We start from the raw sequence: 1,153,433 nt of genomic DNA, 5'->3' as shown, positions 1-1,153,433 counted from the left end.
AGACAACACCAAAAAGCTTATACGGTTAAAAATAGTTGTCCTGTGCCATACGCTTAAACGGGGCAGCAGCGACGGCTGAAATGAACCTAGATAACAGTATCGTGTCAGAGAGATCGAGCTGTATCTGGTTCAAGGGCTGCACCGACACTTTTAAGAAATTCTTCGACCTCGCAGGACGAGTGATTGTACAGCGGAGCGCCTAGAGGATTAATCAGAAATGAGCGCGAACTGGATTTCAATATTGATGAGATATACTGTGAATCAAAGTGGTTCGAGTTGAATAGAGGACATTTTATTCGATCATCGACAGTAGCACGCGATGACTTACTATCTGATCTGGGTAAAAATATCTGAATAAAATATTGTAAATAGTTAATGAAATACTCTTTTTTGTATGATATAATATTTCCAGATTAATTTGACGTGTGAAAATAGTTATTTGTGTTGGGGTAAAGAAAATTATTAATTGAAATCGTATTTTCTTAAGATGTACTGGAAATAACTATTTAAATAAAATAGTATTCCATGTGTCTAAATTTCTATTAACTATTTGAAATTCTGTTTCTTACGATTAATATTTATGATTCCTTTTTTTTACTGTTTATCTTATAAAGAAAATATTTACTTCAATTAAGTATTTCAGGTTCACATTGTAACATATATATTTTTAATACTTATTATATATTTGTAAAATTAATTAGTATTTCATTTAGTGCAGAAATAAATTACTATTTCGTAGTTGAAATATTTTTACCCAGGTCTGCTTACTTATTGTAGAAACGTTTATAATACCTGAATAATTTAATAGTCTATCAAATATTCTCTTGCTTCATCATTATTTCCACTATCTTACATAATTACTTGTGTTGTGTACATTTTTTTCGTTTACCGATTTGTTATTCTTATTGTCACTATAAATTATTTTCCGAGAGATGAGATCTGACAGGTACGATGGGTTATAAAATAGCCGTTCACCCTACCGCAAACTGTCTACATTAATCCCTATACCGTTTATCTTTATGTAAATACCAGTTCTTGATGATTATTTCATGTAGCGAATAATAGATTGGAAACGGATAGTGCGACGAATATTGCCAACAACAGAAAAGAAATATTAAATTTACTATATTTGAATGAGTACTGAAAATCTTAGTTGTTATCTTTAACAAATTAACGCAAATGCTGTTGTATTATTTTCAGCCTATTAAACCTATTAAGAAAGGAAATAACTTTGTACTTCGCTCCAGTATGTTGCAATTCAGGTAAAAAATTTCTATTTTGCATAAAGATCCGCAGTCTACTTATGACTCATACACAGATTGCCCAATTTCAATGAAATTTTCAGTATGTGCATACCGTATACGAGAATCTCCGACACACATTTGTTAATTTTCCTTACAGGCTCAAATAAAAAGCTTGTAAAAAGCAACTTCGACTATTATATTCTTAATTTTGATTTAACACAATGTTTTTTTAATGTCATTAAATATTATCCAGAATACTAATCCATCTAGCTTAGCAGAAGCACAACTGAAGTTGTTTGGTCTATTTATAAACAAGATATGCCATCAATAGACAGCGGATCTTTATGCAAAATAAAAAGTTTCTACCTAATTTGCAACAAACTTGAGTGAAATAGAAATTTGTTTTCTTTCTTAATATGTTTAATAGGTTGAAAATAATGTGACCGTGTTATTAAATTCTTCCAACGTTTTTACAGATTTTTCTGATAAACGCATAAAATCCGCTGCCGACAATTATGCGATTGAGTGCATGCGGAGATCGATCGAATAGTGATTCCATGTCTGCAACTTTTCTCTGAAATTCTGGAATAAATAAGATGGCGGAGAGAAGCGTCTTACGGGCAGTAGAACAGCTCGAGCAAAACCAAAGGCGCATAACCTCGCGACACGGGCACCTCGATGGCACGAGTCCACCGATCTCGAAGTAGGAAAGGGTGGGAGGACATTGGAGAGGGCACACACGACGTGCAAGCAACAAGCAAGAGGTAGGAGGGACGCTTCAACCATACGTTTGAGTTGGTTGACCCGGAGCAGGCACGTTCCTACCTTCACCTCAACTTCGTCCTAAGGAATTGCCTTCACGCTTGCGATTTCATTCCACGCAGCCGCGATACGACCGCTGCGTTTATGCCTGAATTGACCCTTTCGCGCTGAACTTGCCCCGTAATTGATGGGTCCACGAGGCAACGCGCAACGAGAAGAGGGGACGGAAACGACGACGTCGCGCGTCGTTGCAGCGATAATTGATCTTCCGTGCGGTACTGTAATTTCGGGACTTGCGAGGAAACGGCTCTTCGCTTCCTAATACTTGTTTTCTGCATAAATTACTGCTAAAAATGATCACACCATTTTTATCTAGACATATTTAACCCGGATGAATGATGCTTACTCGTCTCGTTGATAAGAAATTGAAAAGCGTATATTTTAAGTATTTCAGATTTCCTAATCAAAAGTTATTAGAGAAGGACTTGCGCTGAGCGCAGCATGTATTGTTGATTACAATTTTTTTATCTCTTTTACCGTACTATATGTAGGTATACACCGTATTTTTGTGAAGGCCGGGATAGTCCTGAGCCCCGCAATCTCTAGGAGAGGCTGTGGTGGACATGTTATTAATTTAATTTTATCTCGAAATCAATAAGTAAATTCTCGGAACAAGTGTCCGTGTAGAAGGTACAGTTTGAAAAAATAGGTAGCTTATCGCTTGAGCAACTTTTGAAAGCAATCCCGTATTTCATCGACGAATTTCAGCATTCGCAAAATTCGTTCGGAACTGTTTCCATCACGAGGAACTCGCTATCAGAAGGAAGGAAAATCGAAGAGCGTCGGGCAACGTGACCGAGACAAACTTTGGCGCGAGGATTCGAAAGTTCACCGCTCGGCGGAGGGTGGCTATCTTTCCTGAATACCCCACCGTCGACATAATTCACAGGAACGGGACATTTTCCGGTTTCGAAGATCCCGTAGGAAGCGTGTCTCCGCTTGGTGGAGAGGTAGAAACGAAACGAAGATCCGAGTAAAGCTGGTATTACGAGAGGTAGCGGATCGAAATACTGCGGAAAGAGGAAGAGCGCAGCGCGAGAAGGGACGAAGATGGAGGGAGAGATTAACGGAGGGCTGGAAAGAGGAAGGTCGAGGGGAACAGAAGAAAGTAAAGGGCAAGAGGGAAGAAAGGAGACGGAAAGAGGGAACTTGGAGGATTGTATGCCTCCGGCGCGATGTTCAGCTCGTGGAGGATTACTACCTCTCGAAGAGACAGAGAGGGAAAAAGAAGTGGCGCGAGCGGGAGGACGAGAAAGAGAGGGAGAGAACGACGAAGAGGGAGAGAGCGAGAGCGATAGAAAAAGGAGAAAGAGCAGCGAGGGCGAGGAGGGGCAGACATCACGTCGTCAATCATGGTCCAGTTGCTCCTATGTACTACATACTCTCGCTGAGCACGAAGAGCGGACCTGTACATGCTACTGCATTGTAGCGCACAATGTTCAATCATCTCTGCGTCGATTCCTTCGCTTTAATTGAAGAAAGGGTCCCCTCGGATCGGCGCGGCGGCGGCGGCGGGGGAGTACATAAGATAAAGGGAGAGAGACACCGGAGAAGAAGCAGGAGTGACGCGCGGACAGACAAAGAGGGAAACGGAACGAACGACAAAAAAAAAAGGACGAAAAAGGAAAAGAAAGCGCCGCGGGGGTGTCGTTGACCCCACGACGACGATATTGTGTACCACTTCAGTCTTTAAGTCGAGGCCTCGAAGGACCCGGCAAGGAACAAGGACCTTCTCAGCCACACTCAGCCGAGTCCTCGGAGCCATGGATCATTAACTGGGGCGAACCGCGAAATACGAAATCGCGCCGAAAATCACGGACCTTTTGAACCGCGCGACCCAATCCACGATCAGTAACCGCCCCCGCCTCTCTTCTTCGGCAGCCCCCACTCTCCGAGCGATTTCTTTTCTTGCCAGAAAGGTTCGAGTGGCGGTGGTCGTCGAGTGGTGAACGAAGGGATAAAGGAAGGAACCGGGAAACGCGAAACTCACCAATTTGTTGCGGGACACACTATCGATTCCCTCGGCTGGCTGTTCGGCTCCATCGACGGCGAGGGTGGAGCAGCCGTCGAGTGTTCTCTCGTGTACGACAATGAAACTCTCTCGTCGTTCTGGAGCCTCAATTATGATTCCGCAATAAGGAGAAAAAAATATCACCTAACGACCGCGAGATTACTCGTAACAATTAACCCTCCAGAAGCAGCGACCTCACGGACCACCGCTGGGGACATTCTTCTTTTACGCCGTACCATTCCTCCCTTTCCCCGAGCCACCCCTTCCTTCGGACCCAGATATTTGCTCTTTCGTAATGAACCAAGTGAAATTGATCCCGAGGCGCTTGTTACGCCCACCGTATTATCGGCTCGCGAACCTGAGTCCAATTACACCTGCAAGATCCCTTGTTCCGCGATATTTATTAAATTTGTTCAACTTACGCGCGCGCGCGGAGCCAAGTATCTTCTAACGATCCTTCGAGTGTCCCCTAATCGGACATAATTATATGAACTTTTCCACTGTGCCGAATACTAGGCTCGCTTCAATATTTCTCACATACGAGACACCTTGTGTATTAATCCTAGAAAGATCATTTTTCGTTATTTTGTATGCTAGGTTCATCACTTAACCCAGACCATGTTACTATCTAAAGAATTAAAGGTTAAACAATGGGTGACTTCGCGGTTAAGCACCAGGAAATAAGGACCTTGAGTGAAAAACGCGAAGAAACCTGTCACCATCGTTGAAGGATTAAAAATACCTAGGAATCAGTTCTACTATACTAATTGTAAGAAGTCTGAAATCAGTTTCTCACGAAACCAAATTTTTAAACCTACGTATGAGAGACCAACCATTTTTCCTGCGAAAAGACGAATTCTCCAGAGACCGTGTCTTCAAAAATACAATGTTCAACCTTGAAACGTTCCTTTTTCGTTGTTGAGTCGTGAATCTGTCTCTTTCGAGCAAAGTATCCCAGGAACCATCAGAATTATAGTAAATAAGCTTTCGCCTTGTAGCCATCACCGACGCCTTGGTTGGATGACTAGGGTATACTCGGTCCGTAGCACCTTTAGACACAACTTCCTTGGACGACAGGATCTGCGAAATGGGATCCATTTCGCGATTTCCTGCGAACACGATCCAGGGAGGAGAGGAGGGTGTCGAAGAGGAACAACAGAGAGGAAAGAGGCCAGAGGATGGAGTCTGCGGAGCACAATGCCGCGGATCGTTGCTGGAGCAGCACGCCGCAACCGTCTTGTATACCCTTCGATTATGGTAAGCGTACCGTAAGTTGAGATATAGCGTACAGGTATACGTCCTGAGCCGGTTAGGTTACAAAACAGAGGCGGTAATTAGCTCGGTGGCGCCGACTCATCCTACCACGCCTTGTTTCTCTTTCTCCGTTTCTTGGCTGTTTATGTGTTCCCGGCTAAACACGAGCTATACGTCTCTGCGTTTTCTTTTCACGAACGGTGCGGCGCGGCGCGGCAACGCACGCGAATGCCGCGTTTGCTCCGTTTCCCTTTTTCCCTTCCGTTGTACTGCTCTCCGTTTGTTTACTCTAAAAATAATGTGCATCTCGGTTTTCCATATCCATCGTCCCCTAGAGAGGTCTCTCATTCTATATCGTTCGAGCGCTTTTTAACTCTCGCGAGTGACCATAATGGCGGGCACCACTCCGCGAGCGTCGCTGGGGACCGGGGGGCCATCGCGGTGCTCCTAGCTCTGAAACGTTCCCTGTTTTACTTCCTCTTCAATGGCTCCACTTCAATCCGCCGCGCCGACAGAGGGTAGTATCCATTTCTTCCCGCCACCAGCAGCTGTACCCAAGCTCTCCTCCGTCGCTGTTTACGTTCCTTTCTACCCGGGAAATTCGGCGACTCCTTGTCCCCCACCGACCGCCAGGTTCGCTTTAGCCTGAAGACGACCGAGCTTTATATCCTTTGGCAGCGAAGAGCGATGGCGAACAAACGCAACGTTCCCGGCATCGGGGATGCCCGAGGGGAATAGTCGACGCACCAGAGCCCGGACACTCTCGAAGAGCAGCTCTCTAGCTCCGGTAATGCACGCCGCTCGGCCCAGAGGATCACGAAGTCACCTTGAACCCCATCGAGCCCGCCATCCATGGCCCCCATCCTGAAGACTGCGTGCACAGTCCTCGGCTGAATGTCTCGTGAACCACTCAACAGACCTAACTGCTCCGATGGAACTTTATCCGTCTCTCTTTTCTCTCTCGCTGCCCTGCCCCCTCCCCCTCTCTCCTCCTCTGACCCGAGATTCTCTGTTTTTCTCTCTTTCTTCGACGTAGGCACTTTATTTCCACGCTCGTTCCACCGAACTCTGTTCGTTGCACCGTGTAGCACCTCCTGCATCGCTCCGCACGGCCGTCTCACTTGTCCGCCGCGCCGCCGCGCCGTGCCGGGCAAAGTGGATTGCACCGAGGATTATCCTCAGTGCACGTTGACCCTGAGTTTACCGGTATATTGTGAAATCCTGTTTCACCGGGCGTTGCATTAGGATAATGAACCCCGTAAATGCGATCGACAGCCGAATCGTGCATGAGAGCCCCGATTTGATGATATTAACGCCCTGGCCCTGAGAAGGACGCCTTTTGGCTAGCCCGAGTGGATCACCTTGCGCCATTAGGACGTCTGCCCGATTGCCAGCAGATTAAATGGATTGTTGATACAGGTCAGATCTGCGAGAAATGATATCTGCTGAGATGAGGCCCGGATGTAATAAACTCTACAGAGGGGATCAATTTCGGAATAGGTTCTTTAAAAAGCAATCCAGAAAGTGACCATCTTGCTAGATTTTAGTCAGGAGGAAGATTAAACAATATTATTAGGAACTTTGAATAGATGTGACTTTCTACATTGTAAATGTAACACGTGTCAGTACATGGTAGTCCTTGCTCTGCAGAACGCACTCAATCTGAGGGTTTAGGTTGTGCTACCACGTGTTACGGTATCGTTCCCAAGCAACAGCTTGCCCTCAAGCCGTAGTCGAAGAGCGTATCAATTACAAAAAACCATCACGTCATATCCTATGTCACGTAATTGTCTGCTTCCTCGGTGTGCATTGTAACTCCACTCTTGCTCCGAATACTAAGGGGACTATCTGCATATATGGTCGAACACGAACACAATTATGAATGTCTAATGAAACTAATTAAGGGGAGAATAATATTTTATTCAGTGATAGAAAGTTTCCGGTATATTTACATTCTATATAATTATTATGTACGCATTGGGGAATACAAATAATTGTTGCAATATCCACTAAATGTGTAAGTACATGTGTAAGCAAAACCTTTTAACAACAAAGATTTATACAACGTATATCATTTCAATATATCTGATAACTTGTTAATCGTGATTCGAAGATCCATGAATTTTTCACTTTGCACATAGTAGAACCTCGCTTGCTAACCAACCACGCGATCTGTTATGTCACTTTCCCTAACCATAAGTTGCCACCATAATCCCCACCACGAGTTGTGGGAAGCTCTAACAACTAGTGAGAATCGCTCGTAAGCAACGAACGAGGATTCGGTGCAATAAACGAGGTTTCACTGCACTTCTCATATACATTGCAAAGAAAGAAGCTGCAAATTGGAGAATTAAAATGGAACACATTACCGTCCGCTTTCACATGGAATTTAAAGCTGTTGCAAATCGTTGCAGCATTGCAGTGCTGCACTTCACTATTTTTAAGAGTGATACACGCAAGGTTCTTGAGCATTGAGCGGACAAAAAAATGTTTTCAAGCGTAACCGATCCCACTAGTCGCCCTTCTATTCAGCAACGCAATCGTTCGGCGAAGGATCACGAGGAAGTATCAAGGATATAGACAGTGCTTCCTTGAAAGGAGCATCGTGGAAAGACAATCGGGGAGCGTGTACGCGGGTACGCGGGTACGTGACACGCGGTTCACGGTTGTCGCAATCATATGTGCAAGCCGGTGTACCGTTAGCCGCACCGTCACGCGCGAGCCAATACGTCACGCCGCGACGAAACCTGTCCGTCCTAACGTAACGATCTCGTTGAAAAACAAGGAAAACTAATCGACCTCTTGATCGATAAACGTACGTCACGGTAGTCGAGCAAAAAGCGAGTTAATGTATTTTGCGTGGAACAGGAGGCGGGACAAGAAGAAAGCCATGGGGGCGCGCAAGAAGAGCCCGGACGGATTCTAATGAAGCGAAAGAGGTGAAACACCAGTCGTCCGTTGAAATGTCATCGTTGATGGGTCCCCGTCGGTGATTGATATTCCCCACGTTTCACGTGGAACCAGAAAAAAAATCTCCTCGAGGGGAAGAAACATTGTTTCGGAACCCGGCCGACAAAAAGTTCACGTTGCAAATTGACGAACGGAAGTGCGCGACAGCGGGGACTGCTTTGTTTTTATCCCGCGTTTTACGCGATGGTTGTCCACCGATTCAATTAGTTCGCGTGACAACTCAATGTTGCGTGCAATCGGAGAGCAGTAATCGTGTGGTGCAGCCCCGAAATGACAGAGGTGGGCTCTTGGTTTCCGCTAAACAGCGAAGTTCAGCTGTACCCAGCAAACTAGATCTCTAAAACACAGATCTGAATACCATTGTTATTACAACAATACATTAATTGCTCGAAATCGTATGTAAATTACAATAATATTTCGTCTTTATATCACACACTTCTTATTACAGAACATTTCATGTTGGTATATTATCCTGGTAAAGTGCAGTGCAAATGGACTAGTAATTCTATCGTTATACGAACCAAGCGACGAACGAAATAAATTGTCAGATATGACGAATTTTGGTTTTTCACAAAATCTGTGCAATATTCCGCTATTGGGGCAACTCTGTCCGTGTTTAAGGCGCCATTTATCTTTTCAATTACAAACAATCAGATTAGCGGCACGTCTGGCAAGATCAATCTCGATCGGAACGACGGAAGAAAAAGAATCGCAAGAAGAAGCATACTGGAGGGGAACTCTCGGCAGGCGAGTCAGTCGATGATTAATCATGGTCTGTTCTCCTTAACGGAGCACCCCTGAAAATTAAGAAACAAACGAGCATCCCCCTGGCCACCTCCTAACCAGTCGGATCCCATGGCTCGATGCTCTGCGCGGTGCTGGGGATCGGGTCCTGGCAGCGATTCTCTGGATGATCGAACATTCTCGATCGACAGACCTCGCTACCGGTGGTACCAGCGTCACGTCCCGAGATAAAGGCGCGCAGATCGAGCAGTGATAGCGGCGAACACAAGCTCGCAGCGGAAGATCCCGTGTGCAGGAAAGGTCTCGCGCGAGCAGCGCAGCACTGGGAAGCCGAACTGCGAAGCGAGAGGAAGGGAGAGGCAAGAAAAAGGAGAAAGAGCCACTACGGTCGGCGTCACGCTGTCGGGTACACCGGTTTCGCTCTCCTCCTTCCTCCCGGCGCGCGGCGCGGCGTTCACCAGGAATACACCGATGCACACGTACGCGTGCAAACCACTGCAAACACAAAAGCATCGGTGTGTACAGACAAGCGGTCGCGCTCGGGCGATATCGCGAAACCCAGTACCAGGGACTTGCTGATGTGCCTGCGTGTCAGATAATTGTATGTAATTGCCGGGTTGGATAATTAGCGATCAACAATAAACCTTTACCTCGCCCTCGAGCCTCCCCTCCTACCTCCATGTGCGCTGCCCTTCCCGCGGAGCGTCCATCGGGTTGCGGTTGCAGTTGCACGTGTGCATAGAGCAGACACATGAGGGAACAGAGAGAGCGTTGCCAGAGGAGAGTGCGTGCACCAACACACACCGGCAACGGTTCTCTCCCTTTAGCCTCTTCGCTTCTTTTCTCGATTCTCTCCGCCTATTTATCTATTTCTTTTTCTTCGTACCCCTCGGGAGAAAGGAGGTGGACAGGATACGCAGCGTCGTACGGGAGCCTACAGGGTCGATCGACTGGCCGAACGACCGAACGAACGGCAACCAAACAGGCTAGCGAACCGGGGATGCTGCTAATAATATGCTGCGCGAGTAGACGCGTTACTCGCGCTACCAGCCGCTCTGCGCTGATCAGAACGCTCGAGGGAGCGAGCGCATCGGAACGGGAGCTAGCTCCGCCGGAGATCGACGAAGATCACGAGAACCAGAATCCCTCTGGCATCCTGGTCGATCTATCGACTGACTGATCCCCGCTACGACTTCCAGCTTTGACCGAGAACACCGTGACGCACATCTCCGCCTCTGACGTACACATAATAGGGTTTCGCCTGTCGTGAAATTGGAATCTGGCGAATGCTTCTGCACTCGACTACCTCCGCGCACACGTGCTCGATTATTGCGTATGGTCGCACCGTGCTCCGCTCTGACCTGACCTCTAGTTAATCCTGTTGGCTGTCGTGACACGTCCTGCCTGGGTGCTAAAGGCCGACCGCCTGTCTAATGAATCTTTTCCTGCTACCGGCCAGTTGTCCCCGTGATTTTTGCTGGACGCGAGAGGCCAAGGGGAAATTAAATCCCAGAAAGTGGACGATTCTGACAACAATTTGCGATATATAGAGGTCTAATTAAGCGTTTCATAATTCAGCCATTAAGATTTCTATTGGAGTTTAGTTAGACTTTTCGGTGTAAAGTCGAAACGAATTTTATCGATTTCATTATTTTAATTTTGTCTTACTAGCTTAAGAAGTTTACAGGTACAAGTATAATAGTTTCAGAAATCCAGGTGCTTGAGCATGCCACTGGAACAAACTTAGTTGACATGCTACCAAAAGGTTGATACCGTATTTGTGAATCTGCTCGAGTATATCTTCTAATGCATTTCTTTCTAAAGAAATCCCTGGAACCGGTAGGTTTGGTGTTAACTAGCATTGCCTATGAGCTTCGTTATGAAGAGCTCGGAAAATTACAGATACAAAAATAAGAACAAATAGCAACCAGATACAGAGCATAATGGCTTCATGCGCGACGGTGGGAACTGTCCCATCCTCCCGCGATCATCGACGGCTATCGTTAGTCTCCAAAGATAAAGGTAATGGGTGCATCGCGACTAATCGGTCAAGTCTGGCACGAGTGGCCTCGAGAGTGCAGGTTTGAAGTGCATGTATTCGTGGGAACACAGGACAGTTAATCGTCGGTACACGTTGCGCACAAGTAGCTACAAGTACAGCAGGAACGTAGGAGATACAATAAAGTGTCCTACTTCAGCGTTCTCGAAACATTGCAACTGCAAATTATAACAAATCGAGGAGAAAGAAAACCTCCATCGAATTGATTCTCGTGATTTCAACTACTATCATCTGGAAGGTAGCTGCTCGGCCTATTGCTCTCTATCGTTTAATCATAGGACGCAGGCAGCTAACCGCGAGATTGCTCGGCGATCTGGTGAATTCGATTTCCGGCGATTATCACGTACACAGAAGGGTGTAGCTAGCTCGGACGGCGACTCTTGGCCACGCGTTGCCCGGATTCGGTCGGGCACGACTCGTCGCCGTGTCGGACGGGAACGTCTTAAATGGCGACGTGCCATAACGCCTGTCCGCGTAATTAGACGATCGAGCCGCGCACCTGTGCACTCCCATGACGTGTCTCCCCATGCGTACGCGGAACAATTGGTCCGGACGGTGGCGGACAAAAAAATCTTCGTCTCGATTTGTCAATACAGGATCTGGCCGGAGATTAGTCACGCGCGGCCGTAATACCTTGCGAACACGGACCCCGGCTTCGCTGATATCCGTCAAGCTCGATCTATGGCCGACATGATTACTCGATCGAAAATCCCCGCGTCTTCGAGCCTGTCCTCGGGGATCTCTACCTAGCAATGGATTGTCCCAGACGGACGGTCGACCATACAAAGATGATTCAACTGCGATGTTCCATTTTAACCCTTATGTCAATAGACAATATTCTCTAGGATATTCAGTGATGTTACACTTTATATATACAAACTTTTATACTTCAAATGTAAATTATTCTGTGATCATTGGACAGCGGATCTTTATGCAAAATAGAAATGTTCTATCCGAATAGCAACAAGCTGGAATGAAATAGAAATGTATTTTCTATCTTAATATATTTAATATGTTGAAAATGATATAACAATATTCTTAAATTCTTCTAATATTTGTACTGTTTTAAATTGCATCTACTCATTTTTGTCATACATGCGTCAAATCCGCGGTCATCCAAGAACGTAGAAGTCTACAATAATTTTGCTATTTGTGAACAGAAATATTAAAAGAAATTTCAAAAGGAATTAAAAGTGGGTAACGAATGAAAACATTCGTATACCATTCACGAAGTTGAAGATGCTATTTAGCAATTATTCGTTAATACACCTTTTCTCCTATTGTTTATATTACTTGATAAACATTTAGATCCGATGGCATTGAATCATTGTAAGCGTTTTTGAGAAGCACGTTCCTTAACAATAAAAACAAAACATGCAATTGTTATAATATGTGAAAAATGAAGTTGTGATTGTGTCAAAAGAGACCTTGCCAGCTGTCAGTCAACATGATAACAACCTCGAAAATAAGTTATTATAGTTATACGTTACTTTATACGTAGTTGAATAGGACAGGAGATGAGTAAAATGAAAATAGATTAAAATAAATCTAAACGTATTAAGAAACATGGTGTCTTTATGTGCGATTCTTGAGCTTCTTATGAGTTTTTGAAAGTGGTATAAGTGCATTTATTTATTAATTTTTTTGTTTTCTTATGTCTATATCTGACTGAAACTACCATTAACTCACATTTTCCAAAACATTCATTATATCTGTTAATATCCTTACAAACATTGAATTGGTGGGGTGTGCTGGTATAAAACTCCGTGACAAGTCACATGTATTTGTTTACAATTATGTATCAGTCAGACTCGTGATGAACATTTCAAGTAACTGTCTTTCAGAAGGAAATAAACCAATATTTAAGCATTAAAGGATATGTATATAGGCATACAATAAATACGATCTTTCTTTTCTCTATTGTTAGTTGTTCTAACCGTAAAGGAACTATATTCACGTTCAATTTTATCTATTTCAAAAGAAAAGCTTTATTGATTTCGTTTCGTGCTACTATTACGTTATGTAAGTCAATGTAATAATTTAATTGACAAGTATTGCATGCGAGTTAGAAGTCTTCAAATATTGGACAATAATCATACTTATTAGTAATTTAAAACAGTAAAAACATTTTTAAAGTACTGTTATATTATTCTCAACCTATTAAACAAGAAAGAAAATACATAAATTTCTAGTTCACTCTAGTTCGTTGCAAATCCGGTACAAAATTCTTATTTTGCATAAGGTCCTCTGTCTATTAATCCCATTTTCATATAGTTTTATTTTTGCTATCTGCGTCCACTTATACCCGCAAGATATCACGTTTGAAAAGTTAACTCTGGCATGTTACGTCGAGTCACTCACAGTTAAGTCCGTGCAAAATCTCAACAAGTACCGCTGCATAATTTTGCCAAAATGAAGATTGTAGCAGTGTTGGGAAATTCGGGTGTTCGATATTTTCATCTCTGAAGAAACGCGTGGTGACAATAATGTGAACCGTCGAAGAAGGGTTTCCAAAACGGCGAGGCGCTGATCCCCTTAGAAACGGAAGAGGCATCGCGTGTAGCTTGGCGCGGAGCCGCGATGGTCGATCGTGGACGACAAAAGGGGGCGGTCCGCGATCGGATCACGACCTACGGGGCTTTCGCGGGTCGCGCCAAAGTGGCGTGGGTCGCCAGAAATAGAAGAAGACGCTTGAATTCGTAACTGGCTTGTTCTTAGCCCGCGTGGAGGGAAAAGGAGGACGCGGCGAGTCGGGCCCGCGGTTTATCAACCTTATCTTCCTCCTTCTCTGCCCTCCTACTTCCTCGTTCGCGTCCCGGAGGCGAAAAACAAAGTCAGTAAAGTTACGGCGAAACGCAAGCAACACGAAACGAGGGTCAAAATCCTTGCGCTTCGAAGGATGCTGGTGCTGGTGCCGGTGCTGGTCCGGTGCTGCCGGTGCTGCCATAGCTGTGGCTGCCGCTCGGGGGCCACGGGGAGGAACGGAGACCGGCAGAATCACGGCGGAGGGAAGAGGAAGACGAGACGCGAACGTGGAAAGGAGGAACAAAGCGAGGGCGAGGAAAAGAGACGGTCGTAGAGGATGAGACGGAAGCTGGAGCGAGACGAAGTCAGCGCGCAAGAGAGGTAGGGGAATGGAGAGAAAGCCAGAGAAAGAGAGAAGGATACCGCGGGGTGGAGTGGAGGGAAATTGTCGGGAAGGGGGAGGGCGAGGAGGAGGAGGGCAAAGCTACTGCGCGTTAGCTGTGCCTGTAGTACTCTACCTTCACGGCCTCTGCCACCTCCACCTCAGCCGGCTCACCTGAAGACAAGTTACCCCGCAATAAAAACACCGAGAAAATTATATGCCTCCCGGCCGCGCGCGCCAGCGTCGAGCAAAAGGACCACTTGGCTTTCCTACTAACGCGGGGAAAAGGAGAGCAGAGGATAGCGGACAGAGGAGGACACTGAGACGGTAGCGAGAAAGAGAAAAGAGAAGAGAAGCTACCGGAGAGAAAGAGGGACAGTTTAGCAGGAGAAAAAACCGCGAGCAGGACGAGGAGATGGTAGAACGGAGTAAGAGGAAGCAAGAACGGTTGAGAAGAAGATGGTGATAGAGGAAGGATGACCGAGAAGAGAGAAAGAGAGAGAGAGAGAGAGAGAGAGAGGGCGTCTCCAGGCCCTAAGGCTGCCGAGGAGCCGTTGAAGGAAAGGACTGTATAAAGTATAAAGGAAGAAGCCGTGCATCGCCACGGAAGCCTCGATCAAGCCACTAAGGCGGCCGTCTCTAATACAGGGTGTTCTACTCCGGTTGCAGCGTAAGGCATCGCTCGGAATCAGTCCATTGTACTGAAAATGCTTCTTTTTCTGCGCTCGACGTCCTGGAAGGATCGGTGATCCTCTTCTGCGGTGGCGACGCGCGCGCCAATGGTTTCAGCCCTTTTCTTTGAGGGACGTTCTGCTAATGGGTAACTCGAGAACAGTGTATGTCTCCTCTCTTAGAATAGTACTGGTCCTCATGAATTATTATTCCGATCGAAGGACATACATTATATTGGGACCGACAGATGAAAGATGGCCGGCCTGGAGGAAATCGTTTTTATTGTGAGTGACGCACCGAGTGTAGAATCGATACACGGCCTGAGGATCCACGGAGCTGGTCGGTCGTATTCCGAATAAAATTCAGGCCAGTAACAATCTCCCGATGACGGACGAAGAACGGACGACCGGTTTCGCCGCGGTGGAAGCGGGACGGCAACACAACAGACCAGTCCGGCCAGCTGATGAGCCGGTTCTCCGATATACTTTTGTTTCCTCTTATTTTCTTGCCCCGTGCCTCCTCCTCCCGCTCTCCGTCCTTTTTTCCTTACTGCTAGGGTTCTGGTTCGAGAAGGGACCCGTTCGCGGTGTATTTATACCCAACTCTCACTGGTTCCTCTTCCGTTCCCCCGTTTATACGTAGACGTGACTCCGAATTTAAGGGTCCCGGGCCCGAACCCGAACCCGCGGGAGGCGTCGCGTACACGCCTCGCGACTTAACGAGCTTTTTCTCGAGATTTTCGAGCGGACTTGAACGATACACGACCCGCTGCGACGCACGGTCGTGACACGCGATCGAATAGACCGTTCTGTACCTTCTTTTTGCTTGATGCGAAAACTTGTTCACCTCGTGGACCACGCGCTGAGGTAACGCGGCCGCTGCTCAGTTCTTTCAACGAAGCGTGTTTGGAAAAAGATCACCGACGAGCTGCGCGGCCGGCACAGTCAAACCCCGGTCTCATATTTATATCAATTTTCCCTTCGATTCAATGCGCTCCTTTTATCCCTATGCCGGCGGCATAGACGTTCGTTGTGGCACAATTTTTTTACGTATACAATTAATTACGTCCTCTCCTTTGCCTGTAATGTTTCATTATGAAAGGGAATTCCAGGTAACTACTTTACGAGGAGATAATTCCCACCGATCTCTATACCTGCCACCGACGCTCAGCCTTAGTCTTTGAAAAATTCATAAATGTATACTTGATGTTACACATGATATTTACAATATTTTGTATACGTTTATGTTGGTTGGATTAAGTTTTCAAGACAGTAATCAGAAAAAAAGACGTCCTTCATTTTGTTTTCAATTTTTTATTCGACGTAAAGCTATTGTATTTACAGAAATTCTTTGCAATTACCATCATTGAAATTTCTTTGTCCGTTTATTTATAATTTCCCAGAAGATAAAAGAATGTACATATACTGTTTGTATTCCTATGTTTTCGCTAATGGTTAAATATCGATAATGGAGGAATACAATTTTATTTCAACCTGACAGAAATACATTTGTTTAAAATCTTTATCGTGAGATTGATCCAATGTCATAGAGGAAGTGGTTAAAACCATGAAATAAAATCATTTGCAGAATATACTATTTTTTATGAAACCACAAAAATGTTCGCAATTGACGCATGTCAACGAGATTTGATATTAAATATAAATAGATTAAGTATGCCTAACGCGAGAAAATCGTTCATGCTTTGTCAATTTAGGATTAAATGATATTCGTATTTATATATTCTCTTTCACACGTTCGCGAGGTAAACATGACATTTAAGGGGCTCAAACAAACCTCTGTGAAAGTATGACATTCAGTGCACCTGTGTACACAGCAAATACAGTGCTTTTATTTTTCATTTATGAATAGTTGAATGAAATAATTAAATCTGCTATGTTCACAGAAAGTATAATATATTTTTATATTTCGGTATTATCATGAATTAATCAAACACTACGAACAGTTACTTTATATGCGTGTAATCATATACATAATAGACTTTCCTAGAATATTTTCAAGTGTTTCCAGGAATTTATATGCTCTTGTGTCGATACTTTAACATAACTGGTATGGTAAAATTCAAACGACCCCATTAGAAAACTGGTTTAACAAACAGAAAACTCCTAACATTTCATCGAGCCGTAGGTTACTCTGAATAATTCACAGCGGAAAACCATTATTACACATTAAAAGAATATCACAACAAATAGGAAATTATAAATATATATATACATTATATATTACATAATATATAAATACATAAATATATAGAATGATAAATATACATGTAGATATAATTTACTAGTATTGTATAGTACAGTATATTTATAGTATATTATCGTGTGGATAATTTTAAATATTTTCTGGCGATATCGCGACCTGCTGGACCATCCACTTTGCATTTGAAATGATGGAATACCGAATTGAAAAGAGTGGTGAGATCGGTAGACAATTGTACACCCTGCGACACGGAAACGGTTTCCAGCATCGGTATTGGTGTACTGTATACGTTTTCTCCGACGCGTTGTTTACGCCCGGTGTAAGTGGGACAAGCAGCTAGGCGGGCCTGGCCGAGACCGCGGACCGAAGAAATTACAGGTTTATCGGGGCAAAATGATCTCCTGTGCGAGAGCGAGGGAGCCGGAGAAGAAGGAGGACTGATCGCGATACGTAAATCCGGGGAAGCCGTTCGAACGGGCCGCGATAATTTCCCTTAAAAACGCCGTGAATTCCGCGACCGGCATCGGCGATCGACGTCCTGATATCAGCTAAGCCGGCAATGAGATCATTGCCTGGAATAAACGAGGCAATAATTTTATGCCACCGCGCTCCGTGCGAGTAGCACCCTCGCACTCTATCGCCTCGGCCGGCGCGGTTGCGCAACGATTTATTTTCCGTTGCAATATATGCGGTATATAGCCGAGGACTGTAGTACAACTGGCCTTGGATGAGATAGGCATTACACGATGGCATAATGCACGAGACACGACGAGCCAGCTGCGTGCTCGAGGGCCCTGCATCATCATCGTCATCGGCGTCGTTGTCGTCTTCTTCTTCTTCTCCTTCTTCTTCTGCTCCTTCTTCTTCTTCTTCTTCTTCTTCTGCTCCTGCTCTTCCATTTTCTCCTCCCCCTCACCCTCCTCCTACCTCTTCCCCACTCCCGCTCTGCTGGTTTCGCCTGTCCTCCTTCTTCTTCCTTCTCTTTGGCTTCACTCGACCCCGTTCATCTCCAGAACGCTACCGTTACATCGCGTAACGCAGATTGAACCACCTCGAAGGAACTAAACGGGGCTCTTCGCGTCGACAGTGGCCAATTAAATCGTGAACCCGATGACGCTACTGTTCATTGTTCTATTCGCGATGCGAGACAGCCGATTTTTGTGTCGGTAGCTGACAGTGAATTTAAACTGCTCCATCCCCTAACGAGAAATGCATTAGCTTCTTAAATCAGAAAAGAATCTCAACGTCATAACCGTTTTAAAGAAATTAACCCTTTCTCAGCGGTGTCTATCAATTTTCACCCAGGTCATCGGCCCTAACCTAAGATGATGATGGCGTATGTTAGATCTGAAAGAAGAGCTTTTCTATTTAAATAAGTCCATGATCACCTGGGAAGTCTTGATAATATACTTTTATTCTAATAGAAAAGTTTCAAATTGAAGTGATTCAATCATTAATCCAGTAATTTCACTTTCAAAACAAATCGGGTACCATTGATAAATTTTTTAATTTACGACTATTGAGATTGCAAGGATGCATTTGCGTAGAATTATTCAAAAATTTCTTTCTTTGAAATAAGAACTGTTGCAGTCTGACAAAAGTAGCAACTATTACTAATGACTAGACTGCAGATCTTCATGCGAATTAAAAACTTCCCAAGTTAATTATAGGGAACAGGAGTTAAATAAAAATATATTTCTGTTATTGCTAATTTTAATAAGTCGAAAATAATGTAAGAACATGTTCATGTTCATGATTTTCGTCGTATTTTGGATGAGGGTACCTACGCGTCACCTAGGAGTCACGAATGTCTCCGGCATAGTTAAATTCGTAATGTCTTTATAATATTGTATATCTCCTATCAGTATTTAATTGATGCATAAAATCTGTAATCTGTTAATGACTTTCATTCATGAAAGCTTAATCGAATACTCGAGTTAATAATAGTAGCCGGATCATGAGCAACAATGTAATGCTAGGTAGATACACGTAACTTGCTGCACAACACTGCGGACAGCTGCCTGTCTTTCGCTTGCGGGAATCCCGCGAACGGGAATTAATATCCTAGAGCGGTAAGACGGAGATAGTTCTCAGCTTTATGCACTTGTTATCCACGCGGTGTTTTGCTTCGTTTCGGAATCGCTGCCACGGTAATGGGCCGTCTCGCGGATCCTTGCGAAATCTCTTCGGAAAACCAAGGCGTAGAATCGTCTAACTGTGCCTCGATTTTTGACCATGTGTTGCTGGTTAAAGGCGCTGCGCTGCACGAAGCCAGCTTATGCAACAACTTGAATGTGCAAGAAAGTAGTTACAAGGCGTGTTCTAGGTATCAACACATTTTTGTTGAAAAAATACAACGTTGGTTCTTTTGTGCTGTGTTCGTACTTATTTGCCACGGGTATATAACTATTTGTGGAAGATTAACGTCTACGCCAAACTATAAAGTACCGCAATAGTAGATTTAGCACTAGGTTTGCGGAGGTCTAGAAATAACTACTTCACGATATTTTTTATAAACATAACAAGAATGTGTCTATCCAAATTAATGGTAATTTTTGCAAGATCTTGTGAAAGATGTTTGCATGTAACGAAACAAGGATGAAAGGCCAAAATGACTACTCTCTCCATCGAGATACAGGGTTAAAATTTTACACAATATGTTTTTCATGATGCCCCATGGACTGGCCCATTCATCATTTAATCCAACTGCATTTCTAACCATTGTTATAATGAAAAATTAGAATTATCTTTTCTTTTCCAAAAAGTAATCAATCCAAAAAGTCATTTGATAATAAATGCCGCAAACAACGAATTCGCCAAAATTGTGTTAACTCTAAATAAACTCTAGGAAGCCAGCTACTTGTAATCCTCCCTTCTGACATCCATTCAGATCCTTAACGAGTATCAAACATTTGACGTGTGACCGGTTGGATTTACCTTGATCCAATTAACAGCGATTAAGAAATTATTATCGATCCGATCAGTAAATACTCGAGCAATGATCGAGACCTGATCCCAGTGGTGGGGGGTTTCGGGACGACTTTCGAAGCCCAGGATGACAGGTCTGTCGATCGACATGACGATGCGATTCGACCTGCAACTCCATCTTGTGTGCCAACCGATTCGTCTGTGTATCTACCATTTGCTACCTAGAAACTACACTGTTTGCTTCGCTAATTAGACACGTAGTACGTACGCATTCTCCGTGCTCAAAGACAGACGGAGATGGATGGCAATGGCCCGTGGAGAGAAAGAGAAGCAGGGAGAGAGAGAGAGAGAAAGAGGGAGGGAGGGAGAGGAGAACGGTAGCTAAGAGGGAACACGAGAAAGACGCGTATCTAACACGGACTACTAGTATTTGCACGCATTCGAACACGTACACGGAATATTGATCCGGCTACGTGATTCCATAGATCAAGTCAAACATCGCAGATAACCGGCGGGACGTTTCAAGATTACCTTGGACCATTGCCTTACTGCTCCTAGACTAGTGAACGCACCCGCACATACGCCACACTCGATCGAGACCTGTTATCAAAACTGGTACTGCACACCGGTGGCTACGCACAGCTCTAACGATCCACGTTTCTTGCTTCTCGGAGGAGACGTGCCGCTGGTCTTGCGTGTTTAGTCCCCGCCGATACGAGCCAACATGTGCTCCATTAAAGTTCAGGGAAACGCGCTTCGGATCGACGATGTCACGATCGAGAGTGTAAGTCGTCGAGCGGCCGTTTTTATTGGTGACATTTCACGTTGATGACGCGAGACGTTTTCCTCCAGGCGTTCGACGATTCCAACTTCGACCCCGTTCCGCAATCAATTAGATTAGGTTGTTAGACCTACTATAAGATCAAACGAGAATCCTGATGTACGATTACTATGACAGCTTGTTGTTTTATTAATTGGTGGTGCTTGGAATTCAATGATGTCGCATAGGATTTTACAGAAACCTTTGTTTCTTTGTGTCCTGTCCGCCTTCTTAACGTAGCGTCGTCATCCGCATCATTTAGTTCAGAGACCCTCCCCCTTCCTCGAGGACGAATTCGGTTATTGGGAAAAGGCAGAGTTTTTGCTTTAGTCATTTTTTGCGAATATTCAAACTAATGATTTCTCAAAAAGGATATGAAATGACCGATTTCAGAATGCAAGTGTTATGAATGAAGTGTTTTAATCAAGAAACACTATTATAATCCAGAGGTTTATTATATGTATATCATTTGAAGGTTTAAGGCTATCTTCAAGTGCTATCTTCAGTTTCTATGTAAATGGGATGGTAATTGGATATGTGAATATCCAACTTTGCTTTTAAATAAAGTTTATGTTAATATCAGTCGACGTGATCTCTGTGCATTCTTTTTACACGAGTGAGAAAATAAACAAACAAAGAAGATGAATGACCAAAGAATGTTTACCATAGTATAATAAAATAAACTCGTCATTTTTGACAGAATATGACAATTATAATCATGCTTGCCTTAATCAATAAGTTCTATTTAGAGAAAATTATGTGTGATTACAGTTACTGTTATGAATCGGACATATTTTTTCCATATGCAACGACCTAATAGCTAGAGGGATGAAGATTCACAATGGATGTCAGTTTTACAATGAAAATTTTGTAGAATTTTGAGAAACGTTTTTTTACATTAGGTTTATCATTTGTGTATGAATCACGTATTTAATGTAGCAATAATCATCTAGAGATGTGTATAATATATGTATAAACGAATTAGGGATACATAAATGAATAGAACATTTAACGTCTGCAACAGTGACGACTCACATCTCTTCAGAAGAACATGAGTAGCCTAAGAATCACTGTTTGCACAGACCACAGAAAAATACAAAGCTATAATTAAAAGTAGCTACTTTTATACCCCTATAAGGTTACTAAAGTTATCTCAAAGAGTAATCATATTTACCTCGGATTGAATTGCAGTCCTATATTAATTGAAAATGCGGAAGAGAAGATCTGCGGGAACATTCTCGAGAGAAACAGACGATTGCATCACTTCTTTAAGTAAAATTCTATCTGTTCCACTGTTTCATCCGACAGATCCTCGACTGTCACGACGTCAGCAATTACGGTTTTGGTGAATACGACTGCCGTGATGCACCGTGGCGCACCTGCGCTCCACAGATAATCGTAGCTTGACTTTTCTCTTCCGTGAGAATAAAAGACACTCATCGGCCAGGCATCGTCACCTTCTATCTACCTGGGAAGACTCTGCGCCTCCTTCGGTTTCGCAATCCTGTACCTTCAAAAGGAAGCGTGCTTCCATGGATCTTCCGCGGTTTTCCACTGACATACGCGCTTTCCTCGACATGCCTCGGCACTTAATTTACGGACTGTCCAGAAGAAAACTCTAAAGTGCGTTATTGTTTTTTCTTTGTGGTGCAACATGCAACCCAGCCAGCGCTAATATATTTTTCATTTTTACCATCCCGTTCATAATGTGTTTTATAAACCTGATGCTATTCTTGGACGATTGAATTTATAATTTATATACTATTGTATACTGTCTACTCATAACGTCCATGTAAATATTTCGATGTATTATAATATTATAGTGATGTCTTTTGTGCAAGCTCGTCCCACAATTAATATTACCACGTTTTTTAGTTCGCTTTCTTGTCTGTCTGTTTGTTTGTTCGGTACTTTTACCATTGATTTTAAACAAGCTTCCCGATGAGCTAGAAACTTGAAATTTTAAACATAGCTCAGAACTAGATGACAATACAATATTTTTAAAAAAATTTTTTAAAAATGAAACATCTTAAAATCAATACAAATCAGATTATGTTAAATCAGAGTACTGGACTAAATAAATTAAACGTTAATTGTATGAAATATTTGATATAATGTTGTGATAAATTCACTACGAAGTGAATGATCGTCAACAGACCGCAAAGAACTGCTAGGGCATATTCATCAAAGATCACCGAAATATCCTTGAAGGATTTGCGGAGACTGTTACTTCTTCCGGTAGCTTCCTCGGAGTGACACTATTTAGAACGATTTCAAGCACGGTCTGCTACGAACGACCCTTAGTTATGCGCTTAAAAAGCTGATCATCTTTTATTGGTTTCTTTGAGTCATCTTCTGTTTTGCAACAATCTACCCTGTCGTCACGGTCGATTGTAAGATCTTTAAAAAAGGAGTCGCGATGACCGGACACCGGACAATTCGTTCCTTACGCGGCGCCCGTTACTCATTCGTGAATCATTACGCGAGACAACAAAATTTTTTATTTACCCCCAGTCCATTTTATCCCGCGTCGTAACGGGCGGCCACCGCCGTGGGCTGCGTTGCCCGGTGCAACCAATTTTCTGCGGCTCGAGACGTAAACGTGAAGGACCACTGCGCCGACCGTTACGAATATAAAAACCGTGTCAACAGGCTCGTAGAGATTTACAACTATATTCTTGGTACGCAGCGTTGTCCCAAACGCGTTTACTTAGTATCACGCTATTAACACCTTCGCGGGCTCAACGTGAGTTCAATATTTGATTTCATTGAAACGATTAAATCCTTTAGACCTTCTGCGCATTTTATGAATCTATTATTTCACATTAGACACATCTTCGAGAAATGACAAGTTTTTGGATTTGTCGCTCTAAAACGTGAATAGATTGTCGTTATAGTTATTGTCCAGACTACAGGGGGGGGGGGGTTGTCCCAAAAATGTTGTACTTCCTCGAAAGCTTACTTCAAATAATCTCGGAACAATTCAATAATCTTTTCAAGGAAGAATAACATTTTTGTTTTTTTCATAGAAAGGTATTAATGACAGAGGTTTTAGTCAAGGTAGCCGTGAAGAAAATCGTAGTTTAAGAAATACCTACATAAATCGGAATTAGTTTCAATATACGAATGCAAAAATATTTGTATCGACATAAGAAATATTTAATGGCGACGAGAAGTTCGCATTGGGCACACGTGTATTTTCTTTATTGATGTTTTATTGTACATTACAGTAGCCAATGTTATTGGACGAGTATCGAGCATAAAGAAACAAAGAAATTATTTTACTCGAAAAGTATAGATTAATTTATCGTCGATTCTCGTCGGTTTTGTTGCACCAATAAAGCCAACACAACTCGCTGACGCAAATCGGTCGTGCCCGTCGCGTCGCGTCGGAACGAAAGGGACCAGCCGGCCTGCCGGACATAAACCGAACGACCGTCCGCGTGGGTTTAAAAAGCACATTAACGTGGTCATAGAAGTTTACAAGTATATTCCTTTGTATGGTATGTATTCCGAGTAGCGTCAGTTGGTCTGGCAGGCATCGATTTAAAGGTAGCGAAGGGATCGGCCGTAGCAGGGCGTTAAAAGGCCGTTACGTTGGGTCGGACAGTCAATTTTTTAATGCATCTTACAAAGTTCACCGTAAAACGTACCGCTCTGTTACACGTTAATGGTGTCTCAACGGGGCGTTTAAAGCCTCTCATGAATTTCCACGGAAGTCCGCGTTAAAAATTCGCACCTTTGCTTTACGTTCCGTGGAATTTTAATGCTTCCCGATTTAATGTCTTTCAATTGCGGCGAGCTGGTTCCCCGAAGAAATTACACGGCGATTACGCGGTGGTCCTCCTCATCATACTTCGAAACCGTCGCGTCTCGGCTGAGTGTCGATTCCCTGTAGAACTCGTCGAAATACATTTTGTCACGTTCCAGGACGGGCTGACAAATTTCAACGCGGCGCGGCGCGGCGTGGAATTTCCGACCGTGCCGAGAAAGGGACGTCAACCTTTTCTCTCGTATCTCTTCCCTCTTTTGATCGTGGAACGCCTCCGCGAACAGCACGGAACAGTCACTGAAACCGGCGAAACCGACAAGGGTCCCCGAAACCTTTTTCTCGAATTTCTTCGTTCAGACTTTTTCAAAGCTCCTTCTCCGTCCCCGTGGCGCACGATTTATTTTCACTGGTAACCACGCGACACGTGTTGCCTTGTAACACGTGGCCGTGCTTACATTTCGACGCTGCCGCATGCGCGTGTGCGCGCGCGCGCGCCCCCGCTTGTTATCTTGCTGTATAGTCTATTATTTTAAGGTCACCACGGACGGCCCGTGTTAAGTGTCGTCCCGTGTATTGTCTAGTAACGACGTGAGACAGGTCAGCCATCACTTCGACATTCCCTTTGACGTCTATCAGCAGACATAGTTCAGTGATTTATGCTTTGAAAGGTTCGTCAGGCCTCGTGTTTCAGAAGCTCTTGTTGGCCCTAGTCTCGAGTTTCAAAAGAAAAATTTGGAGCGTCTTCAATTAAGTCGAAATTTAATTGTCAGTTATTAACCCCTCTCACTGTGTATGATTTATTTTATTATAATTTCTTAGGAGAAAAAGAAATTTACATTTGTTGCATGTGCACCCTGTAAAAGGTCCACCCTCTATAGTATATAATTTTTCACTGCATTATTATATAATCATTAGTAATAATTTATTACATAATAAGCAATGAGATCAATTTATTTGTGATTTACACCACTTTAATAATTATCGGCACATATAAGTACAGAGATATTATGAATGAAATGAAACAAATGTCTTTAGTTCATTGTAGCTCTTCAGTGAAGGCAATAGTTATCCTCAAGTTTTCCAAAATTTTTTACGAAAACAGTTTACAAAATTCGATATTCTATAAAATTCTACATAAATTACAAATGTCTTGAGATACGATGAATCTGATAACTGATCTTAAATTCTTTCTGATTGATGTCGGAAGATTGTTGAAACAGTCCAAACAAACGCACAAATAAAGACAACATTCCGAGGTTCGTAAAACGTCGAGGTTCGTAAAGATAAAATTCTCATTCATTTTCAATTTTCTCTCGGCGAAATGTTAAAGATCCGTGTCTATTTCGTGGCAGATATAATCTCTGGCCAGCAAACAAGTCTCCGAACGGGCACGTTTGAGCCATGACCGTCCACGGTCCTTCGACCAGGGGTCATAAAGCGAACTCGCTTGGCTCCGAATGCGTCCCCGCGGAAATTTCGTTGGTGGATTCCGCGAACTCCGCGGCTAAATGAAATTCTTCCAGGAATGCAACTCGAAGTGAAGCATTATTTCCAGCAGGAGACGTTATCTCTTCGGTTGGACGTCGATCGTTCGCGAGATCGGATCGCAAGACGTATTGTTTCCTCCGGCAAGCGTAATCATCGCGTTAATTGCGCATCTCTTAAAATATTATCTCATTCGCGGTCGCAGAACATCTGGCGGTATCGTGTTCACTCGCGGCGAGGCGGCGAGTAAGTATTTCTCCGTTTCCCATCGGAGAGTTCACGTCCATCAAAACTTAATTATCGATCCCGGATTGTTCACGAGCAGATATCGCGGCGAGCAGCCTTGTCCTTACACAATCTCCGCGTGGACAAGCAGCCGAGAGTGGACGAGGCAGCGAGCGGAGAGGAAAAAAATGCTAATGCACCGTAATCACCGTAATTTCAGAAACAAATCAGAAATAGGAAAACGCCTGGCGGGATCCGCGGCTAGATAGAAAGATCTTAATTAAAAAATTACACATCCTCCGACGCTAATCGGTACAATTTTCCCCGACAGGGGCATGCATAATACGTCCCATTATGGCCGCTTCGATCGGCCGTGGATCGCGGTGACGAGTAGGGATGGGATCAAGTTCAATATGTACTCACTCGTAACTTTCTAAACTCTAAACAAACAAGTTGGGTCCTACCCAACTTGAGCATTCTAAATGTCGTTTATTTTCTATTGTACGAAAAATGTTAATTGGTGAAAATAATTGATTCATGAGAGCACACCTAACGATAGGGCAAACGTGATTCTACTTATCGCGATATGGTAGATAAGGTTAAAGCCAATCGACTGACCTTGAGTAAAAACATTTACTATACTCGAGAAATGGATGAAAATAGTAAGATAGTAACTGTGATTGGAAGATTAATGAAGGAAAAATGATTTCATTGCAACAAATGCTCGAAGTGATGTGTATTGGGTGTAACAATTTTGACGGATGCTTAGACAGACGATCATCAATAATTTGATAGAGGAAATAGGTAATTTTTCTACATTGATTATTCGTAATTAATTATTTGTTATTCGAAACATTAATTGGCTAAATCGAGTGTACCTTTTTACAAAAGAAAATGAAAGAGAAAAACATACAAGTTTCACAGAGAAAGAAAATTGAAGATGACTTTTAAGAAATTATTTAAAGAACAAAGTGTCCCGATTTTTAAAAATAAAAGTTAGACACATTTTATGACAAAAGCGTCAAGTACCAGAACAGCCTACTTGCGAAGCACTTGAGCCCATCTCTAGTAACAAGCTATCAGCCTCAAGATCGATCAGCGACTTTCCAATCGGATCGCGAGACGCATTGTCTCCGCAAGAGAGCGAGCCAGCGTTCGCGCGCGCTGCCATTAGCGTCGTTAATCATAGGCCCTGGAGGCGGCCGATACACCGCCGAGATCCAGATACGTGGCTGAGCGAATCCTTGAGCGAGAAGGCACCTTAACGACCGATCGAAAAGGCCGTTACGCGCAATGCAATTAGACGCGAGATATTACGAAAGGAATGCCTGTCATTCGTTCGATTAGTCGCGAGCTGCCGCGTCAAGTCTTCGCACACCGTTGTCCTGGATCTGGTGTTAACGACGAGTTAACATTCGCCTGAAACACCGAGATGCGAGAGACATGCAGTCATCTCATACGGAAGATGTTGGGTGGGGTCAGTGTTTGAGAAACATGCAGTCACGCGCAATTGAAAACAAACACTGGAAGCAAAAGAAATCTGTAAGCCTTTTCGAAACTAGTAGAGTAACACAGTCCGGATCATTCAAAAGAAGATTGGTTGTAAATATGTTTCTTCTATCGATCGTATTTGGCGAAAGCATTTAAAAATTTATTAAGATTGGTTGTTATTGTTTTGAAAGAAAGCTGCTGCGTTCCCCTATACAGTAAAGTCACGATCTAATTGTAAGCCGCACGGAGCTGTACGATCTTAGTTCGCCTATCCCCTCCACTGGGGGCATACCTCTCGAGGGGCTAGGAAGCTCGAACTGCCTCGGTTGTCGAACGGTGTAAAATGTAAACATACGGGGTCGGGAATCCAATTACAAAACTTGTTTACCTTTCATTATTTTGTTATGGGACTTTCACTAACTTATTTGTGGCATTTTTCTTATTAAAATGACACTAAACATGATATAATTTAAACGGGGTCGACAAGGTCTCAAAAAGATAGTAGCCCTACACGATCTATGTCGGAGCATACCCGAGGAGATTCGGCTTATTTATTATATTCCATTTTAAGAACCGTCTTGGGTTCTTTGGGCAAACGATTTCTCCTTCTATTCAAAAGATTCTTGTAATCACCATGGACGAGTGTAATTGTAAGAGATAACAACCTTGATATTTCGGAGATTTCCTTTGGAAAGAACCGAACGTCGCGAGTCTCGTTACGATGTACCTACGAAAAGGAAACAGCGCAAGTTAACGGCAGAAGTAAGAACTGTAACGAGGTTATTCGGATAAACCAAATAAAATTTTTAAATGATTCAGCTGAAGTGGCCTTAAGTGGCCAATTTAGTTTGAATCAACCGTATTGGAGAACTTGCACGCTGTTCGTAAATTGGTAATTCACAGCCTCCAAGCGGCACCTAAAATAGTTGATCCCTTGGCTTGTCGATTGACATTTCAAGAAGCTGGGTATAGATAAAGTCTCTGAAACTGAATTAACAGTTCAACCAATGTATTGTCATTTGTCAGTCGTGATAATTTCTTGTTTTTTTTTGCTGTTCCATAGAAGAAATTTCCAATCTTCCATCGATTCTTTGAAATAGTTAATGAAAGGAATCGTGCTTCTCCTGAAGGCGATCACGAGAATAACAACTGGATCGGTAGGAAAGATTGGATCGATCGCTCACCTAGGAACTTGTCGAACGGTATTCCGTGACAACTGAACACAGAAACAACCTGACAACTCCGGCATATCGTCTTTCCTACAAAGAAATCACTTAAACGCTGAAGAACAGGAGGGTCTCCGGGCAACAAATCCTCATAATGCCTGATCGCGCGGAATGACTCCACTAACTTACGCATGATTTATGTTTTAATCACAGTTTACAACGACGCGTTCGCCCACATGCATGCGTCGCACGCAGCTTTGACTTTGCATAATGGTTTTGCAGCTGAATGCAATATGCAAAAGCATCGTTCCGGCTGGGTCCGGCGTGGCGCTTCCTCCTCGTTATTGGCGCAGCTACGAGTTTTCTTGTTTCGCTGGCCTTCGAGCCGTTTCTCCTCGTTTTCTTCGTCCCCGTTTCTTCACCGGTTTCTTCTTTTTCTTCCGGTCAGTCGCCGGTTACCTAGCCTTCAAATTGCACGTGTTACGTGCCCGATGCTACGTTGTTGTTCCATTAGTCTCGCCAAAGGAGTACCGTGCCGCGAACAATCCGTTTCTTCTCGGAAACACGCCCGGTTCCACGGCCAGGACACCGATCCTCGCGTAATGTAGGCCAACCACGTTTACCATCGGACGCGTTCGAGTGTTCGCGCCGCGATGTTTTGCTAAATTATCTAACTGCGCGGCGCCAATGCCACGAAATCATCATCGCCGCGAATGCTCGTATTACCCGGCAGCAACCGTACTAACCGGCGGCGCGGCGCGGCGGAGAACGGGACCTACAAAAAGGTAACGATCAGTCACGCTAAAAAATGGTAGTTTCAGCTCTCTTGAACTTGTGCAGCATGCAGATTGTTTACAAAAGAAAAAATCGATAATTCCGTACGGATTTCTTACGACTGCCCAGAGAAGGATGATAACTTTTGAGCCCCTTTCTTAGAAGATATTCATTTATTAATTCTTCAAGTACACGTCAAATACTGGGCACTTTCTTATCCTATCGGCCGGAGCTGATTTTTTTTGGCCAATTATTATTCAACGTTGGGCCTACAATTATTTTAGTTGGTCAATTAACAAGAAATTTAACCAATGATTACCAACATTTACATATCGAACGTCTTACAGATGTTGGAAACTTTGCTACAAGTAAAAACTTGTTGATTAGTACATTCCGAATTGATTTTGTTCTTTTATTTATGGATATACAGGTTCCTACTCTTCCGGCAAGATTGTAGAGCAGTTCTTTAGCAAATTGAAAATGATTACTTTAAATATTTAAATAGCTGACTCTAACAATGATTGATCCGGAAGTGCAACCACTTTGCAACCGATTTTTCTATGGAATTATCGTTCGGGATGCGACATCGCATCTTTGCACTGTACGCGCGCGCGCGTTGCTTGCATACTCCAGATAAATAATTACGTGTCATTATGCAAACGACGACTTGCAAGAGCGAAGGCTTCACCGACGCGAGCACAATAAAGCTAATGACACGAGATGGCTAATGATCCTAACGATCGGCACGGATAATCAACCGTTGGGTAAGGTTACGGTGTCATGGCCAGCGGTGTTTGTACTCCCAGACGAAGATCTTCTCGCAGCGCCTCCTAGAAAAAGGATACCGGCTGCTGCTCCTGCTCGACACTCGGACAACCTGTAATCTTAGAGTTCTCTCTTTCTCTCTCCCCGTCTCTCTTTCCATCTCTCTATCTCGTTCTAGAGGGGGAGGGAGATTGCAAGGCCAAGTTTAGATCATCGACGACCGGCGAACATCTCTCCAGCGTCTAACTTTGCCGGTTAAAGGCTTCTCCACAGTGGAATCCCTCGTCGAACAATGCAACAACGTGAATTTCATTGGCTGGTGAAGGACATCGAACGACAACTCTCATTATATTTTATAAGCCATTCAGTGAATTTCATTATCTGACGAAGGTTATCAAATGATGCTGCCGTTATGAGCCAGTTATTATATACATACAATCTCGCGACAATTAAATTACTGCAAATAGATGCTTAATCAATTCTTCGATAAAATAATAATTTTACAATGAGCGATGTCACTATACCTAATACTTTGTAAATCTACTTTCATATGTCATCATTACTGACGATAATGACTGATAGGGATACCTAGGTATAGGGAGGTCGATGAGGATAGACCCTACTACCACAATGCGATACCTTAATTAAATAATATATAAATAATTAAATCGATAAAAATAATTAAGTTCAGTTTACGATACTTTGAAGCCTGTGGTTTTTTGGCATGATATTAAATATTTGTTGATCAATCTAAATGTATGTTTCTCAATTCGAACTAGACAAACACGTGCTAAAACAAATGAGCTAACCAGTTTGTTCTAGTATACGCAACTGTATAAGGTAACAGGTGACAGATAAAGTGAATTATTATAGTCGCAAATGAACCATGAATTATTGCAGCTGTAAATGTATTGTGGAGGTACTATACGCCATGAGGTAGTCTGAGAGCTATGCAATAATGTATATATGTTTTGTTGCATACGTGATACAGAATCCGCCCACATCCGAAAAATTACTGCATACCATCAATTATATCACTAAATACAGTTCAAATTACATCGTGTTTAGTGTCATTTTAATCATAAAAAATGCTACAAATAAGTTAGTGAAAGTCCCATAAAAAATAATGAAAAATAAAGAAGTTTTGTAATTGGATTAGCAGTGGTTCACACCCGACCCCGTATCGGATGACACGAGAGGCAACTTGAGATTTTTACATTTTTAACCCCTCTCGGGGTATGCTCCACAGTGAAGGGGATATTCATTTTTCGTAGATCCTATCTCCTTTTTCTTAGATCAAGGCTTCACGATTTTCCCGAATTCTAAGTCTCGTATGAACAAATTTTATTCAACTTTTTCGACTTATTTTTCAATGTGATATGTATCGCGTTCTTTTCGGTTACACCACCAGTTTCCGCTAACCCTGTATAAATCGAGGCAATCGTGACATAGTACAATGATTATTGAGTCTCCTCGCAAAGATTATCGATAAGATGCAACCGGCGAGCGATATCTTGGGCATACTATCTTATCGTTCGAACGAAACTTGTCACGAGCAGTCTCGTGATTTTCGTTTGGGTTCATTAAACTCGACCCTGGAACGGTAAATTAAATGCTAATTGCTTCGAATTAAAGTCTGCACGGTCTACATGCTTAAAAATATCGAGTTGTGGGAAAGTTTAAAACAATTCCAAGTTTGTTAACTGGACGTCGCAATAATGCTGTACCGGGAATGATAGAGCTGTATTAAAAATTAAAGAAGTTTATTCAAAGTTCATTAATGCACAACATATTTTTAATAAAACGAATTATTTTTATGAACATATTCAATGGTTAAATTCGTCAATTCCATTACTTTTCAGACACTGTGTGCTTGCACTCATAATTTAACAAAACAATATGCCGTAACACTATCCAATTTCTTCATTTTTTTTAATAGTCATTACGAGACTACAGATTTCATGCATTTAAATGTCCAAAACGTTCAAAATTAAAATAATGTAAATATTCCAACAACCTAACTGTTTCATTATTTTGGACTTAATAATAATGTAGCTCTTGTATCTTGTAACGAATGAAGAGAATTTTTATTTTGCATATAAATCCGCAGTCTCGTCATTATAGTAATTAATCAAACATTCTTGAGTCATAGTGTATTTCGAAACACGTGTACAAAAGTTATACTAACTCAGAATGATTTTGCAAGTGAATTATTTTCTAACAAAATAATTTAATTATTACATTATAATCATTTCCTCCTTTTTTGTATCTTTCTTAAAACATCAAGTCTTGGGTTCGTAATTCACGTCTCTATTTGCCCGTAAAAAGAAGTATCATCGAAGTTACGGTAATTATGTAATGAGAAACAATTAGCGAGTAGCTCGGATCGCTCATTGAAACTCCATTGAATCGCTGTGTCTACACGAGCGTTATCGCATCGATGATAACTTTCAGCTCGAACACCGTCCAGCTGTCAACGCTATTAATCACCGCTTCAGACAACGAAACAGTAAACGTTTCATAATTTAGACATAACAGACTTACGCTCGCGCGTCCAATAAACTCAACGCTGCGAGCCTCGGAGCTCCATGAACAGTCATCTCAACAGCGTAATCTTGCAACGGGATTACAAGATACCTAAGATAAGAGCTACGGTCGCGGAGCTAAATCTCGATCGACGAGTTTCTTTGTCTGTCGCAACATCACAATACCGTGTGGCAATGCAGCTCGCAATTTCGCGCGCGACGATATCCCCGGAGCGTTACCCGTTCTGCGAGCAAAAACTTTTATCTGCCAGGTGTCTCTGTCAAAATCGAGGCACATAGTGCTGTTTCAAAACCGGATCGCGGCTCGGCTTGACCGGTCGACAATGAAAGGTTACGATATCGGAGGCTACTGCAACAAGATGGAAATTGCTGCTGAACCGCAGCGGACAATGAGCAATATTTACCAGCAACAAAAAAGGAGGAGGCGGTAGGGGGGGATGTAATTATCCACGGTATCATGCAAGAATATTGTCGGCGAGAGTAGGTCTGCTAGATCGGCTCGATTTTTCCTAAAACAATGACTCAACGATAATTGTCGCGAATTAACAGACCGCGACACATCGTCACCGATCGGTTTCTATCCTGACAACTCGTTGCCTGCCACCAGCCTACCATGAATCCTCCGTCCTGACCCAGTCGGACGTGATCGCCTGTCCCACGATTGCAGGACTGCGATCTGTCGCGTTCCTGACTCGTTGATAATAGTGTTATGGCCAAGATTAACCCTTTCAGCGAGCCTGTGCACACGCCTCCGGAGAAATTGACGGACGCGCACCTACATGCCACGGTTCCTGCGGCGTCCATCAAACGTCACCCGTGTGACCTATGGACTCGCCTCGTGTCCGAGGATTCGCCCGGATTAGGATTATTAATCGCGGTCAAAGTGAATATGTAGGATTACAGTAATTACACTGTTTTGGAATTAATTTTCCTTTGAAGTGCAACGTGGTAATACCGTGTTAGGTATTTATCTCTTATACTACCCCTAGCAAATATTATTCGATCAAACGAATCAAGTGTCTCCCATAGTAAATTATTCGTACATATTTCGAACGTGGAAAATATTTCCGATAACGAAGAAGAGGTACATAAAAAATATTAACCTAAAATGAATATTTTTATTTTCATTATTATGAACACACACGTTATTATGAATATGTTTATTTTCATTATTATAAACACATACATTATTATGAATATGTTTATTTTTATTATTATCAACGCACACATTATTATGAATATGTTTATCAATTCCGAACATTTTTTTTGGCAATGTCTATCATCATCTTCATCGTTGAAAATATTAAAAAGTGTTCGACTGTTTTGTTACACTTTCTTTATAATTTTCACACATGGGTAGACAATTTATTATTTTGAAAACTTCGTTAAAACTTTTATATTTAATTAATACTGTGTATATTTAATATATACACAGTATTATTATTCATATTTAATATACGCCCGCATAATTCGTTCAACACAATCAGATTCACGATTTTGATTAAATACTTTGATTAAATCAGCCGTATCATATTAATTCTTTATTCAATAATACTTAATTATTTTCCAGTTTTCTATGAAATTAAATATTATCGTGTAGCACCTCGTTGAATTCGTAACGAATTGTGCTACACTCCCTACTATGAATACAAAGTAAACTGTTCCAGGTAAAGGAACTAATTTGATTTTGAAACCTGCCAGACTATATTATCAATGAAAAAGCTATTTATACCACATAACTTTTGTGTAAGCATTTTTTGATTATTTTCAGCCTCTTCTAAGACCTTCCAGTGAGTCGAATTCAGTATAAAAAGTGCAAAAAGTTAAATCTGTTCACAAAACATGTGACCTGTATTTAGTTTGCAATTTCAGAATAATATTCAAACCGATATGAATATTGAATAAATTGAAAATAAGAGAATAATTTTACAATAAGAATGAGGTCTGATTATTTTCCGTAATTATTTCGAAAAACCTTAAGGCAATTCGAGCGCCGTGAAAAATGAGAGCATATCAATTCAGAGAATGTAACGGTAGCGACGCACGGTGATGGTCACTTTCTCTGTAACAGGTGTAAAAACACGAGTAATTTACAGGATTCGATATTGAGCTTAATCCTCTTTGGAGCTTCCGAATTTGATACAGTCCATCGAACCCGATCCCCTTTGATACCCTCTATCCAGCATTTTTCGGAGCGCAATCCTCGGGAAACGGCTTCGTTACGCACGCGTAGCGTAGGAGCGAAAAGTCAAAGGAACGATATAATCCACAGGCAACCGATTACGCGGCTCGATACAATCGACCGGAGCCGAGAGCCGAGCGAGGGTGAAGGCGCGGGGAGACACGGTGAATAATGCAATTAGCGGCCGCGAAATACATTAATGCTCGGTGACAACGTTCCCCGTGGCTTTTACTTCCGACACGTTCGGCTCGTTGGCCAGGTATTAAGCGGCGATATTAAGCCGCAATTATCGACAGAGGTAATCGACGCCGCGGCGATCCAAGCCGACTTAATTATTGCCGTGGTCCGGAGCGATCGCTCGAAGTAGATCGACCCCGCTAATTAGCCATAAAGCAGGCAACTGATACAGACGAGATACACACCGGCCTATGAATAACGAAAAGGAAATTAGGCGAGCGTGGAACAGTGAGTGTGACACGGCCCAATGACCGTGCTCGAGCGCGTTTACCGTTTCCTCGATCGAAAGTTGCCCTCCCCGTCCCCGTCCTCGCCGCAGTCCGCCTCGATTAAACCTATTTCCCTAGATAGTCTAGGGTAATTTATCGAACCTTCAAATCGCAACTCCATATTTCATGTCGTCGTTTTATGGCGAATTAAGGGGTTCAGACAGATTGATCGTGTCTGGAGCGATCTTTTATGGTGTCCTTAACCTGTTGTTTTATTGCAGAAAGGAATAGAAGTAACTGGAAAAAAATAATCGTGACAAGTTCAACATAATAACGCTATTTTAATAATAATGCACTTCTTTACACTCTATCCACCGGAAGTCTACTAATTCGATTTTTCATAATTGTGTCGCGCCAAAAGGAAGCTTAAAAATATCCTTTCCATTTCAAATGATGAAATTAGTAGATGACGTTATCAAGGTTGAATTGTTGATTTATAATTAAAAAGTCTTTGGTCGTGGACCATAGACTTTTAAAAATTATTAAATGATCGTCGGTAGGTAATGTGTTAAACACATGAAGTTTGATTAAAATTTCTAAGAGATTGAATAATGGTTGAATGGCATTGTTTATGCTTTTTCTATTGATATATCAGTTTCAGTTTATTTACAAATAATTTTGATAAATATTGTATTTTTCACGTCTCTTGATAGTGTCGGTCCAGTAGAGACAATATGACAATAATAAAAAATTTTTAATTTTTGTATCGTCACGTTCTAGTATTTTCCTCGGTCAATGAGATGAGCCTGCCGTAAACGTAACGCTGATTTCCAATTTCTCCGATTGCACCTAGCACCCTCGGGCTGAAATATTATCTCGGGTCCGTATCTATTCCGTTCCACAACAGGCGTTAATTATTCATTTCCTAGAACGGCCCTCCGCTCATAACCTCGTAAGGTCTCCGTTTCTCTCTCTCTCTACCTCCTCCTCCTCCTCTCCCTCACTCTCATCCACCCCATCCTCGATCTCCCTCCTCCGTTCATCGATCGCAGCGTCGAATCCTCGACTTAATGCGAAACAGTGACAACGAGGTCTATTGTAGTCCGGCACGCGAGGAACTATTATAGTACGGTGACAGTATCCGCGTATATATCGGGGAATAGCTTTGAATACGTTTGAATCGATTTGCAGGATTGTTAGAAGCGTGGTGGTCGTGCAAGCCGGTTCGCCGAAGGTTCAGCTGGAACCGGGCCAGCGGCAATACCGGATGGAAATCTCATTCCGACGTGAATATCTTCGTTGCCGAGATTGTATCGAGAGGTAGACGCGGACTAAGGTCGTATCGAAGAAGCCCGGTCCCCTTATATACGCTGCAATCAGTCGCCACTCCTTTCCTCTCCGTTCGATTCCTCCTTCGACCCTGGTCAACATCTATTTGCATTTACCTATAGATTCCTTTAAACAACACATGTTACTCCCGAACGTGGCACATCTTTTACCGAGCGAAAGATGTTCCAGTTGAAATTTCGTATGTATGCATAGCCGAGGTGTTCGAATACAGAGTGTCCCATTTTAAATTCCCAGGTAAGGTCGCAATCTATAAAATCGCGAACTCAGGCGGAACGGCATAAAAACCACGGACTTTTCCGTCTGAAACCCGAACACTTTTACCTACGTTTTAAGTTAAATATGATATCATAAAGAAAAGTTTCGTTCGGGCAAAAAATATATATTTATTACGATAATTATCAATAGATAGGAATCATTTTTTTCATCCCGATATTTAACAGTATAAGCGATAGTTCATGCTTTGCAGTCGGAGCTAGTTTTACTAAAAAATTAAAACATTTCTTCCGACTTAGAATAATTTTATTCTGTATGATCTTTTTAATTTTATGGATATGAAATTAATATAATACCTCATACAATACTGACATGTTTAGTAATTTAGTCGATACCAACATATATTTAATAATGCAAAACTATATTTTGAATAATGGTACAGCAATTTTTAGTGGTGCCTCCGAATCACCACTCGAGTGCTAAGAGAGAGTTAAACTTCCGTTACATAATATTATAATAAACGTAAGAGAAGCAATGCTCGTGATTAGTAAAGTAGAGATTGATTAGCTTATCGATCGAGGGAGTTACGTTCAAAATATCAATCTTCAACGCGTGTCGAAGTACTGTGATGCAAGAAGAACTTGTGTTACTTATTAACTTCCGATTCCCGATCATATTCGTGAGGATTTCCAAGCTCCCAACAGCAATGATAGTTGGTACGTACGGTAGAATCGGTGAACGATAACGGACAATATAGCCCGAGGAGGAAAGCTGGAAGTAGCGGGTAACGTTGATCAGCGAGATTTATAGGAAAGTCACTGGTTACCGGTGACACCTTCGCATATAAATCTTAATCGCTCGATGTTGCGTGCGATAATCTTACGTTAGGATCATATCCGTCCACTATCGGGTTGGAATCGGATAATATTGTGCGATCCTTTTCATTTCGCCGCGGCTGATTCTCCGGTTGATTTGTATTCTCTATTTCCTGATACTGTTTATCCGTGGATCGAGTCCTTTATAGTAATAGAATCACGAAAACTCGCGACGGATCACCAGCGCGGGCAGCGGCCAATGGAAAATGTTACACGTCGCGCTCTTTCCAATGTATTCAACGACCTCGAAATCATCGCTAATCTTCCGCGTTGCGATGGAAAGCCTACTGATAGCAGAGATGCATCGTTGAGTCTGGCGAATGACGAGACGATTCCTCGATCGGCCTTACTCTCTGCTGACGTTTCTGTGGAAAAGTGTCAGCCGTATAGGATCGTAGATAGATAGCTGCTATTCATTCTTAGGACAAGTTTGATTCCAATCACGTAAATACAATATTGAGAAAAGTGTGTGCTTTGAAATCCAGCTGAAAATAGTAATCCTTAGTAGTCGAGTGGTGACTCAGAGTCGCCACTAAAAATTGCTTTACCATTATTCAAAATATTGTTTACATTATTAAATGTGTTGGTGTCTAATCACTACTAAACATTTAGGTATTGTATGAGGTATTATATCAATTTCATATCCATAAAATGAAAACAAAATCATATAGAATGGAATTATTCTAGATCGGAAGATGTGTTTCATTTTGCGAATTAAAATAGCTCCGAGTGCAAAGAGGATTAATATTTTTCTTATGAGCTACTATTTTAAGGGTGTAAAGATGGGTGAGTGAGTAAAGTTCTGAAGGTCGCACGAGTAAATATGTAACTTGAGTTATACTACTATAATGTCAGCGTTTGAACAAATGTCCCAAGTCGAAGTGACGATAATTTGAAGTCTTGCATTAGTGAGGTGTTTCAGCTGAGAAGAGAGAGCTCGACAGAACGGTTTCCAGAAGTTACGAGGGTCAGATGTTCTGTTCCATTTCGGATCTGCTCCTTTCGGTTTTTGATGAAGGAAGGAATCGAGAGCCCGGCGGGGCATCGATTTCAAATGCGGGAAGGTCCCCTGGTTGCTCGGGGACTAGAGGTCTCTAACCCCTGAGGGCAAAATAAAGATTAAGAGCTGGTCAGGAGGGGGTAGTTTAAAAACACATCGTCGTCGTCGCCGTCGTCGGGATTTGTGTGGGCAGAAACCTAAGGTTCAGGTTAGTCAACAGGTGGCTAACCTGCCAGGGGAGGCAACCTACACAAACAATACGTCGAATGCACAAATACAAATCTCCCCTTTCGAATATAACTTAGGGCACCGGGGGTGAGGGAGGTGGGAGGAAGAAGGAAGGAGGAAGGCCCGGCACCGGGTGAGGGAGAGGAGCCTCCTATATCTCAACTCACACAACCGAACGGTACCATCTGAACACGAACACGTTTACGGGGGGACCTGGACCGTTCGAGACTGCACGTGTTCCTAACGTACCCAAACCCCTGGCTATAGCTGGTTGGTTCTCAACTGTGTCTTTTCAGCAAATTCTTCTTCGCCCGCAGAACTAGTGCTGCAGCACAGACAGGGCTCAATGTATGTACTAAAAAACTATTTCAAGACAATCTTTGAGTTTTTTTCATCTCAAATATTGCATACGGAATTGTGGAAGAATTCTGAGCTAAAAATATACATACTATGTATACCAATCTTCATGTAACCTAAGTGGCTACTTTTATTTTCGAACCTGCAATAGTTCTTAATCAAAATGCAATAAGTCCGAACCGTTCGATAAATATTATAAATAAATCTTCTAGGATCAGAATATGATTTTTCACCGTTCAATAGGATGGCCTATGTGATTTGTCAATGTGAAAAGAGATAATGGTAAGAAAGGTGAAAAATTTGCACGGTAAAAGAAGAGGGGCGTTGAGAGTCACTGAGGTTCTCGCCGCGGGGCACCGTCCGTGACTCATCAGGCCCCTCGATTCCCTCTTGTACAGGAGCAGGGCCCGAAAACGAACAAAACCTCATCCACAGCGAGCCAAAGGCAGTGTCTGATCGATTTACGTCCTACTCGCGCTTTGGGGAAATTTACAACGGAAAACGTGGCTATCGAGCTTCGCAGGGACTGGGTCCGGGTATCGTTTGACCCACAGAAATCACTCTTGCGCCCCCCGCTCCCCTTCTAGCCATCCTCCTTCTCGCCCGCCTTCTTTTCTCCCTTTTTTTTTTTTAATTCGATCCGGCCCAGTGGAAGCCCTGAAAAGAGGCGTGCAAACTCAATCGGGACTCGAAGAGACTGCCAGGACACTTCAAGGTTAAACCCCGTTTCGCTCTTTTACGAGCGACGCCCCGTATATACACGTAGGAGAGATTCGCTACCAGAACTAAGTGGTCAAGGTCAGAGGACCCTGAGATCGCTGTCCGATCGGGATCATATCTTGGAAGATATACGGGGATCGATTGGGGATACACCGACGGTGTATACCTGAGCAGTTTAAGGGGAAAAGGTTCAACGGCCTCCATGACGATTCCCCTTTATCGTCTTCTCGGATCTGTGCATTTGGCGAGCACCGAGCTACCTCAAGATCACACTGACACTCGTCTGTCAACAATAGTATTTCAATTTGTACCGCGTTCAACTTGATTTAACTCTTTCACCCTGCAATCTTTTGATGATCATCGACATAAGATGGTGCAATGCTCTTTGTACTGCCAATGTCTGCTTTTCGAAAGAGGATACTCGAAGTGTCAGTAGTTGTCCACTTCTATATTGCAAGTTTCAAGAAATAATAGCGAGACAGACAGCTATCATCTTCTTTCAAAATACTAGAGCACAGTTCCATCGGTAACGAAAATGGTCTTATCAAGTTCTGGGCTCATCGTTCTGAACAATTTGTCTCTACATGTGTTACTGCTGCACGGTCCTAGTTTCCGTGGATTAACAGGAACATATGATTAGTAGTATACGCATTCATTACTATGCAAATTAGTATGTGTATGAGACATCTACTGTATAAGATATATGATTATCATAGTCCACCTATCAATAATCGTAAGTTAGAGACAGTAATTCACGTTAACATTGATGGCCTAGGTCTCTAGGTTAGGTCTCGATTAGATTGAGGTCTGGATCAAATTTTGCCGTCTCTCCCTATTCTGCATAATTACCAAAAGTTGCTTTTCTATACTTACCTGTGGACATTATGCAATACACACATACATACATAATATATTTTTGTTTATTTTTATTTTCCGTTTATGTTGGGCCGTATACAGGAATAAAGATTTGCAGTGGAAATTTAACAAAAGTTCTACGTTAATTTTTCGAGACATATATCGCAAAAAGTTGTTCAGAATGATAACTTTTATAACGTAAGTCAAGGTAATCACGATTGATTACCAATTGATTGCCAATGATTCTGAATATGTACCATAAAAGGGATACCATTTAAAAATCTCGTAAATCTCAATATTTTTAAGGACTTTTCTGTGCGGTCAGAAATGAAATTTTCGACAGAAAATGTTCAAAATATTGATTTTATTGAGGCTTGTCTTAGACAGACTTTATCATCGCAGATACAGAAAATACGTATTTTTCAATAAACTGCACCTTAAATTTTCGTTAAAACTGGCGTGTTATACTTAAGTGATATCCCTTGTTAGAGTCCCCGTTCCCGAACGGATGATCGAGGTTCCCGACCTGGTTGACCCACAGGTACAGAAATATCTTTGCTGATAACGAATCCCAGAACCAAGGAACGTTCCACGAACACGAATTTTATGGCGACACTTTTGACCCAAAGTGCCCCAGTCTACCTTCCGTTGAGAGGGTTCAACGTCCTCCGTGGCACAACGTTCCTCGAGAGCTATCTATCGTTTATTTACCAATCGTTAATAAATACAGCCTGCGGCCAAACAGGCTTATCATTAATTTCCTTCTTGCTTGTTCCAAGTTTATTTACAATTCATTTCCCAGTTTGGAACTCTCCGCAACGACGCCTAACCTTCGCTGGCGCAGAAGCCTTCCGAAACGAGAAAAGATGAGGTTATCTCGATATCGACAAACGATCGGCCTTTTACGGCCAAGCCATAATGGTCTCGTCCCCTTCCACGCAAGGACAACGGTGTAGGTAGCCTCTCGACACGCAGACGTATCGATGGATGACGCTAAGGGATTACCGGGACCGATTGAATTTTCGGGATGTGCCCCTTACGAGGCTTCGATCCTTAACCCGTGGGACTTTAGTGTGGTACTCTTGACCCGGCTGTCGTCCCGTCTCTCTTTAAGCGTGTTCCGTGCGTGCGTCTCTAGATATCGGATTCCCATGCACGTGCATTCGAGCAGTGTCATCACCTTCGAGCACGGAGCTACTACTACCACCCCTAACCGGCTCCCAACTTTTTTCCCTGGTCCCACAGGATATTGTGTTTTAATATCACTATTACGGCCAAGGGGGGGGAGGATTCCTCCGCCCTCCAGAATCACCCCTGCACGTACACCGGCACCGAGCAACAAACGGTCGGGAGGAACATAGCGTAGAACGAATAGGAACGAACGTTGCCCGGGGCGAAGTCCTCTTCTCTCTTAGAAAACCATGCACCTGTGAGATTCCCATACAGTCTGCACACAGTTCCCCTCGATCGCTGTCCCCTCGATAATGCAAAGGCTTTTGCTGCTCTCCGTCTTCGTTCCTCCGCACGTAACTAAAAAAAGGGGGAAGAGTGGCGGAACGAGACGGGACGGGGTTGGCACGACGGGACCGGAGGAGAACAAAATCATGGTGTAACCGTTTCTACGGGGCGGCCACCGTAACACACTTGTCCTAAAGGTTTGTTCTTTTGTAGTGAATGGGGTGGTACACCTGCGAGCCTAGTAGGGGAGCCATTCATATGGAGATGTCGGTGTTACGCTACACCATTGCCGTTCTATGAAAATAAGAAGCATTCGCGGGGACGAGCTCGCTAGAAAAAAATCCGCCTTTGTCACGGGTTTTGGCGCAACCACCTCTCTTTCTCTCTCTCTCTTTTCTCCTCTCCTTCTCGGGTTCATCTACTCTCTTGCGATCACGGAGATCATTATGCCGTGACGATCGAAACTTGACCAAGGGCGGGGACAGCGACACGACCCAATAGATGCTCAAAGCTACCGTGTGGGATTTCAGTTTTTTTTGACTGCGTGGATAGGAGGGGACCGTGTCTAGAGAATTTGTATTAGGGTACTCGTCGTGATCAATTACTTAAAATTCCTTGTTATAGTCTCCCATACCGGAGTTGGTATCTCTTTTGTAAAGACTTTGTCTGATTAAGATCGAATGACGTCAAGCTAATTAATTTTTGTTTTGAGTGGCTTCGATATGCTACAAATTCGATTGCCTGAATATCATTAAATCTGGCGTTTCATTAATTTTCACGCATCGGTTAAGTACACGAGTTAAGTACTATGGTCTATGTGTTACTTGTCCACAATTAATTTTTACGAGATGTTAAGAATACAGAATTGATTGCCTCACTAAACTCTTTGTCCAGAGGAATACTCGCGCAAAATCGTACCATTATTGGGATATAGAAATTGTATGCAATCTTCAATCATAATCAGGGTTATGCTTACAGACAAATTCGATTGAAATCGAGGGTACCAGATCCACAGGTTCGTTGCCTTGTAGGCTTTCATTGGAGACACAGTGCCTGCGAATGTACGTATCAGTAATGTGCAAAAAGCCGAAAGATGAAATTACACAAGAGCTATCGATCCAATTTACTGTGATCATCTCCGAGACGGATTAACCGGCCTCAGGACTGAGTTTTACGTTACGTAACACGCGTCATCTAAGACGCGGCAGAAGGTAGGAACCGCGATACCGATGATATTTAAAACCGTCGCAATCGTTGTGCTGGCCAGCTCGTTGAGTACCATCGGTGCACGCCAACGAGAACAAAAGAAAGTGAAGACGAGTGACTCAGGTGGAATAGCCTCCGGGCGGTGCGTAATTATGTCACCAGTCCCCGCAGGAGCGACGAAGAGAAGCCGATCGCGTAACAAGGGAACAGGAAAGGAAATGATGGTGGCTAGGGGATGGAAGAGGAGAGAGGAGAGACTCGGTGTGCCCTCTGCAAATAACGTGAATCACACCAGAACGCTGACCCTCCCTCTCTCCTCTTCCGTTTCTCTTACTCACTTTCTCCGCGATAACTCTACAATGTCTACCAGGAGGATCAGAGAGCTGAAAGAGGATAGAAGACGCAAGCGACGAGAGGAATTAAAAGGGAAAAAGGGACGGTCTGTTTGCAAGCGCGAGATTTCCTCGAGATCCGGAATCCCCCAGCTCTGAAAGAGGAAATATTTATTAATTATATCACTAATTGGAAGGTGGGCCGGAGCGCAGCAAAGGACGCAGGACCGGAGGAGTGCTTTGTGAATGGTTCTCGCACTCACGGAGCTACGCAAGGAAAGAGAAAGAATGGAAAAAAGAAGAAACAGCCAACTGGGGTGCTTTACCGATGGCGGCGGTGACGCGTGACTGCAAAGGACCGGAGCTAGGGAAAAGCTGTTAAAGCTAACCAGCCTGACAACGTCAAACGCGATCCAATCACACAAAGCTTTCCTCCGGTCGCCTAGCAAAGTGGCGGGTTGGTCCTTGTGTCGTTTCCGCCTCGCGTCGGCACATTCACGCCGTCGCGTCGGAGACGCTGAAATTTAAAATGGGAATTAACACCGAGCACGTTTCGATTCTTCTTCCGCCGATCCGCTGTGTTTTAAAGCAATGCTGTCCAAAATCTCGGGAGATAAACGCCGTGTTCACCATTGGTCACGGACACCATAGCACAGGGACACGACCGTGACGGTAACCAATATGATTGCTAACCTGGCAAGAAAGGAAGGTTGGGAGGGGAAGCAAGCGCGCGAGGCGCCCGCACGCTGGACATCACTGTTTTGAGACACGGCGCCGCGCCACGCCGTTTTGTTCGCCTCGAAAAGCCCGGCCCGAGTGCTTGCTTAGGGCGACCTGGCTAATCCTATACGCTGATGCATGGACACACTGGATGACGCCCGCGTTCCCGTTTCTAGAACGTATTTCACTGAATGTATTCCTGCCCCCCCCCCCCCCCCCGCCCTCTCCGCACCGCCGCCGAAACCAACATCCGTACAGTCACTCGACCGAGGGATGCCTATAGCGCTTAGATTTGCTTCGGCTACACGCTGACAACTCGTCGTAATTATCAGCCACTTGAGATCTGGGTCACCGTTAACCGTAGCTCGGCCGGCCAGCCGACGAGAAATGGCCAACGATTTCGTTTTCTATGCCGGCTGGAAAGCCGTACAGCAGAGACTCGGAACACCTAGGAAGGCCCTCCTCGGAATGAAGGATCGCTTCCTGTGATTCGATAGAGCGACCGCTCGGAACTCGTTGAACAGTGAAGTCATCGACTGCCGCCACCGCTAGTAAATTACAAGGGAGCTTGCGGCGAATCGAGGGGACAATTTTCAAGGATTTTTAATGTGAAATTAAACTAGGATTTTATAGGGCGTTGACAAATTTTACGCTTGTTTGCTGATGCTTCAAGAATGAACATGTTACCATAGCTCAGCTTTTTACTCCACTATACGAACGATATATCTGGATTGAAAAATAAATGAACAGAATGCGCTAGCAAAATTTATGTACTTTTATATGCAATATCTGAAGAACTGGTCAACTTATCGTTGGGAATTACAGCTAATTTAAAAAATGCAAGTCTGGGCACACAATTGTTAACGATTCTCTCTCTCTCCTCTATAAAATATAAAATTGTAAAACCTTGTAAAGAACTAGGTGCTCTTCCTCACTATTTCGCACTATAGGAGAAACTGTAAAATATTTAACTAGCTGGAAAAGGAAATGAATTGTTTGTTAGCACGACATAGACAAAACACGTCACGTGATCAGGCCGCGGCGGAAGGGGAGTAGCGTCGTGGAAGGTGAGGGAAGAGTGGGGACACAAGTCTTTATCTGGCTACACTGCCCCGGGGGACCTTCTTGTCATCTCACCAAAGCACCTGGTTTCAATCACCCGAAATCAACGATTAATATAAATGAAAAATATCGAATTGCACTACTTTCAGGAAGCTAGTTAGAAAAATGGTCATTCGCGTGTTTGTTAATGTTTGGAGATAATTAATTAAAGGACTACTTTTTGCAAAAGTAGGAAACGTCATGAACTTTCTAGGTAGATGTCTACGTGAATGTGTAATATCTGAAGGCTAGTTCCACCAGTAGAAAATAACGAACACAAGCAACAAAGTACACATTTCCTATATACTTACCGATTAAGTTCACATTCCGATAAGTACCGAGGTAATTGTCCAAACTAGTTTTTTAAGTCTACACTTCTCATTTCACGTGGCACAAGCAGCGTGTAATTATTATAAACGAAATTATTGCAGAAATCAAATGTATCGAGCAGTGTGGTCGTAGAATACAACGTGGGTCAGAGGTTTCATTGGATTATAAGCTAATTGGTTTCCAACAACCGAGAGTGAAATCGAGCTCGCGAAAGCAGTTTCTGTAGTTGAGTAGAACGATTAGTTCCTCGATTTAATTGCGCGTCTTTCGCGGCACGCCCAGAAATAGTATCCGGGCAACGTGTCAACAGATCATTACGGATAGGGAAATCTGATTGTCGATTAACAATTGACAGGTGGGGCATGTTCACCGAAGTCTGAAATGGGGGAGACCGGGGTTGGAGATAATATTGCAAGTAATTCAAAATTGATTGCAGTAAATTTTGGATATATTTATTATACATATAGTTGGGCATGTTTGCCGGAGGCAGAAGTGAAAGAAAATGGGGTGGAAGTAATATTGTGAATAATTCAAAATCTATTACTATTGTTGGATATGTTCTCCAAAATTAGTGTGCCCCAACATATTGTTATTTATATAACGATATAAATATACAATTAACTTATATACTGACCAATATTTGCGTTAATAATTCGGACGTTAGTTGTTGCAAATTGAAGATAATGTGAGATAACTACGTAACATTTTAATTGTAAATACTACAAATTTTGCGTAATCGTACTTGAAAGCAGAGTGGCCAGATTAAGATTTATGTCCCCACTCTACCTTCCCCTTCTACGACGCTATTCCTCACGCATCCGCCTGGTCACGTGACACGTTTCGTCTCTGTCGTGCATGTGTCCGGTATTGGCAGAGACAGGGTAACTTTTTTCCCTTGAAATCGTGCTCCCTCCCCTCATCTGGCGGCTTTGGTACAAATTGTTACTTTCGACTTCGGTCTGTGCAATATGCAAAACGAGGAAAAAATTTGGACAGTATCCGCGGTGTGTCGCCGGGTTTTCGAAACTGCCGGACAACATAAATCTGCTCGATCGGTTCATCCGGATCGGATCGTTAGCTGGTTTCCTACGCGTTACTCCCGATTAACCATTCGCCTCCAGTTATTTCTGCTTCGCTTTCAATCTTGGTCGACGCAACCACCGACAATACTGACTGACGTCCGACTCCACACGGTAGCTGGTAAGTACTCTATCTCAGCCCTGTTGATCAGTATCAGCAGTGGCTTGGTGCTCTATCGTGGATCGTTATCTATCAGGCAGCGTACAGACGGATAGAACAACGGCGATTGAAGGTATCGCGGCAATAGAACCGTGGCGAGCTATTAGCGTTTGCCGCGGGATCGTAAAATCCAATTCTGTGTATAATATTAGATTGCTGGGAAATAGACCGCCGATTTAATGATGGCAACCTTCATCATATCGCTATGGTAGCATAGTCTTCTTTCAATTACGTTTACGTGACCGTAGTGTGTTTCGGTGCCTCAGTATAATCTGAAGTACGCAACTTTCCGATAAAATATTTATTAATCCTCTCCATGGTTATATCCATTTTTTGAAGGCCAATAGTTTCGAAAATTTGAATTTTGTTTATGATTCCCACTTTTATTGTTCAGAATGAGACCTCTGCACTTCTAATTGTTTCAGTCAACTATTTACGAATTGAAGTGAAGTGGTCGTCAAGTTTCTAAAAATATCAAATTCTAGAACGAAAAATAAAATACATTCAGTGATTAAATTGTTTAAAAATATTGTGAGTATGGATACAAATCTAAATAAATGTTTTTTGAACATTTTTGTACAAAACTGTTTTAAATGTGGTGACTTGTTTATGGGTGTCGAATATTTCAGATGAAAAATATTATTTTTTCTGGCTTAAACACTATCACATTTATCAAGCTAAAATATTTTTGATCTGGATAGGGTTAAGTATCCTCCCGATCTATCTACAACAGACCTTTCTTTTCTTTGCTTTTCCACCTAGCAAAACCATTTCGGTAAAAAGCATAAAATGGAAATCATAAATCATCTCATAACGCGATGAGGAAATGTATAAATTGCAGTAGATATTATTTGAACAGGAATCATATGTGAATATGCAAATTCGATCTAAATTATAACGTGTCAAGAACCGTGATCATTCATTCGTTTCACCTAGAAATAATGATTACAGGCTTAGACTATGAAACTGTACTTATGATGTCAATTTTTACTATTAGAAAATACAAAGTAACGAGCAGATTAACAATAATTCATCGTATTCTTATCGTAATAACATTACTGTTTTTGCGTTAATCGCGAAGAACTAATTGCAAAAATAGTAAAGTTTCTCAATTTTTCGTTGCAAAAATTTAATTATCCGGTAATTTCAGTTACGAAGATGCTGTCACCTACAGTATTACTTTTTAAAGATGGAACCATACGACTCTCCCCAGGATTTTTTTGAGAAGTTAGCAGAATTAGTATTAATATATGACGTGAAAGAGATATTTTGAAAAAATTTCAATTGATCTATATGTATATGAATATGTATAATTGACGCGGATCTACAAAATGTATTTTTTAAATTCTCAATATAGGTCCACATAAAAAAGTTGTAAACAACATCTATATAGTACTTGCTCTATAATTCCGACAAATTGCAATTTTTTCAAAAATTTATTCTTCACTTCTTGCAGTGAACCAATTACTCTAACATCTCAGAAAAACCCAAGTCGTGTTGTCCAATGTTAAAAAGTTATCGTCCTTTCGAAAGTGTCCGAATATTATTGTGATTCACTGTATATCATAATTAGAACAGAATTGTTGTTTACGAAAAACCTTTGATAGCTATGCGTTCACGAAACAGCCTTAGAAAAACGGTGAACAATGTCGAGAACATGACCAGGAACCGGTGAACCGCGAAAGCCTGCGTCTACCGACTATCCCGACAATGAATGCTAACGAAACGAACAATGATCGGGTGATCGATCAATCAACATTATATAGTATCTCGGCAAATATCGAAACAAGTAACACACGGCGACCGACCGAGAAAAAAAAATCCGGCTTTGGAACGGTGAGGCGGCTAGTCGTGAACCTGAGGTCCGGCACTCGTGACTAATGGACTCTCCACTTTTCAAACTGTCGCTGCACCCCTACCTAGGTACGGTTTGATTCGCGATTTTCATTCGCGATTCAACTCTTCCGATACTATCGACGTAAACTAGTAGATACATTTATACGAGAATCAAGTGTTTCAAACGATTACTTGGCTTTCGTCATCACGAGGCTCGGAAAGGGAAAGCAACGCTTCAGGATGTCATAAATTAGGCTCCTATCAATTCTCGGAAGCGTTCATTCTTTGTAGAATCACGGACAGACACGAACTTTAAGAAGCGTACTGTCCGTCCAACGAGAGTTGGCACAGATTTTGTTAGCGGGGTGCAGGGGGATTTGCGAGACCCCACTCCTGACGGCGGGAACGGTCGTGATAGGAGCTCGGCGTCACCACATCGCACTATTGCAGTCGCACTCAAGACGCACGTTTGCTGTCTTCGTCAAGCGATTCGGCCAATCGCGGAGGACGTGTAGCGCGGAGCAGGGATACCACGTGGTACCTACGAGTTTCTCTGTGCCAACTCTCGTTGGACGGACAGTACATACGTTCGATCAGTCTGCGCAACTCATTTGAAGTTGAGCCTGGTTGTTAAATTTTTTGAAACATTTGGAGACAGTAGGCTTTTGGTTGCAGAGTATGACATTTTAACTCTTATGTCGACAAGAAGATCCGAGTTGAGGGGAAAAGTTACCCTCTCTCTGCCAGCACCGTACGTATGCACGACAGAGACGAATAGCGTCGTAGAAGGGGAAGGTAGAGTAGGGACAGAAATCTTGCCCCAAGGGCCTTCGTGTTATCTCACCACAGTACCTGGTTACCCCACTTCCAATTTCTTTTTAAAACTACTTTAACATTTTTGTTGATAAACAATTATTGTAAATTTTTATGTTGTTCGAGATGATCAGAGAATTAATTTACATTTGCGGCATAAAAAGACTATGCATTGAAACTATAAATTGCAACGTCATTGAATATTGCAGAAAATTTTGATAATTGAAAAGTTATAGTTGAAAATCGATTGATCCGATCGACACACGAAACCGTGAATCCGGTATTCGCGGATCGGGAGTGTATCGTTCGATAGCAGGGTCCCCTTGTAACTCACTTCTATGACTATTTTATGGTTCGGCCAGTGACTCATACAGACAGGGAGACAATGGTGGAAGCCCTTCATCATGCACGGAGCCGCCGGTACGTGTGTATCTCGCGTTTCCGTGTAGAAAGCACCGTGCGTCGGCCCTCGTACCTGTTGAACATCCACACACGAGTTGCTTGCGCACGTATCTCACGCACACCGATCAGCATCGGGACGCTCGCGTCGCACAGAAGGTGATTCACGTCAAACAAAAGGCTAAACATTGTGTGACTGCGAGCAGAACACGTGTAGAGGAATTTCAGATACGGAGGATGCATGTGTACGGGCACAGGCGGATCGTAGACCCGGGACGGGGGCCTGGGCACGCCGCGCTGGCCGATTCTAATGAGGAGAAACCTTTTCCCTCGAAAATGTCACGCGCGTTTTTACCGAATGGCGTCCCTGAAGACGGCTTGAAGGGAACGTCTGCTGGTTCGTGAAAATCGCGCAGCACCATCAAAGAAAGACGCTATCAAGATCAAGATCAGGTCTGATCATCTAATCTGGAGCACTGATATTATGGGCGTCTTGCGGATTATAGTTCTCGCAAGCGAATCGTCTCGCGCAGGTATCCAAGACAATGCGAAATCGCGTTATCTAACATCTTCCTGGCCAGAAGAACCAGGTTGGCTTCTCGTGGCTTACCTCGTCCGAACCTCTTCAATTTAATCCTTGTCTTAGTGTCATATGGACACTTATTGCAATGAAAAGTTAAGTAGTCGTGCGCAAATCAATTCGAATACAATATTATATTATAAAATAATATAGTGATGGGTAGGTCATACTGTTTCTTAACTTTGGATGCAGCTTACGTGTGCTGTGTGCTGTATGGGGGACAAGACTTCAAGGTTAATAGGAAATTATTCATGGAATATGGATATAATTCCACAGGGACACACGTAACTATGTTTTAAAGTTTAAAGCGTCAATGATCACAAAGCTAGACCTGAAACTTTGAATTTCATTAAGGGGAGACATGAAAGCGAAGAATGGAAAGAGGGATAAACACCCAGCCAAATCCACATTTTCTGGGTGTCATTTTCGCGAAGCAGGGCGTGTACACATTGAATATCGGGACTTGTCCGTGCAAAACAGCCCGCGGCCACGGCCACGTGATTGCATACAATTCCCCGCGCTATCCGGCACGATCTCGGCCGGTGGAAAGGTGGCGTACAGATTCGTACTGCCTGCTTACACGCGATACGGTGTGCCTCCGTGTTCCAGAACTCGGCTACGTAGACGTAAACGTCGTCAATTGCTCTTCGTCGTAGTCGTCGTTGTCGTCGGTCGTCGTAGTCGTCGCTCGCCATGGTGGACCCGGGCGTTTCATTACGCGTAATTGCTATGGTCTGCGGTTTGTCCCCTTGGCTACAGGTACAGTATCATTTTCATAATGACGCCAACCATCCCTCGCTCTCCCGCCGTCATCTTCGCCGACCCCTCCGCCCCTTGTTTCCCCGGTTCCTCGCTTTAGGACGAGAAGATTAACCGAAGGAAGGGAAAAGAATTCGTTCTCGCCACGCGGTGAAAGAAAGGTCGCGATCGACAGAAACGATGGACCCCGAAACAATGAAAGATGAGATCTCCGGCCGAAGAGAAACACCACGATGACCAGGTGGGTCGCAGAGGGAGAAAGGGAGTGGACAAAAATTACGATCATGCACTTCGACGTGACCCAGTTCAACGGACACACAGACCGTTGGGACCTACATACATGCGTCCCTGAGTCGTGTGTCAGGCTAGGAGCCCAGCTATTGAGAGACTGACTTGCAGGCGGCACACAATAGGCCTGGCTCGCATTATTCAGCCAGGAAAAAGCAGCGTGCCTCCCTTGGTTCACGCGTACCAGCCTAGGGTCACTACACAGAGATGCACGTGCATTTTTTCGCGCCCTTTCATCGGGAAATTGCGCGCTACTTTTCGCAACAATGGATAACCGGCCATTCGTTAGCGCGCGGCTCTTTATGCAGAAGCTTCTTGCAACTGCCAATTCTGCCGATCCTAGTGGTCGTGTGCTGCATTGGAAAGTTAAACATTAAATTGTTAGTGTTGCTAAAAAAAATTCCAGACTCTAGTAGAGTACTGATAAATGTGAAAGAAATTGCAGATTTGTTGCGAAAAGTAGAAACGTTTCAACGTGTTTGATCGCGCCGAACGGCTTCACCGACCGAAGTTGCGAGTGGCTACGCCACTGGGGCTCAGCTGCACTTTGCCTCCCTCGTGTTTCACTTTTTTCTCCCTTTGCTCGTTTCGTTTGTATCTCGGCTCGGCCTGGTTCGCCTCGGCTCGGTGTTGCTCGGACCCCGAACGGAGTCTGTCTCCCTCTGTGTTTCTCTCTCTCTCTCTCTTTCTCCGGCCTCTACTGGCCTGTTCGCTCGCGTCGTCCCTCCGGCTGTCCCTCTTCCAGGGGCCCTCCCCCCTGATCCCCTGGATCCCCTCGCAGGGCCCCGCGGCTATCAGCCACTCGTGTTTACATCGGGCCAGCTTGGTGGGGGTTTCGACAAAACGACGAGCAAGTTAAAGCACCCGCCCGCTACCCCGCTGCGCTCACTGCGTCTTGCTCGCGCTAGCAGAGATCGTGGCAGCTCGGCGCGGCCGCAGCCGAGGGAGGAGAACGGAGGGCCGCGGAATAGAGCGCGAGGGCGATCAACACGATTTCGCGCACACACACACATACAGGCAGAGAGAGGGCAGGAGGTAGAGAGACAGAGAGAGAGAGAGAGAGCTTGTGGAGACCAGAAAAAAGGGTCCATCGACGAGTCGACGCACACGTATAGAAGGATTTGTCAAAACAAAAGCCCGGTCTTTCGTCGAGTCACGTTCTAAGGGCAAAGAGAAAGAGCGAGAAGAGGTGAAAGAGGAAGGAACAACAAGAAGGCCAGGGACTTCCTAGTAATAAACCCGAAAAAAGTGACCTCCTCCGGGCCCGTCCTCCCACACTTCTGCCCGCGTACGTCTTCCGTCTCCTCGGATCAAAATCCAAGTAATTACGGTGCGCCTGGAAAGGGTTCTAGCTAGGTCCGAGCCGGGACAATCGACCGGAGCCAGCGACGAGAGAAAATAACCACGGCACGAAAGAGAAAGAGAGTCTCCCTCGGATCAGCGGATCCACTATCCAGGATTACTCGTTATCCTTGAGAGGAGGCTGCGCGCGACGGCTCTCGATGCGCTCGAGGAATATAAGACCAGGGGGAGTTGGGTGCCAGGGACTACTCCCTCCTCCCACTTCCACCTTTTCCTACCATTTGCTCCGTTCCCCCCTTGCTCTCTTCCCCCGTTCTCTCCCCCTCCTCACCATCTCCTCCTCCCCCTATCCGGTGTCTCGCTCGATCTATATCTTTCTCTCCGTTTTCCTCTTCTTCTTCCTTCCTCGCTGCCTCTTGACACCTGTTCCTCACGATGGATCCGAATCCTTTTGGGGATTCAGGTATATACCTACGCAGGTAAGAGTATAAAGGAGGGTTCGATGTACTCGAAACGATCGGCGCGCACCTCGAGCGCCGCGACGAGCCGAACCGGACCGCGTCGATGCCGTTCCACGCTACGCGCGGCCAGATACGTACCTTGGATAAAATAAGTACTTGCACTTCGGCCGCTTAGTTACGCTCTTAGAAATTGGTATTACCTTCTCCGGTTTTACATGCACCAAGGCCCACGCTATTAGGTTGGATGCGTATGGGAGCCTCCTCTTCTGGCCGAACAGCCGAAGAGCCGAAGAAGATCCCATGCACCACCCCTTTCATCTTAGGCGCACACATCCTGGCCGCAATTACCCTTTACCACGCCGCTTTTCAAATTTCCTGTTCTTACGATTCGCGCGTCGATCGTGAATCCCGGACGAAACTTCGAATGACCTGCTTGCTTTTCACCCGATACTTCACTCTCGGCAAATCCGTGGCATGATGGATTGATTAATCCGTGATGCTGCTCAACCGTCATCTGCGCAATGGATTTCCGATGTAAAACAGTGTGTGTTAATCTGGTATCTAATCCGATTGGTATCAAAGCGCATAAACACTGTGTACTTTATATCGAGGGTCTCTTCCGGATTCAATCGAAAAAATATATACGAAAAGGGAAATATGAAATTTTATCGAAATATTTTCGAAATAAGAGATTCATTTTAATTTAGATCCTACACAAGAAGCAGGTCGCTTGACAGAGTAATCGTTTGACAGAACTGAATTTTTCAGTTTATACTAAATAGATTATTGCTTTTTGTGGAATGTGTAGATTGACAGCCAACGTTATTATGACAAGCTAGAAATTATAGAGGAGTGTTCCACACACGACACCTTGGTTCTGAGAATGCATAGGACGCGAGAGGGTCGTGGATGCAAATTATAGGGTGCAGAGGTGCTAGAAAACGCTTCGCATGAATTTTTCACCGTTTAACGATTTAACAGGTAGGAGAGCAGGCTCTCCTGTCCCGATACTAATCCCCCGATAATTAGCTCGATCAGGAAAAAAGGCTGGAACATCTGTCGAGTCCGCGAGGGATCGTGCGAAAAAAGTGGACGAGCAATACGGACGCACTCGCGTGCACGCGTACGTTGGCGCCGAGACGCGGTGTCTAGCCGTTACCGACAACTCATTCTTCGATTCGAGGAAGCGCACGGCCGCAGATTGGACGCGGATTAAACTGGTCCCGAGGTTCACGGAACCGAATTGCGCGAGCGGGCAACACCACCTCGGCAATAGCCACCTATAGCGCACGTCCACGGTTCAAGGAACCCGATCAGACCGCGCTGATTTCTGCGTCGTTTCTTTCGCGATGCAGAAGCCAGTGCCGATGGAACAGGTCCGCCCCGATACACTGCATTTGTTCCGTTAAATCAACACGTCTCCGTTCGTCCCTGTCCACGGCTGGCCCCGCCGCCTCCATGGAAACAGGATTTTCTGGATACGTATTTTTCGAATGCTTTCTTATCTAGGTCCTCCTCCTGCTCTGTTCCTCCTGCGACAACGACTATTGTTTCCGTTCCTCTTGTTCTTCGACAACCGGAAAATATGGATAAGATTGACGGTAGAAAATCTTAATTCGGTGCTTTTTTTTCTTTTGTAATGACTAGACTACGAATGTTTATGCAAAATAAAAGATGTTTTCTCTCGCGTCTTTTAATTATCTTATTAAGTTAATACTAACACACTGATGTCCTTCAATCTGTTTAATATAGTATGTTCACTGTTTTGAATTGTACGTACCCATTTTTGCGATAAATACACAAGATCAGCAGTCTTGTAACAACTTATTAATATTTCCTACAAAGATTTCAATAATTTATTACCGTAAACAGCATTCTCGTTAGCTGCAAAGTTTTATCCTAGTTACGCCATTCGATTTTTATGAAACTTATAACTGACTGTGCAGCAGTTAAATAAAAATTCACTTCATCGATATTCATAACAATATTCTTAGATTTTTCTCAACTTTTATTGTTTTTTATATTTCACCCAATTTCTTCATGAATGCGTAAATATTGTAACATAAAACTCGAACAAATATTTGTGACGTATTATATCCTCTTGAGCAGCCGTTTTTTATTTATTTTCTGAAAGTGAAAATATATTTCAATATTAAGACCAAATATATTTTCTAAATGTAGCGACACCTCCCTTGCTCATTATACAATGACACATACATACATATGTAATATCCTCAACCGCTTCTCCGATGCCGGCGTCTAAGGCAAGTTTTGTCAGATAACCTTCCTGACCATGATCCGTCAATCTAAACAAACAAAACTTTTTTTTTAATTTGATTATATGTTCAGATTTAGAAATTAACACTAAACCTACCGAGCCTTAAAAGTGACTGGTATTTGCATGTTCCCTTATAAAAATGACAAGGTTGATTTTATTTAGACTTTGTGCGGCTCCTACTGTAATACATGCTCTACTAAACATATCTATACAATCATTACTTATGAAATCACTTTATTTATTTCAATAATTGTAAAATATAAAATCCTGAACCGGTCATTTTGATCGGTGGTGGTAGGTTTAGTGTTAAAAAGTCATAAGTGATTCTCTAGAATGAAGTTTTTAGGATAAATAATCATTGGTTCGTAATTACAGGTTTTTAACTTTATATTTGAGGTAATTTTCACCCCCTGAACACAAATGATGACCACTAGAAAAAATGTCGAATATTTGCTCAAGCTTTATATTATTACTGACTATTATTACTGTGACGATTTTGTCTTGAATCAAATTTTAATCATGTTGTGGAAGAGATTAATAATATTATTATTTCTACTACTGTAAACCTGGTACTTATTTTACAAAATATCAACAATTCAATAATTAAATTGTTGGCTGTGGAACTACGTTGGATGATACAAAACTAAAATTTTACAGGAGAGCAGGATTTGATGGGAGATCTAAGGAAATCTCACATCCAACGTTCCTCCAGCTACCAATTTAATTGATCCAACGAAGAATGAGAATTCTGGATTACAATAGTAGTCCGGAACTATCGAAATTTCCGAACTGCGTCATGGGTAACGCTTTGCGGACGGATTCTGGGCAACGAACGATTTACCGTAGGCCGGCTTCCAGTCTCCTTTTTCTTGACTGTTCTTGTTGACTGTCGTTCCTCGTTTGCTACTGTTCATCCATAACCACCAGTGGCATCGGCCTGCCGCTATTGTACGGCTCGCGGAAACACGAACGAGAGAAGAGGGAAGAGGCGCAGAGCAGAGAGAAGCCGAAGCGAATTCGTAGCGCGGTGGTGCCACCTTGAACGCCCGGTGAACGAGTTCAAGTTCAGGGAAGCACGGGCTGGGTCGTGCACGACACGCGATCTCGCTGCCGCGACTCGGCTCGGCTCGGCTCCGCCTGATAGAGACGACCGTAGTCTCGTGCTGCCGTTGGCTCCGGACAAGAAACAAGTGGAATTGAACTTGCCAGCGTCGTAAATAAGCCGGTGAACAGCCGCAAATAAATTTCGCCTAAGATACCGATCGATAAGGGCCCGATAATAAATGTGTGGCTACACCGATTCTGAGACGAACGGCCTGATATAATTCACCTAACGATCTTGGAAAAACCAGTTGATTTACGGCCACTAGGCTCTATCGATCGCCCTTCTGGGTGAAGCCTCGCGAAATTGAACACTTCGATACCCGATACTCATACGATTTTAATTCAAGGCCTGTATGCATGGGCTTTGTACGGCCCAGTGTCAGAGAATAATTGACGCAGAACGACCATGTGAACTCGTAGGGCCTCGATACTAGATGATCCTGCTTCGCCCTTATCTTTGGCCTTGGGTCAGCATACAATTCTAGGTTTCTAAATGTGCCAGTATTTAGCTAGACTAAACTGGATTGTTGAATGTGACTGACGAAGTTAATTTCATTTTGTTTAAGTCTACTTCATCCGAACTACATAATGTGTCTGATGTTGTTCATACTTTCTCAATATGTTGACTGACGATGTATATATACCAGGTGAGTCACATAATGTTCGTACCGCAAATATCTTTGTTGTTTTCAAAGATACATTAAACATCTTGAGGACAAATAATGGTAAAATAGGGCTCACACGATATCAAAAAATTTTTATTTTTATGTCGTTCTCTTTAGAGATGTCAAGGTCACTTTCAATTTTTTTAATCGATCACCCTTCTTTAAATACCTATAATGATAGTCCCACCATTATGAATTCAGCTGTATGTGTTCTATACAATTTTAGAAATTAGCCATTTTAAGCACAAAGCAATGATAGATATATTGCTCGATTTTTTCATAATCTATCCTAAGGTTCTCTTTAATCGAGAATTATAATAAATTCTTGTTTTATCGCTAGGAGCATGAAGAATACATATTTTGTAAGGAATCAATTTTTTGTAGAGTTCTGAAGATGATAATGTTTTTAGCAAGACCTTAAAAACGGATGACTATAAATGACTGAGATAGTACCCAAAACGTGCCACTGTAGCTAGAGTCTTTCCAGTATTTCAATACGATATGAAAGCTTTATATTCTAACAAATTCAGCCTAGATACGATACTTAAAACTAGGAAAAACACTTTTAAAACTTCTGGATAACTTTGTCTTTCATAAAAAACGAATGATTTCTTAACCATTTGGTCGCGAAATTTGATTGCTCCTTTTCGATGAGCATATATTTCATAAATTTTCTTAATCGCTGTAAGCAATCAAAATTAATTAAGAAAAGAATACCCGGTGTGAAAATAGTCAACCCGTTTCCTCTATTTTAGTTGTATACAATACCGTTGCGATTTCTCAATAACAAATGGCCAGTCGCAGTATAAAATACAGCAGAGTCATGCTTTCGTAACCGCTTAATGACCCGCGAAGAAAAATAAACAGAACGACACGAAATTCAAGCCTAGAATACATAGGATATTATAATAAATCTCGGTTTACACAAAGTTTTACGAGTGTTTACACGACAGTCAGCGTGTTAGACAGCGTGTTAGTTAATGCTACAAATCGACCGGTACACGCTCCGACGATGATCCGGCTGACAAAAGCCTAGCGCTATCAAACGCGCATCAGCGTGGCCTCGGCTCATGCGCGTCTCGCTAACGGCTGTTAACATTATCCGCGGGGAACACACGGGGCTACGCGCGTTGCTGTTATCCGCTCGCTGGCGATCGGTCGCGCGCTCGCGCTCGCGCAGGCGCCTTCGGGCCGGTTGTCGCGCTTCGCCCTCACTTAACGTAGTACGACGCTCGCTCGACACACCCGACACCCGGTAAACCAAAACAAACCAGTGAGCGAGCCAGCGAGCAGGAAGGATGGGAGAGGACGAGGTGGAGAACGCATCGAACCGAGTGCAACAGAGAACGAGAGACCAACAACAGAAAGAGAAAAGTCTAACGGCAGAGAAGAGGGAGAGAAAGAGAAAACATCATGAAACCCGCCTCCATACGCATTAACACCCTCGATAGGTGCTACGACGCATCGGCCTTTACGCTTGCCCTCGCTTCTTCCTACGGTCGAGGCTTTGACTCGTGTCGAATCGTGGAAAGCAATAACGTAAACGGAAAGAATCGATAGCGCGGAATAACGTAATTTTGTTTGGCGAATTTTCGAAGCGTAGGCTGCTGGATGTCTAGATCGGTCTGAAACACGCCGGCGATTGATTTCGAAATAATACGCCGATACCCGTTATGATAGCCCAGTTGCATAACTATAATTCATTCGCCTGAAAGACCGCTGGGTTTCCTTCTCCCCCACTCCGAGCACTAACAGTATCCGCGGGTTTTATATTTCAATTTTACTGAAGCTCGTGTGCACGTAGTCCCTAGCCGAGCGTACACCTGTGCTTTCCCTCTCCCACCGGTACGTGCAGCGCGGCGCGGCGGCGGCGGCGGGGGGGTTAACTGAAACGCGCGTACAGTAGAAGAAATCGACGCTCGATTTTCCGAAAGACTTTCACCCTTTTCCTGCCCCTACCCCGTCCTGGCTCTGTTTATCACTGGTCCCCGCTCCCCTCCTCTCCCTCACGCTCTCCGGTTGTCCTGATGCGTTGCGCTGCGGTATTACGCGCGCAACAGAGCCAGGAGAGCAGGGAACGGCCAAGAACAAGTTCACGCGGGCAACAGGCGGCGGCGGGAAAGAGACGGGACCTGTCGGAGGGACAGAGAGGGAACGGTAACCGACGATGGTTGGACGGAGAAAATAGGCGAAGGTGGAGCGACGAGGACGGAAGAACGCGCGAGGGACAGAGTAGGCGGGAGGAAGAAAGGGTTAACGAGGGAAAGAGAGACCGTTGTAGAGTGACGGAGGGACCAAGAAGAGGGAAAGAGAGATCCCTCTCCCCCTCGGCCGCGTCGGAGAGTGCATGCAGTTTAAGACGCACACCGGGGACCGTGTTTCCAACACGCACACACGTGCGTGAACCAGTCTAACCACCTCATCACGAACAATCTCCTCGTGTTACTCTTTTCCTCTCGTTTTAGCGGCGTCCTCGTCCAGCGGACAGCGCGAGGTAGGACCCTCTTTGTTCAAAGGCAATCAGCAGGCCCCGATAACGGGCCTACTCTGTCGTAACCCAAGACACGAATACGAATGCATCGACGGAGAAGCACACCAGATACGTGGAAGATATACGGTAGAGAGGGAAAGAAAGAGCAACGGATAGAGACGGCAGCGCGTGTGTTGCACCGTGCACGCAGCGCACCGCGGAACGGAATCCTCGCCAATGTGTAAAAGACACTACGTAATAGAAAAACTAATCTGCGAGCCAATTCGATCGTTTCGCGAGTGCCAACCATTTTGTTTTCCTCGCGTGTCTCGGATGTCCAACCACTATGTGTTCTTCATATTTATGTCAATATCCAGATCGATAAGTTTGGAAACACTTTGTTTGTAGAAATATCATCTTCGTGACGAAAGTCGGCGAATAAATCCATACATTTGGATTAACCCTCGGACAGGGGACTTAAGACGGGCCAAAGGTCTAACTAATAATTTTTAAAAATTGACATTCGATGATATCTCGTGTAGACACATTAGTCTTTCCGATATCCACAATGAAACAGCTATTCAGTTGGTTCAATTGCCACAAATTGAGTACTTCGTGAATCGTGATCTTCGTTAAATTCGATAGGATATTATACAAATTCTTCGAATATTCATTTACAATAAGTTCGATGTTAATTCATGAGAATTTATGAACCCCTCAGATTCGGCATTATAATTATACATATGTATAATATGCTACGACGAACGTTTAAGGAAACGATGACTTCTCTCCTTCAACGTCTGAGCGATTTGTTATAACTTTCATTAAAGAAACATATATTTATGTTTCCCAAATGTATACATAGGGTAAGGTTGCTCCAGTCGTACCAGTGCTTAAGTCGTACCATTTGGATTTTGAACGAACTACGGCGACAAAATTAGAATTTACATAATCGTTTGGTCGAAACGAAATCATATTAATTTTATTCAGTTAGGTTATGTTGACTTTTTAAATTTAACTTGTGCCGTGTCTTAAGTCGTACCCATATGAGATTTCAAAGTCGTACTACCTCGTCAGTCGAAATAACGTCAACGCAGAATAAAGAAAAGATAAAAAATGCGACAAATAAAAGAAACGCAGTAATTAATAAAAAGGAATTGGCATTAAAAATTAAAAAGAAGAAAAGCGATCGGTTTTGTTTTATTTGTGGAGTAGATCGGGAGGAAAACGTTCAATGCTTGAAATGCAAATAATGGGTGCACGATATATGCGCAGGAGTTGACAAAAGAACAAAAAAAGTATGTGATGTTTGTACTAACTGAATACCTGAGTGTCATGTAAACAGATTAATGAAAAATACGTTTTACTTATTATTGTTGCTTAATTGAATTCTTAGGTGACTTAGGCTATAGATGGTGCGACTTAGGAAACCGGTTTCTTTAGTCGTACGTAAGTTTTTAAAGATTTAGTTTATTTTACGTGAAAGCATATAGATTTTCTAATTTCGTTACAATAAATAACACAAATATTAACACAAATTTTGAATAACACATTTAATTCCTATTTATTTGATAAATACTAAGTTTTATACGGTTTTTTTCGTAAGGGAAAAATTTTTTTCTCCCTACATATTAACATTGTCCTGTTCAAATATCCACATTTGGAACTAACTTCGCCATAGAATATCAGTATGCATGCTAGAACAACCGATCACGTCTATTTAATTTATTATCAAAGCTACGTACAAAAGTATACTTTCAATCAACCAGTGTTCGCTTAAGATTAGAAAGGAGGAAAACTTTAAAATGGACTAGAGTTGAAAATACATGGTCTGAGGACTACATTAATCACTTTTGGTAGCAGTCTGCATTCTTAAGACAAAACGGAGAACTCCGGTGCTACAATGGAGCGTAACTATAAAATGCTTCTCCGATCTGTCGTCGATTGTCGCACTGATTTCTGTAACAGTGCCACCGGAGGATAATGGTCGTTGATAACGATATAATTAAACGAGGAGATCGAAGCGTAAAATTGCTAGATATATCTGGCGTATAACCGGAGTTCTATGCGCAAGACGCAACTGGTTCACCGAGGAGACCTACGAGCCAAGATCGAATTAGTCGGATCGATAGCTGATAATCCAATTAACGCTACATACGCGTCCAGATCATAGGATTAACCATATCGTGTGAAGTGTCCCGTTATAATTGCCAAGAACGTGGTTTCTACCGGTGCTAACAACATTGCAAATTAGTAATATGTACATGGTTCGGTTTCTGACCGATGACGTCGACGTCGTGACAATTTACCGTTTATTGGATTACGATAGACTTCTTTTACTTCCATGGGTATCCAAGTTGCAGTTTGCCTCTATTTTAACGAGAATAGAAAACACCGCGATGGACGCGTGTCCCGCGATAGTTCGAAAGTAATGAATTGTTGGAGTCGACATTGTTCGCTGCTAATGAAGATCGCATGGTAGGAGCGTATAACTGAATCCCGAGTAACTTTTCTATAAGGACTCTTCAATTTCTTAATATGTTCAGGATGATGGATTGTCTTCATCAATCGGAACGGACATGGATCGTCCAGGACAACGTTAAAAGAAAGAGAAAGTGGTACTCGGAGTAACGAGGCACTATCTGTTTTCATTACGACTATCATAGACAACGCGTTGCTCTGATCAACGAATCGATCACCGAAGATTGACAGAACACGGAATACATCAACTACTGTTCGATATTCTTTTCAAACATCAAATTTCACAATATTGTGCTTCTGGTCGAGCGCGGTTGGAAAACTTGCCGGAGAAAGTTTAGTAATGTTTCTGTTAAAAGAGAACACAGAGACACAACGGTGCTATCATAAAGACGGGGAACAGGAGAGGAACGAGTATATTCCATATCGGTAACCGTCAATAATTCCATAGCATTAGCCCGCTAGAAATTGTTTCTTTCATGGAATCTTGTTACGTAACCGGGAGTGTAAACTACGTAGAAACGAAACGGCGAAAAATCGAGCGGGTTTATCGTTCGCGGTGGAACGGCCGAAGAGGTTAACGCTCGTAGATCGCGGCATTATCCGCGATCTAATCGTCGCGAGGCACGCGATTCGATCGGACGAAAATTCTTGGGGGTCCACGGCAGAGAATCGGTAAAGAATTGGTAAACGGATTCGCGAAGGTTCCGCACGCGTTGAAAGAGAGAAAAGATCCAGGTCGTCTCACGCATGAACGCGCACACAGCTCGGAATCGTTACGAAATCCGCCGGGCCTTGTCTGAGCGTGTAGGACTCGCGCCGCGCCGGGCCCGGGACTGGCCGGGACCGGTTGCGATCCGGATAGATCCTCGTAATGGCCCTCGTCGACGCCCGATGCGATCGACAGTAGGCAAATTATTAATGGGAAAACTACACGGAATATTGTCGCCGCCCACGGCACCGCGCGTGAACGCTAAGGCTGACAGCGTCGAATGCTTGGACACACGACCGAACGGAGAAAGGCTGCCGGTTGTTTTCATTCGGTCGGCCTTGGCGATGTCGCGCCTTCCTTATCATGCTGCTCGTCCGTTCGTCCACCTTCGGACGTCTCCTTTCGCGATCGATTCCACGCTGTTTACAAGCATCTTCGACGCGCTCGTCCGTTTACTGTCACCTGGTCTCCTACGGAGACACGTTTAACAAAGGCGGAGGCGCGAAAGGTTCCGCGACCACTGCAGGAAATTGGTGTGCCTATACTGTCGGAGTAATGCATTCCCTATCACATTGTAATTACTCTGTCCATTTCTACAGATACTAAAAAGGCTCTTCCATTAAGAAATGTCATTTTTAATTTCGCGCTATTTTTTATTGCTGAAGATTACAGTTGTCACTCTTCGACACGTCGCATTGTTTATAATCTGAAATAACACTTCTTAATGGAAGACACTTTATTTCACTTTTTTTGTTATATTCCCATGAACTTTCCTAAATACTTTCGTGTACGTTTTAAGAAAATGCATTCGACCAAAGACAAAATAAAAATTGAATTTTCAAGAGTAAATATCAATGCTCTACCATTTTGAGAATACAAAAATGCTATTTTGGAAGACTTAGCTTGTACAAAATCGCCAGAGGAAACGCTTCAATTTTAATTTCAAAATTTAATAAGCGATACAATGTTTACGTGACCTGTAACCAGAGCAGCGTAGGACTCAGTCTGTCAACCCCTTTGTAAACTATGACGACACAACACGGATTCAAGATTAAATTTTGGCTTCATTCGAAGATATTGAACGGAACCCAGCGAATTCATTATTCGAAAAAGAAAATAACAAATTGAATCGCCTATTGTACGGTAGACATTTTTGAAAATTTCAACCGGACACTAAAATAAAATGACAAGAACTGCAACCGATTGTTCAGTTACATTATAAGATATTTGTCTTCACATCAGTTCTATTCATCGAATTAATATTTTACACAAAAGGGAGCCCAACCTCTACGTAGAAAATATGCTTGGATGGAGCCGCGTCCATTTTTTACCATTATTCAGCGTGTTGTTTCTTTAGAGAATGAGAAGTGTGGTGTTTTATTAATGCACATTATAAAGGAAGGATACCATAATGCGTCTTTCCGAAGGACCTAGACCCGACGCTATCCTCTCGGAAGACTCGCTAATGCATACGCAAACGCCTCGATCCAGCTCTGTTCTGCTCGCTTGCGTGTGAGTGGCGTTACTCGCGCGTACGAGTCCCCCGCACACATCCGCACGTTGGAGTCAGTCACTCATTTTCATCGGTGCTCCATCGCTGGGTTAAACAGCCGAAGAGCAACACACTCGTCTCGCCGTGTGTGCGTTTGCACGTAGCACAAAGTAATACGGCTGTTCGCGCGCGGCTACACGCGTTGTTTGGAGTAAGAAATTGTGTACGCGGGACTAGTACACACGGGGCGCGGAGAAAATCCCGGACGCCGTGCCGCGCCGATTCGACGGCCGATTCTTCCTGGATAGCATGGCGAAATCGGCGGGTTGATTTACGAGCTAAAATCGTGGGAGCGTCGTGTCGAGGTGGAGTAGCGTTGCAAAATTTGGAAGAGTTCTTCGCGTTGCGTGTCGTAGTTTATTAGATTTATTCGATACTACTGGTATGATATTCAAATATACACGGCAATTGCTTCCAAAGGTTGTACTGGAATTGCTGCAGTTTCAAATATGTAAGGAAATTTTATGCTACTTAAATAATTAATGTTTCATACTCTCAATAATGAGCGAACACTCGCTACTGTGTCGACACTATATCACAGTGGTTATTTGAGATTGTAAATTTTTGATAACTTATTGGAAATTATTACCAAACTGAATCTAACAGGACGACTCCTAACTCTTTGCAGTGGTATTCAAAAAGTAAAATACAACTAAGATCGTCTTTGGAGATTTCATCTAATTTTTAGTGGTGCACCAGATATTTTGTATTACACATCATTTTTACCACAATACACGATCGATTAATCCCACATAGCTCCCAATTACCAATACCGAATATAAATAAATTATTGTTTCAGTTTCACGAGTAGCGTTCTATAAGAAGCTACAACATTAGTTGTTTGTGACGAATAGGAGCTGCGCAAATTACAATTTAGACATAGTATTCGGCAAGTAAACCATAAGCGGGTTCGAGGGGCACCTTGCGAAGCTTTCGCTATCGGATCGGCTCGGAAATCTCATTATCGGAGCTCCTTTTATCGTGGCTCGAGACGGAATTATAACTCCGATGTTTTGCTGATATTTAATATGACGGTAATCGTATTTCAAGCGTAAATTGAGTGGCGTTCGAGTCGGTGGACGAAGTTGGAAATGGTTTCGCTGAACGTCGAATGAGGGACAGTTAGGGGATGAAAGGGAGGGCGGGATAGAGCAAAGCGGGGAGACCCCCATTGAAATTAATTAATTCTCCGATGCAGACAGAGGTCTCGTCGCGTTGGAAAACCGACTGTCCTTGCCCCCCCTGTTCTAATCGCATCGGAATCCTTGATCGCGTAGGCGTGGGGAGGATACCCTTTTGCAACATCTCGTCGAATTAAATCATATTCCAATAAACGCATGACGAAAGACGCGCTTTACACTGCGTCCCGTTTTTTTTCATCTCCCCTTTCTTTGGTCTCGGAAGATTTTTTCCAGCGAACCGGGACAGCCAATCGTGCGCCGTTGACACACGGAGCCACTGCTAAACAAAGACTCGGATTGGCGTATTGCGTTATGGGTTTAAAATCGCCACGAAGGTGGTGAGGTGCGCGGAGAACCGGCGAGGAAACATATATAGGCGAGCCTTAGAGATTGTAGGCTTGGCGTTAGGGAGCCCAAGGCCAACACCTGCATCAGACCCCACCACCGCCACCGCCACCGCCACCGTCACCACCACCATCAACTCACACCGACTTCGTCACCAACACCAGTCGCCGGTTACTCCGGACAGAACTGTACCAATACCAGCATGCTCTTAACTACCATTAAATATGAGCCATTCTACGTTCAATCGCACAGACTTTGCCACGTAGTCACCGATCTTTTTCCAAATCTGTAGGGTTTATTGTGTCTCTGAAGTCTGCACTATATTGACTGTGCGAGATTTGAAAATTTCGATTGAAATGAACTGACACACCACCGTCTTCATCCTTCATACTTCTGTCGAAGCTTGATCAAATTATTTTTGCTTAAAAAGAAGAACACTTTTATATACAGGGTCATCCGTTTTTAAACGGCCAAACGTTGACCAGCTGTAGAGGACCCCAAATGGAACAACTTTTACCGCTATCACTTTTTTTGTTCCGGCCTTGATTTCCAGATAATTGCAAAAAACCATAATTTTTTGAGTTTACATAAAATTAAATATCTCAGGATTCCAATGATGAATCTTGATGGTTTTTCCTTTGTTTAGTTTAAAATAAGTAGGGGCATCTTTTTTATTTAATAAACTTTTTTGTATAACCTTCGGATCATGGTTTTTTTTGGCGTGGGGCACACCGTGGAGCCTGAAAGAAATAAGTTGGAAAGTGGCGGTGTGCCCCACGCCAAAAAAACCATGATCCGAAGGTCATACAAAAAAGTTTATTAAATAAAAAGATGCCCCTACTTATTTTAAACTAAACAAAGGAAAAACCATCAATATTCATCATTGGAGTACAGAGATATTCAATTTTATGTAAACTCAAAAAATGATGGTTTTTTGCAATTATCTGGAAATCAAGGCCGAAACAAAAAAAGTGATACTGGTAAAAGTTGTTCCATTTGGGGTCCTCTACAGCTGGTTAACGTTTGGCCGTTTAAAAACGGATGACCCTGTATTATAAATATACTATATAATATATGAAGTTCCTGCACCCTGATCCGATTGAAACGAATATGATTCGATTACTTGATTCTTCCCTTACCAGAAGAGCTTTTTATATACATTATATAATAGGAAGCTATTGAGCTATTCAAATATAGTTCTTACTATTATTCCCTGAACATGGAAATATCTCCATATACCCTAAAAATGACGTCTTAATATACAGCGTGAACATTTTAATTTCCGTCGAATTTTTGAAATTTTGCAATCACTATGTTGCTACCCATTCAAGCTAACGTCTAAAGGTTGACAAAAAAAGCTTAATTTCTCGGGACACTTAAAAAATCGAAAGTTTGAAAAAATTGGGAGTCTCTGCTCCGAGAGTGACGCTGTTATATCGACGACGATGATCGATTCCGCGGCCGTCTTAACGTTTGACTCGGATGCGTCGAAAGCTGCCGGGAATCGATAACGCGTAACCAGGAAGTCGACTAGTAAATTGGTCGCTCAGCATTCTTTCGGACTATGACGCTAAAGTGGAACGGGAAGAGGAACGAGGAATACTCGTGGCGAGATGGATATACCGGCGGAAAGGAGCTATCTCGTGGACCGGTCGAGATCCTTAAAGAGAGCAATCTATCAAGATCTCCGTAGGAGGAATCTATCCTCGAAGAGATCGTTCGCGATGGTATCAGCGCCCGCCGTCGAGGACCGTTTCCAGCGCGTGCCGATGCGAGCCGACATGCGACAGTGACTGGTCTATATAGACCGGATCCGAGGGATCGTCTTCGGTCTTCCTCTTCCCCTGAACCTTTTTCGCTGTTAGAACCGTGTCGATAGTATAGGGGTTCGCGAACATATTAAGGCTTGGTTTCCATCGGAGTGGCTTCCTACGCGTTTCGAAAGCGACTAAGAGAAGCTTGCTTGGAAAGAAAAACAGAAAGAACGGTCGCGGGGTGGCGTGTGGAGGGTGGGGATGGGCAAGGGGGTGAGGGTTGGGAGAGAGGATTCGAGGCAAGAAAGGAGTAAAGAAAAACGGAGAGAAGGATGGTTGGCAGACGGCGGGAGGGAGACGGAAGGCAGAGAAAGGGAAAAAGAAGGATAAGAAGGGATCGACTGACTGCGGCGTGTCCTGCACTTTATAGTGCAATACTTTACGAGCAGCGTGCAGCGTGGGTCGGCATATCTCCCCAACTGTCCAGGTGAACCCACGTCGTCCGCGGCCGATCCAACTCCGCGGTAGCACAACTCCGGTTCCAGTTGACCAGTTTCTCTCCGGGCAGTCCCTCGGTTCGTTCGTTCGTTCGGCTTTGCAGCGTAGCCGGTTTCAGCCAGTCAGCCAGCCAACCAACTAACCAGCTAGCCAGGCAGCTAGCCAGCCGTGCTGGCTAATGGCATTGACGCGTTGCACCGAACGGCGAAAGTAATTCACTCTGTATACACAGAGACAGAGCTCGACGTCGCCATCGCCATCGTCGTCCTCGTCGTCTTCGTCGTGGTCGTGGCCGTCGTCCACGGTGCACACCGCTAATCTGTTCCACGTATTCGCCATGTGCCACCGGCCCCGTTTCTAGGTTACTACGAATGCGTAAAGTCGTCGCAACGCGTCGCACCTTTCGCCGCGCGTATCGCCTCTGCCTCCTTCTCTACCACCACCAACCACCTCTTGGCCTTTCCTCTCGGCCCCAGGGGCTATTTATCGAGGTCGTAGGGACATCGAGGCCCGAACCAGTGAGAGACTATCGAAACAGACCCTGACACGTCACCGGAACTCGAGATCGGAACCGTTCCGATCCTGTCCGATCGTTACTCGTTCCGAGTCTCGTACTTTTTAATTACATTCATGTTTTACTGTCGCCAGGTTTACGGTCGAGAGACGCGTCTGACGAAACACGTGTCTCCGGCAACGCCGTTGCGTGGCCACGATGTCACAACTGTCTCTCCGCAGCAAGTCGGCGCGATTAGAGTGCCGTTGAAATCACGTTGACTTACGTGGGAGTAGAGATGAATTGTACACCGGCCGGGTGTATTGAATCGGACCGAGGCAAGGTGCCCGTCGCGCGAGCTCGAATCGTTTCAATGAAATGAGACTAACGAGGTTCGCGGTATCGGAAATCCAATCCTCTCGGGATTTTCACCTTCGAATGTCGATCGTAGGCGAGTTCGAGCTATGTCGGTCAATGTGTCGCATGGATTCAAGCGAATTTGTTGCTGGATCAAGGAGTCTTTAATTCGAGTCACGATGTGTCATATATTTGACGCTTTTTCGTTGCAAATGTGTTCGTTATGACAAAGTAAGAAAAAGAGGAGTCCGCGCGAGATATATATATATATATATATGTATATATATATATATATATATATATAGTTATTCGATTTATTATTCTCATAATAAATTAATCCAAGCCAGAGTGGATTAACCCTTAGCACTCGAGTAGTGTGCACTATTAAAAATTGCTATACTATTATTCAAAATATAGTTTACATTATTAAATGTGTTGGTATCTAATTAATTACTAAACATTTAAGTATTGTATGTGGTATCATATCAATTTCATATTCATAAGAAGAACATGGTGATATATTTAGAATGGAATTATTTTTCGCAATTTTCCAGTTAAAATAGCTCCTAGTGCAAAGGGTTGAACTGAACTAGATTGCAGTAGATTATTATCCAAAAGACTTGGTAGCGTAACGTAAGAAATGTTCAGGTATGTGTGGAGGTAGAAAGTATCGATAGATCTAATAGATATATGTAGTAGATATTAATGACATTATACAGATCTTGTTGATCCTGCAAATAATATAATGAATAATGGAAGAACAGATACAAAGTACAACGATCTACAATTTTGAATTTGTTTACTAACAGAAAGTTAGTCGCATTTGAAGGTTTAGCGCAACGAATAGTACGCAACCAAGAAATTTAACTTGCAAACGATTTTTTCGTTATTAATGCTTTCAGAAAATAGCAAATGAGATGAAATTGTGTTTAGTAGTTTTTGTACGCGTTAGGTTCATAGAGTTCCGCAATCTATTTATTATGAATAGAGACGTGGCGCAGCATCGTTAGCTGGTGCTCGTCGGACCGAGCTTGGAACGTAACAAGAGAATATTGTCTTGCATATCGTTATTATTCCGGGAGTCGCTGTTTTATGCAAAACAGGTAGAGGACGCGCCTGCGGTGTGTAAGAACGACCGATCGAACCAAGGCCTTGGAGAAAGTGGAGACACGCGGATCGCCGGTCGCTGCGGAGCCAGCTCGCGCCTTACCACCGCACCGTCCACCGAGAATAAATTACTCCGGTACCGTTATTGTCTCACCCGAGCCACGCACTCGGACCATCTTTATTTCTGAAAAGTGTTCACTGTCCACGGCACCCGTTTTCGGATCCCTCCTGCGACAGTCGGGGAACACGACATTAACTGCGGCTGATCGAGCGAACGGCGACAAATGGAAATTTATCGGTCGTTTCGAGATTACGTGGCTACCGGCTATCGGTATCCCCCTCAAAAATTGGTCATTTCCAAATCCCGTTCCTTTTGTAACGCCACGATCGTACTTGTACCCCCTTATCTGTAAAATTATGGAACGAGCACGGATATGTAGATAACCATGTAAACAGAGTTTCGATGAAATCGGATATTATACACACTTTTGTCAATGCACGGACGAAACATGTACCAGAGCGATAAACGGAAAGAGCATAATCATTTCCATTCGAAATTAATGGATGCTCGAATACAATTCCTACAAAATTTATTCTCAGACAAACGATATGACAATCATTTACCATCAATTCAGCACGTCTTATGCATCGGTTTCAATTCACGCGTAGTAGACTTGCCTCCTACTCTACCCTTCCCCTTCTACGACGCTATTCCCCCACGCTTCCGCCACGGTCCGGTCACGTGATGCGTTTCGTTTCTGTCGTGCGTGTGTCACAATGTCACGTGACTAATCCAGCACTGGCAGAGAGAGGGTAACTTTTTCGCCTCTATTGGAGTCAATTCCCCTGATCTGACAACACTGGAAGTATAATGTAGTATCCCAAAAACAGCCTTTATAATCCTTCTTAAATAATCTGAAACGTTGTTGCACTCTTCATTCACAGTCGAAAACATTACGTGGTTTATACCCATAAGGTGTAAAGACTGAAATTTTTGCCTCATTTACATAATAAAAAAAATAAATTAAACAATACCGTGCGCATAAGACCGCACGACCGAATTACACACCTGTCTGTTTCTCGCTCGCCCGCCTAAAGAAGTTTCCACTTGAAAAACATTGAGTCACTTTATTAATTGTAGTAATATTCTTACAAAACTTGACCAAATCCTGAAATATAATTTATGACAGATTAATCTACGCGAACATTGTATAAGTGCCAAATGTTATGCTACTTTTAGAATGATCGTGCAAGAGAATAATATAAAAAAGAAAGCCGATGCCCTCAATCGATCTCTTCGGTTTCGACGTCCCGCGATTATCGGTAATCGAATACCTATTGTTCTGGGTAGCTGCGCATCTAACGTAATTGACGAGTTCGGTAACGAATTCCGGGTATTTCCTGATGTAATAAATCGCAGACGCGAGTACGCGTAACGCGGAAAATTGTTGGTTTCTCATAAACGAAACACGACACCGTCGATAAAAAGACAACAGGTATCTATTACCGCGTTAATAGACACAAGCTGCTATTTGCGTCTCCTACGCGAGGGAACACCTGGAACGATTCTGCGCGAGACCGAAGGGTGTATTGCGTCAATGATCGTTTCATCACTCAGAAAACAGCCTCATGAGTTTTCTTCATTACGCCGGGACGCGACGTTTGCAACAAAGAACCGATTCCAGGGATGCATAGCGCCGTGAGCCGCGAGCCTCGAGCCTCGAGCTCGGAATCTTAAGCGACGTTTTTTCTCTCTACTGTTTCCGTCAGGCTGCTTTCGTTGCAAATGTATTTCGTGCCACAATTGCGCGACCGACAGATCGCGAAGGTCGCCGTCTCTAAATGTAGCTCTCGCGCCGACTTGATATTACGCGTGCGATCGCTTTCGGATCCTCCGTAGTTTCTTCACGTTTTCATCGTATAACAGGAAGAGACGCAGGGAACGCGTTCGCGGGCCAGTCATCCTCATCGCTGCGTCGTTGGTGATCCGATCTGGCGAAGCTTCTTTTATACAGGCTGTTCATCCTAACGGTCGCACCGATATTTTTGAGGCATTTAGGCCCCCCAATCTGACAAAAAAAAGTTATTCAGTAGGAGAGACCGGGGCTAAAAGTTCCGATTTTGAAGAAATCTTTAACGGGTAATTTGCTCTTGAATTTATTATATATTTTCAAATTCTATTAAATGAAATTAAAATATTGCAAGAGATTGTTTTACATTTTTTCATTCATTTTTCGTTGTGCGAAGCGGGACTTCATGGTCCGTTGTGGGGCAAGTTGTTCTTACATTGGAACAAGTTGTTACTAAGGGACGAAATGCTAATAATTCAAACTTTAATTGTTAATGCAATTGAAGATTATTTTGTAAATAATATTGATTTATTCAGGTTTAGGTTACCGAAAATATGCTACGTTTGACAGAATATCAAAACAATATAATAACTCGAACATTATCTTTATTTTTCATTAACTTTATGTCAAAGTCGATTTTCTCGAAAACAGTATCTCGTACGAAAAAATTTTATTCTGGTCTCTCGACTCATTTTTTATGTAGTATCACTGACCCTTGGTGTGTACCACCTGTGATCACCCGGTATTTCTAGTTTGAACCTTATGTTATCTGTTTAATAATAATAAAAATAATGGTACAAAGGAAGGATGTTCGTATTAGCGATCACCGATTTGCTGACGTGAACGTAACTTAACGAATACCAGCGTACCGAGGCGGGAGGATCGTGCGATTCGTGACGTCAGCTCCAGCCACGTGTCGAAGAGGAAAGAAGAGGTCGAGGAGGTCCCGCATGACCGGTGGTTCTGCGAACAGATAATTTCAGGATACGAACAAAGAGATATTCGCGAGATCGTCGCGTATATCCTACGGCTCGATACGATCGGCAATGCTCCCGGGGGCTGTCCGTTTAAAATTAATCTCGCATGAAGAGCGAACCAGTAGTTTAACTGTCGTTAAACGAACGACTTCCTCGATCGAGCTAGGATCTAGCGGAGCGAATTGACGATAAAAGATGAGCACCTCTGTGGAACGGTCGGTTCCCGATTGAATACAAACTAACCATAGGAAAAAAAAGGAAAGAAAAAAGAATAGCCGGAGATGGAAAAGAGCCTACGCCTAAACAAGCAGGCGTTATCGTAGCTGAGAACGCGCGCGTCAGACCTAAATCCCCTGAAGGAAAGCGTCCCGATAACATTGCCTGCAACTCGCAGGCAAGAGTTGCTGTCGAAACGATCATGCTCGCGTCCCACACCTAATCATTGGTTATCGCGCTAACGACAGACCAGAAATGCGTAATGATACGGATCGCGCGACAAAGCTTGCACGTGCATGTTAACGGTAGCTGCTTTGTCGAGTCGTAGGAGGGGCGATATCGATGAAGCAGTCAAATTAAATTTCTGATGAAACCTGATTCAACGCTTAGAACATCGTGCACAACCTATGACATTTTCACGTCAGAGTTTCTACAATATGAATTTATAATCACGTCCCACTTATTGTTTATTTTGCCTTCGTTGTCGTCAAAGGTCAAATAAGTAGATAGCGTATTGCCTACAATCTTATTATAAGTATTATTGGTATGCAGATGCAATTTGAACCGGTAAAAGGTTTAAATCAATATAAGAATGTTTATGTATTATTTTTATCTTGTTGAAATTATGAAAGGAAGAATAACCATTTTATTTGACTTGTATTTCATACAATCGATACGAACAATTTTGATTTTGTACAAAGATTCGCAGTTTAGTCATAAGTAATAATGTCCGAGACATTTTTGTAATACGAAAATATAGTTACCCATATTTTCGGGGCTATTTTATATTAACAATATTACACATAGAGTTACTTGAATTGTAGAAAAAATACTAAAACTTGCATTTTAAAACTTTTTTACGTGGGCCTATATTGAAAATTTAAAAAGTACGTTTTGTAGGTCTGTGTCAATTATATGCACTGTGAAAGTTTCATCAAAATCGATTGATGCGGGAAAAAACGACAAGCATAATAAGATGTAAGATTCTTAGATATGTGCAATTTTTACCATCTTTGAACTGTGTAGGTAATAATATAATAATAGCTAATAATATTGTAGCTAATAAATGAATATGTTTAATTGACACAGATCTACAAAACGTATTTTTTAAATTTTCTATATAAATAAATAAATGCAATTTTTGAAAAAATTTCTTTTCACATCCTATAGTAAACTAATTGCTCTAGCTTCCCAAAAAAGTTCAAACCGTATAGTACCGGTAGTATAGTATAGTAAATTGCCGTACCATTATTCAAAATATTGTTTACATTATTAAATATGTTGGTATCTTACCAATTGTTAAACATTTAGGTATTATATGAGTTATTACATCAATTTAATATCCATAAAATGAAAGACAGTCATATAGAATGGAATCATTCTAGGTCGGAAGAAATGTTTAATTTTCGAATTAAAATAGCTCCAATTGTAAAGGGCTAATAGAGCTTTCACTAAAATTGAGCGAGATCAAATCTACTGAAAAACGATAGGTTACTATCAAAATTGAAACGGGGTTGAATGGACATTGTGATTGGTCCCACAGGCGATCTACAGTAGGGGACAATAACGTTTTAAGATTCGTAGAAGTTACAACTTTGACATTTTGATAACAGCTTACCAAAAGGGCAGCTGTTCTTTTCTCGAAAAAAGCTCAGTTTCCTGGGGAACTATGGGTTAAAAAGAGCCGCGTACTCGCGAGACACAGTAAGTAGTATGCACGGGCCCTAAGGTTCTCGTGACGACGCGGACGCCGGACGGCTGGGTCTCGGAGCGCGCCTCGTGACGTCAGTGGTGACCACGTGCTGAACAAGAGGGAGAGTCGGCCAAAGAGAAGCCACTCCGTGCCTCTTTCGTATCGTATGGAGCGTGGCCCGGGGATCAAGGACGGTTTTACTCGCGAGAAGCGGGGCCGCGTGTCCCTGTATCTCTCATCGTGCTGCAGCTGAGAGTGTACCGGCGGGTGGGGGGCGCAGGGAAGCGGTTCGGGGACCACGGTGATGAGGCCCGGGGAGGCTAGCGGGAGTCGAGAGAAGAAGAGGAGACGAAGAGGAGGGAAAGAAAGGTTGCAACGAGAACGAGGGGGAAGCCGAGTTATAATGCTCCGCGCGTCCACTGTCCCTAGCAAGAGGGACGGAGAGGCTGGAAAGAAAGGGAAAGGTAGAGTACCTCGTTCCCTCTCCCTCCCTCTTCAACCTCCTTCTCGAACAACGTGTCTCGTACCTCTTCTATCTCTCTTTCTTTTTTTCCCCCTCCCGCTTTAACTCCCCGTTGTCCGATTTCCACCTTCTCGTCCCTCTTTCTGCGGAGATAAAGAGAGGAACGAAGAAAAAGTGCCGGTGGGGCAGGAGGAGGTAGCGGGAGAAGAGGGGGAGGTTAGGAAAACGTGTCCCAGCCTGCACGACCCGGTACACTCACCTCCAACAGTTCTGACCATAACATTAGAGCAGCGAGCCGGAATCGCGAAACGTCGCACTGAAACACCTGGTTCTGCGCGCTCGTTAGGGGGGCTGGGGCCGTGATAAAACGTTACCTGTTGCTGGCGACGCGTTTAGAAAATATTTCAACGAATTTTTCCTTTTCGTTCTACTCGAGCGGACGACGAAACGAGTTGAGAAGCGGCTCCGACTTCGGAACATAGCCTCTTTTTAACAACTCGAGTTTCATCGCGAGGCCGAGGGAGCTCTCTCGCGCGATCCAAAAATAGGAAACTATTGGGAAATACGTTTCTAACAGTCTCTAGCCGATCCTCCGGTCGTTCGAGTATTTTATACGAGCGAGAGATAACGTCGCGACGTACGCGGCGACCGAGGAAAAAAGAAATTAACGCGAGCCATCAAATATTATGTCTCGACCGTCTGGCCGCTAAGTGGCAACTGCTCGCCGCAACATCTGGATACGATCGTGGGTTATGCAAAGATTTCCGAGAGGGATTATGCAAAAAGTCCGAGCCCGCTGCAAGCGGTGCGCAACCCCGACGAACAATTCGGCTCGAAACCGCGAGGCGCCGAGTCCAGGAACGTGCGGGAGAGGATTTTTTTTGCTGGGAACGACCCGAGGGGCGGAGGACGCTGGGAAAATGTGTCCGAGCTTGTACGGCTACGTACAGTCTCCGCAACGAGTTTCAGAAATAATAGTCGAGTCTCTACATATAACGCGAGGGCTCTAGAACTCGCTTGATCCTCATATAGTCGTGCATTTTCATTTCGTAATGAAGGATAAAAGAGATGAATCACTACACACAAGGATAAAGAGGTCACTGGGTAGGTGGATCTATTCCTTTCACGATGTGTCTGTACATGATCGAGCAGCAGAGTATACAATGTAATTTACATTGCTTGTTATGGTAATTTTATTCTTACAGATATATGCATACGCACAATTTTTTTACGATGAGAAAATATCTCTGCATGCTTGATTGGACTGTGTCTATCTTCATTGTTTTATAATAGTTGATTCATTTACTTAAGCAATACATAGGGTGGCTTTACAGTTTGTAGTGAACCAATTCAAATTGTCTTTTCTACGATTGTTCAAATGATAATTGGGAAACAACTTTAATGTTTATGAGAAATTAAGAATGAGTTACTCTGCTGTGTATCTTTACAGACAAGAAAAGGCAAGTTTCTGGAAAAGAGCCAAGGATGCTATTCTGAACAACTTTTTCCCGCTCCTCAGGAACTAAAACCTATGATTAACCTTCATACTAAGTATAGGGGTAACCACACCCCCCAGACTAAATAATAAGAAGTCACCGAATGGAAAATTTAAAATAGAAAAATGATTATAATTGAAGTTATTATTCTTATTTATAGAGAATTTTTATATATCAAGTTCAAAATTTTTGAATCTTTCCATGCTTACTGTCATAAAAGTCAACAAAATATCATAACTACGTACACAGTCAATGTTTCTTCTTCTTTTTAGAACATGTATGGAGTGTGATTTCACCCCAGTACAGGGTTAACATTAGAATATATGTTCGCAAAGTGAAGGTTACTAATATATAACTTTAGGATTATGCATCGAAAAGGGATTATTTCACGATCAACAAATAAAACTAACATTAATAATAAACGTTACAGGTCGCAAGGGTTTGCCGAAATATTTCGAGCGTCTCGATACTGTCGATTTCACGCTCGCGAAGCCCATGACGCCTAAAATGACGGGAAGGGGAGAGCGGGGAGGGGAGGTGTGAAGTTTTCCCAGAACCTCCCACCAGAAGCTCGCGAAGGGCTTAAATTTAGTTGATAGCCTGAAATCGCGTGGAGGATCAGCTGGAAATAGTGGCTCGTGGCTCGTTCGTTCCCCGCTAAGCGAGAGAAAAATGGAAGAAGGCGATATAATTTCCGATCGAGGGGGTGCGCGAGGAAGAGGCGAAGAGGGTCGCGGCCACGTTGCACCGTGTAAGGAAATAATCCGTTAGTTTATTACGAGGCAAAGGAACGAAGAGATCGGAGACGCGATGTTGCTCTTGTTTTTGTCTCGCGTTTGCTCGCTTACTCGCTTAAGTAAAACCCGCAACGCAATCCCTGGCAAAATGAATGATAAGTTATATTCCGCGTACTTCGTATTACACGACGGCGTAGAAAAATTCGGTCTTGCTCGAGCGGACGAAGGAGATGATTGCGCTGACCTTGGGCGCTTCGCGCCACTGCGCAGCCATAACTGAATCGCGTTGCCGCGATACTTTCGTAACACAGCGCACGACTCGATAATTAACTAACCGCTGGGGATGATGCCACGCTGCCGTTCCGGTCACTTTGTTCTCTTTTTTTTTTTAATTTTTGCTCCTTTCCCTTTATTATTCACTAGCGTTTTCCACTGTTTCCCGATGCAGCCGCGTTCGCCGTCGCTTCCGGGAATTTACGCATACGATTTCGTATCGAGCGCGGCTCGTGATGGGCGATTAGAAAAATTTACGATTAACCTCAGCCGTAAATTCACGTCGTTTTATACTTTCGCATTCCAACCCTATCGATTGCAAAACATTGATTACCGTGCCAGGCTTTAATGGCCGTTTCATGGGAACCAGGGGAGATGCAGCCTTTCGGTTTTTCGTGGTTCCGACCGGAAAATTGGTTCATGGGAAGCTCGTAGCACCGGTCGGCGATATTACGATGGTCTCTCATGGGCAGATGATAAAATCTCGCCGAGGGAGCCAATGAAACGCATCATCGACCGAAGTGACGTTTACTTACGCGTCATACTGACAAGGCCAGTAAAAGTAACAGGAGCTCGTCGCCGATCTTGAAATGCAGCGACGAACACAACGGGAAAACTTTGCGGATAATAGGACCCCTGCAGTAATATATATTGTTCTCAGAACGAGTGGGCTCTATCTCACTTCCGCCTTTTGTTAAAAGATCAGCCGATTTGGCGCTCGGAAGATGCTCACCAGTGCTGATAATTACACGGAATCTGATACTTCCAACGTGTGCCACAGAAAGGCTGCAAAAGTTCTTACATCACACAAGTTACATATTTCATGATACGAGTCATTGACTGACAGAGGAAAAATCAGGATAGTAATTCTTCAAGCAAATCCAGAAAAAGTTTAAAAAAATGTTGAACGAAATTTTTATTCAATTTTTATACATTTACAGATACTCTCTGGAAACACATTTCTATATCAACCCTATACTACACAGTTCCCATATAGTACAACTCATATAGACTTGGATAACTGTTTTCAGATTAATTTTAAGTTTGGCTGAACACGAAACGAATTAACCGTGTTACAGGAAGATTAAATGTATTAAAACCTCATCAATGTTATATAGTATTATAATAAATATTACATAGGTAACAGAATATTGTCCTACAAAAGGTTGCTTGCAACCCCTAAAGAAAATTAATTTTTTTCTACCCTGAATAATTGCTCACAATTCTGAAAAATATATATGAAATGCAGGAGGTAAGGTCGAGTATTTTCATTTCTTTCCATCTTAATTAACAATCGAGAAAAAATGATACATTCAAGGGTGTTTGGGGAAATTTTAGGGGATTATCTTTCAAAAGCTTATCCTGCTAGATCCGTTTAGAAAGCTTTCTTGATTTCCAAATTAAGACGACTTTTCACGCTCATTGTTTAGACTTCAGGTTTTATATAGCTGTATTAAATTCCGTCTATAAAATACGCAAACGGTAAAAATTTTAAAACGCAATAGTTGGTTGGTATACTGCAATGATATATTGTACAGTTTTGTATCAAAAAGTTCACAAGAATCAATTACATCTGAAACATTTTGCCGACAATTCTCTTAGTGTGAAAGCTGGAATGCTCTCAATGTCTTTTGGAACTTATCGGCTCCTCCGTCTGCAGTAACTTTTCCGATCCACTTCGTGATCTCGCTGCCAAGAAAATTAATCAGGATTCCATACAAGACGCGTCGAAGCTCCCCATGCTTTATCCGAATGACCGAAGTGCTCGAGTAACGATGAGAAGTTGAGGTTTATTCGGCGAGGTCGCAGGACACGGTGTCCCGTTCGCAACGGCAGCACTTCATCGCGTCAGATAAGACCTTGTCCGAGGTCAGCGTGCACGGTAACGAGGTAGACGGCCGGAAACAAAACGCCGGATGGAACGACGGTCGACGAGTCGGCGTAGAACGGGGACGCGAAGAAGCGGGGACGATCAAGCGGATTGTTGAACGAGACGAGAAAATCGAGCTGAACGGGGAGGGGCAGAAGAGTTCGATGTAATTTCGCGAAATGCCGAGAGCGTCGTATCGTTCCGAATCGACGAGCTGCTGTTTCCGGAACGCGCAAAACAACCGGGAGTTGGCGGAGTACGCGCGACGCGACGCGTTGTCCTAGGATCAGACGGCGCGGAGCGCCAGGACCTACCACCACACCGAAGCCGTTGTGTCAACGACAGAAAGGTGTGGGAGAAAGAGGAGCCCGGAGAGTATACAAGACCTTTGGCATTACCAAGTCAAATACAGCGAACATTGCCTGTCGCCGGAAAAATGGCGACGACGGAGTCAAGGAACCTGAGACGACTCTCCTCGGTCCTCCCACCGCTAACCCCCTTCCAGCTCACTGTTTTTCTTCCGGCAGTTTCGCGCCGAGCGTACTTCAATTTCGAGAAACGACGTCGCGACTATTTTTCGCGCCTCCAGCGAGCGCCCGCCATCGTGCATCCACCCTCCAATCAAAATCTCAACCCTTAGACTCGCTGGAGCCCCTAACTGTTACCCGCGTATTTCGATATTCGCCAACTTTTTTAGCAGAATCATAGCAACTACGCGATGCACATATTATCAGATCTGTTAGATACTTTGACTTTTGACTCTTCGGGAAATGTGTGCAAGAACAAAGAGACTATTGAAAATCGAAGTGGGCCAGGATCATGCTTTTCAAAGAATAATAACATGTTTGGGACACCCTGTATGACCACCGAGCGGGTCATGAATTTGTTCGGACGGTATCAGCAGGAATGAAAAGTAGGTCAGCCCGAGGGAGAGAGAAAGATAGAAACTAGAATACAGAATGCTTCCAACAATTATTGGAGTTAACTCGTTGCCATATATCCGGACATCACTTTAACTGATTAGCAAATCTGATATTTTAAAATGTAACCGCTTGTGTTTTATATTCAAATAGGGCACGTCCCTTTGCAATCATTTAATACAAATATTGTGATAGCACCCTTAATGAGATCTTGTATGGAACTATAAACACTTGGTGGTCAACTTCCCCTGAAAGTAGATAAACCGTTTTTACAAGAATTAAAAACCACCAGTAATTTCTTGCTAGCTCATAACATCTGTTTCTAATTGACGCACCTGGCTTCCACAATGTTACATACCTCATTGTTTGAATGTGTTTCTTGATCATCTTCTTGTTTGTATATTTAGTACCCACTTTAGTGTCTAAATTGTGCAGTTCACGAGTAACTAGCAACTTTGTTCCCATCATTTTGTATTGACCTTTCATCGCAAGGATTCATTGAAAGAATTTTTTTATTCTTTCGTTCTCATTCACTTTGTAGAAAGTGAATAAAATTACTATGCTTACATTTTTTCATTACAGATTATGACTATGATACAATAACTCTCTACTGAATTACATAATATTTGATAGGTTATGTCGTACAAGGAAAGTCAAATAGAGATTCATATGGATCCAAATTTAGTATGAGGGCAGAAAATTCTCATAACTAGACTGCAGTTTTTATGCATTTATGTCAAAAATGGGTAGTTCCAGCTTAAAACAGTGGACACAGTTAAAAAATTTAAGGACATCAATGTATTAGTTGCAGCTTATATGTAAATATTATTAACGAATGAAGGAAATTATATTACTTGGCCCTTGTTCGTTGCGGTTGATGCAAAAAATTTTTATTTTGCATACAGTTCCGCAGTCTAGTCATGATTAGTGAAATGTAGTGAAGGTAACTTCATAAGATTTATAAAATATAATTTAATCTGTATTTGAAGATAGATTCTCGATCCCCGATTTTGCAAACCGAAGGGTCAGTAAAAATGTTGGACCTTACTGGACAACGTTAAGAGTAATTCAATGAAACGACAGTTCTAATTAACACATAATTCCATAAAATAAGAACGAAACTCTGACTTGGTTGCAACCCCCATGTGACCTAGGGTAACGTCGAAGGAGCGTTGAACCGCAAACTAACCGAACAAAGCGACGACAGTCCGCGGGATACTTATTCAGTCGGAATCGGTCTCAGTAATACCGGTAATTCTTTAGGCAGGACGGTTCCTCACAGGAGAGGGCAGGCATCGTCGATGGTATCGCTCCCTCCGCGCGCACCTGGCAAAACGACGTCGTTTCAGGGTTAAGCAAGCATCGGTCAGCTCTGTTTTCAACCTCGTATCCACAGCTGGAGGAGCAATTAAACGGCATTAAGAGGCAAGGTAGGGAAAAAAGCGTTGAAGGTCCTAGCGGCGGGGGATCGGCCGGGGTGGTGGTACACTGGACTCGTGTCAGATGTTAATTAAGGCCAAGGAGCGGAAAACGCGCTTGGTCTCCGTGGCGGAGGGTGTCGCAAGCCAAGAAATGGCCGGCTGGTCGGTCTGTCCCTCGGCCCCCCACCGGCGTGCAACGTGTCCACCTCCATTGGCGTCGATGCAAAGCCGATACATGGTCGCGCGTGTGCCAGGATTTTTATCCTGCGGGAGTTAACGCCGTCCGCGGCCCCGCAACTTCACCGGTTGTCCGTCGTTATGAGACTTATGCTTGGATCGCGATTGCTACTTGGCTGTCTGCCACGGTAGCTGCCACGCTACCAGCTACCACGTCGCGCCATGCCGCGCCACGGTGGGGGGATAAAAAATGAAGGCAGGTCAGGAACACCGGCACGGCGCACGATTGCCACACGGAAGCCGGCCTGCTTTGGCGTGCTTTCGATTTCGAGTTCGTTCGAGAATCTGGACCGCGTAATTCCGGTAGGTAGTAGGCAGCGTTCGTCCTCCAACGAAAGTTCCCTCCGGGTGCCACGTGGTCCGGCTCTTGCGTCCGCCACCCTATGGGCTCCGTCGATGCCAGAGTTTAGAGGCAAAAACTGGTTAATCCGGTATCCAAGAGAGAGGGCAACGGGTGGAATCGTTCCATGAATTTTCACTTATCGGTTTTCTCGTTCACGCTATTATTCGTCCTGCTGATTCATCCACCGCGCCGCCGTGCCGCTTGCAAAACAATCCGCGAACAATCAAACCATAGCAGCGGTTGCACTTCAGAGGACTATCGACCGGAGAAAACGTAAGATGGTTTCTCGTGGACCGCCTGGATAGCGAACACGGTAAACTTTCGAGGAACGCCAAGCAAAATGTCAACAGCTCTCGACACCGTTCTATGACGCAAGACTCTCCTCCCATCGATCCTCTTCTGGGCCCCTCTTTCACCATGTCTCTTCTCCTACGTCTTCGAAACAAAGATTCTCTTCCTTAAAGAAAGTTTCCAACTCGCATACAAGCTTACAAGCCTAGTAACAACCTTTCTCAAAATATATTGCTTAATGATTCAATTACATTCAATTGCATTTGTATGATCGCAATGGTCAGCCTATTTCTCATCAGAACAATGATTTCATACATGTAAGATTTGTAAGATTAAAGTCATTAGTTAAACAATGATCTCCAAAGTATCTTTATGTATTTAAGAGAACTAGAAATTATCAGCTACCCGCAGATTACTAATATTTTCATTGCAACCAATGAAAATAATTTCCCTCGTGCAATCGAGTCCGTCGAATGCTTACATTATACTATTTAACCCTTTTGGGGCGAATGAAAATCCCACTCAACATCATTACACAAAAAGTGTATTTAATACGTTGAAAACTGCCAACAGGATTAAACAAAATCAAAAAATAACAATATCGACATGGGTTTCATAAATTCGAACCATAGAGGGTTGAACTTTCAAAAATCATGGTAGAAACGAGGCTGTATACATGAAAATAAGGTTACAACGAGGGCATTAAAAAATGTATCGCTGTGATACACGATAATAAACGGTGCAAAGTGCTTTCAGCGCACGAGTAATGGACAAAATGGTTTTACAATGTGAGTGGAGAAAAATCTCGGACCAGAGGCCTGATAACGTAATAATGCCTCCATCACCGGTGAAATTTCGCGGCAGCGTCACCGCGAATGTGAAATTTGCATGTAAAACCATTGGCGGATGGTTAATTACGCGATGCCGGCAGTTCGTGATTTACGCGAGCTAATTACTGATAACGCGTCGAGCGACGACGGAATCGACTTACGGCGAGCCGAATAACCATAGCACGCGATAAACGCGCATAAATGCATAACGAGTGCTTAACGTTTGCATCCGGTGACGAGCCCGCGCGATACCGATCTCGCCGTGAGAAGCGGAAAACGTTTGAAGATGCGTCCGTGAGCGAATCAGTGGAAGCGAAGGAGAATTCGCGCGCGCGCGCACATATCGACAGAACAATGGCCTCGCGAGCAAGCGAGCATTTTTACGTGCAGAAACGACTGGTCGATTACTCGCCGCGATGTGTTCGGCTTGCGTGAAATTTCATTGTTCCGTGGACGCAACGGTGCAACACCCGTAGTAACCTTGGCCCCGATATTATTTGCTAATCTCGAAGTTACGCGATCCGCGCGGCGCGGCCGCCACGCGAGAGGAGGGAACGAGCGATTGCGCGGCCGATAGCTTTGTTCGTCGAATAACTTCATCGCCGTCGGAACCAGGAAAGAGGGAAGAGCGGATTCTACAACTGGAACGGAGCTTCTGTGTCAGGGAACCGGCACGCGAGTCAATAAACACCCGCGCCGCGCCACGCGGGGACAAAAACGCGAGAAAACGAAGCTGCTTTCTCGTGTCCATCTTGCGGTTCCAGTTCAATTTGCGTTTTCGCTCGCACGGTCCATCGTGTTCTTTTTTTTTATTTATTATAGAAAATGTCACATGCGAGATTCATTTCAACAATATACAGAGTTCAATGTATGAATAGCAAACGAGGGAAAATTTCACAGAACAAGAATATACATATACATATATGAGCGTTAATATATAATATACATATACACATGTATGGGCATTGAATTCGACTTGCCTAAATTTCAAAAATGTGTTATTCTTTTAGTTACAGTTAGAGATTCGTTCAACCTGAGGTTTGCTTCTTCAATACTTCATCTTTTCCAATGTCCTCAAATGCTATGAAAATTATAACATTGTCCCTATATTTTTTCATTTACTGAACTAACAATAAGCACAATGGCGTACTGTGGATGGAATTAATTTTATTTATCAGGAATTACCTAATCCAAAAATCAATAGAATAATTTAAAAATAATACAGGCGTCAAATTAGATATTAAACTAAACATGTTTATGTTAAGGATGTTCTGGAGGTATATAAAAACGTAACAAAATTTTTGAAAATTTGCAAGATATAATTCTTACTAAATTAATGCAATTACCAAAGTTTGGGTTCGATTCACTGCATCGTTTAAAAATGATAGCAACTTAAAGTTTGCACATTTTAACACGTCTTCTTATGGAGAATTCATAAAATTCCACTTCAAACCCTATTTAAACCTTGAAAAAACGCAACTAGAAACTCCAGTTTTTTTTATATATAGTAAAAATTATGTAATTAATTATGTTCAAAATTTATTAGGATTCACTAAACAGTTGCAGAGCAAAAAATTATAAACTGTTACAAAACGTCAAATTTATCGTGTTGTCATCTCACTAGCATGGAAACGCGACAACAGTGTAAAAGAAAGTATACAAAAGTATGCAAAATATACTCATGAATGGCTTTCATTGCCAATATATTGATGGATTTCGAATTTCTTGTACTTTTGTCTCCCATTGTATGGGAGATTTGACTTTAATGTGATATGTCAGTGTTATCATCTATAACGAAATCAAACTAGATCAAATGTTATAGTAGAATATTCAAAAGAAATGTAAGCATTTCAATTTTGATATTATGCGACAAAACGTTGCAAAAACTTCATTAGAAAAGCAAGAGTACCCCTACGAATGTCGTTATCACATAAATAATGAATAATGATTCAGTAGGAATAGATCTTTTGAAAACGCTTCGAAGGTCATCGTATTTGACGCGTGTCTGCATTTTTTATTTATCAAGAGTAATGTGATAGTCGAGGATAAACATCATTCTCTCTAGAAAAATGCTGATGTCCTTGAATCCGAAAGAATGTAACCCTGAGAAAACTTCATTCGCCGGACAATTTCTCGAATCTACGTTTCAATTACAGTAGAGCCTCCCATATCCGAACCACCATTAACCGAAAGTTCTGTTATCCGAACAGTGTTCTGTAGCGATGTTTGTATTGAGTTGGCAAATAAGTTCGTTCGGTTTTTTACATTCGAATAAATCACAAAAACCGAACGAACTTATTTGCCAACTCAATATAAAATGAATGTATAGTTACCACTATTTGTTTGAACAAATCTTAATCATAACTGAGTATAAATTAATCATAATTTAGTACGAAGCTAGAGTTACCTATCCCATGAATGAACATAATTGGTATTTCAATAGTTTCGATAACAGAAAGAGAAAGGCATACCAATTTCGATGATAACTACTGGGTATATTTCACGTAACTTGATTTTCTCGTTGAAGGTCACGTGAAGGTCAACACATCGCACATTGTTGAATTCGTTTTTTTATTAGCTATGCGAAATTAGGTGAAATACCGCGTGTATATATATGTATATGCGTTAAAGGCATATGTGATTTAGCAGACTTAAATACTATACGAATTATAGAATCTCTTGATTTTTATTAAACTAAATAAAATTTAATATATCAGAAAAGTGATTGTTCTGTTATCCGAACACATTTGTCTCCGTATTAGTTGGGATACGGCGGGCTCTGCTGTATTTGAACGTCGATTTTGCTGATACATAAATAGATGAGTAGAATACATAGATACAAATGGATCTCGCGTTGAACCAAGAGTGACGACCGCAGGATTCCCCCGAAACGTGTCCACTGACCGCGCGACCAAACGTAACACAGTTTCCTTGCACGCAGTCAAACAATGCGTATCTCGGTGATTGACCCCGTGCGGTTGGACCGCAATTATTCACATTTCCCGGCGGCACGGTTGAACTTTCAGCTTGGTCGAATTATTATGAGCATAGCGACGCTTAGCTTCAATTCGCGCATCGCATCGCGAGGTTAACAATAACATGACACGCGCGTACGTCGAATCCTTTGACTCGAAAATTTCAGACGGAAAGCGGATAATCTTGATGCTACTGGAAACATACCAACCTGGGCCTATGCAGCACGTGGTTACACCGGTTTCATGTCTTGCCGACCAATTGCATTCGCGCTGGCCATACACGTTGCAACGGTACATACACGGAACAGCAATAAGCTGAAGGATCACGATGAGAGGGGGAGGATGAGAAGCAAAACGAGACGTTGAAGGCAGAAGTGGCACCTACGCTCTTCCGAACGATTTTCTACCTTTGCTAAGCGGGCTACGACAAAAAGAGAACCCTGAAGAGGCGATATAAACGAGGTCTGATGCAATTGCTTTTACGAGAGACAGGGTCTATAGGTATATAGGTGGCTACCGTGGCATTAAAGCACTACTAAGGCAGACACGATCGCGCTTTAGTGCTTCTCTGCGTATGTAGTCAGTCAGCGACGGAGTCGTAATCGGTCGGTCACGGGGAGATTTAGTTCAGGGCTAGGCGAAAGTATCGTACGGTCGCGCGGATCGCGTAGTATCTCTTTTAATACCGCTCGAAGGGCTGATGTCTACGCAGTAACGATTATCGTCGTGATCGCGGTCTTACACTCTCCTCGCTGTAATCAACGAAAGACAGCACTCACGGCTGTGAAGAGCTCGAACAAAATTTTCGCATTCTCTTCCACCGATAAATGTTATCGTCAACGATAAAACATGCTGGCTGCCACATTATGTGCTTACACGAATTTGGAGGATCTGTGTTGTTTGACTGCGGCTCTTTACAGAGAATAAAAATGTTGCCAAGTCAAATGTTCTTTTAATCGTTTTAGTAAATCAATAATAATTTTGTGTCTCATTTATTCAATTTTTGTCTCAAATGCACGAAGTCCTCAGTCTATTTATTGTGTAACTTTGCAGTATTGCTTAGCGGACCAACATAAGAGTATTTTAATCCTGCTGTTCTCGTCGAATCATGCAACTTGAAATAGAATTTCAGTGATCAATGTTCTAAACAATTAATAAATGCCACAGTTCTAAGATACTTTTTACGTGTCGAAATTGTTTGTCGCTATAAGAAATACAAAAGTAGTATGCAAAATATCAGAGAGGTACGTTGTGGTACTTTTTTAAAAACTTGAATCAAAGTTTAACATGAAAAATTGGAATAAATTGTCAATATTATAAAAATCAATACATTCAGGATATACCACGTGTTTGGGAAGATATGTCGAGTTTTATATTCGTTTTTACGCCCCAGCTTTAACAATATTTGGTAAAAATTGTGCATCGTATGGCAAACCACATTATATTACTAATGTTTTACAACAATTTCGCTACATACCATACTTCGAAAATCGGACGTTTCGGCATTGTCCCGAGCACCGTGTGACGGCTACATGCATGCATGCGTCGCGCTGTACCCTCGACTGGCATCACAGACAACGGATGAACTCGGCATTACGGGCGCCAGGGTTAAAGACAAGCTTCGCGTTGCTTCTCTTACTCATACGGTTCGGGATAACACAACTATGCCCGAAGCGAGCATGCCATTGATTTCGCGAGTGTACACGTAAGCGACGAATGAGACGTCACGTCGAGTGGCTCGAAAAGGATGTCGCATGCAAAGCAAATCTTCCTTCCGATTCGACAATGGTCGCCGGGGGCCGGTACGCCGGCTGCACTCGAGATATGCTCGCCCCGTCGCATTGTCTACCTGCGGTTTACAATAATGACGACGCGGCATACAGAGAGCTTCATTTCGCGATGCCTTTGACCGACCACCGACTGCGACGAGTTCGCTTCAAGCTCTCGTTCCTGCGCAATAAACAACATTTTCCATATTACCAGGATCCCGCCTCGACGCTTTGAGCAGCTTTTAACCCCATTGTCCCATCGGTATCGATCAGCAAACAATGACTGACACACTTTGATGATACTGCGCAGGATCTCCTAGGCCTAATTGACTATAACGTCGGTGCTACTGTCCGTCGAGTACGACTATATCAATTGTCGCGTGCTTCGGGCCTAAGTAATATCTACGATCGACTAACCGTTGATACAGTACCTATACACTTTTTCTTCTTTCAACCGCGCGATAAACTATTATTTACAAACGAAGAGTGGCAGAACTGCGCCAGCAAACCACATATATCAGCAACCTTATAACAGTAATATACGCGGAACTTTGTCGAAGTAGCAGTTAAAGCGAAGTTACGGTGACGTAACGAGCCACAATGCATAGCCGAGCTGCGTTTCACGCGGCGAAGAAAATCTTCAGGTGGGGACAGAAGACAAAGGCGAGAGACAGAGGGGATCGGGAGGGTAGACCGCGTGTTCAAGTAATTGACGACCTGGCGAGTAACGATGCGTGAGAGATTTTTTTTTGTCAAGGTAATGAAACACTTTCACCAGACAGTTCGACGGATTTCACTGCGATAAAAAAGACACTTACGCGGTGTTGACTGCTCTGCAGAAGCTGCCCTCGATACGTCAGAACCTCATCGCATCGTAACATTCTATCGTCGATTTGTTTACACTCGTGAAGATGATTTTTATCATCCCGTGAAGCACATCCGATGTTTCCAGATCTACCGATAAAGTACGAGCTAATGCGTTTACGGGAATGCCGGACACATTAACGAGTTTGAACAAGCTTATCAGTTCTTCGAATCTCGAGACGCGTGGATCTGACATTTTTCAACGTGGTGGTCCGTTATGTGCGGTGCGAAGAGGTTTTATCTCATTTACACAGCTGTCGTAGCCGACTCCGTCATTCTTAATTATTTTCTTACTTGTGCAAAGAAACGTGGAAATACTTCGAGAGGAGTTCCCTCTTCAATCCGCATAACATAGGACAAACTTGTTACAGGAGCATTAACTTGTAATTTAGGTTGGATGTCATGTATAGACTGTGAAAAATATGAAAAATCGAAAAATATTGTCATTTTGTTATCAATGTAAGAAGACCATTAAGGGGTGAAACGAATTTTTATTTATACTAATGTATAAAACTACAATCGATGCAGAACATTTTTATTTTGCATACAGCTTCACAGTCTTGTCATGTATAACAATGAAGCAATACTCTTTGCAGAAAAATTGAATACGTAAATTTCGAATACCTAACACGTACATTGTTTTCAACCTTATATCGTCTTCTTAAACGATATTTGTAATCTGTATGTACTAAAATGATCTACAGGGACTGTATACTAATATTGTACCAAACTGAGCTTTATATCCTTATTCCCGGTTCGTATTCAATTGTCTTCGGATCGAAACGAAATCCGATTTATTTTAACTACTTATTCTTAGATCCCATAGGTCCAACCCACTGGTCAGCCGTTTCGGCAATATTTTATATTTTTTCGAGGTCATTGAGATTCGACCGACAGTTTTTTATCTTTCCTGTTACTTGTTGGTTTAAACGAAGCGATTAAGAAAAATTACATGAAAATATGAGAGGAGGACAGGGGGACTTTGACATTGTAAATTTTTACGAAAGAAATTGAGTAGTTTTAGAAAAGTACCTTTGCAGCATCGAAAACGACGATATTCAAATCATTTATCGTGAATTATGCGTTTCTCGCTTCGCGAACGAAACCGGCGATGCACCGCGCAACCAAGCCGATGTTTTGTGTTTTCCTCATTCGAGCAGCGACGATATTTAATATCAGCCGGTCGATCGAAAGTCGAGACTTTCTCACGGGACAGAAGACACGAGGTCCGAGGAACGGCCCGTTATCAGACGGTGATAACGAAACCGCTGGCTTGGCCGCGCCGCAGAGCGCCGTGTTATCCAGTGTCGTAGATGCGAGAGGGAAAAGGGAGAGGGAGGGAGCGGGTGCACTCACGTGGCAGCATCGATAAGTACAAAGCAGCGTGTACTGATTTATAGTCGCTCGAACTTCGCTAAGTAGGTCGTCGTCTACGTTAATGCACTCGGCTCCGGCGCATCGCGCTGCGTCGCGCCCGCAGGAATGTCTGCGCGCTTCCGCGGAACTTGCCGAGATGGTTTGGGGGTTTAAATCGCTCGAGCCCACGAGCCCCCATACCCCCGGAACCACCGAGCCCTTCCAGCCCCCGAGCGAAGCACCGTGAGCCCGAAATACGAGGTTGTTGGCCGCTGTTAACAATGATATCTCGAGATCCGGGCAAACACCATTATTTCAAGCTGTATCTCCGCCGAGATAGAGAACGCCGCGCGCTCGCGCAACTCCGGTAACTCGCCTTTAACGAATTTTTGCTGGAATTCGTTCCGCGGCCCTGGCTATCGGACTATTTACTGCATCGTAGATTCCCAGACGAACAGGCCGAACCATTTTTCCCGGAACGTATCCGCCACGACGAAAATATGAAACTGCAGTTTGATCGTTGTCTCTGAAGGAATCCTTCAACTTTAGATTTTAAGGTGTCTCATAACTCTGGCGATATTCGGGAACTTTTGAAAATGAAGCTAATAGACGCGCCAATTTCAAGTTTTCTGAGTATGCTCATCTTCAGAGTATGTCGAATATATTTTCATATACAGAGTATTTTACCTAACTGGGTCATCATAAGTATTTTGCTTATTTTTTATGATAGGAAAACATATCAGAGGGAAGGAGTCAAGGTCACCAATGTTATTTTAAATGGAACTACATATTTTCATTAGAACAACCTTATGGCTCATGAAAGAACAAATTCGTCGATGTGCGATAAGTTGACCGTCACGTGTCCGTCAATCAAAAAATTTAAGTCTGCAAAAGTAATGATTTTGTGCAAGGTTGTAATTGTGCAGCCACAGAATTTTATAGAAAAATATGCCGATATATGCTTTGTACTTATATGAAATATGCTTTGTACTTATTGCAGTTATTTGGAATTAAGAAGAAAACCGAAGATTTTCTGGCTGTAAACCTTAAAGAATTAAATTTTCAATTCCGTGCGCAATCATAAAGTTTTGTATTTTCACCATGTGGACATTTTTATAATATTGAATCGATATGATGCAGGCAATTAATTAAACCTGGTGCTAATAAACCTGGTAATTGGTGGCAAGTTGGAAACATTTTCTGATTGACTGAGCGCGCAGTTTGTAGACCGTTTCCGGCGTCACGGGTTGGATAATAAATTTGCGGCTGCTTTGTCCCGCGACCAAGGGTCTGGCATCAGCTGTTCGACGTTAAGACGTAACCCTTTCAACCCTTGCGTAACGAACCGACGGGATGGCCCTTAATTAATTAAGTCCTCCTCAAAGACTCAGGTGTGCGACGAAATCTGGCGGTTTCCCGAGGGCCCAACGAAAGGTACGATAATGGCGACATTATCATACACACGACCTATTTAGGCCCCTGGCCACCGTAACGGGATTCCTAAATTCGGACCTACAATAGTCTCAGGTGTTCATAGCTACTGATGAGGTCGACCCAAGGAACTATAGCGTCGGATATAATAACTTTCCCCAAGGAAAAATTCGAGCAAAGGTAGAAGATTCGTTCTTTCAGGAATCATAATTAGTAGACTGCGGAACTTATGTAAAATAAAAATTTTCTGCATCAATTTTAAAAAACACAGGCCAAGGAAAAAGTTCTTTCCTTCTTTAATCATTTCAGTGGGTTGAAAATAATACATTGGTGTTTCTAAATTCTCTTCAACGCTAAACATTTTTGTTATAAATGCATAAAATCCGCAGTCTAATAATTATTCTCAAAATTAGTTTATTATTACTGTACATATACAGGGTGGGGCACCAAGTGACAAGGATTCATGATTGTCAACTTTGGTTTTTTAATGGATTCATATGTATATTTCATTCTGCACCATGTTTTTTATTCTCTATAAAAGGGTATTATGTTATTTTAATTGAAATACTACAAAGAAAACCTCGGATAAAGAATAAAGTTTATCCAGAAGCTTTGACTACATTGTTCGATAGGAAGGAATGTATCATAATTGAAATTGAAATAACTTCTGAACTAATAATGTTTCGAAATTCGAAGTCGTAAACATATCGTTTTGTCAAGCTAGACCATTTGTTACGGAACACAGTAAATTGATGGCAACATGCTGAGTCAGGACTTGAGCGGTTAAGTAAATTACCCTGCTGCTCTTGTACTTCCCTCCTTCGTGAAGTATATCCTTTCACTTTATATAAATAAACATGGTTCTATGCTTCTCAGCCTAACAATTACACCCTGCAATTGATACCTACATACATATGTATATTACAATACTTACTTCAGGGTATTGTACTTATAATATTAGAGTGCGGATCTTCGTGCATTTATGGCTTATGAAAATTTTTTTAAAATGCTGGGGTATCAATTTCGCCAGAGTTTGGTACAAGTTTTATTTATTTTGCTATTACCAATGAGAGAAAATAACATTTTATCTGGTACCACTTTCTGAAAAGTCGTCTACAAAAATTGAAAATTGCATAAACATTCGCAGTATAATAATAATAATAATATATTCAGCATTATAATAGCTACACCGTAGATTGTTATTTTTTCTAACAACATTTCCAAAAATATTTTATCCTTTTCGGAATCTTTGAAAGCTACAAATGAATTTCCATTTCGAACAAATAAATTCCTATCCTTAGATAAATATATGTATATTTTCGCAACGAGGTATCAGACCCGCTGAACTTGTGACAACGAGACCAAGCAACGGAGCGTTATATCGTCATGTAGGCGGATGAAGGGTGATTATGTACAACTTAATTAATGCACGTTCTGTCATTCCGCTATGGGAACGCGGGATGCATTAATCAGAACACGCGATACACTGATTTACGGTCTTATAAAAGTAACTAGAAAAGCTACGATATTAAATTAGTCACTGTTATCTGGCTCGCGCGTACGCTCACGGCTACTATAATTTATGTAATTATCACTGAGGAAAATTAGCGTGCTCACTTAAAGCTGCTCGCGTCGAAGCCTCTTCGTAATCACGTTTAATACATCTGCTTCCACGCGACAGGATTACACGTAATTAAGGTACGGAAGAGACACCTTGCAACACGTTTGCTTTCTGGACTCAAAGTAATTAACCAATATTCATGATGATTAGTTATTGCCACCTGATCATTCGAGTTTGACCGTTTTAGAAGTTACAACGTTGAATTAACCCTTTGAACTTGGAGTGATTTTATCTCGGGAATTAAACTTTTGTGCTCCGACCTAGAATAATTTCATTCTATATGATAGTTTTTATTTTATGGATATAATGTGAGTCACCAGATAAAGAAGTAGTGGGATGGGATCAAGTTCAATATGTACTCACGAATCCGAGTCAATTTCAATAACCAAGTTTCATTTCATGGGTTTCGATTACTGCTTAAAAGCAATAATGTTTCAATGATTACATTTGATAAGTATTCATTTTATACAAACTGATATCGAACCTCGGAATGAGTACTTCCAAGTTTCGGAAAGATACTTATGAGTACTTCGATGTTGAAAGAAATCGAATCTTTCAGAAGTAGTACTCGAATCTTGGAAATCAGAACTGCATAGTAGGTTTTAAGCATTTTCTTTATTAAATTCGTAACTATTTAAGAATAATATTTCCGATAGATTATGAAATTACAGTTATGCATGTTGAATTAAATTATGCATTAGAGGACAACATAAGTGATTTTAAAGGTAAAAAAATAATGATTAGAGAAATCAGAGAATTTCCGGTACGATATTCACAAAAGTTTCGAATCTGTTCGACCAAGATTCGAATATACTTGCAAGTATTATTTCCGTTTACCAAAGTACTTGTAAAAGGTTCGAAACTGTCCGGCATAGGTTCGAGTATACTTAGGAGTACTATTTCTGTTTTTCGAAGTACTTATAGAGAGTTCGAATTCAATCAATCAAAGTTCAAACCTATTTGCGAGGTACTTGATCCGATCCTTAGTACTTACCCTCTTTTTGTCGGTACCGGACGCGTCATAGTCGTAGAAGTGGAAGGTAGAGTGAGGACACAAGTCCGACTCTGGATATAATACCTCATACGCGGTTATTGATTAGATACTTACATATTTTTAATAATGTAACAATATTTTGAATAATATAAAGCAATTTTTAATGGTGCCTCATTGTCACCACTCGAGTACTAAGAGTCAATACTTTGAGACTACAACAAGCTGTAGCAGAAAGCAATGGAAGTCCTACAAAGTAATAAAACTAACAAAATATTTGAATATCAATATTGTGATAACGAGAGGGAGAAAATGAAGAATGGAACTTATCAATTTTCTATCCGTAGTTTTCTCGCGTCCATTGTTTTATAAGATGCAGATATTTATAAGAAATTCAGGTTGTAAAACTTGTGTCAAACATTTAAGCTTTCTTTTGTCCGCCTCCGTATAGAGTATCTTAATTAGAAGAAATGAACTGTGTCGCGTTAAGCAGTGAATGGACAAGTTGGCTACGAAGAATGCAATTCCTCGAGTCGAAACCGAGCGCAATAACACCACCATGAATCAAATATTGGTACACGTGGGCCATTTGAAATGTTACGCAAGCATAGCCACCGTACCGCGAACCTTATGGACGCAGTGGCGACATGGCCAAGCGGTGCATGCATGACTCCACATCTTTTATTGGCGTTGGCGACACGCGAGGAACACGTACACAGGGTAAGATACACGGAAGTCGCCATCGGACGGTTAACGTGCCTCTAAAAACCACGGGCAACGGTTCCCCTCCCCCGTTGTTTGTCTCACGAACGATACCGAGAACTCATAACTATATCCTGGAGCCTCGAGAATTTCGTTCACGATGCCCGGCAACTGGGTCAAGCACCGAACAACTATTAGTGTCTCTGAAGGAATATTTCCATGTTTCATTCTATCCTGAAGATACGATTTTTAACATTTCTTAAACGAAATGAAGCATATGCAGGATGTCCCAATAAAATGTGCAGGCACTTTAAAAGTACATATTGACATGAAAACTTCTTTATGCGCACCGCGTACACAATTGCTGGGCAGTGAATGAGTCTGATCCGTCACGCTCCGAGGTGAAACGCTATTTGGGTAAACTCGGGGGAGTCGAGTTTAACCAAGCGAGCGAGAAACAGACAGATGTGAAATTGTCATAGAAGTTTTCACTTTGGTTGTGCGGTCTTAAGCGGCCCCTAGATTATCAATATTATCGTCAATATATGGCATAATATATTGTACAATAATTAATTTTAATTAGTGCACGACTGATGACACTGCAGTTAACATGTGGAATTAGTTAAATTTTTTAACTAACTGCGACTTATCAGCATCTGGATACCTTTCTTTATATTTCCGAAGCAGATGTTCGTATTGTTCATTTTTTTTCATTCTGTTGCTTATCCTCTTTAATCTTGATATTCCATGAAGCAGGTAAATGCTGATACATCTCGATACTTTCTAAAATTAATTTTCTTTCTTCCTCCTTTTCCTTCGTGGCCATACTTGAAAATTCAATGTTCACTTTGCAACTGTGAAGATAGAATTGAGCCAATATTGCGCAATATTGTACAATAAAAAATCAAACTCTTTTTGATTGACTCAATATATTGCGCAATCTTTCAATTTGATTTACAGATGATCAATATTATTGTACAATATCAACTATTGTGCAATATACTGACGATAATATTGACCGTCTAGGGACTGCTTTATACATACAACGTGGGTTGTTTTTTTCGTTGAGATCTCTTCTGGAAACTATTATGAGATTATCGTAAACTGTTATTGTTATACTGCAGAAAACTGCTATCAGTTAAACAAAAATTTATTGGAGAATTTCAAAATAATTTAAAGAAAATTGGAATTTGGATTTCCCAGACCCAATCAGTATAACAAAGGGTTATCAGCTCACGACTTTCTTAATTTTCACCAGTTTCAGGATTAACCGGTTTGAAATAATATCGCAAATAACATCATATGTATGATTCAATTATATTACCATATGTAACTCTACTAATCTGCTTAGAACAACTGAGGAATGCTGCAACTGTTGTTAATTAACAAGTATATGTATAATTGTGGCATTACTGATGAATACAATACAAACCAGTAAAATATATAATTAGTAGTGAAAAAGTTAATGTCGAGTCTGACTCAACGTGAACCGGAAAGGGTTAAAGCCGCATAGGTTTGATAATTTATCTGATTTCGTAAAATCGTTTGACAAATATATCTGTGCTTGTCAGGGAGAACGCCGCATGTCACATAACTTCACTTTCGAGATATTGCCGTTTAAAGTTTTGGTCACTAATGCTTTGCCATAGGATATCGGTTCAACTGCATTATGTTTTTAAGCCTTCCGAATTTATTTTCATGATTTTTTTTTCATAAAGACGTAAATTCTATACTATAAATCTCAATTAATGCATAAACTGACATTTTTTGAAAATGTAACATGCGGCGTTTTTCATGGCGACTACAGATATTACAGTCTCCTTGTCGCGATAAGGGGATTCACTGCAAGTCACCGCTAAAAATCAGGAATCGATCTTCCCGCGAAGCGATCGTAATCTCGCGTCGAACCGCGAGTAACAGGCTCACGGATCGCGGTGACCCGCGCATCATGCGCCTGACCTCGATATTTACAACGTTGGATGACGTGTGCCAGCAGAGTTTGCATTGTCGTCTCTTGTGAGTTTTCCCACAGGTGAGGGAGACTCGGGGAGGTACAGGAGGGTGCGCGACGTGACTGAAAGTATCGACGGCCTCCGGACGTCGCATCGTCGCGTCGCGTCGTGGTCGTCGATGATACAGAGCCGCTTGCTTGTACAGCAACGCTGTCCACGACGGCTTATCACGTTGTAAGACACGTAACACGACAACAGAGATAATGCGTCGATCGGTGCTCTCCTCCTGGCCACCTCGCTGCCCAGTGTTGCGGAGGATCGTGTACCGAATTACGTGGCTCGGCCACGTGAATAGAATTGTACCGTTACTAGCGTTTCAGTCAGCCATGGCCAAGGACACGGCCGAACTTTCGAATTCCGTGCGCGATCCTTGCAGCGGAGGGACACTGGGACCGCTTAATAATCAGCGAATCGGGGAAACCGTGTGACTCGGAGTTTCTTCGGGCAAACTTATTTTTTATTGCGTGGAACTACGTGACATTGAATTCCGAGTAAAACCTCCTTCAGTGAGGAAAGAATTTTTGCAAGCCATTCGCTCGGTGCGAGCAGTATGATTTTAGAATTTTGAGGTACAGTGTAAAAAGTATTCGTACACCCTTCGAAATGAATAATCTTTTTAAAATTGAACCAAATGGCTTGACTTCTTTTTTTAGATGTTTGTAATAGAAAACAGCAAGGAACAGTAATGATTTTTAGCTTTTTTACCTCTGTGCTTATTATGTCTGACCGCCTTTTAGAAAGCTTCTTAAGGAGGGTATAGGACTATAAAGACTCGTAAACGCCACGCGTACCTGACATTTCTACCCCTTGCTGGGCAAAAGGATAGACGTCAAAAAAAAAAAGATAAAGATGTCAAAGCATGATTTCTCCTCTATTAAAATCATTGAGGGAAGAAATAACATTCAATTTACATTCTATTTCTTACAATCGATGCAGTCAATTTTTATTTTGCATAAAGGTCCGCAGTCTACTCATTAGCAAAGCCGATGCGGACATTTTTGCAAATGGAAATGTCGCTTCGAATAACCTTGGGAATTTTTTTTTCAAGGAACTTTAGATTATTAATTTAAAATTTTTCAAAAAACTGAATGTTTGGTTGTGAATACCAATTATAAGCGATCATAGACTTTTGTTGCCGATAATCATTATTGATGAAGGGAATTCTATTTCGGTCCTTCAAAATAGGTTTTTTAAAAATTATTTATCTAATGTTGCTTCAACATCAAACAGCAACAATCAATCATAATAGTTATCGGTTAAGAAAATTGTGTTTCAATCGAATAATAATAAAATGTGAAAGTATTTAAAACTGAAGTGACAAATCAACATAAATAGTTTATGCCAGCGATTTAACAAAAAAAAAAAGGATTATTGAAATGAATGTCAATCAGTCTTCAAAGTTTTCTATAAATTGCAACATATAACATTTCGAAACAGTTTTTCGTTAAAACGTCAAGATCGCTCCGACACCGATTTTCCAATGAAACGCGCATTTTTTATTTCAAAGTACATACCGCGGCTGACGTCAAGATGAATTCAATGACCTACCGCGTGGTGACCCTGAACCTTGAAATAACATTGAAATAGTTTTGGCTAGCATTCCTGACGAAATACCGTGGTGTGGACCGCTTCAACAATCGGTTAATCTCGGGACCATTTTGTCGGTGGGAGTTCTGGCAGTTGACTCGATTTTACGAGCGATTTATCTCGCTGACGATGGACTTCTGTTCGTCACGAATCCAGCGTATTTGCGTAGTATCTTTCGAACGTGAATAGATTTATCGAGGAAACGAGTCTGTGCACAGTGCAGCGCTCGGTCGATCCTCAGTTTTGATTCGAGGTCAGAGACTTCATTTCCGGGATTGACAGCAATTTCCCAAATGGTAGTTTGAAAATCAACCGTGCAGCACAAAGGGATTTATCGGAGCGGGCCGACGCGGAGCGGTGGATCGCTCCCATCGCCCTGGGCGTTAACATCGCGTATCTCTGACGCGTATAACATAATAACTGTGTCATCCTTCTTGCTCTCTCTCTTTCTCCTCCTCTATCTCCCTGTTTCGGTCTCCATCGGCCGTTTTCGTCTCTCCTTTCCCGACGAACGCGGTCGGTTCTCGTCTACTGCAGTTCTCCGCACGATTCTCATTCTCTTCGCCTATCCCTCTCTGTGTCTGTCTGTTACATTGCCACCGAGTTGATTGGATCCACTTAACGGGGTATACGGCATGCGACATTACTGCTCTATGGTGTATGGCGAAGCGTGTTGTTGCGTTGCGCCACCATAACCTGACGTTAGCGACGGGGCGAAACGGCTCTCGAGGCCGCCATTGTTTGCATCTTGTTACCGGTATATTGGCTATTAGGACTGGTGCCACGGTAATTTTCCGTAACGTCTTCGCCGCCGCGCTGATATAGGGATCAACGCTTCGAATTTTGAAGGAGACACTCGGGTCGCGAGTTTATTGCCTGTGTATAGACGGGATGCTTCGCAATGATTCCTATTGTTATGGCTGAGAATAGGTATCGCTTAGTTGGCTCTAATAACCACACGCATCATCGAGAGACGTCGCGTTTCGAGATCATCTTTTAATTGTAAAGTGTTCTTCAGGTCTCTTCTATTTGAATGTAAAGTCTTCAGCTGTGGTATTTCAAGTTTATAAATTTCATGAAAAATTGAAATACAGAAAGAAAGATAAAATGGATAGATGCGAAGGCTGTCAGAGTCATTTTCAGTGGTGTCCATTCGAATGGGAAACATGAATGGTGTTGTTCTTTCGTGTATCGGTCGTAGACATCGCTCGAATCGTCAACCAGGAGATACACGGTGCTTCGTCGGGGCTAAGTGGACTTCGCTAAGTAACAAGGACCGGCCTAATGACTCGAAAGGCCCAGATTATTTTATTATCACATCGCCAGTGATTTCGGCGACGGCATCGTAAAACGCCCCTCCCCTCTCTATCGGCAGCAGTTGCTCGAGTATGAGACGATAGATAAAGGCGCCTATAAAACCGATCCACGGGTAATTGAACGGACAAGATAAACAAGATTTGCTTAAAATAGGACCCCCTGCGAATTTAATTAAAACCTGCAGCTCTTTCTATGGATCGACGCGCGACAGCTTCTCCGTTATCCATTCGCCTTTAAAGTGTCAGTTATTCGGCTATTAAATATTTATTGTACCTTTATTTTTCAGACCTACAGTTTATATCTTGTACACTGACATTATTTCCTTAGCACGTGCTACGTCAGTCTTTGGGGACCGACAATTTCGGATTTACAAAATTCATTCTATATAATTCATACATTGGTCAAAAATATCTTCACTGTCTTAATAGATTTGATTGGAACAGATTAAACAGAAACGAGGTAGGCAAACCTTTTTTGTTTATTGACACACCTTTTGTGTCAATGAACCTAATGTCCGGCAAGAATATTTTTTTCCGAAAGTCATTTTTTTCGAAGTTATCAAGGTCATCGATGTTTCTTGATACATAACTACACTTTTTCTAATTGCATCGTGTATCTGATTGAAAAATACATTCAGATATGTATAATAACATGACATTGACCTTGATCTGAAGGTAAAACTTCAATTTCCGAAGATCAAAGTCATTTCAAGGTCATTCTCTGTTTTGGATTGGTTTGAAGGTCACTTGAAAATAGTGCCAAAATCTTAATGAACTGTTAGATCGGCTGCCCGCCCGCCCGAAATACTCTCTTCCTCTGATTTTTTCCTATCATCAAAAATAAGCGAGATATTGAATATGGTCAAGTTAGGTAAAATATCCTGCACAATAACCTGACGAATTGCATATTTGATAAACTGTCGAGAAACGGCGGCTTCGAATGGGAAAAGCCCGTTAATTCGTCGAAATCGGGTCTCCGGGAGCTATTTAAAGAGACGACCGGGAAGAAGAGTTTCCTGGTCAAAGAGTCTTCAGTTTCGGAAGTTTCTCGCGGCTCTCGAGCGAACCCTGAACTCGGCCGCGAAACAGCCACGAGCAAACTAATAGCTTTTAAGGACTCGGAATTATCTTAAGCGCACTTAACCCATTTCCAAATGGACTTTCGTCCACGAGTGCGTTGCCACCGAGCACGAACGCACACGGGCTACCATTGTTTCTGCTACTCGACCGGTGAACGAACTGCAACCCACTAATCCTAATGGCAGCCGCGTTTTCTCTTCAAAAGATAAAAATAGGAGTCCCCGTCACGGGATGTCATTCAACCCCACGATCTGAACGTTATGATTTGTGTTTCAAGAATTCCAGAATAACACTGCTGCTCGGCTTGCGCGCACGCCAGACACTCTTTCCCCCTCTGCCGCGCCGTTAAATGTAACGTTTGTATTAGCTCCTCTGAACTGCTGCGTGTCAAACACACTGTTCTATGAAATACACATTACCGCTCAAAAATATTATCTATTTACGAACACGTGTTCTCTTTCTTAAGAAGTCGAGAGACCTGTTCAGTGAATGCACATAATTCGTATTTATCGTTAATTAGTGGGTTGAAGTTAGAGAGGAACAGCCACGTGTTTGTCTTTGTATTTAGTGTTCTGGAATGTAAGAACTTGGCAATAACAGTTGTAACAACTTATTGTTAAAAGAAAACCAGCTTAAGTGTTCTTTCATTGGATAGGTCACCTTATTTTGTGCATTGACTATTCAAACAACATTTATAACAATACTAATACTTTTTTGATAGGCCCAAAGTATCGAATTTTCCTTGTGAAACGGAGTTGTGTATTGAAAAGCTAATTGGAAGTACAGTAGAACCTCGTTCGTTGCATCAAACGTAACCAAAACTGCGTGCAATCATAGTGTTTTATAGTGTCGATCTTCTTTTTCTGAGAGATCACTGCAGTCCCTACCACGAGTTCCAGAACCTTGAACACCTCGTGGTGGGAGTGATTAAAAGTATCTGGTAAATATTGCCTTATAAAAATGGCAACACCAAATTTATTGAGAGTGTCTATAATTTTCAATGTAATAGATGCTTGGACAAAGAAATTTATAATTTATGTTTATAGTTAAACTACGAATCTTTATGCATAAAAGTCATATGAAAATTAAAAAGAAATGCTAGAATATAAAAGTCGACAGAATTTAGTACAATTTTTATTTATTCTGGATCTACAAAGGCTGTTCCCACCAAAGCATGGTGAAATGCATAATGTAACGCAATAATTTTTACAGAAATATCTGGTCTCCGTCGTCTATTTCTTTTTTGCAAAGTACACATGCTATTGTTGGATGAGATTTTTCTCTGTGGGTTGTATTTCTGTATATTAGATCTTCTACATCTATTATAATTATCCCTCTACATTCCATACAAAATAAACAATAAAAACTTTAATTGTGTAAAACGTGGAGTATATTTATCATCTTTAAGCACCTTCCACCAACGATAACATGTCTTAAAAATCGATTACTCGTGTCACATTTTCAAATAAAACACGAGATATTTCGTCCATAGCATCGTTTCTTCCGACATCGTGGAAACGAGATGTCTCGTCCATTGTAGTGAAAGGGTGAAATAAAATCGAATTGAACGATTGTATTTTCAGCAGGTTTTCAACTCGTAACTCTGCCACGCTCAAACTAGTCAGAACTCGTTTATCTGCTTCGTAGTTCATAAAGAACAATTGCGCCAGATGTGGAATAAATCACGAGCTGCTTGTAACCTTGTTCGGCATCGAAACTCCCGTGCATTATCGGCGGCGCGTTTAAAGTTTTAAAGAAATTTGTGAAATTCTTAGCGAGTTGGAAACTTTGTTAAATTGCCATTTTGCCAAAACGGATCAACCGGGCACGACGATTGCCGGTTAGGAAAGAAAACGTCGAAGGGGCTTTTAATCAGGATTGAATCGGCTTGATCTGCCGGCTGCTTTCTCGAGGGGTAATCAGGGTTAGAGTCGGGATTATAGGCTGATTGAATTAACCCCGTGTTGGCTGCCCTCGTAAACTCTTACTAAAGTCAAGCCCCGACTCCTCCCGTCTCGTGTATTCGCATTACGACCGAAAGTCTGTGCCCAAGTAACGGCTCGTTACGGTCCTTTCGGAAGTACACTATCGAATTTCCGGTTTCTTCCATTATTCCGTACGGTTTATGTAACGTCTCGGACGATGACTATATCGTGCCCGCCGCGCAATTCCCTTGCTTTTACCGGAAAGTGCTACGTTCTACGCGGATTGCAAGATGTATATGGTCGTTCACCGAGCATACATTATGGTTACATTACCAATCAAATATACCGCTGCAAAAGTAGATCGTTTACTTCATCGATTTATTTTTGTACCTACAGTAGAGCATCTATTATCCGAACCAGTGAATGAGGGATCTCGAAAAGACAGTCTTCAGTGGTTCGGAAAAAAATTAAAGATTACCTTAACAAATACGTTTTGTTAACACAAACTGTATTTTTATAATTACTATGTAGTGTATACGAACATATATTTTCAGTAATATATTATATATCACATTCATAATTACTCTTGTAATTTTTAAACTGTGCGATTTATTCGAAAATTAGTGTTTCAAAACATTGTAATGGTTCTTATATACATATATACTTACTGAATATTATTCTCTGTATTAATATTATGTTACAAACAATTTTCGGGTCGGGAATTTAAAATAATGATGATAACAGTCATTATTACAGCGTAGGTAAATTAGTCAAACAAAAAACACCACAGTACGTTTTATGATTGTTGTTGTTTTACTCTCATTCTATTTCATGTGTTAATTTTAAATAGCAAATTATTTAAAATATTTTATTTATTTCTTGTCTCAAAGACTAATATGGATAAGTTGTTTAGCAATTATTAAAAATTATATATAGAATTTAGATTAACTATATAAAATTTTAAACTTGTACATATATTAAATTTTATGTAGAAAGGAAAATACAGGTTTGGATGATTATTTATCAAAAATAAATGTTATAAATATTGTTTAGCAATAATGTACGTTATACATATACAGGGTCGTCCACCTAAATGTAATTCTAGTTCTAGAAGTCAAAGAAAATATGCATCTTCAGTCAATGAATAAATGATTAGCGCCACTGTACGAAGAACATATTTATTATTTATGTGACGTAGCCTACAATACTGCTAAACATATATTTGCAATTTGCAGATATAAATACTTGCTAAAGATAATAACAATTCAGTGTAGTTAGTTATATTTTCATTTAAAAATTGATTGTTTCAATGTAAATTTGTCAATTTATACAGATGTCTTTAACAGTTTGTTCGTTTAGTATATATTGAAAAAGATATCCGTGAGTAAAAAATGTCGAAAAATGATCTGGGCATAAAAAAATTCTCTGCAGCGTATTGATCCATCGATATCAGTCAAACTGCATTAAGGTGGACCACCTTTAAGTGGACCATCCTGTATAAAAGAATGTTTTACTCTAAAAGTTCTATAAAAAATGGATTGATTTCGTTTTTTAAAAATGATTGTTATTTGGATAAAAAATTTTAAAAGTAATATTTGATTTTGATTGGTGGTCACGCGTGTATAATATTGATTATTCATTCAATCTGCTCGTAAGTTGCTACTTGAATGAAATGAACAAGTTGTTCACAAGATTACGATTTCAATATGCGAACTGTGACACAGTAATAATTCTCAAGAAATGGTGTAATCGTCAGTTAACAATATCGCTCGCAGCAGTATGAAGTATTTGAATGTTAAAGTTGAACGCGGACAATGCCAACGTGATGAAACGAGTGTAGAAGAGTTGAGCGATGGTTATCCATGGCTCTTTGATCTTCACACCTACTGCTCATTGTTTCATTTTCCTCTTAAAGTGTATTACTGCTGAACAATATGAATAATACTTCTCTTATCTCTGATTAATGACCAGGAAATAATTCTTGTAATTTACGAGCACTTCTACGTAATAACAAAGTGGTACTGTACATCTTGAAAACTCGTCTATAAAGTTTTATGACATTCAACCAAATTCATTTGCACATTAGGAATTCCCCTTTTCCATTAGCAACATCATAATATTTTTTGGAAACAGAACACAGCTTGAAATGTTCACTAGGTCAAGAAGCTCTACTGAAGTCTCATTCTATAAACTCTATTATCGTTAAAGTTCCTTTTCTCAGTAATTCCACTAATTGTAAGTTAATAATAATGCAGTATTTATAAATTCTTTAAATAATTTTACTGTTTTGCATCTTCGTCTTAAATGCATAAACTCCGCAATAATCGTGTTACTCAGTTGGTTGAAGAGAATCATGAATAATCCAATTCGTTTAATCCTCCGATACACCCGGGTACCATGCGATTAACACGAGCACCAGCGAGAGTCAATCAACTAGCTTAACATGACGAAGAAAAAAAGATCGGCAGTCTTGAAACGGCATGGCAGACTGCAGAAAACGAGTTAAGACGTCTTCCTCGATTAGCGGATAAACTCCTTACTAGAAAGACCAGTTTCCCAACTACGCCAATGTGTTACGACCGCTTTTCACAAGTCTATGCCTTAAGTAGACCCTCGTCGAGTTACCGAACGAAAGATTTCGACTCGCCGTAGTTTCCTTGAGTGTATCTGGCTGGAGGCAGAAGACCGCGAATCGCGATCGAATTTGCATGAATTAATGCAGACTCAGCGAGCCGTGTAATCGCGATTTTTCCCCCATGGATCCAGCATCGTATAAGCTGCTGGCGATTCGCGTATAAATGCAAGATAACAAAGTGCAATCTAATCCCAGGGGATAATTGCGCCGGTGGATAATGGTATGCGCGCGTGTCCGGCGCATTAATTGCGGCCCCCGTGAACCACGTGAGGAGCCGAGCGCAGCCGAGCGGGTTCGAGGAGGGCCGAGCAGAGTCGAACGGAGCCGATGATTTTATATTATCGGAACACCGCGTATGCCGACGTTCGGTGTTAAGATACGTTTCTTACGAGGCTGTCCGAGCCAGTGTATACATATGTAAGACTTATGCGTAGGTCAGTGCGGGCCGCATAACGCAACGAATGCGGAGTGCAGGTATGACGAGATCGTCGGGTATGGAAAAACAGCTTTCTCTCTCGACAGGTTCAGCCGGCGCACGTAGGAATTAAGTAGATAAACATACGTGGAGTAATACGCGCGCGTAATGCTGCGACTGTAATATACCTAGTCGTGTCGGAGTAACGCGAGATATTCGTTATGCGAAATAAAACACGGCGAATGTGCTACATTCATGATAGCAACCGGCGTAATAGATCTGATTCGGCTCGTTGCACGTTAATTCACACTTTCGTTGCCCAATTTCACAGACCAACAGATATACATAGATGGTTTCTTGATGAGCTGTTTAATGGAACGTGTTTTTTTCCTTTCGTTTGAATCCAGACGATTTGGTAAGTGTAAATGATGTATTCAATTAAATAGTATATTTGAATACATTATCTTCTTTTCCATGAAGGTCCTAAATCTCCTTTTAATTAAATTGCATATGCTTAGACCAGGCATGTCAAACTCTTTTACCACCAAGGGCCTCATTAAGTATTATAAATTAATTCGAGGGCCGCAATAGAAAAAAGCAGCCTCGAAATAAAAAGGATTTCGATTAATTCTAGTTGTACAGGTATGCACTCCAAATTCGCCCTTCTGCAAGTCAATTTCACCCTTCTGCAAATCAAATTCAACCTTGTACAAATAAAATATTTTTAAGTAAGTTTTTGTAAGAAAAATATCAGATCAAATGTAAATTAAATGTTAAGAAATTCAAAATTTTATTTACTGCAAATATGTACATCAAATATTTATTTGAAAGTAATTACCAATTCATTAACTTTGTAATGTGCGAAAACTGTGTGTAAGATATGTATATTCATTGCAGCCATTTTCTGATTAATAAATGTTAGAAATGAAAGTACATATTTATTGATGCACATTGAGTATTGAGAGTCTTCCCTCGCAGTAATGACACCGAAATAAATAAATAATTACTTTTAAATATTCTTGATGGGTGAAATTGATTTGCAAAAGATTGAATACGATTTTCAAAAGGGTGAAATTGATTTACAGAAAGGTGAATTGACTTGAAAACGGGTGAATTTTTGGAGCGTAAAACGTATAAATTGTCATCAACAGATTCAATGCTTTTGGTCGGGCCGCAGACTATTTGTCGGCGGGCCGCGTGTTTGACATGCCTGGCTTAGACTATTATTTATATATACGGATTTAAATAAATTTTGACTCTCTAGACGAAAATTGTTGTTTATTTAACTTCTTGAAATTACTAAATAACTGAAAACTTCGTTTGTAGTTGCATTTTGCGATGAAGCGACGACCTCGTACAGCCAAAAAGTACAATATTAATGAAAATGCATTAGAGGGCTAATTTACTAAGCCTATTAGTGTAAACAAGTGAAATAAGTGAAAATGTAAAATAGAGAGAAACGTGTTCTAATAAGCGGAGTTTACTAGTGACTGTAATTATGTTTTCTCGACTCCACCTACGATGTTCCTAACGGCTGCGCGTTATTGTCGCGTGATGGCCTCTTCACAAATAACAGGCACGCGTTTCACCGAGCACACGGATATTAATAAACGGGATTCATTTTCTGCGGTGTTCGTATTCGCGTATCTAATTACACACTTATCGTAACGACGCGTTATTCACGTCGATAATACGCCAGTGGTCGTTACACGCACGCATCGTCGTTTCATACTTCGCTATACGTTTCCGACGTTTTGCTTTGACTGCAGTGTGATAAACGAAAGAATGTCGTTTAAACCCGTACCAACGAATCGACGGTCTAATTAACCTTTCGCGCCCTCGTCCCGCCGACGACATTTCCCCCTGGAAACATCACGCGCTGTCGCCGTCGTCGTCGTCGTCACTTAGAATTAAAATGTAAGGAAAAGCCGTAAGGAAAAAGGGTTTACTAACTCGAATTACCACTCGAGTGCAAAGGGTTTTAATATAACACAATACACATACACCATCCGTACTTAAACTCTACATATAAAAAGTTTAAATTTCGACTGTGAATCGAGGCAAGTTCATTCGATGCACCGGGTGTCGCGTAAAGAAATCGCATCGTAGGATACATATTATATCGTCATAGGCATAAATAATGGAGTGGCGCGAAAGGTTAATGAGAGTCGATTTTTAATGATCGCGCGGTCAAGATGTAGCGGTGATATACGGTGAATAAATAGAAACATTTGTTGCCGATGTCGACAATGACTGCCGGCCCACGAGTCGTTACGCGCGTCCGTATTTATACGTACACGTATAAGTCCAAGGTAATCGCGTATGTCACAATGGCGGCGGTGCACGTGTGCGTTGCGGGCGAACCGGTCCGTGTGTATTTACAGTGTACACGCGGCCGATTACTCGCGGCACGCACACGCGCGGTCCGGCCGAGCGAGAGGCTGTGCAACCTCGAGTCATTGATCAACGTAGAAAACGCGGGAAACCTCGGCCAGCTAGTTTTGAAGTAGGAGAAACCGTTGCGGCGATTGCGGCGAGGGGGCGGACACGACAGGAGAACCAGATGCACACACCTAGAGAGTTGCGGCTGTCAACGAAGAATACCGGCGCGGCGGCGGCGGCGGCGACGCTTATAAGGTGAAACCGTGTTTTTGCTCGTCACCGGAATCGATGAATGGCGAGCCGGGCCCGACCAGGCCCGATCAGGCCAGAGATGAAACTAGTCGCGATCCGTGGGATGTCGTCCCACTGAGACACATCGTTTCGTTTCCTTCAGACCGGCCACGCGTTTCCTCGTGCCTTTCGCGATCCTCGCGGAAATTCCGCCAGACGGTTCCCACGACGTTTGCCTTTTTCGATGACACTAACCGTGGATAGTCGTAGAGAATCGTAGGTGATCTCGAACGCGACGGATGCAGACGACCCGCAATGCGTGGGCTACTCCGTTGACCGCTCGAACGTTCACACCTGGTCGTGACTCGCAAGAGAACGTCAACGTCGTGTCGTTGGCGTCGTCGTCGTCGCTCTGACCTTGGTCGATCTTCCGCGTGAACGTAACTCTGCATTCGAAGCGACGCGACGCATTCGTATACTGCTGTTTGTCACTTTCGATTCACTTGTCTTTGATTCAATCGGAAGATAACTATTGTTTATTTCTCCACTGTTTTCTGTTCAGGCCTAACAGGTTTCTCAACGCGTCGCGTCGCGTCGCACTGTGTGATATCCTGCCGGTCTAGGTGGAAGAAATTATTTTAGTTTGAAAATATAGCCTTGTCTTTCAGAGGTAATCATTGCTAATGAAATACATACGTAAAAGTATTCATTGCGTAATTATTATATTATAAAACGATGAATGATATGCATATAACATTATTGGTAGGTTCTTAATAGTTGTCGTATCTTTTCGGGTTTGCGTTACTTACTCTGTAAAATAAATGAGAAATATCATATCTATAATTCCGTTTAGAATTGTAAAAACAACCCTAGTTTCATATGAATTTTCATATGAATTGTCGATCGTAGATCCACATAATAAGTTACATTATTTGTTTTTCACCCATGAATTAAACACCTAGTGTGCTCACATACGAGAGCAATTGTATGTAATTTTTGGTTCAAATATTCTGAATGTCAATTATTAATTTACCATAATATCTGTATGGTATATAAGCACATGTGAAGTGGCTTTGGTGGACCGGCATGATTCATAATTGCCGCCAAATATTGATTTGAGAACTCATCGATCTCTGTGTTCTGATTGGCTATCGTTCGATATGCGTCGTTCCTTTGTTCTGACGTTTGGTTCTTCCTTATAGTCCAGTCTCTTGAAAATGGTCCACATTTGGATCGAAACGTCGAGAACAATTTAAATTGCAAAATTGCTTAGTGAATAACATTTGATCGAACCTGTGACGCCGAAATCATTAAATTGTTTATTTTTACTAGTTTCATATGGTTGGTTCTGTTTAAACGTTAATGTAAGTAATACTGTACATACATAACACTGTCTCACAGTATTACGAATCCAATGACTCACTACACTATGCAAGTCTTAAAATAATGCTAAAATAGTTTTGGTCAACTTTTCGGGGCAAATACTTCCCTGTGCGACGAAAAGTCTGTTTGCTTTCTATGAGCACAAAGGCGTTTCACTCCTGCCACTATCCATCGAATCTCCGAGTTTTCCCTCGACAATAAGACGTGCCGAATCGGCCTATCTGAAAACAAGTCGTCACGCAACGCGGTTGTCGTCGCGTCGGTGCCCTTTCCAAATTTTCACCGGTTAAAACCGGTCAATTAGCTACGACCCATTTCGGGCAGAATGAATCGCAGTGATCTACAATCAATCGTGGGTGGTCCAAAGATGTGTAAACTGTGCCCGCGGGTTTCGCCACGGGGTTCTTGTTGGCCGTACGGTGCCCATCAAGGCGGATAATCCACGCCAAGCCTCCATAGAATCTTTCCGGAACACTTTTCGCTGTGCCGCGCGGTGAAGAGAACTTTGGACAACTTTGTGCAACTTGGCGGCTTAAGGCGCGGTCAAGGGGCCATTATGGAAGCGCTAAGGCGGCCATAAAAATCTTAGCGGCCGTGACGGACCTTTGTAGCCAAAATACTGTTTCTCGGCTGTCGCCATACTCCGGGAGATGTGAGATCTTTCTCGAGGTAATAATAACAACCGAAGGGATACCGGACGTCACGGTTCTAAAAGTCGAAACGTCCAGGCGGACATTGTGCAAGTTTACACTAGCTACAAAGTAAGAAAAAGAAACAGTTTCGGGGGACCGCGACGAATATCTTTTGCATGTTCCACGAATTATCGATAGACCTCGGACGTAAAAAATGCCTCGGTGATTTCCAGCTGTGCTCGTCGCGTCTTTATTTCCCGACCCGGGGCGTTGTTATCGTCGATAAACGTCAATCACAGCCCGGGAACACTGATGGAAAACCGGAATAATGGGAATAGAGGCAATTGCGTTAAAAGCGTCGGATTGATGAGATTTTGAACTCTCTGTGGACAAAACATGTCGAAAAAGTCATCGTGGACGGTAAGCATATTTCATGTTCACAATTTTATGTGTAACACCATTTCAAAATGTTATTTTGCTCTCTGTGTCAAATTAGTACAGTAGAACCTCGTTAGTTGCACGAAATCCGCTTCCTGCAACTATCGAGGTAACGGTCGAGTCCTCGCTTCTCTTATTGTGTATCGCGTGCCACGTGTTTTTTGTAACTGTCGCCAGTGCGTATTGACGAAATGCAAGTATCGAGAGTGCAACTACTGAGGTTTTACTGTACAATGATAAAGAGGTGCAATACAGTGAAGAGAAAATGGTTAAACCTATGAGTTCATCTTAAAATAAAAAACAAAATTCCTGTGCATTCAGATATTAAATTACTCGCATGATTTACAAGTAATAAAGCTATTATGTTCTCAAATAAGGCCATTATTCGTAAAATTTTCAGAGTATATATAATTGACAAAGATCTAAGTATTTTCCAAATTGTGTTGTAAACCACAACTTTTAGTTTTATCTCTGGAAATCCGACCAATTGTAATTTTTCATTACATTCTTTGCACGTTATGTACTGAACTAATTGTTCCAATTTCTAAGAAAAAATCTAAGTCGTATAGTTCAATATTAAAACGTTCTTTAAAAAGTGTGCCAGTGATTCACTGTAGTCATGGGGAAAATTTTCTATTGACGTAGATTGACGTATAAGTTTTTTTAAGATTATAAAATTTCATGGACAATTTTGTTATACTATTGAGTAATATCCGATGCTCTTTCTGATATCATTACATTTGATAAATGTTTGTGATCATAGTGCAAAAAAATTAGTTCCAGATTTGCATAGATAGAAATGAGCATCAACGGTCGCAGTGTGTGTTTCCTGATGAAAATTGATATTACTAATTTTAAAATTTCCAAAAATATTTAATTTCAACATGATTTACATGGAAAAATAATTTTTTGCCAGTTTTTCGGTGGAAGCACTCCATTATGACGATTTTTCAAGGATTTCCGATAATTTGAGGAAAAAATGTTTCAAACAAAAGTTGAACAGTATTTGAACATCTGCAAACTTCTATACACATATAACATTTCGAAAAAAAGAATTTTTCGTAAAAAAAATAAAAATTATTTTGATTTTTTGCATTTTTGATTTCATAATATCATAGCTGACGTTAAGACCACTTCAACAAACGACTGCATATTATGACCTTGCGCTCATAAATAACGCTAAAACAGTTTTTTCCGACTTTTCGGAGCAAATACCCCATTGTGCGCCGATGCGTCACCCTGATCCTAATATCCAGCGGTGTGCCACTAATTTCTGACGTCGCCGATATGACGGATGTGCCTTGACTAAAGATCGGATTCTCGGTCTCGATCTGACGGCCGTTTAAAAGAATTACATCGCGTTAACGGCGTGGCGGAATGCAGCGTAAAAAGCGTCACTAAAAAGCATGCCAGCGCCCCGAGACGGGCATTGTCATGCATATGAGAGCGTTCGGTACACGAGTTACCGATACAATGAACCCTAACTAGCTATTATGCCCCGCACGCCGGTTGCAGGAATTTTCTTCCTCGTAGAAGAGATTTTTTCTCGTGCTGGCTCTCGCTCGTACACGTCGATCGCACGCGAGTTCTTCGAATCACCGGGAATTCCGTGGGGCTCGGCTCGGCGAACAGCTACTCGACCGTAGAAAATGAAACAGTTTTTACGATCAACATATTTATTTGTTCTCGTCCCGGGCAACTTTAAAAATATTTATTGCCAATAAAAGGCGGGACGAAGAAGGGTTTCCTCGGTTTTATGGACCCGCGTGTACCACCCCTTTCGAGTCGGTTTTATTCGTACAAGTTAGAGACTTCGCCCGAGTTCACTATAACGAGTATCATCGGCATCGAGAGACAATTGAGACGGTGCGCGCACGGTGTCTCGAAATGTTTCAAACTATTCAGACGAGTTATCCACCGTGAAGCCGCTTCCAGTAGCAGAACAGGTGTAAATTTATTCATTTTCTCGCGTTTTACACGGTAGAGGTGGCACCAAAGGATTCCACCGGGATGGGGAGGGAAAACAAGCGAGCGTACACGCGATCGTACGCGTCGTCTTCAGGGTGGTTTCTAACCTTGCGAAATATTGCATTTTCTCACGGTTCTAGTGGCCAGTGTCTTCCAGTCTGTGGCGGAAATCAAGAGCCCATTAAGGGAAGTGGCTTAATGACAGGTTAGGAATCTAAACTGCGATTTACCCTGTTCTCCTATCCCCCTTTCGTTTCCCGATAGTGCCGGAAAACAATGGCGAAACGGGGGCCCTCCGTAGAACGCACAAACGCTTCTCTTACAATTGCTTTCCCACCGGCGCGGCGCGGCGCGGCGGCAACGCGATGCGACACATGGCGTCTTCTTTCATCCGGGTAGCCGATGAAAGAAGGTCGCTGGAAGGCGGCGTAGGATGAAGAAGCGACACGCGGTTCGCGTAGCCTACAATTATTACAATTACTGGTAACTACCTGCCATTTGTTCGTTAATCGTTACGTGACGCACGGATGGCCAGGCCGCGTACGCAACCCTTTGACGGCTTCGCTATTCTACCAACGAGTCGAATATTTTGCGGTTTACCAGGTAAGACTCGACGTAAGAACGTTCGTGATTGCGATGAATCGAACGGACCCGGCGACAGATGTTTTTCTTTTTCTTTTTTGCTTGTCGATCCGATGAAAAAAGGTCGGACCAATGATGCAGGCGAAACGTAGGGAGGTAACCGCTGTGAAATTACTGTATTTCGAGCAGGTGCGTGATGTTGGCTTATTAAATTCCTAAGCTACGTATATGCACAGACATTTCCGAGGCTGCGAATATTGCCTCGCGATGTCTGCTTCGTGCTTCGCGGTAGAACTGCCGCCGCGGGGCGAGGCGAGTCGAGGGTTGCCGATTTCTTGACGACATCAAAGCTGCCTTGCAGTCTATTGTTCGCTACATTTGGACGGCTATCGTGTACATGACAGCCTAGGTAATAGATCTAATGCCGTGCTTGCCTCGCAATAACTGATGGCTCATTCTGTCTCGCGCAAAGTAAGAAAATACTTGAAGCAGCTGTCAATTGAAGCAGTTTTGCGAGTATGCCTCACAGTATTTCGCCAGAGATCTATACCCGATTGAATGGGTGTCTGGAAGAAGGGCCTATGTCAGGCTTTTTAAACTTTAGAGGAGCGTAATTATGAGAACATATTTTTTGCTTTTAACATTTAAGTCCTTGCCATATTTTAACGAGTCAGAATCGTTATGAAGATTTGAACAAAGTCTAACAAATATGAATGTTATGTGTTTCTTTTTAAGCATTAAAATATGATAAATGTAGCCATACAAAAAAGACGACCACATTTTTGTGGATAAAGTCGTTTTAATCACTGTAACAGTAAAGAAAATAGTACGGCAAGGGGTTAATAAAACAAACCGTTGGAAAAGTCTTTCAGTTATCAGTCTTCTTTCAATGGAAGAAGGGTGTACGTCATTTCTAGCTGGTTTTTATTATTGCAATTCACGTTTGAGTTCAAAATTGCGCTCCTATAAAATTTTTAAAATCTGGCATAGGCCCTTCTTCCAGACACCCATTCAATTGTCAGCTCAAATACCTGCGTTATTTTTCATGACACGACAAAACATACGAAGGAAAGAACGTTTTCATGAATAAGGCAATTGTTGTGATAAAGATGTTTTCTTAAATTCAAATTTTCCTGAAGGTCGATGTTTTTTCAAATGGGAAGACGTATTTTAATTAGTGCAACGTTATTGTTAATGAAATGAAATGAAATTCACAAGCGTGTATAATATGTTGACCTTCAAATGACCTTTCAAGGAGTTATTTTCTGAACAGCATAGCTTAACGTACGAAGGTGATACTCCGTGCTTGAAAAATGTTGAATGTGTTCAAATCAAAAGTGTATGTGTGGAAGAATAATACCGGGTGGACCATTGCAATTATTTTCATTATTATAGTGGAACGATAAAAATTTTTTCGTCGCAGATGATACGGTTTCGAAAGTTCTTCAAGGTGATTACCTTCAACTTTTTCTCTTCTTTCACTCAACATTATAGCGATATCGATGTCACGCAACATTATAGCGATATCGCATGTTAACCAGTTTGTTCAAGGTTATATATTCTGCCTGAAATTTTTCAATAAAAAAATGCTTGTTGAGCTCGTTTAATTCATCTCGATGTCTACTAACTGATGTGTAACAAGATTATAGGGTTCTATATGAGAAAAATTGGTGTCCCTGAAAGCCTTCTTGAAAAGGAGACGGAAAAGTCAAATTTTATCACCTTGAAGATCCTTCGAAATCGTATCATCTATGACAAACATAATTTTTATTGATTCTCTAGTAACGAAAATAATTGATATGTTCACCTTAAAACTACACCTACCACTGCCGCGCGGTCAAATGACCGGTTTTATATTTTTCATCTTACAATTATTGAAATGATGAAGTTACTTGCATGGAAAATGATTCGATAAATTTCTTTATTCAAGCATATATGTATTGTAATAAAAATTGCGCGAAATCTAAATAAATAGAGCCTCGTCATTTTTGGAAGCTGAAACACACATTTGCGTCGCTTTTAGTGCTCGGTAGGTTTACTGTTAAATGTTCTAACCTATTTTTTTTTAATATACGGCATACTTAAAAAAAACGGTTCTTGTATTAAAAAGAAAGAAGATCAATTTGACATCCAAGTAGAAGAATTTTGCGGAGCATGCTATTAATATGTCATTATAGATTATATTTTGTAATAATTTTTATATTTCCTGGCTAAATGTGTGGACATTCTACTGTCGAATTCTAATGTGATTTCATACATCGGTTCATTATCAAAATTAATTTTGCCCAGCTTGAGCTACATCGTGGAAAAAATAGCCCACTGTGCGTCGCAAAGCAGTTACAGAAAGCGGAAGAACGCGTGACAAAACGTCGATTCCCACCGGCGAGTTTGATCCCAGTTGTGAAGGTAACAATTAAGCATGCTTTTTTTTTAAGAACGCTCGTGGGGTTGGCGTGTTTCGCGATTGTGGACAATAGAGACGCCACCGCCGCCGCACCGCGCCGCGGAGGCAGACGGCAGGGCTGAAGAAGCACCTGAAAGTAGGCCAAACCGTTCCGGTGTCGGTTCGCCGTAACAAAGGGCGACACTATACGTCTTGCTTAGACTGTGAAAAGCGTTCGTCTCGGTAGAAAATATTGAGACACGCGCCCTGACTTTTGGTCCCGGGTCTGGAATGTTTCCAAAACTTGGGCCGATTCCGTGACGAATCCACCGGTGGATCCTTCGTTGAATTGTCCGACGAATCGGTCCCGGGACCATCCCAGTTTCTTTGTCAGCCGTGAGACAAAGTTTCCGCTCGTCTTTCGGCGGACTGACTTATGTCGTTCATACGTCAGGGCCCATTGTGATAGTCGCCTCGAGCCTTCTTGTGCGCTTCCCTGATCGCTTAACTGTGAAGTCGGGAGGACGACCCTTTGAAAACGAGCGCGCGAATGACGAAAGCCCTCTGGCATCGTCGACGAGAACGAAGAGACCAAAAGAAATAAAGAAAGAGAATAAGGAGTGTCGCTTTGTCATAAGCAAAGCGTTCTCCAGCCGTTCATAAGACGTCGTCCGAATTAGTGAGCAAATGGATAGCTTCAATAAATAGTGGAGACAATCGCCGGTGACGGATCCCGTTCGAAATCATAATAAAGTCAACCTCGGTGCTTACACCGATGCAGGAAAAACCGATGGGGATGAAATATCTTTGTTGACCTCAGGGGCGGGACTTATTTATTTAGGACAATCACGGGAACATCGTGGCAGAGTACCGAATGGTTTTCGTGCCCGAAAATACAGCGACGTCGGAGAAATAAATTGGTGTAGACATCAGTCACTAGCGGAGCAGCGAGCTGGACGCGGACTCGACTCCTATTGTGCGTTGATAAAAATGCCTTGGGTCCTATTATTCAATCCCATTGCATACGAAACGATATCGGGCCGACATGACGGTATCTCTCGGAAAAGGGTCATCGGTCTTCGGTTGCGTATCGCGTCACAGAACGAGAGCCAGAGGTCTAGACATAGGGACTCCCACCTTTATTGTTACAAATGATACGGCAGTCGATTCGCCTTTGACCCCGACGCGGGTGGGATCGAGCAAACAAGAAACGACTTGTCCCTTCTCTGCTCCTCCTTTTCCTCTTTTTCGCCTGGCCCCCTCTCCCCGCAGGATTCTCCCCGTTGGCCTGTCGCATCGGTTCGAGAAACGACAAATAGTTCGACGGTGAGCTATCGCTGGTGAAATTCGTCGGTGTCTCTAGTTAGGAGCCGCATCAGCGAGATTCCGCTGGATTAACCGGCTCCGTTCGTTGCGCGCTCCTGAAAAATTGGATGAGACTCGGTCGTTGACAACGTCGTACGACCCGGCGAACGAAGACGAATTTTCCGTTTAAGGTGGTGGGGAACTGTTCAGTTTCGCCGGGAAGAAAAACACTGGAAACGAGAGGAAGACGAAAGACGAAACAGCTTCGACCCCCTACGACCGCCACACGAGTCGCTCCTCTTTATCTGCATCTGCCATGGTGGCGGCGAGACGCCGCGCCGCGCGTATCGAGACGCGTTCCATTCGATTTTCTGCTTGAAGACTTGCAGACAGGTCCCTATTGATCCCGGATCGATGCATCGTCTTTCCCGGAGTCCGCATGAATTAGCACTTGGAACACGGTTGGCGACGGATCGCGTTACCCGTGGCACAACCGTGAATTGCATCTGTTGTCTTCGGGTGTTCTGGGCGTTGCGCCGGATGGGCCGATGGGGATCCGGGCCCGCGGGAGAAAGCGATACTGCTGATCGGCACTTCGAACTACAAGCATGTTTTCAATCATCTATACGGCGAACTTCTCCGGCGAATTAATTCAATTGGAATTTTTCTTATCGTGCTTCAGTTCAACAACTCGGACTGCAATCGATCGAAGAAAAAGAGAGACACAGTATGTACCGCGAACTCTGTCCACGTTCTTCGTTATTTTAAACTATAAGCGAAATTGTTTCGAATCAAGTTTATAGGATTTGTAGCAATTAACCCTTCGCACTCGGAGGGATTTTAACTCGAAATTTATACATTTCTTCCGACCTAGAATAATTCCATTCTATACATATATGACGTTTATTCATTTTATAAATATGGAATTTCATATGATATTTCATACAAAATATTTAACTGTTTAGTAATTCGTTAGATCTCAACATATTTAATAATGTAAACAATATTTTGGATTAAAGGGTTGACACACTTTTTTGTAGCTATTAGGGGTAGCTAGAATTGATGGGAGAAAGTCATGTGACTGGTCATAGACAGGGAATGTAGAGTGGGGACACAATTTTTAACCCTTAGCACTCGAATGGTGACTCTAAGAGAAGCGCCACTAAAAATTGCTGTACCATTATTCAAAATATTGTTTACATTAAATATATCGGTATCTAATCAATTACTAAACATTTAGGTATTGTATAAGGTATTATATCAATTTCATATCCATAAAATATCAAAAATCATAGGGAATAGAAATATTCTAGATCGGAATAAATGTTTAATTTTCGAGTTAAAATAGCTCCGAGTGCAAAGGGTTAAACTGGCGACTCTACTAAGACGTCGTTTCTCGATGTCATACTCAATTATACCAGGAAAAGGTTTATGTACAACACGATCAAAAAATCGGTTTAGAAGCAGGGTCTGAAGCGATTTTACTGTATCATCGTTGTTTCGTGAAATAAAGAAGAAGACGAAAATTATTGTTATATTTCAAAGTTCAACTAATAAACTTACAATAAATAGTTTGTAACTTAGGAGCTCTGTGAGATCGTTGAGACGATCTAACTAACCTTTCGACTACGACACACATACACAGATATCGGTAACGGATCGAGTGCTGGGACAGGTGCTGTGCAGAGATGCATCAGGTGTTGAGTGTAAATGTTGCGTACAAACATCGGTGAACCTTTCCAAGTTTAGAACACCTTACGTTGCCTATCATAAGATAGTTCCCTGGAGGTGTAAAGTTCAGGCGAAATAATAAAAGGCGGCTTGTTATCCGGAAAAGAATCTAGCCGATAGGTTCTCCAGCTCGGTTCGATAACAATTTTACACCTTCAATCTCGCGAAGGATCTCTCTCGGATCGGTGACTCACGATCCGAAGGGGGGAGGGGCGGAAGATAAACGCGTCTCCGTGGGGGCGGAGCCGGAGACGCAGCTTTTTCAAGCGGCTTCGGCTGATCTAAACGACGAGGTTTACGCGGCGGGCGCGAGATCGAAGCTTCGAATCGTCGCGTCGGCAGTAGAGAATCGAAGCGACGCCGAGCAACCAGGAAGAGGTGGCGGGGGGGAGCGGAGGTGTATCGGGAGTAAAAGTCGAATCGGTTCGCCGCTTCCGCTCACCCTCCGCCGTATTCATTTTTATTAACCGACATTTCTCCCGTAATAAAATCCCGGGCAATCTTCATAGAATCTTTGTGAAACACGCGGTATCCAGTATCGTTTGACCGTCCCCTGGCCTCGCCGCCTCGACGAGGCCCACCCTCGAAACCCCACCCTCCGTTTGCGTGGATATAAAACCTGATGGCCGATAACAACCACTAGCGCCCCCTACCCCCTGTCCTCTCCCGAAACCCTGCGCCTCCCACCCTTCGCTAACGCCGCCACTGTATCCGACACAAAAGCTGTGAGTGGTTCCCGTTTTATTGGAACCATACACGGATACAGATAGGGGCGATATACCCACCCTCTCCACCCCGACCCGGCAATGTTTCGAGCCGAAGAGGCTGCTGGTCATAGGGAGGTGGTGCGGAAGGGAGACAGGCCAAGACGAGGGGCGCTGATGGTCTGACAATATGCGATCTCCCTCTCGACTCAGTGAATTTCTTATACTCGATATACGCGCACGATGGGAATGGTTAAAGGGCGGCCCCTCTCCTCACCTCTCCACCCTCTTTATTCGAAGGAATCGGTCTCGTCAGAATCGCAACGCGTTAAGGGTTGTCGATGGGTTAAGCAACGATTCCGAGGCTCTGTCAGAATTTCGAGGCAAGGGTCCTTCAATCGTCGATTAGGGTGATCAAAGTTTGGAAGCTCTGCGGTGCACAGTAGGGTATTTCGCCCGAAAAGTCGGGAAAAAGTCGGTTTCACAATCTTGCGTAAGTCGTAAAATTTTTGGTGTCCGACGTAGTTAAAGGTGTAAGTCTAAAGAATAAGACTTTAGTATCGTTTTTTTTATATTTTTACACCCGTGACGTACGAAAGTCAAGAGATTTTATGGCACGCTTTGCGTTCTTGAACACTCACTGAAACAACGTTCATTCATTAACGATTTTCAAGTGTTGTAAGGAAATTTTTGCATACATTGCAGAAGTTTTTCAAGTAGGTATACAGAGCACTTTCACACAGATTTTATTTCATTATCATCTAAATTAGTATAGTTATTAGTATTTGGACACAATAAATCATTCTGTATAAGTTTTATTAATACTGTAAAACTTCATTGACGATTTTGTTATACTATTGAGTAATATCCGGTGCTCTTTCTGGTGCCATTACATTCGATAAACTCGATTTGTGATCATAGGGTAAACGAAATTATTAAAAATGCTATAAATGCATAGAAATCCACCGGTTAGTATCTACTTGATCAGAGTCGAGCATTTGCAAGGAACCATTCAATGTTGTTAATACTTTCATGGTCATAAGATTTACCGTACAAGTTTGGAGACAATCAGGATGTCCTATCGCGAGCAATTTAACCCGAAGGAATTACAATTTTTCGGTATGCTAGACAGAAAGCAGTCGTTTTGGTCGGCTCGGGTTGCTCGTTTCGCCTTGGCAGATTGAATTTGGGCGCGAGCACAGTCGCGATTCGTCGCGCAGCCCTGGAGAATTGGCGGGTCTCCAATGCAGCTCGGCTTGTGTTTCGAATCGCCGACATTCGAGCGATAGGTGTGCGCCGGGCGATATAGAATTGCTCGGAATAACAGTTCCGACGTTCTCCCCGCCGCGGCTGGGCAGTAAGCATCTCTGATAATACAGTAGGGATATCATGGAGAGCTCTTGATATTTATGCGCCATAAAAGTCCTGTACACGGGGAGGGCAACGTTCGAATCAAGGGTGCTGACCGGACATCGGTTTCGGGGAAGGCCAAAACGGTTGGTTCTTCGTGGTCGTACCGTTCCAGGGTTCTGTTGTCCTTGTCGCACTGCGCCGGTGTCCCTGTCACCGCTGCACGCGCCCTACCTCGTCTCTTCCTTTCATTTATGAGCGGCGAAGTGACCGATTTACTTACAATGGCTGTTGACAAGGAGCCGACGGGGTAGCTCGATTCCACGGGGATGACGGCGCACCGTGTAGGGAGATCAAACGAGAGATCTCGAATCGCCACTCGATCCTTTATACGCCATTACGCGAGCCCCGTAGCCTTCCTGATTTAAAGTAAATATCACGGTATCGAGTGTCCCGATTTACGAGGCTCCCTCTATTCATATCGGACGCTGTTCGACACTTTGTATGGGCTGTGCCAGTTATTCAACAGGAATAACGATAGAATACCGCGGAACGTGAGAAACGAGACCGGGCCGCGCGCGCTACCTGTGTTTTATATCGATAAATGCTGAACAGAATGGAACGTGAAAGAAAACATCGGGGAATGCCGTAGCCGGTTTCGTCAGAAACGTCGTCGCATAAAATGCCGACGGTATTAAGGCCGACGTGCACAATTGTGTCGCAACGGTCTTCGCGAAGCGATCGTACCACTTTTTTTTTTCATTAATCCGACGACAACGAATTCGCGTACAGTGGCGCTTAGCCTCCTTTCTGCAACGGAGCAACGAGTCTTCCATACCGTCCTCATGAATTCTGTTTTCATTTACCTCGCCGACGACATTGCAAGCTCTCTTCGCGTCGTCTCACTGTGGCCTGCGTATACTCCCTTATTAGGACACCTGTTGTGTCCAGAGAAAATATAACGTTTCACGAGAATCGCATGCTTGCCACCATTTTTCTTAACGTATGCTCGAGTAAACGTGGTCTATTGACTGATTTCAGGGCTTCACGGCTCGGCGACTCACGGCAGTGTACAGTTCTCAGTCCTGGGAATGTTTGGGGTAGGTTATATCCTTCTAGAAAACTGCTAGTATCAGTGTGTTCGCCAATCTTGTGTAAGAAGAATCACCGTAATGCTAGCGAAATTTAAAAGACTTAAAAAAGAAGACTTAAAAATTGAAGTCTATTTAATTAGTCTATTAAGTAAGTCGATTTGCATTATTTTTACTATTCTTTTACATAATCATGTCATAGGAGGGTTGGCTGTATATTAAAAATAATTGTACTTTTGCTCAATTTTTTATATCTACAACCTATCCTTTAATCAGTGAAAATACTTTTCCCTCATTTTTTCTTCATTTCCCTCATTTGAAATTATGAAATTTATGATTATGAAATCACCTCTGAAATGAGTTTTGCATATACGTAATCTTTTGATCAAAATTAGAATGTTTGTACACTTTGTAGAACTTTAGAAGCAGTATAATCCTTTTTCAGAGGATTTTAATATTTTGGATGATTTTATTGGCTTTAACTATTCACCATAACTGTTATAAGACAAATTTTAAAACTCATTGTATATGTAATAATTTTATTTAAAATATTTTCGTTACGAATAACTATTATCGATGACCACAATTTTATTAGACCGTTGTTAATTGTATTAACATTACTGATGAGTAGTAAGCATTGATAACATGAAAAAACATATAGATTATAGATTTTATGTTATTATTGCAATTAGTACATTTTTAATTATAGTAACCAAAAAATTTTACATTGGTCACTGGTAATCAAATAACTACCAAAATTCGGTAACTAAAAAAATTTTAATTATTCATAATTAGACTGTGGATTGTATGCATTTATGGCAATAATAGGTGACTGTATATTTGATTTGTATGATTTAAGAGTGTCGATACGTTTCTTACAACTTGACGAAGCCATTGAAGAGAGGAATAAATTCCTGTTTGGTTCCTAAATCTCGACGTTAATGCATACGATTTTTATTTTGCATAAAGATCTGCTATTCATAATCGTTATCCGTAATCAGAAGAAACAAGAATTTTGTAATCACTTCATTTTTCAAGAAAGTTTCATATTTAATTATTATTTATGGAAATTTTATATAGAATTTAGTATCGTGTTTTAAAATATCATTAAATTAATATGAAAATTTATGGCTTCCATTTGAATAGAAATTAATTTTTACTCGACTTTTTCCAGAGAAATCTTGAACTCACTGTTATTTTGAACCTGTGATTTTTAACAGTTTGAAAAATTTCAGGACGATTGAATTGACGGAGATGATGTCGTCTCTCCGAGTGCTAAATGCTGCAGCGCCGTATAACCGACAACAATAAAGCGTCCCATCGAAAAACTTTAAGCACACAATGCGCGAAACGTCAGGTTTGAAAGGAACGAAGTGAATGTGCCTTGTACCCATGAATTCACTCTCTTGGAGGAGCGGTTGGATCGCGCTTAGGCGATTAATAACTGAAACCGAGCGAAACTTCGCTCTCTCGCGTTTCCCGCTAAAATACCTAGGCTATATTCTCTCCGCAGCTCCCCTGGGCACTGACGTTTACAATTTGCGGGAAACAGCAGGCAGTGTTATTTTTCCGCATGCAGAAGTCGCGATGACGTTCCTTGTACGCGCGAGAAGGAGACGAGTTCCCTGACGATAGGCAGACAAGGACGAGTCGATAGGAGAAAGAACGGAGGATCGGCCGAACGGTTGTGTACACGAGCCGTGTACCTCAGCCTCGCGAATTTTTCCGGTGGATCCGTTATACGGTTGCATTCGAATCCCCATTTCCTGAGGGACTTCAGAAACGGCAGACGGGCGGTCGCGGCCAATCTCGATAAAACGCGCGAGCAAGAAAAAGAGATGGATAGAGAGAGAGAGAGAGAGAGAGAGAGAGAGAGAGAGAGAAAGGGAAAAAGAAAAAACGGAAAAAGGATCCGACGCGACGCGCGGAAGTCGGGATACAGTAGGCGAAGAAGGAAACGTCTCCTCCTGGTGGCGTTTTAAGCCACGTTTGCTTCCACTCCGTGCGATGCGAGAATGTTTGCAGATACTTCAAAGATATCGTCGACGCACAGCGCAGCCTGAAAGTTCTTCCAGGCTAGATTGAATAAGCAGAATTGATGATAAACATGAATCTACCTTGTTCCGTCTCTCCAATTAGGAGAGACCGGGACAATAAGCTCCGATTTTGAAAAAAACATATAAAATGACGTAGAAATAGTATAGATATTCTCATCTTTAACAAAATAATTTATTGTTATGATATTTTAAAAATTCAAATCTTAAAATTAAAATATTGTAATAGGTTTTTTTGTAATTTTTCATTTATTTGTCGTTAGGCGAAGCGGAACTTTTTGTCCCGTTCTGGGTTGTGTAAATAATATTGATTTATTTAGGTTTAACTCAAACATTTCTTATCTTCGTCTCATGAAAGACGAATCTCTTTCTTTCTGTAGCCTATTGTAACCTCTTCTCCATGTTTTAGTTTTTTAATAAATCTCGACAAAGTCATGTGACAGATATTGAAGTTTCTCGCGGTTCTTTTGAAAGTAGAACACGCAACAAGAATTATACAATACATATATAAATGCATAGAATTGCGACGGGGCAAGTTTTTACAGAACAATGTGCCCCAAGTCGCAGTAACCACTTGCCGCAATACATTTTTCCTCTGACCTTTTTCCTATCATTTAAAATAAGCGAGATATTTCAGATGATCAAGTTAGACGAAATACCCTGTAGGCAGGTCAATAATGAACGTCTTCAGGCTGCGTTTATAGATGCGAGTACATAATTTTGCTCTTACGGAATTGAACGGGTAGAGTGTGATAAACAAGAAACTCGTTGCAACTTGAAGACAAGGTTAGATAGCTCCTATATTTATATGAATTTTCCAAATTAGAATTCACCACCGACGCGACGTGACGTATCTTCGAGAAGTAACGAGACCGCACCTGTATAAAAAGCGAAGACCGTAACGAGTTCAGGTAAACACACGAGACTTGACGATGATCCTTTCGAGAGACTGGCCGTAGAATCGAAGCAGCCCTAGTAGCAATTATTGTTGGCATTTTGATGAGCCTTTGTTGCAGTATTGGTTGGCCAACAATTAGAATTGTCACCCTTCTTTACAACTGGGTCAACGTAGGTCATACCCAACGTAGGACCTACGCAACTATTACATATCATATTATTCGGATCGAGCAGTTCAATCTCATGCCTGGAATGCAGTGTTGCCAGTACAAGACTTGTCTCCCACTCTATTTTATCCCTTCTACAACGACATTGTTCTTCCATTCCCTCATTTTACCATCCCCCTACTCCTCGACGTTGAGTAACCCCACGGTTCCGCCACAGCCCAGTCACGTGACCTGGTTCGTCCCTGTCATGAATGTGTCACAATGTCACGTGACCTATTCGGTAATGACAAAAAGAGGATAACTGTATTCCCCTCAATTTGCCGATCTGGCTGCAGCGATGATACAGATAATGTTTCTAGGAGCATTACAATCTAGTTATACATACTTAGAATACGAGTTTATGTATACAATACGTGTGAAATACAAACACATTATATGTATGAATCTACAATGAATAAATAAAAATGTAATAAATAGATATCTGCGTATATGTATATTCATTTAACCACCAATTTTTCCCGAACTTCCAACTTGTCCTTGTACTGTACTACTGAATTTTCGAAAAATTGTCGGCTCTCCGGCTTGCTGTTGAGATGTACTACTGAATTTCGTGCCATTTCCTTCGACATCATGTTCTCCTAGTACAAAACTCAATTTTTGGGGTTTTAGAAAAATTGTCGACGGTCTGACTTGTCATCGAGTTGCACTACTCGAAAATTTTCGGCCGTCTGGCTTGTCGTTGAGTTATACAACTGAATTTCGTGCCACCTCCTTCGACATCATGTTCTCATAATACAAAACTCAATTTTCGGGGTTTTCGAAAAATTTTCGACCGTCTGACTTGTCATTGAGTTGCACCACTGAATTTTCGGAAATTTTCGACCGTCTGGCTTGTCGTTGAGTTGTACTACTGAATTTGGTGCCACCTCCTTCGATATCATGTTCTCCTAGTAAAAATCCGAAAATTGTGGAAATTTTTCGAAAACCCCGAAAATTGAGTTTTGTATTAGGAGTCGGACGGTCGAAAATCTCGAAAAAATTGAGTAAGTATTAGGAGAACATGATATCGAAGGAGGTGGCACGAAATTCAGTAGTACAACTCAACGACAAGCCAGACGGTCGAAAATTTTCGAAAATTGAGTAGTACAACTCAACGACAAGTCAGACGGTCGAAAAATGATTGGAAGTTTTCTGTTAGGAGAATATGATATCGAAGGAAGTGGCTCGAAATCTTTCTGGCACCACTTTTACTATGATATTCTCCTAATACAAATCTTAATTTTTGTCTAATTTCAAATATGTTTCTTTATCCAAAATTGTTGAAGATGTAAATGTAATGCTATTGTCGAATATTCATGTACAAGGCTAGGGAAAGAAGAACACATTAACTGTTGTAAGCAATACTCTTTATTTTTCACCAAAAACATTACAATATTCAACGTGTATCGTAGTGAGATAAAAAGATGGCCTCTGGCAGGAATGCGCTGATGTAGATAGGTACGAATGCGCGGCCGATTGAATAAGAGCAGCATCTTCTTGCCAAAATCTACAGAATTACATAAAAAAGTATTAGAAATTTTTGGTTTCCGGGGGTACAGTTTCGTGAGCTAACTATTGTGCAACAGTAACAAATTACGTCTATATATTCATAAATAAGAAAACCAAAAAGTCAGGTGGGATAACTTACAAGTTCTTCGTTGTAGCAACGTGTCTAACGTCTGTAAGACGATATTTCAATGTTGGAAAACTTTGGTTGGGCCGATGTAGTGTTTTCGTACGTAACATTGGATATTCGTTGGCAATTGTCATAAACTTTGGCGGTCGTATGCCCTATGCTCGGAATCTGTAAGCAAAAACAGTAACTATATCCCAAGTAATTCCCAACTGTTGTAGCTACCGTTGGCCAACCATAAATGCTACTAAGGAATAAAGTCGGGGGAAAATCGGAGAAAAGAGGAAAAGACAAATGGACGGACGGAGGGAGAAGGATATACAGGACGAAAGGTAAAGATTTAAATGGCTTCTCGCAAAAAGCATTTAGCTATTCCCCGTGGCAAACGACCATGGCGAAATGGCGAGAGAGAGAACATATTTTAAACAGATTTCCCTCTTCCGTGCACGATATATTTATGTGCCGTGGAACCGGCAACCAGGAACCAGTGTATACTAACCCAGGGGTGTGTTGCCGCCACTGTTCAATGCTCTTCGAGGACTCGCCTCTTTTTCGGGGGTTTCGAATTTAAAAGGTTTAAAGCGATTTCCCAGGGGTTGGTGCGATGGATTCCCGGTACTCGAATGTTGATCGACTGCCGGCGATTTCCTCTTTCCTTTCGCCGAGGAACTCTCTTCCGTTTGCTTCTGTCTCTTTGAAGTCTAGATCCACGATCATTCCTTTAATTTAATATACTACAGGGTGGGGCAATAACTCTGCCCATCTTAAATATCTCCGTTACTTGTAATAATATGAAAAAATGATATATACGAAAGTTGTGTGCTATAGAGGGGGAAATATTGTGATGTAAACCCTTTTTGTGCGCGCGAAGACGTTTTGAAGATTTCAAGATCTTTAAAGATCTTTTTAAGATTTCTTTAAATGGAATGACCTACTTTTTGTGACCTTCATATGTCTTAGATCTAATAGTTAACGAGATTATTCGATTATATTTATATTCCCTTGCCTGAAAATGATGTCCCAGAGACGTCATGGGTTTAGTATGCCAAACTTGATTATCTCTCACGTCCCCTCATAAATTAACGTATGAAATAACGACCTAAACATTGTATGAATGAACGTACATTGATCTTGAATCAATGCAAATTGTTTTATATTCCATCTGTGCTCATAGCGTCAAACGAAATAATATAGTATGTTTTAATCTAAAGCCTTGAAATTAAATTGTAAGGCAAAGGGCTAAGCTAATGCAAATAAGAAATGACACGAAAATAATTTATTTGGATTTAAAATAAAAATGGCGAAGTATTTTAAATAATTAATTCTTTCAAATGTTGATTTACCTATTTCTGAAATGTTGATTTATTACCTTTTTCAAATGGAATGTGCACCACCCTGATATAACCTATGGACCCTTCTTAAAAGACGGAAAAAACTATTTTGGCATTATTTATGGATTGGGGGTCATAATATAATAAGTCGTTGAATTCGTCTTGACGTCAGCTATAACATTATGAAACCAAAAATGCATTTTAATATTTAAGAAATCAAAATGATTCTTATTTTTTGTCGAAAAATGATGTAATTTATTATTTTAATACTGAATATATAGATCGCGAAACTTTTTAATAAGTAAATATATATATATTGATGCTCATTTCTATTTGACAATTCTATTCTATTTCTAGTGTAACAAGATCGTCAATAGAGTGTCATAAGATTAATAAAACTTACAGAATGATTGATTGTGTCCAAATACTAATAACTATACTACTTTAGATGATAACGAAATGAAATCAGCGTGAAAGTGCTCTGTATACCTACTTGAAAAGCTTCTGCAATTTATGAATTTACACAATTACCTTAAAACACTTGAAAATCGCTAATGAATAAACATTGTGTCAGAGACTGTTTATGAACGCAAAGCGTGCTGTAAAATTTCTTGACTTTTGACGAAGTAGAGTACATAGAAGAATGAGTGCTACTCCTACCTTTAATTACGGCGGACAGTAAAAATTATACGACTTACGCAAAATTTTGAAATCGATTTTTTTTCGACTTTTCGTGCCAACACTATGCACTGTGCTGAAAAATGACAAGGCCGAGATTAGTGTAACGTGCGAGGATCCGCGCAGCTTGAATCCTGTTGTTCCGCCGGGCGCGATAGTAACTTTTACGAAGCCTGATATCGGGTAGCGTGGTTATAGCGAGCTGTTGCTGAATATTCCATCATGGGATTAGGAGTGTCCCGTCGTAAAACGGCGCGCGTGATCCTCTTCGTTCGAGGAGAAAACGCGGCCGAGCGTTCTCGTCCGTTCGCGGTTCGCGCGATCGTTCGCGAAATCAAAGCCGGCCGCGGACAATGGATCTCTTTGAATCCAGCGGGAGGGTCGTAAAGCACGGGTGCGAGCGTCGATTTAAGGACGCGCCCTGCGATTGTGCTAACGAATGCGAGGTCGTAAACGGATTCCATGCCTCGAGAAAGAAACATGGGAACGGGGTCGGTAGACCGTCGAGGGGGCGGGGGACTCGACGAGCGAACTTGTCCTTCAAAAACGCGGCAGAGAGGAGTAGGTGGAGGAGGAGGATGAAGGCTACACGAACGCCTTTTCTAATGGAATTAATGTGCTCCTTATAACCCGCCCGGAGCGCAAGATTTACCTTTCATCCCGGGGAATATGTGATCAGGGTATTAGTGCCTCTGTATTATTAAGAGATGAAAACTGAAAGTAAGAGGACGGAACGACAGGAGAAGGAGAGGGTGGAGGGTAGGTCGTACGTAGGCCGGAGTAGTTGGAGGGGGAGTTTGAAAGTCCTCTGGCAATGGAGACGTTTTCCTGATTTCAATGCGTAGGCTGATTTAAAATTCATCAGCCTCTTTAAGGGCTTATTTTTCTGCTCGCGCTCCAGGGTATTTATTTTTTTCTTGTCAGGACGAAGACGAGGAGGAAGACGGTAATCCTGTATTCCCGGTGCCGACCGAGTGGAGCATCTTCTTTTGTCGAGCGGCCCGAGAGGGTAGGATTTTTAATTTCACGTGGCCGTGCGTCTCTCGTGCTCCACTTCGTGCACTGGCAAGGGCAGCGGTTCGCGAACCACGCCGTTGTTGCTCTCCGTGCCGCGGCGCGTCGTCTGCGTCTACGCTCCGTCGTAAAATAAATTGAAATTTCGAGTACTCGTTCCCTGAGAATCTTCCTGAATTACTTCTTATCGCGACGGCGTCTCGCGTGCTTCGTGGGTTATAGATTTTTAACGTGAATCCGGCCCGCGATCTTATCGCCGCCGTTTATCTCAATTCAGGCAGAAACAATTCCCGCAGAGCGGATACGATGGTGGTGTTGGGAGGTGGGGGCCAGAGCAAACTCCGAACTCACTCCGGAAAAATCTCTGGCAATTTTTCCAGCAGCAAATTGTATAGATTGCATTAAGTGATATCTCGGCGAAATTACAATACGCTACATTTGACTCGGAATTTATAATATCTTCGCCGGCACCGTAGCCAACCAACCACCCAGGGACCTATATGTATCGCGCGAGACCTCGCGCTAATGCGCCTCCGTACCCCAGTTTCAGGCTCAACCAATAACACGCCGGCAGATTAGGGAGCAAGCTTTTAAAAATACTCGAATTGGCAGCCACCCTTGTTTCGCTTCTCCGCTTCGCTCGTGTGCCAGTCAATTGCGGATATTACGATTACAGTCCCCGGCGATCGACTTACCTCGCATAACATCAGGAGAACATGGTTGCCTCAAGCTACATTTGCATTTAATCATCGATTGCAGAATTTCAGAATTTATTAAGCCAATGATTCTTTGTTTAGATTAATTTTTGCGTGGACCACCAACAGCTGAATTATACATTTGACGTAATATATTTTATAGCAGTTTTCCAAGGATAGACATTCAGTTTCACGGTATTCTGAGAACATGGGAAGTTGTTAATCTGCGTCCGCCTTCTGTTTCAGTTTATAACATTTCGTTCCAGTGAATGTAAAAAAAGCTATTTTATGTTGAAATACGTCGCAGTTTTATCTTTTTATATCAGTAAAATACTTTAATATTTGGCTATCAATTTGACCATACTATTAATAAAGTATTTATTATTGTCAACTTGTCACCAGGGAGCAAAGTATGTTATAAAAATAATAGATAGGTGATCAGCAGTAAGCTGTTATTTAATCGACCTTGCAACGACCTTGAAGAGGTCAACTTTAAATTTCTAAGTTATTAATGCCTAGCATCGAGACATTCTCGAAGCATTGAACGAAGCACCTGAACGTGATTGTAGCATAAGCCATTCCCGTGATATAAACTCTGAACGTTGTTGGGTCACAGCTGGTTTTTCAGTTTATTCGAAGGCGAATGAACTTACACAACGAAGTACATGAATGATCGAGAATTCGGACATTCAGTAGCTTCAGGTACTTTTACAATTGAAAAATTTAAAGTTGATCTTTATAGGCCTTTTCAATACTGTCGTAAACTACTGAAACATTTTTTCCCTGGGAATGGGACACCCTGTATATTCAACCTATGTATACCGCAGTTATTTCTATTCTGCTTCTGCTGAAAATTTGAATCTCCATAATTTTAAGCCGGTAGTTGGTTTGCTTGAACAACGGAGAAAGGGAGGGTATTTTAAGTACATTCTTTAATTGCCAGATCTTACTCGGCGAAGTAGCAGGCCGGCTCGTCGTTTCCCTCGTTGGTCCGCTTAATCCAAGATCAACAACGACGCGACGAAATTACAGTGAATCAGGGAAGGGGGTCCCAATTGCAGGGGTTCCGCAGGTATTCCCCTCCAGGCGCGTTCACTTTCTAATAGCCGGTAGCCGACAGGGTCGACATACATACATAGTTCTACACGTTTTCTCATTGTTACCGGCGGAACGGCGAGCATAATTGTGACAGCGCGTAATGGACAATGCCGAAATCCCTGCGTCCCCTTAGTCAGCAAAGCACCGCCATGCCGCGCCGCACTGGAGAGATGTTCGAGCGTCGCCAGCCGCGATTAGCCACGGGCGCGGCCGAATCAATGTTATTTCGAAATATTAGCAGAGACTCGGCGAGGCACTGGGTACAACGTACGCCCTATTACCGCGATTAGCATACGCTGACAGCCGGCCACGCCGCCTCTAAACAAGGGGGCAGGGGGGCAACGACGTAACCCATCCCGTCGTATCGGGTGTGCAGTTCGGTGGAGACACGGGCCGCGGAGATACCGCTGCTAACCCGATTCGATACTGGCACAGGGTGAGGTGGCTGACTGCTCGATGCCGTGTAACATATTGCGACAAGCTATGCAGAACATTAGGCCAGTGACGCCGACTGATGCTGTTCGGCCACTCCGCGCTAATGTATTCACGCATATTTGTATCCTGACCGGGGTTCGACACCACTCCGTTGTTCCGCGGAACATTGTGCGACGACGAAACGAATTCTGTGTACGCCCGCGTGAATAACGAATCATCAACGCCCATTTCTAACCTGCGGTTATCGTGACTAGACTTGCCAAACAATTTTATTGAAAGGGTTCCGTCCCTACTATAATGTTCGTCTAATTGTTACATCTCTATCACTTTCGTACGATTGTGATCAATGGAAAACTTAGTGATCTGTAATTGCAAGCTAATGTGGATTGTTTTATTTATGATCAATTTAACAAAAAACATTCGACAGTTTTATTACCTGGAATTAATTTTTAAATCTTTCTCGTGCAAAAATGAAACTTTAAGTATTCTTCGTAAAGTCGTTGGTGTAAATATAATGAGAGAAATAAACGAAAGAAGCCATTAAAGCCATTAAATGATACACAGTGACTATATTCATTGTTTCTATCTTATGCTGCAGCAACAGCGGCAGACCGTTAATTTTAGGGCTCTGGGTCGACACTATTTGGGGGCCTGCTTGATTCACCCAAATTAACTCGAGAGTACTAACAATTTTTGTACGATTTATTTTTTCTTCAGTTGTTAATTTAAATTGTTCTTATTTTTTCGACCGCGATGGGGTCCCTGGGCTGCACAGTAACCACCCTGTTCACTATTTAAACCAGTAAGTTAACAACGGCAAAATGTTCCATGGCAATGGTATCTACAATCGCTGAGAATGCGCAAGTACACATATTCAAATTGAACCAAAATAATTTCTGCACAACTTAACGGGAGGTGCTCGACTCTTCGTTCGTAGAGGAACCAATTTTTCTGAACGAGGCCCGGGAATGCGAGAGCCATGATTAGAGGGGGCACAATGCGAGCACATTTCCCTCATCTATACAAATAGTATATTTATTCCCACGCAGCGTGTATCTTCATCCTCGACAAACACGGGCATGCCTTGAAAAGTAACGGGCGCCTGCGTCTCACCCTCCGCACGGGCCCGGTTTGTTTATTCCATGAAAAAAAGATTCCCCCGGCTGACAGGAAGGAACATTTCCGCGAAGAATCTGAAGCGATGCCGGTCGCGCTTGTTCCTCCCCCAGAGCTCGTTGCCCGGTTGCTCTCCCGTCAGGTTCTCGGTTCTCCTGAATTATTTCGCGCTTTGTAATTACGCGGGATCCAGCCGGACGCCGAGGAACGGGGACGTCGTTGGTCACAGTGATTGCGTGCAGTAGCCTGGGCCGGGTCGGGCCGGGGAGAAGATACTTGCAGTAACCCGATTCGATGGTGAACGGGGGTGGGACGCTCGTCGGATGGTGTGTAACATATTGCGACAAGCTATGCCAAACATTACGCCGGCGACGTCGACTGATGCCGGCTAACCAGCTCGCAGCAGTAATACAGACCCGTCGGTGTGCCATGCCGATGAGCGTGGGTGAAACTGTCGCGGGTTTGTACGAATGCACGCGAACAATCCCCCCGGCTCTGATAGGAGCGCGCACGGCCGCGGGAATAATTATCACACGCGCCCGGTCGTGTCATCTCGTTTCGCACGTTGACGAGGCATTGTTGAAGCGGACCGCGACGCGCGATCCTTACGACGACTGGATGACAGCTCGCTAATAACCGGCATTAATCGAGATCCCACCCGACCAACCGAGCAAGACGCAGAACCGAGCGAGCCCCGTTGCCGTGGACACCGACGCCGACGTCGCTTTCACCGAATTCTCTTGAATAATGACTGCATCGGTTGTGTCACGCTTAATGGAAATGTTTTCTCTCGACGCGAAGGCGGAAACTGCAAGTGGAAAACGATCTTTTCACTGCGTGTGCTGGCACACTTTGCGCAACCCGCTTAATCGACTGTGATTTGCTCAAAGTTGTGTTATACGACACTTTGAGTTCGTAGGAATGTGATTGTACTGAATTACAGTCACTAGCGTCATCAGATTTCGGCACTTTCAAGATGATAACTTTTTTAATATTGGACCATACGATTTGGATCTGTTTGATAAGTTAGAACAGTTAGTTTACTACAGGATGTGAAAACAAAAGTTCTGAAACAATTGCGATTGGTTGGGATTGCAGAGAATTATTTTATATCCCATTTAAAATTGTAGGAAATATCTTGGAAAAATGTGAACGATGTGACCGAATATTTTAGATACAAGTTGTATGGCTTCGCGGTCAGTAGGAAACTGTTATTTATTCTACCTTGCAATGACCTTGAACAGGTCGATAAAGGTCAACCTTAAATTTTTAAGTTTAGACCCATATTTTTGATTAATTATTATAACTAGCATCGAGACGTTACATGGATCCTGTGTAAATCATGTTAAAATTTTGTCGTAAACTTGATTAAACATCTTTTTAACCATTCATAAGAAATGGTTCAAACGTGACCATGCGTCTATACCACATATATAGGCAATTCATTTGACTGTCAAGCTCGACGTATAAACGGTCTACTGATACTTACACATTGCAGAACGAACGTTTCTATTACGGTGTGAATGCAAACGTCAGTATCGATTACTATTGATCAACAAGCGTGCAAATACAGTAATATGATACAGTGGCTCTCTAGTTTCCAAATGTGGGACAATATTGGGCAACTATGATGTTACATGCTCGAAAAATTTCTTTCAGTGAGGGACTGTCGTAAAGGTTGGGACAGTGCTTTTTTCCACATTAATACACTGGAAAAACCCCAATGCCATGACTGTCAACTTTATTTCTGCTTATAAAAAGACCGAGCAAAGGCTAAAAATATGTCCTAAAAAGTTTTATTGTGTTTCTTATTGATTTTTCAACTAAAACTGTTTCAACCCTGATCGCTTAAACATATTTAATTTGTTGGAATTTTAAATGTCTAAAAAGAATTGTGCACTTACTGCGATGTGAATTTGTTTTTTTTTGTGTTTCGAAATGGCGTTTTTTGTAAAGGTTGGGACACAAACTTTTTGGAAATTGGCTATAACTTTTTATCCGTTAACGCAATCATTATACTTTTTCAAACAAAAATGGCAAGTATACCATTCGGCAACGGTATAAATTTTTTTGCGTAATTCTCATCCTATTAAATTTTTATAGCTAACAAACAAAACGTGTCCCAACCTTTACGACAGTCTCTTATCATAAACAAAACAGAAATAATTTTGTCGTAGCGTTAACGACGATTGGCATGAGTCTAGTTCGATTCTTCGGTTCCCAAATGATCCGTACGAAGAAGGGAAGCCGGAGAATACCTGAAGAGCCGAGATAGACTAGGTCGTTCGAGTCGGAAGCCGAACAGAGTCGCGATAATCGCAGCCGCGAGCGAATTTACATTGGCACGATCGGTTTGCAGGAGAACGGATTTGCATTCGAGACGGAGCTAGCCCGGTGGATTCGGTGGAAAATGGCTGGAGCGCCGCCGCCTAAGTGCAAGGATAGCGGCAAACGACGTTACGGGGTTGACGGACTCATTACGCGGCGGTTTGCATATAGAGCACACCGACAACCGGGGCGGATCTCTATACACAACTCGAACACGTAGTTCCAAACGAACGGATGTGCAGAGAGCCACGGACACTGACTGACTACTACACGAGTAATATGGATTTGAGGGGAGGCTGGCACAATAGTGCCACTAATGCACAATCACCCCCGCGTCGCCTCCACGTATTCCCAACCACCGACCCCCTCCGGCAAACTACCTATACAGACCATTCAATATTGGCCAGAGCTCTAGCTGCTGGGTTATCCACGGTTAATGGCGCGATATTGGCCTACCCTGAAGAACTTTGTTAAATCATGTTCTCGTCGCAACTTTGAGACCGCGACGCGGCGTTCCTCATTGTTCCGACACAGCCCTCGATCGCTGTGTCAACGATCTTGTTTCTACTCGTCCTTCGAAATCTGCTGTTATATTGTTCACATGTTTTATCAGCTACCCTAGGTCTTTAATTGTCTGATGCACCTACAAATAATTCTGGAACATCTTGGTACAGCTTGTCAAATCTAGCTGTGCGGCTGAATGTCCCCGGCAAGGGGAAATATTTGTATTTGTTTGCCCATTCCTATGTTTTGGTCAGCCGCACAGCTAGATTTGACAAGCTGTACACTGTGTTAGCACAACACATATTAGGTCGTAATACAAATACGTTCGGTATCTTTTTATTTGTTAATAAAGTACTGAATTATATATTGTACAATTCTTGACTGCAAGTCGCTCCTATTTAATCATTTACGTACAATTACAATGAATCCTAACCAAAAGTGCCTAAAGTAAGTCGCAGTAACCTGAAGTGCCCAGAACGATAATAATAATCTGATGAATGTATTTTTATTTTTGCGTAGGTACCTTACATTTTCGACTAGACATCGCATAATTGTTCTGATGTAGCACTACATCCGTTGAAAAGACAAATCCAACGATACAAAAAATATCTTTCTCTTCATTCTAAAAACAATTTCTCTACAAACACGGTTTGTAGTACCGCGCAGATTCGATCTCAAATGCTGCAAACGTAATTGATGATTCCATAGCTAAATTTTGCACACGTGCAAGCCATATATGTAATATTTACTTCTTTAAGCGAAAAGGAGACAGCGATTACCTGTCCTCAAACTCCTAAAAAGCCGATATCTTCTCAACCGACTAAAGAAAGGAAAAACAAGTTTACATATCCGGAACCCATTTTCCTTCCTCTATCCAGGAAAATCCCCATGATGAGACTTCTATCGATTCGGGAGCACAGTCGGGATCCTATGCGGTCAAATAAACTGAAATCAAGCTAAATCTCGCGTCGTGTCGGTCCGCGCGGGGGCGTATCGATGTCTGGTATCCACGAGGATCAAAGGACCGAGCCGCGTTCACGAGACAGCCGGCGATTCTCCGTAAACAGAACGTCGAAATGCGGTCGGCCATTTCGACGCGGCGCGCGGCGGGATCACGAATAACATGGTGGGTCTCGCGCCGGGAATACAGGGGAGCGTCCGTGAAACGGTCATATTGTGCAGCAACACTTCGGCCCGATATCCGCGGCGGACACCGTACAGCCCTGGACCGGTATCAGCACGGCCCATTGCTCGCGAATCCGACCAATTTCCTGCATCCGGATCTGATCGTCACTTTACGACGCGTGTACCGGGAGTGACCATCCGACCGGCATTCTAACCGATGCGATGCGATGCGTCCATCCACCGAGAGTCCCTGGCCCGCTTGTACTAAACCGCGTATACATGTACATGACCGGCTCATACCCATCGACCATGCCCTATGTACCCGCTGATAACGTACGTACCGTGCTCCCCGGTTTCAGCATAATCTGACTGATTGGCGGCGGACAACCCTACGCGATGGGATCCCGTTACCAGACTGACTCGTTGCGGCTACTACTCGGTGCACGGTTCTCCCTAGTCGCAAATCTTCTTTGGAACTGACCATTCTACAGTTTTTCGAGCGCCTCACTGTGGGGTCGCGGCCCCGAAAACCTGGCGGAAACTCGAAATATGGAAATTCAAGAATTCATGATTATCCGTCGGTAAATTATAGTTGAGAATATGCTCTTGTAGAATCAGTAAAAGATAACGATGTTGAATGGCCAAGTTTCAAATTAAGATTCAAATTAATACATATGTATGTATATATAGTATTGAAATAATAAATTACATCAGTTCAACATTTACATGCAAGAATACTTTTTCCAGCCGTTCGGTGGAAGCACTTCATTATCACGCTTTCAAAAATAAAAATCATTTTGATGTTAAAATGCATTTTCGATTACCTAATGTTATAGCTGACGCCATGACGAATTCAACGACCTACTACATTATGACCTTGAGGCCATAAACAACGCTAAAATAGTTTTTTCGACTTTTCGGGCCAAATACCCTACTGTACGCCATGTTTAAGGGCCGCTTCTAGTGTAACGACAGTGAAATCATGTGATTTTTAAGAATTCTTTTAGAACGGCTACTGTGGATATATGGAACTAGGCCTTCTTGGAATGTGAACTTGATGAGTCTCGAAGTATAGATGTCTTATTTTTTAAATTAAAGACTTCGTATTATGAATTATCGAGGCTTCTTGATAGCTTCGGCAGTGCAAGCATTGCTGGCGTGCAATGTAGCATCTGCCACAGTCAGAAATTCTCTTAAAATTTTCCGCGTAAATAAAAATTTTTTGAAAGAGGAAATGGCCATGTGAGAAGTCCTTATGCTGAAAACAGCATTGGTCTCAAACTCTGCTCTTAATTTTATATCGCAAAGTTCAAACACGATTGACCACTGTGTATCCCTGTTGGAGGGTAGTCTATCGGATTAGCCTGTTCATTACATGAAAGAGTGTCTCTTCCGGTTAATAAAAAGCGTACACCGAGCGAGGCCCGTAAAATGGCCGGATCGCATATCGGGGCTGAAATCACGGTGGTCGATGAAGGGGGAAGGTTCACTGTAAATTACATAAACCGAAGAATATTGTCTTACGGATGAAATTCATTTATGACATACTCACGAGCATAATCGAGTTTGTCTGGGGTAGAGGAGACAGGTCACCGTCGACAAAGTGGCTTCTCCCGGCTGATGTAGGAAGCGACGAAAGCCGGAAATACCTACGTAGGTAAGGCGGAACTTCAAAGAGGGTGAGGGCTCGAGGTGGTGAAGGGGTGCCAAGAACATCTCAACGAAATTCTGCCGCCCCCTCCGGCAGAGTCGTGTTTTATCGCATTATTTATTGCTGCGAACTGCGGGCTTTTCCTGTGGCACCCATCACCAACCACCTCACTGCCGTCTTTCCATTGGTGTGGATCACACACACGCACTCAGCCACCGAGCCAGCGTTATTGATGGATTCCTCCCTTATGAAATATCTCGGAGCTCCGTACGAATTTATTGCGAGCAGTTCGACGTGCTTTATATCGTATTGTTCATGATAAACCCGCACTGATATCCCTGGGATGCTCCACGATCTCCTAAAAAGCCCCCGATGAGCCGTTATGCGATTCTTTTTCCCGTCTCCCCGTCTTCCCGTCGTCGTCCGCGAACGAACGAGTCCCTGTGCGGACACTACCAACCCTGAGTACTCGCATTAGCGGGGAAGAAAATGTCTCCATGGTTGTTTCCGCGATCGGAAGATAAAAACGACAATCTTCCCCGACTAACGGTATCGTTTCGCGCAATATCGTCCACGTTTCTAACGACCCAGCGCGAAATAAAACTGCGCAATCAGCGAAACTGTTTGCTGATCAATATTTAGCATAGCGGTAGCATTAAGGCAAACTTCGTAATTGAATTTCATTAGACTATGATATTGTCTTAGGCACAGGGTCGCTTAGATTTGAGAACAAAAGAATACACCACAAATACGGGAGCCGCATCAAGTTCATGAGACAATTTTCACGACTGTATTCCCAGGCGTCGCGCTGATGTGGGATCTATGCAGAGTCCACCTTTGTCGACTTTTCGTGTGTCCCACCGACACATCGCTAGGCCAAGGAAGGGTTCATGGTGCGTATTGCGAGTATGCTTTAAGATTTTGCTGAATGTTATACATCCCTGGTCATGGTTATCGACAATGGTATAACTATTATGGTAAATTCGGAAGCGGTTCATGCCCAGGAGCCCAGCCATAGATACTTACGTACCCATACAGCGATTCTAGTGCATTCATAATCAGAGTCGACAGATGGGGGGGGGGGAAGCTACCCTCTCTCTGCCAATACCGGATCAGTCACGTGACATTGCGACACATACACGTCAGAGACGGAACGCGTCACGTGACCGGGCCGGCTTGGCGGGAACGTGGGAATGGCGTTGTAGAAGTACAGTGTTCCCGCGATTGATGTCACTTTCGGGTATGCGGATGATGTGACTTTTTCATCCCCACTAGTAGGGGGTTCCCCTTGGGCGGTTGATCGCGCCATAAAGAAATTAAGGTATTAGGGTGTTTAAATTGGTGTTTTATGATACTTGATGTATCATTCTCAGGTATGGAATCGCATTAGTACAATACAACAATTTCCCGCTTAGCACCGTTGTCTACCCAGGATCGTCCTTTACACTTGGAAAAGTTATCCAAGAAATCTATGTTCGGCACACGTAAAAGAACATAGTACCATTTCGTTTCCTGAGACTCGATAATCCCCGAGGTTTTCACAACAATCGCGGGGACGCTGTATTATAAATCTAAAGTAGTTGAAGTGGGGCGGACAGCTATTTACTTCAGATATCTTGCTTCGAACAATAGACCATAATTATGATAAGTAGGGGAGATGCACAATTTCGAAAATTTCTCGGAGAGGTTACCGAAACCCTTAGCGTTCAGCTTGCGTGGGTCCTTTGTGACCAGTGTTGGGCAAATTTTATTTTAAATAATAAATAAACGTGTGATTTTAATTGCAAATAATAACTAAACTTTTTATTTAAATAAAAGTAATTTAAATAATTCCAAAAGTGATCTGTGTGTATTTATTATTTCTTATTTGCAAATAAAAGATTATTTATTATTTGGATTGGATCTCTTATTTCTTGTTTTTTGTATATACAATGAACACGTGCGCGTTTTTGTTTGCGATAGCAATCTTTTCAGGTATACCGCCAGTGGTCGGGCCAATACAAATAATAATTGAAATTGTATTTGTAAATAACAATTAACTTTATTGTTTTAAATAATTCATTTAGACTTGCTCAAATAATAAATACTTATTTTTGCTTTTTATTTGAATATCCAAATAACAAATAACTTGTTATTTAAATAATTATTTGTTTAAATAAATTTATTTATTGCCCAACACTGTTTGTGGGAAGAAGAGTGCGCCCCTTTGCACTGTCAATGACTTGAAAATTTGCCTCGAGGGAGAGCAATGTGGAACTATCGTGTCGAATACAGATGCAAAAATAATTTTTTCCGAACATTGATTATAGTTGGGGGTACAGGTCATCGCGTGGATGTCGACTATATTCGGCGGTACGGGTCATCGCGTGGATACCGACTATAGTCGACGCTCGGAGCGAAAAGGTTAAAATCGTACGTCCTAATCCATATTGGCCGTTACCACGCCAGTCAACGGAAAAATCTAACGCGCCTTCCACCTAATCTTCACGTTTTGCACAAACGAACACGTTTCCGCCGTTCACGTTTCACCGTGGAGCTCACGCGATCTCAGTTAAAGAAATTGTAGCACTAATCTCGTCAGCAATCCTTTCGTATCTCACTTTGACTGAAGTTGTTTGCGGTAGCTCCAATTTTACTTCATTAATTAAACACCTTAAGGGCAACCGAATTCTTTAATTCGGCCTGTAAACCTTTCCTGTCGCAGGGGAATGTTTTCTGTTCTTCTACCTACGACTTCTAGAGTGGTTGTATTATTCTAATATCTCAGCCTTCCCGAGGATCTAGTTATTATTAGACTGCGGATTTTATGCATTTATGACAAAAATGGGTAGGTGCAACTTGACACAGTTGACAAATTAAAAGAATTTGAGAACATTAATTTAATATGCTCAGCTTATTCAAATTATAGAAAAATGAATATCGCTTCTATTTGGCTCCTGTTCTTTGTAATTGATGTAAACAATTTTTATCTTGCATAAAGATCCGCAGTCGAGTTATAATTAGTAGCGGGTAAACTTGACGATGTTCCACCTCCTCTCCGATTTCAAAGAGTTTTAGATATCTTGTTAAGGTCGCCATTCTGAGCAAAATTACCCTTTAAAGTTTTTGGCGATCGGCTTCAATTTACGAGATTTGTTCATTTTGACAACCTTGGATTTCTAAGACGTGTGCTGAACTTGTTTTTTTCTGTACTTTCACAGTATCAACACAAAAATATGGCATTCTATTAAAAAAAACACGATGTGACTTGAAATAACATTGAAAAAGTAAAGATAAAATTTGTTGTCAAAGCCGCAGAGAACATTTTCGCGAAGGAAAAAGTTACTTGAAATAACCATACGATTCGCCTCTTTCCAGGAGGTACAACATTTTTGTGTAAAGATAAAATTGCATATAACTGAACGTCAAGTTACCATTACTCAGATAAAAGTGCCTAATCAAGTTTCTCGTTCATTGAACAAGAGATTAAACATTTTTCAACGGTGATAAATCACCGATTACTCTTGCAGAAAGTGTCGCATCTATTGAAAGCCGAAGTTTCCCAACATCTCGCGCGTGAATTCGCTGGTCGTCAAGGAGATCCCGCCATCGGTTTTTCACTCGAACGAGGAAATTCCGTTTGATCTCGGCGGAGCCGCGTCGAGTTTTCCGCTCGGATACGACATAATTATACCCGCCACGGTTAAAAATGCACGACGAGCGAGCGGATAAGGGTGAGAGGCAAGACAGTATTTGTCAAAGAAAATTTTCATAATCGCGTCGGTTACTCGGTTTTCCGAGGCTTTAGGCGTCGTTAAAAAAATTTCCACGGTCTCTCGTCAACCGCCCGTCCGTCCGTAAAGACCACTCCAAAGGATCCCTCATTGCCGTCGCTTCTTTTCCTCCCGTCCCCGTTTTATCTCTTATTCCTGAGGAACTTGTCTCGCTTGACTGTGATGCGCGGACGTGTTATGGAAAATTCTGCCGCGTCCACAGATCCTCCGGCGCGTCACTGTTGTCCGTTCACGGTTGTTTCTCCGCGAAACCTCGGAATTTAGGGCAGGTTGCGGTCCGTGGATGCACGCGAGCCAAGAAAATTAAGGGACGCCGCACGATTCCTCTCCTCGTCGAACGACGACCCGGCCGATCACGATATCCCGATCACCGAGAAACTCCTGGCTCGACTTCTCAGCACGCAAGAAACCCTAGTCATTACGCGGACGCGGCCTATTCGTGCGATCGACGTCGAATCAATTACTTTAATCTCGCCGCAATTACCCTCGCACGAAGGTCAGTTACAAGAAACGACGAAGCTTCGTGGAGATGTGTCGCGTTTGTTAGCACTTTAGCACACGCATAATTCTCGCCGGTGTCCTAACTTTATGTTCGAGATAGTCGTACTTGATACAGTGTCGTACGAAATAATGAAATAAATTTTCTTATATTTAAATGCAGAAAATAATGCACTTCGTGTACTGCGGTACACAGGATGTACAAAAATTATAGATCGCGACTAGGGTTGCCATGTATAAAATCGCGAACCCAGAACGAACGGCATAAAAACCCCGGGATTATCGTCTGAAACTCGAGCACTTTTAACTACTCTTTCAGTTAGATATGACACCGTAACGAAAAGTTTTGGAGGGGAAATTCGGGCAAAAAAATACATATTTATTACGATAATTATCAGTAGATACGAATCATTTTTTAAGGAGTTAAAGTTATCCCGATATCTCTTATGGTTCAGCTATAGTAAAAAATGTCACCAAATTCAATCCACTGTGTGCAGCCGTTCGAAGCTGTGTTCACCTCAAATATGTACTTTTAATTTCGTCAATTTTAAAAAGTCCGCTTTTTCAAAAACAGGTCAGCAAACGGGCCACTTGGGGCTATATCCTCGTTTTTTCAAATTTTTAAAAAGTTCTCTGCTATGAAAGCATTGAATTTGTTTAAAGTAATTGCAAAATAAATGGTGAAAGAAACATTTTTTCAAATGACAACATTTTTAGTAGATTATTTTATGTTTTCACTATAAACTGCTGAAAACTCATTCTTATCGGTTTGTTAGTCCTAGTCTTATAATTTAATGAATAATGGGTGACACTTTTTTTACACGTCTGTAAAATCAACAATTTCGTAAGATATCGAAAAATCCTTTGAGATTCGTTCATGGGTCACTAAAGACTACAACATATTCAAATTTGAACCAAAACAGGAACCTAACTCCAAAAAGTGTCCGATTTCGCGTGGAATGGCCCTAGTGATACTGGAACAAGTGTGAGCAAGTAACATCGAAAAACCCGGACCCTCAAAAAAATCCCCTGGACGTCCCTGAACACACTGAAAAGTAGGACAAATCCGGGGGAAACCGGACAGATGGCTGCCCTACTCGCGACTATTATAGCGAGGTTCTACACCCTCGGTTTGCTGGAAATTGATGTGAGAAAGGTGCCGCAAAATTAACTTTGACCTGAACATTGAACATAGATGTGTAAATCTAGAACTCTTTTATACGAAGTGTATAGCGAACACCAAGGCACATTTGGAAAGTATCGTAACAATTACTTTTTCCATCTGAACCGAACAAACATTAACATTGTATCCCTTTACAATAATTAAAACGACGTTCAAGATGATATTCATCATCTGCACTATGATAAAACGATTGCTTAGCTCTTTCTACGATATCTGCGCCGATAGCTAAGCATGCATCATCAATTCTATGTACGTTCAGACTTTTACACTCAATGATTTGCAAATTCTCCGATGTTCAATACCACCAACTCTATATGAGAAAACTTACAGAGGACAAAAGTCCATAAGCCCCGTCTTCATTTAAAGGTACACATCATTTTTCTACAATTTCAATCGATATAAAAGATCCAGAGCTGCAGGTCACTTATACATAGATACATCGAAAGACGCTTACCATCGATGGCCTCTCGAACTCCAATGACTCGTGAAATATTGCTTTCCGTAACGCGGTTAAATTGGTCAGGTACGTGCTCCGGTACGGCTTTAAGCTACTTTAAGCACCGTTCATAGAGAAAGCGGAGCGCACCGATAGTACTTCAGAAATGATACATGTATCGGAACTCATTGAATCACGGTTGCTGAAGAATCCCTTCGAACAGAAACATCTTCTAAAGGGAATCGACGAGTATATTGAAGTCTATGTAACGGGGGAATACCGCACCGTGCTCCGTTGAATTATAAGAAAATTGACCGTAATCAAATTCCGTCTCGGTACGACATCTGCCCCATGGAATTTAATATAAAACCTACAGCCGCACATTCTGACATTCGTTTTGCGTCAGTTCATTTTCCAGCGGTCGAGAATTTCTGGGAAATTCGTTTGCGTCTGATATTTCAGTGAATGGAGTTCGGAAAAATATGGGTGGTCGAGTAAAGGGCAAATTAAAAGTAGTAACTGCGGAAAATTCCGTTATTCCAGAGGCAAAATAAAGCTCGCGTTCGCTTCCTACAGAAAATATCGTGTTGAATGGGCATTCTAAACTAATAAGGAGAAGTCACAGTGGTGTGGTCGTCGATTTTAATTAAATTTTGTTCTAGTGAATCTACAGCAAAAATAAACTGATCCATGTCCGAGAGTTTTTGATGATACTCATTATTTATCAAGATAATTAAGATTTAATTTTATATTATCTAGGAAATTCATTGATATACTTCACTTCATAATCATATCTTAATTGTCAAAAACGCTCGGACATGGGTCTGCTTATTTTTTGCTCTAGATTCACCAGAAAAAGTTTAATTAAAATCGACGACCCCACCACTGCGACTTCTCCTTGTAAAAGCTTGAACAAAATTTATGACCCATACAACACTATGAGCTGAGATTTTAAGGATTGAGAAGGAGGGAGGAGATAATGTTGAATATAAAATTGCAATGGCAGGTAAAAAATCAACGTAATCTATATATTATATATAACATAATCCGAGATGTTTAATGTTTAATTGTCAAATGTGAGAATGGCCATAGTTGCTCGCTCGCACCGCTCCAATCGTACTACATTGCAAATTGGTGGATTGGTCTGATTAGTTTTCTGAAGTCAACAATTATTTACATATTGATTCTTCGTATACGTAAAGAAAAATTATATGTAACGGGTGAGCTCGAAAACATCTTTTTTGCAGTTTTTTCATTAATACCTCAAAAACTAATGAAGACCCGCGATTCAAATTTTATATTCAGTGTTCTCTCCCCTCTCCTCGCCCTTCCACAAAATGTCAACTCATTGTGTGGGTCATACCGCACTACAGCCTTCGTTTCCCTTCTAGAAGATTAATAATGTAATGAAAGAAGCTAATTTGAGCTGTTTTTAGCATAGATTCGAAGCAAGCATGAGAATGCAAAAATAAAAATTTCAAAGCAATATATTTGCGTTGGGTTTGATTCAAGGGAAACAGAAGCACGAGGTAATCCGTCTCCGGCGCGGCGAGACTTCTGTCTTCTCCCAAGATCAATCTCCTTCGGGTTCTCCAGACGCTTCCCAACCATCGACTGCCGTTCAATTACGTAGTCATTAACTCGCGATTGTCTCTTTCGACGTAACCTCGTTACACCGACTTGAATCCCGGGTGCGGCAATATTCCGCACGCAGATCTCAACACAGATAGGCTTTTAGCGTATTAGCAGGCACAATGTGACAATGGAACATAGCCCGTGCGTTACGAGAATAGCAAATGCTGGCACTCTATCCGTTTCCCATACAATACCCGGCCCGTCCTGCCTGCGCCCGCCGCGATCTGCAAATAGCCAGGCGAAACACGTATTTCATAAACGCTCGCGACGTCGTCGTCGTCGTCGTCGTCGTCACGACGAGCCAGGGTTCCTTCGAGTCCTGCTGGGTTTCGTGGGAAAGTTAGTGCCTGTGACGCCGAACATTTACAATTCTGGTCCGTGTCAATCCATCGCCAGAAATACTTCCCTCTATCTTTATAGCCGAAGACAGTATTGCCGCTCCACAGTGGAGTATTTGGCCCGAAAAGTCGGAAAAAAGTCAATTTCAAAATTTTGCGCAGGTTGTACAATTTTTGCTGTTCGACGTAGTTGAAGGTTTGAAGAATATGGCTTCAGTAATGTTTTTTTATGAGTACACCCGTGAAGTACTGTACTTCTTCAAATGTAAAGAGATTTTATAGCACGCTTTGCGTTCTTAAAGCGGAGTTGACATTTTTCTAATATTAATAATTTGAAGGAAGTTACAGGCAAATTTTGTTTCAGCGTATGTTAAAAGAACTTTTATCTAAAATAATTGTGATGTCGGAGAAATGTGATCGGAGTGCTTGTCAACATACCAAAGCGATATTGAACTTCCTGTGTTGTATATAACCGATAAATACACGAGTTCTGCGGTCTGTAATGCTTTGACCATGACACGATCCTGAATTTAATAATTAAACAAAGATGAATTCAACATATAACTCTATTAAATAATCGCTATTTAAGTATTTTACTCAAATATTACGTACAAAGTATATAGAAATTATATGTCGTGACTATCGTAGTGAAATTCTACACCCTCGGTTCGGTGGAAATTGATAATTAAAGTTTTACCAACACAAAGCCCAGACGTACATAAATCCCATCGAATAACTTTAAGTTTCAATAAACGTATAAATAATAATTAGACTCCGGATTCTTATGGAAAATGAAAAGTTTGTGAATCAATGGGAAGATACACAAGCTAAATATAAATCTATGTTTTTCACTAATAATTTGAACGCAGTGGAAAATATGAATACTTTTAAAATTTTAATCTATTCACTGTTTTAAATTGTGCCTACTCATTTTTGTCATAAATACATAAAACCCGGAGTCTAGTAACGATGTTCTCACAGTAACCCATCATTATAAGTTATTCGCAACGCCACAGCTTCATAAAATATGTACAAGTATTCTTCAGACCGCTTATTCCCGAAAATACGACAACAGTCAGAAGGACCTCAACCCCCGGCCGGTTAAAGTTCACGGTATCGGGTGACCTTCTTCGTCCGATGGGAGTGCGATTGCGGAGGCCCTGTTAAAGTGGCTGGGAGCGTGTTCCACGGAACTTTTCGAACGTAGCGGAGAGGTTTCCCTTGTTTCTCCGGGAAAGTCGATAAATTATCGTCCACCTATAATGTTCGCTTGGCTTTCAACCTCGGTTTCCGGCGTGCAGCTCCTCTCGCGTTCCGGCGCGAAGGGGTGGTCGCGGTCGGAGCGTTTCTGGCGGCGCAGTTTGCCCCGAGAAAGCATATTCATAAAACCGCCGAAGCAAAACCGCTTTATATCTCGAGGTAGCCCTGGTTTAACCCCCTCGGTGCCCCGCAATAGGGGCGGAGGGGTTGGACGATTCGAGTGGCGGGCGGTCGGTGGCTCGAATTTATTAGCACTAAGCCGCGAGAAACGGCCGGTGCCAATCACGAATTACGTCCAATAACCGGAATTGTAACCGTCCGGCTAGCTAACCAGCAATCCTGACGGCGCGATCGTTACTCCGCTCCGACCAGCGCAGCAGGCCGGCATGCCAACCGAACGTTATCTTACTCAGTATAAACGTTAATAACGGCGCGTGGCCGCACCGAGCGGCGCGTGTATTCCGCCCCGACAATACCGAGAATTATTATGCGTCCGGGGACGGTTTACTTGGATATGCAATGCCATTTGCTCGTGACACGCGTTACGACTCGCTGTTACGTTTATGCCCGGACATAAAAATGCCTGGCCGAACGATGCCGGATCGCCGGACGTATGTTCCGACGATCGAATCGCGGCTTCCTCGAATTCTCCGCCGCTGACGTTTCTACCCGCGAAATTCCCCCTGGGACCAATCCCTCGAGGAAAAATCGCGTACGAATTATCCGCAAACAAATCGAACCTGTGGATACGACGTTTTGATCGTCGTGGATCGTGGGAACAGTTGTTACTATTAGACTGCGGATCTTTATGCATTTATAGCAAACTTGAGAGAATGAAATTCAAAATTGTTGAAAAATTTTTTAAATTGAAGATATCAATTGTATACGATTTCTCCTCTATTAAAATCATTAAGGGAAGAAATGACATTCAATTGAATTTCTATCTCTTGCAATCGATGCAAAAAATTTTTATTTTGCATAAAGATCCGCAGTCTAGGTACTATCGAGCAACCGAGGAAGTTCGTATAGCTTCTACGTTTTGTAAATATTAATACATTAAACCAGCCAAACATTTATCAATTTATTGAATTCAAGCACTCTTTTTATACCAGAAACAAGAACTTGAACACGTAAAAAATTGAAAGTCACCTTCAGTTCTTAAAAAAACATTGTGAATAATACAACTTTTTCCTGTTCGATTTTTTCCTAGCATTTATCGTTTACGAGAAACACGCTGGATAGGTAATCCGCGAACACCCTGTATAAGACAATATCAAAACGTATATCTATCTTTCTAATAAACACAATAAAAAAAGTAAAATTTATATTTGTTCAGTAGGTCATCTAAAATAAAATTAAAAGTTTGCAAATTCAACATTTCTTGAATGGGAGGAAAAACATTTATAAAGGCAAGTATAGAACCGATAGCATGACAGAAAAACAATTATATTGGACACTGAATGGAGTATCAAATTTTGCCAATACCAATACTCATAGCTACGTCCAATGAAATCAGTGTTGTGGAAGCAATCATTGAACGACGCGGTCGTCGATCCGTTTTATAAACACCTACGATTGCGAGCGAGACCGAGTCGCGTTTAGAAGTCGACTGTGAGCTCTGGGAACGAATTATTGCTGTTGATGGTAGTAATAACCCGCAACCCGTAAACAAGCCGGTCAAAGTAAACATGATTAATTAAACCGCGATGGGGACGCATTCTCCGATTCCCCGCGAGATCTCGGAGCTCGGCCTGATCGGCCCGACACGACGAGGCGCCGCACACAAGGACCAAACTTTTACGATTTTTAGCTTCCGTCGATTTAACGGCACCTTTAACGACCCATCGCTCTCGCAGACATAGTAGACGTCGCGTCGAGAACGGGACCTACTGTATTATCGAGTTACATCTAATCATCATAACCTCTTGTCCAACCAGACAGCTGGGACTGTAAAAGTTTAATATCCACCGGTTTACGATTCCACGATACGCACACGCTCGCGACTCGCACGCCCCAGACCGCGAGATCTCGATCTCAACTCGTCTGCTCGCTCGAACATAGGTGGATGTGTACTCACCTTCATTAGTTCATCTTTCGACATTAGACCGAATCGAAAAAACATTTCGGAATCGAAAACGCTCCACACGAGAAACGTTGTGGCTCGACGACCTAATGACAGGATCAAAATTCGAAAGCTGTACGAAGATGCCTTCAGGTTGCACGTTGAACCCAAAGTTTGAAAATTTAGGGAAAATATCGACATTTTTAAGAGTATCAAAATCGAAGTATAATCTGCTATAAACGGCGTAAAAGCAACCAAAAAGTATAATTTTACACGATCAAACACGTATGTATTTTATTCGTATGGCCAGATTACGTACCTCAAAGACAATAATTTCACAGATGAATAGGGAGGTCTGTATAATGAAGCTATAAATAAAAAGTGAATTAAAATATCAAAATATGAATAATATTTTTCGAAATTTGCCTCGAACTCTTTAATATTCCCGTAAAAGATGTATTATGATTACAATGCATTACATCGTGTACAATCCTAGACAGATCGATGAGTTTCCCCAAGATTGCCGAGAGCTAGAACGAAAATTCCTTCTGCTAGACCGAAATTCGAGCACGGTACACAGCTGTACTCCTCGCACAGTTGATAAATTCGAGGCAGCGCAAACGGCCGCGAAGCGCACGTGAGTGAAACACGAAACATCGCGAAATCGTGAGACATGGAAATTAATCCGTCGAAGGATAGTGGCTCGGAAGAGAACGTGCGAAACAGAGAGAATAAACGAAAGAGGGTGGGAATCGGAAAAGTGAAAGAGCGAAAGCGAGAAAGAGAAGCGTTGAACGGGGCTGCTGATAGAGAGGGGAGAAAGAACAAGAGATAGCGAGGCGGTTGGGGTGAACACAGGAGAAGGCGGAGGCGAAAGGAGATAAACATAGACAGTTCAGTTAGTTTGGATTTAGTTTCGAGTTTACGTTCCGCGGGCTTCCCGAGTTAACCGAGCACGTAAACGCAACCGTTCCGGCTACCGGCTGGTTATATTCTATTACGCGATAAATATTGTAGCGGGATATGTATACGTTCGTATGCGAGGCCGGTATACCGTATCCCCCTGTTTCTGGTTCGCTCGTTAATATGGATAGGACGAATTTAATTACGAATACGCGACAGTGGCGGCGGCGGCCCAAAAGCGATGCATTTTCTGTTCCTCTTCACCGTGCGCCTTTCAAAATTGAAACGTTTCACGACGTCAGGATTAATTTAACTCTTCATTATAACCTTTCAATCGCGCTCGAATGGACACAAACACGGTATCGAATAATATTCGAGGCATTAATGAAAGAGCTAGCAGCACATGGCGTGCAGATGAAATTACCGGTCCGCAGGAAAAACGCGCAAACATTTTGCCGACGTTTCTCTGGTAAACGTTCGAGAGGCGACGCATAATTGCAGCTTTGTCGCGGCGGCGACCGTTTTTTGCCGATACGACGTTATTCGAAAGGTCCTTCAGCCCCCGAGACCACTTGCCCCCCCTGGCACCCCCACGGCGACTTGCACGAGGAAGACGCAAGGACTCCGGCTCCTCTTCTATCTGCTTTCATCGAACCGGGATCCGTTTCTCTCTTCTCCTCTCCCAGCGCGCCGCACTGGCAGCTTTTCTTCTGCTCTCGTCGAGGTTGTCTCGCCGCTTGTATCGGATGTGTCGGGTTTCCAGGCAACTGCTCGCCTCTTCCCTCCCAACGTAATAAAGAGGATAAACAGAAAGAGACGTGACCCCGTGAAGGCAGCTCGGAAAGAAAAGGTGTAAGATTACGCCCTTATCGGTGCTGGTAGGTCTCCGTTGCGACCCCACGGCTGGCCTCTCCGTTATATTTGTCCCCCGCGTCCTGCCTTTGATCCACCCCCGCGCGCGCCACCCCTTTTGACCCAATTTCCCCTCAATTTGCCCGTAAATAAATGAGCAGGCAAACATTAAATGAATCAAGACATTTATTTGGTCACGAGAAAGAATTCGATGTCATTAGATGGGGGTGGGCCGACTGAAGGGACTCCCCCATTCGTTCGGCCCTCCGCCAGTCTACCTTTTTTTTTTTATTTCGTCACGATATACGACCGTTTCCGCGTACGAAAATCGGGCTTCCTGATACATTCTATCTAAATTGTCCTAATCCACCAGGCGATCACGTGACTGCGAATGGGGCAGTCCTCGACTTCTTTTCTGCGAATTGCCATTTGTTAGGAGAGAGTCATTTCCGTGTTGATAAAAACAAGCCGTAGACGATACACACATAAGTGTTACTGTAATGTAGAAAAGTAAGTGGTTTTCTATCTATGTATATCTAAAATTCATAAAAATTGAAACTTAATTGAAATGAAACTTACAATGTAAAACAAAAATGGATGGAATATAATCTGAGGCTCTTTTTTATACAACTATTTCTGAGGGCTGACAAGTTTAATTTTGGGTATTCATGTTTAAAAAATTGTAGACTTTATGCAAAAATAAACGAAAGTGTTTTCAGAAGATCGGTAATTAAAAGTTGTGCAGTTTTGTGTAACAATAATGTTAAAAAATAATTATTCCTTCCAGGACTAAAACCTTCAAAATATTCAATCAAGTTTCGAGAAACATAACTGAAAAATGTAGGGGAGATCGTGTATCAATTTGAAATGTATACATCTAACGGAGGATTACTTGAAACAAACATTCCATCGAAAAGTCGCGAGGGAGAGATGATTTGGCTTGCTGTCCGATGATCCGCGGAGAAACCAATAAATCAAATTACAGATTACGATTCGAAGAAATTATTTAGTGTGTCGGAGCGCAATGAAGTTCGCGGGCATGTTCAGCCGAGAAATCACGGCTCCCAGGCACTTTCGCCGCTCCCCTTGCTCGCTCAAAGGCACCAGAAAGAATTATGTTCCGCTCGCCGTCGCTGTTACGTCGAATATTCCTACGGCAAAGTGATACGAGCCGCTTTGCATTCGAATGCTTGCACCGGTACGTGCCATTACGGGGCAAAAGAAGAACAGGACAGAGCTCAGCTCGCGCTAGTTGCGCTCTCGCGCGAGCACGAGCGCACGGCCGCGCTCCAAGAGGGCGGAGTGGGTCGAGAGAAAAATCGGAGCCGACGATTTGCGCCCACGGGCGCGGGATCGTCATTAGATCCGGTCCGCATTTGCATCAGGAGGAAACGACGCCCGGCGTTTCCGTAGACGTTGGTTTAACATATTCCGCGCGTAGAAGTCGCTCGTAAAACGGCAACCGAGCGCCGATACCGGAAAATCATTGATTACAGATGGAGAAACTCTGGAGCGGCGCGGAGTTATCGTTTCCAAGCGCAAATACGTTTTGCTCCACGATCTCGGAGTTATTGTTGGAAATAGTTCGAGATAGTTTACCATCCCTGTATCTCGGCAGACAGCTCTCGATTGAACGACCGTCGCTTTGATCTTCCTCGTTTCCATCGTTCCCCAATCTCCTTTCTCCCCGTTAGGGATCGCCTTCTTCAGACTGTTTGCTAAACAAAATACATTGGATGCTCGGCAAATATCGCGTTACCAATTTCCAGACTCCTTTTTGTACGTCTACCGCAACAACTTGCCGATGTCGGATTCGCATCGGGCCTCGTCTGCCTGTGAACCATCTTATCGAATACACAGCTTGGGAGTAAATAATGTAATAGTTTAAGGCGAAGTAGTATATATAAGAAGTATAAGATCCGAGGAGAATAGATATGCACACGCTTTTAAACTATATTTGTGGCAAGTGGAATTATCGGGTTATAGTCAGACAGCTTAATCAAGTCGACAACGCGTATGCTGACTCGTTCTTAATCGGCATTCTACGCTAATAGATTTTTGTAAAATCTATGTGTTTAATACAGATATTTCACTTGCAAACGCTTCATTAAAAAATACATATTTTTCTTCAAGCATTCGACTCGTTGGTAATGATCTTTTCAATTTGTACGAATTACAAGATCTAACTTTGGGCAGTGTTTCGGAGTATTTATTATTTACTTTATTATTACACTGCGGATATTTATACGAAATAAAAAATTTCTGTATCCATTAGAAGAAACAAGGGCTAATTTGGAATTTCAATCTTCCTTCAATAATTTTAGTGGGTCGGTGATAATACATCAAAAAATATTAAATTGTAGCTGTCCATTTTTATCAGAAATGCATAAAAAAAATCCGCAGAGCCTATTTATTATATATTACCATTTTTATAGGCACTGATAATGCAACGATTTTATTCTTGGTGATCATACGTGTCAAAATATGTTGAATCTGAATTTGCAACGAAGTCCATTGTATAATAAGAAGTTTCAGGCAACGTGAAAAGAATAGAATTTTTTGTGGATACCAACAAATGCACTACGATTCTGTTTATTGAAGAAAGTGGAGGGTTTCGTCGAAATTCACGTGGCTCTCGACGGATATTCCTCGTTAGGAACGCAACCGCGGAAGGAACTCGAGTTCCAGGTCGCGAGGTATTGACCTACTGAGGCGACCCCTTCGCGGCAACTCGCTGCGTATCATCCCTTCGTTCATTATTTACACCCTCGGAGCGGGGCGAGGTTCGTATGTGAAGCAGGGACCCTCGGCGAAGGAACCGAGAACCGGGGGTGTGCCGCACTTAATTCTTCTTGTCTTTTCAACCCCGTTCCCGCGGCAAGTGGGCCACTGGGCTGCTGAAGGCACTCGAGTGCAAGGCCTGCCCCGCGGAATAACGGGTCTCCGCGATCCCGATGAATAATAAAAGGTAGCTGCGAGTCGGTGGATCGGTGAATACGCGCAAAAGGAAACACTAATGAGAGCCTATCCTCGGTATCGATCCTCCTCTCCTACACGATTGCTTCAGAACCATCTTCTGGTATCGTCATCTAGCCAGCTAAACATTTGGAAGTATTCAGTCATTTCTGTCTAATAGCTTGTCATGCCTTACAGAAATGAAATTTCCCAGTCAATATTTCAGTGCATACCGGGGGTCCCAAAACTATTGTGCTTCCTTGAAAGCGGTGATTCCTGAAGTCATCCGAAGTAACTTTTTCCCTTACGAAAATGTTCCCCGTGGCTTTGTTCGGGAGTTATTCGCGAAAAACACAAACCAATCAGAGCGCAGATATAGTGGACGATATCCGGTTCGGCGAATTAATCCACTGTAGCAGTCCGCTGATTAGTCTGTGATTGTCCTTAAGGGGCTAGTCTACCCTCGATTTGGAACTAGAAAATTACTAGAATCTTACTAGATTTTGGGTCCGAAACATGGGTCTGCGCGGATCGGTTGTTTGTCCTTATTTGAGCTAATTGTGGGCTGGGTGAGGGCTCATTCGAAAGAGGAAGGTTCATCACACACGGGTCTGGTCATGATTTTAACGAGATTATGTTTATATCTAATAATATGAGTGTCCAAAGTAGAGTAAAAATCTAGGAAAAAAACCAGCAGATTTCAATGCATTTTTCTGTCTCCAAAAGACTTTTTGACTTATATTATGACCAGACCCGTGTGTGATGAACCATCCTCTCTAGAATGAGCCCTCAGCCAGCCCAAAATCTGCTCAAATAAGGACAAACAACCGATTCGCGCAGACCCACTTTTTCGATCGAAAATCTAGTAAGATTCTAGTAAATAGCAAATATCTAGCAAATAACTAGAATCTTACTAGATTTTCGATCGAAAAAGTGGGTCTGCGCGAATCGGTTGTTTGTCCTTATTTGAGCAGATTTTGGGCTGGGTGAGGGCTCATTCTAAAGAGGATGGTTCATCACACACGGGTCTGGTCATAATATAAGTCAAAAAGTCTTTTGGGGACAGAAAAATGCATTGAAATCTGCTGGTTTTTTCCCTAGATTTTTACTCTACTTTGGACACTCATATTATTAGATATAAACATAATCTCGTTAAAATCATGACCAGACCCGTGTGTGATGAACCTTCCTCTTTCGAATGAGCCCTCACCCAGCCCACAATTAGCTCAAATAAGGACAAACAACCGATTCGCGCAAACCCACGTTTCGAGCCATTTTTCTAGTAAGATTCTAGTAATTTTCTAGTTACAAATCGAGGGTAGACTACCCCCTTAACACTAAATCTACCACGGTCAAATGACCGGTTTTATGTTTTCCAACTATCGAAATTATAAAAATCCATTTATGGAAAATAATGGAATAAATTTCCTTGTCCAAGCATCTATTATCGCAAAATTACAGACGATCTTAATAAATTTAGCGTTGCCATTTTTATAAGGCAATATTTACCAGATACTTTTAATGCTTGGTTGGTTTATAAAGTTACTTCAAATCACTTCAGGAATCATCAAGGAAGTGCAACAATGTATTGCAAAATTTTAAAATGAAATTTTCAGCATGTGTATACGTAGCTCTAACACATATCTACAACACGCAAACATTAAAAATTTCACTACCGACTCAAATAAAAATGTTTTGAAAGCTGCTTCTTTCTTTTTATGCAGTTCCTACCACCAACGTGATGTTCTCGAAATCTTTTTGCACTAAAAAAGTCAGGTCGTTGGTCCAATTTTAAGAAGTTATTCTTTTTTAAAGGGCGTTCGAATATTTTCATGAGCGCCTGTATCCAGTCTCTCGTATCCGAACTTAAGAACATAGCGAGGTGGGTATAGTCTCAATTATCCAAACTGCCTTGTCCCCGCGGGTCTTTTTGAATTAGAAAATCAGATTAGAAAACCTGATTTTATAAGATTCAATCCCAGCAAGCTCTAATTGACTACCTGTGGATGATACGTACGGCGAGTAGGTGGATTCTCCGTGGAGCGGGACGAGCAGCGTGGAACGCGTGCGAAACATATATTTCCCAACCCCGAAAGCGGGTGCTCGCGAAGAAGAGGAAGATGTAGGGAAAGGGCGGCGCGGTGGGGGTGAAGGTAAGCCACCCGCGGCGAAGCAACTTCGTGTGCCCCTTAGTTGGACTAATTTAAATATCAGTTCGGCAAGGGCGGCTTGTAAATCTATCAGCCGTACAAAAATTTATGGGTGAGACGCGTATGGATGTTTTATTTAGTAGCTTTGGCATCGCACTCGGTTTCGGTTAGGCACCGTGTATATAAGGTGGCTCATGAATAAAATATCACTGCTAATGCCCGGAGGCCGGGCGACGCGTTTTTCTCCCCGAAAGACGCGCCCGGTGAGCACGGCCAAATACGAACCCGAGGAGTGGCGAGGCAAAAAGAAACGAACGATCGCGCGACACGTCGTTGCGCTCCGGGAAAATGATCGTAAATAACCCGCACGAGAAAATGTGTTCGCGGGATCTCCATTCACCCTTTCCGTCCCGGGAGTGGTCATCGCGTCCGGCCAGTCTGAATCCCGAATATGACTGGACTTACTGCAGGGGCTCAAGCCGAACATTGGTTACGTTTCAATCGAATTACTTCGTGCTTAGCGGGTGGAGGCCCGGGCTAATCTCCTTAGCGAAGGATCAAATAAGCGGGCAGAATTTATTCCTCTTAATCTCTCCCGTTAATCTCGATTAGCCCGTCCACCTTTAAGCAGGCTGCGCTAATATCTACGATTTTATTAATTCGCACCTGCCCTGCAAAATATTTATAAAACATGTTGTATTTTTTTCGTGCATACCCTATCTCGAAGAGGTGTTTTGCAACCCTCCTGGAAAGGGTAATATCTTATATTCCAGAGGTGTCAATCATTCTGTCTTCAAATTAATTTTTGCCCTACAGTCGTTTATTATTATATGTATAATATATAAGTCGCTCATGATTTTGTTGTATTTTCTCCGAGCAGACCCTCTATCGAAGAGGTGTTTTGCGACCCTTCATCTAGGAACGGGTATCATCTTATATCCCGAGGGTGTCAATCATTCTGTCCTCGAATTAATTTTGTTGTATTAATTTTTGTTGTATTTATTTGATCCTTTGTTTTATTGTTGTTATGCGTCCTACAGAAAAACTAAATGGTAACCCACGTTGAAAGCAGAGTTTCACGGGACCGTCATCGCGGAAGGATCGCAGCCTTGTCCCACGGATAGCAACGAACGATTATTCTCTCCCCGACTCGCCTGCAGGAAAAGCAAAAACGTTCGGGAATTCATTCCCGGTAAGTTGACTGGAGGCAGCGAAAGAGAGATAGAGAGAGAGAGAGAGCTGAGCCTCTATTGGCCGACAACGCTGGCTTCCGAATACGGAACAAATCTGCATTTTATTATTTCTGCCGTGGCGGTTAAGTGCCTCCGCGGCTCCCCCCGACCCCTGAGAGAGCATTTTTCGACGGCAGGAAGTCGAGCGAGCGGCGAGCGGATACGGACGCCATTTGCATCCGCGGTTGTAAAGAAGGCGAAAAGCGATCGGTTCTCTCTCGTCTCGGGTTTCGATAATAAAGACAGCCCGAAGGATAAAGCGACCCTTTTCTACGGCGCAAACTTCTCCTCGAAGGGTCCGCGAGCTTATGTTCCAAATAAACCTTGGAGGGAAGGTGCCCACGGCACGGCGAAACTTTTATTTTCGATGGAATTTTTTGTCGCACTTGTGCCCCGTTTATCTTTACAGTCGGCCGTTCACTAGACCGCCTTTAAGGCACACTAATTTCCTGCGTGCGCGTTCGATTTTCATGGCTGGCCCCTTAACTCACCGCGATCCAATGACGTACCAATCAGCGAGTGACGCGGTTTTACTACCACCCGGCTCGTGGAACTTTATTTCGCTGCGTACATATAATATTTATCTCGCGTTATCACTTACGAGGCAGTTACGCCACCGGTGGCACCGCACCGTTCGCAGCTGAGTTTCCGTTCGCCTCTCTTTACGACCACCTTCCCTGAACTACCCCCCGCGAAGCTCAGAGTTCAGTCTGCTATGTCGTTAACTAGCTGTGCTCTTAGATTCCGATTGTTACAGATACCGTTAATTGCATGATTTATAGCTGCCTCGCTAAGCCACGCACACGCTCATTAAAGGTTTAACTAAGCATGCGACGGCCGCAAGCGTACGACTTACGTAACAGCTAACTGTGATATGTGTTAACCGACCTATTGACACGACACACAGGGAACCCAGACTCTCGGAAGAGAGATGCTTAATGAATATTGTCGTGAGCAACGAAGACAGCCGCGATCACAGCTGGAATCGATCGATTCCTAATATGGCGAGCGCGTAATTCTACGAGTATGTGTACGTACATATTCTGGCACGGGTTGCGAGACGTCTCCGCGGTAACAAACTGGCATCGCTATTGTACTTTCTTGAATAGTTATAGCTGACACTTGGGAAACGCTCCACCACGTTTACCACGCGATCATTTAATGTTTACAACAAGTACATGTAGTACACCACGGATTAATTTGCATCAAACTCAAGAACAATAGCATTGTTTCTGACGTCCTTTGTCCTACGCAAACAAAAAACATGATATTTACAAATGAATGGGAAAAAAATGAATGAATTTTGTCTATTACATATTTTACGAATTAACTGATCGGCGAAAACAAATAATTGGATGATTTAGTATTTTATAGCGTAATCCTTTTACTTCTGTTAACGCTTTGTAATTTGTTTAACATTGATTCTATCAACTTTTCATGTGTCTCTGGAAGTATTATTTAAAAATCTTCTTTATTATAAGTTTGACGTTAATCCAAAATATTTATTTCAGAAGGTGTTGAAAATGTGCAAGGGGAATACAAAAGTCTGTTCACAAGCATGAAATTTAGCATTAAACTTTAGCATTAAAATTAATGCTAAACATTTTATGATTTTCTCGTGAAAGGTCACATGAAGGTCAACATATCGCACATCCTTGAATTTGTTTCTTATTAATTACAAGACTGTTGTAATGAACATATGTAGTCCCATATAAAATACTTCGATGACCTTGAAATCTCGAAAGAACTGATCTTGAGAGAATTTTTTTTACCTATTGTAAGCCTTTTTCGTATCATAAACAATAAGCGAGATGTTTAAGATCCTCAAGTTAGGTGAAATATCTGTATATGAATAAAGTCTTAATCCCATATACAGTGGGTAACGAAAGTGTTCGGATGCCCTTTAAAACAGAATAACTTTTTTATAATTGTACCAAACGACCTGACTTTTTATAATCAATTAGAAGTATTGGTTTATGAAATAATATGTATAAAAGATTTTCCAAAAAGTTATAATTTACAAGGTTACATGCAAAAATATAAAAGACATTTTTTAAAACTTTTTTATTAGGGCCCTCAAAGAAAATTTTAAATATAGGTTTTGTAGATCTATGTTACTTATACATATGCTGAAAATTTCATCAAAATCGATTAACATAAACACGAGCTACAAGCGATTAAAAATGTTGAAAATCGTATAGTAGTTTTACACGACTTTTGATCAGTTTCTGCTTAAAATCCACAAAATCGTACATCTTTGGATGCGTGTCGTTTTTTCCAGCGTCAACCGATTTCGACGAAATTTTCGGCATGTGTATAACTAACGTAGATCTACAAAACATATATTGTAAATTTTCACATCAAGGGCTCAAATAAAAAAGTTTTAAAAAATGCCTCTTTTTATTTTTGCATGTAACCTTATAAAATATAATTTTTGGAAAATCTTTTTCTCATTGATTATAAAAAATCGTATTTGGTACAATTATAAAAAAGTTATTTTGTTTTAAAGGGCGTTTGAATACTTTCTTTACCCACTGTATGTGTTTTTAAATAGTATGTCTGATTGATGTTGGTTTTCGGCGTTGTGTTAAGTGTATAGAACACTTCTTTGTATTACGTAAAACGAGTCAAGTAATGTGGTTTTGTTCCTACTCATGTCATCCGAGTCAAACCAGGAGACAAAAATAATTTGAACCAATTAAATCTTGTTTGATCCCCATAGTAGGAGTTCACCTTTACATTTACACGCAAGATTTACCTTTCCTTGGCAATGTCTGGCATAGTCATTCGATTTCCACATCGAAATTTTCACTCGATCGCGTATCTGCATTTTATACCGTTCACTCGGAGTTCATCCATCGTTTCGTGCCCCCTTTTACGATCCCCGGTTGTCGTAACGAACACGGATTCGAGCAGCTGTCTGTGACTGACAGGCGGCCGAGCCGCAAGATATAAATATGGCGAAAATATGCCGAAGAAATGCAAACAATTCGAAGCGGCGCGGCGGCGACTTACTGCCGGGTGGGAAGTCGGAGGCGTTTCTTCCTGGGGGCCGCAAGAACCACCAAAGTGCCGTCTAAACCCCACGGTTATTATTTTCTGTTTTATTGGCACCCGCCGTCCGTATAAATATAAGCGTGCGTGCGTGCGCACACACGCGACCGTGCGCGTAACGTCGCCATAAAAACCGGTGAACGTTTTATGCGACCGACCGGAGCGAACGAAAAACAAATTGCTCGTAATTTGCGAATTCGAGAGAAAAACAATGCCCGTCGAAAAAAGACTGTTCCCGCGAATACAGCTTTTCCATGGCGAGGTTATGCGCGTAATTAGGTCAGATGGCTCGTTAACGGATCCCCGTATTAACGCCGGCCGTAAATTCATCGCAATAGCGTGTCCCGGCGATCGTTCTAATTACTCGTTTCCGGGGCCGACGGGCGCGTCGTACGGCGGACCATCAACACCTTCGTTTACCATTCCATCGTTGAAATCTGCATGTAAATTGATTCACGGTAAACATCTGGGAGGAAGCCGGCGATGAAGGCGAGCCAGCTTTTCTAACCGCGCGTCCCGAGTAAACGACACGAACAAAAACTGTCTCCGGTGCGCTGGGAGCAACATCAATTTTATGGAACCGTAACTTAATAAGATATTAGTTCTCCGTTCCAGCTTTATAGCGCACTTTTATTATTCTTTGATGCTCGCGTTTTTTTTTACTCTGCAAAGGTCGTATCGTTTATACTTTTTTCTTCTTCTCCGAAAAGGCGACACTGCAAATAGGCTATCGAAGTAGGATTACTAAATCTTGATTGAAATTGATCGACTTTCTTGTCTCCTGTATCTTTGGTGAATTACTTTCTGGACTTTGCAGTAACCCTCGGTTGTCACACTGGGTCACTGTTGTCAGACACCGTTCAATTTTCAAGCAGCTGCTGCTCAAGAATGGGCAGTACTATTGATCCGGCAGAAATTCGGAATCTAGTTTGAACATCATAGAATATGTTTCGTTAAAAATGTTAACAAACGAGAGGTGGCATTACTTTAAGAAAAGTTGGTAAACATGTCGACGTGCTACCTCATCTCCGATTTCAATTACCTTGAAATATGTTGTCAAGGTCGGCTTTGGTTAGCGAGATAATTGCAAAATACTTTATTTGCAAATGCATGGATTAGGTCAGGATTAGGTTTGGACCAGATGTAAATATGGAACCAATATGAACAATATACATATGTAGAAGAACCCCAGCGCGGTAAAACAAATAAAAACAATTTAAATTAAAAAATAATAGATTATATAAAAATTGTTGGTACTTGAGTTGATTTTGGTTAATTGTGTAAGCCTCCAGACAGTGTTAGCCAGTGTAATAAAAAGAGGTTCTATTATATAGATACTTCTTTATCTGAGAGTGACTGATATTTTATTTTGACGAGGATTGGAAAACTATGAAATCATTACTAACTTGTTTCAGCTTGCGATTGACCCATGTTTGGATTGAGCAATTCGAAAGGCAGAAAAAAGCACCCTTCTTACGGACCCCAGTTCAGAGAAAGAGCGTCACCCACGTCGAGGAGCCGCCGTCGAATGAGAATGACGTGTAGCGGAGCGGAATCGTCACGAAGAATGGACGTTTAACAGCCAAGGGACCATATAAGAAAGTCCGCGCACACCTTCGCCGGGCTGAGTCAGCGTAAGAATAAAACGGATTTACCATCGAGTCGTTACCAGCGGCGCATTAAATAAAGAAATATAGCCCCGCGCTTTCGTCCACCGTGGCACCATCTCGGTCTAAGCATTCGCGCGTTAGCACTAAACCATATTACAACCGCAAGAGCGGCGTGTCGGTCCGCAGCGACGCCGACACGAGCGCGCGCCGTGCCGTTTCGTACACACCGCCAGCATGACGGATGCCTTTACGAGGCCGTGATTTATTTTATTATTGGCGGTCGAGGGCGTTATAATCCTCGACTGGGAAATGAAGCGATTTACGAAGAGTGCGCAAGTCGGCCCCCTCTCCCTTTCTCTTTCTTTCTCTCTGTTCCAGGTTCCAATGCTCGTCCGATTCGGGTCGAGCGAGCTAAAATTCGATCGAGCTGCCACCGCCTTCGACTTTATAGATGGCGCCATCCTCTCGCCGTTCTTTATCGTCGCGAATCGAAATTACTGCTATCGTAAAACCGACGTATATACGCGCGGCTCCCAGCAGAACATTCTTTCGGGGAGGAGAAAGTAGAAGCGCACCGCCTCTCGTAACTGACAGCTTTTTCCATCGGTCCTCTAAATCGAAATAACCATCGTAGTCCGGCCATTCACGAGCTCGCCGTATACACTTCTTCGATTCTTCTCGCACCTGGTCGCGCGATTCGATTCTGGTCGATCATTCGGTGTCCCTTTACGGTACAATCTGCCATTCAACGGCACACCAGGACGGTGGAGAGAGCATGTGTTTTATTCAGAAGGCGAATCGCGTCGCGCCCGCGGCTCGAGTTTACTCGTTACCGGTACTTCGCGGGTGAAACATTAACGCAGCGTTGCTCGCGCGTTAATTTTACCCGGTGAATCGTAATGAGTCTCCCCAAGTCCCTGGGTCTCGGCCGCAACAAGTTTTCGCGATAATCGATGCGGCAGTTGAACAGACGCGGAAAGTTCGGGGCGGATTCTCGTTATGGAAATTGGAGGCGGTCGGGTGAGGAGTATCAGCCGAGTGTAACGGAGAGAAAATCGTGGCTTCGAGGAGGTGGGAAAGGAGCGCGGAGGAGGAGCGGAATGAGAGAGCAATCACGTTTCTGGAGCCACGAGGTTCGAAATCGAGAACGAAAGAAAGAGAGAGGGGGCAAGAGAGGAAAGGAAGAGAAAACGCGGCCCGTGTGCACGGGGTTGCGTCTTGTAACGTCGAGATTGGGTGGAAGCGTCGGGGTGGTGTAAGTGTGTGAGCATCCTGGCCGCGAGATCCTTTCGAGATCCTTCGGTTCCTCGTTTTAATTTTCTTCGCGGCTTGATTTCACCCTAGCCGCCCCCTCGCCCCATCGCCGTCCCACCGAACCCCAGTCTAACCAAAGTACGAACCCCCGAGAGCCCAGCGCGATAGCTCCTCACTGTGTTACCATCACCCCACTGTCGTCGTCATCGCCGTAGTCGTCGTCGTCGTCGTCGTCGTCGTCTCTCAAGTAGTGTAAAGTCTCGGCACCCTCGGCTTAAAAAATTGATCCGATATCTCGCCGTGTTGGCCCCGCAATCCCGTAGGGACTAAAAGGGACAATGCCGTGAGACGAAATACGAGGAGGGAGGAGGGGCCCGACTGTGTTCGAAGAGAAAACCAGGGACGAGGAGGGAAGGGCCGGTAAGACGACAAGCAGGGATGGTCCTACAGTGATTATATCCGACAACCACCCCGAAAAACTTTGGGACACCTCGTCTTTTCCCTTTCACCTCTTTTTCTCGCTCCAACGTTCACCGTGTCGACGTCTTCCACGTCGTCGTCCTTCCATCAAGATCCGAATAAAAATGTTTTAGACCCGTCCCTCTTCCTCGACCATAGCACTTATATTTAGCAACTGGGAGACGATGTCCTTTATGGCACCTCTCACCCGACACCCGTAGGATTCGCGGTACTACCGGGATATTGAAACGAAAACGTCTGAAGAGTGTCCTCCGTGTTCACAAAGCCGACTGGTTTTCCCGAAATTATCTTCGCCGTCCCCTGGACTCGGCTCCGTGATTCATTCAAATCGCCGTTGCAGGAAAACCGGCAGTACAATATGTTGTCATAGCAATTTTTACTACACCGCAGGATGGGCTATTTCCACGATCTAGCTGGACAAAATTCACTTTTGATAATGATCCAGATGTATAAAATGATGAATACAAAACAATGTCCATTAAGCCAGGAAATATAAGGATCATTGCAAAATATAATCTGTGATGATATATTAATAGTATCTAAAGATGTGTAGTTCACTTCGTTTACTCTTGTGGTCCTGTATGATGGCTTTCTAATTCTCTTTAATTGCGTTGTTACCGTATCTAGCAATGCTATTTAAAAAATATGTATTGTTATCTTCCACTATCGAAGATACGTTTGCAAATTTCTTTTGTCCACATTATGTATCATTAACCTTGTATCCTCCATAATAGTTAACATGTACTTTTATCTATTTCGCACGTCAATTAGACTTTTAACAAAATTATACAAGTTTATATAAGCTGTACGAAACGCTAAAGAGCATTTTACATATTATGAGATCCATTGTTTTGCCCCTGTATTGTAACGGTTGTCGCGGGCGGCTGCTGCACAGCGTTTTAATAAAAAATTATTGTCACCTAAATTGTTTCAATGTTACTATATGTATTTTTTATTACGTAATATTATAGCTAACGTCAAGCAAATCGAATGACCTATTTTACTATGCCTTTCGTTTCCTCTGTGACCTCGAATGATCTTGAGTAATTATAGTCATTGAATTCCTAATGAAAGGGGCTATCATGGTAGGTGTTTGATAGGGGTTGGTTCCGTTTAAAAAAATGGAGGTGTCCTTGGGATGTCCAAAAAAAAATAACATAAGAACAAATATTTCTTGTATCTCGCGTTTACTGTTCAACAGCCTGTGTTCTGCACGGACAGTGATCGCATACCGACATTATCTTTTTATGACTGCGTCTATCGCGCCGACCGCGCCGAAAGTTCAAAAGAAAGCCAAACGTAGAGAAGGACAGCATGACAGTGGAGTGGGTAGGCATTGGACAGTGATTGTGTACCCGATCGCGGACAGTAAACGCGACTTTATTGTATTGTTGTATCCGGGCCCATTTTAAAGCTGATCTTTATTTTTATTTTTATCGTAGATTCGATTACATTCTAAATTTGTATTGTAATAAAATATGTCTCATTGAGCCCCATTCAGGCTGACAGACAATTATCCACGGATTGTCCCCTGACACTGTCCGAGGACAGTTTATGATAAATAATAAAAATTATCTGTTGAACGATTTGATCAAGGCCTAACGAGATTCATCAACAGACGTAGCAACGTAGCAACATCAGAATGTGTGTCTCACGCGTGTACCATTATCCGCGAGTCATCAAATTGTTGTCCAGTCCCCAGTATCGGTTTTTCGCGTACGGTGTTTTTATGCAAAAAGAAACTCGTGGTTGGGTGAATCGACCATAGAAACTAATATAACTTTATCGGTGGAGGAACCTAAATACCGACCACGGTTCGGTCGTGTTATGAATACAAACATTACATCCGCAATATTCACGGAAGTTAGGATCGAACTACTTCAAGTCTCGCGGCTGTTCCAGGAACTTAGCCCCCGGACATTATGCAATATCCTTCGTACTCCAAAGTCTTCGACTATCGACAACATCCACCGGTGCGCCGACATCGTCATCGTCCCGGCTAGATCCAGCTTAAGTGCTCTCGAAGCAAGGTTGGAACGCAGTCGTCGAGCTGCCGGTCGGTACACCAGTCGAGGAGGGCTCGATATCGCCCGAATTTCCGTTCGACGAGGACACCCCGGACAACGAGCTTCCCAAGATACTCTCATCGCTTGAAAACGGGTGCAACATTGTTCAGGAACGACGCCGCGCCGCCTTCTCCACGCGCTTACACTTTAATACCGGCTAGAAGCGAGGAACCGCACAGCTAGACCGACGAAGAGAAAGAGTGCGAGGCGGGGGCGGTAGCGAAAGAGAAACAGACAGCTCGCATTAAATGAACTCGACACGGTGTGTGTCGTGCACGGGGTCTTGGGTCGGTAACCCTGGTTTCCATCGGCTGATCCTAACCTAACCCAACGAAGTAATATCACCGTCCTCTTGCCAGTCGTCTAGATTGCCCGACTCGTAAGTTACGTCGCGTAAAACTGCTTGTAAAGGCAGGACTTCGCTGAAAACAAAACTTCGTATTCCACGGGCGGAGTTGGTCGCGTGTGTACGCCCGCCACGATGTTCTTACACACGTATGTACTATGTACACCCCCCGCCGCACAATGGATTCGAGAAATTTGATGACATTTCACTGTAACTCTTGAACCATCAGACATATCCGGATTAAATTTCCACTTAAATTCATTAGGAAATTATTCTCATATGTGTATACTGATAATTATCATAATAAATATATATATTTTGTGATTATTTCTTAATTCATTGTTCAAATTTTATTGTCTTACAATTATATATAAAAATGTTATTTCGTACTTTTCCCGATGATTTACATGAAGTATCGGAAACGATGGCCCACGCGACGATTATAACGCGTCTTGTAGCCGTGTGCGAGTACCCGTAATTTACGAGCTGAGCTAAACTCGATTCGATTGCTTGAGCTGAGTCGAGCGTTTGATTTTTCCGAGCTACTTGAAATCCACGAACTGTTTGAAAAAAATGCGAGCTACTTTGAAAAATCAAACGGCTCGAATATTCGAGCTCTCGTAAAACTTCAAACGTTTCAAACATTTAAAATACTGTACCAATATCCCAAATAAAGCTAGTAGCTTCATTTCCGCTTATGTACATATTGTTATCCAAGTATCTGAAGTAATAACTGAGAGACTAAGAGGTAAAGTTTAGGCTATTCACCCTCATGTTACCCTTAAATGAGGGGGTAGAGATCTCTTTATGCAAACAAATAAAATCGGACATTTCATATGCAACAACAAAAAAATGTTTCAACAATGTTCTTTTTCGCCAATGCGGCCGGCAAAGTGGGTCTTTCATTCTTAGGCTTAATTTGTTATCATTATAATATATTTTAGAAAATTCGAAAAAATCTGAAGTACCTATTATAGTCTCCAATTAACATGGAATTGTTACTTTAGCTAGATATTTAAACCTGTTAGCGATATAGATAAAAAGTCGAATAAAAGTTACGAAGGTTCAACAGATAATAAATCAATTAAGTGTGATAAATTAAGAGGCAACTGTCTGAATACTTCAGAACGCAGGTGTGTATGTGTTAGACAAGCACGATTGTGTGTCAGTGCGAACGGGTTCCGAACTTGGAGGCAAACACAGACGTAAAGACTCGTAGCCAAGCGCTATCTCTCGTACGCATGACGATCCGAAGAGACGAGCGAGAGAGCCGAGCTCCGCGTACGCAAATAAACCGGGGAAAGAGGATTCGCATGTGAGTTGGTTAAATATATGAACGGTCATTCGCACGAAAAACCAGCGTTTGTTGCGTGCGAGAGCTCGCGGGGTTTGTGTGTTGGCGCGCGATCGAATAAATATACGGATAGAGATCTAAGTTTATGCAAGCGCGAGGAACACGACGAGTCGCGACCGACCGGATCGACCTGAGAACGGCGAGCGCGAGGAAATGCGCGAGCAAACGAAACCTACGAAACTCGTACATAGCTGTAGCTTTTCGCCGGGTGGTCGTTCCCCGGACGGTTCACGATATATCCGGGGGACTGGGAAATTAAAATAGAGCGAGCGGAAAGAAAGTTGCGAAACGGCGCGCTCTCGTTTTGTGTATTTCGAATTTTATTGCGTCGCTCGCGGAGAATGAAAGAGAGGAGGACGGGACCACGACGCGCCACAATGCCGTTGCACGCATCAACGATGTGGGAGAGATTTTTGACCTAAATCTCGACGAGTTGACCACCACTATTTAGTGGCGCACAAGCCGCATGATGTCCGGATACTAAAAATATTGGCCACTCGCGTGGAGTTTTCGTTCCTTTACTTTTAATTCGTTCCTATTTTTTTTTTACCACGGCGCACCCTATAAAAAAAATCGGAAAAATTATAAATTTGTATGTGTCCCGATATTTTGACGTTTTAGATATTTTACAATCAGGGTTCTCAACTTAAAAATCTGAATTAATTGCAATAACGGGCTAAAAACTAATTTCTTTTCCATTTTACCCCATAACTACCTTCTCGGTCGAGGCATAGGGTTCAACATTTAAATATGGTTTAAATTTGGTTCGTATTTTGAATAGAAACTAGTTGTCGTGTCTTTTTCCCCTTTCTTGTAGGTACTTGCTATGACCAAAACTTACACGCAAAAATTACCCAGGAACCTCCTGTACAGCGTAAACCAGTAAAATACAAATTAATCAGGATAACAAGGACGTCAAGTCTGTTTTGACGTAAACAATCGGTAGGTTGCGTGTTGTATGCACTGATGGTGAAAATGAGTAGACAAAATACAAAACCCGAGTCGCAAGACTTATGTATGTCCCAGTCTGCCTTCTCCTTGTACGACGCTATTCCCCCACGCTTCCTGTTACAAAACATCAGTAGAACAATTGACTTAAAAAATGGCTAATTTCCATAAAGATCGACGGTAAACCATCAGAGATCCTATGAATTATATAGTGATTCCACGGGGCACGAAAGTCGCCTCTATTAACATTCACGACGCAAAAAGCTCCGCTGAGCAACACCGGACACACGTCTGGCAATTAACTCATCGGCGAAGCATTGGCCGAACGACGGGAAATCAGAAAGACGATAGTCAGCCGACGACGCCACTTGAGCAAACACAGAGTCGCTTGAACTCTTACTTAGCACCTTATTTCCATGCGATTGCAAAACCCGACGGCCGTTTGTCGTCGATCCCTCTGGTGGGCGTTTACAAGCCGAGGATCCGTTGAATCTTTTCTGTCGACGCCGACTTTTCTCCTCGTACACCACCTTTCGTCACAATGGATTCTAATAGGTCGCGGCGACATTAAAAGCCGCGCGCGCGTACAATTTTTCCCGCGAACAATGAGACAATAAGTTAACCCGGTAGGAGAACGTACATATGCTCGTATCGGTGGAATCGTTTCCGTGGGGACCGGTCCCGGCGCACTTGCAGGGGGAACACGATTACCCGGCTCGATTCCTGGCAGACTTAATTCTATAACAGGTTAAGCTCTTTTTGGAAAACGCGATCGGACTCGTGCACCGGGTAGATCTAATTAAGCGAGTATCCTAAAAACGGTGCGCCCTCCTGGCCATCGTTGTTGCGATCCTGGCAACAATACCTTATTATATCAGTCCAATGAAATGGCGCGGACATAAAAAGAAAAGCATAATTACTGTATAGGGGTTGCTATGGTACGACCCCTGCGTTACAGTACACCAGAAGTGTCCCACGGGAGGCTAACATAGGGGACGGGAGAGACCGGAAGATACGGAGGCTAGAGTTGATACAGACCGTTCCCAATCAAAAAAATCGTTTAATTTAATAACCCATCAAAAATATTTTCATCGTGTCGGGGAAATATTGGAATACTGTTTCGTGCTTCGAGAAAGGGGGGCGACAGGAGGGAAAAACCATCAGGAAATGCAAGGGCGGAAAAGAGAGCTCAGGGTTTTAACGACGGCCAATTATAGCCGATAAGTCGACTGCTCGAAGAGAAGCTGCTAACGAGACGCAGCGTCGTGCAAACGTTGCCACTTTGTTGGGGATTTCATGAGACTAGGAAGTAGCGTCGTGCGATTCCTTTGCATCTAACGACGTCTTGTTCAATCCGCTAACAGGCTGCATCGGCAACTGGATCGGAAACGACCCGCTTGCGACTGAATCTAACTAGAAATCACTTTTCAAATCGCACCAAGTGCAAGCTGAAGAATATACCAAGTTTTTTTACGAACCGTCAAAGCATTCTTCAGGAAAACTTGAGTTCAATGGTTTTGTACGTTACTAGTTACTCGGTCGTAAAACGAACCACTCGAAAAAGTAATTGTAATACGCATTGCATTTAAAGATATACATTCTGTCCTACAAAGTAGAAAACTTGTCAATGTGCTACCTCCTCTCCGATTTCAATGAGCTTTAGATATGTTGTCAAGGTTATCATTCTGACCAACATTTCCCTTTGAAGTTTTCGGCGGTTGATTTTAGTTTGTGAGATATTGGGAAAAATTTTACTTGTAATTCCGCAGGGTCGATGTGCTACTTTCTTTCCGATTTCAATTGCCTGGAAATATGTTGTCGATCTAACCCAAACCTAATACACACCTAATTCATGCATTTATGAGTAAAGTTTATAATTTATTTATTAATTGTGATAAATAAAATACAAAAGAATAATTGAATCGCTATTTACGAAAGAATTTAAATACTTATGAAACTTTCAATCCTGTTTCTCAATCAAGATCAGCGTGTGTACGCGATTGGATCGCGGGATCGGTGGAGTTCTCTTTAGCCGAGAGATTAAATAGCGTCTCAAAGCGGCTTTCAACCGTGGCCGCAGTCTTAATTAAGGTACACGCCTACCAATTAACTTAAAAATTAATTACCATCCCGGCGAGTGTCCCAATTAAAGCGGGACAATGAGACGAACGAACAGCGGCGCGTAAATCGATGACGTGGATGCACAGTGGCAGGTGAGACCCGAGGAACCAAAGGAATGGTCGCGCATGCGAGAACCTGCCACGGTTAATGAGCAGATTTAGAATTTTCTCGCGGTCTGGCGATAAGAGGCAGCTCGCCGCTTTTTAGATTCAAAATAATCCTTGTAATTATCAAATCCCAGTGCGGCGCTCTATAGAGCATCCTTGAAAGGATCCTGACTCCTCATTACTGGCTGTGCGGCCCATCAAAAGGACCTCTTTCATGCTTTCCCGCCCGTTCGCTCCACTCCTTCTCCCTTCCTTCTTTTTTTACTGTTTATTCTGCGATGGAAAAGAAGCTCGTAAAAGGATCGGGACGCAGATAAACGGGAACGACAAATTGTAACAAGTTTGCGAAATGGTCTCCGGCCACAACAGAAACTGTTAGCATGCGTAACAACCGCTGGCGAAAAACGCGGGAAAAAGGACAAGGTAGAAGTCGGTAGTGACAGGAATCGCAAACTGTCATCTTGAAGTTGCCTCTTTAACGAGGAGAGGAGACACGCAAACTTTCGATGCGGACTGCCAGTAGAATAGAGCAGTCCGGGAGCCTTAATTACCGAAGTTTACGAGCAGCCGCGGCGGCAGGCGAATTACCATGCTAATTTTTCTCGACCGCCTTCTCGATCTCAGTCAGTCTTTACGGTTCCCGACGACTTTATAGCGCAACCCTCCAAACTTTTCTTCTCATATTTCGCCGGCCTAACGAGATCCAAATCTTCGGGAATATTCAACGCGATGCACAGTGCACGAAAATGCCAATCTAGCGGGTCAAAACATTATAAGACAATAAAATTTGAACAATGAATTCGCGTGGGCCATCGTTTCCAATACTGCATGTAAATCATCTGGAAAAGTACGAAATAGGTAACACAAGTAAACATTTTTAAATATTATTTTAAGACAATAAAATTTTAACAATTAATTAAGAAATTATCACAAAATAGATATATTTATTACGATAATTATCAGTAGATATATAGGAGTAATTTTTTAATGAATTTTAGTTTTAATTACATCCCGATATCTCTTACGGTTCAAGAGTTATAGTAAAATGTCGCCAAATTTCTCGATCCAGCTCACTGTGGTGCCAGATTGAGACTTGTCTCGCACCTTCCCCTTCCACGACGCTGCACAGTGCTCCGAGAACGTGATTTTACCGGCCAAAAGTTAAAAGGTCATTGACACTCTCTAAAAGTTGGTAATCGGATGTTTTTGAGGTCACTGCTAAGCAATCTGACATAAAAAGTGAAAAATTTAAAATCTGGAAACTTTTTCGCGGTCAAAATTAAAGAGAATAAAGCATCTAATTATATGTATTTTCGATGTTAATTCTAAATTTCCAAATACTCAACATCGAAAGATCACCTTGACTGTTTTTAAATGGCAGCATATGTTCTGGACATCATAGGATTGTTGCTGACGTCGAGACTACTTGAAAATTATTTCTTACAAAATAAATCAGGTTACATCAGACGTTCAAACTGTGATCCATCTTAAATTCTATTATGATTCAGAGCTTCGCTCTTTGTATTGGTATTTTCGTTGCCGCTATAATTAGGGCGTCTAGGTTTACTAAGAAAGGTGTGCTTGTGTGCACTAAAAATGATATCAAACTATGTAATTCCAAAATGTTATCTCAACAATAACTAGCAGTTGATTTTCGCCTGAATGCCACCCTTTAAGGTCAACGATCGAGTTGCCGATAGCAGGTACCTATGTCGATTAAATATTGGCGAGGTCGGCCGTATTACTGTTCGGCATAATAGCGTGCTATGCAAATAACAGAGAGTCGGTGAAAACACGGAGACGAGCGGCGACGAGCGACGACGCGTCGCGGCGGCTTCATCCGCCTCGCTTTTCAGTGGCCACCCCCCGTCGACCCGGCCGCCGTCATCTATTGTTTCTGCCGTACACCCGCATATCCAGCGCGATATATCTTTTCGACCCCTTATTGCTGGGGGTAGTTTGTCATGTTAATTTCGCGAAACTCGCGAGGGTGGCCAGAGCCGGGCTTTTAACGCACTGCCACCGTCCCGCTCGTCGTTGTCTCCCGACGCAACGATTCCGCGCGTCTCTCACGCAGCAAAAGAAGAGAGAGAGAGAGAGAGAGAAAAAGATGCAAATCCAGCAGACGCCGATGAAAGGGTTAACTGAACTGCCGGCCATTAATATGCTAATAGTTTTCGAGTCTCGCGATTCCGGCTTATGAGAGTGATTATCGCCGCGTAATGACCCAGAAACGCTTTTTCCGGAAGGGTGCTTGTCTCGCTCGGCGCTCGCGAACCCGTTCTGCGGTTTTTCAATGTGACGGTTTACGAGCCTCCGAACCTGTCCCATCACGTGGAAAATCCGCGGCGTGAAACGCGCGTCTCACGCTGGCTCGCTTCAATTCCTCGGCCGAGATCCCTCGACAAAGAAGGCGTTTAGTGTAAGTGTTTCTCATCCGGCAATCCACGGCGACTTATACGCAAACTTTGATTTACGATTCGCGATCCTACTGGTGTTTTTCCGACCAACTTTTTCAGTTTCTACGAAATATTTATACAGTAATTTATTCTTAGATCGCGGATCTTTATGCAAAATAAAACTTTTCTACGTTTCCTTTGCCTGTGACCATGCATTTTGAATAATCTTGAGTAGTTATAGTCACTGAACTGCTAATGAAAGGGACTATCATTGTAGGTCTTTATTTCATGGGAATTTGCTTAAAGATCCGCAGTCATTTGATTAAAACTATTAAACGATTTTTAAACTTCGTAAACTTGAAATTAATTCCAAAATAAGAAATTATTTTTAACAATAAGTTATGACCTGTATTGGCACACATTTTGTTATTATCAACTACATTTCGAACACGTAATATGCCATCAAGATATCAAACAATTTTTTCCCGAATAAAATAGTGTATCGTCGACAGCAACGGCGACATAGAATTTAATGAATGTCCCCTCGATGTACAGGATGCGGACAATTACCGATTTCGCTGGGAAGCGCATGTTCGCACGTTTTCGGTTGTCCGAGCGAAATGAATAACTCGTTAAATAAGTAACCAAGATAACGTCGATACTTGCGATAATGTGTAGCGATAGTAGGTGTCTGGAGCGTGCGCGACCCGAGTCTCCGTCCCGCATTTATCGGGTGAGCGTACACACCAGTAATTCCGTACACGTCGATGCTTTTGATCGATGACAAGGCGGCGCACGAGGTAGATTATCTAAATTTCTGTTTCAACCTTACCGGGTTCGACACTGTTCGATCGTTAACGACGAGCAAACGAGCTTCCGTCATGCTTGGTTAGAAAATGAAATATGCCTGTGTCCTTCGCCTACGCTCGCGCGCGCCTACAATGTGTACGATGTAGCCGTGTGATAGACCGATGCGGGTAGTGATAAAAATCCATTCGGCCAGGAGTATGCGATTATAGGGCGACACGTGCGCGATGCAGTGGCTCGCCGATACATCCGAAAGTCGGCGGCGGCCGTTGAACATCCACCCGTTTTAATTGTCTACTTCACACGCGATAGTTTGTTACCGCCTGTTAAATTTCTCGTTAGCCGGCCGATCGGGGTGAAAAGTATTAATCTCGCGGCTTTACGTCCGACGCCGACGGGGTGCGTTTTAATTCTTTTCCGCAGGGGTTTACGAAAACGGTTTACACTCAATCGTAAAAGGACAGCTACTGCGTTCGACGGTTCTCGAACGGGTACTAACTGCTTCATACGTCCCGCATCCCCTGAAAAAATTCCCCCTCTCCGGAAAGCTCGTAATCGATACAGAAAATCTCGTTAAAGCGGACCATAAAATTCATCGCCGAATGAACCGTCAATCTCGCGGCCCTGGAAATTGCATTTGACCGATATCCCAGCGAAAAAAGGTCGTTTACCCGTTCTTGACGATACATCGAAGCCCCGTCATTCAATTCCAGTCGCAACAAAGATTTTAATCGACGCGTGATCTCGTTAGAGCACAGAGAGAGAGAGAGAGAGGGAGAGAGAAAGACCAGAGCCGAGCCGCGTCGCGTCGGACGCAACGATTCAACGGGGTAGAGAGTGCAATTTTCCGTTGCGCAGTCCCGACGTTTGATCGATCACGTATAAAAGAGTCTCTTGGCCGGCGTCACAGCCCCGCCTCGCCCACTAAGGAATGCATTTCACGCTGCAATCCTGCGCCCAGGCCCTTCGGCCAAGTGGCAATCTTGAAAACTCGTAAAACCGAATCAAATTCTCACTGCAATCCGTCAGATGATTAAACCTACGCTTTACAGCCTCGGCAAAGATGTCACGATGCTTCGTTAACGTTACATCTTCTTACAATTGCATCGCGCGGTTTACTCTTTCCCACATACCGCATTCTTGCGACAGAAGTGACACAAGTCAAAAAACCTGACTTTTGGCTTCTTACCAGTAATGAATTCTGTAAATATTATTTCATTCCATTTAAGAAAACTCCGATCACCTTGAAATCTCTAAAAATATGACCTTGAGAAATATTTTTATTCCATCACAGTATTTTCCCCCTTCGAACCAAACAATGTTTTGCACATTTTTCCTTATCGTAAAAATAAGCTAGATATTCAAGATGCTCAAGTATTGTTCCTACATTTGTACCACAAGCGATGTTTCAATTACTGAAAAAATTGTTTTTCTTATTATCCTTTTTATAAAGGAATCGTCGAAAATGGGAATATACAATTCTCATGCATCATCAAATGCTGCTCTTTCAGATCCAGTGAAGTGTTTTTGTGACAAGGGAGCAAACACGATCCATAAAATACGTGTATTTCCCGATGAGTACACAAGTTACCATCGTATTCAAAGCATTCTGTACTTAGCAAAGGCGTTACAGTTACAACAAACGATCAGCTCGAGTGGCACGGAGTCGTCGAAGCGATATTGCGTAGGCATGAATTCCGAAATAGATTCTGTAAATGCCGGAACCGACAACCAGGCGAAGCACCGCGCGATTCGCATAAGTTGGCTATCTTCTCGCGACACCCGGTGCGCCAGTTTTACGCGCTGGCCGTAAACACGAATTAATTTCAATCGTTCTATGCGAGGACCTACGCGCGGTTACGTGTGTAATTCGACAACCCCGGCTGTAGTGGAGCGTACGTGAACTCGAGCCGAGGGGAGGCCAAACATAAAACAATAATGGCGAAACATAAACGACAGAGCACTTAACACTTGGCACTTAAACAACTGGCAAATTGCTCCCTTGTCAGTCTGGCCTTAACCGAGAATTTAGGTGGCGGAACTTGACGAACGACCCCGCCCGAAATCGAAATCGTTGTCGAAGGAGACCTCGTCAACGAGCTACCATATCCAATAGACGCCGTTACGATATGCAAAGTCGAACTGCAGCATTAAATTTAAGTGACAGGAGTATTGACATCAATGATATGAATTAGTGATTGATTAAACTTCTGTGTTTTTATCACGTCCTAAAAGCTGAAGGTGATTTCCGAGAGTTTACACTTTTCATCGATATCCAGTCTGCAGACTTTTTATCCAACTACATAAAAAGTATTATAAGTAGGTGTCATTCTTATGTAGCAATACATATAATCGGTAAACAACAGGCTACAACAATGCATAAGAGCTGCAGGTGGACATTTTGAACTTGAAATGTGGAACACACTCGTAAGATATTGATCAATGCATAAGAACTGCAGGTGGACATTTTGAACTTGAAATGTGAAACACAGTCGTAAGATATTGATTGTTGTCTGTTTCAAATGTTGTTCATTTTTGCGACCTCGGACTCCCTCAAGATCATTTCTAAGACGTACAGTTACTCGAATTAATATTCGGACGCTCTAAAAAAGCCGATAACTTTTTCAATATTGTACTATACGATTCGAACTTTTTTGGGAAGCTAGAGCAATTAGTTTATTACGGAATGTGAAAATTTTTTCCAAAAATAGCAATTGAACGGAATTGTAGAACAAATACTAAAAGTAGCATTTCACAACTTTTTTATGTGGGCCAATTTTGAAAATTTTAAAAATACGTTTTGTGAAAGTTTCCTCGAAATCGGCTGATGTGGGAAAAACGACAGGCATTGAAAGATGGAAGAATTCTTAGATATAGGTCGAAAATCGTGAAAATCTGCAATTTTTACCATCTTTGAACGTTTGTAGCTCATTGCAACGTCGACCGATTGTGACGAAATTTTCAGAATATGTTTAATTCACACAGATCTACAAAACGTATTTTTTAAATTTTCAATATAGGCCCACATAAAATGTTGTAAAATGCTAAAACTCTTTTTCTACAATTGCGATCAATTTTCACATCCTGTAGTAAACTAATTGCTCTAGCTTCCCAAACAAGTAAAAACCGTATACTACAATATTAAAAAAGTTGTCTCTTTTAGAGCGTCCGAATATTAATTCGAGTAACTGTATGCTGAACTTGTTTTTTTCTGTACTTTCATAATATCAATATAAAAATATGGCGCTCCATTTAAAAAATAAAATTTGTTGTCAGAGCCACGGAGAACATTTTCGTAAAGGAAAGTTACATCAAATGATTTGATGAGTCGCCCCATTTACCGAGGTACAACACTCCAGTAGCTAGTATTCTACAACAATACACTTTTGCCCCTCGAAGTGTATCGAATTACTTTGATAAGTTACGAGGCTGACAAACATCGCGGTTCACGATTTTCTTTCCAGTGTCACCTGGTGATGAAACAATCATGGGCTAGTTCCCGACCAACAAAATCCCGTAAAACACAAACAACCCTCGGTCACGCATAACCTGTCTAACCCCCGGCTCGTAACTAATGTAACAGTGTTTGAGGAGCACTGAGAGGTTTAATAAATAAGGGAAATCTGTTCGGTAATCAAAAGAGTAACGCGTATATTGAAAACGATCTATCTAAGCGTGTTTAAATTCACGAGAACCCGCTCGCGCCGGAGCTTACACGAGATTGGGCAGTACACGACGTTACCCCGGAGCAAGGGTAGTTGCGAAAAGCGTGGAGCCCCCAATATCCGTGTCGTGAAAACACTTGCGACCCGCTCCATTTAGGAAATGAAAGGGACCAAAAGTGGAGGTGATTGTAAATTCACGTATGCACCGTAGCCAGCGAATAGGAAAATTCGTAGAATCCGGAGAGATCAGGGGTCTTGCGTCACCGGAGTAGCTATCGGATAAAATCTGCCCGATAAATTTCTCCTTTCATAAGAAGTAATGAAAGTCAAATAGTGGTTCGGCACCCCGGGTGGTTTAGAGCGTTTTCGGGGACGTCGAAGGGTAACCGAGGGATGACGACGAGGTCGGTGGCTAACGGGATAGAGGAGGGGAGCATATGGTGTCCTCGGTGTTAAACGCGGTATCGTGCGCGATGGCCTCGCGTAACCACCCTTATTATCGCGTAGACAACCCGAATCGAGGTTAGGGTGGCTAGCCGCTTTTTAATTTTACAGTATCCCCATAAAATATTCGCCCATAACAATAAAAGTAGAGCTAAGCCGTGATTTGCGAGCGCACGATATTGCCGTGTCCCCGAAATCTTATTCCCTCGGCAGGGATGCTCTGTCATTCACAAGCGGCTCGTCTCTCTTTCTAGGTTCACGGTAGATCGACGACAAAGATCTCGCAAGACTGGTAACGAGCACGTGGAAGGGGACATCGATTGGTCATTTGGAATTTTTAGGGTGCGGGATTCCAAGCCACGTAAAAGCTTCTGTTACAGTGCAAACATGCTTTCGTTATAAAATTATGGCACGGGCGACTAGAATGCAATACATTTGAAACGAATCGGACAAGTAGCAATTCCGGTTATTGTTAAATGAACACCTTGAGTCGAAAGATACTAAATCTAATTCTCTTTATAACAGTAAATCTATCAGCTCGGGGTCCAAGACGTTAATAGTTGGAGTCTGCACCCGAATACTTAGTTTACGACTTCGTATTGTTAGTAAACACGTTTAGTGCCCTGGCTACAAGTTCAATATATCGCGACTGATGTGTCATAAACCTTTAAATGCGGCACAACGGATCTACACAACGGGTCTGTTATATAAGCGTCCTTCTTAGGCCCGTCGCATCTTACAATAGGTGATCATTTTGAGTTTTGTAAGAAGCTGCTTACGACTGCGACAGCGAAAGTCGTTACCGCTTTTGCCATCAACGGTATTTTTAATATTTGCCCTAACGCATCAACCGATAATTCACAGCTAAAGTTTCATTTGGTAAATACATTTTTCACTAGCAACGAAAATTTCAATCGTAAACCAATAAATCATTTCAAATAATACATATAATCTATGAGGCCAACATTGGTCAACACTGTTCGGGGCCTACCGAATTAACCCAAATTAACTCAAGCACCAAACATTTTTGTATGATAGATTTGTGTCATTAAAATTCTTTTTGTATTCTCTTTTGCGTGATTTCTGTTACGTTTTCGTATGTGTTCATAACTGTAAAATCACTATGTTAAAACACAGATATTACCATATTTATCGCAAGTAAAATGAGTGTAATTTATTTATCATAACTAGACTGCAGGTCTTCATGCAAAATAAAAATCGTTTGCATTAGTTGCAAGAACTAGGAACCAAATACGAATTTGTTTATCTCTTCAGTGGTGTTATTAAACTGCAAGAAAATCGATGCTCGTAAATTCTTGTAACGTCGTTATTATTTGACATTACACCCGCCTCTCTATTTTTTATACATATAAATGCATGAAATCCGCAGTCTAATTACAACTCGCTAAATATTGCTGAGTACCGATCAATAGCGTTGCATCAATCTAGCAAAACAAACTGGAGAGCCTGCCGATTAGATTGCTTCGACGATCCCTTTTCTGCTGATTTTTCCGGTATCGCAGAGCGCATGGAAATCCCCGATTTCGTGGAGCGCGAAACCCATCCGATCGAATCGTATTTCCAGCTACGCGTTTCGAGCCGCAGACCCGTTACGGGGAATAATCATGGAAATAGAGAGCGATTCGTTATTATTAGATTATTCCTTTTGAAGCGTGGCCCGTGGCAAGCGAAACAACACAGGTTTTTTCCGTCCGTAAACAGCGATCGTCGATTCGATCCGTTACGGGGCACAAAGGTCGTCGATAGCACGGTGCGCGGATTCGACGCGTTGTTTCCATCCACGTAGTCCGCGTCCTTCGTTTTCCATCTACGTTCGCGGCTCACCGATTATACATCGGTTTTACAATCCGAAATAATAGTCGTATACATTTAATTTCTGGCCAGTATCGCCAGATTAAGATTTGTCTTCCACTCTACCCTTCCCCCTCTACAACGTTATTCCCCATTTTTCCAACGGCGAGCATCCCTTCGCTTCCATTATGGACCGGTCACGTGACGCGATGCGCGCACCCAATTGGCGTTGTATCTGCGTCTGTGTCGCAACCTTAGACCATATACATATACCTATAGACCCGGCGCAGATAATCTTGCCCTCGGAAAAGATGAAGACAGTGTGACGTCACGTTCTCGAAAGATGTATAAGCTATGCTCATCGACAGTGCCTACGCTTGGCTTATATGGGGGGGTGAGGGGGATCAGCGGGTGCGCCATGTAGATGTACCCAGAGTACGCGGGAAGAATGGACAGGATAATTTCAAAGAATTTGGCATTGTATCATGAAATTATCTATTATAAACTGTATTTGAGATACAGACGTTTATTCTGTATGTTTTATTAAGATATTTTATTAAGGTATAAAGTAATAATAGTATTATATATTAACTATTTTAGGAATCTCGCGCGATATTTGATTCTGAAGATTAACAACTTTCGCATATATATTATGCAGGTTACAAAATTCCTCGTTTACATTTACCTCGCTTGTGATTAGTTATTGCTAGACTGCGGATCTTTATGCATTTACAAAAAAATTGAGTAGATGAAATTCAAAATCGTTGAAAAATTTTAAAAATTGAAAATGTCAATACATGATTTCTACTCTATTACAATCATTCAGCGAAGAAATAACATTCAATTTAATTTCTATTTCTTGCCATCGATATACAATTACTACACAAAATTTACGCGGAGCAAGTGTATAATGGCGTAGTGTCGGCGTCGGTCTGCCGTTTCAGCCATTTTGAAATTATCTTAAGACTGCATCTTGTGACGTCACACTGTCCTTTATCTTTTCCGAGCTGTACTCTCGGTTTACTATACCTTTGCCGGGTCTATAGGTATACAGGTCTAAGGTCGCAACTAACCCGGTGTTCGCAGAGAAGGGGGTAACTGTATCCCCCTCGATCCGAGTCAATTCCTCTAATCTGGCTCCGTTTGTGGCCCGAGAAAAAAAGAATGGCTGAATAACGCATTAACCCAAAGATGCTCGGCGAAAAAACGGCTGCAAAGAGTAGTAACGGGAAGATCGTAAAATCTGCGGGTGCGTGAGGAAAGGAATAGAAGCTGGGAGATAGAAAGAATCGAATACGCCAGCATTATAGACAATGGACTGGCGTAGGAACACCGTTGGTAAGAGGCAGGACGAATCCACAGAACGTATAACGTAACCGGTGATTATGCGATGGACGCAGAACGAACGGCAAAACCGTTCAACGAGCATGCGAGGAAGTAAGCAAGCGAACGGGCTGGTCGAAGGAACGAGCGACGGATAAACCGTTTTCCAGACGCGCATTGCGCGAAGCCTCCGCGCACCAACCTCGAACGAGGAAATAAAACAAGCCATGCTTGCCGCGCGCGATAGTACTACGCTACTACAGGTAGATGTATATGCTTGCTTATATACCGCCCCGATAAATGTACAAGATAACGGTACGCGGGTATATCATTATCTCGTACGCCGCCCGGTAAAACCTTCTACCTCGGGTCTGCCTGCCATCGAATGGCACATTCGTACGTAACCCCCGAGGACACGGTCAGAACCGCGGCCCGTGAATTTTTAATTTTTATTGTCCCGGAACGAGCAACCGGCAAATCCGTCCGGCCTCCAAGATCCGAAGGAACGATAAAAGTTAATCCTCGAGGCTTGTGACCGCAACACTCCGGGGACATGCAATTTCCTCTGGCGCGGCTTTTTAATGCTCGCTCGTCTCGTCTCGTCCGGGCGAATCCGGCGTAGTTGACCCTTGTCCATCATTCCGGACAATTTTACCTGAAACAAACGTTCAAATTATTTTTCAATCAATCCTATTCACATTGTTGGATTCCGGGATGAATTAATGGAACACAAGTTGAGTTTGATTGTTCCATCGCGGGTGATCTCCAACGACCTTGAATGACCTTGAGTCGAAGATCACGGTGCGCGTCTTAAAACGTACTATTAGATGGTACGTAGAAAAGTATATCAATCTAATTTGAAAAACGGAGTTGACGTTTTCATATTGTCCTCTACGCGTTAACATGGAATTATGCCACCCTCGAAACCACGCAAGTAGTCGATTGCGACAGAAGGTAATGAGTAGACTGTCGATCTTTATGCATTTATAGCAAAATTGAGTAGATGAAATTCAAAATTGTTGGAAAATTTTAAAAATTGAAAATGTCAATATATGATTTCTATCTCTATTGCCTCTATTAAAATCATTAAGGGGAGAAATAGCGTTCAATTTAGTTTCTATTTCTTGCAATCGATACAGACAATTTTTATTTTGCGTAAAGATCCGCAGTCTAGTAATGAGGCACATTAAATACTATACAAATTGTGAAATCTCTTCATTTTCATTTGAATAGATGAAGTTTAATATCAGAAAACAGATTCGTCTTCCATTTAGTTCAGATATGGGAGGCTTTAGTGTGTCACAATTTGTCATAATGTCTATGAAGTGTCCAGGATCATATCCTTGGAGAAATGGCTGAAACACTTTTCTAACAATTGTACGTAGCGACACCGTAAATCTATGGATTTTAAATAATGTTAATTTTAGGAAACAGTCTCTTGATTTAGATTTAAACAAATGTAATTTAATATCAGAGACCAGTTTTGTCTCCATGTTAGTTCAGATATTCGAGGCTTTACTGTGTAACAATTCGTCAATTTTGTCGATAAAGTGTCCAATATAATACATAAGAAACACTTTTCTAAAAATTGAACGTAGCCACGCCATAAATCTAGGGACTTAAAATAATATTTTTAGGAAACCGTTTGAAAAGTCCCTCAACTCACAAAATAAACTAAGATTGGAAGTACAATAATAAATTTCAAATGAAAATTTCCACATATAAAATTATTTTGTGTAGCAAAGAATCCATTCAAAATTGTAGACAGACGAGAGAACAAATAGAGCGACCACATCAAGCTTTTGCGGTTTGCATAAACAAGCCAGAGAGGCAATACGGTACGGATCAATTGTGAAGCGAAGAGCACGACTAGCATAAGGAATCCATTGCTCTGCAGCAAGCGCAAGGTGTCCTCGATGAACAGCACTATTTTCGGATCGGTAGTCGGTGGCCTGCTGGAAAGTATTTTCGAGAGGTCCCGCGCGGCAACTCCCAGCCGATCGAGAGACGATTGATGATCCCGGATGAGTGACGAGAGATGGATCGCCTTGCCGAGACACCACGAGGGAGGCTTAAACGAGTATTTATGTGCGTAAACGAAAGGAAGAGTTAGCGGGCTCACTAGAAAATAAATAACGGCCAGGGAAATGGAAATCCTATGCGGCGGCTGTTTCGATGCTGCGAACCGCGTAAAATCTTTCTCTGTCGAGTCAGAGATTAAAAGGGCAGGGACGTTAGAAGACTGAAAGGACAGACGATAAGGCGCCGTTTCCCGGGCACGCGCTAAAAATAGTGAACGAGGATAAGTAAACACATTCGATATGTCTGTCACCTGGCATCGTTTCACGAGGCAGTCCTATTATAGTCTACTTTTCGATACAACATATTTATGATGTACCGATAGTCATAACAGCTCACTTTACGTGACTTAGACGTAGACATTTATCATACAGGTTATCCTAAAAATGAAAGTCCTTAAAAGGGCTGATTAGTAAGTTGACTGTCATTATAAGATGATGTCATTTCAAGGTCATTTCGAGGTCACTTCAAGATAAGATGTTATGTTATCATGTAACATGATATCAAGTAACTTTTTCCTTAACGGAAATGTTCCCTGTGGTTTTGTTAATGAGATATCAACAGAAACTACTGTCCAATCAGAACGCTAAAAGTTTTGCAGAAGCACAATTAACAAATGTGACGTCTATATCTCTCTAACCCTAGATGACTTGCAACAGGCAAAATCTTCCCCTTTTTTAAGAAAGGTGCCGGAAAATTAACCTTGACCTTGTATTTCAAAGTAAAAAGGTTAACAATCTGTTTGATTGATGCAGTACTCGTGGCAGGAGTAGAAAGTGCGAAGAAGTGAAATGTTGTTCAGAATGGTGACCTTGAAAACATATTTCAAAGGTCATTGAAACCGGAGTGAATCTAGAACCGATAGTACATCGACAAAAGTTTACCCAATTTATACAGCACTGTAACTAACAAACTTTTATTATTCAAACACTGCTGTTCTCCTGATTCGTTCGGATAATCGAAGTTTTACCGTGAAGTTTATCAATGTGCATTAGAATAACCTTTCCGCGCAGGCTGTACCGATGATTTACGGTACCAAATGGGAAATAATTGTCAAACGGGAAGCGAGCGTTTGCGTTATCGCGAGCAGAGAATTCGCGATTAAACGCGCATATCGATTAGTTTTCCATTAATAATCTGGAACTGTGTTAATTAACGGTCGTTGCCGGTGGAGGCGATTGCGCGTAAGATCGCGAAATAATCGAAACGAAACGAAAGGCATACCATTAGCAAAAGTATCTCAGCACTTAGCACGAGACCGACGCGGCGGTCGTTGGTATTTTTCGACACGATCGCCGACACGCATTAGCCTCCCAATAATCAGGGAGGACTTTCGTTTCCACGTGAGCGTTATGCACGTGGACGTCATTAACAGTCAGGCTTTAAAGCAGCCTTTTACGCTTTACGACCCTCTGCCGGGCGAGCGCGCGCGCGCGCGTGCGAGGGTATGGCTCTTCTCGCGTAATGGTTCCTCGTGAAAGTGCATGTCGAAAGTCAGACAAAAATCGGAACGGTCGTTGCGAGTCGAACAAGATCCCTTTCCCCACCTGAGGGAGGTGAAGGGTTGCCAAGGCGTCGATACCAGTCCTCACAATCAAGAGATAATTCGTTTAACCGCGAGATTAGCCATTTCGGGATCGAGCGCCGCGTAACTCGTTTAACGTCGCATTAAATCATTAACTTGTCAGCGAAAAATTCTCTGCCGCGCCGGAGGGTGGAGAAGATTGGCGGCAGCGGCGGCGGCGGCGGAGTCTCGTTGTAACGAGAGGGTGATCTCGCCCCCCGAATCAACAAGAGAAAGACAATATTAATTACGCCCTTTCCTCCGCGTCACCGATAAATAACTAGATACAGAGTTTATCCGTCCGTCTGCCTGCCTGTCTGCATTACTAATATAAATAGTACTCATCAGAAGAACCAACTATAAACCGTCCAAGTTTCCATCAGCATATATCTCCCGGTAATCCTTGCGGGAGGTATTCCCTAGATTAAAAGGGGAGGAATTAGGGTGGACCTATTAACGAGCGCATTAAAACGTATGAACCAGCGACGTTCCCCGAAACAAGTGTGTTGCCACGGCGCATTATCCGTTCGGTAATTCACGAACCACGGAATCTAGCCCCACCCTCCTCTCGTCTTCCTTCCGCTACGATTTTCCTCCAGCAACCCCCATCCCTCTTTCTCGTTCTCTCGCCGCCCTCTGTCCACTTCTTCTTCTTTTCTTTTTTCTTCTGTTTTATTGTTCTCCCGGTTGCCCTCGAGTTCCGACTTTTGGCGCTCGTCGGACGCCTCCACCCGCTCTGAGGATCTCTTTAGTAAGATGGTCGCTCGCTCTTTATTCTCCCGCTTATTCGACTTTCTCGGCGTTCGGAGAAAGAATTCAGGGGCTTTAACGATTCTCGACCCCCGACCCACGGAACGACGAGGTGCTTGGCCCGGGACTTAAAGGATGAGGCGTGATTCGCAGAACCGGAAAGTATCTGCCTTCTATTCGCGTCGAGTCGCAATCCTTGAAATCTCCGGGAACATTCAGCTTCCGCGTTTTTCATTGCTGAACGAACAATTCAGTCTCGCTGCGATTTTTCAAAATGAATTTGAAATTTAGGTGGGGGAGACCGAGGCTAAAAGATCCCGGACGAAGTTGTTCCGACCATTATTTATAAAAAAGGAAAAAAACACGCGATTTGTTTTCAGTTGTTTTTGTTATGAAAGTGGGTAAAGACACTTTGTCGTCCATTTTTGTGGCGTCCGTGGTAGTGTAGCGTGTGTTTTTAACGAAGGCATAGTTACGTACCAGATAAGTAAATATTATTCGATCTTTACATTTGGTCTATTTCGATTATTTAATATCGATGTAGTCGTTGAACTCGTCTTGACATAATCAATAAAAAGTCTCGAAATCGAAAATAAGTCTCGATTTTCACCGCTGTAGGATCGTTGTACTTTCCTAGGAAAGTCGATCAAACAAATTATTTTCGCTCGAGTATTTATATTCCTCGTTGCAACTCCATCATGTTTAAGTCATCGCCGTCGTATCAGCACCGTAAACGAAGGACACTGCGTTCTGGCGGTGTCATGGTTTCCCGTAGCTCGACCACCTTCGCTTCAGATGGTCCTTGAGATGTTCGTGATGCGAAAGAAAATCGCGCCTTTTATCTGGTATCGTGTATTATTATAAAGCTTCGACGGTTGACGTGTGTCAGAAAAAAAAATAAATATTTCTTTGTAAGAGTAATTCGAAAATATAATGTCTTGCAATCATAATTGCAATTAGCAATGTCTTCGTCAGACTTCAGTTCTCGTCTCGTGCGACATCAGACTTCAGTTCTCGTCGCATGACGAAACCATTTATTACTTGCCCTCAGTATCCGAAGACTGCGTCGTGGAGTGAGATGAGAGTTATTGGTCAGTTGTAGAATTTTAACGAAACAATTTTAATAGTAACTGTAAAACAGGATCTCTATAAACCATTGTATAGTTTTAATAAACTTTTAGCCCCGGCCTTCTCTACATAGCATACTACGCTGTTCGAAAAATTCCAGGACAATCTCGTTTACAAGAAACAGTTGAATGCTACGTCACTTGTTTAATAATATTCATACTATGACTAATAATTAATAATGGAAAAAATTTTTATACATATACCCGAGCATACCATACTAAAGAATATTAGTACGTGTTGTATTGTAGTAGTGAATTACGATTTTAGTAGAATATAATAACGCCTGTAGTATAAAAAGCCATACTTAATTAACAAGAAAACAGAACGTTGCACTAACACCCGAAACGCAAAGAAAACTGACTGATACATTGTTCCAAGAGACTTGAACTTAACTATTATTTATTTAACAAATGAGATCAGACATAAGTCTGTGACCTTCTCAGTCTACCTTAATGCATTATTATTGGCTTACGAAAAGATCTAGCCCATGAAATGAAAATAAAATAAAATAGGGGATACATTAAAGTAAATCGCGTCGCAAACAGTCTTTCATTGATTTTGGTAACTGGTGAAATAAATATATTGACAGCAGAGTGAGAACTCTACGTGATATTTACGGAAATATTCAGAAAAATTGTCATTAGCATCTAACGGAACTGAATAAAGCCAAGAACGCCGTGGCTCGTACGGGACAAGTTAATTACTCGATCCCAGGCTGCCTCTTCATGGTGCGGAGGAGGGATATTCGTGGCGGTGGACGCGGTGGTGGAGCGCTGGCAAAAGGCACCGCGACAAATCGTCGATCAGATAGAGAGGCGGCCGGAGTTCTGCAGCAACACACCGCGACAGCAATGGCGTAACTACAACGAAACGTGACACCTGTGCAGGTCCCACACCGATGTGGATCTACAGTAGGCGCAACCGGTCGTAATGCTGATTTAATTTCAGCCGCGAGAGATCAAAATCGTAGATGTCGTGCTTTTTCTGTGGCACTTAATGGCCACTTGACATACACTCTCGTCGTACACGCGCATGGTCCGAAGCGCCGGGGCCGCAGGTGTGCTCGCGCGAGCGTCAAACGTTCGCTCGTTTCGTCAAATAAAATTAGTCTCGCGGTGACTCCGTCGGGCCCACGTGTGCGATGGTTATCTCGACGTAGAGAATAAATTTGACCGAATTCGGCCGCGTCGAGGGCGTAACGGACCGTATGTTGAACAATATCTATCAGCCAGCGATCTTCGCGGTCGTGTTCCTCGCCCTGAACGCAGGATCGCGTGTTTTGTTTGTCGCTGGGGATCGTTCGATGTTCTCCACGTGCGTTCGGAAATATTTCACGCGAAAGAATGCCGTGTTCGTTAACGAGGAGATGCGAACGAGATATTGGGACAAGAAGGGGTCCAGACCGGAAAAAATGAGAGACGCCGGCGCGACGTTTTCCCGTAGAAACATGATCATGAGTGATAAGCGACAATATCCACCCCAGGCCATCGGGCAGAAATTCACTTGCCGGGGAAATTAAAAACAGTCATCCGGAGCCGGGCCCGCTAATGGCGGACATCGTTCATGTCAATATGGACCATTGCCCGTATTACCATATTACGTTTAGGAGAGCCCCCACGACCCTATACTCGGCGGGTATTGCTTATAAATACCAGCAATTACAAAACGGGGGGTAGTCCGCTAGTCTTCGTCCTCGTCTGCCTCTCGGCTGCTAGATGGAAACTCGATTATATATGGTAGGCAGTCGAGCTTACCCTCCCTCGCAATCGCATTAACGCTCAGGGTTTATCTCGCTATTTTTTTATATTTTATCCGTAGCACGTCCGACGAGGATTGCACGGTTGCGTCGTCGTCGCCGTTGTCGTTGTGGCTCGGTCCTCCGCACCCCGGGATTTATAAAATTAAATTCAAGCCGAACCCGTGCCTCGCTTCGCCGCGCCGCTAGGTCCAATTTTAAACAACCATCCCATGGAATTGCCGGCTAACTAATACCCGCGGGCGGAAATTGAGAAAATTGCTGGGAGAACGTGATCGAGTGGTAATCGGGCCGATTTTTTTACGCGACGATGAGACGCGGACGCGTCTGTGGCTCTCCCCTTTCTCTCTTTCGCTCACGTCCACTCTCGTACTGGCTGGCACGGCGCGCGGCCGGCAAACTCGAAACGATTAGTGTATATTCGGGGGGGCGGAAAAAGGGGTTGATCGCTCGGCGGTGATCAGTCAGACAAGAAAAATATCGCTCTCTATACGTGACTATTTATTCTCGAGTAACATCGAGTCGATTTCGGTACGGCTCGGTGGAACGAGCGAGCGCAAATGTAAGAACGGCACGTGCGGCCTCAAGACTTCCGATCAATTAACTCCGCTTTGAATTCGCGGCGAGCGGGGCCAGTTTTCCTGCCCGCTTACTTGTTAGCCGACGAGCGACCGCCCTCTCTCTCTCTCTCTCCCTTCTTTGCCGCCCCCTCGACGCACCCTTGGCCGGTTCTTTCTCTTTCTCTACGGTTCTCTACGGGTTCTCCACGGTTCTATCCGCGCGCAGCGAGATGCTACCCTCTTGGCACCCTTCGGGAAGAGGATCGAAGCATATTGACGGGTCGACGGCGTTCGACCGTGGTACGATACACGAGCTCGAGGGTGCTCGAGGGATGCAATAGTAAATATTAAAGCACGCCGCGGAGTCATTGGGGCGGTAATGGGTGTCGCGCAGCTACCATATAAGGTTTAGAGCCATACCTGATGATTGCGGGTAGATGGAACGAGACGGCGATTTGACAGGCATGGGAAACACTCGAAAATTTCGTGTGGCAAGACCCTACTCGTGCGACGTTCTCTCGAGTACGCTCATGGGAGAAAAAAAATATTTTCTGCCACGAACAAAGCTCGACGAGAGTCGCGTGTATATACTCTGTTCCGCTCTCTTACCCGCAATTGTGTTTCGTTGAAAATGTCATCGAGCCTAGAGTATTCTCGTCACGAGAATAAATATCGTATTGCAGAATATAACATTATACCTACCGACGCGACGTGACGCGACGCGACGCGCGACGTTCGGTTTCGTGCCGCGACCGATTACTATGGAATAGTATCGAGCCCGACCCGTTGCATTATGATTCGAAGCTCTGTGAAAGCCTAATAGCTTTTTAGATGGTGTACGCCAGGCACTCGAGGAAGGGAAAAAGAAGGAGAGGCAGCATGATCGGGCATCGAAACCATCACCAATCGTCGACTGTGTACCGAGCGTGGACCAATTATAACTGGTTTCGTAATTTTTGTTATAGCCTGCGCGCCGGTCCCGCCGATCCCGTCGATGTAACTCGATATTATTATTATGATCGACAGTGACTAAGTGTCGGGGCATAATGCAATCGTGTGGCACGCGTGTGCACGCCGCGCGCGAACGGACACACAGGTAGGTAGACACGCGTGCGCGGCATTGCGTAAAAAGGCCTTAATAACAGCGTGCGTTTCACAGCGCGAGGTCCGAGTAAACTTTACAAAATATCTCACCAAGGGGCCTGGCCACTCGCCATTCTCTCCTCGAAACGCAGTCGATAAATGAATCAGAAAATAACGGCTGGAGCTTCCCACACGTGGCGAGACACGTGCTCGATAATTAGATATTCTTTAGGCTGTGCATTAGTTCGCACTCGGTATTCCATTAAGCATCGGGAAACATGCAGCACGCGGTCGATCTCCCACCCCCGCGGGCTTTCGCGCCGAACGGACGCCAGCCAGCTTGGCTTCGTTTCCCTCAGATTTCCTTTATATTAATCGTCGACGAATTTAACGGCCGTATAGCGTGTTCCATGGCCACGAGTATCGTTTCTGTTGGCCCGAACTCCTCTCCGTCTCATCTCCGATCGGAAGTCACCGACACGCCCTCTGAGACGTTCCTCTTGGCCAAGGAAACCAGCGGAAATTAATTATTGCCAGGGGAACCATCGCGTCGTCCATAGGACTACACGAGAAGTTAAACGACCGAGCAATATTACAGCGCGAGTTGAATCGATGCGTTTAACCTTCATTCTGCGCACGAGGTGCAAATGCACCCCAGGCTGATTGAAATAGAAATAAAAAGTTGACGAATGTGGACAATTTCCAAAGATTTTCTTGGAATGTTATCTGTGATATGTTTCACGTAACATTCGAACAAATTTGCATTCACACATGCACACCGATATTCCTCATACAAAAAACATTTTTAGAAACATATACGGTAGTACTTTTTTATCGTGAAAAACATGCTCTTGTAGGGTTCTGGCATTTAGCGGAGAACAGTATAATTTGCTGTGTCTACTTGATTTACATGTAGAGAAACTAATTTACTTTAGGTAATATACACAATTACAGAACTCGGAGAACAAAAAAAATTATTTCTTGCGAATTAAATGAGTCAAACTGTTGCGTGCTGGAACATACTCGTTAAAGGGTACGTAAGATCGTTTTTTATAAGTGAAATTTCTTAATCATTGATATTCTCAAAGATAATGATAAAGTTTTTGAACTATTTTGAATTATTTTTCAACTTATTTCTACTGCCAAATGCAATAATGCGAACCACACGATACGAAACATCTTAACACAAAACAATTCCAGGTTGTACATAATTAGTAATACTATTTAATTTATGTATACTGCAATTGAAATTGTGACTTCAGGAGAACCTACGATTTTCTATTCACGTCTATGATGAGACTTTGATTTATCGTTGGATACATAATACGATTTTACAACTGGATGTTTGGGTTGTCTACACGCAACCTGAAAAGATTGTTTGACTGACAGAATCTCCATTCGCGTACCCTTGCTTTCATGTCATAGAACCGGACCATTTTTAAACCGTATTGTGATCGGTGACAAGAAATGAACGCCATGAATCGATACAAAGAGGAAAAAGGTATTGGTGCTTGGAAACGTAAGACCCGGATAACAATAGCACCGTCTGAGCCGCGCTAAGAGAAGATTAAGTTGTATCGGTGCCAGGGCATTAAGCGTATAGTGTATTACAAACTTTTAAAACCCGGGGAAACCATTAATTTTGACGATAGTCGTTGTATCAATGAATATCCCACGTGACAATGAACGCACAAGGAAAAATCATAAAAAGAACTTCTACCATTGTCCTTTATCTAGCAACAACGGTAACGAATTAGACTCGAAGGTTTCCTGCAAGCATCACAAAATGTAAGAGCAGGTAATTAAATTTCAATGACGAGGCAAGCACACGAAATCGAGAAAATACCCTGTTCTAGTTCAATTTATCAGGCAAATTACCAAAATTTTTCGTTGCACAGATCGATTTTTCTCTTCATTTTACGTAAAAAGCTATCAGGCTACCATGGCAAAAAACTTATTAGTTCTCGAGATATTTTCAAATGTCTTTTTTTGTGTGTGATTCGTATCTAATGAAAACAGTTGTATCTTAGCAGTAGTATTCAAATTAAAAAGGCTTTGAAAAATCAGATGTTCATCCAGCCAGATCAGCTGGCAACGAATGTGTTAAGAACCAAAACCGATTTGATAACAGTCATCAAGCATGAATATTGCGTTTTATTCTTGCTATCAGCGTGTGCAAACTGAAAACGAATAATCACAATTAAGAGCATCACTTTGTTATCGATGGACGACCAAAGTATCTAGAAACGTGACGATCGTTCAACAGGAAGGGGATAGAGAGGTTGAAGCGATGGCGATTCTGCTCGGCGCGGCCGTAGTTAAACGGTGTAATGCAGATTAAACAGCCGGTGGATCGAGTAAATTTCACCGGGTCGGTGTAAAACGGTATTTTGTAATGTGTATCGTGGTGTGGCGCGCTCTGACTCCGAGATTAATGCCATCCCGGGCTTTACATTTCATTGGCTCGCGCGGGTCGACTACCGTTCGCGTTTATACGCGCATAAATGGAGGCGTTAAACCGACTGGCTGACAACTCCGATAATTGCCTCGGGCGTAAAACCCGTTATGACGCTTGTTTGTTAGTTTCGCGAGCGCGCACTGCCAGTCCCCGATACACTTTCCGTCCGTTCTTCTTTTTCTCGCGCATCCCCCCAGCATCGGTGACTTACAACTTTGTCGAACAACCAGAGGAAACTTCCACCGTTTACAGGAACTTCCGGCCGTATTCCATCCGACGGGACGCACTCATAAAAAAAGGTGAAAAAGAAAAACTTTACAGAAGTCTACCGTTCGACGCGTATGCCTAAACTTCTCGGGAATTGCAGACGAACGCACTCGAGCGTTGCGATAGAGTTTTATTAATTGGCGATCTCGGAAACTCGTTCGTTTCTACCGCTTGCGAATTGAACCCGAGGTAATCAATTTTTTATGTTATTTATTTATAGTTTAATGTGAACGTGATATCGCATTAACTACGAAGTCATTAGCGACCACGTGGACTTACAAATAACTATAACATAATTAATATGGAATCTGTATAATAGAATATTAATTAATATTCACATTGGCGTGAATAACTATAACGAGTCATATGATTCAATGGGTTTCAAGAAAAGGAGAACGTTCCTGATGTTTAGCTTCTACCTGAATTGCAACAAACTGAAGTGAAATAGAAGTTTTTACTGTTTTAAATTACGCCCACTCATTTTTGTTATAAATGCATAAAAAAAGATTCTTTTATCATTTTATTTTTATCATTTTATCACACCTTGAAACATTTTTCCATACATAAAATAATGAAGAGATTTTCATTTCCTGTCTTAGGTAACACACGCTGTATAACTTTGGATGAAAATAGCAAAGCAATGAAAAATTTTCCTCTAGACAAAATACACAAGTTAGCGTTAATGTTTTACTATTAATCTGTTATAGAACAAATTGTTATTGAAATATGGTTGTGTAATAGAAATATGATTTTGAAACGTCCGATCGATTTACACAGATGTTTGTTTCATCTTCGCCGTGTAATTTAGCTGGATGAATGAATTTAATTTCGCCGATGAAATCGATACCGTGAAATTGTTTTCTAACTAAGACTGGAGCAGCGAACATCTTTATTAAACTTTGACCGACAAATTTGACGTATGACTGCTGTTATGTCATGCGACATCACGAAGATGAATGTTTATGCGTAGGACACACGATAGTCGAGACACGACGCACACGAGTTTTCGTTTCCTAAACGTGTTATTTTCAACCGATGAGGATAGCACACGTCAATTTGGCCCCGCGACATTTACAGTTCGATTATCCTGTCTGTCATAATGACCAATTACATACTACTGTTTCTCCGATCTATCTCCAGCCCGGCGTGTATGATGAACACATGATCGACGGCAAATTACATGCACATACACAGCCACGTAATACTGGGACAAGTAATTACCGACAGATTACCGTTCGTGATGCAATGGAGATCGTGCCTTTTCTCGTTTCAGTAGACGTCATATTCCGCGTTACGGTCGCGAGAAATTCATATAAACAATCAGTGAACGTATTCTTCTCGTTTGGCCTCTGCTGCAAAATAACACGCTTCATGGAAATAAATTATCATAACGTGTCGAAACAACACCTTTAACAGTGTATTCCCAATATTATTTCAAGAAGTAGACCTATTATTACAGTCGCGCTTCTAAAATGGCGTTCAGTACAAGACAGAACAATTTCTCATGAAAACTTATGAGTAGCAAAAGTTCAATTCCAGGAAACAGAAGATTCATTAGAACATATACGAGTACGCAGCGGAGGTTTCTCGCTAATCGTTTCTCGTAAATTTCCTAAAGGGGATAAAAATATTAGCGCAGCATATTTTCTAAAATACAACGACGTTAAAAGTACTGGGAAGGGGTGAGCCACGAAGATACGAATCTGAATCCACCCCTTCTCTCTTGGTGCTTCTCGCAAGGGTTAAAGAAGTGTCAGGACATTAAGCGAAAGCGAGCGAGAAGGGTTAGTTCCCGGTTAACCGCATCGGTCCCCGCTCCTTTCGTCGGAATAGCGCGAACCATGCCAGCTCCCATCCCCCAAGTGATTAAAAACAATTACCGTTTCGTCGGAGTCCCTTCCTCTTTCCTCTCCCCGTAACGAGCATCCTCTTTCCGGGGGAAAGGAAGATGAAAAAAAAAGCGAACGGCCGAGCATCTGAGTCCCCGCAGGTTATACTTGGTCGAATATCCTCGACTCACCCCCTCGCTGTCATTTCCGCGGGTACATTTCTATGAAAATATTTCGCCGTAGGTAGGGTTGTCCATAGGTAGGGTTAGAAATCCAGCGCAGATCCTACTGTATATCCCGGGAGCATGGTTTCTCAGGGGTGGCAAGCCATGTACAACAAGGGGTGAAGCCCCGACAACTTGCTAGACCAAGAGGGGTGGTTTTCGCGCTAAATCACGGAATAACTTGGCCGCAGATCCAGCCTGTACATCGTCGGATCGGTGAACGGTCTCGGCTTTCAGCCGCACAGAAATGCTGCACGGATTCCTCGAGGCTCTCGAAAGCATCTGGACGGAGCTAATTAGCGATCAACACCCACAGGAGGAGGTTGCGCCCTCAAGGTTCGCCCGTAGCACGTACAACTGTGATCGTCCACGGAGCTCGACCGTAACCTATTGTTGGCCGTTCCTGGGGTGACCTTTCGAGGGAACTCATCGTGTTCATAGTAACTCGCAGGAGGTGTGTTAACGCAAAGGGTAAACTAGATTCATGATACGTTACATTCCACTATTTTTCTTGGCTGCCATAGACGTTCATCTTAGGATCGATGAAGTTCTTGTAAAAAACAGTTGCCGCAAAATTGTCCTTGACCTTGAATTTCGAGGTCAACGTTATTTTATTATGTCTCAATTAGTTTTGATCTTAATAGATTTTGACCGATGGTTCCTTCCACACTTTTTATCCCCATGATACGTAGAATACAATGCCTGAAAAATTTGACCCTCAATTAATTATTTCTTATGCCAGCCAAAAATATTTATATACAACCTGTATAGTAGAACCTCGTTCGTCCGAAACTCATTTATACGAACTCTTAACCGAGCCTTTACCATACAAACTAGCATACCAATACTATCTAGTTATATGAACGCGTATTCTCAAGTGCATAGAACATGTCATGCACCGATTCCAACAAAGGCGAAAACGCGGACTGTTGTGGACAGTTGCGCGACCTTTATTCACGAAAACAACAAACTTCTATTATCCTAACGTCGACCTCTGTTACCGCAACAAATAATAGCCGCAAGGGGGAGTAGTTAGTCAACCTCTATTATTCGAAGTCGTCGGTTACTCGAACAGCCTTGCACCCGGACGTGTTCGGAAACACGAGGTTCTACTGTATTATTCGATCATCCGTTTGGTTAATCAAAGACTGTTAATAAATTTTGTAGAGTCACTGTATTTTACGTTTTAATTTCTTTTGCAACTATTTCATCATCCTATGCAATACGCGTTTAATTAATAGAAAATTTCTTGCGAGCCTCTCGCACATTATTAACAAAGTCAAGCCACATCGGAGTGAACAAGTCTTATATCGGAATGAAACTGTATTACAGAAATATTGGTGTGGGTCAGAAATGATTCCGGCATAGGCCTAGAACTCGCAGGAGTCTGAGGCCTGAGGGTTAAAATTGTACTGTGCTAGTCAAGCATTCAAAGTTGATATATTTTTATAGCTATCAATCAACTGTTTGAAAAGTGTCTCAATGTTTATATTGAGTCGCCCTTGGTGCACAGTTCTGTAATACAATGTATAACACCAACTAACACATTTTGAATGTAACCACCCCTAAACGATTTTGACAAAACAGCGCAGCTGCTTTCGGGCCCCATGAACCCTGGGCCTGGTCATAAGTTTGGAGCACGTCAACAGAGTTGTTGATAGAAATGGCACGTTCTATCGACGCTACATCTTCCGGCCGAACGTTATTTTAATTTATATACAGCGATTTTTATTACGGTACTTCCAGCGAAGCGTAACCGGGCCGGTTCGACATTCGAACGTAGCGAAGCAATTTTTACGAGCAGCGTAACTCCTCTAACGGCACGAAATATTTCTCCGTGCGTTATTTTGACGAGTTTTATTCAATTTTGCTAGTGAACGAACCGCTGCGGGAAAACGACCGCGGCGGAGAGGGACAGAGAGAGAGAGAGAGAGAGAGAGAAAGCGCGCGAGAGGCAAGCTCCATTTCCCGGAGTATTGTCGGGGAACGACACGCGTATGGATCCAAGCGGCAATCACTCTGCTGTATTAAAGTCCCTCATGGATGCATGGAATTTTGCCACGGGTTACTCGCTGTTTACACGGGATCGGGTTCGATACTTTTCCATTAGAGAGCAATTGCGAGGGAAAATGCGGTTGTATTCGTTACACGCTTACATCGGACCGCGCCGCGCTGGGGCTGAACGCGTTAATTCGTCTTTTTCTGCGTAAAGTAGAAACGCGTTTCGCCCCGGAGAAAATTGCGATAATGTTTAAGCTGTTATGCGTCAGCCGCCACTTCAATTTTTCCAACCCCCTTCGCGGTCGGCTTTCGAACACACAGGGAATGAAGTAGAAAATGAAGCCTCGCAAACTGCTCGCGTTAAACTGTGCAAAAACTATACCGCAGTCGCTGCTTTGTTACGCCATCACCGTGGAATGTAATTCGATCCTCCGACGTATTCCATTTCGCTACGCTCTTGTTTAACGAGAAACGTTGCAATCTTCGCGACCAGACGAGCAAAGAACGGGGCGAGACTCGGCGGCGAGGGTGGTCTTCTTTTCAATTCTCACCGAACCGTCTACAGCGGTTCAATCAATCGCACTTGGCACAATTAAATTACTTTAACGAGACCGTCGGTCCACGAAATTAACGAATTCAAGCGGTCTGGCCACATAGATTAAAATCGGTTCAACTCAACGTCCCGGGCACACCCCTTGCCCCCTTTCGTCCTCGGTCCCATCCCTTCGCTGTGTTTCGTCCTCTTTTTCGCGGGGTTTCCGCGCCGTTTCGAATTTCCGGGCGTCGGCACCCCCCGCAATATCGTAAGTAATTAAACAATTTGCCTACAGATGGAGTTTTTAGCCGAAGCATTTCGCGCTTACTGCCACTCGGCTTGACGACGCTTCGTTCGCTCCTCTCTCATCACTATGCATAACCACATTGCTCCTATATTAAAGCCGCCGACAGAAAACGAGAGAGGGACGCAGGATCGGGACGGCAAGGGGGAGAGAGAGGGCAGCGCGTCACTAAAATGCTCGCGTGATTAAAAATGCTGTTGCGGAAATTCCAACATTCGCAGAATGTCAGGCACAACTGCCTGCGGGGGTGGTACCGGTCCTCCGCAACGTTCTCGCACGTCGACAACCTGTCGGGCTCTTACACGAGCTCAACAGTCTCTCTACACTCGAGTAATTAATCGTGAAAAGCCACACGCGTGCCTCACGGGACTGCCATTCTATTCTGAATTGCCTTTTTGCCTGTGGCCACCTCCATCTTCTAGAACCTCGCGAATATTTGTATCAGCTAACCCCCTAGTATTTTGCGAGGTTTAAACTGTTAGCACGGGGCTGGACGAAATAATGAACACACCTCGCATACTGTACAAATTCTTCGTTGGTGTACATACAACACCTTTGTTATGTTTATAGAATCATTCTAAACAGTGTTTAACACTAGACCTACCATGGTCAAATGACCGGTTTCTTATTTTATAATTATTGATATTATAGAGATGCCATCTCTAAGAATATCTTCTCTAATTCTGACAAAGGAACAAATTTTTTATGTGTAATTTGAATGGTATCAAGGTATCATGTTTTATTTTTTAAAGAACTACATATATATATCTTCATATTGCAATCGCGTAGCTCATAAAAAAGTACATTCAAATATATGTGTACTGTGACTTTCAAATTTCCTTGAACTCCGAAGATGAAGGTAAAACTTAAATTTCTTTTGTGGCACAAAGAATATCGAAATTTTCAGAATAAATTCCATCTTGTCGTTTCTAGAAAGCAATATGCACCATTCACTTTTAATACTTGGTAGGTTTAGTGTCAATGAAAGGTCATCAACATATTCAATGTCTGACTACTTGAACTGAAAGAATAATATCTTTTTCAAGTACATTTATGTTTTCTTAAATAAGTTAAGTTTTTTGCAATTATCTCGTAAACTAAAGCCGATCGCCGAAAACTTTACAGGAAAATGTTTTTTCAGATTCGTTATCTTAACAACATATCTCAAGATTACTGAAATCGGAGAGGACGTAGCACATCGAGAAGTTTACCAGACAGATTTTAACTTCGGTGGAAAAACATCAGGTGCAAAGGCAGTTACTAGGTTTTCCACAGGTAATAGTCGTAAGATAAGCATCGATTTGCGGAAAGAACCCGTACGAGAATTACCACTAACATAAGTTTAAATAGCGCGAGGGTGGCGAGTTTACCGTCCTTTCGACGTTCAGTTACAACTAATATATGTGTACAGCGCCGTCGATGGTATTAATTTTTTACTGGACGAGACACTAGGCGTCGATACGATCGCAATTTACTTTACGACAGATCGAATGACGCAGATTAACGGGAAAGAGTGAAGCGTTAGCCTGCGGAGGATAATGTAATTTTCTCTCTCTCTCTCTCTCTCTCTCTCTCACTTCCACCCTCTTTTCCCTCCCTCTCTTTGGTTTCCCTCGTCAGAATCTTTGTGCATTTATAGCTTCTAAAAGTCTTTTAAAAATAGTACAAACACAACCTTTAGTAAAGCTCAATATAGATAATAGAAAACAAAGTTCTTTAACTTACACACAACATTCCACCTTTAGTATATGCCAATGTAATTTCATAATAATGAATTTCAAAGATAATGTTTCAGTTATCATATTGTTTTGATGTTTTGTTAAGCATAGCATATTTTTGTTATGTTAAACTTATATAAATCAATATTACTTACATAACAGTGTTGTATTTCATTAACAAATAAAATATTCCATTAAAGTTTTAATTATTAGCAACAGGGTAAGAAGTTCCGCTTCGTCCAACGACAAATGAATCAGAAATTTTTAAATCCCTATCACAATATTTTAATTTTAAAGTTAGAATTTTAAAATATAATGAATTTAACCAAAAATATTCGTTAAAGATGAGAATATCTATACTATTTCTACGTCATTTTATATGTTTCTTTAAAATCGGAATTTTTATATATATATTGACTGAACTAACTTATTAACTAAACTATTGCCCTTCAAAAAATGCATTCACAAGACACGAAGATGGTTCAAACCATTTCGTTGTCGGAACTGTCCTACCCCCGGCATATTGAAACAAATCGAGTTGCATTGCACTTTATAAAGTTCAGTGGAAAAAGGTGTGCGTAATCTTTCAATGATCTTGCGCCGGTTTAGCGAATAATACCGTTCCCTCCGCAAGAATCATTACCATCGTTCCGACAAACGTTAGAACACGGAGTAAACGAGCAGGGTTTTTTCCCCTGTCATCTAACCTGTCGCGGCGCAGTTAACGCTCAACCACTGTTACCAAGCCTCGCTTACAAAACGTATCGTCCATAGAGGGTACGCCTTTTCCTGCGCTATCTGAATCTTTATGGGGCAGGTTTAACTATGGGGGTAAATAGTGAGCGGGCCACGACTAGTCGTAATGACGATGCCCGTGACACTTACCGCCCCTATTACCGCGTCCGGCCATGCCCCAAAGGGGTGAAATAATTCGCATGTGAATCGCGAACGCATTCCTCGCGCACAACACTCACGGAAAAGGTAGAGGGTAACGAACGAGTACGCGACCAGAGATATTTTTAATGCGATTCGACCGCGCTTCCGTTACTCAACTGTGTTCCGAGAACTTTATGCACCCGTCTGATGTCACGAATCGCGAAACACGTACCCGTGCCTCATCTTTACGGCTGCAATCTCGTCGCGTCGCGTCGAGAAATAGTTTGAGCAAGATAGGGTGTTGCAACCGGCGCCTCATTAATGAAGTCTCAATTTTACATTTTATCCTCATCAGAATTTTGATTACGTTTCAATATTACCACACCACCCGTATTTTAATGGTCTCCCTACTTGGACGGTTGAAGAAATCGATTTTCTAATAAGTTATTGTTCAACGAGTTGAGAGAAGAGGGTGTGATACAACTAATAATAATTTCATAACAATTTCAACGGTAAGTTTTGTTCAAATTACGGTTCTTGTGATTTTAAATCTCTATTTATTTCAAATTTTTGTAGGCGTGTCAGACTCGCAATCATTCAAAATCGTAACTTTATCTCTATCTACATTAATTGCTTATAATCGCATTCGAATTCAACTAGCAAAGTTTCAATTTCGTAAATTGAAACACTTCCTATAAGGGTAGTTACTCATTCCAGCGAATAAATGATACCTAGACTGCGGATGTTTATATTTTCAATATTTATAGGTAGATTTTAAGAAAGTGGAATCATGTAACATCTTATTTTTAGTGGTAGTTGGCTTTGTAGTTCTGAAATAAATTGAAATCGTACTAAATTCTGTGAAATTTTATATTCTAGCATTTTTTGAAAACTTTCTAAGTTATAAATGCATAAATATCCGCAATCTAGTAATACCAGAATTAGGTTCTACCCCCCCCCCCCCCAAGACCCCTCAAGCTGTTCTGTTCTGTTTAACGCACGACGAAAACGATAGAAACGATCAAACCAAAGAACCTCCAACCCCTTGACACGAAAGTACCGTCTTTAGGCTTCCATGCTGTCCATAAATGTCGTTCGCCCACCCTCGGAAGTAATATTCTTACGTCAAAGGAATCGTCAATTTTGCTCCCGAGTAAAAGATTGAAACGCCAGGTAGAATTGTGTGCGTGTGCTCGCGTCACCGGAGACGAAAGACAAAATTACGATTCTGTTGAAAATTCGAGATTGAATATTCGCGAGTGAATCGGTGACTACGTTATCCGTATAATTGCGAATTTCCCTTAATCTCGGGAAAGCACGATATGATTGGGATTCACCAATCGCATCCCGCCATTCGATAAAGCCCGAGAGGAGATCAAAGGCACGATCCTCAATGGATTTGCTTCTCAAAGAACCAGCTGGACCGCCTTAGAAATATTACGCAGTGTGTACCATTTTAACTCGTCTCGCATCTCAGAGGGGACCGAAAATATAAAAATATTTTTGCATTCATAAGTAATAAGAATAAGTGAATACGTAGCGCGTTTTGATACGTATTCGACGAGGTGCTACAAGAGGAGAAGAGCGGATTTATCATGACTGTTCTCAATAGCCGACAATATGTTTCTAGTTAAAAATTAATCACACTTAAACTCGTGTTAGAATAAGTTAACCCTAGATGATTTAACAAGGGAACATACCGAACTTGGACACAACGATTTCTATCATGTAAAAGATAATTGACACGTATTTCCTATTATCGACAACCATCTATGTATAGGGGTAAAAACAGCTCCCATAGTTGGGGGTCGAAGGAACATTTTCTTAAAAATCTAAAAACAGTTTTTGCAAAATCATATATCTAAAAAATATATTGAAAAAGAATATTCTTTTGCAGTTTCTGCGATGATGTATTAATCTATTTTCATGAAAATTTGTAGGTGTATTTTATGAATCAAGATAACGGATACGCGTTTTTCGAATCTTTTGTTCTTTGCTGACCATTTGACAATGGATCAGATTTAAAATTCTACACAACTGGCCAATAACTTCATGACGCAAACGCTGCTTCTTCAGATACGGGGGACAAGTAATAAATGGCTGCGTCATAAGAGCTGAAGTCTGACGAAGATGTTGCTAATTGCAATAATGAGACATTATATTTGCGAATTACTCTTGCAAAAGAATATTTTATTTTTTCTGACACACGTCAACCGTCAAAGCTTTGTTTGACGACACGAGATAAAAGGCGCGATTTTCTTTCGCATCACGAACATCTCAAGGACCATCTGAAGCGAAGATGGTCGAGCTACGGGAAACCATGACACTGCCAAAACGCAGTGTCCTTAGTTTACGGTGCTGATACAACTGCGATGACTTGAACATGTTGGAGTTGCAACGAGGGATATAAATACTTGAGGCGAGAATAATTTTGTTGATTGACTTTCCTAGGGAAGTACAACGATCCTGCAGGGGTGAAGATCGAGACTATCCAAAATAGAAACCGGATGACATTCGAGTCTGAGCAATTGGATAAGACAGTGTCTGATACGAGTACTTTAGCGACTAATATACAGGTCTCTATTATTCGAACTAATTGGAGCCGAATGGAGGCCGAAGGTCACCTTCATCTTTTAAATGGTACTTCATACTTTTTAGTATACATAATATTAATGATTATGTCAAGACGAGTTCAACGGCCTAGGTAAGGTCTTAACAGTAAGGCTGGCTTTGAGTTATTGATATTACTTTCGAGAGATCAATATCTTCTCCAATATTAACAACTCAAACCTGCGTTACTGTTAAGGTTATGTCAAGGTCGTAGTATACTAGGCCGTTTTAGAAACATTTATACGCCGTGAAAACTTCAAATATTTCTCGTTTTATAAGGGATGCTCGATTGATGCTCAAGTGATGCTTGGAAAATTGTTTATTGAGAGATTACGATGTACCCTATCCTTTGCACAGTTCCATATTATGCATCTGCGTTTCTTCTGTAGCTTGATCAGATTTTTAATAAAATCAATTGCAAAATTTGTACCGAACAGACAGACAAACAGACAGACAAGAAAGCGAGCTCATAAAAACGTGGTAAAAAATCGTAATGGTTACAGATAATTGCTCGTCTTTTAAAGCACAGTTATATCGATGGTTGTATGTATTCATATGTGAAGAAATTAATTGCTGGTGGTAGGGTTGCCAACTTTTTCCGAGACACATTGTCCAAGACTGAAATATATACACTTCCGGCCAAAAGTTTGGAATCACTTGCTGATCTTTGTAAAAATCGAATGTATCGATAAATTTTGAAATGATCCATCGTTCTAATATCAAATATTAAATAGTTGAATAACATTTCTTAACAGATTTTAGCATTTTCTTATGTTCATAATGCTCTTGTATACCATAGTTTATAAACTCAGTGTAAGACAATGTTCGGAATGCACTTTTCTAAAGGGACATCTTCGGCAACTTCTACAAGAAGCATGGAAAAATATCAAATTAGAAACATTCGAAAAACTAATTATCAGGATGCCCTGACATGTCACACTGTTATTAAAAATACTGGCGATTTTTTAATTAAAAAGCAATTTGAAGAAAAATACGCATTCCTGGATAAAAAAATAATACAAAATGTAAAACATACTGCTCGTAAGTTTTTTGACAAGTTAATCTTCCTTGGTTGTTCTAAAGGCATCCAGTTCTTCTTATAAACCTTTGTTTCTCTGAATTTATGCCGTGATTCCAAACTTTTGACCGCTAGTGTACATGTAATTTCACAATATTCTCCACTGAGAAACCACTTAACATAATATACCTGGTTTTTCAAGGAAATTTCTTTATTTGTTAAAAAATATGTGAAAAAATAATACAGTTTCAATTCCGGGACGGTTGGCAAACCTAGCTGATGGATATGAAACAAAAGTAGAAGAACTAGTAGATTATTGATCGCTTTGGACAATGTTTTTAGAAAATATCGAACAGCTAAATACAATTGAATACTAGTACTGGTATCGGGTAACAGGAACAAGTTTGAAACAAGTTTGCAACAAAAGTCTTTCTAACGAATCTTTCTATGTTTCTACTTGATGGGAAAACATAGGGGGTTCCGGCTACTCGATCGTCGGAGCTACGGATCGTTTCTGTTTCCTCTTTCCCTCCCGTCAACAGCCATTCAATCTCGAGCGCAAAGCAGACCATACAGTATTAACAAAGAAACGGAATATTAATGCGTCCGCCGCTGGACAGAGTCGCGGAAAACGTAGCGAAGCGACGACAGACGCACCGTATACATAATATTTGCATGGGAAATTAAACGACTGTTTGCGAACGAGAAATGTCCTTCGGTGAAAAGATCGAATGGCAGCCGTTGCCGTAGGCACGGCCACGTCGAGTCGCGTCGCGTCGCGTATGTCGCCGCGCCGCGATATTCAGAGAGAATATCGTACGTGGATTCGTATCGCCGCGCTGGCAAACGACGCCCTTATAAAGTATTCCCTCTGATCCGTTCGACGTCGAAGCATTCCCCGGGTCGTCTGTGTTCGATCGCATGCCAAAATTTCGCTTGCCTAATTCGCGTGGTCCCGTGAAACGCGGCTGCCATTTCATTTCAGACGTTCCGGCTCGATCGAAACAGAAGGATCGAGGAGATAGTGCACGCTCTATCTTTCAAGTAAAAATATTTTTGGGAATTTTAAGCTTATTCGATCGAAATAATTTAATGCAATTTTTAATAGCTAATAAATTCATTTTTTATGCATCATATCAGATGTCTCTACAATTATACACTAGTTTCTTCATCCACCACCACCAATACCAATATAAGCTCCAGTAAAAGAAATCGATCACCTTTACTGTTGGCAAGACTTCGAATACATTGAAAATGCATAATAGACTGCGGATTTTTATGTAAAATAAAAAGTTTCTGCATCGATTTCAAGACACGGAAGTTCAATAAAAATTTCTTTCTTCTTTTAATGATTTTATGAAGCTGAAACTAATATGTTTTCATGTTCTTAAATTTGTTAAATATGTCCACTGCTTTAAATCGTTCGTTTTTTTTTTGTTATAAATGCGTAAAATCTAATAATATGATTTACATTTGATAGGAACTGCTAATTATGATAAAGAAACTCGACATACTTAAGTAATTTTGACACCATAGTTACATGACGTTACAGAAAGTTAGTTTATCTCCAATCCACAAATATTTTAAAAGAAATTAGAACTATGGAATAATTCCTCGACGTAATGCTATCTATTTCAAATGTTACATGTAGCTTACATGTATTATCTATAGGTGTCACGTTGTTTCTAAATTCTTACGGAACACATTCTTTAATAAAATGACAAATTATTTTCAGGCTTCGATTTAAAGCAATAATAAATAAATATTTCAAATGTTTCATAGTCGCGCAATTTCTCCTATTCTGATTGGCTACCGAGCGGCAGTTAGTCCCGTTACAAATTGGCGGAGAATCATCAAGGCAAACACGTCCCAAGAATTAATTAGAGTCGGAGAACAACTCCGATAGCGTTAGCAATAAAAGAATGGAAAGTATTCGGATTAATAGGGACACGAGGTGTATCGAGTGCGACTCGACTCTCGATTAATGGACGAACAGGATGAAGTCACGCGTCTTCTTTTTTCACGCGCGTATCTATTACGAATACGTTGCACGATCTAACGCTCGAACGATCGAGGCGAGAGACGATTTATCACGACACTATGCACACGATATCGCGCATCTGACTTGCAAAACCGTCGTTACTGATGTCGTACATTTTTTCCGAAAATGCAAATCATTCGGCAGAGCGGAGCGGCGCGGCGCGATGCGGAATAAATTGAAAAGGATGAATGGGGTGGCGAAGATGACATTCAAATTCGGCCGCGGAGAAAATGACGGAAATATACATATGTCGCGTACCCTTCACGTGTCGCGCGTAATTGGCTGGTATTCAGATATCAAGAAATTGAGTTTCGCCTTCATCCCGGCCTGAACCCGGGGACATTTATTCTGAATCAACAGTCCCCCTTCGCTTCTACGGAAACACTCGCCGTTACCGTTACCATGATACTCGTCTCTCATTGCCGAACAGTGGGCTGCATTTAGATATTTGGTGACAATTTACTATAACTCTTGAACCATAAGAGATGTCAGGATGAAATTTCCACTAAAATTCACTAAAAAATTGTTTACTCGTTACTTACTTAATACTTTTCCAGATAATTGAAATCAAAGATGAGTTTGTTAGAAATTTCTTCGTATTTCTTGACATCGGTCTTCATATTATGAATATTTCAAGACATGCAAAAAGATTGACAACCGAACATGTCGGTTCTTATGGTTCTTACGCCTCTTATAGTTCACGAGTAATAGTAAAATGTCACCAAATTTCTCCATCCAGTCCACTGTGCGGAGTGGCGATGGATAACGCCTTGACACTAAACCTGCCACTGCCGGTCAGATGACCGGTTTTATATTTTTCGTCTTACAATTACTGAAATTACGAAGTTGCTTACATGGAAATTGATTCGATAAACTTCTTTATCCAAGCATATATTGTAATTAAAGCTGCACAAAATCTAAATAAATAGAACCTCGTCATTTTTGTAAGCTGAAACATTGTAATCGCTTTTAGTACTCGTTAGGTTTAGTGTTGAACACTAATAACTTGAGTGGGGGAACGATGTGAGAAGTAAATTATGGATAACTATATAGGGAAAAGGCGACTGAAAATAGTACAATTTGTAATAATGCAAAGATATTCCTCATCAAAGATGAGAATTTTCACAATCCGTGCCCTTGCTGAACAGTACTTTTTTAATATATTATTTACGTTGATTTTTCATTGACAGTGTAAATTTTTATCGTAAAGGAACACTCTTCACTTTAAAACAAGAGCAGAGAAAAAATATAAAACAGGTTAGCCAGGGCATCCAGATGAAGATAAGCATCTTTCTTCTGCGAAACATTCAGTCCAAATTTATGATCTGAATGGGCAGGGAGAGAGACAATGATGACTTGGTACGGGTCTAGCGACGAGACACACACACACGATTATGTTTTATCTCATCGACACGGTCAGGTGTAGTAGTAGGCTTTTGTCTATACGTATAACTCCACATAATCAAATTTTGCAAAAATTTTAACAGCTTATATCTCAATAACCCCATTTGTTTTTGTATATCACTAAACGTAATATTTACCAAGAACGTAACGGAGAATTAGGTGATAAAGGAGTGCGAAACTAAAGAAACAGGAGTAGCCACCAAAGCACAAAATTGAACGAATTACATCTGTTTACTATACACCAAGAGACTCGAATCAAATCAAATGGAATCGAGTGCCAGCTGCTTTGCTCGCCAGCGTAAATAATCAAGAGGAGTGTATAGTTTGTAAACGCGTCAATATTCTTCCACATTTATTTCTGGCTGACTTCCTGTGAATATTCGCCGGCCGGCCTCGTTAACACACAATCCGGCGTTTGACAAGCAGAAAATCCGATGGTTCACAATGAAACCACCCTTTCCACGTGTCTTATCACCGCCGAAGAGCAAAAGACCCGAAACGAGCCGAGCACCGTTGACAGTGTGAATGGAGAGCGGCGAAAGTGACGAGGGATACTCGTGTTTAACACGCTGCGTCGGTGGATCAAGGTCAGGACTGACCACTGGTCAGTTCCCATAGATCGGCAAGACTTTGAATGGCGGACGAACAATGCTATACAGATGACCGGTGTTTGCCAATCATAAGCTAGACAAGGGCAATCGGCTACGATAAGCCACTCCGGGGAACAATCCTAAGTACCGTGAGACGAGTCCTGTCGTCGTGTCTTAGAGCAAACCACCAACTGACCACTGACGGTTAATTGATGCTCGTCAATTTACGGAGAGCCGTCATCAAAAGGGTTCCATTTGGCCGAGGCGGCACGCATATAGGGGCGAGTGGAAACGAGTGCGAAATAGAAGAATCAAGACTGACCGGCAGCCGGCCGACACGTGGACCCTGTCAATCTTTATTTTCTCGAAATAGAAAACGCCGCTGCCGAGAAAAATGGGAGACCGAAGTGTCCGGTTCCGAGGTGAGCTCTCAAACACAACCGATGATATTTCGTGGAACGCTGTCACAGTGGTTCAAATTTAGCTGGCCAAAAGTCAATTAGAAGAATATTGCAAAAATTGTTTGTTAAATCGAGGTAGCTAAATCTGTGAAAAAACAATACCCCCATATATTTTTTAATCATTCATGTGCGGGAGTGTCGTAAAGGTTGGGGCACGTTTCGTTTTCCAGCTATAAAATTTCATAGGATAAGACTTCCGCAATCAACTATACACCGTTGGAAAGATATTAGAAGAATTTAAAAATACTATATTACATTATTTTGAATGTATTGAACATATCGAGAAAGAATTTTCTATTTTACTCCAGTTTTATTTTGCATAAAGATTCGCTGTCTAGTGATGAATATCGACTGTCAACTACTTAACACTAAACCTACCGAGCCTTAAAAGTTCCTGGTACATGTTCCCTTATAAAAATGACAAGATTGATTTTATTTAGACTTTGTGAGGCTCCTATTGTAATACGTGCACTACTAAAGATATCTCTACAATCGTTTCTCATGAAATCAGTTTTATTATTTTTCCAATTGTAAAATGAAAAACGTGGAACCGATCATTTTGACCGATGTTGGTAGGTTTAGTGTTAAAGACGATGTCCAAAAATCTAGATAATGAATTCGAATAAAAGCTATAGGCCCGATGGTATCAAAAATTCCAGAACGTGGTCTCATTTTGATGGAAATCCGAGATGAAACGTCAGCCCGAAGAGACATCCCATGGTCATTATAAGAAAGGAAGTCTGAGAAGTTTTCAGAATCTTTTCTCCGGTGAGTGACAGACGGGCACTAAATTGACCGGTGTGTACGTATATACCGACCTTGAGGAAATCACATCGAGGGTAGTCAGACGGTATCGGCTTACCCCAATTTTACCCCAATCATTTTGAAACTCAAAACCCCGTCGCGCGGCCGTCCCTTCCCCTCTTCGTTGGAGGAATCGGACGTGCACGATGATAGAGAAGATATGGAAGAAAAAGTGGGAACGGTATTCGAAGCTGCAACCGTTTGTCCACCGACGAGCGCGACTGCTCCTACTCGCCGACGAACGAAGGGAGTTTGACAAATCAGGACCCGTCAGAATTCTTGTGCGTCAATTTTTCACGAGGACGACGCAGCCAAGAACAAGAGGGACGCGTCCCGAACATTTTTCAACCAGTCGAACGGAACGAGAACGAATCCGCGAGAAAAACGGTCGCACGTGCCTCACTCTCTTCCACCAGCTGGGAAACCGAAGAAGGAATCGTCGACGATTTCCTTAAACCGGCATCTCGGGCTGATAATGCGATTGGTTGGTCGCACCCTAACGCGTGAGACTCGAAAGAATCGTTCCGCGTGAATCACTCACTCGAAAACCTCGTAACCTCTGGTCCGTGATGAATCAGAAAATAGAGAAAGAGTGGACCCAGTGAAGTCGTTCGCGTCCTTCGAATACCATGCCCAACATTGGTTATAGCTATAGGTAAGGAGACCTTTAACTCTTTTGTATATCTATGTGCAGGGTGTATAAAAAGTAATGGTCATCGGTCACATTTGTAAAGGAAACTTGCCGCAAAATTGTTTATGACAAAGAAAATTGTTGTTGAAGTTTGTTTTTGAAAGGAGCCACATGTCGCAAACAAATAGTTATTGAGATATAAGCTGTTCGAGTTGTTGCAAAATTTGATGATGTAGAATTATACGTATAGACAACAGCATACTACCACAGTCCACACGACCATGTCGATGAGACAGAACATGATCGTGTGCATTCCTTAAGCCAAATGAAGTTTAAAGGGACATTGCTCGCTAGTATCAAGCTCGTACCAAGTGATCGTCTGCCTGTCAGTTGAGATCATAAAGAAGTAGCAAAATATGTTAAGAATACCTTATATACATTTTTATACATAAGAATATTAATCCTGGGTTATAAAATACTAATGTCAAGTGTAGGTACTTACAAATTTTTCACAATCCTCCGTCGGATCAACAGGACACTGCTATTTGCGCGACTACGTCTTAATAAGTGTGAAGCACAAAACAACACATTTTCGAAAACCGTGACAGCGAACGGGAAGAAGTTACTCCGACCAGTTTTGTTCCGGTCAAAATAGTGCTGCGGTTGTCACCTCGGTTTTTCGTGAATGGTTGAGGGCGGATTTAGGTGGAGAAATGTTGCGTTTGTTAATTGGGTGGGGGTGTGTCGAAAGGACACAGAAATCCCTTTTGATATTGTCTTCGGTCGTCAATAACGAGATTTACAAGGGTAGTCCGCTCGTTGCTTCGATGGGTCCGTCGCACGTGTTGTCCATTTGTTGAGGTTGAAGATTCGCATGCGTTTTTTGCTTGCTATAACATCCTTTACAGGTATATCGCCTCATCCGCTGGAGGAACGGTGAGGTACGGTAACATTTTATAATACAGGATTAATATTCTTATAACAATGGATATAAGCTATTCTTTCATATTTTGCAACTCCAAATTTATTATCCGAATGGGCAGGGAGACGATGACGTCGTACGTGCCTAGCGACGAATGTCTCTTTGGATTTCGTTTGCTCGAGGCACGCACACGATTATGTTTTGTCTCATCGACACGGTCGGGTGGACTGTACGTACAACTCCACACAATCAAATTTTGCAAAAACTTTAACAGCGTATATCTCAATAATAACTATTTGTTTGCGACATGTGGCTTCTTCCAAACTTGTTCTTTTTTGGATGAGTGGAAGGTGTTGATATAAAAGAACAAAACTTTACCAAACAATTTTCTTTGCCACAAACAATTTCGCGGCAAGTTTCTCTTACAAATGTCCACTGATCCAGAGGTGTAGATTCACCCCTAGAACGGATGACCATTACTTTTTATACACCTTGTACTTACAGTGAGTCATCGAAGTATTCGAACGCCATAAAATGAGAAGTTTGAGACTTAAAAATGTGAGTCGTATTACAAACTACGAAATACTCTTTCATTCCTATAATAATATTGTATATACGCATCTTGATTATACATACATGTTAAATTTAAAGTGTATATATCTGATAACGCAAACAATACTGACAAAACATTTCTTAGTAACAACTTAATAGTACATATTTTACACAAATGAAATATTTTAAATCATTTGTCTAAAGAAACAAATTTTTTAAATAATTTTCCGAAAAATTTTTCGCACACAATTACGAGCACATACACACACGACAGAATGTAGACCTTGTAAATAGCGAACGTGTTAATTTATTACACAACTGCAATCTGTTCGATCCTGACAATATCTCGTAAATTACAATCGTGTTTAAGTAAATTATGCGCATCGTTGAGATGGGTAATTGCAAGGCGCGAACACAATGCCAAACTCTCACATAAAATGTTGTAGTCTCCAGTCATTAACAGAAGCTGGCGTAGCGTTGCAGAGCCCGAAGAATCATTACCCGCTTAAAAATTTTAATTACCCGTAGCACGTCGAGATGCTCAAAATCTGTCTGGTCACGATAAAAGTAGTAAAATCAACCGGGTATGTAATCTGCAACTGTCTTCGTTTCTCTGTCAGACACCCTTCAGTGGATAAATCGTAAAACAGAGAGCATTCACGGGGGTAGGGTGGGGGCGGTCGGTCCCCTTCGATTCCATTTATTGCGGCGGGCTTCTGTCAGCTCCTTGGGCTAATCGCGACTCTGGAGGATGCAAGAGCGGCGTACGAGGCCAGGAAATGTAAATTAACGTCGAGTGCGGCCAGGTAATCACGGCCGACGATAAAAAGGTGATAAACGAGCGAAACGCAGCCGGGAGCTGCGATGCTTATCGGGTATAACTCCCTTTTTCGAGCCACCGAACGCCATAGAAAAATCCTGGCCCGCGTTTATGTCACTGCTTCACCCTCCCAACGTTTACACGAACACGCGGGTCACTCGCACGAACGGGCCGTGTTTTCCGCGTGTGCGTAAACATGTGTGCGTGTGAAGCGCAACCAAGTGCATCCCGTGGAGTGCGTTAAAGGGACGTCGTTTTCGGCTTACTACGGCGGAAGGGTTTTCTGCTCCCTCGTCGCCGATGCTATCTACCGCGAGAAACGAAACAAGCCGGGTCGGGCCTCCTGCGTTAGCTACCTGGCGCATTACGCCACCCCAAAACCCAAATAGCCTCCGCTTGTTCTCCTCTCATTAACGCCACGATGAATCCATTCATCGACACCGTTCACGGCGATACTCTCGCACCGGTGCGGCTCGAACCCGCACGAAAATGAAAAATGAACTGAGATTAACGCGTGGTTGCCTACCGGTTGCCGACGCGCCTGGCCCCGACTGCGTCCTACGGGCTTTCTGAGGTACAGGGCGCAAGGAAATTATACGTCTCGACTACCATAACGTAATTTCACATCTCGAGACCGATGGGGATCTGCTCAAAAGTTATCGCAAAATTTTATTTTCTTTCGCCGTAAAATCTGAGTTAACACCGAAACTACCGAGCACTGAGAGCGATTGAAATGTTTTAGCTGATAAAAATGACGAGGCTTTATATATTTAGATTCCTTGCAATTTTTATTGGAGTATGTGCTTGGATACAGAAATTTATCGAATCATTTTTCATGTAAGCAACGCCGTAATTTCAATAATTATAAAATTAAAAATAGGCAATGATAGGTTTAGTGTTAAAAATCCGATATTTTACTTGTGTCGTGTTCTATACTCATTGTACTCTCCCTTTTCTAAATGTCTGTAAACTGGAAGTGGGCAATAGGATGACAATTGTCTATGACCTATTTTCAAGACGGCTGACAACTGTATAGGAGCCGAAATAAGGCATATTTACTCTTTAACTATACTAACACTAAACCTACTACGATTAGTCAAACGACCGGTTCTAGATCTTTGATTTTACGATTATTGAAATTATAAAGATGGCTAAGGAATGATTTAACAAAACAATATCTTTATTAGAACATATATTACACTACGAAGTCTACATAAATTACATATTGTTATTTTTATAAGGCAACATGTGCTTGCTACTTTTGTAGCTCGACGCGTTTAGTGTTAAATCCAGACTGAAATACTGAAATCACCGTAGACTACATACACAGAGGTCGTGTGGGCCGGCAGAAACGGAACAACAAAAATGCTTTTGACCATAAAGGGTTAACGAACGAACAGGACGAACCGGTGGGGAGGTAGGAGATGGATCAGGAACTAATATATCCTCCCCTGATTCTAATAAAGCCGGGAGGCCGTGACGCAGCCCAGGTAGAACAAGATACGGAATCGACATTAGTCGTTAATGGGGGAACGCTGGTTACCGGTCACACCATCGTGTCACGCCATCGGGGCAGTCGGCAGGACCCCATCGTGAGAGCATCTCTGTTCCGAAACACCATAGAGACTATTCACGAGCGGGGTGAAGGTGGCAGGGAGCGAGGAGGGGACCCCCATATAGGTGGGGGGGAGGAGACACGCGACTGCTTTATAGCGAAGCGACGAGGGGGCGCCGAACAGGGAGGGACGCTCATCTTTTGACCACGTCGACGTCCCTCGGACCTCGTGCTTTTCTCTAGAAACCAACGGACCAAAGTTACTCCGGGCCCTACCAAGGAACGAACCGGACTAATGGTTATTGTGATGCGCGGGAATATATAATATTTATATCGAAAACACGTAGTATTTTTACCGAGTTGCTACGGTATCTACAAAGATACAGCGTCTTTTTTATACTTATCATGCTACCGGACCGACCCGACCGAACTGGACCGGACCGTTTATGTACGCGCGGACAGGGAGGGCCGACGAGGACCCAGAAGCATTACAAAACGCAATTTCCGGGCGCGGCACTGCGACGATTTCTCGTGGCGAGCACGAATCCGAGGGTGAACGGAGGAACGCGGGACGGTGGATTGTGGACTGTGGATGGCCAATGCGCGTTTTCGGGCTTGACATCAATCGAGCGCGAACGGGGGAGAGCCTTTGGTGTCGCCCGGACGGAAGCCTGTACAATTAATATTCGCCGATCCTGCAGGCCGCCTTTCACAGCGAAATCGATACGCGAAAGGGTGAAAGGTCTTCCGAATATATTATTTCTCCCCTTCTGCAGAACGAGTCGCGAGTCAACTTTTATTAACCCGTGTCAATTAACACTGTGCATTCTTATCACCCTCCCACTGAAACATAGAATCAAATTTCGATAAACAATGAAACCTTTTATCTTGAATGAGAGTAATATTTTATTCGTCGATATTAGTATTTATACACATATGTATGTTAAATTTTATATGAAAATCGCTTGTAGATGAATTCCAACAAATATTTGCATGTATGCAACATATTATATTTGACTAACTATGATTTTTACACCACAGTTTGAGGGCTGTTTTCACCCCTTGATTGTTATGAACGATGGTCGCATTAAGACGCCACTTCGGGGGATCATCCTTTATTAGTATAATACTATCAAATGATGATTTTATCTTTGCAGTGACAAAGAGAATCTATCTTGCAGTAGTTAAATTGTCTGTCTCACAATTGCATGGACCTTTACTTTTTAAAAGAAAAAGAGAATCGATGATATTGATGCTTAATCTCGATCATTTTACAAATTGTTTAAGTGCTTGCAGAATTATAAAAATACATACCACTTTATCCGACAACTAATAACTCGCCAATGGTTGTTTATGAGAATCTCCACTGATTGAGGGCAAAGTAACTTATATTTTATTTACAATTTTATTAATAAATACAGATTCTTTTTTATGGTTAAATCGTTACTCCATGGCATAAAACATCTGTGAATAAGAAAATGTGCTCATGTGAATCATTAACCCTCTCCGGATCAAAATATGAAAATTTGTATGTAGTCTAATATGATGGTGCTTAAGCCAGGAAAAATAATATTTTTCATCTGCGATGCCCCACCTGACTTATAGGTCAATGTCAAATATTTTCGATAACCGTAAACAAGTCTCCGTATTTAACCGCACGATAGTTTCGTAAAAACATTTTTGTAAAACATTTATTTAGATTTGTATCAATACTCACTTTTTTTAAACAATCCGATTACTGTATATATTTTATTTTGATGACAATTATGGAGTGCAGAGGTTTCCTTCTGAACAACGAAAGTGGGAGTCATAAACAAATATTGAACTAAACACGCATTTAAAATAATGCATTCATGTAATGTCGGATACATTTGATAAACATACCAAGAGGATTAAATAATTAGAGAAATTTAAATAAACATGCATCAAAGAATTACATGGACCTAACCGAAATGGTGAATTAAAATTGAAAATATTATTCTATCCCCGTGAATGAAAGTTGAAGAACTGACAGTGAGGGAGAAAGTCTATAAACCTGTTGAAAGCTGGAACACGAGAAGGATAGTTATCAGACGATATGATTCGCAGCTCGAGTAAAACATAGTTCGGGAATTACCCTTAATCGGTGGTTACAATTTCATCGTCGCGTTTTTCGCGACAGCGGTTAGCTAGGTTAAATTAAGGATTGCGTGGCTCGCGACGAATCACATACGCGGTCACATAAAGGCAAATCGAGGCCTAAGAATTTCAGCGGGGCACGTATTGCAAAGGCCACGAAGAAACAATAAGTTGCACGTGTCCGAGGCGTTTAACTCGCCAGGCACCGTGACTTCCCGCAGAAAAGGTAACCGATGAAAAACGTGACGGTGTGTTTGAGCATAGGGGCTCCGCGCCAGCGCGAGATCTCTGGTAGAATCGCGTTGCCGGTAGAATTATATCGTGTATAGCGGCCGGCGGCAACGCGATAAGTATACGGTAGTGACAGACGACGAACAATGTTCGGTGCGTTGCAAAACTGTTACCCCAATGCCGAGGAAACGAGTTGGTCCCGACGAGTGAGCGAGCGAGCGAGCGAACGAACGAACGGGTTGCATGGGTTTTCGCAGTGAATTATGGGCGTCGTGGGTGTGCCCTACCGCGATACGTCAGGACAACGGGACAAGAATAATAAAGTAAAACGGGGAAGCAGATAGAGAAGGTCGTCGTTTATACCTAGACACGATATAATGACTCCGTTCCGCGATTGCATCGATCTCCTAGCGGCTCGTCGTGCGTTCTAATGGAACGATTGCACCCGCAATTCGCCGATTGGTCGTAAATTCAGGGCTCGGTGTCATTAGGCGCGCCATTAAAATTACTATTCTTTTGCACGAGCCTCGAACCCGACCGGCACCCGCGCTGGCCTTCCAATGCCAAATCTCGCCGTAAAGATTACCCCAGGATTAAATTGGATTTTTATCTGTCTCCTATCCAACCTACTCGACCGAGTCGGTAGCCGGTGCTACATTTACGTGTCGGTGAACGACTCTTAACCGGGTCGACCGTCCAAAAACGATTCCCGGGCTCTGTTTTGCTCTGGCGTCTTTAGGAGACAAGGGGCGCAATAAAATTGGCCGTGAAGCGAATCGATTACAATGCAGCTTTGGTTAATAGAATCCTGTCCCGTGATGAGCACAGGTGACGGGAACCGTAGGAAAAAGAGCGTTCTCACGCCGGAAACTTTAACTCATTGAGCTTTCACTCCCCCCTTGTCCCACAACCCCCCGAGAACGACCGACTAGGAAGTATTTATTAGATTGGAATCTAAACGCCCCCAAAGAGACCTAAAAGCGTATTTCCTTCGCCGTAGGTGGTTTCATAGACCGAGCGACCCCTTCAATTGAACGACCTATAGAGACCGGTTGTTCCTCCTCGAGGGTCCTAGGAATTAGCGGGTGCGACTTTATTAGCTTGTATCACGGAACCGGTGAGCCGGATCGTTGTCTGTTCTTTCATATTTTTTCCCGCGGATTCGTGGCCGTTGGAACTAACCTCTATGTCTTCCTCTACCAACGTAATAAAATAATAATTGCCCTTAATCGCGACGGTGGGATCATATTTATCATATTGCCCCTCCCAATACCGAACCGTTCTTTCGACAGCAACGATTCCAGGTAACGCCCCCGCCGGACATAAACACACATATATTTCACCGCGAAATCGCTCGCAGATGTTGTCCGGATATTTGAACTGGCCAGACGACTATTTAATTCGATACGAGCTCTCGTCGAGTGGCTCGCGAACTCGCGTTTGATAATAAATGAATTTATCGATCACTGCGATGCGATGATGCGTGCGGCCGAGCCCGGACGCCGAACTTGCCGCCATTTATTTACCAAAAAGCTGCGGCAGGACCGGGCACACGCTCCCGTCCCGAGAAAAACAATCGGGATCAACTGCGGCCGAATCATCGACTTTTGATGATGTCGTGCTACACGCAGTGGTTCATTTTGCTTGCACCGTAGAACCTAGACTATCCTAACGAGTGAATGAGAGATCTCGAAAAGACAGTCTTTGATTGTTCGACAAGAATTAAAGATTAGTCTAACAAATCGGATTTGATCACAGATCCAACCCGTGCACCAAAGGGTTAAATTTAATTACACAAATGTAGGTAAATAAAATGTCATAGCCTAGGTACAACTGCGCGGATAAGTTGAACAATAAGTTAGAACAACACCTTCAGCGAGAAAAGAAACGCATCTTTCCAAAACTGAAGTAGAATAGGTTAAGAGGATTGTTGGTAAGGGAAGGATCGTGCGGCATACACGAAATAAATCAAACTGATCGTCGACGGCTGATGAACCGTCATTTCCCATCATTAAAGTCGAGAGACCATGGCCAGCGGAGCGGAAACAGCCGATTCAAAGGGCCACGGGCGAAACGCATCCGTTCTGCTCAATTTCACCGATTTTCTGTCGCCTTTGTATCGGTTTATCTATTATCGAGGCAGTAGTGGCGATCATTAGTATTAGTGTCAAACAGCGGGGCATTGTCGAGCGTATTTATGACTAGTTTACCTGGGGCTTGATCGATCTTTGCTCGGTAGGCTGTGCGCCTCGCCTCGCCTCGCCTCGCCTCGTCCTACCGACGCGACGATAGTTTAAGCGTTAACCAATGACCGTCCTGAACCCATGAACCAGAATACGTGCTTACAGTTATTATTTATCGTACGGTGTGCTCTACGCGGAAATAAGAGAGTGCTAACGGTATCCCCCGAGTTTACGATCTTTCGGGTACGTACGGCTACGGAATCTATCGGCTGCCGAGCTTCTTGACAAATGACCCGTAGCGCTGTCTACCGTGGCGAACCCGCTCCGTAAACGGGTGGCGTGTACGTGTGCCTGTGCATTCGCGGCGCATATTCCTCGCGAACAAATTTATTTCGGATGATTTAAGATTCGCTGGATATCTGCCATTTCCGTTTCACGTCGTACCGATTACCATAACGAAACGAGTCCGACGAACAACGCGGGCCTCGGCCAGCATCAATCATCCGACTCCGATTCCGAATAGTCTACAACGACGGAGGATGATTAATTCCTCGCCGACGATCGTCCACTTTACATAGTCTCGCGGGAGCTTGTATCGCGGTGCACACAATCCCGGTGACATAATACGCGCCGTTTCTGGAAGTATACTCGGTGTTCTCTTTTCAATAATCCAGAGGGAGGAGGCGAAGAGGGAGAGAGTGAGCGAGAGAAAAAAAAGAAAGCGTCTCTCCTGTCTTTCAGGTGAAGCCACCTGGTTGGTCGAGTGCCGTGTGAACCTGTCCAAGATAGAGCGCCGCTCGAAACGACACCCGAAGGGTAACTGTTTGTACAAGCACCCCGGTATTTTTATCCGAATGACGGTGACTCATAAAGATCAGAGCTCTCGCATGTCCCCTCGCTATTCCCTCCTCTCACACGTACTCGCTTTACCACGCGCACACACCCTCGTAAACTCTCCCTCCCTCTCACGATTCCTCTTTCTCTTCTCTTCTCGCCGAGAGCATACTCTGTCTTCCTCTGTTTCTCTGGAGCACCCGCACCACTGCATACACATATGCAGGCACGCACACGAGAGAACACACACACGACGGACACGAACGACGAACACGAACGATAGACGGTGAAACGCGCGAGGTTGGAAGCATCCTTGAATGTGTACTTAGCGGCAAAGAACACACTCGCCTCGCATGTTAGGATAGAGATTATGTCGTCCAAGGAGTCTATAGTTAGTTAAGGCTACTATTATTCGGCTGGGTGGGCCTTTCAGCCGCCGAAAACGCTGTTCAAAAAGCGCTGCGCAGTGCTGCGAGTCGCGCGTACCCGGCTAACAATTAGATATTAATTCTATTCAGTCCTCTCTCGCCCAGAACGCGCCGCGCTGCTTCTTCTTCACCGGTGAAAAGGAGACCACCGGATTAACCTCGTCCCGCTTTTCTATCTTTGGAATCGGATTCCGTCGCGCGGCGTTCTGTATGCAAGACGAATTTGTCGGTTTCGATGAAGCGCTCGCTCGCGGTAGACGTCGAGGAGCATCGTGAATGCCGCCCAAGGGACATGTCCTATGATCGTCATCCTCGCGATCGTAAGTAGGTGGATACAGGTTCGAATTCCACAGTTAGCTGGACAAAATTAATTTTCAAAGGAAAATTAATTCTGTCAATGTGATCTACAATATCAAGACTTTTACTCTAAAAAATCTTAACTGTCGATGTTTAGATTAAGCAAACTTCGGTTTAACTGCACTTATTCGATCACATCGTCCCAATCGATAAAATACCTTAGGGTGGATTTATAATGGATTTATAATTATATATTCGGTGAAAAAAAAGGAAAACAAAGAAAATACATATGTACTTTTTCATTAGTATGTGTCGAAATGTTGTCACGAATGTTGGTTTCTTTTCACCGCGCCGCTATCATTGATGCTCGCAGCTCCACTATAAATCCACCCTTAGAGATTTATTCAAATGCACTTAAATCTTAAATGCACGATACCGTTTGGGTTACACTTCACTCTGTTAAAGCTCTTGATGTTTAAGAAAATGTGTCATCAGCGAATATTATATATACGCTGACCTAGCGGTGTGTGAGTGTGCCACCGCACTCTCTCACTGGAGCCAGCACCCTTAACGATCATAAAATTTGGCAAAATCTACTGTTCCATAAGGATATAGCGTTTTCACCCGTTCCAGCAATATTTTATATTTTTTCAAGGTTATCGAGGTCCAACCGACTGTTTTTTTTATTTTTCCTGTTACTTGTGTGTGTCCGACCTAGAATAATTCCGTTGTATATGATCTTTTTCCTTTTGCGGGCGTGAAATTGATATACCTCACACAATACTTAAATGTTTAGTAATTGATTAGATACGAACATATTTAATAATGTAAACAATATTTTGAATAATGGTTCAGCAATTTTTAGTGGTCCCTCAGAACCATCACTCGAGTGCTAAGGATTAAAACAAAGTGATTAAAAAAGTCCGGTTAAAATCTAAGGGGAAGACCCTAATCGACAAGTTCATCGTTTCGTCTTTTCTTCCAATTGTGTGGTAAATAATATCTCAAGCTATGCCTAAAAGGTGTTCGCAACTGGGTGATTCGGGAAAATAATCGTGTAGACACGAGGCACGCGTTCTTGCCTACACGATTGTCCACTTGTAAAGAAGTAAATAGAAATATTTGGTCCGAGAGAGAAGAGGTGGAGGCTCGAGTGGTGTTCACGCGTCGACGGCCGATGCTTACAAAAATATATCGTTGTCCATTGAGACGACGCCACTTAACGCCGGAAAATAAACACGCTTCTCACAAAATTTTCCGACAGCCTTAACGACATCGATTTTCGTCGGTGGCGCTTCTTCGAAATGGGAAGCGTCTAGACATAACGCACCACTGCGAGAATGCAATTATACAATAATTTATATAAAATCCAACCGACAATAATTCATACCAAAACATCAGAAAGTCAAACATGACTCGTTGGTGTATTCAAATTTTAAATTGATCGAGCTAATACGCTCGAGTCCTGCTTGCAGTCCTGGGCGTCTGGTTTACGTCAGCATAACTAGAAAAAACTGGTGGATCCTCGATCCTCTTATTTCCAGTGTGTAATACAGGTGGGGGTGAGTCACTGTCCCCGAACACAGTGCACTATCTCGAGACCGCGGTAATTGACCGAGCCCGGGGGAAGGAACTGGTGAAAAACAATTTTTTATTCTATTCCCCCTTATGAAGATGAACGAGGATCGAATGGCGGCGCAATGGGAAAGGGGTCGCCGCGTTTTCATGGCAGCAATTTTTCGGAAAAAAGTGTCGGACACATGGCCAGACCGAGCGAAAGGGCGAATCGTGGCCACGAAAATGGCACGTTTTATGGTTTTATAATGCGAATGGTTGACCAGGGGACACGTGGGATGAGACGTAACACATGGCTGCTCTCCTGTCTGCTTTTCGCTTTCCAGGTCGCAGGCGCTCATGTATATGTATAGATATTCCCGTGTAGGAGCACGCGAGCAATGGGGTGACCAGTGTTCGACTGTCCACTACGAGAGAGACCGGGTAATGAGCCGTCACGTAGCCCGGTGCCGTTCCCCCAATAAAATCTATATCAGAATCCAGAGTGGGGCTGTTCCGTTTTTTTTTTTTTTGCTCGCGGACCGAAGCAATACATCATTTCTCTGCCGTCGTCGCCGTAGAGTACCACTAAGCTCGCTTATTCCTTCCAGTCACGGCCCCGCGGCCGTTTCGCCGTCCGGGATTTGATTTATACGCTGTCCTCTGTATCCCTGGTTGTCACTCCGGACTCGAACACGATTCCCGATATCGGAGGAGCTTTAAAACGTTTACCAATCATCGACCCATTCGATGGGGTCAACCCATTCTCTTCCGCCTGTTGCCCTTTTACTTTTCCCTCAGCTCGGTCGTAAATGGGTTCTCGTGTTTCACGTATAGACGCGAGTAATGCCAAACAAACGGAGAAAATATCCACCTAGCGGGGCAACGTCGTGGGAGAGGGTCTATATTTACGCGGCAGTGGTTTCGACTTTTTTACTAGCACCGTGCCTGCGGTTGTATCACTGTTATATTTAGGGAGCGGGGCCACGAGCACCACCACCATCACCACCTTGTGACGTGTCAGATGCAACGACTCGTGCTTGCCTTTTTATCGAAGGGGGTCGAGACCCTTCGTAAACCGAACTATTTCAGGTCGCATGGGAACCTCGTTTAGCAGGTGCCTCCGGCTGATTATAAATAATCAACGTTTCGCCTCTTGCCATGGAGCTCTCTCTCTCTCTGCCTCTTGGCTGCGTGATATACGGTACACTTGTAATTATTCAAACTTGAAATTGTCCGGAAAATACTGGGCCGAGATAAATCTGGAATTTTTTCGGGTAGTTGGACACATAGGATTCACAGACAAATGTAGACAATGCAGTTGCTGATAAGGTAACTCACCAATCAGTGAACAAGTGGGAAAATATCAGTCATGAACGGAGAATACGATAGAAGAGTGACAATACCCACTGCCCTCCCTGTAGAATATTACATGTGCGGAGTAGTCAAGGCAAAGATAAATACAAAGCATCGCAACACCAAATATTCCCCAAAGCCCACCATCTGATGTGATCACGAAAATGAACGAAATATTATCGAAATAATTTTCCATATGTACCCACCATATTCTAATTGAGGACCATGAGTTCGAGCACCTACTAGCTTCCAGGTACACGTAAAGTTGTAATCATTGTACAGTAATAATGTAGCAATTTCCACTAAAAAGCTAAAAATGTCTGTCTCCAGCGTATAGCTGGAGCACTCAGTTCTGAAAAATGGGACAAAATAAAAAATTTGTCGTTGAAATAATTATGAACGTCACTAACTACTGTCGATGAGCTGAGTGAGTGAGTGCTCCCTGCTGCGAGACCGTGTAGCCACGAGATATTTGTTCATTTTGCTAAGGTATGTATATCTGCCTCCGAGACACGAGCAGCCGACATTCGTTGGAATAATAAAGAGACAGAGACGACGAGACGAACGAGGAATGGTTAAAGGTTGGGGGCAGAGGTCGAAAGAAAAATATTTCAGTTCCAGTATCGGTGTTCCATTAGCGATCAGTGATTCGATGTTCGAGTAAAAACGGGGTGCAACGTCTGTGAAGAGGCGGCGGATGATCGAGATGTCGAGCTAACGATCCGGAGCAACCGGTGAATCGGCTTCCAAGTGAGCGAATGGACTCTGAAAGCCCACGGGTTTCAACAGGTGCTTTCGCGGACCTGAAGTATGCAGGTATGCAGAAGTAAGCACTCGTCTCTTAAAAACCTCTTATACGTGCACACTCCACTTGTACACAAAGCGGGCCCGTATATTTCTCCTTTCCGCCTCGAGGGCTCGCAGAGACTCTCTCGAAAAGTGTGCGACGCGGTACCCCTCCCCCTCCCGCTCCTTCTCTCTCTCTCTCGCGCGCTTTCTTTCTCTCCCATTTTTTGCTCTCCTCTCTCGTTCTCGCCGGTGCATGTGCAACCACCGAGTATTGTCATATTCCCCGGGCCGTAAGGGAATTTGAAAAGGACCATCGTGAGGAGAAACGTTTTGCGGTTAATAAGCTGTTGGTAAAACATGGTGGCCATTAAACGCGAGTTTTTATTACATAATGGAACTCGAAGCTCCTTTCGGGGGTCGTGCGTGCTTTAAGTGTTAAGTTTGCGGTTATAATAGATCTCGGCCGCCTTCCTCCCCCCTTGCCGCCCCTCGCCACCCCCCTCGGGGGCACGTTAAGTGCTGCGACAAGCATTCAGCGCGAACGATTCGGATTCCGCGTCGCCGCTCGAGACACGACGAACGTTGTTGGGCCTTTGTGCCACCACGGTGCCCTCGACGCTCGTAACATGCGTACTCGTTCGTGGGACGGGTGTCCACGGTTCTCGAGGCGGGTTACCTTTTGGTTTTCTGGCTTCGGAAGAGTGCTAGAGAACACGGAGGGCGGTTCAAACACACTTTCAATCCTGAGAATACACTCTTTAAACGAAACGCGAGTGTATTAAATATATGGGATCAAAGGACACCGATACCGGCGCGGTGGGTCGGTTATGTCAACGCTGACGGAAGTTCAAAGAGGAAAAATTGACGGACAGGTCCGCCCGAAGAAACGCGAAATATGGATTTCCGGTCGGAACGTCTGGTCCGGGTCAATTCCCTTCGAGATCACTCCAGAATCAGGTTCTATTCTCCGGAATACTCGAGAAGATTAGACTGTCACAAGCTTTTCCACGTTTCCAGATTCCACAATAAGCCGCTGCCGCCGCCGCCGCCGCGCAGCCCCGTGGAGGGCAGTCGCCCCCGAGGGTAGATGCATCGAGTGACCGTATCCACTCGAAACAAAAATAATTCTGGCTTGGGGAAAAAGAAGAGAGAGAAGGAGAGAGAGAGAGATCGAGTGAGAAACGGTGCAAAGAGAAAGAAAAGAACATAGGGTGGAAGAGAAAGAGAGAAAGGCGAAAAAAGGTATAGAAAGCAGGCGGCGGGCGAGAAAGGAGAGAGCGAGAGAGAGAGAGAGAAAGATACGTAAGCCCCTCGACAATGGGGAAGATATTTTCTCTAATGAACCAAGACGAGTGCACTCCAGTGCCAATTACACTTCAACCGCGTTCTCCGTATTTCGCTCTACTTGACTTCTGTCATTTCAAAGCCAACGAAATGTTGGAGAGACAAGGGCGGTGGGAAGACCCGGGGGTGGGAGAGGATCCGCTTGCGATCGATGCTAAGCCTCGTGGCTTTCTCGTCTCGTTCTGAGCAATAAACCGTGAGACGAGGAACCGAGGCGGAGAGATAAGCCAGACAATTAATTCTAAGACGAATCCAAAGACGAAGAAACTTCGGCGATCCGCTTCTGGCAGGAGGTATCGCCTTTTTAGCCGACGCGATGAATGCCCGCCTCACTAGGCTCGCTAGACTGAACAGTTAAACGACCTTCTCAAGAAGGAAATTGCACCAGTCAAAGAGGAGATTAATGGATTCTTTTATTATTCATTAATCCACCATTTACGCGGGAGACACGGAATAATAGCTTTCTGAAAGTTGGTTTTATTTCTAACGAACCGATATACCGTGTGTCGAGAGAAAGTCCGAGGACCAAATTTCAAGTTTTTAGGACTCGTACGCCATTTAAGAAGTTAAACCATTTGTCGCATAAGGATATTTAACTGTTACTCTTTTATACCGTAAAAATTAAGTTTTATTTTTCTTCCTGTTCTGAATCTCTATCAACTCTGAAACGCAATTACAGCTTTGCTAAATTACCTTTGTCGAGAAATTTTATTCCGTATTGTCGACTTACTTTCTCATGGAGAATCAACCCTCCACCGAGGGTCCGAGAGATATGGAATAAAATAGTTTACGAAACTTCAAAGTCGTTTTTCAAGAAAACGGTTGATTTGCTGTGGTTTCTTAGACACTTTTGTTCCTCGTGGAGAGTACTAGACGATGCGATAAAAAAATTTGACCTTCAAAATTATACACAAGGGCAATTTTGCATCCAATGTGTTTTTAACACATCTCCACCAATCCAAAGGTGTAGAACCACTTGAAGAAGCCATGAATATACATTTTGTTACAACCTGTATGTACATCTACAGAAATTTTCTTAATTAAACCGTTTGTTATAATTTCTTTATTCGCGATATTAGATTTCCATTCGATTGACTTCGAAACAACATTTTGAGGCTCGCTTATTCGCCTTTTGATATTTGTTTCAATTACACAGACTGTCTCTAAACACGCTGGCAAGGCTCAATCATGCGAACAAGAAAATTGTCTATTTCATTTTTGTTATACGAGCAACGCATTGAGCGATAATTACACCTGAAGCGAGGAAGGTAATTGTCGGTGAACAAGTGAGTTTGAATCCAACGTTATCAGCGAAGCAATCGTAATCAAAACTAAGCGCGCCTCTAATTAATGCGGAGTATAGTTCCGGTTACCGAAACTAGACGGGCCGATCTCGCGACGACGACTACGACGACGACGACGACAACGACGACGGCGGCGGTCCGTCTTAATTTAGCATAGATTACGTAGATCACAATAAACCAAGTTGATAGGGTCAGTCCGAGCAGTAAGCCTTGATTAACGGATTTAATTATGGGATTGTGTGTGAGGGCAGGATTGCAGCGGTCATTATATGTAGAGGTCTTAGTAACTCGGTATGCTGTACAGCCTGCATCCACCCATGGTACACCATGGCTTCGCCACGGTGTGTTCATACTCGGCCTCCGTCCCCATGATCAACGATAGTAGGTACCATGATATCCATTTCACCGGCATGATTTCCACCAAGCGAAAGAAAAGAGAAAAAAAGACACACGAAGAGAGATAGAGAGAGAGACCTCTAATCGTCGTAAACGTATTACACGCTTGGTTCGAACGGTTTCATAATGGAGCCGTTAGCCGCGGTATCAATTTTCCTCTCGGCCCGATCGCTTTTACCGGTTCGCACCTTCAGCGAACCGTGAAAGGAACAAAAAGATCGTTACAAAATCAGAGGTGTGTCGCAGTACTGGCAACTGACAATCGCGGTCATTTTATCCACCCTATACATACAGGGTGAAAGAATAATGCCAAATCGGACAACATTTTTTCATCGAGATATCCAGAAATTTATGTTTCGATATTCATTTCTTTATTTATACATTCATTATTCATATTTTGTGTATGTATACTGTATATTTTATTGACTAGCATGGGAAGAACTTGTCTTTATAAAGAGTTGTAGAAAATTTCGGACAAAACTGCAATCAATTATTATACGACACAGATGTACGATATAGAACATTTAGCAGCGTTCTGGTACATTAACAAATCGCGGAAAGTAAACAAGAGAACCAAGGCTTGAGGCTTATTCAAGTAAAGAAACAGCATTGTAAATTCGATTGTAACCTGATTGTAGCACAATTTTCGCTGCACCCTATATACAGCGAAGTTCATCGAGGCATATTACGTGACACGATACCGTAGACTCCCGTGGTCCACGGGGAATAAGGTTTTAGAGTTGAGCCCTCTACCCCCATCCCCACCACAATTCTGTCCTCCTTACTCAACCCTCTCGCAGTACCCAGGACGGCGGCTATAGGAAAACGGGCGAGCGCGAGAGATAATTAAGTCCGTAATTAAAAGACGGAATCGTGGCAAAGCCTTTCACGGTAGCTAAGTGACAAAAGCAATCGATCAAAGGGACAACCATGGAGTCGATTCACGTCGAGACGTTCGATGTGTACACGGGACGGCATGTACGTGTTCGGACCATTAAGGCCTCCTATCATTTGTTACCATCAGGGATCAGTGTATCCCTTAATACCATGTTTCACGGGTCCGCGACTTCGCTAGCAGAATATAAGCGTATTAACCAAAGTATTCAGCGTGCGCGCGCGCGCGCTCGCTTGCTCGCTCGCGTATTGATTCCCTTCGCCCGAAAACGGACACCCTCCGAAAATCGTCGTTGGGACCCGGCATTGAAATCAATTACGCGTTGGTACGGCTACAGTTGAAAGCGTGCCGAAAGCTCGAGAGACACACCGGAACGGAAATATTCCTCCAAGATCTCGATTGCAAAGCTCTTCCTCAAGACGTTCGCTTTCCATGAATCCGCGTAGACGCTCTTAGCAGTCTGTGTGCGCGAGGGGTTCTTTGGTTAAATGAAATCACGGTCAATCTGACATTATGTAAATCGGCGGTCACTATCTGGTCAGTTTTGCATATGAATACCAAAGGGACAGAATACTTACGAGGACGTGTACGACCTTAAGATGATGCTAATCAGTGCTCCTCCGAGGACGCTGGGCGAGGACTCCGTCCACGGTTCGTTTGGTTTAGTGGTTTCGAGGGTCAGACTCTAGTCAACGATACCGGAGAGACTGTCTCGGTACGAGTGAATGGCAGTGAATGGCGTCGGACGGTAAACGGGACAAAAGGATGAAATTACTTTACGAGCTCGTGGTGCGCTTGATAATTTTCTAATAAGGATTCGGATTGTCTCGGCTAGAGATTGAATCTCCTCCGATATGTCCTCGTGGGTAGAGTGAACGGAAACTGTTGAAATGAAACAGTCCATCTGGAAATAAACCTCAAATCCAAAAATGTCAGTAGAACGATTTCGAAAAAACTAGGAAATTCCCAGTAGGAACTACGGAATCGTAGCTTCTTAAGACTAAATCTACCGAGCTCTAAAAATGGCTGACATGTGCTGCCTTGTAAAAATGACGTCGTAGAATTTATATAGATTTTCTGTGATTTTTATTATAATATGTGCTTGGATATAAAAATGTGTATAATTATTTCCAGTGAAAGCATCATTGTAATTTCAATAATTGTGAAATAAAAAACCGGAAACCATTAATTATTGAAATTGTAAAATTAATGTACACACATGACATTCTCCATTAAAACAAATTGTAAGTATTAGATATTGACACGAAATGAGAATATTAAATTCAGTTGATTTATATTTTCCGCGTATCCCTACTCTTTGATATAAGTAAGGGCTGCTGGTTTTCCGCGGTGTACTCAGTTTTATCTGACATTTTCTATTTTAGTATTACAACTCCTTTTTTCTAATTCTCAGCAGAAACGAGGAGAATTGCACCGAGAGAATATCGCATAACAATAAACTGGAAAGCGCCGCTATACGAGCAACGGTGCTCCCCGAGTATTTTTATCGGTGCATTTGCGTTGGCATGGAATCTAATACAAGGTGGTAACTCGTGTACCGAGCGCCTTCTAATGTCACCGCATGGTTTCGATGACTAGTCTGAACCGAGTAATCCTACGGGGTAGCACCTACTCGAAAACCGTTGACCGGGTATGTATTGTCCGACGGTGGATCGCCGCGATTTCCTAAATTAAATACGGCCGGGCGACAATTATTGTCCGTTTATCGGCAGCAACGGTATTACCCCAAGGGGTGCGCACCCTCTGATTAAAAATTCTCGCGTGGTTAAGCCTCTGATAATGATCTTCCCTAACCCCTTTCTGCCCGTGGGGTTTATACAGTATGGTCTAAAAACGATTGTACTTACTCAGTCAGCGTGCACGGCGACGGGTAAAGCGCAAATGGCTCGAGGTCATCGCGAACAAGAGTTAACGATCGTTTTCAAGGGCGTTCCACTCTTTTTTCTTTTTTCCTTAGACTTTTTTCTCCTTTTTCCCGGCGAACGTTATCGTCTCTCGGAGATTCTTTTATCGAGGTCTTGTGATGTTGCGTGTACCACTTTCTGAGAATTAGAACGTGCAGTGTTATGCACTATATCTCATGATCAGACGGCGGATCTTTATGCAAATCGAAAATTTTCTGCCTGAATTGCAATAAACTGGAACGTGAAATAGAAAAATTTGTTTTGAGATATGTTAAAAATAATATATAACAGTATTTTAAATATCTTCTAATGTTTCCGCTGTTTTAAATTACTCATCTTTGTTATAAATGCATAAAATCCATTACGTAGAAGCGAACTATATTTTGCAGAAGCTTTCTTAACAAGCCAATTGTTTGTATGTCATCCATATTCAAATTTGCATATTCATCACATGCGAGAAAGTCAGACAGTGCGTAATAGCCGAAAAGGGTATCGGGCCAATTAAATTTTGCAGAAGATTATGTAGGACAAATATGATCAAAATTTTGTGAAATATAGTTCATCAGCGAAGGCCCATCATTTACTAGTACGTAGAAAACGATCAATTTATTTGACGGAGAATTTATTTAAACAAGAAGCCTTGGTAATTGGAACCAATTGAATACGAGATAACTCACAACGGTACGTGCAGAGTTCTAACGTGTTGCGCATTTCCCGTTCCGACGCCGAAGGAAAATAAACGAAATAGTAACTGGAAGGCTGGATCGATTACAAAGTTCATTTTTTAACGGGCCGGAGGAATTAAAGTGCACCATAATCATTCACGGCACGTTGCCTAGACTCAAAGCGCGATTAATCGATACGTCAGAAACACCAACCCTCTAAACGTGCTATGGCCGCGGAAGATATCATCTTCGGCCGGGAGGTCGTTATTAATTAATACCGTGGCGAAGATTAAATGAATTCCTATTGAAGATGGTCGTCGGACGGCAGGCCAAGCGTGAAGTAGGCGGATGCCGCGAAATTTGTCAGGAGGCTAACGACCCTCGTTATTAAAAGCAACGTTCCAGTGACCTCGCGCGGTGATCCATTCGTTTGACAAATCGAGATAATTGCTGGCGACGCTCTTGATCATGGCCGCCGAAAGGGGCGGTGGGAAAGAGAGCCACGACATATTTCACGAGCGATTTGCTTTTGTGAAATTCCATTAAATCCGTGCGATCCGAATAATTGAAACATGGGTAAGGACGCAGCTGCCGAATTCTCTGATAAGCGTTCTGCTAGGTCGGGTCGCGCTGTGCGTGCGTAAAAAAAAATGCTGGACACGAGGTGGAAAAACGAGGGAAAAAACACGTAAACGCGAGGGGGAAAACGACACATCGAAAGCAGGCTTTGCCGGCGAACTTTCATTAATTAAATATTCAAAATCGCCATTAATCCCGGCGGCACCCTCTCCCCCCCCCCCACCCATCTTCCACTTCCTCATCCCGGTCGGGCCGCGGTGGTTGAAATCGGCCTCAACGAATCCGACCGTTCCGGATCTCTGTGGCTTAGGCAAATGAAAGCTGCGGCGCTCGCATGCAAATACACACTTTTATGCGTGGAACCGGGGCTCGCCGGTGCTAATAAATTTTTCCACGGGCACGCCAGCACCACGCTCGACGTGTAACTAATGACGAAGAATTAACCTGAGAGCGTCACCGATATTCCGGCGCGGCGCGCATCTGGGAACGTTCAGGTGTTGCGGCGAATGAGAGAAAAAAACGGATTTACCTGTGACCAAAAAAAGGATTTAAAAAATTATGGAAAAAATGCTGGCAGTCGCTGCAGACGCGCACGAAGTAGGTATGACAAATTCCGGAAAGTCGATTAACGGCACCGCGCCTTGTACCTGTACTCCAGCCCGTCATCCCCTGCCGGTTTTTTCCTCTCCTCGCCCATTCAGATTCAGATACGAAGTTAACGAACAAGGTGATTTTGTAATAAATGACACGGGCAAAAAGTCGTGCGCGCATTCTCCTCCACCCCGGGTTAATTATTCAGACTAAGGGGGTTGTAAGCAGATTGGTCTCACCCCTAAGCCCCTATCTCGGTACAACGAGGGTGACGCGACCGGAGAGACAGAGAGATTGCCGGAGACTTTAAACCGCCCTTACTTACTGACTGGTGTCTGTGATTAGAACCAGAAATATGCTAAGCGGGCTTCCAATTATCGAAGATTTCGGCCCGCGGATTTATGGCCTCCGCTGATCGAGGGGAACTCGTACGCTCGAATTACTGTCTCGTGGCCGCGGGATCACACAGGTAGTCGTGAATTGCAATCAGCGGCACTTCGAGTCGTTTAAACGTTGCCACTCAGCCACAAACTGTGATTGTTTGTTAACTTATTACTATCATCATTCCCAAGAGAGAGCATTCAAAAAGAACATACACGGTCGAACAGTCAGAAGTTTGGGCTTTTCGACATCTGCGTATCATACGCAAACGTATTTACAGTTATTATTATACTAGACAGCGGATTTAAAAATATGTATAACCTTGACAACATATTTCGAGGTCACCAAAATGGAGGAGAACCCTTTCCTGAATAATTACCAAAGTTATTATTTTGCATAAAGATCTACAGTCCAGTTGTTACTAAACGATGTTCGGGAATGCTAGGAAGATACACAATCTAGAAAAATAAACCTTTTATGAATAAAGCAAATATATTATCAAATACGTGTGGACGATTACTCGCGTCAAAGTCACTGTATTTAAAGTTACAAAGTCAATATTTGATCATATTGTGGAGCACAAAATGCTTCCCTCAAGAACAGTTAAACTGTTACTTTTAAGGTTATGTGCGTCATAATAAAGAAGAAGCGAGCAAAAAATAATAGAAATAAGTGTTTCCTTCCTTTCCGGTTATTAATATTTTCGGCTATTAATAACTGTTTCGTCATCGAGTGAATAATGAGTTTGCTAGTAAAACAGAAAGCCATCGATAAAGGGAGGCTCCGCGCCGTCGACGTGCCGCAGACACGAAGAAATTAAGTGTCGAAGTCGTTCCGAGGCTCGGATATTCGATTAAAAGTTGCTAGCCATAGAAGGTTGTCGTAAAATCAGAACCAAGGAGAACTTTGGAATTCTAGCGAATGAGTTCTCCTAATCCCGACGTAGGATAACCGGGGGTTCGGTACAAACGACACGCGGGGATTCAATCCGCTGCAACCGGGGGCGGAAATTAATTCCGCGTCCACGACAATAATTTCAGACACGACTCTTTCGGAACGGACTGACCGGGGGTGGGGGAGGAAGGTCCGAGGGCAAGAAAGGATAGCGGAAAATCGTACGAGAACATTGTCGTTAACTTTTACGAGGCCATTAACGTGCCCGTCTTCCGCCATTCCGAACGTGGACTGGACACTATGACGTCATCGCACGAATGAAAACCAAAGAAGGAAAAAGAAGCATGAAAGAAGAATTAGTGGCGATCGCGAGGAAGCTTGCGAGTCTTTGACCCCTTTCGCTCCCGTTCCTCTCTTCTGTAGAGTCTACGGATAGAGCCAGAGCAAGAAACCGCACAAAAGGCTAGATTTCCATGAAAAAAGGAATCGACCGATCGTGTGCAGACAGCCTCCGCAGCGTATTTCAAATTATTCCACGGGACTTAATTAAATATTCGATTAAATGCGTCCGTTTTAAAAAGCCGCGTGGAAGGGAGCCTGTCAAACTGTACACGTTGAAATAGATTTTCACCTGCGTGCGGCAGCTGGATTGTGGTTACTGGGAAAATATTGAAAAAAAAAGGGAGTAGAGGTAACAAGTTGGGGGAAACGGGTGGCAAGAAGAGGAAGGAAAAACGATAGAGCGAGAGAGAGAACGATCTCGCTTCGGGATTTGACACGCGTATATAAAACACAGACCGAGCCGGGTCACGTGTCGACCCTGTCGCCCTTCCTGTCGGGTCACGTGACCGTACGTGAAAGGGTTGAGATTTTCCAGTCCGGATTTTTCGTGGACCGACTTGACAGATCGCCGCGCTAAGTCTGACTGATACTCGTCCGCCACGGGCTTCGCTTTAATTATGAGATATTATTCGAAGATCGCGCCCCTTCTCGCGATTGGGTTTAATGCCTTTTTAAAAGGAGATCAGCCCGGAGGGAGAGTCACACGAGCGGGGATGTCTCGAGGATCGTTCGACGAGGGGATAATGCTGTCGCGGGTTCAGAACGAAACAATTAGCTGACTGTAGTCACATTCTGCCAAACAGCCAAGTTCATGGTGACATCTCGGTGCATTACGACGTTTTATAATCTTTTAAATAATATTTGGACGTATTACGAACACCGTACAACAATTTTTTAATTTTTTCCATGTAAAATGGACATTTATCCAATCCACTGTGCGTCATGCGGAAATTGGTCTTTTCAAAGTGTGCAAGTTTAATTTTCTGAAATTGTACCGCGCGTTTCTTTTATCATTGCCCATTAATTTCCAAGTATCTCGCAGTTCATTACGCGATTCCGTTTCACAGGCGAAGAAAAATCGAGACGGCACGGAGACACGATGTCGGGATCGAGCACGACAATACTATTCCGGCCTGCCAGGAATGCCAGAACAGAAAAGAAGCGGGTGATGGATGCGCCCTATAATCCATGCTAACTTCCTGCGGGATTTCCCGGTGGATGCCTTTGGGCGACTCTACAAGGAAACCGCCCCTAATTCAAATTTGGCCTAAAACCTCGAAATCAAGTCAAGTCACTAAGTCTCTCTCTCAGGGGCTGTGGCTCGGTACTCCCAGACGCTGTACTAATTAACATCGTGTCGCTCTCGCGGCTTAAGTTGTACCGTTCAACCCAGCGCGTCTTCGGAAAATCGTTAGAAGGGCGAGACGTTCGAAAAGCGGGGTAGTCGAAAACGAAATGGAACGGCTACCGCTCACTTGTCACGGCAAAACGGATAGGGTGAAGAGACGAGAAGAAACAGGGGTGCGCTCGAATGGATAATATCCAGGTTACGAGGATCGGCGAGAAAGAGAAAGAAGGGAGCAGGGATGGGAAAGCGGGATTCAAATTTTCGCAAATCACTCCGCGAGGGCTGAGTAACCCCTTCCCGGATTATCGGGACCCATGTGGCCTCGGCTCGCTGATGGCTCGTTACCGAACCGAGCTTCTCTTCGATAACCGACAGATATTGCTATTTATGAACGGTGCCGGGTCCTCGTCACGAGTACGCCGACGCCTCTTTGTCTTTTCTCCGTGCGTCGTGTCGTCTCCACGCCAATCGTTCGTTCCAGTCACGTCTGCGACACGCGTCGAGATTTATCTAGCTACAAGATCAGAGTATCTTGCACGCTGCATCTTTGATATCCAACTGATTCCGGAAACTCATTTTCGTGACTAAGGTAAATGATACAATTATGGATGACGTCCCTATTATGGAGGAGTAATCGTATTTTTATGAATTAAAAACGCTGTACCTATATTAGGTTGTTGCATATGAATTGTTCGATTTTACAATATTATAGAGCGTTTTGATAAAAAAACACTGTTACAGTCTACAGGATTATTGTATATCATTTTCAGAGACGACGCTGATCCTTACAGCCCTATATCTTCATATAATTTTACTTTTACATATTATTTAATATTCATTTAAAATGTCTCTTGGTACCTTATAAAATCCTAGGGAGTTTCATAAAATATCAAATGTAGACAAATAGAGAATCAAAAATGTTTATGAACCGAGTTAAACTGCTAATAGGCCACTCGAAAGTTTACCGCAGAAACAGATCCACTAAACGACCCTGTACCTATCTAATGTCATGCAAAATTTTTAAGAAATTTGACAAATTGCAAATTGCAACTGCTAAAACACGTTTTAGTAAATGCGTAGGTACAAGTCTCTCAACAAATGGCAGCGTTCTCTGAAGTTACAACCCCTGATCTCTCAAGCAGATTCCGACTGGCGACCCTCTTAATGTTCCTAATGCCCGGCCATACTTATGTCCGGCTTAAGTCGATGAAATAGACGCCCGCGGGGGATCGTCGACGCCATCGAAGACATTCGTCACCTCATTGTTCGCTGTGCAACTATGCGTGTATAGATTGAAGCAATTAGGCTCAGAAATATACGAAACTGGTATCACAAGCGGTATTCGAGTTACGTGAATCTTCGTTATTGAATGGCGTAGGGCTACCATCATAATTGGAAATATTACTTTAAGCGGATTATCAACGTTGGACACGTGACGATCATTCGGAGCAGTTTCGGAACTGGTCCCTCGGTGAATACTACCGACGGTTCTTCAGTGGATTGAAGCAATTAGGTTCAACAATATGGAGAAAGCAACAGAGTATTGAAATTACCACAACATCAAGGTTTGTACGACTGATGAAATACCCAATTAGATGGATAAGACTTTCCAATTCTTGCGACGGTTCTCATGAAAACCTTTTTGCATAAATTTTATTATTAACATGTTCATTCATTGGCACTGATAGTCCATGTTATTCTATTGATTTTGTATACAGGACATATCTGTATAATATACATATACGACGTACAGTCAGCCACGAAAGTATTTGAACGCACTTTATAACAGTATAACTTTTTTATAGTTGTACCAAACGACCTGATGTTTTGTACGCAAATTAGAAGCATTGTTTTACTACATGATCTGCAGAAAAGATTTTCCAAAAATTACAATTTACAAGGTTGCATGCAAAAATAAAAAAAGGATTTTTTAGAACTTTTTTAGTTGGACCCTCAATGAAAATTTAAAAAATACGTTTTGTAGATCTATGTTAGTTATACAAATGCTGAAAATTTTATCCAAATCGATTAACACACCCAAGAGCTACAAGTGGTTAAATATGGTGAAAATCATAGTTTTTCGCGACTTTTGGTCAGTTTCTGCTTAAAATCCACAGAATCGTACATCTTTCGGTGCGCGTCGTTTCTTTCAGAAAATTTTCAGCATGCCTAGAACTAACATACATCTACAAAATGCATATTTTAAATTTTCATTACGGTCTCTAATAAAAAAGTTATAAACGGTGCCTCTTTTACTTTCTCATGTAATTCTTAGCAATTGCAATTTTTTCAAAATGTTTTTTGCATGTCATTGGGTAAATCAATTCTTCTAATTGCTCAAAAAAAGTCAGGTCGATTGGTCATAAAGAAGTTATACTGTTTTAAAGTGCGTTCAAAGACTTTCGTGATTCACTGTATGTATGGTCTAAGAACATCTAAGCAATAATAGCTAGGGCATGAACTCAGAAGTGGCTACAGTGGCTAGATACCCTCCGGACGGTACCGTTAACAAAGAATAAGAGCACGAGTAAGTACACTGTTCCCGGTTACACAATTCGATCTGGTAATTTCCAAGGGATCGCGTTTCACGTGATCCGGTTCGTTTCTGTTGACAAACACACGCCGTTTTCGATAGTTAATATTCTGCAATACGGTAGTGGTGTAACGAGGCCAGTGCATATTTCAGATAAGTGTGCTCGATCATCAGTCACGAAAGCGGCGCGCTGCTCCAGACGCTTGCTTTAACGTTACGGTAACGTGTCATTATATCGCATGATTATTACGGGTCCGTGGAATTGCGGTAGGAGCAACGTCGCGTCACCCGGCTCGCACAGCCCCGTGTGCGTAACCGACTTGTGGCGCAGTTAATTTTATGGAAAACGTAAGGTCGCGTAATTATATCAACAAAGCTTGACCCCTTTGCGCGGTCGTTGCGAATTATTTACCGGTATCTGCGTCGTGTAATTTTACATTCCCGCGGCACTGCCTCCGCTACTTTATTACTCTCTGTGTTGCACCTCTGGCGAGTCGAAGGATCAATTAATCAGATCGTGCTTGGAAAACTCCTTTCCAACGATAATCTTTCTGTTCACTCTGCATACTATTATTATATTGTATTCGTCATTTAAAATGTTACGTCGCTCCGAACTCAGCCTTTCGTTTCGATTGTTTTTCTTTTTTATAAGAAGTACACTGACCACGTTACATTTAGCCTCACTTTTCTCCTTAACTTCTTCAGGAACACTAACACACATGTGTACAGTGTGTCCCCAACATATTGTATTTCTTTCAAGTGGGTAATTTATAAATTTTTCCTTTGCGCGGCTTCGTTAAGGAGTTATTAACGAAGAAACCACGGTCCAATCAGAGATGCTCAATCAGAGTGCGGCATTTTTCCTTAATAACTTCGTAACAATGCTGCAGAGAACATTTTCACAAAGGAAAAAGTTATTTCCAGTGACTTTAGGAATCACCCAATTCAAGGTAATACAACATTTTTGGAACACTCCGTATATTTAATCTTGCATTCGATTAAAATTATTCTGTATAGAAATAAAGTAAAATCTGTTCGATTCCTGTGGGAATTATCAGTGATTCGAAATGCGGATGCGGGTATGACAACCAGGATATACATAGGAAAAATTAAGCTTTAATTACTGTTAAGTGTACAAATATTACTTGCCCAATCCAATATTAATGCTTGATTTTAAACTACAAATTTAATTTAATTTAATTTAATTCAAGTCAAGCTAGTGTGTGTATGTAATGTATTGTATTGTACTTCATCTTAGTTAGTGCGGCAGAAATGAGTCCCATTTGACATAGAAAATGCTTCATAAAAAAAAATTGTTCGAAAACTATTCACTCCAGAATTTTTAAACAGCAAAAACAACAAACCCATGGTATAAAAGTATCGATAATATCCTAATCAAGCAGAGAATTTGTGGCCCGCATGGTATGTCCGCACGATGCGGGAATCGATTATCGATCGATGTGATCGGGCGCAGTCTACAGTCCCAGACAAAAAGATAGCACCTACATAGAAGCTCTCGTGCATGGAAGGATGCGGCCGGTCACAGTACGCATTATATATTATTATATTGTTGTTATAGTGTTAATAGTGTTAGCTCATGAACGGTGCTTATTATCTTTTACGGACCCACAGAATTAAATAATTCTTCTAGCACTTTAAAAAATTCGTTCTGGAAGAAGTTAAATCTACACGATCTGAAACGAAATTTTATTTGCTGCAGTTGATGTTTTATTCAACAAACAAATGCCACTTTTTAAAAGTATAATAAACGATAATAGTGATATTAACAATATAAATTCTACTAAATTCTCAAAATTTTATATTATTAGGTTTCATTGCTGTAACTTTATAAAATCATTTAAACCAATTACTGTTCAACTATACCTATATACGAGCCTAAATGATATTTTGAAAGAGAATTTGTTCGAATTCGTTGTTCTGCAGAGAATGTAAAAATATTACCGTTTGATGAAGAAAGAATAAGATGAATTAGAATCCATCTCAGCAATTAGGGTCTGCACCAACTAAACATTGGAAGTTATGGTAGCACGGGCTTCAACGAAACCCCGTTATAACCATTTGCGATTTAGCTTCTTGGTTGGCATTGTTTCAAATGTTTATTATTGTGCCGTAACAACGCGGTAATAACAAAGAGGCATCATCTCAGCGGCGAAACAACCCATTAGACGTTCGCGGTGATAAAACCGGGTCAAATAATATTATTTCCGCGAATGATACCGGGAGCACCGTAACCGCTAATGTCTGATCCGAGTATTATCCATCCGCGGGGATTAATTAACGACATTATACTCGACCGAAGCCAGTTCTCGTCCTCGCCGTCATGGACGTTCGCCGTTCTCTCGCGGTCATCTCGTTCGGAAGTTGTACTAATTGAGACTTACGTCGTTTGTGTTGTAGCGTAGTAAATAGATATCTCCCTATCTTTCGCGTCGCCTCGGTTTAAGCTTGAGTGAACCAAGAAACGGTAACGCGACGAGCAGGAGCCGAGAAACGGTCGTCGGCTGTGTTTAGAATGGGCTCGTTTCGTCGGCGAACTGCGCAAGATATATCGTAGGACATCCTGCCCGCAGGAATGATCCTTGCGGCGCTCCCAGCCCGCAGGAATTGCGTGACATTAAACTCCGTCCGCGAACTTAGACCGGGTTGCACCGACAAACAATGAGGTGACAAATATCTTAGTTCATCGCCGAGCTCCCCCGGGGCGAGAGCTTTGCAAACCTAAGCCGGACATCGGTAGCGCTCGCTGAGAAATGAGTTTTGAAACTGCTCAACGATCGTCGCCGGTTCAAATTAATATAATCCGTTAAATAATATTGTCCTTCATGATTTCCAACTTCGGGAATGAAACATAAAGTTGCTTAATGTGCCGATACCTATTTCCCATCTGTGCTCAAATCTTAACTGTCGATGGGACGAAAACCAAGAATCTCGGCTAGTCTACCTTGCACACTGAGAAAAAAATCCTGTCGAAACAAAAAAAATATATGTTGATTCAATAAGATGTACTATTGAATAGTGCCAATATCATATGAACTTATATTAATATTTAATACTATTGAATTTTAATAGCAAAACACATTTCCGCCAATCATATAAGCGAATAGCTTGACATCAATGTTTTCAAAAGAATAAGATATGGCCTCAAACCAATTCCAGTATAAATCAATACATTTCTCAAATTTTTTTAACAACATATCTGATTGAAGGAAAAAGAGAAATATTACGAATAATAATGTACGGTATTGAATCGAATAATATTTTCAATCATTTCATGATAGACAATTCAAATACATCACGATTTGCTTCTAAATTTCATACTATTGAAAAGAATACATTGATATTAATCGAAGTAAAGAAATTACAATAACACGTGTGTTATTGACGTAACTACTTTTTTTTCTCAGTGCACAATAAAATAAGTAACGTTTATAACCTTGTCACATATTTATAAGCAAATTGCCATCGATCTAAAAAATTCCATGAAGTTTTTAAAATTATTTTGACAGAGAGTTGCGAGTTAAGATTTATTTTGTAATCCCGCCGAAAAGTCGCAGAGTTGCTTTGACTTTTCATTTTTCAGCCGACTATTAACATTTGCGGCGTAAAAATATACAGTGTGTCCCACTTAGATTAGTATTTCCGAAGAATACTAAATCGAACGCTATCGTAGCGTGTTCGTTATCGATCAGTGCTGCGGCCCTACCTTCGACCAAGATTCTGTAACATTGACGAATGTAAGGTCGTGCGGCGGAGGGACTGTTAATTTTCTAGATTCGCAGATAGCAAAGGAAGTCTGATTCACGTCGGCCACGGAAACGAATTATCTCTTGCCCTATTTGTTTGCAGTCGGCGACAACGGAGGGACCGAGGACAGTGCAGGATACGCGAAACCGTCGAAAACAGAGGGAAAGTGGGGTGGCCAGGCGGGTCCCGAGGGGCCATCATCAGGGAAATTGGATTCGGCATTTTTCAAATCCCGTCCCCGAAAAACATCGCTACGGACGTGTTCGGGTTGTCTCGTCGGGAACGTATTTTTATCCGTAAAAGGTTAGTGCTCCCCAATCAAATTAGACCGTTTTTGCGCCGGTCGCTCGTAGCGGAGGAATCGAGGGCGGCCGACACCTGCTAAATCTCCGGCGATACATTCTCGAAGAACACTTCTACGGAAATGAACGATGAATTAATGGAGCAGCAAGTCACAAATTTTAGAAGAAGAACTATGGTATCCGTTGGATACACGAAGACAAGATATGAAACGATGATCTTCCTCTGAACGGAGCCTCGTCACCTCGAGATAATTCCTCATTTCGCGGTTCCGCCTCGAGATTAAGATCTACCCCTTAAAGTTACATCTCGCAGCCAGCTCGCGGCCAGGCGCCGCCGCTCGGCTCTAACTCATCGCTGCCAGATAATGTCAGTGGATGTATTATTTATCTCCGCTGTCGTCGCAATTATTCACGCCGCTATCATGCGCCGCACCGTTTCCGCTGGGAATCGAAACGAATTCGTACTTATTATCACAGTCAAAGGCGGAGACCGCATTGACATCTACCATTTTTCTCGAGGCCGCTCCCTTTAACGATGTATACACGATTTCGGTGGGCATGTATTGGGCATGTGTCGGAGTGGGCGTGGCTGATGCATCTATTCAAGAAGAAACCATAAGAAAACAAACCGAAAGAAATGAAAGAGAAAAATACTGTGGTGACCTCAACGAAAAGGACAAATAAAACCAAATGAGTAAAAGTTTCTCCAAAGTGCTTGTGATTTGCCAATGATTAAATTACAGGTAGTCTCATTGGAAATTCCCAGGGGAAATATCGAAAAGTCTGAATAATTTGAATATTTTGGATAGAGAGAAGATGTATGGTTTCACGGGGGACACATCATGCTGTTATTTAAGGGCACATAAAAAGCAATTTTGAGTTTTTAAAGCAATTTTAAAACATTTTTTCATACCATTCGTATTTTTCGAAATATTTGCCCTGGGAATTTCAGATAGGACACTACGTTTACAGTCGCCTACAAAAGAATTATATTGACAGAGAACTATATTCTTTACCGATAGAATAAAAAAAAGTTATATAAATAACGTTACTCATGAGCAAAATAGCAGAGTAGGAACAAAGCGCTTCCCTTTCTTCCAGTGTTTTAATTTGAAATACGAGGAGATTGAAGAATTCGATAAAGCGCGAGGATAAAATTTTTCAGCGACCAGTATTGCACGCGAATCTTCGAGCGTGGCAGTGTTCTAACGAATGGAAATGTAATTGCTGGCGGAGATTAGCATGAACCGAGAGCCACTTCGAAAGGCAGAGTTCCATGAAACGAGAGCGCATCTAGTTAGTTCGTTTACGACAGTTCGCGGAGTGACGGGGAGAGGGAGAGAGGCCACCGGTGGGAGGCAGAGGGCGAGCATTGTCATAAAACGTAAGCAGAGAAGATATTTCCAAGTGTGAAATATTTCAGTCTAATCCAGCAATATCATAAAGAACGCCGGCGAGGCGGCCGCGCGACGAGCCAACCAAGTCGTAACCAGGCATTAGGGCTGTTTACAAAGGGCACTTCGATACCGCGTCGCGTACCAAATCGTCGCTCGAGACCCCGTACTACGGGTTCGTCTGCGAAACCCACCACCTGGGTCCTCCCCGCCCTTATTATCAACAATCGTAAAATGCTAAATTGAAAGTCCTCGAAGAACGAGCGGGGCTTGAGCCCTGGCAAATTGCAACAGTGAAAACGAAATTTGTGGCCGAGGCTTTTCCACTGGATGCCCAACCTGATACGTTTTAAACGGATGTGCTTCAGTTTCGGCCGTTGTAACATTCTCTGATAGAAGCGTTAATCATTTCGCGATATCGTTGAAATTTTCGTATGAAAATAAAATTATTTTGTCACGAACTCTTCTCTGTAAAAATCACGGTACCTTTTTACATACCTGCCATTTTGTGAAACTAGACAGCCTGTTTTGAGTTACTAAGATCTATCGCCAAATTTGTGAACCAATTAAATAACATAAATCGTTAACTTGACATTTAATCACAAATAGAATTATTACTGTACGTTTCTGAGACATCGACAAACGTAGAAAAACAGTTTGAAGTTCTTAGGTCCATTAGTCCCCAACCGTGACCTTAATCTAAAAACTGTCGAAGAATGGCGACTTGAAATGGGAATATCTCTTGAGGGTGAGTTCTCCGAATTCAATCTGTCCAAAGTGACAAGACAAATGTCTTGCTGTGTGCAGTTCTTCGTCGAGCCCGACTCGATCGAGTCGTGACGGGCCACGGGTCAATTAGCCAAAAAATTGGGACGGCGGACAAGCGAATGCCGAAAAAAAGTAATTCGATTGAAAGGGAGCAAGCTATAGAGATAAGTGAGAGAAGATGCCAGTCATCCCCTGGTAATTAGTCGAGGGTAGCTTGAGTGCTGGTCGGAATTCCGAATCTAGTATCATCCCCGCAGAGCCAAGTTGGGGTTGTTTCTTCGACCGGAGGATAAGCTGGGATCGGCCGCGCTGATATCGTGGAAAAGTTTCGCGTCTAGGTCGGATTTGATTGATTAGTCGGTCGCGGAATGGAGTGTCGCGATTGTTAGCGATATAAGCGGGGGATCCTCGTTCTCTCCGGTGATAGCTTGGAAGATTGATGAAAATCGTCGATATAAAAATTGCGATTCCTCCTTGGAAGCCGCGCGTAGCGTGGATCTGCAATAGACACAGGATTTTAGCAATTCGACATCGCGAGAGGCAAAAATTCATCACACGGCTGAACTCGATTCGTTTAGCCGGTCGTACCGCATAATCCCCCGGAAATCCGTGTTTTTTTCCCCGAAATTTCTGTTAAGCTGGCTTTGCGTCGCGTCAAAGCGGACAATCCAACTGGACAGCAGCGGATACCGTGATCGTATCGACGCGAAACGTGACTCGGGATCGTTTGATCATTGTTATTTTCCTGTCGATGGGCGCGGGCTTCTTGCAAAGAAACCTAACATTTCGACCCTTCGCCCCCGGAAGAAGAGGAAGAGGGCCGCCGCCGTGCCGGTCGAAATGTCAGCCGCGATGAACGGTGCGGCAACCTCTCCTACGTCAATGGAAGATAGCTACGTGACATTTCGCGGCGTATCCATGACCGGTGGAACCTCGAATTACTATCATGCAGCACGCGCGTACGAGCACGCGGCGTGTACCGGGGGGAATGTTACGTAGGTGCTTCCAGGACACTATGGACTGTCCGCCAGTCCAGTGGGTATACGTATTGGACTCTGGACAGCGGTCATCTGTCACTGTCAACCATCCCTTCCCGCCTCCTGTTCCTCCCACGCCTCCTCCTCTTCTGTACAGCCGGGTGGCGTCACCCAGGAGGAGGACGATGAAGGGAGGACCGAAACTGAACCCCCTGTACCCTGGCAGCACGTGCCGATGCCTATGTCCTTATATGCACATTGTATACGTGTCAGTCTACATATGTATCTTGTACGCATGACCGTAAACGTATCGCGAGCTACATAATATATAGGGAGTATAAATAAAGCGCCATACTGCGTTAATTACAATCGACTGTCACGTTCGACGTGACATGGTCTCGAAATAATTGGAGGGAGTGGTAGGACCGCAGCGGTATAGCATGGTGCCAAAACGTAAGTAATCGGTGAAAGTGGTACGATAAGTGTGTTACGGCGCCCAGATGTGGGACCCCGTGGTTCAAAACCCTTGAATGTGCCGTTTCCTGAAACTTGCCGTGTCTTTTTAACTTTGCATCTGTCACGCAAGCAAATATAACACCCGTCAAGCACTACCGATCAGTCCTCAGCCATCAGGTCGTTGGCAACCACCACTAGATTCGAGGAATCCAATATACTGCAGATTTTATGCTTTCGTGACAAAAATGAGTAGCTGTTATTTGAAACAGCTAGAAGATTGAAGGAATTGAATAGTATCAATACATCATTCCATAGAATTCATTCCATAGAATTTTCAAATATATAAATAAGCTCATTTTGCATGTAAATCATGAAATAATATAATAATGAAGACAATGATGTAAAACAGTAAACGAATGAAACGATAACGAATAGGCAATAAAAGTCAGTGTTCTACCCACAAGGGAAGGACACCAAGTGTTCGACTTCGATTTTGATAATCTTTTGTGAGATGATGGTACATATATGGATCCTAATGATGTCTGCAGAATATTAGGTGTAGCTAGTCAACAGTTTCAAAGATATAAACAATTGAACTTTCACGCAACCTGCTTACACGGCTAATGGAACTTCGAAAACTTGAAAGTTTAATTGTTAATATCTTTAAAAGTATTGAGCAACTAATATTTTGCAGACATCATTAGGGATCCATATACCATATCGTCTCACAAAAAATGATCAAAATCGAAGTCGGACACTTGGGGTCCTTCCCTTGTCAGAGGCTAAAGAGCACTCAACTTTGAACCAGTGTGCCGGGCGGGGAATTAGACGGGGCGTGTATTATTAACATTATTGTGCGACTAATGTCCAATAATCTGTTACACGGTTAATGAATTGACGTTTCGCCACGGTCCGTTTACGTGCGGCAATACAACCGACTGATATACACCCGTAAACATTGACGCGGTGTATTGTGGTACAACTCCGCACGTATACATATGTCCGTGTTTCCAGCTTCGTGATTATAATACGGAACAGACACATATCCGGCGAGCGCTCGTGCGCGCGCGCGCGTCTCTAACATTAGGAAATACGACTTAATTGAACCGACGCGACGCGATGTTTGAGGATATTCCCGTAGCACTTGGCATAATATTTGCGCGCGTTAACGCTCCGCTAACCGATCCTTAATTCAAAATCAACAGCTAAGAGCGACAAGACAGGAAACGCTTATCCCGTTGCTTGAACGAATCACTTGATTGTTTTTATCATTGGACAACTTTCTACCGCGCTACTGTGCCACGCGTGCTTGTGCAACCGGCATACATTACACGCCGGTTCGGTGCATTAGATAATGGATCACAGCTACCGATATGCCCAACTTAAAGCCAAGACGCGGTGTCTACAAATCATCAATCGATATTCCGGCAACAACTTCTCTCTCTCTCTCTCTCTTTCTCTTGTCTTCTCCTGTAGACATATCCGTTAGGTTCTCCCGCAGCTACTCCGACACGACTCGGTACAGTGATTAATAACTGACCGTTCACGTCGCATTACTCATCAATTTTGCACGTAGACTTCCGCCAGACGTTACTTACGAGTCTGCGGTTTCGGAACCGACGACCAGCGACACTGTCAACGGGCACGAATATTACCTTGCCGTAGCTTCACTGGAGAAAGACCACCGTCGATATTTTTTTGGCCTGCGATTGACTTGGTGGATCGGCAAGTCGAGTATTCTCGTCGGCAGAGAACAGATAAATATTAACCATCGCAATATGCTGATGGGCCGCAGCCCACAGCGCTTAGCGAGGTATTTGATGCGTGAAATACTGCGAGCTATAAAATATGAGTTCTGTGCGCAAATAGCCATTTCAGATAATTGTTGGTACTTTATGATGTGCGAGTTACAATTTGTCTATTAGGGACGTGTAGATCGTAGAAATGCTGTTCAGAATGGTAGCCTCTCTCTCTTGAAAACATATTTCAAGGTCATTGAAATCGAATACCCCCAAAATTTTTACTTATACAACCCTCATTCTTGAATTGTTCACTGATACAGTTTTTCTTCTCTCATAAATTCATCGAACTATACTGTGATCCAAGGAACACATGCTCATGTGTCTCGTTTGCAAGAGGCTACATCTTGTATCTGTTGCAGAAGGTTTGAGCTTTTCTGTAACATTCGAATTCTAGTCTTTCTAGCACATTTGGAACCTTGCGAACATTGCAGCGGTTTTGGATCTTGAAATTTGATCGTGTTTTTATCTAGAGATAGTTCTTTATGTAATGTGGTCAGAGTGCTCAAAATAGTAAAATGTCGTGGCTCCATTGTCTTTAGCGGCATAGTATTACAATATTATAATGTCAATATTGAATTCACTAAAGTGAGCATCCACTGACATGTTAATAATATGCGAAGAAATTGATCTAAGCAAACGAAGACGTATATCTGACATCCAGTCTCCATCCGTTGCGATTCTTTGACGTGTATAACCGATTCTCGAGTAACCTCTTACATGTGACGGGAGATGGTCGGCGTTTGGGATCGTCGCAACAATATTTTACAATCTAACGGATTTTACGAGCAATTCCCAGCGGGCCCGCAGCTCTTCAATCTTCCTCAACGCGCCTATGAATATAAATACGAAGGCGGCAGTGATTTATGCTTGCCAAGAGAATGAGCAAAAGGAGAAAAAAGGCCGTAAGGACGATTCAATACTTCGAGTCTCATTTTATGTCGCGGTCAGTGTTTATGCCCCAGATTTTAGCACCTCCCCGAGGGCGTACGAGGTTCCTCCCTGTTGAGAGCTCACCAATTTTTACGACTTTGCTCCTTCTTTCTTGTTCTTAACTCCGTTCACCTCTCCGCCTTTCGACTTGCTCGTAAACAAAGCCTTCAGCTTAGTGGCTGGACGACGCGAATTGAACGCGCGACCACGCAACTAGTCCACGGGAAAGCTCGATTTCTCCGTCCACAAAAAAAACCGCGAAAAAATGAATTCAGAAACTATTGTTGGATTACAACTTTTTTTTGAGTGATCGTCCGAAAAATAAAAAACGAAAAAAAAAAGGAGAGAAAGGAAGGAAAATATACGCGAAACAATCGAAGTGTAACAAAAGCGGCGCTTCGAAGCTTTCATGGCAGGCGCTCATTGTGCGTGTAGCGCGGCGAAAAATTGAGCGGCACGGATCACAAAAACGCGGGCTATTGTTTTCCGTGTACAAAGGCACCGGTGATGGTATTCCTAAATTTCGTTGTAGAGCCGAAATCCGGCGTCGAGTCGTTATTAAGTCTTGATCCGGCGTCTGTATGCGCGATCCCCCATTGTTCCAGACAAATCTGACGTTACGAGTGCGATCATCGATCGGATCCCTTTCTTTGATCGACAGGTAATGACAGTTTAAATCGTTTCATCGGTGACCGCACAGCCGATGTCGCGGCTCGTTTAGATTTTCCGTGTGCAACCGCGTCAATAATTTCCCAACCGGTGCGTAATCCTTTCCGCATGCAGCATGTAAGCTCCGTGTATGTATGCCCTGCGGTCTCTCCGTCCGCAATACGCGTAATGCATTTGATCCGCGCTAAAACGCATTTGGATGCATCGCTCCGACATTTCATGCGCTTACGGAACTCACTGCCTCGAAAAGTCCGCCCGCGCCACGTCCTGGGGGAAGATCCTTGTCGAAGAATGCTTGATCAAGTGGTAAGCGCGCACTGCTACATCCCTCAATCGCCCACGACTCTCCGCTCCACACTTGTATCGCAAATGTTGCTCTTATGCCACTGCGCCACGATATCCTCGAGCATTATTCCATCCAACGCGACGCGTCGTCGCGACGCTGCACCATTGCTATTCCCTTGAAATACGACGTCCGGCCAAGTTTACGAACTCGTCGCGGTTCAATTGCCACCTACCTCATTGCTATCATGTCGGCTACCCTTCGGGCAGTACCCTACTGCCGCCGCACAGTGGGCGAAAATGCCAATATGGCGGGTCAAAAATATTTCAGCATTATTTTAAGATTTAAAGCCATAGTAAAGTAGGTCATTGGATTCGTCTTGACGTTAGTTACAATAATATGTAATAAAAAGTACATAGTGACACATAAAAAATTAAGATGTTTTAGATGATTAATGTTTTATTGAAACAAAAATGTTTTGTAGTTTTTTTCTATTGGGGTTTATGGACGACTGAATATCGATTAACTTTTGTTGGAAATACTTTTTTGTCAGATTATCGGAAATGTACGATTAAAGATAATCACGTCAGAGCGAAATTGCCTGACAAGCACAGTGTGCGATTCTCGCGATCTAGCGGAACAAAAGTATTTTAGTATTATTTTAAGACTGAAAGCCATAGTAAAGTAGGTCATTGGATTCGTCTTGACGTTAGTTACAATAATATGTAATAAAAAGTACATAGTGACACATAAAAAATTAAGATGTTTTAGATGATTAATGTTTTATTGAAACAAAAATGTTTTGTAGTTTTTTTCTATTGGGGTTTATGGACGACTGAATATCGATTAACTTTTGTTGGAAATACTTTTTTGTCAGATTATCGGAAATGTACGATTAAAGATAATCACGTCAGAACGAAATTGCCTGAGAAGCACAGTGCGATCTAGCGCAATAAAAGTATTTTAGTATTATTTTCAGACTTAAAGCCATAGCAAAGTAGGCAATTGGATTCGTTTTGACGTTAGCCACAGCAATATGTAATAAAAAAAAAGGAAGTGGCATTAAAAAAAGTTTGGTGATCAACATTTTTTATTAAACCGCTGTGCGGCAGCCGCGACAAAACCAGGAAAAAGCAATGAATCTTATAATTTGTCAAAAATGCTCTTTAATGTTTCGTGTAGCTTATGATTCCAGCTTTCAATTGAGATAAAAATTAACAGCTGAGGAGAGTACCTTGGAAATAACCTAAGTGATATTCAGCAATAGGATGGATAGCTCCACTGTGTGGTCTGGCTCTACTACTCTCTTTGACCTAGATAGAAAATGTACATTCGGAACCTTTGAAAGGATGAAGTTCCAAGAGCTGTCGTCGTTATTTCCTGCAGTTTCACACACCTAAATGTCTACTTCTTGACATGGGATCAAAATTGTTACTTTTGAATCTAGGCTGAGTATGTGACCCAGGGTCGTTAAATATGAAGTTTATGGGCCATTTTTCATGGGAGGCACATTATGAGGACAGAAATATGCGGGTTCTTTTAGAAAGAAATTATGATGTGAATGTAGGTAATGTGAAATGGCACGTGATATCGAACATCGTTAAATCGTTTTTGTGAAAAGTTCTTTTAGTTGGTGTTTTTCAACGATGTACATTCATTCAACGATGTGCGATATGTTGGTTATCTTCACGTAACCATCAACGAGAAAATCATGTTTGTATGGAGAGAAGGTATAGGGAGATTTGTATGTTTGATGTAACACGAAGAATGCGGTGTTTCACACATAATATGTATTTGCACAATACAATAAATTTCAAAAATTGCGACACAATTATTTGTTCGTATCATCTAGATAAGAATTTATCTTTGCTGGCAACAGTAAAGTTTTCTTAACCTTCCGTACTGATTTTTTAGTTGTTCCATACGAGATACTACATTTTCACTTCGGCTTTTTATTATTTTTTACTTCGTGTCCTCGTCTAGATTCCATAAAGAAACACGAATTGCTCCACCGTTGGAAAATTTTTGAAATCAGGTGTTCCCAATTATACATATACTACATTCACCCTTACTATTTGATATGATAATATACAATACCGTTAACAATTTCTAACTACTCAGGGAATCAATGATAACAGAGGTGTACTTCTTAGGTTGACTAATTAAAAGCAATTTTACCGAAACTCAATAAATTTTTCGTATACAGGGTAAGGCTCTCGGAACCCTAGTAGGAACTCTAGTAGTTTTGAAGAATAACTCTTTCGAAGGTCATTTGAAGGTCAACATATTATACATGGTTCAATTTATTTTTTCATTAGCTATTGGGTATGGGAATAAGTCTCCGCCCTTTTTTGTTGAAAAGAAGCTCTTTATTCAGAAATTCAAATGGAAAGTAAATTCATTCAAAGTATGCTCTATCGGCATCTACAACCTTCTTCCACCGTTCAGGTAATAAACGCCACTAACTGCGTTTTGAAGCTTAGACATAGACCTTTCAAAAACATGTACTACGTTCCATCAAATACACGATCGGTACTTAAGTACAACGACATCTCCAAAAGGGCGGAAACTTATTCCTATATAATGTTACACTAATCAAAATACGTCGTTCAATTTAAGCAAAAAAAAAAACGACGAAGACCTTAAAATATCGAAAAATATGATCTGGAGAAATAAAACTTCTCCGTCATAATAATTGCCCTACTGAACCAAAACATCTGCTTCCAGAAACATTTTTTCGTATTACTAAAAACAACGGAGATATTTTCGGTGGGAGTCTTTGGTGCCTCACCCTGTATGTACAATAATTTCTTACGCTTCTATGCATCACAATGTCACGAATACAATTCTACCTGTTGATAAATATTTCATCAGTCCAGCACTATCGACTACCAGCTCATGGGTGAAAGAATTGTTCATCAAATGCAATGGGTCTATTTCGGTCAATGAAGCTTGGCGAAGGAGGTTACGCGTCATGGGGATTGCACGAGTTATGCGTCATCGTTGACCGATCGTTAGAAAGGCGAACATAAAAATGTGGTCCGTGAACGATCGGAGGAGTTCGTCATAAATGAGAGAGTGGGAGGAACGAAATGTGACGTTCGTAATTTCCATTTCCTTCCCGTATCGCACGGAAGATCGATTGCTGCGGCACCGCGACTGAAATTCCGAGCACGACAGATAGACGAGCTGCACGGAAATGGAATGATGATGTCTCACGGAAGATCGGTGCCGGCTGATTCCCTGATGTCACCGTTCGCGTATATCGATACGCCGGATCAATCCTACAGAAGAACAGAGTGAGAGTGGCGCGTAATACAAATTGGAACGTGAAAACGGCGCTCACGTCGTGTCGGGTGAGTGAAAGGAGAGAAGAAACGGGTGGCATCGAGCTTGATAAATGACGCGGGCTCGATTTCTGCCAAGTGAGGGCGCGAGTACGCCTGATGTAATCAACCGTTCTATTATATAACAGAATGACTTCCCAGTTTAGAAGGGTCAGCCGCCTTCCCGTTTTGTAATACTCGAAATGCAAATTTCGTGTGTAATACAATTCAACCAGGACACCCAAGGATATTCGGACGCAAATGATTCGCTGCGACAACAATAATTTCGTAGTTGAACTGTACTTTAATTGACGCTATACAATATAAATACTATACAGGTAAATAGAAAGCACAATGTCTAGGTAGAACAATTTTCACGTGCATTTTGTTCTTTCTCGTTGCAAGCAGGTCGTCGTTTCATCGCAGAACACTACTGCAAATAAAGGAAACGAATACAGGGGGTTCCAAAAATATTGTACTTCCTTGAAAGGGCTGCTTCCCGAGTGTTTAATTCTTCTAAAAACTACCACGGAAAGATAAATTTTGGGTGTGTGTAGATATATCCAATTTTCCAGATCGATTCCAGGTACTGAAAATTGTAGTCGGGACGGATCGCTTGCAATGCTCAAGGAAAAGCATCATAATAAAATGTGATATAATATCGCGTTAATGATCCTGTTGTCATTCAGTTCTTTGATACTCTCGGCTTTCCTTTTTGTCATTTTTCCCTTAATTACTATTACTTAAACCTCACTCTAATGACGTGTTGCTCCTAGCGAACAGCGAAAAAGAATGAGAAACGGCGCACAGTGGGACCTTTCGTCCAAATCGGAGACAAAATCAAAGAACTTTCGATAGAAATGAGGTAGAGCGATGGAATTTTTTTTAAATTAAAGCTGAAACTTTGCAGAATATGGGGAAAATAAGAAGATTATGGTACGAACGTTTTTTAACGTTGAGAAAATTCGTTAAACTTGCACAATTTCAAGAAAATTGGGTTTTTCCAATACCACGCGCGGAAAAAATTTTTTTTGAACATGCTGTACTGTATTTCCCGTAGATTTTTTCACGCTGATTTTATATCTGGTCTCAAAATTTGTCTACGACCTCAGGATATTGCAAAATCGATTTCTTGAAATTGTACATGTTTAACAAATTTTCTCAAGGTTAAAAAACGTTCGTACCATAATCTCCTTATTTTTCTCATATTCTGCAAAGTTTCAGCTTTAATTTAAAAAAAAATTTCATCGCTCTACCTCATTTCTGTCGAAAGTTCTTTGATTTTGTCTCCGATTTGGACGAAAGGTCCCACTGTGCGGCGGCCATATGCAACGAAAATACAGCAAACGGCCGCCGGCCGGGGTTTTCTGTTCTCACTCTGAAAGCGCTGTTAATCCTGGTGGCGAAAGAGGACTACATCCATAATCTCTTCGAAAAAGGCTATTCATATTATTACGATCGAACTTCACGTACAGGCAAGTTCGTTTGATCATTTAATTTTGCCATTAAAAATGAACGAAATCAAGGAGTCAAACCATTGACGTTTTTGAGTGTTCACAATGCAAAAAAATTTTTTTCAGTAATTAATGAGACAGTGTAACATGGTAAGGAAAATTTGGATATTGCGATTACTGTGATTCCCGAACTAACATCTACGAAGCCAAGATACAGAACGACGCATATGTTTCGAAATATAGAGGAGAAAGCAACCGCAAAGCCGAATGCGCACTTTCGATTCTATATCGCTGCGAAGAAAGGCAATAACGTGGCTCGGCACGCGTACGTGTACCACTTATGTATCCGCGCAAATTTCCATACTTCTAGGAAACGACGCACATCTACACGGCGCGACGACCAGCGCGGCGGCGTGGACTTGTACACTGCGGGAGCGTATGCAAGCTAGTCTCGTACACTTATTGAAAAGACGACTAATAATGTCGAGACTTAATTGTTACGTTGAGCTGGTGGTCCCGGTGTACGGTTATCCGCGCACAGTTTTCTTACTGCCCCGTTGATGATGCAAGAAAGCATAAACCTAGCTATTACAACACTTAATGTTAGTTGTACACCGCACAGTGATCGGAGAACCCGCTTTTTGTGACCGAAACTATTGTAGCGTTATTTCAAGGTTTAATGTTATATTATTATAGGTCGTTGAATTCATCTCGGTATACCAGTTAGAATATTACGAAGTAAAAAATATATATTAACTTTTAAAAATCGAAGTAACGCTTCATTTTTTTATAGAAAAATTTGGTTTTCAATTTTTCACATTGAAACCTGTAGAAAAGTGAATACAGATCAACTTGTGTTGGAAACATTTCTGTGTCCGATCTTTAGAAATATTTGAAAAATCGTGTTAACAAAGCTCACAGTGCGTACTATCGTTCAGACCGAAAGATCTAATACAAGCATTTTGAATTTCGATGTTTTAAAAGGTCCTGAAATATGAAAGTCTGAAAATTGAATTTTGACCACAAAAAGCGGGTTCCTATACTACTATGCACCGGGTCGGGCCCGCCAGGCCGGGCACGAAGCGCACCCGTATCACTTTTTGCGCTACTTCCGCGTCGTATTTTATACGGTCGTACTCCACGATAATTGCTCCGAAGCCGACCAATAAGACGTTCCACGTCACGGAATAATTATTCTCGATTAATAAAAGCGAACGCGTCCCAATCGATCGTATATCGGGATAAGGTGTGTCCCGAGGGCCGGTAAATCGCGTCGATTCCCGCGTAATCGGAATCTCCGGGAAACAATGGCGGTCGCCGGCATTAAGGGACCGCTCGGTGTCCGAGATTACAACGGAGAAAAGTTAATCTTAATAAACGAGGGCAATCAGGAGGACCTCGGCGGAGGTAGTTGTTGCCACAAATGCCCGGCCCATGCAAATGCGCCCTAAAGCCAACTCTCTGTCTGGCGGAGGCTAACCCTAAGAATTTACATACTACCGGTGGCCTCTCTCGTTTCTGCCCGCCCTCCCACGCCCATCCTCTTGCTCAATCCGGAGCCTTTTGTCCGGCGCGGAATGTCCATCAACTTTTTGTCCGTCGGGCACGAGTAAATAGAAGAGTCAAATGACCAGGCGAGGGCTTTAAGGGCGGCGAAATGGGGCTACAGGCCCTTTTATTTGCTGATTCCGTGCGGATTGTTTCGTGATTTAGCATAAATGTTTGATTAGATTCTCGAGCGGATAGAGGCTACCGGCCGGTGCTGCGCGGCCGAGGGATAAGCTGTTTGCACGAAGAATCCTCAATGACCGGCTCCAATCGAGTGTACGTAATTATTTAACCGGCCTACGCTTCTGTCATTTCAACCGGCGAATCGGCGTGTCAGAGACGCTGTTATTTACTCTGCACCGATAATGTCCCGAAGATATGGATAAACTGAATTAATCGTTAGGCATGTTTCAAGTTCAACGAGTCTTATGTGTACACCAACTGTTAGATAACTGCGGTTCATAGATCTCTTACCTGCAATTAACGAGACTCGGCGGACGGACGATGTCGCACGAGAACATTGACTCGACGTTACCACTGTCATGAGAAACTTATCGTCTACGCACAATTCCATAGTTTAAATTTAAATAACAGAGCAACCACAACGAGACAATTTCATGCGATAAATTAATTTTGTTTTTATCATAAATTTCATTTATGTTGGAGAGTGGTGGAAGAGTGGTTATCCAGAATATCCATATTAAGTATAGAATAAGCCTCCAATTGATATGTACTTATTACATTAACTACATATTAGCATAAGGTTATTATTGTAATATTATGTATGTAATACAGACTGCAGAATAACCTCTTACTGGAGGTTACAACTGTATAATAAAAAAAAAGTATAGAATAACAAGAGAGAGACGTGATTCATATTTCAACAATTTATATAGAACGTTTACAAATATTATATATAGTTACGAAAACTGGAACAACCGATGCCGCGAGCTTATAATGAAACTTCCGCTTTCTACACGTGGTGTCTCTGAATCGTAGCATCATCTCATAGCATCCTGAAAGAGTTCAATGGCAAATTCAAGCCAGGCTGTTCAAGTGAGCAGTAGTACGTCAGGTCTTAAAGTGTCATCAGTTTAAACTACTAATTATACACAATACTATGTTTTTACTGTTGCAAAGCACAATAATCAAGTGTTACACTTCAAAAGTCCACTTGAGGACTAACACACACGCACACACTTGATCTAGTGCAGATACTAGAATCATTTGAACAACGAAACGCGACGATACTACCGAAAGAAGAAGTAAAACGCGACTGACACACCCGATACACAAATCCTCGTGTCTCGTGTCACGCGCCATGGGTTGGGTCAACGTATGGCAAAAAGCTTTTTCCTCGATGTTTTCATGCTAGCTGCGTAAACAATCTAGCGGTCACGCGGCCTCCATACTATTTTAAGACTCTCGCGGCCTTGAATCATCGGCACGCAATGAATTAAATTGCTAATTTATATCATCATTAGCCACACATACTATCGGTAGGGGCGATGAATTTATTGCCAGCCGGTGTCTCCGCATTAAACATATTACCTCACCGCTACTGCGCGGGAACGACGTAGACGCGAGACTCTTTGAACGAAGACATCCTTGTATCGTCTCCGCTTTATGCCCGTCGTTAACGAGGACGACAGAGCAATTATGACGCGCGATAAAATTCCAGGTGAGCCTGAATCAATTTACGCGTCGCTAACAAAGTAGATAGGGCGTTCGCACGTCGGATTGCGACGATTCCAGACCGGCATCTACCGCAATGAATACCTCGATGTCTCAAGGAAGGATGGTATGCTAGCGAAACAGAGATCCGGTGTATCCAATCGGTCAAGATGGCTCTTCGTGTCGACGCCTCCGGCGAATTCAGTTAGTACCCTGCGCCAGTTGGATTGGACCATCAGTTTAGACAATGGGACCTGCTCGTGCGTTTAAGGTAATCCCTCGTGAATGGTGTCCCTTTGGTACTTAATACATTGTCCGCCCTGATGCCCGTCCTTTACAATCTCGTCGCAGGGTGTGGCGCGGCTCGTCGAAAACCTCGCCCCTGCCGAAGATGGCACGCATTAACATCTATTTACCAAAACGTTGCCAAACAACCCTCACTCGTTCGACATTGTTCGCTTAAGTGGACAGAAAAATTCAGTGGTTAGCTTGTTGCTCTCCGCACATACACAATTCATCAATACCCCATCGTACAGTAGAACCTCGATTAACCGAACTAATTGGCACCGAGGCGGTTCGAATAATCGAACAATTTTAAAACGATTTACCAAATACAAAAGATATGTACATATGTATATGTATGCAATTTCAATGAAACATCGTACATGTACACAACATATTTAGATTTACAAAAAGCATGTTTGGAAATTTTCGAACTGGAAATTAACCGAACTAATTGGCACCGAAGCGGTTCGAATAATCGAACAATTTTAAAACGATTTACCAAATACAAAAGATATGTACATATGTATATGTATGCAATTTCAATGAAACATCGTACATGTACACAACATATTTAGATTTACAAAAAGCATGTTAGGAAATTTTCGTTCTGTGGGCACAGCTACAAAAGTTAGAAATCGTGGCGTTTACTTTTTCCTTCGCAATTTCGTTCAATAGTGATTTCTAAATAGTTATTTTTACACATTACCTAGTAAACTAATCGTTCTAACATGTCAACAAAGTTCAAGCCGTTTCGCCCAATTTGAAAAAAATTATTCGTTTGTGCAGGGTGTCCGAATATTGTTGTGCTCCACTGTACATTGAAAAACACTTTCGTGAAAGAAAATTGATGAAATTATTCGAAATCGCGGGAACAAGAGTCGGTAACAATTTAGCGTGTAAACGGTGTCAAGTGAAGTCAATGTCAATAGCAGGAAACAATATTACTTACGCCGCGATCGTAACGCCGAGCGTGATGCGAACGTGTGCAGCGAGCTGGGCAGAGCATAAATTTCGCACGAACGACGAAGTATCATCATAGCATACGGGCGTCTGAATAGCGGGAGAACGTCGAAGTGTCGACGCGACGAGATGATGCGACTGAAATTCCCTTTCTCATTTGTGTACATTAATAGGCCGTAAAGACGGCGTTGTATATTCTTAAGAAGTTTATGGTACGTTAAACGCGGTAGATTTAAAGTCATAAACGCGGCGAGGTCGTTCGTTCTCTACGTTCGGTTTTATTCTCCCTGAAGCGACGTACGGTGCACGTACGGGACAGCCACTTGGAAATGCATCTAACATCCAGTACAAGGCAGCCTCGGGTCAGGATATCCTTCGGTCAGTCCCTCGGGTGCGATAAGGTCCGGACAAATGACCGGTCACAGTCAGGACAGAAAACTACTGGCGGGAAAATCAGCCCTCTAAGTAAATTCGTATCAACCCCCGGAGACGGACGAGAAAAGACGGAGGAGGGTGGCGATCCGTCATACGAGATTACCGAAGTAAATAACAGGATCTCCGGAGGCGGAAGAAAGGAGACGGAACGAGAGCAAATCGTATCGCGTGTAACCAAATTTCGAAATAATCGTGAACGCCGTCGATAGATCGGTCCTCGATCATTCACGGTCCCTTGCGCTTTCGTTCATCGTTCGCAGACGACCATCGGCCATCCCGAGGATTGCTTAATGCCCATTGCATTTTTTACGCGATCGTAGAAAAAGAGAGGAAGCCGGACAGGAGATACATAGAACAGGATACTCTCCCCTCCGATCATGGTCGTACACGGCCGACCCAATTTCACGGGAAAACTTCACGCCGTTTACGAGACGACCGGAACACGGCCGAAAAAAACTTTTTTCTGCCCCGTGAGCCGGCGGCGGCTGAAGGATTAGATAGATTATCGGTTGTATCGCTGTAGGGTCAGGAAGTCGATAAGGTGAGTCCGTGGGAGAGTTTCTTTTTTGTCGGGGGATGAACGCGGACAATAGACTTATTGGATGACTGAATTTAATCAACGGAGATTCTTTTGCAAAAACCAGACGATTAGTTTGTTGCATAAAAAGTTACGGTATTTTAGTTTTATGGAAGGCAGAATTATACTGTTTAAACCGGTGTCCTTTGTCATCGCGGCTGGGCGTAACCGATGCTTTTTTCATCAATGTGGAAGAATAATCGGAAGCCAGATAAACTACCACGGTGGACACGTTAAACGCCCGGTCGCAAAATGGGGTGCGCGTACGCGTGAATCAGAACGAGACGTTTCCATTTGTCGGTGATGGTTAAACCCGTTCGCCGGCCAGGTAATAAGCACTAATATCAAAAAATATTTCATGTCAATCCGTGGACACGGAATATTGATTCCCCTCCATGAAAGCCAAACGCCCCTCCCCCCCACCCCCCTCCCACTATTTGCAGCTCCCAATATGCATTCAAACTGAAATTCCATGCACACCGCTCGTTTCGACACCGTGAGATGGATTAATTAATCAAAACCCCCCGTGGATTCGGAAAACTATCCGGGATCGGTCGACCAGCGTCAATAAGCAATCGCGAATACACGGAAAATGACCAGCCTGCATTTTTAAATGACATTATCCTGCTGTGATTCGATACATTAATAAAGGACAATGCTCGCGGTGGAGGTATAATCAATTCGACGAATATTTTACAGCACATTCGCATTCGCAACTACAAGACCGTATTGTGAATGGTAAATTGTTCACGATGACCCAATTTATTATTAAATATATGAATACACAGCCTGATTTACGTAGTCAATAATTTTTTACTGTGAAATATAATGTCTTATTATCCGTATCACTCCGGATTTTATGCATTTATGACAAAAATGAGTGGGTGCAATTTCAAACAGTGAAGAGATTATTATTTTCGCTACATTTTAAAATTATTAGTGAAGAAGGTAAATTTATATTATAGCTCCTGTTGTCTTGCAATTGGCGCACAAATTTTTAATAGTTTATACAGGGTAGATCACCAGATATATTACCATTATAGAAAATAATATTACAATATACTTTTAAATCCCCTTCTGATGTATTTACTGTTTTACTTACACCTACGACATAGAATCCGGTGTCTAGTTATCACCATTTGAAAGTCCATCCAGTGTTAAAGTTATTAACATCCATATACAGAAATTCCAATTTTAAACATTCTTTTGTCCACCGCTGTACGTTACACGATCCGTAAATCTTTTCGGCGACTTAAACGTTTCCATTGTATGGTACAAAATGACGTATGTCGTCTTCTAACCAGGTTCCATTAGGATCGACATCTTCGGACAATAATTTATTTATCTCGGCGTATGACAATCGAAAGACTGATCGAGGAGCGATCCTCTCTCGGCGTAGGTCGTCAGGCCAATCAGCTACCAACGAACTTCTGACTCTCTTACGACGGGCGTTCATAAGCATTTGAATGGGCCAATCAATCACGCGGGTCCTCTCTTTCTCACCCTCGCGGTTCCTCGCTCTATTCCACCCGGTGACGTCACGCTACAGTCATCCCCTATTAGTGGGGTGTTGTACCAACCAGCCCGAGCTGCGGGTCGCGGCGAAAGAACGAGGAAAGCGGAGGCTGACGGTTCCAGCCGAGGGGGTTGGTAATTATATATTCTAAGGGTGTCTCGCCGATCAGTCAATGTTTCCGCTGCAGCTTTCCGACAATGGAGCAAAGATAGAAAAAGCTTATCTGTCATTGCGCGAGATACTTCCTTAGGGGAGTGAAGCCCAAGACTTTTAATTCGCGCTGCGATTACCGGTTCTGCCAATGAAAAAGTAAAGGAATCGATCGCTCAACCAGAGGGGATGAATTTGTTAGCGCCTCGCAGCTAACCAGAAACATTATACGCGTCTACAGACTCTAACGAAATTACGTCGCTTTTACGAGTGCACGCTACTCCCGGAATGGTTCTTGAAACATCGAACAAGTAACTTTATATTTTCATCTACTTCGTAACTTCGACATCTTCTGTACAAAGTAGCAGAACGTCAATGAACACGTTAGCTGTGGTCATTGCATAATATCTAGAAAAATTCATATTTAACTCGAAAATTAAACATTTCTTCCGACCGAGAATAATTCCATTTTGTATCATTTTTTGGATATTAAATTGATATAATACCTCAAACAATACTTAAATGCGTAGTAATTGTTAGATACCGAAATATTTAATAATAACAACGATATTGTAAGTATAATGGTACAGCAATTTTTAGTGACGCCTATCAGAGTCACCACTCGAGTGCTAAGGGTTAATTTAATTAAAATGTTGCAAACAAAATATCTCGAATCAATGTTAATTTAACTAAAATATTACAAATGAAATTTTAGATGAGTAAAATTTAGAAGGGGATACAAGGACAGGGAAACAATGAAGCTGCCCTAAACGAAATTAGCTGGTAATTAGAAACGACGAAATGTTTTGAGATAATTTCTGATAAAAGTGTCGCGTCAGAGTCCATACTGTATGACTTTGCGCCGCCGTTGTGGCGTAACAGCTTCAGCAGTGATCTGTGACGAGTAGCATCATAATGGTATTTGATGTTAATCGGGCTTTGAGTGCGAGTTAGTGCGACGAATGCATCTCGATCGCATGAGCGGGTTGATTAAATTCAAACACCTTGTAGGCAGAATGCCAGAGCTCGTCGCGTCGTCGTTCGACCAGGAGACCGTGTGCGTGAGTTCAAATATGCTCATATCGGGCTGGCTCAAAGGACCGAGGTAACTCTCTGTCCAACAATAGTCACGCATGATAATAGCATGCCATCCGGACCCCTCGGTCAGTCTCGAAACGGCCGGGTCGGTCGTCTGGAAGGAGTAAATACCGAATGGTTGAATTGATTCGGCCATCGGGAGTTAACGGCGATTGAGTTCTCATATTTGGTCGGAGCTTGCGGAATACTAGCGTTTCTCGTTATCGTTAAGACACAATGAGCCAGGAAAATCTGAGTTTCCAACACTCATGATAAAAAGTGTCTCTCAGAATACCAAGACGTTCGTATAGGTACGCGTAATTCCGGATATTCGGACTTCAATAAGCATCAATTACCTTTTATATAGATTTTATATTGTACAGGGTGATTCTGGGAACTGGGACAAGCTACTGCTCTTTTTTAAATAAAAATAGAAAAACATGATGGAGAACAAAATCATATGTCATAATACATCCTAACTTCCTATGACCTTATTTTTTATATGAATCCACCGATGCATTCGCCAGGTGCAACTGGACTTTATTCTTTAAAGCTGCCCAATTTTTTTCTTAAACCAATCGATCCCTTCTGTTATCCTACATATAAAAGTACTAATCCAAGATCATCGAAATGTCAATACTTCGCGAGCTATTTGTGTGTCAGAAACGTACTTTTACTACAAGAAGTATCCAAACTCTCCACATGAATTGTAGGAAGTAATGCCGTGTTTTCTCTGACACAAATTGTCAAATATCTCGTGAAGTATTTATTTTGGCCACTGTTGACTGATTCCTTGCAGGCTTGCTGAGATCGTTAGATCGCGACGCAATAGAAGAAAAATTATACGAGTCCAGAATACAGCGCGTTCGTATTCGGTGCTTTTACTGAATCGCGCGTAACGTATCCTGACAGTTTCATCTACTAGCTCGATATCGTGCCTGGCCTGGCGCGGCGGTAGCGATCATTCCGTTCTCTCGAATTTAAATAGTCGACCGTCGATCCGTCATACGAATATCTCTCGCGATGGATATGGCGTAGAGAATTTCTCCGTGCAATGAAATCTCATAACGCGTCCCCCTTTCGCATCGTGACGGTTCGGTTCGCGACGCGCCGCGCTGGCCCGACTCGGTTTGGAACCACGAAAACGTCGAAACGACGCGCAACGCGGGCACCGCGTGCGAGAGAGCAATCTAAAATCTGTCAGGCCTTTGATCGATGCGCCGTTCGCCATTTTAATGCCTATCACCCGACAACAAGCCTCACGTGAAATACGAGTTAACCCCCGGGGCGTTCTCACCCTCATCAAAGCGCGATCATCCCTCGAGGAATTCAAAACGCCACCGCTAACATCGGCCTCGACGACATAGGAGCCGGTAGAGGCGACAGTGTCGTCGTGTGAAAACGCTTTAAACAACATCGGACGTCAGCCCGCAGCTAGATCATTATCGGAAATCATTATCGCGTCGCTCGTACGCTAGCTTGTTCGCTCGCTCGCGTGTCCGCTTCCTGTATGGCGTACAGTGTGTACGCGCTGCAGTCGTCTGTCGATAAGGATAAGCAATTTCCTTGTCGAGCAATTTCCTTAGGACGGGATGTCCTCCGATAAATTTCCACGCGATGTCTTAATTACACATACAGAGACAACGTACCTACTCGCCAATTATCCGAGTTTTAACACCAGATCTAGCGGGCCCGAAACGAGACTGATGTACAGGGTGTCCCACGCAACTGGAACAGTATCCTCTATGCGGTTGCAAATAAAAGGAACTGTTATACACATTAACAATCAATTTTAATAGCAGTAATTGTATAGTTCAATTTTATTTAATTTTTCTATAGTAGATCAAAGTTACATGGTGCCGGGCTGAGCATAATATGCAAATATTTTAATGCACTTTTGGGCATCGGTGCATCAGGAAAATGCAACAGCCCTTTTTTTCATGGAAACCTATATTTTTTACTGCATCGGCCGATGCGGTTTTTTTTGTGCTCTACATAATAGTATTACCATACTTATTTCTCGAAAATTTTAATTTTCCATAGTGCAGTTTGATTCGTTTGTGTTACCACATATGTAGTAGAATTTTCGGCGAGTAATGCAATTTTCTCGATTCTGTTTCACTTGTAATTTAATCCGAAAATAATTGGCAGCCGGTCAGCGACCGAGGAAAATCCTTGAATCTTCCCCGGATAATCGGAAAAATATTATGATAACGCGATTGCCGGGCCGACCCAATGGACGGATACGCTGTCGGATCGAAGCGTGGTGTATCGAATCATCGTTAGCCGGAGATAGAGGATTTGCCGGACTGTCGGAAAAACTCGGTAAATCCAATGGACGCGGCCTAATCCTAAATGAACGAGGAGAGACTCGCCGGGCCGAGAGTGCGTTGGAAGTAAAACCTGTTCGCTGTCCGTAAATCTAATGACGAATTTATTCGTCCTGTGCCGCGTATACGTATACATACAGCTGAGACAGGATTTTTGCGGAAGTTCAAATGGACACGGCCAGCGGCTGCGCGCGACAAACTAAATACCTATTAAAATATCATAGCGACATACACATCGAGAGCATGGCATCAGTCGGCGGATGAAAATTTTATCGGCGTTACTTGGCGAATTTCCCTCTAATTGGATTACCTTCGATGTGCTGAATTCTCTCTTGCTCTCTATCTCTCTCTATCTATCCGAATGTGCAGCGACGCTATACAATTCGGCCACGTGTCGATTACATTCGACAGCGGTGATGCACGCGAATTACACGGCCGTTCCGCGTGTATCAATTTAATAATTCGTGCGTGGGGGACAGGTGTAAAAGCCAATATTCGACCGGGTAACACGCTCCATTCCTCTGTAACATCGTTATCGGGTTATCGCGACGCGTTAATGTAACGGATACAACTTTCCCCGTGATATTTGAGCCGAATTACATATAAATCGGATTAACGCGCGCCCATTGGCTTTTACGATTGAAAACGGAGCACCGATTTAGCACACGAAGGATAAATTCTTTAATAGACCTTCCGTTTTTGTTTACAATATGTTATTGAATATTCCGAAAATTCGGATGTACATTCTCTTTCATTTTAAATGGCTTTTCCGGGCTGCGATTATTGTTATGAAAATTTAAATTTCATGGCCAAATATCGATGTTGTATCTCGTCATGAATAAAATAAGCAACTACATACAGGGTGTCTCAGCTGAAGGAGGCCACCTAAATATCTCCTTTATTTTTAATGACACAAAAAGTATTTATGGCATAATTTAAATGGTGTCGAAGGAGGAATATCATAGAAGAATAATTCTTTTCTTGTCCGGTTATTTTTTCAGTTTTTTCAAGGAAATCGTTATTTTTTATCGGGGAAACTTTTTTTATATTCCATCTTATAGCGGCTGAAAAAGATACATTGGAATATGCTTCGTCATTAACAAGATGGAATAAAAAAAGACAAGTTTTCCCGATAAAAAATAACGATGACGTTGAAAAAACTGAAAAAATAACCGGATAAAAAATCGTTCTTCTATGATAATCCTCCTTCGATACCATTTTAATTATGCAAAAAATATTTTTCTTGTGCCATTAAAAATAAAGGAGATACTTAGGTGACCTCCTTCAGCTGAGACACCCTGTAGAATGGAAAACGAGTTTTATTATCAATATTAGAATGATTCATATTTTCTTATTTATACAATACATACGTAGATACATACGTATACAAAATATATTATTACTTCGATAAATGGAATTGACTTGGACTTGAATTTCAAGGTCGAAAGGTCACCTACTTTTTTTTATTGCATCGTATTCTAGTCATCACAAGGATACAAAGTGTAAAACCATTGGTCAAAACTTAATCGCTCTCTTACAAGATTATGGTAAAATATTTTAGTTCCTTAGTCAGTTGCAGTCTGTAAGTATAGCGTGCATGTAAACTCTAAACCGCAGAAACTTTGAAAGAAAATGTTGTTCGGAATGGTGAGACCTTGACAACATATTTGAAGGTCATCGAAATCGGAGAGGAGGTAGCACATCGACAGGTTTACCGATAAGATATTTATTTGATCCGAACTTCTGTAGATCGATTTCACGAGGCTGACCATTTTATAATATCGCAACCAATGATGAAGAGTGGAGGAATATATTCGTAACTTTAGTCGCGATGCACAGGTCAGCGAAGCGAATCATTTTTGAACGAGGCACGTGACACTTTTCGGTGTTATTCACGTATAAGAGAAATAAATCCGCAGGGCGGTGAAAAAGATGTGTTCGTAGATCTGATGGGGCGAATGCTACGGAGACACTCGTAAAGGACGCATCAGTGTTAGCGAGCATAAAATTAGAAGAATGGACTTAAAAGGATTTGAGAGGATTGCTGTGGCTCCGGTCGCATCCGCCGGAACTTCACCCCCCCCTCTCTCTCTCTCTTCGAGTCTCCACTTCTCTCTCAAGTTCCACCTACGATATTCGTGCTTCCGCGGAACATAGACGAAGTCCAAGTTTCGAGAGTGGATTGAGAGTACGCGGACTTTTTTTCGAGAGAGCGGTGGCAACGGTAGAGGGGAGACTCTAAGAGACGGAATGCATTTCGGCGCTTCCAGGAGGAACGTACTGTCGAGATGCGCGAGTAAACAGGCGAACGGTGTCCCGCGAAATAAAGCTTGAACGAAAAACCGAGTGAGAACAGGGGTGAAAAGAGGGAAGATACATTCCGCCGCTTTAAGAGCCAGCTCATCCGTGAACAAACGGTTCGCGGGATAGATACGGGGACGAAATTTAAGCGGCAAATGAAACGGATCTCGGGGAGAAGCGAGTCGCTTTGTTTCTAACCTCTCGTCATCACTGGCGGATAGTAAGAATTGCGTAAAAATAGATTTCCGAGACAAAAAGACGCGGAGTGGGCCAGAACGTGATTCCAGCTGATAAAAAATCCTACACAACAGACGCGACTACTGATGTCAACTTATGTGGTGTCGTTGTAAAGAGGAACTCTCAATCTTTAAGTTTATGGTATTTTTAATTGTAAAGAAAATTTCTGAAAAAATTTTTCAGAAAAATATTTCAATTACATGTCATTTTTAATATAAAGGAATTTTTAAGAAAATTAAACTTCCCCGGGTGGCCCGAACAGCGCGCAGAGGGCCAAATGTCTTAGACCTTAGTATAAAGTATAAATACGTATAGGGATCTAGGAATATACGCCAACTGTAAATTGAGTCATGAAAAATGATCGAAAATGGATTTTTATTAGCTATTACCGCGTTCTGGCTCACGGTGGTGGGGAAAGAGAGAGAAGAAGTTAAGCAGAGGTTCCCTGTCTTTCGAGAATGGAACTTTTCCGGGTTTTCGGACGATTTGAGGGGAAGTGCAGTAATGCAGGAACAAAAAGAGAAGCCTTGATAAAGCCGGGCGTCGGAACTAATGCCGGTGCTTAAGAAAAAGCTTAATGGATCGTCCTCGAGGCGCAACGAAGTGTCATTTGTAACCTTACGCAGCTCGCACGCACGGCTCTCCTTCTTTTGGATTAATTGCTGTCCAATTAATGTCCCGACGTCGCCGGAAGGGCCACGCCAAGTACTGCCGTCTACGCGATCGACTCCGCCATATTTCTGCCGTCGTGAAACGCCCAGAACGACCAAATCATTCCTCATCGTACTCGTCGTTATTCAATCCGAGCGTACTCTAGTCTAAGCTTTGCAATATTATCCTCGTAATCTATCTATGAAAAATGACCCCCGTACAAGAATTGTCTTCTAATAAACATTGTTTAGAGAAAGATATTATATATAAAAATACATATAAATAAATAGAAATACATATAAAAATACAGATTGCAAACTTATAGTATATTTTTCTACGAATTTATAACAACAAATGATAATGTCTTTAAATTCACCTGATTCGACTACCTCATTTCAGACTTGCATTAAAAGTTATCACTGTCTATACAGGATGTCCCATAAATGTTGTATTTCCTTAAAAGGGATGGTTCCTGAAGTCATTTGGAGTACTACTACTTTTTTAGTAGGTCAAATGACCTAAAGAACATCCCCATTCAAAGAAATACATGTTTGGGACTGCCCGTATAATCAATGAATTTCTGTTACAATTAAATAACTTCAAAAATATCCATTTTCCATCTTAGCAAACGATGCAACTTCGTACATTTTTAGTGCATAAACATATTTCAAAATGTAGGATTAAACACACTCTACATGATTTTCATACAATTTTCCATTTCCTGAAAGCTGCATATAACGAGAAAGATGTTTTCAAAATTCTAAATTTGCTTGAATCTTCGGTGCCTTATTAATGTCAATTATGGTGTTTACTAACGAAAAAGAACGTGTTCGTGAACACGAACGCTTCGCACGATAAGGCGATCAATGCTGTCAATATCGTGCTCGTCGCGTTGGTAATGACCACGTGACCGTAAACACAGTAGATGGTAACACATACATAGAGAGAGAAAGAGAAAGAGAGAGAGAGGAGAGGGAAGGAGAGAAAATAATTGTTTGTTTTTTTCCTGAAATCGCGCTCGAATAACTCCGTGTGTTCGACGAACGTGTCGTCGACAGCCCACAACTCTGGAGTTTATTAATTTATTCGAGCATGCAAATGGTAATTAGCCTGGACACCGATGACAGAAACAGGCACGCCCTTCGGGCAGACGTGTGTCGATTTCCGCGCACGCGATCCGCCCAGGATACCTGAGGCCCTCGGGGCGATTAGGGCCCTGTTTGATGATCGACAATCAAGCGATCTAATTCCCCGTGATGAATTGAAAAAAGTCAACGAGACGCGTGTGTGTGTGTGTGTGTGCGCGCATGCGCGCGCGCGTATCTAATACCGCAGCCCAAGGGTTTACACAACCAACACAATTTCCAGGGTCGCGTTGCCCCGATTTATAACCGCCGATCTCTATCGACGAATTTCGCTCTCGACCCCCCGGCCCGCTTCTCTCCACTTTCAGTGGCGCGTAGTAGTTGGAATTGGCAATTTTAATCAAGTTGCGAGAGACTCCTAATCAGAACCGGGCGTTAAAGTGGCGGCCACGGACTGAAATTAACAATGTTGTTAACAAGCGCGTCGACGTGGCGCACAGCGACAATTCCGGTGCGAATATATTCGAGGCTAAAAGCACCCCGAGCCGTCGCACTCTGTGGGAGATAAGTGTGACGACCTGTCCAACGACACTGGGGGGAAGGGTTGACGCAATCAACGTAAAACGTAACGCCGACGGTAACAGGGATTAGTTATCTTCAGCACCCTCGTAGCTACCGCGGGAGGTGCGGGCCTCCTATTTAGGGGACGCGAGGGCGTAGGAGGGGGGGCACCATTCAGAAATCACCGACGATCTCCTAGTAATTGCGCGAAGAAAATTGCGCGAACAGCCTACGCTGCTGGATCGAATGGCTGCTGACGGAAATCGGTGACCAACAATGGCTCAAGATGGTTATTGCCCCGATCTGACGCGATAATGCCGATATCCGTTTCCAGAACGATGCCATCCGCACGGAGAATCGGCGCAGGATCGTCGAGGAACCGCGCTATAAAACCGTTTAGGAGAATGTATGGACAATGGAAATGGTTATGCTTATTAAAATATCGACCGTCTCTCGCATTCTGATATCGAAAAACCATTACTGGTCCTTACGTTGTAGATTTATTTTGCGGAATGTTGTTCGAACAGAGAATTTACGTTGAACTGTTAGCTTCCATTGAACTATAATGATAACGAGTCATATGTACAGGGCGTAAAGAAATTATGTCGCGGCTATCATAGCGGAGATTGGTGTAAGAAAGCTACCGCATAATTACTGTCAAGGTCGAAAGATCAACAATTGTTCTATCGCGTCTTATCGTACTCATCGCAAGGATAAAAGATGCAAAAGAAATCATGAGTCAAAGAGAGATCAACCGTTCTATTAAAAAATTATGGCGAAGTTTTTTCTTTATATGAAAATTTTATATAAAAATTTCTATACCTATACATATAAAAGTGATTCTGTCTCAGTATACCTTAAATATTTTAGGTTTACCTATCAAAAACTGAAGGTGACCTCGATAACTCTAACAAAAGGGGTGACAAACAATTAGGCACAATCATTTTGAAGCTCTCCTTAAACCATGTTATTTTAGCTACAAACACTTCCGATCTAGCGACTAACGACAGAATAATCTAAAATCTAAGCTGATCACAATTCGTGGTTCACCCTGTATAATAACTAATAATATTAAGAAGGAACGGTTAATTGTAATTTTACGGTCTTTCGTAATAATTTAAATTTTTATCAGAGGAATCTCAAAAATATTAATGTGCAAGATTTTCACTTTAGCCCCGTTTCGACTAACGCAATTCTACATTTAATATTTTATCACAATTCGAAAATGAACGTTCAATAGGAATCAGCTTATCAGAATGATGGACAGCACCAAATCTCTTTCAATTCCCTTGTTACTTTGATGTAATGAATGGGGTGGCAAAGCACGAACAAATTTATCAAAAGAATACGTAAACAACGTATCACAATTGAACGATTCGTGGGCAATATCCGGCGTGTTTGTTTTGAATCGGCGGGGCACGACTGTGTATTACGCTGTACGATAAAACGGGAAATGAAGGGCTGATCGACAATTACGTGAACAAGGTGTTAATCCCTTTTACTGTCCGCGACAGCGTCACCGACAGAGTGTCGAGCAAAACGGCCCTTTGACGCATACGAAACGCACCGTTGCAACGCGTTGGCGAGCAATGGCGAGCATGGGCGACCGAGCGAGTGAGCGAATGTGCGAGTAAACATGCGCACACGAGCGCCAACGTGCATCACCAAGGAAACAAAACCGACTGGCGTCTCGGTTGAGATGCTTTTGCGCCCGCAAACGACACGACGATAAATAATAGACACGGAATTATATTGCTTTTGTATTCATATTAAGGTCCGCGGCGCGGTCGTTCTGCGCCGAGCTGAATATTTTCCTTCTATTCGGGATTAATGGCTCGGACGTATTTTATAGGGAGCCCCTCTGTCCGTACGATATCCATGCAGAAACTGACCGCTGCCCGCTTCGGCCGTGATATATCGTCGGAAGTTTAAAAGTAATACGGGGAACAGGAGAGTCCGACCAGAATATTCGTACCGGGGCTGCTCCTTCTCCAGAGACATTTAAATTTCGAAATTTGACGTTCCGCGTACGTGCTGCGCCAATACCGTCGGGACTGGTCAACCAGACTCCTCTCTGTTTCTTCGCGTTCTTCGGAGACGGTCAACGGATCGCATGGACTGTCTCCCTGTTATCGGGAACGCGATAAGACTTCCACTCCGCCATGGAATATGGTAAAACGTCCGGAAGAAGAACGACCGCGAGTGGATCTCTGAACCACTCGCTAAATGGAGAATGAACTTGCCAGTGGTTGTACAGGGTGTCCCAAAAATATGACACTTTCTTGAAAAGTTATCCTAAAGTCATTGTTTTCTCTCTCTTTGCGAAATTGTTCTCAGCGGCTTTGTTAAGGATTGGTCCATGCTTTTCTTTGATAACTCTTCAACAAAGCCGCGGATAACATTGTCGTAAAGGAAGAAGTTACTTAAAATAACCTCCGGAATCACCCCATTCAAGGCAGTACAACATTTTTGGGACATCCTGTAGATATCTCGAAATACGTCGAGTATAAAATTGTATAAGAACAATCGGGATTGACGGATATCCCGTTCATCATCCGTTGGGAAACAATATTTGTTCGGTGTCGGGAGCACCGCGTCTTTCTACGTCGTGGTGCAGTGTCTTCATATTAAGGACCCATTATAGGGCTGAATGCGATTCGAGCGATATTTATCCTGGTTCGGTTAGGTACAAGCATCACGCATTACGCGTGACACTGCTGTTAATCGAAATTTACTTTCACACCCTCCGCGCGACACGTGCTGAGAACACGTGCTGTAGTCAGGGCGTTGGCTATCTTCCATCTGTCAAAAATCGACAGCCCGCGTGCGGGTCATGCATACGCAACGAAACGAAACATTTCTCGCAATGGCACGCAACACGAATTGCTCCGTTACTCGTCGAGCTGTGAAGACAAAGTTTGAGTTCACGATGCGAACGTTTTACTACTTTTCATCTTGAGTTTCAACCCCTTGCACTACGACTTGTTTTACGATTTAAGTGACTAGGACCATTTGTAGTTTGTAGTTTCTAAATTTGAGTATGCATTTCTAAGGTAAGAAAATTCTCTTCATTTTAGAACAAAAATTTTTTATAAATATTGAATAGGTTTGGCAGGGTTTACGAAAGAAAATAAGTAATTTTGTAATGATCACAAAATGTTCATTTTCATATGCTTGTTACGATTATAATTTTTATTAAATTTCGTTAATATCGACATTTTCGGCATTACTAATCATTTATAAAGTAACGTGGATGTATTAGATACCGATATGTGACAAGAGTCATTTTTTTGCCAAATGAACTGCTAGATCTGCCGCACAGTGGGACCTTTCGTCCAAATCGAAGACAAAATCACAGAACTTTCGGTAGAAATAAGGTAGAGCGATGAAATTTTTTTTAAATAAAAGCTGAAACTTTGCAGGATATGGGAAAAATGAGGATATTATGGTACGAACGTTTTTTAACCTTGAGAAAATTTGTTAAACATGTAAAATTTCAAGAAATCGATTTTGCAATATCCTGAGGTCGTAGACAAATTTTGAGACCAGATTTGAAATCAGCGTGAAAAAATCTACGGGAAATGAAGTACAGCATGTTCAAAAAAAAAATGTTTCCGCGCGTGGTATTGGAAAAACCACAATTTTCTTAAAATTGTGCATGTTTAACGAATTTCCTCAACGTTAAAAAACGTTCTTACCATAATCTCCCTATTTTTCCCATATTCTGCAAAGATTCAGCTTTAATTAAAAAAAATTTCATCGCTCTACCTCATTTCTATCGAAAGTTCTTTGATTTTGTCTCCGATTTGGACGAAAGGTCCCACTGTGTGCCGCCCGGACTACTGTGCGCTGGTCCAAATACGGCTACTCTTCCCTATGTCGTGCAATGTGCTGTGTCCGACAAAAATTGTCATCTTTCATCGTGTTCGAAGGAACGCAGCATTCGTGAGCGCGTGAAATACGGGATGGGTGGAACCATCCTCGAGCAACAACTCTAAACACTTTTAAACACTGTCTCAGCGATGAAAAAGGCGTACCACCGAGTCAGCGGCGCGCGTTTGTCGCAAAGAAGCTTGCTTTTGGTGAGGCGGTGGTCCCCGGTGAAAGGGGGTGAAATAAAAGAGAGCCAGGGAAACGCGAAATCTCACCTTAAACCACGAAGATTCCGATCCCTTTGAAGATTCGGTGAAAGTTAAATTCTGTTCGTAGACGCGTATTATACACTTCGAATCGGTACAATGTATACCGGCGGAGATTCAAGGGCGGTTTCTTTTCAGCCCTTGCGCCACGACCATTATAGCGTAGCCGTAGGGTGTCTATAGGGTTGTTCACGGCCGAGAATCGAGCAGACGTGGCGAGCGGTTGCTACCGACCTTCCGGAAGGGTCGATTGTTGACCGAAAAAGTCGCCAATTTAAAAGGACCCCCGGCGTTTCTTTCGCAGCGGCGCGTAAAGAAGAAGCGAGACGGAGGATAGGAACGCGCACGCCTGATTCCGAACAAGCAATTATGTTGTTACGAAATGTTTACAACGAGATTATTGTCAGCGGCATCTTGCGCCCCGGGTGGTGGCCCGGCCGACCAGATCTTTCTCGTATTATCAATTTTATTTGACGAAGGGACCTCGAATACGCCCAGGGCGTGCCTTTTGTGGCCGAATACGCTACTAGAACTGCGCTCGAGCACGTATCACTTACGTTGCCTCTGCAGGGATTATCGTGTCTTCTTGAGCAAACTTCTCGATCCCATTTGTCGTGAATAGCAGACAACCGGAGGAAGACTTTATCGACAAGTATCAGTTTCTATTACCGCGACAACCAAACTAGTTTTAGCACATTAGTTATAGTTATTTAGCACATTCGTATCGTATTGTATTAACAACCGAATCTTCAACTTAAATCGTCCTTTTCTTTTTCCGTTGCAAAAATCCGAAGCTCAAGGTGGCAGATATACAATAAAAACCTGGATTCGTAAAATATTAGTAGCGATATATTGTATAATATTAGATAATGTTTAACCCTTCAACCCTTTGCACTCGGAGCTAGTTCAACTCGAAAATTAACCATTCCTTCCGACCTAGAATAATTCCATTCTATATGATGTTTTCCATTTTATGGATATGAAATTGATATAATACCTCGTATAATACTTAAATGTTTAGTAATTGATTAGATACCAACTTATTTAACAATGCATACAATATTTAGAATAATGGTATAGCAATTTTCAGTGGTGCCTCAGAATCACCACTCAAGTGTTAACGGTTAATATAATATGAATAGATTAGTTAGTTTGTCGCCACTTAGATTTGATAATCTAGAGCAAATTAAGTTAACCCTCCAGTGTGCACGGGTGACTAGAACTCCTCACAATGTCTGCATAAAATATCTTCTATCTGCATTTGCATTAATAAATGTTGTTCTTTTTGGTTTTAAATAGGTCGTCGCAGGACACTGCTACAAACAAAGTAAGCGAATCTATTGAAGCTATTGATTAATTTCAAGAAGTTAAATAAACAACGATTTCCGTCACGGGGGTCGTACAGACCCAATCCGTGCGCCAGAGGGTTAAGAGCCAAAGTCATAACAGAGCGAAGACGCATGTATATTGCATTTATTTACAGCCCTCGTAAGAGTTGAGTGATGTACACTCGGAACAACAAAAGCTAGCGTTTACACACTAGATATCAATCGTATCTACGAGATTCGTTTGCTGGGAAGGCAAACACGGAAGTGCCACGGGATAAAACGTAAGCACCTGGATCTATCATATTTCACGAATAGAATGATTTCAGAGTCGAAAGTAACAAACAATCGTGATCGCACATCCTGTCGGGTACGGAGTTACAGCGCGCAGTAAAGAGTTAAGAGTTAATAATTCAAAAAGACGCGATTACGAGAGGTAGGGAGCAAAGGTAGGTGACGAGAAACGGAGGTCGAAGGTGAGAAAAGGCGACGTCGGGTATTCGCGGCCGAGCCCCGGTCTCGAGATGTGACTCGCCCTTGCCCTCCCCTTCGCCCGCGTATACGGCCTCCGATTCGTCTCGGTTCGGATTCTTCCGCGTGCGGAATCGCATCTCGAAAGAATTTGCATGCAAATAGCGTCGCGGAGCCCGTCCGCGTTCTGCCCGCGCCACCGCGCGGCCCGACGCGCAATCAGTTCTGCGGTCTCGCGCTCATAATTGAATGTGGCGTAAATAAATAAATGTCGCAGCGGGCACGGGACAACGTTCGCCACCCTTTAAAGGTCGAGACTTCGATTAAGCTTCGCGCCTCGGTGTCGGCGTCCCTCTGAAAGCCACTCCTCCTCGCACCGTCCGTCCGTCCGTGTCCGCGCGTCCGCTTCCGTCCGTCGTTCCACGCTCCTCGCTTTCGCCGCGCGACCACTGCCGAAAGGGAATATTACAGCAACTGGAATTTTTCTCGAGGATTAATTTGCGGTTAGTCGGCCCTCATCCTGTCAGGACTACCGGCATTACTGGCTACCGTGTGCAGTATGCACTCACTGTCGGCCACGCCGCGCCACTACCAACCGTACGACGATTAATTATTCGACAAAGTCTTTTCTTTTGCCCGCCGCAAGACCAACACGAGCAACAAGAACCTCCCTGCCAACACGCACAGGCAACCACGAAACGAAGATGCATACATCGACAAGGCTAGATTTAAAAGCAGCGCTGCTCGAACCCGTTGAATCGTACCGTCATTATCATGAAAGATACTTTATAAACATATGGTCAACTTCGTTTTTTTTTTTTTAATGGAATGATGTGTTTTTTTAATACGGCAATGGATGCAGCTACACATTAGTTATAAAAAGGTATTAAATAAATAATAGTTTAGGAAATATTTAAATTTAAATAATTGTGTGGGACACCATTACCGTCATACTAAGACGTTTGCTTTTATTTATTGCAGAAAATTATATTTACATCACGGCACTTTTGAAATCAATAGAGTAATTATTGTTTAATACAATGTCACAAATTTAATTACGTGTAAATGTGTCTCACACCTGTATATTGTGTGCGGTTATTAATAAATGTAGTATCTGTATTTTCCATAAATGAGCTGGCATTGTCCTCGGTGTGGCCGCATCGATCAGGCACACAGTATTATGGTCATTATAATGATTATCGTCGATCGTATGTAGCGGGATTTGATACAATTTCCAGATGGAGATGAATATTTCAACAGAGTTGCGTGCGGGCGCAGCGGGCATTGGTCTGCGAAGAATTATGGGTTATTATTCGCGTGTCGCCGATAAAATATCCCCGTCCATAGAATTAATTAGGAAGATTTTAATATACGGTTGGGCAATAAAGCCCGGAAACCGCAATTTCGGCGGTTTTACGAGATCCGAGGCCACGCAAGGTCCTGGCAGGAAGGACTCGAGATAAATCCTCTGTCAAGATGAAATGCGTACGAGTTCCTTAGCCCCAAGTGCAACGTACAGACCGGAACCGTTGGCTACATTCCGCGATATTGCTCCCCTTTCCACCGAGTTCGCGTCGTCGGTGGCTCGTGAAAGTGACGCGACCGTCGGTAGTAAAGCGAGAAAAATATTTGCTTTGTGGAACCGCCAGACTCGCCCACCCGTCTTCCCGTCGCGGTTCACCTAAACGAATGCGCGCCGCGCTTATACGACTCATACTTAATTCTTCTCGGCGAAGCGTCCCCCCGGCTCGCACTCCTCCCGTCCCTCGCACGAATGTTTCATTCTTTGCGTTAACTCTCGCATCGTTCGAGATTTATCGTGTACCTTGGACAGTCTATTCGCGCGGTGTCTCAACCGGCGCAAATATTTGTCCCCTCATTTTAATCTCGACCGCGTGCTGCTGCGCCCCCGGCAACACCCATGCGCAGGATTCGCCGACCATGCGACGGGCCAAAGAGAGCAATTTTCAATTTACAACCGTTACTTCGGTGCTCGCGAACCCCGGACACGTAGAAGACCTCGAAAGTAGGACCATAAAAACGTCAGGGAATACACCGAAGTAGTACGATTTGCGGCGCGAGCGTATCCAAAGGCAGCGACCGATGCCGCGCCGACTACGACGACGAGCAGCATAGTCTTTTTGCTTGTCCGGCCGCTACGGACTTTGACAAACATTCGTCGACCCTCCCGGTGCAAATAGTGCGTAACGCACGGTGATATAGCGGGACGGGGCACCTCTCGCAGCTATCCCGAACCTGAACGCGACGTGGTCGACCTGAACTCGCGGTCACACCGCAACGTTCTCGACGTCGCGGCCAGGAAACCGTTTTTTCCAGGGAACCGTCAACGATAAACCAACGGAACTTATTGCCTCGGTTCGCGGTTGGTGGCGCGATTCTTTACGCCGGCGAGCACGGTTACACCTCCCCTTATTGACACTTGCCGACCTTAGCGGGGCGACGCGAGACGGTGTCGATGAATGTCGCATTTTGTTCCTCTCGCGCGCCTGCGCATGCGAACGGTGGAATATATTCCTCGGTACCCAGAGTGAGAGCAACGATATTCCAGAGGAATTCGAAGATCGCCCTGCCTCGCGATTACTGGCGTCGCCCTTTCGGAGGCTATTGCCCGGAAGACCCGCGTATTTCACTCGATCTTATTAGTTTTTGGCCCGGGCGAGTTCGGGAAGGAGCAGTTGCGCCAAGGGTGAAACGAGGAATCTGGCCCCGAAACCCTCCGTATATTCTGCATAATACTTATTTTATGCGTGACACTGCGCGAGAAAGCTCGGAATAAGAAGCTTCGGGCGTCGCGTCGCGGCGCAACCGTTCCCGAAAATGGAGTGCGTCGTCGCGGTTTCGTCCTATGGAAATCCGTACCTTGGAAACCAATCTGCCTGGAAACGCCGCGGAATTTTATCGCAGAACTTCATCGGCGGTTGCGAGGACAAGTGTGATTGCGATAAATCAAATTAACTGTCGGTTAAAATAAATAATTATATGCTCCACAAGTAACAGTATTTTGGTTTGAACTGGTCTTCAACTCTGTTGTACTAGGCGATAACATGAAAACATGATATATGCAAAAGTTGCATGGATGGAGACGTTCATTTTTTTAATATTATTACAAGTAACGGAAATATTCAAGGGGACAAAGTTATTGCCCCACCCTATATATGTATGATAAACGAGGTTCTGCTGTATCATGTGTACATCATTTCCATCACGAAAAATCTAAGAATTTAGCAAAACAACTTTTGTGCAGTAAAAACTGCAGAAAAATCAGTGTCTCCGTAAGAAACAAGTACGTCACAAAACCATTGAGCGTTCTAAACAGCGAGCAACGACATTATTTGCGGGAAGCGACGCGGGGTACATACGAGACAGTCTCGTTTCTGATTCGTCATGCTCGAAAGAGCAAACTCGAAGGGCGGGAAGGGATGATTTTTCAACGTCTCGAAACCGGAAGCGCCTCGAGGATGCTTGAAACCACGGAACGACGGGTTCTCAGCGTGAGTAGCTACTCTCATTTTTTTCTCCTGCGAACACCTTTCTCTCTCGTTCTCACACACGCTCCCTCTGTTTCTAGCGGGACCGTGGGTGTTTTTGGTACGGACGGCAGCCAGAGAACCAAAAGACGGAAGACTTATCCCTGGCTGGCTTTTGACAAAAAGTGAGAAAGCGTGAAGATTGATGCCTCGGTCATCTTAGCACTTTGCCGAGTCACCGGACATTAGAGGGTCGGGCTGGTACCCTCTCTTCGTCGCGAAGAAACAGAGTGTAAAATGCATTTAATTCACGTGTCGTTGGAACGAGGGTGGCGCGCGGCCCCCAACAACATCGCCGAGAATCTTCCCTCCGTCTGCGGCTCCGGCTAGCAATGATTTCACACTCATAAATCTGAGTGTCAGGTTCACCGTTGCTATCTAAAATACAATTTCCGCGTTATTCTATTACCCGGTTCATTGTGCCTATTATAGTCAGTTGCGTATTAGTCCTGGGAACTCGTCAGGAGAACTATATTCGGTGAATCGACGATCATTAGTGGAGTTAACATACGTAAATCCATTGTTCCTGTAGGGTGGAATTCGTTCATCTTGAATATTTTCGTTACATGTCTGATACGGACATTGTCTTGTTTCTTAAAATATAAACATAAGAACATTATGTTCATTCGGGTATTTTTTGTCGTGAAAAGTGCAAGGAAAAACGTGGACCAGTGTTACTGATTGGACAACTGACGGACGTGAGCGCAAATTAATTCTTAATCTTTCGCTCTACGCAAGACGCACCGTAAGATCTCCTGCATAGTTGAACGGGACGAAAGCTAATTCGTGTCAGCGATAATGAGAGCTTTCACGATAATGGGAAGGTTAACGTTCCGGAATAAGGAAACTTGCTCGCAAAGTCGGGCCAACGTCTCCGATGAGCCACTAATTCAATAGAACAGCAAGCGTGAACTGCTTCCATATTTCCGAGAAAGAGGCGACCGTGATAAATCGGATCGTGAAGAGATTCGCGGTGGCTCAACAAAATAAAAACATAATATTCCTGTCATTAGGAGGCAATTCGCGAACGTATGCCGCCGGGAGCAATCAACGAAGAACACTCCTGAGGTACCGATCTATACAGTGTGTCCAAAAAATGTTGCACTTCCTTAAAAGGCTTCCTTGGATTTTTTTGAAGTAACTTTTTCTCCGTGGCTTTGTTACAGAACTCTTCACGAAAAACACGGACCAATCAGAGCGCGGCTACAGCGGGCGGATTCCGGCTCGGCGACAAGTTCCATCGAGCGAGGCGTTGACATTGACTGATTGTGAGCCGGAATTCGGCCGGTATAGTCGCATTCTGATTGGTCCGGGTTTGTCAAAGCCACGAAGAACGTTTTCGCAAAGGAAAAGGTTACTTCAAATAACCTCCGGAATCACCCCTTTCAATCATCCTGTATGGAAGCAAAAAAAATAACAGTTATTAGTAGACTGCGGATTTTATGCATTTATGGATAAACTGAGTAGTTGAAATATAAAACGGAGAAATTATGAAAATTTAAGGCTGTCAGTCTACTATTTTCATCTCTACAAATCATTAAAAAGGCTGAAGATATTTGTATTTGGCTCCTGCTTCTTATAATCAATCAAGATAAATTTTATTTTGCATGAAGATCCGCAGTCTAGTTATTAGACATAAAGTGTATTTTTTATTTTACAATTACTCCACGAAAAAACTATTAAATAAATTCTTCGTTGAAGCACGTATTGTTATCAAGATTGCAGTAGATTTAAAGAAATTCAATCTTCTCATTTCTATAAAAAAGTGTATACCAGTCGCATTTTGTGCTCGGTACGGTATTAAAGAAGTTCATATCCGAACCGGTAGCATAGCACGATAGAATAAAAGCAGCCGAACGACAAAATGAAAAAGCAGAAAGAGGCGAGTCATGCTGTCCGGGTGAAACCTTTCGCGGCGGTTAGTCACTGTCTACGGGAAACAGAGGAAAAAGAAATGTGCATGCACGCGAACATCTGCCGATTCGAGATTGCGCGATCGAGGAGAAATAAAATTAAAACGCATGATCTTTAGAGGCTCGTCGAGGCCGAGTGTTTCCGTTATTTCAGTGCCGCGCCGGCGGCTGATATGAATAATAAAATTGGCACTGTTCTGAATCAACGTGAACAAAAAAAAAAAAGAATGAGTACGATAGTGTACGGGGGCGAAATTTTTCAGCTAAACGAGAGGACGGTCTCTGTCGATTTTCTCCCTGTGTTGAGTATCTACGAGGGGTGCCTAGGACACGGACATGGAAGCGGGCGCTTTCCGCGCGTCTAGACGCGCGCTCACGATGCACAGTGTTAATAAACGGCATCTGTCACCGGGCATTGCGTTGCATTTTGTGTTTTATGCTTTACGCTCCGCCCGGTTTATGCTCCGGTTTATGCTTCACACCGAGCGCGCACCGCGGCCCCGTGTGTGCGCATAATGTCGTACTATTGCATTTTTCTCCCCCGCTAATCACGTCGCCTTGCCGTGCCGGACACTTTGTCTCCGATTTTTATCCCCCCGTGCATTGGCTGAAAAGAGATTTTATACTGCGCGAAAAATTGGTCGACACGCCGTCGCCGCGTCCCCGTGTCCAGCTCACCGGCCGCGCTGCCCTCGCCGCGGTGCCGTTATGCAAGAATACTTTCCCGTATTTATTCCCAAAATTATTCCGCTCCCAACCCACCCGCGCACTCGTTTCCCTTTAACGACATTCCTCACCCTCTCGGCTGGATGGCATAATGGCTCATGTTCGCTTCCTCCGCACTAATGCGTGGATATATATTTCGCTGTTACGTCCAGGTTGCGCGGAAAAAGAACAACGTCCCCGTTCATATAACAACGAACCCTTGTTTTCAACAGATCGGCTGAGTGCGCCGATGAACCACTCATTTTTCAATATCTCATTCTAGGACACCCGCATCATCCCTCATCGGGAATAACGCTAACGTAAAAACACTCGACTGTTGTCGCCTGTTGATGTACGAACGTGCAGGAGCATCATCTCACAGTCGGTACGAATCTGTTCAGAGAGAGAGAGAGAAAGAGAGAGAGAGAGAGAACAAATATATAAGGTTAGTATTAGATAATACTAAATAAATAATAGAGTCAGCGCTGAATATTTGTCCAGTTCATTTCATTTCAGCGTATTTATTTTCTCTTCTGACAGCAGTCATTTTCAAAATGAGTCAGTTAGTTCTCGCATTTCTTAAAACGTAATTAGATTTGAAGACATTGCAATAACTCTCCGACGGATGTACTTGTGTCTATTTTGACCCGGAACATCAAAATTGGCACTTACCATTTAATTTGTCAATGTGTCTACACGAATTATTGATTAGAGCTGTGAACGGTCCTAAGCATCGTCAATTATACAGCTACAAAAAAAAACAAAGTAGGGTAGTAGTCTCCCAAAATTGTTGCGACTGGGAGCGGCCGAGCTGGACGATGGATTGTAAAATCTATTCTATTTCTAATTCTAACTTTCTCCTGTACGACGTTTTTTTCCCGAGTACGTTCAGTATAAATGTGAGAAAGAAAGAGACATTTTCAAAATTCGGTGGTTACATATACCATTAAATGGGAATCGGCTGACACGTCTGATCATGACCAACCAATTCTACTTCTTGCGATTGCTAGAACTAGAACACGCGAATTCGTCGAACTTTCGAACTCAATTGTCTCGAAAATGAATCGTCAACCGAAAAAATATTATTCGCTTCTTCTACTCATTTTTGCACATAAAATCACCTCATGTTCGCCTGCACCATCCGGCTTAAAACACCCTGTGTATCGCAAAACGTAACGCTAATGGGAAACGTGCATGAATTCGTCTAGGACCTATCAAAAAGCTGCTTAAATAAGGAACTTAAGAATTAACCTTTTCACTCCGAACGCCAACTATCAAATCGAATATGAATAGCGTGTGAAATTACAATGTTCCTGGAGCTTTTTGATTAAAACTCGAATATGTGACATCAAAGAATTTTTTAGCTCGCTGCATTAAATTTTCAGGAACCTGCACGAACGGCTAAGTTTCACGAGGTAGAGTCAGAAGGTAAAATACTCGAAGAAATTCGACTCCAAGAGACGGACTCTTTCAGTGTTCGACCAGAACCATGAAGAGGCACGAAGTGCTTCGTTAAAAGTCAAGGGCACTTCGTAACGTGAATTTTAATCGCGGCCGTGTCCCGAAATAAAGCCGAGGCGAAAAATATCATCGACCTCGATCCAGAGGAGGGGTCCTGCTTAGAATCGAAACACGGATTAACTCCCGAACAACCTGCCTGCCCTCCCTCCGCGACAAAGTGCACAGACTTTTCGCCAGCTGTCAGCTAGAGCCCGCGGTGCGCTCATTCGTGAAATCTGATCGTAAGTTGCACCACTTCACCGGCCCCTTAATCCGCCTGAACCGCCCTTAGACTCCTGCTTGCTTAAACGAACGCGCGCGGTGCGCTGGAGCGTCGTGGGTGACTTGGAAATCGGGGGCCGCAGAATCGCATCGTTTGAAACATCCATTCAACGCGAATTATAAATCTTTGCGTAACAGTTAATAACAGCCCTGTCCAAGGGGTTCAACCGAAATCGACCATTTTCTTCGACGAAATAAAAATTTATTCTTAACGAACCACCAAATTCCATGGCATTCCGAAAGAGGACCGAACGAGTACATGTTTCCACGCTTTCGATTCGCTCGGGCGCGCCTAATTTCATCCCCGGAATGGACTCGATCTAATTCCCAGGGAAACATTGACTTTAGACACAATCCCGACGGAAGTAATTGCGTCCCGTTGCATAGGCGTGTGTCCCGATGCACGCGCTATCGTCGATGTAACAATGCGACCCCGACGAACGTTGCTCGCGGAATGTCACCGTGCAAATGGCCGAGTTTCATTCGAGCCGGGTCTATCGAGTGCGCGGAATGTGACGGTTGCACGCCCGTTCGCCGAAAATTCGACGCTGAAATGCAACGGGAAAAAAAACAAAAAAAAAATACAGCGACACGTAGCACAACGAAACGGCGATTAATAATTCTGCAACGCGACGTTGACGAGAAATTACGAGTGTCACTTCGGTGCGAGCGGGATGAAAAAGCAGACAAAGGTGTGGCAAAACGAAAACTTCGGCGGAAACGATCGTTGAACAACCGTGAATTTGAGCGTTTGTAAAAAAAAAAGCGTTCCATCCGTTCCATGGCCCCTGGCCATTGAATTAAGACCACTCTACATACTCAACATTTTTTATATCTCAGTGAAATTGAAATAACAGTAATTCATCTTTCTCTCCTATTTCCCCGAATATGCTCCGTACACATTGTTTCGTCGTGCCGATTTGCCCGTCGTTATTTAATCAAATGTCTGAAATTTTCTGAAACAAAAATAGTGAAACAAACAAATGGCTCATTTCTGTGGCAAATTGTACCAGAAAAAGGGCTTTCAAAAACCTTTCGGGACATCTAAAGCCGCCATTGTTTTCGTTTTACAGCGGAACCTTGATCTAAGAAAACGGAAACCGTAGGATCTACGAAAAACGAATTATCCCCTTCACAGCGGGGCACACGCCGCGAGGGGCCAAGTCTTGATCTGGCGACACTGTCCACACAACAACGTCCACTCCTATATGATGTTATTTTTTTAATTCAAAGGATACGGAGAACATGCAGTTGTTCCAGATTGAAACACAACATTGAAATCGAGTAAAAAATTGTCGATAAATTGTGGATAAGTACTCGGTTGTCCCAGTCATGAAACAGTGAATTTTTCGGTTATGAAGAAGAGAGTTAATCATGCGTTTAAGTGTCGAGTACAGTTTGCCATTTACGACACAGTGTTGTGTCCGGAAAGTGAATCACAAACGATGTTCGAAAATCGCGTGGAGATTGACGTAACCAGGCGACTGATAGCGAATCTAACGACTGCTGAAAGCGGCTTACGGATCAAGTAGCTTCCGAAATCGTCTGTCTTCGCAACCCTAATCGATTCCTCTCCGTTCAGCCGCGGACGGTAGGTACGGGCGCGTTTCAAATCCGAAAGCGGTGCGGATTTGCAGGTGGAGTCATACAAGAGGCGCGTCATAAACGCACGTGCGTGACCACGCATCCGATAAGATGATAATCCCCGAAGCTCCTGAGCTCAGAAAGAGAACGTAGGTGGAAGGCACAGGCACGTCGCCTCGGCCGACGGCGTCGTTTGCCAGCGCGCGCGCGCACACACACACACTCACGTATGATAGAGAGGATGGAACGAACAAAGAGCGTTTAGTACACGTGCTCTGGTAAACGCACTTACGCACATTCGTGTGACGAGTATGTGCTAACGCATATAATATACAGGGTGTCTCAAAATTAGGTCCGGAGCCGAAAATGGGAGGTTCCTGAGATCATTTCAAGCGACATTTTCCTTTGAAAAAATGTCGGCCGCGGCTTCGTTAACGAGTTATTAACGAAAAACACGGACCAATCAGAGCGCGAGCTAGACGCGTGCAGCCCGGCGCGCCGGCAGCCGAGTGTCGGTGGCACGCCGCGATGTCGTAACGAACAAAAGTTTCTCGATGATGTGATTCCTCGCCAATTTCGATAAGCTTTGGATATGTTGTCAATACCATGATTCTGAACAACATTTCCCTTTACAGTTTCTGTCGATCGGCTTTAGTTTACGACATTATTGTAAAAATTTGTAATTGTAAATCGATCGATGTACTATTTCCTATCCGATTTCGATAATCTTTGGATATGTTGTCAATACCATAATTCTGAACAACATTTCCCTTTACAGTTTCTGTCGATCGGCTTTAGTTTACGATATTATTGTAAAAATTTGTAATTGTAAATCAATCGATGTACTATTTCCTGTCCGATTTCGATAAGCTTTGGATATGTTGTCAATACCATGATTCTGAACAACATTTCCCTTTACAGTTTCTGCCGATCGGCTTTAGTTTACGATATTATTGTAAAAATTTGTAATTGTAAATCAATCGATGTATTATTTCCTGTCCGATTTCGATAAGCTTTGGATATGTTGTCAAGACCATGATTCTGAACAACATTTCCCTTGACGGTTTTTGTCGATCGGCTTTAGTTTACGATATTATTGTAAAAATTTGTAATTGTAAATCGATCGATGTACATACTATCTCCTCGCCGATGTCGATGAGCTTCATTTCAAAGGAAAAAGATATTTAAAACATCGAATTTATAACATATTTCAAAGTCATCGAAATCGGTGAGGACCCACATCATCGGCAACTTTACCCGAACGATAGAAGAAGCACAAACTTATTGAATTAAAAACTCACTTATTCAGCCGTAAATCCATTTGACTACCACATACAACCACCACACTTTTACATAATCTTCGAATCGGTGTTTTCGAGAATCATATGATTCTCGAAAAATCAATATCTCCTTGGGAACGATTTCATTTGTTTTAAACGACGCCTTCATCGAATACATTGTACGCTGGGAGAGCACAGTTTCGCGCGGCATCGCAAAGAGCATCGAACTCTTTCCGCGTCGGAGTAAGTAATTTCGTTCGATATCGATACGAGTTATAAAAGTGTGCTACGAGTTCAACAATTATGTAAAAGTGTGGTGGTTGTATGTGGTAGTCAAATGGATTTACGGCTGAATAAGTGAGTTTTTGATTCAATAAGTTTGTGCTTCTTCTATCGTTCGGGTAAAGTTGTCGATGATGTGGGTTCTCACCGATTTCGATGACTTTGAAATATGTTATAAATTCGATGTTTTAAATATCTTTTTCCTTTGAAATGAAGCTCATCGACATCGGCGAGGAGATAGTATGTACATCGATCGATTTACAATTACAAATTTTTACAATAATATCGTAAACTAAAGCCGATCGACAAAAACCGTCAAGGGAAATGTTGTTCAGAATCATGGTCTTGACAACATACCCAAAGCTTATCGAAATCGGACAGGAAATAGTACATCAATTGATTTACAATTACAAATTTTTATAATAATATCGTAAACTAAAGCCGATCGGCAGAAACTGTAAAGGGAAATGTTGTTCAGAATCATGGTATTGACAACATATCCAAAAATTATCGAAATCGGATAGGAAATAATACATCGATCGATTTACAATTACAAATTTTTTACAATAATATCGTAAACTAAAGCTGATCGACAGAAACTGTAAAGGGAAATGTTGTTCAGAATTATGGTATTGACAACATATCCAAAGATTATCGAAATCGGATAGGAAATAGTACATCGATCGATTTACAATTACAAATTTTTACAATAATGTCGTAAACTAAAGCCGATCGACAGAAACTGTAAAAGGAAATGTTGTTCAGAATCATGGTATTGACAACATATCCAAAGCTTATCGAAATTGGCGAGGATTCACATCATCGAGAAACTTTTGTTCGTTACGACATCGCGGCGTGCCACCGACACTCGGCTGCCGGCGCGCCGGGCTGCACGCGTCTAGCTCGCGCTCTGATTGGTCCGTGTTTTTCGTTAATAACTCGTTAACGAAGCCGCGGACGACATTTTTTCAAAGGAAAATGTCGCTTGAAATGATCTCAGGAACCTCCCATTTTCGGCTCCGGACCTAATTTTGAGACACCCTGTAGAGGCCACCTCTATGTGCCGATATATGTATACATACATATGTACATGCCAAGGGGAACGCGTATCGCTGAAGGGCTGGCTAAGATCTGTCTAAGGCATTCCTAGGCCGCCTCAAACACAAGTGCACTAAATCAATCTATTGTCAGGGACGACCCGATTCCCCGCACAGGTTGACTCACCTTCGCCACAAAGAGCCCGCGTACACCCCTGGCCAGAAGTATTAGGACACCTATCGGTTTTACAAAAAAGGATGTTTTTCAATAGATAGTTGAACAACATGTGCTGACATTTTAGTATTATGTTAGCGAAAGTTGGCACAAACGGTGTTATGCACAATGGTCATTGTAACTTATAATTCTTGGTTTACTGTACAGGGTGTAAAGTAATTATAAACGCGACTATCATAGCGTGATTCTACACCCTCGCGGGAACAATTTTGTCGAGTTGTTCGTCATTTTCTATTACCTAGGTGGATGGTAGTGCACCAGCCAAGTTCTTGCACTACCTCCTTTTACACGAAACAATTTAGCCGTTTCTTAGAGGCTTATAACTCGGCACTGGAGGCAGATGGAGAGATGTAATTTCGTACAGTTGTTAAATGCTATCATGTCTCAACATTGACAAAACATTAATCTTCCAACATTAGTAGGTTCCGAGATATAGGACCTCAAAAATCGCTAAATTTATCACTGACTGACTGACTGACTGACAGATCATTAAAACCTTTTGGGTACTTCCCATTGACCTACAAGCTTGAAATTTGGCACACAGGTCTACCATAACAAACCTTCAAAGGAATAATTGTCAAAGTTTGAAATTTTACACCTTAAAGGGGTGGTATTGAAAAAAAACATTACGAAATAAGTACGTAGGATAGAACATATAGAAAATGGCTGTATCTCGGGAACGGTGCGTCCTACCGCAAAAATAACGAAATTTTCAAAAGGCTTAACCTAAAGCATATAGGGTATGCCCAACCACATGACGTATGTAGCCTTTTGTTTTAAAAAAAAAAAATTAAAAAATGTCCTATCGCAAAAATAACGAAATTTTCGAAAGACCTTACGCGGGGCATATCGGGTATGCCCAACCACATGACGTATGTGATAAGTAACGGCCAAGTTTGAATAATTTCGCCCTCCATGTGACTCTTTAAAAATTATATAGCGTTCTTTTTAACTAATTTTTCAAACGCTTTTTTCAGTATTGTAAGAGGTATTTCTAAGCTAACGAACTTGGCCGTTATTTTTTAAACCAATGACCATAAACGGTGTTAGGTAGCGGCCAAGTTTGAATAATTTAGCCCTCCATGTAATCCATTAAAAATTAAATAGCGTTCTTTTAATGTAATTTTTACAAACGCTTTTTTCAGTATTGCAAGAGGTATTTCTAAGCTAACGAACTTGGCCGTATTTTGGTTGATCTCACAACTTTTTACGGTCATAAGAATTTGGCTCCTGTTTACAGAATGTTTTTGTTGGGATTATCTTTCACTTCGTCTCATTCTTTCACCTTTACTGGAAAGTTCACTTTATCTTTCCATTAAATTGCTAGTTTTTTTTCTAGTAACGTGTCAACTTGGCGATAAGGAAGAAATTCTATCGAAGAATGAGGGTTCAACAAATACTTTCTGTATATGAATTCGTCCTTCGTGAATATTGTAATACTTACGGACGAGGGCGAACATTGTACTACGTGCACCCGTAACAAGCCGCGCAGTCCCACCGTCGATAACAATCAGTGTACAAGTATCGAGGGGTTTCGTGGAAGAAGACGCATTCATGTGCACGCGGCTGACGAATCATCGGCGATCAGTCAGCCACAACCCTGATTTCAGCCCAAACACCTTCAATCTCCTCGTGCACGACACACCTCCGCCATCCGAGGTCTTTACACCTGGCTAGGAGGATTCCACGACGAAATAACAGCGCGCATCGCGCGGACTCCTCTTAATGGATTCAGAAGTGGCCACGATTTCTATGAGCTGTAATAACGTTACGCTGATTTATCTCTGCTTTAACCTGCGGGCTCGCGTTCCCCGCGGTGGAAACGTGTATGTAATATCGTTTAACCCGGGCATTGTCGGGTTCAAACGTATGTAAAGTCGCCGTGATGTCGTTGACGAGGCGCGCGGCGCGTCGTGTGCCTTCGGATCGGCGTGGGTCACGGGTATGCAGCTCGAGGTCGCTTCCTTATTATACATTGAATGACCTCGGACGTCGTGAAGGTACGCAAACGTCCACGCCGCAGAGTTTCCTCGCCTGAAATCGTCACTTTCGGATATTGTCATTTCGTTGTACCAACGAGAACCATTACCGAGCAGATAATAACCGGCCTCCTATAGAAATGAAAGGATTTTGCGAGCTAAAGTGCTTTCATGGCAATTTCTACACGCCATTCTTTACCCTGGAACTGCTAAGGGAGGGGGAAGGATAATCTTGAAACTTTCAACTTACACAACTACGAGCCAAAAATGTTTGCCGAACGATTTCCTTTGTGTAAAATCGATAAACCATCCTAACCCTATCTGCTACACGGATCGGTCCGTGAAATACAGAAAGAAATCTGATGTTCTTGCGGATCCGCTTATTTTTCTTAAAACTATTATACAATAGATTTACATATAGTGTTTTCTTAACTGCAGTACGAAGACCATATTTTTGGGGACAACACAAAAGTAGGTATTAATGCAACACACATGCAGCAAAAAATAACAAAACTTTTATATTAGAGTTTAGAGGATTTGATGCAATATTTATTGTAAGGAATGAAAAAAACATTTTACAAAACTATTGTAGATCTTAAAACAAAAATTTCTTAAGAAACAAGAATCAAAAATATAGACTTCGTGTGACGTAACAAACCACCGAAACTAAAGAAACTTGAAACTTATATTTTTTAACACATTACACGGTGTCCTACTGTAATATTCAACCTTGGAATTCCTTCGTATACAGAAACATATAAAATATCTCGAACGACTGTTCAGACGAAATATTTTAACCGTGAGTGATGAATAAAATTATGAAATTCTTCGCAGAGGGATATCGGGGATCAACTAGAATAACAGACTAGAGAATCCGGGTCTCCGAATGAAGGGAAGATAATGATTATAAAAATCTTCTATGCCAGCGGGCGGGACGTAATAAAGCAGAGTTTTTAAATAGCCACTAAAGCACGAACAGCCTCAATCATAAACGGACGTCCCTTAAGTAAGAGCAGCCCTCCTTTTATCTCTCGCTATTATTTCGACCCTCGTATCCTCCTTTTTTTTCTGTCGGCAGGAGTTCCTCGTCGTTTTAACGATAACAATTAAAAAGGCCACCGAGCTCCGGCAGGAAAAATTGTCACGGAGACAGTCTCATTGGCTTCCGAGTTTCAAAAGACCTCCTTAACATCTCACGATCGTGGCACAGATTTCTAGATAATTCAACAATAATTCAACATTACGAGATCACGAAAATTGCTACACATTCCTGAAGAATTTTATAGACAGACATTTTATAGATAAAGATCTTCTAAAGGGTCTTCAATTAAGAGGTGTCATACCAGCCGACTCTAAACATATGTAAGAGAACAGACCGTAGAGAACGGCGCGGCGTTCGACGGATTACGTAGCGGCCGGTAAATTCCACAGTTGGAATCCCGAACAGTGTTGATGCTTGTTTTCATTAACCTAAAAGATATTTTAGGTTGAACTAGAAATCTAAAAAGTTGTATGTACGCTAATATGATAGTTCTTAAGCCAGGAAAAATAATATTTTTCATCCGAGACGCCTACCACGCTTGTGAGACAATGTTAAATATATTCGACCCTCGCAAACAAATCTCCACATTTAACCACACAACAATTTTATAAAAAATGTCCATAGGACATTCATTTAGACTTGTATCAATACTTACCATTTGTTTTCAAGCAATCTTATCACTATTTTATTTTTCGTTTCCAAATTTGGTATTTTCACAAACTTGGTGGTCGCGTCACTTTAACTCGTAAACAACTGACTAAAACAGTCAACCGAATACTGCGATAACAATTATGAGGTCTCCTTCTGAACAATAAAAGTGAGGGTCATAAACAAAATTCAAATTCACCGTAAGCTATTGGCCTTCAAAAAATGCATTCATGTGATATCGAATATATTTGACGAAAACACGGAGAGGGTTAATTACAATTAGTATTGTTTTCACGCTCTTGGAACGATAACGATTACGGGCGAATCTTCAACGCGCGATCGGTTTCAGGGCACCAGTTTCAGTTTCAGTTCGACCTGAATAATCGCGCGTCGGTAAACTACGTTTCTATTAGTCACACGCTACGAGAACTCGTTTGCAGAAGGATTCACACACATATCATTAAACGCGTTTGCCTCGTTAGCATATTATCTCTCTCGATGGTGTAATTACGTGTGGCACACGACTCCATCCGATAAGGACGAGGAGCAGCGTTTCTCGATGCTCGAAACGCTACGCTCGTGCTGCGGTGGGAAACTCCGCGACAACTGCGAATGCTAATCCAATTAGCTCATTAAGTAATTACACCACGCAGACAGTTCTTGTCTTCCGCGGGATTTCGAAATACAGTTGCTATCTTGCCGGTGTCGCTAATTATGAGATTCTGTACTCATCGAGCGCACACGCGAAACGGAAGAACAAATTTAACTGCTTAGGAGTAATTACCGTTAATGGCGCGACCGTAACGCCTTTCAGCAATAACCACGCATCGCAATCATAATAGGGAAACAATGCCGATCGAATCATACACTCTCGGACAAAAAGCAGCACACGATTCTACTTCCCTGTTTTCGTCGATGTGCTCATAGTTTCGAAAAAATATAGCGGTTACTACGTCTTGAAAGTATACACTGTCAAGTGCTCGCTCGAATTGTTTATATTTTTGTTTCTTGAAGTATGTTGCGAAACAGGTAGTACGGGAAAGCAACCCAAACTAGTAATTTGCTACCTCCTCTTCGATTGCAATGACCTTGAAGTATGATGTCAAGGCCACCATTCTGAACAACATTTCCCTGCAAATTTTTTGACGTTAGGCTTACGGGATAATTGCACAAAACTTAACTTGTAAATGCATTGATTAGGAACCTCATTATAACCTAACTGTTTTTATTTACCCAGTGTGTATTCTACGTAAATGAAGAAAGTCTAAAGCATTATTAAATGTACATATAAACAATATGACTTTATCTGTTATTTGCTTCATTATACTTATTATAGTTAATTAGAGTGTGCGATGTTCTTGCCGGTCTTAAATGTGACAATTACGTACAAATTCTGAAAACGAGCACAGGGTAACTTTTTCCCCTCCATACGAATCAATTCCCCTGATCTGGCGACTCTGGGCGTGACCACATCATTTCAAACTAGTATTTACTAAATTTATTATTCGCAAGCGTACCATTAAACATTGATAAAAAAAACTGCGAGCGCGCAAATTCTTAAATGTTACTGTTGTATTACTTTTCCACTAAATCGTAGAAGGTCCGGGTTTGATCACGCTCTCCGGCATCCTCTATCGTTGAATCGGCGAAAAAGCAAACTGCTTTCCACGAGCGCGCAGTCCGAGGAATAGTGCAATAGCAACGAATATCCGGAGAAGATTAAATTCTACCTAATAACAGTGTTTCGTTCTAGACTTCCACGGTATCGATATCAGGCCAGCCGTTCCGTTAGAGTCGAAATGAAAGGACAGGAATGCGGCAACGAGCGCATCAAAACGTTATCGCGGAATGAGTATCGTTGAAGAACAAATTCCACGCTTTTTCTTCCCGGTGTACTCGCACGCGCACACGTGTGTTTACGTGTACGTGTGCGTGGAGCGTGGAAGAGGGTAGGGTGCTTCGGAACACCCTAATATCCCTCGACGCGTAACGGTTTCATTTCTCCCACCTCTATCCTCCTCTTCGCGTTTTTCTCTCGCACGTACGCATTGCCTAACCTAACCTTCTATCCCTGTCGCAAGATAAACGATCAGTCACACCCTGCGACTTTTATTCCTTGCAATCATCCTCCGCCTCTCAGGCCTACTTGCCGCCGTTTTCCGTTCGCTATCCGCCACCTTGTAACCTTCCTCCTTTCTTCCCTCGGCCGATACAGGACTTCCGAGACGTACCTTCCCCAGAGCAAGGGATAGGAACGCAGGACTTTATTGCCCCGCGTAAACTTTGGCTCGTAAGGATTCGACTGCTGATTGAAAGGAAATCGTATCTCCGCTGGGTCTAGGCACCGGTAATCGACGAGTCAAATTTAAACGGCACCCAATCCCGTCACTAGACTGCTGATCTTCATGCAAAATAGAAATTGTCTGCGTCAATTTCAAGACACAAGTCCTTTAGTCTTCTTAATCTTTCAACTGTTTTAAATTTCCTCCCCTCATTTCTCTCATAAATGGATGAAGTCCGCAGTCTAGCCATCACCAACGAATCGTGACACTGCTGCAGCAAGACACCATCTAATTTGGTATCATATACAGGTATTTTTCAAAACTTCTTTCATAATAAATCATGGTTAATTTCGCTTGGAAGACCAGACCTTGGTGTCTCATTGAAGAAAAGGGGCTAGCTGTTAATGGAACATTACAGTAGCAACAAACATGCAATTGTTAACGATTTAAAATGGAATATGACGTGAACGGGAATTGAGAAAAAGAGGATCAATTAGAATAAACTGAAGACTGAATACGGTCCATCGTTGAAACGATGAAAGATATTCATAGAAAAGTTGATAAAGGACTGCTAAAAAGCAATGTATTATACACAATGTGTATTACGTAATGACCATATATAATAATCAAAAACAGATCGATCATTTATGTTCGTTGAAATGCGTATCTATTCCTTCCTGTGGTTCGATCAATGAAGCGGTCACAGTCAGCCGATCATCAAAGGCGCATTCTTATGTCATTGACAACATTCGATTACTCGTTGGTTTGCGAGGGCCGGAAACGAGGGAAAAACATGAATAAACGGCGTGCGGACCTTTCCGGGCGGCATCGGACGCGAGACGAGAGTAAAAAATTGAGCGATATCCTGACGGAGCGCGTGGGGGCAACCTTCGAAATGGCCGGACGGGATCTATTTTTTAGGACTTTGTGTGTCTCCATCGACGTAGGAAAATGAAACCGGTAATGCGACGGCATTGATAGATTCGCCACCATTTGGAGAATGGTCGGATTATGCGCGGCATAAATACGCAATTTCACCCCGAATGCCAGCGCGGCGTTCCCCTTTGGGAATAGCCGATGCTTATCCGCTTCAAATTAACAAATTGCTCCGAGCAAATACGCTGACAGTGAACCATGGCGTCGCGCAACGCCGCTTAATCTAAAAGGAACTATTTCTGCTAACGAGCCTTCTCCGATTTCCGTCAGGGGATCAGCAAAAAATCACCATAGAACACGCAGTAGAATAAGCTTGACGAACCCCGCTTAGCGCTTTTTCGAAACTTTTATACATTCACCGATGTAAAGAAGAAAAAATAGGCAAAACAGATATCAAACAGTACAAATGGTTTCCCCTCGTTCAACCTTCGCGTTGTCTAATTATCCAACGAATGTTTGCTCGAGAGCCACCCTGCTGATTTCGAACCCCAAGAAACTGTGACGCGGAACCTGACGGCCATTGTGTCGCGTTATGTTGTTAGCGTTTTTTTTTTTCATCCTTCCGTGGCCCTTGCCGCATTGAACGCGGCGGTCGCACCCTCTGTGCACACTTAAAACGGTACTATGTTGCCGGCATCGTACCAACGATTGCACCGCGTCCATGGTGATTCCCTATTATGCGGATCACGGTGCTTGTTTCTCCAAGCGCACCTTGTTCCTCTCTGTTTTGCGCACGGTCGCATGAAACGCGTACCTAGCCTCCCTCGATCCTTCATCTAGCCCCACGCGACCGCACTCGGTGGTTTGACCTTATTTCCATAACATTTACGGCAAGGGAGCATCCTCGAGGTATCAGAATCCCACTTCCGGCGAAGAGACCACCTGGCCACCCGATGACCATCGTACCATGCTATTACACCGGGTAACATGCTTCTATCCCGTACACAAAATCGGACGGCGGCATTTTTTTACACCACTGAACACGTGCTGCGACCATTAGCTGTCGCCGCGTCGCTGTGTTTAATTATTCACGAACTACGGGCTGCGCCACCCGTCGCGCCGCACAGTGGTCTGAGAGCGGCAAAAAAAAACCCCCATATTTTCAAGTTTCTTAAAAACACCAAATTTTTTATATTTTTGACTAGTAGGAGAGTAAATTCAAACATTTCTAGAATGAATCAGTTCAAAATCCAAATTCACTTTGTTGTAGAACCTCATAAAGTTGGCCATGCTAAGTATACCTAGTTTTCAGCATAAATTCAAGCGCATGTTTGAAGAAACCGTATGTGCCTATAAAAATAGTAATGTAAATAATGTTTTCTTTACTGGCTTCCTTCAAGGACGAAGACCCGGAGTAAATCGCGAAAAATGTTTATTTTTAATTTTTTCGAGTAGAGTTTTGCAGATAATGCTATTAAACGGGGAAAAGAGCAACGTTAATGAAGTTTAAAAGACGATATCTCTCTTCCGTCAAACTCCGCCAACGTGCCAATGGAAAAATAACGTTTGTAGGTATCTAAGTAAACAATAAATGCAAGATTCAACTGTGGTAATCTGCGGCTTTGGGTTTTATCTCATGAAATGTCGGCGAGAACGCGTCAAAGAATGCCCCGCTTTCTGCAACACTTGACGTTCCGAACGTTGACAAAACTATTGTAGAGTTATGTATGTTAATGTTAATCGATTTTGACGAAATTTTCAGCATGTGTATAACTAACATAGATCTATAAAACATATATTTTAAATTTTCTTTAAGGGCCCTAATATAAGGGTTTAAAAGACGCCTTTTTTATTTTTGCATGTAACCTTGTAAATTATAATTTTTTGGAAAATCTTTTTTGCGTATCATTTGATAAACCAATGCTTCTAATTGATTATAAAAAATCAGGTCGTTTGGTACAATTATAAAAAAGTTCTTCTGTTTTAAAGGGCGTTCGAATACTTTCGTTACCCACTGTATGTAAAATTTATTATTTATTATTAATTTATTACTTATTTTTTAATGTATTATTTATTATTTTTCGTGATCAAGAACGGTTACAAACATTTTTTGTCGAGATTTTCCCCGAAATAAAGCTTTCCTAGGGTTTTTGCCGTTTCCTGCCGCTCTCAGGCCACTGTGCGCCGCGGCTTAACCATGATGATGATCATGACGGTATAGTATGCGACCCAATCTTCTCAATTCGGTATATTCGTAAGTTGGCGACTCAAGCATCTAATGAATTGACTGTCAAATACAAAACAGGAAAGTACATTTTCTCATAAACTAAATACAATGCGACGTTGATTTTTAACGTAGCTTACGTTAAAGCTAACTACTAACGTAGTTTTAGTCAGATGTAGATATAAAAATATATTTTTTAATTAATGAATATAAATGAACTTACAGCACTTTCAAAAACAAAGGCTCATAGGTAAGTGCACATTTTCATCCCTTTAGTTCATGAAGATAATTTTGGATATCATAATACATAATTTTTGCAATAGTGATATCAATAAATGTGATAATTAATTAACGCACTATTCGTTGATGGTAAACAAACCTACAAAATGGAAATGAGAAACTTGTATATGACCAAAAAATTCAACTTCTACTGTAATACACCAAGGAACTTGTAATTCATTGGTAGTACACGTTGATTACAAGGGTGCTTTCTTTGAGCAATAAGTTAAATTAATGTTACTGTGTCAAATTCATAAAATGATGAAAATTTTGTAAGGAACTTTACACTACAATGTAGACATAGAAAGTTGTAATAAACATCTTCTGGTGCTTTCTCCGGGATTCAAACCAATTGCAATGTTCTCAAAATTTCTTTTTCACGGCGCGTGGTAAACTAATTGTTCTCTACCTTCTGAAAAAGTCCAGATGGTATGGTCCAACATTATCGTGCTTTCTAAGAGTGTCCGAATATCATTGCGAATGACTGTATCTCCGAGGGAAACCCGATTATCCGAATATTGACCTAACTGAATTTCGAAAATCGATGCGGACGGAATTGGTAGCGAGCTGTGTACCTTTTCCAGTCGGGGCGCACAGTGTAACTTTGTAATTGAATATTGAAAGCGGTGGCTTTGGCCGTGCCAGACGGCATTCGATAAATTGGAGCAGTTCCGGACGAAGGTTAGGAAACTATCACACGCCATTCTCGAGCGGAATACGCGTTTATGGGAAGTGCTGCTGAGAAAAGTCGAGAGCGAGGAGGCGACCGCGGTATCTCGCGCCTGAATTTATGCGAGGCGTTATAGCCGACGGATCTAACCCACTAGAGCTAGTCCCTGGCCATAAAGCCGACATAATTAAATTATGGGAATAAAAAGTGGAAGTCGGAGCACGTCGCGTTGCCACCAGGACAGTTCTCGTTTTTCCGTCGCGAAGAAAAATCGTAAAACCAGCCCGACCGACAAATCTGTATAATGTTTCGCGATTTTTATCGCTCTCCACCCTCTGTCACCCCCATGACGGCACTAAAAACTTGCCGCGCAGCACACCGAGCCGTGCGTCCACGTACACACAGCCGCTTACGCACGTCGAATTTCGAAATGGAAATGAAAGATTTTATGTTGTCGTCAAAAATCGACACCGGAATGTCTGGAATGGTCGTCGCGACAGTAACGTTCGCACTTCGTTGCGGCTCATTTCTTCGACAGCTGCGTATCAACGGATTAACAAGTCATGACTCGAAATGCCTGACGCGCTTTCTGCTCCGAAAAACGAAGAATTAAAGAGAAAGGAAGAGAAGACTACTGTTCGCGCACCATGGAAAATACAGTTCGATAGTTTAGATGAACGGGAGAGAGTTTACGCGCACCAAAGAATGGTAAGAGACATGGAACGAGACAAAGAGAACTGTTGCCGTCGAGCACTCGGTAGAAAATCCTTCTCATGCTTGCCGGTACAGTTATAGGAATGCATACAAGAAGTCTTTTTAAATGCGACTACATATTTTCATTATAACAGTCTTATATAGCTCATAAAAAAATTAATTCAACGATGTGCGACATGGTGACCACCACTCGATCTGGAACGAGAAAATAAGTTTTTACTGTAAAAGAAATTTTTATTCTGCCTAATGAGCCCCAATAAAACGCTCCTAAAGTTTCGAAAGTGAATATAAATAATCTTCTTATAAAAAAATTCGCATTCATTTTGGTAGTTTACAGCAGGATCCCCCCTTAAAACAACTCCCACAATAGCTCGTGATTACGAAAGAAGTACACTACCGCTCATACGTGTTTAGGCACTCCTCTTTCATGATAACATTTTTAATGTTGGACCATGCGATTTGAATTTTTTTGGGAAGCTAGAACAATTAGTTTACTACAGAATGTGAAAAGACATTTTTTCAAAAATTGCAATAGATCGAAATTGTAAAAAAAAATACTAAAAGTTGCATTTTCAACTTTTTTATGTGGGCCTATATTGAAAATTTAAAAAGTAATATCTGTTATCAAACGTTTAAAGATAGTAAAAAAATTGGCGATTTTCTAACTGCAATAAATCTAAGGATTCTTGGATCTTTCAATGCCTGTTGTTTTTTCCCATATCAACCGATTTCGATGAAACTTTCACAGAGCACATATAATTGACACAGATCTACGAAATTTTCTTTTTAAATTTTCAATACAGGCCCACATGAAAAAGTTGTAAAATGCAACTTTTAGTATTTTTTCTACAATTCCGAGCAATTGCAATTTTTGGCAAAATTTCTTTCCACATTCTGTATTAAACTAATTGCTCTAGCTTCCCAAAAATGTTCAAATCGTATAGTACAATATTAAAAAAGTTATCATGAAAGAGGAGTGCCTAAACACGTATGAGCGGTGGTGTATCTGTACAGGTAGTTCTAAAGGTCGTTGAAGTGGATAAGCCATCGACATAAAGTTGAGCCACTGTAATGGTTGATTATAAAAGGTGAAAAAAGCTAAGCTCAGAATTAGCCAAAGCGTAATCAAGGAAGAAGGAAACTTCGAGACGGTCCTAACTAATCCCGTCACGTAGTGCCATAATCGTCTCGGACGGCGGCGTTAATCAAGTTCCGAAAATACAGGAATGGCCGGAGGTGTAATTTCACCCTTATATACGGGTGTTAAAGCGCGCCGGAATGGCACCCCATGCATAACGCTTGCCGCTTGTACGTATATATGTATCTACAACCAGTATACACCAGCTTCCTCCCACTCGTAACCGTTCCAGGTACCATTGTATATGTATATATCTATTGTATATAGTAGTAAAGATATATCTATATACATATATATGTCGTAAACTACGTAGTAGAAGTGTTAAATCTTCCGCGTTAAATGGGAGAGGACAAACTTACACGGAAACTTGGGAAATCCCGGCGCTTCTGAACCATTCATGGTTACCTTGTGCTCGCTTTTATGTACAAGCTTGCGAAAAGCACCGAAGACGTCTATGCACCGACCGTAACTCCTAACGCCCATCCTTACGCAAAAACATTGCTATATATTTGCCAGCGAGACTGAACTTCGACCTTTAAAAGCAGCTGAGAAATGACATAGACATTATACTGTACTATAACAATTCGAACTTCGCATTACTGATCGTTCATTTTGGTTCAATTAACCCTAATTAACTCGAGTACCAACAATTTTTGTATAATTTATTTTTTCTTAAGTTTTTAATTGAACCCTTATGTAACCAACCAAAATGTATACATTATTTAAACCCTTTTGTATTTAACATATTTGCACAAATTCTCATTTTAAGACCAATAAATAGATATATTAGTGAGCAAAGAATGGACATTCAGAGAAAATTTTAAATATTATTAGAGGAACATTAACAAGTTGTTGAAAAACCCGGGTACCGGTTGGCTACACAAGGGTTAAATTGTTTTTATTTTTATTTTTATTACGAAAGGTTACCTTTGACTGAACAGAACCCTGGGGGTATTCTTATTTTTCCCGTCCATATTTTTCGTTAGTAACTCCTTAACAAACCCGCGGAGAACATTTTCGCAAAGGAGAAAGTTACTTCAAATGATCTCAGGAATCTCCGTTTTCAAGGAAGTACAACATTTTTGGGACACCCTGCATTTTAGTCTACAGGTTGCAAGATTCGTAGACCATAAAATCATATCGTGATTATATCTACGGAAAGCTTGTAGCCAGTCACCATTAACACTTTCCTTCCCCAAGCAAGAGAGCCCCTTTCCTCGCCGAAGACTAACAATATCTCTTACGGATGATCGGCTTGTAATAATTGCGACTGCACGGCAGCACGCTAAACGGCGGAAAGGGGAAAAAGGGAGACGAGGAATGTTTTGTGTTTCCGAAGGCTTTAAATCCCGACTCTAAATTCATTTCGTACCGACGATCGACTCACCATTGTCCCTGCATCTGTTCCTCGGTCGGTCCGCGGGGTTTAGCTTAGGAATTAGGGGTCGAGACTGGATTTCATTATCGGTATAATTTTAAAGTGGCTGTCAAGGGGTGATCGCAGCTTTTGACGCTTCCTTGACTGACGGGGGGGAGGGGTGTCTCTTTCTACAGGAGTCCTCGAGCTGAATCATCGTTTAAAACATTTCGTTTCGGCCGGCTAGACACGGAGACGGGATAGATGCTGTTGCGTAAAACACACCGAGAACGAATCACCAGGGTTCATGCTTTTAGACGATTAATGGATGTCGCGTTAGCTTAACGTAAACAGAACGAGAGGTACAGCCTGGAACACCGCACACTTTCCGTCGAATCTTGACGTGCCATTTATCGGCTATTTGAGGGGAGGTTCCACAGTCTAGATCTTTAAAAAAACTAATTTTTTACATCTAAAGAAAAACCCAAAAGGAAGTTTCGAGATTTTAATGATTACCAAAGTTATAGACCTATAAGTGTCGGCTGTTCTGTTGACTATCAATAACAAATATCTCAAAAACTAATTAATCAATTTGAACGATTGTTTTTTTAAATTAAAGGATATAATTTTTCGAAGGGAAACGAACCTCCATTATGTGGAGTTTGTTCAAATTTACTAATTTCTGAGGAATGTAGAATTGTAAAAGACATGAGATGAAAATTATATCCATATTTGAAGTATCACAAAAATTTATAGAAATTTGATACAAATTATTTGTATTTTTTGTAGGTTCATTTCCTTGGAAACGGCGACACTAAAAATAACAAATAAAATAGTAAAATCTCTACACTCGCATACTTTAAGATAAGAAAAAAACTTTCAAATTGTGGTTTCCGAAGACTATCGGGTGGTTAAAAACTCTTATCTAACTCTAACCGCATCACGACTGGTTAAATAACCAATTTCACATTTTTTAATTAATAAGAAAATTATCAAAATTACAAAAATGTGCTTTCATTAGAAATTATTAAGTAAATTTCTTTATTCAGGTAAGTACATATTGTTATAAAAATTGCAAAAGATCTAAATAAATTCAAAAAAAAGGTATACACATTTTGTGCTCGCTATGCTTAGCGTTAATGGTCCCGATTTTGTGGGTATTCGCTGGAAGTGTCGTTTTACGAACACATTGGAATCCATGCAGGCGTCCAAGTCCTCTTATGTTATGAATACGTTCGTCGTGCAATAATACATACACACACCGACGCACCTCGTTCGAGATCGTCTTAGATACACAATAAGCGCATGGTCCCCGCTCTGGCCCGTCGCCGTCGGTCGATAAATTTACCAAAGATATTCTCGGCTGCCGGGGGCTTGTTATTTCCACGTGGAGGATCTGCGCGGCGCCGCAGAGATCAGAGAAAAATCCATTGAGAGGAAACAGGGGGAGGACGCCCCCGCCCCGGGCAGTCCTGACATAACATCTCTTCCTTTCGAGGCTTAGAGAACGGGATCAGAGATTCCCAGCAAGCGCGACATGTGAAATCGACACAAAAGTGACCATCGTCTGGTAAACGATAGCAGCACGAAATTGCCCTGCCCTTGAGATTCGGCTTAACCCACCCTCTCGAGGCCACCTCCCGCGCGTATCTCTGCGCGTACCGGATACAGAAGAGTATTTCGCTTGAAATAACACGGAGGATGATGTTCCGCACTAACCGGGGGCACTAATGTCTAGACAATATTTGTCTTGACCCGGACAAGAAAATAATAAGCGATGAGAGAAAAGATACGCGGAATGATCGTGTGCCCGCGCTCGCTCGCTTCTGCGTCTGGCTACATGATGGGAACGGAGATCATAACGGGGTTATGAGCTGTGAGGTAGTTAAAGTTTTCAACTGCCACGGTATATTCATATACATATACGCTCACACCACCTTCTCGCCGTCGCCAGCCAGTAGCACTCCGAAGCTCGTTCGTTACGTGTTTCGCGCTAAATTTGTTCGATATCTTCGCAGAGTACCGTAAATCCGGATATACCCGAGGAAATTGCTCTTCCCTGTCGTCTCTTGGCTCCAAACTCTCACGGAAAAATAAGCCGAACAACCGTGCACCATAGAGAAAACACTCGGTATAGTTTTTAAACGAGTCCGAAGGTAATTGTTCGGGCGAAACGATCAAAAAGGTGATTCTCAATAGGTTCGAACGTGTCTCGAATTGATTGTTTCGAAACGAAACCAGCCACTGTAGTCGTTTCCACATTTGAATACAAAATGAAAGCATTATACAGGGTGTCCCAAAAAATTTTGTCAACCTCGCTAATCATCCCGGGTTACACTTCTCTTGCATAACTTAAACAATATTAATGGCGAAGAACCTAGTGTCTCGGATTTCTGTCGTTTTGTATGTCGGGCTCGTGGAACTCAAAATAAAAATGTCCGAGCTAATTGAGAAAAACTGCAAGCTTCAGCAATAGTGGTACAAATACTTGCAAGTCGGACTATACGTGAAAATAAATCCTAGTTGATCCACGAGAAAGGAAGGAAGTAATTTGATGAGAATTTTAATTGACAAATACCAACTCCAAGATGCGAATAATGCAATATACCAATTAAAATTGACCATCTTATCCTGCACATTAAATCCTCTCATGAAGACATAAAAGAAGACCAAACTATCCAGCAGAATACTATACATTAATCTACAGAAAATCCTTAAGGCGTCGCTGATAACCCCGTAATTGATGCGACATTAGCCCTTCCCCTGTTTTTGTCAAACATATTCGACATTACATGAATGCATTTTTTAAAGGCCTCTGGTTTGCGGTAAATTTGAATTTTGTTTATGACTCTCACTTTTATTGATCAAAAGCAGACCTCTGCTGCATTTCATAATTGTTATCGCAGTAGTCGGTTGACTGTTTTAATCAGTTATTCACAAGTTGAAGTGAAGTGACCGTCAAGTTTCTGCATGCAACGAAGAATAAAATAAAAACAAATAGTGAGTATAAATATAAATTTAAATAAAGGCTTTACAAAAATCTTTTTTTAAAGTGTAGTTAAATGTGGAGACTCTTCTTTATGGATGTCGAATATTCGACATTCTCCACAAGCCTGTTGGACCATCTCAGATGAAAGAAAATATCTTTCCTGGCTTAAGCACTATCATATGAGCCTACATATAAATTTTCAGATTTTTAGCTCAACCTAAAATATTTTTGATCCGCAGGGGATTAAACTCTGAATTAAAAAAAAAAAGAGGAGACATCTACCAATGTGGAAAGAAAACTTTGTAATGACAGGTTACAATTGACCGCATTGCGGCGAGCGAGAGTTTGAAAACGTGCTCGATGAGATTCGTTATGACGCTCCCCTCCCTGCGCCCTTCGCCCACCACTAATGACAACACCAGGGTGCTTCAGCCCCTATCATAATTCGCAGCTTCTGGTTTTCTGTCGAGGGTTGTTGACACAATGCGGGCGCCTTACCGCAGCCCTATTCGTGCCTAAGACCGTCGAATATCAATAAAGATAGAAAAGAGGAGCGTAACAGCTTGGTGGGCGAGGAAGAGGAAGAGGAAGTAGACGAGAAAAGAAGAAGAGTCAAACGGGACAGGACCGCAGGCCTCGGACATCGTTTGGGAAAGGTTGCTGCGGGACACGGCGATCGTGACGAGATCAAAGGGAACGTTTTGTCCTAATGACCGTGTTGCACACTCGCGCGTCGACAAAAAGCCACGGGGTTCGTTCGCATCCCCCTTCGGGCGCCGGACAAAATGAAATCGAGCATCTTCAGAGCGTGGCTTTCGTGACCGAAAAACGGCGAGATCGTGATTCCCGGCTGACGATACCACCCACCGCGTTACATTGTTCCGTGGCGACTCAAAAATCTCTATTTCTCTCGGTCCCGGTTGAATTATGGAACGTAGATGCCCTACACGGGAACACGAGAAACGTGCTTCCGAACGGTCGACTAATTTCTCGTCTGTAATTTATTCGAGGAGAACGGGCACGAACTTTCGTGGACGATTCTGCGTTCAATATTAATAGCTGAACAGAAAGCAGCTGCGATAATTATTGCGATTGCTCACCCTAAAAAAAACCGTCGGCCCCTGGGCGCAACGCGAACTCGAACAATTAATCTAAATGTCACCAGGAGTTAATTTATACCAGCGTAGAATCGTATATCAAACGCTATCTTCTTCGGATATTCTCCGGGGTATAGGAGCGTATAAAGCGTTTCCCGTTAACCAGCGACGCGGGTCTTTATCAACCCTTCAACAGACGTTTCATATCGTCCACGCTGCGAAGCTGTTTCACGCTTTAATTACTTTCCGAACGAAAGATGATCGTTAATGGAGTACGCGTATGTGTAGGAAGTATTCGCAAGTCAGTCAACGTAATTACAGACACGCCCAAGGTGGATCCGTAAAATCTGCATTCGAACGAACCGCATTCCACTATCCCAATTATCACCCTAATTTCTTTAACCCGCGGTTACGCGCCCAATTTTTTACAACGTCAGCACTCCTGACCGAATTTATGGTTGGCCATGTAATCATAAAAGCAAATAGGAATTTAAATCGCATTAATTATATCACCGATATGTAGGTGATTATTCGGAGCTTTCTCTAAGAAGCAATGCAATCAATGTTTCTGAATGTTTATATGAGTATTTTGTTGTGCTATTGAAGTACTACGACACGTTGTGATTGATAGGAAAAAATATTTACTGTAGGAATTATAATAAATTATATTTTCTTTCTTTTTAATGATTTATTTAAACATATATCGTCTATTTTCTGGCGCGTTACAATTATTTGAGTGATAGTATCGCTTTGCGGGGGGGGGGGGAATGTTCCCAGCCGGACGTCGATCCCTGCCCGTTTCCATATTAATTGATTCCCCCAGCATGTACTGACGACAAGCAATAAAACCAGATTCCATCGTCTGTCGGATCGAGACAGTTTCCACCATTAATCGGATTTAATGAAACAACGTATCGGCAATTCCCTCGCGACGCGACGGCCGACGGTACACGACGACACTGTGCGTCTTATCTCGCACTTGGACTGCGAACATCGATGCACCAGGGCGACATTAATATTTACCAGAAAGTAACGTTTCATGCGACCAAGATATTTTATTGACCATATCGCTGGCATCGTAGTGGTGGGTAGTTGCGTTATTATTACACGCAAATAATCAAGATGAATTTAGACTGTTCATTTTGGATGTTCATCCCGGATGATTCATCTACGGTGGGTAAACTTGTCGATGTGCTACCATCTTAGATATCAATGACCTTGAAATATGTTGTGAATTCCACCATTCTGAACAACATTCCCCTAATTGTTCTTCGCGACGAGTACTATAGGATTCAATAAAAAGATGTTTAACCTTGAAAGAAGAAGGGTCGAGGTCAATTTTACGGTCCATTTTTCAACAGATCTCCACCTATCCAGAGGTGGAGAATCACCCTATTTTAGTGGCGACATGTAACACCCTCTACATCGGAATTGAAACAGTCTAAATTCGTCTTAAGGATGTTCTGGAGGTATATAAAAACGCAACAAAAGTTTTGAAAATTTCACAAGGTATAATTCTTACTAAATTAATGCAATTACGGAAGTTTCGGTTCGATTCACTGCACCGTTTAAGTATTATAGCAACTTAAAGTTTGCACATTTTAACACGTCTTCTTATGGAGAATTCATAAAATTCCACTTCAAACCCTATTTAAACCTTGAAGAAACGCAACTAGAAACTCCAGTTTTTTTGTATATGTAGTAAAAAATAAGGAATTAAGTATGTTCAAAATTTATTAGGATTCACTAAACAGTTACAGAGTAAAAAAGTTATAAACTGCTACAAAACGTCAAATTTATCGTGTCGTCTCTCACTAGCATGGAAACAGCATGGAATATAGCTACAGAGGGTACAGTATTCGCAAAAGTTTAATGCAAAATATACTCATGAATGGGGCTTTCATTGCCATGTACTGATGGATTTCGAATTTCTTGTACTTTTGTCTCCCATTGTACCTCCAGAACATCCTTAAGATGACGGCGAGCACCAACGAAACACGGAGGAACGCAAGAGAGCAGGTCGTGAGATATCGACCGTTTCCGTACTCGGGCAACCGAGTAAAAACGTCTAAAGTCTTCGCGAGCTGGTGAACGGCAACGAATGAACAACGGGCGAGGTGAGCTAGCAGGTTTAGCGTAACGCCGACCGATCGCAATTTCACACGGGCATCAGCAATAAAGCTCCGCGCTGCCGTAATTATAAACAGAAGGCACTTTGCGCGACGATAAATCCCATTCGCAACTCGGCTATGTGAGTCATTCTCGTTTACTTTATTCCGTTTGATTAATTCCGGGCCGTAAAAGCACCGTAAAAGCGCGACGACTCGGTGGAACTGGAATCGCGGGGGCATCAGACTGCATTTCGTGGCGGCAGTTCCACGGTGATCCCAGGGGCTCGTAGACGAGCGAGATTCGACCGTTTTCCGGTGCTGGTGCTCGTCGTTTCGACGTACATTGTACCGTAGAACAGGATCCCAACGATTCCGAACTTCCTTTTTTGGGAGGAGAGACCAGCAGCAAGGATAAGGTCGTAATTTTAACGGGTCCGCGCGGCTAGCATTTCGATGCCGGCTTAGGTCTCGGATTATCTTCCTGTCTCGCTCTTTTTCACGATCCTCTCAATCGGTTCTCCTTCTCCAGCCCTCCCGCAATGATCCCGTTCTTTTTTTACGACGATAAAATTTTTTCGTACCGGCGCAGCGGCGACGGGACACGCCGCCCGACTAAAATGAAGATATTAACTGTCTCGGAGCAAATATGTCTAATTGCTAGCTCTCTTGCCTCTTGCCTCCTGCCGGGGTAGCCGGTCGCTTTCATAAAATCTTTATTGTCCTGATATTTAGAGTTCGACTGCCAATGGCGAATCGTAGAAACGATCGTAATACGGGTTTCGGGCCGCCATGCGAGAAGAATACACACGCGCGCGGGGGACGCGCGATCATTTCGTGTCTTCCTTTTTCTTTTACGTATATGTCCGGGCGTTATTAATTGCGCGGGGACACCCGTCGCGTTCGGTTTTATCGCGGCATAAAATCTGTACCGCTGTAGAAAATGTCCACCCATCGCGCCGCGATCCGTCATCCAAAGCTTTCCCATTCAGGGGTCGAAGCTCCGAGAAACTTATCGTTAGTGTGCGACTCGTGCGACGCGCGAGCTTTCAACGTGTGGGGCTTAATTCAATTAAGACTGCGACGCTCTGGAGGCGGCAGGTAACGCGAGCCACGGTTGCCACTGCGATCGAAAGCAACGAGTACAATGCCACGATTGTCTTCACCGACTTCGTTACCATGTCTCTCGATGCCCATACATCGCGCGTCCCGCTCCTTTGACCCGTTCGCGCATACGGAAAGGGAGCGTATCTGTATCCGTGCATTCGACTGCGTAACGCGATATCGCTACACAGCGAGAAGTGTCAGCTGTAACTTTTATTGGTTATAAAAGTTCGCGATATTATGCTGAGCCAGAGTAAATACGTTTATACTCCTCGCATCTCTTTCTCTCTTTTTTACCGTCTCCATCTATCTGTCTTCCTCCTGTGCTCACTTACTTCGACAACAGTGCGTTCCGACGGAATTCGACGAGTCTTATCAATCTAATACATTTCATATTTTATGATTTCTTCTTGGGAGCGAGCCGGTCTTTATTTATATCCGACTGCACCTTGCGTCTTACGTCGGTTCTATGAATGCAGCTATGAATTACAGGCTGTCCCATGTAACACGAGTCACTATTTTTTCGGCCATTTATGGCCATGTAGAAAATAGAAAATGTTTTAAACAGCATTCTAATAGGGTTTAGAAAGTTCCGAAAACACTTACATGTTTCTACAGAGTGTCTCACCCAATTTTGACATCTTGATTTTGATGTTTCACAGGAGGTTTGACTGGTATCGAGTGGGCCATATTTCGATGTTATTAGTTTCTTCCTGAGTGGACGCATAAAGGTCAACTTCTTTTTTTTAAATTGGATAATGTATTTCTGAATATTTACATCAATGTATGCAGCTCGGCATTAGTTGTCAAACGCGCATTCACCGACTTATGTAGAAAAATTTAGGAGATATATTAATTTAAATAATTGCACGACACCATTCCTGTCTGCTGTTTGTAGAAATGGTACAAAACAGGAGCAAAATAGAAATTTAATTGTCTCTGTAATGATTTGAATCGGTTCGAACGAGCACATTGACATTTTTAAATTCTTTTAATCCGTCCACTGAATTAACTTGCACTTACTCGTTTTCGTTATAAATTCATAAAACCCACAGTCTAGTCAACAGTCTACTCTTATCTAGCTTGGCAAAATTCCTTCAAATATTAATTACAATATGCGACGTGGAAGAAAATCCCGTCAAGTACATTGTAACGCATAGACTTGTACGGCTTTGTGCAGATACGATGTATGTAGTGTTGTATAGCATTGTCACAGCAGAATCCGAATGACGCATAAATAACGGGAATAACGGCGCGCACATTAAACGGGCAATACCTACTGTACGCGGAGCCTCCACTTCGATCCACGCGAATGAATCACTCGGGGTTGAAATCGAAGGGAAAAGAGATTGGTGCGGGTCGATGCACCTCTGTATGCACAAGTCCAGTTAACTACTTCCTCGCCAAGCGTTGCGCAAGTTTCGCTGATAGGCCAAGCAAATAAACTGTCGGGGTCCGAATAACTTCGTAGACGGCGATTACTATCTCGAACAAATGTCACGGTCTCGCGAGTGTAGCGATTATATCCTAATAATAGGGAAATTTAGAAAAAGCGTGTAGAACGGTCATTAAGAAGATTGCTGACGAAAGAAAGTCACCGAAGAGTGATACGCTTCGCCGATGCACACGCGAAATACTTGAACAAAAGGATGAAAGAAACATGGACGAGATAGAATCGGTGGTTACTGAAGGATCGAAGCTAGCAATAGGCACGCAATCATGTTTGAGACGCGAGAGCTAGCAGACGGCCAATAAATAGGACGATAGGTTTCGTCGCATCAGCAACACGGGCAATTGCATCCAGGTGGTCGTACTGTTATGACGTAATAATCCAAAGCAAGCTACCCCTAATTCACAGGCAAACCCGTGGCGCAGCTCACGGGAACGTAGTGCCTCATGAGTGGCCGTAGTACGTCCTACTAGTCCGGCAGCTTCATGCGTGCGAATGTGTGCACGCACTGCACGTGTATCCTACGGAGCACGGGCACGCAGCTCGGTGAGGTTGGGTTGAACGGGTTGATGATGCGTCTCGACACACCTGACGCCCGTTAACGTCCACTAGACGCGTCTAGATATCCGATTCTACCTGAACCCGACTACTGATTCGTATTTAAGCATATGTGGCAGCGACTTAATTACACGTGATCAGATAGCAATAATTATTACGTTTCGATCGAGAACTAAAAATTACGTTGGCTCAAGTCGGAACATGTGGGAAGCACAGCGGGGACCACTTCGGGACACTAAACTCAGAAGAATAACCGTACGTACACATACAGTAAGGAGCAAAATTGTAAAAATTGAAACATTTTTGCAAATAATCATTGCTTATTTGTTTATTGTAACAGGACCACGAAAAAGGGTACACGATTTATTAATGTGAACTTAAGGGACGATTAATATTTTAATTCTCTTACATTCAATTTACTAGTTACAGTGTTTTATTCCTAAAAGATAAAAGCAGACAGAAGTTCATGGGTTAACGCTATAGTATGTATTTCGTCGACGTTCGGAGCACTAATTGATCAGAGGTCTGACCTAAACCTATTTTAGTTTTTAGAGTTTTCATCCTTGTGTACTATTTTGGCTACTTGTTCTTGTTTCTCAATTCTAAATCATCGGGATAGTTCTCACTGACTAGAATGGTCCGTCTTTTTAAGGAATGCTGTGAAATTTTTGTGATTGTTAAAATTTATTAAATAAAGAGGATGTCGCGTCGATCTGAAATTTTTGCTGGACGTAGAAGCCTTCCACTAATTCGCACAATATTTCTATATGTATACCTCCTGAGCTAACGCGTAATTCCCCGTTGCCTCGTCAATAGGACGTAAGAAATATTAGCTGCGATAATGAACCGCATGAAAAACTATTACGTATATGGTCGTGTACGTTTGAATCAAAACATTTCGCAAGACAACATTTGGCGGACATCGGCAATAAGCTGGCTCGTTGGTTAGGAAATTATTGAAAGCATGATCTGCCATTTCCCTAACTATGAAATGAAAGAATATTATGAACAAAGAGGTTGCAAAAATGATAAGAAATGCAACATTATTTTTTAAGAGAACGATTGAGTTGCAACCCATGGTCCTATTCCCAAAATTGGTCCTCATGGCCTGTAAACACGATTGAATAGAAAAAATATTTGGTCTTTTTGACCTTGTTTTTCTAGGTAGGTCAATTTTGCGGGGAGTTTTTTCGTAGGTGTAGAATCGTAGCGTGGTGGCCGCGACATATAATTTCTTGACACCCTGCACTAATATCGCTCAAACAAAATATTGCCACGAAGCTAAACGTCATAGTGGAAGGATTGATCGGACTGTGCCCGTAAATGAGAAAAGATAAAGTCAATGTAAAACTCTCTCAGCTCGAGCAGAAGTATGTCAGTACAACGTAATTGTCTTGGAAGTCTATTAACGAAACTACGCAGATCGCTAAAGTGTGACCAGCGAAACGAATTCGAATATTGTGAGTAATAAATCATCGTGCGACCTATAACCCCCGGGTACGTTCTTTGTTACAAGAGACGGTGATCATTGTATCTTTTTTCTCGCGCCAGATACGCGTTTTAGAACGCAGTCAGCGCGGCGCTCGTGCGGGACCATGATCTCGCACAATCGTGATCGAATCAATCGATCGGATTGCATCGACGGTAGCCTGGAAAAACTGTTGGTTGTGGGCAATCAATACTATCGCTTAGCAGTCCACAGCAAGGTATACCTACTTTCTATTTCCCTAACGAGTGGATACGCACACCTGTACGCGGCTATCAACTATCAACCACCTTCCGGGCACGCGTACAATGCATCGCGTCGCGTCGTGTCGCGCGTCGTTACTTAACACGTCAGGGCCGTATCGATATCTGCAACTGTAAGTGTAGAGAAACAAACACACAGAGGAAGCATTATGAGAACAAACAGTCATTAAGTTGCAGTACAAACGAAACTTAATCTAGATCAACGCATGCTTTTTTCTTGATTACCTTCCGAGTCCGTTGAGAAAAATGAAAGAGAAACATCTGTATATTATAAACTATTATTTATAGCAAAATCAAGGGAGTGTAATTTCAAGCAGTGGAAGGATTAAAAGTATTTAAGAATATCAACACATTTGTTATGGCTTTATGAACCGCCTAAAAAGCGAAATAAATATAATACTTATTTGGTTCTTACTACAAACAATTTTTGTTTTGCATAAAGATCCACTAATACCATTATACACCGGTATCACACAATATGAGAAACCATAGAAATCAGTAAATATTCATACTGTGTATAAACATTTTGTTAGCATTCTAATCAAAGTACATATCTCGGAAAATAATAATCTTTTGACATTAAATAACTGAATACTTTTTTGTAGATCATATCGAGAAGCATTGAAGAATATTCAATTCTCTTAAAAAACACACACATATCACCTTCATGTGACCTCTGCGCGTCTGTTTATACAGAAATTATTTACATCAGATTATGGCTCCCTCAGAACCATTCATATATTATCCAGACTGTTTTATTATACGACATATATTGTAATTGTAGTATTCAAGTAATTGTTAGACAGCGGATCTTTCTACAAAACAAAATTTGTTTACCTCAATTGCAACTAATTGGAGTAAAACAGGAATATATTTGGAAATCCATTTACTTTTTGAAAATAACATAATAGTATTTCAAAAAATTCTTGTAATGTTTTTACTATTTGATATTACACTTACTCGTTTTTCTTGTCATAAATGCATAAAATCCGCTGTCTATAATTGTCATATAAAGATTAAAAGCGGTCACCCTGTATTATAGTAGTAATGTCGTGGAGTGAGCAGCTATTATGACTTCAGGTATCTGCTTTCGAAAAACAGGCATTACGTCAGCAATACGGAAATGGTGGATGCACCTGCAGCTCGTGTCGTATTCGGAGGTATAGGGATCAAATAGTGCAACGTGTATCAAGGCCAGTGAACTTGCCACTTGAACCTAGAACGGCGTGGCGATGGCTGTGCGGTTTTTGTGGTTGCTCGGATTTTATAACATTTCTCTGGCGTATTCCGTCTTCCCTCCCGTTACCCCCGGCCATTTATGTTGCTCTTATTAACAGTGGGGTAGCGCGCGTACTGGTCTACGGTAATCTTTAGACGGTAATGATAACTCGTCTTGATTTCCTGGTGCGGTCAGCGCGGCACGAGCCTTCGCGAGTCGTTCGCGGTTAATGGACGAGACGCGAAACAAAGAAACATGGAACGAAGAGGACGACACGCCTTGGCCACCGGGCGAAATCTTCCGAGAACCGATTACGATTAACGCGGTCGCGCGAAACTCGGAAGCTCGGAGCGTGAGGATCGAGCACCGATTACGCGATACCAACTCCCGAGCCTACCCATAATAATTATAATCGACGGTAAGTAATAACTGGTGGCGAAGTCAAACAAGAAAACATCTGGGTTGGTGCGCATCGAATACCTGGAACCGGACATCGATTTTCTGCGTCGAAACGCGGCAGCCTCGGTTCGATACTTCTTTTTTACCGAACGTCGTCCGTTCGAAATACACGATAATTCGCAGTTCGTAAACGTGATGCGCCTAATAAGTGTTAACGGGGTCATTTAATTCGATCAATTAAACGATCGGCCAGGATGCGAATAGGATGTGTACGCTGCTTTTAATGGTGCTTTAACGCGAGAGCAGTGCACGATATGCAGCGTGGGTATGCACGCCTGAAAGATAGCTTGTAATGTACACGCGATAAAGGATAATGCATTCGCATAAACCTTGGAAATATAGAGAGAAATGATACGCGCGCAACGAGTCTGAGCACCACTTCGAATGCACTCGAGCATTCGAATATTTAGCAGAGGATTTCTCTCCTACGGCGATTCCTTCTCCAGTGCGCTTCATTTACCACGGGCGGAACGCCCCTTCCGAACGAAGAAAGAAAAAGAGAAGTTTTCATGGCTGGGGGCCCGGAGAAAATTTTCACGGAATCGTCAGACGCCTCATTTGATTCTGGCTCACGGTTTGACGCACCGTGCAATGCTGCGATCCGACAGCTCACGCGATTTAAACACCCACGATAAATTCGGATCTCTCTTGTCTACGGATCCACCAACAGTCTTTTCTTTTTGCGAATACAGCTCATCGCACTGAATTTGTCATGTTATTTATTTACACAGGGTGGACGACGAAGCGCGATCGATTTGGATTATTCTGGACGGTTCGATCGGAAATTCTTTTAGCTGAAATAGCATGGTTCAAGGACAGCATTAACTTGATTATACCGTATTTTCTGTCAACCCTTCTTTTATCAGAGTTGTCGAAGTCACCTTTCTGTAGGTTAACCTACAATTTTTTTTACACCCACCTTTTAAGAGATACTATACTATAAAAAGAGTATTTATTCTCAAAATATGGCGTCCACAAGCAGCAATACACTAATATAATAATAAAAATATTTGTGTTATGATGCTTACCGAATTCGTCTCACTATCCCCTAAAACTAAAGGTGACCTTGATAAATTTGGAAAAAAAGGGTTGACGACAACTTTGATAGGGTAAAGTGCCCAAATATGAACCACTTTTTGTTGATGTCATTTTTTGATTATTTTAGAATGCTCTTTATAGTCCAAAAAATTACCAGTTGTAGATGCATTTCCTCCCTATAAGATTGTGGGGTCAAGTTTATTTAAAAATTAATGCAGCTTGGGAGAAATATTTTTTTTCTGGTGTGTCATTTGCAGGTTCCAGCAGAAGGGGTTTTTAATATGGTACACCAAGAATGTCAATATATAATATATAGCTATACCCATATTAGGGAACCCTTGGTAGTGCCATATTGGGAAGTCCACGTGAACTAATAATACTAGCTGCTGACAAAGAGAAAATGAATTTCAGCACAAACCAACAGTTGGCAAACATTAATATAAATAAACTAAAACTACAGATAGGTTCAAACATTTCAAAATCACTTACCTTCCTCGAAAAAGATACAATCGAAAATCTAACCACACAGAAATATTCAACACGTGGAGACACAACTGGCGGAGGATCGATACTAAAATCTATATGTAGAATGGTGCAATTGCACTGCACACTGTTGAGTAAACATGGTAAACTATTGTTTGAGGATTTTCTCACTAAAGTGCGACTTCTCCTTTACAAGATATAAAGTAGTGCCATAATAGAGCGACTATACCATATTTGGGCACTTTACCCTACTTGTACCAAACAAGTGTACCAATGGTTGTAACCATTTTTTAAAGCTCTTCTTGAATCATGTCAGCTAAAAAAGAACAGATCAATATAAGCTGATCACACTTCGTGATCCACCCTATATGTATAGAATAGACAGATGAAATAGCTTATTTGAATCTTATAACCAAGAAACCTGAACTTGAACTTGGTCTGGACCTGGTCTGCAGGCTATAGCATTATTTCTTGATCAAAAGTCGAAACGCTTCGTAAAATTTTCACTCTGAAATCGGATATTTCGAATGCAACGTTTGCATAGCATTATAAATTCAAACTGCCTAGGTACTCGGAAATGAAATGCGTCCGCGGAACGCGTATTTCACGACAAAAGAATGTCTATCAAGGAGAGCTTGATGTACGAGTGGCTCGCTCGCGGGAAGCAGAACATATTTGACTCTCTCGTCCCAGAAAATCGTTCTTCCCGTCGACGAGCCAACAAAGCGCACCTTATTACGATCGCGGAATGGAAACGCGTATTCAGAGGAAAAATAGACTCACGAGAGAAATAATCGGTAATACCCGTCGGTTAAGAAGTCCGTAGTGCTGAATAAGGGGTTGCTCCGGCTCAAAAGGATCGGAACCCGAATCCTACAGAGGAACGAAATATACATATATACATATCAGCGGCGTTCTTTTTTCGCGATATAAAAGACTGTAAAACCCTTCTTTCGGCGTATTCTCCCTACTCTACATTGGCCACCCCTACGGTGGCTGACTGATCTTTTGCCCAAAGCGTCGTCGATGCTATGGCGTAATTAACGATTACGAAGTATTTCGTAGAGATGATTATCAGTCTGTGCCGGATCCAGCAGCGTTCTCACTCCATAACATCCGGCACTTTGATGTCCCGACCGTCTCTTGTTTTCTGCTCCATTGTACCGACTCTTACAACCACCAGCATCACGGGGCGGGTGCCTTCGCCGTGTTTTCCATATCTGTGTGCACACACCGATCCACCCACACAGGCCAGAAATCGTAGCCACGAAACGGCGCAGCTCCGCATCAAAAACCCACGTCGATGAAGCGCGGAATTGCGGGCTCCATTCTACCGGCATTGTCGAGAGCACGACGTTTTAATTGGCGATCCCCGATGAAGCACACTCCTCCACGTCGAAAATGAACCATCACCGTGATACGTACGTTTTCACCGACGATAAAGATATATTCCACGTAGTTAACCCTCCGGTGCCCGTTTACGGTTGACGATGCACTCGAGGGTTATCCAATATCTTCCGTGGAATTACGTGCACTCTCCGGCATTTAGCAAGACAAGATTGCGAGGAGTGCCAGTGGTACTAGGTATCGCAGCGCTTAATACCCCTTCGGCTAGTGCTTTTAAGCGACACGATAAGTTTTCCGTCGTGTCGCTAATACAACGTGCCCTCGCGCGTCTATGACAGACTGCAAATAACGTGTACCGAGTTCTTTTCGCCAGCGAACCCGCCGCCGTACCGCGCGTCGTCTGCCCATTTCCGTTTACCCGCGGACAACCGCTACACACTGTGGCAATACCTCAACTGTCTTCTACCTTGAAATAGCGTACCGAGGGAGTTACACGCAATTTCAATCACATTTTTACTGGAAAATCGCAGGACGTCGATTAATCGGAGCTCGCTTCCCGCGACAACCATCACACCCTGCGAGATGATCGTGTACTCCAAGACAGATGATCGGCGTTATAGGGAATATACATACTTGAGTTATGTCGCCTCTTGGCGCTGTCTAATGGAATACTGGAGTACAAATTTAGATAGAGGATCAAAGTGTTTTGAAAAAGATAGACGCATGTCACCACATAGACGAATAGCCGTGGACGAATCAATAGCTTCCTTGATGCACACTCTCGAGGACTGCAGATTCTCATCTAGAGTGCTGTGCCAAAGGTTTAAGGCATTAAGCATTAGGCTCACATTGCCACACCAAACATTTATATCTTTGTTTGGTAAAGAACGCACACACACTTGTACCGAGCATATAGAGTGTCCCAAAAATGTTGTAGGGGAGACTGGGGCTTTAAGTTCCGATTTTGAAGAAACATATAGAATGACGTTGAAATAGTGAGGTATTTCTCATATCTCTAACGGGTATTTTATTGTTCAATTTATTATATTTTGGAATCCTACCTTAAAATTAAAATATTAAAGCAAGTTTTTTATATTTTTTCATTTATTTGCCGTTGAGCGAAGCGGAACTTCTTGCCCCGTTGTGAGGCAAGTTGTTTTTACATTGGAGCAAGTAGTTACTAAAGCATAAAATTTGCTAATAATTAAAATTTTAATGAAGTTTACTTACACTCAGTAAAATAAGTAAACAGAATAACTTTTTTATAATTGTACCAAATGACCTGATGTTTTGTAATCAATTAGATGCATTAGATGCAAAATATTTTCTGAAAATTACAATTTACAAGGTTGCATGCAAAAATAAAAAAGGCACTTTTTAAAGCTTTTTTATTTGGACCCTTAACAAAAATTTAAAATATATGTTTTGTAGATCTGTAGTAGTTACACACCTGCTGAAAATTTCATCGAAATCGATTGACATACGAGCTACAAGCTTTTGATCAGTTTCTGCTTAAAATCCACAGAATCGTACATCTTTCGATGCGTGTCGTTTTTTCCTGCGTCGACCGATTTGGATGAAATTTTCAGCATGTGTATAAGTAACATAGATCTACAAAACATATATTTTAAATTTCCATTAGGGACCCAAATAAAAAAGTTCTAAAAAATGCTTTTTTTATTTTTGCATATAACCTGATCAATTGTAATTTTTGGAAAATCTTTTTTGCACATCATTTAGTAAACCAATGTTTCTAATTGCTTACAAATAATCAGATCGTCTGGTACAATTATAAAAAAGTTATTCTGTTTTAAAGGGTGTACGGAGACTTATTTTACTGACAATGAGTGTATCTGATACTTTACTGAGCTTTCGTTAAAAACACATGCTACAATACCGCAGATGTCACAAAAATGGACGACAAGGTGTCTTTGCCACATCTATGTATAACAAAAACAACTGAAAACGAATAGCGCATTCTTCTCCTATTTTATAAATAAAGATCGGAACAACTTACCTCGCGAACTTTTAGCCCCGTCTCCCCTACTTCCTTTTTTAAAAAATTATTTACACATTACCTGCTAAAGAAATGTTTCTCACGTCTCCAAAAAAATCAAGTCGTTAGTCCCACTTTTAAAGAAGTTTTTCGTTTTATAAGGGTGTACGAATAATTTGTACACCCGCCGTATAAGAAATATGTATAGAGAGGAACATTAATTACCAATTTAATATGAAAATTTTGTTGAATTTGTTTTAGGTCGCAAGAGATGAAGCACCATATGGTGATTGGTTCATTATTACCGTGCGTGATGTAACTCCGTTTTTACAGATTAATGAATGATTTTATTATGGGGAAGAGAACTGGAAGCCAGCCGTTCGCGATGCAGGAAATTCAAAGCAAACCGGAACAGGATAGGCCGTCCGAGAGTACTAACGAAGTTAATGACGTGTCAGAATCATAATGGCGTATCATCGTGTGAAGACAAGGTACATAAAGCATATGTTTTAAAGCTCCGCGTAATCGACCATCAAAGTAGACGCTCGGCCGCGGCCGTCGGGATACAATGGCGGGAGCGAGGAGCCATTAAAGAGGCGCGATTAAATTTAATTATCAAATTTTACGATTATTTGGGGCGCGACCGAACCGAATGCGCCAGCTTCCGTGGGACCGCCCGAAACGCTGCAAAAAACACCGAGAGGGTTCCGCTGCGCAAAAAGCGAATTAGAATTTTCGTCGGCAGCAGTAAAACCGCTAATAAAACTATAAAAACCTGTCGGATGGTACCGGTCACATTGTCCGTCGTTAACAATACGTAACAACACTATAAATCTACCGATCTTACCGTTTCCCATAAATGGTATTAATACGTCTATTCATCCGGGAGCACGATTGTCGTTTCGAACAACTCGAATTCGCGGGCCAAAAAAATATTATATAGAGTCGGGGAATCGTAAAAGCGAACACCTTGAACAATGAATTAACTGAGGAAACGTTAGACTTTTCACGGTGCATTTAATCTGAGCACAGATAAATTGTAAGCTGCGTTAGCTAAAGCGCAACGATTAAACGGGAGTAGTGGCGGTCGACCGGCGAGGCGGAAGGGGCGATGGAAAGGGGGTGGAGAGGGGAGGCTTTAGACCGTTTTCCACGAGCGTAATCGTTTTTATCATCGGGCCTCGACCGCCTTCGCTTTTATGCTGCTCATCAAAAGGCGTGCCAGTCGAACCTCATCGCTTCGCTCTCTCGCGTGGCCTTTGTTTCCAATCCTGCACGTGGGTCAACGTTCAAAATGTCCCGCATAAACCGAAGGCTTAATAAAGCCTGGAATCCGGACTATTCCGTTCGCAGTCGACATTCCGTATTGGATGAGCGACCGTTTACAACCTTTCGACGGTCCTACCAGTCTCATTTCACCAGCGAACCGAAAAGGTCGTGGCAGCGAGCGAGATAACCAGGGAAAAAAGCGTACGAGATACGCGCTTCGATGAAATGTAAAAGAAAGAAGAAGAAACAAGCTTAACGTACGCTTTAATGATAGGCTAGCAAGAACCGAGAGCCCTGTTTGCTGCGCTAACTCTCTTTTGGCAATAAAGCCCCGGCTGGCTTTATTGACCGGAAGACTAGGCTGCCGAACGATTTGGACAGTCGGACATTCGACCGACGAATTTCCGGTTTATAAGCGAGCCCGGAGAGTCGTAACGCCACGCCGTTAACGATTAACGATTCATTTAGGAACGTTTAGTACGACGAACGAGGGTTCGGAACGTTTCGCCGCGTCGTCGGCCGGTCTCGCTTGCTCGCTACGATAAGAGACGTTTCTTCGTAATGGCGAGTTTGAATATGCTTACAGGCCTGTGCAAATTGCGGAACGTGGCCGGGCAAAATGCGCTGGCTACACGTAAAACCGTGCACGAGGACCTTACGTTCTCATCGACGTATTAACACGTATGCTCCCCAACCATATATGCTAGGAACGCTGCAGACTTTATGCATTTATTACAAAAAAGGAAACATACAAGTTAAAACAGTCGACATAAAAACGATTTAAGAACATCACTGCATTAGTCTCAGCTTAATAAAGTCATTAAAAGAAGAAAGCAATTTCTCTATTTAGCTCTTGTGTCTTGCAATCAATGCAAAACTTTTTAATCTGCATAAATAAGTACACATTTAAGTACATGAAAATTTATTTTGTTGCAACGGGTTTTTATATGTATTTGGTTCTTTCTTTATTTATTTAATTTCTTATGTTTTAGTTAAAAGCAAATATATGTTCCACGAATATAAATTACAGCAAAGTTTGAGAACTATATTTAATATAATTAGTAAAGAAAATTGTTTAAAATAAGTAGCAGTCAAGGAACTCTCCTTTGAAGTAAATTTCAAATAAAACGCTTGAAATAGTAGGGAGTTGTTGGCAACGAAATTGAAAAATCATTCAGAGTGCAAAGGGTTAATGTACAGCCATTGGAGAACATATAGGCATACAATAAACATATATTTTTTCTTCTAGGAAATTATGAAATTAGTAAAATAAATCGCAATGCAAGGGTTTAAGATGTAATTGAATAGCTGAAACGTATTCCCCTTGTGTTCTATCCTACAGATTTGGCGAACAATCACTTGCTTTGCTTTTTTATTCTGAGAGAGAACCGTCAGGAAATTAGGTTCCATTATGAACGAACCTATAGGGGAGCACACCACTGACGTAATTCACGTCATTCCGAAGTTAGTGCCGCGTTAAAGTTACTGAAACGCGTCTACAGAACAGAAGACAATTCTGTCGTCTCGTTAACGTCATCGCTTCGGGTCGTATAACTTGCTCTACTACGAAATTAAAGCACGAATCGATTAACCGAGGGGACCCTGAAATTATTACATTAAAGCGGCTATACCAAGCAAACGAAATAGAACCAATAAACCATACCGATGTGTTCAATTCCGCGCTGGAATAATCAGGACATCGATTAGGGATCAGCAATTGGATAATTTCACTCGTTCTCAATATACATAGTAACTCACGAAAGTGTGCGAACGCCCTTTCAAATCTGTATAACTTTTTCAAAATCGGACCAAACGAACCGACATTCTTTTAGCAATTAGAAGCATTGGTTTACTACAATAAATGACGTGCAAAAGATTTTGAAAAATTTGCAATTAGTAGGTTAGATGAAAAAATAAAAGAGGCACTTTTTCTTATTAATTAATTTATATATTAATGAATAATTTAGTAAGAATTTTCCACCCAAAGAAGATAGTCCTAATCCAAATTTTTTCAACCTGTGAGCTCGAGAAGCTCCTGCTCTTTGGGAATGCGATGCGGGTACAGGAATAATAAGTGTTATGGACTATGGACCACATTAAAAAGAAGCCTTCGTTCAACATTGGAGTAGCTTAATAAAAACGCACAGTTCGTTAACGAGGAAAACGTAATTGTAACGAAGCGGGCGCACTGCAGCGACGATTTTCGCCATACATAAATACCGAAGCCGATTAGCAGCATTCGCGAACATTTTCGCGGGCATCGTGCTGCGAGCGACTGTTAATATCGACTAAAAGCAGACGCGTCACTTCAGTCCATTTCCGAGACGCGATACGAACCTGTCACGGCATTCCAAGAACGATACGACATCCTTGCCCGAGGAACTAAAACGGTTCGCTGGTAGCTGAAATTGCGTGCATTTAGTATCCGTTATTTTTTCGGTATCACGCATTCGCATACCGTGAACGTATGAATACTTAATGCAACCGGGGCTAAAGGAAAGACCACGGTGAGCTACTGATCATATCACCGGTCGCGTAACAGCCATGGCAGGCGGTCTTTTAAACTGCAACGCGATGGCGGCCATCAGCGGGACCGAACCTTTTTCTCTCGCCGTTAATCCAGAGCTGCGTACTGACGTTTATACGAGCGCATTATCGCGGCTAGGCCGCTCACGGTTCCTCTTAACACCTTTCATAGTTGGCATGCTGCTGCTCTTAAAGCGATTTCGAGTAAGTACTTTGTGTAACTGCACTCGCAACAGGATATAAACGGGCAGCAGATATCAACCCGTTGCAACCTTGCTGGAGCGTCGTGTCGCGTCGTCGCTTCCTCGCTAGTTGCGCGCCTTTTTCCACCACGGACCATTTACCGGTTTCGTCGGCCGCAGAACAGACCAGTAATCCTCTTATTCCCTTCGAACCGCGAAATATTTATACAATATGTTACACGGTAACGCGTCGGCACGTCAACACATGGACGTGATCCTTGTAAACTATGGTTGCTTTTTCGCCTCGCGAAGAATTTATACTCCACCGTGACGGAGTGAACCAGGATTGAAGCCACGGACGGCTTTACGAAGTGTACATTAAACTGGTAAACGCGATTGAAAGCTCGTTCTTGAATTATCGCTGAAAATTGCCATGCGCTAACTTGTTGCGAAGATGTAGCTCCTTCACGAGTAAATGTCTACAAATTCCTTCACTATCGGTGTGATTGGCTGGTCTAAGATTCATGAATATTATTTTTTGCATCATTCCTGGTCATTTTCTGAAATTACTAAATTCCTCTTTCCATATCCAATGGATACGGGGTCGGCCGGCTTCTCAATGTCGATTGAGATGCAGCAGTATGAATTCTTGATCGCTAAACTGTTCGTCTAGTCTTTGAAAGTCACGTTGATCTGGAATCTCTGCTGGTCTTACAATTAGTCGTCTTCCGTTATTAAAATTCCGGTAAAATATAAAACAGTGAAAAATGTAAAAAGTCGAAGAATATTGTTATGTTATTTTGAACGTAAGAAGACTATTAAGGGATGAGATTAATTTTTATTTAACTTCAGCTTCCCACAATCGGTGCAGAATATTGTTATTTTGCGTAAAGATCCGAAGTTTAATTAATTATCACTAGACTGCGGATCTTTATGCATTTCCAGCAAAATTGAGTAGGTATAATTCAAAATTGTTGGAAAATTTAAAAAATTGAAGATGTCAATATATAATTTCTCCTCTATTAAAATCATTAAGGGACGAAATAACATTCAATTTGGTTTCTATTTTTTGCAATCGATACAGACAATTTTTATTTTGCATAAAGATCCGCAGCCTAATTATCACCTATGCTAATGAATAATTTCCTAGTGCTTCAAATTCTCGATTTTTAACCTTGAATTTTCAACATCAAGATCAAACCGAGGGTGAATAATCACGTTATGATGATCACGACATACTATTTTGTGACATCTTTTACATAATACCAGTAATCGCTAAAATTAATCATTACTTTAAGGTGGTGTAATACGGTGTTCGACGGGTTAACGGATTCTGCGACGAAACGGTTGACATGTCCACAGGTTGGAGGGTTTAATAATTCTTCGCATTCGTATCTGTAGCTTTGGAATGATGAATTAGTATTGTTTTGCGTGCTTCTCTCTCTGTTCGGAGTCTGGCAAAGAGCGCACGGCTAAAAGTACGACGAGACTTCCGCTTTCTAGAAAACGGAGACGCTATAATGATGTGTAGCCCTCTGGCTTTGTGCACGATCACAGAGAAAAAATTAGCTTTTTGAAATAATCCACGTGTGTTATTGGCTAAAAAGGGTCGTTTCATGTATACCGGCGCATTGTTTTCGTCGTACCACGCAGCATTGCTTTCATGCCGATACTTCAAAGTGGCATGCAACCGACGCGACGCTCAGGGAGGACTGTACGTTGCAAAAGTTACACAAACCGGAATCGGATCGTCGTCATCTTCGAAATTTTCTGTTGCAGTTCACCAATCACAACGTTCGACGAGTCTTAATATATTTTTATGTGGCCAATTTACGGAGATTTTACGATTGGTTAATTTGTAAGGTGCAGAGACTATGTATTACTTTAGAATTAAAAATGAATTGTACGATTAACGCATTTTGTTAATATTATTCTTTTTCGCATATCGTTAGATAGTAATAAAGCCACATTATTACCGATATGTTGTTGGGACTCCGTTATACATCACTTTTGTTCGAAAATGAAAGTCGACAAGAAACTTTGCTTCGTCATACCGACTAATGATCACAAATTAAATTATACCCTAGAATTACGACAATTTGAAATGTTTGGGACTCTGGCAGAATGTTGGACTATATATTTTTAGTGGGATAAAAAATACAATCTAATGGAATATATTTATTACTACAATAAAATAATTGTATTGTAGGAATACCTACTATACCACATATTTTAAAATTGCATTTGTTGGGCGTATAACTATGACGCATATAGAATTACAGCAGTTTTATTATATTTTAATTTTTCAATGTAATAAAGTTACGCGCGAGCTGTACGAAGGGACGAAACCCTTGCAAAGAAATGGCGTTTACTCGGTTCTTTCGTTTTAATTCCCGTTCGGTCTGTATACCCATTTTTTTCTACAAGTACAACGACGGAACGCGGAACTCTGTGATGTACACGTACTTGCCGAGGCAGTCTGAGCACCCAGGACGAAAAATGCGCAAGATAGAGTGTACTGCCGATTGCATCCGCCACGCCGCACCGACAGGAACACTAATCACGGGGCCCGGTGTCTTTTAAGATTATTAAAATCGTCAGAGCTTCAAAGTCCTCAAAGGGTTAATTACCCTACGGGATATTTATGGCTGGGTTACTCTCTTCTCCCGCTCGCCAGGGAGCAGAGGCAAATAAAGGAGCACGCGGACAGAGAAGAGGTACGCGCGCGGCGAACTGCCGCGGAAAGAGCCTTTCTCTTCGTGTGTCATTGTCAGGGCTTGTGGATAGATTGCTCAAACAGTAATTGATTTCCTGCGTCGCGTTGAATAATTATTCGTTCGATATTAAACATTTCTCAAATTCTCAAATAATAAAAGGACTCTTTCATCGAAGTTACTCGAGTGTTTGCAAATACACTATCGTGCACGACATCATTTATTTCCAAAAGTTTTGAACCTGTATAATGACTCCTAAATAACGTGAAAAGGGTTAAAAAGGAATGACATATAATGAAATAAAATCAAATTTTAAATTAATAAAATATAAAAGTAATAGCAATCTTAATATTGCTTCTACACCTAGTTTTCTCAATATTTCTTCATTTCACGATTCAACAACAGCTTCTTTGAGCTATGATACGTTTGCGAACCAGCGGTTATTTGCAAAATTACACCGTACCATAATACCCCCAAATTTTTCAAAGAATTTCGATACGAGAAACATGCTAGCCATTTCAATAAATTGATATTAAAAATCATTTTGCCATTTGCATTTTAAAAATCATTGATATTCAAACCACGCTACGTTTGCAAGCAAGAAAGTATGTTTACACTTAAAATCTATTGGCTGTGTAGGAAAATACTGCATACATACATATATGTATGTGTACATATGGGAAAAGGATGACTGGTGTAGGCGTTCAATGAAACAACTATTGACGGTTAAGCCGTCTGCCAAAGAGTATTAAAAACTCAAAGATCTTGACATTGTGAGCGTCGCTGGAAGAGTGATCGCACAAGTAAACTACTCTAGTCCTAAGGACGGCTTGTTGCCAGCATGTTCGCTACCTGCATCCTTAGGTACTCTGGGTTTTCCTCTGGAAGGATACGCGTCGCGCTGTCGAGTCGTACGCTGTCCATCTCGACGTTCCCTTATTCGATATTTCTTACAGTTAATTATAAAACCCGTGTGACGATGTGTAAACGAGAAATATTGCGTTTCTAAGCGTATAATGTGAAAATTTACACCTGTGCTATCTTTTTGTGCGGTAATGTAGGTGTATTAGTAGAACTGTTCTAGTACACACCGCGTTCACATGTCAAGCGGTGCTACAAAGTTGAATCGTGTGTCAATTTTCGATAACTGGTATCGTCGTGCATCTTTGTGAATAGCCCCAAATAAAACGATATTTACAAAGGGTGATAGTGTAAAAAAAATGTGTAGGATAAAAGTCACAAAGAGACGTTGTTCGTTTGACACGATAACTCAGTGGGTCGAAGACGATTACGAGACGTTGACGCTCGTAGCTATCAGTGTTTACAAACAAATTGAACGACCGACTTTCGATTATAAAGCCCTTCGTTCATTCTCCTGGGATTGTGGCAGTTTTTTGTACCGGTCCGATTGACTCGCGATGACCCAACAACCAACATGTGAATTTCAGACTCTTTCTCAAGAGAACTACCTCATGCTGTTGACCGCGAGATGAATGCCTACAGAAAAGTAGAACGAAGAAAAAGAAACGCGATAGACTTCGTTAAAAAAAAAAATTAAAGATCACTTTAAAAAATAAACTTTGTTAACATGAACTGCGCATAATACTATGTATTGTACATACATATAGATACAATGTATTTTGCATAGTACTCGTATATCTAATGAGTAATTTTAGGTTTTTAATTTGCTACAGTTACGGTATACACATACACGTTTCATTTTTCGAGCCACCTCGGCCGTATATTGGTTCAAATACTTGACAGTACTAGAGAGTATACCTATACCTATCATAACTTTAAATTCTCAGGCCTTCGAAATTTGTAATATTTGCCCATTTTAGCGAAAAGGGGCCTCACTTACGAATTTTTATCTCGGGAGCTGTTTGTCTGATTGAGCTACATTTGTTTTGTTTTATTCGGAAAGGATTGGGCCATTTTAAAGTAATTTTTTCAACCTTGATAATTAACTTTATAATGTCGAAAAATGTAAACAATTGCTTTTTTACGTATTTTTCGATGAGAGGCCAGCGTGATTTAAGTTTATATTTTTATTACATTATATTACATTCCCTTAAGCTTCCCCTTCAAAATGAGCCCTTGAAAATAATACTAGTAACCACTCTTGACAAACGACACCTTTTTAATCATAACTTCATTTATAAATGTTAGTTTCTATACGAATTGTATGTATATGTTCTACAAAAAAGGTGTCGTTGCTAGATGGAGACCGCGAGAAGATGGTGGTTTTCTTCCATCGGGAAGGGCTAAGGATGGGTTATGGATAGGATCATTGTGTGGAGTGAACTTAAGGATTATGGAAAATATATACAAAATTGGCGAACCGAACTCAAGCAGCTGAGCTCGTCAGATACGTACGAAATCTCAGTAACTTCTTCTTAAGTATCTCCCAGTAACTTCTAAAACTTGTGAGAAGCGTAAATCTGCTACTTGTGCTATCATTTTGTCCCGCTTGTGGACCACAATATTTTGTACGTTTTCAATCCTAGAATTCTGTTGAAGTAAATATTGTGTTTAGTACATTATACATACAGGCTTCAGAAAATGTTGACATATTAAAATACCAATTTTCTTCAGTTTATTGTACTAAATGAGAAAAAATAGAAGATGTGAGAGAAAAAATAGAGAGAGAGAAAAAATAGAAGAAGCGTAAGCAATTGTGGAATAAATGGCTGCCATCTAAGCAGCTGTGCGGTTTCAGATCTTTCGAAGAAAAGACAAGTTTGACATATGTTAACCTAAATTAGAGGATAACGGACGTCCTCAGCATGTGTTTAGAGAGAGTGACGAGTTTACGCTCCAAAACACATGTGTTTAGCAAGGAATGCGTGTCTCAACTAATCACTTCCCTGTTTCATTATTGCTCAGGCATTTAACAACTTGATAAACGAGCATTATCAGGTCTCCAGAGCTCCGTCTATAGGAGAATCTATGAGACTGTCTATTTTTATATTTCGTCTATGCTACCGTATTCCCTCTTCATAATCGCATTGCCACCATCTAGATTATAGTAACCTTACAGTTTTGCTTAAGACGAATTGCATTCGTCAAGAAACACGAACACAAGTGGAAATTCGCGAGCAGCCGTCGCCCGGCTCGGTCGTGACGCCAAAAGTTTTCACTACTTAAAGTATCGAGTGCTCTCTGAAGTTCTCCAACAGTAAGTGACGGAGAGTGATTACGTTAATGACATGAGCGAGTACGGCTGAACAGCTGGATAGGTGCAGACTGGTACGACATCGATGTCACGCGATCTCAACATCAACAACGACAGTGACTCGACTGATACGACTACTCTTTCGTACTTTTCGTCAAAGATTTCCTATTCCACGACCCCTTTCGTTTTTATGAGGCGAAGTTAGTCGAATCGAGCGATTCGATTTTATTACGGTACCGTCAACCTGTAACGTGACCGCCGCGCCCTGCCACGCCACGCTGACTTATCCACGTCCACGGTGCAGCACGCCACCACATTGTGTGCACAATTCACGTTCCTTACATCGATGAAGTACCGTGGATAATGCGTGTATAAATCTGCAGGATGCAGTGTTAAGTGTTAAAGCGACTAATGGAATTGGGTCGTTGGACTTTGTCGCGCGAGGACCGAAACAATTTTTCGATCATTCATGAAACCTACGTCCTGCTGTGTTTCGGTTAGTATACACATTTTAAATTCAAGGCGAGTCCGAGAATCGTGCTGCTTGTTATCAGTATGACTAATAACATCACCATCGTCATCCTCTCGATGGCACAACTAATTCAAGTGGTTTTGCTAGAGTATCTATTCTTATCTAGCTTTGTAATTCTTGGAAATATTAACTACAATATGGTTTTGTAATGAACTATGAACCTCTACGAATTCTTTTCCTACCATAGAGATTTGTACGGCTTTACAGTGTCTTCACTTAATTTTGATTACAACAATTGTGGTCCCTATAGCTTAAAATTATTATTTAACTTGAAACCTTATGCAATTCTTAGTAGAACAAACTAATTTTTAATTATTTCTGCAATGCCATGCATTTGATCTACAAAACATGTATTTTAAATTTTCATTATAGGCCCACATAAAAAAATTGTGAAATGCAACTTTATTATTTTTTTTACAATTCCGATCAATTGCAATGTTTGAAAGAATTTCTTTTCACATTCTGTAGTAAACTCTATTGCTCTAGCTTCCTTTTTTAGTCTTTCTTAGAGTCTTTTTTAGAGCGTCCGAATATTAATTAGGGTCACTGTAGATAGTATGCTATAAACATTACGTAATTTATTCTATTTTTGTTTAGACAGACATTAGCCAAAGATTCGTGTAGAATTTACTTTGTGGACGCAAATAGACGAGATTGAATTTATTTTAAACAAATACATTTCTTTTAAAATACATTGTTAATAATGGATGGGGTATCGTTATTTGCTACGGTCGTCAAATGAGCACTGATAGAAGTCAAACTATGTAAATCGTTTCACTTACCATCATGAAAGGAATTAAGTGCATAAAAATCAAACACGCGATACGACTGCGCGACAGAGACCATTTGATTTACCTGCGCGCAATCAAGTTTCGAGTTGATCATTAGTCAACGCTAAGAACAAGGGAGGGGGTGAATAATCACAGTATTATTCAAATCGACTTTCGCCTTTTACAACTTCTGTAATTTTTCTTCCATTGCGTACGGTGGAAAAGTTCATTAGCACTTTATGGTGAATTAGGTTGGTATTGTGTAATTCGATACGCTTGCGCCTTAATAACACGTAGACAAATTGAAGTCGGCTAGATAGCAGCCTCTGATTACGTTTAAAAAATATGTGCGTCAGCAAGGTTATCTGCTGACATGTTTTTTCCATAGTATAGTTTCTCAGGATTTATTAATAGCAAGTATACGTTACCACGTGCTTCGTAACATTTTTCCATTTTCCGATATTCGAACTCTAAAAGTTATTATTGCATAATATTTTAAAGTAATATTAATATGTTTATTGAAATAGAGAATTTTGTTTATACATCTTGCCCTACATGGAAGATTCTGAACAGAGTCTAATAAATATATAAATTCTAATTTGTTGTATTCGATATATAGCATTTGGGGAGAACATAGGCATACATAACATACATATAGGCACATATATAAACTTTCTTTTTTCTAGGAAATTCTGATGTATTTCGATGCAGAATTTCTAATCACCATAACCACTAAATAAATAGTAATGCAAGAATTAACGCCTTATAAAAATATTTTTTACTCAGTTTTTAATTTCTTTCATAATATGCATAGAAGAATTAAGAATGTAGTGTTATATCGATGTATTAATGTATTTATGTTTAAAAAATGCCAGCCTTTCCCGAGAAAACATAGAAATCTGAATTTCTTAATGATAGTTACAATATTAAAGGGTGCCCAAACTCGAGCTAGGTTGGCCGAGCGGTCTAAGGCGCCAGATTTAAGCTCTGGTTCCCGTCTGGGAGCGTGGGTTCGAACCCCACACTTAGCAAAATCTTTTTACATTTTTTATTTTATTTGATTCATGTTTGTCTAGATCAGTGTTGTCTAACAAACCTTGTTGTGCATTTTGGCCAAAAAATCCATAAAACCGTAACCATCCAACAAGCTTGTATGAAAATTAGTGGAAAGTAATATGTCCCAGGTAGAACGCTTATGTGGGAAAGTAAATGATCAAAAAAGTTGTTAAATATTAAGGACTGCGGGCTAATCAAAAACCGGTGCGTTCTGCGCATTTTTTATTTATGGGAGCATACACCAAATGCTTTAAAATAGATTTTAGCACTGATCGTCTTGGCAAGGTGGAATGTTAAACTCTGTTTAAAAAATTTTGGCCACTTCCGACAACTTTTGGTGGCAATTTATGTTCAAATATCAACTTTCAAAATTTCTCATTATAATCTGCTGTCTAATTGTCTGCAGCTAATAATAATGCGTGTGGTGAATGAACGTTGCACGAAAATGCGTGCTTTGTTACCCGCCGGTTTCTTTATATTTGAAGAAGTAAAATGCGCTGCCCGTACGGGCAACAGCTGAACAATTTGTTTCTATTAAAAATATCGACTGTAGACCATCCATGGTCATATACATATATTATATTAACTTTAACCCGTTTAACATCATTAATTGCATAAATATGATATATCTAATATAATTATATAATATAATATAAATATATAATATAATATATAATATAAATATATAATATAATATACAATATATATATATATACAATATTATATAATATAATATATATACAAATATATCCCCCAACCTTTTAAATTATCTTATCTAACCTTATCTTATAACTGAACAACAGTGGTCTAGAATAGTAGTACCATTTGTGTATGCGTATTTACTTACGAGAAAGTATATAGCACAGCATATATACTAAAATTAAACAGTTGCGTTCACCAAAGCTAGGTTGGCCGAGCGGTCTAAGGCGCCAGATTTAAGCTCTGGTTCCCGTCTGGGAGCGTGGGTTCGAACCCCACACTTAGCAAAGTCTTTGTTTTTCTTTTTTTTTCTTATATATTTTGTTCCAAGCGTTGGTGACATCTATCTATATCTATTTGCAATAAAATACACATTACACCATATATTCTGAATTTATACGACCCCATACAAGCAAGCTAGGTTGGCCGAGCGGTCTAAGGCGCCAGATTTAAGTTCTGGTTCCCGTCTGGGAGCGTGGGTTCGAACCCCACACTTAGCAAAATCTTTTTACTTTTAAAATAATTTTATTGATGAATTTACACGTAACCAAATTAATTAATAATGTATGAATATGCATATATCGACGCACAAGAGCAATGTGAAAAGTTGGAAAAGATACAACTACAAGTTCAAAAATATTCGTAGTTTTAATAGGATCTCTTTGAGCTTCAATTAATTTCATTAACCTCTTTAACGTATATATATATATATGTATAGGTGACTTTTAAATTAAAATTATTTCAATTGAAAGAAAAATTAATATCTGTTGGCAGACTGTTCACTACAGAATCTCTTATTAATAAATAAAATCATAAAACTTGTCGTATGGCAGCACTGATAATATTTTATTCTATTAACTTGACAATCACGGCTTTGAAAATTTGCATAGTTTCCTTTGATGTTTCAAAGTGTTTCTGATTACGCTGTCCAACAGCCAAAAAACGTTTCGATTCTGACTATGCTATTCTTATAGAGTTTTTCGCGCTGATTCTGAATCTGTCCTTAATTTTTCTCGTGGACGCACAGTTTTTGAGAAATTGGAGTTTGAAAAAAAGGCATATTTTTCAACTTTAAACAAATATTGTGATGTTATGATAAAAGATATTGAATTGTTCTTTACAGCATAAGATTCTGAAGACTTTCCCAAATACAGTGATATCCAATATTAATACATTATGATTGTTTAAATATGTTTAAACAATCATTTTATTAATTAAATATTGAAATAATAATTAAAGAGGGAGAGACACCACTTTTACACCAATTTTTGAGGATATTTTTGAATTTATCTCAAAAAATAAGGGTCCAGCGGAAAATCGAACTATACCATGCAATAGAGCAGACTTTTATCTTGAGAAACGAACCTTTCAAGTTTGCAACGTCGACGTTTTTTTCGAACCACAAAGAAAAATATCTTCGCCCGACATGAGTTGCCGCCAATGGCACTTCACCACTAGGACGGTCGTTCGACGGGATACGATGCGGCCACTTGTGTATGAAGTATGTAATTTGGGCGTAAGGGTACGCGTACAGTGGATTTGACCGTTGCGTTGGCCATCGTTGGATTTATTGAACTTGATGTACTTGAACTTTGGGCACTATTGATACAAGTGCCTTCAGACGGCAGAGACAGAAGTACAAGCACAGTGAGAAGAAACACTTACAATAGATGATAAAGATTCCGATAGTGCACTTGGCTACCCAAAACAGTTGCAAGTGCCAAGAACACCGCGCGCACAAGCCGCTTGCCGTCGCCATACACGCGAGCACGAAATTGTGAATACGTCCGACCAGGGTGATGGCTCAAGCCTAACTCAATCTGCACAGGTTAATGGAATTGTTTTTCCACTCCGAACTGTTTTTCGTCGCACTAACTCTATTAAGTCAAAACTCTATCAAACGACGACTTGATGAAATTTCGAAGCGTTTGAGGGCAGAAGTTTTAGGCCCGTCATTTTAGCGGAAGTTTCGACGCTAAACTTCGTTTACGTTGTTATTCTTGCATAGATACGAAAAGGTTCCATTGAACTGAACGAGGAACAAAAAGAAATGTATGTGTATAGGTAAATTTCACTGTTCAACAATGAATTTTACCGTCAATTTTTCCCGACCTCCGCACCGAGCACGCCCAATTTTTGACAACGAAATTACCGTAGCGATCCCGGTTGCCAAGGAATTGTTATGTTGTCAGAGACCAGCCATTAGGCTTTTTTTACTCATGGTACGTAGCGACGTTCGACGGGATACGACCGTTCTAGTGATGAGCGTCACTGCACTGACGGCAACTCGTGTCGGGCGAAGATATTTTGCTTTTTGGTTCGAAAAAAAACGTCGACGTTGCAAACTTCAAAGGGTGGTTTCTCAAGATAAAAGTGTGCTCTATTGCGCGGTATATTTCGATTTTCCGCTGGACTCTTATTTTTTTAGATAAATTCAAATATATCCTCAAAAATTGGTGTAAAAGTGGTGTGTGTCTCTGCGCCTTTAATGTATTAATATTGGATATCACTATATTCGGGAAAATCTACAGAATCTTATGCTATATAGAACAATTCAATATCTCTTATCATAACATCACAATATATGTATAAAGTTAAAAAATATGTCTTTTTTCTATTATATCTTATATTATACTTTCTATTATATCTTATTGTTAGTTGTCGAGTTATGGAGTTCTTAAAATTTTTTTCTATATTTATTAATATTCCAAATTTGTCTTACGTATCGAATTGCTGTCGACATAAGATTATTAAAAAATAATCAAATAAAAAATTAAATAATCCTTTCCTCACTTTAAAAAATTCGTCCCAGATGAGGTTACTGACCCAAGGCCTTTACATCATTAAGAAAATGACGTGTTAATGAAACTGTCCCAATTTATAGCACAATCTCGAATTTTTCGAACTTTCTCTCTGTACATCAAAAATAATACAATTATCCACTGATATTCTGGGATCTTCAAATGTCCCTGGACGGGAACAGTGAGTCCCGTGTAATTACATGAAAAATGTTTTTGTTAACAAGTCATTAATTAAAAGAGTGAAGGCTGAATTCGCAATTACGGAGCATCTCAACGAGGAGATAAATGGTTCTGGCTTTCGTCGTAGCTGGATTCGAAGTGACTTGGGGCCTGGTAACTGATGGCAGCGATAATAGAGCCGAGTATAAATGACTTGATGAATAGTCATAGACAATTAGGGAGGCCGAGATAAGCCAGCAAACTATGCGCCAGCAATTTTAGCCCGTTGATCCCGTTAGTGAGTAGCGAGAGCGCGTTCGCCTCGGCGTATTTACATAACCTCGTGCGATCGAGTCATCGCAAACATCGTAATTACTAATACTTCCGTGGTTATACGAGTACCATGCGCGTTCTCTACAGCAAACGCGGCGGAGACCTTACGATCGTGCCGAATCCCCTACGGGTATAAAAGCCTGGCAACTCGTTTATCGACATTTCCGAGTTTGACCAACAGTTTCGTTCGAATTGTCGTACCGGGAAGGAAAAGGAGCCGATTAAATCGGATTACCGACCCGGCAGAGGCGAAAGGACGAGGCCACCAGCAGCCCTTTTCCCAGAAGACCAGGACTTGACACCGTAAACGTGTCACGGGGGCCTCCTTCCCTATTTAGGAGAGCCGCCCGTTGAAATGCTTGTCACAACAATTTCGCTAAAAAAGCGCAACTCCTGCGGCACAATAACCCGGGACACTTGTAATTTCATTCCGTCGCATCTGTTGTCATTCTCACGTTACCGCCACCAATATTTCGGCTTTCCTCGTTACGTGCATAGATGCACGGAGTAGAGACAGAGAGGGACATACACACGACCGAGAGGTAGTCACGTTGAAAAAAATATCAGACGCGCGTATTTCAAGCAACCCTTGCGCGCGAACGTTGTACAATAGAGCAGGGCAGGTCCCCCTGCAGCTGAGGGGTGCCATTCGTGTCGATACTGTGGTCGACGTATAAAAGGTCCGCTATGAAAGAAGAAGAGGGAGAAAGGAGAAGAATGGGGGGCAGCAGGGTAGGTGTCCGAGAGTCGTCCAAGTACCTAGTAGCATCATCTTTCTTGCACTTCTGACTTGTTCAAGTCTTTGTTTCCAATGTTCTGATAAATGTGCTTAACCGTCGTCGTGTACTTGAAAACGCATCTCAACAAAGGTACCAGGCAGAACGTCACAAATTCACACGAGTTGTTTTCTATTTTTTCCTCGACCGCCTCCGTATCCGTGTCAAGGTAATTCAACTAGAACCACCGAGGCGTAAAAGTAAGAAAGAAATTGAAAAACAAGTCTGGTGAAACTTCCCCGCAACGCAATCCGTCGCCCTTACCGAAGGTTCCACCGATTCCGAAAGGGAAATCGTATTTATAATACTTACGCATTTCAAGCCTGACGTCCCGTGAAATCGCGTTACCGGGATTCGGAATATTAAATTCATCTCTGTCTTCCCAGGCTATCGCCTCGCGTTATCGTCACTACACAATCGAACCCTAAAATACGATCTCAACTGCCGCCCTGCGGAACAACACTGTCCGAATACGATTACCTATTTCTGTTCTCTGAAATGAAATTGGAGTCCACTGTATTTTAAAAGAGAAAAATTATATTGCAAATTTCTTTCGCTCGCGAACCACAATGGTAAGCTTGTAAATAGCAAATCGAGTGTCAGTTACAAAGACTGCGGTTGACGCCGACAATTCCGAAATACAACGAAGCTGAGGCAAAAATTAATCAACCGAAAACCATAAATAACGATTCGCGGCGGCTCTGGCCTGCGCGCGGTCAGACAATGGATGACAAATTGCGCGAAAGCAAAACAAACTGAGGACTAGATTGAGCCTGGCCAGTCGATTCGGTGGCTTTGCCGTTGTCATCAATATAGCTAGGGACATAATCTCTCTCTGGCGCGCGCGTCCAAGAAAAATGGACCTTTTCGCCGGTGTCCAGAATTCCTTTGAGCGGAATTCGTCCCGCGACTACCCCTGCGAGATAAAACGTCGACCGTTGCTGCTGGTCCTCCAGCAATAACCTCGCGAAGGTGCGGTCGCATCGTTCACCGAGTGTTTTCCTTGGAAGGAAGCTGCCGTGAACGAACTTGATCTCTGCGCTAGGTTATCAGAAGGTACATAAACATCAACAAGAGGTGGCACGCGGGTGTGCGGGGCAGTGCGCGGGGGTGGATGTTCCAAGGGGAGAGTCGCTTTGTGTAGAAGGGAAGATCGGATCGGGGCCGTGTTAAAAAAGAAGAAAGAATAGTCTTAAAAAGAGGACGGCATGGCAATCGTAAATGTTTAATATCGTGATTAAAGGCGCTGGCGCCTCTCATTATTATTTCAGTCTGGAGGACATTTCACCCAGTCTTCTACTCCCTCCTCCGCGTCACCGCGTTTCTTTTCAATTCTCACTTTCCTTCGTCGGCTTAAAAATCCACCGTGAAAATTAGCCGCCTAAATATTTAAAGCTCCCCTTCCGCCTCCTCCTCCTCCTCCCCCTCCCCCTCCCCCCGTTCCTCTCGACAACAGTGCTCGCAGAATCGAGGAAAAGAGGAAGAGAAGAGAAGAGAGAGAGAGAGAGAGAGAGAGAGAGAGAGAGAGAGAGAGAGCGATAGGAAAAATAGAAAAGAGAAAACAGAGAAAAACAAGAAAAAGAGGCGCGAGTACAAAAACCGTCTGCGGGCCGCGTTATTGTCCCGGGCATGGAGACAGGCGTGATCTCTTCCATCTGATGGATTTCTGCTGCAGTCACCTCTAACCACCTTGCTCGTCACTTCCCGTTGCGCTTCGTGCCATTGGACACCAGACTGACTTTTTGTTTTAAATCCTTTTCCTCTCTCGTCCTCGGCATTCAGCTCGTTCCTGGTTGTTCCCTGGTACCCTCCGCCTCAACGAACAGTGCTGTGCGCGTTCCCGGGGCGGGTGCGAGCATCGAATTAACGCGTAATTTCTTCGAGAAGACTTATCACGCGAAGTGAAGCCTGACGTGACGGGAATACCTCCCAGCCCCGGAGAAACGAATTTATGGAACGACGACGAGGCATTTCTCTATTGTCTACTCCCCCGTGGCAGACACCTCCGCGCATCGAGTAGCTTGTCCGCTGTCGAGGGAGAACGGAACCGACCGGGTTCAATTGGACATTTAAATTCAGCCGGAAGTGTCGATGTTCCAACGCGAAAAGAAATCCAGCCAGCGTCACCCCGACACGACGCAAGGCGACGCGACGCTTGGACACTCTGCGCCCGCCAAAGGATATTCGTAAATAAAATTTTCGCGAGGGTGACAAAATGGTCATACGCTCCACTGCTGACCCTATCCGGGTCAAAACTCGATATCTATGCGACGAGATTCTTTTTTTATGTTGTTTTCACGTAGTTACGCTGCTTTCGGGGACAGAATAACATAGATATGGGATTGCCGGACAGAATATTATAACGGTTCACTGACAGGGGATCCGAGACGTCTATGGTGTTTTTCCTTTGGAGTGAGAGCAACCCAACTGCTTTAGCCGGCTCTATTAGATTTCAAAGTGTATCCCCAATTCGCAAACCGAACTCAATGCCTTTGACCTCTAATTTTCTCGAAATTCCTCTTCAAAGCTGAACATTCCGCTAAAATATCGCTAGAAATGGGATTAAATTCAATATCTACTCTCGAATCCGAATTAATTTCACGGGTTTCGAGTACTACCCGGATGCAGTAATGTTCTATAGCAAATATATTTAACTGAAATGTATGCATTGCGTGCAAGCCGGTTTCGAAAATGTATAAGCAAACCCTTTACGAATGGGAGTCACTAAAATTTCGAAATCGGTGTATTCTACAGATTTCACGATATACACTCTATTGTTAATGCACCCTATTGTTAATTGTCGGATTATTAGCATTAATAATGTAACTGCCAAAAGAGCAAAAATGAATTTCGTTGTCCATGAGAAACACTGCAGTTTCTCTATCCTTAGAATAACAGACCAGATGTCATCGGACCCATAGGCCTGGCATTTGTCGTACCCGAGGGCCAGGGCAATAACCGATGCAGCCTTGGATTTTTCTTTATTTCAAGTGGGCGAAAGATTTTCTCTTTCGCCCCTGCTACATTCTTTTCCTCACTTCGAGTCCGCAAGTCGAACTGTTAAGATCGTCCTTACGCGCTGTTTAATAAAACAGTTTTTAAAAGAATTCTCTAGCATTTCTTTTTCTTTAATCATTGAGCTATCAATTCTCAATATTAATGCACTCTTCTTTTCCATTCTGGTCATGAAGATTCTATGATACAGAATTAGCACGAGTGACACGCAGTGGTTAATGTGTAATTTGAAACTGTGTGAATAGTGGTTAAAAGTTTTAACTTAAAACTATAGTCAGGTTGGTCTTGGGCTCGTGAACCGCTATAGGGCAGTTACGTCAGTTTTCTTTTTGAGCTGGTTCATATTTGTAGTGGCAAGAACAGTGTCGCTTTAGAGTTGACGGAGGCATCCATAATATCATTTTATAGAGCCTAATCGTATTGATATGTCACTATTCTTGTCGGGGTGCGATTGTATGTATGTAGTAGTCCGAGCATACGTTATTGTATTGTACGAACGATGAAGATCGCCGCATTTTTTCGTTTTCCAAGATTCATCGTGTGCGAATGCCAAACAGCGTTTACGTAACGCGATCGGGCGCGATGGCTGACTTTGCATAGGAAATAATAAGAGTTTTCTTATCGCGGGAACAATGGTAAAGAACGCGCGACGGTGAACCGTATCTTTTTTCACGATCGACTGTCTTTCCCTCGTTCCGTGGCGACTGCAACATTAAACGGTCACGTTTACCTCCGATCAATCAAGGTCTTTATCCACAACGGCGCGTTTTTTTTTGCAGCGCAGCAGCGTACAACTCATCGGCGTTCTATTACGTTAGGCCTGAGCTATGCCCCGGCCTACTGCGTCGTTTCCATCGTCGATGATTAATTCTCTCTCTCTTCGACCGCGACGGAGCGCGCATACCCTGCAGGGAGAAAGAACGAGCGCTGGGAGAGAGAAAAAAAAAGGAGCCTGTCACAGGATATTTCGCGCGATTATTCTCTCCGCGTTTTCGTTGCGAATAGAAACCGAGGTGTGTGTCTTTCTGGCCGCGCGATGAGCACGGCAATTCAAATGATACCATCTTTCTCCCAGCCGACGACGACAACCTCGGGGCCGCTTTTCACTCCGATATACGGAACTTTTGCATATGACGAATCGGGGACTATTACCATTCAATCTCTCTGCTTGGCTTCGTTTGCATCCTATCATCTCCGCTATGTGTTTCGTTTTCCATATACGGTCATGGCTATCGTTCAAAAAAGTTGTGCATCATCGACTTTTATCGTAGTCCTCCCTTCTTTTCTCCTCCTTAAGTATTTTATAAACCGCTGTTTCGGGATACGGCGATGTGTCGATATTGCGGTCATCGATCACAATGCACAGTATGTACTCGCGCTTTTACATAGAAAACATAGCTCCGCATATCACCTGAATTGCGTATAATGGTACCCCTATGCAGGATAATTAAATTATTATTTGAAATAGGATAAATAATCGTTTGAAATTATGAGTTAGTTAATTGAAGCAGTAATAAGAATGGTAAGATTAATATCATCGAATCAAGCGATTGTAAACAATATATTCTTTCGAAGGACAGACCGATGTGCTGTTCATTTACGGAGAATGCCAGCAACCCTTTGCGTTGAATGAGAACGATATTACAGTAACATGGAAAACAAAAAGAAAATAAAAAAAATTTGGAGATGCCGGGGATCGAACCCGGGGCCTTTCACATGCAAAGCGAACGCTCTACCACTGAGCTACATCCCCGTTTTTTGATGGACGATTATAGATTGACATCGCTCCTCGTCCCATAGTTATCGATTTTTTTAACATTTCTTGTTTATATTGATCAAAATGAGAAACATTTAACTTAACATAGTTGAGATTCAGTATGGAAGTAATTTAAAATCCTATTTAGAAAAATGTATGCGTGCCTGTGTAGACTCTACATCAAGGCACTAAATCTCGATCGATTACAATCCTTATTTGGTTAATTAAACATATATTATAATGAATATCATTTTATTTGATCGATGTCGAGGTACTCTGACCAATTATATGCATACTGTTTGCCTAATATTCTTTCGTATGTTTGGCTTTGATCTAATTTGCTACGGCAACTTCTTATTTCTTGGTTTCTGTTGGGACATAATTTATTTATGACGACACTAGTTTACAATTATTTTTATCAAATATCCTTGTAGGTCCTATGGTGTAATGGTTAGCACTCTGGACTCTGAATCCAGCGATCCGAGTTCAAATCTCGGTGGGACCTGTATTTTTGAACTTTGTTAAACAACATTTTAGTCGGACCTTCGAATGCAAACCGCCACTTCGCTATTTTTGTACATCCACTTCATTAAACAGATAGTACATAATGTCGAATACTTTTGCAGAAACAGTAAAATAAATGGCACAAGATACATTTTATATTTAATACAATGCTATACCCCTTAAATGTTAGTGACACTTATGCACTTTTGATTCTACACATATATTGCAAACATTGAATATTCTGCTTATATTAAATTGCATTACAAGCATTGCAGTCATTTAACACGTCTTTATTCGACTTTACAAAAGTTAAACAACATTATTAAATGATTATCATTTCTTTCTATATGTATAATGGGCATCATCTTGTGGAGAATATCGATGTTTACTCGTAAACAAAAAAGTATCAGAATATCGATATTTCAAAGGTGTGAACCATTTTTTAATTGACAATACTTATGTTTTAACTGTTAAAAGCATTGTAGAAAACAAATTGCCAAAGAAAAATAGAAAAAAAAAATTTGACAGCGGTGGGATTCGAACCCACGCCCTTACGGACTGGTGCCTAAAACCAGCGCCTTAGACCGCTCGGCCACGCTGCCTTCGGCTATCTGTTTCTCTAATACAGTATATAACTGTGCTGTTACCACACATATCGTGGATCGTTATTTCATTCATTGATCATGCGTATATCTCGCACGGTATTTTATTCGAATCGTCCATATTACTACACGAATTTTTTGCCATTTTTCTTACTTTTCACTGACTTCTATAACAAATACTCATATGAATTTATCAATTTCGGAGCTTGTCGTTAACTTATTTATTAAACATCAATTTATATAATAACAAACATCAATTATTGAATTTGATGTATTATTCTTTCATCCTTAAATACAAAAAATAAGTATTTTACGCATCTACTCGCGCACGAGTTACACAACGAACGAAGAATCGCTTTTCATTGAACACGACAGAATGATTGTTGCCATTAAATGCGCAGAAATTTGACTCGGGAGGACAGAAAAATGTTTACGATCGAGTTTGTTGCTCGTTCTACTGCGTTTCAGATGCACTTTTCATATAATACCTATTATAGATTTGAATTATAGAGGTTGGGGAGGGGGGATTTACCAGCGACTACGGTACACGCAGCGACAATGCGTACATTATTATGATCTTGGATCTCTTCCCTTCTTTACTTTCCCCTGCCGCGCCGCGCCGGTAGTGACGTGTCGCGCGATAGCATCTCAATATAAAAATTCATGCTCATAACTCGACTCTCCGGCAGTGTCTTCTTGTTTCCAGTCTTCTTTTCTTCTTCCCTTATCACGTCACCCAAGGGACAAGCGTAAAACTGACGTTCCAAAAGAGGGAAAGAGAGGAGAGACGGACAGCCGACCGCGCCGAAGTAGCTGCAGACAGATCGATAAATTCGCGTGAATATTCGCGTAGCTGATAAGCCAGCGAGATAAGCCGAAATCGGTCTTGCGAGTGAAGATCCCCTCGTTACGGGCCGGAGCGATACGGTGCGGCTCGGCGACGCGACGGTAGAAAATAGATGATAAATCTGACTGTTTCGTATTCCTTGCGCCTGTGTTTTATAACCTCGTCTCTGCTTGCATTCAATATTTCCCGCTGTTACTTCCTTCTTTCCCTCATGTTCCTCGATTTTTGTTATCGCGTTCATCGACCAGTCTGATTGCGCCGTGTTTTATCGCCATCGTCCATCACATTTCGTGGCTTCGAGTAGCGCGTCGCGTCGACATTCGTGCGATCGCCTGGGCCACGTCGCGTCGTCGTCGTCGTCGTCATCATCCCCCGAACGATATCGCTTTTACTTGGCGAACCATCAGAACTCGAGTATGCTACCTGTTTAGCATTGCGTTTAGCAGAATCACGCCGCCACTTTAGCCTAATACTCGTGGCTGTCGCCCGTAAATGATGGATCGTTAGCGACGGCCATGGCTCTGCGTATAGATGATCTCGATGACTTGCACCGACTGAATTACGTCCCGCATGTCGCATATTACAGAGAAAATCCTCGCGTGTATATCAGCCCACAGCGTACACGTATGCATGTGTGTGCGCGGAGGGAGGCGTGCGCCCATGGATTCCCATGAAATAAACTGCTGGAAGCCAATTGAGGATGATAAATCTATTATTTTCAGCGAATCATCCGCCTGCTGGCGAAGGGAAGCACAGGATGATACGCCACCGCGAGCCCAGCCCGACTTGTGGTCAGGTGTTCGTTTTGTGACTTCCAGTTCGTGTGCCAGGGCAACGCGGAGTCATCTAGAATACGCAATTAACCGGATGATACGATTGCTTCACGGTCACGCGTTAAACGATCGCGTACCCGCCCCAATTCGAACGGCTTAATAGCTCTTGGAAGCAGCAGAAAAATTGAAATGATCGCCGAGCGACCCAACGTTTTCACTGTAACTTGGCGGATTAATGACAAAAGGTTGATTGGCGCTGACGGTTCGATCCGGAGCTAATCAGAGAGGACTCGACCGTATAAAACGCGTTTCTCGGAGTGTTTGATTGTCGAAATGCCCGCAGGGGTATTCAGTGTTTTCAGGACACCGTGCGTAGCAAACCGACACAATGTGCCCGCCATTAACGAAACGCACGATGAGTCCTATCGAACATCGATCATTATGAGGCCACAGGCTTCGCCGGGTATTCCGGTAACGGTCTATCGCCGCAATAATCGTCAGCATGCGCAATAATCATGTCGTTTAATGACAATTGATGAGGACCTGGGAAATGCGACGCGCTTTAACATTGGTACGGGCGTGTCTACGCTTAGCGGGCGGCTATATCCGCGACTTGTGGGCAACAACGTAACCAACTTGGATGACGACCGTGGGTTTGGGTTATCTGTGTGGTCGCGCGTGCCTCGCATAGCGATAGGCGGAAACGGTACGCCGCGCCGGTAGGCCCAACGATTTTATTGTCGACGCTCGGATGTGCCATTACGCGCGATCAGTCAATATTTTCTCGCAAATGACCTCCGTTCCGATGCCGATTTGCGCCGCCGGTAAACTCGGAACAGCGAGTTTGGACAGGTGAAACAAGCAGGCCGTGGCGGCACACCACGCCGCCGCTTCCGAATCCAGGTAACGGACCGCGTTTCCCGAAACGCGATGTTACAACGGCAATATTTTCACGTAACTGACCTCGGGCGATCCCGGATGTGCGTTGATGAAGTGTCTATATGCACTTCGTTGCATCGGTTCCGGTGCGGCCCATGCCGCACTCCGCTCCGCCTCGGGTAACCTGTAGAAACACAACGTTACACACGCTCAAATATTTGCGCCTTCCGAATCGAATTACACAGTTTCTGTTTATCTCTCTGGCGAGAATAGCCCGTTCTTTCCCCGGGCATACTAATTAAAACGTGCATATCGAAATGAGGACGAAGTTCGATCTACTCTCGCGGTGTCCTGTATAATTAACTGAAAAGATAGGTTCCACAGAGGAATTTTGAACGACGCGTTTCCCGAACGAATTATCCCGGGACGCGATGCGACCGACGCGAATTTTATATCGATAACTGCTGATGATATTTTATTAACGCTGTGGAACTGCCGGCCATTGAAAGTAACAAGTTTGTATTCTCTCATGGAAATAACAAGGCTAAATTTGTTTAGATTTTGTGTAATTTTTCTTACAATATGTATTATATAATTGCGCTCGCAAGGATTTTGATATTTAAATAATTGAAAGGGTAGCAAGTATCGGTATTCTGTATCTCTTAAACAGGTGAATTCCCGAGAAGTGACAATTTTATATTTAGGGTTCTCCCACAATTGTAATAAAAACATTCCCGTACAGCTAATAGTGCAAAATTATGAAAAGTTAGATTTTAAAAGTTAGAATTGCGTTGTGAACATGAAAGAAATTGTTTATTTATTCAAAGTTATATAAAACCATGTACGGAGATGGGGTGTTATATATAAAAGTCCGCAATATCTAGTTATAAGTAGTAGTAAACTAGCGTTCATGTGTAGCATTGATATTTTGTGAGCGATCCGGTCGCTAAAATTTTCGGGGTGTATGCAGCCCGAACGACGAATCACGAGTCTGAAAAAGTTCTCGATTACCGGTGGGATTATCGATCGATTTGTGTCGAGCAATTTGTACTCTCCGCATACGCCGAAATCCCGCGCGCCCACTATAGATAGGATATTTTGCAGTCGAGTTGCTGGCTGCTCGAGACCAGACATCGAAAGCAGCGTATAGTACCGAGGCAGAGCTAGGGAGAGTACGATGCGGTAATTGAGAGTAATTTAGCCAGGCCAATTTGTACGGAAATTTCAAACCAAAAAATTTTGTCCCGCAAACCCTCTCGACCAAGCTCGCGCATCCACCATGAATCCGTCCCCTCTCCGCTTCGCTCTTATCTCTTGCCAATCCCTCGCGAAACTCGCACTCACCTGCATCATCGGGCAAACCTCGTTTCCCGGTGTAATTCTATTTTCACGCAGCCCCGACGATCGTATGACTCGATTTTTCCACAATTTCAAGGGCATAGGAGGGAGCGGGGAATTTCAATTAAATTACTCGGCCTGTCTGTATTTCTCCTTCGTACGTATCCATGGGTGGTGGGAAAAAATAACACGCGCCCGATTACGCCACATCCATCGGACGCGAGCACTGACAAAGTTTTCGTCGTTTGCTTTTAATGGCCACGTTCTTTCGGCTCTGGCGCTCTCGCGAGATTGCCGATGATTAATCAGCCCCGGCAGCCCCATTTTTAGGCGTGGAGCACGCGACGACGATTACCCCTAAGCGAGACACCGCTTCCATTTACCTCTTTCTGCTCTGTTTTTAATCCGCACGACCAAACGCTCGAAACACACCGCGTCGATTGCCGGTCGATGACTTCCGCCAAACGAATTCCTACGGTCGGGCGAGCGAAATTAATTTAAACGAATGCTATTAGTTTCTTCCACGCTTTTACACGTGTAACGAGCCCGATGACAGTGATAAAGTCGATCATATAACTCAACAGGAACAAAGAGATTAAACGCTATGATATGAGATTGATATAAGTCAAGCTCTAGAGCTCGATTTATTAAGCAGTGTGGTAAACTTGTCGATGTGCCACCTCCTCTCCGATTTCAATGACCATGACATGTGCTGTCAACCGAACCTACAGGTTATGTTACGTATGATACACGAAAATGCGTCTGGTTACAGTATTATTATCATATCTTTATATTGTTGTATTGTTTAACCAAAATATATGTTAACCATTCAACATTCGCAGTGGAACTCTTGAAAACGAAAAATTTGATTCAGAGAAAGAAAATTGAGTCTTTAGGAACTCAAAATTCCAAACAATTTGATCTTCTTGCTTATCATGTGTCACATTAATTGCTTATACAATAATTGTACGTATAGTTAAATGAAGAGAATTATATTATAATGGTCAAATATCTTTTTATCAAATCAGGAAAACAGGACTTATCTCCCTTTCATAATTCCCAGCACATTTATTTACTTTTATTTCTTGTTTGCTTTGATCTAATATAAATGATACATACATTATATGTATGTACAAGTTTGTCAAATCTAGCTGTGTGGCTGAATGTCCCCCGCAAGGGGAAATGACCCCGCTGCGCATTGGTAAATAGGCGGAACTTCACAACGATAGAGAACTGATCGTCACCTGTCAAACGATGCACGTGGCGACAGCTCAAACGTTAAACAGTTAAAAAGTAAAGTGACACAAGTGTATTCACATAAACATATAAACAGTTGTTTTGTATGTTTACTGCTGTAAGAAATAATGGACAGTACGCACTTTTGACGAGGTGTGTATCTTACCGTTCAAATGTTGCATCCTTCTCTCGTCGAGTGCGGCTTTGTATTTTTCTGCGCATTCCTAAGTTTTGTAAATGTACACGTATGTAAATGTTTTCATTGCAGCGCTAACGAAGTGTAGAGGGATGTAGATGTTAGTCAGCAATAGTTGATCGAAGAGCAATAAATAATATAATAATACTGGAGAAGTTCTGGAATTGTGGAGATTCGACCGAACGTAAGTTTCCCCTGCGAGATGGCAGTGGTGAGGTCGCGACGGTGAAGATGACCGCATGCAAACAAAATGGCGAGGTTTTACCTGGTGCAAGGGAGCGCAAGGGTGGTGTAGAGTACGTCGAAGGTTCTCGGCGCGGGTTGACGCCGTGGGAATCCCCGGAGAATTGACGCATGACGTAATGCCGAAGGAACGGCGGGCAACCCCCTCCTCTCTCTCTCTCTCTCTCTCCTTCTCTCCCTGTCCTTCCACTCGGAACCCTCCGACGCAACCCCTTGCTCGCCACCTCCACAGCGTCCTCTAACACAACGCCGATGTACGACCGAGGACAATGGTGCTCGCCGGTAGCAACCGGAGGGCTCTGATTTTCTCCCTCGGTGCATCAGCGATAAATGCATTTAGCTTGAGTACTGCATAGCTTGCGTCCAGAGAGATCTTTCAGCCTCGCCACGCGGTTTTTTTAACCAGCAGAGAGAGCGCCGCGCCGCGCGCGGTCCTGGGTTCCTGCGCGTCCCGTGCACTCGGATGCAGTTTCAGCGCTAAGTGAATTATAAACGTGAACGCGGCACGGGAACTGTGTTATTCCGCTGCAGTTAACACGATTTTGCAGTTATGTGCAATTTTTTTTGTTTTCGATCCATCCGTCCGTCTCTGAGACGGGTGAACAGGAGGAGAAGCGGACAGGCATGCGAGCAAACCAGCAAGCAACCAGCAAACCAGCAACCCCTTCGAGGCGTGTTACGCACGCTCGATCGGCGTTCATTCTCTCTGTTCCTCTTCTCCCTCCTTTCCCGGCTTCACCCCCTCCCCATCTCTCTGTCTCTCCACGCTTTCCAATGCCGTTGCCGCGCGAGTTCCTGGCACTTCGTCGTCGTTTTGTACGCTGAAATAAAAGGAGGCCGGGCGTCCTGGAGGAATTGTTCCCGTTATTTAATTTTTTCGACCTGCTTTTCGAATTGCTCGACCATGTTGGTTCCTCTCTATATTTGTTAACAGTAGACTAAGATTAACCTACAGTAGAACCTCCTGTGGTCCGTCTTTTAGTCTACAACCTTCAGATATTCACCTTAACGGTCGGTGAAATTTGATATTTCTAGAAAACGCGTAGAAATAGATTGAAGTAACAGGAAGCTGCGGGACATACACATACATACATACATACATATGATCATCGAATCCCCTCGAGCGTATGCGTCCGTTTGGTTGCAGCAATCAGAACCTTTTTCCCTTTTTTTAGAAACCCTGCAAGTGTCGTCCGTCGGCCGAACGGATGTTTTACGTTTCGCGAAGCCAGAAAATCGCTTGGAATTCGCAAAGATTTTATTAAGGTTTCCGTAGTTAATTTTCCAACAATGTATGCCGATTCTATTCGCGTCGAAGGTTCTTACTGCACTGGACCATGCCGTATACCGGGAGAACCTGACGCGTTGACAGAGGCATTCTTAGGATTTCGGGAAACTACCGAAGTCCGACAGGAAAATTCGCGAGATTCGCTGGCAAGTCGCTTCGCCAAAGCCAAATTTTAATTACACGCTCGCTAGGGTTCCTCTCTGTAATGAAAACGTCGAGCACAAAGGGACCAGGGAATTCCTGTGAAAGCTGAGGGTATTTTTGAAGTGGATAAATAATTGGCGGTTTCAGGATCATAGTGGTTTAAATCACACACATGGTATTTCGAGTAAAATAATGTTTTGCGTTTTTTGTTATATATAAACTCCATATACGCATTGCTATAAAAACACATCTGTGGATTCAGAAAACTATAAAAAATGTCTGTATGTGAAAATTAAAGCACGAAACAGAATTTTATACAAAATTTTACACACTTGGGCAATTGTGGTGCTCGAGAGTCGATGACGTAGAATCGGCTACCCCCATCCGACCGTGAGAGGGGAATACAAGCTCGCCTTACTTGCCAATCTATTTCTAACCAAGAGAAATCTGGGCCAGCAATTATTACCATCATCTTTTTTCCAATGTATTATTTTTATTATTTAGTTAGTAATAGTTTATAAGATTATATTTAATTAAATTGTACAACTTTTAAAAACGAATAACTTTTCTTAAAATTGGAACAAACGACTTGAATTTTTTGAGATGTTAGAAGGATTAGTTTACTAAGTAATGTTCTAAATAATTTTATTTTTAAATTGCTATTCATCGGAATTACAATTTAAAAGGTGCCTTTTGTAGATCTAATTGTAAGTACATCATCGATTAAAAGGGAAATTTTGAGGGGATTACATTCAAAAAGATTTTTGCAATGTAAATATCTACAGCTTCTCTATGCGTCAACCGATGTTGCTAAAACATTGTAGATGTCCATATAACATACTAATTGTAAGATATACAAAAGGAATCTCTAAATTTTCATTACGGGCACAGATAACAATGTCAACAATTGTAAGGTTCACTATTTTCCTCGCGATTCCGACCAACAGCACCTTTAGAAATAAATTCTGTACACCTAGTAAACTAATTCTTCTAACATCTAAAAAAAACTCAAGTCGTTTGGTCCAATTTTTAAAAAATTATATATATACATAGATGTGTTTAGTGACATAATAACGATATTACAATGACATGGACAACAAAATAAATCAAAAAAAGGTTTGGAGATGCCGGGGATCGAACCCGGGGCCTTTCACATGCAAAGCGAACGCTCTACCACTGAGCTACATCCCCACGACGAGTTCTCTCTGATTTTATAGCGTACTATACTGACTGACACCATGAAAGAACACAAACAATATCATGAACATTTACTTATTTATACATTTGTTAAATTCATTAGAATTGTACCAACGATATTTTCAATACATATCTGTGTTTAAATTACGCACGTTAAACGAAGCTAAAGAAAATAGCTTGTCAGTTTTCAGAAAAATGATCTGCTAATATTTGGATTCGCGTATCGTTACACAATCGCATATCACAACCTGTTACACGAAGTATGAAAGGGTAGAAGGAAAATCGATAATCATTTATCACAGTTGCAAAGCATTATTGCTATGCATTCGTGTGGGATTGAGTTCGTGCTGAAGTATTACGAGGGTGGCTAAAACTGGCCCCCCGTTGCGTGACTTATGCAGCGCATACTTCTAATGAAGATCTATCATCCTGTGTATCGCCACCTTTATTTGTTACATACATCGGCGCGGCGGCGGAGTGCTGTTTTCGCGTCGCGATGTATGTACATAGAAAAGTGTCTGACCGACAAATCATAATTGAATCATTTTTACTCGAGTAACTTCTACTTCTTTTAATAATAAGACGACGCCGTTTATTTCAACATAAGGAAATCGCTATCCCTTTTTTTCTCTTTTTTGAAGTTATTATTAATTCTTCTTTTTTCTTTTCTTTTCTATTTCATTTATTACAAATAAATATTACAGAACTGCTTCGAAAGATGGCAAAAAATTGTTGAGCAATACAAGCAATGCACAATTTCATAAAGTTTTCTTCCAACGTTTGTAAATATGCGCAAGACATTTTTTAGCCAACTCAATAATTTATTTATTATATCTAGTAATGTTTACATCGTGCAAGCACGAAGTTTTGAAATGAATTTGAAACATCTACGACATTTTTCTATGTATATCTCTTTACCATGTCTTAAACAAGTGTTGCGAGAGCATGTAGAACAGATACGAGTGAAAGTAGCCATTCTCTCTGCTTTCTATGAATCGAGATGTGTATGCGTACGATACTGAATACTGTATTATATTAAATGACGGTAATTTCACGCAGGAAATAGTAGAAGGAGGAAGTCTTATGCAGGGTCCACTCTGGGTAGAACTGTTCACGAGCTGTTCGATATTCGCTGTTCGCTAAGCTAAAGTATCCACAATCGGCGAACAGCAGTGTGGACCTAGCATTACGATTGCTTGAGACCTAAACGTTTTATCGGTGGAAGTAACTGGGTGCCTGCGACAATTCATTCCGTATCGATACATCCTTAATGGCGTCTGTAACAGTGTTGCTAAACCAGTCTGCAACCGGGAATTGCCTTAAACGATTGTTGGACGCCATAATGTGATCGTATTATACAATTTTTTTAAACTGAAAGTCGTATGCATCAGAAGTAACTGCAATCGTTATGTCTCTAGAGATTGATATCTTAACTCTGTTTGCGAAACTCGAATTTGTTTAGACAGCGAGTCTATAAAATAATGGAATTGATCGATCGTCGATGTCTGGTCAACAATATTCTCCCCGTTAGGGTCAATATTTATTGATAAGAGCAGCGTGCAATTCGATATGCCTCTTTTAAATTTTCTGTGCGCCTAAAAACTTGATAAATCGTAACCCGATACGCGGTAATGCGATATTTTAGAGGCAGAGAACTAAGAGAACGGGCATTCTTATCATCCAAATCCGAGAATCTCCCTCCTTGGAAGTTCAAAGGCAAACAGTAACGTGAGAATGATAGGGCAGTGTTTTAAAACAATCTGCTCGGGCCCATCCTTAACCTGCTTTATTTTAAGAACGTGCACATCGGTACGTTTAATTATGTTTAAGCTAGCATTATCTTTGTGCTTCTGTTGTTATTACCGATCGCTTTCTTAAATTTTATTTAATGACAAATACTATTTTTTTCCTGCATGACATTGACATTAGACAAGAAAATGCCATTTGCTACATATCGCCCGAAACTGAAATATATACATATATAATAATATACATATACATATAATAATTATTATATATAATAAATAAAATAATAAAAAGATATATATAATTTCACAATATTACCCACTGAGAAACAACTTAACACAACATACTTCGTTTTCCAAGGAAATTTTTTTTTATGTACAAAAAAATTCGTAAAAAATAATGGTATCGTGGAAGCCGTGTGCTCCGATGTATCTATTACAAAAAAAAGGTAAACACGCCTGCCACCGTTGTTTATACACGAAAGACTCGAGGAAGACTGATTATTTTAAAGCATCCAGCTCGAAAGTTAATCCTTCGGCCGTGCGAACCCTTTCACCCCACAAAAACCCCTTTGTTCGTAGAATTACCGGCAAAGAGCCTTCACCAGTCTCCTTCCCCGCATTCATCGTCTTCCGTGTAACGCGAAGCAATATTAGCCTCGAAGTCTTAATCCTCACTTTTCCAAGTCATTGCCTGCCGCCCCCAACAGACTTTCTCGACATAGTTCGCATCCTTTGAGACTACAATTAGCGATATTAATCCCCGAAGCCTGAAGAGCGCCTCGAAAAGGCACACGTCCTATTATATTTTAACACCCAACGGCGAACCTGCCGTAAACATTCTTTTAATGCCACCGCTCGGCGGGATGGAGATATACGAGGCTGGGGGCCGGAAGAAAGGAGGAGACGACCGTTTCCAATTAACAGACCTAATTACCAGAAAACGGCCGACCCCGAGGAATCACAGTAACCCACCCCCGCCAAGAACAGCCGGTCCGTGCATATTTTATTCTTAGTATCCTTAAAGCGGCGGACGAACGAAAGAAATAATCCTGAGATAACCAGCGCCTGTTTACACGAGAGTAACCTGCAGTAGCGGCGTAGCGACGGGCAAAGAGGCTCTTTGTGCGTACTGGTTCGAGAAAAGTTCTCTGTAAATACAGTCTGTCTTCGAGTTTCCATCCGGTATCAGCGCGGCCCGCTCGTCTCTTTGCACACGGAAGATAAAGGCCAGGGAAACCGGGAAGATAAGGCCGCGCGTATCTGCCGCGAGCATCGGCACTGACTCACGCGTCGCCCGCGTGTCTATTCAACGTGACGAGATTTACTTAATCCTCTGCCGATAGAAACGGGACGTATTCCGCCAGTGCCTAGTGCCGGTAAAAATAAACACATGCGAATATGTAATCGCGCGAACTCGGTAACAAGCGAAACAGCTCTCGTGAACAGAATCGCGATCGTATAGCGTCGTAGAAGGGGAAGGTAGAGCGGGGACGCAAGTCTTAATCTGGCGACTCTGCTCGTGAAAAGCGATAAGGAATATTCCGGCCGTATAGAGACGTGACATCCGATTTCGCGATTGGACGTGCCGTATGCAAAGCAGAAGTCCTGCAACACTTCCTCTTTTTTACGATTCGTCGCCGTAGCGATATAAACGCAAGCGAACGACGCGACGCGACGCGTCACATAAAGACCACCCGCCGAGGCGAGCGTCGGCAGCCGTTTCGCCGCAATTACGTAGCCCTTATCGACTCCTTATCGGCGGCGTTAAGTCAACCCGACGTTAATCCATTCGTCAATACGTCGTGCTGGTAATCTGCCGATAACAAATGGCCGCGCCATGAATAATCGGTGATCCGCTAAAATTCTCGAACCGTTCTGCGTTTGGTTTTATCGTTGCGGATCCCAGCTGCGTTGATTGCGTAAACGTCATTGATTATGTCGCGCGTGGACTGATGACTGCTCCGATTGGCCTACTTGCTACATCTTCCAAATTCAAAAGAGATTTTATTCGGGGACTTCAATATTCTTAACCCTTAACTGATACAGGATGAGACCGGGGCTAAAAGTATCGATTTTGAAGAAACATAAAATGACGTAGAAATAGTATAGATATTCTCATCTTTAACGAGTAATTTATTGTCAAATTTGTTATGTTTTAAAATTCTAACCTTAAAATGAAAATATGGTAATAGGTTTTTTATATTTTGTCATTTATATTTGTCGTTGGGCGAACCGAAACTTTTTGCCCCGTTGTGGGACGAGTTGTTCTTACATTGGAGAAAGTTACTGTTACTAACGAATAAAATTTGCTAATAATTAAAACTTTAATGAAATACAACAATATTCTGTAAGTAATATTCATGTAGTTAGGTTTAGGTTAATAAAAATATGCTATGTTTAACAGAACATCAAAACAATATAATAACTCAAATAAAATATTATGTGTCTTTACCTACTTTTATAACAAAAACAACTGAAAACGAATCGCGCATTCTTCTCCTTTTAACGCCGGTCCTCCTCTCTATTGGGAGTCTCACATGACTCCAACAAAATTTCTGTACAGTCACCTTCGCTACTGTATTCTACGGTATTTGTAAATATCAAATTCCTTTAACTTCTTCAGAACATTTAGATTATTTAGTATTAAATTATATATTTAAGTCCTAGTAGTCGCGCAATCTGAGTAAACACCGTACCTCTTAAAGTTTAAAGGTTAAAACAGGACAAAATGAATGTGTGTGTGGAATTCTAATTTTCCAAGTGAGAAATAAACTATTTATAAGTAAGTAAACTCATTTACGTAAACACTCTGTCGTATACTTCAGCTACAACTTGTTGGAGACTTTCGCGACTGTGCGAGGATTCGCACGCACAGTGCTGACGGAACAAGGTCATGGGTGAATGTTGTGAAGTATCCTGCTTAAACGACTGATTTCAAAGGCCACGAAGAGTTAGGAGTTCTTACTGTAGGAAATAAATGACCAATCGACAGTTAATCAACTAACAATGTTGTCAGATTGATTTAGCGTTCTACAGTTCGGTTCCCAGGATTGCGGTATGGTGTCGGCTTCGTGCTTCAACGTAATTCTCGCGGAAGAGCTTCGTATAGCAATACGTATCAGTATTACCCTTCTATACTAGACTTTCCTGTTTCCCGAAAATGTTTTCGGTTCACCGAAATCACTGAACGTCAAGGAATGCGACTGCCAACGAGGAATTCTATCGCAGCTGTACCTGGAAACCTAGTTCTAGTTCTCTGACGGAAGTCCCTGCGTAACCCCTTCGGAGCTTGAGTTTCCTTCTAAGTACTGAACTCCGAAACCGGATCGTTAGCAACAGTTCATTGGTAGATAGGTTGGTGTAATTCCATCGTTAACAGAATTACGAATGCGTGTGGATACTAAATGGAGCCGTAGCGGAAACTCGTTCAAACCTTGAAATTTAAGTATATCTGGGTTGAGTACCGTTTTTGAGAAAGAGAGAGAAATACGTTATGTACTTAAACTGATAGTTTCAAATACCATTCAGGCTGAATATTAATGTTACGGAAGCTAGAGGTAGTGTTAAGGATGCCATCTGATTTTACTCATCGATCAAGTTCATATCCGAACCAACAAAACTCGTAGTTTCTTATATTTTCATTTATTTTTTCAGAAATGTAAATCAACATGTAAATTTTTATTTGGAGTTCTTTCACATGAGGATACTCATCTGCAATACACGTGCATTTTTAATCAAAATGACTTGTTTATAAATAAATGGATGAAACGACGTCAGTGTTTCCGCCAAGCTAGATGGATTAGTTTACTAGACGATATGTAATGCAAATTTTGGAAAAAATATAGTAGAAGTTGCTTTTACAACTTTTTTATTTGGGTCTGTAACGAAAATTTTAAAAATGTGGGTTGTAGATTCACATAAGTTATGTATACATACACCAGTAGAAATGGTGAAAATTACAGTTTCTCACGATTTTCAGCCTATTCTATTCTATTATTCGACAATTTTCACATATTTTACTATGTTTATTGTAATTCTAAGTAAACGCATTTTTTTCCAAAATTTTCATTACATGTCATGTATTAGGTGTAAAGGAATGTTCTGTCGTTTTTTGTCATGTCAACTTTCAAAGCTTATAGATGGCGACACGTATTGGAACCGAACTTGCGCTAGTTTTGAGGCTACGTATCTTATTGTAAGAGAATCAACTAGGAAATAACAGTATGCAAGCAGCAAAAAAAACTCTTCGTACGATATATTTCAGATAATCTATGTTTGTTTGAATTAATAGAACAATTTTTTATTTTTTATATTACATTCTCACTTTCACCGCTGGATGCAAGCTACCAAGGTTTTGCTGGACATGGAGTTAGATAATGTTATACAACTCCACCATTTTGTAATTTTATGTAAAAACAAAAATATGAAAACAAAGCTAAAATGTTGCTTAATGTTCCTTAAAAAAATCTTCTTTGCAGTATCTTATATACTGCGTATGTATTATAATTAGACTGCAGATTTTATGCATTTATGATAAAAATGGGTTGGCTCAATATAAAGCGGTAGAGAGATTTTAAAAAATTGAAGCATATGGACATTATTAAATGATAAAAGGATTTTATTTGACTCTTGCTTGTCGCAGCTGACGCAAACAATTTTTATTTTGCACGAAGATCCACGGTCTAATTATAATACACTGTTACCTTAACTGGTATATGCAAAACGCGTGTGAGATAGCGTATCTAATTTGTTTATACATATACTATATACACTTATACGTGTATCATGATTTATTGTAAAAATATATGTGTGGAAGGGCTCTTTCTCTCTCTCTCTCTCTCTTAGAGAAAAAATTCCTTGGATATTCAGCGATTTAAGTCCTTCTATATCTCATTAACTCTGTCATTCTCATTGGTAATTACTTCATATTATCTCCAAAATTTGAGACACGTAATATCCAATTCATTCGCGTTACCAGCACACAAAGAGTGCAATAAAAAATTCGGTGCTTGAGGTTCTACAACTAATTTCGACACGACTAATTAAACTAACGCGGCGCAACGAGAAGTAAATGGCAAGAAATTCGGCATGCTCATCATCGGTGACATTACACGCGAACAGATAAATACGGCCCCTAGAGTTTCCACCCTTCGGTCGAAACTCTTTCACTGACTCTTTCTCTGCGTCCTCGCCTCAACCCTAAATTTCATTGGCAGAATCCGTTTCCGCCGCGTGGCTGCTTGTAAAATCAGCACATCCGGGTGTCAAAGCGATGTCACCCGAACGGGTGGTAGCTGGGTACGCATCAGTTTTAAATTCGATCAATGGGTGATACCAAGCGTGAAACACTTTTAGGGTTGAAACTTTAAAGGCCAGCTCGCGAAAGAGCGAATCGCAGTTACAACCGTGAAACTGGGGAAAAGGGGTGGGAGTGGGGGGTGGTGGCGGCGTGGCCCCGTTGTGGGAACTTGACGTCGAGTGCAGCCGGAACCGAAAGGATATTCATTTCGAACCCCTCGCACGTTCCAATATCCTTCTTTCTACTGTACCGCCGCGCTGCTCGGTTAACGGAGAACCTTCGGGATCAATGACGACAAAAAAAATTTGTTAAACATACCTGCCGTGACGAGAACGATCCACAGTGTGCAAAAATGCCCAAAAGCTGGCCAAAGTACAATTCTGTGGTTGTCAGGGAGAACTCCGCATGTCACACACATTCACTTTCGAGATAATAGCCGTTTAAAGTTTTGATCACTAATGTGCTTCGACATAGGACATCGGTTAAATTGTATTAGTTTTTCGAGCCTTCCGAATTTGTTTCCATGACTTTTTTTCTGGTAAATGCGTCAATCCTATACTACGGAGGTCAATGAATGCACAAACTCAAATTTGTTGAAATTGTGACATGCAGCGTTTTTCCTTGCAACCACATATACTTCATTTCTTAAATAAATTTCTGCTTCTTCTCTTGTTTACTGCTCCACCGCGGCGCGACACCATCGCTTCGCTCAACGCCGAGCTTGACAATCATGTGTTAACATGAGTATTTGCCATACTTTTTAGGAAATTGAGTCGAGTGAAACCCATTGTCGTTCTTTAATTTCGCATATTACATATTCGCAATGGAAAAATTATGAAACCAGCCGTACGGTGATAAGGGATTATAATTGCACGCGTCAACGAGGTTGATACGCGAACACCGAGTGACAAACGATGCGATTCGGCGTGAAACGCAGCGTTATAAAAACATTACGCGCGCTGTGACATTTTTCACGCGTCCATTACCGTAGTGCGGGTACTGCTGGTCAATCGTGCGGCCTCGCGCGACCCAAAATTTGCCAAATTCCCGCGGTGGCACGCGGGGTTGACAGGGTGATTTTGTAATGCAAACAAAAATGACGGCGGGCGGTGCCAGTGCATTACGGTTACAAGAGACTGTCTCCTGGCAACGGCTCCGCGTCGGTGTAATTCATTTTGGGGAACGCGTATGCAACCCTCTATTGCAGTCACCCCCGCGCGCAATGCACTCCTGCCACTGTTCGCTTCTCGCCGATGCACACAAACGATAGATGCACCCAGCTGACCGACGCGATGGACGGACGGAATCGCAGTGATCTGATTTTAAACCAATCAACGGCGGTTTCGCGCTCAATTTACAATCAGACCCGATTCGACTCATTTGTTATATACGACGTCCAACTGCAAGCGCCCCTAATGAAAATATTTTAATCGATTGCCGTACAATTGCCAAGTTCATTCCTCCCATCGGAAATTCGACCAAGGAGGGCTGGATAGATTTATAAGCGGACAAAGGGCCACGCGATATTCGATTAAAGTCCACAAAGACAACAAAGTGCATTTCAATTTAAATGGTAAACGATGGAACGTAATTATACCGTATCTCCGTTCACCTGTGCCGTTGCTATTTGCCCGTCGCAGCGTTAACGAAAAAAAAGAAAAAATATTCAATTTATATGGCGCTGTCATATTTTCGTGACGACCGGAAAACTCGATGGGTACTTAACAGTGAAAATATGATAATTGATCGAACGACGCATCCGGAAGGAAGATCACTATTTATTTTCATGAATCCGTCGCGGCGTATAATGGCATTAATACAGAGGATAATTTACGAGCGACGACACCTGCGCGCAATAAAGTAAATCTAGCTTTTCATTTCATTGTTCCGCGCGGTCTCCCCTCGTGCTCACCGCTTCGAACACACACACCACATTAGCCGACAATAAAAGCACGATCGACGATACACCGGCGAACGATCGCATACATGAATTTTTAATAAATCCTCCGGGGCTCTATTAGAGACAAATTGTGCCGAAACCTTTCGCCGCCGCAACAGCGTATAAATTAACCGTAATCTCGTTCGGTCGCAACAAATCATACAATCCATTGCTCCGCGAACCAGCAAGACGAAACGGCAAGTCAAACATAGGCAAAAGTTGAAACGTCATCGATTCAAATTACAAATTCTCTTCTCTGAATCTAAATATAAATGTGACCGGTTTTAATCTTTAAATGACTTGATTACTATATGTATGTTATATAAAGAAAAAAATAGTTTAGATAAGAAATTAATGGTTTTGAGGGTTTCATAATTTGATGTAAATAAATTCTTTTGGATATGCGTTTTTCTTAAATGGAATCGTATATTTTTCAATGCTCTAATCGACGCGGTTCTACATTCTTCACAAAAAGGTATTAAACTATTTATGTCAAAAAATTATTGTTTTGGCAGATATTTAGATCGTACATGAAGTATTTCATATTTTTCATCTTTAAGTACCTTCCATCAACGATGACATGTCTTAAAAATCAATCACACATGTGCAACTTACAGTGAGAAAATACTTCATATCAGTAATAAAGATATAGAAGATACCTTATCCATACATAGCATTGTACGGCGAAATCATGATGACGAGATATCTTGTCCATAGCATCGTACGTACATCATGGTGACGAGATATGTATCTGGTCCGGGTTACCATGGGTTCGTCGACAACTCATTTGACCGACAAGAAGTTTCGTCGACACTATGTTTTCCTCGACATTGTGAAATCGTCGACAAATGATTTGACCGACACTATGTTTTCATAGACACGGTCAAATTGTCGACGTTTGCTGCTTTCATCGACAGTCCGTGTTTAGCGACAGGTTTGATTCGTATTTGCTAATGTTGACTAATCGTTATTATCACTGTTATGTTCTAGACGGATTTAGTTGCTCGTATAGTATAAAAAATAAAGAGAAGTACAAAGCATTTCTTCAAATAAACAAACTTTATTAATAGGTACACACAAATGAACAATTTGACAAATACAATTTGACCGTGTCTATGAAAACATAGTGTCGGTCAAATCATTTGTCGTCGATTTCACAATGTCGACGAAAACGTAGTGTCGACGAAAGTTATTGTCGGTCAAATTGTGTCGATCAAAACAGTGTCGGTCAAATGAGCTGTCGACGAACCCATGGTAACCCATCTGGTCCATAGCATCGCTTCTGCGACATCGTGGAAACAAGATATCTCGTCCATTGTAGAGAAAGGGTTAAGAATTATCTGGCGTTACTACCTAACCTCCAGGTATGAAGTATGAAGTGGCCCTTGCTGCTCTTTCTTTACCGAATAATTATATGAAAAAATATTCTCTTTGAATAATTCCTAGAGGAAACTCCTGAAACAGTGAGCACGCAACGGAACAGTGCGCTGCTTGCCAACTAATGATTTCATTTAACCTATCAACCTCTGACAAACATCTGCCCTCACCCTAGCAAAGTAGTCGCGCTATCTGATGATCGCGCAACCGTGTGCCCGCGCGCGAGCACCGATTAGAAGGTGAAGAATGCGCAGTGTAATACGCCGAGATGCGCTCGAACCGCGAAATTTCTCTTGCTTGTCCTGCATTTATGCATGCACGCACGCCGACAAACACGAGCGTGTGTCTGGCGCGTGCGTGCGTGCATAGGCGCGAGCAGTCTGAGTTGCGTGAGGTTCGCGCTTTAATTTAGCAAAGTACCTTGTCCGTTCCGCTCGGTGAAAAGTGCAGGAGGGTGCACCCTGCATGGATGCGATCCTTCACGCACCCGTTGCATAATACCCGCACGATACACCCAGGTGAGAAGCCTGCGAGGATCGGCACGTGGACAACAGCAAGTCTAATAACTTTGCAACGCAGTCTCGATCGGACCGAGCCGGAAACCATCGCACCGGTGATCACCCGGCAATGGCCACAACATTCCGAGGAACGTTCGTCACCTTCTGTCACGGACGACCTTACAAGGTACTGCGCCCTCCTTATGCCTGGTACAAACCGTTTTCTTTCGTTTTATCATCAGAAATGTTTTCAATACAGTACAAGGATAAGAGTGAACAAATTTTTCTTAAATCATCCCCTTTCTTCACAACACGAAGGAAACCACTTGCGTGGCTTCGAGAGTGGCATAATTCCATATTATTAGATTTCTTGTAGGTGGACGCGTAGAGGACATATGAAGGTCAATTTCGTTTTTTAAATTAGAATGATATCCTTCCCTATGTACTATTTGTAAGGCGATTTAAGACGCGTACAGTGAGCTACAACTCAAGGCCATTAAAGGTGATGGTCAGCTCCATTTCTTTAAATTAGAATGATATACTTTTCTATGTACTGTCAGATACTGCATGCTTTTACTACCTTATACCTGCTCTTGCCTGTACCTTCTTAACAATAAGGGCCTGAGCACCACATGTATAGCACATTACAGCGAGTCCCATCGTCGACCGATTCGTACTGGCATGGCACGGCGATGGTCATTTACAAACGCAGGGTTCTCCCCGCTCATAAATCTCAACTTCAGTCTCTTCTCTCTCTCTTTCTGTTCTCCTATTACAACCATATTCCTACAACACTTTGACCCATTCTTGATATAGACGAAAACCAGACATCCTCGCCAGTGACCATCCCTTGTTTCACTACCAACTTTCACTTTTCCTCCCCTACAATTCCCCTACGTTTGTGAAGGTACACTACTTCGGATAAATACTCTTCTTCTTATTTTAGTTATATCATCGTGAAATATTAACATTCCCAACTTGGAAAAGGTATTCCCATAAAAAGAAAGAATTTGAGGAGCAATATAAATTTTGGACGGATGAAATTTCGCTTAACGGCACAGTAATAGGTTTCCCGACATTTTTTCGCACATCCGTATATTTAGCCTCGGAAAGATAATGCCGGTTTCTAAAAGAAAAAGGAAGAAGATTCGAATAGGAAAATTACGATAAAAAGTGTTATAACACCGTGTATGCTCAAAAGAAAATCGATCATCCATGTTATCAGCCTTGCCGGTATCATTTATCTATGTCGATTGAAACACCTTTATCGATTGACCAGGTCTAATCCTCTGGAGCAGCTCTGCAAAGTCGGTGTAAATTCAAATACAGATCTCGTGGTATACATATTCTCTTCGAGTGGTGTGGTTCCGGTCTGGCAAGGAGTTGATCGTGAAACAAAGGTTCATTGGTGCACCGCACGGTAATATTCGCATCCAATTTTCCGAGCGATCTCTGCTGCAAAGGCTGCAATATATACCAAGCAATAGGAAACGCAATGTTTTGTGTACACGCCACTTGGAAACGTCCTTTGAAACCTGGACTCATCTCCTGTTCGACGCGATTACTTCCTGTATCGGTATTATTAACGCGGCACAGACGATCAATAGCTTCAAAGTAACACGCGACGGTACAGTCACAAAAGCCGTCTTAGATTGATCGACATCTCATTAAGTACGAATCCAGCTCGATCAACGGATACATCTTGGTTTTAACAGTTAGCGGTGTCAGATTTTCGGCGGCCCACTAACGGAATACACCACCATGGACCGTTATCGACCGAAGATTAGCATCTGGCCGTCCGCAAAGGGAGATTAGCTAGATCGATCACACGCTGAACCAATTCCTCTGGTCAGCTGCTCATCAATACCACTAATGGTGCCATCCTTCCCCCTCCTCTCCACATAAACGCCCACCCCTTCCTACCTGTATCTATATTGTATGTACGTATACATCCCTGTATTCCTCTAATAGGCATATAATCGTTATGCATATACAGGACACGCACACGCCGGCGTGCACGCGTGTGTCGCGTCCGGTTTCATATTTACACACATGTACATACGTATCTACATTAGACGTGTGACAAACATCGACAAATGATCCATGTGGTACATATATTGGATATAATTATGTATCTGCCAGCTCGTATTTCTGTGCAATGCGCCAGTGCATTGAAACAATTGAAACTATTTATATTCATGTATATAAATGTATGTATACAGGGTGGCTCAGCTAATTCAACCATCTCGAATGATGACTTACCGGTAAACTTTATGAAAATTTTGGGACATGAAATTTAAATGGCATCGAGGGACACGTCTACAAGGCACTTGCTTTTTTCGTAGGTGGACGCGTTTCAGACATTTCATGGTCACCTCTCAATCAACTAATATTTCATTGGATTATATGTATATGAGTGGTACAATGCATAATGTATATACATACAATACATACACACACATATGTATACACCCACCTTCGCATTATCCGTCGCGACATACGGTACTATTGCATATGCAAACCTATTTGCACCAGCCGATACGCGATGTCACGCGAGCCAAATGCAAATTTTCAGGAATCTCGATTCGTGCTTTTGACCAGTCGTGTCCACCTCTTCGCCATTTTTAAGGGTACTTGGGAAATTCTTCTGCTGATGTCCAGAAAGTTGCGAAGATCTAGGTTGAAATAGTTCGTGCAATTCTCATAGCTTTATTCAAAACTGACGAACTATATTGCGAATCACTAAAATTCTGATTATAACCTTGGAAGTATAACATGAACTTCGGTAGCATAAGGATGCCCCGTGTATACACGTATATTTACGTCTTAGTGAAAATGTAAGTTGCGGGCGCAACGAGTGCAACAGACTGTTACATCTGTCGCTCGCATAATGCGCGATATCGTGCGTACATCACTCGTTGCATAATGCATGGAACGCGCGTGTGTGCCGGGGATATTGCGGCGGAAATAGTGTCGCGGAAAATGGAAAAGCCGCAGCGGCTGCTGCACAACATCGGTACCTCGTTCCTCCGTTTACTCGCCGTCGCTGTCCACATCGGCAGCAGCCTTTGTCGTGGGGGCAATGCAACTGTTGCACTCGGTTCTCCGCTATCTCGCGCCTGTCTGTCTACCGGCGCGGCGATAGTTCATTATTGCGGGAACGACCAGTCCCGCCGTTTCCTTGAATCGGTAGTACGCGGCCGGTATTACGCAATCGACTGTAATTTACCTGAAATTATGTGTCCGATAAGATATGAGAGCTGGAGAAACGAAGGTTAACAACGTTTCTTCATTCCCCGATTTGACAGTGATTCGACAGAAAAATTCAATCGAAAAATATGCAAAAAAATACTTTATAACTTATACATAAGTATATAACTAACTTCATGGCCTGTTTCCGAAAAGAATGATCGAAATGCACGTCTGCATTACAGACTATTTCTCCCTACAGTGAACCACAGTAATATTCCGACACGTTTAAAAGGCCGGTAACTTTTTTAATATCAGATCATACGACTTGGTTTTTTTTTAGAAGTTTGAATAATTAATTTACTACGTGACGTGAAAAAGAAATTTTGAAAAAATTGCAATTGGTCGGAATTACAAAGACAATAGTAAAAGTTGTTGTTTATAACTTTTTTAGGTGGGCCTATATTGAAAATTTATTGTATTTAAATGCACGCGTAACCGTGTACTTAAAATGACACGCATTAAAGTGCGTGTATGTAAATACACGTGTGTTATTAATATACATTTAAAAAACTACAATCTCTAATATTATATGTACCCTCAAAACTGACACGAGTTTTGTTCCAACATGTGTCGCCATCGATCAGCTACAAGCTTTAAAAGTTCTGTGGTTGTCAGGAAAAACGTCGCATGTCACAATCTCAAAAATGTTTAGTTTATGCATTAATTGAGATTCATAGTATAGGATTTACGTACTTACCAGAAAAATAGTCACGAAAATAAATTCGGAAGGCGCATAAAAATAATGTAATTTAATCGCTGTCCTATGTCAAAGCATTAGTGATCAAAACTTTAAACGGCAATATCCCAAAAGTGAAATTATGTGACTAAGAAAAGATCGTATACTCTGAAACTTATTGAAGCGAGACTTGTAGAAGCTCCAGGTATTAGCTTATTGTATGTATCTATCAATGTACGAACACCTTGTATGCGCAAACATTTTAAACGAAATTTCACAATGTCGTAAATGAAAAAACCTGCAATATTTGTCTCGGCAAAATGGCTGACACATATTTCGAAATGAATTCATACTCAATAGCGTACTCGATAGTGGACATATATGTAGGACAGGAAGATATCCCTCCACGTTGGATACTGCTAGTTTGCATCCAAGAGTAAGGAAGGACCGTCGAGAAATTCGACCTGCCATGCAAATCATTCCCGAAGAGCGTCGCATATAAATATTCGACAATTTGCATTTTCCTCCGGCGGCAACCGTACCGCGCCGCGCCGTCCGGGCCATTTCCAAGATGGATGCCGCCACTTTGCGAGATATACGCCGAAAGTTTTACTGCCCACTAAATTTCAACTAGCTCCTCTAGGTAGGTACATATATATTCTTATATTCGCGACGCAAAAATAAGAGGAATACGACACTTGTTGCTCCCGTTAGAAAAAGCTTTCACTTTGGCAACGGCTCAAGACGTATAGAGATCTCGCGCGATCGCAGCTAATCCCTAAATCTTGTCGAGCTATTTCAATATTTCCCAAGCGAACCACGGCTGCTCTTCAGGACCGCGTGATCGATTTTCAATACGGATGGCGCTCGTCCAGACAGACAGTTGCGTTTTAATTCGCTTTACGCAGTCGTAAAGAGCTGCAATTAAATATATTTTTATATCTTTCGCGTGCCTGCCGGACATTCGATTGCAGGTGCCTTTTTTTCCGTTCTCAGCTCTCTGTTCGGCCGATATATATCCCCGAAACGAATGGCCACGATTTTATTGGCTTTCAGCGTTATATAGGAAGCCATAACGACTCGATTAAGCGGGACAGTCAGTGATTGCCAGTATAATTTGCCGAACAAATCGCGTCGGCGTAATCCTACCCTCGTCCGATCGCCTGTATCGATCACTTTGATTTAGCGATCGGCCGGCATCACGTATCCGCCGATGCGCGTTGCATTATCGTGGCAGGCATCGCGCCGGTAAACACCTGCCCGAGCGAGCGCGCGCACGAGAGCTCGGCACTGTGCTCTCTCGTCTCTCTGTATGGGAAATCAAATTAATGGGTATCGGGCGCAGCGACAAGTGGATGAAATTATAGTTATATTCGGAAAACTTCGTTAAAATAGAGCCCGACCGCGGTGCATGGTAAAACGCGCAAACTCTGTTTTTCCGTTCATTAGGAATTCGATACAATTATGAAGCCACGATAGCCGGCTAACAAGCGATATATCGTTTATTTCCGTTCGTCCGGAATAGACCGACATTCATATTAATTCTCTCTTTAATTAAATGAATTCGGCTCGGGGCAGAGGCGCGCGCATACACTCACCACCGCCACGCCGCGCCGCGCCTCGAACGAAATAATAGAGGGCGGCATATTGTCCGAGCCTATGGATCCGCGTTTTGGTTTGCACTGACCCCCGCGTACGTATGCCCGGGCGCATTTTAATTACGTCCCTAAATTATTCTAATTACCAGGGATTCCAGGGCAAATGTGCCTCAAAATTGATTTTCGAATTCGACAGCCGGAACCTATTCATTATTTTCCATCGATGGCCCCCCAAGGCCAATATTCTCTTTCGCGTAAAGGCTCGTCGCTTGATGATGCGAGTTTTGTAGCTTGCCGTTGTTAATCGACGCTCCGGCCGTCTCTACGCCTACGTCCTTCACCCACCGCGTCGAGGGAAAAAAACAAAGTGAATGGAAAACTAAAAACAAACGGAGAGAAACAAAAAAAAAGAGCGCCCAGAGCCGCGCGCGTATGTGTCGAACGGGAGACACAGGGTGGTAGCGAAGGGTGGTGGGGTATCCATCGCCAGCCGGTGCCTCGATTACTTCGCAATGGCGCAATCAACGCCGAGTGATCTTTATTTTCAACGGTCGACCCACCCCGATACCGTTCGAACGGCCAGGTACTACAATTTCGCGCAAACGAGACAATACCGCCGCGGAGCTTCGTTACAACAGGGTGTGATTGTCGTCCCATCAAAGTGGACAGTTTACAGATGGATTGGAAGGCCGCTGGAAGCCCCACTCGCCTGTGGATGGCACTTCTGCATATACGGGGGTGCAACTTCCCTCGATTGTTTCACTGAATTTTAGACGGTATTCAACGGAACGTGAATGGCCCCGGCTCGCTGTGATTAATTACCATTGCTCCGCTCCGTTCTCGCGGCAAGATAGGCGGACCGTAATTACTTGAAATATCGACATGCAATCTTTTGATTAACTCTCCGATTCACCCGAGCTACTAACTCGTCTAATCTTCCCCGCGGTCGTTGCGCGAGGCTCGTCCTATCCAATCATTTTTCTCGAAACGATTTTCCAATATTCTAATGGCTCTCAAAGGTGGACTGACACGTGTGATCATTCGTCACGTGGCACACTGATGTACGATTATCTGAAATTCAATATGGTACAGACTTTATGATAAGCATTTTCAATATAATTTTAGGTCGTAGATTTGACACACGAATTTATGAGCTGAGATTTTGAGGAAAACCAAGGAGAGGGAAGAGAACACCGAATATGAAATTTCAATGGCGGGTCTTCATTAGTTTTTCAGATATTAATGAAAAACTGTGAAAAAAGTGCCTCCGAGCTCAATCTCGTTACATTTAATTTTCGTTACGTACCATATAACAATTTGCTCGCTTCAGAAAAACTAATTTGCTATGTACGTAGTAAGGTTGGTATCACTTTCGACAATTTAACATTAAACATCTCGGATTATGTTATACAATATAATACATAGATTATGTTAATTATGTTATCTATACGCCTGTATAGACGGAATCGAATGTACAGATAGTTTTTCAGTAATACCTCAAGAAAAAATAAACACCCGCCATTGAAATTTTATATTCAGGATTATCTCCCCTCTTCTTCCTGCTCCTTAAAGTCTCAGTTCATAATTTTTTGTGGATCATGCCGCACTAAGTGTATCCCAATTTTACAATATCTTGTCTCTCCGGAAAAATATTTTATTTTTCGCTTTTGCACCTAATGGTAGCTTCGGTGCGGTAAGTCCGCATCGATTGCCAAACAACCATGATTGCTACGTAGTTGCTGGAAGGACACACGTAATACAAAAAACTACAAATTACTCATACCTGTCGGAAACTGGTTCGTTTTATATGTCGATCAACTCGTACAACAGCTATCCCTCTCCATAGTGTCTTGTTTATGTTATCAAACACATGCTCAAGCCGTGCACGTGTTCGCGGCTCACCGGTTTCTGTTTGTTTCCGATAAGTGTCCGACGAGGGTTCTAAGAACTTTGATACGTAATCCCTGGCCGATGGACGCTGTGATCGAACGGCTCTTCCGTGAGCTAACAATACATTTATGCTCGAGTGATACTACCAAATTATCCTCTACCAGTTATCGATTAATTTCCAACTCGTCGATTGGTTACTGATCTCACCGAGAAGCATCCTCACTCACCCAACCTGATATCTTAAATTTAATTTTCATTAGTTGTACATTCATATCGTGCTCGAGATAAGCTTGCAACACGTTCATACTTCTATTGTACACGCCACAATACAATATATTCAGGTGCTGACGCATCATAAACTTTTTATTTTCGTTGATAAATGCAATCAGCGTTGTACTTCTGTCAGACGACGACATTTAGCCTCTTGCAATACAACATCGAGTCAGATTCGTGATGAGGATTTCAAACAGAATCTACTAGATATATGTATATTATTAATTTCCTTTAAACAAAATATAAAATTCTATTTAGCCCACAGAGTGGGTCACTACATATTACCACTTCTATTTATATGACTACTATTATTTTACATGACTGTTATTATTATACCGAATTATTATTTATTTATATACCTAGTCTCTTTGTAGGTGGACGTGTAGAGGACATATGAAGGTCATTTACCTTTTTTTAAATAGAAACATATATTTTTGGTTGCACCACTTAATGCATCTTGATATTCTTTACAAGAAAGTGTTAACCTACTCATGTGAGAAAATCTCAAAATGTGCCCCACTTGATACCACTTGACACGTTCTGTGCCGCCAGTGATACACGCGGATTGAATGGATATAACATACGTACCATCGGTGGCACGGAACGTGTCAACCCTACGTGAACCATATGCGATATAGCCATTGAAGAATACACGCACGCATATGACAAATGTAAACTTTCAGTTTCTTCAAGGAAATAATGAACGATAAAGGAGGTCCAATCACTGCAACCGTAAAGTAAATAGTAAAGACACAGAGGGAAGATGGTACAAAGGAGAATATACGTGCTCCGTCGTGTACGTATACACTGTAAGTGTACACTCCGTTGGGCACCGCTTCTAATACGAAAATTCTTGTTGAAATGCGTGAGCGTGCCCCTAATGTAGATCAACCTCAACGCGTGAATTCAGAGAATGAAAGCGTCTGTTGTAACACATTGAATCAACTCTCTCTCTCCCTCCTCTGGCCAGTGCCAGTTTTTCTCTTTCGCTTCCGCAATTACTCAGGTGTAATTGCGTTCGGACCCTCACACGCGTGAAAAAAAACGCGTGCGGTACGCGTGTCACGTACACACACGCATACGCATGCACATGTGGGAATACATCGGCATCGAGACGCCGGGTTTCGATGGTAGAGAGCGGGCCGATGCAATGCTGCAACGGGCAGGCATTTGCCAGTTTCCCTTCCTACGCCCACCCTCGATTCAATTCAATGCCACTCAATCAGTCAATGTAACGCGCATGCAGCCGCATACCGGTGTACCGCGTTTCGCAATGAAACGGCCGCTGTTTCGACCGGTACTTCGCTGTTAAGTGTCCCCCTTGTTGTAACCGGACCGGCCGCGATCGCTCTTTCGCCATCGTCCATCAAGATATCACACGAATATGGCACGCGCGCTCCGCGCACACCCGCTTTTACACAGATTTTATTTTTCAGTTACAGTTCGTTGTTTATTTACGGTCGGCCCCGGTGTCGCCGGCCATTTCCCCCCAATTTGTCCAAGCGTTACCAACGGACTCTCGCGCATCCTGAAACGCATTACCGTGCCCCCTACCCCTGGAAATTATGACCGTACAGGATCGGCTGTTTTTTTTCTGTCTCTCGTTCCTTTTTGAAACGAGAACACGAAATACGCGTGCGAAATACTATGCCACTGTGAATGCGTTGTTTGCGGATGCAGAGAAATTCGCCTGTAATCCGCCCGCGCTGATGCTATTATTAGGGTACCGATTGGTTTGAACAGCTTTGAAATACTGCTCAAACATATCAAAACATTGGATCGATTCACCGTGTAATGTGCTTCTATGCAACTCGCTCGTCGCGAGCAGTATAAAGGCCGCCATTGATTTAATGTGGAACAACTTTACAACACTATTCGCGATGAGAATTCAAGATAAACGTAACAAAAGCTGTATTATCGTAATTGTACAGTCATGTGTCAATATACTTTCAATTCTCAAGGTTTTCAAGATTACACTTTAGATTGCGGAAATTGTTCTCTGTTTCCATAAGGCATCATATTGCCCAAAGCTTCTCCCAAAACACTGCCGGTAGCCAGATAAGAAAATGTTTGGAACACAATTAATTAGTTTTTAATCGGCTACAATTGAAAAATATTAAAAAATGAACTTTGTTCATGAAAAATGAAGGTCGCCTTCAACGGCCTAGTATACTATGACCTCGACATGATATTGAACTCAAAAAATCTAAAGTTATTAGTTATTTTATTAGTTATTAGTTATTATAATATTGTTATTAGTTTTGCAATAGTATAGGTTTCTCTGCAATTTCGGAACAGATTGACATTCAATTAGGATTCTGGACAGCAACTTCAATTCCGGGAGAATCCCGGCCAATCTGGGACGGTTGCCAATCCTAATTAGACATGAAGAAGCTCATGCTAAAGTTACAAAATCTGGCGGTGAAGGAAGAGTAGTACTCGGAGACCTTAACATTTGCAATGAAACCGATATAAACTTAACCAAGATCGTTTGTGATGAGCAATCGCATGAGGTGCTCTATTTACGGGAACAGCGTGTACATTTTGCGCCGTTGTAAACAGTGAAATTTTAATTTCTAATTTCGCGGACCGGCGTCGACGGGGAGGAATAATTAACCCAGCGTATTGTGGAATCCAGGAAAAATGCGGGCGTAATATCAGCGGCGGGAAGTTTACTGCGAGTGGTGTGTAAAATTTAAAAGCACTTCCCTTTTAACTGAAGTCAAGTTTAATTTCCGTGCTTACTCCTTTTCCTTTACGCTCGTGTTCTTTGATATTTTCGCGGAAGTTTCGGGTCTGAAACTCGGTTGTAATATACTGTTAAATAGAATAATTCTTAAATATCTGCAATAAAAAAATCTTTCTTTAAGTATATTCTTAATAACATTAACTCAGAAAGCGTATTACCTAAGTAAATCTCTGGGAAAGTCACTCTCTACACGTGTTTTGTAAAGTGAACAAAATTTATTTAAACTCCTGGAAATAATTTAAACAATTCTGTAAGAACGTGTACATAGATATGCTATACAGGGTGAGTCTTGTAACATGACGATCTCAAATAACTTGTAAGTTATTTGTTGTACAAAAAAAATGTTCAAACAAATGTTGCATGGTTCCTAGGGGGACATACAGTGCTGCAATCAGATTTTTGTTACTTCAGTTTATTAAATAGAATGCCTAATATTTTTGATTGAACTCGGATGAAGCACAAAATTCTGCGTAAAAAACTATTGACCTTTATATATCATCAATCTAATAGTTAACGAGATATGAACGATATAATTTCCCATATGTACTTATTCAAATTGAGGGTATCAGCTCCAGCACCTACTAGCTTCCAGGTAATAGCTATTATACATATTATACCTTTGCAGTAAATTAAAATAACACCTGAACTAATCATTTTTCGACATACGAAGCTGCATCGATTGGTGCATAAGAAAACATACGGATCCATTTAAAAAACCTTAGTTGACCTTCACAAGCCCTTGGCACACGTTTCCCACGTTGAAATCGACATAATGCGCGCAACTTGATCAAGGCTTGCACTGGTCTATTAATTGAAATTTGCTGAATCCGTCGCGTGTCCATCATTCAGTGGAGTGCTCTCTATTTTCCGACGGCAAGAACCGAGGCGGCCGCCGAGATCACAACCCGTGGCGGATACGTAATCCCCGCGAATGACTTAACTAAACGCGCCCGCAGACCGAGAACGGTCCGTATCGAATCGCGAACCCCTATACGAGTGCGCGTCACCTCACCTCTCTCTACGGTCGAGAAGTTATTCTCCCATCTATATTCCATGATGCAATCTATGTTGGTCTGGTCCTGCGGTTCGAGCAGAGCCATATACCTCGTAAACCACTCGGAGTGTCCCTCGGCGGCCACCGTTTCTCAGTCATCGAGAGTACGCATCGCCGGGCCTCGATTCTCGCCGGACCATCGACGAAATCGAGAGAAAGCGAGGGGTTTGGCAGGAGAAAGAGAGGGTGGGATGCGGGAAGATCGCCAGAAGTTTACATACGAATGTCTGATTTCTGTGTAACGCTCCCATCGGGGAAACTGCGAGGGACGCCGAGTACGCGACCGACTGGAAGTGACGAGCTATCGTGCCGGTTGCCCTGCTAATTATCCCTGCCAATTAGGTAAATCAGGGGCGGTCTTGCTCGCCTAATACACGGGGAACCCCAAAATCCTGATGAGAGTCGACGGTGTTCTTGAGTGGCGGCGAACAAAGCCTGAAGAGCTCTACCAGAAGCGGGGTGTCTCGCTTATCACCGAGTTACAAGAGCCGGAATTACAATGGCGGAACGTGCGCGTCGTTCGCCAGATGCCAGTTCAACCTTCTTTTTTTTTTTCGTACTCCCTCTTTCTCTTCTTTTTCTCTGCGAGATATACTGTTACGATCATCTCGTGTAACGTTTAAGAAATAATGCGACGAGCACAGTTTCTTTCCTTTCTTTTCACAAAGGAATGTATTACATTGTGCACGGTGTCGTTAATCAGAGGAGGACAATGCTGGGGAAAAAAGAACGCTTCTTTTTGTTGGTTGTAGAGGGCTTAATTGCGGTCTGTGTCGCGACAAATATCGTACCTCTACCCTCCGCCAATACCGCACGTCACCGGGGTGTCGCGGCAGCTCGTATTCGTTTGCCGATACTTCCTATGCTAATTACACCAATTAGCATAGCGGCAAGAGAGGATCGTGAGTTCCAGAGAACGTCCGTTTCCTCGTAAATTCGTCGATAGCTCATCCCCCGGTCCCCACGGTGCGCAGAGAAGTTCGCACACGAATTTACATGATCTGGCTCTGTAGGAACTCTTGTATAGAAACTATGTGTGTACCTACATACACGGCACATAAATAGAGAAGTGTAGACTGGCGCATGTGTCCGTACCAATGGTGTTGCAACGAGCTCGTCGCGTACGCATTGCGTCAAGCGGAACTCTCTCTGTGCGGACACGGGATTAACATAAAAGGAAGAGTCAATATCATAAACAATCTTCGTTACAATGGACCGAGCGGTGCCGACGATAAATTCGTCGATATGAGATGGGGAAAGGTGGAGAGCGGAACAGACCAGGGGACAGGAACTGCATCGAGGGCGCTGATTGGCCGTTCAGGGAACAGAGAAGGAAGCAACGGCGGACAGAGACGACTTTTCGTCGATATCATAAACCACTATTCGGGGGTTGAAACTTCCCTTGCAGTACGGGCAGAGATGGAAAAGTTGAGAGAGCAAGAGAGAGTGAGCGAGAGAACGAGAGAGAAAGGGATTGAGTGACAGGACGGGTTCAACCGGGTCGTAAATTCGTCGATATGCAAAGCAGATTCTCTTCGACCGTTTCCTCTACACCTCCTCCTCATCGTTGAGACTCGCTCTTGCTTCTTTCTCTTCTCCCGTCATGTTCCCTATACATATGTACTTCGTCTTATTCTGCTTCTCCCTTGCGCCTCTTTGCAAGATAATAAATTCGTAGGATAGGAAGACAATACACCACCAGCGAGATACCACGTAGGCAACGAGCGACTTCTTTGACGGTGGTGACTCGTAGACGAGATAACTCTTTCCTCGGTTAAAGGTTACGCAATTGCGGTCGTGATTCCTCGACCTCGCAACGACCGTTTTCGCAGACCTCGCAGGTAGGAACACCATTCGGTATCACATCGCCTGGCGATCTCGTTCATTTGCATGGGAATGGTGAGAATGTTACACAAAGGTGGATCTGCTGGGGGAAAAACGATCCCGAGATTCTGGACAGGCGTTTGTATAATATTGAAACAGTCCAACTGTGCAGGAAAACTGTTGAAGAATATCGCACGTGATAATTGTATCGGAATATTAACATTTTAACGCTCGCCGTATTTTTGTCAAATACATTTCGACATTGCATGAATGCATTCTATCAAGGCCAATATAGTTTACTCATTTTCATTGTTCAGAAGGAGACACTTCATCATTGCTGACGCAGTAGTCGGCTGACTGTTTCAGTCAGTTATTTACGAGTTGATGTGACCATCAAGTTCGTGAAAATACCAAATGGAACGAAAAATAAAATATATACAGTGATCGGATTGTTTCGGAAAAAAATGTGAGTTCAGAATTGTTCCGAATTTTTTTATAAACTTATGTTTAAATGACAATATCAGTGACTATTGCACATCACATATAGCAATGGAACGTCACAGTGGACTCTGCAGGAAGTGAAATGGAAACGCGAAAAGCGATCGGTAGAAATCGATCAGTTTTTCGTGCGCCCCCGTGGATAACAGCTCTCTGGGGCGCATTTATATTTCAGTTTTATGCCTTGATTATGGTTAACTTAAAGTTTAAACTGGCGTATCATTCAGGATAATGCGGGATAAAATCGTGTCGGACGATCAGCCGGTAATTCCGCGAACGCTTCCAAACGAGGTAGTTTGGGACGTGGGGAGGGGAGGGGATTGCAAAGTCTCGGTGATATTACGCGAATTTTACGATCCGGGACTTAGTTTGCATATCAATGGGTTATATATTCGGCTTCGAGTCTCGGGCCGGCGAACGGTTTTCGAAAAAGGAGCGCGACGCTGCTGCCGCCGTCGTCGTCGTCGTCGTTGTCGTCGCCGTCGCCGCCGACGGGAAATTGGGACGTACCGCCATCGTCGCACCAAGTTTTCATATACCTACACGCGCGCGTACTTTATTGATTACGCTTATCGTGTCCTCCCTCTTCCGCGAATCTCGCCGTTCCGCGACTGCGTAAACTTTTCCGGGGGAATGCTCGAAAACGCCCGGACTTTATTTCCCTCCGTTCGACAAGACTCCGTGTATTCTACTTCGCGAGGATACCATCGAATATGCTTTAAAATTACACAGCGGACAGATCGCTCCCGGCAGATAAAAGTGACATACTACGAGAACTGCAGATATAAAATTGTCAACAAAGAAGCGACAGTGGGGAAACTTCGATAATCGTCAGACGAACTCGATAAACCGGACCCGTGAAAAAGTTCGCCGGTGACGGTAATGAAAAGTTTCACCCCCTTCCGTGCTATTCAACCCTTAGGTTACTGACCACTATTCACCAAAGCGGTTTTCGTAGCGTTTGCAAAAGTTTTATTTTAAAAAGTATTACGTCGTGCACTTGCGCAACGCTGAGCATAATAAAGCTAAGCAAAATTAGAAAGAAATTCATACAACTATTCATTATTTAAATAATCTTCACACTGTATAGCCGCTTTTTGCAGCTGCTCACCACTTAACCCTTAGCGGTCGAGGGGTGACTTAGAGACTCACCACTAAAAATTGCTGGACCATTATTCATAGTATTGTTTACATTTTTAAATACGTTGGTATCTAATCAATTACTAAACATTTGACATAAAAAAAACATCCGTAGACCATATTCAGCACAAAAATTGTAAACACATTGTTAAATGAAACCAAACACCGACAAGACTAACAACGCAGTAAAGACGAAATATAGACTGGTGAAAACAGTCCGGATGAACGCACGAAGCAGAGGATCCAGCTAGGAGAGAGAAGGATGCAAGATTTAACCATCCGACTAAAAATGCAGACGACAAATAGAAAACAAAAAAAGATCTGGCTTAGAACAAAGGATAGACAAAACTATGAAAGGGACGACCACTCATCAGAAGTAGTTCAGTTTTACATGAGAAAGCAGTCGGAAGTCAGTCAGTTAGTTCAGTTTTACATGAGAAAGCTGTCGAAAGTCAGTCAGTTAGTTCAGTTTTACATGAGAAAGCTGTCGGAAGTAGATCAGCCAATAAAGTACCAATATTCGAGTTAAAATCAGTCTACATCAAAAATCTTAAAGACACGTCCAGTCATTAAAGCCAGTTTGTTCGGTGAAGTTCAAGTTAGAAGGCGTGTACACTATACACCAGATCCATACGGATTATTTACCACCAACATCATCAACTCCATCGATCGCCGACATCATCGACAACCACCGAAGCGTTTTGTCCATTCGTTCCCTTCCTCGATCGAAGTCTACGTTACGGTAAATACTAACAACTTATACTAATGATATTCCCAATAACTCTATGTAAACGGAATTTGTTGCTTAAAATATAATCTTGTTAATTTGTTATCGAATTAACTCTCGAATCATTTATAAACACCTAACTTTGATCTCTGCGATACTAACAATCCACCACCAAAAGCCAATTAAACCTCGAATAATCCTCAATCACCCGAACCGAAGCTGGTGAATGCAGGTAAGTTCAAAACTGCGTTTTATCCCAAAAATAAATATTCATAATTAATTCAAAATCTCTTAAAAACGTCCATCTCAGGACGTAACAATACCATTTATGTTTATTCGAAGGTTTAATGACACTTATAAGCCGATCTACCATGAAACTAGACCTTTCAGGACGCGGCAATGATCTTTCCTCTCCGTCAGATTTGCGGCGCGGCGGGTAGTGTAATCGTAGACGAAAGTACAATATATAACAATTCCGGAGGCATAACCGTAGGAAAAATACGAAGGTATAAACGCAGCGAGCTTCGGTCCGGAAATGGAGAGAGTAAAGTGGAGACGATATCGAGGAAACTAGGAAGAAGCGCGATCGCCGTCGTAAGTGCCGTTCGGCGAACGCCCAAGACCATATGGTATTGTTTATGAACCATGCAACTTTATTTTCTTCCTTCCTGCCTCCCTATTCGTTCCTTTCCATATTTCTTCTTTGTCATTCCCTTCCCGGCAGCGTTATTGGCGCGTGACGGGTGGATCGCGCATTAACCCTGTATCGCGCGCTCGCATCTACCGTATTCTGTTCGTCCGTGAAACGACCCCAAGCAAGGATAGAGTTCTGCGAGCATCGTGGAAAGTGGCGCAGAAAGAGAACGAACTCGGCCAAGAACGAAGACGAATTAGGAAAGACTGGAGTTGTGTTCGTTCGGTAGCTATATGTATGTATTACCGTCGCGTCGCGTCGTAAAGAGAGATTGTAATTTGTACGGTCTTACGCATTCAGCTCGCGGTGTACGTAGCTACGCAATTTGAAATATGGGATGGAGAAAGGCGGTTGAAAGGAGGAAATTAATTTAAGAATAATAATGAGGTTTAGAGGGAGAAAGATATATAGCGGGAAATATTGGTTATCGATTTCCAGCCGATTGAAATCGGTACCGATCCCCAAGAATGAATGATAGCAGGTTAATGAGCCCAAGCTCGACGTAATCGTATTTCGAATAAATTTCCATTCGGAGACGATGAAGGGACGCCGAGAAACGAGGAAAGTAGATAACTTACTTTTCTCGTCAAATTCATTCTTGTCAGGGCAAAGTGAGTTCGACTTGTGAGACAGCGAGGGGGGAGTATGCACATAATATTGATGGACAGTGACTCGGCTGTTATCGGGCTGAGAGTAGTTTATCATCCGGGAACGAGCGCATTATGACTCGATTAATCTTCGATATTTATATTAGAGTTTCATTAAATATAAAATACGCGGGCGAGAGCACGCAAACTCGTCTCGTAGGGAGCACTTTCGTGAAAAGTTTGCTCTTAACCCTTGGTTTGATAGGCGGAGAGAAGCTTTAGAAACTCCATTGCAAGCTTTTCAATTGACATTGTTGTACAATATCGTTTCCCTGGTTGTTATAATTTTATTTTACAAAATATATGTCTTTATTGATATTCTTATACTATATTGCTATATGTACTTGTATAAGGTCAGTGTCCTAGTCAACGACATTCGGTATTTAAGAACTTTTGAGATGGTACAGATAGGATTAGGATAGATTTTCAATAATTGTGCTGTACCAAACGAAGCTTAAAAATCTTCTACATAATAATCCCCAACGAAGCAACGATTACGTTATTGAGGGTAATTTGTTGGTTCGTTGAAGTTTCTGTTGCTGTTGAAGGATCTACTAAAACATCCTCGCCATGGACTTCTAAAATTTATGGAATACTCTACGATAGATAATATGTTAAGTTCTGAAGGTTACTATAAAAAACATAACATCTCAACGGCGTTTAAAGGCCACAGCGAATGTAGGTAGTAAGTAGACGGTAAAATAACATGAACTTTTTATCGTTTCATCGCCTTACGATTAAATCTATCGACTACATATGCCCCACGAAATTTTCAGCATGGTCGAATGACCAAACGAAGGCGATTTCACAGATCAGTGTTTTCCCTCCCGGCAGATTGACCATTTGACCATTAATTCCAATCACACAGCCCGGTGACTTTTAATTATCAATAAAATTCCCGAACGATGCCTGATGAGGGAAAAATTACCAGAGCACGTTGGTCGTTCACCCTCCGGTTAGATTGATTCCTCCTACCTTTCTTTTTTGTTTCTTCTCTTCCCATACTTCCCGAGTGTTTTCACCCCCCGTGGCATGGTCAGAGACTAAACGTCCCCGTCGACAAGACACACGATGCACGATGCTCGCCCGGAACCGCGGAGGACGCGCCGCGTTCCGCCCGGAAATGAGCAAAGCGAAAAAACATGTTTGAACCCCGAGCCAAAGTGTCGGGGGTCTTGTGTTAGATGAGCAATTGAATAAAGTGGAGGCGTCAATATGTGACGGCAGTAGGATACAGCTCAGTCGTCGGGAAACCCTCGAGATACTATCGATTCAACACTCTGACAAAGTTTTTCTCGTTGGCTTATTGTTAGATGTCGGCGATTACTCGTAGAATAGGAGACACCGAACGCGTTGGAATATCGTGACACTCGTAGCAAAGTATTAGGTTCGAATTATATATTTAACACTAGAACTACCGAGCACTAAACGCAATTAGCATATATATTACCTTATAATTAATATTTCTAAAAGAAATTAATATTTCTAAAATAACAAACCAGAAGCAAGTCATCCGGTAATTTTAGTGTTAACTTACTAAATTTTTATTCCAGATGAAAACTATTCAAGCGACAGGTATTTGAAAGTAGAGATATTTTTTTAAATCATCGAGTCGTACGTATCCGCAAGTAATAACGCTTGCAGAGAACAACAACTTGTTCCTAACACTTATTTTACCCATACAGAGCATTTGTAGAATATTTGTTTGTCAATTCTTATACGAGTCTCTCATTTTAAATCACTAGAGCAAATATTTCGAAATATATGAATGATATGAAAAAACGTTTTTATTTATTCGACTTTCAGATAACCTTCAAAGACTACAAAGGTCAGCTTTGAATTTGTCAATTGGGACCCATGTTTTTTATTGTACATTATTACTGCTGGCATCGAGGCGTTTTCAAAACCTGAACGAAATTTTAGCATAATCCGTAACCCGAGATATAAACTTTCAAAGTTGAAAGCTGAAATGTTTGCCCCAAGAGAATTAAAAATGCAACACCGTGCATAGTAATAGTTTTAGACGTTCTTCAGATTGAAACATACAACTAAAATGTTCCAAATATAACGAAACAATTAACGCTGATAATATTTTGTTTATCATAAGCATAGATAAAGAAAGTACATGGACGGCACATAAAAGATGGTAATATAAGGAAATTAAAGAAACTACAGATAATTTGGATAGACAAATTGCAAACGTTCAATTGCAAGTCACGTTTGTATATCGAGTAATCTCGCTGCAACGCGCGTTATTTTCGTCCTACGACGCGGCGGCGAGCATTGCGTCGACAATGAGTCGCTCAAACAACATTGCCGCGAGGTTACGTTCACGCCACAAGTTATACAGTTTGTTTGCACGAAGTCAGTTCTTCTCGCAACAGTGACGATTCTCGGGCTGACACGCGTTCCAACATTTCCGGTTTTGCGGTTGCTACTGCTGGATATTAACGACTGCTGGATATGTACGCGCAAGGAAACAACAGCTGTACTTCCTAGACCGCGGAAGCTCGCCGATAGTCGAGCCACGCGTTCAAGGTCCATTATAATTGCGTCCAAGTTAATCGTAATGCGGCGAAACCCGTTTCCATCGTCAGCCCGTAAATAGCTCGACAAGCGACGGAACGGGTGCACGAATGGCACGAAGGGTAATCGTCGTTTACCTTCGTTGCTAGTCCCCCACGTGTCACCTGGTTTTCTATAGAAAAACCAACAGACACGTCCATCGATTCCTCCCGTTCCCGATAGAGCCATCAACTTGCCTTAGAACACTTCTTTAGGGTTTCTCCACCTACAGAATAGCAGATCGGGTATCTTCTAACTTTGTGCTGTTTGTGCTTTTTTGCGTGCGACATGTTTCACGCAATTAAAATGGTGAATAATTTTTATATCAAGTATATGCATCTCGAAAATTTTATCAAAAGAGCATCTTTTCAATCGATAAAGTCAATTGAACACAAGATGAACGTTTTGTATAGGCCTGTTTTTAACCGACTTCGAAAAAGGAGGAGGTTACTCAATTCGATCTGTATGTGCCTTTTTTTCGTTTTTTTTTCTATGTGTGTTCACCGATTACGCCGAGATAGATGGATGAAACCTTTTGCATCTTGTAGAGTATGTCCCCGGGGTGGTCCCGGGAAAAAATTTTGCATTTTTTATTTCTTACGATTTTATTTGAGAAAAATGAATTATTTCACGTATGTTCAATGTTCACCGATTAATCCGAGATGGATGGGCCAATCAGGACGAAACCTTCTGCAGTTTGTAGGGTATGTCTCCCGATTGGTCACTTGAAAACAAATTTTTCATTTTTTCATTCTTTGCGGTTTTTATTGCGAATAACCAATAAGACCGAAAACCATCCTACGGTGTTCTACAAATTCTGCTCGTTCCACTAAAAAGTGTGAAATAAAAAAATTTTATAAAAAAAAATTAAACCGACTTCGAAAAAACGCACTAAAAAGTATGAAATAATTTCCATTTAATTTATGTGAGTACACACGAACTTAAATACAATACAATCTTTTCGGAGGCGGCGCGAAAATGAAAATTTTCCAAATGACAGATGTGGCTGATTATGATTTTATTGGAATATGATGGACTTGGAAATCAGTAGGTGGGAAGAGAAGATACATTAATATGTGAGAGCATGTAGAAGAATTTAAGGATTTTCGTAATTTCCAGTGTCAAAAATTTTCAATTTTGCCCCGCCTACGAAAAGATTGTATTGTATTTAAGTTCGTGTGTATTCACATCAATTCAATGGAAATTATTTCATACTTTTTAGTGCATTCTTTTAGTGCGTTTTGTTTTCGAAGTGGGTCTAATTTTTTCTATGTGACTTTATGACAAAGAATAGTACATCAAATAGTAAAAACATTTATAGAATTTAAAAATACATACTGTCATACTACCTCCAACTCATTAAAATTATTAAGTGGAGTAATAAATATCCATGTAGTTGCTGTACTTTATAACAAATGCAAACAATTTTTATGTTGCATAAAATATACCGGATCGAGTGATTTCTAGGTGAGAATTCTCGGATATTGTTTTCCAATTTGATGATAGGCACTGAATCTCAAACAAAACTTATTAATATCTCATTCTAGAGTAGTACACCCCCTCAACGAGATTATTCACGTGTCATCGATCGGCACGCGCTTCTCGCTTCGGACAAATATTCCTATTTCGTTTTTGTTCTCGGTTACGAGGGACCACCCCCAAGAGTAAATCGTTGAAAATCGTTTCGGTAGGATCGGCCACCCTCGTATGCGCGAACGTGTCGACGCTCGGCGTCCTCCGAGTTATTTCAATAAAGCAAATGGAATAGGCTTCGCGGAGGTGGTATATCTTCCCATAGAATGGCAAAGTGCACGCCGATCGCCGATGGGGTGGAGAGAACACCGAGGCTATGATGGAGCCGTCAGTACATCGTGATCCACGCATCATCAACATTGACGACCTCCGTCCGCTTTTTGGCCTCGGCTAGCTACCCTTCCCCGCCGCCGAGGCCCGAGGCCCGAGGCCATTGCGCCAGTTTACGAGCCTGCGGGGATCCCTATCCCTCTTTTCCGCCCTTCTCGCTGCCTGTCGGCGCGGCGGAACTACTCTTCGCGTGTCTTCGTTCCCGACCTCCTCGAGAACGTCAAACATTTTCGGTAGAACCGTGACGTCACCGGTTAAATCACCCTTCACGCCTTGTTAGCCTCTGCCAACGGACCGTTTTACGGTCTCGCCAGGGAACGGCATCGCCTGCGAATTGCCAATTGTTAATTAGCATTCTCGCGGAAAAAGACCACCGGTAGGGCGTCCGGACAAGAATATTCGTTGGAAGATTGACAAGGTGAAATAGGCAACCGTGCAACTGTACTTCCTCCGTTCGACGCAGTTATTGCCAATGCGTAAAACACGTATGTACATCGGACATGTGGTCTGCTAGTGCTGCCCGTAATTGTACTAATTATGTACGTGCAATTTGACGATAATATTCATGTGGATGTACAAGCGGCGACAGAAAGTTAAACGCGAGGGCATTTTGAATCATTATAATTACATCCACACATCCAAGTGAATGAATGGTTCTTAATCTGGATTGCTGGCATTTTTAACCACCTTTCATTCACTTGGATGTGTACTTATAATTAATCTCGGAACGCCCACACGCACATAAATCAATATTGATTACGAGTATGTATTTTGAATTTCCGACACGAAACTGTGGCACACAAACAGTGTCACTTTCTAATCGAATTTACTTCCGAAAATATTTTTCTGAAATATTAATGATGTCTGTGCTATTTCGATGGAAATTTTGTAATTTTCTTAAAATCGTTATTGTGAGAACACTGCATTTTTTTTAGTCACGTCACTATTCTTGCCATGGTGTGTGTTTTCATTTTTCATTGAATGTGTTTATTCATTTATTCATTTGAAGTATTTCATTACAATGTCAAGTATATTTAGTGGAGAACGCGTTCGAACATGCAAAATGAAAACTGCACTTTTCTAGGAAAAGTACCTTACTGGTAAGCTAGAACGCAATTTTTCATTCAACAAAAATCGCCCGATTAAATAATACATGATACAATCCATTGGACGAATAAACAACTTTCTCACAATCGATACAAAGCAGAAGGAAAATTACTATTGTCATCATACTCGCAACACAATCAGTAAAATTTAATTTTTCGTTTCTCGTGTGTCGTCAAACGGACGTCTAATAACGTTTAAAAAGTGAAAGCTCGGAGGTACGGGCAAGGAGAGTCATTCCTCGGTGAATTAATAATTCATGGACAATTAGAGCGCCGCAGGTGGTCGGTATAAAATGCAAGGCGGCATATGTTTGCCCTGGTGAATCATAGTGGAATTAGCATAATTAACGCGCCACGGGATCATTAGCATATTCGTGTCGATAGGCATATAGGGATCTCGCATGTCAGCCGCTCGTCCCGCACTCCTGCCGACGACGCGGCGCGGTGCGGTGCAACGCGGCGCGGCGCCCCGAAATAATCATGCCCAGGAAACATCCTTTTTCCTGCATTTAGCTCGGTCGCTTTGCATATAATTTCCCGAGCCGTCGCATCGTGTCGCATGCACGTGCCCGTCAACTTCGACACCGTTTTCGTCGCTACTCTTTGATTGTTCACGCGTCGAGATTATACAAACTCGGGGCAATTCGATATGTCGCAAACGGGAGTCGTTCGAATCGATGCTGCTGGCACAAAAACAAACGAATTGGAAGGGTAGCGAGGCGAATTCGATGACAAAGTGATGCGACACTGCGTAACGAACTGCTCGTTTTTTCTTTCTGTCACTCAGTTTACCGGTGTTGTAACCCGTTACACATCCCAAAACAAACGATAAAGGTTGATTCACATTAGAAAGCGCTCAAAGTTTCTAAATCTTTTGTATGCTTTTTCTCTAAGCGGGGCGGTATAAGTTCTTTCATTTCTCACATCTTTCAAATTACCGGTAATCTTAAAAAAACAACATTTGAAATCTTCGGGCAGATGTCCGGAAATACTAATAAAGTTTTGCTTTAAAGTCGTTACTCTTAGGAGGCTCCTGTTCATCCACGCAAAACACACTTCACTTGCTTTGGACTTCTTAATAGCTAAAATAATGTTATATTTTAGAAATATAATATATATTCAAAATTATTAAGAGGAACTACATCCATTCAGATTTCTCGTAGTCTACCTTTTTTCGCGAAGGTTAAAAACGAAAGAATCCATTGTGAAGCAAGCTTAACGCGTTACAGCAAATCCGCCTATGCCGTTTGGACGGGTCAACCAGTTTACAATGCCGCGCGGATGTTTCAGCAAAGTAGTAAATCGACAGAGCCGTTGGATCGAGCCGTCCGAGATTTAATTACCAAATTCTGAATATCGGCACGTCGGCCGATACGGCGCGTTGGTCCCGCGGGGCATAGTCCCTCGAACAACCGAACCGTCGCGTCGGCCTTTAATCGTTCTCTCGCCTCTCGCCTCTCGCCGCTCTCGATTTCGCGAAATGTGAAACGCGCGCGAGCGACGAACGAGAGGCGCGATCGCAGCCCCGCGAAACCTGGACCGGTCGAACGTGCGTGCATTTTGGAGGAGCCCGCTCCACGGGACAACACGCTGCATGCGTAATTAATGAAACCAATAAAGCCGTTCGTACCGGTGGAAATTCGTTAAATTTAATTGGACGCAAGTAATCACGCGACCCCACGATCGCCAGAGGAACGTGCATCCGTACTCGGGGGAGAAGCGTGCGATAGTTGAAGGATCGACAGATTTTTCATTAAGATCGTAAAGAATGCGACAGAAAAAAATGTTGTTGATTCAGCTTTAACCAAGATTACAACGTTATTAGTACAATTATAATAAAGCAAGGGGCAACATCCACTCGAGTAAATTTAAAATTTAAATACAATACAAACCATATAAAATATAATACAGCAATTCATATATTTAAAGCGTTAACAGTCAAATATGCTTAAGAATGCTTTTCCAAATAGCATTGATAAAATGTTCTATAAGTCAATAGGCATATCTAGATATGGATTTATGTTTAATTTTCTAGTATAATATCTGATCAGAGTCGCCAGATGAGGGGAGGGAGCACGATTTAAGGGGAAAAAGTTACACTCTCTCTGCCAGTATTGGATTAAACACGTGATATTCTGACACATGCACAACAGAGACGAAACGGGTCACGTGATCGGGCCGCGGCGGAAGCGTGGGGGAATAGCATCGTAGAAGGGGAAGGTAGAGTGGGGAGACAAATCTTAATTTGGTGACTCTGGTATTGCCCTCTGTATTGGCAGTCTTACAGGGGTTAAACGTAATTCCTACATTTTGTGAAACACATAATCCCACGCGATAACACTTGAACCGCATCATACATATACCGGCGAAAGTTATTAATTGATCGTCGATTTATAAGTGTGTACGTTAATTCGATTCAAATTGAACTGGTATCACGACAAGGCTACTAATTCAAGCGCGGAATATCCGCGCGTTAGGACGATAACGATAGTTCGTATGAATGCGAGAGTCCGCGATGGCCACGCACGTATCGGTGATCGTAAATTTTTGAATTAATGCCGCATTAAGGACGTGCGGGTTCTATCGATCGAGGATGCAGCGGAGCGTGCATGTCGGCATTAATCTGGTTCATGAGTAACAACGTTTTACGCCGGCCGAACCTCGCAGGAACGAGATATCCTCTCGTTGACGCAGAGCGCGAATGAGAGTGAGAGCGAGAGCGAGAGAGAGAGAGAGAGAGTCGTTCGGAATTCACTCGACACTGAAATATCGCATTTCCAACTAAATCTGGCCGAATCTAATTTTACGGGACCCATGTGCATTAGCGGATTAATGCACTCTATTCCTGGTGGACCAAGTGATGAGATGTATTTGCATGGCATTATACTTGCGCCTTGCCCCCCACCTGTCCCCGCCCCTTATCCGGCTCTTCAATCCCATCTCTAATTATACGTGTAGCACCACTATGTGTCCTCTTGCGCAGGTGATAATCATATTACTATCCTATCAACGTTATTGCCATTCCTGCTCGCATACCACGATCACACTATTTGAAGTGCTTAGACTAGTGCCGATCGATCAGCCCCTAAGAGGTTCGAATTTACCCTCCGGCAATCGCCCTCGGCTTTGAAGAGGAGAAACAGGGACTGGCACGATGTAGGGGCGGGGGAGTAAATCAGACAATGGGCAAGCACCTCTCGACACCGAAATATCCTATTAAACCGAAATGATATTTATTCGGTCCTGATCTCCCAGGCCCCCGATCTTCCTTTTTCTTCGAACGATTCGCGTACACCTATCGAACAGTCGCGGGTTCTTAGCCTGTCCGGCACGCGACGCGTGCGACCAATGAAATATAAATAAACAACGACATTGGTGAAGTAACGAACCCGCATTCGCCAAGTTTTCCGCGGATCTTCCGCGAAACTGATGCGCATAGCTGTCGCGACCAAAAAGGAACGAGCCCCGAACGCTGCTCGTGTTGCACATCTTCCGAGTAATTTCACGTTGTCGGCCGAGATATAAATCCACGATGGAAAAAGGAAGAACGGGCAGTAGTTGAACATCAGCTCGCACGGAAACGGTGCCGTTTGATCGTCAGCAGTTAGCAGCCGTAGTCGGAAGAAAGAAAATAATTGACGGGGCCGTCGCATAATTCTTGGTTGGACAATATGAGTCGTGTTTGCGCCTGCACTTTAGGCAACCGGCGCGTCTATCGTGTATACAGGGCCTCCAGCACACGCGATATGCAAATCCTCGATGTGAAATGCAACGCTCGCCAACCAACTAACCACCCCCTGTGTCCCCGTAAATCACGCGACGCTGCTTTTTTTCTAATGAGATTCTTTTAATTAAAGGATACACCGGTATCTTAATGCCGTCATAACTTCATCGTCACGATCCAGCGAAATGATAATGATTGGCCATCGGTGCCTTCATGCGGCGGATCCGCCTCACTCATTAACCAAAGATGAAGGTGATGAGAAATACTTTCGTGACACCCGTCCGCCGTCAACCATCAATTCAGGTTGTTATTGTAATTGTTCTCGGTACATTGTTCCATGCTGGTGTTCCTCCATTTAATTAGGAACGTGCCACCTTTACGGCCGACACGCTCTATCGATCTCGCCGCGGTTACTACTCGTGATTCGGACACAGAGAAAATGACACAGTTGCTCGCAACAGTGAATTCCCGACAAATTAGTCGGGCAAGTAACCAATGCACGGCTAATGTAGGCTGAGCGCCAAATGCTGTTTCTAACGTAATCGAATTTGCAGTTTGTCTCCCGCGCACTGGCTACAACCGGCTTCACCTATACGCATCACCATCAAATGGCTGGCTGACTATACTAATCAAATAATTCATTTCCGCAATCTCGTGTCACGTACAATAACGACTTCGGTTACCCAGTCGGCTTGGGATTATTCAAGAATAATTTAATCTCTCAGCGGACAGGTGTCGATTGAATAGAATACCGATCCTCCGATAGTTATGACCGATCGAGGGCGTTATTGTAGCTTTTACGGTATAATGAAATCCCGGGTAATTGAAATGTCTAATGGAGAGAAGGCTTGAAATGTCGATGCTCATTTATCAGATTAATTGTTGACGCGGCGTATTCTTTCAGCGTGGGAAAGATGTCGTTCCTTAGGATACTTATCCTTTTTGAAGCGCACACCATGTACAGCCGAACTCGAGTGCGGCCAATAAAATTTACGATTTCCAGACCCACGGTCGCGCCAAGGAAAGCCTTCTTCCAGCCAATGCGTTTCTTGGAAAGGTATCCCTCCTCTCCTCCATGTCCTTGAAACGCATAGAGTTTTCCTGGCCCCCTTGTTTTTCGGACAACTTCAGCGCGTCTAGAGTGTCTAGAGTCCTCCGAGAGTCGAGACGTTCGCGTCGACGGAATTTATTCGAGTGTCGTGACCGGGATACATTTATCATTTTACATTAATTCTAACGCACGTCACGGATTTTGATTCGTTGCTTTTCATCGTTATTATTGTAATCGTTCTTAGTAAAGTGTAATATATGTTAAAAAAACGTACGGTGCATTTTCTTCGAAACAATTGAAACAGGTATACGCGTCGACAAATTGTTTATTTTTAAAAAAGCCGGACAAGGATTTAAACTTTAGAAATGAAACGTTTAATGAAACACCCGTGTAACTAAAGGGAATTTGCCCACCAGATAATAGCAAGTTTTAAACTTTTTTAATTTGTAGGGATGAAGCATAGTTTGCTCCGAGGTTTAAGAAGAAAACGCATCGTTTCGTAAGGATAATGCCGCTTAATTGGCAAACAGGTTAACAATACCTAGTACATCAAATTATAGCATTTAGTAAATTTTAAATTGCATCTTCCATTAAGAATTGATGTTAATTAACTTCCAACTTAACTTTTAATTAATTATCTCGTGTGTAATTTCGCGAGCCACGTGTAAATAGCTATACATAGTTACAATAGGACACTTCCTGATAGCGTTTCAGCCTCACTACTCGTTAAGGAGATACAAATCTCAACTGCGATGGTGGTGTAATGGTCAGCATAGTTGCCTTCCAAGCAGTTGATCCGGGTTCGATTCCCGGCCATCGCAGTGGATTTATTTTTCCATATGCGATTGCATGCTTTTACTTCAGAAATAATTTATACAATAGTTCTTGTAGTACCTATTTAAAACCAACGTAATCGAACTGCGATGGTGGTGTAATGGTCAGCATAGTTGCCTTCCAAGCAGTTGATCCGGGTTCGATTCCCGGCCATCGCAGTGACTTTATTTTAGTCATAATTAAATCCATACTGTTACTTCAGGATGAATTAACCCTCCGAAGACCTTGCCAGAGTCATTTTTGACCCATCGCAGCGCGCTCCTCGAGAGCGATGCCGCACACATTGACGAAATGTGGCGTAACCGCTGATGGTAGGTTACCTGAGGTTACCCGGTTACCCACCTAGATCTGCGGGACGGCACAGAGGCAAGAGGAGTCTTTTCTCTGTGTGCGTTGCGTGAATTATGGTGGGGAGCTCGAGCGATAGTAAATGTATTTGTGAATATACTTGTAGGGTCAGAATTGACCCCGGTACGGCCCGCTGTGCCTCAGAGTTATATGTAAGTAAATACCTCTACCGTGTTTCTTTACCTAACACTGCAATAATGATGTGTTGTAGCAAAATGCAGAACAAAAGTGTCGTCACGTGGTACAGCCCAATACAATTTAAACAGAATATTCAATTTTCGGCTATCATCGCAATTAACAACTTTTTGTCTCTGTTACAGCGTGTGTACAAGTTATCCTGGCTTGATTCCGGTAAACTGCAATGGAGACATAAGGGTATCAAGGTACCCTAGAGGAGAAAGGAGGAGGAGACAGTTAGAGACTAGGCTGAAGCAAATTGAAAGGAGAGGTAATATTAGATGTAAGACATTAGGATAGATCAACATCGATTACATGTAGACAATAAGGCATAGGGTATGGCATGGGATATGGATTGATGGTTGGGGGGATGGGTGACAGAAAGAAAAAAAAACTGTAAACCAGGTCCAATTTCTTCTACTACTACTAAATAATTACACATTATATTGACTAAATAAACAAAAATCAAAAGAAAATTTTCCGGTACCGGGAATCGAACCCGAGCCTCCTGGGTGAGAGCCAGGTATCCTAGCCACTAGACCATACCGGACCTGAAACAATATTTAAAATATTCTTTACAAATTGTTAATATATTTGGTTTTATTGAAAATAACAAAGATTTTCACTTCTGGCAATAAAACCTGAGCTTCTTAGATGAAAGCCAGGTACCTATGACATTTTTTAAAAACATATTTATTGATATGATCAACAATATTACATAAAGTATAGTTATTGCATATATTGTTGAAGATACAAAATCTGATATTCTAATCATTTAGATTCATGGATATAGGAATATATGGATGGAGGATGTCGTTGCGGGGTGGAAGTCTTTTTCAGGAGGGGACGAGGTACATAGCAGGTAGAAGAAGTTGCATTTTTTTCATTGGCTGTGTCCGATGCAAGCTCAGTACCACTCAGTACGTCATTATGCATGCGTTACATACAGTTACATAACCTTTTAGTATGTTCTTTAATTCGTGTTGCACGTTTTAATTTCCTTTCTATATTCTCTAATTTTAGTTTTCTTTAATCCCTCGTTCTATTTGCCCTTATCGAAAATTTATACAACTTTTCATTTTCTTCACTTTTAATTATTTAACAACGTTCATTATAATATTTGGAACATAATTCATATCACGAGTGTCATACGTTATTATAGGACAAAGGGTTAACTATCACTTTTCTAGTTTCAACTTCTCAGATATATGTAAGCAATCTGTAAAACTGTAAACATTTTTCATACTTGGCGGTAGAGAGTATGCGCAGAAAAACCACCAATCAAATGGATGCAACGTCTACCCTGCCTCCTCCGGAAAAGAAAAAACCCCCCTTGCCCATAATGCTAGCTCACGCTCCATCCCTATACTTATCCATGTTTAGATCATATCGAACTTGATGCTTCAATTGTCTAACAAACGCAATGGGTGAGATCGATGATCCGCCAACATTTCTCATTTCTTTTTTACAGAAATGTTTGTTTCCTGTATTAAAAATGTTTGAACTTCTTTCCGATGACGCGACGTGATTGCTTAATTAAATGAAATAATAGTTGGATAATCCTTCGTTTAACTATACAGAACCTTATTTTTAATTGACATAATATATGTATGTTGTACAATTAGATAATGATGAAACCTACAAATGGCGCGAACTTTCTTGGTTAACTCATGAAACAATAGTTATTCCTAAAAATAAAGAAATAGCGGGAAAGTTTCATCGTATGATACTCTGAAGTCCAATCACATTCAAATCTGGTTGGTTGATTCGGCAACAGTGGCAACAGCAGGCAACAGTGCGTTCTGACTCATACACGACACAAGTAAGTGAAGTAAGCACAATCAGTTGCTTTCCTAATGGCGAACGATGAACGTGTGTGAAATTTGTATACTGGGACAATTATAGAGGTTTGTAAACAAAGGCCTCGCAGAAAGCAGAAGTTCTGCGTAATTTGAGTGAGTAACATCAATAAGGTAAGGTTCAATCTGGCCACTTTACCATTTATCCAATGACTACGGAATTGTTTGTGAACCTTGTTTTAGAGTCATTGACCGCAGTGCATCTATATTTTTTGAAATTGATCGTCTATTTACGTGCAATTAACTTCTATTCTGTATGGTACATAAATGACACCTTGTTATTGTCATTCAAGAAAAACCTGTTGCACCAATAAATGTATATGAATTCAAGCAACAATGAACGTTCTCTCTTCTATCGTTTTACGTTAATAACTCTTTGTTTAAAATTGTCTATCCATTAAAAGTTGACTAAACAAATTTATTAGTGCATTGTCCGATTGTTCAGTTATACAGTTTTCCATGATTTTTATTTACCATTTGAATTTTGAGCTGGATACTTGACTATAAATTGTTTATTTTTGTCAAGGTTGTCTCGACAGTAAAATCTTTAAATCAGACGATAAACAATGTTAACTCTTGCAAGGTAAGGTGGTAAGGTCTAATAACACATAAATAGTAAGGTGGGGTCTCTTAGATCCCGACAAATGAATTTCATAAATAGCCTTGTTTTTAATAAATTTGGGATAAAGAATAACAGGATAATAAGTAAACAAACAGATTTAATTTTAGTCATACAAAAACTCTTTCCAAAAATCTGAAGCTGGGGTCTCTGAGACCCCACATTACCTTGCAAAGGTTAAGTAGTATATTCATAGGATTCTTAGAATTCCTGAAATTACCTGAACAGGATTGAAAAAAGTGTTAAATTTTTTATTAAGTGATTATACGATTAGAAAGTAGTTAAAAAAGTTTCTGATTTTTCAAAATGAGAAAGAAATACATGCAGAGTTTCTTAACGTAGTAATTTCTTTTCGTAAAGTGACAGATTCTTTTTAAAAATATGGTAACCGCATCTATGCTATGAACTATTTTGCTACAGTAGTTGCTTCTTTTTTTATAGACTGTACAGCATGTGGAAATCATAAAAATGGATAGTTTGCATAAAAACATCCTTAAAGATCTACGTTCAAGTATAGTAATTGATGTGGATGTATTTAATGGTATAATACAACCATTACAATCAGAATACATATTGTCCAAAGAAGATGTGGCAAAGATCGAAGCTGGCAATTCTAAACAAGAACAAGCTGAAATCTTATTGGATATACTTCCAAGGTATGATTGGAATCCATAATTGTATGATGAAACTAACTGACAAAGATGTAGATATTAAATAACTATCATGTTGTATTTTATAGTCGAGGAGCCGATGCCTTTGATAAGTTTCGTCAATCCTTACGACACCATTATGAATGGTTAAGCTTAAACATGGACCATCAAGAGGAAAATGGAAAAACTGTGACCGATATAAAGTATGTCTACACACCAAATCTTCCACCACTTTCACCTTTAACTGTAAGCAGAGAACAAAAGGTATACGCACAAATAAATCAAATATTGTAGATGTAATTAGTACAGATAACAAAATAGATGATGTGTTGCTTAAAATTTTGTATGTATATGTATTGAAGTATAGATCAAGAAATGCATCAACAATTAAGTTTTTTACTATTTTATGTGCATGCTTATGGATATGAATCATGTAAGTTAAAAAAAAGGTTGTTAAATATTTTACACTATTAATGCTGTACATATGAGATGTACTTATAATTATTATACATATATAAAGTTAAACTAATACCCTTTATTTATAGATTGGACAGTTGAAATGTTATCTGGAAAAATTGCAACCGAATGAATATGTTGTACTTCATGGAATAAAAGGATTTGGTAAATCATGTTTAACAGCTAGTACTTTAAAGGATACAAAATTCGTAAGAAATACATTTAATGTAGGTTCGTTTTACAAAAGGTTTCAAACAAAAAATTAGATTACCATATGAACTAATTGGTAATTCCTTTTAGAATGAAATTTACTGGCTCAAATTTGCATACACGTGTTCGGTAGATGAAGAAATATTGATTCAATTAAATAAATTGTATCATCAAGTTAAAAACATGGAAATGTTACCTGAGACATTAAAACCTGAATCTCTAAAAGATTCATTGATTCATTTTTTGAAACATCACTTTGCTAAAGAAAGAAACTCTCGTGCATTATTAATTTTGGACGATGTTTGCTATACTAAAATAATTGAAACATTTGATTTTGAATGCAAAACGTTAGTAACAACTGCTGATCTAGATATTCTGTGGAATAAAAAGCGTTTCGTAATTCAGGTAAATTACAATCGCAGACATTTTTACTTTCATACTACGAATAAGAAAAATAATCAATGTACTTATAATGAAGTATGTTTTTGTAGATGAGTGATGGCTTCACAGAAGCAGAAACTTTAGGTCTTTTTGCAAAGGTATTAGGTACAGAAGTGAATGAACTTCCTTCAGAAGCAAAACGAATTCATTCTGAATGCAAAGGAATGCCTTTATTAATAGCTATGTTTTCTGCTCAATTTGAAGAATTCAAACATGACATGAAATTACGACCAGATAGATGGAGATATTACTTAAATTCCTTGAAAAATAAAGATGAAAAAAATCGGTACGTTTTAAAGATGTAAGAACTTATTACGTGTATTTGAGTAAAATTATAATTCGTTCAGTTTTCACATTATTTTCAGCGTTATTAAAAAATTTCTAGAAAAACAAGAAGCAATCTTTAATATGTGCATAGAACAATTACCTGATGAAATGAGGAAACATTATCAAGACTTAGTCATTTTTAGAGAAGATATCAATATAACACCTCAGGTAAAATGTTTGATTTTTTGTATACTATATATTTAGTAAAAATTAATCCAAATTATGTATTACAATTTATGTATTGTACTCTTATGTTTTATTTACCTTATAGACATTAGAAATTCTTTGGGATGAGAATGTCCATCGAGTTGAAGAAATGATGCTCGATCTATGTCATAAATCATTAGCTGCTAAACAATGGAATAATGAACTACGTAGTTACATATATGGTGTGCACGAATTATTACTTTGCCATTTGCGAAAAAAGATTTCTGACGATGAATTAACGCAAATGCACAAATCATTAATTGAAAAATATCGCAAAAAATGTAATGGTGATTTTTCAAAACTGCCAGCAGATAATTATAGTTACTCATATATTGGATATCACTTGAAAGAAGCAAAACTATATGACGAATTTCCTAAAATATATTTGGATTTTGATTTTATTGAGGCAACAATAATTCATAGTGGTTTAACTAACTTATTAATTGATTTGGACAACTATAGAGAGTACGTTACTAGAAATTTTGATCCTTTGTTGGACATGCAACTTACTGACCTTGAAAGGTTCTTGAAAGAACAAGCAGGTGTCATAGCAAAATATAGATACAAAAAATGTCTGGATATAGTACAACTAGCTATGAATCATCCGTATGAAGGATTTGTTAAAGATACTGCCATTAAGCTTGCGAAAGAGAGGTCTAAAAATTTATACATTCTTCACAATAGAATGGGACAAATGTATATACCATGCAGCGAAGAGATGTTGACAGAAATTTGTACAACTTGTTTTGCACATGATCCAGATCTAATTTTGGTTGGAAACGGAACTGGAGAGATATTTCTGTGGGACAGTTTTTACAAAACACGAAAGACTTTCGGTGGACACAACAAAAGCCATAGAATAAACAAAATTGTTGTATCTACTGAACGTGACTGCTTTCTATCATTAGATGATCATGGGATAGTTAAACTTTTTAGACTTGATGATGATGAAGATCATAATGAAAACAATCCTGTTCTATTAAGTCCAAAACAAAAACAATCTTTTTGGAGTGAAATGTTTACTAGCGAGGTTCCTCACGACGATAGTTCAAAAGTATTCTTTATTGATGGTGAAATAATATTGGATATGACATTTGCGCAGGATAATAATTATATTGCAGTTTGTACAAACAGGGGAACTATAAGGGTATGAACGATTATTCAAATAAGAACTATATTTTAATTTACGTAAGCAGGATAAAATATTATTCTTATTGTAGGTTTGGGATTGTGATGGGAGTATACTGTCAACTCACAGTCATAATTCTCATAGGTTAGTTATTTGTTACTTATATGTATATTGCATGACCTATTTCGTGTTAACATTTTTCACAATAATATTATTAACATTGTTACAGTGAGCTAAAAAGCATAGTATTTTCGGAAGGAAGTAACTTGCTACATATAATGGATGAAACAAATGGAGTGTTAATATCATATCGTAGATATGGTTCGGAATATGTATATTTATCACAGTACAATCCAAGTTTGCAAAACAAGAAGATCGTATTCTTCTGTAACGTGCCAGAACAAAATAATTCATTATTCATTGTTACCGAAGACAAAGCTGTGTACGTAAAATGGTTTCAATTAAGCAACGATCATAGCTGCAATCAAATGCATAGCTACAGTAAACAAATCAGAGCAAGCGTTGACAACAAAAACACAGTTTTCGTTTGCGGTGCTTTAACATGTGATGGTCAGTACCTGATTTTGGCGGATTCTAGTGGTTTTATAAACATATGGAAAGCAGATGTTGGACAGCTGGTTGGACAGAGGTTGGACAGATGTATAGCCACGTATAAAAGTCGTGTGTCGTCTTTGGACACTTACTGGTTAAAGGAAGAAGGATATCATATTATCTGTGGTAGTGAAAACCAATTACTTCACAAGTGGAAACTTCCAGTAGAAGGAATTAGCAAATCAATGAAAAAACCTTTATTCGATGCAGCAGCGCAACCACTATATGAATCAGATACTATTGTCACAGAAACATTCTCGAATACTGTTGTTACATTAGTTGGTGATAAGATAATAGCAGAATCTGAACCAGTTAATGGAACAATAAATAACTTAATCCTTTCAGCTGATAGATCCAAAATAGTGTATGTCACAGATGAAGGCATTGTCACCTTATTTGATATTCATCAAAAGAAAACCATAAATATCTTGAAAAATACAGAATTAATAAAAATGATTAATATACAAAACAGTAATGTAATAATCTGTAGAGAAAATGATGATCATTTGCGAGTGAGAAATTTTTTATACAAATAACCATAATTAACATACTATCTTAACATACTTTATTGAATTTATATTTAATCATTTACAGATATGGCAAAACAAAGATGTAACATATTTAGTTGAAAATACAGGATTCGTTATTTCAATTCATGAAATAAATGAAAAATGTATTCTAACAGTAACAAGAAGTGGGGTAATCATACTGTGGAATGTCAATGGTATAAACTGGTCACGAAGAGACAGAGTAAGCATTGGAGGCTCAGACACAATCACTACTTTCAGTTGTTTAAGTCATGGAAAAGTTATTTTGGCTGTGTTGACTGAAAATGGGGATGTAGTTTTATATAAACTACAGGAAGATATAATAACGCTACCAGTGTGTATAAAATTAACTAATTACTTTAGAAGAAAGTATATGCAGAAGTTAACATGTTGTGAAATTTCACAAAAGGAACAGTATTTGGCTATTGGTTGTGAAAACGGAGATATTTTTGTAAGCTACTATTAAACATTTTTCTTTTACAAGAAGTATATGTGACAGATTCCATATTATAAGATTTATTATTGATTTTCAGGTTATTAATATACCTTTAAAAGTGGAAGTACGTAAACTATGTTTTCATACAACTCCTATTACTCAATTGTATTGGGCACCTCCTGCAGTTGATCTCCCTGTTTTGCTCTCTGTAAATTCTGATGAACTGGTATGGTGGAACATTACCTTGGACACGCATGGGAATAAGCAAAAAAAAAGAAGAAAACAAAATATACGTCGTAGTACTAGTTTTACATTAGACAACAAAAGTTCAGCTAATTTGTATATGTCTTCTAGTCAAAGTGCAGACTCGGATGTCTACAGTGCACAACGACAATTAGAAGATAATAAGACCACGAATGGAGTATCTAATGTAAGCAAGTACTGGAAACTTAAAGAAGGTAAAGATACAAAGCAACCGGCCCTATTAGCCACAGTAGAATTAGCATCGAATTTTCTTGCGAAAGTGTCTGTATCTCCAGATTTCACAAAGATCGTAACAGTTGACATGTATGGATCAATTAGTACCTTTTCAATATACGGATACACTTAATAATAGATCTTTTAAATAATAATTCTCTTATAACTGAATCTTAAATCTCGATAATGTGTTAAGCTACAATAAGCTGAAGACATTATCTAGATCTAGAGTCTAGAGTAAACGTATATATTATTACGTAACGTTTATTTATAATTAACCAGAGATGTCAATTTGAAGTTTGCGAATCGTGGATACAGCTACAGTCAGTGTAAACGGTATTTGTTCAGCCTTTAAAGGATGTACGAATACTTTTTACATTGACTAATAGTTAAGTCAAGACGAAACAAGTTTAAGTTGCAGGATAAGTATATTATTATACAACTATTACCGACTGAAGCTCAAGACTACATATGAGAAATACGTACATTTCATAACAGTACTACTGTCTCCACTGCCACTTGCATTTACCAGTAAATGAAAGGATCTCGTATTTTCACATATTTTTATAACTATACAAAACTATCATAGCTCCATTCACAACTGCTCTTTTTATACAGTCCTCTTTAAAACAAATTTTTGTCAACGTATTTTAATCTATTCATCTTTTCAAACATTTTATCCGATTTCACTTTTATACAAATATTTTTTTTATTTACATTATATTACATTAGTATTATGATATGTATGTTTCATAAGTCTTACTGCAATATGCATTATATTTTAAATATTACATTAGATAAAAAAATGCATCTTGGAAAATAAAACACAAAAAATTGTATTATGTACAGGATTAATAGCTAAGATATTTAAATTGCATTAAAGTGCATTAAACAAACAAATTATTTAATTAATAAATTGTACTGATATGGAAGACATATTTTCTTTTTAAGTTGACTAATATGACATTATAAATGAAAAGACAAAAAATAATTTAACCAGGCATAGATTAGGTACTTATAAGTTTAAAGATCATTTGATTTAATATAATAAATTTGTATCTCGTTAAGTATATCCAAAATTTACAATGAATGTTAAAACTTTTGTCAATTGTTGATATTTTACTAATTATCAAAAACTTCCATATCTTTAAATTTTATTCGTTCGTAAGCTAGTAAATTAATGATATTTTTATCATTATTTTGATCTATGTGCCTTAAGTATATTACACATATATTTAAAAGAAAGTGAAAATTTGTTCATAAGCTGTGTTAAACTTTTAGTATGTGTATATACTAATTCTACCTTTAACACCTAAGGTACTATCACCGTATAATATGGCGTTCCTTAGGTAATATTTACCTTACTCATTTAGTTCATATAAAAAGTGTGAAACTAAAGCAATTTTAAACATTTTTGTAACTGTATTTTACGATATCAGAATGAGCACCTTAAATCAACTATTATACCTTCTACATTTTGAAAATTTCTGTATGTAGAACATACTTTTTGTATGCATTGATATTTTCGACTTTATTCAATTTATTCGATCTCGTATTACTTTATCTATTCGGAACGTTCTAGTGCAACAAATGCATCAAAAAATAAAAAAAACGTTATGATAAAATAGAAATAATACACACATGCTAGTGTTTTATAAAAAGCATATAAAATATTGCGGATTTGTTATAAACACATATTAATGTAATCATGTGTGGTTATAACTATGTCCAAGCATTTATAAATATTGTGATATGTGGAATACGTATATGATCAATATGTATTCGTTAACTGCGGTGCAATCTATGAGAGATGTAAACAATACCAATATGCTCGATTGCTCTAGCCAAACCTATCTGTGAATAACAAATACGATATGTTTGCAATCTCTCGTCGAGCTCAATTTTTAATAGCATTTATTGTATTTTTTTCAATTTATCTATTTTACTCAATGTTATAAAAGGAGAATGTACACATTTTAATTGTAATAAAACCATGTACATAAGTACACCTTCCATGCTTCATTCCTACGAGATCAACGGACGGAAGCCGGAATTGCGTTTGCAAGAGCACGCTTCCGTTAACAATTACATGTAGTTAATACATTGATTGAAACGTCTGATCTTGTGATGTACAATTTGGCACAGTACTATATGTCCAAATTTATCCTCTAGGTCAATGGCGATTATCGCGTAACAGCATGTGTATTGATAGTATCGACACCAGTAAATTTGTAACCGCACTTTCCTTAATATATATAGTTACCAAAGGATTTTGTACAGGGGATATGCGGATGTAGCGAAAATAGATTCGTAAATAGAAGCCTAGGCATTGAAAAATATTAGCTACTAAAATTCGTTTTATTATGCCATATGCGTATCATAAAATCAAATATACAAAAAACATGTTTTGAATACATCGGAGACATCTCACTTGAAAGTGTAGTGCCAAAAATAAAATTCACACTTTAACTTCATTCAAAAAGACTGGCTGTTTAATAGATAAACGTAAAAGATAAGCTTTAATAGAAATAATCTTTAATATATCAATTTTGATAATCTAACTTACATAAAGAGATACGTTTCTGTATCGTAAATCTGAGCAAGGTACTTATGCGTTGTAAAATTGATCGCTGAAGATGATAAGATCACGAGATTTCAAACTTTCCAAACTATCCGCAGACATTCAATTGTTATTTGATAAATGCAAATTGCAAACAGTAATAGTTGAAGACAATTTTCAACCGTGAATATTCTCGCACTAATTATTGTATCGTTGTATAGTTTAAAAAATCAATCAATACACGAGCATATTATGTGCGATTGTGTGAGGGCGCGCGCGCGCAGAGCAAATATGGCACACATATATTGCGAGCACCTTAGGTCCAGGAAATCGAAGCGGGGAAGGGAAGAGAAGGAACTGTATCTGTCTATGTCCGTAGTAGATGCGACAGGCGACACGGGCCACGGGCACGGTTACCAATCGTTGCACTTCACGATATTCAGTCTCAGTCTGCGGATCGTCGTACCGCTTGTCATTTCCACGTTTACTCAGTCATCGTGTAGATATTTTAGAATTCGGTTCTAATATACGTTCGTTTGGTTGAACGTTCTCGACTCGTGAACACGTAACGAAGAAATGTCTGCAATCTACAAAAAGTCGATGCTAACGATTGGCAAGTGCGTGCCCCAGAAGTTCCAGCCATTGTGGAATCACCCAGCTGGTTAGTAAGTTGTCTAGGATTTTCGAACTTTTTAAATTTCTGTACACGTGCCAACACATCATGTACTTTGTATGTGCCACTCTGAAATGTGCGCTTCCACAAATGAATTAATAAAAGAGACAATCGTCTTAGGGAGCACAGCACCGCGCTTTTTCTCTTATCTCTCTTCACGTAACATGTGCTATATTATCTTGGTGGACTTGACCGTTGCATTGCTCACGTAAATTAATCTTATCCCTCGACACACTGCTCTACATTTTAGCGTTTAGTTTTCCTGTATCTGTAAGTTCTCTTTGTATATCTTTTGAGTATCAGCATTCAAGGACTCGTGAAAAGTGTATCAACATGCCAATGAAGATATAATACAAAGTTTTGTCGCTCATCCAATATTAATAATTTTAGAAACTCTAGTAACTCCAATACTACAATAATAACTGTTACTGTGTAATTGACTGCGTACTAAAATAAATTTAAATAAAAAGGAAACTTAACGTGACTATGGTCGCTGGGACATGAATAGCATTTTTATTTCTGTTCATTATTCTGTACCCCGTTTAATATAAAAAAAATACAAGGAAAGAGAAACGTAAAAGCAGTATCGACCTATTTTCCCCTTTCAGGTCCGCAGACTATATTCTTCTGGGCACCAGCTTTTAAATGGGTCAGTAATAATATTGAACTTCTAACATTTTTCTGAATGTTTCCTAAATACTTCATTTATAATCCCATATATAACTGTGACAGTACTTGGACTAATTATGACGGAAGAAGCGAATCAATGGATGTATAATAAGATTTTCCAACCCTATACGTGTGTGTACAATATTTTCTGGTTGATATAAACGAATTAATTTGGCTTCAAGGCGGATAACGTGCGGACTTTACGTCGCTCGCCAATAAATACGTTGCAAAAATATTCCTCATGTCATGAGGTAGTTGTATCACGTACGTTGGACTTGATCCAAGTGCGACGATGACACGTGAGGTCGTAGATCTTGAAACGACCGTCGTCGCTCGTGCGACCTTCACCGATTCCGTAACAGTTTATTCTCTTCCGTAACAGTGTATAAAGTTGATTCTGTAACGTAATCTACTATCAAAAATGGGCAAGAGTTTCATTATAGGCATAGACAAAAAAAAACTTAAAAATCGTGATCTTTTTTCTTCGCAGTTGTTTAAAAAAGTTATTTGCACATTACTTAAATAACTACCTAAATTAATCCTTCTAACATCTGAAAAAAAATTCAATACGTTTGGTCCAATTTTTAAAAAGTTATTACTTTTTTAACGGTGTACGAATACTTTTTACAGTCACTGTATATATAAATTATAGATACGAAGTTGACCATATTTGACTGGTACTATAGGAGTCTGGAAAATCTTAGAACTGAATATTCTTAAAATTATTATTGTGCGCATGTCTTTACCAAATTGCGGTCGATCTAGCTGGAAATAGGTTAACCTTGATGTAAATAATCTCAATGCAAAACTAACTATTACTTTTCTGTTCTTTTGTTTCTTATGCAAGAGATTTATTCCTTCATTGATGATTGTCATCTTTAGTTTGTGGTATTCCATCAGAAATAATCATATTATTAAACGAAATTCAAACATTTAAGGGACTTGTAATAGCTGGCCTCGGTGATTTACAAAGGCCAGCGAACCAGCTCTCTGTTGGCCAATCATCTGCCTTGGCCATGACTGGAGTGATCTGGACCAGGTATTCCCTAGCAATCACCCCGAAAAATTGGAGTCTTTTTAGCGTAAATCTCTTCGTTGCGATAACGTCTCTCTATCAAATTGCTAGAGCGATAAAGTAAGTATCGTTCTTTCGGAACAAATATTTTCTGTTGTAAACGAATCGTGGATTTGATGCATGTATGATACTATTAAATATGCTCTAAATAGATACAACCCCTTTTCTCTCTGATACAACAAAGCAGCAATTTTATTGAAATGTAATGAAACATTTTTTATTCATTCATAGTAATTCCATAAAATTATTTTTGAATTACATATTTGCATTGGAACATTCGAATGAATTGTTACAGCTCTATGAAATCACTAAAGCAAAAAATCGTTTGTTGTTCTAATTTTAATTTTATACGTTAAGTTCGTATAAGTTAGAATGTGCATAACAACCGTAACTTAATTATAAATGAGAAATTATGTAAACGCGTGCAAATGGAATTATAAAAGAGTGTTGTATAAAACGTTCTTTCCATTTCAATGACAGTATTAGTTTTTTCTTAATATTCTCTGCTTAAATAGAGTCATAAATTAGTAACCAATAGAAAAACATTGATTGAGCGAATGCGGTAAATCGGAATGAATTATTTGTAGAACAAAGAAACTCAGGGTCTTGCTCTATTTTCCATTCGCTCGTGCGTGTTTGATTTGATGTACCATTTATAACAAGTGCGCTTGCGCTTTTCGTAAATGCATTTCGATAAAAGTTCTTTCAAATATTACTTTAGATGTATGAAGTGAAACACTTGAAATCATTATCGGCTCCTTTTTTATTAATATTTTGAAAAATAAATTTTAAATAACTTTGTTAGGTTTTAAATTTTAGTGCACATAGTGTTGTACGTAATTATTTAAATTAGATGATTTTTTAAATCGGCGATTATTCATGGTTATCCTTTGCACACACACACACACACACAATAGAATTTTTAATATACATGATGCGGCACTATAAACAGGTCACCTGAATAACTCAGCTGTTATTGGTGTTAGGAAAAAATGCATCAGATGGAAATTGCTTGGTTTCGAGGGGGCATTAATCTGATGTTAGTAGCTTTTTTTGTAGGTGGACGCGTAAAGGACATATGAAGGTCAACTTCGTTTTTTTAATGGAATGAGGTATTTTTTAATACATCAATCGATGCAGCTGGACATTCGTTATAAAAAAGTAATAACCTACGTATGTCGAAAAATTAGTAGTTCAGGAGATATTTCAATTTATAAATAACTCTAAAACACCATTACTGTCGTACTAATTGTAAAACGTTAGCGTTTACTTACTTGTGTAACGTCTTAGTACACACACGATAGTAATGGTATTTTAGAGTTATTTAAATTGCAATATCTCCTGAAGTACTAACTTTTCGACATACGTAGGTTAGTACTTTTTAATAACGAATGTCCAGCTGCATCGATTGATGTATTAAAAAATACCGCATTCCATTAAAAAAACGAAGTTGACCTTCATATGTCCTTTACGCGTCCACCTACAAAAAAGCTACTAACATCAGATTAATGCCCCCTCGCAACCAAGCAATTTCCATCTGATGCATTTTTTCCTAACACCAACAGCAGCCGCGTTATTCAGGTGAACTGTTTATAGTGCCCCACCCTGTATATGTGCCTGCATACATTTGGAGTCAAATATAAATTGTACACATTTTTTTATTCATTGATCATTACATACGTACGTAATCAATCTTACCCGAGATTATTTTGATGAACACATAAGCTGAGTTTCATAATATTTGTGGCTATTATTGAAAATTGTAAATTTTGACTATTTGAACCTACATACATAGGTGATCTTCAATGCTACGTTCAATACTTATGAATACTAAATCTACTAATGTTTAAGTACTTTGCCTTATTATATTCAAATCATTAGAAAATACGGGTATTATTTACTAATTAGACCAAATTTTTTTTTAGCTATCAACGGGAACAGAATGCTTTAGCACAAGCAGCAACAACGACAGAGAGAAAATAGTGACTATATTTAAATGATATACATTCCTAGCGATAAAAAAATACTTAATGTAGATAATTATCATATTAAGAATATTGACTTGTGGAATATATCCAACTGTTACGGAATATGAAACGTAAGAGAATTCATGCTTCATGAAAAACCGCAAGTACGAAATAATTATTCAATAGGAACTTTAAATAATTTTGAAAGTTCCACATAGTAAAGTTGTAAATATTTAAATTCATTTACATACAATGCATGATTGTACATTGAGCACGGCAAGTAAGCAATCATAGAAATATTAAAAGCAAGTAATAATTGAAATATCAGAAATAAGCAATCATACACGAAAAATAAGCAATTGTATATCAGGAACACAAGCTATGAAGATCAAATATTGAAGAAAATTTGGAGACCAATGTTAAGGAAACTAAAACAACAAAAATAAATACCAGGATTCAGAATACAGCATGAACAGGTCATTCACACTCAGGATATTCAAATACCAATAATGAAATACCTCTGTTATGTAGAAAGCTTTAAAACACCGAAAATCAAAGTGTCGGGCACATTAGATCAAATGTTATCACCAGGATCATTTGGTCATCAAAACAACAAATATATAAATATTTCGAAATCAGAATTTTTAAAAATCATAAAATGTTCATACCGAACTGTGATATTGAACCTAAGGTGCTGCTCATATCTTTATTCCACTAACAATGCATAAATTCTAAATCGTAGAATAAGTACAGGAACCAATTGAAATGTATTACACGATTTCAAAATTCATTAGACAGCTACTGACATATTGTAAACTGAAACACCAATGATAGTACACCAGTTTGTAAGATTAATATGTGCTAGACCTACTAGGTATGTTTGTTCATGTACAAATCTACCTCTGAATAATAATATAGAATATCTATTATGTATAACGATTCGCAACACTGATGCTGAATAATACGAAGAAGTAGGAAATGTACAAATTGTATACTGAGTTCAATAATGTTATAACTGCCTTGTATAAATTTAATAAAATAATATATTTTTCTATAAAGTGGTTATTTCTTCATGATTATGGATTTATGTCCAAGATTATATATGGATTTGCTTAGAAAATATCGGACAAGAACCCAAAACTATACTCGAACATAGTCTGTCACAGTAATTTTGGGATACTATTGTAAGGACAATAACATTTCTAATATTGGACTTTTTAGTAGATATGTATGTATACCAGGCATGCACAGCTCTTTGCTCTCAGAGCAGCTCCCAAGTTGCTCCCGTGTGCTCTCAGAGCAGTGACCTAGCTCGGACGTATGGAAGGGGAACCCACTAAGCGTGACTTGTAAACAGAGCACGAGAGAAGACGAGTGGGAGGGGCGTCGCTCTCAAAATAGTGAAATAGCGCTTTGGGCCCATGAAAGCGTGTGAGAGTGGGGGCGGCGTCTACGTTATTGTAGTCTGATCACTCCGGCGCGCTCTCCACTTCCCCACGCCCCTCCCACTCGTCTTCTCTCATACTCCGTTTACAAGTCACGCTTACAATTGGTGGGTTCCCCTTCCATACGTCCGAGCAAGGTCACTGCTCCGACCCTGCTCATGAGCAGGGTCGAGTGCTCTTGCTCCCAAATCGTCCACCTGTGCATGCCTGATGTATACAATAAAATTTTGTAGATCTGTATGAATTATATACATATACATATTTTGAAAATTTTAACAATTTATCTTTTTATCATAAATCTATGGATATTTATAGAAATTGATTATATTTTCGAATGGAAAGATTTATGGTCATGTTTGTGTATACACACTATTTATTCACTCGTGCATTTACGTGGATCATCAATCTGATGAACGATTGAAAGATAATCAATTCATCCAAGTTAAATACTTGGAAATTGGGTAATAAGAATAAGTGATATGACGATGGCCTTGTTATGTAATTTTGGTTCGTTATAATAAGCGTTGTTCTGTTTGTTGTCGTGGGAGTTTTTCATATGAGAGCGTATGAAGAGTTATTTTGTTCCATTAAAATTTCCTTTTTACGAAGGTTTCAAAGAGAAATCTTTCTTTCTATTATATAAAATAGTTTTGTGGTTTCTGAGGCCCTAAAACGCCGAGCGGGTTGCCTTCTGCAGGGGAACCGAAAATTGAGAAGCGGGTTGCCGTCCAATAGACAGTTGGCGCGCCGGGCCGACTGTGGCAACTCGCGTCTAGGTCGCGCTCTGATTGGTCCGTGTTTTTCGTTAATAACTCCTAAACAAAGCCGCGGATAACATTTTTGCAAAGGAAAATATCTCTTGAAATGGTTTCAGGAACCACCCCCTCTCGGGATTTTCACGAATTTTGGGACACCCTGTAGAGATATAAGCGTGGCCTGTACGAAGCGTTGAAGCCTGCCATGGCGGCTGGTCGTATATCTATCTCACTCGCACACCGATAGTTGGTGGGGGCGCAGCGAGCCAGTCAACTCTCACTTCCTACACACTCCCCACTTTCATTGGGCAAATCTCTCCCCACCAACTCGTCAATTAGAAAGAGAGCGCCTTACGACCACAACAGGCTCTCAATGGCAGGCTTCAACTGGCTTCAAACGCTTCGTACAGGCCGTGCAGTCTATTTCTATAAGTCTATGATTTGGACCCAAGTATATTTGGGCCCAAGTATAGTGGGAACGTGGGAACATAAAGCAAAATATTCAGAAAATGTGCCTAATCAGTGCCTAATGTTGTATGAAACTGATTCTTTCATTCTTGATGTTTCGATGTTTGACGATGTTTGTTTTTATATTTTTCATGGAATTTTATTTTCGGTACCGATTTTTCGTATATATAGATATACAATAAGAATGAATAAGAATATAACGAGATAAGCATCCTATCCACATTGATCCACATATATAATCCACAATCCTGACCAATCCTGACTCCTGACAGTCCAGTCAATGTATATCGTCCCTATTTCCCTATTACATATTTCTGTCATGAAAATTCGTCTTAATATTAAATACGCGTATAAACAGTGTATAACGTGCGTTATTACAACGTAGTGAATAAAAATCGTAAGAAATGTCAAGAAGCCACTGTCATGTATTTTCGACTTTATGCCATTCAAATTAAACTAAATATTCTATTTCAATAATAAAAAAAGTATGGAACTTGCGCGAAATTTGATTGCCTGTAAATTGAAACGTTACCTTCTTAAATTACCGAAAAAGTCTTGTTTTTATCACGTAAGACATATCAGGTGACGTAAATTTCTTTTAAATTAAATATTATTAATATAACTGTTGCAAAAAGATGATTAAATATGTTGTATCGTTACTTTATATCAAGAACTCGTATAAATACATTAATTTTTAGCATTGTCAAATGCGTTATCTGTAGTTTTAGGTATGATCGACCACTTTTATTAAAGATTTTCTACTTATTTTTTAGTTCATGTTGTGTATGTATACATTATTGGGATTTACGTAAAATAATTTTTGTTTGTTATTCTTAAAATGTTATATATTCTATTAAAGGTGGAATTATAATTTCATGGAAAATATTTATAATATAGATTGGCTGAAGTAGGAAAGTTGGAAACACCAAAATTACAAGGAAAATATGACACTGGCCAACTAATATTACATAGAGTGTTTGGTTATCGTGGTGTTATATTATTTCCATGGGTAGCAAGAGTTTACGACAGAGATATTCCGAATAAAAGAGACGAGTAATTATAACATATTAATTTATATTAAGACAATGTTAATTTATTATTGTAAGACGCACAATATAATGCTAATTAAAACGATATACGATTCTAGAAGCACGGGTGAAAATTTTAACAGCGTAGAGAAAGAAGTGAAAGGTAGAACTCATACATTTTACCAGGTATTGATCGATCAGAGAGATTGTCCTTACATCGTAAGTACAATACGTTTATGCGTATTTACATAACATACTAATATTAACATAAGTTTCATTTATACGTATATAGCGTGCTCAAACGGAAGCGGTAACGTTTTTGGGAAACCAAGAAAGTAGTCGTAGTTTGTACGCGATACCAGGGTTGGACTATGTTGCTCACGAAGATGTTTTACCTTATACGACGAATGAAAAGACAGCGCTGCAACATGAACTTTTCGATAAATTTCTAATGCATAAGCCGGATCAAGATCCGTGTTTCATTGCGCAAGAAACTCTTAAGGCGTGGCAGAAAAAGAATCATCCGTGGCTGGAATTATCAGATGTACATAAAGAGACAACCGAGAACATTCGTGTTACCGTCATACCATTTTATATGGGCTGTAGGGGAAGTCAAACCACGGCTGTACATTGGGTATGTATTACGGTCGACCGTATATTAGATATAAATAGACTTGTAGTTAATATAAAGCTCATACGCCGATAACGTAATATATATATTATGTAGTGGCGATACTGTATCCGTCTGGAAAATTTGGGTGACCTGAGCGTGCAGTTACGTGAAAGGCATTGGAGAATATTTAGTCTTTCTGGAACATTAGAAACTGTTAGAGGAAGGGGCGTAGTCGGCCAAGAACCTGTTTTATCGAAACTTTTACCCGCCTTTCAATACAGTAGTCATGTGAGTTTACAAGCTGCTAGCGGACATATGTGGTACGTAGTTTCCTATTAAATAATATATTCGCTAGAGGTGTGCGAGAACCCGAAAATGTCGAGAAGTTCTCGGACACATCTAACATCCACACTTTATTAAAAGATATTAGATTTAGTGTGATACTTTTTTTAGGGGTACATTCAGAATGGAAAGAGAAGACGGGTATGCTTTCGATTGTAGAATTCCACCTTTCTCTTTGGAATCGAAAGCGGAAGAATCACCTTCGCCAAATATAAGTTCATAATAAAATTTGCCAGCTTCGAGCAAAAAATAATTACAGTTAAATTCTTTCGATTCATTGAAAATTCAACATCGATCAAAACTAAATTAACTTACGTAGTAATATTTATGATACTGACGGCAATATCAAATTAAAAATATTACAAGTAGGAATTAAGTTGTGTAGGTCTCATGTAATACTTTGATAAACGTGAAAGGTCGATTATTATAAGTGCTCAAATAAAATATAATATACATATAGTTGTTTTTTGTAATTAGAATCATAGTATTGACAAAATAAATGTTGTAAATAATTTTTGAATAATGAAATATTTGATTTATAATATGTGTTGCAACGTAAAATGTTCATTGCTTGAGTTCGAAGAAGTTCGTATTTTATAGTACCGCGTTTCCTCCATAATATGTATCACATTTTTCTCCTCACGTTTCCTTGCGCATTCAGCGGTTCAGCCGTTCAGCGGTGCGCAGGCTTTCAGGAAAAGAAAAAATAACAAACGAAGAAGACAAAGTCGAAGCAAACAGCCCTCGGAAAAACTCTGTATGTATGTAATACATATGATTTTGTAAAAATTTAGATGTGATACTATTAAAATGTTATTAATACTAAATTGAAATGTATTAAAAGAACAATAGATTCTATTAAGTAAACGTGCTACACACGAAGATAAAGACCTAAAAAGTTAATAAATAATACTTATCTTCATTATTGCATTTTTTTCTTTTCGAAAATTAGCTATACTATTTACATAAAAATAAGTGCACAATGTGTAGCAAAATGTGTAGTACACATTGATGAGAACATTTGAAAACTAATACGCGGGAAACTGAGAAGCCGGTAGGGGAGACAGTGTTGGGATATTGCCTATGTCCATGGGCCGTACTCACTGATATATATATATATATAGCAGTGTCGCCAGGTCGCCAGCAATCGAGGGGAATCAAGTACCCCCTCTCTGATGATCAGTCCAGTCTACGGTACGAGCACAGTGGTCTACGGTCTTAGTGGGGGACGTTGGAGTGTGCGCGTGGTGCTGGAATGGGATAGTGGAAGGGGAAAAAGAGGAGAGTAATTGAGGCCAAATTCGGCCTCAACTGGCAACACTGCTCCGTAGGGAAGGAAGCCCCATTCATTTGCTCGATTGCCCACAGATGTTATTGCTCTTTGGTTGATTTGCAAAATAATAAATTCGATTATAATCTGGTAACGAGATTTCTGAATTCTCATTCCTATCCACTCTATCGGCCGAATCATAGTAAAAGTTTCACAATTTCTACTTCCGCGTGATAGTTGGTATATATTTAGAAACCTTCATCGAACCCATTACTGTTGAAGCGAGAAGAATTTGTTCAACGCGATGTGTGAGTTACGCTTTTACTTGCGTTTATATTTTTAGTTTTCGTCACTTTATTTTACATATTATTATGTGTATATAGGACATATTATGTATATACCGTATACACATGGAAATTTAAGTTCATGACATTACAATAAAAATGGAATATTGATAAGCCATTTTGTTTAGCCACTCCCCGACTTCGTCAACCATTTTGACGTATTTAAATATTTAGATAATTTATATTTCTATTAGAAAATCATTGTTGTGAACAAGCGCGACATTGATCACATACCATGAACATTCTTTTGGTAAAATGATGACTTTTTCATAATAATATAATAGTATTGAATAATTCGTATCTGTATTATTATTTATTTTGAATATTTCTATTTATGTGTCTGTATTTATGAATTATATATTTCCTTCTTTGAGATATTTAGAATTTTAGATATACAATCAAATTTTGTTTAACCAAGTAACTATCAACTCGATCGAATAGTATTTCATAATTATTGAAAATATGTTCTGTATTACAATAATGTAACGCATTATTAATGTGTCATTACATTTCTCTTTTATGTAGTAGCGGAACTGACGGATGAACTATTAGCTCAATTGCGTGAAAAGTTTTATGAAGATAGACGTAATGTATTAGCACAAAATGTATGTACTAGAACGCATCCCCTAGAGGCTTGTATTTCACGTAAGGTTTTGGAGAACTCGCAACATGTCTTTACCCATAAGATTGAAACAGAAGGAAAACCTATTACAAACCAAAAACGTTCAGGAAGATGCTGGTTATTTTCAATTTTAAATGTTATAAGATCTACATTTATGAAGCAATACAATTTGGAAGAGTTTGAATTCAGTCAGGCATATTTATTTTTCTGGGATAAGGTTGATATCATAAATAATTAACGTTTCACTGTATTAATTATTATTTATGTTAAACTGTATTATTTATGGATATATCCTTTATTTTATAGATCGAGCGTTGCAATTATTTTCTACACAACGTTGTAAAAAGTGCTATGCGCAACGAACCGGTAGATGGTCGCTTAGTATCATTCTTATTATCTGATCCTATATACGACGGAGGACAATGGGAAATGATTGTTAATGTTATAAACCGTTATGGTCTTGTTCCTAAATGTTGCTTTCCCGAATCGTATAGTTGCGAATCTACTTCTCACATGAATGGCATTTTAAAAAGTAAATTGAGAGAATACTGTAAAGCTCTAAGAGATATGGTGTCCAATGGAGCATCGGATGCAGAACTAGAAAACAAGATTCAAGAACAAATGGTTGTAATTTATCGAATAATTGGTATCTGTTTGGGCATTCCTTCGGAAACAATCACTTGGGAATATTACGATAAATCAAAGAATTACAATTGTATTGGACCAGTTACGCCATTGCAGTTCTATGAGCAATACGTGAAACCGCATTATAACGTCGACGATAAAGTATGTTTAGTAACGGATCCGAGGCCATCTAATCCGTATGGAAAGCTTTATACGATAGATTATTTGGGAAATATAGTAGGTGGAAAAGCAACGTTATACAATAATCAGCCATCTGAATTATTAATGAAATTAGCTGCGGAAAGTATAAAACAAAATGAACCTGTTTGGTTTGGATGCGATATAAACAAACAATCGATAGGCAACCAGGGTATTGACGATATGAAAGCGTACGACTTTGAATCAATGTTTGGAACAAATGTAGTCAATATTACGAAAGCGGATAGATTGATTTATGGAGATTCTATGATGGTTCATGCAATGGTACTTACTGCAGTTTCGATCGACGTAAGTTAATAAAGAACTTTCTTTGGAAGATTGCGAGAGCTTTAATACATACAATGATCTTTTATAAAATTAGTAGCAAATATAAAAAAGATACTAATGTAAAGTATAACATTTTTTCTTTTTCAGGACAAAGGCAAAATTAGAAAGTTTCGAGTAGAAAATTCTTGGGGAGACGATCACGGTCAAAAAGGATATCAATTATTAACGGCAGAATGGTTTTCTGAATTTGTTTTTGAAATAGTCGTTGATAAAAAGATAGTACCTGCAGACGTTTTGGCTGTATTTAAACAGGAACCCATTATTTTACCTGCATGGGACCCTATGGGTACTCTTGCCCACTGATAAATCGTGCCTCGAGCATGCCTACCGATGAATCTTTTTAGTCGACGAAAAAAAGATTGTATTAAGCATTTAAGTTCGAACATAAAATAAACTTTTAAGCACATTCATATAAGAAAGTACAACAAGCTTTTAGTTTGAAATTTTCTGAATTATTTAATAACAATCAAGTTACAACTCTAGAAAATCGGGTGTCCGTGTAGGTGTAATTAATGTAATCCGAGAGAAAAACTAGCCGTGTATATTTCAAACGGTTCCTAAAATTTAGGCTTCCATATATATCTATAATTTAATGCCTAATTTATTATTTAATGGTAATTCTGACTATTAATATTACTGGTGTTGCCTTATGTTTGTTTTTCATTAAAAAATTTCATTTATATTTAAGTTATCTTTAATTTTTCACAAATACATTATTTTTTTATTATTATGTTAAATATAATGATAAACCAAAAAGTATAACGTTAAAGTATTATATTAGACATTCTCTAAATATATACAAATAATAATGTTCTATACATTATATAGAAATAATCATCTAAATTTATGCGTGTGCTTGAAATTTGCATAGTTACAAATTCGAAGAACATAACATTGTATCGAAATCAATAAAAATAATAAGAAAATAAAGACATTTGATTTTTAGTTTTTGTATAATATTTACTAGTTCCTTCTTTGTCGCATCCTCTTTTTAACATCTTTGAGAAAGCTATCTTTAAAAACAAATATTTTGAACATTTTATTTATTTTTCAACATAAATATAAACTTTCATGGGCTTAACTTTAAATATTATGTGTGATGGTGTATCGATCTAATACTAAAATAGTCTATACGATTAATTTTCATTTTATAACAATATTTCAGTTTAGCCCATATACCGAGACACATATTTTGCAAACGAACATCATTTTGACCAATTGCAAATTTATAAATATTTCTTATGATTGTTTTTGGTATTTTTATATGACCTTGTTGAATTAAACTTAAAACAGCGTACAACTTACAACGAGCAACCAAACATGGATCTCCGAGGCGCATTGCTAATTGTAATTGCTTTACAGAAATTTTTCCTGCCATTTCAGCCTGTAGAAAAAGATGTTACTTTCAGTTTTATCTTCTCGTATAGGGGAAGAGATAAAATAATTCAATTATTCGATTTAAGGATTATTTCAATATCTGTCGTACCTTGTATTACGTCTATCTTTTATATTTAATTGAATATATCGTTCAACTTACACAGTGCTGATATTCATCTCCTAACGCAGAAAATGCTCCACCTAAAGTGGACAACCAAGACATAGCATGATCAACTTCTCTCCTCTCCAATATCATCTGCGTTATGCTATTATTCCTAAAATAAAAGCATAAAATACCATTAGATATTATTTTTCAGCCTAGTAGTATTCAGCCTAGATCTAGATTAAAACGTTTGTCTTACCATTTATAATCTAAAAACTGTTTCTTCGGTGTACGTATTTTCATGAAAATTATTATCAAATTTGTCTCATCCGAGACTCTGCGTTCTGACCATTTTAACAATTTTTTATATGCAGCTGTATGATACGTTTGCGAATTTATTAATGTTGCAACGTAAGCCGATACAAGATGAGCGCTATATCCTTTTTTATTTAAGCAAACTGTATTTACTTTAACTATTTTGTGTCTATTATATTTGTTGTTTATATTGGTATATATATGATCCGTGTCTCTATTTTCTTTCACTTTTGGTTCGTACTTAATTACCGCATAAGATGTAACAATGACACTGTCAAAAATTCTCCTTCCTTTATGTATAATTAATTTTATCGGATTATCCATTTTCTTTAATTTGACGAAATGATTGCCCTTTTAGTTGCATAACAATATTGTTTTATTAAATCATAACAATATAAGTAATACATATTAGAATTGTTTATCACAAATATACTGTTACGAGCAGCACGGTAACTCTTTCCATTAATTAAATTAGAATTTTAATGTCAGTACGAAGAGAAACCGTATAAAACTTTGTAAAAAGTATTACTAAGCCAGCATATACTTTCGACTTTGAACATTTTTAACACATCGGTAAATATCTTGCTATGTATATATTTACAGGCAAGTAACTGCTCGTTAGATGATTTGAGGTTAAGAAATCAATTGTACAATATTTTAGTACATATGCAATTGAATGACAGAACGATAGAAGAGCGAAGAATGGTAAGGATTACAACAATACGAATAACTGAAACGAAAATTTTATGTATTACGATTATAAAAACCGTGCTCGCAGCTATTGCTTATACAAAAACAAATATATTTATAAATATATATACATATTGCAATGAAAAAGAAATTGCTGTAAATATTATTTGATCCGAAAAGATGATTTAGTTGTTTTGAATTGGCTCCTGTGATTGGTTACCGTAGAAAAGATATAATGGCCGTTTAAAAACAAGGAATCGATAAATAAAATATATAATAACAAACATTATATCATTAGTCTGAACAAATAATTCAATTCATCGTACATAAATTAATCGTAAATAAATAGTGAAATAGGTGCAAGTAAAAACTTGATTAAAACACCATAACACAATATTTTTGAGATATTCTTCTTTCAGATATATTATATTAACATGTATATAATTTGAATAAATAACCACTATTTTTGTAAAATGTTCTTCAAAATGTTTTCCGAATGAAATGATTACGTTGTAAAAGAAAAGATTGATCAAGATGATCACAGCAGATATTACAGTAAACTAGTTGAAATTAGGCGATCTGGTTCGGGGAATGTAGAACGTGTTTTGCGCCACTGTGCGCGGTATACAACGGCGCAGTTATTGGCATTTCCCAAAATTCAACTGACCAATGACAGTCGACGATCTGAACACACCTCTGCGACGGGCCAATAGGAGCCCCGGTATCTATTGTTGCGGTATAGTAATTGGGGCAACGTGTGACAATTGAAATTCTGTTTGCCGCGTAATATTTATAACAAAATGAAAAAGGGATCATCTGTAAAAATTGGCAGAGTTTTTAAAGATGTAATTGAACCGGTCTCTCGAATAGATTTGACGTTCCAAAGGGTATTATCGCTTTGGCAAGCGGTTGACTCGTACGTCGCTGGATGTCTACGAGTACCCCACCTTGCGATTCGGCCTAAGCTTTGACGAGAGATACCTCTATTGGTATTGGGGTCCCCGACTCGATCGTCGCAGGTTGGACTTACCCCGTTTGTCACTGAGAATTCAGAAATCGCGTTCTACGATTCTACGTTACCGCAGTGTAATATACTACCGAAAGGGTCCGCCCGTTTCTCAGTGATATATCCGCGAGGGACTCTTAAAACGTTTGAACGGATTCTTGTAGATTTTTCTAAATAAAGCGTCTCTCGTTGCTGACATTTCCTACATTAAACACGCGACGGCAAGGTATGGCGTTTTTGAGAACGGTGCCGCGTTGCAGTGCCGGTAAAAAGTTGAGGAAGTGTGTGCCACTTCCTGTCGGGTTTCTCGAGAACGTAACGAAACCATCGGTGCAGTTGGTGCAGGTGCACGAACGTGAATACACCGGCGCTGCTGCTGACGTGAAGCCGGCTCCACGACAGATCGACCCTTTGGATTTGAAGTTTAACGATCCGATTGCGGCTTTTAAAAGCAAAACCACCTTAGAGCTTCTACGTGCTTACGTCGTCTATCAACTATGTTCCGTCGAGTTAATCGCCGAAAACAATATGAAGGTAAGCGTTCCGAGACATGATCTGTCTCATTCGAAGCGAACACTATACATATATTTCTCAGAACTCGTACAGCGTGTGTGCCGGTACACCAACGTACCTAAATATGTACATTTATTCTTCTCGTATTTCTCGTAACGTATTTCACAGATATTCAATGTTAGGCTTCTCTATATACGCTACTTACAACCGAACCGTCGCAATCGGCATCGTTGCGGTTCCGGTTACGATGACATCAGAAGGTTATTCTTGAGATTTTATATCCAAAAGTTGTAGCGAAGCGATCGTACAAATCAGACGATGAACAAACTCCATAAATCGAGTGTTATCCTCCTAACCTTTGTACAATTTGTATATGTAGTTTCTTCTTTAGTCGCATCTTATTCCTATTTAATTCATTACATTGACAATTAAAAATTGACAGAAAATGTATATCGATTCTGTATTATTAATGGTCCTCTCGAAACGATTGGAAAATCGTCAGCCTAACCACAGGTCGAGCAAACTGTACGATACTGTAGCACGGTGATAAACCGTCTAGTCTAGCGGAAACCTAGATATGTATGTACGTTGAAAGTAACGAACCTGTCGTTACAATTACTGTGATGAGATTTTTCATACGTCTCGTGGTTGTGTTCTACTAGATATGTATGTAAGTAGAATTATACGCCGCGCGTATACATGCGTACGTATGACATACATATATTATATATACATACGAGTACATATATTTATAGCGTATGCGTATGTATATAAAAAATGTGCCTCGAATGTGATATCGATAATAATTAACATGGCGGGGACGTTTCGTTCGAAAATCCTGGGAGACGAACGAATCGATTCGATCGGTCGATCCCTCCAGACCAGATGTGACTTTTCCTTCTTTTAATTTTAGAATAGCAGGCCGGACAATGACGTTTTTATTGAAAGCATCAGAGATTTGTACGCGGTTTATGGCACGCCGCGACGACGTGGCATGCAGCGTTATTGATTTTAGTAATACTTAATACATACTACATACATACATCGAATCGACCTGGCAATATTGTGGCAAACTTGTACCAGCTACCAATTACGTAACACCCGAGGAATGACTGGAAGAACATCAAAATTCATGTTTCGATAGCAGCGAAATTAATGTCCTCGGATTACACAGGACTCACGTAATTCAGATTTACTTGAATTGCAACAAACTGGAGCGAAGTAGAAATTTCTTTTTTTCCTTGATACGTTTAATGGGTTGAAAATAATATAACAGTATATATATACTATATTCTTAACTTGTTCTCAGAGACAACGAGTTCTTCTTTGCTAAAAATTCGAATAAAATCAACTTTGTTCGAATACACGCCTACCATGAAAATTGATTTCTACACGCGGTGAAAGGATAATGCTACTAGCACGTGACCAGCGTGGGTTCACGAAAGAGTAATTCTTTCAACAATAATATGTGCGGTTTGTATCGAATCATTTCTGCCAGGGGTCGTACAATGCAGTCGCCTAACTGGTGTCGCGTCAGGCTCGGATCGGACCGATCTCGATCGTTTTGACCGAATCCGGACTCCGGACCGATCTCGAGAATCCAGAGGACCGAGTCTTGTACTTGTTGGTTCGGCTCGATTGGAATCGAATCGTGCCGAAAATGCTCGAAGATCCATCGTTGGAACTGTTCGTACTTTCGTACTAGTTTTTGTTGTACACGTGGGTTTCGAGTTTCGAGTCTAGTGCATAACGCTGTATGTAAATAGTCAGAGTTGGGCATTAATCGATTAAAATTTTAATCATGATTGATTGATGTGTACAATTAAAAAAAGAAATCATCGAAAAATCGACGATTGGATCAATCTATTGATGAAGTTAATCGTCAATCGTTGATTAAAAAAAGAAATCATCGAAAAAAACATAAAAGCACGTAAACAGAATTTATCTTATAGACTATAGACCAAATGACAATACACCTAAAATCAGTTTACATTTTTGTCAGTATTCATATACAGTTTGGTTCCGTATTTCATTTCGAAATTTCAGCAGTTAATCATTAATCAATTATCCGATTGACGATTACAATTGATAGGAATGTAATCGTTAATCGCAATTAACGACTAAAGTAGAAATTTAATCGTTAACCGCAATTAACGACTAAACTAATTGTTAATTGAAATAATTGTTAATTGCGATTCGTCAATCGTTGATTACATTTTTGCCCAACTCTGGCTGTAGTTTAGCAGAGCTCGTGGCAGGTTTGGACACAGTTTGCGGCAGTGTGGCCTTACTTGCTAATACAATAGCGAAGGCGTTTTGTCAACATCCATGCATTTTACTCTAACAGAAGAATTCTTTGCGCAACTGCGAAAGCTCATCAATTTCAACAAACCGGGATATACTCTGCTTGTTGTATTCTAAATATTCTAATACGTGACCCATTCAAACGCGTATTTAGACTTCGAAGAATTTTATTGTGATCTGCCCATTGAATAGTCGTCCGAATGCGTCCGCGACACGGTAATCCATTCTTTCCAGAGTATTATATCGATTTTAATTTATGTAGGCTTTTGTTCTTGTTCGAGGACAGGATTAAGCTGGGGTTCTATTCTAAATGTCGTTACCAGCAAACTGCTACGATAAATAAAAACATGACGCGATCGCATAGACTTTTTCCTTTCACACCAGGCATTTCTAACCAATTTCTACAATAGCGCAAACATTTTTTGTTGTTGCTTGTTTCGTAATAATTTCTGTGCCATTTTATTCTCGACAGTTTTTATGCTCGTTTCCTTCGTTTGTTCGCCACATTTTTAAATGCGAGCGACGCGAAGCGCGGCTAAAGGACTTTTCATTTATAAACGATGCACTACATTGCAAAAAACAATACTGTCATACATAAGTATGAGTGACACGTATACCAATTATCTACCGCCTCTTCGTATCTTATAAATAGTGCAAATATCCACGCGGTGGTAAATCCTATTATGTATCTCCTAAATATCATATAATTACGAAAAACAAACTCCTGCCACACGATGAACGTCTATTAACGTCGGAACGGATAAAACAATTTAAATTCAACAAACATCCCACCTGAAATCTTCTAATTTAATTAATTTTATATTTAATCTAACGAAATGGAAGTTGAAAATTAATTCGGTATAAAATAAATTGAAATTTTTACCTCGATATAAAATCTAGTTAGATTAAATTCGATCCAAAACAAATTTCAATGCAATTAATTTATATTTTGAATTTATGAGATATCCAGCTTGGAAATTCTCATTAACGCTTTCAGTCACATCACAGCTTCATTGGAAAAATGTGTCGCGAAGCGTCCCAATAGTTGAATTAGTTTAGATTGTTGATTTTACGATTGCTACGTAATTAGAGAATTTGCTGTACTTTTTTCGAATAAAATGTAGTTTTATGTTGTACATTTAAATACCGAGCATCAATTAAATTGCTATTGCGTTTGGATTATATTTGTTAACATCGTACCAACTGAGGGTTAAATAGTTTTCCACGGTGGGAGAAGAGACTTTTTCTAAAACGAACCTTGCGAACTGGAGAAAAAGCAAATTGCAATCAAAGTCTGCAGCTTCTTTTATCGCGGTGCGGTGCGGCGACCCCTCTGCTCTGCTTCGGAGCATATTCGCTCCATCGTCGCGGTCATTATACATCGTTTGGTATGTAACGAAAATTCTCTTCTTCCTCACTAATTATAGCCCGGTTTTTGCCGGGTACGTAAATAGAGGGACGGCGTTCTCGGTGATTCGCTTCCTGCCTCGAATGTGAGAGCCCGCAGCCGCCGATATCGATTATTATCGATTTTTCAAGTGCGACACGATTCCCGACGTGTCGCCAACAACCATCTCGCAACAGTCGCAACTGGAATGCTACTTTTTCTTCGAGGACTGAACGTTTTTCCAGATCGAACGTATTCGTCGTTTTCTCGCTTTCCAATCTTCCTCTTCCGAGTTTGCTTTTATTTCATTACGCGAGCATTGTGTCGTTTATTATACGCCAGCGCGTCAATTATCCGTCTTTCGACGCCGTTCCTGTGTAAAATAATTATAATCGACGCTTTTAATCATCGAGTCCTATTCACCGAGATCTTCGCCTTCGATTCGAAACGTGAAAACTTAGGTCCTGCAGAATGATTGATTTTTTAATTAAAAAGCGTCACAAAATAAAAATCTAGCACTGACAGGCGTACGCTCGAAAAGAAAAGAATTAATCCATTTAATAGTTTTATCCGTTACTCGGTCGTTGCGTCACGCTCGAGGAAGTTCCACTGCTAATCTCGATGATTCACTCGTCATTATGCCGACGAATTATATTGCGTCAGACGAGCAAACTTTTTGCCATGTCCAATTAAATAGTATCAGGCGATTTCGCGTTTGTACGCTACTTCGGTATTTCCAGGATTAAACGAGCAATCGAATTCGACGGCCGATTATAATCGACCTATCCCATTTTTATCGAATCGATAATATGCAGTCTATCAACGATTTTCAAGTGTCCCGATAATTAGCCGGACAGTAGCGATAACGCGCCACTAGTCTGCAGATAGTGTCGCGTTTGAACACCATTTCAAACAGACCAGAAGATCTGTTTGTTTAGTACTTGAAATCGAATTGATCGAGTCAAATCGAGGACCTATAGTTCCTATAAAATTGCTGGAATTCATTAAAATATGTATGTTCGTGTTATGAAATAGGTTCAAACTAAATACTTGATTGAAATAGACCGAAAAGACCACAAATTTAAATAATTAATAATTAATACATAGTCGAGTTCAAGTCTTTCGAAGCAACGTGCATCGGTCAGTTTTCTTCGCTTCTCGAGCGCTAACGCCACGTTCTGTTTCTAAGCGAATATTATTTTCTTGACAATTAAGAATGGATTTTTATACTACAGGCATTTATCTCTGTTTCTACTAAAAAAATAACTAGGATGGGAATGTTGTAACTTTTTTTGGTACGGTTAGGTATAATCAACATTTCTCCATTGATGCAAATCTTTAAGACATGTTACCGCGAGAGGTTCAAAATAAACACTGTTCTTTTTATTTTATATTAACAGATAAGAAGCCCTCACACGCGTCGAACAACGGAATGTAATTATACACAAAAGCAGACTTTATCAGTCAATTTTCATACAATCGCACGCAATATTTAAAGAACGGTTTCGTTAGAATCGTGTGTTCGGTATCCGGGGAATTACTGTGCTCGATACAGATGAGCGATAAACCACATCAATATACATTCGATGTATCGCGGATAACATCGAATAATCCTATAAATAGAATTCGCAATATGTACCGCAGATTCTTACGTGAACACTTTTTTCGGGTTTTCCCTTACGTTTTCTGCTTTTCCGGCTTCGGTGCTTAATCTTGTAATCTGATAAGCATTTTATTTCTATCTTGCCCCTCGATTTTCCGTAAGGTCCTTAAGCGTTCAATTCGTTAACTATTGCTCCTTCGTCCTCTTTCTGCATACATACATGCACAGTGGGCCATTATGGCCCAGGTATATCCGTGTGAACTGTGAACCACTACCGATCCAGTTACAAAACTTCTTTATTTTGTTATGGGACTTTGACCAACTGGTTTTTGGCATTTTTCTTATTAAAATATTTCAACTTTATTTAGTGCTCCGAAAGTCGATGACCAGCGCGAGTCGGTCTCTCCGGATCTGGTGGCGGCTACGGCCGACCGGAGCAATAATGTTTTAGCATACGAATTTTCATCTTGTAGCATTTGTTTGCCAAGATGGAGCGGTATTTTCTGATTCAGAAGAAAAGAATTAACATACGTGTTTGTTGAACTCGGACTGGAATCTTCGTCACGTGTTACGTTGTTATGAGGCAACGGGGTTAACTAACTTCTACGATAGTGAAGATAATAATGGCGCGACGGACTAGACGCAGCACGTTTCAACGGCGTTATCAAATTTAGCCCTGATGCGTAACCTTGAGGACATGTGTTGCCACAATGTTATCGCTCCCGAAGAGTATCGAACAAGTTCATGATCTCAGGCGAGATGTCGGCAACGAACATAATCTGGCGGCCAGCATTTTCGGCAGATGTTACGTCGGAATGTATGGAAAACTTCGAACCGGAAGCTTTATTGAATGTGAGCCCTGGTCGTCGAATATCTTACAAAGATGAACGACGACGTCCTTCAAGAACTGGATGAGGAACCAGTTCCCCGACGTCGGAAATAATAGGACCGTAGCCAGATGTATCGGGTTGTCCAGAAATCTTGTAACGATCTTCATGTAAACGACGCGACGACGCCCTGTGCCTTTGGTCGCGTTCGTGTTCTTCGTTCAGAATAGCGTGCACATTTCGACCAAACATTGCACAATGCTCTATCGCAAGTTTATGTTTACTTTTCCATTCGTATAAAAAGAACACACGTTGTCGGTTTTCTATCACAATTTCATCATATTAATCTTACAAAATTGAATCTAACGAAAAACAGGTTTTTATATGTCAAGAGGTTAAAATAGATAAAGTTAAAAAGACTGTTTTGTTAAGAAATACTGTATCGTTTTTTAACCGGTAGTTGCACAAAAAAGTTTCAGTAACAAGATTGTATATCTGGACCCCATTGACCAAAGTATTTATAGTACCTTCGTACAATGTAAACATTCTAAAATGAAAAAGGAACAATTTTTAAGGAAGGGGGACATTAAAGAACAAACGATCGCGGTTTTTGTATCAATATGCTCGTGTTAATTTAACAATAGTAAACGTGCATATTGCGAACGAAAATTTTAGGACAACTTAATGTTTGAAATTATGATAGAAATGCTAAAAATGATATTCTGTTTTAAAAACGTTTAACGATCCCGAATTTTTGCCGGTGACCTACACATCGACGCGACGTCGCACCTATCGATCGATATCGATGCGATTAGACACGATCCCGAAGCTATCTATGACAAATCGCCCTGGAATTTCTGTACAAGTCATTGCTACCGACACCGATTACCGGGCATTAACAAATCTATAACCATGCTTGCTAACTGGAATTACTGGAATACACACGACGTTCTTATCGCGGTGTAGTTAACGATTTAAGCTTCAGATAACACCTTGCTTATCTTTTATTGACCGTCGATGTGTGGTAAGCATCTCTTAACCCTCGCTCCCTGGCTAATCGTTTTCAGAAACAGGTACATATGTATTATGCGCGATACTTGACTTCTGGAGTTCCACAAAAAAAAGGAGATTTGGTTTTTCCACGATCGATGCTCGAAAGTACTTCTGGAAATATTTGTTTTAACGCTAACCGTACCGCGATCGGTTCTACGTTTTTTATTCCGTAATCATTGAAATTATAAATGAAATTTTTACATGGAAAAATATATTTTTATTCTGCCAACATGAAACGAGTTGTCACAGGTCTCTGTTTCTTCGCATCTATCGAAACCTGTGCAATTTGTCATTGAAATGGCGCGTAACGTCACGAATGTTACCAGCAATAAATTGAATCGATGTGGATACAATGTTTGCCAGTTACGTAAGATCAAGGACGAAATAATATTTCTCTTGATGCAGGAAACAGTCAAACTATTATCCATATCGTATATGAAATAGAAAAGTATGTGTGTATGTATGTATGATCCCATCGATCTGATTCGGTGGGTCTGTCGCACGGGTCTTCCGCATGGGTGTTGTCTATCTGTCGGGATTGAAATCGTCGGAGCGCGGTGGTTGTAAATAATCGGTCGGTTCGGAGCCGATTCGTGCGCGTTTTTTGTCTGCCATAACAATCTTTTTCAGGTATACCGCCAGTGAGCACGCCGCGAGTAGCTAAAGTATTTACTATATGTATTATACTATTTAAACGAAGCAGGAATATAAGAAACTTTTCCTTTTTTAATCGCTTCTCGATTCAATGACGAGAATCGCCGTCGGAAGTTTTCAAGCTGTATGTTATCTTGTTTCAAAGTAGCTTTTCGAGAGAGTTGGCATAAGCTAACGGAAATGAAAGAATATAAATATCTACAGATTACAGCTAAATCTAAGCTAAATCTGCCCAGACAGTTACCTTAATTTTCCACGTGTTATCAAAGGCACGCGTGATTTGTCGCTTTCAAGTTATAAATCGGACTACATACATACTTTACTATTGCCAGGCTTCGAATCGATAGCCAAATTGGTAGTTTTCCACCGCACCGGGGCGGGGGTTGTCATTCGCAAATATCACTAGCCCTTTCATCGAACACCTAACATTCTGTACGGTCGTACCATTGCTCTTTTTTACGTAGCTATTAAATGTAATAGCTGTGGTCTGCCTTCGATTATTATACTCTGTCCATATTTGTTGAATAATTCAGATTTATGCTGGCATTCGGACGTGCGCGTTATTTATATCGGGCGTTATATGTACATATAAAATTTATACGGTACCTCACGGAATTGGGTTGAGCTAAAATTTCGCTACACACCGGCGAAATTGAATGAATACGGTCACTGCATCGCGGGAGAACTTATCGATCGTGAAAACTGTTACCGCGATCTCGAAGCACGATCCAAAAAATTTATTCTCAATCTTGAAGCATATATCTTTCGAAAATACGAAGCATTTGTACGTGCGAAAATACTACTATTATAATAACTTGCAGTCTACATATATGAAAAATTCCATCCAAACGAATTTTTTTACTGCAAAGGATTAACAATAATATATTAAATAATCATATTTGTCCAAATAGAAAAATCGAGAGGATCGAAGAAGCAGTCGTTACAGCATATCTCAACTTTCCAGTTGTTCAGTCGGTAAATTACTTCCACGATGTGGAATTTTTATAGTTGCTCGTTAGACAGTCCACATGATAAGGACCACGGGCAAATCAGTGTTACCGATAATAACTTTTCCTGCCCTTCCCGTTGCGTTTCAATAACAAACCCGGAGAGCATGCTCGTGCAAGAAGCAATCATCACGTGCCAGCCAGACAGACAGACCGACCAACACCATCTATCTGAAACGTATTCATCACGTGCTAGACTGATTGATTAAGAAATAAATGTCTCTCTAATTAGTCCGGTCACTCATTAACCAGGAAGTGATAAGTGTAATCGTGAATGGGTTAATCGTTGACCCCGATTAATCATCGTCGGCGAAATACATCCGCGATTTATAACGGTAATTGACGAAAAGGAAATTGAATGATTTAATCAGCTTGGCTTATCTTTATCTCCTTATGACCTGTACGCAGCCGTACAATCATCTTCGTAAGAAAATACATTTTCATTGAACATGTTGAACGCCATGGTGGTAATCAATAATCATGGTCGACACTCGTTCTCAAAGAAACCAGTTTTGGTTGTGTAGTGGTTTTCTTTTCGCGAGGCGTGCGATTCAGATTCCAATGAATGCCGCCGACAATTGAAAGAACGTTTCAGCGATTTCGTTGAACTTTGGCTTGGTCGCACGCGTGAACCGACCTTAACACATCGTCGATCGCGTATGTCGAACGTGTGACAGTCGCGTGGATGTTTATGGAAAGATTTCGAAATGGTGGCGTATCGTCTAGCAACCGTCTGACCGAAGTCTGACAGCTCCGACGCCGCGCCACGCCGCGCCGCGACGGTACCGCCATGAGGCAACAGTCTGTAGTTCACTTTGAGTCAGCATTTCAGGGTTACGGTGTCTGCGATCGGCCAAGTGAATGCGCACCGATGCACCGGCACGGCGACAGCACGGTGCATCGTTGCATCCGTCTCTCGCCAATCGACCATCTCGCTTGTCTCTCGCTTACGCGCGTTTTTCTTGGCGCCTGGCGCCGCGCTATATTCGCCTCCAACGAAAAATGCTAACACTTTGAGGACGAATGCCGACAGGTAGTATTCTCTCCGTAACTGTCGCATCTTCGTCTATGCCGAGCTACACTTCTAGAAGAGATACTACATTCAAGCAAGTTACTTTTGTTTGCCGGGTCGAAACGACACCAGACACAATATCGGCACGATCGAATTATTTGTGTAACTAGCGATTAAAGTTACGGACTTGACATTTATGGTAGAGGTACACGAATTCTTAGCTTCGCTTATTACATAATTATGTGTAATTATGACCGTAACAGGAGGAATACGATGATAACTTACAACCACAATTACGACTGCAAAGGCACGCTACAAAGAATGTAGTTGAACTAAAAAGGAACCTTATTCGTAGAAAAAACAGCACCGACAAGTTCTGCTAATGCGCAGAACAGACACGAAGTCTCAAGAGTTCATTAACCCCGAATACTTACATATGTATGTAGTCGCATACGCGTTGAAGCCTATGGATAACTGAACTGTAATGTAAAATACTCTAGTCCCTTTGCGATCGAAACGAAAGCTTTTCACCGGTGCTCGGCGAGTCATCGGAGCGGCGAACATTCGAGTGCGAATGAATGAAAGAATGATGGAAGGAGAGAGAAAGGGTTCTCATTGGATTCAACCGAAACGACACGTGAGAAGTAGTCTCAAGGTCAACTAGTTAGCTCGAGGCTGCCACATTCTGGCAGCGTCAACGTTGAACGAACCGAACCCGCGAAGAACCATAATCTTTCGAGCGAGTGCGTCATCGCGATCAGGTGAATCGTTCGGTGCTGAACGATTGTCGTACGCGTTTCTTTTCTTCTTCTTTTTTGTTTTCCCGTTTACAAACGAAATATTTTTTCATCGCTCAGCCCAACGTGTGCAGCGCGTCTCTTCGAACGTCGAACGCTATGTCGGAAAGGGATTTGTACGTTTGTTCAGTGTATTAGCATTCATCTAACGATAAGTGGCTATGATTTACGCTGGTTGTACGCTTGGTAATTGTTTCGTCTTTTGTTTGATTGCAGCAAACTCGTTATCTAGACGGGCCGTGCCGTCTTTGCTACGTGTGCCAAGACTTACTACATATGTATATCGGTCCTGTTGTTAGAATCAACTATGTAGTTACAAGTGTATGAATTGTTACACAATCGTAGGAAATGTTTCTCGGTTTCGCTAGCGCGGAAAACCCGCGGCTGTCGTTCAGAGCTTCTTTGCTGGGAAAATCATTATTTTCGCGAAATCAATTTTTCACCTGCTGCAGAGGAAACCGTCGCTGGACTGCCAATTTTTTTGCTAGTCTATACTTCTGTTATAGCAGAGTGTTTATTTTCTTTTTTAATTTTCTCATTGAACAAAATTGTTAAAGACGAATACCGATCTTGAAGATCAAAGCGATCGTTCGGTTTCGTACAATTCATAGACTAGGGAAGTAGTTCTCACCTTAGCATTTTTATCATTAACAATGTACACAGATAAGGAAACGATAAAGTACAATGAAATTCTATTTAAGTTTCACTTTTTACGAGAACATGGAATATAAAATTTGCCTGGTATAATCTGTGTTTACGATGTATCTTTTCAAGCAGGATAACCTCGGTTCCGGTTATATCATCAGTTACAGGACACCCTGTATGCGCGCGTGTGCGTGCATCTACGTATTCGGAATGGAATTTCGGTATCCCAAAAATTCCGATCCACTTCAAACTGGTTTCTATAAGATTGGGCAATTTTTCTTCTACTTCTTTCTTCGGTCTTAAGTGGGGTAAGCTGCGTGTAACGCGTATATTAATTAGGTGATCCGAATTGTCTTTTTGGTAAACTGTACATTGTACATCCTTAAAATTTTCAAACTACATACTTCAACGTACTATTGAACAAGACACATTTTTACAAGAACGTATCATATTGTTAGATGCACGAATAAATTCGTAATTATCTTATTTTTAGACTAAGTACATGTTCTCAGGTTAAATCGATGTTTAGGCAGAATTCGCTACTTCGCGTATAATCTTGTAGAAATATGCGATAATAAGGAAGCCGGGGCGTTTAACATTAATTACTTGACTTTATCGCCCGCTGCGAATTCCAAGGCGACATTTACGTGCGGTACGAGCTCGTCTACAATGTCGCGTCATGATTACGATACAGTAATCGCGGTTACGTAACCGTTACATTCATCAGATCGATTCGCGAACAATTTGTATTGCGATCTGCACGGGATGAGTCGACTGACGTTGTGATCCAAAATGACTGGCTTAAAAACTGCAATAATAAACGTCTCGAGGTGTTCACACGGCGGAGAATAGAAGTCCCAACGTCCCAACACTAGAACGTACACTGCCGTCCAAAAGTTTCGCAACGATCGAACGATACCACAAAATACCAACTAATAGATATTTTTTTCATTAGAATTATTACAATTACACCCTTATTTTTATGCTATAAAAAGAATTTTCTGCGTAAATGAGAGAAATAGCAGAATACATATACATATAAGGAAATGCTGCTAAAGTAGACAATTCCTTCGAAAATGTTTTGTTTGATTAATAAAAAGATTTGTTCGTTCGACGAACGAAAGAGTGTATCAAAGCTGCTCGCACATTCCGCACACGAATAAAGCGTTGCTTAATTAAGAAGGTATGTACATGTGTTCGTATCCAAACTTTTGCACCACAGTGTACCTACCTTTGCCTCTAACTGTATGCATATTCTATTATCGTAATTAACCTACGAGTAACAACAGACGAGACATTTGCTATTCTTGCCGCTGTGAAACTTATAATAATAATACCCAATCGCAAGCAACACACAGAAAGTGAATGGAAGACAACTGGTTTCTCGTTCTAGCAAGTGCGTTAACAAATAAGTTTAAATCGAGCATAACTGATTTTTTATTGTGACAGGTGTCACTAACCAATCAATTTGCTAAAAATGTAACGAGGTTTTTCGTTATGGCGTGGCTCTTCTAAATGATCTGGTTTCGTTAACGTTACGCTAAAAAATGGGCTCAATAAGATTAACGTCTAGCCACAGAACCGGTCGAAGATCGGCCGAAGATCGGTCGAGTCAGCATATTATGACGTCGAGCTACTCGTGATTGAACAATGTGCTAAACGGTCTTCGGGTTTTAAGCACAACAGACGTGTTCGCGCGCGCGTTCAACTTCGCATACTACTGCGAATCAATCCTAAATTGTTCCTGACCGTATTGAAATTCCGTAAAACTCGATTAGTCAAACGTTCAGCTGCACGGAAGCATGTATACATATACTTACCTAGTGGACCTACATGGCATCTCACATCTCACTTCAACCTCTCCACCGAGATATCTCGACAAAACATAAAAAAGTTCCGGCCTTGTAATTATTTTAAACTCACATTTCTAGTTTCTATTACGCATTCTTATAGATATGTATTTAACATGAAAACGTTCTCCGTATTTTTCTATATTTATTATTTATTCACAGCTCGACTGTACGTCTTTAGGTATATTCTCATTTTTATTAATTATTTTTGTAAAGTTTCAAAGAGGAAAAATCTCTTGCATCGAATAGGAATAGAAGAGTCTTGATGGTAAACGTGGAATAATGACATAATTAACGTGCACATTTTGTTGCGTTTTAAATATTCTGCTATACATACAATGTGCAAAAGTCTTTGAAAAACTGCACAATACAAGGTTAAACACTATTTGTCAGTCCGTCGAAGATATTAGCGAAGTAAAAATACCTCGAATTATCGAAACTATCTGCAACAATATAAATATGCATATAAGAATGCAAATTTTCACTTTTTCTGAGCATGGTTGCGCTACGGAGAGCAATAAACAACCTGCTGAATATGTATATGTGGAAGCGCTGAATCATCTGAATGGAATCAAAGTCATTCACAAGCCCTGGTCGGAAATATTAATCGGTGAAACGGACACGTGCGACTTTAATTGCTACATATCGCCCAGAGAGTCTGTAATCTAAACGTGGGATTCGCAGAACGGGTTTGAATTACCATAAATTGCTGATGACGTTCCGAGAATGTGGGCCGCGCAACTCGACGCAGTCCATTCGTACAGGGCGCTTTCTTTATTGTCAAGCCTCCCCCACGTTGTAAACAATAAACTGGACGAACAAGATGTCAAAGCACAATCTTTGCTCGAGAACGAGCACAACAGAACTATTCCGGTAGAACAGAATTCCCTTGCGATTCGATAATGATGATCGTTTCTCCACTTATATCGCGTACACCACAATCCCTCGACCTTGCGCCAATCAATTACTACGCATGTCGATCGTTTAAACATGAATAGGTAAAAAAGTTTCACGAAGAAGAATGGTGTAAAAACATAAGTTTAAGTTAACAAATTTGTATTTAACCGAGAGATACGCGAATTTTGGCAAAGCTTTTTCGAGAAGACGCTTGGCATTTTTTTCTGGCGAAAGGATAGAGGATAATAGGACGAATCTAATGGCGCCGTTTCCTGCTTGACTTTATCGATGACTTGGTAAAATAGGTCAACGAAGGCAAAGAATTTGACCACGCACACCCAACTCTGCGCATCCCCAACCATGCGCACTCGGAATCCACTACTGAATGAAATTTATGTATTTCAGGAACCCGGTATTTTTTCTCTTTTCGCGCGATAACGCCGAGCACCCTGGAAAACATGTCAGCATTCGCTGTTTGTTCGACTACTTGGAACAATATTTGGGGCGACCGTCACGCGTCGGCGTCGGCGTCGCGTCGATCATATACATAAGTAGTGACAACCGACGGTGATCGAATCATCAAATTACATAAAAAATACCATCAGCCTAATAGAATCGTACATAGAACTGCGATTTCCGGATTGCATTTCAAATGAAAAAATTCTAGCGAAATCACTCTGCCAAACTTCTACATACATACTATGAATGTTAAGGCGGCACAATAAACTCGTGGAACTGCAATTTGTACTTTAGGTAGGTACTTTCTTCAATTGACGTTATTAAAATGAATGTAGCGCAATCAAATTGTAGAATTGCAAATGTTCTACCGAATTTCAACTTAAGAAATCGCAATGAAGTTTCCCTCCTCGTATTATGCCTAATTATTAAAAATAATGGTGTAATAAAATCGTAGAACTGCAGATCCAATTTCAAATTAAAAAGTTGTAACGAGGTTCCCCATCGCACCATAATTATTCAAATGAACGCAGTATAATTAAATTGTAGTACTGTGATGCTGGTATCAAATACCAAATTGAACGATTCAATTGAAATGCATGCAATAATAATTTTTACCAATTACCAATCTTGACTGGTGGATATGCAAATCCACGCTATTCGATGGAAGAGTCCAGGGACTACCGAGAAACACGAGAAGCATTCCTCTCGATAAACAACTCCTACGTTTTTATCAATGTATTTTTGTAAAATTGCTTTTAGAATGTCGGGCTTGAGTAATCGTCGTGCAAGCTCCATTGCTGTAAGTTCACTGCTATGTACGGTGATGCATCGATCGCTATCGACAGCCTGTCCGAGTACTCGGAAAAAGCAAATCTCAGCTGAATATTCGCGCTGAGCGGAGCACTCGACTATTTCTAGATTGTCGAAAAAAGTGGACGAGTAACTTAAAAAATGTGACTAAGCCTCCCGGAGCAAGAGCACGCTACTTTGGCTGCTCTATTATTTTGAAGACAGTCGCGAAAAACAGCCTCTTCTACGTACAGATATATGTATGTAGATAGAGGTAACTTCCTTTGAAATTCATTCGAATTCTCTTACTGCGTTTAATTCGTGTCGCTTCCGCGAAGCTAGATGTAACAAATAATTGGATAGTTTATCAACGTGTAATCGCAGTCGATATGTCTCTGAAAGTTTATATGTATTTCATCGCACTGCAATTTTCAGCGTTACTAAGGATAATTGTTATTTGTCGAATAATTTTAGTTACCGAATTGACGTCAATATGTACTGCCGATTTCATGACAATTATTTTTAAGCAATACAATAGTTGTTAGTTACTGAAAAGAACACTGCTTATATCTGTTGGCACTGCCACAGTGTTGATTTCATTTTCGATCTCTGTGCAAAATTGCAAAAAAATGGTCGAAACAAGGAAAATTATTTTGTCGAGTCACATTCCATTACGAACTATCGGTGCTTGTCAGGAATGGTTTCCAGCTAATTTTATTATCTTGTAAAGGATGAGACTCGTCGACAATGGAGACGCGTATTTTAACTTGAACAGGCGAATGGGCGGCGTTTTCGACGATTCTCATTCACAAAAGGTACACACTCGAGTAACACTAATCGGCGAACACCACAGAATTCAGATATTCCCACCGGTAAAAATGATTTCGCATCATTCGTACATCGAACGAATATGCAACGTGTGTACATACATACATACATACATAGTTTGCAGTTATGTACATATGTACATACATATAGCAGCGCTGCACGTGGTACTTCTACTATTGCTTACCCATTAGGAAGTTATCGGTAAGTATATGTAACGTTGGCAAACTCTAATAATCTTCAGGAAACTTTCTTATCACGGCTACATAAACAAAATAGTAGCCAGCAACGGTTCGCGATCGTAAATATTGTTAGTCATCGCGATTAGGCTTGTTTCGCTCGCGTATCTTTCTGCCGTACTACACGCGCTTCAAGGGATTCTCCACCTGTCTGTCAAGGAACAGTAGTCCCTAAACCTAAACGATAACAGAAATCAAGTTCATTCTTCCGATCAATCTGCATAAAGTATAGAGTCTAAAATTAGGAGGTGAAAACGTTGAAGCCAAACATAGGGAAAGATTGGATGTAAATAGGATGGTTTTATATCGAGTTGGAAAATTCCCTTTCGACACCCGATCCCTGCGATTTCGACGATAAATTGTCTGGTGAAACCTACCGCGATCGGATCGGTGAGGAAACGTCCTCGCAATTACATTCAACCCTTTCGCGCTTGCATCATAACGATCGGTTGTGTTCTATTTCGGGGCCACCACTAATTACGCGTCTGGTCGTATGGTTAACTTGTACCGATTTTATAGCGATATGCGTCAATTGTGATTTCTTACTTGTTACTTAATGGATACATTTTAATCATGATTGATTGATTAATGTGTACGATTAAGAAAAGAAATCATCGACAAATCGACGATTGGATAGATGAAGTTAATGGTCAATCGTTGATTAAAAGAAGAAATCATCGGAAAATCGACGATTGGATCAATCGATTGATGAAGTTAATGGTCAATCGTTGATTAAAAAAGGAAATCATTGAAAAGAAAACATAAAAGCACGTAAACAGAGTTTGTATTATATATAGACCAAATGACAATACACCTAAAATCAGTTTACATTTTTGTCAGTATTCATATACAGTTTTGATTCCGTATTTCATGTCGAAATTTCAGCAGTTAATCATTAATCAATTATCCGATTGACGATTAATAATCGTTAATTGCAATTAACGACTAAACTAGGAGATTAATTGTTAATTGCGATTAACGATTGAAGTAGAAATTTAGTCTCCAATCGTTAATTAAATTTTTGCCCAACTCTGATACATATTATATATTTTAACATTTGGTCCACGAATAGGAATTCTAAAACATGGAAATGCATGAAAACAACGATAAACAGAGGAACGAACCAACCATGGCGTTTAGTATAACACCCACGAATAAGCGGTGCTGTACTTATTTCGGTTATGCAACAGGGGTTGCAGTTATCGATCAGCTACCGTCTAAGAACTTTTTGCCAAGACCGTATTGATCCTGGCAGAGTTCGTAGACGCATTTCACACGACCTATATGGTTCTAATCAATGCTCGTTACGTGCACACTAACCCTGCATGCGAGATGAGTTCCCCGAAAAGAAGATACATATAACATAATACGTACATACCATATGTATCTCGATTATCACAGAGCAAATGGACGCAAAATCACAATTTAAAAAAACTGCAAAATAGAATCTTGAGAAAAGAAAAAGTAAAAATATCATTTTTCCTCTCCAGTATAAATGAACAAATCATGTTTCATTTAAAAGCGTCACTCCTCTAGCGTTAAATATTGTTACATTATTTTCAACCTACTAAACATATGTATCGAGGAAAAAAATAAATTCCTATTTCACTCGAGTTTGTTGTAATCGAGGTAGGAATCCGCTGTCTAATATTATTAGCAACGTCGATTCACAGTGGTATTCTTGTATTATAGTATTTCAGTGTTACCGACATACCACGTCCATCATCGAACTGTAAAGGATTGAGTTAGAGATATTCTTGAAATAGAATTCGCGCTTAAAACTTGGATCGTATAGCTTAGACTGGTACTCTCACAGCACACCGCAGCTAGGTAAGGCATAATTACCTAGTCTTGGTCTTGAAATACATTGTTAGTCATAATAGCTATCCAGCTGTCTCCGATCGCTCCAAGCTCAAAATACATATCAGTTTAGGTAGCGGTGTGGACATCTATCGAGACCGTTACTCTACCTCAGGTGTCGTCTCACGAAAATTGTGCTTTACAAAATACGTTCGCTTCAAACGATACGATTTTAGCCGAATAACGCGCGTATCTTTTGCGAAAACGGTCCCACACAAATAAACCGTAAACCTTATCTGTCTCGATAATCTGTTTTTCCATTACAAGACACCGTATTTTACGCAATTTATGGGAAAAACGAGTACACGTAATACAAAATAGCGAAAATGTTTTGATCCTCGGATAGCGGTGGCTGGTTCTATTTTTATCCAGAGTATCGAAATAGTCAAACACGCATTCAGTTTTTGGCAATTAAACTAAATGAGTAAGTAGCTGCCGCATTGGAAATAACAAGGAGACTAGTGTGTCTACACTCTGCACGAAGCACCATTAAAAATACATTTAAAGAATGACTAATGAAAGCTGTAGATGGCCCAAATCGTGAATTATCCTAAAGAAATAGGTTGTTTTCGACCCGATAAAATTATTAAGGTAAGAAGCAAGTGTCCACGTGCAGCTCCTGTATCTTGCAATTGCGATTTTGAATTTGCAGAAACCTCTAGCCGAATGCTAAACTTATCCGCTCGATATAGTCTCAGCAAATGCACGGACAGCGAGATTTTACAATTAGGACAGTTCGAGACGCGTACCGCTTTCTCGAGCTGCTGAATTCTCTAGTTCGGTCATAGATTAAATGCTTCTCCTCTATCTCGGAAGCACGATGTTAACATCCACGCGACATCGCAGCAAAATGGATGTGGATCGCGCGAAATGTCGTAGGGTATTTTTCGCATAACTGGCGATAGCTGGATCGCATGCAAGGATGCAATAGCGTCGGCCAATGTATATTTACCGATCACTCTTTCTGGAGCATTCATTTCCCTTATACATACATATCTTTCTTATCAGCGTCGTCTATCGATCAATACGGATGCACGTGCACGCGTTTTGAAGGTGTTAGGGCAATAGGGTGTGAGACTTTATGGGTTTCCAATCCGCGATGAGTGCGGTAAAGAATGTTCTCTTTTCGAATTTCTTCCGATAAAGAAACAGGAGCCAGAAATTCTTTCTGTCTTTAATATAATTGCACTACGTTCAAAATCAAATATCGATGTTGTAAAATACTTCGAATTTTTCCACTGTTTGTCATCTCACCTGCACGTGTTTGCCACAAATGTATAGAATCTAGTAGTCTAGCGATTACAGGTCTCTTGAAATGCCTAATGCGCAAACGATCGTTCGCTATGACAGTTGGTTCGCGAGCAGTTTGTCGACAGAGCTTGTAACATAATCGATCCTGCTAAGTTATCGTTAGCATTTATCGCGATGAGTTATTGTTCCTGGGAACAGTCACTTGTGTTTCTCTCGCAGAAAATGTCACATGTGAATGACAATATCGATCGTAGGATGTAATATAGTCTCTAAGGTTTTTAGCGTAATGCGACGCTTTAAACTACTTAATGTATTTAGTTATTTGCTAAGAAGCCGATTCTACGCTGTCGACTTTCGGAGCACTGGTTGCCCAGGCTCGGTTTAATCGCACGAGGATCCGCAGTTTAATTATTATCCTCGCTATCTATCGAGAACATAAGCTAGGACAGAGGAAACCCGGAAAACTATGAAACAAAATTGCTTGTAACACGAATCACAATTTACGGTCTATAAAACGGAATATTTCCATGACAGATATATCGTACACGTCGTTTTTCATTCGAGTGAATGGTTATAGTAATTTGCGCGCGGGATACCACACACCGCACCGGTATACAGGTCGTAATTCATATCTGTGACTCATGGTGTTCACAGATCGCTCTCATCAGAAGCAAACACAACTCATTCACTGCAATTCAAGCACTTCAATTTAATTTCTTCGCCGTGCATTCTTTATATCTTTTTATACAAGCTTATTAGTGCTAGGGAATTTTTTTCGGAATCGAGTCTTATAGGGAAAATTAATTTTTACGATGATTTTCTTTCAAGAAGAGATATGTTTGACTTAAAAAGAAATTCTGTTCCGTGTTCTGTTGCAGCTAATGAAAATCACGAAGAGCGTGCTTGGCGAGAAACTTTTCACGATGCTCATGAAGTCCACATTTTACGGTCACTTTGTCGCCGGAGAAGACGAGGCGCAGATCACTCCTGTCCTGGATAGGCTAAGGCAGTTTGGCGTGAAGCCGATCCTCGATTACTCTGTCGAAGAGGACATCTCTCAAGAGGAAGCGGAACGACGCGAGATACAGTATGTATCCGGGATTTGAATCTTCTACAGCCTGGCATCATACAATTCTTACTGTTGACTGTTGAGGCTTTCCCAACGTTGAGGTTTCCCCTTTTCGAATAATTCCCAACGTTGCAGACGAAATCAATTGAACCCTCCCGAAAGCCTCAACAACAAGAACAGTATGTATCGATCATTGTTGCATCTGTTGCACTGGTTTCCCATACGTTAGCTACCGTTGTTGCATGCGCACACGTGATTCACTTGATTCGCGTTTCCATTTCCAGTTCCAGTCGATTGAAAAAGTATCGCTGTAACCCCATCGTTTGTGAACACACTTCTACGACGTTACCCTACTAACGTTAACGCTTTGTCTACCGGTCATTTTCTAATACATACAGTAGCAACCTCAATTATCCGAACTAACAGTGAAACATACATAAAAACTATACTGTGTATTATACATATGTATAATGTTCGATCTCGATTCGTTTGTACAATAAACAGTGTTGCTTGTGGATTGCCTTAGATTGAGCTATTTAAATTTGAAGCATGTTGGGATACTAGTGACTTCGTGCATCAACTGTTCGGATAATCGAGTTGGTACTGTAATCCGTTTAAAAGAGGACATCTCTCAAGAAGAAGCGGGCCAACGAGAGATACAGTATGTATCAATTTTCCCTGTTGAGGCTTTCCAATCGAAGCCCCGTCCTTTTCGAATGGTTTCCCAACGTTTCACAAGAATCAAACGAACCCCCAATAGCCTCAACAAACAAAAACAGTATGTATCTATGTATATCGTTGTTGCATCCGTTGCACTCGTTCCCAACGTTAGACATTGTTGTTCGATGTTGACGAACCGCGTGCACAGGTGATTTACTTGATTCATGTTTGCAGTGGATCGAAAAAGTATCGAATCGCAATGAAAACTATCGGGTTGTAACGAAAGTTGGTAGTAGCGTTTTCAAATTGAAGGTCAAACACAAAATTAAGATGCTCATTCGATAACACGATAAGTTACCTGAAAAAAAGAGAAAAGGAATGACAAAAACCAATAGAATATAATCGAAAATATGTTATTGGATAAATCGATGAACGAGTATCTCAATTTTATGTTTGAACGTTAATTTAAACATGCTACGGAGTTTCGTTCCGATTCAATATCGGTGTCGAGTCACATTCGGGAGTGCAGACGGTTAACAAATCAAGATCATACATACTAATATGCTGCTTGTTCGACACACATCAGAAAAGTAGCGTGCCTTTACTTTTTTTTATCCACTGTACTTCGATCGAGCAGCACCACTTTCACGGTTTCTCATTGGTAGAATACGACGACACATTAGCAACTCGCAAGGACTTGGCTAGGACCTCATCATCATGAGCGCACAAGACAAACGCGAAATCGAGTGAGTAGCGTGCACAATCGAACGGGTTAGCCCTTTGACGTATGAATTCAATGAAATTCGATGCGACTGAAAATACTATTTATCACTCGAGTACGTTTATTTCAAGTTTTTCTTTCCTTTTTATCAAGCATGTCCCATTGCGGACAAGGATTGTTTAAAATACTAAGATGTTCTTCGGAAAACCAGTATCAAACTCTTCAACGATGGGAAAAAGTGAGCTTGTACCGATTCTTTCCCATGCACACGATTAAATTATACATATATTTGTAGCATCAATGATTAAACGTACAATCCTGATATCGTCAATATACCATATGTATCGACATTCATCCTCAAAGGGTTAACTTATCATTTGTGTAAGCTTAACAATGAATTTTCGTATAAATTCAAGACGGGTATGTTCTTGGGATGATAATAATGTTGCTGGTAATATTTGCTATTAATATCATTAACACTTTGACTGTCAAACAAACAACCTCGAAAGTTCCGTGAAAACGATTTAGTTCATTTAAGTCAGGTTGCAACCAAATCTATTCATACGAATATATTAGCGTAAAAATGAATCTTTAAATCTAGTCAAATACAATTCCGTCACCTATGTATAGCTGGCATGGCAGTCAACGCGTTAAACAATATTTTATTTCAATGTGTACAATGGCATAAGAAATACATGATGCGTCTTTTTGTACATCGCGGGGTTAAAGCTTTGTCGTTTGAGAATTTCGAATCTATCGTCACACACACGCAAATGGTCATTGGCTGAACAGAAATGTTTTATTTTTCGCCTATCGAGACGATTCATGCGCCTTCCATTTTGGCCGTTGCGTTGGTTTGTAGGCTTAGCCTAGCGTTTCTCGAAAAGGCAACAGGTAGAAAGCTGAATAAGAGTAGAAGAAATCTGCGAGACCATCGCCGAGCGTCCTACAAGCACAGATCCGCTTTCCCGTCGCGAAGAACGTTATTTTTCATGGAAAAGCGACTGTTGGGTCGGATTTAGGGTGACCGTTCTTACCTGAAAATTACCTGAAGAAGGTGTCGTTCGTAGAGCCCCTCGAGAGGATACCGAACGAGCTAGCTTCCCAGCAGTGCCATAAAGGGAGATTTCAGTTTTACGGTAAATAAAGAGCACCGTGGTATGTACAAGGTGATATTATAGCGGAGCAAAATGAGCCACCTGCTGGATTAACATTCGTTTGATCGTCGGATTACCAATTCATTCTTTTCGTTTATTATCCTAGTTAGTCGTTACCTCTACGTCTTTACGTGCTTGGATAATAGAGTTATCGTTAGTAGACCTTTCAAGTAATCGGAGAAGAAGAAGTATTAAATATTCAAAGCTTTATAAATATCCGCAAAAATTTGCAAAGATACTTTTGGTTATGTAATTTATAGACTGCAGATTTCATGCGTTCGTAGTAGCAGAAATTACTGTACAGAAATTTGATTGGTATCACGAGAGACCCAAGAATTCTAACTTGCCAAAACTCGTGGTCTCCGCTTATGGTTCCGCTGGGAATATTATATGTATATTAAAATAGGGACTCCGATACGTGTTCCAGAATTTTGTTCGATTGTTTGAGAGCCTAGAACAGCAAAAGAATTAGTCGCGAACATAGTCGACCTAGTATGTTGGCGCAACGCGGCGCACAGTGGTGCCAAATGGCCAAAAAGCGGAAAAAAATCTATAAAAACCAAACTATCCAATAAATTTGCTTGAAAATTCCTGGAAAGCATGCCACAGGTACAACGGTTATGTGGCAAGAAAATAAATATTTATTTATTTTTTCATTAAAATTTTTTTTTACTTGCTTTACTGTTCTCCGATTTTGATGAAATTTAAATATGTTATAGATTTCAACATTTTGAACAACTTTTTCCTTTTCCAGTATAGGGGGGTCGCTTTTAGTTTTCCAGATATTCGCATTTTCGTATGCAAGAACTGACCAGGAGCCGTAAGAGCTGTGTATACATATGGACATACCAAGATTTTCACCACTTTTAACCACTTATACCTCGTATGGTGTATGTTAATCGATTTCGATGAAATTTTCAGTATATATTTAACTAACATAGATCTACTAAACGTATATTTTAAATTTTCTTTGCGGGGACAAATAAAAAAAATGTTTAAACCTCCTTTTTTTACGTAATTGCTATTCTTTCAAAAATTTTTTTGCACGTTATTTAGTAAACAACTGCATCTAATTGATCACAAAAAATCAGATCGTTTGGTAAAAGTTTAGAAAAGAATTCCGTTTTAAAAGGCGTACACCGATACATGCGACTGACTATGGTTAGAAAAAATTGGTCGCAGAGCCAGGTTCGCAGGAGTTCGCAGCCCAAAACCTGGTTGGATATGTACTTTAAAGTGTGTTGCATGATTTGCAACAAGTTTTATCTTGGCGCCTTTTGGCGCAAACAAGTTATGTCAAATTAAACTTTAATTCTACTATTCAAAATACCTCTTTTTCAATTTGTGTGTTAGATAAATAAATGACACTTACATTAATTAAAGCTACGTTAAATAAATCATCTATTATAAACATAATCGAATTATAATATTGTTCAAGTGTTTTAATGTTTTAGATTCTTGTGGCTACGTTTATACGTAGACGCATTTATAAGCCAAAATCGCAGGTTTCGTTTCTCCAAACTTTCATGTCATATTATTCCTAGAAATAAGTGATACTTACAAAAGATTTTTATTGGTTTAAATACTCCAACTATATATAGTAAACGAAATTGCAATGAAAAATCTATGTACCTAACATTCGAAAAATTGATTTTTTCCCTTGTTCGCACCACTGTGCGGCGCGGCGTCGATAAAAATAAGGTTGCAGGCGGAGGGTTGAATTTCGGTTTGTAGCATAAAAAAATATGCGCGAAAACTGTGAAGTCCAACGAGTACAATGTAGTTGAATGTCGTAGAATATTTTGGGTATCGACGTAAGGGTTAAACGACTCGGTGTTTGTCTTTGGGAGACGCGTCGCCCGAAGCGTTAAAAGGGAAAGCTCAAAGCAATGACGTGTATATAATGATCGATTACAGAGCTTCCGTGTCCGAAGCCGGGGATGAGAAAAGGGAAGGACCCCTGAAGAAGTACCATGTGGCGAAAACATTCGCGGATCGACGGTACAAAGTGTCCTCGGCGAGAACGTACTTCTACCTGAACGAAGCTTCCTGCGAAAGGAACATGGATATATTTATTAAATGCCTCGAATCTGTCGCAGGTGAGTTATTCTCTCGATATCGGGAAGCTAAAGAACACATTCCTGTGCTCCACCACCACCGACATCCTTGTCCTATCGTTGCTGCAAACAGCACATAGAAACCGCCCCTTAAGATCAACTGAAAATTAGATATATCAAAGAGGTATATTTCATTTTGTAATTTTCACGAGGCAATATGTACTAGTCACTTTTAGTGTTATAACGTTGAAATGCTGCATATTATAAATATGTACATACATACATACATTAGTTGCTCGGACTATCTTATCATACGTAGCGTGTTCTCGTAATTCATTCAAGCGTCCAGAATTTTGAACGGTTTAGCAAACAAGCAGTAAAACATCCCATCGTAGTAATAACTCGAATAATAAATATGACAAAAGATTATATTTAAAAAACTGAAATTTCTGGTTCTAATTTAATAGTCAGAGGTTGCATGGGAAATGAAAGAAATTGAAGCTATTAAAGAATTCAGAGAACGTTAAGCAGGAGCAAAAGAATTCTTTTCGTGGGTTCCACGGATGCATTCCATAGCTGATTCCTTTACTCCAATCCCATAGAAGAGTTCTACACGTGCAAACGCTTACGCAAACGATACGCACACAGGGAAAGTTTGATTATTGTAAAAAGTTTTCGATTCCCGGGGCAGACGTCCGCGTCTGGATGGCGATGAAGATAACGTTACACGTGCCGGGAAAAGTTCAAACGTTCGATCTGCACAGTCTGGTCAAAATGCAAATGATTAGCGACACAGACCTCGGTAAGTCTGTGCGAAGAGATAAAGAGACTTGTGGGGAAAGTACTGGCTGTCTACTGCCCGAAGTTCATCCACAAAGACGAACTGTTCGTTAAATGCTCGGTAAAATTGCGCAATTAACGGGATTAAACACAATTGTTTGTACTTTTTTCACGGTAGTTTCTCGCTAGTCGAAATTTTACGATTTCTCTAAATCTGTCACACGAATCTCGGATAATCTACGTTGTACACTGTAAAGATTTATTGCGCGTGGCGGTCGTCACTGTCGCATAAATCGTTGCAACTTCAAGTAATCGTTGCGCGAACTACTAAACGGTTGTAAAGCACAAAAGCTGCTATACGATTAATTGGATGCAATATTACGCAGCTGTAAATCATGGCAGTTTAGAATACGGAACTTCGAACGTGGTAATCAGCCACGTAACTTGAAAATCACGTGGGAAATCAGCGCGAACCTTTTCAATCGTTATAATACCATTATAATATGGTAAGACGCGCTTATCGGATATCAGAAAAATCCATGGAAATTGCTAAAGTACAATATAAAATTCGAGGCTCGAGAAATTTAGAGTCGATTCGAGCTGAGGGAAATGAGCTTCCGCGGTGGAATGTTTCGATTAAAAATTGATTTATACGACGTCCGATATTTGGCACTGCGGAAAAACACTGCGAGGCAGGAAACGTACAGAAATCGTGATATTCGATATCTGCACTTCTGGTATCGATATTCGGCGTTAGTAGACATTCGAAGGCTGCAACGCTAAAGGTCATTATCGCCGCCATGACATCAGCCACGAAGCACGCGATGAAAAATCTCGTATTCCATTTAAAGAAGCCAAGGTGACTTTCAAATCTCGTGCGATCCGTCCTAGCAACCGGGTTAGTTAGGTTAGTTGACATTCCGTTTATCAATGAACATTGTACTTTCGAACAAAGCTAATCTGTTCACGTGTCGGCCCATCCGCGTCCGATGGAAAACTCACGACATCCGCCGATCGTGGGTCAATGGCTTCAGGAACGGCAATTAATCAACTGAAATTGATTAAAAAGAGAGACGGGTCAAGAGGAGATCAGGCAATTTTTTTCATCTGTCTGTCTTTAGCTCTTCAGGATCAAATCACCCCTCCGCTCCGGGGTCCGGGGTCAATGAAAGTTACGCTTCAGTCCAAAATTACAGTAGATACATCATATACAGGAGATACCACAAAGAAAATGTGCATAATGGCTTTCTGAAATGCGAATCAATATTGTATGTATGTATGTATGTATTGTATAATTACCCTAGACGAGAAGAGCGCTCAGCAAATTTTCAAAACAAATTCAAAGTGGACAGCTGGATACCTAGGCGTTAACGCGAGGTTTAACGCGAACAATTACAGACCAGAAAATATCCTGACAATATCGCAATATTGTAAAAGTACATTTACGCGAACGTAATTTTGAGAAATATACATATCTCACAGTTTATAGACATGCGCTCGATCTTTATTTTCATAAAGAATGCATCAGCAACCGTCTGTGAATCCTCACAGCTCTACAGCTGTGACTCTGTTCTCAATTTTTCATCAAACAATAGATACTCAGAGGCTTGTCCTGCTGTGGTAAAGATGTTTCCGTAAAAGCGTACATATACGGAAAGTCTGCGACTCCAAGCTTGTTCTTCTACGGACAAGTTTAGTTCAATCATCTTCGTTCGATGAAACGACACTGTTCACATTTTACCTTTCAATCGAAGCGCTTGCATTAAAATTTCTTCATCGCGAAAAGGAGTGGCTCGTTTAACGGCAATTAAGAAAATCGATGAAATATCGTAGATCGATTTCTGACTGCGATCATTAGGATGATAAACTTTCGATGGCACTCTCGAGGAAAATTTTTAACGATAGAAAATTTTGCTCGCCCAGACCACGTGGACATGCCGTCTATAAATATCTCCCCTAGAGAATCTTGTATTCTCTTAAGCGTTCAAACAACGTGGCATAACGGTGCGCCTCGAATCGCCGAAAAAGTTTCACAAACTCATTTGAATAATGTAATTCGAACTGACCCATAATTATGCCTGCGGACCGTCATTCCGTGAAAATAGTGTTCATTTTTATCTATGTTTTAGTAGAATTCCTTCGTTACACAAACATTTGATAATAAGCGTAATAGAGCAAACAATGATCGCCTTTTGAACAAGTACCTCATAGATTGTAAACGTGGCAACACGTTTGCATCTTTATTTAGTAATCAATTCTATAAGGTACTCTATACATACTATAGGGTTTTCTCAGATGAAAGCGTGCTCGTGTGTAACAGATGGTTGTCGATGATGTTTAATCCAGCTTTGTGAGATATGTATATCCTGTAAATAGTATTACTAATTGCGATGTGTGTTGCAGAAGACGAAGCGTAAACTTTAAACCTGAAATATCCTACCACACCATCTACTAAATATCGATCTCGATCCTTGTCCTGATGAGAAGAAAGCACCCTCCAAGCACATAGACCCTTTTCGATTTGTTCCGTAAATATCTATGCTCCTCGGTCAACAGAGGCTACCTTGTAACTAATGGTGCAACCAATCCAGTCTTCGTTCTATAACATTTCACCCTTTGCGGTTTAAAGGGTTCCTGAACTTTTATTCCATTTTAATTTTAACCCTTGCACGGCGAATGTAGGTCACTTTCAAGCGGTTGCCACATTTATTCATTTAGACTTTATATGGGTATTCGCATAGCGACGCGACGCAAAGATCCTTCCAAATTTACTAGGATTGTATTTACGCGTACAGTTTAATTATGATATTCTACACAATTCTAACGAAAATTTGAGTCAAGTCTGAAATGAGATTCATTCAATTCGAATTGGTTTGAGAAAAAATTACTCCTTATCCAGCTTTCTCGAGTCTGTATCGCATCATTAGTTACAAGATACGCTATAAACATTTGTTCAAGTCAAATATTTTTCAATTTTTTCTAATTTTCCACAGCTGCTTCGATGGGAGTTGGCATAACAGCGATCAAGTTAACAGCTCTCGGTCGGCCGCAGCTTCTGGTACGTGTTCAATTAATATGAAACTGTCGAGAACTGTTCGACAGAGCTCTTGACGAAAATTCGTAAAACTTGTTGAAAATCAGCCTCAAATACCAAAACACCCTCTCTCCGATGTTTTTTTGTTAAACATTTGTTTTGTACGTCTGCAGCTCCAATTGTCCGAAGTAATTATGCGAGCACGACAATACATGACCGACGTGGTTGGCGGTGAGGGTGCTGTTTTAAGCCATCACGCAAAACCAGATGACTTGATGAAAAAATACGAGGAAGCGCGACTCGGCGATGCGGCACCAGTGAAAAACTTTCTTCAAAAGATTCAATCGGACAAACAGGGGTAAATATTTCCTTTTATCGATCGTAATATTATTTGTGAACAGGGGTAAGTTCCGACTTTTATCATGTCGTCCAATAAAACTTTTTAATACGGTCGTAATTCCTTGATTATAATTTTTTGATTCTTTTATCATAATTTTTGCATCTACAAAGGTATAAAAAGGCCGGAGTTAGTTGTTAATCGATACCGTCTGGTTTCAGTGTGATTCACTTGTTCCCGTGGAGCGGTATTTTGGACGAGAATTACGAGCTCAGCGAGACTTTCCAAGTACCTGATATTAAAACAGGAAAGATGGTGAAGCTTATGTCCCAGCTGACTCCTAAGGAGGAGGAAATGTTCAGGAACATGATCAGACGTCTGAACACCATAGTTGGGGTACGAACATAGACAATGACAAATAGACTAAAGACAAACAAAGTAGAAATATTCGGTTGGTGCATACGAAATTTCCGATTTAAGAATGCAAATTCAACGACCCCTTCGTTATACCCTTTATTATAAATATGTAGAGAAACATTGTGTTCATCCAGTCTAAAACTCCAAAATACATTTTGTATGCAGTAACCTAATATATAGATATATGTACTACACAATAAAGTAGCACGTAAGAAAGAAAGGGGAACCTTGCGCTTGTTCTCGTTAAGAGACAGGGTTCTCGATTCTAACGCAACGAAAGTCGCTCGGTTGACTAACAAAGTTGGGTTCCCTGGTTTCTGTTCCAGGTGGCAGACAAATTAAACGTGCGTATAATGATAGATGCCGAACAAACCTATTTTCAACCAGCTATTTCGCGACTGACGTTGGAGATGATGCGCAAGTACAATACAACTAAGGTAACGATTTTCTCACCATAGATACGTCATTACCTCTTAGTAAATTTTCAGCGAATGATTTCTGACTCCCAAATGGTCTACTCCATAGGCCGTGGTGTTCAATACCTACCAGACATACTTACAAGAGGCTTTTACCGAGGTGAGAACGGACCTTGAACAAGCTGAACGTCAAAATTTCTACTTCGGTGCTAAACTTGTCCGCGGTGCTTACATCGAACAGGTAATTTCTTCATTTACCGTACTCACATTTTGCACGCTCAAAGGCTATTTTCAAGGGTCGATGACGGCGACGGTGGATTCGGTGCCCGCTAAACCGAGTAAACGGCGATTAAATATGAATTGTATATCGAGTAACGAGTACAATGAAAAATTTGTTGATGGGCCTAGACTCGTAACGATGCCAAAGGAAATTTGTTACATCTTCATAGTTTTCTCTCATTCATAGGCTTCACATTTTTCATTCATTTGCAAAACATTTGACGTCTATCGTTAACAATATTCGGCTATGTAACGCGGTTATTTAGGAAAGAGCAAGAGCAGCGGCGATGGGTTATCCTGATCCAACGAATCCGACGTACGAGGCTACAACCGAGGTCTACCATAAGACGCTTATGGAGTGTTTAAGGCGAATGAAATTGTACAAAGATAAAGGCGAGGATCCTAAAAAGATTGGAATTATGGTCGCGTCCCACAACGAGGACACGGTGCGCTTTGCGATTGAAAAGTACGTATAACGTGTAACATTTTCTGCGTTTCTGTCATTTCATTCCAGTTCTACAAACTAATTAATCATTATCGTTTCAGAATGAAGGAGATGGGCATCTCACCGGACGATAAAGTGATCTGTTTCGGTCAGTTGTTGGGGATGTGCGACTACATAACATTCCCATTAGGTATGATAATTTGTTCCGAGTTCGGCGGTGCCGAAACAAGAATTGTATACGTCGATTGCTAGTAACGGGAACTGCACAGTACTTTCTGCTTTATTTATTCATCTGATTTTTGCTTTACACGCATACAATCTCTAGCCATTAGAACGAAAATAAAATTGAGAATCTTTGTTAGACGGTACATAGGAGAGGAAAATTCACTCCTCTCGGTCCCTTACTTGTTCAGTCGATAAAGGGTTCGTCGTATATGCGTATCCATTAAGCAACAAATAATATTATTGTCTAAATTTCAGGTCAGTCAGGGTACTCGGCATACAAATATATTCCTTACGGTCCAGTCAACGAAGTATTGCCATACCTCTCGCGGCGCGCGCAAGAGAACCGAGGCATACTTAAAAAAATCAAGAAAGAGAAACGTCTCTTGCTGGAAGAAATCAAGAGACGCATTTCGAGCGGCCAGATATTTTATAGACCGAAAGGAAACTACACCCCCATCTGAGCAGCTGATTCGTAATCTTTGCACAGACAGATTTTAAGTATCAAACTTAAGTAGTGATTGTAAATTATTAAAAAAAGAAAAGAGGAAAAGGAAAGGAAAGACTTCTGCGGTACGCAGAATAACGTGCGCGCGTGTGTGTGAATGGAAGTATTTGCAGTGTTATTCATTACGCAAAATTTCCTTCGGTGTGACGTTATCAAGTGCTAAACTGCTCAAAATCGCACCATGTGGTAGGACTATGTTCATTGCTCTTTATGTCTTTACAGAGAAAAAAAAACTTTTCAGTGAACTGCGCTATTGACTTTTTTTTTAATGATGATCAACACGTTTTACGCTTTCGTTGATAAGTGGATGCCGCGTTCGTTAGAGCGTCTGCGATGCAATCATTGAACATCGATGTTTTTTCCAGTAGTTCATTTCAAAAGGAACGAAAATGCATAAAAAAGTAATCGAGGTCTCATTCACGGTAATATTTTTCACGTGGCCATTTTTCGAAAGGTGGTTCCGCGAGGGAATACGTAATTCGATTGATTTGGATTCTAAATAATAATCTAGTTAAAATCGAGAGAAAAGAAAAAATATACCATTGTTTGAAATGTACTGGTTATGTTGCTAATGTTTTATTTAAGAATCTCGTAGTGCGTGCGTGCACGATTATTTATAGTGGACATGTTTAAATATTTGTTGACTTACGTAATTTAGTATTTCTCTCGGACAGATATTATTTCCATATGAAAATGTGCAACTGTAAAATTGTGCCCCGTATAGCGAAAATTGCATTTAATTAAGTGGAATACTCGTGTGGAATGAATTTTCAGCCCAGTTTCGATGCTTTATATGCGTAGTTACCATGAACGGTTATTACCAAAGCGATTATAGTATTGGCAAAATACTAGGGACTGCGAATCGTAGCAGAATCTGTTTGATTTTTTAATGGAAGCGTTCGCACGTAACTCTAGAAAGTGGCTCTTACAAGCTTTTAATCGATTAACGACGATTGATGAATAATAAATTATACAAAAAACAAGAAAAATGTTGGACACGTTTTTTTGGTAAATATCCTGCTTTCAGCGTACGGTAAGAGCCACTTTCTAGTATACGATTGCTACTACGCATGTTTAAATGAAATGAAATGAAAAAAGAAAAACAATTAAGTAATCTTGGGCTGAATCAGTGATAAACTGCAAACTAGGAATTGAAGAAAGAGTACGTAATTGTGACACGTTGCATAAGTTTTTGATTCACTTTGCTTCAGCCTAAAGTTGCTTTGTCGTATTGGATAAATCATAGTCATAAATACACGATGCTGTTTCAATAATGCGCCCCAAGGAATTAATACGGCTTATACACGATTCTTTGTTACAATTTTTTTCTTGTAAGATTAAAATTAATCTTAAGAAAATCGAATATCAAAATGAAAAAAAAAGATTTATAATTTATATATAATAAATTCTTTTCACGTTTTACGAAAGAGTTTTACGTATGTAGCGACGAAACCTGTGCTTTTGCTCAGCAGAATTTGTATCGGTGGAAAGTGGAAATGAAAATGACAAATAATGTTTCTATATTATACAATATGTGCCGAAAGTTGCTAAGCGTTAACGTTCGTTTCTCTCGGCTATGAGAATGATTCAAAGAATAATCATTTCCACGCAGTTGTACGACGCTACAATATTTTCCCGTCAGTATTCTTTTAGCGATCAAAGTAGTTTCCTCTTGTTTGACAATGTTCTCTTTCACGATTATTTTGTTTTGAACTATACACACACACACACCCACACGATCATTGTAAACCCCCGACTCTTTGTTTAGACGATGTATGAACGTACAATTTTTTATGATCTCCTCAGTTACTATACATATTTGTACTTTGCGTTCAGAATGCGTATACATGTATGTAGTTTGTATTTGCAATAGTCGAATAGAAACGTAATGTTCTCTTTTGTAGAACGGAAGTTCCGGTAGGGGTGTACGGTTTGTGTTCTGTTTTAAGTGAATCATGGGATGACGTTGTATGTACTTGAAAATCTAGAAAGGAATTTAAAACGATGAATAAAGGGGCATTGTTGAAGTTATACAGGCTATAGCTAAAAGTTTCTATGTGGCTAATGGTATGTGGAATGTGAGAGTGATCTAGGTATAATTCTACTTGTTAAATATTTAGTGTTCGGCCACCAAGCGTCGATACATTAATTAACTTCTACACGTCTCGTGATGATGACAATACTTTAGGTAGATAATGTTACAAAAACTTATATGCTATAAGTATAAACTATTCGTCATGTCATGATGGATCAAGTTCATGGGATTTATAAATGAATGACACGAGATTAGTCAATAAACGAACTAGTAGAATGTGAAGATACGGTGATATACACATACATATACATATATTATCTTCGTACATGGTTGTACGAGTCAATACATAACGATTATACGCGCAGGTTTATTAACGCGACCATGCATTCTACTGCCAAAATGGAAAATATACGAGATATTCTTTCTTGGCTCGAATATTATAATAACTATTTTCCTGAGTGTGGATAATATATTTACGATGAAAGTAGTACAATGGTGTTCACTATATTGTTTTTAACGATCAATGTTATACAGTAATATTGACTTATATTGTGAACAAGATTATTACACACACACTTATAGGTATACGTAATTGAATAATTGACAAAGCGGTTATAATAATATTCTGGTATTTGCTTTCTCGTAGGAGACACTCTCGTTTGGATATATTTTTCCGCGATGGAAAGTATGTTTCGCGACGGAAGATGAAAGTAAATTGAAACGTTGATCAATATAAAATAAGATAATATTTATTATTTCACGAAATACAGTTAATATATGCTTCTGCAATACCGTTTATAAATCCGTATTCATTTACTAGGACATAAACATTCGCTTCCATTCCGTGTTACGAAATTCACGGTATGTACACTGTAAATACTCATATGCATTTACAAGTACGGCTCAATGGTTGAAGATTATTATTTACCAGAGACCAGAGAATGAGCAATCTCATTGCTCAATAAGTTGAGATGCGGTGGAAGTAATGTTTCTTGTCCTAGCATTACAAGAAGTAACAAAATTTTTTTTTCTTTGCATATTATGTTGGCTCTTCGTAAATCGTCCCCCATTCGCGTCTTCCCTTGTATATAGATAATAGATTTCGGTGATATAATTGATTTTAATATTGCAGAATAGATCGGCGTACATACAAATACGATAAACAGCTATGCGAATAAATTTTTATCTTATGTTAGCTTGGGGCTTGAACGCATTGTCATGAGTTTAATATAAACGATCAGTCGTACTTTGAAAATGATACATATTAGCATAACAGGGAGAGTGACTTTGTATTTCAATATTTGTTCCTCTTTCTTTTTTTTTTGGAAAAATTTTTGTCTCATTGAGACAAGACCGTCCCCCCACCTTAGACCATATATACTAATATATACTTATAGACCCGGCATAAGTATAGTATGTGTATAGGATAGCCGAGAGTTCAGTCAGACAAAGACACTGATAGTATATGGTACATAGTACATATATATCAGTGGGTAAAAAAGGTAAAGACCTAAAAGACCGTGGTAAAGTGTGACGTCAATCAACGTCAATGGCTGACTGTGGCTGACACGGCAGACCGAGACCGAGTCGGCCACGCGTAACGCGTAATTGACAGGAGACCGCAGGTGACCGTGGATGGTTAAATATTTAATGAAATTGTTATTCAAGGGCTTAAAAAATTGGTGGGTGTATACTGGAGAATCCTCTGTGTCTGTAATGTACAATAAAGATAATTTATTCATGCAAAATGAAAAATATTGGATATTCATTACAGCAGCAAATGATTCGTACCACTTTTCCCATAAGAGGCTAGTCTACCCTCGATTTGTAACTAGAAAGGAACTAGAATTTTACTAGATTTTAGGTCGAAAATATGGGTTTGCGGCCAGACGTTGATTGACCTTATTAGAACAAATTGTGGGCTGTGTGAGGGCTCATTCGAAAGAGGAAGGTTCAACGCAGCGCGCTTTTCTCACGAGGTTAACGAGATTATGTTTATATCTAATAATATGATGGCCCAAAGTCGAGAAAAAATCTAGGAAAAAATCCCGCAGATTTCAATGCATTTTCTGTCTCTAATAGACTTTTTTCACTTATGAGATGAGAAAGGCGCGCTGCGTTGAACCTTCCTCTTTCGAATGAGCCCTCGCACAGCCCACAATTTGTTCTAATAGGGTCAATCAACGTCTGGGCGCAGATCCATGTTTCGACCCATTTTTCTAGTAAGATTCTAGTAAATAGCAAATATCTAGCAAATAACTAGAATCCTACTAGAAAAATGGGTCGAAACATGGATCTGCGCCCAGACGTTGATTGACCCTATTAGAACAAATTGTGGGCTGTGCGAGGGCTCATTCGAAAGAGGAAGGTTCAACGCAGCGCGCCTTTCTCATCTCATAAGTGAAAAAAGTCTATTAGAGACAGAAAATGCATTGAAATCTGCGGGATTTTTTCCTAGATTTTTTCTCGACTTTGGGCCATCATATTATTAGATATAAACATAATCTCGTTAACCTCGTGAGAAAAGCGCGCTGCGTTGAACCTTCCTCTTTCGAATGAGCCCTCACACAGCCCACAATTTGTTCTAATAAGGTCAATCAACGTCTGGCCGCAAACCCATGTTTCGAGCCATTTTTCTAGTAATATTCTAGGTATTTTCTAGTTACAAATCGAGGGTAGACTACCCCCTTAAGGGGGTAGTCCACCCTCGATTTGTAACTAGAAAGGAACTAGAATCTTACTAGAAAAATGGCTCGAAACATGGGTTTGCGCGCTGTCGGTTTTCGTCCTTATTTGAGCTAATTGTGGGCTGGATGAGGGCTTATTCTAAAGAGGAAGGTTAAACACACTGCGCCCTGGTTACGAGGTTAACGAGATTATGTTTATAACTAATAATATGAGGGCCCAAAGTAGAGAAAAAATCTAGGAAAAAAAACCAGCACATTTCAATGCATTTTTCTGTCTCCAAAAGACTTTATGACTTATGAGATGACCAGGGCGCAGCGCGTTGAACCTTCCTCTTTAGAATGAGCCCTCACACAGCCCAAACTTTGCTCAAATAAGGACAAAAACCGACAGCGCGCAGACCCACTTTTTCGGACCCAAAATCTAGTAAGATCCTAGTAAATAGCAAATATCTAGCAAATAACTAGAATCTTACCAGATTTTCGATCGAAAAAGTGGATCTGCGCGCTGTCGGTTTTTGTCCTTATTTGAGCAAAGTTTGGGCTGTGTGAGGGCTCATTCTAAAGAGGAAGGTTCAACGCGCTGCGCCCTGGTCATCTCATAAGTCATAAAGTCTTTTGGAGACAGAAAAATGCATTGAAATGTGCTGGTTTTTTTTCCTAGATTTTTTCTCTACTTTGGGCCCTCATATTATTAGTTATAAACATAATCTCGTTAACCTCGTAACCAGGGCGCAGTGTGTTTAACCTTCCTCTTTAGAATAAGCCCTCATCCAGCCCACAATTAGCTCAAATAAGGACGAAAACCGACAGCGCGCAAACCCATGTTTCGAGCCATTTTTCTAGTAAGATTCTAGTTCCTTTCTAGTTACAAATCGAGGGTGGACTACCCCCTTAAGGGGGTAGTCTACCCTCGATTTGTAACTAGAAAGGAACTAGAATCTCACTAGAAAAATGGCTCGAAACATGGGTTTGCGCGCTGTCGGTTTTCGTCCTTATTTGAGCAAAGTTTGGGCTGAGTGAGGGCTTATTCTAAAGAGGAAGGTTAAACACACTGCGCTCTGGTTACGAGGTTAACGAGATTATGTTTATAACTAATAATATGAGGGCCCAAAGTAGAGAAAAAATCTAGGAAAAAAAACCAGCACATTTCAATGCATTTTTCTGTCTCCAAAAGACTTTATGACTTATGAGATAACCAGAGCGCAGCGCGTTGAACCTTCCTCTTTAGAATGAGCCCTCACACAGCCCAAACTTTGCTCAAATAAGGACAAAAACCGACAGCGCGCAGACCCACTTTTTCGGACCCAAAATCTAGTGAGATCCTAGTAAATAGCAAATATCTAGCAAATAACTAGAATCTTACCAGATTTTCGATCGAAAAAGTGGGTCTGCGCGCTGTCGGTTTTTGTCCTTATTTGAGCAAAGTTTGGGCTGTGTGAGGGCTCATTCTAAAGAGGAAGGTTCAACGCGCTGCGCCCTGGTCATCTCATAAGTCATAAAGTCTTTTGGAGACAGAAAAATGCATTGAAATCTGCTGGTTTTTTTTCCTAGATTTTTTCTCTACTTTGGACACTAATATTATTAGTTATAAACATAATCTCGTTAACCTCGTAACCAGGGCGCAGTGTGTTTAACCTTCCTCTTTAGGATAAGCCCTCACTCAGCCCAAAATTTTCTGAAATAAGGACGAAAACCGACAGCGCGCAAACCCATGTTTCGAGCCATTTTTCTAGTGAGATTCTAGTCTCTTTCTAGTTACAAATCGAGGGTAGACTACCCCCTTAATTCCGGCACGAATTATTTGCTCTTCCTAAACGTTCGTACAACGCCATTTCATGCAGCGGCAAAACGCTCGAACTGTTAGCCAAATTTAATTCCAAATCTACCGCTAGATGGTGCTGTTACGGCTTGGAACTTGGAACTAGGGCTGTTCGAGTACCCGCAAAATGCGAGCCGAGCTGCCCGAGCTGCCCGAGCTAAATAAGCCACCGAGGTACTATCAGAGAGGATATGAGCCGTCTCACACAACAATACTCTGACAAAACAGGTCAATGTATTGAACACATAGATACAAGTAAGTAAAATACTAATACAATTTTGTTATTATCGTTTTTGGTTCAATCTCTAAATCTGTAATACCATATACACATGCATATCTATTATTTAGATATCAGGATATCAGGATATGTATACGTATTATTCAAGCTGGTTCACCCCAGGCGTGAACAATGTCATATATTCTCTAGTTCTATTTAGGCAAAGAGTACGGAACCACCGACACCGACGAGGTAGTATTGGTGATAGTATTATAAGGCAATTACAGAATGGGTAATGTGAACATTTAATACTACATTATTCTTCTTCTACTTGACGAGTATCTCGTCGGTGGTACAACTCAACGACAAGCCAGACAGTCGAAAATTGTCGAAAACTCAACCATAATCCAGGCGGCACAAAAGTGTTCAAGGTAAGAAAAGGGAAGGTGTGTAAAGGAAAATAACTTTGTTACTACAAGATAGTGGTTGTACAAAAGTTTATTGCACACTTATGTTAGTACAATACATTGAAAATGAAAAAGATATGTTTTTTTTTAAATTGAAAATAACAAACTTAAAACGTAGTAGGATTTAATAAACAAATTACCATGTTCGATATATCTTTTATTGTATATTAACAACGCTTCAACGTATTGGTTGTCGATTTGTATAATAAATAATTGTATCAGTGGCGCACGATCCTGTTCTCGTCATCTTATATTGCAAAATACGTAATAGTGTAACGGTACCCGTGATAACATGTATTAGTTTGTATTTCAATGTTTTTTCATTTTATATCGTTACGATTTCATTCATCTTAGAATCTATAAGAAAATGTAGCTGTGTATTATTTGATGTAACGACGCAGGGTACCATTTTTGTGTACATACATACAAATACTACAGGAAGGAAGAATGATTTCAAATGAATGTATGTACCTGTGACGTCGCGAGGATTGTGTTTGCAAGATGATATTATTAAAAAACAGGAGAAACATGAATTAATTTCAAGTAATTCTTACATGCTACGCTTATTTCGACATTATTACGAACAATTATTACAAAGGTAGACAGTCACAATGTATTACCCTTAAATTTTAATTCTCCGAGTTGCAAAAGTAACGAATAACAAATAGATAATGTAGAAAAAACAGAGAACGTTCACGTTCAAAAAAGACTGACGACATTCAGTTTTTTCCTTTTTTTTAAATGTTAACTAGTAGTTATTGACTTGGAATTATTCGGTTCTTCTTGGAATTCATCGATAGACGAGTATTTATATTATAACGACGCGTTAACGCGCGGTATGTTTCTTATCAACGCAAAACGGCTAGATCCCTTTTTTTCGTTAAAAAATTAAAAATCATCGTCGTCCGTACAATAAATTCGCGTAACTTCTTCCCATATAAGTATCTTTGATATCGATCTTTACAACTATGTATAGTAGAACTATACGGACACTCTATCTTACATTTCTTATAGAGTATTTCATTTCGATTCTGTGATAAAGGGTAGATTGCGATTCATGGATTCGATTTTTGGGATAGATTAGAATTAATTGGATTTGAAAGACATCAGGTACGTTTCGACGTTGAACGTCAGTTAATGATTTGTCAGAGAGATACTACTATGATTGGTATGTTCGACCGTTTAACAATATATGCGTGTATTTATAGTTTTGCCGTTGTCCAGTAATTTACGACATCAATTTGCTTAAGTCGCTCGTACTTGTTCGTAACAACAGCTCGAGAGCATGTCATGTCGTCGTTTGTGGCATGTGAAGTTTGAGTAATCACTCGTTCGCCCGTTCCATTCAACTTGAAGAAAGACTTGTTTAGTAGAAGAAAGCATCCAACGAGTAGACTGGGTAAACTGGTTCAAGTTTCTCAATCATCGAGGAATAGCGTAATTAGATCTATGGAATTTCTTTAGCTTGTTAAACGCAGTTTTTAAACAATGTTTTATACCAAATTTGCGCATTGGAAATGCATTGCTATTTCTTTCTGGATGAAATTAGAGTACTCAGCTAATAAGTGAATTGGTTCGCTGAACCAATGAACTCTTATCTCCCAGTCTACTTAAACACGCGAGATGATCGAAAGTTTCTGGATTCAGCTTGAAGAGACAGGAACAACACCCCCATCGGTGGTGCCTTTAGAACTCTTTTGTTGTTTATCGGTAGTGATCGGTGAACGTTGCGAGAGAACGTTGTCTTTCGTGTTGATATTCTGTTCAATGTTATTTGCGAAGGCAACGCTGTGAGCTCGCCGTCGTGTGCACCTTTTCACGGTGTTTGTACTGTGTTGCGCGATAAGTTTTCTAGTTCTACTATGTCTCTTCGCCATTCTTAAGTTGAATAGAACGAGTTTGTCTCAATCGCTGTAACGCGCTTCCGTTTTCATGCTGGAACCGTGGTCGCTCGTAGTCGATTCTCCCAGTCACAATGGTGCTAAACTTTTACCTCTCTTCGCTAGCCTAATCTCTAGCCATATGTAAGGAACCACAGACAGAAGCAGCACGCAAGCGAGGCCGAGAACTCGATATTGCGTGCAGACCAGACCGTGTAAACCGAGCGTCAGAGCAAGGCCCAGCCATCTCCAAAAAAGAGACGTTGACAAGGGTCCTTGCCAAGAGTTTGGATACAAACCCAATACTAATGCTGGAAAAGAAATATTTTGTTTGATTGGCAGTTCTATCCTCGTCAACGATCTGACTATCTGAACGACTATATGCTTTTAAAATTCATGTAAATCCACTCACTATATATCAGTGTTTCCCAAATAGAATTACAAACTCCCCAAGCAGCAGATATAACGTGGAACAGGGCTGGATCATCGCCGGATGGTCTCCATGTCATCAAAACCAGTAATAAGCAGGCATGGAATACGAATCCAACAACTGACAAAAGAAACACACGCAGCGATTGTTAAAATTGGGGATGTTAGTATGCGCTGCGGTAAACGCGGTACGTATCACGTTGAAATAAGAAAAAGTTTACGTACCTACAACAAAGTATCTCTTAATGTGCCTTAACAACATCGATAACGTTACACCGGCGAGAGCTTGTAAAGATGCCAAACTTAAAAAACTTAGAGTTACCGTGCCAGCTCCTCCCAAAGCACAAACAACGTATGCCTATAATAGACACGATCGTACAGGTGATACATATAATTGTGTTAGGTTGCAGACCATAATAAACGTAAACGATAGAAAATTAAACATTAAACCGATTGTACTCACTTCTATGAAGTCAGCGTAGATGAATCCCTGCTCGAGACCAATAAAAAGAGTTAGCGGCGCAGCCAACTGCAATTTAGGATCTTGGAATGCAGACTTTATGGACGTAAGAATGTTTTGAGCGCTATGTTTCTCGTTTACGCTTTGCGGTTCCTTCATTCTGGAGTCGAGAAAAGCGCAGGATATACTTAATCCTAGGACAGCGAGACCAAGCCATATGCTGATCAGTATTCTGGATGTTCCAGAAGACAGTACTGGTATACTAATTGTGCCGTTTTCGATATAAATTTCTTCCGGACAATACTCTGCTCCACAGACGTCGTTTGTTTCATTGTTCAGTGTGTCTAGTGGTAGCGAATCTGTCAATTTGACAAGTATGGCAGCGATTAGACAACCTGGAACGAATACACAACGTTGAAACAAGATTTTTTCCAGATATACGAACCAAACAATAAAATGAGGAGAAAGAATGAAGTGGAGATTTATTTAGTCGAGTTATTTCATACCCAGTGCGAGACCTATGTCTTCCGCTAGTTTAATTCCTCTATTAAGTCGTCTGAGAAGGCACTCGCGTCTCGTCTCATCGGGATCCTCAGGATCGGCGCACACCAGAGCTAGACTAGTTGCCGATGAGTTTACATGCGAAACTCTTGCTATGAAACTCGGTGTTATACAAGCACCCAGCATCGCGTAACTGGGTAACAGCACGTACCTGTTATACAAAGTCATAATCGTGAAATATAAACCCTAATCGATAAACTGCGCGCCACGCAATATTGTTAGGTTTTATTCATAAATTTGATCGTTGCCGCGAGGCGTTCTCTTTGCGATTCGTGTACCAACCATTTTGGATAAAGATGCGCTCCAACGAAGACGGTGGTAGCAACGTGGCTGGAACTTATCGCGAGATTCGTCCCGAGTCTCTGCACGATGATGGGCGCGAAGCAGCTGGTGATGGTCGCGGTTGCATAGAGAAGAGCTAGAAGCATCGGTCCCAGGTGAGGGTTGAACGTGCCAAGACCAGCTTGTAACGGGAACATGGGCAACGTGGCGGCCGAGCAACTCGCGTGTCCCAGCAGAAGAGCCGCGCAATGTCTCAAGATCGCTTTTTTCGGAGGTCGAGGACCGGAAGGAGCCGCCCTCACAGCTGCGATTAGACGACGCACCGACGATGCTCCCGCCGACGAGTTCATCGAGTCGCGTCGACGCCACGACAAAGCCGATGTCCTCGTGGAGCGACAAGAGATGGGCGAATACGCCGCCATATGCTGCGAATCGTTATATTCGTGTCGGACGGGTTAGTTTCTCCTTTTTTTATTATAAAAACACGCTAATCGTTGCGAGAAACGTAAAATTTCGACGTACCTCCAGCATAGCATCGTTGTCCCATAGATTATGGTGGTGACCGTTGCTTCTGGCGCGTCTATGCGTATGCGCCAACGGTGGAGGTTGAGCTGGCAGTCGTATAGGTCCTAAACCGCCGATCGGTGCTGGTCTGTAAGCAGGACTCTCTAGCTTCTCCTTGGACAACTCGTGAAGATTCGGCAAGGAACCCATGATTCGGACTTTTCTTACTCTTCTTTCCGTCTGTTTTACTGAATGACCTCTGTTATAGTCGCTCGGGCGTTTCTCTGATTCTGGACAGAATCATCGTCGGAGAAGTATACGGTTGACATCGTCGCGATTCTCATGCCCTTCGATTCCTCGATTCTCCATTTATTGGCTTCGACGATACCTAAAATCGCAAACGATTCATTCTTTCAAACTTTCATCGAATGTTCTATCATTGTTTGAGAGTTTGCGGCAAGTTCTCGGCAGCGCGCGCGAACCCGAATAATTTGCATTTATAAATGAAAACCGGTGTCACCCTGTATGAAAATGGGACTTGAAATTGCCGTCGCCGAGAGATTAGACACCGCACCGTGTTAAAAACTCGCATAAAACGAAGGAAATGGGCTCTCCGGCGGTGGAACGAAACGGTTCCAGGAACTTTCTGGCAGGAAGAACGACCGATGCAGTTCGAATCCGTTCTAAAATCGGACGCAACGGCATGGCAGCTGCAGGTGTCCGATGGAAAACGGTAAGCCGATCCCAACGTGCCGATACTCTGTGGGAGTCTTGCATAATTTAGCCGGCGATTCTTGGAGTATAGTCGCGCCTCCGATTATGCGGTGAACAAGAAAAAAAAGAACAGAAAAAATAGGAGGAGATAAAAATCCCGTAAGTCATCTGCGGGACCTTGAACGAGAACTTACGACGGAACAACTGTTAGCATAACGATCGCGATGCCGGTCGGCCGGCCGGCCGGCCTTGATATCAGCCCCGCGGAACGGATTTCGACCAATCGTGGCGGTGCGACAATCGACAGGCCGTCGTAGGTACGTGAAAATGCAGATCGATGCAAATCTCCGTCGTTCGTCGGAAAATCGAGTTTGGGCTCCGTCGATCTTATAGCTTCCGTCTCCGAATCGGTGCACGTGGCGAGTGCAGCTCGCAACATATCGTTGCGTAATTCCGACGGGATTTCATCGCGTCTTGAAGCGCGACCAGAAGTCTAGCGAGCGAAACCGAAGCGAAGAATATTCCATCGACCCTCGGGTAGCGGTCCTGGGTCGCCAGCGACAATCCCATTATTTATTCATACGTCGCGTCGGTGAACAAATGGTATTTCTGGACTGCTGACCTCTATGCGAAATCCCGTTTTCAAGGACCGATTAACGAAGTAGCTCGCTCCGGAAGTTCGATACCTCGATAAACAGTTGTACGAAACCTTCCGTAATTGGAGTTTCCGGTAGACTCGCTCACTAGAACGCACCGCCACACAGTGGGCGAGAAACCGATCTTTTTGAACAAAAATCTGCCGACAACTCAATTTTTCATCGATTCAATGGAATTTTTTAAAAAATATTCCTGAAGGACTATACTCTGATGACGTGCTGCACGAAAATCGTTAACTGCCACAAGAAATCAAGAATCCTTATCTACAAAACCCAATAACTCCGATACTTCATCCGCCCCTACCATAAATTTGCATGTCGCAGCTGAGTTGCCGACACTTCTTAACCCTAAACCTATCCAATTGGTAATTCTCAGGGCCAGATTTACAGTTTAAAATATTGCGCCGCCACAGTGGTCCGACAACGCGATTATACTGGTCAAAAGTCAATTTTCGAAGTTCAACATTTTGGAAAAACTTTTTTGAGTAAGTAAGAATACTCCAAACCATCAAAATCCAAAATATTATCCATTTTAGATAATCGTGTAACCGAGGGTAACGTTCTAAAGACAAAATTCTGAAATTCAAAGTGAAACTAATTATTCTAATTGTAAGAACTCATTATAGAGCTTTATTAGAGTTTTATATATATTAATAGGCGTGTTTTCATTATTTAATTAGTTTCCCAGCATTATTTAATCCATGTACAAATTCTGTAATATTATTAATAATTTAAGTTTTATATGAAAGTTTGAACAATTTCGAATAAGAGCATATTTTTAGGTGCAGTCTGCAGCAGCCTTGTAGTTTATACGATACATAATTAAGAAATAAAATCCAGCGGTATTTTGGCGTCTGGATAGCATAGTTGACTTGGACTTTGATGTTTAGACTGCGCGAGTCGTATCTGCTTGTTAGTATTTCTTTGTATAAACTGTTTCATTGTATTACATTGATCAGATTCACGGAAACAATTGGTTCTCGTCGAGCATACTTGTTTTTGATCACGTTAGTCTTCAATCGAATATTCGCGTGGAAACATATCTGTACTGAAGAATTTATCTAAGTTTTATGTGTGTTAAATTGTGTATTATAGTTAGTTATATGTATAATTATAGTTAAACACATTTATGTATGTAAATGCGTACATTGTACATATTTTTAATTCATTTATACAGGGTGTCCCGAATTTAAATGACAAAACTTCCGGAGCGTGTAGGGGACCGAAAGACTAGGACAAGTATTTTAGAGATTTGCTCGTTTTTGCTTCGTTTTGGAGAAAATCGCAAAAATTCAATATCTCGTTGTCAGTTGCTCTCTTGAGTTGTTGTATACACTTATTCTATTTGTGATTGTTTTGACATTGTTGTGTCAGTTATTACAGTGAGATATAATTTACTTTTGGCCAGTAAAATCCCGTCCGACGCCGTTTTGGGTTTCTTCTTTGTATTTCAATCGCCGCGGCGCGGCGGTCAGGCGGCGCACAGTGGTTTAATTATTTTTTATTGTCTTCAGATACAATTATATTATATCTGAATTAGGTCTGCACGAAAAGTGTAGTAAAACATTAGGTCTCGATCCCGAAGCTTTGCAGATGCTAAAAGCACCAAAAATTCGATCAAATACAAACTCCGACAGTGAATAATAATCTTTTATATTATATTTGTAACACTTATAATTATTATATTAATAAACAAGTAGTTAGTATTGTAAATTATGTTTTATTTACTTTACTCAAATATTAAAAAGTAATTTTTACACAAACTGTCAATTTTTTCCTTGCACAATAATTAATTCGCACTAGAACTGACTTTGAGGCTACAGTGCGGCGGTGCGGTCTAGTGTGCGCATCCCCATTGAAAATATTGAAATACATAGAAGAAACCTTGCCGTAGAAGAGCGACGGCGTTTAATCTTCGCCGTTTGCTTATAGCGTTTTGGGAATTGTTCGCGTTTATATTGTAGACTGTGCACAGGCACAATTCTGTTCCGCCTTTCGATCGCTAAGAATTCGATAAAATATTCTTACACGTGGGCGAAGTTGACAATGAGGAGATTCTGCTTTTGCACGGCATGGCACCGTTCTCGTTCTCAGAAACGTCCTCTTCGAAGACTTGTCTGTTACGCGTGCGTTTGCTGCAAGTGGAATCGGTACGTAACGACCAGACATGCGAGCCGAGTTTTATCGAGTATCGCGCGTTCTAACGACATTAACGAATATTCTTATTCGATTTCTTTCAAATCGAATCTTGCGTACAACCGCGCTTCGTTCCCTACTCGATGATTATTTCTGCAATTTTGAAAGGCTATCGATAGGTTCGAAATTGCTTCGATAAACGAATACAAGGATAACGTGTCCTGAAGATGTCGACAATATTTGCTGACTCACGATTCATTTAACGAGTACATATATCCATATTACGAGCGAACATGTTTCAACTGGGTTTACTGCTCGAGTATTATTATGCTATACAATTTTTTGAGGTTTTTCATCCAGTTTTGAAATCTAGCGATTGATATTGTTTGCGTCGCATCGATGCGATTGGTATTGTATGTATAATGCAGGATACGAGAATGCTTTTATTATAACTTCTCGATAAAACGATTTAGGTGTACGTTTGTGTTTATAGTGCAAATATTGATCGTTTATCTTTGGAACGCTTTGTAGATATTTGATATTCGTATCGTCGTAGCGTAGAATTTTCTTTACTTTTCGATAACGCTTTAATGTCGAGCGATTTTAGAATACTATTAGCGATTCGATTATCCTATCGATGTTATCCGCAGATACCAATTTCTATGCATGTAATATTATACTTTCGACGGTCCTTTCATCATCCTATCATTCGTCGATAAATAACAGAGGGTTACAAAATTTCCGTGCTGACGTAAACAATTTATAGAAGTTCATACAATCAGAAAGTTTTACAAGGCGCCTCTTAGGGGGTGTAGCAATAGAGTACGAAGCCCTCAGGATTACGTTCGCGCGCGCGCGCGCGTATTAGAATACACGATACAAATACGATCGATAGATCGAGTATCCCGCGCGATAACGACGTAATTGCTAGAAAGAGAGTGTAATCGCTAGAAAATTCTATAAATGTAACGAAGTCTTTTAACGTTAACATTATTCTTGATTACAGTTAGTCGACAGATATGTTAAAACGAATAAAACGTGCGCGGTGGAGGATGTTCGACGAAAGGGAGGAAAAAATGTAAAAGCGATTCTTTAAGACAAAATTGTCGCCGAGCTACTGCGTTTTTTTGATTGAGAACAGTTTAAAAATTACTGATCGAACGGGAAACTTATAATCGTCGTAAAAAGATAACGGAGACTACGAACTTGAATTTTTGTCGTATTAATATTGGTAAAACGACCCTCGTTGCGCAAAATATGTTTTCTCCGTAGAAACTTATTCTTTCTTTCTCTGCTATGAATACTTTTCGAACCTTTTCGCCACCATCGTGTATAATAATATTGATTTTGTTACGTTCCTTTTTTTATACTAAACCTAAACGCTTTGTAATGTCTGCCGCACGCAACTAATTAACTTCCACCTCTGTATACTTCCAACGCTTTATCTTTTTATATTTATCTGCCTTTTCTTTTGCCCGGTTTTTGCGTTCATTACTTTTGATCTTCCTTTATCCGTTACTTTTTATAACGCATCCACTGTTTCATCGTACCATCCATTTACGCTATCGCGTTGAGCGGTACGCCGCGCCGCGCGCCGTTCACGATTAATCAAACATTTGCAGGCGAATTATTAGATTTTCTAAATACCGGAGACACTCTGATTTGCCACTAGTTGATATTTCTTAGATTTCAGACCAGCTTGCCGACTTCGTAACGGTTCGAGGGATAGACTCGATTCCCGGTAGTTCGTAACACTACATGTAATCGATTTGAATATATTAAAAATGCATTTGCTGCTTTATTCAATTCGATTTCATCGGACACATACATAGCACAAAACAGCTGAAAATCCAACTCCTTCTTACATACTTAGAGCTTCGCGAGCTCAGGGTTACGAATGTTTCGGACTCCGCGGACAGCAGAAATCAGACGAAAAAAAATATACATATAAAGAATTAATTCACGAATCGGACAAGCTTCGAACACAACGGCGAACCTACTTTCTGATTGGTGGGCTGTGCGATCGACGAAGACACACCATGGTTGTTCCCACGACAACGAGACAGCAGCTGGACAATCGGGATCATCCTCGATGGCGATTCACGATTATAATCGCATCGAGCCTACGTTCGACAAACGGTATTTACGGAACACACCGCACACCGTATCGTAGAGAACACATGTATAAACACAGGATTTTCCGAGTGAGCCGTTTCCGCGACGCGACGCGACGAGGCGCGAGAAGTTGCGCGAGCTACATATACGCGGCGACGATTTCGAAAGATTTCACCGGTTTACGTACGGCGAGCACGATCGACGCGTCCACAGATCACCTTTACCATTATTCGCGACGTATTTATAACACTTGTCTCTTCGGCATGTGTCGTTATAGTGATCGATAAGCACGTTTAACGGGGAGCCGTAGGAACGAGCGAACGGATATAAACAGCCTGGGAAAATCGCCGGAGACGTTGTCGAGATCTTTACTCGAGCATGGCTCGCGCTAGCCCGTCGATATCATCGAATCTGTGTCACAGGAGAGCTCCGATGAGAAAACCAGTACATACTATAACCGGGACATCTTGATGCTTGTTGGCTCAGCGAACTTTGTCTCGCGCGATCTCCGACGAATTAACACAGCGCGGTTGGAACGAGAGCTCTAACCGTTTCTCACGTTTCTCGCGAACTTGGTCTCGGTTTTTCGCACTGCCGGATCGAAACGATCGAGGATGTCGCACGATCTCGACGACGGTACACGGTCCAGGTGGAATGGAAGCTCCGGCGAGAGAGCGAGAGTCTAGACGACGAGTACCCTAACCGCGATAAACAGATGCGCGTTCGTCGCGAACTTTATCTCGGTATTTCGGGAAAGCACTGCGCGTTACCTCGGCCCGGACTGTTCGCGTTGGCTGACCGTTTCGCTGAGAAACGATCGAGACGCGTCTCGCGCAAGGGGTAGCAAAGGGTTGCGATCGTTTCTGGTCTAACGAAAGCACAACAGCGAGAGCGAGGTTCCCTTCGGCTGAACTCGGTGATCCTCGCCGTGGCTCGCTCGCTCTCCCTTGGTTCCATTCTCCTCTCGATATGGTCGATAACAGGGAGAGTGCGTACTGCATCCTCGTTCTCCTCGATTCCTGCGAATCTTGAGCGCGCAACACTAGCCGAACAAACGCCGCGCCGCCGGAGGAATTTTAGCGTTTGCTTCTGTCGAGGCACCCTGCTAGTCGCACGGCCCGATACGAGCCCGATCGTCAAACGATCTTAACCGTACGATCTATCGAATCCATCATGGAACGGGGAATACAGTTACGCGAACCTGCCCGATCCCCTTCGACCTCCCAATCGGCTCCTTCTTTTTCTCTATTTTGCGATTCGCTCGGACAATTTTTATTTTCCATAAAGATCCGCGGTCTATCGACAACGACATTTCAAGACATATTGCTCGCGCGACATGGAACACCCCGTACCGTACGTACATCCGACGCGACACGAGGAAGAAACATTACGTGAAATACCGTAACATCCGTTCGCCGCGTGTTTCTTAATCGAATCTGAAAACGAAACGCGTAGAAGGGAAAATGAAAGTGCGAAGAATTCATGAATATATAAAAATGGAGTAGGTTGCTTAGAATGCGATTGCGGATTTCAACGCAATCGTATCGATGATGAATATGCAACATTAATATTACTTTAACCGACATGACATCGCGTTGCTGCCATATCCTGCGGAACAAATTAATGGTAACTTGACACGCCCATAGTATTCGCGAATCTGGCAAATGGAATTGCAAAGTTACGTGCTGTTCGATGCCGTCGCAACCACAAACGCGATAGTCAAGCGACCAGCTCGGCGAAGATGACCACCGCTCTTTACGCCGTTTCAAAATACACCTCGAATCTCAAGCGAAGACCACTGTTTAGGTCACTTTTGTTTGATCGTCCCCACCCAACGAGAATCGACTCTCGATATTCCGCGTGACGTCGATTGCGCTCTCTTGCCGTCCGGACGTGTTAACGAAAGCATCGATAGACATTTTACAGTGCGAACAAACCGTGACCGTGTCGGCCTTTTCACCAATTCACGTGGCGTTTATTGCCACAAGTCGTACCCGCGATTTATGTAACAATTCCGCGAGTGTCTCGTATTTCCTACGATGATGCTTCCAGATTACAAGCAGACCTAGATCGTTTTAGTGAGTGGTGTTGCAAGAATGGTATGGAACTCAATATTGAAAAATGCCATGTTGTGCGGTCTTCCCGTCGCTCTGTACCATTCACATATCCTTACCGTCTCAATGATTGTATTCTCTCCTCAATAAGTGAGGTAAAGGACTTAGGTATTCTTTTCTCCTCAACCTTGAACGTTTCCAAACATATTCATAACATTGTTAATTCCGCATCAAGAACACTCGGGTTTATACTACGCTTTTCTACTGATTTTCACTCAATACGCACAATTAGATTGCTACATATTGCCCTTGTCCGTCCCCAGTTGGAATATGCTTCAGTTATATGGTCTCCGAATAGCTTAAATTATGAAATCATGCTAGAGAGAGTGCAGCATAAATTTCTCAGGTTTTGTTCTCATAAGATCAATAATCCTATGTCAATCTTTGATCACGATTACTCCACAATATTAACCATAGCCCAACCTGGAAACATTGTCTGCTCGCAGAAGAGTATCCGACCAGAGCTTTATTTTTAATTTAATTAATAACCATATAGATTGTACCTCTCTCCTTATGCAAATTAATGTTTACGCACCTGAATGTGCTTTGAGATCTCGAGCAGGTTTTCAAACACGTAAATGCAAATCCACATATGGATTAACAAATCCTATAAATCGAATTATTGCGAATTCCAACACTCTATATAATAGTATTGACTATTTTAATGGGTCGTTACAAACTTTCAAAAAAAAATTACGCAGGATTAACTCATAATATCAGTACCTTTATACCAATAGTTTTTTTTTTCTTTTATGCATGTCCTTTCTTAGTAATTTATGTTAAGTCTTTATTCTATTGTAAGTCTTTATTCTATTGTAAATGGACCTCGGTCCGTGCATAATAAATAATAATAATAATAATTTATATCAGGCCTCGCGAGAAACCGAATAAACCGCTCGTTTGTGAAACCTTCCAAAAGTGGACTTTTTCTCACACACGTGGCAACCATCTCGCAGTCTCCACATCCGAATCCACCAGCTTCCAACCGAAACACGTGCGTTTTCAGTTCGACTGTACTTCTTAGCTCATTCATTAGCAGTTGGCACAGAAGCGACAGAAACGGCTGACGGGGGTCGAAAAATGTTCACGCATGCTTTGCTTTTAGCGATCTATTCCCCTCCGAGATATCGGTCCCTTTCAATTCAGCTCAATGCCACTTGCCTTCCGTTTCGCAGGCGTGGTATGCGCGGTGCTATGCAGAGTTTGACCCGGATATCAACATCTACGCTTCGCGAGCATAACTTCCAATGGTCTGGAAGTTGATCGGCCCGTAAGCTATTCTTAAGCTGCATCCGAATCTGATTTTCAGAGACTTCGAGGGCTCGGCTTTGGAAACGCGTGGCCGAGCAAAAAAGTTAAATACCAGCGTCGATAATTACAGCACCAACCGTACTCGGACATACTCGAAGCGGCGGCGTGCAGACGTTGAAATTACTATACTATGACCGTACGGTTGGGTAACGAACTTACAATGTCGCGCGAGTTCATTCGCGATTTCACAGTCGAGAAGAATGCGAAACTTGTTGTAGAACAACTTCGTGAAATCTTCTTTTCGAGTACGCGCATATCGAATTATTTATCGAATCAAATATCGAGTATCGACAGGCGTGAATTTTAGTAATTTTAGTAATTTTCATTTCCTGGGAGAGTAAGAGGCACTGAATAATGTCGTTCTATTACTTTCAACGTTATAGAAGCTTAGTCGATGTAGCACTTGAAACGAATTTTACTTGTTTGATACAGCACTGTCTGCAATTTCACCGAGTCTCGTTTTAAAAACTAATAACTTTTTTATACTTGTACCAAAGGACCTGATTTTTTATAATCAGTTAGAAGCATTGGTTTACGAAATGATATGCAAAAAAGATTTTCCAGAAATTTTTAATTTACACGGTTACATGCAAAAATAAAAAAAGGGAGTTTTAAAACTTTTTTATTGGGGCCCTTAAAGAAAATGTAAAATGTACGTTTTGTAGATCTAAAATAGTTACACACATGCTTTCATCGAAATCGATTAACATACACGTGAGCTACAAGCGGTTAAAAATGGTGAAAATCGTAGTTTTATACGACTTTTGATCAATTTCTGCTTCAAATCCACAGAATCGTACATCTTTCGATGCGTGTCATTTTTTCCTACGTCAACCGATTTCGTTGAAATTTTCAGCATGTGTATAACTATTATAGATCTACGAAACATATATTTTAAATTTTCATTAGGGACCCAAATAAAAGAGTTTCAGAAAATGCCTTTTTTATTTTTGCATGTAACCTTGTAAATTATAATTTTTGGAAAATCTTTTTTGCATATCACTTCGTAAACCAATGCTCCTAATTGATTATAAAAAATGAGGTCGTTTGATACGATTATAAAAAAGTTATTAGTATTTAAAAGGTGTACGAACACTTTGTACACCCACTGTATTTTATAGTTGCTCTTTGTGATTACCATACCTCCTACTCCATTCGTGGAAAATTAGCTGAGCGTTTGCGCGAAGAAGCCAGAGAATTACAGTTGCAAACGTTTCCGTTTGCTTAGATCGACAGCACTATTTTTGGTCGAGTTGCGTTATTAAACCATATTTGGAACAATAACGCGTCCCGATAAGGCGAGTCCGCGATCTCTTTGTTGCACGTCAAGCTGATAAACACCTGACACAAGAATCGTGGTTAAGTGTGTCAATGTTACGCCGATAATGCAACGAGCATAAGCCACGCATGTCTGTTCAACTGCTTAGGTCTTATTGTTAGGTTAACCACCTCTCGGTTGCGTATCCAGACATTTATCCTTGCTGGAGAGATAATTGTCGCAGACCAAGGACCGTTAAACTGCAATAAGCGCAGATTATACTTGTAAAACACATTCTTTTAATTTCGGAAATTGACGAAGGCAAGCTGTAATATTTCGCTTCGCGATTAACGGCTCCATATCGAGGGGGGTAGTTGCAACTTCGCTCTTTGCAGCTGTTTCTACACTATCGGTGTTACAATGTGACCGAACTATTTAATATTTTTGAAATTGTTTAACTTGTTGAGTTTATTAACGCGAGCAGGGGTAAAACGATTGAACCTTGCACCATCTCGAGTCTCGATGCGTTAGAAAACTTGACGAAACCGACGCATTTGCAGAAACGAGCTTAATTCGCGCACAATAAAGACTCGTTACGTACCAAAGGACTGTGCGGCACTTACGATCAACTGTTTCTAATGATCCGGTAAGCGATTCTCACGCAGAAATGTACACGTTTTACGACAAGACCCTGCCGAGCCCTGACCCAACCGTAAACATTCTGCGTAAGAAACTGCGTTGGCCTATCGGAAGTTACAGTGCCATCTTTCGCGTTATGGATCGAATACGACTATATTTTCAATGATAGTTAAAATTCAGATTTATATCGATTTATTGCAATCGATCTCAGTTTAGATCTGGACTAGGGATTGCAATCCCGCGTCATTAGTCCAGTCAACGAAAAATCGTAGAGGAAAATGGAAGGAACACAATTTTCAACTTTGGGACTTTGTTTGGACTAGTTAGGAGGTAAACATACTAAAAGTCCCCACTCCTAGGAGGTGAGCGGGTGCAGGGAGCACGTAGAAGATCCCTTTTTCGGTTTTCCGCTTATATTTCGGAAACTATGTGCCCCCTGCACCCCGCTCACCTCCTAGGAGTGGGGACTTTTAGTATGTTTACCTCCTAACTAGTCCAAACAAAGTCCCAAAATTAAAAATTGTGTTCCTTCCATTTTCCTCTACGATTTTTCGTTGACTGGACTAATGTCGCGGGATTGCAATCCCTAATCTGGACGCACCGAAAACATCCATTGACAGCAAACGTATATCCCATACATAAATGATTGCTGCACGCGTTACACAGCTAAGAGATTAACGATTTTTTAGGATTGAACCTGACAGAGAAAATGGTAATATTCTCGATAAAAGTGCTGGAAGATAAATAACGGTGCTCGAGGAAGACAGACCTCGCAGATATTTCGCACGCGCGATAATTAAAATGCTGTAACAAATTAGAAATACAACGCATCAGTAAGATTAACATTTCCCATAGATGAGAGAATCGCTCGACGAGACACGTGGCAGTGCAGAACTAGGTCTACGGTACAGCGAGGATCAACAAGCACGATGCCTAGTTCGATAAAAACGCATTCTATTAAATGACCGACTAAAAAGCCCAGTGCCGACCCAACGAGGATCGTGCGAAGATTGCTTTAACACGATGTTATAGTGTCGGATCTATGAAGACCATACACGTAATAAGTTTGGACTGATTTTAAACCGCGAAGGATTTTCACGTTCCATCGTTTGTTTATGATATTTTTGCAGGATACAGCAATACACGATCCGCGGAGAAACGCCTGATAGGAGGTAATAGTCGTGCGATCGGGATTGGACACGCGTTGGCCATCGAAAATTGTTCCATTCTCGCCGTCCGGAGAAACGATACGATCGGTGAACTGGGAGGACCTTGGAAATCGAAGATCAAGAGTATTCCGTGCTCCCACCATAGGCTAAGTACGCGAGACTAGCATTTACCTATTAGTGCAGACTCTGCCGGCGCGGCGGTGCCCCTTCCTCGATCCTATCCGCGGAAGGTCCAATCCTTGGACACTTTCTTATAAATGAAGGTTGACCGGCGTCTCGTTTCTCATTTAACGCTCCATCCCTCGCAGTCGGAGGGATCGATGCGTTTCATATTAGCTCGGTGCACGTATCCGAGAGATCGCACGTTCCATTGTGCCGTGAACCGAATTGAACAGTGAACTCCTCGATTGTTCGTCCCAGGAATTCCAAGCGAGATACCGGAACCGTGCGGCGACCGCTGACAAACACGTAAGTATCGATCACGCGGATCCATCCGGCGACGACGATACATCTTCGATCCTCGGGACTAATTACACCACTCTGTGGATTTTTGTGGAAAATAAAAATTACATTCGTTGAGTCACGATCGAGCCGAAAACAATACCTACAACAGTAGTTCGAAATTCTTTAACGCATCGGTGTCGACTGTCCATCGGAAAATTGCACCGTTCGTTGATCCAGTCGAGATACTACGCAAGGATACAAAGGTGTCGAACCGCAGCGGCGAGAGATAGCGCGGTTTGTTTAGGTTGGCGTGTCAATTTTTGAAAATGCACGCGAGTAGGAAATTGTAGCCACTAGTGCACAGTATCTATTTACACTTGTGCAACGCCGATTGCGCAAATAATGCAAAACTATACCGTACTGGCAATCGTTGGCCCGATCTATAGCCGCCGACGGTGATCTCGACATAGGTATCGAGGCCCGGATCGTTGTAGATTATTCGATACGCTATTAAGCTGAAACTTGACGCGAGAGCAAGCTTTTCGTAAGAAAATCCGCGAGTGAGCTGTTCGCTTGGAATGAGTTCCGGAATGTAAAACGTGCGCATGATCGGACATTTATTTTACGATCGCGCGTGTCCTGTTCCTTTGCATTTTAAATCCTATGGAAGTCTGCCGTAATTCCTCTTCTTAATCGACGATTGTTTCGCGGAGCTTCGAGGCGAACGTAAATTCTGAATCTTTTCTTTGTATCGCGCATTCAAAATGAGTACATCGGATATGCGAAATAGTGGCAAGATTTAAAGAATTACGGGGTCCCGCGGGACTAAGGATTTAGGTCTTCAATCTAATATAATATTTAATAAAGAAACTTTACTTAATGAGAGATAATCATCTTTAATCATATTAGTCAAAATTTATTAACAGAATACATATAAAATCTAAATCTACATAAATTTAAATTAAAATAAATCTCTTTTTGGAAAACAAACTATAATTGAAATGTATGTATACATATACGTGTCTAATTGTATAAAATATATAATATAATAATTCGTTATATCTAATAATTATTAGAAGAAGGTATTATTTAAATAAAAAATTATTATATCAATAACGAAGCTACGATATTATATATTAATTGCTGAGGTGAATCGGAAGAATGTTTTCCTTTACCAAAATGTGTTACCAAAATGGTTAAAACTTAAAAATAACTATAAAAATTGTTTAGAACGAACTACATGTAATCGACCTGTCTGTGAATATAATTTTAATTAGATTAAAATCTGAAAAATGTTAAAATTATAAAAAAAAAATTTAATTTCTAGAACCTTGAAAATATGATTGTATCTTCTAGTTAGGTCCTCAAGTCATTACAAAAAGATATCCTGCAGCGGAAAAAGCTCGTTAAGCCTTTACTCTTGAAAAAAGGTCGAATAATTAAAAAATATTCGTAAGCCATACGTAAATATTTCCCCTTTTTGCCATCGCTCTCAAAGGAAATCATCTCTTTTTTTTAAAGTTATGTCGATATCTTCATGACAGACCATCGAAAAGGTTCTTCGTGCGCGTCGTCATTCGCGAAATTTTGGGACGCATAGCCTCGCAAAATTTGCGGGATTCCGCATCACCTATTTAAGAAATGCGGGACCAAAAAATAACGCGGGATCCTGCGGGATTGCAATCCCTAATGAAATGATTCAAGAAAGAAACAAATGTTCATGTCCATGCAGCTTCTGTGTCCGGCAATTAATACAGACAGTTATTATTTCGCATGAAAATCCGCGGTCTACTCGCGAAAACGAATCGAATATCGAATATGGTATCGAACGCAGTTCCATTGTGGAAGCTGGACAGAGCAGGCATCGAGCATCGCGGTCCGCGATAAACCTGTCAATGGATATATGTATAGCGGCATCATCATCGCTCGAGTAAAAATAGACGTTATTATCGATCCATTAACGAACAATCCTACCGTGCGTTCTCGAACGTGTCTAGAGCGAGTCGACTAATTGAGAGGCCCGCTATTCTCTGCCCAATCAGAATTCCAGCTTCCCGGTGCACGCCCGTGAGGCATGTTTCACCTTCGATTTAATCGGTCAGCCTGCGAGCATAGAAAACCGTACCGTCGACTAATCGTACTTCTGTCATCGCCGCTGTGCTCTTGTTTCCGTTCTCGAGCTGTCCTTTCCGATCGATCTCTCATGGAAAAAAAGTGCAGCGGCGCGTGCAATTATGCGAACGGCAGTCGGCAGAGATCTTACGGTAATCGTAAGTCTTCGTTAACGTCTTCTGTGACTGCGCGCACAACCGTCTATTCATTCGACAAATTGCGCTCTTTTTATTGTGCCGCGATCGCTAAACTGCGAATTTTCTGCGTTCGCAAGTAGGCGCAAGCATTCGTGTTAAAATCGCAACTGTACTTCGCAGACCCGACGCGCGACGCGACGACGTTGCGCCTGTGAAACAAGCATGAGAAGGTAGATCCACTTTGCTATGCCATTCGACCTTTTTCCATTGCTTGCTGCGCTTTTTTGTCGGCGAATAAAAACCGCGACAGGTTTCAGTTCTGCCAATTTTTTTCAAAAACTTATTAATACTTTGCCCACCGCAATCTGCGTCAACGACGCGGCGTTAACTAAGTAGCAGAAACGACAGTCGACAAGACGTATATGTATTTCTTCCGGGTCGTGTCGCCTGACGGGCGACGCATTGCACTTTTTTCAAAATTTCTTACCCACGTTACGCGATAAACTAATTGTTCCAATTTCTCAAAAAAATCCGAGCGTCCTGTATCGACGATTACGATGTTCTCGACAGTCCACCCGGTACGTGGACACAAGATCGACAATTCAGGGTTAAGGTTCTTGCCGGAAGCGTTGGATTTCACACGGCATTGGACGCGTTAAACAGGGAAGCACGGTACCTAGGCAATCGCCTCATAGATAGCTTCTCGCAAGATGATTTCCATTAAACTCGAGATTAAATTCACTGATTCCAGGGGAATCGTATTCAGTCTTCCTCGTTTTTCGTTCGACAACTACTCAATTCGTTCGAGATGTATTAATCATCGCGGGACGATACCATCGCATCGGCGGCGGCTCACCGAATCGCAGAAATTCCGCGGAATGCGATAACCTATTGATTGGTCGGAATGTTTAATTGTCGTGGTGAAATAACAGCTTGAATAATGGTGTCTCGAGTAAAATTTTAATTGTCCGCAATCACCGCGGATCGAGTGATCGAGGGAATCGCAGGAGCGCGCGTGTAACTTCTGCTGGCAATGCGATGCGTTTGTTTGTAAATTAAAAAGTAAAGGATCGCATTATGACTTGTGATTCGCCTGAGAAAACCAAATATACCTATTGTTTTCTGTTTCCGGTTCGAATTAGCCTGTGAAATTTTTCCATTCTACATATATGTAACACTTGCATATTTAAACGCGACGGCACCGTCCCTCCTGTAAACAACGTTTTGCAATTCGTTTTCCAACGAAGGCATCGCATCCTCGGGAACTCACCTTCTCGACGCGTTCGGAATACCGCCGTCTTCAAACAATCAAGATTTTTCATTTCGGTCAAAGTCAAAATCTACTCTATGTAACAATATACGTACAACTCCTGCAATTTTGATTATTTTTACTTAAGAAAAAGTCACACGTTTACTTGAAATACTGAAAGTTGAAAATAGTGAAAATTAGTGACAAAGCAGCCTCGAAAATCAGAATAGTTTCATTGGTTTCGCTGGTATATCGAGCGGAGATGATTAATTCGTGGCTAATCGATCGGAGTCGCGTTCGTTTCGATTGCAGGTGAAATAATGCGTTCACCGCTAATTTACAACTGCTTTGGTTGTAATTATTCAAGCGCGTCGATACTGTCCGTGAAAATATCTACATAGAAGCGTTTCAGCGTTTAGAGGAAAAACCGGTAGAACGGGGAAATAAACGGAGCGCTTCGGTGACAGAATCGCGTGCGATCGTTATCGGTTGCTCTGTTATCTGTTATACAATTGGCACAAGACTAATCGTATTCTTGCTATATATTTTTCCGATTTTTTGCGCGTCGAGGCGGACACTCGGACAGAATACATTTCCCGACTCGCCTTGGGCGTGCCAATTAATCACCGGGAAACGGTACAGGTTGTTCGGTCCGGCAGCGTATAGTGCATAGTATAGTGAATAGAGACAATAGTGTATCACAATAGCGTGGTCTGCTCGTTCTTACGCTCGCGGTATCGTTCTACGATCGCTCGTTGCTTCAGAACTTTCTTGCCATTAGGTTGCTGCACGTAAAATGTCTAATTCCTCATGGTTACCTGCTCGATTTTCTTCGAAATCTATCAAATCCGCAGTCCGATTACATAGCGCTTTCATTCGCGGTTTTCTAATTGTTTTTTTAGCGATTGTTGTTGTAGCATCGATCGGCATCGACATTTCCAGAAACAATACTTTTTCAATGATTTATTTTCCTGTTATCCAACGAGCAGCCGATCTCAAGGCTCCTAACGGTTGCCAGCTGCCACAAATCATTGGGTGGAGTTGGAGTTGGACGATGATAGGAAAAAACTGACTAATGCGTAACAAGTCCTGATTCGACGATATCACGAAACATTAGCATGTCTATGAATATAAAACGGTGTGTGCACCGTGAATAACATCGACAACCGTATTTTTACATTTGGTTTCACGTTAACGGAAACGAGACTGTTCCCACCTCGAACGGAAAAATTGGTACACCGTTGCGTTCGACGAACATAATTAATCAGCGACAACAGTTGTTCGACAAAGGTGAGCAACTTACTTCGCAACTTTCACTGCAATAATTGAATGGATAGCTGTCGATCGTGCCGACTGAATCGGAAACTTGTCTACATGAGAGGAATAATATTATTTATATAATTGGAGAGTAAATTTATATAGGATTAATATTATTTGAGAGGAATAATATTATTTATATAATTGAAGAGTAAATTTATATAGGATTAATATTATTTGAGAGGAATAATATTATTTATATAATTGAAGTAAATTTATATAGGATTAATATTATTTGAGAGGAATAATATTATTTATATAATTGAAGTAAATTTATATAGGATTAATATATTATTTGAGGGGAATAATATTATTTATATAGTTGAAGTAAATTATTTTATTCGAAACAGACGCTAGAGACGACATTAACGTCGAAACAATTTTATTTCGAAGAAGAACTGCGCGCACGCTACGACAAAGATAGGCGCTGCAGCCTCGTCGATCATGGTCCCAAGATCAGGACGCTTCGGCGGAGAAGACTGTCCGTCAAAAATCATTGACAGGAAAGAAACACTTCGCGGAAGCTGTTGGAATTTTAACGACTGCTGCAACTTTTTCTGGCTTTTCGTTGAAAATTCGAAAAAAAATTCTTACGTAATCCTGGCGAGACAATTCTTTTGTACCCATCTCGTCCGAGCAGGATGTCAAGGCTCATCAAAATGTTCACCGACGCATAAGAGCTTACGCGCAAACACAGACAGTCAGACAGTGTCCATGAAGGCACGTTACATGGAACGAAACGAAGCACGAGAAAAAACTAACATCAAGGAAGTAATTCGAAAATCACGGTATACTATCGAGGGTTCAAGACAAAATGACGTCAGTCCTCCTTGGAAGGGTCGACGATCCGTTGATCGATCCCCGTTCTTCCAGGGTCGTTCGGTTGTCGTCGGACGCAACCGATCTAGAAGAAGAGTCCTTGGACCGCGGATACTTTTTGTTGATCGTCGAAAGATCGTGATCCGAAAGATTTACGAGGATATTGCCAAAAAAATCGCGTGTCTTGTCATTGTTTCTAGTTAATCACGAATTTCTTCTTCTTCTTCGCGTGGAAACGCGTTACTAAACTCGTCGTTAATACTGAAAATTCGCGAAAACCGATTCTGCTAATGGATCTTAATCGCAGTAAATGATCGCGCGTTGAGTAACAGGTCCTCGAGTGGCAACTTGTACAAACGTTGTTGTAATTAGCTGCGTTACATTGTCGTCGCATTATCGTTTTTATACGTCACACGGGTATTCGCAGGCCTCGCGATGATTTCTAAAAGATAGTATCATAAATCGTACGTCGTATAAGACGAAGAATCATGCAAATTGTTCGCGGGCGTAGTTGCCGCAGTGAATCACCGTTGTCTTCTATTCCGAGATATTTCATCGGTCGATACGTAAAGTTTTTACCTCGATGGACATTACGAAGAATAGTTATCAACGTTATTTCTCGATAATTGTACAATAATTTGCAGTTTGCGTTGCACGCGATGCCTCGCTTACGCCAAACAATTTATTTTGCTGGTTTCTTTTCGTTAGATATTTTTTAATACTTCTAATAGACAATAGCTAACGATAGCGAAGAAACGAACGGAAAATCTTTTTTAAACAAGCGCGCGTGTTTACAAATTCTAAAGCTACAGCGTTCCCGAGAAGCCAATTTACCATAATGACAGTGGAGTCGAAAGAACGAACTTTTATAACAAAAAGGGTACTCGATGTTCGAGATAAATTTTGCGTTCGCATATGGTATTCGCGTTAGAAACTACATTCTTGTCGGTGATCCGATAAAGAGAATTTTAATATTGATATAAATAAAGTACAGAACATGATTAAAACGATCATTTCTGTTCTGTTTCAATGATTTTAGTTCAAGGCAACCGAGTCACGCACACGCGTCAACGTCCTACAGTCCTACAGAAATGCACGACACAACATTTCTATCGTACATTTACCATTTGACGGACTGTATTAATCGAGGTTTCGCGTTGTTTATTAGTTCATTGGCTCCGTCTCGATTAAAGCCAATTGCCGTTTAACATTGCGAACAATGGCATTTACGATGACTGTGCTTTCGAAACTAATAACCACAACGCTCTTACGCGTAAGGCGTAAGGAAAAGGGTTGAAAAACGTCCTTCTAGTCTTGCCTCGCCGAAGATTAATTGATCGGTCCGATTTGTTCTTGTCCGACGCAACGCGAGTTACTTTCGCCAGGCCCGTTTCACGGCGGAAGCATCGGTGGTTGCGATTTACAGTTGGCGAGCCGTAAAATGCCTGGTCAATATCGAACGTGAATGCGCAACGGTGGAATCGCCGGAAAACGGAATAACGATGATTTCCCTCTCGTATAAACACGGGACCGTTCGGAGATGCAATCGGCCACGGTATATTTACGATCGAGTAAATGTTAACAAGTACGTAAACGCCTTGCCGAGCATAATTCTCGCGATAATTAACGCGGGCTCGTGGAGTCGCGTATCCGCGCGTTGCGCAATACATATTTTATGGCAAGCTATTAACTCGTCGTGCTACGTACCATTAAATTTGACCGACATTTTCACGACCAAACGTTCAACTCGTTCACCGAAATAAATATTTGCGTTCTCTCGCTGTCTCCCACCTACGCGCTTGCACGGTGACCGCTCTTTTTCGCGAGGGTGGCCAAAATTTCGGCGAAAAGAAAACGCCGCACAGTGGGGTGTTTGGCCTGAAAAAGTGGAAAAAACTATTTCAGCGTTATTTATTGGCTCAAGGTTACGATATTATATATCGTTGGATTCGTCTTAAGATTAGCTACAATATTATGAGAAATCCAAAATACATTTTAGTATTTAAAAAATCAAATTTACCTCAATTTTTTGAAGAAAAAGTTTTTTTTTCAACTTTTACATATTGAAATTTGTAGACGTCTGAATACTGTTCCTCTTTTGTTCGAAACATTTTTTTCTCAGATTATCGAGAACCCCTGAAAAAGCGAGGCGATAGTGGAACATTTGCACTATTATAACTTAAAAAGTATTTAAGAAAAAAATATTTTATTATAGCTTTTTGGAAAGCTCTGAAAACAAGCTACAAGAATATGCAATAAAAAATAGGGTTTTCTATTTAAGAAATTGGAGATGACCTTCGCGTGATTTTCAAACGACTATCCAAGGTCAAATCAATGACACCATTTTATGACCCCCTCGAACCATACAACTTTTATTCGAAACATTTTTCTCCAAAATGCTTAATTTCCAAGATATACGTCTCTTTCACTTTAAATGACTCACCCGGTGTATATATAAGAACATTTAAAAATTATGACCATTAATTTTCATCCGAAAACTCATCAAAAATTTTTTCCTCGGATAATATTCCTTTTTTCATTTGAGGCCAAGCGTAGCCGAACATGCAGGCGTACGCGAAATGCTGTTAAACGCTTAATACTAAATAGGCTATAAAATTTGAATTCGGACATATTCGGATTTCAACTTTGTTGGCTTATAATCACGAATCTTTACCGAATGTAATGACACCAAAAAGAGCACTCAATCTCGCTCAATACTATAACAAAATTGTCAATAAAGTTTTGTAATTTTTAAATAGGTTACAGAATGATTGGTAATATTCAAATATTAATAACTATACTAATTTAGATGATAACAAAATAAAATCTATGCGAAAGTGCTCTGTATACCTACCTGAACAACTTTTGTAATACAAGAATTTACAGAATTTTCCTTCAAACACTTGAAAATCGCCAATGAACAAATGCTGTCTTAGAGACTGTTTAAGAACGCCAAGCGCGCCTTAAAATCTCTCGACTTTCGATGAAGTTTACTACTTCACGGGTGTACAAATAGAAAAAATAATATTGCAACCTTATTCTTCAGACCTACAACGAACAACAAAAATTTTATGGCATACGCAAAAATTTAGAAATCGAATTTTTTCCACTTTTTCGGGCCAAATACCCCACTGTGCGCCGCTTCGCGTCGCGCGTCGCCAAGTTTGTCGCTTTTACGCTAGAAATATTAAACGACAGAAAATTACTGGTTTCCCATTTTTTTCTTTCGCAATCACTGATATATCAGAAAAATCTTCTGATCTGAAATGAAATTTTCCGCCGATCCCCCGAAACTATGATAGAATGATTATTTTTACAGGTGACAATGTTAAGTTCGGTGATCGACAAGGTGAAATTCCTCTACAAACCATACGCGTTGGCCGTAGTTTCCATTGGATATGTGCTTGGAGAGCTGGGTCATTATTTAATTGGTAAGCGATACGTATAATATCGTACGCGTCTCTCTCGTCCCTTATGTTTACGAAGCGATCGTGCTAGTCCTTCAACCCCTACAGTTCTCTGTTTTTCTCATCGTCAGTGCGACAGCAATCTTTATAAAAGCCGCATCAAATCAAATCTGGACAACTTGACAACACAGAAATATAAAAGATACCAATTGCTTTTGTAACCTTCAGCTTAACAGAAAAATAGCATTTACTTGCTATAGTTTATTATAGAAAATTGATTTTCATGATCGGCGAAGACATTGTGTCGTCCAAAACGACCGACGTGGAAGTTAAAATGTTAAGCACTCGACGACTATAGGTTAATCCTGCATCCGAAATTATACGGCAGAGTTAAAGCGTGCTCTAGATCGTAGAGCACTGCGCGGAATACCAATTACACTTAATTCTCCTTGTATTTATGAACCTGTGAATTCTAATCGGGGATTTCTAGCCCAACTAAGGTAACAACGTCTCCGTATTTTCGTTTTCAAGGTGTCACTAGCAAAGCCACGGCGGAAGATTTACACTATGGCGACATTTCCTGCCAATTAAACTCGACGAAGCTATCCATCGTCGAGCTCCCGACTCAATGCGAAGCTGCCAAGAACCAGAGCGTGTAAGTTTCCATTGTCTAACAAAATTTACCAGAAATCGATATAAACAATTTCAACTTTGGCTATGTATTGCGCACCCTGTGCCGTATTTTCTTTCCTTATCCGATCTTTACTTTGCGTAAAAATCTGCAGTCTAATAATCAATTTTCGTTGTTCTTTGGTGCACTTTATTTTGACGATCCAGTGTACGCGCTTTACAGAGGATACCATATGATCCTGGCAGTGCGTCGCGTCAGGGTTGCATCAGCGCTTTCGGTGACAATGGTTACTCATTCATGCGAATAGAATTTCTGAATGTATCCGCTTCGCATTCGCTCCAAATCGAACACCATTCGAAGGTATATATTCTGTTTTGCAGCTGCGAGTCCCTGGAGCTGAATGGCACACGTTATTGCGAATGGAACTACAACGGCCTTGGTCTGGACTATCAAATCTTAGCCGGTCCGAGTTTTATTGCCGTGTTCACGATCGTCGGTGTCGCCTTGGGCATTGCAGCTGATAAATACAATAGGTATCTCTTAGCGACGAATCATTATTAAATTACCGCTCCGGGAATTACACAACCTGTACCGTTCCTGAGATTGGCAATACCGTTGCGGGTCCGCGCCGCGTCGCGTCGTACACAGATCCTGTCGCTGTACTCGCTAATGTACTTACATACTGTTGCGAACGATAGTTTAACACTATTACACATACAGTGACTCCTACTAATATTCGGACACTCTTAAAAACACCATAACCTTTTCAATATTAAACTATGCGATTTGAACTTTTTTGGGAAGCTAAAGCAATTAGATTACTACAGGATGTGAAAAGGAATTTTTTTAAAAATTGCATTTGGTCGGAATTGTAGAGAAAATATTAAAAGTTGCATTTTACAACTTTTATGTATAGGCCTTTATTGAAATTTTAAGAAATACGTTTTGTAGATCTGTGTAAATTATATGCACTGTGGAAGTTTCATAGAAATCGGTTGATGTGGGAAGAAACGACAGGCATTGGAAGATGTAAATTTAAAGAAATTGGAAGTAAATTGGAAGAAAGAAATAAATAATCCTTAGAATTACTGCAGTTGGAGGCCGAAAATCTTGAAAAACTGCTATTTTTACCATCTTTAAACGTTTGTATCTCATTACAACGTTGACCGATTTTGATGAAATTTTCAGAATATGTTTAATTGATACAAATCTACGGAACGTGTTTTCTAAATTTTCCATATAAGCCCACATAAAAAAGTTAAAGAATACAACTTTTGGTATTTTCTCTGCAATTCCGACAACTCGCAGTTTTTTTCAAAAATTTTTGTCACGTTCTGTAGCAAACCAACTGTTCTAACTTCTCCAAATATTTCAAGTCGTATATTCAAATATTAAAAAAGTTATGGTGTTCCTAAGAGTGTCCGAATATTAGTGAGAGTCACTGTATATGTAGTTATACCTATCGGTATGTATGTACCTCTATAATAAAACAATAAATAATATATAGGTACGAGAGTATACCTATTTCTAAAAACATTGGAAATATAATCGCGATCCGTCTTTAACTTTTGTCCGCAACTGTAAATGCGCACCCGTCACCGCTACGATCAGCGTTTATAAGGAAAACGACTATATGTATGTTGCACACCGTTAGACAGACGATGTATCTTTTACCATATTATATAACTATTCCGTATTTACTCTGGAACGAGCTGCGCGAAACTTTATGCAAATTCAACTTGATCAATCGATCAAAAGTCCTGCACAACTCCTCCTATCGGTCCCGGTTAATTTATAATGACCCGCGACTGCATCGAATGTTAGGAAAAACCTGTATTTCGCAAGTCTTAATGCGTTATACGTCTTCCTTCAGTGGTAACAAGATCGCTACCGTTCAATCGAGATATACGAAAGAACAGTGCAACTTGATTATGTCTTCCTGCAACTGCGAAACGAAATCGTGATCTTATTCGGACGTTGTTATAAATAATTCAGAATGACGCGTAATTGCGCCGCATTTTTCGAAAATCTGTATTTCGCGATCTTCATTATCTTCCGAGTAACGAATTTTCTGCATTTATGAAATATAAAACGATAGAAACATTAGGCGAATTAAAGATTGCGCTGCATTTTCATCAACTTATTAAAATTGCTAAAGTGAGAGAAAAAAATATTTATCTGGTTTCAGCATCTGGCGATTAACGCGGATATAATTCTTTTTCTGCATAAAAATCCACGGTCTATCTACTAGTGTTTCAATGGTACAAAGACCACTATCGTTCGATCGAGACGTATAATAAAACAGAACATTCCGATTCTAACTTCCTGCAATAGCGTAATTAAACGATAACGTTATTCTCTGAGGTGGTTACGAATGGCGGTAAAAGATCTGCGTCATTATTTTGCTTCTTCCGTGTTTGTTTTATAGTTTATCAGAAATGCAAAATGAATTCGCTGTGTTTGCAGATTAATCTCTACATGTGTATATTCATAGTTATGAACCTTAAATTCTTCTTAAAATATATCGACGTCGATACGCATAATCTGACAGCTACGTTTAATTCGCAGGGTAAGATTGCTAACAATTTGCACCCTGATCTTCAGTATCGCGATAGTCCTAATGGGAGCAGTGAAGGAATACTGGCAGTTAGTTGTTCTACGAATGATATTAGCCGCAGGGTAAGACAAATGCGATTGGATCTATAAAACGCAGCAGGTGATCAAATTATTAGAGTTACGGTACGAAAGATAGATTTTTCAACCGTGCGATGAGCAACGTTGTTCTGCAGGCTGCTAAACGCACATTTGTCATTTTCAAACGTTCGATACAAAAATTATAAGAATTCAGTGTTGCTAGACTTTCGTTTTAAAAATTTAAAACAGTGGTTCTAACAATTTGATCGCTCGCTAAGTTGATTTGCCTTCTCTATTGCACTTTCTTGTCTTCGCGTAGAGAGGCTGGGTGCAATCCTTTGGCTACCGGGTTACTATCGGACTGGTTCGCGGAAGAACAAAGAGGACTTGTCATGTCGATTTTCAACTGGGGAATCTATGGTGGTTACGGTATAGCGTTTCCCGTTGGTCGCTACGTACCAGCACTGAACATTGGCAATTTGGTAAGCAATTTGGTTCGCGAAATTTTGAAATATCATATCATCTAGTATTTAGCTAACAAATTCGAAAAAATACGCATATTTCTTTAGGATTATTTGCTTTCTTAATACGTGTAATAGATTGAAAACGATACGTATCATATTTTTCAACTCTTCTAATGTTTTTACCGTTTTGAATCGCGCCTACTCGGTTTTGTTAAACGTATAAAGTCCGCTGTTCACTAATACATATAGTAATAAACTTTGGAGCGACGCAACTGAACGGCGCGAATATCCGGTAGGTATTCTGTGACAAAATCCGATGAAAAGTTGGAGGCAGAGCTTCTCTCGCTGGAACACGATCGTGCACCCATAAACGCACCGCGTACTCGTTTGCGTTAAAATTGATTTCTACAGGGATGGAGGGCGTGTTACTACGGGGCTGGAATAATCGGGCTGATTATAGCAGCTTTCACTTTGACGTTATCCGAACCGGAGAGAAAGACGATCGGCGAGGAGGGAACGAACAAGGATGGGAAAAGAGTACCCATTTGGAAAGTGATCCTGCAGCCGAGGATTATAGTTCTCTGCTTGGCTGCGAGCATCAGACATTGCGGTAAAGTTAGCGTTAGCGCAAACGATTAAAACGCATTCGAATTACATATGTAATATACATTAGCGTCCACTTAATGCTTTGACTCCTACTAGTTTGCTATCTGCTATATTCATTTCTACCTTAATAGATTTTTCAACGTGGTAAACTAACAAGTTGCTACTCCATAAACGATCATTTGACTATTCGCAAAATACTCTTCTGATTTTCCAGGTGGCATGTGTTTCGCGTACAACTGCGATCTCTACTACAGAGATTACTTTCCCGACTACGATCTCGGCTGGTGGTTGTTTGCCGTGACGATTGTTATCGGTAGCATCGGTGTCGTAGTCGGCGGCGTTGTCAGCGACAAATTCGTGGCGAAAATGGGAATCAGATCGAGGGTGGCTTGCCTAGCTTTCAGTCAAATCGTAGCAACACCGTTCGCATTCGGTTCCGTGTACTTCAATCCCCTATGGGCGATGATCACTCTTGGCATTTCTTACTTTTTCGGTGAGTAACATAGTTCTTGTAGGATCCTAAATAGAAATTATAATTTTAGAGAAATGCGCCAGAAATGTTACTTCATTTTCTGACGTTTTAGCCTTTAGTATGCTAAATCAATGTTTTAACTGTTCACTTTGAACTTGAACCAATTGCAGCCGAGATGTGGTTTGGCATAGTCTTCGCCGTAGTGGTAGAAATAGTACCTCTGCACCTCAGATCGACCACCATCGGTGCTTTCTTATTTGTGATGAACAACATCGGTGGAAATTTGCCAATACTCGTTGAACCGACCAGAACGGCCATTGGCTTCCGGGAATCGCTTTATATATTTTACGCTGGATTCTATGGTATCAGTGAGTAATCGCAATCGTTTAACAATAATGCAGAAATCCCCGAGCAACTGTTTCGGTCGATGTCGATGTTATTCGAAACCATTTGTTTCCCATTATCCTTTCCCCACAATTCGATGTCAATCTGTGTGTATCCAATTTCTCGAAAATACTTATTTCAGGTTCCATCATGTTCTTCTTCACAATGTTTCTGATGGACGGAGCACCCAAGGAAGAGCCTGCAAAGTCGGACATCACTAGCAAACCTGAATTAGGATATGACAATACAACGTTTAGTCACGACGAAGGAAACGTACCAACGCTAGAACTTCCCCGATTGTATCCGCAACCGCCGTACAGAATCGAGAACTCTAGGCTATAGCGTAACAAACGATTCGAAATTTGTAAATAGAGCATCTGGAACGATTCGAATCGAACGACCGTCTCGATGAGCTGCCTGTAGCCGAAAGTCGACAGAGTACGCGCGGCAGTTGTGTCAGAATCGAACGAAACACGTAGAAATTCGAATCTTGCGCATTTTTACGAAATGCTGGAGCTCTCGTCTCCGAGGATACTGATTTATTTGCTCGGCGCGAACAAAAGGACCGGACGGCCGCGAACAAATAAAATGCGATGGGACGGGACGGAACGAGAATTCGGTGCTTCTATGTATATTTTTGTAACATGTTTTTCCAGTATCACTGTTCGTATCAGAGATGAAAGTATTTTTACTTTCGCTGAAAAACAGCTTGGAAATACAAATAAGACGCCACCGTTTAGTCTCGTTTTCATTGGAAGCACCTCGCCGACAAGTAACAAATGTCTTCATACACATTTCCGTAGAAATATAAGAATTGTTATTTCGGACTTCTCAGCGCACTTTCTTGCTATTGTTCTCGATAAAAGGGAACTTTGGACTGCGCGAGAAATAAGCCGGACTCCGTCAGTTTCCTTGCACAAGATGTAAATTGTGAGATCAAGTTTGATGGCTTTGTCGAATTTCATCGAGCCGCGAACGTCTCGATACGTGTTACAAATAATTTACATAGTAGAGCCGTGTTCACTTAGCTCTGCGATTTGTCATTCGGCTTGAAAAGCAAACGGTTCGGTTCGCGTGAATGTTTTGTTAAATTGCAAACAGGCAAACTCATCAAATTTTATCCGATACCATCGCGTCGTCGCAGGAAAAATTGACAGAGTTTAACAGGCGAATCAAGATCGTCGTTGTGTAGGAAAATTGATAAATTGTTAATGCGCTAAAGAATTTAGAAACTTGTTATTTTCAACTTGCCGAAACGATCGAACAGAGAATTTCTACGCGGATCCTATTGCTTGCGACTAATCCAAACAATTTTTATTTTTGCACAGTTCTGCGTAGCGTGCTAGACTGATTGTTCATCGGTTCGATGCGTAAGCCACTGTAGGAAATCACAAGTATCCATAAGGCACGCCTGTCCCCCGAAAATTATCTCGTTGATCGAAATGGTACGCTTGTGATTTTTTTAAGCAGTTCGTACCATAATTTCAAGCATTCTTCGAAACGATTCAAGCATAAATAATTGTATCGCGTTGACGAACGAGAGAACCACGTTGTCCACAATCAAATTTATAATAAAACAGATTTTCAAGTTTTCACTGTTGTTTCGTCGAGCGTTCGCGAAATGAGGGTGGAAATTGATGCAACGATTTTGGTGTATTCAAAATAAGTTGTTTAATATATATACACGTATACATGTGTCCACACAGAGAGATATGGAAAGGTACATGTTCAAACACACGCACACAGACACATCAACGCGCCAGCAGCAACGCGACACGCGATATGTACAAGGTGTATAAAAAGTAACGGTCATCCGTTCTAGGGGTGAAGCTACACCTCTGGATCGGTGGACATTTGTAAGAGAAACTTGCCGCAAAATTGTTCACAACAAAGAAAATTGTTGGTAAACTTGTTTTTTCCGAATCTTCAACCTCGACAAATGGACAACACGTGCGACCAATCGAAGCGACGAGCGGACTACCCTCATAAATCACGTAATTAACGACCAAATACAATACTAAAAGAAATTTCTTTGACAGTTTCCCCACTCTCAATCTAAAGTCCTTCCGACACACACCCGTCCAATTAACAAAGGCAACATTTCCCCGCCTAAATCCACCCCGAAAAACCGAGGTAACAACCGCAGTACTATTTTGACGCAGTACTATGTGCCGTGTTATGCTGTGCTTCAAACTTATTCGGGCAAATGGCAGTGTCCTGTTAATCCGGCGGAGAAACAGAAGATTGAGAAAAGTTTGTAAGTACCTATACGTGACATTAGTATTTTATTATAATGTAGGATTAATATTCTTATGTGTAACAATGGATATAAAGTATTCTTTCACATTTTGCAACTTGAAAGTTATGATTCGAATGGGCAGGGAGACGATCACTTGGTACGGGCCTAGCGACGAATGTCCCTTTAAATTTCGTTTGGCTTGAGGCACGCACACGATCATGTTCTGCACTGTAGTAGTAGGCCTTTGTCTATACGTATAACTCCACACAATCAAATTTTGCAAAAACTTTAACAGCTTATATTATCTCAATAAATATTTGATTGCGACATGTGGCTCCTTTCAAACATTTCTATCCTCGATGAGTAGAAGGTATTGATGTAAAAATAAACTTTAACAACAATTTTCTTTGTTATAAACAATTTTGTAGCTAGTTTCTTTTACAAATGCCACCGATCCAGAGGTGTAGATTCTCCCCTAGGACGGATGACCATTACTTTTTGTACACCCTGTACACAGTGGATTCGATAACGAGACTCGTTGTCGCGGCGCGGCGCGGCGCTTTTTATATGTACAGTCTATTTAATATAAATAAAGGTACTTGTATTTGTAATGTACAAAATAGTGGTAAAACATCCTTGACATCTCAAGGCTTCGTGTACGATACGATTTCTCATGAAATGTATACATACATATTTACACGGCGGCGCGGCGCCTGCGGAAATATCTCGTCGCGTTCATCAATAAATAGGTCATCCAAGTGCTATCATTAGACTGCGGATCTTTGTGCACGTGTGTGCATTAACAAAAACGAATACAATATTTTTACGTTGACCCTCGGCAGTGCTCGAGTCTTCAGATTTGATCGTGGTTTCACAACTTTTTCTGGCCCGCTGCCCTCTTTCCAAAGTTGTATCTACTGTTCGTACGAGTAACGAGTAACGCGTCTCTCTATCAACATTTTTAAACATAATTCTGCTTTCGCAAGTGTTGAATCTTACAAACAATTCGACCACGAAATGTTCAGAAAAGTACGGCGAGTCAATTATGTATTACAGCCACGGTAAGAAAAATTCATTTTTTAATCATTGCGATGGATAATGTTGTCTACGTGGATTCAAACATTGATACTTCGTATAAAAATCACTGCGGATTTTATGCAATTATAATGTGTAAATCGAACGCAAAGCAGTAAAAACATTTCAAGAATTTCAACAAAAAGCTGATGCGCGGCTCTTGCAGCTTGGAACGAATGTCGACAATTTCTATTTTGCATAAAAATCCACGCACGAAGATCCGCGATCCAGTTTAAAATCTCACGACGCTGATTACACCCGATCGTTATAACCCACGAAAAGGAATTAAAATGTGCAACGAACATAGTTAAAAATAAAAATATCGAGAAAGTTATCGACAAAGAATCGACACAAAATCCACAATCAGGACACCAAAAGTAGGATCGTTTCTTCGAGTAATGTTCAAAGTTGTTCCTTTTCGTAAGTTCTATTCGTTAACCCTTAAGGGTTAATTCTGAATCGTTTTGTGCATACGCATGCTCGTATTCGATAATTACCAACAACGCCTACTGGATAAATAACGCGGCGGCGGCGGATCGATGTCATCGCATAAATAAAAATAGAAGAAATACACCATCGGTACAGACTTGTAAATATCTTATCTTAGTATCTTAACGGTTGCATAATCTAATTATGAAACGATCGAATAACTTGGAACAACATAGCCGTAACACGTCGATCTATCGTTTAGGTCTCTTACTTGCGAATAGCGTTATTTTTCACCATTTGTTTCTACAAGCGTGTTACACGCAACCAACATTTAATCCGATTATACGCTATATTTTCAATCCGTAATATATTTTGTTTCACTCTCGAGCTACACAACTATTTCGAACGTGTATCGTAAACGGACTGCGGATTACATGAGACATTTATTATTATGAGACGCTTATTATGAGAAAACATGAGTGTAATATACGTATACGCTGGAAATGAAAAGATTCAAATGATCTTGTATACGACAGTAATAGCTATATCACGAGTTGGCAAACTTTCTAATCCCAGTCTACTTTCATCAAGACAATAAAAACTTTGAGAATGCACAATAAAACCAAAAATGAAATCCATCTCGAACGAGCTTATTTTCTGACTCGTTTTCACCAAGGGAACGTTGCGACTAGATTGAAAATCTTTTCGGAAAGCGTTGCATGCATATAGCACGTTCTCCGCAATACATGTACAACTGTCCGAGATATAGTCAGTTAACACGAGAGAACCTAAAACGACAGACTAAAACGTTTGACTACTTATCGGTGGGAGACGAGTAACAAAGTGATCGTAAGACTATGAAAGTATGAACAAGAGAATTTCACTCCGGTTTCGTTCAGGTTTCCTGAGTTGGAAGGCAGTCGTTTTAACTCTTAGAAAAGTTGGTATCGTTTGCGATACCGACCGAGAGGAAGTAGTTTACGATGTTGCTTAAGTAAATGGACCTTCATCGTACCTTGATCAACCTCATTAGCATCCGGATTTAATCGTAAAACGGAGCTTATCAGGTTTTTCATTGACATAAAGAGCTAAAAGCGTTTCACAGAAAATTGCTGAAACCTGAAGTTTACAATGGAGTCTTTGAGGGCTCGCGTATTTTAGTAATTGTAGTTGTCAGATAACAAATCGCTTAATACACTTCTTTTTAATTACCAAGTAAGTTCTTTCAAATTGCTTGAACGTTTGAATGTTAGTCGTCGAACACAGTATTTAACTTTATCATATTTATAAAGTTGGTTACTTGCGTAACTATACACGGTGATACAATAAAGTAACTAGAATGTATTAATTATTAAGTATTCAGTTCTGTTGCGGAGTAATTCTGTTAACCGGCGATCAACGTGTTTCAGACTCGTAAAAAGCACCCGATGTTCTCGTATTGTCTCGTCGTTCTTCATTAAAACGAAACGTAGTTTGTGGTGTACGTTAGAAGAAACTAACATTCTCTCTGTCTCTCTCGCGCTCTTCCTCGTTCATCCGTATGTAGTATGCGCTTGAAGATTTATTTCGATATCGATGATTAATACGTATCGCGAAACGCCAACGATGCGATTCATTAAAATCTAACAACGATCGATCGGTCAGCAAACTTGTTTAGTCGACGTACGTTCGTTCATTCATTCATTCATTCACAGATGCGCGCACGTGCCAGTAAATCGCGTTCGCAACGTGTTTGGCACCGATTCGAATAAAACATACTCGTAGCGCGATAGAGCGACAAAGAAGGATAATTATCTCTTTGTTAGAATCGAAAAATCTCGAATCTTTTTATAGAGTGTATATATATGTACAGAAGCGTTGTTGTCATTACAAATGATCGTCTCGATTGCAGTAGAAAATGATTAGATATAATTTATACTTGACATGTCCACTCTATTTTCAGGACTTTCGAGGGACATATCTACTGGTTATATCCTCCGAATTTTTGTCTAACTCTGTTACAACAATGTTTGTCGCTTTATCCCGTTCAACGATATACATACATATTTGTGTCACTCTCTGTACACGATGTAAATTACACGATGTATCGAAATTAATTGAATATTTCGTTCTGCATTTCAACGTTCGCATATTTCATGTTTCGGTTACAGATCGACGCGACGCGACAAATTGTTATGGACGTCAGAAGCTGCAGAAAATGTGACGATTAACGGACGAAAATGTTGACGGAAGGAGAGACTAGACGCAGCGCGTTAAGTACTCTGAAGAATAATGATCAGTACCGGAAGACTATCGGGAACGCGATGGGAGCATTCTACGGTTCGTTCAGCATTCGTCCGTGGATGTGCTGGAGATCTGAGTACTGGCTCCGCTGGAGAAACTGCTTCTGCACGTTTCGACAGCTAGAGCAGTCTCGGGCACCTGTACGAACTGCACTTTCTCTTTGGGCCATCGGTTCCGACCGTACATGCAGTTGAAGATGTTGTACTTGTGGTCGACCTCCAGATGGCTGAGCGTGCTGCTGTGTCTCCGCTTGAGCACCTTCTTGGCCATCAAGCTTCTGTTGTTCTTGTAGGACAGTTCGCGTCTAAAGCAGAAGAACCGGCGCAGCTCGCGTTTTACGCGACGCGACCGGTACCCGAACAACAACGGGCTGATGTAGGCGGCCAAAATTAAGAAACTGGAGGCCAACGCGTCGTATTTGCGGGGCAGATGTTGGTCAGTGGGTCGAGGCAGATTGTTCATTACCAACAGTATCGCATACGGCGACCAACAAATTAGACCCATTACTATGACCAGGGCGCTTATTCTAGCCGCCCTGGTTTCCTCGCGGTGTCTAAAAATGGATCCGTTGCTGATTCTGTCCTTTAGCAAACTTATGTAGCTCGCGGTGCTTCGGACGCTCGACACGCGATGCAGAGCCTCGCTCTTGCTCGGGGCCGGCGTGATAGTCACGATCGGCGCCAGCAAACAGGCGGACAGCTCGGTTGCATTGTTGCAACCGGCGGCCTCCCTCTCAGTCTTGTTGCAGATCGTACTCGAGCTGTTGCACCGGCTAGGACCGACCTCTCCTCTGGCGAACACCGTCGTTGATTTATCTTGTTCGATGCACGGGTGTGGCTGGTTCGGCCGTCTCTTCGTCTCGTCCTCGGCGCAACACTCGTCCAACTTTGACTCGTTCTTTTCCAGCCGCCCGTCGACTTGATCCTCTCGTTCCTCGCCGATCTCGCTCTTCGGACTCGGTCGAAAACCACAGAATGGCGAGGAGAGCTTCCCGTTGTATCGAAACCCATCATTACCGAGAACATCCAACGACTCGTAGCAGTCGAAACGAGCGTCGTCCTCCGAATCGCTGTTCTCGACAAAGTTCTTCGAGTTCCAAGTAACCGGCCTGCTGCTCTCCGTCGCGTCCTCTAGAGACCTTCCATCGGGCTTCTCTAAACAACTGTCTGCATCCTCGTCGGAGCCGGCTTTGATATCTCGATTAACGTTCTCCGAGGAGATTTCTACTCTGTGCGAGCCAACCGTGAAGACAATACCCGAGGAAGGTTGATCGTTGTCAACAGGCGCGGAGACCTCGATCTCCAACGGCGGGGAAAACGATCGTCTCCGCGACACCTGTCCGATCGGCTGCATGGTCTCGCTGGTCTCATCGATGGACGACAGACTGGATATCTTTGGTAGCTTACGGAAATCGTCGATAGTGTCGGCCTGCAGACGCTGAAGCCTGCCAGGCCCCCCGTACTGCTCTTCGCTGAAGCTGGCCGATGAGAGGATCGGCCTGGAGCCGCTTCGTCTCGCTCTTTCCGAGTTCCGGTGTGCTGCTACATAAATGCTAACGTAGATCCAGCAGACAGCTGCGAAAGGAAGAATGTAGGCGAAGATACTGTAGACCATTGCGTAGATGAAACCGTAAGTGATCGACTCGCCGATGAACGCGTCAAGAATCACGGTGGTGTTCTCGATCAGATCGATGTCGTCGTTGATCCTCGCAGACTCCATGGACTCGAGGACTGCGGGAATCATGGTAGCGTTCGGTTCACCGACATCAGTCTTCGGTATCGCGACAGCAGGCTCGGTTAGGCTACCAAAAGTGCTGTTGGAAGCTAACGAACCGTTGTTTCCACGGTCGCAAGAGAGCCAAAAACCCCGAGGATTCGGATTAAAGAACGCCAGCGAGCCGAACACGATCGAGATCAACCACGTGGACATAATCAGGATGCCGCATTTCAGCTTGTCCACGCGAGCACGGTACCGGAGAGGATCCACCACGGCGAAGTATTGATCCACCGCGATCAACAGCACTGAAAAGATCGACGAGGTCGTCGCGACGGCGATCGCACCCTCCGACATCGCGCAAACGCTTCCGATCGATGTCCCGCCGACTATCCGCGTGCTGGACGGTGGCGAAGAGGCGTCTATGATCAGCAGGGGGTTCATGATCGCGCACACCAACAGATTCGACACGGTTAGGTTCATGACGAATCTGGAACAGATAACAGAGGCTGTTTACACTTGGACTGAGAAAGTTGAGAAACTTGGGGATTTCGGGGAAAATAAGAGTGTTAGATGAGGCGAATGCTCGTTAATCTTGTCGGATGACGAGTTCGCGTTCGCTATCGCTAGACTGCGGATTTCATGCATCTATAACAAAAACGAGAAGACGAAATACAAAACTATCGTTGGATTATAGTAGTCAGCTTATTGAAATTATTAAAAGAATAAGTACTTCGTTACATTTGACATGAAAATCCGTTGGTTCACTTGTCGACAACACAATACTACGAAGAAGCTTGACTAATCGGCACTGTATTATGGTAACTGCATAACGGTAGCATGAAAATGATTTGAAACACTTTTCCGAACTACTATAAATACATAGAGATCCGCAATCCAATCGTCGCATTTCATTTATCGGAAGGTATTTTTATCGTTTTCCTTGTGCAAACAATTCCATTGGGAGCGCGTCGGCATTTTATGAATAATACATCATCCTGTCGTTCTCGATTCTTAAAATCTATCGAAGACCTCGTGCAATTATAATTACCGAAGACCGAATAAAATAAAGAATGGTAAAAGGGTGATAAAAGTAAAGAATAGAAATTCGACGAGCATGTAAAACTGCAAAATGCTCGGACCGTTTAACGTCAGCAGCCGGCACGAACGAATGAAATGCGTAAATGAAACGATCAGAATAATACAGAGAATGTTTAGCACGAATACGAAGGAATAAAATGCATTAATCGAGAATAAAGATATGGAACAAACCTGTTGGATATCGTCCGCAACGACGGACGTACGAGGAATGCTAACAAAAGCGTGACGTTCAATAGGAAACATCCGAAAAGGGCGAAACTCCAGAACACGATACTAGGATTATCCCACCATCCTTCTAGATCTCCTAGATCCGAGACCGACCCTTCTCCAGCGATGTCTGGCGAATCTCCAACCATTCATGTATACTAAATGTCACACAGACCTAGAACAATAACGATCCTGGTATTACACGCGAAAACGATTCGGAGGCGGATCCGAGCTGATTGGTTTCAGATTAATCGCAGCAGTATGCATTTACGTAACCGAAACATGCACTTTATAAAACTCGACAAGCTTCGAATCGGCCACCGCGCCGCGCGCCGCATCGTTCAAAACTGGACAATTCAATCTTTCCATGGTCTTCAAAACACATCCGACGTATTTATACACGAATGTAAGGTCCTACCAATATACAGGGTGTTCATTTGAAAACTTCCCAGCCGAATATCTCGAAAAGTATGAAAGATACTAAAAAAGTGTAAACACGTGCTCAAGGATTTCGAGGGGGAAAGAGGGGGGCAGTATCAGTATTTTTATTTTGGTCGCGTTTTCAAGGGCATTTAAAGGTCAATTTTGTTTTTCATATGGAAACTTATATATTTTTATTATGGGATCTTATTCTACTTGAAAATACCGAGGGATTTTAGTAGGATACTTTTTTTTATACGCCCACTAGTTTCGGAGATATGTAAAGAGAAGTAGAGCGAGTCACACTTATACTGCGAGAGTTTTTGTACTTCCAACATGATTGTATGTAGAATTCTAACGTTAATCGAACTCGTTCAAAAAAAATTGCAATCTTATTTTCATTTAATGCATTTTTAATGTAATGGAGCAGCATTTGTATAAACTGACGACAAACTAACTCTTGTGCTACCGCGATGATACTTCCGCATGATTAATTCTCTTTTTTGCGCGAACTAGCTAATTACTCGAGCCCCAGAACACATCAAAGTAAAATTGCGAAAGTCACACGATGTTAATCTACTAACAATCTGACAACTGGCAAATTACTTCTTCTGCTTCAACTTTTTTCTACCGTATGAGTAGTTTTTAATCGAAGGCCGTCCAGTTATATCTACCATTATAATGCGCATCTCAATGAGAATTGAACCGATATACCTCGTAATGTCACGTGTAATGATTTAACGATGCATCGAAGCGTTCTTTTCCTTTCGTCGACAATGATTTCCAACTTCAGTAGAAGAAATCGTTCCGACAGTCGACACACCCCTCACAGTTATCTTGAAAATCTCGAATACCCTCTTGTGAGTAATGTAGAAAAACAAATGAAGTTGATTATTATTAAGGATGTTCTGGAGGTATATAAAAACGCAATAAAATTTTCGAAAATTTGACAAGATATAATTCGTACTAAATTAATGCAATTACCAAAGTTTGGGTTCGATTCACTGCACCGTTTAAGAATTATAGCAACTTAAAGTTTGCACATTTAACACGTCTTCTTATGGAGAATTCATAAAATTCCACTTCAAACCTTATTTAAACCTTGAAGAAACGCAACTAGAAACTCCAGTTTTTTTTTATATGTAGTAAAAATTATGCAATTAATTATGGTAAAAATTTATTAGGATTCACTAAACAGTTACAGAGCAAAAAAATTATCAACTGTCACAAAACGTCAAATTTATCGTGTTGTCTCTCACTAGCATGGAAACGCGACAAGCGTAGACCACTAAATATAGATACAGAGGGTACAGTATTCGCAAAAGTTTAATGCAAAATATACTCATGTATTGATGGATTTCGAATTTCTTGTACTTTTGTCTCCCATTGTACCTCCAGAACATCCTTAATCGGTACAAATGTTGTTACGGTTCAAACTATCATAAAAAAAACGAATAATTTTCGGTGACGCAATCGCGATCGATCGAGCTGCCTTGCGATGAAATTGATTTTTGCGATGAAAAGAAAATTGCGTGACCTCAATATATTGCAGTAAAGTGCTGGCCGTAGGTTTATATTTAGAGTTAACGGATTTTCCCGTAGGCACAGGCTATGAAAATATCCGTGTGGAGTGTCGTGGTATGCCTTACGCCTTACGGCTTACAGCCGATTATTATTCCTGCATTTCGACTAATGGATGCTCCCATAATATCGGGCCTGTACACTGTACGCCGTACGCAAACAGTTAAGGTGAGGCATTTAAAATTCATTCGATGACGTTGCCTCACGATACTACTCCGCGTTTACTGTTCGCCGAGTATGTATTTGCAGAACAATTAATTGCAATTGTTTCTTCGAACTCGTTATACATATTCTGCAAGGTCCGCTAGATTAACCGTGTTGACGGGAAAACGTTTTAAACAACAACACTTGACACGATGAACAACATATTATTTCATTATAGCGTGTGCTGCAATAATTATAATTAAACGATCGTCTACGAATGATCGAAATGATCGCGCGAATCCCTTTTGCACACTGATTCGTCAACTATGTACTTGCTTCATTTTTGTATTCGTTTTGTCGAATAGTACACCGCTCTCATTAATTTACCCTTTCGCTAAAATCGTACGCGTGCAAGATTTTTCGAGGAAAAACTAAACTCTGACATATGTAATATTTCTGTTGCTGATGTCTGCCAGAATAAGTTCAAAGTCGCGAGAATGTAGCATGAACGTGGGCACTGTTCGCGTCAAAGTACAAAACTGTGACACTGGAAACGAAGCCAAGAGGAGAAGCTATAAACAATAGAATTTTGAGACCGATGTAAATGAGCATAATGTTAATTTATGATCGCCGACACTCGATAGCGGCCAAGAAAACCGAGCCGATGGAAATGAACCATGTAAAAATTATGCGAAGGTGCGCTCCCACTGTCACACAAAAATGCAGGCATTAGATTAAAAGCGGAATATTTTATAAAATGCGACGAAGAAGCGAACATTTGTTCCGGGGAAGCAGACGCATGGAAATGTTTCTGCGGAAACACGTGTGATGACCAAGGATAGCGAAAATGTCAAAGAACATTGCGAAGCGATAGAGACACTAGAGACACGTGTAATGAAGAGAGTAAGCGATTTGTACTTTGAAAATTTAGATACGACGCTGTCGAAGAAATGCTTTGGTTACGCGGTAATGTGATCGCGTCGCGAAATAGAAATGCAAAAGTCACCGATGCTGCAAAATTAAGTTGCCGCTGTCAAACTCGCGGACAGGGATTTTCAAGTCGATGACAGCGTGCAGATTGTCCGACAGTGTTATGTTATTTGGAAAGGTATTCTTCCCCGAGACGAAATACGTGCAAAAGGCTTTTGATGTTCGTCGAAGCGTTTGCCAAAATGGCAGCGGACCACCGTGTCCGTTGTATTTCCCTTCGGTTTGCGATAACAGTCGGGCCGCGGATCTTTATGCGAAATAAAAATTGTCTGCGCCAAGTGCAAGAAGCAGAAACCAACTAGAATTTCTTTTCTTTTAGTCATCCTTGCATTAAATGCAATTCGAGATGTAATATACTGTTTCGAGATGTAATATGCAAGTATTAAACTATTGTATATTAAACATTAGATGTTGCATAATGAATGTTGAAATTCTACATACTGAATATATTGTATTGTAAACATCAAATATTATCTATGTACATATTCAGGGTGTTCATTAGAAAACTTTCCAGCCGAATATCTCGAAAAGTATGAAAGATATTAAAAAAGTGAAAAAACACGTGTCCAAGGATTTCGAGGGGGAAAGAGGGGAGCAGTATCAGTCTTTTATTTGGGTGGCGTTTTCAAAGTCATTTGAAGGTCGACATTGTTTTTTCAAATGGATACCTATATTTTTTATTATGGGATCTTATTGTATGTAAAAAGACCAGAAATTTTCATGGGATACTTTTTTTATCCGCAGGTTTCCATTTGAAAAAACAAAGTTGACCTTCAAATAAAAAACAATTAAAATAAAAAACTGATACTGCCCCCCTCTTTCCCCCTCGACATCCTTGGCCACGTGTTTTACGCTTTTTTAATATCTTTCATACTTTTCGAGACATTCGGCTGGAAAGTTTTCAAATGAACACCCTGTGTGTATACATATATGTATTCTATTTTCATCATAACTGTCGAACGTTTTATACTAAGCGATAATTATCACAACTCGTTTGGATAAGCCATCTGTTGCTGGGGTCATCAGTCAAGTCTCTTGACAAATGTGAACGGGAATTAATGGAGCAGGAATCTTTTACTCTTCCGTAGCGTCGCGTCGCGTTGGCCGTGCTAAAATCTATTTTGACTTTTGACTAAACTTTTCTGAAACTTTCCGTGACTTCTGAGCTCGCACCGACTAACTCAAATGGACGGTTGTTTATGTTACGTTTGAAAGTAGATCAATCTGCAGAAACTTCCGTACAAGAGGCCTAACAAGCCCATGAATCTTCATTTGTTCAATCTTCAAAAACAAAACACTTACATCCCGTAATTCGCGAACATTTTCATCCCCATGATAAATGACACCTCCAAAAATTTAAACCCAACAATTGAATGGAAACCTCGAATGGAGACCTAAACTTAAACCTTACTCAAGGTTTCCATCGGCGCGGTCGGCAAAGTAAGTATGTATAGTAAATATTGTAAATTCGAGATTTTTACCGCGGGAAAAATCTCTCAAGAGATTGCAAAAGAGCTAAAAGTTGATCGTACAACAGGCGCGTTTGACGTTTATGTGAAATTGGCTAATGAAGTACAGCTTTAAAATTTAAGAAGAAAAACCGCGATTATTTTTGCACGAACCTATTATGTTCTCGCGACTGAAGATGCATTCGCGTGCATAAACAGCTTGTACGAAACGTAACAAACGAGGAAAAGCACAGTGGGAGACCTCAAGTTTGGCATCGAAAACAAATGTTGTATGCGCCTCGTCGAGGAAAATCAACACTGGTTGACGTCACGTAACGTTTTTTAAAACACTTTAAAACCGTAATTGCGCCCGCCCGCGTACACAGTTACTATTATTGTGTTTACTGATGTACTTGTAGTATATATATCTTCCATTAAGTCGAACACCTTACGACCGGCCGTAGCATAAAAAAAAACGTCACGATAGAAATTCATTCGGAATTCCCTTTCAACAAATTTGCTTTCTAAAGCTTCCGAAAAGTCAAAATAGTTTACAGTAAAATTTAAAAATAAAACATTGTTGCCGTGTTTCAATTTCAAAGTAAAAACGGCAGAAATTTGATAATACGTATACGAAACGTCTAGTTAACACGAAAGACTTTTGTTTATGTATATTCAAAAAATTTTCTTTTTAGGTTTCAAAATTCTGAATGTTTCAGCTCATTTTTCCGCTGCTCCTGCGCGGGAATCATCTTCATTCGTGAAATCACTGTTTCCTGGAACTGCAGAATGCAATTCTAGGAAGACTTTGTGAGAAATGTGACGTAGCAGCAATAAGAGGAAAGGAAACAGATAAGTAAAAAGGTTTATTTTCAAGATAAAATTGCTTTCGTTCGAAACTCAAGTAATAGTAGGATTTGTGCGCTAACTTGAGAAGATCGTATGCCAATTTGATCGATGTTACGATCAATAAAAAAGCAGGACTCGACGATCAGATTAATCTCGCCAAGACAAAAATAAAATAGCGAAATTATGACGCTATCTTAATATGTAGATATAGTTTTCGCAGTTAATTGCGAAAGACGATAATTCCTTGTGATCTCGAATGCTTGTCCTCTAACAGTGCTGGAATAACATATGATCTGTTCGCCGATTCCTGAACTTCGCGTTTGTTTGAACGAAGTATCGATTGTTTTTCAATTGCGTCGCGTCGAGCCGTGTTTGCCCAATTTCACTGTTGTTTTTGTAATATAAAAATATACAACACGTAAAAATAATGTACGTTCGGGAGAGTTCCGAAGAACAGTTTCTCAGTTACGACCGGAATACATACATACAAAAATTTTCGACATCCTGTTGACTTTGTAAATTCCTTGAGTTCAATAAAATACTTTTTACTATACGTTGTACCGAATCCGATCTGCGTCGATTTTATAAATACTGAAACAATCGCAGGTTCTAATTGATCTAGTCTACGAGTGTATTGTACATACTATCTTTTTGCAACCAATTGTATAATATGTAATTATATGATGGCGTACCGGGAAAAAGTTGGCAGTCATTAATAGGATACTGGATATGACACTTAAGGTTGTAATTAGTAAGTTAATACATATGTAGATGTAAAAACCAAGCGAAGTCCCCCATCGTTAGATGACGCATTGGCGATTCATTATTACTATTTCACACGCATGACTCAACTGTAAAAGCCCAGTTTGATAAAATCCATTTACAAGGCGACTCTTCGAGACCTACTTATCACATTTTCCTTTAAAGATTACATGGGTACCATTTGCTTCGCAAAACAAACCGCGTTGTATAATATTTCCCTTTAAAATTTCAATATTCGTATTTACGTTAACATACTTCTCCGCAAGTTCCCACGAATGTATCGTGGGCAGAAAGTTGTAAACGCGAAAGTGTTCTGAAACTCGTACCCAAAACGGAGGAGGACTGTACGAACGTTTCCAGTCCGACCTGGACCGTTGCTGCATGCGCTTTTTAATTATGGCAGGCTGCATACTGTTACAGGTGCTAAGTTTAGCTGGCAAGTTAATCAGAATGATCAACTTCACTGGTACACGTGGTGGAATGGATTCGAAACAGATGTCATTATACTATAAACGCGATGATTACATTGATTCGGAGTTCACGTGGACAAGACTATCATGCGAATTGCAGATGCTTGATGGAATACACGAGCTCTCCCAATTGATCTGTACAGTCTGAAAGAACTCTTCGCCTACAGGTAAAAGACATGATCGCGACACGTGTCTCCGTGATCAATCCGACGAGCAATTTTGATTGCCTTGCTCTAGTACTTATTCACGTGGAAACACTCCTGTAATAAATACAATTTCGCCTTATACAATAATAATTTCATCCTGTCATTTTATGATTTTTATACATATTCGATTTTTCTCTAAAAACGTTCTCCTCGAACCAACTAAGCTTCTTCTCTAACCAGTTTTCTGTTTTTAACCGACTTCGAAAAAGGAGGAGGTTACTCAATTCGATCTGTATGTGCCTTTTTTTCTATGTATATTCACCGATTATGCCGAGATGGATGGACCAATTAGAACGAAACCTTTTGCATCTTGTAGAGTATGTCCCCGGGGTGATACCGTGAAAACAAATTTTTCATTTTTTCATTTTTTGCGGCTTTTATTGCAAATAACTAATAAGACCGAAAAGCCATACTACGGTGTTCTACAAATTCTACTCGTTCCACTAAAAAGTGTGAAATAAACAAATTTTATAAAAAAAAATTAAACCGACTTCGAAAAAACCTACTAGAAAAATGCACTACAAAGTATGAAATAATTTCCATTTAATTTATGTGAATACACACGAACTTAAATACAATACAATCCTTTCGGAGGCGGCGCAAAATTGAAAATTTTCCGAATGACAGATGTTGCTGATTATGATTTCATTGGAATATGGTGAACTTGGAAATCGGTAGGTGAGAAGAGAAGATACATTAATATGTGAAAGCATGTAGAAGAATTTAAGGATTTTCGTAATTTCCAGTGTCGAAAATTTGCAATTTTGCGCCGCCTCCGAAAAGATTGTATTGTATTTAAGTTTAATTAAATGGAAATTATTTCATACTTTCTAGTGCATTTTTTTAGTGCGTTTTTTCGAAGTCGGTTTAATTGTTTTTTTAATCGTTCAATCAGTCTCCATCAATCGATCGACATACTTAAGAATACACTGAGAAAAAAAAGTAGTTACTTCAATAACACGCGTGTTATCGTAATTTTTTTACTTCGATGAATATCAATCTTTTCAATAGTATGAAATTTAGAAGCAAATCGTGATGTATTTGAATTGTCTATCATGAAATGATTGAAAATATTATTCGATTCAATACCGTACATTATTATTCGTAATATTTCTCTTTTTCCTTCAATCAGATATGTTGTTAAAAAAATTTGAGAAATGTATTGATTTATACTGGAATTGGTTTGAGGCCATATCTTATTTTTTTTTAAAACATTGATGTCAAGCTATTCGCTTATATGATTGGCAGAAATGAGTTTTGCTATTGAAATTCAATAGTATTAAATATTAAAATAAGTTCATATGATATTGGCACTATTCAATAGTACATCTTATCGAATCAACATATATTTTTTTTGTTTCGACAGGATTTTTTTCTCAGTGTGCGCATTTTGTTCACTGTACGATCCAGTCAATTTTTATAAACAATTTGATTCGATGATTTACAGATAAGATCTTTTAAGGTCTCGCGTGGTGTCCATGACTGCGCCAGTCCTTTCTAACCAACTTTTTGCAACAAACGATCAAGGTTCTGATCCTTAATCCATGTTCTTTATTGAATTATTTGGTCTACCGCACACGCAACTCCTCAAATCTAGATCGTTTTGCTAATTGACCGAACGATTCGAATACAATACCGAAGACCTTGATCGATCCAGCACACGAATTGGTCATCGATGCATAGCGCAAAGTGTATGCAGAAATGAAAAATGAATCATTCAGGTGGATACATATAACAGTATGTGAAAGTGTGCGAGAATATGTACAGTATTATAGTAGAGTAGACAATTAGGTTGCAATGGCGAACCAGAGACAATAAAGAGTAAAGAGTAAAGAGTAAAGTGGAAAACCTTGATCTAAGAAAAAACGGAAACAGCAGGATCTGAGAAAAACGAATAATCCCTCCACTGCGGGCATACCCTGGGATGTAAACATGAACTAATAAGATCAACCGAGTGTGTACATCGAAAAATCGATAAAATCGACTTGGTGAATAAAGAATTTAACTGATCGAGCCATTGCTGCCATGAAATCGTCGCAGAATATTTATAGCTACTGGTTCGACGACAAACGCGTCGAATCGATTGTTTAACGTTTTTATTGTTGCACGATCGGTCACTTGCCAACCCACGGTTCGCTGATCGCCGTTCCAAGAGGTAGTTAACAATAAAGACCGTATTTTGTTAGTCGCCGAGTAGGCAGAATTATTTCTGCGCCAATCGAGGGGAAATACGTTCCCCCTTATATCTGACTCACACGTGCTTCCGCATTTGTTGTATTTCGTGACACGTGGAGGGTGCCACGAGGCGTATAGATTAACTATTGTTCGTCCCTACTGTCGAGGGGAAGCTCAGGGTTGTACCGTGTCGATTCCGATGAAATTCTGCAGGGCGATAGGCGTACAGGTTGTCTCGCAGCGCGTGCTACACGTGTCGACGATCAACGAGACACATAAAAGCGAGCAGAGAAAAAAAATTCGCAAATACGAGCGACGAATTTAACGTTGACTTTGATGTTCCATCATTGTAAAGCTAATACATTTCAATTTCGTATTTTGAAATTGTTGGAATATCTTGGTTGTTCTGAATTTGATCTGCTCATTTTTATACACTTTTATAAAGATTACAATTGATTCGAAGCGTATTCAAAGCGAGAGTTCATTTTTCAACGACTCTCGAAATACATTCTTTTGCAAGTACATATGGTACATATGTACATACATACTCGCTCGGTCTCTGCGCGCGAAAATGCTCCAACTTTTTCCGTTGTCCGAACACACTTTCGAGCAACATTAAGCACATTCGAGCACCCGCCATCGCGAGAGCAGTGCTAAAAATGTTCGGTCGAAAAGGTCAGAGCAGAATTAGTTTTGACTTTCTTAAATCCTAATTTCTTATACGTCCCGTCCCGAGGAGAAGTGTGTCAAGGTTCGAAATCCCAAGGTGTACCCCAAAGCGTACTCCAATACACAAAAAACCAATTCGCGAGTCAACCAGAGATAAGATCAAATTACGAGACCGGGCGAATTATTTGATTTCGCGTCAAATATTTATCGCGATAAACGAGTGTATCGTGGACAGAAGATTTACAAGTTAAACGACTATGTCACGAGGATCGCCGGGGAATTTACTTGAAGACTGTAGAATGTAAATAATTTTCTTTGCGTTTGTTCGATAAAATTATCAAGGAAATTGATAGACTTCTTACGAGTTCTTTCACTTTTGTATATCCAAAGGGAAAATTGATATACGGTAAAGCCTTGATCTAAGAAAAACGAATATTCCTTCCACTGCGGAGCATAATAATACGATACAAAAGCAGTTTTGCATAAAATCCGCAGTCTAGCGAGGAGAAAATTAAGAGAATTTGAAGAGGAGTGGATCGAATAACTCGGCGAAAAGTAGCTATAACGCGCGACATTTATACTTGTCTTGAAATAGCTGAGGTACATACATAAGTGTGAAATCACTGTTCGTATAAGCAATGCGGCGATACTGCACATTTATCTACCAGGTAATCCTCGCCGACACTAATGGCAATCCGTGTAATGGAACTTGTTGCACCCACAAATCAATTCTTTTGTTCAGAGTATTTTTTCCATCTCCCTGAATGCGTTCTATGATACACGTATTGTCGAATCGCTGAAATCGTTGTTCATTATCGACTTTCGCGTCACGTATGCAAATCATTCTAACTAAATAATCCGGAACGATAATCGTGAAAATTGCGTGTCACGTGACGAGTCCCGTGAGCATGAAAGAATTCTTCTACGCGCACAAAAATATCTGATATCCTCGCGCGAGTATCAGCTGACGCACGTCGAGACAAATCGCGAATTTGTGGAGACATTTAACAAGTTGGACGTTTAATGCGATTGCATGTAAATGTCTCGACACGAATAACGTGTAAACAATAAACGAACCGATTATCATTGACACGGATAGAAATATACAAGGGAAAAAATAATCATTGAGAAATAATCTTTAGAAATAAAACTTAATGGTTCTGTCTATCGCAATCGAAGTATGTATGTACATATAGAGATTATCCCAATCGGAAAATAGTTTAACTGGTTTCATCGGAGAACTATGCTCATTTTTCGAAAGAACTTAAACTCGTTTCATTCATATTAATAAACATTGAAACCTAAGAAAAGCAAAACACCGGCAAGCACGGTCTGAGGACTCTTAGAATTGACTTAACGACTCCGGTCTGTAGATATTATACGGTTTAAAAGCCACACCGCGTATTTCGTTTGTGGTCTTCGATATCGTAAAAGAGTTTCTTTTTTTAAACATTTGTTTATCGAGTACACAAACTATCGCCTTATGCAATCAACAAACTAAAATCACTGCAAACGATCGCATGAATTTATAATTTCTTACGATTTGTCAGGTTTCCAAATTTTACTTGGAGAGTAGAAAATTCAAAATTGTACGAAAAAAATTGACTCTGCATAAAATTAATTTCCATCCAACTGTAATGAACCGTAAGTTCTTTTTATTGTACCGGTTTCAACGAATCTGAAGTACATCAGTCGAAGAATTTCCTCTGACGTCCATCACGTAAAAAGTGCAAAATCTTCAAGGATGTTGCGTCAATGTTTTATTAAACTCAAGGCACAATCGTTGATTAAAGCAACCTGGTTCGTGACTCGGGGATCGAGTATTTTACAACATTCGAAAGAGTGTATCAACTTAATTCGGGTGGTAGGAAAATGGTTTTTTTCCACTGAATATACTCGAGAGAGAAAAAGGGGGAAATCGCTGCATCAAACTCTCCGCAAGAAGACCTGCTAGAATGATATGTATGTACTCATAATTTATTTACCTGAGAAATGCCCAAGAGAAATCATCTCTGCGGCCAGAAGACCCAAGATAACTTCAGTACGTAACTTAAGACCAGCGGTTCTCAACTTATCTTAAAAGCAATATTCAGAAATCTAAATAATTTATCGAGTTCAAACGAATTCGAATAATATAGTTTCAAATTCTTCAAATGGTTTCACAGTTTTGTATGTAATCTATTCGTTTATTCAGTTGATGAAGTCTTCCTAATTTTTTAATTCACTTTTCGTCTTTAGTTGCAAAGAAAACTTTCTTCGAATATGTAAGTAACTCTTCTTGTAATATGTATTACAATTTTTAGATGTTTTAAAATTGTTTTAAAGAGCTGGGATATTTTTGTTTGCTTCATGTAGATATGATCTGTGCGAGTCACGTATGCTTCGAATAAATGTATAACTTCTGATTATACTGATTCGATACTGCGAGATATGCAAAGAATTTATCAAAGTAAAGAATATGTATAACAACAACCACGCAAGTTATAAACTCGTATATGCGGTTACCGTTAATACAATACATAGCTCTCGTTGTAACGATGTAACCGTACGATCGAACAATTCAGTATTCTTTCCAGCAGCTGCTCATCAATAATTATGACGAGCTAAATGAATGCGAGACTCGATCCGTTATTAAAATGCCGTCTCACGGAGAACTCGATATATTTTCCCGCGTGTACGAAATGTTTATCAGAGCCTCGTACACAACGATGAACTGCACATCTAACGATTACAAAAATGGATAAATGTTCAGCGGTGGCGTCGTCATCTGCAAGTTTTTAAATAGAAGTAGATGCGTGTCTACGCATACGATATTGTTAGAATATATCTACTTCCGGCTGCGTGGTGGTACCGTAATGTACACGGACACGTAACGAATGAAAAAATAAAAGAGCACATATCACCGGCGCGGCGGCGGACACGATGCCGAAGAGCTTCATGCGGGTTCCTGGTTCACAAACCGTGGTTAATGACGTAAATTTCTCTATTTAGACGCCACTGACGTTCCAAATAATTTCACACTTTAATTTTACGCCGGACGTTATGTGCCGAACGTATGCCGAATATGTAGATGAGAATCAGATTTGTACACAAGGCCTCCGCGTACTTCGCGCTCTATGGCGTTCACGCAAACCTCCGACAACATTGCTAAAGACTTAACCCTCGGACAGCGGCAGCCGGGTACATTTTGACCCAGAGATTGAAATTATTAGATCGTTGCGTACGACGAGTTATCCGATTTTAGAAAGCGAATATTGCGAAGCGTTTTGCTTGGGAATAAAGAAAATTTTTCTTGCGAACATATAGCGTTCGGGAACCGCCGCGCCAGGTTAGAAAACGAATATCCTACGCGAAACATCTGCATAATAATAAATCACAATAGCGGAGGTGTCGTTTTGTCGAGCGCAAATATACGGTGACGATGAAGCTCTCAAATAGGTATCCACGTGCAAGACTGGTATCTACAGATAAACTCGGCCCGCAGGTTGCGCATTAATTAGACCCAATGATTAGCCGGTGACTGCACGTGATGTAGTGTACATACAAGTTCGGCCTTACAATACAATACAGGAACAAACATCGTTCGTTAGCAAACTGAACAGAACCAGGCAATACATCGAATGAACAAATACAGGGAAGCAATAAATAAATGTAATTGAAAACGTAACAATTTTTCAATTACAATAAAGCCTTGATGTAACACGTAAGAGAAACCCTCGGGTCCGTGCTGTCTCTTACAAGGCAAGGACCCCAAGTGTCCGATTTTGATTTTGATCATTTTTTGTGAGACGATGGTATATGGATCCCTAATGATGTCTGCAAAATATTAGGTGTAGTTACTCGATAGTTTTAAAGATATAAACAATTGAACTTTCGCGCAACCTGCTTACACGGTTAATGGAACTTCGAAAACTTGAGCTGCAAATGTGAAAGTTTAATTGTTTATATCTTTAAAACTATTCAGTAACTACACCTAATATTTTGCAGACATCATTAGGGATCTATGCATATACATACATACCATCGTCTCACAAAAAGTTGAAAGTTAGATCGTCTGGTTTTATGTATAATTTCTTTGTGACCTCACTGACTCGGTCCGGGCCGAACGTAGAAAAGGACCGCGCGCGCGTGGCCGAAAACTGACTGCATTCGTAGTGGTTCACGCCGTATAATCGACCCCGTATCCGTATCGGATGACGCTGCATGTTTACACTTTACACTGCTCAGCGACCGAGAGGCAGTTTGAGCTTCTTGGCCCCTCCGAGGCTATCTCCCGCAGCGGAAAGGATATGTATTCGTTTTTCGTAGATCCTACGGTTTCCGTTCTCTCGGGGCAGGGAAGAAAAACGTTCATTCAAGTATTAATAACGTAGATATTTAGATATACACACATAGAATACAGAATGAACACAATTTGAAAGATGCTGACATACTCCGTTAGTCCGATCTAATCGCAGCTTACTTTAATTGAGCCGCGTTTCATTCTTATATTATCAATTGGTATGGGAACATTACAAACACGATGCTTGCACACAATATTATCAACTGAAAAAGCTTTTTCAACATCGGATATAAATAGCCTTTGCTCTATAAATAATTTATCGCTATGTCGTAAATGTACATGAATACGAATATTCTTATTCCTTTTCTTCTCAGACACAAAAGCAGTTTCTGCTCGTAAACATCTGCAAAGGAATTTCAGTATGTAATGTTGTAAATAAAGAGAGAGAGAGAGAGAGAGAGAGAGAGAGAAATTTCTTCTGTGAAAGAAATCAATTTCTTTCTCAGAACCAAGTGTCCTGAGTCAGGATATTCCTGATTATATCGAACAAAACGCGAATTAGAAACTGAAGAACGATGAAAGCGGTTACGAACACGCTAAATGAAACAAGTGTACAGATTTTATAGAACAGAACGCGAATTAGAGATTTGTAATGTTGTACCTATCTGTACAACGCGCTGATTCGAAACAAACGGAGGCACGCGTTTACACGTATCAGCACCTAATAAAAAAGTATAACTATTTAGAGTCTCAATAAACAAATTTTGCCGATGGCTTGCCAACTCATCGACGCACACGTGCAGTTTCAAAGTCCTTCCGCGCTGTCGAAAGATATGAGGGCGGCATGAATTAATCATTGAGACTGGGACAGATCCCTCGTTTCTACTATTAAGTAGGGCTTGTTTAATCGGGTAGAATCAACTGAATTATTGAAGGTTTGGATAGATCGTAATAACACCTACGATAACATATCAAATATTTTTCTAACAAATATTTCTCTTACAAAACGTCCTTTTTAAATTTTCAATATAGGCCCACGTAAAAAAGTTTTAAAATGCAACTACTAGTATTTTGTCTACAATTCCGATCAATTGCTACTTTTGAAAAAAAGTTTTTCACATCCTGTAGTAAACTAATTGCTCTAGCTTCCCAAAAAAGTTCAAAACGTATAGTACAATATTAAAAAAGTTATCGACTTTTTTAGAGCGTCCGAATATTAATTCGAGTAACTGCATATGTATTATGATCATTACAAAAGCGAGCTCGTGGACTAATCTTTCAAATCTTGATTGTAGTTTAATTTGTTAAGTATGAGTTAAAGTGAAGTAAAGTATACTGTAAAGATACCGAGAACGTTCCTTTATTTTTAGTAACTTTAAACAATAGTGAGTTTCACGCGCTCTCTCGATACAATATTATGCTGTCGCGTGCTATGGTTCTTTCGAAACCGTTCCATAATTCCCTATTAATACCCATTAATATCAAACGATTAGATCCACTTCAGAGTACGTGCTCGAATTTTATCCGAATGACACATTCCTCTCTTAATATCGATATCGAAACCATTACTGTAACGGTTGCTTATGATTATTTTATATCGCATAGACATAGACCAGCGCGTAATTCTATACAATATACAATATATAATTGTATATACTCAATATTAATATAATACATATGTGTATTGTTAGCATATATCGATTAGGCATTAATGCACTCGTAGAGATCGTAGATTTTAAAATGCGATTTGCGTTTGAGATATTAGGTAATAGGTTGACAGGACTGATAAACGATTAGGATCTCAGACACGTGTCCACCTTATGATTACCAACACTTCTCCTCGTGGTGTTAATTGAACAATTGTCCGTTAAAATCTATACAGTGACGGTGAGTCACTGAGAGGCGGGAGAGGTTCATGAATTTCGTTTAGCTCGTTTCGAGTTTGCTTGAGAGAATACGTTTCTTTTACCGTCGCGTCGCGCATCGGAACAATTAATCTTGCAATGAAGGATAAATCATTGTTATTAACTGCAGATTATTTTTGCAAAAATATTTCTTAACCCTGCTAAGGGTTAGCCCAAACTGGGGTCTCTCATGAACCCAATAAAACTTTTGTACACAGTGTTAATCAATTTTTACAGAATTTTGGGAAGGCCCCAGTGTAATACGTCACAGTCCGATTAGACATGGTACCACTTAAAGGTTAAACATTATTTTGAACAAAGATAAAATTGCCAGTGAAATATAAAACTGTTCAAGTCTATTTTCAAGGAACGAACGGCGCGATTATCGTGATACATATGTATATTATTAACTGCAGATATCGGACCCAAGTGGTCATACTTTACAGTTAGCAGCAGACTGTTATCGCATGCAAATTGCATTATGCATGGCCATAATGGGGGGTAGTCTAAACAGCTAACATTATCTCTTAACCTTCTGCCGACAGACATACTCGTGTATAACAACCTTCAGACAGTTGAATTATTCGTCGTGAAATCTTGCGATCACCAATACATACTCTTATAATTGAAAAATCTGATTCCCTTGCTTTAAAAGTATGTGTGATTTCTCAATATTTTCGGATTCTCGCACACCCTCTACATACTTAGATTACGTGTCTGATAAAATACCATTTAAGCATCTTTTCACCATTTAAGAACCAGCAGCTGGCTACGATTCGCACTGCGTTTCAAGTTCAGGCGAATGAGATACACTGCTGACCGGGTTAGATTTCTATCGAATATCAGCACTAGCTGCACCGTACGCGAAAGAATGGCATCAACTTTTCCACGCAACTCTACGGCGAATGTCGAAACAGTACTTTTCCAAGCTATTTCGATTTCTAGCAACCTATCCTAATAATAAAGCATCGGCGATACCTCATTATCAGCGTAAGAATAAAACTTTATAGCACAATAACTTATCTATTTCCCCGTATACTTGTTTCGCACTAAAATCTACATCGAAGCACGCGAAACCTCCTGAGATAACACGATATAAGTAATTGCAAGTTCTACATGTACATATATTTTTTCGTATGTTAATTGCCTCGAAGCTAGAACACCGAGCGCGCGCTATTCATTTGAACCCAAATTGGACAGTTTAAATATGTTCGTAAGCAATTATCACGATCGCCGGTCACGAGGGTGTGTTTTTCAGGAAATTTTATCCGTTTCTCGTGTGTACCCAAGGAATTCGCGAGCGGATTCCGATAATTGTTTCCATTGCTTCGAAAGTCAACAGCTGGGACGAAGAAAGGAAAATTACCGAAGTGAAAGAACTCATTACGAGCCCATAGCCGGCGTCGGACAAAGCTCTCCTAATTGCAAGTATGTAGGACCACGGTTACTATCGTGCTCGACTTCGTTACCGTGAATCATGCTCGTCCTGTTTGCGAAACATATCGTTTTCGAGTGGACTCGTTCAATTATCAAATTCAATTTTGAACGATATCGTCAAACTTTCTTCGACTTTAAATATGAACCATACAATTTCGACCGATGCAGTTCAAGTAAAATCTTAAAAAAGATTCAAGTGAAAGTAAAAATATTCAAAGAGAACTTCATAAAATTAGTAAGCACAGAAATAAATGTAGCGCAAACAAATATGTAACAGACGAATTCTATTTGAAATAAAAATCCGCATATTGGATATACATAACAACAATTGCTTCGCAATAATTTGTAAATAATATGGTATCCTACAATTAATATGCTTGTATCTAACTTTCAATGTTACAACCATGCTATAATTTCTATTAATTCTCGCCGCAAGTTATTAAAGAATCAGTGCTGTCCAGGGTTAAGTGGTAGCTGAACTACGATCGTTCTTTGCGCACCTCTTACGTCTTACACAATATGTACAACAACGTCGCGATTGTGATCAGTCGTGAAAGACATCTAGATACATCGAGTATTCAAGTACGAGGACAATAGAAGTGTGTTCACTTGATTCGCGGGATCGTTGACATCGCGAACGATGCAATCCGATCGGCTATAACAAACTCGAGTCCGAACGGTCTGCCAACAAGGATTTATCCGACGATCGATTACGTAAGAGCGCAAAAATTTAAACTTTCTTAACGCTGAACGCGGTCTCGGTAACACCGATCTCATCGGTTCCGATCCTCGGGGCCTTGCTCGCTTGCTAGCCTTTCTATTTTTACGCGTCAAATCCAGTGTATCGCTATGATGGATGTATCGATACAATTTACCATGATCCGCGGGATTATGCTGTATCCTTTCGCAATGTTTCTCGAGATTCGTTGCTAAACTAACAACTGTATGCATTCACAACCGTCTACAACTGCTCGAATCAGCAAAGAGTTTAATAAATTAAAAATGAGCTATGGAAATTTAGCGGTAAATCCACAGGCGATCATTTCAGATTATTCCAGAATTGTTGGGAATCTGTGATGCATGGATAAGGATTTTTTCAGAGTAAAACTAATCGTGAAAGAACTCACCCCCCCCCCCCAGTGCTGGGGGTTGGTGTCTAAAAGTTTCGGACTAAATTATTCGCGAGAATATTCGATTTTCAAGTTTTGCAAGGGAATGGCCGTTTTTATCCGTGCTGAACAAATACAAGCGCATTGTCATTATTTGTTTGAGATATTTAATCGGAAAACCTTTATCTATCGATCGTTGTGGAGACAACCGTCATTCAGCAAAAATGCTCGAGAAAGTTTGTCCATATCGCGTGTTTACCCATATTTTCAGGCATGCCTCACAAACAAACATTTCCAAACTTTAAATCATGCGGTCAATGATTTTTAAGTGTTCAATATTTACACATAGTAGGGGGGGGGGGGGGAGTAGTCGTATGTATTTAGACTAGCGTCTAGGTTGAGCCTTTAATACTTTGAGAAGCATTCCTCTAATACGAATATCGAAGCTGAGACATAAATTTCAAAATTGGGAGCACCGATTGTAAGCTCCGATGTAAGCTTATATTTTTAAAAAAAGCTTCACCAACGAAATTAAGCTGCAAGCAATTTTACTGTCGGACATTTCTCGCATATAATGATTTATACGAGTCGATCGGTGCGGCGCGGCACGGCGGTACTTTCTCACGAAGTTAAAATACATTAATACAGAGATCGAAATTCCGTTTGAAAGTTTTAGTCTCGGTAAATCATTTCGCAAAAAAACTGTATTTGCATAAATATTCGCCATCTAATCGTTGTCGACATTCAGGAAATTCGTTTTAAGCATAATGGCGGCCAGTAAATGGCACGCTAAATGTTTTTTACTGTGCATAATTTACGGGAAGGAATGTCAATGGCGTAAGAATCGTTTAAAATAATCGGAGCAGAATGTGGACACATTGTAGATAATAAATGGTAAATAATTTGGCAACCATGCGATAGTATTTTGTTGTAAATGGTACATAACCTATCGTGTGAAACGATTTTACGTTTCAAGTGCGAACGATTCAAGTCGTTCGAATGATTATTATGAGCGATACTGTATCTCGTCGCGCGTTCATTGACGTGACACAGCCAATGAACACTGAAAATTGATCGTTATGCACAATTAAGTACATTCCATCGACGTTTTGGGCAACGACGAGCTCGTAAAGCCATCGGGGCTACATTATACGCGAATGGTAGTATGTATGTACATAGAACGAAAGTCATTGTGTGCGTTGAAGGCGTCAACGAAAAGAATGCCTGCTATTCCTGCTTGCAGCGGAATATTAAACGCAACATTTTTAGTCTATTTCTGGACGCATATGTAAACGAACGAATTCGTTAAAAATCACATGTGTCTTTAAATGTAAATCTCTGCACATATTGCAATATTTTTATGCTAAAACTGCAACTAAAATCAAATACGGGTTAGCAGTTACAACATATTTTTAATTACTTTTTAACCGTTGCTCTCGTTAACTTCGTGCAGCACAAATACTTTGCAGTTATCAGTTATACCAGAAGTCGGATAATTAGTCACCTAAAACGAGGAAATTAATCGTATGTTCGAATGCGTTGCACAAATAATATTTTATACTCTCGAATTGCTTCATGCTTCGTTGCATCGTCGTTAATTATAGATTGAGTATTTTACATTTCAAAGTGACATTCGCAGAGCAAAGTCATCGTCGAAAGTGACTGTGGCACTTGAAATTTCCATAAAGCTATCGTGTCTGTTAATTTAGCAATACTTATTCTATTGCAATATGATTGTTTTATCAAAATTTATATAAAGATGTACTTTTCTCATTATGAATTTGAACAATCTATCAGACCTTCGCTAACGAAAAATATTCCACAGATTCGACTTCAAATACATTTTTTAAGAGCAAAAATGATGATTATTGCCCAGAGAAATAAACAATTAATTCGAACTATTTCATATTAAATTCGATCTTTGTTATCAAACGAAAGAAAATTCTATTTTCTTCCCGAAAGATTGTCTGCTTTCTCCAGCACCGTCCGCCATTTTGAAAACAAATAAAGGGCGGGAAGGCGTTTGAATTGAAACTATGACACCGATATTTTAAGACAAGCACATAGTGGGTTTAAATACATAATGTGTAGTTTCGCGTTTAAGTTGACGCAGAATGAAGTTTCAATTGCCGTTTCTCGAATGTTGAACTTTGATATTTGATATGCTGTCATACATTAATCTACAACTCGCTGTAAAAGCAAATGAGGTTTAAAGTGGAATCTCATTTTTCTGAAGTACGTTTTGGGATAAAACAAACTGTGTGGGCACTTATCGAATAAAAATTGTTATTCTCCAACTTTTGAAATGCATACAAGCTACCGATCTACATGTTCGAGACAACACATGTGTGCTTGAGAATGAAGAGAAGACAAAGCCATAGAATATACAAATCAAATTTGTCGAATGATTCTAATAAAAAATACATTTTTTCTAACCCTTTGTATCCTGAAACTCTGAAGGTTTTCTGGTTAAAGGTTTATAATTCGGTCTTAAAAAACGTAGCATTCTCTCCTATAGTTGAATTGTATTTGACAATAGTTGAAAAAGGCTTATATACGTATTAAGCAGCTCGGATATCGAATCGAAAATCGATCAGCCCACCCGGTGAACGCGCACTAATTAAAAATTCGGGAACACTCACCGAACGAAATTCCTCGAGCAAAGAGAGGTGAGTTTAGTCCATTTGCATGTTGAGTATCCACCGTACAGTGAATCGGTTCGATCTTTTGAAAAGAGAGAAAGAGAGAGAGAAGCCACAGGTTTTGTTTTGGGCAGCGTGTAAACTGTCAAACGGCACCGTTGCGGAGGCACTTTCCCAAAATCCGATGCATCACTGGCATGTTTCCGTTACGGGGCGTGCGTGGCACACGGTTCACATGAAACGGCGACGACGACGAGAGAAAAACGCCGTCGGCAGAAAAGGTTTGTCGAAACGGGACGCTGCCTATATACGATAAATATAAACTGCAGCAGCGCGAACGATCACATCGCACAACCAGCGTTCCTCGGCAACTGGTCGGACAGAGAGGCAAATTGCGAAAGATTCACGAACCGGACCGGACCGTGCTTACCTCGTCACGGCCGAACTCTCCCGTCTGCTCCCGTCTCCCGTCCACCGACAAGAGACGCGCTCTGATTGGCCCGTTTCCCCGTTCGTCCCTCGAGCGGACTGGACGAAACCTGCCCTGCCTCCCTTTCTCCCCCCACCCCGACACCGTTCCCGGAACCATGAGGTAGAAACCAACGGTTTGATTTCGACTTTTTAACTCAACAATTTCTAACTGTCCACAACTCCGAAATGGGAAAATGGGAACCCCTCCGTTTTCCGTGCCGTGTATAAATATTAATATGTAAATAGTATGCTCTCTATCGACGCCGATAACCCGTCGACGGTGGAAATATGTATTTCTGTGGAAGTGAATTTATGTAAATAAGTATCAGTAGTTCCATTTTGCCAATTTCCAACTGTCCACGATGCACGGGAATCCCCTCTCGTTTCTTTTTTTTTCCTCTCCAACTCTCCGTTTTGCTTCCCATTCGCGATTCGCGCTGTATAAATAGTATACTGTAGTAAGCTTGGGCAACTGAGCACGGTGTAAATATTTCTGTGGGAATGCAGCAAACCATGAGCCGATTCGTTCCATTTGCGGGCGATTCTGTCATTGTTTGCACCTTCCTATTTAGCATTCCTCGGTTGTACTTGACGGGTGCTATACTTTATCAGTAAAGACACTCTTTCATAAATGTTCAATCAAATCATTAAACTCGAAAATACAAAAGGAATGTAAAATGCAGTTATCATGGTATTGTTTCTACCTATATGTGCAATTACTTTGATACCGCATTATAAAATTGCATTGAAACATTGCATACACCTAAAAGTAAATTCACCATTGGAATTCGCTAATCTGGAATATTATGAAAATTAGACAACAATGTAGTCCATCTTCATTAACGCTAACCGTACCAAGCACAAAATCTGACCATTATACATTGTTTTATAATTATTACAAGATTGCTTGTATGTGCTAGAACGAAGAAATTTAGTTAATAATTTCTAATGAAAGCATCTTTGTAATTTGAACGATTATTAAATAAAAAATGTGAATTTAACGTGTACATATTGTTCACAAATAGAAATAGTATTGTAGAATATAGAATAATATAGAATATTGCACAGAATAGTTTACTAGAGGAATATAGTTTGAAATAACTGTTATCCCTCATTTGTATCTGGTCAATTACCTTCCTCCCGTAGCTTTAGCTTGTTAATGTTTATTCGACTCGACGGTACGTATCCTTCGACGAGAAGACTATTTATAGTATACGTATAAAGTTTATAATATTCAATGATAATGTTCTTTGGCCGTGGAGCTTATACCGCTTTCAATGTCCTCGACATTAATGTTTCTGTGCAATTTATTTCCCGATCAAAGTACAGGTTTTACTGCAGACTATATTTCCTCATTAGTTTTTAATTCTTGATAATGGATAGTTTATTAAATCAGTTGTGTTTTTAAATAACCATTAATACAACTTTTCTCTCCTTTTAGTACTTTCTACTTTGCTCTGTTTTCTTCATTTTCCACTTTGACTCGTTTGATTTTCATCAATTTGTTGATTGTGTTGCTTTCTGCATATTTTAGTCCATTGTCTTCCATTGTTACTGTAATTAAAAAGTATAAACAGTAATTATGTAGCATAATATCATTGACTATGTAATGAGATAATTTTTAAAGACGGATGTTGTAAAAGCAACCTTTTCAGGTAACACTATCAATGGCATTTGCTGTTACACAAGTAGTAGGTATAGCCATATAAAGAATGAAAAATACTGTTTTTGCTTGTATTGTTTATAATCGGTACCTATGTGCATCAAGGGGATTACTCCATCCCAGTGTCCATGGTTCGCTACCCAGCGAAGTTCGTTGATTGTTTGCGGGCCAGTGTATCTGGGAATCGGCATCTGAGCGTGTAATCATTCCTCTTCCCATAGTAATCTGTGGTTAGACTAAATAGGTTAGACTTTACCATAACAACAATGGCGGCACATCTTATCCATAGACTTATAGAGATTGAGATAGACTGCGCGGCCACAGTACGAAGCGCTAAAGCCTACAATGGCGGCCGTGTGGATCTCTATTTATCTCAATCGCACACCGATAGTTGGTGGGAGCGCAGCGAGCCAGTCAACTCTCACTTCCTACGCACTCTCCACTTTCATTGGGCGAATCTCTCCCCACCAACTCGTCAATTAGAACGAGAACGGGATGCACCTGACTATTGCTCTCTCTCTCTCACTCTTTATACCCCGCGCCGCCGTTGTAGGCTTTAGCGCTTCGTACAGGCCGCGCAGTCTATCTCTATAAGTCTATGTCTATGATCTTATCACGCGCAGCACGCAGCTGTGTAAATACACATTTCCGATTTTTGCCGTGCGACGTGCGACAAAAAAAGCTTTCAAAAAAGAAACAGCTTCGTTAGTATCCTCGAAACAAGGAGGGAAGAAAATAAATAAATACTGCGGCATTGTCTTTTCCCTTCTTTTCAGTGCATAAACATAAAATATCTTATAAAAATAAGAACTCATTTGTATACTTTCTTGCAAAGATCACGTGATTTTTAACCGACTTCGAAAAAGGAGGAGTTTACTCAATTCGATCTGTATGTGCCTTTTTTTGTGATAAAGTTCATCTCTAACACGCAACAGTCACCATCCACAATAATGTAGCGACCTCTTACATGTAATAGCTGGTAATAGCCAGCAAGTGGTATTTTCGCGAGTGGTACTATTTATAGAAACCTTAAATTATCAAATACATAACATTCATACAGTGCTATACTATACAACTAAATACAGTGCTAGTGGTGATAGTAATTCTTTTCAACACCTGATTTAAATAAACCGCCAGAATCAGCACTGTCAAATGCTCCATCTAGCGTTCGATATTTTTATTGGCGGGTTATTTGAATCAGAAACAGTCAAAATAAATAAATGCTCGTGAAATATTTACTACTGTAATAAAGAAAATAGAATTTTCGAACTATTGCTAATAACCTTAGCTTGGTTATAATATAGCTGAAGTCTACCGTATTTTTTCCATTATATAATAGTGTTTTATACTATTTTTATTTATAATATTTTTAGAGAGATACGAATGCGACGCTCTGTAAACTAGAGAAGCAGGGTATACATTGTCGTAGATTATTAGTACACATTGTACGTCGAAACAATAAGAAACTGCAGATCACTGTATCGGTTGTCTTATAGTCTTATATTATAGCATGGCTAGCAAGTAGCAAGTGCTCTTTGCCCTGGGTTAGGTGTTCAGTTCGCCTCAGGAGCAATGCTGCGCTGCGAGTAGAAGAAAGCGATCGAAGGTCGGCGATAGGACGCTACCAATTTGTTCTCTCTCTCTCCACCTCCTCCTCCTCCTCCTCTGTATCGAGAACCCTGAGCCCTGAGGGGGCATGCATGGGTTCGTTACTTTCGATTTCTGTGCTTTCTGCGCCCTGGGAACGCCTTCGGTGCTTCAGTTTCAGTTTCTCTGGGGGCAACGCTTCTGGGCATATCGTATCAGAGAAAGTGATTCTCGATCTTGCAAGTTCGATATCGATTGCAAAAGACCTATCACAACAGATCTATTGCTCGCACAGAGTACATTCTTCCAAGCAGGCTTGGTCTCGCGTTTACGACAATTCTTTTCCATTTTTTCATTCTATTACTCAATTGCGTTTGGAACTTTTTACTATCAATATAAGGTGGAGTGGGGTAAGTGCGCACTAGTTTTTGCAAAGTTGGACTTTTAACTGATGTATTTTCAGTCTGATATGTAAAAACTTAACGCTCTTGGTATCAAACTCTTGCCACAGTTATTACTGATGAATTAGTATTATGTAGGATTGTAATTTTGCTTGAAAATTATCATTTTGACAGGAGTTGTATTTGCACCGGAAATGGGGCAAGTCCGTCTCTGACAGTTAAAAATGCTTCCGAACCTTGTTTCAAGTGCTACGGGGCAAGAAAAGAATGATTAACAAGCCTGCTATAAAATGCTTCTTATTGCATTAAATTATATTGTTTAGTTTTATAGTTATCCATTTTCAAACAAACAAGTACTTTTATGCTGAAATATGAAAGGGGATACAGTGATATGAAACAAAGTTCTAGTTTTTTCTTACGTATAGTTGCGAACCATGTTATGGCTAAAAAAAAAGTAGAAAAAAACAAATTATCTATTTACCCTTCATTAAGAATTATAGTACAAAAAATAGACTGTCATATAGTGAACATGAACTGCCTAGTACCCACTTACCCCACCGTGATAGTACGGACTTGCCCCGTGTATGTAGTAATATTTACGGGGCAAGAGCATTTTAGTGTTTTTCTCAATAAATTTTAAAAAATACAATAAAAACGGTTTATTTAATGTAAACCTATATCAATATTTGTTGTACTTGCTTAAAATAACAATACATAATAATATATTAATAACTTGTAAACTATTGCACCTTCAGGGTAACTTCAAAGTTGTACGTGTACCTCGCACGTGACTGTTTGGCATTGGTTGATTTAAACGAGGAAAACACCTTTATTCTTGGGCGACATGTATGTCGAATAGTTCATAATAACTTATACTACATTAATAAATACAAGCTAGAGAAATTTCGTTCATATTGTAATAAAAATAACCAATTAACGCACTTACCCCACTCCACCTTACACGTAAAGCAAGAACGATTAGTTCGATCTTTTTTCGACACACGGTAACGCAATAATGATAAATAATAAATTTCAGCGATCAGTGGGACGTTTTAAGTCATAGTTGGCTAAGTTTCAGTGTCCAATAGTGCTTAAGGGATAAGTATAGGAAATCTCTGATGATGGATGTTCATTTCGAAAGATGTTTTGAAAGCTCCGGCGTTTGGACGTTACAATTAACGTCGAGTAACTTTCTGAAACCTTAGTATATAGGGGAAGTACCTCTTACTTATCAAATTAACATTCGAGTCACGTCCTGTTTATTCCAGTATGATAACGCGACTCGAGACTGATCGCAAGCATTACTTTAGGACTGTTGTCTGACAAAACATGACGTAGAACGATAATTCAATCCATTCGATAATTGAAAATTTCGACAAATATCTGGTACTTTCGCTTATCTGAATTTTAATTTCGATAATTAACTTGCGGCTATACATATACATATACATATATGCATATACTTTGTCTACGAGGCGCTCTGCATATTTAAGATATTTAGGATTCTTAGGATCTAAAGGTAATTTATCGATCCTAAATATTTAGGATCTGTCTTTTAATATTGACGATGTTTAGGATCTAAAAATGAAATACAAAATCTGAATAACAGAACGAGAGCGTTCACTTTGTTATACATATGTTACGGTACATGTAATAAATTGGTGATTATGTATAATAACCCGCAAACTTAGTGGTGATTATATATAATAATCGGTTATTATGCATAATTACCGGATTAATCACATTTACCGTAATACATACATTGCATAATGATGTCTGTTATGAATGCAAATCTGCGGTTTAGTTAGAAGACTTGGTAATTATGTAAGGTTATTTTCATACAATAACGTGTTACCGAAGCTTACCTTGCCGTCATATTGTGTTTCTTCGGTCAAAAGCGAGGAATGGTTCCTTTGTTCTTAGTCTCACTTCCTCCATTATAATCACTATATTTTCTACGGATTTATTTAACGGGAGACATCCCGCTGTTACGCAACAGTTGATTTATATAACACTCAAGATCGAATAAATGACACTAGTGCGGTAGAAATGAAAGTATGTACAATGGACAGATAATGGTGTAAAAATGTATCATCGACAGATGATTCATAAATTGTTAATATTCATACATGCAGAAAAGGTTATTGATTTTGTTTGTATTACTGTGGGAAGTGCGTATAAAAATCGATAATTTACCTATTGGAAATTCTAATTCGTTTCAAAGTTAGATATACATAGTAAAATATTTCGTCATCTTCCTACGCACCTTAACTTTCACCTTTAAACAATCGAATCGATTTTTCTATTGTTATAATAGTGCTGACGGCATTATAGTATAGTACGGTGAAGTGTGCGAAGTGATAAATCTACCTGAAATCAGATTAGGTAAAAGTTTCCATTTCAGCGAACTACTTGAATGAAATAAAAGTTCACTTTCGAGGATTATGTTCTACACTTTACACGAGAATTCTACGGGACATTTTTCGTGAAATAAAATTTCACAATTATGATACATTGTATCGCATCTATTAAAAATAAAATACGCAGCCCACATATCATTCGATCGCACCTAACACTATCACATGTACGTCTCTCCCATTGTTGTTTTCTATTGCATAACTCATATGTTCTGTACACATGTGACACACGGCTGTGTACGCGTGTACTTACATAATGTGTAATGACACTAACGATATTAAAATCGTCTGATCGTTCATTAGAAAAAAGAACTACCAAAAATTCCAATTCATTCGTTTCTCATTCATTTACAATTTGTAGAAAGTACCATCGAATATGTCGATTTTAATGTAACTGACACACAACAAATACGTTTCATCCCTTTGACAAGTATAATAAGTGGACTACGGATAGACTAATAGACTATGTCGTGGACTGGCAGCATCCATAATTAATCGAGTCATAATGCAGTAAAAACTTAGCAAGGTTTAACAGTTTTTTAGATTTCGGTTCAATTCTCTAGCTAGAAATGTCAACGAGGAAAACATATTTTCGTTCGATTCCAATCTATGCAAAACAGTTTATAAATATGCACAACTTCGTGATCAACTACATATACATATAGTGTCTCTATATAGTTATTATCGAATTATTATTTGGAATTAGCACCGTTCATTTTTCTAGTTTATAAATAATAAAAGGATTATATTTTCCGTGTTGGTTGCAATGTAAAACTGTATCAAATTCTATCGAATTCGGCGTTTTACTGGTCTCTTGAAATGAATTCTGTATTACCCAACAATAGGTTTACTGTTGACGTTTATGCAAATTCGCGTATTTACTACGTAGAAATTAGTTTCTGCGTAAATGGAGGCAATTTTGACTTGAGAGTTAGCGAACGAGTTAGATAAAAAGATGATTAAATTAAATTTAATTTATGATTATATAATAATAATGATTAAATTAAATTAAATGTAAATTAAATTCCCAAAATTTTGAATCTTTATATGTCCTTTTTTATTCACGTATAAAATGAATGCACCCACAGTCTAACAATAAGGTATTGTGCGGTCTCCGCGTCGCGTTGCAACGAATAAAGCGTAATTAACAGGTCGACGCAAATAATAATCAACTAATAGTAAGGTTGCGATTACATTCCGCGCCTGGCACTTCTATTGCAATAATAACGCCATCATCTACGTAATATCACAGGCAACTGCAAAATCCATCGCAAAACAATAATTGCGTCAACGCGACGGTTAAAGACCACAAAAGTGAACAAACATCTCGAACTGTGAACGGTTCTCTCAACGATCGTCGATTACTCGGTTACTCGTATTTATCCAACAGGCACATAAATATCTTCGAAATAGTCTTCGACGAAACGTGTCCGAAGCGAGATCGTAACTATCTTCGAATAGCATTTTGTAGCAACGATCGAGGGTCTCCCTCGTTGCTTATGCATTATGTTCTGTTCTACGACTAAAACGAAAGTTCATGATAATACATTACGTCCCCGACGTTCCACTAAACAATTTATATGGTCGCAGAAGTGCGCAATAAAGTCTGGCCATTTAAAACGAAATATTTGTACCACCGTCAATTCTGTGCGAATAAATGGTCGACAAATATCATGCGCTAGGCTGAATTTCATTTCGATTTTCGACGAACGTCTAACACCGTAAATTTCAAAAGACAGCGCAATTTATGGAGCTAGTTTCGAGTGTATTCGCTTCTATGATTTGGTCCACTGATTTAGAGGAAATACACTTTCGGAGACAGCGCGGCTAGCTTATCTTTCTCCTTGATAAAGTTTTCTAAATTGAAAAACAATTACAGAGCTCGATAATACCGAAGAGTATCTTGAGCCATTCGAACCACCGGATTACCGATTAGGCTATCTAATACGCGGAGACACATATTTAGATCCTCGTGGAAAACGAGAAAGAAAGACGAGGAAAAGAGTTGAAGAGTGTCAAAGGTGGCAATCCCATAACTCATGAGTTTGTGTACGAAGCATTGACGACATCTCGCGTAGAACGAATAGTCGGCATAAAAATACCATATAAATTTTCACATATTCAAAGAACCAGTGGCATGTTTGAGGACAGGGCAGACCTTTCGGTTCAACATAACAATGTCATGTATGTAGATTGTAGGTATACCGCGGCTTCTCGCAAAATCCTGTTCTCAGCAGGCTTCGCGAGGCATCGTCAAATTGTGCATCGGCACAGGCTGGAGGCCATGAACAATGGCTGCATATTGAGCAACGATGTAGAATAATAGGGGTGGGAGGGTAGATGACCCTGGAACAGAGAGATTGCAAGCACAGGAAGGAAAAGAGTGTGTCGGAAGAATGCAAATTTTACATTCAAGTTTAAGAGCGGCGTTCTTTTTTGATCCGATACCTTGGCAAGGAAACTGGCAGAGTTTACCTGACCGCAGAGAAAATAGACGATGAACTTGCGTGGATCTATGCTCTCGCATGGGTCTGCTTAAACTTAAACTGATTTCAGCCTTGAGAGCAAGCGGGGATCGATATCTGGACATGGCTCGCGCAACAAGCCAAATACTGACTCAACGTCGGATGGGCTATCGTGGTTCAAGTTTAGTTTATATCGTCTCGAGATTGTATCTCGGAGCATCCCCGAGTGGCCAGAGAAGCCAAGCCTCTTCCAGAGACCTGTGAAATGCAAAGGTCAGCTCGTTGCCCAACCCGAACCTCAAGATGCTACCTTTCACCGTTCGAAGCAAGGGAAATCTGGAGTAAAATTAATCGAACTTTTCAAGATTCAAATACCAGATAGCAACACCTAGGCTAATCTTGTTTTATCGATACACAGGCAGTTCTACTTGAAGTGGATCGTATATGAGTATTTCCGAAACTTGTTCTTACGATAGTCACGCATCTTATCTAGGTGGACGTGCCTCTAAGATTTCAGAGTAACCTTTGCTATTTTAAATGGAACTATGTGGTTTTTGTACGTGCGTCTCGGTTCTCATAACTTTATCGATATTTATCATTGTTATGCGTTGGTCTTTGAGGATTATTCAAGGTCTAAAAAAGAGACTTTCTTGTATCAACTAAAAGATAATTAGATATACATACATGTAATATTCGTAACAAATCTAACACGTTTTCTAACTGCCCGATATTAGGTGCCCATTATTTATTTCTTTAAACGGACCACTTTCAAACATTATAGAATAATGTACAATTTGACATATTTTCGAAAACCGTTATGTATCTAAATCTAGTACTTGAAGAATTCCCCCGATCCCGACAAAGAGCCGCAAGAATAGAACCCATAACTTTAAGAAAATAAGTGGGAGGGACGTTTCAGAAGCTTTGTTTCGACAGACCAAACATCTCCTGGTGTGTAAAAGAAAGATTCAATAGATATGAACCTGGGATCCTAGACAAATAGGATTCGTGCTCAATAGTGGAAAACGATGACAGTGCAAAGCATCCCAACGCCGCACCGTGCCGCGCCGACACGGAAGAGACCCTGGATCACCCCAACTATACCGAAAAACTCACTCGCCCCTTGCAAGGGACGTGAATGCGCTGCTCAAGGCTATTCTACGATTTCTACGTTCTACGTCCGTAGAATTGCTGAAAGGGAACAACAAGAGATCGGACAGACAACGGGAGCAGAACGAAGCTCCTAGCTCATCTTCTGACAGCTCTGCAGCTAGCGGAAGCCGAGCTTGTAACAAAACAGGACTCCCTTATTGCAGGGGCTTGCAGATGCTCCACGATTAACTCGAAGAAAGAGAGATCTACGACGTAACGCATTTTATATATGTTTAATACAGGCTCACATAAAAAAGTTGTGGAATTTCGAACAATTGAAATTTTTGCATAAAATTTATCATGCCATCTAGGTTAACGGGAGCCACATTTTCTTCACACTACAATTGTCTATGTCTATATCACAATTTGGCGGGCTTAAAAATAATGTTTTCAATGATTCACGAGCATAAAACGTATTTACTATTTACGCATACATTTCTTTTACAAGTTAGTCTACATGTATGATTATTCATATGTATATCCAGCTCTAAAAAATTATTTTAAAAAATTATATTACATTAGTTTTTCATCTGTTTCTTCTTCTCTTACAATGTTCAACCAGTGTTCTACGTGTTATATGTATGTATAAGAATATTTCTACGGAATAATGTTTATACCTGTTTCGAGTTTTGGAGGTTTATATTTCGCAAGGTTTTACGTCTATCTTATTTAAACGATATCTGATCTCTGTGTCAACCAGGATGGAAAAATATAACGTCCAAATAAACAATTACAAAAAAGTGTTCCTTATTTTTTTTTGTCGAGTTTTATTTTCTAAATCGAGCATCTGTGTATAGTAGATATCGGTATAAAATAAAATGTTTACGAACGAGAGAATATAATACAATACATATTCGCATAATCGCTGTGTCTGTGCAGGAAAAGGAAACGATTTGGTTGCGACACTTGGATGGTTCTGGTCACGGGTAACGATACTCGCAAACAGATGATACTATTTCGTTCGATTCTGCGAGTATATCGCAGTCCGTTTCGCAGTAAAACGGTTCCTTTCCGGCCGATGACACAATACCGACTTCTAATGCGCGTTTTCGCGATTCTCGTAACGCGCATCTTGGTTCCCTGCACTTTCTGGAATTACTCGAGCTCGTATTTTCGACCGTTCGAAGAACCGGCTGCGGCTCGAGTCAATTTGTTTTTGGCACGTGAATGGCAAAATTTCGAAATCGAGTTGCTGAGAATCACAGTCGCACGAGTTCCCGCCCCGCTTCGAGATTCAGACAAAAGAAGTCGCTTGTTGACCGGAAATGCATTGTGCTGATTGGTGAATCATAAATAGACTGCAAACTTCTTTCATAAAATCTTTTATAAAACGTGCGAACAATCAGTGCCGGATTAAGCCAGTGCGGGGCCCGTAGCAAATCTTATGACGAGGCCCTAGGCCTTGTATCAGGGCCGTTCGTGTGCAAATGTAGCGCACCTTTTCAACAAACACAATGAATAACCTTTTTTTTTTAGCAAAAATATCTGTGCCCCCTGGAATAGACAGGCACTCATGTATCGGCGCCTCTTCGATGAAGCGCCCGCATGGGCCCCTGTTTGTATGGCGCGGGGCCCGTAACATTTGCTACTTCTGCTACGGGACTTAATCCGGCCCTGCGAACAATCGTAACAGAACAATGTGAAGAGTATACATATAACAAGTGGTCGACTGGTAGGAGAGTTTCCATATTCAATTTCTCGAATAAAAGAACTTTTGATAAGCGAGAAACGAAACAATGTACTCAATCCTACGTTTCATAAACCAATTTTAAAATTTGCCTAATTTTAACATTTAGGCAACGAAAATTTGTGCAGCAACAATTTCAAGATCAAATATTTCGCTTAAACAACAGAGTTTAATAATAACGATCATAGTGGTCGTACTGCGATCTAAAATGTTTTGGACCAATTTAGAGATGCATGAATATGTACTACACTACAGTGTAGTGACTATACGAACAGTATATGTATGTACACTTATTGTTAGATGCAGTTTTCTTAACAGCAAACACAAAACTTTCATTTCTTCTGCTGATCGTTCAGGATATTTGCATGAAAGCCGACAATATAAAAGTTATAAATATAATTTGTACTATAAATACTCTTCGCGACAGATAAGATAAGAGTGGAATCGACCCTATACTTTTTGTTGGCACGACTTGTTGCAGGTTGCAGCTGAGATAGTCCGTCGTCACGTAAATAACAAGCACTTACATATACATATGTTTATTTCGCTTGTTACTAGGAAATGCGTTTTTAACAGACAAGTCGTAATTATTGTTGATCTATTAATATTCATTAAACACGTGCACGTGTCAAAATGGTAATAGCAGTGACTCTACTTTTTGTATGTACCGCACTGTTTACGTTTACACGGAACGATTAGAGACTAGTACACGCGTTTTTTTCTTTCACCATCTACTTTTGGATTAATGAAATTTTCCTCGGAAATTCGAAATCAAGAAAATGAATTCTTCGGTACATTGAAATATGGCTACGAAAGGTTCGCTTTCCCACACCAAATTCCGATTTGTTCTTTTTACGATACTTGAAACAGTTGAAACGGGGATCGCAAAGACAAGGTGAAGAAAGTTACATAATCTTGTTTACAATCTATTTTCGTCGAAAACTTGTGAAAGAAATGCACTTTCCGAAGATAATGAAAATCTCCAGAGTACCAGAGAAATTACGGCATAATTTATTTATTATACTGTGTTATAGAACACACATTGTAAGATTGCAATGTATGTAGGTATTTATAGTTTGTAAATCGTGACACCGATGTCGGAAGAGGTCAGCATAAAAAGTGAAATTCTGGTATTTCAAGGTTCATTGAATTTTGATTAATCCCATTCGCCGAATCGTTTTGGAATTAGCATTTCAGGAGTTGAAGTTCAGGCAGTTGATTCAGCCATTAAAATCACAGTACATACATAACTGACAGATTAGAAATACGTATTTATTATGTTTGGCCATTCCACAAGCCTACAGCGGTTATCTGTCGGTGACAGATACAGACTTCGTACTTGACAATTTAAACTTAAACGACGATGGTCCTGTCGATTTCTACGCGAGAGAAACGAGTTGCCGTAAACAAAACAGCGTAACAAAAGAAAGTGCGACTCGTCGATCAGCGATAGATTTCGCGCAAGATGTACGGTTGCGAAGGAGTTGAAATCGGTTTGCGACTTGCGACTGAACAAAGATGGGAAAATTGAAAGTACCTTCTATCGTGCACGCCGGTAGATAACGCGCTGTCTTTCGTTAAATTCGGTGTATGTATTTACATTGGAAGAGGTCGGTTCTCGTCCGGGATTTTGCGGGAAACGGCGAGAGGATACGCTTAAAATGAAATGACATTACGATGACGAATTCGTTAGAGAGAGAAAGAGAGAGATCGTCGGTGAACGTAAAGTTTAGTTGTCAGGCAGACGCGCAACGTTTCGAAAACGTTCCCGTGCCGTTGTTGCTGCTGGTACTTTATGAACTTCCGCAGCATTTGCGTCTGTTCTTTCAGCGCGGTGAACAATCACTGGCAAACAACGTGGCGTACGATAAAGAATCCGCGACCTCGCGCACTACAGCTCGACAGAGATAGTTCGTAGCTGTTTTCACGCGCATCACGATTTCACTATACCGTCACTTACGTCACATATGCGTGAACTATCTCTAACCCCTTACCGTATCATTTTTTTCGCGATTGCATTCACCCAGGATTCGTCACGAACACGATTCGTCTGCCAGGAGAATGATCAAAATTTGCATGACGTGTGTGTACATATCGTGTCGATTGACTAATGAAGAGGTAAAATAATATGTATTGCACTTTAGTCTACGGTCTACGGTCTACGGTCTACGGTCCACGGCGAGACGAACAATGTTCGCGTTCATTAACTCTTGTGTCGATAACCAGATATGTATCCACTTTCAGCTTCTTTTATTTTCTCGTTGAAACTTTGTGAAACGGTACTTTCCAAAGAACCTTTTATCGATGCATATCTTTGACATAAATATCGCTCGCTGCAACACGACATAAGACTATGGTTCTCTCTAGTTAATAACGTTTTCAAACACATCCACAGTCTAGTCATAATAATTTAGTATAATACATACATTTGAACTGATTTTCCCCAAATTCATTCGAGCAATGACATCGTTCTTCTAACATCTGAGCGATGCGATGATTCAGAATAAAAAAGCCCGGTTGATCGAATATCTCGGAAAGTGTTGATTATCGATACAAAGGTTCCACGTTTACTAACACCGTCTGACCAACGATAGGCAAGGGGTTGTTTAACAAAAGATCGTGTAAGAAAGAATCGATCAACGTCGGACATCTTGGAGTGTCTCGAGCGACGTGGATCGAGGGTCCCAGTGAAGGTGTCGCAGCTAACAGAATTGAAATGCGAGATAAACGGAAACGATAATAAATATTTACACAAGTATGTACAAGTGCAACCGGTCCCCTTTCGCACGCACGCACGCACGCACGACCGAATCGCAGAGGAAGTTCTTTCTAGTCAGCGCGGTGCGGCGCGGTGTCTCTCGGTTGCCAGGTTAAAGTTAACGGTAGTTTTCGCGCAGAAAGGGAAGAGAGCCGCCGCGCCGGTATGCGCGCAGCGATTCACAACCGCTTGGATGTGGATAGGTATAATCTCCCACAGGAAAACAGCTGTCCTTCTTCGTGTTACGTTGTCCCTTGCGATGTTCCTTCGCCTTCAGCTTTCCCTCCCTTTCACAGACTTTTATTCTCCTTCGAGAGTTTTCCTACCTCTCTTTATCCTCCGCTCTCTGTGCCGATTAAAAGAAATGCTGCGATTGGTCGCAGCTGGATAGGATCGATGATACCGCCGGCTGCTGGGGAGCCCGCAGCCAACATGGCTTCTCTTCGCGATCCTTTGAATCACAGGGCCGCCGCGCCGCGGCCGTGACAACGGCATTATCAGCGAGCAAGTCTAATGCCGACTTGCAACGACGATTCTAGCCAGCAGGTCGATGGTCCTTCGGCGTCGACGCCCTTCAACCGAAAATCGATCGATCAACGTTTAATCGCCTCCCGGGATACCTCGTAATCCCGCCGAATCCGTACGATCCGCGGATTGGCCAATTAGCGATCTATTTCGGATTCGGTCCGGGCCAATGATCTTTAGGTTAATGGCCTCGGAGCGCGAGTGGATCGATCGTTATCGGATACTTCGCAGGCTTGTCAGGTCTTTGCACACCGGGATATCAGTTTGGTCGTGTTGGTTCGCAGATAGGCGTTTATGGAACGGAGCGGCGCGGCGTTCCTCGGTGGACCAGCGGAGGTTCCAGCCCAACACTGTTCGATTGATGGAGAGTAGAGACCAAGGAGGAAGAAAGCTCGCGCGCAATGAACAGCGCGCTTTTGCGTTTCTTTTGCAGTCCTTGAGGTGCGAGACGTGCACGCGCACCCCGTTGGTCGTCCGGCTTTCGGCCGGCCGACGCGAATGACAAGCGAGACATGTCACGATGCGGTGACTGAACGCGGTCGAACACCGGTTTTTAGATCTCCTCTTCTTCGACGATCGGCAGGCTGCTCTGGTGCATCAACGGGCTGGTTCTCGCCGTGAAAGCCATCAGCCAGTAGTCCAGCTCTTTCTTGTTCTCCATTAGAAAGGTTAACGCGATAGGCGAGTCGAATCCCTTCTGTCGGACCAAGAAACCCTCGTCGCCGAAACGCTCGATCATCGTGTTCCTCAGGTTCAGCACGCCTAGGGGCCTGCAGACTTTCTTCTGCGGGTAAATCACCGCGAAATGCTCGACGCTCGTCCGGTAGACCTTCGCTTGCACACCTTGACGATGGCCGTTCGGACCTACCAAGGTCATGTAGCCGCTCATGTTCTCGGTGTTCCAGCACGAGTCCACGTTCGAGTCCTTTAGACTCGTCTGGCTCAGCTGCAGGAAGTTCGTGTGCATCGCTACGTCGGCTGGCATCTTGCTCTTCTTTTTTCTTTGCTTCGCTTTGCTTCGCTTCGCTTTCGGTTCACTCGAGTCTCATAGGTCGATCGATCGGAAAACTAATACACGGCCCTTCGAGACTGTCGCGGTGAGCCAATGTCGAAACACATCGAAAGCACAACGTGAACTTGTACGTACGGTGAACGGACTCGCATCAGAACGCGTCGCGCACCCAACACAGATACTTCTCTGAGTCTGATTGTGAGCCGACTGTCCGTATGAACTTTCACCGCTGCTATTTATATAACCATGCGCGAGTCCCGTGTGCCCGTGCGCAGGCGCGCTTCTGCGCACGCTGCTCATTCCGCGAGATGCACTCACTCCCGCTGCCAGCCAGAATATTAACATTCAAATATGTAATATCTTTGAAAATTAATTTGATCGTTTCCAGCACACCAGCTTATGTCGCTAAATGATACTTTGGAACAACCTTGCGTTAGTCTCTATTTGCACAGAAAAATGTTCTCTCGACCATATTTAATAAGTGGCTATCGAATAAAACAGCATTTTATTTTATATTTTGTACTGCCTCACATGAAAACGATCTTTTCGTTTGATACAATGATAGATACATACCATATATACATAGATACCACGATACGAGTGTCTTTTCGACAGAATGCGATAAAAGCAGAAACAGTTTTGTAGTTTTGTAACGTGACCTTTTGCGGGGCCCGGTCCAAAAATATTGCGGGCTAGAATACATATTCAAAACCTTTACTTATTTTTTTGTCACGCTTTCAAGCTGAATCATCGCTACTAAAAAAATGTCTTGCATCTGTTTATGGTATCATCATTCTGTAAGAAGTTAATCAAAATCGGTGTTTTCTAATTGGGTAATTTCCTTAACACCTGATGTCCTCCGCATTCGTGTTGCAGACGTGCCAACGTTTGATGTCAACATTCAATGTCAACGTCTGCAACACGCTGCAACGAAGTATTTCAATGCAAAGAGGGGAGAGAAAATCTTGAGAGACAAATTTTGAGACCAGATTTGAAATCAGCGTGAAAAAAATCTACGGGAAATGATATATGGCATGTTAAAAAAAACATTTTTTCTGCCCGTGGTAACGGAGAAACCACAGTTTCTTGAAATTGTGCAAGTTTAACGAATTTTCTCAAGGTTAAAAACCGTTCGTACCGCAATCTCCCTATTTTTCCCATATTTTGCAAAGTTTCAGCTTTAATTAAAAAAAAATTCATCGCTCTACCTCATTTCTATCGAAAGTTCTTTGATTTCGAATCGAGTTAGGTCAAAACCCACTGTGCACCGCGCCGCCCCTGTTTGTAGCCATGGTGGTTATATTATATATTATCTAAATCTGTTTTCAAATATCATGATAGGAAAAACAAGTAGCACATATGGTACAGAAATTTTAGTGTTTGAAGAATATTATTTCATCTTTTAAATTGTTGTTCTCGCAGCCACTCGATCAAAAGGCCAATTAATTTCTTATCTGTTATTCGAAGATCGTGATACAGATATAATGTATTTGCCAACCTCCAATATCTGAACACGTGATTGCCGTCGTTATTACTGCTTCTTTATTACACACGCTATATATGCCCGTACGAAAATAGAATTGGAACTATAAATAAATAAATAGAGTCTGTGCAGTAAAAGAAATAAACATACATATTTATTAGTTGTTGGAGATTAGAAGAGAGAATTCAAAGTTATATCAATCTATGGATATAAATACTAATCTATGGACGTGTTTTTATATATTTCCGCGAATTTCTCGAGTTCGATTTGTTATCGGAAAACAAAATTAGATATTACTTTTACGATCGTTATAACATTGCGTGCACAATTGTTAAATCGATTTGTCATTTATTTTATCGGAGATCTACGCGTCGTGTGGTCATGAGAAAAAGTTAATTTCTATTTCTCAAAAGACGAGCTTTTTAAAGACTCAAGCGAAAGATTTTATGATTAACAAAACCATTTACATAACCATATGAATATATACATATATATGTAGATGTGAATAAAATGTCCCACATTTGGACATGGATGTGTTGTAATCGCATAAAAATAATATCACGAAAATGTGCGTACATAAGAAACGAATACACGAATAAGCAGTATAGATATGCGCTGAAAATACGTTAAAACATTCAGTTTCGCTTGCATTTAAATGAATAATAAAATAGGAAAAGAATTTGCTGTAATTAGGTTTTGTTTTTGCTAACGAATGGTTGTATGCATATACGAGTTTGCACGCACGCTCACGGTCTATTCGTTATTGTTTGCTTTTCGTCACAGTATTTTTGGCAAATGGTGCAGCCTTTTCGTATGTTGGCTTTCAGTGCGTATTTGCTTCCCAAATTTAGAGGAAGATACGCACTCTAACTGCCGCAGGGTATGAATCAGAGTTCAAAGCAGGAGTGTCCCTTTACCGAATAGCTCGTTGGCACACTCATCGGTAGTTTTTAACCGTCAGCTATTCCCATTATTCCGAACAGTTTCGAAACAAATCGTTCCCATACCGTGATCCACGGCAGAATCGATCACCGAGCTCGCTTATACACGCTATAGTATAATCAATCATAGCTATATACATATCTAAATTAATTTCTTTAATCTTGTAATTCCCGCCCTCTTTAACCTTTACGTGACGACGATTTTTCTTTACTTTTGACCCAAGATTTCCAACCTTTCTTGACAAGACGACCATTATCTTGTTTTTACACATGACCCTCTCTTAATTACTTATTTATGTATGGCATATACAGAGTATAATTATCAATAAAAACAATCAAGATGTAAATTTAATTACAAATTTTTAAGCAACAATGTTCATTATTCAGGCATTATACTGCGATAATATTAATTAAAGCAAAAACAAGAATTTTGAAATGAGTGAATTTTTGTTAAATTAATATTGATCGCTATTGCGTATCAAATAGGATGTACATGGTTTTAAAACGCGCATCAGATGGTAATAAAAAAAATCCTTTGAAAGTCATTTTAACAGTTTTTTAGGCCAGCATTTTGAGTAACCAAAACAAGAAGGTGATATTACCCTTTTCGTTTTATTACGTATTTTTCAAACTGAAACTGATTTTTTCGTCTTCAAGATCACTTCAAGATCATGGTGCGTAGGTCGTTGAACTCATCGTGACGCCGACTACAATATTGCATTATGAAAAATATGTACGCATGTTAATATGCAAAAAAATACAGTGACCTTGAAAAAACTGTTAAAATGACCTTCAAAGGATTTTTTTTATTACCATCTGTTGCGCGTCTTAAAACCATGTACATCCTATTTAGTTATTTTTTCTTAATTTTAATAGTAGCGGAAATAATTTAGGTGTTCAAGATAAGATAAACACCCTGTATACAATATTTTGTAAATTGTAAATATTTTCGATGCGTTGAACAATCTAAAGGTGATTGGAAAAGGCTAGTAAAGCCATCAACGGCGAAACGTCCAAGTGTAAACTCGTAGTGCGTGTGTATGATATTGTAAATAGTGCTAGAGCGTTTATTCCAGTATATTAGGTACGGTGTTATGAACAATTATAGTGCAGGATAAGGATTTGTGGATATGTGTGAGAAGAATTTAAAAGTGAAAGGGCATTGACCCCTTCTACTCGATAATTCCATAGGGCGGATACTAGAAATGCCCTTGTGGATTTTAACGAGTAGGTAGGTTCAATGTCGTCCACCGATTTTTTAAACATTTTCACCTCGCTGGGGCCCCAAATGAGAACCAAGGTATGCATGCGTTTGTCACTTGATACGAGACTGTCGCGCGCCTGTCTGAAGTACGCAACGTATACTTTTGTTAGAAGTGTTGCAGCATTTTAGGCGGATTTTTAATTGTTAATAACTAAATAACGAAGCCGAAATCGCAATTTTTTTATTCTTTATTTTCGTCTTATATTATCGTCGAGAACCACCCCTTAAATTTTCTCCCACCTGTAGGTAAACACCCTGTGTAGATACTTGCTCCGCGGCGGAGTCCGCATGGCTGTGAAAGCCCACATCATTTGATTACATGGAAAACTCTGTGGCGCGGACCGTCCGCTGTACTGTGAAAGCTCCCATAACATTGCAGGTAATTTGCTCCGCGCTTCGCTCAAGTGTGAAACGGGGCTGACAGATGGAAACACGTGCGAGTGTGCGACAGGTCCACCGAGAATCAGATCAATGCGATCATATGGGAGATAGATGTTCCAAGAATCAATCTGTGGGAACATTTGGAAGGCAGAGTAACGTTTATTTTTGACATACTATTCCGAATAATAAAGAGCTCGAGGGAGAATCACATGGATGAATTAACATAATATAATACCATTGTCGGAGTAGAAATGGGAAAATTTTTATATTGAAATAGACATTGCAAACCGCGATTAGAAGATAAAAGAATTATTTGTAAAAATTAAAATTTTGGGAGGTCACGATGTCCCGTAAGGCTGGCGGCAGCCTTTAACAAAATATGTCGTCGGTGGTTGTGTCCCCTCTCTCTTTCTCTCCCGGATATTTTACGAATGAAATTTATTATGACATAATAAAAACGATTCTCAGAGCACACGGTTCGTGTATTTTTTCCGAGCCTTTCTTAAAAATACTTTCATGAATCTCTGTTTAATAAACAGAGCGCCGTATTCCGGCAGGCCGCACGCAGTTTGCTAGCGGGCCAAATGCGGCTCGCAGGCCTGCGGACCGCCGGAATCCGGACAGTATTTAATATTGCGTCCGTTGCCGGTTGCGGCCCGCGCGTAGTCTTATGTTTCCACTTTTGGCCCACAATACGCCGCGGATTGCGCATCACTGCCTTAGACCATACTATATGTATCATAATATAATATATTACTATTTATGAACTGAATCAATATTAATTTTGCAATAAAATAAAGTTTTTATTATTATACACAGTAACAGCAATATTATATATTTATGTTCTTTGACTATTGTTATAACGCAATACGAAGTACTGTAATACGACAAACCTATATACATTATTGTAATCGTGAAACAAATACAAAACACATAAAATTATCTGAAATTATGTACAGCTTGTCAAATCTAGCTGTGCGGTTGACCAAAACTTAGGAATGCGCAGAAAAAAACAAAGACCGCACTCGACGAGAGAAGGATGCAACATTTGAACGGTAAGGGTACACACCTCGTCAAAACTGCGTACTGTCCATTATTTCTTACAGCAGTAAACATACAAAACAACTGTTTATATGTTTGTGTGAATACACTTGTGTCACTTTACTTTTTAACTGAACTGTCGCCACGTGCATCGTTTGACAGGTGACGAATATTATTCGGCAGCATGTAGCTGTTGCAGCTTTATGCTTCCGAATAATGCAAATTACGCCTCGTAAACGTAAAAATACCACTTTTGAGAGCGATTGCGGCCTAGATTGATCTTTTATCTGGCGCTTTTGACTAATGAAAAACCCCATTTTTGCATTATCGAGCAATGAGGAGGCGCATCCCGCACCCTTGCAATCCTGGAAACGAGGATTCCAAATTTTGAGGAGCTACTTTAGTGATAGTTCTGCATCTTTGAATAACTAGATTCTTTTTGTTCCGAATAATGTTCATTTTCGATTAGATGCATAGTTTGTAGCACTAAATAAGATTAGAAAAACTACATTATAGTTGAAGGACATATCTCTTCTTTGATGCCTTAGCTTCATTATGGCCCTCGCTATCAGTCTCCCAAATAGATCTCTTTTTCTGGTTGGAACTCATCTCTGGTTCATTTTGTGATGTCGCCGAATTTTCACCATCTTCTTCTTCAGACGATACTTCTTCTTTTACGTTATTCGTTAGGCAATAATTTCGGCTTTCCACTTGACAGTATCTAATTGCCGAGTATCCACTAGAGAGTTCATAAAGTTATGATCATGCAGTGGATTTAAAATGAGATTTCTATTAATAAATATTTATCAAACACATACTTAGTTTTCCTATATAGTTCATGGAAGCCTTTATTATCACTCAATTCAGCTAGCTTGAACAAGAATCTTTCGTCATGACTGATTACAATCAGTTGAAAATTCTTCTGATACTGTGATCGCAATTTGACAACTCTGTAACAGAAAACAACATTCAAGTTTCAAATATTTAATGAAACCGATTTTAGCAGGAATTTTTTTTGACAACATACACGGCTAATGCATTTGCCAAACTATCTGCATTTTCTTGATCCAAATTTGTTGTTGGTTCGTCTAACGCAAGAATTCCGCAATCTTTACAAAATGTCTCTGCCAAAGCAAGTCTTATAATTATAGATGCTAGAACCTGGAACGGAGTATTTTGTAATTAAACAAATTTACTATTTTTAACAACTATGTTTCTCTATGAAAGGAGACCTTACTCTTTGTCCAGCACTACAACGACCTTTCATGTCAATCTCATGGCCATGTTTTGTTTGAACCAGTTTATAATTATATGTTCTTTTCGCACCACCTATAGATTTTGTAGTATCCGTACGAATTTCTATGGATGTGGTATCTGATCCAGTATATACCACTCTCCACATTTGCTTTATAATTTTATTGACTGTTGACATACGCTCTTCGTGGTATTCTATCACAGCTTTATCCAATGCTTGACCGTACGATTTTAAATTCAATATAACTTCTTGTAAAACCTGATTTCAAAAATAAGTTACAATAATATCATATTATCAAATTAATGGATACACAGAAGAATATTGTTACGTTACCGTTAATTCGATACACTTTCTTTTATATTTTTTACGTGCTTCTCTGTACATATCTTGTTTTAATTCTTCGGAACACTGTTCAACAGCTCTTTCTAATTCTTCTTTGTTACCTTTTGTCACGTTTATCTAAATGTTTTAGAATATATTACACATACATCCAAGAATGACAATGTTGCAGTATAGAGTAAAGCATCGTTGTAGATATTTTTAAACCAAGAGAAACTTTTTGTAACAGAATTAAAGAAAAGTAGAAAAAATATACGTATTTGGTCCGAAAATGTCTACAGTCTTGCTGTACACTAAAGATTGTACTTCAGTTCTTACTGAACTTCTTAAAAATTTACTTAAACAATCTACCTGTCGCAGCAAGGTTTGTTCTCGATTCTGCAAGTTTCTCCTCTCTTCCAATATTTGAGCATGGTTTATAGCACGCAGTTCATTTTTTAAATCTAAACACTGTTGTTGCAAACTTTTAATGTTCTCCTGAGCTCTTCGTAACAAAATATTATCAGACAAATTCTTTTTCTGGACTTTGTGACGAGTAATTTGCTCCTTCAGTTTGTTTATAGTTTTTTCAAAGTCGCTTTTTTGTTGACGAAAATCCTTAATCGAGGTTTCATATTGTTTGATTTTGGTCTCGCAACGTTCTAAAGCTTCAGGAATTTTACGAAATAAATAGGCGTCGACATCATTTTGTATTTTATCTAATTCAGATAAGCGTCTAGCCCCATCAACAAGTAGTTTTCTATCAATTTCCTGTTTCTCCCAATTTTCGTTCTTTTTTTCCTTCAATTTTTCGATTCCTGAATTTAAGTCGCCATCCGCTACTGCTGTTTTTTGTCTCAAATCATCCACTATCTTCCCCAGAGAAACTTCTTTCGAAAATAGCTCTTCTTGCTTCTCTTGTAATTGTTTTAATTCCTGCACACCCGAACGAATCTTCAATTGCTCCTCATGCAATGCATTTAATTCTTCCCGAGCGTTATGCATTCTTTCATTCTGCGAATTTATCGAGGATTGCAAATTTTCGATATCTTGACGAATGGTTTTGATAGATCTTTTCAATTCTTCCCTTTGACCTTGAGCTTCCTCGATACTACGTTTGGACTTAATACCTGTACGTACAAAGACGTTAAATATCACTCGTGCGTAAAATTGCATATACAGGGTGATTCACCAGATATTACCACCTCGAATTTCGTCATTATTATTATTCGCCGCGAAGAATGTTTATATAAGGTTAAATCACCCTGTATGTAATTAAGACCAATGATATACCTGCACTAATCATACGAGTTTGGAAACTGTTAATTATTTGTTTACTTTTCGATATATCATCAATGCATTTATCCCATAATACCATGTCACTCATGACAGTTTGGGTCAACGTTAATCTCCTTTCTGGGTCAGATTTCTTCTCTTCCAATTCCATTATAGATGTTCGCACTTTAGCTAATCCAGCTTTAGATTTTTCTAAATTATCCCTATAAATTGTGAGGAAATTACTATGAAACATAAAATAAAGAGTAGAGAAGTACAATGACTTCCACTTCCACTAGTGTTCGGACACTGTTAAAAAGACGATAACTTTTATAATATTGTACCATATGATTTGAACTTTCTTGAGAAGATGGAGCAATTAGTTAACTACATGTTGTCAAAAGAAATTTTTTCAAAAATTGAAATTGGTCGGGATTGTATAGAAAATACTAAAAGTTGCGTTTTACAACTTTTTTATGTAGGCTTATAGGGAAAATTTAGAAAACACGCTTCGTAGGTCTGTATCAATTAAACATATTCTGAAAATTTCATTAAAATCGGTTGACGTTACAATGAGATACAATCGTTTAAAGATGGTAAAAATTGCAGTTTTCACGATTTTCGGTCTTTTACATATTTCAGTCTGTCGTTTTTATCCCGAATCAACCGATTTCGATGAAACTTTCACAATGCACACAATGGACATAGATCTACAAAACGTATCTTTTAAGTTTTCAATATAGGTCTACATAAAAAAGTTGTAAAATGCAACTTTTAGTATTTTCTCTACAATTCCGACGAATTGCAATTTTTGAAAACATTCCTTTTCACATCCTGTAGTAAACTAATTGCTCTAGCTTCCCAAAAAAGCTCAAATCGTATAGTCCGATATTTAAAAAGTTAACGTGTTTTTTTAAAGCGTCCGAATGTTAATAGGAGTCACTGTACATGGAAAATAAACTTTCAAATGTTTACGTTAACTTCTCTAACTCGTCTTCTTCGAGATGTATTATTTTTTCAACCACTGGTTTCAATTGCAACATCTTATCGTATTTCTCTTGTTGCAATCTCATTTCTCTTTCGCATTCTTTTAAACGGTTTGGATGATTTTCCATCTCATTTTCCATTTCCCTTAATAAATTCTCAGCGGCTATACGTTCTTCGAAACCTCTGTGACATATAGGACAACAAGGATTTGGTTCTTTTAATTTTTTCATATATTCCTTATAAGCGACACCTTGATGAGCATACATTCCCCGTTTGTCTTGTAAATCCTTCAGTCGTCTGGATTGTAATAACACAGATTCATCAAACTCTTTATAATTACAAACCAATGAAATCTTTGTTTTGTCAGCTGCAAAAAAGAAAATTTATTGTTGATAATGAGTTTACTTAAAATTTTTAAATAGTTCTTTTTGCTCACTTTCTATTTCCCTCTTTTTCTTCTGAAGCTCACGTTCAGTATGAGCTATTGTCGTTTGTAATGTAGTAGATCGATGTTCTTCAGTTTGAATTTGTTGCTTAATCGATTCTATTTGGCTTGCCTAAAAAATTATTGTAATTATCTTTATTAGCAATAGAGGTAAGGGAAGTTTGCAGTAATTATCATTTTCAAATACCAATTCTTTTTGAGTCGTATCCAATCTATTTTTCAATTTGACTTGTATTAGTTCTTTCATATCCAGCAGATTCTTTATTGTTTCTTCATGTTTATCTTTTAATTTTTGTAATTCCTTTTCCTTCGATACCAACGAATTATTATGTAATTCTAGTTCAGCTTGTAACGAACTTTGTTTTAATAATGAAGCTATTTCTTCATCAACAGCATTTAGCATTGCTTCTTTTTCATTTCTTGATATTATCTTACGTGCAACTTCCTCCTTTGCTTCATCTACATTCATGGTCTCGTTCAAATGTTCAATTTTATTTTTTACCGTTTGCATTTTAGACTCTATAGAGTTTAACTTATTGGCAGCAGCTCCAAGCTTCAAAAATGAAAGTAAAATACATTATACTGTTATACAAGGTTTCACGCTATTATTAGCCAGCGTTTTTCTTGCAGATAAAGAATATTAGAAAACATATAAAATAGGAGAAATAATACTGCCTTTTGGAAGCAACATAATGGCGTATGTTTGATCCATCTTTTTTAGAAACGAAGGTACTGCTATATTCTTTTATATCACATGAAAGCTTGTGTTAAGATAAATTCATTCGGTTATACAAAGTCAACAATTGAATGGGATGGTGTTTACAAGTTACAGGAAATGTTCAATATAACTTGGTAGCTTTTTCTAATGTTGTTGTTAACTATTAATGCATAGGGTTGCGTTATTTTGCTGTTCCAGACGTTCACATCTCTGGGCGGTGTTTCATAAACAATATCTTTACGAAATATTCAAAATGATTCTTACATTTTTGATCTTGTATGACCTTAAACGTCATTGCGTCGTATACAAATGAATTGGTTTTGACAGACGCTTTCATATGACGTAAGAAATATATAGCATTCCATTTAAAAAATTGAGGGTCATCTTCATTTCCAGAAAAAATAGTGCAAACAGAAAAAATTACATACGCTATCAAGTTGGTTGTAAAAAACAGTATTACTGTTTCCTCTGTCTCTTTTTTCGAATATTTACGAATATTAATTTGATATAAATTTCGATATACCCGCATTATCTCCAATTTGATTTTATTGATTTCGTCTCTCGTCTCAATTACTTCGCTTTCTTTCATATTTTTCTCCGATTCTATTTTTGAATATTCACTACGCAATATATCCACTTCTATTTGTATTTCTTTTTCCTCTCCTTCTCTTTTTATTCTGTAATCCTCTACATTATGTTCTAACTCTCGCATTTTTTCATGTAATCTTTTGGATAAAGCTGTAATTTCTACAACATCAAAAACAATTGAAATTTATAGTGAATTAAAAGTAGATATTTTTAATTCTCGAATATACATATAACTAAACAGCGGATCTTTATGCAAAATAAAAATTTTCCACCTGAATTGCAATAAACCGGAGTGACATAGAAATTTATTTTCTCTCTTAATATATTCAATAGGTTGAAACTGATATAAAAGTATTTTTAAATGCATCGAATGTTTTTAGTGTTTTAAATTACACCTACTCATTTTTGTCATAAATGCATAAAATCCGTTGTCTACATATAACAGTATCAAACCTAATTCTGAAACTTTAGAATCTGCTATATCCAGATCCCACGCTGCTAATGCGATATTCAATAATTTGTTGCGACCAGCAATTTTCCTTTCCATATCTTCAATTTGTTGGTTCAAAGAACCACTGGTGACATTTGCATTGGCCAAAAAATTTAATGCCTTGCTTTCCTCTTTAGCAATTTCTTTTATATTTCTCTCACACTAAATGTATTAAAAGCAAATGTGAATTAAAAGCTTAAAGATCTTTAGTAAATGAAACAGTTATTTATAAAAAATGTTATTTAAATACCTCTCCTATTTTATCAAGGTTTCCTTCCAGTTTTTCATCATAAGTTTCTATCTCGGCCAATAATTCCTCCGTTGAACCTTGATACTCCTCGTCTATACTTTCTTTTACTCTTTCCAGTTGTTGTTTAGACAAGTCGTACTCTGTCCTTTTGCTTTCTAAAAAACAGATTGCACTTATAAATATACGAGCTTTGTTACAAGAAATATTCTCATTGATATTTTAACAGACTTACTTTCTTGAATTTGTAAATCTCTATACTTGGTATCTAGTTTTTCCAAATTCGTAATCTTCTGAGCTATGGGTTCCAATTCCTGATTTACTTGCTCTATTTTTTCTATTGCAATTTGCAATCGTTTCTTGTGGTCTTTTAGATTCTTTTCTTTGTCTTCCACTTGGGAAACAATTATTTGACAAGAATGTTGTTCCTCTTGTAATAGTTTCACTTTCACATTTGACTCTTTCATATATTTTACAATACTTTCAAGCGCTTTGTTATAATTAGCGCTATCAAAAATTTCATCAAATTTCTCTTTTAATTTTTTACCATCGTTAAATGGCCAACTAAGATCTTCTTGGTGACAAAATATAACGTAATCCAAAATTGGTTTTGAAACACCCATTGCTAATGTGAGTTCTGCGTCGACATCAGTACATCGATTAGTTATCGATACCACCTCTTTTGTACCTTTATTGATTCTGCTCAAGGCACTGTCAAGGGTCTTAAATGTCGATGTTACATTTGCTTTTGAACATTTCATTGTCCTACATATTGTAAAAATATTACCCACTCTATCCACTATTTCAGCTTTTACAACAGCTCGAACCTGTCAAAAATAAAGATGCTTAGAACATTAATATCAAATGTAACAATGTAATAAAGAGAGAGAGAGTAGATATTGTTTACCGAGGATGTCATTGATAAAGTAGGATCATGTATAAAGAATTTTCCACGATCGGAATTAGGAGGAAATTCGCCGCAACTGGCATATTTCAGAGCCTCAATAATTGTTGTTTTCCCAGTACCATTCGGACCAAGAATAAGTGTCAACGGTCGGGAAAATCTAATCGTCGCTTCTTCATTTTCATCACCAAAATTACGAATACCTCGTAAAGAAAGTCTTCTTATACGTGACATCGTTCAAGAATTTGTAACCACAGCACTAACCAAAATAATTCAGTACTCTAAATGAATCTATTAGTTCATGAAACGTTCTATTTATAGTTCTTTTTATATTTTATTAAAATAATTCCAATTTCTGCAACCTTCTGTAACTGCAACTAACTGTAACCAAACCAATTGTAAATAACCTGTAACTTCAAATCAGTGATGGTATATAGGTAAGGCGCTTTTTTCGCGCATGCGCGAGTTTCGTCAGGACCGTATCTACGTCCGAAGTTTGTGGAGAACTGCTCGGTGGCGCCCTACGCCTACGCCGCGCCGGGCCGCTGTCACACAGTGGGCCGAAAAACGGGAATAAAATATTGCAGCGTTATTTATGGGCTCAGGGTCATAAAAAAGTAGGTCGTTGGATTCGTCTTGACGCCAGCTATAAGATTATGAAATTATGCGAAATTAGCGAGGTGCCGAAGGTACCCGATCTTCGTACATGACTGAGGCCATCTGAGGTTAGAATAGTCGCGCATGCGCGAAAAAAGCGCCTTACCTATATACCATCACTGCTTCAAATAGGCGCGAATTGATCGTGACGTGATTGGCCGCCGGGAGCAGCCGGGAGCGAACATGGCGAACATGTAAATAGAGTAGAGGTGAATACAGGTGAATATACGAACAAAGACAGAGGACAAAGAGGGAGATATGTTTCTCGCAGGAGAGACAAAGACAGTGAATACGAAACAGCTTGATTTATTTATGTTTTTTTTTGCGTTGAAATGTTCTCCGTATTATTTCGGTGCCCCGTACACAGCCCTTTTTTGCAATTTGTCTCTTGAAACAATAATAGCGTTTGTTTGTCGCGCATGCGCATGAAGAGACACCACTTTTGCATCAATTTTTGAGGATATTTTTCAGTTTATCTTAAAAAATAAGGGTCTAGTCTAACAATAATATGCGTAAATAACTATAAAGTTCATTATATTAGGATATATTGGATAAAATCGTTGTATTATATTTAGTAATAGTAGTTGGAAAAGTCAAGTGTGGTAACTATGTTTGAATAAAGCGCTGGCTAAACATATGACATATACTTCACTCACTAAACTAATGTGCTAATGTATTACGTTTTCATAAGAACGTACACAACCGACACAACCTGCGGAGTCGAAAAACGTTGCTCTCTGTTTATCCGTTAAAAATATTCTTATCAGTTCGCGATTGTATATACATATATATTTATTGTATAATATGTATATACGTTGATCAGATTGTGGGTCCGGGAGTCCGGAGTCCGGGAGCGAGAGTGTTTGCGTTCGCGGTAATTTTCTTGGTTCGCGTTATTATTTTACGTCGACGACTCAGAGGTCATCACGATGTTATGAAAAAGTTTTTTGGGAGTATATTTCAGAGCTGTATAGAAATTTTCTTGCCATTAGATATTTGAATTGATTTTAAACATTTGAAGAAGCCGTAAGTATGAAATATAATACACAAATCTCTTTCCTCCTAATTCACTGTTCTTTGTTTAGTATTTGTTGAATACTTTGTTATGATTAAATACTAAATATGTATGTATGTAAATATAGATTGCGGATTTTATGCATTTATGACAGAAATGGGTAAGCACAATTTAAAGCAGTGGACATATTAAAAAGATGTAAAGACATCAGCATACTGATCACAGCTTAATCAGATAATTAAAAGAAGAAAGAAATTTTTATTTCACTCTACAGTCTAATGATTACTTTGTGAAATTGTGTATCTTTTTGAGGGAAATTTAATTTCTCAAATCTTAGAATGAATTTTTTATTTTCAAACTGCTATTAAAGTTGAAGAGTAATAAATGTTATTATTTTTTTTCCTTTCTTTTAAATGAGGTATTTATTTTAAGAATACTTTTATGTATACGAATTGTAATCTAATATTTCAATAAATCATACATTTTCTATATAGAATCTGTCTCGTTAAAGTTATGTTGGTTTACTTTTTAATAGATAACGTAGTAGCCAACTTAGGTCATAATGTTATCAAATCTGTATATGTACTGTATACTAGAAATATCTGTCCTAACAATGTGTTCATTGATTCTGTTGCAGGAACATCAATATGTATCTCTTTATGTGCATTTTCACGCTACTAGCTTTAGGTAAGATCTCTTGTATTTTTGGTGAATAAGATTTAGATGAATCGGTAACAATCATTTTGATATATGTTTGGCATTTCAGGTACTTCTTATACCGAGGCTATAGAATCTCCAACATTTAGCAACAGTTATGAAGTGAAAGGGACATTATATATTCCTTACGCTGAAATTCGTGAACCGTTTTACGCATGGTACGATGGCTCAAGTGGATCCAGTAGAATAGATTACTATGGAGGTATTATCAATTATTTTATTATTCTATTTTTAAATGTACATGTTAACGAACAGTTCGCACAATGAACAAATCGGACAATGAAAACTTTTGCGGAAAATTTGGATGTTCGGGCAACGAATGCATGTTTGGATAACGAACATGTTGCTGTGTATTTGTAGAATTGTATAATTGTTAGATGTCAGAACAATGGTCTTAAAATGGCACCTAAATCATGTTGAGGTCAGAGATGGGCAAATTTTTATTTAAATAATAAATAAACGTGTGATTGTATAATTGCAAATATCAACTAAACTATTTATTTAAATAAAAGTCATTTAAATAGTGCCAAAAGTGATATATTTATTATTTTTTTTCTCTTATTTCTTGTATTTTGAATATACGGATCACTAGTATCTCACAATCACGCGATTCGAAACGCGTTACTTGAATCGCGCGTAAATTGCCTCAACTGAACATGCTCCAAAACTTTTCAAATAACGCACAACAGACGATACGATTAATATTATAGGTTTTGCATTCAAATTCTTTTACAAATCAATTTCACCCTTTTGCAAATCAAATTCAACCTTTTGGAAATCAATTTCAACCGTTTACAAATAAAGTATTTTTAAGTAAGTTTTTGTGAAAAAAGATCAAATCAAATGTAAATTAATTGTTGAGAATTTCAAAATTTTATTTATTGCAAAGATGTACATCGTACATCATGCAAATATGTACTTATTTAAAAGTAATTACCAATTCATTAACTTCGTAACATATGAAAATTGTGTGTAGATATGTATTCATTGTAGCCATTTTTTCATTAATACATTTTAAAAATAAAAGTACATACATATGTATTTACTGAAGCGTATTGAGTATCGAGTTGTATGTTTCCCTCGCAGTAATGACACCGTTCACGTGTGTCTAAATAAATATACATATAATCTAATCTAAATACTAGATAATTAATTTTAAATATCCTTAATGGGTGAAATTGATTTGCAAAAGGTTGAATTTGATTAGCATAAAGTTAACAAATAATAATTTAGCATTATCTATATAATAAAAATATAATTTCAGTTATTATTTATCAATACAAATAATATATAACAATATGTATAATATTTATGATGTTTAAGCACCTTCCACCAACAAACTTCATATCCATAATAAAGATACACGAGATATCTCGTCCATAGCATTGTACAACGAAATCGTGGTGACGAGATATCTCGTCCATAGCATCGTATGTACGACAGCATGGTGACGAGATGTCTCATCTATAATTCTATAACATCGTTTCTTCGACATCGTGGAAACGAGATATCTCGTCTATTGTAGTGAAAGGGTTAATCACTTTCAAAGAATCCTAAAGAACAGAGAAAAGCAATCGACATTGGACAGATTCTTTAACACCCCATAAACGAAAAAAAAACAAGATAAATAAGCGTAGCATTCACAATAATTTTTATTGATTTTTTGGATTTCCTGAACGAATTAATCAAATTCCCATAAAAATCTATCTATGGTAAATCTATGGTAAATCGACGATCGGATAACGTTCGTTAACCAATCACTATAATAAGTGTATAATGATATTTCTTATATTTGTATGAGGATTGATGTCATATTTTGCTTAATTAGGAATGGTTAAGACTTATCAATTGTCACATAAAGGATACTTTGGGAAAAGTTTAAAAATTACTCCGATCACCACAGAATCGGTTCTGAATGAAGAAACATGTCTTGAAGTAAATGGCACTATGGAATCAAAAATTAACCCTCAAAATATTATTCCTGATACAACTGGAATGGAGGTAAAAAATAATTGTTTCCTTTGCTAACACGTTTTACCGAATTCTATTGTAAGATTATATCGATTCTTTCTCTTGTCAGTGTATTGGAGAAGAAATAGTGAATGGAGTGAATTGTGAAAAGTGGCGAATGGTACAAGAAATTGGGGAAAAAACGAACAAATACACACTTTGGATACAGTATCAGGTAATAATTAATTTAATTTAATCAGAGTACAGAATATTGAAGGTATACCTTCTATACTATACTATAGTATACATAGAACTTAATTTATATGAATTTAGGAAAGGACAAGCATAGTTCTCATATGTATAAACGAATTATTTATACTTTATTCAATTTTCTATTCAAATAATTAGAGTTTATAGTGGAGTACATAAATTTTAGCAAACACTTGTTTATTCATAAGGACATCTCAAATCTTATTCAATATTAACTTCAATGAACTTTATGAATCTAATGAATTAATTCAATAAGAGATAGAAACTAAATTGAATGTTACTCGTACATTGACATCCTCGATTTTAAAAATATTTCAACAATTTTCGATTTCATCTACTTAATTTTACTATAAATATATAAAGATCCGCAGTCTAGTTATGAGAGAGATGCAATATAGGATAAATGGTGTAATATACATATATTAATGTTACATTAATTCACGGTATATAGAGGATAGAATAACAAATTAACAGATCATATGATAAAATTTAATGAACTTTTCAATGTAAGATATATATTTTGAAATAATCACTTTGAAAAATCTCTTCTAATACATTTGTCTGATTTTAAAGTATGTACAGTGATTTCCACTAATATTCGGACACTCTTAAAAAGACCATAACTTTTTTAATATTGGAATATATGATTTTAAATTTTTGGAGAAGTTAAAACAATTGGTTTGCTACACAACGTGACAAATTTTTTTGAAAAAAACTGCAAGTTGTCGGAATTGCAGAGAAAATACTGAAAGTTGTATTTTCCATTTTTTTTATGTGGGCTTATATGGAAAATTTAGAAAACACGTTTCGTAGATTTGTATCAATTAAACATATTCTGAAAATTTCATGAAAATCGGTCGACGTTATAATGAGCTACAAACGTTAAAAGATGGTAAAATTGCAGTTTTTCACGATTTTCAGTTCTCTAACTGCAATCAATCCAAGTATTCTTACACCTTTCAATGTCCGTTGTTTTTTCCCATATCAACCGATTTCGATGAAACTTATAGAATGCATATAATTGACGTTGATCTACAAATGAACTATTTGAACTATACTGAACTATTTACCGCATCAAAAAATATGTTAAACAAAACCTGTAGATCTAGACAGGCTGCATCTTTTATGTCGTATTACTTTTTTTCGTAAAACAGTGTTCGAAAAAATTGAGAAAAACGTTGTGTGGTTTCGTTATCTTTTATATCAGTAAACATTAGCGAAAGAGATGTTTCTTCTTTTTGAACTTCCAGAACTTATTTTTTTTTTATTGCAGATTCTTTTCCTGGAGATTCTATGTATATACATACATATTTTCTTTCTTTAACACTAGGTTTACGGAGCTTTAGAAATAAATAACTATTTCACATTACTTTTCCAAGCATATTTTATTCAACTAAATGTAGTTTTACTGTATACATATTATTACTGTATAAATGATATACAAAATGAGTCACGTAACTTGCATACCTCAAGTAAATTTTAAATTATGCGTTTAATGAAAAATTGTTTAATACAAAAGTTTCAAGGTTCCAGGGGGGACAAGTGACATGATGAAGAGATGATCAGTTTTTCTTGTACGCACAGAACTTTCAAATTTTTAAGGTCAATTTTGTTTCTTTAAATGTAATCATTAGACTGCGGATCTTTATGCAAAATAAAAATATTTTGATCGAGTCGCTTCAGAGATGTAAAGGTCACCTTCGTCTTTTTAAATAGGATGCTATGTTTTGGTACCTGTTTTCTGATAGCGGCTATTTAGACGAATCCAACGAGGTGCTGTATTAAGGTCTTTGAAGGTGATTTTGAAGCACAGGTGATTTTTGACAAAAAAGGCGAAATAAACTTGCATTTACAGAGGTGTTCAAAGTGATTGCTATCGATATCAATACAATGCTGAAACTTCTTATCACAGATTGAGTAGTATTTCCTATCACTTTGGGACTTTTCGAATCGCATGCTGTAACAATTTATTGTACAAATGTATTCAATTGTACGGCGTGTAGGGTGAAAACGTTGAGGATATCTTTCAGCGTATAAATCTCTAGCTCTCACTGAATTTTGCTGGCATTCTTCGTAAATGAGAAGCATATTGGTTTGTTCTTCAAAAGAATACAGCGTTTACAATCGCTTGATTCGATGATACTAATCTTAATATCGTCCAAAAGTGTTTATTTATCAATGCCAGGTTTAAGATATCCTCAATGTTCTCACCTTATCATACAGTTTTAGTACTATCATACTTTCGGAGTTATTGTATGTGGCAATAGTTAGTGTCTCACCCTGTATATTGGTTCTAAACTAGGTATCAGTCTATTTCTCTGACAAACTATGCATTCTTCACTTTCAATGTTAATACTGAATCACGTGAAATTAAATATTCTTTTGATGAAAAACTACATGATTCTATTTAAAGAACCAAGGTGGGAATTGAAAATTTTGGAATCTTCGCACGTACAAGAAAAACTTATATGCTGTCGTTTGGCCCTTTTCAAATTATGTAACATTTGTATTAACACAATTTTTCAAAAGATGCATCATTCGAAAGTTATTTGAGATGCGCAAGTTACACAACTTGCTTCGTATTTAATTATTTTATACTTCACTGCAGAAATCACCGCGTGTGCCAGGGGCAATGGAACCAATTCCTATAAAATATGAAATGAAAGGATTCAACAGTCTTTTGGGCTCCCATTACGATCATTATTATTTAAATTATGACTCGTTTACACCGATGAAGCCAAATGCTGATGTATTTGAAATTACAGAAAGTAAATAGCATTGATTTATAATAGTTAGTACAAATTTTATTTAACTGTATACTAAATATGGAAAATATATTTGTATAGATTTAACATGTGTTAGCTTCCCGGGACCTGGAGATAAACACATATATACGTTTAATCCTATGCGTGAATTTATTCATAATTATGATGCTCATGTAAACGAAGCTTTTGAAGGTTTCAAGAAAGCTCATGGCAAGGAGTACGAAAGTGAGATTGAGCATCATAAACGAAAAGAAGTATTCAGACAAAATTTAAGGTATGTATTGCGCTTATATGTTATTGTTCTTGAAATTAATAACAACAATATTTTCAGATTTATCCATTCATCCAATCGTGCTAATAATGGTTACCAGCTAGATGTTAATCACTTGGTAGATCGTACCGAGTTAGAGTTGAAGGCCTTGCGTGGTAAGCAATACACTAAAGGATACAATGGAGGGCAGCCTTTCCCTTATAATGTCGAAAGAGAACAACAAGACATTCCAGAGTCTCTAGATTGGAGACTATATGGTGCTGTTACTCCTGTTAAGGGTTTGTATAATCATTTATTTATGTAATAAAATAAAGATGACGACGTGGTCTCTAGTGAACGAGAAATTCTCTATATTGGTATAGATCAATCTGTTTGCGGTTCCTGCTGGAGTTTCGGTACGACTGGCGCTGTGGAAGGTGCATATTACATGAAGTATGGTAAATTAGCGCGTTTGTCTCAGCAGGTAAGTAAACCTTCGATATAGTGTTTAGACCTGAAAAGGAGAGATCGTAATAAATAATAAGTAGACTGTGGATGTCTCTATGCAATTTTAAATTTTTCTGGACAAATTGGTACCAAATAAAATTCTATTCTCATTGGTAATAGCACTCGCAGATCCAAAATAAATAAAAATCGTACTCTGTAATTCTGTTGATTTCAATACTCCAGAATTTTTTGAAAATTTTTATAAGTCATAAATGCATAAACATCCGCAGTCTAATAACACGCATAGACTTGCAAATGAGAATAGCGAAGGACACTAAGTCATATTGATTACTTAAAGTTCACAATTGTAGTTTGTTCTTGTATAAATCATTATACAATTGTAGAAATCATAATACAATATATAAAAGAATTCCATGAAAGATTATCCAAAGTTAGCCAGCATTGTTTAAGCATGTGGTACGCTAAACAAAATCACATTTTTTTTATAGCCTCTACGTCTTGAGATATTTAAGAAAATATCCTTTGGACCCCGAACTTTTAAGGATGTTTTGCACAAAAAATACGTGTCAAATATTTTTCTGAGAACTACCTCTCACATAAATTTTATGAGAAGCGGTTTGTCCGAGTTTGGCATGTTCCCTTGTAAGAAGTTTAGTAGTAACGATTAAATATAAAAATATAAGGGTGACTTGTTTAATCCTTCAGGGACTAAGTACGTCTATGCACCGTATTGACTTGAAAACATGTTTCAAAATTGATTGTCAGATATTAGACACAATACTCAATACACAGTCATCTGTTATTGCTTACTTTATAGAATTTCAAAATAGCTATGGAAAATATCTGAAGGTCTAATAAATAATCTATAGATTATAGTAACATCTGTAACATTAAATAGAATAGAATTGTTAAATAGAATTTATAATATTCCACCCAAACATTTTTAAATTACTAATACAAATTATGTTAGGGCGATTTTTTATTCTAGTTTTTACGTTAGAAATTCATCTGTGAAGTAAACTGATTTTTTAATCATGTTCGAAATATAAATACTTCTCTGTATTCATACAAAGCTATTATAGTTTATTATCCAAAAATTACAGGCGCTTATCGATTGTTCATGGGGTTATGGAAATAATGGCTGTGATGGTGGTGAAGATTTTAGATCGTATCAGTGGATTATGAAACATGGAGGTCTGCCTACCGAAGAGGATTATGGTGGATACCTTGGTCAGGTAAATAAATGCTATGTTGTGTGTATAGTTGCATAAATGAAAACTGAATAAATGGTAACTAGACCTCGGATGTTTATGCAATTTTCAATTTTTGTAGGCAAGTTTTAAGAAAGCGGAATCACGCAAAATCTTATCTTCAGTGATCTTCAGTAGTCTTTGTGTAGTTCTAGAATTAATAAAAATCGTACTAAATCTCGTGGAATTTTATATTCTAGCATTTTTTGAAAATTTTTGGAAACCATAAATGCATAAAGATCCGCAGTCTAATGATAACATAGTAAATATGATAAATAACTATAATATTATCATATATAAAGAGTTTTGTACACATTTTGTACAAAATTATATGTACTTTTTATATTATATTATACCGGGTGACAAGAAATAACGGAGTTAATCATTTCTTATTATAATTCTGTCAAATTGACGAATTTTGAAAAACCAAATAATAACAACCATAACATAAAGTACTCGTATATTTAGTATTCATATATTTAAGAAGTTTCGAAATGGCCACCCTTTGCGCCGATACAGAGGCTCAAACGTGTCTTGAAATTTTCGGCAATGGGCCGCAGCTCTTCTGGCGTCATTCGGTCCCACTCCTGGTACAGAGATTTTTTCAATGACTCCAAATTTTTATGGGGCCGAGCATAGGCCCTCGCCTCAAAAATCGACCACACGCTGTAATCCATCGGTTTGAGATTCGGTGAGTACGGCGGCCATTCCACAGATGTGATGAAACCTGGAAAACGGGCTTTGCACCACTCCTGAGTCGTTTTCGCCCTGTGGGATGGCGCGGAATCCTGCTGTAACATCCATTCCGGATCGCCGAGGTGCTGTTGGGCCCACAGAAGTATGACGGCTTCGAGAATGTCCCGTCGATACACTTCTTGGTTGATTTTGACCCCTTGATCCACGAAAACTGTAGCAAATTCCATTTTCCAGGTTTCATCACATCTGCGGAATGGCCGCCGTACTCACCGGATCTCAACTCTATGAACTCCAACGTTTGGTCGATTTTGGAGGCCAGGGCCTGTGCTCGGCCCCATAAAAATTTGGAGTCATTGAAAAAATCTCTGCGTCAGGTGTGGGACCGAATGACGCCAGAAGCTAGAGCTGCGGCCCATAGCCGAAAATTTCAAAACACGTTTGAGCCTCTGAATCGGCTCAAAGGGTGGCCACTTCGAAACTTCTTAAATATATGAATGCTAAAGGTCTATGTTATGGTTGTTATCATTTGGTTTTTCAAAATTCGTCGATTTGACAGAATTATAATAAGAAATGTTTAACTCCGTTATTTCTTGTCACCCTGTATACGATGTCCTTCGCAAGATAAGTAAAAAATTAATACAGTTTAATATTTTTGTTTTCAGGATGGTTATTGTCACGTAAACAATACTAAACTGACAGCCAAGATTACGGGTTACGTGAACGTTACACAGAATAACCCTCAGGCCTTCAAACTTGCCATGGCGAAACATGGTCCTATATCAGTAGCGATCGATGCATCTCATAAAACTTTCTCATTCTATTCTCATGGTGTATATTATGATGCAGCTTGTGGTATGTATATGCGATTACAACGTTTTGTGAATGCTCCGAACAGAACTATATTTCTATAATGCGAACGACATATTTGTACAGGCAACAAAGAGGAATCATTGGATCATGCGGTTTTGGCTGTTGGTTATGGTAAGTTAGATGGGAAAGATTATTGGTTAATCAAGAATTCATGGTCTAATTACTGGGGTAACGATGGCTACATCCTTATGTCCCCAAAAGATAATAATTGCGGGGTAATGACAACGCCAACATATGTCACTATGTAAAAAATCGAATAAATTTTTCTTTTGTACGTTATATATTGACTGCGGATTTTTAGCATTTATGACAAAAATAGGTGGACGTAATTTAAGACAGTAAAAATATGAAGACTATTTAAGAACGTCCATATGTTATTTTCAGTTTGTTAACACGCTCCGTGCCAAGTGTATTTACCACCGATGGTACTCGTTGAACTATCATTACAACAAGTTTAAGAATGTAGAATATATTTTCACCAAAAGGTGGCATTACAAAAAGAACAAATTATAAATAGAACAAAACACATAAGTTTGTTTAATTGCCGAACAAAAACGTCTCGCCACGGAACGTGTTAAAATTGTTGAACATTGCAAGAAATTTTTATATGACTTTCAGTGTCTTGTAATTCGGAAAGAAAATGTTTACTTTGCATAAAGATCCGCAGTCTAGTTATCGACACGAACGAGACGAGGCGCTTGATTACTTGAGATTGTATACCTAAAATAAGATTTATGTTGTATGTAGTATCTAATAGTTGTATACAAAAATATAATGTGAACAAAAAGAAGTTGAAAATAAGATATATTTTTTAAATAATATCAAGAGTAAAGTACAAACTAAAGTAAGGCTTGCGTAATATGCCTTAATTTGAAAAGTATGAAAATCAGTGTCGCATATATATATAAACAAAATTATTTTTATTGAAAATTCATAGCACAGAAGCACTATATGTATATCATAATTTCTTTTCGATACCGTTTACTAAAAGCATTTATACAATAACAAAGGATGTACAAATATGATGAAATGTGTTCTGAACAGAAATTCAATGAACTACAGAAACGAATTACACACCATGAATCACGTTATCGTATCGTTATACAAAATTAATGTCGGTGATTGTGCTGAAGAACCTGTTGATGGAATTAAAATGACAATTATATATAAAAATATATATAATTTCAATAGGCACAGAGTTCACTTAATACAATTGCTTAGATGTTCTAAAATTATACATACACAGAAAGAAAATTTATATCGTTGTGCGTTTAGTGTAGAATAGAATATATAAACAAAGAATGCTTCTTTTGTAAACCAAAGTGGAAGTGCTTAAAATAAAACAATAATTACAGTTTTTTTCTATAGTGATTAAATGTTTTCTTTTAAACTCTTTTACCTATTTTATAATACGCATATCTATCTATGTAATCATATCACATTTGTGTGATTGAATATCATCAATTCTAAATAAAGATACACATATTTCTTTAAAAAAGTAAATTTTCCATGGGAATAAAAACAGTGTATAAATTGCGAAATATACATACATATATGTATAAATGATATATTATATATCACTCATCATTTTAATTCTATTATTCAATATGATTTTTATTTTTCTCTAATTTCACACCTGAATTTCTGAATAATATTTCGTGTAGTTTTATGTAATCATGTATTTATACAATCAGCGTTAGCTGTGTAACAATATATAAATGGACTTGTGCAAATTTTGTGCTTCTAAGATTTCCCAGTATGTAATTTTCATTATTCATCGAGTCATGAATTCTCAGGTATTATACAGGGCGTACTACACAAAGTGTTACAAGCTGTTTCCTCGGAATCTAATGAAGATATCGAATTAATTTTTTTTAGATTAAATGGCTAAGGGGAACTAATATTTTAGTATGTATTAAATTTTTGTTGGGGTAATTTTTGGGGGAGGAAGGGGGGCCCCATCATTTTTTGTTATTGTGATATCACTTGTTAAACTCAATAGCATTTACTTGAACGTTCTTTTTATTGCACATAGTTACAGGGTTATAGTGAACATTTGATATTGATTTTGCGTATATTGAAAGTGCTCAAAAGTCCAAGGACATTATTTTCAACATTTAATAAAATGTAGTATGTGATAATATTATATTTTTCGTTTTTTTTTCGTTTCTTCAACGTATCAATGCACAACAAATTGTTCGTTATAACTCTGTGTAACTAAGCGCAACAAAAAAGTTCAAGTAAATGCTATTGAGTTGAATGAGAGGTATCACAAAAATAAATAATCAATAATATTAGATCGAAAAGAAAGTTCTTACGGTTGTTGTTATTTTGATTTTATAATAAAAACTGCAAGAACTTTCTTTCCAACCGAATACTTTCCATTTTTAAAAAATGTTGGGGCCCCCTCCCTTTCTCATCCCAAAAATTACCTCAAAAAATTTAATACATACTAAAATATTGAAAAATTAATTCGATATCTTCATTAGATTCTGAGAAAACAGCTTGTGACACTTTATCTGGTAAAAAAACCATGTATATAGAATTGTACCACACTGCTGTATTTTTGTAGTCGAGAGAAAGTAAAGTAATATTATTCAGCAATATAAAATGAATATATAAATAAGTATAGAAATCTAAAAAGATAGATGCAAGTTATGAAAGGAGGATTTTGTATTTTCAAAACAAAAAACAAATCCTCTTATGCCAATATAATATATATGTATGTAAGACACAAAGTGTGAGTATATTTTGTTCAATGATTTTTAACTAAATATACCACATATTTAAGGAACTTACATAAAATTAATTTTACAGTTATTCAACGTTAACTTTGGTAATCTTATCTTTCGATTTTATTAATTAGAACTTTAATAACACAACCTATACTCTCATACATTTTGAAAATATTATTTATGCGCCTCTAATACTTTTAAAGAATTTCAAATTTGAATGACACTCACATTCTATTTAAATCGCTACTTCTGATAATCTATGTATGTCAAAACAGGTGAGATTTTTCGGAGATATTTTCCAATCGTACTATGATATGGACAATTCAAACAATATATTATACGTACCTACATATCCTAATTAATGTAGGATACATACGAACAAATAATTGTTAGAATTTCATAATGTTTCAATCAAATGTTCTTGTATTAGAGGTAATGAAAAGTAATTCGAAACGTATTATAACTTCCATCAATTACTGATGAAAGTATACATTTCACTATTATTTCTTAGTGTACTGGGATGACGTTCTAATGAAATAATTGGACCAAATTGTATCACAATATTCCCATAAAATCTTTCGAAAATGTTCTGAAAGAGTCTTGATCGCTCGAATATTACAGTTAACTTAGCTGCATGTATCATTTCGTCTGTAAATCTAATTTTTTTCTGACCAATTCTATACTTTTCTATACTTTTGTGAAGCAGGAAATGTGTTTATTAAGTACATAGAAGGTATTACAGTTTTCAACGAATTAATGTTCACGTCGAACATGTGGTTGAAAAAGCGTCCATGAATTAAAAATATTTGTATTATATGTATAAATCTGTACTTCTCAAATATGTTTCTTCCGTTAGTTTCATCTTTTTCATTACACATATATCACTTGTGGACCCTGCTTTGATCGCTCATGTTTAACGATCGACCAATGGCTTTACCTGGTAACCATGTATGGCAATTTTAGAGGACTCATTGATCCTCGGTTCTAGTATTACGATTGTGATAAATAGTAGAAATGTTAAAATGTCCGGCTTATACTCTTCGATCGACAGAGTAAAGAATATTCTAATAGAAAACATCCCGTATAACCGAAGTGTCTTTCGTTTGGATATACTTTTTCAATTTGTTCCGATTAAAGAAATCCCATTTCTAAGGCGTTGTAAAGAGCCTGCGTGTCCGAGTGGCTGTTTATTCTCCAGAATGGAAAGTTGTGGGCACGTGCTGCCGTTTCTTCATCAGAATCATCTCCTATTACCACGTATGTGCATCTCCGGCCAAATCGTGCTATCACCCTTCCAAAGCAGCTTTCTTTCCCTAAAAATGTATATTACCGTTTATACATATATTTAATGCATGTCTAAAAGACATAGCTTTCATTTAGTTTGCTAAAAAAGCGACACTTTCATGTTTCATAAATTGGAGAATTTTTTATTCAATCTAAAGTAATAAATACACAGTAGATTGTGACTTTACTGTACAGTTTTCTCTCGATAAATACCCAAAAAATCTTGTTTTTAACCCTTTGCACCCGGAGCTATTTTAATTTGAGAACCAAACATTTCTTCCGACTCACAGTGGTTGGAAATCGCCAAAACGTGGCCAAAATAGGAAGGGGTATTTAGTTCAATTTTAATTTAGTTTAAAATTGATACTCTAGGGTTCTTCGGGTTGCTGATTATGAATTTGATGTGAAAATCACAAAAAACAAAATGGCAAATTTGATATGGCGGATGCGTTACACAAAAAATGATCGGACTCATTTGAAAATTAGTATTCCCATATCGCTTGTGCCGTAGAATATGAATTTGATGTGAAAATTACAAAAAACAAACCGGCGGACGTGTACTAGAAAAATTATTTGATTTCCACAAATATTTGGTAACAGAAGATCAGATGATTTAACATAGCGAAAAATGTCAGATTTATTGTTAAATATTGCATCCGAGGCAATTCGGCCGATTTCGGGCAAATTTGCCGCTTCGGAACGTTACGGTCGCTAAGGAAATGGCAATAACTCATAAGGTCGTAGGCAAATGAAACATACACTTGTTTAATAGCCTTGACAGTTTCTTAAAAAAAACAAATGAACGCTTGATCTCGATTGATAAACAACTTTTCTGTTAATGAAATGTAACAGATGCGTAGATTTCTCCGCTTCATTTCCCAAAGTTTTAAAAAGTGAAATACAGCAATGAAATCGGAATATTATATTAAATTAGGACATACCCGATAATAGAAAGAATGATAATCTAGCGTTACAGCGCGGTAATAAGTCGCGAAGGTAATTTCAATTATGGTTGAAAATGCGGATCTTTTAACACTAGATTTACCAAGAGGGGGCAAAATTACTTGCTCCTGATTTGTTCTGTAAGGAATATTAAAATTACAAGTACATATGTTTTTCCGAGAAATTGTTTTAGTGAACTTCTCTATTGAAGTAAATATTTCAATGAAACTGGTACGAAATATTAATAAATGCAATTTTGTCATTATTAGAAGGCAATTTATAAAAATATTGGTTGTAACAGAAAAGAAACGTGCTCTCCCACTTTGTAAATAAAGTACTACTACACAGATTTCTAAACTATGGAAAAAATTTTTTACTTTTGGCCACAATTTCGGTCGAACTCACCACTGTGCAACTGAGATTTAATTCCATTTTCCATTCTAAATTCTTCATTTTATTGTACCTATCTATAGATATGCATTTTTCATTTAATCTACCGATACAATACCTCATACAATACTTAAATGTTTAGTAATTGATTAAATACCAACATATTTGATAATGTAAACAATATTTTGAACAATGGTTTAGCGGTGGTTTTGAGTCAGCACTCGAGTGCTAAGGGTTAATTGTTCGAGAACTATCCCAACTACCGCAGGGTTTACTATGTACGTGTATATATAAACCAATTTTTATTCGAATTTGTTTAAGTTACTTGCATTTTGTTTGAATTTATTCTGATCATCCCTTACAGCATGTAAATTCGAAACTAATAAAACAGAATTTGTTCGATTGGAACAAATGATTATTACCGTTAACAGTTTACAGTTTTAAAAATGTAATTAAGAATTGAATTTTGCATTTTTTTCGTGAGCTCAACTTTTTTTATAACAACACATGTAGTACAGATAAGAGTGACTTTCCTCGGATCTTACCAATTTTCGTAGCAGAATAAATATTCTCAATTGGGAATATTCCACCGATTCCGAAAAGCAGAACTTTTGATAGAGCAGGTACCAGTTGTGTGTTGGTGACTAATATGTTGATGCAATGACTCCTTTTATTAATAAGACTTAAACATCTCACGGCTGATGCTAACCAGTTATCAGTTAACACTTCGATTTCTGATCGTAATTGCAACCATTGTTCCTGTTTCGCTGCGCCTAATAGGCCACCGACGTTATTCCGATAATTACTGTAAATTTCTTTTATTTTACGATATCGGAAAGCTAGCTTCCGCATCCAATCAACACCACCTCGAACACCAGAAGCCAAACATATGCCATTGTTCGCTGATGCACATTGAAAACCATCGGTGGCAAAGTTGTAAGAAGACAGGTCCTGCCCGTTATCGTCCGACGAGACATCATCAATGTGTACTTGATCACAATCCTGTGGAGTAATGTCTTTTTCGCTTTCAGTTTGTATTGGTTTCTTGGATATGTGCGAACATAAGGGGGTAGACTCATTCAGTGACGCACCCAGGATGTAATCTTGGGGGAGTGTCGAGCTGAACCCAGCCCTAGGTTTTGCGTGATGACCTTTTTTTTTAGCCAATATATCTGTCAACGGTACCCAGGGCTATTCCGCGATTTTAATTTTGGAAGCTAAACATTTTTTTCTTGGAGGTGACTTGGCCCTCTGGCTCCTCCCCCTGGGTGCGCCACTGAACTCGATTCTAGGATTGCAAGGGCTATCCTGGGCTATGCTATTGCCTAGGCACCTGACAACTATCGCGACTTTACTGTATATGGATATATAGAGGAGACTTCCCTCTATTTTTTTTATTCAAACCTGAACTTTCTCGCGCGTTTAATTTTTACGTAACGCCTCGTTTTTTTTTTATCAAAATCATGCATTTTTATGAAAACCAATATTTTTCGAGAACATTGCGTGATAGAGCAATTCTGTTTTCGAATTTCATTTTAGAATGACAAACTCTATAAGAATCACGCAACAGATATTGCTGAACAAATTCAGTGTAGTACAGTGTCATTAATTACCAGACTGCGGATTTTTCTGCAATTATGGCTTTTGAAAATTTTCGAAAAATGCCAGGTTATAAAATACGACAGAATTTAGTACGATTTTCATTTATTTCAGACCTACAGAGGCTACTACCACGGAAAATAAGATTGTATTTGATATTCGAATTTTTTTCTTAAAATTCGTCTACAAAAATTGCAAAGTGCATAAACATCCGCAGTCAATTAACTACTCTGTTACAATTGGATATGTGACATATGTTCTACAAAATGATGGAAAACACGTGACGATCTTCAAAAATGTGAATAAACTTTTTAAGTATCTGACCATTTACCTCCACATCATTGAAGAAGAAATGAGTATCGGCTAAATTAAATATCATTTCCTCCATCCTGTACGCCACTGGGGCTAAAAGAGTTTGATCTTTATGGTGTTTTATTGCATATAGTCCATTGAGCAGCGAATGAAACACGACTATGGTTTCATCAAGGCTCCAGATGAATATCCGATCAGGACCGGCTTCCGTCGTATCCGCAGAACCTATACTGTTTCCACTTCCGCTTTGTCGTCTTCCGCGTTTGCAAGGTTTCGCCGTCGCCCCTAAAATACATTCGTTCGAAACATTATTTTATATAGCTTCCCGAGTACGATATTTAATGTGCATGAAAATTAAAACAACGTCAGACCATAAAGGAAACATAGTAATGCTGATATATGTATTTCCATTTAGGATATTAAATGACTGACCTATGTACTTCCTTTTTTAACCACTGTTACAATTTTCAATTTGGCACGTACTACTGCAAATTGTTCAAACTGGATTGATCTGATTTGTCGTCGTAGCTTTTTGTTGTGCGGTAATATACAGTTCGTCCCACGAACTCTGTCCACCTGAAATATCTTCGTTATTTTAAACAATATGCGGATTTCAAGCAATTAATAATATAGTACAGTGGTCGGCAAACTGCGGTTCGCGAGCCACGTGAGCCTCTTTGGCTACTTAAGTGCGGCTCTTCCACGAATTACGTGTTTCAAATAAATTTATTTTATTTTAATTCAATATATATAGTATTTTAACACAATTTTCGATCAGTCAGTGTGTTATATCTAAATTCAGATAAAGAGCAATTTCTTCTCTATTTTTATCAATAGATTGCGGATCTTTATGCAGAATAAAAATTGTCTGCATCGATTGCAAGGAACAGAAACTAAATTCAATGTTATTTCTTTCCTTAATGATTTGAACAGAGGAGAAATCATACACAGACTGGCATCTTCAATTCTAAAAATTTTCCAACAATTTTGAATTTCATCTACTCAATTTTGATATAAATGCATAAAGATCCGCAATCTATTTATCAATAAATAAGATTGTTATAAAGTATGATATCTAGTTTTATTTAGTGTACCTAGTCTTAACCGACTTCTCAAAACAAGGTACATGTAAAGTTTGGCTCTTAAAAGAAATCTAAATCGTTGTACTGCTGATATTTGGCTCTTTTGACTAATGAGCTTGCCGATCACTGGTATAGAGCAGTACAGTAAAGTCCCAATCTAAGCCGATTCTCGGTTCCGTGTTGTGACATAGATCGGGACCGGATACTAATTTTTTGTGGCCGCGTCCGACCGCGCCGAACGTAGAAAAGGACAGCATGTAAATACGGATCGCGCGGCCGAAGGCGCATCAAAAAATAACGTATCGGTGAGACAATACTAGTGCAATAATGAAATTTCTTTATATTTTTTACTTATTTTTAATGAAATTTTACCTATATACTTGCGACATTTTTTAAATTAAAACGACACCAAACAAGATACCATTAGAACCATATTTACTGTACATGTGAAGCATAATTTATAACTTATCATACATTTAATAATTATGCTATATGTAAAATATGTTTTGAAAGCCTAAAAATGCACAAAGATCCGCAGTCTACTTATGACTTTTATTTGAAACTTTTTCGCATATTTTGTTTAAAATAACGAAGATACTTTAAGTGAATAGTGTTCGTCGGACACACTGTGTTCTAATGTTATTCGAATATTAATTCTATTATGTACTTTTATTTAGAATATATTAAAAATATGTTATTTGTTACGAAGTCGTTTAGAATACTGAAAAACAATCGTTTAAAATATCGGAAAAATGATTTTATCTCGGTAAAATATATTCATTACAACAAAAGAGTGATTTGATTACAGAGCGCATGTTTAAGAAAAATATTAACTCGGGAGAAAAATGTAAAGGTATAAAATCGCACGTACGAATCGTGTTACCTTCGATGTTTGTGGTTTCTCGTGCGGTAAGATCGCTGGCATCGTGAGTAGTTGCGTCCAACGTGAGTGCAGACTTGGTCGAATCTTTTTACAAAAAAGCGGGATTCGTTGTTAGAACACAATTATCTTTCTTAGATAAGAATTTGCAGTATTTAAACCATTAACACATAAACAAAGAAGTTGTTTAGACAGAATTTGATCGAATTGGCGCACAATGTATGTACATTAGACATCAATGATTTACATATAGAAGCATTTCATCTTTGAAGTGTTTTTAAATGCACTATCACGGGAGCAGCTACAAAAATCGAACATTTTATTATTTACAGTTAGGAGCAAAACTGATCACACACAGACACTTTAAATCAGAATAACTTTTTTATGAATGAATCAAAGGGCTTCAATTTCTCTGTAAGGCTAGAGGAATTAGTTTAGTAAATGCGTCTAAAAATATAATGAAAAAATGCATTTTGTCGGAATTGTGAAAAACAATAGTAAAAATTGATTTTTACAACCTTTTTAGCTGGGCCAGTAACGACAATTTCAAAGATGTGTTTGGTCAAACATTGCAATTTTTCAAGATTTTCCACCTTTTTACCACTTCAAGTGGTAAAATAATTGCCCCACTGAACCAAACATTTTCTTATATTACTAAAAACAACGGAGATATTTTCGGTGTAAGTCTTAGGTGCCTCACCCTGTATATCCGAAGAAATAAATTTATTGAATAATTCTCTACAAATGCATCTTTAAATGTGACGGAAAACCTCTGAACATTTCATGAAAACAGCCAAGAATGCGTGCGCAATACTGAAAAGATAGAAACTTCAAAAGTTCCGTATCCGTCGAAACAACGTACAGATGAATGAAAACGTTACCCCCAAAATTCAGGTTTCCGACGTTAAACGAAGCAGGTGTCGTATGATAACCGTGCATAGGATAGTATCCGGAATACTGCAGTGGTACCCTGTCGTTGCTATACAAACTGTAGGCGCTATAATCCAATTTCTGCAATACATATAAACGGAAAATTATTACTTATTCTTTAATGAAACTTTCACCAATATATTTGTGGCGTTTTTCTGATTAAAATAAGACCAAACACGATAGAATTCTAACTGTATTTAGTGGTGTAATTGACAATGAAAGTTTCGGGCGCAAGGAAGGACAGAGTATGGGGAAGAAAGAGACGCGGAGAGTCGCAGTCGCTTCGGCCTCGCGCGGTCTCTCTTTACACGCGCTGTCCTTCTCTACGTTCGGCTCGGTCTTTGAAGCTCAAAAAAGTAGACTATAGAGGATTTACTGTACTATTGTTCACGATTGTAACATAGGCGTAGGGTAAAGTAAGTACAGTAGGATCTCGATTAACCGGCTTGATCGGGAGACAAACAGCCCGGATACTGATGGATAATTGAGCCCCGAGGAAATAATTAAAATGTAGTACGTACATTATATTCCAAAATAAATTTTTTATTGAAAATTTATTTCTCTTCATAATATAATCATATTTAAACGCATATTTGTTTATAATCGGGATCCGGTTAATCGAGGTCCTACTGTATGTAATACAACGAATCATGAATACCTGAGAGGACGATGATATATTCTGGGCTACGTTTGGAAAATTCGTTGTGCCACTGTTGTACGGGGTGTAAGACGAATACTGAGTCATGGAGCTTGGTGTGGTGTAGGAGGGCAAATAAGAACTTTGTAAGGCCGAGGCATTCTTTCCCGTCGTTGCTGATCCGTAAGGAGGAGAATTGTACAAGCTGTCAACGTAAACGTGTCACATTAATAGTAGTACATAGTACATAATACATACGATTAGAGCTGTAGTGTGGTATGATCCACACTTTATGGACTGAGATGTTGAGGAAGGGCGAGAAGGGAGGAGAGAATCCTGCATATGAAATTTCAATGACGAGTCTTTATTAGTTTTTGAGATATTAATGAAAAACTGTCGAGAAACATGATAAATATTGGAGAAAGGAGGAAGAGAGAATGTGCATGATATGCGAGAGACACCTGGGGAAGCTAAAGCATCTGGCAAAAGAGTGAATAAATATAAGTATAGAAAAGATAGTATACAAGAGATATAAAAGAGTGGAAGAAATAGTAGACTGGCTCAGGAGTATCGAGAAAAAAAGGAAAGACATAATCAAAAGGAGAGAGGGAGAGGCAATATTAGATGTAAGACATTAGGATAGATTAACATTGATTATAGACAATAAGGCATATGATATGGCATGGGATATGGGTGGAAGAATGGATGGATGACATAGAAGAACTGTAAACCAAGTCCAATTTCTTGGCCGCGAGGCCGAAATAAATAAATACTACTACATATAATCTACAGGGTGGTTCACCAGATACTACAACCTCGATTTTCGTCATTATTATTATTCGTAGCGAAGAATGTTTATAATAAAGTTGATTTCTTAATTGGTAATTACTTTTAAATAAGTATTTGATGTACATCTATATATATTTGTAATAGGGTAAATTTGGAGTGCAAAACCTATAACGATTAATCGGATGTTGGAAAGAAAAGAATAACAGCCATTTTGAAGGATGAAAGGCACACACCTGTTGTAATATTGATTCGTTCCGTACAATGAACTGTAGTCCGCCTTTTCCATGGAGTCCGGATACTCCTGCTCCTTTTCTTCTGCATTCTCGTCGATATACAATTCCCCGCTGGGCGGTACGCTATCGTTCTCAGGACAGTCCTGCACTTCGTTCTTGACCTCTGTCTCTGCCAGTATGATCAAAACATTTCACGTTCACATGCTTTTTACTGTGACTTTTCAACAATTCTAGCGAATCTATTGTTTTTCGACGGTGCGATATATGAATAAACCCGAGTTCATTCAAAGCCAACCAACATTTTTATTGCAATAGTTCCGGTTCAAACCAGGGACCAGAAACAGCAGTTATTCTAAAATTTTTATTATTATTATATTATTTATTATTATAGAATATGAAGAAAAAAATTCGAAGAACGAAATGAGTAAAAAATATTGATTTTTAAACTATTTGGTTACCAATAATAATAATAGCTTTACGCATTTATAGTTTCTGAAAATTTTCAAAAAAGGGTGGAACATAAAATTCGATAGAACTCGGTAGAATTTTTACTTTTTTGAGGTCTGAAAAGGCTACTATCACTGGAAATAAGATTGCATTTTATTCCACTTCTTTAAAATTCGTCCACAAAAATTGAAAATTGCATAAACATCCGCAGTGTAGTTATTACATAGTGTCAAAATTGATTGTATTATGTACATACAACAGATAGGAACTTTATTTACCATTGTTTGTGGTTCGAGGGTGTTGTACCGAGGCCTCTGTCGATGAAGATACGTTACCAGCATTGTCTAGAACCCCTGCTGGCTTCGTTGGATCAGTGTCTTCGGTTAACATATCACAATACTTGAAACAAAAAAATAGTTAGCCTTTTATTCGACTGAACTGTCTGACATATCATCCGTATGAGAAAAATCTATGTACAAGGTGTAAAGAAATACGGCGGCTACCATAGGATGATTCTACACTCTACACCTACACCCTCCATTTGGTTGAAATTGAACTAAGGAAGGTGCCACAAAATTGAGCTTTATCTTGAATTTTAAGGTCAAAAGGTCAACGAATTGCATTGTATTTTACTCTCGCAAGGGTCAAAAGTGTAAAAGGAACCATGGGTCGCAACTCAATCGCGACGAGTAAAATACGATGCAATTAAAAAAAAATTGTTGACCTTTTGACCTTAAAATTCAAGGTCAAGGTCAATTTTGCGGCACCTTCCTTAGTTCGATTTCAACCAAATGGAGGATATATAATCATCCTATGATGGCCGCGACATATATTTTCTTTACACCCTGTACATACAATAAAGCCTTGATCTAACAATAAGACAACGGAAACCCTAGGATCAACGAAAAACGAATATCTGCGCGGTAAATAATAAATAAAATAAAAGTGGCGACTCATATTAGTGGCGACTCATTGTCAGAGTCACCACTAAAAATTGCTATACCATTATTCAAAATATTGTTTAGATTACACTGTCCAACAAATTTCAACTTTTTTTTTACGTTTCTATTTTTACTAGGCGATTGCGTTGATTCCGAATCTGCCCTTAGCTTTTCCCCTAGAGGCACAGTTTCTGAGAAATTTGATTTTGAAAAAAGACATATTTCCCAACTTTAAACAAATATTCTAATGTTATTGTAAAAGATTTTGAATTGTTCTTTACAGCAAAAGGTTCTGTAGACTTTCCCGAAAACAGTGATGAATATGTCTTTTCTTCCAAATCAAACTCAAAAACTGTGCGTCTAGGGGAAAAATTAAGGGCAGATTCGTGAATCAGCGCAAAAAACTCTATGAGAATCGCGTAGTGAAAATCGAAACGTTTGTTGGCTGTTGAACAATGTTATTAAATACGTATATTGGTATATTCGTATATTGGAAGCATGGAAATCGCGCTGAAAAAAATGTGTCGGCGTACAAGGGTCCTACGTTGAAGAATTTTAAAGGTTTGTACTCGTATGTTCTATGGATTTTGTTAAAAAAATGTGGTCGCACTACTTTCCGGACAGACCCTGTACATACATAAAAAAAAGTTTAATTTTCGAGTTAGTAATTTTCCGGTTAATATTAATTACCATTGTATCTATAATATATCCGTCTTAGGGGTTCACTCCAAACCTACATTTCTATCGCACTAAAATTTTCGATATCTTCGCACCTTGCAAAGGTATTGACATATCTTCGATGAAGAGATACAGGCCGATCATAAATTCGACCGGAAACTAAAGTATCTACCTGCTCATGTTTCGAGCGTTGGGACAGAAGAATTGATAGAAATACGAGGTGCGAAGGCGAAGGGACTTCGGCGTCACTCAGGCACGTATGAACTGTCTCAAGTCTGTTTGAATCGAATGTTCCTTCGGTATCGTTTCAACGTCAACGACTGTATAACGCGCGAAGAAACGTTGTAAATGCTAATTTACACAAGTATTTGATGTACTTATATCTTTGGAATAGATAAAATTTTGAATTTCTTAACAATTAATTTACATCTGATTTTTTAAATAAAAATTTACTTGAAAATACTTTATTTGTAAAAGGTTGAAATTGATTTGCAAAAGGGTGAAAGTGATTTGTAAAAGGTCAAAGTAGTACTCTGAGAGAGTCACCACTAAAAATTGCTGTACCAATACCTAAAATACAGTGTACATTAATAAATAAGTTGGTAACCTAATCAATTACTAAACATTGAAATATTACATGAAGTATTATTTCAATTTCATACCCATAAAATTAAAAAAATCGTACATATGTATACATAGAACGGAATTATTCTTGGTCGGAAGAAATGTTTAATTTTCGAGTTGAAGTAGCTCCGAGTGGAGAGTTAGATTTATTTTAAAATTACAACTCTGAGACGAAATCTAATAATATCAAATGACAGTGCAGATCATTCTTATAAGTAAATACAGTAAAGGAACGTTATAACGCAGATTTTATTTTCAATTGAGAAGATCAAGCAGATCTGCGAGACATAAAACACCAACAGGGATCCTCAACGTCTGCGATCGCTTGACATTGCGCTGAGGGGAATGTGTGAGAAGAATTTTTGGGATACACTCGGGCACAGCTTTTATTACGTCTAGATCATAGAATATTTTTTATTTTAGCGAAAAATTCAATGTGGATGCCATTATCAAAAATATATTAAATAACAAACTTGTTACTACAAATATAGTATTGTTAAAATTGTTTCCAGATATCTTTTGTCACTTTTTGCAAGTACTGTTAGCTTTCTCAAATAATGTTTTATTTATATCGATAGAATAAATAATGTCAAATGTGTTGTATTTAATACAATATCGCAAAATTCAAATACGGTCTTTTGTATATATAATCAATTATGAAAAATATAATTCAGCACGAATACATCAATTTTTGTTAGTTTTTAAATTTAATAAGTATTGTATATATTATATAATAAATAATAATATAATAATATAGTGATAATAATAATAAATAAATATATAATAAATGTAATGTATAATGATATTAATATTATTATCATTAATATTATTATGAATATTAATATAATATTATTATTAAATATTCATAGCACGGCATTGTAATATTATCAATATTAATATCATTTTTATATTATTTTTTTCTTGAACAGTTTTAATAAACTCAAAATAGTATATCCACAATAGAGTGTATTGATTTCCCCGACCTAGTTCTACATAATAAATGCATAAAATCCGCAGTCCACTCATCAATTTGTTCAATATATTCTTTAAACCGTTTCTCTAATTTACGTAGATGTCATTGCACTTATTCCTACGCCACCATTTCCAAAATCTAAATTTCCTTAACCCCTTGCCGTGTGATTTTGTTCACAGCTACGATTCTTCTTTTTCCTTGATAACTTCACAGAAGAAAAAAGAGAATAACATTTATCGCATGTCTATTTTATTTCAACTTAAAAGAAGAAAACAACATTCATCGTTAATAATATTCATTCATCATCATTAATAATATTATCAATAATATTATTAAATACTCATAACACTGCCGTATCTGAGTGTGCACATTGCAAATTACTTGTACAAACAAGTCAGTAATACAATCAATAAAGTGGCTATCGAATCAAGTGATGAACGTGACGCCAAATGTAATTCAACCATATTGTCACATATACTTGTAACTCCAAAATAAAGAATGTGTTCCGAAAACTTGAAACAGACTGCGAAAGAGAATTTGTCGCAAGAATAGCTAACACCAGAGACAACTTCTGGAAAATAGTTTGAAACACGTGAATTAATGAACCTTGATGACCAGTTAGCTCGTTCTCATCTTTGTAGAGGTATTCTCACATAACGATTTGAACTAGTCTTTCCCGTTTTAACTAACACCTTGAGTAGCCTAATCGTAAGTAACGCAAACATAAAAAAGAGAGTTTACGAACACATTCCTATTAAGGATGGTAGACCTTATTGTCTACTTGAATAATCAAAACTTTATTGTGCCCAATTTCTAACCCTTAGCACTCGAGAAAATTGCTGTACCATTATTAATAATGTTGTTTACATTATTAAATATGTTAGTATTTAATCAATTACTCAACATTTAAGTAATGTACGAGGTATTATACCAATTTCATATTTATACACAGAAAAAATTAATACATGTAGAATGGAATTATTCTCGGTCGGAAGGGGTGCAAAGGGCTAAATGTGCATACAGTCGGAGACAATATTAAGCGGACACTCTTAAAAATCGCATAACTTTTTTCAAATTGGCCCAACGGACTTGGATTTTTGTAAGATATTAAACCGACTAGTTTGCTAGAGAATGAGTAAACAAAAATTTATTTGGATTGCAATTGGTAGGAATCATAGAAAATTTAGAACATGATGTTTTTATCTGAGCCTGCAACAATTTAAAAAATGCGTTTTGTAGATTTCGGTAACTCAACGTTGCAATGAGCTACAAAATTTAAAGATGATTACGTAAGGGCAAAATGCCCTGATAAGGCTGAAAATCTACGAATTTCACCATCTTTAAACGTATGTAGCTGATTGCAATGTTGACCGATTTTGATAAAACTTTCAGTATGCGTATGTATAAGTTACCGAAATCTACAAAACGCATTTTACAAATTGTCATTGTAGGCTCACATCAGTTAAAAAAGTTGAAAAAACATCATTTTTTGAATTTTGTACGATCCCTACCAATTGCAATCTAAACAAATGTTTGTTTACTGATTCTCTAGCACTAGTCGGTCTAACATTTTAAGACAATTCATGTCCTTTGGACTACAGTTTCTGCTTAAAATCCGCAGATTCTTACATCTTTCGATGCGCGTCGTTTTTTTAATAAAACATATATTACTACGAAACGTATATTTAAAATTTTCATTACGAGCGCTAATAACAAAAGTTATAAATGGTGTCTCTTTTATTATCTCGTGTAATTCTTAGCAATTGCAATTTTTTCGAAATCCTTTTTGCGTGTCATTTGGTAAATCAATTCTTATAATTGCTCATAAAAAGTCAGGTTGTTTGATCCGATCATAAAAAAGTTATACTATTTTAAAATCCGTTCAAATACTTTCGTGGTTCACTGTATGTATGTCTGAAAATTACGATCTTCAGATTTGAAACTGAATTGCGGATTTTTATGCATTTAAGAAAAAAACGTGCAGCTTCAACGTGAAATAGTATAAACGTTAAGAGGTCCCCTTTACTTGGCCCCTGCCCCTATCTGATTATAAATGTTCAAAGTGATGTCCGCCGATAACGACCCACTTTCTGACACGAGGAAGTATCTACTGATTGTGCTATTCTTCTAATGTTATGTTTACGTAAGATTTCGTGTTTGCTCTTTCCTCAATTCTCTGCTTTCAATGTGAAATGAGAAATATGTGTTCCACGGATCGGGTCATTTTTGACCCGAAGACCATCGAGCGTATAGTTACATCGGTCTCTTAACATTAAACCTGGGAACACCGGTCAAAATGACCGGTTTCAGGTTTTTTATTTTACAATTAGAAACATAATAAAACTGATTTCATAAGAAACGATTCTGTAGATATCTTTGTAGTAGTGCACGTAGTACAATAGGAGCCGCACAAAGTCCAAATAAAATCAATCTTGTCATTTTTATAAGGGAACCATATGTACCAGTTACTTTTACGGCTCGATAGGTATAGTGTTAATATCGGACCAAATTTGCTGTATGTGTATAGCTAACATAGATCTACAAAACACATATTTTATATTTTCATTAAGAGCCCAAATAAAAACGTTTTAAAAAATGCCTTTTTTATTTTTGCATGTAACCTTGTGAATTATAATTTTTGGAAATTTTTCTGCACATCATTTAGTAAACCAATGCTTCTAATTGCTCACAAAACATCAGGTCGTTTGTTATTCTGTTTTAAAGGGCGTACGAATAATTTTGTGGGCCACTGTATATGCTTCCGAATAATGCAAATTACGTAAAACGTGAAAATAGAGATTGACCTTTTATCTAGCGCTTTTAACAACTGAAAACCCCCATCTTTGGATTATCGAGAAATTTGAAGGCGCATCCCATCCCGCACCCTTGCAATTCTGGTAACTATCCCCTTAAGGGAGTAGACTCCTTTTTCCAGGATTACAAGGGTGCGGGATTCGCGTTCTAATTTTTCGATAATACAAAAGTGGGGGTTTTCAGTAATTAAAAACGCTAGGTAAAAGATCGATCTTGGCGCTCTCGCCCTCAAAAGTCTTATTTTTTCGTTTACGAGACGTATTTTCATAGCTGCGTGCTGCCAAATAATGCAAATTACGCCTCGTAAACGAAAAAATAGCTATATCTTTTATCTAGCGTTTTTGATTACTGAAAACCCCCACGTTTGTATTAACGAGAAATGAGAACGCGAATCCCGCACCCTTGCAATCCTGGAAAAAGGAGTCTACTCCCTTAATAGATAAATTAGAATGTGATCTGGCAAATAGTCCACCATCACAATATGATCGGTGTGAATGCGCCTGAATGCAACAACTTGGTGCTTCGCTGAACGTTGAATAGTGCAGAGCAGGCGAGTTGTACTATGTATATGCGTGGATAAGGGCGGAGCACAGGCAGATAGTGACTTGGCAACATAAAGAATACATAATGTAAAACATCGTGAAAGGAGGTTTCATTGGCTGTTCTCGAAGGTTCCTGGTATACGCCTACCCATCCGGTCACTCCACCTCTTCGACTCGCAATTGGCAGACAATAATGAACCTGGCACGAACGTGAACCCTTTTCCTTCAACCGGAACCAGTAAAAATCGCTTTTGTTCTCTCCGTTCTGATCGGCAATCAACGAGTGGAATCGTTACGAGAAAATTATCCATGAAGCATACTGGTTCAGTTCCTGAATCCTTTTCTATATTATAATAATTACTAATTACTCTCTCTTTTCAAGCTAACGCACACATATAGAGAAAAATTTCATGGATACTTTATTTATGAATAGGGGAGACCGCGGGGCTATAAGTTCCCGGGGTAAATTGTTCCGATCATTATTCATAAAAAAGAAGAAGCACGCGCGATTCGTTTTCAATTGTTTTTGTTATAAAAGTGAGTAAACTTTTGTAATTTATTCCACTGTAAAAAACCGAACGAACTTATTTGCCAACTCAATATTAGAAACTTGTTTCTGCAATTGACATATTCGGCTCCCTTTAACTTTTGACCAGGGACCAAAAATAATAGTTACTGTAAAATTTTCTACGATAAAAATCATTAATAAAAAGTTGATTATTATTGAAATTTAAGATAATGTATACGGAATATAAGGAACAAAATTCGAAGAACAAAATGATTAAAATTTATAAGATTTCTATCGCTCATAACAGTTATCGATGAGGGAAGTTTATTTCGATCGCTCATAACAGTTATCGATGATCGAATATCTTTTCACTTGTTCATATAATTATTGATGAGGAAATTCATTTTGTTGCTTATTTATTGAGTTGTCTGCTCTGTTTCGAATGGAGCAAGCCTATGAAATTCATTCAGAAGGCGTACAACAAGACGAATCAACAGACCATAAGAACAACACAAAATCTGTTTGTTTATCACATTAAATTTTGATTGTAGCAATTAATTTTACGTATACAAAATTTATGAAATAATCGATTGTCTCCCATTTGAAAGTTGTACTATTTAATCATTACTATTACAAATTTCCTTCATCAATAACTGTTATGAGCGATCAAAATGAATTTCTCTCATGATAGCGGCGCGGCGCGGTGAAAACAAACCAACATTCGTGACAACATTTCGACACATACTAATGAAAAAGTTCGTATGTATTTTCTTTGTTTTTCTTTTTTTTTCACCGCACAGCTCACCTCGCTGCTCCACTATAAATCCACCCTTAGACTTTAATACAATATTTCAACTATTTATTCAGTTTTATTACAACTCTTCATTATTTACATACTTTTACATATTTTTTCAATTTGGGGAGTCGGAGTCGGAATCGGCGCCGGAGTTGGAATCGGATTCGGAGTCGGAGGTAAAAAAAAAGAGGAGTTGGAGTCGGAGCCGGAGTTAAGAATTTTGTCTGCCGACTCCGAAGCCCTGGTAAAAACCAATTAACGTCAAGCAGTCTAATTGCAACGAGATAAGGTCTTAACAGCAATAGTTCATGGAAGCTCTTGTTTTACGTAAGATAAGCAGACAGAGCGTTGACAAACAATAATAATTGCTAGACTGCGAATGTTTATGCAATTTTCAATTTTTATAGACAAATTTTAAGAAAATGGCATCAACTAAAATTCTATTTTTAATGTGAACAACATCTGTAGATCCAAAACAAATAAAACAATCTAACTAAATTGTATGAAATTTTATATTCTAGCATTTTTTGCAAATTTTCATAAACCATAAAACATCCGCAGTCTACTAATTACAATTGAATAAATACGACTAATCTTAATTAGAGATAGTAATCAACTGCTCCGACAATTATATCGGCGTCGCGTCGTGTACTCGGGGTCAATATTTCCCGTGCGTTGTTTGGATTCGAATAGGTTATAAATCATTGTCAAGGATCGATTGTTTCGAGAAAGTCTTTATGTCCGCGCATGTCATACATATGTATGTATGCAATACCTATGTGTACGACGATTCTGTGTAAATGTCGATGCGATTGTTCGCTGTGCGACACATTAACAAGAAGTTATGCCGCGTATCGGAATACGACGAGAAACGAGAACTCAATTAGCACGCCAATATGTTTGAACGACAAAGGCGCTTGATTTTCATTTTCAGTATTGGTACAATTGTCGGACAAATGCGATTACACAGAACAGAGTTGGGCATTAATCAATTAAAATTTTAACCAAGATTGATTGATTAATGTGTACGATTAAAAAAGGTAATTATTGAAAAATCGACGATTTATTCAATCGATTGATGAAATGAAATTATACAAGGAGACATACTACCATATTGTATACACATAATCTATCTCGTTACACCTTCAAAAAGGTCAGACGAATAAGAAATAAATATAATATTACTTCGACGTCTCATATGAAAAAAATATTGTAATTTATATTCGGAAAATCTTGTTCCAGTGAATCTTCCATTTATTTTGGACATTGCAAAATTGCTTACTGTACAGTGAAGTTTTGAATGTAATATTTTTTTTTGAGAGCGCCTGAATATTAATGGGAGTCACTGTATTTCTGACGAAACCATGAAATTCGTATAATTCGATTCTCCCATCCCAACAGAAACTAATCAAACTCGGGATTGTGTGGGCAGCTGTTAAAGAAACGTTTGGTGTATATGGTGAATGGAACAGAACGAACTTGATATATCTGTTTACACTGAATTTACACATTTATTTGCGTAATACGAAGCTCAGCGTGGTCATACGAATGCGCCGCGCGTTTTCTTCTTTTCTTTTCTAATCTCGCTTTCACGACTAAAAGACAATTACTTCGTTCTACTATTGTAGATGTTTGATATCGTTCAATTTTTCGAAATTTCGCCTACTGTCGAGTCTCAGGCGATTAAAAACTTCAATCTTTCAATCGAATTCCACAGAAATTCAAAATATGCCTATTGTGCCTGAATATATTTCAATTATTATTCAACACTATCGATTAAACTGTTCCTCCTCTACTTTAAACATTCGACGAAAAAGTAACCGCAATACGTTGTTTTCGTTTTACAAAAAGGAATGGAAAATTGAACAATTCTTTCTCTTATAATTCTTGGGGATATTTGGGACACCAAATGACAACACTGTATTAATTAATAATTGGACTGCAGATGTTTATGCAATTTGCATTTTTTGTAGACGAATTTTAACACTAGAACTACTGGGTGAGTCAAAATGACTTTTTCTTGATTTATTAAATAAATACGTTTCCATGAGAAATTTTTTTAATGAACTTCTCTATTAAAGTACATATGTAATTAAAACTGGTACGAAATATAAATCGATGTTTTTGTAATTATTATAAGGCAATGTATGCCAATTGCGTTTAGTACTCGGTAGTTGTAATGTTAAGAAACTCGAATCAAATAAAATCTTTTTGGTGGTAGTATTTCTGCCGCATTTAATATCCTAACATTTTTGGAAAATTTTCAAAAGCCAATTTGCATAAAGAGAATCGCAGTCTATTAATAACACATATTACCAGCACAACATAAAGTACGATCTTTCATACACGCGGATCTCGCTATACAGGTTTTGCACTCCAATTTCACCCTGTTGCAAATCAATTTCACCTTTTTGCAAATCAATTTCACGCTTTTGCAAATCAATTTCACCTTCTTGTAAATCAATATCGTCTTTTTGTAAATCAATTTCACCCTTTTGCAAATCAATTTCACCCATTAACAATATTTAAAATTAATTGTTTATTTATTTAGATTAAATTATAGACTTGTTTATAGACACACGTGAACGGTGTCATTACTGCGAGGCAGAGTACGGCAATAATCAACTAATATTTAAAAATGACTAATAGTCTTTTTGAATGTTAGTCATAGCAAAATAGTAATTGGTCAAAACTTTTTGATTAGTTAGTGAGAACTAATTAATAATATTCATGTATGTTAATCGCACAATAGTGACTGATGACTAAAGATTGATGACTGATCATCAATTAGTAATTCACTAATAAGCAATAGCTAACGATTACTTAGAACTGTGACTAAATTATCAAAAACTTATCACTAACTAATCAAAAAGTCTTGACCAATGACTATTTTGCTATGACTAACATTCAAAAAGACTATTAGTTGATTATTGCCCTACTCTGCTGCGAGGGAAACATAAGACTCGATACTCAATACGCTTCAATAAATACTTGTGTATACATATGTTCTTTCATTTTAAAAATCTACACACAGTTGTCATAGATTACAAAGTTAATGAATTGGTAATTACTTTTAAATAAGTATTTCATCTACATCTTTGCAATAAATAAAATGTTGAATTTCTTAACAATTAATTTACATTTTACTGTTTTTATGAGAACTTACTCAAAAATACTTTATTTGTAAAAGGTTGAAATTGATCTGCAAAAGTGTGTATTTGGAGTGCAAAACCTATACAGCACCTTTCATATCTAATAATGTAAACAATACCTTAAACTTTAAATAATGGTACTGCAATTTTTAGTGACGCCTCAGAATCACCACTCTAGTGCTAAGGGTTAACAAAGCCGCGGAGAGCACTTTCGCAAACGAAAAAGTGACTTGAAATGACATCGGTAGACTGGGGATTTTATGCATTTATGGCAAAAATAAGTTGGTGTAATTGCAAACATTAAAAAGATTACAAGAATTTTAGAGTGTCAACGCATTTCTTACAATTTAACCCTTTGCACTCGTGTGTCGAGTGTGAGAGTTTTTATACATGTATTTGGTTTTTCCTTTATTTATTTAATTGTCTAATTTTTTAATTAAAAACAAACATACAAGTTCCACAAATATAAATTGCAACGAAGTTTGAGTAACATTTAATATAATTATTAGTAAACAGAATTGTTTAAAATAAGTAGCAGTCAAGGAACTGTCCTTTGAAGTTTTCAAACGAAACACTTGAAATAGTAATGAAATTGTTGGCAAGAAAATTTTTTAAATAATTCGGAGTGCAAAGGGTTATATAATAAGTCTATTAAAGAGACGAATAAATTCCTACTTGTTTTCTATGTCTTGCAATCTAAGCTGACAACAGGAATCACGCCTTTCAAGGAAGCATTACATTTTTCGGATGCCCTGCACATTTAAAAATTTGAATACGCTGATTGCCGTGTCGCCCATCGAATTCTTAACATACGTTATCAGTAGACTGCGGATCTTTATGCAACATAAAAAATGTTTGCATTGATTGCAAGACACAGGAGCCAAATAAAAATTTCATTCTTCTTTTAGCTATCTTATTAAGCTGAAACTAGTACATCGGTGGCCTTAAATCTTTTCAACACCTCCACTGTTTTAAACTGTACGTACCCGTTTTTGTCATAAACGAATAAAATCCGCAGTCTAGTTATCAGTGACTTTCTGCGATTTACGAAATGCAAGTAGATTGAAAGATGAAAATACAAACGAATATCTGGCATCGTCAGTGTATATACGTTTGTTAGCAAAAATTTCTGGGGCTTCGTCGAATTGCGAGAGTCGCCGAGTCGCCGGTCAACACTAGACAGAAATTCTCATGAATCAAAACTGGACTAGTTTCTTATCGCTGACTCGTTACCCGAAACTCCGTATTCAGATAATAAATTCATCCCGTCTCTGCGAAAAGTGACGCGTCCTTTCGGCTATTCGAAGGGCACGTCATTCGAAATTACGTTATTATTTACTTTCCCGAGGAGTAGAGGTCCCGGAGAAGAAAGACGAAAGGCACTCGGCTTATCTAAACAAAACGTGCAGCGGAGTGTTTATCGCAGGCAAGTTGCTTAGGTTGCTGCTATCCGGCCATCCATCAGCCGTCAAAGAAATGCAACGAAACGAGAGGAATGCGTTGCCGTTGCCGGTGCGGCACGGCGGTATACGTGCAACGTAGGTACATACCTAGTCACCGTGCACGACACTCCGTGTCCCACGGAGCACGGTCAGCTTACGTTTGAAAGGAGGAAAAAGAAAAATAAGAAGAGGGATGGTTACACTGCGGGTCAAGACAAAAGGTTCTCGCCCGGAACGCCCTGACGGCTCTGGTAACCGTTCCCATCCGTCGCGGCCATGGAAATCGCGAGAACTCCCGCTCTCGCTCTGTTCAAAATATTTTCTTCTCCACGATCGGTCGCCACCGAAATCATTTTTGCTTCGACGGTGTTGGATCTGACGGAACTCGTCGTTCCGTCACCCGCTGTACGTATTAATTGCCCGGTGTTCTCGCGAGCGGAGCTGTCTTATTACGCCGCGGCCAGTTTTCTAGCGGGAACGCACAATGTATGCATGTACATGTTACTTAGCGCTGCACAGCGGCCAACCAATTAAAATACATTACTGGTAACGAACCGAATGAGATGCATAAGTTACGCATGCTCAATTGATAATGACTTTTACACGTGTGTGCACGTGCGCGCGCGCACCGAACCACGTCCGCGTAGCATGCGTGACTCCTGCACATCTAATAATATTTAAGGAACGCACACATACTCGCACGAACCCATAGTATGCGATACATCATGCTTCTCCCACGTGGTGGTTTTCGAGAAATTTTATTTCATTAAAAATTTCCCATCAACTACATATTCCGATACGGTGTCTCTGGCGTTAAAACGGTCGGTCGCTCGTTGCTAGACTGCGGATCTTTATGCATTTATCGCAAAATTGAGAAGATGAGAATCAAAACTGTTGTAAAATTTTAACAATCGAAGAAATAACATTCAATTTAGTTTCTATTTCTTGCAAGCGATGCAGAGAATATTTTTATTTTGCATGAAGATCCGCAGTCTCTTCGTTGCTTTGGACTACAAGCTCGTTCATCGGGAAGAGTTCGTGTTCGAATATTGAAAACAATCAGAGTCGGACGATCGATCGCGTCGAATAAATAAAAAAACAAATATTCGTTCAAAGTTCAAACCTTGTGTCCGGTGTTGGATCAAACGAGGATGTTTCGATGGAAAAATTCGTGGATCAAGGAAGCAGTAGCTGGTGTCCTTCCGATAGCAACATCATCATCCCTCCTCGTGTCGTTGGCTCGTGATTGAGTGCGTGTAGAAGACGCACTTGATGGTGTTCGAGCACACTATCTCTCTCACTTTTCTCGCACTTTCCACAACCACGAGATCATCGTGACCACCGGCCGGTACTCTGTCACTGATCGTTATGACCCTAACGACACCCAAGACAGAAGAGAAAAAAGTGGGGGAGGAAAATCAATCGACGAAAACTCGAGGAACCACTTGTCAGACCGAAGGAGGAGGCTGGCAACGAACTTGATGAATGGGAGAATGTAGATCGACAATTGTGTTTTCGGAAAGTTATCCGGTGTTTTCTCCCTGCGTGTTGCCCGTCGCGAAGGGTGAAATGCGCGTTCACGTCTCGTTTCGTCCGGTCTCGTCCTGTTTCGTTTCCTCTTGTGTCTCGTCTCGTCCCGTCGCGTCCCGTTTCGTCTCGTCGCGTTTCGTTTCGTACCGACGAATCAAATCGAACTCGAACAACGCTCGATCTGTCTCGGCGAGAGAAAGGTTCGGTACGCGGCGCTTTTCGTTCGTCGAGGCTTCCTGACGGATTCTCTCTCGTCTCTCACGGACGCAGCCACCAGGCACTATTGTTTCCCTGCGGAGGGTATCGGCTCAGCTCGGCGTGCGATACGCTGCTACAGCCTGTAGAGTTCTGAGCATGCGAAATGTCGCTTGCCACCCCCGCCCGGTGGTCACGTGGTTGGCCGGCCTGTTCCGTATCTCTTTCGCTCGTGTTTCCCCCGTCTCTATTCTTCTTCCCTTCTTTGTCCTGCTGCCGGTGTTCACCCTAGTCGTCTCGCTTCGTCCGTTGGACGCACACAGGTCGCTCGTTAATTAGAATGAGAGGAGCCAACAGCAACTCGCTCGGCCACTCAGCTGTACCAAACAGAGACGAACAGACGACGAAGGACGGTGTACAACGAAAAAGAAAGATAGAAGGCAGCCGTGTTACCCCCTCATTCGAATAATTGTCACCTCCTGTCACCGTTCGTTTTTATGAATCGTCCGGAACTGACAAGCCAGCAGCTCTTCACATTTCTTTTTTCTTTTCCTCCTTTCTTCTTTTGTTTCCTTCTTTCCGTACTACTCGAGAGAAACTCTCGAGGGAGTAGTAACCGTAGTAACCGAGCTGGTCTATGGACGATCTCGATAACGAGAAAACAATTACGCATGCAAGTACTCGTCGGGAGAAGAAATTAGCAGCGATCCAAGCCGAAGGTGGTCGGTCGTTTAATGTACAATATTATTGTATAGCGTAATTTTTAATCCATGAGGCAGTGAGGTGGTTTTCACGTGACCGATGGATTCATTGTATTCACGGCGCTATGCGCACACAATTATTTCAATTTGACACCTTTTTTTGGGTTAGGACAGGTTCCCGAACACACGCGCCAGGAGATGTGACGCGACAACGATTGCCCACGTTGTTCCTTTTTTACATCGCGATTCTGCATGGCGCGATTCTTGTTTTCTCCTTTTCCTCTCCTTTGTTTTATAATCGGAGATAGGGAATTCTTGACGGGAGGTCCGACGGTCCCGCGTCATATTCGTCGGCTTCTCGGAAGGAGAGACTGTATTCTTCTATTCTTTTTCGTCTGTTTATTGATTATGGCGTGATAAAAATGCAGCAAAATATTTACCGCCGGCCGTTTCGTATTAAAAAGAATTTCATGTATTTTTGGACGAAACATACAAACCGTATCTCTAACTTGCGTAATTATTTAACTGTGAATCTTTATCGTATTATAATGAATTATTTTATAAAAATCCGAAGAAGTTGATAAAAATCTGAAACTCGTTTCATCGTCGAGAGTTCTCGTCGAGAGAAATTCGTTTCATCCACAACTGGACACAGCATATTTTATGCATTAATGACAAAAATGAATAGGTGTAATTTAAAAAATTAAATCCATCAGCAAAGTTTAAAAATATACTGTTACATTATTTTCAGTCTATTAAGCATATTGAGAAAGAGAATAGACCTTCACTCCATTCCAGTTTGTTGCAATTCAGGTACAAAATTCTTATTTTGCAAAAGATTCGCTATCTACTCATAACAATTATCAACGAGAAAAAGTTATATCAAACGCTCGTAATTAGACTGCGGATCTTTATGCATTTATGGCTTCAAGAAATGTTCAGAAAATGCTATAATTTTTTATTTATTTCAGATCTACAAAGACATGATCTACACATGATTCCACTGTCTTAAAATTTGCCAGAAAAATTGAAAACTGCATAAACACCCGCAGTCTACTAATAATGTGTTATTCGTAACCAAAAAGTTTAAAAATCGATATTTTTTAATTATTTTGTTCTTCGACTTTTTTCTCTATATTTTGAGTTGTTTATCTTAACCCTTAGCACTCGACTGGTGACGACTCAGAGTCACCACTAAAAATTGCTGTACCATTATTCAAAATATTGTTTACATTAATAGATATGTTGGTATCTAATCAATTATTAAATGTTTAAGCACTGCATGAGGTATTACATCAATTTCATATTCGTACAAAGAAAAAACTTAATATAGAATGGAATTATTCTCTGGGTCGGAAGAAATGTTTCCTTTTCGAGTTAAAATAGCTCCGAGTGCAGGGGGTTAAATTTCAATAACAATCAACTTTTTATCAATGAGTTTTATCGTAGAATATCTTAGAATAACTGTTATTTTCGGTCCTTGAGTATAATATTTAAAGGATCTACGGGTTCTCTTCTTTGTTTTACACTGAGGTAACACGTTATAGTGAGTATAGTCGTCTAAAGGGATGATTGTAACAATCGCGTTAATTAAGGTTTATCAGATAACATTGTTAAATTCAACACATTACGGATATTAAATTCTTCTGGACTACGACAACACTTCAGGAATAATTTCACGAATAATAAAAGCGTGGTCGTAACCGTAAGGCGGAGATCATGTTTTTGACTATGATAATATCAGGGGGGTGGAAGACAAGGGTAGCAACCTAATTTCGCACCATCCGCTTTTACGTCCGATGCGCATTTTATAACAACTAGATGGATTCTCAAATTTCCGGCCAACTTTACATAATATTACCGTAATTTTTTCAGCGTGCTCTAACGTAATCGGTATACGGATCATTTTTCAAGCCGTGAACATGAACGCAAGCACGAATACGTCATGTGTATAAAAATAATAGAGATATTGTTACTTTTTTATATTTAATATTGATAATATGATCAAAAATCAGCGTCAACAATTTGATCACAAGACTGCGGATCTTTATGCAAAGTAAAAATCGATTGCAAGAAATGGAAATTAAATCGAACGTTATTTCTTCTCTTAATGATTTTAATAGAGGATAAATCATATATTGACATAGTGAATTTTTGAAATTTTCCAACAATTTTTTGAATTTCATCTATTCAATTTTGCTATAAATGCATAAAGATCCGCAGTTTATATAATATATTTCATCATATAATTTAAATTGATAACAATAACTTATTTGTTGCATTAAAACCAATAAATACACGGTCAAATAATTGATGCATGATGTTCAACAGGAAATAATAATAAATATGCTTATTATCGAATTAATAACTGATTATTCGGTAATGTTTCGCATACATACATACAGGGTGTCTCAAAAATGTCAGACCAATGTGAGACCATCTGAAGTAACTTTTTTTCTTTGCGAAAATGTTCTCAATCGCTTTGTTAAGGCTTTATCTACGAAAAACGCGGACCAATCAGAGCGCAGCTATAGCGAACTGATCCGGACTTGGTGATAGGTCCCGCCGAACGTGGCGTTGACATTGGCCGAGCCGGAGTCCGTCTGCTGTAGCCGCGCTCTGATTGGGCCGTGTTTTTCGTTAATACCTACTAAACAAAGCCGTGGAGAACATTTTCGCAAAGGAAAAAGGTACTCATAATGGCCTAAGGAATCAGTCCTATCAAGGAAGTGCATACTACATTCTTGGAACACCCTGTAAATTAAATTTATCGTAGGCATTTATTATACATAGATGTACCTCGTCAAGCACGAGGAAGAACGCGAAAAGTACTGGGATACCAGACAGAGAAAAATGTGCAACGACTGCTTTATTATCTTACTCTCATCCCTGATATGACGTAATATTTCTCGTATTAAAGCGCACGCAGCAGCGCACAGTGGGCCAGGAACCCGCTTTTTGTGACTAAAACTATTCTAACATTATTTCAAGGTTTAAAAATACATTAAAAAATACATGTTAACATTTAAAAGATTGAGATGGCCTTCATTTTTTATGAAAAAAAATTTTTCTTTAAATTTTTTATATTGATATTTGTGGAAAAGTGATCAACTTTTGTTGGAAACAGTTTTTTGTCGGATCATTAAAAATATTTAAAAAATTGTGTTAACAATGCTCCCAATGGTTCGGGAACACGCTTTTTGTGTTCGAAATTAAAAATACGTTTATACTGAATTAGAATGCATGTAGTATACCTAATATAGCTAACATATCACAAGAAATAATATTATACGGAATATGCTGATTCTAGTTCTCTATGTTGTCTAAAAGTGAAGAATATGTGTGTATGTAGTGTCGTTGAATATCTCGTGCGTCTAGTTCTTAAAATCTGTATAAAACAGTATAAAATTAGTTAATGATTAAATTTTCATATGAAACAATCCTCGTGACAAGCATATGTTGGCATTTTTTTTTTAAACCTTTCAAGAAGTTCAAATTGTTAAAAGTTTGCACTATATTTGTATATGGATTAAGAAATGCTAAAAACTGGATTATATACATGACAAGTGCACCTCCTAATGTACATGTATAAAACTACCATTAAAATCCGTATTCCGATATTCCAAATCGATATGCTACATGTTCAATTTTACTTTGAATTTTATGATTTTGTCTTTAGAACGCTGTATCTCATCGCAGAATCATCTGAAATGGAAAATATTTTGGATTTGGGGTTCTGAAGGGTTGTCAGTTTATAGGGAAAAACTGTTTCAATACACTAAACTCGAACAATTGACTTTTCGCCACAAAAAGTTTATTTGCCGATGGTGATGGTGATGGCATGGCCAGCATTTACCGTCCCGTCGGAAGAGAACGTCATCCGCGTATTTCGGACGCCGCGCCGTGGTATGTACATACCTGCAAATGATAAACAACAGCAACCGGGATACAAAGCGATTGTAATCAGGTTGAAAGCTTGTCAGGTCCGACAAAGAGGATTAGCATTTTTACATAATGACGGATAAGAGTACGAGGGTCGGATAAGCGCGCCTAATCCGCCAGTGGTCGTAGTTTTGCGGTAGAACGGATAGCAGGAATTCTCCGAAATTCGAAGCAAATCAGAGGCACGAGGCACGGAAACCCTCTTCGGGATGCTGATTTCATTTCGAACAAGCAGTGCAATTCAAATAAAAACTATTGGAAATTGTAATTACAATACTTTTATTCAAATAAAGTAGTATTTCAGCATTTACATATTTTATTATTTCTTAGTTCTACATATAGAAGAATAGTTGAACATATCTACAATTTATTACACATTATATAGAAGCTATTAATTGAAGTAATATTTGCTGGGTGATGTTTTAGAAATAATTATTTGAAATAATAGTTTTCGGATAATTTATTAGGAATAAGTATTTGAAATAATATTGTTTTATATATGGATATATGAAAATTAATTATTTCAACTAGTATTTCATAGTATTTTACTTACAACAGTCATTTGAAATATTCATTTTTTTGTTATAATTATTAAATGAAGAAAGTAATTATGAAAGTATGCAAGAAAAAGGATTATTAATGCCTTACCTTTCCAAAATATTGATGTATTTCGGCTATTTGTCTTCGGTATCATACATAGTTCAAAACAAGAATCTGTTGGACAACTTCGGCAACTAAGGCTAAACATCGAATATGTGGTGGAGGTGAATAAGGCGAAGGTACTGTATTAGGAATTATTTCACCATCTTCTTCTCCATCGATAGATGAATGGAAATGAAAGTCCTTAAAAGCTTTAATGAAGTTGCTGCCATTACCTGTTATTGTGCACACCAACTGTGCAAACATTGTAATTTAATTACAAAGTATTTTATAGTTGTACTCCAATTGCAATTACGAATTACATTGTAATTTAATTGAATGAAGATCTGAATTATAAATTACAATATGACTGAATTACGATGTAATTCAATTACTTTGGAATTATAATTCCTGGAGTAATTCAATTGTAATTCAACACAACTCTGCGCGAAATGAATGTCGTCAAGCTTCTCAAGAATCCGTCGTTCGACAGAGATATCGAAGGTAATAAAGAGAGGCACACGAAGCAGACATGGCGTCGACATTCTATGGGTTGGTCGAAGTAGTCGTTGCCGCTTGCGCTGCCGTTGCGGAGGAAGAGGAGGCCGAACAGGGGGTTGCTACCTTTATGATATAATGGCATGGGAGCTTGCCATGAAGTTATACATATACATTCACTAAGACAACCCCTGTATACAGATAAATACGTCCGTATGCTCGCTAGTAGTATGCGGGAGGCTTGTGGTCTTTCTCTCTAACTCCAACGTACCTAAGTACATACAGTGACTCCCATTAATATTCGGACGCTCTCGAAAAATCGACAACTTTTTCAATATTGGACCATGCGATTTGAACTCTCTTGAGAAGATAGAGCAATTAGTTTACTAGAAAACCACTTTACTGGACTATCTTTCACAACAGACTACATAACTACTTTTGCTGCGTATATTCACTTTTTTGACGCGTTCGTAAGCAACCTACTTTAGATAGGTATTTGTTTATAAAACATTGGAGACGTAATTCACTAAGACGTGTTTTTATAATATGAGCTTTATATACGATTGTGACACTAGAAATACCATGTACTGCAACATCGCAACTTTGATTTTTGCGAAATATGCTGTAAATATAATGTAGAATCTCATATGTATGGGGTGTATACTGATTTTTGGCTCTCACTGTACGTATAAATGGCACGGTCCTCTGTAGCTACGTGCTCGCAGACCACCCAAGGGTACATACACGAACACACGTTTAAACACTCTAGGAAAAGTGCATCGGTACGAAGGCTATTTACTTTGTGGTGGTCCAGGTATGCTTTTAATGTCGGAAGGATCGAAAGGACTAACTTTTCCCCGACGAACCGAAGGACCGAAGGTCATTCGATGGGACGACACGGTTCACAGATTTTTTAAATATACGGACTTCTGCCTTCGACTTCTGCCTTCGAATAGTATTCAAAATAAATGTTTCGATCTCTTCAACAGATACCGAATATTGCGAATAAACTTTACTCTCAACTAATACTTCCGTTAAAAAAATGGTATTTTACATATTAGATTATGTATCAAAATAAATCGCACTTTGTATGAATTAAATCGACGGAATTTATTCAAGAACGAGAAAATTACAAGTAAAACGATTACGAATTGAAAGGAAATCGTCAAGCGAGGATCACTCGGGCCAGAAAATTGAACGATAGCATGAACAAACAAAAAAAGATTTTATAAACTAACTGAAATTGAACCGATCTTCCTTGTGTGGAATAGTAGATTAATTTTCTTTCACATGTACGAAGTACATTTCAACATTACTTATTATTCTAAAATAAACTATTTCGAAATGTTTTTTCTTTTAGATCGTATCAGGCACTTGGAACACATCCTTCCGATTTTCATTAGCGATGATTCTTGTTTTTTCTTTTTGTTCACGTAGAAAACCGCAAAAACTTCTTTTAGTAAGTATTAAAAAAATCTTCGGACATATATTTAACGCGAATTGAATATTTTATTTGCGTTATTAAACGGTGAAAATATGTCAGCTTTACTATTTTGTTTCAACTTGTTTCAAATTCTATTTATGTAGCTCTGATATACCATATAGTTCGAAACAAACTAGAGCCTAACGGTATACGATAACAAAGAAGCGTTAATTTTATTGAAATAATGAGACTAGAGATATCATAATGTAGGCAAACATGAAATCTAGTTAAAGTTTATTACATTTCATCTAATATAATATTATAAATAACAACCGCAATCTACTTTAACGAAAAACAGTATTTGTCGTCATTATCAGTAATCGGTAAACTGCGAATCTTTATGCGTTTATGAAGAAATTGGTTGGGTGAAATATAAAACACGGTAAAAGATTTAAAAAGTTCAAGAATGTTGTAATGTTGCTTTTAATGTAACAAAGTCGTTAAGGGATGAAATCAATTTTTATGTTATCCCTGCTTTCCGCAGTCTTGTAATCAGCATTACCAGATTAAACAAAGGACATTTTAACCATTTACAACTGTGAAAATGCAATTTTCATAATATCAAAAACAGTGACAGTCAATTTTTATAAATTTTCTCATTATCCTATTATTTTTCATGCTATTTACCACGATTGTTTGTAGTATAAATATGTAAAATCGAGATAATCTGGAAATATCATGTAGGTCATATATTCAATCTTTGAGCCGATCGGTTTTATTTCAAATGATTTTTATCAAATAATACGTTTATTATAATTAATTCTGCTCTAATAAAATAGCATTCTCTGATGAAAACACGATGTTTAATTGAGTAATTGAATTTGAATATTCAATTTTCTGTTAGCTATTCTAATCGCGCAACTTTACGTTCCTGTCGCAAAAATTAATAAAGGAGCACTGCTTGAAAATCTTCTTGTAATTTATGCACTAATATAATAGTATTATGCATTAATTTATGGTTTATAAAAATTTTCGCAAATATAGGTTGGAACATCATATGCGACAGAATTTCGTACGAATTTTTATTTATTTTGGACCTACAAATGTTATTGTCTATGTTATTGAAAATAGGATTTTATTTCTTACCACTTTCTTAAAATTTATCTACAAAAATTGAAAATTGCATAAATATCCGCAGTCTAGTTATTAAGTAAGCGGTTCCTCCAGGGTGAACCTTTTCCATCGCACTACAGTTAGACTGACCTTCATAACGTTATAACAAAATGTAATATAAAATACAAAAGTAAGTGCATCTTAGTCAAATATTTAAAGAACAACGTATCTTAACTATTTCACAAATATAGAATAATCTGTTGTGGTTCGGATCGTTCAAGTATTAATGCGAAAATTACAAAATTCAATAATAAAATCTCCATAATACTTGCTCTATTTATATAGTTTTTCTACGCTCTGCGATACTTATTTATTGTTATTTCATCCAAACAACACATGCTTGTTCTACTTATTTACCGTACTCTTATTTCATTCGAATAACATTAATCTTCAATGAAATTAGAGTATTTTTGTATTTTCGTATATGGCATAAAACAATACGGAGGAATAGAGAAGTAAATATATGCGCTCAGATACCAATTAATTAGTAGACAGCGGGTTTGATGCATTTATGACTGAGTAGGTGCAATTTGAAACAGTAAAATTATTACAAGAATTTAAAAATATTGTTATATTTTTTTTAACCTATTAACACTAACCGTACATTTTTAACTTTATAATCATTGAAGTTGCAACGATAATTCCGTCAGAAATTATTATGGAAATGAATTTCTTCATTCAAGGACGAATTGTTATAAAAATTGCAAGAAATTTAAATAAATTCAGTGTTGTTATTTTTATGAAACAATGTATAGCGGTCGCATTTTACGGATTACGAAAGTAAATAGATTTCTACTTCACTCCAGCTTGTTGCAATTCAGGTGGAAAATGTTTCTTTTGCATAAAGATCCGCTATCTAATTATTAGATTTACCTAAATAAGTGCTTCGATTGAACTGAACGTACTCGTATATTGACAACGCTAATATGCCGATTTTGGTAGAAAGTGGAAATTCCTCGTTTTTAGGTGGAAAAAAATGTTCTTTTGTTTCCTGTCAAACCGTACATCTTCACGGTAAGATCCTGTTAAAGTAAGTGGACATATGTGTAGAAATCCTGCGGGTGAGTTCAGCCCCAGCTAAGTAAGCGAGGCCTCTCTCTCTCTATCGCTCTCTCTTGCATGTACGTGAGGGTACGGATCACACACCAACACATGAAAAGACATTCGTCTGGATAGGTGTACGTAAACGCATACTGCCTTATATGGGGTGTGCTGCGTCGAAAGTGTCATTCCTGTTGTCGGTTGAATTTATTGCTCTCGGAGTCCCACAGTTAAGAAGGCAGAACTTTTATTGTTATACGACTTAGAAATCCCAGCGTGGCATAAGCAATAAAACGATTTTCGACATTCTGGACAACCGATGAATTTAATTATTTCCCAATTGTTAATAACAATAATATGCCATTCGTTGTATTCGCGTCAAACATTTATTTGCTTATACAAAGTTTTGTTAATTTCTTATCGATTCTGATGCCGTCAATCGAATTTAAAGGGATCTTTATTTTACAGCACAATTAACTGTATTTACTGTTTACGACTTTACGAGAGTAGGACTAACTTTCACGCGTCTTTACGATCACGGAACTTGATTATGTCGTAATATTCATAAATCATTCGTTACATAGCAAGCTAATTTTCGAACACCCTATATGCATGTAACGCAGGCGCAGGCAGCTGTCACCTTACACCCATGGAGGAGGCATGGGCTGCGGCGGCCATTCTCAACTTATCTCTAGGATCTTTGTAAACATGTCGTGAAATCCGAGTATTCAAGCAGTGGCGTAGATCGAGAGGTGGAAGGACCCGTCAGAGTCTCCTCGAAGTAGGAATTAAAATCGGTTTCCTTGGCAATGAGTGCCATAGTGGCGACGTCATTAAATGAAGCATATTTTTGTTCCATGCTAATAAAACGACCTCAGGAGATGCCACCATCTTTTTTCACCCTCTTCCCTATCTGTTAATCTTCCTGCTCAAGGCGATCATCCTTTAATTTAGAATTGTACTATATCTAAAATTTCTCAAATTTATATTTTTAAACATGTATACATAAACAATTAAACAATATACCATATATAATATATCATTTATATATATACTTCTTTTCATTGCTGATTTATTGCTTAATATTTATATTTACAGTGTGAAAATAATTATTACTATTATTCTATTGATAAAGTTTGTAATATTGATATAAAGTACAATTATAGAAACTATGAAAAACAATAAGTGATTTATTTGTAAATGATGTGGTCAATGAAATAGTTGCTGCAAAAGCAACGTTTATACGTTTAAATGTGGCAGAAGAGAACAAATTCTTCCGAAATATATAAATTCCCTTTACGAGGTAATTCCTCGAATTTTACAAGATTATTTAATTTAATTGTATTATGAAAAACTGTTGAGCACATTTTGACACGGGCCCCAATAAATGTAATATCAATATATTATTATTACATGTTGTTTCGAAACTGTTGAAGGTTTCGCGCTCGGGACTTGCCAGACAAGAACCACAGCAACGTGAAACATAATACAAGTTGCACCAGCCAGTCCTAAGCTCAGCCATGCGAAGCAGCCAGCGGCTAAGAAACGCGACGTACGAATCAGATTACATCTTGCGTTGCTGCTTATCTTTATTCTTCGCTTTACCTCGCTTCAATTCACTTCATTTCGCTTCAGCGACAACCCTTCGATTGGCATCTTATAACCGGCCCCCAATATGCTCGTCCGTAAAAAAAAATTGCTCTAAAAAATCTTTTAACGGTCGGATACTTTACTTTCTCTGATAATTTTGAATTTAGCTGCTCGGCTTGAAACTATCTGTTAGTTAAATAAATCTTTTACCGTTACATTCTAAGATAATACAGGTAACAGGTATAAAAAAATGTTCGATTCGTAGAAATAATTTTAAAAAATTTTATTCCTTACCATATAAGCTTACATTTACTGTTTTATCCTGTGTTTTTGTTTAGGATTATATTACTAAATATTAAATATTCCTTAAAATTAATTAACGTTTACTCATTGTCAGTTTCGCTCGCTTGTAGAAAGACAGGTGCTTGGGCGCCTTGCGCGACTTGTATTAGCTGGGGTTGAGCTTGTATCGGAGCAGTTTGAATTATGATCGGTTGATTACTTCCACCCTGGACTTGCATTCGTATCATTTGAAGTTGTTGAGGTGTCAGTTGTATCTGAAAAGAAATACATGTGCGAATAAAGATAAATTAGTTTACCGATTGCCATAATAAACATACGTACAGGTATTTGCTGTATTTCTCCACTGGGTGTTACAATTTGTTGCACTATTTGTATACCACCAGTTTGCGTTGTAGGTGTTTGTTGAGGTTGTTGCAATTGTATAACTTGCTGTCCCGAAGTTTGCTGTGGACTTTGTACCGTCACTGTTTGTGTTGTACTCGCGCTATTGCTTTCCTAAATATCAATTGAAAATTAAACAGACGATTAAACAATTTAGTAAATTATTAAATACGTTTTTTCTCGCAGAAATAAGTAATATACCTGTTCTACTGGGCTACCTATATTGATTGTCTGAATTTGTCCTGTAGAAGGTTGTACAATTTGTATGGGCTGTGTCGTTGTATTACTAGTTTGTACATTTTGATTAGCAGACACCTGTTGCTGTGCTAACTGAAAGTAGTAATGTACCTGGTCCGAGTTCATAGATGTACGTACAGTACTTTCACCTTGCGCTTTACTTTGTTTCAACTCGTCTCTAGGCACTATATCAATAAGAAAATCAAACTGATCGTACTTAGTTATTGCCATTGCAATATCATTTCGCTGAAGAGTACGCCTTTTATTATCTTCCGTGTGAACCCATGCTCTCAGTGTCAGCTCGTGTATAAAAATTTCTGCTGCCTTAGAGAAGAGCATAGGAGCTTCTGCACTTATCATTTTCACATCACCGTCTAATTTCATTATTTTTTTTATCCTTGCTAATGGTAACGATTGTGTTTTCAGGTCCATCTGTAAACGCACGTAGCCCCATTACTTTGTGCCACAAATAAATAAATAAGTCTGTTTTTGTTCTGAATTGTTGTTTTACATGCTGGATTGCTTCATTTGCATGCAAATAGGTGAAATGAGAATGGTAATGGGGTTACGCGACCCCACAAAAATACATTGGATGATAGGTCCATCTTTATTTATTTAATACTTACAGTAGTGATTTTTTTAATTTCTTCTGTAACCTTTGGCCAAAATTGCGCCAAAGCTTGTTGGGCTTCCGAATTACCCGGTGATGCAATTTGTAGATCTCCATTGGAATCTCCCTCAACTTCGCTATCTTGGTTACTATACAGTTTAAAATGACAACAATGAGTAATACCGTTATTATATAATCAAATAGAACAATATCTATTTAATTGGTTTTATAGTTTTGCAACTAAATGTATGGTACATCCTTCTAAGCTACATTAACAATACAAATAATTTCAAAAATGTACATAACCTAACAGTGGGAAAGTAAATATTCTTACTTACGCATTCACAAAAAATACCGACATTTTTTATGAGTTAATTTTGAAACGATATAAAACAAAATTTGTTAAACTCTAAATACCATCCTGCAGCATTTAATTAACACCAATTAACTTACAAATGTTTTAGTTTATTCACATTCACTGGAATTCACAACAGATTTATTGTTTGCACCAGCAAATGAGCAAATGTGCTGCCTCCGCTATAGTCGATTTTATTTTCCATTGTAGTTCAACGTAGCCATCAAAGATGGCAATAACACATATTTGTTATGGCGGATATAGATAATGTAGATTCCTATTTTATGAATCTGAAATATGGCAGAGAATGTAAAATTTAATAATAATCGATATGGTTCCGTCACCGACGAGATACTATTAAAGACTGCCAGCCCCTGTGTTATTCCGCGGGACCAGTAAGTGGGCGCGAGTGGGCGCGGGGATAACGTGGAACTTACAGTGATCTGATATACCACATCGCTAAAAGTTCTAAATAGTGCCAAAATAGCGCCAAAACATCGTCTGAAATATGGCGGAGAATGTAACATTTAATAATAATCGATATGGTTTCGTGATAATTCGCATTCTCACCGATACATCGCGACGAGAATCTCCTCAGTGGTCTTCTTTACCGACAAAATGCTCCCGTTGGCCTTCTGTTTCTCTGGATGGAGCCAGAATATATCCTAGAGGGCGTAAGAAATACCGAAAAATTCGAGTCCCGCCAACTCCCATAAGGCTGGCAGTCTTTAATAGTATCTCGTCGGTGCTATTGCAGGTTACGCTAACGAGTTATCAAACCCGTCACTAGATGGCATAGCAGATTTGGTGTCAGATTTTGGTCAACGTCTGTTGTAATCACCATTGCCAAACAGCACAGCCTACTCTATATCTATATATGATAGTACTAGCCGTGCTGAACAACGTGGCAACCCCGTTTGCGTGGAGATCGGGAGTTCTATTTTCAATAATGTTTTCAATAATTAACGCTTTTTTTCATGGAAAATTATGTTAAAATACATAATAGTATAAACAATATATAAATTTTATTACTTTGGTAAGTAGAAGTGATATTAAAGCATACTAATATTTATAAATCACGCCTCACGGAATAGCTTGGTGTTGTGATACATAATATTTGAAATATTTACAGTGTTTTTAAGAAAATATAAGTATGAAGGAATATGAAATCATCTTTGAATTAAAATGCAACATTTGAAAATTAATATATGAAGAGACATATAAGTTAATAGTCATTTGAAGCGACGTTCTCCTTAGCAAAAGAGTTATCCGCGGCTTTGTTGAGAAGTTATTAATGAAAAACACGGACCAATCAGAGCGCACAGTCGGCCCGGCGCGCCAACTGTCTATTGGTAGTAGTAGAGAAGTTTTATCGGTTTAGTAGAGAACTGTTTATTGGTAGTAGTAGAGAAGTTTGTGCAAACGGAGTTGTACTCCCCTGAAAACGCTTCCCCTTCTACCACTAAATGTGGCACGATTCTATGATAATATATGATGGAGCACAAAAAGAAACTTTTCGTTGCGAAGTATAAAGAAAATAGTCACAACTGACTGTGACTCGCAGTAGATTGGATTTAATAATTTTGTGTACAGCATTTTTCTTCCTTAAGCAGTGAAGTTGTTCGATATCATCGGAAATTGAAGGCGGACTGACATTCTACTTGAGCTTTGTCGAATATTTTATACAAATTGAACGAAATTAAACAGGGTGATGTGTAATCGCCACTGGCACAGGCAACGTACGGTCAGTCTACAATTATTTATACTTCAGCTGCTCCGATGCATGCACGCGGCAATTCGATTAAAATTTTCACGCGCTGACGAGACGTGAACGAATTTCCGAGCGTTCCAGCGCCGCTCGGTAGTTTAATATCACGGTTGCAATTATGAGAATTATTGTTACATTTCGCTGTGCATTTAAAATGTTCATGTCCTCGTGCAACCTACTTAGGAGCTGTTATTCGCCCAAGAAGATTGTCTTCACGAATGTACACAGACGAGTGCTTTTTATTCACAGTTGTTTCAATGTTCTATTTAACAAGCAAATCACTATTTTACTTATTTACAGTCGTTTTAATTTCATGTTTGACGAACAAGAAGTGTCCGAGTTTGGTTGTCCAGGGGTTGAATCCACAATTGTCAGCAAGACAACGAGCAAAATGATTCGATTTGAAGAACCGGCGATATCTTATCGTTTTAACATCACGATTGCAATTATGAGACTTGTTGTTACATTTCACTGTGCATTTAAAGTATTTATGTCCTCGTGCAACTTACTTAGGAACCTATTTGTCGCCTGAGAAGATTGTCTTCACGAATGTGCACAGACGAATTCACAGTTGTTTCAATGTTCTGTTTAACAAGCAAATCTCTGTTTTATTTAATTCTCAGCACTTATTTACAGTCGTTTCAATTTTTCATTTGACCAGCATATTTGTATTTATTGAATTCGCAGCATGTCTCCTGATGCACGAATGAATGAGAGTGTAAGGCAAGCTCCTTTTCGATAACCAGCAGGCTGAAAAACAAATTTATTTATTATCTATTATGTATATTAACACTGAACCTATCATGTATTAAAGAATTTATTGAGATTGTCTATCAGTGAATCAATTGCAACTTTATTTTGAATTCAGATCTTGCGATCATCATTAGACAGCGGGTTTTATGCTATTATGGCAAAGATGAGCAGGTGTAGATTAAAATAGTAAAAACATTAGGAGAATTTAAAAATGCTGTTATGTAAATTTTTCGATTTCAACCTATTAAACATATTTTAACCCTTATGTAGCCAACCAAAATGTATAGATTACTTAAAACCTTTTGTATTTAACATATTTGCACAACTTCTCATTTTAAGACTATAAATTAATATATTAGCGAGCAAAGAATGGACATTCAGAGAAATTTTGTAATATTTTTAGAGGAACATTAACAAATTGTTGAAAGTAATGCAGTAAATGGGTACCCGGGAGTACCTGGTTGCCTACACAAAGGTTAAAAGAAAATTAATTTTACTTATAAGACGGAGGAAGTGCGTAGAAACGGATTCAGATCATTGTAGAGGGTAGAATCTGTTTTAATTGTCCGTGAAAAGAGCTACGAATTAATTTGTGCACCTAGCATCATACAATTTCTGACAAAAGGTGCACAAGGTTGGTTGTCCAGGGGTTGAGTCCACAGTTGTCAGCAAGACAACGAGCAAAATGATTTGATTTGAAGAACCGGCGATAATCTTATCGTTTTATCCAAGGTTTCGAGTCCTCGAAAAGATCCTCGATAACCCTGCAACGGTTCCTGGAGCCGCGACGGCGTGTCTCACGGAGCAAGTATCGCGCGTTGCCTAATGGTGGAAGGAAACGTTATCCAGAGGCGGGCAATGGTCGGGCATTACTGTACGGCGTGCCCTGGTAGGGCCGAGAGAAGTCAGCCTCCGGGATATGGACTCGTACTCAGTCTTCGAACTGGCCTCGAACCGCGCTCTATGCAGTGTGTCATACAGTCCCGCAAAGAGCGGCAGCTTAGTTAACAAGACCGCGTGGTGCTCGACACCGTCTGCTCCTCCAACCATCTCCTCCTCCTCTTCGTCCTCTTCTTCCTCCTCCTCCTCCTCCTCCTCCTTCTTCTTCTTCTTCTTCTTCTTCTTCTTCTTCTTCTTCTTCTTGTCCGCGTCGTGTTCACCACCGCTCTGGAACTCCACGTGAGTTCTCTTCCGGCGAAGTTGAGGAACGGTTCACCGCGTTTTATCGCGAACGGGTTGGTTCGTCTCGACGGGACGGGTGCGACGCGTTTTCGGGACTCGCTGATTGATCGACGATTTTACCCTGTTACCCTGAGTGATCTATCGAGTACCAGACAGCAAGGTTCACCCACCGGATCGATCGTCGCGGGCCCAAGAAGAGGGAACCTTCGAGAAAGAAGAATGGAGGCTCTCTTCATCGGATTGATGCTGCTCCATCTTGTGGCAGGTAAGGTGATTGTGTGTTCTAGAGAAATGAAAGATTTCGGTACTTACATCTTGCGACAAAAAGATTCGCACATCTTGCACTTTTTTTAACTAAAATATCTGTGGCTGTCAGGAAGAACGCCGCATGTCGCATACTTTCACTTTTGCGATATTGCCGTTTCAAGTTTTCATCACTAATGCTTTGACATAGGATATATTGGTTAAATTGCACTAGTTCTCAGAGCCTTTCGAATTTATTTTCATGACCTTTTTCTGGTAAATATGTAAATCCTATACTATGAAGATCGATTAATGCATAAAAAATCCAATTTTTGAAATTGTGATGTTATTAAATACTTGTTTTTGGTATGTCTGTATGCACGACATGCTCGATATCGTCCAGGTTATTCACTTCGGGAGAAAATAAAAGTAATCAGCTTATGAATAGTTGGTTAATTTGACGAGTAACAATACGAACATTTCGCAATAATGAATGTTTCACGTTCAGCAATGTTGGAAATCCACTTTTGCTTGCTCCACGTATTTGCCTTCGTATTTGTGCATAAAAACATAATCGGAAAGGATATGCGATATTTTGGTGCACAGCTGGCACGGATACGGGCTGGCAGCCTTTATTTTTCTGTCAACAACGTTGCGAGTTTTATTACGTATGAAAGCTGCAGGATGGAGGATCCAGCATTATACTCGCCTCTTTCCTTTTCCATTCCCGTGACATCGCCCCTGTTCGGCAAAATTTGTGCGGGAGACTATCTTCAATCTTATTGGCAAGTTCCTTCTAAGAATAGCAGCTGTCGGTTCAGTATTCTTCCCGAAGATTGAAATGAATCGATAGCGTTGAAACAAGCGATACACATTTTAGAAGAACCTTTTCTGTGGAAAACTACTAGTTTTAATTATTTTCATTCTTTTTTTCCTGGAAATTTCTCAATAATTTTAACCCCTTGCCGTACCATTTTATCTACAGTTACAGTGATTAAAACGTCCTTATCCACAAAAATGTCGTCGAGAAGAAAAGGAAAGAAAATTTATATTTTTTGTATGGCTACCATTTAGTTTAATGCTTAAATATTGATTGCAAGCGAATCAAATTTTATTTCATTTAAAGAGAAACGCGTGACATTCATATTTGTTAGACTTTGCTTAAAATCTTCATGACTTTCATTATTTGTGAATACGAAACTGCGGATCATTGATTTCGGATTGCGAAAAATATGGATCGAAGAAAAAGGTTTTCCCTTCTTCAATGATTTAAAAATGTTACAAATCATAAATCGACGCTGCTGAATTAGATTCGGATTTTTATAAAAGTATTGTCGCGTATTCGAACTTTATGTGGGTTACAGTGATCAAGGAGGAAAGTAATAATCATGGAGGTAAAATACTCCACCCAGAAAAGCACAAGAGCGTTCGATAAATTGCGGTGTCTACTTCATCGGACTATTGGGAGGGTTGCAGTACGCTTAATCACTAGAAACCGGATTTTACTCATTTATAACAAAAATGGGTAGGTGTAATTTAAAATACATAGTAAACACGTTAGCAGGATTTAAGAATATCGTTATACTATTTTCAATCTACTAAACATATTAAGAAAGAAAATAAATTTCTATTTCGCTCGAGTTTGTTAGAATTCAAGTAAAAACTTTTCATTTTGCACGCAGATCCGCTGTCTATTAATCACAAATATCCGATTGACTTAGCTATAGGTAGCTGCCGTTCTGAATTTATATGAACGAATCTGCGACTATATGAATGTAAAGGGACTTTTGGCAAAAACTATTCGATCAAAAGAATTCATCTAGCTGCGACAAAAGTTATCTACATACATGTAGCGATCGGAAACGGATACACGTGAAAATAGAGTGACCTGACACAGTGATAAGTAGACAGTGGATCTTTATGCAAAAGAAAAATTTTCTGTCTGAATTGCAACAAACCGAAGTGAAATAGATATCAATTTTCTTTGTTAACCCCGTTGCCGTAACATTTTCTTTACAGTTACAGTGTTTAAAACGTCTTTATTCCCAGAAATATTTTTGTATGGCTACATTTATTTGAATGCTTAAATATTGATTACAAACGAATCAAATTGTATTTCTTCTAAAAAGAAACGCGTAACATTCATATTTGTTAGACTTTGTTCAAATCTTCATCGCGAGTCTGACTTAAAATACGGCAAGGAGTTAATATGTTTAACAGGTTCAAAATAATATAACTGTATTTTTAAATTCTTCTAATATAATCAGAGTTTGGCAAACATTTAACCAACGATTGACGAATACATTTCTACTTCAATCGTTAATCGCAATTAACAATTAATCTCCTACTTTAGTCGTTAATTGCGATTAGCGATTACATTCCTGTCAATTGTAATCGCCAATGGGATGATTGATTAATGATTATCTGCTGAAAATTCGAAATGAAATACGGAATCAAAACTGTATGAATACTGAAAAAAATGTAAACTGAGTTTTTGTTGAGATATATTTCTGTTAATTCTCCATCTCCGCTCTCTGTCTCTAGCTCCCTCCTTATTACAATTTACGAATAGACTGTATGACGATTAACTTCATCAATCGATTGAATCAACCGCCGATTTTTCAATGATTACTTTTTTAGTCGTACACATTGATAAATCGATCTTGATTAACCTTTTAATCGATTAATGCCCAACTCTGCTAATAATGCATAAATAAATGTGTAGAATCCTCTGTCTAGTGATAAATCTCGATAAAAAGTGTTCGAAGGAGAATTGAAATAATTTAAAAAATTGAACGTACAGTGAACCACGAAAATTATTCGAACGCACTTTAAAACAGTATAACTTTTTTATAATTGTACCAAATGACCTGATGTTTTGTAAGCAATTAGAAACAGTGGTTTACCAAATGATCTGCAAAAAAGATTTTCCAAAAATTACAATTTACAAGGTTGCATGCAAAAATATAATAAAAAAGTTTCATGAAAGTCTAATAAAAAAGTTATAAATGGTCTCTCTTTTACTTTCTCATGTAATTCTTAGCAATTGCAATTATTTCGAAATCTCTTTTGCATGTCATTTGCTAAATCAATTCTTCTAATTGCCGAAAAAAAGTGACAGGTCGTTTGATCCGATTATAAAAAGTTATACTGTTTTAAAGCGCGTACAAATACCTTCGTGGTTCACTGTATATTTGGTTCGTTTGAGGTTTTATTACCGGTGATATTTCCATCGTCGTAGAGGCCAATCACGTTTCAGTGTCCAAGTGCTCCAGCTTTTTAGATATGCGTTGCATCGCCACCACTTCTGCACCATCTTCCAAAAGTGTAATACTTAAACGTGTCCCGGAAATGAAAGAGAGTGGCGTGGCAGCAAGCGATTTCGTTGATGATTACCGCATTCTACTATCATGAAATTTCACGGCAATGTGTAAAACGGTAGATTAGTGCTCAATTTTGCGGAATTCGGTGGGGCACGATGTCGGTCGATTTTCCCAGCGAGATCATTTACTGGGTGTGCCATAAAATGTAGAATTCACGCGAGGAACAGGAGAACTCTCAACGGTATCGATGAAATAAGGGTTCATCTTAATCTCCGATTTCTAAGTTTTGTCTGGCTTTCCGAGTTTATTAATTTTAATTTGGAGAAACTTTTTCCCCTACTAGTTACAGCGACAGGGAGTGTTAATAAAATTCTCAGAGCTAAAACAGTATTCGGATACAAGATAAGTATCGAAATTATTGACTGGAGACAATAATTGTGTCTAGCGTTTTGTTATCTATATCCTTGAGTTTTCAAATATCATATAAAAATTGGAAATCTGTTGCTATGGGTTTTCAAAAGCGTGAATTGTTCATTCACAGCGCCATTAAAGTTGTTCTACCATTATTCACAATATTGTTTACAATAATTAAACATGTCGGTGTCTAATCAATTGCTAAACATTTAGGTATTGTATGAGATATTATACCAATTTCATATCCATCAAATTTCAAAAATCATAGGAAATATTCTAGGTCGGAAGAAATGTTTAATTTTCAATTTAAAATTGCTTCGAGTGCAAAGGGTGAATGTTAATGTGCAGAATATAATGGAGAAAATTTTATTTGAAACTTATTCTCTTGTTGCGTCATCTTGCGTGAAGATTTTTAATTATATCGAATAGTCCAAATTGTATTTTGATTTCGCTGCTTATGCTGCCTGATGCGGCCACCTCTTTGTATTATAGCACGGCACGGCCCTGATATATTTTATACAACAGGACACCCTTTATATATTATATAGACAATTTGTTTCACGGTGGGTATATTGAATGGCCTATTGAAAAGTCGCTGAATGCGACGATCGTTCCGCAGCCGTGTGTTTGTATAATAAATATAAAGTTCGGGGCGAGTGTTCTTGAAATACCTAAATGGATTTTTCTGCCCTATTCAGGGATCAAGTGAAACGCAGAAAAGGCGGGGTTCCGGGCTTGATCTCCACGCCTGCAAGCTATTTTACCCCGGTATTGAATGTCGAGGCAATATCTGAAACTGTCATCTTCATTACAATTTCGCGCCGACCGGTGCGGCGACCTCTCGCACTTCTCCACGTTTTACCTCCTCCGTATGAATCCTACGAGCCAGATAATCGATTGTGTTTAACGGGCGAATTCTCGTCTCCTCTTTCCAGGCTTTCCTCCTCTTCGTTCGATGAAGTCGACGATGCCGCGTCGCGAGAGATCGACAAACCAATTCGCAGTTGCGACACGCCACCGGACTTTCGAAGAGCTCGTTAGAATCGTTTCTTCCTCGCCCCTTATCTTGTATCTTTCATGTTTTACGGTGTTCCACGATTTATGCCTGGCAGACGGGATGTCTGTTCGCGCTAATTCGAGCAGCGCAATTCTAGGACTTCGTCTGGATCATTGATTTGAGTCAAACGAGTGTTTGTTAACCGTTTCCGGTCCTATATCGAGGCCCAGACTTCACGTTAATTTTTAAACATTTTTTTTTTTAGGGAATTCAAGTATTTTATAATTGGTAATATAGCTCAAATTTTTCGAAGCGTTCGGATAGTTTCGTGACTCACTGATTTACGTCACATTTTTATTCACATCGCGTCATATCGGAACACAGCGAAGTGTTTATGGAATTCCTTAGCATTCATGAAATGTACATACTGCCGAAAATATTTGTTTCGTGTGTTAATAAGTAGTTGCACTATTGACAACCGCACCAATAACTAAATAGTAAGATTAGAAAGAAGGTAAAAAGATAACATTTTTAAAGAAAGAATGACTTATATATAAAACTTAGAATTAAAAGTAAAAAGAAATAAATGAACTAATAAAAATGAACAAAAAATGATTAAAAGTAAGAGGGATTTGAACACCCTCGCTACCGTAGCTGTTGAGATATGGTGTCTATATCAATGAATTTTCTGGATATCGTAATAGTAAATGTTAATTATTCTCATTAACAATGAGTATTGTCAAAAACGCTCGGACATGGGTCTGCTTATTTTTGCTCTAGATTCGCCAGAAAAAGTTTCATTAAAATCGGCGACCGCTCCGCTGTGACCTCTCCTTGTCAGAATAATGAATTTACTTTGTAACTAGTTTCTTCGGAATGAAAAATGCAGACAGAGTGTACTATAAAAGAATCAGTGAAAAGTGTGTTATGGCATTACGGCATTAACGAAAATGTTGGATCTGCAGACATTACTCCAGTTTCCAACGATTAAGATATTTCGGTAAATACTTAGAATATTATCCGGATTAGGATTAGACTTCCTGTCGAAGTTTAGCACTGTGCTTGTGGTTTGTAGTTCTAACAAAGTAGCTTTAGCGTTCGACGGATTCAGTCAGGTCATCAGATTTCATAAGTTGCTCGTCTCTGTTTCATCAATATTTGATTCGTTGTTTGTCTTATTTATTGGCTAGTATGGATTTATCAGAATATGTTTTCCGAGTTCGATTACCATTTAACCAGTTAACTGCGTGTGTACACGTTAATCGAAATCTCTATTGCGGTGGAATAACAATAACCTTTTCAAGATTGAATTGTTCATTTTTGATCAAATAAAAATATAATCCTTCCTCGTTTTTCGTAAAATTTCGAATAGGACCTTTGCCCTGCGTTCGACGTGTATATTCGTCATTGCTTGATTTTAATTCTGCACTCGGTGGGAGATTTTTAAAACTAAATTCCGCAGTTAAGGCGGTAAACTCGTTTCCAGAATTGCAAGAGCGCGGGATGCACGTTCTCATTACTCGATAATATTAGATCATCCCATAAGTTTGTGCTGTTTTTCGAACGGTTTATGTTAATTTCGCAAATATACCTTTAAGTTTGTATAAGGTATTTTCAGAACATCTGACATCTCCTCAACTGATAAACTTCGTGATTTCTGTACAAGGTCTCGAATTTTATCCTCGTCTGGCTGAGGAGGACGTCCGGAATGTTCCTCGTCTTCTAAACTAAAATTCCCTCCTTTAAAACGTTCAAACCACTTCTTACAAGTACGAGATGAAAGCGCACTTTCTCCGTAAACAGCATATATGTTGGTCGCGGTGATTGTTACTGAACTTCCTTTCCGAAATTCATATACATACATAACATGAGATGTCGGAAATGGATATGCATTTCGCTCATGATTTTTCACTGCTAGGAATCACTGTGTTCACTATTTCACGATCTTACAACCACGAAAACGTTCTCTAGACTGTTCCCGAACAGAAACGCCTAAGTTCATTGATCCCTTATCGCCGCTGAAATGTATACACAAAAGTCGGCACGAACTTATGGGATGACCTAATACAAAGATGGGATTTTTCAGTAGTCAAAAGCGCTAGATCGAAGATTAATCTAGACCGCGATCGCCCTCAAAAGTCCTATTTTTACGTTTATGAGACATAATTTGCATTATTCTGCAGTATGTAGCTATGAGAATAGCTACACGCGCAGTTGTATGCTTCCGAATAATGCAAATTACGCCTCGTAAACGAAAAAGTAGGACTTTTGATCTTTTATCTAGCGTTTTTGACTATTGAAAAACCCCATTTTTGTATTATTGAGAAACGAGAAGGCGCATCCCGCACACTTGAAATCGAATAATTACCATTTTTTTAAAGAATTACAATTGAATAATTACCATTCTGTTAAAGAATTATAATTGAATAATTATTATTTTGTTAAAGAATTATAACTGAATAATTACCATTTTGTTAAAGAATTATAATTGAATAATTACCATTTTGTTAAAGAATTACAATTGAATAATTACCATTTTGTTAAAGACAAGAAAGTGTCCGGTGATTTGTAGGCGGAAGTGCATATTTATACAGTCGTTTTAAACAAGTTTCTGGTCGCGTCGTACGGGAGTCTACTGTCAGTAGAAACGGCAAACAATGACCAGACACGTTAGCCGAGACTTGTTTCATTGCACAGTGGTCTATTTGGCCTGAAAAAAGTGGAAAAAACTACTTTAGCGTTATTTATGGTCTCAAGGTTATAATATTATATATCGTTGGATTCGTCTTAAGATCAGCTACAACATTATTAAATCCAAAATACATTTTGGCATTTACAAAATCAAATTCACCTCAATTTTTAGTAAAAAAAATTTTTTTTCCAACTTTCATATATTGGAATTTGGAGAAGTCTGAATACTGTTCCTCTTTTATTCGAAACATTTTTTCCTCAGATTATCGAGAACCCATGAAAAAGCGTAGCGATAGTGGGATATTTTAACTGTCACTTTCAAGCCTTATACTATAATTTTAAAAGCTTTTGGAAGCTACAAGAATATGCAATTAAAAATAGGGAGTTCTATTTAAGAAATTGAAGATGATTTTATGTCCCTCTTGAAACCATACAATTTTTGTCTGAAACAATTTTCTCAAAAATGCTTTATTTCCAAGATGTACGTCTGTTTAAAATTATTACCATTAATTTTCATCTGAAAATACATCAGAAAATTCTTCCTCAGACAATGTTTCTTCTTCATTTGAGTACAGGCGTACGCGAAGCCTGCTAAACGCTTAATGCTAAATTAGCTATAAAATTACAATTCGGACGTAGCCAGCCGGAATCAAATTTTGTTGGCTTATAATCACAAATATTTACCGAATGTAATGAGACCAAAAAAAGAGCATCCAGACTCACACAGAACTATAACAATATCGTCAATAAAGTTTTGTAATCGTAAAAAAACTTACAGAATTATTGGTAATGTTCAAATATTAATAACTATACTAATTTAGATGATAACACAAAATGAAATCTGTGCGGAAGTGCTCTGTACACCTAGCTGAAAAACTTTTGTATTACAAGAATTTACACAATTTTCCTTAAAACACTTGAAAATCGCCAATTAACGGACGCTGTTTAAGAACGCAAAGCGCGCCTTAGAATCTCTTGACTTTCGATGAAGTTTACTACTTCACGGGTGTACAAATAGGAAAAAACAACATTGAAGCCTTATTCTTCAGACCTGTAACTACTTCTTCCACTTCTTCAGGCCAAATGGCACTATGGCATTCTATGGTTGGTAACTAAATTCGCGACCTTTTGTTTCGTAATTCTTTTATTGTATTATATTATAATCTCATTCAGTGACCATTCCCTTTGAACTATATATCATCGGAGAGCTCTGAGTTTTGTGATTAATTTGATATAAAATACTCGTACTTAAGAAATATATAAATGACTTTGTTTGAGATAATGTGGAGGTCGCGCATTTTAGCCAACCTAATACAATTGCTGTGCATGTACCTGACGAAAAATTCTGTGTTTTTGTACTACTACTTTGAACTACAAATTATTTTGTTATATTCTATGATAAATTTAGTATTTTTTAACGTGCATATGCACTTTAAACAAAAGTGAAGTATCAAAGTTGACGAGTTATGCCATTTAACTTTCGCCTCCGCAATTCGTTATCCTCAATAAAATTCCGACGCAACTCGAATTGCATGACTATATCAATATTTCAATGAAAACTACAGGAAAATAGACTCAGCAGGTTCTACACAGTGGAATTCAACCATTTCTGTTTCCATACGTTTACAGTTCGATTGATGAAACTTGATCGATACAACGATGCTTCCATGGGATTGAAATCGCGAAATTACTTCAACCGTCAACTGTACGTTCATTGTGCTTGGTCATTCCCGACATGCATGATCGAAAAATCAGAAGAGAGGGTTAAGCTGTTGTTACAGTAAACGAAGGTGAACAACGCGCGTTAATCCGTGGAGCATTGTAATTGCAAAATAGCGAATTAGGTTCTTCGGACGGGTGAGCCTCGCGCTCATGATCAAGCGTGTTGGGATACGTCATTGTCTCGTTTCCTGTTTCGCTGATGTTACGAGCTTCAAATAAGTAAATGAAGAGACGCCTGTCCCTTGCCACTTGCGCAAGTCGCATCCCTCTTGCCGGTTTCGAGGAATACATTCTTTCTCGGTTTTCCACGAAGCCCCAGTTTCGCATCTGCAAAACTAATCTTCTGTCCAAACCGACTGATGCCATGACAGAGCCGTTGTTGAGCTTCCATTTGGAGAACCAACAAAAAAATTATTTGCATCAAGAATAGAATGATATCTACATATTCAATAAACAGCAAAATTGAACCAATAAGAGAAGATTAAAATTTTTGCATACACCTAAGAATAATTCCTTCGACTGGCCTACTTTAAACAAATGGACAGCTTGCATTGATTGGTGTACATAACATATTTATTGATACATTCGAGAATATGGACTCAATTACTTTATCAACTTAAATCTTTATCAGTCTTAAAGTACAGAATTTTTAAGACTACATGTAACACATGTCTAAAGAGAATTGCACATGAGCGGTGTATATTTTGCCATCGTGTGTAACAAGCAAACGAAAAACGAAAGAAACAAATGAATAATTTGCATTGATTGGTCTCTGAATTATTTTCGTCTGGCTCATCAATGGTGAACACAACATATCTGTTGTTTTCATTCGAGAATATGGACTCAATTGCTTTATCAACCGGAAGTCTCGAGAATGCAGACTTTTTAGAACTGCATGTGACATTTCCAAAGAGAATTGGACATGAGCGATGCATATTGTAACAAGCAAACGGAGAACAATATCCGAACGTTTCTAACAGTCAGATTGCGGATTTTTATGCAAAATAAAAATTGTCTGCATCGATTATACTGAACAGGAGCGAAATAGGATTTTTTAAAAATTTATAGTTTTAAATCGCGTCACACTGCTAGGTTATTAGCGACATTATACAATACGTCAGAATATAGTACATTATTTGTTCGATTAGTTTGGCGATAATTGCTGTAATAATTTTAATAAACTGGAGCTTGTACATTCGATCACACACAATTCTTTTAATCTACTGATTAAAGGATCTCATTAAAATCCGCAGACCACTGATAATTGATTTCTCGCGACAGAGTATGCATACCGACTACGAAAAGGATCGAAATAATCCGCGAGCGGTTCGGTGGCAGCGGCGACCTTAACTTTTACCGAGGGCATAAATTAGCCGTGTTATTGGTGTCATTAAGTTGTTTCGTGTGTGTGTGCTGAGGAGCGAGCGCCTCTCTTGCACACACAGACACACACATACATACACCGTGCTTCCATTTCTCTTCAGCTTCGACGCCGTAAATAAAGGTGCTGGTGAGAAAAAGGGGCGGTCCTGCCGTCCGAGCCGAAACTGACAAGAAAAGAGACCGAGCCCTTGAACATTGGCGGAGGAGAATCGCATGTAGAAGGATTCACGATGCGCGCGCGGTCCTCAAAGGGAAACCACGTTCCGTTTTATCCTGACCCTGTTTCGCCTGTTCCTTTTTCTCGCTTTCCTTCGTCGTCGCGACGAAGGGGAATGGCGGGGGAACGGAAAGGTCGAGGGGGAAAAAAAGATGCAGAATAAGGACATTCGGCGCGGAAAGTGGAAAACCGTTCGGCGCAAAATGTCGACGCGAAATCGAATAGTAAAAAGGGAAATCCGTAGGACCGGGGCTCCGATTCGACGCGGTTTATCGAGGAAGAAATGTACCACGAAAGATGTTAGGTCTGACCGTAAAAACGAAGTGCGAACGATCGAAGGGCAGCAATATCTCGAATCGTTGTCGAAGCGGCGATTTCAAAGCCGCATAACTTTATTCCGCTGTCTGACAATCTACCTGCTGATGAGGCAACGAAAAAGAAGGAAATTGCATTCTTCGGACGGACGTCCGCGAAGTCTGCGGGCCTTTAAAAGATTTTTATGTCTCCCGGTCTGTGTAACGTGGCCCTTGCGAAGTGTATTTTCGGAACGAAGTGGAACTCAAAAACTGGGTCGATTACATTATCGCGTCAAAGGACGAAAAATTTTTCCGTCCTGGCTTCCGTATGTTGCAAAAGCGGTGAATTTCATCATTTTTATTTTGTATTAATACTAAACCTACCGACCATCAAAACTGACTAATGTCTATGGCATCATAAAAATAAAAAGATCAAAATTTATATTTTGTGCGATTTCTACTATAATTACAGGTGTCAGAAAATATATTCAATCAATCAATTCCCTTGATAGCTTTACAATCTCAATAATTGTCAAATAAAAAATCTAAAATGGGTCATTTAACCCCTCGTGATAGGTTTAGTCTTAAAGCTATTCGAGGAAAGTCGCGAGATAAGAGATTAGAAAGGTTCTGCCAGGTAAACACGAATGGCACGTGAACAATGTTGAAATGATATCCTTTTGTCTTAGTCTATTCGATAACACTGTGCAACACCAGTTCAGTAATTACTGTTGGGTGATTCCTATAGAGTTTGTCATTCTAATACCAAATCCGAAAGTAACACTGCTCTATCACGCAACGTTTTCGAAAAACATTGAATTTTGTTCAGTTCAGCTCCGACTTTGTAAAAATTCGTACAGTGTTTCTTATAAATATCTATGATCAGTATTCCATCGAGCACCTGAAACGCTTTCCGAACGAGAAAATCTGGAATTACATTTTTAATAGAGAAGTGAATCATGAACAAGACTAGAAAAAGTTTTAAATTAAACATGCTCGTGAATATTTACTGCAGCTGAAAGTTATAAAAGTTTAGATATACATATGTAGTTCATATAAAATGTGGGGAGGTTTAAAGGACCATTTTAAATTACAAAAATCTCGACGTTAATATTTACCATTTTAGTGAAAAAAGCACCAGTGAAAAATGTTACCTCTGTCGTTCGATTTGCATGTCAGACAGCTCGATTGAAAGAAATTTCGAAAAATGTATAATCTTCCTTCGTAGTCGCTATCTCCGGGGTTATACTACTTTGGCTTTGAAAGTCGTTTCGCAATTAATAACGGTCAACGGAGACGTTAATGACCGCTACACGGCCCAGCCATATATCTGCGCGACTCTGTAACACCAGAAGAGCTGTATTATTTAAATGACGTTCATAAATGAAGTTAGCACGTTTCCGAGACATTTTAATTGTGTTATTGAACCATTGGAGACTTGTGGTTAGGTTTACTCAGGCTCGCGTGATTCCTGCAAATTGTTGTAGTTATTCAGATTTTGAGAGACTTTTTTGTTCACTTAAAGAAATGAAGAACTTTCACTCAGGAGACCACAAATTTTCAACTTTTCTGGATGTCATATTACACAATTCGTCGAAAAAAAAAAATGATAAAACTGTAAATTCTAGTGCGCGGAATCTAAGTTTCAGTGGGCGAGTTCGCCCGTTTAACACTAACCGTACCGGCTACAAAATGTGTCGGATATATGTATATCAGATGATTGCATAAGTTCGTGCCCGATTTGAAAATAGAATTCAATGGTTAAATTTTAAAGAATACAGCTTTATTAATCAATTGTATAGTCACTTTCCTTTTCTACAATTAGAAAAGAATGGTGACAATAATAATTCTTCGTTTTACACTTCGCCGTGCAGTACAGTTTGGGGCATCTATGAAAATCGGGCATGGATTTATGCAATCATCTGATACATTGTTTTATAGTTGTTGTTGGACATGATATTTGGTCCCCTCAGGGTTTCAAATTCATTTACCAATCCTCTTCCTCTTTCCACTCTCACCATCGCCTTTTCAGCGGGACCTACTGTTTATGGTGGGTTCCGAACCACCTGATACATTGTTTTATAAACATTACAATAATTTTTATAATTTAGAATAATTCCATTGTATATGATTATTTTTCATTTTATGGATATGAAATTGTTATAAGACCTGTTCGAATGATACCGAACGTCCGTATGGAATTGGCTGTACGTTGAACCAGGTCCCAACCCTAATTTGGACGCATAGGCAAGGCAGACGCGGTTGATCGTTTAATTTCGCAGCGACGCGACGCGGCGGCGACGAAATAAAAGCGGAATCAGCGTGAATCCGGCGGATTGAGATCGCTTGTCCGGACAAGTTCGATAATCGTCCGGCAATAAAGCTGTAAAGCGTCGCACGCCACACAGGAATGCTGTTTCCGTGGGCCGTGAACCGTGATCCGTGGGCTCGTAGACGGGCCCGCTTATCGCCGTGTGCATCTGGTATTTCTGTCGGGTGCCATGCCGTGACCGTTCCGATGCGTTTCATTGACTACGTTTGCTCGTTTCGGGGAAAGAAAACTGCGCACCGCGCAGACCTGCCCCCGCACAAACAACCGAAAAAGGAGCAACACGGAGACGGAAACCCAACGACCGCACCGGTGTACTTACCCGTACGATCAACGGGTATTGTGTGCAGCCGCTCCGCAGCTCCCTGATACAGCGAAACTGCGTTTTATGAAATAATGCAGCACGTTCAATTACTCCATTTAATAAGTGGACAGTCAGATATCTATGGAATATGAAACTATAGGACCGTTGATATATTCAGCTGTCCCGGAAGTTCGTTTCGCTTACCGTTGATCTTTTTTCTGTGTGCTGCTTTTCTAATGTTAACCGTGTACAGGGGAGTAATTGGACCCCATCTTTTGGAGCGAATCGAATGAAACAATTTGTCTGCATAAGTACGTGTGCATTGATTTTCAAAAGATAAGTGTACAACACTTAAAAAATTTGAAACATACCGTAGATAGCATTCCTAGATAATTTTTGGAAATTTGCGAAATGAAAGAAACAATTTGTCTGCATAAGTACTTGTGAAATTTCATTGATTCTCAAAAGATAAGTATACAACACTTAAAAAATTTTAAATATATCGCAGATAGAGCAGTCCTAGAAAATTTTCCATTCATCAACTTTTTGTTTCCGTTTTTGTCAGTCTGAGGTTGCACCCCATACACAGAGAAGGTTAAGTGGAGAAAGACCAAATAAATTCTATCTAGTTCTTTCCCATAATTCGATGTACAATTCAAAAATATATTTTTAAAAGTGTAAGGCGACATAGTGGCTTAAAACGAAAAATCGACAACTTCGAACTAGAACCTCTATTCTTCTTTGGTACACCTGGGACAAAATTGTATGATCGATATCGATGCGTATAATTTCTATTTACACTGTACTTATACTATTTCTTAAAAATCACAGAAGATCTGACAAATAGAGACGGCTCCTTAAACGTTCCTGGAAGGCTGCACGCTCGCCAAGTCAAACGAGATTTTATTTCCCAGCGAAAAAGGATAATAAAGATAACGAGCTGGCGACGACGACGCGCAATTTCTGGACGGCTTAATAACATTCGGAGCGCTCTTGTAACCTGTTACTGTAATCGACGTTCTTTTTTCCTTTGGTAAATAATCGTGTTTTCGTGAACGTATGTATACTCTGTCACAAAAGTTGCGTGCGCTTGATAATCTCTCGAGAAAAGCGTCGGAGATGTTTGTGAATTTGTTTGGTATATTTTCATTCACTGGTTGTATTTTAATAGAATAGTATTATCTACAATTATCAATATTTGTGGAGCATATTAACTCATAAATATAATCGCTCATCTTGAATGTCGTCCACCCAGTATAAAAATACAGTTGAAAGATCAAATACTATTGAATAAAAATTAGATGAGTGAAATGAATAAATTATTCTTACCTCCTAGCACTCAAAAAAATTGCTGTACCATTGTTCACAATATTGTTTACATGATTAAATATGTTAGTATCTGTCTCCGGATCTTCAAATAAAAAATTTATGCAATTGCAAGACGTAGGAGCTAAATGTAAACTTATATTTTTCACTAATAATTTTAATGTAGTGAAAATAATATATTAATACTCTTAGAGTCTTTTAGTCTCTTAACTGTTTTAAATGGTACCTATTCATTTTTGTCATAAACGCGTAGAATCCGGAGTCTACTAATCATAAAATGAAAAAGATCGTATTCAATGGAATTATTCTACGTCGCAAGAAATGTTTATTTTTCGCGTTAAAGTAGCTCCGACTGCAAAGGGTTAAGAGAGCGAGGGACGGACAAGGGTTAAACGAATTTCGCAGTCGGTATTGACGGAATAATACCGTTCCAAGTGGTGGATGTTTAACGAACAATCGGTCGAGACAGTCGTCGACGTTCACGTATTCGAAACTGGTCTCGGCGTTCGTGTTTGCTCGCAATATATTTGGTGCCACCCCTAATTCTACATCCATTGGTCGTGTCGGTCACGAGTAGTTGTGCTGGTCCATGGTCTCTCTCCTGGCCTAACTATGTACATTGTTTTTACTGCGGCGTAGTCGTAGCAGCTGCAGGCCAGAAGCTACAGAATCTCCACACCGCACCGCGTCGAGATATCACGATGTCCCCTTTGCACTCCTTTCGCCGGCGCTCCACACTCGGTAGCTTTCTTTTGTCTTTTCTCGCCGTTCTAGTGGTTCGACCCGGACTAAATATAGAGGCGTCGCAAGGGTCTGTCCCGCTGACGGGTCAGAAGTAACTTGTTGCTATTAGCGGACGAGGTTCGAAAGCGCAGGAGGAGCTCGCGAGAGAGGCAACCTTAAGTTATCCGGCCCTCGCGAAACAAGAGACTCGAGGAAAGAAGGACAGAGGCAAACTCAAAACTGGAACCGCGAGCACCGGTTCGGATCGAACGACTTAGCGACATTTTCCAAAAAGGTCCACTTTTCAGAAACACACTGATCGTGCTGCATAATTTTGTAAAATATACAGCATAATATATTCATAATTGCTATAAAAGAAAATTTCAACGTTATCTGACGAAAGCTAATATACGTATTTGATTAACAAGTAGCAGTTACGAACAGACTGCTATTTTATTCATTTATGAAACATGAGACTCGGGGAAAGAAGGGCAGAGGCAAACTCAAAACTGGAACTGCAAGCTCCCGTTTCGGATTCTACGATTTAGCGACATATTCCAAATAGTTCCGCTTTTCAGAAACACACTGATCGTGCTGCATAATTTTGTAAAATATACAGCATAATATATTCATAATTGCTATAAAAGAAAATTTCAACGTTATCGTACGAAAGCTAATATACGTATTTGATTAACAAATAGCAATTACGAACAGACTGCTATTTTATTCATTTATGAAACATGAGACTCGGGGAAAGAAGGGCAGAGGCAAACTCAAAACTGGAACTGCGAGCTCCCGTTTCGGATTCTACGATTTAGCGACATATTCCAAATAGTTCCGCTTTTCAGAAACACACTGATCGTGCTGCATAATTTTGTAAAATATACAGCATAATATATTCATAATTGCTATAAAAGAAAATTTCAACGTTATCGTACGAAAGCTAATATACGTATTTGATTAACAAATAGCAATTACGAACAGACTGCTATTTTATTCATTTATGAAACATGAGACTCGGGGAAAGAAGGGCAGAGGCAAACTCAAAACTGGAACTGCGAGCTCCCGTTTCGGATTCTACGATTTAGCGACATATTCCAAATAGTTCCGCTTTTCAGAAACACACTGATCGTGCTGCATAATTTTGTAAAATATACAGCATAATATATTCATAATTGCTATAAAAGAAAATTTCAACGTTATCTGACGAAAGCTAATATACGTATTTGATTAACAAATAGCAGTTACGAACAGACTGCTATTTTATTCATTTATGAAACATGAGACTCGGGGAAAGAAGGGCAGAGGCAAACTCAAAACTGGAACTGCAAGCTCCCGTTTCGGATTCTACGATTTAGCGACATATTCCAAATAGTTCCGCTTTTCAGAAACACACTGATCGTGCTGCATAATTTTGTAAAATATACAGCATAATATATTCATAATTGCTATAAAAGAAAATTTCAACGTTATCTGACGAAAGCTAATATACGTATTTGATTAACAAGTAGCAGTTACGAACAGACTGCTATTTTATTCATTTATGAAACATGAGACTCGGGGAAAGAAGGGCAGAGGCAAACTCAAAACTGGAACTGCAAGCTCCCGTTTCGGATTCTACGATTTAGCGACATATTCCAAGTAGGTCCGCTTTTCAGAAACATATACTGATCGTGTTGTATAATTTTGTACAATATACAGCAGACGTCATAATTACTATAAAAGAAAATTTCAAAGTTATCGTATGAGAGTTAATACATTTAATTAAGAAATAACTGTTGCGAAAAGACTGCGGATTTCATGCATTTATGGACAAATTGAGTAGATGACATTTAAAACGGTAATGGGATCACGAAAATTTAGGCATGTGACAATTTTTAGGGGAAGCATGATAGTTTTATTGAGCTTCTGTCTCTTGCAATCAGTGCGGACAGTTTTATTTTGCATAAAAATCCGCAGTCTAATTATGAATTACTAAAATTATTTTGTCTACCAGTAACTATTCGAAATTACCAGAGGAAGGCGGGGAATCATAAAAAATGATGAGTTTTTCCTGTACAAATAACAGCGATGATATGGATGTTAATATTTTTGAAAATGCCAGAGAGAGAAACCGGAATCGGAGTAGTTACGTGTAGGGGTACGCACAGGTTGCTTTAATTATCTCACGTGCAGTACTTTCAGGTTTCTTGAAATCTCACATCATACAATGAATGCAACGGTGCATACATAATAGGTTGAAACTGCATGCGTTTGATTATAATAGCAAGACATGTGTAGTGTGCATGAGTTTATACACGAAATTTCCGCGAGGATTTACGAGTGAAATGCATCTGTGTTCATCGTGGAAAATGTCGGGAAATCGAAATTACTGTATGTTAACAATATTATACCATTATTATACAAACATCAAATAATTGAGTGTTTATTATTAACGAATCTGATCGTAATTTTTCACACAAAATATGACGGGAAATGCTGGAAAACAATATTGATGTAACTATACATATTCATTTTTCGTATTTCACTTACAGATATTAAACGCTCGATAAAAAATATTGGATGTTTTGTTATCGCTATATACATATTGTATACATACAATACTCCTTCATTAACCGACGAATCAATTTTATTTCTGCCGAACCGTGCCGACAACATACATAGTTAATTTGATTACCTCATTAAGGATTCAATTATGTTACGAGGAACTCCTGTTTCCTTGGTTTCGGTCGAATTTCTAGGCTGCGTATTCGATGTATTGGGATGGAACGAGAGTTCGTAGCGTTTGTAAATTAAAATTGAAAGCTAAAATTCAGATAGTTATTTATAGATTTATTCAACAACATATTGTTTTATTGTATAGGCATATGAATAAATACCTTAATTTTATTTTCCATTCTTAATTTGAAAACGCTACGAACTTTCTTTCCAACCCAATATTTGTGACAAATGTGAGCGATGGCAATTTCAAGTAACAGACGGACTAACAAGAATTTAAGAACATTGGTTTAATGTATTGGTTACAAAAAAAACTACTATTTTTTAGACCTGCAGTTATTAATTACAAATGCATATAGTTTATCTCAATTTTTTACGTTGGTCCGCTTCAATTCTGATCTAGTGCTGTTTCTTAGATCGTGTAGTTTTATTCTTCTGTGACCTCGCCGATGGTAGAAACGTTTTTTTAATATTGCATTGTCATCCAGTTCTGAGCTGTGTTTAAAGTTTCGAATCTCTAGCTCATCGGGAAGTGGTTTAAAATTCGATTACAAGATTTTACGCATACAACAACAACAATGACAACTCGGCGAGCTAATATAAGCGTGGTAAAAAATCGTCCGTTGTCCGAGAGTTAAATTAAAATAAAATAAGCTGAAATAAAAGTTTGCCGACCACCGTCTTAGATCAAGGCTTTACTGTAGTTCGACAGTGCAATCACGACGGATAGGATAAAGCTGCGTATTTCTGTGGCGCGCAACTGTTACGCAACCATAATCATCTGATAATTGCATCTGTAGTTTCCAACAATGTCGAACGATCAACGTGGAAATCGTTGGCTACACGCGATGACATACTGCCGTATCGTTGTACTCGTTAATCATCGAACGCCAGGACACTTTCTCGATTGAGCAGCTTTTCGAAGTACGAAATGGCCGATCGAAAGGACCATGGTATGAACATGAACATAGTACTCGTCAGGCGGGTCTCGATCGGCAAAGTGAATTCTTCCTGTGTCGTGACGAGGCGTCATTCTCGCGAATTATATCGGTGTCCCATAAGTTAATAGCGACTTAGTCACCCGAAGAAAAACTGTCGAGCCGGTTGTCTTCGATCGCCTGCAATCAACCTGACGATCGGTTTCTGCGAGTACGACGCCCGATCGAGAGCCGTTCACGGTTGTAATTTGATTTTGAATAATGAGCCTGTAATTTGTCGTTGCCAATCGCAAAAACGTAATCAGTTCGCTATTACGACCGTTCGAAAGTCGACCGGACTCCCTTTGATCGGAAACATTCTTCGACAGAAACGAAAAGGATAAATTACGTAATTATAGATCTTAGCACGGACGACAGACTTTGCGAACCGGGTAATCTCGATCGGCTCTTTGCATCGGTTTCCGTCTATAAAACTGTGATGAAGCATCATTACATTTCACATATTGGGGTATCAGATTCTGAGATTCATGGGGATAATAACCTTCTCGGTGAAGAGTCATGCTGGAATATACGCGAATGATGTTTTTAATTATTTCTTTATGAAACTGTTGTCAGCATATTCGCCACATTTTTCTGATTAGAATGAGACCAAACACTTTCATCGTTGATTAAACCACTAAATACAGTTGGGATTTTATCGTGTTTGGTGTTATTTTAATCAGAAAGATGCCAGAAATAAGTTGGAGAAAGTCTCATAAAAAGATAATGAAAAATAAAGAAGTTTTTGTGCATTCGATTAGTAGTGGTTCACACCGATACGCTTCGGCCACGAGATCCGTAATTCATGCTGTCCTTCTCTATGTTCGGCTTTCGTTTGAACTCTCGGCGCGGTAGACGCAGTCATAAAAAGATAATGTCGGTATGCGATAGTTGTTCGTGCAGAACACAGGCTGTTTGACAAGAATCGCGACTTTACTGTATATTGGGGGTTGGCAAGAAAGTATTATAATTTCGGTAGTTTAAAGTGAAATAAAACCCAATTTTTTAAATCAAGTAATCAACTTTCACTAATGTTGATGACCTGAAATCGCACTTGGATCAGTTTTGACTGACAAGGGCCAGAAGTTTTATGAGCGCAGAATGTGTGAAGCTACCACAGAGTTGTGCAGAATTACAATTGAATTTCTCCAGGAATTATAATTACGGAGTAATTGAATTACATTGTAATTCAGTTATATTTGAATTTATAATTAAGTTCTTAATCCAATTAAATTACGATGTAATTCGTAATTGCAATTACCGTAGAATTATAAAATACTTTGTAATTACGTTACATTAATTATGAATTACGATGTAATTAAATTAAAATTAAAAATTAAAGAATGATAAAGTAATAGGTAAGAAGAGGTTGAAAACTCTATGTGAAGGTTTCGAACAGAAGGAATTTATTATTTATAAATTTATAATATCTGAACAGAAATGATTTTTTAAATTTCAACCATAAACATGAAATAGCGTTACGTATTATGAACGAGAACGAGGAATAGAAACTTCGCCGCACAGACAGCAAACAAGTATATGAAAGAAAAACATAAAAATATATCGCACTTCTTCAAAGTTCTGGGCTATAATTTGGAGAGCTGTATTTTAATTATATGGTATTTCAATTATATTGTATTTCGATTACACATCTGATTAAAATTAATTTCTTTAAGATTAAGATTAAAGTAATTGAATTAATTGAACGGTTTGAATTATATAATTCGGTTACGACGTAATTGAATTTCTATATAATTGAAATACAATGTAATTGAATTAGCACAACTCTGAGCTACCAGAAAGATGGCCAAAGATCATCGAGCAAAAAAAAATTGGGTTTTATCGCACCTTAAAATACCGAAATTAATACTTTCTTGCCAACCCATTGATTTGGATGATATTTACTCGTTTAATTGACGATTCAGTAGAATCTCGATTATCCGAACTCTCCGTTATATTGTATATTATTTATTTGTTATTGCCATAAACCAAGTGGTTTATATAACAAATACAATATTGTTACATTTCGTTTACATTAAATAGGTGTTACATTGTTTCTAAATTCTTACGAAACATTGTTTGAGAAAATTATAAATTATTTTCAGACCTTCTATATCAGGTTTACATAAGAAGGAACTAATACAAAGAGGGAAACAGTTGCCTCTGAGAAACTTTGTATTTGAATACAGTTTTATATTAACTCAGACGATGTAGGAGAGACTGTCGCAAGGTTAATACAATGCGTCTATTAAAAATATTACTAATGTATTGATACATCTTTTATACAAAAATAATGAATAACGAAAAGCTCTGCTATTGGATTTGTATCATCTCAGCCATACGCTGTTGTTGACTTTTTCAATAAAATTTCATTTTCAACGATCCACATATTTATTATACATACATACTGCAATGCAGTAACAATTAATAAGTATTTCATCAGGCAGACAATTTACGCAGTCGATTGGATTGCGCATTAATTAAAAAATTCTTTATGAAACACGCCAATGAAGGTGCAACTGCGCAGTAATATTTATCGGGTCGGGTAATCAACCTACGTTACATAATAACTGAAAATAATTATAAATGTAAATGCCTCGTAATAATTATTCCCTTCGCTGGTCGTCAATACAGTTTCATTTTTCCCATATACGTGTTCGGTGAACTTTCGAGTTGTTCGAATTTCTCCATTGCAAACAGTTTTTAAACGAGGATGGTGTTCGAATAAAATTTGAAGAGCACGATTTAGATACGGCGATCGAGATAGACCGCAGAGGCACGTTTCAATAAAAAGTGAATCACAGCATCGATTTGGTGAGAGAATTATTTCGAATGTACAGTGAGCCACGAAAGTATTCGAACGCCCTTTAAAACAGAATAACTTTTTTTTAATTGTACCGAATGACCTGATCTTTTATAATCAGTTAGAAGATTTTTCGGAAATTATAATTTACAAGGTTACATGCAAAAATGAAAAAGGCATTTCTTAAAACTTTTTGATTTGGGCCCTTAATGAAAATTTAAAATGTATGTTTTGTAGATCTACATGTTAGTCGTACACATGCTGAAAATTTCATCCTAATCGATTAACATACACACGAGCTACAAGCGGTTAAAAATTGTGGAGATCGTAGTTTTACACGACTTTCGATGAGTTTCAGCTTAAAATCCACAGAATCGTACATCATTCGATGTGTGTCGTTTTTTTCTGCGTCAACTGATTTCGATGGAATTTTCAGCATGCGTATAACTGACATACATCTACAAAATAGATATTTTAAATTTTCATTAAGGGTCCAAATCAAAAAGTTTTAAAAAATGCCTTGTTTATTTGTGCATGTAACCTTGTAAATTATAATTTTTGGAAAATCTTTTTCGCGTATCATTTCGCAAACGAATGATTCTAATTGATTATAAAAAATCAGGTCGTTTCGTACGATTATAAAAAAGTTATCCTGTTTTAATGGGCGTTCGAATACTTTCGTGGCTCACTGTAGTATATGCTTTGCACAAAAAAGCGGATTCGTTTCATAAATTCATCGGAGATACGTTTTCTAATCTCCACCAGATTCCGTTTTTATTTTTCCTCTTTTTTTTTGTCTGTGCGCAACTCGTTGATAGGATGGGGTCGTTGTTTCGCGCTGTCGGTGCAGTGATATGCAAATAATACAAGCGGCCACCGCGAAATCCGATTGGCGGCGATTTTGCGGTCGCCGACAGCTCTCCGCGTGTAAAGGAAGAGTGGTCGTTTGTCAACAGGTACAGGATTACCGAAATTTGTTGATACGCTTGACAAATTGATTATTGACCATCCCTGCCGAATTTGTCTAAATGTTATTACGATCGTTCACCGCGATCCGCCATCCTCTATTTCTATTAAATTCCTGTAGAACACATTCTACATTCTCGGGGGACCATTCAATTCTATCGCTACCGTTTCTCTCTGACCCGTGATTCGAATCGTGTATACTGGGATGGGCGACATTCAACATCAGCGATTATATGTATGAGTAAACTTTTTATTCAATCAACTTTATCCTTTTCATTATCTCGATGCGATGTACAGGGTGTATAAAAAGTAATGGTCATCCGTCGTAGGGGTGAATCTACACCTCTGGATCGGTGGACATTTGTAAAACAAACTTGCCGCAAATTTGTCTAATAACACAGAAAATTATTGTTAAAGTTTGTTTTTACATTAATACCTTCTACTCGTCGAGAAGAGAGAAAGCTTGAAAGAAGCCACATGCCGCAAACAAATAGTTATTGAGATGTAAGCTGTTAAAGTTCTTGCAAAATTTGATTATGTGGAATTATACGACGTATAGACAAAAGCCTACTATTAGAGTCCACACAACCGTGTCGATGAGACAGAACGTAATCGTGTGCGTGACTCGAGCAAACGAAATTTAGGCCCGTACCAAGTAATCCCAGCCCATTCGGATCATAGATTTGAAGTAACAAAATGTGAAAGAATACCTTATATCCATTTTTGTACATAAGAATATTAATCCTGGGCTATAAAATACTAATCAAGCATAGGTACATACTTACAAATTTTTCAGAATCTTCTGTCGAGATGCCTACAATTATTATAAAATATTTACAAACAAATATCGTGCACATCTTCTTCGCATGTATCGAGGCATTACTGTACTTACAGAGTGCTTGGAGTGCGTTAGCTATTTGGCAGAAATGAATTTTCTCTACGCGTTTCACCCTTTGCAGTAGAATAATCCGATTGTATATGATTATTTTTCATTTTATGGATATGAAATTGTTATAAGACCTCATACAATATTTAAACGTTTAGTAATTGGTTAGATTCCAATATATTTATGATAATGGTACAGCAATTTTTAGTGGTGACTCTGAGTCGCCATTCGAGTGCTAAGAGTTGAGAATAATTTATTGATTTAGCTTATCTAATTTTTATTCTATATCATTTGATCGTTTAACTACTTTTATACTGGATGGACAACATTCAAGATGGGCGATTATATTTATGAGTTGACCCTTTGCAGCCGGAGCTATTTTAACTTGAAAATTAAACGTTTCTTGCGACCTAGAATAATTCCATCCTATATGATTATTTTTCATTTTATGGATATGAAATTGATATAATACCTCATGCAATATTTAAATGTGTAGTAATTGATTAGATACCAACATATTTAATCATGTAGACAATATTTGTGAATAATGGTACAGCAATTTTAGTGGTTAATGTGCAACACATGTATTAATACTTAAGGATATTTCAATATATTCTCGTGTTGTACGATAATATTAAACGTACACATTGCGAAAACATCTCTAGGGACAAGCTAATACTAAACGTTACTATTTCCAACTGTTTTCTGTGTGCCTGTACTTACTGAAGATAAGAATTTATTCTCCCGTTCTGTCTTGATAAACTGACCCGGGTATCAGGTTCGCTGTAATCGTAGCAAGAAGCAGGAACAAAAAGTATTACTTACTATCAATGGTGCATTCTATCCTGGTCGATCAAAACGAAATTGCGGATGTGCCTGGGCTCTTGGGGCACAGCCCACACACGTAGAATCACTCCCACGAGATCATGATTCAGCTGGTTCTCCAGTTTCCCTTCGCAAGGTGTATCGGTAATAGCTAAAACGATTAAAGATCTTTATCATCATCTGTGAAAACAGGCTAATCCGGGGAAACGCCTTCGTGTCGCTGCGAGAAAGTCGAATCCAAACCTGCCCGTGGGTTGATTGGCAATTAATGATTTTTTCCTCGCCGAGTGACTGGTGTAGCTATCGATGACGCGGGGGAATTCAATGACCGATAATTAAATAAGACGAACGGATAGTGGGAAGCAGACTAATCGCAGAGAAATTATTGCTGGAGACGATTACATACGTCTCTCTCCTAGTGGGTCTAAATGGATTCTATAAAAATATGTTTATGGGCATCATTAATAAACCGGTTCAGATTTCGTACATTATTATTTCGAACATTATTATTGGAATTAAAAATTGTTGGAAAATTTTAAAAATTCAAGACGCTCTCAAAAACGATAACTTTATTAATATTGGACTATGCGATTCGAACTTTTTTGGGAAGTCAGAGCAATTAGTTTACTACAGGATGTGAAAAGAAATTTTTTCAAAAATAGCATTTGGTCGGAATTGTACAGACAATACTAAAAGTTGCATTTTACAAATTTTTTATGCGGGCCTGTATTGAAATTAAATAAATACGTTTTGTAGAATTGTGTCAGTTATATGCACTGCGAAAGTTTCATAGAAATCGATTGTTGCGGGAAAATCGTGAAAAACTGCGATTTTTATCATCTTGTGTTTTCTAAATTAGCATATAAGCCCACATAAAAAGTTGGAAAATACAACTTTCAGTATTTTCTCTGCAATTCCGATAACTTGCAGTTTTTTTCCAAAAATTTTTGTCACGTTGTGTAGCAAACCAATTGTTCTAACTTCTCCAAAAATTTCAAATCGTATATTCCAATATTTAAAACGTTATGGTCTTTTTAAGAGTGTCCGAATATTAGTGGGAGTCGCTGTATGATTTTTCCCTTGTTATAATCATTAAGGGGAGAAATAACATTCAATTTATTAAATAGTTTCAATTTTTTGCAATTGATGCAGACAATTTTTACTTTGCCTAAAGATCCGCAGTCTAATTGTTATTTTAAAATATAAGAATTATGCATTATAACAAACTTAATGCAATTATAACAAAAATGGGTAAGTCCAATTTTAAAAAGTTTGCAAGTAAAGAGAATTTAGGAACACCAATGTATTATTTCCAGCCCACTAAAATTATTAAAGAAAGAAATAACGTTTTCCTGGGTTCCTGTTTCTTCAAATTGATGCAGAAAATGTTTATTCTTCATAAAGATCTGCAGTCTAATAATAATGTTCGATGCGATTGCCTAGTGGATATAATTGTTTGGGTAGTTGAATGGTATTTGTGTGGGATAGGTTGTATAAGTGTGTATGATAGTTAATCAATACCATCTCATACTTTATAAAGCATTACAATCGATAGTTGTCATCATTGCTGCTCGATTCGACCACCTGTGTTTGGTTTATGTGTTCTGGTCATTTGCCAAGATGGCTGACCTCATTTGTCGTCGGATTGTAAATTCTAAGAGCATAATAATGGCACATTTATCGATTCAAGAATTACTATCAATTAATATATTTATCATTGCTATCCTTTCCGAATTTACAATGTATTGTTATAGTACGAATGTCATTAAAAATTTGCTACAGAGATTCTATATGAAAGTCCATCAGAGTTTTTTTTACAATTTCAATTTTTTCAAGAATAGTAATATATAAAGATGCAATAAACATTAGGTTCTATTGTATTTTAAATCGAGTAAAGTTCACAACGGTAGAACGCGCGCTGCATTCAACTAAACTATTACAGTTTAACATTATAAAAGCGTGTTATCTGGCACCTCTGACATCTAATTTAATTGAGTTTCGCAGCTTGACGTACAAAATCATTTTAATTTATATCTTCGATAGTCTATTTTACCGAGTTACAAACGTGCGTGTTATTGCGAGAATGAGAATATACATACGTAAATAAAAATAACGACATGGAAAATTCCACACAAGGTAACCTAGAGAATGAACTGAAGTTTGACTTCTATACAATATAACATAATTGTCTGTGGTTCTGCTATGATAAAGTTGCATGGCAAACATCAGTGGCAGCTCGTGAAAATTGAAAAACGTTTCTAAGTACCATCGTTTGACTGCTACAGACAGAGGGAAAGGATGAAATGTGGAGGATGCGTGAAATTAAAGCTGCTGGTGAAGGGAGAGTGGTAAAAACGTTTGTTAGAGAGCCAAGGGAGACCAAAAGCTACGGAGTAGAGCGAGCTTTTGGAATGATAACTGTTTCGCACGATTCTTTGAACTCGTACTCCCCGTTCGTTTGCACACACTTGCAACCCTTGAGTTATCGAGTAGCATGATTCAACAGATTTTATCGCTGGTTTCGTCGCCGCTTTAATGTAACCGGACATTCTAGGGAATTTCTAGAAAATTCTCGCGGTAACTATTGCCAGCTGTGACTGCTCAATCATTTTTCACTTTACAAACATGCGTTTTTCTATTATTTTCAATTCATCAAGATTCTTAACATTCAACCCATTACTGCTGGACAATTATTGGAATTATGAAGCTGCTTACATGGAGATTGATTCGCTAAATTAATTTGTGCAAACACATGTTGTAATAAAAATTGCGCAAAATATAAAGAAGCAGATCCTTATCACTTGTATCAGCTGAAACATTTTAATCACTTTTCGTGCTCGGTAGGATTACTGTTAATTTCGGTAGGATTAGTGTAAATTCCGAATGGCTAATTATGCAAGCACATATTCTAATAACAATTGCATAAAATATAAAAAACAGAGCCTTGTCATTTTTATCAGCTGAAACATTTTAATCGCTTTTCGTGCTGTCGGTAGGTTTAGTGTTAAAAAAAGAAAACAGTTATAATTGATAAATAATCATTTTAAGTTCCGAATGGCTAAAAATTGTGCAAGCACATATTCCAATAACAATTGCATAAAATATAAAGAAACAGAGCCTTGTCATTTTTATCAGCTGAAACATTTTAATCGCTTTTCGTGCTGTCGGTAGGGTTAGCTTAAAAAAAAAACAGTTATAATTGATAAATAATAATTTTAAGTTCCGAATGGCTAGAAATCGCTCTCTTGAGAGACACGTTTCAATATTCATCCATTTATATGGAGAGATTGTCGCATTTTAAAAATGTAACATTGAAATTTGAACAGGGTTGAAGTTATTTCGAAGTTGTGGAATTCGTGCGGAGACCATATCACTCTATTCGAACCCGTGAAAGAGAACACTGGGAAGCTTTCATCTCGCGCATTCCGTATTAAGATTAATCTTCTATTAATACGTCTTCTTTTTCTGATAGGAGATTGAAAAATAGATTTTTATCGTTTGTGAAATAAAAGCCAACCGAGGTCGTTGCCGTTACACCGGAATTTAAAATAAAACCCTTTAATAGAGGTACAACGAGTACTTTTAGCGCAGCGTGATAACACATTAGATAAAATTCGTCGGACTTGTCAATAATGCAATTAATTTGCATGACCGGGAAAAGTGAGTGAAAAACCGGGTGGAAGTGAATTTGTTTGAAAATTAAGCATTACGCGGTGTCCGATCAACGCCCCTATAAACGTGATTACGGTTTCTGGAAAGTGGTTGCTCGTTTGTTTAACGAAAGGAATTTAGCCGGCACGGCGTTACGGTCCCTATCGTTCATTCCGTTCATCGAATTAAACGATTAATGGAATTTTCGGGAATTTCTATTTCATCGAGGATACGTTTCACGAGGGCATGGCCACATCAATCACTGTCTCATTGATCCAATCATTGAACATTGTTCACACGCAAGCTTTACTCAAGGTTTATTTCAAATAATGCAACATTCAATGATGACGTTGAAGAAGCAAAACGAAGAATCTTGTAGTAGTTTCTAAATGACTTTTTACCTTGACGTACATTTAAATAAAATTCGACAGTTTCTGGTGAGGAAACCAAGTTTTTACTCGAATAGCGTTGCATCTCGGAACGTGACGGATCAGACAAATTCGCTGCCCAGCAATTCTGAAAACAGAAGTTTTCACTTCGAAAATTTCGTTTGAAGGTAATTGATATCTAGGATTATTAGTAGACTGCGGATCTTTATGTAAAATAAAAAATGTCTGCGTCGATTCCAAGACACCGAGGTTAAATAAAAATGTCTTTCTTGTTTCAATTATTTGATTAAACTGAAACTAATACGTCGATGTTCTTAAATTTTTTAAGTACGTCCACTAATTTAGATTATATATACCAATTTTTGTTATAAATGCATAAAATCCGCAGTCTAATCATTAGCAGTCTAATCATTCAATTTTATTTTAATTAAAATCAATGTCCAACAACGTGTGGACCGAACAAAGTCGAAAACAGTGGATTACCGACACGACACGTTCGCGATAATAGCTTCTGTTGTTTTTCGACTCCTGTTGGAAGAACCATCGAGTTGTATTTTCCTAGTCGAGCAGTTTTTATAGGTGGCTTTTACGCGATCGGTTGCTTCGACTTTTTCGCGTTGGTCGAACGAGAAAGTAATAAAACGTTAGCAATCGAATACGACGATGGATTCAGGTCGAAGCTGTGGAGGAAAGGCAACGAGAGAGAGAGAGAGAGGGAGAAGGACCGGACCACCGGGTAGGGACAGAGAGCGAATCATACGATCAATTAAATTCGGCTGACTAATTCAACGCGATCGAGCTTTTAACTCGTCGATTAAACCAACCTTGTCCTTTCTCTTTCTATCCCGTCGCACAGCCTGGGCAAACTTGTCCGCTGAATCCTCGGCACAATGGAATTCACTTTGGCCCGGTTTCCAAAAATGGGATCAGATTTTTCCCGCACGTGATGACGAGATCGCTTTCAAATCGAAAAAAAGTCCTGACGACTCTCTCTACTAACAATAAGTGAAATACGGAGTGACGTCGTCGCTGTTGCGGACGTTCTCAGAATTTTACTCACTGCAGAAATCCATACAATTTGTAATATTAAACGATTTATTTATTTTACAGTTGTATCAGTAGACAGCTCGTTATGCATTTATAACAAAAATGAGTAGAATATACTCCCTCTGTCCTATAATAACAGTAGCAGTTGATGAATTTAATTTGTCCCATAATAATTGTAGCAAAAGAAATAAATATAGAACGCAACATTTATTATCAAAAAACTAGATTACATTAAACAATAAATTAAAAATATTACTCCTAATTGTTATTTTGAGTGTTCAGATAGTGATTGTGTTGAAATATTCATTGCGTCCAGATGTAGTTGTTCAAGATATCATACACATAACAATTGTTATTAATAACGCTGACCGCTTCTATGAAAATAGACGTAACTTGTGTGGAATGCATAAAATTCGCTCTTCTCAGTTTTTAATTCGTACAATTTTTTCATTTTTCATGTTTGAATCCAACATTTGCAAAGGGACTTTGTACACGAAAATTATAATGAGAATTTGTATAGAAGTGGAATGTCGAAAAATGTTCGACGCATATTTTTTTCCAACCGTCCGTTTTTACGTTTACAGGGTGAAAATAGACCTCACCGTTGGGGATGAAAAGTCTATTCTGTAAAATTCTTTGAAAAGTGATGGACGTGGGAAAAAATTTGACATAGAAAATCTGTTTCTTTGTGCGGAGCGAAGGGACGTAAACAGAATTTTTAGAAATCCATAGATAACATTGATGCAATATTTTTATAAAGAGAATTACATAATACTTTCCGCCGAATAGGAAAAAATTGTCAATATTGTACTGCGTGAAAAATCATCGAAAAATTGGTTATGCTTTAAAAAAAAACTGGATGGATAACGAAATTCAAAATAGTATAAAGATTCAAAAAATTGAAAATGTCAATATATATTATATTCAGTCTGTTAAAGCTATAAAGAACCATTTTTTCTGCTGTTGTTTATTACTCGTAGGTCTAATTCAGTCGAACAGCTATTGTCTTTTAGTTTATCTATTTAAAATAGTTGAATTAGGCTAATTCAGCAAACAGAATGAGGCGCACAGGCAGTTTGCTACTGTTGTTTACGGTCGCAGTGTATTTAACGTCGTAGTTTCATCAGTATTCAGTAGTTAATCCGACTGCACGTTCACATGATGAATTTTCAGCCTCTGCGATATGAGTTAATGAAGAGTCCTGCGTAGTTTGTTAATACATACGATTGTTACGTTTGAATTAACAGAATTTCGTTGTTATCTTCCATATTTAGAAAACTACAGCCAAGATAGGACAAAAAACGTTATCATTAAAAGTCGTAGTCTTTGCGCAATACAAAAATGTGCTTTTCAGAATTTTTCCGCACCGCCCACAATTTTTTGAAGTTTCAATTTTTGTCACATGAATCATAAAAAATCACCGGAACTTTAAACGTGACTTTTTTTCTGTATATCATACAGTCCTCTAAACATTAAAAATTTAATTAATAGCGTTGATATTTTGAAGAGCGGTTTCTCTCGTTTTACCGAAAGAAGAAAAATTAGATACTAAATGAAAGATCAGTGCGTTTCTCAACCTTTTTTAGTTCATGGCACACTATAAATATCTGGAATTATTTGCGGCACACCTGAATATAAAAAATGTAAAAGTTGCAGGACACAAAAAAAAACAAAATATTTATAGGTACAAATTTTTGACAGGAAGCCAAAACTCGTCCAAATTTTTTTCGAAGAATTATGTGACAAAAATGCTTGCGGCACATTTGATAATCTCTCGTGGCACACAGGTTGAGAAACTCTGCTATAGATGTTTAGTGTTTTGGATATAGTTGAGTAGATCCCGATTCTGTGTAAAGTTGCCGAGTCGGGTAGTTCAATTTGCAAATTCCTGCGATCTATTAATTACGTTTAACGCTACGAGTATCTCGAGGTCAAAGTAATCCGTTCTTAATTTTATGATAGTTACGCGATTATTGAGACTAGACGCGCGCTGTTAGTTTAACGCGCGCGCTCGTAAACAAAACTACCGGGCAATTTCTCACGGAAGTACTTTTACGACTGCAGCGATGGTTAATTCGTTCTGTATAGTAGTCCTAGAATAATAATAATAATGGACCTCGTATCAGTAGTTGACCATTTTTCAGAAAAACATGAAAGATAATGTTCCTGGACGTAATAATCTTTCTAATAAAACTCTAAATTAAAATACATACATAATATGTGTGTGTTTTTTTTTAGAGAAAATATTTTTTAATTTAATCAAATGTAGTCCTTTAACACGTTCCGTGTTGTACACATTATGTACATGTATTTTATAACAAGTTTAAAACTGTAGAACATATTTCCACCAAAAGAAGGTGGCATTGTAAAAAATGCAGTATACACCAAAGCACATATGTTTATTTAATTGTTGAGCAAAAACGGCTCGGCACGGAACGTGTTAAATATCTTGAAACAAGAGATATATGACTTACAATTAGACCACTATTATAATTAGATAGCGGATCTTTGTGCAAAATAAAATTGTATACACACGAAAGATCAAGTACTCACTACGCGACTTAGAATTGGCCACTCAAATATTACACACCTCTATAAAATCACGAAGAACCCTCCAACTCTCTGTCCCCCGTGTAACATAACACTATCTATGGAACATATCCAGCATTCCAACCAATCTGAGTGAATGTCTCAACGACTAAAAGACCATTGCACTCATTCTTACCTTCCTCAAAAAAGTAGACCCATACCACAAAATTTAATTATATCCACACTCGTGTATGATTGTGCTAACAAAACATTGTATTTATAATTGTATACCAAAAGTGGTCGCTAATGACCTCGATGTTAATGCGACCTTATAAATAAATAATATTAAAAAAATGTATTTTCTTCGTTAATACGTTTAATGAGTGGAAAATAATATACCTAACAGTATTTTTAAATTCTTCTAGTTTTCACACTGTTTTAATACTAAACCTACCACGAGGGGTCAAATGACCCACTTTAGATTTTTTATTTGACAATTATTGAAATTGTAAAGGTGTTCTCATAGGAATTTATTCAGCAATAATAAAATTATATGTATTTTGTGCGGAAAGCGATATTTAAAAACACTTGTCCGAAATCGGAGCATTGAGGATTTTTCCTGAATAAAGTTTTCATGGGAATTTATTGAATATATCTTTTGACTCCAGTATACAGTGATTCCGACTAATATTCGGACACTCTTAAAAACACCATAACTTTTTTAAATTGGTTTGCTACGCAACGTGACAAAAATTTTTGAAAAAAACTGCTAGTTGTCGGAATTGCAGAAAAAAATACTAAAGGTTGTATCTTTCAACTTTTTTATGTGGACTTCGAATGAAAATTTAAAAAATAAGTTTTTTTAAAGATGGTAAAAATTGCAGTTTTTCACGACTTTCCCGCAACAACCAATTTCTATGAAACTTTCACAGTGCATATAATTGACACAGATCTACAAAATGTATTTTTTAAATTTTCAATATAGGCCCGCATAAAAAAAGTTGTATTGTAAAATGTTTTTTACTTTACTTTCAGTATTTTCTCTAGCTTCCCGAAAAAGTTCAAATCGTATAGTCCAATATTAACAAAGTTATCGTTTTTTTGAGAACGTCCGAATATTAATGAGAATCACTGTATATTATAGTAAAAATCGCACAAAACATAGATAAACTGAATCTTGATATTTTTATAATACTATACAGATCAGTCACTTTTGATGGTCGGTAGTTTAGTGTTAAATTACACCTTCTCATTTTTAAAATAAATGCGCAAAAACCGCTGTCTAATAATTATGGGCACATATGACTTACTTATTGAGTGACCCTGGTAAGGTTGACGTGTCGCGAAGGACGACGCGCGACGCGTTACGAAATTCCCGTCGGCGACACTATTATTTTATTTTTATCGTTTCGATCGACGAGGGCTACAGATCAATCAGTCAATTTATCGGAAGATCGATGAGGGCGAGGGCAAATGGTGCCGAGGTGGCTCGTAATTCCTTCGCTGGCGTTCGCCGAAGTGGCCGAAATTAAACGGAAGCCGTCTGTGTTGCAAAAAGAGAATGTCGGCGGAGTGATGGGCGTGGAAAAGGTGGACTCGACATGGCTCCGTACATTAATTGAATCGGTAATTTCTGTAGCGCGCGGTCTTGCTTCTTAATTATCCTCGCCTCAACGCTGATGTGAAAGGATTCAACGTCAAGGTCGCGTCCGACAGATAATCCTTTGCCTGCCGAATTCGATAATCGTTTCCTCTTACGTGGCTGTCTCTCTGACTTTTTGCGCTTCCCTCGAATGTAATTGAACCGGAATATCAATTACTTTAATGAAATGAGATTCCCTTTATAATAGCGTCGCGACGCCAAAGGGAACAACTCCGATGTTACAACGATCATTTGAAAATTAACAATATTTGTACCCCGGTTTTATGTTTTCTTTTACGTAGACTCATCTCCTTTTCAGTTGTACCATCAGTCATCCTGTATATTCTATTGAATGATTTCCCTTTAATACATCCTTTTATGAAACAATTTAAAACAATATTAATCGATGGTGAAACGGATTGTTCATCAATTGATGTTCCGAGTTTCTGCAAACAGACGATCGAAAGAATTTTGTCCGAAATGTTGCCGACGCTTAATCCGTCGTAACTTCGTCGAGAAACAATCGACTTCAGCTCATTTTAAAGGGTAAAACTTCAACCTCCTCTTCTCCGGCATGTTTTTTCTCCGGGATGTTTCTGCACGAGGAAGCTTTCTTCTTTCCGTAAAAATTTTGCAAAGTCAAACGCCCGTGTGGTGCGCAAACAATTTTCCCCGCTGGCCAAACCACGATTTTGTTGCTGCTTTGTTGTACTTCGCAGGAGAATGTAAAGTCAGCCACTGATATTAGAATCACCCAACGATATACTCCGAGAAAGTTCTATTAAATTATTCTTTTATGGGAGTCTCGCCAATTTGCTTGTGCCATTTTTCTGATTAAAATCAGACTAAACCGGATAGAATTTCGTTCGATATGACTACGTTCTAACGTAAGAGAGCTACACGATCTAAGAAACCGCACAGACCCGAGGTTTTTCCTGCAGTCTCAACTGTCCTGTCTAAAGTAGTTTATCCGATATTTGATAAACTGTGATTTACTGAATTTCAAACGAAAGTTTGTCATTGTTTAGCAGTATCACCGGGTCGTCGTTATCATCGCGGCTATTAACGTCAACGTTCCTGCTTGTGGCAGGCCTTTTTCGCTGAACGCCTCCGGCGAAACGTCACGCACGGTCTCTGTTGCTGGTCTACGACTTAACTCGATGCCATTAAAATTACATTAACAATGATTAACGGTAATTAACGCGTCACGATGATTAATACGCCCTTTAATTCGTGTAAATTAACTGTTCCAACGTTTACCGTTATCCCTCGAAGCCCCCGAAGCGGCGGTTGTTATTTACTGCTTTTTCGATGTCTCGAATTACTCGTAAATTTACGCTACACTTTTCTTCGTTAACTGTTACATTCCACTTTCATCGTTGCCTCTTGGCTTCGCGGGCAGCATTCTTCTCGCTCTCATTCTGTTCGCAACGTCTTGCGAATGTTCTGCGTTTTCATATTTATCGCGCGGAAAGGAGAAACACTGTAATCATGGATTATTCATGTTTGCATTTTCCCCGAACAGATCACGGTGATATTAAAGCGCTCATTTTTCATCACGAACATCGAGGATTTTTCCTTCATAAAGATCCACAGAAATCTCTGTAAAATCTGCTCCTACTGTTATTGCAACAACCCGAGCAACAATTAAATCGGATATACAGGGTGCGCCGTCTGTAGGTACCATATGTTAAACGCTAAAACAATTGTTATTCGTAAACATTCCGGAGAATATTCTAGCGTATTTGACAGCTCATTTCATACCATTATTCACCATGAATAACTTAACACCAGCACAATGACTCTCCTCAGAAGATTGTTCCCGAATCGCTTAATCTCGAAAAATGGCGATTACAATTGGCCTCCACGTTCGCCGGATTTGACGCCTCCAGACTGCTCCAGACTTTTTTCTGTGGGGATATTTAAAGTCAAAAGTTTATGTTGGCGCGCCGCGGTCCCTCCAGGAGCTGAAAGATGCAATCCGTAAGGAAATAACGGAAATAATGCCCGAAACGTTGCAAAAAGTTATGGGAAATGCCCAAAAACGAGCATTTCTTTGCGTCGTTCATAAAGGTGATTACTTGCCCGACGTTGTATTTAAAAAATGAATTTTTTGTATTGGTATAAACCAAAGTAAATAAATATCGCAAACCGAACTCGATTTAATTACGTTTTCACTATTTTATAAGCATTTAACATATGGTACCTACAAATGGCGCACCCTGTATTTTGTGCGAAAAGCGTCATTTAAAAACACTTGTTCGAGATCGGAATATCGAGGATTTTTCCTTGATAAAGATACACGGAAATCTGTGTAAAACCTGCTGTTACTGCTATTAAAACATCCTGAGTAACAATATGATCAGTAGACAGAGGATCTTTATGCAAAATAAAAAATGTTTACATTGATTGGAAGACACAGCAGCAAGATAAAAATTTCACTCTTCTTTTAATTATCTTATCAAAGTGAAACTAATACACTGGTAGCCTTAAATCTTTTTAATACCTCCACTGTGTTTTAAATTGTACGTATCCATTTTTGTTATAAATGCATAAAATCCGCGGTCTAAGACGCGCGAAAAGCGTCGTTTAAAAACATTTGTCCGAAATCGCAGTCACACAACTTCAATCTTATTGAAGCATAGTCAAACTCGGCTCATAATACATTTGGTAAAGATTATTTTGGCGGACAACAAGTGGTGTATCAAACGCGTACTACGACAAACCCGGGATTTACAAGCGCTGCTGCATTGAAAGGATGGTTCACGTGGTCTGATTTTAGTGACAGTACGACTGCTTTTCGTTGCGCACGGTGAACGTTGAAAGCGTTTTTGTTAGGTAATGATTCCTTTGCCGACCGCATAACAATGTGATTGTTTTCGGGAGCACTCTTTATTAAAATATAGAAATATTTCCATTGGATTTTATTGGTATTGTTGTCGTTTCTTCTTTTGTGGTTAGTTGAAATTCAAATGTGAAGCATTATTGTTCTATTAATAGTATACGACAATGTAAGTTGTAGGTGAACTGTGTACATATTAATATACCAATTTTAAATTAAGGGGCGAAACCACCTTGACGAGCCCAGTTGAAGTATTGAGAATTTTTCGGGAAAGCTAAATTAATAAATCTCGATGGTTTCTATTTCGTGCTTTAGTATGAACTTTGAAAAAAGTGTTTTTCAAAATGTAATCTCGTGTATTTTAGTGAAGTCTTAATCTTGTGGTTTATCTGGATGAAACAAAGATGGGGCGTTTTACCTAGTTTTACCCTAGATACATTTAGACAATATTACATACTTGGCATGTGTGAACATTGTTTTAATCCTAATCGCCACGTTACATATCTTCCCGCGCCAGTCGTTTCAATTACGAGATAGATGCGGCGAATCGATGTTGGCGACGACGCGACGTTAGAAAGCGAGCTAGTTGAACGAGCCGCAATCTAACTTGCATTTAGGACCTTTGTCATAATTCGCGTTAGAGCCGGAGCGCCTATTCGCAATCGTAACGTTTAATTTTCGAGTTATTGTCCAAGTATGGCGGGTTACAGAAGTTCACGGGGAGTTGCAGCTTTATCTCGGTCTCGGCGTGGGTGTCGCACGGTTTCTGCGGTACGACTCTCCGGCAACGTTAGTACAAAGTTTTACAAGCAGGCGAGAACTTTGACCGCAGTTTTAAACTCTCGGTCTCTTTTCTCGTTGTAGATATTCATACGGGCACGTTATGTGTGTTTGCACGGTGCTCACTATAAACTTCGGAGTTAAGCACAAACAAAAATGTCGATCAGGAATTCACTACATAGGCATGCAGTATTACCAGCCCTTTCTCTATGTCTCACAGTGGGGTATTTGGCCCGAAAAGCCGACGAAAACTATTCCAGCGTTATTTATGCGCTCTAGGTCCTAATACTATAGTAGGTCGTTTAACATTTAAAAAATCCAAATGTTTTCTATTTTCCATATAGAAGTATTTAGATGTTTAAATACTGTTCAACATTCGTTCGAAACATTTTTTCCTCGGATCATCGAAAACCCTTTAAAAATCGTGATAATGGAATGCTTAGACATTAGTGCGCTTTTATTTATAGTCACCAATGTCTAAAAAAATTATTTTCTCCTTTTTAGTGCATTTTAATATAAGCGTGGTTTTTGAAAAGCTTTTTTTCTATATTTTCTTTTTCTACTTAAATTGGTTATGAATCTTCAATCTGTGCAGATCTTGGACCAATTCCTTTTGCACTATGATAACAAATCTTTATGGAATGTAATGATACCAGCATAAACTTACAGAATAATTGATTTTGTGCAACCTACTTGAAAAGTTTCTACAAGGCAAGAATTTACACAATTTCCTTAAAACACTTGCAAATCGCTAATGAATGAATAATACAAATAGCACAAATAGTACATATAAAAAAAACAATACTGAAGCCTTAATCCTCAGACCTTTAACTACGCCGGACAGCAAAAATTGTACGATTCACGCAAAATTTTGAAATCGTCTTTTTTCCGACTTTTCGGGCCAAACGCTCCACTGTGCGTCTGCTGGTTTCGATTCCAGAGAAGTTCGATAATACTAGGAACAAAAAGGAGGCAGTCTGAACGAGGAATTCCGGAGGATCTAGATCAGACCTGGCCAACGCGCGGCCCGCCAGGCGATTTTATATTTCTATTGAAACTTTTGTTTCTTGTTGTACGTATACAAAAAATATTAAATAAACGAAGTGTCATTGTTATAATGCGCAAGTGCCACCATGAACTCCAGTTCTATATTTGATATCTTTGATATAATTGAGTTACAGTGGAACAATGAAATGAAACAAATTTTTGCGTCCACATCAAAATTTAATTTTTACAATACTTATATTACATCCGAGAGATATTCCACAGTTTAAGATATTTTGCACAGCGAGTCGTAAGTTGTAACTGCTTTTGGATCCACATATGTTTGTGAAACATTTTTTTCGAAGATGAAATTTACAAAGAGTTCATCACGTGCTTCATTAACTGATGCCAATTTAGAGAACCAGCTAACAAAAGATGTGCAACGCCGAACATAAATATGTATAGATTTACCAAAATTAAGTGAAAGAAAGGATAAACAAATATCTCTCATTCATTAAGACTCGAGAGTTAATTATATTGAATAATAGTATAACAATAAAGTTTCATTAATTTTGTATTTGTATTACATTTTTTGAAAGAATATTTTACATAAAGTGCGGCCCGCTGTAACGTTACGCGTCGTCAAAGTGGCCCGTGAAACCATTTGGGTTGGCCAGGCTTGATCTAGATGATCCGGATTGTTCGATAGATAGCGATCGATGTTTCTGGTTCGATTCTGTAATTTGAATCCACACGGATCGCGGCACGAAGTGTCATCGACGAAGAGACTCGTTCCGGCATTCAACGGATGGTTTACCAAGCCGCAGAAACTTTTGCCGAACGGCACACTCATTGGCACAGTTCTATCGTATTACCGCGACCGCGAAAGGCTACTCAGCCCACGCCTAGCTGAAGAGCAAGGAAGATCCCGACAGGTTTAGAAAATCAACTACGTATTACGTTCCACCACTTATTATAACGGATACTTGCGGCGAACTATTCGTCCTCTTCCTTTGTTTAACGCTCCGTGTCGGCACCCTACACTTTCCGATCGGATCTCTCGACGCGACGCGACGTGCAAATTGTTAGTGCACTCCAAATTCGAGGAATCACCCCTTTCAACCCTTATGTAGCCAACCAAAATGTATAGATTACTTAAAACCTTTTGTATTTAACATACAGTAGAATCTTGTTTATCCGGGCCTCTGATGTTTGAATTCTTTATCGTCTGAATACTTTCCACAAAGAATTAGATTGCGTTGAACCAACCCATACGCTACACGATTTACTGCACACTTCACTAAGGATTAAGTTCAGCACTAAAACTATGTAATTGTTGTATTATCCAAACAATCGAAACTAGCAATCTAAACAATCATGTTCCACTAACTAGCACGGATAATCGGAGTTCTACTGTAGTATTTGCATAAATTCTCATTTTAAGACCACAAATTAATATACTGGGTTGGGGAAAAAGTTTCTTCGTATCCTCTCGAGATAGATGGTCTTACTATGTCATAACTCTGTTAATATTAATCGGATTTGGCCATTACTTGAATGCATCTGAAGGGTATTATAATATTATAGAGTAATTTTTTATACAAACAAGAAATGGTGATATTTCATTTTTTAGTCAAAGGTTATTACGTCTTGAAAATGAGTGAAAATGAAGAAGAAATTCGGTACATTTTGAAATTTTATTACAAAAAATGGAAGAACGCGACTCAAGCTGCTAAAAAAATTTATGATGTTTATGGACGTGATACAGTATCAGTACGTGCGGCACAAAGTTGGTTCAAGCGTTTTGAATCTGGAAATTTTGATGTCAAAGGTACACCTCGTTCTGGTCTACCAGTCACTGGAAAAGTCGATGAAATTATGCAAACAGTTGAACAAGACAGGCGGATTTGCAGTCGTGATGTCGGTAAGGAGCTAAACATCGACCACAAAACAGTTCTAAACCATTTCAAGAAGGCTGGATACAAAAAACAGCTCGATGTTTGGGTGCCTCATGAGTTAACATTGAAAAATTTACTGGATCGACATCTTTGGCAACTCGTCAAAAATTAAGGGAGCTTGACTGGGAAGTTTTGATGCATCCACTGTATTATAGACCTGATATTGCACCATCAGACTATCATTTGTTTCGGTCTTTACAGAACTCTCTTAGTATGCGATTATAGTGGAGCTGTGAACAAAAACGGATAGTAACGAGGAACAAAGAAAACACATATGTACTTTTTCTTTAGTATGTGTCGAAATGTTGTCACGAATGTTGGTTTGTTCTCACCGCGCTGCTATCATCGATGCTCGCCGCTCCACTATAACCGCACCCTTAGGGTACGAGCACAGCGGATCCGTTTTCGTCCGATTTGGCCGACGCGACGTCCGACTCAACTGTCTCTTCTTTCGAGCGTGCGAAAAAGAGACACAACGTCGGACGTCGGCCGAATCGTCCGACATCGGATCCACTGTGCTCGTACCCTTAATGGTGTGAAGTTGACTTCAAAAGTGGCCTGTCAAAATCATGTGTTGCAGTTTTTCGCCCAGAAATCACAGATATTCTACAGTGACGGGATCGTGGTTTTACCTCAGAAGTGGCACAAGGTGGTCGATTAAAACGACACATACTTCATTTAATAAACTTCATTTAAAATATGGAAAAAACTTTATTCACTTCCGCATTAAAATACGAAGAAACTTTGTCCCCAACCCAATATTGTGAGCGAAGACTGGACATTCAGAGAAATTTCGTAATATTTTTAGAGGAACATTAACAAGTTGTTGAAAGAATTACATTTTTGGGACAGCCTGTATAATGACATCGATATATAATAAATTAGTTTCCATTAGTTTACGTTTTATTACATTTCATTCGAATTTTATAACGATTTATAGAAAGCTTGAGATTTTAAAATTTAACAAACAAAAGAGAATTAATCTTTCAGATAGTAATAGTCGAATTTGGTAAATGTTGAATTGGCCATGGTTTAGATGAGAATAGAATATCTAGCGAAGATGTTTGTTAAATTGGAAGCAAATCGGATGATCGTGACAGGCAATTATAAAAATGTCGTTTCCAGGAAAACGCGTTTAAAGTTTCACGAGCTGTCATAAAACATACGAGAGTCGCTCTATTTGAACGCTTGCACAGTCGCCGATCTTTCAAATTTTTTCAAATTATTTTTATTGTAAGCTCCGAGAATATAAGTAGACTGTAAAATAAAAAATGTCCGCATTGATTGCAAGACACAGGAGCCGAATACAAATTTTATGCTTCTTTTTAATTATTCTATTAAGCTGAAACTAATACATTGATGTACTGAAATATTTTTAACATGTCCACTGCTTTAAATTGAACGTACCCATTTTTGTCATAAATGCATAAAATCAAAAAGTTGTCATACAGGTCATCTTTATTCACACAGAAACTAAATGAACGAAAGCACAACTGATGAAATCAGATAAAAGTAAAACGCAACCGACACGGAACATTTTTCTTCGTGGTTTTTTCAATTTCAGCGTCAGTCAAATTGAAATGCCCTTAAATTACGAGGCTCGAAAAACCCGACGAGAACCGTAAAAGAGATAAACAACCCGAGCAGTTATCTTTTCGTTGTCTTTTTGCGACAGAACGAAATGGGGAGCTCGTAATACAAGACAAGCCGATTGGTATAGCCCTGCTTTGCTCGCCTCTGCTGCGTTCATTCGATCCGTGGAAATTCATTTTGATCCGGTATCGTTGATCGGTACACTGGCATTTTTCTCTTTAAACTTTCTATTCAATCAAGTTTATCCTTTTCATTATCTTGATACAATGTACACATTCAGCAGTATCATGTATCGAATCCCTGCAATTAGACATTCCGTCCACGCCGGGAATGAAATATTTACAAACAAACATTGTGCACATCTTTTTCACATGTACCGAGGAATTACTGTACTTACGGAACAATCGTTTTGAGTGCGCTAGCTGTTTGGCACACACGAATCTTCTCTACGCGTTTAATCCTTTGAAGTCGGAGCTATTTTAATTTGGATCTGGAATGATTCCATTGTATATGATTTCATTCATTTCGTGGATATTAAATTGATATAATACATCATACAATACTTAAATGTGTAGTAATTGATTAGATACCAACATGTTTAATAATGTAAGCAATATTGTGAATAATGGTACTTATTGATTTAGCTCATCTAATCTATTTTAACTCGAAAATTAAACATATCTTCCGACCTACATTAATTCCATTGTATACGATTTTATTCATTTTATGGATGTCAAATTGTCACAAGACCTCGTTCAATATTTAAATGTGTAGTAATTGATTAGATACCAACATGTTTAGTAATACCGTGTCACCCCTCGACTGTTAAGGGCTAATACGTGAACAGGAAGTAGTTTAGCCTGTTTTAATGATCCCGGGCGTAGATTCTGTTGTTGCCGTGAACATGACCCAAAGTTTTTACTTTCGCAAAGACAGCGAGCGTTCTAAATGGAAGATCTTGCTCAGCAGAGCAGAGGCGGGATTCTTTTCGCCTGGAATGCAGTTACTTATTCGTTCCTGTGAAACGGAGCGCCAACAGCGACGGATTTATCGGGTGAAAAATTCAGGAGAAAACGGGGAGCCATGCTGGATCAGTTTCGCGTTGCCAAATGGGAAACCGTTGTCCATGTTGTGGAGGATCCAGTCGACCATCAACTACCTGCTATAGCGAACGTGTGTGCGCCGTACCATGTGAATAAATAGCACAGGAAACGGACCGGACTAGGTCCGTGCACGGTCTCTCTCTCCCGATGCATGCGACTAATCTTTGAAAGACGTCGCTTTACAGTTTCATTAAGCAGCGCGTGTTGATGGATAATGAAACAGTTCGGCTGTCTAGACTGGGGTTATCTGCCGCATGAAATTTTTATAAAGCACGGTTGCTTTCAACTCCAGCCGTATTTTATTTCGCAGCTTCGACTCATTCAAATTGGAAATTAACGCTACTTTAATATACGGGGTGGTCCAGTACGTATGAACACATCATTGTTTCCGCTTTTTTGTGTATATTCTAGTATATTCCGGTACATTCTGCTATATTTTGATATATTGTTCGTTTTCGCGTTGATCGATAAACATCAAAACATGAGACGTCCAATTGTGCGCTGCTTAATTAACTTGTTCTCAGCGGCAAATGCACAAATTAAAAAGCAAAATTTCTCGCTTCGCGTCCCCAGAATTGGTCACCTGAGGGTACGTCTGTTCCACCCGTGTCCCTTCCCCCTTAATTCCCGTATAATTTCACGAAAAAGGTTCGAATAGAAGAGTTTGTAGTTTTAATCTCCAAGTCGAACGTAGAATCAGTCATTGTCACCGTGACCCCGTTAATCTTCAGCCTGAATGCTTCAAAGTTGTAACCGGAGTTCACAAAGAGCATTGAAGCTGTTTAATGGATTTGTTTAATCAAGAAAGCTTTATTCCCTCCGCTCGCTGTCCGATAGAGTGTAGTTATATTGCACCATATTATTAGAAATACAGTATTTTATCGATAATTGTCCCCAACACGGGTCTGCCCAGGAACAATTATCCGCCAGGGATACTATTCTTTGATTTTTGCCGAACGTAAAAAGGGACAGCGGAGCTCGAGAGAGGCCTCGGTCGCCTAGAAGTGTAAACATAACTAATCCAAAACAAAACTTCTTTATTGTTCATTATTTATTGATGGGACTTTGATTAACATATATTCGTGGTATTTTTCTAATAAAAATGATACCAAATATTATATAATTCCAATTATATTTACTTGTCTAATGAACGATGAAAGTTTTCGACGCAAAGAAGGACAACGTATGGGAAAGAAAGAGACGCGGAAAGTCGCAGCGTGCCGGCACAGTTCAAAGAACTTTCCATACGCTGCTCCACCTCGCGTTCGAAACTTTCATCGTCCATAACACAAGTAAATATCATCGGAATTATATCATATTTGGTATTGTTTTCATGAGAAAAATGCTACGAATATATGTTGGTAAAGTTCCATAAAAAATAATGAAAAATAAGAAAGTTTTGTCATTCGGATTTCGTGTCACGTCGAAAGCAGAACAAAATGAAGGAAGAAGAGAAACGAAAGAAGAATCCAGAGCAGAACGACGAAGGAGAAAAAGAGATAGGACCCAATTTTCAATCTGGAGCCATCCGCAAAAACCTAAATACTTGTACACGGGTGCAACTTCTTTGTACTAAGTAAATGAAACCGCGAAAAAGAAGCAAGAAAAGACAAATGGCGGAGCAAGTATATAAAAAGAGATGAGACCTAATTTTTAGTGAAGAGCCCCGCATGCTGCGGTCCGAAAAACTCTTCGAACCGACAAAACAGAACAAAGGAGAAGAAATAAGAAATGTGGAGGAACGGGAACAAGACGATAAAGAACAAGAACGGATAAGAGCTTTCGAGTCTAGAATCCTGCACGCAAGTACAGCCTCTGCAAACTTATACAACGAAACAGAGGAAAATAAGGTGAAAGAGAAAGATGAGGAAACACAAAGATGAAGAGTAAAAGTAGGAAGGTCTAATTTTGAGTCTAAAGCTCTGAGCACGAGTGCAACTTTATACATAGTACATGTAAGCAACCTCTGTGAGATTATGTTTTACAAAATGATGCACGTCAAGGTAAAATCGTACAAACCGAAAGAAAACAAAGGGAAAAACGGAGGATCATGAATGAAACAATATAAAAACCAAAAGAGGTGAAATTCAAAAGGCTTCAACTTAAATCTTAAAGAGTTTTATGTGTACTCAGTGTCAGTATTTCACTCATCAGTTTAAAAGTACTGTTTCACTCATTGCATTTATTGCACCCATTATTTCACTGGTAAGTTTCAGTCATTTTAAGGCCTTTCCTTGAATTAATACTCGGTGCATCTCAGAAATTAAACTAAATTTAATTAGAATTCATCCATGACTAGGAATTAATGTGCCCATAATTATATGAAAGTGGTCTAACTCATATATTTTTTATTTCTTTTTATTTTCTTATTTTCTTCATTTTTTTATTTTCTTGAAGTAACAAGCACTATCTAACGGTTCATTTTTGACAATATCGTAAACATTACATTGAATCAATTACATTTAAATAATATGATGTGAAATAACTGATAAACTCGTTTCTTTTAAGTTTGGACTTGGATCACTTTCATAATTATGGGCACATTATGTATAATTATTATAATATGTGTATAGAATATCTGTTGGTACACACTTGGCAGGTCTAATATTCTTGAAGTTGTAATATTACCACGAAGTAATGCTTGACTCCTTGTCTAATCTGAGCGATTCTGAATCTATCCCTGACAACCTAATAATAGCACGCATGTGTTATCTTTTTGTCCAACAGTGTACTTCAGCTTGACGTGCAACTCTCATCAGTAGATTGCAAGTATCTATGTATAGTGTGAACATAAGTAAAATTTTGTGGTTTTTGTCCAAATACATATAAATGAAAGTGTACGCAGAATGTTCAAAAACCGAAGTTAGCTTCAAATGCCACCTTTCAGACTAAAATGCTCCCCTAAGTCTGAATATATGTTTGTGCAAGCCAGAGGAGTTTTCCGGTGACTGCAATTCGTAAAATGCACCGTGTGAATCTGAGGGTTGTAAGGACGAGTGTGTGCATTATGCGTGTGAATGCACGTAAAGAAAAAATGGCAATTGACATTAGTCATTGTTAGATTGCGGATTTGAATGCAAAATAAAAATCGTCTGGATTAATTGTATGATACAGGATCTTCGTAGACCTTCGTTCATTTCTTTTCGTAAGGGTTAGGACACAGTAATATTTTGAAAAATCGAAAATTTTTTCCTTGATAGAAAAATTACATTTGTAAACTTTAAACGCGTTTTTCTGAGAGTTGCGTTTTTCAAAACGGTGTACAAGATATCTCGGGTTCTACCTCGGCAAAATTACATTAAAATTTTACAGTTATCTTCAGTATAATATGTATTAGGCATTGACGATTGATTTTTTTTCATTTTCTATCGAAATTCAGTCATTAGATGTAAAATATTTGCCATTTTGTTAATGTTCACAAAAATTGAAACGTGGGATCGTCAATTTCTAGAGAATATATCACAGTTTATGACATTTTTGGGATCTTTGATATAGTTAATTCGATTTTTAGAAATCCTGCACACCAGTTGACCATCTGGAAGAATTTTTTCTGTACTGTTGTTTAAAAATCTTCTATTTTTCTCATTTGTTACTGTGTCCTAACCCTTTATTTAATAATCTGAATAAGTTGAGAATAGTACAAGCATCTATTTTTTGATCCTCATACAAAATCTGCAGTCTAGTTGTTGTCAATTTCGTTACGTGAAAGTTGCTTCAAGTTTTTAGTCAACACAAAATAGATGTATAAAAGTTTATTCGTCCGTAATGAAAGAATTGCAAGTCAAATGGAAAAGTTGAAAAAGGAATGCGACGCGCAGTGGAAAGCATGGTCACTATTTTAAGCGAAAATGTGATGTAAATATATTGTATAAATGTTCTGGTGAAATACTGTTTTTGTAGCTTCCACGGGAAACGAGGACATCGTTAAACAATTTTCGTTCCTGTTGCAGCGGTACATACAGGAAGCAATATGGATGCAACGGAAAACGAGTAATACAAACAATAACAGGTCTAGCTTCTACAAAGCGTGTGGCAAACATGCGAAATGAAGAATCTGTACAAATACCAAAAGAAACAAAGGAAAACGATATTTATTGTTATCACTGCTCGAAAATTTCATCAAGACAAGATGTTCGTGTTCCATACACAATTTCCAAACACGATCAAATGTGTAAATTAATTTGTTAAAGGCTATACTTAAACTAGTTATTTTACGAGTTCGTTCCAAAATATTCGCTCCACTTTGCCCATCCGTGTATTTTCATGGAACTGTTTACTCTTCGGACGGAGTTTAATCCTGCAACAGAAAATAAATTTCTCATTTATTTATTGATCTCGCAAGCTTCATTTTATACGTATAAAATACAGCTATAAAGTTTATTTTTATTTGTTTGGAATCGCCGTCAGGTTTTCCTCTCACGATTTTTATTCTCGAAATTGTGTTGCACTGTTGTGTATGATTCACGAGAAAATCGACTAGTGACGGTCGTCAACGACAATTTCAGTTTTTTAGATGTTGTTTATCAGGTTTGTTGAAGGAATTAAATAATGTTAGTAAATGTATTTTAGTCGTAGCAGCTGTTTCCGTATGGAAGCAACGCTTCTCAGGATCGTGTTTTCGTTTCTCGTTCTTTTTCCACAGAGCATCCGGTACAATCATCGCGACAATACAAAATTCAATCACAAACGAAATGTGAAAATGAAAGGGTAAAACGCGTCAAAAAGCAAATTGGATGGAAACAGGCGAGTACTACATGTTTCCTTTTTCCATCTCGCGAAACATTCCAAAACTTGGAAGACTACAGTAAAGGCCACCACACATTCACCGTCTTGTCGTTCGTTTTGCTTGTGCAGTAGTCTTATAAGTTGCAACGCAAGACGGACAGAATCAGCATCGTGCTGATTAGATTCATGTTAATTGACAAATTTAAAAGTAACACGTAAATCTGATAATTCAAATTTTGTAAACATTATTTTCTCACCAAGCATCAAAATGTAGGTGGGGTAAGATCGAAAAGTCTAAAGAAAAATGGTTGACTATCCTATTGCACCTTAACGTCAGAGTCTTCTGATTAATACTTGTGTCCCCACTCTACCTTCCCCTTCTACGACGCTATCCTCCCACGCTTTCACCACGACCCGGTCACGTGACTAATCCAGTACTGGCAGAGAGCGAAGCATTAAAAGTATCTGGTAAATATGTATTGCCTTAGAAAAATGGCAACACTAGATTTATTCATTGAGACTGTCTATAATTTTCAATACAATAGATGCTTGGACGAGGAGATTTATTCCAATATTTTTCATAAATGAATTTTTATAATTTCGATAATTGGAAACCATAGAACCGGTCATTTAACCGTGGTAGGTTTAGTGTTAACGTCAGTGCAAAAATGCATCTCAGCCTTTATTATATACCTTTATGATTGTTGTAGTCTTTACATTTGAAAAATTATGAAACGCAATATTAAAATTGTATTGTGGAAACGCAATGATACGCGAATAATGATTCTAAGAAATTATTATGGAGGCAATGCAATCAAAATGAAGTACTGGTTCAATGTACCGTTACTTGCGAATGTTTGTATGATTCGTAATTATTCTGTCAATGAAGCCTACATTAATGAATATGACGAAATTAACGTTTATGAATTGATTAGCGTTGTTTTAAAATACATTTAATCTTCGGTATTAGTAATATCTATTTAATGTACGCATGGAAATAATATTTGTTATCGAGCAGGATATAGACTATGTATTTACTATGCAGAATGACACATTCGATTCAAACACCTAAATATCTCTGCCATTTATGGTTGTTTGCAAAAATTAGGGATGAAGTTTCGGCACAATCTCATATGTCAATTAATTAAATATTATCTGAACACTGATTAGGAATCACTATTATAGATTTCCTAATAAATTTTGCAATAGCAACAATGCAATTTAATGATCTCTTGTTCTGGGATTATTATTTATAACAGAAGATTTTTAAGTCGTTTTTCGAAAATAAAGCAAGTTCGTTGAAAATAAAGAAAGTGTTAAAGTGCTTTTTCAAGAAATGTGTCAACGAAGTTTTTATTATAAGGCAGTTCGCCGTTTGTGGAAATATCTGGACCATTGCTCGTTAATTTTAGAAAAGGTCTGCAATTTTAGTGGAGTTCGTGTAAACATAATACTGCGAGTTGTAGAGGCGGTTGTAATGAAACTTTAATTTATACAGGTAAACGTTGACTTGCAGCAGTTGGACGTTTCGGAATTTCAGTCGCTAAAGTAGAATGACGCATTTGATGTGGTAAATTACTTTACTTAGGGGGAGTAGTCTGTGTTAGTGGCGTACTTTTCATAAATTTCTAACAATTTTTTTTGCACAGAAGACAACAATTTTAAATGTCCTGAAGGGATTTGTGGGCAAATGTTTTGTTCGGTAATATTACTACACTCAAAGTAATAATTATAATAACAAATTTTCTTCTTGGCTGGACAGTAAGTTTTACGACTTTAAAAGGAACATTATTATTTGTTTTTAGAATCTGTTCAGAGTGTTACAAAAATTGTGCAAATTCCTTCTTAAATATTGAAAATATTTAATATATTCGAAATATTCTTTGAAAAATAATCTGTCAATCAAGTCGTACACGTTTTTTGTCCGATCGTGGAATGAGTTTCATCGACAGCTTTTACGTCGTCGTTTTGCTGTCTTGTAATCATCTGATTGGCGCCTTGATCAACGGTGTTTATGAGCCAATCAAGCTTGACGTTTATGCATGCAAATGATGCGTGTAAATTCTTATGCTTCTTCGCTCGGCGAGGACTTCCTTGCTACGATTACAAGGGGGAATTTATGATAAAAATGCTTATTAGATGCGTGTTATGGATTGAACCGCTGACATCGTTGCAATATTTTATCACTGCGAATAAAAATATGAATATATCTTCGTGCATTAACCAGTTAGTCATTAAACATTGAATTGAGAGAGCAATTCGTTTTCATCGATTAGAACTAAAAATGCTGTTCACACTTTAATTAACGAACATTTATAATAGTCCGTTTAAAATTGAAAGTCAGCAGTCGAGAATTCCTCAATAACTTGTTCAAAAGCAATTTCAAACGTATTTCAACAAATTTTTAGAATTAATGGAATGCAACAATTTCCGCTGGAAATTTTGATTAACCCTCCGAGCGCTGTGCCAGGATCATTTTTAGCCGACAATTGTAATTTAAGTACTCAATTTGTGGCAATTAAACTAACTGCATTTTTAAAAATTATTAATTACAGCAGTGAACGGTCCTAAGCATTGCCAATTATATATAGCTATAAAAATCGTCCGTGTTGTCCGAGGGTTACAAGAAAATTATTAGCTCCCGGAAGGTAAAGCGTTAATTGTTGCTAAAAGAAATACTTCCTTGTGTTTTACAAATTTGCACACGCCATAAATACACATCAAGATCCGAAGGTTAATGATAATTAGACTGCGGATGTTTATGGCATTTATGGCTTCTGAAAATTTCCAAAAAATGCTAGATTATACATGGAATTTAGGACGGTTTTCTTTTATTTCAGAACTACAAAGAGTACTACGACTGACAATTAGATTTTATATAATTCCACGCTAAGATTTGCCTACAAAAATTGAAATTTGCATAAACGTCCGCAGCCTATGGTTCGTTGGAATGGTGCAAAAATTATATTATAGTATATTGTGGATTGTCGTCGCGTCACGTCGGTCTCGAAGAAGGGCGATTAATCGTAAAATAGCGATGACGACAATGAAAAGGGTGATATTGTTTACAGCGAGAGAAAGAGAGAGAGAGAGGTTTTTTCTTGTCGAAGATTTCCTGCTCGCAGGCATAAATACATGCAATTAATTAGATGCTTTATTACCCAGGAGCGGTTATCGCGAACACGCTGCAACACGTGTATGTCGTTGATTAAGCTTGGTTGAGAGTTTTCATCTCATGTGGACCGTAATGAACCGATTGCTAGACGAACTGGAAGCTCTTTCTCCGGATCGCGACAACCCAGTTTCGCCGGGGCGGTATCTCGTATCGCGTATCGCGGGACTCGACGGATAAAAAGCCACTGTTCCTAACAAAAAATCCCTCACCACCGACCTCTCGCTAATGAGTTCATTACAATCGGCGGTGATCGTTGGCTGGCTCTATTCGCATCGGGGAATGCGGGGACTCGTTTTATGCGATATCAACGCACGTGCACACGTGTGCATTACTGTGCATGCAGGTACCTGTACAACGTATGGAGACCGAACTGATCGATAACCAACGCGCCAATCAAATGATAACGAGCAAGCACAACGCGGTGCCGCTACCATGCGAGCATCAAGAGCTGTCCCCGCGACAAAAAAAACCATGCGAACCACTACGCGACTTAATTAGGGATGCGGTGTTGTTCCATGCGTTAAAACTTATCGCGTTCAGTTTGGGACTTGTCCTGTCTAAGGTTGTTTAGGGGATCACTTTCCAATAATTAATATTCATAGATAGATCATTGCACGTCTACTCTGTTCAGCTTGGTGTACTTAATTATGACCGCGGTGTCCCACTGGTTATAATTTACCGCGCTTAATTCGGGACTTGTGACTACAATTGGTTAGAAGATCACTTTTCAATAAATTCCTGTTCGGGTCACAGATAGATTACACGTCCACTCTGTTCGGCTCAGCGAAGTTAATTAGGACCGCGGTGTCCCATAGATTGTAACTTATCACGCTCAATTTGGGACTTGTAACTGAAATTGTTTAGGGGATCACCTCCTAATAATTCATATTTGTCTGAAAGGTAGGTCATTGCATGTCCACAATGTTCTGCTTAATGCACTCAATTAGGACCGCAGTGTCCCACAGGTTATAACTTATCGCGCTCAATTTGGGACCTGTGACTGAAATTGTTTGGGAGATCACTTTTCAATGAATTCCTGTTCGGCTCACAGGTATATCATTATACGTCCATTCTGTTCAGCTTATGTTAGTGAACTTAATTAGGACCGCAGTTATAACTTATCGCGCTCAATTTGGGACTTGTGACTGAAATTGTTTGGGAGATCACTTTTCAATAAATTCCTGTTCGGCTCACAGGTATACCATTATACGTCCACTCTGTTCAGCTTAGTGGACTTAATTAGGTATGCGGCGTTCCATAGCTTTGGAACTTGTGTTTAAAGTTGCTTAGGCTTGGTCGCTTTTCAATAATTTTAATACGTTGCTCACTGGAAACGATCATTGCACGTCTATTCCGTTCAGTTTAATGCGGCAGACGACACAACACATGTTTCACGGATTCACTCATAGCACTTGACGGGTGACACAGAGTCCCCACTAAAAATTGCTGTACCATTATTCACAATACTGCTTACATTATTAAACATGTCGATATCTAACCAAATTACTACATATTTAAGCGGTATGAACTAAAAATTAATAAAATTGTACACACAATGGAATTATTCTAGGTTGGAAGAAATATTTAATTCTCCGACTACAAAGGGTTACGGTTTCAATATGGATTTAATGTTACAGTAAAGTCTTGACACAAGAAAAACTCTCCGGTCCGTGTTTTTTCTTAGATCGTGCAGTTCTACTATTTTTCATGACCTGGCCGACAGTTGGCGAGTTGGTTATTGCTGTCGATGGTTGGCTCTGTGAAAATAAAAATAGGAAAAGGAGCATAACAAGACGGAGGCGTATCTCGCGAGGACTCTCCTGCCGGCAGGTAAATCCTCGGCGGGTAATGCGAATCTGCGAGAGCGTGTGGCGATTTCATGCGAGCCCTCGGGGCATTCCACCTTTGTCCCGCGGTGTCAAGCACTTTGACAACGAGCCGCATTAGGAAACGGTTAGTCACGCGCGTCCATTAAGCCTACTCACGATCGAAATCGCAGATTCGACGCGTCCTCCCTTCCTCGACACTTCGACGACATATAGGGTGTACGTCTGTCAAATATTTCAGCCCTTCGCGTTCTTTTTTCTTCAGTTTTGTCCCTATCAATTCAAGTGATTTATTTCAAATGTACTTCAATAGACAGCTCAATTTCAACCCGTCCTATTGTTGTTTTATTATGCAAATCTAGATCTGCATAATTATATTGAATGTACTGTACAATACATCGAATTGCTTCGTGCACAATTTTTAATTTATTATCAAGAATAATTTATTGGTTTAACTCATCTAATCCTTATTCAATATTATTTGATCTTTTAAATTTGAAAGAACAATACAGGGATGCCATATTATAAATGTCATGCAAATCTATATTTGCATAATACATTTTATGTACTACACAATACATTGAGTTACTCTTTATGTAGAATTTTAAATTTATTATTGAGAATCGTTTATTGTTTTAACACATTTAATTTTTATTCAATATTATTTGATCCTTTAAATTTATTAATAATCTTGTATCAATGATGACGAGATATTTTTGGAGAAAGAACCGTATACTAGGATTTCATACTTTAAATGTTATGCAAACACTCTTATTAGTGGTTCGTGCAAGCTAACTCTAATTGGAAAACAACTTAGCCCTAACTTACAGTCGCACAGCAAAATCGTTATTTTTGTATGTTAATGTTAAACTGGCTGGCTTAGAACTTTAAAATCATCGTTAAAAATATTTGATACACATACCCGAACACCCTGTATACGCGCGACCGGTGTCCACATCGTCATGCTCCTTGAACACAATCGTCGAGGATGTTGCGCGGTGAAAAAATCCTTTATCGGTGTTCCGGTGGGATGTACGAGGGATGAGCGGCCGCGCGGTGATGTGAATAGAACGTTAACAAGATGTATCGCACGGATATCGGCGACTGGGAGGAGTACTAGGGAGGGTCGACTTTCGTAGCAACGCTTTGGAATGTAGGAAATTATGGTAGTGTGCGTAGAGGATACAAGAATTGTGGACTTCATCCGAATTCACCATTTTATGGAAGAATTTGGCGAATGGACAATCAAGAGACTGCGGATGCTCGATACAGTTTCATGTTTGAGAGCTCTAATTGGTAGAGCTGTGAATAAAATTAATGTTAATATCTGCACTGCGGATCAAAATGAAAATTTGCTTCACCAATTGCAATAGATGGAAGCCAGATAAACATTTAATTCTTTTTTGAATAATTTGAACACGTTGATAATAGTGCATCTTCATTTTAATTCTCTCCTGTTTGTAACTGCACCCATTTTTAACATAAATGTCAATTGTCACAAATATCAAATAAAATCTACGAGCGTAAGTCTGCGGGACCAACGATGAAGATGTGGTATTTATTGAACGCAATTCATTATTTCCACGCATTTGTGGTTTCTAAAACTTTCCAAAAAACGCATCCAGCATATTTTTAACCAATTTATTGTTTCTCCGTTAGAATTCTTTACTCTTTTACAAATTGCATTCTCGAAAAATCTTGTTGATATGAAATCCTCTTGTTTCACTTCATTTAAAATAAAGTTATTACCTTTCCGGCACTTCTTGATAACATTATAATAATCTTGGGGGACAAACAGTAAATTATTTTTCTTTAATGACATTTCTACGACGCCAGAATCTCTGTCATTCGGCAAAAACGAATGTCCTGATACTAACAATAAGACAACTGACAAATGTGGACTCGGGCCACTTTCAAAGTTAACTTCCTTTTTACAAAATCTTTGTGATTTTAAATATATTAGTTACAATTTGCTTCAGAATGAAAAGATAACGTAGAAATGTGAATATTAAAATTGCTACCTTGATTTTTCTCGAAAATGGACTTAGGCCATTTTCAAAATAAACTGCTCATATGTTCATTATTTCAGTTAAAACGATTACAATGATAGCGTGAAAACAATTTGTTACTCCGCTTGCCAGCGTGATTAGGCTTTGATATTCTCGATTCCGCATTGTTCGCGGCAATATCAAATTTGACGGTGGCTCGGTTGTTAACGTCGTACAGTATTTTGCTTATACTAAAGACGTCGCGTCGCATAACGATGCCGCAGTGCTGTGTTATATATATAGACGATATCTACGACACTTTACGTGCGTTATTTCCCGCCGAGACGGAAGAAATAAATTTCCCCCGATTAAGGGCCTTATAACACATTCCGGGCAGCCTTTTGCATGAGTATACGCATCCTGAGGAAAATTCTGTCCTGTGACGTCGAAAACAATGTACATACCGAGCCAGCCACCTGAGACGTAAATTCTCTACTAATCCAATTACAAAACTTCTTTATTTTGCATTATTTGTTAATGGCATTTCCATTAGCTTATTTGTGGCATTTTTCTTATTAAAATGACACTACACATGATATAATTTGAATTGTATTTAATGGTTCAATTCTACGACGACGTAGAACCCGATTCTATTAGGTCGTTGTATTTGAAATGTCCGATTTCTCATTGATCAAAGAATCACACGTTTCTTGATTGTACTATATTATGGTAGACATTGAATTGTTTGGTCACTCACATGCTTCATTTACGAGATTGTCATCTCTATTTTGTAGTTCTTTTTATCAACAAATAGTGCGTTGTTCATTGCAAGTGACTGGAGTCACATAAATAGTTTATTCTTACTTTAATGATTTTAACAAGCTGAGAGGAATGCAATAGATTAGCACTTTTAAATAATTGTAACCTTTTTACTGTTTTACATTGCACCCACTCATTTTTCCTATAAATGCATAAAATCCGCAGTCTATTGATTAGTCACCAGATTTTCACCAAATATCACATAATGCTATCGTCGATCTGTTGTTTTTCCACAGATACAAAAAGAGCACGCGACAATCGCACTGATTGATGTTGAATTCAAATTTATTTAAAAGGAAATGTATATGTTGTAAATTAAAATTGAAGATAGGATCGTACGCTTTGTACCTCGGAGCGACGCACAATGAACCTGTAGTATTATAGTATTTCTTGATCAAAATGCATTGCAACATTTGCATTCTAAAATCGGACATTTCATATGCAATAACTATCATCGACTCTCGGAGCACTAACTGCTGTCCATGTTTACGCGTACTGTCCTTTCCTTCGTTCGGCGCGGTCGGCCAGGAAACAAAAAAATAATAGGACTACACGATCTAAGAAACAGCACAGACCCGAGGGTTCTTCTTGGGTCAAGGCTTTATATATTTACAAAGTTAACAATTAGGCGAAGGTCTGAATTGCCAAGTTTCATTGTAATATTGTCAAAATATCTGGATGAAACATCGAACTCCAGAGGAAACGGCCTCGGACATACAATTAGAAGTTTCAACTTTTTATCGAGTCGAGTAAAGTTTAATTTTGCAATGGGTATGTAAAGTTTGATTTTTTGGGAAAGCAGTTATTCGTCGGGCATTTTGGAATGCAACTTACAGATATGAGAAAACTTGTACGTGCGCGAGGTGCGATGATAACTGGAAGCAATTATTTCTGCTCGCTGTCGTGTGCAATCTCTGCATTCAAGGTTGAACGACCAGGAAATCATTGTAGAAGCAGCACTGCCGACGCCGAGGATCCTTAAGAGCGATAAAGTAAAACGAGCCGATAATATCCGCTCGATCATGCCTTGCCCCAGCAGCGCGGTGTTCCGATAAAAAGTTACGGTAGCTCGTAAAAGAAGTCCAAACTGTGGCATGTCGATTTCACATCTTTGGAATTCCTTGATCGGTGTATTAAAATCAAATCACAAATTTTCGGGTGATCGACAGATGCTTGACAAAGAAAAATTAGACATTTCGTAAACACGATCAACATACTTGGCTGTCTATTTCTACGTTGCACTACTTTTTATTAATTAATCTTGCTGCTTACAAGGCAATGATATGGGCATAGAAAAATTTCTGGATGATCGACGGAAGCTTGACACAGAAAACTTTGTAGAAAATTAGGCATTCCGTAAACACGAACAACATTTGGTGCTTGGCTGTCAATTTCATTGTTCAACTACTTTTAATTAATTCATCTGGCTACTTACAAGGCAAGGACATGGGCGTAGGAAAATTTCCGGGTGAGATCGACAGAAGCTTGACAAAGAAAAATTTATCGGAAATTAGGCATTCCGTAAACACGATCAACATACTTGGCTGTCTATTTCTATGTTGCACTACTTTTTATTAATTAATCTTGCTGCTTACAAGGCAAGGATATGGGCATAGAAAAATTTCTGGATGATCGACGGAAGCTTGACACAGAAAAATTGATCGGAAATTAGGCATTCCGTAAACACGATCAACATACTTGGCTGCTAATTTCTGTGTTACACTATTTTCAATTAATCCATCTCGCTGCTCACAAGGCAAGGACATGGGCGGGGAGAAAAATGTTCGACAGGCTACCAGAAAAGACACCGTAGCTTACCTCTGGAATCCGCGGCACAAAAAATTTCTGGATTATACGGATCCTAAGAATCGTACTCGGGTAAAAGAAGAAAAGTTCCGCGCCAGCGTGAATCTTAATCGCTCCGTAAAACTAAAAACGAGATACAAGAAGTTCCGGTAGCTAGTCGGTGAGTTAAGAACAAGCTTCAACGAAACTTTTCGTGGGTTCCTTCTAACGTCCCTCGCCCGGTCCGGCGTTAATTAACGTAAACGAAGAAACCTTGTATACTGGTTTCGCTTCGCGTATTCTGTAAAAAGAAGAAGAGGAAGGGGAAAAAATACGAAAGAAGGAACTTCTTAGGAGCAACACAGGTTTATCCGCCGTTCGTCCTTTATTGTTATCGTCTTTTGCGATACGATGGTGGCTGCATGGGAGGCAGCACGCCCCTTCGTGGGTCGTCCGCGTGCAGGCGGAATGGTTTTTCGGAGATTCGGATCTTTTAGCGCCTTCCGTGGATTCCCCTGGTCGAGCAGGAGAAGAAGGAGAAGAGGAAGCTTTTCAACGTCCACCATGACCGTCCGTAATTAAATCACGATCGTGCCGGAGCTACGGGAATCCGGGGTCGAGATCGTAATTCCTTCACTCTTTTCTGCAGAAAGGTTATCCTGCTACACTGACTCCGGAGCCGTCGCGTCCGCTTGTAGAGCAAGGAAGCCACCGAACGACTCTGGACCACGAACTGGTCGCTCCAAGGTAGCTTCTGATACAACTACCAAATTTTACTCCGAAAATCGAGTTAGCCGTCGTCGACGCTGTTGTTTCCAGTCCAAATTGCTGGTGTCTCGCTTCGACCTCGCTTTGATGAAGTGGGCAAAGTCTACTTCAGTTACGTACTCGTGGCCGAAACTCGTTCGCCTATGCATCGGCGATAATGCTTGATTAACCCCCCGTATACATACAGTGCCGGAGTCACGAGTTTGTCGCCACACGCAACGGAGAAGTAGAAACAATTAGTGTGAAACAAAAAAAGTATTAGTGAAATATCGGTGTGAGTCAGAAACGACTCCGGCATAGGACTCCGCGGTTTAACCCGAAAATGGCAGTCTGCTCCCTCAGACTGTAAAATATTACGTCATCTTCGATTTCTAATGAAAATAAATAGCTGAAATATATTATGAAACAGTGAATAAATTTAAAAAATTTCGCGGCCGATCTGAAGATAAAATTCAATGGTTAAATTTTAAAGAATACAGCTTTATTAATTAATGATATAGTCACCATTCCTTTCTAATTGTAGAAAATATACAGGGTGTCCCAAAATTCGTGAAAATCCCGAAAGGGGGTGGTTCCTGAGACCATTTCAAGCGACATTTTCCTTTGCAAAAATGTTATCCGCGGCTTTGTTTAGGAGTTATTAACGAAAAACACGGACCAATCAGAGCGCGCCCTGGCCCGGCGCGCCAAGCCGCGCCGGCAAGCGAGTGTCGCGGTACGCCGTGACATCGCATCGTGACGGCGCGGCGGCCCAGGGCGCGCTCTGATTGGTCCGTGTTTTTCGTTAATAACTCCTAAACAAAGCCGCAGTTGACTTTGGTGCAAAGGAAAATGTCTCTTAGAATGGTCTCAGGAACCACCCCCTTTCGGGATTTTCACGAATTTTGGGACACCCTGTAGATGTAGATTGTTTTCTACAATTAGAAAAGAATGGTGACCATCTAATTTTTAGATTATCTAATAATCTAATTATGAGATGATTATTAGATGATTCTAATATTTCTTCCGAAATTTTTCGCAATATACAGGGCGAGTCACCTAAGACAAACCACTTGAATAACTTTTACATTTTTTCCGGATATGTGTGTTTCAGACAAAAGTTGTTTGGTTTCGAAGGTCCCATTACGTGGCGTACATAACTCTGTTCAGGTCGAGGTGCTTAGAAGTTTTGAAGGTCAACCTAGTTTCTTGAAACGGAACCACATATTTCTGAACTCCTACGTTTGTAGCCTTTCGCGGGACAATTTCAGCGATATAGTTGTTTACGGTCATTCAATAAAAGGGGATGATTATCACCCCCTTTCAGTGAATTCATATATTCATTATTGTTTTAAACCAAGTGGTTTATATAGCAAGCAACAATATTATTACATTTAACTTACATTGAATAGGTGTTACATTGTTTCTGAATTCTTACGGAACATTGTTTGAGAAAGTTATAATTTATTTTCAGACATTCTATATCAGGTTTACATAAGAAGGAACTAATACAAAGAGGGAAACAGTACTTACCTTCGAGAAGCTTTGTTTCTAATGTATTACGTTCGAATTCATAGTCTGGGCGTTGCCATATAACATGATTTAGGTCTTTTAGCAGTCTTTTAGGTCACTTTTAGCAATAAAGTTAACCCTTGCCAATGAACCGTTTGAATTATAGTGATTGGCTCGACATCTATTAACAAAAACTGAAAAATCTCTGGAGAGCCCAAGTCCAGTGTACCATGGCTTACCTTTGTCCTTGTGATAAAATCTAACGTATTTAGTTGACACGTTTACCTAGGCCTTGCTGTTTGATTAGGATGTTAGTGGACAATCTTGCTTGAATTTTGAGGTCTCTGGTTAGGTCAGCAATTGAAGCCTTAATATCTGGTGATGGACCTCCCTTGGTCGCTTCTTTCGTAAGTGAATCTACTTTCTCGTTACCCGTAATTCCTACATCTGCTCGTATCCAGATAAACTTAATAAAATTTTGGCTTTTGTTATTTGATATAAACGCAGAGTGCTTAGTTTTAATTTCAATTATTTGATTACTGATACTATATATTTGAAAGTTTGCTTCTGTAGTGATTTGATTGCACTTTGCGAGTCGGTGAAGATGAGAAAGATTAAATAAATATGTCAGTGTCCCACGAGTGTGGTACACCTGAATGGATATTTGAACGTGCACGGAATGTGTTGAAGAAAAACTAGGTTCACCTTCAAATGTAGAAGTTACTAAAGTGTACAAGTTATTCAGGTGACTTGTCTTAGGCGACTCACCCTATATTTTATTTTATTGTGACTTCCCTCGGAGCTTCAGGTCCATTCCTCTGCTGGAACGCAGGTATATGCTTCACGCAAAAGTCAAGGCAACGCAACCCAAAGTACACAACCCCCAAATGCCCAGGGATGCGCGATACAACTTTCGTGACGCTCATTTCATCAACAGCATCAACTTCGTACGTTGCCGCTGAGCTTTCGCAGAGGGAGAGAGTGAAACTTCGAGGAAGTCTCACGAAAAGGACATGAGCATAAGCGAAACTGCAAAATAATTCCCTACCATGCGAATATCGCTCGTACGATAACAGTTTTCATTTTTTATTCAATGATTCACTTACAAATATTTAGCACATTATTATTGTCGTAACGATAAGCACGTTATTATACGAAAACAATTTCTATTAATCGGAAGTAAATCAGAAATAGTTTAACGAAATGAACATTCTGGAATGGAACATTCTTTAGAACTATTCCCTTCGACTTCTCCGAGAAATATCTACGATTCGACTTATAGTGTACAGGTCAGGGATTAATGCAAACCATTAGCCTCGGAAAACGATTGGTCGCCCTGATGAAAAAGCGCACTCGACTGACACAGGAGGAGTAATTGTTTCCTGGCAAGGCAAGGAATCAAATTGCTGTTCGCAAAAAGTTAAATGAAGGTGGTTCGGGAAAGAATTTATTTCCTTGTGTAAAGCCAGAAATAAAAATAATTCCATTAATGTAAAGCTGGAAGAAATTGAATTCGGGGAATTTAGCTGTAACGTCGAGCTACAGGACGCAATAAGCGTCAGCGAATTATAGCTGATACACGGAAAATGAGATAGCGAAAAATGGAGACTAAAATCGATTGGAAAACAATGCTCGTCTGGAGCAAATGGATTTAAGATCGGCGTTGATATTTATGAAACGGTGCTACATTTCAACAGAAAAGGTATTTCGAGTTGCTCGAGGTCGGTCAAATAAATTTAGGTCAAAGGGGTAAGTCGCTAAAACGAAGATGTTTTTCGGAGAAAAATCAATGAGCTAAAATTGCTTCTGCAAACGGTTTCGAGAATAATTACCTGAAAAGAGAACACCTGAACAGCTTCTATCTTTAGGTCTGAAAATGTTCGAATTTTTCACATTATTATATAATTTTATTGTTTTTCATTTTCGGACTGATCCCACACGATTTTTATGGAGTACAGGAGCATTTGGGTTTCGGGATAGTCCAATCGCAGCAATTAGAACCGCAGTTAATTATTTTAATGAGGTGTCATTTAAACTAATGATAACGGGGCGCATTTGTGCGCGCATCATCTCGAACAGTCGAATAAACTATGAAATCCGTGCGGTTTGCATAATTGCGATCGTTACCGTATGATTCATCAGAATGCATGCGCAAACACTCGAATATTTTAATTAGTGACAGATCGTTGGAATTGAATGTGTGTCAAGTGGCCACCGCCGAAATCGCGAACAAAATCTGTGCGTCGGGATAACTGAAATTTCACCAGAAGCTCACAGTGCTGGAACTCTAAAGTAGAATGTATACAATCGACTTTCCATCCCGCATCTTCTCTTCAGGCGGAGAGAAGTGCCAGAAGCAGCAGATTTTTTGAACCATAAAGGATACCTTCTTGTTTCCTCGGCGCACTTTACTGCTCGACACTCTAGGCACACGTACACATAGCCTCGCGCACACGTATACACGCGCATATTCCTGAAATACAATGCTCTTTGATACTGTCGAATCTGCTGACCCATGAGATGAAATTATTGGGCCAGTGCGCACGAAATGTTGACCGTCTACGACCAAATTTCAGAGGTACAAAATGTTTTTAAGATATCACGTACCGTGACTTACCGGGCAAATGAGCTCGGATACGTACAAGTTTCTTTTCGATCGTCGTTGCGCTTTCGACTATAAACGTGTTTTGATTCGCGTGGAGTTTGCATCGGTAGTTCTTTGGTAAATAAATAAACCAAAACGCACGATCCTTAGATAAGAAATATTCATATCACTAATCGAACGTTACTTTAGAGCAGGCATGTCAAACTCTTTTTAAATAGAAAAAAGCAGACTCGAAATAAAAAGGGAACAGATATTTTTTATTAACATTAACAAAATAACATACGTATAAAAGTTGTTCTTTCTTTCAAGTTTATTTGAATAAAACTATTTCATTTTTGTTTCGAAGAAACTCGACAATGTTTTTCAGTAGTCAAATTTTCAAAATTTGCTTGAATCTGTTGAACTGTAATTATTTTAGAAATTTATTGTATACGCTGGTCTGTTCGTCTTTTGACCTTCCCCTGCAGTTTTATTATTTTTTAATGTTGAAAATAGTGGTTCGCACTTCGCACATATATGTACTACCACTGCTAACGAACATAGCTGAAATACGCCTAATTGCACATAACATATCAGGAAATCGGTCGACAGATAAACAAGTGTAGAAATGTGGAATCACAAAATCCATATATTTTTGTTTCAATACGGAATCACACTGCATTTCGATTAATTCCAGTTTTACAGGTTTTGCACTCCAAATTCATTAGTACTAGTTGTCGATTTTTTGATGGGAGTCTAAATTAAAAATTTTAAAAATACATTTTGCAGATCTGTGCCAATTATACATATTCTGAAAATTCATCAAAATCAGTAGATGCGGAAAAAATTACAGGCATCGTAGATTAAAAAAGGTAATCACATTGAAAAATGGACGAATGATTCAATCGATTGATGAAGTTAATCGTCAATCGTTGATTAAAAAAAGATATCATCGAAAAATCAGAGACTGATTTAATCAATTATTGAAGTTAATCGCCACACGGTCTGTCCATAAATTGTAATAAGGAAGGAGAGAGAGAGAGACAGAGATGGAGATGGAGATGGAGAATTGACAGAAATATATCTCAACAAAAACTCAGTTTACACTTTTTTCAGTATGCACACAGTTTTGATTCCGTATTTCCAATTATCCGATTGACGATTACAATTGAAAAGAACGTAATCGTTAACCGCAAATAACGTCTAAAGTAGGAGTTTAATTGTTAATTGCGATTAACGATTGAAGCAGAAATTTATTATTCGTCAATCGTTGATTAAATTGATGCCCCACTCTGTTGTCAGGACATGGATGCACGTATTTCGAAATACACTTTATAATAAAAATAGATACTGACTACGCTAGATTTCAAATTATTTGCAAAATGTTCCGTTTGACCCCGGCTTTCCTTAAGGCTAAATTCCGTTGATGGTCTCAGACGATGCATTTAGCCAAGAAATGCTGCAGAGGAAGTATCTCTACGACTGAAAGGTTTAAGTGAATCTTCAGATCAGCCTGTACTCCTAGGATGAACCAATTATAGGACGACGATGCAATTTACTCGACCTCGCCACCTGTGGCAGTGGTACTGCCCTCCATTTTTCATGGATCACTAACCAACAGGGTTAGATGGAGGCTATTTAAAAAAAAAGAATCCTTATAATAAATGTTACCCCTTATATTGCCAATCTTATTACAAATTCAACGGTACTTATACGCAACGGTCTTTACAATTATTCCATCGCACGCAAAATTTTGCAAAATACATATTTACACGCTCCAAAAATTCCAGCTTTCCACGTTTAATCGCATGCAAACATTTGCAGAATGTTTATACGTTTATGCCATCCAAATGTGATAGTGTGACAAGGTGTTTTTACAATTTTTTTCGACTGAAAATTCTGGTTACAATTTGCCAAAAACGCGAAAAAATGTATCTCATTAACGTTTGATAGTTACACTGTTTTTACCACGCTTATATTAGCTTGCCGAGTTGTCGTTGTCGTCAAATCTTGTAATCGAATTTTAAACCATTTCCCGATGAGCTAGAAACTTGAAACTTTAAACATAGCTGAGAACTGGATGACAATGCAATATTTAAAAAACAAATTTAAAAAAAAACTGTGCGTCTAGGAGAAAAAAAATTTTTATATGAACCGTCACACGTCATCGTGTTCAGCGATCCCCAATCCGCGCGCCAACGCTCCCTACTCCACTACGAGATCCCACTCCGACTCATCCCCACTCCACTGGCCCACTTCTCATCGAAAGGGCTCAGTGTGGTTGTGGTGTTCCGTCTATTCAATCCCATGTCGGCTAATTTCGAACCCCATCAAGAGACGTCGTCTCTCGGATTCATCCCCTCATTCTATCTCGCGTATTTCCATATCTTCCGTTTCTATATCTCGCTATTTCATACCAGTATTACTATATGTTGCGTTCCATTTAAAAAAGACTGAAAGGTAGAAAATAAAAAAATATATAAAAAAAACTTTTTAAAAACCACGCTTATATTAAGCACTAATGCACTAAAAGGAGAAAATAATTTTTTTAGACATTAGCGACTATAAATAAAAGCGTGGAGCGCCCACGCGAAGATTACGTCGATATAGTCCGCGCTCCACGCTTTTATTTATCATATTATTTGTCACTAATGTCTAAAAAAATTATTTTCTCCTTTTTAGTGATTTTAATATAAGTGTGGTTTAAACATTTTTTTTTATATATGTTTTTATTACTGTCACAGTAATGAGAATTTTGCTACAGCTGTTGTTCAGCAGTTTTTCTCTTGATCTTTCGGCAAGGTGTTCGTAGGTGGATATATTAAAAAACGATCTCTCCAACGTTCTCCGGATGAAAATGTAATTTAGCGTTTACCCAACTAGAATTTTAAACGAGAAAATCAGAAAAAATTCTCCAGCATATTCCCTAATAACCGTAATATGCTAAATGTACATATTTTCAAGAGTTCCACGTACGATTAAACGGAGAAAATACAGTAAAATCCGATAATCCGAATTTGTCTTGCAAATATTTTCCCGGCACACATGGAAATGTGAAAGTTGGTGCAAAATGTTTTTTCTAAATGAAATGTCGAGGTTTAATTTAATACTAGAGGAAATACTGTATTTATAAATTATAATTTTTGGAGAAAAATATTTTTTTTCAGTTTAATACGGTATTTTATAGCGATCGAAGTAAACGGGAAAAAATAAAATATGATGTATAAACTATATAATATATGAGAAAATAAATTTAGTTATAATTTAGGTATGACTTCAAACAGCCATCAATTAGGGTATTTTTCGTAATAAGTCGTCTTAAGTATTTTTAAACCTATCATGTAATTGTTTGAATTGAGTCCAACGCTCATCTATCATTTTCATGACAAAGAATCAAAGCAACGAAGAGATAAAACATTCAATTTGCAAGTTCTTCTATTGGAAATGAAATAATTAAATTCCTGTTCGTTCAGCCATGAAATTGTTTGTTTCATTCACAAGTAACAGAGCGACGTGTAGAGCATACGACGTTTTGTAACATTTATTGAAACTTGTAAAGTGTTTGTCGTAAAAACTCGTGGAACATACAAAGAGAAATGAGTTTCGAATCTTCCTTCTTATCTTCGTAAGTAAATAACATGGAAATATTAGGTGTATAATTCAATTTGCTATCCTTTTAAAATAAATTCAACGCCTAAATTTTTCAATCATCAAAATACTCATATTAATTATAATATGTATGACTCTACTCTTTTTTCAAACAGCTAATAAATCAGTGGAGAAATATTTAAAGTTAGTGCCAATTAATTACTACAATAATGGTAAAATTCAAATTCTCTTTTTTCAAGGAATGAAATGAATTGAGGACACATTTTATTGCGTGCTCTCAAGTTAAATTTTTGTGTCATATCTTCACTGTCTGATTCGCCATTTCAATTAGCGTATACTCTACAAAAAATGTACTTTTTGAGCTAAAAGAGAATTTGTGAATGGATGCAGTTTAAAACACACATTCAGAGAATTTCAGGATATCGATGTAGGTTTCGATTAACTATAATCAACAGACGATGAAAGAAGTTTCTATATGGCTTCTATTCATCAGTATCGAATATAATTAATAGCATCTGTCCGCCACACAGCGTTTGTACCTGTAATTGACTTAGAGTCGGCTTGTTCAAATAATTAACGAGACATAGCGACAAACTTCCTATCTCATAATGGTTGAATTGTATTAGATTATTATCGAAAATTAGTAATACCGCAGCATTGTCGATACATAATTATAAGCACAGACATAAATCGAAATAGCCAATAATTGGCATAAACACAAGCTTAATATTGTGCGGATACGGTGTGTGCTTGTCAAACTGTCGAATTCAATGTTCTCGGTTCGGAGTTCCATGCGGGACAATCTAATTTTTGATTAAGTTGCCTATATTGAGTTTTAAATATACCACGTATAGGTATAACGAGCTGTTCGAGTCTTTTATCGAATGAATTTAGGGTTACGGGGTTTGCCTCCATCATCAATAATATAATTATGTCTCTGCACATACAACATCAATTTATATTCAACGAGTAGGTATATATAGTTGGTTAATTTTCCGTAATTATCGTTATTTGATTTGTTGTATCTGACTGTATTTCAGTTTCTTCCGATGAAAATACAATTATTGTGTTCCAGATTATAACAACACTGAAAAATTCGATTTTCACTACAGATTAAAAAAAAAAAAAAACAAAGACGTTGAACATTTTTACGATCGAATTAACGCTTGAAAAAGAATTGCCTGTCAAGCATCTTTTCAAGGGTTTCGGAAATGAGTTCGAAAAGCGGCGTTCACATGGCCACGCGTTTTACGATCGCGTAAACGGATCACAGTGATCAGCTAATCCCTAATCAAGACCGTTTGCCAGAAAAGAGCGGTCCGGGTGGGGGTGGTAAAACGTGGATATCAAGGATCAAGAAATTCGTCGGCTTTCTTACGGGCAATTCGTGAAACACGATTAACGGACGAAGTTCGTTTCGTTCGGGCTCGGTGGCGGCGGCTAAGCGTTAATGAACCATAGTTCGCTGATTCGACGATGATCATTCGGGAGTTAATCGTCCGGGCCACGAAAGCAATTTTGCCAACTCGACTTGTTTCGCTCGATAAGGTCTCTTGGGGCGATTGTACTTTTGCGCGTATATATATACATATGTACGTATATATGTGTATACATATATACACAGTATACATATACATATATATATTGTACATAGATGTAGTATACAGGGTGAGTCACCTGACGTTATCACTTCAAATATCTTTGTTGTTTTCAAAGATACATTCATTAAATATCTTGAGGATAAGGGTGAATGGTAAAATGGGGCTCACACGATAACGAAAAAATGGTTGTTTTTATGTAATTTTTTTGGAGATATCAAAGTCACCTCCATTTTTTTTTAATGGAACCACCCTTTATTTAAACATCTACAATGATAGTCCCTTTCATTACGAATTCAGTGACTATAATTACTCAATGTCATTCAAGGCCACAGCCATAAGAAAACGTGTAAAACTAAAATATGGAAGCAGAATACGTTTATCACCAGTGAGACTTGTAGTAAGCATGCTAAGGTCCTTCAATGCTATGAAATGTTTTCAAACATCCTCTAGCCGATTACGCTGCGATTTATTTACTAACAGTATGTTAGTCTAGACTATGTTTTACTCAATGATTGAAAGGTGCGACATGATAACGGTTTTACTGTGAATGTGGACAAAATGCATTGCAGGCCCGACTGCTTTATGAAGAAAGATACCCTGAGCGAAACACTCCTTCTAGGCTGGCTTTTACTAATATCTACAAGTTATTTAGAATTACTGGAAGTGTAAATGTGAGAAAGCGTAAACGAAAGAATCCCATGACTACTGAAGACAATGAAATTAATATTTTAACAGCTATATCTGTCAATCCACATGTGAGTACGAGAGAAATTGTCCGAGAAGCAAGCATGAGTCAAAGTAGCGTGATACGAGTTCTGGCCCGACATTAATGTCATCCGTTTCACATATCGCTACATCAGGAATGACACGGAAGCGATTTTCAAAACCGAGTTAATTTTTGTCAATGGGAAATGCATCAAAATCGTTCATTTCTTTCTAATGTCTTGTTTACGGACGAATCAACATTCACTAATCATGCTTCAATTAATCTACGGAATGCTCATTATTGCTCCGTTGATAATCCACATTGGCTTCGAGAAATTGACCACCAAAGACAATGGAGCGTAAACGTATCGTGTGGTATTTTGAATGAAAAAGTAATCGGACCATACTTCATTATCGGAACGATGACAGGATAAAAATATGCTCGATTCTTGCAAGAAGATCTGCCAATTTCGTTGGAAGATGTCCCTTTACAAAACCGCTATGATATGTGGTACCAACATGACGGTTGTCCTGCTGATTATGCACGAGTAGCAAGAAAAATGTTGGATTCTAGGTTTCCAAACCGATGGATTGGACGAGGTGGAACTGTTTCATAGCCAGCGCGTTCGCCTGATTTAAATCCACTGGATTTCCTTTTGTGGGGTCTGCTAAAATAGACTGTGTACAAAAATGCTCCAACAACAGTTGAAGATACGCATCAGCGTATCATCACTGCTTGTGCGAGTATCACCTCGGATGTACTTGTCAGAGTTCAACACACAGAGCCCATTTACAGGCATGTATCGACGTAGACGGAAATCAATTCGAACATTTATTAAATACAGGTATTCTGCTTCCATGTTTTAGTTTTATACGTTTTCCCTGTCCGTGACCTTGAGGAATTATAGTTACTGAATTCGTAACGAAAGGGACTAACATGGTAGATGTTTAAAAAAGGATAGTTGCATCTAAAAAAAAAAATGGAGGTGACTTTGATATCTCTAAAAAATTACATAAAAACAAAAATTTTTTTGGTATCGAATGAGCCCCATTTTTTACCATTCACCTTTGTCCTCAAGACGTTTAATGTATCTCTGAAAACAACAAAGATATTTGAGATGATAACGTTAGATGTCTCACCCTGTATATGTATACAGCCACTCTGCGCGACCCTTTTCCGGGTCAGGCCTCGGCGTACTTCTCCTTTCGCCCAACAATGCCGACTTTTACAGTCAATCTCGTTCCGTCGGAATGGAGAGTTCGAGTTCCATTTCATCCGATGCTGGCAGAACGTGTACGCGCGTTTAGGGACACAAGATGGATTTGACTTCTGCCCCACGACTTCCGCCGGAAATCTTGTTTCCCGCGGTCCAAAGCTTTCTCCTCACTTGCCCCAGTGTTTGTCTAATTGCGACTGAACTGATTGCACGATCTTGTATAACTCTCCTCGCCTAACTACGCCTGTTCCATAAATCGGTGGTTGCTATCTATAAAACCCCGGACTTTTCCACTTTTCCGTTCGAAACCCGGACACTTTTAAGTCGATTGTCATTTTCTTACTCTATGATGGATATTGTATACTATGTTAGGGATGTTGCTGTAATTTGTTGGTGATTCAGACTCTTCGATATTTTCCATAACCAATCAAATTCGAGAAAATAAATGATAAAGTATGAAAATGTATCGTGCCTAATAATTTGACCGTGTATAATCAATTTGAAAATATTCTTAGTCAGTATGATGTACAATGTACTGATGTCGTGTCTCCGAAGGGTTAAAAAGCTTTCGGACGGGAAGTTCGGGCAAAAAATATATATTTGTTATGATAATTTTGTTTTGATGTTATGTTTCTGTGACTTGCGCGATGAACATTTCTGTGGTTGTCAGGGAAAACGCCGTATGTCACAATTTCAAAGAGTTTATGCATTAATTGAACTTTCTAATGTAAAAGTCATGAAAATAAATTCAAAAGGCTCAAAAGATTAATGCAATTTAACCGATGTCCTATATCAAAGCGTTAGTAACCAAAACTTTAAACGGCAATATCGCGGCGTTTTCCTGACAACCACATAGTTGTGTTCTTCGCCAATCAGAAGCGATGACGAAGATCACGAAGATCACGATTCACTGTGAAAAATCACCGTGATTGAAAACGAACGTAATAATAACTCCCATTAATACACGCACACACACACAATCCAATTTCACTGCCATCATCAAAAACATTTAAAAATCCTCATTTCCAAGGTGTTAAGATGAAAACGAGCAAGAAGGATCTAACAAATCGAAAGTGTAAAATTCATCGGACCGATGCTGCGGCTCGTCGCCCGGTATCAGTTGCATAGAATTGTTCTTGTAATGGATATCTCCCATCTTGTTACCCGATACACAATATTATTTCCGCATGTATATGTATATTACGTTGCAGAGCTCCGAATTCCCGTCTGCTCGCATCGATTGCCGCGCATTGAAATTCTTGACGAATTCCACCGTGAAAGTAACAGCAAATCGGAGGCGTCCCGGACGAATTTACACACAGTAGAAAATTCGCCGGGAAAGTCGGGGGGGAATTTTAGATGTCGCCGCGGAACGGTTTAAAGTTTCGAAATTGGAAATTGGAAACGCACACCGCAACCCCGTTTCCCTTCTCGTCCTATCCTTCCTCCACGACGCGAAGGTATGTATGTAGGTCACTTAAGGCAAGCGCTTTCATTCGTCACTTCCTCGTATTCGTCGCGATTCGTTGCGCCGCGCTTTCAAGCTTACGCGGAAGTCTTTACCAACTTCCACGTCCAGCCTTCTGCGATCTATACGTCTTCAAACTCCATAGTCGGATTGCCTCTATTGTGTATCCGCTGAGAAACTCGTCCGGGCCCGATGGTTGAATTTCAAATCAGTTTTTCGAATTTACTTTGCCTGGCTCTCTCTCCCCCCCTCTCTCTCTCGTTAGATACCTCTTCGATGGTGCTTCACTTCGATCGACCTTCACCTTTTTTCTTCGTGCAAAATACAAATTCTGAAAGTCAATTTTAAGATGTGTGATCACTAGACTGCGGATCTTTATGCAAAATAAAAATGTTCTGCATCATTTGTAGGAAGCAGGAGTTAAATAAAAATTAATTAATAAAAATAATTAATAAATAAAACAACGTAATATTGTTAGATTTTCTAATATTTTGTTTTATATTTCGTCCAGCTAATTTCTCCATAAATGTTTAAAAATCCGCAGTCTAGTGATCACACATTTAGGTTAAGACTAAACCTACCGAGCACTAAAATCGATTAAAATGTTTCACCTTAGAAAAATGATTAAACTGCATTTACTTGGATTGTGTACAATTTTTATTGTAGAATGTGCTGGAATGAAGAAATTTATTGAAACATTTCCCGATCACATTTGACCGGCAATGGTAGATCTAGTGTTAATAAGAGAAAAATTAAGAAATAAGACATTAAACACAAACTTACAAAGAAGAGGATAAAACAAATCTAACAAAATGTAGTAAATCGGAATGGAAATGTTACAAATAGACTGCGAATCTTCATGCATTCATGGCTTCAAAAAATGTTCAAAAAATTGTACATGATCTCACTTTCTTAAAATTTGTCTACAAAAACATCTGCAGTCTAGTTACTATCGAAAACTGAATTGCGTTAATAATTCGATCTGCTGTGTCATCATTATTTTATTATGTAATCATTTCATAAACTCTCTGATTCAATCCCATATTATGGTTGGCCGCGGTAGGTTCAGTGTTCGAGGAACAAAAAATATCGAGCAATAGGGAAGAATAGTGTTGAAGGGAGTATCGACGTGTCATAAACAAGAAACAGTATGGCTGGATGGTGTTGGAGTCATCAAGTTAAGCTCTGGAAGAGGCAGAATCTTCTTTGCTTAATCTTGCTCATTCTCCTGGTGTCAAATCAAGCTTTAAGCCGGCAGCAGCTCGCAAACGGGTCTGCGAGGCTGTCATAAATTAGACGTATGACGTACACCAGGATGCAGAACAGCTCCCGGTGATATGCCGCCTCTAATACATCAACATTATAAGCTGTTTCTCTCAACGGTCGGCGAATTACCGTGGCAACCGTGTCGCAAAGCGCTTTTCCGGTTCATTATCATGGAGATCTATTATTATGAACCGAGGAGCGACGGCACCGGTAACCGTTACGTCCCTCCAGCCGATAACAATCGATTCACGAGAAATATTAGAATTGATTCGGACGTCGATTTACCTGACAACAATGGCCGGAACGTGCGCCACTGCTGGCACGGCTCGTTAGCTTTCCTCTTTGCACGCGGATGCCAATGCACAAGCTGCTCGCCGAGTTTCAGTATTGTTGCATTCTCTTTATAATGAACCTGCCGCCTCGCGTCGCGTTTCTTTTTCGCCTCTCCCCTTTCACCAATGAGCATCGCAACCAAGGCGTCGGCTATCGTCGACGATCATTCTAATTAATTAAAGCTTTAATTCCCGCTGCGCGTTCCCCGCTCGACGCCGAGAAATTGCTTCTACTGTGTTTTGCGGGCTGCTGTAATCACAACGCGGAATATTTTCGTCTGAAAATTGTTATCAATCCTTTTTTTCCTTCACTTCTCTGAATGTAACACGTTGATTCGTATCGCATGCTGAGAGCTCACAGAAAAATAGTAGAATTATACGATCTAAGAAACAGCACGAACCCGAGGGTTCTTTTTAGATTTTTACTGTAGTTCATTAAGCGTCTTGAAAATTAATGAAGAATAATTCGTTCAATGTAAAACTGGTTAATATGGCACGGAAAAACATTGCGTTTAATTAAAAGTGGTACCGCGGTACCTAATTAAAAACTTGTGGATAAACAGTTTTTGCCCGATATAATTTCGTTCGTTGCGATATAGTCAAAGTAATCAACAAACGTCACCGACGACAATTTATGTAATTTTTTATTTATATATGTATAATAAAATTATTTTATAAACTTCAAAATAGTAGTATATGTAATATATACCGTTGAGATGGTGGATTACTGTTTGATGTGCTTCTATCACAGACATTTCAGTCAATATTCAGCAAAACATGCAATCCCAACTGAATATTCCATTAACGTGATTAATTATATATTTAAATATGATTTGAAGTGACTCTATCCAGGTGAATATTAATTTTCCTGGACTAATTAAAAGAAATATGAATTGATCAGAAATTAATTAAAACATGAAAAATTGACCGAGTTAACTCTCACAAAGTTCACTTTCGTTAACACTAAAACTGGTACATGTTCCCTTATAAAAATGACAAGATTGACTTTATTTAGATAAACATATATATAGAATCATTTCTTATGAAATTAATTTTTATTAGATCAATAATCGTAAAATAAAAAATCTGGAACCGGTCATTTTGAACGGTGATGGTAAGTTTACAGTTAATCTACACACAATACTTAATTGATAAATAAATGTAAAACGAATACATAACACATGCAGTCTAATTACAATAATATAATATCTAATATGGATGTCGATGCCACGCTTATCAAAGCATAAATCTGTACACCCACGTATTGATGGCAAATATGTTGCGATAAGCAACAATGCGTCCAGAAATTTTTGAAATATAGCCGTCAGTGTATCTGTCAGCTTGTTATCTCTTCTAAAATTGTTCTCTTCGTCGATAGAGTAGTGTTTGCGTTTTTCATTTCTTAAAGTAAAAATATACCGTCGTTTCCTCTCGTACTATTTGTTCGAAAATTAATTGTTCGTTGTTTATATTGGTATACCAATATCTTCCATTTGGAAAGATACTTCGGTATCGTCCCCATTCATGACTTTTCCTTTTCAGATTCCACTTCTGGTAGTGCAGGCAATGACGTTTCCCGTTCCTCAGGTTCTTCGTCGATAAAAATTGTCACGCCCGGTTCGTGAGTTCTTGCCTCAAATATTAAACTTTCTGTTTTTCTCTAACTCTATCGACTCGATCATCAGTATAATTAATTCTATAAATATCTGTGTAAAAATTCGTGTTACACTGTAGCAAACAAGAAGTTGACACAAAAGATTTCTTTACAGCCGATTTTGATAGAAAAAGTCTTCTGCGAGTAATTGATAAATAGACTAGATTAGAGATTGATATATAGACTAGATAAATAAATAGATTTTATGCATTTGTGACAAAAATGGGTAAGCACAGTTTAAAACGGTGGACATATCAAAACGATTTAAAGACATCAGCGTATTGGCTTCAGCTTAATCAGATATAATTAAAAGAGAAAGACATTTTTATTTCGCTCCTGTGTCTTGCAATCAACGGAAACATTTTTTTATTTTGCATAAAGATCCGCAGTCTATTGATAACAAGCGAACCTGAATATTTTTTATTCCATTTTAATATTTCAACATTTAAGTTTACAATACTGTATTTAACTGTGCTTAGTATTTCATCGCGCTCCTACATTCGTATTTAGCATACTATATAAAAGTTAGCAGTCGAATAATAATAAATTCAGTACTGCCCGGTTAAGTATTGCGCGACCGGCGTTTTTATCGGAACATTTGTCCGAGAAAAGTATTGGCTTTATTCAGCTCGTTTGTCTCTGAATTGCTTGGGAGGTAGAGAGCAAAAATTGTGTCACTGTGTCGAGCACAGATGCAGTTTTACTTTCGAGAATATTTATATTTGATCTATTATTCTGAAACGATTATCCTTTCCAGTGACACTTTATTGACCGTATTTTAGAAAGACGTATTATTAGTTTAATAGATTGTTACGTATGTGACATGTGGAATGGAAATATTATACTTGGAGGAACACTGAATATTTTGCTGAAAGATCCTTGGTCTTTATGGCATCTGAAAATTATCAAAAAATGCTAGAATGTAAAATTCGATAGAATTCGGTACGATTTTTATTTATTCCACATCTAAAAAGGCTACTACCACTGAAAATAAGATTTTATTTAATTGTATAATACTTTCTTGTTTGCCTACAAAAATTGAAAATTGCATGCACATTCGCAGTCTAGTTATAACTTTAGAACAAAAGATAGTGGAACGATCTCACTGCGATCGTTTTTGTTGGAAATCAGCTTTATAGATTAGTGAGATCGTGACGGCTTCATATTATTGGGTTGGCAAGAAAGTAATTTCGGTATTTTACGGTGAAATGAAACCGAATTTTTTCTTGTCTATTCTTTTTGGAAAAAGATCATCGAACGAAAGGGAGAATATCTTATTCATTAAAGTTCATTGCTTGAATAAAAAAATTGGGCTCTATTTCACCTTAAAATACCGAAATTACTTTCTTGCCAACCCAATAGTTCTCGGTCGCCTGATTATGTGTGTAATGCGTCTGGCTTTCTACGTATCCCGTTAAAATGTAGTGCTTCTTTAATTTTGCACAACCGTATAACATTTGCGACGGTCAGTTGTTGTTATTACGTAAACAACGGTTTATCGTTTCTCGTTAGAACCGTTCAGCAAAAGATCTCATAATTATTTATAACCGAAATGACGGGAGGGACACGTAGTGGTCATGTTCTAGGCTTAATGGACGTGAATTTTCCCGTATCTGCGTGTCAGCGATGGAGGATAGGTGCCGATAATATCAGCACCGCGTTCAATAAAAAGTTTTCATGCTTGCAAAATATACAGGATGTCAGCGAGCTGATGGTGTAACCTGGAACAAACTGAAACGCGACAAACTGAATCAGAAATGTGAAATAAAAGTTGAACCAGGCTTGTTCTGTATCCTGAAAAACCACGTTCCACTTTCGTGCTAGTATCATTTTTCATACTATTATACCTCGCATTTACTAGAACCGCTGGGCAAGTTAAAATAATTCCACTGAAACTATAAAAACGCTTTTTCGAGCAATTTTTTTTTAAATGAACGTCTTTATTCAATTTCCAGTGACATAAATAAAACATAATTTGTAGATGTCAAGCACAAACCAGAAATGGGTGGAATATAATTTTTGGATCTCTTATGCAACTATTTCTGGGGAGGATTAAGTGAAGGATCGGGACATTTTCCAGCAAATAGTACGGAAAATATTTTAATGAATGTCTTTATTTAATTTTTAGTAACGTTATAAATGAAACATAATATGTAGATTTCAAGTGAAAACCAGAAATGGGTTCAACATTATTTTTGGATTTTTCGTGCAACTATTTCTGAGTATGGTTAAGTGAAGGATCGGGACATTTTCTAGTATATAGTACGGTAGATATTTTAATGAACATATTTATTCAATTTCTAGTAACGTTATAAATGAAACATAATTTGTACATTTCAAGTGAAAACCAAGAATGGGTTCAATACAATTGTTAATTCTTTTATGCAACTATTTCAGGGGAGGATTAAGTGAAAGATCGGGACATTTTCCAGAAAATAGTACGGAAAATATTTTAGTGAACATTGAATAATTGATGGATTTGAAGTGCAAACCAAAAATGAATGCAACACCATCCTTGGTGAAGAAGGGTTTAGTGAGGGATCGGAACATTTTCCAGCGTATCGTGCGGAAAATAAAAGGGATCGAAATAAATGTAGAATTCGGAGAAAATGGGAAAGGATAAAATGAGAAAACTGAGAGAATAGATGCGTCGAAGAGGATGTAAAACTATAATATTGTTGCGGAGAGTAGTGAAATGCACGAGGTACCGGCGGAGGGAGAGAAAAGGATTTTCGCAGAGGGTTTATGTGAACATGGCTTTGGCCGGTCCTAGCCTTGTGCAAACGCATGCACAAACACTTGAGCCCATGTTTTGGACGACGTGATACACGCAGGTTTACCAACATCACGGTTGAGGAGAGCAGACGAAACGAGCCTCCGAGTCTCCGAGCTTTTAAATCTCAACAACCGTGTCTGTCCTGATATGGCAGGTTGGAACGGCTGGATCAATCGACCACCAGGAATAATGAATGTTGAATGAGTAGCGTGATTGCTCGTCCTGCATGTACAGGGTGGTTTAAAAATGGATACCGTCACTTTGGATTCTGAATTTGCATTTCCCGCTGGTCTGTTACGTGATCCCAAATGACCCATAATGCATTTTCCTTGTAGTTCATTTTAGGCTTTTGCTTTGCATTTTCGTTCAACTTTTAGCTGCACGCATTATTCTCGCATGGCGGACCTCCACATCTAAGGAAATAGAAAATGGGTACTGGGAAATTTTTCATTACACTTCCTGCTTTTCTATCGTTCCTTTCGTTGGCATAAATGTGTTTAGCTATAAAAATTTACAATTATTCTACATTTGTAAGATTCATACTCTATTTTCACTGTTCACTTTTAATTTTGACGATATTCTAATTTTAATGACATACAATAATCTATTGTTTTATCAGTTTTGATTATCGTTTAAAATTTCGATTTTTAGATGTGCACTTCTGAGACACAGTGTAGGTACATGCACTGACCAGTAGTCGCGTAATCACATAATTTTGTAAAAACGTGAAATGGAAGAAGAAAAGTGGTCTGGTTTCGAAATATGGTAAAAACAAATTGAACGAGGCAATCAGTTTTTGATTGGACGTCGAGGAATATCAGAAATAATTTATGTAAATTCTAGAAATCACGAATCTTTTTAAAGCGACAAACCATCTGACAGTTTGAACCGGAGATGTAAATTCTTTTCCTGCTGTTACTCCGGAATAATACATTGCTTGAGTACTTAATAAACTGCGGAATAGCAGAACATTTGATTTCTTGAGAATACTGTAATGCAATCTCAATGAATTTGAAAATTCAATTATTATTTAGGAAAGGACGAAAGAAATTATTCTCCTAAATCAAGAAAAGTGTTCATTTTTCAATTGATTTCTTCCAGTTTACACTGCGAACTTGAGGAAATTACTTTTCGAAAAGATTATTCAAATATTTTTGAAATTACCTCGAATTTGTGTTCAATAATTCATGGTTTGGAAATATAACATTTCCTGTTTTGTGTTTGCCGATAAATGGATATCGGAAAAGTTCATCGACGCATTATCGAACAGGAAATGAAAATTTCTCCCGACATCAACGTTAAATGACGTTCCTCATTTTATATTATATGTTCATGTGAGAAAACTGTCCAACTAACATCATTTGTTTTATTTCGAAATAAGGGAACACAGCGAACAAACTGCTTTGTTCGCGTGTATTCGTCATATTGAAATGCTGCAGCTAAAGAGGGTCGATTTTCAAAAATAAATTTGTTCAGCTTCTATTTAAAAGATATTTCATCGAGATCGGTGCACACATAGAATACTGTAACTCAGCCTGTGTATTTTAGCCTGTTTGCGGTTTATCGAGTGTTGCACCTTACGGTCACAGGTTAAATGTGTGTTTACACGAGAAATTTCCGCTTTCTGTGTTTACAAGCTGGATCGTGTCGAGCAGCAGCAGTCTGCCAGTCTGCCAGTTGTCCGATAGGGCCGTTTGGGAGCGTCGCACTCGAAAGTCTGCGCGGAACGCGTTTCCTCTCTCTTCACAGCCCCCGTGAGCCACCACCATCGTCCGTGATACCAGCCGATATTTTCAACATCCGTTGTAACACGGTTGCATATACATAGTTTGTATCTCGAAAGAAGAGACCCGTGGCATGCACGTCGACGAACGTCTAGCAACGTTGTCATGCCGTAAAATATACCGTTGTGTCTCTTTCAACCCTTAAACTCGATCGCATTCCTCCGCTGCTAAGGCAAACTTGTTTGTGCTCGTATACTTCACGATCCTTCACGCTTTAAGACTTCAAAGTTTGCAGAGGATTTTTCAGCTAGTTATTTATTGTCTTTGGTCTTTGTCATGCAATAGGCTCTGGCCTTAGATTATGTGTGAACTTTGAAATTTTTCCACAGTTTTAAGAACAGTTTTCTAAGTTCAACTTGACTGTGGTAAACATAGCTATTACTGCGATTTTTTCCCCCGACGAGATTCACCTACGTAAAGTTATTTATTATAGAATTTTTGTTATGTGACGGGCACTTTTGACATCCTTTAAATCTCCTAAAATTACCAAAGTTTCTTTTTTCACAGTTTTAGGAACAGTTCTCGACATTTAACTTGACTGGGGTAAACGTACCTATTACCGCGGGTGTACGTTTTACTGCGGTATTTTTTCTCAATGAGATTCCAATACGTAAAGTTATTTATTGTAGGGTTTTTGTTACGTGATGGGCACTGGTCTCATTGTTAGATTATGTGTGAACTTTGAAATGTTTTAAATTTCTTCAAAAGTTACCAAAGTTTCTTTCTCCACAGTTTCAAAAACAGTTCTCTGCATTTGACTGGGGTAAATGTAATTATTACTGCAGTATTATTTCCCAACTAGATTCAAATACTACGTATCGTTATTTATTATAGGGTTTTTGTCATGTGATGAGCATTGGCATAAAATTTTGTGTGAACCTTGAAATTTTTTAAATTTCCTTTGCTAACAAAGTTTCTTTTTCCACAGCTTTAAGAACAGTTATCCACATTCGACTTGACTAGGGTAAATGTACTGATTACTGCGGGTGTACGGTTTACTGTGATATTTTATCCCAATGAGATTAAAATACGTAAAAATAAATGAATCAATTTGCACAATTCAATGAGCATGTATTCTCGTTGGCGAGGCAAACAAAATTATAACTTGTTCTCATATTTTTATAATGTCGGAATTTGAAAAAACATTCTCTCTTGAAAAAAGAACCTCTTTGAACATTTATAACATAAACAATAAGCTCCAATACTATCGCAGCAATTTCACCACATTATTGGTTGTGAAGGACATCTGAAGACCATGATTTGATTGACAGACATACTCAAATGTACCTTTTTATCTGCTACAAGATGCAATACTGAAAAATACATGTTTCCCAGATAAAAATTACCAATGACCTTGAACGAAAAACAGATTGTGCTAGGGTAGATGTACCTATTACCGCGGTATTTTTTTCCCAATGAGATTAAACTACGTAAAAATTAATATTTTGCCCTGAATCAATTTGTACAGTTCAACGAAAATGTATTCTCGTTGGCGAGCCGAACGATTGTCAATCATTCTACTATTTTTATAATCTCAGGATTTTTAAGAAACATTCTTGATAAAAGGTAAAAATAAGATCATTTTACTTCTATCTTGATCACCGAAGTTGTTCGCGTTTGTCGCATTCGAATCGGTGAAAATCTTCGATCGGTAATCGAAACGCGAAATTGGTGATGGACAGCGTTATCAGATTACTGGGAAGATTTCGACCGACAGCATGGATTGCAAACAGATATATACATAGATATCGTTACGTCGTTCATAATCGCGAGCGCGGTCGTATTTCGTAAGCGCGGCTTGCAGCGTGCATTAAATCCGTAAAAGATGTGTATGCACGCGCGGCTGGGTATACGCATTGTTGTTCGACACGATTCTCGATTCTGTACATGACGATCCATTCTTCCGCGGGACAGGACGATTTGTTAAAGTGAAACCGGAGAAACGTTTTAGAATCCACCCGCATTTCCAAGCCTCCCGTTCGCCGCGCCACCCCATTTCCTAGAGTGCGACTAAATCGTCAAAGATCGTTTGAACATCTTTCAAGAAGTACCGACGCAGTCCCGGGAAAATGGACTGCACGGATGGCGAAACCGGCGGCGGGGGTGGAGTTTGAAGGGTTGGAGAGAACAGTTTCAGCATGACGAAACGGGAAACGAGATTTGCTTCGACGGCAGACGGCGCGATAAAGTTTTAACAGGTTTAGTTTTGGGGGAGAATAGACGCTGCGACGGCTAATGCATTATATTGTGACAGTACATAATACATAGCCTGTTTTCCTCATAGAATTCTTTTCCACCACGACGCGACGGATCTTCCTTCGCGGACCAGGAATATATTTTCAGTCCGTGTCGTGAATAATACGCATAGTGAACCATAATAATATTCGGACACATTTAAAAGCACTTTCTTAGTAAGTATCAGATCATACGACTTGGATATTTTTTGAGAAGTTGGAACAATTACTACAAATTATTACAAAGAATTACGAAGAAAATAATAAAAGTTGTCGTTTACAACTTTCTTATGCGGGCCTATATTGAAAATGTAAACAATATGTTTTGTAGATCTGTATCGATTATACATATTCTGAAAATTTCATGGAAATCGGTCCACATTGCAATAAGCTACAAACGTTTAGGGATGGTGAAAATTGCAGTGTTTCACGATTTTCAACATATAACTGACATAAATTTACCGATTTTTATGAATGTTCAGTATATGTATTATTGACACAGATTTACACAACGTATTTTTTCAATTTTCGATATCGGCCCACATAAAAAAGATGTAAACGACAACTTTTATTATTTTCTTTGTAATTCCGAACAATTGCAATTTTTTCAGAATTTCTTTATCACGTCATGTAGTAAATTAATTGTTCTAACTTCTCAAAAGAATCCAAGTCGTATGATCTGATATTAAAAAAGTCCTTCTGAAAGTGTCCGAATATCACTGTGGTTCATATTGTACGTAAAAATATTATTATTTATACAATAGCATTTGGTATTAAATTCAGGGTAAAATTTGTTTTTAGATAAACCGATGAAGTTATATGTGATTACATGTGTTACTGCGAATCTTTATGCAAAATATATAATAATTTATATTCGTCAGTCTTACAAGACGTTACAGGATCCGTAGAAAAATTTGTTGCTATCTTTAACATTTTTAGTAAATTGAAAATAACATATGGATCTCCTTAAGTCGTCTGATTTTTTTTACTGTTTTAAATTACATCCATCCATTTTTGTCGGAAATGCATAGCATCTGCAGTCTAGTGATAAAAAACGGGAGTAAAAGACAAATAATTTCATCAATGTCTACATAGATTACTGTATCTGGAAATGAATGCAGACAATTTTTATTTTCCATGAAAATCCGCAGTCTAATTGTCACAGTTAAATAATACTAATGCGTGACAGCTGAAACGAATGGGTTATTGTTTAGTATTCAGTTTCAAAAGTAAACTAAATTTTTAAGTGGATTTCGACAATCCTCGACTAACCGTAGATTTTGTATATGCATGTACACATAACATAGTGTTCGGGACTGAGTGCCCGCACAACTAACTTGGAATTGATGGTCCGGAAAGTTTAGCTTCTAGGTTTGAAATGTAATAATAGGGATTATGAGATTATATGTATATTGTTTCGACTGGCTAGAGAATCACTCGCAAAATAACAACGCGACTCACAACGTATGTATCTGCTGTCTTCGAGTTGCAGAACTTGCAATAATAACGATCGTACTGCAAATCTGTCTACAAAATAAAAATTTTCTGCATCGGTTATGATTCTGCCCTGTTTCTTAGATCGTGCAGTTCTACTATTTGTTTTTGGGACCTCGCCGTCCGCGCTGAACGTAAAAAAGAACAGCGTGGCCGAAGGTGCACTTCGTACCGTCAATTAACCCTTAGCACTCGAGTGGCGACTCTGAGGCACCACAAAATATTGTTATGTATGTCAGTAATGTAAAATAATTGTTACTTTGTTACGTTAAATTATTTTATATCAAGTAACTTACTAAACATTTGAATGTTACACGAGTAAATTTCATCAGTTTAAATAGAAAAAATCATGTATTAGGTTGGCAACCTAAGTTACATTAAGTTCGCGTTCTCCACATTTTCTCAAACAAAGTCATTTATATTTATATATTTTTAAGAACCAGTATTGTATATCAAATTAATCGCAAAATTCAGAGCTTTCGAATAATATACAGTTCAAAAGGAATGGTCACTGAATGAGGTTATAATGATACGCTAAAAGAATTACGAAACAAAAGGTCGCGAATTTAGTTGCCAACCTATTATAATGGAAATATTCTCAGTCAGGAGGAATATTTAGTTTTTGTGTCAAAATAGTTCCGAGTGCAAAGAATTAAACTAAGCCCAGGCAACTGGTGCTCCGAAAGTCGATGATGTAGAATCGGCTACACTCACTCGGGTAGGGGTGTCCTGTCCGGATCTGTCTGGCGCTGGCCGGCCAGGTGGGGGTGGCCGATTCTACGTCACCGATTCCCGAAGAGCATTTATATATTACCCATCTTTCAAGAACATGTTCGAATGTTTCATTCTGAAGCACACGTTGCAAACTTACACGAGTACTTGTTTCGAACTCTCCAGAGAAACCTAACATCATCTCGTGTGCTATAATTAAATAACTCCGAAACTTTTCGATATAAGGGTATATCCATATAATATTAGCTGAATACATGTATTTTGATAAGTCGATAAAAACTCCCTGTAGAAAGTTATATTTTATATATGAAAATGCGAGTAATTCAAGCTGGCAAATTAATCTTCTAGATATAGGCGCAGCATTTTGAAATATTAAGACGTAGCATTATCAATTATAAAAATTTTAGCACTGCATTATTGTAGTGAACGCAATATTCCCTTTATTCGGAATCACGGTGTATCATGAGATTTGGTGTCAGTGCTGTCTGTGTCTCTGTGCATCAAGAGTTTCTGCCAGCGCTGCGTCCACCGGGAAATACCGGCTGAGGTATCGAAGATCTCAGGGGTGTGTTGTCTGCTGTCGAATTCAGCTAGCTAAGATACAGTAGAGACTGAATACTCTGCTGCCTATGTATACCACTTTTATTTTCAAGTAAATAATAACATGCTTCTATTAATGTTCATAACAATCGACACAAATAGATGTTTATACACTTGACGCACTTGAGGATACGAATGAACATACAAATAATGAATGAACATATAAATAATAAAGAGACTGCGGATTTTATACATTTATGACAAAAATGAGTATGTGTAATTTAAAATAGCAAAAATATTAGAAAAATTCAAACGTACTATTATATTAATTTCAACCTACTAAACCTAATAGGGAAGAAAATAAATTTCTATTTCACTGCAGTTTGTTGCAACACAGGTAAGAAATTTTTATTTTGCATAAAAATCTGCAGTCTGCTAATGATGTAATATATTTAGCCGAAATAATTTCTACAATCGTGTCCATTTTCATTGGTCTTCTTCATACCGTAATTCGTGATGTGTTTAAACAACCTGTTGTTTGGACTTTCAGTTGTATTATATTTATAATTGCATTTACATTACAAATATGAAAATGCTGTTGTTAAATGTTGAAGGACTAGTTAAAGTTGAAGTAACGGAGGTATTGCTAATAGTTTCGAAAATGCTGAGTGCATTGAGATTCTCCGTTGTAACTCTAAAGTTCCGGTACACTGGATAGGTCAAGGATGTCGAAGCTCAGTGATTACTGATACCTACGCAATTTCAAAGTTGCTCCAGCTTGTTAGCATCAAACCTGACGAGTCCGTGATCAATACTGTTGGGATCCCTAAATTCACCAGTCACATCAATTTTCGGGAGTTCAAAATTGACTGCTCTGTACTGTACGAGTTTTCAACACCAAAATTTGCTCTGGGTATTTTCGATGGTGATCAGACTGATTGGAAACTTCGCCAATACAAAGGACGGACTAACTAACTGTAAATACACGAAATGTGCAACACTTAAGCAACAGTACATTCTTCACTATTCAATCATTAATCGTTTAAATCTGATGTATAGTATTTTTATAAAATGTTTCTGTCGTTTAAACAAAATGTACTTCACGATATGATGGATTATCAACAATTCTCACAATCGATGCAGACAATTTTTATTTTGCATAAAGAGCAGCAGACTACTCTTAATAATAATTAACGTGGTGTAGTTTAACCCTGCGATGGCGGAGTTTGGGTCTATTTTAACCCAGAGTATCAAAATTGTCATTCAATTTCTCAGTTTTTCACGAATTAATGAAATAAACAGCTGCTGAATTAGGGAGAATAGAAAGGTTAACTTGTGCACAAGAAGTGTCACCAAAAATTGTTTTGAAAAATTGATAAATGAAACAGTGAATGATCCTGAAAATATTGGAACGTCTTGTTTTACGTAAATGTTTGAAGTTAGATGAGCGCGTTTAGATTTTCGTTAAAGACTGTACAACTCCCCCCGCAAATATAAGACGTTACTTTGCAAACCGTTTAGAATAGGTTTCATGAATAATTCAGTAACGTTGAGTTTTATTGACATCTCGAAGTCCGAGCTACTCTGGAATTCCGTCAATTACAGTTTCTTGTTCGGAAGACTGTTTATACGAGTGAGCGAAGGAGGAATCTTTGCGGCGACGACGGAGATTACGTCAGGCGTCAGAGGGTTTATCATTTCTCGCGTAAGTAATTTCAAGTTATTGATCTATGCAAATTGCGGTCGTATTAGTAAACTCGAAGGAACCTCTACAATCATTACGCAACGTATCAACGAGGTACCTTCAGGAAACTGACTCACTTGACGTCACTTAATTACATATTTCACGCACACGTACTATGCCAGCATTAATCCTGTTTGCAGATTTGAAACGGTAACACGCTTAAATCTTCATTAGAGCAGAGTAGGTAAAATCGTAGAGGGAGGGTCCGTGCATTTTTGGTGAAAAGGATCGTTTACAGAATACATCAATCTAAATATTACTTTAATGAGCTCTTTGCACGTTCAAACTTAGTATTATATTCCCGCGAAAAAACATAAAGCATGATTTTCGTTTTCCCTGCAATCTCACGAAAACGTTCTTTCAAATTAAAAATATTTTAGTTTCTCTTTGTACACTTAAAGCGAGTAGACGAAAGTAGCCTATTATAATAAATATACGTAGGATAATAAAAGCGATCGATTGGTTCAACGAAAAAAAAATTGGGTTGCATTAAAGTATAAGTTGCACCTGGCCAGTGCATCGGTATGGATCCACACAAAAAATAAGGTCATAGGAAGTTCGGACGTATTACGACATATGATTTTTTCCTTTGTCATGTTTTTCGATTTTTACTTAGACAAGAGCAGTAGCTCGTCCCAGTTCCCAGAATCAACCAGTATACATATTATATTATTACACACATATTATATGTACATATTTATATTATTACACAGCGGATCTTTATGTAAAATAAATATTTTCTATCCGAATTGCAAGAAACTGGAGTGAAAGAAAAACTTTTATTTTCTTTCTTAATATGTTTCATAGGTTGAAAATAATGTAACAGTACATTATTAAATTCTTCTAATGTTTTTACTGTTTTAAATTTCACCTACTCATTTTTGTCATAAATGCATAAAATCCGCCGTCCATTTGTTATACTTTATATGTACATATATGTGTACATATACATATATTATGTATATATTATTATAAAATGTATTAGGGACACCCTGTAAATATATATAATATGAATTAGTTTACAGCATACATATCTAGTTTCTTCGTGATCCGCATTGAAAAATCGTCTTTCCGCCATCACAGTAATCAAATCCGTTCGTAAATATAGTCTGCAGTCTGCAGTGATGGCGACAATTCGTTCCGTTGAATAGGTTCCAGCATTGGTTGTGTGTATTGTACAATTACGTCCGAACGGACCAATGCATCGTTTGGCGACGGTTAACGCCGTCCACAAAATGGCGCGATACTTCCAAAGTTGAAAGCGATGAATCAAATATGCGCAGCGCCGGATACAGGATAACTAATGCGCTGAGTGAAAACTGGAACACAAACGGGTAAGCAGCTTTTGCACAGGGGTATTATAATGGCAGCCCGGAGAGGCACATTATTTCGAAGTATACATGACCCGGTGACGTTATCCGATTTCCTGTAATTCAAGCGTCGTTCAGGACGGATTGCCCTGCTGGCTGACTCGATTCTGAACGCGGAAAAACTACTTCGGGACGTTTAATCCGACGAATCCTGCCAGACTGGTTTCTCAATTATTACTAAACTGCGGATGTTTGTGCAATTTTCAATGGTAGTGTCCTTTGTAGATCTGAAATAAATGAAAATGGTATTGAATTCTGTATTCTATCATTTTTTGAAAATGTTCACACACAGATGCCATAAATATATATCATTACAATATGAAGCACTCTGTTGACACTAGCTATGTCCCTCGTGCAATTAATCATTATCAAATTTCAAATATCATTTTACAACCTTTAGATTCTAATATTTGATTCATAATTGAATCCATATTTCTCTATAATGTGGGACTGCACAATCTAAGAAAAACAGATATCCCCTCCATTGCGATTCTTTTTACAGTCTTAACAGTCCATCAAGTACCAAGAAGAAACCAGGAAATTTTTTTACGGCACCCTCGACAAGACTAGTCTGGAAAAATTGTAAAACTTCAGAGCCAGTCTTCGTTTGAGCGTATGCAAGGAAACATTAACTTTTAACTGTAACAAGCTTCGGTAAACTACAAGTTTAAACGAGCACTTTATTCCCTTCCATTTTTAATTTTATCCTCTTCAATGGTATTCATTCCACGCTGGAGGTGTAATTTGATATGCACAGTAATGTCACTTACAGGAATCTCGTTATTGAAGTTCTTGATAAAATACATGGCGGAGAACTGATTCAACAAATCAAAAAAAAAAACCATATCACCCACGTTTCTCATACAATAAATATAGCGAAGTTATGGTGTGCTTAAAAATGATTTTGGAGTTTGAGAGAATCTGTATTATCAGTTGAGGGTGGAAAAAATTTTAATGATTGTAATATATAGATTTAATTAATATTTTTCACCTTAATGAATGAAAAGAGGATATTCCAATAAGAACTGCAAGGATTAAAAATAGGAGAAAAAGGGGAGCACAGCCTGATTTATAAAATGGACAATTTAAATTTAATTCTAAAATTTTTGGCAGAGTTCATGACAGACGGAAAGTTAATAGTCATAGGATAATTACGCATCGTTCATAAAAATGCGTCGGTCCCAAAGCTGCAACGCGATTTGTTCGCCAGTTCCTTCCTGCGATCGTAAAATATTCCAGCAGGAGAAATATAGTATACGAGTCGGCCAGAACTGGCGTCGTTAAAATGGTACGGGGGTGGCAACACTTAATAATGCGTTACTTGCGCGGACCAAGCCAAAGGGAGACCGTTTATCGATCATGGTAGAGGAAGAAGAGGCAAGGATTAACTTTTTTGCTGTGGCACGTTTTAATTAAAAATTGTCCGCTTCGCCCAGTGCGGAGAGCTATTTTTATATGTCGATAGCTGTTGCTTTAACTCTTTGCGGTCGTGCGTCTGCTCTCGACCTTCGAAGCAAAGAATCATTCCGATCGTTAAAGGAAAATCAGTAGATTTTTACGGATCGCACCACAGAATGCTTGGAAGAGCCTTTTTTGACATAGACCTTCAGTATATTGCGAATTTGTATACACATATATATATATATATATATATATATATATATATATATATCGTTTATAGTATTCCATCAATGAAAATCGATTCGGATAAGCAGAATACTTACATCTGACCGAAAAGGGTTAGGTTCATATTTTGAGGTATATATATATATATTTGAAAAATTGCACAAGTTGCAGTTTAATTGTTGAAATAAACTATTTAAACACGTTCTCGTTGTGGTCGAAAGCTAGAGTTACAAGAATTTTGTAACGAAACGTATCAGGTCATTAAGCATGAAACTTGACAAATAAAACACAAATTTCAAGTTTCATAGTTAATGACCTGATATAAAATGGCTCATTATTGAATTGTAAAATTGAAGAGAACACATACTTATTCACTGGAACTGTACTGCTTTTGCAAGTGGTTTCGATGGTGAAAAAGAAATAAAATCAACTGTATTAAATTACGTCGCGGTGAATTGCTATTTCTGGGTTGCTATTTCAATCGTACTTTCCCGATGGTGTTTCAGGGCAAATGTCTGAATCAACGAATTCACACTTTCTTCGTTATTTTAGGTGTTGTACCTGAAACACTTCACCTCCATTTTGCCAGGTCATCTATGCCCGTGAGTGGGTTCAACAATTAGTAAAGCTTCATTTTCAATTTCTCTCATATGTAGCGTGCTACTCGACATTTTCAAATTGTCATTTTAAATATCCATTATGTTCTGCAATATTAATTCCGTTCTTACTCGGATAAGCAATACACATACATCTATTTAAAATTGTTTTAACTGCCTTTTAACATACATTTCAAATAAAATATCTAAAATAATAGGGAATTGTTCAGAAGAAAATTGGAAAGAAATTTAGAGTGCAAAGGATTGATTTCTCACTAGGATGTAATATATGAAAATTACCTTTTAGCTGGGGGGGGGGGGGGGATAACGAGTTAATTCGTCATTCGCGTTCGCCACCGGCTTTCAGAAACTTTTCATTCTCTTTTTAATTCAACGGACAGCTCTTTCAGTCCACTGTACTATTCATGTTGTTAGAATGTTGATTATTCTAAAATTTTTTTGCAGAACTGTACGATCTAAGGAACAGCACGGACCCAAGGGTTTTTCTTAGATCAAGGCTTTACCTAGAATTGAAAAGTCAGCCATTTAAAAGATCGATAGATACACGTGAAACAAAAATAAGTCATATTGAAAAAGGCTGTCTTTTCAAATGCAGTCGACTGTGCAGCAGTTTATATTTCCAGAGAAAAAGACGGCTTATAAGTCTCCCCGGATTTGATGTAAAGGAGGCGACACCCCTTTTGGAAGAGAGATCGCGGTGACATTAATTAGAAAGTCACTACGACCAAGCTGCATTAAGTAAATGCGTCCCAGTCCGCGCAGATTGCTTCCATAAAAGACTCGTGATCGTTTGTTTTCCTCGTGGAAGTTTGCGCACGATGTTTGGCCACGAGCATTTGCAGGGTGAACAAATTACGTTAAGCGCCGGAACGCCACCAACGTTGCCTTTCTCTCACGCAAGCTCTGTTAACCGCACGTTTTGATGATGTTGATTTTTGAACTGCAACAGCGGAATTTTTTCCACCGGTCTCGAGGAAAGACCGTTTGCTGACCGCGCTTTTAATCTCCGCCTTCGAGGAACTATGTAGTTTACACGCAGCGAGATTACATTCGAATTGCGATACAGAAATTGATCTATGTAGGATATTAATTGTAGCGACGCAAGCAGAACGTATGTTTTGGAATTTTGTCATATTCAGATATACAATAATATACTAGTCCAGAAGTGTTGAACGTAGAATTTTCGTGTTCTTTGTAAAACTAATTGTCTAGAAAATTATATTATGGGAATTGTAGACAATTGGAAGTGACTCTTATTTTTTCTAATTTAATAAAAATATAGTTTAGTAAGAAAATAGTATTTTATCATATTCAAATATAATATACTGGTTCAGAAGTGTTGAACTTTGTAAAACTAATTATCTAGAAAATTATATTATGAGAATTGAAGACAATTGGAAGTGACTCTTATTTTTTCTAATTTAATAAAAATATAGTTTAGTAAGAAAATAGTATTTTATCATATTCAAATGGTCCAGAAGTGTTGAATGTACTTTGTAAAATTGATTGACTAGAAAATTATATCATGAGGATCCAAGACAATTGGCAGTGACTCCTATTTTTGCTAATTTAGTAAAAATCTAGTCATAATATTTTTCATTTATAAATGCATGCGAAAGTCTCGTGAAAATAACGATTCTACTCTGAGTCTTCAATATATTTTTTCAGTATTTAATTGCGCGAAAGTAACTGATACAAATAGGTACATGGGCGAGGTGATGAATAGGTGACCGTGTGTGAACGTAGCAGTGAGTCATCCGTAACACAATCCTATTTCTTGTTCGTGCTGTAGCATGACTCCAAGGGGGTGAAAAAGCCTCTTGAAAAATATGCAGAATTTCCTGTTTCATATTTTATCTCAAGTAGGTACAGAGAAAGATAAAGAGTAAAAGCTTAAACAAAAGTTGCAGTCGTTTCTTACATTTGTAAAACAGTAGCGTCGTTGGCATTACATAAAGTCGCAAATTTGGTTTCTCTAGATCCATTATTTGGAAGAGAGAGCTCACTGAATTTATTTGATCAACAAAAAGGGCAAATATGGATATCAAACTGTACAATAGAGATATCATTTATTTAAAAGGAGTATGTATAAATTTGCATAAATTTGTAGGATATGTAAATGTGCTGAAATTTTATGTGTGTGTGTGTCATTATTTTTGTACGATTTTTTAGATGTAAAGGAGAAATCGAATTTTTGCTTAAATTTTTGTTCGATATTTGTCTCTCACCACTTTTAAGATATTCCACAGGAAGGAAAATTCTGATATTCTTTTGAAGGGGTGGTTCCATCCCCCAAAGCCGCACTATCGCATCAATAAACAATGTAGTTTTATTCTACCTGCAGACAAAGTTTTCTTATTTTCTCTCTCGCAAGAATCTGAATATACATGCTCCATTATTTGATATTAATACGTTTCTGCATTTCATAATTATGGTCTGTCGAACACATGTGAAGAGAAAAATTCTTCTCGCGTTAAAAATTATTCGTGATTTATTGATCGCGAAATTCAATTGTGGCGGCGTTCATTGTAGTCCAGCAAATAATTTAACGAGTGCAGTGTGAAAATTTCTTCGCGAGAGGGTTTATGACAGAGAAATTAATGCACCATCTTTTAAACGAATGATACGTCATATCATAAAATCAAGTTGAAACGAGCATAATGGCCTTGCCAGATGTGCATGACATAGTCACAAATTTCGGGCACCTCGACTCATTTCACCTCAATCTAATTAACGTATGAGCAGTGGAATGAGTTAAGTGGAAGGAAATTAGCAGTGTAACTGCTTGAATCTTTGAGTAACACCTCCCACTGAATAGATAGTTGAACTACGCGATCTAAGAATCAGCCTGGACCCGAGGGAAACCTTGATTATATTATTAGACAGCGGATTTTATGCATTTATGACAAAAATGAATAGGTATAAATTAAAACAGTACAAGCATTAGAAGAATTCACAAATCCTGTTATATTGTTTCCAACCAATTAATCATGTTAAGAAAGAAAAGAAATGTCTATTTCACTCCAGTTTGTGATAAACAGAATATCTCCTGAACTTCGAACTGGATTTAAAAAACCAACGGGAATGAAATTTTTACTTTACACAACATAACAAGAATTTAAAAATACTGTTATATCATTTTCAACTGATTAAACGAATTAAGACAATCTATTTCACTCCAGTCTGTTGAACAATTCAGGTAGAAAATTTTTATTTTGCATAAAGATCCGCTGTATAATGATTATTTTTCGCTTTATTTTGGTTTCTGACAAAGATGCGTGTTTACACGTGCTGTCACAGAAAGATAGTTGAATTACACGATCTAAGAAACAACTCGGACCCGAGGGATACGTTGATTATTTTCATTTTATTTTGATTTGTGAAATTGTTAATGTATACATAACGCAGAATAAAAGAAATAAAGTAGTATTATCTTTTCATTTACTTAAGGAAAACCGTAAGTGCCCGGCAATAAGAGAACTTGCTGAACTACAGTAGAAGTCTACTGTATAAGAGACCAGGCTTCTACTTGTTACTCGACTAGGTCAGAGACATGTAACGTTGCTGGTACCTAACCGCAAAATTCGTCCACAGAGAAGCCTCGGGAACCCTGATGCTCGCGGTAGAACGAAATCTAATTCCCGTCATGACGCCTCCACGACTAAGGGAGGCCTCGAACCTCGAATGAGCCCAACTAATTAGCTTTCTACCACGGAATGTATTTGCGTGGCTTACTGATGGTTTTGTTGTCCCACTCGTTGCTCCGTGGAACTCGCTCACGAGTTACGATTTCTATGGGAGTCCCTGCTGTGACGCTGGAAACAACGGCAGAATTTATCCAATTTTTTTCAATCAAAATACCTATCCAATACCAGAAGACCTATCGAACGTACTCTGGACGAATGAATTCCTGCTGGTCCAAGTGGTCCAAATTTTTTCAATTTTTTCGGGGGAAATTCAATTTGAAAAGGAACTGTTTCTCATCCTTGACATTCTGTTTTGAGATTGTTTAATATTTTCTCTTTGTGTCGTTTGAAAAGAAAATATAGTTATTAAATTGCTGCACGTTTTGATCAGTGTAATACTTTTCACCTGTTGGTCCAAGTGGTGCAAATTTTTTTGCATTTATTTTTGGGAATATCTATTGTCTATCAAAGACAGAAACATTCTTTTCGAAAGGAACTGTTCCTTAACACTTTACTTTGACATTGTTTAATACTTTCTCTTCGTTGAAAAGAAAAAGATAATGCGAATAAAAAAAGTTACTAAATAGCTGCGCATTTTGACCAGTGTAATGCTATTAGTATACACTTTCCACTGTGCTATGGTATCATTTTGAACATCGTCCAACTTTGCAAGATATTACTGTTTAAAGTTGTTAGCGTTATGATGTTTTACGGTCCTAAGAAACTTTTGCGAGGCAGTGTTTATGGACGCATAAAATGTTATGCTGTCGATAAGCCTTCGACTCTTTAGTCGACTTTAGGGACTTTTCCCTCACTATCTATCCGTAGGCAGTGCAAACAATAGCATCCGAGACTGCACAGTGAGACTTAATTAAACTTTAGATTTCATCACATTTTCTTTGTTAGCCGGGAATTAATACATAATCCTCAAGTTACGATTTAAATCAGTTCACAAAGTATTGGAATGAAGCGTTAGACAACTTTCAATCACTTTTTGGAGCAATTAACACGTTGAAGAATCAATGAACATTTTACATTAGAAAGTAATCATCGATTATTATTTTTCAATTGGTTTTATTCTACATCATTGCATGCTGTATTTCAAAAACAAGGCGATGAGTTATTCGATGAACAATTTTCATGCACTGTTGTGTAATTGGTAGACTGCGGATTTTTGTGTAAAATCGAAACTTTCTGTCTGATTTGCAACAAACAATTAACACGTTGAAGAATCAATGAACATTTTACATTAAAATGTAATCATCCATTATTATTTTTCAATTGCTTTTATCCTACATCATTGCATGCTGTATTTTAAAAACAAGGCAGTGAGTTATTCGATGAACAATTTTCATGCACTGTTGTGTAATTGGTAAACTGTGGATTTGTATGCAAAATTTCCTGTCCGATTTGCAACAAGGTGGGGTGAAATAAATATTTATTTTCTCGCTGAATATGTTTAATATGTTGAAAATAATATAGTAGGATATATAAAAAATTAGATCTACCCATTTTTATATAAACACATTTATTATATAACGCGTATATTATACACATATAAACGCATAAAATCCGCAGTCTAGTAATTAGTTTATAAGAAGAGATTGTAAAATGGACTTTAAATCGCTCTTCATCTTCATTAAATTAGTTGGTTATTTTTCGTTTAATTAATTGTCCATTGCTTTCATTTGTTCTTAGGATACACTGAATCTCCTGCAGTAGGGTGCAAGAATGAAGTTTTAACTAGTCGTTATCGACGAACATAAATTTCGTGCTTAACGCTTACTCGAACCGGCTTTGGTCGCCCGTCGAACCACTTATTTGATACATTATCGCCATACGGTCAGTTAATTACTTCGATTCGATTATCCGCATTCGCAGCGAGTACCCTGAAAATCGTCTCGGTTCGCTATTAGCACATTTATCAATTGAAAGATTCGACCGGTAATTCGGCCCGCCAATTAAGAAGTATCGCCCGAAACTCTGGGACCTTGCGTGCCGATTTACACACTGCAAATCTTATATATTTCGCGAGCTCGTAAATTCCATTAGTAGATAGCAGCGATATTCAAATCTGAATATACATGCAACCTGTACACCCCGCATAGTTATTATATGAATACAGGAATATCAATTGGCGTTCTTTTCAACTAACTCTGTGATTAATTTCACAAAGCCCGTTACATTGCCGCGATCGAGCGTAAGTAGGATTTACGGCACCGGGAAATTCAAACCACGAATTGTGGTGTACGTGATGTAACACTGTTGCTATTAATCAATTACGCATCGTACTACACGTACGTAACAACTAATACGTTGCGACAGTTGGGCGGAAACATGGAATTATTCTATTCGTTATTACATTGTTACAGGATGCGCCAGTGATACAGGACTGAAACTTGAGATACTTATTCGATCATAAAATGTATTTCATATCATACACTCTATAATGCTTGTGCAATATATTTTCGTATATCATTGTTCAGTTTCCTTTAAAATATTCTTACTTGATGTAGCTCAGGCCCGGGCAACTTACAGTTCTCTGTAAGAATATTAAAAAATTGTTCTCTTGGATGAATGTTCCACAAATTTGAAGATTGAAACTACCCCTACACAACGATACCTCAAAAATACATGTACGATCCTTTTTCACCGTTTTATGGAACGAAAATGAAAACCGAGTACGGTGGTGTAAAGCCCTCATGCTGTATATCGTGCCACTATAAAGCTGCCTGTACACCTTTCATTTGAACATTAATAAAACGGGTAAAAAAATTGTACACCAAGTTTGTAAACATTTTAAAGAGGAGACAAACAAATTAATTAATTAAAGTTAAAACACATATGTACATATCGTGTTTTTCTGGATCTTGTCGTTTTGAAATTGTGTAAAGAATAACTGGGTGTACAATAAAGAAATTGTTGAACTTGTTTTAATGTTTGAACTGTTCATAATAACCCCAACGTTGACGAAGCCATTGTAAGGCGGAACATTTTTGGAAGAGTCGTTCACGGAAAATATATATTTGTCAAAATACATACATATCGTGTTTTTTTGGACCTTGTTATTTTAAAATTGTGTAAGAAATGAGTTGGGTGTACATTGAAGAAATTGTTGAAGTTAAACTTTTATGTTTGAACTGTTCATGATAGTAACCCGTTAATTTGATCACGTTCGAGGATGACGAAGTCATTGTAACGCGGAACATTTTTACGATTTTTCCGAATTTTCTAATCTCTTTACTTCGTGGAGCTTTTCCTATGATTAAAGGTCTCTTGTTCGACTTCCAGGAGTTCTCGGGAATTGTCCCTTGGTACAGCCACCTGAGTGGGGCGCGGTAAGGGAGAGGGTCCTTAAAGATGGCACTCTGCAGACCGTGTACTCGTGTGAACCAGGCCGTAGATTGAAGGGCCATAAAATACTGACTTGCACTGCCGACGGTTGGAATCATCCCATCCCGAAATGCGTCCCCTATGGTAAGAGACCCTGCACCTTAATTTATACGCTTCATGCCTCCGGGAGTATAACACGCTGGAAAATGTTACGGCGGACCTGTAACTTCTTCAAAACTACTAACGAATTTTTCGGTTTTATGCGTTGCTCGAGTCTCGCGGGACTGGCGCTTTTCACGATTTCACGACAGCCAACGCTACATCGAATCTTTATACATGCATCAAGCTTTTTTTTACATGTTTCTGAGGTGAACGTTGTTTCGAGAGATCAAGCAGAAAAATCAAAATGAACTGCAAAAGCAGAGGTTTATTAATGGATGATTTTCTTTTACTAAATTAGCTTTTCTTTTGTTATACTTCATAGTTCCTGATCAATTGAAATTGATTTGCTTTATTATAAGTAGACAGCGGACCTTCATGTCAAAAAAGAATTTTCTACCTTACTTGCAATCAACTAGAGTGAAATACAAATTTATTTTCTTTCTTAATATGTTTAGTAGGTCGAAAATAATAATAACAGTGTTTTTAAATTATTCTAATGTTTTCACTGTGTCGGATTACACCTATTCATTTTTGTTATAAATGCATAAAATCCGCTGTCTAATTATAAATAATACAGTAAAATCTTGATCTAAGAAAAGCCCTCGGGTCCGTGCTGTTTCTTAGATCCTGTGGTTCTATTAGCAGTGGTTTTTAGCAATTTTTTATCATCAAAGATGTTGGCCACTGACTTTGACTCCTAATTAATTAAGCTGGTCTCATTCGAGGGAGAAATAGTGCAGCTATTTCTGAGAAGGGTACGAGATTGATCAACTTCATTTAGAGAAGTAGTCCGTTCAAAGTTTTATAATTTTCCATTGGACCTCTTAAACTATTATACCGAAAAATGTCTTCGCGTACTCGAATCAATAATTTGAAATATTTCACGACGCACACACACACACACACACTCGTGATCATTTGCACGCTCGACTCGATATGGTTCAATTGCTCCTTCGAGGCGCGTCTACTCGTGAAATCAACCTTTTCGAGTGGACTATATGTAGAAACGCGCTCCACGTTGTTGCATAAATGTACACACTATGAGCTATATTGCTCAGTTCTGGTTATATTCGGTTGCTTGGATTCTCGGATGGGTTAAGCAGTTTCTCCAACATGCGAGAATTTCCTGCTCGACATAACCGATCTCTTCATGTAACCAAACAGAATCTGTTGTCAGTTGCATCTAACAAGAGAACATATTCAGGTTACGCAAATCGATTTTAATGTAAATTTTGTGAGAGAGGTAGTTCTTGGTAAGATACTCGACACATGTTTCTTTTTATCGGCCATCGTTCACGTTGAAGGGGTGGAAACAGCCCTGAAACTTGGGGATCAGAAACATATATTTGATTGAATTTCTTGGAAACTGTTAGTGCTGGAGGAATGATTTACATAGCTAAGTTGTGTATATTTTTAAAATTGTTAATCGATTTTTATTCAAGCTCGTATCTGTGTTCTACGAATAAAAATACGTGTTTTTGGATTTTTGTGTCATTTCACAATAATTACTTGGAATATCGATTAAGACGAAATTGGATAGTTCGCATCGCAGAATTAATGAGGATCGTTCTGTTAGTCACTTCCGTCGGGTGTGTCAATGGAAAGGATCGTTAAGCTGGTAAACTTTCAGGGAACGTCAAAGATGAGAAGGAAAGGAAATTAAATTATTCCTGAAGAAAGAAAGATCATATTAAATCCGTATAATAGGTGAAAATCCAACATCAACTGAAGTGACTGCGCGGAACGATCTTCATTAATTCCGACAGGCAAGACTCGCAATTTCGACCGATCCGTTCAGTTTCGAATCAAAAGATTTTTGAGTTTGTAGAAATATGAAGATATAAAAATGCATGTCAAAGCACGTACCACGAAATATACATACACACGTCAACGTATACATACATATATTTATGAAAAAAGAATTGTTATTTTTTGTAGCTCGTATCATGAGATTCTTATAATTCGCAAACGTGTTCGATATGTAAACGTGTGGATTTATGAATTGGAAAAAACAATATTTGGAATGTTTTTGTTCTCCACGCGGAGTGAAAAACTGAAATCTTTTTTCAGTGCGATAAAACAGAGAGGAGCACTCAAATAGAAAGCAACAAATAACGCCGAAACGGTAGTCGAGCGAATCTCTCCGCATATTTGTGGACATCGTGTATTTGCGTAAGCTACAGGCTACGGCAAACGTATGGAATCCAGGATAAGCATGTTGTTCGTGATTTATCCTGATGGACGTGTGTCATTCAGTGCAGCCATTCGCTGTCCCTTTCTCTTTTTTAGTTTGAGGGCGTGTGGAAAAAATACATCTGAGTACACCCCCGGTAGGGGAGTAGTGTGAGACTCGGGGGAAACAATGCCCACTAAAAAAACCACACGTCCAGGACTTATGCCCCTTTCTCCCTCAACTTCTGGCTCGCTCGAGGGTCAGACGGGGCCCCGCTTTTCGCATTTCTCCTGTCTGGTTTATTGCGCGAGCTGGCTCCACTCATGTTCTTGTCTAATCAGCCATTCGCTATCATATCAATCGAAACGTTTCTACTTTGATGCCAAGAGATAATTAGAAACGCTTCTCATGTAAGCTAATCGGCAAATTATTTCGGAGGTTCTATAGCTTGAAACTAAAATGATTTTATTCGGAATACACTGTCAAAACATGATAATAAATCAGATAATAGTAAAAGTTAATATTGACAAAAATGTCCAGCTGCTATTGGAAACAATATTTCATTAATTATATTTATATGTGCAACTACTTCGTAATATTTAGTAATTCGTTTACTAACGTAAATCAAAAATAACAAGACAGGGCAATCACTTTATCTTTGTAGCGCAGTCAAAGGTTCGTATAAATCTTTTGTAGGAGTTAAACCAAACCGAAGGATTGCATTCTACTTTACGTGGAAAATTACTGAGCAATTATGCAAATTAAGTTCGTTTTAATAGTCGTAAGTTGAGCTTAGTCGAAGAACACTCTGCTGTTACAATTCTCAAAGCTTTCCACTTCTCTGCGATGTCACGTATACTAGTCTAAGTAGTTTGCTAAACATTTATAATGCGACAAACGATCTATTTTTATCGTGACCATATTTTTGGCAGGATAATCATTTCTTAGCAGCTATCCTTTTGCTCTGAATCCTTCGCGTTATTTTTATTCTTGTCTTAGATTCGATATTTATGCATTATTATTTGATGAGACTTTCATCAACTTATTTGTGGCATTTTTCTGATTAAAATTACACTAAACATAATTTGCATATGTTTAATTTGTACAATTAATTAAGATATATGTTGTTTATTGTATAATTAAACTATATGTTTAATTTCTATAATTTGTATAACATAATGGTATAATTTGAACTGTACTTAGTGGTTACTTCTGGCCTGGGAAACCGGTGCTCTACCGGTAGAACTACACGATCTAAGAAACAGCACGGACCCGAGAATTTTTGCCAGATACAGAAGCCGAATCAAAATGCCGCTCCTTAAATTCTTTCAATTCTTCTAGCGTCTCATATTTCACGTTTGCACGAAAGAGTGTAGTACTTGTTCAAAATTGGGGACGGCGATAGGTCACCGATGGTAATCGGAAAGAAAAAGATAATTAATGTGAAATTGGAGCTCGATTGCCTAACGAAAATGTTCGCCCACTCCCCGAAAGTTTTACATATAAAGCTAAATGGACACGGTTCCGGCGCTACTTCAAGTTCTCCACCGGTTCGACTACCTAAATTTTTTCGTCCAATTTGCTGATATAGAGTGTACTTTCTAGTACTCCCATTACCGAAAGTCACTTTAGTTTTTTTTAAGCCGAAAACGTTCCCGCCTGTCCAGTGCTCGTTTCACTCTTGACGAGTTAATAGTGAAAGTTTCGCGTTTGCAAAAATTCACGCAGTTTTATCTTGTTGTAAAAATTTTATCAATTGGAAATCTGCCACACTGTGCTCCCCTCAATTAGAAGTTTGGTGCACGTACAAAATGACGGAAGCGTGTTGAAAGAGAAAAGTAGCGTTTGTGCGAAAATTTATGTACCCAGAATTAAGTGTGCACATTCATTTATCGTTACGCTTTTCATACAGTGTGTGGTAAAGGTAAGTTCGAAGGATTTAATAGGATTTAACAGTTCCGTTTAGGGATACAAATAGACAAAGGCGATTGACGCGTAGTAGGTTCACGCGCAGTGGAAAAGCGACACTGATTTACGGGCCAATATCCTTGAACAAGGGACTTTGTGCAATGTCCTGCGTGGCCTATGCGAGGAAATGAAGTCACAGGATCAGTAGACGTTGCACAATTTCGAACAACGCTCTAAATTAGTGAACCCTTCGTTTTCTATCGCGAGGGAATGATTTTTAACAGATTGTGCAACGTCAACGTTAACCTAAGAATTCATTGGCTCGAACTGAACTCGTACTTTCAACTTCGAACTCGATTTAAAAAAACACTGTTATATTATTTTCAATTTATTAAACGCACGAAGAAAGAAAATCTATTTTTCTGCAGTCTGTTGAACAGTTCAGGTAGAAGAATGAATCGTGTCTTTAAACTGACGACTAAATGAGATAAACTTCGAACAGGATTTAAGAAAACAACAAAATTGAAATTTTTTACTTTACACAACATTAGAAGAATTTAAAAATAGTGTTATATCATGTGCAACTGATTAAACGTATTAAGAAAATCTATTTCACTGCAGTCTGTTGAGCAATTCAGGTAGAAGATTTTTATTTTGCATAAAGATCCGCTGTCAAATCAGTGAATGTGAGGCATCGTTTATCGATTTAGATTGTATAAACCTTGTCTTTAAATTGACGACTGAATGAGATAAAGGAATATCTTCTTGAATCTCTTTATAAATCGTTATCTCGCGCAACTGTGATCTCCAGCAACGATTATGCGCGTTGCCGTGGGCGGCGGTGATGCGGATCGGAAATAGAATCTAATTAAAATTGAATAACCGGAGTTTTTGTGATATCGAGCGTGGCTGTAAATTAAATGTGGAAGATGTATTGCGATGTTATCGTCCGGCATGACAGAAGCCTCGTCGCAGCGGGAATCTTCGTTGACGTCCCGGCGAGTACGGAATTTAACGCAGCAGCTCGAGTATGTTTCTCCACGGTGCACGAACAACACAGTCATTAAGTTGTTCCCCGACGTTCAGTACACGTTGAGTCAAACCGAAACAGAAGGAAACAGTTCGACAGGCTGCTACAAGTTAATGGAACATTCACGGCAGTGGATACATATTAACTGGCGCGAAAATAAGCGAAGTTAACGACTACTTGGATCGATATTATTGCCGCGCACGATATACAATACCGTCCATAAATATCCGGACACCTAGCTGATTCGTGCAAACTGTGCATTTCTGCTACAGAAAAGCACAAAATGCTAGCATATAAAGTATGACAGAATTCAGTACGATTTTAATTTATTACAGATCTATAAAGGCTACTACCACGAAAAAGAAGATTTTATTTGACTCGAGTTTCTTAAAATTCGCGTACAAAATAGTCCAGTCAATGAATGCTCATAAGGAGGGTGTAGAGGGAAATAGAAGCAACACAATTAACTTTGGGACTTTGTTTGGACTAGTTAGGAGCTGAGAAGGTCCCCTTTTTCGGTTTTCCGCTTATATCCCGAAAACTATGTGTCCTAGCGATAAGACCATTCTATACAAAATTAAAGCTGATAAAATATGCCATAAGATTGATTGCATTAAATTTTTCGCTATCTCGCATAGTTTCCGAGATATCCGGGCTCAAAGTTCACTAATTGTGTTGAAGAGTTAGCTAGTCAAATAAGGCAAAAATTTCTTTTTCATAATTAGTGAACTTTGAGCGCGGATATCTCGAAAACTATGCGAGATAGCGAAAAACTGAATGGAGTCAATTATATGGCATATTTTGTCAGCTTTAATGCTGTATAGAATGGTCTTAAGTAATAAAAGCAAATTTTCATCCAGAAGACAATTAAAAAACACTCTTGATATTAGGCAACTTTCCTCTGCTGTACAATTTAGTGTCACGGCACGACGGTCAAGGTGTTTACGGTGCGTGAACTGAACAGTCTATCGTCTATAGTCTATGTCTATACTGTCTGCAAACGATGAAGTCACGAGGAGGAAGTTGATGGAGCACGACGAAGTTTCGCTTTCCTCGAAGCTGGAAGTTGTTCCTAAGAGCCCTGAGAATTTTGGAATAGAGATGCGAAGGTATCGATTCTCCAAGCTGCTAAATCCGAGCCGGCACGAAGTTTCTCGCTGGAGTTGCACGGTGGAGAGTGGGAAACCGACTTCGCGACAGGACTGATCACAATTCTCCCGCCGAAGTGTACAGTGTCACTGTCTCGTCGCTGTGCTACGACTATTTACTCCGAAATCAGCTTCATTTACAGTATCTGATAATTAGACTGCCAATCTCCGTGCGCGAACTGTAGGAGTTCGTACTAGGTACGAATGTCCTCAAATGAGAGCGATATTGAAATCTTCTTGGAACTTTCTTTATTCGAAGATTGGGGACGTCAGTGTTCATTCAAATCATGAATAATCATTATGAAAAATAAAAACCGTGACGATAAGTATTGTGAGGGAAATGAGTCTGGACGAAGGATGTCGAGAGCCAAACGATAAAAATTGTGTAATAGGGAAACTGTAAACTGTGCAATATAAACTTATAATGCATTGGATATTGAATATTGATTATTGAATATCGAATATCCGAGATGGTTCGCAGAGAGTCGCATTGTAAAAGTTCAAATTCGTTATTACCGATTTATCGATAGTATGTACTTTGGAATGATGTTTCTCCAACATTGCCCGATAACGAAACCGACTTCGCAAGCAGGAAAATCGATTTCGAATGCTATTTCGAGAATACATTGGCACGAAACGATTTGATTGGCGCTAAACTGTACAGTCTATTCGGAACACAATGTAACACCGGAATAACGTGAAATGAATTACGGCATACGTTTCTGCCGGCGGACAGACAGGCCACCGTGTAGGTACGAAAATATCTATAAGCATCGTATTCACTATTTCCGAGACAAGAAAATTTACGCATGTTCCCGGCATACGTCGTGTCCGTCCAGACGGAAAGAAAGATGTCGTCTTGCCTCTCGAATGCAACACGCGGGACCACGGCAATAAATCAAAGCAAAATCCCGTTGCTTTCGATTCCGAACGGGTTCGGGGAGGAAAGGGGTGGTTTTCAGGTCCGCGGCCCCTGGGAGATGTCGCGCTACGAAAAAGCCATTCGTCATCGCAGCCCACCACCTTCTTTATTCTCGTCTTCTTTTCGTCGCGAACGCTTCCACGCCCGAACCCGTCTTTCAAACCACCCACCCATCTCGAGTGCTTCATCCACTTTCATTCTATTCTGTGTGTATCGTTCCTCGATTACAAACCGAGTAAATCGTTCGGCCTGGCCTCGTTGGGTTCATCCGAAACCGCTCGCGTTAATACATCACTCCGCGAAATTGAAGGGACGCCGAATCATAACCGGAAAACTCTTCAACTCCTGGCAACTTTCTGTAAAAAGATCTTGAAATACACCGTGTCACACTACGGTGGCTCTTATTTACTCTTGTCGAAAATTTTTGTCGAAATTTCTTGTACTTATTCTGTGCAAAGTTTCAGCTCCAAGGTCCTCAAACATTAAAATATTAGGTGTGCAAGTAAGTTCTTTCCCCTTCTTTTCGAAATTCAAGATTTTATTACATGAGATGTAATATTTCTGCCAATTCTTCTTGCTTCCGAGTCGGATTTTCGTTGAGCAATTCCTCTAACTCACCGTCATCGAACTTTCTCGATGCATCTGAACGATCGTCGTCTTCTAAATTAAAATTTCCGGCTTTAAATCTTTGGTACCACTTTTCGCATGTTCTGTAAGATACAGCGTTCTCCCCCAGTGCCGCATAAACTATTTCAGTAGCTTCAATAGCTACTAATCCTAATCCTAAGCTGGAAAGCATAGAGTAAGCAGTGACGCAAATGATGCATCTCGCACACCATATTGCTTGAAATTGTTGCACAGGACTGGAAACTCGTATTGTGTTAGAGCGCTCATCGCGACTCTTCTTAAAACTAAAAGAACGCTCTTTCAGATGGCACCAAAATCGGGAAGTAATTCTGTCAGAAATTGTGATCGCGCGTATAAAAAAAGGGGAACAAACTTATTTGCACGCTGTATAATACTGAACAGCTAATAATTAATTAGCTCATCAAATCGTTTTTCTCAAATATTTTCTAAACTATTTACCGCGTCGACAAATATGTTAAACAAAACCTATAGATCTGGACAGGCCACGTCTTCTATGTTCTATTACCTTTTTTCGTAAAACAAACGGTTTTCGAGAAAATTGAGAAAAATATCGGACCAAAATCCAAAAATATATATTTCTGAAATTTCGAAATTGAAGTGTGTGCTTTCGTTATCTTATATATCAATGAACATCAGCGAAAAATGTATCTTGTTTTTTATTTTCGCTGTTTACTGTAATGTTTTGTTTAGCGAATTTTAATATTCTCGCGGCTACGAACCACGGTTCCGCCGAGCAGGTTCCACATTCGTAGACGTATTAATTAATCGCCGTGAAAAGCGGGCTTGTTTGAAAGCCTGCCGGAACCTGGAAAAGTACAAGTGCTCTCTTGTACTCACTTACTTGATACCGATTCAGTGGCGTTCCTGCTTCTTTCACCGTACGAGACTGGCCCTACTAGATACCCCGACTTTTATGCAGACGCGAGGATTATGAGTTTCAATGGGCCGAGTAACATCCTGTCGGAACGAAACTTTGATCATACACGTTTAGTTCCTTCCATCGATTCAGCCTTCTCTTATATCGGACCGAGATGTGACCTCAAGATTAACACTAGGTTTACGGAACCCTAAAACTCACTATTTTACATTACTAGACTGCGAATTTTGTGCATTTATAGAAAAAAAAAAATGAAAGGCCGAAATTTGAAACAATGAACACATTTCAAGAATTCTACAATTTTTAAAAGAGGAAAGATATTTTTGTTTGGTTCCTGTTTCTTACAATCGATGAAGGCAATTTTTATTTTGCATAAAAATCGGTAGTCTATACATTACTTTGTAAATATGTATAAGAAAAAAGTGTCCATCCAAATTTTTAGCCATTTTTTAAAATAATATTACCTAAGAATAATTCCTCATGAATGTGTCTTTTCAATCTCTATAATTGTTAAGTGAGCGAGTTGTATGGGAACAATTTCTCTTCGGACATTTCGGAAAAATCGTGTTCGTCCTATTTGTCGGACTTTTTCGTACAAAATCACTGCATTCTGTGAGCTACACGATGTATATTACGCTAATCCAGTTAAACCTGTGCGCGATATTTTCATGTTGGATTTTATTTTGACGAGGAGTGGCTTTGAAACGAAAACTAGGAAAATCCTATTCGTTGTAACGGTGGCTGACACGCCGATACATTGAAGTAGCGATCGCAGAACAAGTTTGTTTGTCAGGTGACCGAATGAACGATTTCTGTTCTCGCGGAGCAGGATTTAGGACAAAAATATTCGGGACTCTTTGAATTTATGATGCTGTGTATCGGTCAAAATAAGTTACCTCTATGGAACGAGGATTTCTATTCAAGAATTATTTTATAAAATGTCAGAAAATCAGGGCTGATGTGAAATTGACGAATCTTCAAAGTCGATTTTGTCGAAAATCTTTCATTCCGCGATTTCAGTGTCAGTGAATGAAAATTATCAGTCGACATGTAGACATCGAAAAGTATTACTTGTGGATTTCTTTTACGACGACATGGAAGTAGCGTATTTTGCGGTTTACACACGTTCGTGGTTAAACGTATAAGCTGTCTGTGCTTCTGATTAGTGGTTGCAGGTTGACTATTTTGTAAAACATAATCAGCTTGTGTTTGAGCCTCTTATGTTACTCTCTTGTGGTGAGTTTCCCTTCTGGATATCTCTTACTGCGGGAATTTTTTATTGGAATACTCTTCTTCATTCAGAAGTTTTATTATCATTGCTATTTTGTTGATCTATACGAATCCGAAGAAAACATCAACGATGTTTGTATCTTTCAGTCTGTGAAATCAATTTTTCCTCCTTTTTCTAAATTTCATGTAACGAAATCCAATAAATAATAAAATAAATTCAGTCAATAAAAATTCAGTCGATAAAAAAGAGTAGTTGTAATTTAAAGTGGCAAATACATTAGGACGATTTAAAGGTGCCTTTATATTATTGAGTTGGCAAGAAAGTAATTTTGGTATTTTAAGGTGCAATAGAGCCCAATTTTTTTATTCAAGCAATGAACTTTAATGAATAAGATATGTTCCCTTTTGTTCGATGATCTTTTGCCAAAGAGAATAAATAAGAAAATATTTCATTGATCAAAGTTCATCGCTTGAATAAAGAAATTCGGTTTTACTTCACCTTAAAATACCGAAATTACTTTCTTGCCAAATGCAATATTTTTAATCTATTCAATATATAATAATAATATTCCTATTTTTCAGTCTCTGAAACAAATTTTTCCTCCTTTCTAAATTTCATGTGATGAAATTCAATACATACTAAAATCAATTCAAAACATTTCGCATAATTACCTTAAAGCTCTCCTTGAATCATGTTATTTTAACCAAAAAAAAAAAATTCCCATCGAGATATACATCCATGTATATTAAAAAACAAATAGAATTTTGATTTCACCTCGATTTCTGTCGCTGGCTGCGGATAAGTAATGATGTCCCTTGTCAGTGTCTAACTATAACTAAACAGAACACGATGCACCGAGTTTACAATTCCGTGTCATCGGCATCTCTCGGGATTACCGAAAAGCCATTTCAGCCATGCGCCGATATAAGTTCCGGATCGGGTCTTTGTACGAAGTGGCCACTCATCGAAACCCTCCTTAAAGAAGGTCGAGAGTTCAGGGCACTCGGCTCCGGTCGAGGAGCGCGCGGTGCACACGGTGCACTTGCGTGTATACCACTGTACATATACATAGAGAGATGTATACGTACATACATACATTCACCGGGTCCCAGAACGGCGGTTGGCCATCAAAGGAACCGAGATATCACGACGTACTGGCGTAACGGCGTGCCTCTTTCGTTTGTCAACAAGACCAGCCACGAAGGAACCTCTGTCGCGACCGCGAAACCGTAGACGCTCGCACGAGAGCAGAAAATATGTCCGCCTTATCTTTAGATTCCGTTAAGGAACGAAGGGCACCACCGCCTTCTGTCGTCCACCGACCAAAATTGTTTTTACTCATGGGAATGCTTGATTGTCGAGCTTGGTACTTCTTCGCGTCGCTATTCAACCCCTTGCACTTTGACCCTTACATTCATGTGTTTGGTGGAACCGGGCCGAGCTAAGGTATCCGCATACACAGGCGCACGTTTTTCCTGATTAAGTGTGGATTTTTAGTGGAGCAGCGAGGTGAGCTGTGCGGTGAATAAAAAGAAAAACAATGAAAATACATATGTACTTATTCATTAGTATGTGTCGAAATGTTGTCACGAACGTTGGTTTCTTTTCACCGCGCCGCTATCATCGATGCTCGCAGCTCCACTATAAATCCACCCTAATCCTCAGACAACGAACGATTTTTATAACTCTATAATTGACGATGCTCAGGACCGTTCACTGCTCTAATTAATGATTTCTTCGTAAAGATCCCTTGTTCAAAGATCCATCCTCAAAACTAGTGCCGCCTTTCAGCCGAGTGTGGGCCTGCGAAGCGTCAATTGTCATTGACCGGGGTACGGCTGGTTTGTTTTCATAATACGAAACAAGACACTTAACTTTCAACCGTACCCAAGTCCGTAACTAATTCTAATTAGGGCCAAGCATGCCATTAAATAACTCTAGACAATTCTAAACACACTGTATTTAACACGTTTGTACAAATTTTCATTATAAGACCGTAAATTAATATATTAGCGAGTGGAGAATGGACATTCAGAGAAATTTTGTAATATTTTTTAGGGGAACATTAACAAATTGTTGAAAGAAATACAGTAAATGGATACCACCCGGGTACCCAATTGACTACACAAGGGTTGATTGCCACAAATTGAGTACTTAAATGACAATTTTGATGTTCCGGGTTATAATCGACCCATTACAGTAAATCCTCTATAGACGCAACAATTTCTATACGATAGATGCGATCAAGAATATCCCTCCCAACTTAGTAATCTGATCTGCGAGAGTCGCAGTCGCCGGCACAGTTCAAACGCCCGAGCGTCATCACAATATGTAACACCAATATTTAATGTTCTTTATTTTTCATTATTTTTTTATGGAACTTTCACCAACATATTCGTGGCATTTTTCTAATGCAAAATGATACCAAATGATACCATTTCGATATAATTTCAACTGTATTTAGCGGTTTAATTGACGATGAACGTTTCGGGCACAAGGAAGGATAGCGTATCAGAAAGAAAGAGACGCTGACAGTTGCCATCGCCGGCACTGTTCAAAGACCCGCGCGTGGTCTCTCTTTATAGTAAAGAGTTTTTACACGCGCTGTCCTTCTCTACATTCGGCTCGGCCTTTGGAGATAAAAAAAAACTTTTTGAAAACCACGCTTATATTAAAATGCACTAAAATGTAGAAAATAATTTTTTAGGCATTAGTCACTATAAATAAAAGCGTGGGGCGTCCACGAAGATTACGTCAATATAGTTTAGCGCTCCACGCTTTTATTTATAGTCACTAATGTCTACAAAAATGATTATCTCCTCTTTAGTGCATTTTAATATAAGTGTGGTTTTTAAAAAGTTTTTTTATTATGATACAAAAAAGATCACTAAAAGGTACTTACTCTGTCCCACAATAATAGTAGCAAGTGAATATTTAAACGGGAATTATTGGCGAACGCAGCTGTAAGTTACGTTGTAGCGCAAATTGCGAAGCCTTCAATCAAAATTAATGATTCATGATATCATTTGTTTTGACACATCTTTCAATTTTTAGGTTAACCTAATTATTTTTCTAATTTCATCCGCTGATCGAAATCAATTGTTTTATTTCATGGTTGAATATCAACCCATTGTAAAAGTAAGATGAAAAAAAAGTTATGCTGGAAGCAATGAAGAACGATGACTCCAATAATTTTAAGCTCACGCATATAGGGAAAGCTTCGCAGCCAAGGGATCCTACCTACAAGTTTAAAATGCAGTAACGGAATTATTGAAAAATCGAGAAACTATCTGAACACTCAAAATAAAAATAAGGAGTACTATTTTTAATTTATTGTGTAATGTAATCTATAATTTTTGGTAATAAATGTTGCGTTCTATATTTATTTTCTTCTGCTACTATTATTAAGGAACAAATTAAATTCATCAACTGCTACTATTATTATGGGACAGAGGGAGTAGTAATTTTAAGGCAAGTATAAAAATAAAACGACGGGTTCACAAGTTTTTCAAACACTCGGATGAAAACGCAATGACCTGCTCGATCACTACCTACTACCTACAGTACCTAATCCAGATTTAAACCTTTGGGCTTTATTAAATCTCACCTGTATATGTAGTATGAAGATTAGAAGTTCGGAAAACTTGCACGCGCGCATGCGAACTGCTGTAAAGAACATAACACCGCAAATCCCGAGTGTGTTTAGAAATACCGCAGAACGATTTGGACTCCGCTGGGATAACGACAGTTTCCATATTACGCCGTCTTTACCATTACTTGCTAAACGTTAGTCGTACTTTACAATGAAATTTCGCATATGAGAATTTGTTTTCCTCTGCTAAATATAAAGTAATTTACTGTATGCTGAAATGTGACAACGACTTCATGCTATGGAATGAAAGCATTTTAATAGCGCGTGGAGACATTTCCCGTTACATTTATACTAAATAGAAAGTAATGTACCGGTTGTTAAAATATGGAAACGGCTGCAAGCCTGTGGAAGCAAATATTTATAATGTTCTAGAGACAATTCTCATTTTAAATAATATTAAAACACATCATTATTTCACTCCATTTTCGTCATCAGAACTAAGAACATTTTTATATTGGTTAAATTTGACGTAAAAAATTAAAAAAATAACATTAAAAAGCCGATAAATTGTACTTTGGTTGAAGCCATCATTTCGTTTTACTTGATATTTTACGAAATTTATTGATCATGGAATATTTAAATGAAGTAGTATACGCAAAAGGTGTGTAGCGGTATTTTTAGTGACTTTTTGCGAGGCACTCGAATTCGCTGACAAAATTCGGCAAGCAATTTTGTCATTTTCTCTCGCGTTTTCACGCGCAGGTATCGAACCGAAGTTTTCGAATTCGATTGTGACGTGAACCTTTCGGTAGTACGCTACAAATCTTGATTACTTTGCTCTACTACAAACAGAACATGCCAATTTCTGCTTCTGACAAGATTAAAGTGATATACGGATGACACGTGAAACAACACCGGTCTAGAAAAAAAAGAGAAAAAAAAGCAGCTGTCCGCGTTGCGATCAAATAAAATTCTCCGGAAGTAGGTCATAACATTGACGTGCCAATCTTACATGAAGATATCGTATACAAGTACGTAATAATAATTATAAACAGTTCGACATTTAATTCCGTTTCTAATGGGACAAGAAATAATTAAATCTTGACATTTGGACTTTCAGAAATTAGATATTTATTTAATTCAATCAAAAAAGTTGTCGAATGGAAAATTTCCAAAAATTTTCTAGGACTTCTATCTGTGATAGGTTTTAAATTTTAAAAAACAATCAAATTTCACAAATTTCATTTTTTCCTTCGCTCCAAGAATTTATGGGTCCAATTACCCCGTGTACAGGGTTAATATTAGAATATCGAATAGAATATAACAATCAATCAAATTTCACAAATTTCACTTTTTGCTTTCCTCCAAGAATTTATGGGGTCCAAATACCCTGTGTGTACAGGGTTAATATTAGAATAATAATATTAGAATTAAAAAGTAAATGCCCTATATTTGTTTACGTCAATCGTGAAACAACAATCTGTTTACGGTTCTATCTCTCAGACGATAACACTCTTGTGAAACCAAAGCAGCATAGAGTACCAATTAGTCGATTATCTGGGTAACGAAACGTTCAGTCGTTCTACAGTTACTCACGTCGCATCCAATCCAATTATTGACGAGGTTTGCAATAGCGAACTTCGGCCATGCTGGAATCAGAGGCTCGATGACCCAGAGCCCGTAACTTCCGTTTCGCCAACTCAACGGGATTTATATGGGCGATGATGACACGAGAGAACCCAGACATCGGGATTCGGGATGACGGAAAGATAGAAAGGGAAAGAGGGGCGAGGATTTATGACAGAGCACTCGCTTTGGGGGTTTCCTCCGAACACAGAATGCTTCATTCGCCAGGATCCTGAAGGTCGTTGATTTCCCTAAATACGTTCTACTAGACTCTGCTCGAGCACAGCTCTGCCAATGAATTTTCTAAACCTGAACGCAGACGTTTCTCAATCCAAGAGACTATAAAATTATTGTTCCAAAAAGTTCGCAATGATCCACCAGTGTAACGATGAGTCAGTAAAAATATCAGATGATTGGATAAGTTCGTGCCCAAATTGAAAATAAAATTGGTGAAACGATTGGTTAAATTAAAATGAGGAAATGGTTAAATTTTTTACAATTAGAAAAGAATGTTGACCATATATATAATTGATTAATAAAGTAGTATTCTTTAAAATTTAACCGTTCAATTTTCAAATCGAGCACGAACTTATGCAATCATCTAATACTATTACCTAAAACAACTTTGTATTTATTGGTTGTATTAAATGAAATGTTAGTGATGATTTGAATTCGATGTTTTATATCTCCTTTCTTCCGAGGTATCAAGGTGACCTTGAGTTTTCACTAAACAGGCCAAAAAATCGATTTTTTAAATCGTACTTTTTAGAAGTACAGAAACTTAAAAATTTTTGAATCACCTGGCGTAGATAAAATCTCTGAAATTTTAAGAGGCGCCACTAAAAATTGCTGTACCCTTATTCAAAATATTGTTTACATTATTAAAAATGTGTTGGTATGTAATCAATTACTAAACATTTAGGTGTTGCATGAGGTATTATAGTAATTTCGTATCCGTAAAATTTTAAAAATCGTAGGGAACGGAAATATTCTAGGTCGAATGAAATGTTACATTTTCGAGTTAACCTTCGCAAGGTAATGTGGGGTCTCGGAGACCCCAGCTTCAGATTTTCGAAAAGAATTTTCATATGAATGAAATTAAATCTGTTTGTTTACATTTTATCCTGTGTTATTATTTATCCCAAATTTATTAAAAACGAGGCTATTTATGAAATTCTTTTGTCGGGGTCTAACAATAAGAGACCCCACCATTTATGTGTTATTAGACCTAACCTTGCAAGGATTAAAGTAGCTTCGACTGCAAATGGTTGTAGCAGCTAAACAACGATGAGGAAAAAAGACGGCGTTCTTTCCTCATCATCGAGTCAGCCGTGGCCCGAACATCACCTCCGGGCAACGAACCGACTCCTAAAAAACATCGACACAAACAAGGAGAAACAGATCGCGTCCTTCTCCTTGTCACCAAGTCAGCTGTTTCCTAAACAAGAACACAGCCTAGGCCCGCGAAGACAAAGGTCCCCCGTCTCTCCCCGCGACACCGCGAGCGAGTATATAATATCACGCAACTGTCATCGCGACACAGATTATCGAGTAAACACTTCGTAGAGTCAAAGATTGTGTAACAGTGCAGTACGATCTCTTACGATTTGTATAACGGATTTTATACAGTGACCTAATAAAGAACAATAGTCCATATACCGTCTCCGATCATTTCCACAGGGTTAACAAACCACTCCGCATACTATTCGTTCACGTATGCGCGACGATGGCAGCGTTCGTCTCAAGCTCTACGCGAACGCCCATAATTTATAGATGGTGGGATGATCATAAAACTTTGACACATGGGATCCCACGAATTATGAGCGAATCGTCGGTCCGGCGAAACAAAGAATACCTATCTCGTTCCCGAAATGGACACAATTTCATCTGAGCGGACGTGTCGCAGCCATAATCCCGTCCATTTGCCGATGGTACGCATGAGCCCGCACACGTCGACGCGACGTCTTCCGGTGTACAAATTGCAAATCCCCTGTCTCGTCGCACCCTTGACCCCGAACGGGAATGGAAGAATGGCAGTGAGATGGGTGGGGAGAGGTAGAAAGGAAACAGACCAGCAAACGATCGTGGCTTCAGAAGTCCTCCTATGGGGTAACCACTCACCCGGACGAGATTCTTTCGCGGCGTCGTCTCTTATTTGCGCCATTTGGACCGCTGAAAATTCGATGTCCCAATTCCGGAGACATTTGCCGTGGACGCCCCCTGAAAAATACGTCCACCAGGAACGGCAACGTCCCGCGAAAGCAGGACCAATGGCGGGGAATCTGAGTCCAGGCTTCCGTGAAAAGCTAAGGGATGAATTAGCGACGGATGTCGCTTGGACTGATGCCAAGCGACGCTAATCGCCTCGTTGCCGAGGGGAAAGTGATATTCTCATTGAAACCGCTCTCATAGAAATGGCTCTAGGACAAAACCAGGTTATAGCCTCTAGGTTTACAAATTGTCAGGTTCATAAATTCTCATGTTTATAAACTGTTGTCCGGCTATACAGTGGAAATTATTCTTTCACGATTTGAACGAGCAATTTTTAAAAATTAATTTCGTTACTTTCTGAAAGACGATTATGAAATATAGAAGCAGATTTTTAAAATGCTGCGCCTACCGTATATCTGCAAAATGGAAATGGATTTTTTTCGACCTGTTATACTAAAAGATCCCCCCGGTCCTCGGTACTTTAATTTTGTGCATATTCAGTGCACTTCTACTGTACTCGTGTTGGTGCAAATATCAAATATTTCACGTCGGGAAGTGTATTTACCAGTTCGAAAAAAGCTTTTGTTCGCAGTACCCATGTTTCCCACTTGTCCCGTTCAAACGTTTTCGGTCCCGAGCGAAAAACTGCAATTTAACTTCGTAAAGCGTTGCGGTAAATTCTGTTATTATCGTCGTTTAACGCCAATAACGATATTGTGCGCACTGTACTAAGCTAAATTGTTTAATCCGATAGAACAGTGGAAATCTTCAATAATTCTTCACCATTTAACTGTCTCTATTGTTGAAAAATATGTCAGCGCAGCGAAGTGGAATTAAATTAGAAATTGCTCTAGGATGAAAACGCTGCTCTTGGGAGAGGAAAGAAAAGACGTCAGGAGGGAATAGAATAAAGTGGGTTAACCGACGTAGAGGAAGAGAACAGGAACTAGCGGGAAAGCTCAAAGAAAGTGGTAAAGCAATAAAGAGTGAGAGTGCAGGGGTTTGTAAATTTCTGGTCGGCAAATGTACATTCAGGGTGGCCGGGTTCGCGAGAAATCCAGGAAAAACATTGAAAACGGAAAATACTAAGGAGGTAGATAAAACGTGTGTACACCTCAATGGTGCTTTCATTTTATCAGATGATTGCATAAGTTCGGGCTCGATTTTTATAGATGCCGCAAAACTGTACTGTACAGCGGAGTGCAAAACGAAAAATTATATAGTCATCTTTTGTAATTGTAGAGAAGAATAGTGACTATATTGTACGTGAAATATAAACTTATAAAAACGTACCACCACCGGTCAAAATGACCGGTTCCAAATTTATTATTTTACAATTATTGAAATAATAAAAATGATTTTATAAGAATTGATTGTATGAATATCTTTAGTAGAGCACGTATTATAATAGGAGACGCACAATGTCTAAATAAAATCAATCTTGTCATTTTGATAAAGAAACATGTACCAGTTACTTGTAAGGCTCGGTAGCTTTAGTGTTAAAGATACTGTTGTATTATCTTGTACGTAGCGAAATGATTAAACGAAGAAATACTTTTTAATTTAAGTATGAAGATTCACAGACTACTTGTTTCTCAAGTGTTCTGTTTCACTGTGCAGTGCTTGTTCTCGTAACTACAATACCTGATTCAATACAAAGTTCTTCACTTCGCGTGGAACAATCGGGTATACATTAAAATGTATTATACATAGTGTCTCAGCTGAAGGAAGCCACCTAAATATCTCCTTTATTTTTAATGGCATAAAAAATATTTATGGCATAATTTAAATGGTATCGAAGGAGGAATATCATAGAAGCACAATTTCTTTTGTGCGGTTATTTTTTGATAGTTTTTCAAGGTCATCGTTATTTCTTTTTATTCCATCTTATAGCGGCTGAAAAAATACGTTTGAATATGTTCAAGTTATTAACAACATGCAATAAAAAAAACAAGTTTTCCCGATACAAAATAACGATGCCCCCGAAAAATCTATTAAAAAATAACCGGACAAAAAAAATTGTTCTTCTATGATAATCCTCCTTCGATACCATTGAAATTATGCCATAAATATGTTTTTTGTGCCATTAAAAATAAAGGAGATATTTAGGTGGCCTTCTTTAGCTGAGACACCCTGTATGTATAACCACTGGGAACTGTAATTCGATAGAAAAATATCAATTTCGGAGGTGGATATTGCTGGTGTTGGAGCACAATTTTGAAATGAAATTTGAAACCTGTCATTGCCAGTCCCATTGTGAGCCCGAATCGACCGTCTGGATTTTATTAAAATTAAAATTCGAACTGTCGGGAAACACGCGTTGAGAGCGCACCTAACGGTCAGTTGTTAAAAACTCGGTTAACAGTGTGACTATTGTTATCGGACACGACCATAACTCCCTTGCGTGGGGTGTAGAGAAGTTATCCTATTGCAGTAATAACGCGTTCCAAATAGAATTCTAAAGGTGGGTACGAGCTACCGAAAACATTTTGTATTCAACGGGATGAAGCTCTACAGCCAGATATACAATACAGACAATACAGTGAACCGCGAAAGTATTTGAACACACTTTAGAACAGTATAACTTTTTTATAATTGTACCAAACGACCTGATGTTTTTGTAAGCAATTAGAAGCATTGGTTTACGAAATGACATGCAAAAACGATTTTCCAAAAATTATAATTTACAAGGTTACATGCAAAAATAAAAAAGGCATTTTTCAAAACTTTTTCATTTGGGCCCTTAATGAAAATTTAAAATATATGTTTCGTAGATCTATGTTAGTTCTACACATGCTGAAAATTTCATCGAAATTCTGTGGATTTTAAGCAGAAACTGGTTAAAAGTCGTGTAAAACTACGATTTTCACCATTTTTAACCGCTTGTAGCTCGTTTGTATGTTAATCGATGTCGATAAAATTTTCAGCATGTGTGTAACTACTATAAATCTACAAAACGTATATATTTTAAATTTTCATTAAGGCGGCCCAAATGAAAAAATTTAAGAAAATGCCTTTTTTATTTTTGCATGTGATCTTGTAAGTTATAATTTTGGAAAATCTTTTTTTCGTTTCATTTCGTAAACGAATGCTTCTAATTGATTATAAAAAATCAGGTCGTTTGGTACAATTATAAAAAAGTTATTCTGTTTTAAAGAGCGTTCGAATACTTTCGTGGCTCACTGTAATATAAGCGACACCTATTTCGAATTAATGGAAATGGAAATGTTTTTCCATACACAGTCGATGATTTATAAACAATTTGAAGTTGTTATAAAATCTGAATATACTTTTACTTGTAGACTAAAGGATTCAATTTTTTACGATAGATCGCGTTGGGATAATCCATCACTTTCCACGACGAAATAAAAGATTCATCATTTTGCGAGACTTTTAACTTCAGTTTCACTGTACTTCGAAAACTTCCACTTTCTTTGGCCACGTCAAGGTGAACGGACCGTCGGAAGTTATGAAAAATTATTCTTACCGAAACTAACGTAAAACTCTCTTTCTTCCACAAATTTTGCAACTCCTCGAACTACCGATCCGATACATTACGGAAATATTTGTATAACCATGAAACGCAAAAAGATAGAAAATGAACGTAGCATGAGACGTCGATAATAATATAAGAAGCTGCAGTTTCTTTTCGCTGAAGTTAGAGAAGTATGTACACTACTGTATGTACAAAACGGAATAGAGGGTTAAAATGAAAGAATTCGTGACGGATGTTAATGCTAAATTGGAAAGCTAATTATCGGGTGATAATACTGTTCTATATGTAGTTTCTGGACTTTATGGACAATCTTATAGAGTTTACTTCGGTCGTGACGAATTCGAGGTATGCTATACCGCTGAATTTCGTGCCCCTGAAGCACGCTAACTGGAACAAGGGGCGACGCGTACGGGAGGGCACGTTCCTTAACCACCACTCGACAAATTTCCAAACCACTCCAGGAACGTTCTCGAGTTCTCGTCGGCCCTGAGCTATTTCAGGGTTCGTCGTCGAATTGATCAAAGTATTGACGGCGTCTGGAACAATTTCTGCTTTCAAGGCCGCTCCGTCACTATCAATCCGTAGAAATGTCTAACACGTTTATCCGCGATCCCTCTGACAAACTATGCAACACCTATTACCATAACACGTTCGCCACCATTGTTGAGGTTCGGTCTTTCTCGTCTAAACCTTTTTTTCTTACATTTAGATAATTTTTTTGTACATCCTGAAAATGTTTTGTGCGGTTTCAACGTTAATAGATTATTAAACCTAACCGACTGACATGATTCTATATTCGATAATTTTAAATAACAGCCTGCACAGAATATGAATTTGGCCAGCTTCATCAAATTTTGGGAGAACATAGTCGATTCCAAACTGACATACATGCGAATCAATATAGTTTGTAACAAGCTTTCATACTGTAACGTTAATTGCTTTTGTTATAAACGGAATGGAGTTATCATCGCCGCTATTGTTATAATTAATCTCAATTAGGTTGTGTTAATATCGACCCACCGGTAATCGGTCCGCGTAGCACAATCGCGTCCATTGATATTAAATAACTTGTAACAAGCTGCTGAGGCGATTACGGCTTATCGGATAAATAAATCGCAGGGCTTTTAGACAGGTATGTATATTTCCCGAGATTTTATCTGCGTTTCGTTGGTTCCGCGAAGAGAACCGCCATTCCACCGTTTCACGAGTCAGGCCATTCGCGTCTCATATTTCCATAAAAGTATCACTTATTTAATTTACGGCCGCCGATACGCGCTCGGATCCGAAAATGTTCGTCCTGGGATATGCGATCGAAGTGCTCGACGCGTTACGTCAATCGTTATGCGGCCTATCTAAAGTGTCGCGACACTTTCAGGTTCACTCCGAGGACGTTATCGTTCGCCGAGGATGCCCTTTGGCAAACTCGAGTCAACAAACAAGGTCTTACACACACATTCGCGCGAATCTCGAATGAGATCGGTAAAAGGCATCGATACTTAATGTGTTCAGTGTCGAATATCTCTGCCCCAAAAATTCCGGGTTGCTTTTAAGAAAACGAATGGCGTGGTCAAGTGAGGGAAAGCTTTAAGGAGCTGTATACATACACCTGAAATTGTGAAAAATAGGATGAAAGAAAAAAATTTTCATTTCCTGAAAAATAATCTTTTATTATAAAATTATACAGGGTGTCCCAAAATTCGTGAAAATCCCGAAAGGGGGTGGTTCCTGAGACCATTTCAAGCGACATTTTCCTTTGCAAAAATGTTATCCGCGGCTTTGTTTAGGAGTTATTAACGAAAAACACTGACCAATCAGAGCGCGACCTAGACGCGAGTTGGCACAGTCAGCCCGGCGCGCCAACTGTCGATTGGCCGATTGTGGCAATTCGTGTCTAGGTCGCGCTCTGATTGGTCCACGTTTTTCGTTAATAACTCCTAAACAAAGCCGCGGATAACATTTTTGCAAAGGAAAATATCGCTTGAAATGGTCTCAGGAACTACCCCCTTTCGGGATTTTCACGAATTTTGGGACACCCTGTATACAGGGTCTATCTACGCGTCAAGTTGTGTCACCATTTTTTAGGCATATCCGGTAGTGCAATTGAAAAATGTTTTAAACAAAAGTTTATCAGTACGTGGTGAGCTACATGTTCGCATATTCTTAAATCTGAAAAAATGCTTTGTACGTGCAAAAGTAAAGGTCACAATGACTTTTTTAAATAGCACCATATGTTTTGGACGTCATAGGATTGTTGCTGACGTCGAGTCGAATTCAACAGTGTATCATACTACGACCTTGAAATGATCTCAAACTCAAAAATTTTGTGCAAACGTAAGTTTAATGAAAAATTATTTCTCACAAAATAAATCAAGTTACATCAAATGTTCGAACTGCGATCCATGTTCTACGATACTATGATATGCAGATAGATCTATTGTCGCCATAATTAGGGCTGGCTTAATCTGGCACTGGCACCTACTAGCTTCCAGGTAATAGCTATTATACATATGGGAAATTTTATCCATAATATCTCGTTAACTATTAGATTTATGATATATGAAGGTCAATACTTTTTTACGCAGAATTTTGTGCTTTATCCGAGTTCGATCGAAAATATTGGAAATTCTATTTTAAAAAATGAAGTTGACCTTCATATGTCCTTTACGCGTCCACCTACAAAAAAGCTACTAACATCAGATTATTGCCCCCTCGAAACCAAGCAAGTTCCATCTGATGCATTTTTTCCTAACACCGATAACAGCCGAGTTATTCAGGTGGCCTGTTTTAGATGCCTCACCCTGTTCAGAGTAGGGCAATAATAATTTATCAACTAATATTTAAATAAAATGTGACTAATAGTCTTTTTGAATGTTAGTCATACCAAAATAGTCATTAGTCAAAACTTTTTGATTAGTTAGTGATAACTAAATGGCAAATAGTTAATCACAGCTCTAAGTAATCGTTAGCTATTGCTTATTAGTGAATTAGTAGTTGATGATCAGTCATCTATCTTTAGTCATCAGTCAGTATTGTGCGATTAACATATCGTACATTAATATTATTAATTAGTTATCACTAACTAATCAAAAAGTTGATTATTGCTCTACTCTGACCCTGTTATACATATGTACATAGAGGTTCACTTAGTGGAATATAGTGTATATAATAATAAAATCCGGTTTATTGTAACATACGACAATATTATTGAATTTCTGGACCTGCTACACAAGAGAATTGATATTCCCTTTAATGTTTAAACATTGACAACAGAAGAGATGAATTTTATTCCAGCACAAACGAAATGAATAACATTCGTACATAACAAACTTCGTTTGAATCCTCCATCGATGACTCGATATCTTACGGCTGGTGTTACGCAACGACGAGGTAAGCATGGAAAGCCGGGAAAGTTGATCCTGATGGGAACTTTCCATGCATATGAGCTGGCTACTTTTTTCCAAGGCTGAAAATATCGTTGGAAACTGACTTTTCGGTGAATCCATGAAATTTTTAATTCTATTCCGCAAGCATTCGTTGGGGAACAAGGACGCGATGTGATTCGACACATGCAGAGTCCCAATTCCATTATTCCAGTGATCCAAGCAAAATTAACAGGCAATCGCAGTAGCGGTGCGGATTCTGGGCTCGCGGCTATTTTAATTCTCACTTTTGACGGCGAGGTCATTAAATCTCCGCGTCGAAGCTGCCACGGTGTCCCGCGTGTACCAGCTACGAGATTGCGAATCGATATTACGGGTAGCAAACCGGCGCGGCACGGCGCGGGCTAAGCAATCGAGAAAGTCCCGCAATTTTCGTCGTTCTCCGGTTCTTCGTGTTAGAGTCTAATTGAAACTACAGCAGCCCCGGCTGCCTTTGGACCTCCTACAATATCTCGAACCGATGACTCCATCAAATTCAAGGGTTTCTTCGGGCGAAAAGGACAAGCGACAAAGTGCGCTCCGATCCGGTGCACCGTCATCAACGGAATTCCAAGCTGCAGATGGTAACCGTCCACTACTGGAATCGTGGACTGGAATGTTCAATTACAATTTAGTCATTTCCACCGAGAAGATGAACACCTTTCCATTAAGTATTCGAGTATTAAAATAGCTATTCGCTATACAGGGTGCTCCACCCAAATGTAGCCACATAAACTCTTGTGTAGCCAATCATTACTATACTGTGGATTTTTATGCAAAATAAAGATATTTTGCTACGATCGTGGGCAGCAGGGGGTAAATAAAAATTCAACTTCATCCCTTAATAGATTTTTTACATTGGAAACGTTAAAACAATATTCTTAGATTTTTCGAATCTTTTACTGTTTTATATTTCACCTAGCCAATTTTTTTTTAATAAGCCCTTGTTTAGCCAACCATTACTATTTATTTATTAGTTACAACGATTGTTGGCAACAGGGTTTAAATAAAAATTCACTTCATCCCTTACTCGGTTCTTTACATTGAAAACAATAAATATTTAGAACATTTTGCAACGATTGTAGGCAGCGGGAGTTAAATAAAAATTCACTTCACCCCTTAACAGATTTTTTACATTGAAATCGTCAAAACAATATTTTTAGATTCCGGATCTTTGTGCAAAATAAAAATATTTTGCAACGATTCTGGGCAGCACGAGGTAAATCAAAAATTCGCTTCATCCCTTAATAGATATTTACATTGGAAACGTTAAAACATTATTCTTACATTTTTCGAATCTTTTACTGTTTTATATTTCACCTAGCCAATTTTTTTTTAATAAGCCCTTGTTTAGCCAACCATTACTATTTATTTATTAGTTACAACGATTGTGGGCAACAGGGTTTAAATAAAAATTCACTTCATCCCTTACTCGGTTCTTTACATTGAAAACAATAAATATTTGGAACATTTTGCAACGATTGTAGGCAGTGGGAGTTAAATAAAAATTCACTTCACCCCTTAACAGATTTTTTACATTGAAATCGTCAAAACAATATTTTTAGATTGCGGATCTTTGTGCAAAATAAAAATATTTTGCAACGATTCTGGGCAGCACGAGGTAAATCAAAAATTCGCTTCATCCCTTAATAGATATTTACATTGGAAACGTTAAAACATTATTCTTACATTTTTCGAATCTTTTACTGTTTTATATTTCACCTAGCCAATTTTTTTTTAATAAGCCCTTGTTTAGCCAACCATTACTATTTATTTATTAGTTACAACGATTGTGGGCAACAGGGTTTAAATAAAAATTCACTTCATCCATTACTCGGTTCTTTACATTGAAAACAATAAATATTTGGAACATTTTGCAACGATTGTAAGCAGCGGGAGTTAAATAAAAATTCACTTCACCCCTTAACAGATTTTTTACATTGAAAACGTCAAAACAATATTTTTAGATTCCGGATCTTTGTGCAAAATAAAAATATTTTGCAACGATTCTGGGCAGCACGAGGTAAATCAAAATTTCACTTCATCCCTTAATAGATATTTACATTGGAAACGTTAAAACAATATTCTTAGATTTTTCGAATCTTTTACTGTTTGATACCCTGTGTAGCCAACCGGGTACACGGGCACCCATTTACTGCAATTTCTTTCAACAGCTTGTTAATGTTTGTCTAAAAACATCACGACATTTCTCTGGATGTCTATACTTTGCTCGCTAATAGATTAATTTATAGTCTTAAATACAAAAGGTTTTAAATGATCTTTTAACCCGACTGGACCACTGTGCGTCGTAGAAATTGTTGCGTATAGAATTTGCGTAAACGGTTAACAGACCATCGTAACTTCCGAGGAGTATTACCAAAACGAACACGGCATCAGCGTTAATGGTAAAGATTATTGCTAGACACTCGTGGTCGTTAGAATGACGATATCAGATACACCGTAAAAGTAACGGACACAGTAAACAAAAAACTCTGAGTGTCTATTCCGGGTTCCATCATCGAGTAGCCCATTAATTACAACTATAAAATCCCCGCGAGTTTGTAGTTTTATGTTGCTCGTTGGACGGGTCGGGGATCAAAGAGCCATCAAGTCTGACGTTAGAAAATTTATGACGCTCGATAAAGAGCCGGCAACATTATCCAGTCAGTGTAACCAGGGTCAAACGAGAGGGACGAAGTTCTAGAGTACGACGCAAGTTCGCGGGGAACGAAATAAAAGCAAAAGCAATATCACGCCGAGGGACAGGGGACAGGGGATGGTAAAGGGGGTGGACGAAGAAGAAGAAGAAGAAGAAGAAGAAGATGATGATGAAGAAGAAGAAGTCTTGTAGCCTGAACGATGAACGGAAAACGAAATCGGTTAGTATTCAGAACGGAGATATTAATTTCCGCTGGAAGCGAGGAGAAGAAATGCAGCCCGGGGTACGATTACGGGAATTTTTATTCGCATTCCCTCAGCTGCGAAATGCCGTTCTCCTGCTTTACTTTCTTTATCTCTCTTTCAGCTGAAAACGCTTATTCCGCGCAGCCAGTTTAGGCGCAGGATAAATTCGAGACGAGACTCACTTTCCGTTTCGTTTGCCTCTCGCACACGTAATTACAGATCGCGGTCAGGTTGGTTTTGTATTGGTGTTGTCGACATGGGACGTTTTTGATAAATGGTATAACCACTTCCACAGGGATTCGGTGAAATATGAAAATGCTGTTTAGAACGTGGCTGTACACGCGGGTCGCCCCTTACATGGAGAACGTGCTGAGAATTTTGTAAATGCTAATGTACCTGTTAAAGTTCACAGTTCTGAAATGTCGCGATATCAATAAACAAAACATTATTCGGTATATACGATGTATACGATAGCAAGTAAACTATACATACAGTGACTCCCACTAATATTCGGACACTCTTAAAAACACCGTAACTTTTCAAATATTGAACTATGCGATTTGAACTTTTTTGGAAAGCTAGAGCAATTAGTTTACTACAGGATGGGAAAAGAAATTTTTTCAAAAATTGCATTTCACCGGAATTGTATATTGAAATTTTGAAAAATATGTTTTGTAGATCTGTGTGGGTTATATGCATTGTGAAAGTTTCGTCGAAATCGGTTGACGCGGGGAAAAATGACAGTCATCGAAAGATATAAGAATTCTTAGATTTACTGCTGTTGTAGGCCGAAAGTCGTGAAAATCTGCAATTTTTACCATCTTTAAACGTTTGTAGCTCATTGCAACGTCGACCGATTTTACCGAAATTTTCAGGATATGTTTTATTGAAACAGATCTACAAAACGTATTTTTAAAATTTTCAATATAGGCCCACATAAAAAAGTTGTAAAATGGATCTTTTAGTATTTTCGCTACAATTCCGACCAATTGCAATTTTCGAAAAAATTTCTTTTCACATCCTGTAGTGAACTAAGTGCTCTAGCTTCCGAAAAAAGTTTGAATCGTATAGTCCAATATTAAAAAGATTATCATGTTTTTTAGAGCGTCCGAATATTAATGGCAGTCAGTGTATATGTATATGTATATTGGAAGCTGCATGCTTTTTGCATTCATTCTTGGGAAACCCGTGACAGGAGCCAACCACTGTAATCAATAAGATATAAATGTATACGTGATGGATAATTTAAACTCAGTGCATTATCATTAAAACTGGAATTATAATTTATTTATAGTAGTATCTTTATTAAATGATATTGCTATTTAAATACACTAAATTATAATGCACTAAAAAGCTCGTCGAGTAAAACGTCAATATCCTTAGAATCTCTAACTTGTATAACTAACCAGGATATTTGACAGATCAGACAAATCATGTTTCATTTGCACATACATAAATAAATGTATTATATTAATACATACTACATATATAGTAATATTTCGAGGTTACGATGCAGAACAAGCTTATCTCCATCCTCGAAAGTAGCTTACGCCCATAAATCTTCGACAGTGTTTATGACGACGACAGCATAGACGTTCTTGAAATGAAAAATTAAATTAGTGATCTATTAATTATACACATACAGACCAAGTATACGTACATTTATAAAAACAGCAATAACATATAAAGTTGCTCCTAATTCTGAAAAAATAATTTGTATATATTATTAACATTTGAATGAATGTTCATAAACATTCACATTCACTTTAAACATTTGCAGTTGAATTATGCAATTCCATTTTGAGGTTCAGCTATGAAATATCTATCTTTCTCTGTATAATGGGATTATTAGCTGCAATAAATTGCAAGTCAAATCTTGAATGCTCGTTGCCGTCGAGTGTTCATCAACGTTCATCAACGTTCACCGCAATATAAAAAGTCCGGGCGAAAAATATTTGCGGCAACCGCAAGAGAGTGTTGAAATAATAGTGTAGATGCATGCAAACCACACAGATGCACTGGCCCTTGTGTGCCCCACCCAAGACAGGAAGCATGATTGCATTATATGTGGTCGGGATCCAGTCTCCTGATCAAGCGATTACACATATAAGGAAGTTAATTACCGAGCATACTTTGTTATACTGTCGTCTTAGATTTTGGTGAAGTGTTCCAGAGTGAGTCACTGGGAACAAGATCGTCAAATAGTTTTACCATCGCTATGATAATAAATTAGGTTACATGTGTATGTAGAGTGGAAGGGTTTTCTCAGGAGAGATATATTGAAACGCGTAATGAAGAATTGCTTTATTTACTCTGTCGAGTGCGAACGTTCACTGCTCTTCCAAAACGGATTATTCGAACGAAGACCTGGTTTTCCGGGGTTTTCATATACGTATTTGGCCTTAGAGCGAGTCGTCGTTGATCAGCTGTTCGTCCTGTGACGACATATGGGGCGACGACCGCGCGTCATAATATTGTTCGAGGAACGATACTTTTTCCTCGCGTAACGGACATACAGTAACTCCCACTAATATTCGGACACTCTTAAAAACACCATAGCTTTTTAAATATTGGACTATGCGATTTGAACATTTTTGGGAAGCTAGAGCAATTAGTTTGCTACAGGATGAGAAAAGAAATTTTTTTAAAAATTGCATTTGGTCGGAATTGTAGAGAAAATACTAAAAGTTGCATTTTACAACTTTTTCATGCGGGCCCATATTGAAATTTTAAAAAATACGTTCTGTAGATCTGTGTCAAGTATTATGTGCACTGTGAAAGTTTCACAGAAGTCGGTTGATGCGGGAAAAAACGAGAGGCATTGAAAGATGTTAGAATCCTTAGAATTACTGCAGTTCGAGGCCGAAAATCGTGAAAAACTGCAATTTTTACCCTCTTTATACGTTTGTAGCTCATTACAACGTCGACCGATTTTGACGAAATTTTCAGGATATTTTTAATTGACACAGATCTACAAATCGTATTTTTAAAATTTTCAATATAGGCCCACATAATGTTGTAAAATACAACTTTTAGTATTTTTTCTACAATTCCGATCTATCGCAATTCTTGAAATATTTCTTTTCACATCCTGTAGTAAACTAATTGCTCTAGCTTCCCAAAAAAGGTCAAATCGTATAGTAGAATATTAAACAAGTTATCGTCTTTTTTAGAGCGTCCGAATTTTACACATGAATGGCATAATAATGCGATCTCTGAATCGTCCTTATTCAAAAAATGACATTATGAAAATAGAAATATGGGATACCATTCCAAAAAATGTCAATGCTCGTCTAGACATAGTGCGGTCACAGTATTAGTGTCATATCTTTACATTGTTGTATTTAGTTAGCCAAAATATATATGAAGGTAACGATTTTTAACATTTTTTAACTGTGCTCATAATGAAAATTTAAAATACCATTTTCGATTAAAAAAAAAATTGTACGTGATAATTTTCACAAAAAATCACAATGCTGAACGTCAAAAATCAGTTCTGTCGTTTATGACGTTCTATCCGTGGAATAGCCACAAATCTCCGTTTGTTCTTGCGTTACATTTTTTGCAGAAGTAATAGTGCATGGCTTACCGGAAAAACTCGTTACTATACAATACCTTCCATTTTTAAGTCATGAAGCGAATAACTGTAATTATTCAACGCTGCCATTCGTGCGCAAAATTTCCCTGAAATTAGCTTTGCAGTAATGTTTTATGCAAAGCTTCGCTAATTGTCTGCAGTTTAGCTTCACTAATAGTTGCAATTAAATAGCAACTTGCAATTAGTAAAAATCTGCACGTTCCTCTTCTACGTATCATATGATTACGTACGATAGAAATATTATTCTAATATGTATTTCGCGTTGCTTAGAATTTAGAAACTGCATTAACAACAATATACTGGACGAAATTGCAAGATGAATTTTTTATATCTATTTTATATTCTCTTAAAATCGAATTACTTTGTTGGAGCTCAAAATCATCTCACAATGAAAAAAGGAAAAGTAGAATTTTCCGAAATTATTTAAATTGCATTTTAAACATTTCCCATGCTATCATAAATCAATCCTCCATCCTCCATAACGCAAACTATACATTTATGATTACTTTGGAGAATCTGTAAAATCACAGGAAAATGTTTATAAGAACATTGTAGGTACGTAGATATTCGTTTAACCAGTGATACTCTGTATGTTCTCGTAATCGCAGCGAGAAAAATGTCTCCGATCTAGAAACTCGTGAGTCATCTTAAACGACATGATCCGCCATGATTAATCGTTGCCGATGAAAACGAAGCTTTCGTAGTCCGGGCACAAGAATGGCGGGATTATCTTCGCAAGGGAACTTGCAAAATCATGCGATTACAAATTCGATCAGTGACTTCCCGAGACGCTTATAGCGCGAACGACGATTGGATTGATTTCGGTATCGATTACCATTGAATTCAATCCGACTCCTATGGCCATGGGTAGCCTTAAAATCTTGACAAATGACTAGACAGTCAGAATATTAATGGTTATATAGTGCTCTATTAGTCTTGAGGATGAAATTCAATAGGGGTCAGTCAAATTGTAGCACACCTCAAATATTGACTTCTCGGTACTTAAATTATATTAATTTCTTAGAATGTTTTTGTTCAGTTTGTATGAACATATTTTTCATTAACGTTTCTAGAAAAGTATAGTCCAACGTATATCTTCTATTCGTTTAGGTATGCAGAATCGTTGATTATACTACTTGCTCATTGTTCTTTTTTTGTCTAGCCAATTGTTCTCCATATTTTTATTCGTTTTACATCGACAAATATGTATAAATCATAATACAGTAGATATTAACCAGTTATAGAATATGCGAATGTTCCAAGCGAAATCAAATCATCAAATGGACCGTTTATTTTGAAAGTGGTATAAGTCCATTTTTTGTTGTTTCGAGAAGATTAAAGGTTAAAATATTAGTCAATTCAAAAATATAAATTAATTATGTCAAGTCTGGCAATGTTTTTACTAATTTATCAATATGTAATTTAATTATATAAATTTCAGTTAGGCGAATTTAATTAAAATAATATACATATATCTTTACGGGCTGTAAATGGACTTACACCATTTTCATAATTAGTCAATTGTAAAAACCATTTAATTTCAATAGTGAAAAGTTAAATATCACATTCATTATCCCTAATATGGGTGTAGCTATTGGCATCCTTGATGTGAGTGCCGAATATGGCACTAGGTGTTATATTAGGAACTCAAAGTGTACCATATTAAGAACCCCTTTCGCTGGAACCTGCAAATGACACACCACAAAGAAAAAAATATTTTTCCCAAGCTGTATTAATTTTTGAACAAACTTGACCCCAGAATCTTATAGAGAGGAAATGCATCTACAGCTGGTAATTTTTTGGACGAAAAAGAGCATTCTAAAATAATTAAAAAATGACATTAACAAAAAGTGATTCATATTTGGACACTTTACCCTACGGTGCACTTTTGCAAATAGATATCTCATTTCTTTTAAAAAATGGACTTACACCACTTTCAAAATAAACGGTCCAAATATTAATAATAATAGAGTTTACTGAGATTTTTACTGGCGTTAATACCCCGATGCTTTTAATCGAAAAACTGGATCTCCGTATAGATCTGATTTACTCGAAATAATCTGGAGTAAATTGTATCGGAATATAGATTTACGGCTGCGGGGATGAATAATTAATTAATCTTTTAATTGCCGCGACGACGTAGCTGTATGAGATTCGACGTTGCCTCCCGAATTCTACGGGGCTGCTTCATTAATTAACATCTTTATTTCGAGAAAATAGTGTAAACTGAAACTTTAGTTCTCGTATATTCTTTGGCCCTGCTAAATATTACCTTCTGGAAGGGATTGAGACTGCTACAGGCATAAAAAGCTGCATGATCGCGCAGAGTTGGCACTTTGCGACATGACGCGAAAGAGGGTCGTGTTGCATTTTCCGACATGCAACGGAATATGCGTGATCCTGTCGCTTGACACTTCTCTGCTAAACAGCATAAACGAACGCCACTGGAGCGGCGAAGAAACTCAATGTTCGTTTAACGAAGAAACGAAACCAATGGAATAGTTGCATTAATTTCCCGTTTAATTGATAATAAACACTTTAGAATACTTTTTCTGTACCTTATTAACGATAAGTACTATTTACATTACTTTATAATGAAGAGATTTATTTTTGCGAACAGTAAATTTTGCAATAACAAGCTTTACAAGTACTTACAATTAGAACAATGTAGTACCTGTATATAGAATATCATTTTTGTCTTTTATTATACACTTATAATATTAGACTCCGGATGCAATTTAAAACAGTGAAAATGATAAAAGACTTTAAGAGACTTTAAACTATTAATGAAGAATATAAATTTATATTTAGCTCCTGTGTCTTGCAATTGATCTACAAACTTTTTATTTTACATAAACATCTAGAGTCTACTTATAACGTATAGTACATGTAATTAAACCAGGCCTGGGCAATTGTTCTCCGAGAATCGTTGACGTAAAATCGGCCACGCGGTGGAGGGGAGTATTCGTTTTTCTTAAATCGTACAGTTCCCGTGTTTCTGTTGATTATGTTAAATGTTGATTATTTTTCACTGTATTGTGGTTTCTAATATTGTGAATTTATAAATGGCATAGCATGAAAAAGATAAGGTATTAGGTTGTTGCATATGAATGTCCGATTTTAGAATGCGACTCTTCTAAAACGTTTCGATCAAGAAATGTGCTGTTACAGTCTATAGATTTGTTATAGAAAACTTTGAGGTATAAAGCTAATCCTTAACACTAAACGTACCACGACCAGTCATATAGCAGGTTCCAGACTTTTTCATTTCACAATTAATGGAATTGTAGAGATGCTTTCATAAAAAATGATTTAATAAATATCTTTATTAGAGCGCATATCATAATAAGAACCGCGCGAGGTCTAAATTAATTAATTCTTGTCATTTTTATATGGCATCCACGTGCCTCTTGCTTTTCATAGCCCGGTGCGTTTATGTTCAATTTTAATTCAGCTGTATAATTTTACTTTTAAATCAAGTTTATTTCAACGTCAACCTACGCGACTGTCGTGTATTCCTTTTATATGTCTGGAAAAATAACTTTTATGTGATTTTTGATGAAAATATGGCGTTTAATTAACGTGCTAGTCGTTGATGGTAAAATCAAGATGACAATCTTGTAGATGAAAAACACAATATCTTATTTTCACCGTAATACAATCAAGAAACTTGAAATTTGTAGATAGAATACATTGGGTACAAAATTGCGTTTGTTTAATGTCATTGCTAAAAATCGCACATTTCATATGCAACTACCTAATATTATATTTTTTCGTTTATCCAAGAAAAACTGAAGTTCTAGGGAATCTCCTTCTACTGACATTCTTGAATTTTTAGTCTACTTGAAAATCCGCAGTCTATACTCATTACCACAATGTTTTATGGTAAGTAAGAGACTCGCGGCTGCGTCAATGCATTGTGGTTTCGGTAATCTTAGCCTCGCAACAAACAATATTAACGTGACGATGTGTGTGCATGTATATCCGTGCGTCGTACGTCTGGGATTCCGCGGGCACGTTGAATTTAAGTGATGGAGCTCGTTACTAATAGCGAATCTCATCAAGATTAATGTTCAGACGTAGCGGCATGATTAATGGTGATATGGCGTAGCTGGGATAATTTTGACGCATATTATTTTATGTCCGAAATGAAATACCATCGAATTCGCCTAGATATTATTGTGTCACGTTTTACCGGGAAAAGGAAATAAATGATGATCCGTATACACAATTACTTAACACATTACCGACCGGTGATTATTGCATAATTTTGAAAAATCTATGGCACATGGCTAAACACTTTTTAATGGAACCTTCAATAGCAACAGCAATTTTCATTGTGGACTAACTAATCACCCTCAATAACGTCATCTAATAGTTTCATTTAAGATTGCAATTGTAAAAGAACATTTCTATGCTCTTTTTTGATACATCACAATTATTGAAAATTCTATTAGCAGGCTTCCGGTAGGTAAAGTGTTAATATATACTAAATTATTTAATGCTGCTACGATTACTTCAAACAAGCAACCGAACAAATTATTGAGTCAATATTATTAATATTCATTGAGTGGGATAATTTTACACCTTATTTCTCTCATGTCCAAATTCTTCTAGGTGTCATGTCATGTTTTGCAGAGAGAAATCAATAAATGATATAAGCTAATATTAATATTAATATAAGCAACTGAAAAATTATTGTGTGAATATTAATATTCTTTCAGCGGCTCGTAAATGCAGCTGCTTATTCGGAACACGAATTAACTAAATTTTTTTAACCTACGCGCTTTCGTAAAAATCGGTCACTTCCGAAAATTTTAGGTATTCTGAGAAAAGACGTATGTCGATGTAATTTTCGTTACTCTTTTGATTTTCAGATAATAGATTTCAGCACACTCGCAAAGATCTGTATCAGGGCGATGATCCAATTTCGTCGACACCGTCGCCGGAAAAGATGGCGAAAAATCGTATGAGTGCACGCAAGAGAATCGGCGAGCTGAAGAAACGCAGAAAAGCAAAGGAGAAGAAGCGGAAGCAAATCGCTGAGAAATCATTATATGAATCGCCTCCAGCCTCGGCGATCGTCGCCTTAAATGAAACAATAATGTCAAGGTTGGACCTAAGCTGCTTCATGAAAGCTCGCAAGAAGGGATTTGTGAAAGCTCCTCAGATTGAGCACGCATATCCTGCCAAATACGCCAGGTATGTACTCTGTCTCTTCCGAATGAAAGCAGAAAAACGTTATTGGATATTTTATATCCGCGAGTCGACGAATATTTCATGAATTCGTTTAATATTAGTCAGGTTTATTAAAAACACTGAGCAAATAGAGATCGTTTGGCAATTTTCGTCGTGAGTGATTAGTCGACTGCGGATTTTATGCGTTTATGACGAAAATGAGTAAGAGTAATCTCAAATAGCAAATATATTGGTAAGATTTGAATATACTGTTATATTATCTTCAACCTACTAAACATAATTGGGAAGAAAATAAATGTCTACTTCACTCCAGTTTGTTGCAATTTTATTTTGCATAAAGATCCGCAGTCTAGTGATTAGGCTGGAGATTTAACGGATTTATGATATAAAAATGGGTTGAAATATGAAATAGTAAAAATATTAGAAAATTTTCCAACCTGCTACAATTATTGAGATAGATAAGATTATTTTATGGATTTATATAGCACAAATGAGTAAGTGCAATTAAATCAGTCGTTTAATATGTTAGTGTCAGCTTATTATAAAATCATGAAGTAAAGAAGAAAATATCTACTTGGCTCCTCTTGCTTGTAATTGAAGCAAAAAATTTTTATTTTCCATAAAAATCCGCAGTCTAATGATTATTGAACATTGGTTTGTTTGCCTTGTGGTATTTTCGATCAGAGTTACTTGGATATTAATCATTTTGTTTAAAAGGGATAACATTATATTAGCATAACTTTATAACCCACTCTGTTAAACCGACGAACGTAACATGTGGGGGGCAGATGAAATTTTCTTAGCGTGTTAGTGTCTTCGCGATCGTGTAGTTTCCTGTGTATTTTTGCAGGAGGAAAAATGTACTGCCTCCGTACAATCGATACCTTGTCGCAGTGTACGAGTGCACAGAGGATTTCATTTTCGAGGACTCAATGGCGGATCGGCTTTTCTGCAGCGATGGCACTTGGTTGGGCATTCTTCCGCGTTGCATAAAGGAAGGAGGTAAGCACCGCTGGACGGAACCACTACATTCATAGAAATATTATCTTAAAAAGAACAAATAAAATTTTCTGTTCGCAACACACTCTGCGTACACGTGCCGCGTGCACCGAGTGCAATCTCCTAGTTTGCCTAGAAAACGTCAAATTAATTCTATGTTTAAAAAGAACATCGTAGAACGAGAATCATCACGTTTCATACTTATTCTTTCTTTTTTCGATCATTTTAATAAATCGATAATCTAAATGTATACAGTATAATAATATATACATTGTTACCCAAATTCTTCTGTTAATCCGTGGAACTATATAGTATCGTCACGTTTCATACTTACTGTTTTGTTGTTCGACAATTTTAATAAATCAATAATATGCAATGCACAATAATATATACAATGTTACATTACAGCACCTATGTATACCCAAATTCTGTTAATCCTTTACCTGCTGTTTAAAAAGAACATCGTGGAACTAGTATCGTCACATTTCATACTTATTGTTTCTTTTTTTCGATGATTTTAATAAATCGATACTAATATATTAATAATATAAATGTATACAGTACAATAATGTATACAATGTTACATTATAGTACCTACACCTAAATTCTTTTAATATCTTAATCCTTTACCCACTGTTTGAAAGGAACACACATCTTGGAACTATGTAGTATCGTCACATTTCATACTTATTGTTTCTTTTTCGCGATAATTTTAATAAATCGATAATAATATATTAATAATATAAATATATACAGTACAATAAGGTATACAAATGTTACATTATAGTACCCATACCCAAATTCTTTTAATCCTTTACCTACTGTGTTGTGTTCCACAGATTCTTTTTCCTCGTAAACGCACAAAATCCGTAGTCCAATGAGTAACCTGTGCACAATGTAATGGCGAGGGTAATGCTTCCCAAATACATATATTACGTCGTATAGTTCGTTTTTTATAGAATTAATGCTGGTAGCAGGTGCCATCAATTGACTTTGGTTGATTGCTGCAGTGTTAGGATCAGGTTCAAATCAGTTTTAATCTCCCCCTCGCGGAGATAAATTCTGTTGGGTAGCAATTCGTCAAGTGAAAAGAATCACACGGTTTTGTTGCAGAATCGACACTCAATAACGTGAAACGTTGCAGCCAGGACAGGGGAGGTTGCGAGCACATATGCGAAAACACTGAGACTGGTGTGAAGTGTACGTGCTTTGACGGATATCGTGTCGAAGGACATTCCTGCACAGGTAATGACTTTTAAATCAATTCGAATACACGACTAGATTGTGGATCTTAAGGAAAATAAACATTTTGTGCATCGATTGCGTATTATTTGCAGTCTATTTAAAAAATGTACTAATTAAAGCATCATTAAATGTACAACATAAAGCAGTGGACGAATTAAGAAGATTTAAGAGCACCATTGTATTCATTTCAGCTTAACCCGGGCCGTATTTTAACGAGTCACACTCGTCATGAAGATTGTAAACAAAGTCTAACAGATACGAACGTTACGCGTTTATTTTTAAATGAAATAAAATTTGATTCGCTTGTAATCAATATTTCCGCATTAAAATAAATGTAGCCATACAACAAATGTAAATTTTCTTTTTTCTTCTACGACATTTTAGTGGATACAGACGTCTTAATCACTGCAAGGTGTTAATAAGGTACTGAAATGAAGAAACAAATTTCTATTTAGCTCCTGAGTCTTGCAATCGATGCAACCACTTTTTATATCGCATAAAGATCCGCAGTCTATTTTACCACGTTTTTATTAGCTCGCTTTCTTGTTTGTTTGTCTGTTTGTCTGTTTGTCTGTTTGTCTGTTTGTTTGGTGGCAAATTTTGCAATTGATTTTAAACTGACTTCCCGATGAGCTAGAGGCTTGAAATTTTAAACATAGCTCAGAACTGGATGACAATGCATTATTCAAAAAAAAAATTTTTTAAAAAGTCTATCCGTTTCGGAGAAATATATGACAATAATATTCGTCCTCGAGCAGCCAGATCCCGGTAAATGTAAATCAGATAGCAAAACTCGCATTCTGAACTTGAACCGGACTTGGTATCTCTCCGTCATGGAATCCATTATGATCTAAGTTCTCGAAATTATAAGCCGCCACAGTACAATATGTATTACCATGTGTTGTGAGCAGTAATCGAATCGCATGAAGTGAAGCTTTTGTATTGGAATTGGCTTTGCTTCATGAATACATATCGAATCTGTTCCGAACTGCAGGTCTTCTGTCACCGAGTGTCAAACTTGCGCCACCGATGGCGTATTTAATAAATATGAAATTAATATAAACAAATTGGGTGAACGTGGCCGAGTAGATCCGAATGTTCATATGTGTGCTCGGACATATTTGACATATCCACATATATTTCGGATCTTCTGTAAACGCGACTGGTTAATGCGGTCATTTCGGATTACGTTACGGCTGATGAACAGTTGCTGAACAGTTACCTGCTAAATTATGCTGCGAAAATATCAATGGTACAAATAGAAATGTTAGTTCAATTCTATGGAGATTGTTAGGCAAGTATAATAATATCATAGAGATGTTTAAAACAACCTCCGGCTAAATGTAGGGGGATGAATGGGGTTGTTGTTCGAGCGGATTGGAAATCAGCTAATGAGCGGGAACAGCGGTTTAATACTCTCATGGTTAACACTAAACCTACCACTGCTGGTCAAATGACCGGTTTTATATTTTTCATCTTACAATTATTGAAATGATGAAGTTGCTTTCATGGAAATTGTAAAATCTAAATAAATAGATCCTTGTCATTTTTGTAAGCTGAAACGTTTTAATCGGTTTTAGTGCTCGGTAGGTTTAGTGTTACAAACTATAAGGAGCGTTTTGGCGTAAATTTGCTAGGATATAGGCAAAATTCACCCGAAAAAAACGATACCATTAAATATGAAACTGTTGTTTGAGTAGCCAGAAAGTTTTATTAGATATGATATAAAATAGTACCCAGTAGAGAGGGTAGATCCAAGATAAACGCTCGGGTCCGTACGGTTTCTTAGATCGCGTAGTTCGACTATTTTTTAAGGACAGCCGAAAATTTATTGCGTACCGCAAATTAAACCAGTAAATCCAGTTCTACTAATAACATACGAGTTCCAATATTTTCCAACCAAAGTTCGAACTAAACGAATTGTTACTACCGTATAAATCGTTGAACAATTTTTCATTGCTACTTTCAACCTTTACAATTCCTCCTCGTTGCAGGAGCCTCCACACAGTGTGTATTAATCAATTCGGTACAAAAGTAGCAATTTCGATATTTCCTGTTACGATTAAGCGTGCGAACGCGTTTATAAGCGGTTGTAGGTAGCACATACACGCTGGAACCGATGTTTCGAGCCAGTCCATACACACAACAATGCCATCGACGTTCTTTTATACCATTGTTACCTTTTTCCACGTTGCTACGATTATGTGACTGTAAATCTGTAGTCACCCATTGAGTATTTTAGTCTCTGGCACGATTGTATTAAAACATCGCCGCACAGCGGAACGATTGCATCGGAATGCTGGACATCGCGTTTAGCACATTTAGTACATTACATTTTATAACCATAAAATTGTATGTTGAATAAAAAATCATTTTATATAGAATACCAATCTGAAGTAAAAGAATATTTTCTCCAAATGTTGGAAATAAAGAAAAATTGACTCATTTACTTAGAAAATTCGCTAAAAGCAGAATGTATTTTTATTATCCTATAGTTTTTCAGGAGTCAGTTATGCCAGTATTAAGAGCAGTATTGCTTATTTGGAGGTTCCCTCCGCTTTTTCAAACCCATATGCCCGCCGCAAAAATTCGTCACAGTTTTTTTTCTTCGTCTATAAAGCACACAAGAAAAAATTCGTATATAGTGAACCACATAAGTATTTGAACGCACTTTAGAACAATATAACTTTTTTATGATCGGACCAAACGACCTGACTTTTTTTGAGCAATTAGAAGAATTGATTTACAAAATGACATGCAAAAAAGATTTTGAAAAAATTGTAATTGCTAAGAATTACGCGAGGAAGTAAAAGAGGCATCATTTATAACTGTTTTTATTAGAGCCCGTAATGAAAATTTAAAATATGCGTTTTGTAGATGTATATTAGTCATACAAATACTGCAAATTTCATCGAAATCAGTTGACGCAGAATAAAACGACACGCATCGAAAGATGTACGATTAGACACTGATCAAAAGTCGTGTAAAACCACGATTTTCACCATTTTTAACCGCTTATAGCTCTTGGGTATGTTGATCGATTTCGATTAAATTTTCAGCATGTGTATAACTAACATAGATCTACAAAACACATATTTTAAATTTTCATTAAGGGTCCAAATAAAAAAGTTTTAAAAATGCTTTTTTTTTATTTTTGCATGCAACCTAGTAAATTGTAATTTCTGTACAATCTTTTTTGCAGATCATTTAGTTAATCAATGCTTCTAATTACTTACAAAACATCAGGTCGTTTGGTACAATTATAAAAAAGTTATACTGTTTTAAAAATGCGTTCAAATACTTTCGTGGTTCACTGTATCGTATGCCATAAAGCCTTACAACTAGACTGCGGATTTCATGTATTTATAATAAGAATGGGTAGGTAAAATTTAAATCAGTGGAGGTATTAAAAAGATATAAGGCCACCAGTGTATTAGTTTCACCTTAATAAGATAATTAAAAGAAGAATGAAATTATTATTTGTTTCCTGTGTCTTGCAATCAATGCAAATATTTTTTATTCTGCATGAAAGATCCGCAGTCTACTTATAACAAACTTCAAATTTTGGTCAATGTCGCGAGTTTTTGTATATTGTCCCACTGTGCGCCGCGCCGGTGCAGTTCGCCGGAAAGTCTCGAAGTGTTTTATACGTTGCGTAACGCGAAAATCGCCGGTTATGGAGAATCGGGGAATGAGTTTTCGTTTCTTTACCGTTCTGTGATGTGCAATGTTTGCAGTAAATCGTGTCGGATTTGTAGAACGTTGGCCGATCTGAAATTGAGATACCGCGGGGTTTATGCTTATCCCGTGAGCGGATAAAGGTCGCGCTAGGCAGGCTTACAATTTTCTGACCTGAGAATGTATGTTTTGTACGGATTCGCACCCGTATTTCTTCCCCACACGACTTCGTTGAAATCTGAATAGCATGAGATCTAAAATCGGACGAAGCGTACGCGGGCGCGCGCGCGCGAGCTTCAGCCCCCGTAAGAAAAACGAGCGCGGCTCCCGAACGGAGATTTCAAGGGTCGTAATATTTTTCTTCTCCCGTGAATTCCGAGCTCGAGTGCAGCCAGTGTTATGTAAGATGAGAGTTGGTGTTTCACACGTGGCGGAAACCATTTAAATCTGTTTAAGGTAATTTACGACGCGCTCCCTCCGCCACACTGTTGCGCGCTTCAGCGTCCCGTTATCGCGATTTTTGTTTACTGCCGGCCGATGTCGCAGTTCACGGAGATTTTAGCACTATTTGGAAGTTCAAGGGTATAACAATGTAAGACGTCGAATGTATGAAGACAAAAATATATATTGATCCTAAAAAATTGAAGGTGACCTTCATTTTTTATAGAATAGACATCTTTTAAAAAATTTTTTGTATTGAAATTTCTAGATTGCTAGATGTTTATTAACTTTTGTTCAAAACATATTTTTGTCTCGTTATCGGAACTGCTTGAAAAATCATGTTCAGCTTTAAAATAAACGCAACAATCTATAATGGTATTCATAAAATGTTGATTTAAAAAAAAAATGCTTGTACAATTCTTAAAAAGTCTTATTAATTTAATCGTTTTAAAGGTGATGGACATTTAGAAAGCAATACACATTTGATAAATATCGATATCCAGTGAAGTATCTGTGACACTTTAAACAATAATAATTCCTGAAATAAGAAGAAAAAGAAATGATTAACAAGCCTGCTAATAGATAAAATGCTTCTTATTGCATTAAATATATTGTTTTAGTTTTATAGTTACCCATACAGAGTACACATTTACCCCACCGTGATATAGTACGGACTTGTCCCGTGTAGTAATATTTACGGGGCAAGATCATCTTAGTGTTTTTCTCAATAAATTATAAAACATACAATAACAACGGTTTATTTAATGTAAACCTACATCAATATTTGTTTTACTTACCTAAAATAACAACACAGAATATATTAATAACTTGTAAACTATTGCACCTTCAGGGTAACCTCAAAGTTGTACGTGTACCTCGCACGTGACTGTTTGGCATTGTTTGATTTAAGCGAGGAAAGCACCTTTATTATTCGGCGATATCTATGTAGAACAGTTCATTCTAACTTATACTGCATTAATAAATACAAGCTAGAGAAATTTCGTTCATATTGTAATAAAAATAACCAATTAACGGACTTGCCCCGTAGACGGACTTACCCCACTCCACCTTACTCATTATTTTGTATGTCATATAAACCAAACATGGTTCACGGCATCAATAAATGAATAGATACTCATTACTAGACTGCGGATCTGTATGAAACATAAAAATGAGTGTCCAGCGCTAGGGACCCTTCCCCTACACCTAATTTATCTGACCACGTTAGCTGATCCAGCTTGTAGAACGAAGCTTATGTTCAGCCTGTATTGTATACTTAAATCACATTCCGCTTCGGGATCGATTAGTCAACTTAACAGCTAGTAACGTGTCATTCGAAATGTCCGTGCACAGGTAGAGACATGGTAGGTATAGTGTAGGTGTCGTTTAGCATTGTATGCTAATCGGCATCGGCGTCTCCGTGAAAACGACCGCAATGCAAGCGGCTGTCGAAGTGTGTTTCAAGTGCAACCGCCGAGCCGCCGTCGTCGCCCTCGGCCAGGGAACAAGCTTTCTCGATTCCGTATCGGAATCTATGTCGCGACACTAATCTGCAACCCATAATTTATATTCCCCCGTGGTTTTGCCAAGTGTTACCTAGCAAATGTCCCGACGAACGGTGACGTAAATATTATTACGTAATTATCGTGTATTCTCATAACGAACGCCGCAGATTCGATACTGTCAACTATGGATTTGCAAAAATGGGTAGGCAAAATTTCACTGTAGAAAAATCTCGTATGTACAGAAATAGTTACATAAAAGATTGTATGATACTCACCTGTGTAAAAATGAAAATGGTAGAAAATAGAATCTACCCTCAAAATGAGTAAAACTAGAAAAATTTCGTATGTAGAATAAATAGTTACATGGAAGACTGTATGATACTATCTCACCAGTGTAAAAATCAAAATAGTAGAAAATCGAATCTATCCTCAAAAAGAGTAAAAGCAGAAAATTTTCGTATGTAGAATAAATAGTTACATGGAAGAGTGTATAATACTATCTCACCTGTGTAAAAATCAAAATAGTAGAAAATCGAATCTATCCTCAAAAAGAGTAAAAGCAGAAAATTTTCGTATGTACAGAAATAGTTACATGGAAGACTGTATGATACTATCTCACCTGTGTAAAAATGAAAATAGTAGAAAATAGAATCTACCCTCAAAATGAGTAAAAGTAGAAAAATTTCGTATGTAGAATAAATAGTTACATGGAAGACTGTATGATACTATCTCACCTGTGTAAAAATGAAAATAGTAGAAAATCGAATCTACCCTCAAAAAGAGTAAAAGCAGAAAATTTTCGTATGTACAGAAATAGTTACATAAAAGATTGTATGATACTATCTCACCTGTGTAAAAATCAAAATAGTAGAAAATCGAATCTACCCTCAAAAAGAGTAAAAGCAGAAAATTTTCGTATGTACAGAAATAGTTACATAAAAGATTGTATGATACTCGCCTGCGTAAAAATTAAAATAGTAGAAAATAGAATCTACCCTCAAAAAGAGTAAAAGTAGAAAATTTTCGTGTGTATAAAAATAGTTACATGAAAGACTGTATGATACTATCTCACCAGTGTAAAAATAAAAATAGTAGAAAATCGAATCTACCCTCAAAAAGAGTAAAAGCAGAAAATTTTCGTACGTTCAGAAATAGTTACGAAAAAGATTGTATGATACTCACCCATGCAAAAATGAAAATAGTAGAAAATTGAATCTACCCTCAAAAAGAGTAAAGTAGAAAAATTTCGTATGTAGAATAAATAGTTACATAAATAATAGTACGATACTTACTCGTGTAAAGATAAAAATAGTAGAAAAATATAATCTGGCCTCAAAAAGAGTAAAAGTAGAAAAATTTCGTACGTTCAGAAGTAGTTATACATAAAAAATTGTATGATACTATCTCACCAGTGTAAAAAGAAAAATAGTAGAAAATTGAATCTAGTCCCAAAAAGAGTAAAAGTAGAAGAATTTCGTACGTTCAGAAGTAGTTACATAAAAAATTGTATGAAACTCATCCATGCAAAAAACAAAAGTAGTAGAAAATTGAATCTATCCTCAAAAAGAGTAACGTTTCCAACATGGATTTTTCAATGTTGTGTAGGTTTGAATAACTGTAAATGGCTGCGAAAGATAAAAACTTGCCGATGTGTTGTCGACACATTATTTTAGCACTTTCATGAAAGTTGTTTACCTGACACGAATTTGCTGCAGATTATTGGATTCGGTAGGTACTTTCCTCGAAGAAATTATCCATGAAAAGTGTCTGCACGGATTTGAATTTGAACAGGGTGAGAAAATGTTTGTCGACACCATGTGCACGCTGTCTTGCGGCCATCGCTCGCCTGTCCTGACGCGTCAGTGCTATAGCTAACTTGTAATCGACATTGATAGGTACTTTCCGCTTATATGTATCGAATAGCGATGACATAAATAGGAAAATACTTGTTCCTATTTGTATAGTACACCATTTCAGAGTACTCTATTTCCACAATATTGTTAATATTTTTCCAGATATCGACGAATGTGCCGAAGGGACATCTGGTTGTGCACAAATTTGTCACAACGAGCTTGGGACTTTTCGTTGTGAATGCCACTCTGGTTTCCAATTGGGAGTTGGTAACAAATCATGTCACGGTGAGCAAATGCAATACTAGCCTAATTATTAGACTGCGGATCTTCATGCATTTATAGAAAAATTGAGTAGATGAAATTCAAAATTGTAGGAAAATTTTTAAAATTGAAAAGATGTATGTCATCTATTAAAATTATTAAGGGAAGAAATAACATTCTGTTTGGTTTCTATTCCTTGCAATCGATTCAGACAATGTTTATTTTGCATAAAGATCCGCAGTGTACTAATTGTTGTAGTAGACAATCTACAATAATTCGTTGCAGTTCAACCACACGAATTTAGGGTATATTCTTCTTTCAAAATTTCGAAGAAGACGCAAGACTTTTTATATTTGAAAGAAAAACGTCCCTGGGCCAATTGTCTTTTTATTCGTACGACACTTTCTGCTTCGAGGTATAAGAATTCATACGTTTTATTCGAGGACCCCGCGACATCATTTATGTCAGAAGTTTTTACCTTCTTCAAAATAAAGCCAGATCACGCGACATTTACTATTGTATCGAATCGAGCGAATTCTTTCTATTAAAGAAAAACATGTTCCGGAATAACTTCGATCAAAAATATTCTACGTGAAAATGTTTCAAGATCACGTACCATCTATCAGGAATATTTTTATTGTATCTGTATGCTTCTTTTAATATCAGAAATTCACAAGTACAGTGCAGTCTTGATCTAAGAAAAACCCTCGGGTCCGTGTTGTTTCTTAGATCGTGTATTATTTCTTTTTACTCTTTCAACTTTCGTTGAATAATTTCAGGCAGTTCGGACAAACGAATCACCCGGTACATACTGTCTCTAATTGATCGTTAACTCGGAACGCGTTAATCAGATTTTAAGAAATTTCTGCACTAGAACGTCGGCAATTTAACTTCTTTACGGGCGACTGGCCAAACCGGAACAGGTCTGTAGCAGCATCTGCGATTTAACCGAAGCAAGAGTTGCAAATAATCCACGGTTACCGAATTGCCTGATGTGGTCTGCGAATCTGGCCGTGTTCATGGTACGGTGCGGTTACCTTAAAGTAAATACTGGAAATTGTATTATTGCATAAAAACATTTCGAATGCAGCAGTTAACGAACAAATACGAACCCCATCAAATTCGGAATATTTTTATACGGAATTCCTATCGGCACAAAATTCAATAAAAATCTCGTTAGCGGAACGTAAACTACCTATCGCGTTTCTGCTTCGAAAACTATCATAACCTGTCGGGTTATTCATTTAGTAATTAGAATTGTTAACAAATAATTGTTATTTTCTTTTTCGTCAGTCTATTTCGTTCCGATTGGAATTGGTTTTGCGAAATAATCGTTAACGGTGCGTCGACTGTTTGTTAAAGTTAAACTTTTTGAACAGAAACCAAACACATTGTGTGTTACAAAAAATATATAAATTATCTGAGTAAAACATAATTACTTTTTAGGAACGTATGAGAGAAATATAGCCTTTGAAGAGTTTAGCTCTTTATCTGTTAAAAGAACTTCGAAATACTGCTTTCACGAGAATGCTGCTATACGCCAATGAGACAGTCTGATTCCTTCAAGATTCGAATTAGCGAGAGTGCACCTTGTTGTAGGATGGATGCTTATTGATTTCATGGAAACGCCGATTGTACCTAACAGTTGAATCAATGCTTGATTAATGGAATGTGCATTTCAGGGATGTAGGGAGAAGCAGGCATTTCATTTGAACAGATCCCATTACGGTTGAATCGACAATAACAAGGTTTTCTTGCACTTTTCATTTGTTTTGTAGCGCTTGACTCTTACTCTATACGTACCGAACTATGAAAGTAATAAGCACATGTAGCCTTATAAAAATGATAAGATTTAATTTATTTGCGACTTCGAGCGGTTCTCATTGTAATACACTGGTGGACATAATGATAAGGCACCGTTGTACACACACAAAATTTCATGTCGTGAAATCTCACTCAGTCGAAACGAATTATATTCACGGATGAAAAGAAACTAAAGGATGGTTCAGATGGATACAAGTACTATTACCATGATTTCAGTAAGAAACAAAGGGTTTTGAGTGGTCGACAATGTGGTGGCGCGGTACAGTAATGATATGGGGAGGAATCGGCTACAGAGAAAAAATGGAACTTGATCACACACACTTTAAATCAGAATAACTTTTTTATGAATGGACCAAACGACTTTAATTTCTCTTTAAGGCTAGATGAATTAGTTTAGTAAATGACGTCTAAAAATATGTTGAAAAAATGCATTTGGTCGGAATTGTGAAAAACAATAGGTAAAAATTGATTTTTACGACTTTTTTAGCTGGGCCAATAACGAAAATTTAAAACATGTGTTTGGTTAAATTGTACCAATTATATACGCTCCGAAAATTTCATTGAAATTGGTTAATTGGTTTACGAGCTATAAACCATCAAAATTGGTAAAAAGGCCGATAATTTTGAGAAATTGCAATTTTTACTTTTGATGGTTTATAACTCGTAAACCAATTAACCAATTTCAATGAAATTTGCGGCGCGTATATCGTTCATACGAGTTGACCAAACACATCTTTTAAATTTTCGTTATTGACCCAGCGAAAAAGGTCGTAAAAATCAATTTTTACTATTGTTTTTCACAATTCCGATCAAATGCATTTTTTCAGCATATTTTTTAGACGTCACTTACATAAAGAATTCTTCTATCTTTACAGAGAAATGGAAGTCGTTTGGTCCATTCATAAAAAAGTTATTCTGATTTAAAGAGTGTGTGATCAGTTTTGCACCTAACTGTATATTTACAAATGGATGTTCATTGCTAAAAACGTTGCGGTGCGTTATCAGTTTGACCACCAGTGTATGTGCTCTAGTAAAGATATTTATTGAATCATTTCTCATAAAAGCATCTTCATAATTTCAATAATTGTGAAACAAAAGCGACCGATCGTGGTACTTTGCTCTAACTGGACCGAGGATTTTATTTATAGCGTGCGCGATTGCTGAAAGCTCAGTGGGGCAAGTAATTTAATAAAGTTCAATGAGGTTTCCATATTATTTCGAACGGTGACGGAACCTTTAATGGAGTAAGCAAACTTCCGTTGGATTCCAATTTGGATCCATTATAACCAGACCAAGGCTGTTCGCACATTTATAGATTCTAACCTGAAAAAGTTAATGCTCTTTCAAAGTATTCTCAATCTACTGAGCCTATTCATGTAGAAAAGGGCAGTAAAATGTAAAAATAACAATTTATCCATACTAAACGTACACGCACACTTCATAGAAGAGCACGAATAATATTTCAGTAATCAGATAATCAATATGTACACACACGAAACAATTGTAATACGCGAGCCTACCATTCGAAATTACTATTATAACTTCGATTATAATCACTGTGATTATTGTAACTATACCTGTGTCAAGCACAGCTATTCATAAATGGCTCGACGGTGCTAATTTACGAATTAACATAAGCGCATCGCGTGTGAACGATCGATTCGGCAATCCTACTATGAGATTAGATCAGGCGCAATAAGAGACCTAAAAAATAGCGTTCAACAATAGAATGAAAGATAATATTAATAGAAAATAAAACAAAACGATACTCTTATACTTTTAATCGGAGTAAGAATTTATTTGTGCGATTCAGAAGTCATTTAATTTAGAGCTGCGTTATTTTTCAATTTGTGTGGGATACGAGTCTGTCGGAATAATTTGAAATGATATCAATAGAGGATCGTATTAATTAAAGACTATCCAACGAGCAGAGAAAGAATGTTATTTAGAGTTTGAAACGTTGTTCCGTTTTTCGTCGTGTATAAACGGCTCGAGGTGAAATTAGTATCGAGCAATAGGTATCCTCAACAGTTCAATTTAACGCGTGTACGCGTGATCAATTCTCGATAGCATTCGAAGGGCTTAAACGAAGAATGAATCCAACGATTCGCGAGATTCCCTCGTTCAATTTCGAAAGCAATTTACAAGGTTACTTGGTTGTTTCCGTTCAGACGTTAACGAGTGCCTCCTAAATAATGGGCACGGCCCGTGCCAAGGCACTTGTATCAATCTTGAAGGGAGCTACGAGTGTAGCTGCTCCGACATTCCCGGTCACAAATTGGCGGCGGATAATCACACCTGTGAGGATATTGACGAATGTGCTGCGAACAATGGTGGATGTTCTCACGTATGCTTGAATACACCAGGGAGCGTATTCTGCCTCTGTCCTGACGGTTTCTATCTGAAAGACGATTGGAAAACTTGCCAAGGTAAGAACAAGTGCTGCTAAAGTGTACTTAAGGGTATCTAAAGTGTACCGCGATGGGGGTATCTCCTTTGCAAATTTTGTATACAAACTCAGAAAGTTAAAACTTATTTCCACATACTTTCTCAACTTTGAAGGGTAAATACAAATATTTTTGTTAAGAAATAATTAAAATTGGCTGCAGCACAACGTACCAAAATTAACTATTCATAACAAATCTTAATTAAAAAACAGTAAAATAGTAAAATGCAATTTTGTAAACGATAAATAATTCCGAAATATAATTTGTATTTGTGAAAGACTATTGGGAAACTTGCCAAGACAAGAACAACTGCTGCTAAAGTGTACTTAATGGTGTCTTCTTTGCAAATTTTGTATGCAAATTCAAAACGTGTTAACATGCAACTTATTTCTACATACTTACCCAACTTTTATGGGTAAATAGAAATATTTTTGTTAAGAAATAATTAAAAATACCGGCCGTATATTGCTGGTCGATTGCCGATTGCCAATTTTAATAAAAAAAAAAGAGTAAAATAGTAAAATGCAATTTATATAAATAATTCCGAAATATAATTTTACTTTTGCCGTTGCTAGGTGTATGTAAACTTCTTTATCTGCTATCTTTTCGCCCGTAATTACACGTGAAATTAAGAGGAAACATTACAGCTCTTGAAGCAATCAAGGGTGCGAGAAAACTTATTTCTGTAACTATGATAACTTAAGTTTAGGAATGAAATTACGAAAATTCGTTTTGCCAGATGCTATCTTTCCGTATGATGAGAAACCGGAGTGTTCTACAAAATATTTCATATCTTACGTTGTCATTACGTGAATGCAGGATATGAGAATGGATATGGTTATCATGATATACTTAATAATATCTTTTAACTAGATGCATATATTAGGTTGCTTTTTCTCTAGCAGAAAATGTTCCTTGGACATTTTCCAGGTGACTAAACATGTTAAAAGCTCATTTCATTCTTTAATCTTGAGTTACAATAATTACAAAACATTAGTTTCCCTTCCTTTCACATCCTGGGAGCGAATTTAGTTTTAAATTTATAATGTCGGGCAGTTTCACATTTCCCAAAATTTCTTATCTTATTCATTAACATTCTTTTAATTGCGTGCGTAGGCCGCGTGTTTCAGTTTAAAGGACTGAAGGTAAGATGAACCACGCACAGTATTGTAAATTGCAAATATTTTGTATGGGAAATATAGTTTATTGCAAAGTAAATGAATTAGGAACGTAACAATAATTTTCCGATTATTCAATAGCGAAAATGAAATAAATTGCAAGCTTATTGTTTGGGACGTAACAATCATTTTTTATTAAATGAGAAAATAAACATCTTTCGAAATTTCTTATCGTAATAATTTTCCGATGTTTCAATAGCGAAAATAAAATAAATTGCAAGCTTATCGTTTGGGACGTAACAATCATTTTTTATTAAATGAGAAAATAAACATCTTTCGAAATTTCTTATCGTAATAATTTTCCGATTTTTCAATAGCGAAAATAAAATAAATTGCAAGCTTATCGTTTGGGACGTAACAATCATTTTTTATTAAATGAGAAAATACGCATCTTGCTAAATTGGTTATCTTAATAATCTTCCGATTTTTCAGCCGCGAAAATGAAATAAATTGCAAGCTTATCGTTTGGGACGTAACAATCATTTTTTATTAAATGAGAAAATAAGCATCTTTCTAAATTGGTTATCTTAATAATCTTCCGATTTTTCAGCCGCGAAAATGAAATAAATTGCAAGCTTATTGTTTGGGACGTAACAATAATTTTTTATTAAATGAGAAAATAAACATCTTTCAAAGTTTCTTATCTTATTCATTAACATTCTTCTAATTGCATGCGTACGCCTCGCGTTTCAGTTTAGAGGACTGAAGGTAAGATTAACCATGTACGGTATTGTAATTAGTTTTCTATTAAATGTTAATGATTTTTCTATTAAATGAGAAGTGATTTATGAACATCGAAAATAAAATAAATTGCAGGCGTTTCATTCACTTCTCAGCGATGTTCGATATAAAGTTATGTAAATAACAGTTGCCGCACAAACTGTTTACACTTCCAGACACCATTAACCGGTTCTTCCGATCTGTTTTCTCGCTAGACGTGAATGAGTGCGAAAACGCGTCGAACGTTTGCACGAATAACACCGTGTGTGAAAATACCATCGGCTCGTATAAATGCGTCAGCAAGCCTCAGAGGTTGACGAAAGTCCTCCAAAACGAAGACTATGACGCTGAAGACGACGACGAAGATGACGATTACGACGAGGAAGGCGTCACCGAAATTCCAGAATTCGGGAAATGCGAGGAGGGCTACAAGAAGGATTCAAATGGCGACTGCATTGGTATGAAAATGTTTTCTATCCCTACGCCCTACACACAGTGCATGGCAAAAGTTGCTGCACCGATGCAAAATAAAATCTAGTATATTCATCAACTTTTATTGGCGCAAAATTGAGCGAAAATGTAACACAATTAAAGTATTAATTGTTGCTTAAAGCTAAAATAAATATAAAAACGTGTACGTCTTGAAACCTATGGGATCCTGTCTTAACCATTTGCACTCCGAATTATTTTTAATTTTGTTGCCAACAATTTCCTACTATTTCAAATGTTGTATTTAAAATTTACTTCAAAGGACAGTTCCTTGACTGCTACTTATTTTATGAACAATTTTGTTTACTAATTACATTAAATATAGTTTCCGAACTTTGTTATAATTTATATTTGCTTTTAACTAAAATATAAGACAATTAAATAAATGAACGAAGAACCAAATACATGTAAAAACCCGTTTTACTTACGTTTTTCTTTCTCTAATTTCAAGTCACTCGACGATTGAGTGCAAAGTGGTGTTTCGTCGGTTCAATTTCACTCCTCACTCCTCACTGTTAACGGGTGAACAATGCGGTAATATTATGTTGTTGCATATGAAATGTCCGATTTTAGAATGCAACTCTTAGAAAGCGTTTCGATCAAGAAATGCTCTATTACAGTTTACAGGTTTTATTATAAAAAACTTTGAGGTACAAAGCTAATTCTTAACAATAAACGTACCACGACCGGTCATATGACCGGTTCTACATTTTTTATTTCGCAATTAATGAAATTGTAAATATGCTTTCATAAGAAATGATTAAACAAATATCTTTATTAGAATATTCCTGTCATTTTTGTATGGCAACTCCACGTGCTTGTTACTTTCATACTTTTATATTTATTATATAATTTTACTTTTAAATAAAGTTTATTTCAACGTCAACCAACGCGACTGTCGTGCGTTCCTTTTATATGTCTGGAAAAATAGCTTATGTGATTTCTGGTGAAAATATGGTGTTTAATTAACGCGCTAGTCGTTGATGGTAAAATCAAGATAACAATCTTCTAGATGAAAAACATAATATCTTATTTTTACCGTAACACAATCAAGAATGCACACAAAATTGCGTTTGTTTGATGTCACTGCTAAAAATCGGACATTTCCTATGCAACAACCTAATATATTAGATGACTGCATAAGTTCGTGCCCGAGTTTCGTAAATGTCGCAAACTGTACTGCACGGCGGAGTGTAAAAAAATTATATAGTCACACACCATTCTTTTGTAGAATTAGAATTACATTCATACATTTCCTACATTTATTTTCAACAATTAGGAAAGAATAGTGACTATATAATTGATTAGTAAAACTGTGTTCTTTAACCCCTTGCCTTACAATATAATGTCAAACTCGTGATGGAGCTTCTGAACAGATTCTAATAAAAATGTATGTCAATAATTTCCTCTATAACCGAAATAAAATTCTACATTGATTTTGTTAATGTACAGCGATTGGAATATACACACAGGCATACAATAGATATAAGTTTTCTCCTTTTTAAGGAAATTGCGATCTACAAGAAAGCTCTAATCATTGAAACCGTAAAATAAATCGTAGGGCAGGGGGTTAAAATTTAAACATTGAATTTTGTTTTCAAATCGGGCACGAACTTATGCGATCACCTGATACAATACGGAAAAACTGCATTGCAGAGTTCAAATAATTTGATTAGAAATTAAGGAAAACATGAAATTTGCGTGGTATGTTATCTTTTCATCGGGGGTTGTTACTTTTACACGGTTGCAGATATCGACGAGTGCGTGGAGGGTGATGAGGGCGAGCCGCATGGCTGCCTGCAGGAGTGTATAAACGAGCCCGGCGGTTATTATTGTGCGTGTCAGCCCGGATTCGAGCTTCACGAGGACGGGGTATCCTGCAACGACGTTGATGAGTGTAAGAAAACGCCTCCGCCGTGCTCGCACGGCTGCAACAACACGGAAGGCTCGTACCGGTGCAGCTGTCCCCGGGGATATAGTTTGAAAGGGGATAACATCGGCTGCGTTGAATTGCGAACATGCGAGACACTGATAACGCCTTGCTCTCACGGGTGTCAGGAATCAAAGACGGGGCCGAGATGCATTTGTCCTTTGGGATATCACCTGCAAGAGGACGGAGTCACCTGTTCGGATGTGGACGAGTGCGCTCTAGGTTTGTGCTCCCATTCCTGTGTCAATTTGCCTGGGAGCTTCGAGTGTACTTGCCCGACAGGTCTCGAGGCCCACGAACACGACAAACTCAGCTGCACGGATATCGACGAGTGTGCAAGAAATGTTCACGACTGCGAACACCAGTGCCAGAACGTTCACGGCAGCTACACGTGCTCCTGCCGACAGGGATTTGCATTGAACAACGACGGAAAAACCTGCTCCGACGTGGACGAGTGCTTGACCGACGAGCACAAGTGCTCTCATGTTTGCTCAAACACTCCCGGCGGTTACAACTGTTCGTGTCTCGATGGTTACGAGCACTCGGGCGACGGCTACACGTGCAACGACGTGAACGAGTGCGTCAACGGGCACAAGTGTTCACACAAGTGCGTCAACCGAGAGGGGAGCTACACGTGCGCCTGCCCTAGTGGGTTCGTGCTAGGAAACGACTCGAGAGTTTGCGTGGACGTTAACGAGTGTTTAGAAGGAACTCATCAATGCTCGCACGAGTGCGCGAACCTCCCAGGATCGTACGAATGCGCGTGCCCCTTGGGAATGACCTTATCGGATGACAAACGGCTGTGCACTGCAATCGACTACTGTAACTTTGCTAATTGTTCCCACATCTGCGAGAGGACACGCGACACGTACAAATGCAATTGTCCGGATGGTTATGTTCTGTTAGAGGACGGCAAGACTTGCGAAGACTTCGACGAGTGCGTCGAAGACGAGCACGATTGCTCGCACGAGTGTGTGAACACTGTAGGAAGCTACAAGTGCGCTTGTCCGGAGGGTTTGAAGTTGTTGCCAGACAGTTTAACTTGTCACGATGCTTTGTGCCCTGCTGGACTTCGTCAGGATGAAGACGGCCAGTGTCAGGACGTCGATGAGTGTTTGTTGGGCGATCATGAATGCTCGCACATCTGCATCAACGAATACGGCTCCTACCGTTGCTCCTGCCCTCCAGGTTGGACGCTGACCGACGATGCAATTTCGTGCACCGTTGACCTCTGTTCGAACGCAAACTGTTCTCACTTGTGCGTAGTGAGAGATTCGAGATATCACTGCGAGTGTCCTCTAGGGTACAGACTAGGTCTCGACGGCGCAGCTTGCCAGGACATCGACGAGTGCGTGGAAAGTACAAGCATCTGCCAGTTCGAATGCAAGAACAACGAAGGATCGTACAGTTGCGATTGTCAGACAGGATACCGGCTGGCAGAGGACAATCGAACTTGCACGGACATCGACGAATGCGCAGAGGAGGCTCACGACTGTCTGCACGGCTGCGTGAACACCGAAGGCAGCTATAGCTGCTCTTGTCCCCCGGGGCACGTGTTTTCCAAAGAAGAACGAACGTGCCAGGACGTAGACGAGTGTCAGGATGCCGAACACGAGCACGGCTGCTCTCACGAGTGTGCGAACACTGTCGGCGGGTATAATTGTAGTTGTCCGCCGGGGTGGAAGCTGGAAGACTCGAGGAACTGTAGATTGATCAGCGGGCTGAATTGCTCGCATGCTTACGAGCAAGACGAGGACGAGATTCGCTGCGGGTGTCCCGAAGGATTGGTGCTGGGTGAAGACGACATGACATGCGAGTACGTGGACAAATGCGCCGAAGGACTCCACTCTTGCAGCCACGTTTGCGTGAACACGAATGGGTCCTACCATTGCGAGTGTCTTTCTGGCTTTCGGTTGAAGGACGACGAGGAATCCTGCGAGGACATTGACGAGTGTAAAAGTAACAACGGGCATTGCTCGGATATTTGCGTGAACACCGAAGGTAGCTTCCATTGCGATTGTTCAGACGGTTATCAGCTAGCGGATGACGAGAAGACCTGTTCCGATGTTAACGAATGCGAGCAGGATCATGGTTGTTCCCACGGCTGCGAGAACTTTGATGGCGGTTATGGGTGTTCCTGTCCGGAGAATCTAGTCCTTCGACACGACAATAGAGTCTGCGTGGAGAGAAGTTTCTGCGACGAGTCGCACAACTGCAGCCATGGTTGCGTGAACGTTCCCGGCGGTTACAAATGCGAGTGCCCCGGCGGCATGGAATTAATCTCCGACGGTCGGACGTGCGAGGAAATTGATTTTTGCGCGGGAAAGCACGATTGCTCCCACGAGTGTGTTAGCGGGCCGGATGGCATCAGGTGCGACTGCCCGTCGGGATACGTCTTATCCACGGACAAGAAAACCTGCGAAGACAGGAACGAGTGCGAGGAGGCGAGCAACGGGGTAAACAATGGCTGCTCCCATTCTTGTGTCAACACCGACGGCAGCTTCCACTGCGAATGTCCGCTGGGTTATCGACTGACCGAGGATCGGAAGACCTGCGAAGACGTGAACGAGTGTATCGAGGACAACGGCGGCTGCTCTCATCTCTGCGCGAACATAGAGGGCAGCGTCGAATGCGCCTGTCCTGATAATTATAAATTATTGGAGGACGACGGGAAGACCTGCGTGGAGATCGACAACTGTCTGATCGACAACGGCGGGTGCTCTCATCTGTGCCATTACGAGAACGGCACTGCAGGCTGCTTTTGCCCGCCGGGTATGCTGCTCGAAGAGGACAACGTCACTTGCGTCGAGGAGAACAAGTGTTACGTGGAGAACGGCGGCTGCTCCCATTTCTGTGACTACGACGCCGGCAAATTATCTTGCACCTGTCCACAGGACATGATCTTATCCGAAAACGGCACTACCTGCCTGGAGAGGAATAAGTGTCTCGCGGACAATGGCGGGTGCTCGCACGACTGCAATTACCAGGACGGCGAGACATTTTGTTCCTGTCCGGCGGGCATGATTATGTCCAATGATACGCTGGCTTGTATCTACGAGAACAAGTGTCTCGTAGACAATGGCGGTTGCTCGGACATTTGCGCCTTCAGCGGCGGCGCTATCAGCTGCGAGTGTCCTTCAGGATTTCAGCTATCGGCTCGAGATAACGCCACCTGCGTCGACATCGACGAATGCGCGACTGTAACAGACAACTGCACGCACAATTGCGTGAACATTCCCGGCGGGTTCGAGTGTGCTTGCAACGAGGGTTTCAAGGTGAACTATCTGGAGCCGGCGTACTGCGACGACGTGGACGAATGCGAAGATGAAAACGGTGGATGCTCGCACACCTGTCAGAATCTCGTGGGATCATTCCGTTGCAGTTGTCCTTCAGGATACGACCTAACGAACAACAATAAGACCTGCAAACTGGTCGATGCTTGTAAGCAAAACAATGGGAACTGTTCGCATCATTGCCATTACGAAGAGACCGCGAAGAGCAACCACTGCTCCTGTCCGTTAGGGTTCAGGTTAGATCAAGATCAGAAGACTTGCGAGGACGTGAACGAATGCGAGGAGTTCGAGAACGACGTGGACCTCGGCTGCTCGCACATCTGCAAGAACACGAACGGCTCGTACTACTGCGAGTGTCCGCCTGGCTATATTCTTCTGCCGGACGACAAGAAGAGCTGCATCGACTTGAACGAGTGTCTGAGCACCCGGCACAACTGCAGCCACGATTGCCTGAACCTCCTGGGTAGCTATGTGTGCACTTGTTACGAGGGACACTATTTGCACTCGGACAAGTCCACTTGCCTGGACATCGACGAGTGTCTCGAGAGGAACGGCGACTGCTCGCACCGTTGCACGAACACGATCGGTGGCCATTTCTGCTCATGTCCTTCAGGGTACGAGTTGTCGGAGGACGAAAGGACCTGCGTCGACGTCGACGAGTGCGGAACCGGCGTCGCCGAGTGTACCCACCGGTGTTCAAACACGTTGGGATCGTTCACGTGTCTGTGTCCCGACGGCCACGTGCTGGCGAACGATTCCCGAAGCTGCGTCGACGTTGACGAGTGCAAACTGGACAACGGGAACTGTTCGCACGGCTGCGTCAATATCGCCGGAGGCGTCAAGTGTAATTGCCCCACGGGATTGCGTTTAGGCGAAGATAAAAAAACGTGCGGGGACGTAGACGAGTGTCTGACAGAGAATGGAGGTTGCTCGGACATCTGCGTCAATTTAGAGGGCAGTTTTGCCTGTCGTTGCGCCAACGGATTCCGCTTGGACAACGATGTTAAGACTTGCAGGGACGTCGACGAGTGCGAAATGGAAAACGGAGGATGCTCTGATGTTTGTGTTAACGTTGACGGTGGTTATAGTTGCGAATGCCCGGTTGGATATCGTTTGAAAGAGGATAAGAAGACCTGCGTTGATGTTGACGAGTGCGAGGACAATAATGGAGGGTGTGCCCATCTTTGTGTCAACGAGCAAGGCTCTTTTCGATGTGACTGTCCTGTTCCGTATCGATTGGTTAATGAGTCTTGTCGTATCGTGGATCCTTGTGCGGACGATAATGGAGGTTGCGAGCAAGTTTGTAAAGTTGAGAACGATTTGACGGTGTGTAGCTGTAGAGACGGGTTCCAGTATGATGACAGTGATCGTAAGAAGTGCAAGGATGTTGACGAATGTAGTGGACAACACGGTTGCGAGCAGGAATGCGTGAACACTGTGGGATCTTTCGAGTGCAGGTGCAGGGACGGCTTCGAGATGCTGAATTCGGCGTGCACGGGTGAGTAGTTTTGAAAATGTATTGACTAGTTGATCGAAAAACTGCACTCTTTTCTTTGGTGCTATTACTATTTATTAGTGGTGTGCAAGATCCCGGGAAGTCCCGAAACCCCGAATATTCGGGATTCCTGGGGGTGTTCGAGATTTCTGATACTGTACGGAATCTTTTAATATTGCTTTTTAGTAAGAAATCCCGAACATTCTCGGGAAACCCGAGCATTTCGATCTCGAAAATCGCTCCCGTTCCATTTATATCGTTCTATTTATACAATATACAGTAAAGCCTTGATCTAAGAAATTAGAAACAATAAAGGATTAATATAAGTATGGTATTTCTGGAACAACATGTAACGTCACTTTAAAGTGAAGGTAGGACAGCTATGGCTAACGCTAGATTGCAAGAATAATAATATTACAGCAAAGTACAGATACCGCACGACTATTTGAGGACAATCCAATTAACTTTAGTGAACCACAAGGATGCGATTCTATTATGCGATATTGCTAGATCTCGCTTTGCAGAACTAATCGCACGAAAGCTATCCGATTCTAGATAACCTTTAATCTCTGTCCTCGTCTCTAGCAGATTTTTAGTTTGCTAAGTGCTTGAATAACGAAAGATCGACAAATAAAAGATTAACAATGTGCAATAAGTTGCATACATTTTCAGATGTTAATGAATGCGCGAGTAACCCTTGCCAGGAGACTAAGTGCATCAACACTTATGGCAGCTACCGATGCGAGTGCGAAGCCGGATATCGATTGGACGGGGATAATTGTGTAGGTTCGTGAAGAATGATTTCTCTAAATTCAGATTTGTTTACGTTTCCATTGATCTAAATTCACATTTCTCGTGGAATTTGCAACGAATCAATAAATTATTGTAGATTTAATTAAAATATTTTACCTTGTTGTATGGTGTTACATATTTCAGTTTATAATATAAAATTGAACGATTTAGTTGCGCGTCGATAAACACGTGCAAAACTGATCCAGTAGAAAATAGATGCATCGTCAATCGGGATTTCGTGTTCATGCACTTGTGCGGTAGGATTTAAATTCAATGTCGGTGATTGCATAGGCAAGTATATGTATTGAAGCGTATAACACATGTTCATATATTGACACGTTTATGAGCATCGTCGAGCTCAAGGCATACTTGCCCAACGTGACTTCAGGGAAATGTAGAGGATACGGGTGCATCGTATACTATTCCACGGTTAAATAAGAAATTTTTATCATCATCATTCGTAAGCACATTGTCATTGGTGTGGGCAATATGTTGCACGTATGCAGAACATTTTCAATTTCAACTTCATTTTGCAGTTTATCTTTATAATTTTGCAACTGCATTCGATTCTACGTTTCGAGAGACCTTTTATATTTTAATGCAATTTTGCATGGCATAAATGATATGTAAAGGGTACATCGCCATTTTTGCAGGAATTAGATTTCAGAGATTTCATATGAAACCAGGCTGCGGATTTTATGCATTTATAACAAAAATTGTGGTACGTACAATATAAAGCAGTGGACATATTTAAAAAATGTAAGAACAACGTATTAGTTCCAGTTTAATCAAATAATTAAAATAAGAAAGAAATTTTTATTTAGCTTCTGTGTCTTGGAATCGATGCAGACACTTTTTTACTTTGCTTAAAGATCCGCAGTCTAATGATGACTAATTCCACTACTTTATTACTATGAGAGTTTCTCTTGAGAAATTTTTATAAAGTACTACATTCAATATTTACTTCAATAAGAATACATGATTCCTTTTTCATTTTTCAAGACTGATAAATTGAGTAAGGAACTGTTTCATAACGTTCTTTCCCCGAAGCTACGTCAGTAGGTATTGGCTTTGTGGAATAGAATCCTTTATCCAAACCAAAACGATGAAAAAGCATGGGTACAGATAAACCGAAGAGACACAAGGCAGAAATGTAATCTCAGCTTAGCTGTTCCAATTATTTTATGTAAAAAATTATATTCATTCTAATATTTAAAGATAATTAAAAACTTGAGTAATAATAAAACTCATTTTTAGAAATAATTAGACAACGTTATACGATTTAAACTTTTAAAAATTGTTACATTTTAACATTCGATAAAACACGCGCGATATTAAAAATTGTGATAGCTAATACTTTCAAATGTGGAATAATCTGAATAATCTTCTATGTAATTAGATATAAATGAATGCGAGTGGGACAACGGCAGATGCGAGCAGGATTGCATGAATACAAAGGGATCTTACATGTGTGGCTGTCGCAATGGCTTCATGTTGAATCAACGGTAAGGAAACTAATTATTGACTTCCCTTTCTCATGTGCGCCATGAAAATACACTTATGTGTGTCAGGAAGAAGGGAGTGCTGGTTTGTTAAATTTTATAGAAACGCAATTTTGAACTCAAACGTGAATTGTATTAATAAATACAATATATATATATATATACATATATTAATATATTAATTAATTTAAGTGAGAACAGCAGGATATCTCGGAAGCGTTATCAAAAAAGTGTTCGTACAAAAGTTGTTTGATTAGACGGGCTACATCAACTAGTAGCATTGATTTACGAAATGATATGCAAAAAAGATTATCCAAAAATTATAATTTACAAGGTCACATGCAAAAATAAAAGAGGCATTTTTTAAAACTTTTTTATTTGGGCCCTTAATGAAAATTTAAAATATATGTATTGTAGATCTATGTTAGTTATATACATGCTAAAAATTTCATCGAAATTGATTAGCATACACACGAGCTATAAGCGGCTAAAAATGGTGAAAATCGTGGTTTTACACGACTTTTAATCAGTTTCTGCTTAAGATCCACGTAATTTCGATGAAATGTTCAGCATGTGTATAATTAACATAGATCTACAAAACTTATATTTTAAATTTTCATTAAGGGCCCGGATAAAAAAGTTTTAAAAAATGCCTTTTTTATTGATGCGTGTAACCTTGTAAATTATAATTTTTGGAAAATCTTTTTAGCATATCATTTCATGAACAAATGCTCCTAATTGATTATAAAAAGCAGGTCGTCTGCTACAATTATAAAAAAGTTATTCTGTTTCAAAGGGCGTTCGAATACTTCCGTGGCTGACTGTAGCTCGAGATTTTCATACATTTCGGGCACATTAATTTGATCGCGCGGCTCCGCGGCGTTCTCTAGTTATCCTCTAATTAAGACGGGCATAAACGGGTCTTAAATGAAATCTTCGATGACATTGATGCGGAAAGTTGCTTATACAAATTCGTGACTTTTGTCCCGCAGAAACAGAAGCCAGTGCCAGGATATAAACGAGTGCTTGAACCGTAACGGGGACTGCAACGGTGAATGCGTTAACACCGCCGGAAGTTACTACTGTACGTGCGGCGGAGACTTGGTGTTGGCTTCCGACGAGAAAACTTGCGTTTCACCGGAATTGAGATGTCGGGCCATGGAACCACCACTCCACGCTGAAGTGCGTAACAATTTATTACTCGAGATATACTTAAATGCACCGGCCTTTGTGCCGACCCCGTCAAACACACTCGCCCACGGATTTTAATCGTGACGCGGTTGCGAAGAATTTTAGTAATGGGTCATTCCATTTCAAATCGATCACTTCCTGACGTCACCATCGTCGATTTCGTTCGACATTAGCTATACTGTAGTCCATGTGAAATTAATTTTGCCTGTTTAGAATTTGTGGAGAACTTACGGGCTTTCGAAGTTTGTAATTTTGGCTTCACTCACAAATTTTTATCTCGGGAAGAGTTTCTCCAATTGAGCTACATTTTTTCGTTTCATTCTGAATGGATTGGGCTAATATAAAATAATTTTTTCAACCTCGATAATTAGCTTTATAATGTCGAGTGTTGATACTTCTGTCGTATCTAATGTAACTGACAATGAGCAAGCAAATGACGATTTTGATATCCTGGGTTAAAACAGACCCAGACGTCGCCGTAGGAGAGTTAAAGAAGTTGGTCGTTCCTTCCCCAGCCAGTTAACAAAATGGAAGAAATTTAAAAACGTATTCCATAAGTTCTTTTAATTGGTGAATCTCCAAACATGCACTTAAACGTGGGAATATTTATCAACAGGTTTTATACACGAGTAGGATACGTAACAAAAGAATGAATTGAGGTAGCTGCCTTCCATCGAAGTTATTAAAATTTTTAATTGGTGAAACTGTAACATATCGGTTTTCTTTATATTGAAACGAGTTTTAGACAGAGACTGATCCATATTGTACGTAGATGGTAAAACGAATATTTAAACGTTTGGTTTCTTTGATTGTTTCTTTTTAACCTTAGAACTGCCGACGATTGAAGTGGCTCATTTTCAATTGTTTAGAAAAATTACGAAAGTACATGCGAAGAGGTATTCGATGTAATAAATCAATTTAATGATACTCTATAAAAATACATACGTCCACAATTTCATCACTAGTGAAATAAATATGAATATTTTATTATTTTTTAAAGTTTCTGGTCTATAACTAAGAATTGTTTAGTAGATTTTTCAACAGCCACTAGCAATAATTTAATACATTTCTTTGAGTTAATCTGATAAATTATAGAGAGAATCTATGAATGGGCTTCCAGTAGATAAAGTGTTAATAGATAATTTATTATGGTGTCAGTCGCAGAAATGTAATTTTATTCGGGATTTTGCGAAGTCCCTTTTTCTGGCCGGAGAAAGGCATGAAAGTTTTTGGTCTCGGGGATGCATTGTATTTCTGAGACTTATCTTATTCCAGATCAGATGTCCCGGTCATTCTTCTGGGGCAATGGATTATCCTGTTGGAGCCAGATGTCATATACGATGCCGAAGGGGATTCAGGCTGGAAGGACCTCACACGAGATATTGCATGGCTGGCAACCGATGGAACGGCAAGGAACCCGCTTGCATTCAGGAATCGATCGCGATCGATTCTCGTTACCATTCGGGTAAGCTCGTTCTTTAATCTCTTTATCGCTGAATTCTACTAGAATTTTATTCAACCATCCTTTAACGTTCCTGCAAAAATTTACTCGACATCCGAAGCGAAATTGACCATTTTTATTTATTCAATCATTCTCTAACGTTCCTGCAAAAATTTACTCGACATTCGAAGCGTTTACTATTTTTATTTATTCAATTATTCTTTAACGTTCCTGCAAAAATTTACTCGACATTCTTAGCGAAATTTACTATTATTATGTATTCGACCATTCTTTAATGTTCCTGCTAAAATTTACTCGACATCAGAAGCGAAATTTTCTAATTTATTCAGCCATTCTTTAACGTGCCTGCAAAAATTTTCTTGACATTAGAAGCGAAATTGACTATTTTTATTTATTCAATCATTCTCTAACGTTCCTGCAAAAATTTACTCGACATTCGAAGCGTTTACTATTTTTATTTATTCAATCATTCTTTAACGTTCCCGCAAAAATTTACTCGACATTCTTAGCGAAATTTACTATTATTATGTATTCCACCATTCTTTAATGTTCCTGCTAAAATTTACTCGACATCAGAAGCGAAATTTTCTAATTTATTCAGCCATTCTTTAACGTGCCTGCAAAAATTTTCTTGACATTAGAAGCGAAATTGACTATTTTTATTTATTCAATCATTCTCTAACGTTCCTGCAAAAATTTACTCGACATTCGAAGCGTTTACTATTTTTCTTTATTTATTAAATCGCCTGATTTTACACTTTAATAATATAAATTAATATATTAATTTTTTACTGCACATCTAATAGCAATTCCCACATTACAATTTTCAAATGAATTCAACACGCGGCTTCATATTTTGCAATCCTTCGCGTTATCTGATTAATTCTTTTCACGAAGCAAATACACGAAACAGCAAACCAACTGTCCTTTCAAATTAATATGATCCCCCATGAATAGACTGTCGATTTTATTCGTTCATGGAAAAAAGCGAGTAAATGCAGCTTAAAGCAGTAGACAGACTAAAAAAATTGTAAATATGTACAGGAATTCATTGGCCGGAGCTTTTTTATGAACATTATTAACGAATGGAAGACCTTCTTATATGGCTTCTATTTACTCGTGATTGAAGGATCTCCCTAATAGATATTTAAATATTCGATAATCAATATTCACATTAATGGTAGTCTTTTGCATTTATTTGTGCATAGATTTCGTATGTGTGTTTTAATGTATACTGAAAAGCAATTAATTAGTTCTGGCATACACGACTGTATAATAGAATGCTGTACAAAAAGTCCATTTCCGCGGCGCATAGTGGATATTTCTCGCTAGAAAAATAAGATTGTGATTCCGAGAGAGGGTGTAACTAAATTTCAATTTCCCAGTCGAGCACAAAAATTGTGCAGGAATTGAGCAGTCTAGTCGGCGAGCAGGTGGTTTTTGCAGCTGATTGGGAAGAAAGATCGGCGCCGCGGGCAATTATTTACCTACGAAAATCCTCTGGCGTATTTAATTAGTCACGCGGCCGCTCTAAACAGCTTTTAATAATAGGAAGTTCCGGCGTGAAGGCCGGTTGCTAACGACGCCGTACGTTAACGCCATGCCTTAACGAGCTTGCAGGGATACGTTTTCGTTTTTTACATTTCATTTCTCGGTCTCCCCCCTACTGTCTTCAACCGTTCGACCTTTTTACCGCCGACAACCTATTTTTCTTCCTTCCCCACAATGCTCGTCCGTTGCTTTAACGAACAAGAAAAAGAATTTTTTCTCTCAATCGCGCTCTTTGCTTACGTTTTATCAGACGCGTATTTCAATAGTCGGAAATGTCCGGAAGCGATGTTATTCACAGAACCAAGTGTATGTGTAACTAAATGTGTGTGTGTGTATCAGACAGTCTTACCTAAACAATCATCATTTTCCGGAAGGCAGATGACATTTGCTATGAGAACACACCCTGAATTAACATTTTAACTCTTTGCACTCCTGTGTCGAGTGTGACTCGACATCAGAGAAAGGAAAATGTAAATAAAACGGTTTTGTATATGTATTTGGTTCTTCTGTGGGAATATATAAGTTCCACGAATATAAATCACAAAAAAGTTTGACAGAGCTATACTTAATATAATTGGCAAACATAATTGTTTAAAATAAGTAGCAGTCAAGAAACTATCCTTTGAAGTAAATTTCAAATGGAACGTTTAAAATAGTAGGGAGTTGTTGGCAAGAAAATTGAAAAATCATTCAGAGTGCAAAGGGTTAATCTGACCCTTTTAAAATATTTTTGATAACAAAGATACTACGGTAGTGTCTTGATCTAAGAAAAACTCTCGGGTCCGCGCTGTTTCTTAGATCGGCTACGTAGAATCCGGTTAGTCGGTTCCGTAGAATCGGCTACGGTTGAAAAGGTTGAAAATTGTGAGCGATCCTAATTTTTTGGCCAGGTACTGTAAACGTACACACAATAAACATCAGTTGTCTTTCTCTTTGAAGAAATAATTAGAAAGGAAGAGGTTCCAGTAATATTAATTGTGAAAAAGTAGAAAAGGATTAAAAAATGATGGTTTACTCCTTCCCAGCGACAACTGTGCAGAAATCGCCTAAAAACAGTTAATATCGATATACAGCTGTACAGTATATCTAAACAATTACATCTGAACTAAGAAGGTGGTAGTGTACGGGATGTGCACGGGGGGGTGCAGCAGTTGCGTAGAAGCGAAAGGGAACGCCAAAGTAATTGAGCCCTACAGCAATTTAGCGAGTAGTCGATAATTTGATTACAAGCACCGAGACAGTTCCGTGGAACGTGATAATATCAGCGTGATATAAGGATACGTCTCTTCGGGGTTACGTTATGTCCCGTCCCGTATTAATTCGAGTACTATAATTCCGCCGGACGTTCCACGGAAAACCGCATGTTTAATAATAGGCTTTGTTGCTTTAGACATGCCACGACCGTTCGTGAGGTGCCCTCGAGACATGGACGTCGAGCTACCCGCCAGGCAAAACACCATACGCGTCTCATTTCCGCAGCCTAAATCCAACATGAATTGGTGGAGGTATTTATCGAAATACTATTTCGCATTTTCATGGTAAATGTATATCAAGTCATCCCCGAAATCCGTTCGTAAAACAGTAGTTTATTTATATTTATTTAATTTAAATTTATTTATATTTAAATAGTAGTTTAATAAATTCAGCCTAAATCCAACATGAACTGATGGAGGTTGGAGGTATTTATCGAAATACTATTTCCCATTTTTATGGAAAACGTGTGTCAAGTCATCCCCGAAGTCCGTTCGTAAAACAGTAGTTTATCTGTATTGAAATATTGTATTTTTATAAATTACTTAAATTATTCACAGTGTAATGAACGCCAGCGGATTCCATTGAATTGGATTTATTTTGGATTAATCACTTCTCGAAAATGTTTGACCGTTTTGCGATTAGAGACTATAACGCGGAAATGTTTCATTGATATTTGAGTATACAGTGAAGGGAGCAATACAGAGCTGAAGATACCGCGCAGAGAACACCTGGATCGAACCTTGTTAACAGGTTGACTGCCGCGGGGGTCAACAATGACCGGCGCATGACTTGATAACGGCGCGCCACGGGGATCATTTGTAGTCGGAAACTACAAAGTCGATTACATCATTTAGACTGTATTCGCAGTGGGTGACTAGTATGGCTTGAAAACGGTTCTGGAACCAATTGTTTAGCCCTTGTATAAAGGGCAAAACGTAACTACAGTGAGAACAAGTGATTTCTAGTAGGACTAGACCTTTTGAGGATGTAAACGGATTGTTTTGAAGTACAAGAGGCTTTTTTTAGTTCAATTCATTTAGAACACTCGAAATATCTTTTTTAAAATTCGTGTTGAGGTCATACTTTTTAAATTTTAAGATGATCGTTGTTGTTTTTTTTTGTTACATAGATTTATTACAGATATTTTTCCATTGTTCCTATTCGTTTTATCTTGATATAGATGAAACCTTTTTGTATCCTCTTTATTCTGATGCTGGCACTATCCATTTCTTTATTCGCCACCTTCCCAATCGCAAACCAAGCAGACATTTCGATCCTCACTTATCCAATAACGTCCATCCTTTATCTCGTTTCCCAATTTGTACATTGTCACCTGCGTCTTTTTATCTTCCTGCTATGCTCCTTTCAGACACCATGTAACATCATTTTTGTCTTCTTATCTCGTAAATATCATTATAAGGTGGACAGGACAAAAATTGAAACAGACAGAATTTCTTATGCAAGTTAATAGTCACAGAGAAATTTTTGTTTCCCCTTTTATATTGTATATGTATATCTTTGTACCTATAAAATAAGAAACTTCTACAGCTAATACAATTCTAACAAAAAGAAAAACCAATACACTTCTCATGGAGATTGCACACCTGTCTGTTTCTCGCTCGCTCGGCTAAACTCGGCTCCCCCGAGTTTATCCGAATAGCGTTTCACCTCGGAGCGTGACTGATCAAACTCATTCACTGCATCTAATTTTATTTTGACCGGAACATCCAAATTGTCATTTAAGTTCAATTTGTGGCGATTGAATCAACTGAATAGCTGTTTCATTGAGTAAATTTTTAAAAACTATTAACTAGAGCTGTAAACGGTCCTAAGCATTGCCAATTATATAGATATAAAAATCGTCCGTTGTCCGAGAGTTAGATAATTGTTAAGTATTTTTCGAATTTATCTGCGCACGAGAATCATGAACATTGTACATCATTCAAATGCTAGACGCTTGTCGTTCAAATCTACGAAACCTTTCTTATGTAAACGTTTGTCTGACAATTAGTTGATATAGTGGAGGTCCTACTGTATCCTATTTCGTGCAACAACCGGTGGAATTTCTTCCGGTCACAATACCCATTCGCCCGTGACGACGACGGTATTCTGAAGATAATGATTTCATCGCCTGCTCGCGCCGAAATTGATTAAGTCGAGGTGAAATGCTGCGCGACGCTAATGCGGAGAAATTAATTTCTTTTCGTGGTGCCCACTCCCGCAATATGTTCCCACAATGGAATGGTTTATCTTCCGTCGCAACCAGTACTGCCAGCAAGGACTGCCGCTGGGCACAATGAGAATTCCAAACGAGCTTAGGGGGTTCCTACCGAGAGAGCGAGCGCCAGAGAGAGAGAGAGAGAAAGCGTATACGCGTCTTTGCTCCGGTATTTGTGCGCCCGAGTCTATTTATTCGGCCTGTGCGCCGCGTCGTTCCTCTGTGCTTTCGTACAGTACGAACCCGAAACGGAAATCATCTGCGTCACGACGCGTTAGAGATGTCAATCACCGGGGGACTCTAAAGATGGCAGCGCCTCGCATGTTAATGGCTTATCGATCTGCTCACGGATTCTATCACGAGATCCTCGACAACGTCGACTCGATCTTACCGTGACCGTTAACACTTTCCACTTGAGATCCCTTTCAATTTTCTTTTTCTCCCAATACCACCATCGCCTTTCCTCTGTGCACTGCTATTCTAATTTTAACCGTGTACAGGGGTGTGATTGGACCCCATACATTTTTCAAGCAAAATGTAAAGACAGAATTTGTCTGCATAAGTATTTATCACATTTTACTGACTCTTAAAAGATAGGCATACAATACGTTAAAAATCTGAAACTTATCTCAGACAGCATTCCTAGTTTTTATCAGCCTGTGAACGCACCCTATACACAAAGAGAGGGTTAAGAGAGTTCTGTGTTTCAAGCGTACTTCAAAATATTCCGTCATGGGTATTGATTCCAGATAATTTTTTCACGAATTTTTAAGTGTACAAATTAATTCGCCATCAGTTAACCCTTTGACCCCAATACCAAATCATTTGAAGTGTTTTATTTAAATTGTACTTCGAAAGACAGCTATGCTTCACGAGGTATTACATTGATATTAATGATACTATTTTATTCACAGTTTGTTTACATTCAAACTTTCCAACTTTTTCTTCACAAAACAAAATGTGTAACTTATTTAGCTTTACAAAATTTTTGATCTTCTTCCGTGTAGATACGTAAATAATCTTTTTACGAAATACTAGGCGCAGAAATTAGTTCGTTGCCATCGTAAGCAATCATCTGTAATTTTATTTTAACCCTCTGCTCTGGCAAATCATATGAAGTGTTTTATTTAAAATGTACTTCGAAAGACAGCTATGCTTCACGAGGTATTACATTGATATTCATAATACTATTTTATTCACAGTTTGTTTACATTCAAACTTTCCAACTTTTTCTTCACAAAACAAAATGTGTAACTTATTTAGCTTTACAAAATTTTTGATCTTCTTCCGTGTAGATACGTAAATAACCTTTTTACGAAATACTAGGTGCAGAAATTAGTTCGTTGCCATCGTAAGCAATCATCTGTAATTTTATTTTAACCCTCTGCTCTGGCAAATCATATGAAGTGTTTTATTTAAAATGTACTTCGAAAGACAGCTATCCTTCACGAGGTATTACATTGACTATTTTATTTACAGTTTGTTTACATTCAAACTTTCCAACTCTTTCTTCCCAAAAATTTTTGACCTTCTTCTGTGTAGATACGTAGACGCTTCTCCATCATGGGGCAAACAATTGCAGGCGGATTTGCCAGCTGGCACAACGGTTGTCACCTTCACAGCGTGGTCACCTGTGTCGAACTATACTAGCACGTGTCGGATTGTGATACGGATACGAGGTGAGTGATTAGAATAAGTGAATGATTACAATCTCCGATCACGATCCAGCCGATGACAGATACCGATCTTTCATACTCTTTCGCTGAATGCTGCGTTAATTTGATGCACCCTTTTTTTTTGTCAAAGGGCGGTGGGGAAAATGCATTTACGCACGGCTTGTGCAATACCCACTATAAACTCCACCGCCCAAGGGTTTAGCACCCTACTCCCTCTCCTTTCGATTCGGGGATAGAACTGTAAAGGGTACTTTGATGCACCTGCGGTGAATGTACAAAGTATTTGAACACTAAATACTAGACTTGCGCAAAATCGGGACGGTATCCTGAAACTTTCGGAATTCCTGAGAATGTTCGAATTTCCCGAAAACCGTATTCTGTACAGTATCGCAAATCCTGAAAAAATTCACGGAAAACACGAACACCTCCAGGAACCCGAAATAATTCACGGGAATTTTCTCACCTCTACTAAATACCCGTAATTTCGGGCACCCGAGCCTCGGGTCGAGTCGGGTACTTGGGTCGAGATCCCGAAAGTTTACAAAGTTCGGGTACCCGCGATTTCGGGTCGCAAAAGTATGCAATATTTGGGTACTAGTTAAAGTTGTATCTATTAGGTCGAAAAGAAAGTTCTTACGGTTTTGCATTTGAATGTAATAGTTAAAAACCGCAACAACTTTCTTGCAATCAACAATCTTTTATTTTCACTGGTAGGTTCAGAATGATTTTTGTATATTTAGTGTAATCGCGCGGTTATCAAACTTCGCGAGGAAAAAAAATATTTTAGAATACATTGTGTGAAATAATTGTATTTTATTCTGAACTTTCGCGGGATCCCGACTCGATCCCGAACAACCCTACCCGACCCGAACTCGAAATTTCGAGTACTCCCACACTCCTACTAAATACACATTTTAAAGAACTTTACCTTGTGTGACTTCACCCTCAAACACAAACAGAAAGAAGTCAAACGGTTTCGCAGTGTTCAAATCGTTTTTATCCTGAGCGACGTCTCGAAAATCTGTGTTTTAATATGGTTAAGTATATCTTCTGTTCATTTCTAACCACTGGATTTTATTCATGGATTTTTATTCAGTGATTACATGCAAGCTTGGTATTCATTCTTCACGCGTTGCATCCATACTTGTGCATATTTAAGCTTATGAATTTTTCATCTCCTTCATGTCCGTGGTTGCAAGTCAAAATAATGTACCTTGCAAAAGTCGAGCTTCTTCACTTTCAAAATATTTCAGTTGAAAATTTCGAAAAGCTACTTTTGGGAATCGACGTCGATGCTATTGTACTTATACTTGTTTAACATGTTTTTTCAATTTTTTCCTACATCAATTTAAAGAAAAAACAAAAGATTTCTACATTTATTTCTTTAACATGTATTATCAATTTTTCCTACAACCAATCAAAAAAAAAAGATTTCTGCAATCATATTCCTTTAACATAGATTTTCAACTTCGTTCCTGCAACAAATAAAATAGAAAAGATTTCTTAAACATATACTTTCAATACTTTTCCTGCAGCAAATAAAGAAGGAGATTTCTACACTGACGTTTCTTTAATATGAATTCTCAATTTTTTACATTTCCTTTGCCTACTATCATAGTATTATATTGTACTATCAATTACACGAAAAAAAATTATTTATGCTATATTATACGAAAGTTACTATACGCGAAGAACTATACGTTCTGAATGCAACTACGTTTAGAAATCTGTTGACTGGCAAATAGTGGCACGGGTCTAGTGCGGAATCGGTGTACTGGGAAATTTTGAAATTGCCGTTTACCAGTGTAATGCAATAGTAAGATACCACGTGTACCGCAATTTAAACCCCATTTCACGTATGAGCAATCGGCAAATAACATTGTCGTTTCGATTCGAATCTGCGGATTCTTTGCGTCACGTAAAACTCGCATTAAGCGAATCGATTCCAATTCTGTGTTATTACCGTTATATCTGTAATATTAAATGGTAATATCGACACGCGTTTCAGCGTAATATTACACTTTGCATTCCGGGCTTTCATGCGCTGAGTATGTTATTTTTCGATTGTAGGAATTTATATCGTGTTCTCTCGTATCTACCCGAGTTGCGAAAAATGTAATTTCATTACGTAAGGATCAATGACGCCGATAGAAGCGTAACTGTTAATTTGTTTAACGATTGTCGTACTACCACTTCTACTTTCATCAGAGACTCATAGAGTTAGCAGTAGACAGCGGATCTGTATGAAAAATAAAAATAGGAATTTATTTTCTTTCCTAATATAGACAAGTTTTGCTTTACGATGCATCCGATTCACATTCCATTTTTTTTTATTTCAATCAATGATTTAGTGGAACTGTAAGCGTCGTGATGTATTTTTCAGTTATTTCGAGGAGACAGCTCCGTCGGTCAACCTGAACGTTTTTGTTCATTGTGATTCCGTTTTTAGCAACAGATCCCGCATTTGCACTTTTCGAACGACCAATTTTTACCCGCAATGCAACCGTGGCCGGTACCTCCAACACGAAAAACATCGATCTTCGTGTTTTTTGTCCGTCAGAAAATTATTAAGGCTAATGTGACTATAGATGTGGTCACTCTAGAACTTTTCTCGATTTTTTACAATCAGGATTTTCAATTTAAAAATCTGAAACGATTTGCAGAGCATGCATTTGACGGCTTGACATGTCTCAAGTTTCTCTCAGAATTTCCAAACATCATGAACTAGGGAAAATAGGCCAAAAACTGATTTTTCGGTTTTACCCCATAACTACCATCCGGATGGAGATATAGGGTTGAAATGTTACCGTTTTTTCCTGATGCTCTATCGAATGATCCATCCTTCCATTCGATTTTGAATTTTTTGGGAGTATCGATAAGGGACAGGAAAATTGAGCGTGGAATTTAAATCACAACTTGCACAGTCTACGTCGGATCGTCGAAGACAATTAAAGTCCGCGCACACTGATTTTCAACTAGACAAATTACCGAATCGTGTCGCAACATCGCGACTCTTGAAAAATCACGAGGCAACGGGCAGCGTCGATAATTCTCATCGATAAATCAGAAATCTCTTTAACAATGGCGTCGGGGATTTTATTCGTCAACGACTTTCGATATTCGAGCGACAAATGCGTTACGATGGAAATTCACGAGCGATGCACGTCGCGCAATTGAATCAGCGTTAAAAAAAAAATCCGAGGTTCCCTAAGACAATTGGCGGGACGAATCAATACTATCGACTACCGCTTGGTGAAGTCTCGAAGAGAGGCGCTATCCGGCCAATGGGAAAATAAAATGTACAGGGTGGGGAATGGGGGATCGATGAAATAATGTTCCTATGGCTCGCGAAACTTTTTTCTATCGTTAGTTCGATAACGTTGCTGGCAGGGTCGGGGCTGAAATAGAGTTAGGGGGTAAAGTGCCGTGTATTTATGTGACACCGCCATGCCAGCGAAAACCGTGGCGGTTCTCTCGAGAACACTTTCCAACACAATGTTGCGATTGCACATGCTTGTAGGAACCGATAGCACAGTGGCACGATCACACGCGAATTCGATGCGCTACACAGTGGTCCGGGCGACCGATCTAGCAGTTGATTTGGTAAAAAAATTACTCTCGTATCGGTATTTAATGCATCTACATCACTTTCGAAATGTTTAGCAATGCCGAAAATATCGATATTAATGAGATTTGCTGCTCTTTACTTTACCGGACTCAAAATTTTTGCCTTTTTTCTATAAATTATTATGTATTTGGTATGTAATTCAGTAGATTTGTACCCGGGGAACCTGCAGAAGTTTCGATTATGTAGGATCAATGGTTCAGAAGTTGTGGTCGCTCAAAGGTGAGCAATTTGCAGTGTTTTTGACAGGTAAGCGCGCCGCCATATTGATTTGTAGTGAAGATCAGTGAAGATCACGCGCCGCTTACCGAGCAGAACCGCTAGATGGCAGCACGGGCACGCGTTAATGCTGAAACCCGCTCTAGCGGGTATTGCGATTGTTGTTTGAATTTTGGAAGACATGGCCACGATGTTGCGTTTTAACTACGTACGAACTTAAGGACCCGTGAATACGATCCATTCGGCACGTTCGAGTCCGACAACTGAGGCATTATTGTTTTTCGATTGAATTCTGTTCGACTGTTAGAAGTGAGACAATAATAAAGTCGCGGTAAATTGTTCGACGTTAAATCAGCGATCCGTATTCACAGATCCTTAAATTCTTACTACACGGTTCACGTACCACGTGTATTTATATACACGTGAAATAGGGATCTCTACCAAAATTTTAATGAACTGCTAAATCGGCCACATGAACCACTATGAGTCGGTCTAATATTTTTACACTGTAATACATAGTTCTCGAAACATCAGTTAATTGTGGCCCTGAAAGTGATATTGTTAGAGTGTTCAACAGCACTCGTTACTCTTTCTTTAAAAAAGCTTACAAATAAGTTCGTAAGCTCGACGAATAAGTTCGTCCTTTTAGAATTAATTATATTGAACCTGAGGCTGCACAAACTTTTTAATAATAGTAATTAATGAACATTCATAAGCAGTCCTTTGTTACACAAGGGAAGTAATTAACAATACTGAAGACACGGTAGAAGCGTATAAAAGAAACAAAGTAAAGGAAGTACTTTTAAGGGAGCACAGTAGAATTAAAAAATATATGAATGGATGTAAATGCAAAGTGGAACAGAAAGATAAAATGGAGTTTCATTAAAAATTTAATAAAGAGAAAATGGCACAAATGGCTAAAAGTGAGAAAACTGTAGTCGCTCTAAAAATAAAGAATAAAAAAACACAAACGAAATATTTATAGAAAGGCATTATGAGTTTATATCTAAATTAAAATCAGTGACAATATTTAATATTAAATGAAATATTTCTAATTGAATAATAAGACATCCTATATGTAATAGGATAAAACACTAAAGTGTCACGGATTGGTTCAAGCACGTTCTCAAAGCATAAATTATATTTATTCGGTTCAGTAAATTCACGTCAAGTAGCAATCTGCAGAAGAATGATTGTCAACTGAAGAAAAAATGTTAAATGGACACTTAAGACTGAAATCGTAATATGTATTCCACTTTCCTCGAAATAGAAGAACGCGAGCGATCTAGTATGCAAATCGGACGGGCATGCGTGCAATTGACGATAAGTATGTACCTGGTTGACGTGTCTGTTTATTATGTACTCGGTATTTTTACTTATTCGAATGTTTGTGAGATAGTTAAGTGTTTTGAAATGTCCTGCAAAGAAACCAATGCATGCATTTCAAAGAAACCAAACATTACGTTACACGACTGATGCTTAATTAGGTAACTCAATGACCGTTTACTGCTAAATAATTAACAGTCACATCGATCAAGCATTTCAAAATAAATAAGTGCTGAATTTACAAATTTTAAGGATATCTACAATTTAATTTTATCAAGCCGCTTAAAGCTACAGGTTTAACAAAATTACTTATTGACTGTAAATGCATTATGCAATTTAAAATTACCTATAAGATTATTTATACTAAATAAACTAAATAAAATATAGTTGGTCTTGATGTAGATAAATATATGGACCGTTTATTTCGAAAGTGGTGTAAGTCCATTTTTTAAAAATAATGAGACATAATTTGTGATTAATTTAGTGTAAACTTTTCATTTTTAACTACTAGTTAATATTTAATATCTTAAAAAATGCTTTGTTCAATTTAAAATTAGCCAATAAAAGAAATTGCATAGCGATTGATTATGAAAGTGATGTAATTCCAATTTCCACAGACATAGGTGGCGGAGTCACGTGGTTACCACACCACAGGTTTACTATGATGTTATAAAACAAACACACACACACACACACACACAATGTAGACAATATAATAAATTTATTTTACACGAAATGAAACGAGAGAATTTCGTTACAACAAAAAATCTACAAAACGCAATTCGAGAACGGGCAAGAAAAAATACTAACAAAGGAAAGGTGAACTGGCTAAAAATATGTTGAATGAGATTTTGCAAAAGTGCACCGTATACTATTTTATATAAAACATCGATGGGGAACATAGAATTTAAGACGTTAGATTTATCACCTATATGTCGGAGAAGTACGCCGAAATTTGGAAGAATCGCCGTGGCACCTTTGTTTAACGTCGCCAGACCTATTACATACCGAAAATATAAGGATATGGAGCAGTTATTACCTTATATACCTCCTGTGCATCATGAATATTTCAAAACACTGCCACATAAAGAGCATAAATAAATAATAGCAATATCTTATGTTAACTTTAACAATATATGAATATAATTAACGTTCAAAATAAAAAATACCACTCCCATTTCATTTCTTGTCATTATTTATAAACCAAATTGGATTAATACAAAATATATTTTAAGTGATATTTAGTTTTTCTTCAAAAAATAATTAACTGATTATTAAAATGGACTAATTATGAAAATGCTGTAAGTCCACTTATAGCCCGTAAATATATATTATTTTAGTTAAATTCGCCTAAATGAAATTTATATACTCAAATAATATATTGATAAATTAGTAGAAACATTGGCAGACTTCACATAATTAATTTATATTTTTGAATTGACTAATATCCTAACCTTTAATTTTCTCGAAACAACAAAATAATCGGTCCATATAATAAAATGAGTGCGAAGTACGGAAACGGGAACTGTACGATCTAAGAAAAACGAACACCAAGGTTTTCTCTTTGCTCGTACCTTGACTGTATATGTATTTTAAACGTGGCAAATATTTATGAATAATTCGAATACGCGACCCAGCAACGTCAGACAGTCGCAATATACGATTCTAATATAATGATTCCTGTTTTAACCGTAATAATTAATGCATAATCGCAATCCTAAGTGAGCCAATTATTTTTGTTGCCGATCTGCCCGTACATTCGTTCTAGAACATCAATGGGCTACAATAGAATTAAACACAATGGACACAGCGAAGCTCTCAAAGGCAGTGGTGTTTTGTAGGTCAGTAATGTTTTGACAGTGCAGTACGCATTCCAGAACTAGTTGGAACAATACCGTGTAAAGTAGAAGAGAATGAATGGTTGCTCGGCGAGCTCGAATAGAAACGTTGTTTAGCGGTATTATTTGATCTCGGTTATGTGTGATTTACGATCGCGGTGTTTAACCGCGAGATAATAGCTCCGTAGCCCGGGAGGCATTTCTGCGGAAAGAATCGCGAGCGTGCACAGTCACATATCATCGCCGGAACAGGGCCTTCTCACGTGGCCCTTTTGTTTTTGCATTTTTCCCCGGTGACCGGCGCAACAGAACGTACGAGCCGCGATTGTTCGGTGTATAACGTCTCTATTATTAATGTCAGCTTTCTGGTATTTGCCCCGAGTCCTCGGCAACTCTTGACTCCACGACAAACAGCCCGTAAAGTCGAGATTTTATCGATTTATCCGTTTCTTTCGACCGCGACAACATCGACAGTATAGTAGCGATCCGACCGCGTTACAACCGTTTGCTATAGCAACGCGTAACACTTTAAGATCCGGCGAAACGAGCATTCGAGGAAACAGATCGAACCCATAATCTACAGACAACCCCATACACTGCTTATGTAACACGGTTTCGCTCGAACATGGTTAGAGAATTCGCGGAGATCCCTTGTAACACGCCACGAGATACGAACGGGAACAGGGCAGCATTGCGTAAGCGAGCGAGAGTATTATGTCAAAATGATGTATGAGAAGTGGGCCGTCAAAGTCGTGGATTTCGGGAAGTATGTCGTCCTTAGGCTCTGGAATATGCGCCATTAGGTTTGACTGGTGTACGAGTCGGGATACATGTAAGCCAAAACGATTAATAACCTAATATACGAATAATTATGTAATAAACGATTGATGATTAGACTGCGGATTTTATGCATTTATGATAAAAATGGCTACGCACAATTTAAAGCAGTGGTCGTATTAAAAAGATTTAAAGACACCAGTGTGATAGTTTCAGTTTAATAAGATGATTAAATGATGAAAGAAATTTTTATTTAGCTCCCGTGTCTTGCAAACAACGAAAACATTTTTTATTTTTATGATCTTTTTCCCGTTTGTAATAGATTTCCTTAATCGTTAGACTTTACTGAATGAAACCACAGATTTCTAGCTTTAAAACGAGTCCAAATTTATTGTCGTGCGACTATTTTTTACGAAATTATCACAGTTTAAATATAGGCAATTTATGCGTGGCTAAGATTTCTTAGCTGTAAGGCTGAAATAAAGCAGTGATAATAATATAGGCAATTTCTCGAGAATTGGGTATTTAGGTTAAACTTTACCTTCGGTAAACAGAAATTTTTGCCTTTTGCTTATGCAGCCTGTAGATTATGGCGAGAAATTGCGAAAAATCCAAGTTTCAATCCTGGGAGACCAGTTATTCAAAAGTTATGAATGTTTAAACTTGAGCAATTTTCAGCGTTTTTAACAGGTAAGGGCGCCGCCATGTTGGTATGTACCCAGCGTTGCTCGTCGTCTAACGAGCGGAGCCGCTGGATGGCAGCAAAGCACGCGGTGATGTCGATAGCGCAGATACGCAAGTTGAAACACTCATAACTAGACTGCGGATTTTATGCATTTATAATAAAAATCGGTAAGCACAATTTAAAGCAGGGATCGTATTAAAAAGATTTAAGGACATGAGTCCATTAGTTTCGGCTTAACAAGATAATTATGAGAAGAAAAAAATGTTTATTTGGCTCCTGTGTTTTGCAATGAACGTAAGAATTTTTTATTTCGCAAAAAGATCCGCAGTCTACTCATAACTTTTGAATAACTGATCTCCTAGGATTGAAATTGAAACTTGGATTTTTCGCATTTTCTCGCCAAAATCTACAGGATTGCATAAGCAACAGGCAAAAATTTCTGATTACCCAAGGTACAGTGCAGCCGGTATTTGTATTATATTATTGTTATATTTGAATATTCCACTATTATGCTTTTAATATTCCTTACGCATCAATCATTGTCGTTGGAGACCAAAGGGCTGATTCGAGAAACAATTCGAGGCTCGGTACGGGCTAGAACGTTTTCCATTTTTCCGGGGAGAACTTGTCGAACGCGGAACGACAAAAAGGCAACAGTAAAATTGCAGTCGATAGCGTGACATTTCGCATATTTAACTCGAACCGTTTAATTCGCACTCGAGCGTCGCCCGTAAATTGCGGTTGCTTTTCTCGATTACAAAAGTCGATTGTGCCATTGTCGACCGAGGCCAACATTTCTCCTCGGTGAGTTAATTTCTTCGCGAAATTCGAATAACTGACGATGGTACGAAGCTATGCCCATTCTGTCACCGACAAACTTTCGCTTACCGTTCGCGATTACCGGCTGCGTACCATTTCTGAAAAGAGACGTCACCACCTACTCCGAGTGAAATTACCTGGAAAACAATTCGATGAATTACACGCGAACAGCACACTCGACGCGTTTGAAATCATACAAGTAAATGCGTAATTGTATTTATCACGTTTACAGCAATTTTCCATTCTGGTCGAAATTAATTTCAAGATACTGGAGTTCAGCGCGCAATTTCATTTCCTGTTGATGAAATTCAGAGGAAAAATTAAGCAGACATTTTATTGTGGATCTTTATGGACGTTCGGAATAATATGTTACGGTTCTTAAATTCTTTTAATCTTAACACAATTTCAAATTGCACCTGCTCGTTTTTGTGAGAAATCCGTAAAATCCGGAGTTTGATAATAATAATTAGACTGCTAATATTTTTATGCATCTCTAATATACCCAAATTTTGAAAATACAACGAAGCCTGTACATTAATAATTGTTTTACCAGAGAAGATCTTTTAATCAATGAAAGACAATTCGATCTTTGAATCAAAGTATTTTTCGATTGCCCATTCAACAACACAACCCCAGCACTAGACAGTCGAAACTACGAAAGGAATGGTTCCCAAACGATTATCACTTTCCGCGATAGGTCCTCTGTAAAAAGTCAGTTTGTGCAAGACTATCCAATTAAATCCTTGCCTCTATTATACATATGAAACATCACGTAACCGTTCGGCTCTCGTACGTCAATACCATTCTCGAAAATTAATTTGGCAGGCAATATTTCGCGGATTAAACGCACACCATCGCGATCGACCCCAGGCATTTATAACACCAGCTGGATTGAAAAGACAGTCTGCGTCGCGCTTTGATATTGTGCCGCACCAATTTCCTTTCGCCTTTCGCAGCGCGCGGTCGTCTTTTTTTTTTAATCGGACGCTGGTCACATTTGTGAACAATATTTGACATTTATGGAACGGATAAATATTAAAGAGGAGCGACTAAAATACCGATATTCAGTATCATCCAATAACTAATGCAAGAGTCGTCGCACAAACGTAATACAGTATTGGCACATTTAGTATTTTTGCTGCTGGATCTTCATGCAAAATAAAAATTGTTCGTATCGATTGTATGAAACACACAAGACAGATAAAATTGTCATTCTTCAAGTAAAAATAATGCATATTCATTTAATCTTACTGGTTTAAATTGCATCTACCCATTTTTGTAATAAATGCATAAAATCCGAGGTCTAGTTATAACATAACAATTAATATAATGTATACAACGTGTCACTATAATATTGTCGTGTTCTAAGATCAATCAAGTCCTTTCTAAACATTCCTTCCGATCTAAAACTTATCCCACGAGAGAGTAACCCTGTTACGAGCCGCTTAGAAGATGATGGGGGCGCAGTGAGCCTATCATCTCTCACTCCCCACTTTTTTGAATCAACTAGGGCGAAGATGCGCAGCGACAAACGAAAACTGGTCTTTCCGCGGGGTTACTCTCTCCTGGGATGTACTTTAGGATAATTCCATCGTATATGATTTTTTTATTTTATGGAGACGAAAAAGGTATAATGCCTCATACAATACGTAAATGTGCAGTAATCGATTAGATACCAACATATTTAATAATGTAAAGAATATTGTGAATAATGGTACCTCTGGACTCCTGAGGGTTAAACAATTAGAAACAGCTCTAATATTGTAACATTTAATATTCTTCTAAATATTAGAAGAATACTTCTTCTAATATTTTTTTTTACATCAAATCACTCAATAACAACATTTCACCAAATAAATTCTGTTTTTCAACATGTTTCATAACACATTTATTTTACAGATGCAATTTCAAAATACTAATCTTGAAAAAGATCCAAACTTGGGATCGAAACGTTGATGATTTTTGAATAAATTAGCAAAAGTGCTTTGATTGTTATAAAGGATCGAACCGTAGCGCCGAAAACATTTAAAGATTTACTAATATTGTAACGTCCGATTTGTACAGGGTGATAAGAAACAACGGAGTTAATCATTTCTTATTATAATTCTGTCAAATTGACGAATTTTGAAAAACCAGATAATAACAACCATAACAGGGACCTTTAGTATTCATACATTTAAGAAGTTTCGAAATGGCCACCCTTTGCGCCGATACAGAGGCTCAAACGTGTCTTAAAATTTTCGGCAATGTGCCGCAGCTCTTCTGGCGTCATTCGGTTCCACTCCTGGTACAGAGATTTTTTCAATGACTCGAAATTTTTATAGGGCCGAGCACAGGCCCTGGCCTCCAAAATCGACCACACGCTGTAGTCCATCGGGTTGAGATTCGGTGAGTACGGCGGCCATTCCACAGATGTGATGAAACCTGGAAAATGGGCTTTGCACCACTCCTGAGTCGTTTTTGCCCTGTGGGCCGGCGCGGAATCCTACTGCAACGTCCATTCCGGATCGCCGAGATGCTGTTGGGCCCACAGAAGTACAACGGCTTCGAGAATGTCCCGTCGATACACTTCTTGGTTGAGTTTGACCCCTTGATCCATGAAAACCGTAGCAAATCCCATTTTCCAGGTTTCATCACATCTGCGGAATGGCCGCCGTACTCACCATATCTCAACTCTATGAACTCCGGCGTTTGGTCGATTTTGGAGGCCAGGGCCTGTGCTCAGCCCCATAAAAGTTTTAAGTCGCTGTAAAAATCTCTGCGCCGGGTGTGGGACCGAATGAAAATTTCAAAACACGTTTGAGCCTCTGAATCGGCTCAAAGGGTGGCCACTTCGAAACTTCTTTGACAGAATTATAATAAGAAATGTTTAAGTCCGTTATTTCTTGTCAGCCTGTAGTCTTCTAAAATTCAATTCCATCTCGTTCCACGTTTATCTTCCTTTTGTTGGCGTCAACGCCGCGGCACACAGTGGGCTATTTGTCCCGAAAAGTCGGAAAAAAATATTTTAGCGTTAACTTCCGCGCGATTCATTCTTGGATATTCTGAAAGTTGATATTTAACACGTTGAAGCGGTGACCCGCTTCTGCTGCGCACGCATCAGAGAGAGCTCAACTCACACGCAACAAACACATGAAGTATGGTGTGACTCTACGTCACTGCAACAATAAAAATGGAAAATTTATAACATCGATTTATTGCCGCCTTGGCACCACTGTGGGCGGTCCGATCAGCTTGGCAATCTCCGCAGAAGAAATTCACCGTGGAAAGACAAACCGTGGAGGTTCCGTAGAGAGCTGCATGATGCAGGTTTAACAGCAGTAGCATTTAGCCAAAGACAAACAAAAGTGTTCGCCAATTGAACGGGAGGGAGGGCCGGATCGAAGAACATTAGCGAACAATCGGTCGAGTTACGAAACCGCGATTCACCCTCGGCCGAAGAGAAATGGCACGATGAAATGTGAAAGACGCTATACCGCTAGCCGGGGAGGATGGAATGAGAATGTGCAAACGACGGGGGCAGCCTAACGATCGATCACCGTAATAAAAGGAAACTTTTTCGAGGGCGCGAGAGAGAGAGGGAGTCAGAGGACAGTCAACGAAACCGTGCCCGGTTGCATTGGTAACGGGTCCTCGATACTGCGAAGAACTTTGGTCCCACCAGCAAAGTGCACTTAGCCAGGTTCCGCTTAATTACTCATTCCAGCAGTTCGCGAAACTCCCTTTAAGCAAGTTCCTTCCGGTGGACAGAGGCGGTCGGACGTGGTACAGGTGCAACGCTGGATGGATCGGGCCAGTCGATATGCAATTACACGAAACAGGCCTCTCCGTTGGTTGGTCCAACCAGGCCGGACGACTGCCCGCTGGTAATTCTTAATTGCTCGGGAGACCGATTTAACTGTCGCGCAGGAGTTTCTTAGTGAGCTAATTACGACGATTAAGCCGGGCACCATGGGCAGCGCGCACCGGTTGTTTATCGGCCGAACGTGTCCCGGAAAAATTGTCGCCGGGAAATCACGATCCTGGAAACTCAACCCCAACTCATTTTTCGCAATGGAGTATAATCGTTCCAGTAGTCGTCGGCGATCTCACATGTTGTTATCGTTAACGCTAACCGTACCACGACCGGTCAAATGACCGTTTTCACGTTCTTTACTTTTTAACACAAAACCTACCGAGCCTTAAAAGTGACTGGTATGAATAAACCCTTATGAAAATGACAAGACTGATGTTATTTAGACTTTGTGCGGCTCCTATTGTAACACATGGACTACTAAAGATGTCTATACAATCATTTCTTATGAAATCATTCTTATGATTTCAATAATTGTTAAATAATAAATCTGGATCCGGTCAGAATGACCGGTGTTGGTAGGTTTAGTGTTAATTATTGAAATTATAAAAAGATTGATGAATTTCTTTATTCGAGCACGCATTATTATAAAAATTCTGGACAATCTAAATAAATTCAGTTCTGTAATTTTTATAAAAGAATATATAAACGACACATATTGTACCTAGTACCTAGTACGGTTAGTGTTAAGCGGAAAAGTCCCCATAAACGGGTTATTTTCTTACCAATTTTTCGGAACTTTAAGGGTACTTTACTTAACCCCTCGCCGTACCATTCTCATTGCAGTTGCGGCGATTAAAACATCTTTGTTTCCAAAAATGTCGTATAAGGGAAAAGGAAATTTATATTTTTTGTATGGCTACATTTATTTTAATGCTTAAATATTGATTAGAAACGAATCCAATTTTATTTCATCTAGAAAGAAACACATAACATCCATATTTGTTAGACTTTGTTAAAATTTTCATAGCGAGTCTGACTCGTTAAAAGACGGCAAGGGGTTATTATGATATTAAGTAAACAAAATTTGTACGACAATGAAAAGCTTCGGAACGAGACTGGATTGATTGTTGTACCATTAGTTTCAACGTCAAACATTTCTCGAGGCTGTGCAATTCAGTGTTCAAATACTTTTTGGATCCACTGTGTGTACACACGTATCTATCTTTTAAAAACTCTGTATAAAAAAGTGTTGGGCGCACCTACTCGGTATAGCAGATCCATTAACCTAATTATCTTAACTTTGACGAGAATCAAATTCGAAAATATAGACTGGTTGGAAATTCGCGTCGCGTACCACGCAAAGAAAAGTTCCGCGATACCACGGGCGCCAAGTATTTAATTAAAAAGAACCACGATTAAGGAACTATTTCAATTTAATTCATTCTGATAAATGCTCGTCCGGTGTCCAGCGGCGCGGCGGCCGAGAGAGCTAACTTCTCTGACGTAAGCGGAGCCGTGAAGGATATCGTCGGACTATTAAATCGGATTCCCGAAACTTTTAATTGTGTCACGCCACCTTGGCGAGGCATTTCGTAACGCGATTCGCCGCACGTCGGACGATCCCGCGTCCAGTTTAATTAGGGATCATAAACTTGTAAGCACAGAGCTCCGTGAATAAGCGACATGTCACCGGCTATCTATAATTGCAATTGGAACCGGCTGGAAAATTGATTGAGAACGAGCACAATTTGTTCTACGAGCCGTGAGAACCGATACGGCTGCTTTTTGTCGACAATCAGCTTAATGTCGTTTAACCGTGTGCTTTTATGTACGTCGTAATAGAATCTTCGCTGACTGGCGACCACCAATTATTACCGAACGATGTAATAGTGGATTGATCTAATTAATTATGGCACATTTTAGATTTTTAACATTTAGTGTTAATACTCTATTGAGAAGGTTTTTCATAACGCAGTTCTCTTTATAAGTACTTGACCGTTGATGAAATGGAGCCAAAAAGTTTTCTGGATTTTTAATAAAAGATATACCGGGTATTTCACCTAACTCGACCACCTTGAATATCTTTGTTGTTTTTAAAGTTACGTGAAATGTCTGCAGGACAAAGTTGAATGGTAAAATGGGGCTCATACGATACCAAAAAATTTTTGTTTTTATGTAACTTTTTTGAGATATGAAGGTCACCTTCATTTTTTTTAAATGGAATGAGGTATTTTTTAATACATCAATCGATCCAGTTGGACATTCGTTATAAAAAAAGTACTAACCTACGTGTGTCGAAAAGTTAGTAGTTCAGATGATATTTCAATTTAAATAACTCTAAAACACCATTATTGTCGTACTAAGACGTTAGCGTTTGCTTACTAGGGTAACCACGTGACTCCGCCATCTATGTCTGTGGAAATTGGACTTACACTTTCACAATCAATCGCTATGCAATTTCTTTTATTGACCAATTTTAAATTGAACAAAGCATTGGCATTTTTTAAGATATTAAATATTAACTAGTTATAAATAAAAAGTTTACCCTAAATTAATCACAAATTATATGGTCTTATTTTTTTATACTACTTTCAAAATAAACGGTCCATATGCATTTTCCTGCAGAATAATCTGCACTTAAGAAAAAGTTAATTTCGCAAGTCCAAAAAAATATACATCCTCTGCTAATGTTTATTGATGAAAGGTAATGTAACCACACTTCAATTCTCAAATTTCAGAAAAAATCTTATCTTGTTTCTCAATTTTTTCGAACACCGTTTGTTTTACGAAAAAAATTAATACGACATGAAAGCCGCAGCCTGTCTAGATCTACTGATTTTGTCTAACTTATTTTTCGATGTGGTAAACAATTTAGAAGATATTCGAGAGAAATGATTTTATCAGCATTAAATTAATTATTTTAATGTTTAAGGGCTTTGCAGCTCAAACTTTAAACAGTTACATGTACAAGCGAGCACAAGACGATGCCCGATGAAAAAATAAGAAAAAGACAGAGTATATTTTCTCATCTGAAACTTCGTTTCCGAGAAAATCGAGTTATAAAATGCAGCAAATACGCGTGCTATTATAGGAACTGTCTGGCGTGTCTGATCATGGCCATCCAATTCTACTGGCTGCGTATTATTAAAGCAGGCGAACACGACGGAGTTCTAGACTCAATTTTCTCAAAAAAACAGACTCGAACGAAAAAATTCCTTTTCTTCGATTTCTTCTTACTTCGAAATTTTAGGTGCTTATATTTATATCAGAAGCTCCCGGAGTACCTATCCAATTAAATTTTCCCTTCTGGCGCTGCATTGCTTGGCTATTTCTTACTCCATGTATATTACTTGTTCTGCCTCATTCTCTATGGAAATGATTATCTTCATGAATACTCTCCATAAAATTTGGTTAAAATTGTTTCACTAAAAAGTTCTAGTAAAATTATTCTACAAGAGAGTAATAATATTTTTCCATAAAAACTCGTATTCAGTAACTGGTTATAGTCATCAGAAAGTTCTTGAACTAATAGTAATAGTAATAGTAAATTAAAAAATGTTAATGAATGTTAGTAATTCTGTAGGGCTTTTAATGCAAGCTTTAGAAATGAATGCAAAATTTGTCGTTAGTATTTATACAGCAAATAAATTAAAGGTTGTATGAATATTAATAGTAAGTTTGTAGTAGTAAATAATAATTGCCATAGTAAATTAAAAAATGTTAGAGAATGTTAGCAAGAGATTCTGTAGGGGTTAATGTTAGTTTTAAAAATAAATGCAAAATTTATCTTTTGTATATATAGGAAATAAATTAAAGGTCTCAATTAAGGATTACATGCAAACCAAAGGTGGGTAAATCTGTATAAGGATTAATTCCGAAATATGTACCGACATGTTGAAAATTTGCGTGCTTCACATCCCGTACTAACAATAAATGAGCAATCCTGAATAATAGACAAACTTCTCGGCTAACAATAATTCTTGTTGCATAACACACGCATTTAATTGAAACCACAGCTCCATTCTTTTTCAGATTACAATACGATTTTATTTATATTTTTTCAATTTTTTTTTTTCCTATATCAATTCACTTTTTTCCAGGTCACACCATCGCTTCGTAACAGCGAAACGGATCCATGAAATCGGGCATTCATTACAATTCAATATTGACCTTTTCGCTGTTCACAATTTCTCGCCAACGGTTTTGCGCTACAATCATTTCTATGGTTAACAGCGTTCGCAGTTAAAACGCTGTATTAAATACTGTGTACCCTCCTTGTAAAACACAAATAAAAAATTCAACAATCAAAATGCACAAGCTCGAAGAGCGTGTGTCATCCGTTACGGTATTCAATAGCAACGAGCATAAAATTAATTTGACTTTCATCGTGCGGGATGCGAGAGATCGTGGTCGTTACACACGTGTATCACTTGTTACGTTTCACACTGTATACTGCCAGTCAAAAGTACACTGGACAATTTTCTCGTTGTTAAATTCTGCGATTTTTATTGTAATATACGTGGAATCTTACTAGTTAACAGAATATATTTGGTAACTGACAATGTACTACTACGAATCATTATTATTATGAATTGAGGGGAACAAAAGTTACCCTCTCTCTATCGCTAGCAGATTAGTCATGTGACATTGTGACGTATGCAGGACAGAGACGAAACGCGTCACGTGACCGGTCCGCGGCGAAAGCGGGGGAAATAGGGTCGTGGAAGAGGAAGGTAAACTGGGGAGACACAAGTCTCATTTCTCGATAATGCAAAGATGGTGTTTGTTAGTTTCAAAAACAGTAGAGATGAACGATCAATCTAAGCTGAAATTTCTCCCAAAAATCCAATTTTTACGTTTACAAGGCGTAATTTGCATTATTCGGCAGCATGTAGCTGTCGCAGCTTTATGAAAATATAGCTACATGCGCAGCTTTGTGCTTCCGAATAATGCAAATGATGCCTCGTAAACGTAGAAAAAGAACTTTTGAGGGCGATTCCGGTCTAGATTGACTTTTATCTAGAAATTTGACTACTAAAAAACCTCATCTTTGCTTTATCGAGAAATAAGAAGGCGCATCTCGCACTCTTGCAATCCTTTTTTTTTCGGTGTGAGAAAAATACTGTTACTTACACCTCAGAAGAGAGTAGTGTGGGACTCGAGTGCCAGATGTTCGGGCTACGCCATACCTACTAAAAAAAACCACACGTCTAAGGACCAGAGCCCTCTTCTTCCTCCGTCTTTCTGCCTGTTAGCAGAAGGGGCCCACTTTTCGTATTTCTCCCTTCCGTTAACTTCTCGGGCGCTAATTACGTTTGTTCTTGGCTTATTGTACCCTTGCAATCCTGGAAACTAGTCTACCCCCTTAAATTGAATTACAAGTGAAATAAGTTGAATGATTTCCTATTTTTACGTTTACGAGGAGTATATATAATTTGCATCATTCGCAAGCGTAAAGCTGCGCATGTAGTTATTTTCATAAAGCTGCGACAGCAACATGCTTCCGAATAATGCAAATTACGCCTCGTAAACGTAAAAATAGGAAATTTGGGGGCGACTGTGGCTTAGATTGATCTGTTATATAGCGCTTTTGACTACTGAAAAACACGATCTTTGCAAACTTGGAAGCGAGAGTCTGGTGCTGGTATAATTTACAACTCGAAATCGTTCAATAAAATAAATGTCGGTTGTGGGTCCTCAAAAATGTTGGAACTTTTGAGCGACAGTGTACATGCATACAGGGCCGTTCTCCACGCGGAAGCGAAATGAAACAGGATACCAGGAACCAGAGTTGTTGAGCTAGTCCGAAACCAGGTTCGGACCTGCCGAAATCTGTAAATCCCCTGGGTGACCCCGTGCCGCGAAAACGGTGCTATTTGTTTGCCATACTGACAGCTGATTATATTATCATTTCCAGACACCGAGAACCCGAAAGTTTCGACGTGCCCGACGTCCTTTGAAGTGCGACTAAGCCCCGGCGAACGAAATCGCTTAATATTCTGGCAGGAGCCAACATTCGCCGACAACGTCGGCGTCGAGCGGGTCTACAAAACGAGGGTGAGCAGACATCGAGTTCGAGTATAATCCTCGTCGGTGCCTTCGCGTCTCCGCTTTAAACTCCACCCCTGCAACCCGCCAACCCCGCAAAATTTCGGCCGTTTGATCTCGGGAAGATGACGTTTTCGCGACCGAACCTTTATTTCACTGTCCAAACCCCTCCCCTCCGACCCTCCGCTTCCCTTTCCCTCCGCAACACCCCTTCGAACGCGTACACCATGCCACGAACCATCCCACGGTGGTGCGCTTTGGCCAAAACCCGGAAAAAATTCATAATTACGAAACTAACCAACAAAGTTGGTGCGGCGCTTATCTGGCGGAAAAAATATCTCAACACTAAACCTACCGACCTTCAAAAGTGACTGATGTGCATAATATTATTAAAAAAATATATAAAAAAAACTTTTTAAAAACCACGCTTGAATATAAGCGTGGTAAAAAAGAACAAGATTAAATTTATTTATGTTTTGTGCGATTTTTACTGTAATATATACTGGAGTCACAAAACATATCCAATAAATTCCCATGAAAACACCTTTACAATTTCAATAATTGTCAAATGGGAAATGTAAAATGGGTCATTTGACCCCTCGTGGTAGGATTAGTGTTAGAAACGATCAACATTAACACTAAACCTACCGAGCTCTAAAGATGGCTGGCACGTGCTGTCTTATACAAACGACATCAGAGAATTTATATACATAGATTTTCTGTGATTTTTATTATAATATGTGCTTGGATACAAGGATGTGTATAATCATTAGACAGTGGATTTCATGCATTTATGACAAAAAAGAGTAGGTGTAATTTAACCCTTTGCACTCGGAGCTGTTTTAACTCGAAAATTAAACATTTCTTCTGATCTAGAATAATTCCATTGTACATATATGAATTTTTTCTTTTTTGATGGATCTGAAATTGTGAAAATACCTCGTATAATACTTAAATATTTAGTAATTGATTAGATACCAATATATTTCATAATGTAAACAATGTATTGAATAATGGTGAGCTTATTGAATAATGGTAACCACTCGAGTGCTAAGGGTTAAAACAGTAAAAACGTTAGAAGAATTTAAAAATACTGTTATATTATTTTCGACCTGTTCACCATATTAATAAAGGATATAACTTTCTATTTCACTCCAGTTTGTTGCGATTCAGGTAGAACATTTTTATTTTCCATAAAGATCCACCGTCTAATAATCATTTGCAGTGAAAGCATCATTATAATTTCGATAATTGTGAAACATAAAACCAGGAAACCGATCATTTGTCCGACGGTGGTAGGTTTAGTATTAGATAGTCGAGATAACTTCTATTTTCTGTGCAAGAAATTGTTCCGTAATATTCTTTATCGAAATGTCTAAAAAATTGAATAGCGATCAAGTTTTGTTGGAAATCAATTCTGGCCACAAAAAAAGACGGGTATCCGGCTCACTCTACGCGCCGTGCCTCTTAAAACGTCCGGTTTCTTTTCCATCTCCTCGCTTCTCGTTCCCTCTTCTTTTTTCCCTCCTTGGCGAGAGGTTTATTAAAACTTCCGCACTAACGATCGAACTTAGCAATCTCGCGGTTATCTCTGGCCAACGGCCCCTTCATTAATTACCCTATCGTGTCTCGAGCACGAAATCGGTGACTGGCCGACACGACGCGACGCCGCCGACGCGACGGTGAAAAGAAACGGAGAAGAAAAGGCGGCGCGCGAGGATTACGCTTTCCTTTCTTCATCCTTTTCGTGCTTCCACCTCGATACGACTTAAAGGCGAGCTTTCGGCGGCGATTCCACGGGGTTTGGTTCCAATCCTTTACGGAGCCGAATATTTTTGATCTTTCGTTTCAGAGACGGTTTCAAAGGCCCGTGCTTTCATCACGATGGACAGGCTGTAAGTAACTTCGGTAATTACAATAATGCCTCGATATTGTACGCGTGAACTTGGAAATGTCCTTGATCTCTTATCATTTAATCTCCATCGAAACATTTATCATTGCGAATATTAATAATTACGTAAATCGAGGTAGTAATATCTGTGGTGAGACACCTTGTAGAGTAATGAACGAGAACGGTGAATTTAACATTTGGAGCTATATAGACTTTCTCAACAACAACAACGCAGCGAGTTCACTACGGTCACTACCCAAACACTAAATTCCTAATCACCCACTCACAATTATGTCGCACTAAACCCGTTTCTCTACGTTAGCGATGGGACCGGTAGGGGCCCCTCACACACGTCTGCATCTGCCATCAACCACTCTTTCATGCAGCGCACGCTTTGAATTTTGTGTCAAATGAACTTTCGATGGAAATGAGATAGAGCGATGATTTTTTTAAAGAAAACTGAAAAATATTGCAGAAAATGGAGAGATTATGGAAGGAACGTTTTTTAACTTTCAGAGAAAATCTGTGTTAATCTTGCAGTATTTCAAGAAGTTGGAAGTATTCGAATGGATTTTTTCTTAACACACCATACTTCATTGCCCGTAGATTTCGGCACTCTGATTTCAAATCCGGTCGTAGAATTTGTCTACCACCTCAGGATTTCGAAAGAAATCGATTTGTATGGAAAAAAAACTAATGAAGTCATAATTTTTTCGTTGAAATGATTATAATCTTTCTATTTTCCCATATTCTGCAATATTTCAGCATTAATTTAAAAAGAAATCGTCGATCTATCTCATTTCTAACGAAAGTTCTTTGATTGTTACAAGAAAAATTTATAATTTGAGATCTGTACAGTAAATCCTCTATAGGGGCAACGATTTCTATACGATAGATGCGACCAAGAATATCCCCCCCCCCCAACTTGGTACAGGGTAAACAACGGTGCTAAGCGGGAAATTGTTGTATTGTACTAATGCTATTCCATATCTGAGAATGATGCATCAAGTATCATAAAACTCCAATATAAACACCCTAATACATACCTTAATTTCTTTGTAGCGCGATCGACCGCTCAAGGGGGAACCCGCGCGTGGTCTCTATTTACACGCGCTGTCCTTCTCTACGTTCGGCTAGGCCCTTGGAGATAAAAAATAGTTACCCTATTCGTTAGATGCGACCAAATCCCTCCGAGGTTGTCGCGTCTATAGAGGATTTACTGTATTTATTTATATTGATGTAAACGTCGAAAGGTTCCCGCTTAGACTGATTAAATAATTCCGAGACGAATCGGGCCGTAATTATAGCGGTCGGGTGTAAACTTCTGAAAGCATAATGAAGGAAAGGATGGGTGGGCAAAAAAGAATCGGAAAAAGGGCGGAATTTAATCGACGACGTAACTGAATGGAAGAGTCGGTCGGGAGCTGGGCCGGTTGATTTCGAATTCAAGTGGAGAGAAATTGTGGGTGGTCAGGAACGATAAGTTATCGACCGATAAGCTGGTCGCGCTCGATGGAAATGGAACTCATCGCGTGCCGCGCCGTTCTCCCACTTTAGATAATAATCCCGTTCGGCCCCGTCGCGTCGCCGTGTTATCGCGCCGCGGAACGTTCGTATTTCAATCTCAAAAGGAGGATTCAGCATCTGTCGAAAGTTAATCCGCGTGTATTCCGCACAGGAACCGGGACAACTGATGTACCCCGGCATTCACAACGTGCGCTACATCGCTTCCGATGCAGCCGGAAATCGAGCAGAATGCCATTTCTCGATACATGTGCGAGGTAAATTTATGCAATGCGAACGAGGGCCTCCGCGAATGATCGATGATATCGAGAAACGACGTCCACCGAATATGTAGTTTATGCACTCGCAGAGAAAATTGATAATTCCATTCGCGAAGAGCTGCTGATCGACTGACCATGATCATTAGAGATACAGTAGAACCTCGCTCGTAGATGAGAAAGGGGGGAGAACACGGACACTTAAGTAAAACGCAACAAGTGTATATTAATTTTCAGCTAATTTTTAGCGTAACACTGGGGAAAAATTGAGCATTCCATTTTCACCTTCTCTCTGTGTAATTGGACCCCATAGACTTTCGGAACAAAATGAAAGAAAAAATTTGTCTGCATAGACAGTTTCGAAATTTTAATTTCGATACTTAACAAATTTAAAACATCACCATACTGCGGATGTTTATGCAATTTTCAATTTTTTATAGACAAATTTTAAGAAAGTGATACCAAGTAAAATTCTATTTTCATTGGTAACAGCATTTGTAGAACCAAAATAAATAAAAATCCTACTAAATTCTCCTGAATTTAATACCCCAGCATTTTTTGAAAATTTCTATACATGCCATAAATGCATAAAGATCCGCAGCCTATCGCAGATAGCATTCCCGGACAATTTTTTGTCAGTCTGGTGTAACATTTGCACCCGATACACAGGGAGAAGGTTAAAACAACTGAAGGAGACCCTCATATCGTCCACGTTTCTGGGGCAACAACAATTTTTGTTTAACGAATTCGTGGGAGGTGTAATTCATCAATAAAAAAACAATACGCGATCAATCACGCAGATAAGAAAAGAATTATGCTGTTATACGGCCCGGCAGGGCGTCGTCTCGATAACGTCGATCGAACAACGATAGAAAACGATTAATCGAACTTATCTGGCCTCTCGTACATTTTCAGAATCCGAGTATCATCGAGATTCCGAGGTGAGCTGAAAGGAAATCGCTGGCCTGGGTTTTGCGCGCAAAACCGGATAACCTTTGTAAAAGGATGAAATCCTGGCTGGTTCCTCTCTTCCATCCAGAAGCATAACTTTGTTTTGCTCATTTCACGGTACCATCCCCGACCGCCATCCTCCATTTCCCAAAACCACCGACAGAGATTCGACATTATGTTCTACACGTCGTTATCTCAATAGAGTTTCAATTATCACTAAATTCACCGTTCCACGAACTACTTCACGATTTTGCGGGTTTCTCTTTGCTACGGTTATAAGTAAAACGATGGACGTTTATTTCTCCGTTTCAAAGGGACGACGCATTTCCCGCTTCGGACCTTGAAAGAAACGTTTTAAAGTGGCGTTAGCGGACGTCGATGCAATTTTTGCAGGAAGCAGTTCTTACTGTTCGGTATTTCTTTATCCATCGTCTTCTTCTATGGTGTCTGGAGTGAAAGCATACAAGAAACGAGTGAGACGAAATAATGGGTCTTAAGATTGTAAACTGAAAATCAAGTTTTCGATGCCAAACCAATCGAACTGCCACGAGACCGTACGAAATTGGAACTTAATGAATTTATAATGAGTCGGATTGAATTCAAATACTTGCATACGCGTTTAATCACATTATTTATTATTTATACAATTCTTACTTCTTGTTAGGTTCAACAGTTGTTTTCATCGATCGAAAACACCATCATTTGTAAATTTGGATTCGTCTGTCCACATAATTTTCATAAAAATTTCAGAATCCTCTTCATTAGCAGCAGCTAGCCACGCCAGAAATTCTAATCGCCGCTGTCCATCAATAACACGCAGTTCTTGAACCAACGTCATTTTAAATGGATGATATTTGTATCTTCTCGTAATGGTATTAACACTTGTGACCGACATATTCAATTCTTTTGCAACTTGTTGAAGAGACGCGTGCGGATTAGCTTCAAAATAACCTAGCACTAATATCGCATTGTTTTTCATTTGCGACATGTCTACTGCGACTATAGGATGTTTCCCATCAGGAAATTGACCATGTAAACGCAATGATTTTGTAAGATAACGGGACGTTCTCTAGAAGTACAAATCCTATTTCGAAATCGTCCTTTGCACAATCTTTCCGCTGTGCGTGCACTTTTTCCACATTCATAGAAAACAGAGATCATATCACATCTTCCTGTGTTTGAAAACTTACTCATTCTGAAAGATCAAATCGTGATACACTAAACTACGACTGAAGCAATACTGTCAATAAGCTGATTAGATCGATGACACGACGACAAACTGATGATTCTAAAGCGTACGCGATAAATACAAACATAATAGGGGAAGCGACGAAAGTAAACATAAACCGAGATTCCCTAATTATGGCGACAACGAAAGATCGAATACAAAGAGAGCGGAGTTCTGTATCATCTGATGTAACTTGACTTATTTAGTAAGAAATAATTTTTCAGGAAAATTACGTTTACACAAAATTTTTGAGTTTGAGGTCATTTCAAGGTCAGAGTATAATACACTGTTGAATTCGTCTCGACGTCAGCAGCAATTCTGTAGTGCGCGCTATTTAAAAAGTCATGGTGACCTTTACTTTTTTACGTAAAAAGCATTTTTTTCAGATTTAAGAATATGCGAACATGTAGCTCACCAAGTACTGATAAAGTTCTGTCTAAAACATTTTTTAATTGCACTACCGGAAATGCCTAAAAAATGGTGAGAAAACTTAACGGGTAGACTCTATAAATTTAGTAATTAGTCATTTAGTATCGCGATTTCAAAGAGCTGAATGCTAGTGAATTAATGCCACGAATGCCTTCGTTAAATCAATCATACTATGCGCATAACTCTCTATCGCATTAATTTGAGTTCTGCTTTGTATTAATACTTTCGCTTGAAATCTAATTACCGCTATAATTAAAGCGAGTTTGATGAAATTTTGAAGCATAGGTTAAATACTTAACAGAATGGGTCTTCCATTTCCGAAAGTTTCTTCATTCAAAATGAAATCATGTACGCTTCTCGATACTGGCAGCTAGGATATAAATGTCCGAGAAAATTAGGGTAACGAGGGTGTGTAGTGTGTTTCGTGTTCTGTACAAGAACAAGTACAATCTACAAAACATAGTAAGTTATTATAAATATGTTGTGCTATACGCGTTCTTTCATATTTTCGTGGTTTTATTTATGTGCAGAAGATCACAGTGAGTAGCCATTAAAACACACAGAACCCCGTTTACGGTATGGTGTATTACCCAGGCTTGATGCAGCACATAAATTTGATGGGAAAATTATTCGCGTGGAGACGAAGTAGATAGGGCTGAGCTTTCGAAAATGGCGCGTTTAAATTCCTTGCCATCGCATAATTCGACAGTGACGAATACAAGCGCACTTTATATGATCCGGAAATCCCCACCACGTCGAGAGATCTTTGCACTCTTCTATCTTTCCGCGACCAGCGTGGCAAGAAGAGAAAAATTCTAAAAGCTTCGGAGATGATGCTGCCCGTTTTCTGAGTTTTTCTCCTTGAAAAATTTCGAAACACTCTCCGCTTGCTTTTACTATATTATGCAATTTACGAGTGAAGATTCCGAGGCGGACTGTCGTGACAGACAACTTTATAACCGGGCTTTGACTTTGCGAAAGCCGATACCGTCTTGTAACGGAAATACCTGTTCCGGAATGCAAAGACGGAGGAAACATGGAAACTCGGTACGCCGCAAATTCTGCATTTTTCCGCGTATTTCTGCAGTTTGAAAGCCTTTTCCTTGTCGGATGCAATCTTCACAAGCTCGATATACGGTTAAAAAAAAAAATGGAGTGCACAGAGCACGTCGATATTACTTTCACTGTTAATTTCAGCTTTTTCGAGATTTCTTAATACTCAATTCGCGATTTATATTCGTATCTGCTAAATCAGAGTATGTTCAGAACCAATTCGACAGGTTGGATTTTAGTTTCTCTATATTAGAAAAGCTCGACCAAAAAATTAACTACGTTTCAGCATTGTACGAGAGTCCTACGTAGTGGTGTTTTTAACTAACCAACATGCGCTGCAGTTTTGCGTATAAAAGAAAGACATTTTTCAAAAATCATAACAGAGCATCGTTTCCCAACCTATTATGTTTTCGTTATATAATGATTTTTACACAATCAATGCAACAGTGAATCTGCCACAAGTGAACGGATTTCGAATTTATATTCGGCGCAGGAAAATCTCCATGCAGTCACGTACCTATCTTTTTTTAGAAACAATTGTTGTAGCAGTGACGATACAGACAGGGTGTCGCAAAAATGTTGTACTTTCTTGAAAGAAGTGATTCTTGAGGCTACTTGAAATAACTTTTTCCTTTAAGAAAATGTTCTCCGCGGTTTGAAAAAATGATTAGGATGGCTATAATATAATAATACTAGCCATGGGTACCCTAGTAATTTTTTACGTAGAATGAACAGAGGAATCGATTAGTGCAACAAAAAATATGTCATTTATCTTTCTCTTTTGATATTTTTTCGTAAATGCGTTAATAACGGAGTTACGGCCAGAAACAATTGCGTGAAACACCCTGTACACATATGTGCCCGTAACTATGAATAGACAGCGGATCTTTATGCATTTATGAAGAAATTGGTCGGGCGAAATATAAAACAGTACAAGATTTGAAAAATTTGAGAATATTGTAATGTTGTTTTTAAAGTAAAATAAATCATTGAGGGATGAAATCAATTTTTATTTTATTCCTGCTTCCCCCACAATTAATGTAGGACATTTTGATCTTGCATAATAGATCCGCAGTCTAATTATGAAAGTGGTTTGAGTCATTATATTTCTTGTTTCTTCATGATATATTCAAAGGAAAAGGATATTAACACTAAATGAATTCTAACTAACTGAATCTAACGGTTCATTTTTAACGATATCATAAAGATTACATTGAATTAATTTAGTTTAAAATAATCTGATGCGAAGTAACTGATAAACTGATTTCTTTTTTAAAATTTTGACTTACCATTAGACCTAACCCAGACCACTTTCATAATTATGGGCATCATTAAAACTACATCTTCAGCCGCGCGTGACATCCTTCATATCTGAAAGACCAATTTTCGTTTAATTCTGAATAATTGTTGAATAAAAATTGTAAGTGGAAATGTTTGATAGTACTCGATGGTTCGCGAGTGCTGCCACCGATCACTTTATAACACGGCGATATTGGTAAGAGGTGACAGTAACTGTATTGCAATTTAATTAATCGACAACTACATGATTGTTTTACTAACGCAGCAGCATCGGTATGAATGGAAAACCAATTAAACGCTCGGCCGGTTGTTCGAATGTCTATTAATTAAATACTTGATTATCTATGTGCACAATAGCTGAGAGAGAGAGAGAGAGAATCGTTAGCGACGTAATTGACGTATCATCGGATTAATAAATCACGCGAATCAGTACACTGGGAGCATTCGCAACGGTAGAACGTGTTTGTCGATCGTGCGAGATTATCGTAGTACACGGTCTATTGCTTTCATTTTGCCAAACGACAATTTCTTACTTGCGACCAAGTGAATGCCACTGTGGTTTTCTCGTAGCAATAGAATTTACGTAATACGTTTTACTACGTTTACAAGTGGTTCATGTAGCAAGTACAATATTGTTACATGTAGCTTAATAATTTCATTTAAAAATTGATTGATTCAATGTAGACATGTCAATCATTATGTTTCATTGCTGCAATAAAAATACCTTCTAAGAACGCTCCTGAGGCTAACATGTCTTTTCACAAAAGTTCCACGGATATTTTCTTAAAGGACATGTACAGTCAGGAACAAAACAATTTTTATTTAGTGGATAACATAAATGAAATTTCTGGCAAATAAATATATCGTTTTACACTGTTTCCTTTGTTTATTTGGTTCAGTTGATAAAACTGAAACGCGTCGCTACGTCGTTAAAACATTTTTTTTTAATTTTCGTTACGAGCTCAAATGAAAACAAGCTGTGCAAAGCAACTGTTAATATTTCTCCAACGTTTTCATTATCATCCAGTGAATTAATATCGACCGAGCTTGGCAGAAAAACTGGAATAGTTTGGTCCATGTTTAAAAAAGTTATTCTGATTTAAAGGCGTGTGCAATTAATAAACTGCGGATGTTTATGCAATTTTCAATTTTCGAATTTTAAGAATGTGGAATAAAATATTGGGTTGGCAAGAAAGTAATGTCGGTATTTTAAGGTGAAACAGACAGCCCAATTTTTTATTCAACCAATGAACTTTAATGAATAAGATATTTCCCTTTTGTTCGACGATCTTTCGCCAAAAAGTATAAATAAGAAAATATTTTATTGATTAAAGCTCATCGCTTGAATAAAGAAATTCGGTTTTATTTTACCTTAAAGTAGCGAAATTACTTTCTTGCCAACCCAATAATTGACTGAAACGGACATTCCCTTCCGAGACACGAAGAAGTAACGTACCCTATCTTTTTGTCCCCGACTGTACGGCAAGATATACATATTTTGACAACGGTAGATAACTGTTTATTTGGTTTCCCGTTATGTGCCCGCATCCGAATGTCTAAGCCGAACCAGCCAGGACTGCGATCTATCTATAGAAATCCAATCAGAAACCCTGCTTAATCTGATTTCATGATTTAGCCGCGATACTATAGGAGAAGGATGCTGATGTGTCCCGGTAGACCACCGCAACCGATACCGTCCACCGTTTACGCAGTAAGTGGACCTCTTCCAGTGTTGATTTAAACGAGGAACCGAAGGATCCCAACCATGCCACCTAATTACATTTTCAGTGGCAGATACCGAGCGGATGCTATTTGAGATACACGAGGATCTTCTCCGGGGCGTACGCAATGCAAAACTATCAGGGACAGAGGCAGAACAGTTACCAAGACGCGAGAGCAGCTTATCACGAGGTTCATCCAATTCGTGGAAGTCAAGGACACCTTCCTCCACCTAGATCGTATCCTCTCGGCAACTGTAAGTACTTCACGTTTCTACTTCATGTTACCGAGATTCTGCTTCTGCACATATTCTTCGGGTGTCAGCGTTAGACTCAAACGTTACGTCTACGCTGAAGCAACGACGAGCTACAATGAACCATAGTAATATTGTGAGAGACACTATTCAATTCTAACTTTAACACTTTGCACTCTATTTAAAGTGTTTTATTTGAGATTTACTTCAAAGTTCCTTATTTTAAACAATTTTGTTTGCTAATTATGCAATGAAATATAGCTCTGAAACTTTGTTGTACTCCCTCTGTCCCATAATAATAGTAGCAGTTGATGAATTAGTTTGTCCCATAATAATAGTAGCAAAAGAAAATAAATATAGAATGCAACATGTATTATCAAGAAACTAGATTACATTAAACAATAAATTAAAAATATGACTCTCAATTTTTATTTTGAGTGCTCAGATAGTTTCTGGATTTTTCAATAATTTCGTTACTGCATCTGAAAGTTGTAGGTAGGATCCCTTGGCTGCGAAGCTTTGCTTTCCCTATATGCGTGAGCTTAAATGATTAATTAACGAGAGCTTGATTAAATTAACTTTTAAGCATAACTTGTTTTTTTCAGTTTACTTTTACAGTGGGTTGAATCATAACAATGTTTTCAAAATTTCTTTATCTCGTCATGTAGTAAATTAATCTGACTAACTTCTCAAAGAAATCCAAGTCGCATGATCTGATATTATAAAAGTTAACGTTAGTCCTAATTTAACCCTTTGCACTCCTTTGCACACTTTCACTCTAGAAAAATTTTAATGAAACTGGTTTTTATATGCATTTGGTTCTTCTTTTATTTATTTCATTTCTCTTATTTTTAAAACAAATATAAGTTCCATAATAATTGTAGCAAGTGAATATTTAGACGGGAATTATATTGGCGATGCAGATGTTGTAGCGCAAAATTGCGTAGCGAATCAGTGTTTCATGACATCTGTCATTTGTTTTGACACATCTTGTAGTTTTTAGTTAACCTAATTATTACGAAATATAACTATTTCTCTAATTTCATCCGTTGATTGAAATCAATTAATTTATTTCAGTCGAATATCAACACAGTTCACAAATGACAGGTGTCATGGAACATTCATTTTGCTTCGCAACTTTGCGCTACAACATCTGCATTCGCCAATAATTCCCGTTTAAATATTCACTTGCTACCATTAATATGAGACAGAGGGAGTAATTTATATTTGTGGAACTTACATTTGTTTTAAGAATAAAAGAAATGTGTGTGTGTGTGTGAAATAAATAAACGAAGAACCAAATGCATATAAAAACCCGTCTCATTCACATTTTTCTGAAGTGAGAGGGTGCAAAGGAGTGCAAAGGGTTAAAAGGACTAAGGATAACTTTTTTAATATCAGATCATACGACTTGGATTTCTTTGAGAAGTTAGTACGATTAATTTACTACATGACGAGATAAAGCAATTTTGAAAACATTGCTATTGGTCGCAATTACTAAGAAAATTATGGAAGTTGTTGTTTACAACTTTTATACATATGTGGGCCGATATTGAAAATTTAAAATGTATGTTTTGTAATACTGCGTCAATTACACATATTCTGAAAATTTCGTCCAAATGAAATTTCATCAAAACACACTATAACACTTTCGTCTTCCAAAGTCGTTCAAGGTCATTTAAAATTTAGGTTAGCTACATGGTCTGAATCATCAATGGACTTCTGCCTGAAAGATTAATATTTTGAAATTTCTTAAAACCATAAAATACATCAAATGTAATAATTCAATAAAATAATGTCGACAGTATGTATCTCTTTTCCTGAATTTCAACCTGATTGCATAATATATACATAGATATTTACAATAGCATGATCGATAGCGGAAATTAATATTCGAAAATTGTAATGAGCCTCACATAAGGCTAGCGTTAATTCCAGTAATCAACCATCTGATCGAGGAGCTCTACATAAGCAACTACGTCGAATGGTCATGATCGGTCGATCATTAGCTAAGCAATTTGACCATGCGAAATCGCAATCAGTTTCCGATTGCGCAGTAGTTGTTTGATCTGTAAATTAGAGGCAACCAATTAGATGAATAGGAAGGCGCACATTAGCTAATTAGCTAAAATCCAGTTTCTGACCTGACTCTATCCCACTGATCCTATCCCTTGCATTGCATTTCTTCAACGTTTTAAAAGAAAAGCCACATTTAGACCCTAAAAATATCTTTGATCGAAAGCTAGGCAACAGTTTCTTACTACTACAGAAACTCAACAGTGGTGTTTGTCTAACAAGTTTGTCTAACGATAAAAATGTATATAAAACAATTTAAAAAATGACACGAACCATCACATACAAACTCACACTCAACCATCCACGCGGTGATAGAAACATCACTACAATTTATAAAACTGAAGATCCGAAATAAATGTTAATTGCACTGTGTAATGAAAGAAAATGGACACGAGGCACCTACAGCGACTCCTATTAATATTTGGACACTCTTAAAAAAAGGTAACTTCTTTAATATCGGACAATCGAACTTTCTTGAGAAATTAGAGCAATTAGTTTACTGCGTGTTGTGAAAAGAAATTTTTTCAAAGATTGCAATTGGTCCAGATTGTATTAAAAATATAAAAAATTGCAATTCACAACTTTTTTATGTGGGCCTATGTAGAAAATTTAAGGAATACGTTTTGTGGATCTATATATCGAAATCGGTGGATGCAGGAAAAAACGACAGACATTGAAAGATGTAAGAAAATCTTGAAAATCGTGGGAAACTGCAGTTTTTATCATCTTTAAACGTTTGTAGTTCATTGGAACGTTGATCGATTTTCGTGAAATTTTCAGAATGTTTAACCCTTTGCAATCCGTTGTCGTCGATAATGCTACATTTTAAATATATGAACACAAAACATAAAATTTTCATTTTGTTGAAGATTTATAAACTTGAACTTGTTTTATATAATGTAGGTAACGAATAAATATTTTGTTTCATTGCAGCAAACGTATTTTTTTTTATTATTATACATATAAGTCGCTAGGCTGGAGTGCAAAGGATTAATTGATACAGATCTACGAAACGTGTTTTCTAAATTGTCCATATAAGCCCACATAAAAAACTTGCAAAATACAATTTTTAGTATTCTGCAATGCCGACAACTTGCAATTTAAAAAAAAATTGTTCACTTTGTGTAGCAAACCAATTGTTCTAAATTAGAACTTCTAATTTCTCAAAAATGTTTAAATCATATAGTCCAATATTAAAAAAGTTATCGTCATTTTAACAGTATGCAAATATTAGTGGGAGCCATCGTAACACTTTTAAAATGAAATGAAAATTGTTAAATATATCGTCCAATGTATCGATAAAAAGTCCAAACGTTAAACGTGGCGGCGAAACGGTTTGAATTCAACGAGACTTTGATTTCCTTGGAAGTATGATGGAATTCTTCGAGGAAGAAAATCCTTTTTCGATTCCGGACTCGATTCCGTGGAAAATATCCAAATACACAGCCGCAGTCCGGCGATAAGAATATAAAGCACGTCATAGAAGATAGGCGGTCTCGAGGATTAAAGATCGACCGATCCTTATGCAAAAATAACGCATATTTGCAACGTCGAGCGAGCTCCTGCCCCTTGAGCCCGATTGAGCTATCTGCATTTTTCTGCCACAAACTGGGACAAGATGGTAGCGAGGCAAGCAGGGTCGAAAGGATGAGCGAAGACATAGTTGCCGGGGTCTCCGGAAATTCAACGAAAAAAAATGAAAGGAAGAACAGGGAAAATAATTTCTCCAGGAGTAGCGGACATGATTTAGCGGGGACCGGGATTAAAACAATTTTGTGTCGCCCACTCGAGATTGCACGTTCGTTAAGACGCGGGATCTTCGAGCGAAAAATCTCAAAACTGTCGGACTATCAAATTGTCGTGACACAATGAGCGATGCTTCATTTGAAAGTCGAATGGGGCCATTACTTTGTGACCTGCATCTCCCCTCAGGGACACGTTTGCAAGTAAAACGGTTTCGCCGTGAACCTGTACAAAATAAAAACCGTCTCAACTTATTTCAGATAACAGCGTGTAGTATTGGGAATATTTACACGGTGTCTTTGCATTGCCTTTTATTATATGTATTCAGTGTTCAATTTTTCTGGTTGAATGTTGTTTTTCTGGGCTTTTGGAACTGTTTTATTTGGTTCAGTCGATTTGATGAAATTTTCGAAGGCCGATATTTGTACGGCCGCCTGTTTATTTGTTTATTTGTTTGTTTCAATATCACGCAAAAGTGGACCTAGCAGAGTTTCAATGATTGTATTATTGGTACTTCACACGCGTGTGCTCAGACGAGTGACCGAAGTCATTAATATGAGTAGACTGCGGATCTTCGTGCAATATCAAAATTTTTCACCGTTAATTACGAGACACAGAAACCATTCAAAAATTCCTTTCAATGACAGATGTTCTTACATTGTCTAAATGTTTTTACTGTTTTCAATTACACCCACCCATTTTTGTCATAAACGCAAAAAATCCGCAGTCTATTTATTAGAGAGACCTTTACCTTTGCTCTAAAACCGCCGAGACTGTCCAAGCAACATCAAAAGTATAAATATTATACGATTAGATTGAATTTGTAAAAATTAAGCATACTTTACTCATAGTACTATTTTAATGAAAATGATACTACAAAGTATCTCCGAGATATAAAAAGTTAATCCCTACTTCCTTCATTTTAAAAAAGTATTTAAGATAAATTGTGTTTAACATTCAGAAGACTAAATATTTGAGAAATATATTTTACGATGTGGTAAATGAAATCTAATAAAGAATAGAACAGGAATAAAAACCTGTACGCCCTATATTCGTCCCGGAATATAACGTCTAATTAAATTCTCATTTATTCGCGCACTTCCTTATCATTTAAAAAAAAAATTCAGATTAAGGAAAGAAGCTAAAAATCCGAGAACTGAAGGACTCCCGTTATCCGTCTATTCTCAAGAAACTCGCTGCAAGTACTACAGCTTTCGGCGTATTCCTCTATTCAGCAGTCGATAGAGGAACGAGGATGAAAGATCAACGCTTTAAAGAGTCGTTGGCTATTAGTCAGATGAAAAGTAGCCGATTTTAGAATATCTTTTTCGCTAGAATTACTGGAACCCCCCTGGAACGAAACTTATCACATTTATTATTTCGTATCTTGCATAATATGTTTAATTTTTCGTGGTAAAACCTCTGCATAAAATCGACGATCTTAATTATTCTCAATATTCTAATCGTCTTTGAAATGTTCATTTCCTAAAATCAGAGAGAACATTAAAATAATTAGTTAAATACTCATATAAAACCGTTTTCCTCGAATATCTTCTAAATTATTTACCGCATCGGAAAATATGTTACACAAAATCTGTAGATCTGAACAGGCTGCGTCTTTCATGTCGTATTACTTTTTTCGTGAAACAATCGCTTTTCCAAAAATTTGAGAAAAATATGTATCTTTTTTTTTTAACTTGCGGAACTTACTTTCATTTACACTGGTGGTCAAAATGATAAGGCACCTTAAGGTTTTTAGCAATGAACATTCATTTGTACATATATGTATACACGTAGAAAGTGGATATATTGTACAACAAAATAAGGTACTAATTTTTATATATTGGATTGGCAAATAAGTTCGTTCGGTTTTTTACATTGGAATAAATCACAAAAACCGAACGAACTTAGTTGCCAACCCAATAATATACTAAAAATTAAGTAACTCGTTCAAGCCATTTATTATTGCTACAAAAATTTACTTCTACTGTGGGCAAAATGATAAGGCACTTTGAATATAAAATAAGAAAAGTATTAGAGTTCAACAAAATTACACAATTTTTGGCAGTTTTAGTAATGCGCGGACTGTCCTTTACGTTGTACCACTCCAATCATTCATCTTGGTAAACTTCTATATTAGTAAGCTTCTAGAATTGCTGATTTCAATTCGGATACTGTATAATAATCTTCTTGACAGTCTTCCACAAACGTTCTCGATAATGTTTAGGTCAGGAGACCTCGCAGGCCAATCCAAAACTTGCCAATTCAAAAGCAGTATGCACAGCTGGCATAATCTTGCTGAAATATATATTTTCTGCCAGCAATTCTGCGAGCATATGTTCCGATTTGCTCTTTAATTAAATTTTAGTAGCCAGCACTATTCATATGGCCTTGAATAAATTTTGTTTCCATTTTTCCTCTATAGCCAATTCCTCCCCATATCATTAATGTACCGCCACCACATCGTCGACGACTCAAAACCCTTTGTTCCTTACTTATTTCATGGAAATAGTACTTGTATCCATCTGGACCATCCAAATTTTCATTTCATCCAAAATTCGTTTTGTGTGTGTACAACAGTGCCTTATCATTTTGTCCACCAGTGCAATTGCATATAACTTTGCAGAAAGTTGCATATATTTTGTGTATTAAAAGTCTACAAACTTTTTTTGTTCGACTTTACCAGGGGTAAAAGTGTTATAAGGCGAACTCTGTTTAAAAAAAAAACCCTCTAAAATGAACTGTTAAATAAATATGAGTAAATGCAAGTGCAAGATTGCAATGCAACGGGTTAAACGAAACACCGAAACAAAAATGAGAATTTGAAAGTAGCAGTAGGGGCGTTAGAACCGAGGCAGTGGTTTTCACGTGTCGCGCGTTATATAAAGGGGTGCAATCGGCGAAACATTCGGTGCACAATGGCTGGTTTGTTCTCTTTCATTTCGCAGCCACTTGCCCGCGTGTTGTCCGTTGTTATCCGATTTTCATCGGTTTCCCACGGTGAAATACTAGGCGTGATTGAAACGGCAGCGAACGGTTTCCGAAAAACACTTCACGTCGGCTGCTAAATATGTAGAACGCGCGGGGCCACGTGAAATAAAGTGCTGCAAGCTGTTTTGTTCAAAAGCTCAACGCCGGTCGACATTATTTTGTTTTCAATAACATACGTCGCACTGCGATTATTCGATACGCTGTTGATTTTCCTGAACGTGCAGCTAGTTTAAGGGGCTAGTATACCCTCGGATTGTAACTAGAAAATAACTAGAATCTTACTAGAAAAATGGGTCGAAACATGGGTTTGCGCGGATCCGTTTAATGTCCTTATACGAGCAGATTTTGGGCTGGGTGGAGGCTCATTCGAAAGAGGAAGGTTCACCGCATGGTGCTCTGGTCATCCCATCAGTCAAAAAAGGCTTTTAGAGACAGAAAAATGCATTGAAATCTGCGGGATTTTTTCTCGATTTTTTCCCTACTTTGGACACTCATATTATTACATATAAACATAATCTCGTTAACCTCATGAGCAGAGCACCACGCGGTGAACCTTCCTCTTTCGAATGAGTCCTCAATCAGCCCAAAATTTGCTCCTATAAGGACATTAAGCGAAATCGCGCAAACCCATGTTTCGACCCATTTTTCTAGTAAGATTCTAGTTCCTTTCTAGTTACAATCCGAGGGTGTACTACCGCCTTAACGGTAAAATTGTTTTATGTACTTGGTCCGGCCCTATTAAACTAAATATAAGCTTGTTTCAAAAATTCGAAAAGGGAAGTTAATTAAAAACGTGTCACAATCATTCCGAATTTGTTTTTGGTGTAGGAGTAATCGCGATTAGTATCGTGTAACTATTCAAAGAAAGCTCTACGTTTGTGATCAAAGAGAAAATTAGAGCATCAGCAGTTTATGACAAATTATAATTTACATTTATGTGTTTGAGTGTGGGTAAAATAATATATTATCAAGTGGTAAGTTGTTATCGTTCAAAAGTGTACGGTTTAGACACCATATGTATAACTAAAAATTTTGTTAAATCTCGAGAAACGACGAATATACAACCGTTTCGTGCGAAACTGGTTTTCGAAAGCTGCACCTGGGATATCTGCCAATTTTTATCTCGATCAGAAATACGCAATATTTCCTTTCAATGAAAAAATCGCACTATGTAGCACCGCTACGCTTTGGTCACAAAATTCCACTTTTTCAAGAGATTTCAGCCATTCGCAGAAAAATCCGTGATTTTCATCGGAAAATCTAAAATATCCTCGTAACTTGTAACGATTACAACACTGTTTCTTCGTAACTGTTTTCAATCCATGAGCAGTATAGAAAAGATAATTCGACGATGATTGAGTTATAAGGCGTCTGTCTATTTATAGTTTATAGTGAAAGGTTGTCATCAATTAACAGTAGCAGCGACAAGCATACAAATTAATTTCACAACCAACGTGAAATGCTTCAGCGCTACGTGAGGTTTAGTTCTGACATGATCCGCGACTAATGGCGCATCGATTAGGTTATCGGTTTCCCATCAAAAGGATTTTATTTATTACACCGTGCAGCCTGTAAACAAAATCTCCTCGGGCCTATAACTTTTCAGAGCGGTGTCGCGTCGGATTTACCTCGGAGCGACAGGCAACATCTCGTTTCTCGTTGCCGACGCGACACCGCGGCTCATGCCGCGACGCCTAAGGCATGATTCAGGTAGCGACGTATGAATATACAATCAGACGATCAAGTGCAGCCCAGGCGGATTGAATAATAAATTAAATTCCGTAAAAACGAGAGGTATGCAAATCGACGTTCACCGTGAAAACGGAGGGATCTTATCCGTTTCCAGGATCCATCGTTCTCCCGGTGCGGTGACGGTGTTTCGCCGATACGATGCGACACGGCGATGTCCCGCGCGGCTGTCCCCACCCTGTAATTTGAACTGTGTGTAATTACGAATTAACGCGCGTCGCATCGTTCAATTAACTCGCGGAGGTTTTGCTGAAATTGCCGGTGGCCTGAGAGCACGTTACTCGATCAACAATTTCGCAAGTAGCCTGCGGCCCGCCGAAACCGCAGCAAATCGGATTTCCCGATTCCTTCGTTACAACGGATATCGATACGAAACCCCCAGCTTTTTATCCATTCGCGAATAATTACGCCGTCCGCGAACAATTACGGAGTGTTATTATTATTTTTCATATTTACTGTAATCAGGGATGGCGTGAACTACTACTTTCGAATCACTCGTGATTCGACCACGTTCGTTCCCAAGCACGGTGATTTTTCACAGTGATTCGTGATTTTCGTGATCGCGAGTCTTCGCGCAAGTCACAAAATATAAAAAAAGTGTATGTTTTATATTAACAACATCAAAACGAAACTGCGAGTTACATCGCGTTTTTAATCGACTTCGAAAATGGAGGAGGTTACTCAAATCGATCTTTTTCGCTTTTTTTTCTATGTATGTTCACCGATTACGCCGAGATGGATGGACCAATTGGAACGAAACCTTTTGCATCTTGTAGAGTATGTCCCCAGGGTGGTCCCGTAAAAACAAATTTTGCATTTTTTTCATTCTTTGCGGTTTTTATTGCAAATAACTAATAAGACCGAAAAACCATCCTACGGTGTTCTACAAATTCTGCTTATACCACTAAAAAGTGTGAAATAAAAAAATTTTATAAAAAAAAAATTAAATCGACTTCGAAACGCACGAAACAGTATGAAATAATTTCCATTGAATTTATGTGAATACACACGAACTTAAATACAATACAATCTTTTCGGAGGCGGTGCAAAATTGAAAATTTTCCAAATGACAGATGTTTCTAATGAGAAATATGTGAAAGCATGTAGAAGAATTTAAGGATTTTCGTAATTTCCAGTGTCGAGAATTTTCAATTTTGCGCCGCCTCCGGAAAGATTGTATTGTATTTAAGTCCGTGTGTGTATTCACATAAATTGAATGGAAATTATTTTATACTTTTTAGTGCGTTTTTCGAAGTGGGTTTAATTTTTTTTTATAAAATTTTTTTTATTTCACACTTTTTATCAAGAGATCAATCACCTACACTGATTGGTCCATCCATCTCGGAGTAATCGGTGAACATGCATGAAATGTAGGATCAAATATATCTTTCGTCTGAATATTCACAAATCTCCGTCTGAGATTTGCAAAAACGTATTTTTCTGTCAGCCGTCACATTCCAAATCGTAATTTATAAATATCTGAAAGCCTCAATCAATAACGGTAACGACGTCGCGTCGGCATCACCATCCTACACTTTCGCAAATAAAATCTTAAGAAATAAAAAAATGCAAAATTTTTTTCTTGGGACCACCTCGTGGACATGCTCTACAAGATGCAAAAGGTTTCGTTCCGATTGATCCATCTATCTCGGCGTAATCGGTGAACATAGATAGAAAAAAAGCGAAAAAAGGCACATACAGATCGAATTGAGTAACCTACTCCTTTTCGAAGTCGGTTAAAAAGTTAAAGCAACAGAGACTACCGAAAACGTCTCGCTACATATATTATTTATATTATTGTATTATTATACTATATATATACGGAATAAATTATTTATATATACGGAAATAAAAGGTTATTAGTGTAAGACTGATTCGCGGGTACTTTTCTCGTTTCACGGATGATGATTTTGACACGAATGACGCGCCACGTTCACGTTCAATTTCGAGGCAAAGTGGCCTCCGACCATGTAACAGTCAATTGAGCGCAATGGTAGTATATGTACGCACAAAATCAGCAGCCTTCCATTGAACTGAAAAAATAAACGTACTAAACGTGGTTGTTTTAACGTAGCTATTGATCTTTTCATGTTTTTACCTCCGAGGCGCCACTAAAAGCTAACATACGAGAATCCAACAAAATTGTTACGCCACTGTTTTTACAACAAATCAATTCGCTCTATTCTACACAATGGTATAGTTATTCATATATATTATTCGTTCAACAATCAGGTTCACAATTTTGGTTGAATATTTTCGGACTTATATTTATAGAGTTCTTTGAGAAATAGGCGATAAGTTTATGTGTTACCACAATCTGGAAATGATGGAGAACTTGGTGAATGGTGATCTGATGGAAGATTTGAGAAATCAGGTCGCTCGCCCAGAGATGGAAATTTCCCTAGCGGTACGCGGCAGTAAAACTTAATTTCATCCATTATTTAATTTCCGTTATTTGAATGACATCGGCAACTTGAAATGTTTAAATTGCTTAAACTACCCACGAACGAATATAATAAAGGCAACAAAGGGTTAAGAGATTATTCATTTTAAGACTTGCATATAAGTGTATCAAACATATCAAAACAAAGTGTAGGTATGTATGTACATCTCAAAGATAGACTTTCTGTGCAGCCATGTAACATGGCGGCGCCCTTTCCTGCCGGAATTGGTGAAAATCTCGGAACTACAAACACCCATAACTTTTGAACTAATGAATTCCTAACATTAAAACTTGGATTTTCGGCATTTTCTCGTCAAAATCTAAAGGATCACATTTAATCATGTAAAAATGTCTGTTTTCCTCTGGTGAAGTTACGACTAAAAAGATTTAATTTCTTTAGACTTTGTATGTATACTTACATGAAAATATTCTATTGTATTATTTCTCATAAAGAAGCATCTTTACAATTCCAATAATTGCGAAATAAATAATCTCGAAGTGTTACTGTCGTCTCCATGCAATTGAAATGAATTTATGTGCAATTCTCACCGTCTAAAACATCGGGTAAAATGACAATTCGCGGGCTAGTAATAAGTATACTGCGGATTTTATGCATTTATGACAAAAATGGGTGGATGTAACTAAAAAAATAGTAAAAACATTAAGACGATTTAAGGACACCCATATGTTATTTTCAATTTATTATACAATTTCTAAATTTATGAGGAATTTTATTATGGTTCCAGCATCTTGTAAGTGACGAAGAAAATTTTTATTTTGCATAAAGATCCGCAGTCTAGTAATAAGTAAGTAGAAATGTGATTAAAAAATGGAAAATTGTGTCTGATACACGGTGGCTTGTTGCTTGTAGGAGGTAGTCAAAGTGGGCAAAATTTCATTTTCTTTGTAGGGAAGGTGGAATGTCGTCGCGCCTGTCGGTAAGTAACGAAAATTCTCGTATGCGAAACGAAGGGGGAGTAAACCCGAAACAGGCGACACCGGCTGGATAATCCTTAACCTCGTTACGGGACTATTTCGTTGCAGTTTACGCAACGTTGACGGTCTCGTTCGTTCATACGGACGTCTTTTAATGAAATTGTGAGATTAACGTCGATGCATGCCGCCTTCAGAGCAGCTGCAGCACACTAGAATGCAATATGTCGGTCCTTCTCACTTTTCGACAGCCCTAACAGTCGTGCGAGCTACCATCTGTGTATAACGGAAAACTACGGAATCTTCTTTTCTAGTTTCTTTTGAATATAAAAGACTTTGTATACAAATTTTATGTACAGTGAGTCTAAAAGTATTCGTACGCCCTTTAAAATACAATAACTTTTTTATAAACGTACCAAACAACCTGATTTTTTATAATCAATTAGATGCATTGATTTACGAAATGATATGCAAGAAAAATTTTTCAAATAATTATAATATACAAGGTTACATGTAAGTATAAAAAAGGCATTTTTTAAAACTTTTTCATTTGGGCCCTTAATGAATATTTAAAATATACGTTTTGTAGATGTATATTAATTATACACATGCTGAAAATTTCATCGAAATCGGTTCACGCAGAAGAAGACGGCACGCATCGAAAGATCTAAGAATCTATGAATTTTAAGCAGAAACTGATCAAAAGTCCTGTAAAACTACGATTTTCACCATTTTTAACCGCCTGTAGCTCGTCTGTATGTTAATCGATTTCGATGAAATTTTAACTAGGTAACTAGGATAGATCTACAAAACATATATTTTAAATTTTCAGTAAGGGCCCCAATAAAATAGTTTTAAAAAATGCCTTTTTTATTCTTGCCTGTAACCTTGTAAACTATAATTATTTGCAACATCTTTTTTGATCTTCTAATTGATTATAAAAAATCAGGTCGCGTTTGGTACAATTATGAGAAAGTTATTCTATTTTAAAGGGCGTGCGAATACTTTTTACATTCACTGTGTATGTTAATGAATATGTTAAGAAAATGAAAGTTGTCCCGTTATCGACAAAAATTGATAAACTAGTTAGAAATAATTTATTCAACAATAATGTTATCATCAATTTTATTTTGTATCAAACATTCTGAATAAGAATATAGACAGCAATATATAAACTTGTTTTACTGAGAAAAGTTAAAAACGAAGTTCGCATAAAATGAAAGTGGTAGAAAATGGAGGTAAAAGAATTTTGATTCGGCGTGAACATAAAAAATCATGAAGAATAGTGAAATGTATATCTGCAATAATAAATACGTCATACTTTTTAAAGGTGTGATGGAACATATAAAAAGCGAATGTAAATACGAAAGAATGATAATGATGAAACTCGTGCAGATATTGCAAAATAATTTCCGATCGAATGAATCGAAGATTGAAATAACAGAATCAAATTTAAATATTGTAAAGCCGAGCTATTATCCATACGTTGTTAAATGGAAATATCATATCAATAAATCCAACCGATGCGGTAACTCAATATTACAAACCGAATTATTTGATTAGATGCGAATAAACTCCTTACGAATAAGAGCTTTCTATTTATGAAATTAGAAATAAAGAGAGATAATTTAATCTCTTCGAGAATAATATTTTTATCTTGTTAATTTAATTATTTACTATACTATTTGCAAAATGGAGCATTTACATCGTGCGTTTCGGTACTATTTTATAATAATATGTTATTGTAATTACGAAACCAGTTGCGATAATTAATTTTATTATGCTATCATGAAGTAATCGATTGAAAATTAAATGTACATAACCTCGAAAACGGTGGTATCTCATTGTGCTTTAATTGAAAACGTAATGATTGAAATGAAAAATGAAAAAAGGGGATTAAAAATTTCCTCATTATGGTTTAAGAATGAACTGGTTACATCTCCAAAAAAAAATAAATTTACACTGTTGATGCACGTAACATTAACAGTAAATATTACCAAGAATATTTGTTCTGAATTTATACGAACATTCATTATGAAACATATACGAATGATGAATTGAATAATGAACGGTATGTTTTTCTAAAGAAGCATCGAATTTCATTTAACTTGTATGTTAAGGAGTCAAAAATATCTGAATTTTATAGAAATCAATCAACGTGCGCATTGTCAGAACTACATTTCCATTTATAAAATGGATATTTGAATTGCAGCCGATTCAAAGTAATTTCTGCAAGCGCATTTACTTCCGCTATTTACTCGCGAATACCATTACAGGAGCAGACGCGGCGGTTATTATCGTGCAGTATCATTAATTTATTGGAAAAGACGTAATGACTACATTCAACTCGACACACAAAGTACATGCACCAAACGTTCTGCAAATGCGTCTAACATTTACTAACTAGAAATATTCACTGTCCCACTATAATAATATTCATCCGAAAACCTGTTAGTTTCCTGGTTTAGGAAAATGTCGACGCGACATTTCGACTGTAAATAAATTGAATCGTACGAATTCAAATTTTACGAAATTGTTGTATAGCACAGAACTTAATATACAGATCCAAATGAACCGGATTAAGATAGTGGACATATCAAAAACAATTCAAGGAAATATTTAAAGCTGCACAAAGTTAATGTTCGTTCGTACAATTAATAGTATTAATATTGTTAGATTCTATATTGTATATTATTAAATTTCTCCGAGCCTTTCATTTTCATTAAATAGCCATTTCTTGTTCTAATCATAATTAGACTAGATTTTTAGGCAAAATAAAAATTGTCGGTAAATGTTGACGAAAGGTTAACCAATCAAAAATGATTTCAAGAACAAATGTGTCCATAATTCTTCTATTTCACTTATTCATTTTCAAATCATTTGCTATTTGTACTAAAAGTGTCATATCATATATTATATAATTATAGACCTATGCTGATCTCAAAAAATTGGGTTCAAAAACTGTACGAATGGATTTAGTGATGGCTTTCATGAAATCGTCAAGAGTGTCTACTTTTCACTTATTCAAGCAAGTTAATTATTCAAGAACCGCATTGGCGCGGCTGTGGGAAATCTGATTATTAAAAATTCAGTGCAGTTAAATACTGAACAGATTTCACGCATTCCGTTAATCACAATAACGTAGTAACCACGGTTGTCCGTTAATCGACTGACATTCGACGAATTCTGTTTCGATGAAAACTCGCACGAACGCCTTTGTTGATTTCCGGTCGGAAGCGTGTGCGAATGAAAGGAGCGGAATCCGGGTCATCGTTGAACTTTCAATGATGGAGGACGTTTCTGTGAAAAGTGTGCAAGTTGCAATGACATCGATCGGCGCCGCGACTTTTTCTCCAGTAACCGGGGTTCGAACATGAAGCGCGCGGGAAGGTTCAAGGAAGTCGTCCTTTCCCGGAATAAGAGCAGATTCGAGAGAAAGTCAACGTCATGTTGAGCGTCGTGGAATCCGGAAAGCTTGTTCTAACCTTTCAATCGATCCCGCCATTCGTCGTCGAAAGCATTTTCGCGTTGACTCTGGCCGTGCTGCTGGCTGCGCCTTTAATCCTTCAAGTTCAACACTTTTTAGTAGGTCTTTCCCCACACGTTAATACTCGACAGAGTCTCGAACGTTGAATTCCCCGGAAACCGAGCGAGCCCCACCGTAAATCGCACATTACTTAAGAAAATTGAGGCTGCCTGTTGTTCTTGGACAAATAAATTCATTTGTTTATTTTGCAAATTTATTTTCGAGCTGTACAAAGTTTCAGAATTTTCGAGAAATTTACTTTTACAGTTTCTAACCTTTCCAATTCTGTGTCAATAACACAAGTAGATTTCTTTTCAATCGCTCTATTTTACTAGGAGACTTCTAATTGGTTCAATCGAATTTTTAAAATTGTTGAGCTCAACTTATTTCTTTCTATCCTTTTGATTTAGATTCATTTTTATAAAAAAATACAAGGGGGATTTTTGTAGAAACGAAAGAATGTTTATTTCTGGTCCAGTTCTTAAGTAAAACACAATAGTCCATCAGTGCAATCTCAATATCAGATACATTTGTTTTTAATCACTCTATTTTACTAGGAGACTTATTTAATCGAATTTTTAAAATTGTTGGCTTGAAGTTATTTCTTTCTATTCTTTTCATTTAGATTTTTATAAACAAATACAAGGGAGATTTTTGTAAAAACGAAAGACCCGTTTATTTCTGGTCCAGTTTTTAAGTAAAACACAATAGTCCATCAGTGTAATCTCAATATCAGGTAGACTTGTTTTTAATCACTCTATTTTACTAGGAGACTTATTTAATCGACTTTTTAAAATTGTTGGCTTGAAGTTATTTATTTCTATTCTTTTCATTTAGATTAAATTTTATAAACAAATACGAGGGGGATTTTTGTAAAAACGAAAGACCTGTTTATTTCTGATCCTGTTTTTAAGTAAAACACAATAGTCCGTCAGTGCAATCTCAATACCAGGTAGATTTCTTTTCTCTCAATCGTTCTATTTTACTAGAATACTTATAATTGGTTGAATTAAATGTTTGAAGTCGTTGAGCTTAAGTTAGTTCTTTCTATTCTTTTAAGTTAGATTAATTTGTAAAACCAAAAGACAGCTGTTTATTTCAGGCCCTGTTTTTAAGTAAAACACAATAGTCCATCAGTGTAATCTCAATATCAGGTAGACTTGTTTTTAATCACTCTATTTTACTAGGAGACTTATTTAATCGACTTTTTAAAATTGTTGGCTTGAAGTTATTTATTTCTATTCTTTTCATTTAGATTAAATTTTATAAACAAATACGAGGGGGATTTTTGTAAAAACGAAAGACCTGTTTATTTCTGATCCTGTTTTTAAGTAAAACACAATAGTCCGTCAGTGCAATCTCAATACCAGGTAGATTTCTTTTCAATCGTTCTATTTTACTAGAATACTTATAATTGGTTGAATTAAATGTTTGAAGTCGTTGAGCTTAAGTTATTTCTTTCTATTCTTTTAAGTTAGATTAATTTGTCAAACCAAAAGACAGCTGTTTATTTCAGGCCCTGTTTTTAAGTAAAACACAATAGTCCCTCAGTGCAATCAGCAAAGCCAAAAACTGCAGAGCGAGTCTCCGTGGAATCAGTTCAAGTTCGGTCAAGTTATTTCTTTCGATTCTTTTAATTTAGACTTTTTATGAGAAAATACAATGGGAGTTTTTGTAAAAATGATAGACAGCTGTTTATTTCTAGCCCTATATTTAAATAAAACACAATAGTCCTTCAGTGCAATCAGCAACGCCAAAAACTGCGGAGCGAGTCTTCGTCGAGTCTATCATCCCAGAAGGTTCGCTGTTCTCGGCTTTATCGACCTCATAAGGGGGTGAAGCCCTCAAAAGAGGGAGTGCGTTTCAATTCCGCGCCGTCAAGTCTCGAACATGCCAGGGAATTCAATTTAGAAATGAAGTCAGTTCGCGAGTGTCCCGCTGTACAAACATCCCGTCGACCGGTCGACGGACGATTTCGTCCAATCAACTGTCGCGTCGCGTCTCGTCTCGTCGTCCGTCGAATAAAATATCATAGCTGTATCCGGTATACAAGAGGGGTGCAACATTGCTAAATAAAAAATTCTGGTGTCGTTGTCTGCTCGCTCGCGGCACCGTCGCGTCGTCGAGTAACGCTATTTGTACACACTGTTGGAATACCGAATGTTATCGCGGCTGGAGGACTCGTTCCACTTCGGGTCGAGGAGCCTGCGAGGCTTGAAACGGTTCCGAAAATAACTGTACAAATTCATTATACAGAAAGAGGTTCCGATTGGAACAGTTACGAATAAACATGTTTTATATGAATTGTAAATAACAGGAACAACGTAGAAATAATTCGTTTATTTTTTAAGAGCTTCGATAAACTGAAAATCATACATTGATATTCTTAACACTAAATCTACCCTTTCCCTCATAAAAATGACAAGATTGGATTTCATCCAGACTTTGTGCAGCTCCTGTTGTAATACATGTTCCACTAAAGATATCTACACCATCGTTTCTCTTGAAACCATCTTTACCATATCAATAATTGCAAAATAAAAGATCTGGAATCGGTCATTCTGACCGGTGGCGGTAGGTTTAGTGTTAAACTCTTTTGACCTTTTGCAGTCGGAGCTATTTTCACTCGAAAATTTCTTCCGACTTGAAATAATTCTATTGTATACGATTTTTTCCGGCTGCTCTTTTCCTTGCGTAACCAGAAATTTTTGCCTTCCTATGTAATCCAGTAGATTCGGACGAGAAGATGTGAGAGATCCAAATTTGGAGGATCAATGGTTTGAAAGTTATAAATGTTTAAAGTTGAGCGACGTCCAGTGTTCTTCGACAGGTTAGCGCCGCCATGTTGTGTTTAGTGGCTTACCTCTTAATTAAAAAGAGGCAAAAATTCTGGTTACGCCACGAAAAGTTTATCCTTTTTTTTTATTTTATGAATATGAAATTGATATAATGCCTCATACAAATTTCACTCCTCGTATAGGGGTGCAAATGCACCCCAGACTAATAAAAACGTATGTATGTACTGTACGGAGCACGAGAGAAAACTAGCGGGAAGGGAACGGGCAAAGAAGTCCGACCATTCAGATTGCCTTTGCGTTCGTCTTGCACCGTTCCCGTCCCGCTAGTATTCTCTCGTGCTCTGGACAGTACATGAAAAGTAGTCGAATGGAAAATTTCCAAAGTTCTGTTAGGGGTTCCTCTTGCTTCCCCCACCACGAAGAAACGCGTCCTTCCTCCATGGTAACGGCGGATGCTGGTGGGGGACAGTGGACGCTATGGTGGGAACGATCTTGTCTCAATTAAGACAAAAATGCCCATCCCTGTTCTACGTCTATCTCGCTTCTCGTAAACCAGGCATGCGCAACTGGATGATTTGGGAGCGCGAGCTCTCGACTCGGCTCGTGAGCCGGTCGCTGACTGGCACACGTAGGGTGGGGAGACTGCCTCGGAGCTACGAGTTGTGCATGCCTGTACCTAAACCAGTGGTCGGCAACGGCAGTGTCTTTTCAGCCCGATCTCGGCTCGCTACGCTTCCTTTTGTCTCGCTCCCGATGACGGTCCTAGTCATCGAGACAGCTCAGGCGCGTACCTAACTGGGAACCTATTAATACGTGTGTCGCCCTAATGCGCGACGCACAGTTCATACGGTCTGTGATAGGTACGCGTCTGAGCTGCCTCATGGACTAAGGCCGCCATGGGGAACGACACAAAAGGAAGCGTAGCGAGCCGGGATCGGGCTGAAAAGACACTGCCATTGCCGACCACTGACCTAAACCGATGCAAAATTAACCGATACACCGGCACATTCCCAATTCCTGGGAATACGACTACAGACTAAGCTTGTTGCAGGCCGATTGAGACTCGATACGTGCTCGGTATCGATATCTCACTCACACTGATCCTCTCTCCTTCCTCCTGTTAAAGTGATCCCTCCACTTATGTATAAATGTGCGCTACTGTAACAGCATTCAAGCCCCAGGTGCCTGACAGCTCACCGAAAGAAGCATGGAACTGTGAGGAGTCACCCGGTGGTGATGCACTACCCTGCATCAGTGTTCGCCGATTCTGCATCTAGCTCGAACTCGGATCTGCATCTGGAGTCGGTCCGCAGGACGATTTCGACGCCCCTGTTACAAGCCAGTGGCGACATCAGGAACCGCGGAAATCCTATCATTCCAAACGCTTTAGCAGACAACACACCCAAAACGACATCCGAAGCGAACGGAAAAGACATCCTCTGCAAGAATTCTTCCTCCTTCGTTGCCACCAACTCGCAGCTACCTATCTTCGGTATACCTTCCTGTGATTATGATGTATACCGCCACAAGCTGATAGAAGCCGCACTCAGGAGACAGTACGATGATTATCAACCACCCGGTGACGTTGTGCTGAACTCGATTCATCTGAATAATAACGACTCCACTGTGGCGGTTCGTTTGGATGACCGGTATCATCACAGTATCTTTGATTTCGTTGAGGAACACTATGATGCTACCAAGGGGGTTAGCAAGAAGGAGGCAGGGCATCTACATCCGCTCGATCATTTTTTGGTGAAGGGACCGAGGAAAACAGAGACCGCGGAGAAGGAAACGGAAACTGGTAATGTGGACGCGAGTCGCGAGCCTGTTTCTCAGGAATGGACGTCGTCAAAGGTCGCTTCGAACGATGTTGCTGGTACGAAAAGGAGGCAACGCGAAGGATCGTTAGGTACCTATGTATAATAAGCACTTAAATTCCTTACTTGACGGGGTAGACTACGTTTTTCCAGGATTGCAAGGGTGCGGGATGCACCTTGATCATTTCTCGACAGTGCAAAGAAGAGCGAACGCTCTCAAAAGTCCTATTTTTACGTTTACGAGTCGTAATTTGCATTACTTGGCTGCATGTAGCTGTCGCAGCTTTTTGAAAATACATATACAGTCACCTATCGTTATCAGCTCAAATATTTTTGTTGTTTTCAAAGATACATTAAATGTCTCGAGGACAAAGTTGAATGGTAAAATGGGTCTCATACGATATCAAAACAATTTTTGTTTTTATATATATAATATATAATCTATATAATAATTGTATACAGGGTGTTTCCTACAATACGTTTGTTTATAAACGATGATGTTAGAAGAACAATTTTTTTGTCCGGTTATTTGTTCATAGTTTTTTTCAAGGTCATCGTTATCCTTTATAAGGAAAACATATTGTTTTTTATTCCATCTTGTTAATGACTTAAGCATATTCAAATGTATTTTTTCAGCCGCTATAAGATGGAATTAAAAAACTAAGTTTTCTCGATAAAAAAATAACGATGACCTTGAAAAAACTGAAAAAATAACCGGACAAAAGAAATTGTTCCTCCTTCGATACCTTTTAAATTATGCCATAAATATTTTTTGTGCCTTTAAAAATAAAGGAGATATTTAGGTGACCTCCTTCAGCTGAGATACCCTGTTGTATATGTATTGTATATTGTATATATGTATAAGCTACATAGTAAAAATAGGATACTTGAGGGCGATCGCGGCCTAGATTGATCTTTTACCTAGCGCTTTTGAGATATGAGAATGCGCATCCCGCACCCTTGTAATCCTGGAAAAACGAGTCTACCCCCTTAACTTTAAATTACACGCATATGGTGCGCACAATTTCAAAACAGTCAGTTTGGTGTTTCAAGCATAAATGTCGACTACACTAACAAATATTTACTTTGCATTACGATGGTTATTCTATTGGATAAAAATTTATTTATGTTGGAATTATATAAAGTCCCTTGTAAACAGTTGTGTAGAAAGTGGAGCACTTCAGTTCCTTTCTTAACTTTTAATTACTCGCATATAGTGCGTACAATCACAAAACATTAAATTGAGTGTTTCAAGCATAAACGTCGACTACACGAGCAAATATTTATTTTGCATTAAAGTAGTTATTTTATTCGATAAAAATTTATTTCTGTTGGAGTCGTGTATAAAGTTCCATGTAACCAGTTATGTAGAAAGTGTAGTGCGAGTAACTGAATGTTGAAACTTATAGTGCGAGCTCGGAATGGCCTTGACTTTAAAAACTTTAATTTCATCGACAGAAACTAAAATTTTCGAAGTCAAGTCATTTCGAGGTCGCAGTATAAGCTTCGGGAGAGGAACTAAAGCGCTTATGTACAATAAACACTACTATATTATTTCAATGAAAAAACAAATACATATCCTGGTTTCGTATTCTATTACAAGTTTCGTTACTGCAAGTTCGGTATTCAAGTTTTGTTTACATTTAGTAATTGTTTCTATTTAACTTCCGAGCGTTCGCCGATGTTCTGGAGATAGTATTATCTGAAGTTCGCGTGCAAACTTGATATTATTGTTACCGTCGAATTTATTAATAAATCTAACAGTTTGATTGTTGAGCTTAATTTGAATATGCAATTTGATTGAAGTAGACAAGGTATAAAATGCATATATAGTGTCTTAGAAAATAGCGAGATAATTTTTGGTTTGAAAAGAGATATCTTTAATCATTTATAATATTCACGTATGTGTATACAAAAGTCAATCGCAAAATCTGCTATGAAAACAACATTTTCTACGTACCGTCAGACTACGTCACGAAAAGAGGTTCGAGGTCATCAAATGCGAAGCCATCCGGTTCAGCAATTCCCTCGTCGGCGAAGAATTCGATGTATCCACGATTCGCAGACAGAAGAGGCGTCACGAGATTACCGCGGGCTACATCGAGCACGGACTCGATCAGCATGAAGCGGGACACATTTTCGGAGTCGCCAAGACAGGACAACAGACAGGACACCTTCTCCTCGGTCGATGGTGTCGAAAGGGAATCGATCAACTGCACGACGATCAGCTCCATCGACTCCGAGAGCGTTCGCAGCGAATCCAGCAAGCATCCCGATGACCATTCCGGTCACTCCCGTGACTCCTCGATAGCATCGACGCGGACTATGTCGGACCGTCAAACGCAACCTTGGCTAACTGGTAACCACCGTGCGCCATTCAACAGAAGGGACGTCAATAAACTATCACCCAGAAAAGATAAAACAACCCTGAAACAGCCGAGACACTTGATCAGGAATCAATCCAGCAGCCACACTGAGCCAAACAGATACACTCAACCTAGAAGTAGCTCTCTCGCGAACAGAAATGCTCAGAAACAAAGTTCGTTAACTGGAACAATTAAAGAATCGAAAGACGTGCTGAGGAAGCTGGAGCCGATTCGAAGCGAAACCGAAGAGGCGCACACGAACGCGACGTCCTCGACGATTGATGCGAAAAATCCCACCGAATCGGTGGCTAGTGCTCAAAAACCCCAGTCAATTGGTTTCTTTGTTGATACGGTCCGGGAGCCTTCGGAAACTAGGTTTAGGTCAGCCCGGCCGAATGGAGCACGGATTGAGCACGGCGGTGCCGATAATTTGGGTCGGCCGAAATCGTCTCCTGGACCGAACCAGAAATACGTGAAACGTTGCCACGATAAAAATCAGAGATCAAAAACTATTGGCCCCGTGTCGAATCCAAAGGCAGGGCTTTCGTCGGTGTCGTTGCTCGCCAAAGAACAATTGAACGGGAATGCGGCGGCTGTGAACTCTAGCGGCAATGATCAAGAGAAGAAAGAGTGGACGAACGAGTCTGGAAAAACGTTCGAAGAGGCTGACAGGAATTTTCAAGGAGACCAACCGAGAGCAAACGCGCGATTGAAATCGAATTTGTGCCAGGGGAGATACACTCTTGATCTGATTAGACGCAACGACGACAGGAATGAGAACGCTGGGAAACCGTTGGACGATCTCAATCGGAAGAAAGTCGGCCCCGGAACGAGACAATTAGGTGGAACGACTGTCAGAAATCATTTACCTGTTAGCAAGAGATTAACGACGAAGTCGAGAGCTCCGCGACAAGATGGCGACTCGAGGAATGGTGCACGGGTGCAAGATAGCGTCAGATCGATGCCAATTGGGTCTACTAAATCGCCATCGATCGAGAGGAAAGCTTTGAAAACCGTTCACTCCGAAGACAACGATGGCAATCGGTCGAGTAAGAATCAAAATGAAAATTTGAAACTCCCGAGCAGAGATACTAACGCTGGCATAGCTATGCAAGTAGGCTTGAAGAAGTATATTAAGAAGTTGAAACGCGTCCTGTCCGATCGCGACAACCCTGATATCGACGAGCTGGTTTCCTTGAGCCTGACAGACGCCATTTTGCCGGAGATTGAGGCGACCTTGTCCTCCATCGAAGTCCAACAAGTGCAAACTGTGCTAAGCATGGCGGAAAAAAAGTCTGAGATGATGCAGAAGGAGTTACCTGTCGTCATGGGCAGTGCGACATGAATATCTCCCTTTAGAGTAGTATATTTTGTTATCATTATTTTGGTCATATTATTTTCGAAAAATTCAATAAATCTTTGTAATACATGTTTAACTTCCGTGGATGTAGCTTAACATTGAGGTATTTGTTAGGATAATATATATTTCTAAGCAGTAACACTCGAGGGTTAATTCTTTATTTGATTGAAAATGCTGTTCGATAGAACAATTTTTATTATTATCTAATTATATGCGTAGAGAGAATATTTCGGAGCGGCATCGCAGGTTGCCTTACATGTTATTAAATCATTCGTTTCATTGCGGTCAGCATTGAAATATTTAACCTTCTGCTGCAGAATGCCAAACAGGGTAAAAAAATGTAGACTAACAGATTCTGCAGCTGTTACTGTTTTAATTGAATCACTCACCGCGTTATTTATGGTATCATCTTCACAGAACTGAAGTAATTTTTTATAAAATATTGCGTCGTCAGTGAACCGCTTGTTTTCGGTAATTCATATTCAATGAACTACGTTGATTTTTTTTAGTTTTATCGTATAGAGTATTTCCCTTCTGCTGTCTTCTAGATATTTTTTTTAATAAAACTGGCATTTGTTCTGATAAGTAAAATTGTTACATGCAACACATTTAGACACCGTATTTTATGCATTTATAAGATTTTATAAGATATTAGAAAAATTTTTAAGTATTATTATATTATTTTTAACCCATTACACATATTAAGAAAGAAAATAATTTTGTATTTCACATCCAGTTTGTTGCAATCCAGGTAGAAAATCTTCATTTTGCATAAAGATCCGCCGTCTACTGATATTTTATATTGATCCGGTGAATTATTCTCTTCAATAAGACAGGAATGTAGAACGGTATGTAATTCTGTGCAATAATTCATTTGTTGTCTCGATACTCAATGAACCTCGACTCTTTATCAATTAGACGGATGAGTCTCGTTAAGCGAATCGTGTGTCCAGCGATTCCTTAGTGATTTATAAGATCCGTGTCGTGGACGGTCACGGCGTTGCAAATACAGTCATTAATTAACGATGCATAGCAAGAAACTAGAACAACGTCGACAACGAGATCTAAACTGTTCAGGGTGGCAAAGCGATTGTCCACAATGTCGACACCCTCCTGCTGAAAATGAAGAAGTAGGTGTTTGGATTTTTTTAAATCAGATTTAAAATTAAAAATCTAATTGAAGAACATCGAAAACTGTGAAATGATTTCCACGAGAGTTGGCTTTTATTTTTAAAGAATCATTTTATAAGGAATCATGCCTTTCTGTGTCAATATAAAGTCCATATAAAGATTGTTCTTTGTACAATTTGTCAGACGTTTCTTGCATTTGCATTAGTTGTGCTTTAATTTGTTGTGCTTTAAAGTTTAAATTTGTACCTTTCCTCTACACTCTTTATGGCCATTTTCTACTATTTCCTACGTAATTACAGTGGGGGGTCAATTGTGGTGTTATTGAATAGCATTCTTAAAAATATCAAATACGTCTACTTTTATTTTTCTGATCTGATGCATACTTGGCAATTGGTTTCAGATTTTTAAATCGAAAATCCTGCTGGTAAAAAATCAAAAACCTCAAACAAATCACAAAAATGCAGATTTCACATGGAAGTTCTACAGTGTCCACTTTTATATTTCCATTAGCCTTAAGGCGGTAGACTCGTTTCCAGGATTGCACGAATGCGGGATTCACCTTCTCATTTCTCGATAACACAACCACGGGGATTTCAGTAGTCAGGAACGCTAGATAAAAGATCGATCTAAAGCGCTATCTCCCTCGAAAGTCCTATTTTTACGTAAATGAGACTCAATTTGCATTATTCTACTACATGCGCAAGTTGTATTCTTCCGAATAATGCAAATTACACCTCGTAAACGGAAAAGTAGGACTTTTTAGGGCGATAGTGACCTAGATCGATCTTTTATCCAGCGTTGTTGACAGTAGTTTTCAGTAGGAAACCCCCATTCTTGTATTATCGAGAAAAGAGAACGCGAATCCCGCACCCTTGCACTCCTGGAGAAAGGAGTCTACTCCCTTAAATGCTTGTTCTAATTACAATTTTTATTAAATTTCATGAATATCGACATTTTCGGCATTGCTAAACATTTCGAAAGTAACGTAGATGCATTAGGTACCGACATGAAACAAGCCATTTTTTACAACATACCGATTAAGAGTGCGCTGTGTGCTGTGCTAATTTAAACGGTGTCGATTAATATTCGCGTGCATTTGCGGAAGACGCGGAAGAGATGGTTCATATTCCTGCGCGGCTGGGGCACCACGCAATTTCGCTTCAGATGGGAGTTACGATGGAACCATTAGCGATATTCGCGTTCCACGATTTCTTGCTGTCGTTCTCAGACTTTCTTCCACTCGACCAAAACTTCCTGACCAAAACGCGTTCTTCATCGACTAGACATTTTCCGCAGGCCGAAATTCTGCATTAATCGTATGCAAATTGTAACGGGCCGAACGGACTGCGAATGCAACGCGGCCGGAACTTGCCCGAAGCTGAAGTGTGTTGCGGCGATCAATTACACCAAACAAATTGTTGTTCTCGCTGGCGATCGATTTCCTCATCGGTGTGCTCAACGGGAATAATTTCGCGATCCAGGTGAATCGGATTGTGTGCGAACACTCCCAGACGTTGAGCAGATGCGATTTACATAGGATACGTATGAAATATGAACCACAGAGCTTTTTTGGAGCTACGTGGGTTTAAGAGACGTGTAGAAATAAAGACGGGTCGCCCCATAGAAGCTAGCGGATTTTTTAGGTACGACTGATATTTGATGCGCCTTCGAATCAATTCAGGGACCACTTGAAGTCGACGAAAATTTTGATGGGAAACTACAAGTACCCAGTCAGCAAAATCTGATTGTGCAGATTACGACGAAATGTTTGCAATCGTATTTAGCGAGCAGAAGGCGGTCATTTTGGTGCCGAGACACGTTTGGAACAGGATATGGTCCTTATTTGCTCTGAATATTTGCAGACTAAAACCTATTAAAGACGTACAAGCCTACAAAGTTTGGTGCCAAATGGAGGCCAAATCGAGAGCAAACCCTGCTCTCGTTATAGAGGGCAGGTCGGTCGCACTAAGAGCGCACCTAATCTTGTTCTAATAGCAAATATCGAGCAAAGTCGGAGTAAATCTTGCTGTGGGAGGGAAAATCGAAGTTTATTTAAATTTCTGAATTATGTAATTTTAAGTTTGATGCATTTTCAATCATTTAAATATTTTCCAACCTTAAAATAATGGCAATAACGATTTTACCCGATATTTACTCTGAAATCAAGGTTAGGTTGGTTCTTAGGACGATCGACCTGCCCTCTGTAACGAGTGCAGGATCTGCTCTCGATTTGGCCTCAATTTGGCTCGGAATTTTGGCACCAAAATCAATGCCAAATTCATACCAAATCAAGAGCAGATTGCTTTCTGGATAATTGTTTGCAATTCAATTTCTAATGCTGAAGAATGGATTGGTCTTATTTGTGGCCATTTATTTATCGAAAATTTCAACGAAGAATCGCTAGCTACTTGTCGCTGCATTCTCACTACATCAGCAAATGTTTCGAGTAACCAATTATTTCCATCATGGGTTGCATAATGACGCTAATTGCGAACATTCTCGCGGAACGAATCGGTAACACGTGCTCGCGCACGAGCATAACCGCATTTTATGGGTGATCTAAAATTCCACGCTGTAAATAATCCGAACGATCCTCGGGCTAATAAAATATACATTGTAACGAATGCGAACCGCTTTAAACTAGTTTTAAACAATCCAGTCTGTCGCGCTTACAAGCATTTTTCGCATTATTTCGCAGATATTGATTTCAACGACGTCTGTTACTAATAATGATGAGGAAAATGTTTTTTAAAACGTTCCTCAAAGCATCTCAGACTTCGTTCGAATGCTTTTAAGATAGATTCCGTAAGTTTTTCCTCTCAGGTAACCCCAAAGCAACTATGAACTTCATAAATAATATAATCAGTCTTTAAAGCAGAAGGAAGTATCACGGAGAGGAAATGAGTGCAAAATGGATTACCTCTTTACAACATCCCGGTGCATTAATCTATATTTTTGGAAAAAGGTAAAATAAACTGCGCTCTGAAAGTTACCTACACCCCCGGCGATGTACACAGTTCGTCTCGTTCAATCCCAGGTTACAGGTACATATTTGTAATATGCAAATCCTACTATGTAAACCGCGAATTACTAACCACGGAATTTAATTTTGCAACATAATTAATGAAGACCGGAGATGAACGTGTATCAAATTACATTTAAGCGTGGTGGCGACCTGATATTTCGGTTTGCATTTCTTCACGAAGAATTTTACAATTGTTGTGCAATTCCGAATATAAAGTTGTGATTGATGCGACTTGTTTACTTTTATTTTTCGTGTTGTGTACAATATATTATATGTTTACGCATTACACTGCTCGGCGGTAGAGGGGACATTCGTTTTTCTTAGATCGTACAGTTCCCGTTTTCTTAAGAAAATGTGTGTTTCTCGAAAAGCTACCTTCAGTATTTGATTTACAGAATTTCTGATCGAATTCTTCTCGATACATTACGTAGAAGTGGAAATGAATCTATTCTGGAAATTATACGCGCGTTTCGCGAAACGTAGGCTTTAATAGAAAAGTGTCGAAACACGTAAAATCCTCGGCATGACATATTTCACTATTTTATTTTATTTAAGAGCTGCGAGAACGAGATTACGTGTTTTGTATTGAAAAAAAAGGTGCAGAACACGGGAGAGGATCGAAACACTCGTGGTATCTCGCGCGAGGATAAATCAGTCCGGCAAGGATTTAGGTATCTGTTTGAATTGCGGACGACAATGATTAATCCGATATCGATCGACGTTTAATGATTTACGTTTGAAAAAAAAGCGATTTAACAAACACCGAAACACAGACAGAAAGCTTACTTTTTGGCTGTGTTTCGATGTTTGTTCATTTCGAGATGTCCGCCGGCTGTAATACAGGATCGGTTTTTGGTGTACCGTGTTACATTCAGCTTCGTGACGGGAATCTCGATAAACTATTGCGTGCGCATCGCAAACAGGTGTTACTTTCCGAGAAATTACCATTTTAACCTTTCGATGCGTTCGAGGCTAGAAACAATATCGACGAGTTTAAATAATTCGGACCGAGATACATCGTACCAAATGATATGGAATAAATTGCTTCGATAAATTATCGAGTCCGTCTTTGAATAAAATATACAGTAGAATATTCATTTATATATGAAATTATACCGTGACACGTTTATGAAATTATTCACCAATTTTTAAATGCCTCTTAATACTAATAGTATTAATAGTAGTAAATCCGTCATAATTATCCATGTGTGCGACGATCATAAGTTTGCACTTTACAATCCATCAAAATTATACGTGTGTGACGATCACAATTTTGCACTTTAGATAAATCAAATTAATTGATAAAATTTGTAACAGTGGACTATGTAGTAGTATTCAGGGAATTCAAAAACAGGAATGTTCTGAAAATTTACGGTTCCGTTTACACACATTCAAATTGATTTCATCTGTGTGTCAAGGGTGATGCAGTTAACGATGCAATGTGACATACATTAGCATTGGAGCATCTGGGAAAGTGTTCCAGTGGCTTGGCCTATGACGACAGACATAATATTCTGTTCTATTTGTCGGTGACCGAGCGACATGCTACATCATACGTCGCACACACAACTCTAGTTCGGCGAACGCTGCAATCTATCAATACAATTTCGCGAAGTAATAATAAATTTCCGCTGCATCAATTAGCGGAGTCAGTGAGCGCGAATTATTGCTATTACAAGTAATCGAAATAGTTGTTTGCTTAATTATTAACTGAATGTTTCAATTATTAACTTATTACAAATTATTTAAAGGTAGGATACATATGTATATCCATAGTCAGTCCTCAAAAAAGTTCGGAGAAAGTTAATCAATTTTCAGAATTCATTTACTAATAATAATTGAAGCAGGCGTAAAAAAATATATAAAAAGACTGTTTAAAAATCACGCTTATATTAAAATGCACTAAAAAGGAGAAAACAATTTGCTTAGACATTGGTGACTATAAATATAAAAGCGTGGAGCGCTAAACTATATTGACGTAATCTTCGTGGACGCTCCACGCTTTTATTTATAGTCACCAATGTCTAAAAAAATTATTTTCTCCTTTTTAGTGCATTTTAATATAAGCGTGGTTTTTAAAAAGCTTTTTTATACATATATTTTTTAATTTTCTACTTTTTAATGGAACGCAAGATATAGTTATACTGGTATGAAATAGTAAGATATAGAAACGCAAGATATGGAAATACGCGAGATAGAATGAGGGGATGACTCCGAGAGACGACGTCTCTTGATGGATTCCGAAATTATCCGAAATGGAACTGAATGAACGGAACACCACACCACACTGAGCTCCTTCGGTGCGAAGAGGACCAGTGGAGTGGGAATGAGTCGGAGTGGGAACGCGTAGTAGAGTAGGGAGCGCTGGCGCACAGAGTGGGGATCCCTGAACGCGATGACGTACTACCGAGCGTCGCGCGACGAGGTGTGACGGTTAATATAAAAATTTTTTTTTCTCCTGGGCGCACAGTTTTTTTTCCAAATTTGTTTTTCAATATTGCATTGTCACCCAGTTCTGAGCTATGTTTAAAGTTTCAAGTCTCTAGCTCAACGGGAAGTGGTTTAGAATTCGATTACAAGATTTAACGCATACAACACCAACTCGACAAGCTAATATAAGCCTGGTAAAAATGAACTTAAAACTGTGTGGTAGAAGCTTCGCTCTTTTTCTGTATAATTATTTTTCCAATAAGCAGATTCGTTTATTTTATTACGCTGCAACTGGGTTAAGCTAGAAGAACGTAACACTGCATTTTATTGCCCGAGCTTTTCTGTTAATCCTCATAATATTTTTCTCTTTATAATTTCCTTCACTATCCCGTTATCAACTTTTAAATGGCCTACATTTGTACAAATTATGAATTTCTGAGAACTTTTCTTTAACTCCTCAACCACTAGTACAGTGGATTAAACAGCTTACATTAAAATGAGAAACATCAAACTAACAGTAAAATGAAGATAAAACAGAAATTAACGAAATTGTTACCAGTTTAAGCACATTTGTCTGAAAGATTCTTCGTCAAATTCTCACCTGTAAGTACGTACGTAGGTTAAGATAATTAGTTTCTCAGATAATATCGTGTCATGATTTTTGTATGACATTCTCATTTCATTCATAATGGAACGGAAATTGGAAAAAATTGTACATCATACAAGCGAATGTTTGAAAGAACTAGGTTCAAGCTATTGAATGCAATCCACGGAGCGTTCCAAATTGAAACCTTCGGATTAATAACGTTCAGAACTTTTCAAAGCAGCAGCATAAGCGTTCCCATTTCAGAATTTTTTCCATCTTCTATAAAGTCGAAAACTCCTCGATCTTTTGCTTTTAATAAATCTTTGAAAAACTTGCCTTAAGGTTGCTTTCCTGAAGCGGAAAGGTTATTACTATTTCTCGGATTATTAATCACTGAAAATGTCTTACTTGATGTCAGAGTTTAATTAATTTCGTACAGTGCGCATTTAAAGCCCGCAATGAGTGCTCCATACTCGCCTTGAATTTCCGATTCCTTTTCAAACGGAGTGAGATGACAATATCTTGAGAGAGATGACTTTAAACGTATTTATTGAATAGAAATACGTGTACATAATAAGCAGACAGCGGATTTTATTATTAAAATGGGTAGCTGTAATTTAAAATAGTGAAATCGTGGAAGAAATTTAAAAATATTGTTGTATTAGCTCCTATCAATTAGGCGAGTTCAGGTAGAAAATTTTTATTTTGCATAAAGATCCGCTGTCTACTTATTAGTATGCATGCATCAAATATAATAAAAACAGACGTATTCGTTAAATGAGTATAAAATATAAATAATGAAAATAATCATACATATTGTTATTGTGCATATTTATATGCACAAGTGTTAAACTATTAAGAGCCCCCCCCCTCCCCCGCACTATCAGTTTTTTATTTGGGTGGCGTTTTCAAGGTTATTTGAAGGTCATCTTTGCTTTTTCAAATGGAAACCTATATTTTTATTATAGGATGGAAAAATCCAGCAGTTTTCGTAGGAAACTTTCCATTGGAGAAAACAAATTGACCTTGAAAACGCCACCCAAATAAAAAACTGATACTGCCCCCTTCTTTCCCCCTCGAAATCCTCTCTCTCTTGTTTTACACTTTTTTAATATCTTTCATACTTTTGTTCATACTACTGTATAGGGACAAAAACCTTACTAGATTTTGGGTCGAAACATGGGTATGCGGGGCCTTGGCTTTTTGTCCTTATTTGAGCAGATTTTGAGATGGATTTGGGCTCATTCTAAACAGGAAGGTTAAACACAGCCCGCTCAACAAATGATTTAACGAGATTATGTTTATATCTAATAATATGAGTGTACAAAGTAGAGAAAAAATACGAGAAAAACAATATACTTTTCTGTCACAAATAGACTTTTTTGACTGATATGATGGAGCCCAGCGGGGGCAGCGCTGAACCTTCCTCTATCAAATGAACCTCTGTGCAGCTCGAAATATGCTCGTATAAGGATAAAAAGCCGAGGCCCGCAAAAACCCATGTCAGATTCTAGTTCCTTGCAAAATTCCCTCCTAAAAAGTCACGTGACTATACTTCCACCTTAAACGAGTATAAAATATAAATAATGAAAATAAACATACATATGAAATATGCAGAATCGATCAAAATGAATATCCACGCGAAATACGACCAGCAGAGAACATGAAAATGCTGTATGAACGAAGAAGACGCGGTTCCGAGAAACGTCACCAATCGTGAGAAACAATCAAGCCTTGCTTTTCGCGTCTCTGCGTTCTATGATCGTGCGGCGTGCGGGAACCTAAAACCGCGACGTAAACGGCGCGGCTCGGCACCATTAATCTAAACCGGAGGGAGAAGTCGATGTCACCACGATTGTATTCGATCGGTTCCCGTTATAGGCAGCTCCGAACGAATGCCTGGGTGACGATCTATATAGCTCCGAATAACCCGTTCGTTTGTTCGCAGATCGACACGCGAGACAGTACGAGCTGCAACAGCTGCGGGAGCAACGGCATCAGCAGGAGCAGCAGCAGCAGCAGCAGCAGCAGCGACAGGAACAGCACCAGCAACAGCAACGTTCACCGAGGACTGATCGTGTAGCAACGCCGACTCCTCATTACAGCCGGGGCCATGTCTTGACTAGAATATTGCCGCGGCGTAAATGTTGCGCGTAAAGGATCGACCTAACCCAGACCTCGGCTGTTCCCGACGAGCCGCAATAACCGAAAGTAATTTAACTGTCGAAGAAAGGCTGGTCTGCGGCTCGCGCATAAATTATGTCAAGAGTTCCCTGCCTGTGCGGGATGGCCTGGCGAAGGAGCGGCGCGGCGGAGGCGTTACCAGTTCGTTCCTCACTTTAATTAAGTCTAATTAAAGCCGATTCGATTTCGCACTCGCGAGCTAGATGAGACGTTCTGATCAACGGGATTTGCGGAATCGAACAGCCCCCCCCTCCCCCACCAACCCTATGCGATATTTCTGCCGACCGATAGCGAACTTTGACTTTTAACCAGCGACGTGAGACCAGAGCACCCCGGGTACTTTCGATTGATCGATTTGTCGCGTTGCGACACTACAGTGACTCAAATTCTTCGTGTACCCTTTGAAGTTAGAATGACTCTTTCAAAAGTGGATCTAGTACAGGCCGGAACATCTGATGTGGCAACTCCGCGCACAGACAGTACATCGGTGCGATCAGCTGGTCCGATTAAGTTACTGCATATGCCAGGGGTGGCCAACCTTTTACATATCATGCGTCAATTTTGTTCGCATACGTTTTCTACCTTTTTACGTTCATTGTCGGGGGTTGGAAAATAGGAATAGGGGTAGGATCTGCCTCGCTTAGAGGAAGAAAAGGGATGACTCAATCACGCAACTAAATCAATTAATTTAAGCCAGTTCGAAAGACACACGTTTATTGGAGCATCGATCTGGAATAGTGATGAATAGACTGCGGATCTTTATGCAAAATAAAAAATGCCGAATAAAAATTTAATTCTTCTTTTGATTATTTTGTTAAGGCGAAGCTAATACACTGGTGGCCTTGCATCTTTTTGATATCTCCACTGTTTTAAATTGTACGTACCCATTTTTGTCATAAATGCATAAAATCCGCAGTCTAGTGATAAATGATCTCTTGGACGGCAGGGCGATCGCTGTCGTGAATCCTACAATTGTAAACTGTGGAGACATTGAGACGAACCGATGAGTAAGAAGGCTGCACGAGTTCAACTGAGAGCACTCAGGCGTTGAAATTATCAAAATGGATTCAGTTATGGTTGCTTATTCCTTCGAAGTAGACGCAAAGATGCAATGCGTCACTTGTATTCGTCCAATGCGCCACAGGTTGGCCACCCCTGGCGTATGCGAATGACTTCAAGTCGGACTGAGACAGCGTTGCCAAATTTACCATGTTTCGGCTTGTACTTGAGACTTAGTTATTGGAAAAGTTGCTTTTTATAACCTTTTCTGGTCTGAGCCGGTAATAAAGATTTCGAAATATATCACGCGGGATCTATTAAAATTATTAATATAGGCGTCATCTTAATTACCTGTTCTAATTGCTGCGTGTTTTGACACCGATCTGTCTTATTACAAGTTATATTCCTGGTTCACTTTGACAAATGAAACGTTCACTCAGAGTTTAATGAAGACAGCGAGGAGATCGATATTATTGTTTATTGACTTCCAATGGTCCGAGGTGGATGTCACTTCTCAGAGAAACACGAAACCATTCGCTCTTGTAAACTGCTGGTGGAATTGTAATTTTCCTGTATTTTAATTTCAATTTATGTGACTTCATCTGATGACTAGAGACTGCGGATTTTAGACAAATTAAGAGAATCTGAGAATGTTATCAAATAATAGTTACTTTTTATATTCAACCACATTTTCGTTGGAATTATATTTTAATACAATTTTTTGGGATTAATCGTCGAAGATCACTACTCGGGAAATGTTTTTCATAGCTTATGAAAGATATGCTAATTAGACTGTACATTCATAGGATTTAGAACTGCCACATATTAATTATCGAACAATCCATGCTTTTAGCAACTAAGTGGCGATCTTGGGCTAGTACAGACCTGCATTATTCTATTTTTGTTTCTCCACTTCATTTATGGTCGCGAATGTTCTTACAACATGTACAGAACTGGGTAAAATACTGTTTCGAATTTGAAATGATCGTATTTGAACTGGAAATGAACTTCTTTTTAATGAATGTAACAATCCATATGTTTTTCGAAGTTCTTACCTTTATTACGACGAAAAACTGTTACTACTTTGAACTAGAAAATTGAAATATTCGCATAAATTTTATCCAGCACTGAATCAATTCCTAATCAGAACAGAAACGTTCGAATGTGAAATGTACCAAGATACAGTCAGATATATATGAACGGAATAAAACGCGGGTCAGAATAGACCCAGCTACGGTTACCGAAGCGTGAAACTGCCATTCAGCACTGCCTTTCGAGGTTCGGATAGGAGATTCGAATAGGAATTAATCGGGCAACATTCTTTCTGTAATATACATATACATATATACATACATGTATTTGATACATAAATTTTATACATTTATTGTAATGTCGTACGATGGTAAACAATTGTTAGTTTTGTTCTTTTTTTTAACAATGATATGCGAGTGGCGTGGAGGGGGGTATTAATAAATAATAAACAAATGTTTACTTACGCTATGTCGGTCTTTTTTCATTTATCAATTACGCTCCTTAACGATTAACACTACCTAGATCCTTATTCTAAGAACCCTCATCTCGTCGGTACCGTCGATCACGAAGCTATATACTAGCGTAAACTTTCGGCAATTTTTCATAATTTTCACCTGTACGTCTATTGTTCCTGATTAAAACGATCTATTGTGCGATTATGCACAATTTGGTACATTCGTGGAGGGAACATCTCAAGAGAACTTCAAATTATACGATGCAAGGAGTACATGATTAGAAAAGGGCAACAATTAATTAAAAAGAAATTAAAGAATTAAATTAAAATTACAAAGAATTAAAAAGAATCACCATGTTGAATTTTATGTAAATTATTAAATAATGAGACGGTTCGATAATGACACAGCCACGATGTTTCTAGATTCTGCATCACTGGACCACCCGTTCGGATGTTAGCTTTCTTTGGGTATCAGCTTGAATGATTAATAGAATAATTGTCCATCATTAACTCTGAAGACGTGGACAGTATAAAACCTTCTATTGTCAGGCAGTGCGCTCCTTATACGCAACGTACTAGCAAATTAGCACGCCCGTGCAGCAACGTATAATTTTCTTAAACTGTGCTAGAGAGTAATGAAGAAGCTATCAAAACAGCACCGCTTGATGTTACCATGTTGAGAAACCGAAAAAAGTACTCTTTTATACGCTGAATTCGCAATCTGCCAGTTTTAAACTTTGCTAAAAAGTTACAACGTAAATTAGAAAAATTCACGAAACTAAAATTAAAGCATTTTAAGGGTGTTTGGCGTTATTAACAGGGAACGGCCATATGTCAATAACCGAGACCCAGGTTATCCACTTTCAACGTCGTCGCGAGCATTTTTTATGGCCTCGTTGAAAACCAGCAGGACCACTTTGATCATAATTCTTTGGATAATCTCGTAGTCTTTTTGCGATCGTAAGATGAAAATATGAAAAACTTTGAACGTGAACATTTTGATCTTGCACGTCGTCGTAGGAAGCTATAAATAAATAAATAAAAATTCGATTTTCCATAAAGACCCACAGTCTAATTTTTACCAAAATAAATTAAAAGTAACAGCGTTTGAGTTCCATTTAATAATTTAGAATTGAACTGTGAATTCCGATGTAACTCGACGATTTTCTAAGTTGATGGATCGTTGACACGTATGCATATATATATTTAATATAATTGTTCAGTTCTATTCGGTCTTGTTTTATGAATATTATGAACTGTCGTTATCCATCTCAGATTTAATTACAGTAAATGTTCGTTCTAAGAAAAACTCTCGGGTCCATGCTATTCAATATTCATTTTTCATAGATCGTACAGTAGTTCCCGTTTTCTTAGATCGAATATTTACTGTACTTTGTTATTAAAAGACGCTCTTGTTTCAATCTTTTATCTTCGATTCTGGCACACTATGTTCGTAGAAGTGTTTATTGATCGACATTGATTTTTCGTGAATAAACTCCGATTTGATAACAAATTTTTCGAGTAGTACAATTATTATTAATTATGACAACCTAGTAATGTCAATCTGAAACCGTTTAGATGTATTCATCACATAAAAACCCACAGTCTAATTTTTATATAAATAATAAATAACACACGAAACGCGCAAGATTCTTCTGGCAATCGCGAAAGCGTGAAAGCATAGTGATCGCGTAACACGGAGGGTACAATGCTATTGTGCATGCAAACGAGATTAAATCGAATACGCTGTAGTGTTTATATTTGTTTTACGCGATGGAGTCTTATGACTCGCTGTGTTCTGTCGCGGCGTTGATAGCCTATTGTCTTGCGTTCAGCTTATTACGGATTCAGTACCTTCGCAACAATGTTATTCGATAATGGTGGAATCTGCTGATGACAGAGGCATCGTCTAGAAACGTCGTCGTGGTGTCGGACAATACGCATTGTAACATAGAAATGCGAAAAGTGGAACATTCGTAATTCAGATAGACACGAATTGCGTGACATAGTAAACATTCCGAAAATACATTGTAAATTCTACAGGGAACGAAAGCACAATTCACAAACATTATTAAAAGCAGGTATTTCCAAATTGCAGAATTTGATCAAAAAGCTTTAGACAGGAAAACAAAACGTTTCAATTATGGAATTTTGCATGGAGAACAGTAAAAGCGGAATTGCATTCGAGAATTCTTTTCGTGTATAAAGTTACGTTTCATTGTTATTACCATTGTGATATTGTTGTTTTGCTCATCCGATTGGATTCAAGTGAGATTTTATCATGTACCTTGTCCCGCTCGCGGCTGCGAGCTTCATTTGGCACGTTTCCCCACTTCTTTGCTCCGCTAAAATGGGAGGTGAGGTTCCCCCACTATTTCACACGATTGACGGTCGTACCGCAGGAAGCGCATGGCATTGGTAGTGGCTAAAGTAGTGGGGGAACGCACCGATTGATAGTGGGGACCGTATGGCTCGCGACGAAGAAGTTGGACAGGCATGGCACTATATCTGTGGTTGTCAGGAAAAACGCCGCACATCGCATATTTTCATTTTCGAAATATTGCCGTTTAAAATTTTGGTTAAATTGCATTATTCTTTTGAGCCTTTCGAATTTATCTTCCTGCCTTTTTTCTGGTAGATACGTAAATCCAATACTATGAAGCTCAATTAACGCATAAACTCAAATGTCTTGAAATTGTGACATGCTCCGTTTTCCCTGACAACCACAGATATAGCTCTGTAAACATTATATTTCAAAATATTTACGACATCGTGTAATTTGTATCATATTCAGAAATACGTCTCGACCTACAAAATTACAAAACTGAAGGTGGATAAATAATTATCCATATAAAGGTTCACGAATAACGGATAAATGTGTTGAAACATTTTTTGCCTATTCTTTATTACATCGAGACAGGAGAATGTGAACGATACAATCAGACGCAATTAAACGAATAAACGCGATGAAACTTTTACACGCTATCTATCTTAATTAGTCATAGTTTATTCGAATAAAATCTCAATGGTCTCTGTATGAAAATAAATCTTCCACCAACCTGTTCCTTGATCATTTGTAATCTAATAATGATTAACACTGTTCACGAGGCTTCGTAATCATCGATACTGTTAATGACGGGCGCAAAAGAAACACTGCTGACCTGGTTTCCTTTCCGCATTATTCCCTTAAAAATTACAACTTCGAACACGACAACGCTTATTCGGTACAATTGAAGGTATCACAAACTTTTGGTGATCTCTAATTATATTTCCCACATATTGTCCCTATAGTTATTAAACGGTTAATCGATAATTAGCCTTTTAATCCGCACTCCGATAGAGACTCAATTCGTTCTCTCGTTCTCGCATTGGTTGATGGGTTGACCCCTTAAATCGGGTCATCTTTGGTTCTCTCGTATTATCAAGGGAAACGCCGTAATTTAAACATTCAAGGATATTATTTTAGTCGTGTCCATATAATCGGCGAATTTTGTGAAATGTGAATAATGTATGGAACAGAAAATTATACTATGAACATCGTTAATTTCATTAAAACATCTTAATTCATACATTCGTTTTCTGAAACGAGTTAAACTAACAGCGTTTAAATTCCACTTGATAATTTAGAGTGATACGTGAACTGAGTATTTGATTATCCCCGAAGAATTGAACTGTGAATTCTGATGTAATTCAACGATTTTCTAAGTTGATGGGCTCGTTGACACATATGTATATGCATTTAATATAATTGATCAGTTCTATACGTCCTTGTTTTATGAATATTATGAACTGTCGTTATCCATCTCAGATTTAATCACAGTAAATGTTCGTTCTAAGAAAAACTCTCGGGTCCATGCTGTTCAATATTCGTTTTTCTTAGATCGTACAGTTCCCGTTTTCTTAGATCGAATATTTACCGTACTTTGTTATTAAGAGACGCTCTTGTTTCACTCTTTTGTTTTCGATTCTGGCACACTATGTTTGGAGAAGTGTATATTGATCGACATTGATTTTTCGTGAACGAAGTCTGATTTGATGACAAATTTTTCGGGTAGTACATTTATTATTAATTACTGCAACCCATTAATGTCGATCTAAAATCGTTTTGATGTATTGATCTCGGGAGACTTTCACGCTATCACGTGAAGCGTATTCTCAATAAATCGATTATAACTGCTTCGACCAAAACGTACGAGTAATTCGACATTATTTTGTACTGATAAAATAATTAATAAAACGCCAGTTATTTTTTTTACTGGGATAATTTAACTAATAAGGTCGGTTTTGTTACACATTTTATAAAAATCTTTTTCACAGAACACGATCGTTGGGAGAATTAAATAAATAAATGATTGAAACAGGTGAAAACTTTTGAACTGTTACGAATTTGTTACGAGCATGTCTGCAATCAATTTATTAACAACCTGAAACGTATTTGACGAACGACACACGTTATACAATTTTTTCAATTAGGACATCAGTTTTTCATGAACTACACAGCTGATTAGGATTATTATTAAAATTCTAACCCTTGCAATAAATTATTTTAATTGAAAATTGCTAGAAGTCGATCCAATGAATGTAACATCCATCTTAAATTTTACGCTTAAAACAAACATTTAATACGAATTGTAATCTATATTAATGCTTGTTTATCGTAGTTACGTAATTATAAGTTATGAACTGCAGTTTCACATTATTATACGAATGTTCGCGTTGGTATCTGAAACTTTAATTGTAAATGTAACCGCGTTATTTCTTTTAACTTCGCTGACTCAGTTTTCCTCAATTATTAATAGCAACGATCTTTATTTCACACGTGTATGCTAGGAACATCTTCTGCAAAATGTGATTGTTAAGATAAAAACTGACTCTTTGTAAAGTTTTTCAGGTTAATGCCTGAAATATTGTCTAAGTATTGGTTAAGTGAAATAACTGAATTATGTTAACAAAAGGTAATTAAATTCAACAAATTCAACAAAGCTGTTCATACAGAATACCTACAGAAATACGTTAAAAAAAATGGTTAAACAAACCTGTGAATGGTCCGAAGCATTGTCAATTATACGGGATGAGTGACTTCACTGTGCCACCTAAATTTAGTTGTCAATGATATAATTAGTTTAATTATTTTTTTATTGTACGAAAAGTGTTCCAATAAATACGAAACGACTTCTATGTGAAACACGAATATTCGAATAAACTTGTTATGTTATGTTAATATTAATACCGACGTGCTCATAAATGATTCACTTCATATAAATCAGTGTGGTCACCAACGACCCCAATATTAATGCGACCTTTACAAATAAACAACGTTAACATGAAATAGAATAAATTTCCATAGCGCCAACACAGCAACCACAAAAACTTGGTAAAATCTAAGCAATTCACTTAATGAAACAAAAATTGAGACGTTAAGCCATTCAACTACAGTAAATCCTCTATAAACGCGAAAGCTTCGGGGAGATTCGTTTGCATTTTTCGTAGACGGACACTATTTTTTTGAGGTCCAAAGACCGAGCCGAATGTAGAGAACGGCTTGCGGCCGCAGCGACTGCGACTCTTCGCGTCTCTTTCTTTCCTATACGCTGCCCTTCCTTGCGCCCGAAACGTTCATCGTCAGTTAAACCACTAAATACAGTTGAAATTATATCGTGTTTGGTCTTATTTTAATTAGAAAAATGTCACAAATATATTGGTGAAAGTTTCATGAAAAAATAAGTAATAATAAAAAATTGTTTATATTGGTATTACATTGTGTGGGGACGCGCAAGTATTTGAACTGTGCCGGCGACTGCGACTCTCCGCGTCGCATTAATAGTGATTCACACCGATATACCGATATTCCGCGACTATCGAGGATTTACTGTACTATGTTTATATACAGTTCATTGCTTTTTTCTGTAACGAACGTGCTCTTACGTTTCACAGATCGGAAGATAATTTACTGTACTTGATCTACGGTTAGTGGTAAACCACTCATCCCGTGCAATTGCGAAAAAATGTTCCGACGCTCGAGGGTTAAAAAGCGACACAATAGTTGCTAATTGAGGCCGTTTTCGATACAAGCACAATGCGAAGCGCAATTTACAACATTCCCGCTGTTACCTTGAACGACTCTACACAATTTGTACCTTCCGAATGGCAAGAAGTGCCACTCGGAGAATCGTCGGATGTAAATTCCTGATAATTCCCAAAACAGCTTGAATTTAAGAGGGTCTGCGAATAAAAAGATGGACTGTGAGTAATTAAAGCAATTCGGCGCGTGAGGGGAGGGGAGGGGTGAGGCCTAATTGGTAAAGCTTGAAGGTTATACCAGGGGAAGTTAACTTAAAACGTAAATCGCAAGGGAATTAAAGAGCCCCGCGTCGCCGCTGTAATTGCAGCACGCTTGTCGGGCTCGGGAAAATAGGTATACATATAGCGAGTGTCGCGCGCACTTTGATGTTCTACGGCGAACTTTGTAATTTCCATAAATTCGTTCGTTTCGATCCGGATACCGGTTCCGCCCTTTACACGATCGCGGACAGGATTAAAACTATCGTTGTTCCGGTTGACAGGCGGAACGCGAGCAAAGCGGACCCGTCGAACCGTTCAATTTCGAAATTAATCGCGAGCAGTTTCGTTAACCCGTCGGACATCGCGGGCCGAAATTTCGGGGCGTATCGATCGATGGGAAACGGCCCCTGGACTCGATTGCGAATCCGGCACGTCCAACAAATTCGCGATCGTCGTTCCAGTAAAAATGACACCGACCGGTGCACAGCGGAGTATTCGCCCCGAAAAGAGTTGGTCCGAACTATTTTACCATTATTTCAAGACTTCCATGTAGTGCAGTGCGTCATTGGATTCGTCTTGAGGTCAGCTACAACAATATAAAAAATACATAGTGGCGTACACAGAAACCTTTACAGTTTCCAATGGCGCAAAAAAGAACATCGGGACTCGCTTGGAAGCGTAAAAATTTCTTTTCTGAAAATTCTATAATGGGCCATCTCCGAGCTTGAATAATTTTAAACAGTTAAACAATAAGGAAGTGAAAATTACTGGAAACTGTAATGTATACATGTCTAAAAGGTGTCCGTAAAGAAAAAATTAACAGAAGACCTTCGTTACGTATAACAACGCTACATGAGTACATAACTAAAAGAAATAAAAATGGTACAGTGTTGTTCGTATATTCCAATAGCCCAGACTATCAAAATTTTTCATCTTACGCAGGATTCGAAAAATCGTATTTTGGCCGACTTTTCGAGGCGAATACTCCACTGTGCGGCGCGACGACCGGGTAAAAAAATCGACGCGACGCACACCAGCAGCCGCGTTCCCGCAAACATGCAAATGGGGAACGTACTTCCGATAATCTAGTCGGTTCGATCTACAAATGACAACACGACGCTGCCGCCGTCGAATTTCCATAAAAATTCACGGCTATATTTTGCCCTAGTATTTACACATGATGGCGAAACACCCGAGACCCGCCTCGCCCGTCAATTTGTCCTTCGGCGGCAATTAAAAATGGTCCTGCGCGGCAAATGCGGGTAATACGAACCATCTCGATGAAACCGAACTCGGCTGGTAATCGTTAGATTGCGGATCTTTATGCAAAATAATTTTTGGAAACAAATTGCGAGAAACAGCAATTAAACGACAATTTCTTTTCTTCGTTAAACTGGTAACTATTGGGTTGTGTAAAAAATTTCCGCGTTTTTTGTATTATATTTTTTCCCGCAATTTTGTGTTTTGTTAGGTAAAGTATATTATATATGCATTCGCAAGTCTGTTTCTTGCTCTACAAACCTATCTGCTTCAATTTTTCGAAATAATTAATTTTAATCAATTTTCAGGTTTTTTCAGTGGAAATTCCAGGAGTCAGAAAAATTCATTTTCGACATCTCGCTCAAGTTGTGTGCCACCCAAGCTCCAAGTTTTTGAGTAAAGCCCATGGAGCGAAGATGATTAGCGATGGTGTAAGTGACCATCGCAAACCATCTTCACTCCATGGGCTTTACTCAAAAACTTGGAGCTTGAGTGCCACACAACTTATTACACAACAATTTATTACACAACCTAATAAAATCGGTGTTGACATTTTAATATAATTTCATTGAAAAAATCACGTACACCACAAAATAAAGAATATATTATTTAGATATCTGAACTATTTTGAATAATCTCTTTAAAACGGGTAAACATATTTACCCTCCACCGCATCGATCACCAGCGACCGACGCTACCACATTTTCTGCGATATTGAGTCAATTTGACCCAAAACCAAGTTGTTCACCCTCCATAAAACGAAAATGATACTGAAAATGGTTCAACTGACACGATTAAATAAATCGAATCCCATTAGTCGCGTCTGGAACCAACCAAAGAACAACTGAATGTATGTATGTACGTATGTGATTTTTTACTGGCTAACATCAATTCAGATGTATCATATGTATGTATACAGTGGGTGTAAAAAGTATTCGTACGCCCTTTAAAACAGAATAACATTTTTAAAATAAAAAATTTCAAAAATAAAAAAGGCATTTTTTAAAACATTTTTTTATTTGGGCCCTTAATGGAAATTTAAAATATTTGTTTTGTAGATCTATGTTAGTTATATACATACTGAAAATTTCATCGAAATCGGTTGACGCAGAAAAAAACGACACGCATCGAAAGATTTATGATTCTGTGGATTTTAAGCAGAAACTGATCAAAAGTCGTGTAAAACTACGATTTTCACCATTTTTACCCGCTTGTAGTTCGTGTGTACGTTAAAATCGATTTCGATGAAATTTTCAGCATGTGTGTAACTACTATAGATTTACAAAAGATATCTTTTAAATTTTCTTTAAGGGCCGAATAAAAAAGTTTTAAAAAATGCCTTTTTTATTTTTGCAGTAACCGTGTAAATTATTATTTTTGGAAAATCTTGTCTCTGCAATTATTCCGTAAACAAAAAATTATATGAAATTATAAAAAAGTTATTCTATCTTAAAGGGCGTACGAATTCTTTTTACACCCACTGTATCTATTAGTATCAACACAATTATTTTCGTAATTTATTCCAAGCAAGGCTAATATTAAATTATTTTATAAAAATCAAATATTCGAAAGCATACAGACGAATGGAGCAATAAACACAGCTTACATTACGGTTGATATTAAATAACCGTCCAATGTTGAAGTAATTAAATGAACAGACTGGGTAAAATCTGAATTAAAATCGCTGTAAAATTGTATTGATTAAAAATGGCAGACCAACTCGACTCTTTCTCTCTGGTAACAGATAGCTTCGTTCCGTAAGCTGTGTAATACTGATATGTAAGGCAGCCATTTTGAACAGTTCCGAAGGTAAGTGGATACTAATATCTAGCGCATAAAGCCTGCTGGAACAATTGGGAAATCAGGTCAAATAGAAAATAAGCTATAATTTATTTCCGTTTAATCGTTTTCAACGAGGGTATCGATTACTGAAGGCGGGTCCTGCGTATCGAGGAACACTCTGTAGATCGTCCTACATGTACATATATGTACGTTCGAATTGCCATTGACGGTTTTCCCTTTTCCTTCATTTTACTTGGGAACGCGAGCGCGACGACCACGTACGATCGTTGAAACATGTGATTTTATAGAATGTTTGCACACTTTCGCGGAAATTCCTAGTTCCCTGCGAGCATGTCGATCGTGCTCACGGTAACGCTCAAGTCTCCCCGTCGAATCCGAGATAAATTCGCATTACACCGTGTAGGGTACAGCGTGTGCGGCCCGTTATATCCTGAGGAAAGGCGAGACGAAAACACCTGGATCACGGGGCAGTGAAAAATCAGACGTGGAAAAGTTCACCAATACCTCCCGAATCGTAGCCGCCCAGTACATTATGTGCGCATGTACTCTGGATAATAAATAGTCTGTTTCATCGAGGGTAATCGAACGCGAATATTGACATTCCTCGCCTTAATAGATAATGTTTCACGGATGTGAAAAGATGTTTTGCCGATAGAAATAATTGTTGAAAAATTGTTTTTCACGAAACGAAACATTTCTTTCCCCTATGCTCCTAACACTAAACCTACCACCGCCGCGCCGGTCAAACGACCGGTTTTTGATTTTTTATTTTACAATTACAGTAGGACCTCAATTAAACGGCTTGATCGGGAGACAAACAGCCCGGATAAATTAAAACATAAATAAAATAACTACATAATTAAAATGTACATTATTTTGCCAAATAAATTTTTTATTTTTGAAAATTTATTTCCCTTCATAATATAGTCATATTTAAACGCATATTTGTTTAGAATCGGGATCCGGTTAATCGGGGTAATACTGTATTGAAATGATAAAGGTGTTCTCTTGGAAATTGATTGAATACATTTTTTTATTCCAGTATATATTATAATAAAAATCGCACAAAATATAAATAGAAACATCGGTAACTTTTGATGGTTGGTAGGTTTAGTGGTAAGTATGCATATTAACCCCTTGCCGTAACATTTTCTTTATAATTGCAGTGATTAAAACTTCTTTCCCCCCAAAAATGTCGCAAGAAGAGAAATGAAAAATATATTTTGTATGGCTACGTTTATCCTAATTTCATTTCATCTGTTACGTCGTTTGGAAAGTAATTTCATTTTTCGTGTAGACATGCGTTGCTTCCATTTGAAAAATTGTCTGCACCATTTGCAAGAGACTGGAGCCAGATAGACGTTTAATTCTTACTTTAATCATTTTAACAAGCTGGGACAATTAGATCGGCATTATTAGATCATTGTAACTTTTTCTGTTTTAAATGGCACCTACTCGTTTTTCCCATAAATGCATAAAATCCGCAGTCTAGTTATTATTTGCAAATATGCAAAATCAGAGTACGCATTTCCATCGCCTATTGCTTTTTTATTACAGCAAGGATAAAAATGCAGTGCACGAAAGAAAAAGTTGCGTGCTGTTTACAGAGAGGATGTACCATCGGATTACCTTTTTTCCGCTCTTTTCAACATTCTTTATGCGCTGCAAATTTCATTTCAAATAAAATCGTAAAAAGTCATATAACTCGATTCTTTACTAATAAAACGCAGAAATTCTACGAGCATGGAATCTGTAAGTTGCCTGAAAAATCGCAAAAAAGATCATACAACCAAATGTTATAAAACTTATTATAAATAGTAAAAAAATTGGCTTTGACTTTTCCTTGAGAAAACGAAATGAGTCTCCGAACGACAAAATAAAAAGAAAGACACAGCATTCATATTTGTTACACTGAAAATCTTCATCGCGAGCCTGACTGGTTAAAATACGGCAAGGGGTTAATTTAAGGCTGTGCAATGGTACATAATATAATGAACAGTTTTATCATTGAGTGGTTAAAGACGACGGTTTCTTCTCAGCATTTGTGCTGAGCATTTGTGAAAGCATTTGTATCAATGATCATGCGCCCACATGTACCTTGTACCTTGGAAAAATATCCGTGTTCCGTCCGCCTTGAACTTTACGGATACTGCGAAATCCATTGCGCACATATTGAAGTGTGGCCGTACGTTTCCATTTATATTGCCTTATCATTATTCTTCCGTCTCGCTAGCATAGTCCCCGATCTCCCCATTTACCTGGATTTCCTTTTCTTCGGCGATTCTTTCATCTCTCATTCGCCTACTCACGCTCAGCTGATCGCGCTCCCTGCGATTCACTCCTGACGGAGCACCACGGTGAAAACGCACTTGCTCGACCAACCGGCTTCGTCGCTGGCTTCGTACTCTATCCTGTGCCCACCGATGTCGAAACGTCGTCCAGGACTCTGAAACATTGAAGGGAAACGTGCTCGTCGAATGAAACAGTTCGATTTTACAAAGGAGCCGCCGATTCCGCGCAAATAAATCGGTAAAAGGAGGAAATGTCTGACGGTGGACGTTTGCCACTGTAACTTTGGCTAAAAACCTTTTTCCTTTCTGTATCTTTTCACGAAACGATATTGAACGTGTCACGATATTGTGAAACCTCGATTATCCAAATCAATCAGATAATAGAACAGTTAGCTTGTGACAATATTAATTTAAATCTCTCTTTACTGTTTTGTACAACCTTATTAGGATCGGTAAGGATCTGTTAACACTAACCGTATCGGCTACAAAATGTGTCGGATATACATCGTTCTAAACACATTACAAGACTGAACTTTTTTAGATTCTTCACAATTTTTATAACAATACGCGATTAACACTAAACCTACTGAGCCTTAAATGTAACTGGTACATTTTCCCTTACAAAAATAACGAGCTTGATTTTATGTAGACATTGTGCTGTTTCTATTGTAATACGTGCTCTACTAAAGATATCTACAAAATTAATATATATTTTGTAGAAAATTTAATACTATTTAAAAACAACATTAAATTAATATACAACCATTTCTTATGGAATCATTTTTATAATTTCAATAATTGTAACATAATAAATCTGGAATCGGTCATTTTGACCGGTGGTGTGGTAGGTTTAGTGTTAAATAAAGAAACGTATTGAATAATTTCTCATGGAAGCATCTTCATAATTTCAATAATTAAAAAATAAAAATGTGAAACCGGTCCGTGGTACGGTTGGTATTAAAAAGTTTGATCTTGACCGACTTTCTCAAGGTCAAATATTTTTATGATTGTATCGAGTTGTAGTCATCGAGAGAAACAAACTTCTTGCAGGAACGAGCTAATAAAAACGTGGTAATATTGGCTAGAAGCTGTATAAATACCGCGCACGTAGTGGACATGCAGGTATAGATTACTTTATAAATGGTGCACCATGTATTTAAAAATACGTGACATTTTAGGGAGCAACCATTACACCATTACAGTATTCTCTTCCATAATCACGCTTTGCCAATCTCATTATAATCATACCATCATGCTCGCCAAAACATCGGACTAGCCGACACTGATTGGGCTTTGCTTCAGAATTATCGACACTGAAGAAGATCAGAGTAATCGAGTACACTATCGGTGTTTTGTAAACCGGCAATTTGGAAAATTCTCTATTAATATTATTGAACATTGAATAGTATTGTAAATGCGATGAAGAAATTGTTTGCGCGTTCATAGCACTCCACAGAACGATACGTTTTCTTGTTTCCGGTTTCAGTTAGAGTTCTGTGCCGTTGGAAAGTCAGCGGAATGCAACGAGAGATTTAATATTCACCAGGCAAATAAAAGGTGTCTAGTATTTATGAGACGACTCTGTATTCTACGTACGATGTGGCACACAACGTAACGTGGCTCACCGTCGCAAAGTAGTTGGCAAACAAAATTATTACACGTTGTTTGCATAGAAACATAGATCGTTTTCTGTGTAAACTTTGTGTGCTTTCCGCAGTTTGCACAAGCGATTCAAACTAAACCGCGGATCGAATTAACTGCGAAAATACGGTACTCTGATTTTCGGACAAGCTGTAACAGTTTTGAAACGCTCTTCTGTCTGAGATATAGTCATCGATCGCTATCAATAGGGGCTACGGAAACTATTCTTTTCTGGCTTACAATATTCACATGCTTAAAATTGCGAAATATGTTTCTGCAATTTATAAGAAGAAATTATTTTTCAGCTAGCTGAATAAATAAAGTATTCGAATACAATCACGTAAATTCATTATCCATAAAAATCATTTTATGCAAGCATAAAGTAGGCTGAAAGTTATAATGAAAAGGGTGGTGTATACAGGGTGTCTCAGCTGAAGGAGGCCACCTAAATATCTCCTTTATTTTTTGACACGTTTTTTCAAGGTCATCGTTATTTTTTTATCGGGATAACTTATATTTTTTTATTGTATACAGCGGCTGAAAAAATACATTTGAATATGCTTAAGTCATTAACAAGATGGAATAAAAAAAAAAAGTTTTCCCGAAAAAAGATAACGATGACCTTGAAAAAACTATGAAAAAATAACCGGATCAAAAGAAATTGTTCTTCTATGATATTCCTCTTTCGGTACCATTTAAATTATGCCATAAATATTTTTTTTTGGTGGCATTAAAAATAAAGGAGATATTTAGGTGGCCTCCTTCAGCTGAGACACCCTGTATTTTGCTTTTTCTTTCAATATTTGCAGCAAGTTATGAGTTAGATGAACGCAGTTCACACGTACAACGCGTGCAACGCATTAGCTTCTTTATGCATGGCTTAATTGAACCTGTTCCCAATTTTGCCGGTTATTGCAGACAGTGAAATATTCAAAAATTTTCGGATATTCGTTAATGTTTCATAAATGTGTCCGCGATGCTTGCATTACCCAAAATGTGTAGAAAATTAACAACCACTGTGTGTAGTTTTCATACTGATTGGAATTAATGCGTCCATTAACGGCAGTAACGTTCTGCGCGACTCGAAACTTAACCAAACAAATGTAAAGTATCAGTAATCAATAGCTATTACCGTATTCATATGTAATGAAACATGTGTATTTATCTGCGAATAATATTGGAAGCTTCTATTGCTTGATAATTTATTAATATTCCATTGCTCTATTATTAAGACCCTGTCACAGATTTTATTACTAGTTTGAAAAACAGCCATGAGAAATTAAACAAATTCAAATACTTACGCGTGCTGCTCAACTAATAGTAACTACTACTGTTTCACTAATTAGTAGACAGCGAATATTTATGCAAAACAAAAATTTTCTACCAGCATTGTAACAAAGTGGAAACAATATAACAGTAGTTTGAAATTATTCTGATGTTTGTACTGCTTTAAATGACACCTACTCATTATTTCCATAAATGCATAAAATCCGCTGTGTACTAATCAGGTTCGTTATGAAACATGAGTTCTAACTGTACCATTTTGAAAAATTGTAGAAACTTTCGTGCGAGTAATTACGATTTGTACCTACCCTGTTACGTTGATATAAAGCATGCAAAGCTATTTTCGCGAAAGCAAAATGCAGCGTTACGCATTCGATAATTGCAGCGATGAATCAAACTTCATTAAGGAGAAGGAAGTACTTTATGATTAATACTGACCTCGTTGCTTCTAATGTGGGTCACTTTCACGTTATCCGTGAATATCGGCTCAGTCCACGTTATTGCTGACCCATTTTTCCCTGTAACCTCTATGTCTTTCGGGCAGTCTTTAACTTTTGGAGCTTCACCACCTAGAATCAGATGCACGTATTCCACGATAAAATACAGCACGGCAGCGTGTTCAATATTTAATCGTTTGCGAACAATGAATACAATTCTGCGTGTAAAAATAAGTCGGAAAAAGGGGATCACATTTTTTCGTTTGACGCCTCGTTTCCGAGAACATCGAATTCAAAACCCGCATAACTTTGGAACTAGTGAATTCCTAACATTAAAACTTGGATTTTTCGCATGTTCTCGTTAAAATCCACAGGATTATATAACAAAAAAAAGTAAAAACCTTTTGGTTTCCTGAGGTGAAGTTTCTATACAGCTATTACTGCTTGTAATCAGTGTAACAAATTTTCGTTTTCTATGAAGACGCGCAGTCTATCAACGATTGAACACGTACGCAGATATTAATATTGTGCACCGACCAACCTGGCCGAATACTGTGGTACTATTATTAGTTACCATCATTATTCGGAGCATAGTTTCCCGTAGCTGATGAAACGCTTTGCTAATCGTAAGTCGAATCGACAGGTCCGGTCGCTTTGAAAGACAATTAAGCGGATGCTTGTTCCCTAATATTGTAAATCATTTTCAGCGGAAGGTATTCCCGGTATTACTTTGTGCTTTGGCGCAGTCCGGTTTGACGTAAATTATGTGTAAAATATAATTTGTCCCGGTATTTCGCGTTGTGTTTGTCACATTGTGTTGCGGAATTTATTGTAGTTACGTGTCGGATACAAGACGACAATTTCATTTCGCCGGCTTTATAACGAACAGGTAATTTACCTGTGCGTTTCTGGCACACATGTTTTACAGTAATCCACTACTGTGTACCTCGGTCGAACCGCATGAACTTTCCGCGAAAGATGGCGCGCGAAACGAGTTGCTTGCTTCTCTTTACAGCAAAATGTTCTTCATTTCGGAGAATGCTCGATACCCGCTCGAATTTGTAATGATTCCGCACGGCCCATCCCCGCCGAAACTAATTTACTGAAACTAATTAAACGCAACCGGATGAAGTTTCCGCTACGGTCGAGAAGTTATCCCGGGGTGGTGAGCTTCCCGACAAAGTAGCCCGATTTCCTGACGAACTGATACATTGGCTGTTTATCGTAGATAGAACGCGGCAGAACACCTTTCTTCCACTGTCATGCACTTCATCGAATTATTGATCAGCTGTGAATAGTGAATAGACATTCCATGATCGCAAGTGAAAAGGACTCGAAAGAGCAGGACTTTAATTTGTTTATACTAAAGCACGCGGACCCCTTCAACCATTTGCACTCGGAGCTATTTTAACTTGAAAATTAAACATTTCTTCCGACCTAGAATAATTCCATTGTATATGTTTTTTTTTTCATTTTGTGGATATGAAATTGATATAATACCTGTGTAAATGCACTCCAGACTAATGAAAACGTATGTACATAAAAAATTGCCGACTGGAAAATTTCCAAAGTTCCCTTAGGAATACTATCCGAGACATATTTCACATATGAAAATGGAAACTATTAAATTCATTATTTTTTTATAGAGAATTTTTATATATTCAATGAAATTTGTTATACAACAATGTTCTCATGTGACACCTGCCGTCATGAAAACCAATAAAATTTCGCAAATACTTACGCAGTCGGTTTTCTTTACATTTTGCACTGAAAACATGCATGGGGTGTAATTACAGTCCAGTACAGGGTTGACATTAAAATACATATACAGGTTGAGTCACCTAACGTTATCACCTGAAATATCTTTGTTGTTTCCAAAGATACATTACACGTCTCGACGACAAAGTTGAATGGTAAAATGGGGCTCATACGAAACCAAAAAATTTTTTGTTTATGTAATTTTTTTTTAGAGATATCAAGGTCACCTTCATTTTTTTACCACGTTTTTATTAGCTCGCTTCCTTGTTTGTTTGTTTGTCTGTTCGGTGGCAAATTTTTTTTATATGGAACCCCCTTTTTTAAACATCTGCGATGATAGTCCCTTTCATTACGAATTCAGTGACTATAATTGCTCAAGGTCATTCAAGGTCACGGACAGAAAAAACCTGATGAATTCCTGATGTAGCGATATGTGAAACGGATGAAATTTATGTCAGGCCAGAACTCGTATTACGCTAATTTGACTTATGCTTGCTTTCTTACATTTACACTTCCAGTATTTCTAAATAACTTGTAGATATTAGTAAAAGTCATCCTAGAAGGAGTGTTTCGCTCAGGGTGCCTTTCTTCATAAAGCAATCGGGCCAGCAATGCATTTTGTCTACATTCACAGTAAACCGTTATCATGTCACACCTTTCAATCATTGAGTAAGACAGCGGAATCACGTTTGGAAACATACCATTCATATATAACAACATTTTACCATTCAACTTTGTCCTGAAGACATTTAACGTATCTTTGAAAACAACAAAGATATTTGCGGTGATAACGTTAGGTGACTCACCCTGTATACATATGTACGCAAAATGAAACTCAAATGTATAGTATTTGATTAGTAGAGTGCGGATCTTTATGCAAAATAAATAATTTTTGCATTGATCGCGGGACACAGGAGCCAAATAAAAATTGTATTCTTCTTTTAATGATCCCATTAAGCTGAAACTAATACATTGATGCCTTTAAATATTTGTAACATGTCCACGGCTTTAAATTGTATGTTCCCATTTTTATCGTGAATGCATAAAATCCCCAGTCTATTCATTAGATACCAACATATTTGATAATGTAAACAATATTGTGAATAATGGTACAGCAATTTTTAGTGGTGACGTATAAGCGTATAGTTCTTATTTGATGAGCCTTTACAACTGTCAGTGTGATTTCTCGCACCATTTCACGATGCAGGAGTTACGATGACTAAGGGTCGATTAAGAAAATTGTAAATACAAGCTGGGACTTTAATCGGAGGGAGTTTAGTACCCGTCGGCAAGAATTAGTGAAGCATTCAGTCGGAGTCATCGAATAGTCTAATTGGCTGGGTGAGACGATCCGGAGGTTATATGTATAGCATTGTGGCGAACCCCATCCCGGAAACGCATTTAATTAAAGCGTCGGCTGAGATTCCAGGAAATGGAGGAAAACTTCTTTGAGCCGCAATGCGAAATTTGCATACGACGACTGCGCTAGACCGCGTGTACATGCGAGAGCAGAGAGCGGAGAGCGCATTTCACCTGGCGAAATGTCTTCTTGGCACCGAGACGCGACGACACCACGCGAAAAGTACGACGGTAACACGTCATCATCGTGTGCGGTTCAAGCATCTTCTAACGCTGCCGTTAATGGCCGCTCGAGAAACCTTTTTAATGGCTGCTCTCTTTTTCCCGAAAGACACCATCACGTGCTAACGGGCACGGTATCGAAACCTTCCAAAAAATCGATCCGTTTTAGCGCCAATTTTTAGAGTTCATTACTTAGAGAACATCAGAGAACATTTTTATTACCGATTTTTCGAGATTCACTCTTTGTGAACGTTAAGAAATCTTTTCCGGACGGAAAAACAGCAATGTCGTTAATTCTTAGAACCTCGTTCTTTTTAACGCTGATTTTTTAGCCTCGCGAATATTAAAAATGTCGATTCATTTTCATTATTGATTTTCCGAGTTTCACTTTTGTGAACATTAAGTTAATTTTTTGAACCTGATTTTTTTCGGACTATAAAAATTAGATTCTTTTCTACAGTTGATTTTTAAAGCCTCGTTCTTTGTGAACATTCAACAAATTTTTCGCATGCAGATGTCATACATTTAGTCACTTGAAATATTCCGATTACTGTTCATTTTCAAATTGTTGAGAAATTTTAATTTTTTTCAGAAATGAAGAGATGCAAGCACGCGATCTAAATCTCATAATTCTTTCTCTTGCAAAAGTAGGGAGAACCCATTATGCCTTCTCAAACAACGCTTCCGAACGAGTTCGTGACTGTTCCGCGCAATGGTTTCGTAGACGAAGGAAACGTTCGCGAAAAGTTATCCTTCGCGACGACTCGAGCATACCTAAAATCATCGTTTTTAATTTTCACTCCGGTTTCGAGCAATGGAAAACGAGTTAATTAAACGACAGTGAGGCAAAGGTAACTTCCAGCGAACTAAGCACGAGAGGATAAATAATTAGTGAATATGAAAGTCTAGAGAGGAGGAGGAGGAATATTGTCAATAAGAGTAGAATGCAAATTCGGAGATTATTGTCTCGTCGTAGAATTGTTTGAAATCAGCTGAACATCAATTACTGCAGAAATTGGAATTTCAGAATAAATAAATGTCAACGAAATCTAACAATAAGTGTTTAGTCGATATTTTTAATTTACCGAGTAAATATTTCTTGTATTTTTTTCTGTATTCTCGGCTCGATTTTTATCAATTTTATTAATTTTAATTAAGATATTATTTACCTGACTGGAATTTTTTCCGAGTCTCTTAATTGAGCCGTTTATTTTGAAAGTGGCCTATAAGTCCATTTAAGTTTAAATTAAGATATTTAAGAGTTTGCGTTTCAATGAAATGAAAAATATACGTATAGGATACCAATGTATCACACTCCTTCAGTGTATCTAAGAGAGTTAAACTTACAATTCCTATGAAAATAATAGCAATTACTAAGTGAATAATATGTCTTCTTACCAAGATTGGACTCAAGCCAATTTCAAAATTAACAACTAGATTTGTCATCAAATTTGAAGCAGCCCGAGTCCATTCGATATAATTTAAAATGCTTCAAATTGAAAAAACAATATTCAATTTGTTTTATATTTCATTACAAAACTTGAAAGACACCATTTATGCAATTCAGGAAATCTTCTAACCACCATCTTCTGACGTGGTAATAAATTCAGTATTTTAAACTCTGCATTCTCATCCATTGATATATATATCTTATGGAAAATTTTATATGGTTCATTTCTCAAAAAACGCATCCAGCATACTTTTAACCAATTTATTATTTCTCCGTTAGAATTCTTTACCCTTTTAAAAATTGCATCCTCGAAAAACCTTGTTGATATGAAATCCTCTTGTTTCATTTCATTTAAAATAAAGTTATTACCTTTCCGGCACTTCTTGATAACATTATAATAATCTTGGGGGACAAACAGTAAATTATTTTTCTTTAATGACATTTCTACGACGCTAAAATCTCTGTCATTCGATAAAAACGAATGTCCTGATACTAACAATTTATGGTCTATCAAACAACTGACAAATAAACTTGGGCCACTTTCAAAATAAAAATTTGTATCATTCTATTAACCAGCTAATTTCCTTTTACAAAATCTGTATGATTTTAAATATATTAGTTACAATTAGACTTCAGAATAAAAAGATAACGTGGAAATGTAAATGTTAAAATTGCTAGCTTGATTTTTCTCGAAAATGGACTTTGGCCACTTTCAAAATAAACGGCTCAATTAGATAACGATAATTAGAAAGAAAAGTTTGTTTCGCAAATCTTGAATCGTCACATATTGAGCTTGATCGCATCGGTAACGGTGACATAATTTACGGTTTGGGCACTATCGATTCAGTATTGTCCCGATCACCGCGTGACACGGTATGATAATGCAGGGGTTGAGCAGGTCATAAATAATGCCAGCAATTTAATTGTACAAAGGGGAGAAGGCTATTTGCATGTGGCTTCCCGCGAAACAGTCCCTCAACTAAGGAAGATTAATTGTTCCTGATCTTGTCCTTCGAACTTGCGGACAGAATCGCTTGTTGATTGGAAGCGCTGTTAGATGATCAATACCGATTATGATTCCGTGAGTTTCGATGACATGCACATGCGTTAATTAATCACCTTTGATGATGATGCGCAACACGCAGCTTGCTTGTTTCTTCGATACCGGGTGTCGGGCGAAGAATGTGATCTCGTGTACGCCAGGAGTTAGGTTCGCTTCTAACCTAGTGCCCCAGGATGGCTTCGACCTAACGTACCGGAACCAGTCGAGATCCGTTGATGGTTGATCGAATGTCACAAATGCTTCGTCTCGGCCTGGTGACAATTCGGCGATCACGTCATTCGGACACTCTAAGCGGGGCTTGCTGTACCCTGGAAAAACCAGCAAACCATTGTGTACTGAAATTTGTTCGCCATATATTTCTTGTATGCATCCCAGCAAATGGATTGACGTGATTACTGAGCAATGTGTTAGATTATTCCAAAAGATCCTGCTTGATTTAATAGTGAAACACAAGGGGTTGCAAATAATTTTATAAATCAGTTATTTAGTCATCATTAGACTGCGGATTTCATGTATTTATGGCAAAAATTGGTAAGCACACTTTAAAGCAGTGGACATATTAAAAAGATTTAAAGACATCAGCGTATTGGTTACAGCTTAATCAAATAATTAAAAGAAGAAAGAAATTTGTATTTCACTCCTGTGTCTTGCAACCAATGCAAACATTTTTTATTTTGCTCCTTAGATCCGCAGTCTAGTCATCATTACTCTTTACAATTGTCTGTCAACGTTTCGTAAGCTAGTAGATTTCTTTCTCGTAAAAACTGCGTGATTTTTCCTTTAACCCTCCGACAGCGGAGCAATTGCTTAGTTTCCGGCGAATAATAGAAAGATTGACGTATCTACGAGAAGGCTTTTAAAAATGTGTTTTAAAAAATTGATAAATAAACTAGTCCGTGCAGACTTTGACATCATCAATAATATAATTATAAAAATGATCCGCTGTCCGTGGGTTAAAGAAGGTCTTGAGGTCTGCGAAAATTGTATAGGAACTTTTGCAATCATCCAATATCAGGGTGTCGAAATTGTTTCGGATCTAGGGGAGATGGTAGGGATCTAGGTTCGCTATTGACGAAGAATGCAACAGCGAATGAACAGAGAAATGACACACCCCACAAATCTAATGTTTTCATTCCTTGAATCCCATTCATTATTAGTTAACCTCTAAATCTCCGAAACGCCTCCAGTTATAAAGAAGTCGTGTACACCACCATAGTGTAGAAATAATTTAGAAGTTATTCTAGGTGAGAGATTAGGTGCCTTACACAGAATATTTTAGCGAATGATGCAAGGCTTCTAATGCTTCTTTACATATAGTTGTACTACCGCAGATTGGTAAGGCGATTATACAGATCAATGAACATGATTCGGTAATCGTCTTATTGGCTAATGAATCCCTTTGTCTTGTTCCATCTGAGTTACTCATCACTGCACCTTTCAGCAACACTGAAGCCAGGCGTATCTGCTATCAGTTAGCTTTGTGTAGCAGTGGTCAGTGAAATCGTTCAAATATAAAACATTTAATATCGATCTGAGTATCCTCTAATTAAACTGCGGATATTTATACAATTTCCAGCGAGATCGAAAAGATGAATTTCAACTTATTCGAATGCACGAATATCTGCAGGTTTTGGTAGACATTTTCTGCGATCAGTTGGCTTTGTGCAGCAGTGGTCAGTGAAATTGTTCAAATATAAAACATTTAATATCGATCCGAGTATCCTCTAATTAAACTGCGGATATTTAAACAATTTCAATTTATACAATTAAATTATATTCTTTCGGAAGAATTTCGACTTATACAAGTGCACGAATATCCGCAGGTCTTGGTAGACATTTTCTGCATGATATCTACGAAATGAAGCACAGTCGAACCTCGGTAATTCCAACCTCTGAGTACACTTCAAATGTCCACTCCCTCGAAACTCGAATTACCGAGTTTCGACTGTAATTGGTATGGCATCTTTGAATCGATATGGAATGATTTCGCCGGTGGCTTAGAGAATTGTCCACGATAATTTTACTCACTGACACACTCGCCGTGTTTCGGCCCGTCCCATGTGCCGTCTGACCGACAAGTTAATTCGTATTCTCCGTGAAGCTGATACCCGTAGGGACACTTCAAGAAACACTTGGTACCAGGACGATTGGTCGCCTTTGGTCTACCTCTCCACGACTTAGGCGGTGCCAAACGAGAACACATTAAATAACCCCGACCCTCTGGATTCAGGGGCGGGCAGGATTCATTGTTTACATCTGGGAAAATAAATAAAAAAAATCACGTCGTTTATTGTGCATCCATATCGTAAAACACACACTGAGAGACCGGGGCTGTCATCTTTTCATTCGTCACTCTAACGGTGATCTAATCCAGACCCAATCGATTTTTTTGGCTGACGAACACGTGTGGCGTTCATCTTGCCAATCTTCGAATGTAGATCAAAACTGGAATTTATTCAAACAAAACCTAAGTTCTGTTCTTTCTTGCCCCGCAGTGGAGAGGATTGGCAATTTTATTAGATCGAATATTCACTGTATCTCTTTCCAAGTTGTGAATCTGATGTGAAAAAAGAAAATCTGCTTTTAACCCAACGTATGAATTTTGGTTCTCATTTGTGTACGAATAGACTGCGGATCTTTGTGCAAACTAAAAAATTTCTACATCAATTGCAAAAAACAGGGGCCACCTAGCAAATTTTTTCTTCTCCTAATTATCTTATACTGTTCAAACTAATATACACTGATGTCCTTAAATCTTTTTAATACGTTCACTGCTTTAAATTGCACGTGCCTATTTTTGTCATGAATGCATAAAATCCGCAGTCTATTTATGAATAAGTAAACAAATTCTGAAAAGGTCTAAACTTGTGATAAACGAAAGCAAATCTCTCAGTTACGTGATCCATAAAACGTTCTGTAATGCGATAGGTACTGTAGACCCTATGAAAGAAGCATTTCTTTTAGTAAGTATTTTGATCTAATCCAGATCGAACCGAATTCTTGCCTGATTGTACAACCAGTTATGATCCGCCCTGTATATTTTCAGAGAACACGTGTTCGGTAGTTGGAGAGCTCTTACTTAATAAAAGAACCTGTGCGATGTTATCATCGGCTGAATATTGCCGAGGGTGATGGGTCTGTCAGAAGGTTCTCTGGGGGCAGATAGGCAAGATGAAGTGTTCCAGATTTCACGGTAATCTCGTAGTAAACTCCTGAAACGATACACGGTAACAAGGGCGAGGCTGGACGACGGGTCGCATCGATATTTGCGACGTCGCGGTGTGCTCCTGCATGCTCGCCATGGGGACGGTTCTCATGGATGTGGCAGTGGAGATACGCGCTTCTCCATCGTCATTAGCATTCGTGATTCATATATTATGCAGATATCGGGGGGTAATACGTGTAAGCATCGCAGCTGACAATGGTGCACCGGTCGTCGCCGCGGATTTCAAATTATGCCCGTACATAGGTGTCCACCGATGCGTCGCGTCGCCACCGCTACGTGAAGCTCTGAAGGTAACCGATTAACAGTGACAGAGATTTCCATTGCCTCCAGAGTTTCAGTATATCGCGTTTGCTACCTACCGACGAAAATGGAGCCGGTCCTGATCCGATTAAAGGATCTGTCAGATCATATCGTTAATCGATACGCGTCGGTCAAATCCACTCCTCAAAAACTAGGATATTGATGGATTCGCGATCCGGCTTAAACTCGCCTGAATGTGCCTCGATCGTTGCATTTCAGACTTTTCTATTTTGAATACTATGAAATATGTACAGGGTGTAACAATATTTAGTGTCATGGTTTTGGCAGATGGTTGTACACCTTCGGATCGGTGGAAATTTGTTAAAAGAAATGGCCGCTAAATTGACTTTGACCTTGAGATTCAAGGTCAAAAATCTTCGATCCAGCCCAATGTGTGGCGTGAGCATTTCTACTTGTTGTAATACTTGTCCGCCCTTTATCTTACGAATCTTCGAATGTAGATGAAAACTGGATTTCCGAGTTATTTTTGAACGACTTATTTATTCAAACAAAACAATTTTCATAGATCGTAAAGTTCCAATATTTCTTTCCAAGTTGTAAATCTGTTGTAAAAAAGGAATTGTACTCTTAACCCAGCGTACGAATTTTGGTTCTCATTTTTACGAATAAGTAAACAAATTCCGAAAGGGTGTAAAACTTTTGATAAACGAAAGCTATCGTAGAGATCAAACAATCGCATTAAAGATTATATCGGTGAAATTGAAAAATGATTTCTCTGAATGTAACGCAAACAAAAGGCTGAAAAAGAAATACGAAGAGAGAAATACGAGAGATACTGTAGACTCTATATAAAAGAAATATTTCTTTTAAGGTTCTGACGACGCTATCGAGAGAAGCGAATAACGTCAAAGTACTTCGCCCTTGTTCCTTGAACATTGTACAAGGCACTATCTCTTTCAATAATTTAATTGAATTCAGCAATTATCGGTTCGTCGCGAGGACACACAGCCCCTCTTTGTGTCCGACGGTAACTGTGCAAACAATCGCAATCTGGGTCACTTGATTCCATATTCCGCGAGAAACTTGTAAATCGTTAGGGTATTCTTGAACAATGCAAATTTCACGATGGAACTTCTTTCTTATTGCCCGATAGGTTTATGCAAACGAGAGTAAACTCGCGTAACAAAAATTCGAGCGGACGGCAAGCGGAATGGAAATAATACAGCAACAATAGTTACGCTCCAGTTCTCAGAACATGATAGTACAGGTGTAGTTTAAATCAGCCCGATTTTGTCTCGCGAATTCTCTTATCTAATTTCCACTTGTCTGAGAACCAGGCAGATTCGAATACCGGCTGAAATACACAAGTCTATTGAATACCATCGTACTATTCAATATCAATAAAATTCAATTGAATTTTTAGAATTTTTGATACAACCGTTTGCTAAAAACGAAATTCGATATTTCTTGTCCAATTGTATGGAAATTGTTGTTATACAGACAGAAATTGTTATTTATCAAATCGACTCAACTTCGTGTTTAAAAACTCAACCGAAAATGAACGCTGGAACTCGTCAAGGGTTCCAAATTTCTACAATTATAGAGACTGTAGTAAATTCGCAACAAATCCGAATAAATGCAGTCTAGTTGTTTTTACAAACATTTACATAGATAATCCAATAATATTGTACATATTTCTGAATTAATAAAAATTAGAAAATTAATAGACTATTAATAGATTATATGATTTATCGTTGGCAACGTTCGAGTAATTAACTGCGTATACTTGTACTGTGCGTACCACTGCAACTGCAAACTTCCGTCAGGCGTTAGTAATCTGTTAATTTTCAAATGACTGATCGCAGGAACAGACCACGCAGCGATTATAGAACTCACTTGATCGCTTTCCACATTTATCAGACATTGCATTTACACATGAAATTTGATAATGAATATTTCTCTATGTTTATTAAAGGTAGGATACCTTCACTTGGATTTATCGAGGTTAATCAACATCGTTCGGTAGATTAACGAATTAAAAGACGAATTGGTGTTTCGTATTATCGTACCAAAGTCTCCGCTGAACCGAGATGCATTTTACTGCGAGAGCTGAAAGCTCGCGATCGATTCTTTGATTTTCGTAAATACCCGATTTAGGACAGACGCATGCTAATTGCGGCAGTTCGGCAAACAAACTAAGCGGGAAAGTAAGAGATCCATTTCCGTGGAGGGTCTCGAGCGCCACCGGCATGGCAGCAAGCCGGCGGCTAATTAATCTAGCTGCAAGAAACGTGGACGAATTTATCGCGGTCTCGAGGGCGCAGCATAATAAAGAGAACGTATTACTCAGCCGCGTGCGTATTAATCGAGGGAGGAACAGAGAGAACGGCCGGAAAAAAAGCATGGGACGTCGTTTATCCGGAAAACGGCCCTCGTATAGTAAAGGCTCATCCTCGATAACGTTATTACGATATAGTCGTGAAATTTCCCTCGCGTCGCGTCGTCGGCCCGGGCATATTGCGTTTTCCCAGACGCGCGAATGATGTATGGTTCTTTGGGTGTCAAACAGAGGGGACGCCGAACTAGAACGGTTTTCTTGGCAAGGAAAACTTACCCACGCAGGACTTCCCGTCGGATGACAGGGCTTTTTCGTCACCTTCGCACGCGCAGAAGAAACTGCCGTCCGTGTTCTCGCAGACCTCCATGCAACCACCGTTGTCTATGGTGCACTCGTTGATATCTACGGACAGAAAACGAAGTTCCTTTCGTCAATCCGATCATCTTGAAATTTTCATATACAGGGTGTTCCGTTTAAATACGAACACCTAAATATCTCTTCAGGTTATTGTGATGCAAAAAATATTTGTGTTACGTAATGTGCATGGTGTCAATGGACCAAATATCTGGCACGAATATTTTTTCCCGAGGGTCATTTTTTTCGGAGTTGTCGAGGTCATCGATGTTTTTTGATACATAACTACATCTTTATTTTATTGCATCGTGTAACTGAACGAAAAATACATTCAGATATTTATAAAAACATAACCTTGACATGATCGTGATCTTCGAAAATTAGCGTTCCTTTGCGCGGTTCATCTCTTTAGGCTATTGTGATGCAAAAAATATTTGTTACGTAATGTGCATATTATCAGTGGACCACATATCTGGCAAGAATATTTTTCCCGAAGGTCATTTTTTTCGGAGTTATCAAGGTCATCGATGTTTTTTGATACATAACTACAATTTTTATTTTATTGCGTCAGGTAAACTGATCGAAAAATACATTCTGATATGTATAATAACATGACCTTGAAATGACCTTGATCTGCGAAATTTAAAGTTTCACCTTCAGATCAAGACTCATCAATTACACGATGCAATAAAATAAAAATGTAGTTTTGTACCAAAAAACATCGATGACCTCGACAACTCCGAAAAAAATGACCCTCGGGAAAAAATATTCGTGCCAGATATTTGGTCCATTGACACCATGCACATTACGTAACAATTATTTTTTGCATCACAATAACCTGAAGAGATATTTAGGTGTTCGTATTTAAACGGAACACCCTGTATACGTATACAGGGTGGGGTGTTACAAACAGGTCACCTGAATAACTCGCTTGCTTTTGAAGATTTCGTTTCTATTGCAGTTGACCTTGAGTGATCTTGAATAATGATCATAATAGGTCATTGTATTCGTCTTGAAATGCACTATCAGAATGTAAATAAAAAACCACACCGTTGTATTTAAAAAGAAAAACGTCTGCAATTATAAAAACGTGTAATGCGTTGTCTTCTATCTTCAAAAGCAAGCGAGTTATTCAGGTGACCTGTTTATAAGTAACAGAACATGTTCTTTTTCGACCGTTAATAATTTGCTCACAATCGTGAGAATAAAAGTATGAAATACAGGAAGTAATTCGAGTATTTTCGTTATTAGTTCATGTTTATGTATAATGGTTCGTGTTAAAAATTCGCTAAAACTCGTGTAATTTACTATACTATACTATAGTATAGGAGCTCCTTTTTATGCATGGGAAACGCATCGCGGAGCTTTAAATGTTAGTGGAATACGCGAACGGAATCAAAATGTCTTTCTTCTCCCTCCTACGTGTCCGTCCCTTTCTATCCTCTCTCTTTCTCTCTTTCTTTCTCTCGTCCTCTGTCTAACGATTTATAAAATTTTTAGACTCGGATGAGTCTCGTGCTCGGTTTACTAACGCTCTGTAATGAAACTGCCGGAGCACACGTACCAAGAGCCGCAATATATCGTAATACACGTGACATGTTTCGAAAAGAAATCAATTGAAAACTACTCCCCGTGTGAGTGATCATCGAATATCAATTGATCACTGACGAGATTCGTTCCGGATAGAGGATATCGGATTGTTTTAGGTTTTTGTTGGCATAGGTACTGCATCGATATTCTGTGTAATTACTAGACTGCGGGTCTTTATGCAAAATAAAAATTGTTCGTATCGATTGTATAGAACACAAGTCAAATAAAATACTTAAACGTTCTTGTAATCATTTAATCCATCTACCGATTTAAATTGCGTCTACCCATTTTTTTAATGAACGCATAAATGCCGCAGTCTAGTGATTATACAGGGTGTCTCAGCTGAAGGAGGCCACCTAAATATCTCCTTTATTTTTAATGGCACAAAAAAGATATTTGGTAATTGTTTAGAAAGGAGAGGGTCTCCTCTCAGATTTTGATGAAATTTAAATATGTTATAGATTTCTACGTTTTGAACAACTTTTTCCTATACATGTTACCGCCTCTCGATTTTAGTTTTTAGAAGCGTGTTTAGAAGCAAAATGTAAACAAACGCCGCGCCGGGACAGACTTACGTTGCTGCAGAGCGTGCAGGAATACGAAAAATTCAATACAGTATTAGCGATAGTTTTTTGCGAATATCTCGAAAACTAAAATAGAGCGGCGGTAACATGTATAGGGAAAAGTTGTTCAAAATGATGACCTTAACAACATATTTCAAGATGATGAAAATCTGAGAGGGAACCCTCTTTCTAAACAATTACCAAAAATCCCTCACAAAAGAAACATTTCAATGATCTCGATAATGTAGAAGAAAGATCAGAAACAAGTCTCTTCGCGCGGACTCGATTCGGTAGCTCTAGCGCGTCAGAGTTAAAAAAAATGAATTGTATGAATCGTACGAGCAATATTCGCCGAACCGTATCTCCTTATTCCTTTGTGAACGGGAGTTTCTATTATATTTCTAGCACTAAAATTCCTTTTATATCCCGTGTCTCTTTCGCGGGGGTTGCATTCAGCGGGCAACAAAAGTAAACAGAAGTGACGATAATCAAGCCGTATTCTATCGGGCCCGCGGAAAACTAGGGGAAATCCATAGTATGTACGTGGTACACATATGAAAGGGACGTACTTTTGACCTTACATTCTATCCGAGTATCATCATGCCAATAGAGGACGTCGCGTAGTATGTATAGTATCGCGTATAGTACCATATATGGCCGTCGTATAGTGTAGTCGTATCTCTATAGGTTGTGAAAGCGACGGAAGTCGAGCACTCTTGGCGGTCATTGAAAGTGCTCGAGGCAATCGCAATCTGGCCGACCCTTGTACCTCTATTTCGGTCAATTTAGCGTCATCGCGTGGACAATTGATCAGTCGGTTGTGGCACTGCCGTCGAAGAATGCGAAATCGTTCAGGAGAAGTCATTCGACGTATGAAAAAGACCTGATCCCTTTCACCCAACACACTCACTGTACGGCACAAACGCGATCAGATTTCGTTCAATGGGTATTCACGATCGTCACCGCGTCAATCACTGTACTGCCTCGTTTCAGAGCGTGTTTCAGCAACATTGATCATTATCAATAGTCACACATTACTTTCTTCCTTGAACGGTAGACATACCGGACCCATCAAAATGACGGATTCTAAATTTTTAATGTGAAAACTTGTTGGGCAGTGAGTCTGATCCGTCACGCTCCGAGGTGAAACGCTATTGGGAGGAGCCGAATTTAGCCAAGCGAGCGAGAAACAGCTACAGGTGTACAATCGCCATAGAAGTTTAGTATTGATCTGTTTTTTTTAATTTATGATTATTAGAAATCTCCGAAAATCGAAATAAATACAATATTGTTATTTTTAAATCGTAAGTATAATGCATTGCAACTAAATTCTGTAAATCTATTTCCTTGAAATTGCACCCACTCATTTTTAACACTACACCTACCGAGCTCCAAAAATGGTTGGCACGTGTTGCCTTATGAAAATGACAACATAGAATTTCTATAGCTTTTTTGTGATTTTGATTATAACATGTTCTTGGATACGAAAATGTGTACAATCATTTCCAGTAAAATCACCATTATAATTTCAATAATTGTAAAATAAAAAACCAGAGACCGGTCATTCGACCGTCGGTGGTAAGTTTAGTGTTAATCTAATATCTAAATATTGATGAGAAAACGAATAGAATGTTATCCGGATTTAAGAGTTTAATAACAGCCTTGGCGCCTCTCGATGTTATACTTTATTCATTGCAAAAGTTTGGGAAAAATCCGAAGATTCTCAACTACCGTACTTTTTGCGTTGTTTCTGGCTGCTCGGGAGCGCATATGGCAGACATCGATCCGCTAGCCATGCAGCAGGTGCGTTGAGAAAATGCATTATGAAAGACAAGCTACAATTACAGTATCTTGTTGCGCGGAAGATCTGCTCCAGAATACTTGAAATTCTTCTGAAAAAGGGCTTACATTCTCTCCGTCCATTGTTTCCAAATTTTGCATCAATGTTGCCTTCATTAATTCAATCTTATTACTTCCATTATGGATTTAATGTTTCCCCTCAATCTGTATGCAAATGACTATAATACCATTTGAAGTGCATTTCCAAGACCCGAGATTACTAAATTTAGATTTCAATTATCTTGATTATAATTTCATTAACAATGGAGTCGGATCTTATGGAACTTCTTTTTTACCGTTTAGTAAGAATAATTTTCCTAAATATAGGATGCAACTGGTTTCTAACATCCGAATAATTTATTGCTAGACTTATTGATAGTACCTTCTATCGGTAGTCAATTTGTTATTAATAACTCTTTCGTGTAACGATATAGGAACCGCCACTCATGAGGTTAGCTAATATTATACTACCATAAAGCCAGTGAAATAACAATTGTGTTTATTCACGTTATGCAATTGTAGCCCTATTTACATGTTCCACACAATTAACAGAGTTTCTAGGCACGCATACCCTTTGCGCTTGACCCCTTATGATTTATTTCATAGTGGTCAAAACATGTAATAACTGCCCTAAATTATATCTTTGCTTCGTTCGATGGTTTTTAACTAGACCGCAGATTTTCATGCAAAATAAAAACTGTCTGCATCGATTGCAAATGAAATCGGGCAATTCCTTCAGCTAGACATCTCTAGTCTCTCTATCGTGTGCTGATACAAGAGACCCTAATGTAATCTGCATAGTAATGCAGTAGATTGTAGCCTATCATTAGATTTATGAAGGACTGCCTGCACCTTGTTCGCTCACCTGCCACAGGTATGTGCCTTGCCTTTCTGTGCTTTCTCTCATGTTCGTTATTAAGGGCTACACCGAAATTCTCCAACATCACGCGTTGATAAACAAGGACTGTCGCTGTAACTAACGATGAACGATACCAGCAAATCGACAGCAGCACGATATGGTTCCTTCGTCATTAGTACTTCAGTCATCAAAAGTCAAAATATTTATTTATGTGACTTGGAACAAATGGACCGTTCATTTTGAAAGTGGTGCAAGTCCATTTTTATTGTTTCGAGAAAATTAAAGGTATAAATTGATTATGTCAAGTCTGGCAATGTTTCTGCTAATTTATCAATAAAAAGCTAATTTATCAGGGGGTGATACTACATGTAAAAAAAAAGGAATAACATTTTTTCGTTTGACGCTTCGTTTTCGAGAAAATCGAGTTTAAAGTTCTGCCAGGTTCGCGTGCTTTAGAGTATTAGTATATGCAGAAAGTAGAATTGGTTAATCATGGTCAGACGCGTCAGACGATTCCCATGCGATAGCACGTGTATTTGCTGTATTTTGAAACTCGACTTTCTCGAAAACGAAGCGTCAAACAAAAAAATGTTATTCCTTTTTTCCGATTTATTTACCACGTTTTTATTAGCTCGCTTTCTTGTTTGTTTGTTTGTCTGTTTGTCTGTTCGGTGGCAAATTTTGCAATTGATTTTTACATGTAGTATCATCTCCTGCTCGGTTGTACCACCCGACCGGACACACCCTGTATTTTGTTTTAGGCACTCTTAACTAAAATAATACTAACACCATTTTCATAATTAGTCAATCGTAAAAATCATTTAATTTCAATTATGAAACGTTAAATATCACTTAAAATGTATTTTGTATTAATCCAATTTTGTTTATAAATAATAACAAGAAATGAAATAGGAGTAGTATTTTTTATATTGAATGTTAATTATATTTGTATTCATGCTCTTTATGTGGCAGTGTTTTGAAATATTCATGATGCACAGGAGGTATATGTATAAGGTAATAACTGCTCCATATCCTTATATTTTTCGTATATAATAGGTCTGGCTTCGTTATACAATTCAACTCATCCAACATATATATTTTCAGCCAATTTATATTTTCTCCATTAGTATGTTTTCTTACCCGTTTTTGAATTGCGTTTTGTATTACTTTTGTGCGGTTTGCAGATACTAAATACTAACTAGTTATAAATGAGAAGTTTACACTAAATTAATCATAAATTAATAGATATTAGAATTGAAAATAGACTTAGACCACTTTCAAAATAAACGGTCCAAATAATAGAGACATTCTTCACTAGAGAAAAGTGGCCAAATGCATACTGATAACCTAAACTAACAATAAGTCTTACATAATTATGAATGGCAAATATAGTGTCTACAGTAGTATAGTTTATACAATGTGGCTCTCCAAATTAAATTTAAAAAATTGTATAAGTCTGATGTAACTTTTCTCAATTATATAATAATCCTTTTCTAACCTAGTAGAACTACACGATCTAAGAAACAGCACGCACCCGAGGGTTTTCCTTAGATCAAGACTTGACTGTACTTCGAATAAAAATAATAATATAATTGTTTTTGAAATTTCTAGATCAGTATTTCATTAGTTTGGCACTACTGTATTATTGTGTAAATTTCTGGAAGGTTGTAACAAAACAATATTCCGCGATTTCTTTCGATTTATTGAAATCTCTATGGAATAATGATATGTGTGTGTAGACCAAACATTGTTGGTCATTCATTTAATTAGAGCGTAGCAATTACATTAACCCATACTTGTGGTTGACTATCTAAATAAATTTAAATGCTGATGCTCAAACAGAGGTTATGATAGCGTGTATATGCATAATGCATTACGCTTCCAAATGTCAAATACATGGTTACCAAAATTAGTCAACCATGTACATTGATATGTTTGATCAGTTCCACTCCGCAATTCATTCGCTTGGTTGGCTGGAAAATTTAACGTGTGGCATGGAGTTTCCAAGTGGAACGTCACGCTCGCCAACAATGTTATAACAGCTTAATTACAGGAAAAATTTCGTCCATGCCCAATGCTGAACTTTATAACAATCGTTGACCATTGTTTTTAAAGTCTCATTTATGGTCTGTAGATCTTTATGCGATACAAAAATTTGTTGCATCAACTGCGAGGTAACAGGGACCAAATAAAAATTCATTTCTGTATTTAATAATTTTAACAAACCGTTAATATGACATACGCACACATTTTGAAGTTCTTTTAATTCGTTTACGGTTTTATGCTTCGCCTATTCATTTCACTCATAAATGCATAAGATTCGCAGTCTATTCATCTCTTCCGTCACGTTGTATGTATATAAAATAATGAAGAGATGTATCAATTTAAAATGGAGTTAGAACGAATTCAATGAAAAGACACGGGATGAATATTTGCACTGAATCCGTGAACGAAAAAGCTCAGAAATTCGGGAAACAAACGTGACGTCCGAAAATGTGCAAGAAAATTATCCAGACGTAGCAGTTTCAATTAAATGGAAGATTTGTAGGCATAGTCAACGTTATCAAATGGAATAGTATTTGTCCGAGCTTCTAATTTTCACTGCTTCGAGCATGTCATTAAATACCAGCATTCACTTTTTAAAATCTCCATCGACTACGCCTCCTCGTCTTTAATATCGCGGACTCGAGAGAGGAAACTAAAAATTAGAATGTTTCAAAGCAAATATAAATAGCCGTGTACGTGAACGACGCACAGGTGTTTGCGTTTACGGGTTCTCTCGCGTTCGTAGCTGCGATACAAAATAAAAAAGTAGTTATCGCGCGGCAAGCACTGTGAACTAACCGATAATGAGATGCAGAAATGAATATTTGTGTTCTGTAAAAAATAAAAAAGGTATGTATGTCGGTCGTAAGAAACGTTCGTGAAAGGTATTACCGTTGCAACAATTTTCTGAAGTTATAACAGCGCTCGACGAAAACTCGCAGTTCAAACGTTGCGTTCGGACAACACAACAATGGCGAGAAATGAGACTCGTGAAGAGAGGTGGTAAAAAATTCTGGAATATTCGCGAAAGAGCCGACGGAACTTCAAAGCTGAAAATATGAAAGCGATAGGTGGTCCATTGTGAAAAATAATTTACCGTTGTGAAAATAATCAGAAGAAGAAATCGGAAGAAAAACTTTCACACTTATTGCAAGACAGTTCACTGAACATTAGGAACGATATGTACCTTGAACAAGACGAGTGTCCTGCCCACAATGCTATTATAATTAGGGGATATCTTAATAACAAGTTTAAAAATCGTTGGATAGGAACTTATGGTCCAATTCGTTGGACACCGCGTTCTCCGGATCTGTCTCCGTTGGATTTTTATCTTTGGGGATATCTGCAATCCATTGTATACGACACAACAATCAATAATCTTCAAGAACTTCAGAATCGCATAACAACTGCCTGTAATGACGTAAAACGAGACGCTCCAGTTATGGCGACATCGAAAAATCTAATACAAATAGCGGAGTTCTGTATCATAGAAGATGGATCGCTGTTCGAACATCTGATGTAACTTGATTCATCTTGTAAGAAATAATTTTTCATTAAAATTACGTTTGCACAAAATTTTTGAGTTTGAGGTCATTTCGAAGTCATAGTATAATACACTGTTGAATTCGTCTCGACGTCAGCAACAATCCTATGATGTCCAAAACATATGGTGCCATTTAAAAAAGTCAAGGTTGGACCTTTACTTTCTTACGTAAAAATCATTTTTTTAAGATTTAAGAATACGCCAACATGTAACTCACCAAGTACTGATAAACTTTTGTTTAAACCATTATTTAATTGCACCACCGGAAATGCCTAAAAAATGGTGACATAACTTAACGCGTAGACCCTGTATATCTTCAAAAACAGGGTTATTAGAAGTACAATAATATTAGCAAATGTTACATTCAGAAATTGACTTATAAAGCTGGCTAAAATGTACTTGCAGATATTATACGTAAAATTTCATTGTTTAGGAAAACTGATGACAGTGAGAGTCTCGAAGCTACAACGAGGAAGAAGTCGCCCGGCCCGAAATAAGTAACAACATAAGTATCGAAGCGGTCATAATGATTTCATAATACTTTCGTGGAGAAAGCTCGCACGGCGAAACGTTCGCGCCGCGAACGGATTTTTCTTGATCGCTGTGATAATATTTGTCACTTCGTCGTTCCGACGTATCCCGACGTAACGAGCGGGGTGTGTCAATACTTGAAGCTGTTCCACCGCTCATTTAAAATCCAAGGTCAACACGAAACGAAACGTCGAAACTCGCGTAACTCGGTTCTCTTGTTTGCCGTATTCTCGATTTGCCACCGTTACTTTGCATTCAAAGCGTTTTCGCCCGAGGAAGCCGGCGAGACTTGGCCGCGAGAGAAAAGAGAATGATTTAAGGGGCTGCGTTTAAAGGCTCCTCTACATTCAGAATTCCGATTACAAGTTGACAGTGTGCCGGAGACCCTTCGGGGGATCGCTCGTGCAAACACTTGCGACGCCGAACGCACAACGAAAAGACAGGGGAGAGAAACGCAACTCTTCTTGCTCGCCAAAGCTGCGACAATGGTACGGATTCATTACTGAAATTATGCTCGGCTTATTATGTGATTTAAGGACCGCGATTGTTCCGTTTCTCTGCGCGCGAAATTAGAAAAATTCAGACCAGTAATTTGCCGGCGCGACGCGACGCGACGGCACCCGGACACGAATGAAATGAAATTTCGGTCTGGTTCTCTGTAAATCTTGGACGTCGGGAACATTAATTCTTTCTACCCTGGAACATTATCATATTTCATTCTACAGTTACACCTAATGAATTGAAACGAAGCTTTTGGCTCGATTTCGACCACCACTACGCGTCTCGCGAATCACATGGAAATTTATGTTTGTCTTAAACACGACCGGATAACGTAACTCGAACGTTTTGCTTTCATGAAATTTTCATGAAAAGTCGGCTGTTTGATTCAGTCATTGTTTTGGCAACGTTATATTAAAATATACAGAAATGAATAAAATTTTAAATTTTGTTCTCTCAGAACAGGATTGAGATGGGTCGAAAATAAGTGTTTATTAAAAAATGATAATAAGTTTATATATATATGTTTCAAACCCGAATCGAAACGTTTCATGCCTCACTTAGCTATATTTAGTGTAGAAATTGATCGAAACTGTGCACCGAGAAAATATTGTTATACTATTTCAAAAAGTACGATCGAGAAAAATACCTCCTTTATTATTTATTATAATAAGTTTATATGTCTAAAAAAAGCGTGTTTCGTCTTCTTCGCAAATTGGCTGTTCTAGGACATAGATATTTATGAATTGGATAATGTAATAAAGCAACGATAATTATAATATTATTTGGACTCCATGCGATCTAGTTATTCGCTGTTCATGTTCCGAGTTACCATTGAATATTCAATTAATAAGTAAATTAACTTGCGGTAGAATGTTCAAGTGAAACGTGATTTTATCTTGAAATACGAAACCACTAAAGTAATTTCACTCTAGCCATAATATTCCGATATATTACAATTATTAAACTCGTCGCAGTGAATAGAGTGGTCAATATTCTATGTATATGTAATCACTGGACTGCGGATCTTTATGCAAAATAAAAAATGTTTACATTGATTGCAAGACACAGGAGCCAAATAAAAATTTCATTCTTTTTTTGATTATTTTGTTAAGGCGAACCCAATACACTGATGGCCATACATCTTTTAATATCTCCACTGTTTTAAATTGTACGTGCCCATTTTTGTCATAACTGCATAAAATCTGCAGTCTAGTAATCACAATCACGATTTAATGTTAATTTCAAAACAGTGTTTATCTTAGTTATTGCAAAAAGCAAAAATTGGAGAATAGTGTTGGTAACAATTGATTTTACACGTTTACAACACACAAACGGCCGTATATACTCGCTGTCCTTTTCTAAGTTGAGCGCGATCGACGAGGTCACTAAAAAAGAACTACATGATCTGAGAAACAGCACGCACCTGAGGGTTTTTCTTAGAGATCGAGGGGGTTTACTGTATCTCTTTACAATAATATATATTTAAAAAATGTTACTTCCAATTCGGCGAGGTCAAAACTGCTTACAGTTACGGTTTCTTAAATTCCTTTAGTGTTCTCTAAATAATGCAAACCTTAAAGTAGAACGAAATTTTACAATTCAAAATAGCTGTTCCATTTAATATGCACAATGCAAATCGGTCTAACTCTTCTTTCACGAAACATACTCCGCTCTGCTATTTGTGACTTTTAACGACAGCATTACTAACAATGTTGTTTCATCCCGTGACACGAAGTAGTTAGGTTGTTTTATCGCGATCCCGAACATTCAATCTCTTTGTGCGATACGCAAGAACTTCCCGATGAATTCGCCGCTCGTCAGCGAACTATACAGCTCAAAGGTATCATTCATGGAGGCATTGAGTTTCACTGGGAGTCAGTTTTAACAATTTCGAGTTCGGGAATAGACGTTTGTTCAGCTTAAATGTAATTTAGGCGCTTGTCAAATTCTTGCACGGTAGCGTTCATTAACGTATCACCGTATCGGAATTCTTCGGAGAGAAAAACTGTGGACTATTCTCCCTTTCACCTCCCGAATGAATTTCCCGATAGTAAAAGCGCAGCACTTGATGCTCATCAGAAAGTCTCGCCTACGCACAGTATGCGAACAACATTTACAATGTTCAAAAACAACAAATTGCTGTGCGTCTAAACTGAGAGCAGCGCTTTTGAAAGTTTTCAGTGTGAAATGAAAATGAACGAAAATGTACAATTATTATTTTTTTAATACCAGTTAATTCTGCGAACGCAGTAGTTATTTCAGCTGTGTGCTCTCTAATTAGTTCGGATAATCGAGGTTCCACACTGAAGATTACTTTAGACAGCGTTTCAACTTCTCTATCGAGTGCACTTTAACAAGTTCCGTAAGTTTCTGTAATCTGGGGAAACGGAGGATGGTAGAAAATGGTCGAAATCTGGATAACTTCATCACCTAAAATGTTAATAAGAGATCCGTGTGGCTGGAGTGCTTGAGAAACTGGAAAAGCAGTGATTTACTACAAGTGATGATGAAAGAGTTATAAAATATGCAGATATGTATAAAATATCACCATATACGCTAAATTACCGAAAAACGTTCGCACGGAGTAAGCTCGCTTTGAAGATACACTCAGTTTGTAGCACGAATAATTCCTGCTCGTTGAAACTGCTTTCAATTGAATCGTTATTAAGTTATAGTTTTCGAGGAAGAAGCGCAAGCGTATCTGACCTCCATTAGTGTCTTGTTCTTGTGTACCCGGTCTTACTCGCCGTGATTTAAACAGAATATCCAGAAAATCACCCGGCAAAGATGCAGAGAGCACGGGGTTTAACAATTTTCTGGAATTATTCACGCCGAACGAAACGTTCTTTCACGAGAGTGTAAGCCATTAGTCGGCGTCGCGACTTTGTTACTTGAATTTAGCGGAAGGAAAATGTTTGTTAAGTCGTAAACTTCATTGGATTATAGTAATAGTTCCGTGGATGCAATTGGTATACAAAGTGGTAGAGACATAATCGAAATTGAATAGATATCGTTTTTAACGAAACCCACACTTCATTTTTTCTTGTTTACCAAACGTTCTGCGTCGAACAAAATTACTGGATTGGAAAAAGCTTCGAGTGCAAAGGATAATAGTGAAGCAAACGAAATTACAAAACCGCTAAAATTGTATTTTCTATTCGAATTGAACGTAATATACAACCTAGTGCTTCAAACAGATTTTTAAATTGGTAAAACTCAATTAGGGATTATGTCAATTTACGAGATTCGGATGGAATTTCCACAAGTTATTTCCCATGTTATTTTGCAAACTAAATTGCATACAAATACGATAGTGAACACCAATTCATTGAATTTATGAATAAATATTTTAATGATATCTAACATCAATTAACAGAAGGGAGAGTTACGGAAATATTAATTTCGTCCTTTAATAATTTTAACAGGTTATAATGATATACCAGTAATATTATAAATTCATGTTTTGTTTGATCTACTCATGTTTGCCGTAAATGCATAAAATCCGCAGTCTAGCAATAATAATTTAACATTCGGAGATATATATTTGGTTGACGAAATAACGTGACTTGGTTAATTGAAATATTAAAATCGAAATGTATCAATAACACCGTAAATGGTCATAGTTGTCCGAGTATTGATAATAGAGAATCGCGATCCAATATGGCAATAGTGTAAGCCACTAGGCTACGAAGTGGATCCATGTGCAAGCTAATTCGATTGCGGACCCGGATCGTCTAGAACGGTAGATGGGGCACGACTAGGACCGGGCGTCGGAATCTCGTTAGGCCGCTCATCTCCCTATGGGGAATTGTTATCGAGCTATCCATCGGTCGGCTGTTCTGAAATTTCGCGCCACGAGATGAACGACAGATTCAATTACAAGGGCCACTGAAGAATGTTACCGTTATGACCGCCACGCCGCCCCCGCCGCGCCGTGGACAAATCGCTTTCGTTCGACAGAAGAATGCAATACGTCTCGCGAACTTCACTAGCCTACACAGCACCTGCATCAATGCCAGAACGTCATAATTAAACTTCCGGCTTTCATGCAAATAGAAACTCCGATAAATTAATTTCGGGAACGTGGGATTAAATGCAAATCTGCATACACTGTGCACGAACGTTGGACATTAGAGTGGAGGAGCAGCTGGATTAAAATATTTGTTCGTATAATTGTATGTCTAAATTTAAACGACTAGCTAAAAAATAATATTCATAATTTCCGTAATTGCGGTATACTCGTTACTGTATCACTGAATATCTGAATAATTACGTTATACTAATATTATTCGTGTATATTAAATACACGTTTAATATACATACACACTACTGTGCAAAGGAATGAAGCACCCAGTATAATTATAAGATATCATGACAAACAATATCTTTACGTAGAAATTGTATTGTACAATGACTGATTTATTGCATTTAAAGTATTAGATAATCCGCACTAGCACATATATATTCTCAAAACAATGCAATTAAACAGCGGAATCCTTTTTCAAAACTTACCGTGTCCTTATTTGATTTTTTACGTTTTTCTATTAAATATGGCCGGGTGCTTCTTCCTTTCTCACAGCAGTGTACATTTAAAATATACATATCAAATATATAGACATTTTGCGGTCGGTATGGTTAGTGTTAACTCCTGAACTAAAGTAAATTTAACCGTGGACGACTGTAGATCACGAAAACCAGCGAGGGCCTCGCCGGGAAATTCGATTCTCCCTTAAATTGGCAACAGGGATTAAACTACTTACCGATACAAGTCCCATCGGGGGTGGCTTCGTAACCCGGCAGACAGGTGATCGACAAGCTGTCTAGTATCGGTTGATCTTTCATCTCCATTGGCGCGGCGCACCGATAAGATCCCGGCATGTTGATGCAACCGTAGCGACACATATCCGCTTGCAAATCAGGTTGAGCGCACTCGTCCACGTCTGGAAAAAAGAAAATTATACTTCTCGTAGCTTATGCTTCTACTTCGCCAGAGCACCGCATACATATACATATAATTGTTTTGTAACCGAGATACCCTTACTAATTACATTCGAGACTTCGTATTCAGAGTGGAGCACTTAACATAGGGTTAAATTTAATGACGTGAGCGAGTTAGAACGAGCTGTTGGAACTCATCCACGTCATCGTTGGTCTCGTTACCTTATACGTTAGTTTATAGCCACAAATATTGTCCGCCCTATATTTTCCTTATTTTCTCCTTTCACGGTCTGACTAATGAGTGGACCGCGTACTATATGCTAACGAGTGTTATGCAAAGTCTCTTTTCCATCGGGGAATTTAAAACAGCTGAAATTTTTAATGGAATTCTATCCGCGTCGCGAATGGCTGATTTAATTGAAAATAAAGCCGATTTTTGAGGTATGTCGCGGTGAAATGTGTGTTTTATCGGTGTACAGTATAGTGTGTTTATTCAAGAATACGGTATGAAGTGAGTTTAGCTGCGTCTAATAAATTGATCTATATATTCACTAATCATGCTTCAATTAATCTACGAATGCTCATTATTGGTCCGTTGATAATCCACATTGGCTTCGAGAAATTGACCACCAAAGACAATGGAGCGTAAACGTAGGGTATAGTATCTTGAATGAAAAAGTAATCGGACCATACTTCAGTAATTATAGTATAGTATAGTTGAGTAATTATAGTCACTGAATTCGTAATGAAAGGGACTATCATTGTATATGTTTAAGAAAGAGTGGTTCCATTTTAAAAAAATGAAGGCGACCTTGATATCTCTAAAAAAAATAACATGAAAACAAAAATTATTTTGGTATCGTATGAGCTCCATTTTACCATTCAATTTTGTCTTATTAATTTATCTTTGAAAACAACGAAGATATTTCAGGTGATAACGTTATTGTTATTTATATTGGACACATTATTGGAACTGCAAGTTCGCGCGATCGAGTTACTGATGTTCACACGGACACCCAGCGATTCAATATTCTTCGCGTTCCATTTCGAATGGGTTATTGAAATTCCCTGGTGATTCGACGGTAAAACGGAATGCCGTAAAAAAGAGCTAGAGGTAAAGTCCGATGAAAGAATTCTCTATTACCTTGACAAGTCTTCCAATCGTCCTCGAGAATAAAACCATCGGGACAGAGACAAAATACCCGGCCCATCGTGGATAGACAGGTGTGCGAGCATCCTGCGTTGTTGACGCTGCACGGACCTGCGTCCTCGCACGTGTGGTTGTCAGTTGACAGGACCGAGTCTTGTAAACCGTCACAGGAACATTCGTAGCCCCCTATGGTATTCCGGCAAGTATCCTGACAAGGCCCATGTCCGTTGTTCAACAAACACTCGTTGATGTCTGAATAATGAACACGTAAACGAATACTTCACATTTTCCTTCCACACCGAGCTACGTACAGGGTGACCTGTCCAGCAAACGAACATACAGTTGCGAACAAAATTAAGTGAACACAGTTTTAAAAAACATCACTTTTAAAGATTTATAACTTTTCTTTAGCTATTTCTTCATCGATATTTGTTAACTGGTTCATGAGTTATAAACGATTCAATATGGTGAAAATTATAGTTATTAACCCTTTGCATTCGGAGCTACTTCAACTTGAAAATTAAACATTTCTTCCTAGCTAGAATAATTCCATTCTATGTATATGATCTGTGTGTGTGTGTTTCATTTTTTGGATATGAAATTGATATAATACCTCGTACAATTCTTAAATATTTCGTAATTAAATTAATAGACTGCGGATTTTTGTGCAAAATAAAAATATTTTGCAACGATTGTGGGCAGCACGAGTTAAATAAAAATCACGTCATCCCTTGATCAATTGTTTACATTGAAAACATCATAACAATATTCTTAGACTTCTCTAATCTTTCACTGTTTGATATTTCACCCTGCCAAGTTCTTCATACATGCATAAAAATCCGCAGTCTATTGATTAGCTACCAACGTATTTAATAATGTGAACTATATTGTGAACAATGGTACAGCAATATTTACTGGTGACTCTGAGTCACCACTCGAGTGTTAAGGGTTAAGAGACTGCAGGTCTTTATGCAAAATAAAAACTTCCTACCTGAATAGCAACAAACTGGTCTGAAATAAAAATGTATTTCTTTCTTAAAATGTTTAATAGAGTGAAAATAATATAACAGTAGCATTAAATTCGTGTAATATTTTTGCTGTTTTAGATTACACCTACTCATTTTTGTCATGAATGCATAAGATCCGCAGTCTAATTTGTTAGAAATTGGTGTTCGTTCTGATAAAGTATTATAATCGTGTCCTGGAATGCAAGATCTTAAGATAGTTCTTACAGAAATAACACTCAAGAAATTAAATAACGATTTGCGAATACTAATTTCAACAGATATGCAGCTTAAGTATTCATTCGTTGGACAGGTGGGGCAAACCCCGACAGTTTTTCTTAGATCAAGGTTTTACAGCGTATAAAAATCTATAATGAAGCTTGTACGCGCAATAAACAATTACATGAAAGATTTCGCTGAAACAGCACAAGCTTCGCAATTTATTACGGGTAATTAAAAATGCAAACATGACGAATACAGACTACGAACATTGAAAAAGCAACTACAAAAGTAACGATATAAGAGAAACGATACAGCATGCGAAAATAATGTCTACCTACATGAGAATACTTTCAAATGGAATAGCTTTCGGCAAAACATAATTTTATAATTCTTGTAAACAGTTGAAATTCCCAGTGTACGTTACGATTGAATATTTCCGGTGATATATGTACGAATTTAATTGTTGTAAACAGCAGAAATTCTCGATGCAGTTAATGACCAAGTGGATGGAGCTGCTCGGTAACGTTTGCTTTTGCACTTGTTGCTTTTTGCGAGTGGAAAACGACGAGATTTCGCAGTATATTCCAATGAAAATCACTCACCCCTGCACAAGGACCTGTCCTCGTCTAGTTTCATTCCCTTCGGACACTCACAACGAAAGGATCCCGGCGTGTTCACGCACTTATGCTCGCAACCTCCCTTGTTATCCTTGCATTCGTTCACATCTAAATTTCAATGAGCACATACGTGTAATTCACGGAATTTAGGTAACTTCTCCACCACATCGTTCCCAACGCCTTTTCACCGAATAAACGGTTCATTTAATGATACAGGGCAAGCCTGATATTTTACTAGTTCCGCAGAACTCGCTCAGTCAAACGGATTAACGTGAATATATTGCAGACATGATTTTCGTGTACCTTCAGTGCAGAATATGCTACCTCTCATATAGAAACTAAGTGGAAAATATATCCCATCCAATGACATATCACATCTGGCCTTCGTCTTTCGTTTCACATTCATTGTAAATGCGTATAATTTTAACTATTAATTGATACGTATCTTTTTGGTGTGACTCGCGAAAGGAAGAAGAATTCAGAAATTGACTTGTGGAATTGGCTAAGTACTTGCGGTTAGCGTATGTAGAAATTAATTATTTTATCAAGATAATTGTATATATCGATCTTCACAGAATAACAAGCATACTGGTCCATGTACTATTAACTAAATATACAGTTTTATATATTTCAATGTTTTCTAAAGGTACGATTCAATTTTTCAGATTGCTGCAGCACGAATATACTCATGTATAAAACACGATTTTATTACGATTGCTATTATCAATTTAGTGAAATCAATTTAGGAAAAATATTTTTGCGAGCAATTTCGATCTTCGTTACAAAAATTAGTTTGCTGCACCGATGATTACCGATTACGCTAAAATACAATTTCACAGCGCCGTGATTTTATGCTCTGAAATGAAATACATGTTTGACGTACATTCGCAAGCCATTTTTATTTCGATTTCATGAAGGCCGTAGATATATGTACATATTCTATGGGTTTGAATAAGAAAAAATAAGTTGTTTAACGCTTCATTAAAAAAAGCTATATTTTGTATATTTCAAAAACGAATATAGCGACTTTGGTAATTTCGAATAATACGAGATTGTTTAACGGGAATTACATTTGAAGTCAGGCTAAGAGGAACTTTCCCCAGGATTAGGTCGAACCGCTTAAAAGTTTAAACACTCGAACGCGGAACAGAGAAATAAAGTTTCAGCTCTGATTCAATTATTGCTATCGTTTTACTCCGATTTTCACGAGCGAGCTTTCAGATAAAATTTGATTACGCTGCTCAACTTTCGCGAGAAAGGAACACGGCCGCCGCGTATACACTCGACGCGGATATGCACAGGGAAAGATGGAAGATTTTTCGTACGTAACCGATGATATTTTAATACCGACTGGAGAAACTTGTCGATCGCAGAACACGAAAGCTGTCAATATTTCAATGAAGATCCTGTCGATATTTCATCTCGAGAAATTTCTTTTCTACAGACGCGACAGGGCCACTTTCCATGGAAAAATGATGTCATTCATGGATTTCACAACTCGCGCGGACTGAAAAGCGAACCGAACGAGAAATTTGGGATCAAGGTATTGTGAAAGGATTCTCTCTCGGATTACCGATAGTCATGCCAAGTATTTTATGCTCCACCGTTCAAAAAGAAAAGGTTATCGAATTTTACTTAAGTCGAACTACATATATCGTCAGGTATGATCATATTGATCATCGTTTTATATCGAGACGTGTTCAATAATCTTGTAAGCAGTAGATTTCAATTAATATCGTAAATTAAAGATACGAAACTAGAAAAATATTTAAGTGAACGAAGTCTTAACACTAAACCTACCGAGCACTAAAAACGATCAAAATTATTAAATCTTCTACAAAGTTACAAGAACAACGTGCAAAGCGGTTTAACACTTCATTAGCTCTATTCTCGTAGATTTATATACCTTTTTAAAATATGTAATATTTCACTTGGTTAGGATTCTGAACAGTGACATTATTTTGTGAAGTGTATTTGCATCTGTACAATTTACTCTTTTAAATATATTTTTAAGGAAAGCTAGTCGCTGTAAATCCATTAACCTTTTCGACCGTAATAACTGTTCATTAAATTAAATCGCCAGAAAGAGAGTAATTATATAAGCTTGCTATTCTTGGTTAAAATAGAACCAGCCCGGTTATTATTGATCTGAAAATAACAAGAAATTGAAAATTATATGTATCGATATCATTAAATTCTTTTAATCCGTCTACCGTTTTAAATTTCTTTTACTCCTAATCAAAATTCCTTAAATTCGAAAATCCTAAAATCCATGGTATTGAGATCTTAAAAAGGTGTTATTTTCCACGATTTTCTAATACTTTATGTAAATTGATAACAATTTTCGTCGTACGGCTAGTGAAGTGTTATACTGATAAGTGCTTGCAAAACAGAGAAAAATATGTACAGTGAATTAAATGCAACTTACCAACGCATTTGTTGTCTTCTAAACGGAAACCCTTGTAACAGGAGCACACTGGTCTGCCATCGATTTCCTTGCAAATTTGGTCACAGGGGGCATCGATGCAAACTCCCTCGGGACTCTGCTTGATCTTGCACTTCGGCAACTGTCCTATCCATTGGCGATTTTTGCAGAGCAACCTATTCTGTGTGGTCGCCATATAATACCCTGGGGCGCACTCGTAATCGGCTTCTAGATATTCGTTGCCTGGTATAGACGACCTTGGACAAACATTAACAATGTAAAATAATAGAATACACGAGTGGTTTAGCTCTTTAGTGATTTAGCAAAAATTGCACGAATAATAAAAAAGTAACTACTTCTAAACTGTACGTAATTTACACTATGCTTTATCGTTTTGTAAAATTTTAAAGAATAACCTTTTGATTATTGGAACGCATAAAGAACATTGAATTTGTTGAATTGTATTATTTTATACAATTCGTTTATACAGTTCGTTTTCTATATTCACCGAATTTTTAATTTCTTTAGGCAAAAAATGATGATATAAAAATATTTAAATCAGTCTGATGAGAAAAGAGCTTTAAAGTTTCAATTTGTTGCTTTACAAAGTAGTTAAAATAGTGAAAATTTCCACTTGAAACGCAAACTATCAAGTAAGGATAAAAAGAAGGTCGACTTTCTAAGACTTTTAGCTGACCTAGTCCCTAAATTTCAACCATCTCTTGGAATCGAAATTTAGTTCCGCAATTTGTCTCGCGAAAGACATATTTGACATCGCAGTTCCCTCGAATTTTACGTCTTTTTACATTTTATAGCACTGCACGATAATTCCAGCGCGTCAGAACATTGAAAAGTTCAAGCTCTCGGATCCTAAGAAAGTTTCCCAGGTCTCATACAATTCTACTACGAAGTTGTCCCCGTAATTCAGTTTTCTGTGGAAAAGAGGAAATTTCAAGCGCCAATAGAGCGTCACGTTCTTCCCAGCATAGAGGTGTGTGCTCGATTAAAGAACAAACGGGAGGGGAAGCTTTGAAAGAGAGCTTTCGCAAGTGTTCGAGGAAGCTCTGCGCAGAAGGGACAAGGACAACTGCAATAATAGATGGAACGATTGCTTTCCGGAGTGCTATCTAACGTAGCCATTTATAGAAAACTGAAAGCGGGAATTATAGAGTTGTCTAAGCCAGGAACGAGACTTTTGCAACAGTCCTTCTTCAAAGAACGATTTAATATTTAAGAATAAGTTAAGATGGTTCAGTGAGCTATAAGAGACCGAGTTTGAATAAAACTCGAAATCTTTCTCTACTTTCGGTAATTATTAGTAATTATTACAATATGAAACGTTAAATCTAATAGCATCGAGAATGAAAATACATTTATAAAACATTTAACCCTGCTAAATGTTTAGAGCTCCTCGCGCCAGCTACTCGAATAAGCAAGAGGTAAAACGTTCTCCGTAAACTGAATGATAGAGTTTCAATTGTTCGGTAAGTAGATCTACTTTCGGAGCTGAAACTTGCATCCCTTTCGAACGAGCCCCGTTTAATTCAACAAAAACAATATCCGTTGTACTCGAATTCAATCAAGTTCGTGTCTGTTTCCTACGAAAGATCCGAAACGTGCTGATCAACGACAAGCCCCTCCGTGCAGTCATGAATCCGTCGTTATAAAGGAAATCGGTTCCGCTGAAATCTACGGAGGCCGCCACATTTCGGACGAGTTGAATAATTCATACTAAAAGCCACTTACTTTACATATTTGATCAGCGCATGTCGCGCGAGTGGAGCTGGCATGAAAGTCCCGTTTATGCATGATAAATCTCCCTTGGTATCGTCGTCGTACACTGTGGTGGTTGTGCTGGTAGTACTGGTGGTCTCCGGGTTCTTCTTTCCGGCGAACCTTTCGAATTCGGTTCCATCGATGATGGGTTTCCCATGAGAATGGGATCCGGACGTCTTGTGATGCTCGACGTCATCGCGGCACGGCAACATCGATAATTTCAAGCTGGACGTCATGTAGGCGTTGTAGTCCTTCAGCGTCCTGGCCAGCACCTCGTTCTCCATGTCCAGTATCGGTAGATCCTCCTTGGTCCTTGAATAACCCAGCATCTTCTCGGCGTCGTACCTCGAGTTACCGTACCTGTTCTCCTTTCTGCTCTTCGGCTTGTCTTGTCGTTCGTGGGATTGCCTGGACAAAGAGCTACCCAAGATTCGGTTCTCCAAACTGGCCGGGTCCTCCATCTGCGTCCTCAGGATCTCCTTCTCCAGCTGCCTGGAGAATTCCCTCTCAACCGTGTCCTCGTGGCTCCTGTAACGCGTGGTGGTCTGCGGCGACCGCCTGCCACTTTCCGTGGTTAATTGGTTTTGAAGATTGGATGCCGCCGTTACATACGACGAGTTCGAACCTGGCCAATTCGAAAGAGACAAGTTTCTCTGACGAACGCCATCGCCGTCGGGTGTCATGTCTTCGCCGAGCTTCCCGAGAACCAACGCAGCCGGCGCATCGTTCATCCGTCTTTTAAACTTCGAGCCCCTGCGACCATCCACCCGATCCTCGTTCTGCCTGCTTCTCTTCCGGCCTCGTTTCCGCTCGCGATTCTTCCTCCGACGACGTCGTTCCGCACGGTACCGTCTCGCCGGCGAATCTTTCGATTTCTTCGACTGACCCCCACCCCCTCTTTTCCCTCGGATCTCGTACTCGCGAGAATCGTTCGCGACGGCACGCTGACGGTCCACGTCCGGACTTTTCGACTCCTTGCCACGACGACGTTTCCTCCGGGCCCGGTCGCCGCCGTTCCCTCTGCGACGAGCGATCGGTGTGGTTGCTGAAACGGAGATTTCAAGGGGAACGTGGTTACATGATCGAAACTTCGCGTTATCTTTTTCTTTTCGGTGACTTCAGGGGCGACCTCTGCGCATCCTATCGACCCTGAAGCATATTTCCGAATTGCTACCAAATTAGAGGAAAGATTTTAAGCTCATTTTAATATTTTATAAGAAACGCAAATTTTGTGAATCCGTGAATTTGTGAACAAATGAAATATATAATATCTCTTCGTATCTCTGTAACCTATTTGGCTGGCATAACATGGATTCATCACACAGAGTTTACAGAACAGTACCGCTCATAATTATTCAAGCGACAGGAATTTCGTACTTTAGCTTGCTTTTGAAAGGCAAGTGTAAATTCACGTTATTGTCAGGGCAAACGGCTTTGAGATGGGATATACAAATTGGAATCCTAATTGGAACTTAACGTACGCCTCAATTTCGGTAGTAAGGTAAAATTAATTTTAGCATTGAAACGGACAAGTAAATCATTTGTTGTATTCTAGTTAATCTTATTATCCATCAGAAGTCTATCTTTTGCATTAGTATAATATGAAATTTCTGTATTAAATATACAATCTGGTAGAGATTATTGATTATTAGTAGGAATGGGACCAAGTTCAATATATGTATACTCACGAATCCGAGTCAATTTTAATAACCAAGTTTCATTTCATGGGTTTCGATTACTACTTAAAAGCAATAATGTTTCAATGATTATATTTAAAAAGTATTCACTTTATACAAACTGATATCGAACCTCGGAATGAGTAGTTACAAGTTTCGAAAAGATACTTATAAGTGCTTCGATGTTGATAGGAATCGAATCTTTTACAAGTAGTACCCGAATCTTGGAAATCAGAACTGCATCGTAGGTTTTAAGCATTTTATTTATTAGATTCGTAACTATTTAAGAATAATATTTCATTTACAATACTTGGTGGCAGCCTACTTTTTTTATCCGTGATATTTCCTGCTTTTGTATTAAATGACAGCATAATTGATCTTAAAAGTTAAAAAAAATGATTAGAAAAACCAAGAGAATTTCTAGTACGATGTTCATAAAAATGTCGAATCTGTTCGACCAAGATTCGAGTATATGTGCTTGCAAGTATTACTTCCATTTACCAAAGTACTTGTAAAAGGTTCGAAACTATCTGGCATAGGTTCGAGTATACTTAGAAGTACTATTTACATTTTTCGAAGTACTTATAGAGAGTTCGAATTCAAAGTTCGAACCTGTGTTTCCAAGGTACTTGATCACACATCCTTCATTTTATTAGCACTGTCGAAAAGACTGAAAGGATAATACGCTGTACGCTGTAAAGTGGAACTGTGCTCTTCAATTATTAATAAATGTGAGTTCTCGAATTTACGATATCTATGAATTACTCATGTGAATTATACAAAATTCGCGCGACGTTGGTCACGTTAATGCGTTTATCAAACTATGCTATATAAACACGTGTATGTGTATAAATGTATAAACGTCGACGGACCGCTGAAAGTGAAAGGGTTAGTGATGTATAAATGACTCATATTACAGTGAACGCGATACCAGGTAGTAATTGTGTACAATACTTATTACAAATGCTAGAGTAAGATTTTACGAACAAAAATATCCAATTTAAATGAACAGAGAGAAAAGTTTTTTGTCAAAAATTGTCTAAAAACGCAAGAACTCTTTCAGAGTCAGCACATTCGTAAGGTAAGCGAAAAATATGTGTATCAGAAGGAGAAACCGCGAAGTGAATTTTGACAAAACTTCGCCAGTTTATAGAATTATTGTGCATAAAAGGTACAACTTTCTCGAACTGCAACGCGCAGCAGCTTGAGTTTAAAATGCACGGTTCCTTTCGGAAGTTTCGCCAGTCTCACACTTCCGTGAAAATTATTTGTAACATCCCGATGTTTTGCAAACAACTTTTATATGGCACTCTGCAAAAATGTCTAATCTATGGTCTCGCTATTTTAAAAAAGAAGAAATTGTCAATCTTTCATTTACGTAAGTATGTTAATATGTATGTGATTTTATGGAGTAATAGTATTAAATTAAAGAATAAATAGCGACTGGAATTGATAACTTAAAAAATCATAGAATAACAACCACAAACTTGTGCCTTGAACGAGTTATCAAATTTCTTCTGTTTCAAGTCGTTGATGAACGTAATCGGTAATTAAAGTCTGGAGAAGCTTCGTTGAAGTAGCAGTTCGCTTTAAGCTATAAGCTCAAGCAGAACAGTTTCAACTCTCAGCAGGACGTGATTCTAGCCACGTGTAATAATACGTATCAATAGTGGGCCATATCTGCACTACATATTGCTATATGCTCACCTAATACTATCGCGAGATTGCATTTACAGAGTAAATATGTGTCTGTCTACGTAGGTTCGACAGACTATACTAGAATCACATTAAAATTTGATTATGAAATTATACACTAATAGCAAATTACTACTACGTGAACATTAACAATGAAGTTTTCACGTTCTTTTTAAGTGAACAATCTTGATATCCGGTTATTATTAGACTGCGGATCTTCATGCAATTATGGGTTCTAAAAATGTTTAATTTTTCCAGTGCCACTGGAAATCAAGAGTTTACATGATCCCACTTTCTTAAGATTTCCCTACAAAAATTGTAAATTGCATAAACATCCGCGGTCTAATTGTTATAGATCACATTGACAGTAGAGTTTCTGTCGATTTTAAAATAATTGTGGCATAATTCGGACCACTATGCCCCGCGGCGCGGCGCACCATTTTCCCGTAAACATTCTCGGCGCGTCGGTAACTGCTTCGATGTGCAAATTCGGAGGGCAAACATTTTTACTCACTGACATTCAAACCCGACCGAAGGGATGAGTTGTTCGAAGCATCTTCTGGTGGGACGAGGACGTCGTCCCTATTTCCGTCAGCTCGAGGCACTGTTTCCGCTTCCGTCTCCAGCACCTCCGCCACGTCTCGAGACGAGAAAGAGTCGCCGTTCTCATCGAGCGTTTTTTTACCCTCGAGAGACGCATCCCAGCTAATGAACAACACAACCAACCATTTCTTTTTTCTCTCCGTAAAATGGCAAGACTATATCTCGCAGGTCCAGCCCCACCCTCCTTTCAGCGTGTATAACATCGTGTACCTCTTTAAGTTACCCTCCGTACTCTTACCCCCAACCCTACATTAGAAATTTCCGACCTGGAAGCACGGACCACATCCAGTCTTTACCGTATATTCCACTCATGGACCACCAGTACCATTGCATCGTCAGTAGGTGTAATTTGAAACAGTATAAACATTAGAAGAATTTAAAAACACTGTTATATTATTTTCTTCCTATTTCACTCCAGTTTGTTGTAATTTAAGAACTACATTTGGTAATCATTGACTTTAGCAATTCCTCGCAGATTTCAATGACGTTGAAATATGTTGTCAAGGTCATTATTCTGGACATCATTCATATCAGACACATGAGGAAATAAAATTGAGTAATTCCTCATGGATGCAACGTTAGAATCTCAATGGAGCCCTTCATTTTGACAGGTAAACTCATTACTAATGAATCATTAGTGTTAGAAGAACTGACAATTCCAAGAATACAAGTGCGCCTTCCGTTTCTCTGCATTCGCAGCGTATCCTTGAGGTAAACAGTGTTCAGAAAGATAGTTGCGAACACGTCGTAGCGGGGATCGAGCGGAAATGGAAATTTCAATTACCGTTTCAACGAGGAAGGCCGCTCGGTTCGGCTATAGCGAAGATAATTTCGCGGCTAGCATTAGTACGTTCCCAAAGAGCCCCGATATTCCGACAATCTCAATAACGAGCGACCGGGAGACATGTTGTTCCCATTGTTCCCGATTCTGACGATTGGGAATGGAAATACCGCGAAAGTAAAGATTCCTTTATTAGCGGCGAGGTTCGCAGCAGAAACGACCCCTTCGGGCTATATTATTTTCCCGGCGCAAATTTTTTAGCGCTCATCGCGTCGCGCAGCGGTAGGTAATTACGATTCGTGCCGCGATGTAATTGAGACGAACGAATTGGGCAATATTGTTTGGCCATCGGTGTCTACAGGATGTCCCGAAAATATAAAACCAAAATGTAGAAATCTGGATAAAATTCGTCTGTGTTAATTATACATTGTTAACCCTTCGGGGAGTCTATGAATATTTTAAAATTGATTGTATGTACACGATCAAATTATTAGGCGCGATACACTTTCATACGTTATCATTTATTTTCTAGAATTTGAACATGCCTATGGAAAATATCAAGGAGTCTGGATCACCAACAGATTAAGAGAAAGAATGTTTTTTGAAAGTAACACAAATCTTATGGTTAAAAGCGGGAATTCATTAGGAGCATTGAAAGTGACTATTCGACATTGCTTTATAAAAATAACAAGAATGTATCCATCTCCACATTTTTAGCCAATCTTTTCCTAATATTTATATACCTAAAGATATTTTTTTGAATAATTCCTTTTTCTCCGAAATGGTCGAATATTTTACAGCGTCCCGTACAAGCACGTGTAACTTGCGTTTCTGCAGCTGTGGTCCGACTATGTTAGACCAATTAAAAAGTTTGAGTGTGTAACACGATCACCCTTATTTCGTATGCCCACGTAATTATCGGTTCTCTGTACTTTGGGTGCTGTTCGTTTGATCCTCGATAGCCGGGAGCGATGTGGAGTCGAAGTTGCGGTTTAATGACGATTCGGCGGCCGCCTGATCGCAGTTCATTGAAGCTGCGTGGACAGCTTGTTACAGGGGACAGGAAACACGACTGACGTGCCCCTTGGCACAGCCCTTTTCGCTTCGTTAATTGGCCCGGCTGTTTACGTTGGTAAGCTCTCGGATTTCTTTTTGACGCTCTTTTCATACCTTCCCGGATTTTTGCGACGCGCGGTTGCAACGCGGTCCGACAAACCTCGCGTGGTTTCTCGCATTTCTTTCTGTATCGCTGATCCTCTGTGGACTGAATGAGTTTGAACATGTTTACACAGTTTCCTGTACCTCTAATCCCCGTTGGGTTCGTCGCAAATCCTCTTTGCATGCTTTAATTCTTACAGACTGCATTTAATTCATGTATTTCCGAGTTCTGCTTTATTACATTAAATTTAATGAAATGTTAATGCTGTATATGCTATAATTTAGAAAAGTTAATCTAGGAAACTTTAATTTCACTCGATAATTTTCATGGTTTTATAATTAATCATCATCACTGTTATTTCGGAATCGGAAAGACGTTCTTATTTTATAATTATTACACAATTGTCAGACACGAGTTACACATATCTGAAGGAGGCTGGGTCATTGATTCCCCCTTTTGTAAAATACAAGTTCCCACGAACATCTGCAGTCTAGCAAGTTTCTCTAACAGGAAACATTTTCAGAGTTTAGAACTCGATTAGGGTACTCACACGTACGACTGATCCGCATCATCGGCTTGCAGCTCGTCTTTCAAATCGCCGCCATTCCGGGCGACATTCTTCGTACCGAAAGCTTCCGCGTTTTGGCAATACCCTGCAAGCAAACGGGAAAGAGGTTTTATGCATTTATGGCAAAAATTGAAACGTGCAATATAAACCAGTGGACATATTAAAAAGATTTAAGTTTCTATTTTATTATTAGACTGCGGATCTTCGTGCATTTATAGATTCTAAAAATTTTCAAGAAATGCTAGAATATAAAATTCGCCTACAAAAATTGAAAATTACATGAACATCCGCAGTCTGGTTATTATAGACTGTACATTGACACAGTTAGCTTTTGTTGATTCGAAAATGAATTTTGCCCAGTCAATTGTGGCATTCGAACCGCTATGTGCCGCGCCGTTTCTGGAACGTAAGGAGCAAAAAGAGAAAAAACAAAATAAGTAAAAGAGAAGAGAGACGGGAACGAGGTCCGTCTACGGCGAAACAGAAGCGCGGGAGTTCCCATTTCCGGGCTCAGGTGAAACTTCCTCGCGCCCAGAAGAAAGTTCCCGCAATTCGAGATCTTGGGGAGTTCACTTTGGTTCTGCTCGGACTTCGACCGGAAGTCAATGGTGCCCGCGCCACTTTGCAATGCCGGGAATAGTACTTGCATACGCCCCGTTCGCCACGTTACTCGTCGCTCGTCTAGCTTTTCAACTCGATATTGAACTTTTTATCACGGCCGGGTCGGGAATGAACGGCTAAAGCGGAAAGCACCGCCGGAAACAAAGCGGCTGCGGCCGCAATAGTCGTTTCGCCTACCGATATTCGCGTTTCCCCAGTCGCCGGAACATGTCTCTAAGTTCTTCGGGCATGACCTCTCCGAATGCAACGTTCAAAGCGGATTTTAGTGTAACAGGCGCGTTTTTTCATCATGCGTATCTAGAGCACAATCAAAACGGTCTCCGTAAACTCTTTCAAACCGAATATATTCGTGAAAAATTTATTTATCTTTTTAGAACACTTATACCAACGTATGTGTGACATTCTTCTGATTAAAATGAGCCCAAACACGATGTAATTACGATCATATTTACTTGTTCCTCGATTATTCGCGAACCATTTAAATTTTTCATTCATATACGTATAAGCAGTGTGCATATACAACACGATTCAATGTACAAATCAGTAAGTGTTTAATCTATTAATATAGCTGGGTAACTGTACGAAGGGTTATGTAATACTCGAGAGTGGGAGAGATTGCCGACTCAGCCGGTCGTCGAGGGTTCTTACCGCAAATGAGCTTACCGATAATATACAATAAATATAATTAAATATAATATGTACATGGTGTAATAAATATACAGGGTGTTTCGTTTATCTGATAACGGAAATATCTTGTGACGCACTGAAGTTATGAAAAAAATTTGTTTACAAAAATTGTTCGGTATGAAGGGTACAATCATATAGTCTAATTTTTTGAGGCCTAGAAAGGTGGGGAGGGGGAATTTCAAAGTCAAAATAAGTTTTTTAAATGGAATGTCCTATATTTTATACCATAGATCGATAGAGTATCAAATTCTGAAAAAGTTGTAAAATGCAACTTTTAGTATTTTCTCTACAATTCGTATCAAATGCAATTTTTGAAAAAATTTCTTTTCACATCTTGTAGTTAACTAATTGGTCTAGCTTCCCGAAAAAGTTTGAATCGTATAGTGCAATATTTAAAAAATTATCGCTTTTTTTAGAGCGTCCTAATATTAATGGGAGTCATTGTATGTTATTAATTTCATTTAAACCGAACTAAAATTCTTTTTTGGTTTTGTTAAGGGAGTAGACTCCTTTTTTCCAGAATTGCAAGGGTGCGGGATTCGCGTTCTCATTTCTCGATAATACAAGAATGAGGTTTTCCAGTAGTTAAAAACGTTAGATAAAAGATCGATCTAGGACGCTATCGCCCCCAAAAATCCTGTTTTTTCGTTTACGAGGCGTAATTTGCATTATTCGGAAGCATACAACTGCGCATAATGCAAATTACGCCTCGTGAACGAAAAAATAGGGCACTAGCGCCCAAGATCGATGTTATAGCTAGCGTTTTTGACTCCTGAATAAACCCGATTTTTGTATTATCGAGAAATGAGAACGCGAATCCCGCATTTTTGCAGTCCTGGAAACGAGTCTACCGCCTTAACACGTTCACGCCGACGCCTACTATTTGTGTTTCTCGCGTGAGCCACCGGTGGTACACGCCGGCGTGAATGTGTTAAATGTACGGCTATTGCAGAACATATAGGCATACAATAAATATGAATTTTCTCCTTTTTTTAGGAAATTTCGATCTACAAAAAAGTTCTAGTCACTGAAACCGCAAAATAAATCGTAGGGCAAGGGATTAAACCAGGTCTGGGCATCTGGTGCTCCGACAGTCGATGACGTAGATTGGCTATCCCCAGTATTGTGTTCCGGTAGCCTGTCCGGATCCGGACAGGACTCAAAAGCCAAGAACAAGCGTGAAAGTGATCCGGTGGAGTAAGTCCTGCAGAGAGAGAATACTCTCTCTTTTTGCAATAGCGAATAGCGGGTTGTAGGGCTTACGTCACCTCCGAACAGGGAAGAGGCGATGGAGCCTAGACGGGGTTCCGGGCCGTGGGGGTTTTAGTAGGTATGGACAGTTGGACACAGTCCTTTATCCGGAAACCGTGTTGAGTCCCACACTACTCCTCGAATTCCATCTCAGGGGGACGTGCGCAAGAGCATTTCCACTCTGCCCGTAAAAGAAAATAAAAAAAAATAAAGGTCCGGACAGGACTCGCCCTGGCCGGCCGGGTGGGGGGGGGGGGGTAGCCGATCAAAAACAGAACATATTTATCATTGAATTAAATTAAATGAAAATGGAGAATTGAAAAAAGGCTGTTTTGTAGATTGTGAAAACGAACGTAACCGTGAATTCCCAACGCAGTGAATCAAATTGTTCGCAGATGTTAATCTTATATCCACGTCGTAACTTCCGCGGGGAATACGTGGAAACAATACAGTCAGAAAATACAACATCTGAGGCCACGAATTCAATTTTTCCTCCTTCTGTTTAATCTCGTTTATCGAAAATAGGAAGGGGATACGAGTTCAATTCAATATAGGGCCGCACACAACCTTTATGAGCCTACGGCGGTACAGGAGAAACGTCTGATAAAGTTATGAATTACGGTACATTGGCCTTCGAGACTCGTCGAGGTCGTTCAACATGGGATAGGTCAGTCGCTGCCTCTAACTCATTCTAACTGATGCCGTAAAGCTCCAACCATCGATTCGACGTGAACCGGAAATATAATATCGGAAATCTCTTTCGAATTCCACTTGGATCGCAGCGCCGCCGTCGAAAGCAAATGTTTCGAAACCGTAGAAAAAGTAAATGAAATCTTGCCCGAACCACGTTTCTACGCAGACTATTTGGGAAAACATACTGTGACGTGGGTGAAGAGCTGCCGATACACGGAAAACGAGCTGAACATGGAAAATTCAATATTGAAAAGTCCTCCATCACTGATATTTTTATTTATATATGTATGTATGTATATATATATATATATATATATATATATATATATGTATATGTTTCCATTGTTTGATAATATAATTATCAACATATAGAAATAACGAATAATGAACAGACACCGACAACCCAATTGTGCAGCTCGAGTATTTTTTTGAAATTCGAACTGTTCGAATTTTTCCGAACATAAAGCGAACCACGTTGAAAAGTTGACAGAACTTCACTTTGCGGAACCAAAAATTATCAATTTTTTCAAGTGGAAACTTCTTTAAGCGCACCGCGTACACAATTCCTGGACAGTGAATGAAGTGAAAGAGTCTGATCCGTCACGCTACGAGGTGAAACGCTATTCGAGTAAGCTCTGAAGAGTCGACAAACGGACAGGTGTGCAATCGCCATAGCAGTTTTTACTTCGTTATTGGATTGATTTTGACGAGAGAATGCGAAAAATGCGGTCGACAAATCACAAGTTGGTCTCACCATTTTCGAAATAGGAACGCAGCCAGCCAAATAACCTACCCGTGATAACAGCATTAAAAACGTTCTTTTTCTCCCGGAAAGAGAGAGCATTAAACGGGAAACGGTGGAGCGACCACATTTTGAAGCCAACAGAACGTGTCACGCGCCTTAACCCGTCAAGAAATTTGTCCGAGACCACCGGTTTCTATAAACCTTCATTGACAAAGCAGCGGCGTTTAAAAAGGTTCCAGGTCAACGCGCCCGACTACCGCGATCTAACATTTTACTACCCGACCTCAATCGTCGCGTTGAGTAAATTCACCTCGGCAAAATGACGAAACGTTCACGCGTTTAATTCACATGTAATTACTTCCCCCGCCCCCTCCCTTGATCTCCTTTCTTGCACGGTCGCTCGTTTTCGATCCACGATCCTGGACAACACAATATCAATTGTGTGCAGCGTCAACTCAAACTGGCATTAACGGGGTAGACTCCTTTTTCCAGGATTGCTAGGGTGCGGGATTCGCGTTCTCTTTTCTCGATAATACATATAATAGAAACACAGGGTTTTTCAGTAGTCAAAATCGCTAGATAATAAAAGATCGATCTAGGGCGCTATCTCCTATTTTTCGTTTACGAGGCGCAATTTGCATTATTCGGCAGCGTAATTTGCATTATTCGGAAGCATACAACTGTGCTATTTTCATATTAGATACATGCTGCCGAATAATGCAAATTACGCCTGATAAACGAAAAAATAGAACTTTTGAGGGAGATAGCGCCACAGATCGGTTTTTTATATAGCGTTTTTGACTACTGATAAACCCCGCGTTTGTATTATCGAGAAATGAGAAGTCGAATCTCGTACCCTTGCAATCCTGGAAACGAATCTACCGCCTTCGGCTATACAAAAACGAACGAATAGACAGTGCTGATATTCTAGTTCCTGTTGCGATAAGAAGACTTGTCGAAATTACATTTGTGTAAGCCGAGAAAGAGTAACTAGAAATTCATTGTTTCCTATGCATTCCTATACAAGACCTCTACAGAAGTGCAAGTTGCATCACTGTAAGTAGTAAAACTCAATTGTTACGGCTGCATTATAATAGAGCTAATCGGTGGTATGTGTGATTTAATTCATTGTCGTCAAGACACGAAAAAGGAATGCGAAGCCATGAATCATTTACAGAATCGCGTCTATTAATCTTTATAGCCGTGATGCCTGTCCAGAACGCTGACGATGAGCCTGTAGTAAGGGTACATCGCATTCATTATAGAGCACAATGTTTCTTAATCAAAACTTGTCACAATTCTTGGATTATTTTAAGAACGATTTACCTCGATAAAACTGTAAAAATTGTTCTTTCTCCGTAATAAAATATTCATATTTTTCCATGATTATCGACATCGTACTGTAATATTTTCTACTTTTATGTATCGCAACTTTTAGAAGGACGCAAAATGAAGTAAACCAGCAAATGTATTATTGCAAATACTACTATCGGTTAATTAAAGCCCCGGGCGTTCTGTGTTCGTTTAGCTGGCTCTTTTAACGACGTGTTCACATTGTTACCCTCTCTTTCAAGAAAAAGATCTCGTTGAACAAGAATATGTTTTATTCGCGCAGGCTTCGTTAATGCTCCCCGTAAATGCAAACGACTCGATTCGTTTCGAAGTCGTCAAACATTTAAACGGTATACCCGAGATGTGGGGTGGACGAAGTCAAACGGATTGTTCGACAATTTTACGAAATGGAACGATTGTGACTGCACATCACACACGACGAAGCGCACGTATTTGAGTACATGTTGGTACTGTTGGTCGTCTGGCTTGCCTAAAACTTTTTAATCGTTTCTGCGTGCCAGACGAATACGCGAAGCTTCGTGATCTTGCATTAAATAAGTAGCATTTGCCTCTGATGCAGTTTAATTGGATATGTGCTCTCAAATTAGCTTTCATCGATTGCAAAAAGTTCACGGAACATAAACCACCTACAATTTCTTTGTTATATTATTCCTTTATGAAGGCAATTTAAAACCGCTGCATTTTCGCATGTCAGCTATGCAGATCAATATATAATTTCTAATTACTATGTTGCGGATTCATATGTAAAATAAAAATTTTCCGTGAGGAACAAAAATTTCGTCGTCGTCGTCGTCGTCGTGGTGACTCACTGTATACATATACGCTCCTCATAAATAATTGCATATAAAAGAGATTATAATAATAATTCCCCCATTTGTGTTCTACACGTTAAATCAACCAATTGTGTTTCATTTATGTATAACGTCACATTTTAAAGAAATACATACATCTCACACCATAGACATAAAAGGATCAATAATTTTACAATATATGAAAATAGTAAATGAGTGAATTTTCACCCTGATAAACATATGAGAATTAAATTTGCACCTTCCCTTAAACGTTTCAGCAAATTTTAAATTTTTCAAGGGGTGAGTTCTCTTTTCTTAAAACCGACTGGTCAGAAGCGTTAACGAGATTTTCAAAATGATTGAAAGTAGGTGGATATCTAATTTCGAAGACAGTACATGAAAAAGTCGTGAACGTGTATTAATTTGAGATTGATCGAGGAGGAGCGAATGAGGAAACACCGGAGAGAGAGTTTCGCGCAATTCAGAGGCAGTCGAACACCGGTAAATTACAACTCGTTTCTCGGCAACCCTTTAGAAACGCAGTAAGACGTAATATCTCCGCAGAAGCGTCGAGAGAAACCGAGATATTTTTCAGCTCTACCCATGCCCCGTCCTTTCCTCCTTCTCTCATTTGCTCTTAAAGTTGTAGATTAACTTCCAGGGCCGCGAACTACGCAAAGAAATGTATATAAAGACAGACTATAGTACCATACTTTACTTACATTAGGAGCCGGAGTTCAGGGTGCTTAAAGTTCCTGAAAATACCGAGGTAAGACTTTCCATTCCCCTATCACATGCACCCTCCTTTATTTCTCCTTTTCACCGGCTTACCTGACCGGATAATTAAGACATTGTGACCCAGCTAGACTTATACGAACGTGTGAATAACGAAAATTATACTTTGTCCCCCGGGCTCCGGAAAGACACGGTCCTGCGAGATTCACGAAGTCTATTTGCAAAGTGCCCGGACATCTAAAATTGAAAATAAAAGTAACCCGTGGCGTTATAATGCCGCCTTTGTCCCCTTCAAGAGGAATTTTTTCAAGACCTACAATATTCACACCAAAATTCTCTCCACTTCACAAAACAATTTATAACGCTCGTTTTACTTACTTTTATTCTCGGTTCTATATAGCTCTTTATGTTCTAAATGATTACCCTCGATTTTTTTACCTTTTATTGTATGTGTATTGCTAAATGTCCATGCTCAATTTTTACTGTTTACTTCAAATAAAAGATCAATACATTTTTGTTCGCGCGCCTTGCGGGAACTATGATTCTTTAATAGTGAAATTTCTCGGTCGAAATAATGCAATTGTTTTTACGTGTTGAACGTGATACGATTGAAGCACACTCTTTTTAGTGGGACTCCTAGCCATGGTTCCGTTTGTTTTTTTGTTCCGGAAAAAGTACAAAAACTATTGCAACGTTTCAGGAAGGCTGCATGCTCAGCAAGTCAAACGAGATTTCGCGTTTCAGGGAAAAAGAATAACAGAAACACTGCGCAGGAAGCGGCACCAACTTTCCGGATGACCTAGTAACTTGTACCAACTAATAATTTACGATGATAATATTACCTTTCGGACAGCCCGATTTTTCAAACTGAAAGTCGGGGAACAGGTTCCGACAACCAAAAACATTTGCTACATTTGCAATGTACCTACAAATGAAACAGTAGGATATTCGTTACATTTCTCTGGTTCAAATGATACTATAGATATAGTACAACACGAATTGGATACCTGTTCACTTGTTCTGTCCATGATACTCCCTCTGTCCCATAATAATGGTAGCAAGTGAATATTTAGACGGAAATTATTGACGAATGCAGCTGTAAGTTACGTTGTAACGCAAAAAATTGCGAAGACTTCAATCAAAATCATTGTTTCATGACATCCGTCATTTGTCTTGACACACCTTTCAAATTTTAGGTTAACTTAATTATTACGAATTATAACTATTTTTCTAATTTCATGCGCTGATCGAAATCAATTGTTTTATTTCAGTTGAATATCAGCCCATTGTAAAAGTAAGATGAAAAAAGAACAAGTTATGATGGAAGCAATGAAGAATGATGACTCCAATAATTTTAAGCTCACGCATATAGGAAAACCAAAGCTTCGCAGCCAAGGGATCCTACCTGCAAGTTTAAAATGCAGTAACGAAATTATTGAAAAATCCGGAGACTATCTGAACACTCAAAATAAAAATTAGGAGTAATATTTTTAATTTATTGTTTAATGTAATCTAGTTTTTTGATAATAAATGTTGCGTTCTATATTTATTTTCTTCTGCTACTATTATTATGGGACAGAGGGAGTACAATAGAACCTCGATGATCCGTATTCCTTAGTGGCTCGTCAAACGAAAAATATGAACAATTATTTTATTTTCGGGAAAAGTATGCAAACATAAAATAAAACGAAAAATATGTATTACATGTTTTAATTTGAAAGTTAATTAAAGTTTTTTATTCCTTATGTTAACAGTTTCAATAAATTGAAAAGAATGCCTTGATCTACAAAAACCCATCGGGTCTTTAGTTTCTGTGATAGACATAAAAGTATATAACAAATCCAGTTGCGATGATCGGAGAATGTATTCACCTACAACGGTAGGATTTAATCTTTAAGTTTCCGTCAAAGCCGTGTCACGAATCTTCTCTAATTTTTCCCGAACGTAAGATTTTTTCTTTTTCCATCCGCATTAATTCCATCCACCAGCGGAGAACTTGAAAAATTTCATTACCGTGGAACTCTTTAAGCTTTTACGCAGGGAAAGAATGGAGGATGGGGAACACAAACTCCCGTCCCGTAAGGAAACCTATCAGTAGGAAGTACGATAGATTCAAGATCTCTGTCAATAAAAATCCCTCGATTCACGAGTCTCCGCAAATTCCAAGGAATTTCTCGATTTTTCATTCATCGGGGGAAATGAGAGATTGCGACGACTTCACAGAGTTAGTTTCGTTACATCAAAATAATTAAAAAAAAATATGTGTAGATTTTGAGCTCCTACGGATAACGGGAAATCGTGCCCCAAGGCCCTTAAACATTAAAATAATTAATTAAGTGCTCATAAAATCGTTTTTGTCGAATATATTCGAAATTATTTACTTCATCGAAAAATAAGTTCATTGGTGTACACTGTACGCAGAAGAAATTATCCGATCGAGCTATTTTCAATGTGTCACAAGAGTTCAAATTCTTCGAACCTGTCAAAAGCCCCATTGGATCGTAGCGTCCATACTGGTTGTAGTTCTCCTGTTTTAATCCGCAAAAGTAGTCTTTGCTTTTAGCCGGATACAGCTTTTAAATTTGAAGTAAGTTCCGAGTATACAACAGCTGAAAGCCGTGATTTTCCGCATCCGTGACATTAACCGTAGTTTACTGGATCTAAGAACTCCAGCTGCCTTATTCAAACATGTAATTAAAACCGAATTAGAGGATGCTTTTGCGCCAGTGAATCGCAGCACGCTGACGAAATCGATTCTACCGACGCATTCATACGCAGCTGCGATACCGTTCCAGATTTTATGCTATGTTTGCCACAAACAAGACTCGTTGGATTGGACTCGCTGGAAAACTTCGGAGTGAATTGTTCCCAGTTCAAATCAATCAGAGGATACCTATTAATATCAACACTATCACATAACAGTATATTATAATACTTTCGCTAGATGTGCTTTTATTGAACTTTCTTCAGGTTTCATTGTCAGAAGACAGAACAACACGTTTAATGCTACAATCAACAAAAGAATAGTTCTAAACGAACGCAATTGAAACAGTCAACAAAGCCGCGACCACCGACAACAGAAAGTAATTTTACCATTGAATGATTGTCTCAGAGCGGCGAATCTGTTACTAAAGTTTCAATGGTACGACTGGAAAAGTTACACCCTATGGTTCCTTCATACGTTAGCATTTATTCATTACATATGTACTTTACATTATTACGTATCCTTTTTTAATGGACCTCCAACAATCTGAAATTGAAATCGAAAGGCTTTTCGAACGCTTATTTGCAGTACAGTCTGCTAAATATAGTGTAACATCTAATTTAACTTTGCTTCTGTATTTAATTTCACTTTATTACTTCTTTATTATACAATTTCCTAAATAAAAGAATGATTTTATTTGACTGGTCTAGTAGGAGGGATAATGATGTATGGGGCAGAAATATTTGGGTGGAATGAAAGGAAGGAACTGGAGAGAGTACAAACGAAATACATCAAATGGTGCCTGTAACTGGACAGAACAACGCGAGATTACGTGGTACTGGAGAAGCCATGAAAGAGAAGGTACGAATCAGAGCAAAAGAGGAAGCGTTAAGATTTTAGAAAAAAGTGGAGAGATCGGAAGGAAGAGTTCTGGTAAAAGAAGAGAAAAAAAGAGAAGGTAAGAAGGAAGGTAAAAAAAGAGAAGAGATGTGGGAGACAACAAGAAATAGCAAAGAGAGGACGGGTTACCTGAACGATATACAGTCAAGCGGGAATAGAATAAGTAAGAAACTATAGAAATTATTGAGACTCTGAAAGAGAGGGATAGGCAAACTCGGGGACAGTGACAATACGGTAAAATAATGGCATCTAGGTTCTGTAATAGTTATAAATACATACATGTATATGAAGTGAGGGTACCAAGGTATCTAGAGGAGAAAGGAGAAGAGGACAGTCAGAGCCTGATGGCTACACTAAGTAAGATGTGGAAATATGGAAGAAGGGAATAAATATTGGAGAAAGGAGGAAGAGAGAATGTGCATGATATGCGAGAGACACCTGGGGAAGCTAAAGCATCTGGCAGACGACTGTGAAGGTATAGAGTGAATAAATATAAGTATAGAAAAGATAGTACAAGATAAAAGAGTGGGAGAAACAGTAAACTGGTTTAGGAGTATCGAGAAAAAAAGGAAAGAAATAATCAAAAGGAGAGATGGAGAGGCAATATTAGATGTAAGACATTAGGATAGATTAACATAAATTATAGACAATAAGGCATATGGTATGTCATGGGATATGGGTGTAAGAATGGATTGATGGGTGGAAGGATGGGTAACATAGAAGAATTGTAAACCAAGTCTCCAATTTCTTGGCCGCGAGGCCGAAATAAATAAATACTACTACTACTACAATTTCCTAAATATAAACATACGGACATCTAAGAAATAACACGGACCCAAAGGTTTTTCTTTGCTCAAGGCTTTACAGTAGGCTTTATAGTAGAAGCATGATCTACAAGTAAAAATACGAGAAAAATGTTATATGAAGTTTGTTTATAAACGATGTCAAGTTTTTGTATCAATGCAGAAGGTGGTCATTTTGAAATGATGATTTAAAAATTTTTAGAGAAATATCTCGTAAGTATAGGCACAAAGTAAACAGAATCGACCTTCCATATTACATCAGCTTTAAATCTGCTGTTCCGCACCTATTCAGGCTGCATTCATATTTGCCTATAATATTGTAATAAAGCGTTTATAAATAAACTTCACATAACATTTTCTTCGTATTTTCACTTGTAGATCATGCTCCTACAATCTTGCCGGAAAAATTGGAAACACCCTGTATACAACAGATAAAATTGCTTTCAGAGGATGTTTTTCATTTCTAGGATCCCGGTTTGTGCAGAAAAATGAAGTTGTCCAAATGTCTCTGAATTTCCGAATCGCTGTTGTAAGATACGAAAAAGGACTGGCAGATTAAAAAACGCCAGTTAAAGCATGAACATCTGTGTAAACCTGGTGGACGCGTAATTAACCTGTCGCTGTAAGGGCAGCAAGAGACGCGAATTACAAAATTAGTTGAACTCTTTAGAGGCAAAACGTGGTTTCGGCAAAAAGGTCTGCGCAGTAGTCCCGTGGAAAAATGTAATACTTCACCTCTAATCGGCAACTCTTTTTATCACGGGCAACTTTTCCTACCGGAAACGGATACAGAACTGTGGGTGGTAGGGAATGGAACCGAGAGGAATTCATATCTCCTGCGCGACGAAAGTTTTCCAGTCCTCGTTATTCTCGCATCGCGATTCACCGCAGATCGATGAGGTCTTTTAAAGTCGAGAAATCGTTTTCGAATGTCCCCCTATAAAACCTGCATCGACTACCGCTATATGTATATTGACAAAGTAAATAAAAGATATTGTTTTCGAATGACCGGGATGAAACGCTTTTCATCGAACAGCCGAAATTTTATTCAAATGACACTGTTCAGCGTTTCATGAAGCTTTATATGTATGTCAATTTTGTAGAAATGTTCTGAAGAGTCTCTACGAGAACTAATCCTCTAACTTTTGAAAAAACCTTCAGTAGTTTGGTCCAATTTTGAAAGGGCTATTTGTTCCCAAAGGATGCTATTGCTATAATCCATAGAAAAAATAATTACTTTTTTCACCGCATCTGCACATTGGAAAACGCTGCTGACCGAATGCCTCGCAAATAGCACACGTTCGATTCTCTCGCTGACTTCTCGGTATCGTCTCTTCTATATATACACTGCGAAAGACGCCAATGATCCACGGATCGAGATGCATCTTCCGCCTTTTTTATAAATGTATAGAGACGACACGAATTGTAAGAATAGCGAACTTCGCTTAAAATTAAACTTTTGTAGTTTCTCTAGTTAGAACTTGAACTATGTCTAGCATGAAAAACGGTTCAACCATGCGGAGAGATAAAAATCTCATAATTTTCAAAGTTTTTGCGAAATCATTCTCGATTCAGGAAGCTTCGGTGACAAGTTCAATTTAAAACTGTCTCAATTTGTTCGAAGTGATAAATGGATGCGTCACTGCAACCATGATCCGACCGACAGCGTTTTTTTGATTCAAGAATTTCTTGCAGCAGAGAAGTTTTTCGTTCTTTTTTATTACTCGGGCAGAAACGAAAAGCTAGGATATTCTACTCCGTAGCAGATTTTCGCAGAAAAATTCGAAAACAAAGCTCTATTTTCAATATGCTCGTCTTTTAAAATGCGCTTATTTTCAGTCACTTTTACAATTCATGCGTGATAAAAATAAATTTTGATTGGATACGATTTCATTATAATTTGTTCTACACAAAGATCCGCAGATTAGTTGATTAGACTAATAAAAATTCTCCGCTTGGAAAAACTATTTTGAATATGCCCGTTTTTTTAAATGCGCTTATTTTCACTCACTTTTTCAATTCTTTCTTGATAAAAATCAATTTTGATTGAATTCGATTGTATTATAATTTGTCGATTCTGTGGATTTTAAGCAGAAACTGATCAAAAATCGTATTTTCACAATTTTTAACCGCTTGCAGTTCGTGTGTATGTATGTATGTATGTATGTATGTATGTATGTGTATAACTAACATAGATCTACAAAACATATAATAATATGTAACCTTGTAAATTATAATTTTTGGAAAGTATTTTTTGCGTATCATTTCGTAAACCAATGCTTCCAATTGGTTATAAAAAATCAAGTCGTTTGGTACAATTCTAAAAAAGTTATGCTGTTTTAAAGAGCGTTCGAATACTTTCGTGGCTCACTGTATGTGTGTTCAGTTACACTTTCATTCTTTGCGAACCAGATTTTCTGGTTAAAAATAATAAAATATTTGTTTTACCACCTGTTCGTTCTTCGAACAAGAGAAAGGTATCCGATCACACTGCAAGAATTCTCTCTCGACAGTGGTAAAAGATATACGCTACCAAAGGCTGAGCTCGGTTAGCATTAAAGAAGGATACTTTAATGCACACAGTTTTGGCCAGACAAAGGGTACGATCTCCTTGGCCGTGAATTGTTTCTGCAGTTGCATACACCAGTCGACGTGTAGGGCAAAGCTATATTCATACAATATATATATGTTTATATTTATTTATCTTTTCCATGTAAGATAGCGTTGCAGCCAAACAACGTAATGGAATTTTTTCATCAGCAAGACTTCCCACTGACACGCTGCTCCAAAATCCCTTTCATGTCCCTTATTAAGCGTTACTTCTGCGGCGTGATGGGCAGATGCTGTGATTTTGCAGCGGTATTACGCAACGCCACGAGGAGAAATTTCATTTCCAGCAAAGCAAAAAGAAATATAGGATTTCTCATTCGCGAAAGGACCAGAGTAATCGAATGGCCGCCGGAGCTTTGTCAACAATCGATCGAGAGAAAGACGGAAAAATTGATTGCTGTTTAACTCCTCGTCGTCGCCCCGTGTTTCGAGTAAGTATCCACACTGGTGGAACAACATTACCAGAATAAGAACTTAATCATGACTTTATATATTATTTGCGAGTGAAAGGAACGCTGCAATAAAGAGGCAACTCCATTTTCGAGTTATTTGAGAGAACCAATAAAAGGCAATTTAATATGAAGTGAATTTATGGTCAATCAATATTCGTGCGAGATCTATGTACTCTACAGAAGTCTAGTACAGTACGGTAAGCATGAATATGCTCTTCATACGTTATGCTTTTTCAAGAATAACTCCTTCGAAGGTCATTTGAAGGTCAACATATACATGGTTTAATTTGTCTTTTCACATTACCTATAATAATACACTAATCAAAATACGTAGTTCCGTTTGATAAAACGACGATGATCTGGAAATGTCGGAAAATATGACCTAGAGACACTGAACCATACGTTTGCTTCCTGAAACATTTTTCGGTATTACTAAAAACAAACGAGATATTTTCGGTGGCAGTCTTAGGTACCTCAACCTTGTATATGTGTGCGTATTTGAAGTAAGAAGGTCGAGCTGAGGAGTCGCGAGGTCCACCGATTGTTTAGCTGCAACAGGCGTTGCTTCGCCCATCACCTTCGCGTCGCATCTCGCAAGTAAGCTCTACTTAGAACTTGCGGCAAAACAATATGCAAGAAGTGCGTTGTTTTGTCATTCGCCCAGAAAGACAATACGACAAGCGGTCTTTGGCCCGCGCCAAAGTATATAATACAAATACAATGCTCATGAAGACAGGAACTATTAGGTCGGAAAGAAAGTTCTTACGGTTTTTGTTATTTTGATTTTATAATAACAACCGCAAGAACTTTCTTTCTAACCTAATATCTTTGTAAAATGTTTTAAAGTGGAAACTTCTTCAGGCGCATCGCGTAGACTGGGCAGTGACTGAGTCTGATCCGTCACGCTCCGAGGTGAAACGTTATTCTCGGCTCCCCGAGTTTACTCGAGCGAGCGAGAAACAGATAAATGTGCGTCGCTGACTTTGGGTAAACTATATTTTACCGGAAATTATGGTTCAGGAGTTATGCTTGCTTAAAGTTAAGCAATCTTGCAGTGTTTTTGACAGATAAGGGAGCCGCCATATTGGTTTGTAGTGACGACCGCGAGCCGCTTACCGAGCAGAACCGCCCTCCTCCCCCACCCCGACCTGATCACCAACCAACTATTTAATTATACTGCTCGGTAAGCAGCGCGCGACCGTCACTACATACCAATATGACGGAGACCTTACCTGTCAAAAACACTGCAGATTGCTCAACTTTAAGCAAGCATAACTCCTGAACCATTGATCATACAGGATCGAAACTTCAATCTGCAGCTGCCCCGGGTACAAATCTACTGGATTACTTACCAAATACATCATAATTTATAGGAGAAAGGCACAAATTTTAAGTCCGGTAAAGTGAATAAGTCTAATCCGTCACGGATCCAAGTGTACGGTCTTATTTTGCCTTAAGACCGTAAAGAATCCCTTAAAAGCTGCTACCATATAAATGGATAACCTTCGAGCTTCATAAATTTTGTCTACAACCTTCGTCACGAGTCTAACTCGAACCGTACAATTGTGAGACGAGTATGAAAGTTCGATCACCTAACCAGCACGTTCCACACGCTTTTAACGAAAGAACCATAACACGGAACTTTAATGAATGCTAATTCATAAATCACTCTGGGCGTACAACGGCAAAACTAATTACGTGTAGTATATGTAGAAAGACGTCGCGACAAACAGGAGAGTTAGTATTTCATTGTATTTCCTCGGTTTACAGTGTGCCGCGAAAATTAACAGAGTTCGTGTCAAGTCGCGCATAGTTTTAGGTGTCGGACTGAAACTCGCTCGATACACGCTTCAAACAAAGTTTCCAATTGTCGATGTATACTGAAACGGGTATAGTAAATCTGAATAAAGCATATTTCTCTTATCATAAATATTATAAGAGAAAGACAAATATTATAACATTTGAAAACAGTTCTTAACCTTCCGGTGGGCACGCCCGAATTTATTATGGCGGGCGCGTTGTGCACATAGTGCACGGAGGGAGTAGAAAGGACAGTTTCAAAGAATTTAGTATTCTATCATGAAATAACTATTATATTATATAAAGGATGTTAGAGACATATAATACAAATGTTTGGTCTCTATGTTATACTGACTTATTACAATAAAGCATACAAATTACAATCGTATTACGTAAATTTTAGGAATCGATCAGATTCTGGAGTTTGACAATCTTGACACATCACGCAGGTCATAGAATGTTTCTTACAAGCAAATCAGTCGCATTTAAAGCATTTTAATTGTATTGTGGTATTACTATTTCTACAAAATTTACGTCTGCCTTTGATTTCTACAAAATTTACACCCACCTCGCTTTTGAGTATTTTACAGGGGTGTGCGGGTACCCGTAATTTCGAATACCAGAGCCTCGGTTCGAGTCGGACAATGACCGAGTCGGGTTTGGTCGGGATCCCGAAAGTTTCGGGTATCCGAAAAATTAAAGTTGTATTCATATAAGTATAATAATGTTCTATGATTTTTCAGTTTAATTTGTTATCTTCACTGACAGGTTCAGAATGATTTTTGTATTTTTAGTGTAATCGGTTATTAAACTTCGGTTTCTCTCTCTCAAGCAAGACATCGTAATATGCGCAGAGTTATTTATCGCTGATTTGATCGCAGACTTGCCCCAACTTTAACTTTGAGTACTTTATAACTTTATAAACTTTCGGGATCCCGACTCGATCTCGAACAAATTTCCCGACCCGACCCGAACCCAAAATTTCGGGTACTCGCACACCTCTAGTATTTTATGATTTTCTCTCTTTCCGAACAGATACACGTGTCTGTATGAATGCTTGAATATCTTTAGGCAATGGAGGTATTTCAGCGCGTAATTTTAGTTGTTCTTGAATTAAAGATAGAACTATATTATGTAAAAAATACTGCAATATCCAGGCTCATGCTTTCCCCATCGTGGTGGAATTGCCTGTCGTCCTGGTTCATTTTATGATTTTTTGAATTTTCTGAATGTAAAAACTTAATTTCATTCCGCTAGGAGCGTTAATAAATGTATTAAACAGTTTAGATACCGAAGACACCTAAACTACATATGTACTCAATTCAAGCTCGTATACCCTTAGCGTTTAATTGTAGATAAATTATAGCATGTTTTGAAAGACAAAACTAGTCTAAAAGAATACCCAAAAGTCCGACCGACGTACTCTGATAATTTCGATATTCAGGTATCAAACTATCAAATTACTCGCATACTTGGGACCGTAATTAAGACGAGAGAAATTCGATAAAATTGAAGAACGATCGATAAGAATGACTAAATAATCCTTTGTGTAACGCGCGAAATTACGGTCCGTCGGTATTGATTACCTGGTTGAAGCAAAACACATCAACACGCGTCATTAACGCACGAGCTCGTCGTAATGTAATCAATATCCACCGACGCAGTAATAGAGAGTGAATTAAAAGGCTTGCGGGCACTTTTGCTGCGCCCGCGCCTGTTCAATGGAATACGTTCGGTGAATTGCAGTTCATCGTAAAAATTCAATTAACGAGATTTAATATTAAATGTGGCTGTAAGTACCACTTCTGGTCGAGAGTGTTCGATTAAGATCGTGAACGTAATTGTTGGCGGAATCATTGCCGCGTGTATTAAAAATAGCATTCAATATTTCAAGCAAATATTTGCAAAGTAATTGTTCAGCAGTGTATAAAAAGTGTAAGATTGTTGTAAAAATAAAGAATCCTAACAGGATCCTCGGCAAATTAATGTTCAAATTTCTTTTTTGTAGAAAAACAAACATATTTATTCTTATATTAGGATTTGTTTTCAATATGTTTTTATGAAGAATTATTATAAAGAAAGCTCTCTCTGTGATCAAATATATTTTCCAGGGGTGGATTCATGAGAAATGGTGGAACAATAATTTTCGAATTAATTCTAAAGTGTATTATGCTTGATATACGTATTTAAAGGACGAATAAAAATGCGGCCGAAGATGAATAGGTTCAGCTGGCTGGGAATGTCAAATTTACATTGCTAATTCGGCAAGGTTTCAACCTTTAACAGCTCTGGCAGTGAAGGTTAGTGGGCAATCTACAATGGGGGCCAGGGCTTGTGAAGAAAAGGCACTTCCTCCATCAATTCAGACTCTCTGTTCTCAAACACCGTTATTTACTTGGAGATACGGTTCCAAGAGAAGCCTTTGATTTATTCAGACTGGCACTTAAGGTTATAGACATTTTTTGCAACCGGAAGAAATCGACGAATTTTTAACATCTGGTGCTCTCTTATTAAATTCTTACCGTTTCTCATTATTAGAGGGATCCTCTTCGGTAAAGGGAACAATTTAATCTACTTCTTATTTGATACTGGAACTATCAAAGGAGTCGAAATGGTACATATTAAATTTTTATCAATCGTCTCGTTTTACTTTTGAAATTTATTCAGCTTGACACGGGCAGATTAAAAGAAATTATTTCGGACACATATTTTAACAAAGAATGTACCATTTATCGTTAAAAATTATTGGATCTCGTGCAGGATTTCAACGCGACGTAAAACTTTAATTTAAACGAAAATATATATTATATTTTTAATTTAATTAAACCTGTAATAAACAACTCTCCTCTGATATGATTGAACTGCGGATTTTTATGTAAAATAAAAATTGTAATTCATGGAATTAATAAAACACTATTATTAAATTCTTTTACCATTTTTTGTGTTTTTCATTTGATCAACACATTCTTGTCACAAGGTTTTTAAATGCACAATTTATGAATGGCTTGCGCATATTCGTAACTTTTTGAATCATTCAAATCAATCATCCCCAACCTTAATAAACAATTAAAAAATTGATTACATCCTCTATAAAGGTATATGGCCTTCTGCAATGCAATATAACCAACATTGCCAACCACTGCATTTTATCGATTCCAATATTTTGCTGTTAAAAATATTTTACACCACTCGCGCACGTGCCATGTTCGTACTAAAAGACATATCCGAATTTATATCAAAACATTGTATGTGCTTCGGCAGAGACGTATCAAACATTTCACATTTTTCAGAAGTCAAAGAAGTCAGTAAGAAATCAGAAACAGAGTTGGGCATTAATCGATTAAAATTTTCATCGAGATTGATTGATTAATGTGTACTATTAAAACAAGTGATCATTGAAAAATCGACGATTGATTCAAAAAGAAATCATCGAAAAAAAACATAAAAGCACGTAAACAGAATTTGTATTATAGACCAAATGACAATACTCCTAAACTCAGTTTACATTTTTTTCAGTATTCATATAGTTTTGATTCCGTATTTCATTTCGTAGTTTCAGCAGTTAATCGTTAATAATCGTTAACGATTACGATTGAAAGGAATGCAATCGTTAATCGCAATTAACGACTAAAGTAGAAATTTAACCGTTATTCCCGATTGGCGATTAATAAGTATTTAATCGTTAACCGCAATTTTTTAACGACTAAACTAGGAGATTAATTGTTAATTGCGATTAACGATTGAAGTAGAAATTTATTCGTCAATCGTTGATTAAATTTTTGCCCAACTCTGATCAGAAACACGGGTCCGTTTAGACCAGGTTTGGCCAACACGCAGCCCGCCACGTTAAATTGTACGGCCCGCCGGGCGATTTTATATTTCTATTGAAACTTTTGTTTCTCGCTGTATGTATACGAAAGATAATAAATAAATGAAAATTTCCATGTGTCATTGTTATAATGCGCTAGTGCGACACATAACAATAAAGTTTTATCCATTTTGTATTTGTATTACATTTTTTAAAAACATGTGTACCTAAAATACGGCCCGCTGTAACGTTACGCGTCATCAAAGTGGCCCATGAAACCATTTGGGTTGGCCAGGCCTGGTTTAGACCCTGTACAAAGAATGTTGACACTGGCTTGACATTTACGGTAGAGGTACACCAATTCTGAACACCGCTTGTTGGTCAGATAATTAATAGACAGCGGATGTTTATGCATTTTCCAATTTTTGTCGACAGATTTTAAGAAAGTGGAATGAAACAAAATCCTATTTTTGATGGCAACAGCTTTTGTAGATCCGAAACAAATGAAAATTGTACAAAATTCTATCGAATTTTATATTCTAGCCTTTGTTGAAAATTTTTATCAGCTATAAATGCATAAAGATCCGCGGTCTAGTAATTACGATCGCAACTATATCGTGTTGGGTGTCATTTTAATTAGAAAAACAACACCAATGCGATGGTAAAAGTTTCATAAAAAAAAATAATTGGAAAAGTTGCAATCTTATGCTTTGCTTGCATTAGTGTGAGTCTCACTGATACTCGACCCCTCGCTGGCTCGGTCGTCGAGCGTGTTTACCGCTTGACTGGTTCCAAGCGGGATCCCCGAGCGGTGGGGATAAAATTTTGACAGTTACGGTAGAGACGTTCGCGACAGTTGCGGAGATAATATTGTAGCGGTGATCAAGCGACACGATCGCCTTTTAAGAAATCCATTTGACACTCCGAGGGAGTGGAATAACTACAATACAGTTCATCTACTTTCTTCCTAAGGCACGATTCAACAGAAATCGTGTTTCACTTGAACGGTTCCGTCAAACCCGTAGAGTTCTATAAAAGGATTCCGGGTTGCGATTTACTGTATCGTAAGACGAATCGAACGGTTTCCTGATACGCGCAACCAAAAAGGCGAGAAATATCCGAGACAAGAGGATGGAGAAACGGAAAAACGGAGGCGGCGAAAGAAACTTTACCACAGGTCAACAGCGTAAAAATATGGGTTCCCGGTGATCGAGTCAGTTTCTATCTACCATCGAATTCTTTTAACACCCAGTTGGAGAAACCACGAACGCGCGTAAACTGAAATCCAATTCGCGATGTTTGTTTCAGTGAAAGAACCGGAAATCTCCAACCACGGCGGAGACCATCGTTGTTTTCAATTGTTCGTACAACGCCTGTCTTCCCTTTCTCTTTTAAACCCTGATGTCTTCTTCGTGACAACGATCGCCACATCGTCCTCAACAATAAATTCAAAATCTGTATGTTTCCACGAATTTTTTGTTTTCCAAGTTCGATCGTTTCTTTCAATTGGTATTAGAAATAAAGATGATTAATATTCTACGATTCTGAACATTTTATATAACTTTATAAAACCCCTTTGTGTCTAATGATTTTTTTATGAAACCTTTACGCAAGTAATATAAAATACGTAAGCTGCGACTTGAAATTGTTCATTTCGAAGCAACTGAAAACGTTAATTACTTTAAGCTTATGATTCTGTAAGAAGATCCAATATTCGCGTGTTCTAAGAAAATGGACGAATCCGTAGTCGTTTGAATCCGAACGGAGAATCCCAGATTTCGATGTCTGTTATCAAAGAAAACACTAAGACCGAGTCGAACCACTCTCTGCTTCCATTTGATCCATTTAATCATCTTATTTGCGATCAGCTACCGACTTCGGATCAGGAATCCCAAATGGGTTGCCTAACTGCTCGGACTGATCTTGACTCCCTTACTCCATTTAGAGTAACTTTGCTCGTGACTCGTGAAGTATTAATGAGACGACGGATAACGAATACATAGGACATAAACGTTCAAGAGATATCAAGCTGACGTCGTTCCATTGACAATCGTTGTAAGACGTTGTCCCTTGGTAAAAACTGACTCGGTAAATGAAGCATTGAATATCCATCTTACAATAATAAAAATTGATCCATAACATACACTCTAATTTTGAAAAATTTCTTAACAAATTGTCTTTTGCTTCGCGTTTAGATGAATGACTATGTTGGAGCATTTATTTCTAATTTTTTTAAAAAATCGACAGATCTGTCGTCAAACTATTCAAAATTTTAATAGATCACTTTTTAAAAATAAATGTAGCAGAGAGAAACAACAAATATTAGAAATTTCCTTAATTCTTACTGTTTATTTTTCACTTTTTATTTCGAATCAATTATGCCGAGCGCAATACGTCGTGTCCACGGTAAACAAATCCCAATTAAATTCGTCACCCTGTGAAAACCTTTTATTCAACGGAACCGAAATAATCAGCTTTTGCAATGAGGGCACAGCACAGACACAGAACATTTGCATGCCTGAAATTATTCAGCATTCGCATGCAATTATTGCTATACATTCATTAGAATTTATTAACACGGGAATATGACATTACGTTTGATTGTTCTTTCCGCGATAATCAGCAAAACTTCCACGTACGGTTTTCGAAAAATTGTTAAACCTCAAGAGGAATGGTAAGAAGAACTTATACGAATATTGGAAAAATTAATGATATAGAGTACGAACCATAGTAACTGTTTTAAATAAAGCCCTGATGGTAACAGTATAATGTTAAAAACGAACATTTCGAGGATTTATTGTTGTTTTTAAAAATATCTTTTCCCTGGTTTCAAAACTGAAAACTCTTTACATGAAAAATGTATTTTCAATTCGCTATACCCGATTATCCCGTCGGAAACATCTGTATGATACTCGAACTCAATTGCAACAATATGAAATATTGCAGAAACACACGTTATATAGTTCACGATCTCGGCCGACCGTTCTTGAATTTCTTTGGAGAACTTTGTATCAGTGCTTCTACTTCTACAGTCAAGTATCAACCACTCGCCTAGAAGATCGCAATTTCTTTGATTCATTATTTTTGTTCGAAGGAGATACGGCACAAAGGTAACAAGGTTCTAAGACACAAAGTTCTTGGACCGGTGCTCGGAACAGAGTTCCATTATTTACGAAGAAAATTGGTGTATATCGGCAACCTGTACGAACGCTCTGAAGATAGATAACCCCGTTCATCTTGTTTAATAAACGCGACGACAAATATGTAAGTTCACTTTTCTTTTCTGGTCATAGTTTTAAAGAATTGTTTTAAAAGAATGTTCCGACGAATGTAGCGAATGCTGTGAGCAGCATTTCATCCGCGGACTTTGAAAAAGTCAAGAGACTCCGTACCATAAACGTGACAAATGTACTGATGCCATGTGGGATTATTTTGGAAATAAAGTATGACATTCTTTATCCGAGGTGCCCCTACTTTTTCTTGTTGCAACTCGTGAATTTTATTGGTACAACTTATTATATTAAAATTTCATCTCATCTTATTTAACTAGCAAGAGATCATCTCGAATCCTTTTATATCCATGCAAAAAGGGCATGATAGATGCACGTATTTCGTGATGAAATGCTTTTCTTCCGACGTTGTAGAAATTCTTTCATCTCCATGGTTACAGAAATATTCATTGTGATAATCCTTGCGGATTCAATTTTTGTATCACAAAGAAAGCTACTTGAAAGGAAACGTACTTACAAAGCAACAATGTTTTTCTATCTGGTGCAGAAATGATTACTGCAATCTTTCAACTCTTTAATATGAAAAAAGGAAGAGCTCCACCGTTACAAAAGTGTTTATATTCGAACATTCATAACCCTTCATTAAAACTTCTCACTACTATGTCAAAGCTGACACAGTATTCAATTTCATCGTATCATAACTGAATACATGTATTTCAAAAGTACACATGCAAATTTTCAATATTATGAAAAATATTAACCATCTCTCGTTCTACAATGTCTTGCTTTTATTTTGATAATTCCATTACCGCTTTTTTCAGTACTGTTCGTTATGGAATCGATATTTCCATATTGTTGCCTAGTGAAAAATATTGTAATAGACGAATAACTGATGAGGCAATTCTCAGAGAATATGGTGGATGTGCTCAACTATCTCAATCGAGTTCACATAATTTTTTCCATCAATTCCTCTCTATGTGCAATACCAGCTTCAGAGCAAATTCCATTTTTTCCAGTGTAAATACCAATGAACACTATATATTTTGGAAAATTCAACGTTTCAGGTGAACCACTAAACTCCTTGTATCAAACGATACATCGAAAATTCTCTCTTCATGCACCAGATATGAACATTTAAGACATGTCTAATCTTAAAAATCAAAATTTTCAAAGAATTCAAAATTATCGAAGAGAGAAAGAAATTTTTATTTTGCTGCTCTTTCCACAATCTCATGATTACCAGTTGATCAATAAGTCTGATTTAGAAATAATTAACGTTATAATTAGTTTCGGAGAAGAACCATAATATTCCGCGAGTCACGGTAAATCTCGAAGCAGAACTGCTGGCCCATATTTGGAGCACCTCCCTCCATATCAGATTTTTGACTCAAGATTATAATGGTCCAATTAGGTTCCACGAAAATTCCTATCTGAACGGTATTTTCTTGGAGGCGGGTGGGGGTTGGGGTGGACGGTGCGAGCATCGGTGCATGCCAAAAGTGCATGTAATAGCTATTCTCCGTATTTCACGACGCGTCCAGAGGGCGATAAAATATTCTCCGGAGTACACTTTGCACGGAATTTCATTCGTCCGAGGGCTCGTACGTATTACGCGCGTAATATACCAAAGAGAGTCGTTGTTGTATCTGACAGTATGCCGGTTGAAGCGCGTGAGTTTCGAGAAAGTCATCCAAAGCTCCGAGGAATTCATATTAGAACAGCGTCGAGAGTAGAATGTCTTGACAAGATGATTGCAGTACAATTTGCGACACTTCAGCGAGGGGGCCTGCCATTCAGCGCCGAGAAATCTTAATTATTTTTATTGATCGCTTTCCTGCGCACACACGCGGGCGACAAAGAAATGTCCGAATCGCAACGTGTTTTCCTATTGAAATGAATATATGTACATTATAGAGAAAGTGCAGCATATTTGGAATACTAATTAAGTTCAAATACCTAACAAACTACCAACGTTATCCAATTTGTCACACCGAATGACCTGTTCACTAATAACTAGACAGGAGATCATTATTCGAAATAAAAGTCGTCAATCGTATGAAACCAAAGCCGGGTAAAATTGTTATTCTGTCATTAATAATTTCAACAAGCTTGTAGCTAACACATCGATATCCTCGAATTGTTTTAATCGTTTTAATCCCTTTAATCTCGTCTACTCGTTCCTGTCATAAAATCTACAGTCTACCAATAATTTGCAGAATAAAAAAAACGTCAATTTGTAAAAGTCTCGAGTATTTGTTCGTTGCCAAACTTTAGAATAAATGATTTAATCAACTCGTATGGGTATTTACTTTATGGTTTCGTGTTAAGTTCGCGATTGTTTCAAGATTACAAAATGTAGCATGAAATTTTGCATTTTGATGCCATGTGGCTGATTCGGGACACTGAAGATGAATACTGAGCAGGTTGTTGTGGGTCCCTTCTGCAGAATTATAATGAAAAGAAGGGAGCAGAGGTGTGGGTGCAGCGTTTCGTGTGTGCAATGTGGATGCACTACGAATGTGTTAGTTGCGACTCAGGAAATTTTAAAAGTAGGTTTTACCTAAGATAATTATTAGAAGCTGTGATTTTTCAGTCCGATCAGATCATAAGTAAAAATAATTTTATTGTTCACTTTCCTTAATTGTTCAAGTCAAGAGTTTGAAGAATTCTAGTTTTTTTATTTCTCCGTAAGATATTGCACACTTTTATTTGTCTCCATACTCCGCTGTAAATTTTTAATCATCTTAATATATTGACGATATTTCGAAGATGTGATAAGCATTTACCAGATAAAATTCTTTGTATCAGAAACATATATAGCGTCATGCACTTGTTACAAGGACAAAAAATGGCATTTTCCTTGATGCTGCTAGCTTCCGTAAAAGTTCGTGCATATTTATCAACGTCCTTTCTCTAGGCCAGAATATTTACATGCGGCGTGTATTTTCATGAAAGGCGGTCGGACGAACAAAGTTTTCAAAATGGTTATTCCTTTATTCTATTATTCCTTTTTACCACATTTTGTTAGTCGCAAGTGAGAGAAATTCGAGCACGTTTCACGCAATACGGAATAGGGTAAAATAACTGCACGGTTTTTAAAGGCAAGAGTGGAAAGGGTTGTTCTCAAATTCCGGACAATGTGCATGGTAATATTTTTAAATGGCACTGAATAACTATTGTCATTTTATATCAGGTAGGCTCGTTATTAATTATAATAATGAAAGCTATGAGAGCTAATGTCCTAATATTGATGTCACTATTTGATCATATGCTGTTTCATTTTATCTCGTTATTTTTATACAGCCTTATACGTTTCAATGTAAGCTGTTTATTGAAATTGTCCCAATTCTCGTACAAGAATTAATAGCTCATTTTTAAATTATGCACATAACTGAAATATAAAGCATTATAAAAATTTATGTACTAATAAAATGAATTCCGTCACATTTATGATACGAAAGATTGCTATGGGACTGGGTGATTGTATTCCAGTCAAATAACCAGGTAACAGTGTCTATAATCTAAATGATATCACCGACATTATACAATATCATCGTCCAGTAATAAATAATTACAAATTAATAGTGATACTGGGTGAAAGATCAAATTTTGAGGGAACTCGTGCAGAAGTATGTATTTTCGAATATTATTCAATTGAGATAGCTAAATCCGGGTTAATTGCAAACTAATAATGTAATTCCATTGAAAACTATTGGAAGTGGTTTGAAGTGTGTGCTACACGATAATAAAAATGAAAAATACACAGAAGTTCCAACACTTTCCAAGTGGCATTTGTTTATTCGAGAGACTTTTGATGCACGAAGGAAATTCGAGCGACTCTACGGTTTCAAAGATACAATTGCGCGACTCTTAAAACAGGACATTGTTTAATGCCGTAAGCGTCGCTTCAAACAATATTATCAAGTAATTAACTCCACCACGCTCCTCTAAATTACTTTAATTGAACGTGTTCTTATTAAAAAACGTTTTAAAATTGCATTTAATATTAAATTCACAGAAACATTTCGCCAGTTTATAAAAATTTATTTCCTTAACTGTTTGTGTTTTGGTTATTTTGAAAATGTACATCAAAATTGGAAATAAAGTTGTTTCAATTTTACATAACTATTCAACTTGTAATTTATTTAAACTCTTCTCATTAAAATCATCGATTTTTAAAATTCGCTAGATGACTATTATACTTTTGTAATGTATAAAATGTTATTAATTCCCCCTTGTTCCTATAAAATTATGTCTAAAATAAAGATGGAAATAAAGAAATTATTATATAATATGTACAAATTGAGTTTGATAAATGAAAGTATTGTCAGGATTGTATCTCAGGTTTGTATTGTTTCTTTAATCGAGATTATAATAACAACAATTAATACTAATTGCTGTCATAATCGTAATCAAACTCCATTAAAATACCTAATCTATTGTACATGACATTAGTGATGAATGAAAACTCAAGTTTCTGTAAGCAACAGGCCAAGAGTCAATTGTTCCATTCGAACTACCCTAACTTCACCCTACAGATTTCAGAAATAATGTTTCCCATTAATTCATTCGCTATAATACGATACGCGTATTTTATGAGAGAAAATCTGAATCAATTTCGAGTACTCCATTTTCTAAGTCTTGTTATCAATCTCACTGAATCAAACTGACATGTATTACATTATAATAACGACAGGATTGGATTCACACCTATTTCGTATGATTTTCATTAAATATACATGAACAAAGATGTGTATTCAAACGTGTTGATGACAATGTTCAATTTCAATAATTATGAAAGAAAAAGTCGGTAGTGTTTTGTAGGTCTAGTGTGAAGTAGAATTGAAATGGTCGGAGGTCAGCACAAAATAATGGTCACTTGTTGTTAGTCATTTTTCATGGTATTTTTCAATGACATCATTTAGCAATGACATTGCTAAACGATTAAAAGTGACTGGATTTAAATAAAGATATGTATCCAAAAGTGTCCAATGATAATGTTTAATTTCAATAATTATGAAAGTAAAAGTCAGTAGTGTTTTGTAAACTAAATTAAACTGACATATATTACATTAAAATAATGACAGGATTGGATTCAATGCTATTTCATATGATTTTCGTTAAATATGCACCAATAAAGATGTGTATTCAAAATTGTCCCATGACGATGTTCAATTTCAATAATTATGAAAGAAAAAGTCGGTAGTGTTTTGTAGTTCTAGCGTGAAGTAGAATTGAAATAGTCGGTGGTGAGCACAAAACAATGGTCACTCATTATCAGTAATTTTTGATGGTATTTTTCAATGACAGCTTTGCTAAACGATTAAAAATGACTGGATTTGAGCCGTGTACTTACCGAACGGCAGGGTAAGTCCGGCGAGAAGTAATAGAGCACAAAGACACGAAAAGCTTACACTTTTCCCAGTACACATGGCGCACGGTGCACTATTAACTGCAGTTTTCAAACTCCCGTGCCGTGTCGCGCGGCCACTCGCGTGGCTCTGAGTCTCTCGTTAGATTTCGAGTTTGAATCTCGGTCCTGCTCTGTCTTTCGCTCTTCCTCCCGCACGCAGCCTCCAAATACGGTCCAGCGCCTGCTCGCTGACAACATCAAAAATAAATTCCCCAGGACAGACGGCGCCACTTCCCATACAAAAATCCGAAATAGGTAACTGTAGGTAACTGTCTTCGTTATCCGCTCTTCTACCCTGCATTACTCACATACGGTATCTAGTTACTATCTCCAGTGAATTAAACCACAGATAAATCTTATTAACCTCCATTCCACATACAAAGCACGTTAATAAACCTATTACCCAATGTATTTTTCTATCGCACGTTCGAGTGGAACCCCATTACCAATTTCGTGTCGCGTTCAACGTTATCGATAACTCATGAATGCAGGCATATTAGTGAGAATCGAGTATCTTATATACTCCATTTTATTACGAATGTCTCATATGATTTAGAAAACAAAATAGAAACTAGATCCTAATTAGCATATAAGAACAAATCGCACGTATGTATCTGCTCACTAACATGTACATAAGGAAAATCTTGTGCAAAAAGACAAGTTTGCTTTGGGCAGATAGAGCTCCGGCTGTCCAACGCCATCTCTATGTATTAGAAACAAGATTGTCATAGATGCACTTACCCGTGATGATTCGAAATTAATTACTAAACTGCGGATTTTATGCATTTATAATAAAAATGGGTACGTACAATTTAAAGCAGTGGGCATGTTAAAAATATTTAAGAACATCAATGTGTTAGTTTCAACTTCGTATATAGGATAATTCAAAGAAGAATACAATTTTCATTTGGCTCGTGTCTTGCAACGAATGCGAACATTTTATATTTTGCATAAAGATCCGTTACGGTTAGATATTTGAAATGAAAGTTTACCTATATACTTGTGGAGGCATGCGCGCTAAAAATTGGTTACAGAAAAAAACGCCAGGGTTTCACCTCTGTACGAATATTCTGAGGTCATACTATATGTACACTTGCACATATACATATACCATATACCCTGGCTCTGGCGTAGTCGCATTGTGGTATAGAGTATAGGACATGTCAAAAATTTGTGATGGCGACGATGTTGAAGGTTAGTTGTCACTAAACAACGAAATTTACAGTTACTGCCGATTTACATTAATAAACACTTGTCACTCTAATATATATAATTTTTTAAGTTTTTTCGTACCGTCTTGTTAACAACGGTAGTATGCAAATGTTGATAACCTATGCAATGTTTAGATTATCAAACAACGATTTGAATATTCCTATTTAAAAGTTCGTATAACGTTTTATTTTAATTCGAGACGTTTGCATTAGTTTATCGGTTCAATAATTTTCTAATACTTAGGTCAAACGATTATTTTATTCCGTTTAATAATTTCAAAATAAGTTCCTCTTTAATAACTACATTTTTTGTATTAAGTTAAATCAAAAACTACAAGTCACTCAAAATATTAAGTAGAATTCGTCTTTAAAGTATTCGTCTTTATATGCTGACACTGCAACACATATATCGCTTTCAACATTTTTAGATAGTTACTCATATTATTTTGTAACGCGTGTGTATAATCGAACAATTATCAATGTATAGCTAAGTTATAAATATCCGTGCCCTCCTACTTTATTTAACAATATGTGCATAATTAGGACAAAAGCCGGCCCATGTTTGAAGATAAATGGCCATGTATGCGTCCGATTATTTTGAAACTGTTGGTACAAGAACCCGTAACTCAAGCAGAATGGCAAGATTTATTTTACTCTGTTCATTTGATATGCGTGTGGGATGAGAAAGGTGCTCCGAAGTTAAGGGACGCCCTTAAAGAAGACATAATGGATTTTATAAAACAAGCACAACAGGTATATATTATTTTAATTATAGTACAGTTTATAATTCTCCTACTTCTCGCTTTCTTTCATTTTTATTGTATGAAATTAATTTAATGATACAGATGTTTTAATTATTTATAGAGAGTTTTAGCACACCAAGAAGAACAAGCTCTATTAAAAGCGTACATAGTTGAATGGAGGAAGTTTTTCATTCAGTGTATTTATCTTCCGACACCTTTTAGGCAATTAGAAACAAGTCTAGCTGGCAAAACAACTTCTACAGTTCAGAAAAGAAATCAACCGGATGATACTGTCAGAAAGGTACTCATAAATTGTATACTTTCTAATTATTTTATACTTAATTGTTTTCTGCGTTTATTACAGTTAATGTTGGATAGTTGGAATCAAAGTATATTCGGAGAAATAAAGCAGAAACTCCAAGATTCGGCTATGCGACTAATAAGAGCCGAACGGAACGGAGAGGCGTTTGATTCACAGCTTGTCATCGGCGTTAGGGAATCCTATGGTAATAGATTATTGAACGATATAAGGGACGATACGTAGGCTAGTATATTAATCGAGAATTCTATCGATAATTCTAGTAAATTTGTGCTCGAATACGACGGATCAACTTCAAATATATAGAGAGAATTTTGAAGCGGCATACATAGAGGCGACAGAAGCATTTTATTGGGTGAAAGCTCCCGAACAATTATCGTTACACGGTGTAGAGAATTACATGCGTTACGCGGAGGCAAAGCTGAGAGAAGAAGAACTCAGAGCACAAAAGTATTTAGAACCAAACAGTGCCAGCGTACAGCTTTTAACCGACTGCTGTGTACGTATATTAGTAGCAACTTTTAAGCCGGCTATACTAGCAGAATGTCCGAGAATGATACAGCACCATCAAACAGATCGTAAGTGTATTTTAATGATAATTTGAAAATGTTTCGATAGCATATGCACAAGCTAACGTAATTGATCGGTTAAATTGCAGATCTTAGATTGATGCTAAAGTTAATGGATAGAGTGCCCGAGGGTGTTGGTCCAATGTTAAGAAATTTAGAAGAACATATTGCGAGTGCGGGTCTAGCCGATATGATGGCAGCTGTAGACGTTATAACCCACGACTCTGAAAAATATGTTGAAAGACTGTTAGATCTTTTCCGGCGATTCTCGACCCTCGTTAAAGAAGCGTTCGACGACGATCCTAGATTTTTAACTGCTAGAGACAAAGCTTACAAGCTCGTCGTGAACGACGCAACAGTATTCAAGTTAGAGTTACCGGCTCGCCAAAGCTCTGGCATCGGTACAACAATTTTAAATAATAAACCGAACAACAACAACAATAAACAACCGGAATCGAAATGTCCAGAACTCCTTGCTAATTACTGTGATATGCTACTTAGAAAGACACCTCTCAGTAAAAAACTAACTTCCGACGAAATCGAAAGTAAGCTAAGGGACGTAGTAAGTATTTGTTTGTTTCGAATTGTACATATATTGTTCGTACAAGTAATATTAAACGCCACTTCGTATCCATCTTTCATTAATTTCGTTTTAGTTGTTAGTGTTAAAGTATGTTCAAAATAAGGATGTATTTATGCGCTATCATAAGGCTCATTTAACACGCCGCTTAATACTAGACACATCTGCGGATTCTGAGAAAGAAGAGAATATGGTAGAATGGCTTCGCGAAGTCGGAATGCCTGCAGATTATGTTAATAAATTAGCTCGAATGTTCCAAGACATTAAAGTGTCGCAGGATCTCAATCAACAGTTTAAAGAACAGTGTAGAGCTGCCATTGCAGATAGTATAAATATTAAGGTACTGGCCGCGAAACGTATAAAATCGAATTCGGTCGATTAGTCCAGCCAGATTAAATTTTGATTAAAACGCAACTGTTTCCAGATATTAAATGCAGGTGCTTGGGCTAGAGGCAGTGAACGCGTCACTGTAAGTTTACCGTTACAATTAGAAGATTATATTCCCGAGGTAGAAGAATTTTATAAGAAAAAACATAGCGGAAGAAAATTACAATGGTATCATCATATGTCGAACGGCACGGTAAGAAATGAAATGTCTTGTCAGAGAATATTGGGACTGATGTTTTCACGTATTTGCAAAGAATTTTTCATGGATTGATAGCAGGGTCTTTAAACGTATCGATCTAACAATAAAAATTTTAATGATGAAACATTTCAATGATTTGTTATAACAGAACAAGATTATAAGATTTTCTGATGCAGTAAACAAGGGTATAGAATAGAACTTTGCAAAACTTTCAATATCACGGTTCTAATTTTCAGCTTCACCTTGCAACCAATTTGGATGGTGTTCCAGATAACATTTTCCAACCAAGTGGGCCGCTTCGATGTGGACGTAACAACTTTTCAAATGGCAGTTCTGTTCGCTTGGAATCAGCGGCCGTTTGAAAAAATCACTTACGAAAATTTACGATTGGCTACGGAGCTTCCTGACCCCGAGCTTAGGCGAACGTTATGGTCTTTGTGCGTTTTTCCGAAGCTCAAACGGCAGCTTCTGTTGGTAGACCCTCACGCGCATAGTCCCAAAGATTTCGCGAATGACACAAGGTTTTGGGTCAATCAGGAGTTCGCTATTGTGTTAGTAATATGTTCGAAAATTACTACATACAAAACGATTACCACGTAAAATCTTTCTTTTAACTTTAATTTGAATTTCCAGTAAAAACGGTAAATTACAAAAGCGAGGGAAAATTAATTTAATAGGAAGACTTCAATTATCCACCGAACGCAGTAAAGAGGAGGACAACCAATCTATCGTACAACTTAGAATATTAAGGGTTCAGGTATATTTTTATGTCTAATCAATCTTTATTTACGAATAAACAAGCATCATTGTAATGAATATTTTCTTACAGGAGGCGATTATCAAGATTCTAAAAATGCGGAAAAAGATTAGTAATGCTCAGCTACAAACCGAATTAGTCGATATACTGAAGAACATGTTTCTGCCAAGTAAAAAGATGATAAAGGAACAAATCGAATGGCTCATTGAACACAAATATATTCGCAGACACGACGACGATATTAATACTTTCGTGTATGTTGCATAAATTTGGATTATACATGCATATAAGAGCGTACAAACTCTTATGATTAATATTATATTTTTATAAGAATTCAGTTTTTGTGCATGAAAAAAAGCGTATGCTCAAAGAATCGTACTGTAATTGAGAGATATTTAATGTTTTTGTAACACATTCACAAAGAAGAAAGATACATCTCCTTAAAATGAATAATTAGTGTTTGGACAGAAAATCATATCGTTCCGAGAATCATGGTTAAATAAGATACTGCCGTTAATTATAATTGCATGCATAGTTAAAAAATGACATTTTAGTATGACGTTTCAAAATCCTAATCTCTATAAAGCAATATGTAAATTTGATCGATCGTTTTATTTACTTCGAACAAAACAGTCGCAAACACTTCTTATTATTTCTGTTGAATATCACATGAAAAAATCGAAACACGAATGGCGTAGACGCGTGAGTATGTTTATTTACTATATATATATATATATGTATGTATATATACAGTATACACATATATACATATATATATGTGTGTTTGTATGTACATATTTTCAAGAGCAATTAAATTTTGTGAATTTATCTCAATTGTAAAAAGTACACTAATTATGAAACTTTCTTTATATGACACTTTCCAGGCTGTTTTGTATGAATTGTGTCGTAAATTTTGGACGAAATAAATGTGAATTTTCGAATGGAAAAAATTTGAATTGAACGAAAATACATCCGAAATCAAAAAATACAATATAAATGGCCTATACCGATACGTGTAAATGTCATATTGAAAGAATTGAAATTCATTTTAGTAAACTAGCAATGCAATGTATAATCCTTAATGCTAAATTTTGCACAGTCGCATCATGAACCATTACATGTTGTCTTACCACTACTAATGACATCTATGTGTATAAAGCTTTTATATATTATTAAATAAGCTAATGACAGTGTAACAGTGAACAATTTCTGAATTAAAAAACAGAATTTTTTATACTTTCTAAGCTACTTCATTAATAGACAATTTTTTCCCAAAAAAATTATAATAATTCAACAACTTCTCAATCTCTCTCTCTCTCTCTCTCTCTCTCTCTTTCTCTCTCTCTCTCTCTCTCTGTACATTTGTACAAGATACACAACACACAAAGAAAAGGAATTTTTTGGTAACGTATTTATTCACAGAAAAGTAATTTGCTATAACATATTTATAAACTTTTCAACAGCTTTATGTTAATTTGAACTTTACACCAACATGAAATATATTTCATTCGAGTGGGAACATTATATACATTTACATATACATATACATACGTACACATCACTGTTGCAATAAAACAGTAACACCGATACATCGCAAGTAATATGTATAGTTTTTAATTGCGTTAAAATTCTTTTTCGAAACTGATTTATCGATTACTCGTGTTTCAATATTCGTAGTTTCTTACCGAAGAAATAAAATTATTTATCGCCCTCAGTTTTAAAATACAAATTAATTTTAACTTATTCGAGATTAATATCGGTAATATCAACCTGCATGCGTCCACATGGTATACACTCGCAATCACATGTATGTACATTAAATATACATCAATGTTTATAATTGTCCTTATTAAACTCATTGTACACACATTCCTTTTGTACTTCTCAAGCTAAAGTTGCCTCGAATTCACAAATAATTATATTAGAGCAAATATTATTACTTCTACTTGTTCTCTGATATTTTCCTAAGATTTGAAATTTTACATATCTTTCGTGACGATACAATTAACACCGATAACTCGAAATATAACTCTGGTATCGCTAATTTTAATATTCTTTATTGTTGATATATTAGTAGTATTAATTTCATTAGTTTCTGTGATGGCGAATAAGCTTTAGTATCCTAAATCATCTTTCCTCTTTAAGAAGTTAAAAATAATTGCAAAGTCATTCTAAAATAATGTGTGCATACATTCTTTCTAATAATTTATTTTTACGTTAGTGAATGATGATCTTTATGATAAGGTTGCTAAGTTTGTTACACACGAGACGATCGATTTTTTCATTTTATTTCAAACTATGTATACAATGTCTGCTGACATGAATTTAAAAAAATTTAATTTAGAGCTTCACTCGAGATTTTGTTTGGACCTTAATACGTGTAGATAAATTGCTTAAATTTCGTTCAGTTCCGTTATTTATTTCAATGCCTCAAAAAGAACTTACGAATCTATCATCGATAAAATCAATTATTTCATGTGTAACAATGCAATGTTATGCGTATAACATTCTTGATGACATATTTTTGTTTGAAATTTCAGCATAAAATAATATTGTATATCTGGAAGGGGAAACGTTTTTAGTAATAATTACATTCATAATTCTTGTAAAATACTCACATGTACTTGCCTTAGCAGAACGCGTTTACAAATCATTTCCTGTGACCCTACTGCCACAAGATAATAATTCTCAATTTTGCGATATAGCAATAAAAAGTTTTGTGTATTGAATGCCATTGTATGTAATGCCTCTAGTTTCTTCTTGGATGGATAAATAATTCATTGTCGTAAAATGGACAACATCTCTAACAATGCTACTTATGAATGTTCTGGACAACGTGTATGTTGTATGCGTGGAGCATTCTTTATAGGATTTGCTGTTTCACAAACATGAACGACTATTCCTGGCTGTCCTGAACCTCCGGGATGTAATTCGTGACTACCTCCTATGAAATTCATTATTTGTACAATATAACATGAGAATATCAAAGAAAATTCTTTCATATTAATCGTACATATTGTGTTAAGAGGGTAGACTCTCGCTTCCAGGATTGCAAGGGTGCGGGATGCGCCTTTTCATTTCTCAATAATGCAAGGATGGGTTTTTTTAGAAGTCAAAAGCACTAGATAAAAGATCAATCTAGATCGCAATCGCCCTCAAAAGTCCTATTTTTACGTTTACATGGCATAATTTTCATTATTCGGAAGCATAAAGCTGCGCATGTAGCTGTTTTCATAAAGTTGCGACAGCTACATACTGCCAAATGATGCAAATTATGCCACGTAAACATAGAAATAGGACTTTTGAGGGCAATTGCAGCCTGGATTGATCTTTTATCTAGCGCTTTTGACAATCCTAGAAACCAGTCTACCCCCTTAACGAGTGGTATTCACAAACCTGCAGATAAGTTTGCTATAGCCGCTAATAAATCATGATTAACTAAAGGTTCGTTTTCCTCTCTCGGCTGCCAACCAACAGGCGGGGATGCGGGTGGCGAAATTAGGAACTGTTTAGTAAGTGCCGGTGGCTGAAGATGCTGATCTTCCATATCTGTGAAATACATTGTTGTTATTATCATTAGCGAAATCAATGCTTTTAGTATGTTATACAGTAAAAAAGATAGTTTTACAAACCGATTGGAGTGACAGGCTGTGCAAAATAACAATTGATACTGGTCTCGCCGAAGAGAGTTTGATGCAGCTGTATCCTAGCATTAGCAGCTGCGTGCGGGGAACTGTAGTTTACTCTCATTCTTCTAAACGACCTAAAGTACTGAAAAGTAGCATCGTCGCCAAATTGTTTAAATAGATCTTCTATCTCGTGCTGAAACAAAGAAGAAAGATTAGCTTCTCGTTAATACTCAAAGTTATACGTTTGGCGTACCTTTAATTCGTCGCTGTTAAACACACGAGGATCCACATTAGTTACTATAACCGATATTGGTAAATCTTCGTCGTGCACTAAATCTTCTAGAGACCTTGCATTAGCCTCGCTATGATCTTTCCCTACATTGAATTCCAATTCTAATTCTTGGTAATTTGGATGTAAGTTGGGTAAACCGTCAATTTCGTTGATTATTATATTTTCTGATTCTTCCAGATCATCATCTTCCAACACTCTGGAACCGTGTTTCTCTTCCATATTTAATAAATTTGCTGTTGAATTCCAACCCTTGTTACTAATTGTTTCGATTCACTTTTATAAAAACACCAATTAGACTGAACATAGCATTTTTGTCAACTTCTCATGTCATTTATTTTAGCACTGAATTCTCGTTGCCTAAGAACATCATGCCTCTTTTATCATTTTCATAAGGGAACTCGATGGAAAGTAATTCGTTGCACATATGTATATACGTAACAAATTATAGAAAACCATGCAGATTTACGAAACATCTATGAACCGCATTTATCTGTGTTATGCGATTTTATTTGTCACTGTCCTATCTATCACTGTCACACAATCGCGAATATACGTACGGTACTACACATATGCAACAACATATGCAGCTTATTAATGAAAAAAACAGTTAATCAGCTGAATGGAGACAGATATTACTTGCCTGATCTTTTTTGAACGGCTAGACCGAATGCAAAACTGTTTTCCTGGTTTCGAATATTTATCTGGATCGGGAATAATTTAGTTTACTTAATAGAATGTAGTTCGATTAGTTTTTATTTACACATGAAAATTGATTGTCGTATTACAACGTACACTTAACCATTTCCACGACTCTCGGATACTCTAAACACTGTATTTACTATTTTATTATTATCTTAACGGAATCTTTCATAATCCTTGACTACAGGAAATAATATAGGAAGATAGCAAGCCGGTACAGACGATATTTTTTTTTGTCTGTTGCACTGCAATGATCCTATCTCAGTAAAGCAAACGGAAACCCGTCAATTTCCATAGAATGGAAACAAACAATAAATTCAAATTACAAAGTACGCGCATACATATATATCCGATATTGTTCGTCTGCGAGATAAAGAATTAATTAATCTTGCCGTAATGATCCGATATTTGAAAATTCGTCTCATGTAAATCTTCTTCAATCTTCTTATAGAGTTACCTTTCTATACGTTCGTACAGAAACACGTATTATACATATATGTATAATATATATGTATATCCGTACATTACCTGTATCTGTATCTATGCTTATACTATATATGTATATGATATGTATGTCGTGGGTAGCAGCGAGCAACAAATAACAATGTCGATGATGGAAGGTTCGCTTAGCAAATGGACAAATGTTGTTAACGGATGGCAATACCGATGGTTTGTTCTAGATGACAACGCTGGTCTTTTATCGTACTATACGGTGAGATTGTTTCAACAATTACAATGTATTTTCAATTAGCTTTACTGGCCGTTGCTCATAGGTTACACACCCCTCTATGTACTCTTTCAAAAAATTGAATTAATACATATTTCAGTGTTACAATCCGATGTATAGTTTTTCCACACGAATATCTTGTTTTTCACTTTACACTGCTCTACGTCGTTACGACCGTTTATTAGAAAAACAATCTATCTGTCATAATCAGCTGACTTCTTAATTTCGAATAATAAAGTTGCTTCCGAAGCGATTAGAACGAACGATTTCTTATCGAACGCACGTGATAAGTAACTGCGGATCTTTGTGCAAAATAAAAATGTTTTTGTTATAACGTTTGTTGTGTAACGACTTTGTTATATTAAAAGCAACAACATAAGATTCTTGTATTTTTTAAATCTTTTACTGTTTTATATTTCACCCAACCAATTTCTTCATAAATGCATAACGATCCGCAGTCTAATGATAAGGATGAGCCATATTTGAAACAAAAATAACAATTTTTAATTTAATATCTGTGCTGATATTTTTGCATATTTCAGAAGATATACATTTTTAATTGTTTTGGTTTATTGTATTTAATGTTATGTTATGCTTTTTACATTTCAGAGTAAAGAGAAGATGATGCGAGGAGCGCGCAGAGGATGCGTACGTTTAAGGGGTGCTATTATCGGCATAGACGACGAGGATGATAGCACGTTTACAATTACGACATCGTCGTACAAAGACGATCCAAAAACATTTCATTTTCAAACACGAAATGCAGAGGAGCGTGAGCGCTGGATTCGTGCTTTGGAGGACACTATATTGCGTCACTCTCATGCTGTACGATCAATTTATTCTGTAGTCGTGTGAGCAGAACTCGGTCTAAATTCATTTAACTGAAACAATTTTTTATTTCCAGAGATGGGATCCCAAGAAATCGCCTCCTAAGCAAGATTTCAATCGTAAGGTAGCCGAAGCAGATGCTTATCTTCAATTGTTAATCGATCAAATAAAGGTAATTGAAACGAAACAGAGAAACGCAACTACGGAAGATGAAGAAAAGCAAGAAAAATATACAGCAATTTTAACGCAAGCCAATGCAATGCTTAATTCTGTTAAGCATACGATAGTTCAATTGCAAATTGCGAAGGTAATACGATTGAGTACATAATGAATATACATAAGGAATATACATAATGAATACTATATTTCTAGAATACAGCGATACCTGTGAATGGAATATATAGGGGACCCACCGACTCGATACACGTTCAATCCTTATCTCATGGTAACTATTTCGGTATATTATACAGAACGTATTTAAGATAGGAAGATTTTAATCGAGTGAATTTCAGTTGCTATTAGCGAACCAGAGGCAACTGTACAAACTGGTATTGAATTAGGTTCTGAATGTATAGAACCAAGAGTACCTACATTGACAAATGGTAATTCTGTTTTCATTGATTGTACTCGCCAATGTATATTTTTATATAGCAAACTATCTGGTTCATTGTTTCATTATTATTTAAGAAAATCATTTTAAAACCTATCTTTATATTTTACTTGTAAAGCTGTCGTAGATAGAGATCTTCCAGTACCACAATTCTCATATTCATCTTCGGATGAAGACGAAGATTATTACGACGCGGCAGACGAGATATCTCTACCTTCTGCAATGCAAAATCATATTACTGTGCAAGTATTCATAAATATTGTGAAAGTCGCCCATATCACAAATATTCACAAGTTTCCTAATAACGCTTAAACATTTCAGTAGACGACGAGATAGTGAACGCTCGCAAACGCATGCAGACAGTTCTAATGAAAATCGAAAACAAAACCCGTTGCCGCCTACAAAAGGTGACGGAACTGTTGATTACGATGGTAAGTCTGTATAGTTTAGATACAGCATATTCCATCTAACTTGATTAACTTAAATGTCCTTTAGCTTGTTGTTGATACTAGAAAAAGGAAAGATCAAAGAGAAACATGATTTGCTTTGAAGGGATGACTTTTAAAATTTATATAATTACTCTCGAGATCATTTAAAGCTTGCACAAAGGTCACAATGTCAGAAGTCATTGGATTTTTCTTGACTATGCCATTGAAAAAAAAATCTATCGCTAAATCTTCGAAAAATATGGCTTTGAAAAGAATTGTTATCCTCTCATAATAGTAAACCCTTCGAATCAAATCTTGTCCTTTTATAATATTTTTCTTCATCACCAGGAACTAGTGAGATATTTAGAATACTCAAGTTAGGTATTTTCCTGTATAATAAATATAATATAATGACAACATGCCTTATATTGCACATATGTATTTATAATACTGCATTATACATATTAGAGTCTACGATTTTGGACATGTACTGAAAGAATACGTGTACACGGAATTCTGAATACACCTGTAATTATGCATTCTAATCACCGTGTTCACGGATGTATACAAAAATACACGGATCCGTTCGACACGTCGCGTCCTGTCCCAGCAAATGATGCGTTTTTGTTTTCCGACCGGATTCTTTTCGACTGTTCACGTTAAATAGAAGGAAGACGCAAACGAGAAACAGCAATAAATTCACGCTCAACTGCTCGACGCTATATTTGTGGTCGCAAGGAAAAACGTCGCACATGTCACAATTTTAAAAAATTCGAGTTTATTCATTAATTAAGCTTCATCGTATAGGATTTCTGTATTTACCAGAAAAAAGTCATGAAAACAAATTTGAAAGGCTCGGAAAAATAGTTCAATTTAATCAATGTCCCATGTCGAAGTATTAGTGATGAAAACTTTAAACGGCAATATCTCGAAAGTGAAAGTGTGTGACATGCGGCGTTCTTCCTGACGACCACAGATATATTACCGTGTATTAAAATACACGAATATTCATGAAATTAAAATACCCGAGCCAAGTACCTGTGTATTTAATATTACACGGATTGAGATCCGGATTCGTTTATTACACGTGTACACGTGTATTTACAGACACATGAAATAGAGACCCCTAATTATGTATACATATATGCATATATTTCTATTGTATTTGACGGATATAATCTTTCTATTCATATTTGGAATCAAGAAAACGTTTGCAGCAAGGATGTGAATATGATGACTAAAATAAAATGAGTATACATATATATTTAGATTAGCAAAACTAAATTGGGACACGTTCATATAGATGAAATTCTTACGCGTTTAGTCGATAGAGTTTCCCGAAATTTATATTAAAATCAATCTATTTACGTCTCGTTATTTAATATTTCAATATAAATAACGTTAAAAAAAAAATGAATGTCCGAGATTAAGTGCATTCGTAGATATCGATAATGCAGGTTTGCACCATTCGACTTTACCCGCAACTAAAATTATTGATTTTAGGGAGCATCTTACACAACACGTGAATTATCGTGTTAGCGTAACGTTCACGTAAAATAGTCGTCGAATTTGTAGTTAAAGTCAAGCCTGAATGTCTGATAATATGACGAATTCACAGGCAGAAAGATTTGATCAAACTTTCATGTTTTCTTCATTTCTGTGGATTTTATTTCTCAGAAGAAGGTTTTTATGTTATGTGTAGTTCATTTTTCATATAGTGAAAGTATTTAGGAATGGATATTACTTGGTATATTACAGAAAAACAATATGCTGCCCGCAGATTCAAGAAGTAAGTCATTAGTTTATAGAAAATCTAAATATCCTATCAACTCCGTTGTACAAGCTTTGATGATTATTTTACACGTTTTTTCTAGAACCATTTTATTTCTGTACATAAATAAGACAGACAGTACATACTTGAATTGTTCTGAAATATATTATTATCAATCTATTGACAGTTGTTGTTAACTTGTACAATTATGTTCTGTTGTAGCTCTTTACGAGGAGGAAAGCGAAACAGAAAGTTAGTAATTATTCTATTAGCATATATACATATATACGCATAGAAATATTAAAGTCGCTAAGAAATAGAATAATAAAATAAGAAAATAACGTGCCTGTTTACTTAACCTGATGTGTACACCTCTTTACAGTGGATTCCATGGAATCCCATGGTTCAGTTGTAACCCATCTCTTATCGCAAGTGAAGATTGGCATGGATTTGACAAAAGTAGCATTACCTACATTTATTTTGGAACGCAGATCGCTTTTGGAAATGTACGCAGATTACTTTACCCATCCAGACCAGTTTATAAGGTACGCCATATTAAAGAAATACAGTCGGGGACAACATTAAGTGGACACTCTTACAACTCGCATAACTTGTTTAAAATTGGTCCAAAGTACTTGAATTTTTTTAAGATGTTAGTTCAACTAGTTTGCTAGAGAATGAATAAACAAAAATATGTTTAGATTGCAATTGGTAGTAATCACATGTTTTATCAACTTTTTTATCTGAGCCTATAACGATAATTTAAAAGATACGTTTCGTAGATTTCTGTAACTTCTATGCAAACTAAAAGGTATATCAAAATCGGCTAACAGTGCAATGAGCTACATACATTTAATGATGAGAGCTTAAGGGTGAAATTTGCAAATTTTCAGCCATGTAAGGGCATTTCGCCCTTTTCGTTTGTAGCTCATTGCATCATTAACTGATTTCGATGAAATTTTCAGTATGCATATAAGTTACCAAAATCTACAAAACCCATTTTTTAAATTATCGTTACAGGCTCAGATAAGAAAGTTGATAAAACATCATTTTTAAAATTTTGTTTGATTCCTACCAATTGCAATCTAAACAAAAATTTTTGTTTACTCATTTTCTAGCAAACTTGTTGGTTGGCAGGAAAGTAGTTTCGGTGTTTTAAGGTGGAGAAAACCCCAATTCTTTTTTTTCAAGCGATGAACTTCAATCAATAAAATATTTTCTTATTTATTCTTTTTGGCAAAAGATCATCGAACAAAATGGGAAATATAAAGTTCATTGCTTCGGCTCTATTTCATCTTAAAAGACCGAAATTACTTTCTTGCCAACCCAGTAGTTGGTCTAACATCTTAAAAAAATTCAAGTCCTTTGGACCAATTTTAAAAAAGTTATGCGAGTATTAAGAGTGTCCACTTAATATTGTCCCCAACTGTATATCGCTTAAACTGCATCTCGCTTAAATTGCATTGTCTAATATGTTTTAGCATAGCAGATATGACTACCCCAAGAGATAGAATGATTCAAGTAGTTCGTTGGTACTTATGCAGCTTCCACGCAGGTCGCAAGTCAGGGGTAGCTAAAAAACCATATAATCCAATATTAGGTGAAATTTTTAGATGTCATTGGGATATTCCCAGCGACACTGTAGATAGTACAAATGACATAAAATTAGTTGCCGAAGGTCCTGTACCTTGGTGTAGAGAGAATCAACTTTCATTCGTGGCCGAACAAGTTTCTCATCATCCACCGAGTAAGCTTCTTACTTGTTAATCATTTGAAATCATTTGATTTTTTAAAAACGCGCTTAATCAAACTAGTATTTTCTTCATGTAGTAAGTGCATTCTACGCTGAACATTATACAAAGCAAATTAGCTTTGGAGCACACGTATGGACAAAAAGTAAATTCCTTGGATTAAGTATAGGAGTACATAATGTAGGAAAGGGTTGGGTGAATGTATTACAATACGGAGAAGAATACGTTTTAACTTTTCCGAATGGTTACGGCAGATCTATTCTCACTGTACCATGGATAGAATTAGGGGGAACTGCGACTATACATTGCCCGCAAACTGGCTTCCAAGCTACCGTAGAATTCTTAACAAAACCTTTCTACGGTGGTAAACGTAATCGTATTACATGTCAAATTACACAACCAGGAGATAAGAAACCATTTCTTTCGATAAATGGGGAATGGAGTGGTGCTATGGAGGCGAAATGGGCTGACGGTGTAAGTGTGCCAAAGCTTAAATACTCTAATTTCCAATTAAAATGATTACTAGACTACGGATGTTTATGCAATTTCCAATTTTTATAGAGGAATTTTAAGAAAGTGGAATATTATAATACACATAAAAATCGTACTAAATTCTATCGAATTTTATAACATTTGTAACAACTATAACATTTTCTAAAAATTTTATAGCAGTCTAATTATTACATTATTAAAAAGTTTGTCAATTTGCAGAGAACAGAAATATTTGCGGATGTTCGAGAACTTGAAACGCAGAAGAAATTAGTAATACCAGTCTGTGAACAGGAAGAACACGAATCTCGAAAAGTTTGGCGAGATGTGACCGTTGGATTGAGAATCAACGATATGGAAAAAGCTACTGCAGCCAAGTGTACGATCGAACAAAGACAACGCGACGAAGCGCGAATTAGGAAAGAAAATAACACTAATTGGCAAACTAAGGTACGTACATTTCTCGAAATTCTGGTATTTCTCTATCTCGAAAATGATAAGAATACATGATAATAACGTAATATCCTATTTGTTGAACAGCTGTTTAAGGAAACTAAAGACGGTGGTTGGGTGTACGTTAATACTCTTGCAGACAGATTACATTTGCCTCTAGATCAAGCAGGGGCAACGTAAATCCAGAAAACATTTCGCCACAGTCTATGATATTGCACAGTACTAGAAACTTCTTAACGCCTAATTAACTGAGGGCACGACTAATCTTAGTATTAGTTAATTTATAAAATATATTTTAATGCTTTTCAAGACACCGTTTTTACGCCTAATAACTCTTACCTTTGGAACAAAGAAAATTTAAGGAATTCTATACGCACGTTCTTTCTTCGAAAATGTTACTTTTCATCTAAACCTGATTAAGTACAATAGCAAATATTAAAAAGTGGTGTATACTATTAAGATTTCATTCGATGATGTACATGTATTTTGATAGCTGGCAAATTATTTTTTATAATACATATAGCTATTGATAGTCACGATATTAAACATAAATCATGATAGTATCGTGCCATGTATTATATGTGGACATAGATTTACAATGCTTATGTACTGTTAATCTACATAGCTGTAAAAATGATATAACATAGTATGATACAAAAGTGAAATCAATAAAAATATAATTAAATAATATTAGGTCAAATGGAAAAGCATATCATTTTTCGATATAGACGTACATTTGAAAATGGATCCGTACTAAATTCATTTATGCGAAGCTCTTCAAGGTTTTAAAGCCACGTTTAAACAATTTAGACGGTGAACTACTTGTAAAGATAAAGACACTCGTAACTCAGAAGATATTATATATTATGTACCTATATTGCATGAGAGTACTCAGATTAATTGTTTCCTATATAGCATCAATTTAGATGGCTGACACTTTATTATATAATGTAAATAATTTAATCGTTTTCTGTTACTTTTTTGTGTACAGTATATTTTGTCCATGCACTATTTCTCACTTGAACAGGGAATATGTTTTATTACATATCGAATTTCAATTACAAATTCTAATTCAACTAAAGTATTGGATATGAAATGTAATATATTAATAGCAATGTAAAATTTCGATAAAATAGAACTTTATTTGTGCATTTGTATGATACATATTGAATGAATTTAAATTATAATTATGAGATTTTTATTTGCAATAAAAAAATTTCAGAAAATATTGTTTTTGCATGAAGTATAACAAAAATTCGTTTCTTGTCGAAACATCAGAAATATAATTAAATTTCATTTATCGGTTTTTCCAAATATATGTGTCCGATATAATAATCGGATGCGACTCTATGAGCTTGTGGAAATCGTTTTGTCGATAGTACTAAATGCTCCAAACCAATTTTTATCACCGAGAGACCTACTTCGCAGTACGATTTGTTCGTGGAATCGGTAATATTATTATTTGTCTCATATTTATATAGTACTTTAACGATAGATACTTTTTGCAAAGTTATGATATTATTAGTTAAAATTGTTTTAGGCTCTATCATTAAATTTAAATTCCAGTCCATCGGTTTTAGAATAAGGCAATGAGTTTCTTTCCCCACAAAAGACTGTAAAACTATTTCCTCGCCGAATATACCGGTCATTGAAGTTTTTATGGCTATTAAAAAATCAGTGAAAGGGTCAGTTGCACATTTTGTTTTTAAGTTATTCGACAAACTACAGTCGATGGAGTAACTCCACAGTTTAAGCGAATTATTTTTATCAATCTTTCCCAAATATTGTAAACATCTGTTGCAAATTATATCGTTTCCGTCTATTTTTAAATTTTCGTTAAATACACCTGTATGGACGACAATAAAAAATGGCCCATAAAAGATATCGGATTCCGATGGCGTCAAATTTTGCGTTATAGTGTCGTGGTTGTGCTTGCAACAAAACCATTCGCTCGGATCATAATTCAAGTCTGGCACAGGCAACACCCTCTTAACAAGTATTTCTTTAGAAAGAATAATTTTACAGCATGCGCATAATATGCTGCAGCAAGATTCATTAAGCAATTCGAGGGTTTCTGAATTGTAAGAAGATACAGAATCATTTGGAAAATTTATTTTTGGTAAAGAGTTATTAACCAATTCCATTTGGAGAGTTCCGAAGACAGAACTCGATTTAGTTTGTAAGCGAAAACAAATCCAATTATTTATAATATTTAACGCCGATAGCGAGTTTGGTATCAATTTGATGGATTTCACCAACAATTTTAATATTTTATCTCCTATACTAATCTCAATACTTTCTTCTAAAAGTTTGATCCCAACTATTGCAGAGTTTACTTTCATTCGTAAGTGGATGAAAGCATTGCATATTTGGAGTCTAGGTCTCAATTCCAACGTTATAGATTCTATCATATTAAAATATATCGATGTAACAACTCGGTTATTATTTTCAATAACTTAATATCGATAATTTAAGTAATTTACAGAATGTTACTTTAAACACAAATTATAGTACAAGAGACCTAAAAGAGAAATTGCAACTTTTAAATTACAAGAAACATATATGACAAAATTTGTATGTACAGGAGTGAATAAAATGTTTTTTACCTTTTACCTTCGAAACTGTGAATTTATTATAAAGTTATGAACTTTATTGCTATAAAGTCATAAACCAACTGACATGAGGAATCGTTGAGTTAAATATCATTCCATACATATCTCGATATTTGTGTATAAAGATTCCTAAAAAAAATCATTATTTAATCGTAAAATAATCATCACTTATAATGAGAAATTTTTTAAAATAATTACATCTGTCAGAATTTTCAATCAATGTTGGTTTGCAGAATATTGGTCGAATTTATCGAAACAAGGTATATACATTATTCGTTACGACTGCAATCTAAAATCCATTATTTTCAAATTTCATCATTTTCAAACACAGCAAAAGAAGGAGTTACGTAGTTTAAATGTTCTCACTTGAGTAGACCACGTGCGGTATTTTGACATGTTTCTATGAAGATTAATCCACGTTGGTTGTAACATAATACGAGTTCTACATATACCTATGTAGAACTTTCCCAGTAAAAGCTCGGATGAAACTTTTCTTGTGATCTCTTTATCCCAGTAAATAGATGCATATCATAAATCTATTGAACAGTATATACGCTGGACTGAAAGATACGAGAAATAAAACACTTGAAACTGCGAGATGTCTGTCTACCATTTTAGATTGGTTAGGGTTGTCCAGGTCCAGAGTTGTCTGTGTCATAATCGTGCGCATAACCTACGCTTAGGCTACGATACGTCAACAAACATAAATATTCGGGTTTTGGTGCCTCCAGTACAGTGCTGCACCCAACAGAAACAGAATGAAACCGATTCCATCGCAGCGTGGACTAGAACCCATATATATATAGTCAAAGTTGTCTACCTTACCGACGTAGAAGCTGAAGACACCGACGAGATACTATTAAAGACTGCCAGCCCCTGTGTTATTCCGCGGGACCGGTAAGTGGGCGCGAGTGGGCGCGGGGATAACGGGAAAGTTACAGTGATCTGATATACCACAGCGGTAAAAGTTCCACAATCGACGAGATATTCGTCAAGTGGAAGAAGAATGATATAGTAGAATGCTGACATTACCCATTCTGTAATTGCCTTATAATACTATATGTATATGTATAATTCTCTTATTGTATTCTTATTTCCGTTATTATCACCATTGTAATAATTGTTTACAATTTAATCGATAGTTTATAGATGAAGGAAAAATGAAAGTAACTACTACGTAATATTCTACAAATGTATATTGGAATTTAAATAGTAATTTGAACATTATTGCGTTATATATAAAATAATGATTCTTAAAAAATATTCTGTTATGTTATGTAATGACAAAATTCAATCGTTCTTATTAAGATCCTTAGTAGGAAACAGAAAATTAATTTTTTTACTTATTTATCCCATACTTGTAATGCTCGACAGCATTATTGACAGCAATTATTAAAGCAGAGGTAGTAACAAGATAAAAGTATTAACTAATTAAACTAATTTTCGACGGCTCCTATCCATACAATGTTATTTAGAGGCAGTATTTCGCACGAAGATATCTAAAAAAATAATTCTATTTGACTCTATACGAATATTTCTTGCACCATATATGACGCTATTTAAAAAGTGCGTGTAACATTATTTTATTTCATTCTGAACTGAACCACTTCCTGAAACATGATTCATTTATGAGTACATTGTGCGACGAGGCGAAGAGCTAGCAGACGAAGTCGAAGTCGAAATCTTAAAAGAATAAGGACTCTCCGCGTCTCTTTTTTCCCGACGCTGTCCTTCTTTGTGTCCGAAACTTGCGTCGCTCATTGCATAAGCAAATATCATCGGAATTATATAATTTTGGTACCATTTTCATAAAAAGAAACAAAATTCACCAAATATGTTAAGGAAAATCCTATAAAAAAGTAATGATAAATAATTAAGCTTTGTTGTTTGATTAGTAGTCTCACACCGATATACCCGACCCGACCCGTATCAATATATATGTTACAATGTTTCACTCCACTCCACGGCGACCGAAGCCCCCGAGCTTCACTTCCCTTTTCTCCGTTCGTCATCATAGAATAGTGTTTCCTGAAAATTGAATGTCTCATATCTGGCCAGACTCGAGTTTTCGACATTTATAGCAAGCTTGCTATAATCTTATCTTATATGTCAAAATTTAGTTTTCTATTTAAAATATTTTGTTGTTAAAACTCATTAATAGTTTTAAATAGTACTTGAATATATTTAAAATGGTTTGGAATATTGGAATATTACAATTTGGAATGAAGGGCCTAGCCGGACGAGGTAGTCCTTCGAAGTATTTAAACAGCCGTTGTGCCATTCAATTTTCGGTCAATTTTCCCCATTTGCTTGCATTAATTTAATCATATAATTGCATTTAATTGAAATTGATATTTGAGATTTTTTCCCGATTTTTTGGTTCAAAATGTTAATTACACAAAGTGAAAAACACGCAAAAATTCGACAAATGCAGGTTTTTTAGAGAAATTGAAAAATAGCATTGTGATCATATTTTTAGACTATCAACATACCAGAACTTTTTTTACGACAGCGCGTATAGTCCAGTCGCCAGGTACTTTTACCTGGAAAGTATTCCCAACTTAATGAAATTTTGACACGTCATTTAGGGGTACTCTGGGGTGTCGAATCTGAGTTTTCAACCTCGAGGACCCTGTGCTAACTTGGGAGAAAAAATCACGATTCTTATTACCTTGTTTTGGTTTTTCGCCTATTACTCAAAAACTGAAAAAAACGACGGCGGGGTCCGATCGGGGATGTTTTTTTTTTATTATTAATATCTATATTGCTATTAAACATAACACCAACAAAAATATAAAAAGGCTTGAATCCACTCGGTTGAAGTAAATAAATTGTGCTATCCTCCCCAGTTAATAGTGAAAATGTAAGGGGTATCCGTAGTATGAAGATTATATATAGATATGTTGAAAAACTAAAGTTATGAGCCAAAAACTTACAATTGCCTGCTAAATGTCACAATGCGTGGCTCAAAATGTCATTTTGAGAAACATTTCCTAATTTTGAACGCCTGTCTATCGGTGCCTGTTGGGTCAAAAAAAAGATTGACCAGTGTTTGAATAAAATTTAATGCTCTTTCCAAAAATGAAAAACAAAAGTTCTGAGGATCCACAGTTTTTGAGTAATAGGCGAAAAACCAAAACAAGGTAATAAAAATCGTGGTTTTTCCCCCTCCCCAAGTTAGCACAGAGTCCTCGAGGTCGAAAACTGAGATTCGACACCCCAGAGTACCCCTAAATGACGTGTCAAAATTTCATTAAGTTCGGAATACTTTCCAGGTAGACGCCTTTTTTCGACCTGCCGACTGGACTATATGAAAAAACTTGACGACACTGAGGAAAATGAAAAATTTGATAACTCCGAGAAAAATGGAAAACTTAATGTGACTCCGAGAAAAATAAAGAACTTACTGACTCTGAGGAAAATGAAAAATTTAATAACTCTCAGTTAATAAGCAGTCTTCAATGCCTCTTAAAAAAGCAATTAATCATGCAGGGATTGATCAGGTGTTTCTCTCTATATTAAAAAATATTTAAAAATCCTTTGACAAATCTGTTTTGTGGCGTCAGGATACTGCTGTCGATATTCCATCACACAGTTTGTATAGTATACATATATTATTTCTCCTCTTTGTTTCTATATAAAATTTTATTATGATCCTCCATTAGTTTAACGCCCCGTTCAGCGGTATCATTGACCACCTTCAGTCTATGTTTCAGTCAGACTACTTATTATTCATAATAACTTCTTTTTCCGATATTATAACTGTTTTTCTTTTGTAGATTGGAGCGTATTAATGAATTTATTTATATATACATATATAAGGGAGTAGAGAGACTTCCAGGATTGCAAGATATTCATTTACTCATTTCTCGATAATACAAACACGGGGTTTTTCACTAGTCAAAAAAAAAACGCCAGATAAAACATCGATCTAAGGCGCTATCTGCCTCAAAAGTCCTATTTTTTCGTTTACGAAGCGTAATTTGCATTATTCGGCAGCATGTGTAGCTATGAAAATAGCTATATGCGCAGTTGTATGCTTCCGTATCTCTGTCAGTCATGTATATATGAAAAAACTCTTCAAACAAAAGTTGTAGTATACATATAAGGAGGTGGATATAGTATCAGAGAAAAAAATTTTTTCAAAGTCATTATTTCAAGTTTTCAAGGTCACGGATGTTTTTTCTATCAACAACTGTTTATGCTATATATGGATTCTTAGAGAGAAAAAAGACAAATTCAACGCTATATCATAACGTCTATTTATGTCAAGATTTAAAAAATTCAAAATTTTCAAATTTGCTGCGCCTCATTTTCCCATGATCCAATCGGCCCCAAAATTTTTCCAGATCATTTTCTCAACATTTGTTACAATTCTGGTTTCCGGGACCAAAAAATTTCATGGTCGAAAAATAAGGTCCACCCTAATGTACATATACGTAAATTACGAGAAACAGTAAAGGGTGCTTAACGTCGAAGAAGAAAATCCTGGTAATTAAAACTTAATATGTACTACATTCCACGTTATTAGAATAATTGTAGTCTAATTATGATACATTTTATATCAACATTTTTTATTTACACCTAGAAACGCCACTGTCTCGGAAGGAAATGGACATTCGAGAGAAGCAATAAAATTAGAGCATCATCGCGAAAAAAGATGAGTTTGCAATAACCTCAATATTTTATGAAATTCTATTATAATTATAGTTATGACTGTATTTTTTTATTATAGGAAGACAGAAGATCAAATTGTGTGTATAAAATCAATTTATATATATTATACAATTTATTTTATTATTTGTTTGACAACTAATATATCTACAAATTGTTTCATAAACTAAAAAATACTTCCTGCATTTTCGTATTCTCCAATCAGTCCTAATAAATACCATCAACGTGTTCTCATATACCAATTTTTATTAATGCAATTATGACAGTAACGAAACGTTTCTATTTAAAATGAATACATATTTTGAACATAGTTTTAACATTTTTAATTTTTTGGAAGGTTAAAAAATGTAATTAAAAAAGTAATGAAAAATAAAAATTAAAAAAAATCCTCGCTGCACGGGGACTCGAAGGCTAGCTCCAGATTGCGATTCATACGCTCGACGGCTCGACAGTCGAATTTCAGTTTCGTTTCCGTAAGCCGTAAGCCGTAAAGCATGGCAACATGGCAAGTGCTAAAAATAGATTGCGGCTGGCACAAGCAGCGCACACGGATATAGCAAAGGTACGCTGGGGAGTGTAGCGCGCGGGCGCGTTGCTAACACGATACCAATACAGTGTCTTCTGCACCGACGAAATGCCGTCGGTGGCCTCCTGTTTCTCACTCCAGTCAGAATATATCCTAGAGGGCGTAAGAGAACACCGAAAAATTCGAGTCCCGCCAACTCCCGTAAGGCTGGCAGTCTTTAACAGTATCTCGTCGGTGCTGAAGATCATCCAGTTGCGTACACAAACATCACAAATACCAACAGGAGTTTCGCCTCTAGTATAATGTTCTATGCCCTGAATGTTATAACATAACCTATATAGACCGGAGAAGTTATAAACAACAATTTTTAAAACATGGTTATTTTATCGAGATTTTTATCTCACAAAATATGGCAAAAAGTACACCGTTTGCAATCGCTAAGTATGTTAATTATGCTAACATTATCCTATGTTCGTATTAAAAGCAAGTTTAATTCTGCAAGTATGATTCAATTTTTTACATTAACACCAATTAACGAACTGTTTTTAGACCAAGAAAGGAGAGCTTTCTCATCAATCACACAAGTAGTGGAGGATCAAAAAGAACCCGGAAACAATGTTCAAGATGAGATCAAGCAAGATTCGTCCGGCACATCGTACGAAAGCCAAAGATATCTCTATCCAGAGTTTTTACCCGATCCGAATCCATTATACCGTAATGCCATAAGAGAAAAATTAGAACGTTTTGATATGCTAGCTAGAAGGGCTATCATCAATATCCCTGAATTCTATGTTGGCTCTATATTAGCTGTGACATATTCCGAGCCACACGCAACTGGAAAAGTAAATAGATTCGTTGGCATATGCATACTCAGAGAAGGTTGCGGATTAAGGGCTTCGTTCATTCTAAGAAATATTGTGGATGGCGAACCTATAGAAGTGCGGTATGAGTTATACGATCCAGCTGTCCAGAAAATTGAATGTTTAAGGTAGAAAACATTTAATTGTCATATTTTACCTTTTTGTAATCAAACGTTCACGGATTTCATTGAACATTTTCAATATTTACAGATTAGAGAAAAGATTGGACAACGAACTACTTTATCTCAGGGATGCACCAGAAGAGTATAGTACATTCCCATTCAATATGGACACAGAATTGGTACCTGAAGGAACACCGGTTCCAGTCAATGAAATTAAAGTTCCTCTTAAAGATCAGAAATGGTACAAGAAATGGGAACGAGAAGATTTGAAAGGAGTGGTAGATTTGATGCCGCTTATTAACGAAAAACGTAGAAGGAAAGCAGCAGCTGTTGCTACACCATGGGAGAAATACGATTTAATGAAAGATTACAGGTAAAAATTTCTGTAACAAAGTGTACATTAATTTATCTTATATAAGGAAGTGTTTATACATTCTCACGCGTTTCCTTTTATATTTTATTAGGAAGACCATTCCGCAAGAAGAGCAGCAAGAAATATTTTCTGAACTACAGACTGAACTCTGTCAGTTAGAGGTGAAGAAGAATATACTGAAACGTAAACGTACATTTACGAGGCCAAAGAAGAGTGTATAATTTCGTTTATATTGTAAATAAAAATTGATCTTTATCGTGTAGCACATTGTTGTTATTCATCGTTATTTTCCATGAAGCATTCGTTTGATGATAAATCTTTTTATTTTATTAGGAAGTGAAAAATATACAATAGAAATTATAAAATTTCAATGAGTACACATCATTCTTCGAACATTCTTGTTTGTTTTATGCGGAAACGATTACTTTTTGTCCGTTACAATAATCGAATTAACAGAGAGAAGATAAAAATGTACGAACACGAAATTAACTAGTCAGCAGTGCCACATTAATTTCTTTAACCATCTTAATGCGATAGAGCATTTTTACGAGATGTTCCTTGGCCAATGGGGACGTTGAGTACCATACCGGACTGTCCGGTACACAGCTTCTTTCAGGTAATAAATAGAATACATCGTTACGAGTTTTTACGCTTTCCGGGCTAAAATCGCATCAAAGAAGAATTAAATTAATTGCATGTTGGTTCTTAGATACTGGAACTGGAATAGTCAACTCTATCAGCAAGATTAACTTACCACTTGGACAAGTAAAATTCGTATAATTTGACTGGACATCTCAGTGGATTTTCTTCGTTTTCTTGTTGCTCGTACACTTTCTTCTTACGCGAATTGCCTTCTAAAAGAAACAGTGACAAATTTGTAATGTCCTCGTGCATCCGGTACAATAACCATAACACTCAATATACCAACCTAGTGCGGATTGTGGTGGATAGAAACGAAGTAGGACGTTTCTCGTTCCTGGAACTTTTCCTGTTGCCGCAGCAGGTTGTGCAGCAGGATTACGTTTCCAATGTTTCATAATATGAGAAAACGATAACTGCATATGCTCCTCTACCGTCTAAAAGATTTGATTTATCTCTAAATTTTTAAATAAAGCCGGAACATAATGTTTTAATGTGAGAAACTACTAGAAACTTTACAGTTTCTGTAGAGATACGAAATAGAGATAATCGTATACGTACCACGAGGTTAAAGTGTTTGGTGTTAAAAAACATAAGAGTACTTAAAAGAACATGTGGCGAGTGAGCACCTAACTGTTTGCATTCCCATAAATGTTCTTCTTCGACTCTCGTAACAATATATTCTAAGGAAGAAAGTAGAAAGTATCAAACAATCATTAGAAACAATTCCTTTCGAAGCTGATTTAAGAGATAGAAATTAAATAAATGTCTTACGTGCATCATTATAAAGAACAGAGAATTTTTTCGCAACTTCGTTTAAACAGTCCGTAAACTTTTCATAATATGTATCCGTAAAAATGTTATCTATTCTACTATTTTCGAACAAATACTGCTGTATTCCTGCAACAGAGATTCGGTTTGTTTAATCAAAGTAAAACTATTTTATACAGGCTGGTGTGTTCGGTTCGAAACGTTTACCTAAGCAAAGATAATATATCGTGTCAGGAGCGTATTCCGTGCCATTTGGTTTTCTAACTTCTTTCACAAACAGACACAATGAATAATTTAATTCGTCCGCTGTGAGTTGCAAGAGATCCGTTTTAAATAATTTCATTTTTCTCATCGGTGTACTTTGTTTCTCTAATTCGGCATTCTTTGCGACTACCTGTTGACATACATTATTTATTTGTTCAATATATGTGTCCAAGAGAAAGAAAACTCATGATTAGGCTGCGGATTTTATGCATTTATGACAAAAATGGGTGGGTGTAATATAAAACAATAAAGAGACAAGAATGTAAGAGTATCAATACGTTTCTTACAACTTAATAAAACCACTAAAGAGAGAAATAAATTTCTGTTTGGTTCCTATGTTTTGCAATTAATGCATACAATTTTTATTTTGCATAACGATCCGCAGTCTCTACTCATGATAGTTTTATTCTATTTACCCATTGCCTCCACGCGTTTACTCCGAAAGTATATTTCAGAGCCATGTTGGCATCTGGTTTCTCCATGGGTTCGATGATCCTTGGCTGAGGCGGTGGTTGAGGTTCAGGAGGCGGCATCAAAGGCATATCGTTCGTTGTGGACACACGCCTCCCACGTTTATTCGGGGTAGACCTTGGCTTGTATGGAACCATTCGTTTCCTTCCACGAGAGCTAACCATTAGCCGTTCTGACTGGACTAAACGTACCAAACATATGATAAATTCAATAAATTCTTACGATCTCTTACAGTTTCGAATCATTTTCCATTTCGTTACCATCAGTTTCCAAAGCTGTTTCCGATTGTGCCGACGTTTGCGTAGCCGTGATTGTATTCGGAGTTAAAGCAGCTTCTAAATCAACAGCAGGCTCGTCCAGTTCACCCGTCGCCATTTTTAGAGCCATTTGTAACATATCGTCGCCAAATGTATTACTAGAGTCAACCCCTTCCGGACTAAAACCTCCGCTGTGGGATTGATCCCGATCACCAGCCTCCTCTTCCCTAAGAGAAATATTATAAACATTGGTACATTGCATAAGATTAAGGTGGGAAACTCGTTTCTACGATGGCAAGGGTGCAGGATGTGCCTTCTCATTTCTCGATAATGCAAAGATGGGGTAGTCAAAAGCACTAGATAAAAGATCAATCTAGACCGCGATCGCCCTCAAAAGTCCTGTTTTTACGTTTCCGAGGCGTAATATATTTATTTACGTTTACGAGACCCCATCTTTGCATTATCGAGAAATGAGAAGGCGCATCCCGCGCCCTTGAAAATCCTGGAAACAAGACTCTACCCCCAATTGCCAGCACAGTAATGCCCGGCTGTAAGTCATTTCTCGGCTCTGTGTTGTGATCTACATATGAGCGGGACACTATTTTTTTGTGGCTTCAACGACCGCGCCGAACGTAGAAAAGGACAGCAAAGCTCGAGAGGCCTCAGTCGCCGAGAAGTGTAAACATAACTAATCCAACAACAAAACTTCTTTATTTTTCTTTGACCAACATATTCGTGGCATTTTTCCAATGATAATGATACCAAATATGATATAATTCCAATTATATTTACTCGTGTAATGAATGATGAAAGTTTTCGACGCAAAGGACAGCGTATGGAAAAGAAAGAGACGCGGAGAGTCGCGGCGCGCCGCGCCGGCACAGTTCAAAGCATTTCCCATACGCTGTTCTTCCTTGCGTCCGAAGCATTCGTCATTCATTACACAAGTAAATATCATCGGAATTATATCATATTTGGTATCATTTTAATCAGAAAAATGCCAAGAATATGTGGCGTGTTTACGCTGCTCGGCGATCGAGGCAGCGGGGTATGCCCCCCAGTGGAATGGGCAGCGTTGGGACATGCAGTCAAACTTTCAGCAAGACTTATAGTCGGACATTAGTGCACATGGGTTTACCTATCGTCCGCAGAATCCGAGTCACTTTCATTAGTTTTCTTTTCTGTTGCTACCATCTCCGCCATCATAAGGAGTTCAGCTTCGAACGGATCCGATGGTATTTTCTCCTGTATTCTTTTAATGTCCTTGAATATCCCTTTAGCGCTATTCTTCGTCGTAGGTATAAAAATAGGAACAGGAATCGGTAACGGAAATGGGAATGGAACCGGGAAAGGCATACTAAACATATGCATTGGAAACGGAACATAAATTGGTACTGGTATCGGAATAACTGCCTGGGTAACTCCATCCGTTTGCGTCGCTTTCGTACAAGGATGTGGGCGTACAGAAACTCCCTTTGTATGCATCAATGGTTTGCATTGAGTCGTTTTATTGTGGACTTGGACAGGACTCGCAGGCCTCGTTATTATGTGTTGCTTATATATCACTTGAGGTGCCTGATTCTGGTTGATAGCGACCGAGGGTATCACCATATTATTTACACTATTTTGTTGCGTTGTTGGACTAGCTTGTCCATTTGCTAACGTGGCTAAACTCGTTACAGATGATATCACTGGCATTGTCTTCTTGTTTTGCATGTCATTGGCTTTTTGATTATTCGAGCTCGCGTTCCTCTGAGGTAATGTTCTTTTAGGCATACCGGTAGGCACAGGATCGTCGCCTGTTGGTATCGTTATCGGAGATTTAGTATACTGTGCTTGAAAGTTCATCACGCAATTGTACGAACAAAAGTTTCGTATCGTTGCGTCCGACATCGTTAAATGATACTGTGCTTGAGAGAATTCTCGACAGAAATCGCAGTTTATCCTTTTCGCCGAGACCGCGTTTATCGAGACCTGTATACAATTCGAAATATGTAGGAATCAAATTTGACTTTTCAACGATTCGAAATTGGTAATACGCAACGCCTCGTACCTGGTACAAAGTCAAACAATTCAAGCTGCACATCATCATCACTTGTCCCGTTTTCAACTCTTTCTTGATCATGTCGAAATTGTACTTCTTCACCTTGCACCAATTACATGGAACAATCTTTCTGTTTGTAATAATAAATATATTTAAACAGGTCTTGGAACAAAACGTGTGAGCCTCGTTTTCGTAAAATACAACAGAACTCTTTTTGTTAGGCATCTCGAAGAATTTTTTACAAGTGGAACATTGATCAGGGTCAACTTTTTTTACAAATTTGAACGCGGCGAAACAAGGTTCGCTGCAGATAGCTACCGGACCAGTTCTGTCTATTTGAACCTCGCAGTGAACAACCTTTTCCTGTCACAAGAAACATTGTTTTAATATAAAATTATAATACTTATTAAATATATGTATATATATGTAGATAAATGTTTCCTTACTTCTTGGCAAACGCTGCAACATTTTTTCTCCATAACTGGAGGTTCGACAGAACTCATTTTTGAATATTTCTCCATACAATCTTGCGTGCAAAAGTCTTTAAATTGTCCTTTATCTCCGACCGGTGCAAGAAAACCTTCGGCGCTTGAACTTATGTCCTTTTGACAATACGTGCATACTTTCAGTCCTTTTTTAAACTCTTCCAAACAAGTGGAACAACAGAATTGTCTAACGTCGTAACCAAATCGCACGCAATATTTGCCTAAACTAACTGCCTGCACAGAGCCGTTACAATTTCTACAGTAGCTTCCATACTTTGTTTGGAATTTCCCTAAACACTCTTCGTTACAAAATTCCATTGTCTCCCAAGAGAGATTACGTTCGTCACCGAGTTCGACGATCAACAAACAGTTTGCACAACGTTTCTCTCTCTTGGAATTCACTCCGTCGCTGGGAATATCTACAGCTCTATTATTGGCCGCTTTGAACAATGCTTTACAAGTTTTCGAGCAAACGTTGAAAGTATCAAAACCAATTTTAACTTTAATCTTACACGATTTCTCTTCTTTACATTGTTTACAAATGTCTTTGCTTGTTATTTCTTCGATTTCAGAGTTCTTCGACTCCTCATCTATGTTAATAACATCCGTAGCTGTAGCTGTAACATCGTTGACAGGGTCTTTCTCTGTCTCTGTACTTTCAACAGCTTTTGCAACAGTATTGTCTCCATCTTTTAAATCTGTTGCGTCTTGTTGCTTGTCTTTGTTACCATCTGGACTCGATTTGCTATCTTCAGAACTTTTTGGAACCGCATTATGATCAGAATTAATTTCATCTAAGGATTTATTACTGCTGATACTTGATTTATTCGTTTGTCCAGGAATGATCACTTTCATGCTATCTGGAATAATACATAACTCATCGTCTTGTCCCGGTAGAACGTTTGACTGTTCTTCGGTTACTATCGGTGTTACTTCATGAAGAGCTTTCTCTGTTCCGTCACTGCATTTTTCAGTTGATCCTGCAACTTTAATTTTACTTAAACTTTCATTTCCTTCTACATCAGATGGACCTGCGCTACAATCCTTCTCAGCTTCTTGACTTACGTTCGAAGGCTGCACTGCACTAACAGAAATATCTTTATTTTTTTCATTATCTTTATTGCTAGCATTAAAGTCGCTTTCTCTAGCACTTACAATATCTTGTAGATTGTCAGCCTGAGTACACAATTTAGAAAAACCTACTTCTGTTTCATTGAGATCGTCTGTGTCCATCGGTAAGACATTTTCAACGTTAAGGTTGTCTCCGCCAAAGGGATCCTCCGCATCTATGGATTGACTTTCGATTTGAGCGTCTCCGTGTTTCTCCTGAGAGAACTGTACAAACTCTGTATTCACCGGCTCTATTATAGCTTTTTCTGGTGCATCCTTTTTGCAACCTTCTGATACTTCTTCCGAAACAGGCTTTTTACTACCTGAATCGTTTTTTTCTTTAATAGGCAATTGTGTTTTTTCTGTTTGAGACTCGTCGACAATGGCACCATCAATCTTTTTCTCTGGTTTTCCGATTTTCTCGGAATTTAAATCGCACGACTCTTCTGCCTTTTCGATTGAACTTTCGATCTCTGTGTTCCCTGGCACGTCTACCAACTTACTTTGAGTTTCTACATCTTCTACTATATTTGGATTATTCGATGTATTACTTATATCATTGGTTTCCACAACATCTGATACTGCTGATATTGTTTCAGATTTATCTTGTAAAACAATTTTTGCATTATCTTCACATAAATCATCTGACTGTATATTACAAACCGTCGATGCTGCATTTTCATTGCTTTCCTGTAAATTCGAATCGTTCCCTTTTAATTTTACTTTAACCAATGATTTTTCTTCGCAGGATTTGATATTCGATGCTTCTCTTTTATCTATACTTTCGTCGCTAGGTTCTTGTTGTGCTTCATCGGTTGTATCAGCCTTGGCTTCGCTACTTTGATAAGGCTGTACTGTAATTTCTTTCTCAGTTTCGATATTTGCTAGTTCTGTCGGTACTTCGCTTGTATCGCTATTTATTTTCTCTTTCTCAACAGTTGCACTATCAGCATTTTTTTCACTTTCTACAGGTGTTTCCTTTTCGGTATTAGAATCCATGCTCAATCGTATAATAGAGTATGATTACATGTATCTGAAAATGTATACGAACAATGTAGCGAACGTAGCAAACTTACAAAAATTTAAAGAATGTAAAAAATGTATGTATACAATTAAAAAGAGAATAACGTGTTTTATTCTATCAATACGTGTATCTACAATGGTTTGCAAGATGCTTTGCAAGAAACTAATATACAAAGGGATTTGAATGATGTAAACAAATATAGTCTCAAGAAACATTTATAGTTAAGACTACATTTCCTAGAATATAGAATGCGAACGATCTTGCGAATCACTATAGAACAACTCGTGCAGTCAGTATAAACAAATGTTTAAATTTGGTATGTAAAACACAGATAGAATACAGACACAAGAGTGTAATACATTAATTACAGTTAGTATGGAAATACCCGGTAGCGTGAAGAAATAATAAAACATTTCTCGAAAAACAACTGACACTACATTTTCTTAGCCGATGCTCCAAACCGCTGTACGGAAGATTGAGGTTATTGCAGAAAGTAGCTTCGGTTCGCCATGTTGCATTTGATACTTGTGATTTAATCGAGTCTGACAGTGAAGGAAAAAATAAATAAAGGAGGAAAACGGCTGTATGTACGTTCATTGATAAACGGTGATAGTTTCTTACGAACGAACGAGCTGTTAAACAACACTACTTACAGATACGAAATTGAATATTCTGAACAATTCAAAATTTCATATCGGTCGAAAACAAGTTTATATTTGGAAGTATAGAAAATACTTGTGCACTTCTAGATAACGAAAAATACGTATATCACCTTCGAATCTCGATGCCAAACAGCACTCAGTCTCACAATTTTTTTATTTAAAACTATAATTCAGTATTCATCGTCGAAATATCGCTGCCGTGGCGGCAATCCGCATACACTACCAACATACATAAATACAATCATAATCTCTTATTTGGATCAAAGTAAATGAAGCCGCGTTCTCATAACAACTGCGTTATCGATGTTGTTCTGTTTTTTATGTACTAAAAATTGAGTTTATTTAGATTCTTAAAATTTCGTATTAACAATTCGAACCTGCGTGATCGTTCATGATAAGAAATTCATATAATTTTTTCCGGAACAGTTCTAATAGAAACGTTCGATTATGATAGTAGATCATAGTAGATATAGATAGATAGTAGATAGACTGATGTAGACTGACAATCGAATATTATAGAATTTCTTTCGGTTTGGATTTTTAGTTAATGAATCGAAGGAGTGAGAATCATGATCAAATTTGTTGGTCTTGCAAAACGTGAAATACGTTTGAATGGTTAAAAGTTTGGACCACGGTGTATTATAGAGATGTTACTGGGTGTTACGACATAAGCATCTCTGTACTCTGTAAGGCTGAAGTTTTGAGGAAGATAGCGGTTGGTTCTCTGGTCGCCGCCAGATGGAATCCTAGTCATTTTCACAGTTTTCATGTACGTGTGTGAATGAGATTGTGTGTGCCAGCGTGTCCATGTAACCCGTGCTAAGATATGTGTACGGTACATACCTTAGCACGGGCTACATGGACACGCTGAAAACTGTGAAAATGACTAGGATTCCATCTGGCGGCGACCAGAGAACCAACCTCTAAATATCTCACCTTCCCGAGAGTAGTCCGTCCCGTCCGAACACCTCTATAATACACCGTGATCGTGACTGATCGTGACGTATATGTGTGCTCTTACGCCTTTTCGTCGAGTTGCGTATACATATATTGCAAATGTTAAACATTTGTCGATAGGGAATAAAAACAGAGAGTACACGTATACGTATATATATATATATGGTGCGAAGAAATTTGCACAAGAGGAAAACTGTGTAGAACAACGGCAGAAGGCAGAAGTACCGAAAGGAGCAGGGAAAGAAGAAGAAGAAGGACGGGAATTGGTGTGTTTTTGTACTTGATATTCAAGGGATCTTGCGCAAGGATACTTGTCAGGCAAAATTGCCGATAGAACCGGAACCATTGTGCTATATACGTCGTTAACGTTTATTTGAAGAAATTTGTGTCGTGTGTCGTTCTGCCGTAACGAAAAGAAAGTGCACGCGACCCTTCGAGGACGCGTTGTCGATCATTGTTACAGTGGAAGCTTTAGAAAATGGCCGACAATTGGACACAGAGCGTTGTTTGCCGGTAAGGAACTCTTCTATCGTCGTTTTCCTAATATTTTTCAATGATCGCGTATCGCCGACGAACAGCCAAGCGAATAACTCTTTCCGCAAAAGAACATTCTATAACCTGTCAGCCAACTTCAACTTGCAAACATCGATATTTTTTGGACTACTCGCATGTTGTTTCTTTCGTTTTCTTCATCTTTCAAATAAACTCTTCTTCTGTAATTATCTTTGCTTATTCATTGGAACGCGAAAATCATCATCAACGATTCAGAAACGATATACTGAAAAATAATGTCACTCGATATAACGATTTTTACACGTATACTATGTTTACATATAAACTGTAATGTATATTTCGTAATGTAAACACGCAATCTATCTTTTCTAACTGGACAGGCGTTTTAACCTAAATATTTCAAGGTTACATCTATTCATTTGAATCGATAAACAAGAAATATACTGTTTTCTTTTTTTAATGCGAACAGTTAACAATGTGTTGATAAAATTATCTTGGTTTTAGCTATTTCAAAAATGGTATGTGCCGAGAAGGGAACAATTGCAGGTATCACCATAGCCAAGGAGCTCGAAGCGACGGAAGTAGTACAGAAACAGTAATATCTGGTTCCGGGCCACCTTTTAATGTTGCTTGTCGCTTTTTTAAGCACGGCATCTGTAAATTTGGGAACCAGTGTCATTTTCGTCACAACGCTGAAACTGCCGAAAATAATTCAGAGAATGCAAGTTCAATAGATAACGTTTCGCCTGGTCAACACACTTCGAATACTTCGACTTCACCAACAAATAAAAATGTGTATGTTGCTGTTACAGTGATATAGACCTTTAAATCTTACATGTATATCTATATACATACACATATGTATATGTGTTTTTGTATATATTTTATATTATTTAAAATGGTAGAAAGTATCATGCAATCAGATAGACTCATACGTTTCTAGTAAAGAAAGTGCCTGTATGACAGAAGAATGGATAAAAGCACCAGAATTTGTACCTTCGTCCGTTGCTGGTTCTTCTTCGATGAGTGAGCCATCTACTACCCTAGGAACATCTGCAAGCTCTCCGTATCCAGTATCTTACGCACAAGCTGTAAATCCTTCTGGTCAAGCATCCAGTCTATCCGTAGAACCACTTTGTCCATACGCGATGGCAACCGGAATTTGTAAAAAACGTAATTGTACATACCTGCACGGGGACAACTGTGAATTGTGTAATCGTGCTGCGCTTCATCCACACAACGAAGATCTTCGAAAGAAGCATACAAATGTAATTAATATTGTATATACAGGGTGGGACAATAACTTTGTCCACCTTAAATATTTCCATTACTTGTAATATTATGAAAAAATGGTATATATTGGATTGGAACGAAAGTTCGTAGCGTTTGTAAATTAAAATTCAGATATTTCTTCGTAGATTTATTCAATAACATATTTTTCATTCTGTTCTATTACTTTTTGCCATTTTCGAGGTAACTTGTCGTGTTATTGAATAAACATATGAATAAATGCCTTAATTTTATCTTCGATTCTTAATATGAAAACGTTACGAACATTATTTACAACTCAATACAAAACTTTCATGGTGCAGAGGAAATATTGTGATGGCACCTGGAAGTTATTAGAAAGTTATTTCGATAATATCTCGTTAAGGTTTAGGACATACGAAGGTCAATACATTTGTAAGTAGGTCTTTCCATTTAAAGAAATCAAGGTTCCCCTCTATACCATGCAACTTCTGTATATGTAATTTTTTTTATATTGTTACGAGTGAAGGAAATATTTGAGGTATATTATGTTCGACTGGTTTGTAACATTACAAATTACAGTATGTCTCATTTCTTTCTTTTTTCCCACCTAGGCATGTGTCAAGCAGCACGAAGTCGATATGGAACTTTCTTTCGCGGTCCAACGTAGCAGAGAAAAGTCTTGTGGTGTTTGCTTTGAAATAGTAATGGAGAAAGCGTCGGGTGAACAGAGATTTGGTATTCTACCGAATTGCAATCATTGCTTTTGTTTGAGTTGTATCAGAAAATGGAGACAGGCTAAACAGTTCGACAATAAGATCATCAGGGCTTGTCCTGAGTGTCGGGTCACTTCTGATTTCGTGTGTCCGAGTATGTACTGGGTAGACACGAAGGAGGAGAAAGAAAAATTAATACTGGATTACAAATGTGCATTAAGGTAAGAAAATATTATAATTCATTGTCGTTCGTAACATTTAATCATAACATATTGTTTATTTGTTACAGCACTAAAGATTGCAAATATTTCAACAAGGGACACGGCAAATGTCCTTTCGGCAATAAATGTTTTTACCTCCACGCGCTTCCCGATGGCACTAAAACAGACGTTGGTCCACCTGTACGTCAAAGACGCAATGCCGACGAAGAAATCGATCTATTACGTGTAAGTTTCTGTGACATGTCGATTCTTCTAATTAGATCTTTTTTTTTTCGTTCATTCTAGGTATTAGGTAACGTTACAGAGCAAAGCTATTCTGCGCGAAACCGCAGAGGTGTCTGGCTCTATAGCGTTTCCATTGTAAATATATAAACACTAGTAAAAGTATTTTTACAGCAGTTTTTCTTGTGGGACTTCCTAGAAGAGAGAGACGATCGTTGGTTATTCGACTTGGAACTCGAAGACATTGTCACTGTGTTTTCAGATTCCGGGGACTCTGACTGGTCTATACACGATTTTCCTTATGACTAGTTGTATTACAAATTCGACAATCATTTCTGCTGTTACTGTTATCTGTATTATCTATCTTATCCACCACCTATACGTGGTTTCAGTGGCTGAATAGACAAGTAGTTTACGAATTGTTTGAATGGTTATGGTTCAAAAGTATCCTGTCTACGTTGTGTGCTTCGCTTGGTGATATATTTACATCGGAAAACATGTAAATGCATCGGATTGGTAAATAGAAGATAGCAGTAGTAACGAGTCGCATGTATAATAATGACAAGGTTTTTAATACTATACTATCACACTTTGTAATAATTTTTTTCGCGTATCTTGACCAATATTCTTACAAATAATACTCGATCATAAGAATTACGCATCAGATCTATTACATCAGTGGTCCAAATTAATTCAATGAATAGAACATATGTCAATAATATCCGCTGTTACTCTTTTTGCCAGTATAAACAGATTCCGTCAAGCCGTGATACTGTTTTACAATTAACTCATTTCTTTTTCCTAACAAGAAGTCAATGAAAAATATCGTTAGATAACAATGATTACTTGTACGCTTAAAAATGTTTGCGTAGCGATGCTTAATTTAGTAACGAGGTGAATTTTCTTTATTTCCCTGAGCAGAATAAGTGTACTGTTATCGTTCGTGCTTATAAATCGGATTCATTTTATCTCGATATCGCTATTAATCTTTGGCATGAAACTTAACGCTCTAATAACAACTTTTTGAGCAAGATGAAAAAGGTATTATCGTTTCTTCTCTTACGACATAGTTTTAGTTTCTTTTTCTTCTTTTAGAATTAGCTTACACCTCGATTAGGTACTTATTCTGTGGACAAAGAATACCAAGTCTGACTTTTACTATGTTTTTTTTTTCGTGTTACTAGTCTTGGTAAATAAAGGAGAATTCATGGAAAATAGTGTTCAATTTAAAGAAAAAAAAATAATAAGAAACAGAAAACAGCAAACCATTATTTGCAATAATCAGCGTATTGAATCGATTTGGTTATCAATCGTTCATATCGAGGATAAAATTAACGAGTTTCATCCTACCTCCTGTTACGGCTCTGTGAACATTTAAAAAATAACAAATTCCTTAAATTATTCGATTGTATAGTGTTAGTTTTTAATTGATATAGTATTAAGGTATCCGTGATAAATGCGCAAATCGAGTGTAGCATGTAATAAAGTATGACTGTGCGATAGTATGAATATATTTGTTTGAATGTTTGTAATGGTAAAGAAAACGCGAGAGAGAAAAAAAGAAGATACAATTTCTAGCGAATATGTATTGATTCCGAGTATGAAAAAGAACAATGAAAACCATACTATACGAACGTTAGGTGAGCCGATAAAGAAGTTCTGGGATTTTTTATCAATATTTGTCTTTATATTTTATTATTTATTATATGTTTACATTTTTTAATTGCTATTTATCGGAATCGATGGTCCTGTTATAGAAGACGAGTATATATAAATCTTTTGTAATAATGAATGAAGGCAATCCCTATAGAACTGTAAAAAGAAAAATAAAAGCCAAAGAATACGGTATCAATTCTTTCAATAGAGAAGTACTTCATTACGAATGGTTTCGATGGTATTAAAGGTATTTGTTTGAATGGGTATTAGGTTAAATGTTTTTGCGCATGCAAATTCGATTTGTTGTTCGTAGCGATAAGAGAAAGAAAAAAAAAATGTTTCTTTTACAAGAATCTACTCTCAGTGTTGCCTTTAATGAACAGTCAGTTAACGTTACTCGGTATTTTACTGGACAAACTTTCTACGCACGCGAGTTGTTTGTACTTTCTATAAAATTTTTATACTGTTAATTTTATAGGGGACTGTTATTATTCGGCGTCTATTGTTATTGCTAACGCTGTTTATAGAAAACAAGAACTCGAAATATTCGATATATTGCTGTGTATGGTAAATGTCTATTTAAACATTCAAAACTGCTAAATGAACGCTAAATACACGTTATGCCTTTACATTTCCTTCCGGATGTCTGAAATCAGAGTTGGGCATTACCCGATTGAAATTTTTGATTGATGCTTATATATATATACTTATAATTTCCACAAAATTGATCGATGAAATTAGTCATCGATTACTGGTAATAGACATTAATAGCGATCGTTAATTGTTGGCTTCCAATTTAAATTTTATTATGTACGCTATTCTAGTAAATAATATAATATATATGTTCGTAAAACTTATTCTCACCAAACTCATTATTCCGATTAACGTTTAAGACAAGCGTGTATAAAAAAGAAAGAATTTTAACTGTAGTCGAATGAAAATTTTAATCGTTAATTGCGTTAGGTACTGCCCAACTTTGAAACGAAACTCGGTATTGTTTCACCACGCGTTAACAATAAGAATAAGGAGAACTCTGTGTATATTTGTCAACACTGGGCATTGCCACTTTCTCATCAGTTCGAATTTATGTTTTGTTTTTAAAAGCGTGTTCTTCGTGTTAACATGATGCGAAGGAACGAATGTGTTTTTCCGAGTGCCAATGAATTTGATTACGACTCTCAGACGTGTTAACTTATTTTAATTTTAAAATGGTGGGCGGGGGGGGGGGCGAAGAAATGTCATAGAGATGAAACAGAATGCGCTGTGTTTGCGTTCGTGTATTTACCGGTGTGTGTAGGTGAGCGTATGGGAATTCGAATTTTTATATGGTTTGCGAGTGGCTGCTTGAATCGTAAACTTGGAGATCTAATTGCTTGAGCGATACTATAGCTTCTAGGACGTGCATTTTAGGTATAACTGACCTTGACTTTTACTTCCTACACTATGAATATCGTAGTTTTCCAACGTATGGCTGCTGCCACCCACCGGTGAACGTCAAAACATTTTCCTGGTGTCCTCTGTGACCTTTTACAATTTAGAAATTCCATGCACACACTCGCACGATTGAGAGAGTTTATTCGAACAAAAAGAAACTTCAACGGTGAGGGCTGTGAGCCAAAAATGGTTGGGGAAACTACGCGCTGTACCGACGAATTTTCCGGTTGAGATTCGTGTTTTCGCGGAAATCAGATTCAAAGATTCATCTTTGCTTTCGCGACGTGCTCTGCCTATACTATATGTTAAATCGTTTCAATTTTATGCCTAACATATGAGAAGCGCTTCATGGGTCAGTGTTCTTTTTATTTTTACGATTCATCGACTTTTGCAACTGTCTGCGAACGAATGCCGATAACACTGTTCAACAAATTCTAACATTTTTCGTCACAAAGAATACATCTTGGACAGTGTAATTGTAAGAAAAGACTGTAGAGAATAAGATGGTTACGCGAGTTTCTCCGTCACAAACATCAAGGTCTTGTTAAACAGCGTCCAACGATTAGACTGTGGATTTTATGCATTTATGATTTCTGGTAAAAACAATCACTTGACTAAAATGAATGGAAGAAGATCGTGCAAATTCTTCGGAAGATGTTGAATGTCCTGTATAAAAATCTGCAGTCTTATTAACGACGAATTAGGCGCGGTATTCAACGCTTTAGCTACTGGAAGTCTACTGATAAATTTTTTAATGACTGGTATACCAAAAGAAATCTTCAATTACTTGTTTTTGATTTTTGTAGGATCCACAATCGGGGACAATATTGAATGGACACTCTTAAAAATCGCATAACTTTTTTAAAATTGGTCTCAATGAATTGAATATGAATTTTTTAAGATGTTAGACCGACTAGTTTGCTAGAGAATTAGTAAACATAAAAATTGGTCTAGATTGCAATTGATAGGAATTATAAAAAATGTTAAAAACGTTTTTTCAACTTTTTTACCTGAGCCTGTAACGATAATTTCAAAAATGCGTTTTGTAGATTTCATTTGTTTATATGCGTACTGAAAGTTTTATCAAAATGGGCCAACATTGCAATGAGCAACATCTTACAAAAAATTCAAGTCGTCTGGACCAATTTTAAAAAAGTTATACGATTTTTACGATTGTCCATTTAATATTGTTCCTGATTGTATATCGAGTAACTATACCGGTAGTTAAAGTGATCGAATGGCTCAAGTTCTCGTTTAATTGCCGTGACGTGCCACTGCCCAACGCTAACGTGTCTTTTAATCTCAATGGTAAAACAGGAAGTTAGAAGTTAAGGTGGTAATGAGTTAAGCGGTAACACATAATTTCGCCGTAATATTGCGAGGATACGAAACCATTGCCAAGAGTTCGCGTGCCCCGCGTGATCGAGATCATTATTATATCTATAGAAAATTTATAATGCTGTTAGACTATCTTACAACATGTCTTGTGCGTAATTGAACATTAATTAATGTTTTTATGCTCGACACCTTTCCGGCTCCCGACTACGGGAACATTTGAAAAAAAAACGTTAGCTAACACCGTGATTTACGATTGGAATAGACGCACAAGTATCCCGAAATTAATCTCGCGATCATTCTCTTGCTCGAGCGTCGAGTAGTTATCGTTTTAGTCATTAATTTGTATATTAGTCCAGCTCAATGATACAAGTAAGTGATATGTATATCGGCTTCAATTTAATTTCTTACGATGATATATTTTTGTTATTGGAAGTAGACGAATAAAATGGTGAACCATGAATATCTGTAAAGGGGTCAACATTCCTGAAGTCAGTTAGAATTTTCACCAACTATACTTACATATGTATGTATACCTACATGTAACTTTTCAACTACGAATTTAGCATACAATACGTTCCTACGAACGAGAACGAAGACAGTAGGGAAGCAACAAGTATATCTATACATATATGTATGCGTAAGAATCAATTGTTTATTATTTCTATAAAAAAAATGTGATCAAAATTTCATAAACAAAGCAGTTCTTTCCGTCACGAATTCGTACTGTCGCTTAATTTAGACGTTAGTTTAAGTTTATGATGCTTACAGTTGAAAAATGTAAATTTGTATCAGTGTATGTATTAAACTTAAAGAGAAAATAGTATTCTATTACCAATACGTTACGAAACTAAATACAATTTCTTTAAATTCGTATATAGATTTCATATCTATCCACGATAGAAATAAATATAAAGCAGTTAAAAAAAAAAGGAAAAGCATTGCAAAACGTCTTTCGAGTCTTTGGCTCTCAAAATCCAAGGCACTCAAAATCAAAGAAATTTTATATAGTCTTATATGCCTTACAGCGAATGTTGTGCAGAACACTCTTATTAAACAAAAACACGTTATATCCATATTTATCTACGAATAGCATAATGATCTACCAAAACATGCAAAAGTCTCAACGGTAAAGCTCAATCGATGTATCATTCGTAATTATACTATAGTTAACCAGTCGTGTTTGTTTGCTTTACGCGTACTTTGAATTCTCGATACTGTTCAAGACTAAGCATTCACTGGCAACTATGAATCGACCATCAAACATAAGTTAATATAAACATAATTAAACCTTTTGTCCTTTTACTATAGTTACTTGCTGAAGTAGCGAACGAACTATGTAACTAGCATGAGAAAGTGTTTGAACACTATTAATATTCTGAACAAGAAAGACTACAATATACCCATTGTAAATAAATAAAGGTACTTCTTTTGTGTATTAATATATTTCGCCTGCGTAAAAATGACTGTTTCAGTCTATTCTATTTGCTATTAACGAGGGAACATTTTCTTTGTCCGAAAGCGAATAATTTTTTAATATACATATTTTTCACACACAACGAAGTTGTGATGCAATTTCAAAAAGCCAGCGTACGCCTAGCCGAATCTGTACAGTAATTCGACAATACTATAAAATCAATCGTATAAAAATATTTCTTTATACATATCCTATACTACCGGTCGAAGCAATCGAGGCGATGAAACACGATCACTTTGTGACGGTAGATTAGTATTTATTGCTAGAACGCGATCGTGAATCGAACACGTAGGGTGCAACGCGCACAAGTCTTTCGCTCCGTCGTAGAACCATTAAATCGCCAGATTGGCATATGTATGTACAATATTAACTCGGTGTTAGAATCTCATTCACTATGCAACGAGTGCACATGTTCCTTATACAAATTTCCTTAACAATTTCGATTAAAATAAGGCACTAACCAGGTCTCGATATGTCGATGCAGTCGATTTTGAATAAAGTTCTAAATGCCAACACAATAAAATTTTCTAAAAACTGACAAACGTCCAAACGCGACATTCTTGTCTTACAGGTAGATCAAGAAATATCCTATATGCCCATAAACTTTCATGGAACGTTCAAATGAATTGTTCGTGTTTGAAACCTTTAGAACGCAACGGAGAGAAACGTTCTGACAATTAACTAGACAGGTCCAGCCTATCGATCCTTCCGTGTTTTCGTGACCCACGCGGAAACAAACGAGTTATCTCAACGACGCCAGATACGGCTGACAAGTCATTCGTTGAACCGGCTGATAGATTCTCTTTTGAACAGCAGCCGATCCGTTCTGAGCGACGTTCGAATTCGAAGGTTCCGATTCCCCGTGAAGATCCGTTCCGGTGTAATGTGTCCCCCGTTGTTCGTCTTGCGCGTCGCTCGAACAATTTTGCCCGTTTCCTTCGTTCCTCTTACGGAATTTGGTCGAATATTTGTAAAAATCGGACATCTCGAACGGCTTTGTCACTTCCCTGTAAGGCTGATATTTCCCCGCTTGAACAATTGTACAATTCTGCGACGATCCCAGTCGAATCGCCTCTTCGCCGGCTTCTTGAGACGATTTTGATTCGGCTGGGATTTCGAGCACCTTCTTCCTCGCGTGCTCGTACCGAGTTGACGACGACGATGGCGGTTGCAAATGCTGTTCGGTTTCGGCAGCGATCAAATCAATCTTACGATGATTCATCGAAGGCATGTAGCCGCTAGTTTTCCCGTCCTCGGAGCTGCTAGCGCTAGGCAGTTTAGAGCATGCGGGAGCAGTGGACTGATAATGAATGCTTTTATGCGAAGTTATCAAGCCGAGATCCAGTCCTGGACTCGTGCCCGAGTCCAACGAGGTTTCGTACCATTCCTTCTCCTTCACCTTGCGACTAATATTATCCGTAGTGTCCTTGCCGTCGAGCAGCTCGTGCAAATGGCTCGAGTGCCACTTCTCTACGCTGCCGAGCGATTGCGTGCGAAGCAACATTTTATTGTTGGTCGATGGATGCTCAGATAACGGGAGTAGATGAACGGAGGCGTTCTGATGGGGAGGAACGCAAGAGGAATTTTTAGTAGCACTGATCGATACGGTACGATATCGTGGTTGTATGTCGGCACCCATACTGGCAGTGTGTTGCACCGCGTTTCGCTTTCTGCGATCCAAGCTCCCAAATCTGTCGGTAGACGACTGATCGTCGGGACACCATACGATCTCGTCCTCGCATCTTACCCAGTAACCTGTGGCTATTTGCGGTTCGCTCGGCGAATCCGTGTATCGTAGATTTTTACTTCCACCGGAGTCGCGATCCCGCCTCAGCAAGGATTGCGATTGAGAGTTGTTCTTATGGTACACCGGGAACTCAGGCATGTGCGTGTAATGCATCCCCCGGAAATCTCTGTCGTAATACTCTTGACCGGATCTTCGCTGGACATCGTTGTCCAAGTGTTTGTAATCGTTGTACTGGTAGTTGTGAGTTTGTTCTGGAATTTGTTGTTGCTGAATCTGGCGGTATCGCATCTGTCTCTCCTCCTCGGTGTACGTGTTCGGTAACGGTCGGTACAACTTCTCCGTTTCTTGATAGTGATTTTGTGTACGCGATCCGCCGCTGCCGTGCGAGTACGTTCGCGTCCGATACTGGTCTGGTAATATATAAACGTTCTGATTATCGTTGTGATCTTGCTCGATTATTTTCATGTTTTGTCGCTGATCAGACACGGGCAGACAATAAGCACCTACATGACCATGATTACAAGTATTATTTACTAGGAGTTGGTCATCGTACACGTGTCCCGGATACGTACTACACTTGTCCTCCGACCCCAATGGACTTAAACTTATGCCGCCCTCTTGCAGTAAACCTCTGGCTTTTGTACTTCCATCGTTCGCTGAGACAAAAGCACATGTCAAACGGAAAATCGATGAAATTCTACAGAGTTCCGTGACTGAACGGGATCGCTTAAATATCTGTCTCTTTTATTGTCGTTTCATTTTATAGTATTCAAGATACAGTAAAGTCTCATTCTAAGTCCACGGAGGAGACCGTTCTAAGTCAGTTCACCTACCCCTTCCACTGGGGGGCATATCCCGCAATGGGCCAAAACTTCTTTATTTTTCATTATTTTGTTATAGGACTTCGACCAACATATTCGTGGCGTTTCCTAATGTAAATGATATCAAATATGATACAATTCCGATGATATTTACTTGTGTAATGAACGATGAATGTTTCGGACGCAAGGAAGAACAGCGTATGGGAAATGCTTTGAACTGTGCCGGTGCGCCGCGACTCTCCGCGTCTCTTTCTTTCTCATACGCTGTCATTCTTTGCGCCGAAAACTATTATCGTTCATTACACAAGTAAATACAGTGTGAATCACGAGTCGTGACCAGTAGAGATTATTCTGTCATTATCAGTCCGATCGAAAATGTTTTTATCAGGTGTAGCATGGTTTCAAGAGAGCTTTCACGTGATTATAACGTTTTTTTGTAAAAGGAACAAAAAAAAACAATTTTTTGATATTTTTTTTATGTTATGATACTTACCGAATTCGCCTTGAAATCCTCTAACAAATAGGCGTAACAAAATTATAGGTGTATTTGCAAAAAATTAAAGGTGACCTCGAAAAATTATGAAAACAAGGGTTGACGAAAAATTTGCTATAATCACGTAAAAGCTCTCTTAGAACTAATAACCAGGGCTTCGGAGTCGGAGTCGTGGAGTCGGAGTAATTGCTGATCACTGGAGTCGGAGTCAGAGTCGGAAAAAAATATATCGACTCCGACTCCAACTCTGGCTCTTTTGTTTATAAATCATTAATAGATTCATGTATACATAAATAACTTGCTAATATTCGATCTACAGTATAGACGTATTGTATATGTATACCACGGCACTATGTAGAGGAGAAACAGTTAGAGTTATGGTAGTAGTATTTTCTAACTATTTCCTGAAAGTGAGAAAGTAACAGTCGTGTTGTGTTGTATCAGAGTTATCTGTTCCATATTCTTACACTTTAATACAATATTTCAACTATTTATTCAGTTTTATTACAACTCTTAATTATTTTGAGTACATATTTTTTCAATTTGGAGAGTCGAAGTCGGAATCGGAGTCGAAATCGGCGTCAGAGTCGGAGTCGGAGGTACAAAAAAAGAGGAGTTGGAGTTAAGAATTTTATCTACCGACTCCGAAGCCCTGCTAATAACAGAGTAATCTCTACTGGTCACGATTCGTGGTTCACCCCGTATAATTGAAATTATATCATATTTGGATTATTTTCATTAGAAAAATGCCAGGAGTATGTTGGTCAAAGTCCCATAAAAAATAGTGAGAAATAAAAAAGTTTTGTTATTAGACTAGTTATTGTTACACTTCTCAGCGACCGAGGCCTCTCGAGCTTTGCTGTACTTTTCTACGATCAATGTCACAACACAGAACTGAGAATTGACTTAGATTGGGACTTTACTGTGGTTTTCTCACAAGTACACACGAAATATAACAAAATATAAATATAACAATAATCGTTTTTAATGCAACAAAATCATTAAGGGATGAAATCAATTTTTATTTTACTCTTGCTACTCACGATCAATGCAGAACATTTTGCATAAAGATCTGCAGTCTAGTAATAAATAAGGGAAATATTTCTGAGCGATCCCATTCTACCGAGACACTCGGTATTCGTCGTCGAGTCTAAATAAATAAGTGGTACTACCTGTGCCATCCAATGGTGGCCGAGGCTTTTTGGTCCTGTGCTTCACGTTTGCATACAAATGCGGTTGAGTGTTGTAAACAGTAGTATGCTGGGCTTGCGTCGATTGATGCGTTTTCGTACGACTTTGCCTTATGAAGTTCAGTCGCACTTCCAATTCTTGGAGTCTACGCTGACTCTGTTGATACACTAACCTGTGTTTACGGCGCACAGCCTTGCTCTTCGTAGGATCATTTACGATACCCAAGGCAGCATCCACTATACCGATTTGAACTTGACGTTCCAATTCCAAGGTAGATTCCTCCTGTGGCAAACAAAACCATATTTGTTTAAATGCTCGATTAGAAAAGCCTGCATAAAGTCTATAATTACAATACATACAACTTCGGTTGTTTTCAATTTGTTAATTAAATTCTGTGGATAAGAAAATGCTGTTCCAACTCTTTTACGGAACACTGGAGGGCTTTCTCCAGGTTCCAATGGTATTTCTGGTGGTAGCACACCAGTTAGCTCTGCTTCTTCTACACACAAGTTTTTTAGCTCATTGTTCTTTTGAGTTAACTTTTCTTGGAGAGCTTCCCGGCGTTGGCGAAGCCACTGTAACCTTGTGGACAGTGAATCTTCCGCCAAGGATCCAGAGGTATTTTCGTTCCCTGCCATCACTTGAAACAAAAAAATATATATATATGCGACACGATCCATCAGATTATTCGAGTATCCTATAAATAGACAGCGGATCTTTATGTAAAATAAAAACTTTCTACCTGAATTGTTACAAACAACAAACAAATAACAGTATTTTGAAATTGTTCTAATGTTTTTACTGTTTTAAATGACGCCTACTCATTTTTGTTATAAATGCATAAAATCCGCTGTCTACTTATAAAACAAATCAGATTATTCATCACTTACCCATATTATTAGCGAAGTATAATGCTTTTGTTTGATACACGGGGATTTGAATAGAATGTTTATATAATCGAGAAGCGTCTCTTATACGCTTAACAAGATCGCCTCTGTGAGACGTTTAATAGCTGATACATAATGCACTGTACGTCATCTCTGTGACTTACTCGATTCGATGAAATTTCCTTCGGAATGCTACTATTCGTCATCTTCAAATCACTCGATGTCACAATCTGTGCAAGTCTCGACGGAATACGTCGGTAGGGTTATCTGTTAGGGTTACAGGCTTCTATCATCACAGTGTAATAGTTAATTTCATAACACAACTCGTTGTTTTTTGCATTGGAAGAAATACTACATGCGAGAAACAGATTCTAATGTTATTGAAACATTATAAAATACATTCTTGATAAACAAACGCGCTCGGGGGAAATCGGATAGTGACGTGACGCGTATCATTACTCACGCTCACGGCTCACGCTCGCGCACCCAGCATTCAGCATCCTTTATACTTTTACAGAGGCGAAGGCGAAGGCAAAACTGGCGTTTTTTTATCGTCAATTTTCTGTGCGCATGCGTCTATAAGTAGGTCTCTCGTGAATACATGTTGTGTCTGAAAACTTTATATTTTATTTTTTGTTTTTCTTTTGTGGACTCTTCCTTGAAATGGTAATTTATCTATCTAAAATGCATTCATCTAGCTTTAATTTGAGCCCATACAAATGATGAAATTTCGACAGGAAAGCGTTGAGATGTTATTTTGCATTGAAGTGTTTGTATTCAGGCACGAATGATCTTTGCCGCTTATTTCGTAAGACGCAATAATGTGCAATAATGTTAGTGGCGGCAAGAATCATCTGCTTCGTTGGAATGTCTGTAGAGCGCCAATTGACGTAGTGGCGAAATGCTCAAACTGCTAGTTAAACTACCTTACCGACTCATTTGAAATATACCGCCAGTTCAGCCTGTCGATAACATTTGTTTGGCTAACAATTTCAATGTTCCGCCGCTACGTCAATTGGTGGCGTACGGCCCCTATGCGAGCTTCTAAATTTCACCGCAAGTGGCGCCACTATTGAGAATCTCAATTTGACATTTGATTGTAAAATGGTAAATTATAATTTCTGAATCGTTTGATGCCCAATTCTGGCCAGAATACGAACATCGAATATTGAACAGTAAATAAGAAATGCAAGCGTATGACATTGAAAGAACCCTTCTCTCAACATTAACATAAATACACGTTTGTATAAATAGATACATTGTAATAAGAAGTCTCCGGATGTTTATGCAAAATAAAAAGTTCGTGCATCAATTGCAAGATGCAGGAGCTAAATATAAATTAATATTCTTCATTAATGATTTTAATGTGATGAAGATAATATATTAATACCCTCAAAATCTTTTAATATTTTCACAGTTGTAAATTGCACTTGCTCATTTTTGTTATAAATGCACAAAATGCGGAGTCTGGTAATAAGTATCGAGTGTAACAAAAGTGGTTTATATGTTTTAACGTTTCCCTTCCGACATAGATTGGATCCAATTTGGATGTGAATATGGTCAGCAATTTGAAACCGGAGTGCTCGTTTCCATCGTGGTATCCACAATTCTGTAAAGATTCTCTGGAAGCTACAATTCTTCGTATTCCCAACGATGTACTTAAATACTTGGAAGACGATGCATTCTTTTTACCTGTCGAGACGACAAAAGAGCCATCGGAAAGTGGAGTGTGGGCAGATGGTTCTCCAGTACTAAATGAAGAGGTAAATAATCATTGGATTAATTATTCCAAAGCATGGAGAAAACGAACTGTTTCTCTCTCTTTCAGCATTCATCTGAATCTCAACCAACATTTCCAGAGTTCAGCCAGAAGATTCAAGATGCGATAGATGAATATGGCGCAGTATTTGTCAAAAGCAATTGGAGTTCACCTTCTGTAAATATACTTCCTTTTGTTCGCTTACTATTTGATCCAGTAAGTTTATCATCAGTAGACTGCGGATGTTTATGCAATTTCTAATTTTTATAAACAAATTTTAAGAAAGTGGAATAGAATCCCATTCTTCATTAGAACAGCCTTTGTAGATCTAAGACAAATAAAAATCGTACAAAATTCTATCAAATGTTATATTATAGCATTTTTTGGAAATTTTTGTAAGCCACATATGCATAAACACCTGCAGTCTAATCATCAGTTTTCTCTACGTATATTTATTTTCAGGATGCGACATGGGTCGCTCCCACCAAAACTCTCAAATGCAAAACATTGGAGGAGGTATACTTATTACTGAAAAGCTCCGATAGGATCGCACAAGATTTAAGTAACATTAGGAACAATGCGAATAGGGAAATTCCATTAGAGTCTTGTCTTATACTAAAACAATGGAGAGACATTAATCCGTGCACCGAATTTCGATGTTTTGTAGTAAAAAATGAGCTCATAGGTAATGATTTTGTAATTACCGTACCATTTTCTTGTGCTTTCTGATGATTATTCGAATCCAACGCAGCGATCAGCCAACGAGATATATCACAGTATCACAGTTACAACGAGTCCGAGAAATATAATATTCGAACGGATATTAAAAGTTTGTTCATGGAGCATATCAAAAACAGGTTTCCGCTGAACGATTGTAAGCGAATAGCTAGAATGTATATATTTTTTGTATTCAGTTGGTCGAATCAATGTTAAAGTAATGCCTCGCGTTATTGCAGACTCGTTCGACGTGATTCGTTACAAAAAAGATAAGGTAAAGATCGTTGACTTTGGCTCTTTGGACGAATCTTCCACCAAAGGAACGCTCTTCACGTACGAAGAATTGCTAAATCAGATCAACGATCCACCGGAATTCCGATTTATCGGTGAGGAAATCGGCATTCAACCGAAGCCGCCGAATCATTTTTGCATTCCTCGAGAGATCAATGAGTTTTTCCAGTCGAACAACAGCTCGACGTTACTGGATATTATTCAAACAGTAAGCAGATGATTTTCTATCTCGACGTAAATCAAAGCAGTATGACTGTCGTTATTGTTTCAACGTCTCCAAATGTGGTTGGTCATATCGTAACGATCCGAATTCGTTTATTTCAGGAAGTAGAGAATCAACGAAAAGAGCAAGAGAGGTCCAATTCGAACGTAACGAATGAAATTTGATCGACTTTATCGAAAACTAAATGAGTAATAAAACGATATTGTGTTTACGTTGACATGTGGTTTTGATACCGTTTGAAAACGAGCCTGTTCGCTTTCGAAGCAGCGCCGTGACACGATAGAATTAGCGAACGAATGAATGCACACTCTCGGGGAACACATTTTAAATACAGAACTTTCACTTTTATTCTGCCAGACCCTCTTCTATCATTACATTACATAAAACGATTAAAGGCTATCCTACCGCTTAAAAGAATTATCATAATATTGCAATATTTTTTCGAGCCATCGGCCTTACCGAGCGACGTCCCTTATATAGAAAATATGTCTTGTTTATGTACAATATGCAATCCTTAATACTTCGACTTGAAAAAGGATTCTCGATATATGTACCTCCGGACAAGTTAATACGCTGTACAGTCATATCCAAGGAGCATTTTTTTCATCTCAGTTATTCCTCTTTGCAATCGATAAAAATTCAACGAGATCAAGCGATTACTTTCGCCCGTTATACCTTTTGGGAAATATTTTCCTCTGATCTTTTTCTCTCTTTCTCTCTCGCTTTCTTTCCCCACTAACGATCGTAATCGCGGTACTATTTGAGAAACTGCGTTTTCGAATTCGTTGATTCCGATCGGAATCAACGTTTCGTCGGTCTTCTCTCCTATGTACGATGTTCAATCGGTATTCATAATTAGTATTCGGGTACTCGAGTATACACAATTATTGATAGGGATCCGAGATTTACGGTTTTACGAAGATTTCCTTCCCGTTTTCGTTGCTTACGCGCACTGTTTCGTCGTCGATTAACCCTCGGACGACGGTGACTCGGAGAGCTCAATCCAATTTTTTAGCCTTCGATGATTAACTCAAATCACAATCGATTTTCTATTGGGTTCGATAACGAGGTCGACTCTTTTGGAAGAAGTATGATCCTATGGACGAAGAATACATATACAACTAGAAACATTTCGAAATAAGAACTCGAGTGGACCTTAGGCTTCATTGTCAGCATTCACGATCCTTACGAAAATATCCGTCCTCCGAGGGTTAGAGAAGAAAAATAATACATCAACGGATGGAACGAACAAACCAAAAAACATTATTACGTTACGGTGAATCGATTACAATAGATGTATTCGTTCGAAAATACGCATTCCGTGTCCGTCCGTGTCGGTCCGTGAGAAGATCGAGCACGGAAAAGCTTGTAATCTTTCGCTCGAAATTCAACAAACATTTTCTTGTAAACGTCGTCCCTCATTGTTTCTACGAAACGACTCGTTGGACATCCGCAGCTGGCCAACCATCATTTCTACAACTTTCCGATCGAGCGTTCGCTTCTACCACCGATGGAACAAACAACTATGTCTACACCTGTATAAATCTCAACTAAAAATTCACTGCCATATTCAGAAATATCTCACAAAACCAATAAAATGTCTATAATAATTAGTAGACTGCAGATCTTTATGCATTTATAACAAAATTGAGTGGACGAAATTCAAAATTGTTAGAAAATTTTAAACATTCAAGATGTCAATATATGATTTCTCCTCTATTTAAATCATTAAGGGAAGAAATAACATTGAATTTAGTTTCTATTCCTTGCAATCGGTGCAAAATATAAATGTTCCACCTGAATTGCAACGAACTGGAATGAAATAGAAATTTATTTTCTTTCTTAATATGTTTGATAAGTTAAAAATAATATAACAATATTGAACACCTACCCATTTTTGTCATAAATGCATAAAATCCGCTGTCTGATAATAATATTAGATTTTAGACGTTTGATCTTTTCCATTCTATTGTAGAAATTCTAATGAAACGATTGGTTCACTCGGACACATTGCGATTCAAACGAACGTATAAAAAATGGTTTGAATCGTGTTCCATCGACGGTACGGAACCCGGTACATGCTACCAGGTCTACCGGGAAGTACTGTCCCCACTTTGTAAAGTCAAGTTTCCTCGCCGTGCGTACCGATCACGAAAAATCACAAAATATAGAGTGAGGGTGTATACTGATAAAGATTGATATCGGTGAAAATCGTACTAAGGTCACGCCGTTCTCACGGTTCTTCCAAAAAAATTCTATCAAAATTCCCTGAAATACTTTGAAATATACAGTTCGTGGCTGCCGGTTAAACAATTCTGTGGCATCGTCGATAATGATGGAGAAAATCAAATTACGCGACAATAAAATAATTCCAGCAGAACTTTCCGATAGACCTAACAGAAAAGAACTGTCCCCTTCGATCGCTTATGCTCGTCTCGAAATATTAATCGGCCAGTCTCCCGTACGGAGAAGCAGTTCGTTTCATGGCTGGTCGTAACTACTACGGACATGACTGTATCGGTGATATTCCGCCATCGTGTTTTGCTGTGAATTTCTGTAACAACTTCGTCCTCGGTTCATCTGACTTTCCCCACATTCTATCATCCCCCTTTATCGTATTAAGTTTACTTAATCTCTCGATCTCCAACTGATTTGTGCTAAACGACAATGCGTAAAATCCTTAATCAATGTACGTTTTGCAGTGCACGGCCCTGTCTCGTTCAAAACGTATTTCTCTCTGTTTTTCTTTCATACACATACACTCTCTCTCTCTCGCTCTTTCCTCTTCCGTCTCGCAAACATTCATACTCTTACACACACACACTCTCTCTCTCTCTCTTTGTTTCTCTGTTCACCCTCTGATTTTCCTCGTCCGATTTGTTTGTCCTCCCCGGTCCAACGTCAATTTACTCGTGTCGCTATCAGAGTGACGCAGCGGCAATATCGTCCTCTCGAATACTGGTAGCAAGGGGTGCTTTCCGCCTCGAGCGAGAACAAAACGGTAGTCTTAACGCAAACGATACGATACGATACGATACGATACGTTACGTTACGATACGATACACGATACGATACGATACGATAATACGATACAAAAATGTGAATCGTTTCTCGAACGACCAGTGTAATACGGTTGAACCGATTCCGTCCCTCCCGTTCGATTTATTTTTCACTTTGTCTTTCCGGTTTCCGTTTCGTTATCCCTCCGTCATTCGTTTCCCCTCTTCCCGTTACGTTTAAGTACCCAAAAAAAGCGCTCAGCTTCGAAAAACATAGCTCGTTCTTAAGCGTTTCGTTTAGGTTCGCATCGTTTCTTCTTAATTAAGTCCACCCACGTGTTGTTTTTACGAAGACTACGGTTACCCCTCTATTATAAATGCGATTGGTACGACTAAAGGTGGCGAAAAAGGCCAGGCTATCACCGACAATCGAATTTTTTCTCCCCTTCGTGCTCTCATCTACAAACACTCACTTATTATCCTCACTCACTCTCTTTCATTCTCGCGCGCTCGTTCGCTCGGTCGTTCTTTCGTTCGTTTGTTTGTTCGTTCGCTCGCTGTTCCTCTAACGTATAAGCCTCGCGTAACATTTTCTTGTCCATCCCATCAAAAAATACGTATTATTATTTTGGTGCGACGCTTCTTTAACAAAATTTACATCTACACACAGACGCGTCTTTCCTAAAGATCTCCCAACTGTTCGCTGGCACGCAACAGCGATAATACCTTGTCTTTTCGCTCGTTCTCCTTCCCCTACAGCCACCTATCGACCTATCGTATCTTCCAACCCTCCTGTTCCTGCACCCTTCGTAATATCTTCGCTCTAAATGTACAGGAAGATAAGAGCCTACTCTTTTAGACGACAGCGACAACTCGGATTTCTTTCTTGTCGGCTCGCGCCGCTGAAAACTCGTCGAATCCTCGCGAGAAAGATCTTCGTTGGTACGTTATTTACAAAATGAAAAGCGCGAGATGATCATGACTCGTTAACGCTTTCTTTCCGCGGCGAGCGATCAGCGCCGTTATCGTTATATCGTTTCGGCAAACCGATCGCTCTCCCTACCAAATTACGACAGGCACACGCTGATGCACACGCAGATACATGCAAAACGCAAATGTAAACTTAAACGGGCACCAATGATTCGCTAGTGAAAAAGGAGGAATCGTTCGAGTAACAGCGGCCGATTTGTTTCACTGGCGCGGAAGCGCGACAGAAATTGCTTGAAAACGCGACGAGAACTACGAGAAAGATAATCGACGCGTGCACGAGGTAGAGTTTCTTCCCTAATCGTCGTCGACAGAATGGTAAAAGGAAAACAAACGGAGGAAAGAAGATGCCTATCTTACATTACGATACACGTTCAGAGCGAAGCAATTGAACTAATAGAATTTACATCAGACGACAAGAAAGACGGTCGAAATCACGCCCGTCTCGTCTATACGTGTCTCTTCCGTCTCCTCTCTCTCGTCGCTCCCCATTCAGCTCCGACGCCATTTCCTACTCGCGTATCTCGCCTACTCGTTCACTTTTTTTTCCGTTTCCTTTCGTTTCGTTTGCTCATCCCTCGTTCTCTTGTCTCTTATTCTTTTTTTGCTTTTGTCCATCGAAACGGAGTTACTTTGGTTCGTATCACGAAAGGAGATTATTCACAGGAACATTACTTTTCAAAATCCCGGAAACGCTCAGCCTCGGCGGCCGGGGATAATTATTATAACAAACGCGCCGACTAAAAGTCAGTTTCCAGTCGCCATTCGCACGCGACGAAATTCTCGAATATAGACGACGTCCGACGATGTACGCCCGAAAATTGATCACCGTGCGTCTTCGTAGCTTAATCGCGCACAACCTTTACAAGTATCCCTTTTTCTTTTTGCTTTCTTTTCCATTTGCTCGCTGACGGCGCTGTCCAACACCTGTTTTACGTCCCGGCGACCATAGGCAGACTACTCGAGATTTCTGCTGCGCCGAAATCGCTATCCGAAACATCGTTTCTCACAGAGAAATTCAAAGGAACAAGTTCGAACCGAAAGATTGGAAAAGTTGTAGAAATATGTTTTATATAGAGACAGCGAATCTTTATGCAAAATAAAAATTTTCTAGCTGGATTGTAACAATCTGGAGTGAAATAGAAACGTATCTTCTTTCTTAACGTTTGATAGGTTGAAAATAATATAACAGTATTATTAAATTCTTCTAATATTTTTACTATTTTGAATTGCGCCTACTCATTTTTGTCATAAATGCATCGAATCTGCTGTCTATTTATATAGAACGATTCTGCGGATACTCCGTCCAGTCGAACGGTACATTTCTTTTCGATAGCATTGCGGATGCGTTCGGAATCCGAGGACAATAGGAAAAAGCAGTTTTCAGATTCGCTTTCGGCGCGCCGAAATTCACGACCAGGTACCGCCCGTTCGTCGATCATCGGACCGCAAAAAAGAGAGTACAAATTTGTTGGCCAGCTTAATTTAATAAGAAATTGTAGGCATTCTCACGCGTCACGACAGTACACCGAAAGATGATATAAACCTGTCATTCTGAAACAAGGTGAAGCGATTTTGTACTAAAGTGCAGCGATATAATATTATACTTTTAATGAATTATCTACGCAATGTACAGTTTTTTGGGTACTTTTTCTTTTTATACATGCACCGTGACAAGGTATGGTCGGCCCGTAAGACAGACAAGATTGTTTTCCTTATATATATGTATATATATATTGTATATGTATCTACACACACACGCACACATATACATACATATATATAATTCCACATATACGTTTATTTGTACATATATGTATGTTTCATCGATTTTTCCTATCTTTCGCCTATCTTTGTCCATGATGATATCGTTTTAATTTCCTCGCTGTCGGGTTCCGTCGATCGTTCGTTCGATCTGCCGCCGACTTGCTCTCCCTCCGTCATAGGTATGATGCTACAATTTACAAGGATCGTGTCGCAATTATAAAGTTAAGGTTCTATGTGTACCAAGAAGCGTTACGCGGAAAGGCAAAAGTTCAATGCGTGTTGTCTTACTACGTTACCTCACCGAACGAGATCTATATAGACTCTTATTTCGTCTACTCAGTCTGACCACACTGTGTAAGAACGTGGAATAGTATTCGTCGCGGATAGATATACAGTAGAGAGAATTTATAAATTCAGGCTCTTTATAGTCTGCGAGGGGATGTCCCTAGCGATGCAACGTATCGCGGACACGTTTTCCGTTACCATTAGCCATCGTGCATACCGTTCCGGATCGCGGTCGTGCAGTCTCCTCGCTACAAACCTTATCTCTTGACTAGATTGCGTCTCTAATATTCTTAACGATTTAATCTATGTCTGCCATTCATTTATAATCTGCACCTTACACCTAGGTATTGTAGTAACATCTAGCGGTAAAAGGATGATCTATTCTCGCAGAGATCATACGTCTCCTCACCATCTTCCCTTCTTTCTCTCTCTCTCTCTCTCTCTCTCTCACTCTCTCTCTCTCATTCTGCAACCAACGAAACGAATTGTCAGCGTGAATTCATATTTACGAAGAAACTCTGTTTTGCGAATAACATTGTCGCCTATGCGGGGGATAGGCGAACGCAAACGCACGTAGGCGCGCGCGTACACGCACACACATGCGAACACGCCCGCAGACACACACTTGCAGAGAGACAGGCACACGCGCGCGCACACATTCATACAGACACTCACACACGCACACCGAGAGTTACGTGGATATCAGAAAAACTTGCCTCGCCAACAACCCTCGAGTTCGCAGCTACGTATATACAAGCTTATTAGTTTGATCGTCTCATCTGAGTCGCGCGAACGACAACTACCCCTAAGTCGGTCCTGTCGATCCGCCGTTCTCCGCCTTTTCGTTCTTCTCCGCCATCTTCTCCGTCTCCAGCGTCCGCTTCTCTTCTCCATTAACGGAGCGGAGCGAGCCGCGCGTCGCAGGAATGAGCGTACCATCGTGACAGAGCACGCGATACTCCGGCGAGCCTTCGATCGCTAGGACTACCTCTTCTTCCCTGTCTGTTTCGAGGACAGCCTCTTCTTCAGCTTCGAGTGCTCAGACTTCACCGACTTCTTCTTCGGTCTCTCGGGCGAGCCGTTGCAACAGGCGCAACCTTTCTTTACGTGACCGCGGAGACTGGACCTTCTCGCCCGACAATCGGGCTCGACCAGCGCGATGTTTCCACCCTCGTCGTCCGAGGGTTCGCTCGCCTTATCGCTGGAGACCATCACCGAGTCCTGGATTGCCTCAGCGGTGGTCGCCTTCACGCGTTTCGACAGACCACCGCCAACTCCTCCACCCCCGACACCGACACCGACACCAACACCGCTTTTGTGTTCGGCCCGATTCAACACCACCCTCGCGTTCACCTGCAGCTTGTCCTTCTTCTTGAGATAGCTGCACCGGCGTTCGCCACTCAATAACTTCAGGCTCTGCACGCTGTCGTCGAGGCCGTTGCTCAGTGCGTTCTCCTCTGGTTGGCTACTGATCGACTCGCTCACGCTCGAGTCCTCCTCGTCGCTGCTGGATCGCGTCCTCTCGGACATCGGACTCTCCCACGATAGATAGTCCATCCTGGTCACCTTCGAGGCGATTCGTTTCTTATTGGTGTAGGTGTACTTGTGCGTGGAGAGCATCGGGCCGGCGATCGGCGAGAGCGGTGAGGGTATCGTCACGTCGGCCGTGTTCCCGCTAAGCAAGGTCAGACTTTCGTCCCCCGAACTCGCCGCCGACGCGTTGTTCACGTTGATGGTCGCCGGTAGCGACTCCGAGTCCAGATCGATGTCCAGTTTCATATTCGACGGGATGCTGGACACGCTGCTCGGCGAGCCCTCCTTCGAACCGTTTCTAGATGCGATCTTCGCCCGGCCTTGCACTTTTGGCGAGTCGTTCTCCAGCGAGCCGAGATGCGTGGGTGACAGCCTTGAAATGTCAGAGTTGCTGTTCGATGCTTCGTCCTGGCTCGAGTTGTCGAGCCCGAGCCGCAAGTGTTTCACTGGGTTCTGCAGGTGGAGCTCCTCTGCCTTGTCTCGTTTCGACCTCTTCGACGAGTCCTTCGAGGATCTGGTTCGCTGACCGACGTTCCTTCTGCGTTCGTTGTTGGCCCTGAAGTCGCCGACCGGACTGGCGTCCCTGCTGCCGCTCGACGAGTCCAACGAACGGAAGTAGGAGCCGCCGTACGACTTCATACCGAGCGGCTGGCTGCAGGAAGCGTCCTGAGACGAATGGTCAAACGATGGCGAGTGATTCGTGTCGAACAACAGATCCGCCTCGGGGAAAAGATCGCTGGTGCTCGGCTCGTCCACTCCCAGATCCTCGCACTCTTCCGACAGGCTCTTCTGCAACCTCATCTCGCGCTCGATCGCCGCCGCTTTTCTCTCCATTTTCTGCTGCAACAGCTCTCGGTCCAGCCTCGGGTTCAACGGCGTCTTCATCGCGTTGCTCTTGTTCGTGTACTGTTGGAACGGCTCCAACGTGTGGTTCATGAAGTACTTTTTCGTGTTCGTTTGGTAGATTTGTCCGCCTGCCATCTCGATACCTTGGCCCTTGTTGATGATCTGCAACACGCTCTGCACGTTCTCCGAGTTGTCGGCGTACCGCGAGTTTAACGGCTCGATGTTCAACGAGTTCGTTGAAGTCGGCACGTATCGCCAAGGCGTATCCGGCGACACTTTACCCTCCGGCTCCCAAGCTTCCTGCAGCCTCGCGTTACCGTAAAGCAGGCCGTTTCCGACCTTGCAGGACACGTCGATTCCCTCGGCCGACTGCTGCACTGGCGATTCCTGGCTGTCGGAACTGCTCGGACCACCCGTCACCAAAAACTGCGCCGCATTGTCGATGCCTCTCGACTGCTTGCTCGTCACTATCGTCGACATGGAATCTAAACGAGATACGAGATTCGCGTTGTTAATACCGTTAACCCTCGGTGATGTTTAGCGCCGTGCCATCTCGCACGGTGTTACGCGAAGAAAACTCTCACTCTATCTCTCTCAGTCTCTCTCTCCCTCTAATTGACTCTATAATTACACTGTCTAACAGCCACAAAACGTTTCGATTCACACTATGCGATTCTTATAGGGATTTTTGCGCTGATTCTGAATCTGCCCTCAAATTTTCCCCTGGACGCGCAGTGTTTGCGAAATTTGATTTTGAAAAAAAGATGTTTTTCAAGTTTAAACAAATATTGTAACGTTGTTATAAATTTTGAATTGTTCTTTACAGCAAAAGATTCTATAGACTTTCCCGAATACTTTCAGTGGTATCCAATATTAATACATTACGAATGATTAAACAGGTTTACACTTAAGCGCTAGATAAAAGATCAATCTAGGCCGCAATTGCCCTCAAAAGTCCTATTTTTACGTTTACGAGGCGTAATTTGCATTATTTGACAGCATGTAGCTGTCGTCGGTATGAAAATAGTTACATGTGCAGCTTTATTAATATTTGACTTAATAATACTTAATATTTGATAAATACATTTTATTAGGTTGGAAAGAATTTTTTTGCGGTTTTTAACTATTAAATTCAAATGCAAAACCGTAAGAACTATCTTTCCGACCTACATAATATGTATTATTAATAAAATTTACTAAAATTTGTATCGACATTAATTATTAATGTTGTCAACATATAAGTCGAATGCCTCGTTTATGATCGGGAAGCAGTTAATGTATTCTACACATTGGAAAAACCGAAATTGTGTGCGTCTAGGGGAAAAATTAAGGGCAGGTTCGGAATCAGCGCAAGAACTCTGTAGGAATCGCATAGTTAAAATTGAAACGACAAAAAAATTGAAATTTGTTGGACTGTGTTATTGACCAAATAAAAGGAACGACAAAAACAAAATTGGAGAAAGCGAAGTACGAAGCAAGGTGTTCGGAAGATTTATCGACGACGTACCCATAGCGTCGTCGATTTTTCTTTTGACCGTTTTCGGTGAAATGATCTTGCCGCCGGGAATGATGTCCGCCGAAGCCACCTCCTTCGCGTCTTTCTGGTGTTGGTGCGCAGCGTCGTTTAGCATGGAGACGTCCGATTGGCTAGCGAAAGCGAGAGAGATCGTGGCTCCCGGTTGGATGGCCACGGGCTTGTCGTTGTGCACCTGTTGGAAATTCGACGTCAGAGCGCGTCCAAAAGCGTTAGAACGAAATGAGTTGTTCGATTGCTAGAGAGAAAGAACGAACAGCAACGCGCGACAATATACCTGGGTTTCCTGAGGCGATTTCTTTCCCGACGAGTGGCCGATCGCCGCTGTAGTCGGCGTCAGGCACACCACGTTGTCCGACTTGAGTCCACCGGTCGTCGACAGTTTATGCATCGAAGAATTGAATAGTCTGGCGCCTTGGAGCGCGAGGTTCGGATTGCTGGTGATCACGCCGCAGATCTGCTGGTTTTCGGGAGACTCGTTCAAGTTCCGCTGTATCAAGCCGATCGCCGAATTGCTCTTGTTAACGACAATGGCGTTCGTCGCGGATTCCACGCTCGCGGCTGTCGCTACCGTCGAATCGCTCTTCGTCATGGCGAGATCGCCAATGATGGCGCTCTTTTCCGTCTCCGTAACGAATGAGCCGCCACCACCACCGCCAATACCAACGCCAACACCAACGCCACCGCCACCGCCAACGCCGGCTGTTTGCGGGATCACCACAGAAGCAGCCTGCACGTTCTGCGCCGTTGTCAACGTCTGATTACCAGACAGCGTCTGCAGCGTTGGGATCTTGACCTGTTTAACCTGCGCCGGTTGTGAGATGATCTTGCCTGCCTGGTTTAGAAAGGACTGCAGAACCAACGTGTTTGGGACGCCTGTGTTTCCGGTGGTTCGAACTGTAGCTGGTACGGTGGCGAGCAGTTTAGAACCGCTCGAAACTATGGTGAACTGCTGGGCGCCCTTCATTAGATTCATCGGCAGGATGTAGTTGGTGCCAGGGACCAGAACGGCCGTGCTGCCCATTTTGCCGGTGACCGAAGCCAAAGCCTCGCTCACGCTGACCGAGCCGGTCTGCACGGCTTCCTGGACGATCACCGCTCTAGGCTGACCGGAGCCCGGCTCGGCGAAGATCAGGTTCCGCCTTTTCACGTTCAGTTCAACCCCGTCGTTCGAATCGTTCGTCAGGTTTCGCACCTCGGCGTTCGCGTCCACCACGCTCGTGACGTTTCCGGCCGGTTCCTCGGGCGCAGGGAATCCCACTGGACTGTCCTGCACGTGCACCACACCGCTCGACGAGTCTTCGCTGCCCATGGTGCGACCGAGATCGTCGGTGCTCGGGCTCAGCTCCGAGCTTTGTTGGCCAACTGGCTTGGACTTGTTCGCGCCGGACTTTTTTCGCTTCGAGGACTGACTGGGGTTCGTCGGCGGATTCGATCTCCTCCTCGGCGCCGGCTTGTTGTTCAAATCCGGCGAGTTGCGCAGCTGCTCCGCGTACTCGTCCAAAATCGCGTAGATTCTCTGCGCGGTTTGTTCGTCCTCTTGTGGCTTCTGCTGCGGTTTCGGGATCGGCGAGGCCTTCGACGTGTTGGTCGCGCTGGTCTTCAGGGTCTTCGGCGCCGACTTTTTCACCGTTTTCGCGGACGGAGGCGTGGGCGGCGTCTTGCCGGCGGAAGGTATTGGCGCTGGTGCCGGCGTCACGCACGGGCTGGAAGAACTCTGCGACGTCACACTCAATGCGGGCGAAGCTGCCGGCTGACAGTAGCTCGTCACAACGACGACAGGGGTCGAGTTTGGGGTTTTCGCAGCCACGGTGCCCGTACTTTGATTCACGTACGCCAGCGACACCTTTTGCGAGAAGATGTCTTGTTGAAAATTAACAGTGCTCCCGTTGCTGGCAAAATCGGTGTTGGTCTGTTGCTGTTGTTGTTGTTGTTGTTGCTGCTGCTGTTGCGTGGGCATCAGCAGTTGCTGCGCGAGGGCGCTCACGGAAACCTGTTGTGGTTGTTGCTGTTGTTGAGATTGTTGTTGTTGCTGCGGCTTGGTAACTTGCACGGTTTGCTGCGTGGTGGTTTGCGTTTGCACGGTGGTCGTGGCCGCGGTCGCGGTTGCAGTTGATATCATCTGATGAGACTGCGGCTGGATCGTACTCCTCTCCTTCACCTGTTCGAGTACACTCTCGAATTCTCGAAGCTGTTCGAGCGTGGTCGAGCTGACCTGATTGGGAACCTCGATAGGCGAACCGATCAAACTGTCTGTTCTGACCGCCGGCGGTTGTTGCTGTTGCTGCTGTTGTTGTTGTTGCTGCTGCTGCTGTTGTTGTTGCTGCTGCTGCTGCTGCTGCAACCTGGGCGTCGTCAGGACCGCTTGGATAGCTCCGGTGAGGTTCTGCTGTCGTAGCGGCGCGGACGTTCGGATAATGTTCAGCTTGACCACGGGCGTCCTTCCGGCAGGTATCGAGTTGGCGTGCGATATCGTCGGGATGATGTTCAGCTGGCTCGGGTTTGTGGTGGATATCGTAACTGGAATTTTGTGCGTGTATATTACCCCGGGCGAGGCGTTCTGGACGTTTTGCACCAGCTGCGAGAGCGTCTGGTTCGCGGCGTTCGGACTCGCGGCGACGTTCGTCGCGTTGCTGCCCGTCGAGCTCTGTACGATGTTCAGTATCTGTCTGCCGGTGGAGAGCTGCAACGCGTTGGGAATGTTCGCGATCGACTGCACGTTGATCCCGGTAGCCGCGTTAGGCTGTTGCTGACTGCTGGGCACCGAGGTCTGCACCGCCTTTGAGAGGTTTGCAGCCTTCTGAGGGGACGCGGTTGCGGTCTGGACCAGCGTCTCGGCGGTGGGTCCGGCGACGCCGGTCGACGCATCCGTCGACAAGGTATAGATGGTCTTACGAAATGCCTGCTGGAACTTAGGTAGACCGGCGTTCTGTCCGGACTGTGTCGCGTTCGTCTTCGTGGCGGTCAGTCGTTCGTAGGTGTTTCTGGTCGTGTTCTCCGCGTGTTGGTTCTGTCGCGAGAACCCCACAGCGGCGACCGCCGTGTCCTCCATGTTCTGCAGACCGAGAACGTTCCTCTGGTTCGACACCAGATTCGGGTTCACAGAGGCTAGCTGGTAAGTGCCGTCCGGTTTACACACGATCTGCAGCTGTTCGGACGCGACCGTCGCCGAGCCGATGCTCGAGCTAGTGGTTGTAGTGACGGTGGTGGTGGTCGTTGTCACCGCAGAACACGGCGACGGAGATTTTTTCGGCGAGGATTGATTTTGCTGCTGGTTCCGACGGATCGGTCCTGTCCTGGGACCAGGGCTGGAGTCCGACTCGAGCTGACTGGACGCGTTTGTCGAGGAGGTTGGCGAGCCGTCTGGCGGCTGGTTCGCTTCCTCGCCTACGTCGGGCAACGCCGATGACCTAGGCGGCGGTGTTTGTCCCGCTGGGCTCATGCCGACGCCGCTGTCATGACCTCCCGACGATGGTGTACCTGGAAGCTGGATAGTTCCTGCCACGCTCGGAGTTCTGTTTGGCCGGGGAGGGGTGTTACCGCTGTTGACCGAGCCCGAGTTTGGGCTCTGTGGAATGTTTCGCGAGAGCTGCACCACGTTCACGGTGGGTCGCATCCGCGGCGGCACCATCATGTCCAGCGAGTTCAAGCCCGGTACGTTCTTCGCCAAGATGTCCGAATCCCGGACCGCTTTCGCCAGGATGTCGAACTTTCTTTTACCCAGGCTAGATTTCGCGCTCAAGTCGCGATCCTCAGCCGAAACCAGGTCCGATTTGGCTGTGTTCGTCCCAGTGCTTCCCTTCTGTTTCTGATAGGTCGATATCGCGTTCTTGTTGGGCGAGAACGGCATGTTCTTTTGTATGTTCATCAGCTCGCTGGTGATGTCGCCGGTGCTCAGCCGCTGTTGCTTCTTCGAGCGGATCAGCCGCCTATCGATCTCATCTGCTCGAGTCAGCACGATCTTTGGATTCAAATTGAGCGTGCTGAGCATCGGCGCGAACTTGGTCACGCTGCTCGCGTTATTTTCGAGGTTGTTCTTATCCTTGCTCTTGTTTAACAGGTTCTTCTGCAGTATCTGCGAGATTCTGGTCGGCTTCTTGGTGTTTTGCGGCCTGAACATTCTGAGGGATTTGAGGACCGCGGGATCGCTTCTTCTCTCGGTGATAATCAACGGCGCGGCGGCCGTGTACGCGGACCCCTTGATCGTCTCCCGCTTGTTCTCATCCATGTCGGCGGAGAACAGAGTGATGATGTCGTTGCTGCTAACGTCGGAGCCGCTCGCGTCTTCATTGGCGTTCGCGTGCCGCACGTTCTCGTTGACCAGCATGTGGAAGTGCGAGACAGACTCGACAGTCAGTTTCGTCGATTTGGAACGTTTCTTACTGGTCTCCTTGCCGGTCGACTTGTTCGGTTTCTTCTTCGCTTCGAGCCGACACCCGTCGCTACCCAGGCTATCCGTCTGGCTGTCCTGCGTGTTGCTGTCGCTGTCCGAAACCGAGACCGAGCTGTTTCTAAAGTGCTTCAACTTCCGATCCGCGCTGTCGTAGTCGCTCTCGGACGATTCCAACCGATGAATCTTCCTCGCTCTTCCCGTTCTCCGCATCCGGAGCATGCTGCCGCTGTCCGAGTCCGTGGTGGTGGTATCGTCCAGGCTCCTCCTGGTCGAGGACCTCTTGTAGGTGCCTGCTGGCTGGAAGCTGCCGTATTGCTCCGAATTGTCCGACGGCAGATCGACCCATTGCTCGTAGCCTTTCTCGATCCCGAAGAATATATCCTTGGTGTCGTCCTCCGACGGCCAGTCCTTGAACTGCGAGTAATCGATGTTCAAATACTTGAGCTCCTTGTTGGTGTTTCTCATTTCCTCGGCATTCTCCAAGTACCGTTCGCAGAGGCCATTCAGCTCTTTCCAGTCGAGAACCCAGCTGAGCATATGGTAGCGGGGACTACTCAGCACGACGGACAGATCGTCGCAGAGCTGCGGCGAGAGGCCGAGCTTCTCTGCGTCGAGCACCTGATTCGGCACAGATTTTTCGTCATAGTTAGCCGAGCCGGTGACCGCGTCCCCCTTGATCAGGATCAGCGCGTCCAGTGATCTCTCCATGTTCCTGGCCGCCGGCTCGCTCGCGTCGGACGACTTCCCGGTCCCAATGATGTCGTTCCCGGTAAACTCGCCGCAGTTGAAGCAGAGCTCGCCAAGCGGAGCGCCGGGCAACGGCTCCCTCTTCGGATGAAGAGGACACCTGTCGTTCGTCGTCATTGTCGTCGAGATCGCGGACTCGCCTTTCCTCGCGGTGGTCAGCAAGCTCTTGAGCAGTTGGTCGGTGCGCTCGAAGGTCTTGCTCACCTGCCCGTTCTGAAAATCGAGGCCCTTCTTACAGGTCGCGTCCGACATGGACGTCGTCTCTCCCTCGTCTCGTATGCTCTCCTTCTTCTCGTCAAGCTGGACCTCAACCTCGGTCTCGGTCTTCGACAAGGTCCCGTTCGAATGGTGACCGTCCAGCGGATATTTTAGCTTGTCGGCCACGGCGACACCCTCGCCGGACGTCGCGTTGTCCTCCCTGGTTTTTCCGCACGCCACAGCGATCTCCTTGATCCTATCATAGCAAGCCCTGGTCGGATGCAACGAGAACGCCGTAAGCAAACACTCCCGAGCGATCCCGATGTTGCTGCCGACCACGTCCGCCAACTTCAAGAACTGCGTGCCCAACCGCTTCGCCGTCTCACGGACCTTGTCCTTGTCCGACTTCGCTTTCTGACTCTCCAGCTCGTTCATGTCCGTCGTCAACGCCCTGATATACAGCTCGATCACCAGCGGTTTTATGCTGTCGCCAAACTGCAAGAGAAATACCATTCTGAAATGGTCCGATCTACCGTCGCTACGAAGTTTTCTAGGCTCGAGAAGGTGATAGCTGACCCTCCACTAGAGATCCCTATTTCACATCTGAAATACGGCTGTGTGATATACACGTGTATGAAAATACACGGATAATAAACGTGTACCCGTATATTCAAGTTCACAGTGTACTTCACACACACACAAACAAAAAAAGTTACACGTATATCCGTGCATTAAATTGTATCCGGATTTCTGCACGGATTTTATTAATTACACGTGTACACATGTATTTTCAATAAGTATCTCTATTTCCGACCCGAAAACTTTCGTAGCGTTCTTCGTCCGTTTCGGCTTTAGACACTCACGTGTTTCGCGAGTACCGCGCAAAAAATGTAAATATGCTGAGCGCTCTCGGCAGGTTCGATCAACTTCCGTATCATTCCCGGCAAGGTAGGGGCAACATCCTTCAATTTCGAGTGCAACGACGCCCAGGAGTTCAAGATCTGTTCAAGGATGATCGCGCCCGTCTCCGGAACGGGTCGAACCATCCCCGCGGTAACGAGATATTGCGCAACCAATTCGGCAGCCTTTATCGAATTCCTCCAAACTCGCGCGGTTCCATATTTCGTTGGTCTTTCGCCGCTGAGCCTCTGGACCAATTCCAGACCGTCGCTGAGATCCATTAATTTTAACTGAAAAGAACCGGCCTTCTTAGAACTGGAAAACTAATTCCGTTTCTATCCAACGATTCGCGGCAGCGCCTCGAGAACCGCCGCGTTCTACCCTATCCACGCCACCTGTTGAGACTAGTGATTCGATCACGTTCGTTCCCAATCATGGTGATTTTTCACAGTGATTCGTTATTTTCGTGTGCGCTTCTGATTGGCGGACAGCAAAACTATTCTTCGCACAAGTTACAGAGACAAAAACTGTATGTTTTCTATTAACCACATCAAAACAAAATTGCGAGTTACGTCGCATTTTTATCAAATTTATTAGATTTGTAAGAAGTTTCTCAAACTATCATTTGCGTCTCCTATAATTGTTAAGTAATACGTCGGTATTATGTAAAACTTTATACATACAAAAACATAAAAGAAATTGTCTGCACTTTTCTACTATTTAAACGAATATTACGATTTTGAAATTGTGGGGAAGAATTAACATTTTTTATTTTTATCATTAAATGAAGAAGATTTACGTTATATAGAGAAAATGTAACGTAATTTCAAATTTACGTTATATGCAGATATTTGTATGCAAGCTACGTAATTGACGCACATAAAAAAAGAACAAATTCAATCGAAATTTACTATTAACACTAAACCAACCACCACCGGTCAAAATGACCAGTTTCAGATTTCTTATTTAACAATTATTGAAATAATAAAAACGATTTTATAAGAATTGATTGTACAAATGTCTCTAGTAGAGCACGTATTATAATTTTATAATAGGAGCCGCACAAAATCTAAATACAATCAATTATAAGGGAACATTTACCAGTTACTTTCAAGGCTCGTTAGGTTTAGTGTTAAAAGATCACTTTAATAAAGATCCCTTAAGGAATAACAAAGTCTGCGCGAAACGCAACACTTTGGACAAATTGTATTTCGTGCGACAGTTATCGAGGCATTACCGTAGGAACAGCGCAGGAACAGTGCTGGAATAGCAACTAAGGAAAGCAAATCGAAGCAGATGCCGAACAGTATTAACTTTCTCTCCCTCTTTCGCTCTCTTTCTCGAGCGGTACTCACTTGAGCGAATATATCTTGCGTGCGTTTCAATTTATACAATAGGACGATATAGACGTCGATCATGTAATGAACGTGATGAGAATCCGAGAGCGAGCGTAGCCGATCGCTTCGCCGCAGAGAACGTACGCAAGCGGCGGCGAGGTTCACCGCTATGTCCTCGCAGCGGTCCTCGCAAAGTATTTTCAGCCTCATAGTTAACAGTTCGCCTTTCTCCGAACAGCAGAATTCTGGAAAAACCGAAAAGATTGTTCGTGCGTGGACTTTGCTGATAATAGATAATATACACTGCCGTCCATAAATCACCGGACACTTACTTATCTTCAACAAAATGGTAATTCAAGAATACAAGCTTCCAGCTTGTTTTGATTGTTTTATTTTGATTAGATGCAGTTATTATATATGTTAATATTTGAATGCAAAATTAAAAATATACATACACTATTTGAATAAACGTTGGAAGAAGGAGATCGAGAAATTCTGGGATGATAATAATGGACAGCTCTAGAAGCCAAATATTAAATCTCAAAAATTAGAAACTATAATTCGAAAATATAGGATATTTTCGACAGATTTGGTTTACATGTTCTGTATCAAATCTTAAGAATTAGAGACTAAGAATAATAATGAAAATTTCGAAAATATAGGATATTTTGGACAGATTTGATTTACGTGTTCTCTACATTAGGAAAAGTTAGCGAGTACCATTTTCATTTCATAACATACGTAGGTCTTTTGATAACAAAAGGTCGTCTGCATCCAAATTTGAATACGTGTCCGGTGGCTTATGGACTGGAGTGTACGATCTACCGGTGCATACGAAACGTTTGATCGGATTCCGCGAATTTGTTTGATGTAATAGCACCGAGTTCCGCTATTTGTACGCGACAAATCGAATAAAAATGAATGGAGCGAACGAACAAACATTTCGTATGTCGCAACTCGATCGTGTACGTTGATCATGGGGGTGCACCGTACCCTCTTCATGTTCGGAATCCGGTTGGCCGTTAAGTATGCTGTCGAGCGCGGGATGAGTCCATGGATTGTGCACCAGAGCTATCAGGGCAGTGCACCTGGGTGCAGCGGGGTGTTGCACCAGGTGAGACGCGCACCTCTGTAATGTTACGTTGAGGTGCGTCTTTGTCGCGGGTGACAACTTCGGCCACTCCCCGCGCAGAACCAATTTCAACGTGTGCCTGCAACAAATCGATCGAAAAACATATTTCAACGTCATCGTTCGATAATCGAGGCACGACGCTCGAGAACGACTCAACCTGTTCGCCGAGTAATTAACTTGTCGACCGGGAATACCCGGCTGATTTATTCACCGACGATCGCGAACGCGGTTGTCATTTATTCTACTGAGGACATTACGATACAGTTTGCCGCGCGAATCTTTCGATGTACGGGAAAATTGAAATTTATTCCGAGATGCCGATTAAACGAGCGTTTATGCCAGTGGTTCTTAACCTTTCTGAAGCCCGGGAACACTTTTCATTATATGGAAAATTTGCGGAACATCAAAATTAATGATCCGAAAAACAAACAAAAACATACCGCGTAGAAATAAATATATTTTAGAAAATATAGTATTAAATATATATCCTATTAAATATAGAACCAGTGGTTTATGTTCAATATATACGCACGAATCCGAGTCAATTTTAATAACCAAGTTTGCTTTCATGGGTTTCGATTACTACTTAAAAGCAATAATGTTTCGATGATTATATTTGAAAAGTATTCATGTTATACAAACCGATATCGAACCTCAGAATGAGAATTTACAAGTTTCGAAAAGATATTTACTTATTAGTACTTTGATGTTGAAAGGAATCGAACCTTTCACAAGTAGTACCCAAATCTTGGAAATCAGAACTGCATAGTTTTAAGCGCTTTATTGATTAAATTCGTAACTATTTAAGAGTAGTATTTCATTTACAATACTTGGTTTTAGCCTATTTCATTTTCTCCCCATGATATTTCCCGCTTTTGAAAACACTCTTACTGAAGGTACAGAAGTGGCCATTATACAAAGATATTCACGTGAAATTTTTGATAAAATGGGGTGCTTCGTTGAATTTTCACGCTAAAATAATAACTGGTCTTCTTTGCGATTTAAATATTGTGAGTTCAGATAATTTTCTACTTTTAACACAGCAGCCGATGAGCTAGGCATCGTATTATGTATTTGTAATTGCTATTTTGCCAATTTACGAACATCTGTGTCTGTGAACTATCACATGTTATAGATGAAATAAATACATCGATAGATGGATCTATACGTATATCCGATAGATTGTGAAATTATAGTTATACATGTGATTGAATTAAATTATGCAATAAAGGACAGCATGATTGATTTTAAAAGTAAACAAAATAATTATTACTGTTGGATTATCAATAAGTCGAAGTCGACGACTTCGTTGTCGAGTCGTATTAATAAACAGAGATTACGAAGTATCCCATTTGATACTTTATTTTGTACCGGCCTGGCCGCTGCCCTGTGTATATGTACCTCCAAATTAGTCGGTCCCTAATTTCCTGGGGTTTCCCCAAGGCCGGGGCAAACCCCGGCATAGGTTAGAGTATACTTAGGAGTACTATTTCTATTTTTCGAAGTACTCGCAGAGTTTGAATTCAATTAATCAAAGTTTGAACCTGTTTGCGAGGTACTTGATCACGTGCCTATCTACCGGTCGATCTTACCGTTTCTCTTTGTGTCGACGCGAAAGCAAAGAAACGATGCGAGCCTCGAATAATTTGCATTTCGTCCCGACGCGAAATAAAATGTTCCTGCTTTCGTGATTTTGTGCAGGAACGTAAACACTGATGAAACGAAGAATCGGCTTACCGCGTGGTTGCTCGGATGCGAGGAATGACAGAGGCCGGAAGAAGGAGGAGGAGGCAAAGGATAGCGGGTGGGACAAAGGACAGAGGACAGAGCAGGGTAGAATCCCGGACAGGAGGATAATTGCATTGGTTGTTCGATGATACGGGAGGAACGTCGATCGACGCTAGTACTCACTTGTGAGCCCATTCTATGAGAGACTGGGTGGCCTCTGGCGTTGCCCCAGGAATGAAATTCGTGACATGCTCCCAGGCGGACAGAAGTGCATTCACCTTGTCGCCGTACTTCTTTTTGCTGTCACTCAATGTCGCTTCAAGCCCCTGTAAAAGTGTACGGTGAATCGGTGAGCAGTCGATTAAATACAAATAAAAGGGTGGACCAGCGTTTGCCCGAGAGCGCAAGACTCTGCTTCGCCATGCTTGACTCTCGCCATGCTTTACCCTGCCGGGACGACTACTTTCTCGCTGAGAAAATACTTTGAGCAAGCCTTTCGAGGCTCGGGAGAACTCGAGCGGTCCCGCTTCAAGGTTTTCCCAAACCGCTCCGGAAATTCGCAGTCTTGTCTCTCTTTCTCTTTCTCTCCCTCCCTCTTGACCTTTAACGCCGGAATTATCAAGCATTCGAGACACTTGATCTTTGCTTTTTCATGAAAATGAAGGAACTCTGATATTTGTGCCCGTAACTATGAAAACATGAGCTTATCTCTTTATTTCACACATCACATCATTTCAAACTAAATTCATTCAATGTAATTTTTACGAAATTGTCAAAAATGAACCGTTAGATAATGCATTTTTTATTTATTTAATTTAATTTATCCTTTTCTCCTACTCAGACCATTTTCACAATTAGGGACACGTTTCACTTTTCTTTTTGTAAGGTAAATGCACCAGAGTAATTGACCTCGTATCAGTAGTTGACCATTTCTCTGGAAGACGTGGAAAATAATATTCCTGGACGTAATAATCATTTGAAAAAGGCGCGATGGATGAATATAGTCTCTCATATTAATTAAGAATAAACAAACCACGAAAGATTTGCTATTTGTGTCAACATCTGACACAATTGTTGAATTTTCCAAAAAAAAATCTGTATAAAATTTAAATAATACAATTATGTTCAAAAATATAGCTTTGTTACACAATGAAAGAAGTTCAAACAGCATTTGCACGCATAGAGTCTCTCTATTTAATAACGGATAAAAGGCATTTATCACACACATACCATTATTCACACAGAGAATTTTTCTTAACTGGACAACTATTGGTGCTTTTATCTCAGTAATTTCTTGTAAAAGTTTCTTTCCGATTCGGTGCAAACTAAAAAGCTAAACTAGGTCTGACCCTTCCGGTAGTTCCAGTGTTAAATACCCGAGGACAAGCGACGTCTTCCACAAAGGGAGACGAGGGAGAGAAAGAGAGAGAGACGAAGCTCCGCAGAAGGAAGCTTTGAAAATCGTGCTTCCAGTCCTCTTCGAAAGTAGACGAGACGACGAGAGTTTGCCGGAAGGGATGTTCGATGAAAGGACGCAGGAAAAGGCGTAGAATCGTTGCCGACTAGCACCAGGCAGCCGGTGAAGATCCTGGAACCGGGAAAACTTTGGAAAACCGGCCCGATAAAGGTGACTCGTAATATAAGGCTCAAGGACCGGAAAACGTTGCTTATAGCCGACGTTGCTTCCAGTGAAATACTTAATGGCCAAGTTTCCCGGAAGCTCGGCCTTAATTAGCTTCCCCTGGGCTTGTCGTTTCGCACAGAATCGGCGGGATCGTAACAACGAGTCGATTTTCTAAGATTTTTTCATCAGCAAATCTGTTGCGGACTACGGTAAGTCGACGTACAATCGTACGAAAGTTACGAGAAGATCTCCCGATGGTTTCATATTTCTCGTGAAAGGATTAAGCGTGAAATCGTGAACAAAATTGCTAGAGAAGAGATAATGTTCGTCGTTCGTCTCCTCTAGGATATTGAAAAAAAGAAAATAAGTGATCGTTTGCCGGTTTTCGAGTTCGGTATCGAAAATAGATAAATACTGAAAGAAGTTATTCAGTTTTCAGGTACCACCGAAAACCAGCGAAGACTCGGTTTCGTTTGGAAACGAGGTCTATCCATCGGCCGTCCAGTCGAAACGATAACATCAACATCGCTCTCCAGCGATTGTTATCGACGCGTGAGAAATTAGTCCCTGTCCGTCGTTGCTTCGAACCGTGAAAAACTAACGAGACGAGAAAACATCGACGAGTATGTAGTAAGATCTCGCGTGATCATCGAAACGGAAGCACGCGAACGCTGAACGCTAAACACGAAACGAGAGATACGACGTTCACCGGAATTCGGTTCAATATAGGAAGGAAATTGACAGAATTTCCGCGTAACGCTGACGCGCGCGCGAGCACGAGCTCGCGTTATTGAAACGTTGGAATTTATGAGTTAATATCGGAAATCCTTCACGCGCGACGTATCGAATTTCGGCCTCGGCCTCGGTCTGGGCTTCGTCGCAACCCGTCAACCAACTCCTTTTCTTCTTTCCGCGGCGAGGCGCCTCGAAAGAGACGGAAAATCGGAAAACTCTGAAATGTCGGCCAACGATACCGCTACGTAGGAGCACCGATATAATCATTTTTCTTCGACGCGACGTCGCTTGGTCCTCGCGAAACGACAAACGGGGCCTCCTAGAAGTTAGCCCCCCACTTGTTGCATTTTTAGTTTTTAGGCAGTACCCTAGCCTATTGGAAAGTCCAATTAACGATATAGTATCGAAATCGGAAGTTGTGCTGACTTGTGCTAGGCGCGCTACCATAATAATATTTATTATTTATTTATTTATTATAATATTTATTTACCATAACTTCTTTATTTATTATTTTCATGAAGTAATACTTTGGCACAATCTTAGCACAACCTAGCACAACCTAGCACAATTGAGAAAATTGAAAGAAAAATGAAAAGTGGGGGGCTACTCGCCTCGGATAGAAATTCGTCCGAGCCTTCGCTATGTCCTGTTGTTTCCTCGCGGTGTACGACGTTTATTGCACGCTCGAATCATCCGTCTGACCCACATACGAAAAGCCCGTTGCGCGCGTGCGGATTCGACAACAAACGGATCGAAATTGATAAACGAGAAAACATCTCGGCGAGGCGAGCCTTTTCCTTCGCGGCGCTCTGGCATTTTCCTGTTCGCCTAGCCTTTCCACCGAAACAGCGAAAGGACAAGGTCGTGGTGGTGTATACAGGGACGAACGACGCGACGAGCTGTGACGCGACGGTTTGGGGAAAATTCGTGGACGTCGAATGAAATAGGTATATCGGATAGTTTGAAATTCCTGTGTACAATTTTACGGTTTATACGTCTCGTAAAAGTTTAAAATGGTCGACGCGAAAGGGTAAAGGTTTGTCAGCGAGGAACGGCGAAAGGACAAGGGAAGAGTGTGTTCTCAATCGTACAGAGTGTCAGAAAATTATATGTCATATGATTTAAGATTTTTAATCTTTAACCTAGTTTTTCACGTTCAAAGTCAATTTTGTGGGAGGTTCCTTATGCCATTTTCGACTAAATCGGGGGTGTAGAATCGTGCTATGCTGACAGCAACATATAATTTTGTGACACCCTGCACAAGACAGCTGGGCTGAGCAGAGTCGCTGGAATGACAAGAGGAACGGGGATAAATGAACCTGTGTCCTCACCACGCACGACTTTTGGATGTGCGAAGACATTCAGAGGGGTGGTCGAGCTGATCGGCGATACAGCAGCAGTGGTACTGTCGAGATTCCGAGGAACGACGGTTTCCGAAGAAACGTCGCGTACGAGAAGGAGGGTCGTTCGGGTAGTTTGGATCGGTTCGGATCGACGCGCCGGGCGGCGGGCGGCGGGCGCCGGGCGATGAGGAGGAGCGACAAGAGGTTCCCGATCCCGTTCGTCGCTGTCGGTCGTAACGGCAACAACGTTCCTCTCGCTCGGCTGCGTTCGGGTGACGGCGAAGTGGCAGGGGTAAGGGCAGGGCTCGTAGCGGACATCAGCGACCTTCGCAGCCCCGGGGTTCGATCCTGAATTGGCCGAGTTGCCGGAAGAAGATCGCGAGACCACGACCACGATGCCCTCCTCTTCCTTCCGAAGGAACAGCAGCGGCAGCCTCGAGGGTAGCTCCTGTTCCCGTTCCTTTCTCTTTTCTCTTTCCTCTTTGCCTTTCCTTCTTCCTCTTCCTCGGCCTCTTGCTCGACCTCGTCCTCGCCCGAGTCTCGGTCTTGCCGGTCTCTTCTTCCTTTCCGCTTCCTCCTTCTCCCCTCTACCCTTTCGATTCCGCACCCGTTCCCTCCCCCTTCTTCCCGGCCGTATCCTCGGTTGTTTCCTCCGCCGTTTCTCTTCCGCTCGATCACCGACGGTCGCCGTTCCTCTTCTCTCCTCCAGGCTGACCGCGGCCACTTCTCCTCTCCTCCTCTCCGCCACGCGCTGCTTTTCTCTCCTTTGCTTCTTCTTCTTCTTTTTCTTCTCCTTCGCCGCTGCTCTCGTCCGCTTCTCTCTCCGGGTGGTCTCCACGAACCGGGACAAGCCGACCACTACCAACCGTACGTCAGCTTGTACTGCACCGCTACCATCTGCAATGCAAAACAACCAGCTATTACGAATCGTTCGCACTCTCTCCCTCAAACGCATATTTCTGTGGTTCTAAGGAAAAACGCCGCATGTCACAATTTCAAAATATTCTTACGTATTCACCAGTAAAAAGTCATGAGAACAAATTCGAATGGCTGAAAAAAATACAATGCAATTTAACCGATGTCCTATGTCAAAGAATTAGTGATCAAAACTTTAAATGGTAATATGTATCTGGAAAGTTAAAGTATGTGACATGCGGCGTTCTTCGTTACAACCACAGATTTATACGCGAACTTATTCCCTATGCTCTTCGATCGACCTATTCCTCCGATTCGCCGGCCAAACAGAGACTCGGCAACAGAAGATAGAAGGCTACCGCGTACGCGCATTCGAATTTCACCGAAACGAATCCCCGAACAGAAGGCCCCGTGATAAACCGTGAACCATGGAACGGACGATCCTCGATCCCTCGGAACCTCGTAAAAATGGACCAGCTCGTGATCGTATCCAACATCGATGCAGGCAAAGGATTACTTTCGCGGATCGAATCGAATAGGGACTGAGCGCGCAAGGTTCGGGCTTCGAGCTTCGAAATTCCTTTGCGGCTGAACTGACAGCCAATTAGAGCGATAACGTACGCGCCGATAACATCGGCCGACCGGAAGCAAAGAGGATTAAACGCGGGGAAACGCGGTTCTCTCTGATTGTTGGCTTGCGATAGGAAGAGTCGCGGCCACAGCAACGGGCTCGTCTCGATTTGCCACCTAACAGATGGATACTCTTCCCGAGAGACTCTTTCTCACTCGCCGTCGGTCGAGAATACGACCCTAAACGAAGATGAAACGAAACGAAGACAACGATCAATTCCTAAATGTTTTTTGCAGCATCGTTCCCGTAATTGTACAGGGTGGGCCATCTAACGTTTGGAATTTGAATCGGCTATAAAAAAAGAACTAATGAATATTTTTTCAAAGTTATGAGTTTATTAGAAAGATTGAACCTTTCCATTTATGAATGGAAGACAACATCATTCCAATGACTGCCACGGCTAGCCTTACAATACCCCATTCGATCAGTCCAATTTTTCAGTACATTTTCGATTGTTTGGGCCTCTCATTTCCACCTCGGAGGATACGTCAATAAGCAAAATTGAATTTATCTGGAGCTCAGAAAATTCACACGTCATCGTGGAGAAACCAATGCATCCACAACGAGTGACTGTCTGTTGCGGATTTGGTCTGGCGGCATTATTGGGCCATTTTTCTTCGAAAATGAGCAAGGAAACGCCATTACAGTGAATGGTGATCGCTACCGCGCCACGCTAAGCGATTTTTTGTTTCCCAAAATTGAAGAGGATGGACATAGACGACATTTGGTTTCAACAGGACGGCGCAACGTGCCACACAGCCAACGTAACAATCGATCTTTTGCGCATTGTTTTCGAAAATCGCATGATCAGCCGAAATGCTGATGTCAATTGGCCACCTCGAAGCTGCGATTTGACTCCGTTGGGCTTTTTCTTGTGGGGAGCCATTAAGAACAAGTGTTACGCTAACCATCCAGTGACGATTGACGACTTGAAACACGAAATCGAAGTTGCCATTTTACGAAATAGAGGCCCAAACAATCGAAACTGTACTGAAAAATTGGACTGATCGAATGGGGTATTATAAGGCTAGCCGTGACAGTCATTTGAATGATGTTGTCTTTCATTCCTAAATGGAAAGGTTCAATCTTTTTAATAAACTCATAACTTTGAAAAAATATTCATTAGTTTTTTTTTTATAGCCGATTCAAATTCCAAATCTTAAATGGCCCACCCTTTAAGTACCGTACAAGAGTTTTCGGCAGACCTACGTTTCCGACTCTTACCTCTCGAGCTCTTGGATACTGTCCGGATTGCTAGCACACCCGACCAACAGTCATTGTCACATTTAGTTCTTAATTCCGTTTCACTTTAACTTCTAAACCGCGCTTAAACCCAAGTTTTATAATTTGTCACACACCCCCATACTTTTAAGGACTTTCTCCATCATAAATAACTCCGAGCGAATGCCCTAGTCCTTCACATCCTTCACATCTGGTTTTTCTCCAACTCACCAATCCTCAGATCATCCTTGTCCCTGCATTTTCTTTCTTTATTGCAATTTCCAGCCTTCCCTCTCTTCTGTAGTTTTCCCTTTCCTTAAACACTGTCTCCCACTACTCATTTCTTGTACCCCCAAAAAGACATCTAGTCAACAGCAAAGCGTTTTTCAAAAGATCAGATTCTTCTCAACCACCGAATGAATATCATCTTACGTTGTCACACCAAACTTGCACATAGTAGTTGATTATTAAAGGAGAGTTCTATGTACTTAGATAAGTGAACTGTAATTTAAAGTGTTGTACTTCACTATCAAGTCTATCAACATCATCATCAACGACAATATTCAACCAGCCCTCACGAGATTAATTTTTCGTCGAGCGCAGCGGTATTACGATTGAATCATTAATCGAGTCCAATCCCGTACAGATACATTGACAGAAAGTTCAGTTAAATTTCCATTTCGTGAAATTTTCTTATCGCGAACCGATACACCAGCTATGACTTGCCTTTCAACAACGATAATCGATAACGAGCAGCAGTTACCGAAGTTCGCAAAGTTGACGTACGGATTAAATCAGGTTCGTTTAATCAGCCTAATCGACCGTGCGTCCATCTATCCACGGTAGAATCGTAGCTCCGAGCGACGGACGGACTTCGGAGAACGCAACGGAACGCAACACCGGAAGCATGCATTTTGTTCCGTCGATCGGACTCGCGTCTCGATACCGTTCGAACGACATAGATCCTCCCGCGGCTTCTCGGTCGCGCTTTTATGCGAGAAGAATAACAGCGCCGCGCGTTTCTTCCTCGCAAACCTGTGGAAATCATCAGCCAGCAACTCGCTCGGAGTCCGACTCGGTCGTAAAACATTTTGTCTTTCGGAAAGAGAAAAACGTTTACCGCGGACATATCGTCGGGACGAAGTAATCGTCCGTCGACGTTCCGAGCGAGAACGGTGGCTGCGGTCCTCGGCTAAAAAGTCCGGCAACAACGGCGACCCGCGGTCGATATTGCAGCGCGAGCAAATATCGTCCGGAGATGCCTAGGTACGCGAGCAGACCTCCGCGCTTTCGGAAATTCCAATCGAGAAATAAAGAAATAAAGAAAAGACGATCCACGGTCTCGAGGTTCCTCTCGTATCGGTTAAGACTCGATGAATCTTTCATCGGGTTCGGTGCAGCTCTCGAACCCGATCGAAAACTTTCGTCGAGGATCCACGGTCCAGGATTCGCGATTCTTCCGCTCGTAGCCGAGCATCTGCCTTTCGAAGAGGTCCGCAGGATGAACGAACGTTTTCATGGCGGAAATTCAATTTTCCGACTTTCAAAGTACAACAAAATTTTGTTTTCTCTCAAATAAGAACCCTTTAAAACCTCGAAATTCAAAATAACAGAGCTTTCATGTCGGTTTTTCGAGCAGACATACCGTTTGAAGTGCAAAACTATGAAATTCGAGTTGCAATTAAATAGTTTAATTATTCCTTATTTCATATTTCAGTTATTTTGCAAGATCACTCATCTCGAAAATTAAATCTGTTGGAAAGATGGTGATTCATCTTGGATGCGAAGCTTGATATAAAGCTTAACGCGTAAAGTTTAATGTTTAATGCGGTTTCATTGCTGTAGCATTAACCCTCAGCACTCGAGTGGTGCCTCTGAGGCACCGCTAAAAATTTATGTATGTACCATTATTTAAAATATTGTTTACATTATTAGATATGTCTTTAGATAAGTATTTTATGAGGTATTGTATCAATTTCGTATCTAACAAATTTTAAAAAATCGCAGAGAATGGAAATATTCTAGGTCGGAAGGAATTTTTAATTTTCCAGTTAAAATGGCTCCGAGTGCAAAGGGTTAAACAAGACCGCCACCGACCGAAAACGTTGTCGGTAGCATTGTCGGAACTTTTTTCGTCCGGATACGCAATGTCGGTATACAAAATAGTTCTATCGTCTATGGTTCAACGGCAAAGGGCAAGTAAACTTCTACCGAATCTTCCGACCAATCCTAGATAAAGAAATCCGAAGGACGGACGGAGGGGCGCGAACGCAACCGACGTTTTGCATAAGATTAATCCGAGGCAGAGTTTCTCTCGCAGTCGGTTCGTGACGAGTGGCAATTATTCTCCGGTGAACGTCTCCCGACGAAACTAGAGCCGGACCAGACCGGACCGAGCCGAGCCAGACCGCGAGTTATCTATCGATTACACGATTCCGCCGAGTCTGGCCTGTACAGAGGTTGCTTTGTTCCTGGTTCCTGTTGAACGCGACCGAGCACGCGAATCATCCTTCTTTTCTCCGAGAGATTCCTACGCGTCGCCTAATCTTTTCCCGCTTGTCTAACGCTGGTTCGCGCGCGGCGCTATCTCGAGAAATAAACTAAAAAGCGTTCAAGTTCGAACGAGAGAGAGAGAGAGAGAACGATCTGTCTCGATTGAAAGCCAATAATTTTAGAAACGAATTATATACTACGTGCGAGTCTATTCGAGTTTGTAGACCCGATGAGCGGGACTCTATTTTTCTCCTCTATTGCTTATATTTTCGTTTCGTTCGAGTCGACGCAACTTCGTTAAATGGACGTTTGGCGATTTGAAGGAATTTTGATCGTCTCGAGCGTAAGGATCAAATGTATCGAGCTATCGCATTTGTTCCTAGCCAGGAGAGTCAACACTGAACCTACCGAACACTAAAAGCGATTAAATTGCTTTAGCTTCTAGAAATGACAAAACTCCATTTATTTAGATTTCGTGCATTGTTTTAAACAATACGTGCTTGGATAAAGAAATTTATCAAATCAATTTCCATGTAAGCAACTTCATCATTTGAATAAACGACAAGGCTCTATTTATTTAGACTTTGTGGATTGTTTCAAACAATACGTGCTTGGATAAAGAAATTTATCAAATCAATTTCCATGTAAGCAACTTCATAATTTGAATGAACGACAAGGCTCTATTTATTTAGACTTTGTGGATTGTTTCAAACAATACGTGCTTGGATAAAGAAATTTATCGGATAAATTTCCATGTAAGCAACTTCATAATTTGAATAAACAACAAGGCTCTGTTTATTTATACTTTGTGGATTATTTCAAACAATACGTGCTTGGATAAAGAAATTTATCAAATCAATTTCCATGTAAGCAACTTCATAATTTGAATGAACGACAAGGCTCTATTTATTTAGACTTTGTGGATTGTTTCAAACAATACGTGCTTGGATAAAGAAATTTATCGAATCAATTTCCATGTAAGTAACTTCATAATTTCAATAAATGACAAGGTTCTGTTTATTTAGATTTTGTGCACTGTTTGAAATAATACGTACTTGGATAAAGAAATTTATCGAATCAATTTTCCATATAAGCAATATCATAATTTCAATAATTGTAAAATGAGGAATATAAAACTGGTAATTTGACCGGCAGTGGCAGGTTTAGTGTTAATGCAACCGGAATCGGGTTTTGGTCGGGCCGGTTGTGCGCTTACCGGGAAACGTCCGATCAAACGGCGCAGCACTGTGTGCCGAGTCGTACAATAGTTCGTAGTGTCTCCGACTAGGTATTCGCCAGCCGTCTGTTCAATTTTCGTTCTCGATACCATCGTCGATGCGTTTAACTTATTCCACTTCGAAGTAAGAAATAAATTCCGGCGGTGCGCTCCACCCCCATCGGCGGAATTCATTTCGCCGCGTCGAGAGACGGAGAAGGAGCAAAAAAAGAGGAAAAAGAATTGCCTTGCCATTTGCATGGTAACCGCTTCGTTTGAAATTTTTCCTAGTCGATTAACGAGCGTTCGGATCGAATCGTCGCCGAGTTCCGACCAACAGGAACCGTCGTCCTCTAATATGGCGGCGAGACGATCAATTTCGAGGGCATACCCAAAAATACCAGGACGCTTTCGACCCGTTCCAACGTATTCATGATTGCGATCGAACTCGTTCGAGCAACAGACTAATAAATCCTTATCGCGGGAGAACGATTTTGCGAGTCGACTTCGCTCGATGAACAATTCGATAACCGACTCGCCGAATCTCCCATCGCATAAACAGAAGCTTTCACGCATCGAACGAGGTATCGCTGAAATGTAGTGATGAATCGGCATCTCTGGGAAAGACTCTTTCCGCTTATTTTTTGTTATCAACGCTTCGAAGTCTAAAAATTGCATAAGTGACTACGTCCAGAACATTTCAACGATAAAAGCAGCGTATCCGAAGGGAGTGTCGAACAGAACGAAATTTGTCGATTTAGACTTACAAGGGACATTACACAAGTATAACACGCCGATGTTAATGAAATTCATAGATGATATAGTTTGTTGAAAAATATTTGGCACGAATTTCTTTTTAGCTGCTGACATTCATGTTCCCTATGTGGTGGGAAAATGTTCTATATTTAATAATCATTGTTCAATGACAAAAACAAAAAAACTCCAAAATTACGATGGCCTATGTTGGTCCATAAATTACGTACACAATGTTGCATGAATATCGATAAACAATTACAGTAAAGTCCCGATAGTTGTCAACCAGCCTGTGTTCTGCACGGACAACTATCGCATACCGACATTATTTCTTTGTGACTGCGTCTACCGCGCCGACCGGCCGAGAGTTCAATCGAAAACAGAACGTAGAGAAGGACAGCATGTTAAGTGCGGATCAAAGAGGACACGCGGGCTTTTGAACTGTACCGGCGCGGCGCGGCGACGGCGACTGTCCGCGTCTCTTTCTTTTCCATACGCTGTCTTTCCTTGGCCGACAGTGGAGTGGGTAGGCAACTGACAACTATCGCGACCAGTAGCGCGTTATAACTAGCTGGGGCCTTGGGCAAAGTTGAATTTCGGGGCCCCTAACCCCAACTAAATAACTTTATGAGAAAAACGTAGACTTTGGATCTTGTATCATGGTTCGCGTTCGGGGTCCCCTTTTGCTTGGGGCCTCGCGAATTTGCCCATAGGGTAATGCGCCACTGATCGCGACTTTACTTCAATAAGAAATATTGGCAAGAAGAGGTGAATTTTTTAAATATTGTTTGAACAAGTAATTTTTTCTGAAGCCTGTTACATAATATGACTACATTCTTTGATCGTAAATGCACAAATTAAAAAAAAAAATCATTGTTCTATCCCTCTAGTTCCCCAGACATAAGCAAAAATAGGGTTTTCTCAACAAATTATATCCCGCATAAATTTCATTAATGTCAGCGTGTTACACTTGGGTAATGTTCCTTGTTAAACTCGCGCTACGAGTCGGAAAGGTCGGGAAGCTATGTTCCGATCGCGGTAGCCGGTAGACGCCCGGCACGAGGGTGTAGGAAATTATTGAGTGACAGTTTCGACGAGAATTCGAACTCGAACTCGTTCGGCAACATTCTTGCAGGCACTTCGCGCGTTTTGCGTTCGTATCGCGCGCGAATTCCCTCGTGACCGAGCACGCGAATAGATGGATTTCCGTGGGATGGTCGGCCAGTAGTCAACGCACGTAGTTCGCATAAACCGTGGACGCCGAAGATACCGATCCTCCTTCGTCTGATCGAGAATTCCCCGAGCGCTCGAGTTTCCGGTCCGCGGTGCGATTTTCAACTAGACTGTCGTTGCAACTAGCGAAGACCCACTTTTGGTCATAACCATTTGCGTTTGCGACAGCGATTGCGGAACGACGGTCGGCGGTTTTGTATATATTAGGTGTGCAAATAAGTTCTTTCCCCTTTTTTTCCAAATTCAAGATTTTATTACATAAAATATATTACATTTTATGTAATAAAATCTTGTCTGGTGACTCCCAATCTTTCTGCCAATTCTTCTTGCATCTGGGACGGATTTCCGTTGAGCAATTCCTCTAACTCACCGTCATCGAACTTTCTCGGTGCACCTGAACGATCTTCGACTTCCAAATGAAAATTTTCGGCTTTAAATCTTTGGTACCACTTTTTCCATGTTCTGCAAGATACAGAGTTTTTGCCCGCGTGCCGCACGAACCATTTCAGTAGCTTCAACAGCTGATTTCCTAAGCTGGAATGCGAAGAGTAAACAGTGGCGCAAATGATGCTTCTCGCACGGCATATTGCTTGAAATTGTTGCATAGGACTAGAAACTCTTAGAGTGCTCATCATATGACACCAAAATCGGGAAGTAATTCGAATTCAGTCAGAAGTTATGATCGTAGAAAGAAAAGGGAACGAACTTATTTGTACACCTAATACATTTTATCAAGCAGATTCATTTATTTATCGTTGGTAGTTCGCCGTCGGATCGTCGGGGCGCTCGTCAAACACTTTTTTCCGAGCGAGAGCGACCGATCGAAAGTCGGTCGTCGAATTGAAACAGCACGGAGGATAATTGCGAGTGGCACGGTGAATAAAAGCTCCTAAATTTCTCGTCTCCCGTTACGGGCCCAGCACGGAAACTCGTTAAAAATGTCCACCCCCCTTTTTTGTTCATTCCGGCAAAGGGCCACCTGTTGCCACGTAACAGCTGATGCATCGACGCGGGATCAGCGACGCGGTTATCTTAATTTCCATTAAGCGCGCTTCTAGCCCGCATTTTTTCGGCCCGGTGTTGGTGATCCGATTCACAAGCCGCGAATTCCTCGTCGACGAAGGTCTATACGCCTCGATCCAAACGAGGGGCAAATAAACTACCCGTTTCCGCGCTTTGCATTTTAAATCGAGAATTGACAGATTTATCGGGAGGTTGCGCGCGTCGAACACAACTCAAGAAGAACCTGTAATAGCCTGCAAGAACACGAGCCACCAATAAGGAATGATTTTTGCTCCGCTATATACGTGGTCTGTCCGGAAAGTATCCGACCTTGCGTTGTATGTAGCAGGTGGAAGTATCATTCATGGTTGATATCAACGGTGTCCCCTTCAAAGTATTGTCCGTTAGAAGCCACACGATTCTGCCACTTACGGAAAATCTTAAAATTCTTCCTTAAATCACTCCCTTAAAATCATCTTCAGGGATAGCGGACAGCTGCTTCGTCGTATCCTGTTGTATTGCTTCTACGTCCGCAAATCTTTGTCCTGCGATAGGTTTTTTCATTTTGGGGAACAACCAGAAGTCACAAGGAGCTAGATCAGGACTGTACGGAGGACCACACGTATGGTTTCCGGACAAAAATGCCCAAGTTTCTGGCAAAATTCAATGCATATCCGTTATAATACTTGACTCGATGCTTACAAAACTGCGTATTGTTCTCAAATGACGGCATGCAGAAATTTATTGCATGGGAAGGCCACTTATTACTAGGTCGCCTCTAACATAAACATGCGCTATCCGACTTAGCTCACTTCGAAACGAAGATATAAGCCAGTGTTTCCCAAAGTTTCGACGTCTGTGTACCCCTTCTATAACTGTTGTAACACTGAGTACATATCCCCCGTGAAGAACAGTCGTCATTAAGTAGCAGGCGTGTACATTCTTTGTACACAACAGTAGACTCCCGCTGCATCAGGATTATTGCACTAAAATCAGTGCGTATCCCTCTAAACTCTACCTGTATCCCCAGGGGTTCGCATACATACTTTGGGAAACACTGATATAAGCAAAGGTCGACAGACAACGTATAGTCGCATTTAATTACATTGGTGTGATTTTGCCGCGATGTTTACCACGTTGCTATCCTCGATCTTCACCGCTCCACTATGTCTGTAACCTAACTCTAAAACAAATGTCCCTAAAAAATTGGCGGCGCGACGGTTGGAGCGTACAGGGGCTAGGAAGAGTACGGGAGAAATTTCAAGAGTACGACGGGTTTAATTCCAAAGTGGAAGGGTGAACAGTTCGTGTAAGGTCGTGTTGGATCGGGTCGGTAAGGTCGGGTCGGGTCGAGGGAAGAAAGCGAGGGTACGCGAAGGCAAAGGCGGCGGAGCCTCGAATAATGCGTTTAGTCCCGGAGCCTCGAAAGCTCATTACCGGCCGCGATCGTCTGTCTAATCTCGGATAAACGAGCAGAAGAAAGTGCAGTACTCCGAGGTTAAACGTAGCTACCGGTTAGGCCGGATCTACCAGAATTTCAGCTTGGTACGCGTTTACCTTCTTTTAAACGGCGTCTGGCACCCATCTTTCACCACCAATCTCAGAATTGGTTTCGCGATTTGTACGCGAGTAAACGTCGCTCAGAGGATTCTCGAGTTAGAGATTAGATGGCGAAGATCCTCGAGGAACCATTTTCGTCGAGTTTTCCGGGCGAGATCGAACGTCGTCGTCGGGTCTATTTGCTCTCGAGGTCTCCTCGAGATTCGACTATTTTATTGCTACTCGACGCGGATTTCCTCTCGACGATCGATCGGAGGCAAGCAATCGACTCGACGATCTAAAAAAAAGGTACAGTTCAAAATAATCAAGGAATAATTTCGACCAAGTTCGATCGTCCAAGATCGGCAAGGATTCGACCGTGGAATTGCAAACTTCCAAGATGAGCTCGGACTTTTCCGACCGAAGGGTGGTTCTTATTTTCGACTTTTGAATTTCTTGTTCGGCATCCCCCAGAGTTATTCCAAATAATTTAAAAAGATCTGTGCAATGATTAATCGTCTTGGGCCACTTTTTCCCGTTATCAGATCGAGCTCAAACATTGCACAAATTGTTTTAATTATTCGGAACAACTCTTGGGGGTGCCGTAGAAGAAACTTTGACAAAAATTCTTGACAAGAGTAAATAAGAGCCACCTTAATGTGGAGCAGCGAGGCCGTCAAACGAAAACCGGGTCTCGCGGTGGCGTTCCAGAAAGATTAAAGGCTGTTCGAAACGAATACGCGATGTCGTGTCGCTGTCCCATGCGGAGCTGTTTTCGGAGTATGTACCATGAAAAATGGGTTGCCCGTTCGCGGACAAGAGGATAAGCGGGACAAGCGAGGCGGGCGTTTTTAGGAAGGAAAGTCTGCTCCGCGGGAAAACCTCTGCCTCGATGCTTTTGTGCGTCGTTTTTCCGTATCGCGCATTAGTCCGGCCGCGCGTTATCGTCGTCGTTTCATCTCGCGCTGCCGTGGACGCGCAATGGCGTGCGGCACGCGAATCGGCCGACATCTCGCGGCACCTGGATGCTCCTGCAATTTCGCGGATTTTTCTGACCTCTCGGCACTTCTACCGGGAAATCATGCTCGGCTCCCCGGGGCGAATGTGCTCTAAGAACCTTGGCTCGGCCTTTGGAACCGATCTTTGCTCGGAACACGTTCATACCAGCTTTGGTCTGTCCAATTTCCCTCGGACTCAAAAGTAATGAAAATTTAAAACACGTATTTTGTAAATCTAAGGAAGTTATATACATGTACAAAGTTCCATTGGAATCGTAATTGTAAGATGTAAAATTCTTTGAATTTAGGGCAGCAGTTTCCAACCTGGAAGGCGCAAAAATGTTGTAATAAAGAATTAATTTACATATCATGTGATATCTACAAATAAATAGAACTTAACAGTTTTTACAATGTATCTATATTGTTATATCTATTAAAAATATAAAAGGTAGGGAGGCGCGGAAAAAATTTTTTTTTGGGCAGTCGTGTTTTTGGGCATGAAGATTGGAAACCACTGATTTAGGGTTTGCGATTCATTTAAATCGCTGATTCTCACAATTTTTGCTGTTTTCAATCAATTATATTTCGTGACAAGCTTGATCGATTTCGACGAAACTTTGTACACGTATATAACTTACTTAGATCTACCACAAATTGCAGGCATAGATAAAAAATTTGCAAATCGTGACCTTTACTTTTTCCTTCGCAATCGCGACCGATAAGAATTTTTTTTAAAATATTTACACATTAGCTAGTAAACTAATCGTTCTAATGTCTTCAAATCACTCAAGCTGTTGAGTCCAATTTTGAAAATTATTTGTTTTTAACACTAAAACTACCGAGCACTGAAAGCGATTAAAATGTTCTAGCTGATAAAAATGACAATTTATTTAGATTTCCTGCAATTTTTATTGCAATATGTGCTTGGATAAAGAAATTTATCGAGTCATTTTCCATGTGGGCAACGTCATAATTTCAATAATTATAAAATTAAAAATGTGAGATCGGTCGTTTGATCGGCAGTGGTAGGTTTAGTGTTAAAAGATGTACGAACACTTTTGTACACCCACTGTATACATATGCATCGCTATCCTCTCGTCACCGCTCCACTATATATCTGTCCAAAGTAATAGATGTTCTTCGATTGAACCATCCCGATAGGATTGGAAGCGGGACCGTGGAGAACAGAGAAGAAATATCGAGCAAGGAAACGAGAGGGGAGGAATGCCGTGCGTCGAGTTAAAAGTAGAAACACTACATCGTTGAATATGCTAGGTTCGTTCCGTCGTATTCATAAAATTCCGTTATCGGCCGCGCAACATCTTATCTCCTCGGAGATTTGGTTGCGCAACGAACGATCGAGTTTCTACTACGGGAACCTACTCCCGGGGTAGCGCGCAACGCGTGGCGATTCAAAAATCGGCGATCGCGTTTTCTCACACGGAACCAGCACCTTGCTCTTACATACTTGACTCGTTATCCACGAAAATTTCGCGCGTCTCGTGCTGCACCTAAACACGTTACATCTAAATATAGCGGCTTATCGCGTGCTCGACCCGTTTAACCATTTGCAGTCGGAGCTATTTCAACTTGAAAATGAATCATTTCTTCCGACCTAGAATAATTCCGTTGTATATGATTTTTTTTTCATTTTGTGGACGTGAAATTGGTATACCTCATACAATATTTAAATGTGTAGTAATTGAATAAATACCAGCATGTTTAGTAAAGTAAACAATATTATGAATACTGGTACAGCAATTTTTAATGGTGACTCTGACCGAGTATCGCCCAACTGCTAAGGGTTAACACGTTTCGTGCCGAGTTGTTTCTGCTCGACAATTATAAACAAACTTATGTGCTTTGTTCTATGTATAAGGTGGAGTGGGGTAAGTCCGTCTACGGGGCAAGTCCGTTAATTAGTTATTTTTATTATAATACGAACGAAATTTCTCTAGCTTGTATTTATTAATGTAGTATAAGTTAGTATGAACTGTTCCACATAGATGTCACCCAAGAATGAAGGTGTTTTCCTCGCTTAAATCAACCAATTCTAAACAGTCACGTGCGAGGTACACGTACAACTTTGAGGTTACCCTGAACGTGCAATAGTTTACAAGTTATTAATATATTCTGTGTTGTTATTTTAGGTTAGTACAACAAATATTGATGTAGGTTTACATTAAATAAACCATTTTTATCGTATTTTTTTTTTATTTATTGAGAGAAACGCCAAGGTATGATCTTGCTCCGTAAATATTACTACACGGGGCAAGTGCGTACTATCACGGTGGGGTAAGTCCGTACTCTGCATGGGTAACTATAAAACTAAACAATATATTTAATGCAATAAATAGCATTTTGTAGCAGGCTTGATAATCATTCTTTGTTTGCCCCGTAGCACTCGAAACAAGGTTCGGAAGCATTTTTAAACTTTGTTTTAATATCACTGTATCCCCTTTCATAATTCAGCATAAAAGTACTAGTTTTCTTAAAAATGGATAGCTATAAAACTAAACAATATAATTTAATGCAATAAGAAGCATTTTATCTATTAGCAGGCTTGATAATCATTCTTTTCTTGCCCCGTAGCACTCGAAACAAGGTTCGAAAGCATTTTTAACTCTCAGAGACGGACTTGGCCCATTTTCGGGGCAAGTGCGTCCTAGTTGACACTTTGTACAATATCCTATCAAAATGATAATTTTCAAGCAAAATTAGAATCTTACATAATACTAATTCATCAGTAATAACTGTGGCAAGAGTTTGATACCAAGAACGTTAAGTCCAATATTGCAAAAACTAGGGCGGACTTACCCCACTCCACCTTACTGCATTTTTTAGAATGTCTCATTGTTTTGGTGGAAGTATATTCTAGAGTGTTAAACTTGTTATAAAATATGTTTTTAACGCATTAAATAAATATGTCATCGTGCTTATCGCGAGTGACCATCGCCCCGTTCGATTCTCTGTGTACACGATGTCACAGAAAAAAGGAACGAGAACTTTCCGAGAACCGAACCAACGTATAACGACCCTCGTTGCTTGAACCAGCCCAGTGGTAATACCGTCGCTGATTGAATTGCAATTAAAATGTTCGACATCTCGCGTCGCCTTGAGGAATCGCTGCTTAAATTTGTTTCCACCTGTTGCCAAACGCGTCGCGTATCTACCGTTCGTAAAGAGTTTCAAACGCGATCGAACAACGGCAAACTGGGATGATCGAAAGTGGAGAACGTCGAATCGCGACCGGTCGGTCTCGTTCTCATAGTTCGTAGTTCGAGTCTCGCTCGCCTCCTTCTGTGTCCTGAAAACCCACGCAATGGGATCTGACGAATGACTACCCAAGCCGCGGAAGAGCGGTTCGTTGGATGTAGTTGGAGTCCGGGACGGAATCCGATGGAACGGATCGATCGGCCTTCGATCGCGTCGACAGCTTCGTTTCTAATTCCTCGAAGAAGCCGCGTGTCGGCTTCGCGGGCTTTCGCTGCCTTCCGTAAGCGGAAGCCGGGATGCGGAATTAGATTTCCATTCCGTCGTGAAACTCGAACCCCGTCCCGAGGAACTCCGCGATGTTAGGCATCCCGTTATACTGGAGACGACACACGCCGAGGGAATAATAAGCGCGAGGAACCCGCAACGGATTTCGTTCGATTCCTGTTCCACTTTTTTCCCTGTTTTCCCAAAACGCCGATAACGATTCATCGAGGACGATCGACTAGTCGACTACATATTTGATTATACGATAACGCAACTCTTGCGGAACAACCACTGGAGAACCTGAATTTACGACTGGTCGTTGGTAACCGTTTGCGGTCGCAGGACCAACGAATAGAATGCGGATCCGAAAGAAATATTACTACGAGCGTATGCAAATGCGCCTGCAGAAACTAAAACCGCGGTCACAATTATCGGGGAGGACGCATCGCGGCGCTCTACCTGGCACGCGGCGCTCGCCCTCACCCTCGGCCTTGCCACTACCCGTAAAACCTTAGACCCCAGTACCCCGACAAGCTCGTGCCGCTTGCTCCCCGCTTTATCATGCAAATGAGGCATCAGCTACGAAGAACAAAGATAAATTCTAAAGAGACGGCCGACACATCAGTTCGGCTACCACCTAAACTCGAGATGTTACTCGGCCCGACCGTCCTAAACACCGTTCCCCGTTCGGTGTTATCGTTTCACTCAACTGCCTCGAGTTCCTCTGTTTCCTAGCTAGTTTTCGCCGCTTCCGTCGCACCTGGAATCACCTTTTAACTCGACCGGTTATTGGACAACGCTTGAGGGGGTAGATAAAAGATAAAAGATCAATCTAGGCCGCAATCGCCCTCAAAATTCCTATTTTTACGATTGCGAGGCGTAATTTGCATTACACAGAAGCATAAAGCTGCGCATTTAGCCATTTTCATAAAGCTGCAAATTACGCCTTGTAAACGTAAAAATAGGACTTGTGAGGGCGATCGCGGCCTAAATTAATCTTTTATCTAGCGCTTTTAACTACTGCAAAACCCCATCTTTGCAGTATCGAGCAATGAGAAGGCGCATCCCACACCCTTGCGGTCCAAGAAACGTGTCTACCCCCTTAACGCGCAACGAGCGACTCAACGCGACGGTTCCACGAAACGAATTTTAATCGGCCGCTCCGCGTTGTTTCGAAACGGTACGCTAATTTCGTCGCGGCGCTACTGTAAATATCCCGGACGACGGAGAGTATCGATTTTCGATGCGTATCCGCTGCCGGGCTTCCGAGAGAAAAATGGTGCTCGCCCGCCGCGGCGATCTAGTCCGCGCGACGATCGACCCACCCCTGCGCGACGCGACACAGGGATTTCGACGAAATTTACAGTCGAGATCGAGCGCGATCGATCCTCGCCCCTATCGCGCCTCTTTCGCGACCCGGTGTTACAGGTGTCCGATGAGAGCCGCCTTCCTCGCAACATAAATAATAATACCTCGCCGACGACTACACGCTAGACGAGCCGGGGGCAGAGCTGACCCCCGGTAAAGGTCGAGGTTCAACCACGAGACCGTGTTTTCAATCTCAATCCCGGGTACGAGATGCGAATAGATTTTGCGGCGTCGCACAGTGCTGCGATTCGAGGCGCTAGCTGGACAAATTCTTCTTTATGACTACTAACAATACAAACTGTACAGATATTGGAAATATTAATCCATATAGACTTTTCTGCTTCTTCACTTAACTTATCCATACACGATTTCTTCAGAACATATTTGTATAATCCATTAAGATGATTGCCTTTCCGAAAATTCCTCCGAACTTCCAAAAATTCAGATCGTGAAACAGCGATCACTGTCACCAAAAATTTAAATATTGTTCATTTCCGCATTGAAAAATTTACGTGAAAAGAAAGTTCAAAGTCTGCTCTAATGCTACCAACAAAAATTTTTCCGCGTATTAGCGTTTATTGCCTACTTTGAGCTTGTTGAATATTGTATACGTAACCTTCATGAAACGTACTTTCGCCGTTAGTTTTCATTATAAAAATTTATTTTAGAATGTAGAAGAGTAAGGAGAAAATGTATTTGAAAAATATCGATTAATGTTAATTACATATAAGAGCCTGCACAGTTCTGCCGACGAAAAAGACTCCGGGAGTTGTACCGACAGAGAAATACTGTTCTAGACATTACTTCATATAGTTATACATATAAAGATATTACGTCATATAAAGGACATCCTTTTCACCTGTTATTTATTGTTTAGAACGTTAATACTGATTCTTATTATAATAGCCGTGTTCAGAAACATTAGGAAGATATAGGACGAACATTTAGTTCAATTCAAATAAGATAGTGTACCATATCATTGAACTCGTCTTGACATCAGCTACGGTACTATGAAGTTAAAAATATATGAGGTTTATTTCAAAATCATCGGTGATCTTCAAAATATTTGCCTCCTTTAACAGTATGTACAACTTTTCCATTTAATATCTTCTTCTATGTTAAAGCCTAACGGAGCTATTTAGGTGGCCTATTTCTCATGAAAAACCTGGTACATACATATATGAATCTATAAAAATCGTCCGTTGTCCGAGGGTGAAACAGACTTTGTCGGTTAGCAGCGGAATTCCAAATTCCTCTCGTGTCGTCTTTCTCAAAGCAACGTATAGTCGATTCGATCGAAAAGATCTCGAGATTTCACCGGGCACGCTGAAAAGGGAGTTGTTTTCGGGTTGCAAGCGAGGTTTCGTTCCGCCAGTGGATAGGCTAACGAGAACCGTCCGAGAGAGAGAGAGAGAGAGAGAGAGAGAGAGAGAGAGAGAGAGAGAGAGAGAGAGAGAGAGAGAGAGAGAGCGTCGAGTTTCCTGTCAGAGAGGAGCAGGTGGAAAAAGGCTGGAAACAAAGAGGTCGACCGTCAAAAGGCAGAGCGTATCCCCTTTAAGCCGATGGTAACCCCGTGTTCCCGTGTTCCCGGCCGTAGAACGACCGGCTGACTGCCGACTGCTGCTCGTTGGTTGCTGGTTTCTAACCACGTCGCAGGAGGAACAAACCGTTCTAATGTAAACGCAAACAACTGCAACGGTTTCGGGTACGACCTGCGTGCTTTCACCAGAAAGCTCGTGCGCACTGTTGAAACAGATTAAAGCAATTGTTCCTCCCCCCGATTAAAATCCTTTTGATCAAACGATCCTGTGTCACTAATCTCCTTTAAAGAGATACAAAATTCTGCTTTTAAGCTATCGATATTCAGCCATTAAAGCCAAATGTAATTTTTTGTTTTAAACGACATAGCGCTATTACAAACAACGGTCATGTTTTCCTTTGTCTCTCGTTGCATCGACGGTGATTACAGGGAGCAAGAGATGCGGAGGATGTGAGGACCATCGGCATCGAAACTCGGGGACGTAAGTACTAAATCTATCGAATCTACAGAATTGACGCGAGGCGGAAAGCGGTTGCGGGTTAAGATATCAGGGCCGAAGTTTGTCGGTCGTCAAGGAAGCACGCGCGTTGCGCGCGCTCATACGATTGAAAGGGAAAGCTATAGGGACCCCCGCTGCCGGACAGTGGCGCCCTACACCTACCCTAACGGCCGATTCGACGGCTTCGCTGGGATTCGCGCAGTTTACTTCGGAACAGCTCCATCGTTGGATTAAGCGTCAGGTGATTCGAGACGGTCGCTTTAGCCGATTCGCACGATTCGCTTTTCCCTCGCTGTCTGAAAAATCAGAGACCGATCGGGAAACGGTTTAACACTGAACCTATCACCACCGGTGAAATGACCAGTTCCAAATTTTTAATTTCGATTTAAATAAATACATTTAGTAGAGCAGATGTTATAATATGAACCGCACAAATTTCAAATAAATTCAGCCTTGCTATTTTTGTAAGGCTACATGTACCGGCTACTTATAAAGCTCGGTAGGTTTAGTGTTAATCTCGAACGCTGTAACCGTCAAACGGGTCGAAACGAGCCATTTCGAATATCCCGACGTTTTATCCACCTATTTCTCTACGCAGTTACTTCTCACCTAGTCATTTAAACTAAAACCCAATCAAATCGATTGCTCGGTGCGTCTGTTATTGAAGTCCTCGTCACGGTAGGATTTTGTGACACAGCCGCTACGAAAATATCGCGGACTCGAAACGAGCTGCGTGTCTCTACATAATAGCTCTCGCAAACAACCGTCGGGTCGTATTTGAATTTCTTCGAGCTCGGATCGCCGGACTGGCGACCGACGCCAGACGCGATCGACAAACCTGACATTTCTCGTCGCTCCGGCTTCAGAACACTCCGCGGGGCGAGTTTCGGCGGTGCACGCGGTGGAATTGCGACGCGAAACGGTAAAGGACATTACGGCGTTACAGCGATTGTCCGTTGTGCTACAAAGCGGCGTATGATCTTCGGAGCAACCTCTCCCAACCCGCAACGTCGGTGCCACTAATGTAATTAACTGATCTCGTAATTAATTGCGGGCCGGCATACGACCGAAACACCATCGATCCCTGCTCGCAACATCGACGAAGTCGCCTCGATTTTGTGAGCGTCGTCTCACGAACAACCGTGGAGGAGACTCTTATTAATATTTGGATGCTCTTAAAAAAAACAATAATAGCAATTAGTTTACTACACGACGTGAAAAGAAATTTTTTCAAAAATTGCAATTGGTCGGAATTGTAGAGAAAATACTAAACGTTGCATTTTACAACTTTTTTATGTGGACCTACAGTGAGCCACGGAAGTATTCGAACGCCCTTTAAAACAGAATAACTTTTTTATAATTGTACCAACCGACCTGAGTTTTTATAATCAATTAGAAGCATTGGTTTATGAAATGATATGCAAACAACCGATACATATACAAAAAAATTGTATACATATATAATATATTTAATGAAATTTCTCCAGCATTTATGTAACTACTCTATAGATCTACAAAACATATATTAAATTTCTATTAAGGGCCCAAATAAAAAAGTATTAAAAATTCCTTTTCTTATTTTTGCACGTAACCTTGTAAATTATAATTTTTGGGAAATCTTTATTGCATATCATTTCATAAACCAATACTTCTAATTGATTATAAAAATCAGGGATCGTTTGGTACAATTATAAAAAAGTTATTCTGTTTTAAAGGGCGTTCGAATGCTTTCGTGGCTCACTGTATATGAATATGTACAAAGCCGAATCCTTATACATAGACATAGTTGTAAGTACATTATGGGGAGATCAGTTCAGTTGTTACTTTGTACCATAATTACAGAGCATGGTAAATATTTGTGGATCTTAGAAATAAGCTAACTGGGGTGATGTTGCACGACGTTTTTCTTGCCGAAGCGAGACCGGAGACCGAAGGACGTCGCCGGGTCTTGTCGACGCGCGATTCTCTTCACCCCCGTTGCGTCCACTTTTCGCGCGTCGAGTCCCTTGGAGAGTTCTTCCGCCTTGCAACCCCCACCTCCGCTCTCTGCCCTCCACCAGCCGCCGCACCGTGACTTTGCGACAACATCAACCGAGACGAAGATAGGCTCGAACACGGCAAACCAACCGGATAGTTATGTGTTCGCCGTGCGCGAGCCGTTTTTCCTTGTCCCCTGGAATCTCGTCGATTGTCCGAGGGAAAGAACTTTTATTTCTTTCTTCAACGTTTTTTATCGGGGCTTATATCGAAAATTTAAAAAATACATTTTGTAGATCTGTGTTGATTAGACATAGTTTGAAGATTTCATGACGAAATGACTGAGAGTTCTTTGATCGCATCAACCGACTCTAGATTTTTGATTCTGCAATTACTGAAATGATAAAGATGCTTTCATAAGAAATCATTTTGTTGGGAATTGGTTTCTAAGTACTACATAACTGGAAAGGCTGGAGAACTCTTTTAAAAACAGTTTTATTTAACAGCGCGGAAGGACATCTTAACAATTCGGCTAGCGGACTCGAAGTGAAGAAAAAGAATGTGGCAGGAGCGAAAGAGAAAATCAGTCACCCACTTGAAATAAGGAAAACCCCAAGGTTGCATCGTTTATTGTCCTGGCCCTTGGGTACGAGAAATGCCAGAAAATGGGTCCTACGACCTATACATATGGGTCCGATGACACCTGGTCTGTTATTTTACGTTAGACAACTGCAGTGTTTCTCATGGACAACGCAATTCATTTTTGCCCCTTGGCAGTTGCAATATTACTGCTAATAATCCAACACATTTAATAAATATCTTTATTGGAGCACATATTACATGCAATCAGAACCGCGCAGAGTTTAAATAAACTAAATCTTGTCATTTCTATAAGGCAACATTTTACTTACATAACTCGGTAGGTTTAGTGCTAATTTACTACGACGCGTAAATTGGGTCCAGCTAGGTGTTGCTCTAGATTCGGCTACTTCCCCTGGTTCGTGTACACGGGGGGTAGCGATCCCTCGTTTCTTGCTCGAAATTGAGTTTGAAAGGCCTGCTCACGCCGCGCACTGGCCACCCGTTACGGATTCGCGCAACCATCACCGACATCGCCACAGTACATAGTAGTCACGCACACGTACACGAGCACGCAGCTGGCAGCCTTTCCTGTTCGTTCTCCGAATCCAGTATTTTCCAAATACGAAACGGTATCCACGACGCACCTAACAACCGGCGATATTCGACAGAAAGGTCGGGACGATCCTTCGTTTACCACGGTGCCACGTTGTGTTTACGGCAATGTAACTCGAACTTTAATAGTACATAAAATATTTATGGCATAATTTAACTGGTATCAAAGGTGGAATATCATAGGAGAACAATTTCTTCTGGCCGGTTGTTTTTTCATAGTTTTTTCAAGGTCATTGTTAGAGATCGGTACGAGGAATAGTGGAGTGAAAATGCTTAATAAATGTGTTCACATACTACTTTATTACACACGCAAGTAAACACATAACGGGATACAAAATGAACAAACGAAGTTACGTATGATACGCGACGAAAAGAGGGTTAACGAAACGTAAACGAAATGTAACGGCTAACCGAAGGCGGCGAGACGAACGAGGTACATGTGCACGCGGTTGTCGTAAACAGTATCTCGATCAGCCGGTTTGAACCTAAAATCTGTACGTCAGGCTAACGCGGAGTGGGGGGCACTTCGACGACGTGACGTGACTATATCGCGTCATCGCGAACTCGATACAGCTGATCGGCTGAGTATCGGTCGGCCGGAACAGTCATCGTTATTTTTTTTATCGGGAAAACTTCTCTTTTTTTTATTCCATCTTACAGCGGCTGAAAAAATACATTTGAATATGCTTAAGTCATTAACAAGATGGAACAGAAAAAAGTTTTCCCGATAAAAAATAACGATGGCCTTGAAAAAACTACGAAAAAATAACCAGACAAAAAAGAATTGTTTTTTTTTTATTGGTTATTTTACGTCGCACTTAACCCTGTTCGGGTTTTTTCGCGACGGGACCTACAGTTTTTATAAGGTGGGTTCCGAACCACCTTGGACACCACAGTTTAAATGACACATGGAATATTTCCTCCTTCGATATCATTTATATTATGCCATCAATATTTTTGTTTTGTGCCATAAATAAGACATTTAGGTGGCCTCCTTCAGCTGAGACACCGTGTATATCTTAGAAACTTGTCACGTCACGTGTTACTTTATCTTTGCTTCAAGAAAAATTATCTGAGCCGCGTCTAAGTTCATATGGTCTAAGGATTTTACAACGGGGATCAAAGTGAACGCCATAGGCGCGGTTATTGAAGATCGTATCGATCGAGTCTGCGGTTCGGAAAAAATGCGAGGTTCTCCGGGTTTTTATCGACTTGATGGTCCAGTAAATACAGGACTACTGTTTCTTCGTAGGAAAAATAGAGAGACCTTTCCTGTTTGGTAGCCGAGCAGTACGCTCGCGATTCTCGCGCAGGTCTAAATGGAAATGGAACTGGAAATGGAAATGGAAATGGAAATGGAAACGGAAACGGATAGGACGCGAAGAATAACTCGTAGGACCGCGATCGACAGGCTTCGTGGAACAGACGAATCCTCGGGAGTCGCGGAACAACGAAGCCGGTGTGCTTCTTCCGTGCGACTCCTCGATTCCTGCTCTCCGTCCGCGAAAAGATTAACGCGCTCCCGAGCATTCGGTAAGTGGCCCTAAATCAGATTAGTCGACTGGCTCGGCGTAATTCCGTTCGACTTCGATCGCCCGGCTCGATTCGGATTATCTGGATGGAGACGAGCGACCGTTTACCGTTCCCAACGAAACACGGTCGCTTCGGATTCGCGCGAACTATCGATCGTTTTACCCCCCGATAGCAATGCCCGAATCTATAATGATTCATATTGGGTTGGCAAATAAGTTCGTTCGGTTTTTTACACTGGAATAAATCACAAAAACCGAACCAACTTATTTGCCAACCCAATAGTCTCGAAATCATCATACAATTACTCTAACAGCTGGTACATTAGGATCACTGAGAAACTAATGGGTCTACAAGAAGTATGTATGTACTTCGAAAATTGATAAATAAATACATACGTTGCACAGTGGTCCGGGTGGCCGATCTAGCAGTTTATTTGGTAAAACATGACTTGTCTCGTATCGGTGCTTAATGCATCCATATTACTTTCTAAACGTTTAGAAAAAGAATTATAATTAGAACAAGCATTAAAAAATGAACATTTTGTGAATATGATTTTCGATCGAAGAAATGACTAATTTTCTTTTGTGAACCCTGCCAAACCTACATATTTAATATTTCGGAAAAATTTTCTTTTTTAAATGAAGAGCATTCTTTTCTAGGAATGCTATCTGTGATGTTTCAAGTGTTTTAAGCATTGTATATTCATATTTTAAAAAATCAATGAAGTCTGACAAACATTTATTGTTATTATTGTTATTATTATTGCTCGCGGAATGTATGGGGTCCAATTACCCCCCAGTACAGCCACGGTTAACATTAGAATAGCAGTACGCAGAAAGAAGGATAACCAGAGTCGAAATGGAGTTAAACAGAGATAATAATCGTAACGATTCGAGGTTCGGTTGGAAGCAACGTAAAACTAAGAACTGTAAATGTTCGTTATCTTTGGTTCGGCTATTTAACGGCCACGTATCCTCTTCTTGGGCCGCGCACGATCCATAAACTTCCTCTCGATCTCGACGGACTCGGAACACGTTAGCCGCGAGCGGAATAGGCAGAGCTCCGATCCAATCCGTTCCCACGTCGTCTTGGAACGCTCGCGACGCGCTCCAATGGAAAATGACTCGCAGCTTCTTGACCAAAAGCGGCCGATCCTTGAAACGAATAATCGACCTACATTCGCCGGAGTTCCGTTTAACGATATCGACGCAAATTCGAATTCAAACTCGCGTTTGCTGTGAAGTAGACATCTTAGTACAGAATAATTATTAATGTTCTACGGAAGTTGAGCGCGCCTCGATGGGTTGCGTTGTAGCGGCCATCGGCACGTAAAATTTGCAGCATTTGGCGTGCAAATGTTTGAGCAAGTTTACGGAACCCGTTGTCCACAGCTGTTTTTGAGAAAACCGTTGCTCGTCTTAGAGTTTTTGTTATGGCACGTATTGGTCACATTAGACTTTTTACTTTCGGCCTCAACAGCTCGTGTGGGCACTATAAAACTCGAGTTTCCAAAGGGACCGCGAAGCTAGGCATGTAAGCGACAGTACATTGCCACATTTCCGGGGTCGCCTCCGAGTTCAGGAAAAGCGCGCCAAGGAACAGGGGGATGCAAGGATTCCCCGAAAAAATTACCTGATTGGGTAAAAAGGCAAACGCAAGCCTGACCAATCAGGACGATTTTGGAACACCTTGAAGCTTCTCAGGATTGAAGACGAGCTGAGAAGTCCGGTCGAGTCCTAGCGATCAGCGAGTTCACTTGTAGCAACTCTAACCGAATAAAGATTTCAGTAATTCCTGCAAAGAATAGTACACATGGAAGTTGATTCCCTCCTTTATTCGTAGAATTAAGGATAATGTCCAGAATATAATCGAAAAAGTTTAGTTTAAATTTATTCTCTTATGCGTAAAGATTTTTAATTCTTGAACGGTTCAAATTGTATTTTGATTTCGCTGCTTATACTGACTCGAAGAGAACGCATAACGGAGCGAGACTTTTTCAGCGTTTTGACAAATTCGGAAGATTCCCGTGTCTCGCATTGAATCGCAGGAAAAGGGATCCGCGGGGCCATTGTATCCGCGGTGGGAGGGGACGACGGCAGATTCCGTCGAAAGGGATGCTAGTCGATGGATCCTATTTACGATATCAAAGTGAAATAATCGATGTGGTTCCGAGAGCCGGGAAAGATAAAGCAGTCTCCGGGGGATCGCTTAGTTAGTCGCGGATTAAAAACCGACGTTCAAACACGGCCAAAGATAGGTCGGCGTAAAAATAAAACGGTCAGATTGTAAAGGAACGTCTCGACCCGTTTTCGCGTCCATTGGATTTTTCGATGGTAGCTGGAAAGCTTTGGTCTCGATGGCGAGAGAGGGACAGAGAGTCGATGACGAGAGCGATCTCTTACCGATCGCGCTTCCTCTATTCCCTTTTACTCCTCTTTGCTCTTCTGATCTCCTCTCTTCCGTTCTATTCTCCGAAGCCGACGAATCAGCTGCCCACGATCGAGTCCCCCGCGACGTTAAATAAATTATTAAGGAAAGTTCAAAGGGCCCGCTGGAACCGATCTACGTCGCTTCCGGTCCCCGAGACAGACCATGAAAGAGAGAGAACGCTTTGCCGCGCGTATACCACAATGCAACGCTTCGAACATCGCGTCGCCTTTAAAACGAGTTCCGTGTAACTTGTAGGCAGTCTATTTCGTTGGTAATATATCCAGAGCGTTTGCCGACCGAGACACGCCGTTTTCAAACTAATTTCCATCTCTCTCGCTGTCCCTCCACCGAGGGAAAATCGGTACAGAGATAACTTTGTTCATAAATATTCAACGGCACGCACCAACCGGACACGTCGGAAGGTCCGGGAACCAACGCGACGCTTCGTATCTTTGGATTCGCAACCGGCCCCGTTGCTTCCCGCGACTGATTATGTACAAGGGTACAACTGCCGTAGAATCGATTGGAAAATCGCACAAACTTTGGCAGAATTCGCCAGAATCGGAGCCCCTTTGTTTTACACCATCGAGAGCACTGGAGTCGTGCCAACGAGATGAATACTTTTCATTTACGTCACGAGGACGTAGGAAGGGCTCGTGTCTCCGTGGCTGCCGCGCATTCGCGCGTGAAAATATTCTTTTGATTTTTCCACTAACGGTGATCAGTAGACAGCCGATTTTATGCGCTTATAACAAAAATGAGTAGGTGTAATTTAAAACAGTAATGACATTAAGAGAATTTAAAAATACTGTTATATTATTCTCACACAACCTATTACATATATTAAGAAAGAAAGTAAATATCTATCTCACTCCAGTTCGTTGCAATTCGGTTAGGAGATATCAGAGACCATAATTGTTATAACCAAAAAGAAAAAAAATCATAGATAACAAGTATTTCATCGACTAAAATCGTATTGGTTACAAATAAGGATTATAAGTAACCAAAAATGTTTCTATTGTTGGTAAATGTTATCGTTGAGAGAAATTCATTTCGATCACTTATAACAGTTGTCGATGAGAGAAGTTTATTTCGGTCGCTCATAACAGTTATTGATGAACGAAATTTGTGATAGTTATTATTCAATAGTACAACTTTCAAATGGTAGGCAATCAATTATTCCATTTTTTTATTCGTAAAATTAATTGCTATAATCAAAATTTAATGTGACAAACAGGTTTTGTGTTGTTCTTATGGTCTGTTGATTCGTCTTGTTATACGAAACCGCCTCAATGAATTTCACAGGCTTGCACCATCCGAAAAAAAGTAGACAAATCAATAATTAAATAAGAAATCAAAACGAACTTTCTCATCAATAATTATTATGAACAAGGGAAAAGAAATTTGATCATCGATAACTGTTATGAGCGATCGAAATAAATTTCTCTCGTCGATAACTGTTATGAGCGATCGAAATAATATTTCTCTCATAGATAACTGCTTTAAGCAATCGAAATGATTTTGGACACTGATAAATGTTATTCGCAACCAAAAAGTATAAAAATCAATATTTTCTAATCATTTTGATCTTTCAATTTTTTCCTTTATATTCTGTGTACATTATCTTAAATTTCGATAATAATAAACTTTTTATTTTATCGTAGAAAATTTTAGATTAATGTTATTTTTGGTCCCTCGGAAATTTCTATTTTGCATTAAGATCCGCTGTCTAATGACATTGCCGTTTAAAGTTTTGATCACTAGTTCTTTGTACAAACTGCATTATTTTTCTGAGCCTTCCGAATTTGTTTCGAACTCTAAAGCTGAATTGATGCATAAACTCAAACATTTTTGGAATTGTGACATCCGACGTCTTTCCGTGTAACCACAGATATTTTTTTCACCTTACGACCATTGAAATTATGCCGTTGCTTATTAAAATTGATAATGTCAAAGTTGTTCTAAAAATTGCAGAAAATCTAAATAGACTTTTTGTCATTTTCGTAACGTAAAACATTTTAATCGGCTTTAGTGGTGGGTAGGTTTAGTGTGAAAAGCTGCCAGCAATGCCAGCGCAGAACAGCCTATAACATTCTGCGAATCGGGGATGTAGCGCGACAAATAGAAGATATTCAACGCAAGTACATAGCCGGGCGAAGGGGTGGCAAAAGGATGGAAAAGGGGCGGCGGTGGAGGGTGGCCGTGGCGTCTCGCAAAAGAAAGATATCCGCTTTATGTCCCCAGTTGGCTCGCGAGTTTGCCGACTTATATTTAGGAACAAACAACGTCGTCGTCGTCGGCGTCGTCGAGCGTTCCACGCGGGACCGCATAAATGGAGAAGGTTGTTCGTTCCCGGAGCATCCAGAGAAACAGAAACGGAACGTTTCGGTCGATAAAAGAACCCCGTGCCCCTCGTTACTGCAAACTAATTCTTGCATTCGCTGCTCGTCGATTCTCGGTTCGACGAAACGAGATACCCGCCAAAGAATCCCGGCGAAAGAGGTCATCACGGTAAACCGATCGATCATTTTCAGATGGTCTCGGAATCATTTGGAAATAGGTATCGACGGAAATGCGACAGGAGTGGGAAATATGTTTCGAGCCATGGCAGCCGACCAATAGGAATCACCGTTGTAAATGTCCATCGAATGAATCGCATTAATTTTCTCGTATAATTAAACCGTGGCGTGCGGGACAACGCTGGCCGTGTTTTCGTTCACCACCGGGGGTGCTCTAATTAGGTATGACACTCGTCTTTGCGTGTTCCGAGCCGAATACGAACGAAAACGGTGACGATCAACGCAGGTCCACGGTCGGATTCGACGAATTCGAGCACCGACAATCGCATTTTCCAGGCGCTCGCGTTCCGATGGATACTCTTTCGATTCCATTTTTCCCTGGAGTTTGTACTCGCGAATTCCCGCTGTTCCAGTTCCCGTCGGATCCGCTCTCCGCCTCGAGTTAACGAACCAAGCCGTCTCGCGTACCTCCGAGCACGATCGAGCCTCGACCTATATTATCGAACCGCTCGCGATTACTTTAACCGGAAGGGAACGCGATAGTTTTCCATTTGCTGTGTATATTGAATTCTGTCGAAGCCGAATTGAAAGAAAAGACACTGTCGTAGCACAACAACCCTCGTAGGGAATCAGCTACGATCTCCGGTACGGAGCTACGTAGCACGATATTCCCGGACATACATACCCATAGTAAACATGAAAGTGATCTAAGTCATGTATTTCTTGTTTCGAGATATTTAAAGGAAAAGGATGATAGCACTCAATGAATTCCATATACATAATATTGAAATGTTCAGTTTTGACAGCATCGTTTAGATTATGTACATCGAATTAATTCAGTATAAATATTAGGTGTACAAATAAGTTCTCGGCCTTTTTTCGTCGAATTCAATATTTTTTCTTACTTAAAATACAAGTCTGTTTTAAACGGGAAAGTAGTCTCCACTTGCTTCTACACACTTCTTCCACTTCTCGGGCAGACGACGAATCCCCTGATGAGAAAAAGATGGCGGTTTTGACTCGATCTAGTCTGCGAGGCATTTTTCTACTTCTACAACTGTATGGAAGTGTGTATCCACCAAATGATGTTGTAGCGATCTGAACAAGTGATAATCTGACGGAGCCAGGTCTGGTGAACACGCCGGGTGTGGCAAAACTTCCCAGCCCAACGAATCCAGAGCGTCACTGGTCGTTTTTACTGCGTGTGATATCAATTGGTTGGTTTCCGACAGCACGTGTGGAACCCAGCGACCCTGCTTTTGAATTTTTCCTAGCTTTTTCAGCCGAACGGAAACGTTTTGTTGCGTTACGTCTAACCCTGCAGCAAGCTCTGCTGGCGTTTGGCAAGGATTTTCTTCGAGTAATTGCTCCAAATCCTCATGAGGATATTTCTTCGGCGCTCCTGCTCTCTCGTCATCTTCGAGGTCGAAATTTCCACTCCGCAATCTTTGGAACCACCTCTCGATGGTGCTAATAGGCAAAGCGTCTTCTCCCAATGCTTCACGTATCATCTCCTTAGCCTCAGAACTGTTTTTTTCAGTTGATATGCGAAAAGCATACAATGCCTAATATGCGTCTTTTGGCAACTCATTTTGTTTATTGTGGTTACAATAATATTTTGAGGTTATGTTAAACTATTAGTCGGGTAATTTACTCTACTAGGTTGGTATTATAAACTCCCCCAAACCGGAAAAAAAATGTTTCGGTTCGAATACTTACAACCATTTTTATTCTCAGGCCGAGAACTTATTTGTACACGTAATATAATGTGATGTGAAACAACTGATACACATTTTTCAAAGTTTGAGTCTTATTGAATCCTAACGTGATTCCATACATCTGGACCATTATCAAAATTGAGTTTTGTTCAGCTAGATCGTGGAATTAACTAGGGGTGGACGGAACCCGGAAATTCGGGTTCGGGTCAGAACCCGAGTCATCAAGACCTGAGGCTCGGGTATCTGAAATTTTCGGGTTTCCACCCACCCCTTTTTTTCTTAAGGGGGAGGCTAAAACCGGGGGAAAACCCCCCGGGACGTTCAATGGACCGCCCCTCTACCAAGCATGTCCGGGCCTATGATGAACTATCGGGCCACCACTTTTCGTATTGCTTCTCAGTTCTTCGTCCCTCGAGGCCCACTTCCACGCCTGTTGTCTTTTCGACTTCCACCCATCCCTAGAAGTGCGCGGGAAGGAATTCCAATGGACCGTGACGAAGAGGACCAAGTAGGAGCCCTTTTCCGCCATGTCTTGTCGCGAAGGCGAGCCCGGTAAAAGTGAACGCGAGGCCGATCGTCGCAGAAATTGTCGGAGACAGTTTCGGAACAGACCTATTGTTTCCGAGTTTCGGGCAGACGACGGAGACAGGGATCGAGAGCATCTGGCGCGCGAATCGCCTGAAAAATACTTGAACGAGCCGGACCGGACGGGTCGAGAGACAGCTAGACACCACCGAACCGTTTATTTCCGTTCGAAGGGATACGCGGGTCCGGCAAAGGTCCGGCGAGCTCGATGCGGCGGAACAGGACAGAGCAGGACAGCAACGTTATATGGAAAGCCGGTTAATTCCCCGTGCACCGACCAATAATTTCTTGTCTCGTCGACGCCGGTCGATAAGCGGGAAATCGAGTTACGGCGTGCTCTCGCTCGTCCATTCCTGTTTCCGGACGAAGTTCCCCGGACTGCGAGCAAAAATTCAAGGAGATTTCCTACGGAATCGAACAAGACAGTATAACAAAATTCATTGCTCGCCGTTCCACTATGGTCTGAATACTCCCTTTTCGTGGCCAAAAGTCAATTTTTCAAGATTAATCCTTGTGTGGGCAACCAGAATTTCTCTGTCGTTGGGTAACCGGGGTACCTAGGTACCCCAGGCGTTCTATTCCGATATATGAAATATGTAGCGACAAATTTTACTGGTATTCATTATCGATACTCTTAATCATCCCTTCCTATAATATACCAAACATTGTTTCAAAAGATTTTGGCGAAAAATTATTTGAAATTACAATATAATTCCATGATGAAGCGAATACTCTTATTCGTGTGCTCAACTTTCTTTCCCTACGTCGTGTGTCGACGACTGTTTTTGAGGTGCCAATGAGACATTCTATTGCGATTTTGTCTCTTGCGAGATTGTCATCAAAATTAGCTATATGTAAACAGTATGCTAGTAACGTAACACTCAAGAAACATTGCATCGACTACTTCTGCACAACCAGCGTCATTGATGTTAGATGCAAGTGGTAGAAGAAAAGTTATAGGAGTATGCCATATACATACATGCTACGCAGAAAAACAAGAAAAAGTTGCCAAAAGTGCATGAAATCAGTTTGCGATGAACACGCACACAAATACAATATGTAAAAATTGTCATATCATTAATTAATTACTATAATTTAATATTTTATGTTAATAAACAAGTAGCATTAAGAATTTTGTATTCTGTATAATTTCTTCCCAAAATTTCCATTTGAAATGCGTCCAAGTATGATTTTTCGTATATGGGTACCCTGGTTATACAACAAGCGTATATACAAATTTGCAGCTTAATTACTCAAAATATTTTACACAAATTCTTTCTCACGAAACATTAATCGACTTAAAATTGTACAAAGAATGGGGATCCAGAACGGTTTTGCAATATTTTGTCAGGAACATTACAAATTATTGAAGGGAACAGAAAGTTTGCACACACAAGGGTTAAGATATTCAACAAATTTTTGCAACAGAGTAAAAACCCTCCAAATGCTTCCAAATCCAATTTATTATTCATTTCAGATTACATATTCTGTGCTGAGATACATATAACATTTTGAAGTCAAACTCCGTAGAATTCAGATTAAATAAAACGTTTAAAATAGTCATTATAGACTATCAAACTACAAGCTTAAATGATAATTTCATACGTGTCAGCAGGTATATTTTAGGTGTGCAACACAGCTGTTAGCATCTTTTTATTCATAAACAGATGGTACATACGTACCAAGTTTAAACAATGTAAACTTCGAGAATGTTTTTAAAAAGACGGCACAAATCGGCATGAATAGAAGCTTTTGCATAAGAAACTGTAGACTAAGCAAGTAAGTAACATTTGTTCCTCTTGTTTTAAATTCACACAATTTAAAATATAGCATTTATTACTAATTTACAAACGCAATTCTTAAACATTTTCTTGAGAATGATCTAAAAGTAGATCGAAACGTTGAAATAAAGATATTGTGAAAATTTGCAAATAGTGTTATGTATAACAATTGATCGAACCAGTGCGCTGAAATCATCAAAAAAACTTTCTTAGAAACTGTAGACATTTCTGAATATATATATTGTATAAAGTTTTTCAGCTGCCCTCGTCTGCCCGTTTTAGTTGTACATACATCGATTTTAATAAATATACATATAGTCTAAGTGTACCGAACTTGTTCGCTTGCGGATACTTAAAAGGGAGTAGACTCCTTTTTCCAGGATTGCAAGGGTGCGGGATTCGTGTTCTCATTTCTCGATACATTATACAAGAAAACCTTTTTAAAAACCACGCTTATATTAAAATGCACTAAAAAGGAGAAAATAATTTTTTTAGACATTAGTGACTATAAATAATAGCGTGGAGTGCTAAACTATATTGACGTAATCTTCGTGGGCGCTCCACGCTTTTATTTATAGTCACTAATACCTAAAAAAATTATTTTCTCCTTTCTAGTGCATTTTTTTTATATATTATCTTATTTTCTACTTTTTAGTTCTTTTAAATGGAACACAAGATATAGTAATACTGGTATGAAGTAGTAGGTTATATATAGAAACGCAAGATATGGAAATGCGCAAGAACGAATGAGGGGATGAGTCCGAGAGACGACGTCTCTTGATGGAGTCCGAAATTGTCCGAAATGGAACTGTATGAACGGAACACCACACTGACTGAGCTCCTTCGGTGCGAAGTGGGTCAGTGGAGTGGAGACGAGTCGGTGTGGGAACGCGTAGTGGAGTAGGGAGCGTTGACGCGCGGAGTGGGGATCGCTGAACGCGTAACGTACTGTCGAGAGTCGCGCGGCGAGGTGTGATGGTTAATATTAAAAGTTTTTATTTTCCTAGACGCACAGTTATTTTTTTAAATTTGTTTTTTAATATTGCATTGTCATCCAGTTCTGAGCTATGTTTAAAGTTTCAAGCCTCTAGCTCATCGAGAAGTGGTGTAAAATTCGATCCGACAAGCTAAAATAAGTGTGGTAAAATGCAGCGCTTGTATCGCAATTTTCAGCTAGTCATCGGACCTCTCTTATTTTTCTGTATTGTTCCAAGCCATTAGGGTGATCCCGTGGCAGAAAAAGGAGGGGCACGCGTTACGCATGACGCGTCCCGTAGGGAAGACCGGGGAACCAGATAGAATCGCGCGCGTAAGCTCGTAATCTCGATGGCGATCCAATCCCTAAACTGCAGGCAGAAGGGCGGGTCGACGTGGCGCGAGAAGTTAGTTGCCGCCGCGTATGCGTTTCATTCGCGTAAACCATAAGCGATTCTAATACGACCGTCCATGTTCTCGAATGCTTTGAAAAACGCCATACGGACTGCTAATTAAAGGGCTGATCGAAAACGCGGTAAATCACGGTGTAGCAACGCTATTGTCAAATTGACTGAGCAGACCTTAAACCTTAACCTTAACATTTTAACAAAGTCTAACAAACATGACGCGGTTCTTTCTAGACCAGCGGTTTCCGACCTTCATGCTACTACGTCTCCTTAAAAAAAAAATTTGTTCCGCGCCTCCCTATCTTTTAATAGATGTAATAATATATATACGCGTTTTAAATAATAATATCTTTATTACAAAAATTTTGGCGCCTCCCCTGAGGGTCACGCCTCCCAGGTTGGAAACCGCTGTTCTAAACGAAATAAAATTTGATTCGTTTGTAATCAATATTTAATCATTAAAATAAATGTAGCCATACAAGAAATATAAATTTTCTTTTCTCTTCTAAATTTTTGGAGATAAAGACTTAATTAATGATTGAATCACTGTGTCTGTAAAGAAAACGGTACGGCAAGAGGTTAATTGTTAGTCTTTGATGTTTGAGAGGCTTCTAAAGTTTCCGCCAAAACTTTTTTTAAAACGAGAACTGAATGGAGCGATGTCTAGTCGTGCTTGGTGATCGGAGCACCGTGCACTCTGAAACGAAGGGTCGAATCGTTCGATGCAAGAATCGAGCATGGACCGACGAGAAAGTACTCTATTCGCGACGCGGCCAGGTAAAACAACGGTCGGATGCGCGAGAAGAGTAATTAGAAACGGTGTAGGTGGATTGGATCGATCCCGATGATTTTTGCCCTGTCGCGGACCGGTGTGGAGCGACGTGGAGCGGCGTGGAACGGTGTGGAGCGGAAAGCAACACGGTGCATATGCTCGGCAGCCGAGCACGATGACGCCGCGCCCCGCGCCATGTGTTTCCAGCTGGTTTACGGGGAGGGTTCCACGGAGGGAACTATAGGGGCGCTATATAGGGTGCACGGAATGTTCTGGGTCTGTGGGCTTTCGTACGACAAGCGACGAGGGCGTCCGAGGGTGGCCGAGGGTGGCCAAAGGGTCCGAGAGAGGTCGAGGGGGATGATTTTCCCTACCAGCTGGCTGCCTGCCTTCTTTCCTTTCCACGTACGAATTGGAGACTGCCCGTGCACGTCGCGCTTTTCCTCTTCCTTTGCCTTTTCCCTTCCCTTTCCTTTTTCACGCTCACCCGTAGCCAACCAAATACATATATTATGAAACCAGAACTACCGAGTACTGAACGCAATTGGCATACGGTAAACTGTATAATGATTGGCACCCTAAGCCAAAATCGTAGTCAAAATCTTTTTATCTTTTTTTGAAATATTTAAGCGAGCTTAACTTGCGTTAATAAGCTATTTTAGGTGTATGGACCGCGGCGTTATCTTGCTGAAATATAAAATTGCTACCAGCAATGTGTACCGCACACTTGCTAATTTCTTGTTGTATTAAATCACGATAAGTGGTGGCATTCATTCGTCTGTCAATAAAGACGATTTCACTTTTTCCATTGCAGCCGATGCCTGCCCAAATCATCACACTCCCTCCGCCCATCTGACGTCGCACTTTTGACAATTCTTCTTTTTGTACATGATGGTAATAATAGTCAAAACTGTCTGGACCATCCAGGTTGAATCTCTTTTCATCTGTGAATATATTGTAATTCGCCACCATTTCTTTTTTCACTGTGTGTGTCGTTTCGCAAAGCGGACACGAGCATCCTTATGTCTCGTTGTCAACGCAGCTTTCTGTCGTATAATATTGTCACATGTGTGGAGAATACGACGAACATTTCTCGGATTAGTTTCAACTCCTGCTTTTTGAGCAATTTCACGTGATGTGAGACATGAGTTAGATGCAGCACGCAAAACGGCACGTTTTTCTCTATCAGAAATGGCGGGCGGTCGTCCTCTTCCGTGTAAAATATTTATTGCCGTCGTTTAGTAAATTATAAATAACTTAACGACAACAGTGAAAACAAATTTTAATATTAACCGTCACATGTCGCCATGCGACGCTCGGTAGTACGTCATCACGTTCAGCGATCCCCACTCCGCGCGCCAGCGCTCCCTACTCCACTACGCGTTCCCATTCCGACTCATCCTCACTCCACTGACCCACTTCGCACCGAAGAAGCTCAGTCAGTGTGGTGTTCCGTTCATTCAGTTCCAGTTCGGACAATTTCGGACTCCATCAAGAGACGTCGTCTCTCGGAGTATCCCCTCATTCTATCACGCGCATTTCCATATCTTGCGTTTCTATACAATATCCTACTATTTCATACCAGTATTACTATATCTTGTGTTCCATTTAAAAGAATTAAAAAGTAGAAAATAAGATAATATATATAAAAAAACTTTAAAAACCACGCTTATATTAAAATACACTAACAAGGAGAGAATAATTTTTTTAGGCATTAGTGACTGTAAATAAAAAAGAGCGTGGAGCGGCCACGAAGTTTACGTCAATATAGTTTAGCGCTCCACGCTTTTATTTATAGTCACTATTGCCTAAAAAAATTATTTTCTCCTTTTTAGTGAATTTTAATATAAGCGTGGTTTTTAAAAAGTTTTTTTATATATTTCTTTTAGAGGAACTTTAACAAGTACATACCCGGTTGACTACACAGGCGTTAATTGCAATTACATACATAGACTGAATATTTACGCGAAACCACATTTTCTCAAGTGCAACGAAGTTAATTTTTATTGTCTAGATTCTACGATTCGAATATTTCAACGTTCGTACACTTGAACGAATTACGTATGTCGCACGACATGTTCGGATAAACGAGACCCGAGATAGATTCGTATTACATACAACGATAGACAAGCCGGCGTTAATATCCTATTTCCCGAAGCGTTTGATCGCTACAGCAACATTCTACGAACAGTAAGTTCGTTGGAAGAAGAGAGGACTCGAGCACTCAGTCGCAATGCAACCGGACCTGGGCAATCTTAACATGACGCGGTCCCATATTGTCACGCCACGGTGATTAAAACATTTTTCGATAAGATAAAATAAAAGAACACCGGCGAGCAACGTTCGACGTCGAATTTCGATTGGGAATCGGAAATCGCTACCGAGCATTGCTTCCGTCGTCTTTTCAACCATTCGTCGCAGCGGAGACAATGGCACGCGTCACCGATTATTTTTCTGCTCCTTCGATTCAGGTCATGTCGTATTTTTTCCGATCATCGACCCAACACGCGATCAGCGTGGTGTCCGATAAAATCGTGCTGGTACATCGAAAATACAGCTGCTCGAATATTTAAATACCCGGAGATCCGTTTTTGGCGTGATCTTTCAATAATATTGTAGAATCCGATGCAACCGCAGCGGTGCATACGGAAACTGCATCGTCTTAAAAATATCTATGCACTTAATTTAACTGACACAAGTTCAACACCTACTCTCTCTCTCTACAGAGAGTTCCGATTGAAAGGATCAGAATTACATAGACAACTAGATAGACGTAAGGAGTTAGTCTAATGAAAAGTTTGAGCAAACTCAAATTGTTCCCGCCCTTAACGCTAAACCTCTACGTAGTTCCACGAAAAACATACAGTGAACCGCAGTAATGTTCGGACACTTTTAAAAGAACGATAACTTTCTTAATATCTGGCCATACGACTTGGATATTTTTTAAGAAGTTAGAGCCAATTAGTTTGCTACAAGACGTAAAAATAATTTTTGAAAAAATTCTTTACAACTTTCTTATGGGAGTCTATATTTAAAATTTAAAAAAATACCATTTTCAGATTTGCGTGAATTATAGATATTCTGAAAATTTCATCAATATTGATTAACGTTGCAATAAGCTACAAACGTTTAAAGATGGTGAAAATTGCAGTTTTTCACGATTTTCAGCCTGTAACTGAAATAAATCTCTACGATAGGGGAAAGAGACCTAGGGACGTAAATGTGGAAATGTATATCAGCGTTAATGTATATCCATTGCTGCGTCCTGAGAAGGGTATATAACGGAGGAAAATAGAAGAAATCGTGCGTACTTTGAAGAGGTCGACAAAATTTGCAGGGAGGTGGAGCGTAATCTGAACGCGAAGATAGCTACAGCTTGTGCGATTAAAACGGTTTCGAACGGTTCGTTGGAAACAAGAAGCGAATCTCGCTTTTGTACTCCGTCGAAACAAGACTCTCGTTGTTCCTCGTTATTCGATTGCGCCGTGAAAACGTCCGTTTAAACGCAGCACCGTCGTGCTCGTTCGTCCTGCCTAATTTTCCTTATCGGTTTCCCCAATTTAATAAAGTCGGGCGTTATTGTACCGTCGTTCGTCGAGAAGCGGGGAGGGGAGGGGGGGAGACACGGTCATCGGGTTAATTGGAAATTTGCTCGTGACTCGCTCGACCGTGCTACCCGTTCGCACGACTATGCGTCGGCCTCGTCGATTAACATCCGACTGGATGTTCTCTTCGAGGGAATTCCATGCCAACTCGCGAGAGTCACACCAGTCACGAGTCGCAACGCTTTCGATTAGTCGAAGGCGTTAAGGCGATTGAACGATGCTCCTACGAAGAAGAGTGAACGCGTAGGCAAGCCAACTAAAATACCAATTCGGCCAATCGAATGTATACCAGCTACCCTTCCGACGACTCTTTTAACCTTCGAACAACACATTCTTTCCTCCACGATACGTTCTATCGAAAAATCAAACGTAATCGAATAAAAAGGCAAGGGCTAATCCTAGCGGATACTATCTCCGAGTACATAATCGTTTTACGACGAGAAGACGATAACGTATAAGCATATCTGGGTTAATACGATAAAAACTTCCGAGACAGTTTAAACGAGTTTAAATTGAAAAAAAGAAAGTAAAACTCGTTTCTGAACTTAGTTAATCCGTTCGCACGAGCTAGATATCTCGTTGGTAGTTGCGAAAGGGGTTGAGTCACCGAGTACCGTGACGTAATAAAAATGCAAGAATTCGTTAAGCGAATAAGTAAGAAACCGAGCGAAGAGTTGACCGATCCTCCTCAGTCAACGAGTTCGCCGAAAGCAGATCGAGAGAAAGAGAGAGAGAGAGAGGGAATTCGATCCTCGATCGAAAACTCGATACATACCTCGATTACCGAGGAAAATGCGAGGCGCGAGAGCGCCGATACAACGTTCCAATTACTTGGATGATAAATTAGAAATGCTTTCAGTTTTCCACGGCTCTCGGGTGCGCGTTTCTCGTCTGGGCGAATCGACTACCCCTGCGAGGCTATCGGCAAAGTTTCTTCGCAGTTTGCTCTCGTTGCTCCCGTTCCATTGCATCCCTCCCGGCAGCCCTCCCTTGCGTCGCGCAACTTGCATCACAGCCGTGTTTCAACAGTCTAAACCCCCCGCAAATCCTTCTTCCATATTTCGCCTCTCGAGTACACGTCTGTGTACTGGCTGAGTTTCGACGCGAAAACGATCCGATTTACCGGTCCAACATAATCATCTCGTTGCTCCCGTTCCATTGCATCCCTCCCTTGCGTCGCAGCTGTGTTACAACAGTCTAAACCCTCCGCCAATCCTTCATCCATATTTCGCCTATCGAGTACACGTCTGTGTACTGGCCGAGTTTCGACGCTAAAACGATCCGATTTACCGGCCCAACATAATAACATCGAGCACATGAAAATCGACCTGTTCACCTTCCCAAGCGTTAACCCCTTGCCGTAACAATTTTCTTTATAGTTACAGTGATTAAAACGTCTTTATCCCGAAAAAAGTCGTAGAAGAGAAAAGAAAATGTATATTTTCTGTGTATGGCTACGTTTATTTGGATGCTTAAATATTGATTACTAGACTGCGGATCTTTATGCATTTATAGCAAAATTGAGAAGATGAAATTCAAAATTACTGAAACATTTTAAAAATTAAAGATGTCGATACATGATTTCTCCTGTATTAAAATCATTAAGGGAAGAAATAACGTTCAATTTAATTTCTATTTCTTGCAATCGATGCAGACAATTTCCATTTTGCATTAAGATCCGCAATCTATTGATTACAAACGTAATAAGAAAGTTGTAACAGTCATATTTGTTAGACTTTGTTAAAATCTTAATAACGAGCCTAACTCGTTAAAATACGGCAAGGGGTTAACACTAAACTTGGTACATGTTCCCTTATAAAAATGATAAGATTTACTTTATTTAGACCTTGTGCAACTCCTATTGGAATACGTGACCTACTAAAGACAGCTATACAATCATTGCTTATGAAATCATTTTTACTATTTCAATACATAATTGTAAAATAAAAAATCTGGAATTCCACGCTGTCCAACGAATTCGCCTGGTTTTTTATCTTACAATCGATTCAGAAACCTTCGAACAACTGAATTAACTATGCAAACGACACAGCCTCTTCCTACTTCCACGTTTCTACCGCACCAGTATCTCTGTCCTCTCAGTATAGGCCGTACGCGAATCAACGTAAGGATATTATAGGATTAGACACCCGTTGATAGAGTATTCGATGGGTTCTCTTTCCCGGTATCGAAATTGTTCTCCTACCGTTCGTTTGGACTTCGAAAGAATAAGGCCGGCGAGTCGGCATCGCCTCCGTTAACACTAAACGTACTTACGTGATTTATCACAGTGGTCACAGAATAACTTCATTCAATCTAAAATAAATTTGCTCATTGTCATCCTCATTTTTCATCTCGATTGAATTAGTTCTTTCTTTAAATAAATCAATTACATACGTAGTTCACGTTTTCTGTATAGTATAACGTAAATTTACTTCAGTTAATGATAAAATATTAATTCTTCCCCTCGACTTCGAAATCGTAATATTCATGTAAATAGTATAAAAGTGCAAACAATTTATTTTATGTTTATGCTATGTATGAAGCTTTACAAAATACCAATGTTTTATTGAACAATTATAGGAAACGCAAATGATAGCTTGAGAAACGTCTTGCAAATCTAATAAATTTGATAGAAATGTAACTTTGAATTTTAAACATACATTAAAAATTAAAACATAAAGTTTATGTCTCTGTAACTTGCGCGAAGAACAGTTATGCTTTCCGCCAATGCGAAGCGATCGCGATCAAATCACAAAAATCAATGTGTGCCCCAATAAAAATATCTATTAAATCATTTCCCACGAAAGCATGTTTATCATTTCAATAATTGCAAAACAAAAAGTCTAGAACCGATCATTTGACCGGTCATGGTTTAGTGTTAAAAGCTACAGAGTCTCTAGCGAACAAAAACGAATATGTACTAACAAACAAACGTAACCGAAAACAGTTCACCGAGTCGTAGGCCAAGGAGGTCCTGCCGGCATCTTCCCTATTCGTCGAACGGATCACCATCTTTCCGTCCTTCCCCACCGCGAAACGCTCCGAGCATGTTTCTACGACGATGACGTCACGAGATTGCGAAACTCGCTTAGGAATTGCTTCGGACCGAAAATCGTCGATCGTCGATCGTGCAAATAATTGGAGTATCGAAACAACGTCGAAGCAGCATGGAACACGAATTTATCGGACAACCGAATGCAGAGGGATCTCATTCCTTGTAACCGCGAATACCAAGTTTCAACTCGACCGGGTAATTAGTCTGCTAATTATCGACCACCGGGCAAGTCGATCGGAATGAAAACGCCGATCGCACCGCTCGCGTTCGATACTGAAAACAGCAGCGCGCTAATTGTTTCGCGGGAATTTTCGAACCTTTTCCTCGAGACGACAATCTAATTTCACGAGCTAGCAACTGATACAAGACGCAAGTACGTAACAATCGAAATCTTGACAATAACAAGCAAATGCCGGTTATCCGTCGATAATCTGCCGAGTAGGTAATAAAAAAGTCGCGGAATTATTCCCAATTCCCGTTTCCCGATGAACGCATCGAGTAACGCGAAGGTCACCGATGACCAGCACTTAATTTGTTGGCAACGACGACGACCGTTACATCGCCGGTGAATTTTGATCAAAGTGTGACAACGTAGCTCGACGAAGTAATCGAATATACCTAATACATACAGGAAAATCGGATGCGTTAACACTGCTGATCAAATGATCGGTTGCATATATTTTATTTTACAACTATTAAGATTATACAGCTACTTCCGTGGAAAATGTGTCAATGAATTTCCTTATTCCGACGTATACTATCATACAAATTGCATGCAATCCAATTAAATACATTCAAGACAAGGCATGTTAACAAATAGAAAACAAGTACCTCACTGATTGTAAACCGAGCAGCACGCGCATTTAATAAACAACTTTTATAAGAAGCCCTACAATACGGTCTTGTCATTTTTGTAAGGTAAAATATTTTAATCGACCTTGATATTTGGTAGATTCAGTGTGAACGCGTCGAAGGGTCGAGAAAGTTCGCGGAAAAGAAATCGGCGCGGATCAGTTGCGAATCGGTAGGCATACACGTTTCACGAGAAAAATTTGGCGGCAGCGTTGGTAATAGCGGTAAAAATCTCGCACGGTAGCATCTCGTAACGACACCGGGCTCCTATGAAATAGCAAGTACACTCGACCGCCTTTGAAACCGGTAGAAAAAGGCCGGCCGAGCGACAGGCCACTGGAACACGCTATTAAATAGGCCGAGCAGCTACACGGGAAACGATTAATCGTCTACCGACGTCGAACCGCGTCTTTTCAGTCAAAAATATTGCTCGCATGACAAACGGGATCAATTCATATTCCTCTATTGCCACGATCTCACGATCCCACCCCATCCCATGATTTCCTTCTTCCCGGATTCGATTCGGAATGTAACGGTGTAACGTCAACCGGCGCGAAAACCAATTTGCAATTTCAATTTAGTTTTCTTTTGTCGGTGTAATGAGCGCGTCTATACATTTCCGCGTAATTATTTTCTCGGGGACAAACAGGTTTTTGTTTAGTTTCCATCGTGCCCGTTGCACAGTTTTCCGTTTTTTACATCCTCCCTCGCCTTACTCGTTGTAATAACCACCAGGGAAACTGCTATAGCGTGTTCAACTTTGTTTCAGATTGACTGTTATATTTTACTAGCAGCCCCCGGCACGGCTTTGCCCGTGCTAAGAGTGAGAAGAATTTAGATTTTGGTCTTAAAAAAAAAACGAAAGAAAAAAATACAAATAGCGTAAAAACCTTCTCCATGAAACAATACATATATGTTCTAAGTTCCATGTTGATCGGTCAAACAGTTTCGAAGTCTATTAATCATATATGTATATACAAACATCCATTTTTATATATTAGAAGATAAGAAGATAAGATAAGAAGAAGAAGAAGACAAAGTATCTGCTTTGCCTTCGATATTCCATCCATTTCCTTCATTTTCACCCAGCAATAGTCTGCACTCTTAATTGAATTTTCGCACTTGGATAGGTTTAATTGTTTTCCATTTACTCGAAATTCACTGTAAAACTTGTTACCATCCTAGAACCAACCTGCTCGACAAACTTGCGACGCGTGATATCATCACCCGAGAAGTATAATAATTGCACGCCTTATTATAGCTGTATAAGTAAACTAACGTAGGATACACGAGATATACAGGAAGAACGATAAAGAAACTTAATCGAGGTTGAAATTGGTTCGAGTTCAAAGCATTCTATATGTACCTGTTCATTCATTCAAGCGGTACACGGGTGATACCATCATCTCAGAAGCATAATAATTGTACACCTCATTATAGCTGTATAAGTAAACTAACATAGGATACACGAGATATACAGGAAGAACAATAAAGCAACTTAATCGAGGTTGAAATTGATTCAAGTTTAAAGAATTCTATACCTGTACATTGATTCAAGCTATATCCCTTTCAGTGACTTCAAATTGAGGTTATGTTGTTGTTTGTTCTTCTATATTCTGCTCTTTTATTTGTCTATAAAGAACCATACACTGTTACTAACACAGAGAACACGACAAACCTCTCTGTAGAATCTAATGCCAGCAACTTTCTGTGCGACAACATAGACTGCGTCAAAGTACAAAGCTACGAACATTGGTTTAAACATCTTAGAAGTAACTAGCTAGTATTATTGCATCTCGCAGAGGTACATGAGATTTAAATTCTAATCAAGAGACAACAACTTTAGTTGTAGCTCTTTAACGTACAACTAATACATAACCGCTGCTTGGTGCAGAGTACAAATAAGATTTCACAACATAGTTACAGGAGAACCTGCTAAACAAAAGACCAAAAGCTAAACTGTGGAGACAAGAATTGTAACTCTAACAACGAAACACAGACCAAGATCTACAACAGAAAATGTTCTGCGACCTATAACGAAACATACTTCTGGGTACGATGCAAGAGCTTTGCTCTGGAGAAAGCGAAAAGAACATATCGAACAGAAATTGAACACAGCGACGGTAGAGAAATATGAAAGAATATGTTGGGTATACTCACTCTGCGGTTAGTAGAGAGTTTAGGAAGGATGATACTGCTGGCAGAGTGGGTAGACACGGTGGTGGAAGAGCGGCAAATTTTGGTAGGATGCAGGAACATCGGGCGGCACAGAGGTCGCGTAGTGGCCGTGTTTTATGCTGCTCGTACGCACTAGTACCGCCGTCCATGCACCACGTACACGCACCGTCATCCGGCAAGACCTGGGGGCGACGTAGCGCGTATATCCAAGTGGTCGAGGATCACGGCACGACAAGACACTCAACGACGAGACAAGACAAGACACAGCACGACACGACACGACACGACACGGTGCACGATGAAGTGAGGCGAGGCAAGGCAAGAAGGCACGACACACAGAGCACGTTAGAGAGCCACAAAAGACGCACGGTACACGCAGAAAATCTACGTGCTAGGACAATCGTGAATTCGCAGGGGCACCACCTCGAGGAAGCGAGATTTTTACGGAATATGTGCGACGGCGGGGGCTACGGATTAATATGGCCGTCCCTCGTTGACACAGAGTTTGGAGTCACGCGTGAAACGCAACGCCGTGGATACGCGTAAAACAGGTAGATCAGGGTATCGTCGGCAAGAGAGAACCTCGTTCGTGTAGAACGCACACGCATTTGTTTCACTCGCGACACCAAACACACACCACCCGCGATTCTCGTACGTGCAGCTACTCACTTCCCGTGATATCACCCTGTTGTATATTTTCCACGCGAGCTCTCCAGCCTTTTTTCTTGTTCGCCGTTCGTCCTTAGCCTGGCCTGTTCTGGTCCGTTGATTTCTTCCTCGCGCACGAATCGACGTTCAACCCCTCGGAGCTACACGTTCCTCGCTCGTTCTCCCTCGTTTCTTTCGCCTCTCTCCCGTTCCTCGTCGTTTTCGTCGAATACACCGAGAGGTGGGATCCAACGAGCACCGTGCTCGCGTTCTCAAAACACCGACTATTTCCTCGCCGTAACGTTTTCTCGTTGGAGCGCGCCACGAGGGTTGCCGAAGCATTCGAGCGATCGCGTTCTTTTCACGCTTCTCGAGGACGTGACGCGGCCTTGCTGCGAACGACGTCAACATCACCACCGTACGCTTTCATGGCGGCCATCTTTTTCGGGATACGCGAACCGCGGAACGGGAAACGCACACGCGCCTGTGTATATCTCGCACACATCCACACACGCGCCACTCGTACCCGACTACGTACACGCAATATGGCGGTCTCCAACACCAACACCGATGCCAGTGCCGAGGAAGACACTTGTACGCACGCATACATATACCACTCGACGGTGCCAGCCTGGATATTTTGGATGGCGAACAGCTAAACCGAACGAACGGACCGAAGAACGAGGAACGGTTCGCGTTCCTTGTTCAACGGAGAAACGTGGCGCTGCTGTCTCCCCTCGTTCTCCGTCCTACTCTTTCTTTCTCTTGCTCTTTTTCGTTCTCCGCTATAATGCTTCACAAACCTCCCAACCAATCGAGACTCGATTTCGAATCGTAATCGTAACTCGTTTCACGAACTAGGGATTTCTTTAGTTATTCCGTTTCCCTTTCGTAACCGCGTTTCGGTGAAATTCGTCTCTCGAGACGACGTGAATTTTTCAAATAATGCAACGGCGCCCGTTTCATAAAGGTTTTTATTTCTATTCGTTTGTTCTCATAATTAACAAGAATCGTATTGTACGTATAAGGTAGGTTACGGCACAGTTGATAATTGACAATTCATTATATTTTTTGTAGAAGTTTACTCCGAAGTGTGTATTATTTTACGGGCAGTAAAAGCATAGTTCTCTTAATCTATAAACATCGCATGTATCAAATCCTCTTACAAATAAAAATTTTAATGTATAAAAGTTCAATACAGATTCGAATTCAACAGTTTCTTATACACAAAAATATATGTATACGTATTATGTATATGTATTATGTACAAATAGAAACCTTCGTATGCACTAACACCTCTGTTTGGTAATTGTATTAACGCAAACGAACTTTGAAATGTTTCATACGCGACAAGGAATGCATTGACTTTTCGTTGTACCCGTTGAAATTTTGATATAGCGATACGCTCGGCGTATCTGCTTCCCCGAGAACGTCGGCGAAATTCTAGAAATCGTATTGGAAATTACAACTTTAGAACTCCTTGAACGGCGGCGACGATCTTGCTCGCGCTGATTCCGTACTTCTCCAACAGCGCGTTCGGTGGTCCAGAACGGGGCACTTCCGTCACAGCCAGCTTTTTAACTAAAATGTTTGGTTCCGTGGCAACTGCCGATAAGACCGCGTCACCCAGGCCACCCTCCGAGTAGTGATCCTCGACAGTGATGATCTTTCCGCCCACTTCCTTGGCGTTCTTTACGATCAATTGGGCATCCAAAGGTTTGACTGTGAATGGATCGATCACTCGCACGTTCACTCCAGCTTTCGACAATTCGTCGGCGGCTTTGAGCGCTTCGTGAAGAGTCACGCCAGCTCCAACGACGAGAACTTTATCTTTGGCGGAAGATTTCACCACTTTTCCCTTGCCGACAGCAAACGGTTCCTCGTTTTTGTACAAGATTGCCGTGGCCGGACGCGACGTACGGACAAAACAGATGCCCTTCGTGTTTGCTGCCAATTCAATTGCACGTTCCGTCGAAACGGCGTCGCTGGGATAGAAAACGGTAGAACCAGGGATCGTTCGGAACATGGCAATATCTTCCAGACCCATTTGCGAAGGACCGTCTTCGCCAATAGATACGCCACAATGGGACCCAACGAAGTTGACGTTCGTTTGCGAAATAGCTCCCATACGAATCTGCAAAATTCAAGGTTGATCATCGCAGTTGTTCGTGCGATTTTCAAGCTCATTCTAGCACTAGGTTCTCTTAGTCTTTTGTCGATTACCTGATCGAATGCACGAGAGAAGAAAGTGGCGAAGGCGGATACAAACGCCACGGTTCTGTCTCTGCACGCTGCGCCGATTGCAACTCCGACAAGGTTTTGTTCGGCGATGAAACATTCGATGAACCTCGCTGGATCAACAGTCTTGATTTTCTCCGCGTACGTAGAATTTTTCGTGTCGCCGTCGAGAGCGATTACGCGAGGATTGTTCTTCGCCAGCTGCATCATAAAATAATACCACATATGTAAGTAAATACAGCATTATACAATAATAATCGATTGTTTCAGTCATCAGTAGACTGCGGATCTTTATGCAAAATAAAAAATGTTCGCATTGATTTCTGGACACAGAAATTGTACGTGTCCATTTTCGTCAAAAATGCATAAAATCCGCAGTCTAGTAATCAGAAACGAAGACTGTACAAACCTTGGCCAAGGCGGTACCATAGGCTAATCTAGTCGCTACTTGTTCTCCCAATTTGTAACTCGGAGGCGACGCCAGCTTAATATTGCTGATATCTACTACCGGTGCGTCGTCGACCAACGGTTTCTGCGGGTGCAGTCCAAGAGGACCAGCATTCTTCAACATTCCATTTAAATGCTACGAAGAAATGACTAGTTAAATTCTCAAATACGATCGAACTTTGCGATAAATTGTCAAATCGAATTCTTACTTGAACCACTTCGTTGGCCTTGGCGGCAAGAGGCTTGCCATGCCAATTCTCAAGATCCTCGATGTTGGGGAAGTATTTCCCTTTGAACGTTTTCGCTAGAATAGCGGTAGGGCGTCCTTTCGTGTTTTGTGCTTCGTGGAAAGCCTATAAAAACAATATAAACTGAATATTCTGGACACAAATCGATTCATTAATCGTACGAACATACCTTTGCCAGTTCTTCGACGTCGTGACCGTCGACAACTAAAGCGTTAAAGCCAAAAGCTTCGAGCCTCTTGCGATAAACTTCCATGTTGTGCTGAAGAGAGGTCGGTTCGCTCTGACCCAGACGATTTATGTCGAAAATGGCGCAGAGGTTGTCCAACTTGTAGTAAGAGGAGAAGTGAAGAGCCTCCCAAATTGAACCTTCCGCTGCTTCACCATCACCGATCAAGCAGTACACGCTGAAAATGGAAATCATCGATTATACTACATATTATTTTATTCCTTCCTCTTACGTTCTCCGTTCTCCGTACCGATAATTAGATTTGTCGTAATTCTTGCCGACATAGGCCATTCCTGCCGCCACAGAGAGACCTTGTCCCAAGGAACCAGTTCCCACATCGATAAAGTTCAGTCTCGGAGTCGGGTGTCCTTCCAAATCGCTGTCAAGTTTTCTCAAATTGAGCAACTCGCTCGTAGGGAAAAGACCGGCTTCAGCCCATGCTGCGAATATCAATAATCATAAGTGTTAAGTGTTTTCGATGATTTCGCGATAATTATACACGGAAATAGAACGCAACGTAAGCGTTCGCAATCGTCGACGCGACGTGGACACACGTGTATGCTTACCTGCGTAAAGGATGGGAGCCGCGTGACCTTTGCTCAAAACAAACCGATCGCTGCTCGGATCGCGCGGTGCCGACACTTTGTAGCGCATCGTGTGGAAGAACAAAACGGACATAATCTCTGCCATTGACGAGCATGATGTCGGATGTCTACAAAAAGAACAAAAACGTACAAAAACCTACAAAAAATGTATAAACCGACGTATAAATATAGAGAAAAAATACTTCATGAGATAGTGTCAAGTATAAATCATTAAACTATTTATAAGATGTTATCGCCGATTTATAAACGCGATAAACTAAAGTATCTTTGGAGGTCGAGGGGTCATCTATCTCGATCGTACGATGTTAATTATCGGAAGACTAAGATACAAAAAACATCCACTTACATAACGCGCGGAATTTGTACTTAAATATGAAGAACTTGGTTGGTAACATTGATCGAATAAAAGAAAAACGAACCGTAGAATTCTCGTGTACGCGAGAGTATTATTTGTCCTTGAGACTTGCTTCAAGGTAGTAACGTGTAATGAAGTAAAGCTATAGAAGATGTGTATATTCTTTCGATGACTTTGTGTCTCGTCCTTCAAGATATTATTCATATAAATGTATGTACGAAATTAGTGTAATACATGTAAATTTGTTACAACGTTAATTTCAAATAAATCGAATGAACGCGAGGCAGTGTAGACATTAAATACGATCGTTCAACGGAAGAAGACAGGGTCTTCCTGAACGCTTGAACTTATTGTTCGCCGATCATTGATTTTCCCGTCCTGCGAGAACTACACACATCACGAAAGGAAAGAATTGGCGCAACGCGGTTCGGAGATACGTTCCGGTGCTATTTACACTGACTAAAAAGATTCTGCTTCTATAAAATAAGATAAAATAAAAGATAAGTAAATCGTTATCTCCTATTCGATTCGTTTAAACGCGAATACGCGGTCGAACACGTTTCACGAAAGGAACGTTCAACTTGAAACGTGTCGATTGAATTCGAAGGAAGTTCTCCGCTGATTAGATATAATAGTTTGAAAATAAAAGTACCGCAGAGGTAAACGATTTAAAAAGTAGAAACAGATCGTTGAAATTGGAGTTTGTCTCGCGAGAAACGTTTTGATTGATCGTACCCGCTCTTCGATGCCTCAGTAGCTTGGATGGACAGAACACGAAGTTTGGTGGCAATGTCTTGGAGTTTTTCCATGTTCGAATCGCGAACCATTGTGAACCAGAGCGACTACTCTCGAAACGGTCACTGGACGAACGTTCGAGAACAACTGAAGGGGCGAAGGCGAAGCCTGTGGCCTGTACCGATAGTGAGCGGCAAGTAACGAGCATTGGAGCAACTGCGCGCCACAACCTCCCTACCTCCCTGTCACCCTACCAACCCATGTACATACATGCATACTTCCTCTAGAAACGATTACTGGAGATTTCATAATTGATGTGCTCGCCGGGAAAAAATTTCTCTCCGTTTCTTGGGAGAAAGATGGTACCACGCCAATGCACGCCAACGCCAGATGAGTACGGGAACCAAGATCAAGTTCCATGGACATGCGAAAAGGGAAACAGACAAAGGGGAGGGGAAGCGGACGGAGAAGGAGTCCAATCGTTGTGTTTCGCGGTTCGGACGCTGCAGTGTGCCGTGTTATAGTTTTTACGGAGCTCAATCCGTTGAAATAAAGTTATTCCTCTGGGAAGAATGTATTCAAATTATACAGCGTGCACAGTCCCACACGAACTACAATTTTACCTCGTGGAAATTAAGTTTAAAATTAGACAGCCGATATGTACATAACTTTTAAATTCATTCGCCGGCACGTGTTTTTCCGATCTCCTAACCGTGAAGAGTTATCTGCTCGCTCACATTAGAACGGTTTCGTAAAACGTTATCGAATACAGTTATCTCCGATGCAAAAGAAATAAAAAATACGATAGTTCGAGAAATAGAACTATGTATTCGAAAGGTTCCTTCTTCTCGATGGATTAATCATTCGGTAAATTTACATTTATCACGTTAGAAGATAGTGTTAATGATAATTTGAACATTCGATAATCTTGCGACTCGGTTCTTCGGATGTTACGTAACGATACGGTCGCGTAGCGTGCACCGTTCTCGTATCGTGCACGTGTTGCAGATGCCGCCGCTAAGTGTATCAAATGCAACAGATTCTTTGAGTATCTTCGCGACTATCTCGCGAGCTCTGCAAACTTTCAGCATCTCGTTTCAAAGTGTATCCTTGAAACCTTGCGATAGCTAGGTATTTGCGCAAGGTGAACTGTCGACGTTCATTTTTGTAGTTATCAAAATTCCTGAATTTAATATTGAATTGTCAACCGTTGAAAATAAACAGGCTAGAATATTTACACAAATTTTTCCTTTTGTATACGTACTTTCTAATTTTGTTATATGGGTATAATCAGTATTTGATCTGTCGTATAAATATTCTTTTATTCATTCGATTATAAATTATTAAAAAGGATTCGAGTGATAAACACATTTCGAAAGGACCATTGATGTTATTCCGGTTTCTGGTAGATGCATAAACATGAATTGTAACTACACGTTCGGCTACCTTGAACCGCGTGCTATGATGCAACGAAACGTGGAAAAAGTGGCGTGACATCAAGTATTTCAAGGAATCGTTAGGGAGCAGTCTGAAAACGGTTCGTTGCTATGCCGCTAGAAAAATGTTCCACGATTAGCGTGCGTAACCGGCTATTATCGAATTCACAAAATAACTATCTCGATCGTAGAACGAAGGCAAACGCGATGTTCTGGTTGCGAACGCCGCTCTGGTCGATGTGAACGTTTGCGCGCGATTATCGAAATATTTGATTTTTCGTTCGGTCGACCCATACCCTTGCGTTGCACGAATAAAAATCGTGCATCGATTTACGAAAAACATTATTCGATAGGCGACCGATCGATCGAATCGATTCTACAAGTATAAAGCATGCACGTACCCGGATTTGCTGGCTTGCGTGGCGTCGATCGAGTGAATTCTTAGCTTTGTCGCGATGTCTTTCAGTTCCTGGATGGTTTTCGACTCTGGCTTGTGATAGCTGGCCATTTTTTTCTGTCGGTGAACTTCTATTAAGTACGCCTGTCGAAACTCTGGAAAATGCCGACCACGATTCGTGCTGATTCGTGCCTCGGAGCAACAAGTAGAATTCGCGCAAGCACGATGCAAGTCCGGTATAGAGAGGACTCTCGGCGAGCAAGAATTTTTTCCGTAATACTCCTTACACGTTCCTAGATGGTTCTGCCTGCGTGCAGTCGTGGCGGGTAATTCGAATTTGTTCAATCGGAGAAAGAAAAGCGTTTTGCTAACCGGACTTGTCCCATTCATTACACTCATTTAATTCATTATGTCAACGCTATTAAATTCGCTTCCCACTTTCATCTCTACGCGACATTTTATAGTATACAGTTACACGCATAATTGATCACTAGACAGCGAATCTCTATGCAAAATAAAAATTTTGTATCTAAATTGCAACAAACTGGAGCAAAACAGGAATTTATTTTCTTTCTTAATACGTTTAATAGGTGGAATAGTATACAATAGTATTTTAAAAGTTCTCTAATGTTTCCACTATTTTAAATTACAGCTACTCATTTTTATCATAAATGCATAAAATCCGCTGTCTATTGATCACACACATTTTAAATAAGAATAATTTTTTTATGAACGGACCAAACAACTTCGGTTTCTCTGTAAGGCTAGAGAGATTAGTTTAGTAAATGACGTCTAATAATAAAAACTGCATTTGGTCGGAAATGTGAAAAACAATAGCAGAAATTTATTTTTACAACTTTTTTAGCTGGGCCAATAACGAAAATTTAAAACATGCGTTTTGTAAACTCGTATAAATTATATACGCTCTGAAAATTTCATAGAAATTGGTTAATTGGTTTACGAATTATAAATTATCAAAAGTGGTAACAATTGCAATTTTTCATGATTTTCTACTGCCATTTTTACCACTTTTGATCGTTTATAATTCGTAAACCAATTAACAAATTTCAATGAAATTTTCAGAATGTATATTATTTATATGAGTTTACAAAACGCATCTTTTAAATTTTTGTTATTAGTCCAGCTAAAAAAGTTGTAAAAATCAATTTCTGCTATCGTTTTTCACAATTCCGATCAAATGCATTTTTTCAACATATTTATTAGACGTCGTTTTTTAAACTAATCTTTCTAGTCTTACAGAGAAATTGAACTCGTTTGGTCCATTCATAAAAAAGTTATTCTGATTTAAAGTATGCGTGATCAATTATGTGCGTAACTCGATATGTATATGCGTATTCTGTTTCTGTAAATTACACAAATGTCTTCTACAAAAAGAAATTCGTTGATACGATACCGAATAAACGAATCACATACAGGTATAAAACGTTCAGAAAAATAAATCGACAATGAAATAATTGATTGAGTAGAAAACCAATTGTATATGTATTGTATAATACATTGTTGGTAACACAGATATCTACTAACTTTTTAAAGTACTCGATATTCGAATGCTATGAAACTCGATTGAAGGTTCTTTGATACAGTTTTGAAAAATATTTGCTTTAATAACAAATTTATTTGATGTTTAGGAACAGGATTCATAACGTTACGCTAATACGGTCGTTATCGAAATATAAACGTACCGGTTCATATAATTTCATACGTAATCGTTAAGAATTATCGAACTAAAAGCATATATAAATATACATAAGAGATGCGAATGAAAAGTTACAAAAAACTTCGTATTTCCTCGACGTCTGTGAACGTTGTTACAACCGAATTTACAAGCCGTGATGTGAAAACACGTCCCTATTATTAAACCCTTACCGCAAATTTACTTCCGGTCGGAAGTTCACTTAGCCCGTTTCATATATAGTAACAAGAATTACTCAATTTTTCTGAGAACAAGTAAAACTTAATATATCAGATCTCTAGAGTTTAAACTTTGAATAATTTCATTTCACTGGTGGTTATTTTCATTACTTTTCGTTTTCTATGCAGTAAAGGATTAAATAAAGCGCTTCGAATGATCTCGCATCAATTAAAAATATTCGTGTACCGTTATTCTTGATCTGTAAGAATAAATTACTATGTAATAAACGATTAAATGTTACGTCGTGCTACATCTAGGTTCGATATTGTACAGAAATCTTATCGACAAAGTACGCTTTGCAATAAAACTCGCACCTTTAATGCTCGATAAGATTTTTGACGACGATAGGTTCAACAAGATCTTCGTCTTTAGTAATATTTCACCAGACCGGTTTCGTTCTACTCCGTACGACCAAGCTTCCTCGAAAGAGTAGTAGTAAAACATGCACATTGTTGCTTGTCATCGTCGGATACATTTAATAAATGTTGAACTGTGCGAATTTTGTTTTGTTTCATTATGGTGCATTGTAAGCATAAGACGAGAAGGAGATATTCCCATATAATCTGTTCGAATAACAACTAACGTGGAAATTAGATAGAAATGTTTCTTTTGCAGTAACCGCCAAAACAGCATTATAACTTTAAATCTATTTAAAGTAAAATGTTTCGTTTAGTACACTCGCATAAACGTAAATGTTATATCGTATAAGCCTTATACACATATATATACATATATATAAATACATTTCTATATACTTATATAGGTCATATACGCTTATATATTTATATATACTTATACATATGCATAACATGCAATTGGTTCCCATATTCCTTTGAACTTATATATATGCATGTCGGCGTAGTAATTTACATTATTAATTCATAGCTTTATCACATATAAAGTTTGCTCTATTTACACTTACAGTAACTTTTTCGTCGATGCCTGGAATGTTTCAATATTTCCCATGTTTGTGTCTCTGTGTGTGTGTGTTTGTCTGTGAATGTTCGATTCATGACGAGTGAAAAAATCCACTATCCATTCGCAAATTTTCAATCGCAGGAAACTCGCTGTTTCACGCGGCCGCTCTGTCATCGCATTCTTGATACAGACCTTACTTCGATCATTGTCTCCCGAATTTCCTTCGAGTCTTTTAGAATTTCAAATTTCATCGGGGTCAAGCTTGTGAAATGTCAACCGTGCTTAATCGCATCGTTCTCACTCAGTCTGTTCCGTCTATTACCTGTAACCATCGTGCTGCAGCAAAGTAAAGTTTAGTTTACACACACTTCTGATGTCATACGTGTTTTATTCTGGTACGCACATTGTTCTCGAAAATTATTCTCTAAAAGCAAATTACACTAAATCATAATTTCCTTACGTAAACTCGAGAAGTCGACATTGAAAGTATTTTTTATAAAAACGATAACTTAAAATCTATGTACAATGTCACTGGTTATTTATAAAACTACTGTGCAACAATTCGTTCAATTTATACTCTTAAGAATGTTACTTTCTTTACATTACATTCGTCTATTACAAAGTTAGTAAAAAATAATAAAACTGCACAACTTGATCTCTATTATTCTGCACCTGTTTATATCGTATACCAACTACTTTCGTGTTCCCGTGTATGTATTGCCGGTACAAGTATATTTTAACGCGTTACATTTGTGAAATCAATGTTTTGTTAGAAAGTACTACTGATCACCATAATGCTCGCTGTGACTAATGGATCAATTCATGTCACGTAGTAAGCAAAACATCTTCCTGGCAATTATACCCGTGATTTCTTCTTCCGGATTAAGCATTTCGCAACCATTGTACATATACCGTTCCCAGTGTATCCGCAAACTTATCGCTAGCTTTTGATTTGATATGGTTCTCGTCTTTCTCATCTTTTCTGAGTTCGCTTGAATCGACTTGACCGATATTAAATACCGAAACTTCTGGAAAATAGTGCAAAGTATTTTAGCGTCGATACACTGAAGGTATAAAATAGAAAATTGTCCATATTATCGTAATTGGGGGAAGTCAGTTACAATTCAACGTGGCATGGAAAAAATCTCATTTATCACAAAATTGATTTAAACAAGAAACGAATCGAATGGTATTACAATAAAATGTTCATTCTAAAATTATAATTATAAACAAGATTAAATGATAATAAATATTCGAGCGTATATATATGAAGTTCCTAAATGAAAATAAATAATGACAGATGTGTATTTAATGCGCGCTCAATTTAATTATTATATATAATACAGTAAAAAAACATTACGTATATATATATACGGATTTCATCGTGTGTATGCTTCAAGTTTATTCGTTTTACCGTACTGTATGTAAACAGATCAAGGCAGATCTCTCGAGAAAACTATATTCTTTTTATAAAATATGCCATTGCCTCTATGAAGGACACACCCTTTATAGAAAAGCATCAAATTTCAAACGATACGTTCTTAGGAAAACTGGCTCTGTAAAAGAAGACGAAAAAGAACGTGACACGTGTCAGTATGCAATAGGTATCAGGTACTTTTTGGAATCGATGCTCTATCCAGTGTCAAAGCTTTCAAGTCAGCATAAATATACAGAAAGGTTGTTTATTGTATTCGTGATGTAGTGTTAATATCACATACAAGTACACTTTAAAGCTTCTAAAGAGAGGTCCTGTAACTGAGCGTTTGATTACTGTGCTTCATCAACACATTCCAAACATTTTCTAACATCCGTATTGCTAATATTTATCTGTGGTAACGTAAAAAATGTTGTAAATATATATACATAACGGGCAATCCTCGGCATGAAGATGAAGTTACAATCCAAAGACTGCTCGGACACGTTTAAAAGATTTCACACTGCTTTTTCCAGCTTTCCTCATGCCATGGAAATCGTAACATTTATTCCTAAATTTCCATTATCGGCAAACAATTGCGCAATAGACGTATCGAACACAAGGCAATCTGAATTTAAAATTGCAGACGAAACACCCTCGTGAATAGAACGCGGCATAGCTTCCCATGTCAGACGCCTTTTATGTCCGTTTAACTCTAGTCTATACAACATGAAAAATTCCATTAAATCGATTTACCGTATTATAGAATATTCATTCATCCATCGTAATAACGGGTACTTACCTGTAAGCAAAATTTTCTGCTTGCTTCCGCGAGCCGATCAGTTGAACAATTGCAAAAAATTGTTGATGTCCATCGTATTTTTCTTGTTTTTCGAGCACTAGCATGAAGTGATGGCCGAAACAGGACTGCATCATTACCCAGTCCACGGCGCCAGGAAGATTAATATCTGTTGCTAAAAAAACAATATCTTCTCCTGTAAGAAATAACGTGCAATTAACATTTTGTTTCGTCGTGGATGCGTATAGAGAACATTTTGCTATGGAATTACCTTGAAGAGTCGTAATGCTTTTGTGACTCATGACAAGATGTGGCATAACTTGTTCAAGAGATCCCTGCCATTTGCACGACGCTCCTGGACAAGGACAACTGTATGGACGGAATTCGCACGCATCTTCGTGATCTGCCTTCTCTGTGTGCACCAAAGAGACAGTGCATCCACTCGTCGAATATTTGCAAGGAAACATTACATTCCCTGCCACTTTTTCCATGGCCAGGTTGCGGATATTACCTATACAAAACACACGTTCAAATAACAGTTAACGTTTACCTTTACCTTTGAACAATTTTCGTACGTACCTAATGGACCTCTACAGGTGGGACAGCAGTTAAGCTTTGGTCGACAAGTGCTACAAACAAGGTGTCCGCTCTGACATTGTAAAATCGGTGGAAGAACATAATCGAAGCAAACTGGACATTCGAACAGGCTTGCCAAGTCGGTCGAACTACTTAGAGACGATACGGTCGACGCAGAGGAGCTCGCAACACTCCTCCCTCTCTTTCCTGTATTAATACTTAATTGGGACATCTTTTCCTCTAATTTTGTGTTCCGAACGATGACTCTTTGCTGTTGTCAACAAGGAGATTTTTTCACATTCAAGATGTCTCTCAAATGCGACGCATTCTGGAATGAATCATCCACCTCATATCTGTAAATTATTGCAACAATGATATTCACAAAATCTTTTATAGGTAAACCTTAATGTTTTAAAAGCTTGACAAGAAAGTAGACACCGACAAAAACTGGGTAACATAGCAACGAGTCATTAGATAGCAATAGCAGCGATGATAATAAATTATAAAAATAACTCTGCATAAGGTAGCTTTATATGTATCCATTTAGATTCGAATCGGTCGCATAATGCTTGCCATGATGCAATACGTGGTTGGTTCAAGACAATTTCCATTCTAATCTATAGTATAATATTATCTAATAAAAACACAAAAACATACCGTTGCTCCCGAACTTCCATTTATGTGAACAAATTCTATACTGTAACTAGACTTGTTTTATCTATTGTATTAGGTAAACGTTTCACGTGAAGACAAGCGATTACATAGATGAAAACGAAAAGAATTTAGCTGTTCATCGATCTCGTTGTTATTCGAACAATAGACATTTTCTTGAAAATTAGCAATCGTCCGTACGATTGAAGCAACGCCCGTCAAGAAAAAAGTTTCGTTTCTAACATTGTATCGATAAAGTGGTACAAGCTACGACAATTACGTTGCATCGATCGTGTAACCATTTATCGCGTGAGCGTCAATTATGATCGTCTTGTTCAAAGACCATGAACGGGTAAGCTTGATAAGCTTTTCTCCATTGGAACTTGGGAAATTTTCACACGACAGTGTATCTCGGCGAACTGTTTATTCCGGAAATACAGGCGAATGGAGTAAAAATCTTGTAGACAGTGCTGTGAAGGGAGCCGCGAGTCCCGACAAATCAGCGATCAACAAATAAACAATACGCGAGAAACAGGAGAACGGAGGATTCTCGTGAAAAAGGATTTCTATGTACCTGTACATGTATATACATATATACATATATATAACTAAACAAGCAGACGGTAGTTACGGCTTCGTATGTATCACTAAAAACTTGAATTTCAAGAAAACTCTTGGTTGCGACGAGATTTTATATCGAAATTTCCGATGTTCGATGTGAGAAAATTTTTGTTAGAGAAATTACATGTATTTATAAATTATATGTATACGTGTGCATATAAACTTACCGGAATTTCGATTGACAAATGTATTAATACGTCATTCGTTGCATACGCTTTGGTTTCGCGCGATTCGTATCGAAAAGTAGTGAATCAAGAGCGTGAGAGAGGGAGAGAGAGAGAGAAGGCACTTGATAACGATGACAACGGAGATACTAAACGAGAATGAAAACGTCGTGTGTAACAACGAAGGGTGACACAACGGTAAACGAGACTTGTTACGAGGACAACAGTAGGAGATTTCATGCGACTCGGCGTCGGAAATGTTGCACGAAATACACCCGATTTTTCTCGGTGCATCGATGACGAATAAACGCGAACGTGAATGAAATCGACTATGAAAGAGAGGCTACATCGCGGATCCTCTTGGCCAAACAGGCGACATTGATCGATACGTGATTTCTAGCAATTTTCGCTGAGACATAGTAGCAGTTCGCTGCTGTACAAACTTCCGACACTTTACTAGCTCAGTTTCGTACAATACAACGGCACAGCAATGAGCAAGGTGATGACACTGCAGCTGTCTGTCCGTCCGACAGTCCGACTGTACGTCTGTTCGTAGTTCGTTTACACCCATGCAACGCATGCAACAACTGCCATTGCCATTATACCGAGATTTAGGCCGCGTTTCAAACAAAAATATTTTCTATGTACGTTCCTATCAATATGTTCTCATACTTATTTCTATTTCTACTTCTATTTCTATTCTTATTCCTATTCCTATTTTCGAAAGTACTGTTATACTTGATCTGTTACGTAAACCTGTACATTATTACAAAATATTTGTTGTGTGCTTAGCCTGACAGAATTCGTGAAAATTAGTTTTGTCCATTTGTCAGAAAGTTTTGTCACGTCACAGACGAGATATACTTTAGCTTTAGGTATAGATTTGACACCGTATGGGACTTGTGGTGTCCATAGGAATCTGTAGTACCGGCACCTTAAAATGCCAGTGATTTTAGCGTCCTCTACGCTTTTAGAACGGTTAATTCGAGAACTAGATTTGTCAAGTACAGCGGCACCGACGAGATAGACTGCCAGGCGCATGGTGCTGGAATGGGATAGTGGAAGGGGAAAAAGAGGGGAATGTGTGAGCTCCGTTTGGAGCTCAACTGGTGACCAGTGTCGCCAGAAAGTGACCAAACCAGCACTCGAGGGGAATACAAGGTACCCCCTCTCTGATGACCAGAGTATAGTAATATGTGACACGTTGCGTCTGCGCGGCGCTCATCTGGCGACACTGGACTGGTCATCAGAGAGGGGGTACTTGATTCCCCTCGATTGCTGACGACCTGGCGCCTGGCGACACTGATCCACACTGATCACTCCCATCCAGTGATGCCAGAGCTGTGGTACTGTGGTACTAAACCATACCCCCACCATAGCCTACTATTGCCCCTCCGTCGTGTTCCAACGCGCCCGCGCGCTGCACTATACCAGCGTACCTCTACGGATACAGTAGAGTGATACGCTGGTGAGTGTAGCGCGCGGGCGCGTTGGAAAACAACGTAGGGGCAATAGTAGGCTATGGTGGGGGTATGGTTTAAGTACCACAGTACCACAGCTGACCACAGCTCTGGCATCACTGCTCCTGACTGCTCCCATCTCTTGTTCCGAGTTCCGAGCAGGGACAGAGATCGTGTAGGGAAACTATTTTTTTTTATGACTGCGTCAACCGTGCCGAAAGTACAAAGGGTGCCGAACGTATATAGAAAAGGACAGCATGTAAACATCCCCTCGTGGGGTGCCCTCCAGTTGAAGGGGTAGGCGAAGGGACAGTGATCGTGGAGATCCTCATGGAGCTAGATCGCGACTTTACTCATTGTCAGTAAAACTTTACTGTATGAGCGGTTGGAACGGTACACTGTGTCCAGTATACATGTTTCCATATTAATGTTTATGTATTTGTATATTTTTATTCTGTAAGAATTGTCTCTTGTTTGTAATTCTTATATTGAATTTTGTATTATGTTGAAATAAATCTCTTATGAGATTTTCTACAATAACAAAAAAAAAACGAATTAACCGCGAAATCGAGGACCGGTATTCGAAAAGGAACAAAAATCGGATACCTTCGCATGCACAGATCTAATTACTTTAGGCAGAATCACCGCCTGTCGAAGAAAAAATTTGATATTATATCACTCATGATATTACACATTATAAATTTCTGTAAGCATACATACACGTATGTATACATATATTTATACATATATATATTTTTTAAATATAACAAAATTGTACAAAATACAACAAGCGTTTTGGCAGTGTAACCATCATGGAATCGACCAGAATACACTAATTAACAATTCGCATACGTGTACAATTATATATTATACATACAACGCAGTGTCTCATCTTTTTATAATAATTATCTACTAACGATTATCTTACCGCACTGCAATTTCAATAATTTCATACGCATACGATAACAGAAAACTTGACTCGTGATACACGCGCAGATCCATCTAAATAATTTATCGCGCATGAACGATCAGTTGGTTTTTTTGTGCGTCCTCTGTCTCTACCATTGCAAACGAGGGTAGTTCTGCTTTGGTAGCCAATTGTAGGGCATGCAACCATCTAAAAGTTGAATGATTTCGATGAGAGCGTTGCATAAAGAAAAGATACAAGACACTACGAGACTCACTTGTACTTGTCTTCCTGCGACGATGCTTGCAAATAGTAACTTTTTCTGGAATGATGCATTTTGAGAGCTTTCGATCTGTCTTTGAGACTCAATGGATCTTCGTCGGATAGTTCGATAGCTTCCGTAACGACAAACCCTGGCATCGGAGTCGCCGTTAAAGCCATACTTTCGCTTTCGGATTTAAAGGTGTACAGAACAAAATCCATGTGCAAAGCGAACCATCGTCGTATCCAGGGCTTACTCGGTTGAGTCTTTAACAATAGGTAACCGGATATAACCGACGAAGCACTGGCCGAGACTTGCAATAAACTTGATACAGGTCCAGATGGCGACGACGTAGAGGGTGATTTCGAGAGAGGTTGCGTTAACGCGGCATGACACAAACGACAAACTCTCATGTTTTTATTATCCTCGAACAATAATTTTTGGTTTGAACATTTACCGCAAACTACCTGTAACAAGAGCGAAACGAGATCGATAGAATGAATTATCGAATGAATCAACTCGAAAGCGCAATATGTACCACGGTACCATCGAAGCATACTCACTATTCCACAAGCTCTGCAATTGTGTTTTCTTCTCATTACAGAAAAGATTACGTCGCATATCATGCATTTAGTCACATCTTCGGTTTTCACAACGAGCGTCTTAACATTTCCAGTTTTCAAACTCGCCTTTCTCCTCATGATTTCTTGCATCGTATTAAAAAGCGCCTCGAGCCACGCAGCCTTCTCCTCGGCCGAGTGCGTGTATAGCTCAAAGCTTTTCTCTTCGTCCCGTATGTAAAACGTATGTGCCGTTTCTAAATTGTCACCCTCGATTACTTCTAAGTTTTCGACCATAAATTTAGCTCTTAACCGATACAATGGTCCAGGGATGAGTCGTATCGAACAAAGTAATAATAAATCGCTAAACTGAACATTGGGGAGAAATAAAAACATCTATAGTCTATAGATGGAGAAGTACTGGTACTTATTATGTATTAGGCGAAGTACGTCTTATCGACGTATGTATGTAAGTACGTACGTCTTACCTACCAGAAACAAATGTCTTTCTTGATGATCGCCGCTCCTTGCTGAAATTTTAACGATACGCCCCTCTCTTACAAGTTCCCGTGTCACACTAACTAGATCTGTCGTATCGTATATGCTCTCTTGTATTTCTAGAAGCTTTTTGAACTTATCGATCTTCTTCATTGCATCGTTCGTGTGATTAGCAGCGGTAGATACTAATCCCAATGCCTCTGCGAGAAAGAAAGCCATGTCTGTTCGTTTGATTCTACGATTACAATTGTCGCCAACTACTGACGTCTATTTAAACGTGCCTCGTTCAACAAACGTTTAAATAGAAGCCTTTCCGTGCTAGATGCGCTAGACGCGTTACTCTACGAGGAAGCGACTCAGCGAATGGAACTCGAAAGATCCTTACTTTTAGCGTCCTCGTAATCAGCGTTATCTTCTGTGAGGTTTCTCAGGTAATCTTTCAGGAGAAGCTCGTATCTTGGTAATCTTTGTATAGGGCTCAACATGTGATGCGATAACGATAGCTTGGCGCACTCGTCCAACTTTTGAATCTCGTTGATAATTGCAGCAAATCTGGCGACTTTGATTTGCAAGGTTTGTATCAAATTCATGGCGTAATCGAAATTTTTCACATATTCCGTGTACATCTTCAGGAACGGGGCAAAATTTTTCATGATATCTCCGATCCTAGGATCCGACTCCCAATTCTGTATTCTTTCCTGAAGCTGAGGTAACAGGAAATCATTGTGGAACTTGTAAATCGATTTGATATTCGAGAACATGTGTTGAACTGTTTCCATAGGAAACATTGGATGCGCTCTATTCTCTTGATCGACCCTAAACTGAAATACTTGGTCGATTAGTCTTAGAACATTAACATAATTCTTTTCGGTAGCCAATAGTTCTTCGGCGATCTGATGTGCTTTTTTCCTTTTCGAATTTGCGCACCGGCTACTACCACCTGTGTCTGTTTCTAATGCGGAGTTGTCGGTGTAATCGCCAGCTATCCTAGAGTCAGTCTCCAACGATTTTGCTCCCTCGGACTCTTCTTCGCTCTCCGATTCGCTCACCGTATACGAATCTTCCGTGAATCGGCGCGAGTTACGTTCCACCGTTAAATATCTGTAAACGTTTTCCATAGTTTACTTCCATTGTTTGCGTAATTTGCTCTGATGAATCGCATTACTTACCTGCTGCTTCTATATTCCAACACGCTGTGCGCTATTCGAAATGGCACTTTTATAGAATTCTCATCGTTCTCCTCTGTATCAATGCTGTCCGTCGAATTTTCACTGGTCACCACGTACGAACGAAACTGTGAAAAACCGCCAAAGCTTCCGATCTCATGAAACACATCCTTGTTATACTCTTCCAGTTGGCTGCCGTTTACTCTGCTGTTGGAACAGGTGGACACGTTGGTGTCCACCTGTTCTGTGCCCAAACATTTTGTCGTTTCAATCAAACAAGATTCTTTATCCTCCGTATCTGTATCCAGTTCGGTGTAAAATGTGCTGTTCGATGTTTGCGTTTTCGAGCCGAACATATTCAGGCGTCGTACTTGAGCAAACTTATCCATAAATTATGACAATGTTTCCAATGCTAAGAACGAAACTTCTGAAATTGAGTTTAATATATTCAGGATTAAAATGTTTTCAATAGATTGGCAAAAACGATAAAAGAAACGAATACCTGCTATCGATTATCCATTTTTCATGTATAAACACCGTCGGCATCCTCCGAATTCATTATGTGTCCAGTTCATTAATTATTTTCCTTTGCTTCCGACTGGCAACAATATTAATTAACAGCAAACGGCACGTTTAGATGATATACCGAGGTTTATTCGATGGATCAACGTGTGCCAGAGATATGTATACACATATAAATATATTTACACCGTCACATTTTCATATACGTACAAATAAACGAGTCGTTCCGTCAGCTTTCCAATAGGTAATCGGCATTTTCGTAACGGTGGCTTGTTCGATGTGAAATGTTTGACGAAAATCACCGATTCAACGACAAGAGGGTCGCCCAAAATTCCACGTAACGATGAGCACCTTTTTAGTTCTAACTTCTTATAACAATGCATTTACGGTCTTAACTTCGGATGGAAAAGTATGCTAAAACTTCTATCGGCGAGTAATAATACAATAAAGAAAAAAAACATAAAAACGTAATTACACGCTATCCGTAATGTCAATCGACTTTGGCCTTCTCACGTTGAACGGTTGAACGTGCTAGTACAACGCGATTGTGATGTGCGAAATGCGACGTATACGTACGAGTACATGTCATACACCTATACACATTAAATCTATGTACTACACCTATATATACACGCCCGATGATTAGAATTTTATTGTATTTAGTTGATCAACACATTCCACCACACAGTTCTCATGAAGGTAGAATTGTACTTATATATGTAGAAGAGTAGGGTGAACGGGTGAACACCCATTTTGACCATCGATACTTATTTACATCAAAATTACCAGTTACATATATGTAGTATGTATTGGTATATACATATGCTCCATGGACCTAAAGGATGGTGCATAAAGTGGTCTTATTGGTGCGGCACTGATATATACATATATATATATATATGTTTTCCGTAACACATTTACGATCATGCAGGTATATTTACATTGTGTAGGCATTTTTAGGTTATAAATGGTTTTCTCGTGTTACGCTTGTTTCAAAGAATTGTCGTAATGAAAACAACTTATGAAATGTATAAATAGTTTCGTTACAGATCTTTTTACGCGCGTGCATATATGTGTACGGTTTTACTGGACAAGTATTTAGCTTTACCGGAATCGACCAATAGGAAATCAGATTCGAGATACATGAAAACGGCAACGATATTTCCAATTCTTCCATCAGACCAGAAAGATTTTCAAAACTTCAAATAATCCGGGATTGTTGCAAAAGTCTGAGTACGCGATTATGTGCATGTGCGATCATGTTAATACTGTATGAACGGCCGCGTCTTACGATACCGTGCAGCGATCTTAAACGAGAGGGGTATCGATCATAGTCTATTTCACTTCACAATGTAGCTTCAATGAAAAAGTTCACGCTCATCGTAATTGATTACCTAATGGTGTGTAAATGTGGTAGAATTTTTTGACATAATCACGATTTAGCCAGCATCGTTGTTACATTATTTGGTATACTTCGATATATTTCGCGGGTACGCGTGTTTATGGGTAATATTTCCCAAGATTCTTTGGCACAAAGCCGCGAGGCTGCGCGAAACACCGAGAATCGAATTCGACGTGCGACTCGGTGGTGCGAGTAGAAAGAAGAAAGAAACACGGGAACAGAAACGAAAGACATTCGAATTTTACACGTGATCCGTCCGATTCGATTTTATCGTCGTAAATCATGTAACTTCGCAACTTAGCCTGCGTGTATGTTCTCAAGGACAAGGAAAATGGCGAGTGTCTTTTCTTTAACAGTGATTTCGCGCGCTTCGCTGTTCGATTCGGTTTTCCGGCTCGTGGACGTCGTACGTCGTATGCATTCGATAAATTGTCCGATGTATCTATGGGACAACAGGTTTGTTAACGTTGTTCTTGATGGTGCACGATCTCGGTCGTTGTCGTTGAGAACGTTACGGTGTATGTATACTTATAGCTAAATAGGCAATATTTAGGCACGGTGTTTCGCGTTTAACGATCGTTGGACCATTGGAAGCAGATTCGAGATTCGAGCCTCCGAACAAGTCGCAGAATCCAGAGTCTTTTCGGTCGGTCGGTTTCGTTTCCCATTCCCGAATATTTTGAATGATTTCACACGTATTGGTAACGGAAATTCTGTGCAAAGAAGCGCGAATCTTCGATGAATCGCAAACGAACCGCCGATGAATCCTATTTTAAGACAGATGTTTACCTGTGAGCACGAAACTAGATTCGAAATAATGACGCGGATCAACGGAGATCATCGCGAAACATTGTTTGTTCGCAGCTCTGGATTCGTAGCAAAACATGTCGGCACAAGGCACGGAACTTACGAACTGCCTCGTGACTCGAGATGTGGAGACAATGTTGGACGAGACACAGGTAACAACATCTTACGACTTCTTTCAAAAAACCCTATTCTAAGTTGTCTCTCTTTTTACAGGGCAATCGTGCGGACATATTGGAGTGTCTGTCAGTTTTAATTAACGAAGACAATAACGAGCATGGTCGAACACAGGAATTGATATTGGATGAACAGTTGTTGAGCGGTACCACGTTGACAGCTGTAACATTGCCGGATGGAACGCAGGCATTCATGGCAAATGATTCCAACAACGACGGTGAGAAAAACACTTAACTGGTACAAACATTGAATATTCAATACTCTTACGTTGAGGTAATCTTTTTCTCTTGTTTATTCGCAACAGTGGATCCAAAGAGTCAAGCGACGTTAGAATTGAACAATGGGGATACCATATTACTTCGGGACGTAACAGAATTTACAGATGGTAAGTCGCTTCGGTTGGAATTAGATCCGACAATGTTGGTGCAAGCACGTAACACTATCGTAGAGAACGAAGAGAATACCTATCCGAGGGTGGAGTTCATAGATGGCGCAGCCTATGTGGTAACGGGTCATCTCGACGTTGGGAAAGATCTATGGGAAGTTGAGAGCGGTCAGCTGACGAAAAAGGATTCTAAGATCTTATTGAATAAATTATCCACGTCGAGGATCAGGCATCCTTGTCCACGGGAGGGTTGTTCCAAAGTCTATAGTACACCTCATCATCTTAAGGTGAAACATTCTTTCAACGATAACAATTCTAATTTCTTGTAATATCGTTCGAGCGAATATGAATTAGAAAACTGTGTGATCGAAACAGGTGCACGAACGATCGCATACCGGCCAACGACCATACCGATGCACGTATCCAAAATGTAAGAAGAGTTTTTCGACGGGATACAGTTTGAAAGCGCATTCGCGTACACACACAGGGGAGAAGCCTTACAAATGTCCGAACGAAACCTGCGATAAAAGTTTCAAAACTTCAGGGGACCTGTTAAAGCACGTACGGACGCACACGGGAGAGCGGCCCTTTCTGTGTCCGTTCGACGGTTGCGGTCGATCTTTCACAACGAGCAATATCAGGAAGGTAAGAGTCGAATCGAATCGCGACTAATACCACTAGTAGATTGTACACGAGCGTATATAATTTATGGGTCACGCACGAAACAGGTTCACGTCAGAACGCACACCGGTGAACGCCCGTACAAATGCACGCAACCGAAATGCGGAAAGGCTTTCGCTAGCGCGACCAACTACAAAAATCACATTCGAATTCATTCTGGCGAGAAACCTTACGTTTGCTCGATCGAAAATTGTGGAAGAAGATTCACCGAATATTCTAGTCTTTACAAGCATCACCTGGTAAGTGTAGAAAACGTCGCTCGCGTCGACGATCACCAAAACTGGTATGATTTAACCGCTTGGTTTCGAACAACGTATTCTTCTTTATTTATAGGTCCACACACAGCAGAGACCATTCGAATGTACAGTTTGTTTCAGAAGATACAGACAGAGCAGTACTCTTATAATGCATAAAAGAACGGCACATGCGTTGGTCGATAACGACGATAACGTGGATGTTTTCTTCCAAGAATCAAATATACCAGAGTCTTCTGGCCGAGCCAAAGATAGGCGGAAGACGAGCGTTGCTCGAGAAAAAATGGATAGCCCTTCGTTCAAGGTAAACTCGCGTAGGATAGGATAGGAGGATGTTTTTCGAAAGCCTGACCCGAATCACTTTTTCGTGTCCGTGTTACGGAAGATTACAGGAAAGGACAGACAAATTCAAATTCATTCCAAAGCGGTCGACGATTTGAACGACAACGAAACGCAGATACTATTGGTCGGCGACCCCTCCCAAATCGCAGCGTTACAGGTTGGTCGAATCGATCCTTTGATCAACTTGTCTCTTCCCTTCCACGATCCATACATCGTATACACTGTACACTATACGCTATACACGTACTTATAATACGATACTTCGTTTTTCCCCCACTTTCACTGTAGCCAAGTAATGAAATAACACCAGCTGTTTTGGGGCGTTGATCGTGTTCACAGAAGATCGAGTTGAACGGTGGATTTGACGAACCTGGAATCGACACCTCGTTCGAAGAACTTAACATAAAGATCGAAGACATAGAACTTGGATGGAATTAATGTGTCTTTTTGCCAGGAGCGACGCGTCCGTAGCTGCTCGAACATTTTTTTATTCGTCTCACAGATTCACAATATTTTTCTTTCAAAGTATAATAGACTGCAATTTCGTTGCCACCAATTGTTCCCTAATAGATAAACCTATTTTCACTGTAAAAGAATAAACTACTGCGGTACCTTCGATCAACAACGATTGGAACCACTTTTCTGCTTATTCCATATTACCGCAACTACTATTCATTTGATTATTAATATTTCAAAGAACAGTCTGAAGCAAATAACGATCAGCGAAGTTTATTTAAATTTAGATCGGCGATCAATTTTCTGTTGAAACAATTGTCGAATATTTCACACGATTCTCCGTGCTTCGTTTTTCATTCGAATCTTAACACTCTTAGCACTTGATATTATCATGAGAAAAAATTCTTTACGGTAAACGATTCGATAATCGTTTAGAATGTTTCGCTTTACGACAAGTTAGAACCATACAACGCTAATTCGTAGCGATCGACGCGTTTCGCGTGGCGCGTCACAATGGTTGTAAATACGAGCGAGGATCGCGATCGAAAATGTAGCAAAATGAAAGGACGAAGAAAGAATCGTTAGTCGTCTCAATACCTATCGAAAATCTTTTCGTAAAGTAATGTTCAATAAAGTAAGAGAATCGTTCGCGTCAACGGGTAAATCGCGATGGTCGCAGACGAGGACTGCAACAGAAAGAACCAGCAATCGTCATTAGCACCGATTTACTAATCAAACATTTCGATTAACGCGTCCCGTTACTGGTTCTGCATTTTCTAGAAGATCCGTATCGGTTATGTCTGTACATTCTCATCGAATATTAATGTCGTGCGCGGTTCGACGGTGATCGGTGATCTCGTTTCGAGTTCTTCCGTTATCCATAATTGTTCTCGTTTGACCAGTGTTTCCTGTACGTTTCGAGGACGAAATTTCATTAGACTTTTCTACCGCGACAACGATGGGTTAAGCCGTAAATTTCGGTACGCTTGCGAAATATCTCTCCGTGGACAGGAGCTCCTTTCGAAAGTGGAGCTACATTTTGCGTATAATATTTAACCATGTTCTCGAAGCAAGCGGTCCTTGTTCCTGATTCTTCTCCCACCAGCCAAAAAGTTGTACGCTCGTGCAATTGCCGCTAGGCCTTGTTGGAACGAGTGTCCCTGTTATGGATAAGACTTGCGCGTGTCGTCTTATTTAAAAAAAAAAAAGAAATTTCAACGTTACATTTGCTACATCGGAAGCATAGCAAGATAATCGTGGTCGTCGTCATTTCGCCGAATTTGTGTCAGTGGGATTCATGGTAAGATTTTGTAGATATTATCCAGATCGATGCCGATACCGTGTACGATGTAAGGTGTACGTTTTGTTCTTATCGGGGCAGCGACCGGAAGACATTGATCTCGCATCGAAATTTTGTTCCGATTCGTTTTGAAAATGTTTCGTTTGATCATACAGTAGTCATATCCGTTAACGGTACGGGGAAGAAAACGCATCATCGAGTTCAGAGTTGCAACAGTTGCCCCACGCGGTTCTATTCTATTGTACGTATATGCATGTAGATTGTATGTATGCGTTGCTCAGATTCCAACAGACGTAGACGAGTTTAACGTTTAATTCATCCATCGTTCGCGGACGACCCAATTCAGTTGACAGTCGTCATGTACATTGGTTCATGCACGTTTCAACCTGTTTCGCTGTTTCATCATTCATGCGCTACTTTCGTTACTTTTCGGTATCGGTCTTTTCGTTTTTCGGATCTTGAGTCTCGAGTTTTCAGCGTTGAGGCTCGAACAGCCGTGGAAAGGTCGTGATACAGTCATAGTCACGCGTGACCATTTCTTCGAAATCATCGACGGTCGTTGAGATTCTGTACAGTTGCGAACAGTTTTCTTTTCTTCGCATGTGTATCTATATTATCTATAATTATATAATATAATAGACATTCACGGGAGATTCGAGTCTCCGACGTTGACGCACGAAAAAGCTCGACGAATCTTTCGCGAGCAAACGGTTAATCGAAACAATAAACCGACAATGAGAGTAAAAGACGAAGGATACGTATACGTAGACTAATGCGCGCACACGCGCTCGACGCAGCAGTGACCGATGTGTGACGCGGACGTGTGTTTTTCATTTTGAAATTTCTCGCGCTGAGACAAACTCTTTACTCTTCGCTCGAGGTTTCGTTTAGGTATGTATCTCTTCTATCCGTTGCATTTGCCAACCACGGAAACCACCGTCTTTCGATACTTTCGCGCTACGATCGAAACATTATCGAACGTAAGTCATTGTTTTACTTCTGATAGCCCATTATCGAAAGCACTTTGCTTTTGTTGGTACAATGATTGGTTAATCCACGTTTATTCGGTATCTGTTCCAAGATTGTTTGCATGTGTAAAGAAGATAAGCTCTTCCTTTATTCGTGTACGCGTAATCTCTGCGGTGTCCGCGCTGTACAGTATAGAGTATAATACACAGTGTACAGTATACAAATCTATAAAAACAAGAAATTAAACGGCAGGGTCAGCATCGAATCTATGCGAAATGTTCGTGCATCTTTATCTCTATAGGTTTTTCACGTGAAATTCACCTTTCTGCAAGTTCATTTGAAATACAAAACGGTGAAATTGATTTGCAAAAGGGTGAATTCGGAGTGTAAAACCTGTATAGTCTCGGACGCGGAAGAACGAGCTCTTCGATAGAGGTGCTTACGTTTACTTCGATGTCAAAGGGGGGATACTGAGCTTCGTTAATTTCGTGACATTGTGCATTCATAGCGGCCGTAGGATTTTAATTGAACGTTCGTTGGAACGAGCGTGATCTTATTAAGTTTGAAAAGGTCCCTCCGCACCGACACTTAAAAACGATCGTCGCAGACGCATCGTGCACGCGGTTGCACGCGGTTGCACGATGCCGACCGCAGGGGCTCAATCGTCAACGGCTAGTTTGTCGAAGGTGTTCGATTTCTTTTATGCTTTGCACTTTGCTCCCGCGAAAACAAGATCGGTAGGAGCACGCTGTTCTCGCGTAAATATGTCAAATGCGATGCACGCGTCTACCGAGATGTCATCGTTGTACAGGGACAAACGTCGTCGCAGAAAAATAGAGGCTAGCATCATCGAAGGGAAAACGGCGCAACGAAAACGGAGACGGAGCTCGAGCACGAGCGTGTGTTCTTTACGCTATAAATCATGCGTCCGATCGATCTTGTCCTTCGATATTTCAACCGGCAGAATATATTGCGTTTTGCGAAGTACACGACACGAGTTACGTAAAGCGTTGTGTCGTCGAAGGGAACATTTTTGTCGACAACCGCGCTCGGTAGCTGTGAAAATTGTAGTCGCGCTAGACGAAGAAACCAGTCCTCAAGTCTATTGGGCTCTGGACATCGAGACGATCGGTATTCACGCTATTCGTTCGAGAAAAATTGTCAATTCTCAACCAGGAAACTAGCTACCGTCTTCGACCGAAGGTACCTTTGTTCGGAAGAATTCGCTTTGTTTCGCGAAAATTGTTCCACTTATTACGATCCTTTGACCGAATACGGCGTCCGTGCGGTTCTTAGACGCGGAAAACAGTCGCATTTTCGACGACAAACACGCGTGCATGCCTGTACGTGTGTAAGTATACTCTGCCGGTTCGTTTTGTCATACAATTTCGGTTTGTTCGTCGTCCGATTTTCTCGTCTCGACATCCACGGAGTAGCTTCCAACGTGTAACGTAAAATTGATCGCGGACAAGTTTCGATGATTATCGTCGAGCGGGCGAATCCATTTGATTTTTCCAACTCGACACGCACACGCGTTATTAATATTGGCGACGACGCGACGCGACATGGTATCTCTCAACTATCGCTCTATTCGTTTTTAAATGCGATTAACGTTGATTTTTCAGAACTTTGATGGATCTTTCTCGGGACGGAGCTGAAAGTATGAGAACCGGAGTGTATTATTATCGACAATGAGTAGTTGTCGACGCTTAAACTCGCATCGTGTATCGAAAGACGTCCACGTCGAAGGAGAAAAGAAGGAAAGTAGAAAAGGAGAAAAGATTTCCGAAGGCCACGAAATCGGTGTCTGAAGATTTATCGTGCGATAATGTGGTGTTGCCGTGCGGTAGTCAACTTGACCGTTTGTAATCTGATTTTAGTGCCGCGGTAGTAAGAATCGCGACAACGATCCGCGAATCTGCTGGTCCACCGTGCGCTCCCATGGATCCGGCTACCGGATTCGTTCGATCCGATAAGATTACGGCGTTCGCAATCGGATCACGCAGATCTATCGATTGGAAGAATCGCGCTAAGTCGAGTTGAGTCCGGTCGAGACGAGTCTAATCGGAAGGAAAAAGCCGACAGATGAAACTGAACGCAAACCAGCGTCGTCGGTTTCTCGAAATAAATCTTTGCAGCGGATACTCCTGACATTCACGTTCACGTTCGAAACGCTATCCGCCGCATCGCCACCTTCGCCACCGTCGCCAGTTTCACCACCGTCACCACCTTGGTCACCTTCGGTCAAAGTATGTCGAAGAAACAATGGATGGTCCTTCTGATGCTGTTCTTGACTTACTTACTGCTAGGTGCCTCCATGTTTTACCATATCGAGAGTCCCTTAGAGATCGAGCGCGTGCAAAAGGCCAAACGCGAACGCATCGAGATCAACGGTGAGCAAAGTTGCTCGCGTCAATCTACTCTCTTCAAATGCCTTTCCTCTGCTTACGATTCGTATTCACGGTCTCTCTGGTCTGTTCATTCTATTCGATCTATTCCATAATATAACAAAACGGGAACCATCCGTTCGATTGTCACCGTTACCGTAAGATCGATTGTTCGCGAAATCACCTCATCCTGCCACTCCTTCCAACTGTTTGTCCAGCAAATTAACTGTTACCGTACCACCATCGCTCGCAAAACCTTGTTTGCCTCTTGTTCGCGGTTTACACCCGTGTGCGTACGTGTTCGAAATCGCAAGCTACTGCTATTTTTCTGTTCCGCGATCATGCATGATTCTTCGTTGTCGGTTACAACGATCGCTTTACTTTACAGATTGCAAGGGTGCGGGATGCGCCTTCTAATTTCTCAATAATGCAAAGATGAGGCTTTTCAGTAGCCAAAAGCTTAAAAGTCCCATTTTTACGTTTACGAGAAGCATTATTCGGCAGCATGCAGCTGTCGCAGCTTTTGAAAAATAATTACGTTTTGCAAATTACGTCTCGTAAACGTAAAAATAGGACTTTTGAGGACCAGATTGATGTGTTATCTACCTTTGACTACTGAAAAACGTCACCTTTGCATTATTGAGGAATGAGAAGGCACATCTCGAACCCTTGCAATCCTGGAAAAACGAGTCTACTCCCTTAACATATATACGACGTTACAAACGCGTGTAATACAATACATTCACGTATTGTACAATACATATATATATTTTTTCTTGTTTCCTTTTCTTTGGACACGTCGATTACGCCGCGACGATCACTCGAAAGCTTTCATAGAACTACCTACCCTCGTGACCGTTATCGTCAAAAAATATTGACCAAAGTACGTTTTATCGGATCCAGGTCGATAAGCTGCCGATTGCGCGCTTGAGTTTAGAAATTCTCTGTTTGCTTTGACACAAAGTGCAAAACACAAATAGCATCGAAAGGAAAATCGAACACAACGCGCGGCGCATCCATCTTTCGATCTTTAACCCTCTCGTTCTTCACCCTTCCTTGTCACACCCTAACCCAGACGATCATTCGATACCTCGAGAGATCCGTGAGAAGCGTGCAATCGCGCGAAACAATTTACGCGATTCCACGATCGAAATCAAAGTATGGTGTATTATCGAAGCGTCGCACAGTGATTCGAAACCGTGAGAACGCGAACTAAATTCATAGCGTTGTTATTCATACGTTATATTTTATGACCTGGACGTATTTAGGGGTTTCTTGGGTGGTAGAATCTGATTTTAGAGTAATTCTTTTATTACGATAAATAACAACAATTCTAAACTATATACTTTTATACAGGGTAATCAAGGGTCTACAGTGGCAAACTTTGCGAGTATATTCTATGGGCCTAAATAAGAAAAAAATGTTATATAGACATAGGTTTTGTTTAACGCTTTATTAAAAAATTATTTATAGACTTTATTAAACAATTATTTTATCTTACTTACATATACAATCTCAGCCCTCTGCGTCTTACAATATGACATATAAGAATTCATAGCTTTTCTCTCAAAAAATTTCAACAACGTCGAAAACGACTTTAGTTCGTGTTTTCACGGTTCCGAACCACTGTGCGTCATCGACCAATGCGTGCAAACCTTTGTCGCAAGTTCTATGCGAATATGGGGATTAATTGTAAGATGCGATTTTTCTTTTCCAGCTCTGCTTCACACGCACTACGTGCCCAGTCGCCACCACGACCACGACGAAATTCTTGTAAAATTGACGGATTACTGTGGGAAATCGGTCTATAACTATACCGAAAACGAAACCGACTATTTGAGATGGGATTTTTATAACAGTTTTTACTTCGCGTACACCGTTGTCAGCACAATAGGTATACGTAACAGTTACGCACATAATTGGCTACATACACTTTAAATCAGAATAACTTTTTTATGAATGGACCAGACGACTTCAGCCTCTCTGTAAGACTAGAGGGATTAGTTTAGTAAATGACGTCTATAATAAATATATTTACAACCTTTTTAGCTGGGCCATTGAAATTGGTTAATTGGTTTACGAATTATAAACGATCAAAAATGGTAGAAATGGCAGTAGTAGACCGAAAATCATGAAAAATTGCAATTTTTACCACTTTTGATCGTTTATAATTCATAAACCAATAAACCAATTTCAATGAAATTTTCAGATATTAATTTATACGAGTTTTTTCTACATACTTATTATAGACGTCATTTACTAAACTAATCCTTCTAGCCTTACAGAGAAATTGAAGTCGTTTGGTCCATCGATAAAATGTTATTCTGATTTAAAGTGTGTGTGATCATGCAATTAATATGTGCGTAACCACATATGTGACCAACGGACGTTACTAAAAACGCACTGTGTATTCGTATTTCTGCGTGCTACAGGTTACGGAAATTTGGCTCCCACGACCGTGCTCAGTCGCATCTTGATGATATTTTACGGTCTGATCGGGATCCCCATAAACGGAATCTTGCTGTCGCAGCTGGGAGAATTCTTCGGGCACGTGTTCGTGAAAGCGCATCAAAAGTACAAATCGTACAAGCAAAATGCCCGCACCGATTATTGTCCGAGGAAATTGACGACGTTTGAAACGAGAAAAGTTGGACTGGCTGTACAGATATTCGCCTACCTGACGCCCGGTTTTGTCATGTTCATATTTTTCCCAGCATTCCTTTTCTCTTACTACGAAGACTGGAGCTACGACGAAGCCGTCTATTATGCTTTCGTCACGTTGACGACCATCGGTTTCGGAGACTATGTGGCAGGTCAGATCGCATTTAGTCGCACTCTTCTTTCCTCGAATCTCCTTGAATCTCCTCGACGCCAACGATCGAACGCGCGATCATTTGTAATATTTTTCCTCTTCCTTTTCTTGCACGCGCGAACAAGGATTTCGTGTATACTCGACGCGCAAAAGTAAGTACCCTCTTATCCTGTGCAATACCTTGATCAACATTCGCATCTATCGATCGAATTGCTGACGCGCGTTCGTCACCGATACAGTTCCTATTCGCTCGTGTTCCAAGCGACAATCTGAAAATCTTGTTTCGCACTCGGCAGGACAGGACAATCGAAAAGGTAGCGGGATTTTTTTCATTTTGTACAAAACATTTCTGATTTGTTGGATTTCGTTCGGACTGGGATACATCGTTATGATCATGACGTTTATCGCCCGAGGTATGCGCAGCAAGAAGATCACCAGAATCGAGCATAAGCTGGCGGTGAATTTGAAACACACGCAGAGCAAGATCTGGAACGAATTCAATAAAGAGATTGATTATTTGAGGCGCGTGTTCAACGAGCTTCAGCTGTCCAAAGTCAAGGTAAACGAGCTGTCGTCCCAATTCCTACGTTACCTTTAGTTCCGATTCCGAGGTTTGATCGGAATCGCTGTCTCTGTACGCGCGTCCTACAAAACTGCTCGAGAGTCGAGCTGGCAAACCCGCTTATTATAGGTCGTTGAATGCGTTTTGATACATCTTCTCGATATTTTTCGATATTTGTAGACAAGTGAATACTGATCAATTTTTATTGAAAACATTTTGTTGTCAGATCATCAGAAATATTTGAAAAGTTGTGCTAACAATGATACGTGTTCTGGAAAATGACTTTTTCTAGCCAAAATTAAATATACGGATTACATACTTCAAGTACACCTGCTAGCACATGTAAAACTATTGTTAAAACCAGTTTTTCGAGATTCCATGTATAACTGATGTATAAGACTCACAGAATCACCGAATCACCTAAGCCGGGTAATATTTTGGACTCGAGTGTTTTGAAGGGTTGTCTCTTTGTAGCAAGAAAAATTTCTTCAATATACGGAACTTGGAAAACGGGATTCCAGCGCGTAGTTCCAACTAGGGCTGTTGCAACTTGATCAATCTTTTAATTGTGGTGGCGTATTTCTCTCGAAATGTACGAGTGTCTGTATCCGTATCAAACGTAACTTAGCAGCGAAATTTCGAAGTTCGAAGCGTCGAAACTCTGTTTCTTTTAATCCTCTAATATAATTTACTACAAAGGTTCGAATTTCGGAGCTCCGAAAATTCGATTCTCATCGCCTTCGAAGTTTCTGTATTCGAGGCTTGAAAATCTTCGATCTTCGAAGGAAAGTAACAGCCCTAGTTCCAAGTTCCAACGCGATCGACGAGAGAAATTCAATTTGACCCGTTTGTTTTCAGAGGGTGTACGTCGACGAATGTAGCCAGGAAGCTCCGCGAGCGAAATTCCCGCGAAGCAGTAGCTTTCCCGATCTTCGGGATATGTTGCACGGTGGGAAAGGCAACGAAAATATCGTTCGTTTGAGACCTCGACGCCGCGCGAACAGCGAAGTTGTACCAACGGTAAGAAACTTCCGTACGATTGCCAGACTACCAGGCTACGGACATCGCTATCGTTTGCTGTACGTTACATGTTGATTTCGTTCGACAGAGGGACCCGATAGCTCGTGTCGTCTCCGAGACGGATCTCCAAAGGATCGACAAAACGGCAACGTTCGCTACCCACGCGATGGTTCAACCGGCCGAGTTATTAGCAAGATTGGTGAACGTTCTCGGCTACATGCCGCCGGCTACCGACGACCTCGGAGGCGATTGTTCGAATCAGACCACGTTCGTTCAACAGGAAACTCCCGCCATGCGCAGCGTTTTCTCCGGCAAGAACGACGACGTCGATACGAGAGATCTATCGCTGTCGGAGAAGAAGGAATGGACGTACGGGCTCGGTTCCAAACCCGGTGGTTGGACGATCGGCCCGAACGATCGAATTTCACGATTTCCGAGACCTCGTTCGAGGGCATTGAGCGAAGTCAGACTCTATGAAACCAAGAAGAACGACAATCGACACGCGGAATGGACTTGGTCCGGCGCAACGGCGTCCCGAACGATTCAGGAGTTGATGAAAGCGAGAGCGACCGAATCGTCGAGCAAGGGTCGCGGTGGTGGCGAGGGTGGTGTCGACAAGGAACAGAAATTTTCCACCAAACTTCGTAGTTTCTCGTTTGCGAAATCCGTTCCGAAAGCGTTGATCTCCTCCGGCCCTTGGAAACACCGCTTCTCGATCAACGTGGAGAAGAAAAGTTCGGAATCGGAACGTAACACCAGCGACAAAGATACGGAAGAAGCTGGAGGACTGCCGGGTCTCGACGATGGCCGAGACTCCAACGCGATATCCACCTCGAGAAGAAACTACTACACACACACTGGCGCTGCCAACGATCATTCAGAGAAGGAAAGCAGCAATTTGCTGGAGGAGACCAGCTTGGCCGATTTCGTACGAGCTCTCTCGTTCTTGCATGCGAGCGTCGCCACCACCGGCAGCTGGGCAACCGGAGAATCCGGCGACGATGATCGTGTTCAGGAACCGAGGCCCCAAAGAAAAATGGGCACCGCTTCCCTATCACCTCCGAAGCTTCCCAGTCTGTTCACGCTGTTCTCGTCCTCTCCGGCCGTATCCACCACCGGCCAATCCACCAATCGAACCGCGACCGGAGACGTCTCCCAAAACGGAAGTCGACCCGGAACGCAGCCCGGTCATCGAGACACGAGAAGAGGCAGTTTAGCTTTCGGTGGTCCACAGGTCGTCAAGCCGAGACGGTTTTCTTTGAGGCCGGTTGCGACGCCTGTGAGTCCTCCAACGCCTCCGAGAAGCACGTCACCCTTTTTACCGGTAAGTATTACTGGGTGAACCACGAATCCTGACCAGTTAGAGATTACTCTGTTATTAGCAGTCCGATCGAAAGTGTTTTCATCAGGTATATATAGCATGGTTTCGAGAGAGCTTTCACGTGTTACAGCAAATTTTTTGTCAATTTCTTTTTCATGATTTTTCAAGGTCACCTTCAATTTCTTGCAATATACACCTACAATTTGTTACGCCTATCTGTTAAAGCAGGGTCTCCCAAACCGTGCTCCGCAAAAAATATTAATAACAAAGCTTTTTTTTTACATTCTGACTATAATAATTTTACGTATGAATTTTGCTAAGATTTATTGATTATGTGCCATTACCTACTCTTCAAATGACCAAACGTGCTCCGTCAAAATTTGAAGACCCTTAAAGTGCTCCATCAGAGAAAAAAATTGGAAAACCCTGTGTTAGAGGAGTTTAAGGCGAATTCGGTAAGTATCATAACATAACAAAAAATTAGAAAAAAATGCTTCTTTTATTCTTTTTACAAAAAATTTGTCATAATCACGTGAAAGCTCTCTTGAAACTGTGCTATACCTGATAAAACCATTTTCGATCGGACTGCTAATAACAGAGTAATATCTACTGGTTACGATTCGTGATTCACCCTGTATATGTATTGTAATTACAAGTATTTTATTAAATAACGGCCATTTTTTTTATTCAAGCAATGAACTTTAATCAATAAAATATTTTCCATTTTGTTCAATGATCTTCTGGTAGCTTCATCATTCCGCGCTTATAAAACTTCTGGTTTTATGTATCAAGTGCGATTTCATTCATAGAGTTTTGTTAACTTCGAAATAAACGGTAATCTGATGGTGCAATGTCCGGGCTACATGGTGGATGTGACATCACTTTCCAACCAAGCTCCAATCATTTTTCACGTGATACCAAAGCTTGTGTGGCCCAGCGTTATCATGGTGGAACGCGAGAAAAATTGTTAGAGCTTGGTTGGCAAGTGATGTCCGTCAGATTACCATTTATTTCAGAGTTTACAAATCTCTTTGAATGGTAAAACATTTACTAATGATGATGACCTGAAATAGCACTTGGATCAGTTTTTTTTGCCTTTAACAATAAGTATCAGAAGTTTTATGAGCGTGGAAATATAAAGCTACCCGAAACATGCGAGAAGATCATCGAACAAGTTGGAAAATATTTTATTGACTAAAATTCATTGCTTGAATGACGTATGTCGACGATTTTAACAAATCGTTTCTCTCGGCAGGACTCGCGACGAACATCGTACGAGAATAAGTCGGCCTTTTTGTTCGAATCGCCGAAGGAACCTCTGATTCGAACGGAGGGTGGTCCGGGTCTATCGTCGCCGATAATGCCGTCCGCGCCGAATCAGAGTCGACGTTTCTCCTTGCGTCCTGCTCAAAACCAGATCGCCGACGCTTCGACGGAAGAAACTGCCGCGAGCGTTCTACCCACCCTGAAGTCTGTACCCCGGTGGAAAGCCGGTATGCTACAGAGACAGATCGGTCAAAAGAATCTGAGACGTCGCGTCAGAGCCTTCAGTCTGAGCGACGTTCAAGTTGACGATATCAAGGAAAAACTGGAAGGTCCCGGACCGGCATCCATCGGACATACGACCAAGGAACGATACACGTCCTTTTCGCAAACACCTTACACGAGTACTCGACCCGTCGACAAAACCGTTCGAATCGTTGATTCTCGTTTATCGGTGATCGATCAAAGCACTATTTCAACCGGATCGGCATCTTGTCAGCAACAACAATCCGAGAGAACGGAAACAGAGCATGGCAGTGTCGTTCCAATGGAATCGCATGCGTTCGCCAGTTTTCAAAACACCAGCGACGCGACAGCGCAGCATCCGCTGATGCAAGTGAAAATAGAAAATGCTACCGCGTCCGTTGCTTCGTGTGAAAGTCCTTCCTCGATCGTTACGACCGATGTTCGTTCGAACGATTCTATTCGTCTTACGGAACTAAAGGTAGAGAAACCTGATTCCCGATCACACGAAAAATCGTGACACGGCGTCGACCCGTAATCTATAATACTGTTTGTACGCGCGCACAAAGGTGTCACTGTGCTGTCGATTTTTCAGTCGGCATAGAATCGCATGAGCATACAAGTAACCTTACGTTACGGTTCGCGGTGTCGGTGAAATATTTCACGCAAAAATTGAACATTCCTCGCATCAACGGTTTCAATTTGTCGGGCCATCAACCGTTCGACGTTACGAACGACAAAAAAAGAGAAAGCAAACGGACGAGCGGTTCCTATAATCCGGATGTCGGCGCGTTACTCTATCACTGCAGCAAGGAAACCTGTCGTTTCTAGAGGAAAAATGATTCCCGCGACGACGGAATTCCTGAAACGACTCGAATTTTATTCGACTATTCGTTACAATAAATTACGTAATAATATTTCATTTATACAAGAACACAAGTTTTTTTTCCTTTTCGCAGCGGAACGGTGCGCGTTCGAACACAATCTCGAACGCGGTGAACGAATAAAGAGAGGAATCTGGTAGAAAAGAACCACCGGTTTAGTGTAATGGGCTAAATTTTCATTAATTCAAAAACTTTGTAGTCTCGTCCTTAGTTCGTCGATCAAATTTGCTCTAGGGATTAGAACCTCGGCACGAGACGCAACGTTTCTCAACGTTACTTCGCCTCTGGCCAATTCCCCTTCACCGATTATTACAACCAACGGAATACCATTCTCCTCGCAGTGCTGTAACTGCACTAGTATTTTCGCGTTCTTTTTATAGAAGTGTTCCGCTTTCAATCCAGCGTCCCATAGATCCGATACGATTTTCATCCTCTCCTCGTGCAAGTTCTTTTGCGCGCTCGCCACGAACACTTCAACCTCGGTCGTGCGCGTTTTTAATCCCCCTCGATTCAATTTCGCCTCCATCACGCTGAAAATTCGTTCGATACCGAGCGACAGGCCGACGCACGGTACCGCTTTATGCTTGCTGTCGAACATTGCAACCAAATTATCGTAGCGGCCACCGCCCGCGATGCTACCAACTTCGACGTCCTTGCCTGAAATTCAACCAAAACAAATGATTTCCCCCGAAATATGCATGGACAATATAGTATTATAGTACAGTAATGTCCGACTGTAAGTCTTGCTGAAAGCTTAACTGTACGTCGCTACGCTGGCGGGCATACCCCGCGAGGGGTCAAGAAGCTCGAGCCTCAAACCCCAGAACTTCTTTATTTTTCATTATTTTTTTATGGGGCTTTGACCAAGTTAATTTGTGGCATTTTTCTAATAAAAATGATACCAAATATGATATAATTCCGATTACATTTACTTGTGTAATGAACGATGAATGTTTTGGACGCAAGGAAGAACAGCGTATGGAAAATGCTTTGAACTGTGCCGGCGCGCCGCGACTATCCGCGTCTCTTTCTTTGCCACAGTTTATTACACAAGTAAATATAATTGGAATTATATCATTTTCGGTAGCATTTATCAGAAAAATAAAGAAGCTTTGTTATGGGATTAGTTATGTTTACACTTCTCGGCGACCGAGGCCTCTCGAGCTTCGCTGTCCTTTTCTACGTTCGGCGTGGTCTTTGAAGCCACAAAAAAATAGTGTTCTGTTCATGTCTAGATCACAACGCAGAACCGAGAAATGACTTACAGTCGGACATTATTGTACAATGCATGTAGATCGAACCTACCGGTCAGTACCGCCTCGAATATCACGCCTGTATAGTAATCGAGGCCTCTGGCGAGACTAAGATCGAACCGTATCTCGTCCGCCACATGGAAAATATCACAATATTTGAACAACAGTTCCATAGAGTCGAGACTTTTCACAGCGGCTTCGTGTTTCATCAGTTCGACGTCTTTCCTTAATTCGGCAATGAGTTCCACACCACCGGACCGTGACACGTACGTTCCAATTTTGTCAGCCATCGATTCATTCAATCCTTTTTCTTCTACTATCTCCTTTCGTACTTCCGACCAGGGACTTTTGTCGAGCTTGTCTATGGACGAGCATACGCCGCGAAACTTGTCCTTCGGTACCCCGCACGCAGCGAATATACCGTCGAGTAACGATCGATGATTCGCTTTGATCGTGTAAGGTCCCAGATCAAGTAAGTGCAACGCTTCCGAAATAATACGTATGCATTCTGCGTCAGGAATCATAGGATCATACTGACCGGCAATATCAAAATCCTTTCAACAACATTAACAAACGTTAAGGACTGTAAACTTTTTCCGACAAATTGTCAAGCTATGTCTCGTTTCACTCACACATTGATAAAATTCCCTGTATCTGCCCTTTGTCGTGGCTGGATTGTCTCTTCGATAAACCTTGGCTATGTGGTACCTCTTGATGCTAGAAATCTTTCCCATGGCCAGATACCTGGCAAAAGGTACAGTTAAATCGTATCTGAGAGCCAATATCTCTCCACCTTGATCCTTTAGATCGTAGATCAGCTTTGAGTCTTCGCCATACTTTCCAGTCAAAACTTCCTAGGACCGAAGAAATAAAGAAATTTTGATAATGAATTTTTTATGGTACCTAATCATCTCGCGTTCACCATCCACGGAGTTACCTTTAACTCGAAAACAGGCGTGTCTATAGTCTCTGCTCCATGCCTCTTAAAGATGGTCACTATTTTATCCAGAACTCCCATCCGTACGGCCATTTGCTCGGGTCCGTAATCCCTGGTACCTTTAGGAGTTTTAAGAATGAGCTTGGACGGCACATTTTTCTCTCCCAACTGTGCTTTCAGTTCCAACAATTTAGACACTTCATCCGCTATCTGGCAGAAACAAACAAAATGAAATGTAGATGCATTCTGTCAATACATTTTGAACCGGGCAAACGAATGGTAAAATTCTAATGTATCTATGGTCTTGTGCTTAATCGGAAAGAATGCTTTTACTACGTTTGCATACCTTAAACCCCGCGATCGAATTGGCGGCATGACAACATTGTCGTACAGCCAGGATGATATTGGTCCGTGCGAGACATAACATCCCAAAGGAGACGGTCATATTTCAAGAACCGGAACGAAAGAAGAAAAGTCCGCCTCAGTGTTGATTATCGAACTACCCGAAAGAAGAAACGGTACTATGTGAACCAGCTGGCAAGAAAACGCTATAAATTACATTATTTTCAAAATAGGAAGGATCAAAATTTTTCACGTCTCTACGATGTACAGAAATGTTCGAATAAACGCCTAGCCGAATCGATAATTTATAGCGTTCTTGCTCAGGAATAAACAATAACCTCACCTTTTGGTCAACCGAGCGCCGTTCAAACGAGCAAAAACCGTTTATACGATCAACTTTTCTCATCAACGGAGTGACTGGTCCTTGCGGTTGAGAAAACGCGACACGTTCTGCTTGATCGAAACTTTGTATATTCGTGAACCATCTTTTCAGGTGTGACCATTTCGAGAGCCGCTCGTCGAGGGTAGCGCAGAAGTTGTACAATAGAACGTCTTTGGTAGTAGGTACCCAACCGCAAACATAACTAACCTCAGCGAAATCATGGTTTAGACTCTCCAATTGTGTGTCTATGTCCCACGAATTCGTTAAATCCTGAGGGACGAAAAGCGATCGGATACTATGGTCTTCGATCGATTTCGGAGCAGACAAATCATCGTCAAGATCTTACCTACGTCGCCAGAAGAATCGGCGAAGTTTATATCTCGAAAGAAAACGTGGCAAATGAAAATTCGATCGGTTCTTACGAATGGGTAATCAACCGCGAGTTATTACTCTAGACTGAGTTATTACGCTAGACTAATAACGTGCCATATAATCGTATATATCTAAAGTACGCTGACGTTTTTTGTATCCGCACATGATTGCAAAGACTGAAGTTACCAGAAGGCATCGTATTATCGTTCGCAGCAAAAAATAATTTGCAAGCACGTAACTAAAAAAAATGTTCAAACTCGACCATGTGAAAACGTATAAATACACGATCATACCTCGGTATTGCTGGATTTCGCGGCTTTCAATTTGCGTACAAGTTCCCCTTGTTCTTTCACTCGTTCCAACAGTCTTTCTCTGATTTCGTCAGCCATGGCGAGCCCTCGATCCACCTCCGTCCAAGTCCAATTCCAAACGTTTCGCGCGACGCCGCATCGCTATGCTTTCAAATAGGTTATATCCGTGTTCCACTCGGCGTATACTGTATACGTACATAAAATACACATACAATACGCTACCCTAACTCTGGACTCTGGAACACGCTATAGGCACCTTGTCTGTGATGCTGTGTGCACAGCATTGCGAAATCAATGGCACCAACAGCTTGCGCGATCTGTACCATAATCGTCCAACTTGTAACGGCAACGATCCACTATCAGTACTACATTTCTGACGTCAGATGACGCGAAACAACGTTTCGAATGAAACCACAGACGAGATATAAGCTGATATAAGAATAGACCTGATAGTGTCCATTCAGTGGTGTGTCCATCGTGTCGTTTCACGTCTCTCGTCCTGGAGTCTTTTTGTCCAGAATAGGGCCAGAATAGGGCTGTTATTTTTCTTCGAAGGTCGAAGATTTTAAAGCTTCGAAGCTTCGATTTTTGAAACTTCGAAGGTGATGAGAATCAAATTTTCGAAGCTTCGAAATTCGAACCTCTGTATATATAGTATATTATTAGAGGATTAAAAGAAACGGAGTTTCGAAGTTTTAAACTTCGCTGGACGTCGCTGTTCGCATTGATATAAGTTTTTTCGCATTGATATAGAATTTGCACTCCAAATTCACCCTTTTGCAAGTCAAATACAGTCTTTTGCAAATCAAATTGAAATTGTGAAATTTCAAAATTGTCTTGCCGACCTCTGGATTACATGTACCGACACCGACTCGCGCGGTTACACGTTTGTCCAATGTTTCAACAGATGGCGGTGAAATCGGTCGAAAGCGAGTACGAGTATAGTTACAGTTACAGTAGTATGCATTTACCTGGTGGTATGTAACGGGAAAGTGTAGAGTAGAAGACTCAGATTCACGAGTAGGGTGAAAGATTGGAGAGAAAAAGATGGAGATAGAAAAGAGAGACAGGGGAAGATACTTACGAACAAATGGCAAATAGGGAAATGTACAAACTGCGTGTACATAACCTTTGTTTCCGGAACTCTATTTGCCCCGAGTTTCGTCTCTCGGACGCGTTTCGTAAAATCTTTTCACAAACCTTTTACGGATAATGGCTATAAAGACTTTCCGCCCGTATAAAAACAGATAATGCTTGACTTATAGGCAATTTCCTGATTTGGTTTCCACTTGTCCGAAAGGTCGATGTTCTCGGACGATTTAACGCGATGCATTCTGCTCGAGGGTTCACCGTTTGAAAGACCGAAGTAAGATGAAATAATTATGTTGCCTTCGACTGGTTACTTTAAAGCTATCAATTGTCCGTTTTACGAGAACGGATCATGCGATAGACCCTACTGTCACTTCAAGCATTCGAAACGAGGTAAGTTGTTTTGCTATTCTAATTTGTTGTTGTCGCAAAAATCTATCGTTTTATGAAAGGTGTAACGAAAAGACGACTCTAAAGTTTGTTTGTACGAATCATTGTGATTCATAAAGTACGCATTTCAGAAGATGCCGTGGTCGTAGCAGACGTAGCAGTAGCGGTGGCATTGGAAAGTCATTCGAACCAAATTCAGGAAGCAAAACCTACGACGGTGCAATCTGATTCCGATGTGTTACAACAACTGGTCACCGAAGCTGTCAAGAAAGTTCTCGCTGATCAAGATGTCACGAACACGGATCAATTTTCCTGTCAGAATGTTGTATCACGTGTAGTGGAGGGGTTGAAACCCTCCTTGACATCTGGAAATGCCGGTAAATTGGAAATCGTGGCTGCAAATTCGGCAGAGAAAGTACCGGACGTGCCGCCACCGATCAATAAGCCGGTTCCGTGCGTTTATAATCCTACGCCAATCGCAGAACTGAAGAAGCGTCATATACCGATAATATCGTATATGCCAACCAGGGAAAGTAGAGTAGCTGTGAAACGTAAATGTTCCCCCGAAGGAGTAAAATCGTGGCTAAGTGGCGAATTGACTGATACGCAAACTGCTGAAGCTAAATACAAGCCGACCACGATAGTTAACGTTAACGCTCGGGACACTTCGCAAAGTTACGTGCCCACGTGTAAGATCGATCCAGTTTTGTTGAATTCATTGGACGATGGAAATTCAAATGACTACTCGCTGAAACTCGGAGAGGCGTACTATCCAAGGAGCAAAAAGAGACGGGAAGAGTATGTTCCCAAGAAGATCAAAGCACCACTGAAAAGCATCGACGGTTTGAAAGATTCGGTAATATACGATTTCGCACCAGGATTCGATAGAGGAAATCGTGCGACGACGGACGCGACACGTTCTTCTTCTGATTTTGAAGCGAACGCACAATCTCAGAGATTTTATTCCGACTTAGAACCGAAATTCTCGGACGACGACGAACAAGAAAACGACCATGACAACAGCAATAACGTCGATGATGACGAAGAGGATGATAATGAGAACGAGAACGAGAACGAGAATGAGAATGAGAATGACATTGAACTGGATCCGAGTAAAATCAACGGTGAGGACGCGGAGAATGATGCAACGACGGATCGTCCACAAATCGAATTGTACGACGATGGCAGCGGTTATTCGAACCATGAGCAACATACAACGCGACCAGCTTTCGCGAAAACAACCGTTAACAAGGAGAATCGCGACGAGAAGGATTCCAAAGACCAGAAGGTTTCGGCGACCCGAAGCGCTACGCTGGCGAAAGACGTTTTGAAAAGTTCGCAATGCGAGAAGAGGAAGAGTTTGGAGACGAATGCGGGTAAAGCGAGTGAGAAGAATGTGAAGGAATACAAGTGCAAGAGGGAGGCCAGGAGTAAAGAAGAAAAGAATCATGATAACTCTCGTAAACGGTCCAAAGAGAAGAGACGCGTCTCATCCGAGAAATCGCATTCCACATCTCGCGGTGCGAACAAAGACGAAAGTAGAGATTCAAAGAGTAAGAGTCGCGACAAGGATAGGTATCGGGAGAAGAGTCAAGAGAAACACCGCTACAAAGACAGAGATAGAGACAGGGACAAAGATAAGGACAAAAATAAAGACAGGAACAGAGACAGAAGCGAGAACAGACGTAAGAACAAAAGCAGCAGAAGAGATTCTCGCGATTCGGAAAAGCACCGAGGTGATCGGGATCACGATTCTTCCGAAGCTTCGAAGAAGGAAGAACGCGAACGCTTGAAGAAAAGACGCGACGGCGGTAAACGTTCGAACTGTAGCAATAAAGGTGCCGAGGACAACAGGTTCGAAGTAGAATTATCTGCTGCTCTCGCGGAGACTAACGAAGACGGAAGATCGATGGAGCGGCTCGCGAGCGATTTCGATGGTATTCGATCGAATCTGGATGAAGAAAACTACGATCGTTTCGACGGTATCGTCGGTAACGATATAGATGACATAATTTTAAGCGGATCCGACTCGGATCATGATGTGCAAGAGGAGTGCTTAAAGATATTTCAAGTACGCGTGACTAATTAATTGAGCGAAATTCATTGGGGGGAGAGGAATTGCTTATTGGTAGTTGCCCTATAGTCGTTTCCACTATCTCAAATAGATCTGTAAATCGATTATCGTTTAATGTTTACATATTTTCGGAATGCTGGCCGTACGATAGTGTTACGTTATGAACGTTTCGTTTGTTTACAGGAGTACCAAATATCGGAGCAATCAAAGCCTGTAGTATCGCCGAAAGAGACACCGTCGAAACAGGAAAAAGAGCAACCCGAGGAATTGGGAAGGAAAAGGGTAGCGCATCCTTCGGCGTCCACGTGTGTCTCTAGACCGATACACGAGGTTCAAGAGACAAAAAAAGCGATGAATCCACAGCTGAAAATGTACGAGAGGTGGCGATCGGTAAGAGACACCGTCGCGGAAAAGGCAGCTTCGATGGCCAGCAACGCGTCCTCCGTTTCAAAGGACGCACAACGGCGAAACCACGTCGAAGCGGCAGGTGCAGTATTCAAGGGAGGATGTCGATTGTCGATTTTGAGATTGTTGAAGGTTATAGTGTTTCAAAAGCAATAGTAGAACAATCACCGATAACAATTTCATTGACGGCTAAGAACACAGGTCGTGTACAACATGCCTGGGCAATTGGTGCTGCGAGAGTCGATGACGTAGTTCATTGAGCACCAGTTTCCCAGGTATGGTATACACCAGGCCTCGGAATTAATGGCTCGCGACGGCCGATTTTCGAAGGCTACGCCCCCTCGACCCGGCCGCGCGTCTCGCTCCCCGTGGCGGCTCTAGTCTCCGAGCTCCTCAGGCGTGTACCGTAGGAGCCTACCGTGACGCATCAGAGCTACACTCGTATCAATAGATTACCACATCACCCATACCGACACTCGTATCAATAGATCTCCACATAATATTTTCTCCGTATTAGCAAAGCGTATACGTACACTCCCGTATAATCTTATAAGTAATTTCTGTCGATATTGAATCTAGCAAAAAACATTGTTAACAGCTCGCATCAGAATCGCCCACGTACCGTACGCAAAATCTCTAGCGATAGAGAAGAGAAAGATGACGGAGAACGTAGGGAAATCGACGAACACGAAGACCACGGAAGGGTCAAAGACTGCCGCGCAAACAGCGAAGAGTGGAGTACGCGTTGCACATATTCCACAAGCGGTAAGCAAGCGATTCAGAGTTGGTTCTACTGATCTGACATTATAAATTATAAATATATCCATATCGTGGAGCAGAGGTCGGCAAGAAGTGTTCATTTTGCCGGTTTTCGAGGACTAAATAAGGAATTTCGAGGAAATGAGCACTTCTTGCCGGCCTTTGTCGTAGAGTAAGGAACAGAGGAAGATGCAAAGCATATCTTTTTCTCCAGATTCCTCAGTTGATACGTCCGGAACCGTTGCAAGTGACCACGCAGAAGTTCCCGTTGAATGTCCGCCAGTATTACGTGAACATGATGCACGACATATGCGTGCAAATTTACACAAATTCAGAGGATGCTGCGCAACGAGCGGTCAAAGAAGAATTCGCTTGCCACGAACGATGCAAAGCGTTGGCCGTCTACAAGAATTCTTGCATGCTCGCCGCGCATAGATTACGAAAAGAAGTAGACCAAAGTTTATCCACAGACAACAGCACTGGCGCGACAATAGCTGGTAGCAGTATGGTGTCGCACGAAGCGATGCTGGCCGGTAAGACTAAGGGCTCCTGGAGCGTTCTTAAGACTAAACGTTCCGTTACGGAATTCCGGGGACGCGCACTCTACGGTATGCTGCAGAAATGGATACTGAGCGAACAACAGCTCCGCGATAATGGATTTCCTCGACCGCATCCGGACGGTCAAAAGGTAAATTTTTCTACTCCTATTTTCTCTTCCTTTTTTCTTCTTGTGCTCGCGTAAATTTGAAGAATCTCTCAGCGATAGAGAAACAGGTAGAGAAGACGGTAGGTAAGTTGAAAACCTATGTCTGGTGGATATGTGACGATTGGGTTCGATTACAGGGACGCGCAAAAATCTACGTAATCAACTCACGGAATCAGAATGCCCTGTCCAAAGTGCCTAACGAAAGAATTTGCGGTCGATGCGGTCAGGCGTATGCGATAGACAAACAAGGGTTCCAGTTGAGATCGCAAAATTGTATATACCACTGGGGTAGAAAGTTCACGGTAAGGGGTGAAGGGAAATACAGCTGTTGCCAGCAATACGGCTCCGCGACCGGTTGTTGCGACGCTAGGACGCACGTTTGGGACTACGTGGACTACGAGAATCTTCGTGGATACGTGAAAACTTTTCCGAAAGGTACGTTGACAATAAGGATGAACCACGAATCGTAACCAGTAGAGATTACTCTGCTATTAGCAGTCCGATCGAAAATGTTTTTATTAGGTATAGCATCGTTTCAAGAAAGCTTTCACGTGATTATAGCAAATTTTTTGTAAAAAAAAGATAAAAAAAGCAATTTTTTGCAATTTTTCAAAAAAAATTTTCTAACAAATAGGCGTAAAAAATTATAGATGTATTTGCGAAAAATTCAAGGTGACCTTGAAAAATCGTGAAAAAAAAAAGTTTACGCAAAAATTTGCTATAATCATGTGAAAGCTCTCTTGAAACTATGTTACACCTGATAAAAACATTTTCGATCGGACTGCTAATAACAGAGTAATCTCTACTGGTCACGATTCGTGGAACACCCTGTATAAGGGAAGTCTGTAGATATTATGTTTTCGTTCACGGTTTCTTCCATCAAAGACATATCCGTCGAAGAACAAGGAATTTACGCGCTTGATTGCGAAATGAGCTACACGACGCAAGGCTTAGAACTGACCAGAGTAACGGTCATCGACGAAGATAGCAACGTGGTGTACGAGACACTGGTGAAACCGCAGAATGCGATAATCGATTACAACACGAGGTGAGGATCCACCGTTAGACGTTTCCTGTTCCCTTTTCTCGCCGTTCGATCCGACAACGCGCGAACAAACGAATAAGATCTCGGTGAAACGCGTGTTCCAGGTTTTCCGGAATTACGGAAGAAAACATGAAGGACGTGACAACGACGTTGCTGGACGTTCAAGCGACGTTGCTTACCATGTTCTCGGAGAAGACGATATTGGTGGGTCATAGCCTCGAGAGCGATTTCAAAGCTCTAAGACTGTTGCACGACACGGTGGTCGATACGAGCGTGATGTTCCCGCACAAGAACGGATATCCGCAAAAGAGAGCTCTTAAAAATCTCTGTTCCGAGTATCTCAGGAAAATTATTCAGAACGACGGTTGGTAGCATAGGTTGTTTGGTTATGAATAGACAGCGGATTACATGCGTTTATGGCAGAAATGGATAGGTACAATTTAAGACAGTAAAAATATTAGAAGAATTTAAAAATGCTATTACAGTAAAGTCGCGATTCTTGTAAAACAGCCTGTGTTCTGCGCGGACAACTATCGCGTACCGACATTATTTTTTTATGACTGCGTCTACCGCGCAGACCTCGTCGGGAGCGTGAAATGCGGATCGCGTGGCCGAAGCGTATCGGTGTGAATCACTACTAATCGAATGTACAAAAACTTCTTTATTTTTTATGGGACTTTCACCAATTTATTTCTGGCATTCTTCTGATTAAGATAAGATCAAACACGATATAATTTCAACTTTATTTAGTGGTTTAATCGACGATGTAAGAAAATTTTTATTTTGCTTGAAGATCCGCTGTCTAGTTATGAATATGAATAGATCGTTTCAAGTTTATAGTTTACGATGTGTTTCCACGATGTTACAGTCGGCGGACACGACAGCAAAGAGGATGCCGTTTCCTGTATGGAGCTGATTCTGTGGAAAGCAAAGGAAATAGCAAAGTTACAGTGAACGAACCTGAGAGTAACCCGTCAGACTGACTCGTCCTGTACAGCTTAGATTTTTACGTTTCGCGATACCTTGGCAGCCACATTGACCCATTCGCGCTTCAGACTCGGTCACCTCGTTTCGGAATTGCCGATTCATCGTACGTATTGTATTATAGTTTTTCATGTATAAATCGCGCTACGACGCGCGCCTCGATTCGACGTAGTTCAGTTGCGAAATGTATCTAGAAGAACGATACGTTTCAATCACCGACATAGCGATTCGTCAAAACCGAGTTTTACCGACGTACCGACGATATTCAGTTGTAGGGATCGAAGCATCTATTTCAGTTTCCATGATTCGCGCGTGTTTCCCAAGATTAGAGTTTTTAGTTCGCAAGTTGTAGTCGGTAGACCATTGATATAATAAACGCCGATGAAATGTTGGTCGGTGATTCGAATTGAATCGTCCTACGGTTTCGTTCGCAGTTTCGAATCCTACGATGGTACGCGTAGATTGTTTGTCCGGGAGCAGCTGGTGGTATTGATAGCGATCACGAATTCGTACTTTTATAAAATTTCGTTGTCGCCTAGCGCCTTGGATTCTCTTGGGCCGTTCGGGCAGAAACGGAACAGCGTACAAGAGGTACCAGCGTTGCGTGTGTTTTCTTTGAGTGTCTCGAAAATTGTACCGAGTGTACATTTATTTTTGGAGATTAAACGTCTCCCAATAAACGGATACGAGTATTTTCTACGCTACCAAGTATATTTTTAATATGTTCCGTATTGCGCCAGGGACGGGAAGAAAAATATGATTCTTCTCTCTCTCTTTTTCTTTTTGTCCATTTTTTTCTTCTTTTCGTGCAATTTTATTATAGAAAACTACATCGATGTTTCTCTCGAATGTGCGTCCAACAGGTTGAATCGCATCGCATCGCTGACGCGAATCACAATCCTCGCTGTATCATTCACAACTGTTTAAACGGCCGTTAGTTTGTTTCGTTCGATCGAAGTGTGATCACATTCGAACGTAACCGCCGCGACGACGCGATCGAAGCAAACCCTCCGCGCACGCGTAGCGATTTGTAGCGATTTTTGACAGCCCGCTTGTATCTTTCGTCTTCTTCTCTTCCTGCTCTTTCTGCTTGTCCTTCTTCTGCTCCGCAAAGTCGTCGTCATAAGCCGGTTATCTTTATCGTATCTGTCGTGTTCGAATTTCAAACCTGTCTCACACTTTCGAACGAATTTTCTTTCGACTCTTTCGAGAATTTGGAACTGCAGTAACGTTTCGCTGCTGGCTCTCTTCCCGGGAGACATTCGAACATATCGATCGAATCGTTACGTTTCAACTGTTCTTGTTGCAAGGACAACGCGAATGGAGAGCGACCAGCGGGACGTTACTGTGATTCGAAGAAAAACGATGTGTACTCGTATAACTGTCTTTGGCACGTCTACACGCGTACTCTTACGAAACTTACAACAATTTCGAAGATGTCGCTGTAAGAGCAACGCATAAAATTCTTCGATCTTCTTCGACCTTTGTATCCACCCGTAAAATAGAGCGTTCGAGTCATCGCGACATACAAAATAGTTTATCCGACCGTTTCAATCGAACATTATTGTCAGGATGTATTTAGAGCCTAATCTGCGGTATACCTTTTTTTACAAGAGGGCAAGCTCGTGCTGTGTCGTGGTACATATACTTTTGCAATCATTCTACGAGAAACTTTCCCGATTACCGATAATCCAGTGATTGCGACTCTCGTTGCAAATAGAAACGATCACGTGAGAATGTTCGACGATGACGACGACTACTACGACGGAGAAGAAGAGGAAGTAACGCAAGCAGAAGAAGAAAAGGAAGGAACGAAAATCGCGACGGGTGTCTCTGTCGCGCGTACAAGGATCGATGATCGGAAAGCGTGACCAACTATCGAAATTTGGGGCGCGTACGGATACGGGGCGATGATAACGCGTTCCCGCCGATCCGGTCTATAATTACATCAAATAAGCATAATCGAGACGCATGCTAAGTTTTACAGTCGCGAACGGAATTCATTTAATTCGAACATCACGACGGTACACTAGGAAAATAAACAAACAAACGAACAAACAAAAAGAAAACAAACAAACAAACAAAAAAGAAAAGAACAAACTAACAAACTAACGGTACAGTCGCTTCGATTACACTAAACGCTTCGATTGTCCGCAAATGCAACCTACAGTGTTTGTTTGCAGCGACGTTGGAAGACGCGGAAAGATGCGGAGATAACGTCGAACGCGAAGAAGCGTGAATTGAATCACGTTTTGAAGCTTTCAGCTTGCACCGTGACACAGCTCGGGGTATTCGGTCGGAACGACGAAGAACGTGTACGCAGCTACCCGCTAGCGAAGGAATACTGCAAGGAGAGCCGCATCAATTTGCGAATCCTTCAAAGCATAAAAAAATATGTTGTCCGGACATTAGACAGCATCTAATTGTACGATATAACGTTTATCTAATTCCCATCGTATACGAAGGCAACTGTTCGAAGACACGTACGCGTTACGATCTTACGAATTATAATTACTGTATCGGACTACGTACAGTTTTGTTTCGTTGGGTTTCGTGCCGCGCGTTTCGCCGAAGATTAAACGAATACGTCTAGCATTCGTTGGAAGGATTCGCGGCGTGCGTCGTAGTTCTGCGAGCTGTTTCGCGAATACGATCTATCCTTTGGTACCGACCAACGGACAACACGCCGATACCAGTCTCACGCTCGACCAAACGATACACATCCACGTTTCGCGTGTTTTTTCTTTTCCGCTTTTTGTTTTTTGTTCTCATGACTAGGTTTACTAGAGAAGTAGGATCGCGCGTTGCATGCGAAATAATCGTTTCTTCGGCTCGAATCGAGTAAACGCGGAAACGTCGATTCGGATCGGCATTCAACGGAAAGGTAGACTTTTGTGAAACGTGCTTGCACCACCGTTTCTTCAAATTTTCACAATTCTCGCGTATACGTTTCACCGCATTTCGGGTTTCCTAGCGAAGATCGTTTATCGTTGCAGCTTGTCGCGAAGGAAGAGGCAACCGTGAATGCAAGACAACAGTGGAACTATAATCGATCCAAGGATAGATAAGATGGGATTTTCTTAGTGGTGCGTCGGTGCCGGTGTCGGTGCCGATGTAGATGTAGATCTCGATCTAGATGCCGATATCTCGATCCTCGTCCAACGTACAGCCCGACAGGAGCAATCACGGAGCCATTAGATCGGAATCTTGATCTCCCACGAGATAAAGAAACTGAAAAGCGATCGCGAGCAAACTGATGCCCAAGAGATCTCCCATGGATGTCAAATATGGAATCGCCGAATTGTCCGGGTCGATTTTTCGTTTCCACATCCAGTGTATCATGATGTAGGCGATGTAGAGGAGCGCGGCAACTTGCAGCATCGCGGCGCATAAATAAACGAACACGAAAAGAGGCGTCAGCGATGTGTTGCCGTCCTTCATGTAATTGATTAGGTAAATGAAAATTATATGACCCGGTATGACCATCGCCATTAAAACTCTGGTGGTTCTTGCGTGCGTGCCTGTACAAAGGGAACAGAATATTACGGATGACGGATCACGGAATCATTCGAATTATGCAGCGCCGCTTACCTTTGCCGAAAAAATTCGCGATGGGCGTAATAAAGATGACGGGATGCGTGTGACCCGGTGGAATCAAAAGCGTTCCCAGCTCCGCCTGTTTATGGAGAGCGGTCGATATTCTGCTCGCTTGGACAGCTACGAGATTGCCACCGACCCCGTTGATCACCGGTTGAAAAACGGTCAAGTTCTCGAACCGTGACACCATGAACTCCAGAATCAGACCGCCGCAACTGTGACATCGAAACGGAACGATCGTCGGTTGGTTCGCCGATTTATCCATCTATTTTAAGGGGTAGTCTCGTTTCCAGGGTTGCAAGGGTTTTCAGTAGTCAAAGGGGTTGATAAAAGATCAATCTGGGCCGCAAGCGCCCTCAAATGTCCTATTTTTACGTATACCGGGTGTAATTTGCATTATTGGAAGCACAAAGCTGCGCATGTAGTTACTTTCATAAAACTGCAACAGCTAGATGCTGCCGAATAATGCAAATTACGCCGCGTAAACGTAAAAGTACGACTTTTGAGGGAGACAGCGGTCTAGATTGGTCTTATGTAGCGCTTTTGACTACTGAGAACCCCCATCGCATGCATTATCAAGGAATGAACACCCTTGCAATCCTGGAAATGAGGCTACCCCATAGGTTTCGTACAGACCATTTGGCTGAAGATTGCGTCGAACAGAATAACAAACCCAACAGGTTTGCGCTGATTCTTTTTGTGGCCAAAGTTCAATTTTTCGACTTTCAAATTTCAACAAAATTCCTTCTTCTGCACCCGCCAGGTGCAATTGCACTTTATTCTTGAATGCAACCCAATAATTTTGTGAAATCAGAATCGGTCCCTTTTATTATCCTACTTTACTACAAGAAGTATCGAAACTGTCGATATGAATTGTACGAACTAACGCCGTGTTTACTCTGACAAAAAAATGTCAAATATCTCGTGAAGTATTGACATTTCGATGACCTTCGGTTAGTACTTTCATACGTAGGATAATAAAAATGGTCGAATGGTTTAACAAAAAGATTGTGTTCCATTAAAGAATAAAGTGCAATTGCACTTGGCGGGTGCATCGGTGCATTCACATAAAAAATAAGATCATAGGAAGTTAGGACGTATCATGAAATATGATTTTTTCCCATTTTTACTTAAAAAAAGAGCAGTATACTTCGATTTCGATATTCTTAAAAATGTCTATATTTTCCCTAAATTTTCAAATTCTGGGCTCGATGCGCAACTTGAAGGCATCGTCGCGCAACTTTGAGATTTTGATCCCGTCATTAGGGCGTTGGACCACAACTATCCCAACTTTTGCGGTCTACTGTGCGCCGTTCCACTCGGTGTTCGGTTTGTCGTTCGGCGAAGTGTTCAGGTCTGTACGAAGCTAGGCTATCGTGGTGATCGTAACTCACCTGCTGATCAGCATGGCGATCATGACGGGGGTCCAGCCGGAGTAAAGAACGTCGTTGGTGTATTTGTTCTTCTTGGCGATCCATACCCAGAGCGGGGTGACGAGGACGTAGCAAGCGATGACCAACGGCGCCAGCCAATCTTGCTTGTCGATCGACTCGTACAGAATCGTCGAGATCCAGGAGAGCAGGGCTAAGGAAGTGATGTCGCCGAGGCTCGCGGCTATCGGCGTCGCGACGTTGTCCGGGTTGATGTGACAGTGTCGCGAGAACACGATCACCCCTGCGGTTATCAATCCGAGAACGAAGGACGCCAGAGACGCGGTGACCAGGCTGCTTGCGCACAACAGGTAAGCGTGATCCAACGAAATGGTACCGTTTCGAAACGCTCCCATTACAATCGCCACCACGGAGCCCAGAAATCCAACCACTATCGCCTGGCACTGCCAACACGAACCCACTCGTTTTACTCTTTTACTCTTCTACATTTTACGCGAACGTGACATTCAACAACCACGACGAAGCATCAAGAGAACATTCAAATAAACGAAAGAGAAGAAAGTGATACGAGAATGATGAAATTGTTACGATGCGTGTAATCTCGAGGATGAGATGCGTCGATATCGTCGATACCCGCTACTCATCGTTGCGGTCTATACGGGGTGGTATCGTGCACAAGGTGTCACAAAATTATGTATATGTCGCGGACACCATAGCGCGATTCTACACCCCCGATTTAGTCGAAAATGACATTAGGAACCCCCGGAAAATTGAGCTTGAACGTGAAAAACGAGGTAAAAAAAACCAACATTTTTAAATTGTGTTTTACTGGTCATGTGAACCAACTTCGTGAGAGGAACCATAGGTCGCAACTCAAACGTTCTCTTTAAAAATGATGTTAAGAAGAAATTTTTGATTTTTTTACCTCGTTTCTCACGTTTAAGGTCAATTTTGCGGGTGGTTCCTTATGTCATTTTCGACTGAATCGGGGGCGTAGAATCGCGCTATGGTGTGCGCGACATATAATTTGTGACACCCTGTGCAGTAAAGTCGCGATCTAGCTCTCATCGCCTGTTCCGAACAGGGACAGAGATCGTGTAGGGAAACTAGTTTTTTATGACTGATAAGGAACAGAAGTTTTATGAGCGCGGGATTTTGAAGCTACCATAAAGATGGCAAAAGATCATCGAACAAAATGGAGAATATTCTATCGATTGAAGTTCATTGCTTGAATAAAAAAACTGGGTTCTATTTCACCTTAAAATACCGAAATTACTTTCTTGCCAACCCAGTACAAGGGATACCGAACGTAGAAAAGGACAGCATGTAAACAGGGACGGCGCGGCAGCTCGAGTTTCTTGGCCCCTCGCGGGGATGTCTCCCCCGGTGGAAGGGGTAGACGAAGGGACAGTGATCGTGGAGATCCTCAGGGAGCTAGATCGCGACTTTACTGTAATCAGTCTTTGAAACGAAAGACGAATGATTCACCCGTCGACGCACGACACGAGGATCGGTCGTTCAAACAAGGAAAACCAGCAGGAAAAGCTTAGAAACGGTTTTCCCGCGTTTCGCATCGAATACGCCGGCTCTCGAACGCCGTCTAGATTTCGCGGGTGTTTGCTGATCGATTGCGGTTTACACATCCTGCGATAAATATAACGTTTATTCACGAAGGTCGTTTACACTTGACGCGTTGAGAGCGCGATCAAATAAAGTCGCGGCACCAACGATAAGGCGGCTCGGGAGTCGCGCAACCGCGCAGTACGATTTCGAATTTGAACGATTTCGATCGACTGACGTGTAATGGGATGCGTGTTTCGAACTCGAAATTCAGAGCAGACGTCGAACAGCAAATGGAAAAAGACGGAGGGGAAAGAGCGGGCGGGACAGATGAGAGGTGGGGGTGGACGGGAGAGATACGAGGAAACTTTGTACATGATGAAATGTTTGCAATCCGTTTAGAATATTTACGGAAGCAGAAGACGAGGAAAAGGAAGAGATAACGGGCGAAGCGTGCGCGTATATTCGACTCACCTGAATTAAAACAAGATTCCCGACGATCATGTACCATTGTTGTTTCGGTGTGTCCATATGCCCGAGATTCGCCTGAGTGGAGAGACGCGACGCGAGAGTCATTTCTAAATTCCCTTTCAAGCCCAACAATGCCGGAACCAGAATGATCAGCTCCTTCACTTTTTCGAATACGACCCAGTGCTGTGAATGAACCACGAGAAAAAGAAAGAAAACGTTATCTTCTGTCCCGACTCCCGAATCGCGAATACGACAACGAAATGGAAATTTCGTAGAAAGAAATGAAGGATCGTACATGCACCAAATCCAATACCAATCCAGCTCCCACCATGCCAAGGCCGGCGATAAGAAACGGTATAAAAACTTGAATGGTAATTGCCAGGTACGACTCGAGATCATTCTCGTTGACATCGTAAATTTTGCTCTCGGCGACAACGTCCGGAAGACGACCGCCTTCGAGGGTTCCATCGTCGAAGATGGGCACTTCGACGCTATCTTGCTCCATCAATTTATCGGTAACGGTGGCAGTTGCGACATCCGTTGAATTGCCGGTCACAGTGGCGACGTTCGTTCCAACGTTGCTGGCCATGCACGCGTTCGTGTCCATCCCCATACCCATACCCAAACCCATGCCCATACCCATCCCCATACCCATCCCCATTCCCATACCCATACCCATACCCATACCTAAGCCCATTCCCATTCCCATACCCATACCCATTTCTGTCCCTGCGAGCGTCCCCGTTCCCATGCCGGATATGGGACCAGGGTCGGGACCGGGACCGGGACCGGAACCGATACCCGTCACCATGGTCATGGACGCGTCCGTGGCCGAGCTCGTGCCCATTGCCGTGTTCCCGTGGGATGATTTCGAGATCGGGCGCAAACGAATGTCCACCGGCGTTACCCTGTGGGAAGTTTGCTTTTCGGAAAGTAGAGGCTCCTTGCATTGGTCACTGTCAACAGAAATTCGGACAATTCGTCAATTTCGGAGATCGCCGTTTCGCATTAAACCCTTGCCGTATTTTAACGAGTCAGACTCGTGGTGAGGATCTTAACAAAGCCTAACAAATGTGAATGTCAGGCGTTTCTTCTTAGATAAAATCAAATCTGATTCGTTTTTTAATTAATATTTCAGCATTAAATAAATGTAGCCATACAGAAAATATAAATTTTCTTCTCCCTTCTACGACATTTTCGGGGATAAAGACGTTTTAATCACTTTAACTGTAAAGAAATTGGTACGGCAAGGGATTACGTGGGTGGACTCGTTTCCAGCATTGCAAGGGTGCGGGATGCGCCTTCTCATTACTCGATAATGCAAATATGGGGGTTGACAGTAGTCAAAAGTGCTAGGTGGGACGTCAATCTAGACCACTGTCTCCCTCAAAAGTCCTAAAGCTGTCGCAGCTTTATAAAAATAGCTACACGCGCAGCTGTATGCTTCAGAATGATGCAAATTACGCCTTGTAAACGTAAAAATAGGACTTTCGAGGGCGATTGCGGCCTAGATTGATCTTTCATCAACACGTTTGTCTACTGAAAACCCTTGCAATCCTGGAAACAAGACAGAAATCAATCTAGTCACACTCAAAAGTCCTCTCTTCATTATTCGGCAGCATGTAGCTGTCGCAGCTTTATAAAAATAGCGACACGCGCAGCTGTATGCTTCCGAATAATGCAAATTACACCTCGTAAACGTAAAAATAGGACGTTTTATCTAACGTTGTTGACTCCTGATAAACCCGATCTTTGCATTATCGAGAAATAAGAAGGCGCATCCCGTACCCTTGCAATCCTGGAAACGAGAGTCTATCCCCTTAACCTAGACGAGCATCGTCCCGAGGTACGATTGGTTGCCGCGAACCGTGACACGTGAGGCGTTTTCGTTTTCCAGCGGAACCGTTTTTGCAGTACGATTTTCGAAATTTCACCGGGCAAAGCCGAGATCGGGATCGAGAACGAAGTCGAGAACGAAGCGCGACCAGCGTCGTAAAATAATAATTATGATTGAACGTACTTCTCAAATTTGACTCCTGTGACATCGACATGGGCGTGTTTGTCGGGCGGCAGTCGTACCGGATGTTGATGCACCTGATCCTCTATCATCTTCTACTGAGGACCTCGTGCGCCTCGCTGTCGCGGATATATAGCCATTCTCCTTTGAGAATGATAAGGCTCGTCTAAATGTTCGTTTGTTCGCGATGTCGTTGTATTTCAGAACAAGAATCGAGCAAATTACGTAACCGACGGGGGACGCTATCTCTAGTTTGGTTCGCTCGGAAACGCTACACGAGCCTCGCCGAAATTTCAAACACCGTGATTTCTCGAATCGGCGACGACCGTGGCAGTGGTAACGGCGACGGCCTGACGACGGAGTCATTACAATTACGTCCGTCGGCGCACAATCTTTGCAAATGTTAACATTCGTCGCGGGTAACAGCTTGCGCGTCACGCGGTATCAATATTTTTTTCGATTGCATTGATAGTGTTCGAGGGAAATCCCGCGAGTCGCTTTGAATTTTCGTGACGTCGCTCGAACGGTTCGACTTCGCTTCCGAGTTTTCGGCAGTCCCGACTGATCATCGAGTGATTCAGACAACCATATAAATACGTTTCAATTCGAACGTCCCCGCATCGTTTACGTAAAGTTCAAACGTCTTTCCATCGAAAGAAAGGCGGCTACGCGAAATGGATCGATCCAGAGCGAAATAAAAGAAAACTAAACGCATACCTGCTGTTCGATAAACTGATCTTGGACAGTACGTAGAAGCTTGACGGAACTCATAGACTCGAGAATCCTCGTTTTCGATGTTGTTTTCAATATCGTGTCGATTCTGGCGAAACAGAAAATCAACCGTCGTCACGCATTTGACGGTGTAAGGCTGGTGGGCCCGTGCGAGGCCGTTTCACGCTATGGTTACATCGCGACTGATCTCTATCGTGCATCACGCCTGTCTCCTTAAAACTCGCTCGGGACGTTTACCGGGAACGTACGTGAAACGGAGCAAGCGCGAATCTATCGATCGTCGCTTGCCGTAGACTCGGCGCCCGCCTTTCCGCATGCCCGTTCGCTCAACCCAAACCCGCTTCTTTCCCTATTCCCTATTCCCCATTCGTTCGTCTGCTACCCCAACCAGACGCGTCCGTTCGTATGGTTGCTCCCGACGCTTTCTTTCGTCTGTCCACCTTTCCCTATCTAGCCTTGACACCCGACAGTCGCTCGAACAATTTCCATGCCGAAAATATTCCGTGTTCCCCGAATCTAATCTTCCTCGGTCGATCAGCTGGTCGATTATAAGCGAGACACGATCGGTTCCGTATCGCACAGATTGCGCCGCGCGTCTGTAATCGTTCCGCGCTCCCGACGGAATCGTTTACACGTGCGTATTCAATCGCGTTTGTGCAACAATTCCTCAAAACGCTTACTCCGGAGGCAAACGAATCGATACGGTAGGTAACGTTGCGATATCGTCTCTTGCGTTTGGCAAAACTTTCGTTCTCGTTTCGCAAAGAACAATATTTGAAGATCAACGACGACGCGAGCGCGCACGCGCGTTCTCATTTGTCCTTCGCGACGAATTCGCGGGAGGAATAACTTTTTCAATTTCGTTCGGAAAGTCGTGATTCAAATGTGCTCGCCTTTTCCGTCCATCCTTTTATCGTGTGGAACGCGGGTTCTTTATCTACGTCCTAAATGGCCAATTACGTAAACACTTTTACGATTGGTTCGGGACTCGAGCGTTGCCGCTTTGACATTGAGTTTGAACCGTGGCGCGTTGCGACTCACGATTCCCGACGCTGTAAACGCGAAAGCGTTTTCTCGTCGCTTTGAATTTTCATGTCTCGCGACGAGAGACCAACGATATCGAACGTCCGGTACACCGCATCTTCCAAGGACTCGCCCAGAATAGGTTCGTTTCATACAGTGCATCGATTGCCTCGACCTCCGCGTCTGCAAAGATTCGAAGGTGTTCCACGTCGAATAAGATTTTCAGGAGCCGCAACGAACTCTATGGAACTCCGTTTTCACGGAATGCGTGTCACGTTTCTCGGGGCCGAATCGGATCGGTTTCGAAAGAAGCACGCGACGATATTTCGAAAACGAAACCGGAAACGCAAACGAAAACGAAAGGTATTCAACGGTATCCGCGTATCGGCATTTGCAAACATTGTCGTTTAACGTTCGTGGCGCGCGAGTACGAAGCACTTCCGTAACATATTCACAAATTGATAAATTACTCCACGTGTTTAAGTTCGACCATGAGGAGCAATAACTTAACATACGTTTTGATACTTGGTTCCCGTGACCCGCGAAGCACGTTCTCGAACACATCCCTCTCGTTCCTCGTGAAAATGGAAGTGTAGCTCTGCACCCCTGTCCTCATGCTATCCCCGTGCCTCGCGTTCCATAATCGTTGCGGTAGCGGCCGAAAATCGCATCGAATGAACACGTCGGTCGGACACGAATCTTCTACCGTGGTTTCAGGATACTCGCGGAAACTCGAATCGCGTTGGCCGAACTTGCGAGGTAAACGCGGCGTAGGCTGGAATACACCCGACACGAGAGTACGAATTCGAAAATGTGTCGCGCGTTGCGCCGATTCGCGCTCGACGGCTATGATCCCGGTTAGACGATACCCGAACCCGAACCCGAACCCGCGGTCGCACTCTTTCTTTCATTTCGATTCCGATCGCAAGTTAACGCTTGGACGACGAGCAACGGCGCAACGCATCTCCGACTGTTGCTCGTTCCACTTGATTTCGCAACGAATCCAAAGTGGAACGAAGAAGAGCGATCGCGAGTGCGAAGATTGATTTCGAATTCGATCCGATTTTCGATCTTTTTCGCCTCGAAAACGACCACGACGATTCGGGGTGCGCGACCAGTTACGAGGTGCGCGCCAACTGGTGAAAAAATATATATGCGGAAGGATCGCGGACAGGATCGAGCAAACCAGAGGAACGCAACGCAACGCAACGCGATAGATCAAACCTAAAACGCTCCGCCGAGAGCGAGGCGATAGTTGGCACTGACAGATCCAACTATTTCATTGACGGAGACGAGCTGATGCGCCTCTCTCGACCACAACTTGGTCATTTCGTTCGTACCGCTGTACGTGTACAAGTCGTTGAGTCGAGTCGGCGTCGTGTATGTACACGTGCACGCGTCGCGATATATATACGTTGAACGCACACGCGGAGACTTGCCTCGCTTACGCGATTACGCTTACAAACCTTTACGCCCTACTCGTAACTCGTCCGTACGATATCGTACGAAATAAAGACGCCACCACCACCATCACCACCGCCGTCACCATCGGTATCAGCATCAGCACCAGCACCAGCGTAGCGGCTCGTTCGGCCCAAACACCGTGGTTAACTCGTTTCACCAGCCAGCTTCGTATAGTCAAGGGCTATCGCGCACGATAGCTGGCTCTCCTGTTCAACGTTTCTTCAACGGTGTCCGTTTACCTCGGTCGCCACGACATTTTTTCAAATTTTACGAAAATTTTTCCGCGGATCTACTCCTCGAAACACTCGAACGTTCCCCGCGCGAAATCCGACTCTATCGAAACCGCGGAATATTTTTCGGACCGAAAGACCGATCGAAACGTTGTCCCGTGCAAACGAGGAGAAACGATTACGATCCCCAAGTACCAGGCTCGCGAAGCACCGACACGTTCATTTGTGTTTTAAAGTGGTTTCGCTCCGATTGATACTCCGCCGCGCGATAATCGCGATATCCTTTTCGCGCTAATGCTAGGCCTCTTTGTTTCGCTGCTGGTTGCGCCGCGTCTTTCGTTGGTTTTGTCACGAGGCGAAACGCTCGTTGGTGCCAAACCGTTCGTTCTTTTCGAATAAAAATACGACGAGTGGCGCTTCAATCAAATTTATTTTGTACCGGTAAGTGAGTACACAATTTTCAAAAAATACTTGTTACCCGTTCGGATAACGATGTATCACACTATTCCACGCTGTTCTCCGTTACACATCGTGTACGTTTCAGTCGTGTCCTCGTCCAAAAGACGAAGAAAATTTTCGCGAAGTCGCGAGAAACATGGTCGAATCATTTTCGCCCGTAGTCCCATTTTTGACTGCGACGAGAAATGGCGCTGCAGCAGCGTCGACGTCGTCGTCGCGCTTCGACGAAGGATGACTAGAAGAAAAACGGGAGAACGTTCGATTCAATCGGAACCTGGGATCCGGCGTCCAGTGTTCGATGTCCGGTGTACCGAATCGAATCAATCTCCTACGTCCGAATCTCCGTCACCGATGGCATAGAGTATGTGAAACGCGATTCCTAGCAGCGCCGTTCCTATCAGATCGCCTATCGCCGTCAGGTATGGTATCGCAGAATTGTCCGGATCGATCCCTCGTGTCCACAGCCAAACGACCAACACTTGTGCGATGTACAATAACAAAATCACCTGACGATCAAACGAAAACGCGAACGAAACGTGGTTATCGAGTTGTCGAGAGGTTCGAATAGTCGCGCCGCGGCGAGGTACATCGATCTTATCGTTGTATGTACAGTAAAGTCGCGATCCAGCTCCCCGAGGATCTCCACGATTACTGTCCATTCACCTACCCCTTCCACTGGGGGGCATACCCGCGAGGAGCCAAGAAGTTCTGTCCTTTTCTACGTTCGGCATCCTTTGTACTTTCGGCGCGGTGGACGCAGTCATAAAAAATAGTTCCCCTACGTCCTACACGATCTCTGTGCCTGCCCGGAACAGGCGGTGGGAGCTAGATCGAGACTTTACTGTATCTGTGTCGAGACGTACCTGCAACAATGCGGCGGTCAGATACACCACGATAAATATGGCAGTGAAAGAGGTATGGCCAACTTGAAGGTAACTGATGGTGTAAGCGAATATTAGGTGACCGGGTATCACCATCGCTAGTAGCACCCTGGCGGTTCTCGCGTGTCCACCTACGGATCGTTCAAGGCAATGGCGTGTAAGCTCGCATAGTTTATCGTATACTTTTTGCTATGTTTCGGCTAGGGCTTGCAATCCTGCAAAGTGGAATCTCTCAGGATCCCGCATTTCTTAAATAGGAGATCCGAAATCCCCCAAATTTTGAGGGACTATGCGCGTAATCAGAATAGAGCGCGAATGACGACGCGCAAAATGAACTATTTCGATGTTGCATTGATACTAACTATTCGACCCACAGCTGTAGTGACTGAACGAGCTTTATCCGCTGCAGGATATCTGTGTAATGACTTGAGGAGCAACCCGGAAAATACAACAATTAATAGTCTTTGCTTTTTGATTAAAGATATATTTACAGACAGCTCGTTTATACAGGGTGTTCCGTAATTGGTGGTACAAGCGAGTAGGGGGTGATGCTACGTGAAAAATTGAATCGAAAATGTAGAATAAAATTTTTTCATATGGCGCTTTATTTTCGAAAAAAATAAGTTTGAAAATTTATCGAGTACGCGCCCACTTGGATCAGCTTCAGCTCGACGGATTCTACTATCTTACTGTTCCGAGTAGCAGAGTACCTCCGTGCTTCTTGCAATGTTTACAAACATTGTCAACATGATGATATCAACAAATTTTCAAACTTATTTTTTTCGAAAATAAAGCGTCATATAAAAAAACTTTATTCTACATTTTCGATTCAATTCTTCACGTAGAATCACCCCCTACTCGCTTGTACCACCAGTTACGGGACACCCTGTATTAGATACTTGGTTAATAACGAATATGCAGGATCACACGGAAGACCGAGCGGCGGTAACGCGTATAGCAAAAAGTTGCTTAGAATTATGACTTCTACATTTGTTTCTTCATTAAATGTATATTAGATTGAAGAACTAAATCCATATTCTCGTGGGATTGAAAATGGCGCGGATTGCAAACCCTAGTTTCGACTCGCGATGCACGTACCTTTCGAAAAGTATGCGTGGAATGGGTTAAAACGAACCGCTGTTCTTTCCTGGACCGTGCTAGATAGTGGATCTTTGTGCAGCGAAGTCGATATCCTGCTAGCTTGGACCGCGACTAAATTACCGCCGACACCGTTTATTATTAATTGGAATACTGCTATACCTTTGTAACTCGATATCGTGTAATCTAGCGTCAAGCCGCCCACGCTGAAATCAATTCACACCAATCCGAGATTTTTAATCGACCGTCCTCGGGAACATCGCGGAACGTTCCCTTTCGAGGATAAAGGACGAAATCAAAATAAGAACCTGCTGATCAGCATGGAGCATATCACAGGTGTCCAGCCGTAATCCAATATTTCCTTGGTGAATGGATTTCTAGCTGCGATGTATCCCCAAACTGGGGTGGCGACGATATGAAACGTTATGCAGACGGGTGCAATCCACGGCGCGTACTCTGAAAAGGAAGAAACGTTCGGCGTCATGGTCGGTGGCAGTCGTCGAATGTTCTTGCGATTACGTTGTCGAGCGTTCGTGTTCGTACGCGATCACGGTGCGGCGCGGCGCATCGTAGCACGATCTTCGAGTTCACCTATAGCATCGTAGAGAAGAGACGCAAATCCCGACAGAAGTGCCAAAGTGATCAAATCGCCGAGGGAAGCCGCGATCGGTGTCGCCACGTTGTCCGGATTGATTTTCATGCGTTTTGATAGCAATATCACGGTGACCGTGACCAAACCTAATAAAAAACTGGCCACGGACGCTGTAGCGAGAGCGCTAGCGCACAAGAGTAGCGCGTGATGAACATCGAACCGCGCGTCCGGTATCCAACCGAGAATGACGGCGGCCAAAGAAGCCAGTAGGCCTACGACAATCGCTTGACACTGTATCAAAGCCAGATTGCCGACGATCAACGTCCATTGTTGCTTTCGAGTATCCATGTGGCCGAGGTTGGAGTGCGTCGACAGTCTCGAGGCCAACGTCATTTCCAAGTTCCCCTTTAACCCGAGCAACGCCGGCACCAATATATACACCTCCGATACATCTCTGTAGACCGGCCAATGCTGCAACAAAAATTCAAAAGTTCCGGACATCCTGTCGAATCGTGTCCGTCGAGTTCACGCACCTGTACAATATCTAATAACAAACTGGCAACTACCATACCGAAACCGGCCAACAGAAAGGGTATAAACATTTGTATAGAAATAGACCAAACGGTCTCATCCTCGACGTCTCTCGTTCGATCGTTCCTACCGGTAGGTTTTTGTTTATCGTTGCCAACGCACTGGTGAACGATCTGCGACCGATCCGGTATAAGACACCGCGTATCCTCTTCGTCGGTCTCCACCTCCTCGTCGGATTCTACTTCCGTTTCCATGGTAAGGCCGACCATAGCCGATCCGATCATCGTCTCGTCGCTGTTCGATTTCACCATTTCACCTCCGCCGTAGACCTTTCCCGACAAACTTCTTCTTCCTCTTCTCCGTCGAATTTCTGCTGATTCGTTTTTATTACGCCTTCCGGTTATCGCATGACTCATTCTTGTCGAATTATGTTTCGTACCCGCGCGACCGACTGCGAATCACTGTAACGAAAAAGAAACCGATGCGACTACTATACTCGTTTGACCTTTCGCGGAATCAGTCACCCTCGATTCGAACGTTATTTTCGTCGACTGGTTGCTTACTGCGAAATCCTCCGCACCGATTTCGTTTCGAAGCGCAACATCGATTCGATCGAGCACACGATCGAGAATCGACATCCATTCTTTTCAGATCTTCCTCTAACGCTGACAGTCTAATAACGTGTACAGAAACCGAGCGGCGAATGAAACGCAATCTTGCGGATACACATGACAGATTTACCTACGTGGCACATTGTATTCCGACACCTTGTCAATTGTCATTCCTCCCTTTTTTTATTGTATTCGGTCGTGGCAACGAGTCGATGCCTATGCCGGTCTTATATTTATGTACAAAATATCCGAATCGATTTCGAAGAACATGATCGCGCCGAATCGCGTATCGCACTATTTATATATGTACGCGGTTCGGAGCGACCGTAACGAATGGGAGGAAATGTTTCGATATTACCGGTACGTCGATCGCAACATGACTCCGGGTACCGATGGAACGGTGTTGATCGTTCAAACGAAAGAAACGCGTTCGACGATCGGTTTCTTCTGAAACCAAATTACTGTCGTGTGAAAACTGTCCGCACGATTTCAGAAAATCGCGTTTTCAATCAAGACAGACCTTGCCGTCTCGTGAAACAGCCCGACCCGACGGACCGCGCGCAAACCTTTGAGGTTACGGTACGTGTCGTTTACAGCAGGATAAGGAAAAGTATTGAAGGAACGATCAATATATTCTTACACCGAATACAGCTCATGAAACGATTTCTCGCGGCGGTACCTACCACGAGAAAATATCGTAACGCGAGAACGGTAGAAGACAAGAATACACTACACGTTTCGACAACACGAACCACATAACCTCGAAACTACGCTCGACCGACCGCGACCACGTACTTTTGTAAATATGTGTAGTTGGAACTTGGAACGTTTCGTGTTTGGTGGCGCGCTCGCGGCTCGAACTGACGTATTTGTTCGTTTCTTCACCGCGGGATGGCGTTTCCGGTCGATGAAAAAGGGGACGAAAACGTCTTTTCGGGAGAATTTGTTTTTCTACTTTTTTTGCAACAATCTCCTTGCAATAGACTAAATGTATTTGTCCTAAAACTTACAGTTAGGAGCATAACTGATCACTAGACTGCGGATATTTATGCAATTTGCAATTTTTTTTTGACGAATTTTAAGAAAGTGGAGTTAAATAAACTCTTGTTTTTAGTGGCAGTGTCCTTTGTAGATCCGAAATAAATAAAAAGCGTACTAAACTCTGACCAATTTTATATTCTACCATTTTCTGCACATTTTTCTGGAGCCATATATAAATGCATGCATAAAGATCCACAGTCTACTGATATCGCACACACTTTAAATCAGAATAACTTTTTTATTAATGGTCCGCAGACGACTTCAATTTCTCTGTAAGGCTAGAGTATTATAGTTTAGTAAATGAGTCTAATAAATATGTTGAAAAAATGCATTTGGTCGAGATTGTGAAAAACAATAGTAAATATTCATTTTTACAACTTTTTTAGCTTGGCCAACAACGAAAATTGAAAAGATGTGCTTTGTACACTCGTATAAACTATATGTATACAAGGTGAGTACGAAGAAACAGAATACCTGAATATCTCTGTTACTTTTTGTTGTACAGAAAAACTTGTTAGGACAATGTTACACTGTTTGAAGAGCCACATGTAACGGTGTAAGAGAAAAAATTTTCAATATCATTTTTTTACAAGATTTTAAAGTCATCGATATTTTTTAAATGGAATGAGGTATTTTTTAGTACATCAATCGATGCAGTTGGACATTCGTTATAAAAAAGTACTAACCTATGTATGTCGAAAAGTTAGTAGTTCACGAGATATTTCGATTTAAATAACTCTAAAACACCATTCCTGTCGTACTAAGACGTTAGCGTTTACTTGTGCAACGATGCTTCCCAGGCAAAACCCATGGACTATTTATAGACTTATGTAACGTTTTAGTACAACAGGAATGGTGTTTTAGAGTTATTTAAATCGAAATATCTCGTGAACCACTAACTTCTCGACATACATAGGTTAGTACTTTCTTATAACGAATGTCCAGCTGCATCGATTGATGTATAAAAAATACCTCATTCCATTTAAAAAAATATCGATAACCTTGAAATCTTGTAAAAAAATGACCTTGAAAATTTTTCCCTTACACCGTTACATGTGGCCCTTCAAACAGTGTAACTTTGTCCTAAGAAGTTTTTTTGTACAACGAAAAATAACGGAGATATTTAGGTGTTCTGTTTCTTCGGACTCACCCTGTATACATATACAGGGCGTCCCAAAATTTCTATTGCACGGAATATCTCTTTATCCATCGTATTTAGAAAAAATACTTTCAATGAAATTTGTATGGTTTTCAAAGCACTATAGAATGGTGCATTTTTTAAATATTTTATTTGACGTGGTGAAGGTCATCAATTTTAAGGTCAAGTTCACTTTTCTAAATAGAAACATAATTTTTTTATTACACCAACTTATTCTATGAGAAAACAAGTAAGTTTTATTCGAAACGTTTTGTAATTCGACAACTTTTTAAGTTATTAAGTTATCTTATCAAGAACCACATCTTTTAAATTTTCTTTATTGGCCCAGCTAAAAAAGTTGCAGAAATCAATTTTTACTATTGTTTTTTCACAATTCTGACCAAATGCATTTTTTCAACATATGTATTAGACGTCATTTACTAAACTAATTCTTCTAGCCTTACGGAGAAATTGATGTCGTTTGGTCCTTTTATAAAAAAGTTATTCAGAATTAAAATGTAATCAGTTATGCTGCTAGCTGTACCGCTGCTGAGATATTTAACTGTTTTCATCTATTACTTTCATTATGATTATGAAACGTATTTGAATTAAGTTTGACGTAATGAAAGTAATAGAATGAAAACAGTGAAATATCTCAGCGACGGTAAGTTTTAAGAGAAATACACCTTGGTACGTTTATACTCAGAATACGTCAATCTATCGAAATCGAGCATAAAAAATTGGACATTCCATAAAAAAAACAAAAGTGACCTCCATGTCTCCTGTACACCTCCACTTGCAAGAATGCCATTTATACCATATATTATGTGTAGTTTCTTAAACCCTACAACTTCTGTAAGTAACATTTTCTCGTATTGTTTGAAATAACCAAGATATTCAAGTGGACAGAGTTCGCGAAACACACTATGTACACATACGTTATCACTTATCATCTAACAAAGAAATCCGTATACGATATGGCTCGAGATCATGGACCATGGATGCCCCATTTTTATTTTTTCGCGTTACTCGTTACCTTACCAACAGGATATATTTAGAAAACGGTCAATGTGATGAGGCAGGTCAAGAATTCTTATCCGAACTGATTGTGAGACAAGAAGGGAGGGGCAAGCAAAGATCTCTGCAGTGGTTCTTCTATAGAAACCTAAGTGTGTTTAGAAGAATCTTGTCGGCCCTTTCCATCGATTTAGCTAGCCAAAAGTGTTTATAGTTTTTAATAGTCCCAGAACGTTTCCAAATAACATGTGTGTCTATAATTATGAAAGTGTTCCGGGTCGCAACCCGCAAATTCGTGACTCGCGGGTACCCGGAATTTTCGAGTATCCGAAGTCGAAATCGGGTCGGGTCGGAAACCCGAAAATCTATGACATTCGGGTCTTCGAACGATATAAATTTTCTGGTTACCGACCCGACTAGACCCGAGTTATCAAATTCCGATCCGAGGCTCACCCCTAATAATTGCTAACTATTTTCTATAAAATATACATGCATAAACACAAAAGAAATCGTCTGCACTTTTGTACTATGCATTTAAATAAATATTACGATTTCGAAATCGAGAGGCAGAGAGATCGAAGAATTAATATTTTACTTTTTAAAATGCTGAAATAAGGTACGGAAAGGAAACTTGAATATTTTTTGTTTTTATCATAGAATAAAGTAAACTTACGTTATATGCAGATATTTTCATGTAAGCTAATTGACGTGTTTAAACAAGGAACTAATTTAATATATAGGTGAAAAATTAGGATGACAGGGAGCAAATTTACTCTGGATTAGAAAGTCACGATCACGGCGTGAATGAAGTTAAAATCACGACTGTAATCGTGATTCTGCGATCACCGTGATAAATCACGTTAATCCTCGGACAAGGGCCATAGAGTGGACGCATGAGTTTCGCGTTCAAATAACGCTTCGATCGAAATCGGCGGCGAATTGTTATCCATGGGAACGCAACGCGGCGATCCATCTCAAATTTTTCGATCGACAACGCGGTTGACCTTGGATCACGAGACTCCGTGCCGTCGAAGGTGAATTTTCGAGTTTTTTTCGAGATATTCCATTGTTTCTAATCTTATCGCCGCTTATCGACTTCCAATTGTTAGTCGATAATTACAATTGCACAAATGTTTTTGTCCTTCGATTTATGACGTGTTCGAGGTATCGTTGGTAAAAAACATGTAGATTTAATTTACGTAGGTGCATGCAGTCTATCTATACTCATGTTAATTACGAAGATGAGCTTGGCGACTCGCTTACCTGTATTTATGTCTTTATATTTATACTTTGCAGGAACGATCCGTGCAGCAACAATCGAATTCAATCTTCTCCAATGAACGTGAATAAAGATCTTCACCACGGACCTTGCCGTTCGGGGAAAAAGTATGCCTACGATGGTACGAGTTGTTTCTATTCGAATTGATCGATCAATACTAAACCTACCGAGCACTAGAAGAAATTAAAATGTTTTACCTTACAAAAATTACACGGCTCTATTTATTTAGATTTTCTGGAATTTTTAACACAATGTGTGCTTGATCAAGGAAACTTATCGAATCAATTTCCAATGTAAGCTACTTCATGGCTTCAATAATTGTAAAATGAAAAATAGAAAATCGGTCATTTGCCCGGCAGTGGTAGGTTTAAGTGTCAAGGGGGTAGAATCGTTTCCAGGATTGCTCATTACTCGACCTCAAAGATGGGGTTTTTTTCAGTAGTCAAAAGCGCTAGATAAAAGATCAATCTAGGCCGCAATCGCCCTTAAAAGTCCTATTTTTACGTTTACTTACGTTTATTTACTGTTAGTGTCGCAGCTTTATGAAGATAGCTACATGCGCAGCTGTATGCTTCCGAATAATGCAAATTACGCCTCGTAAACGTAAAAATAGGGCTTTTGAGGACGATATAGCGGCCCAGATTGATCTTTCATCTAGCGCTTTTGATTAGTGAAAACATCCCGCGTCCTTGCAATCCTGAAAAAACGAGTCAACCCCCGTAATCGATTCGATATCGCGAAACGTACGAAGCAGCGCGGCAGATCGACACACTAAAAACCCGTTCTATGGTTAAGGAACATGGGGCTATACACTTGGGGCGCATAGATTGAAATACCTTGGACCGGGCAATGGGCATAGTGCCCGCAAACCAGGGGAGTGCTACTCCCCGACAATAGATTCGCAATAGACGCGAACGAATATCGCTGCTGGTCGAACGGATCGTGCGGATGGTACGAGGAGCCTCGGCGGATCCGCATCGTGTCTTTCGTTACCTATATTCACTCATTTCGTCCGCAGTATCCGACAAGGTAAGAATCATTCTAAAATAGTTGCTTATTGTTATATCAGAATTACCGCTGTTTCTTGATTTTCACCTGGTAAGAGCGGTTTTCAGGGCTGATCGGCCAGGAACGAGAACCATGGGCCGCAAGAAATCCGGAAGCAAAAGTTACCGGTCGTCCAAGTCCAAAGGCAGCGATGCGCGAAGAATTTGTCGCAACGAAAACGGGAACGAGATCAGCCAGGACGAAGCGTTCTGCCAGAAGATAGACGATCGCGAAGCCAAAGATCCGATCGACGTATTCTCGCGCCTAAGCTGTCCTCTGGTTCGACGAAACTTGCCGGACGACCTCGACGAGAGCGACAAGGAAATCGAGAGTTTGGAGTTGACCGTAAAACCTCGATTCGTGTTCGTGTCGAGCCTCTGCGCGGTTTGCTTGGACAGATCCGAAGTGTTGTGCGAACGTTGTCGAATGGTGTCGTACTGTTCGTCGGCGCATCGAGACCAAGGGTGGAAGGTGCACCATGATCTGTGCGAAGCTTTGGCGGAAATTCGAGCGTCGATCTCGTCGACCGTGTCCGTCGATTCCGAGGACCATCTGGACCCCGAACAGTATCGGGTCTACAGGCTGCGGTTGCTGGCGATTCTAGAGTCGAGAAGCGGCAGACCGTTGCAGCTCTGGGAGAGAGAGATCGTTCTGTATCCTCGTGTGTGTAGAGTTTGTCACAGCTTCGGCGAGAACCTAGTCTGTTGCGCGGCTTGCGGGATGGAGTGTTACTGTCCGAACCACCGCGAGGAACACGAGAAATGGTGCAAAGAGTTTCGGGTGTTGCGGAGATGTTTGTCCCTGCAGCACAAGCACGGTTGCGTCGAGCCGAAGATTCCGAGGCGCAAGCGACGCGAGTTCGTGGCTAACGAGAACCGAGAACGAGTCTCGGATATTGGTTTCGACGAGCTGATGCATCGCGTATACGGAAATTGTTTGTACTACCGTGAAATGGACGGTTACACGTATTCGATGCTGTCCCATTTGTGTACGATTCCCTTGACCACTTTGTACGCGATGGAAATTTCCCGGCCCGAATGGCGGGACAAGTCGGAGCTAGAGGTGCACGTGCTTGGAGCGGAATTCCAGTTCGAGGGCGTGAACTTGCACGTTTGGGAGAGGATGTTTCTTCATTTGTTGCCGAAGTTGAAGAGGCTCCGGGTGACGCTGGTCGGCCCGGAATTGCAGTTGCCGAACGGCGTGCCGGTGCATCTCTTGTCGCGGGTGAAACTCTGCTCCGAGTGCAAGGCCGCCGACAGGGCCGTCGTCGTTCGTTTCCGGCCGGGCAGGCTGTATCACGAGATGACGCGATCAGGGTCGCGAGCAGATGCGGAAAGGCCCGATATCATCTGCGCGTTCAATCCTGGCCTCTACAGGAAGACTGGTTTCGCCGGGACAGATACGTGGCCGGAAACGATACGGGAATTTTCGAAAATGCGAACGCCCGTCGTCGTCACCTCGTACACGGAGCAAGAGATCTTTTGGGAGATCGATCGAATGAAGTCTATCGATCGGGACGTCGATGTTATCTTGGAACCGCGACGGAATCCCTTCGCGTCGGTGAAACCAGACCGAAATTTCGTCAGCGACCACACGAATCCGCTTATATATAAGAATTATTACGTCGCTGTAGTCGAAGGTAGATCGCCATCATCGTAGATTCGCTGTTTCATTGTTAAATAAACCTTTTTTTTTATTACCGTGCATTTACAAACACTCTGCGGAATGCTCTATCCTAGAACCTACATGGAACGGCGTGCTTCCCGTATCCGCTGCGCTGTTGGCGGATCGTTCATGTAGACTTGTAGACTTTTCGACGACGGCGGTCGATGCGACGCGTGTAACGAAGAATCGCGATCGTCGTATTAGTCGCAACGTCGTACAGTGGGGCAAACTGACGAATTTTGTGTCAAAATCAAAGAACTTTCGATAGAAATTAGATAGGGAGATTGTGAAATGAGATTATGAGGAACGTTTTTTAACTTTGAAAATCTGCGTTAAACTTGCAGAATTACAAGAAAACTTGTGATTCATCCAACACCATGTTTCGGTTAGATTTTTCTCTTGACATGCTATACATTATTTCAAATCTTGTCGTAAAATTTGTCTACAACCATATTCTGAAATATTTTAGCTTTAATCTAAAAGAAATCATCGCTCTATTGATTTTGACACAAAATTCATCGCTGAACTGCGGATCTTTATGCAAAATGAGAACGTTCTGCATTTATTGTGGGAAACAGGAATAAAATAAAAATTGATTTCACCCCTTAATTTCTAAATTTTTCTAATCTTTCACTGTTTTGCATTTCACCCAACCAATTTCTTCTCATAAATGCATAAAGATCCGCAGCCGATTCATCATTTTGCCTCACTATGCGTCGCGCCGGAGATTCTCGACAAGGAAACGCCCTCGACGCGTCGCGAATAGAGGACAGCAACGAGGCTTGTTGCACGGGTTTTGGTTAGCACCGAACTCGAATCACGTAGAATCGAATTTCGTATACATATATACATATATCACAGATGAGAACGCGGTACATAGATCTCGCGTCGTACGAGAGAGGAAAACACGATAATCGGCTTGGACGTTCCGCATTAGAAGGAACTATGTTTTTACAGTTTTCTCCGACTGTCGGACAACTTAAAATTTTATTTAACGAGCGCGCGTTTAATCTCCTAGGCTGCAACGAGCAAACGAGTAGACGAACAACGAATACGTTGCGCAACCGAATGTTGTCGACGATCGATTGGATCGACGCGTCAGATAAATAATAGAAATCGCAAAGCAACGAATTAAAGATCGGGGTTGTTGGCGCTCGTAAAGATGCGCGTGTCGTTACGCCACCGAATACTGTGAAATTCGCGGACTCTATTTATGTACATTGATTATCATACGCGAATATTCCCGAGTCGACATCGTATGCGACGAGTTTGACTCGAACAATTTTATCCGTATAATCGTTGGTTGTTTAAAGTATACGGGGTGAGTCTCCTAACGTGACGACTTCAAACAACTCCTAAATTATTTGTAGTACGAAGAAGTTTTTCAAACAAATTTTGCATGATTTTCAGATGATCTATTTTGATTACTTTGCTTTTTTATCGAGATATGCCCAATATTGTTCTCGAATTCGAATAAAGTACCAAATTCTCCATAACAAAGTGTTACATCAACTAAGACTTAAAATGAATAGTTCCTAAAATATTTGTAAGACTACTTCAAGCAATGCTTGAACTCTGGTCTATTATGATTGAACGAAGAACTTTTGCTGGTGCAGTTATTGCGACACACGTACTAATAATACGTTCTCGCATAGATATGGCTAGTGTTCCTGATTCCTCAACATTTTTCATTTCTCGAGAAATGAGAAATAAGACTATATTTCTCGAGAATTTTTAATAAAATAAAAAAATATTGTAAAACTTATGATATTTGGAATATCGTTGATGATATTTATCGAAAGCGCAAAAAACATTAACACAATGTTTATTCCTGTCCAATATTTACATTAGGATGGACCTAAGCTATACTTGGAGAAAAATTTTTATCGAGATAGATTGTTCCTTTAGATGAGAAAAAAATTTGTGCAAAGTATTGAGATCGATCGGATAAAAGGATGACGTGGCACACTTAAATTGAAAATTTTGAAAATTTTGAAATTCACCTTAACTATGGAACATGGCACATCGTTGGATTTATCTCTTTTTTCTGAGAATGGGAATATAGAATAATTATATGACCTCCTTTAAATAAAAATAACGACGACCTTGAAATTTCGAAATATGATTTCCAAAAAATTTTTTTATTTTGCCATTATATTTATCTTATTGAACAGTGCAAATTTCTCCTTCGACATTTTTTCTCCTTTGAAATACTGTAATTTCTCGAGAAATGAGAAATAACCAAATATAAAATTACTCGAGAAGGAATTCTCGAGAAGGAACACTAGATATGGCCACATCATATGGCATTGATGATTCGCGACAAACCTCATTCTTAATGTTTAAACAATGAAATAAGTTTGAGAATATCTCGGCAATTATTAATTCTGAGCCTTATTTTAAAAACTGAAGGTGACACTCATATCTCGATAAAAAAGCAAAGTAAGAGAGAACAGATTATGTACCTGGAGACCATGCAACGTTTGTTTGAAAAACTGGTTCGTACAACAAATAATTTAGAAGTGATTTGAAGTCGTCATGTTACAGGACTCAGCCTGTATATCGGCGTGTAGGCACGCACGCGATCTCTAGGCTTTGTACAAAGATTAATACAATAAAATAGCTCGAATCGGATCGGATCGGATTGGATCGAGCGTCGTACCAGCGGCCAAGACGAGGAGCGTGAATTATTTACAGCGAAATAGATCGACGGTGCGCTTGCTTGAGGGAGCACTTTGCGTCGGATGATTTGCGTACGAAATGACGAAACGCGAACGCGGACACGAATACGAACGCGTTCCCCATCTCGGCAGCGTGGCCGTATAAGTGGCAAACTAATAATAGAACGTGCGAAGAACGAATGTCACGGAAGGTATCGAAAAATGGGAGGAACGTACGGAACGGGAAGAAATGAAGAAACGAGAGCGAGAGTGGAGGTTGTTGTCGTCGAACGATCAAAACTTGGCAAGGATCGAGAGGACCACGAACGGCAACAGGGATAAAATAAGGGAATGTCGAAGCGTGGTTGCTGAGCTGGTTATTTCGTAAAAGTAACGATGGTACGTGTCATCGCAGTGAGATGGCCAATTGTTGAAGCAAGCCGCGTACGCTACCACGTGCGCGATGTAATTCTGTTCGAAGGTACCGCGAATCAGGTGAGAGTACGGACCTGCAATCAAAATGAAAGAAAATCACGAATGTCGAATAAACGACACAACAGCCTTGGGTTACTCGCACTCCATTTTCTACATAACTGGTTACATGGAACTTTATATATGATTCTAGCGTAAATAAATTTTTATTCGATGCAACTACTACTTTAATGGAAAATAGATAGATAGTAAGTCCTCGACTTACGCGGTTAATAGGTTCCAGCGCTTTCCGCGTAAGTCGAAAAACCACTCCGAATTATTCTTCAATTTTGTCACCGACTGCTCCCTACTATTTTAAGTGTTTCATTTGAAATTTACTTCGAATGACACTCCCTTGACTGCTACTCCCTTGACTCATTTTCAACAATTTTGTATACTAATTATATTAGAGGAATTTCGGGATAGATGCACCATTGGGCGAGATGCACCAGTTTTTATTGTGGCATACAGGACGATTTTAAACTGTTTTTCGCGTGACATTTACATCGTTGTAATCTATTCAAATGACCTCGTTTCGAAGAACACGTGTATCACATCATTTACATAAAAACTTCTTGGTGCTCCGAACTCCTGACGAAATATTTTTGTAAGTAGTAAGTGCAAATGTGTTATTACGTTCTTATTGTATGGTTTTAACAATAAGTATCGATTTAAATAGTGACAATGGTTTTTCCTTTGCGATTTTTGACATTCATCGTGTTTCGACAAAATTTTTTTGTACTGATTCTTGTTTTTGTATAAAGTATATAACCCCGTATCACGCAGCTTAGAAACGGTGGGGGCGCAGCGAGCCCCTATCATGTCTCACTCCTGTATCTACTCCCCACTTTCTTGAACCAATTAGAAAACTGGTCTTTCCGCGGGGTTACTCTCTCGTGGGATATAATTTAGGTACCGGCTCTCCCTCAATTTAGGGATAAACGCACCAGTAATTTATGTAAGTATACTAAGAGCAGTCGTTTTCGTCAGGAGCATCTCTTTTTCAATTAATTACAAAGCGATAAATTAGAGCTGAGATCATAAAGAGTCCTGAAGATTCTGATAATCATTGTATCGAATGCTTAGAAGATTATTATTCAACCACATCTATATATAAAGAAGATTGGATTTGTTGTTCCGAATGCCTCAAATGGCTCCATGAAACATATACAATGTATACGAATTTATGTAACATGTGTGGTAGAGGAAAAAAAAGAATAGAAGTAGGGAGAAGAGGCCATAAATAAAGAAGTGCGTCTATCAACAATTGTGTCTAACTCCAGGCCCTAGAGAGAGATGCACTTTTTCGATCTTTTTTAAACAGTATATTAATATAAAAGTTTTACTCATTTTTAACGTTATATTTTATTAAAGAGATTTAAATGAACAATTCAACTATGCCTGTCTACACTTTCAATTTTTTTTCATAAAATTTTTATAAACAGAAAACAAAATGTGGTGCATCTATCCCGAAATTACCCTAAATATAGCTCTCAAACGTTGTGGAACTTATATTTGTTTTTAACTAAAAAATACGACTTGCATAAATAAAAAAGAACCAAATAAATATAAAAACACGTTTCATTTACATCTTCCTTTCAACAAAGGAGTGCAAAGGGTTAATAAGGGTTAATGTATGTTCTCATTTAAAAGGACAAGGGTAGCACAACTTAGTTAGATATGTAATATTGTCTTTGTCGGATGATCAGAAGGTCCAGTTACGTATATTATGCAAGCGAAAAGGGCCTAATAGAAGAGTTGAAGTGCCCTTAACTCTTCGCACATTTTTTTCGAATGTGATACGACATCAGACAAAGAAAAATGTAGATAAAACGGGTTCTTATATGTGTTTGGTTCTTCCTTTATTGATTTAATTGTCTTATTTCTTAGTTAAAACAAACATAAGTTCCACAAATATAAATTACAACAAAGTTTGAGAGGTACATTTCATATAATTAGTAAACAAAATTGTTTAAGTCAGTCGAGAGGAACTGTCCTTCGAAGTAAATTTCAAACGAAACACTTCAAATCGTAGGGAGTTGTTGGCAACAAAATTGAAAAATAATTCGTAGTGCAAAGGGTTAATGTTAATGTCGTTGTGCTGGAGAAACTGGCAGTTGAGTTGAGTTGTGCTAGGCAATGAATTGCAACTGTGCAATTAACTTAAACGTTAATTGCATGTCCACAACTATTATTTATCATAACTTCTTTATTTATTATTTTTTTAGAATATGTAATCTACACAATCTGCACAATCTGCACAATCTAGCACAAACTTAGCAGAACTCAGAACGACAGTTTAAATTATTTAATTCAACAAGTGGGAGACTAACTTCTAGTAATTTTGACCTTTACTCACCCACTGCGTAAACTCCGACGTCTTCGCCCCCGTGTGTTTCGGTCTTTGCGTACATGGCGGCCATATGGGGGTAGAAAGGTTGGTTACGCGTCTTGTCCTGATCCAGGTTTCTCCACGTTTCGTTGACGTTTTTGCTATCGTTACGTCGATGATAAAAGTAACCCGGCCCGTTCGCATAAGTGAGCGTTTCGTAGGTTTGCAATTCTTTCACCTTGTTTGGATCGTTGGCAAACCCAAGAATATCGTTTCCCCTATTCGGGTAACCATTCATTGTGAACGAGTGGGAATGATCAGCGGTTACGATTACCAAGGTTTCGTCTAGATTGACTTGTTGGAAGGCGGCCAGTATAGCTTCCTCCAGTTCCGAAACTTCCGTCAACGCCAATTTCGCGTAGTTCTGGTGATGAGCTATATCTATTTTGCCGCTTTCTACCTGTAAAGCATCGACAAAGACAAGGAATAAGGTAAAATGCTCCAAGTGTGGACAAGCCAAAATGATGCCGATATCTGAACAATTGAATTTTTATAGTAAAACCAACAATTATAAGAGATTAAATAATTATTTCATATATTCTGAGGCCTCTCTCTTAGCTACAAGTAGATGTGAATATGATTTGTTTACGACATCAATTGAAATTTAAAAATAAATTCAAAGTTTATCTGAAAACAGTATACAAAATATAAATCACCTGCATTTATAGTTTGAACTTTTATTAGAAAAAAAGATATAATTTAAGCCCTTAGGCAAAAAATAATTGTCACGCACAATAATATTGATATTTTAAAATAAATTGGCAATCATCCGTAACTTAAACAATAATTATTAATTCAAATATTAGATGTCCAAGTTTAGAACTGTTTTGAAATATCAGTACTCCATACTTGGACGCGATGGCAGTAACTGTCCAACTATAAGCTTATTCTCGATGTGTATATGCCTTAAACCGGACACGTGTTTGCGTCCATTATCAATTCGTTGTTTTTACATTTAAATGGCAAATCATTTAACTAAATGTACGTATAATTAGTCGTCTATTAACTTGTAAAAAGGGAGAGATAAGACAATTACACAACAAATTAAAGATGTTCGGTTAAAAATCAATGATAAATCTAAAAAAATAAGGTCTAAAGCAATTAATAAAAATAAAGATGAAATTAAAGAAGAGAAAGCGAAATTATACACTCAATTAGAAAATATGGAGAAAGAAGTATTATCTCCTGAAATGATTGCTTTACAACAAAAAAAATGAAAATTAAACAGGGTAGAATTTAATATAATAATATTTTGAAATGTAAATCATTAAAGATTTACTAAAGTTCGATGTTATCGATATAATTATATATAAATTCAATTTGTCTCGGTATAGGCTTTACGTCTGTCCAGGTACTAGCGTAGATGGGTGTTAATATATGTCCAACTATAGGTTAGAATTATTCTCGTTAATACAATTAAAATATTAAACTAAACAATGATTTTGGAATTTCAAATAGCTTCACAAAATCTGAATTTTATGTTAAAACTCTTGAAAAATTATTTTTGTTTATCTAACCTGATAAAATTACATTTCCCCGTGGTACGTTTCTTTCTGTTTCGACGTACGTACAAAATCGTTTAAAAGTACTGTATACATATATGATATATACAGTATACAGTATACATACACTCCCGTCCATAAGTAACCGGACACTAATTCAAATTTTTTGTTATTACAGGACCTATATTACGAAATAAAAATGGTACTTGCTAACTTTTTCGAATGTAGAGAACACGTAAATCAAATCTGACCAAAACATCCTACATCTTCTAAATTTTAATTGTTATTCTTACATTTTATAATTTTTAAAATTTAAGTCGGGTAGTTGTTTTTCAATTTCAACATTTATTCAAATAGTATATATGTATGTAATTAATGTTGAATTCAATAATAACAAGTAAAACAATTAAATCAAGCTGGAAGCCTGTATTCTCTAATTACCATTTTGTTGAAGATAAGTTCCCGGTAATTTATGAACGGGACTGTCTATATATTTCTTGTGTCAGTAAATGCGCAGTTTCTTTAAACAGTTTTTGTACATGTAAATTTACTGTTACATAAAAAAATCGATAAATATGCAGTCTTCTTAAACAGTTTTTTGATCGTATTATATGGGAGTGTACTGTATCGTTGATATCCAGTACTTACCATCAACAGAAAACCGTTTTTGTTCTTTCGGAGCAGCTTAATGGCCTGTGTGGTCATGTTGGCTAGAGTAGGCACTTGAGCCGGCCTGACAGCGTGATAAGGAAGATGACTGGAGGCGAAAACTCCGAGAATCTTGGACGTGTTCGCGAGGTCGAGGGACATGAGTTGTTCGGCGTTGGTCACCACCGCACCGTCGGGATTGTTCCGGGACCAAACCTCCGATAAATTTTGACCGTCTCCTCGGGAGCACGTGTCCGGGTCCTGCGGCATCATGTCCATGCCCATATGTTGCGCCCCGCCGCCCATCATCACCTGCGAAGATGACAACGACGATTAATACAACCGGCAAGTACTTGTTGGTTACGGTTACAATAACGAATAAGGTAGATAGCAACGAGGTAAACATCGCGGCAGGAGCAAACCAATGTGATAATTACATGCGACTGTTTATGGTGGAACTGTGACGAGAGAATAACGGAGCACATAGAAAAAATCAGTTTATACTAAAAGATTCGTCATTCAAAGGCGTGCAAATTTTAGTTTAAAATTTTCGTCTGGGCCTAATACTCTCGGAGAGCTATTTTCACCCCCTTAACACGAATGTCAGCAGCTACAAAGAAACACGTGTCAAATATTTTATTAGTTTTATGCCATACGAAAATTGCATTAAAATCGGCGTGTTACGATTGGGTAACTTCCCTTGTAAGAAGCTAGGAGCGGAATTACCTGGAAGTTACTGCCAGGCTCGTCTTCGACGAGTTGCCTTGCTATATCCTTGACGCATTGCTTGTACTGTTCCGGGATCTCGGTGTCGCACTCCCAGTCGCGGTTGTTGGTATGCGCGTACAACGAGGCGGGTGTGGCGTGCGTGATACGGGTGGTGGTAACGAACCCTGAAACCAATCGAATCATTTTGCCTGTGGAAAGCTGTTTGAACGACGAAGAAAACGTTCAGGCGAGCGTAACATCTGTTGCTGCCTGGAAATACGCCGCATGTCACAATTACGAAAAATTTGAGTTTATGCGTTCATTGAGCTTTACAGTTTACAGTATAAGATACATCCCACGAGAGATTAACCCCGCTTCGCGCAGCTTAGAAAATGGTGGGGGCGCAGCGAGTCTATCATATCTCTCACTCCACTACCCACTCCCCACTTTCTTGAACATATTAGGTCGAAGATGCGCAAAGACGAACGAAAACTGGTCTTTCCGCAGTGTTACTCTCTCGTGGGGTACACTTTAGGATTTACGTCTTTACCAGAAAAAAAATCATGAAAATAAATTCGAGGCTGAAAAAAATAATGCAATTTAACACTAAACCTACTACGGGATTAGAGATCTTTTATTTGACAATTATTGAAATTGTAAAGGTGTTTTCTCTGGGGAATTTATGGAATATTATTTTTTAGACTGCGGATCTGTATGCAAAATAAAAATGTTTTACATTGACTGTGGGAAGCAGGAATAACATAAACATTGATTTCATCCCTTAACGACTTAGTTACATTAAAAGCAACATTACAACATTCTTGAATTTTCTGAATCTATTACTGTTTTATATTTCACCCGACCGATTTCTTCATAAATGCATAAGGATCCATAGTCTATATATCATAGTAAAAATCGCACAAAATATAAATCAATTTAATCTCGTTATGTTTATAATACTATACACGTCAGTTACTTTTGATAGTCGGTAAGGTTAGTGTTAACCGATGTCCTATGTATGTCCAAAGCATTAGTGATCAAAACTTTAACCGGCGATATCTCGAAAGTAAAAGTATGTGACACGCGGCGTTCTTCCTGACAACCACAGAGATTCAGTCATTGCTCTAGGAACGTTACGAGCGTTACGCCCTATATAAAACGGAAGGTCGACTCGTGACCTTCTCCGACGTGTCGTTTTCGCGCTCGTTTCGACAAGGTCTATTCGATACTGATGTTTAACGTTTAAACACCGGTAGTTGACCATGAGCTGGCCCGGTGGACAGCGGCGCGGTGGGGCACGGTGTGGGGCGTGACAAGCGACGAGTGGTGGAGCGACTCTAGTTGCGAGTCGCGGGTCGCGAGTCGCGAGTCGACAAACGAGACACGGATCGGTAACGGTAGAAACACGTGTCGGACGCGTATGCACCTTTTATCTAAGAGTACCTCGTGTTTCGACCTATTCTCGGCCGAGGTCAAGGGCAATCGAATTTCCAACGACTTCATCTTCTTTTCGAACGATCGTGACCATCTGTGATCGTACTCGCGTACCCGTGTACCCGCGTTACCCGATAAACGAGCGCTATTGTTCGCACGATCTGTCGGATTCGCTGATCGAGGGGACAGAAACCACTTACCGGTGTCCATGCCTGTCTTTTGCGCCCAATCCGCGACCGTCGTCACTTTGCTCGCTTCGTTGATCGCAGGGTCGCAATGATTGTACTTCGCTTTGCTATCCAAACCGATCATGGCGTAACGACACTTCACACCGGAGAATATCGCGGTAGCTGTTCCAGCCGAGTCCGGCACTTGTTTGTCCGTGTTGTACGTCTAGAAACAGAGAGGACCTTTCGTGTATGTTTGTTTAAGTTTATCGGGTATAAAGCAATTCGGCGTGTCGACGCGGTATCACGGTATCGCGTTATCACGGCACGTACCTTGGCGAAACCCGTGTTAGGGAAATTTTCGAAAACCAATTTGTATTCTTCGCCAGTCGTTCCCATCGTTTGACCTTTGAATATACGACCGGCCGTGATCGTAGATATTCCCATTCCATCGCCGATGAATATCAGTACGTTCTTCGCGCGTCTCACGTTCTGTCGAATAGCCAGATTGTCTTGAAGATTCTTCTGTCCCGACTTCAGCCAGAAGGACATTTCTGCGGCAAGATGGAATTATCGGTCGCTCGTTCGATGTCTCGAAGCGATCGAACGGCGCGGCGCGAAACGAATTTCGAACCGAATTTATCTCTGCTTATTTCGTAGAAGACGATTCGCGAAATCGTCCATGATCTCAAAAACGGAGGTCTATTCGCGAGGCTTCGAGAGACGAGACCGTCGACGGCCGAGATCGAAAGTAACGACAAACCTTCGTAAGTGGTCGCGTCTCGAGGGAGTGCGCTGGATCCGAGAAGTCCCATCAGGACACACACGATTACCAGTCGATTCATTTTGCCAACGCTTGTCTCCAAAGTCTGCAAAAGATAAATCGATCTGATCCAGTCCCGTGCGAAACTTGTGGACGACGGTTTCCCATCGATTTCGTATCGTTTCAGTCGTTCTCGTCGACACTGTGATCGTTAGGCAGCGGATCTTTTTCGAAAATAAACATTTCTACCTGAATCGTGACAAACTGGAGTGAAATTGAAATTTAGTTTCTTTCTTAAGCCTTATGTATAGTCGATCAAAATGTATAGATTATTTAAAACCTTTCTGTATTTAACATGTTTGCACGAATTCTCATTCTAACGCTATCAATTAATATATTAGCGAGTCAAATGAATGGACATTCAGAGAAATTTTGTTGAAGGAAATACAGTAAATGGGTACCCGGTTGACTACACAGTAGGGTTAACGCGTTCAATAGACCGAAAACGATGTGACAGTGTTTTTAAATTGTTCCAGTGCCTTCACTGTTTCAAACGTCATCTACTCACTTTTGCCATAAACAAGTACATAAAACCCGCAAACTAATCACCGACGCGACACGGCGCGGTGGTTGCACGGCCGTACGAACGAACGAACGACCGGACGAGAAGGGGTCGACGAGAAACCAGGCGACTCTCTCGAAAGGGAGATATTCGGGTCAGTCGGCGAATCAACGAATTTGGCCTGACACCGTGTGCAGTGCAGAACGTACGGTATACCCTAATCCTAATGGAGCAATCCTGAGTGAGCGATCACGCACGAAACGCTGCAAACCTGCTGCGTCCAGCAGCGAGAATTCAAAATCTCCGAAAATTGGTTCGTCGCGTACCTTTCGTTCGTGGTTTGAGATCGGTCCGTGGATGTTACGGTGCAGAACGTCGTCAGGCACGTGTCTCGGGGCGGACCATTCTTCGAGAAGCGTATTTGCTTGAATGCACGGCGATTCGAGGAGAACGAGCCAGCACCGATCGGTTACGTTCCGAAATCGAATCGGTAGAGAACAAAGTGGGAATACGCAAGAATGGATAACGGATGAATCGCGTCAGAGAAATGATTCTTATCGGACAATACCAGAGGAAGAGGCGAGGAGAGGAAAGGAGAGGAGACGATACGAAACGACACGGCGCGACACGATGCAAAAGGACAGGACACCGCACCAAGACTCGGGTAGGACCGATCGGTTTGATTTGATCTGACCGTTATTGCTCGACCGGGTCGTGGTAACGTATTAACGCTAATACAGCGCCACCGAGCAAGTTTGTCACTTTATATAGCGTTTCAAAGACCCTGGTAGATTGTGCACGAGGTGGAGAGCGTGCAAGGGACACTGAGAGTACAGATTCTCTAGGAGAGGAACGGTCGGGGGAGCTCGGGGGAGAAGGGGAACCCCTCGTGCACTGTTAATCCAGGCGTAATTGAGCAGCTCGATGCCCGAGACCATTATGTCTTACGTTCGCGACGGATTAATACGAACGCGACTTTCCAAGTATCTTGCGACTCTTCTCTCCTCTTCTCTCCTCTTCTCCTTCCTCTCCCCTCTCCCTTCCTTAAATCGTCCAAGTGCCTGTGTGATTTTCTTCGGCATTTTTTTGTCCCGCTCCTGAGTAGGGCAATAATCAACTAATATTTAAAAATGACTAATAGTCTTTTTGAATGTTAATCATAGCAAAATAGTCGTTAGTCAAAACTTTTTGATTAGTTAGTGATAGACTGCGGATCTTTATGCATTTATAGGAAAATTGAGGAGATGAAATTCAAAATTGTTGGAAAATTTTCAAAATTGAAGATGTCAATGTATGATTTTTCTTCTATTAAAATCGTTAAGGGAAGAAATAACACAATGACAATTTTTATTTTGCATGAAGATCCGCAGTCTAGAGATAACTAAATGGCAAATAATTAGTCACAGCTCTAAGTAATCGTTAGCTATTGCTTATTAGTGAATTAGTAGTTGATGATCAGTCATCAGTCACTATTGTGCGATTAACGTACATTACTATTATTAATTAGTTATCACCAAATTGCGGATCTTTATGCAAAATAAAAAATGTTTGCATTGATGGCAAGACACAGGAGTGAGATAAAAATTTCTTTCGTCTTTTTAATTATCTGATTAAGCTGAAACCAGTACGCTCTGATGTCTTTAAATCTTTTTAATATGTCCACTGTTTTAAATTGTGCTTACCCATTTTTGTCATAAATGCATCAAATCCGCAGTCTAGTTATCGCTAATTAATCCAAAAGTTTTGACTGATGACCATTTTGCTACGACTAATATTCAAAAAGATTATTAGTCATTTTTAAATATTAGTTGATTATTGCCCTACTCTGGTCCACATACAAGTGGGTGCGCAAAGTATTCGTACACCTTTTAAAAACGAGTATCCTTTTCAAAATCAGACTCAAAAGCTTGAGTTTTTGTTTGGGACATTCGAAAGATTAGTTTACTGACTAGCAACTACGAAGGAAAAAGTAAAGGTCGCGATTTAAAATATTTTTATCTGAACCCATAATGAAAATTTAAAAGGTGCCTTTGGTAAGTCTCAGTATGTTATTGAGTTGGCAAGAAAGTAATTTCGGTATAATGCCACCGTTAAATTGTTCTAATATATTTGCCCCTTTAAATCACAACTACTCATTTTTATCATAGTCTACTTATGAGATTCAGGAGATTTGTAGTGTTGATTGAATTAATTTTATTATGTATTGAATTTCGTTACATGAAATTTACAATGGAGGAAACATTTGTTTCAGAGACTAAAACATAGGATCATTAATAATGTTTTCTTGAGGTTCACTCTCCAAACGTAAAATCGAATTTCTTTATTCAAACGATCAATTTTAATCAATAAAATATTTTCTTATTCATTCTCTTTGACAAAATGAAACTTCTCTCGTACATGTATATAACTTACATAGATTTACAAAATACATGTTTTAAATTTTCATTACGGGTACAGATAAAAAAAATTAAAAATCGTGACCTTTAACCTCGTGACCTCAATTATATGCACTGTAGGCATTGTAAGATGTAAGAATCCTTCGATTTATTGCAGTTAAAGGCCGAAAATGCAATTTTGTCATTATTATAAGGCAATGTATGCCCATTGGTTCTACTGTTAAAAAAGTTATCGTCTTTTTTAGAGCGTCCGAATATTAATTCGAGTCACTGTATATCGAGAACGCGATTATAATCCGCATTTTCCGCGCGATCGCTTCTTAACTTCAGATAATAGATCATTATTGAGAGACGTTGCGACACGCTTCGCTATTGTCTCGCAGATTTTATCGGAAGCGTCGCAACTGATTGTGAATTTCTAATTAAAATGAATCTGTTGTTCGGAGGAGGAGAAGATTGACCTCGATGAAAATCATGGTTGCGATAGTCTTTGTGGTTCTTGTTGTGCTTTTTCAACGCCTTCCGTCTATTCATCGTGACGCACTCGTCGTTGATGAATTCGATCGGAAAACACCGCGATCACCGCGATCGCACGACGCTAGAAAGGAAAAATTGTTCCGACCAATGGCGTGGCCGAATCGGTCCAAAACTTCGAGAGGTGAGGCAGAAGCTCGACGTTCGATTGGCGCGAGATATCGGTGTGGCTTTGCTTTTGCTCTCTGCTCTTCTCTGCTCCACGCTCCACGTTTCATGCTCCGCTCCGGTTCTCCATGCTCCGACCACGTGTCGACTTATTACGTTATTATTGGCTTTCTTTCTTGTCTCTATGGCAGCGAATTAACGTATCTTCTTATGGTCGGTGCGTGATCGTTGCCGACGATCCATTTGCGCTGCGAAATAACACCGTAATCGTCGCCACTGTGATAATAATCCGGCGTTTCGTTCGATACGTCTCTGGATTTCTCCAGCGCTTTACCAAGATCAACAATCTCGTCTTCTTAACAAATTCTTTCTATTATCCGGAGACACTCGGTGCAACGATTCCTTTCTCTTCCACGAACAATGGGTCCATCGATCTTTGTCAATGCCCGATATGTCGGTAAATATCGATTGATATTTTTTGATATTGCCGATATGCGAACGGTATCGGACTTCCAACAAGGTGCACGATGCGTTTCGATGTTTTCGATATTCGCTCGCCATACGCGATATCAATCCCGATTGATTTATGATCGATGCATTCGACAAGAGCGAATCGACCGAAATCGTGGCTAAAAATACATTTTAAAAAATCTGTGGACTGTGCCCATAATTATGACAGTGGTCTAAGTGAAAATTTAAAAGAATTGAGTTTATCAGTTATGTTTCACATCACATCATTTTAGGTTTAATTATTCAATGTAATTTTTACGATATTGTCAAGAATGAGCCGTTACACACGTTTAGCTATATGTATACAGTTACTCGAATTAATATTCGGACGCGCTAAAAAAGACGATAACTTTTATTAATATTGTACTATACGATTTGAACTTTTTTGGAAAGCTAGAGCAGTTAGTTTACCACAGGATGTGAAAAAAATTTTTTTCAAAAATAGCAATTGATCGGAATTCTAGAAAAAATACTAAAAGTTGCATTTTACAACTTTTTTATGTGGGCCTATATTGAAAATTTAAAAAGTACGTTTTGTAGGTCGGCGTTAATTATATGCACTGTGAAAGTTTCATCGAAATCGGTTGATGCCGGAAAAACGACAGGCATCGAAAGATGTAAGAATTCTTAGATATAGGTCGAAAATCGTGAAAATCTGCAATTTTTACCGTCTTTGAACGTTTGTAGCTCATTGCAACGTCGACCGATTTTGAGGAAATTTTCAGAATATGTTTAATTCACACAGATCTACAAAACATAGTTTTTTAATTTTCAATATAGGCCCACGTAAAAAATTGGTAAAATGCAACTTTTAGTATTTTTTCTACAATTCCGATGAATTACAATTTTTGAAAAAATTCCTTTTCATATCCTGTAGTAAACTAATTACTCTAGCTTCCCAAAAAGGTTGAAACCGTATAGTACAATATTAAAGAAGTTATCTTTTTTTTTAGAGCGTCCGAATATTAATAATTCGAGCAACTGTACGTTGAAAAATGAGAGCTTAAGGGTGAAAGTCGCAGATTTTCGCACTTTGTGTGATTATTAGGCTGCAGATGATTATGCAATTTTCAATTCTTATAGACGAATTTTAAGAAAGTGGAATAAAATACAATCTCATTTCGAGTGATAGTAGCTTTTACAGATCTGAAATAAATAAAAATTTTACTAAATTCTGTCGAATTTCATACTCTACCCTTTTTTGAACATTTTCAGAAGTCATCAATGCATAAAGCTCCGCAGTCTAATTATAATAGAGGAGAAATCATATACAGGGTGTCTGAGCTGAAGGAGGCCACCTAAATATCTCCTTTATTTTTAATGTCACAAAAAATATTTATGGCATAATTGAAATGGCATCGAAGGAGGAATATCATAGAAGAACAAGTTCTTTTGTCCGGTTATTTTTTCATAGTTCTTTCAAGGACATCGTTATTTTTTTATCGGGAAAACTAATTTTTTTTTATTCCATGTTATAGCGGCTGAAAAAATACGTTTGAATATGCTTAAGTCATTAACAAGATGGAATAAAAACAAAATAAGTTTTCCCGATAAAAAATAACGATGATCTTGAAAAAACTATTAAAAAATAACCGGACAAAAAAAAGTTGTTCTTCTATGATATTCCTCCTTCGATACCATTCAAATTATGCCATACATATTTTTTTTCTGTGCCAGTAAAAATAAAGGAGATATTTATGTAAAGTCCTTCAGCTGAGACACCCTGTATATTGACATATTCAATTTTTTAAATTTTCCAACAATTTTGAATTTCATTTACTGAATTAAAGATCCGCAGTCTGCTTATAAATAATTCTGGCCAACGAAATCAATGGAAAGGACCACTGTGCGCCTGGGCGTCGTCGGTATTGCATTGGTTTTGCAATATGTACGTATGAACAACATGAAATAATGGTTGGATACATAGGTGTACGCCTGTGTGCCAACGAGTGACAGAATAATCCTATTTGTTATTCGACGATTGTTACAAAGGTGTACACGGTGCTCGTATAAGAAGACTAGGCGTTTCCGCGTTCATGTGTTGAACTTCGGACACGCGCGTTCACGTTGACGAAACGGGATGAAATGGGAAGAGACGGGACGACACGTGACAATGTGAGGCGATGCCATACACAAACGCGGGATGCCACGCAACGATTCAGCCTCCAGCCGAATGATCGCGTGCCAATTAGCGATCGGATCTTATCCGATAAGAGAGTACGAATCGGAGAGCTCGAGACTTGGAACTTTGATCGGCTCGAGAAATCTGATGAGAACTCGGTGTTCACGAAGTTGTACGGTTCTTATCATCGATATCACGGCGTTTACGCGCGACCGAATCGCTATCGAGCCATCGATTCTCTTCGTACACACGTGTACACGAGTAGAATAGGTAGAAATCCTTGTGTCAACATAGAAGCCTTCCGGATAGAGATAAACATTCTTGACACGATAGAGAAGAGCTGATTTTACTGTTGGCCACCGTATCAGTTGGTTTGTCCATTTGTCCGTCTGCTCAGTATACATACCCCCCTAAATGCGGCTGTTTATAGTAGAGCGGTGGCGAGAGAATAGCGGTGCACACAGAAAAAAAAATTAGTTTACACTAAAAGATTTGTCTTTCAAAGACGTATACAAATTGGATTTTTAGATTTTCGTATAGGCTTAATAAAAATAAATTTTTTACAAATACCACGTTTTTAAAACGGACTAAAAAGTATAAAATAATTCAAATAAAAATAAATTTTTTAAGAAATATCATGTTTAAAAAACGGACTAAAAAGTACAACATAATTTTTCCTAGCCCCGTACAGGTTCCTAACGCCATACAGATTCCTAGCCCCGTACAGAAAATACTTGTAAGATTTAAAACGAAAAACGTGTGGGGCGCATGCAATGGTGTAACGGTTAAATTTAATAGTTTATATCTCTTAAACGCATAGGCTTTTTCAAAAATTTTTTAAAAATGTTGCATTGTCATCCAATTCTGTGAGCTATGTCTAAAATTTCAAATCTCTTGCTCATAGGCAAGTTAGTTTAAAATCAATTGCAAAATTTGTACCGAACAGACATCCATTTTACCACGTTTTTATTAGCTCGCTTTCTTGTCTGTCTGTCTGTTCGGTACACATTTTGCAATTCATTTCTTCAACCCAACTTTGAGAGCTATTTTCACCCCATTAACATCAATGTCGGCAACTACAAAAAAACCACACGTCAAGTATTTTTTTGAGTTTTATGTCATACCAAAATTTCATTAAAATCGGCTTGTTACGATGGTAACCTCCCTTGTAAGAAGCAAGGAGCAAGGAGCGCAAAGATTCGTAAATCGGATCATTCGCAACAGAATTACCTGCCTGGAAGTTACAACCAGGCTAGTCTTCGACGAGTTGCCGCGCTATATCCTTGACGCGTTGCTAGTACTGCTTCGGGATTTCGGTGTCAAGATAGAAGCCTTCCGGATAGAGATAAACATTTTCTGACGTGATAGAGAAAAGCTGATTTTTCTGTTGGCCACCGTATCAGTTGGTTTGTCCGTTTGTCCGTTTGCTCGGTAAACTCGGAGCTCGGTCGAATACTACACACTTAATCGTTCGAGATCAAACCGAGATCAGAATACATACAAAGTTAAAGCAAAGATCACGTGAATCGGCCCTATCCACGTTCACGGTGTGTCGCGGCGTGGCCATGGCGTGGCACGTCACGCTGCGTAAAATTAGCAAAAGTGCAAGCGAGAAAAAGTCGAATGCACACGTCGGATTTGCGATGCAACGCATGTCGCATCGCCGACCTGTTCGATGTTTAATTTGTCCTCATTCGAGTCAACCGTCGACACGGTTTTCTTCGTTTGGAGCAAGTTCGAACCAACATGGGCGATGCACTTCATCGCGATCATTGTCGATTCTTGCGATCAGCCGCCATTGATTGGGTTCTATTCGTAACCCAAGAAGATAGATCGTCGCGTCGCCGTCTGCTTGGCATTCGAATCGCCACGACGCCGAATCCGAAATAGCACAAGAACAAGCTTTCTTTGATTGTTCAACCCTTGTGTAGCCAACCAGGTACCCGTTTACTGCATTTCTTCAAATATTTCGTTAAATGCGAAAGGCTTTAAATAATCTATACATTTTGGTTGGCTAGATAAGGGTTAAGATCAACGTATGAATTTTAATGAAAATTAAAATGTTGTTTCTAATGACACAGCTACTCATTTAATCTAGTCTATGGGTCACCAACCCTTGTGTAGCCAACAGGGTATCAACATACTCATGTACTGCATTTCTTCCAACAACTTGTTAATGTTCCTGTAAAAATATTACAAAATTTCTCTGAATGTCCATCCTTTGCTCGCCAGTATATTCATTTATAGTGTTAAAATGAGAATTTCTGCACATATGTTAAATACAAAAGGCTTTAAATAATTTATACATTTTGGTTGGCTACATGAGAGTTAAAGTGGAGGGAGGTTAATGCATTTACACAAATCTATACAGGATATTTGGAAAATATTTGACACGTACTTTTTTTTTAGTTGCTGACATTCATATTTAGAGGGTGAAAATAGTCCCCAAAGTTGGGGCGAGAACCCTATTTTTGCTAATATCTCAGGAACTAGAGGGTCTAGGGCAATGATTTTTAAAAAATTTTTGTGTTTTGTATTAAACAATATTTAAAAAATTCATCTTTGTTTTGCAGTATTTCTTATTAATTGTTTATCGATATTTATGTAACGGTGTGTACGTAATGTATGGGCCAAAACAGAGGATACGTGGTTTTAGAATTTTTTTGTTTCTGTCATTTAACAATAATTATCCAGTATCCAACATTTTCCGACCACATAGAGAAGAGGATTTTCACCCCCTTAACATGAAGCTAGCTAACTCAACAGCTAAAAAGATATATGTGTCAAAAAATATTCAACAATTTATATCATGTATTTTCATTTGGGTTATGTCCCTTGTAAGTAATGTAGTTACACGTTATGGGGCTATGATTCTTCTATTTGTGGAGATAAAAAAACAGCGTCTATCTACAATGCTATTTCGAAACACATCGGTGGATAATGAGTATGTAACACGTTCATTCGTATTTCGACTCGTTTGCTCGTAAAACAGAGATTAGTCTCGCCGAGGAACTACGATCAACCGACAAAATTACGAATATTACGAATACTGCCGAGATTACGTGGATTATGAAGTAAACATAGTCGTTGATTTTACGTATAGCCGGCATGACATTCCGTTTCTCTAACCGCGTTTCATCGTTTACTTTTCCCATTTGTTATCTTTGCTGCGCTTTACAGATTCGCATTAACGCGTACAACCAAGCTTTATTCCCTCTGTCCCATAATAATAGTAGCAATAAATGAATATTGAAAGGGGGATTATTAGCGAATGCGGCTGCAAGTTATATTGTTGCGCAAAATTGCGAAGCCTTCAATCAAAATCTACGTTTCATGACATCTGTCACTTGTTTTGTCACACCTTTCAATTTTTAGGTGAACCTAATTATTACGAATTATAACTATTTTTCTAATTGCATCCGCTGATCGAAATCAATTGTTTTATTTCAGTCGAATATCAACCCATTGTAAAAGTAAGATGAAAAAGAAAAACAAGTTATGCTGAAAGCAATGAAGAACTATGGCTCCAATAATTTTAAGCTCACGCAATTAGGGAAAGCAAAGAGCTTCGCACAGCCAAGGGATCCTACCTTACAAGTTTAAAATGCAGTAACGAAAGTATTGATTAATCCAAAAACTATTTGAACACTCAAAATAAAAATTAGGAGTAATATTTTTAATTTATTGTTTAATGTAATCTAGTTTTCTGATGATAAATGTTGGGTTGTATATTTATTTTCTTTTGCTACTATTATTATGGGACAAATTAAATTCATCAACTGCTACTATTATTATGGGACAGAGGGAGTACAATTTTACGGAAAACTGAAGAACTGTATACGCACGGATTTCAGGAGAAACGAAATGTAGGGTCTGGAAAATACGAACACGAATAAGAGTACAGTCAAACCTGTTTTTGTGCGGTAGATAGGGACCGCATAAAAAACCGCACAAAAGAAATATTCACAAACTTCATAAATAGCTATAACAAATAATTTTTCACAACATGTTAAAGAAAATTTTTTTATGCGGTGGAGAGAGACCGCATAAAAAAAGTCTCACTTAGAAAATATAATCCCAACAAAAACATTCTGTAAACAGGAGCCAAGTTCTTATGGTCGTAAAAAGTTGTGAGATCAAACAAAATACCGCCAAGTTCGTTAGCTTAGAAATACCTCTTGCAATACTGAAAAAAGCGTTTGTAAAAATTAGTTTAAAAGGACGCTATTTAATTTTTAATGAATTACATGGAGTGCTAAATTATTCAAACCTGGCCGTTACTTTTTAAACCAATGGCCATAAAAGGTGTTAGGTAGCGGCCAAGTTTGAATAATTTAGCCCTCCATGTAACTCTTTAAAAATTAAATAGCGTCCTTTTAAACTAATTTTTACAAACGCTTTTTTCAGTATTGCAAGAGGTATTTCTGAGCTAACGAACTTGGCCGTATTTTGTTTGATCTCACAACTTTTTACGGCCATAGGAACTTGGCTCCTATTTACAGGATGTTTTTGTTGGAATTTCATTAATTTTTGTTGAAATTTCATCAATTATCAAGTAGGTACTACTCTTATCCCTGATTCATTAAATCCTAAACATTTCTTATCTTTGAGGTGGACATTAAGTAAATTAATAAATGCATCTCCGTTTTACTACCTATTTAGATCTTTTTCGTATTGTTTTTTTTAATACAACCCCTTTAAGGTGTAAAATTGAAAACATTGATAATTATTCCTTTGAGTGTTTGTTATGGTGGACCTATGTACCAAATTTCAAGCTTGTAGGTCAATGGGAAGTACCCAAAAGGTTTTGACGATCTGTCAGTCAGTCAGTCAGTCAGTGACAAATTTAGCGATTTTTGAGGTTCTATATCTCGGAACCTACTACATAATGTTGGAAGATTAATGTTTTGTCAATATTGAGACATGATAGCATTTAACAAGTGTACGAAATTACATCTCTCCATCTGCCTCCAATGCCGAGTTATAACCTTCTAAAAAACGGCTAAGTTGTTTCGTGTAAAAGGAGGTAGTGCGAGAACTTGGCTGGTGCACTACCGTGCACCTAAATATGTCAAAGCTTTACGAAATAGCAAGAAAATGCTTTCCAAATAAAATAAATAATTAAATTACACATGGAAACACTTAAAAATATTTTAATTTCTCATTTTGAACATGGAGAAATTTTCAAAATGTACATAATTCAATACACATACAGGGTGTCCTGCTGAAATGAGATCAGCAGGATGTCTCGGGAGACGTTGTCGTTATCAAAAAAAGTGTTCCTACAAAAGTTGTTTGGTATGACATGCTGTATTACGTAGTATTAATTGTTTTCTTGTGGGTGGAGTGGTGGAGGACATTCCAAGGTCACCTTGTTTTTTTTTTAAATGGAATGTCCTATCTTTTATACCATAGATCGGTAGAGTATCAAATCCAGAGTATAAAAGTGTTGACCTTCATATGTCCTAAACCTAATAGTTAACGAGATATTATCCAAAGAAGAAAGAAAATTGTTTCGATAATATCTCGTTAACTTTTGGATATACTTAGAACCGTAGTATGGAACGGATCGAAAGAAATTTTTTATCGCGTCTCGATCGTCGGCGCCGTTGTAGCTAAAATCAATCGGTTATTAACTGGAGAATGCGCCGCGGCAGCTGGAAGTTTATTCTTTTCTAATTCGAAGAAGGCGATTGTCTCATCCTGTTCATGCTCGTGTTCGCGATCTTGCCGGAAAGACCGTTTTTCTCTTTTCGAACACGACTCCCTCGGAATCAAAGTAAACCGTAACGAGGGAGGAGAGTATCCGTGCGAAACGAAAGCTGAAACTGTTCGCGCAGTCTTATACCGCCTAACCTGTCATCGCTTATGTTGCAGCTCTGTTAAACTGTCAGCGAGGAGCCGCCAGAGAATAATCGCGCACGGAGTACGCTCTTTCCCCCAGCATTGTGCATCATTTGCAAATAAAAGACGTATTACCCGTTGGCTTTCGGTTTTGAGACGTTTTATCTGAAATCCCGTGATTATGTCGGTTCCACTCCAGCTTGGCCTACCTTTGAAGGTCATTTCATTGCATAATATTTGTCTGGTCGGATACGTTCCATGTCTGTACGGATAGTATAAATCGACCTTTAGGAGACGTTCTCGTACTTACCTCGGCTAGAGGTTATACTGCACCGAGACATCCCGATCGTTTGGATGCCCACAGCGATCCGGAACAGAGTCTAGGTGAAAAGTTGAACGATAAGCGTTTTCCACGCACTGACCTTCTCGAATGCTTTTCGAGAATCGTTGGATGACGAGGCCGATCGCTCTCGGAATCGATTCAGGCCGCCAAGCGGTAAAGTATCCATTCTAAATTTACTCGCGCGGAAGATATCGATCTTTGTCCGAACCAGCCCTGAGAGGAAATCAGGACCGTCCTCTAGGTCAGGGGTCGGCAAACTACGAACTGCCAAGAACAGGTGTGGAGAGAGAGAGTCGGAGGAAGCACTTTCGTGTAGTATGCGAATAGCGGGTCAACGAAAGTCGATAGTCTCCGACTGGAGAGATGGAGGAGAAGGATCCATTATACCCCCCTGGGCGGTGGGGTTTTAATGGGTATACCTTCGCCCTAGTTTCATTTCGGCAAGGTGAGCCCCACGCTACACCCCCCCGACCACCATCAAGAGCGAGGGGGAGGTGGTGCGTAACATGCATTTCCCCACGGCCCTTAAAAAGGGGTCGGCAAACTACGGTCCGCCGCCTGTTTTTAATCTGGCGGACATTCAAATTAAATTACGTAAAATAAAAATATATCACTTCCTAATAAAATAATTTTGAACCTGTTTTTTTTTATTGCTCTATGAGTAGAATTACCCATGTGAATATTTTCGAGTTTGCTACCCGGCCCGCTGAGCCTAAAAATTGTACGATCTGGCCCTGTCCAGAAAAAGTTTGCCGACGTCTACTCTGGGAGATGAGGAGGCCAAATTAGATAAGAACAGGCCGGGAGAAATGCGAATAGCGGGGTCCCGGCCGCTCCACATACGAGCCTGCAGCTTTGGGGGGAAGGGTGTAAGTCCTGGGTGATGGTTTTTTTAGTGGGTAGTGAGGGATCCGAACATCCGATCTCCCGAGCCCCACACTACCCCACTCCGGGGCGGGGGTGTGTACGTAAATGTATTTTTTCCATCACCCTTCAAAAAAAAAAGGAGATGAGGAGGCCAACGGAAGAATCACAGGTGCAATCGCCACGACGACGGACTCGGAAGAATCGAGAGAAGAACAATGCACACTCTTTCTGTAACGTGTCTTTATATACTTTGTAGTTTCTCGCGACACCGGCGAGCCGAATTACAGGACTTTCGACCGGATTACGCGGATAACAATGAACAAATTACACGCGCGAACAAGGTAAGTCGTGTCGATTACAGTTCCAAGTTGTTGCAACCGTAACGTTAAACGTCGGAATCGGTGGTGTGCATCCGCGCAGAGATCAGGATCGCGAGACGATTTCCTCTCTTTTCAAACAAACTTTCAAGATCGCGGGAATGCAGAACGTCGTGCATCCTCGTCGGAAACATTTGAGAAAAAAGACGAGGAAATCGAGTCGAGACACACGAAACGAAAACTCGAGTAGCGACGCGAGTAGGCCACCGATTCCGACAGGAAATACTTTTCGAAACATATTTCTATGTTCTCGTGGATGCGAGTGTACGCGCGTGCGCATGCAATTTGTTTAGCGCAGGCACTCGCCCCGTGCGCCATCGTGCCGTGCGAATACATTTGTCCCTTGTTGGAATGCCTCTCCTATCGTTCACGTGTTTGCTATTCTTTCGCATTGCCAGTTGGTGTTTCTCTGTTCGCAACTGCTATTGCGAGCAAACCACGAATATCTCTCTTGATACACAATATCTGAAAACTGCTTTGTGGCACGCGTTTCACGAGATTCGGAATACGCGGGCGGTCCGCGCCTCGTCCGAAAAGTAACGAGTTACAATCATGTCCGACTGTAAGACCAACTGACAGCTTGACTGTACGTCCCTACGCTGCTCATTCCATTGGGGGGCATACCCCGCGAGGGGCCAAGAAGCTCGAGCTGTAAACACGCCGCGTAATCCGATACCGGGCGGGTATATCGGTGTGAACTACTAATCCAATTACAAAACTTCTTAATTTTTCATTATTTTGGTATGGGGCTTTGACCAAGTTAATTTGTGGCATTTTTCTGATTAAAATGATACCAAATATGACATAATCCCGATGATATTCACTTGTGTAATGAACGACGAATGTTTCGGACGCAAGGAAGAACAGCGTATGGGAAATGCTATGAATTGCCCGACGCTCCGCGTCTCTTTCTTTCCCATACGCTGTTCTTCTTTGCATCGAAAACTTTGGTCGCTCATAACTAGACTGCGGATCTTCAAGCAAAATAAAAATTGGCTATATCGATTGCAAGAAATAGAAACCAAAATTGAACGTTATTTCTTCCCCTAACGATTTTAATAGAGGAGAAATCATATATCGACATGTTCAATTTTTTTAATTTTTCAACAATTTTGAGCTTGATCTACTCAATTTTCCTATAAATGCATAAAGACCCGCAGTCTAATTATTACACAAGTAAATATAATTGGAATTATATCATATTTGGTATGATTTTCATTAGAAAAATGCCACGAATATGTTGGTCAAAGAAAAATAAAGAAGTTTTGTTGTTGGATGTTTACACACACTTCTCGGCGACCGAGGTCTCTCGAGGTCCGCTGTCGTTTTCTACGTTCGGCGCGGTCTTTGAAGCCACAAAAAAAAATAGTGTCCCGCTTATGTCTAGGTCGCAACATAGAACCGAGAAACGACTTACAGTCGGACATTACTGTACATATCATATTCATCGACATCAACGACGGTCTCCCACGTCCTTGTCCGTATTCTCGATCTCCCGATATCTCTCCCGCGCAGAACATCGAAAAGGAGAGCGGCGAACCGATCGAAGAAGGACAAGGACACCGGCGAAACCGTGTGCCATATGGCGACAACGTACGGACGAACGTTGCAACGGATTCGAAAATAGTACGTATGCATAGAAGTTCCGCGCTTCGGTCGGAAAATGGCGGAGACGATCCGTCGTCGAGTCCTACGGTTTTGGTCGAAACGTTTCAACGATACGAAAATTATTGACCGGCGTCTTCTTCTATTCATCCGAGTGGACAAAACCTGTCGTCGAAGCTAAGTATTCTTCCGCGAGTATTCTCGAACAAAACGAAACGAAACGAAACAAAATGATAACGGTGTCTTTATCGGACAGATACGCGTTTAGGTTTTTCCTCGACGAGCTGGCGACCCGCGCGAGCACACGTCCCGGGAAATTTCGTTGTTGCGCGAGGTCTGCGAGTAGTGTTTGATCGCGAAACGATCCTAAGGATTACCGACCAAGCTGTGCGACGACGCGACGCTTCGAGAAACCGCGTTTCCCGTCGACTCCACAGCGCGGAGTCAAGATTTAAGAATAATCACCTTCGGAATTAGGGTCGTCGGTGAGGGGGGAGGGAGGAGGGCAGGGAAGGGGTGAGATTGGTACTCGTTTCCTTAACGTCTTTTACAGTACGTAACGGCCAGCCGTTAGAGAAGAAAAGACAAGAATGAAGAAACGGATAGACGGAGTGAGAAAGAGAGAGAGAGGGAAGGGGGTAAAAAGTTAGAGTAGAGAAAAACAAGATTAACGCGTTCGTGGTTGATCAGAAACGACGATCGCGGTTGGAAGATCGATGCGACGCCACTGTGCGAACGCGGTTGTTGATCGTCGCCTGACGCTACGCAACGATGTCCATGTCGGAGGAAGAGTTCGGCGTGGTCGAATCCAAACTGCCGAGGGTATCTTCGTCCGGTAGGCCGTGTTGGCATCCGGAAGCTGGCGGACTCAGAGGAGGCAGATGCGGCGAGGACAGCATCGGATCGCCGCTGTGAATTGGACCGGTCGCGTCGTCCTCCATCAGATCTTCGAGCTGCGACATGCTCAAACTCGTAGGCTCTTCCGCGACCAGGTCCGGAATCTGTCGAATAGAGCATGTCCGTTGGTTCGAATAATCATGAATCGAAAACGAAAAATTGTTGGCGTCGAATGCGACGACGATGAGGAGGGAAGGGTCTGTCCGGAAAGTGTCCGACCTTTGTTTATATCTTCGTTCCTGAGTGGGCTAAGGCGGATAGCCCACATTTATATTAGGGGCGACCTTGTAACAAGTAGCCTGCTCATGCGAGAAATCTCTGCATGCCGTCATTTCAAAACGATACGTAGTTTTGCAAGCATCCAGTCAAGTGAGCGTCGCGTATTATAATGACCGAGCGTGTGGAACAACGGATATGCATTAAATTTTGCCAGAAACTTGGGCATTCTTGATCTAGCTCGTTGTGACTTCTGGTTATTCCCCAAAATGGAAAAACCTATCAAAGGACAAAGATTCGCAGACGTAGAAGCAGTAAAACAGAATACGACGAGGCAGCTGTTCGCTATCCCTAAAGATGATTTTAAGAAGTGTTTCTGTAAGTCGGAGGATTGCTGGAGGACAGTTGTGACTTCTAACGGACAATACTTTGAAGGGGACACCATTGATACCAACTAGAAATGGTAGTTCCACTCGCTACAGCAAAAGGTCGGATACTTCCCGGACAAACCACGTACACGGTCAGTTCTGACGTGTCTTCCGGCGACTTCTTCTTGTTCCCAAAATCAAAAATGCGTTAAACGGATGTCAGAGAAAACAATGTGTCGCCATATGTAGATTTCTTTTTTAAAATGTGGTCCCTATACTTTTCGGACAGACCTTGTATGTAGAGAAGAAGCCGACAAAGACTGCTACACGCGCTCGCGCATAAGAGACGAAGCGAGGACGAATGAGCAAGCGATTTCATAGTCTCGTAAGAGCAGATACAGCGATTATGAAACTAGAAGCTACAGCGATGCAAACGGTTATTCGGATCAAGGATCGCGAAACCATCACCGTTGTTCCACGCAACCTTGAAAAAATTGAAACTCGGCTCGATGGTCGCGCGGTCTGCCGCGCCGCGGCGTACCTTGCGATGCTCGAGCTTGCTCCGAGAGAAGGCGTTCAGCATACTGCCGGAAGTCGAAGCCCAATTGAAGTCGGAAACCGGCAATCCGTGCGCTTTGGCCTGAAGCTCCAATTCCTGCACTCTTAGAAGCAGCCGACGATTTTGATGCTCCAATTGCTTGTGCCTGAGCTCGTGCTGCTTCATTCTGGTCACCTCGTTTTTCAACAGTTTTATGTATTCGACCGACGATTTCAAGATCGTTCCCTTGTTCGGTCTGACGTCGCGCACGATTTCGTAATACCTGAAACGGAGAGAACGGCTGATATCGTTTAGGTTTGTACGGCACAGTGGTCCGGATCGAGAAATTCAGTGACAACTTGTTATAACTAGACAGCGGATTTGATGCATTTGTTACAAAAATGAATGGCTGTAATTTCAAAAGGTCAAACCATTAGAGGAATCCAAACATACTGCTACAGTATTTTGAAGCCATTAAACATATTAAGAGAGAAAATAAACTTCTACTTCACTCCATTTTGTTGCAATTCAGGTACATTTTTATTTTGCATAAAGATCCGCTGTCTAGTTATAACTTCTGAATCATTAGAGATATTGCAATGAAATCTTCACGAAAAGTATTTTAAAAATAGTCATTTTTAACTATAGCTAATTAAATATTTTTTGCATTCGTTAACCCTTTAACTGCGGGTAGTTTTAGCAACTTTTTTTAGGTACTTTTAAATTATATTACTGAAGTGATATTCTATTTTAAAAGATATTTTTATTGTATTTATTTTATTTTTATTTCATTGTTATATAAGCACCATCCGCTATTTGATATTAGCAAAAATTAACATGTTGTCTATATACCACACCCGCCTCTGGCTATAATTTTAATATGTGGTTTATAAACCACAACCCGCAGTTAAAAGGTTAAACAGTATTTTTTAATTAATTTTCATTGACATGTTTAGTAAATACAAAATTGTTTAAACATAATTTTACATAAACTATTTTTTACTTTCCAAATATGTAATTTATATTTGTTTCATGCATGTCACGTTTTATGGAATACGTAAAATATAAATTCGAGAAGACAAAGAGATATTGAGACGAAAAGAATCAAGAATATATTAATGTTAATTTTAAAAAAGTATAAGTAATTTTATTTTAACAATATTATTATTTTAGGCAAAATGTTATTGATATATGACGTCGTTTATCTGTTCCTAAAACTATTGTATACATATACATTCGGGGAACCATATCTTCGGGTGTCGATATGTGACGTCATGATTCAGAAATGAATACTGTTCCGAGAACCATTGTTTTAAACATACCAGGGACCATCTCTGCCGGTCCTATTACATTAATCTCTGCGATATCTTAGGTTTACAAACAGAGATAGAGCGGCGGCCCTTTGAATCCGCATGACAACAATGACTCACGTTTTGGTATAAAATGTACCGGCAAGCTCCGGACCATCATCAGTCTAAACCTAACTTCTGAAGAGAGAGCATCTACATAAATATCGTTTAAAAGATATCTGCCTGTTTTCTTTATTATAAAATTACCTTGCTTCCCAAAAACCAACAAATGATACTGAATTTCTCGATCTGGCCCACTGTGTGCCGGCGAGAATACGACACAGAAAATTCATCTACTCACGGGTCGTTGGTTTTAGGCAGTAGAGTGCCGAGCTCTTTGATTCTGTCGTTGATGTTGAAACGTCGTCGCCTCTCAACTGCAAACGATCATCGCGTACAAGATTATTGAAACGATCGAAAGCAATAGATCGATTGCTGTTTTGATAAAGAAACATCCGGATGTAAGTACGAGTGCAAAGTACATTACACGACGAATAGGTGCGTCCCGTCGAGCGAGTATTCTCGACGAAGTTGTGATCGAAGCTGCGAATAAATTCGGGATACTTACTCATGTTATGATTATCTTTTTTTTGCCGATCTTTCGCTAGAGCATGGATCTCCGCCTCGGTGAGCAGCAACGGTTCCGGCTTGATCTGTAGCTCCGGAATACTGCTCAAGCTTCCCGGCTGGCCCTCCTTCAAACTGTCGCCTAACGATCCACCCTCGAACGACAGAATATCGTCGAGAAGATCCTCCGCCTGTAATCCGATAATCGATGCTATATTTGTATCAATCGATCGAGAAAACGGCCCAACGGAGCGAATCATTCTACTGTCGATTTTGTAACGTAGTCCACGGCTACGATTATATGCGGTCAAGTTTACCTAGAGCGAACGCAACGAACAGCATCGAGGCGTGGCTATGGCTGTGCCGCGCTTCTGTTTAGTTTATTAGCACTACATATCGTTATACAATCCCACAGAATGTGATCGAAAATTGTTTCGAAAAGGTTGTGTACATGTATCTTTTGCGATAGTCACGGTAAAGTATTTCTAACACTAAATCTATGAATGCCGGTCCTATGAGTGGTTCTATATTTTTCATTTTATAATGATTGAAATTATGAAGTAGCTTATATGGAAATTGATTCGATAAATTTGTTTATCCAAGCACATGTTGTGATCAAAATTGCACGAAATATAAATAAATAGAGCCTCGTCATTTTTGTAAGCTGGAACATTTGAATCGTTTTTAGTGCTCGGTCGGTTTAGAGTTAGTATATTACTATGACCGGCTTGATATTTTTCATTTTATAAATTATTGAAATCATGAGGTAGCTTACATGGAAATTGATTCGATAAATTTGTTTATCCAAGCACATGTTGTGATCAAAATTGCACGAGATATAAATAAATAGAACCTTGTCATTTTTGTAAGCTAGACATTTTAATCGTTTTTAGTGCTCGGTAGATTTAGTGTTATCAATTATTGAAATCGTCAGGTAGCTTACATGAAATTAATTCGATAAATTTCTTTATCCAAGCACATGTTGTGATCAAAATTGCACGAGATATAAATAAATAGAACCTTGTCATTTTTGTAAGCTAGACATTTTAATCGTTTTTAGTGCTCGGTAGGTTTAGTGTTAATTTAGGTCTGGATGACAAACAGCGGCTTGCGAGCCACACGCGGTTCTTTGGCTACTTGAGTGCGGCTGTTCCACGAATGACGTTTTTTAAAATACTTTTATTTTATTGTAACTTAATGGCATTTTAATAGAATTTTCAGTCTCAGTAAGTGAGTTATATCTGAATTCAAATAAAAAACAATTTCTACTGTATTTTTATCAATAGACTACGGATCTGTATGCAAAATAAAAATTGTCTGCATCGAGTGCAAGGAACAGAAACTAAATTGAACGTTATTTCTTCCCTAAATGAGTTGAATAGAGTAGAAATCATATATTGACATGTTCAATTTTAAAAATTTTCCAACAATCTGTGTAACCAGTTTTAACCGACTTGTAAAAACAGGGTTCTTGTAAATCGTTGTACCGCTGATATTCGGCTCATTTGACTAATGAGTTCGCCGACCACTGGTTTAATTGAATCGTGTTTCGCGATTTACCACGGCGCTGTGTCGCTCCGTGATTACTAGTTTTTTGGGTCGCACCAGGATCCGATGGACCACTCCATTGTTTCTCTCCTTGCCGAACGGAGAATTGGTTACGAAACGAGGGAAACGGACAGCGAGGACACGCGAACGCGCGGCAAAGCCATGGAAAAAGAGAACGAGTCGTGTTGAGAGTGAGAGAGAGAGAGAGAGAGAGAGAGAGAGAGAGAGATCGCGCGAGGGAGTGGTAACACGGAAAAGAAGAGTGTATCGGAGGATGAGGAACCGAACAGTACCACGCGGGGAAATACAGAGCGAGATTGGTGCGCGCGCTATGAATACAACGCTTATGGCTGTTCGGTTGCGTACGTGTATGTTACGTAAACATTACGTAAGAATAATAACCGACGCTCGTCCATGGAAGAATAAATGTCGATGCAGAACCATAGCGAAGACAACGGGCGGCATGCAAACGGAACGAGCAGGTGGTAGGGCGAAAGATCGTGAGATCGAGAGAGCAACACAGCGAGAGAAGACGAGAAAACGAAAGGAGAAAGGCGCGCGCGCGTCACTCGCAGTCGCCGCGACGCGACGCTTAATTGATGGTCGTTATCTTTCCTTGGAGACGGAATTATCGTGCGAATTAAGTAGCGTCGTCGACGATAATCATGATACCGATATCTGGACACGTATGTAGGTACTTCCGTCAGACAATCCTACATAGATCGTATCTCTATTTGCTTCGATCCGATCGATCTTGAAAAGCGATCCAGTTGTTCGGTCTTTTGTTTTTCGTTTGTCGCTCGGCGCGCCGCACGTGCGAACGAAACTATCGGATGAAACAGCGAAGGATGAAAACGGAGAGGCGAGAGAAGAATTCGCGTAGTCTGGCCGAGATTGTAAGCGGGGTCAAATTCACCGTGCAAAAAGAGAAGGCAAACGGGAACGAGTAAACGCGGATTCTCGTTTGTTCGTTATCGAGACCGGTATGCGGCGCGGCGCGGCACGACGCTAGGTGACGCGAAACGACGCGCGACAAGAGGTGACGAGACGGTATATTGACTCGCAGCGAGGAGGTGGAGCAGTCGAGCGGTGAAACGCGGCCGTTATAATTTCCAACAAGTATATTACTGATTAGCCGACGACATCTCGGTGATAACCGCGTTTGCCGGGTCTGTCTCCCGTTTGTATCGTCTCTCACGACGCGGGCTCTCGGGAACGTAATTTCTACAGAGCCGTTGACACTCGGAACGATGCGCGTGCGATCAACTTCAACCGACACGCAACGCTTTTTATTGCTCGCGCGTTGGCGCGTTTCAACCGCTTCCGCGGTCGAGTTCGCACCGTTGGGGGGCAACTTCCTACGAAGTTTCTCGTTTCCACGTGCAGCTTCGTCGTTACCATTGAGATGCGCGACCGTCCAGAGAATCTAGGTTCTTATCCGTTATCTCGCGAAGCCTTTATTCTATCTCTCCCCTCGCATCCCCACCGCTGTTCTCTTTCTCTCTCTTTCTGCCTCGACAAATAGTCCAAGAGCACCTGGGCCGCAGTTACTTTCGTTTGACGTAGCCTTAGGCCCGCAACACACATGCGTTTCTCAAATATTGTATTGCGGCGGCGCAACTAATCGAATCCATGGTATTTCAGACCGCAATTCCGGTGCCGCAAGGTCGCCACACGTTAGAAAAACGGATGTGTGTAGCGGGCCTTAAGGTGGCCGGATCGAAAACAGCGATCGACGTTGAAACGCTGCGGCAGAATAGTTTCAATCGCGGTACAATCTTTACCGATCGATATCGGATGCGCGTTCGAGCTGTTCCATACCGAACGCATTTATGGCATCAAATGTGAACGTGTTCGCATTTGCTTTCTTACATTCGAATCGCGCGTTCCAGACCCGCGGTATACACGATCGTAGTAACGACACGACGATGGTAATAAAAGAATAATAATAATAATAATAACAACAACAAATACGATAACGATAGCAACGATAACGGCGACGACGATAACATTTCGTATAGAGTTAATAGCGAAAGGCAAAGCGATAGCAATGCCAGGTTGTTGACGGTATGTTACGCGCTTCCCGGTGGCGATATGCGACTCTTGAAACGTAAAAATCAAACGAAACTCGTGAACAAACAAGTTCAAACTCACCTTACACCTTCGAGCTATTATATTGAATACTGGCATCTTATAGAAGCGGCAGCGTCGGAGGCAACGTGAAACGAAAATTGAAACGGTCGCGATCGCGGTCGCGGTCGAAGCAAGATCGCTACGATGGGCGTGGGCGTACTGGACGGAGTCGAACAGTTTCTTTGCGAACCGATCGAACGGTCCCGAATCCTAAAGCGATGTCCTCTTCCAGTAGTCCACAATGCTCGAATCGTAATTGCGATGGGTTCTATCTTATTCTCCGTTTCTCCCTTGACGATTTCCACTGGCACGAAGGGTGAACGAGGGACCATCGACCATCGGTCGTCGATCATCGACTTTCCCCACCCGACGATCGCGTTTCTTCCCGAAAATAGGATTAGCCGGAATCGTAGGTATCCTCTTCGTTGCGAAGTAGTAGAAGCCGACACTAGTACCGGAAAAGCGATCGAAGCCGGAAACGGGATCGACGAAACCGACCATATCACGTCGGAAGAATTGACCGGATGCGAATCGTCGTTGCAACGACCACCGGTGATGGATCAGGTTAGCTCTCAGGATAAGGGCAAGGATACGAGCATGACCACGAACACGAGAATGGGAACGAGAACGGGAATCGGAACCGTAGAAGCAACGACAATAATGGCAACGACAACGAGGACAGTAATTTCAATGGCAAATACGACGACAACGAGAACGTCAACGCTCGCGCGAGTAACGAGCGCATTTTTCGGAGCCAACGAATCGTCGATACGACGCTGGATCGCGACAACCTTGCGTTTTCTTCTCGTACCGCTGCTTCGTCGCGACTCGGCTACCTACGATTAAGCACCTCAAGGTTGCGGTTACCCAATATCGTATCTGCCGATCTCCTCGGGGCGTGGAGGGAGAACGCGCTAAACTGTCGAACAGTCGTGCGCGAAGCAAGTACGAGCGAGAAACGGATCGGCACCACCGACGCGAGAAAACATGCCAACATGCCGCGAGAACAACCGTTCAGTCCTGTTCGAGTTCCCGTTCTCGCGCGAATTCGAGAAACTGCGTCACACTTCGGATCGATCCGCTCGATACAGAGTCGTTATCGTCGCGAGTCGGAAACGATAAGCCGGCATCTCTCTGCGGAAAATGCTGCTCCAGTCTGCTATTGCACCGTTTCGCGGAAAAGTGGTTCTTCCTCGTCTCGATCGGGTTTGCTCGGGAAATCCATGATTCGTGTCCGGGTGACGGTGTCGTCGGTTGCAGTTCGACGATGTTGTTCGTCCTGGAGTTCGAACGGATCGAATAAGGCGCGCGCGTGCGCGCGCGCGCCACAGGTGTTTGTCGCGGTCGCCACGAAAACGAGAAAACCCGAGAATCGCGAGAAACGCGGGAAACTGTCGTTTTCGAACGAAGCACCGAGTTGTCGCCGCGCGAATGAAGTTTAGGTAGAATTCCAGGTTGTGTGAGTTGTAACTTTGAGCGTCGCTCAGCACGTTTCGGTAGTGGTCGCTACTGCTCGAATACGAATACGCGAAGCGGGCCACGCGCCACGAGAGCTCGATGCCCCACGCCCGCTTTCCGCTATCGTCTCTCGACGTACCCGCTTCCACCCGCTAACCGCCAGCCGCTACTCGCTACTCGGGAACCACCAAACGTTCCCACCCGACGCGTCGCGTCGCGTCGCATCCCATCGCATCGTATCGCGCTAACATTCTGCTTATCCATCGAAGTCGCGTCACACAGGCTCGTCGTCTCTCGTCACTCTTCATTCGTTTCTTGTGGACAGCAATTTACTGATCTGTTTTTACGGTTTGTTCTCGCCAGTGCGGCTATTCGGCGCTTTCGTCGTCCTTTCGAAATTTCCCTCCTCGCGTTCGCTCGATCAATTTCTCTTTCGACTCCGTTTACATTAGGAATTCTTGTCTCGCGCAGGACGTTCGACGCGAGGTACGCTCATACGTACGCATGTATTCGGGTATTCGATTGCGATAACGGACAGTCGGTTTCTCCGTTAAGTGGGTTGTACGATGCGATCGCAATACTCGCGACGCGTCCACCAACGATCGTACGTAAGTATGATAGTTGCGCAGATACCTGCTCGAGGATAATCCATCGAACGGTAAACGGCTCGATCGCTATTGTAGAGAACGCGGTGGAAACGTTGATGGAAATGCGCGCGAAACGCCGCGGACGATATTGTATGTATGTATGTAACACGTTTGCGTTTGTAGCGCGCCATCCGATTGCCGCGCGGCGAGAGAGATCTAGGTGGTGTTGGTGGATCGGCGGCAAGGTCTAGTCTAGACTAGTGCTGTTACTTTTCCGAAGCTTCGACTCTTCGAAGATTCGAAGGATTCGGAGGAACGAAGGGAACTTCGAAGTGCACCAAGTTTCGAAGTCATCGAATCTTACGAAGTTGTTACTTAAACAATGTGGTGGCGTATTTTTGTCGAAATGCAGGAGTGTCTGAAATTGTATCAAACATAACTTAGCAGCGAAATTTCGAAGCCCAAAAATTCGATTCTCATCACCTTCGAAGTTTCAGAAATCAAAGCTTCGACACTTCGATTCTCATCACTAGACTGCGGACGTATATGCAATTTTCAATTTTCGTAGACGAATTTTAAGAACGTGGAATAGAATAGAATCTTATTTTCCACGGTAGTAGTCTTTTTAGATCTGAAATAAATTAAAATCGTACTAAATCATGTGTGATTTTATATCCTAGCATTTTTGAAAGTTTCCAAAAGCTGTAATTGCACTCGTCACCTTCGAAGTTTCTGAAATCGAAGCTGCGAAATTCGAAACTTCGAGGCTTCAAAATCTTCGACCTTCGAAGGAAAGCGACAGCCCTAGTCTAGACGCATAAAGAACGAAGCTGAACGAGCGGCCCGCGTGGCTTTGGTAGAAGACAAAATCACTCAGATGATTTACGTTACCTCGGAATTGCTGGTGGCGACGCTGGAAAGACCCGGAGACATGCCGCCCGACGTAGGATCCGGGCTAGCCGTCACCGAATTGCCATGCGACAGTACCGTGGCCGCATGCGGGTGTGGGTGTGGCTGTTGTTGTTGTTGTTGTTGTTGCTGCTGCTGCTGTTGTTGCTGCAACTGCAACTGTGGCTGAGGATGCGGATACGAGGCCAGATGAGGGTGTTGCGGTTTAGGATGATGCACCGTCGGTCCTGGCGGTGCGCTCTGGATAACCATCGGGACGGATGCAGACACGTTCTCGATCGAATTTTTCCCAAGGACGCTTTCGGTGTCGACGCAACCGATCGCACCGCCGCGGAACGATTCGTGCAGATACTGTCGCACTTGATTCTTCTGCTTCTGAACGACATGATAGCGCGTTGGATTCTCCAACAGCGTGCGTACCTGCAAAGAAAAACCTTTGGATTTTCTCCCAGTTTTCGAATCGTCCGGTCTATCGTCTCTTCCTCGATGCCGTTCGAAAAAGCAGGTTGTTTCGCGGATTGTTTATTATCGAAAGGCTCTAAAGTCAAATTTTCATTCGAATCGTTGAACGGAACGAGAAACAAACGACAAGATATTCTACTCATCGTCCGACAACAATGATCTTCCGCTCGCGTTCGCGTTTGCGCGCGCAAGAGATTGTGCGACTGTTATCGGTGGAACGCGACGGAACGTAAAACAAACGTTGAAATGCGCCTCCGTAACCGTGCAGTTATCTCGTAACGCGTATCTTCGTGGATTACACTTTGGCATAATCGGTCTGAGTACTACAAGACGCGTTAGACGCGTAGGTAGGTAGGTATACCTAAATATTGTAACGGCTCGCGAACATGCTCTCATCATAGAACAGGAGACGAGAGAGAAGAGGGGGAGAGAGAGACAGAGAGATGATGGAACGACGTTATATACTTGCAAGACTTGTGGCGGCACGTCCACCCCGATGGTCGAAAGGGACGCGGGGGGTACGGGTCTGGGAGGAGCAGCTGTCGGTCTCTGCTGCTGCAAGCTCTGACGAAATTCTGCCTCCCGCCTCTCTTGTTCCTGCTGCTGCTCTCGCATCAGCTGGAGCTTCAATTGCGTGCGCGAGGTGGGCGTCGCAGTCTTGAACGTCGGCGGACTGAAAACCATCGAAAAAGGTTCGAACTTTTGCGCTATGCAGTGGCGGCGAACCTACGACCAATTTCCAAATTATTGGTACCCTTTTTACCACTCCCTTTCCAAGTGACGCCACTGACTTTATGACCCACCGGCTAGTATTAACCCATTGGGGACGAATGTCGTCTATTTTTCGAGATTCAACACCTAAAATTGCAGGCAAATAATTTAACTACGTCCATGATTTTTAATTACCACTTTTCCCTGGCACTAAAGACTTCGATACGCGATCTACTTTCCTCCGAGCAATATATTCTTAATATTTTAAAAAATCTTCGTCCGCGATGGGTTAGAAAAACTAATGAACAAAATTTGACCCACTTCTCAAAAAGGTTCGCCATCACTGCGCTATAGTTCCCGTGGATCCCTCGATCGCTCGATCCAGCGCTCTATGGTACGAGCAGAAGTCCGATTCTCGTACACGAAAGTACTGTGCGAGTGTGATGATAGGAGGGAGACGAGCGAGGAACAATGTTTACAATCGAATTAACGCGAAGCGAAACGTAACGAAACGACTGGGACGAGCCCATGGCTGCGAGAACGCGTCGCGCGACGCGGTGGAACGCTCGTACGGCTCGGGATATTAAAAATAGGGTGTACGCGCGCGTACCACTCAGCCGGTACCGGTACGCGCGAGAATGCTTCGCGCATGATCGTAATTCGATGTCGTAACGCGAAACTCGGAAACGTTTTTTCCCCGCCGCGGCGATTATTTGAACGAACCTAGACGGTCCAATAATGTTCCGTGTACGTACGCTCGATCATCTTTCACCAAGAATCGGCTTCGAGGCGTGTACGTCCAGGAAACCGAAAAATGTGAGATCGCTCGATTTTTTTCTTCGAATCGAACCGATAGACGGACCGACGGGACACGCGAAGCTCGCCTAAAAGATATTCCCAATTTGGGAACAAAGCCAAGCGCGGTGGCTAGAAGTAAACGAAAATAATAAAGGCATTGCGCAAGTTGGACCAAGCTTAGCTTCTCATTCACGGAGCCGCGATAATTTTCTGTTTTTCCCTTTCTTTCATGCTGTTTCCACGTTTTTTCATGCTGTTTCCCGTTTCATCCTACTCTCGCGTTTCCTCTTCTCCTCACCCGTTTCCCTTGATCTCTCTTCGTTTCCTTCTTCAGATCTTTTGAGCATACGCATATGTAGGTTGAAGCGTTCTCGCTTATCTCGCACCGATTCGGAGCTCGTCGCGTCGTTTCTTTCGCGCAGTGTAGCGGTTACGCAACCATCTTCGACGAAAAGCTAAACCAGTTGTCCTACATACATATATTGTTCCGTCTCTCCTACGTCCGCAACCGTTCTCTTGCTCTCGAATCCCGTTTCTTCTTCCTTTTTTATCGCGTCGTTCGATCTCCTTTCGACTCCGTTTCGTCTGGTCTCGTCTCGTGTCGTGCCGTTTCGTTCGCTTGTCCCTTTTACCCCCAACCTCGAATTCTCGATACCGGCGAATCGATCTTAAAACCGTTCTCTTTGGAAGTTCCGTCGAGAACGGGTTTGACTCGCGTTGAGAAAAAAAAACAAACGACCGTGATCGTTCGCAAGAATCAGGCGTGTCTAAACGTTTTGACGCGCGACAATTGGGTCGATTTCGAAGCACGTTTCGTTCCCTCGCTTTCTCGAATTCGAGAGCGCGGACATTGGAAATCGACGGTGACGATGACGGTGACGGTGACACGGTGACGGAGACGATGACGGTGAGACACGGCGATGACGGCGGAGACGACGACGGAAACGATGACGCGATCCTGTATGTATAGCTGTTACACGGATCGGTAACCCCGGGGCTGACGCATTTCGTAGGGGCGGTGTTTGCCGAGCGTGGGAGAGGATCGAAACGGAGGAAAGCGAAAGAAAATCGATGAAAAGCGAGAAAGGGTCGCGTGGAACGAAACGAGAACCGTGAACGAGAGAGCGAACCATTGGCAAAGTCGACGAGAGATTCCCACGTAAGATTCAAGGACTTGCTTTTATATTTAGACGCAGTGTTTACGATCGAGAAGAACGCGAACGCGCCGATAAAGAGAAGCGAGTCGAGCGGACAAATTTCCGTGCCGGCCGTACAGTCTCGCGAAAAGTTTTATACGGGCTGTCGCCTTTCGACTAGAGATTCGCGGTTCTGCACGTGTACAGGATCCGTGAATAGTATTCACCGAATACGGATCCATTCGGACACAAAAACAATAACGCATCAGTTATTGCTGTTAAAGCTTTCGGGTGTAAGCCGTGTCCTGGAGGAAGAAATCTACCAACGTTATGCAAGCATTGCAGATAGCTTCATCAGGGGATCCGAAGACACACTGATACCGAGTATCTCGCTTGTACCAGGACACGACTTACACCCGAGAGCCTCAACAACAATAACTATATGATGCCGGGCCGTTAAAGCCTCAACTCGAACGTGCCGAACGGATCCGTATTCGCTGATCCGTGTACACGGATCCTTAGATTCTTACTACACGGTTCACCGTACCACGTGTAATTATATACACGTGAAATGGGGATCTCTAGTTTCAACGACCAAAGGCAAAACTATGATGTGAAGGCCAAAGAAGGAATGAGATCAAATAAGCTAATGTTCCAACGGGGAGACACAAAGAAAGAAAGAGAGAGAGAGAGAGAGAGAGAGAGAGAGAGAGTAAGAGAGGGGTGGATTGGGAGAGTGACGGCGCACAAGGAAGTCGGAATGTCGAACCGTTCGAACAGATCTGTACCAGCCTTGCGGACGAGTGACGCGCAGTGGCCGCGCAAACGCAAGGTTCGCGGGCCGAGGATTGCCGGGCAACGAGGACGGCGTGGCTGCGGTTGCCGTCGTCGCCGTCGTGACAGCTGAGACCGTCGTACCGTCGACGATCGACGGATCCATCTCGAGAATCATGCGCAAATCTTCGTCGATGCCGATGTGCACGCGCACGCGTTGTTCCTCTCGGCGTTCTCGCCGTTCACGTCGGTCCTCTTGATCTCGACGATAGCCCGGAGCGACGGCCGAGCAACCGGTAGATCCTCCGACTGGTTCGGTGGTTCGCGCGAAATCCGCGCAAACGTCGTTCGTGCTCTTGGTCCGCGCGTTGTCGTTGTAATTGTTGTTGGAGCCACTCGGAAACGCGAACGGCAGCGAACCTGTGGTCGGCCGATCGTTGGAACGGAGAAACGGAATCGACGCGAACGGAGAGAACGCGTGCGTCGACGGTGGCACCGAGGACGTCGCCGCCGTTGTCGTCGTCGTCGCCGTTGTCGTTGTCGTCGATGCGGCCACTCGGGCTGCTGGCACCGACTCTGAATCCGGTTTCGGTATCGAGAGCGAACTCGTCTCCGTCTCTGTCTCCGTCTCCGTCTCGGTTTCCGTTTCCGATTCGGAAACTTGGAATTTCGAACTGGATACCGATGCGACGGGTCGTGGGACTCGCGAGCGTGACCGCGAACGCGAGCGTGAACGCGCGCGCAAACCACACCACCAACTCGTCAACGGCTTAGCGAAGGTTGATCTTGGCGAAGCGTGAACTATAGACGGCTGCGTCGTCGCCGTCGTCGTCGTTATTGTTCCAATTCTAGACTCGAAAGCGGGCGCTGTACCGGTCAAAGGTCGGCCGACGTCGTTTATTCGATTTAACCGCGACACTAGATCTTCGAATTCGACGATCTGTCGCACAGTGTCGGCCGATATCTGTTGCATGTCTCCCCAGTGGGAGATGAACCTGACTCGCGACCGAACGAACCGAGACGTCGCGACGCTACTAAAACCAGCATTTGCGCTCGTTCCCTGTCAAAGACGCGTTGTCAACGACGACGCTGTCGGCATCGTGAAACCGGCGCTCGTAATTCTAAACGTGGATTCGTTTAGTTACTCGCGTTCGTTCCCACCCTCGATCTCTTTTAAATTGCGAGTGCGAGTACGAGCGCCGCTGGCCGTCGCGCATTCGCGCGGCCGCGCCAACTCTCGCGTTCATCTATCGCGTCTATCACCAGCACCTACCCTAGTAGCATTTATGGTTGACCAACGGTTGGGATACGGTTGGTGGCTTCGTCTACAATTCCCCAACGCAGGGCCTACGACGAGAATTTATGACAATTTGCCAACAAACATCCATAGTTGGGCCTACAATTATTATAGTTGGCTAATTAACAAGATATTTACGTATGATAATACCACATTGGCCCAACCGACGTTTACCAACATTTAAATATCGTACGTCTTGCAGACGTTAGAAACGTTGCTGTAACGAAAAACTTGTTCATTATTATTAGACCGCGGATTTCATGCGTTTATGAGAAAAATGGGCACGTGCAATTTAAAGCAGCGGGCATGTTAAAAATATTTGAGGACATCAATGTATTAGTTCCAGCTTAATGGGACAATTAAAAGAAGAATACAATTTTTATTTTTGGCTCCTGTGTCCTGCAATCGATGCGAACATTTTTTATTTTGCATGAAGATCCACGATCTAATTATTATATTCCAAATTGATTTTTTGGTTGGCCCACTGAAGTTGTATTGTGTGCAGCCTTGAAAATTTATTTATTTCTTTCATTTTTCCATTTTCCAAGGGGAAGGCAAGGAATAGTGCTCATAAGAATACCCTTTCGGGTTTCTTCAGAAGCGGCCTTCGTTTTTTATAATAGGTTGGCGGGCCCAGTTCACCGTTCGTATTATAGTGAGGTGGATACTTCGTTGGTTATGATCGTTGGCCCACCTACATAAAAGTAAAAAGATGGCATATCTAACGGTTTGCCAACCAATATTACAACGAAGGCCCAACAAAATGGCAATCATAAATTCTATTAGGGTTCAAGGTGACGTTGACCCTTCGTTGGCCATGATCGTTGGCCCAACCGCATAAAAATAAAAAGTCGACATATCTAACGGTTTGGCGATCATTATTACAACAAGGCCCAGCAAAATGCCAACCATAAATGCTACTAGGGTAACCCGGAACTCGTGCGCATTGGCCCGATCCAAAACGGACGCTTCTCAAACCGGAAACCGTTCCTCGATAAGGATGCTGCGTAACCCTAATCTAAATAGAAGAAGTTGAGTAGCTTTGGAGCTGGCTGCGGTAGCAGTGGAGATGGCGAACGAGAGGGAATATGATTGTGGCTTGTGGCTTGTATACTCGCGCGGCAGCTGTATCCGAGCTGCGAATTGCTGCGAATACGACCGAGCCCGGCCGAGTGGTATCGAATCGAATCGAGTCGACTCGAGTCGAGCTCAGCCGAAGTCGACTCGACGCGATGCGGCGCGGCGGCGCGTACGAGAGGAAGAGCGAGCGGCGAGCGGCGAAAGCATTCGCGCATACGCTATCTATAGCCAAAGAGCGTGAATTCCATGCAGCGACAACGACGAGCAGTTACGTACGAGTTAATAAGCTGGCCAACGGTTTGGTAATTTTCCGCGAGAACCGATCGTATCTACATGTATAGTCTCCTTTCGGTGACGCGCCGTGACGATCGGGAGCGAGAGCGAGCAACGTACCTGTCGGTATTCGGCGTACGACTCTTTAATTCGTAATACATGATATCTTGCATCGGCGTTGGCAAAAAAGATAATGTTTGTTCCCAGTCGTCGTCGGCGTTGTATCCGTTTCCATGGAGGTTGGCCGGTTGATCGAACCCGATCCCGGCGCATTTCTGGTCGCATCGTCTGCCCGACAGATCAGCCTCTCGATGCTCCAAGTCGGCCGTGATAGCGGCCAGGTCGAAGCCCATATCGATCCCGGACTCCTCCATTCTCGAGATCGCGGTAGGATCACGGTATTATCAGTACCGTTTAACAAGTGGCGCGCGGCGCAACGTTTAGACGTCACTGTACCTGGTCGCGGACCAGTCAGCCTCGCCGACTTTTCTCAAGGAACTGTTGGGCCCGCGGATAGGGAACAGGGACCGGGATAGGGATCGGGATCGGGATCGGGATCGGGATAGGGAGGGGGGGCAGATTCGGGATTAACAGTCGAGATCGGAGTCACGATCGCGATCGCGAGGAGAACGTCGTTGTCGAGGTTTGCTTTCCAGCGTGGCGCCTCCCCACTGGCAAAAGTCAAGACTCGCGCGTGTCGAGCGATAATCGGAGCGAGAGGCGGCGCGGCGGCGGACGGCGGACGGCAGACGCGGAACTCGAGAGCCGCGCGAGAACTGTTAGCTGAGGGGCTGGGGACGTACGGGAATATGTAGAGCCACGACCGACCGATATGCTCGACACGCTCGATGTTCGATGCTCGATGCTCGATGCTCGATACTCGATGCTCGATGCCCGCCGATCCCCGATACGGCAGACGGCCGATCAACGACCGACGAACGATCGACGAACCACGGAAAACGGACGCCGAGAAGATCGCGGCCCGCGCGAACCAACATCTGCGATTTTCTGACGGTTACCCCCATCCCGTGTTATTGACGACACGCGAGAGAAAGCGGACAAACGAGTATCGTACGCTCTCTCGAGCGACGTTCCCGCGCGGTTTGACGACCGACGTGAAAATTCGCACTGAAACCGTGTGTTTCAGTCGAGCCCGGCCAACGCAACGGCAAGCTGACATCCACGAACGAGACCGCCTGTAAGCCGAGAATTTCCCGTCGCGTCGCGTCGATGGGAATTCGAAAGGCCGCGCAGTGGCGGGTCAACGTAGCGAGAACGCAAACGAGATCCGATCGCGCGCGCCAGCGCAAGCGCGAACGCGAAATCCGCGCGATTTGTTGCCGGTACAGCCATCTCGCTGACTACTTTCGAACCTTCCGAAGCGATCGTGGAACAGGATTCTCCTCTTTCTTTGCTTGCGTTCGCTCTCTCTTTCTTCTTTCATCTCTGTCCACAGTTGCCAGATTAACGAGATGAGCGCAAAATCAACGGGTCTTTAATTTGGTTGGAACTTTGTATGGTTATAGGTCTCGTTCTCCTGTGAACTTGTATATACCATTATACATATAGGAGCAGATACTCAATAGTTTCTAAGATATTTATGATTTAATTACCATGAATGAAGTTTTAATTCCAACGTATATATGGACCGTTTATTTTGAAAGTGTTGTAACTCCATTTTTTGTTGTTTCGAGAAAATTAAAGGTTTGCATATTAGTCAATCCAAAAATATAAATTAATTATGTCAAGTCTGGCAATGTTTCTACTAATTTATCAATATATATATGTACTTGGATTATGTACATTTCTTTCAGGCGAATTTAACTAAGATAATATGGATGTATTTACGGGCATTAAATGGACTTACTACATTTTCAGAATTAGTCAATTGTAAAAATCATTTATTTTCAATTAAGAGAAATTAAATATCACTTAAAATATATTTTGTATCAATCCACTTTTGTTTATAAATAATAACAAGAAATAAAATAAGAAATAAAATTAATTATATTTATAACATAAGATATTGCTATTATTAATTCTTGCTCTTTATGTGGCAGTGTTTTGAAATATTCACGTTGCACAGGAGGTATACATATACTTCTGGTCGAATAGTATGAATTCAACATCGAAATAGTTCATCTTACGAGTCGTCATTCGCGCAATTTTGATTACGCGCATAGTCCCGCTTTGCGGGATTTCGCATCACCTGTTTAGTAAATGCGGAAAAGAATGACGCGGGATTCTGCGGGATTACGGGATCCCATTTTGCGGGATTGCAATCCCTACCCATGATTATGCAACCAACCCATTTAGTGAGCAAACCCGTTTTCATAAATA

The 1,153,433-nt window shown here is 39.9% G+C and overlaps 38 protein-coding genes, 3 long non-coding RNA genes and 10 other non-coding genes across 124 annotated transcripts; 26 read left to right on the top strand and 25 right to left on the bottom strand.

Annotated features, from left to right (window-relative positions):
- The first annotated feature begins 109,705 nt into the window (after positions 1 to 109,705).
- LOC143207323 (uncharacterized) lies at positions 109,706 to 127,247 on the top strand. The gene is made up of 3 exons (XR_013008653.1): positions 109,706 to 110,072; positions 123,566 to 123,766; positions 124,851 to 127,247. It is a non-coding gene; the product is annotated as an uncharacterized LOC143207323 (long non-coding RNA).
- A 671-nt stretch (positions 127,248 to 127,918) lies between these two features.
- Positions 127,919 to 137,783, bottom strand: LOC143207068 (uncharacterized). The gene is made up of 3 exons (XR_013008606.1): positions 128,905 to 137,783; positions 128,421 to 128,576; positions 127,919 to 128,279 (listed from the first exon to the last, which is right to left on the bottom strand). It is a non-coding gene; the product is annotated as an uncharacterized LOC143207068 (long non-coding RNA).
- Positions 137,784 to 278,857: 141,074 nt separating this feature from the next.
- On the top strand, positions 278,858 to 284,517 carry LOC143207002 (uncharacterized). Its single transcript, XR_013008595.1, has 4 exons — positions 278,858 to 279,934; positions 280,012 to 281,038; positions 282,872 to 283,033; positions 283,974 to 284,517. It is a non-coding gene; the product is annotated as an uncharacterized LOC143207002 (long non-coding RNA).
- A 47,192-nt stretch (positions 284,518 to 331,709) lies between these two features.
- Trnal-uaa (transfer RNA leucine (anticodon UAA)) lies at positions 331,710 to 331,793 on the top strand. Its single transcript has one exon. It is a non-coding gene; the product is annotated as a tRNA-Leu (tRNA).
- Positions 331,794 to 332,720: 927 nt separating this feature from the next.
- Positions 332,721 to 332,804, top strand: Trnal-uaa (transfer RNA leucine (anticodon UAA)). Its single transcript has one exon. It is a non-coding gene; the product is annotated as a tRNA-Leu (tRNA).
- Positions 332,805 to 332,933: 129 nt separating this feature from the next.
- On the top strand, positions 332,934 to 333,017 carry Trnal-uaa (transfer RNA leucine (anticodon UAA)). The gene has a single exon. It is a non-coding gene; the product is annotated as a tRNA-Leu (tRNA).
- Positions 333,018 to 341,282: 8,265 nt separating this feature from the next.
- Positions 341,283 to 341,354, bottom strand: Trnaa-ugc (transfer RNA alanine (anticodon UGC)). The gene has a single exon. It is a non-coding gene; the product is annotated as a tRNA-Ala (tRNA).
- A 436-nt stretch (positions 341,355 to 341,790) lies between these two features.
- Positions 341,791 to 341,862, top strand: Trnaq-cug (transfer RNA glutamine (anticodon CUG)). Its single transcript has one exon. It is a non-coding gene; the product is annotated as a tRNA-Gln (tRNA).
- A 521-nt stretch (positions 341,863 to 342,383) lies between these two features.
- Positions 342,384 to 342,463, bottom strand: Trnal-uag (transfer RNA leucine (anticodon UAG)). Its single transcript has one exon. It is a non-coding gene; the product is annotated as a tRNA-Leu (tRNA).
- Positions 342,464 to 350,526: 8,063 nt separating this feature from the next.
- On the bottom strand, positions 350,527 to 350,598 carry Trnaa-ugc (transfer RNA alanine (anticodon UGC)). The gene has a single exon. It is a non-coding gene; the product is annotated as a tRNA-Ala (tRNA).
- A 38,946-nt stretch (positions 350,599 to 389,544) lies between these two features.
- On the top strand, positions 389,545 to 389,616 carry Trnag-ucc (transfer RNA glycine (anticodon UCC)). The gene has a single exon. It is a non-coding gene; the product is annotated as a tRNA-Gly (tRNA).
- Positions 389,617 to 389,715: 99 nt separating this feature from the next.
- Trnag-ucc (transfer RNA glycine (anticodon UCC)) lies at positions 389,716 to 389,787 on the top strand. The gene has a single exon. It is a non-coding gene; the product is annotated as a tRNA-Gly (tRNA).
- An 845-nt stretch (positions 389,788 to 390,632) lies between these two features.
- Positions 390,633 to 390,704, bottom strand: Trnae-cuc (transfer RNA glutamic acid (anticodon CUC)). The gene has a single exon. It is a non-coding gene; the product is annotated as a tRNA-Glu (tRNA).
- Positions 390,705 to 391,725: 1,021 nt separating this feature from the next.
- Positions 391,726 to 403,107, top strand: LOC143207139 (uncharacterized). Of its 4 annotated transcripts, XM_076420264.1 has the most exons (14): positions 391,726 to 392,127; positions 392,540 to 392,596; positions 393,074 to 393,288; positions 393,372 to 393,546; positions 393,828 to 393,965; positions 394,039 to 394,353; positions 394,440 to 394,675; positions 394,755 to 394,884; positions 394,988 to 396,070; positions 396,144 to 396,196; positions 396,282 to 397,176; positions 397,259 to 397,663; positions 397,746 to 401,346; positions 402,966 to 403,107. In XM_076420264.1, the coding sequence occupies exons 3-13, from the start codon at positions 393,101 to 393,103 to the stop codon at positions 398,256 to 398,258; spliced, it is 4,131 nt and encodes a 1,376-aa protein (XP_076276379.1). In that variant the 5' UTR covers positions 391,726 to 392,127; positions 392,540 to 392,596; positions 393,074 to 393,100; the 3' UTR covers positions 398,259 to 401,346; positions 402,966 to 403,107. The 4 variants fall into 4 exon arrangements, with proteins under 4 accessions (XP_076276379.1, XP_076276380.1, XP_076276377.1 ...); XM_076420265.1 differs by lacking the exon at positions 392,540 to 392,596 and having other exon boundaries at positions 391,727 to 392,127; positions 393,837 to 393,965; XM_076420262.1 differs by lacking the exon at positions 392,540 to 392,596 and having other exon boundaries at positions 391,731 to 392,127.
- On the top strand, positions 401,262 to 404,067 carry LOC143207242 (mitochondrial pyruvate carrier 2). Its single transcript, XM_076420456.1, has 4 exons — positions 401,262 to 401,346; positions 401,967 to 402,007; positions 402,966 to 403,162; positions 404,055 to 404,067. Exons 1-4 carry the CDS (start codon positions 401,262 to 401,264, stop codon positions 404,065 to 404,067), a joined length of 336 nt encoding a protein of 111 aa, XP_076276571.1.
- A 3,995-nt stretch (positions 404,068 to 408,062) lies between these two features.
- Poldip2 (DNA polymerase delta interacting protein 2) lies at positions 408,063 to 411,103 on the top strand. 2 transcript variants are annotated; one of them, XM_076420291.1, is made up of 6 exons: positions 408,063 to 408,319; positions 408,635 to 408,790; positions 408,885 to 408,984; positions 409,058 to 409,399; positions 409,493 to 409,698; positions 409,832 to 411,103. In XM_076420291.1, the coding sequence occupies exons 1-6, from the start codon at positions 408,225 to 408,227 to the stop codon at positions 409,941 to 409,943; spliced, it is 1,011 nt and encodes a 336-aa protein (XP_076276406.1). In that variant the 5' UTR covers positions 408,063 to 408,224; the 3' UTR covers positions 409,944 to 411,103. The 2 variants fall into 2 exon arrangements, with proteins under 2 accessions (XP_076276406.1, XP_076276407.1); XM_076420292.1 differs by lacking the exon at positions 408,063 to 408,319 and adding an exon at positions 408,368 to 408,465.
- Positions 411,070 to 416,144, bottom strand: LOC143207150 (uncharacterized protein F58A4.6). The gene is made up of 3 exons (XM_076420293.1): positions 414,866 to 416,144; positions 414,664 to 414,778; positions 411,070 to 414,510 (listed from the first exon to the last, which is right to left on the bottom strand). Exons 1-3 carry the CDS (start codon positions 415,243 to 415,245, stop codon positions 414,217 to 414,219), a joined length of 789 nt encoding a protein of 262 aa, XP_076276408.1. The 5' UTR covers positions 415,246 to 416,144; the 3' UTR covers positions 411,070 to 414,216.
- LOC143207148 (bleomycin hydrolase) lies at positions 411,156 to 414,071 on the top strand. Of its 2 annotated transcripts, none has more exons than XM_076420289.1 (4): positions 411,156 to 411,298; positions 411,860 to 412,173; positions 412,263 to 413,087; positions 413,214 to 414,071. In XM_076420289.1, exons 1-4 carry the CDS (start codon positions 411,295 to 411,297, stop codon positions 413,427 to 413,429), a joined length of 1,359 nt encoding a protein of 452 aa, XP_076276404.1. In that variant the 5' UTR covers positions 411,156 to 411,294; the 3' UTR covers positions 413,430 to 414,071. The 2 variants fall into 2 exon arrangements, with proteins under 2 accessions (XP_076276404.1, XP_076276405.1); XM_076420290.1 differs by lacking the exon at positions 411,156 to 411,298 and adding an exon at positions 411,333 to 411,584.
- Positions 416,145 to 416,536: 392 nt separating the features above from the next.
- Slga (proline dehydrogenase slgA) lies at positions 416,537 to 451,515 on the top strand. 3 transcript variants are annotated; one of them, XM_076420268.1, is made up of 11 exons: positions 416,537 to 417,151; positions 437,468 to 437,676; positions 442,114 to 442,295; positions 446,027 to 446,091; positions 446,241 to 446,425; positions 446,626 to 446,800; positions 447,148 to 447,258; positions 447,347 to 447,478; positions 447,783 to 447,982; positions 448,063 to 448,151; positions 448,442 to 451,515. In XM_076420268.1, exons 1-11 carry the CDS (start codon positions 416,846 to 416,848, stop codon positions 448,645 to 448,647), a joined length of 1,860 nt encoding a protein of 619 aa, XP_076276383.1. In that variant the 5' UTR covers positions 416,537 to 416,845; the 3' UTR covers positions 448,648 to 451,515. The 3 variants fall into 3 exon arrangements, with proteins under 3 accessions (XP_076276383.1, XP_076276384.1, XP_076276385.1); XM_076420269.1 differs by lacking the exon at positions 416,537 to 417,151 and adding an exon at positions 438,984 to 439,064 and having other exon boundaries at positions 437,552 to 437,676; XM_076420270.1 differs by lacking the exons at positions 416,537 to 417,151; positions 437,468 to 437,676; positions 442,114 to 442,295 and adding an exon at positions 445,456 to 445,561.
- Positions 451,516 to 456,060: 4,545 nt separating this feature from the next.
- LOC143207145 (protein unc-93 homolog A) lies at positions 456,061 to 467,012 on the bottom strand. 3 transcript variants are annotated; one of them, XM_076420278.1, is made up of 9 exons: positions 465,539 to 467,012; positions 463,431 to 463,537; positions 460,051 to 460,420; positions 459,529 to 459,953; positions 459,192 to 459,397; positions 458,689 to 459,080; positions 458,451 to 458,583; positions 458,209 to 458,346; positions 456,061 to 458,107 (listed from the first exon to the last, which is right to left on the bottom strand). In XM_076420278.1, the coding sequence occupies exons 3-9, from the start codon at positions 460,240 to 460,242 to the stop codon at positions 457,887 to 457,889; spliced, it is 1,707 nt and encodes a 568-aa protein (XP_076276393.1). In that variant the 5' UTR covers positions 460,243 to 460,420; positions 463,431 to 463,537; positions 465,539 to 467,012; the 3' UTR covers positions 456,061 to 457,886. The 3 variants fall into 3 exon arrangements, with proteins under 3 accessions (XP_076276393.1, XP_076276392.1, XP_076276394.1); XM_076420277.1 differs by lacking the exon at positions 463,431 to 463,537; XM_076420279.1 differs by lacking the exon at positions 463,431 to 463,537 and having other exon boundaries at positions 466,106 to 467,012.
- LOC143207147 (hexuronate transporter) lies at positions 466,711 to 487,927 on the top strand. Of its 4 annotated transcripts, XM_076420286.1 has the most exons (12): positions 466,711 to 467,752; positions 471,831 to 472,032; positions 472,106 to 472,294; positions 481,542 to 481,653; positions 482,161 to 482,284; positions 482,641 to 482,793; positions 484,829 to 484,939; positions 485,214 to 485,376; positions 485,770 to 485,968; positions 486,179 to 486,457; positions 486,607 to 486,804; positions 486,963 to 487,927. In XM_076420286.1, the coding sequence occupies exons 4-12, from the start codon at positions 481,548 to 481,550 to the stop codon at positions 487,160 to 487,162; spliced, it is 1,533 nt and encodes a 510-aa protein (XP_076276401.1). In that variant the 5' UTR covers positions 466,711 to 467,752; positions 471,831 to 472,032; positions 472,106 to 472,294; positions 481,542 to 481,547; the 3' UTR covers positions 487,163 to 487,927. The 4 variants fall into 4 exon arrangements, with proteins under 4 accessions (XP_076276401.1, XP_076276400.1, XP_076276399.1 ...); XM_076420285.1 differs by lacking the exon at positions 466,711 to 467,752 and having other exon boundaries at positions 471,569 to 472,032; XM_076420287.1 differs by lacking the exons at positions 466,711 to 467,752; positions 471,831 to 472,032; positions 472,106 to 472,294 and adding exons at positions 473,999 to 477,376; positions 477,754 to 479,807.
- A 539-nt stretch (positions 487,928 to 488,466) lies between these two features.
- LOC143207141 (uncharacterized) lies at positions 488,467 to 519,408 on the bottom strand. Its single transcript, XM_076420267.1, has 4 exons — positions 519,180 to 519,408; positions 516,955 to 518,979; positions 495,831 to 496,041; positions 488,467 to 495,048 (listed from the first exon to the last, which is right to left on the bottom strand). Exons 3-4 carry the CDS (start codon positions 496,013 to 496,015, stop codon positions 492,888 to 492,890), a joined length of 2,346 nt encoding a protein of 781 aa, XP_076276382.1. The 5' UTR covers positions 496,016 to 496,041; positions 516,955 to 518,979; positions 519,180 to 519,408; the 3' UTR covers positions 488,467 to 492,887.
- Positions 519,409 to 537,939: 18,531 nt separating this feature from the next.
- Positions 537,940 to 545,876, bottom strand: Rad50 (DNA repair protein rad50). The gene is made up of 15 exons (XM_076420266.1): positions 545,433 to 545,876; positions 544,761 to 545,352; positions 544,529 to 544,683; positions 544,242 to 544,440; positions 543,724 to 543,947; positions 542,670 to 543,035; positions 542,474 to 542,594; positions 542,026 to 542,404; positions 541,069 to 541,274; positions 540,148 to 540,905; positions 539,791 to 539,916; positions 539,440 to 539,715; positions 539,230 to 539,363; positions 539,021 to 539,152; positions 537,940 to 538,941 (listed from the first exon to the last, which is right to left on the bottom strand). The coding sequence occupies exons 1-15, from the start codon at positions 545,661 to 545,663 to the stop codon at positions 538,713 to 538,715; spliced, it is 4,128 nt and encodes a 1,375-aa protein (XP_076276381.1). The 5' UTR covers positions 545,664 to 545,876; the 3' UTR covers positions 537,940 to 538,712.
- Positions 545,877 to 546,210: 334 nt separating this feature from the next.
- On the top strand, positions 546,211 to 556,704 carry 26-29-p (C1 family peptidase 26-29-p). Of its 5 annotated transcripts, XM_076420272.1 has the most exons (12): positions 547,194 to 547,261; positions 547,739 to 547,788; positions 547,868 to 548,020; positions 549,647 to 549,819; positions 549,899 to 550,003; positions 552,647 to 552,806; positions 552,885 to 553,077; positions 553,135 to 553,352; positions 553,437 to 553,537; positions 554,625 to 554,756; positions 556,130 to 556,319; positions 556,401 to 556,704. In XM_076420272.1, exons 1-12 carry the CDS (start codon positions 547,209 to 547,211, stop codon positions 556,583 to 556,585), a joined length of 1,713 nt encoding a protein of 570 aa, XP_076276387.1. In that variant the 5' UTR covers positions 547,194 to 547,208; the 3' UTR covers positions 556,586 to 556,704. The 5 variants fall into 5 exon arrangements, with proteins under 5 accessions (XP_076276391.1, XP_076276390.1, XP_076276388.1 ...); XM_076420276.1 differs by lacking the exon at positions 547,194 to 547,261 and adding an exon at positions 546,211 to 546,295 and having other exon boundaries at positions 552,885 to 553,352; XM_076420275.1 differs by lacking the exon at positions 547,194 to 547,261 and adding an exon at positions 546,215 to 546,305 and having other exon boundaries at positions 552,885 to 553,352.
- Positions 556,705 to 558,386: 1,682 nt separating this feature from the next.
- Positions 558,387 to 582,953, bottom strand: Eya (eya transcriptional coactivator and phosphatase 2). 4 transcript variants are annotated; one of them, XM_076420282.1, is made up of 9 exons: positions 582,191 to 582,953; positions 568,878 to 568,996; positions 568,151 to 568,334; positions 567,150 to 567,333; positions 566,443 to 566,572; positions 565,553 to 565,648; positions 563,619 to 563,884; positions 562,234 to 562,690; positions 558,387 to 560,385 (listed from the first exon to the last, which is right to left on the bottom strand). In XM_076420282.1, exons 2-9 carry the CDS (start codon positions 568,936 to 568,938, stop codon positions 560,204 to 560,206), a joined length of 1,560 nt encoding a protein of 519 aa, XP_076276397.1. In that variant the 5' UTR covers positions 568,939 to 568,996; positions 582,191 to 582,953; the 3' UTR covers positions 558,387 to 560,203. The 4 variants fall into 4 exon arrangements, with proteins under 4 accessions (XP_076276397.1, XP_076276398.1, XP_076276395.1 ...); XM_076420283.1 differs by having other exon boundaries at positions 568,151 to 568,325; XM_076420280.1 differs by having other exon boundaries at positions 568,151 to 568,319; positions 568,876 to 568,996; positions 582,191 to 582,952.
- An 11,114-nt stretch (positions 582,954 to 594,067) lies between these two features.
- On the bottom strand, positions 594,068 to 595,927 carry Nf-yc (nuclear factor Y-box C). Of its 2 annotated transcripts, none has more exons than XM_076420823.1 (5): positions 595,784 to 595,927; positions 595,347 to 595,479; positions 594,685 to 595,152; positions 594,424 to 594,597; positions 594,068 to 594,356 (listed from the first exon to the last, which is right to left on the bottom strand). In XM_076420823.1, exons 3-5 carry the CDS (start codon positions 595,150 to 595,152, stop codon positions 594,183 to 594,185), a joined length of 816 nt encoding a protein of 271 aa, XP_076276938.1. In that variant the 5' UTR covers positions 595,347 to 595,479; positions 595,784 to 595,927; the 3' UTR covers positions 594,068 to 594,182. The 2 variants fall into 2 exon arrangements, with proteins under 2 accessions (XP_076276938.1, XP_076276937.1); XM_076420822.1 differs by having other exon boundaries at positions 595,669 to 595,858.
- A 3,204-nt stretch (positions 595,928 to 599,131) lies between these two features.
- On the top strand, positions 599,132 to 832,540 carry LOC143207389 (uncharacterized). Of its 9 annotated transcripts, none has more exons than XM_076420811.1 (22): positions 599,133 to 599,653; positions 673,951 to 673,962; positions 695,957 to 696,142; positions 731,821 to 732,145; positions 732,993 to 733,144; positions 734,255 to 734,386; positions 742,026 to 742,148; positions 746,120 to 746,377; positions 748,509 to 748,751; positions 750,533 to 755,503; positions 756,173 to 756,286; positions 757,692 to 757,797; positions 758,787 to 758,976; positions 760,261 to 760,450; positions 763,389 to 763,503; positions 767,013 to 767,149; positions 786,149 to 786,288; positions 789,849 to 789,951; positions 790,867 to 790,892; positions 796,548 to 796,622; positions 796,700 to 796,886; positions 829,806 to 832,540. In XM_076420811.1, exons 1-22 carry the CDS (start codon positions 599,608 to 599,610, stop codon positions 830,012 to 830,014), a joined length of 8,040 nt encoding a protein of 2,679 aa, XP_076276926.1. In that variant the 5' UTR covers positions 599,133 to 599,607; the 3' UTR covers positions 830,015 to 832,540. The 9 variants fall into 9 exon arrangements, 8 of the variants coding, with proteins under 8 accessions (XP_076276926.1, XP_076276924.1, XP_076276927.1 ...); XM_076420809.1 differs by having other exon boundaries at positions 673,951 to 674,025; XM_076420812.1 differs by lacking the exon at positions 673,951 to 673,962.
- LOC143207392 (uncharacterized) lies at positions 806,519 to 829,796 on the top strand. The gene is made up of 3 exons (XM_076420821.1): positions 806,519 to 812,403; positions 816,310 to 817,051; positions 818,926 to 829,796. The coding sequence occupies exons 1-3, from the start codon at positions 812,266 to 812,268 to the stop codon at positions 820,668 to 820,670; spliced, it is 2,625 nt and encodes an 874-aa protein (XP_076276936.1). The 5' UTR covers positions 806,519 to 812,265; the 3' UTR covers positions 820,671 to 829,796.
- LOC143207390 (uncharacterized) lies at positions 832,359 to 916,379 on the bottom strand. Of its 3 annotated transcripts, XM_076420818.1 has the most exons (13): positions 916,181 to 916,379; positions 887,624 to 887,726; positions 885,045 to 885,235; positions 881,130 to 882,204; positions 879,387 to 879,640; positions 876,944 to 877,066; positions 875,110 to 875,367; positions 873,788 to 873,967; positions 859,478 to 859,603; positions 855,405 to 855,632; positions 853,433 to 853,684; positions 847,526 to 847,656; positions 832,359 to 844,317 (listed from the first exon to the last, which is right to left on the bottom strand). In XM_076420818.1, exons 1-13 carry the CDS (start codon positions 916,254 to 916,256, stop codon positions 844,207 to 844,209), a joined length of 3,108 nt encoding a protein of 1,035 aa, XP_076276933.1. In that variant the 5' UTR covers positions 916,257 to 916,379; the 3' UTR covers positions 832,359 to 844,206. The 3 variants fall into 3 exon arrangements, with proteins under 3 accessions (XP_076276933.1, XP_076276935.1, XP_076276934.1); XM_076420820.1 differs by lacking the exon at positions 855,405 to 855,632; XM_076420819.1 differs by lacking the exon at positions 876,944 to 877,066.
- Positions 916,380 to 917,273: 894 nt separating this feature from the next.
- Positions 917,274 to 921,475, top strand: Cul5 (cullin 5). Of its 2 annotated transcripts, none has more exons than XM_076420024.1 (11): positions 917,274 to 917,431; positions 917,992 to 918,201; positions 918,313 to 918,492; positions 918,556 to 918,697; positions 918,774 to 919,088; positions 919,169 to 919,641; positions 919,736 to 919,999; positions 920,084 to 920,239; positions 920,516 to 920,796; positions 920,879 to 921,002; positions 921,075 to 921,475. In XM_076420024.1, the coding sequence occupies exons 1-11, from the start codon at positions 917,414 to 917,416 to the stop codon at positions 921,267 to 921,269; spliced, it is 2,358 nt and encodes a 785-aa protein (XP_076276139.1). In that variant the 5' UTR covers positions 917,274 to 917,413; the 3' UTR covers positions 921,270 to 921,475. The 2 variants fall into 2 exon arrangements, with proteins under 2 accessions (XP_076276139.1, XP_076276140.1); XM_076420025.1 differs by lacking the exon at positions 917,274 to 917,431 and adding an exon at positions 917,468 to 917,619.
- A 651-nt stretch (positions 921,476 to 922,126) lies between these two features.
- Positions 922,127 to 926,057, bottom strand: Sra (RRM_RCAN_like domain containing protein Sra). 4 transcript variants are annotated; one of them, XR_013008600.1, is made up of 7 exons: positions 925,716 to 926,057; positions 925,564 to 925,624; positions 924,885 to 925,156; positions 924,635 to 924,824; positions 924,399 to 924,551; positions 923,631 to 923,946; positions 922,127 to 923,562 (listed from the first exon to the last, which is right to left on the bottom strand). XR_013008600.1 is itself a non-coding variant. In XM_076420046.1 (4 exons), exons 1-4 carry the CDS (start codon positions 925,140 to 925,142, stop codon positions 923,819 to 923,821), a joined length of 729 nt encoding a protein of 242 aa, XP_076276161.1. In that variant the 5' UTR covers positions 925,143 to 926,053; the 3' UTR covers positions 922,127 to 923,818. The 4 variants fall into 4 exon arrangements, 1 of the variants encoding a protein (XP_076276161.1); XR_013008599.1 differs by having other exon boundaries at positions 925,564 to 926,057; XR_013008598.1 differs by having other exon boundaries at positions 923,621 to 923,946; positions 924,885 to 926,053.
- Positions 926,058 to 926,173: 116 nt separating this feature from the next.
- Positions 926,174 to 933,369, top strand: LOC143207032 (oxysterol-binding protein-related protein 9). 4 transcript variants are annotated; one of them, XM_076420031.1, is made up of 13 exons: positions 926,174 to 926,334; positions 926,959 to 927,174; positions 927,254 to 927,484; positions 927,550 to 927,622; positions 927,690 to 927,779; positions 927,906 to 928,029; positions 928,112 to 928,218; positions 930,209 to 930,238; positions 930,369 to 930,531; positions 931,468 to 931,733; positions 931,817 to 932,211; positions 932,449 to 932,676; positions 932,767 to 933,369. In XM_076420031.1, exons 1-13 carry the CDS (start codon positions 926,191 to 926,193, stop codon positions 932,857 to 932,859), a joined length of 2,160 nt encoding a protein of 719 aa, XP_076276146.1. In that variant the 5' UTR covers positions 926,174 to 926,190; the 3' UTR covers positions 932,860 to 933,369. The 4 variants fall into 4 exon arrangements, with proteins under 4 accessions (XP_076276146.1, XP_076276145.1, XP_076276148.1 ...); XM_076420030.1 differs by having other exon boundaries at positions 928,109 to 928,218; XM_076420033.1 differs by lacking the exon at positions 927,690 to 927,779.
- LOC143207036 (uncharacterized) lies at positions 931,153 to 935,985 on the bottom strand. Of its 3 annotated transcripts, none has more exons than XM_076420038.1 (4): positions 935,658 to 935,985; positions 935,490 to 935,580; positions 935,286 to 935,420; positions 931,153 to 935,200 (listed from the first exon to the last, which is right to left on the bottom strand). In XM_076420038.1, exon 4 carries the CDS (start codon positions 935,088 to 935,090, stop codon positions 933,966 to 933,968), a length of 1,125 nt encoding a protein of 374 aa, XP_076276153.1. In that variant the 5' UTR covers positions 935,091 to 935,200; positions 935,286 to 935,420; positions 935,490 to 935,580; positions 935,658 to 935,985; the 3' UTR covers positions 931,153 to 933,965. The 3 variants fall into 3 exon arrangements, with proteins under 3 accessions (XP_076276153.1, XP_076276154.1, XP_076276155.1); XM_076420039.1 differs by having other exon boundaries at positions 935,293 to 935,420; XM_076420040.1 differs by lacking the exon at positions 935,490 to 935,580.
- A 4,788-nt stretch (positions 935,986 to 940,773) lies between these two features.
- On the top strand, positions 940,774 to 942,108 carry Mrpl19 (mitochondrial ribosomal protein L19). Its single transcript, XM_076420043.1, has 4 exons — positions 940,774 to 940,932; positions 941,041 to 941,479; positions 941,562 to 941,846; positions 941,938 to 942,108. Exons 1-4 carry the CDS (start codon positions 940,866 to 940,868, stop codon positions 942,065 to 942,067), a joined length of 921 nt encoding a protein of 306 aa, XP_076276158.1. The 5' UTR covers positions 940,774 to 940,865; the 3' UTR covers positions 942,068 to 942,108.
- Positions 942,098 to 949,843, bottom strand: Woc (zinc finger protein without children). Of its 5 annotated transcripts, none has more exons than XM_076420019.1 (12): positions 949,684 to 949,843; positions 946,739 to 948,920; positions 946,302 to 946,655; positions 945,387 to 946,222; positions 944,252 to 944,475; positions 943,937 to 944,172; positions 943,464 to 943,650; positions 943,260 to 943,385; positions 943,047 to 943,168; positions 942,775 to 942,922; positions 942,601 to 942,700; positions 942,098 to 942,506 (listed from the first exon to the last, which is right to left on the bottom strand). In XM_076420019.1, the coding sequence occupies exons 2-12, from the start codon at positions 948,884 to 948,886 to the stop codon at positions 942,332 to 942,334; spliced, it is 4,656 nt and encodes a 1,551-aa protein (XP_076276134.1). In that variant the 5' UTR covers positions 948,887 to 948,920; positions 949,684 to 949,843; the 3' UTR covers positions 942,098 to 942,331. The 5 variants fall into 5 exon arrangements, with proteins under 5 accessions (XP_076276134.1, XP_076276137.1, XP_076276135.1 ...); XM_076420022.1 differs by lacking the exon at positions 949,684 to 949,843 and adding an exon at positions 949,280 to 949,646; XM_076420020.1 differs by lacking the exon at positions 949,684 to 949,843 and adding an exon at positions 949,297 to 949,646.
- Positions 949,844 to 950,548: 705 nt separating this feature from the next.
- On the top strand, positions 950,549 to 962,545 carry LOC143207034 (putative E3 ubiquitin-protein ligase makorin-1). 2 transcript variants are annotated; one of them, XM_076420036.1, is made up of 6 exons: positions 950,549 to 951,043; positions 951,548 to 951,838; positions 951,987 to 952,311; positions 952,906 to 953,228; positions 953,297 to 953,453; positions 953,625 to 962,545. In XM_076420036.1, the coding sequence occupies exons 1-6, from the start codon at positions 951,009 to 951,011 to the stop codon at positions 953,757 to 953,759; spliced, it is 1,266 nt and encodes a 421-aa protein (XP_076276151.1). In that variant the 5' UTR covers positions 950,549 to 951,008; the 3' UTR covers positions 953,760 to 962,545. The 2 variants fall into 2 exon arrangements, with proteins under 2 accessions (XP_076276151.1, XP_076276152.1); XM_076420037.1 differs by having other exon boundaries at positions 950,550 to 951,043; positions 953,628 to 962,545.
- Positions 958,513 to 965,006, bottom strand: Sstn (stepping stone). Of its 3 annotated transcripts, none has more exons than XM_076420027.1 (5): positions 964,495 to 965,006; positions 963,964 to 964,244; positions 963,586 to 963,886; positions 961,672 to 961,755; positions 958,513 to 961,602 (listed from the first exon to the last, which is right to left on the bottom strand). In XM_076420027.1, exons 1-5 carry the CDS (start codon positions 964,496 to 964,498, stop codon positions 960,095 to 960,097), a joined length of 2,178 nt encoding a protein of 725 aa, XP_076276142.1. In that variant the 5' UTR covers positions 964,499 to 965,006; the 3' UTR covers positions 958,513 to 960,094. The 3 variants fall into 3 exon arrangements, with proteins under 3 accessions (XP_076276142.1, XP_076276144.1, XP_076276141.1); XM_076420029.1 differs by having other exon boundaries at positions 958,513 to 961,509; XM_076420026.1 differs by having other exon boundaries at positions 958,513 to 961,755; positions 964,495 to 965,004.
- Positions 965,007 to 965,547: 541 nt separating this feature from the next.
- LOC143207037 (translation initiation factor eIF2 assembly protein) lies at positions 965,548 to 967,698 on the top strand. The gene is made up of 7 exons (XM_076420042.1): positions 965,548 to 965,731; positions 966,024 to 966,254; positions 966,320 to 966,427; positions 966,713 to 966,935; positions 967,002 to 967,124; positions 967,207 to 967,466; positions 967,583 to 967,698. The coding sequence occupies exons 2-7, from the start codon at positions 966,048 to 966,050 to the stop codon at positions 967,643 to 967,645; spliced, it is 984 nt and encodes a 327-aa protein (XP_076276157.1). The 5' UTR covers positions 965,548 to 965,731; positions 966,024 to 966,047; the 3' UTR covers positions 967,646 to 967,698.
- Positions 967,699 to 972,961: 5,263 nt separating this feature from the next.
- LOC143207027 (uncharacterized) lies at positions 972,962 to 1,036,163 on the bottom strand. 2 transcript variants are annotated; one of them, XM_076420018.1, is made up of 10 exons: positions 1,036,021 to 1,036,155; positions 1,015,557 to 1,016,315; positions 991,558 to 992,466; positions 988,051 to 988,193; positions 986,001 to 986,218; positions 985,026 to 985,252; positions 983,634 to 983,960; positions 977,710 to 983,265; positions 977,406 to 977,607; positions 972,962 to 976,383 (listed from the first exon to the last, which is right to left on the bottom strand). In XM_076420018.1, the coding sequence occupies exons 3-10, from the start codon at positions 991,585 to 991,587 to the stop codon at positions 974,504 to 974,506; spliced, it is 8,583 nt and encodes a 2,860-aa protein (XP_076276133.1). In that variant the 5' UTR covers positions 991,588 to 992,466; positions 1,015,557 to 1,016,315; positions 1,036,021 to 1,036,155; the 3' UTR covers positions 972,962 to 974,503. The 2 variants fall into 2 exon arrangements, with proteins under 2 accessions (XP_076276133.1, XP_076276132.1); XM_076420017.1 differs by lacking the exon at positions 1,015,557 to 1,016,315 and having other exon boundaries at positions 1,036,021 to 1,036,163.
- A 1,680-nt stretch (positions 1,036,164 to 1,037,843) lies between these two features.
- Positions 1,037,844 to 1,043,595, bottom strand: LOC143207033 (transketolase-like protein 2). 2 transcript variants are annotated; one of them, XM_076420034.1, is made up of 8 exons: positions 1,043,378 to 1,043,595; positions 1,040,412 to 1,040,557; positions 1,040,096 to 1,040,285; positions 1,039,789 to 1,040,023; positions 1,039,581 to 1,039,724; positions 1,039,334 to 1,039,507; positions 1,038,910 to 1,039,125; positions 1,037,844 to 1,038,820 (listed from the first exon to the last, which is right to left on the bottom strand). In XM_076420034.1, exons 1-8 carry the CDS (start codon positions 1,043,482 to 1,043,484, stop codon positions 1,038,149 to 1,038,151), a joined length of 1,884 nt encoding a protein of 627 aa, XP_076276149.1. In that variant the 5' UTR covers positions 1,043,485 to 1,043,595; the 3' UTR covers positions 1,037,844 to 1,038,148. The 2 variants fall into 2 exon arrangements, with proteins under 2 accessions (XP_076276149.1, XP_076276150.1); XM_076420035.1 differs by lacking the exon at positions 1,043,378 to 1,043,595 and adding an exon at positions 1,041,541 to 1,041,743.
- A 1,394-nt stretch (positions 1,043,596 to 1,044,989) lies between these two features.
- LOC143207039 (E3 ubiquitin-protein ligase SIAH1) lies at positions 1,044,990 to 1,051,308 on the bottom strand. Of its 2 annotated transcripts, none has more exons than XM_076420044.1 (5): positions 1,050,453 to 1,051,308; positions 1,049,017 to 1,049,366; positions 1,048,709 to 1,048,948; positions 1,048,441 to 1,048,633; positions 1,044,990 to 1,048,358 (listed from the first exon to the last, which is right to left on the bottom strand). In XM_076420044.1, exons 2-5 carry the CDS (start codon positions 1,049,243 to 1,049,245, stop codon positions 1,048,181 to 1,048,183), a joined length of 840 nt encoding a protein of 279 aa, XP_076276159.1. In that variant the 5' UTR covers positions 1,049,246 to 1,049,366; positions 1,050,453 to 1,051,308; the 3' UTR covers positions 1,044,990 to 1,048,180. The 2 variants fall into 2 exon arrangements, with proteins under 2 accessions (XP_076276159.1, XP_076276160.1); XM_076420045.1 differs by lacking the exon at positions 1,050,453 to 1,051,308 and adding an exon at positions 1,049,671 to 1,050,446.
- An 825-nt stretch (positions 1,051,309 to 1,052,133) lies between these two features.
- On the bottom strand, positions 1,052,134 to 1,056,641 carry LOC143221810 (FYVE, RhoGEF and PH domain-containing protein 4). Its single transcript, XM_076447378.1, has 8 exons — positions 1,056,035 to 1,056,641; positions 1,055,805 to 1,055,900; positions 1,055,306 to 1,055,729; positions 1,054,522 to 1,055,237; positions 1,054,131 to 1,054,336; positions 1,053,642 to 1,054,007; positions 1,053,094 to 1,053,545; positions 1,052,134 to 1,053,026 (listed from the first exon to the last, which is right to left on the bottom strand). Exons 3-8 carry the CDS (start codon positions 1,055,689 to 1,055,691, stop codon positions 1,052,921 to 1,052,923), a joined length of 2,232 nt encoding a protein of 743 aa, XP_076303493.1. The 5' UTR covers positions 1,055,692 to 1,055,729; positions 1,055,805 to 1,055,900; positions 1,056,035 to 1,056,641; the 3' UTR covers positions 1,052,134 to 1,052,920.
- A 339-nt stretch (positions 1,056,642 to 1,056,980) lies between these two features.
- On the top strand, positions 1,056,981 to 1,060,211 carry LOC143221819 (uncharacterized). Its single transcript, XM_076447400.1, has 9 exons — positions 1,056,981 to 1,057,224; positions 1,058,091 to 1,058,185; positions 1,058,247 to 1,058,424; positions 1,058,512 to 1,058,879; positions 1,058,968 to 1,059,237; positions 1,059,321 to 1,059,512; positions 1,059,607 to 1,059,831; positions 1,059,913 to 1,060,026; positions 1,060,158 to 1,060,211. Exons 2-9 carry the CDS (start codon positions 1,058,111 to 1,058,113, stop codon positions 1,060,194 to 1,060,196), a joined length of 1,461 nt encoding a protein of 486 aa, XP_076303515.1. The 5' UTR covers positions 1,056,981 to 1,057,224; positions 1,058,091 to 1,058,110; the 3' UTR covers positions 1,060,197 to 1,060,211.
- Positions 1,060,212 to 1,060,307: 96 nt separating this feature from the next.
- Ork1 (open rectifier K[+] channel 1) lies at positions 1,060,308 to 1,073,076 on the top strand. 7 transcript variants are annotated; one of them, XM_076447368.1, is made up of 9 exons: positions 1,061,905 to 1,062,516; positions 1,064,220 to 1,064,843; positions 1,064,904 to 1,064,987; positions 1,066,699 to 1,066,875; positions 1,067,414 to 1,067,794; positions 1,068,090 to 1,068,352; positions 1,069,214 to 1,069,375; positions 1,069,464 to 1,070,699; positions 1,071,952 to 1,073,076. In XM_076447368.1, exons 3-9 carry the CDS (start codon positions 1,064,912 to 1,064,914, stop codon positions 1,072,720 to 1,072,722), a joined length of 3,066 nt encoding a protein of 1,021 aa, XP_076303483.1. In that variant the 5' UTR covers positions 1,061,905 to 1,062,516; positions 1,064,220 to 1,064,843; positions 1,064,904 to 1,064,911; the 3' UTR covers positions 1,072,723 to 1,073,076. The 7 variants fall into 7 exon arrangements, with proteins under 7 accessions (XP_076303481.1, XP_076303482.1, XP_076303483.1 ...); XM_076447366.1 differs by lacking the exon at positions 1,061,905 to 1,062,516 and adding an exon at positions 1,060,308 to 1,061,625 and having other exon boundaries at positions 1,064,220 to 1,064,987; positions 1,071,952 to 1,073,075; XM_076447367.1 differs by lacking the exon at positions 1,061,905 to 1,062,516 and adding an exon at positions 1,061,665 to 1,061,866 and having other exon boundaries at positions 1,064,220 to 1,064,987; positions 1,071,952 to 1,073,075.
- On the bottom strand, positions 1,073,062 to 1,076,934 carry Hisrs (histidine--tRNA ligase). Of its 5 annotated transcripts, none has more exons than XM_076447389.1 (6): positions 1,076,666 to 1,076,934; positions 1,075,962 to 1,076,270; positions 1,075,277 to 1,075,486; positions 1,074,972 to 1,075,193; positions 1,074,392 to 1,074,893; positions 1,073,062 to 1,073,743 (listed from the first exon to the last, which is right to left on the bottom strand). In XM_076447389.1, the coding sequence occupies exons 1-6, from the start codon at positions 1,076,759 to 1,076,761 to the stop codon at positions 1,073,271 to 1,073,273; spliced, it is 1,812 nt and encodes a 603-aa protein (XP_076303504.1). In that variant the 5' UTR covers positions 1,076,762 to 1,076,934; the 3' UTR covers positions 1,073,062 to 1,073,270. The 5 variants fall into 5 exon arrangements, with proteins under 5 accessions (XP_076303504.1, XP_076303505.1, XP_076303506.1 ...); XM_076447390.1 differs by lacking the exon at positions 1,075,962 to 1,076,270 and adding an exon at positions 1,075,623 to 1,075,775 and having other exon boundaries at positions 1,076,666 to 1,076,922; XM_076447391.1 differs by lacking the exon at positions 1,076,666 to 1,076,934 and adding an exon at positions 1,075,623 to 1,075,775 and having other exon boundaries at positions 1,075,962 to 1,076,102.
- A 688-nt stretch (positions 1,076,935 to 1,077,622) lies between these two features.
- On the top strand, positions 1,077,623 to 1,088,925 carry LOC143221805 (uncharacterized). Of its 4 annotated transcripts, none has more exons than XM_076447359.1 (9): positions 1,077,623 to 1,078,165; positions 1,078,297 to 1,080,233; positions 1,080,420 to 1,080,723; positions 1,081,240 to 1,081,406; positions 1,081,615 to 1,082,088; positions 1,082,244 to 1,082,541; positions 1,082,992 to 1,083,154; positions 1,083,256 to 1,083,515; positions 1,084,020 to 1,088,925. In XM_076447359.1, exons 1-9 carry the CDS (start codon positions 1,078,066 to 1,078,068, stop codon positions 1,084,103 to 1,084,105), a joined length of 3,789 nt encoding a protein of 1,262 aa, XP_076303474.1. In that variant the 5' UTR covers positions 1,077,623 to 1,078,065; the 3' UTR covers positions 1,084,106 to 1,088,925. The 4 variants fall into 4 exon arrangements, with proteins under 4 accessions (XP_076303474.1, XP_076303473.1, XP_076303472.1 ...); XM_076447358.1 differs by having other exon boundaries at positions 1,078,294 to 1,080,233; XM_076447357.1 differs by having other exon boundaries at positions 1,078,282 to 1,080,233.
- LOC143221813 (solute carrier family 41 member 1) lies at positions 1,084,910 to 1,098,083 on the bottom strand. 4 transcript variants are annotated; one of them, XM_076447381.1, is made up of 8 exons: positions 1,096,393 to 1,096,890; positions 1,093,889 to 1,093,991; positions 1,093,175 to 1,093,315; positions 1,091,450 to 1,092,110; positions 1,091,158 to 1,091,337; positions 1,089,127 to 1,089,566; positions 1,087,727 to 1,087,947; positions 1,084,910 to 1,087,656 (listed from the first exon to the last, which is right to left on the bottom strand). In XM_076447381.1, the coding sequence occupies exons 3-8, from the start codon at positions 1,093,261 to 1,093,263 to the stop codon at positions 1,087,319 to 1,087,321; spliced, it is 1,929 nt and encodes a 642-aa protein (XP_076303496.1). In that variant the 5' UTR covers positions 1,093,264 to 1,093,315; positions 1,093,889 to 1,093,991; positions 1,096,393 to 1,096,890; the 3' UTR covers positions 1,084,910 to 1,087,318. The 4 variants fall into 4 exon arrangements, with proteins under 4 accessions (XP_076303496.1, XP_076303497.1, XP_076303498.1 ...); XM_076447382.1 differs by lacking the exon at positions 1,093,175 to 1,093,315 and having other exon boundaries at positions 1,096,393 to 1,096,894; XM_076447383.1 differs by lacking the exons at positions 1,093,175 to 1,093,315; positions 1,093,889 to 1,093,991; positions 1,096,393 to 1,096,890 and adding an exon at positions 1,097,943 to 1,098,083.
- Positions 1,091,751 to 1,108,073, top strand: LOC143221817 (uncharacterized). Of its 2 annotated transcripts, XM_076447397.1 has the most exons (4): positions 1,104,991 to 1,105,022; positions 1,105,285 to 1,105,374; positions 1,106,063 to 1,106,296; positions 1,106,383 to 1,108,073. In XM_076447397.1, exon 4 carries the CDS (start codon positions 1,106,408 to 1,106,410, stop codon positions 1,107,971 to 1,107,973), a length of 1,566 nt encoding a protein of 521 aa, XP_076303512.1. In that variant the 5' UTR covers positions 1,104,991 to 1,105,022; positions 1,105,285 to 1,105,374; positions 1,106,063 to 1,106,296; positions 1,106,383 to 1,106,407; the 3' UTR covers positions 1,107,974 to 1,108,073. The 2 variants fall into 2 exon arrangements, with proteins under 2 accessions (XP_076303511.1, XP_076303512.1); XM_076447396.1 differs by lacking the exon at positions 1,104,991 to 1,105,022 and adding an exon at positions 1,091,751 to 1,094,607 and having other exon boundaries at positions 1,105,285 to 1,106,296.
- On the bottom strand, positions 1,099,391 to 1,101,615 carry LOC143221832 (solute carrier family 41 member 1-like). Of its 2 annotated transcripts, XM_076447428.1 has the most exons (4): positions 1,100,927 to 1,101,615; positions 1,100,184 to 1,100,642; positions 1,099,602 to 1,100,121; positions 1,099,391 to 1,099,514 (listed from the first exon to the last, which is right to left on the bottom strand). In XM_076447428.1, exons 2-3 carry the CDS (start codon positions 1,100,595 to 1,100,597, stop codon positions 1,099,606 to 1,099,608), a joined length of 930 nt encoding a protein of 309 aa, XP_076303543.1. In that variant the 5' UTR covers positions 1,100,598 to 1,100,642; positions 1,100,927 to 1,101,615; the 3' UTR covers positions 1,099,391 to 1,099,514; positions 1,099,602 to 1,099,605. The 2 variants fall into 2 exon arrangements, with proteins under 2 accessions (XP_076303543.1, XP_076303542.1); XM_076447427.1 differs by having other exon boundaries at positions 1,099,464 to 1,100,121.
- LOC143221816 (alkaline phosphatase 4) lies at positions 1,107,982 to 1,119,748 on the bottom strand. Its single transcript, XM_076447395.1, has 8 exons — positions 1,119,613 to 1,119,748; positions 1,118,725 to 1,118,830; positions 1,118,295 to 1,118,515; positions 1,117,995 to 1,118,187; positions 1,116,379 to 1,116,545; positions 1,115,653 to 1,115,964; positions 1,113,470 to 1,113,902; positions 1,107,982 to 1,111,148 (listed from the first exon to the last, which is right to left on the bottom strand). The coding sequence occupies exons 2-8, from the start codon at positions 1,118,804 to 1,118,806 to the stop codon at positions 1,110,934 to 1,110,936; spliced, it is 1,623 nt and encodes a 540-aa protein (XP_076303510.1). The 5' UTR covers positions 1,118,807 to 1,118,830; positions 1,119,613 to 1,119,748; the 3' UTR covers positions 1,107,982 to 1,110,933.
- Positions 1,119,749 to 1,132,233: 12,485 nt separating this feature from the next.
- On the bottom strand, positions 1,132,234 to 1,151,467 carry Mitf (transcription factor Mitf). Of its 7 annotated transcripts, none has more exons than XM_076447374.1 (7): positions 1,151,214 to 1,151,467; positions 1,145,490 to 1,145,697; positions 1,144,545 to 1,144,982; positions 1,137,929 to 1,138,118; positions 1,137,662 to 1,137,737; positions 1,136,015 to 1,136,294; positions 1,132,234 to 1,134,993 (listed from the first exon to the last, which is right to left on the bottom strand). In XM_076447374.1, the coding sequence occupies exons 1-7, from the start codon at positions 1,151,465 to 1,151,467 to the stop codon at positions 1,134,754 to 1,134,756; spliced, it is 1,686 nt and encodes a 561-aa protein (XP_076303489.1). In that variant the 3' UTR covers positions 1,132,234 to 1,134,753. The 7 variants fall into 7 exon arrangements, 6 of the variants coding, with proteins under 6 accessions (XP_076303489.1, XP_076303487.1, XP_076303488.1 ...); XM_076447372.1 differs by lacking the exon at positions 1,151,214 to 1,151,467 and adding an exon at positions 1,148,458 to 1,149,636; XM_076447373.1 differs by lacking the exon at positions 1,151,214 to 1,151,467 and adding an exon at positions 1,148,458 to 1,149,636 and having other exon boundaries at positions 1,136,015 to 1,136,267.
- Positions 1,151,468 to 1,153,433: the final 1,966 nt, after the last annotated feature.

The sequence above is a fragment of the Lasioglossum baleicum genome, chromosome 3 (genome assembly GCF_051020765.1).
Source record: "Lasioglossum baleicum chromosome 3, iyLasBale1, whole genome shotgun sequence".
In the NCBI taxonomy this organism is placed as follows: Eukaryota; Metazoa; Arthropoda; class Insecta; order Hymenoptera; family Halictidae; genus Lasioglossum; species Lasioglossum baleicum.
This window is presented reverse-complemented; position numbering and strand designations above follow the sequence as displayed.

Excerpts from the sequence above, each read along its gene's own strand:
- LOC143207039 (XM_076420044.1), bottom strand. The coding sequence starts at position 1,049,245 with ATGTCCCAATTAAGTATTAATACAGGAAAGAGAGGGAGGAGTGTTGCG. Across the intron at positions 1,048,949-1,049,016 it reads CACCTGTAGAGGTCCATTAG|GTAATATCCGCAACCTGGCC; the intron begins GTACGTACGAAA and ends TGTTTTGTATAG. Across the intron at positions 1,048,634-1,048,708 it reads AAGCATTACGACTCTTCAAG|GAGAAGATATTGTTTTTTTA; the intron begins GTAATTCCATAG and ends TATTTCTTACAG.
- LOC143221819 (XM_076447400.1), top strand. The coding sequence starts at position 1,058,111 with ATGTCGGCACAAGGCACGGAACTTACGAACTGCCTCGTGACTCGAGAT. Across the intron at positions 1,058,186-1,058,246 it reads CAATGTTGGACGAGACACAG|GGCAATCGTGCGGACATATT; the intron begins GTAACAACATCT and ends CTCTTTTTACAG. Across the intron at positions 1,058,425-1,058,511 it reads AAATGATTCCAACAACGACG|TGGATCCAAAGAGTCAAGCG; the intron begins GTGAGAAAAACA and ends TATTCGCAACAG.
- LOC143207033 (XM_076420034.1), bottom strand. The coding sequence starts at position 1,043,484 with ATGGCCAGCTATCACAAGCCAGAGTCGAAAACCATCCAGGAACTGAAA. Across the intron at positions 1,039,725-1,039,788 it reads ACGTCGAAGAACTGGCAAAG|GCTTTCCACGAAGCACAAAA; the intron begins GTATGTTCGTAC and ends TTGTTTTTATAG. Across the intron at positions 1,038,821-1,038,909 it reads TCTCTCGTGCATTCGATCAG|ATTCGTATGGGAGCTATTTC; the intron begins GTAATCGACAAA and ends TGAATTTTGCAG.
- LOC143207141 (XM_076420267.1), bottom strand. The coding sequence starts at position 496,015 with ATGGTTGGAGATTCGCCAGACATCGCTGGAGAAGGGTCGGTCTCGGAT. Across the intron at positions 495,049-495,830 it reads TTGCGGACGATATCCAACAG|ATTCGTCATGAACCTAACCG; the intron begins GTTTGTTCCATA and ends TATCTGTTCCAG.
- Rad50 (XM_076420266.1), bottom strand. The coding sequence starts at position 545,663 with ATGTCACGTATAAGAAGACTTTCTTTACGAGGTATTCGTAATTTTGGT. Across the intron at positions 543,948-544,241 it reads TTCTAAAGTTTCAGAATTAG|AAATTACAGCTTTATCCAAA; the intron begins GTTTGATACTGT and ends TTGATGTTGTAG. Across the intron at positions 543,036-543,723 it reads TCAAATTGGAGATAATGCGG|CTTGGAGCTGCTGCCAATAA; the intron begins GTATATCGAAAT and ends TCATTTTTGAAG.
- LOC143221832 (XM_076447428.1), bottom strand. The coding sequence starts at position 1,100,597 with ATGAGTCATGCGATAACCGGAAGGCGTAATAAAAACGAATCAGCAGAA. Across the intron at positions 1,100,122-1,100,183 it reads TGTTATTAGATATTGTACAG|CATTGGCCGGTCTACAGAGA; the intron begins GTGCGTGAACTC and ends TTTTTGTTGCAG.
- LOC143221810 (XM_076447378.1), bottom strand. The coding sequence starts at position 1,055,691 with ATGGATAAGTTTGCTCAAGTACGACGCCTGAATATGTTCGGCTCGAAA. Across the intron at positions 1,054,008-1,054,130 it reads AAGAAAGACATTTGTTTCTG|TTTAGCGATTTATTATTACT; the intron begins GTAGGTAAGACG and ends CCCAATGTTCAG. Across the intron at positions 1,053,027-1,053,093 it reads TCGCAGGAAGACAAGTACAA|ATGGTTGCATGCCCTACAAT; the intron begins GTGAGTCTCGTA and ends TTCAACTTTTAG.
- Mitf (XM_076447372.1), bottom strand. The coding sequence starts at position 1,149,416 with ATGCAACAGATATCGGCCGACACTGTGCGACAGATCGTCGAATTCGAA. Across the intron at positions 1,136,295-1,137,661 it reads CTGCCTAAAACCAACGACCC|GTATTACGAAATCGTGCGCG; the intron begins GTGAGTAGATGA and ends TCTCCGTTTCAG. Across the intron at positions 1,134,994-1,136,014 it reads GCAAGCTCGAGCATCGCAAG|ATTCCGGACCTGGTCGCGGA; the intron begins GTACGCCGCGGC and ends TCTATTCGACAG.
- Ork1 (XM_076447366.1), top strand. The coding sequence starts at position 1,064,846 with ATGTCGAAGAAACAATGGATGGTCCTTCTGATGCTGTTCTTGACTTAC. Across the intron at positions 1,068,353-1,069,213 it reads TTCAGCTGTCCAAAGTCAAG|AGGGTGTACGTCGACGAATG; the intron begins GTAAACGAGCTG and ends GTTTGTTTTCAG. Across the intron at positions 1,070,700-1,071,951 it reads GCACGTCACCCTTTTTACCG|GACTCGCGACGAACATCGTA; the intron begins GTAAGTATTACT and ends TTCTCTCGGCAG.
- LOC143207145 (XM_076420278.1), bottom strand. The coding sequence starts at position 460,242 with ATGGGTTCCTTGCCGAATCTTCACGAGTTGTCCAAGGAGAAGCTAGAG. Across the intron at positions 459,398-459,528 it reads GCGCATCTTTATCCAAAATG|GTACGTGCTGTTACCCAGTT; the intron begins GTTGGTACACGA and ends TTTGTATAACAG. Across the intron at positions 458,108-458,208 it reads TTGGGAAACACTGATATATA|CATTAGTATTGGGTTTGTAT; the intron begins GTGAGTGGATTT and ends TTTCTTTTCCAG.
- Poldip2 (XM_076420291.1), top strand. The coding sequence starts at position 408,225 with ATGGAACTTGCGCGAAATTTGATTGCCTGTAAATTGAAACGTTACCTT. Across the intron at positions 408,791-408,884 it reads ATTCCGAATAAAAGAGACGA|AAGCACGGGTGAAAATTTTA; the intron begins GTAATTATAACA and ends ATACGATTCTAG. Across the intron at positions 409,699-409,831 it reads GCTGCTAGCGGACATATGTG|GGGTACATTCAGAATGGAAA; the intron begins GTACGTAGTTTC and ends TACTTTTTTTAG.
- LOC143207389 (XM_076420809.1), top strand. The coding sequence starts at position 599,608 with ATGGAGGCTCTCTTCATCGGATTGATGCTGCTCCATCTTGTGGCAG. Across the intron at positions 732,146-732,992 it reads TATCCTGCCAAATACGCCAG|GAGGAAAAATGTACTGCCTC; the intron begins GTATGTACTCTG and ends GTATTTTTGCAG. Across the intron at positions 742,149-746,119 it reads TGGTAACAAATCATGTCACG|ACGTTAACGAGTGCCTCCTA; the intron begins GTGAGCAAATGC and ends GTTTCCGTTCAG.
- LOC143207139 (XM_076420264.1), top strand. The coding sequence starts at position 393,101 with ATGGATAGTTTGCATAAAAACATCCTTAAAGATCTACGTTCAAGTATA. Across the intron at positions 393,289-393,371 it reads TTATTGGATATACTTCCAAG|TCGAGGAGCCGATGCCTTTG; the intron begins GTATGATTGGAA and ends TGTATTTTATAG. Across the intron at positions 393,966-394,038 it reads TCGTAAGAAATACATTTAAT|AATGAAATTTACTGGCTCAA; the intron begins GTAGGTTCGTTT and ends AATTCCTTTTAG.
- LOC143207037 (XM_076420042.1), top strand. The coding sequence starts at position 966,048 with ATGGTCAGCAATTTGAAACCGGAGTGCTCGTTTCCATCGTGGTATCCA. Across the intron at positions 967,125-967,206 it reads CAGGTTTCCGCTGAACGATT|ACTCGTTCGACGTGATTCGT; the intron begins GTAAGCGAATAG and ends GCGTTATTGCAG. Across the intron at positions 967,467-967,582 it reads TACTGGATATTATTCAAACA|GAAGTAGAGAATCAACGAAA; the intron begins GTAAGCAGATGA and ends CGTTTATTTCAG.
- LOC143207392 (XM_076420821.1), top strand. The coding sequence starts at position 812,266 with ATGTTGAGCGTCGTGGAATCCGGAAAGCTTGTTCTAACCTTTCAATCG. Across the intron at positions 812,404-816,309 it reads TTCAAGTTCAACACTTTTTA|CATTCAAGCCCCAGGTGCCT; the intron begins GTAGGTCTTTCC and ends CTACTGTAACAG. Across the intron at positions 817,052-818,925 it reads GCAACGCGAAGGATCGTTAG|ACTACGTCACGAAAAGAGGT; the intron begins GTACCTATGTAT and ends ACGTACCGTCAG.
- LOC143207242 (XM_076420456.1), top strand. The coding sequence starts at position 401,262 with ATGTCTGCAATCTACAAAAAGTCGATGCTAACGATTGGCAAGTGCGTG. Across the intron at positions 401,347-401,966 it reads ATTGTGGAATCACCCAGCTG|GTCCGCAGACTATATTCTTC; the intron begins GTTAGTAAGTTG and ends TTCCCCTTTCAG. Across the intron at positions 402,008-402,965 it reads GGGCACCAGCTTTTAAATGG|GGACTTGTAATAGCTGGCCT; the intron begins GTCAGTAATAAT and ends CAAACATTTAAG.
- Sstn (XM_076420026.1), bottom strand. Across the intron at positions 963,887-963,963 it reads AATTGAAAACAACCGAAGTT|GAGGAATCTACCTTGGAATT; the intron begins GTATGTATTGTA and ends TGTTTGCCACAG. Across the intron at positions 961,756-963,585 it reads GCCACCATTGGATGGCACAG|CGAACGATGGAAGTACAAAA; the intron begins GTAGTACCACTT and ends CTTTTGTCTCAG.
- 26-29-p (XM_076420271.1), top strand. The coding sequence starts at position 547,209 with ATGTATGTATGTAAATATAGATTGCGGATTTTATGCATTTATGACAGA. Across the intron at positions 550,004-552,646 it reads CACTTTGGATACAGTATCAG|AAATCACCGCGTGTGCCAGG; the intron begins GTAATAATTAAT and ends ACTTCACTGCAG. Across the intron at positions 552,807-552,884 it reads TGTATTTGAAATTACAGAAA|ATTTAACATGTGTTAGCTTC; the intron begins GTAAATAGCATT and ends ATATTTGTATAG.
- Nf-yc (XM_076420822.1), bottom strand. The coding sequence starts at position 595,691 with ATGTCGGTATTTTTTGTGAATGC. Across the intron at positions 594,598-594,684 it reads TAGGTAGCCCAGTAGAACAG|GAAAGCAATAGCGCGAGTAC; the intron begins GTATATTACTTA and ends ATTGATATTTAG. Across the intron at positions 594,357-594,423 it reads GAGAAATACAGCAAATACCT|ATACAACTGACACCTCAACA; the intron begins GTACGTATGTTT and ends ATTTCTTTTCAG.
- Sra (XM_076420046.1), bottom strand. The coding sequence starts at position 925,142 with ATGGAAGAGAAACACGGTTCCAGAGTGTTGGAAGATGATGATCTGGAA. Across the intron at positions 924,825-924,884 it reads TTAACAGCGACGAATTAAAG|CACGAGATAGAAGATCTATT; the intron begins GTACGCCAAACG and ends TCTTTGTTTCAG. Across the intron at positions 924,552-924,634 it reads ACAGCCTGTCACTCCAATCG|ATATGGAAGATCAGCATCTT; the intron begins GTTTGTAAAACT and ends TGTATTTCACAG.
- LOC143207148 (XM_076420289.1), top strand. Across the intron at positions 412,174-412,262 it reads ATTTATTTTTCTGGGATAAG|ATCGAGCGTTGCAATTATTT; the intron begins GTTGATATCATA and ends TTTATTTTATAG. Across the intron at positions 413,088-413,213 it reads TTACTGCAGTTTCGATCGAC|GACAAAGGCAAAATTAGAAA; the intron begins GTAAGTTAATAA and ends TTTCTTTTTCAG.
- LOC143207147 (XM_076420286.1), top strand. The coding sequence starts at position 481,548 with ATGTTAAGTTCGGTGATCGACAAGGTGAAATTCCTCTACAAACCATAC. Across the intron at positions 484,940-485,213 it reads CGAATGATATTAGCCGCAGG|AGAGGCTGGGTGCAATCCTT; the intron begins GTAAGACAAATG and ends GTCTTCGCGTAG. Across the intron at positions 485,377-485,769 it reads CACTGAACATTGGCAATTTG|GGATGGAGGGCGTGTTACTA; the intron begins GTAAGCAATTTG and ends TGATTTCTACAG.
- LOC143207150 (XM_076420293.1), bottom strand. The coding sequence starts at position 415,245 with ATGGATAATCCGATAAAATTAATTATACATAAAGGAAGGAGAATTTTT. Across the intron at positions 414,779-414,865 it reads CAGTTTTTAGATTATAAATG|GAATAATAGCATAACGCAGA; the intron begins GTAAGACAAACG and ends CTTTTATTTTAG. Across the intron at positions 414,511-414,663 it reads GAGATGAATATCAGCACTGT|GCTGAAATGGCAGGAAAAAT; the intron begins GTAAGTTGAACG and ends CTTTTTCTACAG.
- LOC143207036 (XM_076420038.1), bottom strand. The coding sequence starts at position 935,090 with ATGATAGAATCTATAACGTTGGAATTGAGACCTAGACTCCAAATATGC.
- LOC143207032 (XM_076420030.1), top strand. The coding sequence starts at position 926,191 with ATGTATGTCGTGGGTAGCAGCGAGCAACAAATAACAATGTCGATGATG. Across the intron at positions 926,335-926,958 it reads GTCTTTTATCGTACTATACG|AGTAAAGAGAAGATGATGCG; the intron begins GTGAGATTGTTT and ends TTTACATTTCAG. Across the intron at positions 927,780-927,905 it reads AGTACCTACATTGACAAATG|CTGTCGTAGATAGAGATCTT; the intron begins GTAATTCTGTTT and ends TTACTTGTAAAG.
- LOC143207034 (XM_076420036.1), top strand. The coding sequence starts at position 951,009 with ATGGCCGACAATTGGACACAGAGCGTTGTTTGCCG. Across the intron at positions 951,044-951,547 it reads ACACAGAGCGTTGTTTGCCG|CTATTTCAAAAATGGTATGT; the intron begins GTAAGGAACTCT and ends TCTTGGTTTTAG. Across the intron at positions 951,839-951,986 it reads TCACCAACAAATAAAAATGT|TAAAGAAAGTGCCTGTATGA; the intron begins GTATGTTGCTGT and ends ATACGTTTCTAG.
- LOC143207390 (XM_076420818.1), bottom strand. The coding sequence starts at position 916,256 with ATGTGTACTGGGAAAAGTGTAAGCTTTTCGTGTCTTTGTGCTCTATTA. Across the intron at positions 885,236-887,623 it reads GATGCGGATCAGTCGTACGT|CTGGGATGCGTCTCTCGAGG; the intron begins GTGAGTACCCTA and ends GTTGTTCATTAG. Across the intron at positions 879,641-881,129 it reads GCGCTGATCAAATATGTAAA|GTCGTCTATACCAGGCAACG; the intron begins GTAAGTGGCTTT and ends TGTTTGTCCAAG.
- LOC143221805 (XM_076447357.1), top strand. The coding sequence starts at position 1,078,066 with ATGTTGCCTTCGACTGGTTACTTTAAAGCTATCAATTGTCCGTTTTAC. Across the intron at positions 1,078,166-1,078,281 it reads CTTCAAGCATTCGAAACGAG|TACGCATTTCAGAAGATGCC; the intron begins GTAAGTTGTTTT and ends TGATTCATAAAG. Across the intron at positions 1,082,089-1,082,243 it reads CGCATCCGGACGGTCAAAAG|GGACGCGCAAAAATCTACGT; the intron begins GTAAATTTTTCT and ends GTTCGATTACAG.
- Woc (XM_076420019.1), bottom strand. The coding sequence starts at position 948,886 with ATGGATTCTAATACCGAAAAGGAAACACCTGTAGAAAGTGAAAAAAAT. Across the intron at positions 944,476-945,386 it reads TCGGATTCTGCGGACGATAG|GGAAGAGGAGGCTGGTGATC; the intron begins GTAAACCCATGT and ends TATTTCTCTTAG. Across the intron at positions 944,173-944,251 it reads AACAGCTTTGGAAACTGATG|TCCAGTCAGAACGGCTAATG; the intron begins GTAACGAAATGG and ends TGGTACGTTTAG.
- LOC143221816 (XM_076447395.1), bottom strand. The coding sequence starts at position 1,118,806 with ATGAATCGACTGGTAATCGTGTGTGTCCTGATGGGACTTCTCGGATCC. Across the intron at positions 1,116,546-1,117,994 it reads AAAGACAGGCATGGACACCG|GGTTCGTTACCACCACCCGT; the intron begins GTAAGTGGTTTC and ends GATTGGTTTCAG. Across the intron at positions 1,113,903-1,115,652 it reads AAAACGGTTTTCTGTTGATG|GTAGAAAGCGGCAAAATAGA; the intron begins GTAAGTACTGGA and ends GATGCTTTACAG.
- Hisrs (XM_076447389.1), bottom strand. The coding sequence starts at position 1,076,761 with ATGGCTGACGAAATCAGAGAAAGACTGTTGGAACGAGTGAAAGAACAA. Across the intron at positions 1,074,894-1,074,971 it reads ACAGGGAATTTTATCAATGT|GATTTTGATATTGCCGGTCA; the intron begins GTGAGTGAAACG and ends TGTTGTTGAAAG. Across the intron at positions 1,073,744-1,074,391 it reads ATTCGAGGCGGTACTGACCG|GCAAGGACGTCGAAGTTGGT; the intron begins GTAGGTTCGATC and ends GTTGAATTTCAG.
- Mrpl19 (XM_076420043.1), top strand. The coding sequence starts at position 940,866 with ATGGTTATTTTATCGAGATTTTTATCTCACAAAATATGGCAAAAAGTA. Across the intron at positions 940,933-941,040 it reads ACACCGTTTGCAATCGCTAA|ACCAAGAAAGGAGAGCTTTC; the intron begins GTATGTTAATTA and ends AACTGTTTTTAG. Across the intron at positions 941,847-941,937 it reads GATTTAATGAAAGATTACAG|GAAGACCATTCCGCAAGAAG; the intron begins GTAAAAATTTCT and ends ATATTTTATTAG.
- Eya (XM_076420280.1), bottom strand. The coding sequence starts at position 568,987 with ATGTTAACCGAAGACACTGATCCAACGAAGCCAGCAGGGGTTCTAGAC. Across the intron at positions 567,334-568,150 it reads ACGAATCAATATTACAACAG|CTTGTACAATTCTCCTCCTT; the intron begins GTGTGTGCCTTT and ends TTACGTTGACAG. Across the intron at positions 562,691-563,618 it reads TCTTCTTCAATGATGTGGAG|GATTGTGATCAAGTACACAT; the intron begins GTAAATGGTCAG and ends ATTACTCCACAG.
- Slga (XM_076420268.1), top strand. The coding sequence starts at position 416,846 with ATGGCGTTTTTGAGAACGGTGCCGCGTTGCAGTGCCGGTAAAAAGTTG. Across the intron at positions 446,426-446,625 it reads ATTCAATCGGACAAACAGGG|TGTGATTCACTTGTTCCCGT; the intron begins GTAAATATTTCC and ends GTCTGGTTTCAG. Across the intron at positions 447,259-447,346 it reads GCAAGTACAATACAACTAAG|GCCGTGGTGTTCAATACCTA; the intron begins GTAACGATTTTC and ends TCTACTCCATAG.
- LOC143221813 (XM_076447380.1), bottom strand. The coding sequence starts at position 1,095,542 with ATGAGGACAGGGGTGCAGAGCTACACTTCCATTTTCACGAGGAACGAG. Across the intron at positions 1,092,111-1,095,441 it reads CGGGAACCAAGTATCAAAAC|TGACCAATGCAAGGAGCCTC; the intron begins GTATGTTAAGTT and ends TTCTGTTGACAG. Across the intron at positions 1,091,338-1,091,449 it reads TGGTATTGGATTTGGTGCAT|CACTGGGTCGTATTCGAAAA; the intron begins GTACGATCCTTC and ends GTTCATTCACAG.
- LOC143207027 (XM_076420017.1), bottom strand. The coding sequence starts at position 991,587 with ATGTCTTCGCACATCCAAAAGTCGTGCGTG. Across the intron at positions 988,194-991,557 it reads ACATCCAAAAGTCGTGCGTG|GGGCTTGAAGCGACATTGAG; the intron begins GTGAGGACACAG and ends ACACTTTTACAG. Across the intron at positions 986,219-988,050 it reads CTCATAGAATGGGCTCACAA|GCACACGTTGAAATTGGTTC; the intron begins GTGAGTACTAGC and ends GATTTGTTGCAG.
- LOC143221817 (XM_076447396.1), top strand. The coding sequence starts at position 1,106,408 with ATGGGCCGCAAGAAATCCGGAAGCAAAAGTTACCGGTCGTCCAAGTCC.
- Cul5 (XM_076420024.1), top strand. Across the intron at positions 918,202-918,312 it reads TTATAAAACAAGCACAACAG|AGAGTTTTAGCACACCAAGA; the intron begins GTATATATTATT and ends AATTATTTATAG. Across the intron at positions 918,698-918,773 it reads CGGCGTTAGGGAATCCTATG|TAAATTTGTGCTCGAATACG; the intron begins GTAATAGATTAT and ends CGATAATTCTAG.